The sequence below is a fragment of the Equus caballus genome, chromosome 17 (genome assembly GCF_041296265.1).
Source record: "Equus caballus isolate H_3958 breed thoroughbred chromosome 17, TB-T2T, whole genome shotgun sequence".
Taxonomy (NCBI): Eukaryota; Metazoa; Chordata; class Mammalia; order Perissodactyla; family Equidae; genus Equus; species Equus caballus.
The window spans coordinates 55,118,100-56,234,269 of record NC_091700.1 but is presented as its reverse complement, the minus strand read 5'-3'; the positions used below and the strand labels follow the sequence as shown (position 1 = coordinate 56,234,269).

Here is a 1,116,170-nt window from a genome sequence, read left to right as displayed (position 1 = left end):
GTGGCATCTTTTATTCATGAAATCTTGGAGTGTCACATATATGTCATATATATTTTATGATATATATTTTAAATTTCTACTTATGTTATTTGTTGTGGATATTATGAATTATATATTTAAAATACTATTTCTCTAGTTTAATATTTCACTTGACCTAAGTATCCTACACATCCTTTTCACTTAATCATTTCTTTTAAGTCACTGAATACTTCAAATATCTTTCGTATTTCCCTGAACATTTCCAAATCTATATTAAGTAGTTCTGATATGCCATTGAAGTTCCAGTAGATGTAATAGAAGTTGTCCTGGGACTCTTTGGTTTCAATAGCACCTAACTTTAAGTTGGAAAAAAAAAAGGATGTATAAAGATACGGGAGATCCTATAGAACCCAAACGCAGGAAAGTGGGAAAAACCTTAAGAAGGACTGGAAGCAATAACTGAAAGCCACTGGACTCCCAGGCAAAAGTCTGTCTCTACATCTCTGCTGCTTCCTGCCCATCTTCTTTCTTTTTTCTCTTCGTTTTTTGGATTTGCAGTGAAGAGCTGCAAGCATGGGGACAGGACGCATGGGCAGTGAAGAGGTGCCTCTTTTCTCTTTAATTTGCATGGCAGAATATGTCCTTAACCCTTACATTACATGTCACAGTTCCAGCCCCCAGAGAGACTCACTCTCACTCTTGACCCCAAAGGGAAATTTCAGGGAAGGCACTCCAGCCTGGCATGGGTAAGGAGCCCACCATGGGGTTCAGTCAACATGGTTAGGTCGGGTGTAAATGCGCAGCTTTGAAGCCTTCCCCAGAGCTCACTTACTGTCATTTACCCCTGTTCCTGGGTACTTTAGCCACTTTCCAGCACACTGATAAGACTGATCTAAACTCATTTGTATTAATTTTAGAACTAACATCTCACAGGAAACTACATGAAAGAAAATATAAATATGCATTATTCTTTGCCTTCTTTTTTCAGCTGATGTGAACTCTTCCCTTAGAGTGGTCAGTTAAGCAACGAAACAAAACAAAAAGCACAGCAGGCCTCAAGCTGAAAATCTTTGTAGACAACAACATCTAACTATAATTAATAACATTGCTTTGTTTTCATTGTATTTAATCTTTACAGTCAATTTATGGCAAATTATTCCGATTTTCCATTTTCCATAGTGAACAAAGTTTCCTGTCTAAATACACATAAGATTTTAAAAAGTGGCTCTGGTCAAGAACATCTATTAAGCAAACAATAATACAGGAAGTATATGGATATGGCAAAATTGTGAGGGCAGCTTGTGAACGACTAAAATTAGGAAAAACTGCATTATGTTAAATATCTTCCCCCTTTCTGTGAAATCCTTACTGATAAGCTTGGTGCCAGGGATCAGGTATTTATTTTCCTCCCTCCATTCCCGTCACTCTTCCTGTAGCACTGATCCAAGCAATGCCTTCCATGTGATTATCCTGTGCATGTGGTAGACTTTTTCGGTTGTTTTTTTTCTTTTGATCCCTGCTCACTAGCTGGCATACTGCGCTTTGACGGAATGTTAGTAGGCCAGAAAAGTTGAGCTGGGCTTTGAGACTTTGCTCTCACGGTCCAAATCTCTTTGCTGGCTTTCCAGGGCTAAAAATAGTGAGAGCTCTGAATTACCAGCCAGGAGACACCTCTGATAATTTTTGCTATAAAGGACTCGGAAGTGGAACTTTCTAAGCCCAGGGAAAATGAAGCCGGTTCACATTTGCTTTCATGCCTAAAACGTCTCAGTAATAAATAAAAGATTGGTTATTACTTTTCAAAGCTTTGTTATTTTAACCCCTCTGCTCATTCAAAACTATCCAATTAACATCTGTCTTCCACTTCTCCAGGAAGACCTTTAGACACAGGTCAGCTCAAGCAGAAGAGGATCATGTGGGCAGAGATTAGGGAGGTGTTTGACAAATGGGCTCTATCTAGTTAGCACTTTAAAAAAAAAAAAACTTGGCTCATAACTCTCCTTTGACCTAGGTAATGGGAGTTCTTACAATGTGCTACACATCTTTCTATGTATTAGCCCATTTAATCTTAACAACAAAGCTTTTAAGGACAGTCTGTGTGTGTGTAAAATCCTTATTTTGCAGATGAGGAAACTAAAGCCAAAATTTGCCTGGTTGGTCAATGGAGAGCTGGCGTTTGAGCCTAAACTTCTGATGACAAGTTATCCATCCTCCACTACCTACTTAACCCCACCCCACTAGTACATGCTATTCCAACCACATTTTTGTGATTTTTGTAAACTCCCAAAGCTACCCTGGATTTGGGGTGGCACGAGAAGACTCGAAAGTGAGAAAAGAGAGATTAGGATTCTAGGAACAGCAAAAAATCAAACAATAAACAAGACAGCCAGATTGAAGAGAGTGTGGATCTCTAAATTTCAACAACGAAAAACTATAATGATGTTTTCAAATAGATATTTTAGTAAATGTTCTTGAAAAGGATGATAAATGAAGTAATTTTGCAATGCTTCTGCTTGACTCAGAATGAACGGAAGAGAAGGTAACAGTTAAGTTTTTTTTAGACATAAGTTATCCAAATCATTACTCCAAATATCCTTCAAAATTCTAAGTAAAATAAAATCATGGCTAATTAAATGTTAATTATAGAGAGTTTATTAGCGTGATCCAAATTTTCACAGACCTTATCTGCCTGTGGCTTCAAATGAGGCTACATTAGCATTTAGACACCAGTTTGACTGTCACTCTTCACAACATAACTACAGAACTTAAGCATTACTTGACTACCGCCCCCTGCAACCTCCCCTGCCCTGGCCCCCAAAATAACGAATCCTAGTTTTGCAAGGATTTCTCAGGAGCTTTGTAACACATGGGCAGCAACAGTACTCCACTGTCTTCTTTTCTGGCCTCTTGTTTCTATCCACTGGCTTGCAACCCACTAGGGGAAAGGACCTGGATATTATAATTGCTCCATGACCTCTTTGAAAATGCTTTCTCTGTCTAGACTGTTTATTACTGCCCCCAAACCTGCAAAACCTAGCTATGTCAAAACAGCAATGTGTTCCCTCCGCTGTTTCCTGTGCATAAAATGAGGACTGCCCCTCTCTGAATCCTGGTGCACTTGGGGCACCTGGGACCCAAAGCAGCCCTGTTCAGTCTGTGGGTCTCACAAATTCCTTTTGAAACAGTTTTTGCTTCAGCTCTTGGATTCCCTAAAGCTCAAACAAGAAACGGCACTGCCCCCTCCCCTCTTCAGTCCTGCTGAAAACTGCCCTAAAATCTAGCTCAAGCAAGTAGGTGTCAGGGAGCTCACGAGCCAGCCTGTTTATCAGACACACCTACACTTAAACATCCTCCTGCAATATTAGTTTCAATAATTAAGATTTCTCATATATAAGAGTTGTATTTTTTTTACACAGATGGATAGTTTTAAATGCATTAAGCTCTTTTTCTAATTAATGAACAAACACAGACCCATTTTATGGGATATTTGTACGTTAAATTACTATAGAATTGAGATTCAGCAAACCTGGGTTTAACTCCTGACCCTAGAATGACCAGTTAAATGGCCCCACTCACATCATTTACATCTCTGGGACCCTGTTTTCACTTTAGAGGGTTGGATTTTTGAATAATTGGATTATAAAGTCTTCTAGACTCTCCTAATTTCTATGATTTCAAGTGTGATTTTATAATTTCAAATTATTGGTAGGTTGGCAAATTGTATTTTCAAAGATGGCTGCACCAATATATACCCCATCCCACATGCTCTTCTCACAGTATGACATTCACATGCCTCCAATGACAGGTGGAGTTGATAATTCCTCCTTTTGGATCTCTGTACCTTCTTTGATCATTCCAATGTGGCAGAAGTAAGGCTGCTTGATTTCTGAAGCTAGATCATAAAAGACAAAACAGTTTCAGTGTAGTATCTCTCTCTCTCTCTCTCTCTATATATATATACACACACACATTATACTTGCCTTTAGACTCCAACTATCATATTGTAAGGAACCTCAGCCCACAGAGAAGGGCCATGGGTAGGTGTTCCAGCCAACAGCTTTAGTTAGACCCCCAACAGATAATCACCAGTAACTGCCAGACATGTGAGTGAGTGAGTCTTCAGATGATTCAGCCTTCAGCCTTTGGCTCTTCCAGCTGAGGCTCAGATATCGTGCAGCAAAGAACAGCTGAGCCTGTGGTGCCTTGTCTGATTTCCTGCCCCTTGGGAACCATGAGAAGGAATAAGTATTATTGTTTTAAACCATCAAGTTTTTGGGCAATTTGTTAGACAGCCAAAGTAACCAGGACCTGGGATATGAGAAACTAACATGTACAGATTGCCTACTATATGCCAGGCACTATGCTGGGCCCATTATTGGCATCATTTCTTGTAGTCTGCACTATGACTCAATATTTGCTTTTATGCTATATTATTGGACATATCTATGACTTGTTTTATGCCAATTTTTGGGTCAGTAATGCAACTCCAAGCTACAACATTGTCCCTTGGGAAAAATAATTAATCCTTTAAGAAGTTCCATTTCCCAGTGCTCTTCCCAGAAATGCCCTGTGCTGCCTGATTCATACAAAGGAAAAACTACCATGAAGTAATGAAAACCCATTTCAGGGTTGATGCTCAGAGAGAAATGTTTAATGTTGACACTTTTGAAAAAAGTACTTTTAAAATGATTAAAATTGAACTCTAAACTGCCTTTCAATCTCTAGGGTTTAATTCTGTAAAATTATCAATCTATTTTTCGGACACCTTTTAAACGAGGAATTTTAGTTACTATTGTAAAATATTTCTTCTGCCTCTTTTCTCATAATAACTAATATCCAGTTTTCTTAAGCTTTGCTGAAGGTAAGAAGTATAAAGAAAAACAGCAGTCAAATGAGATACAGGTGTTTACTCATAATTTTTAAAAAATATGTTTTATGACCAGGCCCTGATTTTTTATAGACATGCAGCTGGGGCTTATAGCTAGTGTTTCAGGAGGATACCTGTTTCCCCCAGTTAGTCTCTATTGTGCAAAAATAAAAATAGTAAATGTAGTAATGTGGTAAAATTATATATTACACATAGATATTGATATATGTTTAATTTTATGTATTCATTATAATTGGTGCTAATTACTATCAGACACAAATATTAGCATTATTTATTATAGATATTTATTACAAATATTATTATCACTATTTTTGTTGACTACTCAGGGTGGAAATTCAACCCACATTGAGTTCAAAACAGCAATGCAAACTGCTTTGTTTTATCGGTCATCAACAGATGGAACAGATGCAGTGTTTTGTTGACAGATAATATTCAGTGGTATATTGGATCTTCAGCTAGAAACACTGGTGAATATTAAAGTCATAAATAATTCAATCCTTTGTAGCATCAGTGTATGACCTCAAAATAACTCTGTTAAATCTGAAGCCACTGGTAATGGCCCAAAGTTCAGGAAGGTCAAATCATATCTTGCCACATATAGTAACACACTGTAATACAGAGCTTCAACAAAGAAAAATACAGTTAGCATAATAATGAGGCATTAGCTGAAATACACACAGAGTTGTTGACCTGAAACAAAAAAATCTACAGAAAGGATGTGTTCTGAAGGATGCTGACAAAGTAATTAAAATAACTAGAGAAATAGACCTAGCTTAAAACTCAGCAAGTCATAAGTCCTGTCTTAGTCACTTAACCTCTAACTTATGCTCCCTGATCCTTGAAGACTATTTTAATATTCAGTTATTCAATAGAGTAAATTCAGAGCATTGCCATATTTAATTCCAATGCTCCTGCCATAAGCACCTCTATTTCCAATACCAAAGTTTGCATGATTTCCATAATGTGCTAATAATGTCTTTTACTCTTTGATGGCTCTTTACTAACTGTGCTCCTAGCTCCTTTCTGCCTCAGATTTCGCCTCTGTGAATCCTCGCCTGATTTACCCAGACAGGATTGCTGCCTCCCACCTCTATGTTCATATACCGTTTTGTATATACATTTTCTAAAGTTCTCACTGTATCACATTGATATCACTTATGTATTTATCCATCTATCCATTTCTCCTTTCACATTGTGAGGTGTTTAAAGGCAGGAACTGTTATTTCATCCTTTTACTACTCACCGTGGTCTCAGAACTTGGTGGTCAACAGTGAGGACCTGGAAGTTAGACACCCAGGTGTGGATCCCGGCTCCACCTTTTATTAGCAGTGTGATACTGGAAGAGTTGCTTAGCTTCTGACCTTCATTATCTCCTAAGGGACCACCCTAACAGGATTGCTTGGAATATTAAATGAGATAAAATACGTGTGCAATACCTGTTACACAGCAAATACTCAGTAAACATTGGCTACTGAATGTAATAAATGTTTACTGTCATCTGATTAACTTGAAGTGTTTACTCTAGGTTAGATCAAACAGACTGAAACTCTATACCATTCATCTTTTCTGGGTTAAAAGAATTTCACACTCTTATGAAGTTTATCCAACAAATCTCCAATGCATCATGGGCAGTAATATAAAGAATCCATAGACAAATCCATAGTCAAAACCTGCACCTGTTCCAGGACAGCCTCAAAACCACAATATGATCACCACCATTTTAGTAGTTACCAACTTATACTAAATTCACTCCCCACAATCTTTATTGATATGGGAATGCATTCAAATTAACTTGTTAAAATTTAAATATGAAAATGGATACATTATTATCATTATAGAAAATATTTTATTATGTATGAAAGATTCAAAATATATCAAATATTTAATATCTTTAGAAATGGTAACTAATGGTAAAGAAGTAGGAACCATGGTGGAATAGTTTTTAATTGTGTTTTTCCATAAAATAGCACTGGCATTATGCTTAGCCCTATACTAAATAACGTGAAAGTCAATATTGCAAAATATACAACCTACAGGCTCATGTGAAACATGAGCACGCAGCAAAGGTAACAATCAAGGATGTGACCTGTTCAGTGTGCAGAAGGGCAGGTGAATTCGGTGTGGAATCTGATCGTGCTCCTGCTACAGGGCCAGGAGCTTGAAACATTTTGCATTATTCAGTATCAAACTCACCCTGAGGATGAATTTCATCTGGATAATTGGCTGGATATAAGTTAACCTTATTCATGGCCCTGGACAGTAATAATAATGAGCTGCCAGCTGCTTGAAGCTATAGTCCTGAATATAGGACAGTGGCTGAATGAAGTGGAAATGTCTGTGTAGAGCAGAAAAGTCAGAAGTCCTTCTCACGGGAACTGGAGAGTGTTTCTGAAATAGAGCAAAAATGAACATGTCTCTCCCATCCATGCCAACGTCTTTGTTGTATAAGGACTGAAGATCCTTCCCTCCTCTCCACGTGAAAATGCAAAGTAACACCAAGGACAGCTCCTACTACTTAAAAACAATGTGCAGGAGGTAGGAGGTAAGAACTGAGCTGAATAATAAACTATTCAACATTTCCTTCCATTATCACTGCTCTTCATTTCTTTTTGTACTTAAGCTCTTTTCAGAAATGTCAAGCAAATAGTCAGGATGGTATTACCTCTAAATGCACACTCCATCTACAAATGGGGGGGTTGGGGTGGGGTTTGATCCTTATTAAACTGTCAGGCTTTTAAAATTCAAGGCTCTTAGAAAAGCCTAAGTAAATTAATTTATTCTCAAATTTAGACCTTTCAGCAAATGATAGCTTAAAAATTGATTATTCTGACTGTAACAAAGTAAAATGAGATTTCCCAGTAAGTATTAATAAGTGGAATTAAATGTAACAAATAAAAATGTAAATAGATTAGTAATGCCTTGAATTTAGATCATTTTTGTTCATTAGACCTCAAACTATTTATTAAGTGTATTTCTTTGTTCTTGTTGCAGCACCATACAGGTTTCTTTTAATCTTCATTTTAGCAACAAAAAAACTATATATGTGTGTATATATAAAGCTAAGTAACGCTCTTGGTAATTTTGATGGTGAATGAGTTAAAAGGAGAACTCAGGAATCCTGAGCAACTTAAGTTAATAAATATATTAGCTGTCACAAATTCTCAATCAATAGCCCTAGCTAAGATCCTTGTTATACTATTGGCTAACTGAGAAGAATAGAAGGTTTTTTTGGTTTGTTTTTTAACTCATCCTCGTAATATCTATCGGTACCCTCAGGTGGTAATAAGTTAGCATTCACTGAAGTAGTTAGAGGAATGTGACCAACCCAGTAGAGAAATACCTTTCTTATTGAAGGAAATCTACTCGTGGACATGCAATCAAAAACTTCACAGGGGTAGAAATAATCTTTAAAGCTCTTCTTTCACAGCAAAACTCCACCAAAGACTGACTTTCTCCAATTCCTCTCATGCCATTCTCACTTAGACTCACTCCAACTTGCCCCTGATGCTCCACTGAAACTCCTCTTGTCAAAGTCACCACAAACCTTCATATTGCCAAATCCAGTGCTCAGTCTTTCCTCTTCATTCTTTTGGACCTATCAGCATTGACATTTAGCACATTGTTTTATCAGCCTTGACAGTGAGCACAGTTGAGGACTTCTTCCTCCCTGATACAAATTCTTCGTTGGCTTGCTGGACACTATACTCTTGATTTTCTCCTACAAAATAGACAAAGAAACTCCATAGAAATCGACCCATTTGAAAGATTTTTTTAAAATGTATCTATGCTCAGAGAGGCACTCTTTGCCAATACCCTACAATCCAAAATGCCTGAGGATCCAGCAATCTGAAGATTTGCAATAATATAAAAACACAATTCTCTGCATCAAATTAGAGAAAAGCAAACAAGGCAGGAGGTGGGAAACCTAGCATGAGATGAAACTGGCACTTAGAAAAGTCTGATGCTCAGGCTCCTATCTAGTATCTCTTGTTATGAATTCTTTTCTTGCAAAAGGGGATTATTCTAATTGCAAATAATTCTAATTATTCTAATCGCAAATATTCAGTGGGCTTGCAGCTTGAGGGCTAAAAGCTGTTTCGTTATTGCCTCCTCACTTGCAGACCATATGTTCACTGTGTTGTGAGACAAAGGACAAGATAAAGGCCTTGACACTGAGGTCTGGGGAAATAAAGAAGAAACTGAAGGTGGTGGCTAAGAAGTACAAATGCCCTGCCCAGATTCTAAGTTGAAAGACTCTGATTTAACAGGATAAACAGATTGGGTGATTAACCCATGGAATTGCAGACACAGAGTCAACTAAATTCTTAAATTGCTTTGCTAGAGAAATCTTAAATTTAATAAACAAAGTTAGTGATTGCTCAACCCCTAAGTTCTAAGTAACACTAGACCTCCTCTCAGTGATGTCCTGATAAATGGTAGAACTGGCTGTAGGGAGGGGGACCTTGATTCATAGCATTTTCCAATTTCTGTTATATAAATACCCTCACCATTGCCATTTCAAGCTGCCAATGTAGGTCACTGAATAAGCAGTTGGGAAGAGGTATACACAATTGGCTCTCACATTGCCTTCTTTGCACTGAAAGGAAGTGGGCTGCTAAAGACATGCATCCACCAGCAGCGGACTCCTCCCTAATGCTCATTATCTGTGGAGGATACTAGACTAGGGAGATTCTTTCAGAGAGAGGACCAGAGGCAGCCGGATGGTCTGACCAATGAGTTTTCTTTACTTCGCAAGCAAAAAGTCCATATTTTTCCCTATCTGCAGGATTTGAGATGTACTATTGAATCAGTGACCACTCTCAACTTCTTTGAATGTTTGTTTCCTAGTCTAGCCTTTAGGAATTTATTTTAGAATTTTTAGGAGTTCTAAATTGAAATTAGCCTATTTCAATCTATGGTTGCATTTTGAGTATATTGGAAGTGATTAGGTTTTGCATTTATCCATAGGTTCTCAGATCATGAGAATTATATCTGGACTATTTGAAAACAAGCATCATCCAGATATCTTAAATTTAGAGTTAGATGCAGTAATTAGACTAAACAGTGGAATTGTCTCCCTTTGGGAAGGGCAGGAGTGCACATGGAATTGTGTGTCATTTTGTGCCAAGCTAAGGCATGTTTGGAAGTTTATATATATAAAGAAAGATGCATATTGGTGTTGAGTTGTCACAGGGTAGACTCCTCTTGATTTTCTCTAGCTAACAGTCATTCTCCTTCTTTTGCTAACAGTATTGTATCTGGATATCTTTTGGGTCCCCATTTCTCTCCCACTCTCCTCCATGCAGTGAGGTACCATTTCATCTTTTGTTTCAGAGAAAAGCATATGACTTAGGCCTAACCAGTCAGACCACTGCTTTCCTCTAGGGAGTAATTTGATCTAGGATGGGCATGTAACCCCAGTTGGTCCAGTAGGAATGAAATCTAGGACTTTTGCTGGAGTTCCCAGAAAGCTTTATTTTCTCTTTTCTCCTGGACTTGAATCTTTTGAGATATAAGCCTGGAGATCCAGCAGCTACCATTTAGGTCCTTAAAATGATACCCCAAAATGGACAGCATGATTGAAAGAGGTAAATTGATTTATTTTAGCCCCTGGATTAAGGCAAACCTGAAGAAATATGGTTACATGAGGCAATAAGTTCTTTAGGCAGTTTGGATTGGATTTTCTACCTCTTAAAACTACTTCAAGTACTTCCCTTAGCTTATTTCAAATTAAAGAGAAAAAAATTTACACTAAATTATGGAAGTTTTATCTTGTAATACTTAGGATTCCTCAGATTCCCTTAGTCACAATCTACTTTTTTAATTAAATGGAATGCTACCATTTCAAAATAATCAAATCACATTTAGGAAAGATAGAATACTGATTACTTTATTCTCTGTCTGCTACCTTTTCAAAAACTCCAGAAAATTAACGCATAAAACAAACACTTGCGTATTTTATGTTCACTAAATTAAATAGAAAAATCGAGATGTCCACAGTAGCTGGTTTCTGTGACATTGCCCCAGCCCTGTCATCTATGATCAAAAATGCTGCTGCCATCAAGATCTTGTCTCTGCCATGTTCCATTCAATTTTATTGACCCTCAGACCTGTCAGATTTCTTGTTTCTACAGAAATCAAGATGATAAATAGCTCATATAGTGAAATAATTTATATTATCATAATAGCAGAAGGGTGTGCTCTAGTAAAATATCCCTTTTTGCCATAGCATATAGAAATATTTTGAAACAAGCTGAATTTTGTTGCCCTTCAAATCAAAATTGTACTGGAAATTCCCACTTTGCCAAATTATTGCAACAATTCTAGTGACTTCTTTTTAAGGCATAAGTTAAACTAAATATGTCTTGAAAGAGCACGGGATTTTGATTATGACAAACCTTCACTTACAAAGGACAATTAAGTATCATCTGATACAGGTAAATTGTAACCCATACATAAAATTAATATATCTGTTTCTTACGTTTAATGATCTATAGCATAAAATAATATATTTGATCTTTTATTGAACAAAGGTGTTACATTTTCTTTTTCCCTTTCCTAAACAATGTGTTTCTTTAACATTTCCATCTTCCCATTCTTATATTCACAAGAAATGCTGTGTTCCCACTACTACATGAGGATCAGATAAATTCCCAGGTTGTTTCTTGAACTATCAGGACTTACTTGTTGGTCTCTGAAAGGCTATAGTTTGAACAGAGGAAATTAGACACCAAATTTATATCTTAAGAAAAATATGTAGGCACTGAATAGGATACAGGAATCCAGGGAAAATTCGTTCTTCATCTGCTGTGCTGGGGCTAGACCCTACTCGTTCAGAGCTCAGAAGGCACTTGGCAAAATTAAGTAGATAAAATGCTATATCTAGTCCTCTGGCTTCAAGTTCCTTCTCCTTGAGATAGAAGTGGATTTATTTTGCCCATTTTGTAAAATTTATGGAAGAAGGATATTTTAATCACAATGAGTTAAAACCACTGTCTTTCTCTACTTTGTATTGGAATTCTACTCTGTAGGCATTTTGGGGACTTGCCTAAGGGGAAATGAGTTAGGCGTACATTTAGTTTGGGTTTGGTAATATATATTTATGTAGTTTGTAAGCACTTCCCTCCATAGTTGTTACTGCTAGCTGTCCCAGTGTAGGAATGACCTTTACCTTACTGTGCAGATCCACCCAGCCTCATGATACAAGGACACCAGTGACAAACTGGTTAATGAGAACTATCAGATCAGTCACTGCCTAAGAGATCTTGAAACATCCTGAAATCCAATAGCTCTTGTATGAAAGAAACTTGATAGAGGTTTTCCCAAATTTAGCACCAATATTAAAATTGTACATGGATTTTTTAACAGGGAGTTGTGAAGCTGAAACATTTCTAAACTTTGAACAAGAATAAATAAGTTTAAATTAACTAAGCTAGAGGTAAGCCTGAGTTATCTTTCTGTTCTCTGGATAAAAAATTTATGTTCCGAAATTATTGTCATATAAAGAGATAAGCAATGAGTATGCAGCTAAAATGTGTAAGGAAAAAAGGATTATAGCAATGTATCAGGAAGTTCATCAATTAAAAGAATTTTGTTAATTTTCTGGATTTTGTGATCTTTGTGGTATTTCAGGCTTTTGACATTTGTAGTTTGTTGTGATTTCTACTTTCTTTCTAATACTCACTTTCTTACCAAATTTTATATTTATAATTTTGTATTCTTTTTCTTAAAGAAGTCCCCTCACCAAAATTGTATAGGCTTCAAGACATGCAAAACCTGGATCCACACACACCTTCAAAATAAATATCAGTACAATTCTATTTGAATGAAAAGTAAAAAATTCTGTCTATTATCCAGGAGTTTCCAAAAGTCTAGATGATTTGCTGAAATTTTAAAAATCCCACATTCAAAATGACTATCTCATCAAATAGTCATAATCAATGAATGACATGCCAGGAATAGATACATTAGAATCTGATTTACAGCCTCAGCCAATTCCCCAGGCAATGAAATCTCAGTTGTTTGTGGGTTCAGACCCACAAAAAAATTAAAGAAAATTTTAAATTACTCTGGTTATCATGGAAAGTCATGTTCTGGCTCTTTGCCTACTTATCATATGGTTCTTCTCATCTAAACACAGCAGCAAGTTCTTCCTTTACATTTTTATTCAATATCTTTTGGCTAAGCATAAAACAGTTGCTATCAATTTCTCACCAGTTCCTGAACATTCCTAAGTCGAAATTATTTTAGAGTAGTTATTCATGGGGCTTGCGAGTTGAAATAAAAAATTACTGAAAATCAATTTCATTATAAGCTTTGAAGTAAAGGGAAGTTGCATCAAAAAACTTGACTGGTTGGTAGGTGGTATTTACTTATTTTACTCTGGAATGCTACAGCACAGCAGCTTTTAAACCACTGAAAAACCCAGCTGGTGATTTTCTGAAATACGTTCCCTGTACATAATCAGGGAAGTTCAGCTTGACTGGGTGTTTGCACAGAATTCACTGAAAAGAATACATCTGTATTATTTCATAGAGTGACTTCATTTATAACATTATGCACTTTCCTTCTCATAGTGGATGCTTCAGTTAATGATCCTGTTCCATAGCAGGTTGGATATTTTCCCTGGTGGGTATCAAAATAGTAAGACTAACAAACGGTTCTCAAAACCCTGAGGACAGTTCAAAAATCAAAGTTTGTAGTATTTAATGGGCCAAAAGCCTAAGGTTTGAAAATCATGCATACATAAGCAATGTGAAGTGGAGAACACTCACAAATTTTAATGGCCCAAAGTGTTACTAACTTCTACGAGGAACAAGAGCTCTTCCCTAACCCCATTCACTCCAACTAGTGAAAAGAGTCGAGGGCAAAATGGAGTCCCAAGTACACACAATTTAAGTCTTGATATCAGGAGAGGACATTTTAGTGGTTATGGCAAAGATATAGTCAATAGAATTCAAATGAGTCCGTTATCCTCCCTTCCTATGCCAGTGGACTGGCTTCTTCACGCTCTTCCCCTCACTGTGACTAGTATGTCAAGGTAGAGCCTGAGGGTATTTCCTGCATGGGAACCACACCTCACCCCAGCTTAAACGATGTAGTCCTTTGGGGTACTGAGACATCTGAGAGCAAACAGGGCCTTTTACCAGCAGAATCCTTACTGAGGGTGCTTTTACTTTGGAGGGTCTAGTGGATGGCAGGGTGGGAGCAGGGGAAGAAAACACACAAGCTCCTCTCATCCTTTAAAGAGAGAGCTCTCTTTTTTTCTGCCGAACTTCATAGGTGAAGTTTCAGGGCATCAGGGTCAGTGGTTTAAGCCAACCAAAGTAGACGAAGGAGCAGGCCCCCACTTGCCTCTGGTGTAACCAGAAGGAATTCTCAGGCTTCTTGTATCCAATTACTGCACAAGCAGGTGGCTAGTTAGAGGGTTTGACCAAAGCTCAGGCATCAGATTTGTGTATTATGATGCTTGTGGGCATTAGGCAGGTAACATAACTAAGCCAAGCAGGCCAGGCCTAAGGAAAACAATGGTATGAATGCCATGACAAGTGATCAGTGCTGCTCACCTTCAGAGTCAGGGGGACAGGAGCTGTGGCAAACTGGAGTGCCTTCTCTGTCCAAAGTGGGAAGCTGCCCCTCTACTCCAGCTGATTGTTGCCAGGCATCCTAATTTTTAAAGGAAATTGGAAATTTTTGTGTGAAATTTCCCGATTTTTAAAGTTTTAAGATTAATTGATTAATCAATTAATTGAGACTTAAAAAACACCACGTTGGCTGATACGATGCAGGCCAAGCAAAAAATTATCTGCAGACTGGCTATGCTTTATGAGCTGCCAATTTGTAGTCTCTGCCAGGTGTGTGCCATGTTATGTGATCTTGATGTCCCTGTGACTCTGTGTAGCAGTAAGTTTTTGTCTGAGGAATCAAGAGATCTGGGGTTCCTCTCATACACTGCTGGTGGGAATGCAAACTGGTACAGCCACTACGGAAAACAGTACGGAGATTTCTCAAAACATTAAAAATGGAAATACCATAAAACCCAGCTACCCCACTACTAAATATTTATCCAAAGAAGCTGAAATCAACAATTCAAAGAGATTTATGCACCCCTATGTTCATCACAGCATTATTCACAATAGCCAAGATGTGGAAGCAACCCTGGTTCCCATCAACAGATGAACGGATAAAGACGATGTGGTATATATATATATATATATATATATATACACACAATGGAATACTACTCAGCCACAAAAAAGGACAAAATTGTGCCATTTGCAACAACATGGACGGCCCTTGAGGGTATTATGCTAAGTGAAATAAGCCAGACAGAGAAAGACAAATACCATATGATTTCACTCATATATGGAAGATAAACACATGGACAAAGAGAATAGATTAGTGATTACCAGAGAGGAAGGGGAGGGGGAGGGAAAAAGGGGTAAAGGGGCACATATGTATGGTAATGGATAATAACCAGACTATTGGTGGTGAATAAGATGCAGTCTATACAGAAACTGAAATATGATAGTGTGCACCTGAAATTTACACAATGTTATAAGCCAATATGATCTTAATTAAAAAAAAGAGATCTGGAGTTCCTATCACTTTATATCAGATGGTGGAACTAACACTACCTACATAATAAATAATAGATTTTAAAAACCAAATGGGACAGGGCCGGCACCATGGCTGAGTGATTATGTATGCACGCTCTGCTTCGGCGGCCCAGGGTTTGGCCAGTTCGGATCCTGGGTGCAGACATGGCACCACTCAACAGGCCATGTTGAGGCGGCATCCCACATGCTATAACTAGAAGGACTCACAACTGAAAAAATTATACAACTATATACTGGGAGGATTTGGGGAGAAAAAGCAGAAAAAAAAAGAAGATTGGCAACAGTTGTTAGCTCAGGTGCCAATCTTTAAAAAACAAAATGGGAGACTAGAATTCAAAGTAATGTAATTATTATATTTCATTGAATTGGAATTGAAGGTAATAATTTTTCTTTCATTTTCATCTCAAAAGCTACATAGAAAGAGAAAAACCAATAGGATATAAGCTAAGCTACAAGCTATAGAGAACACAGAAAGACTGAAGTGCTATAAAATACTTAGGACAATACCTAATATGTATGAGATTTTCGAGGATAAGCTTTTACATAGGATAAATTAGTCAATTCTCTGATTTTTAGAATAGATAATGTTAGCACCCAGAAAAAATAAGTTATATTATATCTGTAAGTAAGAATAGGAAGCTCTATCTATAGAAAATCTGAAAGTGTACCATTAATATATGAGCTTTCACAATATGATTCAACTCAGGGGAAAACCCCAAAAACTATACCACATTTGCTTCATTTTACAAATATAATAAAATAACTGCATTTATTAGGAAAAACATCATAGATTAATTTAAAGCAAATAAGCCACAGGCTCTCTGCAGATAATTTAAAAATAACTCATTGGAAGCTCAAGGAAATGTGAGGCATGAATTAAAAAGACCAGGTTTCTGGAAGAAAAAAATTCTTCATGGTTGATTGCAATGTCTAAAATAATGCAATGTCAAATACACTATCACAGAAAGGGATAGAGCATTTCTTTAAAAATACAAAGATTGCTCAACGGGCAGATAAGGCAAAAATAAAATTATGTGAGGAAGAAATATCCAGGGCTAACCTTGAATTAATATCTCAATGATGTATAGAAACACATACACACAACAGGAGTACCAGTAAAATGGGAAATGTGAATAAGTCGATGGACTGGTCAATGTTAATATTTGATATCCTCGTTGTGATATTGTACTGTCGTTCTGCAAGATGTTACCACTGAGGAAACTGGGTGAAGTCTGCATAGGATCTCTATCTATTACTTCTTAACAACTGTATGTGAATCTACAACTATCTCAAAACAAAATTCTTAACTTTAAAATGGTAGCAAAAATGTAAAATATCAATAGTAAGTTTTTAAAATATTGAAAGGTAGGAATCTTGCTAGACAGGTACTTAATAACCACCATGGAAAACACGTACAGAGGAGAATAGAGAGAGAAGAAATGTGTTGTTTGCTTCAGTCAGAGAAAGACATGAGGGAATTTCTCATTTCCATATTGTCCTTTGAAAGAGAAAGGTAGCTGGTACTATATGAAATATTGGCAATTACATACACTAGCCTCAAGTTAGTAGTAGTTAAGTTATGGTAGTTCAGAATCTGTAACCTTGCTGTTAGACACTTATAAGCCTGAGGGTAGGCACAATGCCTTATTATGTTTGTATACCTACTGCCTATGAGAGTACCTGGCACATAATGGGCATTCGATAAATGCTTATGTCTCTATTTTTAAGAAAAGGAAAGAGTGAATGCCTGAGGATTAGTGAAATGCCAGGGTGAGCACTGTCCTCAGGAGGCAGGATAACTCGGTGAGTAAGTGAGTGGGCACTGGACTAAGACTGCTTGAGTTCAAATCCTGCTCTGTTCCTAACTAGCTGGGCAAGTTAGTCAAACTCTCTAATCTTTAGATACCCACCCTTGAAATGAGGATGATGACAATAACATTACCCACTTCACAGGTTTTGGGGAAACTCGAAAAAGTTAATGCAATAAGAGCCTATTAGCACAGAGCCTAGTACACAATAAACACTCAATGAACATTAGTTGTTACTGTCCATAAGGAAGATTCCAGTACTAACCTTGACAGTTATAGACCAGTAATCTTTCTTCCATATTGGGTAAATTAGTTACAACTGGGATAATAGTAATCAGTAACAACTAAGGTAAATAGCAAATGCAAGAAGATAATCCTTGCACATCTACTGGAGTTCTTCATAAATACAATCGTTCACTAAATACTTAGTAAATGGCAGATGCCTTATGAAGTATTTAACTCAATTCTAATAACAACCCTAGGAGATGGGTACTGTTATTATGCCCGGTTTAAACATGAAGAAGCCAAACAAAAGAGGTTAGTCAACTAGCTAACAAAATCAATCAACTTGGAAGTGGAAATGTCAAACTTTAAGCTGAGGGGCTGCCCTGAGAGCCCGTGCTTTGATGTCCACATGACAGTTGCTCCTTTTGTGGGATAAAGAAAACTAAAGTGTGATCAAGGACCTAAATACCAAAGGACATACGGTAGACTGTCAGTGAGTACATACTTTATTAGACAGTAAACACCAAAAATAGTGAGAAGGGGATCTCAAGCGTTAATAGAAATTATTTCTAATGGGTATCTAACAAGTTTGGGATAGTTTTATAAATAAAAAGTATGCATGAAATACTTCCTAATGCCTTGATGATTCTAGAAAGAAACAACTAAAATGATCAAGTAATTTCTGGAAGAATAAATAGAACATTAGTGACTTGGTTGCCTCTGAAAGAAGCTGAGTGACTGGAAGACAGAGAGGGTTAGAGACTTACTCTTTGTTATATGCCTTTTACACTTTTCTAATTTTTTTCTTTTCTTTTTTTGTGAGGAAGATTGATCCCAAGCTAACATCTGTTGCCAGTCTTCCTCTTTGTGCTTGAGGAAGATGGTACCTCACTGATTCATGCCAATCTTCCTCTACTTTGTATATGGGATGCTGCCACAGTGTGGCATGAGGAGCCGTGTGTAGGTCCATGCCCGGGATCTGAACCTGTGAACCCCAGGCCACTGAAGCAGAGAGCACGAACTCAACCACTCCACCACAGAGCCAATACATTTTTTTTTAATCATGTATTTACAAAAAGAAATGACTAAAAGATTAAAATGACTAGGGCTTGAAGAGTATGTTTGGGTATCCATTTTGATACTATAGAAATCTAAAGTCTCACATAAATTATCCCTATGTAAATACTGGACTAGACAGAACTTGGCTTCAAACCAATATGGTATTTATGGTTTTTCTTAAACTTGAATTTATTAATTATTACATTAACTCTAGACTTCACATAATCTCATTACTAAATACGTTAGTAATTTTTATTTTTATGTAACTTCAGTCTTTTGATATTAAAGTTTAATTAACATTTTAGACTCTGGTCCTAATTTTATATATTTGTTTGCTAGTCCAGTATAACAGTAATGAATTTTGTGGCAGGCTGAATAAAGGTCTCCCCAAAGATGTCCACGTCCTATCCCTGGAAACTGTGAGTATGTTACCTTACATGGCAAAAGGGACTTTGTAGATCTGATTAAGTTAAGGATCTTGAGATGAAAGATTGTCCTGGATTATCAGGGTGGACCCAATGTAATCAGAAGGGTCCTTATATGAGGAAAGCAGGATAGCCAGAGAAGGAGATGTGAGGACAAAGGCAGAGGAAAGAGTAATGCAGCCACAAGCCAAGGAATAGCATCTCTAGAAGCTGGAAATAGCAGGGAGCAGATTCTGCCCTAGATCCTCCGGAAGAATGCAAACCTGCTAACACCTTGATTTTAGCCCTGAGAGACTCATGTCAGACTTCTGACTACCAGAACTGTAAGATAATAAATCTGTGATGTTTTAAGACACTAAGTTTGTGGTGACTTGTTGCAGCAGCAAAAGGAAGCTAATACAAATGCTGTGTTTCCAGTTCTTTGAATATTGTAAATCAGAGAACAGATATATGGATAATAGTAAAATCTGAAGACAATGCAACACAATAAATAAAGATTTTACAATAGGCAAGAGGTTTATCCACAAAATTAAAGGTTATTATAACAGGAGGAAACAATGACAAAACTAATTATATCAACAACATATCTGTAAACACTAAATAATTGTAGAAGTGAAAACTCATTATTAAAATTGTTTGATTAAACAAATATTTATTGACCTGAGCTAGGTGTCAATCAAGGTCTGAGGCCAGGTGAATTGATCCAGATCTATAGAGCTGAGCAGAGAGCAAGAGCAGAATGTAAATGAATAGGTCAGCCATGAGGCCATGAAGGATGAGGGAGTGTTTCTGGAGAGAGAGCATGCAGAGTGGCCATGACACAATAGAGTGCACAGTGGTGGGAGCCTGTGGGTAAGGAGAAAGCCTGCACTTGCACCTGTTGGTTAGGACGGAGCTGTTAGGATTTTCCCAAACACCCAGGATGGCCACGGTGGTTTACCCAGTTCATGATTTCATCCCTTAGCTGCAACTCAATCATCTACAGAAGACAAGTAGACTTCCTATTCAGACCTGCAGTATGAGTATAATTGATTTCTCAATGGCTATAACGTCAGCACATGGGGAATCAGAACTCTTGTTCTATCACCTAGTTTTATAAAAGAAGAAAATTGGGGCTGGCCCCATGGCGGAGTGGTTAAGTTCGCACACTCCGCTGCAGGCGGCCCAGTGTTTCATCGTCGGTTCGAATCCTGGGCGGGGACATGGCACCACTCATCACACCACGCTGAGGTGGCATCCTACATGCCACAACTAAGAATATGTAACTATGTATTGGGGGCTTTGGGGAGAAAAAGGAAAAAAATAAAATCTTTAAAAAAAAGAAGAAAATAATCCTGATAGTTTATTTAATTTCTATGTCCCTTCATTCCCTCCTCCTCCCCATTGTCATTTGGTCCTTGAGCCCAATAAGGATTGTGAAACATTTATAAGAACCTTTTGACACATCTTAGTTTTAACTTTCTTTACCATGAGTTTTTGTGAATATAAGCAATAAATGTTCCAAACACTGTCTTTGGTTTAGAGCAATTTACTTGTAATGACCTAAATATATCTTCTCTTAGAAATAAAAAATGGAAAGAAGAGAGTGTTGCTAAGCAGAATTACAATTCTTTGGTAAACAGAATTAACATTTGTAAGATGCAAATATGAAGAGTTAAATTTCATATAGACTAATATAATCGTTCTATTTCACTGTCGTGACTTCTTAAACAAATTTACCTAAGTTTTAAAACAAAATTGAAAAAGTTTCTTGTCTTAACTCATTTAAAAGCAAGTTAGATATTTTGTGATTATATGGGATAATTCTAACTAGACTTTAAGAGATAATTCAGAAAAATACTTGTATATACCAAAGGACTGTTAAAACTTAGCTTGTCTTTACTATGCTCAAATTAATCACCCTATTATCTTCATTTCACAATTCTCTACACTTAGTTAAACACATAGTTCACAATATATTAAAGGATGATACCAGAAAATAAGATTAGATAAGCCTTCGATATGATCAGTAAATCAAATTAAGTTGACTCTAGACTAAAGATAACGGGAGAAAAACTATCCTTACACTTACAAGGAGATGATGAACCAGGAATGTCAAGCACTTAATACTATGCTGTCATTTACAGAGTATCTTCCTACAAGGAAGGCTGAAATTGACTCTTGACCTTGGCTGTAGTTACGTATTACCCAAATTTTTGCTTCTCCTGATTTGTTTTAGAAACAGAGAAAGGCTTGTACACCCTGTTTGTTGGGGTGCAAGGAGGTACTTTGCTATGGGTCCTTTCTGCTCCATAAATTGACTTCCCTGGACCCAGTGATGGATCCAGGCATGAGCACTCAGCCTAAGCTGGGCTATTTATGCCACCTCAACTCCCTGCTACAGTGATTCCAGGAGATGGGCAAGTGACTCAAGAGGAGCCCATCAAAACTTTCCCCAGGAGCTGAGGTTTCCTTCTTTCATGATGATGAAACTAAGAGAACGTTAACTTTGGGCTGGGCTTCTGCTCCCTCCACTGCCCTGAAACTGCCCTTGTCCATAGCACAAATTAACTTCAGGTTGCCAAAGCTAGTTGTCACTTTTCTCTTCTTCTCTTACGTGATCTCTCAGCAGCATTCAAAGCAGTTGACCACTTTGTCTACGAGCTGAAAAGTTTATCCTCTTCGGAATTTTTCTCTTGGCTTCTATGACATCACATTTTCTGGATTTTCCCCTATTTCACTGGCCATTTCTTCTAAGGTTTCTTGGCTGGCTCTTCCTTCTCAGATGCTCTAATTGTTGAGTATGTTAAGATTCTTTTCTATTTACACTTTCACTCTAGAGGTTCTCATCTAGACCCTAGGGTTAAATACCATCTGTGTGATTATGGAACCCAAATCTCTGTTTCTCCACATCCATTTTCTCACGTTTACCTATTTGACATCCCTCTTAGATGTCTTTGGAATCTCAGACCTACCATGATGGAGCATAATTTGTGATTCTCATACTCTACCATCCCTGAAACTAAACTATCTGCTTCCCTCTCAGTTTTTTCCACCTGACTAAATAATACCACCATCAACCCAGACCTAGTTGGAAGCATCAGAAATATAGTCATTATTCTTAATTCCTCTCATTCCCTCAGCTTTCAAACCAACAAGATATGTCGATCTACCTCCAAAACGTACTCCAAGTCCACTCACTTCTATCTCCGTTATTACCACCCTAGTCCAAGACACCATGATCTCTTACCTAGACCACGGCCGTACCTTCCAAACTGGTCATTCCACTTCTGCCTTCTGTGTACAGTCACTTCTTGCAACAGCATCATCTAGCTTCTTGTCCTTCAGATTCAGTTTAACTTTCACCTCCTCAGAGGAATTTTTCATGACCAGTCATCGTCAGATAGTCACCCTATCCAGTTTTAATTTTTGGCATAGCTTTTGTCTCTCCCTCTCTGTCTCTCTAGCTCAGTCTCTTTATCTCTCTTTCCTTAATTGACAGTTTCTCATAGTTGGAACCTATGCTCCATGCCTTGTGCACCTCTGTGCCCCTAGCACTAGTACAGAGTACAGACTTGATAAACATCTATTTAATGACTAATCAAAGGAGTAATTATGCTCCCCAGGAGCCTCTTTGAATAATTTTAAATCCCTTTAAATCCCTTCCAACCCATAAACCTCCGTGTATTTCACAACAGCTCTCTATACTTCTACGCCAAGTCATCGACCTTGCCCCCATCATAAACTTATTGAGCTGTTTCTAAGAAGCACCTAAGTTTATAAAACTGAGGTCTTTATCTTTTACTTAATGATTTGAAAGGCTCTTTATATGTTAAGATACTACCTTTTGTCTATAAAATTGCAATTTTTTTCTTATTGTGTTATTGGTACTTTAAATTTGGTAATGAGTTTTAATGATTTTTATTTATTATTGTGTAGAAGTTTAAAATTTCATGTTACTATCTTTAGTGTTATGCTTAGAAATATTTTTCCTTCCCTAAAATTATATGAATATTGATCTATTGTTCTCTGATATATTTTTTTGCAAAGTGCTTCATTTAATTCCTCTGAAATTTGCTTCACTATCAGGTGGGTGGCAAGGATTCAACTTTATTCTCATCCAAATGGTAAGCCATTTGTCCCAATACCAGTTATTCATAAGTCTGTCCTTTTGCCAGCAACGTGAATTTGAGGCAGTATGTGTGGTGGTTAAAAGGATGGCCTTGAGTTCAGACAGCCTGGGTTAAAACCAGGCTGATCCTCTTATTTACGTGTTGTCTAACGTTTCTAAAGTTCAACCTCTTCATCTGCAAAAACGGAATAATAGTACTATCTATTTCAAAGAGTTGTGGCAAGAATAAGATGAGACAATTGTGGAAATACTCAACATGATTCCTGGCACATGGTAGGCTTCATTACTATTCTTATTAATGTTAGTATTACTATCCTTATATATATCTATTTAATATCTGGTAGGGTAACTCCCCATTTTTTCCTAAGTTTTTCTAAATGTTTTTATTTCTTAATATAGCCTTTCAACTTGAAATGGAATTTTGGTTGAAATTGTATTGAATGTATAGATTAAATTATAGAATTGCCACATTTATAATATACAAGTCTTCCCATTCAGGAGGACAGCATATTTCTCATTTTTCAAGTCTTGTTTTAAAGAACTGTTTTCCTTTTTTCCATTCTTATTAAGCTTATTCCTAAGTAATTTACATGTATATAATTTTTTTTGCAAAAAACAACTATATATATTATTACTATTTTGAATAGGATCTCTTTTCTCATTATGTTGGTCTAACTGGTTAGCTGTACTCAGAAGTCTATCATTATTTAACAATTTTTTTCTGAAAATGTGGTCTTAGCCTTTTTTTATTAATGACATATATTTTTCTTTACTCTCTTTTTTCAGTGGTCAGACTTTTGCAATATTTGTTTATCTTAATGGCCTTTTAAGGATTTTGTATATTGATTCTATTCTTGTTTTGTATATTTTATTGTTCCTGTTTTTAATTTCTTTTTCCTTTTAGATTTATTAATTAATTCTTCCTGCTTTCTTTTTGCTTATGTTTTTGGGGTTTCTTTTCCTCAACTTTTAAGCTGTGCACATTATGCATTTAAAATATAGCTTTGGTTATATCCCATAGAATTTTCTCCCTTGTGCTGTTCTCATGCTATTTTCTAAATCATCGAGGACTTTCATTTCCAGTAATTTTAGGCTAGAAAATTCAACATTTCCATGGAAAACAACTCAATGTCAACTACCTCCTTAAAATGTTATTGATTAAATTATTGGCATCCACATATATTCAATGTACTGTCCCACTTACTAGTTTCAGTTTTCACGTTTAATTCTCTCATCCTTCTGGAATTTAGGTTTTTAGGTGTGTATTTGTTATATCTTGCTGGGTAACAAATAGTGCAGCTCAGTGGCTTGATACAACATACATTTATCTCAGTTTCCATGGGTCCAGGAGGCCAAGTACAGCTTAACTGGCTCTTCTGCTCAGGGTCTCACAGGCTGAAATTAGGTGTCAGTCAGACTGTGATTGCTTCTAGAGTTTGAGGTTCTCTTCCAAGGTTACATGGTTGGTGGTAGAATTCACTTTCTTGTAATTTTAGGACTTAGGACCTTTTTTCTTACTATTAGCTGAGGGTCACTCTCAACTCTGAGAGGTCCCCGCAGTTCCTCACTACATGGCCCCTTCCAGACCCTCTCACAACTGGGAGGTTTGCTTCTTTAAGGCCAGCAGAAGACTCACTGACATCTAAACCCTCTTTTAAAGGGCTCACTTGATTAGCTCAGGCCCACGCAACTTTTGATTGATTTGAAGCTGCCCGATGAGATACCTTAATCTAATCTACGCTATCACAGCAGTGACAGCCATCGTATTTAAAGGTTCTGTCTATAGTCAAGTGCAGGGGATTATACAGGGAGTATACACTGAGGGGCAGGAATCTTGGGGGTCATGTTAAAATTCTGCCTACCACAAGGTGTGAAGTATGTCACTTAATTTTTTTACAGAAAGAGCCCCAGTTTTTTCAACACAATTCATTGAATGGTCCTTTTCTCAACAGGTCGCAGATGCCATATCTACCTTACAATATGTGTCTCAGCGTGTATTTGGCTTTATTCTGGAATTTTGATCCTGATCTATTGGTTTGTCTGGAGGTCTTGTAATATTTTTAGTATCTGGTAGGGCTAGTTCTACCCCACAATTCTTTTCTTTTTTAAGAATTTTCATGTTTTATTCTTTTATTCTTGCTTTCTACTTTTCCTATGTAAAATTGAGAAACAAGTTTTCTAGGTAGAAATAAATCTGTTGTATTTTTATTAGGACCACATTAAATTAGCAGGTTAATTTAGAGGAAACTAATCAAGCATATAGTATGTCTCTCCATTAATTCAAGTATTCCAAATGCATCCTTCCTTTGTGTTTGAATGTTTTCCTCATATAGGCCTTGCAAACTTATGAAAAAGTAGGTTTAGAATTTTAATTTTTTTCCATTCTTGGAACAGTTACAAAAGCATTGGAGTTATCTTTCCTTAAAGGTTTTACAAAATTCCTGTAAAATTGCCTGGGCCTAGTAATGTTTTTAGAAGATCACGCTTTGACAACTGCTATTTCTTCTTGGAAATTGGTCTGTTTACATATTCTATCTTTTTTATGGTAATTTATTCATCTCATCCAGGTTTTTCAATTTATTTGCATAGAGTTAAGCAGAGTGATCTCAAAATTCTTTGAGTGTCCTCCTTTCTGGAGTTACTTTCCTACTGTCTCTGTATGTATAATCTTTGTAGTTACATTTTCCCTATGTTTTTCCATGATTAAGTTAACTAGTTTATGTACTCTATTTTCTTCTTCAAAGACTCAGATTTTGGATTTATTTATCAATTCTATTTTTCTATTTTTTAAATTCATTAATTCTGCTTTTGTATTTATTAATACTTCCTTCTATTTCCCTTAGGTTATTTTGCTTTTCCTTTTCAAAGCTTTGAAGTTGCTAGCTTAGTTCATTTATTTTTATTCCTTCTTTTTTAAGTAAAGTAAATATTTAGGGCTATGACCTTTTTTTGAGCACTGTTATATAGTGTTTTCATTACCATTATTGTTATATTTTTAAAATTCTTCAATTTCAGTTTATAGCTCTTCTTTGACCCATGACCAGGTTGTTTAAGAATTCTTTAATTATCAAATGAAGGGATCTTTTTGTTCTGATTTTCTTCTAGTTTTATTTTATTGTAATCAAATATATCGATCGAGGATTACTCTATGGTCCAATTAGAATCAATTTTTGTAACTACTCCATGGGTATAACAAAACAAGTCATATTTTATATTTTCAGGAATAGAATTCAACATGCTTGAATCAGATTTCTTTTAATAATGTTTTTCAGGTCTTTTAAGACATTAGTCTTCTACGTTAGTGTATTTTTGTCCATTTCTCCTTGTAATTCTATCATTTATGCTTTATGAATGTTATGACTCTTTTGAATAGTGCATAGATTTTCATAACTTTTATATTTTCATTGTCAATTGTCCCCTTTGGCATTATATAGGACATTTTCTATATAATACCTTTTGTCATGAATTCCACTTTATCTGATATTGACCTCTTAAGATAGACTTTAATTTCAACTCTTCCAAAAGTTTTAGATTTGCCTTCTGCATACAGAACAAAGTTAAGTTTTGCTTTGGTCTGTAATCTGAAGAGATTTTTTCTTTTAATAAATGAGTTAAACTCATTGACATTTATCAGTATGATAGATATGTTTGGCCTTAGTTCTGTCATATCATTCTATGTTATGTTATCTGATGAGAGTTGTTTGTTTTTAAAAGTCTTTCCAATGTAGCTTGTTTACTTTTGTGTGAATGCAAGATTTTTTATGTTTAAGAAAGCCTATGTTTTTAACTCTCTATTTGCCTTTATTTCTTTGACACTATTAGTTCCCTGTGAGGATCAATTATAATATTAGAATATTTTCCCCTCTTCTTGTTCACTTTTGTCCCCCAATATGAGTCAAAAAATTTTATTTCTTAGTGTTTATTAAATTTTCTTTTACTTCCAGTACTTGACTGTTAACTTGAAATAATATCCTTTGACTTCTAGATATTATAGACGAGACTATCCCCATCTTTCTCCCTCTGACTCTGTCAATTTTGTTAGCTACTTAATTTTGAAATTGTGGGGACATACAAGATTTGCTTTCTGTCACCCTAGTCTTCTTGTTTGTTTTAGTCTTAGTTCTATAGTTAAATATATTTAATTCACACTGTAAGTTCTTTTGCTACTGTTTTCCTAGTCATTCTCAGTTGACGAAGTTTATACTCCAATAATTTCCTCAATAAGGGTTCATGAGGATTCTATTCCTTGAGTTCTTATGTGCTCAAAATGTTTTCCAAGGCCTTGAAGGAATATTTGGTTGGATACAAAATTGTTAGCTTAGTAGCTTTACTAGGATATAGCTTGGTATTGACCATTTCAGGTCAATTTTCCTTGAACTAGTGTTTACCCTTTCAATAGGCTGATTTGAAAATTCTTCTCACCTAAGAAATTTTTTTTGTATTGTTTTCCACTGATCTGGTCTTTTCTTTTCAGGAAGATTAGCCCTGAGCTAATATCTGCTGCCAATCCTCCTCTTTTTGCTGAGACAGACTGGCACTGAGCTAACATCAGTGCCCATCTTCCTCCACTTTTTATGTGGGATGCCTACCACAGCTTGGCTTGCCATGTGGTGCCATGTCCGCACCCGGGATCCGAATAGGTGAACCCTGGGTCTCCAAAACGGAATGTGTAAACTTAACCTCTGCGCCACCAGGCTGGCCTCTGATCTGGTCTTTTTTAAGGACTCCAGTTATGTACACCTTGCATCTTCTTTGCCTGACTTCTCTAATTCCTCTTAACTCCTTAAAAATATTTTTTTTAACTTTTCCTATTTCTATTCCTTTAATCCCTTATATCTCCATGAACTTTCCACCATGTCTATTATCTTTTGCTCTATTACAGTCCATGTCTATTTTTGTAATGCCTTTACCTTTTTTCTTTTCTTTTTTTTTGAGTTCTGCCACTTCATATTTCATTTCTTTCTATTTCACAATACTCTTACATATAGTCCCTTTTTGTGGTTTCTTTTTACAGAAATAGTTTCATTTACCATTTTAAAAATATTTGTTGCGAAGCACTTAGTACCAAATGTCAACTATTCCATGGTATCATTTTTTGGAGAGTATTCAGTTTTTGACTACTACTCACTTTTATCTTTTTTCTATGGTATCTTTTTATCAATTCTGTGTGAGTTTCTTTTTCTGATCAATGGTTTTTAATGAGTGAGATTTTCCCATACTGGGTATTTGCACTTGTTTCCCATGGCAGGGTTCAGAGCATTGACATTAAAACTACTACAACTACACTTCCAAGGATCTCTTACTTTTAATTTAATACTGTACAATTAACAAGGCACTTTGGACACATGCTCTTATTTCAATTTTCGTTCTATCGATACCCTGTGAACTAAATAGGATAATTATTATACCCATTTTTCAAATGAGAAGATTTGGGATGAAACAGATTATAAAACTTTTCTGAGTAGTAAGTGATGAGAACCTGATCTCCAAGTCTAGGCTTCACTAACAAATATACATAAACTAATACCTCTTTTTGTGCTTAGCGTAGATAACTTTCCTTTAGGTGCTTCTACGCCTTCTTAAAGTTGGCAATGAGACACATTTTGTTACTGCAGTTGCTATGAAAAGACTAGACGAAAGAGTAAATTTATTTATTGTTCATTTCCTTCTTATTTGAACTTTACGTAGAATTTGGGATGATCTTACGGAAATATTGTATCTATTTCCTGTTCAATGGGTAACTAGCTGATTATTTAACTTTGTGGGTCTCAGTTTCTTTACCTTTAAAGTACCTAGGCCTAAACTCAAATATCTAAAACTAGTATTCAAAGACACTAATTCTCATTATCCATTGAACTGAGGCAAGACTATGACATCTTGAATCAAACACAAGATTGAATCACAAGATGAGACTCTCATAACCCTAATTTTATGCAAGAAAAGTAAACACACAGTTTCCTTATGGGAGGAGACAGCATGAGAAAAACAACATACATTCTATAGACCCCCTAGTGTCTTTATCAGCCTTAGTTCTCCTCCTTGCACGATAGTTCAGTTTCACCAAGTATCTCAAGGTAAGACAAACTGAAACTGATAAACTAATGCCTAAGGTGATTCCATGGGACAGAGAGTTGGAAAGCCTCTTCTTCTGCTCTTTTTTCTACATTTTGTTCATATCTCTATGTCCCTCCCCTCATTGCCTTGCTTTGATGTAACATTGACTACTGTTTTACTTTTCTGACTCAACAAACACATAGTTTGTACCTACCACATGCCAACACAGTGTTAAGGACTGGAGTCAGTGCTTGAGAAATAACTCTTATCGAAAGTTATAAAACTTTGATCTATTCTGAGGGAAAAAGCTATGGAAATTCAATCAATAAAGTAGGGAGGCTGTTGTACTACAGCTTATTGTTATATTCAATCTGGAAATGTAACAACAAACATACTTCGTGGTGTGCACAGTTTTTATTTATTACATATCATTTTCTCCTTCAGCCAGATTTGTGGCTTATAAAAATAACCAAATATTTGCTTACAAATTGTTATAATGAAAATCTGTAGCCTGCTGCAGTAAGATTCATGGTCATGATAACTTCGAAGGCATTTGTTTGTATTTAGAGTATGGGGGAATAATTTAAATTTAAAATTTTTGCATAAATTATTTATATGTTGAGTCCAAGATACAATGCAATTACAACATTTTTTTAGAAGTGAGGCAGAAGTTTAAAATTTATAAATACCTCTTTACATTTTGGTAGCACTATAGTTTTCTAGAAATCTGTATTTTTTGTTGTTTGAATAGCAGTTAGTTGTTTTCACTCTCTCTAACAGATGGAACCAAAGCATTGTGAACATTTTTATTAAAATAGCAAATGAAGCTATGAAAGAAGTGTTACATTGCCAAGTATTCATCTTGCAAATTAAATTCTACAACTTAGCAGGTGGTTTAAGTTCCCTTTAGAAATTTAAAATGAGCTTATTTCATTTCTCTGTAGTTTCACAGAAGCTCAGGTTCACTGCTGCATTCACTCACACAGAATCTGTTTGCATGTTTCTTAGAACTGACAGTTGGGAAAATATTTGCCAACTCTCACTCAAAACGGCTCGTGATTGCCACACGCACAGAGGAGTCTTCAATTTCCTTCACTATTAAAGTCTACTATTTGTTTCTGGAGTCTGTTTGCAAGGCCCTGATGGATCCAAAAATTTAAAGCCCACATTCAGCGTGTTTTTTGACTATCTGATATAAGTTATCATTCAGGTACTGGCACTATGTTACCCAATACAGAAAACTGAATACTAGATGATAATTGCTATAGACTGAAAGTTTGTGTCCCCCCAAAATTCATATGTTGAATTGTAATCTCCAGCATGATGGTATTAGGAGGTGGGGCTTTGGGGAGGTGATTAGGTCACAAGGGTGGAGCCCTTATGAATGGGATTAGTGCCCTTATAAATGAGACTCCAGAGAGCATCCTCTCCCCTTCCACCATGTGAGGACACAGCAGGTGTCATCTATGAACCATGATCTGGGCCCTCACCAGACACTGAATCTTGCAGCACCTTGATCTTAGACTTCCCAGCCTCTAGAACTGTGATAGATAAATTTCTGTTGTTTATAAGCCACCCAGTCTATGGTATTCTGTTGTAGTAGCCTAAACTGTTTCTAATTTAGAGAATGACAGTGAAGTAACTGGCACTTCCAAAACTCTACAGGACTGCGCTGATGAACCATAGCAAATCAGACACATTAAAGAGCCACCTTTCGCAGTCATTTCAGAGGTGATGACGTAGAACTACCTTTACTGCTTCTAATGTCACTGCCATAAGATTAATATCACAAAAACATCATTTCCCCTCCAAAAAATTTTCCTTCTACCTACAGAATAAAACTTAGACTCATCATTCACAGACTTCTTCAATTTTGCCCCCAAACTCTTTTTACAACTACTTTCTCAACAGATTTTCCTGTTCCAGGTAAACTGATCTATTTATTCATTGTCTCCCAAGCCAGTTGGTACTACTTTGCCTACCCCTCTGTTCACCTGTACCTTCCTTCTCCTCGTTGATCGTCTAAATCCTTCTTTACCCTGCAGGCACAACTTAAATCACAACATAGCGAAATCCTCCTTAACCATCCCAGATCACCCTTATTTCTTTTCTTTTAAGCCACTTATTACATGGTAGCTTGCACTGTTCTTTGTTTTCCGTGTATACATTCGATCTCCCTAATTAGAATGTAAGGTATGGATGCCATTTTACACACCGAATTCCTAGCACTCCAGTATGCAGGGCATAGTAATCAGCAATATGTGTTGATGTTGGTAAGAGAACCAAGATTTCTCCAGGCTACATCAAGAAATATACAATACAATTAGGGCTAGCTCATAGCCCTTGGAGTATAAAATTATAGCTAAAGTTTCGCTTACCCAGCATGCTTTCTCATTTCCCTTCTTCTGGCATTTTTTTGGGGAACTCCACCGTCTGTGTGAAGTTGTAAATTTTAGCACTGAATTTGTCAGAACAGGCTGGTAACCAACCCCAGGATATTAATAAGTTTAAGCAAAAGTTGATTTCTCACTCACACTATGTCCAGTGTACTTTGATTCAGAGCTCTTTTTCACATTATCCTTACTCTGGAACCCAGGCTAAGATTCCAGGTGCTATCTGGTACATTGCTAATGAAGAAGCAGAGGAATAAAGTGTGTCAAGTCATGTACTGGCTCTTAAAAGTTTCACATAGAAGTGACACACATGTACTGGCAGAAGGCTAACCATAGGGATCAATGAAATAGAATTGAGAGCCCAGAATTAAATCTTTACATTTATGGTCAATTGATTTTTGACAAGGATGCTGAAAAAATTCAATGGGGAAAGAATAGTCTTTCCAACAAATGGTGTTGGGGCAATTAGATATCTACTACCTCACAGCATACAGAAAACTTAATTCAAAATGGATCATAGACCTAAATGTAAAAGGTAATTATAAAATATAAAGTTAAATGCAAAAGCTAATATTATAAAACTCAACGTAGGACTAAATCTTCATGACCTCAGGGTTCTTACATATGACACAAACAACAAATAGCTTCTTCAATATGACACAAACAACAAAAACAATTGATAAATTGGACTTTGTTAAAAGAAAAACTTTGAGCTTCAAATGATGTTATCAAGAAAGTGAAAAAACCCAAGGAATGGGAGGCCTCGCAAATCATACATACTAACAAGGGACCTGTATCCAGAATATATAAAGAACTCTTACAACTCAACAATAAAAAAGACAAGCAGTTAAAAAGTCGGCAAAGGATTTGAATAGACATTTCTCCAAAGTAGGTGTACAAATGACCAATAAACACATGAAAAGATGCTCAACATCATCAGTCATTAGGGAAAAGCAAACCAAAATCAATATGAGGTACTCACAAGGATAGTTAAATTTAAGAGACAGAAAATAAGAAGTGTTGGTGGAGAAATTGAAACCATTATATATTGCTGGTGGGAATGTAAAATGGTGCAGCTGCTTTGGTACATAGTGCAGCAGTTCCTCAAAAGATTAAACATAGGGTTACCACATGACCCAGCACCCACTCCTAGGTTTATACACAAAAGAAATGAAAACGCATGTCCTACACAAAAACCTGTAAACATCATAGCAGCATCATTCATAATGGCTAAAAAGTGGTGGGTGGATTTTATGGTATGTAGACAACCAAAATATCCATCAATAGATGAATGGAAAAACAAAATGTGGTAAACCTATACAATGAAATATTATTCAGCCATAAAAAGGAATGAAATACTGATTCATGCTACACCTTGGATGAACTTTGAAAACATTATGCTAAGTGAAAGAAGCCAGTAACAAAAGGCTACATATTATATGAAACATCCAAAATAGGCAAATCCATAGAGATAGAAAATAGATTAGCAATGGACAGGGGAAGGGAAGATGGGGAAATGAGAAGTGACTGCTAATGGTTATAAGATTTATTTTTGGAGTGATGAATATGTTCTGGAATTAGATCTTTCCACAACTCTGTGAATATACTGAAAACCACTGAGTTGTACAATTTAAGAGGGTGGATTTTATGGTATGTGAATTAGATCTCAATTAAGTTACTTTTTTAAGTGACATCCATCACTTCCGCTCACTTTCATTGGTCAAAAAAGTCACCTGGTCATGAGTTACTCCACTGAGACAGGGAAGCGCAATCCTACCAAGTGCCTGGATGGAAAGTGGAAGTATTTGGTGAACAGTATTAATGATGACAAAAGGTGCCCTCAGTCTTTAGTCACACAGGTAGTTGTGAGTCTAGGGGCAGGACAATTGTGATACGATGCCTCCTGGGTACAATGATTGGTCCAGTAGTGGGCATGTAACATAAGCAGAGCCAACCAGTCCTTTCTTTCGATGGATGAATATTACAGACAAAACATTCTTGGGATTACTAAACAGGAGGATGGGAGTCTGGGACTACCAGAAGCTCTATATGAGCTATTGGCCTTGTGGAGAGAGCCTGCATCCAGCTGTGACTTTTCAACCCCTGGATTTTAAAGCTGCAGAAAAATTCCGATTAATGAGTCATTAACAGCAAAATGGAATTCTAATCTTGTAATTCCTTGCCCAGCAGATGTCTCACATATTTCCTGAGAAATCCTGACAGTGCTTCTTCTTTGCCATCTTCTGGAATCTGCTCTCTTCCCCATACTGTTTGCAATGCCTAAAGGCAAAACGTTCCTCCTTCCCCCATTTCTCATGCTCCCCTCATGAGATCCTACAACCTCAGGATCCATCTTTGATGTTGCCCCAGAGTGAAAAGGTTTTAATGGGGCTTATTCTTTCTGTGTTACTGCCTGTGCTAACCACCTTCTAAAATAGCTCCTAATGATCCCCAACTATTCACACATGTATGTGTAATCCCCTCCCCTTGAGAGTGGGCTGGACCGAGTGACTAGCCGCTAGCAAATAGAACATAGCAAAAGTGATGAGACGTCACTTCCAAGATTAGGTTGCAAAAAGACTCTAATTCTGATTTGCTTGCCCTCTCTCACTCTCTCACTCGCTCACTCTGACAGATGCCAGACACTATGTTGTGAGCTGCTAGATGGAAAGACTCACATTGCAAGGCACTGAGGGTGGCCTCCAGCCAACAATCCACAAGAAACTAAACCCTGTCAATATCACTTGAGTGAACACGGAAGTGGATATTCCCCCAATTGAGCCTTGACATTTCTGCAGCCCACCTGATACTTTGATTGCAGCCTGTGAAAGACCTTGAAACAGGGGCCCCAACTAAGCCATGCTCAAACTTCTGACACATACGAACTGAGATAATAAATGTTTTAAGTCACTAAGTTTGGGAGTAATTTGTTATGCGGCAATAGATAACTAATACCATGCCCCCTCCTCAAAATCTTGACACAAGCTTTCTTTAGGTCAGGGTTGCGAGTCATTATGTATACCTTTGCCCTAAACTGTTCTAAAAAATTATCCATCCTTACTGACTCCTTATTCAAGGCCCTGAACCAAGCAGATTCACCCTGTTTCTCTTCCTTTCAGTGAGCTGCTTCCTCACCCCAGTATGCTGCCCAGAGTGGTTAAAATGGGGCTCATGCCTCCTTCATTGCTTGGTGGTCTTAACCCCAGAGTTTCAGCCCAAGGTACCCAGTTGTTTCCTTTCCCAAGGCTGCAATGCTGCTTTCACACCACAGAGCCTCGTTCCTCCTGGACACTCTCCAAAATGCTCCAATCTACAGTGAGCATGCAGTTAATCACCCACTATGGGAAGCTCATTATAATAAGTTCTGGGACTGGATGAGAATCAGGATAATAGTAAAGAATAGGCTGAAGCAGGCTTTTTATATGAGCAAGTGATGGTTCTACAATGAGCGTCTGATCGTGTCCCTGCTACTTTCAATTCTCTGGTGGCCCATCAACCTCTACAGAATGATGTCCCCGCTACTTAGCATTCCCCTTCTCATGCTGTCCCCATCATTGTTCCTCGCATCCTGGGGTCCAGCCATGCTGGATTCCTTGGCATTCCCTAGACTTGCTAGGATCTCTCATGCGTGGTGTCTTTGGCATATGGCTCCCTCTGCCAAGGATGCTAATTTCCAGGTTTCCTGGTGCTTCAAAACTTAGCTCCTACAGCACTTTCAGACTCTCTAGGGAGGTCATTGCTCCTCTCCACTATGTCCCTCCTCCAAGCAAACTCTTCCCTGAGGTAGAGAAATATTGTTAAGATTGGTCATTTTAAAGGTATTTTACTGATCACTGTGAAAGGAAATGTGCTTTTCCCCGGGCTGTGCAAAGGGATCAAAAGGTGAATCCATGTGAGGCAGTCCTTGTGGTTTCCTGACACGCTGCTGAAGACATGCAGTGAGCTCAGAGACTGCTCTGCAGCCTCAGCCTGAGGGGGCCAGAGATCGGTAGGAGCTGGGGGGAAGGACAGGACAGAGGACACAAAGAAGGATTTTGGGGCCATTTTTGTTCTAGGCAACTTGCCTAGCATAATCCCCATAGTCTGTCATAACTCACTCGTTGCAACTGATTTAGGACCAAATCAGATCATTACTTTCTGTGCATACACTTCTCTGTGGGACTTTGACAGAAGGGACTACTGGTTAAAAAAGGATTGGGTAACCCACGACTCCTCGTCCCAGCTGTCTATCTCTGTGTATGTAAATGTATATCAACATCCCATTTGATGTGACCCTTTTCCTCTGAGAGGCTGTCCATGGCTCCCAGGCTGAGTTGGGTCTCCTCCTCTGGGCTCCCATAAAACTTTGTATTTACGTCTGATACAGAACATTAGGCGTTGATTATTCTTTAACTCCGGTGTTTCTCCACAAGACGGGGGTCTTCTTGAGAGAAGTGATAATGTCATTCACCTTAGTATCCTCAGGCCTAGTATGGTTCTTGTCCCATGGTATTTTCTCAACGTGTGTTTAATATATGAATCAATGCTCTACAATGCCCTAGTTCTTATCCAGTCTTTGTCACATGATAGCAATTAATCACATATTATCTTGACCTGTTCTGTAATAAGTTAGTGTTTACAAGTCTCATCACTCCATTCAGAAATCAAACTCCGTTCATATTGATGTCAATTCCTGTCCCCGTCTTAGCCCCATTCCAGATGGTCTCGATCACTCTTGCATCTGCAATCTACTCTGCCCTGCTTCAAAATTAAATGAGAAGATATTGAATCTGTATATCAACTTTCTCATCCAAGGAACCAAAGGGGTATAAAATATCCAAGCCTAACATAGAATTGCTAAGTGAGCCCATAAATCCATCCAGGAGAACCCTATAAATAACTCCACTGGCAGCTCGGGCTGCCTAACTGGCTTCTGCTGCCTGGGTCTCTAGGATTCTTCTGTCCTAGCCAACACCTCTTCATGTCCCCACTCACACACACACACAACCTTAACCATGCTGGTCAGAGCTCTGGCTTCCTGTGCGAGCTCTGGCTTCCTGTGCGAGCTCCGGCAATGTCTCCTGCCAGCAGCTGGGATCTGCCCATCACCTTCTTCCTGCCAGCCCTACTCCCAGGGGATTGGGCCCAGCCTGCCCTCTCTTGATTTGGTGACTCTAGTGACATAAAAGACCTAGCCAGCGCCTGAAATATAGTAGGTAGTAATCACTTTACTTCTCTTGTGTAACCTAGTGGTCCCCTAAGGCTCCCCTCCTCCTCAGATCCGGGAGAAATTCCCATCCACAGGCCAGTGCCGCCTGGACCCTCCCTGCAATTTCGCACAGCGCACTTCCCTCAACTCCTCTGGGAAGGCTTTCACTTACGTCCTGAACATCCATCTCTACCTTTACACCAGTTTCTACAAGAAATCCAACAAAATAAAATATTTCATAATTTTCTGTGGACTTTTCTTCAAGTTGGGAGTCTCTGGGAGCATGGGGGTCTCCAACACAGCCTTCTACTATCTGGCTCTGCTTCTTTCACCCATTGGTGTCCCCACAGGGGAGGACACCTCCCTGACCTCACCTGCTGAGCACAGACCCAGGGACATGTGTCTGGCCTCACGCAGCAGTGCCTCTGCCAGGAGTTTTGGTTAAAAAATGTTTCCTCCTTCTCATTATGCTTGTTTTGGATGCAGTTTCTAGTACGATTTAGTACTGTGTCTGATAACAGTTCCTTCTCTGGAAATCCCTCCACTTCCCACCCATTCGTTCACCTTCCCCAGCAGCAAAGCACCCTTTTGTTTCTGATGCCTATTCTAGCACTGGACTGCATTTGCCATGCCTTGGATGTGTTGGCCTGTCCCCCAAGATTTGGTCTCCTGTCCCCCAACTGATCCTATATTGCTTACCACTAAACCCCTGCCTTCGGATAACCCTCCCAATTGACAGGGACAGCAAAGCTTTCTCCATTTCATAGATGTGTGTGCTGAGCCCGAGGCGGTCTTTTCTCCTGGATCTGCACGCAGGGAAGCAGATTAATCAAAAAGATCTTAAGCAGGCACTGTTTGTTTTGCATGAACAAACAGCAATTGCTCTTTGTTTAAATTTAATAGTTAAAAATGAACAGTTCTGGTGATAATTACCACATATTTATATTGGCATTTTACTTTTTAAGTTCCACAAGAACAGCAGTTTAACTAAATTGAATCATATTTATCAAGCCAAAGGTTAAGTACTACTGCCTTTTAAAATTAGAGAATCCAGTGAACTGACTAAGAAAATGCCCCAAATTAATAGCCATGTGTAATATACATGTCTTTTGTTGGGGAAGGAGTGAGAAGAGAAGAAAGAGGAATTAACAGTAAATCAAAGGAAATAAGTATAACATTTGTCTACTAATATAGGGGAAAGTACAGAGAAAATCATCATTGCCACTCACATTTGTACATGCTGACTTTGGTCATTGGACGAATGAAACATTTGTCATAGAACATACTGCAGTACAAACCCAGCACTAAAAACTTCACACCACTAAACTAATCCTGCTGAGGCAGCGCTTACCACTATAAGTGCGAATGTCAACAGTGGCATTTTTAATAAGAATATGGTTAATGATAATCTTGTGATTTATGAAATACATTGCTGGTTTAAGAATCTTGCTTAATTTTAATCCTATTTCAAACCACCACAACAAAGAGACATTTTTTTTTTCATTGTGACACCTCTCCTTAAAATGTGTCTTTTCAGTGCGTGATACACAGGTATTTTAATTAAAACTCATTCACTTGGGAGCTTCCTACCTCCTCCTAGTAAATAATTCCAAGTAAAAATGTTTGAAAAGAGACTAAGTTACGAATTGAAAACAATTACCAGTGTAGAATTAAAAACAGAGTAGATTACATAGAACATGTTTATAAAAATGTGCCTTTAGTTATTTTTACTTTAGAAATTTAAGACACAATTTAAATTATAGAATTAAAGAACTGGAAGAACTTTCCAGGTCCCCAAGATCAACCGCTCCCCACTTTCCTAGTTAGGGTAACAAGAGGTTAATTATGTACCTGAGAATACACAACTGGTGTGTGTGTGGGGGGGGGGGGGTGCAACTGATACAAAAAGCTCCTGATTTCTAGATTAATATTCTTCCTACAACCTCAGTGTTCCAGTAGTAAATAAAATTAATTTGATGTATTAAGCTTCATTGTATTTTAATAGATCAATTTTCTAAATGAAATTAAGATATCAATATTTCAACCAGTCAAACCATTGACTTTGTGTGGATATATTTTCATGTTTATAGTATTTTACAGATTTAATATTCAAGATATTCTTTCCATAGATCTAATTTTCAGTCCCTACAATTACTCAAGGTTGAGAGAAGGGTAAGACATAGACTTTCAATATTTGCATCTTTTATGCCAAACGAGAGTTCAAAAAATTAGTTTCGGTGAGGTTTTAATATTAAAATACAACTTGAAATGTAGAAGAACACATTAATAGGAAATATATATTCATTCTCAGATAGGTAAAATGCTTAATCCATTATTCCTAAGATGATTTTTTCTGTTGTCTTATAAGATTAGTTTGCTGATTCCATTTTATTAGAAAAGTACTTTACAACACCCGTTGAACAATACTTCAGACAAATAATCCTTCTTGAGAATTTGTAATAAATCAGTGACTTTCTGACAATTAAAAATAGAAATAACCTTCATATATCACTGTATCAGATAAGCTGTTTCCAGCTACAAGTAACAGAAATCCTAAATTAAACTGCCTAAACAACAAGAAAAGGTTTCAGTTCATGAAACAGAAAGCTTGCTTTGGTCGATTGGGCAGTTCAACCATGTCGTCAAGGACTTTGGTTCTTTTGATTTCTTTGCATGAGTGTCCAAAATGCCAGCTTCATCCTCTATGAGGTAGGTCCTAGCATTATCCCCCTTTTACAAATGAGGGCACTTATGGCCTTAAAATGATGCCTTCATGGTCCCTTCATGGTCATAGAATGCATACCAGTAACAATTAGGGCTATATCATTTACATCCAAAGGTAGAAACAGATGCTAGCTTCCTGTTCATCTCCAGTAAAAGAAAGGAAGAATTTTCATAGAGGTCTCTAGTATACTTCCTCTTGGATCTCATTGGCCAGAATGGGGCCTCACATTCATTCTTGTACCAAAACACTGGCAAGCAGGGTAGGATTACTTTTAACTTAGACCCATCCTTGAGTCAGGGTCAGTTCTCCAACATTGCATTGCTGTTACTCAATGAGGAGGGGAGAAACTCTGCACTGAGCAGAGGAGGCCCCAACTTCCCATGAAACACTTTACTGTCTTGACTTCCATGACATGACGCTCTTGGTTGGCTTTCTAGCTCTTGAGTCCCCATTTCTCTGTCTCCTTTTCAGGCTCCTCTTCCCTCCTTCTAAATGTGGAGTTATCCATGCCTTGGTCTTCTTCTTTTTTCTTTCTCTAAATCTCTCCCTGGATTATCTTACCCATTCCTGTGGTTTTGAATATTACCCTGAATTGGTAGCCTCCCATCCAAAACTTTTTCCTGAGCCCCATTCATATATCCAGCTTTATTCCACGTGGACATTCAGAGACTCATGTTTCTTCCATTTTGTGTCTCCTCTCTCTCCTACAACAGTGGTTCTCAAACTTAAGCATGCATCAGACTCACTTGAAGGACTTGTTAAAGTGTGAGTTGCTGGGCCCCATTTTCAAAGTTTCTGAGTCAGTAGGTCAGGGTTGGCACTAGAGAGTCTGCACTTCTAAAAAGTTTCTGGGCAATGATGATGCTACTGATCTGGAACCACACTTTGGGAAAGGGTCCTAGAGTGTTGCCCTCATACAAATGTCTAAAGCTGAGTCACTGCCACAAAGAGGGTGCAGCCAGTGGGAAGGGAGGAAAAGAGAGGATAAGGAAGATATGTCCATTGTCCGAGGCATTAGCCCTAAAGTTTTATACATCACTCCCACTGACATTTTATTGGCCCCACCTAAGGGAAGGGAACCTGGGAAATATAAGGCAGTTGGGTGGCCATTTACCTGGCTACGTTCTAGAGCCATAAAAGAAGAGGAGAGTGGGTTTTGGTGGATAGCTGGAAATCTTCACCCTTCTCCAATCTTATAATACCAACTAATAAATAGCCACACTTGCTTTCTTTTTTCTCCAGTGTTCACCAAAGGTCTTCACACTTGCTTCCACACTGTCCTATGCCCAAGTCTTAATTTATGAAAGTGACTGAGTGACAACATGGAGCAGCTAATGCCATTGGAAAAAGACTTTTATTATTTACATTTCCCAAGAAAAAGGGACACACATATCATACCGTGCAGGGACAAAGGAGAGGTACTAGGTATTGGTCAGGTGGCAGAAGCCAAGAGTGAGTAAGAGGAAAGCCTAGGCTGAAGTCTTTATTGGAGTTTCCAAGGGAAATGTGAGGCAGGGCAGAGTAAACAGTTGAGGATTGGCTAGTTTGAATCATTCCAGCAGGCTTTGGGCTATAGGAGTGGTCTCTAGTTGCCTGGTACCTGGCCTTGGGATGACTTAGGGCAGGGGGGATATTGGCTTGGTGTGCGAGAACTAGATAAAGCGGTATTTGGGGGTATAGATTCAAGTTGGTTGGTTGGCATACGAAAGGAGTGCTTCCAGCCGGGCCTTTTGCTATCTCTAAGAATCGGCTAGCCCTGGGAGGGATAGTCTTTCCCTGCGCCTGTAAGGCCTCCAAAATGTCAAACATCATAAGATGAAGAAAATAAAAACATGACTAATATACACATACTTCTCTCTGCTCTGCATATGGCTGATTCCTTCTCATTCTTTGGTCTCAGTTTAAATGTCACCTCCATACAGGGGTCTTTCCAGAAACATCTTGCTTTAGGCAGACATTAGTATACTCCACAGATCCTTGTTTATTTCCTTCTTATCACTCATCACAATGTAAACTGTATTTTATTTTTTAATTTAATATCTATCTCCCTTGCTAGGAGTCAGCTTCATCAGGACAAGATCCATGTCCCTTTTGTCATCTCTCTATTACTCATCTGGGGAGATAATTTTTGTTGGTGACTCAAAACCATTTCTCTTCCCCTCTTTCTTACTAGCAGAATCCCAATTTCATTCAGGTATTGGGAGATTCTTGATGTCAGGGAAAATGGTCTAGGGGCACGCAAGAAATCCAGTTCTAGCCATTAAGATACAATTAGAAATTGGGAAAATCTTCTGTGAGTTGTGTGAGGATGTAATGTCTGGAATTGAAGCAGCCATACTGCAACCATGAGGGAAAGATCAAGAGAATTGCAGAGATACTAATTCTGAGACCTGACGTCACTACCCACCTATAACCACCTATCAGTTATTAAGGGAGATAATAAAAACCACTATATGTTTAAGGCATTTTCTGTTGAAGTGGTTAGATGCAGCCTAAAGTATTGTGACTTAGCATACTACTCGACACATATAAGCAGTATATGCACAATTAATGCAGGTATTTGCTGTTGCTGAATGACTGGAAGACTACAAAGGTAAGGTAAAATGGGAAAGGTTAAGGCAGATATCCAAATATTTTAACCTACATGAAGGACACAATTTTGTTTCTTGGGTTTAAATTTAGGGAGAAAGAAGTGGGTACAGGGCACATATTACATAGACTAGCTATCTTTATTAGCCAACTTATACAAATGCTTTTTTATTCATTTAAATAAAAATTTAATGAGGACTTACACTTTGCAAAGTAGCACATTAAGGAGTCATTTAGCATACTATTTGAAAATACAGGCCACTTAAATAAAACCACTTAAAATCTGGTAACCTTAAGGCAAGTCACTAAATCTCAGTGAACTTTAGTTTACTCCTCTTTAAAAAGAAAATATTCACACTTTAAAAAGTTTAGTGTGATGAGATAATACATGTAAAATGCTCAGTGTCCTACATGCCTAGCAAATAGTAAACACTCAATAAATAATTTTATAATTGTTATTATTATTATTATTAAGCATAGTTGGAAGAAATGGAACATAAAGGTGAAAAATACATAGCCTCTTTCCATAACTAAAGTATCAGAGAACATGTAATTTACATAAAACAACGTAAAGAATGTCAAGGAAGGAAAAGCCTTTCTGCCTTGGAGAATCAAACGATGTTTCACTAGAAGAAGAGACAGTGGATCTGGACTTTTGAGGAAAGGTTGCATTTTAACACACAGAGATGTGCATGGAAGCACTGGGTCGTGGTGGCTGGAAGAGGGAGAACTGATATAAAGTTATAGGCCATAAAACATGGGGAAAGGAGGGCAGAAGAATACAAGGCAGTTTGGGTAATGGCTGATAGGATGGCTGGGTACCAGTATGACTTACAGAGGAGGCCCGTGGAGATGAGTCCAAGGAAGGGCTATATCATGCAGGAGTCTCAATACCTCACTAAGAAGCCTAGAGCCTTTTTGGCAGGCAGTGAGGTGCCATGAAAGGGTTTTGAAGCCGGGCAAGAAAGTGACGTGATGAAAGTGTGGCAGACACTGTTAATCGTCTTCCCACAACCATTCTTTCCTTTGATTTGCCTAGCTTGAATGGATGACGGCTACCAGCTCTGACAATGTAACACAACTCTGAGCGATGATGTATAAGGAGAAGCTACAAGGTGCTTCTGGAAAATAAAATTTTCTTTAAAGGGAAAGATATATGAGGAGAAAATCATTTTGCTATCTCCTTCTGCATCTGCTTCCCCTTGCTGAACTCAGGCTGTGAATTCTGTTGTGTGGGGTTGTGGTGCTTAGAGCTTCAGCAGCAATCTTGAGCCCATGAGGAAAGATCTTTCTCACACACTGAGATAGGCTAAGTGGGAAGATTCAAGAAACCTGGGTCTTTGATTACGTTATTGAGTCAATTCTGGGCTTGCCTACTCCCAGATGGCCAGTTAAGTAAACTGTAGATATATTATCATTTAAGCCACTATTGGCCAGGTTTCCTGTTATTTATGGCCACACCATTGCAACTAATGTTGAGAGGGATGTTTTAGGAAGATCCATAGGGATCCATGAGGATGGATTGATGCAGTGATGAAAATGAAGGCAAGCAATAAAAAAACAACTATTGAGCATTTGTATGCAATTTTTAAGTTAAGAAACACATGTATAGCACTTACAATGTACGAGACACTATGAAGCACTGTGCTCACTTAATTCTCATAAAACCTCTATGAGGTTAGTACCATTGTTATTACCATTTTTCAAATGAGGAAACTGAGTCATAGACAGGTAATACAGTTTTCCCAAGGACATGGAGCTGGTTGGTAGCAGAATGTTTACCCAAGCAGTCTAGCTCCAGAGTCTGTGCCCCTGACCACTAGCACACATTTGATTTGCACACAAGTGCTATCTTACTTCTATATAACAATTCTATGAGGAAAATGCCACTATTATTGCCATTTTACAAATGAGGAAACTGAAACAGAGAGGTTAAGTAATTTAAGGTCACACATGTAACAGGGGATGAAGTAGAAAGTCAAACCCAGTTCCACCTGACTCCACAGTTCCAAGCTCGATGCCAGATTCTCAGCAAGAATACTGTTCCAGACGTCTGAATCAGAGGAGTAGCTTCAGAAAGGTAAAGGGAGAAATTATGCAATGCAGATTGCGAACACAACTTAGACAAGAGTTAGGGGTAGATTATATGCAAGGGGAAAGGAGGAAAGGTGATTCTGTTTTTTCAAAGCTAAGTGAAAACACAAGGAAATTTTTTAAAAAAGGAAGTCTCAAAAATGAATATTTTAAATTTGTATTCTGAATGAACTCTTCAAAATCATTGTCAGCATATCTAATGAGTTAGGGTCAATGCCAAAAGCAGATATTAAGATGAACTATTACTTACGTGGCAATTTCTGTGTGCATCTAAAAATGCGGTCCAAGAGGAATGAGTAGGGGCCTCTTCTGCTTAACGCTTTTGCAGTTTAAGATCCTTGGGGCAATCTCTAAACAAAGCTCCCGGATAACCCCCTTCCCCTAGAAGTAGGGTAGGATTGCCTGCACAGACTCAGGGCTCTGCCACAGCCATACATAGTTTCCCTCAGGTGTAGGAACAAGGAATCACTTGTTTTAAGAACATGAGATATCATATCAGTACGGAAGGAGTCTCATGATATGACCTATAGTCATAGGGTCTCTGTGGGCTATTTCCTGGACTTCCTTCCCAGGGCCTATCTGCACACTTGCTGTAATCTTTCATCACTCTGTCCTTCCTCTTCCAGAACCTTACTTCTACCCCTTGGACAAGGCAGATGATTTTTCTTTGTTTCTGTAGTCACTGTGGGAGTTTAGCTCTAGGTCAAGGCTTTGGTTTGGAGTTAAAATTACTTTTTTTCATCTCCACCTGAAGCTCTATTTGGTGGCCTCCAGAAATTCAACTTCATTCATTCAATGCACGTCCATTAAGCATTGACTAAGTGCCAGGCACCATGCTAGAAGCTGAAGATATGAAAGCGGTGCTTCTCAAACTGTAACCGCTTAGGAAACACCTGGGCACCTTGTTAAAACTGTGGATGTGAATGTAGCAGGTCTGGGATGGGGCTTGAGCTTCTGCATGTCTAAAAGGCTCCCAGGTGAAATCCGTTTTGAATAGCGACAGGGGAAGGTGAGAATATAAACAAGCAACAAAGATTTATAGATGCTACGATAAATATGTGAGAAACTGAGAATGGAAGAGGGTTTCCCAAATTTCTCTGGTCTGCATTGCTTCCTCAGTAACCTCCTCTGGACGGCTCCTGATTCATTTCAGTCCTTCTGGTTCTAGCCTAGACCTCTGCCAACAACTCCTGCTCTACATATTTGCTAAACACCTACTCACAACGAATCTTCTCTCCATGTCTGCAAAAGCATCTTTCTGCACCACTGTTTCCCTAATACTCTTCCTTTGTTCCACTAAAACCTTTACAGAATTCCCACATTCTGGCTTCTAATTTCTCATCCATGGTTATCAATCACCCTTCAGGAAATGCAATTTTCCACACATACAATGCTGAATTCTATAATCTCATACAACACCGAATTCTATGATCTCATCCTTATGAACACTAGTGTATAAACATACACATTATACATTTATATTCATATGTTGATCCTTTGTATATAATCATAATAATAGGTAACACTACGGAGAGCTTAAAATATGCCAAGCATGGTGATATATCATAAAATCCTATGAGATAGGTACTAACATTACCCCATTTTGCAGATTGAATACAACTGAAACAGAGAGATTGAGGTCACATTGCCCTCATGGGCAACTGGTGGAGCCATAATTTGAATATCATATCAGCAGTTAGGTCTTCAGAGAATGAAACCATTTAAAATAAAACTAGTTACGGTTACGTCTACTCACCATTGTGGTAAGTTTGGGAATGTGTGTTAATCATTCTTATGGCATCGGAAATCTCCATGACACGGAAGGAATTGGACATTTTCTCCTCTCCCTATGGGTGGAAGGGTCCCGGGGGAGATCTGGTATCTAATAAATGTGCTTTCAAACCTGGTTAAGTGGCTGTGCCATGGCAACTTATGGCCCCAGATGAGTCACTTAAACTCTTAATTCAACTCTGCCTTATATAGATGAGAGATTCACTTTTATTTGATGCTTTAGGTTCTGATGAAGCTTTTCAGTCAAGTGTCTCGAAATGCAAATACAAATTTTGGTTTTATAGAATCATCTGGGTTTAGCAGGAAATCTGATCTCACTAGAGAATTGTATCATGTTGGGTTCCTTTTATGCTGTCACTATAATTGAATTGCCTTTTCGCCGAAAGGATTATTCTGAACTCACGGAAAACGTCTTAAAAAAAAATAAATGACAATGAAAGCCCAAAGGACATTCAATATGAAACCAAATTATTATAGCATTAAAGGATCTAAGTTAAAGCCATGAAGGCAAGAAAATTCAAAGCAAGGTTTTAGGAATAAAATTCCTTCAGTTTCATGCCTTGCTGCATGTGCACGCGACCACTTTCTTAAACATATAGAAGGGAGGAGAGGCAGTGAAATTACTTAGCTGTCAACTACCTTGGACCTTTAGATCAGTGAAGGAACTCAAAATGTTGGTAATAGGAGCAGGATCAGAAGGGAATAATGATCTTTTTTCTGTTTTTTTTTTTTTTTTTTTCAAATGAAGCCTTTCATTATTACTATTCTCATCTATTCTTTGTCCTTGGTATTCTCTTCGGCATATTTCCCAGAAGCTATCTTTTGGCCATCAAAATGATGCCACAAAAAATGAGATTCCATTTCAAGAGTTATTACTCTCCCTTCATCTGACCTAATTACCTCCCACCCCTAACCACCACTGCTTCCCAGATTCTGTCTCCTCGTCTTCATTTTCTTTCTCCCTATTGGCCCATCTGAACAAGAACACTATTTCTTTATTCTTTCCATCTGACCCTCCATTAAACCTCAAGTACAAATGCATTCCTATGTTAGTGCCTTGACTAGATCTCTGTACCATCTGATGACCACGTCCGCCTGTTTCACTATGCATGCACGTGGGGTGTTCTAATATACGCAGGCAAGGACAGTGTTCCTGAATCAGTGGGCAAGGAGCAGCTCTTGTCTATTGCATCAGACCATTCAAAGGGCCTTGAACTTAGCTATCATGTGCTTCTTATTGAGCCTAAAATTAAATGTTTCCTGGCTCTTCCTACAACAGAGTAAATATTCTAGAGTCACTTTCATTCATACTGGATAACTCTTTTTCTGTAAGTTACAATAATCTCTGTCAGCTCCCCAGATTCTTTTTCTATGACAACTAGAGGGTGTCCCTGCCTTGTATAGGCTCTGGTGAGTACACAGTGCAGGTGTTTATCCAATGTTGGGAACAATTCTCTCTCAATTGTGTTTAGCAGCATCTTTGGTTCAGTCGTGTACACAGATTTGCAATTCAGAGCATCAGGCTTAATATATTTCTCTTCTTTCTCCCTTTGGAATCAAAATGGTCTGAAATTTGGTGATTCCTCTTGCATGGTTTCAATTCAGTAAGTTAACTTTTCCTTTCTGACTATTATCCATGCTACAGGAAAATCACAGAGGGCAGCAAATCCATCTAGATTCCATTTTTTTTAACATTAAATCCAACAAAGTCAGCAGAAATATGCCGATTAATCTTTACTATGCACAATTCTTTAGCTCTGTATCCCTTCTCCACCTATTCCAATTTGTTAACACAATGCAGTTCTGTGTCTTTTTCACAAGATGGCACTATAACTTTCTGTATTTATTATCAAGCAGGGAAATACAATAGAATTCTAACATTTATAGTTTAAATTACATAAATTGTAGTTGAATATTAAAGGGAATATAATAGCACAGAACTATATGATGATCTAATTTTCTTTAAGATATTTTAACTCCCTTTAAAAAAGTAATCAGTGAAAATCAAAATGAACTCAAGGAAACTTGTGTTTTAATTTCTCCCTTGTTTTTAATATCAATTAAATCAGGAAAGCCCTTTTTCTTTTAGAATGACATGATATGGTATTTCCAGTGGTGCAGAGATACTAGACTTCTATTTATTTTCTACTTTCTTGATTCAGTTTTTCATAAATACTTACCTGGAGGGGCCTGCCCAGTGGCACAGTGGTTAAGTTCTCACATTCTGCTACGGTGGCCCGGGGTTCACCGGTTCAGATCCCAGGTGCAGACATAGCACTGTTTGGCCAGCCACGCTGTGGTAGGCATCCCACATATAAAGTAGAGGAAGATGGGCGTGGATGTTAGCTCAGGCCCAGTCTTCCTCAGCAAAAAGAGGAGGATTGGTAGCAGACGTTAGCTCAGGGCTAATCTTCCTCAAAAAAAAAAAACTTACCTGGAGATCAACCATTCCATTGTCATTAATATATAAAAATGTCAGGGTTTGTTTTTTTCCAGAAATTTAGGCTTGAGGGAAATCATAGAACTATGAATTCAAGTTGGAATCTTACTATCATCTATGAGTGCAACCCTATAAAGAGTAGACATTTTGCCAAAGAAGACATAGACAATGGAAGTGATAGGAGAAATAAAAGAAAAGGTAAAGAATTCATAATTATTTGAATTCTTCTATGTCTGGGCCCTGAGATATGCATCTCATGTAACTCTATGGAATAATACTAGTGAACAATTACTGAGCACTTACTTTAAGCTAAAATACTATGCCGGATTCTTCAGTTAATTCTCAAAGCCCTGTGAGGGGATTACTATCATTACCCATGTTTTTACTTGGGAGGAACTGATACTCAGAAGGTCATTCATTCATTTCTTCTCTCAACAAGTGATTACTGAGTGCCTACTATGTGACTTGAACATTTGAATGTGACATATTTGGAATTAAGCCTAGAATCTGCTGAGCCTAAGACTCCTTCACTTAATTACAGAACTATAAATAATCAATTTCTCAACACTAATGCATAAAGATACATGCAGCCCTATGTTCATCACAGCCTTATTCACAATAGCCAAGGCTTGGAAGCAACCTAGGCGCCCATCAAGGGACAAATGGATAAAGAAGATGTGGTATATATACACAACGGAATACTACTCTCCCATAAGAAATGAAATCTGGCCATTTGTGACAACATGGATGGACCTTGAGAGTATTATGGTAAGTGAAATAAGTCAGAGAGAGAAAGTCAAATACCATATGATCTCACTCATAAGGAGAAGAAAAAAAAAGGGACAAACACATAGTAACAGAGATTGGATTGGTGGTTACCAGAGGGGAAGGGGGGAGGGAGGAGGGTGAAAGGGGTGATTAGGCACAGGTGTGTGGTGATGGATTGTAATTAGTCTTTGGGTGGTAAACACGACATAATCTACATAGAATTTGACATACATTATAATGTACATCTGAAATTTATATAGTGTTATAATCCAATGTTGCTGCAATTGAAAAAAAAAGAATCAATTTCTCAGATAAGCCTAACTGGAAATTCAGTGGTGGAAAAGAGAAAAAAATTTCACTATAAAATGAGTAAGCAAACTGATACACCACCAAAAGCAGCATTAGTGTTTTGCTCTCTGTGTTTTCCATAATGTTGATTTAAAGCTCCTTTACACAAGGTTCAACTTGGCCAGAATATGATGTATACTTTAATTATATAACATTTCAATAGCCGCTTCTTGAACACCTAACCTGTACCACAGTAAAAAACAATTTGAGGGTAAAAATAGACCAAGAACGAATTCTCATTAAAATGGTAGGCTGAGCAGAAGGGGAAAAAAAACCCCTCTATCCCTCCAACAACAACAACAAAAAAATAGAAATCTCATAAAACGTTTTAAAGTATTTTATTTTATTATTTTGTGCCGCCTTGTAGCTTTTGGTAAAAAGGTCCCCGGCAGGGGATGGGTGCGGAGGCAGCCCCATTTAAGCACAAGCTCATGCTCTGGGGCCATAGCACCCCACACCCCCACCACTGCCCCACCCTACAGGCACCAGGTGCAGGTGCATCAAGGGCTCAAAGGCAGCGTGTTAAATTATTTTAACAGTATGTAGCCAATCTCAACACTTGGAAAAAAATCTCCAGGTTAAAATGAAGATGGAATTTAAAGGCTCAGAGTAAAAAGGGATTAAAGTTGCACTGCCCATGAGGCACCAGGATACCATAACAAGGGCCTTAATACTTTGTGGAGATGAAACTTAAGGGACAGATCCTGTACAAGCAGGAATTCCATTCTCTGCCTAAAAGGAGAAGGTGAGAAAGAATTGTCCTGCCATGAGGTCATCAGGCCTTAGAGCCCAGAGACAGCCATCTATCTGCCTGAGGATGAGGAGGAAACAGTCCACATGGAGGAATCAAATCTATACTTAAGGGAAATGATCTAAATTGACACCACCCACATTATGCAGAAATCTCAAACTAAAAAACATGATGGTTCAGAACTTCAGTCAAGCGGATGTAAAACCACCTGTGAGGGATGCCTTCCAGGTTCAGGTGAAACTGCTAGGAAAGGTAACTCTTATGGAAGATGAATTTGTAAGTAGTAATTACATGAGAAAGTTTAGTGGCCAACAAGAGGACCCTCAGTCCCAACAAAGTGGAGATTTCACAACTATGATAATAAGGTAATCTGAAGGGGAGTTTAATATAAACATGTTTAAAATGTTCAAAGAGATAGAATATATAGTTTTTAAATGAGCAGATAATTAAAACTGAAAGAAGTTGGACCATTAAAAAAATCATGGAAAGGAAACAGAGTCATTAAAAATAACTCAATAGATTTGGTAAATAATTGTTTAGATACAGCAGAAGAGAATATTAGTGAATCAAAAGATAAATCTATGCAGATAACCCAGAAGGCAACACAGAGAAATTAAAAGATGGAAAATATGAAAGAAAAGTTAAGAGAAGGAGAAGATAGAATGAAAAGATCTGGATAGGAAGAGAAAATGGCTAAGAGATTTTCAGAAGTGAATAAAGACATGAGACCTCAGAATAAAGAAGCACACATTGTTCTGAGCACGATAAATAGAAACAAATTCATTCTTAAACCCATAGGAATATTGCAAGATACAGTAATTAAACTTAAGAGTCATGTGAAAGAATCATGTTTACTTAGAAGTAAACAGAGAAAAGACATATTAACTCCCAAAATGGACAATCTACATGAGCATTGACTTTTCATGGGCATGAGAAGATAGTTTAAAAAAAAGAAAAAGTGCCAAGAGACAGTAACTATACTAAGCCAAATTTTATCCTACAGCGAGGGCAAATTAAAGACACTTCCAGATTTATTTATAACACCTAAAAGAAGTATAAGTTGGAGGAAGGGGTGGAGCAAAATGGCAGGTTGAGCTGACCCTGAATTCTCTCCCCTCCAAAATACAACAAAGGATTGGAAAAACGGAATTTCAGAGAATAAATCTAATGCCAACACGTTAGAGACTTACAATACCAAGAAGGCGAAGATCATAAACCTTGCTGACGGCCTCAGAGGAACTGGAATGGGTAGGAGAGAACGTGGCTCCCCGCCTAGAGTCTGCGATCTGCGGCGCGGGTCTGGGAAGGAGCAGAGGAAGGGCCGCGCGACCAGGGGATCATCCAGGACTCCTGCCACTGGTTCAGTGGAGACCCGCTGACGAGGAAAAGCTTCCGTGTGCAGGGATCCCATAAACCCAGGGCCTCAGGAGATCAGAGAACAGAACTGATCTGAATCCAGATCGGAGTGGGAGAATAGCAGCCCTTCAGTCCTGGCAAAGCGCACTGGGTGCCGCCATCTTGCCGGAAGGCTGAGAGCTCAGAACACGTGGCTCTCGACCCCCATCTAGTGGCAACAGGCTGTAACTGCAACCGAATTCTACCACCATGCGAAAAAACCACTCCTCTACCATCCAACAATTTATAAAAGCCCCAGACCAGAAGGAAAACAATAAAAACATAGAATTAAGTCCTGAGGACTTGGAATTAGGTAAACTAAGTGATAATGAGTTCAGAGCAGCTATAATAAAAAAACTCAATGAGGTAGAGAGAAAGATAGAGAAACAAGCCAATGAGTTCTGGAGTTACTTCACAAAAGAGATTGAAATCATAAAGAAGAATCAAACAGAATTACTAGAGATGAAAAACACAATGGAGCAGATAAAACAGAATACGGATTCCCTGAATGCCCGTGTAGACACCATAGAAGAGAAAATTAACATAATTGAAGATAGACAGGCTGAATGGCTCCAGACAGAGGAAGAAAGAGAACTAAGAATTAAAAAAAATGAGGAAAATCTCCAAGAGATAATGGATTCAATGAGGAGTAAGAACTTAAGCATCATAGGAATTCCTGAGAACATGAAAAAGGAAAATGGAGCAGAAAGTGTGCTTAACAAAATTATTGAAGAGAACTTCCCAAATCTAGGGATTGATGGAGAAATGTGTGTAGAGGAAGCTGTCAGATCTCCTAGATTTGTCAATGTAAAAAGACCTACTGCAAGGCACATAGTAGTACAATTGGCAAGAAGGAAAGATAAAGAAAGAATACTCAGGGAAGTAAGAAAAAAGAAGAGAATAACCTATAAAGGAGCCCCTATCAGACTTTCAGCGGATTTCACTACAGAAACCTTACAAGCTAGGAGAGAATGGAGTGGCATATTCAAAGCTTTAAAAGATAAAAATCTACAGCCAAGAATACTCTATCCAGCAAGAATTTCCTTCAGATATGAGGGAGAAATTAAATCTTTTCCAGACAAACAAAAGTTAAGGGAATTTGTAACTAAAAGCCCTCCACTACAAGAAATCCTCAAGAAGGCTCTCATACCTGAAAAAAGAAAAAGGGAGAAAGGGGTCACAATCCACAGACTAGGGAGACCGATGGATAGAACCAGAACAAGATAGTAAATATTCAACTATAGCATTAGGGTAAAGGTAAGGAAACTACCAAAGCAAGGACAATCTTATCAGTCTAACTACAAATTCATAACACGAGTTGAAATAAGAAATGAAAATAATTATTTAGGAGGGGAAGAGCAAAGGGTCTAAATCAGTATTGGCCAAGAAAGTAAGAGACCACCAGAGAATAGACTATATTATACACGAGATTCTAAATACAAACTTCAGGGTAGACACTAAAATAAAATACAGAAGAGTCACAAATCATAAATAAGGAAAAATCTAAGAAACCCAGCATAAGAAATTGCAGTATTAAATGGGTAGGCTAAAGCACACAGGAAAAGAAATGCAGGAAAACAAGATAATGAGTGACAGATTGAGAGCATTAAGTCCACATGCATCAATAATCACTGTTAATGTAAATGATTGAACTCTCCAATAAAAAGACACAGAGTGGCAAAATGGATTAAAGAACAAGATCTAACAATTTGTTGCCTCCAAGAAACACACCTCAGCCCCAAGGACAAACACAGGCTCAGGGTGAAGGGGTGGAGGACAATACTTCAAGCTAATAGCAAGAAAAAAAGGCAAGTGTTGCAATTCTTGTATCACAGAAAGTGGATTTCAAAATAAGACAGGTAAAGAGAGACACAGAGGGACAATATATAATGATCAAAGGGACACTTCATCAAGAAGAAATAATGCTTATAAATATCTATGCACCCAACACAGGAGCACCAAGATTCATAAAGCAACTATGAACAGACCTAAAGGAAGATGTTAAAAACAACACAATAATAGTAGGGGACCTCAACACCCCACTCACATCAATTGACAGATCATCCAGACAGAAAATCAACAAGAAAATAGTGGAGCTAAATGAAAAACTAAAACAATTGGACTTAATAGACATATACAGATCACTTCACCCTAAAAGAGCTGAATACACATTCTTCTCAAGCATGCAGGGAACATTCTCAAGGATAGACCATATGTTGGGAAACAATGCAAGCATCTACAAATTTAAAAAAATTGAAATAATAACAAGCATCTTCTCCAATCATAATGCTATAAGACTAGAAATTAATTACAGGAAAAAAGCTGAGAAAGGCACAAAGATGTGGAGACTAAACAACACACTACTGAACAAGCAATGGATCATTGAAGAAATTAAAGAAGAAATCAAAAAATACCTGGAAACAAATGAAAATGATAGCATGCCATACCAATTCATATGGGATACAGCAAAAGCTGTATTAAGAGGAAAATTCATCACAATACAGGCACATCTTAACAAACAAGAAAAATCCCAAATAAGCAATCTTAAACTACACCTAACTGAACTAAAGAAAAAAGAACAAATAAAGCCCAAAGTCAGCAAAAGGAGAGAAATAATAAAAATCAGAGCAGAAATAAATACTATTGAAATGAAAAAGGCAGTAGAAAGGATCAATGAAACAAAGAGCTGGTTTTTTGAGAAGATAAATAAAATTGACAAACCCCTAGCCAGACTTACAAAGAAAAAAAGGGAGAAAGCTCAAATAAACAAAATCAGAAATGAAAGAGAAATAACAACAGACTCTGCAGAAATACAACACATTATAAGAGAATACTACGAAAAACTATATACCAACAGAATGGATAACCTAGAGGAAATGGATAAATTCTTGGACTCCTGCAATCTCCCAAAGCTCACTCAAGAAGAGGCAGACAATTTGAACAGACCAATCACAAGGAAAGAGATTGAAACAGCAATCAAAAACATCCCAAAGAATAAAACCCCAGGACCAGATTGCTTTCCTGGGGAATTCTACCAAACTTTCAGAGAGGATTTACTACCTATCTTTTTCAAGCTATTCCAAAAAATTAGGGAAGATGGGACACTTCCTAACACATTCTATGAGGCCAACATCACGCTGATACCAAAACCTGACAAGGACACCACGAAAAAAGAGAACTACAGGCCAATATCACTGATGAACATAGATGCAAAAATTCTAAACAAAATTTTGGCAACCAGAATTCAGCAATTCATCAAAAGGATCATACATCATGATCAAGTGGGCTTCATACCAGGGACACAGGGATGGTTCAACATCCGCAAATCAATCAACATGATACACCACATCAACAAACTGAGGAATAAAAACCACATGATCATCTCAATAGATGCAGAGAAGGCTTTTGACAAGATCCAACAGCGATTTATGATAAAAACTCTGAACAAAATGGGCATAGAAGGAAACTACCTCAACATAATAAAGGCCATATATGACAAACCCATAGCCAACATCATACTCAATGGGCAAAAACTGAATGCCATCCCCCTGAAAACAGGAATGAGACAAGGATGCCCTCTATCACCAGTCTTATTTGACATAGGACTGGAGGTCTTGGCCAGAGCAATCAGGCAAGAAAAAAGAATAAAAGGAATCCAAATAGGGAGGGAAGAAGTGAAACTCTCGCTGTTTGCAGACGACATGATCTTATATATAGAAAACCCCAAAGAATCCATTGGAAAACTCTTAGAAGTAATCAACAACTACAGCAAAGTTGCAGGGTACAAAATCAATTTGCATAAATCAGTACCATTTCTATACTCCAATAACGAACTAACAGAAAAAGAACTCAAGAACACAATACCATTCACAATCGCAACAAAAAGAATAAAATACCTTGGGGTAAATTTAACTAGGAAGTGAAGGACCTATATAATGAAAATTACAAGGCCTTTCTGAGAGAATTGGATGACGACATAAGGAGATGGAAAGACATTCCATGTACATGGATTGGAAGAATAAACATAGTTAAAATGTCCATTCTACCTAAAGCAATCTACAGATTCAACGCCATCCCAATCAGAATCCCAATGACATTCTTTACAGAATTAAAACAAAGAATCCTAAAATTCATATGGGGCAACAAAAGACCCCGAATTTCTCAAGCAATCCTGAGAAAAAAGAACAAAAGGGGATGCATCACAATCCCTGACTTCAAAACATACTACAAAGCTACAGTAATCAAAACAGCATGGTACTGGTACAAAAACAGGTGCACAGATCAATGGAACAGAATTGAAAGCCCAGACATAAAACCACACATCTATGGACAGCTTATCTTCGACAAAGGAGCTGAGGGCTTGTAATGGAGAAAAGAAAGTCTTTTCAACAAATGGTGCTGGGAAAACTGGAAAGCCACATGTAACAGAATGAAAATTGACCATTCTTTTTCACCATTCACCAAAATAAACTCATGGATCAAAATGGATCAAAGACCTAAAGGTGAGACCTGAAACCATAAGGCTTCTAGAAGAAAATGTAGGCAGTACACTCTTTGACATCAGTATTTAAAAGGATCTTTTCGGACACCATGCCTTCTCAGAGAAGGGAAACAATAGAAAGAATAAACAAATGGGACTTCATCAGACTAAAGAGCTTCTTCAAGGCAAGGGAAAACAGGATTGAAACAAAAAAACAACCCACTAACTGGGAAAAAATATTTGCAAGTCATATATCTGACAAAGGCTTACTATCCATAATATATAAAGAACTCTCACAACTCAACAACAAAAAATCAAACAACCCAATCGAAAAATGGGCTGGAGACATGAACAGACATTTCTCCAAAGAAGCTATACGGATGGCCAATAGGCACATGAAAAGATGCTCATCATCACTGATCATCAGGGAAATGCAAATCAAAACTACACTAAGATATCACCTTACACCCATTAGAATGACAAAAATATCTAAAACTAATAGTAACAAATGTTGGAGAGGTTGTGGAGAAAAAGGAACCCTCATACACTGCTGGTGGGAATGCAAACTGGTGCAGCCACTATGGAAAACAGTATGGAGGTTCCTCAAAAAATTAAAAATAGAACTGCCATACGGTCCAGCCATCCCACTACTGGGTATTTATCCAAAGAGCTTGAAGTCAGCAATCCCAAAAGTTCTATGCACCCCAATGTTTATTGCAGCATTATTTACAATAGCCAAGACATGGAAGCAACCTAAGTGCCCATCAACAGACGAATGAATAAAGAAGATGTGGTACATATATACAATGGAATACTACTCAGCTGCAAAACAGAACAAAATCATTCCATTTGCAATAACATGGATGGACCTTGAGGGAATTATGTTAAGTGAAATAAGCCAGCTAGAGAAGGATAATCTGTGTATGACTCCACTCATATGAGGAATTTAAAATTATGGACTAAGAACAGTTTAGTGGATACCAGGGGAAAGGTAGGGTGGGGGGTGGGCACAAAGGGTGAAGTGGTGCACCTACAACATGAACGACAAACATTAATGTACAGCTGAAATTTCACAAGATTGTAACCTATCATTAACTCAATAATAAAAAAAAAAGAAGTATAAGTTGGCCAACATTTTCCTCTTCCACAAGAATGATTTTCTTTTGAATGAAAACTTGCCTGGGGTGGCCCCTTGGCCAAGTGGTTAAGTTTGTGCACTCCGCTTTGGTGACCCAGGGTTTCACAGGTTCCAATCCTGGGCATGGACATGGCACTGCTCATCAGGCCGTGTTGAGGTGGCGTCCCACATAGCACACCCAGAGACATTCACAACTAGAATATACAACTATGTACTGGGGGGCTTTGGGGAGAAGAAGAAAAAAAAACAAAAAACACAACAAGAAAAAAGGAAGAGGAAAAGGGGCCAGCACCGTGGCAAGTGGTTAAGTTCACACACTGTGCTTCGGCAGCCCAGGGTTTGGATCCTGGGCATGGAGCTAGCACTGCTCGTCAAGCCATGCTGAGGCAGCGTCCTACATGCCACAACTAGAAGGACCCACAACTGAAATGTGTATATACACAACTATGTCCTGGGGGGCTTTGGGGAGAAGAAGGAAAAATAAAATCTTTGGAAAAAAAAAACAACAACTTTCCCAAAGCGGAGATGAGAACTGACGAGTACAGTAAAGTCCACTTCTGGTTAAGGGAATATGTAAATACTGGGATCAAATCTGGAAAGTATTTGCTCTGTTATTGTCTGTCCTGCTACAAGAGGTTGTTAGTTACCTCCTGAAGAAAACTCCTGTTACATGAATGACAAAATAGATTTAAAAAAACCAAAAACACTTTCCTTTCAGTGAGACAGTTAGAGAGCCATAGAGTTTCAGATTCCAAAATGTCAACAATAAAGGTTTTCCTTTAAGAATTTCGTGTGTAGCTATAAACCCAATGCGTTGCTTTTTCTCCAGCTGCCATGTCTATCCTTGAGGCAGGAGTAGACTGAGGAAATGTAACTTTTAACATTTTAAATTTGGGGCAAGCCAATTCTTCCTTGTGTGGGTCTGTCCTGTGGATTGCAGGGAGTTTAGCATCTCTGGTCCCTACCCACAAATTTCCAGTAAGTCTCTCACCCATGTCAGCTATTTTGACAACTAAAATATTCCCTATATTTTTGGAGGCACAGTTGCATTTCACTGCAGGGCTGATCGCTTTTCTCTTTTTTTTTTTTTTTTTAAAGGTTTTATTCATTTGACTTTTTTTTTTGAATCACCACCAGAGCTACCATCAGCACAGTGCTTATCTAAATGTATGTTCCTATCGTCTTCATCATCCATTGTCTTATCACCTAGGCATTTAAACAAAGCTGGCTGCCACCAGAGCAGCAGTGTTGTTCTGGTTGATGCTAATTACCAGTCTCAGTCCAATTAGAGCCAATGCAATCTATAAAATATAATGTCCCCTAATTAATCATATTAAAGTCAATTCAAGTTATGATAACTCATGTGGTCGCAGAGAGGCTCATACCTTTGTCACCTCTGCACTGTTTCTGGTCCCCTACCCCTTGACAAATCCTCCAGATTGTTCTTCATTCTGAGCCCTGAGTACTCGGCCCCTCAACCTCTTACCCACACATCCTGTGTGCACCTAGAAATTCAACCTCAGATTCATATTGTGTAGAATATATTAGGTCAAAGTCTGGGGAAATCAGTGTTTAAGCCCATTTGAAAGTCAGTGAGAAAATTTGGGAAGAGCACCATTACTTCCCTCCTGGAGACAGAGCATTTTCAAAACCATAAACAAATAACAGGCAGAAAGCAGCGAAATGTTTCTTGCTGACCTCCCACCTCCACCCCCAACCCAAAATCCCAGGTATAACTGAGCCGGGCAAGTAAGGATGTGGTAAAGATCTTCAAATAGGAAACCAGTCTATTCTTTTATGACAAAGTATTTTCTCATGGAGATAAAACAATCTCTCCCATTAGAGAATAGAGTGAGAAAAAATGCATTTGGTAAAATGAGTCCGTAACAAAGTGATGAGACAAAAGGTTGCTTCCTTTAGCAGACAGGGTATTTTTGAGGCCCTTTGAGATTGTGCAGCCTTGGTGTTGGAGGCACATAACACAGAGACTACCTATGTAAATGCAGGAAAGGAAATGCAGCAAGCTGTCAGCCTGGGCCTGAGGCTTAGGAAGAAGACAAAAGGGAGTGACGACAGAGCTGCCCGGAGAAGCAGCAGCCTCTCAGTCCTGTGCTACACAGGTAAGATGAGTATCCAGGAAAAAGCGTGCAGGAGGCTGAAGAAAAACACTGAAAACTGCTGAAGAAAAAAGAAGGAAGAAAGAAAATTGTGCCTACATCTGTGACATTTATACCTGGGACATCAAGGATTGAATAATATCCAATGATTCATTCTTGCATCCATCTTCATTTGTTCAACAAGTTTTTATGGAGCTGTTATTACATGCCTGGCACTGTGCAAGGTGCTGCACAAAGATGAGCATAATAAAATCCCTGTCCTTCAGGGTTTGTGAAGAAAATTGACAAATAAACAAACAGACACAAAACAACGTGATCAAGTGCTATAGCAGAATACGGGATGCTGTGGGAACTTAGAAGAGAGAATGACTTTTTCCTGGGGTCATAGAGAAGGCTGGAAATACTTCACAGACTGTGTCTTAAATGGTGAATTACAAAACTAAGACAGAGCTATAGGACAGGATGCTGAGGTACAGGAACTACAATTGGTCCATGATGGTCAGAACCCAGGTTGCCTATGGGACCTGGAGGATGAGGCTAGAGAGGCAGACAGAAGCCTATTTATGAAGGACTTGTGCCAAGATAAGAAGTCTTGACTTCATGTTGTTAGAAATCCAGAGAGAGTAAAGAATTTCCAACATGGAAAATATGGCCAACACTTAAAGAACTATCCAACAGCCATTCCCAACTTCTTTCTTCCTTGCCCATCTCTCTCTCTAGAAACTACAAAAAGCTATATATTCATTTTCCCGGTCTCCCTTGCAGCTTACATGGCCATAGGACCCAGTTCTGGTCTATGTGACATAAAAGGAGATCTCCTGGGCAGGGTTCTAGGAACAAGTTTTCTTCCCTGATAAAAGCAGACAGGCAAGTGACAGCAGCTCTGTCATCACCCTAGCCACACCCTTGCTTCTTGTCTTTTAATTCTGAGGCCTGAGGACATGATGCCTGGTGCTGCAGGGAAGACCAAGAGAACCGCAGAAACGTCAACCAAATGCCCCAAAATTTGGAGCTGTTGATCTAATGCCCAAAACATATGCATCCAGGCTTTTGTTACTTAAACAATATTCTTATGGCTTAAGCCACCGTCAGCTGCAGTTTTCTGTAATACAAAGCCCAAAGCATTCTTAACTGTTACAGACAGTGAGTTATTAAGAATTACCAAAATGTGGGATTCATAAACTAAATTTATTCTAGAATTTACTGAGGACTCTAAATCAGTATTCCACTGGCTATTAAACAACTTTGCAGTGTTTGCTACTTGTGCATTGCAGATACTTGAAAGGCCTCCTACTTTCTGGAAGTATCTTTTATTATCAGTATATCAACAGTGTTATGTTGGGGTTGGTCACAGTTCTTATTCACCACTATTCTTATTCTTTAATTATACAGGACTGTTAGCTTCATCATTATCAATTTGTTTTACATTCTTTGGTTAACCTTATAGTATAGGCTTATTTTCATTTGACCTATAATTTTCCAAATACTAGACTTTAGTTCATGTGTTCACTGTGGTTCAAATAGAACTCAGCCATGTTGCTACTGACAAAGCAGTAACTCTCACCAAAAACTTGTTCGTACAAGGACATTTCACTGGTGATGGGCTACTACTGAATTTGTAATATTTTTTTACTTACAAATGCTATCAGGGTGTCATAAAATAGCATATGATTATATGAACTTAAGTATGAAATTATGCTTGTATTCTTTTCCTAAAGAGTAAGCAATTCGTGTGTTATGAAATACAAATATTTCCTAGTTCCCTCTTTTCCTCATTCACAGAAGTATTCTCCACTCTATACGGGTGAGCAGGTTTGGTCTTAGATTCCTCTAGAATATTTTTCTAAGATTGCTCCTGCTGGGACTGCCTAACAGTACTGCTAATCACCACTTGGTACTCTGACCCATAGACCACTCAGCCGGGCTGATACCATCTTCCCTGAGGCCAATGTGTTTTTTTGGTCTCTTCAGATAAGTACATCACACTGTGCAGGTATCTGCAAATTTCTCTACTGGAGCACTGGCAGGGAAAGGATAAATTTCTAGCTAACATGAAATTTTTAATTTGGGCATCAAAAGGAAGGGCACCAGAGACTTCTACCTTCACAAGGAGGTCAGTCTTCCTTCACAGCCTGCCTCTCTTGCTTATAGGATGCATCATGGCCCCTTCTTCAGTTCTCTCCATCTGGAACTCTACTCCTGGGAACACACAACATCTTTGCACAGGTAAGAGACCCCATTTCCCGGTTTTTCCCCACTTCACATCACACAATACTCCAAATATAGACTTCAGTCAGGAGATTAGGGTTAGATTCCATTTCCATGTATGAAAGTGGATATTGATTTTCTGTTTTGAGAGCCTGTTCTACTCTCCTGGTGGTTTCTTTACGTGTAACATGCAGATAATCACAGTATCTTTCTCACAGAGTGGCTGGGAGGATTAAGTGATAGTGCCCAGCTTATAACAGTGACTGGCACATAGAAATTGCTACAGAGGAGTTTGTTTTAAAAAAATAATGTGGGAGTTCCTTTGACTAGCGTATCTAATTAAGATAGGTATACCTCCCAATGACAAATACCAACTTTTCCTGAAATAGGATGGTCAAGTCCTGTGCCGGGGCTATTAGTTTGTTTAAATAAATGAATAAAAGTACTAAGAGGTTCAAATAGTACTATTCCAAAAAAATTTAAATGCAGGAAAAAAAAAAACAGACTAGAAAAGGGCGTTGGACAATTCAAAAAACAACGTAAGAAAATAGTGAAATTAAAAGTGAAATAACAGAATGGGAAATATAGTAAGAAAACATATTATGGAAGCACAAAGAAAAAAGAGGAAGAAAATCAGGTTTGTTTCATTAAGCAAGCCTCAGAGTTAATGAATCCAGTTTCCTGTGGATTATGGCCAGGAGAAAATGAACAGTTTAGGCAACAGCCAATCCTCACTGGATGCAGAGGTCCAGAAAATTGCCAAGGCAATAGCAGCTATTTATGACATTCTGAGAAGAAGGGATATTGGGAATTTCTTTTTATTAAGCAGCTGAGACAATGGCAGGATCCCATCAAATGGTGGAGGTGAGGAACAGAGCATGTCCAAAACTTGGCAGAAATGCAGCCAACAGCAATACAAATGTCAGGGATGCTCTAAGTGTTTCTTGAATTCAATTGAGTTGAACGATAAAAGAGTTGTAAGAACAGTGCTAAGAAATATAGAAACTAAAGGAGAAACAGAAGGAGAAGCTGTGTGCTTTACAGCCTCTATAAAGCCGGGCATGGCTTTTAATGCCAAAAGAAAACTTGGCTTTGAATCCTGACTACATGTCATTGGACAAGTTATTTAAATGCTCTGAATCTCAGTTTCCTCACCTGCAAAAGGGAGACAATACCAGAGGGTTGTTACAAGTCTGAGTGAAATAATGTTATGTTGTTCCTGCCTGTTTTCTAGGAAGTGCTCCATAAATTACGGACCTTTCTCCCTTTCTGTAACTAAGAAAGTTTTTTCATAATGAAAAATAAGAATATTAAAAAATGAGAAAGCATGAAACATAAAAAATGCTTTGAATGGGATTGGATTGTGTTTGGACTACAATTAAAAGTGGAAAATAGCTGAAAGGGGTCTGAGATTTATTTCAGTTCTCTAAAAAATCAAAGAATTAAATTACCAAGCATAGTCCTCCATGCTGTATATAGTTAGGCTAATCAGAATAGGATTGGCTTTAGACTTATTATATCTAACTCAAACTTATATGTCCTATTTCCTAAAGTACATCTTTACTTGAATATCTCATAGGCATCTCAGACTTTGCATGTTCAAAGCCAGTCTCCTGAGTCTCTCAACACACAGATCTCTTTAGGGATTTCTCAGCATGATACATGGCACCATGTTCATTTAATTGAAATGCTACAGACAAGAAGTTCCCTTAATATATCCTTTCCTTCAGCCCTCACATCCAAATCACCTTTTCAACCTACCTCCAAAATCTGCCTATTATTCTTCATATCTATGGGTACCCTCTGCTCCAAACCCCTGTCATCTCTAGTCTGGAATATTGCAATAGGCTTCTACACAGCTTCCAACATCCATTCTTGCTTGCTTACAGTCTATTCTTCACACAGACGTGAGTGATCTTTTGAAAAGGTAAATCAGATCACGCCATTTGGATGCTAAAAGCCTGCAATGGATTCCCTTTGAACTTGGAGTAAAATTCCACTCATTTCCAATGCCTACAAAGCCCTAAATGATCTGGCCCGTGGCTGCTGCTCCACCTCCTCTCACCCCACATTCCACCAGGCTCACAGACCTTTGACAGTTTCTAGAACATTCCACGCTCTTTGTTATTTCTGGGCTTTCATGTTTGCTACTTCCTTTGTCTGGAAAGCTCTCCCCCCAGCTACTGACATAGATGACCCCAGCCTTCTTTTAGTTCTCAGACAAGCCTTTTCTGAACATCCAATGTAAACAATTCCTGCTTTTTACTTTCAATCACTATCACAACCTGTAATTATTTATTGATTTATTGCTTTAGCTTTTACTTATCTGTCTATCCCACTAGAATTTAGGCTTTATCAGTGTAGAGACTGTGTCTGTCTTATTCTGCAGTATATCCCTTACATTCAGAACTTGCCTGGCACTTATTAGATGCTCAATAACTATTTGTGAAAGGAGTGAATTTTTAGCATATTCCTTATATTTCTCTTTCTGTTAATGTGTATGTGTGGGTATATACATTTACACATATACTCACTGCTTTAAACAAAAAAAAAAGTAAGGCCCCATAAGAGTGCAATCAAAAGGTTTTCTTCCTTCAATTTTCCCATCATTTTTTAAACATGTGCATTTTCTTGTTTCTGTGGTTATTCAAGCCAAACATGAAGATTACTTTCTCCCGCAGTAATTAGCTCCTTCTGGGAAAACATTTTAGAAAACTTCTTTGTCGGTCTTGCCCAATTTGAGCACTGGTCTTAAGTTAATTTTTTTATTTTGCCCCTTATACTTCATCTCAATTGGCAAAAATATTGATTGACAGCTTAAAATCCACGTCCCTCTCTTGGAGAGGGAATTAATACAGGGATTAGGAAAGCCCAGCACAGGTTCAGAAATCCACTGGCTGCTACAAATTTGAAGTCCAACAGAACACCTGGGCCAGATGGTTTAAACGTGCCTCTTTACTAAGAACTTAGTACAAAGAGGAAAATAACTCCCTTGCTAGGTAGTATGTTTCAAAGGGTTTTAGAGATGGGAATTAAGCTAATGAAAACTGGTGAATAAACCAGGTGAATAAACCAATTTTTCTTGTTGAAAATGCAGGTGGTACTTTCCAGCGCAGCTGCTACATTTTAGGGGAAGATAATAGTAATATATTTTTCTAATTTTTCTATTTCAAACAATTGTTTTTTGAAAAAGTTTGAAACATTACACAGATGCAAGATATTATGATAGTTTTTAATATTATTAACATTGACATTATCATTTGCATAAGTTATCGATTGCTGTGTAAAAAATTTGCTCTGAAAACTTGGTAGCTTAAAGCAACAATATTTATTATCTCACAGTTTCTATAGGTCAGGAATCTGGGCCTGGCTTAACTAGGTCCTCTGCTCAGAGTCTTTCACAGGCTGCAATCAAGGTGTCAGCTGGTTTGCAGAAACCTCAAGGCTCAAGTGGAGGAGGGGCCACTTTCATGCTCACTCACGTGGTTGTTGGCAGGATTCCGTTCCACATGGGCTGTCGGCTGGAGGCCACCCTGAAATCCTTGCACTGGGGGCGTCTCCATAGGGCAGCTCACAAGAGGCAGCTTGCTTCAGCAGAGCAAGCGAGCAAAGGGGCAAGAAAGAGTTCTATTAAGACTGAAGCCACAATCTTTTATAATCTAACGTCACAGGCACATCCCTTCACTTCTGCCATATCCTATTGCTGGAAGCAAGTCACTAGCTCCATCCTACATACAAGGGGAGGAGATTACACAGGGAGTGAACCCCAGGAGGCAGGAATCTTTGGGACCGTCTTAGAAGCAGTGTTCCACATCATTATTGCTTTCGGTATGCTGAAGTAATGTCACATTGTACTTAAGAGGACAAGCTTTGAAGTTGGAGAGAAGAGATTGAGTCTCAGATCGGCTGTTTATTAGGCATGTGACTGGACAAGTTGCGTAACCTCTGTAAATTTCCATTTCCAAACCTCTCAAAGTCTCATTACAGTGTCAGAGGGGGCATTAAATGACTAGTACTTAGCAACTAGTAAGTAATCAACTAATGCTAGTAATTATTATCAGTATAATATGAGACCATACAAGTGACAGAGCCATCAATATTTAGAAAGGATTTGTAAGTGAAAAACCCAAAACCTGGGATGATGTTGATGATCTCAATATAAGTTATATTGGCAGTCAGATCAACAATCTATCATTAGCCCCTGTGGATTCTACTTCCAAAATATACCTTCAATCTATAGGTTTCTTTCTTTCTCCTTGGACACATTCTCTTGCCTGATGACAGAAACATCCTCCTAATTGGTCTCCCCAGTTTATCTCTTTAAGGTTCTCCACTGAAGCTTCCATACAGCAACCAAGGTGATCTTTAAAATATTTTAAAAGACAAAATCACTTTCTAATACTTTTTAATGGTTCCTCATTCAACATGAAATTCAAGTATTTTAATACGATCTACAAGGCCTTGCCTATTTTTTCAACCTCATCTTCTCTCACTTTACCTGGCCCTTTATACTCAGCCACACCAGCTTTCCTTTGAGTCCTTGAACTTGTCAAATTCTTGCATGCCCCAGGGCCCTTGCACATGCTATTTTCCCTGTCTGAAATCTTCTTCCTCAAAGACTTCATCTAGCTGACTTTAGTCATCCTTCAGGTCATAGTACGTATCACTTCCTCACTATGGGCTTCTGTCATCCTCCTCCTCCAATTCAAATGGGGCTTCTCATTATTATTTCTTATAGTATCTCGTGTTTTTCCTCACAGTTTCTAATTTTGTAATTTTGGGGTATTATATGTTTAATGTCTGTCTCTTGTGAGAGGGCAGAGACTGTGTCTGTTTAATTCACCATTCTATATTCAATCTAATGTAATACCTGACTCATAGTGGTTGGGGTTTTTTTTCAATGTTAGCTCTATATATTTTGAGAAACACTTAAGTATACAAAAGAGGCATGCAATGTTAAAGAGATGATGTGAACAATATGGGTGGCTTGTCTAATGGAGAGTCGTGTTTTTTCAGGAAACTGAAGATGCTCAAAAGTTGCTCCCCTGGGGCTGGCCCAGCAGCATAGTGGTTAAGTTCATGCTCTCTGCTTTATCAGCCTGGGGTTCGCTGGTTCAGATCCTAGGCTAGCTCCACTAGCACTGCCGTCAAGCCATACTGAGGCAGCATCTCACACAGAAGAACTAGAAGGACTTACAACTAGGATACACAACTATGTACTGGGGCTTTGGGGAGGGAAACAAAAGAGGAAGATTGGTAACTGCTGTTAGCTCAGGGCCAATCTTCAGGAAAAAGAAAAATTGCTCCCCAATTTTTGTTAGCGACTCTCTAAAAATGAAGATCTCCATTTGATAAAAATATACAAATTTAAAGTAAGTGTGCAGTTCAGAATAACCTGCCATTTTCATATTGCCTATGTCCCGGAAAATAAACAGTCAATAAAAAAATTCCAGAGAGGTGAGACAAAAGACTCTCTTGATCTGTACCGTAAAAGTAAATATCACTTCAATAGGTAGGAATTCACAGAGAAAGTGGCGTCCTTGAAAACCAATAGCACTGAGATGGCAGGTCACGAATCTGGTGATGGGGCTAAGATGTACAATAAGGCCTATTTTCTCTGGCATCATATTTAAGGACAAAAGAACAAAATCTCAGTGCTTGAACAGCAGCATTCACCCTAATATGAAACTCCCTCCTTACTTTAATACCTCAGCCTACCTTCGACACTCTATCCCCTGGTAAAAGAGGCACCTAGATGTTCCACACCTCAGGAATACCCATATGCATTAGAGAACAGCTTTCTCCCTATTTTGTTCCACTTTAAGGATAGTGTTTGATTTTTTTTTTATTTTAGTGAGGCCATATTGGCTTATAACATTGTGTAAATTTGGAGCGTACATTAGTTTATTTTAGTTTCTGTATAGCTTGCATCATGTTCACCACCAATGGTCTAGTTTTTATCTGTCACCATACGTATGTGCCCCTTTACCTCTTTCACCCTCCCCCTACTCCCGTCTCCTCTGGTAACCATTAATCTGTTCTCCTTGTCTATGTGTTCTTTTTTTTTTTTATCTTCCACATATGAGTAAAATCATACAGTATTTGTCTTTCTTTGTCTGACTTATTTCACTTAGCATGATACTCTCAAGGTCCAGTCATGTTGTTGTAAATGGCATGGTTTTATGTTTTTTATGGCTGAGTAGTATTCCATTATGTGTGTGATTTTTAAAAATTAAGTATTTAAAGATGTAGAATAGTCTTGTTATTTTTTATTTTATTTTTTAGCTGAAATAATAATATTGTGGGGTTTTGGTAGAATCAGTATCTCTTAGAGATATATACAACACTTACAGATGAAATGACATATTGTCTAGGAATTGCTTCAAATGATTTAGGGCACTGGTGGGGGCTGCAGGTTTAGATAAAGCATGAGAGAGAATTTTTGAAGCTGGGTGATGACACAGGAATGTTCATTACACTATTCTCCTTATTTTTGTTTGAAATTTTTAAGAATAAAAAGTTAAAAAGTATCCTTACAAAATGTCTTTAAAACCTCCTAGATTCCATATGCCTGCTTTCCTTCTCCCAACTGCACCTTAGGTTACAATGCTGACCATACCACCCTTAAAACCCTGGTAACTGAGAGTATGGTCTGGTCCAGATGCTTACAGTTCAAATTCTGTCTCCACCACTTATTTAGTGGTGCCTTATGGTATAATACGCTTAGTCATAACTTACTTAATATGCGTTATGGCTACATGCTGCAAGAGGCAGCATAACCTTTCTGTGACTCAGTTTCCTTTTCTGTGAAGTAGGGACAAAAATACCAATCTCAAACCATTGTGAAGAGACAATGAAATAATGAATGTTAAATGCAGAGTCGGACATGTAATAAGTGATTATTCAGCTAAGAATGCCAATCATTTCTAAATTAATTCAACCGATTACTTATTGAGTGCTTACTCTATGTGGGCAGTGTTCTAAAGGTAGCTATTATTCTTCTGAGACTTAGCTATCAGCTATAGGTACACAGAAACACTGAATAGGGGAAATTTGCAGAAACTGAAGAGTTGGGCTGAAAGAGGAAAGGCACCAAAGAATCAGAATGAGGGAAAAGGAAATAAAGTCGTGGGTGCTGGTTTGACTATGTTTTCCTCCTTTGTCCCTGTCTCTTTACACAATAAGGGACAGATAAGAGGACATCTTTGGTTTTTGAAGGACTTAGACTCCATGGGCAGAAGATGTCCTCTGAGCGTCCTCTTTATAAAAGATAAGAACACAATTGCCTGGTTAATACGAAAAAAAATCTATTCACTGGGAATCCTTATCCATTCAGTAAGGATAAACCCAGGAGAATTTTTAACTCAAATTCAAAACCTCAGGGGAAAAGATTCATGTGGATTTTATTTGCATTTCTTTTTCAGGCCCCTCATCTCAGTCATGTGTCTGTGTCACTTATTGACCCCATAGCCACCATGGTTTCAGAAAGACTCAGAAGCAGGCAGGAAGTTTCTTCCAGGGAAAAAACATCATTGTCAGTCAGTGCCACTATTCTCCATATGCAGCTGCCCTGTCCTGTCCCCACCCACTAATTCTCCCCAACCTCTGGTGAGGGACCTCAGACCCCCTGGGGCCCGAGCCCTGGTATGGATCCTTCTGATTTCCTGGTCTTCTGCTGCCTGTCTTGACCGCTGGCCCTCCTGCCCGGGCCCTGCAGCCCTCCTGGCCTGGCGCTGTCCACCTCTCTCTTCTCCGGGTCAACAGTTTCGTGCACCTGCTGCCACCTCGCACCTCAGTGCTGTCTGGAGAAAGCAAGAGCAAGAATCAGGACCTTGGAGACTAAGACTCAACCGTAGCAGAATTATTGGGAGGTGGATCACACACTAGAAAGAGAAACAAGTACACAAGAAAAAAATTTTTTTAACAGCATATCAGTTTCTTAAAATGTGGAGATTTTGTCTCTTTTGGAGTGTATTTGAAAGACTTAGAAAAATAAAAAAGTTTACATGAGTCTCAATTCTATTATCTAATGCAGGGTGAATGCAGGGTGACTTTGCTTTTCATGGGGAGAGGCCTCCTCTCACCTCATCCTGTGGTATCTGACAAAATGAGTCGACCATTATATTCTTTCGAGTCATTTCCTCTTTCATCATATGTGTCAAGATCTGAATTAAAGGCTATTTATTTCTTTTAATTTCTTCTTTTCTTTCTTTCATTTCTTAAGTCAACAGCCAGGGAGAGAAAGAGAACCATCCCGTAGTATCCACCAATGACATTTGTAGCAATTACAGGAGGCAATTTGAAACTATTTGGCTGACATGATCTTTAAAAAAATTGCTATGAGGGGCCAGCCCAGTGGCGCAGCGCTTAAGTTCTCACATTCCGATTCTCAGTGGCCTGGGGTTCGCTGGTTCAGATGCCAGGTGCAGACATGGCACCGTTTGGCAAAAGCCATACTGTGGTAGGCATCCCACGTATAAAGTAGAGGAAGATGGGCATGGATGTTAGCTCAGGGCCAGTCTTCCTCAGCAAAAAGGGGAGGATTGGCAGTAGTTAGCTCAGGGTTAATCTTCCTCAAAAAAATAAAAATAAAAATAAAAATAAATAAATAATCGCTATGAATTTTGTAGAATAAATGAGGCTCTCCAATGACTTTTTCCTAATTTGGATGTATAGGAGTAGTGGGAGTTGGCGGAATACCCACTTTGAGAATTCCGGGGGGAATCTGCAGAATTCAATTCTCTAAGTGCTCAGTGTTGCCCTGTACCTATTTATCCATCCCGTGTTGATTTCCTCTTGCTAATTCCTCTTTTACTACTCCTTCTTGTGCCCTGTCTACTGTCTCCTCTCTCCTTCTCAAAGACTTCGTCCCTTTGATTATTTCCTCTCACTCTTGCATTATCCCCACCCCCCTTTCTACTGGATCACTCCCATCAGCACAACAGACATGCTCTGATGTGTCCTATTTAAAACAACCACCTTCTCTTATCCAATATTTCCTTCCGGGTTTCTCCTTATTTCTCTTTTGCTTTTCACTGCAAAATACCCCTCAAGACTTCTACACTTAGTGTTTGCGCTTCTTCATCCCATTCTCTCTCCAAATAACTTCAGTCTGCTTTCTGCGTCCACCATTCTACCTCAATGTATAGTGCGCATCTAAACCTTGACTGTGCAAAGCATCCCCGCCTCTTTCAATCATCTGTCGTCCAGTCTTCCACAGTCCAGATGACCGAACCACCATCTGCCCAGAGGCTCAAGCCAAAAATCAAAGGGACATTTGTCTTCACCTTGTTTCTTCCTCCTCCTTATTCCAACCATGAGCAAATCCTGTCCTTGCTTCCTCAACATATTTCTAGAATCTGCCCATTTCTCTTTCTACTTACTATTACTACCCTCTTCCAGGACAATGTTTTCTTAAATGGGTTTATGCTTCCATTCCTGCCCCACTTCAATCTATTTTGCACAAAGCAGTCAGGAGTAATCTGTTTAAATGCAAATTGGATCTTTTAGCACACCCTTTAATGGCATCCCATTATACCTCCAATACACTCCAAATCACCTTATCTCCTACTCTTCCCTTAGGGCACAGCCCAGGTGTCACTTTCTCCAGATTAGTGTTCCATGGCTCCACCCCCAATTCTGCAGCAGTTGCCCTCCCCAGAGCCACTGAGCAGCCTGCTCTCCCCCTACGGCCCTATCCCACTATTTTCCTTGCTGTCTGCTGATCTCATTATGCTGCAAATTCTTTTAGAGCTGGGAATATGCTTATTGTGCTCATGATTATATCCCAAGCTCCTAGCACAGTGTCTAGCAGACAGGATGTCCTTGGTAAGTAATTATAATACAGATGGATGAAAGGCTCTCCCTACCACGTATGTCTGTCCCCTGTAACCACAATAGTTCACACTCGACATCACTGTGGTAGATCCTTCTCCACACATGTTATTGATAAAGAATCTTGTTGCTGATTTAAGTGAATTTTTTTAGTCAATACAAATTTATTGAACTTTATTTGATGAACATAAGGCAAATAAGATAAGCAAGCAATTTTTGCCGTCTGTGGAAGACTCGGAGACACGAGAGGCCTCTGTGAGGGAATTTTCTCCTGTAGTGCCAGCTGCCACAACTACATGTGGAATGGTGACAGATATTTGAGAACTTCAGTCTGACGTTGCTGCTCACACAAAGATCTATCCTAAGGGCCTACATCTAGGAAAGATAGTCAGTGAAAAAAATAAAATTATAGGCACAAATGGGAGTAAAAAGGTTCAGCTTAACCATTTTTCTTCTAGGTATAGCTTAAAATTAATCCAAAGCTCAATGTAAAGTATATCCCATTTGAGTTCTTCTGAACTTGATTTTTTTCCAAAACACCTACAATATATGTTAAAGAAGATAAAGTTTATTCTGTTTTAATTAATTAATTCACTCATTCATTCAATAAATATTTATTGAGACCTTCTATGTGTAAGGCATTGGGCCAGGCACCAGAAATACAGCAGAGAAAAAGGCCCAAAGGGTCCTCATGGAGTTGATATTCGAATAGAAAGGTAGATGCTAAACAACCACTTACATAATCCGTTTTTTAGTTATAATTGTGACAAGTGCCATAAATAAGAAACCAAGAAACTGAGAGCACATGGAGTGGATGATTTCCAGTTGTCCTTCCATATGTGTCCTCTCCTTTCTCTGCTCTGCGCTATGGCCTGGGAGGCGGATTTCTTTGGGCTGCATCCCTGAATTTCCTTGCTCTCTGGCTTTCCTTCTGGTTCAACAGGAGAGATGAGGGCAGAAGGGAATCAATGTCAGGGCAATTCCTCCCCGCTCCCTCCCGGCCCACCACGGTGTGGCAGCAGTTGCATTGCTCTCTTCAGGTCCTGGGAACCACTTCCTTCCCTTGTCACTCAGGCCTAGGGGTGGTCACAGCTCCCACACACCAGCCTCACATCGGTTTTCCTTAACCCTGCATACACCTGAGTGAATCATCTCCTTGTTGAACTCAGCGGTTTTCCAGTTTGAATGTGCCGTCTATTTCCAGTTGGGATCCTGACTGAGTCCGAGCAAATGGCTGGGGAATCTGACTTAATTTAGACACAAGGGGTGAGGACAAAGAAGACTTCATTGACCAAGTCATATTTTAGCTGCATATGCTGAAGGACATAGCTTTCCTGGTTGGTTCTTCTTACACCTCCTCTCTTCTTTTCACATCAACTTAGAAACATCGGCATGCTCAGTGGAAAGTCACGGCAAAACGTCGTCAATTGTTCTCTTTATCCCTTTTTTCCACTGCCCTCCCCAAATCCCAGCAATAAACACTTTCTTTTTCTGGTTTCACCAGAATGGTCCCTCCTCAGATAAGTCTTTATATCCTCTAAGATATTTCCTTCTTCTTTACTCTTCCCATCCCCCTCCCTGATCTTTCCTATTCTGTCAATATCCCCGAAGTATGTGCACCCTCCCCAGTGTGACCACAATGTGACCAGTGCACATCTTCTCTCTCACTGCTCCTATGTCTTCGGCCACACCAGACCACTCGCTGTTCCCCTGCCTGGGTTCACAGTTTTTCTTCTCCTGGATAATCCCAACCTCACCTGTCCCTTCTGTTGAAATTCTATCCAGTTGAAACGCCACTGCTCCACAAAGCCTTCCTAAAGTTCTCAGCAGGAGATATTCACTTCCATTTTTTATTGTTCCCATAGATACTCTTTTTTTTTTTTTTTACCTTTCTTGCACTTCCCACATGATTTATAGTTTTGATGTTTGTGAAATGTCTTATTTCCCTCCCATGATCATCAGCACTGAGAAGACAGAGACTACTTTCTCTATGGAACATCGACAACAAAACATCTAATACAATGCCCAGCACACAGTAGGCACACTATGGCTTTTAGTATCCATTTATACAGATTTTATCTTCTATGTTGTAGAAAATCATTTTAAAATTATTCCCTTATACCACAAAATAAACGAAAACATTAGTGTGCTCTGTTTGTATGTGGTCCTTGGCATGGTTACTTTCATAATGTGCTTTTTTATTGCAATGTAATTAAATTGTACAGTTAAACCAAACATAATTAGGGGAAATAGAGCTAAGAATATTTCCTCCAGTTACAACTTGGAAGGCCTGAGTTTCTCCCTCCATTTCCAGTCTTTCACCATTCAAGAACCAGTCATGCCAAAATATTTATCATCTCAGGAAAAATAAAATAGTCTTTTAAGGGCCTCCAGATACCACATAGCCGCACAGAGCTAGAGGAGTGGGACTGGGGCGTAGACGGATTAATTGAGGGGGAAATGAGAATGTTTCCCCCAGCTTCATGCTCCATGCCTCAAATTGAGATTTCCAAAAGTTCTCCTCCAGGACGATTTTGTTATGTCTATTGTTTGCTCTGATAATGTTGGAAGATGAGGAGTTTAGGAATTTTATCTCAAAAGAGACTTTTCAATTCTATATATTCCGTGAAATTGAATTTGGATTGAAATGAGAGTTTACTTTAAAGAAATATTTAAAATAAAGTAATAATAATAACTACCATTGATTAATCATCCAATAACTCTTTTAACCTGATAGGCAGCTCCAATGCAGATATTATTGTCCCCATTTCATAAGTGATGAAACAGAAACTCAAGATGTTAATTGCCCTGTTGCAGGGCACACTTTTTAGGCGACAGCTCCTCCTCGGTCCGGTGCTCATGTTCTTAGATACTGTGCATACCTCCTCCTGGCAATACCACTGGGGTGAGCGCACATTAGCTTGGCCATCCTCTGTGTATAGTGCAAATGTTCCACAACTCTCTGCAACCTGCACTGCCCCAGAAAGGCTCCTCCTGAGGGAGGAGAGCTGGACAGAGAACTAGAGAAGAGATGGCCTGGCTGGAAACACACTGGGGAAATGAACCAGACAGGATGCACCCGGAGTGGACCGACTCTATTCAGCGTCCTCCTGGGGCTTCCTTTGACTTCTAAACTGACAACAGCTGGGAAATGAGTCTGTTAATCAGCTGGGAAGGAGAGTCTGTGGAAGGACAACAGAAGGACTTCCTGCCACGCACGCACAAGTGAGCATGCTTTGAGAGCATATATCATCTTCTATTTTAAAAATCACCCCTGTGAAAGCGGGTTTTAAAGTGATTGGATGGTAGATTTTTTACCTCACTTTCTGCGCATATTTAAATACATTTTTTCATCAGTTGTTACATAAGTTGTTTAAACATCAAAACCCTCAAAGACATAGAGACCCAAGAAACACATTTCTTACTGAATTTGAGCTATATTTTTTTAATCGAGAAAGCCGTTGTCGAGTGGTTTTTCCTATTTTCTATCTCACGTATTACAAAACACCTCAACAGTAACATGAGAGACAGTGTTCAGAAAGCAATTCCAAACACATTACAAGAGCTGCTTTGGAAAAATGAGTCAAGTGAGTTTTTTCCTTTTAAAAGCCACAAAAAAGAAACACCCTTCTTACAGGGCAATAGGTCGAAAAGGGGATAAGAGGGGGAACACACTATCTCATCTAAAATCTTGCAGGCAAGAACGTTTATTACGGCAGGAAGCAGAAGGTGAGCCCAGCTTATAAAGGAGATCCTGCAGGCGAGGGAGATGTGTCTTGCTGAAACATTGCTGCACAGAACGAACCTTTAAAGCTCGGACTCTGAAGGCATAAACCACTGTCAAATAAATCTCAACTGATGTATTCATTTTTAATAAAAGAAAATGCAACATAGCATGGCCACAATAATATGTAATTTCATCCTTGCTTTTCGATTCTCAAAGGTTATTTAATTTTCCTTAAAACATTACAGAAAACTGGAAAGAGTGTGATGAAAGTAAATATTCTCACCTAGAATGATATTAATTTCATCAGCATTTTCCCTGCCATTGAGAAACAACAGCAGAATATTCAAATATGAAGGTCCATCTGTGATTTATCTATATAATAATTTTAAATTCTCAGATTGACACATATTTAGGAGAGCGGGCAGCTAAATCTTTTTTCTTTTCAAATTCTTTAAAGGTCTTTTATTTGGATATTTAAATTTCCTACAAAGAAGGTAACTCCCACAGAAAAGACATAAATATTAATTGTGAAGAATAAAAAGAATTGAACAGACATGGGGTATTTGATTAAAAACGGTTTTCCATATGAATAATCCATGGGATTAACTGCAGTCCAGAAGCAAACGACTACCAAGGCTGTTTCCAAAAAATGTCTGCCTTAGAGAAACTAACACGTGGCAAAGAGAACAGATTAGCGGTTACCAGAGGGGAAGGGGGTTAGCGGCTGGGCATAAGGGGTAAAGTGGCACATTTGTATGGTGACTGACAAATAATAATGTACAACTGAAATTTCACAATGTTATTAACTACTATGACCTCAATAACATTTTTTTAAAATGTTTTCTTTACTGTGACACTAGGTTTTGACCTCAGCTTTTTCTCTCTCTCCTTTTTTTCTTCCCTGTTTTCCTTCTTGCATTCCTTCCGTGCTGTTTTCAAAGTAGGATTTAAGTTACTGACATTAAAGAACACACAAACAAGGAGGTAAATGAAATAGAAATAAGTTACTTGAAACTAACGACTTTACTACCGTCCTCTACGAAGAGTGTAGACTCTTTCTGTGTCACTGACAATGCAGCTGAGTGAGTGTCATGGTGACCCAAGCAGATGTCAGGCATTCTTTTTCAATGACCAGAGTCATTAGTTAATTCCCCTCCACCAAAGCCCAACATATCAGAGAAAATTCTAGTTTCGAATACATAACTATATTTAATGTAAGGACGCCTTTCTTGAAGCTCACTTTTTTCAAAGGAACAGATATAATTAATCAAATAATTCATGAGTTTGGTTCAAAATATCTGGATGAAATTCAAGGAATACTGACTTTTAGAGATATAGTGTCTAAAACTTTAGTTTTTATGTTGAAGAAAACCTTAAAAAGTTAAGGAGGAAAACAGTTGGCAGTTCCTCAAAAAGTTAAACATAGAATTACATATCACACAGGAATTCTACTCCTAGGTGTATGCCCAAAAGAATTGAAAACAAGTACACCAACAAATACATGTATGTGCATGTGCATATCAGCACTATTCCTAACAGCCAAAAGGTGGAAACAGCCCAAATGTCCATCAACGGATGACTGCGTAAGCAAATTGTGGTCTATAAATACGATGGAACATTACTAAGCCATAAAAAGGAATGAAGTACTGATACAGGCTGCAACATGGACAAACCTTGAAAACATTATGCTAAGTGAAAGAAGCCAGACACAAAGGTCCCATACTGCATGGTTCCCTTTATACGAAACGTCCAGAAGAGGTAAATCCATAAAGACAGATGCGGGCTGGGAATGAGCAGCAACTGCTTACTGGATGCAAGGTGATGAAAATGTTCTGGAACTAGACAGAGGTGGTGGTTTCATAACATTGTGAATGTGCTAAATGCCACTGAAATGTTCACTTTAAAAAGGTTAATGTTATGGGGGCTGGCCGGGTGGCATAGTGGTTAGGTTTACACTTTGCTTTGATGGCTTGGGGTTCATAGGTTCAGATCCCAGGTGTGAACCTAGGCACCACTCATCAAGCCATGCTGTGGTGGCAGTGTCCCACATACAAATTAGAGGAAGATTGGCACAGATGTTAGCTCAGGGCCACTCTTCCTCACACACACATAAAAAAGGTTGTTATGTTGGGTGAATTTCACCTCAAAAAAAAAGGAAAGAAAACCTTCCAGAAAAAAAGTTAAGGAAGGAAAACACAAAGCCATGGAACCTTAAATTATGGCTCAGAAAAATGTGGACGTGAGGCATCAGATAGTCAAAATTTGATGTAAATGAACATGCAATAAGATCAGGAAACAGAGAAGAAAAGTGAGCCCAATAGCAAGTACATTATGAACCAAAAACGTCCATAGAAAGACCTACTCAACGAAAGCAAACCCTCTCTAAAGCAAAGTTGGGAAAGCTCTTTTTAAATGAATGAAATGTAAATAACAGAATTGTTTTCAAAATTTATATTATTGAACCAATTACCTAGTAAAGGTCCTAATTTAATTATTTTGGTTGATAATAGGTAACCCATTTATAGTTTATTAAATTAAATAGTTATTATCAAATGTATGGTGTAATTCAAGGAGTTTAAATATGCTCCTTCAATCTTATTTACAGTAGAGTTTTGCTTCATAAGCCCCATTTTCAGAAATTAATGCAAAGGAAAATTTCGGTCTGTCTTTAGTCTGTTGTCAAAAAAACTCTGAGTATGTTAGGTTTAAATATTTTTTAGCACACAAAACAAAGAACTATATCAGAATAAGGGATGTGGAGCAATTCTTAAATACAAAAAGAGCACTATAAAAGTCCACATTTTGGGTCTGAGTTATATAGATGGTATGATACAGTTATTTCAAATAATTTTAATGATTAGGGTAAGTTAATCTGAAAAAAGGAGAAAAGCAATTTGAGAAAATGGAGACCATGTTGAGTACAATACAGAAGGATAAGAGAGCAAATAGGAAAAAGAAATGGAAAGTGTTCAGGAAGCAATTACTTGCTCTCCCAGGGTTCTGTGAATGATCTAACAGTAGGTGCCCTGGGAGTGGAAAGGGGCCACTGCGAGTGAATAGGACCTGAGGGAAGTAATCAGAGATAAGAATAACGAGTATCAGAGGCACAAGACACAGAAAAGAGAGAGAGGATGACAAAGTTTACAGCCTGAACTTCAAAGACATTGCACAATGAGAAAGCAAGCTAAAGCTGAGAATTGAATAAAGAGTCTGCTTGCAAATATTATGAAAATGTAAGTTGATAGAATACAAGCTCACTGAAGGAGGCAGCAAGGGCGTGTGGCGAAACCTAGGAATGATGTGGAAAAAGCAGAAACATTATTAAAAGCATAAATGAATATTTAGCGTTCATGTTCAAATGGGTAGATAGAGGTGAATAGGTCCTGTGGTTCAGAACATAATTCTGAGAGGAAACAATTTTGGAAAACTACAGTCTCACTTTAACTGAAAAATAGAAAATTAGTCACTGGCAATCAGGGATATACTGGGGCCAGAGTATCTCTTCTAGAAGTTTCAAAGAGATGCAGTTAAGAGAAACTAAAACAGAAAAACCCAGAGCCTTTCCCAAACACTGTGTAATTGGGGAAATATCTAACAAATAGCACAAAGTAAATATTGGGCAGAAAACAACCAAGAAAAATCATATGAGAAATCATTTCTTATTATATATCACATTTATGAACAAATGTGAAAATTGAGGAGCATATTTAACTATTTGAATTATACCAGAAACATGTTGTTCCATCACCTCACCACCTCTTCAAAAATATTTATTTATACTTATTCATAAATATTGATGTCAAGCGAAGTGTCTTGTCTTTAATTACTGTTTTAAATATCAAATGATATGGTTTTACATCCAACTTTGTCTCTTTCCAGCTGTATCACTTAATATTCCTAAGCCTCAGTTTTCTTCTCTGTGGAGTGGAGCTAACATGCAGCATATGCCACTCCTTGTTGTCATCGAAGGATCGTATGAGATAATGTTGTGAGGCATTCTGCAATTTGTGAAACCCTACATTAATATTAATTTTGTTGTCACTAGTATTATTATTAGTCGTGAATGGTCATCTTGCCAGTATGCCTCAGTCAAATAATACGGAAAGGGTAAAATGGTTATGGTCGAAAACAATACAAAGCTTATTTGGTATATAGATTTAACATGAAGCTAGAGAAAATAAGTTCACTTTTTTCCTATAGAATTTTTTTAATTAAATGCTATATTTTATTAACAACCATATTTTTTGTCACAAAAGAGGAAAGGTGCACATTAAAAAATGCTTCAAACAAAAATTAGTCCAGTGTAATTAGTGTGAATTATGAAAATGCCAGCATATGAGTATATGTGCCCTATTATAAAAACCAAGTGTTTAAATAAGATAAAACCGCCTCCTGAATCAATATGGGGTCTGAGTTGAGTTGCGCTTTTCAAACATAGAAAAGATTGTTTCTAATTACTTTTTCCATAGGTACCAAATTTGTGCGTTTTATTAAAATGTTTCAAAAAGAAGTTATCAATGTGGTATGAACATTTGTATGCATTTCAGCCACTCTCAACGTATCTTTGGCCCTGACTAAGAAAGGGAATTTAAACATCAATCTAGTATAGAATAATAGATGGGAAAATGCTAACTAAAGTGGAAGGAAAAAAAATTCTTCCAGAATTTTGAGTTCAGCATAGAAATACCTGCATAGATTTTGAATCCTAGGAAGGGCACGTAAAGATGGAACAAGGTTCTGAAAGAGGTAGAAAGTGACTGACTAAAGAAACAGATAGAGGGTTTGGCCTTGGAAAGGAGAAGGGAGCATCTGAGCCTCAGAGACAGGGTGAAAGGAACGAAGTGCAGGTGTGAATGCAAAGAGTTTATAGATGGGGGGCAGGATTTAAGAAAGGTCATGCTCAATGGCCTCAATTTTCTTGATTAATTGGGAGGCAAGATTGTCTTCTGAGAGTGGGGCAGGGAGGGGCAGGTGGGGGAGGCTAAAATTAAAAGCAAAACCAAATGAAGCATTAGTCATTGTCACAGATTCAGGACTGTGATTAACCCTAAGAATGTTAAACTTTTTTTGTCCTTTTTACATCTTTTCCTAAAGCTGTAAAAGATGGCAAGCTAGAATCTTAACTGTGGTACATGGCCATCAGATTATCCTTTAATTGTCTATGTAGCTTCCACATTTTCTCTCATAAATATTCTTCACTAGACTCCCAGAGATACACATAGTTTGTGTTTTGCTCTGGTTGGAAAACCAATACACTAATCTCCAACTCTTCCAAGTTATCCATGCTCGCAAAAATTGGTTCTCCTCAGATTGATAAGAGAGGTCACTTCCAGGGCCCCATGTATGCATGAGGCTGTCTCTTAGCAATAATATCATTTTGAAACCTTGATTCCTACTGAATATCTTAGTCTCCAAAGATAATATTCTGGGAAAAATGCCTACAATTTCTACACTAATTACTACGGTGTTCCAAAGGAGGCTTTGTTTGAGGGTGAAGTCAATTTGTCCTCTTCTTTCAGATTGTCAGGAAACAGCTTAAAGATCTTGTCCTTTCCATTTTTGCCAAAAAAAATTGTCAGATAAAGAAAAGTTTTGAGTATCTTGCCAACAAAACTTACCTGTCCAATTAGCAAAAATGAGCATCTTTCACCCTCAAACATTGACAAAGATTCTCTCCTTGACCAAACTAATCAGCTCCTCTGAGCTCTTTTTCAACTAGGCCTTGACTTTTGAATTTCTGTGTACATCTCTGCATTGTCTAATTTTGGCAAGAATCCTGGGAAGTCAGTTTAGCCAGAATCCCTCATCCTCCATATCTGGTCACCCTTGACATCTAATCTTGTCCTCCACAATTGCCCAGGTGACATCTGATTACCCTGGCCTGCCTTCAGCAAGAATCCTGTTAGGTTGGTTTTGCCAAAATTCTTCTTTACCCCTGATGATTCCTCTTAGCAATTTTCTATCCACTGACCCCCACCCTGCTCCTTGACTCTATATTCCCATTTTTCCTTGTTGCATTTGGAGTTGCTCGAACCTCTCCCCTCATTGCAAGACTCCATTGCAGTGGTCCCTACCCCTATCATGTAGTCTCCCTGAATAAAGTCTGCCTTACTATTCTATAAGTGTCAGGATTTTTTTTCTTTAACAACATCAATAGTTAGTTGTGGACTTAGAAAGGTGACCCAAGCTTCAGTCCACACAACGTAAATTTATCAAGCCACAATCAAGTGGGACCCATACTTTGTGGCACCTGGTGAAATAATTCTTACTTTTGGACAAGTCTTTTAGGTGGATCCAAGATAGTTGTATCAGTTTATAGCTACATTCAAGGGAAACAAGATATTGGAATCTCCAGGAGAGAAGTCTGCTGACATTTTCTATAAATAAAGGAGCCCCCTTGAGTCTTGAATTCATCTTCATGAAGTCTTGGAATAGTTGTTCAAAACAGCTGGTGCAAGAAGGATTTTGGACTCCTGGGGCTGGAATATGTGAAACTATTAAGCTTAAATACCATCCATAGGTGAAGAAGACAGGAGAATATATACCACCTGAGCCTGACTCATACTGAAAGCACAGTTTCATCACCCACCTCCATCTACAGCCAATTCACATGGAAACCCAAAGTTATGGGTTGTATACACTGCAATAATAAAGCCTCCGATGGATGGCTGGGAGAAAGGAAATGACGAAGCTGCATCATGTCCTAGAAATAGCTGAGAGTGATTCAAAGAGAAGGAAGCTCAATTCGCTAAAGCACATCCTGTCCCCTTACTAACGATCAGCCCACGAAAAGCTGTTGCCATGGCTGGTCCTACACATGTCTGAGCACTGGGAATCGGCGGTTTGATAGTGTGCATTGATTTGAAAGTCACGCATCTCAGAGATCAGCAAAGACCCAGGGCCCAACCAAACATGAACACCCAAGGAGAGGCAAAACAGGATGGCATGATTGCATTTAAGCACATCTGCTAACTCACCTTCCAACCATCCAACTATTAATAATCGTAGTTCTTCAATAAGAGAGGAAAATGCAGGAAGGCAGCTGCTGCTCAGAGCCACTTTATTTTACCCTAGGCAAAAGCAAATGTAATTTAAGATGGCAGTTCTTCCTTTGTTGCTATTAAATAAGATCCTCTGTGGGGCCAGCCTTGTGGCTGAGTGGTTAAGTTCGCGCACTCGGCTTTGGCGGCCCAGGGTTTCACCAGTTCGGATCCTGGGTGCAGACATGGCACCACTCATTATGCCATGCTGAAGCAGCATCCCACATAGCATAACCAGAGGCACTCACAACTAGAATATACAACTATGTGCTCGGGGAATTTGGGGAGAAGAAGAAGAAGGAAAAGAAAAGAAGAAGATTGGCAACAGATGTTAGCTCAGGTGCCAATCTTTAAAAGAAGAAAAAAGAACCTCTGTTAATAGTAGTGTGTGAGTGTCGATTTCTTGATTTTAATAATATATCATGGTTATGAAAGAGGCTATTGTTGGAGAAAGCTGGGTGGAAGGGTCACAGGAACCCTTTTGCAACTTCTGTGAGTCTTGTATAAACAGTTTTTAAAAATCAACCAAAGCAAAACAAAAAGATCTTTCGGCATACAAATTTGTCGCAATCTGTCTCCAATGACCTAATAGTCAGAAAAAGATTATATACATTATCAGCAGAGGAAGTGGTTCCCTTCCTATCCCTGGTCCAGGAGACTTCTACCTTGCTCACTGCTTCAAGGTGGCAATAAAGGAGATGTGAGGCGTAGGGCCCGTCTATGCAGGTGCAGCACTGGGGCAGAAATGTATTAGGGCTTCTGGGTATTTGTCATCTGTGGGGAAACAAAGTTCACAAATCCCATGGTTTATGAGAGTGTGGTGCAGATGGGCCCAGGCTGAGAATCCCTGAGCACATAATTTATGTCTCATACCTGAAGTGGGCCCTTGATTGGCCCAGGGACTGGCATCCCACTTCCAGGTCAAGGAGAGAGGGAAAGCCAACCTCTCAGGCCCTCTACCTCCTCCATTTATGTCCCTGTCCTTCCCATCCTGCCAGCCTCCCCCCTGCCAGCCACACGAAACCAGCCTAGCCCTTATTGGTCCTCCATCCACCCAGAGGTGAACTAGAAACTACTTCTCTGAACTAGTAATGCAGACCTGTCTTGCGCCCATGTGCTCTCCACTGCTCACTGCTCCAGCCCTACCTCTACCCTAGGGATGAGCCCTTCTCTAATTTCCCACCAAGCCAAAGCAAGGCTCTGTTACTAGACAGGGCCTAACTGTACCTTTTATTTTCTTAATTTGGCCTATCTTGTTTGTGACTATCACATTTGATAGGACTATACCACACCTGCTTGGATCACGTGTTACACACTACCAGTTCATCAGAGGGATGTAGAAGAAAGCATTAACACCATGCTTGTTAGCTAGCTATGCATTTTGACCAATTTAGACACTATTCCTGAGTCTCCAGAAACATGCAAGAGAGATTAATGGGAGAGGTAAGGGTCCTCATCTCTACATGCATTTGACACCCACAATATTTTTACTGCTGAGATACCACCTGTGGCTGATGTGGGAAAGATCTCAGATGGGCGACGAGTAAAGCGTTGGAAGAGAGTGTCATGAAAGATACTGGACAAGCCGGTGCTTCACTGTGACAGCAGTACTGAGAAGCATTGGGTGAGTATGAGGAACACAAAACAGAGATAATACAAGATATAAGAAGACAGAAGGAGGCAAAAGATAAGAAACGGACGAGAAATGGAGACACAATATTGACTTGAACCATACGAAATAACCATTTGTGTAGGTCAAAAATGGAATATTAGCAATTTCATAGTGTTTAGCCTAATAAAAAGAGGCTTGGTATGGTCTCATTTATGATATACTTCAAGAAATAAATAAGCTACCTCATGTCCTTGATTAGTTTATTCATTCATTTAGTAATTCATTTAACAATGACTTATTGAGCTTCTACTATGTGCCAGGTAGTGTTCCAGGTACTGGCATTCAGCAGTAAGCAGGACATCCAAAAGTCTCTGCCCTTAGAGTTGACATTCTAGTAGAGAAAGACAATAAATAAAATACATACATATATATATATGTATCTATACACACACACATAAATACATATACACACACACAAAAGTATTGAAGATATATATAGTATGTTAGTAATATATGTACATATAGTATTACTTTCTATCATAGTATTATCTAACATGTCTAATATTTCATATATATGTATGTATAAGTAATGTATGTATTAATGTATATGTAATGTACGTTTATATATGTATGTACACATATATATGTATGTGCATATATGTATATATTTACACACATATATGTATTACAGATATGTAATATGTACTGTGAAGAAAAATAAATAGAAAACGAAAATATAGAGTGACAGGAGGTAAACAATTATAAATAAGGTGATTAAGAAAGGCTTCATTGATAATTTGACCTTTGAGCAAAGATGGAAAGGAAGTAATGGAGTAAACCATGAGGATATCTGGAAGAAGAACCAAAAACATCAAGGTAACACAAACGCAATGAGCAAAGAGGAGAGTAACAGAAAGTGAAGTCACAGAATTAATGGGAGCCTTGTCATATAGGGCATTGTAAAGCTTTTGTCTTTTACTCTGAGTGGCAAGGAAGCCACGAAAGGGTTCTAAGCAGAAGAGAACTATACTCTGACTGACATTTTTTTTTTTAAAGATTTTATTTTTTTTCCTTTTTCTCCCCAAAGCCCCCCAGTACGTAGTTGTATATTCTTCGTTGGGGGTCCTTCTAGTTGTGGCATGTGGGACGCTGCCTCAGCGTGGTTTGATGAGCAGTGCCATGTCCGCGCCCAGGATTCGAACCAACGAAACACTGGGCCGCCTGCAGCGGAGCGTGAGAACTTAACCACTCGGCCACGGGGCCAGCCCCTCTGACTGACATTTTTAAAGAACCACTCTGGCTGTTCTTTTGAGAAGAGACTCTATAGGAACAATGACGGGAGCAGGGAAAGGAGGTAGAAACTATTATGGTAATCCAGGGGAGAGAGCAGGCAACGGTGATGGAGACGGTGACAAGTGGTCAGACTTGAGGCATATTTTGAGAGTAAAATGAATAGGATTTACTGAAAGGCTGGACATGGGATGTGAGAGAAATAAAGGGTCAAGGAAGACTGAAGTTTTTGGTCTGAACAACTGAAAGAGTAAAATGGGAGGAAGTGCAGTAGAAGCAGCTAGGGGCAGGGTGTGGGGAATAAACTATGCAGGGTTCAGTTTACGTGGTGTTAAATTTGAGAAGTCTATTAGACATCTAAGAGTCATAATATGATGATATTCATTCCAGAGCCAAGGCCATAAACATTTTCATATATTTATAACTTTCAAGCCCCCTCAAATGATTGCTTATGCTGTGATATAAATATCTAGTTGTTTAAAATTAACTTTACTTTTACATAACCCATATGTTAACATATTCTTTTTCCAAATGCACTGGAATTATAAAAACTGACTGCAAAGAGTGTCATGCACGAATAATCAAAGGTAGAATCTGATCCAAATTATTTTGCACATTAATCACATAATTTGGAAAACTTTGCTTTAAAAAAAAAACATAAACATACTCTTCCATTCTGGCCAATGTTGATTTCACTTCCAGAGTCATCTGTGTTGTCAATACTCTGAAAATTAAAAACTATCAATTCCACTTTATCCACATGTACATGAGAAATAAAATCTGGCTTATTTCAAATTTTTTAAAAAATTCATGAGCTTATATCTGCTGTTCAGTCATGCAGGACTGTAATTTGCTACTCTTGTGTTCTCTTCATTTTTAAAGTTCAGCTTATTTGACTCTCCGGTGTCAGAACAAATGTGTCTGGAGTCTTCCAAAAGCATGTACATCATCCCTTTTCACTTCACAGAGTTCCAGAGAAGTCAGGATCTGAGCCTGGGGCGCTCAGAACACGAGTTTGCTGACCCCAGGCCAGTGGGTCACAGCAATCATCATGACTGTGGATGAGAGACAAATGGATATGCGAAGCAGAAATACAGTTATATGCACGTCATTACTTCTGCGATCGAAGTGGCTCAACTTGAGCATTTTATCCCATCTGTCATTTGGTACAACAGCCCTTAGGTAAACAAGAAAAGGGCCTTGGATTTCAATTAGCAGGAGAAATTCTTGGATGGCAAAAAGAATGAAAAGAGAAATGAGGGAAAGATGCAGTTCAGGATAAGGATAGAATACTTTAAAAAATGGACAGAAGAAAGAATGGAAGGACGGAGGGAAGGAAGGAAGGGTGGGAAGGAGGGTGGAAGGGAAAGAACAAGCCAGGGACTCTCCCCAATCCAGCTTTGTGTTTATAATATTTCCTCCAGTTTCTTGCTGCCTCTTATTTCCTAGCCACTATTGTGCTAAGTAGTTTTCAGATTCTGACTAGGATGACTTTGTGATTTCTGTCCCTCTATTCACCTCACCCCACCTCTTTCCTTCTATTAACCATCAAAAAGCTTTGAAACAGACAGGCACGCCTATTAACCTAAACATAACATTTTGATCTAAGTAAAAATCCAGAGTGAGTAGCTGCTTGTACAATTAACAGTGTACTCCATTTTAACCCCAAGACTAGCAGGGATTCCTTCCCAACACCTCGTAAGGAAAGAACCGCTTCCTCCCAGTCAGCGAGAACTACAATAAACCCGCTCTCTTATGCTTGGCATCCTATATGAGAGAATAAGGTGTTTGAATAGGGAAGGCTGCAGACTGGCATTTTTAAATTAAATTATCCAGATAATCGCACAATTCTTTATATCATTATGCTAATATACCCACACAGCAAGCTAAAGGCTTGCCTACCATGCTTTTTATTCTGCTTAGGTGCAATCACTGAGCTCTCCTACGCTCTTTTTCAGTCGCTAGATTTAAAAGAAAAGTAAGCAAGCAAGGGAAAAAAACTAGAAAGAAGAAGGAAAGATGAGTGATTTGATCATCAAAAACCCCAGAGCCCTGTTAAAAAGTATTTGTACTTTAAAAAATCTTTTTTGCTGAAAGCTTTTTCAGGAGAAATAAATTATACCGACTCTATATAAATAAAAGCAGAAAGAGCAAAGACAAACATGAACATATATTACCAATGCCATTCGTCACACGTAGTTGACACTTCAATCTAACCCGGCAAATGAAAACACAGAAGTTTATAGAGTTATAGGAAGTAAGCAATTTAAACATACCAGGGCACAAGGTCATCTAATAACACAACTGGGAAGATGTGCCCTTTTCTTTTCTCTTTTTCATCCTTCCAACTCTGTCAGATACTGATTGATAACCGTCTTCTTCACAGGGCGAGGCAATCTTCAAATCAGATAATTAATAACAGCAGTCCAAACGGTCCTTAACAGGTCCACCTTCCTCTAAAGTCATAAAACAAAAGGACACTCCCTACTATCCTTACGGCACAAGGTTTCTCTTTCTGTAATAAAGTAATACATTTCTTAAGTAATTAGTTCATTAATTTTAAATGTGATTCCCAGGACAAACTCTTTGAGATACTTAATCTTTCTTAAAAGTGCGTGTGGTTGTAAAAATCAGTTCTCAGAGCACTGTCACCACCAATCATTAACGGTCTGAATGGGTCAGGAAATACAGAGCTGCAAAAACACATCCCATTTGTTTTTGAAAGCAAACCTCCAAGGCCGGTTTAAAACCAGAAACCATATCCATGTCATGCAGATGCCGTGCTAAACTTTACGGTTCCAATTAGGAACGGACAGTTTTCAATGCACTGCTCAAACACTTTGCTAGTCTATATGTAAATACTTCACTAAAACCACTGAACGGTGATGGAGTTCAATATTAATATCACAAATTAAAGATGACATCTGAATGCCTACTATCCAGAAGAGCGATCAGAGCTCATGGCAAGGCAATAATCAGCGGCTTAAGCAACTTTCAAGCACCATGGGGGAAAAAACAAATGTGATGGAGCTTGGAAATTGCACTGGTGCATGAAGAACATACCGTATTAAAGAGCAACTGCTGATTGACCTGGCGATGAAGTGGAGGATATGACCATATGCTTCCATAAAGGACATTTGGAACTGGTTCGAGATTATCCCCTGAGAGCTCACGACCATTACGTGGTATATTCCTATTAATTGACAATGTAAACTTTATCTGTAACAGTGAAATAAGCTGTCAAAATAACAGCCTGTCCCCCTGGGAGGAAAAAATTACCTGAAAATTATCATGCCCAGCATATTTTCCCAACAGAAATATCAAGAGTTATGATGCCTGGATTTCCCTTTAGTAGTCATCATCTTGGAAAGAGACATGGTTCCAACTTCTTTACTGGGATAATTTGGATGGAGAGACTAGGTATGTTAACGTGGGAATAGGAATATCAAGTTAGAGAAGAGGGAAGAGAGCAATCAATGAAGAGTTTACCATTGAGCAGGAGGCCCTTTGCCATATGCTGAGAATGCTCTTCGGGGCCTGCTTCCTTTGTTTAAAGATTGGCACCTGAGCTAACAACTTGCCAATCTTTTTTTTTCTCTGTTTCTCCCAAAATCCCCCCAGTACATAGTTGTACATTTTTAGTTGTGGGTCCTTCTAGTTGTGGCATGTGGTATGCCGCCTCACCGTGGCCTGATGAGCGGTGCCATGTCCGTGCCCAGGATCCCAACCGGTGAAACTCTGGGCCGCTGAAGTGGAGCGAACGAACTTAACCACTCGACCACGGGGACAGCCCCATGGACCTGCTTCCTTTGGTAAGTCATGTTTTGCTATAGAAACGAATAATAAAGAGCAGGGAAGGGAGTGTGTCTGATGGCCCCAGCCATGCCGAAACCGAAAGATCTCCACACAGGAAGCTATGCAGTTCCCAAAACACTGTACCACCATTTCTTCCTTTACATTGGGAGAATGACAAGAAGTAAAGGTGAGCACACAAGTAAATAAATAGTATTTCCCTGTGACAGTGTGTGCAGGGTCAAAAGAATAGACCCTGAAGTGAGGCTGCTGGTGTTCAAATCCCGGCTCTGCTACCTACCAGCTGTGTGGCCTTGGGCAGGTTACTTAATCTCTCTGTGCTTCAGCTTTCCTATATAAAATGTGGCTACCTCACAGGTCAGGGTGTGGTATAGACTCTATAGCTACTGCCTCTTATTCTCATCTCCCTGAGCTTATAGCAGTCTAGGGACATGTTTAGGGAGCAAATGAAGAGTCCAACAGTTGTTCTGGCCTCAGTTCATCCTCTTTCTGCTTCAAAAGTGAGAAGGGGAACTTTAAGACTCTCATATAACCCCTTTTGGCTCCGCTGAAGAACCCACATCCTGGGCTGTTGTTCCTGCGAATCTGGGCCCAGGCAAGGCTGCTCCTCCACAGGCACCTTCTCTACCTGGGACAGACACTGGGTAGCAGGCGGGGCTGCAGGCTCCGCTCATCCCCGCTGCCTTTCTTTGTACTGTGTCTTCCCACAAGTTGCTCTGCCCCCAAGCACAGGGAGATAGACCCAGCACCATGCAGAAAATAGAGTCACCCCACTGTGAAGCCCTGTCCCCCTACTCTTCCTCCATAACTACGGAAAGCACCATCTCACCTGGTGTCCTGGGATCACCTCCTAAACAAACAATTTGCATTAGAATCCTTGTGTTGGGGTCTTCATCTGGGGAAACCCAAACTAAGACGCTCGACTGGTGTTTTTTTTGGTGGTATCACTAGGGCCTGAAATAGGGAACTTCAGTGGTTAACACGGCTTTGGGTGTTGCAGATACTATGTCAGCCACAGCAATGAGGCAGGCACCTGTCAGCAGGGAAGTGAGAAATGACCATCAACCCCAGCATCTTATGCCAATCTTCGTGATTTTTATTTATGGCCTACTCCTTTTCTGAATATTCTTTTGCTCCAAGAGGCTTTCAACCTGGAGTGTTAGAAGAAAAGAAACAGGATATAGAAACAGTACTAAAGAGAATGTTGCTTTATGCTATAATTGCTGTGAGTGTGGAGACAGACTGCGAAGAACAGATGCCACATTGGACTGAGATTTTTCTCACCTGCACATTTTCCAGGAGGCCGACACAAATGGGAGGATGTGACATGAGAGCAATCTCCCTGTAACAATCGTCTACCACAACTGAACAATCCATAATGGATATAATGGAGAAAGCAAACAGTAATAAAGGTACACTACCTCGCCTCTGTGAGATCAAACAATGCCCAGGTTGATGGAGGGTACACTTTGATATCTCCTGAAAAGTCCATATTTCTGAATATCGCTGAACTACTAAGACTTTTCCTAAGGTAAGGTTAAAAAAATAATTGTGGTTTAGCTTCTATTTCAAAAGGAGAACAAACAGCTATTTAAGTTCTGTGAGAGAAAACAGAGACCCAAATATAGACAGAGTCTCTGACCCATTGCAGAGCAGAAGAAAAATAAAGCTGAGCTGTCCGTTAATACCTGCCTTGAATTCAGGTTTTGTCGGAGTGGGTAGGACAGGCAAGATATTATTATTTTTTAATGGCTACTTCAACAGAGATGTTCACACTAGCATTGTTCTTGGGAAAGAAGCTTCCATTTTGCAAGATGCTTGTCATACTCCAATTAAAAACAAATTTATTGTTAAGGGGAAGTAGAATATCGGTTTCCTTCCACCTGTATTTTGTCTATTGTTGGAAATCTTACATAAAGGAAAAGTTAGAGGCCGAGAAGAGCTTTTTATAAGTCCAGAGTGGGAAAATATTGCCACTTAAAAAATACCATTTCTGCAAGAAAGCAGAGGTGTCAGAGACAAAGAGAAAAAGAGGGAGATGTGTCAGTCCGTCAATAGTATTTATTGAACACTCACTGTGTAGGGAGAACACAAAGGATGTAGCACACTCCTCGTTAATGTTCTCCAGGAGCCTGGAAACTGACGGAAGGGCAAGCATTAACCCGAGGAAACACTTGCAAAGCCTATGAGTAATTGCAACTTTAAAGACTTGTGTGTGAGCCACTGTGAGAGTGAGAGAAAGAGTGTGTCTGTGTGTTTAAAAGGAGCTTGAAAGTAAGAAACAGCCATGGTAATGAAATCAGAGAATAAACGCCGCTGAACACAGGAGAAATGAAACAAGAATACAAATTATCCTGTGGCACTTTTGTCTTTCAGTTGACTCTTCTCTGAGTGTAAATCAGAAGTGGAAAGAGAGCACTTCCTTGTCATTGGGACATCGTGTAACTGGCATCCTACCATGTTTGATAGCTAACGCTTCAGAGATATGCATCACATGTGTTACTGTTCCACCTCACGCAAGTGATATGACTTGAAAATGCAATGACAGGAAGCCATATTGGGGAACAGAAATTGTTTACGTAATTGCTTGGTCTGTTGGTGAATCCAGGCCTTCATTTAGAATTCATTATTTTATAAACTTCACAAAGGGATTTCCAAGTTGTCAAGCTTGGTTTGTAAAAAATAAAATAAAAAGATATGATAAAATGTCTGGCACAAGCTTTTCTGACTTTAATTTTTTTTCCCTCCATACTATTCATCTTCCCAGTCATAGCGGGTACTCCATCAGCTGTGATAGCTGCTATTTTCTCTGGATTTAGATCAAACAACCTCAGAACATCCATCAGGGCCATTTTTACATCCTTTCTCCTTTGATGCCAAACCCCAAAGATTCCCCATCATGTACAGTCTGCAAGTTGTTGGACTGACAAGCATTAGTAACCTTGGAATGTCACCCAGACACCAGCTTTCATCCTGGAGGAGGCTAATGAATTTTGCTGCAACCAACTTGGTCTTGAGATGATTTTTCTTTAGGTCACCTTTCATAGTTAAAATAGTTTGCTTTCTTATAGTTTACTTTTTGTCTGTAAAGTGTGGGTGGCAGAAAGGACTGAGCCTGAGGACAGAGTCTAGAGCACAAAATCCTGATACCCGCTTTTAACACTGTATATTTTCAATCATCTGGACAAAATTCTAATTTCTTAGAGTGTCTTCATCTGCTAAATATGATTATAAAAGTATAGTCCACTATTTAGAGTTTTCAACTTTTTAAGCATGAGATACCCTTTAAAAATAAGTACATACAATATACATACATTTAATATACTTTTATATATGTATGTGTAAGAAATTAGAATTTTGCCCAGATGATTAAAAAATGTACAGCGTTAAAAGCAAGTATCAGGACTTTGTGCTTCAGACTCTCTCGTCCTCGGGCTCAGTCCTCTCTGCCACTCTAACTCAGCAGACAAGAAGTAAACTATAAGAAAACAAACTATTTTAGCTGTGAAAGGTGACCTAAAGAAAAATCATTTCATGCACACACACACACAGACTCCTATGTGGAATTAATTATTCATTCATTATACTTTAAAGGAGAAAATACAGAGTGACATAAAGCTAACTGAATAAAATTTTCAATGAATTTGTATTTTATTAAGCACAATAGCAACTCCATGCACTTTTTAAGAGGATAGTATACACAAGTGGGAGACATATCAATTGTCAGTGCAATTTTGGCCTGCATAAAAGCTTGCCTGTCTTCAGAATAACCTTGTGCCACAGATTTAAGAACCACTGGTCTACGGATATAATATGCAAGAAGTATGTCTGGGTCTGTTACGTGCTCATGGAGAGAAGAGTGTTAATGCGGCCCAAGTCAAGTGTTCAAACTCAGCATTCAAGCATTTTTGGAATTAATATTTGTTGAAGACTAACCACATGCATTTCACCAATGTTAACCCACCCATCACTGGGAGCTGACTACACCTCAAAATGTCAAACCCAAATAAATGAATAAATATATGTAACCTAAGTTTTCCTCCCTCTCCAGTTTATGGCTACTGGTGGAGGTACCTGAAAAACTGACGTCATCACTGGCTCCTGCCCTCACCAGCATCTTGCAGGCCTTTGGCCCCTTGAAAAACCCACCCACCGGGTATTTCTTTCTGCATCTTCACCACGCGACTCTCACGTGCCGAGTGCTTTCCTAGCCTCACTCCAATGGGCCCACAGATCCACTGGGGGGCGCCAGCGCCCTCCACGAAAAGGCGGGCTCTGGGGCCTCCCGAAGCAGCCGGCCGGTCATCGCAGAGGATTGTCGCCTTCCCTGACGGCCTCTCACCGACGCTTCACCGTGTTTGTCACAGGAGAGGAGGGAATGCCTCTCTGTCCCACTTTGTGTCACTCTTTATCAGCTAGGCATCCAAAGAGCAGACGTCTCCCTAACCCCGCATGAAAACAGCTCCCTCGGCTCTGCCTGCAGGCACCATTCCACGGAGCTCGTGAGCAAGAGCTGAGGACCTCACATCTGAAATGTGCCTCGTGCTCCCCTCCCGGTCCTAGCCTCTCTCAAGCCTGCCCCCAGCCCTCTCCCCGCCACTTCTTCTCAGGGCAACTATAGTGGTGCCTCTCAAACTTTTATGCATCCGAATTACCTGCGGATCTTGTTAAAATGTAAATTCTGATTTAGTAAGAGTGCCCTGGGCCTGTCTCTTTTATTATCAGGCTGACACTAGGCACAAAATTTAAGGGCGCGACAAAAAACGCAGTCATCAAAATAAATATTTTAATGCAACATTAATAGTATTTAATGCAATATTTTGAAATATATTTCATTATAATCTAGTTATTTTAATATTATATTAAAGTCATATTGATATTTATTAATGATTACATATTACTATAATATTTATAGAAATATTTCATTAATACAATATTGAAAATAATGCAATATTTTGAAAAATACAAATTAATACAAAAAATCTGTGATGAACAAAATATCAGATTTTGAATGCAACATTGAAGATCCCCAGCGATGTTGATCAGACTACATTTTCAGCAGCAAGTTCCCATAGTCAAAAACATTTTTCATTTCCTCTGAGAGGTCTCACACCCTGTTTTACCAGTTACGCACCAGTCTGCTAATTTGGGCGCATGCTAGGACCAGTGATATATATACAACATCTCATCTCATCCTTCCAACAGCCATGTGAAGTATTTATAGTTAGCTGAGGAAACATACTCTAGAGCAGTGCTTCTCAACTGGGGGAGGGACAAGTTTGTGCCCCTGGGGAGACTTAGCAATGCCTGGAAACAGTCTGGGTCGTCACAAGATCTGAGGGGTGTACCGGCATCTGTCGGGGAGATGCCAGCGATGCTGCCAAGCATCCTACAATGCACAGGACAGGTCCCCACAACAGAGAATTATCTGGCCTATAATGTCAATAGTGCCAGGATTGAGAAACCCAGCTATAACCCACATGAAGATGAAACCGCAGATAAGAGATGTCATAACTGAGTTCGAATTCAAGCTTTTCTGACTTTAAAATTTTTTTCTACTCCTCTTTCTTCACCAGAAAGAAAGCATTTCTGCATCTAACTCTGGGCATTGATGTAGTCACAGTCAATAGATAATACCTCTTTATGTATAAAGGCACAATATAAGAAAATTAATAATACCTGTTTATGTATAAAGGTACAGTATAAGAAAATCAATATTCTTAGAGGAACAGCCCATTGAGCGACAAATAGAAAAGGTTAGGAAGAGTTGGTACATGCTACTAATTTAGAGCCAATTAAGGATGCAAGCTCATTGTGGTTCTGTAGAAAGTTGGCTTCAGCTATGTTTAATGACAGTAAATCTCGAACCACAGTCTCCGGTGTGGAATTTGGAAAGCTTAACTTACCCTGGAATTTTGTGGCACCTTGGATTTGAAGTCAGTAGAAACTCCTCCAGCTTTCTAAAATTTTTCTATATCTGTCACTTGATTCATAATGTCAGATGCAAAAAAAATGCTTGGAAACATCATTTAAATGTGTGACATATGAATTAATGAAACATCAATATAACGTTTCCATCTCATAATGACATTTTAGGAGCATCACAAATGATAGGCGCCAACCTTACTCTGTACCCCTTGTGATCACAAAGCTCCAAGGTGTAAAACAACTACAAATGGTTTTAAAGATCTTAAAGTTCATTTTGCCTGCTCTGTACAAATATTTAAATATACATGTACTATATTAGTTGATAATTATTGCGGAGCTATGAATTGATTATTTGCATATCCTCTTTCAGCTCCAAAGCCACCTTTCTTTGATCTGCTCTGGGATGCTGGGGCTGGGGTTCTATGAACTACATTTCCAGGCTCCTTTGACATCTACCTTATGTTACGTTCTCTAAGGCAAGTACAGGAGATTGGAAAGCAGAAGGAAGAAGGCGTTTATGTCTTGTGCTTCAGCTTCTGGACACCATTGCTCCAGCCTCCCTGCGCCAGACATGTTGTCCCCCCTCAAGGGACTGACACCAGCAGTAGGGTGAGCTAAGGACCTACCCTGAACTCCTAGGTTCAGATGACCTCTTTCTTTTTTTTCAGTGAGGAAGATTGGCCCTGAGCTAATATCTGTTACCAATCTTCCTCTTTTTGCTTGAGGAAGATTGCCACTAAGCTAACATCTGTGGCAAACTTCCCCTATTTTGTATGTGGGATGCCACCACAGCATGGCTTGGTGAGCAGTGTGTAGGTCTGTGCTGGGATCAAAACCCATGAACCCTGAGTTGCCAAAGCGGAGCACAGGAACTTAACCACTGCACCACTGGACCACCCGATCTCTTCTCTTTTGTTCTCCCAGGCCTAAGGATGGTAGCTGCTCCCATCTGTGGGGGATTGGTTCCAGGAACCCCATGGATACCAAAACCTGCTGATGCTCAAGTCCTTTAGTGGCCTTGGTTCCACGTCTGTGGATTCCACGAACCGTGGGTCGTAAACACAGCAGTGCGTGATATGTGGTTGGTTGAATCTGCGGACCTGCATCCCACGGGCTGCCTGTGTTAGAGCTACTTCAGCATTTCCTTTACGCTGTTTAAGATTTCAAACTACTTTGTAAATAATTCCCTGGATGACATCCCCTCTGCTTGACATACTATTCTGGCTTCTATTTTCCTGACTAAAACCTAGATATAGGATATTATAACAATAAAAATAGAGAGTATATGAGATATAACAACAAAATACATGCAGGACTGCTGATTCCACCTTTTTACATACAGCTCATCAGTCGTGCATTTCTCAGTGACCCTACTGGGAATAACATATGTAAAACATTACTTGCTTGGAACAGAAAAGATTCATAAAAGGGGTATATTTCTCTGCCATTCATAGTTTGTTTTTTCCCCACCAGAGGAAGTTGAAGATTAGGCGGATCAAAATTATTGGGAAAAAAAAAAGATTCCAGCTGTGTGACCAAAAGAAGCAATGTCTGGAATGTATTTCAATAATGTATCTCAACCAGATGTTAACTAGAGTTTTCTCCTCCTTAAAGAGCACTGATGCCTGTCCAAAAGAAACACTTTAATCATCCCACTTTCCCTTTGGGACTGTGGAAGATTGCCACTTGCAAATGCTGAAGGCCTAGTCGATCATGTGTGAGTGTGTATATGTGACTGTGTATAACTTATGTTATTCTATTTCTGACTTCCCTGTCTATTTTTAACAAATGCTTCTCCATTTTTCCATACGTCTTGGATGCTCTTAAGTCTTAAAGAAATGTGAATATTTTGGCAGCCTGGCTTCAGTCATCTAAATTATACTACGCCATAACTGTGTTTTCCCTAAAACACAGAATCCTAGGAATGTTGAAATTTTCTGAATATTCTGACAATCATTTTATTCCATATAAACACAGCAGTTAGTGATTTTATATCAATTTCGATAACATTTGGCAGGTAGGTAGGTAGAAGATAGATAAATGTATCCTTATAAAACCAGCTAGACATACGATAAAATATAATACCTTATTGTTCATAATAGTTACGTTAGAAGAAAATATTTCCTTGTCTTCATTCATGTGACTGCACTGAGGTCTACAGATAACAGAACTTTTTTTTTAAAGATTGGCGCCTGAGCTAACATCTGTTGCCAATCTTTTTAGTTATTTATTTTTTATTCTTTTTCTCCCCAAAGCCTTCCAGTATATTCCAGTTGTAGGTCCTTCTGGTTGTGGCATGTGGTACGCTGCCTCAACGTGGCCTGAGGAATGGTGCCGCTGTGCGCGCCCAGGATGGGAACCGGCGAAACCCGGGGCCGCCAAAGCAGAGTGCGTGAACTTAACCACTCGGCCACAGGGGCGGCCCCCAATAGAACTATTTAAATGGCCACTTTTGGGGTAAATTTTATGGTATGCAAATTATATCTCAATAAATTTGTTTAAAAAAGAAAAATAAATAAATGGCCACTTTTTGCAGGTTACCAGTGGTCCAACACCATGAACTGTCCCATGAATGTGGAACGACACCTTAGATGCTAGCAGGAGTACCAGGGAACATGAGCTATGGGCCCTGCTTTATTATTCAATAGTCTCTAGCAGAAACGGATGGGATAATCACGTGTCCTTATATCAGTGTGATAAACTTTGTAAATGCATGCACATACGGAGGGCTCTTTGTGTTACACTGAGACATACTTAAGTGGCAGATAGTTCACGGTGGAGAGGCCATGTGGAAGTTGGGGGAATAATTACAGTGACCTGTGATACGAGTCTGTTGTCTTAGCCTAAGTCTCTCCCAGGAGAACAAAGCCTGAGACCTAGGGTTTTGTGCATGTAGTTCATTTGGAAAGCAATGCCAAGGACCAGGAATGCAGGAGCAGGGAAAGGACAAACCAAGTGTGCATTATTGAGTTGGTCACCACCATGGACAACCAGAGCTCTACCCTGCTGGTACCTTCAGAGTGGCTGAGTAGAGTGGTCCATCCAAAGGATCACAGGGAGAAGCATTGATCTCTTGGCCCTAGGATCTCCCTTGCATCTCCTTTGCTTGAGAGTTGCCCATTGGGAGTTAACTCCCTCCAATTCCCAAAGGCCATAGGTGTCCCGTGCCACAGCACAAGGAACCCAGGGCAGGGAAGAGAAGTGGTGCTTTCAGCATAAAATGGGTCAGAGCTTGTACAGACATGTTCACAGTAGCCACGGCTACGACACAAAGCAAGACTGACAGGACAAGGGGCAGTGCCCAAGATAGGGCCAAAAGTCTCTAACAGAGTTTAAGCGAAGAAGTCTTCTACAAAAGAGATTTGGCCCTCTCTTTCACAATCAATGTTTTCATGAGGAAGTACCTGTCAATATGTCCTGGTTTATATTTTCTTATTTTTGTAAACTATCTCATTTTCCCAGACATTTCACTAAGAACTAATTCATTTCTTAGCTCTTGTGTAAGTGACATGTCATCAACTTTGAAGAAAGGGAAACTTTCCTGTCTTCTTTTAATCTGGCTAGGATTTTAATCCTCATTGTTTACCGTAACTACCTACAGGGCCACCCCTACCTTGGGTGGGGGCAAATATTTTTTTCAAAGAGCTACTGTCTATATGAACAATTTGAGTTACCCAAAATCAGATTATTAGCACCATTCTGATGGCTCATACAATCCTTTAAAAGAAGTATTGAACTAGGGCAAGAAGGATTTGCTCACCAGGCTGCCCTCCAGGAACCAGCAGCTGGACATAGGGCTCCAGGACAGCCCTGCCAATGTAAGTCTCGGAGCTGCTCAGAGCATCTGGCTGACCCCACACTTGAGGGGTGAGCGAGAGGATTAGGGAGCATCTCAGAGAGGAGCAGTGGAGCCCAGGCCCACACAGTAGTGGTCTGGCTTAGGGCACCCTGCTGGGATGGCATTGCTGCTCTGGCTGGTCCCAGCCACCAGAGGAGGACTTTGAAGATTTTGAGGAGGGTGCTCCCAAACACAAAGGGGAAGGAGGAGGGAGGAACTGAGGTCCCTCTGGCCCAGGGCCCAGAGCTTTTTCCCGCGTCTAAGGCAGTATTGGTTCTCCTAGTCACCTGCTTTTTCAAAAGCATCTTTTCTAGCAACCAAATCACTGTTATTCTGGCAAAATAAACACTTGGAGTAATGGACTTTTTCTTTGTGTGCTAATGCCAAGCATTTATAAATTGGGCTTTATAAAGTGCAGAAATATGTATATATATTGGGAACTCAGTTTTATCTGCAATGCATCCAAGGGGCAACTCATTAGCAGCATTAAAACACCATCTCCATGCTTTATATATTACTCTCCAGACATTCATATTCCACTTAGAATGTACTCCTGGTTTGAACAGAATGGAAGGCATCTCATTTTCATTTGATCTGTAACAGAATCGATAGGTAACACTGTATGTTTTCTTCTTTTCTTTATTTTTAAAGATGCCTCTTTCTTATTTTAAACTTGGTTAATATTTCTTGCAACCTATATTTATATCACAGATTCTACAGAAAACCACATTATCAAGGTCAGACAGTACAGATATTGTCACATATACCCTTTCTTAAGAAGACAGCATTAATACTGCTGTTACTATTGAACTATTCCTGTTTCCATGAGGTTAACATATAAAAATGTATTATTCATGAAAGAAAATGCATTTCATATATTTTGCCAATTGTTATTATTGTTCTAGAGGGGGAAATAAATGAAAATGGTGGTAGTTGTAGAAATGCATCCTTATTCAGAACTTAATACACAATACCAATTTAGACCACTTACCTTCTTCAACTTTAAGCCTTCCATTAAACTGCAAAGCTTGATGTCAGCTAAACTCTATAAATGTTAATTTAAGGTCAAGGTGCTCCCGGGAAGCATTTGAATGCTTAGAGCAGAGCCGGAGAAAACTTCTTTTCAAAGATTTATGGGATGATATGGCTCCTTTCTGAAAAATAGGAACTCTATTTCTACTTTTTCCAATCATTTTCTATTTCAAGCTCTAGGACACACTTTCTTTTATGGATCTTTCTGAGATATTTAATAGCATTCTGGAGATGTTAAAATGCAAATTTTTTCCATGTGTAATGTGTAGTGTCTCTCCAATTTAAACTTCATATAGTAATGCCAAATGCTTTGTATAGTGAGGAATGAATCATCCGTAACGTGGGAGCACCTTTGTCCATAAAGATAGCCAAAACACAGATGCATCATTTCTAATATTTAAATCCTCATGAGATAGGGTTTTTAGCCAATAGTCACTTTTTCTGAAACTGAATCATGTGCCAAAATCCATTTACGGTTTGGTTCAAAGAGGCCCAGGGTCCATTTTCCTTTGTTGCCTAAGTTTGTGTTTGGAATAAAGTTGGACACACAGGAATCTAAATATGGTCCCCTTTTTTAGACTACTAAAGTTTCTTTCAACAGGAATCTGGAATCTTTTTTGGGGAGTGGGTCAGAGGCGGCAGCACAGTTTATTATTTGCCTGGAAGCCACGAGACCATTCTATGCATGAATGTGAGGTGTGAGAGTAAAGTCTCCCAAGGAGAAAGGAGGCATCAACACATATTCATACCTCTCTCTGGGATATGGACTAGACAGGCCAGTTTACTGACTCTCCTAGGAGGCCCCCACCACAGCCACGGGTCAAGGAAGGCAGATCTACATGGTCCCTTCTGCATTCTGTATAATGTTTGATATAATACACCATCTCCTACAGCAAATGATGAAAGGCCAGCAAAGATATAGGCTACCCAGAAGTTTGTTAGATGGTTTGATACAACAGCTTTGTCCAGAAAGGGATGCTGTCGATTAGGCAGGACAATGAGATTTTGCTCTCAGACAATTCAAAGTGAAAAAGGGAAAAGAAACAAGTGAAGCATTTAGCAGAGGGGTGGAAGGTGAAAGGATACACAGAGAAGGCTGTTTGCAGAGACCATGAGGTAATAAAGGTTATAAATGAGCAGAAGCCCTAAAAATACCAGAGTCGTAAAGTAGAAAATGGGCATTAGAGAGAAATTCCTCATAAACGTGAGGAGAAAGAAGTTAAGTCGTCTTAATTACAAAATACCAGAAAGCAAACCATCTCTGCCAGGCCTGGTTGTGAGCCTTTTCCTAATTCCCTGAAATACTTGCAGTCCTCATCCCATTTTTTCACAGTAAAGTTCTTGTTCATTGAGATAAGCTGAGTTCTTTGCACAGGACCAGCAAAAGGGGCCATGCTGGTAGCTTAAGGAGCTTCCAGGTAAGGCTTTGAAATTGACTAATGGCCCCTTATCTTCTGATGGAGGACTCTGGAGATCACTCTGGAGACAAGAGGTTGAAGCACGTAGATTGACAATGGTTGCACTCCTGAGGAAAGTTCTGTCTAAATAGTACCTCTTTTTTGGTGGGGTTGGGGACCGCTGGGGGTGTGGATGTGACTTGCACAGCAACAACAGGAATCCAGAGAGAGGCAGAGTAACTGCTACCCCGAGGGCCTGGGGGAAGAATGCCAATCCTAGACTCACCTGAGTTGATCCTGTGAGACCTGGTTTTCTAGAGAAAAGCACATCTTGAGGCCTCTCCTCTGGTTATCTGAGCGTGGAAGAAAGACTCCAAAATGAAACAGGGTCTCGGAGGCCGTGACACTACAGATTTGCTGCAACCAGTGTTGGCTTCCCATTAGGAACTGGTTCTCTAAGGGAGAATCTGGTCTAAAATAGAGTCAAGAGAGTAGGAGTGAAACTCCAATAAACTCATTCAGCCTCATGTGTGGGGTGGTAGGATGTGGTAGAAAGAACCTGGGGTAAGAATTGGGAACCTACTTGCAACTGAGAGCATCTTGCTTCACTTCTCTGGGCCTCAGTTTCATTGGTGAAATTGGGTGGGGGGATTAGATAAACATTGAGAACCCAATTCTAAAAGCTCAGGGTCTTTGATTTGACCCTAACACTTCCAGAGATTGGAGCTCTGCTCTCCCTGGCACGAACTCAGGGATGGAAAGGAATATTTTTCTGATAAGAGCTTTGCAATTGTTGGTTTTAATTACCATCCAGTAACTTCCGAGATTGTGGGTAGGTATGTAAATATTGAGTCATAGTCTGCTCAGACTCTATAATGTTTTGACCTGATCAAATGTATAAGATGCACATGTGTGAGAAAGGATATAAGTCTCTTTAGTAGGCAATGTAAACAGCAGCCTATGGGGTAGGCTGGAAGGGCCAGGGAATTGCTTCCTCTCTTGAATCCTCAGGCAAAGACTGACCACAGCTGGTATACAACTGCCCGTCAGGTGGGATAATTTCAAGGCCCGTGTCCTGCCCTGGGTCCCAGAGTGGTGGGATTTGGCTCCAGTTGCTCACAGCTAAACCACTCTGTAAACCTGGCCCTCTGAGCTAGCGTCCATCCTCAATCTCGCACCTGCCCCATCTACCCGCAGTTGAGGAGGGAAGTCCTTCATAGAATTCCCATTGGTCTTAGGCTTCTCTGACAGGTTCGCACTGCAAGATGAGAGGACCTGTGCTTGCCAGCAGTCGTCTTAGTTTGGGGTTTCCCTAGAAGCAAACACTGAGACAAGATTTTGAGTTTATTTGGATGTGATCATAGGAAACCATGAAGGAGAGTATAAGGCAGGAAGACAAGAAAGGCGTTTTCAAGCCAGCTTGCACTGCAGACAGCTGGAACCAAATCTTACGAGGGAAACTCTGGGACCCAGGATAAGACACGTGCCTTAAAGTTATCCCACTGAGGAGCAGTCATATACCAGCACTGGTCAGTCTCTGCCTGAGGGTTTAAGAGGGGAGTCATTCTCTGTCCCTTCCACTCGGCCTGATAGACTACAAAACGGGCTCTGGCAGCAAGAGAAAGCTGGAAGCAAAGAAACGCAGGTGCTCACAGTTGGAAGTCACTGAAGCAGTAAGGGCAGGGAGATGGGACTAGGGGAAGACAGGGTCTGTTATGAGGATGCTGCCACTTTGTACTTTTACATGATATGAAAGGGCAAAATAAAAGCCCATTTCCCCTTAAACTCAGCCAAGTGGCCCTGTGTTCCAGCAGTCCGCCCAGCCAGCTTTATGAAGCTTGCCAGCCTCGGTTATTCCTGCTATGGAAGCGTATTCTGCTCAGCAACTGCACCCTCAGTGTTTCACCCTGAAATTAAAATTTTGCCCAGTTGAGAGAAAAGATCAAGGAGTCTGATCATTGATGTCCGTGGATAGGAAATAGTTCATAGATTATTTACTTATACATTGCCTCTTTCTAAAAAGGATCTAATACAAATATCATCATAGCATCACAATATTTTAGAAATTTTCGAAGTTTTTGAAACAGCCAGTCAATTGAGATGTGTAACATATGTTTGTATGCTGATAGGAACAGGGATCTTACATCCTCATGTTTTTGGACAGAGTTATTCAGAAGTTTTTTTCTTTACTCGTCTATGAAAAAATACATCGTTGCTCTTAACAATGTAGTCAGAATTATGTTAGCTTCTGGGACTACAATAATGAAAAAGATATGCCCCCTACACTCAAGGAAGTTTCCCTCTAGTAAAAAAGATGGAAAAGTGAACAGCCAAGCACAATAGCAACACAATATGTGGGATGAGCTCACTGATTAGATGCATACGGAGGGTGCTACATAGGAGTGTACCCACAGGAGGGACAGCACTGAGTCTTGGGGTGCTGTGGACCAGAGGGAAGAACATGAGTTAATAGTGAAAAGGGCAGTGTCTGTGTGTGTGTGTGTGTGTGTGTGTATGCACCTCTCTTTTTGTATGTCTGTTTGTGTGAATTTTGAGGGCAGGGTAGTTCGTTTCAGGCAGAGAGTGCACATGTGCAAGTGCCCAGGGCTCGGAAAGAAATGGTGACTTAGGAAAATGGCAAGTAGGTCGTTGTGACTGGAGCTTAAGGTGGAGAGCAACGAGAGAAAAGATTAGAGATGGAAGCAGCAGCCAGTTACACTAATAAGCCAGATTGAGGGTTTGGATTTTAGTATATGGGAATGGAAAGTTATTGAAGGCTTTTAAGGACGGAAATGACATAATCAGGTTTCCTTTTCAGAAAATTACTCTGGCTGCAATGTGGATGAAACAGCAGAAGCAGCAAACTGGAGGCCAGAAGACCAGCCCTGAGACAACTGCAGAAATTGAGATGAGAGATGATGGAGTTTTGGATGAGGTGGTAGCAGTGGGGATGGAGAAAAGTAGGCTATTACTCAAGCTTTCCTTGTCACCCCAAGCAGATACAGGCAACCTTCCTCTATTCTCTTTGAATACTATACATAACTCTATGGTTGCATTTATCATGACCTATTATAATTGTTTGCTTGCATGTCTATTTCTCCATTGGACAGTAACTTCCCTGAAGGAAATAAATGCGTATTTTCATCTTGTGTCCAGTCTGCCAGCTCTCTGCCTGGTACATGGTAGTTTCCTAGACACTTGTTGAAGGAGAAATTTGTATCCCTTATACATTTCATCCATTATTCTAGTTCTACCACTTGGTACATATGTAAGCCTGTTTTGTATTTAAAGTCTCCTCAGAGCTCCCCTTTCACTTCCAGGTTCAACAACCTAATCTTTTCAATGGTTCTGTGTCTGACTCGGTTTCGAATCCTTCACCATCCTAGTTCACCTAATTATGCTAAAATCCTAGGACTGTGCCTTGCACTTCTGGAAACTTCAAAGAGAAAAGCCAAGTTCCAGAAGGTTAATGAGACTGAAGAATCTAGCCAGCACTATAATGTTGACTATTGCCCACCTGCAGCCTGCATGATCCCTTTGTCTAAAGGCCAAGCTAGAGACTAAAGCAGAAAGAAAGTCCTTTAGGGAAGTGCATAATTTCCCCATATATCCTACAATAATACCATCTATGTAAAGATTAGGGTGGGGGTGGGGAGACTGTGGAGGAAGTTTCAAGTGGGCAAAGGTGGATCCAGCCTCACTAGCAAAGAGGACAAGGAGAAATGACAAGTTGAAATGAGAACCCAAGAGGGTCTGCATTGCAGTCTACCCCTTAGGCTGCCCCAGAATGGAGTGTCAACTTCAATCCCGCTCACAAGTTACCAACCTTCTCTTGTCCACAAAACTAAAGCGTTTAACATTCCTTGTCATTTTCCTTTAGATATACGTATATAAGCACATGCTTTCTAGCAGGAGAAGGAGAGAGACAGCAACATTGAAGAATAAAAGTTCCATTGTTCTGTTGCTTCTAAAGTAAATGATGGAAATTATAAGCTAATTTACATATGGGAGATTAGCAGAGTATCCCTTTATTCCTATTAATATATTTTCCCTTCCTAATTATAAAGATTTGAATCTTTTTGAAACAACTTTATACAAAACATTTGTGTGGATATAAGAACTGCATGTTAAATGCTAATTCTGGATGAGTTATTTGCATAACCTTACAAAGGAGCTAAATTGCTTGTATTTAATAATAAATAGAGAGTTTAAAAAGGGTTGCGGATATCTTGAGAGAATGTGAAACAGAGAAAAAATTTGCTTCTATTTTAAGATATGGAATTTTTTTTTCCACTTTGAATTTAAAACTACTCTCCGCCCTCCAGGGAAAACTTGTCCTAGCTTTCCGATAAGCTTAATATTCCAAGGCTCCTACAACATGACAATTCAAATACATTGAAGGTGAAGAGCTAACATGTTTTTAAATGAACATGGATAATTTTCAAAAGATAATAAGCTGCATCTAAAATAGTTTTACATTTGGAAAGTGGACACTTTCGAAGACTGTAGATTCTGCATGCGATAGCGAAATGGAGAGAATTGTCGAAGTTATCCAGAGAATTCAGGGAGAATCAAAACGCAGAAAGAAAGATGAAAGACTTTCCTTTAAGACATGTGATTTGACAGTTCACGACTCATGTCACAGTTGTCATTTCTGTGGGTGAGCAGGAAAAACATGCTAGTAGGTAAAAACATGAAATAACTAAGATGATAAATACATCTAATTTTGATTTGATGCTTTTGCTTTTTGAAGACAGGAATCAGTCTTTTATCAGCACTCAATACATAGACACTTCATCCATCTCTTTTTCCTCCTCTCAACTCTTTGCTTAATTGACTCCGTACTCTCGTGGTTTTCCTGCTATCTCTCTGCCAATCCCTCTTCAGACTCTGTGGCTGACCCTTCTTTCTCTCTTTGACGTCTAATTGTTGACCTCTAATTCAATCCTGAGCCCTCTTTTCTTTTTCTATCACCTTCTCTCTACGTGATCTCTTCAGTTTCCATGGCTTTAAATTCTGTCTCTATGGCCCAAATACCAAATTTACACCCCAAAACCTGTCCTCTGAGTTCCGGTTTGCAGACACCTGCCAGCCATCTCCTCTCAGATGTCTGCCAGCATCTCAAATGCAACAAGTCAGTCCAAAACTACCCTCTTGATGTAGCTCACCACCCACATCTCCCCAAACTTCTCCACTTTAGCAACTAGCACCAACCACTCCACCCATTCTAGCTGCTTGATATCAACACATTATTTCTGTCACTTCTACGTTGAAAAGGCATGTGAGATCCTTCCACTGTCTTTCACTTCCACCACTGTTACCCGAGTCTGATCCACCGTCTCACATGAACTATTTTGTTGGCTTCCTTGCCAGCTAGTGACACTCATGTCTCCTCCAACCAGTTTTTCTCACAACAACAACAAAAAAGTAATCTTTGTATCTCATAAATTGTTACCAGCTGCCTTTCCTTAGAATTGACAAGGATATTCTATATGCTACTGCAAAATGGCTAATCTAGGTTGCCACAAGTTTGACCTGATCTAGGAACGTGTCACTTTTTTATTAAAACCCTTTCGATGGCTTCCTATTGCATAAGAATAAAATCTAAACTCCTTACAATGATGTTATAGACTGAATGTTTGTGTCCCCCCCAAATTCATATGTTAAAATTCTAACCCCTGATGTGATGGTATTAGGAGGTGCATACTTTGGGAGGTAGTTAGGTCATGAGGGTAGAGGTCTCATGAATGGGATTAATGTCCTTATAAAAGAGATCTCAGAGAGCTTCCTCTCCTTCTGTTATGTGAATACAAAGCAAGAAAATGGCCGTCTATGAACCAGGATGCTGACCCTCACTAGACACCGAATCTTCCATTACCTTGGTCTTGGACTTCCCAGTCTCCATAACTGTAAGAAATAAACGTTTGTTGTTTCAGCCACCCAGTCTATGATATTCTGTTATAGCAGCCCAAACGGACTAAGACAAATGGTCTACAAAGACCCCTCATGATGTTGCCCTTGTCCATCTGACAAAATTACCCATCTCCTGTCCCCTCCACCTTTCTCACTTCCCTCCAGCCTCTCTGACCTTCTTTCAACTCCTCAAATGTTGCATATTTTTTCCAGTCTCAGTGACTTTACACATACTGTTCCTCTACTGGAAATAACCTTTCCCCTCCTTTTTGTGTAAGCGACTCTTTCAGTTCTCAGCTTAAATGCCCCTCCCTTGGAGAGGTCTTCCCTGCTACCAGTTCTGAGTGAGCTCTCCTCTACAATGTACCATTTGTCACTCTACCCAGTTTGTTTCCTTCAAAGCAGTGATCATCATTTGTATTTTGTATTTTTTTGTTTACTTGTTTATTGACTGCCCCTTCTAGACTGCTAATACCCTAAGGACAGGGGTTATACTTGTTTTATTATCTAAGAAGCTTAATATAATGCCTGTCACATACTAGGCCTTCAATAAATATTTGTAGAATGAGTGAAGAAACGAATAAATGAATGAGCTGAGGGCAGTTACAAAGGTAAAGTTTTCTACAAAATTCTTGGCAGGGGAGTGACACCAGTCAACTGCTTAGTATCTGAAAACTCAGTGGTGGGTGGCTGTAGTTAGCTACTTGAGGACTTGCGCTTTAGGGAAGAAATTATGACCAATAGCAACATTTTCATTTCTGAAGAATGTTAACAGTTTTGGAATATAGCCTTTCAAAATGTCAAGTGCCTATTGTATTGAGGTTTTTAATGTTTTCAAATGATTTAAACTAAATTGCATTCTTATTATTTACTCACAAAACACTTGTATGGCCCCGAGGAATAGGGTCAAAGCCTACAAATGAAGACAGAGAAGTCAGCACACAGAGACTGAAGTGGACTGTCAGTGCAGGTCTCCAATATTTCTGGCGTGAGATGGAAAACATCATGGCAAGATGACTCTAGAGTAGAATTACTCACCAGTGTGGGTTGAACCAAATGACTTTAACTCTGAGAGTATATGAGTCGATGACTCTCAATATATTCAATAAGTTGATATGGCTCCTTGGATTTCAATGCCATTTTCTCTGTTCCAGTATAATATTTCCTTGAGTCCTAAATATTGCTTCTACAGTTATCCAGAATAATTACCTATGCAAGGATGAAATAAAACCCTTGGCAATTCCAAAAACTGCATTACGATCTGCCAGGGAATAGCCTCTGCCCCGCTGATTCCTTTGAGTGACGTTTCGAAGCTGATTATTAGCCCTATCCCGACAGATATCCCACTGCAATCAACATCCTTCTTGTGTTTGCCTCAATAGGGATTTTCCCTTAATAAGAAATATAGAATTGGGTTCTTAGTGATAATTATGATAATAACTTTCAAAGGACAAGTATTTCCCTTAATAAATAATCCTTGTCTGAGAGCAAGCATCCTTGAATTTTATCTTTGCTGTTTTTCAAATGAACATTTTAAAAATTCACTTTTGATACTTGAGACTTATGCAAGGATAAGTGGAACTCAGAAATGACAGATTCTGCTTTTATGTGGATATGAATGCACCCAATGACAACAGTAGGGGGAAAATAAGCAAATTTATTTATTAAGGTCTTCTTTAATCTTCCAACGCCAAAGATAACCTCAGACTTATATTAAATAAAATATCCCACCTTTGTCCTAAATTAATTGAAAGGAACAGAGGATACCATATCAACATACTGTTAACTTTGTAGTTTAATACAAGGCAGGTGATGTTAGGATGGCTTGAGGCGACTTAGCACCTCCTATTTTCCATCTGCCATCCCCCAACCCACCTTCTCCACCTTCGTTGATACATAGTTAAGTAAAAACAGAACATTTGCTAGGCTATAGCTATAAGCCCCCTGTCTTCCCTTAAATTCACATTGCTGCCTCTAAGCTGCTCATATATGGTAATTCTGGACCCACGATTGGAGACAGCGATATGATGAGGTAGCTGAAACTATACAAAGGTTCTGAAGGAATACAAAATAAGACAAGTGGCTGGGAGCCAGTGGGAGTCTGTACAGGGTTCTCATGACACAGTCTCTACACCATCACAGTTCAAGGCTGATGCCTGAATTTCCCTGTTACAATGTAAGAGCCCTAAACAGACAGTTGAGAGAGCAGGGACCTAATTCGGTCATGCCTCCATTAGCTGGGGAGCCTTACCCAAGGCTTCAATTTCCTCATCCTAAAAGTGACTGCATGCGATTTCTGTTTATGGGAAGATAAAGTAGATGTCATTTCCCTATTTATCCTGTCAAATACAACTTCAAAACCCTAGATATTACATATAAGACAGATATAAGAAGACACTGAAAGGTAAAGAGAAGGTAGACCAACAAGAGACCTTGGACATGAGAAAAGACACGGTGACAAGTTCTCTAAGTTTTCTTTTAGTCTCATATATCCTAGACTTGGAGTTAAAGAAGCCAACAAAATGGAAATGCCAGTGGGGGTAAGGAAAAAGCCACAAAAAAACACCTGTTCTCTCTAGCCAAAGGACCAGCAAACAGTAGTCCAGTAAGACAGAAAACTTTTAGACAATAAAAGCCATGCACCACAGAAAAGACTGTGGCCTCACCCTCACCCATGCTAAAAAACGTTGAGTGGAGTGAGGAGCTGAGAATTCTGCTTCCACAGGGCTATAACAAGGTGCCCCAACACCCAGCAGGGTGATGTCTGAGAAGGCCAAGTAGGAAGCCAAGACATTCATCCCTGCCAACTGCTAATGGGCCCCCTGCCCCCATAGTATCATTGGAGACCACATGGGAGTCTGTAGTTCTGCCCTTGTCCAGCAGTAGTGAGGCACCCCTCCCCCTCCTTTCTGGGATAGTGTCAGAGGAAGTCTAAACGAGAGTCAGGACTGTCACCATCAACCAGCAGTAACAAGGCCATCTCCACTACAGTGTCAATGGAGACCACAAGGGAAGCCGAATGTCCTATGCCAGCAGTAATGAGGATCCCCCCCATCAGGTGTCAACAGTGGCTGAATGGCTACAGAGGCTACCTCCACCTGGCAGTAATAAGGAGGTACCCTCCCTTTTCCCCAAAAGAGCAATGTCAGAGAAAGAGAGTTAAAATAAAAGGCTTAAATAAGATCTAGAGTTTCATAAAAAATACAAAAATGTCGGGGCTGGCCCCGTGGCCGAGTGGTTAAGTTCGCGCGCTCCGCTGCAGGCGGCCCAGTGTTTCGTTAGTTCGAATCCTGGGCGCGGACATGGCACTGCTCATCAAACCACGCTGAGGCAGCGTCCCACATGCCACAACTAGAAGGACCCACAACGAAGAATACACAACTATGTACCGGAGGGCTTTGGGGAGAAAAAGGAAAAAATAAAATCTTTAAAAAAAACAAAAAAACAAAAAAACAAAAATGTCCAGATTTCCTTCAAAAATCAGTCATCATACAAAGAACAAGGAAGATCTTAAACTGAATCAAATAAGACTATTGATAGATGCCAACATTGAGATGACAGAGATGTTAGAATGATCTAACAAAGATTTCAAAGCAGTCATCAAATGCTTCAGTGAACAATTACAAACACTCTAGAAGTGAATGAAAAATAGAATGCTTCAGTAAAGAAATAGAAGATGTAACAAGAATGAAATGAAAACCTTAGAACTGTAAAATACAATCACCAAAATAAAATGGACTCAACAGCAGAATGGTGGAGGCAGAGGGAAGAATCAGTGAAGTGGAAGATAGAACAATAAAAATGATCTAATCTGAACATCAGAGAAAACAGACTAAAGAATAAAATGAACAGAGACTTAGAGACCTGGGGAACTGTAGCAGAAGATTTAACATTTGAGTCATCCAAGTTCCAGAGGAGAGGAGGATAAGGGTGAAATTGAAAAAGCACTCAAAGAAATAATGATTGGAAAATGCCTGAATTTGGCAAAAGACATAAACCTACAGATTCAAGAAGCTGAGTGAAGCCCAAACAGGAAAAAAACACAATGAAATCCATGACAAGACACATCACTAAACTTCCGAAAACTAAAGACAAACACAAAATCTTAAAAGCGGCCAGATAAAAATGACACGTTAACAACGGGGGAAAAAATAATTCATGTGACAATGGAATGCTCATCAGAAATCCTGAGGCTCAGAAGAAAGTGAAAATCAAAAACACATTGAATGGGATGAAAATGAAAATACAACATACAAAAATTTGTGTGACACAGATAAAGCAGTGCTGAGAGGAAAATTTATAACACTAATAGAATATGTTAATAAAAAGGAACATTCTCAAATCAATATCCCAGCTCAAGAACCTGGACGAAGAAAAGCAAATAAACCCAAAGCAAGCAGAAAGAAGGGAATAATAAAGAGCAGGGGCCAATGAAATTCAAAGCAGAAAAACATTAGAGAAAATCAATGGAATAAAGAGCTGGTTCTTTGAAAAGATCAATAACATTGATAAACTTCTAGAATGAATAAAAAAGAAAAAGACAAATTACCAATATCAGGATGAAATGGAGGCTATCATTAAAAATCCTGCAGACATCAAAAGATAGTAAGAGAATACTAAAAACAGATCTGCACACACAAATTTGACGACTTAGAAGAAATGGACCAATTCCTCAAAAAATACAAATTACCACCAAATCACCCCATATGAAATAGGTAATTTGAATAGCCCTTTAACTATTAAGGAACTGAATTCATAATTTTAAAAACTACCAAAAATAATTCTCCAATCCTAGATGGTTCTACTAGAGAATTCTACTAAACTTTTAAAGAAGAATTAACACCAATTCTACATGTAATCTCTTCCAGAAAACAGAAGAGCAAAGGACAGTTCCCAATCCATTTTATGAAGCTAGTATTACTCTGACACCAAGACCAGACAAAGACAGTGTGAAACAAGAAAACTGTACACCAATATCATTCATGTATATAGATAGAAAAATTTTAACAAAATATTAGCAAACAGAATTCAGAAATATATAAAAAAGAATTATAGGGCCAGCCTTGGTGACCTAGTAGTTAATTTCAGTGTGCTCCACTTTGGCAGCTTGCGTTTGGTTCCCAGATGCAGACCTACACCACTCAGCTGCTGGCGGCCCACATGCTAAAAAATAGAGGAAGATTGGCATGGGTGTTAGCTCAGGGCAAAACTTTCTCAGCAAAAAAAAAAAAAAAAAAAAAAAAAAGAATTATATATCATAAACAAGTGAGATTTATTCCAAGGATGCAAGACTGGTTAAATATTTGTAAATTATTCAATGTAATCAATTCTATGCAATCCACTAAATTAAGCAAAGAAGAAAAAAATGATCAAATCAATCAATGCAGAACAATCATTCAACAAAATTTAATATTCATTCAGGAAAAATAGGAATAGAGGAGAATTTACATAACTTGATAAAAAGCGTCTACACAAAAACCTACAACAAACATTACACTTAATGGTACATTGTAAGGTCATCTGCTTTTATTATTATTATTCAACGTAGTGCTGGAGTTTCTATCCAGTGCAATAAGGCAAGAAAAGGAAATAAAAAGCATACAGATCAGAAAAGAAGAAATAGAACTGTCCCTATTACAGAAAACATGTTTGCCTATACAGAAAATTTCAGATTCTACCAAAAAATCTCCTAGAACTAACAAGTGAATTCAGCAGTGTGGCAGGATACAATCTACATACAATAACTGATTGTATTTCTATCTATTAGCAATGAACATATGGATACTGACATTAAAAACACAATACCTGTACAATAGCTTAAAAAGAAAAATACTTAGGTGTAAATCTAATAAGATGTGTACAAGATTTATATGCTAAAAGTACACAACGCTGAGGTAAGTCAACAAGGTCTAAACAATAGATAGAAATAATTGTGTTCATAGATTAGAAGAGTCAACATAGTAAAGATACCAATTCTCCCCAAATGGATATACATGTTTGACACAATTCCTACCAAAATTCCAGAAAGGCTTTTTAAAGATACATGTAAGATTATTCTAAATTTTATATGGTAAGGCAAAGGAACTAGAATAGCCAAAACAATTTTGAAAAAGAAGAACAAAGTGGGAGGAATCAGTCTACCCTGTTTTAAGATTTACATAGCTACATTAATCAAGAATTAAGACAATCCAGACGTCCTCCAGTGGGTGAAGGAGTAAATAAACTGAGGGCCATCCATACCAAAGAATACTGCTCAGCAATAAAAAGGAACAAGCTGTTGATATATGAAACAACTGGATGAATCTCCACAGAATTATGCCGAGTGGAAAAAAGCCAATCCCAAAAAGTTACACTTCTATAACAGTGTTAAAATGATGAAATTATAGAAATGGAAAGCAGATTAGTGGTTGCCAGCAGTTAAGGAGAGGGTGATGGTGGGAGGGAGGTGGTGTGGCTATGAAATGACAACATGAAGAATATTTGCGGTGACGGCAGCGTTCAGCATCTTGGCTGTATCAGTGTTAATATCCTGGCTGTGATATTGCATGATAGTTTCGTGAGATGTCACCATTGAAAGAAACTGGGTAAAGGGTACACAGGATCTCTCTGCATTTTTTCTTTTACAATTGTCACAAAATAAAAAGTCTAACTTAAAAAAGAAGGTATCAGCTAGGGTAGTTTCCTCATGTCACTTCTTAACTCTGAGAGACTCTCATTCAGTTATTATTTTGGTTGAACTATTGTAAATACATAATAGTGTAAACATAAGACACAAAGGCTAAAGTAAGTAACAAACTTTTAGTATTTATGATTAAAGTAGAAATAGGTCACTAAGTTGAAAATTAATAGACTATATTCAGAATGGTAAATTCTCCTTGCATAGTCATCTCAGGTTGAGAATGACAACTATAGGGTCAACTTGTGAAATACTATTTGGAATAATGCAAAAGTCTTATGTTCTTTTTACATAATCCTGCAAACAGCCTATAGAAAAAAACTTCTATCATGTGAATGTGGCCCGGTGCCACAATAGGGGAGAGTGAATGATAATTTTGCATGCTCCACGAAATGCCATTCTAAAGAAACACAGGGTTATATAAATACTGTTCATTCTGGCAAATACAAAGAGAAAACAAACTATACACATCAAAACCATGCAAAATAGAACAAAACAACCACCCACTTCCGCAGAATCGCATTCCCTAAATGTAAGTCATCCACTCATTCTGACTGACTCTTCTCTTTCGCAAGCAGGAGTCTCGCTGGATATGGACAAAGATGGGATGAGTCCACAATATACTGTCTAGCGCTGAACTTATGTCAAGAATCAGCACTGGGGGTCAACATGAAATTGAAAGTCAGGCAGGCAGTCTAACTGGCTTTAGTCCAAGGGGTCCAAGATGAGAGGCCAAGTTCAGATGTGAGGCAGCGGGTCAGAAACCAGGAGGAGCAGAAATTCCACCCGGAGCAGAAAAAGCCTGGAGAAATTCTCCACACTATTGGGGCATAACTGAAGACATGTTTATATGGCACCTGTGCTCTCACTGTAGGTCAGAGACAGCTGCTAAAGGTTGCAGGTCAGTTCGGACACATTTATTTGACAGATATTTACTAACAACCTCCTATCCATGCTGGGCTTTGTGCCAAGTACTGAGGAAGCAGAAGCCGTTAAATGCTTCAGTTGAGGTGAGGCTAAGGGAGCAATGATCAGGCCTGTGAAAAGATGGAGGTAAGGATGGGGCGAGATGGGTGCCCCCAAAGAGGCATTTCTATTGTTCTGCGGGTTTGTGGTGGTAAAGGGATGGAGAAGGAGGTGGACCAGAGAAAATGTTGCTGAGATTATGCCGCTTGAACTGGGTCTTGAAAGGACGAAAGTGAAGGTGAGAAGGATTGGGAAAGAAATTTCAGGCAGAGGAAAGGAGAAAGAGTCTGTGTCAAGGTACTGAGGCTGGAAAAGCCATGATGCCTCTAGAAAATTTACATTTCTGAAGAAATTGACCAAGTACAGTTGAGGATTTGGGAGAGACTAGACAGAGGCACTGGTGAGGGCAAGGCACAGAACTGAGAGCAAGGGCATTAAATGAGGACTGCACAAAGAAAGGTGGATCCTCAAGCCCCACCCTATGCTCAGGATGCCAGGTTCCAGGCTCCACAGCAGAGGATTATTCTAGACCGGTGGTTCTCAAATGTTAATGTACATTTGACTCTTTTGGGGATCTTGATAAAACACAGATTCTGATGCAGCAGATTTGGGCAGCGGCCTGAGATGCTGCATTTTCAACAGGCCCCCAGAGGATGCTGATTCTGCTGGCCCATGGACTTCACTATGAACAGCAAGGATTTAGAGTGCACTAGACTCCAGAGTGGTCATGGAAACGTTACATTGGAGTGAGAGAAGAAAATGTTAGAACTTATGTTTATATTCTTTGTCAAAAAAGTAAGAAGAACTTTGCTACAGTAATAAACAGATCAACTCTGACACCTTCACTCACTCTGTGTACACTTGACGTGGTTCATATGTAAAGCATTCTGAAGGAGGGGAGGGCATTCTATAACTTTGAGGCATTGACAGTGGCACCTTTTCTCCTACATCGTTTCAACTTGTAGCCACATACTACAGTTATAATATAGTGTTCTGTGGATATCTGGATTATATTATCTAATTTTAACTGGTCTTCATAAAATAGACAAGTAGCTTAAAAGGATCCCTACACACAAACCACTGATCAAAAGTAATACTAGGAATATAAATACAAGTGAGCAATCAGGTGGCAGTATTAATGCTTCTACTGCTCCTGGAATAAGCTCTTGGTAGCCACACAGTGATGTCAGAACAATGATTCCAAGCTCTGACTCCAAGTTGGTTAAAAATAAATCAAAACTACATATGACTATCTGAAGTATGGATTTAATCTACTAACATTAGCAACTAACCTTGCCAATAAATGTGTATTTTTCTTTGAGATATTAGCAAAGCTGTCATGATTGGCAAGACTTTTTAAAACAAAGCATCTTCATGGAGCAAACCTCTACTACTTTTCAGCCACATTTAAAGACATGTGATACTCAATCTGGGACAAAATTTTATTGATTTTGATGACATTTTTACCAACTGCTTTTGCATTTTCTTACATAATAGCAGAGGCAAAAAGTCACATACTGAAGAATGACTTGGTCTTTCTGGTGGAGTGAAAAATTGCTGAAAGACTGCATGAAAACAATATGGTAGCCAACCACATGAATACCAAATAGTGATTTGAGGACGCCCCCTCTTCTAATCCCAGAGTCATCTCCAATCAGCCAGAAGCTGAGCATAGCACACAGGAGATTTTTAATGCACCTGAAAGTGGCTTACATCACTTTTGCTCATACCCCATTGGCCTGAATTCTAAACTTGACTGCAACTAACTGAAAGAGGTTGGGAAATGTCTACCAAAATTTTTAAAAGAGCTGAGTTGGAAGTCAGTATCTCTGAGTTCAGTCAGACTGGAGGCTGAGAAGAAGTAGACCAGGAAACTATCGTATATCATATACTTGATGGTTAAACTGTGTGCATGTCGAGTTTTGAAAATTATTTCAAAAAATAAATCTTTAAAAATAATAGGGGCCGGCCCAGTGGTGTAGCGGTAAGTTCGTGTGCTGTGCTTCAGCGGGTGGGGGTTCGCAGGATCGGATCCCGAGGATCTTCAAGCCACACTGTGGTGACATCCCACATAAAATAGAGGAAGATTGGCACAGATGTTAGCTCAGCAACAATCTTCCTCAAGCAAAAAGAGGAAGAGTGCAACAGATGTCAGCTCAGGGCCAATTTTCCTCACAAAAAAATTAAATAAATAAATATAAATAAATTTTTAAAAATAATAAAAGCATAAAATAAATAAGCATCCAGTCAGGCATTTAGGACAAGTAACCAATCAGTTTTGGGTACGCGATTTTCTTTTTTAAAGTTCGTATTGCTTTTTGAGGATATACCAGTACTTAGGCCTGATGAAAATGTAGGTGGTAAAACAAACAGGAAAATAATGATTAAAGTCAGCTAATATTTTATTCAAAATACATGTAAATGACTTTTTACCAGATTCCTACAAAAATAATGACAACAGTAATAGATATTAGGTGTATTATGAAGACTAAGCATTAAAATTTATGAATCTAGATGGGTTTACTTTTTAAAATAATTAGTCTATAAACTAGTATATAAAATAACCATTTTTGAAGGCTTGATTGATGTCTAATAATATTCTCTAGAATTTAGGGGATTAATCTCATTAATTTTGCTAGGCTAACAACAAAAAGCACGGAAAACAACTCACAAAATAGAGACCATATAACAGATGACTGTTCTTATTACCTCCGGAAATAGTAACTCCCAGGGAAGACAAACTGTTCATCATACTGTTGTAAAATGAATGAAAGTTGCAATTTAAAATTCTAAATCCTGATAACATAACTGTACAAGAGGGGAAAGTGAAATTTACAAGGAACAATTAGAAAAATTATAAATACTTAGGTTTTCTAAAATTATTTTGTAATGTATTTGATTGCTGAGCTATTAAGATTTTTCTCTCATAAAATTATAATAAATTCCAGGCAGTCTGAAAATCCTATCAGCAGGAAGCATGTGTCTTTTTTTTTAATGCAATGTGGCTTTAAAATGAGCAATTCCCAATTATTAACCTTAAAACATCTCAACAGACAGAAATAGAGATAAATGCTTTGTTTTTCTGGAGCTCCACGCCAGGCATTTTCACCCTCTCCTCCCTCCTTCATAGGAAGCAATTAAATCTTTGCATGTAAGATTTACAAGTCTTTGGAAAAGCAAAATCATTACAACAAAACTATGTGACCATTTGAAAAGAGTATCAGGGTAGGTAATAACAATTGAACTTTGAGTTATTAAAGCAGTAAATTTTTTAATCAATTTGGGAGGTATGATGGGTGTCTGAAATCTTTACTTGATATTAAATGATGTTTCTCTCCTAAGAGAAGCATTCTTAGACTGACCTCTTAAGGTTTCTTCAAGACCTAAGTCAATTATTAGTTTTTCCTCAGACTTCCTAAGGAAATAAAGAACCTTTAAAAGTCAGTATGGTAGGGGGGTGGGCACAAAGGGTGAAGGGGTGCACCTACAACATGACTGACAAACAATAATGTACAACTGAAATTTTGCAAGGTTGTAAACTATCATAATCTCAATAAAAAGTTAAAAAAATCAATATGGTATTTGTTTTATTTTGTATAATTCTTAGGGAAGTTAGCTGTCATATAAGTCTTAGTTTTTTATAAACACACTTCTTTTGTAACTTGATGCAAGGTCCAGAGTTGCTAGAAGCAATAACATCATCATTTGCACTAAAGTTTAATACGTGATGATATTTGACAGGTCACAGTTGATGACATCATGTCAGGACAGTGTCACCAACAAAGGAAGGAAACAGGGTGCTTAACAGGTCCAGTTTTAAAGTAAGCATACTTGAGGTTGCAAACAGGGTCTGAAAAATGCACGATTAGAATTTGTTTCAAATCTTCTGGGAAATTCTTTCAGCTCAAGAGAGTGCAAACACCATAAAAAAATCTTTCGGTTGTCGAACAGCTGAATGCTGATGAATGTGGACCTGAAGTGCTCACACCAGCAGATTTGCTGGATATGGTACTGGTTTGGGGAGTCAGCACAACACTGTGTCCTCATGACCTGCCAAAGTCCAAGGACAGGCCGCAGCGCAAAGATATGGATAACTAAAGACACAGTTCAGAAACATACAGCTATGAGCCAAGATCAATTCAAATATGCCCCAAAATATTTTCAAACAGATGCAACCGTGTATTTGGTAGTAAAATGAACAAAAATTCTTACAGTACTACCTCTATCCTTGATGTGACCTGCTATGGTCTAAAGGTTTGTGTCCCCCTGAAACTCATATGTTGAAATCCCAACGTCCAAAGGGGATGTTATCAGGAGGAAGGGTCCTTGGGAGGTGCTTAGGTCATGTAAGTGGAGCCCTCATAAAGGAGATTAATGCTCATAAAAGAGACATCACAGAGCTCCCAGCTCCTTCCATCAGGTGAGGACACAGCAAGAAGTCACTGGCTATGAATCAGGAAGAGGTCCTTCATCTGAGCACAACGATGTTGGTCCCTTCATCTTGGTTTTCCCAGGCTCCAGAACTGTGAGAAACAAATTTCTGTTGTGTATAAGCCACCCGGTCTGAGATATTTTGTTAGAGAAGCCTGAATGACTAAGACATGACCCTCACACCTCTTACCAGGATTACTGATACAGCCCCGAACTCCTTCAGTCCCTCCCATGACTTCTCAAGTTTGAATGTGAGCTCTAGCCGCAATAATCTTCCTAAAAAGATACTCTCACTATTTCCTTATCTTTCCACGACTTCTGTACTTCAGTGAGGTTGGCCTTGGTAGAAGATTGTTTGCAAAAATGGCTGCTCCGTGTGTTCTATACCCTTTGCAATGTGGCTTTGCAGTTCCTCCTGCTAAGACGTGAAGTCTAATTCCCTACCACTTGAATCTGGGCTGGCTTTGTGATATGCATTGACCAATAAAAGGTGGAAAAATGATAGCGTGCCAGGTTCAAATCTAGTCCTCAAGAGGCCTGGCATGCTTCTGCTCTTGCTCTCTTGTACCGCTGCCACGTGAGAAGAACAAACACAGACCAGCCAGCTAGAGTATGAGAGACTACGTGGAGGTAAGCTGAGGCGTGCCGGCCAACAACCAGATGACAAGCCTAACATGTAAGTGAGCTATTCTGGACCAGCCAGCCCCCAGGCAACAGCAAGCCCAACTGAGATCCATTGAGCCTGGCCCAGATCAGCAGAACCACCCAGCCAAACTGAGACTAACAGGCAACAGCAAATGTCCTTTGTTTTAAATTGAGAGGTGATTTGCTACATAGCAATAACTGATAAATGTAGCCCCCACAGATTCCATGATGTCAAAACAGATGTTTGGGCACCTTCCTCTGTCCACTTTTAAGACCGAGGTCAAATACCATCTCACAAAGCCTCTTAGACTACTTCTGTCTATATAAATATCTCCCTTGTTCAGCTTAGTATTTTTCATTTTTCGTTTTTCATTTTTCTCTGTAATATTTCATATGCACCTATTTGATTCTACAAACCCTGAGTTCCCTCAGTCCCTAACACAGAGTTAGCTCATCTTGGATACTTATTAAAAACTTACTAGCTGAAAGCAAACAGATTTGATATTCTCCCCACCCATCTAACCTGTGGCCTGGTTTAGGCGTCAATACCAGCTCCCTCAATTGACCATGTCTTAGAACTGATTCACAGGTGCAAAAATTTCCCTGTTGAAGATCTTTATAAAGAGAATTGATGGCTATATAAACACACTTTACTTAAACCATCAATTTCCTTTAAGTGAAAGAACTGTGTTGATAGATTTTTCACATAGATAGTTTTTTTAAAAGTTGAAGAGAATTCCCCCTTTGTAAGGGCTATCAGTTTTTGTTTCTGCTTATTAAGGATGCACTTCATATTCATTTTACCTGACACCACAGGAAATTGTGCATGCCTCAGCCTACATAATTCTGAACTTATCTCTGGGATGCTTTGTCTATTATTTCAAACTGTCACAAGGTCGGTTGACTCTTAACATGCATCAGGTAAAATAAGAAATATGTATATACATACTAATTTAAGTACCATAATAAATTCCTATATTCAGTATCATCCATGACCACTTCATGTTCTAATATCACTTTTTTCAGAATAGATGATCCTTCCACACGATGCTGCAGAAGTTACGCCTTGGAGCTTCAGTGCAAGAAACAATGAGAGCATATTTAACCCTTTGCTTTCATTCATCACCTCAATACAATTTCAACAATTAGATTGAGTAATTTAACTATTTAAAAATTCATTTCTTTTAAAGGTAAGAGGTTTTTCTTTTACAGGCTTTTCCTTAGAAATCAAGAAATGCATGGCCATTAGTGAAAAACTTGTCTCAGTTCAAAACTCTTATTCTAAGATTAGTGTTAAATAATGAAAGTACTAAATATTATATACAGCCTACTGAAAAGGCAAATTTAAACCAATTTACAGCTTGGATCATGCAGAAATAGTTATTTGTTAGAAGTGGTATAAGAGTAGCTCTTCTTTATTTAAAGGTAACTATTGACTAAGTATTTGCTTTGTGACAGGTACCTGTAAAGAACTTTAGCTTTATGATCTAATTTAATTTTCACAATAAGCCCATGAAATAGGTATTAGTATTAGCTTCATTTTTTGCTAATAAGGAAACTGAAGTTCTGAGAATTTAAGCAAAATTGCCCATAATCACATAGATAATGAACCATATTTTTTTAATTTATTTTTTTATTGTGAAATTTCAGTTGTACGTTAATATTTGTCAGACACCATATAAGTGTGCCCCTTCACCGCTTGTGCCCACCCTCCACCACTCTTCCCCCTGGTAACCACTAAATTGTTCCCTTTCTCCATAAGTTTGTTTATATTTCACAGATGAGTAAAATCATACGGTGTTTGTCTTTCTCTGTCTGGCTCATTTCACTTAGCATGATGCCCTCAAGGTCCATCTACGTGGTTGCAGAGGGGATGATTTTTGTCTTTTTTATGGCTGAGTAGTATTCCATTGTATATATACAACACATCATCTTTATCCAGTCATCAGTGAATGGGCACCTAGGTTGCTGCCATGTCTTGGCTATTGTGAATAATGCTGCAATGAACATAGGGGTGCATAAGTTTCTTTGTACTGTTGATTTCAAATTCTATGGATAGCTACCCAGTAGTGGGATGGGTGGGTCATATGGTATTTCTATTTTTAATTTTTTGAGAAATCTCCATACGGTTTTCCACAGTGGCTGTAGCGGTTTGCATTCCCACCAGCAGTGGATGAGGGTTCCCTTTTTACCACAACCTCTCCAACATTTGTTGTTTTTTGTCTTGCTTATTATAGCCATTCAACGGGTGTAAGAGGCTATCTTATTGTAGTTTTGATTTGCATTTCCCTGATGATTAGTGATGTTGAGCATCTTTTCATTTGCCTATTGACCATCTGTATATCTTTGGAAAAATGCCTATTCATATCCTCTGCCTACTTTTTGATTGGGTTGTTTGTTTTTTTGTAGTTCAGTTGTGTGAGTTCTTTATATATTATGGAGATTAACCCCTTATTGGATGTATGATTTGCAAATATTTTCTCCCATTTGCTGGGTTGTTTTTTCATTTTGATCTTGGTTTCCTTTGCCTTCCAGAAGCTCTTTAGTCTGATGATGTCCCATTTGCTTATTTTTTCTTTTGTTTCCTTTGTCTGAGTAGCCATAGTATTCAAAAAGATCCTTCTAAGTCTGATGTTAAAGAGTACACTGCTGGGGCCGGCCCAGTGGCGCAGCAGTTAAATGTGCATGTTCTGCTTCTCGGTGGCCAGGGGTTCGCTGGTTCAAAGGCCGGGTGCAGACATGGCACAGATTGGCAAAAGCCATGCTGTGGTAGGCATCCCACGTATATAACAGAGGAAGATGGGCATGGATGTTAGCTCAGGGCCAGTCTTCCTCAGCAAAAAGAGGAGGATTGGCAGTAGTTAGCTCAGGGTTAGTCTTTCTCAAAAAAAAAAAAAAGTGTACTGCTTATATTTTCTTCCAGAAGTTTTACGGTTTTAGGTCTTACCTTCAAGGTTTTGGTCCATTTTGAGTCTATTTTTGTGTATGAAGAAAGACAATCGTCTACTTTCATTCTTGCATGTGGCTGTCCAGCTGTCCCAGCACCATTTATTGAAGAGGCTCTCCTTTTTCCATTGTATGTTCTTGGTTCCTTGTCAAAGATTAGCTGTCCGTAGATGTGTGGTTTTATTTCTGGGCTTTCAATTCTGTTCTGTGGATCTGTATGCCTGTTCTTGTACCAGTACCATGCTGTGTTGATTATTACAGCTTTGTAATATATTTTGAAGTCAGCCACCAGCTTTGTTCTTGTTTCTCAGAATTGCTTTGGCTATTTGGGGTCTTTTGTTGCTCCATATGAATTTTAAGATTCTTTGTTCTATTTCTGTGAAGAATGTCATTGGCATTGCATTGAATCTGTAGATTGCTTTAGGTAGTATGGACATTTTAACTATGTTTATTCTTCCAAGCCACGTGCATGGAATGTCTTTCCATTTTTTTATGTCACTATTGATTTCTTTCAATAATGTCTTATAGTTTTCTTTGTATAGGTCTTTCACCTCCTTGGTTAAATTTATTCCTAGATATTTTATTCTTTTTGTTGCAATTGTAAATTGAATTGTATTCTTGAGTTCTTGTTCTATTAGTTCATTATTAGAGTATAGAAATGCCACTGATTTTTATAAGTTGACTTTGTTCCCTGCAACTTTGCTGTAGTTGTTAATTATTTCTAATAGTTTTCCAATGGATTTGTTTAGGGTTTCCTATATATAAGATCATGTCGTCTGCAAACAGCAAGAGTTTCACTTCTTCATTGCCTGTTTGGATTCCTTTTATTTCTTGTTCTTGTCTAATTGCTCTAGCCCAAACCTCTAGGACTATGTTGAATAAGAGTTGTGAGAGTGGGCACCCTTGTCTTCTTCCTGTTCTCAGAGTGATGGCTTTCAGTTTTTGCCCATTGAGTATGATGTTGGCTGTGTGTTTGTTGTATATGGCCTTTATCGTGTTGAGGTACTTTCCTTCTATACTCATTTTATAAGAGTTTTTATCATGAATGCATGTTGGATCTTATCAAATGCTTTCTCTGCATCTATGGAGATTATCATGTGGTTTTTGTTCCTCATTGTTTTAATGTGGTGTATCACATTGATTGATTTGCAAATGTTGAACCATCCCTGTGTCTCTAATATGAATCCCACTTGATTGTGGTGTATAATCTTTTTATTGTGTTGCTGTATTCAGGTTGCCAATATTTTGTTGAGGATTTTTGCATCTATATTCATCAGCGATTCTGGCCTGTAATGTTCCTTCTTTGTGTTGTCCTTTTCTGGCTTTGGTATCAGAGTGATGTTGGCCTCGTAGATGTGTTAGGAGTTTTTCCACCTTCCTCAAATTTTTGGAATAGTTTCAGAAGAATAGGTAGCAAATCTTTGAATGTTTGGTAGAATTCTCCAGAGAAGCCATCTGGTCCTGGACTTTTATTTTGGGGGAGGTTTTTGATTACTTTTTCAATCTCTTTACTTGTGATTGGTCTATTCAGATTCTCTATTTCTTCTTGATTCCCTTTTGGAAGGTTGTAAGAGTCTAAAAATTTATCCATTTCTTCTAGATTGTCCAGTTCTTTGGCATATAGTTTTTCATAATATTCTCTTATAATCATTTATATTTCTGTGGTATCCATCGCAATTTGTCCTCTTTCATTTCTAATTTTACTTATTTGAGCTTTCTCTCTTTTTTTCTTAGTAAGTCTGGCTAAGGGTTTGTAAATTTTGTTTATCTTCTCAAGGAACCAGCTTCTTGTTTCATTGATCCTTTTACAGTCTTTTGTTTCAATTTCATTTATTTCTGCTCTAATTTTTATTATTTCCCTCCTTCTGCTGAATTTGGGCTTTGTTTGTTCTTCCTTTTCTAATTCCGTTAGGTGTAGTTTAAGATTGTTTATTTGAGCTTTGTCTTGTTTGTTAATGTGAGCCTGTATTCCTATAAATTGCCCTCTTAGGACTACTTTTGCTGCATCCCATATGAGTTGGTATGGTATGTTTTTATTCTCATTTGTCTCCAAATATTTTTTGATTTTTCCCTTTGTTTCTTCAATGACCCATTGGTTGTTCAGTAGCATGTTGTTTAGTCTCCACATTTTTGTTCCTTTCCCAGCTTTTTTCTTGTATTTGATTTCTAGTTTCATAGCATTATCATCAGAAAAGATAGTAGATATGATTTTGATCTTATTAAATTTATTGAAGTTTGCCTTGTTTCCCAATATGTGGTCTATCCTTGAGAATGTTCAATGCGCACTTGAGAATAATGTATATTCTGCTATTTTTGGATGGAATGTACCCATTAAGTTCATCTGGTCTAGTTTTTAATTTAATTCTACTATCTCCTTGTTGACTTTTTGTCTGGATGATCTATCCATTGATGAAAGTGGGGTGTTGAGGTCCCCTACTATTATTGTGTGGTTGGTAATATTGCCTTGTAGCTTTGTTAATGTTGCTTTATGTACTTTGGTACTCCTGTCTTGGGTGCATATATGTTTATAAGTGTTATGTCTTCTTGGTGGAGAGTACCTTTTATCATTATATACTGCCCCTCTATGTCTCTCTTTACCTGCTTTATCTTGAAGTCTACTTTGTCTGATATAAGTATGGCAACACCTGCTTTCTTCTGTTTGCCATTGTTTTGGAGTATCAACTTCTATCCCTTCACTCTGAGCCTATGTTTGTCTTTAGAGCTGAAATGTGTTTCCTGGAGGCAGCATATTGTTGGGTCTTGTTTTTTAATCCATCCTGCCACTCTGTGTCTTTTGATTGGAGAATTCAGTCCCTTTACATTTAGAGTGATTATTGAGACGTGAGGGCTTAAGACTGCCAGATAACGAGCCATATTTTTGACATTACATGCCCCCAGCTTGCTCTTGTTTTCAAGAAGTCCAGATCTATCTCTAAGGTTCCTCTTGAGATCATTCTGACAGCAAAGCTTCTTCCTGCTTTCACACCATATGACCTTTATCTAGGTAGCTGCTACCTTCTCTGACAACCAGCACAAGGGAGTGGGTATGCTGCATGTATAGTTTCTTCACATGTATAATTTTAATGTCTGTGTCTTGTTTTAAAAGTCTGAAAAACTCATTAGTCCTAAATTTTTACAAACTTGAGTGTTGAATCTTTGAAAAATATTTATGTGTTAAAAGAAGATAACCAAAAATGAATTGCTTAATCCAAAGGAAGTAGTTACTAGTGGTAGAATTTTAGGCAGTTGTGAGGTTGTGTAATTAGATCAGTGGTTCTTCATCTTGGCAGCATATTAGAATTATCTGTAGAGCTTTAAAAAAAAAAAATCCTTACCCAGGTGCCAGCCTGGTGGCATAGTGGTTAAGTTTGCACACTCTGTTTTGGTGTCCCAGGGTTCATGGGTTCAGATCCCAGGTGCAGATCTGCACACCACTCATCAAGCTATGCTTTGGCAGCATCCCATATATAAAATATTGGAAGACTGGCACAGATGTTAGCTCAGAGACAATTTTCCTCGAGCAAAAAGAGGGAGATTGGCAAGGGATTTTAGCTCAGGTCCAATCTTCCTCAGCAAAAATACCCCCCAAAAAAGTCCTTACCCAGTAATCCCCAGAGGCCTGATTCAATTACTTTGTGTGGTGGATACTGGATAGCAGTGTGTTTTATAAAAGCTCCCAAGGTAATGATAATGGTGAACCAGGGTAGAAAACCAGTAATTTGGTTAAGAAGGTCACAAAATAGCTACATATTTAAAAAATTGGATCTGGCCTTGATTTTCCTCAGATGGTGTGTCAGTCTGTGGTTCTCCAAATGAAACACAAATTTCTCACCAACATGAAGTAGGGGCACTTCAAGACTTTTAAAGAGCTTTTTCTATGAAAGTACCAAAAGAAAACATGGAGAGAAATGTTTGTAACTCTGAAGTGTGAAATGCCTAAGTAGACATAAACCCCAGAAGCCAAAACAAAAAAAATTGTTAAATCTGGCTACAATATGATCAATTACTTTTGCATAGGTAAAATCACCATCAATAAAGTGAAAAGAGGGATGGCCTGGTGGCATAGTGGTTAAGATCATGTGCTCTGCTACAGAGGCCTGGGGTTTGCAGGTTCAGATCCCAGATGCAGACCTATGCACCATTCATCAAGCCATGTTGAAGCAGAATCCCATATACAAAATAGAGGAAGATTGGCACAGATGTTAGCTCAGGGCCAGTCTTCCTCACCAAAATAAATGAATAAAAATAAAGTCAAAAGGAAAACCTCAAACTGAGAAAAGATATTTGCCACATGTTGACAAATGAATAATTTCTCAAAATATAAAGGGCTTGAGAGGGATGAGTGGGTCAGGAGCAGCAAAACCATAAAAGCAGTGACACTTTGCAACCAAACCTTGGTTTCTAAATACCATCTTCCATTAAAAAGAACTAGATTCCTTAGAGAAATGGCTGATTCCAGTGCTAGAGTAGTGAAAGGATGAGATAAGCCTGGATGTCAAAGGAACCAGCAGGAACTAGCTTCTCACTGGCTAAATCTGGGACAACTTGAGTATCAAAATAAATATAGTAATTTATTAAAATCCGTTTAATAAAATAGAAATCCACAAGTCCATACTGATATAAATAAATAAATAAATTGAAAGTTAGGTGAGGAACAGGATATTTACACAGTCTTAAAGTATCTCCCCACAAAATACTTACTAATTAAAAAGGAGAACATGTAACTTTACAGACAAAACTGGCAGACATCACTTTAATCAGGTGATCTAAGTTAATATCATCAGTAATGAGATAACTCAAAATCATATTCCATCTGATAGGATACAATGAGAACACAGCATCCTTTTATGGTATTCATGCCAAAGATGCATAACATGAATCTAATCACGAGGAACCCAGTCGAAGCGTATTCAGTAAAACACAACCAAAGACTGCTCCGTAATCTTCACAGTGTTAAGATCATGGGAGTCAAGGAAAGACTGAAGAACCGTTCTAAACTGAAGGAAACTAATGATACATAACTACATGCAACATTTGATTACAAACCAGATCCTTTTTCTATACAGGACGTTATTGGGACACTTGGCAAAACTTGAATGGAGTCTTAGGATTAGATGGCAGTAAAATATCAATTTTGATCTCCTGATTTGGGGACTTGTCTTGTTATCTAGGAATATGCCTTAGAACTAAAGTGCTTGAGGATTATGAGATGTCAGGTCAGCAATTTACTCTCCAATGGTTCAGATAAAAAAGTCTTTGTACCATATTTGCAATTTTCCTGTAAGTTGGAAATTGTTTCAAAAAGATTTCAATGCACTGGAATTTATTAGGAAAGCTCAATGAGATAGAGATATGAATCTACATATTTTCCCCTAAGAAAAGAAAGAGCAACAACAACCCTCTAGATCCTAGATAGGGCCAAACAATATGAGAATTTGCTGGGTAAGTATCAAAAATCTTACCTTGAGGTTCCAACCACTGGTCTTTCCTTGCCTTCTGACATTTAGGATGACTGGGAATAGAGGGACTTCTTGTAAGAGAAATGACTTTTATTTCTTTCTCAAAATTCAATGGAAAAAGGAAGGAATCTGTAAAGAGAAAGGTATATTAATAAATAAAGCCCAAAAGTTCTGCAGCAGCTCTCTAGCAAATCTGAACATTTAACTGCATTAAAAAAATTGTTTTAGCTACAGGTATTTATGAAGTTTCAACAAATATTTCACAAGTACAGTTTTTTCAGAAGTATACTAAATTTTTTTAGAAGGCTACCTCTTCTCAGAGACAAGAAAGACGTACTGTTCATTGAATTAGACCTTAAAGAGACCTCTGGAGCGCATCTAACCCAAATACCTCCTGCTGGATTATAACCCCCATGCCTTTTGTTCTGCCCTGGTGGGTACAGAGAACAGATGGAAGTTGTCCTCTGATCCTGTGAGCTCCAGGGTCTACAGATAGACAGCTTGCCCCCAATGCAGGCCTGAGCACGCTGCAGCCATGCCATGCCCCGATTCCCTGCAGATCTCCTCCAGCCCATGTCAAAGTTGATGTTTCATGGTTCACAAGCTTCACAGGCAACAAGTTCTTCAGAACAGCAATGCTTACCTCCCAGCTGGTGGTGTTAATCCTCCTGAATTGTGTCACTTGTGGACCGAGCTAAATGAGAAAGGGTTGAAACTGCCTTTCATTATACTCTGAGGATATCTATGAGACACACAATGGTCATATTTCACCCCTTCCTAGAGTATAATCATCTTTCAAACAAGATTGCTTCTTAAGAAGAAACAAGAAAGCTTCTCTTCCCAGACTTCACCTACTCTACAGAAAGAACATGCATTCAGTCTCATGCTCCTCCTTCCTTACCCATCCTCCTATGAGATTATTAACCAGCCTTCAAGTGGAGTGACTGAATTGCCCCTTCATTTTTTTGCTGTCACCTGATAGGAGATGAGGGCCCAACATGGAGAGTGCCACAGGAGAAGGAAGCCAAAGACAGTGATAACGCTAAAAATAGAGAAATAACTAGGGATTTCTGTCCCTGGGAAATCTGAATTCAAATGGTTTTTTTTTTTTTTTTTTTAAAGATTTTATTTTTTCCTTTTTCTCCCCAAAGTCCCCCGGTACATAGTTGTATATTCTTCGTTGTGGGTCCTTCTAGTTGTGGCACTGAATTCAAATGTTTTATACCTGAAATAAACCACAGGAAATCAATGAATCTTCATAAAAGCACAGAGTGGGAGAAGACTTTATAGCCGCTTGTTCCGGTTATACCCTGTTCACCACGGACATTCACAGAGGTCCTTGAGCTCTAATTCACACTCTTCCTTTGCAAAACTTTTTTCTTTCCTCCTTAGATCCAGAGGAAGCAAGCCTGGTCACTATAGTTTATGAAGTCCTGACCCTCTGCCTGGAAAAGGATACACAGATTCTATATTTCTTAAGCTTCTCAACCTCCCTATGAGTTAGGAGGTATTATTTTCCCCATTTCTCAGATGAGAAAACTGACTCTTAGGTCAAATGACTTATCCAGAGCCACAGCGCCTATGAGTGACGAGGCAAAGATTTGAAGACAGAACCATCTGATTCTGAGAAATTATTTTAGTAATCTTATTTTTGAAAAATAATTGTACTATTTGATGTGTAGAAAAGAATATATGTAACATATTTATAATGTTCTGGTTATCTATTGCATAATAAATCACTTCAAATTTGTTTGTGGCTGAAAGCAGCAATTTATTACTGTCTCTCACAGTTCTGAGGATTGATTCAGCTCCGGGGGGCAGTTCTACTTGGGGTTTCTCATGCGGTTGTAGTCAAATGGTGGCTGAAGCTAGTCATGTGCAGGCTCAACTGTGCTGGACACCCATGATGGCTTCTTCACTCGTCTAACTGGTGCCTCAGCTGGGATAGCTGGTCAGACACCTCCCTGTCTCCGTGCAGCCTCTCCACGTGGCTAACTTGGGCTTCCTCATGGTGTGGTGGTCTCTGGGTGGTTGGACTTCCTATACGGTGGCTTACTTCCTCAAGGTGTGTGTTCTAAGAGGCCAAAGAGGCAGACACATGGCTTCTTATGGCTTAGGTTTGGAGTCACACAGCATCACTTCTGCTGCACCCTCTTGATTACATCCCCAGGTTCAATGTGGGAGGGGACTACACAAAAGCATGAATATTGGGATGCGTGTTGCATTGGAGAGCCATCTTTGTAGACTGGCTACCAAATATAAGTTACCATGTATAATCAAAACACCAACAGGGCCAGCCTGGTGAGTTTGCATGCTCCGCTTCAGTGGCTCAGGGTTCGCCAGTTCAGTTCCTGGGCACCAACCTATGCACCGCTTGTCAAGCCATGTTGTGGCAGGTGTCCCACATAGAAAATAGAGGAAGACTTATTCTGGGTTTTTTTTACTTTTTATTAAGATTATGATCATTTACAACCTCGTGAAATTTCAGTTGTACATTATTGTCAGTCATGTTGTAGATGCACCACTAAACAGAAAGAAAAAAAAAAAAGAAAAAGAAAATAGAGGAAGATATACACAGATGTCAGCTCAGGGCCGATCTTCCTCAGCAAGAAAAAGAAAGAGAGAGAGGAGGATTGGCAGGTGGATGTTAGCTCAGGGCTAATCTTCCTCAAAATAAAAAAAGATAGAAAAAAACAAAAACCACCAATGGCCATCAATCCACCAGTCATCTAAAGAAATAAAACATTACCAACGCTATTGAAGTTATTTGTGTGTTTCCTCCCGACTCATCTCCTTGCCCTTTGTAAGTGGTAAATCCTATTCTGAATTGTGTGTTTTTATATCCTCACTTTGTTAAAAAACAGTATAAGAGTACAGACTGTTTAATTTTGCTCATGTAAAAACTCTATTTGAATGCTATCATACAGTATATAGTCTTCTGTTACTTTCTCTTTTACCCTCAAAACTCTATTTGTAAGATTCGCCTATTTAGTTGCATATAGACTTGACTCACTCATTTTCACTGCTGTAAAATATTCTGTTGTGGGAAATACCACAATTTATCCATTCTCTTGTTAATGGATGTTTGAGGTGTTCCTATTTTTTGCTACTATACACATCACAGCTATGAACATTTCTGAGCTTTTCTCTCGAGGTACATATATTAGAGTTTTTCTCAGACATAGACCCAAGAGGAGATGCTGGGTTATAGGTCACAGGGAAAATAGTCTTTTAATTAGTTTCCCTATCTCCAGGCTCACACTCTTGGTAGAGTGATCTTTCTAAAATACATATCTGGTGTTATTCCCATTTGTCAGGGCCTCCAGTGGCTCCCTACTGGCTATATCAGTTGTTTTCAAACTTTTGTGTACATTAGAAGCACCTGAGAGGCTTGTCAAAAACATTGGTGTCCTGGTCCTGCCACTGGAGGTTCTGATGCCATCACTAAAGGCAGACGTGTGTGTTTTAACAAGCTCCCCAAATAATTCTGTTGCATATCAAAATTTGAGAGTCACTGGATACCTGCTAAAGTCTCAACTCCTTACTCTAATGTGAAAACCACTCCACAATTTGTCTCCTGCCCACGACTTCAGCTTTACCTTTTGCCCCACCTTGTCCAGCCGCCTTGAAGCCAGCAAGGCCAAAGGGCTTGAAGTTCCTGAAATGCTGCCTTCTGCCCCAATCCTCATCCCGTCTATTTCTTTTTTTTTTTTTAAGATTTTATTTTTCCTTTTTCTCCCCAAAGCCCCCCCAGTACATAGTTGTGTATTTTTAGTTGTGGGTCCTTCTAGTTGTGGCATGTGGGATGCCACCTCAGCATGGCTTGATGAGCGGTGCCATGTCTGTGCCCAGGATCCGAAACGGCAAAATCCTGGGCCGCCCAAGTGGAGTGCACGAACTTAACCACTGGGCCACGGGGCCGGCCCCTAGTCCCATCTATTTCTTATTGTTGCACCTGTAGTTCTTTATTATGATTATTTTTTACTGTCAGTCTCTCTTTACCAAGGAGAAAGAAATTAGAAGTCAAGAAACCTTTCCTACTGTCAATGAATCTCCAACATCTTACCTAGTACCTAGGGGTTTAAGGAATATTTGTCAAACTCACTGATTTTCCCAAGTTCACAAAATCAGTTAATGGGCCATCAGGGACAAGAACCTAGAGCTCTTCGTTTCTAGTCCAGTGATCTTTCTACCCCATGCAGTTGGTCTTAATGACTAAACATCACATTATCATTGGGTTCCCAGTATCTGGTCTAGAAGGAGAATGGTGACCTTCATTCCTCATTCTTAGGAAAAAAGTGCAAACTCACTCCTGAAGGATAATATTGAAGAGAATATAGGAATATACATGTAACTGCTCAGACCTCAATTTCTTCCCCAAAGGACTAAATTATGGTTTTCCAAAGCATAAGAAAGTTTGGTTCTATTTACTTTGGTAAATATCTTAACTTTGAAAGTCTACCATTGTTTTTAATGTTGCCTTTGGAAAAGCCCTATCTACTTATTTTATCACTCATCTTATTCCTATTTGTTATAACTTTACCTTCTCTTCCCTGTAAGTCTTTTCTGTGTTATTTACAGTTTTTCCACTGTTTTTATAGAAACCCAGACAGAGTATGTGGAATCTATACAAAGATACCCATATTTTATAATGCATGTTTGGGAGATGTATTTTGGAGTTCCTCCACAGAACAGAATGTGAATGGAGTTGTTGTTGCTGTTGTGTTGTTGATTTGGCTTCTAGCTCTAGAATTCTCTCCAAATGCTTTCTCAATCAGACTTCTCAGCTCTTCCATAATTTAGTGTTGTCATGCTTCTGAATTTCTGCTCTTTGTAGAAAAGCCATGTTGTATGCAACTTCAAAGAAAATATAAACAACAAAAAGATTTATCTGGAAAATCAATTAAGGTACTTATTGGTTAAACGAGATTAATTCCACATTGAAATAACCCAGGATATTTCCCTTTCGTGACAGATCCCATTTTACTAATATGAATTCTTGCCCTGACAGTGAGCCACAGCAGACAATTTGAGACAAGAATAACTAATTAAAAGATACATTTCATGAAGCAGGTGACGTTGACAGAGTAGGAAATAAGCAAAGCAGAGAGGCAAAGCAGAATTCACAATCTAAAGATGAGGCACCGAAAAAAATTCCACCCTTTCAAGTGGTGTAGGTATTTTCTTCTGATGCACAAAAATGCAGAAGGCAATTCAACCCTTTAAAGGACTGTTTTTCATCAGCTTTGATCTGAAAATTGAGACAAGTGTTTGGAGCGCTGTCGCTGATAAGGAGGAGAGTGAGGGCTGGAAGCATCCTTGAACAGAATGTGGTTACTCACACCCTGAACGATTAAACACTCACTGCATTTTTTTAAAGGCAAATTCCACAAGTCACACGGTTTCAGAAATCATTACAGAGAAAAAAATCACCGCACACAGTACTTTCATAAGAGCAAAAGCTGTCATGACCACAGAATACCAAAGCATAAGCTGTGCATGGATTCCCAGTTTCGTCTTTAGTTTTTCTTATTTGTTTCTAGACACTGTTTTTCTCTGCCACAGACAGTGTTTACAGTCTCTGGCTGGCACATAATGAAACAGAAGCAGAAAGCCTTTATTATGGTGTTAGTACTTTAGAAAGATACCGACATAGCTGAGTATGGGACTTCCTTTTGCTTTATTTTATGTTTGCTCTCTCTCCTGGGGAATGCTATGTCCTTGATCTGAGGATCCTAAGGAATCCTAGGTCAGCAGGTTGTTGATAATTCAAAGGTCAAATCATAGACCAGTTGCATGGTTGAGATGCAATCAGTGAGACCTAAATTATTACTGACATTTCCCTCCTAGAAGAGGAAGAGACAGCCCATAAGCCAATCTTTCTGTAATTCTAAAAGCTAGGGTCCAGGCCAGAGGTAGACTGATAAAGAGTGAAATTTCCCCAATTGGCCTGGGTTCAGTTGTGCAAAATTTGACCATTTTATTCAGCATCCCTCTCAGCTTTAAGGAGGCAAGACAACACTCCACAGCTAAAAAAAAAACTTTTCACTTAACCATTGGCCTTTCATTCCCTCTTTGCATTAGCAGAATGTGTGAAATCTCTTTAGAGTTGCACCTTTTCTGTATCTGTGCTAAATGTGCATGTGAGACAAAGTAGTTAATGAAATAATTTAAACCTTACTCAGCACCCACTATGGGGCGGACCCTGCAAGACTCTGGAGACACAGAGAGGAATCAGACGTAATTATGCCAGGCCTCAAGTGGTCAAGGTCTAGTCGGGGAGACAGATCTGTAATCACCCAATTACAATATGATGATGTAATGTGGCAAATGCTGTAAAAGGGCCTACACAGGGAGCTGTAGGAGGAGAGAGGAGGATGAACTCATTCTGCTGGGTTTCCAGAAAAAAAGGAACCTCGGACCATGGGGCAGAGGAAGTGAAGTATTTATCAGCTGAACTGGAGGTCTCCAGGTAGAGAAGGCATAGAAAGTCATTCCAGAAAGAGAAAACTGCAAAAGCCAAGACTGGTTGAGTGTTTGAAAAGGTGTCTAGGAAATAACTAGCGTGGAAAGTTTGTTATCTAGTGACTTCATCCAATAAGGGGAAACCTTGGAGGAAAGAACTAATCGCCACTTCTAACACTGGCTTACAGAGGAAAGCAGAAGAAATCAACATTAGAGCTGTTTTGAAAAGGGAAAGAAGAGGTAGAGATGGCTCAGAGAGGCAGCAGGCAGCGTGCCAGGGAGGGAGGAGTGTCAGAGAAAAGAAAGCCAGCTCCAGACCAGGGTCCTTTTTACATCTTGTTTCTATGTCCATATGTCTGTATGGTGGTGTTCCGCCACACGCCCATCTGGGTGAGCAGTGCAGGATAGAAGCCAAGAGACCAAAGAAAAGACCCAGAGACAGCAAACTAGACATATGGGTTTATTGGGAGTTACTTACAGGGAAGGTCCAGCGGCAGCCAGCTGGACAGGCAATGTGCATCTGCTACTGGCCCCTGAGAGAAGCTTACTTAAGTAGGCAGAGGAACAAAGGCTGCATGCTTGCCAAGGGGGGCTGTCTCTCTATGACCTGCATTCCAAGGACCAGAGTCCCCCCAAAAGGCCCCCACTGAAGGGCATCCATGTTCCCTCAGACCTCCAGGGTCTTTGTGCTAATTTTCCCACGAAAAAGGAGCTGGGTTGACCAAGCCCAGGACTGTTATCATCATGAGTGCTGGCACATAGCCAAGACAAGAAGCCTCAAGGACACATGGTTTTTAAAGGGGCACGTCAGCTAATGCCCCTACAGGTGGATTCTTATTCATTTTCACACATTACCCTGGTCATCAATCTGGTTTCTTAAGCAGAATCCCTTGAGTGACTGGGTTCAAAGATGTTTCTGGGCCTTGCCAAGCCCTAGAGACAGTGCAGTCTAAACCCCAGAAGAGAGACATAGGCTAGAGGTCCCCTTAGAAGAAGAAAAGTAGAAGCCACACAAACACTGCCTCCACAGAATCTGGGATCTTCCAGAGACCAACTCTTTGGGAAAATTGAGCCCCTGACAACAGTAAAATTGGGGAGAAAAGCAGAGACCTGTTACCTGAATGACCGGGGTCACTCAGCCGGAATTGTTACTGACGATGGGAGCAGTGACTGAGGAGAGAGAATTTCCAATCCAGTCGGGGGCTCTCCAAAAAGTAGGGGCAGATTGAAATTTGAACTGAAGAGAGATTTCTCAGGGAAGTGTTCCCTTATTCCCATAATAGGTCAGGTTTCTTTGTTATATTCTCTCCAAGAAGCCTCTCTCTCACGTCATAGTCCTTACCTCAGTTTAGATGACCCAGTTTCATTTTTATGATTATTTCCTTAACATCTTTCCTCTTCCTGTTAGAATATAAGCTCCCAGAGAGAAAATTCTGTCTTTTTGCTCCTCATAACACCCTCAGCACAGAGCCTGGCACATAGTAGGTGCTCAGTAAACATTTGATGAATGAATGCACAGTTCTTTCCTTCTTTGGGGAGATTGAGCCATAATCACATACATGGTCATAAGTGTAAAATGGCTGCTGGGTGTGTGACCCATGAGTATGTCGTAGATGACTTACAGTCAGGAGACAGGAAGGAGGGTAGCATTTGCTGAGTGAAAGCCTTGGGGAAGGAGCTAAAGACCCCTGAAGGCAGTCCCCCCTGTTACTGAAGGCAGGTGTCCTTCGCTCAGCTTTCTCTCCGCTTGACCCTCCACCACAATGAATTTCTTTCTGCCCCTTGAACATGACATGTTCTCGCTTGTTTCCAGGTCTTCATACATGCTTTTCCTTCTGCCTCAACTGACACCGTCTCACCGGTTTTTGTAAACTGTTTTATTAAAACATAGCTATGCCCATTCATTTACATATTATCTATAGCTGCTTTTTTGCTACAATGACAGAGTTAAGTACAGTAGTTCCTCCTTATCCACAGTTTCACTTTCCACAATTCCAGTTACCGATGGTCCAAAAATATTAAATGGAAAATTCCAGAAATAAGCAAATCATAAGTTTTTAAATTGTGCAATATTCTATACTCGGAAGGTATGATGAAAACTTGCGCCATCCAGTTCCCTCCCTCCCAAGACGTGAATCATCCCTTTATCCAGCGTATCCACGCTGTGTACGCTACCTGCCTGTTGTCACTTAGCAGCCGTTCAGGTTATCAGATCGACTGTGGCAGTATGGCAGGGCTTGTGTTCAAGCAAACCTTAGTTTGCTTAATAATGGCCCCAAAGTACAAGAGTACTGATGTTGGCAATTGAGATAGGCCACACACTTGATCTCATCTCATAGGCATTATATCATCTCACATCATCACAAGAAGGGTGAGTACAGTACAATAAGATATTTTAACAGAGAGAGAGACCATATTCACATAACTTTTACTACAGTATATCGTTATAATTGTTCTATTGTATTATTAGTTATTGTTGTTAATCTCTTACTGTGCCTAACTTATAAATTAAACTTTAGCATAGGTATGGATGTATAGGAAAAACCATAGTATATATACATAGTTTGGTACTATCTGTGATTTCAGGCATCCACTGGGGGTCTTGGAACGTATCTCCCACGGATAAAGGAGAACTCCCATAATTGTGACAGAGAGTTTATGGCCCATAAAGCCTAAAATATTTACTATCGCTCCTTCTGGGAAAAGTTGGCAACATCTGTTCCAGATCTATCTTACAATTTTCAGGAAATATAGTGGACTTAAGATTAAGTTAAATGATACAACAATGACGCGATGAGCCAAATCCAGAATGTGGCACGTTCTATCCCAGTTTCTTCAACAAATCAATGGCATTGAAACAAGCAGAGAGATATCATAGTATCCAAGAGATGTAACAAACACATATGCTTCCAAGAGGCCAAGGAGATAAATAAATGGGTAAAATTTGCCAAATATAAAATAATTGGGCATGAGTGGTAGGATCTAAATGAATTCAAATACAAATTTAAAAAAATGTCATGGACCCAACAAAACACGTTGGCTGACTGAATTTGACCAGACACAACTAACTTGTGAGCTCTTGTATGGATGATGAATGCTCCTTAATGCAGTTGTGTACTACTATTCATTTATTTCTCAAGCTTCTTCAAATTAAATACCTGATATTTTATTGTCTTAGTTACTAATAGGTCTATTTATCACTCCCCTGTCCTTTGGAATTTTATCCTCTTAGCTTCTTTTGACTTGCAATACTAATGTTTTTCTGCCAATGAACACTAGTAGGTGTTTTCCCAAGAAGAATCACGTCATGATTGTCTACTCACACATTTTTAACCTTGTTAGTTCCATATGTACTGTGTTTCTATTCTTTCTTCTGTTGGAAACACCTCGTTGAGTACCATCTGAAAGTTTAATAAATTCTTTCTTTGTTCCTTCATGGAACTAACAAGAATATTAAACGAAACCTTTTAAATAGCAATCAGAAGTTGCACAAATCAGTCTTTGACTAAGTATGTGATCTATGTAAAACTACTTAATCTCGAGGTACTTCTCCATTTTGGTACTTTTCTCCATTGCTTCATTCTTTCCACTTCTTTTCTTTACTACCTTGAGCACAGTTACTTATGAATCTATCTCCTGCTTTTTATAAAAATCAATGTCAAAGTCATAGAATGGCCAAGTTGACATACTTTCCACTTTAAAAATATTTTTTTGTTTGTTCTCACTAAGTAAATATTGCATGAAAGAGTCAGAGGAAGGAGTTCTTGCATGAATTTGTTTCTTTGGTTCTCATTCAATCACATGGTGATTAAAATGTATGTTTTCAAAATGCCAACAGTATAATACAAATAAAATATGTGAAGTGTTCTAAATTTCTTCTAAAACAATGATAAGATATGTAAGTTAAATGAAACCATATGAGATAAATGAGAATTTCTCACAGGAGCGGTAGAATATGTATAGAATTACAAATGACACATCTATAAAAAGTTGCCTAAACATCCCCTTTGAAAATTGAGGGCCAAAGAACCAGCAACTTAATAGAAAAATAGGGGAAAGACACAAATAGCAACTCGCCGAAAAGATACAATAATGGTCCATGGTTTATAAAAATATATTCAATAATACATTTCCCACTCAAAATAAAAGAAATTCAAGTTAAAATAATGCTGATATACAAGTTCTCACATATGTAAGTGGTGATGCGAAAAAGTATGACAAAATATTTTGTTGCCCAAGTTGTAGGGAAAGAGGCACACTCATACATTGCTGGGGAGAATGTAAACTAACACAACCATTTTGAGGGGGATTTGGCAATATCTAACAAAAATATATATGCACTTACCTTTTGGCTCAATAATCCCACTTCTAGAAATTAATCCTCAGGATACATCCCCAATAATATGAAAATGTACATGCACACAGTTACTCATTTCAGCATTATTTATAAGTGCATAATATTTAAAACAACCTAAATGCCCATACATCAAAGAATGGTTGAATAACTGTGGTATATCCACACAGTGAAGTGCTATGAAGCTGTAAAAATAGATAATTAGGAAGATCTTTATTAACTAATATGGATTAATTTCCAGGATATACTTGTAAGCGAAAAAAGCCAAGTGCAAAAGCATATCATAGAATGTATAACAGAGTGTGAGAAAATATACATATATCTTCTCTTTTATGCAAACAGAAACACAGGAAGGATAAACCAGAACTAGTGAGATTGGTTACCTAAAGGAGGTGGATAGGGACTGGATGGAAAGAATGGGAGAACAGGAAGAGGATGAAAGGGCTGAGGAGAGAGTGACACTTTTCTGAGTATATCATTTTATTTTTACACAGTTCTAACTTTTGGAATCATGGTAATTACATAGTAATGGTAGTTATACTCAATAAATAGTTAAAATGAATCAGGAAGTGGAGGAAGACCAAAATGGAATACAGACAGCAACAAATTTGGAAAGAAGTGTTTGGACTATATATTGTAATGGTAAAGACAAAAATAAACTATACACAAATATTATTAGTTACTAAATCTTTTCATCCTGGGGTATGGGTTAGCTACTCAATAACTACTTTATGTGTATTCTAGAACTACGCAAATAAATACGTTGTCGATAGTGGAAGTCTAGTTTTTCACTGTTGGAGAAGGAAATGAGGTACGCTGCAATGAACCATGAAGAGATGGTTCGGAATGAGAGGTATGAGTATGAACTCATGGTCTTTAATATATTTAGAGATGGATAGAGTAAAAGATGTAGATGAGAGTGTGGGGGATGTATGTGGGTGTATACATGCTTATATTTCTTATCTCTTTTCTCTGCGAGAGCTTAGAAACAGTGACACCTCAGGACCGAGCCCACCTGGCACTCAGATCTTCATTTCACTTTAAAACCATTCTCCAGGGCCGGTCCGGTCGCCAAGTGGTTAAGTTCGCGCACTCCACTTTGGCAGTCCAGGGTTTTGCCAGTTCGAATCCTGGGTGTGGACATGGCACTGCTCATCAAGCCATGCTGAGGCAGCAACCCACATGCCACAACTAGAAGGACCCACAACTAAAAATGCACAACTATGTACTGGGGGGCTTTGGGAGAAAAAGGAAAAATAAACACACTGTTTTAAAAATAAAAAATAAAATAAAACCATTCTCCAGTAAAAGTTGCCAAGCCTCCTTGGCTGATTCCAGGGTTGGGGCAAGAAATATACAAGAGGAGCCTGGAACATCTTGTGGTGCCACAAAGCAAGGCTCAAAAACTGATGAGGGCATGTGAAGAAGGGCACAAGATTTCACTTGAGAAAGGTCCCGTGGCCAAAGCTGGAAGAACCAAAAAATAAATAATGAGACTAATAGATTATAACCTATAGAACAAAATAAAGTTCCATTAGTCCGTACTGACAGAAATAAGTAATATTTTTATGCGGGCCTTTCTTTTCCACAATACCTGCATCTATCAAGATAGGGCTAGTATTATTTATCTTGCAATATTGTTGTGAGGATTAACTGAGGGAGAGGGTTTGAAAGAATAGTTCAAAACATGTGGAAGGTATCTATAAATGTTAATTTATTTTCCTGCTTCATTTTCTTTGCACACAATCATTTCCTGGAAAACCAGGATATCACAATTTTGAAGCTGAATAACTGGTAGAGTTTTGATTTAGTTTTAGAAATGTGGTCTTGGTCTTTTTTTAGCAGCCTCCTTCAAAATGGAACTTTCTACCTATAGAAGTGATAGTTAACCTAGAATAGTCATTAGGAATTCATTATCATTCCCCTATGCATTCCTGCCCGCAGCTTCTTCTTCCTTCCAGGAAAATTGTGGAAGTGATGCTCAGACTTAGCTGTCAGAATGCTGTGATTCTGTGCAGGCCCTGGATAGCTGGCTGTCGGGGAGCACTGCAGGCTTAGAAGAGGCATCTTGTCTCGTCCTCGGTGCACAGCCCTCTAGGTAGAGCAGCTGTCATGTGAATAAAGATGCTGATCTCCCCTGGAAGAAGTCCCAGCTTGGCCCTTTCAGCAGTTTTCTTTTTTCTGTCTTAATATTTGGTTGATCCATTTTTAGGGTTATTAAAAAGAGTTCGATGAACCAGTATTTTCTAGGCATATTGTCTTCTCCTTCCGACGGTTAGTATGATCCTTGAAGGCAGACAATATTTCTACTTCTCTTTGCTAACCCCTTAGCATCTAATTTAATAATCTGCACCCTGGACTTGATGCTGTCAATCCAGTTTTGGGTGCAAACGAATCTTAGGAAACAGATATAAATCCAATCCTTCTGTTAGATAGAGATAATACTACCTGCTTTTTACCTATTATATAGAAACGTGTGGTCATATCATTTTTGAAAAGTTAGAGAAACATACTATGATTTGTGTATGAGTGCTTTGGACTCTTTGGCATAAAGACAGATAATTCACTGAATATACTACTTCACTTACTCAACAAATATTTACCAAGCATTCATAATAGCCCTGGCATTGTGTTAAATAGTGAGGATGAAAAGACTCTCTTTAATAACCCTAAAAATGGACCATTCAAATATTAAGACAGAAAAATGAAAACTGCTGAGAGGGCCAAGCTGGGACTTCTTCCATGGGAGATCAGACTTAGGGGTAAATAAATGATAGCATCTGCCCTCAATGTGTTTGCCGTCAAATAGAGTGTGATATATGTGTAGATATGTACACCAAAGTGCCATGGTTTTATGTGCATGGCACAAGGTACACCGAGGCACAAGGAAAGGCAAGTAATTCTACTGAAATTATTGAGAAAGACTTCCCAGAGAAATCATCAATTTGAGCTAAGTTGTACAGGTAACCTGCCAGCAGCATGAAGAACAGATAAATGACTTGACTGCAAGCAAGGAGATCAGTTAGGAGCCAATTGCAAGGGTCCAGGCTGGCGACAATGAGATCTAACGCAGTAGAATGGAGAGCACCCAGCACTGTGCGGGGCTCGTAGGAGGGGCTGACTGAATATTTATTGAAAATGTGAAAGAGGAACTAATAGAGATAATAATTGATAAAGCAGATGTGACACAAATTAATCATTCATTCACCAAGCATCTATTAAATGTCAAATACTGTTCTGGGTGATGAGACTACAGTGTTAATAAAACAGACTCTGCTGTCAGGAAATTTGCATTCTGATGGGGAAGAGAGAATAAACAAATCGACAAGTAAGTATAAGTCATGGGTGTGTAGGTTCTGTGAAGAAAATGAAGAAAGATAGGAGCACTAGAGAATAGTAGAGGTGCAGGTTGCTTTTGTTATGTCATGTGGTCCAGGAAGGCCTCTCTGACAGACTTTTATATCAGCGAAGAGTTGAAGGTGGGGAGCCATGCGAGTATCTGAGGGAAGAAAGGTGCGGGTGGAAATAAGAAGGCTAGTATTTCTGCAATGAGAGAGAGAGGCAGAGGACGAGGGCAGAGAGGAAGAATACGATGGGATGATCTTGGGCAGATTGGTATTTGCCAGAGGCGGTGGGTAGGGAGTGGGAGAAATGGGTAAAGGTGTTCAAAAGGTATAAATTTCCAGTTATAAGATAAGTAAGTCCTGTTGATGTAATGTACAGCATGTTGACTCTAGTTAACGATACTGTATTGTATTCTTGAAAGTTGCTAAGAAAGTAGATCTTAAAGGTTCTCATCACAAGAAAAAAATATTTATAACCATGTGAGGTGATGGACGTGAACTAAACTTATTGTGGTGATCATTTCATAGCATATACATAAATCATTATATTTTACACCTAAAGCTAACACGATGTTATATGGCAATTATATCTCAGTTAAAAAAAAAGTGACCCCAGGCTTCTTTGTTGGATTCCTAGTGCCATCCAACCAGATACATAGTACAGGAAGACAAACTGGGGAGGTGGTGAAAGATTTCAATTTGAATACGTTGAGTCTGAGGAGTCTAGGGGACGGCCAAGAGGAGATGCTTAGTGAGTAGTTGATATAGGAATGTGTAGCTCAGGGAGACTTTGGAGCCGGAAAGGAGAGTCATACGCTTATTTGTAATAGATGTATCATGGGAGTTGATGTGGTCACTGGGGAAGGGGTGAGAGGAGGAGAAGAGGACTGGAGTCAGCACCTGAGGATTACCAGAATTTTAAGAAAGGGCAGAAATAAATGAGCCTGCAAGCAAGACTGAGAAGGAATGTTGGGAAGCAGGAGGAGAAATAATAGAAATGTGGCATCAGAGAAGTCAAAGGAGAAGAGGTTTCTCAAGAAAGGTGGCTCACCCTTGAGCAGTCAGTAGGCTTTGGGGAACAAGTCTTCCTTAGGAAGAAGCTGGAAAATCCAGGAGCGAGAGGAAATAGCTAACTGAGGAAACTCTGACAGGCGACAAGAGAGAAAGGGAAAAGAGCATTCCACTCGGAAGACTGCTTTACACGTGAGAACACCCACTCCTTTTACTAAGCTATGATCCTGGCATTATTTAAAATTTTGATACTTCATAAATTGTGGATTTTTTAGCATTATTTTTTTTAAATATTGCATTAAAATATTATGAATCTTGATTATGAAGTTTTTTGGTGCCCCTTAAATTTTGCCCCAGAAGCAAATGCCCCACTTGCCTCATCCTAGTCCCAGCCCTGTGTGACACAGACACATAGTTTGTCCACCAATAAAAATGTTAGGATTAATCATACAGGTAAGAGGTTAATTCTGGAACAAGGGTTGAGGACGAGAGATGTAGGATTTAGGTAGAGATGGAAATGCTCTGGGGCTCAGGGGTGTGATGGGCCTGGATTCCAGGAAAGCAGCAATGGTCAAGGACTTCCTCTGAAGGACATTATACAGAAAGGCAGCCGCAAGGGACTCCCCCTGCAGATGGGTCTGGCTTTGAATGTCAGCACGTATGATAACAGCCATTAGATGTTCACTAAGTCTTTCTTCTATGATCTAACCCTGTATCTTCAGTAAAGTCTTCTTTCTTCTAGTGACAAATGGTTTACTGCCCAGCAAAAATATCCCAGACTCTCACTAATGAGCTGACATTATTACCAAATCATGAACCCACGCAGTACATTTCTTTATTTTAGTACATTCCTTTCCTTTGATGTAGCATAATTTATGTCCTTCCTCTTATGATAGCTTTTTCTCCATCTCTGTCTGATATATCATGCAATAGAGTTATGAGTTTCATATCTCTACTGCTTTTCTAACAGTAAAGTGCCACCCGCTCCATTGATTGGCATAGTTTTTATTCTGGTTGAAACTTAATTCTTTACTGCTACTGATTTGCAATTTTCACTGGTGATAAAGAGAGAACAAGGAATCCACTTGTGAGTATCAGAGTTCATAGTATTATAAAAATAGCTAGTTGACGGCAAAATGTCCCACTAGCCAGTCTGGAAACTTAAGTAATTATTTTGTCAGGTATCAGAACAGGCATGTATTCATACTCTCCTTGCCAATGGTGTGATGGTAAACATTTAACAAAGAGCTCTCCTAGTTTCTCAACTAGAAAATAAAAAAGCCCTAATTTTAGCAGATGTTAGCTCAAAGCTAATCTTCCTCAAAAAAAAAAGCGCCCTAATTTGTTTTTGTATTTACCAATTTCCATGGTACAAATGCTCTTTCCATGATTGATTTCAAGCTGCCAACCTGACATCACTAAATGCAGAATGGAAAGACTTGCACAGTGGCACACTCTTATATGTTTCTACCATACAGACACAATGAATGCATAAAAGTATAAATAGTTGTAAAATAATTAGGAAGTGATGGATTTTGAGTATCTTTTACTTTTAAAAAATAATAATTTACCTAGTTCTAAGTTTACAGAATTTTTTAGCAGTCACTTGCAAAATTCCTAAAAATTTACACTCAGCTCTAATGAGCTTGTATGACACAGATCTAGCACAAAACTGCTCCCATTCACCTTAGTGAAAAGGAGTGACTTATGAGGAGACACATCTGAAGCATAAAACTCCTTCTTGATAGGACTAGCAGCAACTCTGAGAGACGGTGGCTGCCGGCATTGAAGAAACAGTGACAGAGAAACTGGGAGACTCAAGAAAAGAAGCTTTCATTGCAAAGGTACAAGAGTAAAATACATTATCATACTGTCTTATCCTCTGAGAAATTAATGAAGCTTTGACACATCCAGTTTTGTGCTATACAAGTAGGGCTATGCTATTGGATCTGCCCTATTCTGCTACTCTGCTGGGTAACTTTGTTTAGGAACTTGAAATGCTTTTCCTTTCTAGGTTTATAAAAACCAAGCATCCCACTCGGGAGTTGGAAAATGGGGGCTCATCATAAAGATGTTTAGTCTTCTTCAAAAACAATATAGGATATTGTTATTGTAGAGTAATGTCTCCAGAATCACAGTTCCTTTGAGCAAAATAAGACTGAGCAGTGCTTGGGTTGGAAGAAAAATTCCACTCTCCTCAGTCTTATGTCAAAGCCAGAACAACTTAGGAGAATGTCTTTGCACTATTTCTGCTATAGATTCCCTCCAGATGGGCCGTATTCTGGACCCACGTTCCCAGTGATCAGTCACCAGGATGGAAAGGCCTGGACCTAGGACAAATGCAAACTTTGATTATTGGGAGGACACTCATTTGGGAGAGAGGCCAGAGAGCCAACTGCTTATGTGCTGCCCCAGAGCTCCAGACCATCACACCTGAACGCAAGTAGGGAATGCAGACTTGAAAGTGCAAACTTTAGCCTGTGGCCATTTCTATTTCTAGTGACAAAGCATAATACTGCAATGCAACTTTTTCATGAATTTAGTTACTATATATTATTATTTTCTAGTTAGGTGCTACTTAATGAATTTCCATTGTTTGAGGAAATTACATGTTGATTGCTTCTCTATTCTGGCTATGAAATCTGCAAGTCAAACAAAGCATTTTTGCAATAAGGCAGTGGTTTCCCAATGACCTTCCAGATAAGGGACACTTCCTGAGTAGTTCCACTCTGCTGCGGAGTTCTGAGTAAGATTTTATTTGATAAAAGAGTTTCCTCTGCTCAAAAATTAGGTTTGAAAACCACCAGTAAAAGAAAAAGAAAACTGTGCCTGTGTTACATGACAAAAGAAATTATGAATTCATCTGGAAGCATTGGAAAGTCACTGTTGGAATTTGGGCTATGATACAAGCAAGTTGGTTTAAAGCTGAAAGAGATGTGAAATAAGCCCTCAATATTAAATTGAAGATTGTTGTCCTGATATCATTCTTACTCAAAGACTATTGATTTTTTTAAAAAATCAAGCTGTTTAAAAATATTGTGCTAAGGAGGAAACATGTTCAATGACAAATGGACTGCATAAGCGGTCTTCACAGGGCCTTATCAAAGCTTTTCACATGGTGCTTGGCTGGTTTGTTTTGATGGGCGGAATCTGAGTCAGGCACCCTTATCTAGCTTCATTATTATGGATATAAACATGGTTCCTGAGACTCTCACTAGTTGCACAAAAGGAGATTTTTTAAAATACAGCCTGATAAATTCCCCATTCAATGAGAGCTGGACGATGTTTTTATTCCACTGCGCTGTAGCCTGAAGACATCTGACCTGAGTTTCTGCAAGAAGCTGTTGTTATTGGAGGAATATTTAGAGTACAGTCCTTGAATATGACTCTCCTCTCTTCTCTTTCTCCAAGCCAGGTTTAAGTGCTTTTCCCTCCATGTTTAGTAATCCAAGAGAATCTAGAATGAAAAACAGGAAAGAGGAAAGAAGGAATTAAGAGCTCTGCCAAACATCTGGAAAAGCATTTCAGAGAAACGTCAAGCTCACTTTATCACTATTATTAATTCAGATCAGTCCAACTCACTTGGAAAAAAAAGAATCGTTTTTGATCTGAAGCCCCACAGAGCACCACGTTTTCTACTTCTAACCATCCCTAGTTTGTACAGTTGTTCTCTTCTGTTCTTTCACGACTCAAAAGTCAAAAAGGATTTACTTGGTAGGTCAGGAAAGAAAGAAGTTTTTCATTGGGGTGAGTAATATCAGGCTTTCAATTTCTTGGCAAGGGTGTTCTCTACTGGCTGGGTATTATTTATTATTTCTTGTAACAACTGAGTTATTTCTTATGACAAATCTGAGGAAGGAAACCTTATTATCTGTACTTTGTAGATGAAGAAATTGGAGCTTAGAGAGATTACACAACTTACCCAGTGTTGCTCAGGGAGTAAGTGGTAGAAAAAGGATACAGATCCAGGTGGTGGGGTCCCAGGGTCTATAACAGTAGAGTCAAAGGAAATGGGAAGTGTAAGTGTACCACCTGTCAGTCCAGGAATTGAGACACAACAAAAGGTGAAGAGCAATTGCTCTTTTCCTTTGTGTAAGGTCAAATTTGCATAGGTCAAGTATTGAGTAACCTAGTGAGCATGTGTACATCATCATGCTGTAATTAAATAGAAAGGGAAAGGAGAAAGATGGGCAGGATAGGATGGGTTTTTTTATTTGGAGGCTAGAAAGAAGGGATTATAGGGAATAAATAAGTGGGAATGGGGAGGAAAACAGAAATTATGAGAAAGGAACAGAAACTAGAGAGAAGTTAACTCATTCAAGTCTAAGAATGCATGCTTTCTCCTTTCCTTCTTTCCTACCTTCCTTCCTTCCTGGTTTTGTTATTAAGCTCTTTCAGATTCTGAGGATCATAAACGTGCTCAGGGCATCTCAATTGTGGTAGTTATGTGCAAGGATACTGAAGAAAATAAAGAAGCTAAGGAAGTCAGGAAAAGCAGAAAAAAATCCAGCAGCTAAACCACCAGGCCTTGGGGATAACAGACGTTTGTTCACAAAGTCACAACTGGAACAGCATTCAGCTACCAGCATGGTAGTATCTCATTATTTGTCCTCCCCTTATCAATGGGCCTCCAGTGTCTCTCTCTATCTCATCTTCTACTTCTCTTGCCACCATCTTGATTCTTCTGACTCTCCTTTCTACCTCATGGCTTTTTCTTACTCTTGACTTCGACTGCATCATTGCTTTGCCTTCTTTCTGTATACATCACAGCTTCTGCCAAACCATCCAAGAAAGTCTAGTTCATTAATTCTTTCATTTGCAGAATATTTAGTTAGGATTAGACTCCTCTCTTATATATTCCCTTGACATTCATTTCTTCCCTGTATTGAATACTTTTTAGAACAACTGACCACTGCACAAGAATCCCCATAACTGTCCTTTCACCCCCATAAATGTGGACCCAATAGCCATTTTGTACATGATCCCACTCCTCTATCAGCCAGACCAGTGCCCAAATCAGCCAATCCCAGTGTCTTCTCTGGCAATTTGAAACAGTAACAGAGAGAATGAGTCAGTGTCTCCAGGTAATTTGGCGGTCCTTTCTCCTCGCCTATTCACATACTGTCTTGTTTTGCTCCAACCAAACAAAATTCAGCTCTCTCACTCATTTCCATTAAAATATCTGGTCATCATGAGTATTTTATAATTTTTGTAGTCTACTGTAAATGAGGTGAAGGGGAGAGAAATCATTCAGTCTCTTCCTTCGCTCTCCTTCCTGACTCTGTCTCTCTCCTGGGTCACATTCAATCTTCTCCCTGTTTTATGCATAGCAGTTTAGAGTAATCATCTTTTGCAACTTGAGCATGCCCTGAGGGCTCAGCCACTAAGCCAATCAGCTTATCAAAGTATTACTTTCAAACTAGATATTCCTCCTCAGGGGAATTCTGGTCAATATAATTATCTGCTTCAGACAGGTTTGTACTTGGGAGCTGTGACTAGCTTTATAACAGCACTCAGACTGGGGAGCAAAGAAGTCAGTCTTTGGAAAAAGATAAAGAGAAGCAGAGAGGGCAGTCGGAAAGAGAAGACTTCTTAGGTAGACGATGGCTCTCGAATTCTTGGCCCTGTCCTCCCTGAGGTCAGGCTGCATTCCTCCCCCTGTGGTCTGTGAAGTAGCCCATTACCTAATGAATTCCCTTTTTAACTTAGATTAGCTAAGCTACTAGTTGTCACCCAATAACCCTAATTAATTATTCCCTTATCAAAAGAGCATCACTTTTGATGACTATTGTCAGTTATCTCACCTGTGCTCTCCATTTGATTGAAAGCTTCTTAAGGGCAGGGGCTGCATTTGTCTTGCTCACTGTTTTATTCTCAGCACTTAGCACGTTTCCAGGACACTCAACAAACATACAGTTACTGACTGCCAACTGTGTACCAAGCACTATTTTACGCACTGTGATGATAAAGATGTAAGACACGGTCCTTGACATCACAGTGCTTAGAGTCTAGTTTACTCCCAAATCAGCCCAGCTCTACTTCTACTTTAACTGTCCCTTGCATTAGTTAGGACTCTGAGCTTTGGTGAATGGGGCAGTGTTGGCTCAAGTGACTAAATCTCACAAGGGGCAAGAATGAAACTGGGCCTTGAGGACAGCTGGAACCAGGGACAAATATGGTTAGGACTCTTGTTCTTCTCTTGTCTCTATCTATAGGTTGACTTCACCAAGTCAGACATTTCCTCCTAAGTATGGAAGAGTAACCATCAGCAGTTTTCATGTTTCCGTTATTCCAGCTTTACCATGATTTTCCATGGTCCCCACTTGAAAAATCCTGAAGAAGACCTCCAGTTGGTTCAGTTGGTATGAAGTATACTTCTAAGGGCCGTCACCAGGATTATTTTAGTTTGGGTTTCCATCCCTACAGCAATCACGACCAGCAGGATCTGTACAATGGTGGCAGTTTCCAACATTAGCCACACAAAAGGGACATGGCCACGAAGGAGGTAGGTGCTCTTCTGGGCAGACAAAATAACAAAAGTCTGCCCACTCCATCCCTTCATCCTCACATCTAGCAACTCTTTTCTCTGACTTTACTTAACAAATATCTATTAAATGCTCATTTAATGCAAAGCATTGTGTCAGGCTTTTAGACTAAGCATTTACATTTTATGTATCAAAATTAATTTTTTAAAGGAAAACAAACATCTTTTCTTAATCCCTGTAATCATAACCCAATTTTTCTTTCACTTATTTTTCAGAGTCAGCACAGCAAAACCTTCAAGCACTGGTTTATCTGGACCATCCCAGTGCACATGAATTACGTGATTTTATCTTTTGTTCCTATCCTTGCCATCCCTAATCTGTCAGGCAGTCCTGAATCTATACCACCAGGCTTGTTTGTTCTACTTCTCTATCCTTTTATCATGGTTCCATTAACTCACATCCAAGGATGTCAAGAGAATAAATAGCCCAATAAAACAAAAGAATATACTTCTAGATTTAAAAAGAAAGAAACATACAAGAAACACATAAATCATACTGTATGACAATAGCCCAGAAGATTGCATGCGAGGATCTTTTTGTTTTCTGTAGAAGAAATGAAAAATGGAATTTCCACGCCTTGCATTAGCACTTGACACGTGCAGTTACTGTATACTGGCACCAAAAAGGAGGGATGAGTGTCAGGAATAATTTTGCCTGAAATAAGCACTATTCCATGGTGGATGACCATACATTTTCTCTGGTGATCATCTTATAATCGGGGATAATTTAAACATGAGTCTAAGTTACATTTTGTCTAAGAAATCCTTAATCATGGACATTTCCTCCTAGAAAAGATGGTCCCTTACAACATGGGATGGGCATGCCAACTTCCTATCACTTAACGTCACACCTATATAATGGAGACTCATGTCTCCATGAGCTCTTCCCAGATAAACAGAAGGCGCTTGTCCAAGAGGAATAAACACCTGGCACACAGGTTGCTAAGAGCTCAAATGAAGATCAATTTGTTAGCCCGACCTAAATGTTCTCTGGATCTCAAATTAATCTAATGTTATCTGACAGTTGGCACTTTCTCTATCTAACCCAAAAAAACCACTCTTTGCTCAGGGTCTCATCACTCTTTTTCAAGCAGTAGTTGTTATTTTGCCTCCTGGTGCTTACCTGCTGCTTCAGTAGGGTACATTGTTTCCAACTCTAGCACCCAAACTCCAGCGGAATATAATTCTAAGTCATTCTAAATCAAATGTTTCGTTCCTGGAGTCAATACTAATGTAAGGCTAAGCCTGACAGGAAAGGAGAACATTTTTTTTTAGATTCTCTACATGACTTGAATTAGAAATAAATTATATTAGCATTTAAAAATGCACTTTAAAAATCTCTTAATTTAAACTTGTAGTTTTACAGTTGAGGAAACTCAGACTCCAAGAAATAATTTCCCCAAGGTCACACAGATCTTAGTGACAGAGTACTAACTTACGCTAGAACATAATTTTGTTTTATCTTAATTATGGAGAAAGTGAAACTATTTAACTGTTCAAAGTATGTTCTATACATTTTAATATGTTTGGTTATGACAAACAAAGGAATTTTTTTTTCTGTCAATAGAAAGCTGGATTGGCGAGCAACCAGCAAGCTTACCCACCAGCTTTTATAGGTTCACAAGTTAGGAACTGCCTTACCTTTCCAGGAAGTGAAGATTCAGTATAACAAGCTTGGAGAGAGAGAAGGCAATGCAGAGTGGAAGAGAAATCACTGAGGAGGTCATCAGCTGCGGATTCAGAAAACCTGTGCCCCACTCTCCCCATTTAATGAGAACAGGCTTATACTACTACTATCCTTAGTACTATTACTATTATTATTTAATGTAATCTAACCTCTGATGTCCTCCAGAGCAAGCTCTGCATGCAGTTTACAGCTCTTAGGAATCTGTTCTTTTCTGACCAAAGTCTGTCTGCTGTCCTCGGGAAGCCTGCGTTTTGCAAACAGCAGCTTGCTGACAGCTAAGACTGGAACCAAAGCTTTTCCTTATTATTCCCCCTGGAATCTAACCTGATCTCCTGCCTGAGACAGGGGAGATGGCTTAACAGGAGGACAGAACACACCACCGGAATCACACTGCATGTGCCTCAAACCTAAGAGTCCAAAGGGCTGTGTGCTCCCTGAACACCCTCCTGGGCTTGCAGATTTCTCTTGTTTACCATTTTGGCCAGCTGGTCAATTCCTCTCCTTTCTGGCTCTGCCTACCCTCTCTGCAAGATTACCATACAATGCTACAGATTTTCCCAAACATCTGCCCATTTTATTTATTCAGAAGTGACAGCTCTCCAGCTGGCTATGTCTGACCTACTATGGAGACCAAGTGCTGTTAGGGAAATTTTGTGTGTGTGTGTGTGTGTGTGTGTGTGTGTGTGTTTATGTGTGTGAGGAAGATTGGCCCTAAGCTAACATCTGTTGCCAATCTTCCTCTTTTTGCTTGACAAAGATTGTTGCTGAGCTAACATCTGTGCCAGTCTCCCTCTATTTTGCATGTGGGATGCCACCACAGCGTGGCTTGATGAGCGGTGTGTAGGTCCGCACCTGGATCCGAACCCATGAACTTCAGTATGCCAAAGTGGAGCATGCAAACTTAACCACTACACCTCAGAGTCGGCCGTGGGAATTTTTTTTCTTATAATTTCAAACTTTCTCCTTTTAAGATAGTTTAATTGTGCATTTGTTTAACATCGGAGTGAAATTTAAATAAAGGGAAATTCACTAACCTTTCTATGCTCTGCGGGAGGCATATTACAAAAATTACAAATCCAGTGGCAATAGTACCCAACAATGAAAAAGAATGAATTCTAGCTGCACATACATCATGGATGAATCTCCCAGACATAATGGTAAGCAAGAAAAGGGGGACACAAAAGAGTACATGCTGAATAATTCTGTATTTATCAAGTTCAAAAGTAGCAAAACTAATCTACAGTGATATAGGTCAGACAGCGGTTGCTGTTGGCAAGGATATCAACTGCGAGTGGGCACCAAGAACCTGCTGGTGCTGCCAGGAAAGTTCTGCCTTGATCTGGGTGGTGGCAAAATTAATTTATACTTGTATAAACATTCACCCAGTTGTAGACAAGATTTGTGTAATTTACTATAGAAAAATGTATATATAGTATGCTTTAATTTTTAAAATTATAAAAGTATATTTATACCTCCATTTAAAAAAAATTTTTTAGGGGCCAGCCCTGGTGGCCTAGTGGTTAAGTTCTGTGTGCTCCACTTTCATAGCCATGGTTCAGTTCCCAGGTGGAGACCTACATCACTGATCTGTTAGCAGCCGTGCTGTGGCAGCAACCCACATAAAAGGAGAAAAAGGGGAAGATTGGCAACAGATGTTAGCTCAGGGTGAATCTTCCTTACCAAAAAAAAAAGCTTTTTTTAGTCTGTAGTCCTAGCCTTTGTCAGCAGGCAGGCCAATGGCTCCACCCAGCCCAGTTGCTCCCTCAGGCAGCAAGCCTGGCCTGGCTGTTCTGCAGACGGGGTGGCTCCCCACCTCCTTTATTGCACTCAGCTTGGTCTTCCAGTGCTGCCACGATCACCTGGTTTTCTTTCCTGTTTAGAATCATCTCCTAGACATTCAGGGTACCCACAACCTCTTTCTGGATATGCCAGACATAACCAAAAGAACACTTAGAACTCCTCCTTCAAATATTTAAAAATTATTTTAAATATAACAGCATCATAATAGCAAAGAATATTCTGGTAGATTCATAATCCTCACAAAACTAACACAAGAAACACAGGAGTGGGATCCCAATGGCTATAGCATGCTAACCAGTCACCTGTTTTCCTATGTCTATTTTCTTTGTCCCTCCTTGGCTCTATGTATAAATAATTTAACAGATATAATCATTCATATATGTAATATTTTTATTTAAAAATTCATCATAGTATTTTGAAAAATGTTTCATTAAATTGATATACTATTATTTAACTGCCTCTTCTCATTTTGTAGAACATTTGAAGTGTCTCCAGTTTTTTGAGATTGTCAAGAACGAATATCTTCAAGTATGTAACTTTTTTCATCCTTTTGACACTGAGCATTGTTTAAATTCCCAGGGACAGGATTACAGAATGGGAAGACCTGTATGACTCTTAGGGCACATAGGCAAATTTGCTTGAGAAAAGGATCTTACTAATTTCTAAGCTGCTAGCAATGTTTCACCACAGTCTTGTCAATATTACATAATTTCTTTTTTTTACTACCAGTTTTATTAAGCTATCACTCACATACCATCCACACTCATTAGCAGTCATTCCCCATTTCACCTCCTCTCAGCTCTTGGAAACCACTAATCTGCTTTCTGTCTCTATGGATTTGCCTATTCTGGACATTTTGTGTAAGTGGGCTCATACAACATGTGATCTTTTATGTCTGGCTTCTTTCTCTGAGCCTAATGTTTTTTAGGTTTGTCCATGTGGTAGCATGAATCAGTGTTTTATTCCTTTTTATGGCTGAATAATATTCCAACGTATGCAAATGACACATTTTTTAATCAATTCATCAGTTGATGGACATTTGAGTTGTTTCCACTTTTTTGCTATCATAAACAATGCTGCTATGTGCATTTGCGTAAAAGTTTTTGTGCGCATATATTTCAAATTCTCTTGGATGCATAACTAGGAGTGGAATTGCTGTGTTATAATAGCTCTATGTTTAATTTTATGAGGAATTGGTAAACTGTTTTCAAAAAAGGCTGCACTATTTTACATTCCACAAACAGGGTACGAGGATTCCAATCTCTCCACCTCCTTGCCAACACTTGTTATTATTCATCTTTTTTATCATAGCCCAGTATGTGTGAAATGATATCTGACTGTGGTTTAATGTACATTTTCCTAATGACTAATGATGTTGAGCATCTTTTCATGTGTTTGTTGGCCATTTATATGTTTTCTTTGGTGAAATGTCTATTTAAATCCTCATCATCTTTTTTTTTTTAAGATTGGCACCTGAGGTAAAATCTGTAGCCAATCTTTTTTTCTTCTTCTTCTTCTTCTCCCCAAAGCCCTCCAGCACATAGTTGTGTATTTTAGTTGCAGTTCCTTCTAGTTCTGCTATGTGGGACACTGCCTCAGCATGACTTGATGAGTGGTGCTAGGCCCAAGTCCAGGATCTAAACTGGCGAAACCTTGGGCCACCAAAGTGGAGCACGTGAACTTAACCACTCGGCACAGGGCTGGCCCCCTAAATCCTCATCATTTTTTATTGTGTTATTTGGCTTTTTTTTCTTGAGTTGTATGAGTTCTTTATATATTCTGAATACACTTGATATATGATTTGCAAACATTTTCTCCCATTCCTTGGGTTGTCTTTTCACTTTCATGATTGTATCCTTTGAAGCACACATGTTTTTAATCTTGATGGAGTCTAATTTATTTATTTTTTCTTTTTGTCACTTGTGCTTTTGCTGTCGTATCTAAGAAACCATTCTGTAATCCTAGGTCACAAAGATTCATGCCCATGTTTTCTTCTAAGAGTTTTATAGTCTTAGCTCTTAGATTGGGTTTATCAACCATTTTGAGCTAATATTTGTGCCAAGTAGTGTCCAATTTCATTCTTTTGCATATGGATATCCAGTTGTTCCAGCACCATTTGTCGGAAGACCATTCTTCTTCCATTGATTTGTCTTGGCATTCTTACTGAAAATCAATTAACCCTAAGTGTAAGGATTTATTTCTGGATTCTCAGTTCAATTCTATTGATCTATTTTTTTCTGTCCTTATGCCAGTAACATGCTGTCTTGATTACTGTATTTTTGTAGTAAAGTTTGAAATCAAGAAATATGTGTGCTCCAACTTTTTTCTTTATCATAATTGTTTTGGTTATTCTAGATCCCTTGGATTTCCATATGAATTTTACAATAAGCTTGTCAATTTCTACTCAGAAAAAGAAGCTGGATTTTGATAGGTATTGTGTTGAATCTGCAGATTAATTTGGAAAGTGTTGCTAAATTATCAATGTTATGTCTTCCAATCCGTAAACATAAAATATCTTTCCATTTGTTTAGATTGTCTTTAATTTTTTTCAACAATATTTCCTGGTTTTCAATATATAAGGCTTGTGTGTCTTTTGTTAAATTTATTCCTAAGCATTTTATTCTTTTTGATACTATCACAAATGTAATTGCTTTCTCAATTTCATTTACAGATTGTTCATTGATAGTCTATAGAAATACAATTGAGTTTTCTTATATTGATCTTTTATCCTACAACCTTGCTAAACTCGTTTATTTGTTCCGATAGTTTTTTGTAAATTCCGTTAGATTTTCTCTATATAAGATTGTCATATGCAAATAGAGGTAATTTACTTCTTCCTTTCCAATCTGGATGCCTTTTTTTTTTTCATTTTCTTGCCTGCTTCTTCTAAATAGTACCTATAGTACAATGTCAAAGAGAAGTGGTAAGAACAGACATTCTTGTCTTGTGCCTGATCTTAGAGGAAAATATCTATTCTTTCACCATTAAGTATGATGTTAGCTATGAGCTTTTATAGATGACCTTTTTTGAGTTAAGACAGTTCCTGTCCATTTTTAGTTCACTGAGTACTTTTCTCATGAAAGGGTATTGGATTTTGTCAAATGATTTTCTGGGTCTGTTGAGATGATCATGTGATTCTTTTCCCCCTTATTCTATTAATGTGGCATATTACATTGATTGATTTTTGTATGTTGAATTACCCATGCATTCCTGTGATAAAACCTACTTGGTCATGTTATATAATCTTTTTTTTATATGTTGCAAGATTTGGTTTGCTAGTATTTTGTTGACGACTTTTGCATCTGTATGCATAAGAGATCCTGTTTGTAGTTTTCTTGTGAAGTTTTTGTCTGGTTTTGATATCAGGGTAATACTTGGCCTATAGAACAAGTTGGGGAGTGCTCCCTCTTCTGTTTTTTGGAAGAATGTGACAAGGATTGATGTTAATTCTCCTTTAAATGTTTGGTAAAATTCACCAGAATATGATTTTTCTTTTATATATTTAAATAGTATGGTATTAACACAATGTTATTTTAGCTTGTATTTCTTTAATAACTAACAAGGTTAAACATTTTCCCATATGTTTGCTTGCTAATTATCTCTGTTTGTGTGTATTGTTTGTTCATATCCTTTGTTCATTTTCATATTGGGGTCTCAGTGTTTTTCTTATCAATTTTAATGAGATTTTTAAAATAGTAACCCTCAGACTGTTATATTTTCATCTAGTAATTTTTCACTATCCAGAAGTATTAATGTATTTTAGCCACGAGGAGGAAAAGTCAGGTCTTAAAAACACTTCTGTTTATAATTTTCTCACGATTTTATCCTGTTGGCATATAAAATTACTCCATATATAAGAGGGGAAACAGGGATTCACAAATCTAATTAAAAATAAATTTATGGGGCCGACCCGGTAATGCAGCGGTTAAGGGTGCACATTCTGCTTTGGCGGCCTGGGGTTCACTGGTTCGGATCCCTGGTGTGGACATGGCACCGCTCGTCAAGCCATGCTGTGGTCGGCGTCCCACATATAAAGTGGAGGAAGATGGGCATGGATGTTGGCTCAGGGCCGGCCTTCCTCGGCAAAAGGAGGAGGATTGGCAGCAGTTAGCTCAGGGCTAATCTTCCTCAAAAAAATAAATAAATAAATAATAAAAAAATAAAAAATAAATAAATTTATATTCCTTAATACCCAGACCAATTTTTTAAAAATTCATTTTCTTGAATATTTGTTTTTCCTATGCCAAGCTAGGCATATGTATCAGACATATCAGATCCGTCAAGTTTTATCTTTCCCCTGACTTCTTGCTGATGGTTCCATTTAGTGAGTTTGATGGATTGAGTTACACGTCTAAATGCTCAGTTCAAAATTTAATTCAACTTTCCCTGACTTTTGTTTATGCCAGGAAAACATCAAAATGAGAATCAAACAATTTAACCAATAAGAACGATCAAAAATTAACTCTATTCACTATGCTAATGAAGAGTTAATGAAGAGGAATTGATGAGTCCTCTGTAGTGTCAAACATTTGAATAACAAGACCAGTTGGCATAAGTTCTGATTAGAGGGTTTTAAGCTAAAGTATCATTCCCCACAGGCCTATCACAGTGCCTGGACATTCCTCATTAAAATGTATTATTTGTGACTAGATCTGGGAAAGTCTTATTCTGTATATATTTTATACGGGTTATGTTTGTGTGTGTTTAAATGCAGGAAAAGTGAGTAAAACACACAGAGACACACAAAGGGGTATTTTTGCTAGCACAGATTAGGAGTCAAATCACTCTTAAAGTCTGCCTCAAGAAACTAATTTAAACTGGCTAGTAGAGATTTTGCTTGGCTCTTTGCACTGTCACTGGAAACAAAACTGCAGTTTGTGTCGGATGATTTTTCTCTTGTACTCTGTCATCACATTAGATGGGTATGCACACGGCTATTCAATGTTTTCTCATTCCAGACCTACAGAAACGATGAATGCACTGACTACACGGAAGATGGCGAAAAAGTTTACTGTGTTTTAATCATTCTTTTGTTTTTCTTCCTTTTTTGGTCCATTTTTCCTGATCATAAATTGTCTCGATTTCTATAAATTTTATTCCTTTCAAAAGCATCCCCAAAGAATACCTATCTATATATGCAATTTAATAAAGTATAGCTATTGCTAGAAGCTTGCTCCTTTTTTCCCTAAGTTATAATTCTCATTCCATTTTTTGAATTAGAGGAAGCTACAGGCTCTATCATTTATGTCTACATGATCCTTGTACAAGGTACCTAACCTCTCTGGGTCTCAGTTTCCCCATTCTTAGTAGAATGATAATTCTTTCCTTTCAAGATGGTTGAGTGGCCGGCCCCGTGGCCGAGTGGTTAAGTTCGTGTGCTCCGCTTCGGCATCCCAGGGTTTCGCTGGCTCCGGATCGTGGGTACAGACATGGCACATCTCATCAAGCCACACTGAGGCGGTGTCCCACATGCCACAACTAGAAGGACTCACAACTAAAAGTATGCAACTACATACTGGGGGGCTTTGGGCAGAAAATGGAAAAAAGAAAAAGAATTGCTGAGAGAGTCTACCAAACTTTTGCTCCAGCCCTCTTAGCAGATGTAGCAAGAATAGAGGCTGCTGGCCAAAGGGCAGATAAAAGGCAGCATAGGACCGAGTAGGATTATCAAGGATCCAATCTTGTCTTCTCTGCTGGCCAGATGACTCATAGCCCTTCTCCATTAACTGAAAAGTCATCTAGGATGATGAGAAGAAGAGAGAGAAACAAATCTTGAAATACCATGACTGTAAAACCACAAGTAACCTAGCTAACACAGCAGTGACTGAGCCCACCGTGAACCGGCCGGATTGACTTTTTTCATAACCTGCAGCTGTGAGGCTGCCTCCTTACAGTCCAATAAATACAACAAGCCCATTCTCTTCAATCATAGTTGGATCTAGGCTGACAGATAATTGGAAGATTTGAGGAAGAAAGTTTAAAGACCGTTTCTGTACCCTTTCTCCTTATTATTATATCCTTCGTGGATATCCTATCCATTATTATATCCTAAGTGTTGAGGTCAACACTTAGACATCTGCTTCCTTTTGAAGCAGGAAAATTTGTGAATCTCCACTTGAAAACTTTTCTCCAAACTTAAGTCACCATTTATGTTTGATCTATTGCTAATGGAAAAATTCTACCCAAAGTCCAGGAAAAATGTACCCTTTACTCACCTTACTCACCAAATCATCAAATTATAAAAGTGTCTGCAGTTCTGACTATCATTGTTACAAATAATTTCAACTAGATCTTCAGAACTTGAAATAGATAATAAGCATGACCATTAGCAAGAGCCCAGAGAGCAGAGGTCAAGAGTTAGGTTTTCATAGAAATTCAAGGCTTCTAAAAGCTTTAACATAGGAAACTATCAACTCTTTTTTTTTTCTGAGTAAGATTAGCCCTGAGCTAACATCTGTTGCCAATCTCCCTCTTTTTTCGCTTGAGGAAAATTGGCCCTCAGGTAACATCTCTGCCAATCTTCCTCTATTTTATATGTGGGTCACTGCCACAGCATGGCTGTCTAGTGGTGTAGGTCTGCACCTAGGATCTGAACTCACAAACCCAGGCCACTGAAGTGGAGCATGCCAAACTTAACTACTAGGCCATGGGGCTGGACCCTTATCAACTCTTTACATCCAGTGAATGGATATGTTTTATTCATCCAGGGAGTACACATTGATGCTGTGAAGGAAGCACTTCCCTCCCTATAGACAACTTTCTTATCACCATTGCTGATAAAGCTTCCGACAAGAGTCAACACTATGCCTTCACAATATCTCTTTCTACAACTGTGAGCCCTTCTCAGCACATCAGTGAGAGCAGGAAAGTGAAGAGCAAATGAAAACAACTTGAAAGAAACGTATGCACCCCATTTCTCATTACAGAGTTTAATTAAACTGAAAAATTTTCCCTAAGTTTGGCCCAAACTCATTTGGCAGCAAAACCTGAACTGAAATAAGACTGTTTAACAACTAGTTATCCTACTTAGTATGAATATTCATTTATTTCTCTGCAAAAATAACAATGTGCTTGATTACAGGGCACAGACCTGTTGGGGATGTTATATTATATATGTCAGCACATTACGTAAGTTATATGCATTAAATTACCTTCCTGAAACTCAAAAATTTCTGAATTCTAAAATACTTCTACCCTCAAAGGTTTTAGCCAAGGAAGTGTGAATTTGTACTAGTTTTTCCACTTAGGTCTGTAGAATTTTTCTAGACACTTTTACTTTATGTGGCATTATACCTAGCCCATACTCCTGATCCTAATTGTCTTATCTGTATCCATAAATTATAACATATCTCATCTTAACCAGAGTACTAGGTAATTAATGGTTGCTAAGCACTTAAAATGATCATATGTGTGTATACATATATATAAAACATATGTATGTTTATGTGTATGCAAATACAAACACACAGAACTGCTGTACCAAACACCTTGAATTTAGTAAACATGGGTTTATAATTGATACTTTCATTTAGTGATCTATTTCTCAGAGGCAAATCTTTAATCAAAAGCCGTGACAGCACGTAGGAAGGAGCACCACTGAAATATCTGGTTTTAAAGAGGCTATCTTCAGGCAGAGAACTCACAGATCTCTGCTCACGTTGCTAAATATCTTTTTGTCTTTGTGTGTGAGGAAGATTGGCCCTGAGCTAACATCTGCACTAATCTTCCTCCATTTTGTGTGTGGGATGCCGCCACAGGATGGCTTGATGTGCGGTGTGTACTTCCATGCCCAAGATCCGAACCTGTGAACCTCAGGCCACCAAAGCAGGGGGTGAACTTAAGCACTACACCATGGGTCCAGCCCTAAATTGCTAAATATTTTAAAGAAGCCTGACATTCATCACGGAAACTGATTTATCTATGTATTGTTGAAAGAGCTTATATGTGACATCTGTCTTCACACTGAGCATTACAAGCATTTCATGTTGCTTACATTGCAGGAAAGCTTAGGTTATATTATGGTCTTCAAAGGTTGCAATATATATACTCTCTATTTGATTTTGCATAATTAGGATAACAATAGCCACTTCAAGAGTTCTTTTGAGGATTAGATAACACATTAAATGTCAAGCCCCATGCATTCCACATGGTACCATTGTGAGATAATATAGTTAGCATTATTATCCCCAGTTTTCAGATGAGGCCCAGAAATTGTAGGTGGCTTGTCCAAGGTCACATGACTAGTAAACCGGAAAACTGACACTTGATCTCATTTTGCCGGCAACAAGTTCAGTGTTTTTTCCATGCCATCTCACTATCTAAAATAATGCTGTTATCTTTTACCATAGCTTTTTGCGAAATGGAAATTGCTTTGTTATTTTTGCTGATTATTCAAATAATACTTATTATATAAACAATTGCACAGATCTAAAATTGGATAAGTATAAAGGAAAAAAAGTAAAAAAATCACTCATCTTCTAATCATCCAGAGAGAACCATGTTTAATTAGGCGTGTTACATCTAAGACATTTTTCTATGCATAAACACATGTAAATGCAATATAACAATAAAAACAGGATAATAACATATCACATTTTATAGTGTGGTTTTTTTCAGATACAGTAGTCCCCCCTTATCCATGGTTTCACTTTCTGTGCTTTCAGTTACCGGCAGTCAACCCCGGTCCAAAAATATTAAATGGAAAATTTCAGAAATAAACAGCTCGTAAGTTTTAAATTGCCTGCTGTTCTGAGCAGCATGATGAAACTTGTGCTGTCCCTCTCTGTCCCGCCCAGGACGTGAATCATCCCTTTGTCCAGCATATCCACGCTGTACACGCTACCTGCCCATTAGTCACTTAGAAGCCCTCTCAGTTACCAGATTGGCTCTTGTGGTATCGCAGTGCCTATGTTCAAGGAACCCTTATTTTACTTAATAATGGCTCCAAAGCACAAGAGTAGTGATGCTGGCAATTCAGATATGCCAAAGGGAAAGTGTAAAGTCCTTCAAGTGAAAAGGAGAAAATTCTCAACTTAATAATGAAAGAAAAAATCATATGCTGATGTTGCTAAGATCTATGGTAACTTTTATTACAATATATTGTTATAATTATTCTATTATTAGTTATTGTTGTTAACCTCTTACTATGCCTAATTTGTAAATTAAACGTTATCATAGGTATGTCTGCATAGGAAAAAGCATAGTATACATAGGGTTTCGTACTAACCATAGTTTCAGGCATCTACTGTGGGTCTTGGAATGTATCTCCTGTAGATAAGGAGGGACTACTATAATAATCTACTACAAACACCTTTCCATGTCAATAAATAAATGTTTTAGTAATGAATTTCAAAATACATAATAAAATGTACAAAACTGTACCTTTCTAAAACACTACTTAATTTAATCTTAAGATCCACAACCAGTAGAAAAGTCAGTCTGGCCAATTCTTGGTTAACTCAGCCACTCAAGTGTTTTCTTGGTTACTCGTGGTTTTACGTAGCCACATCACTTCAGGATGTTTTTCTTTCTCTTCTCCTTCCCTTCACCCAGCATGATTTTTCGGTTAATAGCAATGGCTATGAATCATCTGGGCAGCAAAGAGGACAGGGTTGGATTCTCAATGATGCTCTTCTGTCCTATGCTGTCTTTTATCTGTCCTTTGGTTAGGAGTTTTTATTCTTGTTACATCTGCTAAGAGGGTTGGAATCATTCCTCTACATTTGGTTGTCAGATTGTACATTCTCCATCCAACCTTGTTTCAAATACAAGGTCTCTTCGAGTCTGCTTACCATCCCATCTTTTGTGGTCTGTTCAGTCTGCTGTAACCAAAATACCATAGACTGGGTGGCTTAAACAACAGACGTTTATTTCTAACAGTTCTGGAGGCTGAGAGATCCAAGATCAAGGCACCAACGGATTCAGTGTCTGGTGAAAGCCCACTTCCTGGTTCATAGACAGCTGTCGTCCCACTGTGTCCTCATGTGGCGGAGAGGACAAGATAGCTTTCTGGGGCCTCCTTTATAAGGGCACCAATCCCATTCACAAGGTCTCCACCCTCAAAACCTAATTACCTCCCAAAGGCTCCACCTCCTAACACCATCACATTTCAGGGGTAGGACTTCACATGTGAATTTTGGGGGACCAAACATTCAGTCCACAACACGATCTGTACCCTTTCAGCTGCTCTCCCAGTGCCAAACTAAGGCTCCCGTGTGGACCACCTGCTGACACACCTAGCACAGTCATTGTTATTCTACTGCTAGGGTACCATGTTGTGGTAGGCTGAATAATAGCTCCCAAAGATATTCACATTCTCATCTTTGGAACTTATGAATATGTTACTTTACATGGTCAAAGGGATTTTGCAGATTGATTAAGCTAAAGATCTTGAGAAGGAGAGGTTATACTGGATTATTTTTTGGGCCCAATGTATAAGTCCCTTATAAGAAGGAAACAAGAGGGTCAGAAGCAGAAAAGGAGATACGATGACGGGAGCAGAGAAAAAGAGAGAGTGAGAGAGAGAACAAAGGTAGCCTCTAGAAGCTAGAAGAGGCAATGAATAGATTTGCTCCTAAAGCCTTGAGAAGGAATGCAGGCCTCCCAACCATCTTGATTTTAGCCCACTGAGACTAATTTTGGACTTCTGACCTCTAGAATTATATGTTAATAAATTTGTGTTGTTCCAAGTCACTAAGTTTATGTTAATTTGTTATAGCAGCAAAAAGAAACTAATACACATACTGAACAGTTTCTTTAAAAGGCCTTCAGTGTCTCTGGGCTATATAGCTAGGGAAGCAAAACATAGATACCCTCTCCATTGGCGCCCCCCCCCCCCCCCAACAGAAATTGGATTCGATTGTCCCTACTCATCTCACTTTCAAAGCTTGGCCAAGAGGGATGCAGGGAGCTATATTCATTCTCAGAGACCACCAGCAGTAGCCAAGTCTATTACTCTACTCTCTGTCTTTGAAAAACAAATCTGTATCTCTTCCCAGAAAGGGGGAAAATTTGGCCAAACATTCTTCCAAATATATCATTGTTCTTAACACTTCATAACTTTGGCTTCTAATATGCAAAACCAGACTTTTCAAACTAACTATCTTTATCTCACAAAGTCCACTTCTTGGAAAGCTAAAGCTTCCTGATTTAACTTTAAAATTTCATTCACAAACAAATGAACAAATGTGTTCTCTTTGTCCTCTTCTTGAGTCAATGAAAGCATTGATTCAATGATAGGTGGGTTAATATTACCTGTTGTATCATAACTCTGTTTGTATAGACCTCCATTAACATTTTTAAAGATTTTATTTTATTTTTTCCTTCTTCTCCCCAAAGCCCCCCAGTACATAGTTGCATATTCTTCATTGTGGGTCCTTCTAGTTGTGGCATGTGGGACGCTGCCTCAGTGTGGTTTGATGAGCAGTGCCATGTCCGCGCCCAGGATTCGAACCAATGAAACACTGGGCTGCCTGCAGCGGAGTGCGTGAACTTAACCACTTGGCAACGGGGCCAGCCCCTCCATCAACACTTTTAATGACTGTAGAATATTCCATTATATGGTTACTCTAGAATTTATTTACCTAATCCTCTTTCATTGGACATTTTTATTGTTGTCAAATTTTTACTAGTATAAAAAAATATGGAAATGATTGTTCTTGTACATGCATTTTTGATCAGTTATGAAATCATTTCTTTAAGGAAAAGCCTTAGGAACAGATTTTCTAGGTCAAAGTATGTGCACATTTTACATTTGGAAACATTGCCAAATTGCTGTTCTTTTATTGTTAAGTAAAAGAGGAATCATTCCCTTGGTTGTACCAATTTTTGCTTGCACCTGTGCTCCAGTGTGTGAGTACTTAATTATCCACACTCTGTCCAACTATAGGTGTTATTCTTTTTTTTGTATCCTCAATAGACCAAAAATAATGTCAAATCTATATTTCATTTTATCTTTGATTATTAGGTTAATGATCTTTTTTGTGTTTACTGGCCATTTTATTCCTTTTCTAGATACACAATCATAGTCTCAGCCCATATTTTTATTTTTGTCTCCTTCATATTAGCCTTAATATGCCATTCCAATTTTTTCCCCATGCTTGTCACTTATCTTTTTACTTTTTATTTTACTTTTATGGTTTCTCTGCCCCATAAGATTGTCAAGTATATCAATCATTCCTTTACATGTTCTGATTTAACTAGTATTCCATCTTTTAATTTTTGTGCTGTTTGTGATTTGCAGAATGTGATCCCTGAATGTTTGGATTAAGTAGGAATGTTTAAATATAAAAACTTTTCATTGACACATGTCAACAGGCCTTATAACAAATAAATAAATGTAGTTTGATTTACCTGAAGATTCAGGGTCTTTAAAAGCTGTCAGTCATAACTGAATGACTTTCTGAAGTTATACAGTAATATTTATAACAGCTTGTCCCCAAGAAAGCACAGTCATCTAATGTTTGTGGTTCAGTTAATGAATTATGTTTCACTTTTGGCATCTTTTACTTCTACAAACTAAAAGACTCTCTAGAAGCCATTCACCTGAGACTTCTCTTTCTGCCGTGCCTGTTCTTCGCAGAATTGTTTGAATTTTTAAGAGAATTTGGAACACACGGTCCCTAGACAGTTTATTTTAATGTTGCCTCCTGCTAGTCATACTTAGGTGACAGGAGTCGAATCACTATTGAATGTTCCAGAATTACCTCTGCATCTGCTGAGAGGTTGGTCTGCTTTATTCCGTAGGTGCATACTTTGCGTCTTTGAGGGAAACGTATCCTCTAAAATTGCCAGGGGAAGCCCTGGGACAGTGTTTACACTAGACTACCAGATCAAGCGTTTTGACTAAAATGAACAGTCAATTCAGTTAGGCTATTTAACTCGCAGTTAAGCAAGCAGTTGTTATGTGAATTAACGAAATCAACCACTGATTTGGTATTTTGTGAACACAAACTCTATCTTGGATTCTTTAAGATTGAAATCATTGTTATGGCAGTGATATTTTTTTTCCACACGCTATTGTCCTTGGTACTCTGGAGTGTGTGTGTGTGTGTGTTGTGGAAAGGAAGGTGGTAAAGAGAGAAATTCATCATTTAAACTGTTTTATAGGTAAAAGTTTTTTTTTATTAAGATTATGATAGATTACAACCTTGTGAGATTTCAGTTGTACATTATTGTTAGTCATGTTGTGGGTACACCACTTCACCCTTTGTGCCCTCCCCCCACCCCCCCTTTTCCCTGGTAACCACCCATCAGTTCTCCTTGTCTATATGTTAACTTCCACCTATAAGTGGAGTCATATAGAGTTCGTCTTTCTCTGTCTGGCTTATTTCGCTTAACATAATACCCTCAAAGTCCATCCATGTTGATGCGAATGGAACGATTTGGTCCTTTTTTATGGCTGAGTAGTATTCCATTCTGTATATATACCGTATCTTCTTTATGCAGTCATCAGTTTCTGGGCATTTAGCTTGGTTCCATGTCTGGGCTATTGTAAATAATGCTGCGATGAACATAGGGGTGCATGGGACTCTTGGGATTGCTGATTTCAGGTTCTTAGAATAGATGCCTAGTAGTGGGATGGCTGGGTCATAGGATATTTCTATTTTTAACTTTTTGAGAAATCTCCATACTGTTTTCCATAGTGGCTGTACCAGTTTGCATTCCCACCAACAGTGTATGAGGGTTCCTTTTTCTCCACAACCTCTCCAACATTTGTCACTCTTGGTTTTGCATATTTTTGCCAATCTAATGGGTGTAAGGTGATATCTTAGTGTGGTTTTGATTTGCATTTCCCTGATGATTAGTGATGATGAACATCTTTTCATGTGTCTATTGGCCATACTTATATCTTCTTTGGAGAAATGTCTGTTCATGTCCTCTGCCCATTTTTTGATCGGGTTGTTTGTTTTTTTGTTGTTAAGCTGTGTGAGTTCTTTGTATATTATGGAGATTAATCCTTTGTCGGATAAGTAGCTTGTAAATATTTTTTCCCAATTAGTGGGCTGTTTTTTTGTTTCAATCCTGTTTTCCCTTGCTTGAAGAAACTCTTTAGTCTGATGAAGTCCCATTTGTTTATTCTTTCTATTGTTTCCCTCATCTGAGGAGTTATAGTGTCCAAAAAGATTCTTTTGAAACTGATGTCAAAGAGTGTACTGCCTATATTCTCTTCTAGAAGACTTATTGTTTCAGGCCTAATCTTTAGGTCTTTGATCCATTTTGAGTTTATTTTTGTGAATGGTGAAAAAGAATGGTTAATTTTCATTCTTTTACATGTGGCAGTCCAGTTTTCCCAGCACCATTTGTTGAAGAGACTTTCTTTTCTCCATTGTAGGCCTTCAGCTCCTTTGTCAAAGATTAGCTGTCCATAGATGTGTGGTTTTATCTCAGGGCTTTCAATTCTGTTCCGTTGATCTGTGCACCTGTTTTTCTACCAGTACCATGCTGTTTTGATCACTGTAGCTTTGTAGTATGTTTTGAAATCAGGGATTGTGATGCCTCCAGCTTTGTTTTTCTTACTCAGGATTGCTTTAGCAATTCGCGGTCTTTTGTTGCCCCATATGAATTTTAGGATTCTTTGTTCAATTTCTGTGAAGAATGTCCTTGGGATTCTGATTGGGATAGTGTTGAACCTGTAGATTGCTTTAGGTAGTATGGACATTTCAACTATGTTTATTCTTCCAATCCATGTGCATGGACTGTCTTTCCATCTCTCTATGTCATTGTCAACTTCTTTCAAGAAAATCTTGTAGTTTTCATTGTGTAAATCTTTCACTTCCTTGGTAAAATTTATCCCAAGGTATTTTATTCTTTTCGTTGCGATTGTGAATGGGATTGAGATCTTGAGTTCTTTTTCTGTTAGTTCATTGTTAGTGTATAGAAATGCTACTGATTTATGTATGTTGATTTTATACCCTGCTACTTTGCTGTAGCTGTTGATGGTTTCTAATAGTTTTCCTAAGGATTCTTTGGGGTTCTCTATATATAAGATCATGTCATCTGCAAACAGCGACTTCTTCATTGCCTATTTGGATTCTTTTTTATTTCTTTTTCCTGCCGAATTGCTCTGGCCAACACCTCCAGTACTATGTTGAATAGGAGTGGTGAAAGTGGGCACACTTGTCTTGTTCCTGTCCTCAGAGGGATGGCTTTCAGTTTTTGTCCGTTGAGTATGATGTTGGCTGTTGGTTTGTCATATATGGCCTTTATTATGTTGAGGTACTTTCCTTCTATACCCATTTTATTGAGAGTTTTTATCATAAGTGGGTGTTGGATCTTGTTGAATGCTTTCTCTGTGTCTATTGAGATGATCATGTGGTTTTTGTTTCTCATTTTGTTAATGTAGTGTATCACATTGATTGACTTGTGGATGTTGAACCATCCCTGTGTCCCTGGTATAAATCCCACTTGATCATGGTGTATAATCTTTTTGATGTATTGCTGTATTCGGTTTGCCAGAATTTTGTTGAGGATTTTTGCATCTATGTTCATCAGTGATATCGGCCTGTAGTTCTCCTTCTTTGTGTTGTCCTTGTCCGGTTTGGGGATCAGAGTGATGTTGGCTTCATAGAATGTGTTAGGGAGTACTCCATCTTCCTCAATTTTCTGGAATAATGTGAGAAGGATAGGTATTAAATCTTCTTTGAATGTTTGGTAGAATTCTCCAGAGAAGCCGTCTGGTCCTGGACTCTTATTTTGGGGGAGGTTTTTGATTACTGTTTCTATTTCTTTACTTGTGATTGGCCTATTCAGATTCTCCATTTCTTCCTGGTTCAGTTTGGGGAGGTTGTAAAACTCTAGGAATTTGTCCATTTCTTCTAGGTTGTTCAATTTGTTGGCATATAGTTTTTCATAGTATTCTCTTATGATCCCTTGTATTTCTTTGGTATCTGTTGTGATTTCACCTCTCTCATTCCTAATTTTATTTATTTGAGATTTCTCTCTTCTTGGTGAGTCTGGCTAAGGGTTTGTCGATTTTGCTAATTTTTTTGAAGAACCAACTCTTTGTTTCATTGATCCTTTCTACTGTCTTTTTTGTTTCAATATCATTTATTTCTGCTCTTATTTTTATTATTTCCCTCCTTCTACTGACTCTGGGCTTTGTTTGTTCTTCTTTTTCTAATTCTGTTAGGTGTCGTTTGAGGTTGCTTATGTGAGCTTTTTCTTGTTTAGTGAGGTGAGCCTGTATTGCAATGAATTTCCCTCTTAGGACTGCCTTTGCTGCATCCCGAATGATTTGGTATGACATGTTCTCATTTTTATTTGTCTCCAGATAATATTTGATTTCTTCTTTAATTTCTTCAATAATCCATTGATTGTTCAGTAGCGTGTTGTTTAGTCTCCACATTTTTGCACCTTTCTCTGCTTTATTCTTGTAGTTGATTTCTAGTTTCATAGCATTATGATCAGAAAAGATGCTTGATATTATTTCAACTCTCTTGTATTTATTGATGCTTGCTTTGTTTCCCAAAATATGGTCTATCCTTGAGAATGTTCCATGCGCACTTGAGAAGAATGTGTAACCTCCTGTTTTTGGATGAAGTGTTCTATATATATCTATTAAGTCCATCTGGTCTAACTTTTCATTTAATTCTGTAATTTCCTTGTTCATTTTCTGTATGGATGTTCTATCCATTGGTGTTAATGGGGTGTTAAGGTCCCCTATTATTATTGTATTGTTGTTGATGTCTTCTTTTAGTTCTGTTAAGAGTTGCTTTACAAATTTTGGTGCTCCTGTGTTGGGTGCGTATATATTTATAAGTGTTATGTCTTCTTGGTGGAGAGTCCCTTTTATCATTATATACTGTCCCTCTTTGTCTTTCTTTATCTGTTTTGCTTTGAAGTCTACTTTGTCTGATATTAGTATAGTGACACCTGCTTTCTTTTGTTCATTATTAGCTTGGAGTATTGTCTTCCATCCCTTCACTCTGAGTCTGTGTTTGTCTTTGGGGCTGAGGTGTGTTTCCTGGAGGCAGCATATTGTTGGGTCTTGTTCTTTGATCCATCCTGCCACTCTGTGTCTTTTGATTGGAGAGTTCAATCCATTTACATTTAGAGTGATTATTGAAATGTGGGGGCCTACCACTGCCATTTTATGTCTTGTTTTCTGGTTCTCTTCAATTTCCTTTGTTTCTTGTCCCATGGTTTAGTCTGTTCTGCTGGAGAGCTGCTACTCTCTGTTGTTGTCCTTCTACTTATCTCCTTTGCTCTTGGTTTTGTAGCCCCTTTCCTTTTTTTGATTTTTCAGGAATGAGGGTTTTCCTGAGCATTTCTTGAAGAGGAGGTTTTGTGACAATGAATTCCCTTAATTTTTGTTTATCTGGGAAAGATTTTATTTCTCCATCATATTTGAAGGATATTTTCGCTGGGTAGAGAATTCTCGGCTGCAGGGAATATATCATTCCACTCTCTTCTAGCCTGTAAAGTTTCTGCTGAGAAATCTGCTGATAGCCTGATGGGGGTTCTTTTGTAGGTTAATTTCTTCTGCCTGGCTGCCATTAGTATTCTTTCCTTGTCGTTGACTTTTGCTAGCTTCACTACTATATGCGTCAGGGTTGGTCTTCTTGTATTGATAAAGTTTGGAGATCTATTGGCTTCGGTCACATGAAATTCCATCTCTCTCCCCAGGTTTGGGAAGTTCTCAGCCATTATTTCTTTGAATAGGCTTTCTGCCCCCTTCTCACTCTCTTCTCCCTCTATAATCCTTACGTTGCATCTCCTAATTATGTCAGATAATTCTCAGAGAGTTTCTTCATTTCTTTTTAGTCTTAGTTCTCTCTCCTCCTCTGCCTGCAGCATGTCTGTATTCCTATCTTCAAAATTGCTAATTCTTTCCTCCATATTATCGGCCCTACTGTTCAGTGTGCCTAGATTCTTCTTAATCTCCTTTATTGTGTTCTTCATTTCCAGTATTTCTGTTTGGTTCTTCTTTATAGTATCGAACTCTTTTGTGACATAGCTCCTGAACTTGTTGAGTTGTCTATCTGAATTCTCTCTTAACTCATCGAGTTTTTTAATGATGGCTGTTTTGAAGTCATCATCATTTAGGTTATATATTTCATTGTCTTTGGGATTGTTTTCTGTGTATTTGTCATTTTCCTTCTGTTCTGGAGATTTAATATATTTTTTGATATTGCTTGATGGTGTAGATTTGTGCCTCCGCATAGAGATAAAGTTTAGTTACTGCTTCCACTTGTTTCTACTGGTGTGGTGGGGGGACAGCTGTTTATACTGCACCAACCAGGAACCCTATCAGCTGTTGCTAACTGGGCCTGGGCCCCTCCTCGCAGTCACAGTGGTCCTGTGGGTTCCCTCTTCAACTGTGGGGGCCGTCACAAGGGGGCTTCAGGCTGCTGGTGCCTGCTGTTGCAAACCACCTAGATGTGCTCCCTCCTCAGGGTCTGCAGTGGTGTTATGGGCTTTCCCAGAGGCCAGGGGCAGGATCACTTATATTTGCAGCTCTGTCACTGTTGGCAACCACAAAATCTCTCTTGTCCACTATGGGTCACAGCAGGCAGCTGGCGGGCCGCTGCCCCGTTTGGGATTCTCTCCGGCAGCCTGCTGGCATTGTGGATGCTGGGTGGGGCCTCTCCGCTAATGGCAGGTAGAGACTTTGCCTGCTGCCCAGACAGAACTCTGGAGTTTCCCCCCCGGGCTGTGGGGCCTGCCGCTGGAGCTCCACCCGGCCCCAGTCCTCTCCCAGGAGATCTCCGGTAGTCCCAAGCCCCTCCCAGGCAATAGCCTGGTCAGTGGGGCGTGCGGCGGCAGCTGGCGGGCTGCTGCCCCGTTTGGGATGCTCTCCGGGAGCCTCCTGGTGTTGTGGATGCTGGGAAGAGCCTCTCCGTTAATGGTGGGTAGGGGTTTTCCCCACTGCCTCCGGTGTGTAACTCTGGAGCTTCCCTCTGGGCTTAGGTGTAATTGTGGGGGGCTTAGGTGGGGCTCTGGTCACCTGTTTCCACTGTCTCTCCTCTGGTGTGCGCTCCCTCCTGCCCTTGGTGTGTGGCGATGTTCTGGGGGCGTCCACTGGAAGAAAGCCACTTGCAGGTACTAGGCTGTTCAGGGGTCAGGGTCGGAGAGTATTCACCTATCTCCACCTCCTCCCAGAGGGAAGTCCGTCCACCTTCCTATGTATAGCAGCGTGGGTCTCTCAGGCATCCTGAGATGCTATATGGATATCCTTTGTTAAGCGATGAATGTCCAATTAGTTGTAGATTCGAAAGGGGAGAGACAAAGAAGACTACTCACGCCGCCATCTTGGATCTTCTTAAGTGAAAGTGTTTTAACATGAGATTTGTTTTTAAATATCAGTAACTCCTTCAAAGACGTTCTTGATGAACTGATATTAATAAACGATTCTCTAAATAAACTATTATAATTATGTTCCAAATAACGTAAATGTCCCTACTTAAAAGAACTAAGTAAAAGATACTTTAGAATATTATACAGCCATTAAAAAGAATGAACATAAATTTAAAACTCCTATTTGTTGATTTTTTTCCTAATCTACTTCTACCAAGTGAAACTTACTTCATCCAACTATAAACATATTCAAGAATTGTTAAGCTGTGAATGGAAGTAAATCCAATGCATTTATTTTTAAAAAAATAAGAACTTCTGGCTCAAAAAATATTGTGTTGAATATTTCTAAATGTTAGATAGCCGGAATGCTAGAAATCTTTAATTTTGCTAAAACAGCTTGGTTAAAAGTTGAGTCCACAGGTACTATGTTTTTTCCCTGATAAATTCAAATAGATTATATGAAAATATCTGATATATTTTCATTTTATAATCTTTACTACAGACATTCAGAAAGCTTTGATTTCTCTTGAACACATTATATCTAAATCAAATTCACTTTTTTCCAGCAAAAGTTTCAGAAAGACTGCACAGAAGTATTATTAATGTTCAAATACTAGACATTTTCTAGATAATTCTATAGAAAAGATAATTCTGAATAGGATTTTTTTATCTTGATAATGTCTTGCTATTCGTTTTTCTTGGAACCATTTTTTCCTGAGATATGCAATTTTTCTCCTGTGGTGGGAAAACCACTATTTTGCTAATAGCTAACAATATATCTCCCAGATGGCCATTTGCTCTGCTTTGGTTCCTTGACCTCTTTTTTTGACAGTGCGAAATTCTTTTCAACAGATTCTTTCTAAAGATACCCACTAGCTTTTAACAATGAGATTTGCAAGGAGCTCAGTAAGCCCTCTGTCTAATTGCTTTTCATCTCTGACCAGCTTGTCATTTTCAGCTGCTGAGTTATGTGCCCAGAATACCTAAATTCCTTATCATGCTTGTTATCAATTGTTACTTTGGCAAGATCTTTATTATTCCTAAATTGCATAAGTTCCTTTTCATTTTTTTTGTTGAAGAAAGATTTTTTTTAAAGCAATTTCAATGTCATAGGCATTTTAGGGACATAATTAATTTCATGCTTGTTCTCATTTATTAGCAAGCTTACTTTCTTTGTTTGTATCTCCTTCCCTTGATGTATTTGTTAACACCCCACTGATTAGTGTTAATCCTCTATATTATTAGAATATTTTGCTTACTTGCAAACACATATCTTTTCAACTACAGTCTTGTCTCCTTATCTGATGTGTTTGCTTTGCTTCCTTGTCGTCTTCTCGTTTCCCACACAAATTTTATTTGTCAAAATCTTTTAGCAGTATGTACTCAAGCCACTTGTTCTATAGAGTTCTCATTCCTAAAGGAGTTAAAATTTGCTGGTTTTTCATTAAAATCTCTTAGACTGAGTGCTTCCTACACACCTCTTGATTTTAATACAATTTTTTCTCAAGCACTTGGAGTATTTGGGATTTTTTCTCATGAATATTATATAGTCAAGTCTCTACTATTATACTGGAATCAATAATTTTCTGCCCCCACATCTGCTTTTATATCTATAATATTCTACAAAATGTCTTTTAAAAATTCCTAAAAAGAGAAACATTATCCTCTGTCTCTTTTGTAACACCTAAGTCTCTAACATTTAAGAAAGAACTAACTTAAGAATATAATGATTCAGGGCTGGCCTTGTGGCCGAGTAGTCAGGTTTGCGTGCTCCATTTAGGGGGCCTGGGTTTTCACCAGTTTGGATTCTGGTCGCGGACCTAGCACTGCTCATCAAGCCATGCTAAGGTGCTGTCCCACATAGCACAACTAGAAGGATCTACAACTAGAATATACAACTATGTACTAGAGGGCTTTGGGGAGAAGAAGAAGAAAAAAAAAGATTGGCAATGGTTGTTAGCTCAGGTGCCAATCTTTTAAAAAAAAAAAGAATATAATGATTCATTTTGAGGACTTTTTGGATTTTGGAATTTTCTCTCTGTACAAGACTACCTTCGGGCTGGCCCGGTGGCACAGCGGTCAGGTGCGCATGTTCTGATTCGGTGGCCTGGGGTTCACCGGTTTGGATCCCAGGTGCAGATATGGCACCGCTTGGCAAGCCATACTGTGGTAGGCATCCCACATATAAAGTAGAGGAAGATGGGCACAGATGTTAGCTCAGGGCCAGTCTTCCTCAGCAAAAAGACGAGGATTGGCAGCAGATGTTAACTCAGGGCTAATCTTCCTCAAAAAAAACAAAAAAAGACTACCTTCTACTTACTTATTAGCAAATAACTTGAGACAATTTTTTGAAATGGAAAAAATACAACCTATTTTTTAAAAAGTGAGTCTTAGAACTGCTATTTACTAGCTATGATCTTAGATGGGTTATATAAGTGATCTGTGTCTAGTGTCCTCATCTATAAGTGGTAATACAAGAAGTAATTTTGAGAATAAATTAAGTGCATATCATTGAAAGAGCTATGTAAATTGCAACACATTCTACATAAATTAATTTTCATTAAAACTCCCTCTTTGTTGATGTAAGAGAGCAGAAAAATGTAATGTTAATTAATTTATAGGTAAAAGTTTGATCTGGAGGAAAGTGTATCCATTAAAATGAGATTAGGTGCAGGAATTCAGGTTGGAGAAAGGAGGAAAAAGAGAGGTCTTCTTATTCTTCTCTTGAAAGGCTTAATTCTCTTTTTTTTTCACTTATGAGTTATTAAAGTTAATTAAGAGAGCCCCTTTAATCTCTCACATCATCTCTGTTTTCTACTTTTCTACCTACCTCGTAATCTCAGAATAGCTGTGACCTTGAGCTGGAGGATGCAGCCAGGTCATACAGACTCTGTAGGACAATGTGTCATTATCACTGCCCCAAGGGGCCTTTATAGACATTTTATACCTAATCAGCTCTCCCCAGTGAAAGTTTAATACCACAGATTTAGTGTACATCTATTTCTGTACTGTGGCCCTTTGGAGAGCCACAAACCCTTATAACTAGCTCAAATTTTTTTGGCCCTAAGTACTAATTTTAACTGTCTAAAGGGTTATTTTTGCCCCTGTGGGAAATTTGTGCTAGGGGGACAGATGGGAGAATTAGCACTTCAAGTTCATCATCATCTTCCTGTCCAATGTCATAAAAAGACTCCCCTTAGCTGAAAACAACTGAAAGCCAGGAGGCAAAGGAGTACACAGTTATAGTCTATACAGGTCCCCCTCCTAGGACACGGAAATGGATGGAGAAGGGTGAAGAATGGATCTGAATGGGTGAACAGGAGATATTAACACAGACAATAAGACAACAGCCATGGGATACATTTTTTATGCGGTGGTTTTGAGAACAGCAAAGTCAAAAGTCAGAGGAGTTGATGTTCTAGAGGAGACAAAGCAGACAGGAAATCGGAGTAGTAAAGAGAGAGCTTAACACAAAAAGCAAACCAACAGCAAATGGCTGGCCAACTCAAGACCGAGCTCTTCTTCCCAAATCTTAAATGCAAGAGTCATCAAACCTCACACTAGGATCGACACTCTTCTGCTGATATCTCAACGGGTTCTTAGCTCATTAAGGTTCTGCCGTGGATGTGGTCCAAAAGATTGAGTACAACATTTCATTTAGTAGAAGGATAAATGAGGTTCAGGAGAAGAAGGCATGTGGAAGATAAGAACTGGTGTCTAAATCTCTAATACACCCCAGGGCTTTCCTGGTACATCCCGTTAGACCACCACATTTCTCTTGCCGATCCAAATTTCCCAATTCTTTCCTAAAGGCTTCTACTTAATTCTTTTCCATTTCACTTACCTTCCCTTTAGATTTTACAAATAGTTGTAATAGTTGTAAACTTTTACATTGGGAAATCACACTTAATAAATTATTCTCAAGCATTCACATATTTGACTTTTCCAGTTTTGACTAATTATGAATGATGCCAAATTTTCAGGTCATGTAGTAATTTGTAATTTTGCTGGGGGTGCTAGTTTTAATTCTTTGGTTTACAAGGTAGCTATCCCTTAGCTAGGAAGTAAGGTTAGCCTACTTTCCTACATCCACATTCAAATCAGCTTTGTGTTCAGGCAGTTTACATTTAACCATACACAGAGCAACTCATAAACACAAACCCCTTGTGTTTAGCAACTCAGATGGTCATTTTATGGCAAGAATTATGCATTATGGTGGTATTTAGAAATTGAGGAAATTTCAAAAGTATGCTGAGGGTCCATCATAGTTGAAAATCTAAGGCTATAAAACATCAAAGAATGAAATTTCTCACAGGATTTTAATTTTGTTATTTTTTGGATGGCAGCAAGGAGAAGTCTTCAAAAAATGCACAATTGGAAAGAAAAAGGAGACAGACTTAGTCATTACTCTCTTCCTGATAAAGTCCTACAACAAAGCGAGTTTTCTCAATTTATCTAACACCCTTCATAGGAAGCACAAAAATGAAACAAATGTTAATTTTAAGAGAATAAATACTGACTCTGTTCTCCTTAGAATAAAATTACATATTCCTTTGTAAAAGAAAAATGGCAGAGTTAGCACAGAACAATGAACTCATGTTACTAAGAATTCACAATTAAAATATTAAAATTCTGACATTATAAAAGTGCTCATAAACCCACAACCCTCATTTGATGTCAGGATGATATTGTAGTCATTAAAAATAATATTACCTAGAAATTCCATTCTAAATGAAGAAATTAGATAGAAGAATTTTATTAAATAAAATTAGCATTCCTAAAGATGTTTGAAATCTACTTTGGGTAACTTTTGCTTTTGTGAACTATAAATATGAGCATTAGGTACGTATTTAAACCTGATGAGTCCCATTTGCTTATTATTTTAATCACATATTGAGTTCTGCAATTTGCAGGAAATACCAGCGAATTTATATTCAGAACACCTTTCAATGAGTACGTGCGTATTTAAATACGTTAAAAGTAAATTTCTTAGCAGTATGACACCTCAATAGGCACAATATGTAGTCAACTTAGCACTAGAGAGGAATTGTATTCACCCGTATGTTCATCAGTAAAATATAGAACATATTTATTTTTGTCTACACAGTACAGCAATATTGGCAGACTGTCAAACTTTAAAAGAAAGTCTGAATCTATCCCTTAGCTTTACTTTATATGGTATTAGAAGTAAATATCAATTAGTGATACAGTTTATACAGAGTTGGAAATACGCAATAGAACTGCAAACTTTTTTACTGATATATTTAATCACACAAATGACAGTATGACAACAATAAATGGACATTTTAAAAGGTTATTTTTCCTTCTGCCATGTAAAATAGAAAAAGTCTTCTATGGACCATTGTGAAAAATCAACTTTTTTCGTTGGCTGAGTTTCCTTCCATTCAAGGGTGTATGCATTAGCAATGAAATTCTCAAACTTTATTAGTGGGGATATTATTCTGTGAAAAAACGTCTTTTTTCTTTGTGACGGAGAAAACAATATTCACTACTTTATAGAGTCTGACATTTTGCTTCATCATACTGCAAATGTAGAAACAAAGATTTTATGAATGGTTTTGTTTTCAGATTTTAGGGGATACATAAGATTTTTATAACAAAATTATCACTTTTGATATACTCTAGTAAACTACTAGTTTCACTATCTTCATATATATACTGACTCTCTAAGGGGACATATTTTGAAATCTCAGGGTTCGTTATAGTTCTACCGCAATTATCTTCGGCTTAACCAGAAACATCTTTGCAAATCATACCAAATTAATTTTTTCCACACCTCTTTTTAGTTCTAGTGAATTACTTTTCTTTGAGTTAACTATCAGCCTTAATTTGTAGATAACAGTTCTGCTCTAGGTATATTTTAGTTACTTCTAAGTAGAATATAGGACATAGGACATCATGGCCCCAGTTACTTATTCTACCTCTTTCATTAAGAATTAACGTTCCATGTTTTCTTTTTCATTGCCACCTACATAATACCTTTCTCTTCTCAGTCAAGTATACTTCCTCCCCTTCTTCATAGTCTTCTTGAAGTCCTACCACCCTTCTATAAACCTTTTGCAAATAAACAGAATTGTACAATTGCCTTTCCCAGTAAGTGGCATTGAATACTGGCCACTGTGGAAGACAGGATAATGGCCTCCCAGAGACGTCTGTTTCCTAATTCCTGAAAACTATAAATAAGTTACCTTACATGGCAAAAGAAAATTAAGGTGCAGATGGAAGAAAGTTGATAATCAGCTGACCTTAAAATAGGCAGACTATACTTAATTATAGAAGTGAACTCTTAAAAGCAGAAGGGAAGACTGCAGAGTCAGTGAGAGATGCAGTGATATATAAAAAGGCAGGCAAGATTTGAAGCACGACAGTACATGCAAATCATGACATTTGCAACTATTTAAAAAGAATCCACTAAAATTATACTAATTTTTGAGAGATTTCCATAAATAATTATTGAGTGAGAAGAGAAAATGCATAAAAGTGCAGGCAACATGATCTCAGTTTTGTAAAATAAACATTGACCAAAATGCCTACACAGGAATGATGTCTTTGCATGTACAGTAAGACCATAAAAATGACCATGCAAGCTGAAACCATGCAAATTGATCTTAATAACAAATGGAGAAAACTGACTTTTCTGAGATGTTTAAAATTTTTAGTTAAAATATTGAAGTTTCTATTACTGCCAGTTAGTTACAAATGTACAGAGAAATTAACAAATTATAAAGCTAATATTTAGTAACCTGTAAATGAAAACATTAGGAGTGTTAAGAATGAAATTATTTTATTTCTTTGTAAAAAAACTTAATCTTCTCAAGAATACTTAGAAGAGTACTGCCTCTTTCTCATTGGATAACTTAAAATGGGAAGCAAGCATCTTTTCTATGCCTTGGTGAACCGTTTGATTCAGCTTCTGATGCTTATCCTTTGCACTTTTAATGATGTGAAATATCTCCAGAAATGCCTTTAACGTGAGGTTTTTCACTAGCATCACTTCCTCTGAGACGTCATTCTTCTCATCACAATCACCTTCCTCATTTGTGTTGATAAGTTCACCTTTGCTAAGGTTCTCTGGCTGCATAGCTAGAGTCTCTTCAATGATAGCAGTGGCAACATTCCCATGGCTGGTTATTTCTTTCACAACACCATTTATGTTTCATTCAAATTTCACTTCCAGCATTATGACTTTTCTTTTTTTGCTGCACTTTCATCTTTGTTGTCCATTTCCCTCTTTTGATTATTTAGTTTTGTAGAATGTCATGTGATTTTATTACTGGGAGACAAGGAGGCAACACAACTACATGCTTTGCTGTCTCTGCATGAACTGAATAAAAGAAGTACAGTGACCAATCACCAAGAGATTTTGAAAGAAGTGACATGATTGGTCACTGATCATGGTACACATTTGTTATTTACACAATGATTTGTTGGCTGACAAGCTATCAGTGAAGTTTGTACTTTATACTATCATTCACAGTTAATATACCACGGCAATCAAAATTTGAACCACTTTGTTGGGAGGCTATTGTTATTTAACCGAACTGTGGTGAGTGAAATTCATTTATGTAGGAACTGTGCAAATGAAGACTTCCTGCATATAAACATATGTGCATGATTATATAATCATATATTTAAAAAACTTTTTAATTGTAATAAAAACATGTAACGTAGGGGCTGGCCCGGTGGCGCAGCGGTTAAGTTCGCACGTTCTGCTTCTCGGTGGCCCGGGCAGGGTTCGCAGGTTCAGATCCCAGGTGTGGACACGGCACCGCTTGGCATGCCATGCTGTGGTAGGCGTCCCACGTATAAGGTAGAGGAAGATGGGCATGATGTTAGCTCAGGGCCAGGCTTCCTCAGCAAAAAGAGGAGAACTGGCAGTAGTTAGCTCAGGGCTAATCTTCCTCAAAAAAAAAAAAAAAAAAACATGTAATGTAAAATTTACCATTTTAACCAAGTGTGCAGTTCAATAGCATTAAGTATATTCATGTTGTTGTATGACAGATCTCCAAAACTTTTTCACCTTGCAAAGCTGAAACTCTATATCCATTAAAGCAACATATAAGTTTTATATGGTTATACAATCATGAAGAAATATCAAAGGATTCTTAATAGGTTGTAAACATTTGTTAATGGAAAGAGACTGTGCTTCTGAATTAAGGGAGGGAGAATTAGGCAAAAAAAACAGAAAAAAAACTGTATTAAGACAAAACATATGCCATATTATCACATTGGTATACATATGGTAAACATAAAAATATTTGTGTGTATATACGTGAATAAAAATAAAAGTAATTGAACATAAAATTAAATTAGCAAAAATTGGGAGGAAGAGATAGCAGAAGGAGTAGAAGTAAGCTAATTTTCTCACCTTTCATAATGGAGTCAGGTGATACTGTTGAGCACCAATAAATTGAGGAAACAAGGAATAAGTATAATATTCAGTATTATGGAGGTAATGACCAGAAGAACTTGAAATAAAAACAGCTAAATGTGGTTATCTCTGTTAAATAGAACGAGGAGTAAAGAGTGAGATATTTTTTATTTGGTGCTTTATAATCTTCTATAATGTTGGACTTTTTATTACCATTTTTATTTTATTTTTATGACTTAAAAAAATAGTAAACCTAGTATTTATTCTCTGGACGCTCACAATCAAGTTATACACTATGTGTTAAGAATTAAAGTACCACACAGGGCAGTATCATTCAGCAGTATAATGATCTGTTAGGAAATATGTATATGATATGATGAATTTCTCTTAAGAGGTGAAGTTCAGTAGCAGCATTAATGAAGAGAAAGGAGACACTACATTTAAAACTTCTGTGATCATTATGCAGACAGTAATGTCTAACATCATAAAATACTAAGATGAATTAAGGTAAGTAGCAGGACAGCAATAAGAACATTAACCTAAAAATTTGAAACCAATTTAAATGTTCTATGGTCAGCTACACTATTTAATGGGAAACTATGTCAGTTTCTTCCTTAAGTGGATCAAGGCCCTTTAGCGTTACTAGCATTAGGCAGATATAATAGAAAAATGGATCCTGATCTAAAAGGTTTCCTAAAACATGCTTGATGTTGAGTAATTTTAGTAGAAGTCATTCATTTCTTTCAAAACTAGTCACATTTAAATCATGGCTTTAAATATAATTGTGGGCAAATTTCCAGACTTCCAGAGAATGTGTGGATGTACATGAATATGGGAGGAGGAGAGTGATTGAATTTGCCAGAATTTATGAGTAAAAATCAAATAATGTTTTATAAGTGTTAAATACCTCAGATAGCATGAAGTGTGGCAGCAGCTGTGTTTGTTTTTTTCTTACTGCTGTTCTTAGAAGAATGCATTTTGGTATTTTTGCATGGAGCTAAAGAATGATGTGGATTTTTTATTTATGCATAATGTAAGGTTGTGGTTGGTAATAGATATTCTTCTCTCTAAGTTCTAGTATTGAAAGATGATATATTAATGTGAGAAATTAGATTTTGTTTACCAAGAAGAGCAGAAGATTCAATTGCACTTTCTCAATACTAATTTTCAGAATGGCTCATGTAAACAGACAGAAAGAATGAAATAAATTAGCAAACCGCATGTAAGAGAACATCTGTTGTCCAATCTTATACATGGTAATTAAGGCAAATAGACTATTCGTTTGGTCCCTGCTATCTCTGAATGCATGTGAAAATCCATCTTGCAGCTATGACTGTTGCTTTTCCAGGATTATTATAAAGGTTTTGAATCCTCAAAGTTAAGAGAGAGAGAGAGAGGGAGAGAGCAGTCATATATTCAACATTTAGCATACTTTCTTCAAGAAAAAGAAAAGGATTAAACATATACAGAGGAGGTTCCATGAATCAGTACACATAGAAAACTTTACATTTTCAGTTACATATTATACTTTGCAACCACACACACACAAAAACCTACTAATTATCAACCATAATTTAAAAACTTTTTTACTTCTCAGTTTAGTTCTAAGGGTATAGTCCCTATTAACAAAAGTAAAGCAGGGAAAAGAATCAAGGTAGTTAAATAGATAATTTTCAAAATGTTTAACTTTTAAGATCGACTGTTTATGTTGGTAATTGGGCAATTCTCCATGTTACTTGGACTGTGTAACGAAAGTAAAATGTTCCTTTATGTTTTTCTTTTACCAATTCTCTTGTCTATAATAAATCCCCTATTCAGCTCTTCCTAGAAATTAAACTTACTCTCTTTCTCTCTGAGGGTATGGACAGGCTCTTTCTAGTCTTCGATAAACTCTCAATAATGCACAGGCAGGGCGCAACTAGTATACCCACGTGTGAAAGAGAGGAAGCTCTGGAATATAGTTCAGACAGTTGGATGAGAAGGGCACAACAATAAAACAGGCTGGATACTGGAAAGGCGATGGCCAGCAGGGAATATCTATAAAAGGGCTTACCTAGGATTCTTAGGAAAGTTCTATTTGGTAAACTTTTAAAATTCTCTCTGTTTATCTTCAAATCTTCAGAAAACCTTCTTTTATCATTACAGACTGTCCATCTATAATGAGGGGAATTAAGGGACAGATCGAATCTTAACAAATAATGTGCATTGTATTGTCTCTACTTGTGAAAGCCTGCTCTGGAAAAAGGAGCCATAGTCTTCATATTATAAACATGAAGTTTCTTGTCTCCTGCTCTGCCATTTGTCCTCCAGCTTTCTCTCAACCATTCTATATGTGTGCTTGCAGAAACGGTTTACAGCCTCTCAGAGTCACTGTGCAATTTATCTTTACATATAAATTTGAAAACTGTACCACTATCCCAAATTAATGATAAAAATTTTTATACCTCAGGGTCCACACTAACATTAGAAAATGTAAAAGAAACTAATATTTATTGAATGCTAATAAAGTAGTATTAATCTTCACAACTGTGGATCAAAATATTTAAAAACTACAACCATTAGGGTGACAAGTCAAACCCAGTGGGTTTTAGGTGGAAATTTCAATTTTGCCTGCTCTGGATATTGTTTTATCTCATCTTTGTCAGTAAGAGTATCCCAATTTCCTTTGAGGAACTTCCCGCCAATTCCTTGAGGATTGGACATATCTATCCAGCCTTTTATTCCACTCGTATAACTTCCCTTCTCCCCTGCTGAGTCCCTTCCACAAACCTAGGTATTTTACTCCGGTCTGACCCATCAGAGCCCTCTTTGAATTTAATTGTTGAATTAGCAAAGAAGACTGGCTAAGGGGCTAGCCCGGTGGCGCAGCGGTTAAGTGCACACGTTCCACTTCTTGGTGGCCTGGGTTTCACTGGTTCGGATCCTGGGTGCGGACATGGCACCGCTTGGCAAGCCATGCTGTGGTAGGCGTCCCACATATAAAGTAGAGAAAGATGGGGACAGATGTTAGCTCAGAGCCAGTCTTCCTCAGCAAAAAGAGGAGGATTGGCAGTAGTTAGCTCAGGGGTAATCTTCCTCAAAAAAAAAAAAAAAAAAAAAGACTGGCTAAGCCACTCTGCAGTAGAAGAGAATGAGGAAAACAGAAAGAGAAACAGAGAAAAGTGGATATGAGAGATATTAGGGAGAAAGAGAGAAGGTAGATCCTGGTTGGCCCGAATCTCTAGCAGGACCATCTTTATGGGCATGCAAGCTGTGCAGTCACACAGGAGTCTGAACTTGGAAGGGCCTTGGTTTAATGCTCTATTGTAGCCATCTTGAAATTCCCAATCATTTTTAAACAAGGTATCTTGCTTTTGCATTTTGAAAATTATGTAGCCAGTTCTGATCTCCAGGTCCAGCTTCTGAGATCTATTTCCTTCTATTGTATGAACTTCCCTAGTATTGTTCTCTGCTTTATGGGAAAATAAAATGCCTTTTGAGCTTAAGCTAGTTTGAGTTGAGAATTCGTGACTTGCAATGGAAACAGTTCTTGACAAACCTGCACTTTCTATCAGTCCTCAGGTTGGATACCTTCAACCTGATTATCTGTGAAGGATAAATTATTCACTTATGAATGATTTATGACACAGTTTTAACACTAAATGTTGTTTTCCTGCCATCTGTCATGCTTTCAGCTAACTTTACAACACCAATTAGATAGTCCATGGAATGAAAGCTAATGTTAACAACTCCTAAAAATATACGTATTTCATATACATATTTTAATATATGTAAATATTTAAAATATATGTTTTTAAAATAGAAATATATATGTATATATATTTGATGCCTATATAGCATATAGCAAACACATGTCATGGAAAATTATGATTTATGTTTTTAGAGTGATTTCCAGTTTATAAAATGTTTTTACATACAACATATTACTATAGGAAGTTCACTATTTTGAATAGAACTACGAGGCCATTGATAGGTATGGGGGATCAGAATTGGCCATCCCAAAATGTGTCTCTTTGGCTTGATTATGTTTAAGAACAAAATACTCTGAAAGAAACGTTGACCTTCCCCCTAACTGCCTAAAAGAATTTAAGATAGAAAGTCTGTTGTTAGGACAGGCCATCACCATAGATAACTCTGGGTATAGGTAGACTGGGAGGGTTCTTGCTAAGCCCATTTTTAACTATCAAACATTTGCTTTTCCATTTCCATGTGAATTGCCTTCCTCGCCTTTGAAGTCCCAAACCACTACCCCCAACATCCTCCTTTGTATTTAGCTGAAGATGATATTTAAGCTGGCAGCTTGGCCATTTTGGCAAGTTACTCAGCTTTCTTGGGTTTCTCCCATGTATACATGTTATAAAGCTTTGTTTGATTTTCTCCTTTTATTCTGTCTCATATCAATTTAATTCATATACCATCCAGAAGGACCTAGAATGGATAGAGGAATTCTCTTCCTCCCCTAGATAGGTAAATAAGCCATCTGGTAATGGGTACATTTTCACATTTGAATATTTCATAGATAAATGAAAATTGTATATAAAAGCATGGTTTACCTACATCTGAAACTCAGTTTGTGGTATTGGTCATCAGATTTTGGTAAAGACATGGAGAAGTAGAAAAAAATCTATCAATGATCAACCAAAACAACTTACAAGATCAGGTGCTGCTGCATCAAAACAGAATCAAAGACAGGAACGCCTTCAACTAGAAGAGTGAAGACTAAGGGAGGAAAGGGTCAAAAGGCATGAAATCATATGTATTAATTAGATGAAAAAGAACATGTACTTCACATTCTGACACGTTAGAATGAAGTTCTGTCTTCTGAAACCTCACCTTAGACAGTTAAGTTGAACTAGAAGTATTACTTCACTTCAAAAACCATTTGGGAAAATTTATTAAGGACAGAGGAATACATGGTTACTAAAAGTAAATAGATTATGTCTGAATATTAAGGTTGAACATAGATTTGGTGGAGGGCTAGCACATGTTTCCCAGTCTTGTGGTTTTATCTGACAACAAAGTGAAAAAAGGAAGAAAAAATTCTGGGCTAGAATACCCTGGGTGTTCATCTTCCCTGAGGACTTCAATAGGGCTGTGATACTGTCTTTTCAGCATCCTCCACAGCTCTCCTCATTTCTTCCTCTGCCAGCTTAGTTTGTCCTTGCTCAAGACCACTCTTCAGGAGATGGGTAAGGTGCAACTCTTCCTTGTCACAGTGTAAATGAAGACAGAATGTTTTATTTTGTTTATAACAGCTTACTTCTTCCTGTTAGTAAGATGTGGAAATTAGGTTTAGGGAATCATATAACTGAGAGAGGTGAGAAATAGAGTTATAGAAATGGCAAGACCTTAAAATGAATTCAGGATTTAGTAACCATCTGAAGGAAGACGACAGATGGTAAGTTTAGAGGTGCACAAATATAATGGGAAGAGGTCAGATGAATTTCGATCGCAATTGCAGAAGAATTGCGTGATAGTTTTGAGGAATAAGAAGAGAAGAGAAACCATATGGTGAGATGATAATTAGGCTCCAGCATTTGCTTTTAAGAAAAGAAAAATCTTGGAAACTTATTTATGAAGATATAACCTAAGGTAAAGGAAAAGATTTATTGGAAAAGAGAAGAAAGAGATGGTCATATAGGTCTAAATTGCAGAATTTTGGAGAGATTTTACAGTAAAATTAAGACTAGGAAAATGAAGAAAGGAACTATATAGTAATTTAGACAACACAGAACTATAAATCAGGCTTCCTAATTATAGAAATAGTAGAACAGTACTGAGAAATTGAACAGAGTTCCCAAAGAAATTATTTATAAAAACTAATCAAAAATGTTTTGACACTGAAAATAAACAGAGTGAATTCCCTGCTTATTAAAATGCAGATCTCCCTGGGGGCTGGCCCCGTGGCCGAGTGGTTAAGTTCGCGCGCTCCGCTGCAGGCGGCCCAGTGTTTCGTTGGTTCGAATCCTGGGCGCGGACATGGCACTGCTCATCGGGCCACGCTGAGGCAGCGTCCCACATACCACAACTAGAAGAACCCACAACGAAGAATATACAACTATGTACCGGGGGCTTTGGGGAGAAAAAGGAGAAAATAAAATCTTTAAAAAAAAAAAAAATGCAGATCTCCCTGTTCACGTCCAGGAAGGGAAACTACACAACTTGTGACAGTGCAGAGAAGGGTCTCTGCTGAGTGTGGGTGGCTGGCTCAGTGTATTAAAGCCTTGCTAAACTCAGGGACCACTCCATTCTCTAGGTTAGGTCTGCGAGTTTGTTTCTTTTAAGGTCAACAGAAGGTTGCAGTTTCATGACATCAAAAGCAAGTCGAAAGGTTTTTCCTCTGCCTAGTCTCCAGTCTAGGCAATATTGCCCCACTGGTTCGCGGCAGTTTCTATTTGAGAGGTCTCCCATCTTCTCATTCTTTTGAACTATCAGAGGGGTGTGAAGGTGGAGTAACTGGATTTTAAACCCAAGAAGTAGATGATTACATAACCTTTCCAGAGCGGCTTTTGTGGCAGTGGCCCGTAAAATGCGTTGGAGGGATAAGAGTAGAGTTAGAGAAAGCAGTTAGAGGCTGGTTTGGCCACGAAGGTGAACAGGGAGCAGGGCCTGGTCTGAGGCAGGGGCAGTGGAGCAGAGAGAATGGATTTGAGAGGGATTAAGGAGGAGGAATTGACAGGATTCAATGGGTGTGAAATGGAGCAGGTTCTGGCTTAGATCACTGGATAGGCTGTGCACCTATTCATTGAGGTGAGCTTACTGGGTGAGACACAGATGCAAAGAGAAGGACGCTGAGTTCGCTTTTGTATGTGTTGGATTTTAGGTGTTTGTGGGTTGTCTCAATTTTTCTTCTTTCCAGTTCTGATCACCAAATTTCTGATGAATATTTTTCTTTACATTAATTACTATACTCCTTTTTTAAAAAAATTAATACACTGAAAGTCAAAGTTATCAATCCTTTAACCTCATCCCCTACTCACCAGAAGAAAAAACCCAACCTCCCATTATGTGTTAATCTAATTAGTCTAATTCTCAGAGGGCAAATTTATTTCATTCTTCCTTTCCAGATTTTGGGGTGGCGCTCACTGATCACCCTGCACCATCTTGACTTGGATGTAATTTGTCAAATAGAAGGAAAAGTCAGAGAGAACTTTCAAGATTTCTATCTAGAATCCTGAAGAACAGTCGTGGTGCTGGCAAACGTTGGCAACTGGAATTGGGATTATGGGAGGTTCAATTTTGTTATATGTTTAAATTAGGAATATCCAAGTAGAATTGTGATTTCATAGAATGTCAGACTAGATAGGACTTTCAAGGAGAAGGAAAGTTAACATTTATTGAGCGTATAATACGTACCAAGCACTTCATTAGCACTCTTTCATATCTGTTACCTCAATTAATCTTGATAAATGCTAGTAAATTATTTCTCCTATTTTGTAAATGGAAATGGAGATTCTCAGATGATAAGTAAGTAGCTCAAAGTGACTCACTTATTTAGTGGGTTATTTAGAGGACTTAGATCTCTAAATGGAGGGGCACTGAGATCACCCTTGGTACCACATACCAAAGGCATGAAAATTGGTGCTTAGGGGGCAAAAAAGTTGGTCTCTTTTTATGTATAAAGCACAGTGCATAAGCAAATATACAGTATATCTAAGTTATCAAAACTTCATAGGGTGGCAATAAGGAAAAATGTGTACAAAGATTCTTTAAAGGGGTGATAATAAATAAAAGGTTGAGAAACACTGATTTAGATCTCATTTCATTTAATAACGTTTTTACTCTTTTCTTTCCTTTTTTGCAGAATCCTTTTTTTGTTTCACATGAAACCTCATGTTGAACAATAATACATACAACATGTAAGAGCAGTGTTGGTTAAAAATGGAGAGAGGGCCCAGAATCATGCCATTTCTGGTTCCTTTTCCCTCACCTTCTGCGGTGGCCCTTGAGGTATGAAAGCTTAGGTCTCTGAGCATCTTAGCTTAAATATCTGAGGGACAGAATTTAACCTCTTCATTTTGCAGATGAGTAAACTGAGGCAAGCTTGCAACATGTAAGCCTAACTCCTCTGGTCATTTTATCATTTGGAGGTCACACAGAAAATGGACCTGCATCAGGCTTTCTACCTTGAGGCATACTACAGGTGAGACATGCTATCACACTGGGAGATGGGAAGAGAAGGAAGAGCCCAAGCAGAGATCAGGGAAAGAATGTTTAGAGAGATGATCAGAGAAACAAATGAGAAGAGATGTTCAAGAAGAAGAAAAGTCACAAGAAAAGAAAAATTTTTGTAACTATGTGAGGTGACGGATATTAACTAGACTTATTGTGGTAATCATTCTGCAATATATACAAATACCAAATCATTATGTTGTACACCTGAAACTAATATAATATTATATGCAATTATATCTCAATAAAAAATAAATTAGGGCCGGCCTGGTGGCATAATGGTTAAGTTTGCAGGCTCTGCTTTGGTGGCCTGGGGTTCGCAGGTTCAGATCCTGAGCACGGACCTACACACCACTCATCAAGCCATGCAGTGGTGGTGTCCCACATACAAAATAGAGGAAGACTGGCACAGATGTTAGCTCAGTGACAATCTTCCTCAAACAAAAAGAGGAAGATCGGCAACACTAATTAACTGGCAGCATAAAATTAATTTTTTTCTTTTTTTGAGGAAGATTAGCCCTGAGCTAACATCTGCTGCCAATCCTCCTCTTTTTGCTGAGGAAGACTGGCCCTCAGCTAACATCTGTGCCCATCTTCCTCTACTTTATATGGGGGATGCTTGCCACAGCATGGCTTGACAAGCAGTGCATAGGTCCACACCTGGGATCTGAACCGGTGAACCCAGGGCTGCAGAAGCGGAGCATGCTAACTTAACTGCTGTGTCACTGGGCCGGCCCCCAAAATTAATTAATTAAACGTTCTCTGGTGACGTGTGACAGCAGTTTCAGGACAGCGGGCAGGCCACGCTTGATCTCACAGGAAATTACATTTCAGACATGGTCAGCAAATTGGTAAGGATGCTAACTTTGCTAACTATTGCAACTAATTCTACATTACCCTTCATGACTGAATAGAAACGTCAATACGTTAATCATGGCAAATTGACAAAACAATTTTTAGTCTATTGTATTAAGAAGGGTTCAGCTAAAGAATTAGAACACAAAGCAGATAATGCATGCAAATGGACGCCTTCAGGAGAGGCCTCACTAAAGACAGGTTTTGTGTACATTTGATTTTATAGTATGTCCAGAACACAGCGATTCACCTGAGAATAAAAAATGCATATATGAATGATGACACAGAGACATAGACGAAAGAAAAAGAAAATCTGAAAATCTCTATTGGGCACGATAGAATTCTCCTAGTTTATTTTACACGTATTTTTAGCTTTGAATGACATTGTTATGATTTGCTATTGTCAGATAAATTATTATCCAAGTGACTCAACAAATTATATTTGGGCTTTAGTAATTGTCCTTTAATATGAAGGAATTAAACCATAATCTTACAACAGTCTTAATAATTACTTAATTCCTTTTTGCTATTTATTTCAAATATTGTGCGTGTGATCCTGGTGGTGACATCTAACACTTTCAACTGAACCTTAGTTAATGTCTCACACTAATAGGAATATTTCTGTTCTCCTTTAAACAGCTCTATCATCTACAAACATGGGCAGATTAATTTTCTAATCAAAACATTCTGGGAAACTATTAGGCATGACATTAAACTATGTTATACTAATTGTATTCCCTATGAAAAATTTCTATCTGAACTTACAGCATAAGACCCTAGAGAAAACTTACCAGAGCACAAATTGCTGAAATATGTTTTAAGAAGAATCACATATCCATAGAATAATTTAGCTTTTCATACCTACCTTCAATCAACTCAGTTCTCCACAGTGATTCCTTATGGTAGCAAGATCTTCTTGCCCTTGTTAAATAGATTTTTTTTTTTTTTAAAAAAAAAAGGTGTTACTGTCTCTGTCAGTGTGTAATATGGCAAAGAAAAGTATTTAGCTCTATGGAAAACATTTGTCCAAAATTAATATTCGCTTCTTGCTGGAATACTCCTCTCATTGAAGAAAAAGAAATAACCAAACCAAAGTAATTGTAATATACCAAGGGAAAGAAAATCATTTAGCAGGGGTCAGACAACATTTTTCCATAAAGGGTCAGCCAGCAAACATTTTAGGCTTTGCGGTCATATGGTCTCTGCAGCAACCACTCTGCTCCACGGTTGTAGAGCAAAAGCAGCCACAGACAATTGTAAAAGAATGGGCAAAGCTGTATTCCAGTGACATTTTCTTTTTCTTTCCTTTTTTTTTTTTTGAGATTGGCACCTGAGCTAACATCTGTTGCCAATATTGTTTTTTCTTCTTCTTCTTCCCAAGTGGAGCGCACAAACTCAACCACTCAGTCACAGGGCTAGCCCCTAGTGACATTTTTTTTTTTTTTACAACAAATAGATGGCAGATCAAAACCGCAATGAGACACCACTTCACACCCACTAGCATGGCTACATTCAAAAAGTCAGATAAAAAAAATTGTTGGCAAGGATGTGGTGAAATTGGAACCCTTATGCCCTGATGGTGGGAATGCAAAATGGTACAGCCACTTTGGAAAAGTCTGGCAGTTCCTCAAACCTAGTTACCATATGACCCAGCAATTCTTCTCCTGTGCATTTATACAAGAGAAACAAATACTTATGTCCATACAAAAACTTGTACATAAATGTTTATAGCAGCATTATTTATAATAGCACAAAGGTAGAAACAACCCAACTGTCCATCAACTGATGAATGGATAAACAAATGTGGTATATCCATACAACAGAATATTACTCAGACTTTCAGGGATATTTGGCAACGTCTGGGGAAATTTTTGGTGACATCTAGTGGGTGATATCTAATGGGTCAGGAATACTGCTAAACATCCTACAATGCACAGGACAGCCCCCCGTAATAAGAATTATCCAGTTCCAAATGTCAATAGTCCTGAAGTTGAGAAACCCTGGTGTAGACTCCTACATTGAATGACTATATCAGTGATCATTCTGTGCATATAATTTGCTTTTTTCCCATCTAACATTATGTTGTAAAATAACAGCAATTTTAACTAAGACAAACAAGTGTGTGGAGAGTGTAGAAAGAGCCATGACCCAAACTGGGTAGGGCAAGCAACACTATTATATCTTGCCATTGAGAGTTTGAAATGAAAGTGCAAAGTCAGTGCTGATGGCCAGATAATTATTCAAATACGATGTCATTAAGTACAAAGTGCTGTAGTATTTGTGTACAGTGAAAGCGGTAAAGTTAAATCAATTAGGCTTGTAATTAAATGGTTCTTGTTTTAATCCACTGACCACTTGGAAAGCATTCACAAAGAAGTGAATTTGTAATTTAATCCAAAACTGAAAGAGGGAAATGTTGGTTTTCCTTGTTTCCTAGCTCTCTGCCTCTGAACTACTTTACGAGAGAGAAGGGAAATGCATATGGAAAAGAGAGAACAAAAGAAAGTGGAAAGACAATCTGGAGGGGAGAGAAGATATTTTATTATTCAAACTTATAAAGAAATTAAACTTAATGGCATCTTAAAAGGAAATTAATGATTTCTTTTTTCCTTACATGGACTTAATAGCTCATTGTGGTCTCAATGCCAATAAACTAAGATTTTTCTGGAGGAAAAGGAAGAGTTAAGGAACTCACAAGTTCCCATATTTCTGTTAATTTGTGTATTTTGTTAAAAACTTGATATGAAGCATTTCCAATAAACAGAAATGTACAGAAAATAATAAAAGAGACACAAGATACCCACCACTGAGATTAAATATGTGTTAACATTTTGCTAGATTTACTTCGAATCTTTCCTTCTTAAAAAATAAAACATTTACAGACACTTCGATGAGGATTATTTTGGGCTGGTTACTTTTAAAAACTGCAGACAGGAAAGAAACTCTGAAAAGTAGAATTTACTTACCCTTTGTTAAGGCACATTTACATTTGTAAAGGAAATCTCCATCTGTAAAGGTGTCCCCCTCTCTGCATCAGGAAGGGGGTATGACCTTATCTCTAGAAACTCTTAATGGAGAAGGCAAGGACTTAAGTCTGCATAATAATCTTACTCTTGTTTACCATACTTGTCTGGTAACCTCATGTAGCTGACTCCCCCCACCACCAACATCCTGCTTTGTCTTTGCCTGAAGATGATATTTGGGGTGGTTGCTTCAGCCATTTTGGTGAGTTGCTCAGGTTGCCTGAGCCTCTCCCATATATACATGTTATAAAGTTTTGTGAAGAACCCAGAGTGGATAGAGGAAATGTCTTCCTCCCCTACAGTTTGGGGGACTTGGATGGGATAAAATTTCACTGGCTGTGATGAGGATCAAGGCTGCCCCAGGGAGAGAAGCCTAAGGTGACCTGCCCTACATACTGATCTATATCATCCTAGGGAAGCATAGGATATCCTGACTTAATCTGATCTGATTCTTATCTAAAGTTATAGGACCATCCAATAACCAGATCCCACCTGCACTGATACCATTTTAATGACTTTTTTTTTACCTTTGTCTTGTAAAGAGATAACTCAATACCTATGCCTTAAATTTAGCCCTAACCTCAACCCATGTTTGCAGCTCTTTACTGCCCATGGGTCCTGTCCCAATGCTATCCCATACTATTCTCTGAATAAAAGAGCACTACTGCCAGAACTTGAGAGTACAAGAAATCTTTCTTTCAACTCCTTGACTCACCAAGCCCGCATCAGCTTTAGCTATCAAAGTTTCAGTTTTAATTCCTTGCCCCTTCTTCCTCTCTTCTCTGGAAGTAGGTGAAGTTGTTGTACGTATTTCCGTGGTGTTTTTGCAGTGTTATTCTACACACACGTATTACATTTATATATATGTCAAAAGTTCAGAAATAGATGAAGTAATTAGTAAAAGTTTATTATGCATACACCAAAAAGACAATTTGCAAACTGAGAACACTCAAAGCAAAACACGGAATGAGACTCAGGGGTATATTGTTAGAAAGCAGCTTATATAGTGAGAAGGCAGTGACTATTTATTCTTCACAGTGATTGGTTATCATATTAGAATTTTCAAAAATGATAGGGAATTGGTTAGCGGTCACTTCATATCAACCCTGGAAAACAGTTTTGCTTGTGATTTCCACAGGCACAAGCAAGAAATGATGCAGGTCAAATTACTCTCGCAAAATAAGCTAAATTAAGCTTTGCCTGTCTGGCACAGACCTCCTAAAACGCTTGGAATTTCCTAAGTGATGACAGCAGTAACGCTGTCTTTTGGTATATTAATGAGGAGATTTTCCACCTGATGTTGGGGGCTGGTTGCCAGGAGAACCAACCGTGTGATTGGAGGGTTGGAACTTTCAGTCCTACCCACCTGACCTCTGGGGAGCGGGGAGGGGTTGAAGATTCAATCAATCGCCAATGGCTAATGATTTAATCAATCATGTCAAGTAATGAAGCCTCTATAAAAACTCAAAAGGACAGGGTTTGGAGAGCTTCCGGGTTGTGAACATGTGGAGATTTGGGGAGAATGATGAGCCTAAGAGAGCATGGAAGCTTTAAGCCCTTTCCCTATACCTTGCCCTATGCATCTCTTCCATCTGGCAGTTTCTGAGTCATATCCTTTTATAATAAACTGGTAATCTAGTAAGAAAGATGTCTCTGTGAGTTCTATTAGCGACTCTAGCAAATTAATCAAACCCAAGGAGGTGGTCGTTGGAACTCTCATCTATAGCCAGTTGGTCAGAAGCATAGGTGACAACCTGGACTTGCTACCCTAGTGTAAAGTGTGTGTGTGGTCAGGGGGATGGGGGGACGGTCTTGTAGGACTTAACCTGTGGGATCTGATGCTATTTCAGGCTAGATAGGGTCAGAATTCAGTTGAAGTATAGGATGCCAAGCTGATGTCTGAGAATTGCCTGGTGGTGTGCAAAAAGACCCTACACAATGAAACCATTTTGTGCTATTACAAGTGTTCAAGGAACATCTTTGTACAAGTATCTTTGGGCTTTTCTAGGGAGACATCTTGATATGGAATTGTTCGGTCATGGGCACATGTACCTTCTCCTTTTCTAGGTATTACTGAGATGCTATCCCAAGTAGCTGGATCGGGTTTGCACTCCCATCATCTGTGTAGGAATTGCCATATCCCTACATCTTGGCTAAAACTTTGTGACATGGGATTTTGTAATATTTAGCAATATGATGAGGATAAAATGGTATCTCACAAAATTGCTTGTCATTTAAAAAAATTGATTGGAGGCGATCAGTCTCTTCCCTTAACTTTTCATAACTTTCTCTCTCATAATCAGTCAAGTGTTGCATGACAATGTTTCAGTCAATGATGGACTGTGTATACGATGTTGGTCCTATAAGATTAGTACCATATACCCTAGCGGTATAGTAGGCTATATCATGTAGGTTTTGTGTAAGTACACTCTATAATGTTCGCACAATGACAAAACTGCCTAATGACACATTTCTCAGAACTTATCCCTGCCCTTAAGTGACATAAGACTGTAGTCGTGAAGAGTGAACCCTCACAGGATTTCATTAGTGATTGTCTGGATGCTGGGACTGAGCAGAAATGATAAAGGAAAGAAACATGTTCCTGATTCCAGGCTTCTTCAAGCTTGCCTTTTGTCTCAGCCAATTTTGTCCCACCTCTGTGTACCCAGCCGGGCACAAGGTAGCATTTCCAAAATTGTTGACTCAGTGGGGTCCACCATCTCCTTCTTGTTGGGAGGGAGTCAGAATGAGGGGCAGTGCATGCTGTCATGAGGCTTAAAAAGTAAACACATATAAAATGTACTTCAAAGAATGGAAAACTTAGACAAAGGTATTATTTTCACAGGTTGCAGTTGCGAAGAATTTCTGTGAGAAAAGTGTCAGAGCACTCTATGTGAAGATTGAAAATTAGTTATAATAGCTTTTGTTTATTTATATTTGGTACCTTCTACATGTTAAGGACATAAGAAAGAAAAGAGCAGCCCTTGACATCAGCGAACTAGTTTGGCACTTAGAGCTAGGCTTCAGTCTTTCAGAAGCTGGCTTGACACTATAGCTAGGAGATGTTGTTCTCCTGAGGGACATAAACAATCTCACAGAACAACAATATCAGACAAAGTCACTCTGGAACTGTGTTGAAGTGAGACAAAACAGGACCACTTTCAATTCTGTCTAAGCACAGACAACAACAAGGACAGCGTGCAAATCACAAAATACCAGACACCCCTCGCTCCATGGCTGCTGCTTCATCAGTTATAGCTTTAGCCTCACTCTTTAGCCTACCTTCTAGATAAGATTTATTAAGATACTCACTCATTGAACTGTCCCCAATTCCTGACAGCACCCAAGTTCACATCAAGCCTTCCCACTCTGCTTCCGAGGAGTTGTCCCAAATCCCCTACCCAAAGCCCAAACCCTTTACGTCCTATCTATCACGCTCTTCCTGAGCAACTCCATGGTTCTCCAGAGGGCACATTCTCACCCCCCAGGAGAATAACCTCCATTGTTCAATTACAGGTGTTCTTCCTGGTGGTCTTCGGTAAAAGGGGCTTTCACAGACATTTCCAAGAGCTTTACATAAGCTATCTCATTTAAGCCTGACAATACCCATTTGGTTGGTATTATTATTATCCCCCTTTTGCAGATGGAAATGCAAAGAAAATTAAACATCATCTCCAACATCACATAGCTAGTAAATGACAAAATAAAATTTACATTTGGGTCTAATGGTCATCGAAACATATGGAACTACTTCAAGTTCTCCTGACCTTTCTGTCCTGCTGGAGTTTTCCCTAACATTAGGTGCTCTCTGAGGACAGAGACAGGCACAGAAAGTCTGGTACAGTAAAAACAAATAAAAGGTAAAAAAAAAAAAAAAGCTGTAGCATGAAGACTTCCTGGTAACTAAGGCCCATTTTCTGAACCTCTGTGATAATCTGTCCCGAGTTCCTACAGTTGTTTCTTGTACCCAAATCAGTGCAGCATGTTTACCAGTCTTGGCCCACATCACCTCCTTATAGTCAGAAGATGGATAACTTAAGGAAATAGTTCAAAGGAAAAGATGACTTTTAAAGGGGGAAAAAAAGCGCACTAATGTGTGAGAAAACTTCCTTAGCCTTGTAGCTTGACCTTGGGCATACACAACAGACTCTTGCATGGTTTCAGCTCAAGGCCCCTCACTACACGCCCTTGAAAGTTTTTCAACTCTGCTCTTGACCCCTCTTGGCTTGCTCCTGCCTGGAACGCCGTTTATCTGAGGGTCCCACAAGTCTTTTCTGCCTAGTGAAAATCTGTACATCCTTCTTTTTGCTTTTCCACATCTGCTCCTTCAGATTTATCTCCCCTCTTTGTTCTCAATGAACTTTTAAAATAACTGCTTTAATATTTACATTACTTCATTATTTCTGTAAGTTTGTGAACCACAATAGCCTGTGAGCTCCTCTAGGGCGCGGCCCGCGCTTTCTGAATTTTGGCGGACCTGACACCCAAGAGGCGGCACTCAGTAGGCGCTCAGTGAATAGGTCGAAAAAGCATCCTTTTGGAGCGTCGTAGGCGCTGTCGTCATCTCCCGCCTAGCACTCCGCCAAGCACAGATCCTAGAACTACTTTTCCCAGTGACCATCGCACCGGAGCCTCCGAAGACGTGCAAAGAGAGGGTTAGACGGTGATTTCACACTCCAGCGCCGCTCAAATGGTGGTGCAGAGAGGGTCTCGCCTGCCTTCCAGGTTAGCACGAATCCGTTCTCCAAACTCCAAATAAACACAGACAAGTGACTTCCTGGTAGGTTCTCTGCACATCCCCAAACGGAATCCTACCCTGTGCCCTTAAGGTGAGCTGTCTGGGCCGCCAAGAGGCTTGAGTGGGGAAATGAACTGACAGCGCAGCCAATCATGTCTCGTTATGCCCGGAAGGGGCGGCTCCCGGGAGTGTCATTGACCAAGGGGCGCGGGATTGGCGGGTCCCGGGCCGTGCGCGGTGGCGGGAGTTTTCGGATGTGTTGGCCGCGGCCCCGGCTGCAGCGGTTGGGCTGAGTCCGGCCGGTGGCGTGGGCGGCGGAACCGAGAAGGCGAGTTCGCCACTGATCCTTGAGCTCCCAGTCTGTGGCTTGCAGAGCGGCTGCCTTCCTTCTGTCTTCCGGAGCTGCGGGGAAGGATGGATCGGCACCGGCCACGGCTGCACCACCCAGCGCAAAGCTCCTCCGCCGGGGCCCCCTGCTCCTCTTCCGCCTTGCCCCGCAGCAGCCGGGAAAGCAAGATGCCGCGCAGGAAGGGCCCCCAGCACCCTCCGCCGCCCGGCGGCCTGGAGGAGCCTGGAGAGAAACGCCCCAAGTTTGTAAGTTCTGCCTGGAGCTGGGGTGGGGAGCTCCCGCCTTGCTTGCGGCTGCGGCTCAGTCCTGGCATACTTAACTTTAGTAAACTGACTGACTTGGCTGACAGCAGAGGGTGGGTCCACAAGGGCCTGGGAGGCTCAATTTTGTTCTAGATTTCCAAAGCTGCCAGTCTCTTCTTAGGTTTACGACGACAGGGTCCAATTCTGTTTGACTCCTTTGATAAATACTGATCATTGTGTTGCCCAAATTTCTTCAGGCTAACGTGGAAGGCAGTTCAAATGTGTATGTATTGACGTCACCTAGGTGGACACTGCATTTTTTAAGGGGGACTTCTCCCCACCCTCCTAGCTTCTGACGGTATGAGATGAATCAAAGTGAACTTTCAGGTGATTCTGTTTCTTTTTCTGCTTAATATTTTAATTCAAGAAGAATTTTTTAAGGTACGTATAATTTTCCAAGTCGAAACAGCTCGTTTTAAAACTTGGCGGGCCATGTAGTCACTGCTAAAGAATGTTTTGTTTAGATTGGAAAGAAGTCGAAGTATTTGAAACTCGCTGTTCTATTACTTAGTCACTTTAACACTAAGGGAAGTGCCATAATTAGCGCTTTGTAAATAATTTTGTTGGTATCAGCTTGTAAAAGAATAGGCAGTGATGATTGTTTTGTTGTGTGTGTGTGTAAATAAATCACATAGAGGGTTGATAGATTTGGGGTGAGTCCAACAGAATTGAAAATTTAGTACTGACCTCTCCATTTTCCTTGGGAGTATGGAAAACATGTTTTTTTTAGTCATAGGTGAACTTGTACAGCCTGTGCCTTCTCTAAACAAGTAAAAATTGTTAGGAATTTAAGTCAGGATACACAAATTAAGTGAGTAAAGATTTGTGGATGAGAAGTGAGTTGCTAACAGAAATGATGGTTGAGTAAAACTGGGAGCAGAGCTGTGAGATATATCAGAATACTGAAAATGAAGGACAACATGGATTAATTATGCTAAATTGTCAAGATGGCCATAGGAATGGTGAAATTTTGCAGGAGGATCAAATATGTTGTTGATTGTTATCTCGACAGAGCTGAGGAATAAATAAGGCATGGTTAAGTTCACAATAAAGATTCTACCCAATCCGAGAAGCATCCGTGGGGCAGTGACTTTTCTTCCTTTTACAGTCTACTCTCTCGGTTAATAATGTCATTCTATTTTGTGTGTTAAAAAGGTTATTGTAAGGATGAAAAAATATCTAAAAGACTTTTAAGCTCTAAAACTAATAAACATATCTAAAATACTGTTTGTTTTTAGGTAAGGGTCTGCTGTGAGTCATGACTTCATAATTAATTTGGAAGTAATTTGGACCTTTCATAATCTCTGAAACTAATTTAGATTCTTGCTTACATGGTAATTTCTTCAGATATGTTTTCCATTTCACTAATTCTGTCATGAGCTATGTCTAAACTGCTGTTTAACTTGTTCTGAATATTTAGCAATTTTTTATTTCTGTAAGTTCCATTTGCCTCCTTTCAAGTCTGCCTGGTCATTCCTGATAGTTCCTTGTTTCTTATTTTTTTATTTCTTTAGACATTTCCTACTTGGCTCTTCGTGTTCTTTATTTGACAGGTCTGGTGTGTGCCATCTTTGAACTGTCTGCATTGACTCGCACTCGTGGTGGCTTGTCCTTTCCCCCTGTGCTTGTTGATTCTTGTAAGCTCGTTGTTTTATCTTAACCTGTCTTCTAGGAGGCCTAATTGGGGATGCTTTTCTCTGGAGGTGATTTGAGTCTGTTTCCACCAGAAGCCAGGGGGTGGTGCTGATTTGGGGCCACCTCCCTAATGAACTAGGACTTTCAGGGGACCTGGAGTTTCAGGCTTGGCTCTAACTCTCTCCCTGGCCCGAGACTCAGTATCCCAGTCTGAAGGCTGCCTTTTCAGCAGCTGTTCCCACTCAGCCTACTTCTCACTGCTCTTAGTTCCACCGTGGTAACTCTTGTTTTGAGGATGGAGGGTGATCTTTGGAGATCTCATGAGATCTCGGCAGTGCTTCAAAAAGTGATTGTTCTCTAGTTCAGGCTGCTGGACTGCTGGACGTCAAGTCATTTCTTGGCTTTCTCCTGATTTAGTATGATGTGATGTTAGCCTGAATCTCTTCAGGTTACCTAGTCATTGGGTCACCTAGTTGCCTGGGGCAGCTGCTTTTGAATGGAACAAGTAACGTATGTATTTTAGGTGTCTGATGTTTGCGTATTCTACAAAGCTGCAAGCTGGTAGTGGAACTGAGTGGTAAACCAGCCACTTGCTCCTGTCTTAGTTTAGGAAGGCAGGAGCTCTGTACCCACTGAAATCCTGTTTTACTTGGGGCCTTGATAAAGCAGACAAACAAATCTTTGTTTTTTACTGAATGTATCGTTGTGGGTCTCAAGTTACTTTTGAATTGTGTATAAAGTTTGTAGCATAGAACCTCTATAGATGTGTGTAAATAGTAGAAATTAGTCTATTGTAAATATATGATAGTTTGGCTGCACAGGGAATTAATTGCTTTTGGGCTGTTTGTGAACCAGCCAACTTGACTTCAGTAGGAAATATGGTAAGCAGTGAGTATTGAGATAATTACTGAGGATGATTACTAGGGGACCAGAGGCAACTGGAGGAGGCTGGGAGGACAAGGCAGGTACCTAGGTGAAGGCATTGTGAAAGCAGATAGAATTGAGTAGGATCATTAAACTGGGTACCTGCGCTAGGTCATACCCTCGGTACTTGGACCTGAGTCCTATTTGCCTTCTAGGACCAAACAAAACAGTTGTTCTGCTCATCGTGAAAAGCCTTTCAGTGATACTGAGCACTTCATTCCTACGTCCCACTGTTCTTAGAAACACACAGTCCATACTGTGGTGGCCACCAGATCCAGAGTGAGAGCAGGACATGCACCTTCTGGAGAAGTCTCCATCTCTAGGATGTGGGTTAGTCTTTTGAAAGGAGGCCTGTAAATTCTGTGATCCAAGATGACAGAGTAGCTGTTCTTTTTAATTAAGAATATCCTGTAAAAGTTCTCATAGACTTTAGTGTAAATCTTGCATCTGATCTCATGGTTTTCATTGAATAGATTGTTAATTATTGTCTAATTATTTCATTACAGTACCCTCAGTTTTGGTTGTGAGAGATTTTTCACCCTGTCCATTAACATCTGTATATCCACCCTGTTTGGGCATTGCTAGTAATAACAGTTAACCTTTCTGTGTGAGCCAAGCACTGTTCTAGGTGCGTTATAAATATCAACAACCCTGTTAGGTAGGTGGTATTATTAGCCTTGTTCGTCAGATGGGAAAATGAGGTACAAAGGTTAAATTGCTTTAGGGTCACACACCTGCCAGTTGGCGAGGCTGGGACTTGAATGTAGGCAAGCTGGTTCCAGAATACACATCGTTAGTCACTGTCCTGTATTACTCTCCCATGCTGTTGGCAGTTTTCATCTTTACTGCTGCTTTTCTCATTCAGGAACCATGAACAATGGTTAGGAGTGCCTTTAATGAATATAGAATTCCTGATTTCCTGCTGATAGGCAGGTTGTTGGGTGGGAAGAGGTATCAAATTGGAGAACTTTTGTTGTTTGTGCTAGGAACTTGAGGAGAGTTGAAATCAGAGTAAACCATGAGATTAGAGCATGCTCACCTAATTGCTTTGGGTTTATTTGGAGGCAGGTGTGGTAGGCTGGATAATGAACCCCCAAAAGATATTCACGTCTTAATGCCCAGGACCTGTGAATGTTACCTTACATGGCAGAAAAGGACACTGCAGGGATGATTAAGTTAAGGCTTTGTAAGAGGGAGGTGTAGGGGGATTTGATTACAAAAGAGAAGGCATGTGACTACAAGGCAGATTTTAGTGATGCAACCGCAAGTCAAAGAATGCTGGCAGCTGTCAGAAGTTGGAAGAGGCAAGGAACTGTTTTCTCCCAGAGCCTGCAGAGGGACACTGGCCCTTCTGATATCTTGATTTCAGCCCAGTGACACTGATTTCAGACTTCTGGCCTGCAAAACTGAGACAATAAATTTCTGCTGTTTTAAACCCTCAAATTTGTGGTAATTTGTTATGGCAGTTCTATGAAATGAACACAGCAGCTACAGCGATGAGGATGACCACATGCAAGGGTTTGGTTTAACAGTTTATAAATGGATGTTGTGGGAGAACCATCAGACTCGTTCAGATCTCTTCCTTGTGGTATCATTTTATTTTGGAAGGTTTGTGATTTGGGGGGGATGTAAGATAACCACAGCTTGGTCCTCTGGAATAACAACTAGAACCGTCATTCATCTTGGTGTGCTGCATCGTTTTCATAGTTGCTAGAAAGCTGAGGAAAGATGGAGGTGATTTTTGTATGCTCTTTTTTGAATTTATTTCTTAAGTCTGTAGCTGAAGTGATGTTTTTAGTTGTCCTAGAGGTAAACTGGGAAGAATTGGAGATGATGTTCTAAATTGAAGGCATTAGGCACCTGAGTTTTATTCATGTCAAAATTCCACCTAACCCATCAGACATTGAAAGAAACTTTCCTAAAGTAAAATCATTTTATTCAGGCCAGACTTCTAAGTAAATTGCTCTGAATTGTCCCAGACTTTCTTTCCTTTCTCTTTCCTAACAGAGAAAATAAATTTTTTTTCTTGGTTAATATATGACTTATCAAAAGAAAATATATCAGGTGGATTTTGGGGAGTACATTTACTGCTGAAAATAGATGATACATAGTATTTATTATTTCTGCATTGCTCTGGATCTTTTCTTTGTGGGTAAAAAGGGGTGGGAGCAAGGATGATTGTTTCAGATTTAGAGCAAAGCTTAATTGCTTTTTTTCAAAGACTCATGTCTTTAATTATGAAGCAAGCCAACTGACATACATTTATTATGCTGTGAAACCTTGCATCTCATCTAGTCTGTCTTGTAGCAATTGCTTCTGAACAGATGTTACCTGAAACACCTTTGTGCAGTTGGTAGAATGCTAAAATTTGTCATGCTTTTATTATTGTTGTCTTGAATTAACTCTACTTTATGGCATAACTTTATTGCTGTGTCCTAGAATCTTTATATATTTATTGCCTTATAAATTGGATTTAAAATTGGCTTTTTATATAGAATATAAATTAACATGTGTATAACTTGTTTATGCTTGCAGAATAATACAAGAGAAAACTGCTACGTATTACACTAATGTAATTGTCTTTAACTCAGCACATAGTATCCTCCAAACTAGGAATGAAATGAATGCTACAGAATATGCTTACTATTACACTCTGCTTATTTATCCCAGAAACTAATTTGACTTTTAGATCTATAAAATATAGATTAAGCGTAACCTTTTACTTCATGGGATATTAAAGATCAAAGCATGAGCTTTCTTTGAACAGAATCTACAAAGGTAACTTTTCTCTCAGTAGCAGCAGGGTAGCGTTGAAATACCTTACCATTGGGGTAATTTTCTCAAATAGCAAATCCAATAATCATTATTAAATTAGGGGAGAATTTAAGAGTTTCAGTAAGTTAAGTTTGGTGTTGGGATATTCAAGTTACTAGCTAATTAATGTAAACTATTTGGAAATGCTTGTTATAGGTTTTATTTTTCAAAAGACCCACCACCATCCTTTCTTACACTTTTTTGTAGAAAAGGCATGAATAACATTTATGAACAGCGAGTTGTATCACTTTTGGGGCTTGAATCCTAGCTGTATGAACTTGGGCAAGTTACTAAACCTCTCTGTGCCTCCATTTCCTCGTGTTTAAAACGTGGTTGTTGAGAAGATTAAAAGTTAATGTGATGGTCCTAGAATAGTACCTGGCTCATTGTAACCTCTACATAAAGATTTACCGTTTACAAGGGTTGTTGTCTTTGTTGTTATCATTTGTAGTAATAGTTGTAGTATAATTGTTGTCTATGTTTTAGGGCACTGGGGATATTACATTGGATGTTTGAATAACCTTCTTATCCTGGGAAAATTTTAGTTGGTCCAGGCTTTTTCCTCATGGTGTGGCAGAGGCAGAGTCATTGTGTTCTCAGTTCTTGTCCTGGCATGCCATGTGCCATTCAGATTGATGCAGAGTTCTGATTCTGATGACTGCATGGTCAGAGCAAGGTTCTGAAGCTTTCTGAGGGGTTAGTTCTTTATTTGTAAAATGAGGATCAGGCAGCTATGAAACTTATGCACAAATGAAAGTTACAGAAAGAAACCTACAAAGGAAACAACCTCTAACTTAGAAAAAAAATTCATGTGATACTCGTGTGGACTTGAATGATAATAAAAATAATGTTACTTATATATTCATAGATATAAAACTAAGTATAACTCTTTATGCTCATGGCTCTTTTACAACTATAAAACCAAAACAGATTTACATATAAAATTCAAAACAAGACTATAAATCTAATAAAATTCAAGTTAACATTAATTTAATGTGATTGATGATGTTTAGCTGAAATGAAGTCATCATTGTTGGATTTAGTAGTAGAAAGATATGTGTGTGGTTTGCTGTTTTCCTTTATGTCAGCTTGACTCTGAGATGGAGATGGAATCTCAGAGGCTGAGGAAGCTAAGTATAGACTGACGCATCCAAAGACCAAGCCCCACGCTGGTGGTAGAGGCCTGTCATTGAACGTTGAACATTTCTGTCTTTTTCACAGGTCTTGACTTTAGGCTCTGAGTGAAGCAGTTAACTCTTATGCATCTGTTTATGATAAAAAGAAAATAGCCATAGGTAAACATTTTTTTAGGAAATTGTATGAAACTGTTGAAAAAGAGCAGAAAGAACTGGAGCCAATACTATCAGCATCTGTATTCCTTTTTCTCTTGAAATTTCACTTTCCATAGCTGTGGGCACGTGGTTCCTTAAGGAGTGTCGTTTTAGAATTATGAACAGTGTTTTGGAACTGAATTCTTCCTGTGTGGAAGAGCTTGTGAAAACCTATGTGGCATGATGTTGCTGTTGTTTGGCTTTCTTCTGACGCCATATTGGCAGTACCCACAAATGCAAGTGTGGTCAACAAAAGTGCCTGATGGAACATAGAGTGGTCATTCAGATTGTCCAGAATATGTTTACTTTACTTCTCATGTTTACAATAATCTTGGAAAAATACAAAATTTAATAAGTCTTATAAAAATGAAGAGTCTCTGGAAGGACCCTGCAGATCTCAGTTTGAGGAACCTGGAGATGACTTATGTCAGGAAGTTAGAAGACAACTTGAATGAGGCGAAGGTTTTGCACCTTTAGTCCTGTGTCTAGTGATGAGCTGAAAGTGATTAGTAGGAATTTATCAGTAGTGAAGGATGCATACAACATGCTTCAAAACAGTTTATTTCTAAATAGTTTTCTAAGGGTAAACGTTTCCCTTGCAATCTTTAAAAAATATATTGTATCGTAACGAAGAGGTATAGAATGTCATGTATTGCTCACCAATAACCTTCGGAAAGGAAGCATCATAAATTCCATTGAAATGTCCATTTCCTCCCATCATGTCTATATCTCCTTCTAATCTTTGCCTTCATTTCCTTGAGGTAAGGGTTTACAGGGCTTTTAAAAAATTTTAAAATTTTGGTTAGTGTTTTTTTTTTGGGGGGGGCGGTGGGAATTCCTATTTATATTTGTCTCTCTTCCCTAAAAACAGATCCGTTAATGGAATTAATACCCACTAACTTTCTAATCTCTCCATCTTTGGGCATCATAGTCCATCTTAAATACCAGAAAGGAATGGGGGACTAGGATTTAATGTATCAAGTATGTACTAAGGGCATTCTGTGTGCTGAGGGGCTTGGGGTATACCCAAGTAACTATGGTCCAAGTCAGATCTTCACGGTTAAAGATGGCTAAATAACTCTTCGTTTCTCTCCAAGGAAATTATTCCTAATTCTAAGCATTCTGAAAGTTAAAAAAAAAGTGGGTACTTTTTTTGGAGTTATGGTGTAGAATTTCTGGAAACTCTTAGTAAGATACACAGATTAGTCTAATTGTAAGATCCATAATATTGCATTTATTTGGCTAATTTTATTATGAAGTACCTTCCCAAGATGTGGAGAGTTTATCCTGTAATTGCTGCATTTTCCTGTTTATTTGTCATAAAATGAAACTTTGTATCATTCAGTTTTTAACTAGGATTTGCAAATTGGTGACATTAATTATGGACTGTACTATAGTATTAAACTGTTTTTGTTTATCAAACCCTTGGATAGAATGCAATTCATGATGACAATTACAATTCATTTCTAATGAAAAATTTGACAGTCTGAGAAATGAACATGAAAAATAGAACGCATATAATCTGCATTCAGAAATTCAATGTGACAGTTTCATTTCCTTCTAAAAGGTGACGGTCTCCAATAAAACCATGTTCTAACTTCACTCAGCCTCTCTTCTGAGGTATTATTTTGCTCTTATTGATATGTTATCTTGAACCTGCTTTCAGTTGCTTTATGCAAGTGTCTGTAACTGTAAGCTTTTGAAAGTCACTTTCTCGGAGGGGCCTGATACAGGCTTGAGCTTACAGCAGGAATTTGAATGCTTGGCTAATTGAAAGTCTATGCAAAATTACTCTTGTAACCTTACACCGCCTGGTTCATTAATCTGTTCATGATTAATTTAAATTTAAATGTTATTAATATACTCTAAATGTCCATTTCTTTTTTGTAAAAGATTTCAGTGGTAGTGGGCAAGGGCAGATAAAGACTACCAGAAATATATCTGGGTCACTGGAGAACTGAGCCTGCCAACTCAAGCTCCTCCAGGGCCTGGCAGTGTGGCTTTAGAATCCCACCCCTAACCACTGTGATAAAAAGGGCTTGGGCTGGATTCAAATATGGCTATATATCCTTGGGCAAATAATTAACTTCTGTGCCTCAGTTTTCCTGTCTGTAAAATGGAATAGATAATCGCAGTATCTACGTTTATAGATTGTTGTGAGGATTACTTGAGGCAATGCATGTTACAGTAGCTTGGGCACAGTGCCTAGCAGTTAATACATGACAGCTATTATTCATTTTATTCTTTTGATTCTCAGACTCCAAAGTAGAGGAGATCCCATTTCTGTAGTGTTGAGCTCTCTAGGCCTGGTCATCTTGAAGGGTCTGTGATGGGATCTTGGTTATTGACAGCCTTTTGACCTTTCTTCTCCTGCTTCCCACCCCCCTCCCTCCTCATTCCTCCGTTCCTGCTGGACCCCTGCATTGTTTCCAGGGACCTGACTTTAATTAAAGTGGGGAACACACCAAGAGGTTTGGTCCCTGGATGTATTCCTCTCCTTTTGTTTTATCCAGACCTCCAGGGCCTTGACCTTGCCTCTCTTTCTTTCTGTCAGCCTCCTGCTGACAACATTTGCTCCACACTAAACCCACACTCCACAAAAGTAACCCTGGACCTCCTTTTGAATGGGATGCCTTCACATTCCTCACCTCCTCAAACCTAAGGTAGAGTATAAATAAATAATAGAACCTCTGGCCTCTTGTCCAGTTGTCTCAGCTTGCCAAGCGTTGTGCAACCTGATGGGCTTCTTTGTGGCTTAACCGGACCGCTGCTTCCTGGTGGAAACCCCTCCCAGCTGCATGAACTGATGGCCTTAGACTATTGGCTCCCAGATTAGCTGGCTCCTCAAAGCTGCTGGATAATAATCCTCATCAAAATAGCTACATTTATTCAGCTCTCACAGTGGGCTGGGCTCTGTTTTAATCACTTAATCCTCACACAATGCTTTGAAGTAGGTACTCTCACCCGCCTTGTGTTGCATATGGTGCGGCTGAGGCGAGGGAGAGGTTTGGGAACTTTCCCGAGGTGCCACAGCTGGGAATAGAGAATGATGGATATGAACGCAGCCAGTCTGGCTCTAGAGCCCTCACTTTGAATTAACTCTTTGGTTGCCTCCTTTTCCATTTTTCTCAGCATTTATGCTAAACCGTTATCCTTCTCTTGACCTCCTCTATGGGCCTGATTTCTTTTTGTTGTAGTGTAAATAGTTTTTTAAATTGACAAAGTAATGTATGCATCTCTTAAAAAGCCCAACAATGTAAGAGTACAGAGTGAAATTCACTAAGATTCTTCCATCCCAGACCACCAATTCAGCTTTTTCCGATGCAGAGGCAATGATGACTTTTATGATTTTCCTTTGTATGCTTTAGTGATATTCTGTGTGTATATGTAAAGCACCTGCTTTGTACCCACACGGGAACACAGCATGGCATGCTTAAGAGATCTTAAGAGATGGTTACCCCTGACACTCACCTTGACACCTTCAGAGAGAAAATAAAGGCTGTATTACTTGAATCTGCTCAATTTCCTGCTATTACAGCTGTAATCTTCTATATCTGCAACTACTCTTCTTCCTTTCTGCTCCAATATCCACAGAAGAAATGTCTGCTTTCCTGTTTAAGGCTAGTTCCTTGACCATTGTACTTGACCCAGCCCCATTCCATGGCGAATGTTTCACTCTTTACTGGTTCCATCCCATAGAATGTTCAAACATCTTCCTTTATGAAAGAAAAAGCAGGAGCAAAACCAACAACCTCCCTCTCCAAGTTTCCCTTGACCCATCGCACCCTCTGAATACTCTGCTCACCCTCCTTACTTTATAGCCAGATTCTGTGAATTAGTTGTTTTCATTTATTCAGTAAATATTTGAATGCCCTTTCTACCACAGTACAGGTGGGTACAGTTTGGTCCTTGACTTCAAGAGGCTCGCCTTCAGTCTGGTGTGGAGAAAAGACGTGTGAACCAACAAGCATGAAGTGCTCCCGGGGAGTCCATGTTGTAGAATCTTTAAGAACTCAGGCTCTGGAGTTAACCTGTATTTGATACCTGCGTGACCTTGGAAAATTACTTTGTTTTTTGTTTTGCCTCTTCGTTTACGAAATGGGAGTGATGGTACCTATATTATAGCTTAGATATGATGATTCCATGTGTTGTAATGGGGGTTAACACAGATAATAGTAAACAGCTCTTAGCTTGTTGCTGCTGCTACGATGGCATCGTGAAATGATAGAGGGCGCTCACAAAGCAGGGATTCGGTCAGCTCCCGTTGGTTCCTACACCTTGTCTTTGCTTCTGTCGTTGCACTGAAATTGCTTTGGCAGATCAACAACTGCCAACCTCGTGGCTGATTTGCAAGCTTCATCTTACTTGACTTCTTCCAGGTGTTAGCACTGACCCCTCACTTCTTGAAGCCTTTGCTATGACGCGTTCTTCACTTCTAATCTTTGCTCATCCCCCTTCCTACCCTCTTAAATTATTGTTCCCAGAGACTGTCTCTTTGATCTGTTACTCGTTTTACTTTGTACCTCCTTCCAGCATGAGCTCATCCATTTCTTTAGCTTTTACCACCACCTAGGTCAGTGCTGTTCTATAGAACTCTCTGTGATGATGGAAATGTTCTGTTCTGCTGTGTCCAATTTGATAGTCAGCGGCCACATGTGGCTAATGTTACCAAAGGGCTGAATTTTTACTTTGATTTAACTTGAATTAACTTAAATAGCCATATGTGGTTAGTGGCTAATGACGGACTTTGGCCCACATTCATGTTTCAAGGGACTGCCTGTGGCCCTCAGAGTCTTCACCTGTATGCCAGACTGCCTTCCAATGATGTGATGATTTACTCCTGCTGGATAACATGCACATCTTATTCCAGCAAAGATGATACAGTTTCATAGCCTCTGAAGCTGCCCTCAATGGTAGGTTTATGAGCAAAACAACATCAGTGATGACAGAAACAGGTATGGGATCACACCTGTTAGAATGGCTGTCATCAAGAGGACAAGAGAGAACAAGTGTTAGGGAGGATGTGAAGAAAAGTGAACCCTTCTGCACTGTTGGTAGGAATGTAAATTGGTTCAGCCCCTATGGAAAACAGTATGGAGGTTCTTCAAAAAATTAAAACTAGAAATAGCGTATGATCCAACAATCCCAGTTCTGGGTATATATCCAAAGGAAATGAAAATTGGATCTCAAAAAGATATCTGCACTCCTGTATTTATTGCAGTGGTATTCACAATAGCCAAGACATGGAAACCACCTAAGTGTCTGTCAACAGATGAATGGATGAACAAGAGGTGGTACATAGTACAGTGTAATATTATTTAGCCACAAGAAAGAAGGGCACCTTGGTATTTGTGACAACATGAATGGACCTTGAGGGCATTATGCTAAAGTGAGATAAGCCAAACAGAGAAAGACAAATACTGTATGACATTCCTTGTATATGGAATCTAAAAAGGCTGAGCTCGTGGAAACAGAGTAGAATGGTGGTTACCAGAGGCTGGAGGGTCAGGGAATTGGGGAGATGTTGTTAAAGGTTACAAAGTTACAACTAGACGATAAATAGGTTCTGGAGATGGTGACTCTAGTCAACAGTACTGTCTTATATATTTCAAAGTTGTGAAGAGACTAGATCTTAAATGTTTTCACCACAAAAAAGAAATGATAATTGTGTCATGTGATAGAGATTTTAGCTAAAGCTACAGTGGCAATCATATTGCAATAAGTAAATGTATCAAACCAATACATTGTACATCTTAACCTGACACAGTGTTATATGTAAATTATATCTCAATAGTAATAAAGAAATAGATATGAGAGAGTTATCTTCATATTCTTGCAAGATCTGCAGTCCTCAGTAATTTGCATTAGGTTATTAGGATCATTGGGTGCCTTCCCAAGCCTGTCTCTGTCAGCTGCTGACCTCCCCATAACCTTTGTCAACTTGTTTTATTAGTGTGCTTCAATGGTGTGGTGATCAACATGAAACTATGTATTTTTAGAAGTCCTTTACAAATATACTTGGGTTATTGCTACAGTCATTGTTGAAGTCTCCTTTGGCATTGTTGGAAGATTGCCAAGGGCACGTTAGGCTGCAGTTGCTTGACCTTGCAGCTTGATTAAAGAAACTGGTGTGTTCAAAACCTAACTTGTGACATAAAATGCTATGTGTTGGAATTTCACCGTGTCGTAATATGACTGAGCGCAAGGTTGGTGCAATATTGAGCTGCTCTGGATCTAACCCATTCAAGGAATTCTCTCCCCAAGTTCCTTTGGATGACAACTGCAATGAAAAGTGTTAAGGTGAGGAATCCGTGTATTTCAGTTTGTGTAGCCCTGGCAGGACAGTTATTTATATTATTTTTTGAATCACCAAAAAGAGAAAATAAGTGACCCAGGTTACTTAATTTTTCCTCTAGAACCTACTGGATTATGAATTCCTTCATGGCAGATGGTGTGTTTGATAGGCCTTTATATGCCAGGCCTGGCGTGATATCTTGTTAGTTTAGGTACTCAATCACTATATCCTGCTTGGTTAATATTTCCAAAAGAGATGTGAAATGTAATCCACATTTTTTTTTTTGTTTTGAGCAAGATTAGCCTTGAGCTAACTGCTGCCAACCCTCCTCTTTTTGCTGAGGAAGACTGGCCCTGAGCTAACATCCATGCCCGTCTTCCTCTACTGTATACGTGGGACACCTACCACAGCATGGCTTTTGCCAAGTGGTGCCATGTCCGCACCTGGGATCCGAACTGGTGAACCCCGGACCGCCGAGAAGCGGAACGTGCGAACTTAATCGCTGCGCCACCAGGCCGGCCCCTGTAATCCACATTTTATGCTTAGTACTAGGACTCATGTAACAGCTGGAATTGTGCTCTTTTTCTCCCTTTTTTAGATAGTAGCTTTGTAAATATGCAGTAAACCTTTTGACTCATTTTCAGTGACAAACCAATTTAGAGGGTAGTAATAAAAAGTGGTAATCAAATTATGCAAGAAAACTTAGTGGTGATTTAGTTGTTTAAAAAAGAGTTCAAATTTTATCAATAATTTAAAAATGAAATTTTCTTTAATTAGCTCTTGCTCTGTAATTAATTTCTTACTTGAGTGGGTTTCTTTTTGAATGACATGTTGGATGTGGATATTTTTGTGCCTTATGTTTTAGTTTGAATTGGGAGGGCATGGTTTATCAGACTTGTATGTACTAAAGCTTAAATCCTGCAAATAAGAAATAAAAAAACTATTCCTTACATTTCTATTATGTGCATGAGAGAGCAACTGTAAAAAAATAAAGGGGGAAACTCTCTAGCAAAACATACATTCTTGTTAGTATTAGTCAGTTTATGGAAATTAAATTTCCTTCATCCCCACCTTCTTATAATCACTCACCTGAACTTTTTTTTTTTGTTTCGGTGAGGAAGATTCACCCTGGGCTAACATCTGTTGCCACTCTTCCTCTTCTTTTGCTTGAGGAAGATTAGCCCTGAGCTAACATCTGTGCCAGTCTTCCTATATTTTGTATGTGGGATGCCTTCACAGCATGGCTTGCTTGATGAATGGAGTATGTCCGCACCCAGAATCAGAACCTGTGCACCCAGGCTGCCAAAGTGGAGCTTGCAGAACTTTAACCACTCAGACACAGGGCCGGTCTCTCACCTGAACTTATTGTTTTTTTGGTGAGGAAGATTGACCCTGAGCTAATATTTGTTGCCAATCTTCCACTTTTTGCTTGAGGAAGAGTGTCTGTGAGCTAACGTCTGTGCCAATCTTCCTCTAATTTTTTGTATGTGGGATACCACCACAGCATGGCTTGATGAACAGTGTGGAGGTCCATGCCAAGGATCTGAACCTGAGAAGCCCGGGCCACCAAAGCGGAGTGTGAACTTAACCACTGTGCCACTGGGCCAGCCCCCTCACCTGAACTTCTAAGATAGGATTTTGTAGTCGGTGTTGTAACACTTAATAATCATCCAGTTGGAGTTATACTCATTTTTCTAAGATTTCATTTTCAAATGTATTGTCCCGTAAACAGCTCAGAAATGGCTTCGTTTCCACTGGAAGTCTTCCTCCCTAGGTTTGTTAACAGCAACTGTCCCGTGGAGCAGGGGGCACTGAGCGAAAGGAAGGGGAATGAGCCTGGGTTTTGGAATCACAGTCAGCAAGGTTCCATTCCCAGCCAGGCCGCTCAGTCAGCTCTGGCAAATCACTTGTGTGACACTTATTTTCCTGATCTCTGAGATGGGGATAATGGCTAATTTATAGGATTGTTGGGTGTATTTGTAATTATGGTAAGTCCTCAGTAAGTGGTGGTAGTGATGATGATGGGGCAGGCTATGTCATATGGGTACCTAGGGACCCACTTTGCAATTGGGTTCGGTCTCAGTTGAGGTCTTTCTTGGCTTGAAGGAACAGACCCCACCGCCCATCCCCCCTTGCAATATCTAGTTTAAGCTTGGAAAAGACAATTGTAATGACACACAGGGGTGTTTCCAGGGATCAAGCACAGTAAGTGTAGCTAGGCCTTGCAAGGGATTGGAAGTGAGAACTGAAAGCTGGCAGCTTCTCTGAGCTGTCTCTTAGTGGTCATACAGTCTCGTTTTGCTTCTCACTAGGCATTTCCTCCACTCTTGTATCTCTGTGTAGTGCGGCTTCTACTGCTTTGATCTCACACAGCCCAGCCCAGAGCCTCAGTTCCAGATATACATGTATGCTCTTGGTCCATGTAAGAGCAGATCCTGGTTCTCATCTCTGAATCCCAAATCTAGATTACTGGGAGAGTGAGGATTTACTTGGCGCTGCATGGGTTTAAGTGTTGAGCTCTGTTCACATCAGCTGGCGCCAGAGCAGGCTCACAAAGAACAATGAAGACTGCTGGTCCCCCATGACATAGAGAAGAGCTGTTGTGCACGAGTCAGATAAATGACATGTGTCTACCGTATCTACCAGTGTACGTCTTTGGAGATTCCTTGGTGACAGTCTTGGTAGTAGAAGACTGAGTTCATAATAGTTTGCCCAATTTAGTGGTTTCTAACCCTGGTTGCACATTAGAGTCACCCTGGGGGAGCTTTAAAAGCACTTATGGCAGGTCCCACCTTTGGGTATTCTGATACAGTTGGTTTGGGGTGCTACTCAGGAATCTGTAGTAGGAAAAGCAAACAAAAGGTCTTCAGGTGATTCTCATGTGTAGTCAGATTCAGAACCACTGGCCTAAAATGTTCCCTGCACTGTGGTAGGTCTAGGGTCTCAAAGATGAGGGAAAAAAGATCCTTACCACGTTTGAAAAAAAAAAGATGTAAACATAACTGTAAGACAGTCATCAGTGACCCAAGGGAATTATAAACAAAAGAGCTATGGGTGGACAGAGGTAGGATCATCATTTCTTTTTTCTTGAGGAAGATAAGCCCTGAGCTAACATCCACTGCCAATCATCCTCTTTTTGCTGAGGAAGACTGGCCCTGAGCTAACATCCGTGCCCATCTTCCTCTACTTTATATTCGGGATGCCTGCCACAGCATGGCTTGATAAGCAGTGCGTAGGTTCATGCCCGGGATCTGAACCAGTGAACCCTGGACTGCTGAAGCGGAATGCATGGACTTAACTGCTGTGCCACTGGGCTGGCCCCGGGATCATCATTTCTTGATGGTACTCAAGGTTAACCCACCCTTACTATAAATTTATATGTGCAATACATACTTTGTCTGCTTCCCTCACATCTCATTCACCCTTCTAGCTGTCAGTCTCCTGAGGCCCAGGTGACATGCTGGCTCTAGGGATGGCGTTGGGAAACTGCCACTGCTTGGAGTTCTCAGCCCCAAGATCTCAGGCCCAAAGAAAAATGACAGCATGTGAAAGCCCCAGCAGCTGACATGCAGCAAAATGGAGCTGCTGGCAAAGTGACCATGACAAAAATCTGTGCTCACAAGGAGCCCAAGCCCAGTGGTGGAGACCTGCACACATTTACATCAATTACAAATGGATTTAAGTGGATTAGAGAATGATTATAGGGCCCCAGGGGAGGAGGCTGTCAAGGGGGACCTTGAGGAGAATGATGATGACCTGAACCAAGGTGACACTTGTGGGGATGTTAGTGGGGAAGGAAGGGGACCAATGTTTATCAAAGCCTCCTCACCACCAGGTGTCCTAGGTTGTGTGCTTTACTTGGCCTTCTAATTAAGGCTCCTAATAAGCCTATGATGGCAGATGATTTCTATTCTTCTGGTACAGATAAGGAAACAGGCTCAGAGTTTAAGTGCCCAAGGTCACACAACTGATCAATATCAGAGCTGGATTCCAATCCAGGTGAGTTTGATCCTAGAACCCAGGCTGTTTGCCTCTGCCTGGTAAATGCAAGGTAGTATATAAGCCTCTCACAGAAGAGACATGCTTGATGTGGGAGAAGCTAGAGAGTCTTCCAGAAGCTAATGGCATTTGAAAGGTGAGTAGGTGGATGAGCAGGGTAACAGGAACAGGCTGAGCCCAGGTACAGAGAGGAAAGGGACAGGGGTAGTGTCTCTATCAGAGCCCAGACAGGAAATAGAAAGCTTGGTAGGTTGGTTGAACGTGGGGACTGCTTACAAAAGTATTGAAAGGGAAAGGGCAGAAAGGAGATGCTGTCTGAGAGGGTCCCTGTGGCTGTGCTCAGATAGCTGTGGGCCACTATTCCATTTGTGTCAGACCCTGAGGGAGGATGCCCTGGGGCTGCCGCTCAGACTTCTGAGGGGCCTGAGGGATTATGTAGGAATTAAACTGTTGTAATTAGAATTTTTTCTCGCCTTCTTTTCTTCAAATGTGCTGGGTTATTCCCTCCACCCCCTCAGACTACTTCTATATTTAAAAAATTGGTTTTGTTAATGCAGTAGAATTAACTGAGTTGGTCCAAAAATTGCCTTTGTGGGCTTTACAGTGTTTTGGGAGTATTTCTAATACTTTCTAGTCAATGACTCCTTGTAGCAAAACCAAGTCAGCCACTTAAAGGGCTCTGAAGGAAATGGTTATTTGAGAACAGACCTGTTTCCTTCCCTGCTGTGTATGTTGTATAATGTGCAGATTCAACTATTACTTATTGTTTAAGTTGATTATTTATAACTTGTTTTATACTGAAGCATTTGTGCCTATTTCATTAGAAGAATAAAAGCCCATGTCCTTAGGCCTGGGGCTTATCTGTCTCCTTCCTTTTCTCTGACTTCAGTTCACGTAGCCACGCTGGTGGCCTCACACACGGGACACGCTCCTTCCTGATGGCCTTTGTTGTGGCTGCGCTTTCCATCTGAAACACTTTCCCCCATATCCACACAGCTACCTCCTTAGGCCACTTTCAAGTTACTCAAACACCACTTCTCAGTCAGGCCTACGCCGACCTGGTCCCCACGTTTACAATTGCAACCTGCACACCCTCCCACCCTGCTTTCCGGCCTCCCCTTTCCCTGAGCTGCTCATTTTTACTGGAGCACTCATCACCTTCTAACAGGCTCCCTAACTTATTTGTTGTGTTGATTGTCTGCTTCCCCAATGGAAGGTGAGTTCCTTTAGGACAGGAATGTTGTTCTGTTTACTGATGTGTCCCTTGTCAAGAAGAGCAGTGCTTGCTGAGTGAATGAATGCTTTAGGAATCTCTCATTCTGTATGAAGAACAAATTCTGTATTATAAGTTTTGCCTAAATCATGGCTAGAAATTCATTTGACTTTAGTCTTACATCATTGCTATGTTTGCACGTTAATGTGTATTTAATCATATATAATCATTTATAATTAGCAAGTAGAGACTGCTTTTTCTTCCAGTCACCACTGAATACCTCTGTAATGGTGCTTATCACACTGTCCTGTGTTTTGGTTATTAATTTGTCTTGCTGCGCTTTTGGTTTAAGCTTCTAAGGGCAGGAACTGTGTCCTCTATTTTTAATGTGGTGTCTCGCAAATATTGGCCGCCTAATTATGTTGCATAGTAGAAAAAAATTAGGATTATGAGACTAGGTCTTGCATGAAAAATTGTAAGTCTTTTATTATATTTTGGTATCATGTCCTCATTTGCATTAAGGGGTTATCAGCTGAGTGGTAATTTACCTTGACTTTCTCAAGATAGCATGAGATCGTTTACATTTACAAGAAAGAAAAATGATAGATTTCTTTTATTTCTCCCATTAATAAGTGTCATAAAATAGAAAAATAAAGCTAAGTCAATATGTTATTGTTGCCACAGAAATTGAATTTGTGTCAAAAGGATTTGCGCTTGTGATGTAGTGATTCGCATATTTTTCTTGGAATTAAGTCTCTAGCAGGTGACAACATCAATAACTCAAAAAACCAAGGAGCTTTTTGAGATTGGTTAATTTATATATGTGAATTAGAAAACAAATGAATAATGTGCTTAATGGATTCTGACATATTTGAAAATATGCATTAAAAAACCCCAGCCTATTAAAAAGTCTGTGTTCACAGTATTTACTAGATTTTTTAGATTTTCGTTTTTACTTCTTGTGCTAATATGTACATTTTGATTTGAAAAGGAACTAATCTATATTCTCTGCTTGGTGTGAAAAGTATTATCCATAGTAACGTAAAAAGCTTTTCTCATTATAAGAATAAATATGCTCATTCTAGACAACTGGGAAACTACAGGAAAATATGAAAAAAATTGCTCCAAATCCCACAATCCAGATACATGAAATCAACAATGGTTCCTGTCTTACTTTTTCCGTAAATGTGTGTATTAATGAAGTTGGAATTATATTGCATATGCAATTTTAAATACAACTTTTTTTCACGTAACCATGTCTTGTGAGCATTTTCCTATGTCATTATAGTCCGTATGACAGAACTATAATTTATTTAATCTGTCTCATATTCTGGGAAGTTTTAGGTTGATTACAATTCTAGCTACTTAAAATAACTGTAGTGATACATATTTGTGTATAAACCTTCGGTTGTATTTCTTATTTCCTAAGTATAGATTCTAGAAGTAGAATTACTAGGTTAAAGAATATGAACGTAGGATTTGTTTCGCTGAATTGTTCTCTGAAAAGGTTTAACCAAATTTGCTTTCCTTATGATGATGCTAGAATGTAAACAAATGAAATCCTTCTCAAATATATGTAAACTGATGCATGGGCTGTATTAGCCTCAGAAATAGTTTAAGTTTGTGTCTTGGACAAGACCTGCAGGGGGCTGAGGCACTCTACTCAGAAGTAACTGGAAGTTTGGATAGGCTTCAAGGTGATTCTGGAAGCTCTGGGTCCATTTTAAATCTTCCACCTAATACTTCAAATACTTTTCAGCTTTCTTCAGATGATGGAAAAAGTTCTTGGGCTCTTGTGACCTAGAGCTGAACCTCCTTGTAAAGTGGTTCAGAGATTTGAATTGCTTTTCCCTGGACCTATTGCAGAAGAGTTTTTGACCGGGTGTAGTGTAGTGAGAAGAACTGGAGCAGCTGAAGAGAATGTCTTAAAATAGCTATGAAAACTCTGTTACTAGAATTTGCTATTATGTTTTTCCTTTAATTTTATCTCATTGTTGAATGAGTTTATTGAAGGGAAAAGAACTCTAGAGTTCTATTAGCATAAAAAATGTCTTGGTAGGTGTCCAGCCCCTGTGATGTGAAATGTAGGTGAGATGTCCAAGGAACAATTTGATAATTGATGTCTCTAGAGAGGTGGTTGTTTTCTAGCAGTGATAGTGCAGCCTCTTGATCCTTTTGAAAACCTTGTGTTCTCTTAGAAATGAATCTTTTCGGGGCCAGTCGTGTGGTTAAGTTCACATGCTCTGCTTTGGTGGCCCAGGGTTTGTGGGTTCGGATCCTGGGCACAGACCTACATACTGCTCGTCAATCCCTGCTGTGGCAGCGGTCCCGGTACAAAATGAGGGAAGATTGGCACAGATGTTAGCTCAACAACAATCTTTTGTCAAGCAAAAAGAGGAACATTGGCAACAGATGTTAGCTTAGGACTAATCTTCCTCACCGAAAGAGAAAAAAAAAAAAAGGAAATGAATCTTTTCACTTCTGTGGATGCTTGAATGATGCCTCCTCCTGAAAGCTGATCTTTCTTGATGACTCTTCTTTCCCAAAGAAGGAATTATGGAAAAGGGAGGTTTGGGTTCTTAGGTGGGTGAGAGCAGAGAAGCCTTGGTAATAGATTATGGACAGGTGTCTGTCTTTCTGAGGTAGGCAGGATTATGGGTTTAAATAAATGAACAGATCAAAAGAAGTTGGAAAGCTTTTCCTAATTCTCACCTGTTCCTAACATCTCCTCTCTCGCTTTTATCCACCTCAAACTAAAAAAAAAGACCACATGAAGAGCCAGTCAACTTAAAAGCTTTTCTTTACAGTATCAAAGAGCCAGCTCTATTCTTGTCCTCAGTGCCATGAAAGCTACAGTATTATTTTTGGACCCTTCTGAGATGTTAAATCTGGAGCCCTTGAAGAATATTTTCACATCTAGGTGTGTTGTGTAGTTGCCCGGGAGATGACCCTCAGACTCTGTAGGTGTGTTCAGTGTCGTGGTCAGTAGTAATAAAACTTTACACTTATACAATGTTTATAATTGGTATTGAGATTAAAATACAGATGTGTGGACCAGAAATGTTAGGTTAAATACATATTCCTAAGTGTATTGATGGAAAGGAATAATCCAGACTTTAAAACAAAAAGTGAGCAACACTTGAACATACCATCCTCACCCACATATTATGGTTAAGACTGATCCTTGCTTTTCTCCATGAAAATATAACTTTGTTGTGTCAGTAACCTGTTACTGATTCATTTTGACCAGCAGATAGTGTCGTGTCATGGTTTGATATAATGAACAATCTTCGATACTTTGGAGTAAGTATATGCTTATGAGATTGAGTTTTACCTTAGAGATAGACTAAGTGTTAGAGTAAATGCTGCAATTGGTAATTCATCCCACATACCAGAGATTGTTGAATTCTCTTAAAACAGTGCCTCGCATTTCATGGCAGTAAAGCCTGTCCCAATTGCACCAGCTCACTGTCTCTCTGTTCTTTGAAATCCTCTTGTACTTCTCTGTACCCTTCGTTTAGCTCATTTCAGGGACCCTGGTTTTAAAGTGAGCCACGTGACGGGAGATTCCTACATATGTAGGCTGAGGGGATGTTTAATGGCGAGAGTGGTGGAGTGTGGAGCCGAGTTTCTCACACGGTCCTGGGCTTGCTGGTTGCTAAGCCCTGCCTTAGACATTGACTCAGAATCTTGGGAAGCTGAGGCTATGCAGTCTCTGTTTACAAAGATAACCTTGGTGTGTTTCTTTTTAAAGGTTGGCACCTGAGCTAACAACTGTTGCCAATCTTTTTTATTTTTTTGCTTTTTCTCCCCAAAAACCCCCCAGTATGTAGTTGTATATTTTAGTTGTGGGTCCTTCTAGTTGTGGCGTGTGGGATGCCGCCTCAATGTGGCCTGACGAGCGATGCCATGTCTGCGCCCAGGATCCAAACCAGCGAAACCCTGGGCTGCCAAAGCGGAGCGTGAACCTAACCACTCAGCCACGGGGCCCACCCTTCTTGGTGTGTTTCTTGTGCACATTAACAAGCTGAAAATTAGCTGGTCTCTCTAGACCTAGTTTATGAAAATTGGGTCCGATTCAAGTGCATTTGAGGCATTCATCTTACAGGTTTTCCTCTAGTTGGTGATTCCTCTTAATGACCCAGTTAAATGATGTAAATTTAATGTAATTAAATTGCAATAGCAAAAAACTGTTTTAAAATATTGCCATGTATTCGGCTTTGAGGACAGTGATCCAAGTCTACCGGCTTGACACCTGGTGGTGGCTGTTGTGAACCTAATGACATCAATAGAAAGGTCTTTTAATTTCTGCTGGTTCAAATGTGCTCACCAATGAAAGAAAAAGTAAAATTGGCTGAAAGTCTTGGGCTACAGCTTGGGATCTTTTTTCCCCATTGTGTGTGGAGCTTAGGAGTTTGTTGCTTTGTACTATATAATTTATCTGGACTTTGTTACTTACTTGTAAAGTAAGTTGGTGGGGGAAGGACTGTTTGTTCACACCTCCTGATATTTACAGCCTTTCACACAGCGCTCTGAAAACTCTAGATCTATTTTTTGACAGCATGTACCGTCTTCAGTGAAGGTTTTGATGCCTTGCTTAGAGAGGAATATAGAGACCTATGTTCTGTGTTTCTCCCTTTTTTTTCAGATCCTATGTTCTTTTGAGGAAGAAATCTATAAAGCCTTTTTCTCTCAATTCCAGAGTGGTCCGCTTGACCATTCATCCTAGGAACGGCCATTAGCAGAAACATTGTCACCTATGTATGTGATGCTCCTGCCTTTTTTAGGGAGAAAACAGAATTAGCAAGTCGAGGAACATAGGAACACAGGAAGAAGGGTGAGGTTTTGGCTTAGGAAAAGAGTCCAAAGGTGCTTTCATTCCACACGTTAACCAGTTACCAGTGGTCCTGTCTTCAGAACTGTTTATATTTTGATATTATCACCAGTTTTATTCTTTCACGTTGCTATAAAGCATGAATAACACCTATAGAATCCTAGGCTAGGTAATATAACTAAAGATCACAAAGTCACATGTAGGTGTGAATATTTTAATATGTCTAAAACTGTATGCTTTTAACTTTGTTTTGCAAAACACTAGAGTTGCTATTATTTTTAAAAAGTGTTCCTCTTTGCTTCCAATTAATAGTCAGATTTTAAGTTTCTATTTCCTTCTTGGTGTGGACATCAGCAAATACTGCTCATGGACTGGATTGCTGTGTGAGGTTCCTATTTTCCCAACCAGAAGATATAGTTAAAGAGCACTGCCGGTAAATACTTCATGTAAGTGTCTTGGTTAACCAGGTCTTTAAGCAGTACCTCAGTACCAGTATAAAAGCAATACTTTTTTATAATATTTTTTTTCTTCTTTAAATTAAGGATGCTAGCCTTGTAGTTTTATATCTACAAAAACAAGGCCAAAACCTCACAAAATTACCTGAGGATTTTATGTCAGTCATTCCTTCCCTTCCTCCCCCTCCTTCCACTTTTTAGAAATCTATAAACAGGTAGGACCTTGAGATAATTAAACTTTATAATAAACTTGAATTAATATTAACATTCAAACATCCTATAAAAGGGTGCCACTTGATAGAACTTTTACAGTTTTTCATTAAGTATTTAGTGTTTATTTCTTTTTCCTTCAGGTTTGAAGTGGACTGCGATTGGGCATTTCAGTTTAGGGAGAATTGCTCATGCTTAGATCAATTCGAATTTTTTAATGCTAGCGTGCTTTAGTGATTTCCTTCAGATTGCGTGCTTGCAAACAAATAGCTATGTAATCTCTATTTTCTGAAAGCTGAATCTTGAAGTGAAGCTTATTCTGGCTTTACTGTTTTGACGTAGAAACCAAAATTTTTAGATCAGTTTTCCAGCTGTTGACTCTGTTAGTCAATATCTGCAGCCCTGTCATGGGCCCTTGAATTTGCTGTCATTTCCCACCCTATGGGCTTCTCTTGCTGGTGGTGCGAATCGATAGGTGAGTGTTTTCCAGAAGAGAAGGAATAATGAACTTGACCTTAGCTTCTTGCTTTTCTCTCAGACTGTTAAACTTCCCACACCTAAATTCCTTTGAGTTTTCTTATTTTTCCATGCAAGCTACCCCTGCATTATAATTCTAATTCATCACATGTTCTTTTTTGTGAAAGATTGTGTATAATAATAGTTTGTAACTGAACTCATGCATGCTTATATAGTTTAAAAAAGGTCAAGCATTTAACAAATTAATTGAAGCCCTTTAAAAGCTAGACTCTCAATAAGATGGTTTAAGGATATATAATATTTTAAAAAATGACAAAAATGGATCCTTATGTGTCTTGTTTCTACACAAGAGTGACTGCTCTTTTTCTGAAAGTTGTGAGTCCACCTCTAAAAGATTGTCCAATTCTAGGCCTTTGAAGGTAGATAGAAGTGCTCCTCTTGGATATTTACATCTTCTGGATTTTGTATCATGTAACCCATATCCCCTGCTTTTCCCATCTGGTACTTTACTTTCTATATCTTCTGTGCAGTCTTTAGTTCATAAATCTTGCATGGGCTCTACTCTCATTTCTCTTAAAATTGTGTATTTTCATTGTTCTGTCTTTTTTAACATCAGTTTTATGGCATTTTCCTTAGGCAACTCAAACTAGTATTTGGGAATATTTCATTTGTGTAAGTAGATGTTTTCTCTTTATTGTGGCATCCTATTCTAAATAGAATTTCAGCTTTATGCTTTTTCTTTCGCCTTACTTTCTAAGCATTACGCCACCTAGAATGCTATTGTTAGAAGTTGGCTATATTCCTTTCTTCTTGTCAGAGGAACTTGAAATGACCCCTTTCAGGTGTGATGTGCATTGTGATTGGGGTGGTAACTCTATCTGGAGAATGAAAGAGATGTGGTTAACCAAATGCACTGGGCTAGAAAGCTCTGTTGACGGCAAAGCACACAGACAAGGGGCGGTGAGAGGAAGGGAACTCCACGCCACCTTTCCAGGGCTCCTTTCTCTGTCAACTCGAGAGCCATGCAAATTTGGGTTTAATTCTAGTAATGATCTCCTGGATGAGACTGTGGCCTGAAGTGCCTCAGAAATTTTATAGTCCTGCCTAGGATCACGCCCACTTTTAAGGACCTCTGTGCGTACTTGTTAGTTTCAAGGGCTGAGAGTAGTATTGATGAAAAGCAAGTTCTTCAGTCCAGAATTAAATACTAACCCTTTTTAATTGAGTATTACTTCTTTGCTCCTAATTTAGTAGGCACTTCATTCTGGAACCTAGCGGTGTGGCTAATGGCTAGTGGTGTGGTCATTTAGTCAGTTGTGTTCTCTTTGCTAGATAGAAAACTCATTCTTGGTCCCTCCAGTTAATGTTTTCTCTGCACTAGAAGTGACATTTTGGTGGAAGAGAGAAGAGAATCTGGGATAGTGATTTACTCTGGACAGATTTTTAATCTGGATCATCACTGAGGTAGATCCATGGTCATAAAGGTGTATTCCAGCATACAAACATAATGATAAATTTTGTTCTGTTTGGGGCTGGCCTGGTGGTACAGTGGTTAAGTGCACACATTCCGCTTCGGTGGCCCGGGGTTCGCCGGTTCGGATCCCGGTGTGGACATGGCACTGCTTGGCATGCCATGCTGTGGTAGGCATCCCACATATAAAGTAGAGGAAGATGGGCATGGATGTTAACTCGGGGCCAGTCTTCCTCAGCAAAAAAAGGAGAATTGGCAGCAGATGTTAGCTCAGGGCTAATCTTTCTCTGTCAATAAATGTTGAATTGAACTAGGTACCACTTATTCTGTAAGATGATGAATGCTAACACGTGTTCTTTTACACTTATAAAATTAGTGCTGTTGAGTTTGGCGCTGTATCAGACAATGCTTCGCTGCTATTCATAGGGTTTTTCAAGGCCAGTTTTTTTGGAAGTGGGTGGCCAGATCTTTCTTCCTAGTCTGTCTTAGTCTGGAAACTCTGCTGAAACCTATCCACCATGAATGACCCTGCTGGGATTTGAAATACTGGTGGCATAGCTTTCAGCATCACAGCAACATGCTGCCACCACAGTATGACAACTGAGACAGGTGGTGTGGTTCCCTGACTGGGAAATGAGCCCAGGCCACAGTGGTGAGAATGCTGAATCTTGACCACTAGACCACCAGGGCTGGTATTTATAAAGTAGTAGATCTGATTTCCTATTTAAGAAATGCACTTGACCCTTTCTCTTCCCATTTAAAGATCTAATGCTAAGATGAATAAGAGGAGGGAGAATTGGAAATTGATTCCAGCTACTTGAATACAAAATCTTGCCCAACTCCAAGTTTATAAAACTTAGATTTCTGTTTTTTTTCCTCTCTAAAGACTTTTTCTTTTGAACTCCACTTTGCAGGAAACTAATTTATTCACTTTCTAAAGTGGCCTTATGTTTGTCTAGCAAGGAAATCAGCAAAAGGGTTCTCAAAGAAGCTAACAATGAAATTGAAAAGTGTCTACTGTCACCACTGGTGATAAATCAAACTGATGTTAAAGATGCAAATAGTCATTCCGGTACTCTCTTCTTCGTTACTAGAATTGTTTAAGTTAATTAAGCCAGCAAAGTACTTCATTATCTACTATGCTGCATGCTAATGGTAGATTTAAAGTTTCAGTGTTTTATAATATGAAAAACTTCTCAAAATCTTATGTAAATCTCCCTCCATTGTGTTCTAAGTCCATATACTTAATGGTAATTAATATTGTTAATTGGGAGAATATATTTATTGTACCGCAGTTAGGTTTCTAGTTTGTGAGGTTTACAAATCCAAGAAATTTTAGGAAATGTTTGAAACTACCACATTCAGGGTGACTTTTGTCCATCTTCTTGAGATAGTGATTAAGACAATATATGATGCATTTTTTATTAGACTGTCAGGAATTTAATTTTACTGAACTTAGCATTGTAGAATTTAAATGTACTCTGTTAACTGAAATAAAAAAACATAAATTTCTGACATGATTGGTTTCTTTTGTTTGCAGCACTTAAATATTAGGACACTGACGGATGATATGGTAAGGTTATCCTCTGTTTTCTTTGTTAATCTTAACTAACCATGTATTGTTGATGGTGTGCTGCACTAACCTCTTTGAATTTGCTAAAAACCGCATGTTTTGGAAATGTACTGTTTTTATAGTGCTATCGTAAGAAGCAGAACTGGTAAAATACCTTAAATTGTTGTATTTAAATAGTAAAGGAGACTAGTTGATATGTTAACTTGAAAAATTTGTTTCATCACAAATTGTTAGTCAACTTGGAATCATTCACATCAGCTCTCATTCTCTGGGATGAATTGCACACTTCAAAAAGAGGTAGGAAAAAATAGCTAAAGACATGTCAGCTTTTCAGGAATATGTAGCTGCTAATTAAAGTAAACCAGACTAAAATATCATATATTTTTTAAAATTTTGCTGAAAAATGAGAGAATCAAGCATGCCTTACTGTATGTTCTGCATGTTGAAAGTGATAGGCTTGCTTATAAGTAATTAACACTTTATAGCATCGTTATAGATTTTTGTATGTTCAAGTACATTTTTTTGTGAGAAATGTATTTTTGAATGTGACTCTGGTTAATGGTAAAAGAATAACAACGAGAACAAGACCCAAATAAACAAAAACACCAAAAATATATAAGCTTGATATAGAGGACAAAGCATGGCATTCTATTGGTCAGGCTTTGAATTCAAATTCACCTTATATGAAATATGAAACAGAGTGCCTAGGACATAGTCAGCACCCCAAAAATGTTTAGCGCCTGTGATATCCAAAATACCGTCTTAAGCACCTGGGTAAGGTGGACATGTGAAGATGAATGAGACATACATCTTGATGTGAGGGATTTAAAAAAGTTGGGATAGAATGTTTATGCTTTATCCCTATGGATGGTGTCTAAGAAAAGGATATTTATGTAAACTTCTCTGGGTAATATTTATTTTTCATATAATAGCATTTAGAAATCTGTAGCAATGTGGAGCAGTTATGCAGATTATGTGATTTCTCACCTGGAAGGGTAGACGTTGTCTTCATTGTACCACTGAGTGCATTGCGGGTCAGATAGGTTAAGTAAATAGCTCACCCAAGTATGCACAACTGGCAAGTGGTGCGGCTGTGGCTTGAATCTTGTTCATCATATCTCCAAACTCATACTTTTAACTGTGCTGACTCAGCCTTCAGATGGCTTCCTAAGGCTGATAATAAAACCATCTGCAATTTTTTAATTATTATTAGTTTTTGGGGAGGAAGATTAGCCCTGAACTAACATCTGTCGCCAATCTTCCTCTTTTTGCTTGAGGAAGATTGTCCCTGAGCTAACACCCATGACAATCATCTTCTGTCTTACGTGGGATGCCTCCACAGCATGGCTTAGTGAGTGGTGCCGGGAACCTGTGAACCCTGAGCTGCCAAAGCAGGGCATGCAAACTTAACGACTACGCCACTGGGCTGGCCCCCCGTCTGCAATTTTTATGTTTGAACTTTTATGAGAATATACAATGGTATATTTGTAACAGCCTTATTGAGATATAATTCATATAGTGTACCGTTCACCCATTTAAAGTATACAATGATTTTTGGTATATTCAGAGTCGTACCACCATCACCACAATCAATTTTAGAACATTTTCATCACCCACAAAGAAACCTTGTACCCTAAGCAGTCACTCCCAATTATCCTTAATTCCCCCAACCTAGGCAGTCTACTTCCTGTCTATAGATTTTCTTCTTCTGGACATTTCATATAAATAGAGTCATACAATATGTGATCTTTTGTGACTGAATTCTTTCCCTTAGCATAATGTTTTCAGGGTTCATCCATGTTGTGTATATTGCTACTTCATTCCTTTCTGTTGCTGAATAGTGTTGTATAGGATGATACTTTTAGGTTTGTTCATATTTTACGGGCATTCTACATTGTTTTTCTCTTCTCATCCAGACTCTGTCCTAGCACAGTGCCAACCCACAGTCTCTACCCCAAGTTCTAGAAACAGTTATGTTATGGAGTGGCTTCAACAGGCCACTCTAGAAGGCGACTTGCTCTGATCTTATATTAATCGATAGGTTCCTCCTCGGTGAAGACTTTCTTAATCTCCCTTCTCCATCCTGCCTGCATTTCTCGGCTCTCCCCTCGTCCTTGCAACTGGTCAGAACTTGTGGGTTTTACCATAGTGCCCTGTGTGTATTTTTATTAAAGCAGTACATCATTTACTGTGTTTCTCACTAGTTTAAACCTTTTGGAGGCAGAGACAATGTGTTGTTGTTAAGGCTTCCAGGCATGTTGTCTGGCATGTGTGAAGCATTTTCATAAATTTATTGAACAAATGAAAGAATGAGTCGCTATTTTGATAATCTGCCTGGTGGTCTAGTTTCTTTGGCTCTGGGCTGGACTTGGCCCTGGTCAGGCTTCCCAGAGATGGAATCTTGCCTTTGCACAGGGTAGTGAAGCTTTGACAAGGACCTGTTATCAGTCTTTCTGACCACCTGCCTGGATCGCTGACTGTTGCCCTGCCCCTGCCTTCATCTTAGATGTACGCACGACCGTCTCTCCTGGATTCCTTGTTGACCCCCTTCATTTTGACTCACTGGCTGAGCCGCTGTCTCCCCAGCTCTCACTGTTCTCTTCTGATCTTGCATTTTAGCCTGGCTCTTGTTTAGGCCGGGGCTTGCGTCCAGGGAAGGCTCCAGCAGGCAGTCTAGTTTAGGCAGCTGGCTCCATTGTTGTGGAGGTTGGAGAATAAGCATGGCAGTCTTGAGTACGACGCACTGAAAGTAAATTCTTTCTTACTCGTTGACTGATGCAGTGTGGAAAGAGCATTGGATTTGGAATCAGAAGACTTCTTGTGGAAAGACAGGACTTCACCACACTGTGACCTTGGCAAATCAATTATTCGATTGTTCCCTTATTTGTAAAGCAGGACTGATTATACCTTGTCTGCCTTCCTCATAGGGTTTGGTGAGTTTCACTGAAGCAGCAGTATGTTGAACTGCTGCATTCAGTTCTGTCCCTTTTTAACCTCCTTTAAACATATTTCCTGATGTCTGGACAGGGTGGTGTGATGCTTTTGCAGTTGAACCTTACAGGGGGCGTGCGTGTTGCAGATCAACGCAGAGCTGGGAGGAGGGAAAAGCTAGCTGGATACTGAGGGCTTTTTATTTCTGGTGAGTTAGAGCTTGGGGAAGCATTTGCTGCTGCTGCTTTATGTGCTAGCAGTATGTTTTCTAATTAAAGGTTGCCACCCCCACAACATACACGTTGCCTGTGTGCTTTTAATTTAGAACTTCTTAATGTGAATAGCCTTTTTTGGGCAGAGCTTGAAAGAAGGTGTGTAAAAATGGTGTCTGCTGTAGTCATGTGTTTGAATAACAATATTTCAGAGACAGGAAATAGAAACATCCTGGGAAGCGTTAATGTTAAAAACCCATTTCTTTAAGTTGCTTTGTTAAAGTCCTGCAAAAGTACTTCACATTTCAAGGTTATTTCTTGAGTCTCTATCAGAATTTAATTTCATAGGATGCTGTTCCTTTAAAGGAATGAGGTATTACTCTAGCATTGAGGTCCCTGGGCAAGAGTTAATATACTTTAAACAGTGTTCGTTCTACAAATATCTGAGCATTCACTACGTGTAAAGTGTGGTCCAAGGTGCTAGGGTAATGGAAAGGTGGAAAAAAATCATTTAGCTTACAGCTTCCCATTGTTTATACCTGGGTTGAGAAGAGAGCTTTCCTTGTAGAGGCAGAAATGTTGGGAAGAGGACAGCAAGGGGAGACAAGTTGGAAAAGGTAAACTGGAAGAAATTGAATGTGGATGTCACAATACTGAGTTATCCTTCAGTTCTACTGAGGGTTTTTCAAGTCTAGGAAGTATTTTGTTTTTTTTTTTTTCTCTCGAGGAAGATTCTCCCTGAGCTAACATCTGTGCCAATCTTCCTCTATTTTATATATGGGATGTTACCATAGCATGGCTGATGAGTGGTGTAGGTCTGCACCCGGGATCCGAACCTGCGTACCAGGGCAACCGAAGCAGAGTGTGCCAAACTTAACCGCTGTGCCACGAGTCTGGCACCTAGGAGTTGTTTTTGATTTGTTTTTTTCTCCTTCTTTACAACCATTTGTCGAAAGTGCTGTGCTCTTCCTGATCATTTTTATCTCTTTAATCCCGCTGCAGCCAGCATTACCACTGTAATCCCTTGTTTGGCCTGCAGCAATGGCTTTCATACTTTTTGGACTAGGACCCACTATAAGAAATTTTTATTTTGTAGCCCAGCGTACATATACAAATTCTGTCTCAGTTGAAAGAAAAGTTTCCAGAACCAATATTTAATGTTTCTGAGCATAATGAGCTCTGATCTTTTTCTTTTTTTTTTTTTTTTTAAAGACTTTTATTTTTTTCCTTTTTCTCCCCAAAGCCCCCCAGTACATAGTTGTCTATTCGTTGTGGGTCCTTCTGGTTGTGGCATGTGGGACGCTGCCTCAGCGTGGTCTGACGAGCAGTGCCATGTCCGCACCCAGGATTCGAACCAACAAAACACTGGGCTGCCTGCAGTGGAGCGTGCGAACTTAACCACTCGGCCACAGGGCCAGCCCCTCTGATCTTTTTCTTTCCATTCCTCTTTACTCCTCTCCATTCCATTTACAAAAAAAAAAAAAAAAGAAAAGGTGATTCATTCCAGGGCATTGATTTCATGACCCATAAATGGTTCACAGTTATAGCTAGAAAAACACATTGGCTTGTACAGCAACTAGAAGAAATTCCGAGATTTGTTCTTACTTTATGACTTGTAGTTGAATGTAGGAGACCTGGGTTAGAGCTGTGTGACTTTGCAGAAGTCATTTAGCTCATGAGCCTCTGTATCCCTGTTTCTAGGGAATTTTAAGGGATAGATTAAAAATCTATGCCAAAATGCTTGGTCAATCATGGATTCACAGTATTAGTGGTGTGATTAGTAACATGTACTTTTTTTATCGAGGTATGATTTACATACAATATTGTGCCCCAATTTTAGGTGTCCAATTTGGTGAATTTTGACAAATGTGTGCAATCGTGTACACACTACAATTGTGATATAAAACATTTCCATCACCCCTAAAAGGTGTGCCCTTTGCAGTCAATTCTCTTTCCCCTTTCTGGCTCTTGGAAAACACTGATCAGCTTTCTGAACTATAGTTGGTTTTTAGGATTTCATATAAATGGAATCACATAGTGTATTGCCTTTGTGTCTGGCTTCTTTTACTTAGTGTAATGCTTTTGAGATTCCTCTAGTGCTTGGGTGTATCAGAAGTTTGTTCTTTTCATTACTGAATAGTATTGCATTGCTTGGTAGTACTATTGGTTTATATGTACAACAGTTAGTGTTCTAGCCAGTTTTTGGCTATTAGTAAAGCTATGAACCTTGGCGTGTAGTTCTTTTTGTGGATGTGTTTTCATTTTGGGTGGGGAGTCATGGTAAGTGTATGTTTAACTTTATAAGAAACTGACAAATTATTTCCCCTGATGACTAATGAAGCTGAACATCTTTTATTGTGCTTATTTGCTATTCTGTCTTGTTTGAAATGTCTATTTTTTTTTAAAGGAAATTATTTTTTTTTAAAGATTTTATTTTTTCCTTTTTCTCCCCAAAGCCCCCCAATACATAGTTGTATATTCTTCGTTGTGGGTCCTTCTAGTTGTAGCATGTGGGACGCTGCCTCAGCGTGGTTTGATGAGCAGTGCGATGTCCGTGCCCAGGATTCGAACCAACGAAACACTGGGCCGCCTGCAGCGGAGTGCACAGACTTAACCACTCGGCCACGGGGCCAGCCCCTGAAATGTCTATTACTAGATATAGGGCTATTCAAGTGATCTATTCTTGAGTGAGCTTTGGTAGTTTGTCTTTCAAGGAATTCTTTCCTATCTATGTCATTGAATTATGAATTGTTGTGATATTTCCTTATTTTAATGTAGGATCTGTATTGATTTCCCCCTTTTCCAATCCTGCTATTGATAATTTGCCTTCTGTTTTTCTTCCCCTCCTGCTTAGTCTGGCTAGAGGTTTGTCAATTTTATTGGTCTTTTCAAAGAACTAGCTTTTGATTTCACTCACTTTCTTTGTAGTTCTTTTGTTTTTATTTGTTTTGTCTTGATTTCCTTCCTTTGGCTTTATTCTTTTTCCTGGTTTCTTAAGGTGGAAGCTTACATAATTGATTTGAGAAATTTGTTTTCTATAAGAATTTCATGCTATAAATTTCCCTCTGAGAGCTACTTTAGCTACATCATTTTCTGAGTGTTCAATGTGTTTTCTAATTCCCTGTTTTCTTCTTTAACCATTGGTTGTTTACGTTTATGTGTTAACTTTTAAATATTTGAGGATTTTCCTGCTATCGTTAATACTCATTTGTAATTTAATTTCCTTGTGGCCAGAGACCCTAGTTTGTGTAATTTCAGTACTTTTCAATTTTTTGAGTCTTGCTTTCTGTCCCAGAATGTGCTCTATGTGAATGTTCCATGTGCTTTCTGCTTATGTTAGAACTGGTCTATGACTAGTAAATAAGTCAAGTTGGTTGATAGTGTTTACGTCTTACATTCCTGATTTTTCTTTCTGCTTGTTCTAACAATTTCTTGAGAGAGAGATGTTGAAGTCTCCAACTATAATTTTGGATTTATTTCTCCTTTCACTTCTGTCACTTTTGCTTCATGTATTTTAAAGCTCTACAATTAAGTGCATGTACATTGAGGATTCTTGTAAATCCTTTATCATTATGAACTGACCCTTGTTATCCTCAGTATTACTCATTAGTTTCTAGTCTTTGGAAGTTTACTGAATTTATCCACTCTTCTTGATACAGTTGTCTCCTTCCTCTTTGATGAACAAATATTTCTTGGCGTCTGTGACACCAAACTTTATTGGTTTCATAGCCCTCTGACCTTTTCTATCTCTAGTGTATGTTTTTTCTTTCCCTATCTAAACTATTGTTATTTCTCAGATTTCTTCCCTGAAGCCACTGCTCTCCTTTGTATATAGTGCTTGACTTGGGTGATTATCTTTGTCTGTATCTCCGTCTGTGACCTTTTTCTTCAAGTTGAGACATGTTAGTACACTGGTCTACTGAATACCTTCATATAGATGTCTCTTCTGTACTGGAAACCCCACATGCCCCAAATTAAACCTTTCATGTTCCTCTTAAACTTCTTTCTATTCCTATATTCTCATAGAAGGTAGCGTCACCCTTTCAATGTTTCTTTCTCTTTATTCTAGAATGTATTTCCTTCTCTCAATTCCTTCTGTCAGAGTGCTGGGCTCTGATTGTCTCTTGTTAGGACTCTCACAACAACCTTCTTTTGCTCCCTAAAAAACCAGCTCTCTGCATAGCAACTAGAGCAACCTATCTAAATTGCATATCTGAACATATTTTACCCTGTTTGAAACTGCTTCATTGCATCTGTTATCTACAGGTCAAGCTTAAGCTCTTTAACATGGCATATAAGGCCTTCATGGTAGGACCCTGCCTCTCTAACTCGATATGCATCTTTCAGTCAACATCCAGGAAACTTCCGGGGAGTAGAAAGATGTGAGATAAGTTGCTGGAGAATTTACTTAGGGAATGTAGAAACATAACTAGGGAATTGGGGTTGCTGACTGGAAGAAGGTGTGTTTAGTGATAATAAGGACCCTGTAATTGTTAGCTGTGTGCTAAGTAGTATTCTCAAGGTTAGCTTTATAAACACACTTAGTTTTCACAAGCCTCTGAGTGCGCATTATTCCCATTTTTAAAGATGGAGAAATTGAGGCAAGAGAGAGATTAAGTTACTTGTTCAAAGTTGCATGGGGCAGCCAGGAAAACTCTGGCAATCTGGCTGTAGAGAACATAATCTTTACCAGGAGAGTTAGACTGCCACTTAAGTGCTATGCCTTTCTCCACAGAAAGTGCCAGTGTACAATCTAAAAGTATCTTTCCGTATTTTCTGCTTTTCCCTTGAAGCCATCTATATGAGACTTCTGACCTTTAAATTGACAAGGAAAAATTGTATCAGCCATTGATCTTAATCCTGAGAAAATTATAATTGTAAAGGCATTGTATCTAGGATATTTTCTATGGCATATGTTTCCTATGATAAGAAGTGATTTTGAATATTTCTAGAAAACAAAACAGGTTTATCCCAAAGGAATAATGATGTGTGTGACTGAGAAATGTCAACTGGTAAAGGATAGGAGATTTTTTTAATTGCAGGGGACAAAGTGGTTTCTGCATGGAAACCACTTCACAGATCCAGCAATTGCAACCTGTTCCCAGATACAAGTGCAGGCTTTTCTGGTTCCCCTCAAAGATCCCCACCAGGAATGGGGTCCTAGAGCCACTGAGGATGTCATCTGGGCTGTGGGTGGGTTCTGATGAGTGCTTTGAGAAGCTTTCACTGTTCTCTGTGGGCCTCCTGACTCACTCGATGTGACTAACTGCTACGAGACAACTTGAGCACATTCCCAGTGTCTTCTGTGAGACTGGTTTGCTCAAAGATGAGTTCCCCAGATGAACATTCCTGATAGGACTGGGTTTTGTCTACCTGCAGTTTATTCTTGTACCTACCTAGATATGATGTCTTGTGGGATATATGCTAGATCAAACATCATATTTATGAAAGAAAATAGATTGATTTGGTTATCTGAATATGTGCCTAACTTGAGAGTCAGTTAATAGAACATAAATCATTAGCTTTAAAAGAAAAGAGCTCAACTTAAGAGAGTTATTTAAAATAATTTTATTGTATTGGCATAGTAGCATATAAAGCTTCCTGTACTATAGTTCAAGTTCATTTTGCATTTTTATAAACTTGTTATATTTTCCTTGGTAAGTTAAAAACAATGTGTGATAAAGCAAAAAGTATAGTATTTTCCACAGTTTTTCTGTAAAACTGTATACTCAAAATGTACTCTTGTTTAAAGTAGAAATATCAGCATGGACTGGGGCAACTGAATGTATGTGGTAAAATACATCAAAACAAGTTCTATAAAATTAAACTATTCATTAAGTCAGGTGGGCCTTTCTGAGCCCATTAATGTGAGTTAATTAGAGCTTCCTGTACCTAGATTTTCAGTAGTAACACTTAAGTACTATCTTAGAATCTTTAAATATTTATGGGATAGTTTAGAGTGCTCCTCCTCAAATCAGTGGAAACTTGGGAATAAGATCAAGAGCTCTCAGAGTTGAATATACAAGATGTAGTAGGGTGTGCAGACTTGTTTATTCATCCCTTTATCCATTCATTCATTCGTTAAGCGCTTATTGAGTGCCTAGTACTGTTATAGGAATAGAGAGATGAATAAGACTGTCTCTGCCCTCTGGGAACAGCGGGGAAAAAGATACAGTGTACGGAATCAGTGTACAGTTGTAGTGCAGTGTGATAGTGGATGGAACAGTGTAGAAGGTTCAGTGGAAGTGATTACTTTGATCTCGGGGAAGGTGACTTTAGCTGAGTGTTGAAGGACAAGTCACAATCCAGGGGCAGGAGTTGTAGTAATTGTCTACTCTGTAACAGTTTAACTTCCTGGATATCAACTGAATTGGATTCCTAGTGTCAGGTTGGCAAGTTGAAAGCAATTGTTGACATCTTTAGATGATTTTTGTGTATTGGTGATATTGCTCTATGTCTTTTAAAAACTGTAATATTTATTTACAGAGCTAATTTATATTTCCTTTCAAGTATATAGTATAAGAATATTTGAAAATTTGCAATTAGAATTGTACTTTGAGTAGATCTGGGTAGATATAACTTTGGGATTTTTTTGGATATTAAATCCTTTTTAAGTGATTTTTTGTGTTCCTTTCCTTTGAGTGGATGTTTTCCTTACCTACTCCATGGTATTGTATTGCAGAATTCAATGCTTGTGTTTAGTGGAGGGGACTGCTCTTTGATCAGTGTTGAGAAGAGTCTGGGATTTCTTATTGCATATGTAAAAGACATAACACCTAGCATTCTTTCTGACATTTTTGAGAAGGAATTAGCAAGGCAAGAAGCAGTGGCTTGCATCCCAGACGTGGAAGATGGATAGCTATTCATTAATTTATTCACTTAACAAATAATAATAGAACACTCATTACATGCTTAGAACCATGCTAAAGTTCCAGGAGTAGTTTAATGAATAAAATATCAATTCCTGTTCTCAAGGACTTTTACCTTAGTTGAGTAAGCATATGTAAGAGGCAGTTTCAGAATAGTATACATATTATGTAACGGTATGCACTAGGTCTGTGGGCCTCAAATCCAGTCTTGAGAGTCATGAAGGCTCCTACATAACATGTAGTTCAAACTGATTGCTGAAGGTTGAGTTGAAATTAGCCAGATTAAGGGGATGGGATATGAGTTGTGGGTGTGGATAGGTTCTAGGCACAGGAAACAACATAAGCACATTTAAGACACTCTAGCTTATTCATTACATTTAGGTCATAAAGTGTATGGGTGGTAGGGTGGTGATGGAGGTTGTCTGGAGAGGAAGGTAGTTTCAGATCAAGATGGACCTTCGAGCCATGGTAAGATATTGGAATGTCACCATCTGAGTAATGAGGATACAAAGGTTGAAAGGTTTTAAGCATGGGAGTGAGGGACGTGATTGGATTTGCCTTTCAGTAAGATCAAAATGATGTCAGTTGTAGAGAATACCTCAGGAGTGGTAGGGGTAGAGGGGCAGTGAAGACAGGGAGGCAAGTTAGGAGGCTGGAGCAGTTGTCCAAGTGGCATGAAGTAGGGTAGAGCCAGCGGAGACAGAAGATGAATTAAGAGGATATAGTCCACATGGTTTGATTTGTTTCATTATTAATTTTCATTAGTTATTACAATTTAAATCACTTTTCTGTGACCTAAGTCACTTCAGAAGTCATAATTAATCCATATCATCAACAAGGACCTAGATGCTTCTCTCCCTATTCAGCTCCGTTTATTCTTCTAATCTGGCATTAACTCCTCTGGGCTTCTCAGACCCTCCCATTTTGCCCTTTGGAACTCAAAGCCTGTCTTTGAATTTTGCCTTCTTTCTTGCTCTAATGGAAACCTAGATTTTCTTTGAAGACTTGACTTTCCTGGTGGCTTCTTCCTTCAAAAGCTGCCATCTCTTTTTGAGCGTTTCTGTTGCATTTCTCCTGTTGGGCTCAACTGTGGGTCTTCTAGTCTCTCCCACTGATTCAGTGAAGGCGTCAGAACTTGAGTTACTTTCTTTTCCATCACTATTTCTGTTATTATTCCATAGCTACCTAGCAGGTTCTTAACCTGTGGTCCATGGACCACCAAGGGGTCTGTGGTAGAATTCACGATGTCCTTGAACTTAGTGGGAAAAAAGATTAAATCTTTATTTTCATTAACCTTTAAGTAAAATTTAGTATTTTTTAAAAAAATGAAATAGGTGAAATAAAAATACCAAACACACACAGTGTAGCGTTTGACCTGGGACTTTCAGGTCAGAAATCACAGATATTGTCAAAGCACATTAGTTTTTGAAGATTTTTCAAAATATGGTTTATATTCAACACTATGTTGAAATTAGACTTTGTTGCCTCGTGTTGTGTAATACATTCATGAAGATGAATACATATTACTCTTAAAATTTTTATATATTTTCAAAACCCCATTTTATTTAGTTGTCTTTGTAATTATATATATTTTAGGCATTTAAAAGTGCTATTCTAGGAGGAGCTCTGTATTAGTCATCTATTGCTATATAATAAATTATCCCTAGACTTATTGGCTTAAAGCAATAATAAACACTTTACATTTCACTTTCTTGGGTCAGAAATTTGCCACCAGCTCAGCAGCATGGTTCTGGTTTGAGGTCTTTCATGAGGTGATGATCAAGACATTGGCTCAGGCTGCAGTCCTGTGAATCCTTGACAGGGCTGGAGAATCTGTTTCCCGGGTGGCTCACTGCTGCTGCTTTTTTTTTTAAAGATTGGCAACAGTTGTTAGCTCAGGTGCCAATCTTCTTTTTTGCTCTTCTTCTCAAACCAGCCCCTCCCTCCCCACACCCCAGTACCTAGTTGTATATTCTAGTTGTGAGTGCCTCTGGTTGTGCTATGTGGGAGGCTGCCTCAGCATGGCCTGACGAGTGGTGCCATATCCGCGCCCGGGATCGGAACTGGCGAAACCTCGGAATTTTAACCACTCAGCCACGGGCTGGCCCCCAGGGTGGTTCACTTCTGATTGGCAGGTTCATGCTTATTGTTGCTGGGCAGCCTCAGTTCTTCCCTGTGCGGCCATCTCCGCTGGGTGCTCTGCAGCAGTTAGCTGTAGGGTGCATATTTTGTGTTGTAACTTATTTTCAAGCAGTTTAAAGGAATTTAAGAGCATGATTATTAAATATGTTTCTCATTTCATAGTATTAAAATACTATATGAAATCTAAATATGAACAAATGATCCTAAGTAGGTAGTGTTTTTGGGGGCATAGTGTAAATTTTCTTCATTTCTAAGAAGCCTTTGGCTAAAGAACTTTTTATAATTTCACCAAAATGCAAATTTAAAGCTGGGAAAGCCTAGGAATATTGAAGTTAGAATGCAGTAGCAGGTGGGTCGGTGGGAATTGTTACTGGTTGATAAGATTGTGATCTATGACTGGGGTGGTTAGCCTTTCACACCGGAAATAATGAATGGCCAGTTTTACCCACACAATGATATTTCTTTGCAATAGTGATGTCACTAGCATCTTAGTAAAGACCATAGAGCAGGCAGGCATACTGTTGAGCTGTTAACATGTACCGTCTCCTGTAATTCTCATGTCAGCCTCACAGGGTTTCCTGATGTATCGCCTTTCCAAGGGCTCTTTTGAGGTTCTTTCTCCACCCCAGAATTGATCACTGATTCCTGTCTGCCGCTGATTCACCTGGATTAGGATTTTCTTGAGGGCATTTACAATATTTTATCTTAGTTTATAATTAGTCTTTATCATGTTATTCCCTTTAGTGGTAAACATCTGCAGGGGCAGCACTATATTTTATGGATTTTATCATCTAGTCATTGTTCTTTCACTCATACCTTAATTGACTGCTAGCTGTCTGCCAGCTACTGTGCTATAGGCACACCACGTAACAGTGCCTATCATAGTTATCTGTTGCTGTGTAACAAATTCCTCCAAAACTTAGGGACTTAAAACAGCAAACAGTTAATATCTCCTACTGTTTCTGTGGGTCAGGAACTTGGTAGTTGCTTAGCTAGGGGGATCTGGCTTGGGATCTGATGAGGTTGCTGTGAAGACGTTGGCTAGAGCTATTTAAAAGTATTGTTCGTGAGGAGCTCTGCAATAGTCATCTGTTGCTGTGTAATAGAAGTCATTTGAAGGCTGAAGTGGGGTTTCCAAGATGGCGCACTCGGACTCACGTGGCTGTTGGCAAGAGGCCTCCATGCTTCTTTAACTCAGTTCTTTGCCATGTGAGCCTTCCCTAGGTGGTCTTGAGTGTCTTTCTGATCTGGAAGCTGGCGTACCTCAGGGTGAGTGATCCAAGAGGGAGCAAGCCAAAAGCTGTAATGTCTTTTATGATCTAGTCTTAGAAATCACACTCCATAATTTCCACTGTATCCTATTGGTTACACAAGTTAGAGGACCATTTGGAGCCGCCTTAGAGACTGGCTACCACAGTGACCAGGACAGTTGATGATTTGTCTAGCATGACACTTATATTTTAGTGGGAAAGAGAAAGAGTCAATTACAAAATGAGTGAAATAATTACAGGTTTTCATAACGCATATGAAAAGACAGATAAAGGAAATAAATGTGTGCTGTGATAGAGAATGGGGAGTGTGTAGGCACAAGTGCTGCTTTAGATAGTGGTCAGCTAAGGCATTTCAGGTCTTTTAACCTGAAGCTGAAAGGTGAGTAGTAGTTTTATTTGCTATTTACAACTCACTGTGATAGGTACTGTTGTGAAAGGTTTAAGTAGCTTGGTTAGGTTAACATAACAAGCAAGTGGCTGGGCAGGATTCAGAAGTCAGACTCTGGAGTCATGTTTTCAATCAGCAAGTTTCTTGTTTAGTAAAACTAGTTAAGAAGCAAAGCTATTTTACCTGTTAGGTGTTTTGCTCCTCTTAAATATAGTAGAAGATTGTGTGAAAAGTGATCATTTTGAGTGATATATTTTTTTTCTGGTTTTCAGGTATGCATTCACATACAATTGATTCTATAATTACGATGAACTTTTATTTGCTTAATTCTGCTGGATTGCATGAGAATATCTACTTCCTTCTAGGTTCTGAGGAAGTATGTTTATGATCATACGTAATTTTTCAGACTTTTCAAATTGTAAGATGAGTAATTATATCTTCCTTTTGTTTTAAATTACAAAAAAATCAGTGCTCTATTGTTTAATATGTTGGAGTGAAAATTGTTTTCTCTGTTAGTGTCATACTATAGCTAAAAATTCAGAGTTTTTTAGAGACTGTTTTTTGGTTTAATTAATTTTATTTAAACTGTCATTACTGATTATCAGTGTGAGATAATACTCAGTAGGGTGCTCACTTAACTTCCCCTGAAGATAAGTGATATTAATTTATAAAACAGTACACCCCAGACACAGCTGAAGCCATATTAATTAATTGTGGTGTCCCACCACCAAATAGGATTATAATAGGATCCCTCAGTCTTATGTGTGTTTAACCACTTCTTCAACGAGGGCAAATTATTTGTGTGTTTCACCTATTTGATTTATGTTTCTAGCTCAACTTTAGAGAAGAATGTCATATAAAACTAAAAATAGCTATGCAAGTGCACAAATTGTAAAAGACACTCCCAGCCAAATACAAAATAACAACCAACTTAGTGTAGGTATGATAGAGATTTCTGTTGTGTTTTTATGTACAAAAGTATTTTAAAAGTTTGCTTTTATGTTCTCTTGTGACTTGCTTTAAGCAAATTGTATGTGCAATTCCATGAAAGATAAATTAGAAGTGATTTTTTTTTTTTTTTCCGCTTATGACTGGAGTCATAGTATCATGCCTTTAAAAAAAATTCTTTAGGACATTTAAAATGATTTGATAAAGTTCACTTTGCACCTAGCTTTGTAATAGTGTCCAGATTATGTGGAATCTACCTCTGTTGCTCAATAGAGCATCACATACCTGGGATTGCTTTTACTTTAAGCCCAAGGTATTCAGCAAATTCAGTTTACTGTTCTAGTACAGGAGGGAGGACTGTATTTATTTTTCTCCTGTGCCTCCCTTATTTTGCCTTTCATCTCTTATAATCAGGGAAAATAAATAAAAGCATTGTATTGAAATTATGAAACACTGATCTTTTGTATCATATTACTGTTTGGATCTTTGAAGATTTAGAAGCTAGAAGAGGGATATGCTAATTTTTTCTATCTTGCCTTTAGCTAGCCATGCTAGTTGGTAATGTGCAAATTTGTTTTTCCACATTGACAAAACCCAAACTTGCCCAGAATTTAGGTGCTAAGCATATGGGGGAGGTGTTCTAATTCCTCTTCATTATTGCTGTACAAATTCTGATATTGTTAATTGATACAAATGCAGTTCTACTTGTAAAAACATAATGGGTTGATTTTCTTTTTTTCTTTATGCTATTTTATAAGCTAACTACTATGAATCTTTTTTTTTCTTCCTGAGGAAGATTTGCCATGAGCTAACATCTGTTGGCAGTCTTCCTCTGTTTTGTATCTGAGCTTCTGCTGCAGCATGGCCACTGATAGATGGGTGGTATAGGTCTGTGCCTAGGAACCGAACCTGGGCTGCTGAAGCAGTGTGCGCTGAACTTAACCGCTAGGCCACCAGGGCTGGCCTGAAATTTTTATGTATAGAAGTGTTTTGGAGTTTGTCCTTGACTATTTAGTCATGTAGTTTCCTTATTGTAAGGATTAAACAAATGCATTCAACTTGGTGCTACATTTCAAGCTCTTAGCACAGTGTGTGACATATAGAAGGGGCTCAGTAAATATTAGCTGTTGTTATTTTTGACTTAGATTTTTATTTTAAAAAGTTTTGGGTTTTGATGAAAACTAACATTTGTTGATTTCTTCTACCACTGATGGAACCATTAGGTAATGTATTCATAAGTTAGCTTGTGAATTGCTTAAGCTTACTATTCCCATTCATTGACATGTTTACATTTGTGATATTGATGTTGCATTAATGATGTTTGGCTTAATTTCACTTCATTATAAGTTTAGCATCTTAATTAAGTTACCTTTTTTTTTTTTTTTTTTTTGTGGTGTGTGAGGAGTCAGCATAGTTTCTACACCCAGGAATTGCTATTACCTGTATAGAAGTGATGGCAGTGAAGTAGTGATTCCGGAGACAGAGTAACCAGTCCCATTTCTTAAAACAATTTTTTTGGTGTCTCCTAGTTTTTTAAAACATGTATCAGAAATTGGGATACTTATGTACTGGGGATAGTTGCTTCTGGACATATATTCATGTAGAGAAGATTTTATGTTTCTGGGTTATTCCAAAGTAGGGAATGTTTACGTTGGTGAATGAGATGCCCCTCTTTTTTGCCACTGTAACACATGGTATGTAACTCTTGCTACACTTTCTATATAGCTAATTATCTGTTTATGTGCTTGTCTCCTCCACTTGATTGTTATTTACGTCATAAATAGCTCATTTATCTGTGTACCACCATCAACCAGAATAACTTGTCCACTGCTCTTCGCTTCTTTTTGTAAATTTGGGCTTCTATCTGGTATCGTTTCTATTCGGCCTGAAAAACTTCTTTTGACACTTTTTGTAGTACAGGTCTACTGGAGGTAGATTCTCTCAGCTTTTGTCTGTCTGAAAATGTCTTTATTTTGCCTCCATTTACAAAAAGTATTTTCACTGGATATAGAATCCCAGGATAACAGTATTTTTCTTTTCGTACTTTAAAGACGCCATTGCATTGTCTTTTGCCACCATTGTTTCTGGTGAGAAATTAGTAATCATTTGTCTCATTTCTCTCCTGTGTATAATGTCTTCGTTTCTCTGGCTGCACTTTTACTATTTGCCTTTATATTTAATTTTCAGCAGTTTGACTATGAGATGCCTAAGTGTGGTGGTTTTTTCTTTTTTCTTTTCTTTTTTTTTGATATTTATTCTCCTGGAGTCTGCTGAGCTTCTTGGATCTGTGAATTGATATATGTATACATACATGCATATATATATGTTTATCAATTAGCTCAGTCATTATCTTCTGGAATATGTCTTTTGTACCATTCTCACTCTCTCTTCCGCTTCTGGACCCCAATTACACTTATGTTACAACATTTTGTATCGTATCCCAGATCTCGGTTGCTCTGTTCTTTCTTTTCCCATTCTTTTTTTCTCTTTGTTTCGGTTGGATACTTTGTATTGATTTTATGTTAAGGTTCACCAGTTCTTTCCTCAGCAATGTTCAGGTTCTGTTAAGTCCAATCTAAGGAATTCTTCATTTTCTGATACATTTTTCACTCTAATCTTTTTTTTAAAAAAATTTCATGATTTTGCTGCCGAAATTCCCCATCTCTCATGTGTGGTGTCCACTCTTTTTATTATATCCTTTAGATTTTTCTAAATCCTGTTTTAAATTGTCTAGTAATTTCACCATCTGGGCCATCTCTAGGTCTGCTTCTTTTGACTGTGGGCCACATTTTCTTCTTTGTGTGTAGCAATATTTAATTGTATGGTGGACATTTTATTTAACTGTAGTAGAGATTAATATTTACTTCCAAGAAAGGGCATGCCCTTGTTTCATGCTGCTAGGATAGGGGCTGAGTCAATGTGATCTCTAGTTGAGCTGGGTTTGGGCTTCCTGGCTGCTTCAGTTTTACTCAGCTCATCTGTGGCCTCAGATGTTTTGAGGGCTTGGGATCTGAGCAATAATGAGGTTCTGGCAATCAATTTTTTGACTTCACAACTGAACTATTAGCTTGCAAAACTGGAGTATCTCTTTCTGCTTTAGAGTCCTGATGCCCATTTTTAGAGTTACTGAAGAGTTCTCTTTTCCAGTTTTACTTCTGGCTCTCTGTTGCTTTAGGAAATCTCTCTGACCTGGTATCCTGCCCCCAGTCTTCAGATGGCTGCTGTCCTGTTCTCTCTGAGGGTCTGGAATGAGTCGTTGGGACTTCTCTCAGCTCTTTGGCCTAGTCCAGAGCCTTTGGAGGGCAGCTGCTTTGCATTGGGAGAGAACTTGCATGCCTCAGGGAACATCTCGATCAGCTTTCCTGCCCTGTCCCCAGCCTTTGGCATACTCCTCTGTGCAGTTGGTGAAGACCTGAGGGAAAGAGTTGGTGGATGGTAGGTGGATGTAGACTTGCTCCATGGCTGGGGCTTTGTGACTGTGTCTCCTTGGAATTCTAATCTCTCATGCCAGCACCGATGCGGCTGTCAATAGTTCATTTAAAAATTTGGCTGCTTTTTCTTTACCCTTGTTTAAGTTATTCTTCTTCTCCAGCAGGAATAGAGCAGCTTGTCACTTCCCAGCATTCTCACAGCTTTCATTCTGTCCTCAGCTCCCTGATGGCTGGAAAACAATAGCAAGTACAGTTTTGTAGGTTTTCTGGCTTCTTTTGGTTGTTAGGATGAGACCAGTGGTATTTTGTGACCACTTGGTAATCCTGCCATAAGCTGTTGCATCCTTAGTACTTTAGTGCTTAAGTCATGTTAGATGGACTGTGTATGACTACAGTACATAGCAGTTTTCTTAGGCATTATCCTCATAGTGATTTTAAAGACCTATTTTGAAAGATAAGCATCATCTTTGTATCTCATTGCTTGATGATGCACTTCATTAAAGAAGTAGGATTTTTTAAAATACTGTGACTTATTGTCCTTTTAAATTGAGAATTTTAAGTGTCGTATTTCTTGGGGCTCTAGTAGGTCTATCCAGTAGAACTTCCTGTGGTGATGCAAATGTTCTGTATGTGCTTTGACCGATATAGGAGCCACTAACCTCATGTGGTTCTTGAACACTTGATATGTGGCTAGTGCAAATAAGAAACTGAACTTTTAATTTACATTTAAATAACCACAAGTAGCTAATGGTTACTACATGAATAGCACAGGCCTGTGTACTACACACATGGTGGCAAAAACAGTAGTTTAATGTGCACAGTTATGCTGAACCAAGTCACAGAATTGTTGTGCTTTTTCAGTACACTTCCATTCTTAATACCTACTTTAATTTTAATTTTGCCTTTTTAATTGTTGCCGCTTGAAGCATTGTATGTGTCTGGGTTCTTTGTGTGGAATAGAACTCAAGAAATTCAAGCAATTTTCAATAAATGAACAATTAGCCTTGTAAACTAATAGACATTTTCTGATATCAGCCAACTATTGGATGAAACAGTTGTAGAAGAAATCTCCTTACAACAAAAATCCAGCTTTATTTCCTGAAGCTTTAGCCACCCTGCTCTCTAGTTGTTCATGAAGCTGTTCAAATACAGACCGGCCCAAGTAAAGAGAAATGTGATGTTTATCAGGCCAACAGCCTATGGAGAGAGAGGTAGAATTCAGTTCTTAAAATTCCTAAATCTCTATCCCCCCCACCCCTGTTACCCCTAGGAGTGTAGTATGCACTATGGAAACGGGGCTGGGGGGCAGGGCACTGAGTACTAGTTTGATTGCCACCTGCTAAATTAGCTAAGTTACCTTTGTAAAACTGCTAAGTTTGCTAATCTGTAAAGCAAAGGTCACTTGTTTCTATGGTTTTAAGATTAGAAGGAATCTTTTGAGATTGACTGATAGCTCTTCTACCTTTAGACAGGATGGTTACTGAAAACTTTTCACTTACTTTTACATTATTTCTTTTAATTTTAAAGATGCCAGTGCTGAATGCCTCCTGATGAAATCATAGTGATGATGTGGTTGACCCTGTTTGTCTTTTCATTTTGGGAATTAGATTAATGTTGTTGGAGAAGGAAAATACTTACATATATGCTATTTTATCTTTCTTTGTAGCTGGACAAATTTGCCAGCATAAGAATTCCAGGGAGCAAGAAGGAGAGACCGCCACTTTCCAACCTGAAGACTGCGTTTGCAAGCAATGACTGCTCTTCAGAGATGATGGAAAACATCCCAAAGCCACTGTCAGAGAACGAGCTCTTAGAACTTTTTGAAAAGATGATGGTAGGAATTTTGATTCCTTATAAAATGTTTGATGTAAAAGCCTTAGCTTTGGCTCGTGTTGATGGAACACTAAACATATCTGGAACTCATGTTTCATAGGGTGATTTCTGATATCATTTAAGATAGTACTTCAGGCATAGAGAGCTTTAGGATTATAAAAATAAGAATCTAAAGAAAAATGTCACACCAGTTGTTTTATACAGAATACATAAAAACATAAAAACTCTAAAGTATCAAAGGATATATTTTTGTCTTGAATAGATTATCTCAGTGGTTTGTCTGGGTTCGGTTAGATATTAAAATGATGGTGACAGTGCTCTGCTGTGTGCATTGTTAAGTTTGATTACTTTCTTAGTTCGCAGGATACCCAGGTTCATATAGTCCTGCAACCGTTATATCTGTAGAGACTGGAACTCACTCGTTTTGGAGGATGCCTTTTCTGGTGGAGATGCCTGGTGTCATTTGAGGCCACCTTCAGTTGGTCCTAAGTGATGATGATTCTCTGACAGACTCAGCTTCTGGCTTTCAAGGTGGCTGAACTAGTTTATATGACCAATAACCCCCATATGTTAAGCATCTTCAAACCATTTACTACAAAATGAATGCTAATTTCATCTAAATAGATTATTTTCATATATAGTTCCTCTCAAGTTGCTTATCTCCTAGGATTCACAACAAACATTTTGCAAAATTAAATGAGTAAGAAATGCTAGAAGGTAGTATTTAATGATTAAGTTCTTTATAAGTTCAGAGTAGACAGAAATTACTTTAAATTTTGAAATACCTCATTAGCTGCAGGGGAAACCCAGAATGGAAAGGATATTGTAATAGTTTGGGGGATTTAAGCGGAGAGGGTGAATTAGGGGCAGATCTTAACTTAGGTGAGGATTTGGATAAGCAGAGGGAAAGGGCTTTCCTGAGATGAGTAAACTGCAGTGAACAAAGAGCGAGGGAGCAAATTGCTCAGGGGGGGACCAGTGAGAGGTTGGAAAAATTACACTGGAATGATAATTTGGGGCGGTTTATGAAAGGACTGTGTATGCCATTCTAAGGAATTGTATATTATCTCAGCATCGTGATTTATTTTGTATCTGTCTAATCTTTCACCTATTGCTTTTGACAACCTTATTTAGTTTGTAGGGAAATTATTGCATTCACCTATTTATTTTAGAGTTGTAAGATGTGCTTGGAATTTGAGAAAAAGTTGATGGCTGGTCTCTTCGTTATTCAGCTGGAATCAACAATATATTTGCCATTGTGCCGCCTTGTTTTCTATGCATCAGCAAGTGTTTGCGTCCAGCATTACACATGGGGCTTCAGAATATCCCAGAAACAAAGAATGCCGAGTTTGTGTCTTCATAGGATTTTCAGTTAGTGTTAGGGATCACTAACTCTTCGTCACTGAGCATACATTTTATTAGTCTTGTTTTGCTTGAACCGCAGGCTTGGGAAATTCTTACCTGTTGTATCAGCTCTTGATGAAGTGCTAATTTTGGTTGTAATAACCACACATGTATAACTCTTTATTAAGTCTTTTGTCACCATGAGTTGATATAATTTCAGCCTAGAACAAAGAAAATCTAACCTATTTTTGCTAGCTTTTGCCTCTCTTAATGAAGCCTATATAAAGGTAGCTCTCTTTAATGCCACTGTGGAAGACTCCAGATGGAAAAGTACCCTTTCCTTCCCCTCATTCGTGCACTATATGTGGGACCACTCACCTTAATTCTCTGTGAGATTCTGGAATGGTATTTTTTTGGTTTACTTGTGACTACCTTGTTAAGAAATACCAATTTTGCTTTTGGATCCTAATTGCTGGTGCCATCTGAGTAAGTAGAGTGAGTAGGCTAGTGACGTTAGACATTTACAAAGACCACATTTTATTACCACAAGCCATTAAAAGTACAATTACCTAAAAAAAGTAGTGAACATAGTTTGATATTCTGTTCCGAACATGATTACTTTAGAAGTATTTTTCTGTTAGTCTTACCCTTCTCCCGGCTAAGAGTATCAATTTTAATAGTATGTACAGGGCAGATGGATATTGACACTTCTGAAGTGTTTACAGAATACGTATTTAATAACTGGGCCAAATCACTTGTTAAATCTAAAACAGGTCTCCCTCTTGGCAGAAGATCTTTTTCAATCAAACTCAGTTTACTCAGCAGAAGTAAAATGAAATTCTTGCTTTCCCAGGGCTGCCCAATTTGCTAATGAATAAGTTTATCACAACAAGATCTATTTAAAAAATGAGTGCCAGCCTGGTGGCATAGTGGTTAAGTTCGTGCACTCTGCTTCAGTGGCCCTGGGTTCGCAGGTTCGGATCCTGGCCATGGACGTACACACAGCTCATCTAAACCGTGCTGTGGCAGCATCCTACATACAAAATAGAGGAAGGTTGGCACAGATGTTAGTTCAGGGCCAGTGTTCCTTAAGCAAAAAAGAGGAAGATTGGCAACAGATGTTAGTGCAGGGCTAATCTTCCTCACCAAATAAAAAAAAAATAATAAAAAATAAGGAATAGGTTAACTTTCCTTTCTGATTCCTTGGCCATATCACAGCACATTGTAAGGAAAACCTGCTGATTCTGAAGCTGAGCGGGGTCTTTTTCCTTCCTTAAATGTGGGTTAGTGATATTTCTCAGGCTTTTCAGAGTACCACAGTTTTGACAAATTTAAAGCTATTTCTGTGGAGGATGCTAGATTTAGCTTGGGTTTGACTTTTGGCTTGTACCTATCTGTACTATTTCTATTAATAAAAATTCTTTTGAGGATGCAACACTCAATCTGCCATTTTAACCTTTTGGTATTTGCACCTACCGAGGTTTCATACCATTTAAAAGTTGCATCTAGAGTCTTTGTTTAGACATTGTGCAATTTAAAAATAATTTTTACTTAATGTTATCCAAGGTATTTAAATAATTTTTACGTGAAGTGAAAACTTTGTTTTGAAGAACGCCTCTTTTCCCTCCTCAAGACAGTCCTTTGAAAGACAGTGTGCTGACTTGATTACTTAATGAATGCGAAGTACATGCCATACTTCAGCATTTGTACTCCTTTCATTTTTATTTAGGAAATTGGTTTGCTTGGTCTCTGGGTAATAGTTTCAATGTGCTTTTTTAAAAGTAGTGATGAATGTTGAGTTATACTTCTTTTTAAGGGCTTTTCCTCTTATCTGTCTTCTGATTAAAGCAGAATTTTTACCTGAAAGCTCATCTTGGTTTCTCTGTGGGTCTTGGCTATAAGAAACAGTTGTGTGAACATCATTCTGTATACAACTTTGATTTCTGGAAGTCACATGTCAGTGGTTGTTCTCAAACTCACTGTAGACATATGTAACTGGTGTTTTGAAGTGAGCATGGTAGGTACAAGCTGAAAGTGACTTAATTATTCCAGCCGTTGCCCCTTTAAAACAGCCCTCTTTCCTTATCCTTCCTGCCTCTGGATTAAATTCAATGCAGGTTCCAGAGAGTCCCAGATAATAAAAACCCTAGTTTAATGTAAATAATTTAGTTTTCATCCAAAGAAAGCTTCTCCCTTTCCTGTTCTAAACCTGCTCCACTTGGAGCCTCCAGTAGGGGCTGCGGTTGTTGGGAGTGTGGTTGGCCTCTTCTTTTCCCCGCTTCACTTTTCTTTCCTACTCTAGACTGAATCTGTCACCTCCAGGATTAGACTGGAGGTGAGGGGAGGAGGAAGAATAATATGCTTTCTGGTTTAGAGGATTTATTATCTGGCATTGGTGCCCTGGGGTGTCCAGTTAGTTTCTCATTGCAGCTGTAATAAATTATTACAGGTTTAGTGGCTTAAAACAATACCAACAGGCTGTCTCATAGTTCTCTAGGCCAGAAGTCCAGGTTGGCTCAACTGGGTTTCACAAGGCTGAAATCAGTGTCTGCTGGCTGGGCTTTTATCTGATGCTTTGGGAAGAATCCTCTTCAAGTTCATTTATGTTGTTAGCAGCATCCAGACCCTTGCTGTTGTAGGACTGAGGTCCAAGTTTCCTTGCTGACTGTCATCTGGGGATGGCTTAGCTTCCAGAAGCCTCTTTCCTATCCTTAACGTGGGCCCCTACATCTTAGATACATCAATTTCATCTCATGCTTAGAATCTCTCTGACCTCTCCTTTTGTGGCATCTTATGCCTCCATCTGGAGAAAGTTCTCTGCTTTTAAGTGCTCATGTATTAGATTAGGCTCACCCAAGATAATCCAAAATAATTTCCCTATTTTAAAGTTTGTAACCTTCATTACATACAAAGTCCCTTTTGTCATGTAGTATAACATATTTGCAGGATCCAGGGATGAGGGCATGGGCATCTTTGGGGGACCATTTTCCTGGTAGAGGTGTTGGAGATGACAGGTGCTGATTCCTTGCTCCTGTGGTATTTGTGTGGTCCGCCTCCTCCCAATCTCACCTATAATTCCCTTTTCACTGGTGACATCTCCTTTGTCTGGCCTTCTGCCCCTGTCTTCCACAAGCCCATTCCTCTGCTGGGGTCACCTTTTGGATGCAGTATCTCTTAGATGGCCCAGACCTTCTGCTTCCCTGGGATCTACACCTGTTCATGGGAAGTTGATGTATCCTTTGCCCCTAGCTCCTCTCTTTTCTCTTGTTTTCATCAGAGCTTGTCCTCTACAAAGAAGAGTTTACTCTGGCTCTTTCTACCCATAACTTTTAATTTTTTCTATTTTTTTCCCCACATGTTTACCTCTCTAACTGTAAGTGGCTTTCTAATTGTCAGATCCTGTTTGCAACATGTAGCACTGCTGACCATTCCCTCTTGTTTGCCTTTCTCCTTTTCCTTTGGGTACCATGACACTTCTTTCCCTTTCCTGATTTTCCTCCGTTCTGGACAATGCTTACCAGTTAGTAAACTGGTTTCTAGGTTTCCTCTTCTGCCTGTCTCTCTATTTCCTCTGACTGTTGCCTCTGGGTATCTCGTCCTGTCTTTCTGCACTTTGATTCCCTACACTCTCCTCTGGGGGGATTGGAGCCCTTTCATGTTGTAGAAGATCCCCTATAATCAGATACCTTGCTATGTCCTCTACAGAAGAGCAGCTGTAATTGAGCTCTCAAAAAGATGCTAAACCTCGACAAACCAGAAACTGAACTCATCATTTTCTATTTTTTCCCAGTTTTATTGAGATACAGTTGACCCATAACATTGTGTAAGCTTAAGGTATACAATGTGATGATTTGATAAATGTGTGTATTTGGAAATGGTTACCATAGTAAGGTTAGTAAATAAATCCATCACCTCACATAGTTACCATTTTTTTCCCCTGTAGTGAGAACTTTTAAGATTTACTCTCTTAGCAACTTTCAAGTATACAATGCAGTATTTTTTTTTTTTTTTTTTTTAAGATTTTAGTTTTCCTTTTTCTCCCAAAGCCCCCTGGTACATAGTTGTGTATTTTTAGTTGTGGGTGCTTCTAGTTGTGGCATGTGGGACACTGCCTCAGCGTGGCTTAATGAGCAGTGCCATGTCCGTGCCCAGGATTCGAACTGGTGAAACCCTGGGCTGCCGAAGCAGAGTGCACGAACTTAACTGCTTGGCCGTGGGGCCGGCCCCTACAATCCAGTATTCTTAGCTAGAGTAATCATGCTGTACACTAGATCTTGAGAACTTATTTTCTAATTGCAAATTTGAGTCCTCTGACCACCTTCATCCTTCTTCTCCACCTCCTGGCAACCACCAGTCTACTGTTTCTATGAGTTTGGTATTTGTAGATTACACAGATAAATGATACCATATAGTATTTGTCTTCCTCTGTCTGACTTATTTCACGTAGCATAATGCCCTTAGGGTCCATCTATCTTGTCACAAATGGGAGGATTTCCTTCATTCTCATGGCTGAATAATATTCCGTTGTGTATGTATGTGTATATATACATACCACGGTTTCTTTATCCATTCATCCCTCAATAGCCACTTAAGTTGTTTTCATGTCTTGGTTATTGTGAATAACGTTTCAGTGAACATGTGAATACAGGTATCTCTTTGAGATACTGTTTTCATTTCCTTTGGATATATACCCAGAAATGAAATTGCTGGATCATGTGGTAGTTCTATTTTTAATATTTAATATTTAATATGGAACCTCCATATTGTTTTCCATAGTGGCTGTACCAATTTACATTCCCACCAACAGTGCACAAGAGTTCTTTTTCCTTAACATCCTCGCCAGCACTTAATATCTCTTGTCTTTTTGATAACGACCATTTTAACTAATGTGAGGTGGTATCTCGTGGTTTTGATTTGCATTTCCCTGATGATTAGTGAAGTTGAGCACCTTTTCATGTACCTGTTGGCCATTTGTTTATTCTCTTTGGAAAAATGTTTGTTTTTAGTTCTTCTGCCTATTTTTAAACTAGATTTGCTTCTTTGCTAATGAGTTGTATGAGTTCCTTATATATATTTTGGATATTAACCTCTTATCAGATTTGTAGTTTGGAAATATTTTTTTCCCATTCCGTAAGGTTTCCTTTCATTTTCTTGGTTTCTTTTGCTTTGTAGAAGCTGTTCAATTTGATAAAATCCTATTTGTTTGTTTTTCCTTTTGTTTCTTGTGCTTTTGTTGTCGTATCTAAAAAATTATTGCCAAAACCAACGTCAAGGAGCTTTTCCTCTGTTTTTGTCTAGGAATTTTACAGTTCAGGTGTTAAATTTAAGTGTTTAATCCATTTTGAGTTGATTTTTGTGAGTGATATAAGGTAGCAGTCCAGTTTCATTTTTTTGCCTGTAATTATCTATTTTTCCCAACACCATTTATTGAAGAGACTATCTTTCCACACTGAGTATTCGTGGCTCCCTTGTCAAATATTGACCATATATGCATGGGTTTATTTCTGGGCTATTGCTTCTGGTCCGTTGATCCATGTGTCTGTTTTTAGCCAGTACCATATTGTTTTGATTACTACAGATTTGTGATATAGTTTGAAACTAGGAAGTGTGATGCTTCCAGCTTTGTTCTTCTTTTTCCAGATTCCTTTGATTATTCATGTTTTTTTGTGGTTCCACACAAATTGTAGGATTGTTTTTCTTTTTCTATAAAAATGCATTGGAATCTTGAAAGGGATTGCATTGAATCTACAGATGGCTTTGGGTAGGATGGACATTTTAACAATACTAATTCTTCCGATCTTTGAACATAGGATAGTTTTCCATTTATTCGTGTCTTCACTTTCTTTTCAGTGCCTTACAGATTTCTGTGTACAGATCTTTCACCTCCTTTGCTAAATTTGTTCTTGTGTTTTAGTGCTTTTGAATCGATTGTAAATGGGACTGTTTTATTTCTTTATCAGTTCACTTTTAGTGTATAGAAATGCAGCTGATTTTGGTATGTTGATTTTGTATCCTGCTACTTTACTGAATTTGTTTATTCTAACAGTTTTTTTCAGAGTCTGTAGAGTTTTCTCTATGTAAGATCATCTGCAAATAGACAACCTTACTTCTTCCTTTGTAATCTGGATGCGTTATATTTCTTTCTCTTGCTTGACTGCTCTGACTAGGACTTAGAGTATTATATTGAACAGGAATGGTGAGAGTGGGCACTCTTGTCTTGTTCTTGGTTAGAGGAAAAAGCTTCCAACCCTTCACCATTGAGTGCGATGTTAGCTGTGAGCTTGTCTTACGTGGTCTTTATTATGTTGAGGTATATTCCTTCTATACCCAATTTGTTGAGGTTTTTATCATGAGATGACTCCCACTTGATCCTGGTGCATGATCCTTTTAATGTGCTTTTGAATTCTGTTTGCTAATATTTTGTTGACAATTTTTGTGTCTGTACTCATCAGGGATATTGGCCTATAGTTTCCTTGTAGTATCTCTGTCTGCCTTTGGTATCAGGGTACTGATGGCCTGGTAAAATGAGTTTGGGAGTACTCACACCTATTCAGTTTTTTGGGGAAGTTTGGGAAGGATTCATGTTAATTCTTCTTTAAATGTTTGGTTTGCCATTGAAACCATCTAGTCCCGGGTTTTTCTTTGTTGGGAGATTTTTGAATACTTCTTCAATCTCTTTGCTCATTATTGATCTGTTCTGATTTTTCTGTTTCTTCATGATTGTTTTGGCAGTTTGTATGTTTCTAGGAATTTATCCATTTCTTCTAGGATAGTCTCTTATATTCCTTTGTCCAATAGTCTCTTATAATCCTTTGTTATATATCCCTTTTCATTTCTGATTTTAAGTTGTCTTTTTTCCTTAGTCTAGCTAAAAGTTGGTCAATTTTATCTTTTCAAAAAGTCGCCTCTTATTTTCACTTTTTTTTTAATTCTCCATTTTATTTATTTCTGCTCTAATCCTTATTATTCTTTTCCTCTGCTAACTTGGAGCTTAGTTATTTCTTTTTCTAGTTGTTTGAGGTATAAAGTTAGATTGAGATTTCTTCTCTTTTTTTAATGTAGACATTTATTTCTGTAAGCTTCCTTTTTGGTACTACTTTTGCTGCATACCATAGGTATTGGTATGTTGTGGTTTGGTTTTCATTTGTCTCAAGATGTTTTGATTTCTTCTTTGTCCCATTGGTTTTGCAAGATTTTGTTGTTTAATTTCCACTTATTTGTGAATTTTCCAGCTTTCCTTTTGTTACTGATTTCTGGTGTCATACCATTGTGATCAGAAAAGATACATGATATAATTTATATCTTCCTGAATTTTTTTGTGGCTTATTTTTTGGCCCAGTGTATGGTATATCCTAGAAAATGTTCCATGTGTGCTTGAGAAGAATGTGTATTCTGCTACTGTTGGATGGAATGTTCTGCGTATGTCTGTTAGGTCCATTTACTCTATAGTGTTGTCCAAATCTGATCTTTCCTTACTGATTCTGTCTGGATGAGAGTGGGTTATTAAATTCCTCAACTATTGTTGTATTGCAGTTTATTTCTCCTCTCAGTTCTGTAGTATTTGTTTCATATATTCAGGTTCTCCGATGTTGGGAGCATTAATATTTACAGTTGTTTTATCTTCTTAATGAATTGACCCCTTTATCATTACATAATGATCTTCTTTGACTTTTGTGACCATTTTTAGCTAAAGTCTATTTTTTTCTGATATAAGTGCTTTCTTTTGGTTATCTTTTATTTTGGAATATCTTTTTTTGTCCCTTCACTCTCAGCCTAAGTGTGCTCTTAAAGCTAAACTGGGTCTATTGTAGACATCATATTATTGGATCTTGTTTTCTTAATCCATTCAGGTATTCTATGTCTTTTGATTGGAGAATTTAATCTATTTATGTTTATTGATAAGAACTTACTATTACCATTTTGTTTTCTGTCTTGTAGGTCCTTTGTTCCCTGCTTCCTCTTTTGCTGTTGTGAATTGTGATTTGATGACTTTTTATGGCTGTATGTTTTGAATTCTTTGCCATACTCTTTTGTGTAGGTACTACAGGGTTTTCCTATTTGGTTATGATTGCTTAACTTTGATAGTATACAGAAACTTTATACTTCTCCTTCACTCATTTTTTTAGGTTATTAATGTTACAATTTACATTTACAAATTATTGCAGTTATAGTTATTTTTAATAGGTTTACTTTTTTTTTTTTTTGAGGAAGATTAGCCCTGAGCTAACATCTGCTGCCAATCCTCCTCTTTTTGCTGAGGAAGACTGGCCCTGAGCTAACGTCCATTCCCATCTTCTTCTACTTTATACGTGGGATGCCTACCACAGCATGGCTTTTGCCAAGAGATGCCATGTCCGCACCCGGGATCCGAACCGGTGAACCCTGGGCCACTGAGAAGCGGAACATGGGAACTTAACCACTGTGCCACTGGGCCGGCCCCAATAGGTTTACTTTTTAAAACTAGAGTTGTGATTTATGCACCACCATTGCAATATTAGAGAATCTGAGGTTGACTATATATTTACTTTTATTGATGAGTTTTACACTTTCATATGGTTTTATGGTGTTAGTATCCTATTTCAGCTTGAGGAACGTCTGTTAGCATTTCTTTTAAGGCAGGTGAATGATGATGAACTTTCTTTTATTTGTTTGGAGAAGTCTTTATCTCTACTTCATTTCTGAAGGACAGGTCTGCCAGATGTGATATTCTTAGTTGACTTTTTTCTTTTAGCACTTTGAATGTTTCATTCATTCATTTGGTCTGCAAAGTTTCTGCTTGATAATCTGCTAATAGGCTTATGGGGACTCCCTTGTTTGTGATGAGTTGCTTTCCTCTTCTTGCTTTCAAAATTCGCCTTTTCCTTTTGGCTATTTAATTATAGTGTGTCTTGATGTAGCCCTTTTTGTTTCAACCTGTTTAGAATCCCTTGGGTCTTATGAATCTGGATGTCCATTTCCACCCCAAGTTCAGGAGGTTTTTAGACATTATTGCTTTAGACTTTCGGTCCCTTTCTCCTTCTCTTCTGAGATTTCCATAATGGATAGATTGTTTCTCCTGTTGGTGTCCCATAAGTCTTATAGGCATTTTTCAATCTTTTCTTTTTGCTCCTCTGGATGGATAATTTCAAATGACTTCTTTCCGAGTGCACTGATTCTTTCTTCTGCTTGGTCAAGTCGGTTCTTCAGTTCAGTTATATTTTTCTGCTCTAGGACTTCTGGGTTTTTTTTGGATGGTTTTTGTTTCTTCAAACTTCTCATTTTGTTCATGCTCTTTTCCTAGTTTTGTTTAGTTGTTTGTATGTGTTTGTAGAGCTTTTTAAAGAGGATTATTCTGAATCTTTTGTCAGATAATTCATAGGTCTCCATTTCTTTAGGGTCAGTTATTGGAACTTTATTGGTTTCCTTTGGTGGTGTTGTGTTTACCTGATTCTTCGTGATACTTGTAATCTTGCATTGGTGTCTGTGCAAATGGGTGAGTAATCTCCTCTTCTAGACTTTACAGGTTCACTGTGGCAAGGAAAGACCTTCATCAGTGTTCTGCTGTCCCAGCCGATTGAATGTGATGTTCTTGACTAGGAATGTGTGAGGGGACCTGTCTGGGCCCATGTTTACTCATAGCAAGCCCCACATATGTTCCGTCGTCACCACTGGGGCCAGTGTGTTGTGGCTAGGTGGGCCCTAATGGTTCTTATGCTCATAGGATGCACTTCAGCAGGAAACCATTAGGAAACTTGGAAGAACAAGATTTATTACTCATAGATCCTTGAGGGTACACAGCACACCAGAGGGGCTACACAGTAAGGTCATGGGTAGAGAGAGAGGGGGAGTACAAGCCTGGGGTTCTACTTTTATTAGGGTTGAGGGTAAGGTGTCTAGGGTTTTGTGGGTTCACTCTTTATTGGCAAACTTAAAGCATAAGAATGGGAATTATGGCACAGGAAGGGAAAAGCAGGGTCAGCCAAGCGGTCAGTTAGGTAGGTTACTCAGGGCCTTCTTAAAAGAAGGGGAACTTCATGGGTGGGGTGATCTGGTTTTTAGTCAAGTTGTTTTGCTAGTAGCTGTGTCATACAGCTGGCAACACGTTTATTAGAGATGGATGTCTTTCAAATATTGCCTTGGTAATCAAAAGCTTAATGTCAGCTCAGCTTGGCCTACTGGATGGGCCAGCTGGTAGTGTCCACTGGCTGGAGGGGCTTGCTATCGTGGTCTCTAGTTGAGAGATGCCACTGCCCAGGCTCTGAGATCAGGGTAGAGGAGTGGTGGTGGTGGTGCTGCTGCCTGGGCTCTGCTGTTGAATGAGCCTTCTGACTGGTCTCTGTGTTCAAGTGTGTCCACTAGTTGGTCTCCCTGGTAGGGTAAGGCTGTTAGCTGTGCTCCACAGTCAGTTGGGATCACTAGCTGGGCTCTGTAGTCACCTCTGGTCTGGCAGGGTCTCAGGCTGTGTTTCCTGGCAGGGCAGTGCTGCTGGTGGGACTCCATAATTGGGCAGGGCTGCTGGCTAGGTTCTGCAATCACTCTTGGTTGCATGTGGCCTTGGGCTATGTTCTGTAATCAGTGGGGCTGCAGGCTTGTTGTGATGTTGAGAGGGGCTGTAGTCTGGGCTCTCTAATCTGGTAGGCAGCTGGCTGTGCCCCTTTGTTGGGCAACCTTGCAGGCCAGGCTCTCTGGTGGGGTGGGGCCTCCAGCTGTATGTGACAGTTATGTGGGGCTGATAACTGCTCTGTGGCCTAGTAGGATTGTTGTCCTGGCTTCCTGGTTGGCTGGGTTGTTGGCAATGCTTCGTGATTTGGTGTCTTCACTGGCTTGGTTTCCTGCCTGTAGAAGGCCACAGGCTGTGGTCAGCATTGGGGCAGAGCCATAGGCTGTGCTCTGCTGCTGAGTGGGGCTGTAGGATGGGCTCTGTGGCTGCCTGGGTTGTCTTGCCAGGCTTCCTGGTTGGGCATGACTGGAGACTATGCTCAATAGCTGGGTGGGCTGTGAATTTGTTTCCTTGTCTAGGTGGGCTGTAGGATGTGCTCCCTGGCTACTAGGCATTTGTGGCCACAATTCCCACTGGGACACGACTGCAAGTTATGTTAGCAGTTTAATGTGGCTTTGAATTTGCTTCCCTTTCGGGGTGGGTCTGTAGAATGGACTCCAAGGCTGGTATGGCTCATTGGCTGGGGATGCACATAGAGCAGAATGGCCTTCTGAGCTCGCTGGTCAGACAGGGCCATTGTTTGTGCTCTGCAGATAGGCAGAGCTCCTGCCTGGGATCTCTGCTTGGGTGCCGCTGCAAGCAGGATCATGGTTCACCAAGATTTGAGCACTGGTTGCTGTTTAGCCCCACCCCCCTTCTTCGTCTCTATCTGATCCTCAGTGGTTTCCATGAGGAGAGACTTGCATGGCCCTCCCGGGAAGCATCCCGCAGTGGTAGGGCACCTGGCTGTGCACCTTGAGCTTTCTCTTCCCACTGGAGAAACCAGGAGACCTGAGGTACCCTCTTGGTGTGGTGCAGTCTTGTCCTGGCTTGGGGGAAGGGTGATGCAGTCAAAGTCAGATGTTCCTCCTACCCTTCTAATGCTGTCCTTGTCAGTCTCTGTGGTTCAGGGGCATGCTTCATCTTTATTCCTGGATTCTGGGATTTTTACAATGGTATCTTGTCTACGGATAGTTGCTAGTTGGTCTTTTTGAGAGGAGGACCGATGACGGAATGACCCATGTCACCACCTTGTTGATGTCACCTCTCCAGCATGTTCCTTTAAAAACAAACAAACAAAAACTCCTGCTCCTCCCTTGATACCCTTTCTCAGAAGCCCACACTGAAACCTGGAAGTCATACTGGATCCCATTCAGGCGTTGGTCACATCTGCTCATTTCTCTGTCCTTATTAGGTCCTGATTTTATTTCTCCCCTGTTCAAGCTTTCCTGATCTATTATCTGGGCTGGTGCACTGGCCTCTTCTGTCTGCCCTTCCATGCTTCTGCTGGAGAACTCTTATTCTCACTTTAAATCTTAGCCCAAACGTTACTCTTCTTTGACATCTTCCCGTGCTCTCCCAGACCTTAAGCCCGCTTCTCAGAGCCGCTTATGTGTAAATCCCTTATGGAATTTATCCTTTTATTCATTATTTTGCTATCCGTCTCCCCACTGGGTTAAATCTATGGAGCATGATCCAACTGGTTTATCATCCCAAACAACTGCCTGTCAAATTAAGTGCAACTTCCTAACTTTTAAGGTTTTTAAGATACTACATTTCTTTTCGCCTTAAATTCTACGTTTAGATGAAAATTAGCTTTAATTGCAAGTTTTCCCAAAAACACAAAAACATTAAAATAATGAACAGGAAGAAAGATTTCATGCATCCATGTCTGTTTTCTCATGTTCTCTATTAGCTGAGAGAATGAAATCTTTGCAAGAAAGGTCATCTGTCAGGATGTGATCATTAACAGGTGTGAAATGAGTGCCAAGGATGATAAAATTATTCTGATAAAAATTATTTAAATTTTGGACTTTCTATGATCACATTAAACATGGACGAAATGGTCTAATAAAATTGCACAAAGTACTTAAGTATGAATAGTGATGCTCTAATCTTTCTTGGGAAGATGTTTATCAGGCTTCATCGTAATGTAGGTGGGAGCACATTTATAAAATGCCGTTATCATTATCATTATCTCTTAAGCGTGTGTTTGATGTGTCTACTGGCAGTAAGAGCTTAGATGACCTACTATTTAATTCATGTATTAGCTTTTAGTGTGGGGAAATGTAGATAATACTAAAGGCATTCACAATTTGATTTTTGAAACAGTTTTAACTGTATAATATAAATGTGAATCTACTTTTATTCAGTTTTTTTTTTTAAAATAAGAGTGTTTTAGGTATACAAAAAAACGATAGAACTTAATACAACAAACACTACCATAGATATAATTGGAGTACCTGTGTACTCCTTCCAATCCCATTCTTTCCTCTTCCTTAATTCCTGAAGGTGAACAATACCCTGAGTTTGATGGTTTTGTTACTGTAGGTTGCAAAACTTCTTTTCTGTGTAAAAATGACAGATGCACAGAAAAACGTTTTTTCTTTCTTCTGAACCATTTGGTAAATTGCTGACTCATTGCCCCGTAATCCCCTAATACTTTAATATTATTTCTTACAAATAAGGACGTCCTCCTACATAACAACAATATAACAGCAAAGTGAGAAAGTAAATGCTGATCAATTGTCAGCTAATCCTCAGACTGTGTTCAAGTTTTACTGGTCGTACCAAAAATGTTCTTTATTGCAAAAGCATCTACTTCAGAATCATATGTTGCATTCAGTTGTCATGTTTTTTTAACCTCCTTCAGCCTGGAATAGGTCCTTAATCTTTCCCTGTATTTTATGAATTTGATGCTTTGAAGATTCTTCCTGGTTAGTTTGTAGAAAGTCCCTGAGTTTGCATTGGTATTATAAGGCTTTTTAAGTTCTGCAAGCCTGCTGGATGTAAGCAGGTTACCTCCAACTTTAAACAGTTTATTGTTTTATGCTCATAAGTGAAGTTCAACATCTCTTCACAAGTTTATTGGCCCTTTGGTTTACTCGCTGTGAATTTCTTGTTCATATCTTTTGCCTGTTTTGTTACTGGGGTTTTTGCTTTTTTCATATTGGTTTGTAGAATTTGTCATGTATCCTGAATAATGCTCGTGTAAGTTTATGTGAGTTCTAAGTATCTTGTCCCGCTCTGAGTCTTGTCTTCACAATTTTGTTTGCGGGAGAGGGATTAAGGACTAATATCAAGTACAGAAATGTAAAATTCACTGTTGTCAGATTTATCAGTCTTCTTATGATTTGTTCTTTTTGTATATTTAAGAAATCCTTCTCTATTTTTACGTCATAAATCTGTTCTTCTATATTTATTTCTAAAATTGTTAGAATTATATATCTTTTTGTCTGTGAGACATGGATCCAATTGATTTTCTACATGGATAACTGGTTTTTCCAGCATCATTGATTGAATAGCCATTCTTGTCCATCATTTGTAACACTTCCACTGTTAAATATAATTTCTGAATATATGTAGTTTGCTTTTGAGCTTTGATTTTTCTCATTGGTCTATTTGTCTACCTCTGCCTTGATATCGAAGACCTCCTTTCTCTCTTTAAAATCATCTTGTCAATTCTTGACCCCTTTGCATTTTAATCTTAATTTTACAATCAATTAGTTAAATTTCATTATAAACGCTGTTGGGATCTTGACTGGAATTGCAATGAATTTATTGATTTAGGCAAAATGGATACCTCTGTGATATTGTTTTCCCATCTGTGAACATTGTATATATTATATCTCTAGTTATTTAAATTTTCTCTGTTCCTGAACAGTAAAAATGTATAATTTTCTCCCTAGAGGTCTTGTACGTCTTTTATTAGATTTATACCTTGGCTTATTTCTAGTATGTAACTAGTATCTTTGAAACATTAAATTTTCTACTAAGAATATTAATTTTTATGTATTTTGGTATCCAGTAACCTTATAAAATTCTCAGTTTTTATTTGTAGATTCCCTCATTTTTCTATCCATAGAATCAGAATATCCGTGAATAACTTTTCTTTTCCTATTGTCATTTTTTTCATTTTCTTTTCATTGCGTTGACTAGAATTCTACAATGAAAGAGGCTAAAACTGTCTTCTTGACTGTTAATGTTTTTCAGATCTGAGATTTTACTCCAAACATAGTAAACAAACTCTGTATTGGGGAAACTGAGAACCTGGTCTTTCCTGAAAATTTTCGTGTACCCACCCAATATCTGCCCCACTTTCATCTTCTGTCTCCCAAATGAAGATCAAATGATGATTACCTCCATGATGCCATTTCTGATAACCCCAGAAAAGAGAGTTAATGTTTTTTCTCTATTCCTAAAGTATTTAGTAAAGGCCTCTTTTCATTTTTCATTTCAGTCGCTTGAATTAAGTTGGGTAGCCTCTCACTAGCCTAGCCTTCCAATAGGGAAGATGCTTGGCTCAGCTAATCTTTATCCTTTCAACTTGAGTATATCTTCCATTACTGATGAAATGAGTGTATATCTATGTACATTTCTGTTTTATTCGTTGATTCATTAGATCAGTTTCCTCGTCTTTTTATAGCAAATTTGTTGGACTATGCATATTTAACTTTATTCATCTTTGTCTCCTTAGTGCCTTCATAGTGCACATTGAGTGTATTGTCAAATAAGTTGATCTGTTTATTCTGATTTGGTAAGGACCATGTTTAAGCAATCATGGTATACATTAGTACACACAGAGTTAAATGTTGAGATGTCTTTGTTCTTCTTCTTAGCTTTGTGGTCAATTCAGACATCTTTGAAACATAAGGTCCAGAGGAAGAAAGTAGAGCTCAAGTGAACTGATAAAATCGAATTTGATGCTTTCTGGTACAGTTGTTGGACAGAAGATTCATCTTACTAACTTTATTCCATGTTGCCACTCTTTGGGTACATGCTAAGGACAATTTTTTTTCTTTTTCTATTTTTACTCTTTAATCCTTGGTGTTAAGGATTTATGCACAGATATTTCTTTAGTCAGATAATCGAATGCCTATTGTGTTGAATGTGTAAGTGATATCTTAAGGGTCACCAGGAGTCTGAAGGAAAAGAAAAACCCACAAAGACTCCTTTGTGTTAATTCTCTAAGCATTTATTGACTGCTATAGATTCCTACCAGCAGTTAGTTTATTTTAAGTATTAGCATTCTTTACAAATCTACTTTTCTGTATCATGAGCACTTTTTATTTCTTATAAACTGAAAAAGTATATTTAAGGTTTACCAGATAAAATGAGAGCGGTCCTATCAGAATGCTTTGTTCTGGTCTATTAGTATATGTCACCCTTTTCCTCTCCTTTACATAAAAATTGAAAAATTCAGGGAAAAGTGGTTTAAAAGCAATCCAAATAATAATCCAAATAGGAGGAGGAGGAGGAGGAGGAAGAGAGTATAGAATGTAAGGCAATTGTCAAGTTGATTCATGGGTTGTGTTTGTCACAGGGGGATAATGTCAATGCCTAGTTGTTTCTTCTAGATCGAGATAAATGAGAAAATAAATGATTTAGGAGCATTGGATTTTTGCCTGGTGGGAGTTTGTTGAACCAATCAAATGGTTAGGGGAATTTTAAAAGGATAAATGTATGGTAATATTTAAACATACTCTTTTACTAATAAGGAAGTGTGCAGGTGCAGCCTTTTCTAGCTGTGAAGGCTTTTTCTCAGTCCTGTGTTCTTCTCTAGAAAAGTCAGTGTTTGTATCTTCAGTCAAATGATCATTTTATCCCTTATGTAATTTATGAAGAAATGGTCGTTTAGAAAAGCAAATAAATGAATGAAACTCTATCAGTAGTAGTGTTCTTATCTGCTGGATTACATAACAGTTATCTGGAATTGTAAGTGCATAAGCTTGAACAGTTCAAGTTTTTATTCCAAAATAAATTAGAGTTGTGCAGTTCCCCGCATACTCATCTCATTTGTTATCTATTCTGCTAAAATTTATGGTATTTGAAAAAAGTGATATTTTCTTGTTTTGTTTGTTCCTTGGTTACTGGCATTAGGATAAACTGAGATTTGGTTTCACATTATTTCCATTAGCTCCAGTTAGAATATTTGGTCAAATAATAGTGTTTATGAGTTCATTGTCAATCTCTGGGTAAATAGCATTTTCTGGCTGCTGTCCTGTTAATGAGCTAGCCATCTGATTCCCTATTAAGTTTAATGGGGATTGAGTAAGGACATTGTGGATAGAAGAGTGAAAATCCAACCCACTTGTGGTAAAACCAAAAGTAATAACCTCTTTATAATCACATTTATGTAAAAAAAAAAAGATTATTATAAAGACTTATATAAGAACATAGTTAAAAATGATGGACAAAAGAAAGATAAGCTATTTTATAATTTTAGCATATTTATGGACATCTTGAATAAAAGTGGTAATAAATTTAATTCCCAGTTCCAGGTTCTTGGTTGTATTCATCTTTTAAAGGTTTTTAAATTTTACTTAAACCTAATCTAAGAATAAAATTTATTAAATTGCAGAACTAGATAAGATTCAGTTAATGCGCACTATTTGAGAGTACATAATTACCTGAATGAGATCATGAAGTCTTCGTTTTTTATTTGGCACTAAACTGTTCATGGTAGTCAGAATCCACCTCAGTAATGATAAGCATGAGCAAGACCTTTTGACATTGTGTGATGTGGAAGATGAATTCCAATGTGGTGAAAGATAGAATTACACGTATAGAAGAAATATGGGTAAAACTGCTTATAGGATGTTGAGCTCTGAAGTCTCAGGAGAAGTAGTTAGGGGATCATTGTGAACCTCTTAAGATGCTTAACCAATCTGTGGCAGTAGTGATGCAATGTTAGCAAAACTGGAGACTGCTACCGAGAACAATTATATTGGCTTTAACATGTGAAACAAAACAGAATACACTACTGAAATGAGGTGCTTGCTGTTAACTTAATATGCATTAATGTTTGGTTTTCGTTTTGCTGTGCTTTCAATTTTTGCCTTCCGATATTATGCTTATTGACCCATTAGTAGACTGTCTTTCCCATATCTATTTTATAATTCTAGTCATGCCTCTGCCTGTCTGTAGTGTTTTCCTCCCTGGGTGAATTAGCTTGCACCTGACCATCTTCAACTTGCTGCTTGTATATATTCGCTTAATTCTCCAAATAGTCAATCATTTTAAATTTAATCTGACTCTCCATGGTGTTAACTATCCCACTCAACTTGATATATGTAAATTTAATGAGCATGCTGTCTTGTAAAATCCACATCCGTGAATGAAAATAAAGAGTCTAACGTTTGTAATTCAGTTGAAAAACTGTCCACTCTGTTTGCCATTCTCTGCTTCATTGCTCCTGGTGCTCTAACTAGTTGCATGTATGTGCATGAGAATTAAGATTATGTCTTTTTTTCCCTCTGTTTTGCCAAAGAAAATGTGGAAAATATTTATTTTGTACCAGTACTTTATCAGTCTAGGATGGAGTCAAGATGTCTGTTATTGTCTAAAAATAGCAGCAAATGTAATTTGCTTGTTTGTGGGAACTTCTGGCCCATCCAACACAAAGGAAGGATCCTTTGGACTATCTTAGAAGCTGCTGGCTTGACTACATGTCATGGACCTGGTTTTCAGGTCAGGGCTGCCACTGACCTGTTTGGTGTCCTTGTGCAAGTTAGGAAAAGGTGTATGCCTTCATTCCTCTGAGCGGACATAGGACCACACAAAGTCACACAGCTTGGTGAGTGAAGTCTGAGTGGGATCTCAGCCCCATTCACCCCTTGAGCAGGTGCCCACTGGGCAGGGCTTGACCATACACTGACCCTGTTCCAGGTCACTGAGGGTTGTGTGTGTGGTTCTGCTAGTGCTCCCTGAGAATGTAGTGGATTTCAGCTTGGCCGGTTTTACCTGTGTCAGTACCATTGCCTGAAGATTCTACCTCGGGAACTGGACCTTGTTTCCTTTAGTGTTTTAGGTTGGGGCTGTGAGTATTATCCTCTAGTTCCAGCTCCATTTCCCAGAAAGTTACCTGCATTTCATATGTCTGTCCCAAAATAGGATTAGTAAATTCTATTTGGGAACTTTTGTTACATCTCATTTGTTTAACAATTATCTAAAAAGTAACCACTGTGGCCTATGCACTGTGAGACAGCAAATGTGGAAAAAAATGTTTTCAATGTTATCTATGAAGGAGAAAACAAGTCATATATAAAGGAGAGCTAGGGTTGAGGGAAGGGTTTTTTTTTTTTCTTTTAATTTTAATCCATTAAGGATTAACATGTTTATATACTGAGACCCAACCAACTAAGAAGAATTCAGTGGAACAGGATTGAAAAAGGATAATTGATGTGCAATGCCCTTTTAGGAGGTGAGAGGAAAGAGGATCCAGAGCAGAAATGAATGGGATTATCTTTAGATAGATGCAGGAATTGGCACAGAAAGATTAGTATGCAAATAAATTGGTAATATAAGAAACAGGAAATTGAATGCATTCTTTTCACAGAGGGAAATTGAAATTTGCTTACTGAAAATAACAGGTAGAAGTGGCAGTTGCATAGCTCCTGGGTAATGGCAAGTTTGAAATAAGTACCTTAGAGAATGTGAGAAGGAGAGGCTGGTAGGATTTCCCATAAGTGTTACAGGAAGTGATGGATCGTAGAGTTAGTCTGTACTGGGAGAAAATGAAGGGGGGGATGTCAAGAAGCTGGGGGTTTTACTGAGGTCAAGGAATAGGTGGCGTGGGAGTGGAAGAAGTGAAAAGAGAAAATTGAGGTTGGAGAAAAGGATCATGGAGGAGATGATGATAGCAGAGGTGGAACAGTTTCTAGATGATGAAAATGTCTAAGTGTGGTCATGAAGACTGCGGTTGAAGAAAGGGAATTGAAGATTGCTGGTGGTGGGGAAGCCAAAGACTGGGTGGCAAGGCGTGGGATGACAGAGGAGTCAACACACAGTATTGGCAACATAAGAGAGAGGTCAGATAATATTAGTGCCAAAAGAGATTGGATTTTAGTTGATAATGAAGATAAATAGTGAGGAAATAAGAGGGGAGAGAGAAGATGGACCAGAGTTCAAATCTAAGCCATAGGACTATGGTCAACTTAAAGAATTTCTGTGAGCCCCAGTTCTCTTATCAATAAAGAGAGGATAGTAGATACTCCAAAGGGTTATTAGTGAGGATTAATTAAAAATGTTTGTTTAGCTCAGTGCCTGGCCCAAGAATTTAACCATTACTTAAGATTGTTGGAATACTAAGTCTTTGTGAAAAGATGTAGAAAGGGTTACTGGGAGAATCAGAGCAGATTTGGAATGAAAGTGGGAGAAAAAGTGAGCAACTTGAAGTTTATGTTTTGGAAAATTCCAAAGGTGCCTGGCCTTTAGATTTTGAATGGAATTCTGTTACCTGTGTCTTAACTCTTTCTCTCCGTCGCGTCGGATTTGTCTTGATAGTGGTTTCTTTACTTCCTCCCTTCCATCAAATGCATGTGTATTAATTGTAACCAGGTACACTACAAATTTATTCTTATTTACTGGACATTTAGAAAATTATTTTTTTAAGAATGAGGGATGTTCCATTTTTCTGGTTCTTTTCAAATTATTTTTATACCAGAATTTTTGTGACTGTTTCAATTTAGTCTTAAATTTTATTTTGAAATAATCTTAGACTTACAGAAGAGTTGCAAAAATAACGCAGAGTTCTTGCATACCCTTCACCCAACTTCCTCTAATGTCAACATCTTATATAGCTTTAGTGCAATTATTAAACCTAAGAAATTAATGTTGGTACAATACTAACTATAGACGTGATGCAGATTTTTCCAGTTTTTTCACTCACGTGCTTTTCTGTTCTAGGATCCAATCCAGGACCACACCTTGCATGTCGTTTCCCAGGTCTCCTTAGTCTCCTGTAATCAGACACTTCCTTATCTTTCATGACCTTGACGCTTCTGGAGAATCCTGCTTAGTTATTTTGTAGAGTGCCCCTCAATTTGGGTTTCTTTTTGCAGTGTTACTTCTGTTTCTAAAATCTATCCCTAGTACCAGTCAGACTTGCACAGCAAAACAGCACATAGTGATTCAATTTAGGTACATTTTTTAATTAGAAAGTAATTAACTAAAGGAAAATTACTTTTTGGTGTTGCAACTCCCAATTTCCCCAGGCAAAACTGTGTCTAAACATGTACATGAAGGTAGTGCTATAAATGAGTTAATGTATAATGTATGTTGCTAAGGTATTAATACAACTTTTACAACCAAAACAATAGTTACTCCTCAGACAGACAGAAACTGAAGTTTTGATGACTGCTCACATATTTCTGAGTGAGATATATTCAGCTCAGTAGCCAACTGATAAGGTTTTTCCATTTTAAGAATATTTACCTCATATCCACTGAAATATTAGCCTTATTCAAGTTACTCATCCCACCTTATTTCATTGTGTTCTATGTATTTTCTGTTTAGTATTTTATTTATTTATAATATTTAATGAATTGCATACATATATACCAATATATTGATATATCGAAGTAAACTGCATTTCAGGGCTATTTTACAATCAGTAGCTGCAGTGTCATTTTGTACCTATTCAGTGTGGTAGATGTCTCTACCTATCTTTGAATGGAAGAATTGGTTAATACATGGTGGTTTATATTGCTTGTGTATGTGGGTTTCTGTATTAATCAGTTCTGCTTAGAAAGAAGCCTTATTCTAATATAAAGTAAGTTATTTTCAAATGATGTAGTGGATGCCGGTGGTGCCCCTCCAAGACTCCCTTCCCAAGGCTGGTGCACCCACACCCCAGGTGATGAGTGTTAGCTCCAGTGGCTCACAGCTGCCCCCTCATCCAGAGATTTGGCCTCAGGGAACTAGAGTCCTGAAGCTAATGGCTGACTGATTTGGCAGTGTGGATGCTGCCTTCTCCCTCCAGGTGCTACTGACAGCAATGCATTTCAGGCTGAAGCGAGAATCCAGCCGAGGCCACCTTTTCAGTTGTCTCTTCCCCGTCCTGCCTTGCTTCTCTCACTCCCCTTATCCTGGGAGTATCTCTCCACCAGTCTGCACCTGAATCCCTGTCTCAGGCTCTGCCTCTAGGGAACCTGACCTAAAACAATGGAGGTGCAATATGATCATTTTAAGCAGATGTAAACTAAGTAACGTGAGAATTGATGACTTGCTCACAAGGGACCCATTATAATTTCCTGGAAATTGCCCTAGACTGGGAGTCTAGGCCCCAGTTCTAGAGTTGCTAACAACCAACTAGCTCTGAAAAGTGATTTCATTTCTGTGAGCCTTTATTCTGTAATATGTGGAGCTTATCCTATGTGATATTCAGACTCTCATGTTGAAGGTTTTCTCTTAATGCAGGGGGTTATTAAATGAAGATGCTTGGCTCCCCCGAGGCCCCCCAACTCTAGTTTCTTAGATAGCCAGGGAGGATGCTTAGCTTAACTCCTCTGGAATTGAAACATGGATGTGCACTTTCTAGGAAAAAGCTTCCAATACTTTTTCCAAGGACTTTGTGACCACCAGAAGTTCAGTACCAACATCTCATAGTTTTCTTCTTTTAGCCCTTTATAATAGAGATTTGAAATCTCTTCTAAAAATACTGCACCCTTTATACCTACATATATACGTACGTACCTATTTTTTTTTCCATTGCTCCCGTCTTTCTCTTTTTCCTTTTGTAAGGGGCAGAGTTTTTCTTACTCTTTCCAGTGCCATTTCCTCCTGGACCTACAGGGAATGACCGCATGTTAGATGAAGTTACGTGCCTGATGAGTGCTCTTGGAAGATTTGTGGTATTATGCAGTTGATTCCAAACTTCTTGGTAGTGTCATTTCTTCTTTATTTCCTTTTCGTTTTTAAACAGGGACTGTCATCACACTTTTGTCATGAAGCTGAGTGCCATATTTAGATGAGAGAGGTGGGATAAACCAGAGGAAAGAGGTTGGGAGAACTCTGGGTCTCTTCCTTAATTCCAAATACACCATTTTTGTGTATGAGCTCATGTCATCTTGAAGATGTGTTTCCAAAAAGAAAGCAGTAGTCTTTTTTTCTTTTGACGGTTCACTTTGAAATTTTATTTTGATTTAAGCCACGGCTAATGGGATTTCTGTTTTTATTAATATTCTGTATCTGTTAAGTATTTTAATTTGCTTGTTAGAGATTGGGTCATATTTGGCCATTAGAAAATAGAAGTATAGTGAATAATTTGAAACAGAGGTTCTTAGTGCTCTTAGGGCCCCACATCTTTTATAACAACTGTTCCCTAACCAGTCCATTGCTTTCTTCCAGTGAAATTCTTTATAGATAATATAAGCTATCTATACTCATAATTTAAAAAATATCAACAAAATGTCTTTCTGTACTACATAGTAAAACAGTATGTGTTTCAATATAAACAATTGGCTGTGACTACTCAAGAAAGTACAATAAAGTCACATTCTTGACTCTTCACCTCATGCCACTGTGAGTACAGCAGGTGACAGAGTAGGTTGATAGAGGTGTGCTGTTCTGGTGATTTACGTACCACAAGCAGTATTGTCCTGGATATGTACATTTCAGAAATGGAGCACAGCTGATGGTAAAGCTTAAAAAAAGAAAAGAAAGTACAGTGTAATTATAATTTACAAAATGATTAGATTCTTGGAGAATTCAATGTATATTAAAACCAGGCAACACAAAGTATTTAATATGTAACAATTTACATTCATTTCATTTTACATCTAATTCCATTGAATTGGAGTCTAGGCTTAGAGAATTATCATTCTCTCTCTCTTTTGTAAGATTTGTGCATCACTCAGTGGTACACAGGACAGTTTCTCATTGCGTAGGACCAGCCCAGGTGTTGCAGAACGTCTAGCACACCTTTCCCCTGTAAATGCTAGTAGCATCACCTCAGTCACCATGACAACCAAAATGCCTCAAGGCAGTTCCAAAATCCTTCCTTAGTGGTGTTAAAGCCTATCGAGAATCACTGGCTTAGAGAGAAAAATGAAACAAAACAAACCGTTGTTCCCATAATAGGATATTTCTAACCAGAAGAGCCAAGAGTGACATTACTAATTACTGCCTTTTATTGGAATGTCAAATGGAACAACTTCTAAGATCTTAAATATTTATATCAAGGTGAAATGAAGGGAATTTTGACTTTTAAGTGCTTGAAGGGTTTGGTAGCCAAAAACTGAGTCAGCTAAAGACATAAACTACAGTGTCTGATGAATTGTAGCGCCCTTATAAAACTTGGAAGAAATTTAACCTGCTGGGCTCCATAGGTGATCCCAAGTCCTGATTTTTATGGACCCGATTCTGAGGGGATATGGATTTTATACATACATTCAGGTGTTTTACGTTGCATATCACAAATGACCTAGGGCTAAGATCAGGAGGAAATTTATTTGAGCTCCTTCTCCTTCAGCCATTTGTCTTAGCTTAGGCTTCTTTCTTTTGCCAGAACAGCCTCTGAAACAACTTAATTAATAGATCCTGGTAGCAATTCACATATTTATGTGGCTATGCTTGACTTGTATTTTTAGTTAGAATTAGGCCTGTAGCAGGATCCAAGTTCCTTAAACTTATTTTGATTGGTGCTAGTGAGAAATGTCGGGTGTTTAGGTAGTACCTCTTTTTGTGGGTGTAACTTTGATGTGATTTAGAACAAAGAATAAATTAACTAGTTAATGAATATTTTTGACAAGACTGGAGATAAAGCTATAGAATGTGTCACCTTTTGCTGGGACCAGTACTAGGTATTTGATATGTGCTTGTAGCTATCAGATTCTCAGAAGTGGTTGGCTTGTTTACCTTTTAATTTTTATGATACATGGAGCAGCTCTTTCGAAATGGGGCAGGATAGCTTCAGGTGCAGCTGTTGGGGGGAGAAAATGTGTGTGTGTATATATATGTATATTATATACATATAAGTTCAAATTGTGAATCCTAGTGACCTTATGAAAGGCAGAAATTGTCAACTGTCTAATTATCTATAGTGATATGAATGTAATTTTACTAGCCTGCTGTGAATTTAAAAAGTTTTTTTTCTGGTAAATGGTTTTTACTTGTTAAAATGATCTAGAATACTTTCTTCTCTGTATCTCCAGCTCTTTTCTCTCTCTTTGCTCCAGGCAGAACTACACGTAAATCATTCCAAAACAATTAATGCTGCTTTACGCACAAATTATTGATTTTCCATTCATAGTGTATGTAGAATTGCTGCTCTACTTAGATTCTAAAATGAGGCTTTTTAATTGTGTTTTCCAGGAAGATATGAATTTAAATGAAGATAAAAAGGCACCATTGCGGGAAAAGGACTTCAGTATCAAAAAAGAAATGGTGATGCAGTACATTAATACTGCTTCCAAGACAGTAAGTAAAACTGTCAAGTTGAAAAATATGTCTGAAACGTTGTAGGATGGAAAACAATGCATTTATCTAATGAAGCGCTTGAGTTTGTGGGTAACTGTAATCAGAGGGCATTTGAATGTGTAATTAAAGGCACAAATATTATAATTTTGTTTAATTTCAAAATATTTCTCATCTTAAAACTTTGAAACTGCTTTTTTTTCAGCCAGATTGCTAAGAAATGCTCATTGGTTGATCTACTTGCTCTCAGACATCTTTCCTTGTTAGTGAATTAAGATGGATATTGATTTCTAATGTCACTTATAAATTGGGATAATGTTTGTATTATAGAAAGGCGAGAGTGCTTTTACTCTAACTACCTAAATCAGAATACATAATAGTGGCTTAGAGGCACATCTTTAATGTGAGTTTCCCTATGGATAAAATTATCTTGTAACAAATTATAAATGTAGATATATGAGAGGAGCATTAAGCCTCCACATGGCTGCCAGTTTTCCAGGGAAACATGAAATATGTGGGTGGAAGTAATGACTAAATGTCTAAGAAACCACGCCTGGCACACAGAATCAATTACATTTATTTCATGGAACAACAAATGAGCTTGACCAGTCATATAAAAATTGTGAATAAATGGATTGGTTGAAAAATGTAAAATGGAAGCTAATGAACAAGCGATTGGCAGAAAGACAGTAGAAGATGATGTTGACTGAATTTAAAATAGAATTGAACTAGAGAAAAATAGCTTAACACCTCATAGTTTTCACCAGATACTTTAACCTAAGACCAGGTTACAAGAATATAAGTTATTTATACTTTAACTCCATTTATCTACTAGACCACTCAGTGACTCTGAGGTATTTCTTTTGGAAGAAAGATTCAAATGATGTTTAATTTTTAAACGTGTCTCATGTTTTGGCAGCCTGATGTTCAGCTGTAGAAATGACTGAGTACTGTGCTTTTTCCAGCTCTTTATGTTAATATGCTCTGTATCCTGCTGTTGTGATAGGAATTGCTTTTGTCCCTTAATGATACTCAGATATCACAAATTAGCATTAGGGGTCTATGAGTCGGAGTTTGCGGAGTTTGCGTTTTGGATCGATTTATTTATCCTCTGTTTGGTCTTGGGCATCTTATTTTACCTCTCTGATCCTCAGTTTCCTCATCCATAAGATGTGACTAATACCTGCCTCATAGGTTTGTTATTAGAATTAAATTGTCTATGCCATGATTAAAACGTAACAGATATTTTTATAACCAATGGCCGCCTCTTGTGGTAGCAGAGATGGTAGTAGTAATTGCTTTTTGTTTTTCTTTGTGATTTTTTTTTGTTGTTGCTGTTGAAATCATTATACCATGATTAAAAATATGAGTAAATATATTTCAGTAAAAATACTAATTTATTATTTGTGAGTCTAAATTTCTTAGACATTCATTTGTTCACTCAACACATTTATGAAATACCTCTATGTCAGGCACTATGTTAGGCCCTGGACATGGAGCCCCAGGAGAGTCTGTCACTGTCCTATAGAATAGGATAGTACACAAGTAAGAGGAACAGACTGTGTAAAGGGAGGTGAAATGTGATGTGGAATAACAAACCGGGGGGAGTGGGGCTGGTAGAACTGTTTTATATCGAGTCATCAGGGAAGTCGGCCCTGTGAGAGAATTTTAAATCCAATAAGCATGAATTCACTTACTATAATTGTAAGAGATACTATGTTAGTTAGAATTGGTTTAGAAAACCTTGGCATAATACTGCATTTTAATTCTTAATTTTGAGATAATAAAGAGGCTTTTTAATAGAAGAACAAACCATTTTGAACTTCATTATAGTGGGTCTATTTCAGTTTGCGTTCACTGATTTTTAAATGTTAATCCTCTAATCATTTTGGAGTAAGGTTGGAATTTATTTACCAGAATAAGATAATTAGATTATCAGGATTGAAATAGATGAGTTATCTAAAGTATGAGTAAAGCGTTGATTCATTTAATTAGTGTGTGGAGGATCATGGCTTTTCCTAGGAGACTTCTGAATAATTTGGCAGATGGTTAACACTGTAGAAAGTTCAAGCTGACCAGTCATCTATTTTTGCTCTGAAAGTAGAAACACATTTTAACTCTTGGGTTCAGACTTTGTCAAGCCAGTGTATTGAGGTTAATGAGTACTGAAGTAGTTTCTCTGAGAAAAACAATCAAAATTCATAGATAGGTTGTCTTAGAGAGAATGTGGGGAGTTTGTGTCAGATACACTTCTATCATTTTAGCCTTAGAATTTGCTTTGAGATTCTCTTTTGTGGGTAAGCATTAATATTATTTTTTGGAAAGTGGTAGTGATACCTGCAAGTGATGACTTGAAAATACTTTAGAAATGTTAACCCTCTAACTAGCCCTGAAGTAGCTAAGGTTGGTTTTAGAATAGGAAAAAACCAAACCAAACCACCAGTCAAACTAGGTTATTTCCAAGACCTTAGTAAATTTCAGTTTGGGTAGCAAAATAGTAAAACTGAATTTCTTCAGTTAGGAAAGATTATTAAAATCTTATTAAGCCAAGTATATTTAGAGACTAAAAATGCCAGACTCACATTTTCCTAACTTCCTAAGGATATATGATCCAGGTTTAGCCAGTACCATCTGATGGGCAGGTCTGCTAGGGGCTTCTGAGAAAGGTGGTCCCCCCAACCCCATAAAGGGCTCCAGAGAAGGAAAGCCAGTGTTTTCTGCCGTTCGACGTGGTTGTGAGAGGATGGGGGATGCTTGGTGCCGACATCATTGAGCTGCTGCTCTGGCCTGACACAGTCCTGCCTCTAGACGTGTCTGTTATGTGAGGTGATGCATGTTCTTAAGCTGCTTCAAGTTGGGTTTTTGCTTTGCTGCTGTAAGCATCCTAATATACCATCCAGAGACAGTTTTACTATGTGGGATCTTTATCTCTAATTCACTCTGGAAAGTACTCATTCTATCCAAAGGAGCATGTTGAGGTACCTTCCCCTCACCAAGTATACTCAGAGCATAGTTGAGAGAGGTACTATGAAGCTCGGTGGCCATTCCTTGGTAAATTACTTGGAAGGTTTATTGGAGAAAATTTCTTCCAAAAAGAGTAATACAGACTTTACTTTTGTTTGACTACCAGCTGGAAGGTAAGACTATTCTGCAATTAGTGCTAAGGACCTTGAAAGTAGGATGTGACATGATAGTCCAAGTGGAAGAGAATCCACAGTTCTTGAACAATGTAAGGAGAAGAAAATGCTGGAACAGAAAAGAGGATCTTTTAAGCTGTAATTGCTTAAGAATTTTCCCCATTTTCTAAATGGAAGGGAACTAGGGTTTAATATACAAAACTACCATATAAATGTATTTAATTATGCTTAATCTCACTGTGAGAGTAGTTCTTGTTCTTTATTGTGGTTTAATTATTTTTAATCCTTTGCTTCCCTTAAAATTCTTAAAGCACCCCTGCAGATACCATTAAATGATGATCTTTTTGTAATTAAGATTCTTCTGCTTTGAGCGGACAAACCAGGCTTAAGGAGATATCCTAATAGAGTTGCTGCCTTCACCAAGGTTTCTTTTTGGTTTGGGTGTATCATACCCCTTTTCTGTGACACCAGTGTTTAAGTTGGTGTTTATTTCTTGTGGGGGCTTTAGTTTTATTCAGGTTGAGCCATCTCTGAGTGTATTATGTCTGGGTAATATGAAAGTCTCTCGTGACAGAGTTAGCAGAAAGCCAGCCATGGATTAATTTATGCTTAGGTAAAGAATGTGTTGAAAAAGATACCTATAGAGAGTAGGATTTAGATGAATAAGGTACATTTTTACCCATTCTGATGCAAAGGATTAGTAAAAATAAAATATTCACTCTATCTTTTCCATCTGTAATCTGTGATAATACAAAACTGGAGAATATGGATACTCGAGAGGCCAAAACCTGTATCCTAAAAAGTGAAAACAACCCCCCGCCTCCCCCGGCCCCCGAAGAAGAGGCTCAGAGGAGGGTGAGAGGGAGTGAGGAGGAGAACCAGCAAGAACTAGTTTGAGAGACAGGAAAGGACCAGAAAGATGTCTGGGCCTTTGTAGGGAGGTGGAGTTTCAGGGAGAGACTGAGAGAGAGAAATTTAAAGAGTTTTGAGGGAAAATTTGTTCTATGTAAAATGCCTTCACTGTGTCTCCAGGAGCCATAGAGACAAGCATTTGCTCATCAGTGCTTTTGGAGTTGTCATCTTTTTCTTTTTCTCCCAATTTATTTTTGTATATTGAGATGATGAGACTTTCCAGGCAGTTTCCTTCCAGACAGGTTACAACCAGGCTGCTCCCTGTCAGCGTGTAGTCTTTTTGGGCCGTGCCATTAGGTGTGGATAAAATGCTTTAAAAATTTCTCTTCAAAATTTATACTTCTAGATCCTTATGAATGCACTAGCTTGGAACCAAAAAGTTCTTGTGGGCTTCCTGCACGCCCCCCCCCCCCACCCCAGTACCCCCGATATATCATTGGAGTTTATATCACAGCTGCAAGTAACACACTCTTTTTAGGTGGGCTGGTATCTATAATAAGGAAGGCCCAAGCTCACATTTCTAAGCTTCTTAATGAGCTCATCCATCCTTTATTTCCTGTTTGTTTGATTTCTTCCTTTTTGATTTCTTTTCCCAGGGACTAAAGCAGAATTCCTCTTTTATAAGTGCTCTTGGAAGTTTATTAGCTTCCTTTGACTTTTTTTCTTTCCTAGTCAATCTGGACTGCAGTCAAGTAGTGCATTTATTAGAAAAGTTTGGATAGTGTTTAGCTTCACTCCTTGAACCCTTCTTTAAGTATTTCTGTAGTTCTTGCTTAGTCTTCTTTCATAAGAAAGTTAAATAACAGGTGTTGTAGAACACAGTTTTAAAGGCACATAGAAAGACTGTAACAAGTTTTTTTTTAAATGGGATGAAATGACTGAGTGTAAGTGGAATGCATTTAAGTGAGGGATTATAGATTCTCGTGAATATGTGTATGTATATATAGCATTTAAAATCAACTTGAAAGGTGTTATCACGGTACCTCTTGTTCCAGCTCAGTAGGACATGATGTTCTCAAGTGTGGGGGACATGGTTTTCTACAGTATCATCCTTTAAGGCATATCTTGATCAGAAAAAACTGTTTGGAGAAAATAGAAGTCATATGCTCAGATTTGTGTGTATTTTCTCTAGGTAGAAAAATCTAGATTTGATTTGTTTTAGCATTGATTAGTTAATATTGTAATATCAGTGAAGGCCTTTTCATACCTTCCAATGTCTATTTTTCTTAGAGTTGAGTTTTTCATGTTAATTTTGGAAAGCATTGTGAGATACAGGTAAATGAAGTTCTTTTTATTTTCTCTTTTTGTTGTTGTTATTTAAGAGGCTTATATTATAACCACTAAAAAGTTAGATGAACAAGACATAGTTTTACACATTCTTGATAGTTAACCTAGTTTATTTTTTGGCTTATATTTCAGGTTAGGGATTGATTAAAGCACCCCCGTTACACAAAACCTTGGTAAAAATTTGAGGCTGGTGCTTGGTATTAGACACTTACTTATTTATCAACAATGCCCTTGCTTGTGATACTTTGCTTGTTTGCCTCCAGGTCTCGCTTGCTGACTAGGAGAAAATTTCAGCACCTCAGGGCAATGAACCAATTTCTTGTTAAGAGTATTTCCTAATAATCTATCTGGCTCTTTAATTTCCATTTGTGCCTATATAAGACAGGTTTTATTTATATACAATTAAAATTATCTTCCAACAGCTCAGATTCATCCAGCTTCCTTATGTGTTATTTCTGGGCAGCACCAGTGGCATTTAATGTTCTCTGCTATTACTGCGTTGTGTTTTTGTTTAGGCAGGATGTGATAATGAAGAAAACTCATCTTTTCTTCTTCTTTTTGAAGGAAGAAATTGTATTAGGTTCAAAGTAGAATTGTGTAATTTTGGTGTTAAACCTTATAGTTAAGATACCTTTTCTTACAGTACTTTTTAAAAAGACTCACCAGATACAGAAACATTATTTACTAGAAAATTTGTTAGAATTTTAGAACATGACATGGTCAATGACACTTACATCATTTGTGGCCTTAGAGATCATCTGAGGTTGTTTTCTTCTTGCTTATTGAGTTGTTACTTGGTCTAAGATATTTTGCTATGCTCATGCTTGCTTTTTAGATTTTCATGAATGTAATTAAACTTATCATGTCTGATAATTGCAAAAGTAATGAAAACTTTGAAAGTGCCAGAAAGAAGAGGCATGTGCTTATCATGGAAATAAGAAAATATCCATATGCAATGAATCTTTTGAAAGAAGGAACAGTTCTGAAGGAATAAGTGAAAAATTGAGAAGTGTTATGTATGTACAATTGTCTTTCAGTGAATGAAGGGGAAAAATAATTGATGAAATGAGGGGAAAGACGTAGCCAGGAACAATGGCTCTCAATCTTGATATCCATTAGAATCAGCTGGAGGACTTTAAAAATTTCCCTATCTGGGCCCTACCGTTTAACAATTAAATCAGGATTCCTGCAGATGGGACCCAGGCATCAGTATTTAGTCAAGCTCTCTCTGTGATTCCAGCGTACAGTCAAGGATGAGAGCTCCTGGGCTGTCCAAGGTGAGCCTCATCACTCCATGTCTTTTAGAGTGATGTTAATGCATCAAAAGACTAGGAGTCAATAGAATTTAAAGGCTAAGCATGGTGAACATTTACTCGTAAAACTGTTAGCAAGCCACTGTGGCTTCAAGGCTGGTTTGCATGCACATAAAGTCAAAATGAGTGTTCTAGTGGCGTACTGTAATTAGATTCCCTGTGATACTTGGCCACCTGTAGAAATCATCAAAGGGGAAGGTTATCTGTGGTAACAGAAGAACCTAGTCCATTTTGGAAAAACATGCCAAAAGAATATGTATTAGCAAGGAGAAGAGTATGCCTGGTTTTAAAACTTCAACCTCCCTAGTTGGTGGCAGTAAACTTAAACGCCTCTTAATTTAGTTTGGACTTAAGAGGACATCCTTTCAGTTCTTACTTATTCCTAAATAGAAAAAATTCTGTATACTTAAAAAAAGAAATCCGTAATGGGTTTATCATCTTGATGTGCAAAAGGCATTCATTCCTAATTTCATGCTTCCCTGACTTATTACCATTTCTTAACTGGTGCCGTATAATGGTTTCTCCCCACCCCCAAGAAAATAGGAATGGTTGGTGTAGCTTCTTACCCTCAATGTAATACAGAATTATTTCAAATCCTTTCAATATCAGAAAGGATAGATTTCCAGGGTAGTTTTAGTAAACTGGGCATTCTGTCCTTGGGATTTATTGAGATGTGAAAACAGAATAGTCCAAAAGTAAATTCAGACAATCTTAACGTTCTGACTGCTCCTTGAATGTTTTTACTGTTACACTAGATTGTTTTGGTAGCTTTTTTCTTGGGAAAGCTGTATTTCACTGTTTTGGTGACATAAAATAATTTTCTAGCACTGTTGTTAAGGATGACTTTGTTATACTCTCATTTAGTATACGGTTTCGTAGTTATTGAATTGTTTTTCATTTACATTAGGTCTGGAATATATCTTAGAGCATCTCTACATTTTACAAGTGAGGAAAGACCTGGGGAGCATGTGACATCCCCAAGTTAGTGCTGCAGCTAGGCCTAGAAACCAGGGTTTCTGATTGTTTTAAAAACATTTTTATTATAAAGTAAAAGTTACAGAAAATATTGAAAAACAAATCTGTAGCTTAATGTTATCCTAAGAACACTCAGATTCATGCAGGACCTTGCCAGCCACCCTAGAAAACCTCCCTTTTGTCCCTAAAAGTAATCACTACCTTGACTTTTGTAGGAATCCCTTCCTCGAGTTTCTTAGTTTTATTACCCAAAGCACATCACCAGACACCATAGTTTATCTTGCTTATAAAATTTGGAATATCTTTAAAAGTTTTTTAATCCTCAGGTTCCCCATCTATTGATTTTCTCTGGGACAGTCTGGATATGGCCGACAGCACACTCATGGTGAAGTTCACGTTTCTCTTTCCTTTGTATTTCCTGCCAAGTGGCAGCTAGATCCAGAGGCTTTGTCAGACTCAGGTTTGATCCCTTTGGCAGGAACATAGGAAGTGTTCTGTTCTGTTATTAGGAGGTACTTCATGTCTGGTTTATAATTAAAGTTCTATAATTTCATTTCCGTTTATTGGTTGGAATGCGTTTATAGAGAGACATTTCCTCTCAAATACTGATTGACTTGTGATACAGGAAATTTAGGATAAATGCTTGATTCTGTATTTACCAGTTTTCAGGATGCTGAATGGGTTCCCTGTCATCCTCTGAAGGTGACCAATTATTTTTAATGTCAAGAATTTATGCATCACAATTATCAGTCTTAGTGAAGCTCAAATTGTCCCATCTTTGACCAGTGGGACCTTGTCCCGTTGGCTCCTAGTCATTTGGCATGGCCTAGTAGTTTTGGATTGTTTCACACCTACTGGTAAGATAAGAGGATACAGGCGCCTCTCTTTTCCCACACTAGACCTGAAATCAGTCATTTCCTTTAGTGAGAAATGGTATTTCAAGAACATTCTGGGGGTCAAGAATGCGTATTGCTAGTGGGTTAATCACTGTTTGTAGGCCTTTTCAGTGGAGGGAAAAGCAAAAGAAAAAAGTATGTGTGAGTATTTAAAAAATGTCTTTTGCGTATGCCATCCGCCTCGCTGTTGTGTTTGTTGTTGTGCTACATCTACATTGAGCATATAGTTAGTACATTTTATACTTGTTTCTTTCTGCTTCTCATTTAGTCTTTACATCTGTGAATAACTGTTTATTCTTCTGTTTTTCTAACTGTATTTTAATGTTCACTACCTGTCCTTATGTTGACGTTTCTCTAGTCATTTTGTCTGGTTGGTTCTTAAGTAGAGTCCTCTGAAGGGCTCATGGAAATAAAATTCCCCGAGTTTTGCATGTTGATAACAGTATATGCCCTTTATTGTTTAGTCAGTTTTACTGGATATAAACTCTTTGGCTCACAAATTTTTTTCCCTTAGGATCTTAAATTGTCATTTTCTTCTAGCATAAAACATGACAGCATTTCTGTCAAAAGGTCTGCTGATAGCTAATTTTTATTCCTTATAGGTTACTAGCTCTTTTTATCCAGAGTCTGAGTTGGGATTATAAAATATTCACTACACTCTCTCATTATATACTTGCTTTGGTTTTCTTCTTCAGGGATCCTATTATCGGTATGTTGGATTTTGTATATCTTCAAAATGCCGCTTTTTCCAAATCCTTTTTATCTTATTCTCTATTTCTTTTTGATTTTTAAAATTTCATTTATTTCATTTCTGAATCTCTTATGACATGATTTATTATGTTTTCCTCTTCTTATATTCCTTCTAGTTTAGTCTTCATTTCTGAATTTTTTTTTTCCCTCCTGGTGAGGAAGATTAAGCCTGAGCTAACATCTGTTGCCAATCTGCCTCTTTTTGCTTGAGGAAGATTGTTGCTGAGCTAACATCTATCCTGGCCTTCCTCTATTTTGTATGTGGGATGCTGCCATATTGTGGCTTAATGAGCGGTGTGTAGGTCCATACCTGGGATCAGAACCCATGAACCCCATGCCGCTGAAGCAGAGTGCGTGAACTTAACTACTATGCTACCAGGCCGGCCCCTTAATTTCCCTGTTTTCCCCTGAATTCTCTCATTTCATTTTTAAGTTTTTCTAATTCTGCCTTAAGTGTTTTTTGTCATGACTTGTATATTTTCTTAATATCTCTTAGCTCATTTTGAAATTGCAAGTGACAGTTTGACCTATGTTGTGGGTTTGTTTTTGTGGTATCCTTTCATCCTCTGTAGGAATGTTCTGCTCAATCTTGATTTCACTCCCAGCACTTTCTCCTCAGTGTGTGTTTGTGTCCTGGGAGGGAGCTCTGGCAGCTCGGTATTGGGAGTTCATAGAACATAGACTAGCTCCAGTTTCTCGGATCTTTCCTGCTCCTTGCACTCGCCCACAATTGGGGCAGGCTAAACCACTCAGTTTCAGCTGCTGTCCTCATATTGGTCTACTGTGATCTCTAATGAATACCTCTGGGCTATTTTGGGGGTTCTCTTGTTTTCATGTTGATCAGACATCTTGTTGCTTTCTCTGCTTCTTCCCACACAGATGTTGATACTGTGCAGATCTTGTGGGTGTTAGTGGTTTGTCTCCAACTCTTTGTATTTTGAGGATCATGGAGATACCTTGTTGCTCAATATTGTTCGGTTTTTATTTTTGCTATTTAGTTGTTTTGTTTCTTTTTCTGTAGGTATCCGGGGAGTTGCAAAAACTATACTGCTGCTGCCAACTGCCCAGATTCTCTGGTCTTCTGATTTTGCATCTCATGTTCTTTTCTTTATTCTATGCCAGTTTATGTCTTTGGTTAAAAAACAATTCAGGGTTATTAGCATTCTTCCTCTCGCTTGTCCCCTCATGCCCCACTCCCTTTGACTTTCAGGGGGAGAAAATGATGATATATTAATGAATGACATTTTTTCTATGTAACTTTAAATGATAACTCTCAATTTTGCTATTTGTGTCACCCATAAACTTTCATCAAACCTCTTAAAGGTCCGTGACCTACAAATAGATTTAAATAAAACAGTAGTTTTAGTCTTAATTTCTATATCATGTTTGTGCAGTGCTATCATCTTCTCATATAATTTCAATAAGTTATGCAAAATGCATCCTTTTTTATATCCCATTGATAGTTGGAAAATTCAGACTGCCCTTCAGTACTTTACCCCACCCCTGGAAAAATAGGTCTCATCTGCTTGTGTGTGTCTATAAATTAGTGAGTGTGTTAAATCTATCGCAGCATGAAATCACTTCAAGCGCTGTGAAAGACTATCTTGAAGAATTTAAATTGATTGCAGATGTTGGTGCAATTAAACAGGGCTGATGAGCTCAGAATCATATTTCTCAGATTTGAATATGAATGCATTTAAAAAAATTATGGTGATGTACTCCATGTAAATGGAGTTCATAGGCATCTGAGAGTTTCTATCACCTTGTGTTTTAAGATGATTTAGCAATGTGAAAAGTGATGTGTGACCCCCTTATGCGGATGCCTATATTACTTAGAATGAAAAATGTATGAGTCATCTGAAGTATGTAGTTCCTTGCCATCCTTAACCAATTAGAATTGACAGTGAATGATTATTTCCTTTATTATTTCATTTGTCTACCAATTTGTCTTTTGTGCCTATAATTCATTTAAAAACTTTTCTATAGACAGGAAGTATAATGTTATTTCATCCCAATTTTTAAGGAAAAAAAAAAAAAAGAAATGGAACAAACAAGCCAGTGAGTTGGCTTAGATGATAAAAGCAAGGGATCTCTTTTTTCCCTTGAGGTCAGACCTTTTGACTCGTAGAACTCTACCTACCTTTACTTGTTTTGGCTTTAAACTGCTGAAATGTAAAAGAAAGTTTTCTATTTATTATTTTAAAATATAACCTACTGGGTTGCAAATTAGAAAGTGAATTCTGAAACAAGAGTGTAACAAGATTAAGTAGAGTGTATGGTGTGTTCATTTTCAATTTATTTCAGATTGATCCGTGCACATTAAGTAATTAAACTCATCAATTTCTGTAACACATTGCAAAATGTTATGGACATTAGGACTTTATTATATATCTAGTGGTGAAGTACAAAAATGGTGAGTAATTGTATTTAGATACTGTTTTCAAATACTAAGAAAATTACTGAAATATTACTTGAAGTATAGAAACTAATGACTTGAAATAGGAACAAGGAATACATTGTTTTTTCTAGATGGTGTGAATTAACACTGTGTTCTACAATATTTTATAAAAGCTTATTTTAATTATCACAACAGACTATGCTTTTTGTTTTTGAAATTAAGAATCCAGCTATGTTACTTCTACCTTTGTGATTTCAGAAAATTCATTATCCCTTTTCAGACTTAATTTAATAAACAATAAAACTTAGGAGTTTCATGTGGAAACTTATGAAATAGGAAGTAGGGCAATGATTAAAGTCTCAAGTTAACTTGACAGCTTAAGTCTCTTAAATTTGTCTTATCAAAGTTTAAAGAACAGCGTAAAATGGGACTGGGTGAATGAATGCAACAGCTGAGGCGTTCTTAAATCTGATTCATACTGGAACAAATAGTTGAATAAAAATTATTCAAATTGGGCATTATAAAGCATATAGTACTTTTTTCTACTTAAAACATAAAATTATATATTCACATGCCAATCTTAGGATATAGAGCGAAGCCTTTTTCTTTGAGTCGGAGTGGCTCCTACTGTGGTTTGTCCTACCTAAAGCATATCCATGAAGCATCATCTGTGATTACCATTTTTTGACCAAGAATTTACACTTGTCAAGAAGTCTAAGTTCAGCCTTCAAAGAGATTTGTATGATTTTTTACAGTGTGATCTCGTCAGTTATCTTGCCCATACCTGATCGAAATTTTTTTAAGCAACTTGTGTTACTCTTTTCTAAGCATTAATTTATCATAGAAACAGCTCTTTTCATTCTCATATGATTACATTAACAATAACAGATAATATCACAGTTCATAAACAGTTTGGGGTACAAAAACTCAACTCTTGGTATTCACAGAATTGAATTCTTGGGAGTAACTGTGTGTAGCCTACAACATGCTTTCGGCATCACTACAGACATGCATTACTTAATGACAGGGATACCTTGTGAGAAACACATCATTAGGTCATTTTGTAATTGTGTGTACATCATAGAGTGTACTTACACAAACCTAGATGATTTAGTCTAATACACACCTAGGCTATATGATGCTAATCTTATGGGACCACTGTCATATATGCGATCCGTTGTTGACTGAAATGTGCAGTGCATGACCGTGTGTGTTACAGAATAATGGAAAGCCTGACGTTGCATATCTGTCTCCAGCACCTTAAAGAAGTCTCACTTTGATGAACTTGATGATTTTCTTCCCTTTCTCTCTTCAATGGGGTCATAAAAATAGAATTTTCTGTAACTTGTTTTATTTTTTCCCCTACTTAACTGTTACTACCATCTGTTAGAAATGACTGACTCATCTCAAATCGACTCAAAGGAAAACAGGAGCTTATTGGCTTGTTTATCTGAGTAGCCCTGGGTGTACTGGCTCCAGGCGGTCCTGGATCTAGGTTCTCAGATGACCTAAGGACCCAGTCTTTCTATGTCTCTTAGCACTGCTTTATTGTGTCTTGGCTTCATTCATAGAGGTTCTTTCCATGGTATGTCTAGACAATTAGCAGAAGCTTCTGGCTTAATTCGTATATTTTAGGTCAGTATTATCCAAAAATTATAGATCACTCACCCCTTCAATTTAAAAGAAGTTGATCATATATGCCACTAAGCCCATAAATGTTTGTCATAAACGTGTCCTTTGTGCTAGTACCTCATATTTGTTATATTCATTTAATGTATAACATAAATTAATGTATATTTTATTTCTAATATATATGAATTGACATTATAAATAAGTTGAAGTATTAATATTTCACTTAAATTTTGCCTCATATTCACAAATGAAATTGATTTCTTTTGTTTTAATCACATTTTAGTTATGCTAGATTCGTGACATAAATTGATAAACATGCCTTTATTTTTCTACTCAAATATTTTTACACAATGTACAAGTTACTGCTGACTTGTTATTTTCAAGAACTATAAAACATTCTTGGCTTGGTGTCTCTCTCTCTGTTTTTTTTTGGTGAGGAAAAGATTGGCTCTGAGCTAACATCTGTTGCCAATCTTCCTCTTTTTGCTTGAGGAAGACTGTTGCTGAGCCAACATCAGTGCCAGTCTTCCTCTATTTTGTATGTGGGATGCCAACACAGCATGGCTTGATGAGCGGTGTGAAAGTCCACCCCCAGGATCCGAACCTGTGAACCCTGGGCCACCGAAGTGGAGCATGTGAACTTAACTGCTACACCACCAGACCTGCCACTTGGTGTCTTTTTAAAGATAAATTTTTAACTTTAAAAATTTCTTTTGTTAGTTTTTTTCTAGAAATTATAGTCCTGACTCCCAATTTTAAATGTCCTTTATATTTTAAATTACCCATTCTGTTTTGTATCTTTTAACTGAATCTATCATACCAGTTCAGGAATGTTCTGGGAGCACAAATGTGCAGTAACCATTGCAGTTCCTCAAAGTTCATGTCGACGTCCATCTTCTCCACTTGCCTGTGCTCGTTCTTTTATTCTTATACCAGCTAACCAGCTCCCATCCTCCATTTAGCCACATTTAACTAAGGACTTAGTTTGAATTTGCTGTTTTCACTTCAGCATTGCCACCTTCTTTGCCTGTTGGATTAGTGCTCAAGGGCCCTGAGTAAGATGCGACGTGTCCTCGCTCTGCCTTTATGTATTGCACTTGGAGGAAAAAGACAAAAACATACATCGAGGTCATGTGTCATCTGGACAAGACAGATCCCTTTAAGACAATATTGTCTTTGTGATTCATGATAATCCACTTGTGATAGGGATCTTGAAGCCTCATAACCTGGATTGGTCAACATGCTAAGACTCAGTGTGCATTTTGTGAGCAGGTATCGAATCTAAGCTACTAGGGGCTGAGGTATAAAATTCCAGATGTCACTTTAATAATTCATAATCAGAAATATTATTAAGGAGAAAATTCTTGTTTTGTCTCTTTGTAGACTAGTCTATATAGGCAGCCAAATGATAGAGAGTTGCTTGCTTGGTTTGTTGGATGATCCACTATGAATATAACAGGGTGTGTGCCCATAGTATCATATGCTTTTCCTATCTTTACTCTTCTCATACTTTAGGTAGGTATCCATCGAATTAATGTGATAGATTGAAAGCTCCATGAAGGCAGTGCAAACTAGATACTTAGGTTAATATGTCTGGCACCCCCTTTCCTGGGGACTCTCAGTGGGACTCTGCACAACTGTGAGTCTCTGGACGTGTCTACAGGTAGCCATTGCAGACTACTTCCTCCTATAACACATGCTCACTACTGTTAGAGTGCCCTGAAATTGCTGAGGTCGTACTTTCTATGGTAGTTAAATTCATTTTTTCTTGATGTTACACTTGATTGTGGTGCACATGTGTAGTCTCTTGGGTCAATTTAATAGGAAGCTCAGTTATATTTTGCCTTTTTCCTGAGTTAGTTGTAATTTAAGATTTGGGGATATTTTACAGTTGACAAAGTGTATCTCTCCCTGAGGGTCACTCCTTGCCTGGTTCCCTTTTAAAGGAGAGTGTGACAGGAACTGGCGGTCTCATTTTCTCACTAAGTATTTTGATTTTATAGCTCATGATCTTGATACATTTCCTCCTGTAATTTTTGAGAATTTTCTTAGGACACAAAGGCTGTTTAATCAAAATGATTAGAAATTCTAAGATCAACTTGTTTAGTAATCAAGTAACAGTCCAAGTGTCATTCATTTATTCAGATGCTCAAATTTAAAATTATTAAAATCAAAGATACAACTTAAAAAGATAGAGTATCACTTAATGAGGTGGTCTACAACTGAAATGGAATAATTTCTTACTATCTTATTGCTTTGTCTGTTCTTCAGTGAAATAGATATATGATTTCTAAATACTTTTCACATTAAAAGTTCTATAGAACGAATGCTTTTCTTCTGAGATGATCAGAATTCAAATAGCATCTTAATGCAAAATAAAAATGAATGAATAGAATGGTGTTAAGTAATTACTTTTGTGGAATGCTTATTTAAAATAAATACAAAATCCAAGTTAAGAATGTGGCTAGTGGGGAGTGCTCTCAATAAAGGTATTTAAAATATAACAATTCAATAATCTTTTTTTCTTATTTCAAAAATAGCGCATTGTTACAGAAACTTTAGAAAATAAAAGACATCATAAAGAAGGAAATAAAAAATCCTACCAACTCAAGATGAGGCATTCAGCTAAAATATTGAGGCTATTTTGATTTTGAAAAAAGCCTAAAAGAAATTATTATGACAGTAAAACTAAGGTTTCTATAGCAGAAGCATTAAATGTGACTTTTCCTATTGTGTCAGAGTTTTGGCAGAAGCCCAAAGGCTAAGGATAGCAGGTGCCAGAACAATGTGGGCATGAAAAGAGATTGTGAAACTGATTGTACTACCCTTAGCTTGTCATTCACTTCCAGGCTGTATAAGAATAGGTTCACAAATATTTAAAAAATGGAAGATTGATAGAGAAGCTTTCTTTGGAGAGAGAGGTGTCAGAGTGCTATGGCATTCTCTCTGACACCTTTTGAGGGAGTAGAGCCAAATGAGTGAAAATTTGAGAGAACCACTCAGAGATTGACTGTATCCCTTGCAACGTGGGGACATGGGGTTTGGAAACTGACTTTATTTGCAAATTGTAGGCTCTAAAGGCAAGAGATTATGTGAGCTACTTTGGTGGTAGAGCAAGCAGAAAGGATTTAGGGGTATTGTTGGAACAAGTTGGATTTGCACCAAAACATTGACCAGATGTGGACCTCTCAGAAAGGAGTTGCCTTTGAGTTGTATTGGAAGGAATTTTGTTCAAGGGGACCACCTGCATGTGCAATGACCCTAACAGAGTATGTGTAGGGTGGACTGCTAAGTCTCAGCAAAGGAGTGTCTGAGTAACCCACATAAGCATCCCACAGAAGAAGGAGGCAGCATTTGCATATCAGCCACATGTGGAGAACAGTGGCCCCGGAGTACAACTGATGCCTGATTACAGCAGTTTTTAGCATTTTACCTTTGTTTCCTTCCCATTCTCTTCAGCCCTAATGGTGCTGGAGGATACCCAATGATTAGGGATGGTGGAATTGAAGGACCAGGTGAGAAAGTAATGAAGATACACAGCCTTGTTCAGCACTGTAGATTTCCTTATCGTCGGAGTGAGGGCCACACTGAGGAAGGGGAGGAATTTAAGAGTGAAGTTTTAATATTGGACTTGTCTTTTCAGCAAGAAAAATTCACTCTTCCTTACTAGGCTGGATAAGTTATATGAAATGTAGAATGTCATTCTCAGGTGATATTACTAAAATAATCTTGACGTGAGAGAATGTTTTTAAGCAAGTTTAATTCCAGAAATTTTAAAGGAAAGGATAGGTAAATTTGTTAACATAATAAAAACTTCTATATGGGTGGTGAGGGGCAGAAAGAGGGAGTAAACATAAAGTTAGAAGAGATGAAAAACTGGAAGAAAATACTCTACTGTGTAAAGAACACCTACAAATCATTAGGAAAAAGATGAATAACCCAATACAAAAAATTTCACTTAATATGAATAGGCAATTTACCCAAGAAGAAATAAAATGGTGACTATCCATTTGAAAAGATGTTCAATCTCAATATGTAAATTAAGATAGGTATGGAGAGCATTTTTTATCTGTCAAGATAGAAAAGCTAAAAAAGATTGCTGACAGTGTTTGGTGAGTGTGTAGAGATATATAGCAATACAATCTTTTTGGAATATAATTTGGCAATATCTATTAAAATAAAAAATTTGTATACCCTACTAATCTAACAATCCCACTGTTTTGAATCTATTTTTATAATAATAGCTTGAAAGTATAAAGATCTACATATAAGACTGTTATTTGCAGCACTGTGTAAGATGTCAAGAAATTTAAAACAACCAAAATATGCATCAATAGAGAAATGATTAAGTAATTTATAGCACATTCATGTGGTGATGGATAATATAGCCATTAAAATCAATGCGTTAGATGTGATTTGGAAAATTAGCTGATATAAAAGAAATGATACAGGAGCATATGGATGGTACCAACCAATTGTTGTTTAAAGAAAGTTGGTGTCTGAGTACATACATGTAAATGTGAATGGATAGTTGTCTATGTGTTATCTACCCATTTAAAGGAAAATTCTTGACGGATTCTCCCCATACTTTTACAAACATTCCCAATGGGCACAGCTGGCTAGTGTTGGAGGACTGAGGCAAGACCTTCATTTCCTTGTATACTTAAAAAGGAGTTGTGGAATTATGACTGACTTTTAGTTTTTTGTGCTTTTGTGTATTTCTCACGACAAACGATTGTGACAAAAAAACCAAAGAGGATGATGTAGGGTGAAGAGCTTGGGGACAAGGGAGGAGGGCACCTGTCTACCAGATTCCGTCAGACCTCTGGATGTGGCAAGACGTGACCTGTGAGTGTCAATGCAGGCATTGATTGTAGGCTACAGTAATCCATTCTTCTATGTGCAAGAAACTTGGGGAGGTTATTGTGAACTAGGTCTATAGTACTTCAAGGAGCTCATGGTTTAGTAGAGACAAAATGTATAAGCAGGTGAGAAGAGTACAATGGGATATATGGTAAAGGACTGGATTCTTGCTAGCAGCACAGTGGTGAGAATGCATCATACTCCGTCTCAGGCAGTTAATGGGTGAGACCCTGGACTCGAATCAGCCCCTTAGCTGTGTAGGGGAGGAAGACATTTCCTCTTCTCAAATGGGGGTTCGTCTGGATGGAGAACGAATTAAATTCACATGAGACAGAATAGCAAGAGAAAATTAAACAAAGCTTTATGAGGAACCATGGCCCAGGGCCTTTCTTCCCGAAGGAAGAAAGGGCACCGAAGAAGTGGGGTGCACATAGTGGTTATATACCCCCAAACAGGGTGTTTCACATGTGATTGAAATGTCCCTTTTACAATAGTCACGAGGCCACTCTGTCAGCACAGAACTTAATGGAAACCACAGATAGGTCTGCTGTCCCAGTGAACGCAGCGGGCTGGCAGGTGTGTTGCCTCGGGCTGGGCGTGGGGCAGGGAGGGGTGTCACAGATGAGCGCCGCAATCGGTTCCCAGCCTAAAGAAAGATGCTTAATCTTTAAGGAGATGCCAACGTTGGGAAGGGGAGGGAAGTCAGTTACAGGAGGTTACCAGAGAAGCACAATAAAATGCAGATTTTATGTCCTTGCCTTTGGGATTGATTAAGAGTTTTTAGAGAGAGAAAGTCATCTCCTTTCTTCTTCCTGGTACAGAGAGGGAGGCACCTTTTACAGATAGAGATTTACCTTACAAATGTAAACGTGTCCTAACAAAGGGCGAGTTCCATTCCTCAGAGCCTCCTTCCCTGTTCCAGTTTATCAAAAGCAATCAGCCTCAAATAATCCTCATGCCAAAGAGACATATCTTGGGGTGGCCAATTCCAGGTCCCCACAGCTGGGAACCTAAGTGCTGTGACAGGCTGCTCCTACTGTGGCTTTTTTATCCAAGTTTTCGGGATTGGTACCAGAAAATGTCTTTTTGGAATAATGTTTTCTTAGCAGCAACAAAATCTGATGTTGTTCCTAACAGAGCATACCATTTTTGTCTTGTTTACCAAGTCATTTGCCATGGTGCAGATGGCCTAATAACATGGACCACATTTCAATTAGAAAAATAAAAACAAATCAGCAGAGCTAATAGTATGCTGTTTGCAAAGCTTTTAAATGTAACTTGGAATAGCACACAGATTCATTTTACATTCTTGTAGTAAATTGGCACTCATTTAATAATCACTTTTATTTACAGAATTTAGGTTTTGGAAACATCTGGATAAATCTATGAATAATTTAAATGTTCAGTTTGTGATCATTGCCAAATAGTGTTTTAAATAAACATAAATGCATATATCTGTGTGTGACAATGCTGGATGCTGTAAATACCAAAATAAATGAAAAATATAGGAAACCTCGAGACTTAACTCATGGAAGAGGTATATTACTGCATTAAAATTTATGGAAATATTGAAGTATTTCATGTGATTTTTCTGTCTGCCTTTGAATTTATTTAGTATTACATAAATTGATATTTTCAATCTGACAAATTAGGGGACTAGGTCCGATAACGTCTAAGTTACTTTCCATTTCTGAAAATTCTTTGGTTACTTCCTTTATCAAGAAATATCACATTACAATCCCTGCTTTCAAAGCCATTTAATTGAAAACTTGATGTTTTCATTTTAATATACATTTTCAAAAGTAATGTGTAATCATTGTAGAAAATACTTATAAACCAAAAAGAGGCAAATGAAAACTGTCTATAATTTTTTCACCAGCGAGAACTGTTGTTAACATTTTTGGTTACTTTTTTTCAGTTCTGGAAAATGAGGTTGAGAATACCAACCGCCAAGGCAGCCTTATTGCTATGTTTTTTTATTTCAATAGTGTACTGATTATGTTCCAATTCATTTTATTCTGAGGATTGTTAGAGACCCTTAGTCATTGTAACTCATGGTAAGCAGTATAAGGTAGTCTTTGTAAAAGATACATTTGTCGTCTAGTTTTTTTTTGTATTATCCAATTCCCCATTTCAGAGAAAATTTTAATGTTTTTAATGTTTTAAAATTTTAATATATAAAAGTGAAGACTGATAGAATACTTACCTGTAGAGAACAGCAAGGAGTATACATTTTCCCCTGAAATTTATGAAATTGGCCATGGCATGACAGAAATTAGTTTTCACGTTCATTAGTATAAAGATGTGGTTGAAACTTACCAATAAAGTTAACTTAGCAAGAAGAGAGAAACAGTGGAGCCGTAGTAAAGCCTCTGTGAGGTGGGTAGAGGAGGGGAAACCCAGGAAAGGATTCTGAGAATCTGCTACAGCTGTATCTACATCTATAGAAATGATATAGAGAAGGAGAGAAGAATAAGACGGGACAGTATAGGGACAGGAAGGTTCAAGTGGAAAAATACAACAGTGTTTTGCTTCAGGGAGATTGGTGGATGGACACTGAGATGACACATGGATTAGGAATTCCCTGATGGTCATTTGTAAGAGGAACTCTGGGAGCGGGTTGGTGGGGAAGGTAATAACCAAATCCATGAAGGCTTACGTAGTGAGTGTGCAGTGAGGACGGGGGTGGATAGTATATATGTGTTATTCTTATCAGTTTTCTGGTGGTGATAGAAAGAAAAGAAGTGAATTATTAGCCTAAAGGGACGCAGAATTGAGGGACTTTTGATGAGAGGATGAGTCAAGTTGAAAGGTTTGTGGAAAAGGAATCTCTGCAGAGAAAGAGGGAAATGGGTGCAGGGATTTGACTGCTGGGTTAATGTTAAAAGTCTCTAAAATAAGGAAGCCCACGTATTTTTCTGGGCAGGGAGATCAGGTAACGATAGAAGAAAACTGGCTTCCTTGATAGAAGACGAAGGTTGAGTTTAATTCATACTGCCTTGTTTCAATATTGTTAGGCAAGTAAGGGGCAGAGTCGTGTGTTAAGAGTATGGCAGAGATCAGGATAGAGCTTGGAAAAGAGCTAATGGGTCTTGAACAGGTATTGAAGGAATGGGATAGGAGTAAAAATTTCTGAAAGCTATCGTGAGGGCTCGTTTGAGGTATATTTGGAAAATATAAACAAATACTAATGCAAAATAATGGTTCCTAAATTCTGTTAAATGCGAGAACTCTTTTTGTAAATATAGAGTCTTACATAGCCCCCCTTCACCATTTCCACCATCATATCTCAAAGGTAAAGTGTATCTATTCTGTTTGAGAAAGAGTGGTGGGCCTTAAAGACCATGGTTAAGCCTCTTATGGTCAACTCTGAGATATGTCTACAGAAGCCTAGAGTCTAAGGGGTACAATATAGACTGATAAAGATTGTCATGATAGGAGACAAGTAGAATGAACAGAAAAGGAAGATGATCCAGATAAATTAGAACCTTGATGTCATCTCCAAGAAGATGTACAAAAACAGTGTAGCAAATAAGGTTACTATCACTTGATTGGCTCTCATCCTGTCTTTATGTTCCTATTGAGACACTGAGTATGAATAACTTAGGGGGTGAGGGGGAGAGCGTGGGAGGAGGATGGGGGGAGCTTTGGGAGTGAGGTCTGGGGACTAAAGGTAGATGCTGCTTCTGGATTTGTATGTAGCCGTTGTTGGGAGTGGGGTGTTGGAAGGCTTTCTCAAGATCCCATTTCGTGGGGGCTGCAAACAGCACCAATGCTTCAGTGACCCTGTTGCTGCCTTCAAGTGTAGCTTCTAAAGTTCAGGGAGTGAGTTGCAGTGGCCTGTCAAGTTTGGGTAAATCCAATGTGAGTGTTATTAAAACTTCCTAGGGATCTCAAGAGGGCTTCATGGCCCTGTGTCAGAGAGCCCCAGATTCAGAGAGCTCTTGTTATGTATCCTCCTTTAGCTCACCTATATGCTGAGCCTGCACATCTGATTTCTCAGTTCTTTCCTCCTAGCATGAGAAGGTCTCAGCACGGGATATTTGGGGCAGCAAAATGTTGACATAAATTTTGTCTTACCTGGTCATTACCAAATGGTTATTATGTAGTCCAATTTTTTTCCTCTTCTTCCTCTAAATGTTAAGAGGAAAAATGGTGGAGTTATGTAGAAATAAAGCCTTTAGGGATGTAGGTTTTAAAATGAGAACAAATGTATAAAATTTTAAGTACTTTCTAAAATTAAGTATTAACCATCATATCCATAACTTTCTGGCCCAGTATCTGGAAGTGAAGCTTACTTATGGTATAAAAAATAGAAACTCAAAGGATAAAAATTGTGTGTTAAGAAAAAGACACATTTGTCAAATGGAGACTCTAAGTGTATTATTACCGTAGTTCTTGGAAGTAATTTAAATAATACTGTCAATTATACTTAAATTTCAAAAGCTTTAGCTATTGTATGTTAAGAAGTAATTAGATTTCATTTTCCTTAAACCGTGTAGTGATATTTTCTTCATATAAACATGGGGAGACTTAGGAAGACTGACATGGGTAGTGAAAATGGGAAATAATTTAGTACTGATTTTTAAGTACTTTTACTGGCATAAAAACCACAGTGTATCAAGCTTAGCAGTTCAGTTAGATAAGTACATTGCAGTGTTAGTCAAATGTCTCTTAGTTGTCAATGATAGAAGCCTGACTTGTGCTAACTTGAACAAAAAGGCAGTTTATTGACTCTTCTACTTGGAAGAGAAGGGATGCCTAGAATGAAGATCTAACGCCGGGACTTCCTCTCTCCTCTCCTTGGCTTCTGAACGTTGGTGTCGTCTTCTCTGACTTCTCCCAGAAATGGAAACTTTGAAACTGTAAAAGAAAACGTAGACATAATCAACTGTTTAAAAAAGAAGCTAAAACTCTTTGTATAACAAACTAAGCATAGGCAAAAGACAATAGATGTGGTAAAAAAACGTTTCTAATGATTTTGACAAAGGGTTAATACCTATGCCCCACAGTGACTTTCACGAATTGACTGGAAAAAGAAGAAATCCGATAGAAAAAATGGGCTAAGGATCTGAAAGGACAATTCAAGAACAAATCCGAAACGATAGAGACATATGTAAAGATTTGCCATTATGGATATTCAAATTAAAGTAACTTTATGCTCATCAGATATTTTTACTCTTCTAGTGGGGATGAGGGGAAAAAGTACTTTCATATATTGCTAGTGGAGCTGTAAAATGATGTAGCATTTTTGAAAAGCTCTCTGAAATGTCTGTGAGAAAGGAAAATATACATGCTCTTTGACCCAGAGGTTCCACTTTTGGGACTCTGACAGAGAAATGAAAGCACCAATAGGTGGGGAAATATGCACAGAGATGTGTTTCCTTCATTATTGTTTACTATGTTAAAACCTTGGAAACAAAGAGTAATGGCTGAATAAGTTATGGCTATCCATACCGTGGAGTATTATGCCAATGTTAAAAAAAAAAAAAAAAAAAAGAATTAGTTACACTAGATAACTTGAGAAACTTCCCTGAGGTGTAAATCAGAGGAAAACAAGATGCAGAAAATTGTATAAGATAATAACCATTAAACAACAAACTTTTGCCAGTATGATTTTGTGTGCATGTGTGTATACACATTATAGGGTTATGTGAACATTGGTTAAAATATGGAAGGGTATATATCAGAAGTTTTACATGGATTACCTTATAATGAGAAGGAGGATAGAGGAGCTAGGTAAAAAATTTTACTTTTATGGATTTATGAAAAATTACATATATGTGTGTATGCACACAAATGAATGAAGAAATTAAGAGTTTTAAAAATTGACACGTTTATCAGAAGTGCGGTCAGTTTTGGTTACACTCAGAAATTATCACTAAAGGATTACGGAATGTCATATTTAAATTCCATGGCTCAAACTGGAGAAGTTGAGAAACATTGAAGACCCTAATCTTTGGTTATAAATCGAAGATGGCAGATAGATTTACTGTGAAGGAACTAAACTTGACGTAATGGCATATCTTATTTACTTTTGTATCTTCCCATCCTAGCAGGGGTTCAGCTATCTATCTGTATCTTGCCTTTAATAAATTTTGGTTGAATAAAGAGATGCATATGCTTATTTATCTAATACACACACACACACGTACACACACATCAAGCCATATATGTATATATGTATTGTTTTTAATAAATATTGGTTGAGTAAATGCATTAGAAGATGTAAACTGAAAGTGAATCAGACTTTCAGCAAGAATTTTTAAAATGTGCTTTAGAATACTGATTACATACATGTAATAAGCACATAACTCAGGAAAGATCTTTAATTTATTGTCACTTTGATACATTTAGTTTAACTTGTTATTTATATTGAGATGGTGATGAAATGAGATTGGTGGTTGATCATTGATCAATCTAAAATGTCAGTTTTTGCCGAGTGAAGGTGAGGGGAATATCAGTTTGTCTTAGATTTTTCAGCGATTTGAAATTCACATGGCATTGTGCCGTTTTGATTTTCACAAGAGCTCTAGTTTCACTGAAGGCAGGGGTTGTGTAATTTTTCTCATGCCTCCATCTCAACCTGGAATGTGGCATATGCACAATAACTTACTAATGAGTAAATCGGTGATTTATATCCACAGTATGTGCTAAACACAAATTAGTCTAGCGCAACGTACTTTTAGGTGGTGTTCTAGAGCCACTTTCTCTGTTAGTTGACATTACATTGGTTGCTTGTAATCAGCCATCTGGGAGGATTTACACCATGCGGATTGGCAAACAGTTCCAATAAGTTGTTGTTTTTCTTTTCCTAAGAGGTGGTTGTTAAACATTTACCAGCAGCACCACTGTATTTAATTATGAATCATGGACTGTGATATGGTGACTGGAAAAATGGGAAAATGAATTCTACATTCCAGAATTTGATTGTGATCTAATTATTTTTTAGGAATTGGTTAAGTGTAACATTTGTAATGTATAGAATGTTTGCTTTTCTTACATTTAAAAATTTTATAATTTCTGTTTTATGCTTTCTTATTAAAAAATTCAGGTATGAATTATTCCATTGCCATTATTAGATTTGGGAATGGTAGTGCTTCAAGGATAACCCAATTATTATGCTCAATAATTGGCTTATTGCTTATGATATTTATCAATGAATGGAAATGGCGCTTAAAATTATATTTTGGTAAATTTGAATTTCTTGTTTATAAAGAAATGTTTTAAGTGTTATATTGTTTTGATATTTAATAATTTTTAAGGAATATGTGTTTCTGCAGATCATTATGAGAATTATTTATCATTTTGAAATATGTCATTCAAAACAGTGATTAAATAATGCCTTTTCAGGACCGCTATGTTTTCTTCTTGGTTTTCTGTTGACAAATTAGATGCCTCATTGCCCTTCCTCCGACTTGCTGTACCCCAATTTGTGCAGTTCTTTATGGAGCACCTCTTTTTGTTGCTCAAAGCTTTGATGAGTGGACTGTTCCCTCCTCTTGAGTTAGCAGTGATGACAGTAGTAGTTGATGACAGGGCCTGGCAAAATAGCCTATTTATAAACTGCTTTGGGGATTTATGAGAATTGTTTTTTAAGATCCAATCCGGCGATGAAAAATATGTTGATGGATTGACTCAGGGCAGGTCTCCAAGTCATGATCTTTACTTTGAGTCATTATAATAGCAGTGTATCTCTTAGAAATGTTTATTCTCTCATTCATTCATTCATTTTTTATTTAAAGAAACATCATTGTGTACTATGCAGTGTTCTAGGCAGTAGAGATATTGCGATGAACAAAACCGACCATGTCCCTTCTCTCATATCAGGGACATGGTCACTGTTTCTACATTTTAGTAGAGGAGACACTAAATATGTAACATAGGTCAAGTCTGGGAACACAAGGGATTTGTATTAGTTATTTTTTACTGTAAATACTTTTGTTCAAGTTCTTCCATAATTCCAGAGCTTAAGGATCTGACATGTTTATCCTTTCTACCAAGACAGGTATCTTTGTGCTTTTGGCTCATGAGGAGCAGTGCTTGGTAGATATCTGAAGGAAAGGTAGAAGATAATTAGAAGGAAATATACTGAATTACTGTCTAAGAAGTAATGATACTGAAACTACTCTGGAAAGGAAGGAATTACTTCCCAAATTGATAAGAATTCCAAGAGTGCAATTCCAAAACTTAATAGAGATTTTCACTGGTTTTATTCATTTCACTATTTTTACCATGTAGAACACTGCCTACATATAATACATGTCAGCAAATATTGTTGAATGAATGAATGAGTGTAACTGTATTGTTTTAACCAACTGCCCTAACATGGTTTTGATCAAGGTAGGATTTTAAAAATTTCTTAAATGGTTTGAGTTCCTATTTTCTGGAATGCATATAAAGCTGAACCCAACATTTATCCTATTCCCAAGAAGCTTTTGTTGTGGTAGGAGTCAGAAAATATGTAAATATGTTACTGAAACCATCTAGGAGTAATTAAAGTACAATAAGAGAAATAAACCCAAGTGGGAATTGGAGGGTCAAGATTAGCTCCTGCTGAGGTGATTAGAAAGGTTTACATGGGAAGGAGGCATTGGTAGGAATGAAGGACAGGGAGGATCTAAATATTTGAGGGAGTAGGGATGTGGAGGTGGAGAAGGCTGAAGGAATCCCACTGGCAACGGTGTGTGTATGTGGATTGAGAAGGTGTTCATTTTATATGTGGTGAAGTTCCTATGCAGGAGAACGGTACGATACGAGTTTGAAAGGGTAGCCTTGGAGATTTTTTGTTTCCTAGTAGAGCATTGAATATTTTTGAGAAGAGTGGGGTGGTTCGAGAGAGACTCCTTTGTGTCTATTAACAGGAGAAATGAATTTCCCTGTATTCTGTCTTTTAAACTCCTTGGGGATAGAACATATTAGGTTCCCTTATGTGAGGTGAACACACTTTTGTGATGAACTCTAGTAACTCTTTCCAGCTGTTTGTTTCTTGTTTGTTTGTTTAAGGTTATAACAGAACTGAGAAGATGACTTCCTTCGGACAAGTTCGCCTGAACTGGCCTTGGCTCTCTAACTTTGTAAGCCTCCTCAGAGGTGTATGTTTTTGTCTTCCTTACTGTTGCCTGAGTATCTTTCTAACATGCAGCTCTTTGTACTGTAATTCTGCAGTGGCTTCCTCTTCTTTGTGGGTAACGTCTACTTTCCTTGGTATGAGGTAGATACCTTCCACATTCTGGTTCCTGTGTATTTTGTGCTTCTATTCTCTCTACTCCCTATGCCACCTGCAGTGTAGCCATGTAGTTAGTTCCTAAAATGCACCAGCTCTTTCACCTAACTCTGCCTTGGCCTGTGTTGTCTGTGTTCTTCTGCTTCTCACTCTGCATCCTTTAAGACCTGGTTCTTAAATTATCTCCGCTGGGAAGCCTTCTCTGATTTCCCAGGTGGCAGTTGGGACACCCGCCCTTTCTGCTCACTGAGAGTGGATTCCTATGCAGGCTGCTCCTCTTGTAACTGTTTAGATGCTCTTTCTCACCAGATGATGAGCACCTCATGGGCAGAGTTTTCTCTCCCTCATTTCTGAGTTCCAGTATTCACCATAATGGTTAATTCATAATAGAATGAATCTGTTAGATGGATAGCTGTGTTTTGTAGAACATCCTAGAAATTATGTACTTATAAAATTGTTACCATGTGACTATCAAAGTTTTTAAACTTAACATCTGCGGAGGCTCTTAGCAGGAACATAGTAGTTGTTCAGTAAATTTAAGTCCCCTTCTTTACTCTCATTTAAGAAGCATTTATACAGTATGTGTTTAGAACAAAATAATGCCAATTATTTTGGGAAAAAGAAAAGAAATATGAGACCATTTCAGCCTTTTCATATCTGTATAGTTACAAGGAAGATGATCATAAACAAATGAATAGCTAACCCCCTTTTATTGGACTTTACTTGCTTCTCATTTTGATCAATTCATGTTGCTCCCTCCCTCACCTACCTTGTCAACTATGGGTCCTTCCTTCCCTTCCTTTGCTTTGATCTATAAACTGCACAGCTTTAAAAACTACTGATTTAAAAAAGGAGAACATATGCTGACTGTGACAATATCAGATACAGTTTCACAACTTCCTCCACCCCATAAGCACTGAACATTTTACACTGAGGAAACTGGATGCTGAAGTCCCATAACTGGTCATAGTGGGATGTGAATATGATCCAAAGATCTTGTTTGTTCCTCTATGCTGTTTATTTTTTGTCCCATATTTAGCGTTAATGTTATTTGTATGGAGAGTAATCTGAAAAGTGTATTAGATTTTGTACTCTTCTGTATTTTTGAGCTTTTTACTAACATAAACAGCTTAGATTTGTAGGTTAGCATGTGGATATGAAGGGGCAAGGTGGTTTTCTTCCATACATCAAGAAAAAGAAGGAAGAAAAAAAGGAAGACAGGCTTACACTGTAAATGCAAAAGTGACACTTTTAAGTACTACTCAGAATTGTGGAGGCAAATAATTGTCTAATTACCTGGAGAGACTGAAAAACAAATTGCCTAAATTTAAAGACTGGAACAGCTGGTGTTTTTTTACCCTCTTACCCCCTCTCCCCCCTTTTGGTGAATGCCCAGTGAAGTTTTGTTGTGGTTTTTCTTTTTACATAAACATAATCAACACAATAAAGAAGATAATGAGCCAATGAGTAAGAGCATCAGCACATTTTTTTCTATGTGTTCAGATGTGCCGAATAGATCTTTATCCTTCATTGAACCATCAAATAGAGGCTGGCAAATTAGAACATCCGCGTTGATTTAATCAGCTCCATCCACCCCCCGACTTTGGGCTGTGTGATTTTTTTTTTTTTCTTTTTTAGTTTTAAAGTGCAGTTTGTTCAGATTGAACTAAACATTTGCCAGTTCTAAAAGGTATACTGAAGATGCTAAATAAGAATAAGTGGGCTTATTTGACACAGTATAACTTTTGCCGTTTACTAACATTGGACAAGCTGTCAGAGTAAGCGCACTCATGTAACAGTACTCGGCTGGAGAAATAGGACCATGCTAGCAAGCTCAAGTGTCCCAGTCACTACGCTTCCTCCTCTCCAGGATAATTCCTGTCCTGACTTCTAACACTACAAATTAAGTATTTTTCCGTTTTGTAAATGTTATTTAAATCTTTTTTTTTTTTATCATGGTAAAATTCTCATGCATAAGATCCATCACATTAACCATTTTAAAGTACACAATTCATTGGCATTTATCTTCACAATGTTGTGCAACCATCACCACCATCTAGTTAGAACATTTTTACCAACCCCAAAGGAAATGCTGTATGCTTTGAGCAGTCACTCCCCATCTTCTCCTCACATCCTCCCAGTAGATTTGGCCAATAGAAACCCCTTCATGCTGGTTCCTTTGTCCTCTGGCATATTCCCATCATTCTTTGAGCACTTCCTAACTTTTTTGTATATATTTTCCTAGCCTCAGCTGTGGAATCAGTGCTTTCTCCAAGTGGTTCCTTTGAGAAGAGAATGCTATTTAGAAAAGAGTACCTGGGTGCTAGGTCTTCTGATGGGATGTCTTTACTGCTAGGCCCTTTCAGACAGAATTAGAATATATATACATATTTCATTTTAGGATTTTCTTCCCATCCCTCTTGATTTTTTGTCTTTTTTGAGTATGTGAAACACCAATGTAGTTCCGAAAGTCAGAACTGTGCATAGAGATATATTCAGAGAATTGTTACTTTGCCTCCTCTCTCTAAGCTGTCTACTCCATCTTTTCTACCTTGTTCCCATCCACCCTGTGAAGGTATACAATCTCATTAGTTCCTGATTATTCTTTCCTGTATCATGTTGTACGAATAAACAGATAGATGTTCTTATTTCTCTTTCATAAACACAAGGTAATATACTTTAGATATTCTTCTAATTTTCCCACTTAAATATATCCTGAAAATCATGCCTTATCAGTTCATAAAGATGGCCTCATTCTTAACTGCATGCTGCAGTTCATGCAATGTGTTCATGCTGCGTGGTTCACCATGACTTATGCAGCTACTGGTCTTTGGCTATGGGTAGAAGCAGTTGACTCTTAACTGTTACGGTATACCCTTTTTGAGCCCTGAAAGCTAAAGAACACCTCAGTTCTGGTCATGGTAAGCAGGTAAGAAGTGTTATAACATCAGGATATTGCGTTAGCAGTTGAAGCAGCACTTCTTGAATACGTAAAATAGCCTAAATATTCAAATGTCTTATTGAAGGCAATGGGCCAGTGCAGGAAAGCTTTCCTGTGAGTAGAAGGGAAGTCAATGCTGGTTAGGTATTGATGAATAATAAAAGAAATGTAGTGTGTTGAATTTCTTCTATTATTATTTCAAGCTAATTTCTAAATGGCTTAAACTAGTGTTGGATCAATTTTTTCTCTTTTTCTACAGAGATTTTAGAAACTAAAAGTGAGAGCAGCGGATTTTCTATATTTTATCATATTTGTAAAAATTACTTGGTAATCTGAACTTTTAATGTATGCTATTTTTAGTGTACTCTAAAAGCAGGCTCAAATTATAGGCAGAGTTCTTGGTACATAATGGTTCTCATTAAATGTTTATGGGAAAAAGTTATATATTTTTTTAAGGAGCTCTTTGCTAAACTTTATTTTGTTGTTGAATGCACCTTTCTGCAGTACTTGTCGTTTCTCATAGTTTCTACTGTGAGTTTGCATAATATCATCTCAGAATAACAGATTTTATTGGCAGTGGAGGTCTGTTAGGATTGTAAATATTCTGAGAACAAGTAACTCATACTGCAGTGACAGCTTAGTGTTTCTGTTGATCAGTGACATTAGAGATGCTAGAAATCATTTGAAAAATGCAAGGGAATTGTTGCAATGCATTTTAATAGCAATGTACATGATAGTAATTTAGATTATAATTACCCCCTTGGCAGCAACTGTGCTTACCCTTGTTTTCTACAGTGCTGACTCTGCTGCTTTCTTAAAATATTGTCATTATCAATGCAAACCATTTCTTTAAATAGTCTCCATTTTGTATTATCTCATTCATCTTCACAGGTCTCATCACCTGAAGAGGTACCAGGAATTCAGGAATTACAATACTAAAGAGAAGCAGAGGCAGTTAACTTATAGTTACTAACATAAATGAAAACCCAGAGACGTAGAGATACACACATTCACGTAAGAGTACACAGACACACTCTCTCATCACCATGAGAAGTTAGGCTTTTTGAGTATTTTGGTTTTTTTGTTGATGGAAGTTTTCTGTCTTCTGGAGTTTACCTGCGAAAAATTGTGAATATCATGAATATCATGGAGAAAGTGAATATCATGGAGAAACATCTTGGGTCTAGTAACTAAATTCATACAAAAATCACTTAACATTTCAACCTGTTCTTGCAGTCCCCCATATGTACAGTTTTTAATTTCTAGAAGCTTTGTATTTTGGGTCTTTGTGTTAAACTCATAAACCATTTACCTGTGGTTTAGGATATTGCATGGTGAATTTTATTTTATTATTATTTTTTCTAATTCTGATTCATTTTTGTTATTTTTAAATTATTGTTTTTTATTTTACTGCAGTAACATTGGATTATAACATTGTATAGCTTTCAGATGTACATCGTAATATATTTCAAATTCTGTGTAGATTACATGATGTTCACCACTCAAACACTAATTATGGTCCATCCCCTCACATGTGAGCCTACTCACCCCTTTTGCCCTCCCCCCACTTCCCCTCTAGTAACCACCAATCCAATCTCCCTGGTTATGTGTGTGTTTGTCATTGTTTTTACCTTCTACTTATGAGTGAGATCATACGGTATTTGACTTTCTCCCTCTAACTTATTTCACTTAGCATGATACCCTCCAGGTCCATCCATGTTGTCACAAATGGCCGGATTTCATCATTTCTTATGGCTGAATAGTATGCCATTGTGTATATATACCACATCTTCTTTATCCATTTGTCCCTTGTTGGGCACCTATGTTGCTTCCAAGTCTTGGCTATTGTGTATAATGCTGCAATGAACATAGGGTGCAGGTATCTTTATGCCTTTGCATTTTCAAGCTCTTTGGATAAATACCCAGCAGTGGGATAGCTGGATCATATGGGAGATCTATTCTTAATTTTCTGAGGATACTCCATACTGCTTTCCATAGTGGCTGCACCAGTTTGCACTCCCACCAGCAGTGTACAAGGATTCCCTTCTCTCCACATCCTCTCCAACACTTGTTGTTTCCTGTCTTGTTAATTTTAGCTATTCTGACCGGAGTGAGGTGATACCTCATTGTAGTTTTGATTTGCATTTCCCTGACAGCTAATGATGTTGAGCATCTTTTCATATGCCTGGTTGCCATCCGTAATTCTTCTTTGGAGAAATCTCTGTACAGATCTCTTGCCCATTTTTTAATTGGGTTGTTGGTTTTTTTGTTGAGATGTGTGAGTTCTTTGTATATTTTGGATATTAACCCCTTATCTGATATATGGTTTGCAAATATCTTCTCCCAATTGTTAGGTTGTCTTTTCGTTCTGTTGATGGTTTCCTTTGCTGTGCAGAGGATTTCTAGTTTGATGTCCCATTTGTTCATTTTTTTGTTTGTTTGTTTCCCTTGCCCGGTCAGACGTGATACTTGAAAATATGCTGCTAACGCCAATGTGGAGGATCAAGGATCAAGCCAGTCAATGTAGGCTGACAAGTAGCCTAAGGGATTGCTGTTGGGTGTGGCCAGTCCCTAGAGCAGGCTGACTGCCCTGGCTGAACTGGATAAATCTGTGCTCTAGTGGGTGTGGCAGACCCCTGGGCTGTTAGAAGCTCAATGGCATCCACCGGGGTCTTTGGCAGCCCACCTGGACCAGGTCAGAACAATGGCCCCCACCAATGTCTCAGTCTCTGGAGAGGTCCCTCTTCTCACAAAGATGCCCCCAGAGCCCACCAGGTGATTCTCCTTTCACCAAAGGACTGTTAGCCTTCTCTCTGGTGATTCTAGGTTGCTGAGGTGGGTGAGTTTGTGTCTGGGCCCTTTAAGACCTGGGTCTTTTCAGCTTTCATCCGATAGCTTTTCTGGGGGTGTCCCCGCTGCAGTTAATAGCCAGTGAAGCCAGATAGTAAGACCCTCATCCTAGTTGTGCTGAGTCTGAAGGATGCTTATAGCAGTTTTGGCCCCTGCTCTGGACCTTTCTCCTACAGGGAGGGCTGCATACCTTAGAGTGGCTCTTGCCTGGCCAGCTGAGAAACTCTACTGCTCCTGAATGTGGCTTTTTTTCTCTCCAGAAGGAATTTCTGCCTCTTCCGCCTTAGTCAGGACGGTCCCTTGTTGTGGGAGTTCTTTTTATCCAGTTTTCAGTTTTCTCTTCTGGGTAATTTTTCCAAAAATAGTTGTAACCTGGTTTTGTTTGTGGGAGGAGACGAGTGCAGAGTCTGCTTACGCTACCATCTTGACAAGATCTCTCCGCGTGGTAAATTTTAGTATGGGCTACCTTCCAGGAGGAATAAAGTGTGATTTTAATGAGCTGAATAATAGTTTACAGCAATGGAAGTAGTGATGAGGGATGTAATTTGTCTTCTGTGATCTCTCAGATAATCTAGGTAAACTTTTGCTTAAAGCAGCTACCATGTGTTAGACACTCTACGAGGTACTAAAAGGTCATTGGCCTGAGCCACATTGGCATTATGCTGTGTCATCTTCCTGCAAAGCATGTAGACTTTCTAGATTTGACTTTTTACTTTTATTATTTTAAAGATCAGGTCATCATTTAATGATGGATTCTCCATGGTTGTGTAGAAATCATTCAATTATTTGAAAAATGAAGGAAAATTCTTCAATGCTTTCCACTGGTAACGGGAAATTTGATATGTTTTTAATATGTCATAGAAATGGTATTCCAAATTACTCTGCAAATAAATAAATGAGATAGAACAGTGAAGAAACATACTCAATATCTCTTACCCCTGGACTGAGATGGAATGCAGGCATTGAGGCAGGTACAAAAGAGTCTATTCTAAGACAGGGCAAAGGAAATGGTTTCTATTACCTTTAATGGTTACATAGTAGAAGAAAGAATGTTTGGTTTTAGAGAAATAGAAATTGTAGGGGAAATAAGTTGTGAAAGGATGTATTACTTTTTATACCTTAGAATACATTTAATAAGGAATCCAACAAGAGATACTTTTCTTTCTTTCCTGCATTTGGTGTTTTAGAATAAAATTTACTAAGGGATTAAAAAAGATTTAAAAATTATGTTGGATAAATATCCTTCTAATTTTTGTGGTGTCAGGCAGACATCCTTATCTTGGTAATGTGCTTTGATACCACAGGGGATAAAGCTTTCTAAGTATTTTCATCTTTGTGGCTAATGGACTTAGAGATATGCAGACATGAGTATCCTTCCCCTCTCTCCTCCTGCTTCCACTTCCTTTGAAGTTATGTAAAATCAAAGAGACACAAGAAGAGCTGTCCTTTTAAGGATATTTCTGATTTATTCATGTAACATATTTTCTCCCCTCAATTTCCTTCCTTTTATACCTGTATTTTGATAGTAATATAATAAAAGGGGAGAAATTGTGTTGAAAACTAATCTCCTAATTATTTGGTCTATTTCCTGTGTCTTTAATTTGAAATACTGCTTTCTGAGTAACCATTTTTTCAGATTTTTTTTTGTGTGACTTCCTCTCCTTTCTTGTTGTAATCCTGAGTCTGTGTATACCTTCCATTTTATTATGATCTCATTCATTCATTGAAGGCCAAGCATTTTACCAGGGCCTGGTGACACAGTGATAAATTAGGCAGAAGCACACGCTGCCCTAGTAGATGCATTCTAGTGGAGAAGAGGGCACCACACAAAGAGGTACTGCAGAGTTCTTATTCTTAGAAGATTTGGCTACTTAGCTCATTGCTTTTCTTCCTGTTACTACCACTGCTGTCATCTTTACTGACTTCATCATTCATATAGATGATCCATCCAACATTCATACTGTCATTTCCTTGACTTTATCACTCCCGATGATCTTTGTTTTTCCACCCAATCTCAACCACCCATTACCTTGGATAGTAAAATACCACCTATAAATATGGTTTATAGACTTCCTTTCCTGAGTATTATCTATCTTTGCTACTTAATATTCCCACTTTAAGAAATCTGTAACCCTTTTACAACTGCTAATCCATTGACTTTACCATTTTTTCATATCCATCACCTCCCCACCCCCACTATGCCCTTCTCTCCTTATTTGATCTCAGATGCACAGTCTTCTGTTTACTTGCATAAACCATCAGTTTGTTTGCCTCTCAGTCCATATAAATGCTTGCTTGGTTAAGCTAAACTTCCCACCTCTGCATTTGTACTTCTGCGCTGCGTGCATCTGGGAGGAAGCATACAGCCCCACTGACTAGTGTTTCCTGAATGACCACATGACCAGAGTTGACAAGTGAGCCCTTAACAGATATCCTGCCAGATAGCCCTTGTCAGTGCACTTCTTTACTTTCTCAAAATGATTTCATACCTTTTCTTCTCATACCTCCAGCTCTGCATCCTCACTTCTAGCTGATTTTATTGATGCTTCTATCACTGAGACCATCGAAGTAATCGGAATAGAACTGCCATACCTCATTTACTAATCGCCAGATCTAACAATCTCCCTGAAACTCTTCCCTTTGATTCTGCTTTTGCTTTTCTTGTAGTCATACACTTTTACTGCAACTGTGTGAGGTCAATCCTTTCTCTTGTATAGTAGGTCACATCCTCTGTCACCTACTCAGAAGTTTTTTTATTCACTTGTTTGTTTTCTTGCATCTGTACCTACCTTCTGCATCATCAATTTCTTCTCCTTTGCTTGGTCAGTCCCATCAGCATGCAAACATGGTGTCGTTTTCCCTCCAACCCCCAAAATCACACACAAGTTCCCCTCTAGCTACTCCCCTCATTCTTTGCTCCCGTTTACAGAAAATCTCAAAAGAACTGTCCATTCTTCTTGATCTCTCACCAGTCCACCACTCAAGCTGCTCTCGTCAGGGTCACTATTATCGATAGATGATGGCACCATTCACGTAGTTGTTGAGACCAGAACTTCAGCGTCATCTTTGAGTTTTACTTGTTTCACACCTCACGTCTGAACTATCAGTAGGTCTTGTCTGATGTACTTCATATTGAGTAGTTCTCATGCCTTCCATCACTGGCATCTTATACTAGGCTACTGTCAATGCTTGACTAGACAACGCAATAACCTTCTAATTGGTCTCCTTATTTTGTATTTTGCCACTTAGAGCCTGTTCCTACATAGTAATTACAATAATCTTTAAAAAATGTTTATTAGGTCTTATCATTTCTATGCTCAGTACCCTCCAATGGTTTTCCATCCACTCAGAATAAAACCTAAAATCCTTATCATGGTTTATAAGACCCAATCAGGGCCCAGTAAGCTTTTTCTTAAATGGCTGGATAATAAACATTCTAGGCTTGTGCATCACATATGGTCTCAATTGCTTCTGCTGCTGCTTTCTTTTCCTCCTCCTTCTCCTTCTCCTCCTCTTTATTTTTACAAGCTTTAAAAAATGTAAAAAACCATTCTCAGCTCAAGAGTCACACAAAAACATTTGGCACTCAGTCTGTAGTTTGTCACTTCCCTGCCTCCAGGATCAGACACCTGCCTGTTTTGCCTGTCCTTGGCATCTGTAACTCTTTGTCATGCTCACTGGGATTTAGATGAATCTTCTTGTTGTCCTTTGAATATGCCAAGTTCGTTCCTACCTTGGGGCTTTGCATTTGCTCAAAATACCCTTCTCCCAGAATTCCCATACCCCCTCCTTCTCTTCACTCTGGTCTCTGCTCAAATGTTATTTTCTTAGAGCCAAAAATGTCATTTGCTCAGACTTGCGACTCTTAAATAGCTACTTCCCCATTACTTATTCTCTTCCGTCTTCCCCGTTTGAGTAGCTAGCCCCACATATTTGCTTAGGCCTAAAACCTAGGAGTCATCTTTGACTTTTATTTCACCCCTGTATCCACATCATATAACAGTGTCTGGCGCACAGTAGGTGCTCAATATATCTTTTAAATAATAAATAGTAAAGTTATCTTAATACAGATTGGTGAGTGTTATGAAAAAGGAATCTGCAGATGGGGGACTCAGTTTATGTGACTCATAAAAGGCCTGTCCCGCAAAGTTAGTCTCAGCCCAGATCTAACTGATGTCTAGGAGTAGGCCTTTAATATGGCTGAAATGGAGAATTATTTTATTTTATTTTTTTTTTAAGATTTTATTTTTTTCCTTTTTCTCCCCAAAGCCCCCTGGTACATAGTTGTATATTCTTTGTTGTGGGTTCTTCTAGTTGTGGCATGTGGGACGCTGCCTCAGCGTGGTCTGATGAGCAGTGCCATGTCCGCGCCCAGGATTCGAACCAACGAAACACTGGGCCGCCTGCAGCGGAGCGCGCGAACTTAACCACTCAGCCACGGGGCCAGCCCCTGTGGAGAATTATTTTTAGCCAAAGAGTTTAGTCTGTTTTTCCCAGTGTTAATTGGTAAAAATCTACTTGCTGCCTCATTTAAAATGTTGTCCACTTTTACCCCCATCCTCCAAACACCGGAGATTGTTAACAGCACTCCTTCTATGCCTTGAATGAGAATGGCTCCAGAGAAAAGATTGAGGGGTTGCTCTTCATCTTTCATATAAATGCAATCATACACTTAAGTACTCTTTTTTTGACTTCTTTAACTTAGGACAGTTTTTTAGATTCATCTATCTTGTTGCATTAGCAGTAATGAAATTTTTTTATTGTTGTGTAGTATTCCATTGTATGGATATCCTACAACTTGTTAATGAATACTTGGGTTCTTCCCAGTCTTTGGCTGTGCCTCCTGCATAACAGCTAGACGTGCAATTTCTGAGTGCTATCGTCAGTGTATATTTAGCTTTAAAAGGAACTGCCAGACTCTTTTCCAAGTGGCAATACCATGTTACATCTCCACCAGTCATGCAGGAGAGTTCCAGGTGCTTCATATCCTCACCATTCTAGAGGGTGTGTAGTGTCATTTCATTTGTGCTTATAATTTGCATTTCTCTGATGACAAATGATCTTGAACATCATTTCATGTGATTATTGGTCATTCATATATATTCTTCTGTGAAGTCTTTTATCCATTCTTTTAAGTAGACTGTTTGTCTTACTACTGTTGAGTTATAAGAGTTTGTTAAATGTTCTGAATGCAAATCCTTTATGAGATACATTTATCATTGGGAGAGGCAGTCTGCCATGGGCCCTGAGGATCCCTATATATTCTTTCTGGTTATGGCAAGAATGCAAGGCCTGACTTCTCTTTATTCAGGCCATTTCTCAGGGTTGTGTTTGTAGTGAGCAGCCTTAGAGATGATATTCTATCTCTGTGGACAGTGAGCAGATTGTTACTGTTCACCATAAAAATAGTGAATCCCCCAAACTCAGTGTTCCTCCCCTATAATGTAGTCCACTGCATGTCCAGGCATCCATCATCTGTTACAGGGCCCTGCGTGGTTCCCGTGGGACTCGGTAGCTTGGGAAATGAACATATGCGTAATAAAGTCCTTTGTGTCTAATTCAGGAGTCTTGTGTTTTCTGTCAACTTCCACGAAACAGTAACAGGCTGACTTATCTTGTACTTAGGCTAAAATCTCAGACTCTGCACAGTTCTTGACATGTATTGCAAATATTTTTTCTTAGTCTATTGCTTACCTTTCATTTTCTTAATGAAACTATCTTACTAAAAGTCTTTTAAAAAGTGGAAGGTTTTAATTTTGATGAAATACAGTTTTATACTTAGTGCCTTCGGTATCCTAAGAAATCTTTGCCTTCCCCAAGGTAGTGAAGATTTTCAATTATGTTTTCTTCTAGACATTTTACAGTTTTAGCTTTTGCTTTTAGGTCTGGAGTCTGGGTTCACTTTCTTTCATATTAACGTTGTTATTCCAACACCATTTGTTGAAGAGATTCTTCTTACCCCATTGAGTTATGTTAACACCTTTGTTGAAAATCATTGACCACATAGATTCAAGTATATTTCTGGACACTCTATTCTGTTCTGTTGATGCTTATGCCATTCTAATTTGATTATTGTAGCTTCATAGTAACTCTTAAAATCAAAGTCCCCAACTTTATTCTTTTTCAGAATTCTTCTAGTTTAGGTCTCCTGAATTCCCATATGAATTTTAGAAGCTACTTCTTAATTTCTGCAAAAAAACTTGCTGGGGTTTTGAAGGTGATTATATTGAATCTTAGATGAATTTTCAGAAGATGGATTTCTTAATATTGAGTCTTGTGATCCATGAACATAGTATAACATCATTTAGGTCATCTTTCATTTCTCTTCACAGTGTTTTGTAGTTTTCAGTGTATAGATATTTCCCTTCTTTTGTTAAAAATGTCTTTAATTTCTGTTTTTTTGATGCTATTAGAAGTGGTATATTTTAAAATTTCCTTTTCCAATTGCTGATAGTATTTAGAAATACAAATTATTTTTATATGCTGAGCTTTTATTATGTAACCTTGCTAAATTCATATAGATAATCATTTCGTTTGCTGATAGAGACAGTTTTACTTCTTCCTCTCTGATCTATAGGTCTGTTGTTGTTAGTGACTTATTGCACTAGCCAGGACCTCCAGTACAATATTGAATAGGAATGGTAAGAGCTGACATGCTTCTCTCATTCCCAGTGTTAGAGAGAACAATATCTTCATGTGACCAACATAGAAATTATAGTAGCTGGAAGACTTTATGAATGGGGACATAAAATATTCTATTCTGTGTTATTAAAGCAAACTAAAGCATTATTAACATTTTTGGAAGCCTGAACTCATCCCTATAGGAATTTTGCTGGAAGAACCTCATACAATGTGGATTCACTTAGCTATTTCATGGAATGACATCTTTTGGTTCAACTGAGTTTACCTATAACTATAGTCAGAGGGTGGGAAAGTAGAGGTTCCAATGTTTTAAGATAACTAAATCCTTATCTTTCCTAACAGAAGTCCAAGATTTTATTGAAAACTTACAAGTTTAAAAAGTTCGGAATAAGCACATAATTTAGACATATTACGTAGCTATCAGAAGAAAAGGGAACTAAAGTTAAGTGAATTAAGTGATTGCCTTTGTGAGATAGGGCTAAGAGGTGGGCAGGTGGCTTTTTATTTATTTTTTTATTATTTTAATATCACTTTTTTAATCCAAATGTGCTTATTGCCTATTCTTATATTTTAAAAGTATTTACTATATCGGGCTTACCCAAATATTGTTGAAGAAAATAATTCATATTTTCAGTTTTGGTTTGATTCTACCAAAATCATAATGATTTCAATGATAAATTCAGAAAGGGCTACAAAAGATTATCTAGTTTAACCTCCATTGAAATGTATATATATATTTGGATAAAAATATTGGACTGATAGCATACACAGGAAACTTGAAAAATTTATACCACCAAGAAATTGTAAGCAACTTACATACCCAATAATGATGGTCTAAATTAGGTAAGTAATAGTATGTTAATAGTCTGTAGGAAGGAAAAAAAATCATTTTCTTTAAGACTTAAGTATTGATAATTGGAATATGTTTGTGAAATATTAGTCTATGATAAAAGTAGCTTATACGTATCATATGTTTTTGTAAGTATGTGCAGGATATTGTGTACATATCTATATAAGAGAAAAATGCTTTAAAAATATATCAAATTGAGTCATTTTGAGGTACTTTTTTCCTGTTTTTCTGTTTTCTAAATTCTCTGTGTCAAGGAATACTTTGGTAATTTAAAGCAAAAAAAACACATCAATAATGTTGGTACAAGTTGAATATATTCTTTTTAATGAGATATGATATAGTCATTGATAAAAAATTGGATATTAATTTTCAGTGCTCTTGCCATTTCCTTTCTCCTTTCAACTTTATTATGTAATCGTCTTGAGATTTTGCCGCTGAATTTTTCTTTAGTAAATTGCCACTTTGCTATTTATGAAAATGGCCTGTCTTCCCAGGGCTAATTTGTTTTGCATTATTGGAGTGTTTTCTTCTACAACATTATAGCAAGTTAATAAAAATGAAATGAAATGAAAAAATATATCTAATTTCCTGCCATCCCAACTGATTTGCTTTTGAGCATGTACAGTTCCCTTCCTTCCCCTTGGATGTGTAATCTGTACTTTTTCAATAGATAGAATTCTGGGCTTGCTAGTTTGATATCCTCATTTCTTATCTGGACCATATGTGTACCTTCTCAAGAGGACTTTCTGCTTTGGTGCTTCTGATCTCAGAGTAAAAGTCAAAGTTCTTTCGGTGGCCTGTGAGCCCTCTCGTCCCCTCCATCATAACTTTTTTCCAGGTATCCACATGGTTAGTTTCTCGCCTCCTTCAGAGCTTTATTCTAACACTCAAGTTTGAGGCCTTCAGATTCTTGTCTGTGAGGCTTTCTTTGACCACCCTGTGTGAAATAGCATCCACGTCCTAAGCTCTTTCTTCCTCTTCCCTTCCTCTGTTTTTCTCTGTAGCACTTAGCACAATCTATGTTGCAATATGTTTCAATTATTTCTTTCATTTGTTGTCTCTCTCTCTATTCTTCCTCTCAGAGAATAAAGCTCCATGCAGGCAGGGATTTTTGTCTCTTGTTCATTGTTCTATTTTCAGCACTTAAAATAGTGACTGGCCGGGCGGCCCTGTGACCGAGTAGTTAAGTTCACCTGCCTTGCTTCGGCGGGCCAGGGTTTGGGTGCAAACCTAGCACTGCTTGTCAAGCCATGCTGAAGCGGCATCCCACATCCCACAACTGGAGGGATCCACAACTAAATCATACAACTATGTACTGGTGGGCTTTGGGGAGAAGAAGAAAAATTAAAAAAAAAAAATTTTAAAAAAGTGGCTGGCACTTAGTAGGGAATTAATGTTGGTTGAATAATGAGTGAACTCCAACTCTTATAATCCATATTTCATACTGCTGCCAGGATGATCCTTCAAAAACTCCCCTGGAAAAGCTAACTGTATGGTAGTGCCTATCCCTCTGTCATCTGGCCTCTGTCTTCAGTTGTGTGTGCTTTTGTTTTTCTTCTGGGATATACATGGGTGTTATGTTTTAGTCTGGAAGATATTCCTTTCTAATTCTTTGTCTCCCTAACTCTTACCTTCTCTCTCTTCCTTAGGCTTCTCACATGTGCTCTGCCAACTCAGATTTTCCTCCTTTGGGTCCCTGGGTACCGTGTCATAGGAATTAGACTTCACTGCAAAGTCCTGTTTCCTTGCTTCCGTTTCTCCTTCCAGACTTAGGTTTTGATAATCTCTGTGTCTACAGTGCCTAGATCTAGGTGCTTAATGATAGTTGAATGAATTAATGACTTACAGCTTTTTGTGTTAGTTGGATTATTAATTTTAATAGAGTCATTCTTGTATTGTTTTGATTTTTATTTTGCATGTGCCTAAAATCTATTACTGTATTTTAAGGTATTTTCTGTCATGTGCCCTGCATTGTTTTCCGTGATATTTTAGATTTGAAAAAGTTATTATTTTAATTTGCAAACCTCTTGATAATGTTACTGTCTTTTGTAGATCCCATGAATTATGAATTTATAGGTTTAATGGGCAGAAGTAAGGAAATCATTCCCTCAAAATAATACTGCTCCGAAGAGTTGTGTACACCTGTTAAAATGAAAGGTGGGATTAATGTTATTTTAATGGATAATCTTCACACAGCATGAATAAAACTTTTTTTTTTTTTTTTTTTACTTTACAGGGAAGTCTTAAGAGGAGTCGGCAGATCTCATCTCAGGAATTCATCTACGAATTGAAAATGGGGTGTGCCGATGAGAGACTTGTCACGTGCCTGGAGTCCCTCCGTGTATCTTTGACTAGTAATCCTGTGAGGTAATTCATCTGCCTGGACGTCATCAGGGCATGTTACTAAATTAGACAGATGTCATTACTCTTTCATTTTTATTTAATACTTGTTTCATGTCACCTGTAAATAAATGGCTGATATACCTCAACAACTTTTCCAGGTAAAAACTGAATACATAATATTTATATGCATGAAGAAATATAGTCTCAATAGTACTTTTGAATTTGTTACTGAGTGATAAATAGCCTATGGTCTTTAAAAAACTCATTGTTTTTTTTCTTAGAATTTTTAAAAACTTAGAGTGTTTTTAAAGAGAACGATCCTGATCAGAAGCTATCAATGTGCCTGAGTTTCACTCTGAATTTTGGGATTGTATATATACTGGCTGATTCCTGTTTGACATAGCAAAAAATACCTTTTTTTTTTTCTTTATCGGAAATGGTATCTTTCTAGGATCCCATAGGTCAGTGTTGTCAGATTTAGCAAATAAAAACACAGGATGCCCAGTAAAATCTGAATTTTAGACATGCTTACACTAAAAAATTATTTGTTGTTTTTCTGAAATCGACATTTAACTGAGTGTCCTCTGTTTGGCAACATTACCATAGTGTGTCTCTGTTTGTTTTTAGCCTTTTTTAGCCCAGCATATTTTCAAAAAATTTTAGCAGAAGTTGTTATAAAATATCTGAGCAGTCATAGAATCAGAATTTCAGGGCTGCAAGGGTCAAAGATAGATCAGTTTTGACTTGTTAATTGTGTAATAAATGAATGCTTATTTCTTCATAAGAATATATCTGTATGTGTGTATATATATGGATGTATGTGTGTGTGTATATTCTGAGGGCTAGCATGCAAACTATCATTGTATGTTAATGGTTTGTAAAAGAATCTATTCCCTCTGATTAGCTCTTTTTTTGATGTTTCTGTAGTTAGGCTATAGTATGAAAAAATCTCTGACAGCACAAGTATTAAAACAAAAAGATCCCAACTTGTGAGACATGAAAAGTGAGTGAGGTTTAACTAGAGTATGAAGAGTGAACAAAGAACCTTTAGTATATTTCTATTTTATCTTATTTTTCTATATTTTGCCATTGCCAACCTGTTCTCTACATTGTAAACCAACGGTGGGCCTGAGCCTGGGGACTTCCTATGTCTTATTTACCTCTCTTTACCAGGCACAGTGCTTAGCATATAGAAGGTGCTTGGTAAAGATTTGTTGATTGAAAAGAGAGGTTTGATGTTAGCCTTCCTCATGAGGTTTTACCTTGGTGATTTTTAGAAATTAACGTGAATTAGTAATTTATTGGGCAGGTATAGTCATACATGAAGAGCTCTGGTTTCCAGCTTAATCTGTACTTGTTCAATGTATTCATTTAAAAAAATAATTATTGAGCACCTGCTATTTTCCGATTACTTAGATGTGGGGCTTGAGTGAATGACAAAGCAGATCCAGGCCCTGTTCTTATGGAGTTTAAATGTAGGAAGAGGGTATTTTGGGGTTGATTGGGGAATACACTCATTTCTCCATTTATCTGGCAGCCACTGGGGACTGGAGATAGTCATGACTTTCCAATATAATTAAAAGTAGACTTTTCCTTTACCTTTTCTTGTCTTCATATTTTGAGTAGATGAATATGATAACAAAAGATAAACTGAAAGGGTTTTATGTATGAATTCAAGCATGTTACAATGGATACAATTATTTATTATGATTTCACCTAAAAATTGTGGGGAATAATGCTATGTCTCTTTCATTTGAAACTTATTTAAAAAACCTAAAAACTTATGGAATTATTTCCCCAAGAGTGGCCAGTTCTAAAATACATTAGAGGAATTCACAAGTGCTGTGGCTGTTTCCTACACAATAGTCTTTTTAATTGAAAAGAATAGAAAAATTTTATTTTTGGAGAAATTTTTCTGAAATCAGAGCACTTTATGTAGACAGAAGATCGAGAATATACTTGATTCTTTCTGTGTCCATTGCTCCAATTAGAGGAATGACTTAGCTGGAGATGTAAAACTTGAAGATATGTCTGTGATCAAATCTTTGGACTTGGCTGTTAGTTATGATGTGTCTGCTGAGAAAGTCAGTTTTTCATATTTTCTTTTTCTTATCTTTCTTTATGTACAGTATGTGACTATAGTAGGAGAAGGAATTCTAATTTTTGTAAGCTTTTGAGATCATTGTTAGACCTGTGGTGATATTGGGGAAATTAGAGTTAAAAGTCTTCAATGTCTGTGAATAGAGTTGAAAAAGAAACAAGTGAACTGATTAATGATGATTCTCCAATGCTGCTTTGGGATCAGGATTTATTTAAATCAAAAGTCAAGGAAAAGTAGGAGTCCCCCCCCATTAGTTCCCCTTCCCCTGCAGATATGCAATATTTTTAGAGCCATTCATCAACTTCTGAAACCCTGCCTAGCAATTATGAGCCATGTCAACCTTTTACTATTTGGACAGTGAATTATGTGAAAACTAGTGTATTAAATTCAAGATTATTGGCTTTGCTTTATGAAGAGTTGATCTGAAGTTCACATAGTTCTTCTGTTTAAAATTTTATTAATTATTCAATATTCTTGGCGACAGTTTTGAACTAAAAGCACAGTTGCTTTGTTTTTGGAACACTAGCGAAATGAGCAACTGCTTCAAATTTTCAAGTACAAACTTTTAGTGAATCTTGACATAGTCAACAGTTACATCTGAGCTATTGAATACATGGAGGTGGAAACGTGAAAAGGTAGACGCTAACATCATTGTGATTGATATCAAACATTTTAGTCCATACCCATCTATACATGTAGCAAATTAGTTATAGAATGCATCTTCATTTTCTCAATTTGATGCAGCTGTTAAGGACAAGATTTCTGTCTCAGAAAATCTAGTCTTATCAGGTCTTTGTATTTTGTGATTTTAGGCTTTATTTTTCCTTTACTCACAGTTAATATGCATTTCGAACTTTATAAGAAGTATTTTCTCACTAAAGTTAGCTTTTTGTTAGATTTCTAAGGAGGTTTTGGAACTAGGTTTGATTATATAATTATAACTTTGGAAAATTTTGCAGTAATATATATGTTTACTGCAAAGCAAATGAGCAGCATTTGTGAGTCATTATTCCATTTATTCAGGATCATGTTTGGAATCTAGTTTTTCTGCATTTCTGGGCTTGAAAACACAAAGCTGGTGGAAGAGTTTAACTTTGGAGTTGATGAACTTTTTGTGCCATGTACCGCACGTGTGAAGAGAGAAATAGAAAAGCTGGTGGCAAGCATGAGATCAGCGTACTCAGTATCAAGAGGACCTGAAGAAGAAAAGTCAAGATAAAAAATTTTGAGGATACTAATACTTTGACTTATTTTAAAAATTACTTATATAAAATATTAAATATATAAAAAAGACTATCATAACAGTAAAACAAGTACCCACCTGCCTATTAACGAGGCTAAGGTATAGAACATTGCCTACAAGGTGGAAGCTTCCGTGCATCCCTCTTTGATTCTACCTCCCCTTGTCCCACTAGCCTGTGGTAATCACTTTCCTGAATTTTGGGTTTATCATTTCTTTCTCTTTATTATAGTTTTACTGTGTTTATATTCCTAATTAATATATTGGTTGGTTTTATATATTTTTGAGCTTTATGTAAATAGCATCATCTTCCATATGTTCTTCTGAGACTTGTGTTTTCCTCTCAGTATTACGTTTCATAGATTTATTATGTTGATGTGTGCAGCTACTTACATTTCATCACAATCATTTTTCATACCTTTGTTTTCTATATTTTAGGAGTATCTATTGTAAATAGCGTACGAATGCTTTTTAAAAAAGAATCCTATCTGATACTCTGTCTTTACCTGGTAGTCTTATCTTTTCATATCGATTGTGAAAATATACTGGAATTTATATCTGATATTTCATTTTGAATTTTTAGTTGATGCTACTTTTTCCATGTTCCTTTCCCCCCTCCTTCTGTTCTTTCTTCCTTTTCTGTGATCTCCTCCTGCCTCTTCCTCATCCTTAAATTCTTTTGGCTAGATTTTTAGTTTCTTATTTCGTTTTTCCTTATTTACTAATTTGAAAGACATATTCTCTTTTGCTGATCATATAACAAAAAAAATTTAACATACACACACTTAAAAAGGGAATTTAAAATGCATGTACTTAAAGAGGATAAAAATAAGCAATATCTCTTTTAATTTGAACCTAGGACTACTTTAACACCAATCATCCCCTCTTGATTTGTGTGCTAGTTTTGTGTGATGTTTTGTTTTTTTCATTTTAATATTATGAATTAGCTGTTATTACTACTGAGTTATACTACAAATATGTGTATATGTATTTATTTACATACATTTATATACTCATCATTCTTTTTTTTGTTTCATGATTTTTTTCCTCTGATTATTTTACTTTTGCTTCAGGTGTATCATTAAATTCCCTTGGTGAGAGTCTGTTGATGGTAAACCTCTTAATTGTCTCACAGTGACTTAATTTGCCTTTACATTTGAAGGATAGTTTTCTTAGGTCATGGAATTGAGGGTTTTTAGATTTCATTTCTTAGTACATTGAGGATATTATTTTCTCTTCCTTTAATTTCTGTTTTTGAGAGTTTGGCTCTTTATCTAAAACTCATTCTTTTCCAGGTAATCTGCCTTTTCTCTCTGTCTGGTTTTATGATGTTTTGTCTTTTTGGTGTTCTATAGTTTTATGTGTCTAGGTGGAATTTCTTTCTTATTTATCTTATTAAATTTTTTTGGACTTCCTGAATATGATTGATGTCTTTCATAAATTTTCTGGATGTCAGCCATTATCTCTTTGAATATTGGCTTTTTCTCTATAATTTTGTACATATTAGACCTTCCTACTCTGTATACCATTATTTCTTAACCTCTTTATAGTTTCCATCTATTTGTCTCTCTCTACTATAGTCTGGATATATTTTGTTTAGATCTTCTAGTTTCCTAATTGTTTGTTCACAGATGTCTGTTTAACTTATAAAAATTTCCAGTATTATAATTTCATCCCTATAATTTCTTCTTGGCTCTTTAAAACTCTGTCATTTTTCATAATTCTATGCTCCTCACTTTTTTAATCCTTGTGTTATTTCTTTAAATGTATTACATTTCTCAGAAGGCTACAAACAAACTTTTGTCATTTGGTCATCAGATCTGCTGCTCAGTAGTGAACTCCTCTTGATAGTTTGTTGTGTGTCTTTGCCCTAAAGTTTTAATGCATATGTTAGTATGTTCATATTTATTTAAAATTTTTTTTTACCTTACTCTTGATTTTTCTTTTTTTGAAGATGAACCTCAGAAGTTGCAGTTTTATTGCCCTACAGAATATTAACTAGTTTTGTCATTTAATTAGCATTCTTCTTCTTTCCTTTCTTTAAGCCTCTAAAAATACTTTGATTTTTCTAATTCTTTTTCAATGAGACTCACCATTTTGCTGGTCTCCTCATTAATGAGGTAAATAAATACTTGACACTGCTGGCTTTATTTGGGCAAGCGATGTTTTTATCTCTTTTGAAAAATCATGCCTTGATAGTACAGATTTGTGGAATGTGTTAATATTCCTTGGAAACGTCCTAGAAATTCACGGAGGGAGTGAACCTGGTAAAAGACTGTGATTCCTACATCTTCTCCCCCTCCCAGGGTTTGGGGAAGGGACAATGAATTTGATGAAGAGAATGGGTGTTCCTTGCGCGGGGAAGTCTTTCTGCCCTTCCTCCATCTGGACGGCCTGTCCCCCAGGACTTCATCCTTCCACCTTGCCTGAAGTCCTTCCTCGTAGGCAATGGATTCTATCAAGGACGTTGTGGTGAGGTGAGGGGTGTGGTGCAGGTAATTCAGAGCACGTAAACTGAAGCATCTACAAGTCAAAGCTTTCTCCTACCAAGGTGGACCTCTTCTTAAAGCTTACTAATGCTGCATTATACCTAAATAATACCTAAGAGTCTCTAGTGCTTTCCTCAGTCTTAACAAAGATACTTTTCTAGGAAGTAACTGAAGATGCAATCAGAATCAAACTATACATACGCATATGTGTATATTGTATATATTGTCAAGGTCCTTCAGGAAGGCAGAAACAGGGAGCAGTCTACATTTAAAAAAAAAATTCGTTATCATGGAATTGGTTAAATAGGGGATAGACTGAGAAATGAAAGGGGCATTGAGGCACTCCAAACATTAGCAACAGCAGGAAGCTGCTCCACTCCTATGCTAGAGAAAGAGGAGAAGGCAGTGTTCTGGAAGCTCATGGGCTGGTGTTGAATGGCAGAAACTGTATCCATGGGGAAGATGCAGCTGTTGCCAGAGAAGCTGCCAAGGCAGAGAGAGAGGGAGAGAAATACCCTGGTTTATTCTTTCTTCCCACCTTCCCACGGGCCAAACCTGGCAAGGAGCAGTTGATGACAAAGCCTGGAAACTGCAGCCTGCAGGGTGAACCCCTTTGAGAGCAACAGAATTGTACAACAGTGAAGGAGGGAAGTGAGAGGAAATGGGCTAAGCTCTGGAGCATTATTCTGTGGGACTCAGAATAGGTCAATGAATATTAAATTCCCATTTCTTCCAGTTTTTAGTTTCATTGGCCATTTAGGTTCTTTATCTTATTATTAGGAGATGTAAAGAAAAGTGCTTTTATAATATGCTCTGGGGCCTTGAATCAGGTCAAAAACTTCCTAAGAACACAAAGGGCCATCCTGCTCTTAATTTCTTGAAACTACCTCTATTTGAAGATAATCCGCTTGGTCTAACTAAATAAATGGTCACTCTCAGCTTTTGAGACCTTTTACCGTTTATTCCGTTTCCTCTAATACAATTGCTGTCTTGTTTCACACATGCAGAATACTGGGTTTGGTGGTGGTACTAATTACACCCCCTTTTTGCCTTTGAGTTCTGAATACATTAAAAGTAGATACAGAAGTGAGAGAAGGAACAAAAGATCAGCTTTACTGCTGGAAAAACTGAATCGCGGTGCACAGTTGGGACTTGACGGTGAAATATACTTCTTACTTCTGCCCACTGAATCGCATTTGCCGTGTTGCCATAGGAAGAGAGAACAGATAACTGCAGGCCTGGGTCCTGCACGCTCAGTGTCTTTTCTGCACTTTCACCAGTTTGATAAATCAGTCCTCCTCATTGGGGGATATTCAAATAATAAGGGGGAAGAAGTGACCGGAAGTAATCCCCAGTGTTCCTTTCTGGGGAATATAGAAGGCCTCTCCCTTTGTAGAAATGAGAGGAGGGTAAAAGGTATTCTTATTAATAATATGCTCCAGTTTATTTTTATGCCCATGACATGTTTTGGAATTTTAGATTAAGGCGTGAGATACAAATTTTTTTTTTTGAATTAGCATTAGAAATTAACAGTATGTACAGATTTATGGTGATAGTAATAGTGATAATTCCTGAGAGGGGCAAGAGTGAGTAAAGGTTCTCCTAGATGATTTACGTGCTGGTATTTCTTTTGTCTTTCCTTTCTCTCTCTTTAATGATGATGCCAGGGAGGCAGATAATGCAAGTGGCTCCACATTTTCTTTCCTGTGCTGTTCAATATGGTAGCCACTAGGCACTTGTGTTATTTAAATTTAATTAAAATGAAATGAAAAAAAAATCACTTCAGGTGCTCAAGTGGCACATATGGCTAGTGGCTACCATATTGGACAGCACATTTAGACTATTTTTGTCATCATAAAAAATTCTGTTAGTGCTACTTAAACACCTTAAGGTATTTTGTGTAGCCTCTTTGACATAACTACTGTATGATTACTGTGTTCTCATAGTCCTATATGAAAGGACTATGAGAATATATAAAGGAATTAAAGTATGGAAGATTAAAGATTATTTTTTGAAACCTCCAAGGAGGTTTTAAATGGACATTCACATCAAGAGAGACTTGAGAGAAGATGAGTGATCTAAGGACAGCTGCCTTCAACAGAGACTGCTGTCGTGGCAGGATAAGGCTAAGGGAGTGGGCTTCATACTAGCGATTAAGGAATAGAAAGGGAGAGGAGAGGATGTCTGACAGGCCGTGCTGTAGCTGTGGTCCCTGGTGGCCTTCACTGTGGCTGCCTATAGCCAGGGATGAGGGAATCAGCAATACGGCGTGTCATAGAAGTCACAGAAACATCCCCTTTGGTAGGTTAAAAATATTAGTGGAGTGCGTTTTTTTAACAGAATTTTTCTCAGAGAAATGTGCTTGCCTTTTCCTCTTAAAAGCATTTTTTGCTGTTTGTTTATGAGCAAGTTAAAGTATAAGGTAGGATGTTAATGTTGTTCTTTTTATTTAGACACTGCCATATATCTTAGGATATGCCTTGTATTATTTATTTCTAAATTATCATTCAGGATCCATAATTTTTATGACAGTATTGCTTATTAAAGAAATATTTTTTGAAAATGCCCTCTAATTTTAGGCCATTTTGCTGTCCTTTCCAAAGTACTTTATATGAATGAAATATTAATGAAAAATGCCCTGGAAGAAAATAACTATTAATGTTTTAAAATGAGTACTAACTTGATATATTTAAAGGGCAAGCCATTACTTTTGAATGCTTTGAGTCCTTCCACAGCAGTGTCATTTTTCTGAGAGACTCTCCAGAAGATCCAGTGCTCCCCACTCATAGGAGGCTTTTTCTTTTGTGTACTGTTATTCAGATGATAACTTGGTTTTGGCTTATGGATGTATTAAAATGTTATAATTATTTGGTTTCAAAGTTAACTTTACCTGTATCTTAAAAGCTTTGACTTTGAATGCAAGGTTAAGAATAAAAGTAGAGTACATTGGAAATAGAGTAATTGCTTCTAACAGAGAAATACATATTTTCTGTACATGGTGAATAAGAGCTGTGTAGCTCAATTTGTACTTGATCTGAAAGGTCCTAGAATTGTAAAGTGCTCCTAGTGTATTTTAAAATACATATTTCCCAGTCTATTTAAAATAAAATATAAATTGCTGTTTGAATAGCCAAGATTAATTTTAAAAAAATCTCAAATGTAAAGTCAGTCACAAGTCATAGGGTCTCAAATCTTCATTTTAAAAATAGAGCAGTTTGGGGCCGGCCCGGTGGCGCAGCGGTTAAGTTCGCACGTTCCGCTTCTCGGCGGCCCGGGGTTCGCTGGTTCGGATCCGGGGTGCGGACATGGCACTGCTTGGCAGCCATGCTGTGGTAGGCGTCCCACGTATAAACTAGAGGAAGATGGGCACGGATGTTAGCTCAGAGCCAGGCTTCCTCAGCAAAAAGAGGAGGACTGGCAGTAGTTAGCTGAGGGCTAATCTTCCTCCAAAAAAAAAAAAAAACAAAAAAAAACAAAAACAAAAATAAACATAGAGCAGTTTGATAATCAGGCTTAAAAGGAAGAATATGTGACTGAAAACTAATTATTTGAAACGATTAGATTGCTGTTGAAAAGACAACGAAAGATAGTGTTACGCCATAACAATTTGGGGGAAATACTGCAATTAAAGTTTCTCATGGATATAGGTGAGATGTAAGAAACTTCCCTTCTTTTCAATGAAATTGTGTGTGTTTTTAGAGAATGTAAACCTTATGTTTCAAACCTATAACAGCTATCAGCATAATGTTATTTACTGAATGCTTTGATTTCTTTTGCAAAGAGAAATATTTTCAGCTGAAAAAATTTTGAACTACAGGCACTAAAGGTCCTAGTCAGAATCATATAGTTTAGTCCTTAGATGTTTTTTTTCTGGCCTTGTTACTATGTGTTAGAGTATCGCTCGGTGAGTTAAGTAAAGAATTTAAAATATCATGATCTTGGTCTTGGTATTCCCTAACATATCTATACATAAAGGAATATTTAACTATACATACATAAAGAAATACATAACTATACACAGAGAAATACATAACTATACACAGAGAAATATGTAACTATACATAAAGAAAGGCCTTAACACAAAGGGAGGCATAACATAAAGGCAGTAGAAGAAAGTTTTAATGTTTATGATTCAAAAAACCTTGTAGAGTAAAACTCAGTCTTATCATCCATATTTCCCATGGATTTCTAGTCCTTTCTTATGGGACAATATACATCAGAAAGAAATAGGTATAGTTTTCATGTGTTAAATCTTTCTTATGTTAAAATTCATAAAAGATGAGAGAAGAAATGCCCACCTTGGGGTGGAACCACTAAAGTCACCTGGCCAAAGAGAAGGTAGGCTCCTTGGAATAGATGTCCAATAGCTGCACAGTGATGGAAATGTTCCACGTCTGCACCACTGTTGAGTACTTACCACATGTGGCTGTTGAGTACTTGAAATGTGCCAGTGTGACTGAGGAAACAAATTTTAATTAATTTAAATATTTACATGTAGGTAGTGGCCACCCTATTGGGCAACACTGTTTTAGAGATTAGAAATTCATGTAATTTTCCTTGTGCGCTTGTTTGGAGCCTTTCACACTTGAATCTCTCTAGGTTTGGCTGCTCTCTCTATCCTGCTATGAATTTCTGAAGAGGGGACAAAATAGTGCTGTAGAACCTTAAAATGGGACTCAGAAGAGAAGGTCAGAGTGCATGGTAAACGAATGCAAATAGTCGTGAGAGAAGAGGGAAACTGAAACTTGAAATAAGGTGAAATGCATGAACCTGTGCTGCTCATTTTTCAGGATAGGAGATCAGGTGTTTTGAGCATCTTTATACACCTCCGTGTTGAAAAACGAGAAGACATCCAAGGGCTTCTCCCTGTCCTCAGATTGCTGAGATTCCATTTGGAGAGAAATGTCTCATGCACATTAAAGAATAAATGACACCACCAGCTCTTATCTAATTAAGTCCTTAAGTGTGTGGTATGGATAACAGGCCACTGGGATACAGCAGAGGAGGTCCTTGTTAATCGCCCCATGCAACAAGCATTCCCAGGGGCTGTGCCAGGGACCACAGTAACAAGAGGCATATGGGTGAGAGACCTAGAAAACAAGTAAATAAAATAAAACAAAAGATATCATTAGTTCAGTTAAGAAAAAATAAGGGACTAATAGTACTGGATAGAGAGCTTTTAGATGTGAGCTGGTTAGAGAAATGATTTCTGAGGTGGTGAAGTTTAAGCGACCAAAAGGACAAGGAACTAGTTAAGGGGAACTTAGGCAGTGGTACTGGGCCTGGCTCACTTCTTGGGTAGCAGAGACCCTGAGGTAGGGACACAGTGTGGCAGGAGGGTGGAGCCATCACAGGGGTGGGCAGTGGCCAGCTCATGAGGGTCTTAAAGGTCCTGGTTGGGAAATCGGATTGTTATTCTAAATTAGTGGGAGACTATTAAAGAGTTTTAAGGAGGAAATGACATAGGCTAGCTTACTGTTTAAAAGGATCACTCCTGCTGCTGTGGGGAGAAGAGATTGAAGATAGGAAGATGGATAAAGAGATCAGTGGCTGTGGCAATACTTAGAGGGATGATGGGGGGTGGTGTGGATAAGGGTTGTAGTTGTGGTGGGTGGGAAATGGGGTGGATTTTGTAGAAAAAGTGGAGGTAGAAACTGTAGGACATGTTGATGGATTGGATGTGGGGTGTGAATGAAAAGGAGGACTAGATTTTTGACTTGAGCAAATGGGTCCATAAGTAGGGCTGTTAACTGAGATGGAGGAAGATGGTTGTTATTACTGGTTCCATGCATTTTGGAGAAAAAAAATTAAAATATATCTTTTAAACGTGTCAAGTTTGATATATCTAAGAGTTGCACAGTTTGAGACATCAAGCGAACAGCTGAATATGTAAGTCTAGACTTCAGTGGAGAAATGTGGAGTGGAGATATTTGTCTGTTGTTTATATGTGGATTGTATGTAAAGCCCTGAGAATGGCTGAAATCCAGGGTTGGGATGTGCGTGTTTGTGTGCACGTGTGCAGAGATACAGATGGGTTTCCAGAAAAAGCCCTGAGGAGCTCAGTGATTACTGTATACATGGTCCAGACAGGGCGGAGCAGCCAGGAAAACAGATTGAGCAGTGGCTAGTAGGGAGGAGGAGAACCCAGAAAGGCTGATTTCCTGAACCTGAGAGAACAAGAGTGTTGCAAATACAGGGTGGAAAACCACACAGAATGATACTGAGAGGTGAGGCAAGATAATGCTGTTCGAATTGGCAAGAGGAGGGTTGTTGGTGACTTCTGAGAAAAGCGATTTTGTGGAGTCTGGGTGACAGAAGCCTGACTGAAGTGAGATGGAATGAAGAGATGGTTAGGAAGTACTGACTATGCTTGTGATGAAATCATTTGAGACTTTCTGCTAAAAAAGAAAGGAGAGAAATGGGCAGTAACTGGAGGAATATCTGGGGTCACACAAGTGAAACCTAGTGAGCAAATGGAGAAACTTAAATTAGAGAGAGTTCAAAGAAGGAGGAAACTTGAATTGGCCCTTGAAAGATGAAATGGTTTCATTTGTTACAGAAGAGGCAATTGTTTGGAGGGGAGCATCATGAATGAAACTAGAAATGAACTTAATAGAATCAAGGGCAGATTATGGACTTAGTATAAGTTTATGGACCGATCTGGTCTGTTGGACTAGTATTGGGCACTAGTAGCAAATATTTAGGGTGGGAACAGATGATGGAAGGCCTGAAATGTGATGATAATTTCTCTTTCCCCATTTCTGGCTGTCAAATTAGTCTATATTTACAGTCATACGTTGCTTAACAATGGTGATACGTTCTGAGAAAAGTGTCGTTAGGCAATTCGGTTGTTGTGTGAACGTTGTAGAGTATACGTACACAAACCCAGATGGTATAGCCTACTACATACCTAGGCTATATGGTACTAACCTTACGGGACCACGTCGTATATAGGGTCTGTCATTGACCGAAATATTACGTGGCTCCTGCCTATAAAATGAACATTCAGTTAATACTTTCCTGAAGTAATGATGTGTTTGATTTGATACTAAGAAACCTACTTATTAATATTTAGTATGTTTTAAACTGTTTCCTGGTCTACACTATATTTCTTTTAACAGTGGATGTAAGTTTTGATTAGAGCACATACTAGTATATGTTATTTTAAATCCATAGTTCTCTTACTGTCTTTTCATCTAAAGATCAAGAACTCATGTTTCTTATATAGGTACTTTCTTTTTCATCATTGTTGTTAGTCTGTTTTTTTCATTTTACCTGGAATACTTTTTCTAGACATTTTATGCCTTTGAATATGTTATAGCTAAAAAGTAACTAGGAGAATAGACTACTCAGTTTGTTGCTCCACTGTCTCATCTAATATTACAAGTGGGAATAAATGACTTGTTTCAGATGTATAACTTCTTTAAAAATCAATTCCTAGAAAATATACATATTAATGGTTGTATTTTGAAGTTTAATAGATTTTACAATCAGAACATTATTTAGTTCCTGCATTCCCTGTCTGGCTGTATAATTTAGCATAATTTTTGTGGCTGGACCATTGAATGCGATGTGGGTGCATGTTTATTTTGCCCTACAGGGCATGCTGATTGCATTGTACTCCTCCCCAGAACTGTTCAGTTTAAGTATTTAGTCACCTTGCTAAGAGCAGGTGAAAATGAAAGCTTAAAATAAACTATAATTATATTCAGCATTGGTGATATATTACTCTGACAGAGGAATGTAAATTGGATCTGGATATTATACAGTATTAAAGTTGACCTTCTAAATTTAAAGTATGAAATTTGTTACTTTGTCACATGTGACCAGTGATATATTTTTTTCCCCTTTCAAGAAGCTTCTTATATTGATTTTCAGCAAAATAACTTTGTGTTTCCCTAGGCATTTGTGTAAGATGATTATTTGGGTAATTAAAAAATAGATTTCTTATTACAAAAAAAATAAGTTCATTACAGAAAGATAAGATAACACCAAAACAAAATGAGGAAAAAATGTATAGTATCGCCTACTTGGAAAGACACTATAACTTCCTGGGTGGAAGTGTGTGTGTCTACGGAGCAAGTCCTCTGGTTTAATGCTATTGGTTAGTTGTTTGAAAAAGTTTGTTAAAGCAGGGAATCACAAAATAAGTGGTTCAGTTATACCATAAACTTTCTTTTTTTTGATTCAAAACATAAGTATCCATTTTGTTCTCTAGACATTTGATGTGGAGCCTAGACCTTTTCGGGGAGTAGGCACAGGCTGATTGCATAAACTGCACCCATGATGCACTGTTGTCTGCATATTGGTGTTTTAAAGTGGAACAGGAGTGTAGAGGCTCTTACACAGTAATCTGGGTATAGAGTATTTTCTCTTTTAAAAAAAGTCTTTTTGATGATATCTCTTAATAATTTACACTTGTGTCCACATCTCCTTCTATAGCACTTTTTAAAATGTCATCTTTTGAAAAATGTTTACAAAATATTATGGTTTTTATAGAAACAGCAACTCTTTTCTCAATGATATGTTGCCTGTTTATGTAATTTACTTAAATTATATAATTGCAGTAATAAATAGAACTGGCAAAAATGGATTTGGAAATGAACCCAACTGGATCTTGGTGGGAGGAGAAGCATGTGAATGTAGGAGAGAGGAGGATATTAGCCTTGAATGTTCATTATGCCATGGGTGTTAATCAGTGTTTCACACATGGAATGGAAACCAGCAGGTATTTGAATGAGCTGATCAGGTAGAAAATGACTAAGAATGTGTTTGTACATGCACACATTTCCTGTATGTGAACAAAAACACATTTTTGAACAAAAATGGAGAATACCATATTAGAATTTCTGCTTTTTAAACTTAAGCTACGTTAGCATCTTTCCATTATCAAGATTGTAGGCATAGTTTTCTTTGATTCAGGATTTCTTCTAGCCCCTGGCTAGGTTAGTGGGTAGCTGCCTTACTAGCTCCTTTAGCATTTTTTTGTTTACCCTGTCATAGTGTTTATTACAAGCTATATTAATTGTTTTATTTACCTGTTCTTGCTCCTTTAGATTTCTCCCATCAACTGTTTATCACTTATTATCTTTATTCTAACCATTCCTTTTCTTTAATTCTTCTGCAATCAGAATTTCACTTCTACAGAGTTATTTATAAACTTCTCTTAAATTCGGTTTTTAATTTGACCTCACTTCAGCAGTTTACCCTTGACTCTTCTCTTTTTAAAACTTCCTCTTTCCTTAGGATTTGTTATCTCATCTTCACTTGGTTCTGTTCTTAGTATTGTCACTGCCTTTTCTTAGGTGCCTTGGTGGGAGCTTCTGCCTAGTCGCGCACTTTAACAGTGGAGATTTCAGACTTGATGTCTCTGTGAGGGTGGAGTAGATGTGCTTTTCCTTCTTCCTCCTCTAAGTCCAACTGAAAAATCTAACATTACGTGTGAAACAAATACAAGACAACGGATAGACTAGGAACCAATGAATGACATGGTGGTGAGTTCTACAAGTTTCCTTTTTGCCTTTATCCCAGATTTGGAGATATGCTAAATCTGGAACCCAGAAATGCCAGTAGACATAGACGAAAGTTTCAATGGAAGGCTGCTCTCTTAAGCCAGAGGAGCAGCCACCTAGTCAGAAGACTTTAACCATAACTAGTCAATGCCTGCCAAATACCACAGAAGAAAACTGGTGGCTGGGTGGCTCCTTCCCACCCATACCATCAAAACAAAGTGGGGAGCCTGGATTAGACTCCAGACAGCAGTAATGAGGTACTCTTCCCTCTCCCCATTGAGGTGGTGTCAGACGAGACTTAGTAGGGAGTCAGAACTTTTACCGCAGTCCGTGGTAACCGTTCCCACTCGCACCTTGGTGCCACAAGGTTACATGCTGAGTATGATGAGACATTCCTACTTCTCCCTGCCAGGAAGGTACCATGGAGGCTCAGTAGGTAGCTCAGGCTCCTACCTATGTGCAGCAGTAACAAGGAACCTCTCCCCTCAGGTGTCATTGGAGGCCAAGTGGGGACATTGGACTTCTGTTCCCACCTGGTGGTATCAACTTGGTACCTTTCCTTCCACCAGTAGAGCAGTGTTACAGGAAGCCAGTTAAAAACAGGATAAACCCAACGAAATTCACACTAAGACATATTGTAGTCAAACTCCTGAAAACTAAAGACAGAGCAAAATATCTTGAAAGGAACAAGAGATGGCACATTAGTTATAGGGAAAAAACAATTGAGGTGACTTTGGCATCCTCATCAGAAACTATGGAGGCCAAAATCTAACTGGTAAAACAGTTTTCAAAGGAAGAAAGCGAAGAACTCGGTCATCTCAGAATCTTATGCGCTATGCAACTATCCTTCAGGAAAGGAGGAGAAATCAAGGCATACCCAGATGAAGGAAAACCCAGAGAATTTGTGGCCAGCAAACTTAGCCTAAAAGAATGGCTAAGGGACGTTTTCTAAGCAGAAAGGAAATCGTTAAAGAAGGCACCTTGAAATGTTAGGAAGAAAGTCCAGTGTAAGTAAAAATATGGGTAAATAAATAGAATTTCCTCCTCTTGAATTTTCTAAATTATGTTTGATGGTAGAAGCAAAAATTATAACACTGTGGTTCTAAATGTATGTAGAGGAAATACTTAAAACAATTCTACTATAAATGGGGAAGGTAAAGGGACTTCAAGGGAGGTGTGTGTGTTTGCTGGGCTGCCTAACAAAATGCTACAGACAGTGTGGCTTAAACAGTAGAAATTTATTCTCTCACAATTCTGGAGGCTTGAAGTCTTAAGATTTTCGTCTGACGCCTCTTTCCTTTGCTTGTAGATGGTCCATGTCTTGCTGTGTCCTCTCAAGGTCTTTTCTCTGTGGGCATGTATCTCTGGTGTCTCTTCCTCCTCTTATAAGGACACCAGTCATACTGGATTAGAATTCTACCCTTATGACCTCATTTAACATTAATTACCTCTTTCAAGGCCTTATCTCCAAGTACAGTCACATTGTGGGTTTAGGTTTCAATTTTGAATTTTGAGGGATTCTGTTCAGTCCATAATATGAGGGAAGATTTTTGCAATTCACTCAAACTTGTAAAATGATGACACTGATAAACTTGTGATATATTATGATGTAATACCTAGAAGAACCATTAAAAAATTATACAAAGAGATATACATAAAAAACAATAAATCAAAATGGAATTCTAAAACATGTTCAAATAAACCACAGGAAGGCAGGGAAAAGAAGATAGACAAACGGAACAAACAAAAACCAAAAAATAAATAGTAGACTGAAGCCTTAACATATCAATAATTACGTTAAGTATAAATGGTTTAAATAAACAAATTAAAGGAGATTGGCAAAGTGGATTAAAAAAATCACCTAATTATATGCTTTCTATCAGAGATTCACTTCAAATATGTTGATATAGGCAGATTGAAAGTAAAAAGACAATAAAAGGTTTATCATGCAAACATTGATCAAAAGAAAGCAGTTGTGGCTATTTTAAGACCTCAGAGTAAAGAAAATCAAGTGATTTTTATATAATGATAGAAGGGTCAATCCACTAAAAGACCATTTCTAAGTGTGCATATGTCAAACTGCAGATGTGCAAAATATATGAAGCAATAAATAATAGAACTGAAAGGAGAAATAGATAAATCCACAATTAGATTTGGAGAATTTACAACTCTGTCAACAAATCACTAAAGATATAGAAGAACTCAACACCATCATCAAGCAAAAGGATATAATATATATAGAATACTGTATAACATATAGTGTTATTTTATTTGTGTTATATGTAGCACTTTATGACAATAACAGAATATATATTCTTATTCCCACAGAAAATATACTGGGATAGACAGTATCCTGGGCCATAACGCAAACCTTGTCAAATTAAAATTGAGATCATACTGAATGTGTTCTCTAACCACAATGGACTCAAACTAGAAATCAAGAACAGGAAGATCTCTAAGCATTTGGAAAGTAAACAACACATTTCTATGTAATCCATGGGTCAAGAAGTCTCAAGGGAAATAAATAGTGAACTAAATCAAAATACAACATTTCAAAGTTTGTGGGACACATCTAAAGCAGTACTGAGAGGGAGGTTTATAGCACTTATACATTAGAAAAGAGGAAAATGCTCAAATCAGTTTTAGCTATCACCTCAAGGCTCTAGGAAAAAGAACAAAGTAAACCCAAAGCGGCACAAGGAAGGAAATAATAAGATCAGAAATCAATTAAATTGAAAACAAACAATAGAGGAAATCAATGACACAAGGAGCTGGTCCTTTGGAAAGATAATAAAATTGACGAACTTCTATTAATATTGATGAAGAAAAAGAGAAGACACAAATTACCCATATCAGAAATGAAACAGGAATTTCATTACAGACCTGACATCAACAGAGTAATAAGGGAATACTACAAATAACTAAACACACAAATTTGATAACTTAGATGAAAAAGATCAATTCTTTGAAAAGCACAAAGTATTTCAACAAACCCAATATGAAATAGAGAATTTGAATAGTTTTCTGACTACTAAGGAAATTGAATTACTATATTAAAACTCCCAGAGAGATCTTCAAGTACAGATGATTTCGCTGGAGAATTCTACCTGAAATTTAAAGAAAAATTAATACCAATTCTACACTGTCTCAGAAAATACAAGAGTAGGGAACGATTCACAGTTTATGAAGCTGGTACTGATACCAAAAGCAAACAAAGACAATAACAGAACAAAAACAAACTCCAAACCTCCAAGTTTACAGACCAATGTCCATCATGAATCTAGACACAAAAGTCCTTATTGTAATGTACTATATCAACGAGCCTACAGAAGAAAAATTGCATGATCATATCAATTGATGCAGACAAAGCATTTGATAAAATTCAACACCTATTCATGATAAAAACTCAGAAGAATAGGAGTAAATGTTATAGATTGAATTGTGTCCCCCAGAAAGATGTTTAAGTCCTAACTGTCACCTTAGAATGTGACCTTATTTGGAAATAGGGTCATTGCAGATATAATTAATTAAGATTAGGTCATAAGGGAAAGGAAGGGGCTCTTAATCTAATGTAACTTTGTCCTTATCAGAAGGAAAGAAGAGCGAGCGAGAGGGAGAGCCTACGCACCATTTGATGACGGGGGTCAGGAATCTGGATTAACAGTTACCACCAGGAGCTAGGAAAAGGCAAGGAAGGATTCTACTCATAGTTTCAGAGGGAGCCTGGCCCTGCTGACAATTTGATTTGGGGCCTCTAGCCTCCAGAACCATGAGAATAAATTTCTGTTGTTTTAAGTTACCCAGTTTGCAGTACTTTATTATAGCAACTTTAGGAAACTCATACAGGGTGGTAATTTCTTAACTTGATAACATGAATCTACAAAAATCCTACAGCTAATATTATATTTAATGGTGAAAGACTGATAATTTTTCCCCCTCAGACTGGGAACAAGGCAAAGATGTTTACCATCACCACTCTTAGCATGGTATTAGAAGCTCTAGCCAGCTCAATGAGGCAAAAAAATGAAATAGAAAGCTTATGAATCAGAAAGGAAGAAATAAAACTGTCCGTATTTGCAGATGATATGATTGTTTACATAGAAAAGTTCAAAGAATCTACAAAAACTCCTGGAACTAATCAGTTCAGCAAGATTGGAGGTTTCAAGATAAACAGAAATCAATTGTATTTTGCAAGATGAAAAAGGTTTAGAGGTTTGTTGTATAACAATGTGCATATAGTTGACAATACTGTACTGTGCTCTTAAATATTAAGAGGGTAAATTTATGTTTTATACTTGAGAAAAACAATCAACTGTATTTTTATATGCTAACAATGAACTTTTGGAAAACACCATTTACTATTCCTCCAGAAAGAAAAAAAAACTCTTTGTAAATCTAACAAATTATGTACAAGACTTTTATGCTGGAAACTACAAAATCATGATGAAGGAAATCAGAGAGTGTCTAAATAAGTGGAGAGAGATCCTGTGTTCGTGAATGAAAATACTCAACTCTGTTTTCTTGATCATTTCGGTTGCTGGCAGAATTCAATTCCTTGCAGTTGTGGGACTGACAGCCTTATTTCCTTGCTAGCTGTCAATTTAGGGTTTTCTCAGCTTTTAGAGTCTGCCCGCATTGCTTGCCTCATATTCCCTTTCCTGTATCTTTAAAGCTGTAAAGGCAGGTCGAGTTCCTCCCGTGCTGTGAATCTCTCTTCTTTCTTCCAGCTCCTTTGTCTAATCCAGCTGTGGAAGGGTCTCAGCTTTTAAGAATCATGTAATTAGATTGAATCTACCCTGATAATCTTGGGTAATCTCCCTATTTTAAAATCACCTGATTGGCAACCTTAAGTCTCTTTTTAATCCGTCTTCGCTGTGTGAAGTAATGTAATCATAGGTTCTGGTGTTGGGACGTGGCCATCTTTTGGGGACGCAGGTGAGATGACTCTGCCTACCACATATGCCTAGTCCTTCAATGGCTTACTATTCCCCAGGGCATTGCATATAGGTTTTTCACAAGCTCCTTCCTACCTGTTTGACTTTATGTCTGATATAGCCACTTGTGGTGCTCAGCACAGGCCATGTATTTCATATTTAATGCCTTTGCAGGTATTCCCTCTGGCTTAGAAACCTCTCTTCCTTTCTCTGACTTATCCTTCAAGACTCAGGTCAGACATCAGCTGCTTTGTTCCCAGGAGAGGTAGTTGCTGCACCTTCTGTTCCCTTAGTACCATGATTATAGCACTTATTACATTATGGAAATAGTTTTGCTCAACATTTGTCTCAACAACTACTCTCTGATCTTTTCAAGGGCAGAGAACATGTTTTATTCAGTTTTGTGTTGCTCATACCTAGTGAGGATCAAGCACGCAGTGAGCCACTGAAGGCTCACTGACTTTGTTAATGAACACTTGAGTTTTAGTAGTAATGAACATCACCCTTCGAGCAGCAGTCAGTCAAGTCCTAAAATGGGATATAGGACAGGGACTCCAGATTCATCATCCTTGGTTCAGTATGGATAAGTACCAGTTCTGAAATCAGAAGTGATGTTTCTGGCATGAAGGTTGAGATAGGCTCAGTGATGCCGCATAGAATATGTCATCTCTTTGTGCCTTTTTCTATGCCTATGAAGTAGGGGTGTGTGTCTGGGCACCAGCAGACCTAGATGCTATTTCTACGTGATCCTAACCTCTCTCCATATGTTCCTTTCCTTATATATATAAGTAAGAGGAGATTCAGTTTCATTCTAAAACCATTTGTTGAGTGCTTAGTCTGTTCCAGGTGCTGGGGATTTAAAAACAAATAAGAAATGGTCCCTATCCTCCACGTGAGATCACCCTTATGATCTGGTAGGTTTATTCCAGCTCTGACAATCCATGAGGCATTTGTCTTTCCCTTCCTTAGGGCACGTTTGGGAAGAGAAGTAGCTTTAACTTTAGTCCGTGGGAAACACGCTTGGATGGTGCTTTGTTCGTTGGCCAGGAAGTAAATCTGAGACCTGACTGTTGCCTCATCTGCTCAATGAGGTGACTGTATTTGCTTCATAAAGCCAACAATGCATTGAAACCACTGCACACATTTGACTTCATCCTGTGTCTCTGGAAGCAATAACTGAATTTCAAAGCCTAAGCTGCTTTGAACATTTAAAGGTGGTTTGAACATTTATTTCCAGAGAACTGCTCTCCACCCCCCTCCTTTTTTTCTTCTTCTATTACCTCTCCACCTCTTCTTTTTCTCCTACTTCGAGACCCCTGCTAGGAAGTGCTAAATAGTAATAAGTTTTTCTTGAGGCAATTAAAAGAGACGAGTTTGATATTTTCTGTTATAGAATTTTAGGAGGTAGATTTTCTGTTAAATTAGTACTTAGCACATTACTTTTCGCTGTTTTAAAGCAATTTTTTCCAATACAAATGTCATACTAATCTCTATGTCATTTCTATTCATGGAGAAGAAACATTTGCACAGTGCTTATTCATCCATGAATGCAGTTTATAGGTAAACCACATAATGCCTGAGGGTACTGTGCTGACAGGCACAGGATGAATTGTACAGATTTGGTTTCCTGAAGATTGATCATTTATAGATCAGTTGATAATCTTTTTTCCAGGTTGCTTCTTACACTGATGATGAGAAATTTTTCACCTTTGTGGAAAGCTATGGATTTCAATAAACCTCTGTCAGTACAGCAGACCTACCTACTCAATATCACTTTTTATCTTGAACATCTTTTCCAGAAGAGATAGGAAGTCGTATTTGCCCCATCTTTAAAAATAATATTGCTGAAAATAATATGGGGCGGGGAGGCAGAGGTTGTGAGAGAATGGGTTTGTGAATGACAACTTGTTGATACAGCAATATGTTGGCCCTGCAAAATTTTAGGAAAACAGGGAGACATTTTAGGCATATTTATGTTTTAGTATTACCTTTTCAATAAAGTACTTTCATCAGCTTTCTTTTTCTGTTTAAATATTATAGTCTTTCTTTGGTTATCGAGCATCTTTGCTTCCTTTCCTCCCACCCTGTCTCACTTTTCTTGTTTTTGATACATTTTATAAAATGTAAAGTGTAATCTGGCTTTCCAAAGGCTGTTGCCAACTTCTTTGATTTTATTGTTGAGTAATTAATTCCCACCATGAGTTAAGATTGTAGTGTAAAGTAATTGAATATAATGCCTCTTGACGTTCAACTGTAATAAGTTTGTTTTATAGAGAATTAGTTTATGTGTAATATATAAGTGGACTAAGTTTTACTTTAATAATTCATATTCTACAATGTAGAAGAGAGTTATCTAGTGGGGCCAGAAATGGTTGACTTGAGAACTTTTGTGGGTCCCACTCTTTTAGTTACAGTTGTATTACGGATGATCAATTTTAAAAATAGCTATATGTTCTATTAATAATTACTCAGACTGGGAGACTTAACTTGGTTTACTTGGATTGATATGCTTCCTAAATTTTCTAGTGGGTTCCACCATAAGCATATTAAGTGCAACAAAGTGTCTTTGTTATATTGACATCATTTTAAATTACTTTGTATATTTTAGCATAAGGTGATTTTAGGAGTAATAACTTTATTTTCTGCAATGATTTAAGGTGATAGCAGTATGAATAATCCTAAACCATTTCTATTAGCTTTAGAATATCTTTATGGATATACTTTTGAATATAGAGATGGTTGAAAATCCACTTCAAACAAAATTTTGAAGCCCCACTGTGAGATACTAACACAGGAGGGCCTGACGATCCGTGTCTTGTCCAGGCACCTTGGTGCCAGCCCAAGTAAAACTCTCAAATTACTCTTTATGTGTTTGATTTCAAGCTTCCCTGCTGCATGTGAAATAAGAATAAATACAGAATAGGATGTCAACAAGGCAAACAGTTAAGCGGGATGCTGTAGGTGTTTTCATGAAACATGAAAGCAAGATTTGAAATGCCTACAGGTAATCTGTCTGTTGCTGATAGTGGAGAGTAAACTGTTCGCTTTTGAAGTAGCATCTTGGTTTGAAAACATCAGCTTCTATTTAACTCTTTTCCCTCCCTTAACTGTAATAGTGATCTTCAGTCTTTTCTTTTACAGGGTAGTGCTTTTCCTGTTTAAGTATGTTCTTGAATTAGTGGTTTTCACAGAGAAGAGATGAATAAAATAGTCTGACAAGAGTCTGCCAATCTAAATGGCAAATTGCTTTGTTTTGGTGGGGGTGTAAAATCAAATTTGGAATATTTGTAGGCAGTTAAGCTGTGTTCACAGAAGTATACAAATGAAGATGCATTTTTTAAACGATATTTTAATTTTTCATGCAAATATGTTGCATTTGGTTTTTAGGCTCATTTTCATGGGAAATGTTATTGTATCTTAAGTGAGAAAATGGTATTATATACTGATATGTGACTTAAACTTTTTATTTATTCTTTATAATGTCCTGATTTTGATTACTGGATGAAATTTTGTTTTTAGCATTCCATTTTCAAAAGCTTCACATACACATAAAATCATGCATATGAACAAATGTATATACAAACAGGTATATACAGTGAAATAGGCAAACATATATCTTTTTCTTTCCCCCACTTTTTTTTTTGCTGAGGAAGATTTGCTGTGAGCTAACATCCATACCAATCGTCCTGTATTTTGTATGTGGGACACATACAGCTGCCACAGCATGGCCACTGACAAGCAGTATAGGTCCACGCCTGGGAACTGAACCTGGGCTACTGAAACAGAACATGCTGAATTTAACCACTAGGCCTTTCCCCTACTTTTTTGAAGACAGATTGTTACTATTTTATTATTGTCCTAGGTTTTCCAAACACAACTGGAAAAAAGTATTATTTTTATTAGGATAGTTTTCCTATAATCAAATGAGCTGTTGTCTAATGGCAGTGACATCTTAATGGCATACAGTACTGTGCTTGCATCATTGGGTTTCTGTAATAGAGGCAGTTTGATCAAGATGAAAATATTTGTTTAAAAAGCAATGAAGCTCTTTTTTTAAAAAACCACTTGAACTTTGAAATTTAGGAAATCATTAAGACTTATAAGGATGCATTTTAATGGTTTGGGCACTTCTCCTAAAACATCCCTTTTCAATCCTTTGATTAATTTTTTCAGCCCCCTTTTTCTTTACGTAGATCTGAGTCGTCTTTAAGTCTTACTCACATGCCCACTTTCTGCTCTTTGGAACTGTCCAAGGTGAGGCTTATCTGGTGGTGTGCTGGCAAATGTTTAACAACCAGCTCTCTGGGTGGGGGAGGCGCTCTGATTGGCAGCATTTGCTGATTTCTGTGATCTACTTTCAACGTGGCAGATTTTTAGCTACTAACATGATCTCACTGGAGATGGAGCATGGAAGAAATGGGCACAGAGTTAGCTCTCACAAGGCAAGTGCAAGCTGGGTTAAGCACACCACTGGCTTATCCTAACTTTGCTCCTTTCACAACTAAGATTATGAATCATGAATGATTTTGTACACAGTGTTATTCTTACATTGTATTTATTATCAGAATATAACAAGGGCCAAATATATATAGTAGCATTATTGTCATATTCCAAACTAGAATACCGACAACGTATAATTACCTTTATTTATTTTTTTTCCTGTTTTTCAGTTGGGTGGAAAGCTTTGGACATGAGGGGCTTGGATTATTACTGGACATTTTGGAAAAATTGATTAGTGGCAAAATGTAAGTATTGCTAATTATTGTTTTCAATTAAACTACATTTGCGTGTCCAATTATAATTTCCACTCTGATGTCTTATGCCAATGCAGACAAGAAAAAATTGTAAAGAAGAATCAACACAAAGTCATACAATGTCTAAAGGCCTTGATGAATACACAGGTATGTACATAGGTAATCAGATTATATGTGTTCTTCACCGGTTCTTATAGTGAGCTTGTGGATTAGAATTGCGTAAGAAAGAATTTGCTCCAAAGTGATGTATTACTTTAATATGTCGTTCAGTACATAATGGAAAAAAATATTCTATTGATTTCTAGTTTTGTGTCAAATCAACTATCTCCCCACAGGAGAAACTTGGTGATGAATAGACCCTCTTCAGATGCTGAACTCCTCATGTGTAGATTAATTCTCTCTTGCTCCATGCTTCTCTTCCTTCCTTTCTCTCCTCTTTTTTGTTTTCCCCCTTCCTCTCTCCCTCTCTTTTTTAATTTTCAAAAGGATAGCACGGATCCGTTTAGAAATCATACGTGATTATAGAATGTGATCTCCAGTAATACTTATTGCCAAAGCATGAAATTGGAAAGAGTTGGTTTTTATAGTCTAAGAAGTTAAATCTATAATGAAATTAAGGTAAAGAGATATGAACAGGTCCCAGAAATGGAGCAGTGATGCTTAATACAGGGAATATTGAGACCAAATATAATATGACGTATGTGCAGAGTTTGCATATTTACAGATGACACATTGGAAGAAATACTTTAAGCTTTTACTGAAGTTAGATTTATCTGCACTGTTTCTTTCTTTTTTTTTTTCTAATATGGTTAATTGCAGAAATTAGTTCTATCCTGTGCCATGTCTTTAGCTCCAACATCTAAACACATCTGCCTCATGATGTGTGCAGTAATGATAGGTGTTTTAGTTGCTGTTAGACAACAGGGGAGGAAGTTTTACTTACGGTAGTGTGGTGATTTGTGTTTCATTCCAAAACCATCTGTATATTTCTGAGTAATTTTAATTCTTAATATTTTGCTTTAAAGTAAACATTTAGAGGACTACACACTTAAGTACTGGTACTTAAACTATTAACAATTATATTTCTTTCCTTCCCCCCCCATTTGGTGAGGAATATTTGCCCTGAGCTAACATCCATTGCTAGTCTTCCTCTTTTTGCTTGAGGAAGATTGTCCCTGAGCTGACATCTGTGCCAGTCTTCCAGTATTTTGTATGTGGGTCACCACCACAGCATGGCCTGGTGACTGGTGTACAGGTCCAAGCCTGGGATCCAAACCTGTGAACCCCAGGCTGCTGAAGTGGAGTGGGCGAACTTAACCACTATGCCACCGGGTGGCTCCACATTTATGTAGCAGATATTTATATTTTCTAACTCTTTAAGTCTTATTAAGTTACTTATGTGTTTTTCAGCATTTTCTGGAGCTAAGTTTTCTTTTTTTTTTTTTTTTTGAGGAACATTAGCCCTGAGTTAACATCTGCCACCAATCCTCCTCTTTTTGTGGAGGGAGACTGGCCCTGAGCTAACGTCCATGACCATCTTCCTCTACTTTATACATGTGATGCCTGCCACAGCATGGCTTGACAAGCAATGCGTAGGTTTGCACTCGGGATCCGAACCAGCGAACCCTGGGCCGTCGAAGCAGAATGTGTGAACTTAACTGCTGTGCCACCGCGCCAGCCCCTAAGTTTTCTATTCTTAACCAATGAAATATTTTTCACCTCCATGTCCCTCTAGTCAGTTACGTTTTTCACAGAAAATATCTGATGTAGAAATTACTAGTCCTTTCTATATTGAACTCATTGTTCTGTGAGAATTAGATTTTAGATATGTTAAGTAGCCTTTTGTAGAATCTTTTAAAAGTAAATGAATAAAGGAACCAGAAATTGGTGAGAGGGGAGAGCTCTTTCCACACTGAGTACATAATTCTGCTTTAGGAGACCCCTTCTAAAGTGAGAATATAGAAATTGGAAATTTCATTAGTCATGGAAAGGCTGAGGGTAGGGAAAACCTAGGAACTATTTTTTCAAACCAAAGGGGCATGTAGATCATAATTAGAATTTAAGAAACATATCATGGTTAAAGTGAGACAGTATATAGAAGATAATATTCATACTCGGTTTGAGACTGAATTGGAGAGAGAGTAAACTGTGTATTTATCTTCTAGTTATATAATGTAGTTTATTCTTATAATAAGATATTGTGTTGCTTATAGTTTGTATACCTGGAGTTGGAATATATTGCCATTTACATTTATTGCTATCACCTGTGCAAATAAGAATAAAAAGTTACCGATCCTTGGAATTAGTATTGTAATGTCTGAAATTTTCGCGAAAGTTTATTTTTTTCCTAAGACCCATTGATGGTTTTTCCTATACCTCATGTGCAGTGTTTACAAGAGTTCATTGAATGATGAAAAATATAGGCTTTAAGATTAAAAAAAAATGTGGTACCTTATTTGGTACTAGTAATTACATAATTAATATAATGCGCAAAGTTGATAATGTCCTATGAAATTAAATTTCTTATAATACTAAATTGGGCTAAATATTTTTTTGGTGGAAGGGGATTGTGGATATTTGCTAGGAAGAAAATAAAAGGATGAAAAGTTAATCTGTTTAAATTAAAAGGTAGTTAGAACAGGAGCTTCAGTTTGATCAGTTAACTTTTTGTGTGTTGCTTTGAGGCGTGTACCCCCAGCAAAGGTGCTTTCCTCCTGAAGCCCAGCCCTTTACCCACGTTATCGCTGCTACTGGGAGTAACTCACCAGGGTTGGCTGTTCATCATCAGTGTAGTGATGACAGTAGATGTAGATAGAAGATAGATAGAACAGATGATACTGTTCATGTAAGTGTTGGACATCCTACACAGGGATTTAAACTGTTAACCCTCCCCTGCCTAACACATCTTCAATGGTCTGGAATTCCGTCTATTAGGTAATAATAGGCCTTGTGTAGAAGGCAAATGGCACCTGGCATTGGTCCTCTGTTTAGAACACATGAGTTTTCATATAATCCAGAGTGGATCTTTGACACTCAGTAGAGAGACATCCTTAGACCCTCCAAAATTTGTCACCACCTCTCTAACCTTGTAAGAGCCTTCATTTAATGCACTTTAGATGCCGGCCTTGGTAAGTTGACTATTTCTTTCACAGACTCAACAGTTTTTGTTTTGCGTTGTTTAAATAATTGAATGAGAGTAATTATGTACAAGTAGGCAGCAATTCTGTTTTTAGTTCTAGATACTGAGTAGTGGTAATCTGGCCTCATTCCAGTCTTAAAATGAGGGCTACACACTTTTGTGTTAGCAAAATCAGAGAGCACTGCCTATGATGGAGCTTTGGGTCACAGGATGATGGTGAAAACCATGAAATCAGAGAATGCTCCTATTCAACTTTTTACACATCATGGTTTAGGGCTGGAAGGCTTGACAGAAGGTAGGTAGTACCACTTGGAGAAGATACGTATGAATTGCCTTGAGTGGCTGGAGGATGGGGAGGTACTGGCTAAGGACAGCCAGGTGGGTGGGAAATGAAGAGGAAATGTGGAGGCAAGCTTTCCTCAATCCTCAAGTGTCTTAGGACAGAGGCAGCCCCTCGGTGCTTGGTAAGCATTGACTGACTGACTTTTTAAATTGGATCTAAGTGGTACTTTATAAGGCTCCGAGAATTCCCTAGAATGATTATTAAGGCATATTGTAGTCTCTGGCCCTATGCCTGCGTTTTTGTTCTTTGTTTCCAGTAATGAAACAGCCCAGGGCATCACAAATGTGAGCATTTCCTGGCTGGTTTTTCCCTATCACCAACAAGACAGAGAAGTCTCTCCAAAAATCATATCCTGGGGCCCTTGGCCCTTCTGCTTGTACTTCCATCTTCGTACCTGTCTTCCTTAGATAGCGGTTTTAAGCAAATGCAATATTTCAGCACAGTGTGACAGCTTCTTTACATAAGTGCCATGTACAAGATAGGAAAGTTTTAAATAGGATTTCATAACACTCAAAGCGTCGGGTGTAAGCTTGTTATAGATCCAACTTTGATACTTATATCTAGTGCTAATTTTGAGTTTAAGCCATAGTTCATAAGTCTGTAATTGAGATTAAGGTCCTTTTTAGTGCTTAGTAATAATTCTAATCAACCAATTTCTCTTTAGAAGGATTCTCTGGGATGCATGGTGGATAAATAATAATTGTTTTATCCATCTATTCATCCTCTCTTATTTGATACTTATCTTTCATAGATTACAAGTGGGCTGTAAGAGACATATGCATCCTTATATCAAAACAATAAGTCACTAACATAACTCCTTATCTTCTCATTGGATGTGACATCCTGGCAGTAGCAAATCAACTTCGTCCTTATCCAAAATCATCCCATTTGTAAAATAATGTGTTTACAGCTGCATTGTCTTTCTTTTGATAAAATATCGTTCTGATTAGAATACATCTGCTCCTTATGGCAGTTTGTACATGATATCTGCCCAAATCATCTTTCAACTTTCACCCATTTATGAACTAAGTGTTACTGTCTAGGCCTGCACTTTATAACGTGGTTGCCACGTGTGGCTATTGAGCACTTAAAATGTGGCTAGTCTGAATGGAGATGTGCTGTAAGTATAAAATACACACTAGATTTTGAACAGTTAGAAAGAAAAGTAAAACATCAATAAACGTTTCATATTGATTGCATGTTGATAATATTTTAGACGTATTGGATTAATTTTATTAAAATTAATTTTACTTTTTGCCTGAAAACTTTATAGTGCACGTGTGGTTCATGTTATATTTCTCTGGGACAGTGCTGATCTATGTATTTACTTGTGGTGATCTCTCTGTCACCAACCTGCCTCCCCAGGAAAGTTCCTGGTGGCCTCAGTGTCTGGTTCAATATCTGACTGTTCATTTTGTATATTCCCGTTGGGAAATCTCAGTGTTCCTTGCTCCCTTTTTCCAGTTGGCTACTCATCTGTCTTAATAATTATCAGTTGTATTGTTGTAAAATCACTTTTGAGGGCTTATGTGTATTTGGTTGATTCTCATAATTCTTGATGTAAAGTGAATACCGTATGAATTTTTTTTAGGATATTGTACATTCTTTATATTTTTCAGCTTTACTAAGTGTAAAAATGTATTATCCTATAAACGTTTTTTATTAACTACATTTTATTCAGGGCACTATTTTCCCAACCAACTAACATTTAACCTCTTATTTCCAAAATGTTATAGTATGGCTTGGAAAGAATTATGAGTGAAGAGAGGAGTCTTTCTTTATTAGCCAAAGCAATCGACCCTGAGCACCCCAATATGATGACAGATGTGGTTAAACTCCTCTCTGCAGTCTGCATTGTAGGGGAGGAAAACATGTAAGTCTTCTCAACTTATTTCTCCAATTACGTACTCATTTAATACAGTTTGATTCATTTAATGTTTTCATTATCCATTCTAGTTTAGACTAGAATTTACTGTAAATAAGTCAAGTATACTTAAGCAGCTGATTTAGATTCATATTGGCTGAACGGAAATGTTTGAGTATTTCTCTTAATTGATGTAGTAGTTACGGGCTAACATGTTTCTATGAAAAACTGATTTCTTCATCATATTCTAAATGAAGGCTTTGAAAAATACACAAATGGGTTCTGTCTCTTATGTGATTTTTTAACGTACATTCTCTTGTAAAAGTAAACAACATACTATTGGAAAATCTATATGTAAGGCAGACTTAGAAAGTGATTTAGAAAGTATGTAATAGTACTTTACTGGTTGAGGGACATAGTCCTCGACCAAAAAGTATACACTAAAACTGTAAATTTTAAAGACATTTTCCACATTTGTTAGGGCTGTAACTAAAAGACCATTCCATGCATATTAAAAGATAGTTTTGTATGATAAACCTTTTTTATAAGGTTTATTAAAAAAACCTTTATAAGATAAAACCTTTATTTTATAAAATAAACCTTTTTTCTTTTTAAAGAAGATTGGTGTTCTTGTTACAAAGGAAGTCTTTAAACATTATTTAAAATGCCTTTTAAAAAGGATAAAGATATGAAGACTAGACAACCAGAAGAACAGACAGAAATAGCCTTCTCCTATGAGGGCAGACAGAGCCCTAGAAGCGGAACCTCCTGCATGCATTTGAAAATTGTTCTTGTGGTGACCCTGCTGGGGTGGGGACTGCTGAGCTGCGCGGTTTGGACTACTTGGGGAGTCGCAGGCACCACTCAGCCCTGGCCGTCTGGGCCCATAGGGACCTAGAGTGTTCATCTGTAGATGAGGCCGTACTTGCTGCAATCCCAGCATGCGCGGTGAGGCGTACAGCTTCTGCACTTTCCCTTTCCCATTTTAAAAACGCTATATTAATTTTGACTTAGAAACCTGAGTGGATTTAATGTTGACACACAAAATACTTCCTGTGCTCCCCCTCCCCCTTTCTTCTTTTCCTTCTCCTCCTTCCTCTGCTTCCCTCCTTCCTCCCCTACTTCCTATTTCTTCTCCCTCCTCCTTTCCCTTTCTCCTTCCCCTTCCTTTTCCTTTTTTCTTTCTTTCTTTCTTTTTTTTTTTTTGCTGAGGAAGATTCGCCCTAAGCTAACATCTGTGGCCAATCTGCCTCTGTTTTGTGTGTGAGCTGCCAACAAGCATGGCCACTCAGGAGTTGTGTAGGTCCGTACCCAGAAACTGAACCTGGGCCACCACACCAAAGCATGCAGAACTTAACCCCTGGGCCATGGGACTGCCCTCCCTTGTTTTTCTTTATCCTCTTTTTCCTCCTCTTCTCTTTCCTCTTCCTCTACTTCCGTATTATTTTTATTTCTTGACTTCAGAATAGGTTATCAAAATGATAAAATGATGTAAATAACATTTGGGACTACATGTCTGTGTCCACAAACTATGTGAGCTTCTATAGTATGCTAGGTACTGTTAATACAACTATTCTTTAAAGATGTAGCAAGTATAGTTCTTGCATAACTATTATTTTTTATATTTGACTACAGTTCCTTACTACTATATATTTTTGGCTACCAGAACTTCACTTACACTAAAGATGAAGTAGAATGTATTGGTTCAGAGCATTTATATAGTGCTCACTAAGACTCTGGTTTCAGATCTTTGTTCTACCATTTAGTACATATGAGTCCTTGGACAAATTTCTTAACCTTTTTCTGCCTCAATTTTCTAATCTACAATATGGGATAATACCTATATCTTAGGATTATATACATTAAAAAGAGTTAATATTTGTAAACAGGTTCAAATATTGTGTGATGTGTAGTAAGCACCATATAAATTTTTGATAAATAAACATCATTATCGAGTTATACTGAGGAATAAATGAACTAAAGCGTATAGTTAATGCTGGGTACATGCTGTGTACTCAGTAAGCTACTTTTAAAATCTTGGTTACCTAGGAGCAGTGACTCTGGAATTTAGTAGATCAAGCGATTGGATTATGGCATTTGGGTTATTTGCTGTTTGCAATTTAATTAATTATTTAAAAATTTTCAATAGCCTTGAAGAAGTTTTAGAAGCTTTAACAACAGCTGGAGAAGAGAGAAAAATTGACAGATTTTTTTCTATTGTGGAAGGTCTTCGGCACAATTCAGTTCAGCTGCAGGTAGGTTTTGTGGATATCATACATATTATTTTGTAACTGTTTTCTGACCGGCTTACATTTAATGCTATAGCATGAAACCCTGCGTACCGTTTAATATTTTATAGCATTTTAAATAAATGTATAGAATTCTAGTTTATACTATATCATAATTTATCTTATAGATACAACTTGGTGATCCCCCATGATTATTTCCTTAGGTTACTTTCCTAGAAGTTGACTTACTAGATTTCTCTATAAAATATATAGTCACAGGGGGCTGGCCCCGTGGCCGAGTGGTTAAGTTCCTGCGCTCCGCTGCAGGCTGCCCAGTGTTTCGTTGGTTCGAATCCTGGGCATGGACATGGTACTGCTCATCAAACCACGTTAAAGCAGCTTTCCACATGCCACAACTAGAAGGACCCACAACAAAGAATATACAACTATGTACTGGGAGGCTTTGGGGAGAAAAAGGAAAAAAATAAAATCTTTAAAAATATATATATATATAATCACAGTCCATGAATTGCTTATGCTCTGTTAGTCTTATTAGTTGATTATTATAATTTTTAAGGAGTTTTGGTAATTAACTGAATTATGCCTTCTCATTGTGTTAGTTTTCATATCTGAAAAGTTGAGAGTTTACATGAGTAGTAATGAGACTGAGATACACTTATAGAGATTCTCAAAGATATTTAAATGCTCCCCAAAAATCACATAATGTAATATTATATTATAATATTCAAAACTGCATAACTAGTGTTCATTTAATGTCTCCTTTCTTTAAAGAGACGAGTTTTTACTGCTATTAATGTTGATAACTGACTTCTGCCTCCAAATTTCTTTGTTTTATCTAATTGATGTGCTTGTCACCTGGCTGTTGAGATTTTTGGAAGATCTTCAATCAAAAATTCGGAAACCAAGGGGCTAATAGCTATGAAGTAAATCTGTTTCACACTTAATAGTAAAAAGTTATAGAAGTTACAGTTTTTGTTTTAAAGCTCTGTATAGCTTGGCCATTTTATTGTTTCTCATTGTGGTAGGGATAGACAAGCTAAATCTTAGTGTTAAAAAATAAATAAACGGGTGGTGTTTGACAAAATCAGAAAATGTTAGGGACTATCAAATTAATAAATTTATTGTGACATTTCTCTTCATGATGTTTGTGAGGATGACGTTTCTGATGGTAGTGTTTGTGAACGGCTAGTTAGGACCTCTGGTGTGAATTTGTTTCTCTGGGCAGTAGACAGGCTTGAACATCTGAGTGTGTGGTCCTTATTGCATGGGTCCATTATGGAGCTTCTGGAAGAGCCCCTCCTTACTCATCTGGGAGTGTGGGCATCTGGGATGTGTCAGCCACTTGTGACACAGACCTTGCTTGTTCCCTCACTTGGTGTGCTAGGGTCTTTTAGTTTGTAAACTGTTACCCTCATTTCCCTTCTCCTCCTTTCTCATCTGTCCCCAGATTTCCTTTTTACCACAAGACTAATGAAGAGTAAACCTGAAAGAAACTTTGTAGAGAAAAGCTGAACAATTACTTGATCTGAATTTTCCTCTAGTACTCATGTTACCTTTTACTTACATAGTATTTGCACAAATTCCAGTAGGTAATTAGATTAATTTTGGTCTTTTGTGCATGTTAGAGGACATGTCTGATTTTAAAAATCTCGTTTATGAAATGTAATAGTCACATACAGTCTTCATCCCCTAAGGAAAGACTTTTTTGTGTTGATATATATACGTTTTGTGTCTAATCACACGTGTTACAGGAGTAAGAGGTAATGTCTTGTGATGAAAAGAATAGACTTCTGAGTCAGGCAGGCTTGAATTTAAGTCCTAGCTCTTCACATCCTAGCTTTGTGACTCTGGATCAGTTCCCAAATCTTCTCTATGCTTCTTTTCTCCTTTGTAAGATGGCGATAATAGCAGTGCCTGGCTCATTGTTGATGTAGGGATTACATAGGATAATGTATTTAAAATGCACAGTGCAGTGCTTGGCTCATTAGCATAAGTGTTGAGTAACTGCTGGTTTTAAAAAGTAATTTTGTTAAATTAAAAAAACAAAGTCAGTGAAGAGTGGAGATTGAAGGTATCTTCATTTTTTCTTTTTTCAGAAACATTACCAGTGTTGCTATTAAAATTGTTATTTAACTATGCAACCCAGCAATTACACTCTTGAGCACTTATCCGAGATTAATGAAAACTTTGTTCATGCAAAAATCCAGACACTAATTTTTATAGCAGCTTCATTTGTCATAGCCCCAAACTGGAAACAACCCAGATGTACTTCACCAGGTGAATGGCTAGACTTTGGTACACCCATACCACAGAACACTACTCAGCAAAAAAGGAATGAACTGCTGTTGATAACATACAGCAACTCGCATGACTCTTTAAAGAATTATCCTGATTGAAAAATGCCAATCCTGAAAGATTGCAAACTGTATGATTCTGTTTATATAACATTCTTGAAAGAACCAAGTTATACAGATGGAGAACAGTTTAATGGTTGCCAAAGTTTTGGAATGGGGTCTGGGAATGTGTTGGGTGTGGCCATAAATAAATAGCAGGAGAGAGTCTTGTGTGATGAAACAGTTCTGTGTCTTGATTGTGATCGTGGTTACAAATCAATACATGTGATAAAATTGCATAGAACTGTACATGTACAGACAGATGAGTGTAAAGCTGATAAAATCGGAATAAGCTCTCTGGATTTTACCAATTTCACTTTCCTGGTTTTGGGATTGTACTATAATTATGCAAAATGTTACCACTGAGAGGAATTCTGTGAATACTTAGGACCTACCTGTCCTTTTTCTTTTTCTTTTTTTTTTGGTAACTTCCTATGAATCAATAATTATTTCAGAATAAAAAGGTTAAAAAACCTTGGTAAAACTGGGGTCCCAGCTTTGTTTACAGCAATGTTACATCACTTGGTGTTTTAAAGCTGTAAGGGAAGGGATAAAAAAATGGCTTATTAAGAACGAAGCCAAATTTTGCCCTGGTAAATGACATGATCCACTCATTAATTGGAAAGTTTGAGTGTTACCTTAAAATTCTTGATTATTTATTGTGTTAAATTTGTTTTGGCTACCAGATATTAAGGTAAATTTACCTGATCTTTTAAAACTTGAATTGATTACCATATGAACTTGAAGCCAAACTACATGAATCAAAAAAATTCTTGGGTAAATTTAGTCATTTATGTTATATGTAATTACTCTGGTTTTACTGAAGGTGCTATGTTTTGGAAAAAAGATTTTTATAGTTCCGATAAATTTATATTCAGCTGGTTAATGTCTGTAGAATACTCTGAAAGAGAAGCATAAATTAAAAATTGGGAATTAAGGGGTCAGCCCCACGGCTGAGTGGTTAAGTTTCTGCCTTCTGCTTCCATGGTCCAGGGCTTTGCTGGTTTCGATCCTGGGCGCGGACCCAGCACCACTCATCAGGCCATGCTGAGGCAGCATCCCACATAGCACAACCAGAAGGACCTACAACTAGAATATACAGCTATGTACTGGGGGCTTTGGGGAGAAGAAGAAAAATAAATTAAAAAAAAAATTGGCCACAGATGTTACCTCAGGTGCCAATCTTTAAAAAAAATAAAATTGGGAATTAGGATTACTATTCTATAGAAGACATTAAAACTTGAATTAGGAGCCGGCCCAGTGGCGCAGTGGTTAAGTTTGCACGTTCCGCTTCTCAGTGTCCCAGGGTTCACTGGTTTGGATCCTGGGTGCGGACATGGCACTGCTTGGCAAAAGCCATGCTGTGGTAGGCGTCCCACATATAAAGTAGAGGAAGATGGGCATGGATGTTAGCTCAGGGCCAGTCTTCCTCAGCAATAAGAGGAGGATTGGCAGCAGTTAGCTCAAGGCTAATCTTCCTTAAAAAAAAAAAAAAAGAATTAAATTTATTTGTCTATCTAGAGATTTGATATAATTTTGAAATGACTTTTTAACAGCTTTTATGAGATAAAGTTCATATATAAAATTTACCCACATATAAATTGTACGTTTAAAGTGTACAAATCAGTGTTTTTTGTTTGTTCACAGTTGTGCAACCTTCACCCCAATTTTAGAATATTTTCATCAACCCCAAAAGAAACTCTTCACCTCCCTTAGCTGTCACCCTGAAAGATCCTCATTCCCTCTAGCTGTAGGCAACCATTAATCTACTTAATCTCTATAGATTTTCATATTCCGGACATTTGATATAATATTATAATATGTGGTCTTTTCTGACTGGCTTCTTTCACTTAGCAAAGTGTTTTCAAGGTTTATCCATGTTGTACGGATCAGCACTTCATTTTTTTTCTTGCCATATATTCTATTGTATGGATATACCACATTTTCTTTATCTGTTGTCAGTTGGCAGACATGTGGGTTGTTTCTACTTTTTGGCTATTATGAATAATGCTCCTATGAATGTTTGTGGAGATCATTTCTTTATTTTTTTTTTTTCCTTTTTTTTTATTTTGCACTGCTGCCCAGGTGTGAGCTGCGCATCCCACAGGGCAGCCGGGGAGCAGAGGGAGGGCGCACTGAGCTGCCCGGGTGGGGCGAAGGGGGGCGTTCCCTGGAGAACCGGGGTACAGCAACCCTCCTCCAGACCCCTGTCCACGCCTAGCCCTGCGATCTGACTAGGGCGCAGCTGCTGTGGCCTCCCACAATCATGGATCAGGCTACAGATCCCCCTTTGTCCCCCTGACCTGCACACAGCTCAGTGCCTTTTACACCCTAGTCTGGTGGGTCTGGGCTTCTCAGGCACCCCTGGGCATCTCTCCCTGGAGAGCTGTCCCAGCCTCCCGGCTCGGAAGTGCATGCAAGGCCTCAGGCAGGCCCCACCCTAGGTCCACCAGACCCTGGTCCAGCTGACCCCAGGCGCTGAAAATCAGACCCCAAGGACTTGGGCAGACTTTTTTTTTTTTTTTTTAACTTTTTATTGAGATTATGATAGTTTACAACCCTGTGAAATTTCAGTTGTACATTATTGTTTGTCAGTTGTGTTGTAGGTGCACCCCTTCACCCTTTGTGCCCACCCCCCCGCCCCCTTTCCCCTGGTAGCCACTAATCTGTTCTCTTTGTCCACATGTTTAAATTCCTCATATGAGTGGAGTCATACAGAGATTGTCCTTCTCTGTCTGGCTTGTTTCACTTAACTTAATTCCCTCAAGGTCCGTCCATGTTGTTGTGAATGGGATGTTTTCATTCTTTTTTTCATGGCTGAGTAGTATTCCATTGTATATATATATACCATATCTTCTTTATCCAATCATCAGTTGATGGGCACTTAGGTTACTTCCACATCTTGGCTATTGTAAATAATGCTGCAGTGAACATTGGGGTGCATTGGACTTTTGGAATTGCTGACTTCAAGTTCTTTGGATAGATACCCAGTATTGGGATGGCTGGGTCATATGGTATTTCTATTTTTAATTTTTGAGAAATCTCCATACTGTTTTCCATAGTGGTTGCACCAGTTTGCATTCCCACCAGCAGTATATGAGGGATCCTTTTCCTCCACAACCTGTCCAACACTTGTTACTTTTTGTTTTGATTATTTTTGCGATTCTAACGGGTGTAAGGTGATATCTTAGTGTAGTTTTGATTTGCATTTCCCTGATGATCAGTGATGATGAACATCTTTTCATGTGCCTATTGGCCATCCGTATGTCTTCTTTGGATAAATGTCTGTTCATGTCTCCATCCCATTATTTGATCGGGTTGTTTGACTTTTTGTTGTTGAGTTGCGTGAGTTCTTTATATGTTGTGGCGATTAACCCTTTGTTGGATATATGACTTGCAAATATTTTTTCCCAATTATTGGGTTTTTTTGTTTCAATCCTGTCTTCCCTTGCCTTGAAGAAGCTCTTTAGTTTGATGAGGTCCCATTTGTTTATTCTTTCTATTGTTTCCCTTGTCTAAGACATGGTGTCTGAAAAGATCCTTTAAATACTGATGTCACAGAGTGTATTGCCTACATTTTCCTCTAGAAACCTCATGATTTCTGGTCTTACCTTTAGGTCTTTGATCCACTTAGAGTTTACTTTTGTGAATGGTGAAAAAGAATGGTCAATTTTCATTCTTTTGCATTTGGCTGTCCAGTTTTCCCAGCACCATTTGTTGAAGAGACTTTCTTTTCTCCATTGTATGCCCTCAGCTCCCTTGTTGAAGATTACCTGTCCGTAGATGTGTGGTTTTATTTCTGGGCTTTCAATTCTGTTCCATTGATCTGTTCACCTGTTTTTGTACCAGTTTCATGCTGTTTTGATCACTGTAGCTTTGTAGTATCTTTTGAAGTCAGGGATTGTGATGCATCCAGCTTTGTTCTTTTTTCTCAGGATTGCTTTAGCAATTCGGGGTCTTTTGTTGCCCCACATGAATTTTAGGATTCTTTTTTCTATCTCTGTAAAGAGTGTCATTGGGATTCTGATTGGGATGATGTTGAATCTGTAGATTGCTTTAGGTAATATGGACATTTTAACTATGTTTATTCTTCCAATCCATGTTCATGGAATGTCTTTCCATCTCTTTATGTCCTCATCCATTTCCTTCAGGAAAGCCTTGTAGTTGTCATTGTATAGGTCCTTCACTTCCTTAGTTAAATTCACCCTGAGATATTTTATTCTTTTTGTTGCAATTGTGAATGGTATTGTGTTCTTGAGTTCTTTTTCTCTTAGTTTGTTATTGGAGTATAGAAATGCTACTGATTTATGTAAGTTGATTTTATATCCTGAAAATTTCTAAAAGTTTTCCAGTGGATTCTTTGGGGTTTTCTATATATAAGATCATGTCGTCTGCAAACTGCGAGAGTTCCACTTCTTCCTTCCCTATTTGGATTCCTTTTATTCCTTTCTCTTGCCTAATTGCTCTGGCCAGGACTTCCAGTGCTATGTTAAATAAGAGAGGTGATAGAGGGCATCCTTGTCTTCTTCCTGTTTTCAGGGGGATGGTGCTCAGTTTTTGCCCATTGAGTATGATGTTAGCTGTGGGTTTGTCATATGTGGCCTTTATTATGTTGAGGTAATTTCCTTCTATCCCCATTTTGTTAAGAGTTTTTATCATAAATGGCTGTTGGATCTTGTCAAATGCTTTGTCTGCATCTATTGAGATGATCATGTGGTTTTTATTTCTCAATTTGTTGATGTGGTGTATCACATTGATTGATTTGCGGATGTTGAACCATCCCTGAGTCCCTGGTAAGAATCCCACTTGATCATGATGTATGATCCTTTTGATGTATTGCTGAATTCGAGTTGCCAAAATTTTGTTTAGAATTTTTGCATCTATGTTCATCAGCAATATCGTCCTGTAGTTCTCGTTTTTCGTGCTGTCCTTGTCAGGCTTTGGTATCAGCGTGATGTTGGCCTGGTAGAATGTATTAGGAAGTGTTCCATCCTCCCTAATTTTTTGGAATAGCTTGAAAAGGATAGGTATTAAATCCTCTTTGAAAGTTTGGTAGAATTCCCCAGGAAAGCTGTTTGGTCCTGGGGTTTTATTCTTTGGGATGCTTTTGATTGCTGTTTCAATCGCATTCCTTGTGATTGGTCTGTTCAGACTGTCTGCTTCTTCTTGACTTAGCTTTGGGAGATTGTAAAAGTCTAAGAATTTACCTATTTCCTCTAGGTTATCCATTTTGTTTGCGTGTAATTTTTCATAGTATCTCTTATAATCCGTTGTATTTCTGCGGCGTCTCTTGTTATTTCTCCTCTTTCATTTCTGATTTTGTTTATTTGAGCTTTCTCTCTTTTTTTTCTTTGTAAAACTGGCTAGGGGTTTGTCAATTTTATTTATCTTCTCAAAAAACCAGTTCTTTGTTTCATTGATCCTTTCTACTGCCTTTTTTGTTTCAATAGCATTTATTTCTGATCTGATTTTTATTATTTCTCTCCTTCTGCTGACTTTGGGCTTTGTTTGTTCTTCTTTCTCTAGTTCAGTTAGGTGTAATTTGAGGTTGCTTTTTTGGGATCTTTCTTATTTGTTAATATGTGCTTGCATTGCGATGAATTTCCCTGTTAATACAGCTTTTGCTGTACCCCATGTGAGTTGGTATGGCATGTTATTATTTTCATTTGCCTCCAGATATTTTTTGATTTCTACTTTAATTTCTTCAATGATCCATTGCTTGTTCAATAGCATATTGTTTAGTCTCCACATCTTTGTGACTGTCTCAGCTTTTTTCTTGTTATTAACTTCTAGTTTTATAGCATTGTGGTTGGAGAAGATGCTTGTTATTACTTCAATTTTATTAAATTTATAGAGGCTTGCCCTGTTTCCCAACATATGGTCTGTCCTTGAGAATGTTCCATGTGCACTTGAGAAGAATGTGTATTCTGCTGTTTTTGGATGAAGTGTTCTAGATATGTCTATTAAGTCCAACTGTTTTAGCTTTTCATTTAATTCCACTGTTTCCTTGTTGGTTTTCTGTCTGGATGATCTGTCCAATGATGTGAGTGGGGTGTTGAGGTCCCCTACTATTATTGTGTTATTTTTAACATCTTCCTTTAGGTCTGTTAATAGTTGCTTTATGAACTTTGGTGCTCCTGTGTTGGGTGCATAGATATTTATAAGCGTTATTTCTTCTTGATATAGTGTCCCTTTGATCATTATGTACTGACCCTCCATATCTCTCTTTACCTACCTTATCTTGAAATCTACTTTGTCTCATATAAGTATTGTGACATCTGCATTGTTTTGTTTGCTGTTAGCTTGGATTATCGTCTTCCACCCCTTCACTCTGAGCCTGTGTTTGTCGTTGGAGCTGAGGTGTGTTTCCTGGAGACGATAGATTGTTGGATCTTGTTCTTGAATACATCTTGCTACTCTGTCTTTTTATTGGAGAGTTCAATTCATGTACATTGAGGGTGTTTCTTGATGCATGAGGGCTTAATGCTGGCATTTTGTCACTCGTTTTCTAGTTTTCCTGCATTGCTTTTGTTTCTTGTCCTGTTTGTTTTGGCCTACCCATTGACATCTGCAGTTTCCTATTTCCTTAATTATTTTTTTGTGTCTCTGTTCTGCTTTTAAGGTTGGTGGCTACCCTGAAGTTTGTATTCAGAATCTTGTGTATAACATAGTCCATTTCTGGTGGCCTCTTATTTCCTTAGCCTAAACTGATGCAGTCCCTTTCCTTCTAAGTTATTCTTGTCATCTCTTATTCCAACTTGTGTTGTGAGTTTGTGGTTAAAGTGATAAGATTGTCTTTGTTTTTGGTGTTTTCCTTCCCTTTATCCTAATGGTATAGTTGTATATTTCCTATCCTATTCTGATTCTATCTATTTGTCTCCCTACTCTGTTTTGTGACCCCTTTTCCCCTTTTTTCTTTTTTCAGGTACGAGGGCCTTCTTGAGGATTTCTTGTAATGGGCGTCTCATGGCTACGAAGTCCCTCAGCTTTTGTTTGGGAAAGATTTAATTTCTCCCTCATATCTGAAGGATATTTTTGCTGGATAGAATATTCTTGGCTGAAGATTGTTATCTTTTAAAGTTTTGAATGTCATTCCAACTTCTCCTAGCTTGTAAGGTTTCTGCAGAGAAATCTGCTGAAAGTCTGCTAGGGATTCCTTTGTAGGTTATTTTCTTCTGCCTTGCTGCCCTAAGTATTCTTCCTTTGTCATTCACTTTTCCCAGCTTTACTACTATATGCCTTGCAGTAGGTCTCTTTACATTGACGTATCTAGGAGACCTGAAAGCTTCCTCCACACATATTTCTCTCTCATTCTCTAGATTTGGGAAGTTCTCTGCTATTATTTCTTTGAGCACAGTTTCTGCTCTATTCTCGTTTTCATTGCCCTCGGAGATTCCAATTATTCTTATATTGCATTTCCTCATTGAGTCTGCTATTTCTTGGAGATTTTCTTCATTCTTTTTTATTCTTAATACTCTTTTCCTCTGTCTGGAGCCATTCAACGTGTCTGTCTTTGAGTATGCTGATTTGTTCCTCTGTGGCATCCACATGGGCATTCAGGGAATCTGTGTTCTGTTTTATCTGATCCATTGTATTTTTCATCTCTATTATTTCTGATTGATTCTTCTTTATAGTTACAGTCTCTGTTCTGAAGTAACTCCAGATTTCGTTGATTTGTGTCTCTGTTTTACTTTACCTCATTGAGTTTTCTGATTATAGGTATTCTGAATTCATTTTCGTTTAGTTTACTTATTTCTGAGTCCTCAGGGCATAATTCTGGGTGCTTATTTTCCCTCTGGTCTGGAGTTTTTATGAATTGTTTGATGCCAGAATGGTTTTTGCGCATAGTGCTATTATTCGGTTGCAGTTACAGTCTGTCGCCACTAGGGTGGGGGTCAAGAGCTGTGTATTCTGAGCCCTCTGCCTTCAGCGAGATGGCTGGCACAGCATGGGTGGGGGTGGGAGGGCCACCTTCTCTTGTTGCAGACCCTGTTTCCCAATCAGCTCTTGCTGTCTTCTCTCCTGGGGTCTTGGCTTGCTGAGGTCACCCCACATGAAAGCTTTCTCCTGTAAGAGGGCTTCCGTCTGGGCTGCACAGCCATGGGAGTCCTGGGTGATCCTGTGGACGTGCAGCCCATCCCCCACTCCTTCCCTCATGGAGCATCCCACGGCAGCGATCCCAGTCTTTAGGGGAGGGAGCAAAGATCTCTCTTACCCCTTCCACCTCCTCTGAGTGGGGCTCCAGCCTCTCTGCCCTCCTTTGATTGGCTGCTGTGGGTCTCTGAGGATTCCTGTGCTATTAGGATATTTTTTTTCTTGGAATATGGTTACTCTTTTTTGTTGTATGTTGGAGGGGAGAGAGTCCTGGGCAAGCTCACTCCGCCATGTCTCTGATGTCACTCAAGATCATTTCTTTTTTAACAACTACTTATTTGGTATATTAAGGGAATAAGGATGGAGAGGAGGGCTAGCAGCAACAACTTCCTTTGATAGTTGTGCAGGTCATGTATTTGATTCAGTTCTTGAGAAATTTTTACCAAGATACAGGTGGCTGATTATATTTGACTTTGTGAAACTAATTGCCTTAGTAGTAAGTAATTATATTTTCTGTTATGGTTAGTAGTGTCATTATCTTTTGATGTCTTAAAAAACACTAAAATTTCTTGACATAATTTTTAAAGTTTTTCTTTTTAAAGATTGGCACCTGACCTAACAACTGTTGCCAGTCTTCTTCTTTTTTGCTTTTTCTCCCCAAATTCCCCCAGTACATAGTTGTATATATATATATTTTTTTAGTTGTGGGTCTTTCTAGTTGTGGCATGTGGGATGCCACCTCAGCATGGCCTGATGAGCGGTGCCATGTCCGTGACCAGGATCTGAACCAGTGAAACCCTGGGCCACCAAAGCAGAGCATGCAAACTTAACCACTTGGCCCTGGGGCTGGCCCCTAAAGTTTAATTTTCTCTGAGAAGTGAATGGTCATTTTAGCATCATTTAAATTTATTTCTTTTTCCTGTTTCTGATAAATTCAGGTTAAATTTCTCTGCTGTTAATTAAGAATGGAAATGGGAAGCATTGTTAAGTCTTATTTTTCCCTACTCAACCATTTTGTTGTGGATTCTTAGTCTTTAATGAAGTTTCTCATAATTATTAAGCCTAATGTGTGAAATAGCTAGCAGGTGTTAAGCTTAAGTTAAGAATAAAGATGTTGTTTTCCAGATAGCTAACTTAAGGGGCAAAAAAGTAGATTTCTCTTTTCTGGGATCGCTGATTGTGCTCTGTTTCCTTTAAAATGATCAAGCCACACTTATGAATATCTAAAAATACTTTTCTCTCTGGGTGTTTCTGAATTTTCTCAAAGTATCTTTTAGAGCTTGCTGGTTATCAATTTCCCATAAAGCTATTGCTCTAAGTGCCTATTTTACTCCATTAGCTATATAATTTGCATTTATTAAAATGTACTAGTCTGAGTGATATTAGCAAATCATCAAATTAAAAATAAAGCTTGTTTGTTGCTGAATAAAATAGAAACCAATTGTTTGGTTTTAAATTTGGAGGAAATGGGAGATAGTAAAATTTAAAAAAATCCTCATTGCTCTTTTATTGCAAAGTATATTTATAACAAAGTACTTTTTAAAGGGGCATTGTTTGATTTTCTTGAGTCAGATAATAATAATGAAGAAAATCTGACTGCCTATGATTGTGATAGAATTGAGCATACTTTCATTGCCCTCCCCACATATAGAATAGTAAGAAAGGAAAAAATTGAGTGCCAGAAATGAAATTATTCTTGGGCCTTAGAGAGTCTTTCTATCAGGAAAGAGTACAAATGTAACTCTGGGACTTAAAATAAATGTATATTCCTTTCTTTTCTCAAGTGTATCAGACAGAGGTTTTTATCTTCAAGCAACATTATCCTCTCTAGGTAATTTAAGCAGGAAATGGTACCTTACAGAATTTCTTGCAGGCCCAGGAAACCACATGTGGATAGTATATAGCTAGAAACAGAGGAAGAAATGCCAGACCACAGCCAGGAATGCTCTAATGGAAACACCACTCCCAACATCTACTCTGGCCAGCACCCAAGACACTTAAGATGGACAGTAGAGCTTCTGCCACAGCACTGAACCCTCCATCACAGGGTCCAGGCTTCATCTGTGTGATTGTCCTCTCCTGTTGGCCAGGTCTGTCTTAGTAGAAGAGGGTTGGAGTATGTGTGGGTGAACCAATCTCTAGTTTCTGCCACACTTAGATTTTATCTGTTATTTTCATTTCTCTCCTTTTTGTTTTTTTTTTTTTCCTTCCTATGTGTGTCTTTTTTCTTCTCTTGTTATAGCCTACTTTGCTCGAGTATCAGAAGCTTTATCTTGTTCTAAAGAGTTTGTTGAAACCTTTGCTGTTGGTCAGAGGGCTGTTGAATTGTGGTAGATTTTTGTCTGGAAAGGAATCAAAGTGTGGGAATCCCAGAGTTTTTTGAGGTGGCTGTTTGACTCCTGCACATATATTCTCATGCACGCAGTGACAGCATGCTGTACCTTCTCTTTCCTATGGTGTCTTCTGATCCAGTCCCCTTGGACTTGTGGCTGGGGACTGTCAAGAACATGAAGGTTCTGTGATTTTACACCACTTGTAAACTAACATGTTAGTCTGCCACATTTTATGAGTGCTGTCAGACGGCATGAACTCCTGGGTCAAAAAACAAAGGACTTTATTTACCCACAGCAATGGCAGTAGCATGAGGATCAGCTTTGTATCAGCCGCAATTTCTACTTGCGGTGGGTCATGTTTTAGGAGAGAAACCCTGAGCTAAGGGAATACAGCTCTTATATCATGAGCAGTGAGTACTCTGATTGATACAGGCTGTGACAAAATCTTCTCAATTCGTCTCACAGAGTAGTTAATTAAGGCTACTGGTCTGTAGAACTCCAAGCAGCAGGTTGAAGTGAACCTGAGTATGGATCTCAGTCATGCCTTCCAGGCCCCAGATCCAGTCAGCTGAACAAAACCCATCGACCATAAGGGTCTACCTTAGAATGCCAATACAGAATGATGTATTAGTGATTGTTCAGATGTCCCCTTGTTCAGCAAGGAGCAGGGCTAGGACAGTTCTCTCATCCATGACAACCCTGGCCAGTGAGTTGAAGCTGACCTGAGTGCCTTCCAGGGCTAATGTGGTGTCATTGATCACTTTGGCTAAAATCAGGGACAGATTTCTTACCACCTTTTCTAATTGGGAGAGTCTCATCCCATGGATTATTGCCTGTAAGGTGCACATAAATAATGAGTCACTTTCCCTCCAGGAAGCTCCCCGGAGTAACTAAGGGTAGCCTCAGTTTGGAGAGATCTCTGTGATTGTTGCCTGAGGGCTGCATGGTGTACCAGTAGTATTTCCTTAAACGTTTGAACATCTCTTATGACCATCTCTAAGGTGTAAGTCACGGTGTGTTTAGAGAGCGAAGCAAGTTATTACCCGGCTTCTGCAGAAAATATATAATCTTGAAGGTGCACATGGTGCTCCTGGAAGGAAAATGTTTATAGTTGTTAGGGTCTCCCAATTGGTACCTTTGTCAGTTGGGGGCTACCAGGTGACAGTGCTTTCAACGTGACCTCCCAGCTGGCTGATGAACTTCAGGATTCTCAGTTTAGGAAATAATTGAGCCTAGTCCTTGTTTTTGGAGGGACTGTCTGAAGACATAGCAGAGATGGCAGGTTGTGCTATAGGAGAGCAACTTTGAGCTTAGAGAAGCTGAATCTTTTATAATGGGCTGTAAGTGTGCCTGCCTTTTGCTCTGGAGAAGAGATGCTGTTGCTATCTTCCAAGGTTGTTTGATCATCCTTGTAAAGATCATGCAGAAAGGCCATCAGCATCTCTACATGCAACGCATGCAGAAAGGTAAGAGACCCAGGGAGAATTGTCTTGCAACAGGGAGCAGCCCACTAAACGCTCATCTCACCTTCTTAACTTATCCTTCAGTCTGTTGCTGCTAGTGTTGTTCCTGTAGTTCATTGTACCTTGATGTAGCTTGGGTGGATCAAACCATCATTAATTTTAGTTAATGTGATACCACAGAGTGTCTTTTCTACATTAGTTACCAACTAAAGCATTTTTCCAAAGTCTCTTAGAGAAGAGGAGAACTAGTTCTTTCAGAGAGCCAACATGAATAAGGGAAGAGATGGGGAAACTTGTTCCAGAGGGGCGAGATTACTGTTCTCTTGTCTTTGATGCTTTGATGTGAACCTATGGCAACTGTAGTTTCTGAGATTCATCACTTAAAATAGAGTAAAATCTTTTAACTTAATTGCCTCCAGGTTTCTCAAAATTTGATTTAGTATATTTTTAAGATACTGATAGTTAGCTAGGTTTTTGGTGTGCTTCTGTGAACCACTTATTTTTGCTATTACCTAGTAAAACTATAGTCTCATAATTTCTTTACCCACTATTGAAATACATAGCCATTGTTCTCTTTAGTTTTTTTTTTTTTTATTCTGGTAAAATATACATAACATTTACCATTTTTAGAATTTTTAAGTTTACAGTTCAGTTGTTTTTGAGGATACAGTTGAGTGGCATGGAGTACATTCACATTGCCATGCGACTGTCGTATCTTTAGGCTTCTTAAGATCTAGTGATAAAGTTGATGAACCAGTGGACAGGGGTGGTAGATATATCCTTCTAGGATCTATGGACAGTGGTGGTTGGTATGTCCTTCTAAGATTCCTATGGTGGATATTTCTATACCCTGGAATATATTTTCCAAACAAGCAAAAGTCAGGAATATAATCCAAGCCTTTGGTCTCTGAAACTGTTACTGGAGGAAAATTATGGTCCAAACACATTCAGGTATCTGGCGTGCATGTAGTCTTAACAAGTGTCTCATAGTTACATATCAAAGTGCAGAGGGTGGGCACACTTAGAGAAGACTAAGAAAATGTGGAAGTATTAATATGAAGCTTCATTTATAATACTTATGAATCAGACAATTTGAAAATTATATTTTTGCTGAAACTTGCTTTGTGGAACAAGGCTGTGTTAACTGGGTCCTCTGAGAGCAAGAGATTTGATGTGCAAGGGACAAGGGGAAATGCCTTTGAGGGAACCCGGAGAGGGAGTTGGGGGAGGCTGGGAGATGCCAAACTCAGTGCAGATCTGACCTCAGGTGAAAGAGAGAGGGAAGGAAGGAATGTTGGATGGAAGTGTCTTAGGCTGCCCTGCAGTTCCAGGAGAACTTGGGCAAGGTGGTTGGGGAATCCTTGAGCCAAAGTCCCGTGTGTACCAGGATCAGGCCCGTTTTAGTATTTTTGCTATATTCAGACATTGGCTGGGAACAGCCCATAGGAAGTTTGACTTCAGCTCAAATGTGATAGAATTCGGAGGGCAGTGGCTGGGGCTCTTGGTCATTTATACTCCCAGCAGTCAAAGATGGAGAGTTGCATTCACATGGCTGCTGCAAAGACAAAGTTTTTCTTCAGTCTCTGGATTTCGCTGAGTTCAGGTGCAGAATAGATCTTTGAAAACTTGATTGGAGCACACTTTACCATGTCTCAGAAAGTAGCAAAAAACGGTGTTTTTTTATTTTAAAAAATGGAGAATTTTCCCCATTATATATGTAGTTTAAGTTCATTAAGATATTAAAAACAGAGTAGGAAAAATCACCCTTAGTTGAGTTATAATGATTAATTGACAAATATGACATTGAAACAAATCATAGGTTAAAGAACATTTCTGGATTTAGCTGAGTTTATTTGCTTCCATTTGTAAATGGTCAAGATGTACCCAAGTTTAATTTTGCCTGAAACCAAATAAAAGTCTTCCTATAATGAACAGTCATGTCTTGATGTGCTCTTTCTTTTTGTTTCAAACATCTCCTCCCTCATCCAAAACTCACTGTTAATAAAGTTATTTTCAATTTCAAATAAGTTCTCATATTTAATGAAGGACAAAATGAATAATACAGAGTATAGTAGACAGTTTATTTTTAAGACCATTGTTGGGTCATTCTAGAAGGATACAGAGATCAATTTGTTTTAATTCCTCTTTGTTTTGACTGCTAGTTTTATTGAGGTTTGCATCAGTAGGATTAATATATCAGTGCAAATCGAAATGTTAAACATATTAAAATGGAATAGTAAATAATATGCCATTAAACTAGTAGACATTAAAGAAGGACAGTAAAATAATATCCTAATATGAACTCATATTGTCATATGGAGCTACCTAAGTATAAACTAGTAGTTAACGTTTTTGTCCAGAATTTACTGCCAATTTGCTGAGTATATATAATATATATTTCTTCACTTATATTACAATAGATCGCCAGAAAGATAGACTGAACTCAAAGGTAACTACAAAGTTTCATAATTAACCAGTCAATTAGTTACTCAGTGACTGCTGTGCTCTAGGTTACGCTAGATATTAGAACTAGAAAGATGAATGAAATATACTCCTGCCCTTAAGAAGCTTGTACTCAGGAACTTAAAACTAGCTAATATTTCATATTAAATATGAAAATAGCAATACTAGGAGTTTCAACAAAATGCATGGGAGGACACAGAAGAAATTAATGATGTCTTGGGGGAGTGTTTGAATAAATACTTTAAAAATCTAAGTGTGTTTTCCAGTATTCCTGTCCATATGCATTACAGTCTCTTGAATCCTACAGTTTATTTCTCTGAATCTGTATGGGATGGATGCAGTTCCCTCCTGCTCCGCCTTGTTCTCTTACTGTCTCTGTCGTTTACAGAACATTTAATTGGAAGTATAAATAAAACTATAGAACTTCACATCTGCTGATATGCTTTACTATTTCTGTGTCTACATAATGCAGTCTGTTTAGTTTTCATTCTGAATTAATGTGTATGATTTTAAAATTCTTTGGAGTTTCTTTATTTGCACTGGAGGCAAAATATTTCTCTGTAAGCATCATTTACTCATTTTAACTTGATAAATGAGAAATATGATTGTGCAAAGAGAGAGAGATGATTTCCGCTGTGGGGTGGGGAAGATGAATAGCAGTCTACGCTGTATCTTCTAGGCCCGGATGATAAGTATTCAGAGATTCTGATAAAATTTTTAAGTACTTTACTGGTACTCGTTTCCAATTTTCAGTGTAGTATGGCCATCATTTTATTTGTAAAAGCATCTGTTTATATTCAGAGTGAATGTGTTGATCAAAGAGTAAACTTTCTAAAGAATCCTTGCTTTTGCTGTTTGTTAGATGCCTTCTCAGTTTCTTCAGCACGATCATGCAGGAAGCATCTGCTCTCGTGGCCTTTGAAAAAATCAGACAGGCCTTGTGGCTGGGCCTCAGGCATCACACCTGTTAGTGTACCTTGAATTTTGTGCTTAAACTTGTTTGTCCAAAAAGGGTCAGAAACCAAGCTTACAAATGCATACAGCGTTTATTTTTTCTCATTTTTGTGTTGAGGGTAGAGATAGATAGCAATAAATAAATAGTGTACTTGGGGCAATTTACATGATATGTATTCACATACACCTTCTCAGCTTATTTTCAAGGACAGAAAGCTGCTTTGCTGATTAAGTGATATAGATTCTGGCATGCTCCTTTGTCTTGCTGTTTAACCTCTTTCTACTTCTAATGATTTTCCTTTGATCATTTGCCTCGTTCTTAAGATTGCCTTTGACCAGTTCTATCCCTCATATTGAATATCTTTGAGATTTCTATTTACAGTTTATCTACTTTGTACCCTGCTGTGTGCCTTTACCTTCTGGTTTATGACGTGGCTGACATTTGTCCCACTATTTGTAATTACTGTTTTGGCTGCTCATTTTCCTAATCTTTGACTGTGTGGGCTTGGCTGGTCTCAGTCCTTGCAGTGCATCTTCAGTGTCTTGTTGCTCTTGAGGAAATCCTCCACTATTCTAAATCCTAGAGACACACCCACCCCCACACCCACCCCCACCCACCCACCCACACCCCACCAGCTAGAAGTTATGGTAAAAATACTTTTTCTGATGTAAGGCTCTTTCTGATAATTGGTGCAAGAGTAACACAATGAGCTTCCAGTGTTTGTTTTTCGAATCATTAGAATTGAGTCCATGATCTAACACCTGGAGATAAGTATCTTATATATAAGCTTTGTTTAAATCAAAGGTTAGTTAGCAGTGTTTCTAAAGTATAAAGATGCATTTGAAACGAGGAGAATGTTTTAGAGCCAGTTTTAACTCTATGTTTTTGTTTGCTGGTTGCACATGGTATATGTGAGAAGGTAAGTGCTTTTCCATGTGGAACAGCAACTCTATCCCTTTGTAGAAATTGTTCTTGTCGTCACCAATTTGCCAAATGCAGTGGTAATTGATTAGTCATCTTCTTTGACCTACTGGAGCGTTTGACACAGTTGATCACTCTCTCTGTTGAGACAGTTTCTTCCCAAGCTTCTAGGACACCGCAGTCTCCCTGTTTTTCTTCTACCTCACTGGTGGCTTTTTACATTACTTTAACTTATTTCCCCAACCTACAAATCGAAACTTAGAATTGAAATGCCCCGATCAGTTCTTGTACCTCCACTTTTCCCTCTGCTACTCCTGAGATGATTCCATCTAAGATCTTGGTTTTTACACCATGGTAATCTCTTTCTTGAACTGGGGCCTCCTACATCTGATTTCCTTCTCCGCTTTATTTGACGAGGATTACCAATAGATATTTCCAACTTAACATCTCCAAAAGCAAACTCCTAGTCTTTCTTCCCAAGTAGGTTTCTCTTGTGGTCTTTCCCATCCTAATAAATGGTAGGTTCATCCTTTGAATTGCCCAGGCCGAAAACCTTGGAGTCAATCTTGACTCCCCTCTTTCTCTCATAGTGATTTCTGTCTTTTTTCATAGCTGTATCCCTAGCACCAAGAACAGTGTCTTGGCGATTGGTAGGCACCAATATATAGGCTTTGAAGGAATGGAATGCATGAGTTGCTAAACAGAGTGGGTGAACTGCAGTCTGATGCCCAGAGAACCTCAGGTTAACTTAGGATGCTGTCAGGAGGGCAGAAGCTCCTTGTTTTCTTACCCTCATCAGTTCAAGAAGGAGGTAGCTCTTGTCATGCTGTTGAAACAATTAGTGTGACATAAGGCAGATTAATAGAGATCATATGCTACATTTTTGGAACATCACACTGAGCACGGTGATTAAGTTTTTAAGATGAACATCTCACTCTCATTATTTCCTTGAGTTTCTGTTAATATCCCCAGCTGACACAGGGTAGGTACTCAATAACTAATTTTTTTAAATGAATGAATGATTCCTAATGTACATTTCAATCTCAGAATTCTAAAAGCGAGATTTTTCTTCTTTCTCTCCTCACATTTTATCTCTGTTAATAGTACTACCTGCTATCTATTTGAACAACAAAGGTAGGAAGACTCCTGTAAATTCCTTTCTTCTACCTCAACCTAAACCTCATGTCCATCCAGACATCAAATTCTATCAGTTCTTTTTTCTTTACATTTCAGATGTTGTCCAGGCCCTCCACATTGTTCACCAAAGTTGCTTCTACAGTAGCTTCTTAACTTGTACCTTTTGCTTCTATTATTGCCTCTCCTTGCATAAAATCCTTTATGATTTCCCCTATTTCTAGTTGAATCTGAATTTTCTGACTTGGTACACGAGGCTATGCCTCATTTCTATTGACTCTTTCCCCTGCTCTTCCCTTCCCACCCTTACAAACCACTCAGGAGATCTGAATTCCTTATAATTCAACAAAAGGGCCCATGTCTTTGAACATGTTAATTCCTCTGCTTAGAGCATCCTGGTCTTCCTCTTCATCAGGTTTGCCTTCTTATTCTTAAGAGTCAGTACTGTTACTCAGCTGTCCTTGTTTTTATTTAGTGTCTCCATATTTCTGTTATATACCAAACGTATCTCTTATAGAACCTGGTATGGTTCTTATTAGCCAGCTCTGGTGGTGTAGTGGTTAAGATTTGGCACTCTCACTCCTGCAGCCCGAGTTCATGTCCTGGTCAGGGAACCACACCACCCATCTGTTGGTTGTCATACTGTGGTGGCTGCATGTTGTTGTGATGCTGAAAGCCAGGCCAGTGGTATTTCAAATACCAGCAGGGTCACCCACGGTGGACAGGTTTCAGTGAAGCTTCCAGGCTAAGACAGACTAGGAGGAAGAACCTGGCCATCAACTTCCAAACAAACAAAAAAGCCATGAAAACCCTGTAAATAGCAGTGGAATATTGTCTGATATAGCACAGAAAGGAGAGGATAAAGACCAGGCAGTGTTCTGCTCTACGGTACACAGGCTTGCTAGGAGTAGGAATCGACTTGATGGCATTAACAACAAGTATTTTTATCATCGTACATATTTATCTTCATTTGGGTAGGTAACATATCCTGTTTATTTTACAGTTCATGAGGCTTTTACACTGTCTCTAGGAATTGCTTTATATAGCATAGATGCCAGATTGGCACCCACTTCTGTTGGTATGCTATATTAGTGTGAAATTGTGATAAAACAGGTCTATATATCTCAATTTAAGTATTAAAAACCTAGAAGGAACTCTTTGGTCTTTATCTTGATGATAGAATTTTTTACCTATAAGGAAACAATCAATACCTTATGCTGTATCCTTGTATATATTCATAGATATATGTTTGCATGATATAAATTAATCAGGGTAGTTATAGGTCATGATGATGGCAAATCACCGTTAGAATTGGGAAGGGACTTTTATAGAACTAAATTCATTATTTTAACTTAAGCCAATTTTCGGTTTTTCCTTTTATGGAGTATCGCCTATTTAGAATGTTTCCTGGAAATAATTTGAGTTACCTTTTTCCCTTCTTTCTCCTCAATTTGATGCTACTATTGTTATACACATGTCTACTTTCCATTTAGGTGCTATTTGCTGCTAATTTTTCTGTTACTTATTTTTGCTGCTTTCTTTGAGTTGTCTATAATTCCTGTCTTTTCCAGAAACCTGGTGACTAAGACTGATTTAATTTCTCTGAACGTACAGAAACATTATTTGTATGCTCTTTGAGATCTTTTAAAATTGCATAGTATTGCAGAAAAAAAATGTTTATGGATACTGGGTAATGACTGGCAAGGATGTGGAAAGAAAACATTTTAAACTTGACTTTTTGACATGAACTGGTTACAGCTCAGTGAATGTGTGCTGGAAAGAGAGACTGTGTTTTAAGTTTCTTCTCATTTTTTCTTTAAAATATGTTTACCTTTCCCGGCTTCTCTCTTCTGGCACATTTTCCACCCGTACTTTAAACAGTCTGAAGTTTTCACAGTAGAGGCATGCTGGTCAGATTTTAGTGTTTATATATCAAATACAATTACAATATATTTCAACCAGCAGGAACTGAGACCCCTCTTGGTGTCTTAATCCAAAAACGACATTTCAAATTCATAGAAACCTTGCCTTAAGGGATGGAGAAAGGACAATTTAGGGAGCAGCATGAGGTTAAACATATTGATCAGTAGGCTGGTCATTCTTGCTAGACTTTGGTAGAATGTAGCCATCAAAAAATAACATTATCATCAACAACAAAGAATACTTTGCTTCTCTAGAGGCAATCTCTTTTGCTTCCATTATATGGATTTTAGATGAAAGATCTATTTCAACCAAGGATAAAAAAAAGTGGAGAGGTTGAAAGTTGTGGTGTAAAACATGAACTGAAAAATACAGATTTTTGTTTTTTATCATTTAAAATATATACTAAAGGATTTAGTTAGCTATATTATTTCTTTATGCCCTTCTTAATAAGCATAACATTCAATAATTTTGAATTTTTGCCAGTGTAAGACCCATTGCTTGCTAAATTAACTCCTAGAAACTAATTGTGTAGTGTTCATAATATAGTTTTTGGTTGTAACAACTCTGTTACTCAGATTCAGACACTTGTTGGCCTTGAAGTCTTTGGGACTTTGGGTTTCTCTTGATGAATGGAAAATTATTTTAATATCCTATTTTAGGTAAATGTTGTTCATCCAGTAGAGATTTAGAGTTTTACAACTAGGATGTGTTCAGTTTATGTTGTGTATATAAGGAATAGTATTTTTGGACAAGCATCTAACTTTTGGTTAGAGTGAATTTTCTTATGGAACATTATTGTCTAATGTTTCTCCATCTCTTTCCTCCTGGGAGAACCCCCAAATAAATAAAAAAATAAAAACTCCACTGAAACTATATTTCTTGTACAATTTAGAATTGACTAAAATATTTTACATGCAAGTTATTGTTTTAGTAGATTCTCCTGTGATGGAAGATATTTGATATACTTGGAACAAAAACTTCATATTTCAGTTTTAGCATTCTTAATGTTGGGAACCACGTGTAAGTCTCGCTGTGTAATGTGTTATAGGTAGCATGTATGCAGCTCATCAATGCACTTGTTACATCTCCTGATGATTTGGACTTCAGGCTTCACATCAGAAATGAATTTATGCGTTGTGGATTGAAAGAGATATTGCCAGTAAGTGCCCTGCAGTCTCCTTATTAATATTTAAATTAGAGGAGTACTTGAGTAGAGGGAAATTTAGATAAATTACATTCAAGAATAATTTATCTGTGGGGAAAAAAGGCTTGAGTATAAAAATCTATTTTTGAAATATAGATTTGAGTATTATTTAACACTTCAAATGTTTGAATGCTATAAATCAAGTTGAATGGTTGGTTGATTTCTGCTTTTCATTATTTTTTTGCATTATTAAAAACAAAACTGTTCATAATTTCTATTTAATATCTCTAGAATTTGAAACGTATTAAGAATGATGGCCTGGATATCCAACTTAAAGTCTTTGATGAGCATAAGGAAGAAGATTTGATTGAATTCTCCCATCGCCTTGAAGATATTAGAGCTGAACTTGAATATCCTCTTGTTCTGAAGTTTAGTCAATATGTTAAATTACTGCTAAACTCCAACCAACCACCTACCATCCCCCAAAATATTTAACTTCTGAAGCCATTCATATGTAAACAGTATGAAATCAAACACTTATGAATCAGAAGGATGTTTGTATAACGCTTTCTTATTTTATTAGTTTAGTGTGTGTGTTTTTATGAAAACACATATGTGTAAATGATTGTTACAACCTAAAAATGGATTCTGTTAGACACTTATGTGTATGTGTACAACCTATTCTTTTCTATTTTTATGTTTGGCACTCCCCTCCCCCCAGTGCTTTCTAGCATTAGGAATAGGGTAGCCTCAGCCGGCTGGTTAGCACATTCCTGCACCTTGGGTGCATACTCACGTGAGCCTCTGTTAACACTGTGGATCTGCAGATGTCTGTGCTTTTCCAGAGATCTGCCAGGTTCCCATCCAACAGGGCTTCTCCATGGTATATGATGCCTGGCTCCAGCTGTCTTGATCAGGACACCCCTAGGTCCCAGTATTCACAACCAGCTGCCTACCACCTTTGCCGTCAGCAGCATCTGGGCTCAAGAGAGGCAGATTGGTTGGAATTGGTTGTAGAGGAGAGGCCGGATGGTGTTAGGTCAAATCATCATTTGCACACAGTTTTTCTCCTACTCTCAATCCTAACTACCTGTGTTTTATCGTATGTTGAGTATACATGATGCCTATTTTAGGGTAAGACAGACAGTAATCTGAAGCTTTCAGAGCAGATTCTCTGTCATGTTATCGCAACTGTTTGGTGTAGAAGGTCAATAAATCCTTAATCAATTTACTGAAGCATATGATGTTTACAACATGGTGTGGAACACAGTTAAGGAAACCAGAGCAGAGGGATACTTTATTTCTATTCTTCAGCATCTTTTGCTGATTCGAAATGATTATTTTATAAGGTAAGAGGAAGCTATTTTCTATTGTTTTCTTTCACTAATAAAATTCTATTAATTGTGAAATACACCTGATGTTTGATTTGGGCAAGCAAGTAATTTTAAGATTTTCATTTCAGTCATAATATTGATTCATGGGATGTGTTGTTTCCTCTGGGCATATATTTAGATCGATGATGGTAAAATGATATTACTGTCACTTTTTAAGCTCCAGTGGATTCTTGGTTATGACTTTTCATCTGAATAAAGATGCAAACTGGCAGTGAATGACTATTTATCCTGTGATGGATAATATTTTCTGGTTAGTTCTTAGACAGTAGGAATAATGTTGTGTAAGTTTGTTTTATAAGTTATGAGAAGGGCACTAAGCATTACTTATGGTTGGTGTTTAAGTAGCTAGAAAGTGCCTAGAAAATATAGTTGCAATTAATGCTGCTAATGTATTATAAAAGCTAAACAAGTGACTTTTCAAATTTGATTATATCCTAGCCATCTTGAGCTTAACAAATTGTTGATCCTGTCTGTACCTTACCTCTGTGTAGCTATATATGGATATCAACACCTTAACTAGCTGGGTTGTTATGAAGAAGAAATATGGTAACATGGTTCAAACTGGCACATGGTTTATGCTCAATAAATGTTCTCAATATCCTCTTTCTGCTTTTATTACCGTTTTATGAGGGAAGCTGAGATTTTTTAATATAAAACCATTTTTGGGGGCTGGCCCTGTGGCCAAGTGGTTAAGTTCGTGCGCTCCGCTGCAGGCGGCCCAGTGTTTCGTTGGTTCAAATCCTGGGCACGGACATGGCACTGCTCATCAAACCATACTGAGGCAGCGTCCCACATGCCACAACTAGAAGGACCCACAACGAAGAACATACAACTATGTACTGGGAGGCTTTGGGGAGAAAAAGGGGAAAAAAAAATCTTTAAAAAAAAAACAAACCATTTTTGTTGTCACCAGTTTAGCTTTCCTGAAATTGCATTCTCAAATACCGTGGGTAGTAAGTCTTTTCTTATTCTAATTTCAATTAGAAGGATTTGCTAGACATGTCTCATTCAGGCTGTGTCTTCTGGGTGACATCAGAGAATATAATTTAGTCTTTCTGATGTACCTAACTAGAAGGGAACGAATCAAAAATGTTAAAACTTTAAATTCTTAAGAGGATAATCTGTACTTATCATAATCTCCTCCCTTTGTAAAATTGGAGAATCCCATTGGTATTCTGAAATATGAGTTTAGTAACCTGTTTTGATGCTTTAGTTGCTTCTTTCTAATATTTTATTAAAAATCACTTTAAATATTTATTTTTATAAGTGCTAGATAGAAGTACTAATAGATTAATTAAATACTATTTTAAATATTGTAGGTACCCTGCTAATTGTAATACTGTAATTCTCCTCCAGATTTACTTAAAAATGAAACTGAACCATCCATTCACGCTCACGTAACCCCATCCTTTTCTTGATCTCTGTGTGGTTGGTCCTGTCTACCTCTGGTTGTTTGATGCTGTTTTAGTTTCCAAGAATTCAAGACTGTTGTTTGCTTTTGAAGATTTGAATGTGTCCGTAGTGCTCCAGGAGGGTTATATCTTACTTATGACCCTAAACTCTTCATCTGTCCTACAAGAGGACATGTGATTGTGTCTAACATCAAAACAGATGACAAGGCACAGCTGTCCTGGGGCATGCTCAGACAATCCCATCACTTTAGTGGAATCAAGAGTTTCAAAGAAATATTAAATTGTAGCATTACCAAAGTGACATTAATAAGGCATAGAAGTTAGCTATTTTGATCATCTTTTGAGTATCAGCTTTTTAATTTGCTGCTTGTTTATATTGCTTTTTTCTTTGGCTCTTTAAACCTCAGGCCCTTGGTCTTTGTTCCAAATATGGGTATGAAGACAGTGTTTTCCTTATGACTGCTGTAGTCAAGACGATTCCATCTGTTTTTCCCCGTGTTCCAAAATTCTCATAGTTGTTTTCGTTATTTATTCTTATAAAGAAACTATATTTTTATTACAAGGTTGAGTCAGAATTATGGTCAATTATGGAGTATTTTTGAAATACATTTAAAATTTTTTTTACTTATTTAAGTTTTTATTTACGTATAGTAAAATTCACTTTTTTTGGTGTACAGGTCTATGAATCTTTTTCTTTTGGTTTTGTGTTCATTTTTTGTTTTCACTATGGAAATGAACCTGGATTTTACCTTTTCAGAAATTTTAGATTATCTGAACGTTTTGTGTTTCATGGCTATTTTAAAGTAATATTGATATGAATAAACATAAGTTTTTTATAGGTAGACTTTTATTACAGAACACAAAAATATTCTCATTTAAAAGAATTAGTGGATAGGAAAATTAGACTCTTTACTCACTTTCAGTTTTGGAACAAAAGGAAATTTTACTGAAATGGAATGTGATCAGAGACTATATGTCAAAGGCAGCCCTGGCAGTTAAGAAAAATCAAATGCAGCAAGATAATCGGAGGTGGAGTAGAAGATCAAATTCAATACTGTAACAAATAATTAGTGGTTTACCATGTGCAAAATGTCATGCCAGCTGAATGTGCATGGGAGATAATTTCTGGTATTTGGTAAAAATACTACAGACAAAGTAAAGATGACTTGAAATATTCTCCAACAAAAATGATGTTTTATCAATGAATTAATGATAATTTATGCTCGTCTCTTAATTAGGTTATTCACATAATCCTCTGACATATTCACTGACTAACCAATATTGCTCATAGAGATTATTTTCTGAATTTACATTTCTGCAATACAGAAGTACATTATTCTTTGCTAGTATTGCCTCGCCAAAAGAGTTTTTGCACGAAATTTGAGCAACATTATGAATGAGCTCTTTAACTAGGAATTCTGGACTTGAGAAAACATTTAGTGAAATAATGACTTTTAAAAAAGTGACATAATATCTTATGTTGAAAACATGTCTTAAAACAACATTAGGATAACACTAAATTAGAGTAAAAAAGGAATGGAGTGTATTGTCTCAATTTTCAGATGTGATAGATATAAATGCATGCTGAATTTATGCACCTTAAGTGTACATCTGGTTATTATGGGTCAAATATTAGGGAATGGGAGATTATTTCTTTGAAGGAAGTAGAGAAAATTGAGGAAGCTGAGCGTTAGTTGTCTTTGCTAATGGTAAGCTATAGTGAATTTTATTCAGTGTAATGGATGGTTTATTAGGTGTAAGATAGGAAGGTTATAGGCAGTAGTTTATAGGAAAGGAAAGCGCAAGTGGCTAGAGGCACCATCACATACGTGGTGAGGAGGGTTTGGAGAGGAGAACCGTGCAAATGTCATTGAAGGAAGAAATCAACCCTAGAGGGGTGTTGGGAATGGAAAACTGAATCTCATTAGAATAGTGCCCACCCTCTCCATCACTTTAGTACCTCATGAGGACCCACCCTCTCCATCACTTTAGTTTGCTTTTGTATATAAAATCCTCTGGATATTTTTCACATTTGTTAGCTTGAGTTTAAGGGATGTTGTTTAGCTTATTACAAACGTAGGTGGACTGAAATTAACTATGGTGACAACATGAACCCTGTTTAGAGATTTTAGTTAAACTTTAATTTTTGGACAAACATTGTTATTATACTAAATTTCTCTAGGTGTTTTTTTTTTGAGTAAGAAATAGTCATTTGATATTTTATATAGTTTATAGTATCAGTTTTTAATTTGCTTCCACAAACATACTGAAAATAGTATACTGTATGGTTTTAAGAACCTTCCAAAGAATTTTTTAGAAAAGATTTCTTTTTGGTTTGTATTAATAAAATGAATTAATGGTACCTATTTCAGTATAATACACAGGTAGCTTGATGATCTCTACCAAGGACTACTTTTAAGCACATATCACTTCATCTTAATATTCTCTCTTTTACTGCCTACCAATTAAGTCAAGGTTCTGACTTTTATAATAAAATCATCTTTAAAGCACACTGTATTTGCTAAAAGTTATAAAAGCTATTGTCTTAAAATCATTCAAAGAAAAGTGATAGATTGTATTTACTCTCACTCCCATGTCAAATCTGTTATATTGACTGTTGAAACTATATAATAGTAAATTATTGAACTTGAAATCATGCTTAACAAAAAAGTATTTTGATTTGGCAGAAAGTTACACTTTATTCTTTTCTTTGGTTTTAGACAACAGTACTTCAAATTAATTGATGAGTGTGTCTCTCAGATTGTATTGCATAGAGATGGGATGGATCCAGACTTCACCTATCGAAAAAGACTGGATTTAGACTTAAGTCAATTTGTTGGTGAGTATGTCTCTATTATTTAACTGCAAGTATCTTACTGTCCTTTACTCCATGGGTTTGCTCTAGAGTATTGGTTCTTACAGTGTGGCCTGTAGAATTCTGAGGGTCCTTGATACTGTTTCAGAGGATCCTAATAGTCAAAACTATTTCTATATTAATACTTAGACATTATTTGCCTTTCTTATTATATAGATGTTTGCACTGGTGATCAAAAACGAGGGTGGTAAAATTGCTGGCACTTTGTTAAGAATCAGGGCTGTGCCACCAAACTCTTAGTAGCCCTGTGTTCTTTACTCCCATTAAAACAAAACCACAGAAACTGCCACTTTTACTTAAGAATAAATCATAAGAACTAAAAAATATTTATTTTAGTAAAAATCTGCCCTTGCATATGTGCATTGTTTTAATAACCTCTGTGACTAAAGAACTAAAAAATATTAATTCTGATAAAGAGCTAAAAATATTAATTTTATTAAAAATATACCCTTGCATATACACATTGGTTTAATATTCTCTGTGACAAAATTAGATGTGTGCATGAAGAATTTCTGCTCCGTTCCAAAGTACAATGAGAATTGAGTTGTGAGGTGAACTGGCTGATTTTTTTTTTTACTTCAAAAGAATGATTGTCATACAAACTGTGGCTACTCAGACTTGAGTGTTTGGCAGTTTGACGTCAGCCAGTGTGTGGCTATAATCAATGGGAACAACTGATAGAATTTGTTATCAATGATAAAATTTGAGCTTTCAAGTAAAAATTGGAAGTTTGGAAAACTTGTATCTGCTACTGTCAACTTCCCAATACTAAATTTTTTTTCTGATGAGATCAGTGGTGATATTAACCTATATGATTATTTTGATACTATATAATGAGATGTGTCAACATTTGGAGGATCTACATGACTGCAAATCACTCTTTTCCAAATGAACAGTGCCTGATGTTACAAATTCTGCATGGGTAAAAGATTTATGGATTTTAAAGTAACAGAATACAAAATATTCATTGATGTGATATGTACTTCCACATTGTTACTAATGTTTAAGAAGCTACCATATATCAAATTTTGATGTAACATCAAAAAAGATTACCATTTTTTCTTCGTATCATATCTGAGTCCATGAAGAAGTAGGAAATGTATAGAATGAGTAAGGAACTGAATAATATTTGTGACACACTGGTAAAGAAAATGCTTGTTTCTCTCTATGGGAGAGAAGCAATTAGAAATTCCTGGAGGTGGTAGGGTCACAGAAATTAAGAAAAGCGTGGTTCAAATATCCAGCAAACTAAGATGTGGAATGCTCTTGAATAGTATCTGAAAAGGAAACTTACTCCACTTGGACATTAGGGATGCTTTTTTCTCTAGTAGATGAGAAGTTTTAACATTGAACTCTTGAGAGGAAAATATAATCCTTGAATACTGCTTGGCTGTATAAGAGAAACATATTTACATAGTTGTGATAAATTCATTTTATCTCTTGGTTTTAAATGTTTAGAATAAACTTATAGACACAGTGCAGAAGACTTAAATACAGCAGAGATTGCCACAGTATTTACATGGATAGCTGAGAGAAGATGCGAGGTTGGGCAGTAGCAGAGACAGATGTTGGAAACCTTGGGCATAGATAACTTGATATATTATAGTGGGAATTGAGATGCTGTCTGTGTGAGAGGAATCAGAGGTTTAAGTATTATTTGGTGCTACAGAGCTAGCAAATTTAGAAAGTAAAATTATCAAAAAATTGGGATTAGAGAAGGAACAGGACTTTGATCTTTTATAAAGTAGGAAGTTATCTATAATATCTTAAATAGATAAATCAAGGAATAATGGTGTACATATTTTATTTAGAGTTAAGGAGCTAACAGAATAATCAGAAAGAGCTCTAAGAGGTCACATTTAGGGGTGGGATTGAGTTTGTAATGCAGTGATTTGGTTGACTGCTACTTTTCATTATAAGCCCTTCTAGAATATGTTTTTTTGAACCATGTTCTGGTATTACTTTCATTAAAAAAAGAATGGATAAAATACACCACAAGAAGTCCATGTGAATCACTTCTGCATAGTATCCCATCATGTGGATATACATTGTAGCTTATTAATCTATTATTGATGAGCATTTATTTCCAATTTTCTGCTAACATAAACATTATTTTAATGAATGTTCTTGCTTAAAGGCAAAGTCCTGGAAATAGAATTGCTGGGTGAAAGAAAATGCATATTTTAAATTTTAGCACACGTTGCCTAGCTTCTCAGCAGCAAAGTTTCTTAATTATACTTCCACTATTGTGTAGGCGAGTCAATTTCTCCGTGCCATCTTCAACACTTCCGCATTACGGATCATTTAATCTTTGCTATGTCTACTTTATATTTTCATATTATTAGAGAAAATCAAATACCCGTTCATATGTTTTAGCAATTTTTAGATTTGTTATTCCTAATTTTCTGTTCATTAGTATTGCCCATTTTCCTAGCTTGTGTTGGAGATCATCTTCTCTTCTTCCATCAAAATATTTATGAATTAATGATAGAAACCTTTGAGTATTCTATATTAAATTGAACTCTCTCCTCCTTTTGCCTAACACAAATTTAAAATTGTAGTTGGGTTTGTCTTTCCCTTTATATTTTATGGTCTTAGTATCATGCTTAGAAAATCCTTCTCCATTCCAATATTATATTATGTTTCTCCTTTTTGCTTATTTTATTACTGGTACTATTTCTGATTCTACGATTTTCTTTCTAAACTTTTAAAGTCATAATAATTTTAAGAAGTACTGGAATAAAAAAAAATTCCTGTCATTGCAATTTTAGATATTTGCATAGATCAAGCGAAACTAGAAGAGTTTGAAGAGAAAGCATCAGATCTTTTCAAGAAAGTAAGTAGCTTTGCCAGACTTATGTGGGGAACCACTGCAGGTGTGTTTCTGCTTCAGGGGCTTTGCCTGTCGTCCCATTTTCTTCTTTACCTCCTTCAGGTATTTGCACAAATGCCATCCTCCAAAGAAGACTTTCTAGACCATTATATTTAAAAATTTTAACTCCCCACTTCCAACTCTGACCCTCCCCATGCTGCTTTTCTTGTTCTGTCGTATTTGTCACCATCTCACATGTTATATGGTGTGTGTGTTTATGTGTGTATATGTGAATGTATTGTCCATTTCTCCCTCTAGAGTAAACTTTATGAGGGATTTTTGTTTGCTTTCTTCATTATCCCTGCACCTAGGACAATTCTGGGCCTAAGAACTGAAAAAATATTGTTTTGATGAGTGAAGGAATAAATGATTGAACAAAATGCATAGAGTCAAAATTTTAAGATTGGAGTGTTTCTCAAGAAATCATATAATTTAGGCTTTCAGATTGAAAATATGTCTAAACATTTTAAGAGAAAAGTTGCTTTTTGTTTTGGTTAAAGTTGTTTCGTGAGATCAAGTTGAACCATATAGAACTGTCATTTTCATAGGTCACAAGTATCAGCTATCACCAGTTTCATTTGTTTCAGCCTAGTAGTATTGCTGACTATCCAGTCCTTCCCCCATTTTTCTTTAAGGCCCTGTTTTATGTTTTTATCTCTGCTTAGCATGTACCCGCTAGACTTTTTCTCTTTTTTTGTTGTTATTGTTGGATTCTTCATTTTAGGTGGTCACTCTGATTTGAATTCTTAGGGCTTTTTTATCACATCTAAGAAATAATAATTACTACAAACACCACTTCAGTGATCATACACTAATGAACATTTATTCTGTGTTGGGAACCACGCCAAACAGTCTACATTTTTGTTGTATCAGGCCCTACATGAATCTTGAGAGAATTGTACAATTTTATAAACTTTTAAGATAAAACATAACCGCAAATGGTGGACACTCATACATTAGCAGTAACTTCTGAAAACTTCGTAAATGTCCTAAGAAGTCTTAAAGTTGACCAAACACTCAGTGAGAAGTTATTCTATCCAGGCCTTTGGCTGCAGGCTAGGATTGCAGCTATGACGATGATACTGTCATTGCCCTGGAGTACTTAGTTTAGTGGCGAAACAAATTAATGGATCATTTAAATTAAGTGTCATAAGTGTTACAGCTGATAGATATTTGTGTTGTAGGGTGAACCCTCGCCCTGCCAACTTTGTATTCGAAGCTCAGTAAGCACTTGTACTCTTCATGGGGAAGTAGTAGCAAACTTTCAAGTACTTGATTTGGATGTGTCCCAGAGAGTAGAAATTTGCCTTTGTAATCATTTTTAGGTATATAGTTTATATGAGTGGTGTTAAAGGTGATAACTTTCTCAACACATTGTTTTAAAATTGTAAGCTTTGAATGTAAGTAGAAGAAAGACCTTGTTCAAGGTTAGTTGTCTCCTTTTAGTCAGAAGTTATATATCTTTTGTATGTTCAGAAAATACTGTTTACTCCATAAAAGATTTCCGTTGCCATACCATTTTGTTTATATCAGCAAGAACTTCTTTCTGATAGCTTTATAAGGACACATGTAAATACTTTGCTTTAGGCAGGAAGCTATCATAGTTGCTAGACACATTCTTTATTTTGGTGCATAAATTTGAAAAATGAAGACCAGAAATGTCAGAAAGTACATAGAAAATATTGAATTATCAACCTTCTTGTACAAATGCACTAGTACATTTACCCCAGGGAATGAAATTAAGCAGAGCCTCAACCTTAACCGTGTTTCTTGACATTTTTGCTTGTAATTTTGTAAGCGTAATATTGCTCTAGTAACTCTTTTTGGAGAAGAAGCCTATCATATCAGTTTTTATAAAGTACATTTTTAATGGGGATTCATTTTATCCCCAAGGCTACTGTGATTTGACTATAGATACTGTGAAAATGCTAAAGCAAAGTTTATATTTCATCTGACCCTTTTATAGGGGAGGATGTAGACGTTTATCTCTTTGGTAAGTAATACAGATACTTGCAGTATGGCCAGGGTAATTTAATAAATTCTCTTAGCGTGTACTAGATATGATGCTGGTTGTTTTCGTAGTTTCAACTTTGTTCACCTAAATAATCCTTCTTCTGAATCTTACTCTAAGGCCTTTGAGATAGGATAGTGCACCTATTGATATTGTGGAATACTTCTTCATCCTTACTCTCAGAAGAATTTAGTTTTTTATTTCTTGCTAAGCAGCAGTAAACATTGACTGAGCAGTCAAAAAAAGAATAGAGAAAATGACCTGTCAAACATTTTTGATGCTGGGAGATTGGGGAACTTTAATATCTGATATTGGCAGTTATTCAATATAAAAAGGAAGATTTGACAGGAGTTGGCTCATCTCTTCATCCAATAAATATTGAGCTTAATTATAAATGTAAAGGTTTGGAAAGTTGATGAATAACATAGAAAAGGTTCTCACTGTTAATGAACTTCTAGGGTAGTCAGTGTTACTGAGGTGTGTGATACTACAGTTTGAAATTTTCATATTACAGTGTGATAATTGCTATGGTAAAAAAAAAAAAAAAAAACCCTGTGTATTATGTAAGCTTTTAGGAAGGATTCTTCCTCTAATCTTGGGTGGCCAGAGAAGACTGGCCCAAGGAAGTGATAGTTAATGTGAGCCCTGATGGATCAGTATGAGGCGACAAGGTGAGATATCCAAGGAGGAGGCATGCTATATAAATCCATTTTGAATTTCCTGCAGGTGTCTGAAGCGTAAGATTTGCACAATCAAGTCACATCTCTTACTTACTAGCTGTATGATGGGGGCCTAGTAACTACCTCTTTGTGTTAAGAGCAAAAATAAGATTCACATATAACAGCCCTCTGGGGACTGTTGAGTTTCTATATTGTTATTTTCCTAATTGAGATTTGATTGTATTTTAAAATCTCAAGGCTGCCTTTGTGAAGTAGTTGCATTTTTTTAATGATTCTTTTTTTCCATTTTTTTTTTTTAAAGATTTTATATTTTTCCTTTTTCTCCCCAAAGCCCCCTGGTACATAGTTGTATATTCTTCTTGTGGGTCCTTCTAGTTGTGACATGTGGGACGCTGCCTCAGCATGTCTTGATGAGCAGTGCCATGTCGGTGCCCAGGATTCGAACCAACAAAACACTGGGCCGCCTGCAGTGGAGTGCTCAAACTTAACCACTCGGCCATGGGGCCAGCCCCTTTTTCCATTTTTTAAGAGAGAATCAAACACTTGTTCTTATTATGAGACAATACCGTCTTTAAGTTCACTTCTGTTAGGGGAGGTTTTCAGTCATGATAGTGGGAAGGTGAAGCTGTTTGAATACACAAAATGGGACTTGTGATAAGTGGCTGTATAAATTAGAAAATTCATTGGATTCACCAAATTTTACTGTTTGCCTCCTCCCACAAGGTATGACATGAGGGACTTTGAAAGATTAATTTATCATTTACCTCCCAATGATTAATCTTTGGGAGGTTAATGATAAATAAGACCAACTTTATTCTCTTAAATTGTTGTTGAAGTTTAGAGCCTACATTAGGGTCCTTAAATCTGAAGACATTGTAAGAAAAGTGATACATTTAAAAAATGGGTTATTTATTAATAAACAAAGAATATTAAAATGGACTTCTTTTAAGTCATGTTGATCAACTTCAGATAAGTTTCAGGTGTAAGATTTTGTAGGTAGGAGCCAGGGAATTCACTACAATGCTTTGCTGTCTATTATTTTACACAAAGTCACAATGATATTTAGAGACTTTTAGGAAAAATGCCAGGGTTGTGATAACTGTGGGCCAGTTTGCTCTGCTGAGAGGAGGTCACAGACTCCATCTCTGGCTTTGTCTGCTCCCTTACAAATGAATGATTGTGTCAGGACCTGGGGGGACCTAGAGAAAGGCTGTGTGTGACTTAGCAAAAATCTACCACTCCTTTCAAAAAAGTTTATCTTCTACTGACAGATCATTAGAGTCATATTATTCTATGAAGAATAGTGCTATTCATGCCCATCTTTCTTTCTCTCTCTTGTTTTCTTCTTTTCAGTTTGAAAAAGAGTTTACTGACCACCAAGAAACTCAGGCTCAATTGCAGAAAAAAGAGGCAGAGATTAATGAGCTTCAAGCAGAGTTACAAGCTTTTAAATCACAGGTAAAATACCATCTATCCAGAGTGAATTTAGGTATTGAAAGCTCATCAGGGGAGCAAAGTTCATGTCATATCTTCATAGCATCAGATTTTTAGACTTCAATTTCACTTGTGTGTTTTTATAATATTGCTTATATGTATTTCTATTCTGCTCTGTTTATGTTTTAGAAATTATTTTGCCACTTTTTTATGTGCATTTTTAAGAATGTCTAGACTTTTACTAAGTAATCTGCTGCCTTGTGTTTCATTTGGGTTTTATTCCTAATGTCACATGTTTCCTAAGTAATTAAGCATAAAGGGTAAGAAAGTCTTTTCCTCTTAGATTTGTCATTCATCACTGATCTTTATCCCACTACAGGAAATTATTGCTCAAGCTATTTATTTTGCAAAACCTTCAGCCTATGGGTACCTTGCAGTGAAAGATAACCTCTAGCTGAATGAGAACATTTTCTGATAATTTTTCAATTTCCGAAAGTAAACAGATTTAAAACATGACAAAAAAGAGAGCGAATCTGGATTATGAAGCAGATAGCTCACATACACCCTCTACACATAAAACATTTAGATAGCAAGAAATACATCATCTGCATGTTTTAAAGGGATGAAAGTAAGAAGGGAGAATATTCAGAGCTAAATTTCTTTATATACATTTACATATAGGATGAGCGATATGTATAGTTTTGCTATTTTCCTTTCATCCTAATTTATGGTTATATTGAAATAGTCTCAGGTATACTATTTCTTATGTTAGTATACTATTTTCTGTATTACTGGCAATTTTTTTTCTTTAAAATACTTAGTGGATAGTTTTGTTACAGAGTTTATCTGAAGATACTCTATAGCTATCTGTTAGTGTTCAATTTTAGAAAAAAAAAATGAAAAGCTCCTATCTACACGAAAATTATTCTCAATGATCTTTCTTTAGTGTGCAAGAAGAGAGTACAACAACTTATTGAAATTTTTCATCTTTCCCATGAGGCTCCTTGTCTTTCATATTAAAAGAAACATTTGATTCTGTTGTATTATTCAAATTGAGTTATAGACAATGGCTGAAATATTTATGAGAAGTTTTTCCTGGTCTGGTCTAATATAAATTTAAAGACTTTCTTTTCTTTTTAATTTTTCCCAGGTGAAGGATTACTTGTAAATTTACTAGGAAATTCTAGTTTATTAAAAAAAACATATTTACTGTCTTTGGCTATATTATTGCTGCATATGCTTTTATATAAAATGGAAATAAATTTATGTTTTGAAACTGAGGGTAAAACAAGGAGCCTCCTGCTTTAATTTGGGAAAAATGGTGACCTGTGTTTATGGCTTTCATAAGCAAGCTTGGAATTAGAGACGATATTGGCCACCATATTCATTTTGAAGAACAACTGGCAAATTCTTCTTTGGATTAGTGTGTTTCTTGTGAAATCTCTGCATTTGTCTTAAGATAGTTGCCTTTGATCAAAGCTCTGCTGATTATTAAGGTTATGAATAAAATATGTTCTATTTATGTTTCCATTCCTTTAGTCACTTAATAACCTAGCATTTTTAAGCGCTGGGCATATAATGGTGAGCAAGATAGTCATGATGTCTGGCCTCATGAATGATATATTCACATAGTCTATCAAATGAACCTAGTCTAGAGCAGAAATTCAACCATTAATAGTTAAATATAAAATGTATATTTAGTGTGAGTACAATATACATACATCCTTAACATTGAAAGGACAGTACTATGCATGATCACAGCATCCCAGTGAAACACTAAACTGATCCTTCGTTATAGTTAATGTTTTTGATAAGGCATGTTCTTTCACTTACTATTTCAACTTCTTTTATAACACTTTTTCTTTGTGTAGGTCTCAGATGTTGATTTAAGGCTTTTATACATGATCTGTTTGCCATAATTGTGCTATAAAACTTTTAAAATGACATTAACATTTACTAAATGCCCACCATTTGCAAGATAGTTTATATGTTTGTTCATATATAAATATATATATATATATATATATATATATATATATATATATGACTCAGAATTGAAGATAGTAATTTTGGGAAAATAATCATATCACAAAAAATTATTGATCAACCTAGATCATCTTTATGATAATCAAAATGCATCCATTAAATTCTTATCAAGCCATGGAAACATAAGGACGAAAGGACCAGTGGCCACATTTGGCTCTTTTTCTCACCCGATTTTACTTTGCTTCTCTGTGACATTCGATGTTGTAGAATAGCCTTTTTCTGGGTCACTCTCTTCACTTGTGATTCATGACCCTGTGCTTGCCTTTTCTTGTCTTTAATTCATTTATGCTCCACATATTTAGTCAATAACTGTTATTTGCCGCTCTCAACTTTGGATGCTGGGGAAAGAGTAGTGAATTATACAGACATAGTCACTTCCCTCATGGAGTTTGTAATCTGTCAAAGAGGTAAGTGCTAATGATTTCTTAAATAATTACTTAGCACTTTTGACCAGAGCTATCAAGGAGAAGTATAGGGTGCTATCACTGTAAAAATGAGTGGTTAGATAAGACTTTCCTGAGGATGGGACATATTAGCTGGGACTGAAAGGACCAGTAGGAGATGGCCAGGTGAAGAGAATGTTCCAGACAGAGTGAATAGCATGTCCAAAGGCCCTGAAAACAGTAGAAGGTTGGCATATATACAGAATTGTGTATGAAATTCACTTGAAAGACCAGTACACAGGGAACAGATTATGATGGGCCCTTGTAGGTCCTACTAAGAATTTTAGATTTTTTTTCTCAGGGGCAAAGGCATGATGTGGCAATATTATTTGTCTTTTTTTCTGTATGTTATTTTTAATTTTGTTTTTTTTTTTTTACTTCTCATTTAAATGCTAATGTTCCATAGAATTCTGTACATAGACCTTTCCTCATGCTACATACTCTGGGTGAACTTATCTATTCTTGTGATTTCAACTTTCACCTAGAAACTGCTGACTTTCAAATCTTTTAGATGCATATAGCCATTTCCTTCCTAGACATCTCCACCTGGATGGCCATAACTTTCTCAAAATGGGGAATAATATTTCTGGAAATTACACTTTTATGAAAACAAAAGCTATAATTGTATTCTTAAATTTGGAAAAGACTTTGGAATTTTGTTCTTAGGTTAAACCACATGAAATTAATGATATTCAATTATTTTTTGTTTAAAATAACTTACTTTTGAGGAAAGTGTACTTTTTACATGTTTTGTAGAATGTTCTTAGTTATGTTCCTTATTTTTTTCCCCTCTAGTTTGGTGCTTTACCAGCTGGTACAAATACCTCTTTGCCCCTGTCAAAAGAAAATGGAACCAGCCACCCAGCACTTCCTCCTGCTCCCCCACTGCCCTTTTGTGGAGGAGCGCCACCTCCACCCCCTCCCCCACCCCCTCCTCCACTCCCAGGAATGCCGATGCCATTTGGGGGTCCTGTGCCTCCACCACCTCCCCTGGGATTTCTCAGTGGACGAAACTCTCCTCCTCCACCAGCCCTGCCATTTGGGTTAAAGCCAAAGAAGGAATTTAAACCTGAAGCCAACATGAGAAGATTGAATTGGTTAAAGGTAAAACAGAAATAAATGGAGGAAAACATACTGTTACCTAGATTAAAATTTAATTTTGTATTTACTTATATATAATTTCCAGTGAGAACCCTAATCAAAGTGACACTAAACAAACTGGCTTTTTTTTTTTTTTTTTAAATAAAAGTGTTGAGACAGAGCCCTTTGCTCTCAGCCAAAGCTTTCTGGTTTATCAATTTGATGGCAGTCGACTCTGGTAGTTACAATGGAATTTGATTTGTAATTGATAATTCAACATTATCATGATTAAGTCCTATATTTATGAAATGTTTCTCAAAAGTACAAAAAAGTTAGTGTTCTTACCAAATTTTCTATGTTGGTAGCCATTGGGAAAAGTATTACTAGTTGTCAGAAGCTGATATTTAGTCGGGACACAGGAATTCTGAATCCTGCAGGAAGATGGTTTCGTGGTCACATAACCTTGGAAGTGCTGTGTCATGTATCCTGCACTTGGAGAGTCATAGTGCACAGGAGTGTTCCTAAAGACTCTGAGAAGAAATAAACGTCATTTCATTCGGCTTCAAATCCCCAACTACTTAATAGTGGAATCTTTTTTTTCCCCTAATAAAACCTTAACTTTCTGCAGAATTTGTATTTCACTGAACACACTTTGGGGAAAGTCTTGCAGGGACTGCTTCCTAAACGTCTGCAGACAGCTATGGGAGGCTGGGTCTCCACGGAGCGGTTGGGTTGGGACAGATGAAACAGCCAACTATTTATGAATCAGTCGTCTCTGATTGCAGATCAGACCTCATGAAATGACAGAAAACTGCTTCTGGATAAAAGCAAATGAAAATAAGTATGAAAATATTGATTTGCTTTGTAAACTGGAGAATACATTTTGTTGCCAACAAAAAGGTAAGTTTAACATCTTGGTTATTTGTTAACTTTAGTGTTATAACACTGCCACTTTTTATATATTAACTTCTAGAAAGTATTATTTTAAGAGAAATATCCATGATATTTTTACTTTATTAATGGGTGTAAATAAATGCTCTAATGAAAGGCTTAAAAAGCAAATTTTGTTATTTAGAGAATCAAATAAGCAATTTTAAAATGCAAATAATTAATACAAAACTTTAAGTTTTCTATATAATACCTTTGTTGAACATGTGCTAAATTAACCCTTCACGAAGGAGGATATTTTCAGAGAGAATTTTAGCATGAGAATTCCTTTTAGTTAATGAGAAATAGAAAAACAAAAGCAAAATATGAGCCTTCCTCTAGTCAGGATTTTAATACCATTTAATATATTAGTAGAGTCACATGGAATAGAATATCAAATTTATAAAGAATCTTGAAATTTAGCTTGAAATACGAGTGTTTGAGTAAGTTATATGATCTTTTCATTGAAGCAATGGAATTCATTTCCCAAATTTTGTGATAACTTTTACCTATTCAGTGTGATTTTTTTTTTTAAACATTTATGTTTAGGTATTACTCTTGTCTGAAAATTGAATTTATTTCATCCAGTCTTGTGAGCCTACACCACTTTTGTTTCGGGGCTGATAGCTATATACTGTTAAGTTAATTTTTTAGTAGTATGTAATGCTTACATTTTAGGTCTTGTAGTACAAGCCACTTGGATCAGTGATTATCTTTAATTTTCAAAAAAGAACACTCTTCACCATAGACTTATGCTGCTTATGTCCCTGGGCTCATTGAGCACAGAGAGAGCTGGAGAGGGGGAGGTTGTGCTGGATGGAGGTGGGAAGGCTTGATAAAGAGAGGGGAGAATTGATCACTTAAAATGCCTACTATGTACTACACATCATGCTAGATGCTTTATATCTGATTTAACTTGATCATCACAGTAACCAAGGGATGTTGGTAGATACTAAAAACTCATTTACATTCCTTTGAAATACTTTCTAAAGTATGATTGTAAATTAGCAACACTTTCTAAAAAGTAATTCCAAGTTAGAAACTCTAAAAGGTAATTGTAAATCAAGGTAACTTTCTAGAATTTGTGGTAAATCGAAAACCTTTGGCAGAAGTTTTTGAGCACTGTTGGTCTCGACCAAAATAGTAAAAATGATGTATTTTGATCTTTGAAGACAGGGGGAATTTTCTCAGCAAGCTTATCCTAGCAAAACTTGTGAAGTAAGCAGATCTTAATTTTACCTTTTGATTATGGAGAATCAAAATTTTCTTTGAATAAGATTAGTGCACTCCTCAGGCAATCAAGGAAAATATATGGCAGTTAAAATGTGTATTTACATGTAAAATGCTTCAGAATTTCAGATTTCATAATCTGGAATTGATTAGTTTTCCCTTTGCTTTCCTAATAGGTGTAAATGGTGGCACCTAACGCTATTTAAGTAATACTGCCATCCAGCTACACTCTCTCTTTTTTCCCTCTTTACTCTGATTACTTTCTTAATTAATGAGGCTCAAAAGGGAAACTTGTTAGCATGTCTTTAATTTAGCTGTAGTGTTAGCCCTAAATGAAATAATTGGACCTTTAAAAAATTCTTAAGTCATCTAACTTTAGCCTTCAGATTCAAGGTTGAAAAAAACCAATGTATTTGCTCACTCTAATACTAGTTATAAAGGTTAAGGTAAGGAAATGATCATTTTCTGAATATTTCATACATCCATCCCTCTGCCTTTTGCTCATGCTGTCCTCTCTACCCAGAGTCTCTCTTTCATTTGAATTAGGGGCTGGTACAGGGCTATGACTTCTTTTGTCTCAGCTCAAATGCTACTTCTCTTTTCTGTGACAGTGGATATTTCCACAGTGCATAGAAAAGATGTGGAAGCCCAGGGTTGTAACCCTGGGCAATGCCAACAGAAGACATGCTGTGAAGGTCACTATTTTTTGGTCTGAATTTTAAAGAATAATTCCCGGAAAGTATTATGAGGAGTCTTAAGTGTGCTTTTGGCTTTACTAGTAGTTGAGTATCTTATTGCAAAAGGCCGGTCATTGCTGCCTTCCAAAAATATTTTATAGGAAAGATCAGAAAGGAAGACAAGAGAAAGGTGTCTGGAAAACTTAGACAAGCCTAAGGGCTCGTGGAGTTGGCAGATTGCTCCTTGTTCTCCTTATTCATGGCCTGGCTGCTGGCTGTTAACATTTGCCTGTCTCCATGATGCCAAGGTTATTCTGTTTGAATCAATTTTGTAATTTCCACAGAATTCAAAATGAAAGCTAGTCACGTATTTATTGTTCAGTCCAAGGTGGAAATACAGTTGCTCTCCACTCCCTAGCAAGCAGAGGGAGGTAGAGGCATTGGCTACTGGCTGATTTTCCTCATTGGTTTGCATCGCAACTTGGCAGAGAAGGACAAAGGATTCAGATTACCCAAGAATAGTGAGTTGTTAGAGAAATGGTATATCTGTTTTTTATCGCAGTAACTCTTTGGACTTAGAAACAGAGCTATTTCTCTGATTACAAAGGTGTATCTTCCCTCCCAGGCATTTAAAATGGTAGATGCCAATCCTTTGCTCTTCTAAAGTATTGGAAATAAGCAGAAAGAAGAAAGGAACAGAATCCAGTCATTTAAAGAGAGGCTTGAAATTTTCTCTCACATGTTCTATACTTTTTGTTGCTAAGTATGGCTTTTTATTTTGTTTTTTAACAGAAGACACTGCTTTAGATTTCTGGAACTTTTAGATTAATATGATTGGGTTTTAGAGGTCTCATACTCTAAGAGTTGGAAAAGGAAGATGATGTAATAATACCTAGAGAGCCCTGTGGTGTACCCGTCCTTGAACTGGGTCATGTTCATGTTACCGTGCTTAATCTTTACCACATCTCTGATGAGGGTTTTCTCCTGCATAACAATTCTAACTCCCCCAAATGCCACCTTGCTGCACCTGCTTGTAGACATAGCAAGATACTCAGTTAAGAGCTTGGACATTTCCTCTTAACTCATGTTGCCCTTTATTGTGTATTTATATATTTTTTTAAGTGGATTTTAGTTATTTTGTTTTTTAAGCTAATCTCCTCCCTGTGATATTTATAACATTGTTTCAATGGGAAAGTGCCTGGTATCATATCTTAAGGAGTCTAGAAACCTCCTCTCTAAGCCTTTTCCTGTGAAATCAACATTTTTTCCTGATTCAATTCTATCACTTTTATATCTTATGTTGCTATTAAATATCTCACTTTGGAGCTGGCCTGGTGGCGCAGTGGTTAAGTGTGCATGTTCCACTTCAGCGGCCCGGGGTTTCCCGGTTCAGATCCCAGGTGCGGACATGGCACCACTTGGCAAGCCAGGCTGTGGCAGGCATCCCACATATAACGTAGAGGACGATGGGCATGGATGTTACCTCAGGGCCAGTCTTCCTCAGCAAAAAGAGGAGGATTGGCAGCAGTTAGCTCAGGGCTAATCTTCCTCAGGGGGGAAAAATCTTACACTGGTTTCCTTGCTTCGCTGAGTTCTGAGTTTTTGAGATACATCTTAGCTTTTCATATTTAAAATTCTTCTGAAAAGAACATGTAGGCATTTTTCCCAATCGTCTTTTTTCTCTTCCTCTCATTCATTTCTCCTGCTTTTTCCCTCTCCTATATTTGGCCATCACTATTCAAGTCAACATTTCTTGGGTACCCCTCGTATGCTGGGCCTGGTGTTGAGCACTGGGGACACTGTAGTGAGAGAGGCAGATGTGTGCCCTGTTCCCATGTTGCTTTCACAGTCTCAGTGAAGCTCAGTCCAGTTCTTGGTTGAAGCCGAAGAATGAAGAGTGGAACAACAAATGCTGATTTTGATTTTAGAAACGACTGTGATATTTTATTGTCTTCGGCTTCTGTTAAGACTTAACAAGGTTATAAAAGAACATTGTTTATATATCTCTTCGAAATTTAATCACAATATTCATATATCGAACATTTGGTATCATCAAAATAATGCTAATGACCTGCGTATTTTTTACCAGATTGGTAGCATCTGTTGGTTAATTTTTACATGCTGTTGGAAAATGGATTAAAGTGTACTAACAGGTTATCAGTGTTGGATTTATCAACTAAAATTAATATTAATTACTTTCATTATTCACAAACTGTTAACTTAATAGGGATTAAAGTGCTTTCTGAAAGTATATGCATAGTCTAATTCACTTAGACCGATTTATTATGAAAATGTGATTCCACAATCGTTAGCTTTCTGAAGTAATCACATTTTATAACAGGTGCATCATATTTGCCAGATAGGGCGAGTAAACTGGTTTATAAATAATTTCTCAGCTGAACAGTTATGGCATATGGAAACGGTTAATGGATTATGCACTTAAAAACAAATCAAGCTTAGATTTCTGACATCATAGTTCAGTGGACAAAGTATTGGGGTAGGGAGTGATAAGCCATGGATTATTCCAAGGACTTGGCTGTGTTCAGGATGTCGCTTTGTATTTGCAACACAATTTATTCCTTTATATGAACAATAGTGTATAAAAGTATCCTTAACCACCTCACAAGCCTGCATTAAGATGAACGATGTAATTTATAACAGAGAAATATGTTTCTAGGGAATGCATGTTAATAAAGAGATGATGCCAAAATGAATGCAACATCTCTTAAACATGTGAAAGGTTTCTGAAAAGACATTCGACAAACACTATTTGGAAAGATTAGGGAGGAAGTCAGTGGAGAATTAAATATTTCCCTAGGGATTTATCATTTGGTTTTTGTCTGTGGCTGAATCTCGAAAGAACTAAAGACGTAAGGAAATTATGAGATAGGTCAGGAATGTCTTGTTTCACCATTAGAAAGTATCTCATTGTTACCGATTATATTGTGTTTCTGAGTTGCTAAAGAAACAGATACTTATTCTGAAAGCTTTAGAGAAATAGAACCTAAAGAGAGGGGCTAAAGAAAGTGGGTTTATTTAACCTCGAGCTGCAGGCAACTTTCAAGTCCACGAAATGCTTCGCTTACATGCTTGGTTATAAGCATATCTTTGGCATGATGTGATAGAAATTTTAAAGTTCCCTATGAATAGGCATGTGTCTTGTATGTTGTACAGATGCTATAAACAGAAAAGGAGGCGGCTTGAACTTGTGAGTATTGGGGGATGTGTGCCCATACACAGAGGTTGTTTTTCTTTTTTCTCTCTTCTCTTGGGCTTCTTCCATTGGAGAAAGGAATGATATTAGGGCACTGAGTTCAACTGGAGGCCCTTGACTAGTGGTAGACTGGGGCATGCTGTCTTCCTTTCATATTACAAGTCTACCTTGGTTGGTACTTTAATTCTGGTAGCAATTTTCAGTGGTGCCCCGTACCCATCGCTCCTTAACAAAATTGTAAAGCCATTACATTCCATTGTTATCACACACCTTTTTCTCTCAGGGTTCCTCTCCCATTTTCTTGCCATCTTCTGCCTCATTCGCCATTGACTCAGGGCTCAAACTGCGCTTCCCTATTTCAGGCAATTATTCTTTGCCTTGTCTGCATTATGCTCTATCACTCAGGGCTCCCCCTCAGAAGTAGTGCACAGTATCATTCACCTGAAAATATAAATGAGGCTCATCCTCCTGAAAGTGCTATCTTAATCTTAAAATAACACTTTGTAAATCTGGCTCTTCACTTCCCCTCTTCTTACTCCACCCTGCCCTCCTCATCCATCTCTATACGCACCATTTGCCAGAATTAGAAGAGAATCCTGTGGGTGAGCATTGTCACTTGATTTCATTCTTGGAGCACACAGAGAGTGAGGTCATGGTAGGAGAGTCATAAGGAGATGCAGGGGGCTTCTTGCTGGATTATGTGCTGTAGGAATTTGATATTAAATACTGTAGTAAATTCTTTATTAACAGAAGAAAACTTTATGATAATAACTTTAGTGTATTTTATAGCCTTGAATTTCACCCATTAGATTTTGAGGTAGTTATATATTCATGTGTTTAGGTAAGTTGGCCATTTTTTGTCCCTCGGGGTTAAATCATTTGGGCATATGATCTTATACTTTGTAACATATTCTGTGCATTTAACACAACCTTTCACACGTTTGCTGGCATCTGAGGAGAACACCAGGTTAGAGACCCTTGGTTTTCACAGCTCTAACTTGACCAAGTGCATGTCTGTACTTAAAAGAATAAATACTTCAAAATCAGACACATGCTAATCCAAGTGTTCTTAACTTGAGATCTGTGAACTTGGATAAGAAAAAATAACACCATCACTTTCATTAACCTCTAATTGAAATTTAGCTTTTTCTTCGATTATAAATATAGGCAACACACACAGCAGTACCCAGGCCAGTTCTACTTGTAAATTTCCCATCTACTTTCATACCACATTAGAATTATTTCAGATACCTCAAAATATCATTGAAACTCATCACTACTTCAAAATTAGAGTAGTTACATCTGCAGCTAGATCTCATTATTTAATACTTTAATAAAGAAGCATATTTCGTCAGTTGGGTCCTCCAGGAAGCAGACGCTGAGATGTGGGAAGGCAAGAGGTGTTTTTAGGGAGCGTGGGGTGGGTAATGCTTGTGAGAGGTAGAAGGTGGGGAAAAGCAGGACTGGGCAGGGAGAACCTTAGGCCATGATGCTAATGTGACAAATTTTCAGCCGCCCCAGCTGGGAGGGGGCTCTGGAGCAGAGAATGGCTGATAGAGCTTCAGCAGGATGGGCCCTAATAGCCAGGCCTTAGCACTCCTGTCACGCTCGGTCATTGGCTGGCAGATGCCCAGGAAGAGCCTGGCCTAGGCTCAAAAGCTAAGGAGGATCCTGAGGGTGCTGACAGCTTGGAGCCTGTCAGCTAAGTGCACTTCTTGCAACAGAGTGGAAAGTTCTTTCCTAAAGGGAGATCTGAGCAGGACATCTCCATGGCTGCCATGCATTTATGTTAGTTGCTATTTCATAAACTGGTGTTGAATGCATTTTGATAGCTGCATTTGAGTATAATTTGCTTTCTTTGAAGTCCTCTATATTTTGTGCATTTAAAAATTATTCTGGGGGCTGGCCCCGTGGCCGAGTGGTTAAGTTTGCGCGCTCCGCTGCAGGCAGCCCAGTGTTTCGTTGGTTTGAATCCTGGGCGCGGACATGGCACTGCTCATCAGACCACGCTGAGGCAGCGTCCCACAGGCCACAACTAGAAGGACCCACAACGAAGAATATACAAAACAACTATGTACGGGGGGCTTTGGGGAGAAAAAGGAAAAAATAAAATCTTTAAAAAAAAAAAAAATTATTCTGAGAAGGAGTTCAGTTCTATAACAGTCATTGGAGTCCAAGGGAAAAAAGGTTAGGAACCCCGCTGCAGTCTTTCTGATTTGTGGTGGGAGTGGGTGGAGGTCAGAGGTCTGCCTGGCCTCAACTGCAGCCTTTTCACGAATGTGTTTTTTATTTTAATTCAAGAGGCCAGTATGTTATTTGTAATAAGATATTTCATCCAACTTAGGATAATATTTTACAGTGGTTTCAATAGCGGGCCATCCATTTTTGAATACACTTTAACACACTGTGGTAATGCATTTGTTAATAAAAGCATATATCAAATCTGGAAAAATGCAAAACTCACTCCTTAATTAGACAATAATAAAACAACCGTATTAATAATATATGCCTTTTTTTTTTAGTAGTTTAGTTCATTTATATGATTTTACTTGCTCTCCAAAACAATCCTATGAAAGAATCAAGGCACATATTACATACATTTTATATGTAAGAAAAAGTTACTCTTCAAGTGAAATTCAGCTAGAAGGAGCCGTCACTCTGAATGGAATACAGATCTGAGTCTGCAGCCATTGCTCCTTCTGCTTTGCCACGCTGCTTCTCTGATTAAAAGGAATCCTATTATGTTTTATTTAAAGTGCTCTTCTTTGATTTAAAATAATTTTCCTCTTGTCTCCTGCCCCCTTACCACTGCCCCACAGCAGTTCATTCTGATCCCACAATTTATATTAAAGGCTTTAAAAACTTGCCGCTTTTTATTAAGACCATCTTTCATCATTTGGTACCTCTATTCACTTCTGTAAGTATTTGAGCTGTAAATACTAACACCATGCTGTGGAGTGCACGGGAGCAGTGAGGGACCGTGGAGTCCACCCTACAAGTGTGCGACCCTGGCTTTTACCACTGTAGTTGTTTTTCCTCTAAAATGGGGGCAATGCTACCCATCTCACAAGGTTATTGTGAGGATTATATAATGAATATTTTAAAGCATCTTTTGCAGTGCCCAGTTCATCGTAGTTTCCCAGGAAATATTAGCTGAACTGAAATTTTGAGAATGCACACTCATTCTCACTTGTCAAGTTTTGTGTATCATCCTTGAATCTTCCACAATAGCAGCAGGTCAGATTTCCTCCCTCCAGCTCTGGCCCCACTTCCAAACGAAGCCTTCTAGACCATGAAACTGCTATGTTCACTGGCCTATTACAAGTCACTTATGAAGACTTCTGTAACACTGGTCTGTATGATTAACTTTAGAAAATAGTAGTAGAAGATTATTCTGTACATCTTTTTTCTTTCATATTAGTTTATGACTTAACTGTCAAATGCTTTAAGTTCCTAGAGAGAGGAATTTGTTGAATAAGGAATAAATATAAAGACCTGGTTTCCACCCCCCCTCATTTGTTTCACTATTTCTGAGTTTCTCCATGACTGTTTCTTTCAGTTTATGTCGTTGATGTAATGTATGAATAAAAACTGAAGATTTTAACCTTGCTTTTCTTGGCGTGATTCAGTTTGAGAGCATTGAGCTGATGACTTGAGAGTGATCTTGAAAAGCTCATTTAGTTCTTTATGAAACCTCACTGGTTTTTGTTAATAATTCATTATTATTTTTGACAGTTATTTACAGCTTCCACGATTACTGAGGATGGTATGGATGGCTTAATATAATTATGGAACTGGGATGCGTTAAGGCGTGGGGAACCTTCAGTTGATAGGCAAATAAGAACGCCACAGAGAGCTTATGGCCTCAATTCTCCCCAGGGTTTGCAGGAAGGATGATAACTGTTAATTTTCTTAGTTTCATAGAGTGCTAGCAGAAGGCTCAGAGGAGTGATAATTTTTCAAGAATAGATTGCTTCTTTTTTTCTCCTCCAGCTTTGTGGTTTAAGCTAAAGGAATTATTTAGGTGAGTCGTATACAATTGTTGAAATTCTACTGTTTTGATGTGTTAAGAACTTCATATGGTTTAGCCTAATTCTTGCTTCCCAGACTGGTGACAAATTAAGGAAATACATGAAGAGATGTCGTTGGTTTACAGCTTAATTGAAAATGAGTATTGATATTTCTACTTCTATAATAGCTTGTTATGTAATAGATAAAGGGGTAAAACTCTTGAAGTAGAAAGTATTTATCTCAGAATGACTTATAGCTCCCAAATCCAAGATTGGAAGACTTTGGAATTTGTGAGGATGTTTGCCTGCAGGAAACAGTATCCAGTTAAAACTGACTTAGACAAGGGCCAGCCCCGGTGGCCTAGTGGTTAAGCTCGGTACACTCTGCTTCAGTGGCCCGAGTTTGGTTCCTGGGTGTGGACCTACACCCCTTGGTTAGCGGCCGTGCTGTGCTGGCAGCCCACATACTAAAAAATAGAGGAAGATTGGCACGAATGTTAGCTCAGGGCGAATCTTCTTTAGGAAAAAAAAAAAAGAAATGATTTAAACAAGAAGTCTGGTGCTTGGTGGTTCTGGAGTTGGTAAATTCAACATCCCAGTGACGTGAGGACTCTAGGTTAGCTTGTCTGTTTTCTTTGCTTTCCCTCCAGTTTCAGCATAGCTTAGCTAGCAAAGGTGGGAGGAATGATGATGCTCACAAATGGGGCTTTGTATTAGTTTTCTTTTGCTTCTATAACAAGTTTCTGCAAATTTAGCAGCTTAAACAACACACATTTATTGTCGTAGAGTTCTAGACATTAGAAGTCCAGTGTGGGTCTCCCTGGGCTACAGTCAAGTGTCAGCAGGGCTACTGGACAGCTCTAGGGAGGCTCTGTTCTGGAGGCTGTAGGGGAGAGTCATGTTTCTTGCCTTTTCTAGCTTCTAGAGGCCGCCCACATTCCTCATCTTCAGTGGCCCCTTTCCTCCAATCTTCAGTCAGTAGCAGCGAGGTGAGTCCTTACAGTCCCTCTCTATCACCTGGCTTCCTTGATTACATCTTTCTCAGACTCCGACCTAAGCAGGAAAGAGTCTTTTCAAGACACGTGATTAAATTGGGCCCACCTGGATAATCTGGGCTAATCTCCCACTTTTGGGGTCTTTAACCTCAGTCATATCTGCCAAGTTCCTTTTTCCTTGCAAGGTAACATAGTCACAGGTTCCAGGGATACGACAGGGACAGCTGTGGCAGAGGAGGATGGAAGGGGTGGGACAATGGGATGCCATAAAATTGGGACATTTCACAAGGTGCTTGGCCCTGTTAATTCCACTCATTAAAACTAAGTCAGTTTCCTTCAGCCCTGCAGTCCCTTTGCAGGAATGCCATTTTAGGGTCCTGTGGCATTTTGACTTAACTTTTTAAATCATTTGTTCTGTTCACTAAATGTTTATTGAGCTTTGGATCTTTACTAATCACATTAACATATGTTTTTGTTATCACAGCTAGGAGCCTTTCTGGAGTTTTAGGAAAAATCCCTATAAAATGTCTTTCTAAGTGCCAGGAAAGATTTTTTTTCCCCTTCTTCATTCAAATCTACCACATTTAATTAATGTGCAACAGGTATCACAGTCTATTGTGTATTTCCCAGTTTGCAATGCTATACTATTAATGTCATTTTTTTCTGGGAAATTATTTATTTTTTACTTCATGTTTTTTCCAAACCAGAATTACCGTCTGAAAATATACAGTAAAGAACCTTTGGCATTTAAAAACAAATTGGTTCTTCACTCTCACTTGCTCCTTTGTATTTTAAGGAAGAAAGAGAGACTGGTTCTAATTTAGAAAAAGACGTTTTATATGTTACTAACTTTTGGAAGATAACTGTCTCTACATTGATGTTTAAAGACAATAATTTCCTCACCTTAAAGTTTAGTTATATTTTAAAATACAGAGTGTTACTCTTGTTTTATGATGTTTCACAACATATTTTTATCTGAATAATTATTTTTATGTGATAGGGACTTTGGGAACAGGGACCTTTTCCTGGTCCAAATATTCCTCAGACCCAATAAACATCTATAAATGGATGTGAATATGTAATTTTGTCACAACCTGGAAAACATATCTTATTGTAATTGCATATTTCACTGGATAATGTAAAATGCAATATATAGAAAGCTTAATTGGAAAAACTTCATCACTGAAGGAAATAGCATTTATCAAAACATCTAATGCTACCGTATTTCACACAAAATAAGCAATTTATTTTCATTTAATTGTTGGCTCTTAGTCATTTGCCAGTCTACACTTCTGTCATCATATTGCCTTAGACTCGTTCTTCGTGAAGCAAAGCTCTTCTTCCTTCTTTAATCTTCTTTTCTTTTTCAATTAGAGAACCAATTATTTTTCAGCACTTCACAGGTCACAGTGGGACAGTCTGGCTCTCTGCTCCCGTAGCGTTAGATTCGACCCAGAAGAGTTGAAACAGCCAATGGGATAATTTTGTTTTTAAAACAAGGGACATCAGTCTTTGGAGTGTGTATATTTTGCTATTTTAAAATTATCCTTTTTCTGAAAAGTGTTTTTTTTCAATTTTCCCAGTTTTATTTTACTTCCTTTAAAATCTTACATATCTGTATAAAAGTGAATATGAGCTTTTTAAATTGGCCGATCATTTGTATTTCCATTACATGCTCTCACAGATTGAGCTGTGTTTTCAATACCAGCAGCAAGAAAAACAGCAGTTTGTGTCAGCTTCAGTGTGGTGACAAGACTTTTATAATAGGATTACTATATATATGTGTATATTTATGTATGTAGGTATATATACACACACGTATATGTGTATATGAAAGAATATTGTTCCATAAACCAGATAAATCCAAAATTGACTAATCACTGGATGGCTGTTTGATTTTTTTTACCCAGCAAGATTGTTGAGTGCAGAGTAGGCAAATGACTTGATCATCCCATGCCCACTTTTGTATCTCTGAGGTGTACTTTATTGAAAAAGCTCTTTTTGTGAATTTGTTCTTGATGAATAAGCATAACCTACCACCTCAATAAATCAAAGCTTCTCATTATTCTTGTTTTTGTTAGGGTTGTAAGAAGGCCAGAGCAGCTGTTGGGGGAAAAAAAATAGAAATGAGAGAAAGAAACTGACAGACACAGTAAAGGCGAAAATGAGTAACTCAGCCCCGGTAACTGTGTCCAGTCCTTACTTCATAAGATTTAGGCCTTTGTCCCATTTTAATGTGAAGAGGCTGAGGCTCAGAGTGGTTAAAAATGTGGCCCTCAAGGTTACACCATTAGAAAGGCAAAAATCCACCTCTTCCTGACTTCATACCTTGTCTTCTTTCTCTCTCTCCTGTTGGGACATGGAGAGAGGGAAAGACATGAGAGCATATTAGAGGGGGCGTCAGCGGAAGTCCATATACATTGATATGGAAATGACCTTGTGATCAGCTACCCTGACTACCAGTGTAGCAAAATGGACACCTTCTATTTTTATCCTTTAAACTTGAGGAGCTGTGATAGCCATTTCATTTTTCTTTTTTTTTTCCAAACCATTTTTCTTAAATAGCTCCCATATTGTTTTCTCATATTCTTTCTCTTTTTAAGATAGTAATGCAAGGTGTTCTCAGATTTATCCTCCCTAACAAATATCACATTTATCATATCCCATGTGTGCACACATTCTAAAGGTTTGAAAAGAAAAAGGACTTCTCTGGCATTCCTAGCCTCCTGCAGTTAGGTCCAACTTCTTGTTCTAGCTTTATTCTTCCTGCGATTTTTCTGCTCTACACACCATACTCCAGTACCTTTGGTCTACTTTTCACTAAATTCAGCCATGCATTTCACTGCTTTTCCCTTGTCTTTAACACTTTCTATGAAAATTTTAATTTACACTTCCTACCCATTCTTTATCTCCTAGGGAACTTCCCCATGGAAGCTGCTGTTGCCTTGTTGACACGTGTCTTGGAGAGATTGCCTGGATTCTGCCCGTGGCCTCCACCTTCCTTGCAATTGACTCTCTGCCTTCTCATGGCCAAGCCCTTTCTCTTTGTACTGGGAGAATGCCACCGCCTTTGGAAACTCTTCTCTCTCCTGTTTCTCAGCTTTCAAACTTCGTCTTCTACTACCTTCCCCTCTGATCTTTCACTTCAGCCACACTGGAGAGCCTCCATAATGCACCTCAAATATGCCAGGTATACTCCTGCCTTGGGCTCTTTCCTGCCTGGAACATTCATATTCCAGATATCTGCTTGATTAAGGCCCTTACCGCCTCCAAATCTTGATTCAAATGTCGCCTTCTCAATGAGGCCACTGCACTTACCTCCCAATTTAGTACTGCCATGTTTTTTCCATACACCATCCCCCTAGCTCCCATCCCAATTCTCTCTACCTTGTTTGTTTTTTTTTAATGTCATTTATACTTTCTACCGTATTGTTTATTACTTATTTACTAGGTATGTGTTTGTCTTTTTTCTCTCTCTGCCCTCATTGCAATTTAAGCTCCTGTATGAGAGGGATCTTTGTTCATTTACTGATGTTCCAAGCAATCTAGAAGAATGCCTGACACATAGTGGGCATGAAATTAATGTTTGTGTGAAAACAAATCAAATGATTTTTGTATTCCTTTAAAAGCAGAAATATAATAATTTCAACCTCCTCAAGCAAACCGTCCTTTTTCACTTTAAGCAAATAGGAATTTTGGAAGGAGAGTAGAATTATTTAAATGATCTAGATTCCGATTAACTCTGCCATTGATGACTTTAGCTCTGAGTGAATAACAGTCTCTTCTGTAAGTTAGGTAAAAAAAATTCAGAATAATGAAGGTGGTTGAGAGTGGGACAGGTTCAGGGTCTAGATGCCAAAATGATTCACCCTCCTTGCCTGTTTCAGCATCAAGAATCTATGTAAGAAGGAGGAAGGCGTTTAGGAAAATTCTGTGTTACTGTTGAATGGATCTTGATTTCATGTCTGCAAAGTGGCGATAACTGTTAGCAAACAAATTGTAACACATTTTATGGTTTTTTTCCCTGAAAATTTGCTCCTTTTTTGGGTGTTGATTTTGTTGTTGTTATTAATTGAGGTGAAATTCACGTCACATAAAATTAACTATTTTAAAGGAATAATTTAGTGGCATTTAGAACAGTCACAATGTTGTGGAACCACCACCTCTATCTAGTTCCAGGACATTTCCATCAGTCCAAAGTAAGACTCCATACCCATTAAGCAGTTTCTCCCTATTGTCCCTTCCCTTGAGCCTTGGCAACCACCAATCTATTTTCTGTCTCTGTGAATTTATTTATTCTGGATGTTAAATATAAATGAAATCATGTAATATGTGACCTTTTGTATCTGGCTTCTTTCACTTCGCATAATATTTTTCAGGATCATCCACACTAACATGTATCAGTGCTATATTCCTTTTAATGGCTAAATAGTATTCCATAGTACATATTATACCATGATTTGTTTATCCGCTCTTTCTCTGATGGACACTTTGGGCTGTTTCTTCCTTTTGGCTATTGTGAATAATGCTACTCTGAACATGTGTGTATGTGTGTTTGAGTGACAGTTTTTAATTCTTTAGGGTGTGGACTTGGTAATGGAATTGCTGTATCATATGGTAATTCTATGTTTAGCTCTTTGCGAAACTGCCAAACTGTTTTCCATAGCAGCTGAATTATTTTATGTTCTCACCAGCAATGTATGAGGGTTTCGGTTTCTCCATATCCTTGCCAACACTTTTTTCTTTTTTGACAGGTATTGATTTCAGGCGTTCAAAAAATTCAAAATTTACTGAACTATCCTTTTATAAAGCTTTGGGCATAACAAAGAAAATCACGTTTGTTAACTTCTCTTCTTATAGAGCTAATAAAGGTTTTAGTCAAATAGAGAAATCTTGGGATACAAATAATAATTAATTATAACAAATTTATTGAGTGGATGGTGGTATAGGATTCAAAGGTGTTATGACTGGGAAGCTTGCAATTTTACGTGAAAGATAAATGTGTTATGGGTTATTCTGTATTATAACTATAAAGTATATGTGTGTTAGTGAAGTAGATATAAAATATTACTTATGCTTTTTATTAAAATTATATAAAGATACTTCACTTAACTATTTAAACTGCTATAAATTATTCATTATAAAATAATTACATTACAGAAAATTTAGAAATGGATGAAAGAAAAATACCACCCTAAACTCTACTACCCTACTTAAATTCTTTGTAGGGTTTGGCTGTATTTCCTTTTATCCTTTCAAAATTTACGTATGCAGTATAATTTCTTGTTTTCATATGTGCTTTCTGTGCTGTTAAGTACCTTTTATAATATTTTGAATGACCATAGAGTATTGGGCATAGTCATATAACAACTATTAGGCATATTTAGAAGTCTGTTGGTTAAACCGGGGTAATTAGAAAAGACCTCATGAAGGAGGTAGCTTCACCTTGCTGATCCTGTACACACTTCATGTCTTTCTCTCTCTCTTAGAGAAATGTTTTCTGTGACTTCCCAGATTAGGGTAGATCTCTTTGTAATTCAATCCGACATTGCTCTTTATTTTCATTCATAGCACTGATTTGTGATTCGACTAAAACTCTTATTTGTGTGTTCATTTAGTGTTCTCTTTTCCTGTTAGATTGTAGTCTTTCCATGGGCAGAACTATGTCTTCTCTCCACTGTATTCCCTTCACTCAGGCCAGCGTCTGATGCGAATTGCTGCTTAATAAGCATGCTTGGTGGATGAGTGAATGAACACACAGGGAGAGGGAACCAAGAGTTTGAACATGTATATGGGGTGTTTGGGGGAAATATGTAGGCTTGGGAGGTAAAGAGTAACAGAGGAGTGTATTTCACTTTCTATGGGGATGAGGAGATAGATGGAGCAGTATTGCTGGAAGGTGAACCTCAGAAGAGTTGTGTTCATATTATGGAAGTCTTCGTATGCAAAATTGAGGATTGAAATTTTGTTCTGTCACTTATATAAATAATTTAAAATATTAAATATATTAAAGGACAGATGGCCCCCAACTTAACGATGATTCGACTTAGGATTTTTTGACTTTACAGTGGTGTGAGAGCGATACACTTTCAGTAGAAACTGCACTTCAAATTTTGAATTTTGGGCTAGTGATAAGCAGTATGATCCTCTCTCATGATGCTGGGCAGTGGCAGGGAGCTGCAGCTCCTGGTCAGCCACGCAATCACAGGGGGTAAAGAACTGGTACACTTATGACCATTCTGTCTCCATACAACCATTCTTTTTTTCACTTTCAGTGCAGTATTCAGTAAATTACATGAGATATTCAACACTTTATTATAAAATAGACTTTGTGTTAGCTGATTTTGCCCGACTGTAGGCTAATGTAAGTGTTCTGAGCACGTTTCAGGTAGGCTAGGCTAAGCTATGATGTTCAGTAGGCTAGGTGTATTAAGTACATTTTTGGCTTATGATATTTTCAATTTATGATGGATTTATTGGGATGTAACCCGTTGTAAACCGAGGAAGATCTGTATATTCTCTCACGAATGTTGAAATGTTTTGAATACGGACATAATATGATATAGTCTGTACTTTAGGATGAAAATTCAGTATCAGGCAGTTCTGTGTTGCAGTAGAAAGTCCAGGGGCTGGAATATCTGTTAAGAGATTACTTGAATTACCCTGGGGATTGGTGATGAAGTCCTGAATCTAGGTTACTTCTGTGGAAGTACAATAGATATGAGAGAGATTTGTGAAAGTATAGTCAGCCAGGTTTAGATAATCATTAGCTGGTGGACTTTGGAAAGAAATGCAGTCACAAGATGATTTAGGTTTCTAGGCTGAATTAGGCTGCCGTCTGTCGATTTTAGGCTGAAGATAAAGGGGTTTTATTTTGATCCAGTTGACTTAAGATGCTGTTATGGATCTCCACTATAGGTTATACCATAGCCTGGCAAAGCTTTTCTGTAAAAGACCAAATAGTAAATATTTTAGTCTTTGTGGGCCATATGGCCTCTGTCACAGCTGCTTAGCTGTGCTGTTGTAGTGCAAAGCTAGCCACAGATTCTACGTAAAGGAATGGTCATGGCTGTGTTCCAGTAATACTTTGTTTATAAAAACAGGTGGCAGATCAGTCTTGGCCCGTGGAGCTATAGTTTGCTGACCTGTGGGTTATATTATTGAGGTTTTATTTCGTATTATTATTAAATCATAGTGGATCCCAATGTGGGTTCTGGGATTTCCTTCAACAGTGGTCACTAATAGGATGTAGGACTGGAGAAATGGACCTTTGTATTTGCTTTTATTTGATGGTCCACTTCCCAGGCATTTGCGACTAAATGTCAAATAAGCAAGATGGAGAAAGGGTATAGTAGGAACTACCCTAACAAGTTTGATCAGGAAATCTAAACCGAGTGGTGGGAGAAATAAAGGTACGGGGGTGTCAAAGAGAAACTAGCTAGAAGTACAGGGACTAGATATTTTAGGAATGTTAAGAGCAGGCTTCTTGGACATGAGAGTAGTGGAAAAATGTGGAATTTTAAGTGCTATATCTTGGAATAAAGACCTTGCAGGAATAGGTCTAATTCTAGAGAGTCAAATAATTGTGCAGCCAGAATGTTGGACTGAAATAATGGAAACAGAAGCAAGATTCTAACACAGAAATTAACAATGAAACGCTTCAGCTTTGGAATCAGACGTCCTGCTTGGAATCCCATCTTTATGATTTTCTGACTTTGGATGAGTTTTCGATCTTTTTTAGATTAACTTCAATTTTCTCATCTGAAAAAGAGGGTTAATAGCTAATTACAGGATTATTAAGAAACAATGTCTGTTGAATGCCTAGTACAATACCTGATTCACATTACTTCATAAATGGCAACTATTATCATCATTATATTTTATTTGTATTGCATTATGATAAAGAAGGAGTATCTGTCGAAGCTTTATGAATGGGACATTGGACTGGATATTCTGTAAATTCCCTTCCATATCTAGGATTCCTTTTGTTTTTCCCCATTTGTTTATTTTTGGATGTACATCATAATATATTTCTAATTCTGTGTAGACTACATCATGTTCACCACCTGAAAACTAACTATAGTGCATCCCCTCACGTGAGCTTAATCCCCCCTTTTGCCCTCCCTCCTCCCCTCTTCCCCTATGGCAACCACCAATAGGATTCCTTTTTTATTGATATCATTCTAGGTTTCTTCAGTGATATTAATTTATTTCTGTGAATTCACATTTTTAGAGCATAGTATGTAGTGCCACTTTTTTGAGTAGTAAATAATCTTAAGAGATTTAGTACAAAAAAATTATCATCAGAAAGATGTGAAACTCACTTCTTTTTTATAGTCTTTAAATTAGATCATAAGTTCAGATTATGTCTGTACTATATCAAAATTATTGCTTCCATTTGTGAAATGGTACAGTAAACCAGGGTCAATGGTTGTCATTGGTTTATTTCAAAATAGAAAAGTGTTAAAAGAATTGGGCAGTGGGCCATGCAGAGTTAAAGTCAGATGAGACTGCTGTTTTTGCTAATGACATTTCCTTAACTTTTTTGAAAACTATTGAACATGAGCATATGATTCTTTATACTAATTGTAATGCATTACTGTACCCCATAATCTGTGAGAGCATTCACCTCTGCACTCTGCCTGTCCAGCTGTTGTCTTGAACAATTATCAGCAAGTTATTATTCCAGTATGAGCTGTGTCATGCTCGAAAGTGGGATGAAAAAATGTTAATGAGCATGCATGAATGTCGGTTGATGAAGGTTAAGTGGTTGCAGATATGCTTTCTGCATTCTTTCCTATGAATGTGCAGACTGAAGCAATGGTTTCTGATGAGGGATTACAAACAAATGGTCCTGATTGACAGTTCTTGATTTAACATTAAAATGGTATCTAAAGGCAAATTCTGTGTTTCAGCTGAATAATAGACACAGTGTTGTTGACCCCTGGTGCAGCTCCATACTTCAGCATGTTTTATTTTACAATTACCATTTTTTTCTATTGTACCAGATTTTCAAATTTTCTCATCTTGTATTAGACGTTATTTTAAAGTTGTGCCTGGTGGTGGTGGTATAGTTTTAAAAAAAACCCCAAACATTAACATGTCCATTATCTACTTATGTTTTTAGAATAATCACATTGCAATTTTCAGTATGATCAAATTAAAATATTATGTACAATAGCTGTTCAAGTTGATAAGCATAGGCCAGTACTCATCAGCAATATGTTCTTTCTCTTTGTGTCTGTTTTTATGTATTTTTAAATGATGACCCAGTACTTTTCCAGCATTTGTTATTTGTATGCTAATTAAAATTAGCCGTACATATTTTCTTTAGGAATTTTTTGAATTGATTTTTGCGAACATTGCATTTCACATGCCATAGATTGAGCATGAACTGCAAACAGAATTTTCTTTTAAAGAAATGACAATGTAAGGAACGGTATTATGTAGTGATGGTTTTTTTTTTCCTCATTGTTTTTTTCATCATTAATAATCCAGAACTTGGTGTTCTAACTGGAAGCTGTGCTTTGTAAAGCATAAAATGTTATACAAATGTTTGTTTTTAGCTAACCTATTTTAGCTGAAAGGACAACACATAATGATCACAATGCTTTGCAACTTGTAACAACAAAAAAAAGTGGGAATGTTTGTTAAGTATAGTATTGTAAAGTAGGATCTATAGTGATCATTTTATCATTTAATAGGTAAAACATTTGAGGGCTAAATATAGTAGACTTAAATCTTTGCCAATAGAACCATCATTTGACATATCTGGGTTATTTGTTGATAATTGGGAAATATTTTCTTACTTTTTTATGTGCCTTATGGAGACAGCTCCCTACAACTTACTGCCTACTTAATATAAGATTTTTAAATAATAATCCAGAATGTTATTCATCATTTTTTATATAAGCAGATTTTTAATGGTTGAACCTTTTTTGAAGTTTAATTTATAGATTTTTATTTTTTCTGATAAAATTCTGAGTTATAGAAAATACTCATGCATTAACCGTGAGTTGAAGGAAACAGGACAGGAATACCCTCCGTACCTCTTGGCACTGGTTTCCACATCTGTTCTGTAAATCAATATTCCTCTGCAGAAGAGGGCCTTCTTATCTCCCGGCGCAGCAGCTTTGTGCTTAAGGACTATTTCTCCTCGAGCTCTGTAATCCCTATTGTATTAAATGCTTAAGTCTTAGTGCTCCTGTGGCTTTTTTTCTGTCAGCGAGTGAAATTGGATATACAAATCATACTCCCTCAAGGCTAGCTACTTCTTAATACCATGCCTAGGATTGCAGTTATCTACCATCAGCAAGCAAAGACTCTGGTTTTGGTTATTGAATCACTCATGGCAAATCCTGCAGCCCAGCTGACCAGCCGGTTGGCCAAGCAACAAATCGTGTTGGATACCGCTCCTATGAAAGGTACTGTCCTAGCTCCTGGGATACAGGCTGAGCAAGACAGATAAAGTTCCTGCTTTCAGGTAGTATATTTTCAAATGGAGAAGATGGAAAATAAATTGGTAGACTAAGAAAAATAACCATAGTTTTTGAATGTACTATAAAAGTAATGAGCAAGGCATGTTGATGGGTGCTAGGTTGGAGAGGGTGGTCATGGAAGACCTCTGAGGTCATGACATTTAAATAGAGATTCAAAGGAGAAGTAGGAATGTGCCAGGCAAGGAATCGAGGGAGGAGATCTCCAGGTTTAGGAAAGAGCGTGTTCAAAGTTCCTCCGATTGGAAGGAATCTGTAATCTAACATCCATCAGAAGTTCAGTGTAGCTGGAGCATATTATGTGAAGGTGAGAATGGCAGGAGATGAGGTTTGAGGCCTGGGCTGTTTGGAAAAGCTTCATGTAAACATCTGAGTTGTTTTCAAGGATGAATATGCTTTTTGAAAGCAGGAAAGAAGGAGAAGGCTAATCCTGCAGAAGGAATGGTTGGAACAGAGAGAGAATCAGCACTCTTGAAATGCCTGTTAGCCTAAGGCATAGGAGTGTAGATGGTGGCACTGCTGGCCTGCCAGATAGGGTGGTGGTTGGTGTTACAAGGCTAAGAGGTGGTCTGCTATGAGCCTAGAAACATTGATGCTGATGGCAAATCCTTTCTAGATTCTCTGCCTCTCTCCTCTCTAATGGGAGGCATAAAGGACTCTAGCCCCTTTCTTTCTAGTACACAGAAAAGTTTGTTTGAAACATATTAGTGTTAAACACAGTAGTTTTGACTCAACTATGTATTAATAAATAAATGGATATATTTAAATAAACTATCAAAATCCATTGCTTAAAAACATGGATGGCAGTAGAAGTCAAATCTCTCCTCTCTCCAAATTCCATCATTATTGTTCTGTTTCCCCGTGAGGATTGGTATGTCTGGGATCTCAGAGATATACTAGGAGTTCATGTGTGATGATAATTCTTGAAATAAACCCTCCTGTTCTTCAACTGCCTTGCACAGAATAAGGCTGGAAATGACTGAAGCTTTTGCTTTTTGGGTTTGTTTTTTACTCAACATTTCTTCTACAGTCTATAGAAAAGTTGTTCAGAACTGTATTTTATTATTTAGTGTGTGTATATGTATATAAGTTCATACATTTAGATATAGAAAGTGACTCTCTGTGGGGCTGAGAGGAAATGGATGCATTCTAATCCTGTCCCCTACTCATCTTTCAAGGCCCACACTTAAAACCCCTGACTATGTAGACTTCCCTGATCAATCTGGCCAGACGTTATTGTTTTTTGCTTCTCTGAACCTTCATCTTTTTTCTTGACTGACCTCATTTCTTTTAGTCATTGAAAAATGTACTAATTTTTTAGTAACTCTTTTACTGGATTTCTTACTGGATGTATATCAAAAGGTGCTTGACTTCTCTAAAACTTTTCACCTTATATAAATGATTGTATTATTGTGTAATTTATCTCTGCACATCTGATGGCTCCAATTTCAATTGAAATTCTTTAAGGACGAGGACTATGTTTTACTTTTCCATGTCCTTCTGTGGATAGCCTCAGTGCCTTCTGAGTGAGGGAATGAATGAATGAATAAATGAATGAAACAATTGAAGATTGTCTCTACAGTGACAACGGAGCTAGGGGAGATCTCCGTACTGACAACTAGTGCAGGTCCAATTGTTATCACTGCTCTAATAGGGCTCTTGGCCCTGAGTGTCCTCCTCTAGGAGATGGAGTATGGTGCGGTGAGAATGCCCTAGACTCCAGAAGATGATTTCCAGTCTTTAGTCTACGACTAGGCAGTGTTATGGCCTTGGAGAGGTCAGTTCTCTGGTCCTCAGTTACATATCTATAAAATAAGAGTTCACTTTAGTTTAACTTTCCATAAGTTACCAAAATAAACTTTAAGAAACATCAAAAAACCCATTGTATCTAGGGTCAGTAGAACGGGAACTCTGCTAATGGTGGTAAATTGATCATTTTCTTTTCACATAAGGGAATGAAATTATCACTCAGACACAGTAAAAAGTAGACACAACTAAGCTTATATGCATAAGAAAAAATATGTGTAAGGATGTTCACTGTAATAATATTTTTGATACTGAAAGTTTAGAAACAACTTAAGTACTCATCAATAAGGAAAATAATTAAAGTATATCGTTAAATTATGGTACTGAGGTGATATACAGTCATGTCCCGCATAACAACGTTTCAGTCAAGGATGGCCCACAGATACGATGGTGATCCCATAAGATTAGTACCGTAAAGCCTGTATGTGTTGTAAGCTCTTCCATCTAGGTTTGCGTACATATACTCTGTGATGTTCACACAACGGCAAAATTGCCTCACGAGACATTTCTCAGAATGTATCCCCATCATTAAGCGGTACATGACTGTACTATGGAACTGCTAAAAGTATGTGGTAAACCCATTACATATGAACATAGAAAAATATCCAGGGTTTATTGCTTTGTGAAACAAGTAAAATGTAAAGCAATGTATATGGTAAAAGCTCATTTGGTTAAAAAGGAAAAAAAAATCCCTAAACTTTGTATACATCTGTTTGTGTATACATCTGTTTGTGTTTACATACATACTGATACACATATTTATATTCTGTGTGTAGCTTTTTAGAAGACAGAAGCAGTAGCTTTTGTTTCCAGTAGCTTTCTTTGGGGAATATTTGTAGTAACAGGTAGTAAGGTAATGGAACCTTCACTTTGTGATGTACTTCTGTAGTGTTTGAATTGTTTTACAATGAATTTTTAAAATTTCTTTTTCCTCGGGAACAATTCCAGAATAATAGGGCTATTAGCTGAAATAGTATGTTTAGTCTTTTTAAAAATTCCTTATATATTTTATGTGTGTATTGTTTAACTGGAAAGGTGACTTTGCCTTAGTCAATGTAAATGAATCCCCAAAATGGTAACAAGATTTGTGAGTCATTTGTTTTATTTTTAAACATTCACGGCTTAAAAATGACCTTAGCTTTCCAAAGTGAAAGAAATTTTTGTCAAGTATATTACATACACAAGTTTCCATTAATTCAGTAAACTGCATTCAGAAAGCAATATATTTGATAGTTAATTATTCCAAATGGTGCTGGCGATCCAAAGGGACACCCATTTGTAATGAAGGGAATCTGGGTAATGGTTCTCCTGAAGAATGTTTGCTCAAGTGTGAGGATAGACGTAATTGATGAAATGAAAAGTTGCATATATCTTCCTCAGGCTTAGAAGGAGCAGCTTCTGAAAAGCTGAGAAAGCATTGTGAGGATTCAAGTAACTAAAGAGACATTGAGTGCGGGGATAAGATTTTAAATTTGATAATTTGAGGATAAATATTACATAGGCCACTAGAAATATGTGTTTTATGTGTTGCATTCTTTTTGGGCATTTGTATGTACATATTGGGAAGAAATAATTCTTTTGTAATCCTTGCCGACTTAGTCTTTAAAATTTGGAATATAATTGCTGCTGGTATAGATGTTTTTTCCTACTAGAATTGCAGGAGAATTTATATCCAATGTGAATTTCTCAATCATGATTTGAAAAGTCTAATGTAATATAGCATATATTTCTGAAAAAAAAATTGTCCCCTGGCCCTTTTAGCGCTTGTGCATCCCCCTACCACTTACAGAGCAAGATAGTCTTTGCTGTCTCAGTGTGCCCTGGGCCCGTTCTTGTGCTCCAGAGCTGTTGGTCTTGTTCTCCCATGTTGCTCAAAGGACACTGTGAGACAGTCTTTCCGTGGAGATCCAGACAGGAAGCTGGTCACAAATACCCTCTGCTCTGAGGCTTTAAAACCTTCTTTGGTTTCCTTTCACTCCCTAAGACCCTTCTTCCCCAGCCTATTTCCATCTCTGGGAGAAGGAAGGGAGCACACCCTGTATCGTTGGGTCTAAAATCTGGTCTATCTCCTCTGATCCCCTATAAATTCTGCCTTGGCCCAAGGAAGGCTTCCTTTTCTTTTTGTCTTCCCTGTGTCTGAGACTCTGTCCTTACTTTATATTTTGCATCTTTCTTTTCTATTGCTGATAGAAGGATCCTGTTCTCAGTTTTATGTAGTTACAGGAAAGTTTTGTAAATGTGTTAAAAACTTTTCTCCCTTTAACTACCCAGCTCTTGCAGTTGAACCACATAGCTTTCAAGACTTGTCTCACTGCAGATATTAACAGAAATCTAATTTTATATTCAATGTTGTGGAATGACCTCTTATTCTAAGTGTTATCTTTCCCCCAGAGGAAATAAATGTCATTGATCCAGAAATGGCAAGGCTATGGGGAAAAAAAAAAACTTAGGAAAGAAAAAACAATTAATCTTGAGTTACCATCTCCAATTATTATCTGGCTCTACTTTCTCTGGAGGGTAGAATGAATCTTAGTCATTCAGCCTTTAATTTCGTTCAATTCTCATGTCATCACATTTGTAGTTTCTACTGTTGGGCCAGATAAGCTCTGACTAGCCAGCATGGTAAAATTTCCAGAGTGGAATAAGCAGAAGAATAGGAGTCTAAAATACTGATGTCCCTGACCAGACTCGGCCTCTCTCTGTTTCAGTTTTCTTGTTATAAAATGAGTGTTTATTAGATGATTTTCTACTCTCCATTTTAATTGGGGGGGAAAGGGGTTTGAAGCTTTCAGAAATTCAAGTTGTCATTTGATATATGGTTTTGATGTTTCTAACATAAAGTAAAATAGTCTTAAGAAAAGAAAATCATTTTAAAGAGTAGGAATTTTGACATGCACCAGAGAGTTCCAATTAATAGGTATTCCTAGATGTCAAAAGTGTTGTTCTGTTTAGTCTTTCATTTCCTGTTCTGCATTGGCTTGTTGGTATGTGTCTTTTGAACATTAACTTTTACTGTCTGACATTTTCATGAAGCAGTTAAACTAGAGATAGTTTTTAATTAGTAAGACTGGATAGTTTACAGTAAGGGATATTTCAGTTCCTGTAAAGATTCTTCTCCACTGAGATGTTAATGCTTCTCTGCTCAAGTGTCGGGTGGCCCAACATAATTGTGAAGTAATTGAGTTTAAAGTGAGATTCTCTAATAAGATTTAAGCCACTGCATTCCCATTAATGAAAGGTTTCTTTCCTTCCTCTTTCACAGAATAATTCTGTTAAGTACTTTGTCTTTTCTTTTTAATAGCGCATTTGGTTAATATGCTAAAGGTAAGATTTCTTGGGGAGGCAGGATGGAAGACATTGGGAAATGACGATTTATAAAAAGCCTGTTAACTTTAAATGTGGACATTGGGAAGGAGGTGGAAATGTTGCTTATCTTAAACTTTTAGGAGTTTTTGTTGGAGCTTTGGGATTATAAAGCACTAAGGATTCTGAGTCCTGTCTTGGATCAGCTCTCCTTTTTACTTGGTAAGATATATGCACGAGGATCCACAGCAAAAGGGAGAGAAAGCACCATTTTATTGTTAATGTGGATTTATCTGAATATGCCAAATAGAACTCTGGTCTTGGGTTAGTAGTTTGAGACAGAGGCCTAAGGCTGGCTCCTTCTCCAGAACCCAATACTGTAGGTTATCCATGTGCCAGCTGCCTATATGGAGCAATGACCAAGAAGATGAGACGATAAATTTCAGTTCTGGAAAATGCTGGGCTCTCTTACCTCCATACTTACCTTTTAAAGTGGAAGGGCAAGAAGAGGGTGGAAAGAGGAAGTAAGAGCTTCCTTTCATATAAAAGTCCATGCTTGCTTTCTCCTTATACATTTCTCATGACAGAGTAATTGGCATGGGCTACTGTATTCTTAGAAATCTGAGAGCTGGCTTCTTTCACTTAGCATAATACCCTTTAGTGAAATAAGTCAGAGAAAGACAATTACCATATGACTTCAGTTATATGCGGAGTATAAAAAACAACAAATGAGCAAATAAAACAGAAGCTCACTCATACATGCAGAAAACAAACTGATGGTTGCCAGAGGAGAGGGGCGTTGGGGGATGGGCAAAATAGGTGAAGGGGATTGAGAGGTGGAAACTTCCAGTTATAAAAATAAAGAGGTCATGGGGATGTAATGTACAGCATAGAGAATGGAGTTAATAATATTGTAATAACTTTGCATAGTGACAGATGATAACTAGACTTATCATGGTTATCATTTCATAACATATATCAAATCACTATGATGTATACCTGAAACTAGTGTGATATTGTATGTCAGTTATACTTCAATTAAAAAAAAAGTCTGAGAACTGAGTTGTGACGTACAAGAAAACGGAAGTATGATTAGGTTCTCAAAACACTGAATTGCTCAAGAATTAAATGCCGTGTACAGTTTGGAGAGGTAATCCAGGGTGAAGGGTAAGAGAGGAAGGATTCTTTTGTAGCCGCATTGTCTGTGCCATCAGATAAGCAGTCAAACAAATGTATGTATATGTGTGAGGTATATTGTGCAGTGGATAAGCACTGTCTCTGTCTTTGACCAGCTCTTAAGAAAGACCATATGCATTTTAAATGATCCCAGTTTGGTCTGGTTTGAGACTTTTGAGGTCACTTAGATTTATTTCTCTTCGTTAAAAAAAAAAAATTGTCCTCATTCCTACATAGACTTTCAAATGAAGAAGAGGTCGAATTAATATTATTAAAAAGGAGAGGGTGATTTGAAATCCAGCCTTATAAATATCATTTTCTTCTATTTTTTTATTGTGCTCGATTTACATAGCACAAACTTTTACCATTTAAACCATTTTTAAATGCACGGTTCCATGGCATTAAGTACATTCACATTGTTATGCAACCATCAGCACCGTCCATCTCCAGAGTTTTCTCATCTTCCCCTACTGACAGTCTGTACCCATTAAACACTAACTCCCTTTTCCTGTCTTTCCCATATAAAGATTATTTTTTAAAACATTTCCCCAATCATGGGGAATTTTTTAAAACATTTCCCCAAAACATGGCCCCTGCTAGTCCTCCCTAAACTAGTTCCCTGTAGTTGGAAGCCTTATATGGGTCATTTGGGTTGCATATAGGGAAGATGATGTACTGGAAGAGGTCTGTACGTGAGTTAGGAGTTTTATATGGCTGTGTAGGCTCTATACAATAGGAGATCCAGCTTGAAGGGAAGATAACATAGATATACAAGTAGCAAAAATCCAGATTTAAAAAAAAATAGTTCCAAGTTAGGGTGATTTTGGATACAAATTATCACATAATTGTTGATTCTAGAAAATAGACCAAGCAAATAATGGAGCTCCAGTCGAGTAGGCCAATTGGAGACCAGAATGATCTGGAACACTACTAGCTGGCAGCATCGTAGAACACAGGAATAAAGATTCACTGATGAGAAATGACTTCTCAACTGAGCTATCAGAGATAAGAACATGAAATCAGAGGGACAGGATAACTAGTTACCTGTCAGAAAGGCTATATAATAAAAGTTGAATTGAGTTGAACAAATACCTAGGTATTATCTCCATCTTCTACTCTTTGCCACACTGGTGCGTGTGTGCACAGATACACACACACACACACACACACAGAGTAAAGCATTTTTTGGTTAGAGATGACATATATACCCCTTTCCTAGGGCAATGCTAAGCCTGTAGGTGGAGATAAGTTCATGATTCTTATGGTAGGGGCGAGGTACCAGAGCTTCATTTTTCTAATACTAAGACAAACGTTAGTGTGAAATTTGCACTGATGCTCCACACTCTGATTAGTTTTTTGCAAAAATACAGGATCATGAAGAATCCAAGCATGCTGTCATTGAATAGAATTAAGAACATTGTAAAATTCTGCTTCTTAAACCTGAAATTCTTTCTCAGTATTTTAGCATCATAGTGATTTCTATGTCTGATCACATTTCTTCTATCAAGTTTTGGATAATCACTCTGGCCATTTTGATGAAACTCTGTGTTATGTTTTCCTCACACTCTGATCCACCAGGGATGGTCTGCTCACTATTTAATATGACATTGCTTTTTATCTGTTGGTTAATATAATTTATTGTTACTTTTTCTATTCCCAAGTTGCTTAGCACTATGTGTACAAATACTAATAAGTTGGCTGATTAAGTCTTTCCATTCTACAGCATGCTCGATATTCTGAATTACCTGTGTCCTCATTTGGATTTAATCCTTCTTTTAAATTAGGAATGTACACTGAGTTCTCATTCTTTTTATAATAGGGTTTTTTTTTTTTTCCCCTTCAGTACATTCTCTTGTGTATGCATTAGCATATCATGCATTAACTTTGGTCTCTGCTTTGTAATTTTTTAACAGAGATAGAGTTCTACTTTCTAATATCATTGGAGGATATAGGAGAGTGGGTTGCACTTGCAAAAACAATAGTTAGTAGAAAAATTATTTTTTATGCATACACATATTATTCCATGACCGGGAAGCACCAACATTCTGGAAGAATTTATGGAGGGCAGGTACTAGAAAGATGACTTTTATAGTGGGGAGATTTTGAGGATACATAATAAAAAATTTAGGGATGTTTTTATGAGAATTTATGATAAACCAAGAAAGATCATGTGAGAACAGGCACCATTTTTCTTTTAGCTGAGATTTTAACTCTTTCCTGCTGCCTTTTACTTTTCTCCCTCTGACCTTTGGTCCGTTCAATCAGAGCTTATCTCAATTTGTAACTAATTTAATTAAAAAATTAATACTAAGATATACATGATAAATAGGCTTAACTGTCTCACGGTTATTTTTCTCGGAAATGTACAACTTGTTAAGTTAAAGTTGTTGAATGTATGAATTTGAGAGATTTTGATATTTTATTTGGTTTGAACTCCTGTTTTTCTGCTGTCTAAATCTTTGGTTATGAAGAGTTGTTTACACACAAGGGGACCTCAAGAAAGTGGTTCTTTTGGTTTGTAGTGGTAATACTTTTGAGATGAGCAAAATTGCTAATTTCTGTGATTGCAAAGGCCTTTAGAGATCAAGCACTTTTTATAAAATACCTTGATTGGTTTGTTATTTCATACAGGAATAGAGAGAGGAGAAATGAATGCTTTTTAGGTCAACTATGTGGAAATCATTATCATTTTGAAGTATATGCTTTACATTTTTTATAGAATATATTCCCTATGCCTTAATAATCCTTTTGTACATGTGATAATGGTAAAAAAAAAAAAAAAAACACTAGATACAACCCTAATTAAGTGCTTGTTAAACAGTGAAATTTTTTTCTCTATTCATGTATTGAGTTGTAGAGAAAAGTCCCTCAAGACTGTTTGTTTTGTGACGTTGTCTACTAGCACAGAATGTCACATAAGGAGAAATATGCATTTATTTGCTGCACTTCTGATGATTGCTGTAGTTGAAATAATTTATTCCACATAATTTTATTTAGTGCTCTAGCCACTCTTCTTATATATTATGTAATTCTTAGCCTGGAATTGCCAAACAGACAGCTTTTTGCTAGTATAAAATACTCTGATTAGTTATGGCAGTCATATATTAATATTTGAATAGAAAAATAGCCTGTTTCTCACCCTGTCTATTTTCTTTGTAGTTTGGTACATAGTCATTTATTTGTGTGCCTAGAAATATTAAAAGTGGGTTTGACAGATCAGATATGACTAAAGCTATTTATACAATTTAGGTTTTCAATACCAAAGCATTTACATTGATATTTTGCCAAGAGGGTATTGCTAACTTAAAAAATAATTCATTCGAAGTTTTTACTTTTTTCTGGGTATTCCATATCTTCTGCCTTCCAGCTGCCTAAATCTTTGAAACCATGTTATCCTATCACAGCCACCCAGTAGTAGTAACCCTCAGAAATCTATTTTCCTTTCACAACCATTTGGCTCTTCTTCAACTCTGACCCTTGAGATTCCCAGGTACCTTCTATTCATCCTATATTGCTGAGTAAATGAACGTTATCCAAAGTTGCCACCATTTGAGAGCAGTAATAGGTGAATTCTTGACTTCTTTCTTCGGAACTGTAGTTTTTTCACCTAGCTTTAAATGCAGCTCATTCAGGAGACCAAACATTTCCCGTCCCTCCCTCAGGTCCATTCACCTTCCCACTCACTCTTCCACTGAACATGTACAACCGGGGAAAATTTGATCAAGTGTAAAGGCAAAACTTGGGGAGTTATCTTTTTCTTATGTGCCTGATTGTGGACTGTTTTCCTCATGCAGGTTCCTGGCCCCGGAGGCTGCTCTGAGCCGGTGGTGGTCAGAGCCCTTGTCTGGGTTCTGTTCAAAGCCAAACCATGGGCAAGGAACTGGTATTCTCTGTGCTTAGGGCTTCTCATCAACTTCATATTTAAGGGCTGTTCTGCTTCTAAAATTTGGACCCTATAAATTTTTGAGACTATTTATTAGCCTCTTGAAAACTCAGTAGTTAGAAAGCAGGAAGAAAAACCACTCTTATGCAAATCTCCAGTTTTCATATGTCTCCCTACTCCCACCTTTCATCCGTTTGAACATTGTGCTAGACCTCAGGTTTCATTTCCTAAATAATTGACTTATGCTTGCTTTATTTTTGCAGTTGAGTTGATTTTATTGGCTTCTCTGTGTCATAGAGAATGCTTACTTAATCACGTATACTTCCTTTTATCCTCTCAAGACTAGTGTAATAACAATCTAATGAACAAAAGGTATTTTATTGTTAACATGTAAAATTTAATAGCATTTGTGCTAAATGCATACCAGAAAAAAATTAAAATGCTTTATATTTTAAAAACATATTGTTGTAAAGTATATTTTACCAGGAAGTACCAATAAAAATAGAATAAACAATTATTAGTAGCATTTACTTAGTTAAAATATTCAATTATGGAAAGAGAAAAGAGTGGTATTTTATACCATTTGTGCCTCTACTAGCTAGTTATACATTTAGAGCTGCATATTCTAGAAATTTTTGCAATGGTAAAATAATGTATGATAAAATTTATGTGGAATCTTATTCCTGAAAAAAGGTCACAATTTTAATCAATCTGATTAGAACATAATGGAAAATGAACTGGAATAAGATGTATAGCCATGTTCCGTGGAATTATGATTTTTAATGGAAAATTTAGTATAAAGGAAAAGATTTTGAAAAGAGAGTCTTTATATAATTTTGCTGCTATTTTTGGCACTTTGAAAATAGAAAAGAATAAAGAGAAAATGTAATTAAAAAAGACTTTTTCAGTTTATGGCTCCCGGCAATATAGAAAGTTTGCCATCTTTGACTTCATTCTGACATAAAACCTTTACAAAATGTGGCATATGCTGTGTTAGTGATCAGAACCAGTTTTGAACAGTGTTAATCTTCTCTCAGAAGAAGTGCAGCCTTACACAACATCTCTAGGGAGTAGGATTAAACACAGACCTCTGACGGCAAACAGGTAGATCACAAGTATAGATGACACTAATAATCGGACTTTATGATTCAGAGTTTCATCATTCTTGAGACAATCTAGTCTTTTACTGAAAGTGTGTTTTGTACTAGCTTTAGAAGAGGAGTTCTACCAGTGATGGGGCATGAGTCTAAAATGTGCTCTCCTATCGCCTCCTCAGTTGTGATTAGGCTCTGATTCTTGTCACTTACTTCTCTGTCACTGTGGAGAGCAGGGGAGGGTTACAAGAAGGTAATTATCACCTCATTACGTTCTCACAGCTCCTTAGGCTGGTGTCCTAGCCCATAGACATAAGCCCTAGTGCAGTTCAATCGCTGGTTCATGGCGGGTCCGGGGTGCAGGCCCAGTGTTGAGATTCCAAGCCCGAGTTCCCTGCAGGACCCTGCCTTCTCTCCCAGCTACTGTCTCAGGGGGATACTGTCAGCATGGGTGACTGAAACAGGATTTTGTGTAAAAAAACCAAAAAAACCCCTTTGTTCCTACTGAACATCCTTCTTTTTTCGTATTCCTCTTTAATGCATCCTTCTAATTGTCCAAGGTTTAGATCCTGCTTTGTCAGTGACCTTTGCATAAACATTTTCACAGGTTTTACACTGATTTGAGGTAGTCCATTATCTGGCTGCAATTTTTTTTCAACATCACTTTTCATTACTTCTCAGTATGAAAGATTTTATCCAAATCAGTCTGTTTAGATAATAGACTGATTATCTGAGTTCATATCAATAAAAGCATATTCCTACTTTGTTTTTTTTTGAATCCTGCTGTTTGGCTTTTTAGAAAACTTCGCTTCTTCCTATCTCTTTGTCCGTATTCTCACTATTTCAGTTCCATCTTTTCTCAACCATCCTTTGACTATACGGTAGCAGAGAAGAGAGAAGAAAACCATAATTTCATGGCATTATGAGTGTGCTGATACATTAAACTCAGTGTGTAATTTGTCATTTTTATAAAAAGACAGTATTGGTTAAAATTGCTTCAGTCTCTGATTTGGAGGTTGAAGTAGTCAAGATTGCTTGGTAGAGTTTTTCTTTTCACTGTGACATCTAACACATTTCACAACTAGTAGAAATAATATTGGAGTCAAAGTCTGGTGATTATTCTTTTGTCAGATTTGTTGCTTAAAGTTACTTACTCTGAGCATTATTTTTCTCATCATGGGTATAATGATGATAACAGTGGTAGTGGTATGACTATTATGAAAATTATACAAGAATGAGCAACAGCATGTGTTCAGTGCAGTGCCTAGTAGACATTCAATAAAGGTTACTTAAAATTTACGATTACTAGTTTCTTTAGGTAGACTAGAAAATGTTTCAGAATATGAAAAGATACTGGTGTTGAGAAATATTTAAAAAATTAGAATATGCCCATTTCTTGAGGCTGAAGATAATAAAATATAATATATACATTTTCTAAAAAGTAGAGGATTGCTATTTGGTCAGATTAAGGAAAGGAGGTCCACTAACATGATTTTTATTAGCCTTGAAATTTGCCCTGAAATTAGTCTGAACATTTTAACCAATATAACAAAACAAGAAGGTTTAAGTATTGGGAATAAGGAGACAAATGTGTCATGACTTGCTGGTACCTGGAAAACCTGTGACAGTCCGTGGAATATCTAATAGGACTGGTACATGTATCTCCATTCCAGATTTCTCTTCTTCATATCTGTACATCCAGCTCCCTCTTGTTCCTGACCACTGAATGTGCAAGAGTCCTCAAACTGAGCATGTTTAAAACTGGACTAGTTCAATCCTGTTCCTATTTGTTGTTGAACTAAATAAAGAGCACCACCTTCGTCTGCCTGATTGCTTAAACCTGAGTTCCCCCTTTATTCTTCTGTAGTGTGTAGGTTCATACATACATATATATAAGGAGCCATACACACAGGCACACATACACAGATACATACATCCAACAGACATTTGTTGAGCACCTGCCATGTTCCAGACCTTATTCTTGCCATTAAGGATACAATGGTGAGCAAAATTTCTACCCCTAAGGAACTTGCTTTCTAATGGAGGAAGAGAGACAATAACAAATTTATGATATGTTAAAGTGCTTTGGAGGAGAAAAAAGGGGCAGAGCGATGGTGATAGGGGATGATGAAGTGGGGGGAGTTGCTATTCTATATAAAGCAGTAAGGGAAGGCTTTTCCATTAAGGCTTAACAGGAAACTTTTGCTGCATCATGGTGAAGAGGCTGTGGTTGGTCAAGCCTGGAAGTGGGGAGACTAGTTGGAAAGCAGTGGTGATTCAGGTGAGAAAGAATTGTAGTCACAAGCAGGGAAGTAGTAGTAGTCAGGGAGAGGGTGAGAGGGCTCATTTTAATGATGGATTGGATGTGGTTGTGAAGGAAGTAGTGGAAAGAAGGATGATTTCGAACTTTTTGACTTGAGCAGTTGAAACTAAAGCATTCCCGTTTTCTGAGATGAGGAAAACTGCTGGAAGAGCAGGTATAGAGGTGTCTGTGTTTTTGGTGTTGGACATGTTAGGTTGAATGTGCCCGTTAGACACCTAAGTAGAGATGCTGAGAGCAGGCAGTTTGACGTTCAAGTCTGGAACTCAGGAGATAGATCTGGGCTAGATTCTACTCTTGGGACTCATCCCATCTCTCTACCCCAGGTGACAGCACCATGTGCTCATTTGAATTACCGTTAACCCCCTTCTGACTTACCCTTCTACCATTACTTTTGCTACTGTTTCAAAAATTCACCTTTAAAAACTGGAGTTTTTCTTAAGATGTAATTCTTTTGATTTCTCTCACATGTTTAAACATTCAGTGGCTCCTTATTGCTTGTAGGATAAAATCTAGACTTCTCAATCCGACTTAAATGGTCTTGCATGATCTGGCGCCTGATTCAATTCTGAGGTCATTTTTTTCACTCGGTGATCTGTGCTCTTATTATTCTCAGTTCATTCTGTGCCCTTCAAGTTCTTGCACCTTTAGACCTTTCACTGTCCTTCCATTTTCTGTGCCCTTTCTCCCATCTGCCCAAAACCTTCTCACCTGCCTAACTTACTTTCTTTTTCTAGCTTTTGCTTAGATATCATTCATTCCATGAAGACTGTCCCTGATAAGTGTGGGTTAGGGAGCTCTTCTTTATTCTCCTGTGATTCTTACTGAAACATCGCAGATATGTCTATGTATTGTAATAGCCATTTACTTTGCAATCATCTCTATTGGTCCTTAAATTCTGTGAGGCCAGGATGTCTCTACTTTTTGTATGTTTATTTGTTTTTTTGGTGAGGAAGTCTGGCCCCAAGCTAACTTCTGTTGCCAATCTTCCTCTTTTTGCTTGAGGAAGATTGTTGCTGAGATAACATCTGTGCCACTGTTCCTCCATTTTGTATGTAGGATGCCACCACAGCATGGCTTGATGAGTTGTGTCTAGGTCTGTGTCCAGGATCTGAGCCCACAAACCCTGGGCCACTGAAGCAGAGTGTGCAAACTTAAGCACTGTGCCACCAGAATGGTCACAGGATGTTTCTATTTCTTTAGTGTTGTGTCTGTGTTCCCTGGCACAGTCCCTTTTAGTTGATGCTTAACCAATATTTCTTATTTGAATGAAAGGATGAATAAAATGGCTGATGATAAAATATATATGCAAAATTTAGCAAAGTTTCTATATTGCAGCAGTAACTCGTTAGGAAGTATGGGGGGGGAGTAGAATTAACCAATCTCCAACCCCCACCCACAATGCTTAGTATAATTTAGACATAAATTACCTAACACTAACAGTAAATATGCAGGTTGTCTATGAAGAATACTGTTATGTTGAATAATTATAGACAAATGTCATTTCATGATTAGAAAGTTTGAAAATTGTCAACATATCAAATCTCTCAGTCTATTTACAAATGCCTTGCAATTCAAATATAATTCTAATGGATTTTATTTTTGGAACTTTTGAATTACTCAAATTCATGCAGAAAAATGAGTTAAAGTGAATTAAATTTAGAAAAGGAAGAATAATAATTCAAAGAACCAATTAATAAAATATATCATAAATCTGCAGTGCTGAAGATGGTATAGTAGTTCAGGAGTAGTATATTGAACAATGGAACAGAAGTGGAAACCCAGAAAAGCACGTATAACATAAAAGTGTAATGTAGAGTCAGTTGAGAAAGATGGTTGATTATTCATAAAATGGTACAGAGATACTTAATTTTTTTAAAAAATTAAAATTTCATCTCTGCCTCACACTATGTACCAAAGCATATAATTATAATATGCATTTCTGATATAAAAGAAATGTAATTGTAATGTGCCATCTTATGTATGAAGATGCTTTTTGAAGTTTTTTTTCCCCTAGCCTTAGTGATTTATTTGTACATTGCTAACTGAACACTTTGCTCCATTGTTCTTTGTTATCAAGATCCTAATTTTGTAAAGATGACTGACTTTAATCAGAAGGGCTGTCCATGGACACAAAGGAGAGGACAGCTGAAATAGCCACAGTATTGGTTACAGCTGGTCACATGTTGTTTAGCATGACGTATTTATTCTCTTATTTTTTACTTTTTTTTTTTAACCAGGGATAGAGAGGTTAAATGCATTTGTTGATTTTAAAACACTCATAATAAGCTGAGTATCAAAATTTGACTCTCTCTCCAAGATTTGGAAAACAAATTGTAGACAGTCTACTCTTCTAGGTTCATATGAGCTATATTTTTAAATAAGCTTGGTATATGAGGTGTATCAAACAAACAGCTGTGTGTGTTTTTGTTTGGCTCTCTTGGAGCTAACTTCTTAACCTTTTCTAAATGTAAGTATATTTATTTTTATCATCGTGTCCTGTGTGCTCTTCAAATGAGCTAACTGCGCTTATTCTCGCACCTGATGGTATTGGCTTCCATAGTGCACGTCAGTTTTTCTTTTTCTTGTTAGACCTTCAAATATTTACTCTTAGTTTTTCTTGCATAAGAGCCACCAGTGCCTATTTGGAATAGTTTAAGTCCTGGGATGTCTCTTTTATTATTTTTACGGTTATATGATTTAAAAGATTTGTTTTTTCGAATTTTTGATGACAGAAAGGTCACATCCTGTCCTTTTTCAGTTGAATGCCATCCTGACCCTAACATGGATCTATCCTTTCTTTTTACAGAGAAAAGGGAAGAAGATGATTTTGAAGAGAAGAAAGCTATTAAGAAAAAAATTAAAGAACTTAAATTTCTAGATTCTAAAATTGCCCAGAACCTTTGTAAGTATCAAATTTTGGTATTATTAAGTTAGCAAAACACACTGGAGGTGGTTTCTGTTAATTATTTCATTTTATTTATGACTTATTTTTCATTTTATTTTATTATTAGTGTTTGCATAATAAATTCAAAGATAACTTTCCTTTAGGCAAATTTTGAGTTAAATTCTTCCAAAGATTAATGCATACTGGAAAATAAAGCTAAGAAAAGGATTGAGAATGAAAATATGTCTCCTGTGACTGAAAAGAAAGCTGCCCTTTCTAGTCTCTTTTTTAAGTATAAAAATAAAGAATTAAGAATTTGGGTGATGACATCATATTTTGAAAAACAAAAATGGTAGTGGATTATTTCTTTTATTCCTCTGAATCTCTATTATTTGTAATACTTGATCACACACAAAGGAGGTTGGAATATTAATGGAAACAAGGATGATGAATAAAATGAATTCCATTATCCCATCTGAGCAGTTCAAAGTCTTTCCTCAAAAGTACTGACTGGAAATATTTTAGATTTAATTACTGTTACAGGAGCTAAATACTCAGTGTTGAATTATCTGCCTGACTGAATTACTGTGGGAGAAGAGGGCAAATAGTTTTACTTCTAACTCATTTCTAACTGCATCTTAAATGCGTCAAAGATAGTTCTGCTTGGAACTGAGATAATATGTCTGTATATATTACTTCCTGATGGAGCAAGAGAGATATAATGTGGAGAATCTAGAAGCATGAAGAGTTAACATGGCTTTTAGTCTGCTCTTCAATTACTATATGCCTCCAGTGAGCTTTTAACAAATATTGGAACAAAACAGTTCTTCAGTGAGAGGATAAAGATCCATGCTATTAACGAAAGAGGGAGTTAAGTTAGATGCAATGTGTGCAAAAGGCAGAGTTGACATTCCTTTGGTGTGAGTTTTGGAACCACCTTCCTTTCATACCATGACAGAGGGCCATCCATTTTCTGCAGTGTAGGCCTGCTGGTATCCCATGGATGGTGTGCAGACATTAATGCTATGGCCAATATGCGATTTTTTATTTCTGATCATAAGTTGGTTGCATGTTCGAGAAGCTCCAGTGCTCTTTCCCCTGCACCCAGAATGGCAGTTAGAATGGTGTCCATCACCCTGATGTGAGGATCATAGGAAACAGAGCCCTGTGTTTCTGATGTGTGATGGACGTGCAGTCTGAATTGGAGATAATTTTTTTTGTGTGCTTAAACCACTGAAATTTGGAGGATTGTTACATGATACATGTTACTTCAGGTAAGTTTCCCACCTAAAGGAACACTGTCTCAGCTCAAAGCATGATTAACTTAGATAATGTCTAAAAGCTCTGTACTCTGTCATCTGAAAGAGATGATTTTTTTCTTGAAAGATGTCCATGACCTGCATTACGATTTGCCCGCCTTGAATCTAAACAGCCTTGTTAGGGGTCCTGCAGAAATACCATTTTGAATAGAATTCTTTTCAGATGGGTCAGTCATGTTAAGCTACCGTCTAAATATCCATCTCAAAGTTGAATAATTGACTTGTTGGACAGGGTTCTCTAGTATTATTTATATGTTACAGAACATGTGCTAAATAGGATTTCAAATTTAATTGTAATAGTTAATAATTACTGGTTATCTTTTTGTGCTAGTTCTGCATTTGGCTCTTTAATCTTTACTACAGCCCTACCACATAGTCGTAGCACTGATGTTATAGATGGAGAATCTGGTGGGTGTAGCAATTCAGGGACTTAATAAGGTTGTTCATTTCGCAAATGGCCACTAGCTAAAGGGTATATCTATTCCTGTTTTGAGGTAACAAAATTACGTTATCATAGAGAACAATACTGTGTGTCTTGTTTGCTTTAGCTAGAGGATATATATCCATTCATTTAATTGTTAAACATGTTTTAAAGTATAAGATCAAAAGGTCCAGAATTTATCCCCTGTCATATTATGATGTAATCCATTCTAGAATTATTCTTGCCCTTTCTTATTGTAACAAGTGTTATAATTTAAGCTTTAAGAAGCTTTAGCAGCCTATAATCTTTATTGTAATTATAGTCTGATTCACGGCTGGTTTTTGTCTCTGAAATTCGGAGTCTTTTGAGATATACTGAATATATCTCATACATTGACTCTATCTTGTCACTTAGAAATCGAAGATACTTTCTCTTAACTGAAATGGTCTGTAGAATTGTGAAGAAAGGATCTAAAATTCACTGATTTGTTTACCTATTTCAAGGTGGGTTAAGTTGCCTATATTATGCATTCGTAGAGGTTTTGGCACAGACTCTGGAGTCAGCATAAAAGATTAGAATTCCAGCCGTTCTAGGATCAAGAGATGGCTCGGCAGTTGTACAAGCTTCATGTGCTTTACCAGACTTTTTGTAGTGGGTATTAGAGCTGTAAAGGGAGGAACCCTGGAATCGATGAATTAATGTAAAGGTTTAAATATTTATAAGTTCCCTTGCAGAAAACATGTGTGAGTGGCTACAAAATTTGCACGCTTTACACTCCTTCACTGAACTCCAAGCTTCCCACTGGGGTCGATATCATCACATTTTGAAGGATAAGTGCATGTTAGTAAGAAGATTCACTTTAATGGGTCTTTTCGAGGCTTTGAATGATTATCTCATATTATTCTCAGAAACTTTTAAATATTTTTTCTTTTAAAAAGGTTTTTGCTTGTGTTCTGAATTGTGTGTTATACATTAGGCCATTTTCAACACTTCTGTAAATCTTTTTGCCCTAGTGTTACAGCAAAGGTTTTCTAAAGAACTTATTCATAAACTATGTAAAACATAGTTCACTCTTCATGTGTTATTTGTTGCTATGTTAATTATACATCTTATTTATGTTTATTCTCAATATTTATTTACTTAATTGTATAAATGAGATGATACAGTTTTTTTATCTGCGAAGTTAAGGGGTCCCCAAGACCACTCTTAGGTTTGGTGATTGTTAGAAGGACTCACAGAACCTCCTGCAAGCTGTTTTACTCCTGGTTATGGTTTATTACAGTAAAACAATACAGGTTAAAACCAGCCAAGGGAAGAGGCATGTGGGGCAGAATCCAGGAAAGTTCCAAGCATGAAGTTTACAGTTGTCCTCTCCCAGTGAAGCAAGCCATGGACAGCACTAGCTTGTGTGTGTGACAACACTCACAGATTATTGCCCATCAGGGAAGCTCACCCAGGCCTTGGTGTCCAGAGTTTTTACTGTACACCAGTAAAACCATTTACTGATGGTTGAACCCCTGCTTGACTGACCTCAGTTTCCAACCCCTCCAGAGGTCAAGCTGACCCAACACCCCCACCATAAATCACATTGTTAGCATAGACTACTTGGTGTGGCCCTGTGCCCCCCAGTAAACAAAGACACTCTTATCAGGCAGGACATTCTAAGGGCTTAGAGAGTACCTCACAGGGGCAAGACCTTAGTTGGGTAAACGTAATCCTTTACCACAGAGTATGCCAGCTATTTTTCCCAGTCCATTTTGTTTTCATATTATTCATTTAAAATTATTTTAATTATATTATGACATATATTACCCATGAGAGAATATATCAAATACATGATATGATTTAATGATATAAATCAAACACCTGTAGCCAAAAAAATGGAACATTACTAATACTTTAGAGACTTATATATGACCGTTTCCAGTCTTCTCCCCTTTCTTGTGAGAATTAACCTTATCCTGAGTCGTGGGTGAAATATTTCCTTCCTTTTCTTTATAGTTTGACCAACCATGTACATGTTCCTAAACAATAAGTTGTTTGGTGTTTCTTTTTTTCTTTTTTTTTTGGCTGAGGAAGATTCACCCTGAGCCAACATCTGGTGCCAATTTTCCTCTTTTTGTAATGTGAGCCACTGCTACAGCATGGCCACTGACGGACGAGTGCTATAGGTCCATGACTGGGAACCCGAGCCCTGAAGCAGTGTGCGCTGAACTTAACCACTAGGCCATTGGGGCTGGCCCTAAGTTGTTTGGTTTTGACTTTGAATTTTACATAAATAAAATCATACCATGTTAATGTATCTACCTGTAGGATATTCATTCTCATTGCAGTTTAGTTTAACATTCTTTGAATATTATACTTTATTCATTCAACCCTTGGTTGATGTTTGGGTTGTTTCCCATTTTTTGGTGGTACCAAGGCAGGTTGTGGTAAACTATGGCCCTTAGGCTAAATCTTATCCACTGCCTATTCTTTTAAACATGATTTTATTAGAACTTAGGGCATTTGTTTACATATTCTTTATGGCTGCTTTGTGCTACAGTAGCAGAGTTATTGTGGCAGAGAATGCATGGCTCACAAAACCTAAAATATTTACTCTGTCGCCCTTTGCAGAAGAGGTTTGGTGACCCCTGCTCTAAGTCTATACCTGATCTGTGTTTGGACCAGTTTATTCTCCCACCGTTAGTGCTCCCACTCTAAACCTCACCAGGGCTTAGTGTTTTACAGGAATCTAGTGTGGCTTTTTAAAAAGTTTATCATGTTTGAGGGTTGTTAAGCTTCCGTGTTCTGATAATTTGTCTTTCTATAATTCTGGAAAATTCTCTGACATTTTCTGTTTAAATATGCTTCTTTCCTGTTCTTATTGTGATTTCCTTTTGAAACTTCAAGCAGACATTTCCTAGTATCCTTACTCATCTTCTGTGTCTCTTAACCTATTTTTCCATCTCCTTGTCTTTGTGTTTTGGATACCTTCTTTGCCAATGTCTTTTACATCATCAATTTTCTCTTTATCTAATGTCTAATCCCTATGTTGAGTTTTCAATTTCAGTAGTTTAATATATATATATATATATATATATTTTTTTTTTCTAAAAGTTCTTTTTTTCTCCCTCAAATCTTCTTGTTTCATTTTAATAATGTCTTTTTCTCCCCCTGGCCGATAATTCAAACTTTTCTTTCATTTAAAAAAATAATTATTTCATTTTCTCCCAGGATTTCTGCTTTCCTTCCTTTTAGGACAGCTTAGAAATGCTTTTAAGATTAAAAATAGGGGCTGGCCCTGTGTCCTAGGGGTTAAGTTCCGTGCACTCCATTTTGGTGGCCAGATCCAGTTCCTGGGTGCAGACCTACACCACTCGTCAGTGGCCATGCTCTGGCTGTAACCCACAAACAAAATAGAGGAAGATGGGCAACAGATGTTAGCTCAGGGCGAATCTTCCTCAGGAAAAAAAAAAAAGATTAAAAATATTTTTTTTAAAAAGATATTTCAAAGGTTTCTCTCTAGTTTGCCATACTGCCTGAGATATAAAACTATCATTTATTTCTCTTGCAATTGGTATGTTATGCCTCAGAGTATTCTGTCTTTTTTATCTTTCTATTTTCTGTGTTTTGTTATTGTATCTATAGAGTGGTTTCTTGAGTGAAAATCATTGTTTCTCAAAGTGAATCAATAATTTCAAGGATTCTGATTAATGCTACTCATCTTACTAACTTTACAATCCAGATACATCTTACCAATTTGCCTTCTCAATTTGCTTACTCCTGAGGTTGAACGTATTACATTATTCTTTTCCTTATTCTTTTTGTTGAGTTTACATACATTTTTCTCATTTTTGTATTTGGACCTCATGGTGCTATAAATGAAGGCAAAAAAATGCTCTGAATTTTGAGGCAAGTTTGTTCCCCCAGCATCCTTGCTTTTCACTTGTTTTAAGAGCTTTGACATTAGTGATTTTCCTTTTATGTTGTCAGATAATTGGTCTTTTCACATGGTTTCTGATGATTTTTATGGTTAAGAAGTTCCCTAATCATAAATGAGCTAATTTGCCACGTTAAATTTCTTTTAGTATTCCTTTTTGTTAATATTTACATTTAATTCTACAGTCACATGCAAGTTTTGTACGTGGTGTACAGATTTAGGTTGTATTCTCTCCCCATCAATTACTTATTATCTTGATCACATAGTTAATATATTTTTATGCTCTCGTGTCTACTACAGGGTTATCCTTTTATAATTCCATTAATCTCTGTCTATTACAATATCATTTAGAGCCTTAATTTCATCTTGTTCTTGGGATATTCAGGATTATACCTGTCTATAATTTCTAGCACTGTTATCACATATTTATGATGGTTTGAGTTCAGAAATGTGTGAATGAAGCTGGTGATAAGAATACAGACACTACCCTCGTTATTCATCTGTAGATGAGACATGGTATCCTCAGGAATCAGGAAGACAGTTTATTCCAGGAAAAAGGCAGATCATGTTTTCTGAGTCTTTTGAAAAAAATGTCTTTATGTGAAAATTTCTACAGACAAAATGACATAAGTTCAGCATATAAATTAGTGGGCTATTGGTAGCATGTTCTGAGGGTGTTTGAGAAGTTTCATCTCTCACTGGAGAGAAGAAATATACTAGTAGAATTTGGGGGAAACAGCATTAAATCTAATGCTGTGAAAATATCCGTATATGCCTCGGTAGTTTTTGAGAAGATCATTATGTCTTAACACTAGATATATGAAGTACCAAAAAGAAAACGTAAATAATGTTGGAATTCTCAGTAATAGCGTATTATCCCATCTAATCCATTTGGATAGTTTTGCATGAAAATTTGTATTTTCATATTCGATATTTAAGCTTTAGTTACATGCAAAGGCTATTTCTCTGGCATATTGTCTACAATATTTTTGAACAGTGAAGTGCTATTATTGCTTGCAAAAGTCTTAATGTACTGCTTAGCAGTTTTCTTAAGATATTTTTTGAACTACTTAGTGGGGCTGGGAGATATTCTACAAGCTAATAACACATGTTTAGACATATATGCACATATTGGGGCTTTATGGTTCTTGTCGTTCCAATGTGATATTTTTATAGGATACTAAACATACTTTTTTTTTTTAAATCACATGAAAACTGGCACCATTTCTATGATAGGCTAATAGCTAAGTGTTAAAAATCAACCTCAGGACCAGCATAATAATATAGGACTATTGTTTAAACACTAGTTCTAAAACTAGAGAAGGATATAGTATGCACTAATGAAAGTTTCTCACACAGTAATTATATGTTTAAAATCTCTCATTTTATGAATTATTTTTAATTTTACATATAGAACTATATCTCAAATTCTTTTCTTACCTTATACTCTTTCCCCCCCCCCTTAGCAATTTTCCTGAGCTCTTTTCGGGTGCCATATGAGGAAATCAAAATGATGATATTGGAAGTGGATGAAACACAGTTGGCAGAGTCTATGATTCAGGTAAACAAACAGGCAGAGAGCTTAAATTCCAATATTTCATTGCAAGCTTCTCATTAAATAGAAATCTGTAAGTGAAGCAAAATTCTTAAACCAAATCATTCAACTGGAAAATCATTGCTGCATAATTAGTTTTAGCATAACTTCTGCGTTGCCAGGAGATGAAACTCTGCATCTTCTCTTAACTGCAAACTAAATATAATGCTATCAAAATGATTACATTTCAATTATTTTAAATCTGTTTCTGAAAGGCAGATTGTTTAATTTTACGTATATGTTTTTGTTTTTGCTACAGTTAAGACTAGTAATACGTTAATTTAAACTTATTTGTGTATTTTAGAGCATGTTTTTCTTAGGCTTATATGTCATGTAAAGGTGTATTATTATTTGGTATAGAAAATTGAGGGAGTTTTCTCTTTAGACTTACCTCTATTAACAACTCTTACTTGAGTCATTTGTGTTCCTATAATACTAGAAGTTGTTTGCGTAGTATTTTGAATTCATTCAGAAGGCTGGAAGACTTTTTAAATGGTTTCTGCTCATGCTATTTAAGGAATCCTAGTGTGGTGCCAGAGTTATTCGCTGAATTCCACATAAGATGTCCATAATGTGTATTTTGGTAAACTTGAAGTTGGAGAATCAAACCACAAATTATATAGTGAGAGAATATTATCTTCAGTTTACTCTTTTCAACAAATGATTAAAATTTTTCTAGACATTTTAGTCCATCAATAAATGGTATCCTTAAAAGTTGTTCTTGGTTTTGCCTCTCCTATCTTGTTTTCTAATATGGTGGTCATATAATCCTGTTAGTGATTTGTTGTGTGAGTCTCTGAGACTTATAAACCACCTAATTCAACAACTCTTCTTTCAGCATTTTTTTCTCCAGCAGTTTCTTTTTCCTAGGTTTTTGTCTGTCTTATTGTTGACTGTGTATGTGCCCTGTTGTTGGGGATAGATTCCAAATTCCTTAAAGAAAATTTTTCTATTTAATACATGTTTGTATTTTTTATAATACGTTTATTAAATATTTATGGAGTAGCTTTTAACTTGATACATGAATGTTTTGGATCGTGTGGCTTTTGTTGTACAGAGGTGGGGAAACAGTGTTTGCATTTTTAAATTCATGTCCAAAGAACATTCAGCTTCATATAATTTATTCATATATTAGTTTTCTCTTCTATAACAATTTGCCACAAATGTAGTGGCTTAAAGTAACACGAATTTATTTATTTTTATGTTTTATTTTTTATTTTTTTGGTTAGGAGGATTGGCCTAGAGCTAACATCTGTTGCCAACCTTTCTCTTTTTGCTTGAGGAAGATTGTCACTAAGCTAACATCTGTGTCAATCTTACTCTATTTTGTATGTGGGATGCTGCCACAGCATGGCTTGATGAGTGGTGTTGTAGGTCTGTGCCTGGGATCAAAACCTGTGAACCCCAGGCCGCCGAAGTGGAGCATGTGAACTTAACCACTATGCCACTGGGCTGGCCCCAACACAAATTTATCATCTTACATTTCTGTAGAACAAAAGTCTGGCATGGTCTTTACTGTGCTAAAGTCAAGGTGTTGGTAGCCTTGCACTACTTTCCACAGGTTTTAGGGAAGAGTCTGTTTCTCTGTCTTTCCCATCTCCTCATGGCTGCCCACATTCCTTGGCTCGTGGACACTGCCCTTCATCTCCCAAGCCAGCAATGTTGGATGTCTCTGTTCCTTTCTTTCATAGTCGTATCTTCCTCTCTCTCTATGGCTCTGTTTCCCTGTTCCACTTTTAAGGATATATGTGATTACATTGGATACATCCAGACAATCCAGGAAAATCTCCCTATTTTAAGGTCAGCTCTTAGAAACCTTAATTCCATCTGTAACCTTAACTCCCTTTGCCACCAAACCTAATATTTTAATAGGTTCTGGACATCTTGAGGGAGGTTGGGTCATTATTTTGCCTACAACACTTAATAAATATTAAATCGATTTTATGAAAATAAAAATCTTTGGATATATGCAAAGTGTTCATATATTCATTTAAAAAGAAGAATTTCATGCTGTTTGAAGTCTTATTTTTAGTTTTAAAAATATGTTCCTAATTGTAGAATGAAGAACTTCCTATTTTTGAACAGGGCATGGAAAAAGCATTACTTTGTAATAATTATCATTTTAGTGATTTGGCTTTGTTCACTGTCATTTTATTTTGGCGTATTTAGTTATTGATTTATATATAACAAGATTTCAGTAGTATGCCATTTTTGATGTCATTTTCCCTCCTCATTCTTTACCCATTTACCTTTGTCACATCAGTCGTCGTCATCTTTTTTTCTTTTTGGTGAGGAAGATTGGCCCTGAACTGACATGTGTTGCCGATCTTCCTCTTTGTGTTTGAGGAAGATTGTACCAGAGCAAACATCTGTGCCAGTCTTCCTCCATTTTGTACATGGGATGCCACCACAGCATGGCTTGATGAGCAGTGTGTGTGTCCACACTTGGGATCCGAACCCACAGCACTGGTCTGCCAAAGCGGAACATGCGAACTTAACCACTACAGCACTGGGCTGGCCCCACATCAGGGTTCTATTAATTAATTCATTTAGCAAATATTTTCTTGTGCCCACCTTGCACAGGCATTGTATTAGGCTCAATTAGACGTAGACTTTACCTTTTTGGAATTTATAGTTTGGCAAGGGAGGTGACATTTACATATAGAATTATAACGCAAGATAAATATGGCTATATTAAAGTTGTTTTAGAACTAGATAAGGTGCTAGGTGTGTGAATGTGTGGAGGGAAGGGTACTGAGAGATTGAATATGGTGTGGATATAGAAAAGGGCAGAGGGATTGTGTGGGTAATGTAGCGAGGAGCAATTATTCTGGCAGTAGTAATACCTTGAGCTGTGAGGGAAAAGCTGGGTGTGTGGGGGCAGCTATGACGAGTTTAGTTTGATAAGACCTTAGGATTTGTGATGGGATGGGAATCTTGGCAAAGGGAGAGACAAAGGAAGGTTGGGCCTGTACTCTTACAAAGCACCATAGTTTTATTACTTTAGGAAGCAGAAATAATGAAGTGAAAAATTAATAAATTTCTGATGAAAGTCTAAAAGTTAATTATATATTAACTAAAAATATTCAAAGGGATTTGATGGTCATCCAAAAGAATGCTGAAGACATTCAGAGGCCCAGTGTAATAAATAACTCAAATAATCCAGCTGTCAACTAGAATGATGGAAAGAAAACATAACCAAGTCTTTTGGTCTCAGGCAATTTTATGTGGGAAAATCATATATCTGTGATGTTTTTATTCAGTTGGTAGCATTAATAGTGAATAATTTTTTTAGGGATAATCTTAAATTGCCGCTTTTTCTTGTTTGTTTGTTTTTGGCCAGTCAACCAAGTTTTTATCCAAAGGTACACAGTGAGTTAAAAACTTGTTCTTTGATCTAACTACTTTGATATGTAATGTTCTCTAACAGCATTTTTAACTAATAACACCTTTGGGGGATTTTTTCCCCCATAAATTTATATAGCATGATGTAGGCTTAATTATAGTTTGTACTTGCCCCTTGGCCTGTAGAGAATATACTGATGCTATAATCTGAGTTTGTGAGCACCAAATACTCTTTTTTTTTTCTTAACTTTAATATCAATACTCTAACTTGTTATAACACTATTAGAGTCAATTATATTTTGATACAGAAGTTCCATATAGACTTTATCCAAGGGACGGTTTAATCATTTGTTTTAACAGAAAAGCATAATTCTCTGTGTTCCCTTGGTCTTTCTCCATTGGAGGGTTTTTTGGGTCTAAGTGTGTGGTTTGGGAAAGCTTATGCATGGACAAAGGAGCAAGAACAACCAAATGAACCCGTGGTTTGTGGACTGCAAATGCTGCAGGCAAAAGGATGTTACAGCCCAAAGGATCTCTTTGTATGCTTTTATCTGCAAAGTATATCATTCTGTGTCTTCAATGCCTTTTCAGATTTTCTTTCACATCAGAAAATTTACTTTGTCTTTGTTTTAGAGAGAACTTCATTTTTATTATTAAAACCATAATCATGTTGGTTAGGTCTTGCAAGCACTGTCATTAAAATTCCCTTCATTTCTTTTCTATTCTTTCCCTTGCCTTTTAGTAGCAATATGATGATTTCTTTTATCCCCCTGAGTGAAGTGTTAAAATATATTTGGCTTTGCCTGAAATCTCTGACATTTAATTCCCTAAAGCTGAAATGTAATTGATCACATTTATCCAGGTGAGAAAGCTGTTCCTTTGGTATAGGTTGAATTCTTCTTTCTCAATTATGTAGCTAATCAAATAAACATTCAGTAGTGCTTGATTTGAATATATAATAACTCTGGATAGAGAAGAGGAAAGTGCTTTCAAGATGCAGAGACTGTAGCTTATGGCTTAGTATAAGGGAGGTTACCTAGAAATAATACTACAGATTAACTTCTTCACTGCTTTCCTTCCCATAGTTTATTGATAAATTTTCCTAGAACTCAAACACATTAAGTGAAGATATTTTCTTTTGGTTTTAATTTTTAGAACTTAATAAAGCATCTTCCTGATCAAGAACAATTAAATTCATTGTCTCAGTTCAAGAGTGACTATAACAACTTATGTGAACCCGAGCAGTTTGCTGTCGTGGTGAGTACTGTCTCTCAGAGGGAACTCTCTTTGGAGGGGATTTTTTATACTGTGCAAAAGCAGGGGAAAGACAATGTCCCACCTTGTCACATTATTATTACTCACAAACCTTTAATGTCCATCTTGCTTTTTTTTTAAACCTAAGGATATTTATGGGAAATTCTCTTGATTTAAAATATATATTGAAACTCTAGCCTTAAATTAAGTCCAAGGGGCTTTTAAAAACTATAAACATGATTTTTTATATTCTCCGTTTAATGTCCAAATGTAAAATGAAAACTGTATTCCTTGTGACTAGAGAGTATATTTATGATTTATTCTAGAGCTCTGTATTCCAGCATATTGTGAGAGTAGCTTCAGTTTCTCATCCTAATCACTCAGTTCAGTTCATCTCATATTTTAGACTCTGAAATTAGAAATATAGTCTCTTTCTTGGCAATGAGGGTGAAAAATGAATACTTTTAAAAAAAATCTTTGAGACACCTTGATAATCATCTTTTTCCAGCCTCCTGTTTTATAGACGTTGAGGTCTGAAGAGGTGAAAAGACTTGCCAGTGTTATATATTAGCTGTGTTGCAACTTAAAATTCAGATTTTTATCAAGCTTGCTTTCTCCTGCTTGTTCCCCCTATCATTAAATTATCATGTTGAGGTTGGTTACACTGAGTCATCATGACTATACTTTAAAATAGTGTTGTTTTATTTTTATATAAGATTTTTTTCCCTTTCATCTTCAATTATATTATAACTGACCTCCAGGGATGTGATGGAGCTGTATTTGGTATAATTGTGAAAATTTGAGTTGGCTCAGTAAATGGCTGTGTCTGCACACTGTATTTTGCATGTTGCAGGCATTTGCTGTTAACCTCCTTCCTGTCTCTTCATAAACTCATTCTACTCAGCCCTGCCTGCAGCCCCTTCCCCCTCTCCCTGACCCAAGTTCACAAAGCTCTGAATAGAACACAGAAGATGAAAAAGCAGTGTTTCCTATTTGCAGTCTTATAATTTTTATTATACAATTTTTTAACTTATTGTCTTTACAAAAATGTTTTTCATTTTTTTTTTAATCCAATTCTCCAGGGCACTCTTTTCTCCTATCCTTTTTTTAAATTTCTTTTTTCTGTCTTGCCTTGCTTGCTTTATTTTCTGTTACCTATCACTTTGTTTTTCCTTTGATCCCCATTTGATGCTCTGCTTGCAATGTCTTCCATATGAGAATAAGTGAATAAGGGAGAATTTGCATTAAATTTTTAACCACAGACTACTTAGAGTTTTGGTTTTTGCCCATCCTTTTTGAGTCTTGAATGAGAATCATAAAATGTAAAATTATAATTTTGAAATATTTCCCATGCACATTACAACTGAAACACAAGCTTACATGAAAATGTCTATTTCACAAGTAACTTTTTATGTTGCATATCATCACAGAAGAGATTTATGATGATTCCCATATTCTAGTGATTGTCACAGAAGAATGAGCTCAAACTTGCAGATATTTTAGGTTTATTTAAAATAGCCAGGTTATGCCCTCCTTTGAAAATCTAGAGTCTACATCAAAAGATCTATGATTTACAAGCATTGTACTTGTAGGGGTCAGAAAGTTAAAACAACTATATTTCCAGATACCAGGGCTAGAGGTTATAGTTTTGGTTTTAAGATAGAGATAGGCCACTTCTGTTTCAGGACATGTCAATTCAAACTTGACTTTGAATACACACATTCAATGCCAGGTCATACTTGACTGCAAATGGAATATAATGTGGAAAGAGGAATGCTGTTGAAAAACATCTGCTATGGACAATATGAACAGTGCTTTACCATCTGTTGATTATGAATATTCTTGAACGCATTGTTTTAAGTTCTGGTTTGTGTGGTACTAACACTTTAAAATATAGTTTTTTTGGTGAAGAAAGGAGAAAGTAAGTTGAGGGAAAAATGAGAACTTCTTACATTCTTTCTTTTGTCAAATAGTAACGTTCTTCAACTTTACCTTTTTCCATTTTAACTTTTCACCATTCCCAGTCTGGCTCGCCCTACTCCTTACTCCCTCCCTCCAAATGAAGGGAAATTTGCTTAAAGTTGCAAACAGTACTTGAGAATTACCAAAAAGAGTGTGTGGAACAGTGTGGAATGCCTGAAACTTTTTGTTCTTTCTGAAATAAAAGCTCCATTTTAAGTTTGCTAATTCAATAAGGAGTCATATGTTTTCAATTTATCAACATGATATAAATAATAGAATAATTGGGTGGTTTTAGGAAATTGATTATAATTGGCATGCATATTTCTGTAAGATTTCCATAACACTAAGTTTTACTTTCAATGAAACAATGAAAGTACATTTGCATCCAAGATGGGCAATTAACTTGAGGGAAACTAACTGCAGATTCCTTCAAGACTTTTATCTTAAAGGAAAACATTTACTTTTTAACTAATCCTAGATTCAAAGTACTCATCATTTCTGCCTGAAAAATCACCAGAGTCTGCATGCGGGGAATAGTCAGTTTGGGGATAACCTTTGCTCCTCCCCACACTGAGCTAGGGCCAAAGCTTCCCTTTTCATTTAATTTTCACCATACAAAAACTTGCTCTTAGCTCTGTTTCAACTTCAGGCTCTCTAGACTGATATTATGATTTCTGGCATTGTTTTTATTTTAACAACAATCAGTTAAAACTTGACAGTTGTTACTTGCCAGTCAGTTTAACTTTATTTTATCCAATTATGTAAATTCATTAATTTGATTCATGTGAATTACAGATTTCTCAGAAAGGTGTGTTCTGTTTAAACAAACATCCAAATTTGATACAATGGCTAAATTCACCACAGTTGTTTGCATTATATAATCAACTTTAGTTGTACACAAGAATTATGTAAAATAATGAATAAAAAGCAGCTCTACCAGGACATTGGTGTTAGTTTATGTTATTTTCTCTTTAAATGAAAGGCAGTGTGCAAAAGCAGCACATCCAAAATGTTAGTAACCAGTGTTAGTTACAGAGCAATTAGAATATATAAAATATAACATGTAAATTAAAAATATGTTTTACTTTTATCGTATATTTCTTACGTACGACTTTCCAGACCTCTATGTCCCCTACAGTGTGGTATACAAATGTGCTATTCAGAAATATTATGGTAATATCCATTAAATCATATGTCCTTGATGGTTTCTTTCAACCACTATTTGATATATCTATATTCTCTCCAGGTTTGCTGTAATAGACTATCGTATCCACTTTTGTTTCTCCCTCGAAATTGGAAGCAAAATTCTTTAATGTTGATACTATTTCTATTCCTAAAAAAATAATCTTAAATGTGAGAATACTAGATCTGGATACTTTTATGGGTACCAAGGGTTTAGTCATTGATGTATTATTTCTAGTAATTCAGCATCTTAAGGTCTTGAACGAATTCTCCTTGTAGTCCTTATGACTTGGGCACTGGCTGATTTGAGCAGGACAGTTGTCAAAGTGTTCTAGAGCTGGCCCTATCCCTGCGTTGTAGTCTAGTTGTGCTGGTGACGTGGTGGTGGGTGGGCTGGTATCTTTTAGAATTGACATCCAATGCTATGAATTCAGGGCCTAATAGTTTAATGATACTATAGACTTTTGTTTTTGTAGCTGATTATAGTGTATTTATATGTCCTCTGTTTTCTGGGAGAAACACATTAGCAAATCTGAACAAGCTGTCATTTAATGCTGAGAGACTAAGGGTTCTGGTCAAATGCTACTTTAGGGGGGTGCTCTGGGAGGTGGTCCATTTCTGTCTTATTTTGTGTGACTTGAAATGGATGAACCACTTGGCATTCTGATTTTATTTGTTGGTTTACGTTCTGGGCAGAGGACGCTGAGTACTGACTGACATGCTTAATTTGAAATATTCTTTTCCCTGCACAGTCCAGGACAAAACTTTTTTTGTTGAGAAATCAGTTTCTATTTGGCATGCCTAGTAGCTTCATGCTTTATTCAACTTAATTTTCTATCAATATGATTAAGAAATGAAAACATATTTCTTAGGAACTCTCAATCATTGAATCAATTGCCTGTCTCTTTTCTCGGATTCCTTCCTTCTCTCTTCAGCCCCAATACCTCCTCTTTCATCCTCCCAAAATATTGCCTATTTACCAAAGGTTGGTTGCTATTGAGTAGAACCTGATTTTAGTTGTATGACTGCATCTCGTACATTTGCAGTGTTTCTTTGATCAATAAACCATTAGGTAAAATCACTGTGCTCACAGTGGCATGGTTTAACCATGTGAGAAATAAGATATGTAAATATTCAATGGGATCAGAAGATTAGCTCAAGTTTGAAAAGAGGTCTAAAATTTGCATTTTAAACTTGATGCACTAGACTTTCTTTGATTAAAAATTCTAGGTTTTTGAGTATTTGTCTCCGTGTTATTTAATTCTGTTAAGCAGCTGTTCTTCAAAGGAATCAAACGTTTATAGGAAGATTGAATTGAACAAATGTCCTGTTTGTGTACTGTATTTTGATCTGCCACCATTTGGTGTCACTGTAGGGCAGGGCTTTTAAACTTTGTTCAGTAGAGGGCTCCATTATTTTTAATCAAAAAATGTTGTAGGAAGTTCATGCATATTTCTGTGCATTCAAAATGCCTCATTTTAAAATGCACCCTAATATTCTTGTTGTAAAACATTCAAATAACATATAAAAATATTGAATACAAAGTGGAAGTTCCTTGTCTCCCACTACCTCATTGCATTCTATACAAATGATCGTTTTTAACGTTTTGTTGAACTCCCAAATCTATTTCTTAGTATTTACAAATGTATGCACATTTCGTGTGCACATTTAAAAAATACATTATTCTGTAACTTTTCAGCATAAAATATATTTCAGAAATTTTTTTCATGATGCACTGCACTGTTTTTGAAATCTTATGTGCTATTTCATGGTCTGTACTATGACTTTTTCTTTTAACCATGCCCTTAGTGAGGGATCATTAGTTCTTGTTTTGCCCTGGGTTTTAAAAAAATAATTCTGTATACATCTTTCTATATGTATTTGAAGGCAGTGTATATAGCAGTTATGAGCATGGACTCTGGGTTTAAATCCTAGATTGACCTTACTAGCTGTATGATTTGGGGTATTCATTTTTTTGGACATCACTTTCCTTCTTTATGAAATGGGACTGTATGAGTTTCTATTGCTGCTGTAACAAATTACCACAAACTTAGTGGCTTAAAAGAACAGAAGTTTATGTTATAATTCTGGAGGTCAGAAGTCCAAAATACACCATCAGTGCTGTATTCCATCTGAAGGCTCTAAGGGGGAATTTATTTCCTTGCTTTTTCCAGTTTCTAGAGGATGCCCATATTCCTTGTTCATGGTCCAGGATCACTCTGACTTCTGCTTTTGTCATTGCATCTCCTTTTCTGACCCTCTCCTCCCCTCTTATAAGGACACTGGGGTTATGTTGGGCCTACCAGGATAATCTCCCTGTCTCAAGATCCTTAGTTTAATCACGTCTGCAAAGTCCCTTTTGCCATGTAAGATAACATATCCAAAAGTTTCAGGGATTAGTTTGTGGCCATGTTTGGGGGAATCATTATTCTGCCTACCACAGGGACAATAATAGTGCCTACCTCCATCTCATTATTCTGAGTATTAAACAAATTGCTGTAGTGAATATGTGTAAATCATCTTATAATCATAAACTCACTATAAAGGTTAGCTTCTGTTTTGGGTATTGTTATGTCTCTAGGAAAGAGTCCCAGAATTTGAATGGCTATACCAGAAACTATTTTTATTCTTTATAGTTACTGCCAAATTGTCCTTCCAGGAGGCATGTCAATTTACACTTTTATGAACAATATACTTGAAGATTCTTTTTCTTACACCATCACCAATACTTAATATTACCTTTCCTTTTTCAGTTGATTTTTTTCTTTATATTTCCTGATTATTAAATTTCTTCTTAGTATTGCCTATTAGTGTCTTTTATTTTCCTATTATATATTTTTCCTTATTGTTTATAGGAACTCCTTATATCATCTATATGTTACTGCTTTGTAAATACTTGCAATTTTTCTCATGTGCCTCTCATTCGTCTTTCAGCTTTTATTTATGATGTCTACTGTACCTTGTGTTTTTGAAGTTTGGGTTTAAAAGTGAATTGAGATACACAAGACCCATGTTACTCACTGATGGGAATGTGTCCTGTGTATTGGGACAAACTTTGTCTTGGTACCTAATAAGAGCATGGGAAATCCAGATTGATTGATTAAATCTTTAGTTATAAGGAACATCTTGTAAAGATGTAAAATGAAGAGTGAAATGCCAGTGAATGTCCTTTTCACTGGCTCCCTAAAATCCTTCAGTTGCTCCTCATAACTTTTACATGGATGTTGAAATTCTTAGACTAGTATTAGGCCTTTAAAAAAAAACAACAACTTCATTGAGGTGTAATTGATGTACAATAAAATGCACATATTTAAAATGTAGAACTTGATTCATTTTGACATGATTACAACCATGAAACCATCACCATAATGAAGGTAATGAACATACCCATCACCCCAAAATGTTTCCTTTTCCCTCAGGCCTCTCTGTTATCCGCTCCCTCCTACCCATCCACCTAGCATTTGGTCTCTAATAAAGCAATTCCTGCCATCCCCTCCTACCTCTTGTCTAACTTTTCCCCTGTTCATCTTTTCTCAACAACTTGCTGTGTTCTGTAGGCACTGTGCTCAGGCCTGTTAATATGCTTCCTTTCCCCGTTCTTTTGCTTTGAGAAAGCCTGCTCTGGAATGCTTTCCCTAGCACTTCTGTTATTCCCTACAAAATCCAGTATCCTTCCTCTTTGTTACCATAATGCCCTGTCCATACCTCTAAATGGCTCTTATTATCCTAAATATAGTGTTATTTTACACGTCAGTCTTCATTTATGCTCAGAAGTTTTTGATGGGCTGGAGTGTGTCATGCTCGTGTTTATATTCCCAACACATGACACAGCTTCCAGCATGTAGTGGAAACATGATATTGGCTAAATGAATGTATGAAATAAGGAAGAGATGAACAGAAAGGAGGGAAAATATATAGCAAGAACAATAAAAACAAAGTTTGAAAATTTTTTTAAGGTTCACAGCAAAATTAGGGGGAAGGTACAGAGATTTCCCATAAACTCACTCCCCCCCCCGCCCCGCCATGCACTGCCTCCATATTATCAACATCGCTCACCAGAGTGGTACGTTTATTACAATTGATGACCCTCCATTGGCACATCATAATCACCCTAAGTCTATAGTTTGCATTAGAGTTCACTCTTGGTATTCTACATCCTATGGATTTGGACAAATGTTATAATGACATATATCTATCACTGTGGCATCATATAAAGTATTTGCATTTCCCTAAAACCAATATTTTTTTAAATCACTTTTTAAAATAAAAATGAGTATTTGAGATAATTATTTAAAGTTTTCTTAAAATGAATCTCTAGAGAATGACTTCTCTGTAGGTGAGAATGGCTCAATTCAAAAGTAGACCAAGTAACCAACACTTCTGAGCATGAAAGTCTGAATTTACACTTAAAAAAAAAGTAGAACAGGGGCTGGCCTGGTAGCACAGCGGTTAAGTTTTCATGTTCTGCTTCGGCGGCCTAGGGTTCGCCGGTTTGGATCCCGGGTGCAGACCTATGCACTGCTTGTCAAGCCATGCTGTGGTAGGTGTCCCACATAGAAAGTAGAGGAAGATGGGCATGGATGTTAGCTCAGGGCCAGTCTTCCTCAGCAAAAAGAGGAGGATTGGCGGCAGATGTTAGCTCAGGGCTAATCTTCCTCAGAAAAAAAAAAACCCGTAACCATCCTATGTGATTCTGCCACTTAACTTGTACACTTGTCACAGTATTTGACTGTTCTCCTGATACCACACCAGCGTTAGACTTGGGAAATGATCCTTCTTTAACTCAGAAGACCATGTTGTTTAAGTCTGAGAATACTCAGTGTACCCTATACAGTACTTCTTTTGGTATTCAGTGGTTTTATTTTCTAAAAGGTGCTGGAGAAATTGTGATTTGATGTAAGAATCATGGCTTATGGAAACACCTTCAGAAAAGACTGAACAAGATAGATGAGGAAGCTGAAAGAATATCTCCACTGAGCCATCGCTGTCCCAGACTAAATGCCTCCAAGTCTTTCTTTCATTCCTTAGGTGTTGATTATTTCAAATGCTTTGCAAAGGTCCAGATATAAAATCACTCATGTTTCACAGATTATCTCTTTAAAACTTAACAAAAGACATGGAGTTAGTATGATATAATTTCTTCTTCAAGAACTCTTTTTGGCTTCTTGTAATTACTACTTCCTTTTCTCATTAATAATTCATCTTCGCTCTTGTCTGTCAATGAGAAAAATCTTGCCAATCTCTCCTCCTGGAAAATAGAAGTTCTGTTCATCTTCTGTTGTTTTTTGGTACCTGTCCACTTGTCCAAGATCTCTCAGATTTCATGATGCTTTAGATAGCAATCTCATCTGCAAATCTTTCACTACCTAGGGAGGACATTTGTTTAGAATAATAAACTATTATGACTGTGTTCAGAGCTATTTACATCTTAGAGGTCTGCTCGTCTTAATATCATAAGCATTCAGCTGTTAATCGGTTATTCTTGTCACTTTTCTTTGCAACCTTCTTGATCTGCTTCTACCAGTTTCCAGGACTTAATATAGGCTCACTAGCACAGATGGGTTTTCTTTCACCTAGTTCAGGGCTTATTAATTTAGCTTGCTTTTGCTTATCATTGATTTGTAGCCTAAAATTCTTCAGACATTTAATACTTCTATAATTTTTCTTATAGTCTGATTTCTGCTTTCCATCTCCTTCAGCAGTCTGGGTCAAAATAGTCACGATGCCATTTGAATTTTTAAACTTTTAGAAATTTTGTTGGTTTAAGTAGTTAAAATCACTTGTCAGCTGAAAAATATCTTTACCTTGCACATCCTATTATTTTCTCTGAAGATCTTATTTTCCTCACAGATTTCTTAATTCTTCCTACACATGACACGATGGAGGTAGACATTGACAAAACTCTTAAAAGGGCTTTTACATCTTTTCTTTATGTGTTTAACAGGTAGTATAAAATAATTTGTAACAGATTTATCGATTTAAATGAATATACTAAAATTCACAGAAGATTAGAGGCTTTTTGATGGTTGAACTTAACATGGCTTCACTGCTGATAGATCGAGTATATTTAAGTACCTTTCTAATATTGATTTGACTCTCATTAGATGATTCTAAGGGAAATGGCTCCAGGTAGCAACTATTCTATTAATGTAGGTGTCAGTCTTTTGGTGTTACAGGGCCTTGGATTGCCAGATATTTTATGGATGAACTTAGACCTTGAGATTATGTTGATAACTATACCACTGTCCGATACGTTCTATTTGAATATCTTGTGTCCTTGGTTCAGCAAAGGTTCACTCATTCATTCATTTATTCGACAAATATTTATTGAACACCTGCTATGAGCTGGGTGTTGTTCTAGGCTCTGAGTTTACTGCAATAAACATGTCTCTTTCTTCTTCTTGGTCCTACCTTTTAGTTGAGTTTAGTAACAGTATACACATAAACAGAAATTTAATGTAATATTAAGTAATAAACACTCCTCAGGAAGTGGTGGGCTGAGGGTAGCATATGTGTGCGTGATTAATATAGTTAGAGAGGGCCTCTCTGAAGAGGTACTGTTGGAGCAGAAGTCTGAGTGACTTTAGTTAGCTGTCTAACTATCTTGGGGAAGCATGTTCTAGACAGAGGAGACCAGAAGCACCAAGGCTTTGAGTGACAAGTGAGTTTGGCACAATTGAGGCCAGTAGCTGTGGCAAAGTGAATGAGGGGGAGGGAGACTAGAGGTAACATTAGTGAGGCCTCCAGGAACTTGCAGCCGTGGTGTGAGGCATGTGGACCTTACTCTAAGAAAGCCATCAGAGAGTTTTAAACAAAGAAGTGAAATAATCAGATTGATGCTTTAGATTTAGATCTATTATTCTGGTGGCTATTTGAGGAACAGGTTGTGGGATGGGAGCATAAATGGAAGCCAATGGCCAGTTAACATGCTATTACAGTGATCTAATTATTAATGTGACAAATAATTGGGGCCTCACAGACTGGATGGCAGTGTCACTGGTGAGAAGTCATTAGAGTCTGCATATATTTTGAAAGTAGAGGAGACAGGATTCCTCATAGATTGGATTTAGGGGGTGAGAGGAGTCAAGGATGGTTCCAAAGTTCTTGGCCTGTGCAGTTAGAAAGATAGAAGTTTCTGTTTACAGAGATGAGGAAAAGACTTGAAAGAGAAGCAGCTTGTGGGAGGGAAGATCACTTGAAATGTCTGTAGACGTCCAAGTGGACCTATGAAGCATGCAGTTGGGACGTGAGCTGGGAGTTCAGGGCTGGAGGAATAGATAAATGCCACACTAGGTGGGATTTACAGCTATGGGACTGAATGAGATCACCTAGGGAGTGAAGTAGAAATGTAACACAGGAAGCAGTCAAGGGCAAGGGGAAATATGCAAACCTTACTGTTTTTCTCAGTCTTTTCCCTAGAGTGGGACTCATCATCAGCATAGTTTTATTTGTTTCTGCTGCTACCACCTCTCTGAGGAAAATTGCCATCCCTGGTCTAGGGAATTGTACAAGGTGATTTTATAATATGACACTATTGCAGTTTGTTTCAAATGCGAAGCAAGAGCAGGAGTGAGAGGGCTGTTTGGCATTTGTAGGATATAATTCATCAGGGATCTTTGGAAAGAAGCTATTGGTCATGAGAATATGTGTCTGTGGAAAGAAAGAAAAAACTACTTTTGCTGTCGTAGGACAGAAAATGGAGTTATCTCTAATACATCATCATAATAAATGCATTGTGCCTATATTACGACCTAAGATAAAGTTAAAATGCCAAAAGTGTGCAAGCCTATTTCTTGATAAAATAACTCGTTTAATCAAGGGATTGAGTGCATTTAGTTCAAATCTACATCAAAATAGTAATATCAAATCCTGCCATTAAGAGGAAAAATCACTCACATACTACCAATTGTGTTCTCAGTGGAGTGGGAGGATAAGTGGAATTGAACTCTGAATGAATTCTCTTATGAGCTTTTGTTACTCTTGTTCCCTTGAAATTAGTAGAATGTCAGCTATATTAAATAACTGTGCAGTTCCTTAATTTATTAGAACTAATAAAAACACAGCATGATCAGAATAATATGCTATTTCATTGAGTCGCTGACTCTGATGAGCTTCTCAAAAAGTTTGAATTTTCAACTGTGATTTATTTTGATCTTCCCCATGTTTTTCACTTTGACGTAAAAGGTACAGAATTTTGCTTGTGTTTTATATAACGTACATGTAAAAAGTATGAAAGAATTTGATAATATTAAGAAATAATATCTACCTCAATTTATCTTTAACACAGTCTGTTCTTAACATAACAGCTAGTGACTTAAGTCAGATAATATTCTGTGTCTGCCTGTAACCATCTGGTAGCTTCTTACCTGAGAGGAAAATCCTAAATCCTCGCAATTGTTGACGAGGCTCTACATAATCTGCCACTGCCTTGGTGTTTCTTACCTCATCTTCTACCACTCTCCCCTGGCTAACTTAGCTGTAACCACATGACCTCTGTTCTGTTCTTCAAACATGCCAATTACATTCTTGGGGGTTTTATACTTGCTCTTGGGGGTTTTATATTTACTCTTTACTTTCCTTGGACCTTGCTTCCTCCAGATAACCAAATGGCTTGCTCCCACGTCCTTCCGTCTTCTGTTCGTATGTCAACTTCTGGAGGGCTTCTCTGAGAACTTTGTTTAAAACTGCATGCCCAGTTGCCCACAGCACATCTTTCTCTCTTCCCTGCTTATTTTTTCCCAAGTACTCATATTCTCATTTACTGTATTGTGTTCTGTCCATTAACCTGCCTATTAGTCTATCATAACAATGTCCATGAGAGCAGGAATCATTCTCTCTGGTATCTATTGGTGAATTCCTAATGTCTTGAGTAATAATCTCGCATTTAATAAGTGCTCAATAAATATGTGATGAATACATAACTTTCCCTAAGGTACTTTATGATTTATTTTAGATCCTGAAAAGCTGGAACCATTTTCCTACTATTGAAACATGAATCGAGGCTAAAACAACTTCATCTTGGTATTCCAGATTGCTTCAAAAATCCTTTATTGCACTTCTAGTCTAATTAGACAGATTTGGGTTTGAATTCTTAATTTACCATATACTGGCTATGAAACTTTGGACAAGTTTCTTAACACTCCTCAATTTAATTTTCTTTCTTTATAAAATGCATGTGAATTTAGAACCTATCTCATTAGGTTGTGGTGAGGTTTAAAGGAGAGCATGCATGTGTGTAGTCAATAATAAGTGCCCAATTATGTTAGCTGCTATTATTATCATCATATTTTTATTTTGAATGTTTTCTTCTCATCTGTCTTGATCAAATTCAGGACCCACTTTCTTTCTTTGGAGCCATTTCCTACTTTACAGTTAGAATTTTCTCTCCCATTGTGCTGGGAACCTCTAGCATATTTTATATACGTGCTTTTGCTCCCATTGCTGTTTTAAGAGTTACTCTCTTAGTGTTATGGACAACCTCATAATTCTAGATCCAACATAAGTCCTTTCATTTCTCATGTTGTATGTTCTCGACCTGGGGCAGCATTTCACCCTGTTTGCTTTATCCACTTTCTTGCTTTTCTTTCTTCTGGTTCCCATGTGCTTCTTGTGTGACTACTTCCCTGGCTCTTTTCTCATTTCTTCTAACACTTAAATCAGCATCTTACATTCTGTCCTTTCCTCTCATTCCTTTTAATACCCTCCTCTCTCAATGATTACATCCACCCCAAAATTACTTACTAGTAGCTCCCTTTGAACAATTTTTAATTCTTTCAGAATTTTTTCACTTTGGCTTTTAAATACATACTTTAATCCCTTACAAAGAAGCAAAAGGGATGAGTTAGGGGTGATACATAAAGGTAAGTACTGACTGATGAACATTTCAGTTATGATCAATTATCATGACTCTCAGATCTTATGCTGAGACACCATTCTGGAGTATTTGTTTTCTGTTCATGGGAACAGCTGTCCAGAATAGAATTCAAATTACTGAAAAACTGATAAGGATACTCTTCTCTTCTATATTAGTTGCATGTGTTGGAGCCAGAATTATGAGCTAAAAGGTTTCTACTTCTAGCTCTCTGACTAGGTATATCCAACTGAGGACCTTAACCTTAGGAATCCCCTGAAATTGAAGTCATCCAGTTGCATACAATAACAGCTTGATGGTTATTATAGAAAGTGTGCTCAAGGACAAAAAAAAAGATTCTACAAGTTCATGTTAACTATATGCGATATTCCAAAACAGCAGGTTAGCCTTCTGCTTGTAAATCATCTCATGCAATGGGAGAGCTAGAGGTGATTAAGATCTTGCTCTATGTTAGTGTAGTCTGATTATTTTCTTAATATGGTATCTGAGACTTGTTACACTTAGAAGATGAGAGTTTGGATAACAGGAGCAGGAAGCGAGATTAATTTTGGAGTGTCAGGTCAGTGACATAAGTATTGCACCAATTGAGCAACTGTGGAGCAGCCAAGTAATTACATGACCGGTACACTATTTGACTTTTGTACAGTGATGTACAGTTCACAAAGTATGTTTATATACATTTATCTGATAGATCCCTCACAAAAGCCCCTTAGGGTTGCAAGAACTGAAACTCCTATAGAATTAGGTGACTTAACCAGGAAGCCTCACAACTCATAAATAGAAGAGGATTCAAATGCAGGATTTCTGACTCCGTATTTCCATGTTGTGTTTTGTCTCCACTGTATCATGTGGTTTCTAGACATGAGCCTTGGTCTACTGGCAAAGAAGTGGATGGATACAGGAGGTGGAAAAAAGGCAGATGAATGCAAAAGGAAAGATTTTTAAAGATAAGACTTGAGCCTACTTTGTGTTTTAGCTCAAGACCAGTTCTATCTCGGCTTTTCTTTACAAAAACCAAATACTAACCATTTTTTATCTTCAGAAACTCAGGGCCCAATAGGAGGGAAATCCTCCGTCTTTCCTTGAAGAGCCTGGTGAGTGTAGATGTTTCTGGAAAGTGAACTACCTTGTCTGGCTCGTTACTCTTTGTGCCTGACCACTGACTTCATTTGAGAAGCCTTTCCCTCATTTTTTGTCCCCTGGTTGACAGGGAACTGGAACTCTGATGCTAAAGATAAGGGCTCTTGAAAACTTCTGAGATACCCAGAAGCAATTGTATAAAGTTTTATTTAACTTAATTTGCAATGTGGCTCCTGGGACAGAGGGTGGCGGTGTTTTAGTCCTGCATTTATTCGGTTCGTTATAGTACTTGTCTGACGTTTTTTCCCCCTCTTAGCTTATATTTTTATTTTGTATTGAATTGTATGTTTCATTAAACATCCTTATCTTTCATACCAGACTTGGCTGTTTTGAAAGGATAAATGTGTTTGTTTTCTTCTCTCTAACATTGGGTCAAGTTTCCTGTCCTGCAACTCAGCTATTATCCATTATTACTGCTATTTTTCTTTCTTTACCAAGGATGCCAATTTTGTATCCAAGTCCACATATTATATTTATTTAAGGGATGGGCTAGGAAACAGCCAATGTGATTTTTTTCCCCCCTTTAGTGAAAAGTTAGTGTTAATTTATGTACCACCAGCATCACCCCTACCAAATCATTTGACGTATTATTATAATTTTTCCAAATTCCTATCTGCTAGGAAAATCTTATTCTCTTTGTGTATGTGTATATGTATGTATCCTGTACCACATATAGTGCATTGACTTATGTTTATACACTAAATAGTTATGATTTAGTATAAATTTTAATATGTTCAAGAGTTTTCAGAGTTTGTGGCTTTATGCTGAAACTGTGATTGGACCAGTATTTATTCTATCAATTCTTTGTTCATTGATGTCACATTATGTGTTTCTTCCTATAGTAACTATGTGACATTATTGGAGTTTTATGCTATGGGCAAGTAGAGTCTTTCTATCCTACTTTATCAATGTTTTCTTTGTAAGTAGCTCCCCTTGGAACACTAGCCACAGTAAAGCACCTAAATCATTCTGATCAATTGAATGCCAGTATGTTCTGAAAGGATTTAAGCTTCCAGCAGCTTTTGTATTATAGATTTCCTTGACACTATCTTTGTTTATGCTTTTCCTAAGTTCTGACCCAGAGTTTTTTTAAAACGTTCTATATTTTGAGTGTAATTAAGAGAAATCTAGTTCAGTTAGCTTCATGACAATCCATTGCTTTATTGCTTAATTGTCTGTTTTCTGTTCTATTCTCATTCTATTACTTTAGCACTTTTTTTTTCCTTGTTTACTTTTCTCAGTTTTTCCATTAAGAGAGGCTATATCTACTGTGTTCTTAGCCCCTTATTTTCTTACTGGATTTTTATAACCTCCTTTGGAACCATTCGTGATTCTGACTGTTGGCTTTAGTAATTACCTCTCTTGCCAGTTAAAGACTACTTTTTTATCAACTTTATCCCCCCTCAAATGCAGATTCCCACCTATTTTTCCTAATCATGGGTCTTAGCTATACCCTAATCCTTTGTTAATGTCTCCTGTCTGAATCCTACCTTCACACGTCCTCTGTCTCATCACACCTTAGTCAGTATCCGCATAGTTCTCCATTCTGTCTGAAATGCAGACCACAGACCTGGCCTTTCTGGCATCTTCGGACAAAGCAATAGACACACTTTATTACTGAAGGGCAGAGGAGTTGCCTGAAAATGTATCACAGTGATTTGATTTGAATGCTCCCCAAACTCACCCACCAAATCAATGGCTTGAACAGAAGCATGAACCCAAACACCAAATGAGTTTCTGAAAGGCCATTGATTTGTTTTTAGAAGTCCCTGAATGAATTTTATTTGTCTTAATGTAGAAACAGAATAAAAGCTGTGAACAATCAATGCTAAGAAACACAGCAAGGTGTCATTCTTAATGGGCCTGGGTTTGGAATGAGTACAGAAACGCCTTTGCCATTAATACCGTGGCATCAGAGAAAGAGCAAGAATTTGTAAAATGGCATAGGAGAAATTAAAGTCGGGGCAAGGAATTGTCATGAAAGAGTATCTGGGGAGAGTTATTTTAAAATATGAGCTAGTTAGCAAATCTTGCAGGAAAAAGGCCCTCTCATTCTTCATTACTTTTGAATAAACTAATCTGCAACATAGAGAGTTTTTCTGTGTCATTATCTCTTACCTCCACTTTCCCGACCCTGCCTCCCCCAAGTACCACCCAAAACTTTAATGTCTGTTAGTGAGACCAGCTTCTGGAGATAGAGATAAAAGGGTCAACAGGCTGGAATTACATCTGAAGATCTGACTGTGTTCTATATTTTGTTTGAATCCTATGTCCAGCTCCAACTTTCCCTTTTACTCTGTGACTAGCTAACCCTTACCTGGTCTACTGATCATTCTGGAACATGTAATAAATTAACCGCTTGCACGTTTAGAGGATTTAGTCAAAGTAGCTCTTGAATGAAAATATCGTGTTTATGGTATTTTATTGATTTCTTGTAATCCTTCTTTTAAATTAAATTCTGAAAATCAGGCAGGGATTACGATGCCTTTGGTGTTTTTGTTTCATACATGTTAATGAATGGCAATGGGAAGCCAAATTTAAAGTAGAGTAAAGTGTGGGTATTAATTCTAGAAGAATATCGTTGAGAAAAGATAAAATGTCTAGGATGGTGATGCTGGGCCAGTCTGTCACAACTGTGTATATTTTCCTATTTGCCATTTGTTGATTACCTACTATGTTTCAGGCCCTATGCCTCATGTTTTGAATGCATTGTTATTTTCCACATAGCAGCTAGTGACCTCTTATTATAAAACTAAGTGAGATAATGTCACTTCCAAGCTTAAAATACTTGGATGCTTTTGAAATTTACTTTGTTATATTAATGTAGCCACCCCAGCTTTATTTTGATTAGTAATAACATGGTATATCTTTTCAGTCCTTTTCCTTTTAACCTACTATGTTACAGGTAGCATATTAGTTGAGTATTGTTTTTTTTTTTTTAATCAAATCTGATGATCTCTACGTTTTAAGTGGAGTGTTTGGCTATTTTCTTTTAATGTGATTATTAAAATGGTGGGGTTTGGGGCTGGCCCCGTGGCTGAGTGGTTAAGTTTGTGCACTCTGCTTCAGCGGCCCAGGGTTTCACTGGTTTGGATCCTGGGTGCGGACGTGGCACCGTTCATCAGGCCACACTGAGGCAGCGTCCCACATGGCACAACCAGAGGCACTTACAACTAGAATATACAACTAGGTACCAGAGGGTTTGGGGGAGGGGGAAGAAAAATGGTGGGGTTTGAATCTACCATCTTGCTATGTATTTTTTATTTATCTCATCTATTCTGCGGTACTCTTTTTCTCTTGGATTATTTTAATAACTTTATCATTTTTTTGGCTTATTAGTTATACTCTTTGTTTTATTAGTAGTTGCTTTAGGGTTTATAATATATATTTTTAACTACCTTCAACTGATGTTATACTACCTTATTTGTGTAGTGTAAAAGCCTTACAACAATATACTCCCATTTTCCTCCCCTTGGGCTTTGTGCTACTGTTATTATATGTTTTGCCTGGGCATGTGTTTAAAACTCTTAACACATTGTTATTATTTTTACTTTCAACAATCAGTTGTCTTCTATATCTATGCATATGTATACCATTTCCAGTGTTTTTCACTCATTTGTGTAAATCTTAATTTCCACCTAGAATTGTCTTCCTTTTGCTTGAAGAACTGTCTGTTACATTTCTTCCGATGTTAATGAATTCTTCTAGTTTTCTGTCTGACAAAGTCTTCTCTCACTTTCATTTTCAAAAGTGTTTTCATGGGTATAGAATTGCAGGTTGGCAGTTTTTTCTCTCAGTACTTTAAACATGTTACTGCACTGTCTTCTCATTTGAATGATTTCAGGCAAGAATCTACCATCATTCTTAACTTTTTTCCCCGCTGTAGATGTGTCCTTTTTTTCTTTGATTGTTTTGAAGATTTTCTCTTCAATGCTAGTTTTATACAATTTGATTATTATGTACCTTGGGTTTTCTTCATTTTCTAATACTTGGGGTTCATTGAGTTTCTTGGATCTGTGGATTTTTAGTTCTCATCAAATTTGGAAATTTTTTAGCCATTACTTTTTCAAATATTTTTTCTATACCTCCCTTTTCTCTATTTCAGGGACTTCAATTACACATATTTTATTATGAGGCATATCTTAGGCCTCTTGAAGTTGTTCCGTAGTTCACTGATGCTCTTTTTGTTTTTCATTTTGGATTATTTCTATTGCTATATATTCCAGGTCACTAATATTTTCTTTTCTTTAGTCTAATCTGCTGTTTTTCCCATTCAGTCATCTCAGATATCACAGTTTTCTTTTCTAGAAATTCGAGTTGGGCATTTTTGTTTTATGTCCTTCATTTCTTTACTTAAAATCCTCAATCTTTCTTCAACCTTCTAAAGCATATGAACTGTGGTTATAATAATTAACTTCCTCGTCTAGTAATTGTGTCATCTATGCATTTCTGAATCTGTATTTATTAAGTTTCTTCCTCATTGACTGTATCTTCCTGCTTCTTTCGGTGCCTAGTGATTTTTGGTTGGCTACCAAACAAAGGTTTTACCTTTTTGAACTCTAGATACTTTTATATTCATGTAAATATTCTTGAGCTTTGTTTTAGGGGGCAGTTAAATTTCTCAAATGGTTTTATACTGTTATGGATTGTTTTTAAGGTTTGTTACATGGAATCTGAGTAGCCTTAAATCTAGAGCTTATTTTTCCCCAATATTGAGGCAGTACCCTTCTGAGTACTCACTATCCCAGAAATTATGAGGGTTTTCCACTCGGGATGGTGAGAACAGGTACTATTGTCAACCCTGTGTGAGAATCAGGCACTGTTGTCTCCAGTCCTTTGTGCTAATTCTCTCCCTGGCCTTGAGTAGTTCTCCCACATGCCTGTGCTGATCAGTACTGCAGTTAAAGACTGGAGGGGGATGCTCTTGAGCTCTCCAGAGTTTTCTTCCTGTGCTACTCCTTTCTGCTACTCCTTTCTGGTGCTCTGTTCTGAGAACTCTAGCTGCCTTGGCAGTCTCAGACTCCTAGTCTCCTGAACTCGTGGAGAACTCCTGGCTTCCCCTGGGTTCCTTCTCCCTGTGCTGCAGTTTGGAAACTTTTTTTTACAGTAAGCTGGGGCAGTCATAGGGCTCACCTTGTTTGTTTCCCCTTTCTCAGGCACCACTGTCTCACACTGCCTGGTGTTCAGTGTCTGAAAATGTTGTTTCAAGCAGAGGGGGCAAATCCAGTCTCTGCTATTTCATCTTTGGCCAGTAAGGGAAGTTCCTTTTGGATCTTCTGGTGCTTTCTAATTGAATTATAATTGGTAAGATGATCTAGTCTCTTTTTCTTCAACCTACTATTTTACCACTCTCTTCCTTGTCCACTGTTTCAGCCATATTCATTTTCTTTTCCCACCTCAGGTTTGCCTTTGCTCTTGGTGTTCCCTCTGCTTCAGCTCAAATGCCACTTCATCATGGAGGTGCTCATAATGATGTCTTCCCATCATTCTCTATCTACCTTACCCTATTTTTTGCTTATCCATAGCGCTTATCCTTATTTAAAATGATGTTGTCTGTTTTGTTGTTTCTCTATCTCTTTCTCTCCCTTTCTTTGTCTTCTTGCTTATAGTACACTTCATTTGGACCAGGTCCTTGTCATCTTATTTTCGGTATGAGTCTCTCGGTCCTCAAACTGTGTTTGGCATGTAGTAAGGTTCAATAAATATTTGATACATAAATGAATGAGTAATTATATCTGACTCTCACATAACTCCAGAGATGAGCATTACCATTTCATAGATGAGGCAACTTGTTCACTCAAGCGGTAACTATTACAGCTCAGCTGTGGACCATAGTTTTATGACACTGGAGGACACAGTCTATTTCTAATGGTGGCAGTCACTCTTGTGTTTCTGTTTGCTGTGGGTGCCCACTTTCCTTGAAGTTGCTTTCAGTAGTGGTTTCTGGATGTTTCAGTACTGGAGCAATTTATTTTTAATATTTAAAGATTAATTTTGAGTTAATGTTAGATACAGACTACTTAGAATGTTGGACATAGGGACTTATTGAATTATTAAATTGTTGAACTTGAAATTAAGTTTTTGGAAATCTTGTTTCTATTTTTTCTTCATTGGGATTTTAAATCTTCTTTATAAATAACTAAAAAGTGGGACATTTAAGTCCGTAATAGGAATTGTGGCGTGTTGTTTTTGTTGTTGTTATTGTTTTTTGGAATCAAAACATGATGCTTTCTAGTCAGACTGTCTATGTAGTATTGAAATTTTATGGCACAATCTGCTTAATTTGTTTCATTTGTGAAAACAAAACAAAACATCATTACAGTCACATACTAATTACTAGCCATGCATCATTCATTTGAAATAAAGCCTACAGCATTTCATAGTTATAAGCGAAAAGGTCTCTTATGATTCATCACTTTGCAAACAACATTGTTTTAAGGTTGCCTGCGTATCATCTAGTGCCTGGGAAGCATTTTCTGTATTCTGCAAATCTCAATATGCAGGTCTTACATATTCCCATCTAAGACGACATTTGGAACGTAATGGTAAAGGGGAGACTGGACTTAAGGAACTAAGTTACTATAGAGTGAGGCAGTTCTGTCACACTTGTGACTTAAAGTGTAATTGTTGTAGATATAGGCTGATTTATTTTATGTCTCATTCTTGAAGCCATCTGGAATGGGTCCATAAAGTACATTTTTAATAAAGCTGAGTAAATACTATAATGGCTGTTTAACTCAGTGCACTGTCACCACTAATACAAAGGTAAAAATTTGATGAAAATAGGTTATATTCCGCTATTTACAGAGTTTCAAAGCATCTTCCTATAAATTGCGTATTAATTATAAAGGAAAAAAGACAGTAACTTAATATTGGAAAAACGGGTGGCCATCACCCTATCCCAATGTGTATGTAAAATACATACTTTTTTCTCTTCTGATTAATATATATGTATGGAGAGGAAGAGAGAGAGAATATGATAAAACAAATGGGGTAAAATGGAAACAATTGGTTAATCTGGTATTTTTTTGTATTCTTAAAACTGAAATTATAAAATGTTTTGAAAATTCTATTTACAGTAACATGAAAAACTGTAATATACTTAAGAATAAATTTAACAAAAGCCATATAAACCACTAACAATGATAAAAGTGGACAAAATATGCAAGTCATCTGTTTTAAGACAGTACACAACCAGTGGAGAGAAAGTGCAAACCTTGGGAGAACAAACTCATGAACTCCCTGAACGCCCAGCTTTTGGCCTGGTGAAAGTTTGCCAATTATAGTACGAGAGTTAAAGTTTGAGCAGAGGGTGTGGTTTTCACCGAACTGAGGAGGCAGAGATCAGAGTTCATGACAGCTGAAACAGCTGGAATCTGCAGGGCAAACCATTTTAAGGGAAGGAATTGTACAGAAAAGGATTCTAGTAGTTCCTGTGGGGATCTCCTTTGACTCTCTTCCTGGAGGCTGGGGCTGTTCATTGGCTGAGTAAGATTTGCCTGGTAGGACCAGCTCCAATGTGAGAGCAGAGCAGAGACACTGGAGGTCCAGCATTATTGGAAGGCTTTGGAATTCTGATCCTGCCAGGGTAGAGAAATCTTCTTCACGCTTCATTAATTTAGTTGTCATTCACTCAAACAACTGGCAAGATTGTACTTTAGGAATGAAGACCACACCCTAAAGGAGTACCTACTCTGCACCTACCCTAACAAAACCTATAATCAAGTCTTTCAGACGCCTCTGGGAAGAACGTTTGGAGATTGAGTCCTACCAAGTTAGAGGGCTAGGGAAACACCTTTTACTTTCCACAGAGCTTCCCTAACAAAGTGTAAACTCAAGCTGTACGATTGAAGGTGATCACCCAGCAATTGACTCGTCTGTTAAAACAAGAATGAACATTTTCCAAAGGAATATTGCAGCTCAAGAGCTGTTACAATGTTTCAATATTTTACTAAAAGGTAAAGAATAATAAAATGGGCTGTATTGTCAAAGAAAAAAACAGCCAAATAGACAAGATGGCCCAGATTTTGGATTTCACGTGCAAAGACTTTAATGTGGATATTATAAATATGTTCAAAGAACTAAAGGAAATTATCTTCAAGAAATCAAAGAAAACATGGTCTTAATTAAGGAATCTTTGCAGGGAAATGAAACTATAAAAATTGACCATATGGAAATTCTCAATCTGAAAAGTTCAATAACTGAATTGAAATATTTAGTATGTGGGTTTAATAGTGTACTGGAAATAGTCTAAAACACCTGTAACTGGAGTCACAAAAGGAGAGGAGAGTGAGATTCGGTTGACAAAATATTGGAACAAATAATGGCCAAGCAATGCCATATTGAGTGAAAAACATAACCTGTTGGTTCAAGAAGCTCAACAAACCCCACCCAGGATAAAGATAAAGAGAAACACTTTGGCATATTCTAGTTAAACTGCTGAAAGCCAAAGGTAAAGAGAAAATCATGAACGTAACTTGAGGGGGGAGAAAAGACACCTGACAAATAGGAAAATGAGGATGAGAGACTTTGCTGATTTAGCAGAAATAATGGAAAGCTGAAGTCAACGGAAGAGGTGTATTTAAAGTGTTGAAATAAAAAAACCCTGAAAACTCAAAATTCTCTACTTAGCAGATACCCTTGCAAAAATAGGGTTAAAAAAAGACATTTTTTAGTCATGTGAAAACAGAGTTTGTGAACTGCTCTGCAAGAAATGCTGAAGATTATCCTTTAGACCAAAGGGAAGTGATACCAGATGAAAACTCAGATCCACAAAAAGGAATAAAGAGCACCTGAAATAGTAAGTAAACTATATAGTAAATAAACTGTGTTTTGTTTTCTTCTCATAATTTACTTAAAAGAAAACTAATAATTAAAAAAATAACACTCAGGATGGGGTTTACATGTACATAAAAGTAAAAGGTAGGATAGTAATTGCATGAATGATGGGATAGCACAAATAGAATTGTCCTATTGTAACATGACACACAGGAAATGAATCAGGAGGTGTGAAATGTGAGTGAAATGTTGGAAGGGTGAGGTAGGAAATGAAAAATATGAACAGGTACAATATTGACTTAATAACTCTAAATAGAGTAAAATAAATAAATGTGCATATTGTTAGTCCTAGAGCAACTCAGAAAAATGTAATAAAAAGAGAGTTAAGAAGCCAGTAGAAGAGGGGGCCGGCCTGGGGGCGCAGCGGTTAAGTTCTCATGTTCTGCTTCTTGGCGGCCTGGGGTTCGCCGGTTCGGATCCCGGGTGCAAACATGGCACGCTTGGCATGCCATGCGGTGGAAGGCGTCCCACATATAAAGTAGAGGAAGATGGGCATGGATGTTAGCTCAGGGCCAGTCTTCCTAAGCAAAAAAGAGGAGGACTGGCAGTAGTTAGCTCAGGGCTAATCTTCCTCAAAAAAAAAAAGAAGCCAGTAGAAGAAATAAAATGAAATACTAAAAATCGCTTAATTAACACAAAAGCAGGAAAGGGACAAAAGAGAGGTAAAAAGCAGAAAGAACAAATGGAAAATAGATAGTAAACAAGAAGAAGAGTAGCATAGCTATATGTATTTCAGAGAACGTATATTCTGAGGCAAAGCATATTACAGGAAATAGTGACATTACACGTTGATACAAGGAATAATTTACTAGAAATAATCATCTTAAATGTGTATGCACCTAATAAAAGAACATTAAAATTCATGAAGCAAAAACTTGCAGAATTAAATGGTGAAATAGGTAACACTCCAATTATAATGAGATTTTAATGTACCTCTTTCAGTAAATACTAGGAAAAGTCGACGCCCCCTCCCCAACTCCGCCCCAGCCCCGTTGACCAAGGTAGGCCATATGGTAACATAAGTTTCAGTAATTTTCAAAAGATTGAAATCTTGTATGTTTCTCTCTAAAACAAAATTAAATTGGTCAATAATAATAATAGAACATCTCTCCCTGTTTGAAAATTGCATAACATAGTTTTTAATTACTTGTGGACCAAAGAAGAAATTATTTTGAACCTACTGAAAGTAAAAACACTGAAAAAGAAAACCACATTCTCAAATTACAGATATCAGGAATCAAAAAAGGGAATTCACTACAGAAAATTAGAGACCCATATCATACCTAAACACATATGCCAAAATTATCAATAGAATATTTTTGTATCAAATATTATAATGCATGAAAAGGAAAGGATATCATGACCAAGTGGTTCAAGGTTGGCTTAACATTTGAAAATTAATTAATATAGTTGACAATATTACCAGAAAATAGGGAGAAAAATCATATAATTATCTAGATGTAAAATAAAAAGCATTTGACTGAATTCTACCTTGTTTATGATAAGGAAGAACTCTTAGCACCTAGAAATAGAAGGAAATTTCTTCAACCTGATAAAGACATCTGTGGAAAACGTGGAGCTATCCTCATACTTAATTGTGAAAAATTAAATGCTCAGTCTTTTATGACTGGAAACCAGGCAAGGATATCTATTCTTACCACTCTTCAGCATTATAATACATATTTTAATCTGTTTAATAGGAAAAGGAAAAGAGATAAAAGGCCTGTACAGTGGAAATGAGGAAGTAAACCATCTTTATTTTTAAGTGACCTGATTGTTTATGTGAATTCATAAAGAATCTACAATAAGCTTGTTAGAAGTAACTGGTGAATTTAGCAAGGTCACAGAGTAGTCGGTATGCCAAAATGAGTTGTATTTTTTCTCTACAAGCAATGATATATTGGAAAACAAGTAAAAATAGTACTATTTACAGTAGCATCAAGGAACATAAAATACTTAGGGATACCTTTCACTAAACGTGCAAATTTTCTACGCTGAAATCTACAAGATATTGCCAAGAGAACGTAAAGAAATTATAAATAAATGGAGATATTTACCATGCTTATGGCTCGGAAGACTCAATATTAACATTTCATTTTTTTCCTCAAATGACCGATAGAGTCCTGATACACATATTCACGCACCCAATCAATGCCAGCATGTTTTATTATAATAATCAACAACATGTTACCAAAATTCATACGGCATGCAAAGGACCTGGAATAGGCAAAATCAGTTTTGCAAAAGAACGAACTTGGAGGACTTAGATTACTGGTTTGATATCAAGACAGTCAGGCTTTGGCTTAAGGGGATACAAATAAACCTTTTTCTAGAAAGTTTAGAAATAAACTCAGAAAGATATCATCAATTGATTTTCAACAAAGTCTTCAAGACTGGAGAGCGGAGAAAGGAACTTCTTTGTATCAAATGATGCTGCAAAACTTGAGTATCCTGTGGACTAAAATGAATCGCAACTCCTGCACCACACCACACAGAACAATTAGTGAGGGATGGAGACTAGCCCTAAACAGGCCAAAATAAAATGTGAAGCATCTATAATAAAACACAATATTGGTAAAGGGGACGTAAAATGGTATAAGCCACTTTATAAAACAGTTTGACAGTTTCTTATAGAGTTATGTATACATTTACACTCTGTCTTTTGGATATTTAATAGAAATGAAAAGACTCATACCAGAATATTCATAATATCCTGTATTAGTTTCCGTGGGCTGCCTTAACAAACGTCGACAACCTTAGTGGCTTAAAACCACAGTAATTTATTCTTTCCCGTTTCTGGACCAAGAGTCTTAAATCAAGATATTGGCAGGGTTGGTTCCTTCTGGAGACTCAGAGCAAGAATCGGTTCCATGCCTCCCTCCTTGCTTCTGGGAGCTGCTCCTTGGCAAATTTCTTGACTTCTAGCATTACCTCAGTCTCTGCCACCTTATTCATTTCACCTTCTCCTGTGTGTGTCTTTCTCTCCGCTTTCTATTAAAATCACATGGCATTGGGTTTAGGGCCCACCTAAATATTGTGATATTTATGTTGTCATATCTGGAGAGCTTTAACTTAATTACATCGTCAAAGACTGTATTTCTAAATGTCACATTCACAAGTACCTGGGGTTAGGACATAGATATATCATTTTTCAAGTCCCTATTCAGCCCAACCAACTACATAGCCCTAAACTGGGGGAAAAAACCCAAAAGTTCAACCATAGGAAAGTGACTAAGCAAATTTTGGTATATTCTTGCAATGAATTATTGCTCATTAATTAAAAGGAACGAAGTACTGAGTCACAACACAAACATGTAAATGAATCTCAAAGTCATTTCGTTGAGTGAAAGAAGCCAGACACAAAGTGTTTCCTGAAAGTTTCAGTAATATAAATTTCAAGAACAGGCAAAACTAAGCTATAGTGATAGAAATCAAAACATTGGTTTCCTCTGGTAGGGTGAAGATTGTCTGGAAGCAGACGTGAATGAATTTAAGACCTCAGAATTGTTCCGGGTTTTATGCCAGCTTTTTAATTCATCAGATATGAAACTTATGTGTTAAGAGTGTTTGCTAAAACTGCCAAGTTAAATAAGAAGTTTCTCATTCTGTGACTTTACCACTTGCAGATCCTGAGTATCCACAGAGCTCATTCGGACCTCTGGTGAAATCCTTAGTGGTCCAGAATTGCTAAGTGTTTATAAACAAAGATAAAGCAATATTTGTCATCTATAGCCAATTGTCTACATCTTGACTAGCTGGAGAAATATATATTTTATTCTTATGGTATTTTTTGTATAATTTTTGGCTTTACCTTGCTCCTATGAAAAAATGTAAAAACATACCATATGTACTTTGCTGTTGTATAGTTTTAAAAATTAATTTTAGCTTAGGAGTTTTAATATCATAAGGGCACATTTATTTTAAAAACATTTTTGATATTCTGAGCACTACCCAGGCATAAGGCACTTGAATAGCTATATTTTTCATGCCTTTCTTAAAGTGAAATCAGCTTTTTTTTTGAGAATTCTTGATATCATGAAATTAATGGCCAGCTAACAGTAAAGCTAGATATTTTTCATATAGTTTAATTAGGAAATCAAGTTTCATACTTCTTCCTAAGTTTCTTAATTCTATTATTAGATCATATTCCTTTCTCAGATGTCACTTTCTTCCCTCAACCTGTTGTCATTTTCTCTCATCTTGTCTTTCACAAAGATGGATTTGTTTTTTCACATTCTCCTTGCTCATCACACCTCTCCCACAGAGAGGAGAAGAATTAGCTAATACGGAAATATGAGTGGCGAGTGCATTGTGGAGGGGACAGCAAAAGTGGATCTGGAAAAAATATTAAAAATTCTGCACAACAGGAGGTATTTGGATATACCAAGGAGAAAGGAAAGAAATGTGAAGTAGAAGCAGGGAGAGCTCACAGCAGGGGCATCTCCATAGTGGTTTATCTAGTAACTACTGTAGAGAAATTAAAGTCCATTCCTACTCATAGGAAGACGGTAGAAGTAGTTTGAGTGTTGGATGATTTTTAAGTTGTGGTTATTAATTTCCACATTGTGTGGCTCTGAGTGGCATGGATACTTGATTGACAGCAAGTTAGGTCTAGGCCCATGTCCTGCTGGCCATGTGACCTTGAAGGAGCCATTTAACCTTCCTGAAATGCTTTTCCGTTATTCCTTATAATTATGTATTTATAAACTGTATAAAGTAAAGGTTTAGAGCACTCAGTAAATTAAGACTGAAGCTGGTTATCTTTTCAATCAGTAGGTCACTCATAGTGTTAGAAAGTTAAATGAATAGATAACTAGGTTTATAATGACTTTTAAGGAAGAATAATAAAGATATGGAGCACGTAATAAAATTTCTTTTGAGGTGAGCCTACATAAGTCTGCAGCAGGAAGATGGGAGGGACCTGACAAGTTTTGAATAAGTTGGCTCTTGAAAATCCCTTATTTATAAAAGAAACTGCATAAAGAGAACCAAATATGGTGTTAAACAGAGTTGGTATAAAAAATGTCAAATTGATTCCGGTTTTTCCCCCCCGTAGAATAATGGATAAAATTAAAATTACATGTGTAAAACGTAACCATAATGAGATTATGGGCGATTACATCTCCCTGGGGACTTTTTCTACTTTTTACCCTTTAAGACAGATGGCAAGAAGTAGATGATCTTTGCTATAAGGGCAGCAACTAAGACTTCTGTGCCTCTCATAGCATTGAGTGGGCACCCAGTCAATACTTGTTGGTTCATTGATTTTCTAAAGGTCTCTTCATCTTATTTTGTTCCTGCTCCGACAACACAAATGTTGCCAACTAGCAAAATTTTGAAATAAAAATTAACCTTAGGATTCTGGATATTGCCGCTTGTTTGTTTCACCAGTCACTGTTTTTAAGATTTATTTCATTCTGGCATTTGACACCTATGGTGGTGGGGTGGGAAAGATTGCAAGAGTACTACTCCCTGCCTTCAAAAAATAGTAGTGAAATCAAAGTGTTTTTGCATTCTTTTTATGCCTTTAGATTGATCTTCAGATTATAACTCATTATTGTTTGATTTTGGTAATGTGAGTTGACATTGTTACATTGCTGAGATTCTGTAACAATAAATTTAAAAGTTACCTGTGTGAAAATGAAATCCTAATTTCCTCTAACATTCTAATAAGTATCTTAAAGTCACTTTTACTGTAACCCTTTCTTTCTTCTTTTTTTTTCTTTTTATGAATTTGAGCACCATAGCTCTCCATTTCTGCATTCAGCCTAGCCTTTGGCCGATAAGTCAGAGTTCTAAGTTCCTTACCAAACAGAACACACATCCCCAGTGTTGAAGAGAATATGTGAACTGATGAGAAAAGTTCTTCAGGGTTTTTAAAAAGTATTTTACCTTCCCCCCCCGCCCTTTTTTCTTTGATCTCATCTAAAAAAACTTTGATTTGACTGAGAAAAAGAACACTGTTATTATTATCATAGATCCCAAGATTTAGGTATCAGAACATTAGCTTTCATTGAGATTGTATTTTAAAAGGGGGCAATCATTTGGCTCTGGGCTGGCTAGATAGTAGACTAAAGACAGGAACTGGCTCCAGGTGACCTCTCAAGTTCCTTTCCTGCTCAGGAATTTTGTTCACTAAACACACATACTTCCTATCAGTCAAAATACTAACTTTTCTAAATTTGGAAGAAAGAACAATATGAAAAGGATATCTAATTTAAAAAGTTGTGGTTCAAAGACCTGTTTTTAGGTTACCTCTCCTGACTTTGCTTTGTCAGGGATTTTCAAGAACGCATAGCACTGTGTTCTGCATTACATCATAGCCTTACTCGATCTTTTCAAGGTACCTGTCCCCAGTGCCAGGTAGACTCATTACTCATATAAATCTAGGTTATATTTTTCTAGGAAAATTAATTACTTTATACTGGCTACATATGGTTAGCTTGTCAGCAGGAAAGCTTTAACACATTTTGGGGTAGTATCATTTAGGCATTTAAGAAGTGATTTTTCTCTTTATGCGTGAAATAGTACACTAACATATGTTAAAATTAATACATTTTGTAATACTAACATTTTGCATGGGATACTGGAGAATCCCTCCTCATGTTTATTGCAAAGTACCAAATACCAGACGTCATAATCATGAATAAGGGCACAGGCTGAAAAGAGAGATGCCATGAGCCCATTATATACCTTTTGAATGGCCATAACTCGATGTACTCCTGTGATGTCTTATTATTCTAAAGGATATATGAAATATAATAAAGCATTATACAGAATTGGGCCAATATAATATGAATACCATTTGCAATGTTTGAGGATAAAAATTCCAGGGAAATGAGTCCCTCTAGGAGCATTTTTAAGACATGTGAAATGACTTTATGAGAAGTAATCCCTGCTTAAATCTACTTTCTGGGGCTGGCCTGGGGGCGCAGCTGTTAAGTGGGCACGTTCTGCTTTGGTAGCCTGGGGTTTGCCCGTTCAGATCCCAGGTGCGGACATGACACCACTTGGCACGCCATGCTGTGGTAGGCATCCCACATATAAAGTGGAGGAAGATGAGCACGGATGTTAGCTCAGGGCCAGTCTTCCTCAGCAAAAAGAGGAGGATTGTCAGCAGATGTTAGCTCAGGGCTGATTTTCCTAAAAAAAAAAATGTACTTTCTGTGCTAGACAAACAATGTCCAAAGTAAAGGAAGGATTCATCCCACTGAGAACTGGTATTCTAGTATGGCCTCAATTTGTCTTTCTAAAATTTCATATTGCTTAAATTTACTCTCTAAAACCATTGTTAGTAACATTTGTTTTCATTTTTTTAATGCCTTTTTTGAGCTTATAGTTTTTTACTCTTTCCTAGGAGAAAAAGCATTTATTTCTTCTAGAGAGAGGAATTTGAAGACATTCCTTGAAGTTCTTTGTAGAGGAGACTTATTGTTATTTACATTAGTTGAACTCTTAGAACCTTGGCTGTATACACATAAACATTTAACCTGTCAAATGGCTGGGAGAGTACTAGATGTAAAGTAGATATTTATATTATTTGCTAAGGAACTTTTCAGTCACTGTAAGGATTTGGTCCATCTGAAGATATTCCCTCAGAGGTATCTGCTGCGAGCTAACTTTATTGCTCAGTTCTTGTTAGATGAGTATGCTGGGTTGTATTTTTATATTATTAAGGCAGTATCTGTATTAACCTATTGGATCTAATAAGTTCAGGCTTTTGTATATATATTTCATTATATTATGAACAGATAGCTTTCTGTCTCCTAAACAGAAACTCTATAACTTTATATGACATTATTTTTTACCCCTTCCTTTAGGGTCTGTGGCTTATAGAACCATTCCCTATTTTAACCCTATCGTGTTCTGTCATTACGTTTTTTTTCTGACCTTGCCTCAAACTGCTTTTGATATTTACAGTAGTAGTTGAAATTCAACAGTTTAACTATTACTGCACCATCAATGTGTTTTAAGTCTCAAATCCTTAATGAGTTTGGTCGAAGAATTCATGTATAGCGTAAGTGTAGTGTGTCTACAGGCTTCTGGTAAGTGGCTGTTCCCCTCATGTGTGTTGATGGAACATGGAGAAGTAAGTTTAAGGCAAGAACTTGATGACCCTTCTGTTGTCTTTTTTGACACTTTCAACCCCCCCCCCCCCCATTCCCAACAGGGAAACCCAGAGTCCCAAACGGGGTTAACTGGGCATGTGATAGCTCTGTGGCTTTGTACTGCTTCTGTCTCCTGCTCCGCCCATGTCTCCTGCCTCTGAATCTGCTAATTTAGTATGTGTCAGGAGTCATTCTACTTCCCTAGGTTTCTGAAGAAAGTCAATTTAGTACAAATTGGGACCTATTTACTCTCTCTCTAACACATACTGGTAGTCAGCAGGGTTTCTGAGGACAGCAATAGCTTTTTGAAGAAAACAAACCCTTTCTAGGCCTTTCTGAATATGTTTCAAACATGACCCAGCATATTTCAGTACAGAACAAAAATTAATATGAATGCTTTGTAATTTGTTGCTTCTGCATCCTGTTAGCTTTGTAAAATTTAATTTTTAAAATTATATGTACTTTATTACTTAAACTCTGTCACTTGATGAAAGCTTTCTTCTCATTGAGCATCTAAATTGTTAATTTTTTCTTTGAAGGATGACTCTGGATTCCTCGGAGAAACAAGCAGGGCTTTTTTTCTCTCCTTGCTCTCAGTTTTAGGGGACGTATTGCTTCTTCGGTACTGTCATACCAATAAATCATCCCAGATTACTTGCCGTCGTATAGTACTAAAGTATACCATACATTTTAAAGGAAATCTGCTATTTTCTTTTCCATCAGATGAGCAATGTGAAGAGACTACGGCCACGGCTCAGTGCTATTCTCTTTAAGCTTCAGTTTGAAGAGCAGGTGAACAACATCAAACCTGACATCATGGCTGTCAGTACTGCCTGTGAGGAGATAAAGAAGAGCAGGAGCTTCAGCAAGTTGCTGGAACTTGTATTACTAATGGGAAACTACATGAATGCTGGATCCCGGAACGCTCAAACCTTCGGCTTTAACCTTAGCTCCCTCTGTAAAGTGAGTTTGTTTTTTTAAAACACATATTTGCCTGAACACTAATTCTTAAATGTCAGCCCTGATTACATTATTTAAATATTTTTATTTTGATAGGCTCATTATCAAGAACTTGAACTGAACCATGAACCCAAACCCAGACTGAACTGAGCTAATTTACTCAACCTCTGAACTAAATCCAAATATTAATTTTCTCTGATCTGAAAATCCAACTGAAGAATTTTGTTTAATAACAAAATTGTGTCATAAACCTGTGCTTTCTCAAACTAATGAAATGGAACATGAAAATATTATTTGAACCTAGCGTGCTAACATTCAGTTCAGTTACCTGCCTATCATGGTATATATATTGAGAATTGCTAAGGATTGCCACTAAAATTTTTACCTTAAACTATTTAAATATTTCTTTGGATTTTTTTATTTTTGAAGAGTAAGACTGCTTTGTATAAAGGGGAAATCATTATATTAGGAATAAACATATCTCAGATGTCATTGATGATTTTGAAATATTTCTCTCTAAATATAATTTTAGAGGATATGAAAATTGAGTAAGTTTAGAGATTTTTTTTCACCTGGGTAATTGCACAGATTAAATTTTCTTAACAGCAGATATATTCAAGGTTCTGTATAGCAGAGCTCTTTCCTAAGAAATGGGCCATGGTAATAGTGCTTTATTGATCTGCTTACAACAAATTCTTCTCAGTTACACATCACAAGAAAAGCTTTCTCTTGTTCTCGACCTGGTAACGTCTACACTCCCTGATTAAGGAATTTGGTTATTGCTATTGCCAGTTAGATAGGGAAGGTGAGAAACAATTTCAGCTTTAGCTATGAGTTTACTGAATAGTTAATCTCGTGTGCTTTCGTGACTTTTCTTACATGATTTCCCTAACCTAAACCTCCACTTGGTGTCAGTGCTTTGTGAACACTTTCGCTGTCCCATTTCCATCTGTGTATTTTCCTCTCCTTGTTTTCTTAGCCTGCTGTGTTCAGTTAAGATCCTAGCAAGGGTGATGCACTTCATAATACATTTATTGGAGACTTGGCACGTTTATAGAGTGCGTACTTACTCCTGTGCCAAATGCTTGACCTGATCATCTCACTTACATATGTGGTTAATATTTACCTGGCATACATGGAACTCATATTTTTCACATCTAAACCAATAATTGTGCTTAAATGTTTTACTAGGACTATATACAAAAAGTCATGGCAGCAGCATTAAGAGAGAGAGGCTAGCTCAGCTAAGGGAGGGCAGTTAAGCATTCCGAGAGGAAGAGGAATTTGGGCTGGATCTGGAAGGATGAGTGGATGTTCCCTGACAGGAAAAGGCATTCTAAGGACGAGTCAACAGTTTGCAGAAAGGGTTATATCATGTGTGGGTGTACCGAGTGATCCAGTAATGGTTGGTGCCCAGATGGAAGAGGAGTGGAAAAAATGGAAATGAGATGGTAAATTGGTCTAGATGGTGAAGAGCCTTGAATGCCATGCCTGATGGTGAAGGTGTTATGGAGCTGTGTTAGTTCTGTAAGGCAAGTCATGTTATCAGATGTCTTGTAGGAAGAAGATTCTAACAGCAGTATGGAAGAAAGTTAAGCTGCACTGTCCAGTACTGTCACCTTTAGAAACAAGTGACTCTTTACATTTAAATTAATTAAAATTTAAATAAAACTAAAAGTTTAATTCCTCAGTCACACTTGTCATGTTTCAAGTGAATCGTTGTCCATACGTGCTAGTAGCATAAATAAAGCACATTTCCATCATTGCAGAAAGTTCTGTTGGCCAACACTGGGTTAGAGGGTTATAGTGGGGAGATACTTGGTGATTGGTTGACATGTAGAATGTGACCTAGGAGAGTGATAGACATAGTTGAGCTGAGGAGACTGATATAGAACCAAGACAGTGTGGGAGATGAAGGAAAAAAGAAGAGGGTCAGCGAAAACTCCGTGCTACTGACATATTTGAAGTGGATGTCAAAAGAGAATGAACTCAGGCTGTTGGTGTTTCCTTCCCTTTGTTTACCTCAGTGTCCTTAAGGGCATCTGACTGAAGCTGCTTTATTCAGCTGTTTACCGAATATTAGTGTGTCCCCTGTAAAACGCAGCCTGTACTTTGAGATGATGGAGGTCTGAGCCAGGGTAGTGGCAAAGGGGGTTGAGGTAGAACGGGAGGTGGGATGGAGGGAAGCGCACACATTTAAAGAACATCTTGGGATTGTCAGGGTGTGGCGACTGTGAACTTGGGGGCTGAAGGATAAGGGGGCTCGCAAGACTGCCAGGTTCAGGCCTTCCCTGAGAGGGGAGGCAAAGGAAGAAGAACAGGATAAGGAGCAAGATCGAGGAGCAGCTAAGTCCACATCTACGAGTCTGCTGGAGTTTAACAGTGCAAGTGTCTGTTCCTCTTTAGATTTTGTATCTCCGTCGACTCAAAAAATTGACCTCATGACCTCTCTCATGCCTTCCTTGAAAGAGAGCTGTTGACAAGAGATTAGGTCTGGTTAATCAGATGGAATAGCCTAATACAGTGCTTGTACGTAGTAAATACTCAATAAATAGCTGTTGAATGAATGACAATGCAGTAGACACAATGTTGTGTCTCTCAGTTATTATGTAGTTGAAAATAGACATCTTCTAATATTGATATACAGTCACTGATAGCATAGTAATTTTAAAATCTTTTACGAATGCAGCGCATGCTGTCATTGTTTTACTATGGTTAATCTACAAACCAGTTAATCTGTCTCTAGATAATAGAATTGACTGTGTTTTCAGCCAGTAATACTGGATATTTTGATCATCCTTCTTAGGAGCCTTCTGTTGTGCAAGAAACAAAATAAATAAAACTTGATTTTTTTTATTAGCCTACATGTCAAGTTGAAAGCATATATTGAACAAGATGATATCTCATCATGTTTGTTATCAGAAGGAGCAGCTTGATCTTTGACAATTGTGATGGAATTTTCACACTGAATATAAAGTATTTGGTTTGATGATAAGCCCCCACACAGGGAACCTTCATATTTATTTGATAGTAGAAAGACAGGGTAATATTTTAATCTGTTAAAACATGCTAGGTAATTATATGACATTTAGTATTCTTTATCCAAAATCTTTACTTTTAAATGCCCTTTATAAATTTAGCTCAAGTATGAGAAGTGCATGAAAATTCACATTAAATTCTTAACTTTGGATTGTTTAGAGATAATTATATGAATTGTGAATTCCATATACATTATAGTTTAATTTTAGGGATTGTATTATATCTTTGTATACATTTTTAATTGAGATGGCTAATTATAATAACTGAGTTCAGAGAGAAAAGATTTGTCTACTTTCTTTTATTCTGAAGATTTGATATGGCTTATGATAAATAAACATAAAGAATGAAATGTAAGATAAACTAGAATCTATTATTAAAATGTAAATTAAAATTAAAGTAGATGCATAGGTTTGAGGCTTTCTGGTGGTGAAAGTGTAGTGCAAACATGGTCACAGATGTTTTCATGAGCTAAAAATAGTGCTTTCTCTGATTCTCAAAAGCTGAACTTCACAAGAAAGTTTGCATGTGTATTATTATAAGGGAAAAAAGTAGTGTTGAGCAGTGTTCTTATAAACGGCAAAGGAAAAAATTAATTCCAGGGCCAGCCCGGTGGCGCAGTGGTTAAGTTCGCACGTTCTGCTTCTTGGTGGCCCGGGGTTCACTGGTTTGGATCCCAGGTGCCGACATGGCACCGCTTGGCATGCCGTGCTGTGGTAGGCATCCCACATATAAAGTAGAGGAAGATGGGCACGGATGTTCGCTCAGGGCCAGGCTTCCTCAGCAAAAAAGAGGAGGATTGGCAGTAGTTAGCTCAGGGGTAGTCTTCCTCAAAGAAAAAAAAAAATTAATTCCATGAGAACCATCTTTCCCCCTCCCCTCTCCTCCACCCCTCTCCTCCTCCCCTTCCTATACAAATATGTATTCAGGGCCTCTTGGGGCCTGACACTGTAAGAGAACCCTCATAGTAAGGTACAAAAGTACTTTTCAGTTATAGTAACACTATTCTAGTTTAAGAAAAATGATGTAAGTATCCTGCTTTCTGATAGCTTGACTTTTCAAAAGAACCTCAGAATTATAACATAGATGAATGGATGGACTACTCGTCATTCATAAAAGTCATCCCAAGATGTTACTAAACTTTAGATAAAAATAGGATAATAGGTAGTCTGAGGTTATATTCTTTTTTCAGGACTTTTGTTGATTAAATGCAAATCCATATCCTTAGAAATCCAGTCAGCAAATGGTAGGTGCTTGCCTGACCAAAATACCTACCTAGAAAAATTTGTATGTGGTTAATATTGGAGTTAGTTTTCCGAGAGAACCTGTTGGTAGGGCCAAGATCTCTTTTTGTCCAAGTAGATCAGCATTCTAGGAAAAGAATGAGTTGACTCAACCATCAGAGTTCAACACCATGCTAAAATATTCGAGATCATTTTAACTTGTAAACAGTAAATATAAAAGCAGATGTTGTCAATCCATTCACAATGGCTATGCCATGAGTTTAATAATGTTTCCTAATGTCTAATGAGGTGTGTGATTTCTGAATAACAAATCATCCCAATTAGTACAACTGGATGTAGCTGTAAAATGTAGCTCTTTGTTCTAAGTAATTAAATAAACTAATTACCTATATTGGGATAGTAGATATAAATTTTGGAAGAGTTTATCAACTGTGATAACTAGTTTTTATCAGTATTTATGCTGTTATTTTTTGGGAAAATTGTAGAAATAAGTAACTATTGCTTCCACTATAGATTTATCCATATATCACTGTAGAAAACATCCTCTTGTCTGTGGCGGTAGAACCCGCAGTGAGTTCATCTCAAAGATGGAGTCATCAAAGACACATAGTAATGGGGCTGTGAGGTTGGGAATTAGGTGTTCAAAGAGTGGGAAGTAGCGGGTAAGATTGCTTCTGTCCAAGTTCTCTTTTCAAGTGAAATTTGTACCTGATCTGTAGATTCTTTTTACAAATTATAGGCTAACCAAAAGTAGAATAACTTCACCAAAGCTGTGATAAGGGGAAGATTTTAGGAGGAAAAAAAGCTTTATTTTTCTTTGATGCTGCCACCAACTCTAGTGAATGACTTCTTGAAACTGTGAACAGTTTTTCCTGTAGGACATTGATTCTCAACCCGGAGTACCCTTTAAGAAACACTGGTTCATCAGCCCCACATCAGGTTACTTCAGCGTGTGTGGATGTGGATCCTGATCAGCGTCATTCTTTGTTTTTTTTAAATTGGCACCTGAGCTAACAACTGTTGCCAATCTTCTTTTTTTTTTTCCCCTGCTTTTTCTCCCGAAATCCCCCCAGTACATAGTTGTATATTTTAATTGTGGGTCCTTCTAGTTGTGGCATGTGGGACGCTGCCTCAGAGTGGTCTGATGAGCAGTGCCATGTCCGCACCCAGGATCCCAACCAGTGAAACCCTGGGCTGGGGAAGCGAGAGCATGTGACCTTAACCACTCAGCCTTGGGGCTGGCCCCATCAGCGGCATTTTTAATAAAGCTCCTCTGGGTGATTTTAAGGCACAAGCTGAACTGAGAATCACTGTGTCTGTCCTCTGCCCTACTTGCTTATCCCAGAATGGAAAATTCCTGATTGGTGGTCTGCAGCCAACAAACCAAGCAAACAAACTTAACAAAAACAAAACCTAACAAATGGAAAAACAAAAACAAAAAAAAGAAACAACTCTACTTCTTCACGTAAGGGTGAGTGGTGAAAATATTTTCTCAAACTGCTGCTTTTCTTTCGTGCCAAGCTGAGCACTATTCTGAAAATGCAGAAAAGGACTGTGAATTGCAGGCACACAGTGGAACTGGAATAAGTGGATGGCCAGTGTGCTGAGTTATTTTTCAGGGCTCTACCTTATACAGGTAGAGTGTCAGTGATTATAGAAAGCAGGAGAAAAATACTTCTGCCTGTCAGTCCTACAGGGTGATACTGTGAATCTTTTTTGTGAAATTTGATTCTCATATCATCTTTGCTTTTATTCTATGAAGTTATTTTTAAGAAAGACCTCTGCCTTAAAAAAGAGAGAAGGAAAAAAGACCTCTGCCAAACAAATCCATTGTTCCATCTGCATTCAGTGTTTTAGAGGGATTTTTATTCTTTATCGGATTGGCAAAAATCACACCAGTAAATTTTGGCACCCTTTGAAAGTAAAGCAGTTTTTGGCCAAAGACCTGCAAATAACAAATGCCATTCTTATTTTACATCCAGCCAATTAAATCACTGAAATATTGACTTCCAAAAGCCATGTGAAACTATTTAGAAGTCTTAACCCTCTTTGACTCATTTGTTAAAATATTTAATCTCTAGTATTTTCCAAGAAATGTTTAGTTGGATTTACTAAGTAGTGTTTTTGATAAATTCTATTCATATTACCTTCATTTGTTTTTTCAATTGCTATTCAACGTTGTAAATTAGGATTATTCTTTTAATAGAATTATAAAAGATAGAGTGGCTTTTCTCAAGAACAGCAAAACACTGCTTGTGTGCTGTCATCTCATTTCTCTCATGACAGGCAGTGCTAATCTGTCAAACTCCTTTTCTCCCAGACAGCAGCCTCAGAATCCTCCTCAACACCATAGTATAAACAGCTACTACCCATCAGAGGTAGCACCCGAGTTGAATCTTACCAACCATCTCTGGTTTAGTCCAGTCTCCCATTTTTGTATATTTTATAAATGAAAAATCAAAAGCAAGACATCTCAATTCTGATATCCTATGAATCGTACTGTTTACCTCTCCTTTATAAAGAATCTGCATTGGTTTTACATTTTTGGAATCAGAGGCAAAACTTGCATCATTATTTATATAGTAATACTTAGTATGATGTAAGGAATATTTGGTCTTAGGTGGTGGGGGAAAGTATGATGATAAAAATGGGTGCACACCTAAATCAGACAAGGACATTACAAGAGAGGAAAATTATAGACCAATATCTCTCAAAAACATAGATGTAAAAATCCTCAACAAAATATTATAAATTAAAACTAACAATGTTACATACCATGAGTAAGTGGGATTTATTTCAAATATGGTTTTACATTTGAAAATCAACTTATTTAATCCATCACATCAACAGGCTAAAGAAGAAAGGTCATTGGATCATATGCATTTGACCCTAGGCAGACAAGGCATTTGATAAAATCTAACACTCATTCATCATAAAAAAAAAAAAAAACAACTCTCAACAAACTAGAAATAGAAGGAAACTTTTTCAAACTGGTGAAGAACATCTACAAGACCTACACCTAGGATCGTACTCAATGATTAAAAACAATGTTTTCCCCCTAAGATTGAGAAGAAAGCAAGGATGTTCCCTCTCACCATTCTATTCAACATTGTACTGTAAGTCATAGCTAATGCAATAAGACAAGAAAAGGAAATAAAAGCTGTATAGATTGAGAAGGAATAAATAATTCTGTCTTTGTTCATAGAGGAAATGATTACCTATGTAAAAAAAAAAAAAAAATTGACCAAAAAAACCCTTCCTGGACCTAATAAGTGATTATAGCAAAGTTCCAGGACATGAGGTTAACGTAAAAGTCAATCACTTTCCTAATACCAGCAATGAGCATTTGGGATTTGAAGTTAAAGACAATATCATTTACATTAGCACCAAAAACGTTAGTACTTAAGTATTAATGTGAACAATATCCAAATGAAGAAAACTACAAAACTTTGATGAGAGAAATTGAAAAATCTAATGAAGAAATAGGTATTCCATGTTCATGGAAAGGATATTCAATATTATTAAGATGTCAGTTGTTCCCAACTTGATCTATAGGTTAAATGCAAACCCAATCAAAATCCCATCGGGTTATTTTGTAGTTATTGACAAACTGATCTAAAGTTTATATGAATATGTAGAAGACCCAGAGTAGTCAACACAATACTGAAGAAGAACAAAGTCAGAGGGTTAACAGTACCTGACTTCAAGACTTACTATAAAGCTACAGTAATCAAAACGTTGTGAAAAATAAATAGACAAATATATTAATGGAAGAAAACATAGAGCCCAAAAGTAGACTCACATAGATGTAGTCAACTGATCCTTGACAAAGGAGCAGAGACAATTCAATGGAGAAAGAATAGTTCTTTAAAGAAATGGTGCTGGAGCAACTAGACTTAAACATGAAATGCAAAAAAAAGGTTTCTAGACACAGATCTCATACTGTTCACAAAAATTAATGCAGGTCACCGACCTAAATATAAAACACAAGACTGAACAACGTATAGAAGGTAACATAAGAGAAAGTCTAGGTGATCTTGGGTTTAGCGATGACTATTTAGGTACAGTGCCAAAAACATGACCTATGAAAGAAAAAATTGGTAAGATGGTCTTCATAAATTAAAAACTTCTGCTCTGCAAAAGATACTGTTAAGCGAATGAAAAGACAAACTACAGAGAAAATCTTTGCAAAATACATATCTGATAAGGGACTTGTATCTAAAATATACAAAGAACTCTTGAAACTCAACAATAAGAAAACAACACAATTAAAAAGTGATCAAAAGACCTGAGTAGACACCTCACCAAAGAAGATTTACAAATAGCAAATAAAGGTATAAAAAGATACTCAACATCCTTTGTCATTAGAGAATTGCAAACTAAAACAACAATAAAACAAATCTATTTAGAATGGCTAAAATCCAAAACACTGACATCACCAAATGCTAGTGAGGATGTGGTACAACAGGAACTCTCATTTGCTGCTGCTGAGAGTGCAAAATGGTATGGCCACTTTGGAAGACTGGCAGTTACAAAACTAAACAGAGATTTAACATGGGATTTGGTAATTACACTTCTGTATACCCAAAGGAGTTGAAAAGCTGCATACAAATGTTTGTAGCAGCTTTATTCATATTTGTCAAAATTTGGAACCAACTGAGATATCCTTTGATAGATGAATGTATAAACAACTGATAATCCCTGCAATAGATTATTCAGAAATAAAAAGAAATGATCTCTCAAGACAAGAAAAGTCATCGAGGAAACTTGAGTGCATATTGCTAAGCTAAAGAAGCCAATCTGAAAAGGCTATGTACTCTAATTCCAACTATATGACATTCTGGAAAAGACAAAATTATAGCGACTGTAGAAAGATCAGTGGTTGCTGGGGGTTGTAGGGGGTGGGAAGAAGGAAGAGATGAATTAGGTAGAGCACCTGGAATTTCTTAGTGTGGTGAAACTCTTATGCGTGACACTGTAATGGTAGAAGCATGACATTATGCATTTGTCAAAACCCATGCAACTGTAGAACAAAAACCAAACCCTACAGTAATAACCCAGTAATCTTATATATCAGTTGTAACAAATCTACCATACTAATGCAAAATGTTACTAATAGGGCAATTTGCGTGGGTGTGAAGGGGAGAGTATATGGGAACCCTATTTTCTGCTGAATTTTTCTGTAAAGCTGAAACTGCTCTAAAATATAAAGTTTGCTAATTAAAAAAATTAAAAGGTAAGCATTTAATTTAAAATTAATGTGTTTCATCCATTTATATTAACTAAAGGACATTGAGCTATTTTAAATCTCTTGTCGAATAAGGGGGCAGTGTAAATATAACAGAACATTGAACAATATGATAGATAATAGCTAAAATTCTACTAAAATGCAAAAATGCTTTCCATATTGAAGTTTCTTACTGAAATCTAAGAGAAATATGTTAAAAATATAATTCAGAGAAAATGTGTCTGCAGATATAGTAGAAGTTAGCTTATGTTAATTGTAGAAGTCCACGTTATTTAAAGCATTTTTTATATAATGTTTCAACTCATTATCATTTTAAAATGAAAATTAAGTAATAATTATAAATCTTTATCTATGAATACCTTAAGTTTATCTATTTTTACCTAGTATCAATTGATCTCTACCTATCCTTAAAATTATTATAAAAGTTTTACTATAGACATTAATGGATATAGTAGTGACAGATGATGCTAAGTATCTTGTTTTATGTATATTAAGATTTTTGCTTCCATTAATTTTGGAGGGATGCAGTCTTTTGAAAAATTTAATCAGCACAGTGATTATTTTTCTAAATGTAAATACATATCAGAAAACATTATCCATTCTATAGTTGCGGTGGTTTTTCTAGTGAATCTGTACTGTACATTGACTTTTTGAGCTTCTTATCTCAGCAAATATGATATAATCTTTGGCAGTTTGTATTCACACATCCATTTTCATGTGGATACCTTTAACTTATTTAGAGATGCCATTTCATACATATACAAATTACTTTATTCTGCAAAGGATTTAGGATAGAATATGATGTTAGTAAATATACTTAAGTCTGTTAAAGGTTAAACTTTACAGATATCTTTTCTTTCCAACCATATTCATATATTATTTTGTTAGCACTAATCTATTAGCAAAAATGCAAAGACTTGATGTTTGATAGGATTCAGGTGGAATTTTATTAATTTTATAAACGAAACAATAAAAAGAATGTCATACTGTCAGAACTAGAAATGACCTCAAGGTAGAAGGTGTCTGTTTTAGGAGGAATATCCAGGGTAAAATTAGTGGGTTATAGGTCTTCAGTATTTTAATTTGTATTAATGCTTTTCTTAACTACCATTTTGTATCCACTGTGTTTTTGAGGATTTTGTTTCTTTTGTCCATAATAATAAACTACCCTAGATAAGGATTTTTGTGGAGGAACTATGTTTTTTAGTGGTTAAGAGCTTGGATTCACACAGACAAGAATTCAAATCTTGACTCTACCAGATAATAGCTATGTGATCTCTGGGGTATGGTATGTGATCTCTCAAATCTCTCTCTTCTCCTCTTTAAATAATGGATATAACACTAGTTCCTTCCTCATAGGGATGTAGCATGTTTTAAGGACTAAACATAGTTTTTGGTTAGTCTCTGTCTTACAGTAAGTGCCAGATTAAGTAAGAGCTGCTACTGTCATCCTCAAGATTAATACTATTCTCAAGTGAGAGTCTTCTAGAATGTTCTTGGGGCCATTGAAGATGCCCATAATTTCATCTTTTTTCTGGTGTTCATCAATGTCTAGAACATCTAAAAAGTCAGTGCTATTTTGATACATACTTAGATTGTAGGAACAAAGTAATGGGGGAACATAGCAAAGTTAGTATTTTGTCAATATTCTTAAAATATGTTTCATTATTCAAAGAGTAAGAAGTCTCAGTTCTTTGAATTCTGGAGATCACCAAGAAGATACTAAATTACATTTTAGGAATTTTCATGGCTGTGGCTAAAGCAATGGAATATTCATTAAATGTCATCCAAATTTGTGCTGAATACCTGAAAAATATTCCAAAAACTTGCATTGTGGCTACAAAGGAGTTTTACTCAAGACTGACAACTTGGCCATGATTTATTACAGGATCTGCTTTTAACATTATTTTGTCTAGAATGAACAGAGTGGTTGAAGAAACTCCATCCATCTTATTGTTTGTTTGACATCTACGCCACATTAAATGTACCTTAAAGAAACAATATATAAGTGAGAAATTCTACTTAACAGTGATGATTACTCATCAGTATGATAAATCTCTTGACAATAATACAAAAGGAATCCTGTCAAACAATGTCTGTTAAAATTTAAAGAATATTTTTTAAACCTAAATGAATTTTTACAGTAAATATCTTAGCTTCATTTTCTTTCCAAGCGTTAGTTGTATAAAGAGTGTTCAAGTTGTTCTTTCTCTTTGACAGAATTAGTGCTATCTTCCAAACTTTATTTGTTCTATTTCAATCACTGATTATGCTTGATATGAGAAATTAGTAGAAATAGAATGTGCCCTTTTAGTTGTTAACGTTTATCATAAAAGTGAAAAGAATATTGAGCAAGTAGATAAAGAATTTGATAAATACATTTCATTGTGCTTTCATACTTTTGGAAACCTTCCTTTTTTGAAGTAATTTGAGGTGAGGAGGGAGGGAGTAGAGTAACGGAGGCAGGAAGAATACTTTGGCGGCATTGTGCAATTTTTCCTGAGAATATTAGGGCCTGAATGAAGAATCTCCTCCCTGGAATCTAGAGCTGCCTGGTAGTTTGTAAATAAGACACCAGGCATTATCAATAAATGGTTGCTATCTGTGGTTCTTATCTGAACTTCTTATTTATTAGGTTTAATTTAAAATTGATTTTTTTTTGAAATTTGATTCTATGTGTGTCATAATTGTTAAATACAGATTTTGGAAGGATGAGAGAATTCTAGTTGCTATTCAGTGAGTGTACTTTTTCATATGAGACTATTACCAATATACTACTTGCCAATCAGTTGATGTTTTCAATAATGTAGCCAGGATAGTACCCTCCTTTATAAGTTAGTGTTTAGTTTTATGATTGTCTCTGAATATTGAATCTCATACTTAACATTTATTAAATTGGTAGATGCTATAAACTACAGTATTTCCAGAATTCTAATTCTGAATTCTAATTCTTATTGCTCATGAATAAAGATCAAGATTGATCCAGTTGGTTGTTGTTGGATCATAGAGATTTCTTGATATATTAATCCTAGCAGTTGCTGGCTGTTTAGCTATATCACAAATAGTACTGCAAAGCTCTTTCCAGCCTTGACAAATTATAGAGGTAGATGGTGCTTGTCGTAATCAGCATTCCACACAGGCTGTGTATCTAGTGTCACATGAAAGGAGCAGGGTAAGGACGTGTATGAACTGGTGACAGCGAGGAGCTGAGAGTCCACAGTAGGGATAATATTCTCCAGGTGGTCATTGCTGTAAAACGGGGGGAATATAAAAGAGCTTCATTGCTAGGATGCTTTAAAAAAAAAGCCCAGGGGCCGGCTCTGTGGCTGAGTGGTTAAGTTCGCGTGCTCCGCTGCGCGGGCCCAGGGTTCGGATCCTGGGCGCGGACTGGCACCGCTCGTCAGGCCACGTTGAGGTGGCGTCCCACATCCCACAACTAGAAGGACCTGCAACTAAGATATACAACTATGTACGGGGGCGGGGTTTGGGAAGATAAAGCAGAAAAAAAAAAAAAAAAGATTGGCAACGGTTGTTATCACAGGTGCCAATCTTTAGGAAAAAAAAAAAAAGCCCAGAAGACAGCTTTTATGCTAATTCTTGATTATACAACAGAAAAGTATTATATTAGTGAAAGCTTGCTACTTTTACTCTGGCTTTATCCATTTAAAATGATAGCATGAATGAAATTATATAGTCAGAAGGTAAATTTAATAAATCGGATTAACATTCTCAGTGTATGTGAAAACTGAAAGTCATAGAAAGATTCTAACTGACCCAAGCACACAAAAATAACTTCTAAACGGAGATTATAACTAGGTTTCTTCATTTTTATTCTAGTATTTTTTTAATTAGATCTTGCTATGTCTACTAACACTAAGCCCACTATAATATATACTTAATATGTTTGGAGTAGAAATTGAATTTAGAGTTCCCTTTCTGTCTAGTCGATGTTTTTATTTTGCCTGTATGAAAACCAAGGTCCAGGAACTTGCCCAAAGCTATATAACTAGTTAAGGGCATGTTTTAGCATGACTAGATCTTCCACCATGTTAGTGGCACTGAATCTAGCTGGTAATCGAGTCATTTTTGAAGTGTGTGCTTTCAAAACACTCAGCTGGATGTTGTGATCTATGTTCCTTTAAAAAGGCATCAAATAATGGACTAAGTGTTGATATCAGTCAGTTTTTAAAGTGCCAGGAACCATTCTTTTGGTTTGTGTGTTGAATAGGTCATTGGAGGATTTGAGCCTGTTATGTGAGTAATCATGTGAAAGTCAGGCTGCCTAGGAGGGTAGCTGTGTGTTTCCAGGGATATGATAGTTTTTGCATTAATAAGTAGCATCTGTTAATATTTGTAATGGCACAGAGTCCCTCCCATTCTTCCACTATTGTATATTAACTGTTACTTGGTATTTTTCCGATAGTGATATAATATTTAGTGATGTAGAATTTGAAAAATATTACATATGGAGATATATATACATACACACACACCTATTTTAGAGTGGGAAATTGTTGGAAAGGAAGCAAGTCAATAGGGCTGTGACAGTTAGGTATGCCAAGAATTTCGAGCTCTAAATTAAATCCTGGTGTGAAAAGATTGATTTTTTTTCCCTCCTTCATACGTATTTGTGCTCTGGGTGATTACTCACTTGTGGGGAATGCTATCAGATTACGTATTTGCCCTGTGTTCCCACCCAACACCCCTTACCCCCAATCACTGCACAAAACCCCACTATTCATTGTTAGATTTTGGCTTAACCACTTCTCCCTTCTGATTGCATTTCTTGGGCATTTCAGACTAGGATTCATCTGTGCTGATCTTCTCTTCAAGTCCTGTCCTTTCGTTCACTCTAAATACATGTTTGGGTTTATTTGATTAACTTTTTAGCTTTGGGAGCTAAGAGATCACAAACCAGTGCTCCTAGGCCATTTTACTCCTCTAAGTTCTAACCCGCAAAAGATTCTCAACAGTTTATCACCCCCCAGGAATGGAAGATTAGTTCTTGGGGAGCAAAAATATCTCATCTTACTGTTCTTAAATGTAAAGCACAGATATACATACAATGCATAAACAGATATACAGTATATCTATGGTTTTGAAATTTCATAGATCCAAGTGATTAGGAGAAAGGTGCCTAAAAAGCTCCTTAGCTGGCAATAATGAAAAAAAAACTTGAGAAGCACTATTCTACACCTATGTAAATCTATATTCTGCCCAGACATTTCCCCTTGGATGTTACTTAACAGCTTCAAACTCAACTTGTCCAAAACTGAAACAATCATCTTCTTTGCCCACCCCACTCAAATCTGTTTCTCATCCTTTCTGTCCGGTCTCAAAGCCATCACCTGGGTTTCCATGCCCAGTCTGTCTCATTATTTCTGTTCCCAAGGCTTTACCTTAGCTCAGGCTGTCTTCTCTCCCTGCCTGGACTATTGCTACAGCTTTAAAATTATTCTTCCTGCTCCTGTTTTTACCCTTACTGTAATCTTTTATCCACACTGTGCTAGAGGGAGCTTTCTAAAATGTACGTCTGATGGTCTCTCATCTGATTTAAAAATTCCCAATTCATAGGGATCAGAATCCTATTCCAAATGCATAGTGTACCTTTCCTTTTATTTTCCGGTCTGGTCTTAACTTCCCAGATTTCTATCTTTCTACCCTCCCGACTTGCCCTCCCCAACACACACTTTCATTTTGGAATCACTCAGACTCCTCAAGTGTGCTATTTTCTTCCTCATATATGGCCTTTTTCAAATGCTGCTCCATCTGCCTATGGCATTGCACCTTTGAATTTTCTCCTTCCCTTTCCTAACCCCATACAACTTCTGTCTTCCAGTGTTCAGTTCAGATGTCATGTCCTCCTAGATGTACTTTATGATTATTTTTACCATACTGTTTGTCACACTAGGGAACGTAGTCCATATTTTCTTTTCTGGTTTTTTTCACCTAACAGCATCTTAACAAATTATTGTCTCTATAATTCCTACGGTATCTAGTAGGTGTTGTAAAATATGTGCCAAATGAAAAAATGACTGGATGCCCAGGGTGGTTTTAAGTACCACTATTAAATAGACTTTTAGGTTATTCTATTTTCCTAGGCATTTCACCATGTATTTCTTGCTATAAAACATTGCATACTCAATTGAATTAAATAATGACTTTGGCCAAATAGCCATACGTAAAGAGTAGCTTTTAAAGTATTTAAATATTTGCTTTTCAAAAATAGAATTAACTAAATTTATAACTCATTTATGTCTTACCTACAAAATACAGCATTAACATTATTCAGGTAGACAGATTATCAAAATATTTTTGACCCTTTGTGTTTTTTCTCCCTCTCGTCCTATTTAGCTAAAGGATACGAAATCAGCAGATCAGAAAACAACACTACTTCATTTTCTGGTGGAAGTATGTGAAGAAAAGTACCCTGATATCCTGAATTTTGTGGATGATATGGAACATTTAGACAAAGCTAGTAAAGGTTTGTGTTTTTATAGAAAACATTTCACTGCTCTGAGTCTTCAGTTAATACTGAAAGACAGAAAGTAATGTCTTTTATTTTAACATACTTGCCACTTTGTCACAGAGTTTTCATACTGAATGTCACTTTAAAATTAGAAAGTTGTAGGACATTTATTTTGTGAGTTGTCATTATTGGAGCTATGAGTTTAATTTGTTTGGTTAGGTGAGGCCCTGTATTCAAATATGCATGGTTTTGCAGTTTAAAGCTTGTGAATACCTGCCAGCCCCACCATCTCTGCTGCTAAGCCTCCTCCACTGAGGTCAGTGTGATGCTCCCTTGATTCAGTGTCATTCACAAGCACTCGGGGACAGTTATGTATCTGAGCCAAGCACCTGTAATCAATGACCACCTTTTGCCTGAGTTCTAAATCTGTCTCTGCCCACCTTGCAGGTGGAGCCTGCTTTCTTTGTCCTAGTAGAGACCAAACCAGCATAGATTCCATTCGTTCCTTCTTAGTGCCCAAATTTCTAACCTGCTTCTAGCCCCTACTGTGGGCTCCGGTCAGGTTATGAAGGGTTATAGAAAGGATAGGACCTATCATTAATAGTTGGTTATAATATGATTCAAATGCAATTTTTTGACCACCTGAAAAATCTTGTTTTCATTCATATTTCACATGGATTCCATGGAAAAAATTTTACTTGCTCCAACAACCAATTTATGAATATGCATTTGTATGAATATAGACATGTGTATGTATATACATATGTATATATATTTGTATATACATATATATTTGTGTGTATATACATACACAAACTGTATATGTTTGAATGAATACATATGTGTATGAATATATAGAAATGTATGGATATACCGTTTGGAAGACAACTCTGAAATGATGGACCTGTATTCTTTTTGTGTTAACCACTGGTCATTAGTAATGTCAAGCTATTTTTGTAATCTGTTTAATTCCTTCTTAAAATTAGAATTTGTCAACTTGAAGGATGCTTTTTTTCTCTATTGTAGTGACTATTCCTTCTTAAATTAAAAAGAAAATCACTTTTAGCATTTCCTACCTCCTTTAAATTGTTCTTCTATAAAATGGAGGCTGTCGCACTTTATCTGCAGAGAGTCACGTGATTGTTTGAGGTGTTCTTTGAGACTTTTTCGTGAGATTTATATTTCTTTGAAGTGTAAATCTCATACAGCCTGTTGGGAAACAAAAAAAAGTTGGAAATATTCTGAATTTTTAAGGCCAAAAATAAACTTTTTACTTTACTTTTCACTCCTACATCCTGATGTTCTAATGATATTAGAATTGCTTACTTTGCCCTTGTGCCACCATAAAGTGTCCTTGGTATAAGAAGGTGATGTCCATACATATATAGGTGCAAGTGTTTTAATGGAATTTAAGATATTAACATATTAAAGAATATTAACATATTAAACGACGTGAGATAAAGCAAAAGGGCACAAAGAAACAAAACATTAAAAATAACTCAGTGACAGTCAAAATAGCTTTTCAGTGAGTTGTTCGTTAATTCAGGGATGGTGACTTTCCTAAAACGAAATTTCTGAAATTTTGGAGTAAAATTTGAGTAAATGGGATGAAAAAGAATTGAAAATGAGTTTCTTGATGAACGTTAAGCTTGATGAGTAACAGAGTAGTAGATGAAAAAGTGGTGCAAAGTGCCTTGAAATACAAAGGAAATTCTTTTTCTGGGGAAAAGATAGTTGAGTAGTTAATAGCTTATATCAACACTAGGTCATTAGCAAGAATTCAGTCAGTGCAAGCATTTTCTGGTAAAAGCAGTTTGCATTTATGATCATTTGCCATCTTTCCTCCTAGTTCTAAAACCTTATAAGTAAATTGGAATGTACGTCTCTTTCAGATGTGTTTTTTATTATAGAATTTATTTTCTAGCAGTTTTTGCTATGAATTTTTGAAAAAACATCGTTTATCTGTTTTGACTCATTTTATTGTACTTAAAATTCTGGATAAATATTACAGTATTTTGCTTGTGAAAAATATTTAGCTTCCATAAGGGCTTGCAGAGTTGTAACTTGGTAATTAGACTCTTCTGTTTGTTTTCCTTTTTGGCGTTTCCATGGGGCATTCTGGGGCCTTCGGGGTGTTTAGTTTCCATCTGTTGTAGCGGAGGCACGCAAACGTGTTTGGGTCAGCAGATACCGTTAATGTGTTTCAGAGGGAGCAGACAACTTCGTATTTGAAGTGGAAAAGTCATCACTGAGATAGTTTTTTTATGGTATAGGTGATGGTTGAGCATAATTTCTTTTTATGATTACATTACCCTATTAATGAATGAGATTTTAGAGGAATAAATGTAATGTTTTGGATGAAATAAGTCTGTTTGCTTTGAAGAAGTTCAGGGCTCTTATATATCATCATTTAAAAGTTTCCTGGTTTGAAATCTCCTCAGTGAGCTATCACATGAATTAAAAAGTACCTTTGTTTTTGAGACATAACAAATCCTGGTCATTAGGTACTCCTGGATCAGCAGGGGGAACTTTCATTGCAACTAATGAGCTTAACTGTATGACGATTTTCAAAAATCTACTTCATTAAGGCTGCTGCTTTTTTAAGAGATAATGGCTTACAGCTCTACTGTTGTATTTCAGTGAAAATATTTGGGGTCATTATTATATCCTGTATACCATTGTAGTATTTCTTTCCTTTACAGATTTCTAAGGGTTGAAGACATTTTTCTCTTATCTAAATGGTTGAAATTAATGAGCTCTAATCTATGAAGGTTTTATTGATTATTTCACAATAACCTGCTTCATTATTAAGTTGGAATGGTATTTTATTAATGAGTAGAGAGTATGCCAAAACTGGGGGGGTTTGGGGTGTAATAAAATAAAATCAAAGTTTACAGCATCACTTTGTTCAGCTCTGTCTTATTTAGGGTTATCATAGCTCTACCACATAGTTCCATGCTTCCCTAGATAGTCAACTCTGAATTCTGGAAATGCCATGCTACTCCGTTCTGTAACTCACTTATTCACTCATTCATTTAACAAGAACATGGTGTGTGATTACTCTGTGTCGGAAACTGTACTCTTGTCTTGCTGCTGGTCCAAGGTATAGTTTCTATATCTTAGTGCAACCCAGGCTCCCTCACTGTTATCTGGCTTCTGTCCCAACTGGGTCCTCCCTGTTACTCTCAATATCCTTTATTTTCTCCTCTTATTCTGTGCAACCTCTGGGTATTACTGTTATTAGCCTAGTACTGAACCTTTCTCTTTTTTTCTCCCTATAGCATCCTCTTAGGTGACCTCTTCAGTTCCTAAGGGCTTAAATACTATCAATATATTAATGACTTACAAATTTATACCCCAGACTCCCCATCTAAGCTCCACTCTTTTATGTCCAACAGCTTACTTGCCATCTCCAGCTACATCGTAATACATAGATCACAATATGCCATGAAATGTGGCTCTTGATTTCTACACCCTTAACTTTTCCTCCCTAAATTTTATTTACTTGAGAAAATCCCTTTTTGTGCACTTTCTTGTGATTTTTCTTTTCTCATTTCTCCTGTCTGTTTGTAGCCTTCTTCACTGAGAGCTGTGTGGTAGATTCTAAGTTAAATCTATGGGAAGTGGCAGCTGTGGCCTAGAATGTCATCTGGTTCTCTCCTTCGTTAAGTAACTTAAAGCAGCTATCACCTTCCCTTTGATGCTTTTTCCTGGTGCTTACTGGGAACCTCACCTGAGTTTCTGTACATTCTACTCGTTCCTTCAGAATATATTTGTAAATTTTCCAGAAAATCTTAGTCCACTGTTGAAGAACTACTTGTTCCTGACTAGAGAGTATCCCTTGAACTGCTGGGGATGAAATTGGTTTCCAGAGAAAGGCAATATTCAGGTTATTATCAGAGTGGATTTAATGAGTGCTTATTTCTGATGTTTTTCACTTTTTTTTCATTTCCAAATTGTTAGCTTTCAGGAGCCTTCCTTGACATCTTAAATTTGATTTTTGTTCTTTCCATTTCACAGACCTCTTTGCTTTTAAGACTGTTTGTTTGCTTTTAGCTAGTAATTCTTGGGTCTGACCCAAATATTTGTCTACTCAAATACATTTCTTGGTTTCCAATTCCTTGTGACTGTCCAACATTTTATGATAAATGCCTTGCTAAATACTAAATGTTTATCTATCCTTCACCTACTGTGAGCACTTAGAGCACTTAATTTCCAGGTGGCTGCCACCTGGAAACTGCATTGTGTTTGAAATTTCAAATTCATTTGCTGTAACAAGCAAAAAGCCTTTGCAAAGGCTTCCATTAACCTCCTTATGCTATAGCCTTCCAAAAATGTCAATTAAAATTTATTAGCGAGTTTGATATATATGTTGAATATTCGGTATTAGTTATTCAATTGCATTTTATATTTTAAGTGTACATTGTAAATACATAAAAATATTTGTTGGGCAACAGAATTAACTAACATTGTGTTAGTTGGAACCATTATGACATGGAGATTATAGGTTAGGGCCTCAGAATTTTACAAGATAAATAATTCATTTGGTGTTTCAAATAAATTGTAGGATATTAGAGTTTTATGAAAATACACATTAGTGTTCATTTCTGCCAATACAATGAAATAATTTGACAGGACACATTGGTGGTGGGAGCCTTTAAATGAAAATAATTTAGAGAAGACAACCATGTAGGATATTGCTTTAATCGAATTGTCAATAGAAAGCACAAAAATATATTCTGCAGTGGGCTAAATTCTGTCCCCATATGTTGAAGCCCTTCATGTGCTAAAGCCCTAAGTCCTTGTACCTCAGAATGTGGCTGTATTGGAGTAGGACCGTTAAAGAGGTGATTAAGTTAAATTGAGGCCCATAGAGTGGGCCCTAATCCAATCTGACTAGTGTCCTTATAAGAAGGAGAAATTTGGACACACAGCAGGGATGGGCATGCATAGAAGATAGACCATGTGAGGACACACAGAGAAGGTGGCCATCTGCAAGCCAAGAAGAGAGGCTTCAGAAGAAACCAAACCTATCGACACCTTAATCTTGGACTCTAGAACTGTGAAAAAATATATTTTTGTTGTTTAAGCCACCCAGTCTGTGGTATGTTGTGACGGCAGCCCTAACAAACTAATATACTAACTTAAGACATTTTTCTTGCTTAGACTTTTTTGGCTGTAGAGTAGAGTAGGCTAGACTGAATGATGTTTTACTTTATCAGATCAGATGAACAGTCATAGACCTGCTGTGTTGGATGTTCGCTAGTAATCATTTTAGGAATATCAAAGGTTCTTGTACCAACCATGAGTTATTACATGATTTTAAATAATTACAAGTATGCCTCAGTTCCTTTTTTGAATAGACATGACACATAAATTAGTACCTATATTAGGGAATATTGAGGCATTCTAAATAAATATGTTCACAAACATTCACATTTAATTTCAGAGTTAGATGTATGGAATTCTATATAGATTATTTATAGATTTTATCTTGGAATGCATTCATTTACACTAGAGTATACTAAATTTTTGTCTTTTACTCACTATATCTCTATGTATATTTCTTTACCAGTTATCTCTGTTTTGCTACTATAATAGTTGTAATTTTATTATAAGCAAATAGCTGAAAGGCTAGTACCATTATGAATTATCTGTTGACACTTTCCCAAAGGGAGGTATGGATAGGCGGTTTTACCTTTTTTTTCCCATTGTCCTATGGAAAGAGTGAAAACACTTGGTGTCTCCAGGCTGTGTAGCACTGGTTCTGCAGATCGATGGTGGAGTGACAAGCTATGTCTGGAAAGCTAGTCTATGACTCCGGTGTAGTTAGGTGTCAGTGATCTAATTTGATGATCTGTAGCCATCTAATAAGTAGATTTAGGAATTGTAAAATAAAAACATTTTAATATTACTGTAAGCCAAATATAATAAAAGATAAATTTATTTTAAAAAGTGTATTTCATATATAGGTTTGCATGTGCTTACTAAAAGGGCAGTATATATAAAATTGTATGTTAGACAAATTAACATTTTTAATATTAAAAAATACAGTGAAATATAACTGGGCCATTCACAAGGTAATTATAGGATTTATGAAAAATATAGAGTACTGTGAGTACGATGTACAGGTAAGGGGACACAGGTCCAAGTTGTCTGATAAACAGCGTTTTATTTAAATCCTGCCAGTTCATTTCCTGGGATTATCTATATAGAGATGGTATCAACAGTTTAAACTGGAGACTTGAATGTGAGGTGTTGCACTATTTTATACTGCAAGTTATGAACTATTTTGAAAAGCAGCAGAATGGAATATAGAAAGAACACGGCCAAAATCCCTAGAAGGCCTAAGGATTATGTAGAGTGACACTGAAGAACATTGGGTATGGAGGAACTATACTTGCAGCTAAAGATTGTTTTTTGAGATCCTGAGCTAGGAACATTTCCTGAATCGGCTGCTGCTTGGGTTGATAGATGATGATGATGAAGAAAACCACTTCAGGAAGACCTCTATATCTTTTTGGAGGTTAGCAGACAGAAAGTGGCATCAATACAGCATTAATCTTTTTGAGAAACTAACAATTTACAGTGTTTGCAGATTTCTGGCCAGCTACAGATTTGAAATAGCTACTCAAACAGTTCTATCAGTGTCACCTATGAGCCATAGCTAACATCAAGTAACAGGACGGTATCAACAGTGAAGCCCAAGGTCTTGGAGCTCTGTTAGACTGCTGACTGTGAAGTAGTATTTACTGCACCTCAGTTTTGCAACATGAAGTAGGAAATTACAAACAAGGTAGATGAAAGAAAATTTCAGAATGAGAGCATTCTGAATGATAGCTTAACATAGCAAATCTGTGTACTATAAAGAAACCGAAGCAATAGATGGAACAAACACATTTATGGCAATCTGCTGACTCTCATTGCTCACACGGTTGACATGTAGCTGATGGGGTGAAGAGGCATGGAGTTGATCAGATGCTGCAGGTAGGATTGCCAGCTGCTCCGCAGAAACCAGACTGTGTTTATGCAGCTTGCGAAATATTGAATTATTATTACTAGTAGTTTCCTGGGGCTGCCATAACCAATTGACACACACTAGGTTGCTTTAAACAACCAAAATTTATTCCGTAACTCTTCAGGAATACAGAAGTCTGAAATCAAGGTGTTGGTAAAATTGATTCCTTCTGGAAACTCTCGGGGAGAAACCATCCAAGCCTCTCTCTTGGTGGCTGCCAGCAGTCCTTGGTGTTCCTCTGCCTCCATTTTCGTATTGCCTTCTTCTCTGTGTCTCTGTACCCACACCTCTCCTTATAAGGACACCAGTCATTTGATTTAGGGCCCACCCTAAATCCAGCATGATTTCATCTCGAGATCCTTAACTAATTCCCTCTGCAAAGATCCTATTTCCAAATAAGTCATGTTCTGAGGTGCTGGAGGGACACTGTTCAACCCACTACAGTTGTCCTTGTTGTCACTCCCATAACTTCGTGGAGGTGCCAGGTAACCATCGTCTTTGAGTGTTATAGAATTGTTAAGGGCAATTACACTGATAGGTATATATATGGAAAGCATTTATCATTATGTTGTGAAATGTTTTAGTGTTTAAAGGTTATTGTTGATGAGCTTGTGAAATACCCTTATATCATCATATGCAAATGCTAAAGCAGTTAAAACTGAAATTTATAATATGCCTCTGAATTTAAGGAATTTTTATTCAGTGACTATTTTTTGTTGATGCATGTCTGCCTATGCTGTCACTAATGATGCACGTAAACATGAGACTGTGAATGATATATTATTATAGAATTTAATATATATTCTCAAAAGTTATTTGAAGAGACTGTGTCTTACCTGAAACTTAAGCAAGCTTTAGAATACAAAGCCAAGAATTTTGTAGATTTATGTTACTGAAAAACTGTTACACTTTTCTAAAAATTAAAGAATATACATATAGGAAATTATGCAAATCATAAATGTATAGCTCAATTCATTTTCACCAATTGGACTTACTCGCATAGGAAATGGAATTTGAAAAATTAGTTTTTATTTTCCTTCCTCTGCTTCAGACTGGGTCACTATTTTTATTTCATAATTTGAACCTTGACATAAAATTTCCTTTGAAAGAGGGTTTCTACTACTAGAAAACTTTAAAAACAGGTAAAGTCCAGCAACTTCTTCAACAAGCTAGAGGTTATTTTTTTCTGGAGGTGTTTGCATGTTATGTAAAAACCAAATCTACCAGCCCAGAATTATTAAGGAATGCCATAAGAAATATGAACTAACACTTATGATCAATGATATAAGTGATAGAAACATCTAAAAAAATGTTTGCTCACCTTCATAGGAAAACCTAAGGAAAATATGTTCTTAGGTAATCTTCCCATCTCTCCTCAGAAGAGGTCATCTTTAAGTGTAGATCTGAAATTGATCAGTAGGGAGACCCTTTTGTCATGTAAATGTGTCTATCACTGTGATGGCACTTTCTTAGCAGCTGTCTGTCAAACTACATATTTTAAGGAAAAAAGGATTAGTGCTCCTTAATAGTTTGTGATATGTTTTGCCCCTATACAGAAAGAGCTCTTCCCCAAAAGTTTATTGAAACTCTCGCTGTGTAGCAGACTCTATGTTAGACGCTTGTTTTAGTAAGGATTAGACTTGACTTTGAGTGACAGAAAAAAAATAAAGTGGCTTATATAAGATTCATTCATTGTTGCACAAGTTGTTTATTGAGTGCTGCTTCTATCCCCAGTACCATTCTGGATACAGGATGGAGCCATGAACAGAAAAGAAAAGTCTCTGAACTCTTAAAGTTTCTATTTTAGGTGGTGGGTACAGAACATAATACTAGAAAAGAAGTTAATGTATATTATGTGAGCTGGTTAGCTCTGGAATTCCAGGGCCTTTTGTTTTGTTTTGCAATTTAGGTTGAGTGGTCAGAGAAGGTGGCTTTTGAGCAAAAACCTGAGGGAGGTATGAGGAGGCAAGGCATTTGGGTGTTTGAGAGAAGCACTCTGGGCAGAGGGAAGAGCAAATGTCTGGGCCCCAAGATGTGGAAGTGAGATTGGAACAGATGGAGAGGGGAGGAGCACAACAGGAGAAAATATTAGAAAGATACAGATCCTATAGGACGTCACTGGCCATTGTAAGGATTTTGACTTGACAGTCATATACCTCTTAATGATGTTTCAGTCAACGACGGGCTGGATATATGATGGTGGTCCCATAAGATCGGTGCCATATAGTCTAGGTGTGTAGTAGGCTATACTATCTGGGTTTGTGTAAGTAAGTGCTATGATGTTTCCACGATGATGAAATCGCCTAATGACACATTCCTCAGAACATATCCTCGTTGTTAAGTGACGCATAACTACTCTGAGGTGGGAATACATTGGAAGGGTTTTGAGCAGAAGAATGAGATCTGACTTGAATTTTCAAAGGATGGTTTTGGCTGCCAAGTTGGGAAAAAAAATGTAGAGGGACAATGGCAGAATCGGTGAAACCTGTCAGATGCTGTAATAATAATCGAAGGGAGAGAGAATGTTGGCTTTGATAAGAAAGAGGTAGCAAGGGTGATGAGAAGTATTTAGACAATTAAGCTGCTTTGAAGGTAGAACCAATAGGATTTCCTCTATGATTGGGTGTGTGGAGTATGAGAGAAAGAGAGGACTCATAACCCCAGTCATTTACTGAGATGTCACAGCAGATTCAGGGAGGAAGGTAGAAGTTCCAATTTGAAAGCCTGAGTTTAAGATGCCTATGAAACATCAAGGAAAGATGTCCAATAAGCAGTTTGAGTTCAGAGGAAGTTTGGAATTTTTCAAGTCCAAAGATATGCAGTCCAGAACTTGTTAGGTTGCATCGTCCCCAATAGCCATACGTGGAAACTCATCTCTTAATTAGCAAGTCAGTCACTCTATCCTTAATGTTTACCCTGAGACACCTTAAAAGCAATAACACCTCCCTCCCATACACATGCATGCAGTACCCTTGTTCTGAGGGAACATTCTGAATATTGTTATAGACATCTCTATTGTGGACTTCTTTCATTTAATATTTACTGTGTTCTTGAACACCTTATCTGTGGAAAGGAATTTTCAAATTCTTATATGTACACATGATCTTTTAATAGATAGGCTTCTCTTACTAATACTGCTTTCTCTTCTAAAAAGCTGTTTTGCCCTTAACACCCTCTTCATTGGATAACTGGCTACTCACTTAGCATTGCTTCTTTCACTTTACCTTTGCCTGTTACAAACCAACCTGCGTTTATTTTGAGTTTATGCTTTTTCAAGATCTTGCTTCAGTTTTGTACTTTTTCAAAATAATGGCTTTATAATGATATTCTAGAGCTTAGGTTTTGTTATAGGCCTACTTAATGTTTAAGGATTTTTCTAATGAGGTTTTTGTCCATCCACTTTATTTTTTCCAACTTGCATTTATAAAATATTCTTATAGTTTTATAGAATATCTTTATTATTACAAACGTCAAGGAAAAATTTTTTTTTGGTGAGGAAGATTGGCCCTGAGCCAACATCTGTTGCCAATCTTCCTCTTTTTTTTCCCCTCCCCAAACCCCCAGTACATAGTTGCATATCCTAGTTGTAAGTCCTTCTAGTTCTTCTATGTGGGATGCTGCCACAGCATGGCTTGATGAGTGGTGTGTAGGTTTGTGCCCAGGATCCAAACTGGCAAACCCCAGGCCGCTGAAGTGGAACAGGCAAACTTAACCACTATGCCACTGTGCCAGCCCCAAGGAAAACTTATTTTGTTGGGAACCTGAAATGATATAGTCCCTAGTTTCCTTCACAAAACAGTTGTGTCCAGGAGCATAGGAAGGTTAATTTAGTTTGAATGTTTATGTTGTTTTATGGTAATAAGTTGTTTAAGCCTTTTTTAAAGAAATCAATTTCCCTGGAATGTATCATGGTAGATAAGAACGAGTGTGACATTTCTTAGTAAGCTTGTTATGAAATAATGACCAAGCCCTCCAGGAGATATTCACAGAAGATTATTATTTAATTACAAAGATTCCGTAAATGTATGCAATTTCTATTCTCCTTCCTTATTTGGAATCTTAGTAAATCATAGAGGCCATCGTATTACAGAAAGCCTATATTCATGAGTGCTTTTAAACTTAAATATTTATGGTTGTGATTTTAACTTTTATTCAAAGCTTCTTTAACATCTCTAGTGTATAATTATCATAATGACAAGGCACTTGGAGACAAGTCTGTGTTTTAGATGTTAAGGTTTTAGATATTTAATCCATTGTATTTTCCCATTTCATTTTTAATGCTTTTATCTCGAGAGGTTAAAGTTAAACCCAAGATCCAATCCTTTCACAAACATTGGAGTGTCTGCACTATGTCATGTAACCAAAGATACAAAGATGAATAAAGTATGTAGTCTTCCTTGAGGAATTTCCAGTCAATTGGAAGAGGAAGACACATAAAAAGATAAAAGCGTAGTGATAAAAGATAAAGAGTATAGTAATTGGAAAGATTGTGATAATTACTAGGTCTGATGGGTAGGGAGGGCACCTCACCAGGGGGCTTGTTGGAGTTTTTTCATTCCTGTTATGAAGTATGGATAGGAGTGGGGTGGGCAAGGCAAACAGACACATTATTTCTAGCATCCGGTGCAGAATGGATGAAGGGGTTTGGGAGAGGGAAACTACAAGCACAGTGTTGTTTTGGGAGTAAAGCATGGCTGAATATGGAGTAGAGCCAAGCCAGGTTGTGGGTGGAGCTCACATATTGTCGTGTATGCAGGTTTACTGGCAGGGTTTAAGCAGGGAAAGAAGGTCTTTAAATCAGTGTTTGTCTGGAAACCCCCATGTACAGTGTGGGGAAGGCATTGGAGGAAAATGATAGGAGACCAGAGATCAGAGGAGAGATAAGGGTTCCAGGTGACTTGAATAGTGTTCAAGCAAGGAGTTCCATACTATTTGTCAAGTTAATGTGAGGGATGTCATGATTGTTTAGATCTTAGGGTTTTAGGAGAGGGAAGAGTCAAAACTAACGTTTTCTAGCACAGGAAACAGAATTCATGGTTTTGCTGCCCCCTGAGGTGTGGAGATTACAGATGGGTGGTTGATTGTGGGCAGAGACAGATGACGTCTGAGGCAACTGGGAGCCATCCCATCTGATTGAATGTTAAGTAAAATGCAAAAGTTGAAATTGCCTTACAGTAAGCTAGTCAAATCTTTTTGATGATAGCTATGTTTTGTTACTTCTGAATAATGAAAAGGAATAAAAAAATAAGATTAATTTCTTGGCCGAGGAATGTGAGAAAGTTGAAAGATGAAAGTCATACACAGGTCACATATAGAGACACCAGTAAATTAACACTTCTTTGAGGGTGTACAATTTAAAACTCTCTGCTCTAGTTGGGATTTCTAATACAAAAATATATAGTCACTGACCTCAAAGAACTTGACGTGTGAAAAGTGTGGCTAAAATTATGTTTTAAGATGTATAAAAGAACTATCTTTGTAAATACAATTGCTGAAAAAGAAAAACACCAAGAAAATTCTTAAATGCTGTTTAGTTTTACCCATCAGATGACTTCAGATACTGTCGTCCCTCAGTATCTGTGGGGGGATAGGTTCCAGAACCCCTGTGGATGCTCAAGTTCCTTGCTTAGCCCTTTCTATCCTCGGATGCGGAACCTGGGGATAGGGAGGGAGGGCCGACTGTATTTTGCCAGCCTGGAATTTGCATTCGCCATTCTCTCTTCCAAGTGTTCTTTCGTGTTTGTTTAAAAACCAACAGTGAAAAATTGTTCAATTACACTTAAATTCTCTTAACTATAATGTACAATTAATATAATCAGAGAGTGCTGAAGCAAAGTAATGGCTTAGTGGGATTTCCATCTGTAGAGTAGCCACAGAACCAGTTTTAAGGCAGCCTACTTACTCTTTGTGATGTCAATCATAAATGTTTGAATATACCCTAAACATTCCTAGTATTTTACTCTTGAAATTAGCTACTTTTCTTCTTAGCCTGACTTCCTCAACACTGTTCCTGGCATGATGATGATGATGATGATGATGATGATGATGATGATATTGATGGGTTTTTTTTTACTTTCCTTTGATTCTAATATTACTTATTTCAATCTTTAAGCACTTCCTTTCGTATTAAGTTCTAAGAATAAGAGTAACATCACATAATGCCTTCTGTTTAAAAAAAATTCTTCATCCAATGTTAGAGCATTTGATCTTTTATAAAATATCTGTGAGCTAAAAATATGAGGTGAGATTCTTCCCATTTCACTGATGTGGAAATTGAGCCAGTGAGAAGTTGCTTCAAATCACAATGATAGAACATAGTTCCTGACCCACTGGCTGCCAGTGAGTTGGAGAAGGCTCAAAGGATCATCTAATCAGCCTTTCATCTGAACCTTAAATCCTTCTCTCATCCTACTGAGAAGCACTCACTCACTGGGATGGCTCTATGTTCAACTACAAGCAGCTGGCCTCCTCTGAGGGCAACCCAGGCTGTTAGGCAGTTTTGAGGATGACAACTCATGAATCAAAAATATACTTCTTTTGGGAATGGCCTGGTGGTGTAGTGATTAAGTTCATGTGCTCCCCTTCAGTGGCCCGGGTTTGTGGGTTCAGATCCCAGGTATGGACCTACGCCACTCATCAAGCCATGCTGTGGTGGTGACCCACATATAAAAAAAATAGAGGAAGATTGGCAATAGGTATAAGCTCACGGCCAGTCTTCCTCAGCATAAATAAATAAATAAATAAATAATATATATATATATATATATATGTGTGTGTGTGTGTGTGTGTACACTTCTCTTACACCTCCTCCCTGGAGTTCTGCCCTCTGACCAGACATGCACTTCTATATCCATATGGTATAGTAAATTTTCCTGGTTCCTGGCATACAGCTCCTAAAACCTTTGGAATTTCTTATGTGATAAGAGTGTGTTATGTATGCTAATGAGATGACTCAATGCAGATGGGGGGAGGGAGACCCTAGATAGCTTCAGTATGGGTGGGCTAGTATGGGTGGACTGGTTGCCTAGGTATCAACCATATGATTAGATGGTTAGAACTATCAGCCTACCCTCTAACCTCCAGAGAGGGGAGAAGGCTGGAGATTGAGTTCAGTCACCAATGACCAATGATTTAATCAACCATGCCTATGTAATGAAGCTTCAATAAAACTGAAACAATGGGACTAAGGAAGCTTCTGTTTTGGTGAATATATCTATGTGCTGGGCAGGTGGTGCACCTGCACCACCTCCTCCCTCCCCCATTCCTGCCTTATGCTTGTCTTCCATTTAGCTATTGTGAGTTATATCTTTTAGAATAAAAACTATATAGCAAGTAGAGTATTTTCCTGAGTCCTGTGAGTCATCCTAGCAAATTATGGAAAATAAGCAGGGGGAGTAGGTGTGGGGCATGGGAACCCCTGAATGTGCAGCCATTTGGTCAGGAGTATGGGTGGTCTCTGGGACTTGTGACTGTCCTCTGAAGTGAGAGCAGTCTTGTGGGTCTGAGTCCTTAAATCTCTGGGGTCTGTGCTAACTCCAGGTAGTTGGTGTCAGAATTGAATTGAGTTGAAAGATGCCCAGTCTGTGTCGGAGAATTGGTAGGTATTGTAGTGATGTATTAGATGTCAGGAAGAAACAAATAATCTAACTAGGTCCCTTTCCAATCTTTACCTTGTAGTTTTTGTTACAAGGGAGTTCCTCAGACTTTTATTTGTCTTTTCTCTAGATATTTCCCAAACTTTGTGTGTGTGTGTAGTAAAATTTGATCAGTAGACTAAATCGTAATATTTTAAATATGTGGTTTTGTTCAAAGATATGTTAATACATTAAATTTAAATGTTCATTTAAAAAATATAGTAGCAAATCTATCTGTCGTCCATCCAGAATGCTTGAGTATATTCCCCCTGGGTTTAGCCATATGTGGATTACCTGTGATTGCACTAGGCAAGAATGTACAAAAGAAGTCATCATGTGAAAACTACGTCTCTGTATTTAAATGTTACTGATAGGTAGGTAGGGTTGTAAAAAATAAAATAATTTATGTGGCTAGTAATTTATAGCAAAAGGGTAAAAATAAAGTCTTGGATTAAAATGCCTCAGTTCAAATTCTGGCTTCACCATTTTTTCAGTTATTTAACTTTTACTTCACTCACTCAACTCTGGTTTCATCATCTGTAAAACAGGGAGAAGAACAATACCTATTTCCTGATGTTGTGAGGATTAAAACAAATTTATTAGTGAAAAATGTTTAAGATAATACCTGACATACATAAAGACTCAGTAAATGTAGCTGCTATTATGACTATGTTATTGTCACTACTAATACCATTATGACTATTACTACTACTATTATTATGCTACTAAAACTCTTGTTTTTTGAACCCAATTCACAGCATAAATTGGTAGTATGGCTTATAAACTTTTGAGCACATATTTACTTAATAAAATGATTTTATGTGTTTTTGAACTTTATTTAATGAGAAATTTCAAAGTTTAAGGAAGTATAAAAGTAACTGAACCACCTGTAAGATTTCTTGAGAAGTGATAGAGGAAATGCTAATGAGACGTTAGAGGAGAGATCAAATAGACTGGCAAAAGGAATCTCTTCTTGTAATGCAGATAGAGATCTTGGAAAGAAGCAAAACACGATTTGGAAATGAGAAGAGTAAATGAAACACCATAGGTCTGATCAAATAGGTGTCTTGGCTGTGAATAATTGACAGACAGACATAAAAATGAAAGAGCATGGCATAGGAAATATGTGTTACCACCATGAGCAGTGTACAGCAAGATATTTGGGCACATGAGTGAAATAGATTGAATTAATTAATACAATAAAGGCTATCGTGATAGAAATATTTTATGTTCACTATTGATTGAGTTATTGTTTCAAATTTAAGGATCACAGGGGAAATATGAGTAGCAAAAACTATGGAGAAAATATCCACCAGTATGACTTCTGAACACCGTCACTACAGTGAGAGCCAAAGGTTCAAGAATCATCACTCTTTGGGCATCAACAGCTATTACATGTAGCTCTCTGGAGAGTTCAATCGTTGGATTCATTAAACATTATATCTGAGAATTAGCTTTCTCACTGTGTTTACAACAAAATATGTTAAGGTTTTATTAACCGCTATTAATATGTGAGAATAGCAAACGTTATTTTATGTACAGCTAGTTTAAAAAACAAAAGCAAATAATCCCCATGTTCTGATACAACATTATTTTTCATGCCTCTCTTCTATTCCATTGTATTGAACAAGGGTTGTAACCATACATTTGTTTCACATGTTACACAGATAGCCTCTGATGCCTCCTCATTCCTATCGTAGATCAGCTTGGACGATAGAGTACACTTTTCTCCATCTTTCCCATGTATTCACTGTTGCTTCTCAAGAGATCATGATTTTGAAAAATATTAAAATTCTACTGAAATAGCTTTAATTTTAAAAACATAGTCTTTCTTTGCCTCTCTTTATCTGAATAGACTGATTATTTTATAGTATTTATAGAGGTGAAGAACTCTAACTTGTGCATTTCTTAAGTGTGGTTTGTTCATTTCCTAAATTTCATCTTATGTTTTAAAGACTCTTATTAAATTTCCTTTATTCCTAGATTTAAAAATCAAAAAGTTATCAAAGAAATAGTGAAATTTCTCTTTCCTTTATTATAGTGAATTTTCTTTATCATTGTAAGGCTTTTACAAATGTTTTGTTTCTAGAGTGTTTTACCTTTTATATATTGTAATTTTGTCCTTTCAAGTCATTTAATATACACTCTTTTAAGTCTCTGTAGAAACGCTGGAAAAGAATCTGAAGCAGATGGGAAGGCAGCTTCAACAGCTTGAGAAGGATTTGGAAACCTTTCCCCCTCCTGAGGACTTGCATGATAAGTTTGTGACAAAGATGTCCATATCCTTTTGATAGCTAAATAACTGAAGTCACTAGTCAACTAGAATTACAATTTATTTAATGTTATAAATATGCTTGCATAACCAGAGGTCACGCTATGGTGCCAAATTGTAGGTTTAACCTTCACCTCCTTGCAGGGAAATTTATCAGTGTTTATCTATCATGAATAATGCCGAAATGTATTCTATTGGTTTCAATTCTTTTTTTCTTTTTATCAACTTGGATAATATTTTCTCTCATCTTTTCCCTTCCATATGCCCTATTTTCTTCTGATTTTCATGGTAAATTGAAAGCATATGAAAACTTAGTTTGAGGAAGTTTGAATCTAATGTCATGATGTGATTTAGATATTTTGAAATGTTTCATGAAGCAGATAAAGACTTTATAAGCTGGGGTGACTAGTCAGCTTAATTTCAAGGGTTGAAATATATTAAAAATTACCTCATGTTCCACAAACTTTAATATTTCCTTTAGAAATAATACATAGTTCCAAAATAAAAATTGAGTTTGTCACAGTCACTGCTTCTGTAGGTGTTCTCCAAACCCAAAATAAAGTTGACAAATATGAGTGAATGTATATAAAATTAATATCATGAGGCTTGTGTCTTGCCTAATTTAAAGTTTCTTTTGAATTCAATTATCTTTGGTTTCACTATCTTTGTGGCTTAGTCTCTAATGAGTAATTGAAGTCATAAACTTCATTTTATTTTCTGAAACTGATGTTGAGTTACTTGGCAAACCATTCCGTGAAATTAGAGACTGCTATCTTTTCTGTTATGATAAAGTATTACTACTGTGAGTTATTAAGATCCCATATGGATTTCAGAATTCCATAACCAGTATAACCCACTTCTAAAATGAGCTCTTATAGATACTCCTAATATTTTATTTTAAACTGGGATAGTTGAAAGAAAATAACTACTTTTCCTCTATCTCTTCTCCCCTGGATTTGGTGAATCACAAAATTATTATTTGGCTTGTCATAGATTTTATTGCATATGCTTTCAGCTTAATTGTGAATTAGTTCAATTTTAGCTTTCTTCACTGTCTCTTTTGGGAAATATTATAAAAATGCACTCCAGCAACAATCAATTCAGGCTAATGTGTTTGTTTCCTTTCCTATCTTTCCTGCCCTTCCAGTTTCTTCTTCTATTAGGCTGGACGCCTTTATCACTACACTGGAGATGGTTGTTTTTTTTAAAACTAAAGATGGAGTCTGTTTATCCATCAAAAATATATTTTTGTACCACCTTCTCATTTGACAAAGTACGCTTTCTAAAACTAAATTGGTCATTGCAGAGTGACATCAGTTTTATCATCCTTTGCTTTTTTCCCCTCAATCATTTTATCTTGTTAAAATATTCATGACAGTTTATTTTAATCATTAAGTAGTTTTAATCAAAGTACTTATTATTGTTCCCTACAGATAGAAAACACTTTAGAAAAGATTTTGCTTGCATAAGGTTTTTGGTAATACATTGTGAGTGTGTTAATTATGAAGCTTAGGTTTCTGGAACATATATCCTAAGATACATTCCTGAGCTTAGAGTAAAGGTTGTAGAATTCTGCTCAGCAGACAGTCTCACGACCTATCTATACTTGTATTCGTATGACACAAGAAGCTGAATGATGTCGGCTTCTTGAAAGGTATGCAACTCATAAAAAGCAACCAGGAGGAAATCAGAAACAGGAAGGATGATGCTTTGTTGGAAACAATTTTTCATTCTGAGTACAATTATACTCCATGGACAAGAAAGCAGCTACATCCTGTTGCTAAATATCACAACCTAGAAGCCTCTAATGAACTGATTAGCATTCATGTATCTCTTGGAAGTCAGATATATGAACAGTTGGTGCACTTTGCTATTGACAAAGCTTATAATCATAAATATTCTTTGCTGAGATTAGATTGCACTCGCTTGCTTTTCATCTTTGTTAGACATACTAGTTTTGAAGTAATTAAATTCGTTCATTGCAAAGCTTTGTTTACTTTAATTAGGACTGACAACAAGTCAGATTTTGAATATTAAATACATTTATACAGATCTTATTAAAATGACAAATTGTGAGGTTCTTAGATCTTAGAAAATGGAAGAATTTGGAAACTAAAATGCACAATGAATAAAAATGTATTTAAAGTTTGGGTTATTAATGCTCAAGCTCTGTTTATGTTTTAAGTTTTGGTGTTTATTAGTTGAAGCACATATCAAACATTTGGTTCATCAGCCAATTCTGAAAGAATATGTGTATTATCTAAGTTCTTAAGGATGTATTTTTACAAGTAGATATTTAAACAATCATGATGTAGTGAACTATTAAATAATCTGTTAATTGAATTGGGTTAAATTATAATGATACGATTTTGTTTTAATATGAAATTTCACTATTAACATTCAATTATAGTAAATTTTTATTCTTCCAGTGCACATTCTTCCTCTACATTCCCTCCTTAATGTAAAATACTGTGAATCCAGTACATCCTTTAAAGGGCATGCGCAATTATTTCATACATATCACATTGACTTTCTAGTAATAAGTATGTTACTTTCCAATTGCTAAGTCTGGTTAGAAATATAATTAGATTTGAATAGTTCCAGTGTAAATGTTTGCTTGAAAAAATGTGTAACAAGAATTCATGGTAGGGTCACTAATATTGTTATATGCAAACTATTACATGTGAGGTGTACATACTTATTAAATTTTCATCAGTGAGAAAATTAAGAAAATGCCAGGATTTGTGTTATCCAGGACCTGTTCTTTTCTTTTGACCTTTAAATTCTGGACTATTTCTTATTTTAAGGAAAATAACAGATAGAGTCTAGAGCATCACCCTTGAAATTCTCCTTGCACAAGAGTTTATCATTCTATTTTCTTCTCTTTCTGCCACCTCTCCTGAGGCTCTTAGAAAAAATCATCTCGCTAGACATTTATGTATTTTTGTGTTTATTGCAACTTAAATGACAAGTTCCTTGACTCTTTCCCATATTAAAGTCTTTAACTTTCTTCATTACAATCCACTTTGTTTTCACTCTTTCTTTTTGTTGTTCCGCTATATGGAGATATTTTAGGCACTTCTGAAATTACTACTCCCTAGATGCTAAACTCATCCCAATAAATTCCTTGAGAGAAAGACTTAAATCTTACTTATGTCTATAGTCCACGTTACGTAAAGCACAGCATTTTTCACGTAAAGGAATTCAATACATTTTTATTTAATTCAACTGGGGTTAGGAAGTAACAGAAGAGTGGAGTGGGTGAAATGTAAATTGTGTAGTCCACAGTCCATTTTCAAGAGTGGGAAGTTGGGTAATTGAGTGATGTGTAAGAACAGATTTTTATTTTCTTGAATTAGACTTCTCTCTCCTCCCTTTCTTCTTCTTTCTCTCTTGCCTGTCTTCATTTAACCCATTCTTAACAAGCTTTTAAGACTCAAGTTAAACTATCCTGCTTCTCTTCTTCTATGGATCAAGTCTATAGTGATGTTTTCCTTCCCTGAAGTCTTACCACACTCACAGAGGGTGCTACACAACTTAGTGCTCACTGCTGCTTTAGAGTCAGACCTCAGTTGTTTCAGTCACTGTCACCTTCTTGGCCAGGACTTCCCTGACTACCCAACGTAAGTTAGCATCTATTGCTATATAACATCACAAGCTTTCATTTTCTTCATCACGCTTTTTACTATCTGAATATCTCCCTCTTTTACTTCTTTGTTATCTGTCAGCATACTCTAGAATGAATGTTGCATGAAAGCAGGGACTTTGCTTTTCTTGTTAGCTGCTGTTTTCCCTGGTGCCTAGAAAAGGGAAGTATGACAGGGTTCAGTGAATACTTATAGATTAGCTGCCTGGCTGGCTGGATCCTGGGTACTTAAGAAGATCTATAAAAGGTATTAGACATGTAGGACTGATTGAAGCTGGTCCTTGTAAGATGTGTTATTGGAAGTAGTAGACATCCTTGATGGAGGAAGTGCAATAATGAGGGCAAAGCATGAGAATAAATGTGGAAGATATTTGTGCTGGGTAGTTTGGGAATGAGCAATACTTGCTGACCAGGAGTTGAATCCCAAATCTTAGTCTTGTTATTTAGTTGACCAACACTAAATATTTGTGGTTCAGTGTGTGTGAACACAGATCTGGTTGTCATATACCTTTCAAGTGGGAGGATTAGAGTGGTTCAAATAGAAATTTATGAGAATTTGGCCTAGTCCTGGTAAAGGAAAAGAAAATATATTTCATAAAAACATCAAGTAATTGTATATACATCAATATTTTTGTAATAAATTTTATCAAATGTTTATTTTGTTGAGTAGCTCACCTGTTTCTCTAAAGCTCTTTGCAAGTATAGGGCTTGATGCTAAGCCAAAAATAAAGCCTTACTACTACTGACATGAGCATTACTTTTAGCTGGAGTTTAATAATTGGCACAAGAACGACTACGTTTGTTTTGTCTTTTGGATCATGATGATTTTTTTGTCTGAATGTTTCACCATCCCTTAATGAGGGAGTAGCCCATCAATAATGATGTAGAGTGCTCATTAATGTAACCATTTATTCCATCCTATCAGACAATCATTTTAAAATTCTGAGAATTAATTTGGCTATTTCTAAAATTGTTTCAGTTCAGTCACAATTTTGCCATTCTTCTGAGGGATTCCAGTTATTCAAAGCTCCATTTCATTTCCTTTGGGAGCAAATTGTTTTATAGACAACAATGATAAGAAAAATTAACTTATAAAGCTCTCTAGCTGTTAGAACAAGACCATGTAATTTCCATGGTTTTGGCTCTTGGTCTTCTTCCCACCACATCTTTTAATAGAATTGTACTCTTTTGGGGCCAGCCTGGTGGTGCAGCTGTTAAGTGTGCACAGTCTGCTTCGGCGGCCCAGGATTTGCTGGTTCACATCCCAGTTGTGGACATGGCACTGCTTGGCAAGCCATGCGGTGGCAGGCATCCCACATATAAAGTAGAGGAAGGTGGGCATGGATGTTATCTCAGGGCCAGTCTTCCTCAGCAAAAAGAGAAGGATTGGCAGCAGATGTTAGCTCAGGGCTAATCTTCCTCAAAAAAGAAAAAAACAGTACTGTTTTATTAACTATGCCCAAGCATATTTCTATTTCATTTGATTCTTACCTGAACTTTTCATTCGTACCTGAAAATTTAAAAAATGTTTTAGAATAATACTTACAGCTTTATTTTAACCTATTTACCAAACTGATTCTTGAGAGTGGGGATATTCCCAAGAATTAGAATAAAATTACAAGTATTTATGAGTTGCCTATTATTAGAACTCAAAGCCTTACAAGCAGTGGAAAGGGCAGACAAGGAGTAGCTGTAGAACCATGCAATTAGAAACACCCATCAAAGTAGTGTCCTTACCCTATTATCCAGGATAATTGCTTTTTCAGCGATTCTCTTAGCTCTCAACATTACATCCAAATTGTGTGTGTGTGTGTGTGTGTGTGTGTGTAGGCCTACATGTGCAATTTTATGAATAGAAGTTCCATACCTTTCGTCAGACCTTTGAGGAGGCCTGTTACCCTCCCCACCAAAGTTTAAGAATGATGACTCTAGGGTGAAATAAGTAATTGGCACCAATGTAGTTGCAGATGATTAGACTTAATACAGCTAAGAAGGTGGAATACAGCATCTGGAGAAGGAGCTGACAGTCAGAGGTGACCACCCTCCCCCAGAAAAGAGGCTGCTGAAGGACAAAACACTACCAGGGAATTGGACTAGAAGGGAAAACTCACGACTTCCTTACTACAAATACTACATATGCAGTGGAACAAATGATCACTCATAGCTGTAGAGATTAGAGAAGAAGGCTTTGTGGAAGAGGAAGAATGGAACGAAGTCTTGAATGATAGGTTTGACCAAGCAAAGGCAGAAAACAATTTCTCTTTTAGACAAGAGTTAAAGATGCATAAATAATCCTTGTAGATATAGTCTCTATCTGGGACATAAATAATTTTAGGTGAGAGTGTATAGATTGAATAAGTAAACCAGTGTTGATTTCTGAAGTTACAAGGTAAACGAAGGGATGCTTATTTCACAATACAAATGAATCATCATGTGTTCCATTCAATGATAGTTTCTGAATGCATTTCAAATGTGATTTTTTTTTACATAAATTCACTTTACCTACAACATTTCATGAATATGGATTATTTCACAAGACAAAGTATATAGACCCCTGTCCCATGTGACTATATTGCTGTAGTTTCTTGTGATTTGACTAATTATGCAAAATCTTTTGTTTTTCATCCAAGAATTAAAAAATGATACCACATATAAATGCATCAACCATTGTTACTGTATGATCTAGATTCTAGAAGTTATAAAGAGGCATTTTGCTATTCAGATGAAAATAAACTGAGGCACAGAAAGATCTATCCATTTTCTCAAGGTCGTTAAAAAAAAAAAACAGCTCTTGCACTAAAATCCAGACTCTCTACATTCTAGTCGTCTCTGTTCTAAAATACTATTTTTATAGCTTTTTATAGTATAAAGAAAAACAGGCATAGAAGGGCAATAGATAATCTGAACTGGCTGTGGACATGGGTTACAGGTGAGTTGTGGTAGACTGTGATGCCTTGATTCCTTGTGGGCACGTTGGGTTCTAATTATTACGATTCATCTTTGCCCCCTGGGGTCGCCATCTATCTGGCAGCCGTTCTGCTGCTTTCGTTTTCCGTCTTCCGTTCTTTTTCTCAAAAGGGCCTGGATAAGTCTCCTTATTTCATCCTCCGCTGGGGAATGCTCTGACCAGAGGAAACATGTGTTTTTTAAATGGTGGAGAATTTTTCTTTTTAGATGTAAACATTCCATTTTTGGTTTGTTATTTTGCTAATGTCTTTTCATCCTTTTGCATTAGAGAAAATAAGATGACTTCAGTAAGTTTAATTCTGCATGTTTCATTTCTTTATATGTCCCAATTTAGAGGAGCCATAGACAATTATGACTGATGCTCTAACAGAGTCATCTTTTCAGAATGTGGTGTGTTGATTTTATAGCCGACTGCATCAGCAGTCATACCACAGAGGAAATTCTATAGTTTGTCTGGAAAATGGGTTCTAATGCCACCACCACATTCACACAGTGAGTCTTCTCAGTCTCAGTGTGTTTGAACTAAGTTTTCATAAATCAGAGAAAAACATTTCTGTATGTCCGTGTCTGTGTTATCATTATTTTAAATTGTGTAATGCCTAGAAGAAATTATGTACCAATTTTCCCAAGGAGAAATTTTAAAACATGAATTTACTTACATGATATAAGAAGTTTTTAATGTAACTCTTAAATTTATTTTTGATTGCTTTTAGAACCTTAAAGCTTAAAATGAATAAGTAGGCAATAATAATACCAAGTATTTATATGTACTACTAAATGCCATTCGTTTTTCTAAGAACTTTGCACATATTAACTCACTCGGTCCTCACCACAGCCCTATGAGATAGTGATAGTATTATTATTCCCATTTTATAGGTGAGGAAATTGTGGTACCAGGGAGGTGAAGGCATTTGCCCACAGGCATGACACTACCAAGTGTAGGAGCTAGAAATTGACCCCAGGTTGTCTGGTTCAACTGCTATGCTTATGACTGTTACTGGTTTCAGTTTCATCGTGATTGCAACTACTGAACTAGAGTTTTAAATCGTATTGCATCATCTGAGTAATATAGGTAGGCAAATAGGAAGAAAAATTTCCTTGACGTCAATGCTAAACGAAAAATTTTAAATATATAAATATTTAATTTTTCTGATAATTTTGCCAGAGTTAATTAGAAATCAAATTTAAGATTTTCATCGCTGTACAGTATAGATTGAATTTTTAAGAATGGTTAACTATGAGAGGTAATTTTGGCATCTCGGAGATGTATAATAGTGGCTAAAATTAAACTGAAACATTGGTCTTAAAGATTTTTTTCCCCCTAAGACATTACTTTGTAAATTTCAGAGTACCTTAACTATGATGTACAGCTTTGTGATCAGTGCAAAAGAACAATATGAGAAACTTTCAAAGTTACATGAAAACATGGAAAAGTTATACCAGAGTATAATGCAATACTATGCCATTGATGTGAAGAAGGTGTCCGTGGAAGACTTTTTGACTGACTTGAATAATTTCAGAACCACAGTCATGGTATGTTAAAAATTTAATATGTTTTTAATATAGTATGTATATCTACACTATCTCATCTATTATTTTATTTCATTACTTCATTCCACTCCTGTTGTCTATAGTAAAACCTACCTTTTCTGATGTTGAAAGTTAGCTTAAAAATTTCGGATTTTAAATCTATTGAAAAATGTGTGGTTTGTTCTCTTTTTTGGCCTTCTCAACATTAAGCTATAATCTGAAATTTTGATTGAAAAAGTGACAAATTCTGAAGTTTTTCATAAAGACTCCCCTCCTGGTTGATTAGAGAGCACTTTTATAATACGTTTTTGGCTATGAATTTGTTTCTTTATACTTAAGATCAATTTGTATTTTTGTGGTATAATTTTACCAAATTCCGTGTAGCTCTTATGAAGCTTTTTTTCCCTTGTCTTTTCTTAATGCATTGTACAATAAGCTACCTGCGATTTGCCTTTGAATGGATTTTATATTCCTAGGGTTTCCTTTAGATACTTTAATAGGGAGGTCAGGTCTTTGATGTGGAATCCTTTCATTTAGGCATTAAAAAGATCTTTTGAAAAGTATTAGCTGATTAGATGGGGGGAAAACCACACATGTATTAAAGTGAGAAAGTATTGTTACCTCCCTAGGGAAACCAGCAATACATTTCTACAACGAAAAGTAATGTTATTCTTAATAGATGGGTAAGTCATTTCTGTATTTCAGCGAATGTTTGTGGGGATTAAAAGTTCTGAAGTATAAAGAAAAGGAAGGTTGAATTTAGAGCTCGTTCTTTTAACTCTCAGGAAAACTTTTCTTGCTGAATTTATTGGATTTGGTTACAATCTCTTGGTTATGATTAGATAACCTTTTAATAAAAACTCAGTATTTTTTTTTTCTTAAGATTGGCACCTGAGCTAACATCTGTTGCTAATCTTTTTGTTTTTTCTTCTTCTGCCCAAAGCCGCACAGTATGTAGTTGTATATTCTAGTTGTAGGTCCTTCTAGTTGTGCTATGTGGGACGCCACCTCAGCATGGCTTGATGAGCAGTGATAGGTCCGCGCCCAGGATCTGAACTGGTGAAATCCTGGGCTGCTGAAGCAGAGCTCGCAAACTTAACCACTCAGCCAGGGGGCTGGCCCCCAAAACTGAATATTTTGAAGGGAAGCTAGTCTGCAATTAATACACATTTACTCACAGCTCTGGTGATTTCCTCCACAAATTCAAAGTGATTCTTTAAATTATTTTTTCACTACCAGAAATGAATTTGATTATTAAATACATTTATTGTGTACCTATATGTGTGACGTATAATATATTTTAATTTTTATAATGTTTTATGAGGCAACATGGCTTCGTGGAAGTAGCAAAGACTTTGCCATCTAAGTATGTATTCCACACTAGTTATGTGACTATAAAAACTATTTAACCTTCCTGAGCCTCAGTTTCCATATTTGTTAAAGGGGATGTTAAGTCCTTTCTCATAAGAGTGTTTAAGTATTAAATGAGATAATATGTATTAAGTATTTATCACAGCTCGTGTCATGTGGTAGTTGCTTGATAGATTGTTATGTGGTAAAAAGTTAACTCCATGGGCCTGAGGTACTGAAATCCTGAACATTTCAAAGAAAGTACTGGCCCTTGACTGGATCTCAGGAGATCGCCTATAAGCCCTTGGAATACCCTGCCTGATAAAGGTGTCTTTGTAAATCTGGGCCTTGGGCTAAGCTAGGTAGTTGATGCTAAATACGTGATTTATGGTGAACAATTTTCGTTCACCTCTTAGTTTGCTATTTAATTCCATACTATTCAACTCTGGAAACCAGGTTAACTTCAGTGAGTCAGTATGAAAATATTAGTGATAGATAGGAAACTTTAATGTGTCGAAGGTCTGTTCTGGAAAGCCACATTAATCAATGGGCAAAAATACGTATTTTCTTTTTAAGAAATACTGTTAAAATATATTTACCTTGTTACTTCGTGCACTGGCATTCATGATTCCTGGTCATGAATGAGCAGCAAATTTTACTGTAAATTGGAGGTCCATTTTGTCTCACATGTAAGGAGCTGGAACCACTGTCTTCATTCTACACCTGCCCCCCACTATGGCAGTTTTCCATGGAATGTTTTCTCTCAAGTTCAGGCCACTCTACTTGCTGTTCCCTATGCCTGGAGCACTCCTTCCATATTTTGCCTGGGTGAATTATTGTGCTTAGCCTTCTGATCTCTGCCCAGACTTCACTTTATCTAGTAACAGATGTTCCCATCTACAATGAGTGACATTCTCTAACACAGATGCTGCCAACCAAGGGCCAAGTGCTGCATTCATTCATTTAATCCTTACAACCACCACCAGATGTGGTATGTGTACTATGGTTATTCCTGTTTTACAGATGAGGAAACTGAGGCTTACAGAAATTGTGACTTGTCCATTGTTACACAGCTGGCAAGTGGCTGAACTGAGATTCTAACCCAGGGAGTCTGGCTCCAGAGTCTGTGCCATATGTGGCTGAACTGTATTAATGCCTATTAAATGTAGGAATTACGATTAATAGGACTAACAGGACTAACTTGAAACTTAACTCCCCCAAAATAAAAAATGTGGCTACTTTTATTTTTAATAGTAATTTAGTTTGTGCATAATTTATCTAAAAATATTTGTGTTTTAGGATTGCCCTAGAATTTAAACTTAAGCAGTTAAAGAGTGGCTCACTTTTATTCAAAGCCGTTTACTATACCTTTGACTAACTTATACAATCTCTCACTAGTGTTACTAGGATCTCACAACTAATTTGCATAGATATAACTGTTCAGGTTCTTTTTTTTTTTTTTTTTCCTTCTCTCTGTCTCTCTCTGAGAGCCTTTTTCCAATAACTAAAGAAGGAACATCTGTTCAGTCTGCTGCCTCAAGCCATGTAGGCCAAGAGGGAAAAGTTTCATGATCTTGTAGCCTCCTCTGAGGAACAGCTGTTCGTTGTAACGGCAATTTAACTCACCCCTTTTCTAGTTAGGGATTCTCAACTGGGAATTAATTTGTTGTTGTTTTAACAATCTAGAAAGTATGCTTGTTGGGGATGGTTTCTATTTGGAACTATGATCAACTTCCAAGAAACAGAGATTACGTTTACACTGTAATTTTATTTAGCTTTATTTTTATCACCATCTTCAACAGGACAAAACCAAAACCAGTTGCCACTGATTGAGTTGCTGAGACCCTTTACTCGATGCTTTACATGTGTCATCTCACTTAGTCTTCACAGAGTTTTTGTGAGGTACAGAATGGTACCCATAAGGTGGCTGCAGGGTTGGGAAACTCACTGCCTTTGCAGAGTCACTTCAGAATTGATAGGGGTGAGGATTTGAATGGAGGCTTGCCTGACTACAAAACCTGTCCTTTTTTTTTTAAACATTTTCAAGTACACTGCTGCCCGGAGAGTTTTTAAGAAAAGTCAAAATGTAATTTTTTAAGAATGTTTTTGGTAACTTAGAGGAGATCAGCACAAGACCTACTTTATTTCCTTACTCCTTGGTAGAATAACTTTCTATTTACATTGATGGGCTCAAGATAGAAGAATGTTTGCAGATCTGGTTCTGTTTCAAACATAAAATGCTCTCCTTTAAAATTAGAGACCTATTAATGTAAAGGCTTGTGGCCAGGGTGAGGGTTAAAGCAAGGGGTAGAGAGTCAGCACCTCTCTATGATAGATTTTTATTTCCTATAGGACTCGCACAAAGCTTGAAGGTCAAATTGGAGGTACTAGGTGGAAATGTTTGACCTCACACTACAGGCTGAGTAAATTGGTGGCCTACCAGGCATCAAGCTTCACCAGATGAAGCTCATGCCTTTAGTCTTATAGTGTTGTATAACAATAATCATCGTTTTCCACTTGTGGCTGGTTTTAGATTCATTGTTACACGCCATTGTCAATGTACCTGTTTTTCATAGAGATATGCAGAATTCTAGAGGATAAATTGAGCTCATTATGGAATTTTTCTTGAATCTTGCTAGGACCTCCCTATCCCCCTTTACCTTATTCAACAGCTGTAGTATGTCCATGTTTGTCCTTTGAGTTTAAATCCAGTTCTCGTGTCTCTCTTTGGTCACTGTGGGCTTGAAACATAGTCTGTCCTGGTCCAGCTCCCCATTCATATTCATATTAGAGAATTTTGCTCAAACTGCTTTTACTCACCAAAGCCTGAATTAACATGGTTTCTTCTTTAGCAATCTCATTTCTTATCCTGATCATTGAAAGTTCTTTTGCTGTTCTGTTTCTTTAGCAAGAATTATTAGCACAGTGCAGCGACACTCCGAACTCCTTAGGCAACTTTCGTCTGACACCTCGTTTGTTTTGCTTAACATCTCATCTTAGAGAAGTACTTCCACATTCTGCACTCCTTTGTTATTTGTCCCCTTCTAGATACCATGTTTGAAAACAATTTTTCTGCCAAATTATACTTATTAAGAATATGTTTTCTGTTTTAATTGGAAATACGTAATTGCTGTGTAGACCCTCTGAGTTGACAATTTCATATGTTCCCATATAGAATTGATATGATTACACTTAAAGAAGTCAGGCTTTGGGGTTTGTGTAGCTTTTTTCTAAGCACATGAGCATTTTCTGTTGGGATTTTAAAGTACTGAAAAGGAACTAGACATCCTTTATAAGTAGTTTCTAAGACTGCATATTTGGATACCTTGCTTTAGGGTTAGGATTTCAAGGGCAATAGAAAGCAATCTGCCTTAAAAGGGATTACTGTTGTGCACACAGAAAGTGGGGAGCCTTGTATTGTCTCTTTTTTTCTTTTTTTGTACACTGGGTTTACATATATATGAAAGTGCTGAACTTTGAAGTTTTTATTTTCTAATCCATAAAATCTAGTCTGTTCCTCCCTAAACTTTATTTCCCACAGATTTGCCTCCCATCTGAACTATGTGATGACAAAGAGAAAGGATTTTGTCTGATTTCTTCAAACCTTAAGTGGTTTATGAATTCTGCCTGCAATAAGCTTCATTCTCTTTATTTGTGTGTTTGTTTTTAATAGTGATGATTTGCTGTCCGCCTCACTGTTGGGAAGACAGCAGTGGTTGAGTGCAGGCTCTGACATTAGAGAGTCATTTAACCTTACTGAGCCTCAGTTTCCTATTAATAACAGCATGTGTGTCTTAGGAAGATTACATTTTGAAGATCAAATGACATAATGTACCTATAGCCTCAAAACAAGTTAGCTATCTACAAAGAATAAAAGTATAGTAACTTTCACCTTTCCCATCTCGTTATAAAAAGATTGATATTTTAAGTATTTTATCCCTTTTTAATTTTATGCTTTCCTATAGAATACTTTGAACTAAATAAATAGCTACCTATATTTCATTGATAGTTGTGTCTTTAGATTATTTCTACAATTTTGTTAGAGTTATGTTTCATCCATTTAAGGATTTGTCATTCAGCTATTTTCAGACTTCAAGTTGAATTTTGGTTCCTGCAATTAAAATACACTGTGTAGTGAATAAATATAAAATCAATTATGTCATTTAATCTTCCTGCATGTGTTGATGAAATACAATTTATTAAAGTACTGATTTACCAAACAAAAATGAAATCATCCAATGAAAGGATATTTTTAGTGTAAAATATTTTTCATACAGAGGACAGCCAGAACAAAATTCATTTTGCCAAACCATTTAAATTATAAAAATTTGATGCTTGTCAACTCTAAATGTCATTTCTGATTGCTACTATATAGACCATCTCAGTGACCAACAGAAATTCCAAGGTGCTAAGTATTTTTGGTGTGTTTCTTATATCTTGTAGATTGACTCATATGTTATCAGAGAAAAGAAAATCCTGTAAAAGTCCTATGGCTGGATGTTGAGCCAGCTTATGTAATTATAATAGGAAATATCTTCTAGCCTTGCTTATTTTGGTGAGCTTATGACTTGAAAATCATCTTCACTGGCACCCTTGTTATTTTGAGATCATACTTGGAGATAAAAGCTCGAAACCTAGAGCAACATAACTATTCTAACTATAGGATCTTGTTTTCTTCTTATCCTTTAGTATCTCTTTCTTTAAGGAATTACATCAATTCTAGGTGCTAAATATTTTGGGTTTGCAAACTTGAAAATTAATCCTGATAGGTTCTTCTAATCTTTATTCTTTAGGCTTTTCACAATAAAAACACACCTAGACTAATTGGCTTCATTTTTCTCTTTACTGATAAGATTTATTCTTACTATGCATTGCTCAGTGGGATACTAAATGCGTTTGACTGACAGGTTCTGTGTGATTAAATGTCTGGTGATTTATATTTCCCTTTTGCATTTTAAGTATTTTGTTTGTTCACTGAAATAATATAGCAAAAGGTAAAGACTGGATTATTCTAATATAATAAGATCAATGATTGATAATGGAGGGAAAAGAAATCAACTAAATAACAAACACATAGCAATAAGTATATGAACCTGTGTAATTCAAAAGGCAGCACTAAACTAGGATATCACAAACAAAAAATGAATAAAATGGCATATTCTTTGCACATTGGATATACTGGTCTCTCCACATTCTGAGCAAGAGAAAGAGAGAAGACACTATTAGCTAAAGGCTACTCTTTATATTGTGTTTTAAACATAATCAGGTTCATGTGGAATTTTGTCAGGTTTGAGTTGGGTGTTTTCCTTGAAGAGATGACTAGCAGTAGCTCAAAAAAATGCTGCCCTATCACTAAGCCTACCTTTAAGCACAGTTCTTCCTGGCTGTCATTGTGGGCCAAGCTGTGTCCGTATTTAGCTTCACAATTGGGAGAGAGAAAGAAAATTAATGGAAAATCATGTCCTGCTTTGGGAAAACCTTAAAAATGAACATTTTGTGGCCAGCCCGATGGCCGAGTGGTTAAATCCGCAAGCTCTGCTTTGGCAACCAGGGTTTTCACTGGTTCGGATCCTGGGGGCAGACATGGCACCACTCATCAGGCCACGCTGAAGCAGCATCCCACGTGCCAGAACTAGAAGGACCCACAACTAGAATATACAACTATATACTGGGGGGATTTGGGGAGAAAAAGCAGAAAAAAAAAAAGAAGAAGATTGGCACCTGAGCTAACAACTGTTGCCAATCTTTAAAAAAAAAAATGAACATTATATACTTTATTAAACAAGTTGATGAATAGATTGAAATATCTCATTTATTTGAGAATTTTGCCAAATGTTTGAAGGAGTTGCAAACAGACTCATTGCAAAGTTAATGAAGGGTCAGCCATGTTAATATTTGGTGGGCTAGTAAGTAATTTGTTGTTTCACCTGAGTCTGACTTTACAATAAAGAGCGACTTGAACCTGAAACAGTTTAATCATCAGCCCCTGCACATCCTTTGGGACATTCTCAAAGGATAGTTTTCCATTTTCATATGTTTCACGGTCATAACTAATTCAACTAATTGACAATAACTAATAATAACAACTAATAACTAAGAAATGGTTCAACTAAAAACACCTCATATTGAATGTTAAGGGGATGAATTGTTTGTACCAGTGTATAGTATGTCATGCTCTCCTGTTCTCCTTGATAGCATTTTTTTATTGGATTTCGTAATACCAGAGAAATTAGTTTGATTAATTTTTACTGTCATTCTGGATTCCTTTCTAAAGCATCTACTGTGTAATCCTTGCAGATTGGGGTTTCTAAGAATAAACTTCTTTTCCATGAGGTAGTTATAGCCCATCGTTTATTTTTTGCACCTGGAGGGGAATTTTATATTTAGTAATAAAAGAAAGTAATCTTGATCGAAAACTGACAGGTAGATCACATACGTTTTATATTCTTAAAGACTTTTTTGACAAGTATTAATCATAAAAATATTATTTTCTTTCGTGTTCCAGTAAAGGAATATGTACAGGATGCATTTTTAAGTGTTTTTAAGTTAAAATATTTTCCATTCCTTCCTGAAAATGTAGTCATCAGGAATTTCTAGAGAGCAGTCCCTTAGTGTGGTTGAGCATCGACTCTTCTCAAGGTTGGGTGAACTCCTAGCAAAGCATTTAGTGGGGATGTGTTGGACTCTTTCGTGGTGGTTTACTTTGAGGAAATTAGTCTGTGTTTTCATGGTACCTAACACCCATCCCTCTGGAAAGCATGCAGATTTAAATTCAGTTTGTCTAATCTCATTTTGGCAACTTGAGACAAAAATTGAGTACTTTAGGCAACAAGAAAAGATTTCCGAGTTTAGTGAAAACTGTACTAAAGAGACCCCTGGCTTACATACATTAAATATTCATTAATGTTGAAAGAAATAAAACTGAAAAGACATTTATAAGCTTTTCAACTTTTTTTTTTTCCATATAACAAAATCTCCACTAGTTTTCTAAGTTACGAAAATATACAGGCTATTATCACATGTTGAAAAATGTTTAGTTGGGTAGATGAAACTATTTAAATAGGCTAAGACTCAGAAATAGAGATGAAGTACAATCAAAAAGTCAGGCTCTATGGAAGTCTACTTCTGTTTTATACTCTCATTTTTATATTTTATTACAATATTATCTTAGAGCATAAAATAAGACTAATGTATTTGTCAAGTAGGCCTATTTGGAATATAGTCTATTTCTTAAGGTTTTTTGGGAGAGGAGTAATATGCACATTGATCTTTTTAAATTTTGCTTTTGGGGAAAAAACAAAACAACTATTAATTGTAAGATTGGGCAATGTTTTAAGTTAATTTATCAGGAATGTCTAATTTCAAGTGCAAGCACTACTTGAGGAGAAAAACACAGGATGCTAACTTTCGTTTCTAGAATAAAATCTTATAAAGCATATTAGATTTAGAATTATTAAAATCAATGTTTCTATGTATACATGTAAATTAAATCTGTAAAAGTAAATACCCAGACTTGTGGTCAAGATTACATCTTGCCTTCCATATTTAATTCACCTCTATACCTTCCCTGCCAAGTAATCTAAGCTGTGTTGGATGCATGCTTTAATGGTACTTCCTGTCAACTCAATATACAATCACATTCCAACATCTCTGAATGGAAGGCACTTAGATTCTCATAGGAACTATGATAATTGGCACTCATCCAATATAATAGACACATATGTAATTGATGTAAACTAGAAAATGGGTCTTCCTTGATTCATTGCTGGATAAATAATTGTGTGACGCACTTGACTAATGATATTGTAATACTGAGAATAATATTATAAATTAGTAATAATGAAAGTAATATTAATAATTACTAACATTTATATAGGGCTCACTATGTGCCAGGCACTTCTGTAAGCCATTTACCTTATTAAATTCATTTAATTCTTACAACATTCTCATAAAGTAGGTACTATTTTGCCCATTTCACAGAAGAGGACTTGTAAAGATACAAGTCACACAGCTATTTAGTGCCAGATGGAAATTCAAACAAAGATAATATGACTCCAGGTTTCCTCCTTCTAACCATTATACTGTCTTTCTAATATGCAGTGATAAGCTCAGATCGATTTTTTAAAAAATAATTTCTGAAAGTAGTGAAATATTGTATTTTGAAGACATTCTTGATTGTCAATTTAACAAACTTTTTTTGAGTGCCTACCCAGGACTGATTTTATATGGCTGTCCAATGTTAAATTGTTCACCTTTGGATCCTAAAACACACATGTATAAGGTACCCAGAAAAATATATAGTGTATAAGAACTGCCACATTATACAAAGTACGTAAGAAATAAAGATCTAAGTGTTGGTCAGTCATCTACAAGAACACACTTTTGAGGACTTTGCTTATCACAGTATGGTAGTGGGGGCTCTTAAAGATTCATCCCACCACAATACAACAAACTATTTTAAAACATGGCTGTGTTGTGAGAAGTTAGGGGAGTCTCCAAGGGCAAAAAGGGTTAAAGAGAAAAGAACAAAGCTGAGACTTGTGTGTTGAGTGTAGGTACACAAAGGGGAAAGCTAGGCTTGCCCTGGGATGCCAAGAACAAGACCAGGGCTTAATGCAGGGTGAGCACACTGAAAAAGACGAGCCTAGGACAAAAGCAAATTAAATTTATCTAGGTTAGAAATGATCCCTGATTATTTACAGAAGCAAATTCAAGGCTCTGTGCAGGTGGCCATTACAATTTAGGTCCTTAAGATTCTTGCAAATTAGGTTTAATCAAATAAGAGCACTTAACCCCAGTCAACAACCACATAAAAAAACAAGGGGTTGGGGTAGTGAAATAATCGGGAAGAAAACCAAAACAACAGATAGAAACCCCCAAGACTCCAGATATGGAATAACAATATGTGAAATGTTAAAGGAATTAACAGATGAGATTAAAGAGAGAGAAACAGGAGACTACCAAAGATGCCCAAGCAGATTTGAAAAAGAACCAAACAGAACTTAAGGAAGTGGAAGCATGGTGGTTGAAATTAAACATTAAATGGACTAAAGAGCGGATTATACTCAGCTGAAGAAAGAAATGGTGAATTGAAAATAGATCTAAAGAAATTTTCCAGAATGCAATCCAGAGAGATGGTATGATTAGAAGTATAAAAGACTTGTTAAGGAACTCTTGTACACTGCTAGTGGGAGTGTAAACTGGTGCAGCCTCTATGGAAAGCAGTATGGAGTATCCTCAGAAGATTAAAAATATATCTACCATATGATCCAGTCATCTCACTGCTCACTATTTATCCCAAAGAGCTTGAAAGCACAAATGCGTAAAGATATATGCACTCCTATGTTCATTGCAGCATTATTTACAATAGCGAAGACTTGGAAGCAACCTAGGTGCCCATGAAGGGATGGATGGATAAAGAAGATGTGGTATATATACACAATGGAATGCTACTCAGCCATAAGAAAGGATGAAATCCTGCCATTTGTGACAACATGGATGGACCTTGAAGGTATTATGAGAAGTGAAATGAGTCAGAGGGTGAAAGTCAAATACCGTATGATCTCACTCATAAGTAGAAGATAAAAACAACGACAAACAAACACATAGCAACGGAGATTGGATTGGTGGTTACCATAGAGGAAAGGAGGAGGGGGGAGGGCAAAAAGGGTGATTAAGCTCACATATGAGGGGAGGGACTATAATTAGTTTTGGGGTGGTGAACATGATGTAATCTACACAGAATTCAAAATATATTATGATGTAATCTGAAAGCTATATAATGTTAGAATCTAATGTTACTGCAATTAAAAAAAAATAAAGATCATGAATGGGAAAAAAAAAAACATGGAGGACAGAATGAGAAGACCTACTACTTGTATTATCTAAGTCTCAGAAGGATAGACTCAAAAGAATGAAAGCAAGACAATATTCGAACTGATGGCTGAGAATTTTCCAGATCAAGATTCCACAGAACAGGAAATACAAGCTATACCAAACCAGATTAAATAAAATTTACTTGAAAAAATGTTGTAGTGAAACTATAGAACACTAAAGGCAAAATCTTAAAAGCAGCCGAAGAGAAAAGATAGGACCACCAGTGCAATTACAGTTGGGTAAAGGTGACTTCTCGTCAGCAAAATGTAAGCCAGAAGAAAGGTATCTTCAAATGTTGAGGGAAAAAAACTCTTCTTCCAATTTGGGATACTCAGCAAGAGGTCTTTTTAGAAGAAGGACAAAAATTAAACTATTTGCACCTAGACAGATAATGATAATGTTTTCCATGAACATCCCTCTGTTAAAGGATCTTCTAAAGCAAGGATTAGCTAACTTTTTAACTGGCCAGATGGTAAATATTTGTGGACCATATAGTCTCTGTTGCAGCTACTGAGCTCTGCTGTACCAGTGCAAAAGCAGCCTTACACGGGATGTAAATGAATGGGTGTGGCTATGTTCCAATAAAACTTTACTTACAAAAATAGATGACCGTCCAGTCCAAGGATTGTAGTTTGCTGATCCCAGCTCTAAAGGATGTATCTAATGAAGCAGTAATTATTTCTTTCAAAAAAAATGTTTGCAAGACAAGCAAGCATACCTACCATGAAACTAAATGTAAAGAAACAAAGTATACAATAAAACACTGTGTAGATTGTTTTGTAGAAAAGGGGAGACAGAGCTTAACTATTGGACGGCACTGTTATATAAATTGGAAGAGATGTTTGCATTTCAGGTGTTTTCTGTTCTCTGTTTTGTTCAAAAGGGAGGAAGGGAGGTAAAGATATGAGTGAATGTTAGGCCTTGTTAAGTTGTTAGTTTGTGTGATGAAATTACAATGATAACGAGTAGAAGGATAGATCCTAAACCATAGGGGGAGAAATGGACCAAGAAAGACATACAAAGAAAAAAATGAGCATAGATAAAGGCAAAAAATATAGAAGGAACAATGTAAGGTAGTAGAAACAAATATTTTATAAATCACAAAAAATTTAAAAGACTGTAAGATTGGATAAAAAAAATCTAGCCTTGGGCTGTTTGAAATATACCTATAACCCAAGGATATGGAAAAGTTTGAAGTAACAGAACAGGTAATGAAATACAAGACAAATACAATCAAGTCCCACATACCCATCATCCAGCCCCAACGCATAGAATTTTGCTTCATTGACTCCTATTCTTTATCATATTGAAAATATTAATCAAAAGAAAGAGGAAAACTATTTTAATAACAGTTAAAACAAACTTAAGGGAATATTACTTCACCATGATAAAAAGTTTAACTCAACAGATAGATACAATTAAAAAATGTGCATAATAACATAGCACCAAAATAAACAAGTAAAAATTGATAAACTCTAGAAATAAGTTGACAGATTTAGCATTATATTCCAAAACTTCAACAAAGTTCTCTAACTTATTGATGTCAAGCAGAAAAATATTGTTAAAGACATGGGAGCTTTAAATAATTCAATTAACAGACTTGATTCGGTTAATATACATAAAATCCAGCTCAATAATTAAAGAATATACATTCTTCCCAATTACAAGTGGAACTCTTATCAAATTAATCACGTACTAGAGGCCATGAAAGAAATCCAGGAAACTGATAAATTTCTAAGTTTCAGCTTCATTCATTGACCACAATAACATGAAGTTAGAAATTAAAAAAGGATGAATATTTAAAACCTCTAATTTGAAAATTCTAAAAAAATTCTCATCTGTCAAGGAAGAAATCATAGGAAAAAATTAGACCTGAAGAATATTGAAAATACTCCACATCAGAATTTGCGGGACACAGTAATACTAGCATAAAGAAATTTACACCCTAAGTACTTATATTAAAAAATTAGAAAGACTGAAAATTAACAAGATAAGTATCTGACTTAAGAAGTTATATAATCCTAGAGAAAATAGGAGGGGAAATAAAGGAATAAATGAAGGAAAAAATGACTTAAGAATTTTTAGAAGCCTAAATGTGGCTCTTTTATAAAGATAAGTTAATTAGATAAATTTCTGAAAAGATTACTAAAGAAAAAAATAATATTGAGAATACAGCAAGGACTATAACTACAAATACAAAAGATAGTAAAAAAGAGAAGCAAATAGTGTAAAAATTTGTAGACCAGAATTGGAAGTGTTGATGAAATAGATGACTTCCTAGAAAAAAATTATGTATTGAAACTCATTTAAGAAAGCTTGGATAAGCCTATAACTAATTTTTAATAATGACCTACTTTGAATCTTCCAACAAGTTAAATACTTGGCCCAGAAAGTTTATAGAGGAGTTTTACCAAATTTCAACGAAATAATTATTCCAAACTGAGTGCTAAAAATATATATTATGACCAAATGTTCAAAAAGATAAATTCATGTCCAGAAAAGACATTAAAAGACCCAAGTCAATGGAGAACCACATCACAGTCATAGAGACTCAATATTGTACAGATATCAATTCTCTCTAAGTTAATCTACAAAATCAGAGCAATTCTTTTCAAAAGCCTAATAGGGCTTTTCAAAAATCTTAATAATCTATTTAGTCATTTCTTTCTTGCCTTATCATACATGTATACTAGCTAGTAGTTAAATTCTCATTATTAGGTTAAGAGAGTTCCCTTTGTTCCTAGTTTCCTGCTTAGGGCTAGAATGTTCAACTAGTTTGTTAAATTGTCCCAAATATGAACAAGGGTTGATTTTTATCGAATGTTCTCAATCTATTGAAACTCAATGTGCTGAACTATGTTTATGGATGTTTTAATATTAAACTAGACTTTCATTTCTGGGATAAACTCAACTTGTACTAAAACAGCGCCAAACATCAATTCATATATGACCACTTGAAATCCAGAAGAGGTGGCTTTGCAGCTCAGTAGGGAAAGGATAGACTAGTTGTGAAATAGTTATGAATCAACTCATTTTCCTTATGAAAAAAGTAAATTCAGTTCCTACCTCATACCATTCCAAAATGTTGATTCCAGATAAAGTGCGTACTGAAATGTAGGCAGCATCATTAAAACTTTAAGAAGGAAATATAGGAGAATATCCCTGTCTTTTAATTAGGGAAGGATTTCTTAAATAAGATATAAAAGGTCCAGCAGTAAGAGAAAAGAGACTTTGACGTAAATTGAATAACTTCTGTTTACTGAAAGACAACATAAATAAAGTGACAGTTAAAATCCAGGATATATTTATAAAACATATAAAACTGACAAAAGGTTAGTCTCCAGAATATTTAAAGAACTATAAATCATTAAGAAAATGATTAACAACCTAATGGGAAAATGGGTAAGAGAGATGAACAGGCGTTTCACAGAGTAGGAAATACAAATGTTTTATAAACATGTAAGAAGCTACTTAAACTAATTAGTAACCATAGAAATACAAGTTTAAAACATGATATGATACCATTATATACCTACCAAACAGGTAGAGGACTGATGATAACAGTCTTGGTGAGTATGTAGGCTATGATTAAACACAGATGGTAGGGATGTCCACTGGCACAACCACTCTGAAACATTTTGACATCGTCTAGTAAAGATGAAGATGAACCTCTCCTTTTATTTAACAACTCCATTCATATCCTAGAGAGCAGTGGGTTTCAAACTATTTTGACCATAACCCACGCAATGGGACCCAGCACTCTTATGTGTATGTATTTTTAGAACAGAAACAAAAGCATCAATAATACTTATCCATACTGCTTGTAATTACATTCTGAAATGTTCTGTTCTCTTTACCTAAAGAGTGACTGTCAAGAGTTTCTAAATAGATTTAAGAACCAACTTACCCTTACAACATTTATACACAGGGAGACAGATACAAGATGTTTGTATCTGCATTGTTCATCATAGCCAAAAATTAGAAACAACCTAAATCCTGCTGATAGTGTAAATAATAAAACACAATTTAACATTGTAAGCAACAAAAATGAAGTGCAATTTATCCATAAAAATATGGATGAATCTTAGAAACATAATGTTGAGTGAAAAATAGCAAGTTACAGAAGCTTATAATAAAGATGATGCTGTTTTCAAAATACTCAAAGGTAATGTTTATGATAATAGCCACAATTTACGAAGGATTACACTCTGCTAGACTTTTCTAAATTTTACACACACACGCACACACACGCACACATTTAAATTTACTGGCATTTGGTCATTTTGGTTTCTCTGAGAGAAAATATGTTGTATAATGCTATAATGTATATTTAAACCAGTTGTGGCAAAGTTCTTGTTATTACATTAGTTATATATAAAACATAAATTAGAGATGGGAAATAATTGTGAGCTGATGTATTTTAATTTCTTCCAGAATACACACACACATATATATTTAACACGTCTCTATGTATTTTTTTTTTTTTTTTGAGGAAGATTAGCCCTGAGCTAACTACCGTCAATCCTCCTCTTTTTTCTGAGGAAGACTGGCCCTGAGCTAACATCCATGCCCATCTTCCTCTACTTTATACGTGGGACGCCTACCACAGCATGGCTTGCCAAGCGGTGCCATGTCCGCACCTGGGATCCGAACTGGCGAACCCCGGGCTGCCGAAGCAGAATGCGTGCACTTAACCGCTGTGCCACCGGGCCGGCCCTCTATGTATTTTTGTATGCATACATTTATTAATATTTTTATATAGATATTTTAGAATCTGCTGTCACCAAAAAAGCATGTGAGCCTTAGGAACTCAGGTAACTTATTGATTATGTCTTTGAAATGAACAGTCAAAAATGTGACTGAAATTTTAAACCTGTCTGCAGTCATTCCTGTAGACTTGTGCCCACCGACCTCTCAGACGAGAGCATGGGCTAGGCTGTATCTGGGAAGTCCTGCAAGCACTCAAAGAACTTCTTTCAGCATTGCTTAGCTGAAAGGAGTTGGTGACAGTGCAATTTATTTGCCTATTGACTAAATAGAAAACTATGTCAAAAATAAGATGATTAAAAAAAAGATGTCTTATAGCTGTCTCTATGTGTGGCTCACCCCTAATTTTCCTTTCTGGCTTCGAATTTAGAGTTGAAGTAACAGGCAATTTTATCTAGAATCATGTGGTTCTCTAACTGTTCAGGTTTTGTGTTTTAGGCTACTTCTACTTTTCAGCATTTAGAATGAAAGAAAATCTCAAATTACTGTTTGAACTGGGATGTTAGTTTCAGACTAAATACCTATTTCTATGCTGTCTGTTGGTATTTTTCCGGCTAAAGTTCTTCTCCTAATAGTTATAATGTCAGAATAAGATATGTTTTAAATGAGATAGACTCTTAAATGAAAATCAATAGTGCATTTTCCATAAAACAAAATAGCTTTAAGAACTACTTCAGACGTTATTTTTAAACGTAAACATTATTTTTATAGATCCTAGGAAGTAGTTTTGACTTTTTATTACCCAATGGAATACTTAAAGGGTGTGGCCATTATATCTGGCAGTACGTGGTCTATTACACGTTCTCATTGAAATGCATCTAGTCACTAATGTAGAAAGTTCACATCAGAAAATTTTGTACTTTAATAAATTTTTTGAATAAGGTACGTGATATATTTTTTTATCTGTTGCGATTTCCCCTATTTATTTCCCTCAAGCAAGAAATACAGTTTTGATTCCTGAATGTTTGATTCTTTTCTCTACCACAATCCACTTTTCCTACCCCATCTCCCTTATACATACACACATGGATGCGCATGCACACACACACACACATACTGATATACACACTCATCTTTGAAATCCCACTTATTTTCTACTTTTATGTTGCCTTCTCCTACTTTCCTAACTTATGCTGATTTTTATAGCAGCTGTTGTCTTATGGCTGATATTTGACATATACTGCCATAATATGGAGCAACATGGTAGAAAAAACATAGACTGTAGCTGGCTTTCAAATCTTGCCTCTACCTCTTACTACTTTCATTCTAGTGAACAGGTACTTAACCATTCTGTGCCAGAATAAAGAATGCATTTCAAAGATTAGAGGGATTGCATATTGAAGAATCTATCGTTACAGCTGCTATTTCATAGCTTAGCAATAATAATTAGTGCTAATATAGGTCGTGAACTGTGAAGATCATGAGAATTTACCTTGTTAGCCTGCTAGTTTCATGGATGTTGACAGAGGACACAATGTGCAATCAGAGACAAAGAACAGTTTACTACTCACAGCAATAGCAGTAGCTAGAGTAAACAATTTGGTAGATTCCCGAGCCCAAATTCCCACAGGGCAATGAAGAGGGCCAGTTAATACCTACATGCATAGTGGTTTGTATTACTGTAGGGAAATCCTGAACTGAGAGAACCCAATCTTATTTAAGAGGTAGGGCCCCAACCTGTGCCCCAGTTTATCATACTAGACAGTAAACAAATCCATTTGCTTGAGAAGAGACACTACTTCTATGTTCCAAGACTGCTCATTATACCAATATCCTTGAAAAGATAGTTTGGAACAAAGGTACTTGATTAGCACTTATGTCTTAGAGTGCTTAGTCTTGCAACCTTTTGCTTGAAAATCTCCAATTGTTTCCCAGTCCTCTTAAAATAAAATCCAAACCCTCTATCTTGGCCTAGGAGTTCCTAAGTGATCTGTCCTCAGCGTATGTCCTGACCTCATTTTATACCAGCATACTGGCGCCTTCCCCTCTCTCAAACCCACCTACAGCCTTTGCTGTTTGTTCTTCCCCCAGATTGTCACCTAGCTAGCTCCTTGACATTCAAGATTCGGATTGAATCAGCTCAGCAAGTAAGGCCTTATCTGACCACCTAATGTTAAGTAATTCCCCAGGCATTCTATCACATCGCTCTGTTTTATCTTTTTTTCGTAGAAGTATATCAAACTTTTTTTTATTGTTTATTGTCTGTCTTTGCCTCCTGCCCAACCCTATCACACAGAATGTAAATTTGTTTTAGAGCTATATGTATATGTCTCTCTCTCAAGTCCTTATAATAGTATCATTTACTGCTCAGTCTCTCCCTAAGTACGTATTGAATGAACAGATGGAGGGATGACATAATACTCCTTCTACTTTATGCTTTTTGTTCCTCATTTTTTTCCTTGTACTTTTCCTTTCATTGTTTTGGTCAATAATATTAAACTTTATTATTTGATTTCTAATGAAGAACTTGTATTATCTCTAGGGTTAAAAAAAATAAGACTATTACAATAAAGAAGAAATTAAAGCTCCTCCCAAAATAACATAAGCCACCTACTTGTTGATGTTTAATAATACACTTTTCTGTTGAATCCTATTAGTGATAAACTAGCAGTTAGATAACCTGTTTGGATTCACTGGTACTGAGAATACCATAGTCTCCATAGGAGATTGTAACACGATGCCATGCTGTTTGTTGGCACTTAGAAAAATCCGTGTTTGCCTGCTAATTCCCACTAATGCCACGTGAGAGGCATTTGTTGATCTGTATAAAACTTAGAACACAAGAAATTAACTAATCACATATCTATTGAGATCTTATGGTTCACATGTTATTATTGGTTTTGATGAACAGTCAGAGGGCCTGGTTTTGAAATGCCAAGTATTTCTTTAGTCATCCTTATGACAGTTCTCTCTGTATGAAATTGTAATGACTACTTTATATTACAATTGGTCATTTAACAAAATTTTAGCTCCTTTCTGTCTTCAACTGTCTTTCTTGTACTCAGTAGTTTGCTTAGTGGAGGCGGTATGGGAGACTAATACATTTGCTAGACACTCTTTTGGAAATATGTATAGGAAAACAGTTTTGATTTGTGAATTAAATGCTTTTTTATTTTTAGTTTCTGTCTGCCTTCTCTTAGTTGATTCCACTAAGATGAAGGTGCTTTAAACATAACAGGTAACTAATTTAACAAGGGTTCATGTGCTAATCTTTTAAAAGACTGTGGTATTAATATAAGAAGTAGCTATTATCTAAAAGATATTTAATCACAGTTCTACAGTTTAATAATTTTCCGTTTTCTTTGTGGAATCACTGATTAAAACTGATCGTTTTTAAAAATTTATTTGTAATAGCAAGCAATAAAGGAAAATGTCAAAAAAAGAGAAGCAGAAGAAAGAGAAAAACGTGCCAGAATAGCCAAAGAATTGGCAGAGAAAGAAAGACTTGAACGCCAACAAAAGAAAAAGCGCTTATTAGAAATGAAGACTGGTGAGTACTATCAAATTTGCTCTTTATACTATGTATTAAGTATATCAGTATACTTAAGATATATACTGGTTACTTTATTAGCAGTTTAGTACACTTGGGCAAAAAAGGAAGATATGACCAGTTATTTGTATAGTTAACGTGTAGAACAATTTTTTTTTTTTTTTTTATGAGCTTCCCCCCCTTTAGTTTACTATCCCAGTAGTGTTTTCATTCTGACATGGTCGTAGGTGATTTGGGTCCTCTAGCCTACTGTTGCAGTTCCACTGTATTCACATTTCTTTGACTACTGCTTCAATAAGTAATCTGTAATAATTTATGCCAATTAATAAATTAACCACTTCAGGAAACTGTGGGAAATTCTGAAAGACAAGTAACCTGATTTCTTCAACAAAATACTCTTAAGGGGAGGAAAAAAGTAATAGAGGGAAAACGTTGGTTAAAAGAGATTCAAGAAACATATCAATCAATTGCAATAAATGGAAGTTATGTGTGTATTCCAATCCAGACAAATGCCAAAAAGAATGCCAAAAAAAAGCAGTCTGAAAATTTGAATACTTTTTTTTTTGTAGACATGACAATGTTGTTGTGAATATGTTTTAAAGTATCTTTTAGGAAGCGATACTGAAATGTTATAGATGAAAAGACATGATGTCTGGGATTTCAGTCAAAATAGTCTGGCGTGACTAGGAAGTAGGCAGGTGTATAGATAAAACAAGATTGGCTCTAAATAATAATTGCTAAAGTTGGGTGATGGGTACTTGGAAGGGAAGGGTGGAGAAAAGGATGTGTTCACTATACCATTTTCTCTGCTGTTGTATATTTAAAAAAATTTTAATAAAAAATTCTTGGAAAAAATTTTTACAAAGACAGAAAAGTACAGTTCTATAGAGATATGTCTGTATATTTTCAAGAAGCAAAAGAATTAAGTAAATTGTAGTTAGGTTTTCACCCCCTCAAAATTCTGGCTCTCCCACCTCCAAGTCACTAAGGATTGCAGAAGGCTTTAATTAAAATCCATCAACTTCACTGCTAAATTACCATAGTTTACAACTCAGGGCTGCAAATTCACCTGAGGTTTCCCCAGGGCAGACTGAGATGCCTTCTTTGCTTTCATTTTTACTGACATATTTTATCTTTAATAAAGCAAGCTGAGTACCTTAATGTATCACACATGTTTCTTACAGGGGAAAAAAGTCATCTAAGCACAATTTCTTGTTTATAAGAGTACACTTGAAATTCAGGAAGTGTTCTCAGAAATATCTTAAAATGTTAACAAAAATGGAGATCAGAAGGCTTAGCATTGATTTAAAAAATGCTTCTGGAAATCATTTTTAAAATAATCTATTACTGCCTAATTTACCAGACATTCTGATAGTTGAGCATTAGCTCATTTAGTTTTGGTTACAGAGTCATCTACATGAGTTACTTGATGGCAAATGGGATGTGTTCTTTGTCGGTTTTGCCCAAGGGTCTATCACACAGAGCTGCTCAGCAATTCTTTGTTCTATCAATCTGGAAAATTAGAACCTGATAGGAAGCAAAAATTTTAATGAAACTTCAAATCCAATGTAATCTTAATAATGTTTTCATTTAAATTTATATTTCTTCTGGAGAGTTCCATTTTTAAGAATAACTAATTTTATTTTTCCAATTTAAAAATAATACTTTAGTGTTATAGAAAACACGTAAAACATAATAGATAGATCAAACGACAATTACCCATACTCCTCCTATCCAAAGAATCACTGTTAATATTTTGGCAAATTTTTCTTTCAGTTTTAAAATTTTCTACTTTTTGGTAATAGCTATGTGATCCTAGAGAATATGCAGTTTAGGGTCTCACTTTCTCTTGCTGAACTTTCTGAATGTTTCATGTTATTCTTAATTTGTAATTCTTCATTTGTAATTTTTAATATCTATGTCATTGCATCCACTGGATATGCCATATCTAATTTAACTTGCATTAGTCAGTAATGAAGTCATAGAACGATAGTTAGTTCCATCTTTTCAATGTGATAAATACATTTATGCAAAAGTAACTAACAAATGTTTATACTTTTTAGGATATGGAATGGAAAAGGATAAATATTTTTAAGACTTTTGCTGCATGTTGCCAAATTATTCTAATTTCACCAACTTTTAACATTAATTTATGAATGTGCCTTGGTGTTGAGTATTCTCATTTTTTCAGATTTTTGTTAATCTAATAGATTAGGAAATTGTGTTCTATTATCTTAGTTTGCATTTCTTTGAGTGCTACTGAGGTTGGACATTTTTTCAAGTGTTTGTACTCCATTTGTATTTCCTCCTTTGTGAATTGTGTCGTCTTAGTCTTTTTCTTATGGATTTACAAAAGTTAGCTCATTATGTATCAGTATTTACCTTTTAAATTTATTTTCTCAGTTTGGCTCTTATTTTTATATCTTGACATATAAAAGTGTTTTGAAGGGGAGCAAAATATGCTACCCAAAAATATGCTACTTTAGCATATTGATTATTTTGAATTAAAGTTACTTGAGAAACAGCCTGAGCAAGAAGGACAGTCTGACCCTTTGCCTCCCTGAAAGCAGGAAATAAATCTCTCAGGTGAAAAGTACCCTTCCTGTATCAGGAGAAAGAGGGCACCCTTATCGCCAGAGATGGGGAATTTAGGGCCAAGAAGGCTGTAGGAACCAACCTGGTTACTTCCTTACTAATTTATCACCCCAAGCCCTACTTTCTTTTTCTTGTCAATTCTTCACAAATTTATTCTTTCTTTGTCTAAAAGGTATAAAAGCTGCCTGCTTTGGTCACTGCTTTGAATCTCATGTTTTTATGGGTTCCTGTATATATGAAATCAAATTTGGTTTTCTCCTGTTAATCTGTCTTATGTCAGTTTAATTATTAGACCAATCAAAGAACATAGAAGGGGAAACGGGATAAGTTTTCCTCCCCTACAGTTTCCACTTTGTTGTATAATGCTTTATTATAATCTTTGCTTTTATTATTTTTTTCTATCTTTAAGTTTAGAAAGTCATCTTTTCAGCAATTTATCTCCTTCAATTTTTTTCTAGTTTCGGTCACAGTAGTGCGCCCTTATCCATGTGGGATGTGCTCCAAGACCCTCAGTGGATGCCTGAAACTGCACATACTACTGAGCCCCGTATATACTGTTTTCTCCTACCCATACATACCTATGATAACGTTTAATTTATAAGGTAGGCATAGTGAGAGATAACAATAACTAATAATAAAATAGAACAATTATAACAGTAGACTGTAATAAAAGTTACATTAATAAAAAAGTTACTTTAATAAAAGTAGATCTTAGCAACTTCAGCATATGACCTTTTTCCTTTCTTTATTAAGTTGAGAACTTTAACCTTTTCACTTAAAGGAAGCACTTTATGGCTTCTCTTTGGCATATGCGGGTTGTCAGGATCACGCCTTGTGCTTTGGGCTATTATTAAGTAAAATAAGGGTTACTTTAACACAAGCGCTGCCATACTGTGACAGTTGTTGTGATAACTGAGATGGCTACGAAGTGTCTAATGGATAGGTAGATCATACAGCATAAATATTCTGGACAAAGGGATGATTCACGTCCTGGACAGAGCGTGGCAGCACAGCACGAAATTTCATCACACTACTCAGAACAATGCACAATTTAAAACTTAGAATTGTTTATTTCTGGAATATCCCATTTTAATATTTTCAGATAATGGTTGACTGCAAGTAACTGAAACCACAGAAAGCAAAACCACAGATAAGGGGGATCTATGATATTCGTAATACTATTCTGCTCCAATTATTCGTAATTCTTCCTTAATCGTTCATATATTTGACCTATAGGTTTTAATAAACTAGGGTCTGTGTTTTCTGAATTTTACCAAAACTGTTCTAATATTTAACCATAAATTATGGTTAATAATTGGTTTATGTTGTTTTCAGATAGGTAATTTTATGTTGAAGACATTTTCTATTGTTAAATACCAAAATAGATTTGAATATTTTTTATTTTTAAAATAAATTTCAAGAAAGTTTTGCATCTTTTGTTAATCAAATAGCTCATCTTATTTAACTTATTTGATTTTTTATAAGACTTTTTCTATACTATCTCTTCCCAAGTATCGTCTGCAAATTATCATAGATGAGTCTCAAATAATACAAGGCTCTCACTTGATAAGGGTTTCCAAAGCCTTTAGTTGCTGAGGTCCATGTGTGCCATACATACATTTTGACATTTCCGAGAGAATGTTCTTCAAAGGAGAGTCTGGGGTATAATGATTTATGTGAATGACATTAAATAAATCCTGTAAAATAATACATCTTTAAAATAAATATGATATACATGTGTGAATATTTTAATAGATTTAATAAGGAAGTCATTTAATACAAGGTGATAGCATTTGTTACAACAGAAAGCTACAATGTGGAAAGCTACTTTTGGAACATTTTCTCTTTTAAAAACATTTGAAAATTTTGGAAATCAACTTGGATTTTTTTTCTCATAGGCTATGGAATTTTAAAGATATATCACCAATTTCATAGCACCTAAACATATAATTTTTTCACCAAAATGAAAGACCTCTTCTAAAACCCCCCAAAATGATGATTATTCTGAATGGTCTTTAGTTATCTTTTAAACATAACATGACTATTAATATAGAAGAGCAGAGTATTCACTCTCAATATTCATGTAGCTGTTATAGCCAAGTAAGTCATATAAGTATCAAATATATTATTATTTATTTGTTGATAACTTTTCTCAAGTTTAAAAATAGTACAAATATGCAGTCACCTTTTCCTTTCCATGTTGGATGTAGAATATGCTTTTTGTCAAATCATGGTTTTCATAACATTTGGAGGCTTTAGGAAGTAGAAGTTACTAAAACAGTATGTCTAATTAGCACGTGATTCCTGAAAATATTCTTATGCAAAATATCAACTTTTGATACTTTTAATGGATGTAAATTTTATGCATTTTTGATATTTGCCAAATACTATCTTTAATAAAGACATTGTATTATTATGAAAAGTATAAGTGCTATGGTCTTCCGTTATTATTTTATTGGTTTGGAAAAGAAATTTAATAGCTAGGCCTCTTTTATTCATCAACAAATAGTTCTTTTCTGTGTGGTGAGATTATAGTGATAATAAGGATAAATAAGGTCTCTGCTGTAATAAAGTTTAAAATTCTAGTGAGTGAGGGGCTGACCTGGTGGCGCAGTGGTTAAGTGTGCAGGTTCTGCTTCGGTGGCCCAGGGTTCCCTGGTTCGGACGTGGCACTGCTTGGCAAGCCATGCTGTGGTAGGTGTCCCACATATAAAATAGAGGAAGATGGGCACAGGTGTTAGCTCAGGGCCAGTCTTCCTCAGCAAAAAGAGGAGGATTGGCAGCAGATGTTAGCTCAGTGCTAATCTTCCTCAAAAAAAAAAAAAATTCTAGTGAGTGAATTGGACAATCACATATATAAGATAATTTCAGATTATGTAAAGTTGTATGAAGTAAACTAAAACAAGATAATCCAATGCAGATGGAGACTGAAGATGGTCAGGAGTGACAAAATTTGGTCTTAGAGAACTAAGGAGAATATTAATGTATATCAGACTTACTAATTTAAAATACTGGTTATAAACTCCTTAGAAATTGGTAGGATAACCAGGCTCGTGTTTATATGCTATACTATATGTGCTAATATAGTGTATTTTTTAAATATCTTATTGTGAGGTCAGCTAGCACTTTATGTTATTTTTCTTTGGTGCTGCTCTAATCTTTCTAGAAGTTGTCAGTCTGGCTTTCCGATTCTTAAAAAAATGTAGAAGGGTGAAATGTTGAATTTACATTAGTGTTTTCTCACCTCTCTGGAGCAGGAACTTTTTGTTTTATCTTATTTTTGTAAGTAGGACACGCACCCTTGAATGATAGAGGAAGAGAAAAATCTTCACATAATCCCACCATAAATCCCACAGAGAGCTTCCTTCCACATATTTTCATGACTTTAGTATTTTCACCATGCAAATAAGAACTGTGTTTTTTCACAGATGTAGAAATGCGTGTGTCACCACCTGAGGTAGGAGAGTAACTTAAATCCCTGCTCTTTCTTATCCCTCCTACATCATTACTTGCCCTTGGCAGGAGAGCGGCAACTGTTTTTAAGTCTACCGTTTATTATCACTATCATTTCAGAATGTGGTTTTTGTTAATAGAATGCAAATAAAGATAGAATAGTGGGCTAAATTTTCCTAAGAAGAAAAATGAAGCATTAAAAATCCTTTTGAACAGCAGAACTAAGAAAACACAGCATCTTGTATTATCATGTTATAGCTTTAAAAGGTTATTTTTCTCATTTTTGTTTTCTTTAAAAATGATGAGCCTCGAGGTCTCTTAAATATTCACATAGAAAATTTTGGTTATTTCTGTTGAGTGATTTTGTATTAGATTAAACAAACAAGCAAATCAACCACATTTCAAAATGTCTTTATTTAATTAGTATGTCAATTTTGAATACATTTTCTGAGGTTGATGTTTAAATTTGACTTATTTTAATTTACAAGACACCCAAAGTATTAAACATCTGATGTAGAAACTAGTAACTATAGACATTAGTGTTTATTTAAAGTGCATAGCTATCCTTATGTGTAATCATTTCTAGTAAGACAAATAGTAATAGCAATTTTGTGTGATTATGTACAAGTTTTTTGAAACTGCATTTCTGTGTCTTAATCATAGAAACGAATAGGGCATTTGATAATGGAATTCAAATATTATGCTTTAAGACTTCCTGAGAATGTAAGTTGATTCACATAATTTTTAAATAGCTCATCAGAATGGCCTTGAAAATGGACCCAGTGTTGTATAATTATGTTTTGTGGGGGAAGTAAATAGGAGCTTATTTAATGGAGCAATAAAAGCTATATGAGCAGCTCCTATATTTTAGTCTTTAGGTTACAATTTGTTTATTATTTATTAGATTTAAATGTCTCATTTGGTGCAACTTCAGTCTATTAAATAAAGAGATAATGAGCTTTTAGAAATCTGTTGTTTACCCACACGGCCAAAACTGCTCCTTTGTTTTCCATTCTGCAATTTGGAATAACTAAGCAATTAGGCCTCCATTTTAGAGGAAATGCATGTTACATAAATACTACTTGGGAATGTCTGCCAATCTCAACAGATATGCAATTAATGTGTGTACTTGCTTTCATAAAGTCTTTGATGATTATGCTGTCCTCTACAGATATCATAAAGCTTAGATCCTTTTCCATAATTGCATATATTCTAGTTTTGTGCAATAGTGCTTTCAGTTTTCCAGCATTATTGGCAATTGATGCATGTAAGTAGGTCAGTAGTTTTAATCATTTCTCTGTTTAGAAGAATATAACAAATTACATTCCGTTGGTGTTGATATATTTCTCTTTTCTTACCTTCATCTTTTATGGAATAGTAATAGTAATAGTAATAATAATAATATTTATAGGACCAACAGCACCCACTACTACTACTGTTTATTGGTCACATATTATTTGCCAGGCTCTGCATGTGTTCATTATTGCATATAATGCTTGCTACAAACTTAGGAGACTATTTTTATCAAAGAATTGTTTAATTTCTTTGGATAGGGTCACAGATTTAGCAAGCAGTGAAGCCAGTACTCAAGTTTTCTGACCAGAGGCCTTTTCTTTTTCCTTCTTTTTGGTAAGGAAGACTGGCCCTGAGCTAACATGTGTTGCCAATCTTCCTCTTTTTGCTTGAGGAAGATTGTCACTGAGCTAACATCCATGGCAATCTTTCTCTCTTTTGTAAGTGGGACGCTGCCACAGCAGGGCTTGATAAGCAGTGGATGGGTCCGCACCTGGGATCCAAATCAGTGAATCCCAGGCTGCTGAAGTGGAGTGTGTGAACTTAACCACTACACCACCAGGCTCATCCCCAGAGGTCATATTTTTATTGTACTATTATTCCTTTACTCCTGATGATTCAACCATAGTGCAGGAAAAAGGGGCCAAAATGAATTTGAGTAATTGATAATTGGCACTAGCCTATACTTATATATGGAGGTTGACAATTATCTTCCCTGGAAACCTTTGAAAGGGACAACTATCTCTTTGGTACCATAATCAATAGTTTTAAACTATATAGCATCTTCCTTTGTGTTGGGAAATTTTGGCAGGATTCCCAAATTAGGAATGTTCCCCTACTCTGGTTCAGGTTCTACTTTGATTCTTCTGTTTATCTAAGGACTTGTTTATCCCAGTGCCCAGAGCTAGCAGGATAAATTGGCACTACCCTTCCTGTCTTGAAGGAGGGATTTTTCAATGGTCTGAATAGTTCTGGGCCCAACAAGGCTCAACAGTTTTGAAGAGGGTGGAAACGTCTTTAGTATTTTCATTGTTTGACCCAGGTTAGAATTTAAGGAACCAGGGAATTTCTAGTATGGTAGTTTTTGGAAGGGGCACAAACCTCATATTGTGCTTTACTTGAGTACAAGTGCCCTGTGACACCCCCACCCCTACCACCAGCTCCACCATGTAACAATTATTTTTTCTGATGATATTAAGAGACTGAGACTCTATGAATAATATCAAGGGGTGTCTCGTCAAAAATTTTTCCAAGAGTCTCGCTAATTGTTATACAGGTTTTCATTTGTATGCAGTAGTCCTTTTCTCTGGAATAACACAGCTTCAACTGTGAAAACTCATGCAGAGGCCAACCTTTGTGTGCACTAGTATATGTCTTCTCTGTGTAGCCGTACGAGGCTTACACACCATCCTCTGTCTCCTTACAAAAAGCTCCACATTTCTGAGAAATTAGGAGAGGAAGCACTCAGACTGCTCTAGCACAACATATCTTGAAACGGTGATTCTTTTTTCTTGTTTTTACTTTGTTGTGTGTGTGTCATTCTGTTAAACATCTTTATGGTGTACATCCTCTTACTAATTGGTTTACTGCTCATCCAATATTTGAAAACCATTTTCTGTTTTTAAATTTATTTTTTATTGAGGTAACTGGTTTATAACATTATATAAATTTCATCATTATGTTTTGACTTCTGTATAGACTACACTGTTTTCACCCCCAAGTAGTTGGTTTCAAAATGGTTTTTTGTTGCCCTTTTTATGAGTATTATATAAAATTAACTACATGCTGAGTATAAAATAGACTCCAATTTTTGTTGTTTTAAATTTGTTTTGGGGTGAAAGATTAAGTGACACTTACCGTAAACTTTATTTAGGGCAAAATAATTTCAATCTTTATGGCATAGCAGGGATTACTTCTAAGAATTTTATCAAAGACATCTTTATATTAACAGTGCTTATTCATAACTTTTCTGTTACCAAGCACAGATTCACCCTGTCCACATTCTAGGGCAAGAATCATATCAATCAGCTATTTTTCTCTTATTACAATGTGGAAAATGCTATAACTTTGATAACATCTACTATATTTATTGTATTATAGTTGAAAACTGAATCACCGTCGGCATCTTCTTTATGTGTAACACTGAATACTCCTCAAGTAATTGTCGCGCCTGATCAATAGTTATTTTCATAGTGTACACTTTCCAAACCCGTGGATTGTTGTCACAATGACCCCTTCTGTGTCAGATTGACAATCCTGGGGGGAATTACCATTTGTATTTGATGGGAAGTTATTCTTTTTAATTTCAGAGATAGACAATGAGTATTGTCTTATTTTCAGATATAACCGTAAGTCTCTCCAACTTTTAAGAAACTTATTTCACGTCTATTATCTAATGCGCATTCTTGAAATATTATGTAAATCTCTGTCTTTAGCATTTACCCTGAAAAACAGAGGCCTCCAGAGACCTCCAATTTATTTTAGATCCATAAAAAGATAATCCTTTGAACCTGGCTGGTACCTTTATAGAGTCCAGTCCAACAATTTCAAAAAAGAAAAAAGCATATATTACAGTTGAAAAAGAAGTGAAATTTATACCATCCCTCAAGCCTAATACATATTGGTGTCAGGCAAAAAACAATAACAACCAATCAGACAAAAATTGCAACAAAAGCAGGATTGCTTAGTGCATCAGGGCAGCTAAATCCACTGTATGTCTACAGTTCCTTTTGCAATTCAAAAAATGCAAACTGCTCTGAAAACCAAAAGTTTTGAAGTCACTTTAGTGCCTAAAGTCATTTGATGCCAAACCTGACCTGAACTGGTAGGAGGTCCCATCAAACGTGAATATTCATGGTGAAGAAATAGCAAGTTTAATTAGAGGATGCTGCCCTAGGGTGCTCTGGGTGTGTTATGGTTTTACAGCATATACACCTTTTTGACCTTCCTACTGTCTGAAAAACTCTGATTCTGAAATATCTGACTGCAGAGGTTGCAGATAAGAGACCATGAACTTACACTTCTCAGTGACTGCTCTCCGTCTCTTTTGAACTGGTTACTCCATCCGCTCTCTACCTCACGCACAGTCATTCCTACTTCTCTGCAGTTATTTCTGGTGTTCTCTTTGCCATAAATATTTTCCTCTAATTCTTAAATGACTGAATCTAACAAAGTATGATTTAGTTCAATTCTTGCATTCTTCAAAATGTCTTCTCTGAATATTTGTCCTTGATAATAGATGATCTCTTTTCTATAAACCGTTATAGTCTTGCCATATAATTTATGCATGCAGTATTTCATTATGCTTATTTCATTTCCTTTAGTCTTATGCTTCTAATAGATTGTACACTTTTCAAGAACATGGCCTTATGCATTCTTTATCTCATAGGACCTAGCATACTGTGTGCACATAGTAGATACCACAGAAGACACTCAAGATTTGTTAAACAATTGATAAAAATTTAACTAGTCTAAAGACATCTCTTCCATTTCATGTTCAGTTTAGCATATTGTTATTTATGTGGAAAGTAAACATGTAGATCACACTACAGCCGTCGAGCCACAAAAGGCTGCAGCTGTTTTTGTAAATAAAGTTTATTGGAAAATAGCCACACCCATTCCTTTACATATATCGTCTGTGGTTGCCTTGGTGCTACAAGTGCAGAGTTGAGTAACTGGGACACAGACCATACCACATGTCCCACAAAGCCTAAAATAGTTCAATATTTTATAAAGGGCTATCTGGGCCTTTACAGAAAAAGTTTCCCAACTCCTGATGTAGATCAATAATCTATAAAGACTGTTCTTTGATTTTTATGACATAGAATTTTTAAAAACTGTCAACTTTTTTCTTATCTTCCTGTAGCCAAAGCATGCATTTGCAAAATGGCCAATCCATGTTGGAAAATGAGGATCTAGAAGTTAAGTAAAAATATTGATAAAAATAATGGTAATTGTTAGGGAAAACTTAATCTTTCAGCATGTTTGCGACAGCAAAGAATTATTTGATTTTTTAGATTCTATTAATTTGAAATGGAAAGTTGTGCAGTTGAACTTTCAAAATGCTAGCATGCGCCTGGGCTGCCGATTGTTCCAGTAACCAATCTAGACAACCATTATACTCTTACCCTTTCATCCCAGCTTATAGTCCCCAGTATTTCTGTACTATTGTTTGTATATCTTTTGAGATGAAAATATCAATGTGTCAGAAGGTCATAGGGGGAGCCAGGTTTTTATTTCTTTATTAACAGGCTGTTTCTTTTCTCTTCCTATTTTTGGTCATTTGACATTAAATCCTTAAAGTTGAAGGAAATCCATTCAATGGTGCTGAACTTGGTCTTGAAGGTTACTCAAAGTCTAAAGTGATTATCTTGCGAAATAGAAAAGGAACTCGGTAGTATTTGGCTTTTGTTGATAAATAAATATACTCTAGGGCAGACTGGGAAAATTAAGCAGAGAAATTGAATATTTATGTGTTACTTGAAAATAGCATAAGTAGGTATTAGTGTTGAGATGAAATTAGACATTATTTTGTAATAGGATTTTAAAATATTGTTTCCTGGATAGCTTCCTTCCTCAGATATTCAATATTCTTCAAGAATTAGAAGCAGCATAATATTAATGGAGTTAACATCAAGGGCAGCCTTAACTCAGGCTAGGATGCCCCAAGGCAGGAAGAATTTGACAGACTAGTGTAATAACAGAAAAGAAATGACTGGCTGTTTTGGGAACAAGCAATTACTGGGAGACCATTGCCTGACTAGAGTGAACTGTTATCATAGAACTTCCACGAATAATTATCATTAATGGATAAAAGTGACAGTAATTTTAGTTGAGTATAATCCTTTGAGTGTTTATTTTTAAAAGTATTAGTGCTATTCATGAGGGAACTCTTGCGAAGTAGAAACATCTTTTTTGTCAAATTAGGGTTGCATCAGAAGCTGCATCACTAACTTTCAAGAGTGTTGTGTACAGAATCATTGCATTAAGAAGCTAGATAGTTTCCCTCCAAAGTCGTTCCAGCTCTGATTCTCTGACTAGCCGTTAGTTCTAAGATTCTGAATATGTGTGACAGTTCCTCTTTTTAACTTTACTGCCAAGTAGCCTTCAAATGTCATAAAATCAAGAAGATTGGTGAACAAAAAGGGGGACTGTCTTAATTCAAAAGCCAAGAATTAAGAAAAAAGCAGTCTTTCGATTGTGCTTCAGATGTATTTTGTAAGTATTGCTTCTGTTAGTGCTGAATTGCAGTTATGATCTCTTGATTCCAGTGGATATTCTCGTTGCTAATTAGGTTGCATTTTCTTTTGGATTCACTTTAATAAAAGTACTTTGTTTTTTTCTTAGTTTGCCCTCTATTTATTTTGATATTTGTTATGGAACAATGTTGATCTCTCAAAAAGCGTAGTGCCTTTTGATAGTAGTAGTCACTCGTTATTTCTTCAATGCGTGGACTATTTTTATTAGATAAATGCGAAATGAATCAAATCTATTAAATATTTTAATAGATTATCTACCATTTTGCTGTGCCTCTGTTGATTATACTCTTATTTCAGCTTTGGTAGATGAAAATATCATTTATGATGGTTCAGAACACATTTCATCCTGGCAAAAAGACCCTAATGCTGCTCTTCTTCTCCATAGACTGCAACCTTTAGAGAACTTTCTGCGGGATGCTAAAGAAGTTTGGTTCAAGGAAACATGGGGTTTGGGATATAGTGTGTTCTAATTGATTCTTCCATTTCAACACTCGAAGGCGCACAGCATTGCTATCTGAGGAAGTGCTGTTTCCTAAATCATGGTATCAGTTGAGACCGAGCACAGAGTGTCTTAATGTTATATTTGGAAGCATACTGGGGAGTTGAAGAACTGTTTCTTCTCTGCCTGGACAATTAGAAGAGCCCAAATGATATCAAGCTTTGTTCTGAACTGCTGCACTCCTACGGTGGGGAAAGCTGGGGGACGAATGCTGTTTTTCAAATCTTTCCTCTCCCCCATGAGAAAATTCCCATTTTATGTTTGGCACCATCCTATTCCTAAACATTGCACTTTGATATAATAGAAATACAATAGTAACTCAATCGGTATTCATCAGCTTCTAAAAAGGGAAAGGTAAGAAGAGAAGGGAGAAATATCTCCAACAGTGTTAATCATTGTTAGAATCTGAGGGACTCTTAAAGATATAAAAATGTCCATGTGAGTATTACAGCTTAGCTAAGGGAGGCCTGTGCATTGCATGCATGCTTCTAGGCTGTTCCAATTTGAGGTCTGTTAAGTTTCAAAACAGAAATCAAAAATTTTGAGAATTTGGTGCATTCCTCCTAGAGACTTATTAGAGTCCTCCTTGGAGTAAAGGTTTATCTCATTTCATTAATTAGATGATATTTATCTTTTATAAAATATGAAAAAAAGGAAAATGACATGAAACATTTACTATAGTTATTTTAAATGGTATTTCAATTAATGTTCTGATTTGGCTATAAAAAGTGTGCTTTTTTATACATGAAAATCAAACATACTATTATTTCTCAATAAATCTTACAAAAATAAAAATTCTTTTATACGAAATTAGCCCTGTTTAAAAAAAAGTTTTAAAGTGAGCTGCTGTTTCTAATATAATGTCCTTCCATTGCAGATGTTAATAAGCACTTTAAAAATATTTATGGAATTCATGTCTGTGGGCAAAAATTCCTTAATCATACATATTCTATTTGAGTAGACCCACTTAAAGGTAAATTGGCCTAATCTTAGGACAAGATGTGACATCTGTCAAGTTTGTTTTAGGTGCTCTTACAGTATTGGTAACAAATAGGTATTTCATAGCCATGAGAACAAAATCAGATGTGCAAAGATGTAACTATTTCTAGAAATGTAGTTTAATTTCTAATTCTGAACCACCAGCCTGCCTAACAGTAAACAACGTAGTCAATTCTCTCTCATTATCTCTGCCTCTGTCTCTCTTTCTGTTTCGCTCTCTTTCCATATATGTGTTTTAACTCAGTAATTCCGGTGTACAATTGTTAATCATAATTGAAATTCTCTTCCATGCTCTCTCTTATTTTCTTTCTCCCTAAAATGGACCCCAAGCTTGAAACTCAGCTTGGGGCACACTTCTAAGGGTATGCATTCTCCTTGGTTCAATTCTGTGTGGGCCTGAAACAGTTCCCTGTTTTGACATAATTTCTCCTGTCTGCTTTTGGTAATGCTTATGGCTATTTTGCTCTTGCACGGTAACCCAGGGGATCTTTTGGTTTTCTCTTGGATATCTCCTCTGCCCCTTGACTTTGGTGATTCTCAGGAATGTCTCCATGTTCTTTGCTTAATCTTGCACTTTCTCTCTGCTAACTTCTTTTTCTCCCCGCCTAGTGCCTGTGGGATGTTACTGTGCCCCCCCCCCCTCCCCCACACAGCATTCAACCACTGTGAGGGCTTCTGCAGCCTTCTTGTGCTTAGATTTGTTCCCTGGCCGCCTTTCAGGAGCACATGGTACATTTGCACAATGTATTAGTGGATCTGCCATTCTCCCAGTTCTGCATATTGGACACAAGATGCTTCCATTCTTTGATTCTACTCCCTGTAACTCCACGGGAAGTTCTACCCTATCACTCCTATTTCTTCCTAGAATGAAGAGCAGTGTGCAAGGCTCCTACACTGCATGGAGTCTCCTCCCTTCCCAGTCTCTCTCCCTGCAGATGGGGGCATCTTTTCCATTCACAACCCAAGAATGCGGTGTGCGTTCTCTCCTATGTGGATAGTTTCTATGTTGTGACTAGTCCTTTTGGCTTCCACATTAGCATGGAAGAAGGGAGGGTGAGTTGGCATCTGAGCAGTGGTGTTCAGACCTCTATTGGTCCTTTGAAAGACAGAACCTTGAATTAGGTGAATAACAAAGGAACATAGAGTGAAATGAGTCAGGGTTTCCAAGCCTGGGAACCCATTGGGCTGAGTAAATTGAGACACGGAGGCATGAGATTCATATTTAGACAGCAACAGCTGATGTAGCAGGTCTAAAATGATCTTTGGGTAGAGCAGTGGGAAGAGATGAGGCTACATTGGAAGTTGAGAGAGTGTGGACATACTTTGGACTTTTGCTTCATCCTGTAGGCACATCCATGGGCGCTGAGCAGAGTGGTGATAGGGTCGTCTTGTAGAGAGGTGGCTCTGATGGCGAAAATGCAGGTGGATTAGAGGATGTGGGAGAGTAGAAAGTCAGACCAGTCAGGAGTTAGGAGACTGATGCAGTTTTGCAAGAGATAACCTGAGAAAGGATGTACTGAGAAAGAGAAGACAGGATAGCTTTGAAAGCCAGTTTAGAGGTAGTACCAATAGGGCTTTGTAGCTGATTGAGTGTGGGGAGACAGGGAGAAACTTTCATGATGGGGTGGATGATGTCTATACTAGCTTTGAGACACATTGATTTTGTACCTCCAATTTAAAGCTTTTTTATCTGGGGGATAATTGTACCTAAAAGGGCCTGGCATAGGGTATGAAACCAAAAACTGCACATAAATGTGAACTTCTTTCTTAGAGGAAAACAACAAACTTCTTTGTTAACAAAGACAGTTTAGGCATTTTTTTTTAACTACTACCCAAAAACGTTTGAAAACAAATCATGTTAGTGCACGAGGATAAACTGGAGTGGCCCTCTCCTGGAGAGTCGGGGATGCGGTAAGGTAAGGCAGAGAATGTGTCCCATTTTCCCCTCGAAGGGAGACCCACCCCTTCCACTTCAGCTGAAATCAGCTCAGGTATTCAGTTGCAAGGCTCTAGGCTTCTCATTATTGAAGTTTGCTTTCATGTTTATTCTCCTGACTTATGTGATGTTGTTTCAGTCAATATTTTGGGGGTTTTTTTCGAGCAGTAAGAATACTTTACGTAGCATTCCAAAAGACATTCACAAGGCTCCTGTATGATTTGCTCTTGTGGTTATTAAATTTCTGACAAAATTGATAAAAGTTGGCATTGGAATACCTTCCTCATTAGTAGAATATTACTATAATGGTGAAAAGAAAATCCATCTTATCAAAATGTTTCCTTCATTCCACAAATATTTATTGAGTACACGTTATGTCATGGAACTATCCTAGGTCCTGGGACACAGCAGGAAACCAAAGAAGCAAAATTCACAGCTTTTGTGAACTTCTATCCTGGCAGAGAAGACAGACAACATTTAAGATATATAGTGTTAGAGGTCAATAATTTCTAAGGAGAATATAATAAAGTAGGGGTAGGGGGATAAGAAGTGTTGGAAGGCGTGACATTTTACATAAGGTAGCTTTTTTCATTTGCCCCAGTTCTCGATGTTATGGATGGTGTTGCTGCTCTCTCGGAATAGAGGCAGTGTCGTTTAGTGCTGAGTGCTCCAGCCTAGGGGTGGGTGACCAGTGTTCCAGTCGTGGCTCTTCCAGTAGCTAAGTGATAGTGAGCAGACCCCTTAGCTTCCCAGAGCATGTCTCCTCATCGGTAAAATAAGGTCCCTTCTAACTCTTGAAAATTCCATCTATATTCTGTAAGTTAATTTTTAAATAAAAAACATGCTGTTAGAGCTCAAGCAATCAAAATTTGCTTAGCCCTCCACTTATTCTATAACAGTGGTCTTTATTAAAATATAAACTATTAGAAGACCCCTTTCATTTGGCAATAAATGAGTCTCTCTCCTTGTGCAGTATGTTTTTTTGCTTTCCATTTGGTTATAGGATTTATTTTAAAGTTAAATCTATTTGGAATGTCTTCCCCATGTTCTTGATCAGTACAAGAGAGACATGGGTTTAGAAAAAGCTATTGATATGCGGAATTTAGAGAAATACGTATGTATGAAGGTATGTATATATGTATATGCACAGATCTTTTCATTAATGATCTCATGTTGGTTACTTAGTTTGCTGTCTATGCTGTCTTAATTTTCTGAATGGAAGGTGTTTATACGTATGTAGAACAGAAATGAAAATGTCATATATTACAGAATTGGTTAACCTTTTTATAGATTGACAGCTTTTCACTTTCCCTGACAAATACTCAATCAGCACTTCAGCCTATTAAGAGCAGAGTTCATTAACATGCATAAACCATCAGAATGATGTAGTTATAATGCATCTTTAATGTGTGACTTATACGGTGTAGTGTAGCCTTGTCTTGTAATAAAAGGTAGAGTGGCCTCCAGTGATCAACAAAGTTCTGAGATCAATTTAACCTGTATAAAACCTTTATCCATAACAACTGTCATTAGGAATGACTAGCATTTCACTAATTAGCCCACCATTTACAACCCATAAGCTTCTCACAGATGGTAAATGTTTATAAACACCCACAGATGTGTGCACAGCTGACTCTCAGTTATCCGCAGGAATGGGGGACAGATAATTTAGATTCACTTATAATACAAACCCCTCATTTTAGCTAGTTTCAGTCTCCTTTCTCTTTGGACTTTGTACCACAGCTGTTAATGAAGTAGCAAATTAACTAATCTAATTTCAACTTCTCCTTATTGATGCACATACCCCCTGGTGAAAACACTAATATGTACAAATGTGGTCACAAGGTGGCTGGCAAGAGGGTGAAAATGGGACGCACAAGCTTAGATGAATATATTGAGCACTGGAGAATTGTTCATATACATTTGTAGCTGTGTGTCTAATAACAAGTTTCAAGTTGTGAAACCACAGCAAGCCACCCACTTCAATGGTGTTCTTTCTGAACTCTCTGGAACAGAAGAGAACATCTTAAATTTGAGAGAAAGGAAAGGACACTATTTCCCTTGGCAGTCTGGTCCTGTGCTAAAATCATTTCTTTTCAGTTAATTCTTCCTGTAATTGAGTCTCAATTTTTCTTTGCAATGTCAGCCTATCTACTGTCTCATGCTGAATGAAGATGAAGAGATGGAGATACAGTAATTTGAGTGCCATGTTTCCTTTCGCCCAAAGAGTCTTGGGTCTTGCTCTTCTCTTATAGGTTCTTAATCGAAAACTTTCATTCATTCGTTCGCCTTGGTGCACTGGGCTGTATTTCACTTGTCCAGGCAAGTGTAAAGGTTGTATGTGATAGAAAGCACTCAGAGCCAGGAGGCATGTTAGATAGCTGAGGTCCACAGAGCATTTACAGAATGAACTGTGAAGGGCAACCATTTTGTTTCCTGGTGACCTACAGAATGTGTACTTTGTCTTCAGGCTGAGGCATTCACAAGTTAATACAAGTTGTTTTCCAGAGTTCCCTTATTTAGGAACATATTTTTATTTCAGCTTATTGGAGAGGAAAATTAATTATTCCATAATGGCATATTTGAAATATTCCAAGGTGTTTAAAATTTATAATGGATTAGATGGGGCTCAAAATTAGTGTTAAGAACTTGAACAGCAGAAGAATGTGGCACTGAAGAAGGAAATCTTGCACCACTGGAACTGTCCAATAGATCTGTAACTTTTCAGATAAATAATACATTTGTTTTTATTGTTGTTTTTCATTGAGGAGGATTTGTAAGTGCTAACAGGTTATATAAGAATCCTATTGGATATTTCCCTAGTAAGAAAAGTGACTGAGAACACATGGCTTTGAGATGTGAGATCCTTCTACGTGTACTTGCATTCATCACTCACCTTATGACTTGAATAAGTGGTACCGTTCACTGAGATAAGGACCATAGGAGGAGGTGGAAGTTTGGGGGAAATGATGATGAATTCAACTTTGTAGATGTTACATTTGAGGTGTCTCTAGGACTCCTGAGTTACCGTGTCTAGTGAGTGCATGTGTAGTGACTAGGGTGATCAACTCATCCCACTTTGCCTGAGACTTTCCCAGTTTTAGCACTGAAAGTCTGTGTTCCAGGAAACCCCTTAGTCCTTGGCAGACAGAGATTCTTGGTCACTCTAGTCCCAGCTCAGGAATAGAGCTTGTGCTGGTGATAAAAAGTTGGAAGTTCTCATAATACAAAGCTTTGGGAATTAATAAATCACCAATGGAGAATGTGAAGAATGGTGTAAGTATGAGCAGCAGAAGAAGAGCCAGGATGAGAGCTTGAGAAGGAACACCATGGAGGTCGTAGGGAAACCAAGAAATTCTGACATTATGAAGCCCAGAGACGACACAATTTCAAAGGAGAAGGAGTAGTCAACATTGCCAAATGCTGCCAAGAAATCATAGAATAGACAGACTGACAATTGTGCCGTTGACTTCAGTTCAAAGTAGAGGATAGAGAGTTGATAAATGAGTATGGGAGGTAAGATGGATGTAAGAAAGAGTTGTAACTAGAGGGAATTTTGGGGTCAAGGGAGGGCAAAGCATGTGTTTGAATTTGTTTAAATGTAGTTTGGGAGGAATGAGAAAAGGGATGTAAGGAGAGAATGATACTCAATAGAGGAAGGTTCTGAGGGTGGCAGGACAGAGTGCAGAGGATAAGATACCAGCACAGGCAGGGGAAATTATCTAGAGAGTGACATGCTCTGCTATTGTGATGCATGGGAAAGGGGAAAGGCTGATTTACAGATTTGATGGTAGGAAGTTAAGGGTGTTTTCATCAAGTAGTTTCTATTTTCTAGCTGAAATAGAGGAAGTTCTCTGCTGAGGAAGGGCAGTGGTTGGTGGAGAGGCTTGAGGGAAGTGTGGAAGCACTGAGACAGCCCCTAGCAGGGGTGGGAGCAAGAGCCTCCTGGTGAAACATAGGAGTGTTGGATAGTAGTAATGATCCAGTTGAGACTGGCACCTGCGATTATGTACTGGTCATGATCCTGCAGTCTTATTTTTTTTTAGCTTTTTATTGAGATTATGATAGTTTACAACCTTGTGAAATTTCAGTTGTACAATATTGTTTGTCAGTCATGTTGTAGGTGCACCACTTCACCCTTTGTGCCCACCCCCCACCCCCCTTTCCCCTGGTAACCACTAATCTGTTCTCTTTGTCTACATGTTTAACTTCCACATATGAGTGGAGTCATACAGAGATTGTCTTTCTCTATCTGGCTTATTTCACTTAACATAATGCCCTCAAGGTCCATCCATGTTGTTGTGAATGGGACGATTTTATCCTTTTTATGGCTGAGTAGTATTCCATTGTGTGTGTGTGTGTTTGTGTGTATATATATATATATATATCCAATCATCAGTTGATGGGCACTCAGGTTGTTTCCACATCTTGGCTATTGTAAATAATGCTGCAATGAACATAGGGGTGCGTGGGACTTTTGGAATTGCTGATTTCAAGTTCTTTGGTTAGATACCCAGGAGTGGGATGGCTGGGTCATATGGTATTTCTATTTTTAATTTTTTGAGAAATCTGCATACTGTTTTCCATAGTGGCTACGCTGGTTTGCATTCCCACCAGCAGTGTGTGAAGGTTCCTTTTTCTCCACAACCTCTCCAACACTTGTCACTTTTTGTTTTGGTTATTTTTGCCATTCTAATGGGTATAAGGTGATATCTTAGTGTAGTTTTAATTTGCATTTCCCTGATGCTGAGTGGTGATGAGCATCTTTTCATGTACCTATTGGCCATCCGTATATCTTTGGAGAAATGTCTGTTCATGTCCCCTCCCATTTTTGGATCAGGTTCTTTGATTTTTTGTTGTTGAGTTGTGTGAGTTCTTTATATAGTGTGGAGATTATGCAGTCTTATTTTTTACCATGATTACTTAGCAGCTGGTGTATGGTGCCAAGAAGATGGAATTTGAGGTTCATTTAAGTTTTACCAGGAGCCTGAGAAAGGACACGGATGGAGGAGGGAAGTAAGATACTGGTTGGTGAACTATGTTCAAAGCGATGAACCACATAGTATAAGCTACATAAGCAAGGAAATGAAGACAGTGGGGCTAGAACATTGGAGATTTCCATGGACAGATGATAGAACTAGTGAGAGAGAGAGAACAAATTAGAAGTAAAATAAAACAGTTGTGGGTGGTGGCAAAGTTCAGATTATGGATATGAGAGTGAATAATGGGAAATAGAGAGGAAACATCGGTCCCTGGAGATGAGGGAGGTCAAAAAACTGAGAGGATTTGCTGTCGGATTAATTGTTTGCATGGAATTGAATTCACGCAGGATGATGGCAGGACTTGTCTTGAAGAGGAAGACTGAATCGGATGACAAAGTCTGTTTTGAATGAGAGAGCAGACTAGTGCATGATCAGATGACACTGACCCAGAGGAATGGCGGTGGTATAACAGAATGACATGTGTCTCAAAGGAGAGTGCTTTTTACATGATGGGGAGGAAGTAATATCCAGTTGTAGCACTAGAGATGAGGGAGTAAACAGTCTCCTCTCCTCTACCTACACCCCTGCAGACTTTAGGTACTTAATGTGTGAGAGGATGAGCAACATGTGCCAGAAGAGGGCGGTGGAGATCATCTCTCCAGTTTCCAGGTAGAGCCCATTTCCAATTAAGATCAAAACGTGAAAGGAATGTTCACTGAAGACATTGAGGTAGTGGAGAAGTTGTTTATGCTAATAAATGCTGGAGGAACTAAAGATCAGGAGACTTACCTCTTGGGCAGCAGTGACCCAGAATGATAGTGATAGTGCTTTGGCTGGTCTCAAGGTTTTAACCCAACTATAGCAATTGCCCAGTGGATGGGTTGTAGGGAGGGACCAGGAGACCACTGCAGACTGGACTGATTCTAGTATTTCCAGATACTCCTGGTCCTAGGAGAAGTGGGATGTCTGTGGCCTTTCTCTCTGAGGAAGGAGTCCTCTGTGACCTGCATGTCATTAATTGCCAGGTTCTGGGGAAAAGAATCTGGCTCCCAGTGAATTTGAGGAAACCTAATGTGTGCTTAGTTGAGTTGCTGGCTATGAAGACCACTGTCTTTTTGTGCCTTGAGGCATTTCCTAAAATACCTTTAAGTACAAGTCAGCAAAGCTAAGGATCTGAGTACTTCTCGGTTACCATGCAACACCTCTGTGTCAAAAGTCTGTAATGGAGAGAATGTAAGCTTTAGAATCAGAAAGATACAGGTTCAAATCTCCCCCTGCTACCTACCCATGGGAAGGCTTTGAGCACATTACCTTACCTTCTTGAGCTCCAGGTTCCCTGGCTTTCAAATGGATTTGACAATAGCTACTCCCCAGGGTTGGAATGAGAATTAGACTAGAAAACCTAGGTAAAATGCTCTACCCAGACCCTAGCAAACAGGCATTCAATCAAACTGATGGTTCCTCATGTATCTTAATTCACATTTAGATTTTTGTTCTTTTTCTCTTGCATTCCTTCCTTTCTAAATAAAATTATTCTCAGACTTATATCAGTTTTTATTTGGGGTCTTCTGTATTCATTTCGTCAGCTTTTTGCAGTCGAGGGAAAAATCTTCCATTGTTCTCTTGAGAGTGTTTAGCATATTTTTGCTCTAGTTTCTTTCCAATTGTTAATGAGTTCATCCAAAGTTCAGTTGTCTCCCATTTTCATTTCTTTTCTGTTATTTGCTTTCTCCTGAAGCATATGTCAATTCCTTTTCCTCCCCACTTTCCACTCATTCAGATTTGCCTTATTGTCTTTGCTTATTGTCCTTTCTTTCAAAAATATGTTGCTGTTAGCCTGATTAGGATTTTAAAATTTCTTAAGTTTGTAATATTGCCACAGTCTCTGCATCTGATTGGGGAAGGGATGGGGAGGGAATACCATATTTGTGCAGAATAAGTCTGTATTTCTCTTTTGAAATGAAGTGAAAAAATAATGAATACTTAAACTTTGAACCACAAATTCATATTACACGTGAACCTAGAAGTTGAATCTAGTAAAATTACTTTGTTTGGGCAAGGTTGGCAGCAGTGAGGTGGTGTTTAAGAACATTCTTGGCACCCAGAATGCTAATACACAGATTTTCACTGTTTGTTGTGTTAAGTGTAGGTTTCTGTTTTAAAGTGCAGATAAATCATGTCTTCAGAAATTTAAGTGCAAATACAGGTATCAGAGAATAACCCATGAGACCATCGCTGGCAGCCATTGCTATACCTCTGAACTACTGTCTCTGTATTAAGCAATTTCATAGCAGTCAGCTTTCTTTTTTGGAAGATTCATCATACAGGTAGTCACGAATTAAGGGTTGAAATTGCTCTTAGACTGTAAGTCCAATGAGAACAAGGAGTGGAGCTGGTTTTAGTACCTGCCACATATTCCTTAGTGCGTATTTGTAGTATTGAATTGAACTACAGACTTTATAGTTTTACATTTCCCACTACTTCTTGGACAAAACAGTTTGACTATTCTGCCAACACCTCAAAATCAATTCATCTGAAACCTAACTTATCATGTTCCACATAAAACCTGATTTTCATGTTCTCATTTTGGGTTAATGATACCACCATTTTCCCAGTCACCCAGGCTTGACACCTTCACACTATGCCAGCTTTAATCATAGTGAAGTACAATTTTGATTATTTCACACCTTTCAAAAACATTCTATGGCAGTTCTTCAGCCTTGAATCCAAGCTCCCTTGGCCTCCCTTCCTGACCTTATTTTCCCCTCCTCCCACTGTGCACCATATGCTGCTGTCAGAGTTTGACTGTTGGGGTCCCTCTGGGCCTCATTCAGTGTTCCAGGTACCACTTGCTGAGAGTGGCCCTCATGGCCTCAAGTCCATTTATCCCAGCTTCTCCTGAAACAAAATTCCTGTGAAATCACTATTATTCCCTAGCTTACTTCCATTTTTTTTTTTTTTTCATTCTTGGTATTGAATTAAGCATTTTCATTTTCTCTCTCAGAAATCATTTCATTCCTTGTTCAAAAACTTTAGAAGCAACTAAGCCATCGAAAAGTCTTTTTCAAAATTCTTCCCTAATATAAGAAAATGTTAAAAGAAGTCTAAAACATATCCTAATATATTTTCAGCAGGAAGTAAGCAATTGCCAAGCTTAAGCACTGTCAGGCATGTTTCTCAGAGTAAAATGAAGCTCTTGTGGGTGACAAGTGAAGCTTCTACTCCGCAGAGGTGGTGCTGTGCCATGTAATTAACCTTTTCGTCTCTGGGCTACTGTGTGATTAAAGGGTCATGGGTGTGCCCTGTGTGTGGAGTCACAACTTGTTAAATGTCATTATCATTTCACATCCACGTATGTATTGAAATAGATATGTTATTTTCCCTCTGACATTCTGTGCTTTTGCAACTGAAGGCATCTGTTCAGCACCCTAGACCCTTATGTAACACACGAGGACAACTTTGGCAACATTCTTTTCGCCAGGGAGTCAAGACTGCTTTTGAAATTTTCCTTTCATTAGTAATTGTTAGACTAGGTCACTGTGAGCAAGTTAATCAGCATTGGGCACTGGAATACTTACATGGGAGACGTGTTAACAAACATTTAACACAGGAAGAATGGTGAAGTAATTGCTAAGCAAAAAGTCAGAAAACTCATCCTCTGTGTTGTAGCTAATACCTGTGAGTGCTCATAGAAGGGTCTGTATCCAGTGTCCTTATTGATAAAATACGTGATTGGCTTTTTTCACTTCCTGTGTTTTGCAGGTGATCCATATCAACAATTTAAATATGCTTCCTTATTTTTTCATATCTGAACATATTTCGGTATATGAATGTCATAGTTTATTTAGTCTGTCTCTTGCAGATGGGCATTTAGGTTGTTTCCAATCTCCTATTTTTATAAACAACATTGTAATGAACATTCTTGTATGTATGCTCTTGCACACATGTGAGTTACAAATAGGATAATTTTCTTAGAAAAGAATTATCTCATCAAATGGTATATGCAGTTTTATTTCTGATACAGAGTGTTATTTTTATAGAGAACATTGTAATGAACATCCTTGTACTTATACCCTTGCACACATGTGAGTTACAAAATAGGATAATTTTCTTAGGAAAGAATTCTCATCAAATGTTACGTGAAATTTTATTTCTGATGGAGATTGTTCAGTTCCACTCTGAAGAGTGTGCATTAGTTTTATATTTTCATCAACAATGTGTGGTGTGAGCTGATTTCCAACCTTTACCAAGTATCTTCTTTATTTAGAATTGCCATGCTGATAGGTGAAAAATGATCTCTCAGTGATGTATTTGGAATATCTTAATTATGAGTGAGGTTGAGGATTACATCCTCTGTTTAAAAGCCTCATTTCTTTATTTTTATGATGAGTTTCTTGAAATATCATTTGCCTGTTTTTTTGTTGTTTATTAAATTATTGGTCTTTTATTTTTGCTAAGTCATAATATTCTTTTATTTCGAGAAAATCAGTCTTAGGGAATACCTGTGTTTCAAAGTTTTGTTCTGGTTTCTCCTTTCATTATTTATGTGTAGACTTTGTTCTTACTATTTCTTTGATTTGTAGACATTTAGTATATTACAATCTGTATGACATTTGGCTGTTTAGATTTTTATTAGATTTTTTCATTCCAGAACTAATGAAAAATATACTTTTTCATATTGTCTGCTGTACTTTGTAATTTAACTTTTTTATGTGGAAATGTTTGATTCACTTGGAATTTATTTTGGCGTAACCAGCAGAGTGAGATCCAAATAAACTGCCGTCACCAGGGTAGTTATTGAGTATTTTCTTATCCTCTACTGATTTGAAATGCCACATTTTTCATGAATCATGAATTGAGTTTTCATGTGTAGTTGATATGAATTGCCAAGAGCAGTATATACTATGCTTTATTTTCCAAAGTTATTTAGTCACAGAACCACTCCCACAACACACACGCAGCTTCTTGTGGGACTAGCATTATGTAGTACACACCTTGGGAAATTCTATCTTATTAAAGTTTTGTTTTTGTTTTTTATAACGTGGGATGTCTAATACAACCCAACTAAGTTTTTCCTATAATATTTTGTAATGAGAGACTCATTCATTGATTGTATGGTTCCTTGTAAATCTTGTGCCTTAGGTATGCTCACGTCCAAAAATTCTTGTGCCCTTTCTATTTGAAAGGAGAATTAAATGAGCAGACAGGTAGCTTATTTTTCTGGAATTCTGCCAATTGTTTACATTAGTTTTAAAAATGAAAGAACTTTGATAAAAGATTCCAGAAGAAGGTAAATTAGATATCTTCATTAGTTAAACTAAATGACTGTGATGCCAAAATCATTTTCTTACAACAGAACCTAAATCATGAGAAATTTGGAAATTAAAAATTAATACCAATACCATATGATTTGTTACAGTATATTTATATTACCACTTTTTCTGGTTGTTTTATAATTAAACCATGCTTTTGTACATGACATCCAATAATGGATTTTTTTTCCTAACACTGGAGAGTGCTTGTAAGAAAAATCCTTTATTTTACAAATATCTCTAGAACTCTATTTAATATAAGACATGAAATTATTTAGACTACAATTTGGATACAATGTAATAAATCATATAATAATTATAGTTTATACATTCAAATGTTTCTGTGAAGTATTTTTCACTCAAGCTTTGAAAATATAGCCTTATATTTTATCCAGAGCAACTAAGAGAATGGCCCCATGCTCTGTGCTCACAGTTGCGAGATGACTGCCACAGATCCAAGCATTTTCAAGATGGCAGGAAGCGGGTAGCAACCAGTGATGGCAGCCCCCACTGTCCCAACTCCAGTAGATGTTTAAGATAGGAAGAAGAGAGAGAACAGTTGCTGACATGTGCCTCTTCTATTCCTAGAAACCTCATAGCAGATAGATGTTCATTTATATTTTATTGACCAGAAATGCATCACGTGGCCACCTCTAGTTTTACTGCAAGGGAGCCCCAGAAAGTGAGGTTTTTAACTTTTCCAGCCTCTGTAGCAGAAGCAGAGAAGGAAGAAGAGGGTAGGAAATGGATGTGTTGCATTGCCAGTCAGCAATGTGTGCCATATTAGTGAATAAGAATAATCATCATAATATTAAAAATAATAGCTAATCGGGGCTGGCCCCGTGGCCCGGTGGTTGGGTTGGCGCGCTCCGCTGCAGGCGGCCCAGTGTTTCGTTGGTTCGAGTCCTGGGCGCGGACATGGCACTGCTCGTCGGACCACGCTGGGGCAGCGTCCCACATGCCACAACTAGAAGGACCCACAACGAAGAATATACAACTATGTACCGGGGGGCTTTGGGGAGAAAAAGGAGAAAAATAAAATCTTTAAAAAATAATAATAATAATAATAATAATAATAGCTAATGTTTATTGAGGCCTTACCATATGTGAGGCACTATTCTAAGCTCTTTACATGTATTAGCTCACTTAGTCCTCACAACAACCTTTTGAGGTATATACTATTGTTGTCTCCATCTTATAGATGAGGAAATGGGGAGGCACAAGATGGTCTTTGAGAGGCTCACAGCTGGTAAAAGTAGGAACCAAGATTGAAGCCCAGCATTTTGACTCCTTGACTTTGCTCCTAGTTTTTCTCTTTTAGGACAACAAAAAAATTTCCTTCTTTGTAAAAGATTCTATTTTTTTCCTTATAATTTATAATAGGAAATATATTTAGTTCAAGTTGCACAAATACTGAAGAATAGTGGAGAGAAAAAAATATTAAACTATTGATTTTTTAAAAAATAAAATTCCATTTTTTATGGTTGAAAGAGAACTGTTCCAATTATCATTTTATCAGTTAAATCCCAATGAAAATTGTCTTTCTAACTCATTTAACTCAAATGAATTTTCAGTTTCATATCTAGATTAAGACAAGTTCAAAGACTTTGTTTTAAATTATTCCTGTCATTTTGCTGTCTAGTTTAAGTTGTATTTGAGCTTTGTTCTAGAAGGTTAAAGACTGAACTAGTTTACCAAGTAAAGCAAATATAATCTGGTTCCCAGAAGGTCTGTCACCAGCAGCATAGAACAATAATTGATGAAATTTGGTTAGGGCAGCTCTCTCATGTTTCTTTTAGAAAGAGTTGGGTTAAACTATGAATCCATGAATTTTGTGCATCAGCTACACACTTTCAACAATTCTTTCAAGGAATTGAGCTTTGCTTCTCCTATTCCCACTCAAATTCTAAATGGTGGTTTCCGTAGATCTCTAACTGCTACTGAAATCATATAAAATGTATGTCAGTAGACGATGGGAGTAAAAAGAGAACTTTAAAAGCACATGCAAAGTAAACACAATGGAAAGTGATCACAGGTTGAGAAGAGTCCTTTCTTCCTAAAATCCCCTTTACATGTTAGTTTGCCTGTGGCTTTTCCTCAGCTCTCTTTTTTTTTTTTATCACTACACACACTCTTCTTAAGAAAGCTCATGCCCTACCATAATATCAATAACTACCGCAACAAAGATGACCTGTTATCAAGTGCTTACCATGTGCCAGGCACTCTGCTGAGCGTTGCACATAATTTATCTCCTCCAACCCTCCCAATAACCTTGTGAAGTAGGTGCTATTCTTATTCCCACATTAAAGTTGAGGGAAAAAATGGGGGTTAGTAAGGTTAAGCAATTTGTCCAAGGTCACACTGATTGCTAATTGGAAAAAATCCAAGTTATTTGAATTCAAAACTTGTGTTCTCTACCATTTCACTCTGCTTACACTCTTTTCCATAGCTTCAAGTACGACCAGTTTGCTTCTAAGTTAAACCTATTAGTATAACCAATTCTTCCTCCCCAAGTTTTAAACCTGTGAAACCATGAGCCTTCTGTATACCCTTAATCACCTCAACATTATCCAAAACTGAGCTCCTCTCTAGGCTCAGCCGCATTCTACCACCAAACAAAATAATTCAGTTCTTGGTGAATAATATCTACAAGTATCCAGTTGGCCAAGATGGATACCCGGAAATTAGCCTCAACTTTATATTTTAATACTCACCTCCATGCAGACCAAGATTTTTCTGTTCTTTGTCCTTTCTCTTTTCCATTTTCATCACTTCTGTTCCTCACCTGGGCTTTGCAATCACATTTTGCCTAGATTTAAATCACTAAACCCGTCCCTTCTTAGAGTGATCTTTCCAAAGTGAAAATTTGACTGTGTTATTTCCTAGCTTAAAATGAGTTAATGGCTCCCTTAAAGATAAAACCCAAACTGCATAGCCTGGCATAGTCAGTGCTGATACCTCCCTCCTCAGCATCACTTCTCATCCCTCCCGCACTGGTACCCTGCTCTCCATTCCTACAATATCTGAGTTCTCCCAAGTGTTTCACATCCCTGCAGACCCTTGCCTTGTACAGCTGTTCTGTGAGCTCTAACACGGCCTTCCCTCTTCAGGAAGCTCTAGCAAATGTAAAGCTATTCTTTAAGTCTTAGGTATCCAGGAGGGCTTCTGTGTCTGCTGTCCCTTCTCCCTCTGCCCCCTGCCAAGTGTCCTTCCTAGGCTGGAGAACTCCACATCATACTCCTCGTGTTGTGTTGTACCATTTGTTACCTCTCTTATTCTCCTTATCAGAGGAAAGCACATTTAGGTAAAGAATCAACCTCTTGGGGCCAGCCCAGTGGCGCAGCAGTTAAGTTCGCATGTTCCACTTTGGTGGACCGGGGTTTGCTGGTTCGGATCCTGGGTGTGGACCTACCCACCACTTGTCCGGCCATGCTGTGGTAGGCGTCGCACATATAAAGTAGAGGAAGATGGGCACGGATGTTAGCTCAGGGCCAGTCTTCCTCAGCAAAAAGAGGAGGATTGGTGGCAGATGTTAGCTCAGGGCTAATCTTCCTCAAAAAATAAAAATAAATTTAAATAAATTTAAAATGAATCAACCTCTTATTTCATCTCCTCCTCCTCCTCCTTCTCAGTCATCTTTTCCTGTCAGGAACTTTTTTTAGCTACTTTGTATTTATCAACATAAGGTCTGCAAAATTAAATGAAATGTAATAGGCTCATAGCATAAGAAAGTATCTTCTCCCTCACTCCTCTCGATTCCATCCCACATCCCAGAGGCAATCACTTTTAATTCTTAGGGGTTTTTTCCTAGTATTTACCACTTTCCTATTTCTAGATAATATGCCTAGACTATTGTCAATTTATTCATTTTCGACATTACTGAATTCCTGTAAGTGGTTGAATATTTAGCTCCCTTATGCGCTCTCCCAACTTACAATCTCCTCGGGTACCCGTCTCCTTTACCCCTGCTGTCTGCACATCATAATTGTATCACAATTGATGGTCAAACGAATGTAAATATTTCTCCCCTCCAGTTAGTATTCCATGATTGTTTCCTGTTGGACAACAATGTTATTTCTAGGCTTATACTAACAATATTTTTTAAAATTTGCTCAGTATTTATGCATACCTGTCACTATTTTATCCAAAATCTGACAGCTCTGTGAAATAAGCAGCCGTCATTTTTGCAAACATTCCCACACAGCAGACTTGCTTTCAGTTCCCTGGCTGCTCTTCTCTCCTATGGCCCAGTTTTCTCCCATATGATCTCAACTGGCTGCTCTGGGCCTGGAACACAAGTGTCATCCTGGGAATTCTTTTTGCCACTTTGCTGTTTTGTCCCCTCACTTTCCCTGGATCTCATGTTTTTCTTTTTTCTTACATTTCTCCCTTGTTTTGCAAAGGCACACCTTCCAGTAGCTTTCTAAGAATGTTTGTATAGGGGTTTTGCATGTCTGAAAATGTCCATCTTCAATACTCATCTTATTGGCAACATAACCATCTCTTCATTGGAAATAATTTCTCTTCAGAATTTGAAATCCATCTTTCCCATCTTCTGAAATTCAGTGTTGCCATTGAGAAACCTAGTTGCATTCTGATTCCTTCCCTTTTTATGTGACCTATTTTGGTTTGTTTTTAATGTTCTGGAAGCTTTTAGGATTTTCCCTGTATCCTTAGTTATATGTAATTTCAGTCTTGTACTTTGACTTGAGGAAAATGGAATAAAGGAAAGAATGTTCCTACTGTATCACTGCCTTGTCTTTTTTCTCTTGCTCTTTATATTTAGCTGGTTCCCAAGATCCTGCATCCCCTGATGGAGTCATCTGTACTCGCAGAGTGCCACTAGCATCTATGAGGAAAAATTAAAGTCTTACTCTCATATTTCCAAGGCCTTTCTCAGGGTCTGGCCCATAGTTCTGAATGAGTATTTTTTGTAATATGCAAATGAGTTCTGAAAATATCACCCAAATTTTTGTCAGCATTTGAGGCCAGAATGTCCAGCTTACTTCCAGAAGTTATCTGAAAGTCCTTGCTAGCACCTTGCACTCAGATGTCCAAAAGGAAGCTCATTAGTCTCTTCAATATTTGTTCCCCACTGAACTCAATATTATGAAACATTTTTCCATATTTTCTGTTCTTCCAGTCATAGGCCCTAGAGACCTCAGACATGTCTGAGTCACTCCATAGCAGCTCCACCCTCTGCGTATCCTCATGTTCTCATGATTCTTCTTTAGAAATACCCTTACCTCTTCTTTCTCCATTCCCTTTACACTTTGCAATTTTTAAAAATACCATTTACAAATTGAGCAAAGTGAAAGGTTATTCAGACAGACCAAAGCTTTGACTATTTCAGTTAGTCTATTTATTTAGAAGAGTTTTCACAGCAGGAGAGAGGCTATAGATATTTTGAGTATAAATCGTCTTGTAGTTAGAGAAATTGAATTCTAATCTACAATAAAAACCAGCTAGTTTTTCTTTCTCTGGTTTGTATTAGAATAAGGTAAATGTGAATCATTTAAATACTATATTATACCTCACTTTTGGTTTTATTCATATCTTTTGCCTTTGTACCTGTTATTCCTTCGGCCAGGTATGCTTTTCCCTCCCTAGTCTCTGCTGTGGCCAACTGCTGCTTATTTGTGGGGTCCTAATTCACTAGGAGGCCTTACATCTCCAGGATATCTATCAGACTCCTGTAACCATCACACTTTTCCGCCTCTTGAGAGCAGAAAATGTTTCTTGTTAACTCTTAGGGCCTAGGTATCCTTAGTGCCTAGTAATGTCCTGGTACGTAGTAGGCCTCAGTAACCATGTGTTGAGTGAATATTCTAAATGCCTCTTTTGGTGAGGAAGATTGGCCCCGAGCTAACATCTGTTGCCAATCTTCCTGTTTTCCTTTTCCTCCCCAAAGCCCCAGTGCATAGTTGTATGTCCTAGTTGTAGGTCCTTCTGGCTCTTCAATGTGGGACACTGCCTCAGCACGGCTTCATGAGGAGTGTGCAGCGCTTCACCCAGGATCCAAACTGGCAAACCCTGTGCCACCGAAACAGAGTGCATGAACTTAACCCCTACGCCACCGGGCCAACCCTCTAAATGCATTTTTAACATTTGAAATAACATCTTCACTATATGTCCGCATCTTGCTCATTGGATTCTATTAATAATCTACTTGTATTTCTGACCAGAATTTCCCTTAAAAATGATGTTATTCAAAGCCATAGTAAAATACAATATAAAAAAAGTTATTTAATTTCTGTGTCTAAAACAATGCTTGAAACAGAATAAAAAGCAGATATTTCATGAACTTACCATAGTGCACTATAGAGTTCATTTATGAATTTATTTCCCTACATTTTTATTTCACTTAGCAATTTATCAAGTGCTTTCATTTGTGTTATCTCACTTGATCCTCTCATTAACCCTAGACAGGTATTATCTCTATTGCACATGTCACAAATGATTATATAACTGGTCCATGTCTCACGGATCGTTAGTTAAGAGCTCAGACTAGAATGCAGTTCTTCTTACTTTGGTATTGTGTTTTTTCCATTATGCATGTGGGGGTGAAGGCCAAGAAAAGCCATCAGCTCTGGGAAACAAGAGCGGGGATAGAGATTCCAGGTGGAGAGCGATAGGCAGGAGAGAGAGAATGTTTGTGGAGAATCACAGGCAGTTGCCTTTAGCTGAAGAATAGGTTGTGATTTGGGAAGTAACAGATAAGATTGGAAAAGCGATTAGAATCTGTGTCGGGGGTCAAGTGGATAAATTAGGACTTTATAGTGTAGGAAATGAGAGATATTGAGAATTTGTGACTGGAGGATTGAAGATCATAATTCTGCTTTAGGACTTATCAGTGCTGTATGGTATGAATAAGAGAGAGAAACTAGAAGCAACATGACTCCAGGCAACTCGTGATATTTCAGGTGAAAAATAATTCAGTTCTGGGCTTCTAGCATAAAGTTTAGTCAGGAGAGGAAACAATGGATCAGTTCTTGAGATATTGGAGAGTGTGCGTGAACAAAGTTTGGCGACTGAATGGACATATAAGACAAAGAGAAAGAAAAGAACAAAGCTGTGTTGTTTACAATGGTGGTGGGAATGCACTCCCACCACGTGCCAGGTCCTCCCTCTCCGTCTATGACCTTTATTCTCCTGCATGATTCGTTCTTCCTACTGACCATATTAGTGCCCCATTTGTTAAGACACTTTCTGCGTAATACTATCTATAGGTATTAAAAGTAAATGAAAGCCACTGCCTTTGATGAGCTCACAGTCTCGTGGTAGAAACCATCAAGTAAACAATTTGTAAAGGATTTGTTGCTAGAGGTACCACATGCCTGTAGGACACGGAAGGGAACTCAGTTCAGCCCACGCGGGTCAGGGAAGAATTCTCTGTCTTGAGGGGGAAGGAGTTAGCTTGGTGAAGAAAGTGGGAAGGATGCTGTATATAGAGAGAACAGGATGTTCAAAGGCATTAAGTGGAGAACATGGAGCTGTGGTGTAAGTTGTTTAGTAAGCCAAACGTGTCAGCCTCTATCTCCTAAGAACAGTGGGATTATCCTACCTAACCGTAACATAATTATCACACTCAGGTAACTTAACATTGGTACAATATAATCATTTAATATCCAGCTCCTTTAAAAATTTCCCTAATTATCCCAATAATGCCATTTATAACTGTTTTACAATCCAAGAGCTAATCAACGATTGGGTGTTGCATTTAGTTGTTATGTCTTTTTAATCTCCTTTAATGTCCTTTAATCTAAACAGTTCCCTAACCTTTTCTTTTCTCTTTCTCTTGATGATGGTTTCTAAGAACCATGGCCAGTTATTTCACAGAAAGCCCCTCAGTGCGGATTTCTATGATTGTTTCCTCACACTTAGATTCAGGTTAAATATTTTGGTGCCAAGTACTACACAGGTTATGTTGTGTCCATCTCGGTGCATCACTTCGAGAGAGGATTGATGTCAGTTATCCCATCGTTGGTGACAGCAAATTTGATTATTTAGGTAGGGTGATATTTGCCAGATTTCTCCATATCCTATTCCCCCACATCCTTATATACAATGGTTTTTGTAACCATTGGTGATTTCTGCCTGATTCATTCTTACTATGTGAGTTGTAATGTGGTGAATTGTCTATTTCCTTTATGTCTTTGGCATCCTTGGTTGACATTCTTCTGTAAATAAGAGCTTTCTTTTACCCCATATTTATTTTTAATTTTTTAGTGTCAGTATGGATGCACTATTCTTTTCTTTTTTCCATTGTATAATAGTCCATTCCCATCATTACTTATCCAGTGCTCAAATTGTCCTAAATTTGGTCAAGGCTGCCCTCCAGTCTGGCTTCTCTGCCCTTGTGACACATCTCTGTCTTTGAGCACAGTCTTATTTTCTGGCACAACAATATGTGCCTGCCTCATTTCACACTTTCTTGGTCTCAGCCCTAGAATCAGCCATTTCTCTAAGTGCTCTGGTTCCTGTCAGTGAGTAATGATATTTAGAAACCAAGATCTGAGGGCCAGGTGTGCTCATTGCTACAGCAGTGTCATTAACTTCTGGGCTCTTTTGGGGCATCAAGCTAGGAAAAGTTGTTTTGTTGTTGTTGTTGTTTTTAACCTTGAGTTTGTATTGATACCTAGAAATTTAACCCAACACTTCATGGTTCTTCCTTTCCTTCTCCCATTCCATATTTGCATTTCCTTTCCCACAAGGAGCATCCTTGCTGCCAACAACATCAACTTATTTACCCACCTGCTCAGTCTTATCATACACACATAGTAGTTTGAGAATCACTATGTCTATACCACCACCAACAGCAAACTTACTAAGGAAAGTTCAAATTGTCTTTATAATTTTTTTTACTTTAAAGTGTATTCCATTAATCTTATGCTTGCTTCCTTATAGTTTTAGATTTTTAAAATGTTTCCTTTTACTAATGAAGTATATACACAACCTTAACTATTTGGCATTACCTGCAGTTCTTTTTAGGAAAACTGTAGTTTTGTTTGAGTGTAAATTTTTAAAGATAGCTAGGTATTTACTAATTAAAGTGTCTGAAATATTTAATGTATTTTAATTAAAATAGCCATCAAGCCACTTTAGAATTAAATTTACATGTGAATTAACAACCTCCAAATGCTCTATTTCTCACCCACCTTTTTTTGATAACACCAACAAGGTTTAATACTTTTCTAAAAATATGAAATAGAACCAGATGGAAAAGGGCCGACACACATTTATATTTATATATCTGTTTATAAGCTGTAAATGAGTGTGTTATTTGTATTTTACTGCATTCATTTGTCATCTGTTCCCTATAAAGGGACTGTGTCTCAAAAACAAAGAAATAAAAAATCCAGAGGAAAATAGTTTTGTTACTTCAGACATACTGTGTACCAGCCATACAATTTCATAGAGAATTCCTGCAGATAACCCCTCTCTAAGGGACAAAGAAGTCTTTGGTGTTTCCTTGAATTTAGAATGGGCCAGTAGTTTCTTTGAAGCCTTTTTTCCTGCTTTCTTTAAATAATATAGCATTGACAACTATAAATGTGATTATTACAAGCTGATGTGATATTTGTAGCGAGAATTGGCTCTATTACCACCTCTTTCTTAATTATATACAGGATGTCGATTTAAACTGATCATAATGAGATGCAGTCCTTTAGACTTTTGAGAGCTTCTTTTGGTTTATTTTTTATTATAGAAGACAAACTTTTCATACATCCTGTAAGAGTTTGTAGTGATTGTTCTGCATCACCTGAAGTCAGGGGACAGTTATCCTCTGATGTGAAGAATCAGTTGTTGGGAACATGTTTGCAAAAGTTGGCCTGGAAATATAATTTTGTACAATAAGTTTAGATGGCAGAATCTCAGTAACAACAACAAAAACCCTCTCCCACACCTGGTCGATTTTAGAATAGAAGCTAATGCTTTGAAAATAACCCATTTCGACCAGGGAAATGTGATTTATGATAACCTGAGACACAGATATGACTAGAACCACATTCCATTTAAAGTTATTGTGCCATCAGACTATAAAAGCAGTGCTCTGAAGTGAATCCGTGGGACTCGATTCTCTGTAGTGGACAGTAACACAGGCACTAATGAGACAGATTTCATTAAAAAATATTTGATTTATAAGAGAATTAAAGTCCTATCTTATTTTGAAATTGCTGGCTTAGTCCTGGCATCTGATCTTTTCTCCCCCTACCATCACCATCACCAGTTTCTGTGTATGCTTTGACATTGCTATGGTAACCCTGAGAGCTGATGGAATTCCCTGCATCTCTCTTCACAGAGGGTGATGAGACAGGAGTGATGGATAGTCTGCTGGAGGCCTTGCAGTCGGGGGCTGCCTTCCGCGACCGAAGAAAAAGGACACCGAAGCCGAAAGGTGAACTTTATACTTGTTTCATGTTACTTTCTAGGGAATTATCACAAAGAACAACCCTTTTTTTTTTTTTCCCATTCTTTTAAAGTCATGTGTCAAGAATGTAGTGCTGTGGGCAACAATTCTTCAGAAGTTTCATAGGTTTGCATAATTCTTCCCTTGTAATGACGGATATCAGAGAGAAAAGCATTCCAGTTGGCCAATGTCAGTAGCACATTAACAAATCAATGCACTGAACCTAGAAAATCCTGATTAGTGTGACAAGTCTCATCTAAAGAACCATATGCACCTTATCCCGGTGGAGTTTACAGTAGCATAATTAAATGGGAAGTAAAAGTCATAACATTATTGCTTCAAGTATTTCAGGGTTTTGAAGCATTGCTTTGCTTCCAGAAATACTTAACCTTGGAAAAAGTCCTGTTATACTTCTTGAGATGAACAGACCTCTATATTAAGTTTCTTTTAATTTTTTTTTTCTTAACAGATATTCGGCAAAGTCTCAGTCCAATGTCTCAGAGGCCTATTCTGAAAGTTTGTAACCATGGTAATAAATCATATTCATAAATTGCACATTCTTCTTATCTACTTTTATCCTGTTGCTCTGTGATTTTAGTAGGTTGCTGTGAAGTTCTCAAGTTTCAATATAACTAAAATAGTAAAAATGTGTGGATGTACATATTTGCTATGAGCTTGTGTACTCATATTTCCCGTTCCTACGTTATTGCCTTGAAGTAGTGTCGAGCGTTCTTCTTTCAGATCTCGAGTTGAATTATTTTTACTATTATTGTTTGAAGTTAACCTCACACATTTCTGAGCAGTGTTGTCCAGTGCATCCTTTCAAAAGCAGTGTGCTTTTGTAATACTATTTTAAGTAGTGGATTTACTTTACATCAGGATACAATTTGAAATATTGAATCTCTTACCTTGTTTACTCTGCTGTATTTGCCAGTACAGTTTGAAATACTGTGACCAATATTTTGGCAAAATCGTTAATACAGAAGAGCTTCTTATGGTAATGTTGTGGAAGGATGTGCTAGAATGACTAAAACAGGGGAGTTAACTTAGTCTCTGATATTTATCTGAGATTGACGCCTTTCAAAAATCTCTAACCAACTCCTGCACACCCAACTTCATGGAGCCCTCTTCCTCTCTTCAAGGTGCCAGTTCATGTTGATTGGGTTTTATTTGCTTTGGTTCCCTTTCCTTCACTGTTACGTATTATGGAGATCTGTTTAACCTTCCATAGTGGAAAACAGATTCATCCATTGTGGTTGCCATTTATTCGGAGTGAGATTGTCACCAAAGTTTGCCAGATTTATAAATGGAAAAATACTTGACAGATTTCATTCAAGGGTTGTTTTGGGTGCAAGTGAATTGAGTTCTAGAAGTATTCATGTGTGACTGAGTGGAGAAACTTGTGTCAAATTTCTACCATAGCCTAAAACAATTATGAGGTAAATAAGAAAAAGACATGGATGTTATGAATTCTTAATAGCTGTAGATCCTTACTGCTCAAGGTAAAGTATGTATAGTAGAAGCTTAATAAATGAAAGGAAAGGTAAAAGTCTGTGGCAAAATTTTAAATAGATCTTTTACCTCTTTTTCAAAGTATGTTTTTGTTACTGTGTTGCCTTTTCCTACTCTAATAATAGGAAAAAAGAATTGTAATAAGTCAGAGAAATTCATCATGGATAATTAATCCCTAACTTTGGGTTATGATTGAGAGTCATTGTGACATACTAAATAATGGCAAGAAGTGTAGAGGATAGTGCTCTCCTGGAACTTAGAGATGATTTTGCTATAGATGAATAAATGGAAACTCGGAGAGGCTAAAAACTTCCCAAGAGGACAGAGCTAGTTAGTGACACAGAAATAACCATAATAAGGTTTGATTTTTATCATGTTTCTTGTTTGAGTACATTTAGGGACTTTGATTTTTTTATTATTAATAAAATAGATAAAATAAACAACTCGGTTCCCAATATAAGTCGTTAAAGACCCACAGCCAACACAATGATCATAATATGGTTATAATGGCATACATATACCCATGCTATGCGTAATTTAAAATAAATATTTTAGGCTTTATGTAGGGGGAAATTATTTAAGATAAATTTGTACACTAGCCTTGGGAAACCCAGTCCTTCTGTGACTAATGTTAGTAAAGAGTCCAGGCTACAAAGGCTCATCTATAGTTATTTATAAATTGTGGCATTTTGGTCCAGATGAAAGAAGCAGATGAGCATTGCGTTTCTGTCTTGACCAAAGCTGATATATGTACTATCTTAAGTTCTAAGGCTATTGTGACAATTAAGCTATTATGTTGTACAGCAAGCCAAAGGAGGTATACCATAAACATCGAATTCTCTGTTCTCATATAAATGTAGCAGATTAAAGTGTTTTTAAACTTATTTTTCTTTGCTATTTCTGTTGTGTTTCCCCTGTACATTTCTAACCAGGTAGAAAAAAAATTGAAATGACCAAGTTAATCTTTGAGGACTGTATGTATAAAGATAGATTTGTTAGACTAGACATTGAAAAATACAGAATTTGGTTCAGGAAAGTATCTTCATTGAAACAAAGATCATGATTATTTTTAGAAAAATGATATTTCAGAGTTTATTTTATAATCTTTGTATTTCTAAAACTTACTTTGTTTTCATTGAAAATACTAACCTTACAGCTGAACTATGTGATTGAAATGAAACCTTTTTACTCTTTAATTTGCTTTTCATATACTTAAACAAAACTTATATCTGATATTTATGTTTTCTACAAGTATATAGTAGTTGATATTATCTCAATCTATTTTTAAAAGATTTATAAGATTTTCTATAATTATTTTAAATTTTACATCCTAAGTAAAGTAATAATAGTATTATTAATAATAAGCTAACATTTACTGAGTTATTTGGCTTACTAAATGCCAAGTAATATTTTATACTTATCCCATTTAGTCTTCTCAATACTCCTATCAGATAGTCAATATTTTTATTTCCAGTTCATAGTCAAAAATAACCAAGGATTAAACAGGTCTGATAGTTTGCTTAAGGTCCTGTGGCCAAATTTCAAACACGGGCCTATATGACTTCTGAGTTCAAGTTCTTAATCTCTCTGCCATATTATGCTTTAAATATAACTGCTTGAATCCGTATCTTTTCCTCTTCTCATCTTTGAGCTGATGAGTCATGTGTGTACATTTTTTTTTCATATGTGCTTCAGAAGCACAGAAATTGTACACACTAACTTGTCCAGCCCTTGTGCTGTGCTCCAAACCTCTACCAAAAATACGTTGGTTAAAACCTTTACATGTTTTATCTTTAGCTTTGCCTGTTAAAGCCTAGGCAGAAATTAAGTGTTTGGTATTTTTCCATGCTAAATCTTCACTCATTCATCCATTTAGCAAAATTTATTAAGCACTTGCTAGACACTTGATATAGAGATACCCTCTAAGAAGTCACCATGCAGTTGAGAGACTGACAAGTAATAATTCCCATATATTCGGTTAATGCCAAGGTGTAGAGGTAACACGCAGAACTTTGGGAATACCAAGAAGTCTGGAAGACCATTCCAGACTTTATAAGAATATTCCAGGCTTGGCTTCTCGAAGGACCTGAAATCCTACCTGAGTTTTGAGGAATGCGTAGAAATGAGGCCAAAAATCTGAGGGCAGGGATAAGCTAAGAAGCGCAGCAGCATGTGCCCACTTTCTCAGAAGGTCTTTTCTGAACCCACTCTGAACGCTGTAAAACTATATGCTCTTATTAGCATATAGCTCTCATTAGCATATACTGTTAGCTAATATAATTCTCTTAGTAGCCCCTGTTTGCTCTTATTATCACTCTGGTTTTTCTCATTTTGCAATGCTTATTTCCCTTATTCCCTTATTTTGTTCTTATTTCAATGTCTGCCACACTACTCCTGAGTCCCGTCAGGGTGGGGACAAGGTAATAAAGGAGGAGATCTGTCCTGTTGACTGCTGTAACGCCAATGCTTTGCTTGGTTGGTGCCTGACACATGGATGTTTAGTGAGAATGTGTTGAATGAACAGGCATGTTTATGTTTAGGCTTGAATGGAACAATTAATGTATTGAGCAAAATCAGGTCTTTGGACGTCACCCAAATAATTGGGATTTAATATGCCAAGTGCTAAAGCTCCAGCTGCGAACACAGTTAACCCCCCTCTCATGTGCTCCTTAACATGTCGTCTGTCATCAAAAGGAGATATTTGATCATCACTGGTCTATACTTCAAAAGGTTGTTGGATCAGATGTGGAGGGTGCAGTTCAATCTTGATTGGATTATTCACTCCTTAGAAGTGGAGGGTTACTTATTAATTAGATTTCTTTCACTTGCTTAATCAGGCAAAATTTAACAAGAATAAATAAAACAGGAGAAAGCATCCACTGATGAGTACAGGGCGTTATCTCGTTTCTTTACTCAACACAGTGTGTTCCAAACCTAAAGATTTTCTGTAGCCTGTAGAAAATAGTAAAACCTCTGCTTTTAAGAAAAGATCATCAAAATATTTAGTAATGCATTTTTTGTAAAGATTATACCATATTTGGTATAATTTGCTAGTGAATCAACTGGCCTGATTGAAAATAAAGGACCAGATAGGGAAGAAGTATATTGAGAGTTTGATTCCAGACCAAGAATTTTATCAAAATCTCCAAAAAAGGGGGAGATTAAATAATTATTAAAAATTAGTGTTTGATTGCTGGTTTGTTACAGATTTTCTTTATTTGTACATGTTATATTTTTACATGTATGCACGTGGGAAATTGACTTTTGAGCAGGAAAACGACAGGTCTGAGCAGTGTGTATAGAACTGAAGTGACAAATGTTGGAGAGAGGAAAGAATAGAAGGAAAAAAAGGACTTCACAGCACCTGATGCCGACATGGATTGGCTACTAGGGATGGGGAGAGTCAAAAAGTTTATCAAGGTTTGAGGAGAGAAGCCAGGTCGAGAGCTCACAGAGTATTGCTTAATGCTGTGTAAGAAAATGAGTTATCTAAAGAAAAATCGTTAAATCTAGGGAATGGCAAGTCAAGGATTGAACCTTCGGAATAGACACGAGTGAATAGCGAAGTGAACGAGAAGCCTAAAAAAGATGCAAAAATAGGGGGAGGTTGCGTAATAGTGGAGCCTACATTATGAAGGTTGAAAGAAGACTTTGAAGAAGTTCATTTCCTCTTTTCTTTTTCTTTTGTTATTTGTTTCTTTCTTTACACATATCAGTGGTATACCACTGAGTGACTAGTGTTTTTCAGGGTAAATTAATTCCTACTTTCTTCAAGGACTTCTCCTCCCCTGTACACTATGTGGACTCTGTAAAACATTTGTGACAAAGGTTTCACAAGTAGGAACTGTTTAGCCACACCTTGTGGTGTGTCTGCCTGCAATTTGATTGCATCCTCATTAGATGGTTCTCTTTTCATTAAGTAGTACAGTGGGATTTTTTTTTCTCAGCTAAATGGATATAGAGTAATCAGAAAGAATTCTATAGACTATATGCAATTAAAATCCCTAATGATAAAACTATTTAACTGTGACAAAATAAGATAAAACATAATCAAAATTTTAGGCAAACACATTTTTTAGTGAACATCCATAACTTAAACAAAATCTTGCTATATTATCTTTACACTAAATCAATTCTTAATAGCCTTAATTTGGATTTGATTATCTATTTTTACTCTTCCACTTATATATGGAGCTTTGAGAGATTTTTATAGAAATAAGATTGTACTGCCTCCAGGCACAGCTGCTCTGCCACTCTTAGATTTGAAGTCAGAATTAAATGTGAAGCTAGTTAGATATCTTTGAATTAGCATATTTCTCCACAAAATAACTCTAAGGGAGGCATACAAGACAGGCTTTGTTGTCAATATATCAAAACTTCACACGTAACCATCCCTTCTCCCTAATCCACTCGGTCTTGGGTCCCCTTATTTCTTGACCTACCTTCTCCCCAAGCAGCAAGAATTTGTCTTGAGGCAGAATTATGAAATTTCTAAAGTTTTCAATGGTGTCTGCTCAGCACTAGCTGCCTTAAGGCTTCTTTGAAAACAATGAGGACAACACCAAACCAGTCCTTGTCTAGAAAACTTTATCTGTCAAAGTCATAAATGTTGACAACTACCATTTCTATTTCTTTAAACTCTATCCTATTTTAAAGTAGAAAGAACATAAGGAATAATGTGGTAAAAACTATATGATTTTGCTAAAGTCATTGGCTTATTTTCTTGAGAAAAGTTTTTTGTTCTCTTTCTGATGAACCTGTACCTGCCAAATAACCTAAGAAAGGGAGCTATTAAAATACTACTTGTTTTTGACACCCTTAGACTTGGGCTTTCAAGCAGAATCAAATGCTACCTGTAACTGTCAAAAGACTTAAATATTTTTTAAGAAGACTTTTCTAGGCCAGGAATGGAGAACAATTTGGGTGATTTCACATTTTATTTAAACATCAGTCTCTTGTATTTACTATGTAGTCAAGCAGAAAGAAAAATGGACTCAGCAGGGCACCGGCCTAGGTAAGGATGCCCTGTGGCTAGATGCAAAAGGCCTTTCTAATTTATAGTCAGGGCAGGACAACCTTTTGGCTTAGTCATTATCAAACAGCCTCTTAAGCATGAACAGATTAGAAAATTCTCAAGTAGTAAGGACTTCAAGTTGTTTTAAAAGGACATTTATACAAGAAATAGCAAATGCCTCTCATTTAATGAACATTCACAAATGTATGCTGAAGGCTAGTACTAAATTGAGTGAAAAGGAGATAAAGAACTATTTTATAAGGAGAGCAATGTCATTGACTTTCCTGAAATAGCTGTTATGATAATATGTCTCTTGTTCTGTTTGTGTTCCATAGTGGACTATAATTATTGTGATCTTTTAAATTTTTTGGCCCACTCTAAGTTTCTCCTTTCCTTGTAGCATAGGTTTGGAATCTGGGTTTATTAGGGAGTCCAATGGATAGACTTTAAAAGCTTCTTGAACTCTGTACTTCTGTTTTAGATTTTGTGTTTGGGCATATATTTTTTCCAGGTGAGAGGATCTGTTGATTTTATCAAAATCTCCCAAAAAAGAGAGATTAAAGAATATGGATTTTATTGTTTGATTGCTGGTTTGTTACAAATTTTCTTTATTTGTACATGTTATACTTTTACATGTATGTATGTGACATTTTCCACGTCTGTGATTATGGCAATGAAAGTTTTGTTCTCAAATGATTTTTACTATAATTGTCACTTGAGAATGAAACTTTCATTGCCATAATCACAGATATGGAAAACATGTCAAATGGCTGATATATCTACAGTTTTAGTGACAAACTATGTAGGATAAATAGTTAAAATCCAATAAATGGTGCTACTCTGGAGGTTCACTCAGGACATAGGGAGGAGAAGGCATCATCTCTACCTGGGATGGGCATTAGTCTGTTGGATCTGCTGGGCAGGATGGTGTGCAGGGCTCTTCTGGGCAATGCAACTTGGGAGGAGCAGGCAGGGACAAGAGGAGCCTGAGAAGGAGCAGTCAACAAAGCCATGGGCTTCAGAAAGGCCAGGTAAGGGAAGGGTGGAGGAACACCTGGGCACAGATTGGAATTAAAGAACAGAGGCGTCATTGTTCACCTCAGGAAGAGCAGTTTGGGTAGAATAGTAGAAACTGAAGCCAGACAGCAGTGTTTGGAGGAGGAGTGGAGGCTATTCTTCCTAAAACCCTGGATATGAAAGAAGGAAAGAAAAGGGAAATAGCTGGAACTAGAATGAGTTGTATTTTAATGAGTGGGTTATATTTCTTTGCCTTTTGCTTGATGTTGGCTTCACTGTCTTTGTATTCTGGAGGGAAGGAGATCTGGAGGGGAGGAATGAATGTTGAATGGGGCAGAAGTTAGAGCGAGGTTCCTGGGGATGGGATAGGAGAGGACAGGTGTGGAGAACCTGGACATTAAAAAGGAAGCGTGTGCCGAGCGAAGTGGATACAAATATTGAGTAAAGGAGAGTATGGGGGTCTCACCTGGTAATGTGTATTTTCTCTGAGCACTAAGATATAAGGTCTCCTCCTGAAAGTGACAGTCTCTGGGTAGGGAAGAGAAGCAAGGGCAATGGAGGAGGGCGCACATCTGTAGGGACTGTGAGAGGTAGCTGCTCAGGGAGAGGCAAAATAACTTTTGCATCAGTGGCCAAACTGGAAAGGGAGATTATTACATGTGTAATAATAGCAGTCTGTAAAGTCTGAGGGGAAGAAAAGTAGCCAAGGTACTTCCCAGGCCCTGTGGCAAAAGGCATTGGTTCTCCAATAGCCTAAAGGTTCTAAAAGTTCTTGTCTGAATGTAACCATAGTACTCAGTTGGGCAGGGGGTAGACTGAGTGCACTTTACAGCACCAGCCAGGGTCATGCCACTTTTTAGAGAATAAGCTATGTCATGTTTTAAAGCAGTGCACTGGTTATTTAGGAAAATAATGGAAATTCTGTTGGACATCTTATACGATGCATGTCTCAGCATTGTTTGGCTGTGTGCTACCTATGAGTAGCCATTCTAGCAGGGATGGTGGTGACCCCCACGCAGCAGGCATGTGCCGACTCCATTACACATCTGAGATCAATTCCTACAAAAACGAAACTTGGTGCCAAACTCATTATTTCTAAGGTACCCTTAGATTTATGTTTATATTTTATTTTATTTACCCTCATTAAAGGTCGGTTTGGAGCAGCCACAGATGTAGAAAACACTTTCCAAGATTGTTGTCAGTATTAAAAGTAAATGTTTTGCAAAGCGCCCGCCTGGCACATAGGAGTTACTTAAAGAGGAGCAGTAGTTGTTCTTATTCACTATTTGGGAAAGCAGAAAACTAGCCAGATTTTGGAGTCCCGTTTAGAGAAGGCTTGAATGATCTTGCCAAGAGTGACCTTGAAAAGCAGCGTGGAGTCAGGTTGGGGATTTAGAGGCAGACAGGTCTCAGTTGGATTTCATTGACTTACTAACAGGGTGACTGTAGCAGATTATATAACCTTTGAGTTTCCTCTTCCTCAGCTGTAAAAAGAGAAATTACGCTACATGCATCAAAGACTATTTGGAAGATTAAGTGAAAGTATGTGAAAATACTCGACTACAGTACCTAGAATGGAGTAGATATTCAATAAATTCAATATATGTGAGTTCCTCCTCATTCTTTCCCCTTCTCCCCCTGCCTTCCATGATGCATTTGTCAATAGAAGGTTATACATTCTTGAGCAAAGTGACAGTAGTTTGCAGAATGAGTGCACTAATTAGATTGAAATTAATTTTCTTACTATGAATAGTTCCTATATTGCACTTAAAGTACATTAATTGGTATGAACTAGTTTATAAGAATAAAAGACAAAAAATTAAAAGACTGTAGAGACTTTTGTTTTAAAGTAAAGATGTTTTTACCCTTTTTCCTCTTGGGCATCACCACAAAGCCACCAGGAGAAGGAGTAACAAAAAACAATTTCAACTCCTGTGAAATCAAGACATCTGTAACCTGGAACAGCAACATATAAAGAGAGAGAGAGAGCTGGAATCCAAGTGTATTCGTGTCCAAGGCCGCCATAACAAACACAGACTGGAGGCCTTAAAACAAAAAATTATTCTCTCTCAATTCTGGAGGCTGGACATCTGAAAGCAAGGTGTTGGCAAGCTTGGTTCTTTCTGGAGGCTCTGAGGGAGAACTGTTCTGTCTCCTCGCTTCTGTGGTTGCCAGCAGTCCTGGGTCTGCCTTGACTTGCATCTGCGTAACTCTAATGTCTGACTCCATCCTCACATGGCACTCTGTGTGTGTGTGTCTTCACACGGCCTTCTTATAAGAACACTAATCATTTGGTTAGGGCTCACCCTAGTCTATCATGACCTCCTCTTAACTTGATTACATCTGCAAAGACCCTATTTCCAAATAAGGTCACATTCACAGGTACCAGGTGTTAGGACTTGAGCATAAATTTTGAGTGACGCAATTCAAAGCAAAACAATAGGTGACCTCAATGAAAAACAGACTGACTTAGTCCTCATAGCACCACATAAGAGCTCAGGAACCACTGGTGGGAAGAATGAGGGACAGAGCTGAAAATGGGGGGGATGGTAGAGGAGCACCTCCATCCAGGTAGTGTGGCTCCAAAGTCCAGACTTGGAACCATTATGCTGCACTTCCCTCCTCCCTCCCTCTCCTCCATCCCGGAGATGAGAGAGACACTGTAAAAATCGTCCTAGAGACTCGAGAATTGGGATACGAGCCAGAGGTTAGGTGCCTTATTGTAGGTCTTCATGGGCAACAAGCGGGCAATCAGGATGGGAAGACATCTCCCAGAGTAACTTAGTTTATCCCTATTAAGATATAACCAGAGCCAAGATCTCTTCTTTCATTCGTTAATTATCTCCTTTTCTCCTAAAATACGCTAATTGTGCTTCGTTTTTCATTTTCCTTTTCTCTCTCCCAATACTGTGTATGAATCTAAAGGGGACTTCCCTTTGTTCTAGCTTTCAGCTTATCATTTTTATGTCATACAGAAAATAAAGTGCCCTTTAATGTGCATTCCTAAAGAGTGATAGGAGATGAGAGAGTCAATAATGGTAGTGCCTCTAGCTCAAGACAATAAAGATGCTTTTCCATATAAAACGGACAGTCTTCCAACCTTTGTGTGTGTGTTTCGTAGATAACATCAGCCGGTGATTTTGCATCACAAGTCTGAATATTTTTCTTCTCTTGTAATTCTTAATGTGAGAGAAAATAGCAATGGAGAAAATCAAATACTCTTTTTTTGCCTTTTGGAGCGAAAGTCTGAATAAGAACTTAAGGGCTAATCTTTATCCACTGAATCCTTAGAATGCAAGAGAATGGGATGAAATTAGTATTTTGAAACATTAGTCTTAGTTATAATCACTGGCTCTTTGTAAGTAAGTGTCTTAATACATTACACTGGCCTCACGAAAGCCAAGGATGTAGCTAGTATAGCTAGAACTGTTTGTGCTTTTGAGGGAAACAGTGGTATGACTACTTATTATGTAGTCTAGGTAAGGAGGTAAACGTTAAATATTTTTCTCGTTTACAAAAGTCCATAAATTTATTGAAGAAAGCATTGACGTGCGTTCAGAAAGCTGCATGTCCCATTGACTCCTAAGTAAATTAGGAATTATTAGCATTAGCCATCATGTACGTTATTGTGATGTGACAGCATGTGGCTTAAACAGTTTCACCATTTATTAGCACTGATATTAGAATAAATGATAACGATCATTAAGTGCTATGTACATTATCATTTAACTAATCATGCTTGCAATCTCCTTTATTAGTCAAACCTCTTTTGGTTAATTAGAGGAACTGTCTAATCCTGATTTCTAAAGGAATCATGAAATAAAGGAATATTGAAATATACTAAAGAAAACAGTAGTGCAGACCATTTACCTCATATATCGAGTTCATTTACCTTTACTTAGTCCATTATAGCAGCCTCAAGGTTAAAAGGTTCTGGCATATTTTTAAATTTTGAAAAATGATGATTGGGCCTATTAAATTATATATGCGTACTTTTCCCATTAAAGCACTTATGTGGCAGAAAGTGCTAATATGATATGCAAATAAAAACAAATTTCTCGTTTACCAACATATCCGTATTGAAAGATGAACCAATAAATACTGCCTAGATTTAGCATTAAAAATGTTAATAACATCTTGTTTTGTTTTAGTTCTGACATGCTAGTAACTCAAAATCTATAGAACTTCACGGCTACAAAAATAAGACACAACTAAGAAACTTTTATTATCAGTCTTTTTGTTACTTATTAATATATTTAGCCTGAGGAGTTCTTAACCTGATGTTTGATAAACAACGAGCAGGGTTTTATTTAATCCAAAGGATATTTTATCACTAGGTGAAAAGCATGTTTTTGTATCTTTTTCTTAGTCTTCCCCATGTCCCAATAGAGGAGAAAAAAGATAGAGAAAAGGATCATTTAAAATTCATTGTGTTGTCATCATGCAACTTCTCGAATCATGATGATGATGCTCTGTTTTTGAATGTGCAAAGACAGAAAGAAGTGAAGGGCCTTGTGTGTGAAGAGATAGCCCGTACAGCCCTACACGGCGGAGAAAAGCACTGCCGGAGAGAGTTCCTGGGTCTGTGCTCCACCTGCAGCCTTGCGCAGTCGCATCCTCTCTAATAAGTCTCAAGTTTTCATCACTTCTTAAACACTGCTCTTCCGTTTGCCACTCACTTGTGGGAAGCTGGACATGGCCTATTACTCTCCATTCTATTAACCTCTTTTCTCCTCATTTGCTGATCCCCATTCCCTTTCCTCACCTAAACAAAAAAAGACAGGATCCACTCAGGGTGAGAAATAAATATATTCTGTGATGGAATGAAGTAAGGAAAGTCAGTAGCTAGGCACTATGCTATAGAAACTTGTAATATTTCCTAGGAATGAACTCAGTGTCTTCTACATAGTTGTTGTTAAAGTCAGAAAAAGGGAGCATTTGAGAGTAATTTTTTAAGTTGTTTTGCTGTGAGTTTCCATATCCTGCTGGTATACTCTCCTTGTGGTCGTTTCTGTGTCCCTGTGCCCATCTCCCTATCTGTTTTAAAAAGTGTAATTTATTTTTTCCTTGTTGTAGCCCCATATGGTTCATCACATGTTCCTCTTCTAAACAGATCTCCAGTCCTATCCAGAACCTCTTTGTAGTTTTCCACTCAGATCTTCTTTAACCCTGTTACTATCCTCTTTCAACATATACCAAACACTATTTCTCTTTTGATATCAGGAATAAGGCTATAAACGTACAAATTATTGCCTCGTCAAAACTCTCCCTGTTTCACTAAATTACTTGGCACTGTGTGTTATACTGCCCGGGGAGGTTTTTTGTTTTGTTTGAACTTACCTATACTCTTTTGCTTCTTCCTTCATTTTAATTGTAAACTTTATATTGAAGAATAACATAAGTATAAAAAAAGTATGCAATTCCTAAGTATATGTCTTGATCAATGCGCATAAAGTGAACTTACCTTTGTAATCTGTACCCAGATCAAGAAACAATATTATTAGAAATGCAGACACCCTTTCAGGCTCCTACCATTCCTAACCTCACATCTGCACATATCCTGACTGTGACAGCATAAACTAGGCTCTGTCCTTTTTATAATAGAATCATGCAGTTTGATCAATGTTGTTGTGTGATGTTATAATTTGTTCCTTATTGTTATTTAGTATTTCACACTATGAGTATATCACAACGTTTTTCTTTTGTTGCTGGATATTTATTTTGTTTCCGGATTTTGGCTATTACAAATAGTGCTGCTAAAAACATTCTTATGTCTTTTGGTTCTGTCATGTATATACCTGGAAGTGTAATTGCTGTTTCATTGGCTATACATATGTTCAGCTTTTGTGGATACAGCCAAATAGTTTTCCAAAACGATTGTACCAGTTTATACTTCCATCAGAAATGTATGAGAGTTTGATTTCAACAGTTCTGGTAGAATATCTCATTGTAGTTTTGGTTTGCCTTTCCCTTATGAGTAACTTGAGTACCTTTTCGTATGCTTACTGGCTTTTTGGAATCCTGTTATGTGAAGTGCCTGTTCAAGTCTTTTGCCAACATTTTGTTGGCTCACAGGTGTTTTTTATATTGAGAATAAATAGACTTTGACACAGTTTAGAATTCCATCATAACACTTATGTCAAACTGTTAAAGGAAAGACTATGTCACTTTGTAGTAGTGTAATACTCCACATGGCTCAGATCTTCCAGTAAGAGACCTTAGAATGACAGGTCTGGTCAATATTATACATTAGTAGAGCAAGCATGTTGTAGATTCTGCTGCCTGCTTATCCTCTTCTGTTAAATTCCCTTTGGTGTACCTGTCCATTGTCTTTTCCTCATTGTCATGTGATAGTAATCCAGGGCCCCTGTAGCTTCTCTGACTGAACTGTGGACACTCCAAGAACATCATTCTAGAAAAGCAGACCATGGCTTGGTAAGACTTCAGAAAACTACCTCTTAAATGAGTGAATGCATGGATGAGTGAATATGTGAATACATGGAGGAAAGAATAAACAAATGACTACATAAATGGGTCTTAAAGTCGGACCTCCCCTCTAAGTCTAACGTACATTCTATTATGTCTCACTATTTACTATTAATCAGGAAGTATTGCTGGAGTGTGGTGAACCATTGCCATAGAATCTTGTCCTCAACTTCTAGCTCACAAACATGAATTGAGTGAACTCTCAAGGTAACTAGTTTATAACACATTTAGATCTAATTTTATGGTAAAACTTGAGCGGCTTTTTTATAAACTACTTTTAAATACACAGACTAATTACCAAAGAAAAAATGCTGCTTATTCACCCTAAACAGATTATTCAACTGTTGATGACTTAGATCCAGATTAAGAGAATAAGTGTATAAATTTCTCCTAGAAGCTTACTCTCATTCATTTGTCTCAAAAAAATCTGTAGTGTCTTCCAAGAGCAAATTTGCAACAGATTAACTAAGGTAGTTTTAAATTGAGAAAGAGTTAATATGAAGAAGAAACTACTCTTATTTTTAAAATGTTGATTCTATTCTGTCGAAGAGCAAAAAGGTAGGTGGTTTACTGACTAAGTATCTCTTCCTAAGTATACCACTTACCATGTTTCTTCCTCTGTAAAATAGTTATTATTCTTTTATGATTTAGATGTCTTTCTTTTTTTTAGACTGAATATCCATTTTGATCAATATTTATAGTCAAGATCTAAAATATGGCAGTTCAGTATCTAGTCTATTTTGATGCTACATTTGAACCAATTGAGCAACCTTTAAAAGTAAAGTAAATATTGTTTGTTTTGAAATCAATGTATTTGAATTTTCTGATGGAAATGTCTATTAAGAGTAGAATATTTTAAAAATACAGGAAAGCATAAAGGAGAAAATACAGTTTACCCATAACCTAACTACAGTCACGTGTCGCTTAACAACAGGGATACATTCTGAGAAATGTATCGTTATGTGATTTTGTCTTTGTGCAAACATCATAGAGTGTACTAACACAAACCTAGATGGAATAGCCTACGACACACCTAGGCTACATGGTACTAATCTTAGGGGACCACCATCGTATATGCAGTCCATCATTGACTGAAATGTTGTTATGCAGCACATGATGGTACTTATATATAAACATCATTGGCCTTGACCTTCCTAATTTTTAACGTACGCACATTTTTAAATTCAGACATGGTATGTGTAAGTTGTGTTATGAGTATTTTCCATATAACTTGAATTCCTCTTTTAATGTTGTTTTAATGGCTGTATCGTATCCTGTAATAAAGATGGGCCATACATTACTTAACCAGCCTCCCTAGGGTTTGACCTTTACATGGTTTTGAAATTTTTACCATTATAACAAGCAGCACTATTTCTTTAGGATAAGTTAACAGATACGAACAATTTAAGGCTGTACGTGTTACCACACTGACCTGGGTAGGCTGAGGGGATTATACTAAATTATACTCCCGCCAGCAGCCAATGGCAGTGTCCATTTTAAAATTTTCAACAGCACTAGATGTGTTTCAAAATTTTTACCAGTTAGACAAAGTATGTCTCTTTGTTGTTTTGCATTTTTCTAATTAACAGTGAAATTGCTTTTTTTTTCTCTCTCTCTTTTATTATAACTGACAAAATGTGAGAGGCAGGAAGACCAGAAACAGGAGGGGAGAGAAATTTTCCCAGTACTTCTTATCAAACTATGTCATCCATTAGGAAAAATCATAAACTTTATTATCTTCTCTGTCTTATTTCTCCACTAGGAGCAATTATTATTACTGTTTATTTGTGATGGTTTTTCACTGCTGCCAGTCCAGGAGTAGGCTTTATTTATACATTTTGGCTGTTAATACATACAGTCAACTCTTGACTTATTGGAGTAATGAGGTAGAAATAGGGGGATGGAAATCAGAGATAGACCTAAATGCCAGTGGCACATAACTGGTTAAGGGATAGCTAGAATCTCAGATGGACTCTCACTTCCATCTCCAGGGGTTTTGGGTCATTAGGCAGCAGCTTAATAGATCTGTAAAGATGGTTGTGACTAAACTTTGTCCTCTTGATGCCAGCAGAGCCAGTTGAAAGGTAAAGAAACTGAGCCAACCAACTACTTAAGTTTTTGCCCAGACTACTTTAACACCAATTTTAATAGATTGTTTTCGCTGAGTTTACCACATGAATCCACTTGATAAAAGATATTATCAGCAGCGAAGGTAACTGTACATTATGATCATTTTGCTAAAATGTGACTTTTTAAATTTATAACTAAATTAATATACCCTGTTTACTTTTAGGAAGAATTTGAGATGGCTTACAAAAGAAGGCATATAATAACCCTGCAATTATAGGAGAAAACAGATGCTATAAGAAAACAGAAGAAAGTTGGATCCTTAGCTTAGAACCTTGGTTCTCAACTTCAGCATCGGTCAGAATCACCCAGGGGGCTTATCAAGACACAGGTTGCTGGGCCCAACCTGGAGTTACTGAGTCAGCAGGTTTGTGGTGGGCATGAGAATTTGCGTTTCTCTCAAATTCCCTCATACTGTTCATCTGGAAACCACACTTTGAGAACCCCAGGTCTAGGTCATCTTGTTTCTTTTTTGAATATTTGGAATCGTCATTGATTAATATTAGATTTTTATTAAATAGTTTCTTTCGTGAACTCTATATCCCATTCTCTGATTATACGTAAGAATAGCTATGTTATTATTTTCATAAGGCTTTTCATATGGATGTAAAGGAAATGATTGGTCATATGTCCCAGTGGTTCTGACCCTTGGCCAAATTAGAAACACCCAGAAAGTTTTTAAATAATGCCAATATGGAGCCTTATCTCCACACATTCTGATTTAATTGGTCCAGGATATGGCTTAGACACTATATTTTTTAAAACTCCTCTTGTCTTTCCAATGTGCAGCCAAAATTATAAGCCATAGATAGGTAGAAAAATAGCCCATATTGCTGACAGATGATCAAGTTGTTTCCTTTTTTCTTTTTCATCATGTGCGTAGCCACTCATTCGCATTTTTTATCTGTGCGGTATGTTTTTGTTTCTGAAGTGTACCGTTTTGTTCTTCTCTTAATTGAACTTCATCCTGTTTTTGATGAACCATTTCTCTAATCTATCAAGGTCATTTTAAATTCTATTTCTTTCTTCTAAAGTGTTTAACCCCTGCCCAGCTAAGTATCATCTACAAGTTTAATGAGCAGATTTTCAATTTCCTAATTGAGACTGTGCTCATTAAGTTTTAATATTTTATAGCAAATTATTTCTACCATGTGGGTGATGCTACCTTGACTTTGCCCTGGCCGTGCACATTTTCTTCATTATCAGTGAACATTTATTTCTTGCTTGGAAGTTGTATGGTATTGAATCAGGTTCTGTGACTTCTAAATAATTGAAAATAAGTGCTGAATCTGACTCCATGTAGTATTAACTCTAAGGAGAATGTGTATATAATATAAGCTGTATGAACTACACAGAACATTTAAACACAAAAATTGAACGTTGAAAATATAGTTCATAGGTCGGTTGGATGTAATGATCCTAACTATGGCTGTGTAGAATAGAGGTTAAGAGTACCAGCTGCTACTCAGTAGCGGTGAAACCTTGAGCAAGTTACTTGCTCCTTGTGCCTCAGTTTTGTCATCCATAAAATGGGATCCTAATCATTTTTGCCTTGGTTTGTTGTAAGGATTTAAATCAGATAATGCATGGAAAATTCTCAACAGAGCCTAACACATAGCAAGAGTTCAAATAAATAACAACAATTAAGAGTCGATTAATTGAGGAATTGATAGATGGTATTTTAGGTTTGGTTTGACAGGACCAGTAATTAATAATCCAAGTGATGCAAGGATGATAGGTCTCTGTTGAGTAATGAGGCTAATCTGGAACCTTTGGTTTCTACAAGATTAAGCATGTTTTTCTATAAGCAAAAAGATTTTAAATTTTCATTCTCAGTGTACTATGTTTATTATTGGAAAGTGTGCTTTTGCAGATAATTATAGCTATTAAGTGGCAGAGCCAGGATTCAAACTCACGACTTACATCTACAGGTCGATAATTGCTAAATGGTAAAAACAGAGGGGGGCCGGCCCCATGGCCGAGTGGCTAAGTCCATGCACTCCACTCCAGCAGCCCATGGTTTCGCCAGTTCGGGTCCTGGGCACGGACATGGCACCGCTCACTAGGCCATGTTGAGGTGGTGTCCCACATACCACAACTAAAATATACAACTGTGTACTGGGGGGGTTTGGGGAGAAAAAGCAGGAAAAAAAAAAGAAGATTGGCAACAGTTGTTAGCTCAGGTGCCAATCTTTAAAAAAAAAGGAGGGAATAGACTGCCTCAGATATAAGGAGTGAAGGGAGTGGGAATCTATTTTAGAAAAAGAAGATTCCGAAAGGAATAAAGTAGCCAGTATTTTACCACTTAGTATTTGTCGGACATTGTTGAGTGCATTCTTTACATTGTCTCAAACTGAGGCTTGGAAAGGTTAAGTCACTTGCCCCAAATCATAAAGCTGATAAATGACAGAGCCAGGAATTGCACCCAGATCTGTGACAGCAAATTCCATTCTCTAAATCACTTCAGTAAATTGCCTATCTTTGAATGGAATCAGGAGATTACTTTTTCTGGAACAGGAGATGTGCTAAAAAATATGAATCAGAGTACAGCAAGATAGGGTAGAGACAGGAGTTGTGTTCACTTCCTCACTGTTCTGTGACAGAATAAATGGGAAAAATAAGCTGAGGGATTTTCTCTGGAGTTGAGCATGTATTTAAATTGGTTAAATAGCTAAAAAGTGACAGTGTCCCAGGAGAAGGAGGCAGGAGATGGTCGAGATGAGGATTTTATGAGTGGAGATAGATTGGAAAGGGGGGGTTAGAAGGTAGGCAATTTGTACACTTTATCTTCTCTTCTCCATTGATTTGCTTAAAATAAGTAAACCTCAAGGGTGATCTCTTTGAGCCCATAAAAGCTAACCCTTTTTTGGTGAAACATACATTTCTATGGCACTTTACAGTTGTCAGAGTGCTTCACATACGTTATTTTGTTTGATCTTAACGAACAGGTGGACACTTTTACAGTTTTGCTTCTATTATCCTAAAATATCCATAAGTACGAGAAACATATTTATACCAAATTGGATAGAAGCCACAGCTCTCCTGGAGTTTCTTTGCATAAACCCTTATTATGTGTTTATTTCATTATAAATGACAAGTTTAAGCATGATCAAAAATTAAAATGTGGGTATTGTTAGGAAAATCCTGGCCATCAGGCAGTGTCATGGAGGATCTTTGCTTTTCTTCCCTCTCATTTTACACCGTCCTTTTCTATCTCAAAAATCTCAATAGTGCCACTGCTCAAACATGTTCGAAATGAAGTCATTTTCCCTGTGTAATGCAGTTTTGAGTCCTAAAATATCAGTTTGATAAAAAACCATATTTTTCAGGCTTGCATTACTGTAGCATTTGGAGTCATAAAAAAACAGCTTTGTCCTGCATTTTGTCTGAATTCATAAATTAGAATTACATAAGTATCTAGTGATTCATGAAAATAGAAACCTCTGATGTTGAATTTCCTGGAAAGTCTTCTAATATTTGCCCTTTACTGTTAGATTGGACTAAAATCAGATTTAGTCAAGTTTGTCTTCTTTTAAAAACAGTTTTTTAAACTCTAAATTATTTCTGTTTTTGTTCTTTGACCCGCCTTGATTGGCATTAACCTAGGATCTATGTAATACAGTGTGATCTGAACTACGCAGACAGCATTTCAAAGCTGTAAAGCAAGATTATTTCTGCCAGACAGAAAAACATTCTTACCTGTCATTAAAGCTACTTATTACTTATAAAGTGTTTACTTGTTAAAATAATTTTTTTACAACATGAAAATAAATTTCTACCTAATTAAAGGATACAATTTCTGGTCAAACTGTTTATATGTTTGTTTTCAGGCATTTTGTATCAAAAGCAGTACTAGCTAATATGCTCAGTGAAAGTTCATTTCTCTTTCTGTCTCTCTTCTCTCCCCACTCGTCCACATCCGCAGGTAATTATTTAAGAAATTTGATCAAATTGAGCATCATTATGCTTATGACATATGCTACTACTTTTTTTCATTTAGACTTTTTCCATTATAGAATTTGTACTTACTGTTACCCTGAAAAGAGACTGAAGCGTTAAAATTCCTGGCAGTTACTGAATCTCTTTGCACCTTAGTTTCTTCATCTGTCAATGGGAAGAAATTATACCCCCTTATAGGGTATTTGTGAAAACTGAGTTAAGCCACACAAAGCACTATGTGCTCAATAGATGTGAACTCTTATTATTGATAATAATATTTTCATCCCACACTGACAAGGATGTTGGCTGGGAAGGAGACTGTGCTCTGGAAATATTTGAGTTTTGAAAATTTTAGAAAAGAAGATCGTCATCTGCGAAATTTTACCAACTAGCCTCATTGTTCTGTGTTGCCTGAACACATCCGCTTTCTTGGCTCATTAAAAAGTGCTCCTGGATCAGATCCATGGAATGGTTTATATGACTATGAGTGGCACTGATCCAGTTATGTAGCTTGACTGCAGAGCCATTTAATGGTAGCCAAGGTAGCTTATTTTTGTGTCATTTAGATTATTTTTTCCATTTTATTTATACTACTATCAAACCAATTTCAAGATATTTTCAGTTTTCTACTTTAAAGGTTTACTTCAGAAACAGTGTGATAGATATGCTCCTGTTTGATTTTAAATTATTTAGAAAACCTGCAAGATTGTAGCTCTTGATATAAATTGCTTAGATATTGTTGCTCCTTCCTTCTTATAATTATAAACCTCTAGACCTGGGTTGACTATCCAGGTGTAAGGAAGCACACGTTCATTTTTCACTGGTTGTATACATTTACGTCATAGCAACTGATTGAGGAAAAAAATGCGTTGGTAAATAACACTGTTGCAGCAATAAAAGTAAGCACTGCTTCTTAAAGTAGGAAATAGGAAAATCGAGTTCAGAGGAATCTAATTTAATCACTCTAATTATTTTACTGGAATTTTAAAAGAATGGATCGATAATGATATTTTGTTTCAGGCTGTTAACAGCCAGAATCTTGGCTCCCAAGATTAAGAAATCAGTTCTTGTTAATTAAACTTAAATATGATGGCAGAGATCTTTGTGCCGCGAAGCGAGAGCCTGATCTCAGGCTATTTTGTTCCGTTCTTGGTATAACGCAGTACACTGTTCTCAGCCAAAGCCCTATGTTGTCTGGGCAACTCCCGTTGCCATGGCAATGAAATTCTTTTGCGGGAGCAGGGCGAATGCTAATTGTAGCCATTTGTTGTTCCTTCTGTCGATCCCTTAACTAGCACAGTTGTAGAGCAGCCAGAAACTCTGGGTGAACAGCACGGAATGCCCCCAAATGCATTGCTGCTGAAGGCAACCGGCTGCTCTGCTTAAAAAATCATTTGAGCAGCCGACAGTGCTGACAGTGCCACTATGTGGGCAGAAGCACAGCTTGACTCAGACCCTGACAACTGTTGATCTGGGACTTAGAGGGAAAGAGAAGACTGTTTAAAACCTGTTGAGAAGGTACTGATGACATGGAGATTAATTTGACACTAGTCCCTCAGAGGTAGGTGCTAGGCATATCATAACAACTGTTTATCCAGGCTAAACTCAATACTGAAATGCCCAGAGGCTGTAGGAGACAGATCAATGGTTCTTCTTTTTATTTCCGTCTGAAACTGCATTACTGTGGCCTAAGGTAAAAATATTCATTTGGTTGGAACCAACCAGTTTTAATTCACATAGGTATTATATTCAGTTTGTACTGGTAACTCCCTCCTCTCTTTATAATCCCTTATTATTTAGAGACTTATATATAAACCTTTATTTTTAGAGACTTATGATTTAACTGCCAGAAATGAGTTGAAACTGAAAATCAACTCAACGAAAATGAGAACAGACCCCCTTTTGAAAAATGAATGACGAAGTGATATCTACCAATTGTCTGGTCTTTCATGCTGGTTTAATTTGAGAAAATGTTCTTAAACCTGGCAAGAAGTAATTCATTGTAAAACCTAATTGCTGTAGGTACTTAGGGAAGAAAAAAATTTTAAGAATAGTAAGAGAAAACATGTGAAGTACTAGTAAATCATATCTTCCCTTTAAAAATGTATTGACCCAGAAAAATGGTCAAGTGTGTGAGGTTTTTAAAACCAGCTACTGTGTAAATATGGTAATAAATTTCAAGGTAGTTTTTTAGTTATAAATTTAATGTATATGCCTCCTAATTGGATAGACTGAAGGTACATCCTGGCTGAAATGTTCTTAAAATTCAGAGGAACTAATACCATAGGCTTGTTCAATCAAGCTATTCCTCACTATAGCTTTATATTTGTTTGTATTGAGATAGTCAAAATTGGTGTAAAGATGGCCCAATTGTAACTACAAATTCCTCCTTTTACTAGAGAACAGGGGAAGAAGTCCTTTCAATTCCATGTGATGTTTCTTTTCCTTGAAAGAATTCCATGTATATTAATGTTTTTATGAGTTGTCCTGCTCTTTCCAGAGACAGCTATTCAGTGCCCTGAAAGAAATTAGTTTCTGACAATAGTGATCATCAGTCATTTGTGTGTTTCAAACACTGAACAAGTTAGTCCTGTCTCATTGATTAAAACAGGTACTCAGTCCATAAATTCCAAGGAGAACAGACTTAAAATTTGTTGAAATTTTCTAAGACCTACTGTTTTCTTCTTTTCATAATTTTTAATTGACAAAATACCTATAAACTACATAACCAATCTATTTTTAAATATTATATACATCTTATATGTGAATTTTATATGCAAGGTATCTCAGATATTCCTTAATAAGCCCTATGGAATATTAAATAAAGGTTATTATTATTAAATTCTCAACTTTAACATATTTGGCTGTATGAAAACACTATATTCCCAGCATAATGAATGAGAAATTAGCTCTAAAAGGTAAAAAATACTCTTAATTCCTCAGTCAACAGAGATTAAATTACTGCCAAGTTTACCACCAATCATGGCTTCTGGTCCCCTCAGATGATTAGGTCTCCCATAGAGTTCTGAGAACAAATGAAGTCTAAAACATCCTTGCCATGGGGCTGCACATCCATTTTTCCTTGACAGGGAGAATTTGTGTTAACGCAAAACTTAGCAGTGGACTGGATTTCCATCTGGCAAGAAAGATTTCCATCATGATCTGGCCACGAGAGCCCTCTGGAGAAATAAGAGTAGACAGTCCATCCTCACTCTGCCAAAGTTCTTTTCCTTAATGGCCAGAGAGAGGCCTAAATCCTGAAAATGGGATAAGGGGCGTGTTCTAATATCAAGGAGTGTTCTGAAAGTGCATAATATTAAATCTTATCACAAAATCCAGCTGTTTGTGGTAGCTAGAGCCCCCACCAACTTTCTTCCAGGGGCAGAATCATAGCCATTGCTTATGGTGTTCCATAGCCTTCCTGTGTAAAAACCTGCAGCCTAATTGGTCCTGTTGGATGGTTTGTAGGCCTTTGTTTTTAGTGATACAACATGCCTGACATCTGGCTAGCTAAGCTCATTTGGGACAAGACAAACCAAAGCATTCCCAAACATTTTCTAATGGAAGGTGACAGTCCACAGACTTTTAGAATTGGGTCACTTGTTTGGAGTGGGACTCGCACAAGGACCTGAGAAGGAAGAGTTGACTATGAGGAAAAGGAATCCAGGGACTAAACTGGTTCTCTTACCCTCGGTCTGGTGTGGGTGCAGGATAATCACCTCCTGAAATGAGAAGAATACAGTCACATATCATTCACATGTGAGACAGTTGCCCTCTCGAAGAGAGAGCGTATCCTTGGTAGGGTGTGACTCAAGAAACCCAAGAGGAGATGATGTCTGAGTGCTCATGAGGTTAGATGGCCCTCCATTTCAGCTTGAGAGTTCTTCTGTAGTGGGCCCCAGTGGCCAAGACAGGAACTGATAGCTTAAAAGAACCACTCCATTGGGAAAATGAGAGAATGAGTGACCTGAATTTTAAAATTCTGTTTTAACCCTTGCTCAAAACACTCCCTTCTCATTCCTCCTTTTAAATAAAGGAAGCTTGAAGGGGCTGTGTCTCACTATGATTCTCCCAGGAAGGTTGATGACTATTCTAGCAATGCATAGATGGAAGCAGGCTGACTTAAAAATCTAGCTGCAAAATCTGTACCTTATGTGGATATTTAGTGAAAGATTCAGTCACTCTTGATCTTTGCCATTGTCAAGCCTTCCCAGGACATTATCTGGAAATCCCTCCCTGGGTATGTATGCTTCAATAACAGTCCTGAATAATGGTGGTAATTTTTTTTTCATATATTGGTGATAGGTAATATGGGTCACCTTGGCAACCTGTTAGGTATTTTTTTGTAATTTTCTGTTGTACAGTTTGGCTGACTTTTACAGTTATATTCTCAATAATTTTCATCCAAACATGTCTTATTCAGGGTTTAGCAATGTTATCTGAATTATTTTTAATTGTGCCCAGCAGTAACCAATTTGCTTCTAAGAAAACTGGTCAAAAGTGAATGTTTCCAACTACTGATTATATATTCCTTTTTTTTTTTTTTTTTTTTTTTTTGCACCTCAGCGTGATTTTATAACCTTTGGGTGATGCTAGTTCAAGTTTTTAGTTTTTAAAACAGATTCATTTTTCTCTTTGTCATTCGTTACATGAAAATGATTAGTCAAGCTCTTTAAATTATAAATTATACATAATGAGGAAAAACTCTAGTAGTGGTTCCAAACCTTACTGTGTGTCGGGATCAACTGGGCAGCTTCTTTAAAAAGTAGTTTTGTATGCCTCATTCCGGACCTACAGAATCAGAACTTCTCAGAGTAGGTGCTCAGGAACTTTTTCTTTAACAAATGCCTCAAAAGATTATTGTGTGCCTGAGATGTCTCTGGTTTGAAAAGGAGCATTTTGGAAACAATGATCTGGAGTAATATTTCTCACCTTTTAATATCAGGTTTCAATGTGAAAACAAGGCTAGAAATCTTGATGTCAATTCCAGGAATATTCAAAACTAACTGGCTTATATTTTGCTTTTTGGTTCTTTTTTGATCTTTGTTTTTTTTTTCTAAAAGGAAAATATTTCAAATATTTGAATATAAAAGATACATATAATGATGTTAAATAGGTAATGTAAGTGCTGCTGACTGAAAATATATTGAAAGTAATATAGAATGGGGACAGAATTACTGTTTTCAAGGTATAAAAAGCTGTTGAAAAGAACACCCCAGAGTGCAAAAAAATTAAAATTGTGACTGCAAGAACCAGCAATTGGAAAGATTTGTTTCAATCCATATCCTTCCAGACTATTTTCTTAGAGCTTGAGAATACTTCAACATTAGCAAAAACTGCCAGATAAGCAGAGTAGGTATAATTGGCTGAAACTTAATAAGAAAATTTCTTTGTTTCAAAAGTAATTCTTAGAAAACCCTAAAGTATGCATGGATTATATGCATTCATTTATGATCAGTTTGCTAGTGTAGGGCAGGAAGACATTTCCTCTACTCAGTCTGGGTCCTTCTGGCCAGACAACAAAGTAAATTCACATGAGACAGAATAATTAAACAAAGCTTTATAACATATATACATGGGAGAGACTCAGGCAAACTGAGCAACTCACCAAAATGGTGGAAGCTCTCACCTTAAATACCATCCTGAGCTAAAGACAAAGGAGGATGTTGGTGGTGGGGGACTCAGCTATGGGAGATTACCAGAAGAGCATAGTAAACAAGAGTAAGAGTATTATGCAGATTTAAGTCCTTGCCTTCTGCATTGATAAGAGTTTCTAGAGATAAGGTCATCCCCCTTCTTCCTGGCACAGAGAGGGAGATACCTTTACAGAGGGAGATTTCCTTTACAAATGAAAATGTCTCTTTACAAAGGGTTAAATTCTACTTTTCAGAGTTTCTCTCATGTCTGCAGTTTTTAAAAGTAACCACCCCCAAATAATCCTTATGCCAAAGAGACATATCTTGGGGTGGTCAATTCCAGTCTCCCACACTAGTGACAGTTCACCTAGAGCTGAGAACAACTCTAGGTCCAGTCTGCTGTTCCTTAGCTGGTAGCAACTCTTTGTTTCAATAAAGTCTGGGCTGCTGGCTAACTGGAGTATAATGAATGATAACTTAATTTAACCTATATATATGTGCAACTTTGTTTTACCTCAGAGGTTACATATGGTTGGGAACTGTTAACCATTGACTTGCAGCTAATTCTCAGTTGGGCAAGGAAGCTCTCTATTGCACACACCAGCCCTTAGTGAATCTGTTTCTTCTCTTGACCTACTAAAATCATGAGAGAACTCAACACCCTTGACCCTCCTTTGCCTGCAATGCCTCTTCCAAGAGATTTTGTTCCCCCAATATTGGAAGTATCATTCTCCAGATATACCAGAAGAAATTGCTGAACCTTTGGCATTCTGTTTTTAAAAGATAGTTAACCCCTAGGTTAAACTTTGTTCACCCTTGAAATAGTATTGGCCCCTGCCATGTTGGCTTTTGGTCCTGTCTCCCTTCTCTTATGCCTTCTCTTTCATTTTCTTGCTTTGCTCTTGTTAAACATGCTGACAAACCTCAGGCTGTGTGTCAAAGCTGGAGGAGAAAGAAAGACAAAAAAGTAACTAAGTTTTAAACTACTTCCTTCCTGGCAGGCTGAAGTTGTCAGTTCTTATGAAAGCAGCTATGGCAAGAAACCTTTCTGGAACAAAAAGGCTCTGAGTCTTACAAGTTGTCCATAAACTCCACTCTAGTCATTCCTAACTAAAATGCTTTAGTCGCTCCACATCTTGGGTCATTCCCTCTGTTTGAGATTCTTTTCTTCCCTTGTCCGGGCACACTCCTGGTTTCAAAGCTCTCTTTCAAATGTCACCTTCCAGGCCCACTCCCGCCCCACTCCTGGTCAAAGAAAAATAATCCCTGCTGCTCTGTGCTGCAATAGTAGGCTCTGCCTCTATTATGACTTGGTTAGTTTTGATGTGCTTGTCTCTCTTAATGGAAGAGGAACTCCTGGAGGGCAGGGACCACCTTCTTCATCTTTGATTCCCTGATGCCTAGCAGAGTGCCTGGCAGAGATTGTATGTTATTCGGTGAGCTCAACGGTGATGATTATTTCTACCCATAATGTCATCTGTCCCAATATCATATTTTTTTCGTATGCTTGACTAGTATCATCAGTCCGAATATTGAATAGTACATCTTCATCTGGTAGCAGACTTACCATAATCATCTTTAAAAGTTGGGACTTTATTTTTGGTTGTTGCTCTTATTGTATTTTGAATGATTGATTACATACATGCAGGAAATTCACAAACCATAAGAGTATATATAGGTCAGTGTCTTTTCTCAAAATGTACTCACCATGTAACCAGAGCCCATAGGGTTTTTTAGCAATATAGAAATTTGCCAGAGAAAATAATTGATCCTAACATAAATTTAGTGTAAGAATAGCATGGCCTGCCACCATTTCACTTGTGTGTGTGTGTGTGCGTGCGTGTGTGTGTATTTTGAGACGAGGAAGTGGCAGTGATTCCTGTCATGTAGAGACTTTTTTCTGCTATTAAAGTGCTTTTTTATTCTCCCTGTTGCAGTCCCTTGGCAATTTCAAAGGAAATTGAATTTAAATATGCTCTTCTAGCTGCATTTAAATGTATGTAAATGGCTTGTAAATAAAAACTGTAAATGAAATGAAAATGCTTTACAAATATCCCATTAATTCCCCAAGCATCCCTATATGACTCTGAAAAAGGCAGTTGTCATAGAGTCGAAAGGCCAGAAGAGACCCTTCAGTAGATCTATGAATAGCCATTACAGAAAGATAATTGGCCACTTCTTGTTTAAAATATTCAGAAAAGGGAACTTCATCCTTTTTCCCGGCAGTCCTCTGTATGGGCTGTCATGCAAACCTGTGAGAGGTGAGGCAAGGGTGAGAGTGTTCTCTCCTTGGGTGGTCATCCCTCCGGCATTCCCATCAAAGTGCATCTGGATCCTCCAATCCCACCTCCTGACTACAACCCAACCTGCTCTTTATTCCCTTCCCCACACCGGAAACCTCCTCCCTTGCCTCATCACCACCACCACCACATACACAGCACATTTGCCACCAAGTGCAATGTATCCCATCTCCATAAGGTCTCTCAAATCTGGCCATCCTCTCTTTGAGTGCCATTGCCTTCTTTCAGTCCATTGTCATTCCTAGCCTGTTTTGTTGCAATGATATCCCTTCACTCTCCCTTCCTTCTGTTCTCCTCCCATCCAATTCATTCTTTCATACCACTACTACTAAAGAGATCATCCAAAAATACAAATAGTTTCATGCTCTGTGTAAATTCCAGCACTTTAAAACGTAAACTCCCCACGTGATCGTGTATGTGCCTCCCCAAGCTCATCTTTTTGCACTTTATCACCAGATTCCACCTTGTCTTATCACTGGCTGTAGTTGAGCCATTTACAGTTCCCAGCGTGCCCCACAATTTTCAACTTGTAAAGTTCTTTCATCTTCTAGGGGTGTTGCTCTATATTTCACATTCCAACATTTCATTAAGACTAAACATCTGAATGCCCTTTTTGAGAACACCTACCCCCAAAAATCTACCATTTCTTCAATTCTCTTGAGTCCTGTTATCATTCGTGAAGGGTGAATTGTCAAAGGTGCTTAAATATAACCATAAGATATGATAGAATAAAGTAAAAACATTTTATGTGTGTAGTTGAGATGTGTTGATCTATTCTTTTTATGCATTCCTTTTTTTTTTCTCCTCCTTTTAGTACCTTTATGCTTAGATTACATAGTGGGCTTTTTAGATTACTACTCATTTGCAGATTGCTGAAAATATTATGGGGAGGGATTGAGATGGATGAGTGGCGAGAGTGAGTTTGTATAGTCTCAATCAGATTCACGTTTCTTCAAATGTTTTCTTTTTATTGCACTGGGTTCCCTCTTACTTTTCAGTGTCCAGGTAGTTGTGGCACTTGGTGGTCCTTCTTCAGTCATAGACTTTTTGTGATGGAGCCTAGCGACCTCACTTCTTCACCTGTAGCTGTCTCCCTTGGCTGCAAGGGTGATATGTCACCATTATTTCTCTTAAACCCCACATCTTGTACTGTACTGCAGTGTTGGGTCCGTCTCTTCCTTGTCCCAGCCATTCCCTCTAACCAAATATCTTTCCAGGCTCTGAAACTTACTTTTAGAAAATCTGTATTTTGCTGAAAGTCTGCAAGGGTATATGTCAGCAATCAGCATTCTCCATTTCAGTGCAGATATGCCTCTTAGTATTTAGTATGTTATGATCATTTCCATTTTTCTTTGAAAATTGAGGAGTTTTTTACGTTTTAATTTAACCTTTTTTCTGCTTTTAGCTTTGACAATTGTGTTGTTTCATTTTTGAACTTTTTACTGAAATATTACATACTTGGAGAAAAAGGCACAAATTGTAAAAGTATATAGCTCAGTATATTTTCTCAAAATGAATAGACCATGAACCCCACACATAGTAAGGAGCAGAACATCACTAGTATCCCAGAAGCCCTATTTTCTGTCCCCTTCCAGTCTCTAACTCCTCTCTTTTTCCCTCTCCCCCACCTCCCAAGGATAACCATTCTGTGCCTTCTAAGACCATCAGTTGCTTTTGTTTGTTTTTGAACTTCATATTTGTTCGTAATGCCTTCTTTCACGCAACATGTCTGTTAGATTTAATCAGTATGTTACACATAACAATTGTTTGCTAATTCTTACTGATGTCTAACATTCTATTATTTGAATAATGTATAATTTGTCCAGTCTGCTGTTGAAGTGTGTTTGGTTTGTTTCCACTTTGGAGATATTCTGAATAGTGCTACTATGAACATTCTCAAACATGTCTTTTGGTACACATATGTGTGCATTTCTGTCGAGTATACACTCAGGAGTGGAATCGCTGGATCATAGCATATGCATTCACGAATACAGTCATGTGCTGAGTAACAACGTTTCAGTCAACGACGGACTGCGTAGACAACGGTGGTCCCATAAGATTAGTACCATATAGGCTAAGTGTGTAGTAGGCTCTGCCATCTAGGTTTGTGTGCGTACACTCTGATGTTCTAATAACAACAAAATCGCCTAACATCTCTTTTTTCAGCACATGTCCCTGTTTTTAAGTAATTCATGACTGCACTACCAGAAGATTTTCCAAAGAAATCTTACCAATTTATACTTCCATCAGTAGTGAATGAAATTACAGTTGCTTCATATTCTCAGCAACACTTGATATTGCTAGTCCTTTTAAATTCTTTTGTATTTTAACCATTCTGCTGGTGTGCATTTGTATTACTGTCATGCTTCACTTCATGTTGGGGATACCTTCTGAGAAATGCATCATTAGGCAATTTCCTCGTTGTATGAACATCATAGAGTGTACTAAAGGGGAACCAAATTTTCTACCCCACAATGTGTCTCTTTAACATGGAGATTATTTTAGGCTGATTATTTTTAAGAAACAAGAGACTCAGAAAGTTTTTTTTTGTTACCTCCCCCTTAAATGCTTAAAAGAATTCAGATAAAAGAATCATGTCTCAGCAAGCAAGCTTTCACCTTAGCATAACATGAACTAGGTGGTAGAGAGGAACCTAGAAAAGCCTGTTTGCTGAGCTCCCCTCTGTGTTCTTCTGTTTCTGTGGCCAAACACTTGTTTTCCAAATGATTGGCTCCTTTCCACCTACCTGTGAATTGCCTGCCTTCCCTTTGAAGTCCCTGACTCTCCCCACCCCCATCTTCTTTTGTCTTTAGTTGAGGATGGTATTGAAGGTGAGGGCTTCAGCCATTTTGGTAAGTGATTCATTTTTCTGGGGTTTCTCTCGTGTATACATGCTGTTGAACTTTTGTTTATTTTTCTCCTGTTAATCTGCCTCATGTCAATTTAATTCTTAGACCAGCCAGAAGAACCTAGAAGGTTAGAGGAAAATTTCTTCCTCTCCTACAGTCACTTACACCTAGATGGTATGGCCTACTATACACCTAAGCTATATGGTACTAATCTTATGGGATCACCATTGTATTTGCAGTCCACCATGGACTGAAACATCGTTATGTCACATGTGACTGTACACTGGGACTTTAATTTGTATTTCCTTTAATCTGTAACCTCATTTATGAAGTACCTGATCAAGTCTTTTGTCCATTTTTCTGTTGAGTTGGTCTTTTTCTTATTAATTTGAAGAATTCTTGATGTATTCTGGATCCAAGTTCTTTGGTGAATATATGTAATATAAATATGTTCTTCCACTCTATAGCTTGCCTTTTGACTTTTTCAGTGGTATTTTTATGAACAAAGACCTTAATTTTAATGTAGTCCAATTAATTAACTTTTTCCATATGTGTGAATATGGAAAAGTTAACAGTTTTATCCTATTTAAGAAATCTTTGGACCAGCCCCGGTGGCCTAGTGGTTAAGTTCAGTGTGCTCCACTTCTGTGGGCCGGGTTCAGTTCCTGGACGTAAACCCACACCATTTGTCTGTCAGTGACCATGCTGTGGTGGCAGCTCACATACAAAAAGAGGAAGATTGGCAGTGGATAAGTGGATAAGCTCAGGGCAAATCTTACTCAGGAAAAAAAGAAAATTCTAGGAAAAATCTTTGTCTACCCAAAGGTCGTGAATATATTATGTTTCCTTCTAAAAGCTTTTTTTTTAACCTTTTGTATACTGCTACTATCTAGAATATGAAGTTTTTAATCTTCTATTTTTTATTTTTATTTACATCTTTATCCTGTATTTTTCATCCTTTTTCTTAATCTTTTTTATTGTGGTATAATACACATAACATAAAATTTACCATTTTAACCGTTCTTAAGTATACAGTCCTATGGTATTAAATACATTTGGATTATTGTACAACCATCACCAGTATCCATCTCTGGAACTTTTTCATCTTCCCCAGCTAAAATTCTGCACTCATTAAACACTAACTCCCCATCTTTCTTATATATTTTTAAAGGATAATATTTTTAACACTTTCCACTTTTCTTATAACAAAGTTAACTGTACCAGATCAACATTCACAAATATATTTTAAGACCTTAATTCCTAATTTTTACAATCCCTAATTCCTAACTTTAAAGTGCAAACTGTCAAAAAAGAATATAGCTTAAATATTTGAAAATGTTTTACTCTTTGTTTTATATATTTTTGATTTACTTTACATAATTTTGATTTAGCACTATTATGTTAAAATGACATAGCGGAGGCAGAAAAATATTCTTTTGTCAATTTAAGGCAATATTCATGATAAAAAAATCAAATTAGAAACTATGAATGTGATTGGGATACAAGTAGTTTCCAGACTTCTTTTTTTCTATTTCAAAATCATATTATGGTGAATAATATCCAAATAGGTCAAAATTTGGAATTTAAGAGACTTTATTTTATAAACTTTTATTGTGGATATATTTGCTATATTTGAATTGGGCTATACATGTTATTTTTGCATGAAATTTTTATCAGTCTGCCTAATCATTTTTAACTTATTTAATATTATTTAAATAATTTAACATTATAGAATGGGATATATCTCTTAAAAAGTATCATTTTGCAACCCTTTTTCTTATTGGTGGCAATACTTATAACTTTGCCTTCTGTTGGTATTCATCTCTCTGAAATACACTTAAATCTGTAATATTTTCATTATGTAGATTTGGGAAATTCAAATAAGTAGTACAATGGCATAAATGCTATCAGAATGTTGTTTCTTTCCCCTGTATAGATATTTACTCACATTTTCTCTTTGTATATTTGTGTCCCATGTATGCAACCCCCCAAAAAAATTCCTGTAATGAGAGGAAATTCAAGAAGAAGCTTCCCTGTGTATTTCTTCTTTCCTAACTACTTCATCCTGTGTACCCAATTCTCTTTCCTTTAAATTGCATCTGTTTAATTTTAACGTTTGCTTTAAGTTTATCGTGTTTGTCTTGTCAGGGATGACAGCTGGTTAAACTGTAAAAATGACCTGTAATGGCTAGAGTGGGTGCAGGAAATAACTAGTCACCTTGCTTTCCTACAATTCCAGGTCATCACTTAACCTCACCCCTGTTTGCTCACCATCCCTTTTGTCTCTTTTCCCTTCTCAGCCTTAGGAATGGATTCCTTGAGCTACTCCACTGTTCACCAGCTCTGTTTGAGAGAATACCCTCTATGCTTTTGGGCTACACCTTCTCCATTCATCTTCTTGTTCCCTCATCCTCTGCTTCTTATCCCCTTATTATAGTGTGAAAAATATGAGGGGGTAGTAAATATGTTGTTTCTCCAGTATAGATCAAATGATTCTAACTTGTAAAAGAAATGTAGGTAAGTTATGTAATTCAAGCCTCTTATGTTTCTTGACCCTTTACATCCAACTTGATGAAGTTTTTCTCAAGGTGCTTAAGCTAGAATTTAACTTGTTTTCACTTTCTTCCATGGCACTTTTATTTACTGCTTAAATATCCATTGGTTGCTAATTTTACAGATTATAGAAGGCCTTGGTCCATGGTGTTAGACTTAGCATATGGGAAATCCCAGCACACAGACTAATTAAATGTCATCAGTGCTATCGTTGTAATTAATATCATAAGATACCATTTACTGAGCCCTGTCCATGTGACAGGCACTGTGTACTTATCTTAACTCTTACAATGGTTCTGTGAAGCAAGTCGGACTATTCCCATTTCCAAGGTAAAGAGGGGTGAAATCATTTGTATATCGTCTCATATGTAGAGTATGGTAGAGGTGGATTGGAACTCAGATTCTTCTGACTCCAAAATAGATATCTCTTAAGTTCTATGCTTAATTATTCTTAGGCAAGAATGTATTTTCTAAGGAAAGAATATTCTGAAATGATTCTGCAATCTACCCTTGAATAAGTAAGTAAAATGGTTGTATACACGGTATCAAAAATGTGAATGATGTATGTCTGCTAAATTTTTATGATTGGCATGTAAGTATGCTCTTGTGTATTTTCTGTTGTCCTCCATTGCATTTTTGCAGTGCTTAACAGGAGTCAGCACAGCACTGTAGTAAGAAGATATGCATTGGGGTAAGCAGACCTGGGTTCAAATCCCAGCTTTAGTATTTACTTAATGTTTAATCTCTCTATACCTATTTCTTCTTTAAAATTCATAAAATAAGTGTACTTTGTAGATTGCTACAGGTACTAAATAAGATCTGTGGTTAAAAGCTTTTCACAGAATGCTTGGTCCGGAGTAATACTCATAGACATGAAAGACCATTGAAGCTACAATAGTCCCCCTTATTCACAGTTTTCCTTTCCATGGTTTCGGTTACCCAAAGCCAACCCCAATCTGAAAATATTAAATGGAAAATTCAGGAAATAAACAACTCATAAGTTTTAAATTGTGTGCTATTCTGAGTAGCCTGATGAAATCTCACACCATCCAGCTCCATCCTGCCAGGGATGTGAGTCATCCCTTTGTCCACTGTATGTGCTACCTGCCTGTTAGCTTAGTAGTCACTTAGTAGCCATCTCTGTTACCAGATAGACTGTCACAGTATCACAGTGCTTGTGTTTAAGTAACCCTTATTTTACTTAGTAATGTCCCCAAAGCTCAAGAGTAGTGATGCTGGCAATTCATATATGCCAAAGAGAAGCCCTAAAGTGCTTCCTTTAAATGAGAAGGTGAAAGTTCTCAACTTAATAAGGAAAGAAAAAAAATCGTATCCTGAGGTTGCTAAGACCTACAGTAACTTTTACGACAGTATGTTGTTATAATTGTTCTCTTTCATTATTAGTTGTTGTTAATCTCTTACTGTGTCTAATTTATAAATTAAACTTCATCATAGGTATGTATGAATAGGAAAAAACATAGTATAGGTAGAGTTTGGTACTAGCCACAGTTTCAGGTATCCATTGGAAGTCTTAGAATGTAACCCCCGTAGATAAGGGGAACTGTATTGTCAGGTACTGGTGGTATTGTCATTGATCCTCAGAACAGCACTGTGAGGTACACATGTGTAGGGGTGGAAGACAATTCCTCTCCCCTCTAGGTCTTTCTGGCTGGGCTTTGAATTAAATTGACGTGAGACAGAATAACAAGAGAAGATCAAACAAAGCTTTATAGCATGTATTCATGGGAGAAACCAAGGAAAACTGAGCAACTTACCAGAATGGCTAAGGTTGCAACCTTAAATACCATCTTCAGCTAAACACAAAGGAGGATGTTGGGCGTGGGGAGAGTCAGTTAAGGGAGATTAGCAGAAAAAGCACAGTAAACAAGAGTAAGGTAATTATGCAGATTTAAGTCCTTGCCTTCTGCATTGATGAGTTTCTAGAGTTAAGGTCATCCCTCTTCCTGGTACAGAGAGGGAGATATCTTTACAAATGGAGATTTCCCTTACAAATGTAAATGTCTCTTACAAAGGATAACTTCTACTTGGTTTTTAGAATTTTTCATATGTCTGCAGTTTTTAAAAAAAAAATAACCAGCCAAAAATAATCCTCATGCCAAGAGACACATCTTGAGATGGCAAATTCTGATCCCCCACACATGTTGATATTAACATTCCCAATTAACAAATGAGAAGATGGGTCCTTGCAAGTAATTAACTGACCAGCTCACATCACTACATCCAACGTAAAGAATTTCTAATTCTTGTATCTGATCAGGTTTTTCTGCTATACCATGCAGCCTCCAACAGTTCAATATTAGAATGCTAAATACATTCAAGATCCAAATTACAATTCAGTAGATGAAATGTGGTTAGTTTATTTTATACAACACGTTTTTCTAGAGGATCACATTTTTAACAAAATGCAAATTCAAGACTTCAAATCCCTTTACTAATCCCTCTACTAACAGTTGTTAATTTTAATACTTTGGACCTAAGCATGTGGGATAGATCCTTACGGCATGGTCAGGAGAAACAGGAGGCCAGTGAGAAGTTTAAACTTCACCCTTGAAGTATTCTTAATACATGAAATTGTATTGCTTTACTGCTGTGTTCGAACCATGGAAAAGCCTTTGGTTGTAAACATAGTCAAGTTTTTGTGGCCAGATGATGTGTTGGTGAAAATATCTCAGTATACAAGGAGGCATCTAGATAATATGTACAATGGTCAAACTATCTAAAATTTAGGAAGATACATTTCAAGTCCATCTGTAACTGCTATTGGAACAGATGTAGAACTGACTTGATCTACAGAATTCCCTTATGGGTGCTGCAAGCTATTATGTGAAGGAGTAGATTTTTAAAGTGATGCCACTTAAAAATGTCTTCATGGATTACTAGCATGTGTTAATCATATAACGTTGACAGTATTGTCTTGTGCACATTTTCTTCTTAGTAGTCTTGGTATTTGACAGTAGGTGAAGTCTATCTCAGCTGGGGCCCGCCTAGTGTAACAGCTCCTTCTCCCCCCAGCACAGGGAGGGAGGAAGTGAGCTTAAGGGAATATGACAATTCTTAAGCAATTTAGCTGCTGTTTTGTCAAGTCAGCATGTCCTAGGTCTGGGCAGTGCAGACAGCTCAGTCTCTCTGGAGGCTGCTCTGCTGAACCCTTCCTGCTCCTTCAGTGGTCACTCCAGATCCCCCCACCCCATTCACCCACACCCTCTTGCTGCTATCGTTCCCTCACCATGGCAGGCCACCTTCTTGACCAGGATCTTTCTTAATGACCCCAGGCCATTGTTACCATGGGTACCAGTTCTGGTCAGGGAATTCTATAAATCAGGTAACTTTACATTTTAAGTGAAGAAGATAGGTCTTGTATATTTCTGATTATGGCAACTAAACTTGGAAGGTGAGGATTTATGTATAAGGCAGAAGTGAAACTAATATTTAATGAGCAGCTACCATACGCCCAGGGTTTTCTTGTCTAAGTTCATTCATTTCAAACTTAAATCAACCTTTTTGGGGTAAATGCATTTTACAGATTAAAAAAAGGTGAAGTTAAGAGGGAAACTTACCCAGGGTCATACATCTAGTTAGCTGAACTGAGATTTATGTCAAGCTTTGTAAGCAAACACATTTTGGGGTTTGGAGCTGGTAGAACCATTAGTGTCTTAGATACTGTGTTCTCTTTTATATTCCATGGCTGGTAGGACCTCTTTGGCATTGTGTCTCTTTTGTTTGCCTGTAGTCCTAGTGCCTTAGTTTTATTCATTTTTTTCTATGCTTGATGCTTAGCTTAGCATAGATCATATAGTAAGTTCTTGATAGATGGTAAGTAAATGAGCACACAAAGAATATAGGGTTTGAAATCAAGCAGAACTGACTTCAAATTCAGTTTAACATAACCTCATGTCATTTTTTTTGTAATTGGGAATAAAAATGCCTACCTTAGAGGTTTGAGAAGCCAATGAAATCATGTATATGAAGGACCTATCAGTGCCTGATGTGAACTATGCATGCTTAATGTGTTTCCTCCCTTTTCTTCTCCTCTCTCCCTGCATAAGTGCTTTATGTTGTTATGAATTATCTTTATTTTACTCTTATTGTGCAAGATCCCTGCAAGAATCATTCATTCCTGCTTGAATTAGCATGCTACCTAATACCATGTCAAATGTGTCCAGATTTTTTATTAAATATTTTTGATGTTGATAATTGTTTGGTAAGGTGTTACAAATTCTCAATTGTTCTCCAAATTGTACAAATTATTTCAGTATTGTTTTCTTTTCCTGAAAATGACTAGGTGTTATTCAACACCACAAAATATTTAATGTGCACCAGTCTCAGTCCATAGGTAATAACTTTCTCAGAAAATTTCATATTTTCATATCTGCAAAGTAAAGTCATCTGCATGTACTTAATATTCAATGCTTGTTGACTAATATTTGCTTATAATATTCCATTAGGTTTTTACTTCATTTTTGTAATGACACTGTGGAATAGTTAAAAAAAAATTTTTTTTGAGAAGTTTTGTTGACACATTTTTTTAAACAGTCAATTAAAAGCATGACATCAGATCTGAAATCATCTGAAAGGAAATGTCATTTTTTTCTTCTAAATGTAGAATTGCAGAATTTCAGAGTGTAAAATTTTCTCTTCCAAAGTTTTAGTGGCATTTTAGACACTTACTTTAGAAATCAAATTAAAGAATAGGAACGGTATGTGGTGTCAAGTTATGAGATTACTTACATGTAATATTAGACGCTTCAAGAAATAAGCTTTTGGCATTAATCTTGCTTAACAGTTATATTTTTAAAATTTGAAAATAAAATCAGACCAGATGGACTGAGAGAGTGGCCAGCACCTTTCTGCGTGGTAGAATTGCTATTGATTTATGACAAATGCCAGTAAGAGCAGGCAGGGACTGGTTTGTTGCTGTCAGAGGAGAACTAAAAGCAGACAGGTTTTGTTATCAATCACTGGTTGTCGGTGTAAGACAGCAGCCGCTGTTATAATTGATTTGATGGCTCCGAATGACTTGAGCTTTAGTGGCCAAAGCGGATTGTGGCAACTCAGCCATGCAAGACATTGACATGAAGAAGAAGTGACATGACTCCTCAGAGGTGAAGTCAGATGACTTAAAGGGGCAAATTTACTCACCAATTCAATAATTCATAAAATTCAACTTTTGATATGAGATGATGTTGATGAGCAAAAAGAGAAAATTAGGTTTTTGTTTTCAATAGTCAGACTTTATAGTGCTTTTTGTTGGATTAGACTATCCTTTCGTGTTTTCTTTTTTCACCCCCAAGACTCTATTATCCATAAATAATACTTATTATTATATTTGTTTTAATGCAGAACACATATTGTGTGTGATTTCCATTACTAAGCCATTTGATGGGAATGTGAGTTGGGGGGAGGTGGTGGGGACAAAGAAAGGGGGACCATAAGAACTAGATATCTACTTTCATCTATGGTCTTGATTTCTGAACTCTAAGATTATGGATAACTTGAGTTTCATTGAATCAAGCAACTTCAGGAACTAAACACAATGAAAGGTGAGAGTTACTGATAATATCATGCTTCATTGCTATGTAAATCATGCCAGATTTCTGAGTGCACATATAGATCAATCAGTTGGGCAAATATACAGGTGTTTGTGTGTATGCGTGTAATGGCAACTTGGTTTCCATGCCAAAGTTTTCAGGCGTAAATAGATTCTGATCTGGGCCAGTTAAGGAAAATGTTTCCTCTCAGCAACTTACTGACTGTCATTCACTTCCTGGAGTATTGGGTTGAGAGGGCTCAATTGGAAAGAACATTGTGCTCACTTAGTGATGTCTGTGATGGGTGCTGAAAAGGAAGGTGACAGATTACTACATATTTGCCCTCTGAAGCGTACTTTAACCTGTTGAGGTTGACAGTGGAAAGAGACTGGGGTGAATATGTGCCTTGGGGTTTTTTTTCCTAAGCAAACATATATCAGAAACCTAAGGGCCATGATAGTGAAGGTACAGAGACTTAAATATAATCTCTCATATCTCGGATATCATTCTTCAGATTTTATCTATAATGAATTCATCAAAGGTTATATGTTTTTCTTTTATAAGGACATCTACCAGAAATCTTTCAGCGTATTTTTATTTCAAACTTTAGAATAAGATGATGGGACACACTGATTACATCCTACTTTTTCAATAGGAGATTTTATTATCATCTTCTTAGTAGTTATACTCAGATTATGGTGTTTTAAATTGAAATTTTTATGGAAATTAAGTTCTGGCTTTGTTTTTAGAAAAGGAAGTCACTAGAAATCTATTTCTTCCCAGTTTTACTCAATAATGAACATTTTCTTATTAATGTGCTTATCTATTGGAATTTTTCTTAATAGTCTTTTTTGGATAAATTACATGTAATTCAAATAGTTCTCAATAAGCAATGATATAAGAATAAAGATTAACATCTAAGTGAGTGCCTTAGAAATTACAGAATCTAGATATTGAAGGAATCTAAAGGTCTATCCCTAGTGGCTTTGAAACTTTTTGGACTTCAACCACATTTAGAAAAACATGATACACCAAAACCTACTGCATATATCTGTGCACACACTTACCTAAATACCCAAAGACAAAAAATGCACAATTTTTACCTTTGCTTCATGTGATGTAGTCTATTTTCGTTTCTAACTCAGTCTGTTCTAATCTACTGTATTCCATTTAAAAAAGAATGTATAATGGCAGTCCTGGTGTATAGAGACCTGAAATTTAGAAAATACTGTTCTATTCTAGTTCTCTCATTTTACTGATTAAGAAACTAAAGCCAAAACTGAGAGGTACCCTTGTCCAAAAAAAAATTAATGCTAACACCACAGTCTCCTATTAAGAAGTAACAAAGATTAGGCTCCAGACCCTCAAGGAATTTATAGACTGAATTGTAAAGAACACAAACACAGTTAAATATATTACATCATTAATAACCAACCCCTTTAATACTAACTTATAATAAATAGAACTATAAATAAATACTTAAGATTATAGTAATAAGAATACAGATAAACTAAAAAGACTTTATAAACAAAATATTATTTGAACTAAATTTTGAAGGAGTAGAGAATGGTAAACTATTTGTTTCAGAAAAGGACCTTTTTGGGAAGGTTTTTTAACAGCATTCTGTACAGATCAGAAAACGCGACAAATCAAATTTTACCAAACAATGACAATCAGAGTTGGAGTTTGTTAACTCACTTTGGCTATATAAAGAACATTATGCTGTTATTGTTCTGAATTAATCTAATATCCCGCAAAGAGTCAACATAGTTTAGCACAGTGGATCAGTGCTCATAATAACAGGCTTTTAAATATACTCAGTGACACAGACACTAGGATGCTGACAGATGATCAGTAGAGACCATCTAGATGTTAAAAACCATCAAATTCAAGTGAAACCACCAGAAAAGAAGCTAGAAATCTTTCTAAATTTAGGTATAAACATTTTCATTTCAGCTATGAAAAGCTCAACAACTTGACTTTTGGGTTCTTCTCGCTGTTTTCCTTTTTAATAGGTATATTGGCCTATGGCTAACAAGCAGCCTCGTGTGCTTCAAATATGACAGTTATGTCTTTTACGTTGATTTACTGGCTCATTCTCTTTCTAAGCTTTTTAACTGTAGTGATTGGTGTAATTACAGAGCTGCCTCTACTGTGTGAAGGCACAATTTGCAGGTCAAAAATGTTATACAGAAGTAGGTATGGTGGCTGTCTAATTAGGTTGCTTAATATTTATCAAAATGGCATTCATTTTTGTTGTTGTACTGTTGCTTGTCTCAGCGTTCCAAATATTCTTTCTTAATATAACTATATGATTGGATTTTCTTTTGAACTTTATGAGACGTTAATCAGAGTTAAACATTTAAGCTCGAAATACCATTTGCTGTTAAGCATAAAATCTACAGTTTCTTTATCAGTGTTTTATAGTTTAATGCTGAGACATTCCCTCAATACGTATGCATTGTGTAGCTCCCAGGAGTGTCTATTGTAGATGCTGGGGCTCTAGCTATTCCTTCCCTTGTAGATAAGGTCCACCTTCTCTTGCATCAGCAAGTAAATAAATAAATCAAATAACAGCTTGTTATAAATGCTGTGAAGAAAGTAAATGAGATGTGGTCATTGGTGGAAGCCTTTCTTAGACAGTGACGTAAGAGCTACAAAGTAAAGGGAGGCCCTGGAAGGTCCCAGCTAATAAAAGAGCAAGGAAGAAGCAATGGTGAATGGATGGGGTCAGGAAAGATCTGGGCTTATTAGATGAACCAACAGAAGAGCGATGTTGATGAAAAAGTGGTGAATGAATGGCAAAGATGAATGAATGGAGAAGTTTTAGAGAGAGGCTGGGATAGAAGGCAGTGGCCTTTGTAGGTAAGGTAGGGAGTTTGAATTTTATTTGACAGCAATAACAGTATCTAATTTTTATTGAGCACTTACTAGGCACCAGGAACTGTGCTAAGTATTTTATATGTGTATCTTATTTGATCATTACAACATCCCTGTGAAGTAGGAGGTAATATCTCTTGTTTTTAAATGACAAAAGTAAGGTTCAAAAAGATTAAATAACTTGCCAGTATAACAACAGCTAGTATGAGGAGGAGTGGCCTCAAATCCCAATAGTCAGGTTCTATTTAAGTTCTTCTTTTTTATAGATCTTATATCTTTTTATATCCTTTTCCCATTTTTATTGTTTCGTCGGTGTTTTTCTTAATTATTTATAGGAATTCTTTATTCATAAAGATATCACTCAACATTAAGTCATTTATAATAAAATTACCTACAGAATTTTCCTTAGAAATAGATAAGCTTATTCTAAAATTCAAATAGAAAAACAAGCAAAAGCTAGGAAAAGTATTAAAACTTGAGAAAAACCAGTAGGGGGTCTAGCCTTACCACATATTAAAATATGAACCAACAAACAAGAAACTGGGAGAATATATTTCAACTCACAAAGACTAATTTCTCTTTTATATTCTTTTTGATGCCCACATTGTCAGACTTGTCCAGTAAGAGCCCTCTTCAAGTTTCTGGGTCCCTTTAAAACCACACCAGGCGTTTTTTTAATAGTCCTTCCAGTTGGGCAACAATATGTCCTAGGCTCATTTTGACTATTTTTTTCCCCTTCTGCAGAACTGGAATCAATTGCTCTCCACAGATACTCACTTTCTTTAATGGAGAAGAGAGTTGGAGACCAAAATGTAGGTATTAGGGCTGCATGTCAAATTATATGTATAGTGGCAGACTGACTGGTAAGGCCACACCAGGCCTCTTTAATAACAGACTAGACAAGAAATCCCTTTTCTAAGTTCAAAAGTTCACAATGGTTTATTTTTCTCTGCATCACATCTTCCTAACAATAGAAATAACAGGCGACATTTATGTAGCTACTACTGTAGCTGGGCAGTGTTTTGCCGTTACATGTACTAACTGATTCTCTCATCACAAAAATTCTATAATTAATAGGTGTATATATATACCTATTATCTCTCTCTATATATATAGGTATGTGTGTGTGTGTATATATATATATATATATATATTTTCAGTCTTATGTATAAAACTGAAATGCCGTTTATACCTACCTCTATTGAGAGAGAGAGAGAGAGAGAGAGAAAGAGAGAGAGATGAGGAACTTTAGGCACAGAAATGTTAAATACCTTGCTCAAGGATAAATAGCTAGTAAATGGCAGATGTAGGATTCAGACTCATGCATTTGTCCCTATTCTTTACTTGAGAAAGATGGATGGATGACGATAAGGACTCCTATGGGGAAAAAGTTTCCAAATGTCCTTGTTCATTTTAGGCAGACATTTGGGAAGGAGGCAGACTGTGTATCAGCCCAGACAAGTTCTAACAGTCCTCTTCCCTGAGTATCAAATACTTGTTTACTATGCTCTATGTGACCGCGTGGATATAGAACCTAATTATCATCCCAATTTCCTGCACAATAACCTATACTCCTAAGGAACTATATTCTAGATTTGACCACCAGCTGTTGCCAGGGGAAAATAAACTCCCTTTGTTACTGCAGGTCACAGTGACCTTGCAAGAAATCCACAGAGGTTTGCTTTGTTTTGAGGAGGTTTCTTCAGATAGAGCTAATTCACTGACCCCATTGGGAGACACGGTAAGGAATAAAACATTTAATGTAAAAAAGAGCCTGTTTCTTTGAAGGTCTTCAGTCTTTTTATAGAAAAAGTAATTTGTGTGAAACGCCTTTATCAACTAAGTTGATATTTTATTATTATTGTTGATTTCTAACCTCTAATCTCTGCTACATTCACTGGGAACTTTTAGCCAACAGTCTTGCACACTATTATTTTTAATGTGTTTGTATTTGCACCTAAGGCTAATTTTTTTAAATTATTATTATATTTCATTTTAACACCCACTTGCTTGCCTGTCTTTCTCAAATGTCTACTGAGGACAGTTAACCATTAATTGACAAGTGAAATACTTGAGATAGGAAGAGTCCAACAGATCACCCCTCTTATGAGTGCAGGGCTGCTAGATCAGCCATCTGTAGACTCTTAGGCTGAATCTGTGACTTAGTGGAAATGGAAGAAATACGTGAAGGGTTGTGGATTCCTGACTTGGCTAACTGGACCAGGAGGTTCAGTTATCTCCTGAGGCCCTGAAGTAGGTATCAGGAGCTATATACGTAGCACAGAGCCAGCGATGGAAAGGCCAGAGAAATAAGAGCAGACATATGGAACCCAGCCATTGCTTGGGGCTGATGGTTACCCTATCATAAAGTGTTATGTTCAGATTAACTCATTCTGTCTGTAAGCAACCTAGTCATACAAATTCAGAATTATTTGATTCATTGATTCCTGTTTTGTTGTATGTGCATGTTGGAGAAAACATTAGTTACATGTAAACAATTGCGTACGTGTACACATATGTAGGTACACACCCACAAACACTATATTATTATATATAGAGATGAAAATAACTGGTTTGTACAAAATGCTTTCTATAAACTTGGCTATATGAAATAATAATATATGCAAATCTATATATTTAATTCTAGAATAATGTTCTTGTGAAGTTCAAATTTATGTAATACAATAGGCTTTATAATCTGTTAAATATGGCAGCTACATTTTCAAAAGAAATAATTCCTCGCCAAGTTAATAATCAGGTTGGAGTTTTAATAAGTAATTATAAATTTTTAGCAGAGAAAAGGCATTGGTCATCAAAGCAGATGATGTTATTTTTTTTCTGTCCTTTACCTTTGTAATAAGTCTTTTTCTTAAGTTGCTTTCTGCTGTTTAAAATGGTAGCATTCGTGTTCTAGCAATAATTGTAGAGGTTTGAGTTATTATAAACTTTGAATATCAATTTCTCCCCTTCTGTGACAGTTCCACCACTAGGGAAGTCAGGCTTGCAAGGTCTAATTACTGCAGCGTTTTGATATCCCCAGCTACAGTATTGGCAGGAATTTAAGCCATGGTAGAATTCATTGGTGACACCGTTGTAACTAAAAAGCACAGAATCTGTTTTCAAGCTTGTTCCGGATGGAATCAAGTATTGGATGATGTCAAATAGTCTTGCTGTAAGTTCAGAAGTGCCTTGGACGATTCTAATATGAAATGCTAATTATTTGCAATAGAATGTAAATAAGGTGGCACTAAGTCTTATTTGCAGTGACTAATGAAAGCTGTTGTACTGTAATCAGTGAGATACAGAGCAACGGGGCAATTCATTAGCAAAACCACAGTTGACACGCAGTTAATGCATGCCAGTCTGGACTTTCCTTTTGCTTCTCTTTGCTTCTATTATTTCTTCTCGTGGATAATAATAAGTCCCATATGGAACACGTATAATAAGGATAAGAAGAAACCAGCAGCTAAATTTTGCCAAGCTATGTCAAATATCTACAGACTCTAAGTCTTCCTTAGCTTTTCTTTGCATATGAAAAACAACTGCCATATTAGGCTGATTGAAAATATAGTGATTTTCTAGTCAGCAAATTGCTAGTCTGAGAATATTTCATGTTATCTCTCCAGACTTGAGCAAAACTTAACTGTGCTGCAAATTATTTTATTTCCAGATATATATTACATTTCAAAGTTTAGCCACATTTTTGCGTCTCATACTTTAGCGGTAGAACACTTTTAAGAAATAAAAATACTAAATTGCTTGATACTGCTCTCTTCTCTGTGTTAGAGAGTACATGCCTTGGTAAATAAAAGTTGAAAATCTAGAATAGCTTTTCTGCTCTGGGCCGTATATTCATCACAGCAACAATAGTGCAGGATACCATACTGTTTTAAAACTTGTATAGCCAAATTTCTAACTTATATAACTATTGAAGTAAACACAACGATTATGCCTTATTCCTCAGATGGAAAAATTAGGAAGGTGACTTCTATTGTGTGCAATTTCTAGAACTGTTTCTTTCACTGACTATTCATGACTCCCATAGAGGAAGCCAGCTCATTTGATTCAATCAATATTTTATGGCCCATCTCTTTTTAAAAAGAATTTGATGTAACTTGTCTATTTAAAGGATGAAGAAGAAACTGCAAAGTCAATACTGTGATTTATTTTTGAGCTTCTTGACAGCCAGAGGTACAAAAGGAAGCAGCACAGGTTATAGAGTGCCAAAACCTGGGCCGCATCTCCTGGGCAAGAACATGCATGAATCTAGGTTCAAGGAAACAAAACGCAGGAAATTCCCAGAGTCTGAGGCCAATTAGGAGTTTCATTTACTCTTTAGTCTCCATCATTTAAAGTGCCCTAAGTTGCCCACACTTAGCTCTTTCCTTCTGTCTGAGGTAGGTATCTTAAGTCCTTAGACAATGTCGGGCCCCTAAGCTGCTCTAGAATGAGGTCACTCTGCAGTGGTCATACATGCAAGGGGCTTTCCACAGCTAGGATTGCCACATGTAACATAGGATGGTCAGTTAAATTTGATTTCCAGATAAGCAATCAATACTTTTTTTTTTTTTTTTTTAAAGATTTTATTTTTTCCTTTTTCTCCCCAAAGCCCCCCCCCCCCGGTACATAGTTGTATATTCTTCGTTGTGGGTCCTTCTAGTTGTGGTATGTGGGACGCCGCCTCAGCGTGGTTTGATGAGCAGTGTCATGTCTGCGCCCAGGATTTGAACCAACGAAACACTGGGCTGCCTGCAGCGGAGCGCGCGAACTTAACCACTCGGCCACGGGGCCAGCCCCCACAATCAATACTTTTTTAATATCACAATATCGCATAAATACTTTTTAAATATAAATGTGTCCCCAATATTGCATGGGACAAACTTATACTAAAAAATTATTCATTATTTATCTGAAATTCAAATTTGAGTATCTTTATTTTTTATTTTGTTTTCCTAAATCTGGCAACCCTACCCACAGTCTGCAGGTAAGCCTCCTGAACCGTAAGAGGGGACTGGGGGTCCTTTTATCACAAAACCTGAAGGCCCACGGTGACAGATAATCATAGTCTTATTTTTCTTCTAACTTTCCTTGAGTCTTTGATGAGGATAAATAGAAACACTGTTATTTTCTGGCAAAGAGAAACTTAGCCAAAGAATCTTTAGATAATAACAAAAAAAACTTTTATCAAGAGACCTGAATATTTCAAGTCAAGTGAACTATGGATTGATGGGAAAAGACCACATGCAACAAGGTGTAGTTCAATTAAGTTTCCAGTTGAAATAGCCAGAGGCAGAGCATCTTCTGGAAAGGTAGATGGCTGCATGGCAGGAGTGGATGTAGCGTCTCAGAACCCTATTGCCTCTAAGAACTAATGGAGGCCTGCGGCTGCCAGGACGCTGTTCCCAGCAGGTAGGGTCTCACTGAATTTGAGAAGCTTAGTTCTTAACGGGCTTGGGGTCCTTTTATACTTGGCGTTTTAAATCCTGGATATTATTCTGGAAGTACTTATACCAACAACCTGGACACTTCAAGTCTAGGGACTATTTTAAACATTGGTCTCTCCTGGTCCGTGAAAACATCTCAGTGTCACCACGAACAAATCTTCATTCTGAGTGAGGGAAGGCTGTTAGAAACCATTAGCCCTGGAGCAGTATTTTGGAGTGCTCCATTCCCTGTGGACCTTTAAACCTTGCATTGCTCTTCCTCTCCACTACAATTTGGAAATCGGTTTCTTGTAAGAGGTATGTATGTGCTGGCACATGTCTAGATAAGGTTTCAGCTGCAAAGGCCAAAATCCGGTTTAAGCAGAAAAGTATTTATAATGGCACATTAAATGGATTATAGTGTCATTGGGAGGACTTAAGAAACGATCTAGACTGAGCTTTGATGAACATCAAAAGCCATCACACAGGCCACCAAGGCAATTACTCCCTCCTCTATGATACAAAAGCGGCCTGCTGAGTTGGGAAACTGCTGCTTCAGCTGCTGGCCCCAGAACCTCACTGCCATTCCCTGACAGGAAGTCCCTGTGATCAGGAAGCTACCACCATTCCTGCCAGCCACACAACTGTGCGGCGCCTGTTACAGTCTACACTAGCCTAACAGATACCTGCCTTTCTCCTTTTCAGCATCCGCAAAGCTAGTGGCCAGATATTGGAAACTCTGCTGATGCTATAAGAAAGCCAAATGCTTCCAATGTCACGCTTGCGAGAAAAACCAGCAGCATAGCTTCTACCTCACTTCCCACTTCCTAACCTTGAGCAGTTTGGAGACTGGCCAAACCCACTCACATCCAACTGCAGGAGGATCTTTATATGGTTTTTAGCTTTCCAGCCAGTACAATACAGGAAAGCACTCCAGTAGGTGGTTAAAATGGGCGTTGACTGTCAGTCCACCATAACCAGGACCCATAACCTTATTTACAAGTAATAGTCACATCTCATTAATTTGTCTGGCTCCCCACAAAAGGGAAAAAATCAATAAAGGCCATGTTATAAGCATCTTAGACGCCTTTTGGAAAATGTTTCTGAGGACCTTCTGTAAATTATTATTATTTCCATCCATAAGGTCAACATACCAACTCTTGAACAATGGCAAGCTTTTTTTCTGGTCTTGAATTCCTAAGGGCTTTGAACATAGAATCTTTGACAGGGATAATTAGATGTCTTATGGACGATGTTTTGACCACAGTTTTATATCAAGTGTAAAAGCTTCTTTTTATGACTGTATCTTTATTCAGAAGCTTTTGCCTTGCTTTTGCTGTCAGCTGAAGCCCAACTCCTGAAAGGACACATGCAGCCAGTACTATACCAGCCATTACTTTGATGGTGCTCATCTGATTTCAGAACTAATCTGTCTTGATTGGTTCTGCGTTGGTCCCTCCAGACAGAAGCAAGTAACCTGATGGGACTGGAATTCCTTCCCTCTGTCACCTACTATTATGGCTGGGTTGATGGCAAGTGGGACATACTCAAATCCACCCAAGTTTTGTTTTGTTTATGGTATAGCCTTTTTTCCACTGTCATTACCATTGTTTTGTCAGTTGGATGCAACATGAAAAGGTTCATAGGACAATGGTGAGAGGCAAATAGGTAGAATTAGTGATAGTCCAGAAATATTTATATGGCTCTTACACCCATTTTTTCCTTGGGATTTTTAACCCACATCATCAGTTCACCTAGTTCTTACACAGATGTGGAAATGTTGACAAATAAATTTAAAAGAAACATGAATTAACAGCTTGAGTACTGAAGTATGGTTCCTCCTTTTATATTACTTGAGGAACCATAGTTGTATAAAAATCACAGTGCAATAAATTCAATAAAAATCATCTTTATTTATCAAAATAACATTTATTACCAGGACATGAAAAATGAAACTGACAAAGTAAGCTACACGTTCCTATCAATCTTTTGAAAGTTTCGTGGATTTTCTCAGTAAAACGGCCTTACTTGCAAATTCCATTTGAGCTATTCTACTCAAATTTTCACATAAGCTGGTTATAATTGTTAACAATCCCTTTTGGGAAGATGGGTGATTTTCTTTTTACTAGAACAAAAAAAGATGTGTTATAGTGTAAATGTAAAATATAAATCAAAATTCTTGATTGATATAATGTTTAGAGAGTTATTTGTGGAATTTTTCAGTATAAAAATTTTAGTCAAGTGTACATTTAGTAGGTTGTATTCTTTGCAATTGCATTAATAGAATAAATATATTAGAAAAATAAAAATCATGCAAATTAGGGCTAAGTTCCTACAATGCTTTTTAAATAGCAATTCTCTGCCCCACCCCACGTAAATACTTTTTTAATTTTCACTTGGGGATTATTACATGTATTAGATAGTGAATACTTGCAGAGGAAAATGAGTTATTGGTGCAGGTAAATAAATGGGCTTATAATGTTTGCTTACTGGCTTAAATAACTACCAATAACTGTTCTGCTAAGCTTCTACTCGAAAAGTCTAATCTTTTTCCTCTGTGTTTACCTAAAGTCTTCCTCATATATTCAGCTTTATAGATAACTGTCAGGCACACACAGAGGAGAGCACTTGCAATAGTGGTGCATTTTATTCTTTCAACCAGCATTTTTGAGCACGGATGACCTGCAGAACCCCTGACTAGTTGCTCGTTACAAAAATGAACACAATGGTTCCTGTCCTGACGTACTTCAAAGTTTTGCGGAAGAAACGATTGAGGTTTATATCACATTGTCTATATTTATTAAAAAATTTTACTTCCAGCTTTTTATGAACTTCTTTCATAGAATAAGCCTCCATATTTTCATTAAACAATAGCAATTCCTAATATTTCAGACATAGTACTTTATTAATTTTTTGGAATTTTAAAATTTTAATTTAATTTTGACTAAGTAATATCTCCACATGGTTCAAATTGAGATTTTCAAGAGAAAATACCGTGAAAAATCCCTTTCTTCCCCTTGTCCTCCAACCAGCCAGTTTCCCCTCCCCAGCATAAATGTGTGTTGGTTAGAATTAGGTTCAAGTGCATATAGAAGAAAAGTCAAGTATCATTGACTTAAATACTTCACTTAGCCAGAGACATTTGAAGGTGTCAGTCTGATGCTCATATGGAAGTTCCACAATGTCATCAGGGACTTAGACTTCTCCTGTCTTTTTTGTTTGCAGTTTTCTAAGTTTATTTGACAATCAGTGGCTAGCTCTCATCCACATTGACTGTAGATTTTTGAAGGTGGTGACAGGTACATAGGTAACCAACATATAGAGTCTGTTTGGTGAATCTTCATCGTCATTACATTTTCTGGACAACCACACATGGATATGGTATGGGGCATTCCTTATTCCTTTGGCCCAGGCAGCTTTGTTGAGCCTGGTGTCAATGCATACTTCTGGAGTTCCTGTCTTCTTCATGGCAAATTTCCAATTTCTTTGAAAGCCTATGGGGCATGCTTTTTGAAGCCCACTCCATGGCTGAGCTTGTGCATGTTGATGATGTATTCTCTGGTCCCCATCTCGTTGATGGCAGGCCTTCTCGCCACCCTTCTTCACAGGAGCCGTTCTGCCAGGCCCAGCTTGGAAAAAACAAAGGGGAGGGAGTGTCTCCTCCTGTCTTTATGTTTACCATCTTTATTCTTTAGCTTCTAATCTCAAGGCTGCCTCTTGGTCCAGTGTGGCTGCTGGAGAGTCATCTGTCATTTCTATAGCTTGAGGAGGAGAAAGAAGTCAACAAGAGCCAAAAGGCATGGCTCTATAAAGAGCTTTCCCCAACACCAAGGAGAAGAGATTGAGGGAGAAGTACAGATCACAGGGGACTTCATGTTAATGAAGTGCCTGTGCTAGATAGGCCATGAGCAGCTTGAGAGAAAGTATTGCCCGGAATGGAATGTCACCAGGGACAACAGCGGCCAAAGGCAGTTCACTTATTTCACCTTTTTGCCTAGGGCCAACCTTTCTTCATATCCTCTATGTATCATAGCTTGCAAGTTAATTGATTCTTCATTAAATCATAATGTCTTATCTGTTAACTAAAATTTTACCTAGAAATATGAAATAGAACTGATATTAAATATCATTTTTGACAGTTATCTTCCTTGAGTAAAAATGTGGCTCTGTGATGCTGCATTTCAGCTCAAATTGCACAGGTATGTGTGTCTCACTTCACTGATACACTGTGTTTCAAGCAAGACATTTTATTTTATGGCTTAATTTCAAGGGAAAGAAATATTCTGGAAGGAAGGCATTATATGGGGTGTCATAGAAAAGAGCAGTCTACTGTTTTTTGTGCTGAATAAAACTGTGAGGGCTTTTTAGAAAGGTGCATTTCTGTATCAGAGGCAGACTCTGAGCTAAATCTCAGGGAGAGAAATGGACTATCGGTGGTCATTACAGTCTACTTATTTCAGGCTTGGATTCTGAATATATTTTCTATAAATTACTTTTAGAGTTGGGGGAAAAAAAGCTTTTTTTGAGGTGGCACTGCCACTAAAATATAGAAATGTGAAATATCTATTACTTCTCACAGAAACCTTAATAAAACATATGAAAAACTATAATCTTATTTTTTCAGCTTTATTGAAGTATAATTAACAAATAAAATTGTAAGATATTTAAAGTGTACAACGTGATGATTTGATCTACATACACATTGTGAGAGAATTGCTCCCATTAAGTTAATTAATATATCCAATACCTCACATATTTACCTTTTTAAAATTTTTTTTTTTTTTTGGCAATAGCATTTAACATTTATTCTCTTAGCAGATTTCAATGATACAATACAATGTTATCAACTATAGTCACCATGTTATACTTTATGTCCTCAGAGCTTATTCATGTTACAGCTGAAAGTTTCTACCCTTTTACCAACATCTCCCCATTTCCCTTACCCCCCAGACCCTAGCAACCACTTTTCTCCTCTCTGTTTTTATGACTTTGATTTTTGTTTTTTTTTTCTTCTTTTTTAGATCCCACATATAAGTGTTACCATTTGTCTTTCTCTGTCTGGCTTATTTCACTTAGCATTGTGTCCTCCAGGTTCATCCATATTGTCGCCAATGGCAAGATTTCCTTCTTTTTTAAGGCTGAATAATATTCCGTTATATATACACATACATATGTGTAGAGCACATTATTTTCTTGATACAGTCATGCATTGATGGGCACTTAGGTTGTTTCCATACCTTGGCTATTGTGAATAATGCTGCAGTGAACATGGGAAGGCAGATATCTTTTTGAGATAGTGGTTCCATTTCCTCTCTAATCTTTTTCATAATTGAAAACCAACTCAAAGTGCTACTGTGTTGGAATATAGCCTACCAAAAGGATTTAGCAAATAACAATTACTTTTTTAAAAAATATTACTTTTTTCTGCCTTTCTCAGCATTTCACCATCAAAAATCTCAATTACACATACTATATAGTATATGCACTGATATGTATTTGTTTATTTATTTTGTGAGAACTATTCACCCTGAGCTATCTGTTGCCAATCCTCCTCTTTTTTTTTTTTTTTTTTTGCTTGAGGAAGATTAGCCCTGAGCTAACATCTGTGCCAGTCTTCCTCTGCTTTGTATGTGGGATGCCTCCACAGCATGGCTGATGAGTGGAGTAGGTCTGCACCCAGGATCCAAACCCGTGAACACAGGTCGCCAAACTGGAGGGCATGGAACTTTAACCACTCGGCCACAGGGCTGGTCCCCTATAAGTGTTTATTTTTAAGAGATGTTACTGGAAGACATTATCATTTGACTTTGGAAATTTGCTTATGGCAATCTCCTTTCTGCCTAGGATCACATTAAAAGGCACATCACAGTAAGCTCATTCATTAAACAGTTCCTATTCAGTAGCTATAAATAGGATTAGGTAGTCTGTTTTATTTAGGCCAGTAATACTTTGGTGTTTATAATGCCTTTCCTGGAATAAAACACTATCATTGTTTCTGAAAATTTGAATGGATTGTCAAGTGCTAAACAGATTTGATTTTCTTTTTGAGCTATTCAAATAGATTTCAGAACAAGAGGAATTTAGCTTGTAATTACAAGGACATCCCATAGTACCTTCTCTAAGGGTTTAGGACCTTATTAGGGTTGTTTATGTTCTCTGATATTCTTTTTAAAGGGAGGAAAGTTCAGTATGAGTTTTTTCCTCATCACAGGCAGCATGGTGTCAGGAAGGTAGCCAACAGCATGACCTTGGCCTTTAAGGCTGTTTCCTCACCATAAACTGGAATAACAGTTCCAACCACATGAAATGTTATTCTGAGTCTAAAAACAAATTAATATATAAAAGGACCTGGCTAGTCCCTGGTATATACCAGTTCAGGAACTATTGATTTTTCTTTCTTTCTATTGTAAATTTCCATGTTGTGTGTTTAGTAATCTCTTTAGAGATGATTAGAAATAAAAAGTTCAATATGATTAGTGATATATGGGATTATCCATTTTAATAATTGGTTTTTTACATTTGAACTCCAAAGCTAGCAGTTTGGAAGATTTATCCTCCTATACCTACAGTTTTCTTGGTTGCTACCAAATCAATGGCAGCAGTGTTGAGGTGGGTTTGTGGTTATGTGGAAAAGTCACCTATGTTTGTCTTGCGTAAGTAACTAAAAACAATCTAATCATAAGATTTTTTGGTTCTATAAATACATTATTTTTCATGTATAATATTCATTTGTAACCTAATAATAGGCGCTTAGTCGGAAAGTAAGATTTTCTCCTAAAGGCTCTAAGTAACTGGTCAGATTGCACACTTGGCCTTGGTTGGACCAGGAAGACTGGGCTGTTTGGTAACAAATTAATGCAGGACTTGGAGCTAGACACCATGGTAGAGGCTGCAAGTTCCTGCCATCACTGGATGGCACTGAAGGCGACTGGCTAACACATGGCCACCCTCTGTGCAGACTGTTAGCAGGTCCCTGAGAAACTACGTAAAAATACTCGAAGTGCTTACAGCTTAAATCAAGGCATATAGTTTGAAAATTGAAAAATTGTGCCAATAGATTATAAACTCTTAACTTTTTTTTAAAACTTTTTATTAAGATTATGATAGTTTACAACCTTATGAAATTTCAGTTGTACATTATTGTTAGTCATGTTGTAGGTGCACCACTTCACCCTTTGTGCCCTCCCCCCACCCCCCTTTCCTCTGGTAACCACCAATCAGTTCTCTTTGTCTATATGTTTAACTTCCACCTATGAGTGGAGTCATACAGAGTTCTTCTTTCTCTATCTGGCTCATTTCATTTAACATAATACCCTTGAGGTCCATCCATGTTGTTGTGAATAGGACGATTTTATCCTTTTTTATGGCTGAGTAGTATTCCATTGAATATATATACCATATCTTCTTTATCCAATCATCACTTGATGGGCACTTAGGTTGCTTCCATGCCTTGGCTATTGTAAATAATGCTGCAGTGAAAGTAGGGGTGCATGGGACTTTTAGAATTGCTGATTTCAAGTTCTTTGGATAGATACCCACTAGTGGGATGGCTGGGTCATAAGGTATTTCTATTTTTAATTTTTTGAGAAATCTCCATACTGTTTTCCATAGTGGCTGCACCAGTTTGCATTCCCACCAGCAGTGTATAAGGGTTCCTTTTTCTCCACAACCTCTCCAACATTCGTCACTTTTTGTTTTGGATATTTTTGCCATTCTAACAGGTGTAAGGTGATATCTTAGTGTAGTTTTGATTTGCATTTCCCTGATGATTAGTGATGATGAGCATCTTTTCGTGTGTCTATTGGCCATCCGTATATCTTCTTTGGAGAAATGTCTGTTCACGTCCCCTGCCCATTTTTTGATAGGTTGTTTGATTTTTTGTTGTTGAGCTGTGTGGATTCCTTATATATTATGGAGATTAACCCTTTGTCAGATAAATAACTTGTAAATATTTTTTCCCAACTAGTGGGTTGTTTTTTTGTTTCAATCCTGTTTTACCTTGCCTTGAAGAAGCTCTTTAGTCTGATGAAGTCCCATTTGTTTATTCTTTCTATTGTTTCCCTCGTCTGAGGGGTTATGGTGTCCGAAAAGATTCTTTTGATACTGATGTCAGAGTGTACTGCCTATATTCTCTTCTAGAAGACTTAGTGTTTCAAGTCTAATCTTTAGGTCTTTGATCCATTTTGAGTTCATTTTTGTGAATGGTGAAAAAGAATGGTCAATTTTCATTCTTTTACATGTGGCTTTCCAGTTTTCCCAGCACTGTTTGTGGAAGAGACTTTTTTTTTTCTCCTAAATTCTTAACATTTTAATGACAAGATTTCTTTTAATTGTTTCATGAACTCAGAGTAGTTCTAAGGTAATTGTTAACTTACTAGGTTTTCTATTTTTTCTAAAATTATACCAGCCCTTGTCAGGCCTATATTTTGATTCCTATTTAAAATTTCAACCCTCCTGGACTCTTACATTGCAGATCTTTTGAATATATTCTGTCAGTGTTTTGAACATAGTAAGTATGTGCTTGATATATATCGTTCTCTGCTTCTGCTGCATTTGGTGATTTTACCACAGTGTACAAATTTTTACAGAATAAAATTAAATTTAGAATTTTTTTATTATTATTACTTTTTATTTTCTTAATACGCACACCTTCACTGTAGTCACAGTCATCATAAAGACGGGCTGATGTAATAAAGTGCACTGCAAAATACTCAAGTATTCCCCTGTTGGTAGATAGTTAATCTCATTTAAAACAGACTTTAATGAGTGAATTTTTTTTTTAATAATTCTGTCAAACCCACTCATTTTATATATTAAGGAACTTAATAGAGGGAGTATAACATTAAAGACCAGCTTTCAAATCCAGTCTCAGCCACTTATAGTGTGGCCTTTTTTGAGTTATTTAAGCTAGCTTAGGTTCAGTTTCATATTTGTAAATGGAGATGATAATATCTACTTCAGATGGTTTTTATGAGCACTTGAAGCTATTCAGATGTGAAGGGTGTAGTATGTTGCCTGGCACAGAGCACATCTCTACGAGAGGTACCTGTATTTTTCCTGTCGACATCATCATCATTATCATCTCTTTTGAATGAACATTTCTTGGATGCCCAAACCCAGCATTATTCCTGTGAATGTAAGAAAGATAGAATCATGAATATAACTGAGGAAATCTGTTAAATGACATTTGTGCATTAAGATTTTAAATGTAATTAACATTAATATGGCCAGTCCATTTTAAAATGTTGTTTTTTGCAACTTACTCTCATCCTTTTACAAAGGGCAATCTTTATGTGCTCAGTGATATCATTGTCTTCTTGCACACTTTTAAAAATGTTTATGTGCAAGTGAGCACTGTGTACTTTCACTTACATACCTCATTTACTTCTCGCAATAAATGTGGCAGGTGAAGATTATCGTCCTCATCTTTCTTTTTTTATAATTTCAACAACTCTTAGGCACAAAGTAATTTTGTATCCAAATAAATAGAGTAAAATCTATTATAAGAATATAAGAATAAGAATAAATAATGAGAAATACACCTGTGGTGAGAGATTTCAATATTCCTTCTTTTACTTACATAACTTGGTAAATCTTTTCCATCTGTGTATTCAGCTTTGATTTTGGCTCAGGAAGCTTTGCTTTTCATTCTTCTTTTTTTTTTTAAGTTATTTTATTGAGTTCATATTGGTTTATAACATTGTGTAATTTCAGGTGTACATTATTATTTATCAGTCTCTGTATAGATTTAATTGTGCTCATCACCAATAGTCTATTTTTTATCTGTCGCCATACATATGTGCCCCTTTACCCTTTTCACCCCCCCCCCCCACTCCCTTTCCCCTCTGGTAACCACTAATCTGTTCTCTTTGTCCGTGGTTTATCTTCCACATATGAGTGAAATCATATCGTGTTTGTCTTTTTCTGTCTGGCTTACTTTGCTTAATGTAATACCCTTAAGGTCCATCCACATGCTTGCAAATGGGACAATTTTGTCTTTTTCTATGGCTGAGTAGTATTCTGTTGTGTATATATACCACACCTTCTTTATCCAATCAGCCATTGATGGGCACTGGATTGCTTCCACGTCTTGGCTATTTTGAATAATGCTGCAGTGAACATAGGGGTGCATAAATCTCTTTGAATTGTTGATTTCATGTTCTTTGGATAAATACCAATTAGTGAGATAGCTGGATCATACAGTATTTCTATTTTTAATATTTTGAGAAATCTCCATACTGTTTTCCATAGTGGCTGCACCAGTTTGCATCCCTATCAGCAGTACACGAGGGTTCCCTTTCTCCACATCCTCTCCAACATTTGTTATTTTTTGTTTTGGTGATTATAGCTATTCTGACAGGTGTAAGGTGCTATCTCATTGTAGTTTTGATTTGCATTTGCCTAATAATTAGTGATGTTGAACATCTTTTCATGTCCCTATTGACTGTCTGTATATCTTCTCTGGAAACATGTCTGTTCATAACCTCTGCCCATTTTTTGATTGAGTTGTTTTTTTGTTGTTGAGTTGTATGAGTTCTTTATATGTTTTGGAAATTAACCACCTGTCAGATACATGACTTGCAAACATTTCCTCCCAGTTGGTGGGTTGTCTTTGTTTTGTTCCTGGTTTCCTTTGCCTTGCAGAAGCTTTTTAGTCTGATGTAGTCCTATTTGTTTATTTTTTCTTTTGTTTCCCTTGCCTGAGTAGACAGGGTATTAGAAAAGATGCTGCTAAGACCAATGTCAGTGTACTGCGTATATTTTCCTCTAGGAGTTTTATGGTTTCAGGTCTTCTATTCAAGTCTTTAATCCATTCTGAGTTAATTTTTGTGGATGGTGTAAGATAATGGTCTACTTTCATTCTTTTCCATGTGGCTGTCCAGTTTTCCCAACATTTAATGAACTATTTATTGAATTTATTGAATATTGAAATAAATTTATTGAAGAGACTTTCCTTTCTCCATTGTATGTTCTTGGCTCCTTTGTTGAATGTTAGCTGTTCACAGATGTGTGGTTTTATTTCTGGGCTTTCAATTCTGTTCCATTGATCTGTGTGTGTCTGTTTTTGTGCCAGTACCATCCTGTTTTGATTACTATAACTTTGTCGTATATTTTGAAATCAGGGAGTTTGATACCTCCAGCTTTGTTCTTTTTTCTCAGGATTGCTATGGACATTTTGGGTCTTTTGTTATTCTATATAAGTTTTAGGACTTTTTGTTCTATTTCCGTGAAAAAATGCATTGGGATTCTGATTTGGATTGCGTTGAATCTGTAGATTGCTTTAAGTAATATGGACATTTTAACAATGTTTATTCTTCCAATCCATGAGCATGGAATATCTTTCCATTTCTTTAAGTCTTCTTTGATTTCTTTCAATAATGTCTTATAGTTTTCATTGTATAGGTCTTTCACCTCCTTGGTTAAATTTATTCCTAGATATTTTATTCTTTTTGTTGCAATTGTAAATAGGATTGTATTCTTGAGTTCTCTTTCTGCCAGTTCCTTGTTAGCGTACAGAAATGCAACTGAGTTTTGTAAGTTGATTTTGTACCCGGCAACTTTGCTGTACTTGTTGATTATTTCTAATAGCTTTCTGGTGGATTCTTTAAGGTTTTTATATGTAGACTCAATGTTGTCCACAAACTGCGAGTTTTGCTTCTTCCTTTCCAATTTGGACTCCTTTTATTTCTTTTTCTTGTCTAATTACTTTGGCCAACACCTCCAGTTCTATGTTGAATAGGAGTGGCAAGAGTGGGCACTCTTGTCTTGTTCCTGTTCTCCTTTTCACCATTAAGTATGATGTTGGCTGTGAATTTGTCACATATGGCCTTTATTGTGTTGAAGTACTTTCCTTCTATACCCATTTTATTGGGAGTTTTATCGTAAATGGATGTTGGTTCTTGTTAAATGCTTTCTCTGCATCTATTGAGATGATCATGTAATTTATTTTTTTTTTGAGGAGTATTAGCCCCGAGCTAACTACTGCCAGTCCTCCTCCTTTTGCTGAGGAAGCCTGGCCCTGAGCTGACATCCATGCCCCTCTTCCTCTACTTTAAATGTGGGACACCTACAACAGCATGGTGTGCCAAGTGATGCCATCTCTGCACCTGGGATCCGAACCAGCAAACCCCAGGCCACCAAGAAGTGGAACGTGCGAACTTAACCGCTGTGCCACCAGGCCGGCCCCATCATGTAATTTTTATTCCTTATTTTGTTAATGTGGTACATCACTTTTATTTGCATATATTGAAGTGTCCCTGCTATAAATCCCAATTGATCATGGTGTATAATCTTTTTAAAGAATTGCTGTATGTGATTTGCCAATATTTTGTTGAAGAGTTTTGCGTCTACATTCATCAGTGATGTTAGCCTGTAATTTTTCTTCTTTGCATTGTCCTTGTCTGGCTTTGGCATCAGTATAATGTTGGCCTCATGGAATGAGTTAGGAGGTGTTACATTGTCTTCAGTTTTTCAGAATACTTTGAGAAGGATAGGTATTAACTCTTCTTTGAATGTTTGGTAGAGTTCTCCAGGCAAGGCATCTGGTCCTGGCCTTTTGTTTTTTGTAAGGTTTTTATTGCTGTTCCTCTCTATTCTTGTTATTGGTCTATTCAGATTCTCTATTTCTTCTTCACTCAGTTTTGGGAGGTTGTATAAGTCTAAGAATTTATCCATTTCTTCTATGTTATCCAATTTGTTGACATATAGTTTTTCATAGTATTCTCTTGTAATCTTTTCTGTTTCTGTGGTATCCATTGTAATTTCTCCACTTTCATTTTTATTTTTATTTTCTTGAGCTTTCTCTCTTTTTTTTCTTAGTGAATCTGGCTAAGGTTTGTCAATTTTGTTTATCTTCTCAGAGAACCAGCTCTTAGTTTCATTGATCCTTTTTTTTTTTTCTTAGTCTTTATTTCCTTTTTTTCTGCTCTAATTTTTGTTATTTCCCCCCTTCTACTGACTTTGGGCTTTGTTTGTTCTTCCTTTTCTAGTTCTGTTAGGTGTGGTTTAAGATTACTTATTTGTAATTTTTCTTCTTTGTTGAGATAGGCATGTATTACTCTAAATTGCCCTCTTAGGACCACTTTTGCTGCATTTCATATGAGTTGGTATGGTGTTTTCATTCTCATTTGTCTCCAAATATTTTTTGATTTCTCCCTTAATTTCTTCAGTGACCCATTGGTTATTCAGTAGCATGTTGTTTAGTCTCCACATTTTTGTTCCTTTCCCAGCTTTTTTCTTGTAGTTGATTTCTAGTTTCATTATGGTTGGAAAAGATAGTAGATATAACTTCAATCTTCTTAAATTTGTTGAGATTTGCCTTCTATCCTTGGCAATGTTCCTTGTGTGCTTGAGAAGAATGTATATTCTGCTATTTTTAGATGGAGTGCTCTCTATATATCTATTAAGTTCATCTGGTCCAGTTTTTCATTTAATTCTGCTATCTCCTTGTTGACTTTTTGTCTGGATGATCTATCCATTGATGTAAGTGGTGTGTTGAGGTCCCCTCCTATTATTGTGTTGCTGTCAGTTTCTCCCTTTAGGTCTGTTAATAGTTGCTTAATGTACTCTGGTGCTTCTGTGTTACGTGCATATATATTCATAAGTGTTATGTCCTCTCGGTGGAATGTCCCTTTTATCATTTTATACTACCTCTCTTTGTCTCTCATTGTCTTTTTTATCTTGAAGTCTGCTTTGTCTGATATAAGTATAGCAACACTTGCTTTCTTTTATTTGCCATTTGCTTGGAGTATCATCTTCTCTCCCTTCACTCTGAGCCTATATTTGTCTTTAGAGTTGAGATGTGTTTCCTGGAGACAGCATATTGTTGGGTTCTTGCTTTTTAATCCATCTAGCCACTCTTGTGTCTTTTGATTGGAGAATTCAATCCATTTACATTTCGAGTGATGACTGATATATCTAAAGGGCTTAATACTGCCATTTTATCTCTTGTTTTCCAGTTGTTCTGTATTTCCATTGTTTCTCTTCCCTTGTAATTCTGACTGCTATTTCTGTTTCATGGTTTCCTGTAGTAGTTTTCTCTACTTTTGATTTGTGGCTCTGTTCTGATTTTTTGTTTAGTGGTTACTGTGAGGTTTGAATAAAAGATCTCATAGTCCGTTTTCTGATAGACTCTTATCTCCATTAGCCTAAGCATGTTCTATCCCCTCCTCTTCCCCTTCTGAGTTATTGTTGTTATAAATTATTCTGTTTTGTGTTGTGAATTTGTAACTAAATTGAAGTGTTTATAGGGTTTTTTTGATGTTTTCCGTCCCTTTATCTTTTAGAATTTTTTGCTAACCTGTTCTGATAGAGAGGTGCAATTTTCTAATTTTGTCTATTTCCATGCTCAAAACTTTGTAAGTCTTTGCCTTTTTTGTTTCAGGTAGGAGCACTTCCTTCATCATTTCTTGTAAGGCTGGTCTAGTGGTGATGAAGTCCCTCAGCTTGTGTTTATCTGGGAAAGCTTTTATTTCTCCATCATCTCTGAAGGATAGTTTCACTGGATAAAGTATTCTTGGCTGAAGTATTTGTCCTTCCTTATTTTCAGTGCATCATTCCATTCTCTCCTAGCCTGTAAGATTTCTGCTGAGAAATCTACTGGAAGCCTGATAGAGGTTCCTTTGAAGGTTATTTTCTTCTGCCTTGCTGCCCTTAATATTTTTTTCTTTGTCATTGACTTTTGCCACTTTTGATAGCATGCCTTGGAGAGGGTCCTTTTGCATTGATGTAGTTAGGAGTTCTATTGACTTCATATACTTGAAAATCCAGTTTCTTCCCCAGGTTTTGGAAGTTCTCAGCTATTATTTCTTTCTTTTCCTTTTTCTTTTTCTTCTTTTTTCGTCGTCTTCTCTCCAAAGACCTCCAGTACATAGTTGTATATTCTAGTTGTAGGTCCTCTAGTTCTGCCAAGTGGGATACCACCTCAGCATGGTTTGATGAGCATTGCTAGGTCCACACTTAGTATCCTAACTGGTGAAACCCTGGGCTGCTGAAGCAGAGCACACAACCTTAACCACTTGGCCATGGGGCCAGCCCCTCTGCTATTATTTCTTGAACAAGCTCTCTGCTCCTTTCTCCTTCTCTTCTCCCCTTGGAATACCTATAATCCTTATCTTGCTTTTCCTAGATGAGTCAGATATTTCTTGATGAATTTCTTCCTTTTTTTTTAAATCTTAGTTCCCTCTTCTCCTTCACCTGAAGCATTTCTATATTCCTATCCTCTAATTCACTAATTCTATTGTCCATAACATCAACGGTATTTTTTATGGTTTCTACATTATTTTTTTATCTCATTAATTCTGTTTTCATGTCCAGGATTTCTGTTTCTTTTCTTTTTTTTTTTTTTAGAGCTTCAGTCTCTTTGGTGAAGTATTCCTTCTGCTCATTAATTTTATTCCTGAGCTCACTGAAGTGTCTTTCTGAGTTTTCTTGTAACTCGTTGAGTTTCTTTATGACAACTATTTTGAATTCTCTGTCATTTAGATTGTAAATTTCTGTGACTTTAGGATTGGTTTCTGGAGAGTTGTCATTTTCCTTCTCTCTGAAGTATTACTGTAGTTCTTCATGGTGTTTTATGAATTGATTCTTTGCCAGCACATTTGTGGTAGTATCAGGTTGCAGATTCCCCCTGCCACCACTCCAGGACAGGTGGCAGCAGGCTGGAGCTGTGTTTTCTGATCCCACTCCATCTGCTGGTACTTGTGCAGGTCAGGCTGCTGTGCATTTGTGTGGGCTGGCCACAGCTGCTCAACAGTTTGCACTAACCTGGGCAGGACCTCTGCACTTGACAGATTGGTCACACACCACAAGAAGTGCCTCTTTGTTCGGTGGATGGGGCCACTGAACTCAGCAGGGGACCAGCTGAGCTGCTGTGCTAAGCAAGAGGGGCACCCTGTGTTGTGTGGGTCTGTGCTATGCTTGCAGATAGCTCAGCTGAGCTGCAGTGCTAGGCAGGAGGGGCACCTGTGCTGGGACTGAGCTGCCACCACTCAGTGGGGAGCATTCATACAGAGGGGGCCACTGCAGCAGTGGGCACTCCCAAAGGCCAGGCTGCCCCTTCCTCCTCTTACAGTCATGCCAGGCCAGCGTCTGAGGATCCACGACCTGGTTTGCTGCCACCAGGTAGGGTGAGGGGTGCGCTCACCCAGTTCCACTACTTCCCAGGGTTACAGTCCACTCACCTTTAGATGTATGGCTGCACAGATCTCTCAGGCATCCTGTTGTGCTGTGTAGGGAATCTTCTATTGGTTAACGAATGTCTGTCTAGTTGTTACTTAGAGGGGAGAGGAAGAGGGAACAACTCACTCTGCCATGATGCTGACATCACTCTTGTCCTCATCTTAAAGAGAAAATGAGTCTCAGAGAGCTTATAGGACTTGTTCAAAGATACACCTGGTCTTGTATCACTAGGTCACTATTAATTCCATTAAACCACCACTACTTTCTTAAAGTTCTGTCATTGGGGCAAGCTATAGGAGTTTCTTCTCCTCTGCTAACTGGGAAACAGATTTTTGCCTCACTCTAAAGAAAAACATTTTAACAGTCAGCTCTGTACAACGATGGCTGACTTCCTCTATGACAGAATGACCTCCTATCAGTTGTAAGATTCAAGCATACGTAGATTTGTTGGTGAGCAGGAATGTTATGAAGAAAGTGAGGTTTACATGAATGACTCAGTTTTGTGTCTAATATGAAGACTATCCAAAGCTCAAAATTATACCTGCTAGTGAGTTGTTTCCTCATCCCCTCCTCTAAGCAGATGCCATGTCTGGAAGATTTTGCCTTCACAAAGTTTCTTTAGAACCCTCAAAAATGTAATGCTACAGGACAGATTCATTAAGCAAATATTTTATTGCCTACCATGTGCTGGGAACTTTGCTAAGCAGATAATTTGTGACTTCTTCTTAAGGTGAATTCTGAATAATTCCTTGAGGGCAGAGAAAATTATGTGTTCTCATTAACATCTAGATAATAGGTGGTTATGTAAAAATGGTAACAATGTTGGATGAAAGGAAGACAACCATATGCCACATGTAGATAGGTAAAGGGGAAATAGAGGATCTGCCCTACTTCCTAGCAAATAATAAGCATCTCAATTTATAAGACGTTTTGGTTAAAAGACAAACAATTATTTCAGTATTACCCCCTCATCATTCATCTCCCTACTTCCTTATGTTTGGCGAGGGTGTTGACTGGTGACTTTTTAATTTTGGATGGATAGAATAGTTACTTTTGTTCCCCCAGAATAGTTTTCTTATAAAATTGAGCTGTATATTACATGCTAGAAAATGGTATTGCATTCTCTCCATACTCCCTGCCAGTTCCCTGAGGGCCCCAGTCAGCCACCTCAAAAAGACAAAAAAGCTTAGATTTCTTGATAAGTGAGATAATAAATGCACCTCTTCTTTAAGGCATTTTAATAAGCAATCTGTCACTTGAAGTTGGAGCATCCTTACTGGCATAGACAAATGAGTGGAAGACACACTATGAAAGTAGAGTTGAGGATGTAGCATTTTGTTAGAGGAAAAAGGACAAGAAAAGAGGTAAAGTTATGAACAGAGGTTTAAGATCTAGACATTTGTTTTCTTTTAAGTAAAACTTATTTCCAGTTTTCATTCAGGGCGCAATGATGTCATCAGAGATTTGGATTCTTTTTAACCTTCCTCTGTGCTCTCTGTGGCTACTGTTCTTGAGCTCATGGACTCAGGCTTGCAAGATAACTGACATCACACCCACTCACAGCCATGCCCAAAGACATCTGGGTCTGGGGAAGGGCTCTCTTCTCTTGAGTCTCTGTTTTCAAGAAGGAAAATCTTTCTCAGAAGTCCTTAAACAGACTTTTTAAGTCTTAGTGACCAGAACTAGGTCAGGGGACCATATGGGTGGCTGGCTCTGCCATCAAAAAAGCATCTCTGTTAATTCTAAGAGCTCACCAACTGCTCTTCCTTCCTCAAGTCTTAACGCACTTTAGTCCATCCAATACTACCACCCAATTTTTCTACCTAAGACACATCTGATCACCTCATTCCACTGCTTCAAGATTGTTGATGGCTTCCCTTTGCATACTGAATGAAGTCTCTACTCCCACCTCTTCCCCATCCCAGATCACGCTGCACAGTGCATACATAATGTTAGTCCTTGATGGAGGTAGGCTGGATTCTAGTTCTATTAATTTTGAAATATTTGTAAACACATTTCAGTTCACATATTGAGGTTTTTTTAGGTTTCAAACAACAGAGATCTTCAGGTTACTGCAGATGATGGATTATCTGAAGAAATAATCAACAGTATTAATTAAGCAAATATTTATGGTACACTACTTGTGGTCCAGGCACTGTGCTTGGAGTACAGGATTAAACAAAACACACACAGTATTGTCTTCAAGGAGCCTATAGTCTAGAAAGAAAGACTTATAAAAATGAACAAGTAATTGTGAGTGTGGTAAGTGCTAAAAAAGAAAAGTAGAGGGTGACAAAAGACCTAATAACAGGAAGACCAACCATACTCTGAAAGTGAGCTTCCCCAAAGAAGTGGTGTTTTAAGTAAGAACTGAATAAGTCTGAGCTGGGTGCAGAAGGTGGGTCTGGGAGCCAGCTCTGTGGAGAATGGATGGGGAGAGGGAAGAGTTAGATTGGCTGGAGACCAGTTAGGAGGAAACTGCAGCGACCCAGACAAGAGATGGTGGTGGCTTGGACCAGAATTGGAGCAGTTGAGGACAGAGAGAAAATATAGAACACGGTAAGGGATTGTATGTGGAAAATAAACCTCTGACTCATGAGTTACTATCTTAACCAGGTGGATAAGACTATTGTTTCCTGAGGAAAGGATCACAACTTGGTTAGAGAAGTAGGGGCCAGAAAAACTTTGAAAGCATGTCAGCGGCTAGCCAGTCAATCACTTGGAGAACTAGAACACTGTTCAGGATATTGCCATTTCCCTGAGGATGCTGTGCCTTCCTAATGATGTATCCTCTGTCTACCTCTGCCTCTACCTGTTCCTATTGTCATTTCCAGCAGATATAATGTTTTTACCTTTTTGCCTTATATTTATATTTGTCTTTCTTGACTTTATGGCTCTAACCCACTGCCTTTTTTCTGGAACTTGATTTTAGTGTTCTTATGCTATTTGTGTCCCCCTCTCTGTGTTTCATTTTCCCACAAGAGGAATTTACAGGATGAGTTAGATAATACCAACTATAGAACGTCCTGTAGGGCAGCATCTCCTGCCACTTGTCCCATGAGCAGTTGCCATTGCTGCATGACCAAAAGCCTGACAACTTTATCCATTCAAGATACAAATATTTTTTTTTAGCATTAACTATGTGCCAAACAATGCATTTGGCTATGGAAAGATCACATGCCTTGTAGTTATTAAAGCTCTGATCTACATTCTGGCTTTCCCATTCACCAAATATATGAACATAGACCAAAAATTATTCTTCAGTTCTCTGTGCCTTGATTTCCTCATTTCTAAGTTAAATACATGTCTTGAGTTGCTCTGAGGATTCAATAGGGTAATACAAGTAAAGGGCTTAGTTTATTCCTATGTATCATTAGTGGTGGTGGTAAGGGGGCAGTCATGGTGATGGTGGTAGTAAGAGTGATGGCGGTGATTGTGATAGCAATAGAGGGAATCATTGAGCCAATGGGAATGGTGTGGTAGGAATGGAGGTAATAGCAGACAGTTTTGATCGTGACAGTTGTGGGGTGGTGAGAGTAGATTACATGCACAAAAAACTGTCCTTGACTGCTTTGTTCGGAAGGGCTATGGATAAGAGAGGCACTCAAAGCTTCAAGGACTGTCCAGTACAAAGGAGTTTTTAAATTTAGTTGAGCTCTATTGTTAGGAAACAAATCACTATGCTCACTTAAACTTGGACCTTGGAGAGTATATTTTATGAGTTCAACACTGAATTACTTTCACAGTTCAAGAACACTGACAAAGTGACTTAAAAGTGTACAATTATCTAAGTATTTCAGAAAGTCAATTTAGGGATGGAAAGTCTATGTTAAAATGGAAAGAACAATGCTCACTTGCATCTCCTCTAAAGAGCAAGTTAAAGGCTCACTTCTTGGCCAGGGTGCATTATAGTCATTCACTTACATCCTCTGAGCTTTTTTGTCTTTCTGACAGAAAAACTGATTTCAAAGCATAGCTTTGTTCTCTGTAATAAACTGTGTTGTATAAAAACTTGCAGGCAGAATTCAGAACCCAGTGTGAATATTCTCTTTGTTTTAATTATGTTTGTTACTTGTTCATTTGAATAGCTTTGGTAAAAATTCTTATAAAAAAATGTAGTAAACAAGTTTAAAAAATTAAATGAAATAATAGCTAACATTTGTTTAAGCCTTCAGTTTATAGATCAGGCACTTGCTAAGATATTTACACATGTTATCTCACTTTGTAATCACAGCAGTCATGAGATGAGAGCCAATATTGTCTTCATTTTACAGATAAAGAAACTAAAACATAGACTTCCCCACACAAAATGCACACCTCATGCTTCTAACCACATTGTTAACTGAGGAAGTTCGTTATGATTCCTTCCTCCTTGATTGTTTCGCCATAACGGGATAAGTAAGGATTGAGTTCAAATTCAATGGAAGTTAGAGTCTATACTTTTTGGAGAGTTGAATCACCGTTTTATCAACATATCCATAATCTCCCATATTTTAGATTATATGTCTTTTTCAAATTGAACTTTTGATTATCATTCGTTGTGTCATTTTTTAACTTTAAACGTAGAGAGTACATTTGAAATAACCATAATAAAGGTTTTTTTCTTTACTTGAATCTATGGTAAGACATTTGTAGATAAACTATGATATTTTTTAAACAACTTTTCCACCTTAGCTGTCATCCATCTCTTATTTTTCAAAAAGACCAACTTAAAAGTAAATCATTTTAAACTGATGATTCTAAAAAGCTACAGTTTGGGGCTGGCCTCGTGGTCGAGTGGTTAAGTTCGCGCGCTCCGCTGCAGGCGGCCCAGTGTTTCGTTGGTTCGGATCCTGGGCGCGGACATGGCACTGCTCGTCAAACCACGCTGAGGCAGCGTCCCACATACCACAACTAGAAGGGCCCACAACGAAGAATATACAACTATGTACCGGAGGGGCTTTGGGGAGAAAAAGGAAAAAATAAAATCTTAAAAAAAAATAAAAAGCTACAGGCTCACTCAAAAGTTATTCATTAAAAATCTGAAAGAATACAAAAGGTATGTGCCCATTTAAAAGCTTTTTATCAGCTACTGATTCATTTCAAATGAGCATAGATCTTCTGCATTTTTCCATAGATTTTAGTAAGTTTATATGTGTCTGAATGCAATTATCTCTAGGTTATGGGAGGACGTGACTTTTCAGTTTCCTTATTCATCTTTATAGCCCCATACCTACCAATTAAGAAAAATCATGCATGTCATTAAGGGTTTTTTTGAATAAATCCACTTTTAAATTAGTTTTTCATTGTCCATGATGAACAGTCTGTTTTGTTTTGTTTTTTTAATCCAGAACAAAGGCAGCATGTTTTGGGGATGGGGGTTTGTTATAAAAAGAATGCATCTTCTTTAAAATATTCAGAAAATGCAATCCAGAAACAGGTCAGGGGTGTGGAGATATACATTTGAGAATTCTCAGAAGTCAAATGGTATTTAAACAATGAGACTAGAGTAGATTACTTTGGAAATAAGTGTGGATAGAAAAGAGGTAATATTCAAGGACTGAGCCTTGGGACTTGCTAACATTTAGGGCTCAGGATGATGGGGACAAATCATTACACTGAGAAGGAAAACCAAGCAAGGCTGATGTCCTGGAAGCCAGAGGAGGGATATTTCAGGAAGGAGACAGTGACAACTGTGTCCTGTACTGCCGAGAGGTCAAGTAAGGTAAGAACTGAGAAATGACCATTGGATTTATTAAGGAGGTGACTGGTGACCTTGAGAAGGACAGTTTGGCGCAATGGGTAGAATAATTGCAATGAGTTCAAGAGGGAATAAGAGAAATTAGAAACTGAGATTATAGATCACTCTTTCAAGGAAGTTTGCTGTAACAGGAAGGAGAAAAAATGGATTAGTAGTTTGAGGAGAAATTGGAGTCAAGAAAAGGACATTTGTTTAAGATGAGAGAAATAAGAGCATGTTTGTTTGCTAAAGAGAGCAGTCCGATGATGTGAGGAGAAATAGATGTTGTTGGAAAAAGATGAGTGGATTGGGGGCTGGCCCCGTGGCTGAGTGGTTAAGTTCGCGCGCTCCGCTGCAGGCGGCCCAGTGTTTCGTTGGTTCGAATCCTGGGCGCGGACATGGCACTGCTCATCAAACCACGCTGAGACAGCGTCCCACATGCCACAACTAGAAGGACCCACAGCGAAGAATATACAACTATGTACTGGGGGGCTTTGGGGAGAAAAAGGAAAAATAAAATCTTTAAAAAAAAAAAAAAAAAAAAAAAGATGAGTGGATTGCTGGAGCGTTGTCCTTGAATGAGAGGTTATGAGTTATGGGTCGCAAGTGGAGGGATGGACCCAGTCAGAGCTTGGACACTTAGTTGGCAGAAATGAGAGGGAAGGTAGAAGTATGCGGCCACAGTGAGGTGAAAGATGCTACCAGTGACAGGAGTTTGTGGAAGTTCTTGTCTCACTGGGTTAGTCATTTTCATTTCTTCTCTCCTAGTTTAAGAATGTTATAAAAAGCTTTTTTCAAACTTACAGTTTATTTAAACCACCCTCACAGAAATATTAAACCTTGATATGAAGTGTATCATCAGCTCCCCTAAGTTATAAATTTGGGGAAATTTAAACTTTCCAGAAATACCAGATTTTCTACTTCAGTCCTTTTGGTTCCAATTGCCTTTAATATGTTCACCCAATTTTAACTTTCTAAAACCTTATTCTGCAGTTTTCTTCCTGATATGTTGTAACTGTGAGAAAGTCCATTTTATTTCTCTTAGGTTTCACATTTAACTTGAGAAAACCCTGTTTTCCAGATATTTAACCAGTTTCTAAATTACTTAACCAGGTGCCAGCGTACTACATTTACTGTACCAAGTAATGATTACTGATTGCTGGTCAATCCACATTCTAATTGCTTTTTCCCTCGAGGTAGTGTTCTCCTGGGGGAAATTGTCAGCTGTTCAATGTTTTGAGACCAGAAACATTTAAAAATGCATTAAAACTTAAACTTGGAGCTTGGTAGAAACACATTGAGCTGGCTTTACTACTAGGTTCTAATCACTTCTTTCATGTAATGAATATGATTTCATTTTGTGTGAAATCTGTGTTCTCGGACAGATGGGTATAACCTTTCTGAAATTATTTCCACAATAACTGCTAATAATATAATCATAATTACTTCCTTGCATTTCTATGTATGTGTCAATTCTCAATCAAAATATTCCCGTAGAAAATATGTTATTAATATAAAATATTAGCATATTTTTGTTGGGAGTTTCAGTTTGAAGAAATTGATTTTAACTCTCTTTATTGTCCGAAAACGCTAGTATAACTAATCTAAGTTATCAGTAGCAATCTGAGAAAGACTAAAAGGTGAGAAAAAAAGAAGACCTCCCAGGGGCTACTTTATTTCCTGTTACTGCTAGCAGATCTCTCCTAGTTGAAGCTTATTTTGTTCAGGAATCTGGACAATAAAAGAAATAGCCTCTTAAAGTGGTGACCTGTGGCTTATGGACACTTTTGAGTGTCTCTTCATTTTGGGTGCTCTAATAGTTTATCAATAAAAATGTCAGAACATTTTACAAAGTGCATTAAGAAAATATATTGAAGTGAGTTAATCACCATTATTTGCAGCCAACTTTCAGTTTCATAATTTGTATTTTATTCACATCCTTAATGTTTCTCTTTTCTTTCTTCTTCCCTGTTTAACCTAGTAACTCCTCAACTGAAAATGGGAAAAGATGGCTTTTTCTTTACTGTGGTTTCTTATTATATGTGTTATTAAGTGTGAGGGTGATTCAGAATTTTAAGATGTAAAAAATATATGCATACATGTATCTTAAGTGAATGACAACAATGTATAGGAAAACTATGAAGCATTATGGACACAGTTCAGTATCATGAAACACAAAATACAGCTGTTAAAGACATGCTTTGTAATATTAGTTCAGGGAAGTGTTGCATTCTAAGCTGTGAAATATGGGCTTTGTGAGATCTAAATAATTTCTTTTATCATAACAATTTCTAATCTACTTCTCTGTATTTGTAATATACTAATTGTTCTTCTATGGATTCGTTAATTCTCACCTTTGAATGGGCATTGTTTAACTATAGGACTAAATTATATCTTTAACTATAGGACTAAAATAATGAAACAAAACACTAAAATACTTATTTCAACAATATTTTTCACTCATAAATTTTCCTATTTCTTGAAATTGCCTTCAGACCTAGTTTACAAACCACACAAGAAAAGAAGTCCCATTTATTTCATAGTCTTCCCTCCTCGATCAGAAATGATTTTAGGAGTTGCCTCTTTTATCAAACCTCATTCCAAAGGCTTCTGATTTCTTCTAAAGTCAAATCTACTTTCAAGGGGAAAATTTTTTGCCACCATCGAACACAAAGATGCTGCAGGCCCTTAAGGCAATTATAGAAAAATTGGCGCGTTGTTCTGAGCAGAATCTGAAGGACGTCAAGGGAGTAAGAGAATAACTTCCCCTAGAAACGTTTGCAGGTTTGTTGTTAATTAGGATCCTCATATGTCTAAAAATCCATTGTTGCTCTCTTGTCATGAGTCAAGAAAGTACATTTTCTGGTGTCTTTTTTTTACTCTCTATTTTTGCTCGTCTGTTTCTTTGGGGTATGGAATATGCTGTATTCAGTTTTGAATGCCTAACTCTTAACATACTCTTTGGCATGTATAAGGGCCTAGTAAATGAGAGTAGAAAAAATATCTATTTCTTGGGAGGACAAATTAGTTCTTCTTTACTTAAGAATCAGTTTTCTTCAGGTTTTCTTGTCTTGCCAATGCAATGGTCATAAATTCATTCTTTCCGCATTTTTTGAAAACTGAGGATGCAGATGTGAAAAAATAGACAAAACCTCCAGCCTCCTGGAGCTTGCATTCTACTGAAGAAAGAAGATGATAAACTAAGTAAATAAAATACATAGTGTGTTAGGAATGGTGAGGTATGCGAGGAAAAAAATAATAAAGCAAACTTCTGCTTCTGGGTGAGGGTAGAGCTGGTGGCAGAGCACCATCCCTGCCAGATAAAATGCAACTCATCCGAGAGCTGTGGAAGCGCTGAGGACCAAGGGAACTAATATTTTGGAGAAAAGTCTACATTTCACTGATACCTGCCGCTGAGATGTGTACGTGCACCTGTCAGATGATACCTGTAGCTGCCAAGACTGGAGGCTGGGAATCTGGCCTTGGCCTCAGAAAGATGGCAGCTACTTTAGCTACCAGCCAAGTTTTGGCAGTCGTCTGGGGCTGGACTGACAGAAAGGGAGACTGGAGGGGCCTCAGCACAGAGTCAGTTCCCCCTTTATGGTGTTTACTGTATTCTGAAGCCTTGGGTCACCATGAGGAGTTGCATGAGACTAAAAGTCCAAGCAGAAAACATCTTGTTGAAAAAATAACAACCTGCCAGGCAATCACTGGAAAACTCTAGAGGGCTATGCCCTAGGAACTAGGGCAAATCAGACAGACTGAGTCTTACTGAAAGAGCAGCTTAGCCTAGGGCCAGCTCAGTCCCTGATTGGATTAAGGTACTCACTCTTTCTAGGAGAGGAAAGTGTGAACCCTCAGGTGGAAGACAGTATCATCTAGGGCAGCCTGTGTTTTGTTTTGTTTTGTTTTGTTTTTAGTATATACAGAATGTCCAGATGTCAATAAAACATGTCTAGGCTTGTCAAAAGATAGGACATATGGACACACACACTTACACACACACACACACACACACACACTAGAAAGACACATGCAGATGATCCAAACATTAGTTATTAGACAAAGACTTTAATTGAAATTAAAATATTCAAGAAAAAAAAGGAAAAATATTAAGTAGATGAGAAGATGGAGAGTTTTACCGGAGAATTAGAATCTATAAAAAGAACCAAATGGTGGGGCCAGCCTGGTGGTGTAATGGTTAAGTTTCCATGCTCTGCTTCAACAGCCCAGGGTTCGTGAGTTCAGTTCCTGGGGGCAGGCCTACACACCACTCATTAAGCCATGCTGTGGCTGTAATCCCACATACAAAATAGAAGAAGATTGCCATGAATGTTAGTGACAATCTTCCTCAAGCCAAAAGAGGAAGATTGGTTAACAGATGTTAGCTCAAGGCTAGTCTTCATCACCCAAAAATAAATAAATAAATAAAATGGGAATTTTAGAATTGAAAAATACAGAATATGAAATTAAGTCGATGGTTAAAATGTCAATTTAGACAACTAGAAAACAGGACTGGTGAACTGGAAGACACGTCATTAGAAAATATCCAATCAGAAGCACAAAGAGGGGAAAAAAAGGAAACATAGAAAAAGTATAATAGACATGAGACATATAAAAATGTTTAACAGTGCTGTCCAATAGATATAGTGGGAAACGTATGTAACTTAAATAGCTGAAATTAATTTTAATATGTTTTATTTAACCCAATGTCTTCAAAGTATTATCAACATGTATTAATATGAAACTATTATTAATCTAATGCTTTCTTTTATTCATGCAACATCTGTGAAATTGGTGTGTGTTTTACACTTTACCACATCTCAATTTGGACTCTCCATTTCAAGTGATCTATAGTTACATATGGCTATGGCTACCATATTGGACAGCTGAGATGTACATGTATGTAATTAGAATCCCAGAAGAAAGAGAAGAAAGGGGATAGAGAATGCTAAATATTGGTGGTGGGGGGCATGAGGAGGTATATAATTTTAAAGAGAAAAATGAGGGAAGGCCTCCCTACAGGGCAATATTAGAGGATAGACGTGAAGGAGATGGAGGAGTGAGTGAGTCTTGCAGATGGATGAGGGAAGAAGAATGAAGACAAGGCAGGAGTATGCTGGTACTTTTTAAAATCATCAATGAGAGCGGGGCCAGCCTGGTGGCATAGTGATTAAGTTTGCAAGCTCCACTTTGGCAGCCCAGGGTTCATAGGTTTGGATCTCGGGCACAGACTTACACACTGCTCATCAAGCTGTGCTGTGGCAGCGACCCACATACAAAATAGAGGAAGACTGGCACAGATGTTAGCTCAGCAACAATCTTCCTCAAGCAAAAAGAGGAAAATTGGCAACAGATGTTAGCTCAGGGCCAGTCCTCACCAAAAAGAAACCCCAAGAAAACAAAAAGGAGGAACATCAAGGAGGTTCGTGTGTGATGGAGGGATTAACTGGGAGACTAGAAGGAGATTAGATGAGAGAAGCAAAGGAAAGCCAGATCATGTAAAGCCTTCATAGACTTCTTGAAGTTTATCTAGAGAAAAAAAGAATATATCTGTATATTTTCATGTTTTGATTAGTCACTTTCTATTAGGGGGGGAAATCTCAAGGCTTAAAAATTAGCTTTGGTTTTTCTACTGTCAGGAACAAAAAAATAATACTTCCTAAGAGTGACTGACTAGTAAAGTCACGTAATGCTGATATGTTCCTAAATGTGCCACTAAATACACAGTGTGAAGACTCAGGGAAGGTGTGTGTTTTGAGGTTGGTTTTCAGAAGCCCTTTCCCCTTAGTCTGTAGGATGTGATCAATCTCTGTTAGCATAAATTTTTAAATAACTTCTCCATACTGTGAATATAATATCTAGCAAGAAAATCAATAGTTATTCATTTTCAAATTTCTTACATTTTGTTTTCTTTCTTAAAGATTGAAAATAACCACATTCAGTTAGTGAGTTAAGCATAGATTTCTTTTTTTAAAATTATAAATAGCTCATTCTTTAGTATATTGTTATGTTGAGAGACAGGAAGATATCAGTAGTCATGTGCCACATAACGTTTCCGTCAACGACAGACTGCATATATGATGATGGTCCCATAAGATTAGTACCATATAGCCTAGGTGTGTAGTAGGCTATACCAGCTAGGCTTGTGTGAGTACACTCTGATGTTTGCACAACAAAATCGCCTGACAACACATTTCTCAGAATGTATCCCCATCGTTAAGCAATGCCTGACTGTAATTAGAAAGATAAGGCATTTCCTCATGTGACAAATGAAGATTTTAAAACTAAGGATGCCTGAGTGTTATATATTGTCTTCCTGTTGAAAGGTATGTAAAAGTGTAATTCCTATAGCCAAAATGGGGAAATAAATGTCAATCTTCATTTTCGGAGGTTGGATGAGAGGATTCATTATGTTAAAGGAACTATCTTAGAAAAGGAAAACAAACAGTAAGAAGAAAAGGTTGAGAAGTTTAAGGACTGGGTTTCTTCAGGGATTGATATTAGCTCTAGGCTTACTTAACACTTTTACAAATAATCTGGAGAAAGGCAGTACTTGGTCAAATATCAAAGGTTTTAGACAACGCAAAACTTTCTAGTTGGAAAGAGTCAATAAATTGGTGAGGATCCTCAGGGAAGTCCATGCAGCTCTATGCAGGTGGGCAATTGAGTGTTGATATGGGCAAATGCCCATTTCATATATGGCTGGTCATTGAAAATCCAGTATATATAAGTGTGTGTGTGTGCCTGCCTTTAAAGCAGTGGCTTTTTCCCTTTTTGAAGGGTACCCAGCTTCTTTTGAAAATCTGATTAAAATTAAGAACATTTTCCTTAGGAAAAAGTTCATAATCCCCACAATAAGAAGTCATGTTTCAAGGTGATGGTCTTGAATTAACTAAAAAGTTCAGAAATAATTTTTCTGAATCTGTTCATTGAACGAGTGAGCAAATATTTATTGAGCTTCAATTGTAAACTCGGTCCTATATTAAGTACTGGAAATACATAGAGACCAAGACAAGCTTGGCATCTGACCTCACCTCGCATAGCTTAGAATTTGGGGAAGGAAGTAGATAATCAAGCATTTGTGTTGCAGTATAACTGTTCTCAGCTCCATGCTAAAGTGCCGTGGAAGGCTCTGGAGGGCCACCTAATTCAGACTTTGGGGGAGAAACAGAGATTTCAGAGATGGCTGTGAGGGGAACATCTAATTGACATCCAATGGTTAGCTTCAGTTGAAATTTTACCAAAAAAAGTCCAGGCACAGAACTTTAGTATGTCTATATTGCAAACATTTAGTATCTGTAGGTCTGATACACCTTGAGAAAGGTACAATGGAATAAAACAACTAATACAAATGGAAGGACAAGAGCAATTTTTTCAATTTATGATGTTTTGGACTAGAAGGCTGAGAAAGTGCACTATAAAATAGACATATATATATGTGTATATGTATATGTACATATGTATAAATATCAATTTTATATATATATATATATTTTTTTTTTTTTTACAGAGAATGAATCAAGGTTGTGTTAGTAAAGACTTATTTACCAAATCTCCCAATACTAGAATAAAAGATAAATATCCTTGAAACTTGATCTGAATAACATCCTTTGCTAAGTAAATAAATTTCTGGACTCATCATCCTAAATAATCTGGAGAAAGGAAGAGAATATTAATAGAAGAGTGACAGGAGTACTAAAATCTATTTAACATTTTAGATTGATTTCACAAGGATAACCAAGCAGTCTTTACTAGAGTAGTCATGACTTACTGTCATAGCAGACGAACCCTGGACTGTCATTGACTTAACACAATAAAGGTTTATTTTTCTCCTACATGGGTTGGGCAACCTCCCTGGATTAAGTAGCTACATCCTCTGGAAGACCGTGGTCTCTGTTGAAGGGAAAGGGGAACGGAGGAGACACTTTGACTCTTAACTACTTCATCCCAAAGGTGACACACATCACTTCAACTCATACTCAGAGACCAGAAGGAGTCACATAGAAATGTAGGAAGGCACATGGAATATTTGGTGAACACTGTGTCTGCCACACCCTCCAACATTACATTCTTTGGGGACACATCAACAAAAATATTACGGTGGCTTAACAGAGGAATTTGTGTGTGCCCGTATGTGCACCCCCGCATGCACGTATGCATCCCTCTTTTCCAGGGTTCTCCAAAACAAGTTCCCACCAGAGAAATATTTTGCTACTATTACAAAGATTTCTGGCTGAGTGATTGCTGGATAAGAGAGAAGCGGGTAATTTCTTGTTATACTAGAGAGAGAGATGCTATTATTAGAATTGCTATTTCCTCCCCTTTATTGTTCCTCAGCGCAGAAATGACGGACTAAGTGGGAAAATGGTGGTACCACTGAAAAAAATAAGAAATATAAAGAAGAACAGCAGGTTTTTCTCCCTAGGACAAAATAAGTCTGCGTTTAGACCTGAACAATTTGGAGAAGGAGAAACCAACATTCTATACCCAGATAGAAATGGAGATATGCAACTCAAAAAAATGTTTAGCATACAAATGTAATGTTTGGAGCCAAAAGCCTGAGGTTGAAGCCATGGAGACAGATGTGCCTCCTAGGGGAGAGTGCCTACATTTAGTGTTGACAGTGTGTGAGATTCCAGGAGGAAGAGGATTACGGAGGTATAAGAAGCTAATGAGCAGTATGACTTTAGGGGCAGTAAGGAAATACTAAGAAGTTTGGAAGGAAGGGGAAGAAAAAGAATAGCTCTTTCCACCTGACTTAGAGATTAGAAAATCTGAGCAAGGCCATCATTCTAATTCCGCTCCAACAGACCGTGCAAGGTCACTAACTGCCGGCCCTTCCCCAGTGGGCTCTGCTTCCAAACGCCAGATCGATCAAAGTCCCTGGGCCGTACGTGAGGAAGTCCTGGAGAAAGTCCAGCTCCAAATCAAGATGGAGTGAGTGCCTGAAATCACTTTCTAATAAAAACCTGGAATTAAGACCAGTCTCTGCCTAAAAGTGTTCCTGAAGAGTGGGACACTGGAAAATAAATCAGGAAGTCAATATTAAAATGCTTACTGTTGAATCCGCGTCTCATGTTTTCTCTGGATCTCTTAAGTAGGAGAACAAATCTAGTCATGTCCTTCGTCATGTGAATTGTTGAAATCGCCTCTTACCTGGTCTCCTTGCTTCCCCCTTTTCCTCCCCTGGTCTATTCTGAACACAGCCGCCAGGGTGAGCTTGTCCAAGAGTAGGTCAGATTAGATAACTCATCTCAACACCCTCCAGTAAGATAAGAGACTACAAGGCCAAACCATCTGTCCCCGTCCTCTCTCTGACCGCCTATCGGCCACACCTGCCCTGGTTTACTCCTCTTCAGCTGTCTCAGCCACCTTGCTGTCCCTGGAACATGTTAGTCTTTGTACTTGCTGCTCTTTCTCCCTGGAACAGTTTTCCTTCCAAAATATATGCGTGTTTGCTCCGTCTATCCCTGCAGATCTCTGCTCCATTTTCGCTTTGTCAGAGAGGCCTATTCTGACCATCCTCTGTCGAATAGCAACCTCAACTCACCCTCAGCATGCTTACCCTGCCTTTTTCTTCATTTTACTGGCCACCCTCTGTCAGACGATGTGTTCACCTGTTTGTCCCTTGTGAGCCTCCTCCTGCCTTACTCCCAGAATGCAAACTCCATGCGGGCAGGGACCTTTTCAGTTTTGCCGTCTACTCTTCCTGGAACAGAACTTGACCCATAATAGTTCAGTAACTAATTGTTGAATGAATGAATGAATGAATGGATATAAAAGCTGATCCTTTGCAGTCACCTATATTGCATTTTAATATCATATTTTAACATCCAAAAGGGGCATATGTTAATTTTAAATTTGTATAGATTTAGCTTCAGGAATCATTATTTTTTTCATTTTGCCTCCATGAACACTTGTGAGCAGCTGTTGGGGACCACTGCACCATGCCATCCTAATTCTCTTAAATCTATTAATCTTTGCCATGTAGTATTTGTGTTATTCATAGGAAATAAATTCCTTCAAGCTGATTTAAGGAAATAAGAATATCGCTTATTTCCTGTTTTTAAGAAAGCAGGCATATGGCTCACCCCATGCTACTCCTCTTGTCAGGATACTTATACAATGACAATACCTTTTCATTCCCTAATTTTGCAATGCTTGTTTTTTGCACATTTGCTCCATAATGTTTGTACAATAGAGATTTTAAAAAGATAGATGAAAGAGATATTTGCTGGCGCTTTATCTTTAGTATCATTAAATATTATTTTCATTTTCAAGTTGCCGCAGCAACTGCTGTGTTTGAAAGTTTCCAGGTGTAGCAAGTTGTCACAGAAGGTTTGTTGTTACTTCTTTTATTTTTTCTCCTTTTCTTTTATTAGTTGTTTTGAGGCAGTAAAATAGTCTTGTGTTCCTTCGTTAAAGAGACATCATTTTAAGTTATTTTGAGTCCTTGTGAAGACCAGTTTACCACAAGGAATCAGAGACAGCAGACAGGAAAAGATTTTAAAACCCCATATTAAGCTCCAAGTGAATTTATAATCAGATAACCTATTTAATTTTTTTAACGATGCACTTTGTAAATATCAGTGCAATAACTTGTTGTAGGGAGAGAAATAATAAGAGCATGAAATGTATCGATAAGTATAAAAAGGAGGAAGACAGATGTTTGAAAGGATGCTGCCCCTATTTCAATAGCCATAAAATAAGTGTTCTTCGGTTTATGCTCATTTGTGCATTTGTGTTTTATTGGGCTTTCCTGGGTGTTTAATTCTTACCAATATGTAACAGAGTTCTCATTTCTTTGACTACTAGAATTTAAAATATTAGTTAAAAAAAAGCCCAGGAGCATTATTTATTTCTAAACAAAATTTTATGTAGAAGCAATCATTGTTTACAAGCACAATTAACATCTTACAATGAAAGCATAGTTATTATGCTTTCTATTTCTAACCCCTTTGTTGCAAATGTAAAAACATTAGTGCAACATGTAAGGTTTTCGTAAGCCAGAGGAACAGCTGAGACAACCTGAGTGTGGATAAAGAAGGGAAGGCGGCTGAAGAGAGACCACGAGGGCATCCTGGCATCTAGAGGTCCTGACAAGGAGGGCGAGCTGCAGAGTAGACTGCACTCGGGCAGATGGCTCTTGAATCACAGCACCTCTGCTCCCTGCCTTACTCCTCCTCTCTAACTCGAGCTGGCAATCCACTGCCGCTCATAAACTGTTGACATTCTCTGTCATAACCGAAAATCAGTGCCCTAGGAAAATTGTTTTTAAAAAAACATTAGCACAATAAATAAATAGTTGATAATGAGTTGGATGATTTAAAGTTGTTTTTAAACATCGTGGACACTTGTTCTTTGCTTTTATCAAGGGATAGTCTTTGTTCATAGCCTGCGAAGATGTGAAAACCCAGCTTCCAGTCCTCAGATTCTGGGTGGTTCCAATGGTGAGCCTCAAATAGGAGTCACCTTCACTAAAGGGAGGAATGATTCTTAGATCTGTCACACATTTACAGTCATCAGCCTCTCACCCTCGAAGAGGCAATATAGTCTCGTGGTAGCTATGAGGATTAATGGTGAGTCACACACTGTTTGTAGCGATATTTAAATAAACTATATGTATATGAAATAATTATAGGTGTTGCTACAGGAGCCTCAATTCCTGCTTTGAAAAGCGTTTCTGCCCTCTTACCTGTCTTATTGTCAGCATGGAGAGTACTTTGAGGAGCTGTGATTATTATTTCCTATTGATATGTCAGAAATTTTACAACCATCATTGGCTTATACAGCCCTCAGTACACCAAGTGCTAGTCAAGTTCTTAGTCACGTTAAATGATTCAGAGGTTTGGGATGAGATAATCCACATCTCTGGGGAATGGGATCCCTTAGTTCATTTGAAATACAATTAAAAGTTTGTTTTACAATCAGGACAGAATTACAAGTTTACTTTGACTTTCTTTCTGGAAGTAAAAGCAAATACATCTCAATTAATAAAATGAGAAGATGTTTTTGGTTTCTTTATTAATGGTTTACATAAATTTGGGAACCTAATCATATACAAAGAGAAAACATAAAGCACTGTGGAAAATTCAATTTAGCATTACAGAGATTACTGCCACACAACAGCTCTTTATCTGTACTAGTATATAAAAGCATTCTTAACAGTGCATCAATTTTCACAGCCATTTAGTAGATTAGAAAGCGATTGTAAACAGCGTAAAACCCACATTAACTCCTGTCAACATCCTGCCTTTTGCTCAGTTATGGATTTGTTTGAAATAACAATGAGATCTAAAGTGATTGCATCGACATCACAGATGTATTATAAATATGAATGAACCCATTGTAATGGGATGCGTGGCACTATATGGCAGGCGTTTGTCTTCCCTGTCATGGTAACAGGTTTGTAACATAAGGGAACATGGCATTGTCTCCAAGAAATAACTCCACGTGTTCTCAAATGGTAATCACATCAACTGACATGTTTTCAGATTGCCCTAAATTTTATATTCTAATATTGTACCATTAATAGCCATCTGTTGTTTAACGTGAAAAAATCAATCCAGATGATATAAAATCCATTGAGCTATTTCTAAAAAGTGATTATTAATTTAAATAATATGTCATTTTGATTTCTAGTAGATTATCTTGATTGATTTCGGCCCAAAAGCATAAGATCAAGTCACAGTCTCATCTGAATAGCAAGTAGTGAATGGAATTGGGTACGGTTAGGATGGAAATTATTTTGAAGGAAAGACAAGAGCTGTACCCCTACTTTCCGAGCCTCTTCAGTAAGGATTTAGTAAGCTGCTGGGGTTTTTTTCTGTTTGGAAGATGAGAGTGTATATCCTTCTGATTTTTGTTTTGTTTTTTAAAGATAACCACATTTGAGAGGTTTTGGTGGTGGAACAGAGAATTTTTTTAAAAGACATTTTTTCATACTATTAGGTTAGAAGAAAGGGTACCAGTGCATATCTTTTTAATTGCTTGATTCAGCTTGAATTGTCATTCTTTTTTAGATAAGGGTCATTTTATTCTTCTACTTAATGTCCTTTTGTTGAAATAATTCTTCTTCTGGTAAAAGTTTAGTACTAACTTCTTAAGTACATCTTTTAGTCTTCAGAAAGAGTAAATGCATGTTTCACTATCAAAACCATGAATCCAATTGGTTGTGACAGTTCACTTATTAGCAGATAATTTACCTGATTCTCGACCTCTCTTTTTTGTGAAGAACTTTACAGTTACAGTTTCCTGATGCTTTGGCAAAGGGGCAAGTGGTCATGGAACTAATATTTGTTTACTGACTTTTACATGTGAAGTACAGGTGGTCCCCAATTTAAGATGGTTCGACTTACAATTTTTCGACTTTACCATGGTGCAAAAGAGGTACACATTCAGTAGAAACCATACTTTGAATTTTGATCTTTCCCAGGGCTAGAGATATGTGGTACGATGCTCTCTCAAGATGCTGGGCAGTGGCAGCGAGCCACAGCTCCCAGTCAGCCACATGATCGCAAGGGTGAGCGACTAATACACTTACAACCATTCTGTACCTATCCAGAACATTCTGTTTTTCACTCAGTACAGTATTCAATAAATTACATGAGATATTCAACACTTTATTATAAAGTAGGCTTTGTGTTAGATGATTTTGCCCAACTGTAGGCTAATTTAACTGTTCTGAGCACATTTAAGGTAAGCTAGGCTAAGCTATGATGTTCAATAGGTTAGGTGTCCTACATGCATTTTTGATTTACTATATTTTCAATTTACAATGGGTTTATCAGTATGTAACCCCATCATAAGTTGAGGAAGATCTGTACTCTGCTTTGTGCTTTACATACATTGTATTATCTCATTTAATACATTCTCCCTTTGGCTTGTAAATATTTGAAGGAGAGAATCATCTGGATGTATTGTAAACAGTGGCTTCTTTCCAAATACACAGTTTATTTGCAAAAGCAAGTTCCAGGAGAGAGAATATAGGATTAGTATTATTCCCCTTGGCTTTCCTCTTCCTAACTGTAGTTCTCATCTGAGTTCCAGTATCAGGGCAGATGCGAAAGTTGCATGGTACACGTCTCTAAGGGAAAGACATTTGTTCTTGCCTTCAAGAACATATCAGCTACACCCAGGAATAGTTACTCTCACCACTTTTTCCTTATAAAGGGGATACTTAATGGGACTGGCCACATTGTATCTATGGGAATCCTGTTTTTCAATTGAGACTACTGGCAAGATGAAGCCTCACTAGTAACCTACAAAATACATTTCACCAGAAGCTATGGCAGTGGTTCAAAGTTAGACGATTAGTATATTCATTTTTATCAACTGTAGCACTTTATGATGCTTATGGAAATATTCTTAGTAAATTATTCAATCAGATAAATTTTACATGAGGGTTTTACTAACAAGTCTAAAAAATTATTTTCAACTAAATTCAGTCAGACAGATGGATTTTGTTCTCCAGGTGGTTGCGTATTTTTTGCTTGATAACCTATTTGGCAGCACTCTTTTGAACCTGTGAATATTTATATTTCAGGGCCCTCTCAATAATTAAGAAATCCACATTCAATACCAGATGTTCCAAATGACTAAACAACTTTGTTTCATTCTAGAACTGTAACATTTTTTTTACTTTGTTTTTGTTTTTAAGAACGTTTCTCCAAGAATCCGGAACAAAGCAAGTATTTACTCAAGTCTCATGTTCACTGAGAAGCTACGTTAAGGTTAATTTACTTTATTAGGCAGAAATGTAGGCATCCCAAGAGCATTATTTATTTTAGAAGCTATAAAAATTAGCTGTTTTGTCGTGTTTGGGGTTACTTTTCTTCTTCAGTTGTCAAAGTACCCAACTAAGAAATTTACCTTTAGAAACTATGAAAATATGCTTTCCCGCAATGTATTATCTAACTTGTGACATACAGCTTTAAATTTTTCTTTTAAGAATTGTGCTAGAAATGAAAAATGGCGTATCTTCCTTTGTAGTGAGCTAAACCAAAATCAGAGTACCAACCTCATACGCTTATTCTTGGAATAAAATCCTGACCTGGAAAATGATTCTTGATTCCTATAGCAAATAAAATCTTGAGTATCCTGTGGCGGTTGGGAGTCAGACACAATTCTCTGAGTTTTTTTCAAGTCTTTTATTTCATTTTACCTTGATTAGTTACATTTCAAGAATTATTTTTCTTGGTATTATTGAGGTGGATTATTGGTTATTAATTTTAAAGCCAAAGAAATTTAATAGGATCTCATACCTGTACTTTCTGTATAACGGTAGGCAAATTGAAGGTGGAGTAGTTGAAGACTTTGGTTTATGTATAGCACCACAAAAATAATTCAGGATCACAAAAATAAAGTCACTTATTTGAAAAATCACATTTGAGGATGTTACTAAGGATTTTTCTTTGTGATGAATTTAGAATGTTATATACTAAAGAGAATGTCATTTCATAATTTATTTCAGAAACTATTTCCTTGAAAATTCACTTTTGGCCTAAGTTTTAAAATGAGGATTATAAAGATCGTTTAAAATTCAGATTAGAAAATATAATTTCCAATATGTATTATGGCTCCAAATTCATTTCGCGAGTAAGAAACTCAAATGTGTCGTATAATTTTGTGACAATTTTGTCTTTTTACAAAAAACACTAGATTGTCTTCATTCTTTTGAAGATATCCCATGCTTCCTGAATTTTGCACAAACTTTGTTACTTTTTTCTGTTGGGGAACTATGCTGTTTTCGTTCTGCAGTTTGTTTTTATGTTACATTGCAATACTAGGATACTGTAAAATGGTTCTGTGATCCAACATAAAGAGCGTTTGCTTTGAATTGTTTTTACAAGTAGGAAGGAAGGATTTGCACTGATAATTCTCTTCATTCTTTGCAGTAATAACATATACTTTTAAAACTGAATTCTCTGACAAGCACCATCAGAGAGATGCATATCTGGCCAGCACACACTCCTGCTTAATGTCTGTTAGTGGCTTTCCATGGTTCTTGGAATAAAATTTCAGACCTCTCCAGTCTTAGGCGAGTCCCTCTTACCTTTGGCCACTACATTGCAACCACAAGAGCCTTCCATGCAAGGGCTTCATGCTGTTCCTTCTGCCTGGAATGCTGTTCTCCCACTAAACCTATCTTTCTAACTCTTTAGTTATCTTTCTGGTCTCAAATCTTTTCTCATAGAAGCTTTCCTGTAACTGCCTTGCCTCTAAAACTTAAATCAGCTCCCCCGTTACACTTCATAATTGCATCCTTTACATTTCCTTCACTGTACTTACAAGTTATAATTACATATTTGTTTGATTATTTGTTTAATGCCTGCCTCTCCCAATAGAGTGTAAGCTCTATGATTAAAGAAAGAGTTGGAGTCAGAGGAAAGACTTTATTATAATCAATATTTCACACTTTTGACAGGTAAATTAGACCAAAATAACTCCCAGGGAGTAACACAGCCTGAAAACCATGAATTCAAGGAGAGACTATGTAGTGCGATACAGGAAGAGCACAGACTGATGTTCAGAGGCCTCATGGAGTAGCAGGATGGTGATGGGGTGGGGCGGGATTGGTTTTACATGGAAAAAGTGTACCCTAACTGTTCATTTTGGGCATGTCTCCTGACCTCTCTGGGCCTCAGTTTCTTTGTTAGTAAAAGGAAACCTAAAGTTCTATGACGATAACATTGTCAGCCTCAAACAGAATAGAGAGAGGCTTGGGCTCCAGTGTTCTTTGGTTTCTGGAAGATGGATTATAATCATGAACCATGCCAAGGATTCCAGACAGCCAAGAATATAGAGCTTCAAGGTGGGGGTGCTGAGGGATGGGGTGAAGAAGGGTTGGAGGAGGGTGATAAGTGACATCTTTGCCTCCAAATTCACAATTAGTTATTTACCATTCACACCCCCTCTTAGATCCTTAGTCCTAAACCTCAACCCTCCTTTTTCTAACCAAATTTCATAGATAAATTCTCAGGATTCAGAACAATCGCTAAGAATTTAACTATGAAAGCTTATATTCTTGTCTAAAAAAGAAGAACCAACCGAAAATTTCTCAAAGCTATGAGGAAGCTGGGCTGAGAAAGATTAGGCGAAAAAAATTCGTTCTATTTTTAGTTATCAAAAGCTTAGAACAGAGAATACTATCAACTACAGCTGGGGTATTCTACATTTTAAATTCTATACTTGGCTTTTAAAAATCCTTTTTTACTTGTCTTAGGCTGAATGAAGTATTTTAGTCCTAACGTGTACATGGTATTAACTCTACACTGAAGGGTCCGGATTATTTTTAACTCATGTTTACAGAGGCTCAGTGGACTGTATCCTTTTGCTTATGTTACACATCAAAGAAATACAGTTTACTTAGTCCTAAACACCCTCAGTCAGCCATCTGCAAATGGATTATGGACTTGCATATGAAAAAGTTCCTCCTCATAAATTTAAAATGTACTTGAGCCGAAGCATTCTTTCCTCTCTATTTCCTTTTCTCTCTCTCCAGCTTTGCTTTCTTCTTTTGCTTATGTTACTAGTTCTACAGGCGTTAACTAAAATTGATCTGTATACAGACTGATAGGTTAGATGAGCTTTGATTCTGAATGCTCCTGAAGCGTGTGTTCACAGTGAAACAGTGTCTTACTTATAGTCAAAAAGATTATAATTTTGTTAATGTAAGGCATGTTAGTTTAACAAAAGTAAGCATAAGGACATGATTGAAATAAGCCAGTTTTTATTTTAAATGCTGATTCTTTGCCGTAATTCCTCAAACACTAAATATCATTAGGCGAACTTTTATAATCTGAGATTTGATGTAGTTCAACAAAAGATTGGTAAAGGTTGGTAATGCAACACATGGAGATAAAAACAATACTAATGAAATAAGTAAGCAGAAATTCCCATCTTTCATGCCGGGCAGAGGTCTACATAATTTCTTGATTTAGTCATCTTCTTTCCTTTAGAAAATCCAAGAAGATAAAATAGTCTAAGATGCCCCAATGTGGACTGATTTTGCTTATAAACTAATTTTGATCCTTTCCTTATTAGTCCTTTTTTCCAGCAATTACTTAAATTTTTTTATGACTAAAAAGCATGACAGTTCACAGCCCAACTCCCTCCCTCAGTATTCCTGTCACCATTTCCCCAAATCCACCAGACCCTTTCACATCCTAATATTTCGTATCTGCTCCTCCTTCTCCTGAGATGCCCTCTCCCGCTTCTTTATTTGCTAGACTTGTGCTCACTTGTCAAGACTCAATGCAAATGTTACTTCCACAGTCAAGCTTTTGGAGTTTACTTCCTCTGTCCTCTTAGCTCCTGCAGCACTTTTTTCCATAGCTCTGTTTTAGCACTTATTTGTAATTTATTTATTTTAATAATATGCTTCTCCCTGCTAGAAATAAGTGCCTCCAGGTCTAAGACCTTCATCTTTGCATTCCCAGCCCCAGTACAATGACTGGTAGGTACATAGACGGCAATCCATTAGTATTGCTTCAGTGTATGAATTAAGTAACCAGTTACATGAAATGTCTGACAGACAGTCTTTCACTTTGAAACTAGTTGTATTCCCAAAGTTAATTTTTAAATCAGTTGTTTTGGAACTCAAAAAGCAATTTCCCAAGGAAACAATGTTATAAATGGTGGTTAGGTTCCTAGGCTAGCCCTCAAGAGTCTATTTAACGCATAATCTAGCTGAACCACTATAGTTGTAATGAAAAACAGCAGAAAGCAACACTGTTACAAATGTGCAGTGTTTTCCTTACATTAAGTAAATACAATTCCTCTTCTGTGTGGAAACTGCAATCCAGGGCAAATTATTCCAATGGGCAGGTATAACATGACCGAGCAACAAGGGCAGGATTGTTGAATCTAGGCCAAGTTCTTTTACTATCTTGCCTTATAAATCATTTAACTTTACAATGCCTGTGTTTCCACATCTGTCCCCCCAACTTAGTATTTCTTGCTTGCTCCCCCTGAAGAAAAAGCAAGGTAGTGTATATAAGCGTTCATTGAAACATATAGAGTGTTATTCAAATGTAATGTGCATCATAGTATAAAGTACCCACAGACAAATGAAATTAAACTGAATTATGAACATTTGAGGGAGTTGAAAATAAAGTAGCAGAGTTAGGGTTTTAACCTCACTTGGGCTGATGCCAAAGCCCGGAGCTGGATAACCACCATGTTACCCTTCCTCCACAGCAACCAGCTCCAAAATACCTGAGTTACTCTTCTATGCTTTAGTTTCCTCTCGGGCAGATTGACATTCGGATTAGGTGACCTTCCAGTTCTTTTAATCTAAATGTCTGTACTTTATTTGGACAGAGTGGTAACTTTGGTGGGATCAAAAATGTCCTAGAGGGGTAATAAATACAGTTTGAATTTCTTCAATTTTCTCTCCTATGATTAGTTTGCTTCAAGTACCACTTGCATACATTCTATCTATTGCTTGATAAGATTTTTTTTCCTTCATCTGCTGAATATGCTCACCTTGAAACCAGCTTGTTCCCCAACATCTTCCGTCAAAATCTATGTAGAAACTAACTACTGTTGCATAGCATGTCCATGCAAACTTGCAGAATAGCAATCTTTGTGTTCCTTAACTCAGAATTCTGGTTTCTCCCATGAAGAGGGAAGTTTCCCTTGCATGATTTAAGAGCTGCTCAATTGACTCTGGTGCAGTAGATATATGCTCCAGCTAACTGTCTCATCAAACTTCATTCCCTATTAGGAGCCATCTGTTAGCCGATGACTACTGTGTTTATTTTTTCTTTTAGTGCAACCCATTTTAGTTCCTTCATCTGCTTTTACCAGACCACCTGCACTTCCCACTTTCCCAACTCATTCCTTCCTTTCCTTCTCTGTGGGTGAGGGCAGAGGGTCCGCTGTCCTCCAGACAAAATGCTTGAGGCTCAACCCTTCTCCCTGATTGACTCCATTGCAACTGGATTGCTCCCTCCTCAGACCGTCCAAGCTCTCTTTATTTTCTGCCCCTTATTTAAACGTCCCCAGAAAATTTTTGGCCTTCGAGGAGACTTTCTTGAAAAGAGAAGTTGATGAATTCTTGGAATCTTTGACTTTCTGTAACAAGAGATTCATATTTGTCTCTCCCTCAATCATTGCTTTCCTTCTGTGCCTGAGGGTCAGCTAGTGCATAATAAACATGTAACCCCTTCCAGGTAAACAATTGTAATTGGCTCAGACTACAGAAACATTTTCTGCATGACACAATTTGATTCTAAAAATGTTAGTGTTAGATGACTCATGTTATGTGTTTTCTTCATTGTCTTAGTATGTTTATCTGCATGAGTGTCACTTGTCCTGAATTATAACATCTACTAGGTGGGACCTTTGTAGCATTTTTAGTAGATTTCCCCTTAGGTAGGGTTCTCTGCAAATCATTTCTGATGCATCATAAGTCCTATTGTTACTGCAGAGCTCAGCTAAGACCCTGCCATTGTGAAGCCTGCCTTCATTTCATGTCTTCCTGGGGAGACCTCATGCTTCTGAAATCCTATTGCATTTATTGTGTGCACAACCCATCTGGCACTTCAATACTACTCAAAATGAGCCAACATAAGCTCCTCTTTTGTCCACGGTCCCTTTCAGCCCAGCAACAGTACCTTAAACTTCTTGGTGGCATCTAGCTCTATAGCGGATATGTATAGGTGCTCAATAAACCTTCATTGATTTGTTATTCAATTACATATTGACTTATTTGTTAAGTTGAAGTTTTCAACTGATCTGTTTTTTGACCTTTTCAGTTATTAGTTTTTTGTCAGTGTTTTCGATTACCCAGTCGCATTTTTACCATCAATAGGATAAGCCAATAAATAGAAGGCTAGAGACATTTTTAATGTGTTTGGGAAAAGAAATTGAATAAAGAAGTTGACTTTAAAATTGCAGATGAATATTGTGTTAGTGATTAACTGTAGCAAACATATTTTGAAACAGTTTATCTAGCTGAGAAAATGACCTCAATAGGGCCGTCCCTTGTGACCAGAGTTTCAATGGCTTCCTTGAAAAATAGTCATTTTAAAGTTTTTGTTTTCTTTCCCTTTAATCTCTCATGTTATGAATAATATTTAGTTGAACTCCCAAAGCAACTGGGGGAAGAAAATCTTTGGTGTTGATTTTGGATAAAATATGAGACATTTACTTTTGTGAATTTTAAATCTCGGAAGACTTTAACACAGTCTTTTCTCTGGGCTCTTGTGTCATTCAAAGATTTAAATGTAAACACTGGTGTGTTTTTGACCCAAGAAAGCTCACTGAAACACCCAAGTATGAAAGTTTTAGTTATTAATATCTATAGAATTTCATTATTCCTTTAATTACCATTCTGGGTAATAATGTGTTTGGTTGTCCTGCCTCTCCTTCTCTAGGCAGTTCATAAAATAATCATCCTAACGTTACACTACTTTGTAGTTGCTTATGTCTCTGAGCTTTTTATTTTACCCATATTTACTTAGCAACCAAGTTAATTGTTTAGAAATTATTACTCTAATTAATTATGCTCTGAATCCTTTAGATACATCATTTCAAAGCACTGACATGTCAAATCTTGTCATGACTTCTTGTCAAAAGAGTTAAAACTCTACTTCGTATATTTTTTGCCTTAAAGGAGCCTTTCTTTCTATAAATTTCAGAACCGTATTGATCACACAGCTCATTAAGAGACCTGAAGATTCATATGGTCTTTAAAAAGTGTATTTGTTGAGGACAAATACTTATATTAGATCAAAAGTTTTCTCAGCTATAATTCCCTTTTATAATTGTTGTTTAAAAGTCCAGACTAAGTTATTTCTCTCTGGTTTAAGCATGTTGGCTGATTTTTAGACCTGGGTGAATTTCACTGTAAATTGCTGTGCGATGTGACTCGAGTACCCAGGAGCTGTCAGGATGGCTCAGCGATTTAACATTGGTGTCCTGCAGCTTTGACTGTAATCAGCAGATGCTGTGGTATTACCATAAATGTTTTCCTAACTGCTTCTGTCAAAAAGAGAAAATTCTTCCTGCACCGAGGCTGCTGCTTCTGATTAAATTCAGTTCGCCTTCTCTTGCATAATTAATGTCCCATGATGATCTCTAACCTTTTGTTTTTAATATTGCCTCTTGGTCTAGACTCACTCTTTGTGGGGAAGCTCAAGTAAGAGCAGACAAAGAGAAATGGACGGTGCTTTTACACGAACCCCCAGCACCTCCATGGCTGAGGTTGTTACTGTTTTATACACCATCACCTGTCAAAGATCATGAAAGGTTCTGGTCTTTGCGGCAGTGTTCATTGTTGTGCCACTGCGCTGTTCTACCTCTGAAGGCTGTTTCTGCAACGCTTTGGTGCACATGGTTTTGCCTGAGGCTGTGTGATGATAGGGTCTGCTTTCGAATGTGCTTACCCTGGGTGTGTAAACTGGGATAAATGTCTGGCATGAACCAGGCAAAGGCTTCCTATTCTCCTGCAAAGCTTTCTGTCCCTCTAGACCAAAGTGAATCAGACACTGTGTGTGCCACAAGAAGGTAAAGGTATGCAAAACATAAGTAGGTTAAAAATGAACGCCTGTTTTATCAGGGAAAGCATGTTTTTACGTTATCTCAATGGGAAAAGATCCTTGAATTTGTTAAATAGTGGTACTTTTTCCTGGAAGAGCCCAAAATGCTTCATCGTTTTCCTATTTATCCTTTTAGAACCTATGAGAACTCCTGCCTATAACCACCTGTGAGTTGACTTTGTTGTTTCTGCTTCAAGTGGAACATTGATGTGACTAGATATCCTTGGGGCAAGCCCAGTGGCATAGTGGTTAAGTTCGCGCACTCTGCTTTGGCAGCCTAGGGTTCGTGGATTCGGATCCCCAGCACAGACCTACACACTGCTCATCAAGCCATTCTTTGGCAGCATTCCATATACAAAAAATAGAGGAAGACTGGCACAGATATTAGCTCAGCAACAATCTTCCTCAAGCAAAAAGAGGAAGATTGGCAACAGATGTTAGCTCAGGGCCAATCTTGCTCACCAAAAGAAAAAAAAAATATATCCTTTGTGATGTTATTCTTACAGTATAATATAAAAAGTATACATGACATCTCTAAGGTATTAAATCAGGTTGGTAGTAACCAGCAAATTTATAGCTTAGAACTGCTCTGTAATCATGTTATCTGAAATTAGGATTCTGACTGTTTCCTTTGTTTCAAAAGAAAGGATAAATGGCTGAGCTTCTCATTTTCTGCAGCTTATCTACTTTTTTCTCCTATAGGAGATTGTAGTAACAAATATTTATCACATTATTTTTATTATTTTATTTTCTTCATAGAATCAAAGAACTTTAGAATAGAAAAGGATCTCAGAAAATTGTTCATTGTGGACTGACAAAGCTGAACCTAAGTAACACAAAGCCACAAAGAATGGCACATTTAGTTTGGGAATTTCCAACTCTTAACTACTGAAATGTTAACTTTGAATATAGATTTTAGTTTATCTCAGATTAAAACCAAATAAAAGAGAAACATGGAAGTTTCAAAAGAAATATATCAGCCACCAAACAGATTCCAAACTCTGTTACTACAAACTCTTTAAGCTTGTAGCTGCTTAGATCTCCTGCAGCTCTAGTATGTTCTTTCTTGCCCCCACACAGCCACCAGCAATACCACGCCCCCATCTCTGTTCATCATCTCTTCAGATTAGCCAACCACTTCTACAATAGAGAGCAGTCCCTCCATCAAAACAGCTAATCTGCAACCCAGAAGACAATGGCGGTGTGCCACGTGAAACAGAAAGACTTTGAAGTTTTCATTCTGCATCTGCTTTTTCTTAGCTGTATCAGTGGAATAAACCACTTGACTTCTGGGCTCAATTTCCTTGTCAGTAAATGGAGATGAACAATGACCATGTCACAGGAGGATTAACCTCACGTAAGATTAGCTGTGTGTGCTAATGTGTCCACACACCTGCTTCTTTGAGACCTGTATTTGATAGCCAACGAGAACTAGGAAGATACTTAGAAAAGGCAGGAATATAAGAACAAGAGGGCTTATATTTATTAAACAAGAGAATTCAATGCTTCTTCCTAGTCTGTTTCCTCATTCCCAGTTTATTCATGAACATGATGTGTTAGTGACTACTCAAAAAAATAGTCACAGATGTGTCTCTTTCAAGAAATTTGAAGGTGAGAGTGGAAGGAAGTCACTTAGAAAAGCACTAGCATTTTAGGAAAATGTGAAATGTTTCTCTGGCTCTCAGAAAGAAAAATCTCATTCCCGTCCCAACTGCTCCCCCCCCCCCCCCACCCCGCCAAAAGAAAAGCTTTTCATAATTTCTTTCTTAACAACTCTAGATGCGCTGAAATCCTCAGATTTGATTTTAAATGTATTGCTGTTATTATGCTTTAGAAGGAGGCTGTCAGATTATTTTAAATGACAAAGGGCTGTAATTCATAAGTGTTGCAGCTGCCATTCTCATCGGTAATATTCGGAATTTGGATATCCACCCACCTTATCCCCAGCAAATTAACACATAAATACACATCACAGGATTTATCCCTTTAACCATGAATGTAATGACACTATATGTAAGCATAAGCCAGTTTGCTGATGAGATGGATTACATTAAAAGTATTAGAAATGAATTTTTTCTTTTTTTTTTTTTTTACGTTAAAAGACGTATCTTGATCAGTTATTCCAAAAGCATCTATGGCTGTTTTCACCCAGAGTTATGTGACTTCAGGAGTGTCTGTTACTAATCTATTTGCTGTAACCATCAGAAAAGAGGCCCATTCAAGATGTGTTATAAGAGGACGCCTTACAATGTCTTCCATTTGTATGATAATCTATACTTAACCAATGAGCTTTCATATATATTGTTTTTCTCATAAAAATCCTTGTAGATTTGGCTTATTTAATCATCCCGACTAAACAAAGAAAGGTGCTGAAGTCTACAGAGATCAAGAATCATTCCAGGATACAATAAGTGAATGATAGAGCTGAGAAGAAACCCTTACAATTTTTCCTTTTAGATATAAAGTAACCCTATCATAGAGCACCCTCTGATCTAAGGAGTCACAAATGTAGAGTTTGCAGCTCACCAAATGAGCCAGGGAAAATTAGTTTTGGTCCTCTTTCATGTAAATCCAAAGACCAAATGAATCAGTGAGCCTGCAGCTTGATAAACGAAGATGTTGTTCCATGGCAGGAAGCTCAGTTAAAACCAAATCTGAGAGACAGCAGGGAAGGGAGTAAAGCAAAACTTGCTTCTCACAAAAGGGTCTTTAATTTGCCTGAGGAGATCTTCACAGCCCTCTCCAGGAGACCCGGAAGAGAGTCACAGCAGCAAAACCACAAGCGAGCGTTGTCAGGATCTGACAGATAGGAGCTGACCCCTTGGCCTTGTTTTTTTCCTGTATAATGGGGATATTAACAACTTCTTAAAGTATGTGTGGATTCACTGGGGAAATGTTATTAATGCTTTTCGTCCTGTCTGTCACACACAAAGCCACCATAAATGGTAGCATTATCCTCCTCACCATTTGCATAGGACCCAGTAAAAGATTTCTTTTATAGAATGTAGTAAAGAGGATAGATATTAAATATGTATTTGCACAAACACATTATGCTTATGGTAAGTGCAATGAAGGAAAAGAACAAGGTTCTATGAGAATGAACAACAGGAGGTTTAGAGGTGGGGTGAGGGAGGGTTCCCTGAAGAGACTTCGTGTGCCAAAGCACCTTTGATCTGGTTTCAGGCTGACTGTGGTGAGAATGGGAAACTGGGACACCAGGCTCTTAAGAGAGTCCAAGGTAGAATGATGAATTCAGAGCATTCTCCCTTTAATAGTACAGCATTTACAACAAGGAGAATAATAGGACATTAACCACAATGAAAGAACAGTGGAGGCAGCCACCATTTTCAACTATATCTGGAGCCAAAGTGTCTCAAACTCGGGACTTCTGATTACAAATCCTTCTTCATACGTTATTCTTCAAATCCTGCCCAATTCATCCTTCTTAACTATTTCTGATTTGATCCACTCCATACCTGCATTTCTACATAGGCTCCTTTTTTCTCTTCCTGTCCCCTGCCTTTCAATCACTCCCCCAAATAGCCGAGTTCATTAGTTTGCCTCAGAATATTTCCTCTAATTAGGCCCTGTTTCCTTCAACATTGCTCATATTCTTTTCATTCACCATCTACTGCTACACATGACACCCCTGCCCCGCAGGCCTAAGCATTTTCTTTTGAAATCTAACACATCCACAGGAATTAAACATGTGTGTTTAGTATTTCAAAGGTGTGGATCCCAATTTTGCTAAAAGCCATAACAGATAGCAGATCCAATATTGCATTGAAAAAAAAAGAGAGGCGTAATTGACTACTCAAAACACTTTGAGTGCTTCTTGCCGTTTCTCCTTGTTATACAGGGAAGATGATAAGCAAATATCTCTGTAGACATCGATGTGATTAGATTATACAGATTAGATTATATATCATATCTGTGGATATCGATGTGATTAGATTATAAGCTTCCTAAAGGCAGGAACCATGTCTACTCATTTTCTGCTATATCCTTGACACTTAACACAGCATGGGCCCCTGGACTTACACAGTGTTTTTTGACTAAATGAATGAAAGCATATTGTCCATCTTATATCCTACAGTATGCCAAAAAATTGTGAAACATAGTCCCTGCCCTCTTGAATGTGGAATCTACGATGACATACGTCACATCTGCATGTAAAGTACTGCTTTTAACACCACAGGGGATGGGAAGAACACAGACCCTGCTCCAAAGAGTATGGTCTTGTTCTCAGCTCTTGTATGTAGGAGAAACAATAAAAAAATGTAACACCAAGTAGACCAGGATACACAACAGATGAGAGAAATGCAACAGAGGCTCAACAGCAAGTGACATCACAACCTTTTGAGAAATCAGGAGGTAGCATTCACTGAGATTTGAGGGATCATAGGTTATTATAGATAATGATTAGGACAGAGGAATAGCAAGGGGTTAGTATTACATACAGAGTTCACTGCATGAGTACAGCTAAAAAAGTTAAAACACGTGTCTTAGTTTAAGGAATTGCTCCATTTCCTAAAAGAGTGGTAGTTTCCTCAAGCATGAATTACTAATGAGAGAAAACTATCTGCAAAATTTTTAAATTTAAAATAGATCGAGGCATTTGTGATTAGTTCATTTAATTTTTTTAAAAAACTAGAAAATTTTATATCTCTGGGCTGTACTTGGTACAAATTGGGTAGTATTCATTAAAATGTAAACTTTTTATGTGCAGTAACGTCAAAATAACTAGCTTTGCATAATTTCTAAAGTACTAGTGAATCCAGGCCATAGATTTTGCTTTTTCTATGAATAACTAGTTATATTGCAATTTTAAGTATAGGCAGTACTTGATGCTGTAGAAGGAAAAACCCTGGAAAAAAACATTCTGGCTCTGTTTCACTAGAGAGCCCAATAGATTTTTAAGCTATTTGTCAGAAACAATATTGATAACCATGAAGTGTCCCTTTGGTTCCTTGTGCTAATATAGGAATGCTATCTGCTTCTCTTTTTTCACCATGTATAGTTTATTTTTTAAAAGTTAGATAACCATGCTATAGTTGGGAATCTGGAGGTGAAACAGGAGATTTGGTCTTGAATCCAACCTCCACCCTAACTTGCCTCCTGACTTGGGGCAGGTTTCTTACCTCTCAGAGCCTCCTTTCCTCATCTGTGAAGTGGAGAGAATAAAAATCATTCTCCCTTAGGCTGTATGATGATTCATGTAAAACCCCCTCATGCAGACGGGCACTTAGTAAGAACTCACACACATTTGTATTGTTTTTATTATTAGTCTTTTGTAAAACAAAACCTGAAATAGGGGGGCCGGCCCGGTGGCGCAGCTCTTGAGTGCACACGTTCTGCTTCTCGTTGGCCCGGGGTTTGCCAGTTTGGATGCCGGGTTTGGACATGGCACCACTTGGCAAAAGCCATGCTGTGGTAGGCATCCCATGTATATAAAGTAGAGGAAGATGGGCATGGATGTTAGCTCGAAGCCGGTCTTCCTCAGCAAAAAGAGGAAGATTGGCAGTAGTTAGCTCAGGGCTGATCTTCCTCAAAAAAAAAAAAAAAAACCTGAAATAGGAAAAAACCTTACAAACAATTATCAATTGTACTTTTATTAATTGTAATAATAAAATGGTGAGAAAGTACATATATTTTTGTAGAACTAAATCTGAGTTTCACCTTTGCACATCATGTTATAGTTGAAAATTTTTTTAACAAAATATTTTTTGGTTTGTCACATAGTGAACCTCATTGGACAGATGAGGAGTGACCCCCCCCCCCACCATGATAATTACTTCTTTGGTCTGATAAGTAGGGCTATGACACGTAAGATAGTAAGATTGGTATATTCCAGGAGAAGAGAGACACAAGATATTACATTAGAGAAATAAAATGATTCGTATTGGAAGGTTCATGAATATTAGAGTTACCAAATGGACTTGGCAAAACTGCAGAACACATCGCTTCTCTGTTGTGCTCTAGAAGAGGCCATTTCATGTCGTGGGATTTCATTAATTGCAAAGGCTCCTAGATTCTATTAATTGCAATAATTTCTTTCCTCCTCCAATTAAATGAGAGCCAGTATAGAAAGGTAGTACCATTACAAAATCTAAGACCTTTAGAAACAGAATAATTAATTAGCAAACATATTATTATACTGTAATAGTTGTAAAAGAAAGTATTATGTTCCATATTATTTAAATCACTAAAAGTTATTCAGGGTACTACAATGCCCACTTAAGTTGAATGATTGGTGACAGGTGTAACTGTCTGACCTCTAGTGGCTATAGCTTATAGCTGCATCTCAGTTATGGGCTGAAAAAAAACCCCTGAGACTATGGAAAGAAATCTTTTCAGATCCTAATAGTAGAGTTCTATTATTGTGAGTGTATGATTCACTTCCTTGAATTCCTACTAGTCTAATTATTAGGGTACTGCCTCAAAGAACAGAGTTCAGAACGAACTTTGTTAAACTGTGAGTTCAGGTGCTTGAAATGTGTCGGCAGATCCTGCCCTGAGGCCCAGGAGCCAAGTATTCTCTACATGTTTTGTAGACATTCTGAAGTCCATAGCAAGCTTCCAGCATCAATGTTCAGCATTATTTTATAGGGTTGCATGAAATATTTTTAAAAATATTGACAGGCTATATATTAAATGTCTATATGAATAATATGTCTTTGATAATGTCTAGATGTTATGGGTTTATGTGAGTATTTTCAGATTCAAATTGAACAGCATTACTTTCCTCTTATACTCCATCATGAGTTAAGGATGCTGTTTGAAACAGGAAGTACATTGGAATTGACCAACAATTTGGGGACATAAACCTCTGACTATACTGAACCACTAAACTAAGTAGACTTAGATACGACGTTTAATGTGATGCTCCAAATTGAAAAAGACTAAGAAAATTTATCTTAAGATTGAAGAATAAAAAAGAGAACATTCTGCCATGTGGTAGTAACATATTTTGCTTTGTCTTTAACATAAACCATACTAGAATATTTGACTTAATTTTTTCTTTTTTCTTTTTAGAGGTTGGCACCTGAGCTAACAACTGTTACCAATCTTTTTTTTTTTTTTTTCTGCTTTTTCTCCCAAAGCCCCCCGGTACATGGTTGTGTATTCTAGTTGTGGGTCCTTCTAGTTGTGGCATGTGGGACGCTGCCTCAGCGTGGCCTGATGAGTGGTGCCATGTCCGTGCCCAAGATCCAAGTCTGTGAAACCCTGGGCCGCCAAAGCGGAGCGCATGAACTTAACCACTCAGCCATTGGGCCAGCCCCTAATTTTTTCTTTTCATACTTTGTATCTCAGTCAACTGAGAACTTTCATCTCAGTAGTTTGATGAACCATAAATTGCTAGACATTTATGGCTAATGTGGATCTCCAGTAATTTTTTTAAATTTCAAATACCACATGGACCATAAAGTTTCACATACTTCGAGCCTGCTTCTGCGCTAACACTTGTAGCTCTTTTAAGAGAATATACAACAAATGGAACAACTAACAATTGCTACATGTTGTCCTCTGTCGGTTTTCCTGCAGTCAGCACCTTCTTTAGCTCACTAGGAGTACTACACTCTAATTCCTTTCTTTTCTGCCTGCTGTATGGTACATTTCTAGTGCTTTGTGTTTCATGTTACCATAGAGACAGGAGGTGCTCCAAAGCCCTGGGAAGACGGTAGAAGCAGGTCTTTGAGGAAACAGTCCCTGCTGGCTAGAGAAGCCCGAGGCAAGAATCTATAGCAGTAAATGGAAAGAGGGAATTGTGCGGTCAGATCCCACTGTGTCCATAGGGGCTTAGGGAGCACAGGCCAGCCAGCGCTGCATTCAAACTGAGTTGTTTACAGAAACCGATTTTGCAGAGATCTCAGTGCAGCCTGGGGTTTCATAGGCACCAAACTTAGTGTTTTATTTGCAAGAAAACAACTGAAGTGACATTGACCTATTCCTTTACTGTTTTCTCATTAAACGGGAGCAGCTTCTAAGAAAGGTCCTCTTTGCCTGACTTATTTTGCCGATCAAAAATCTCACCTTTAAAATGCAGATCGATAATTCTTTGACTCAGCCGACACCATCAGAAGTCAAATTGCAGTTTGAGCACAAGGGTCTCTACAACCAGCACCCAAATCACTGATCCAAATATGCTAGTTCTAGAAATGAGTAGTTTATATTTACCCTAAATTGTTATATATTCCTTCCATATTTTAGATGCGTAACTTAAAGCTTTTAAACATGTCTCTGATTTAATGAATTGTTATATTTCCTAGTATATTATTTCAACTAATACTTGTTAATAATTTTTATTTCAGGAGAAAGCTGCTAAAAGATTTTTAAATAATATAGATTTTTTTTCTCTTGCCTTCTTACAGATGTGTGTGCAGTAAGGCTTTATAGGGAAGGGAGGAAGAGGAAAATGAAAAACTCAAGAACAAAACAATGTGAAATAGAATTTTAGAACAAATGTTATTTTGTGAATTATCTTTAAAACTAGTCTTTTTGAGTGGATAAAATCCATACTCAGGCTGTTTGCTGGATTTTTGTCACAGATCTAATAGTCTAAGCAGGGAAAGAATTCAGAGAAATTCAGAAAACATCAACATATCTTCCCAGTTTCCAGTTCAAGGGCATAGTATGCAAAATTGTACTTTACAGGAAGAAGGCCAGTGATCTGTAAATCTGTAAATGGAGTGAGGTTGAGTAGTCCTCTGAGGCACTCAGTTTCCTCAGATTGACAGTAGGAGGCAGTGGTGTACTAGCCTGAGCTGCTCTCCGTAAGGTACTATCTATGACTCATGCCAGATTTTTTATTTTTAACTCATTTTCTAGAAATACATGAAACCAAAATCTTAGAAGTAGTTTCAGATTTCATAATGAAACTTGGTACCATCAATCCAATACAAGATAATGCTGCTGGGCTATGAATAGAATAATCAAAAAAGGCAAATCTGTCAGCTCCTAACAGTGACAACTCTGCACCTCAGCCCCATATAGGTCCTGTTCCAGTAAGAATAGAAGAATGGCAAGAAATAAAGGTCAATCTCATTTTGGAAAGAAGGAGAGTCACATTTAATAAGTTAGATCCTTCTAATTTTCACTGATTTACTAAAATGTGGACAGAACTAAGAAGTAAAAGTAGAAGAGTCAATAACTGGTGCCCTGGTCTCTGTGCTTAGGTGGCTGGATAAACATAGTCAAAAGATAGACAGTAGCAACAGTAGGCATGACATATTAGCATTCAAGCTTCATGATTGTAGTTGTAATCTTTAGCCATTGTCTATTTTACCATTTTAGAAGTTATCTAAGTCCGAATTACCAAGGAATATACAACTGTTCCTTCCCCTTTATAGGAAACAAAATCACAAGGAAATGCCAAATTTTGGAACACTGCATTCTTTCACTTGATTATTTTTCAAGTAGCTAAAAAGAAAAATATATTGGAAAAGCATTTTCCTTCTGTGATAACTGATTCCGTTAATAGGTTATCTTTCATTTGTTGACCTAATCTCAATGAGGTATGTGTTTGGGGATTTTTTCCATGGTATTAGGGATATATTTATATCCGCAATTCCCTGTATAATTCAAATAGTACATATTTATTTGATAACTAACCATGATTAGTGTACAATCTGTGACCATGAAATAGAGCTGGGTTTACTAGTCCAAATTACATAGGGAAATAAATGCAGATATAAATACATCCCTAAGACACAGGAAGAAAATCCAAAATACATACCCATACAGGACTGGGCTTGTGATCTTGGTTTTATGACTTTTTCTCTAGCCAAGTGAACTATACACCCCTATACGGTGACTTATAATAAATTATAGAAGTATTTTAGTAAATATGGAGAAATGAACAATTAATTTTCGTTAGGACGTGGATTATTCCAATTTGAGTTTAACTTTTACTAAAGTTTAAAAATTGTTTTTGCCACAATTCCTAAATTCTTTTTAATAGTAATTGTTAGCTTTCTAACAGTAGAAAATCCAACTTGAGATAAAGTTACTCATCACTGAAATTTTCTATAAAGATATCTAACTCAAAAATATTACAGGTTATAGCACTGATAGAAACTCCAGGTTCTAGAACTGTACTGTCTGGCACAGTAGCCAACAGCCATGTGTGGCTCTTTTGCTCTTGAAATGTGATGAGTCTGAATTGAGATGTACCATAAAGTGTAAAACACATATTTGATTTCAAAGACAGTACCAAAAAAACATTAACACTTTCATTAATATATTTTTTACTTTGCCTACATGTGTAAATGATAATGGTTGATATTTGGCTAAGTAAAATACATTATTAAAATTAATTTCACCTGATTTTTTCCCCAATATTTAATGTGACTTCTAGAAAATTTTAAGTTGCATATGTAGCCCACTTTTGTGACTCACTGTGTTTCTGTTGTACCACATTAAACAAAATATGTCATCAGTTTTAATTGCTATTCAGGTAATATTATTCTGAAATGTTTTCTTTGGAAAGGATTCATATAAAACATTAAGTGAAACAAGGTGGTAAAATTATGTCATGTTTAGGTCAGTCACTCAGGAAATAACCTATTTAAGCATTCCTTCTAAGGCAGACACTATTCTAAGTACTTAGTGGTACTCCAGTGAATGAAAGAGGTGAAGATCTCTGCCTTCGTGGAGTTTACATTCTAGCAGGTTAGATCAGAGTTAGATGGATATAAGTTTGTTTTTCTCACTCAAACATATTACTATCTTAGATATGTAGTATATATTTAGTGACAGTCTGGGGAAAAGTAAAGGAACATTTCTATGTATACAGTCATGCATAAAATTATTTGAATTTAAAATGGTCTTCATCACAATTGTATCCCAGGATTGAATTCTCTAATAGATAAAGACAGATTGTTTTAAGGAGATTTTTATCAGGCATAGACTGAAAATCAGCCTCAAGTATTGTCTATCTGGAAGTTTTTTAAATGTTGTATTCAAAAGGATTCTATGAGCATAAAATTCTATTGTTTTATTTTACTAGATACTCTAATTGAGTTTAATTTTCCCAGAATTTTAAACTATGAAATGAATATGATTTTGCATGTTCATGATAGAAATGACAGGATCCTAAATGTGTGAAGGACTCAGCACCTAGCATGGTAGCTAAATACTCATTGAATTAGCTAATGAATTGACTTAACCATAACTTCAACTCGTGATCTCTAGAGTAACAGTTGAAGAAATTGTTGCTATTTGGCTTGGCAAAGAGAAGATTTGGGGAATGTGCTATCTGTGTTTGAATAGTTGAAGGGCTGATGGGCGGAAGAGGAATTAGACTCAATACAGCCCTAAAGGGAAAACTCAGTGGGGCCAGTGACTAAGATTTCAGGGGAATAAACACTAAATAAATATAAGGTAAAACATTTGGTTATTAGAACTGTCCAAAGGAGCAATATGTTGCCTTGTGAGATTGTGAGGATATGACTGGAGGTCTTAAACTCAGGCTGGAAAACCACTTGACAGGATGCTGAATAAATGGAATTCAAGCATTGGGTGGATGGTTCTACCAAGAAACTAAGAGTCTTTCCAATCCTGAGATTACATGATTCTATGAATCAAAGTGAAATGGAGTTGAAATAGCATAAATTACTCATTCAGAGGAAACATCTGTACTTTGGAAATATCTAATAAATGATGAATTAGGAAATATGAAAAAGGAAAATACTTGAAAGCATACTATAAGATACTACTTAGACATGGCTTCAGGAAAATATTTGGGTCCTATAGTATTTATTTAGCTGGTTCGGTTCCAATAGAGCTTCCTAGTCATTAGCACTGGGAGTGGGCCTTTCCTCAAACCCCTCAAACGTGAAGTGCTGTTTACATTTCACAATATGTCTATTTTCCCTAGCCTAATCATATGTCCCCAGAGCCATGGGGGTGTAAGATTTGGATTGGGTTTGCCAGAGGCAAATAGCACAGTCTGTGTGGCCTTGACAGTTCTCTTCTCTAAATCTCAATTTCCTCATTTATAAAACAGTTATTAATACCTATCTTTTAAGTTTGTTGGAAAAATTTTTAAAATAACGTGCAAAGGGTTTATCAGATATATGTATATAGTATATGTTCAATAACTATAATATCAAACCATATCCCAGTGTTATTTCCCCACCCTCTTCCTCATAAACCACCAGATCATCTGATCAAGTTATTTAATATCTGGTATCTATTAGCTGACAGGCAATTGCATGCTTTAGAAATATCAACTTAATAACTGCTAAGCCACAGACTGGCGACCACAAATGCGTAGTAGCTGAGACAGCTGTCAGTAACAGATAGCAAGACTGCTAAACAGATGCTCTCGTCAGTTGCAGTATGTTAGTATGAAGAGGAAGCTGCTTTAGACCTGAAAGTTTGGTTTGAAAATGTGTTGTTTGAAGTAATGGGAGGCCATTTAGATAGAAATGCCTTGGGAGGCTGAGGTGCGCACCGTATTGAAGCTCTCCCATTAGGCCTGGAGATGCAGATGTGGGAGTCTCCTCCCCAGACAAGACAGTTGAAGCTGTGAGAATCTTGGTGAAGAGAATGTAGAAAGGACAGAAAGGTGGGCCAAGGATCTAACAATGAGAAATGGCCACACAGAGAGAGAGAGATCATTGTGTTTGGGAGGGGTAGGGAAGGTAGAATAAATTATCAAAGAAGACTAAAAAGGAATCATCAAAAAGTAGAAGACTAAGCTTGGTAAAGGGCCTTATCGTGATAGAGCATGATAACCAGGAGTCTGAGGACTTGAGTTTTATCTCTGGCTCTACCCAAAAGTTGTGTCTGCTTCTTCAGCTTTATGTAAAACAAGTTAAATGTATCCATGATGCCTCTCTCACAAGAGTGTTGTAAGAATCAAATGAGTGGATGTATGGGCATGTTTCCAAACTATGGAATAGCCATATATAAAGGTCATATGATGATACTAATATTATCAATTATATAATAATACTCAATGAGTAACATCCTGTAATGACTTATGACACCAGCTAAGTATGTAACGACTTATGACACATCTGGAGTTAGGCCACACTTCACAGGTCACAGTTCTCTAAAAGACTGCCCTCACCTCAGATACCAGCTTCATGTTTGGGAATTGCCAGTCCACCCTCACTTCTGACCAGCTGGCTACAAATTCAGGGGTTTTCCTTATTCAAGTTTGATAATTTAATTCACTAGAATGACCCCTAGAACTCAGGAAAGCAACTACTATTACAGATTTATTATAGTAAAATGACACAAGTCAGAACCGGCAAAACAGAGACCACACATAGGGTAAGGTCTGGGAGGGTGTCAAACATGAAGCTTCTCCTGTCCTCAGGGATACCGCAGCCCCTAACTCCAGCACATCAATATGTGACAATACGTATTGCCAACACACCTGATCCTCAGTGTCCAGAGTTTGTATTGAGGCTTCATTATTTAGGCATGATTGACAGGGTTGAACTCAATCTCCACGCCGCCAAACCCTCTAATCACGTGGTTGATCTTTCTGATGTGGCCATCCCCTGTCCCAAATCACTCATGACCGTAAACTCTCTAGGAGCCCACCATGAGTCACCTCATTAGCATAAATTATCAGATGTGGTCTGAAGGGCTTACCATGAATAACGATGACACTCCTATCACTCTGTTAATTCCAAGAGTTTAGAGGCTCCCTCCCAGGAACCAGGACAATAGCTAAGCAAATTCTTTATTGCTCACATTCAAAAGTGTTGCAACTGTAAGAAAATGCATGAGAAAATTCCACTGAGTTTAGGAATGTTGAGGCTTCGGGTGATCTTGTAGGGAGCAGTTTCCATGGAGAGAGATGGATGAAACCCAAATTAGAATTTGCTAAGAATTGGGTAGAAAGAGGAAAGCAAATGGAGGGGCTTTCACCTCAAGTAATACATTATCAATCAGAAAGACATGCAGTTGAACAGAAGGGTTTACATTACCATTCTCTTTGGAGGAAAGAGGCTGTACTTACCCTGGATGTCCTGTGCTCAGGAACTTGCATCATCTCTCGTACCTTTCAACCCTATGATCAGTGAGGAAGCCCAGCATCAGAAACTGCAAAATGGCAGTGCCATCTTTGAATTTTTATTTAAAGGGCAGTGATATAGAACAAGATTGAAGAGAAGTGTATATATGATAAGTTTCTGCAAAAAAGTTCTAGTTTCTCAATTATCTCTTTTATTCAGAGAGATCTTTTATAATCCTCTGCTTTGTCTATTTTGTTTGAATTGGGGGAATAATTGTTCTATTTTGTTACTGTTGTTTTTACATAATTGGTTCCATAAGAGTTTCTTAACACTCCTAAAAGATTTTAGCTGTATACAAAATGCCCTTTTGCTCTTTTTATCATTTTTATACATTTTCAATACAAAAGGTAAAATAAACAGCAAAGTGAAACCAAGGGAAGACGATTATTTATAGCATCAGTAAATCAACACTAAGGAAAACCACAGGGATATGGGCTGCTGGCGGCCAGCGCTAACTTCGATTATTGCATAGATTAAAAACATATATTTGTCACACACTTTGCTATCATGTAGACCCAGTAGTGCTTTAAAAATTATATTTATTGGCCATTCTTTTCTCTCACCAAAGTAAAGCCATTGCTAGGGTGAAACAAATAGCTACTTAATAGGTCAAAGTAATAGTTAAGAGCAAAAAGTAAAGAATTGTAAGGGAAGATCAAATTTCAGGAAGACTGAATAGATTCAGTCAATTTGGGGCACCAGTGTTCTGTAGTTTTCCTCCTGTCAAAGCTGGCACAGACTCATCATTGACCACAAAAGGCAGGAGCTCAGTTTTACATTTCATCTGAGACTTGTCGCTTCTAAGAAGTCAGTGCCCATTAGAACCACAATGTGATGGGGGATCAATACTGACTTAAAAGGAATAATGCCTCTTTCTGAACCATAACTGGTATTTCCTGCAGCAGAGAGGGTTTTCCCAGGGGCCATCAGCCAGGGCCTTAGCTTTGCCTTCTTAGCTCAGGAAGCGTAACTACCGTTGTCTTTAATATTTCCCCGTTTGGATGCCAAGTTGTGTATATTTAGATTTACTTTTTTGTCAGCAACTTTCCCAGTTTCCTCTGTCCCTTGTGTTACTCAAGAAACAATGGAAATGTTACCTCAAGATGATAGTTTTTTGCGGGGGTTTTTTTTGGCTTTCTTTGTCATCCAAATCTATAGTCTGCCAAAGGTGTGTGGGATCCAACAGTGATGTAGTTTACGGCTTTTATTTTCATTTTTAAGTCCAATGGGTTCTCTATGTTTAAAAGCCATTCAACTTTTCAACAATTTTCAACTTTTCATTCACTTTCAGGAAAAAAGCTGTAGTGGGACTCCAGAATCAATTTTTATAGAAAGAATCATATGAGGAATTAGAAAAACTCACTTATTTCAATGTCTTAAAGGAAAATAGCATGTGTTCTCACCCTGTTTATTTCCACAGAAATGTAAATATATGCTGTGTGGATTGGATTCCCTTACTGACCTGGTACTAAGATAGGAGCTGGTCCTTGCCAATCTGTGCTACCATCACCAACGACCCTGGATACTGGCAGTCGTCCTACATAGATCCACTTCTCTTCACAAACATCAATTGCAGTATCTCAAAGGGGAAAAAACCCAGCAGCCTTGGATTCAATTCATAAAATAATAGCACAAGTGTCCTCTCTTTGGAGAGTTAAACAGTCATTCTTCTTTGCCTTAATATCTTTAGATTCCATTTAAAAATGTGTATTGGTAAGGATTTGAGTTGATGGGAAATACAAAAATCCCCTAGCCTTATCTTTCATTGAAAGAGTCCATGTGTCCAAGTCTGTCATCTTCTATTCGGAACTAATTTCGTACCAAAAGGAGGAGCCCACCGGCCTGATATTATAATTTAGTTCATGCCTCTGAGCACCTATATAGAGTTCTCTCCAACTTACAGAGTTGGCATCCTCCTGATGTTTGAAGTGAACCATTTAGAAACTATATGTATGTTTTAAGCACAGTAAGTACATGGAATTTGGGTCTCCAGTTCAGCCCACATGAAGCCACCAGTCGTGGACTTTTAAAATAATCATAATGGCAAAAGACACCTGGCCTTGAACCAACATTGTAATAAAATTTCTATATCAAAGTGAGCTTCCTCTAACCTGTAAATGCTTTCTCTAGTTGCAGCGGGGCAGGAGACTCCTCCAACCCAACTTCATCTATCTGCTTTGCAATTTAAATGTGACTCCCTCCATTCCACCATTTGAGTTTCCCATGGCTGTGGACAAAGCAAAAGGAAAGAAGCTGAGGACCTAGATGGGAGCTGTTGGGATGCTGAGAGAGAATGTGAGGGCTGGAGGAGGAGTTATCTAGGAATTTCAAACAGAGCCATCAGCTCATTCTTAAAGAAGCCTTTGTACCCTTTCTGTTTTATTTCTTCAGTGCTCTCAGGAATGGCCTGTTTCCTTTTTATATCATTTTGGCTGTTGCTTCTCATGAAAGATTCTCCACCGGAAACCACAGAGGAGTTAAATACCAGCTTGGTTTCTCTCTTATCATTTTGTCCCTAAAGCACACCCGCTGCTATTTGGAGTTTTCTCAGAAGAGTAGAAACATTGGCTAGCTCATTGTTATCCACCTAAGCCTCCAAAGAAGTTCAAAGAGAAAACAGTAAAAGAAAAACGCAGGCTCTGCCGGGCATTTCATCCTTGGATCTGGTATAGGTCAAATAAAGAAGGGCTGAAATATCCAAGTGGATATACAATCCTTGGTTTTAGCAGTACGCAGTTTATTAGTGACCTTGACAAGAGCTGTTTCAGAAGAGTAAAGGGTCTAACGTATGATTGGAGTAGCTTCCAGAGAAAAATGGGAAGAGAGGAATTAAGACAGTAGGAATAGGCAAATCTTCTGAGATGTTTTGCTGTAAAGGCAGTCAACAATTAAGGTAGTAAATGGAGCAAACGGAGATTTTCTTTCCTCTAAAGATTGGGGTTATTACAACATACTTGTATGCTGAGAGAAATGGTCACGTGAAGAAGGAACACTTTATAATGCAGTGGAGAGAGAACACAGCTGCCAGAGGGATGTCCTTGAATAGATAAGTGAGAGTAGTGTGTGGTGCTCACTTTGAGGGATTGTCCTCAGAGGGGAGCACGGAAGATCCTAAGGCGGGAAGGAGTATATGTTCACACGATGAGTAGATAGGGGGATGGGGAGAAGCTTATGAGAGTTCTCTTCTGCTTGCTTCTATGAATGAGTTAAATGAGAGTGAAGGAGAACATATTGGATGTTTGATAAGAGAGGTGAAGGTGTGAAATAGTTGTCTAGGAGAATGGAAGGATGAATGGACTAGGGAATTGTAGAGGGATTAAGGTCATACTTGAAGCTCATGGTCATGAATTTAAGTGAGACCTGGAAAGAAAAGGAGTACATATGTGACCTTGGACATACTGTGCTAAGGTAATTTACATAGGTCTACTATCTGCTTTACACAGTTATTGGGACAATTAAGTGTGTCAGAAAGCATTTCGAAGTCTAAGTACAGGATATCGTTATTATGAAACTTAGCTTTGAATTACTTAGCACTTCCCCTTGGCAAAAAGCTTTTCAAATTTCTTTAAGATGGCCTTAGTATCTCTAGAGACAGCATTTGGCTTCTGCCGCTGATTTCCTCAGTAACTAAGTCTAAGCAGATGACTTAACTTCTGCTTTTACCTCTCAATCTATAAAATGAAGGTGGTAATGTTTAAAGTGCAATCAATGCTTTATAAATAAAGGTGCTATTTAAATACAAGCTATTAATAAAATAGTATTTCATCCCTCACTGGTATGGTCACCAGAAAGTCAGAAAGGTCAAAGCATCTGAATAAGCCTTGGGTGGCAGATGCCTTCCTTAGAAAGCTTTGAATGAGGAAGAGAAAGACGAATACATTGAAATAGGTGTCACCCACATTATTTAATTCTCACAACTACTCTTTGAGATTGATTATTAGAACCTGAGACTCAAGAAGGTTAAATAACCTGTTAAAGCCAAGTGGTAGAGCTTGGATTTCAACCCAGATTTATCTTAAAATCCCATGCTCTTTTCTCTTGGCGGTATAAGGAATTGAGCTTGATACATTATAGCCAGAGAAGGTTTAGAATACTCTGTGTTTATTATAGACTCATATTTTAGCCAATTTAATCTCTTCTCTGCCATCAAAAATTTAACTAGAGTTGCCCAGTAGCAGAATAAACTGGTTTGTTGGCAGTATTATCATGATGGAGTCATTTACAGGAAATCAAATGACGAGAAAAGATAGGGACATCCGGGGGAAGGAGCAGTAAGCTGACTAAAAATTTGCACTTAGCTACAAGTGCAGTTTTCAAACACTCTTTGGGGCAGGAGGGTGGGTGCTAGAAAACATTTGTGTAGTCATGGGAACTGCAGGAATACCATGTCTGCTGTGCCCTTTACTTGCAAACGTAATATGTACCTTATAAACTATAGAGCATAAATAGCTGTAAGAGAAAATCACTGCTCTGTTAGATTTTGAATTTTGAGTAACAATCACCTACCTGATAGAGAATGTGATAGGAAAAGTGTATTTATTTTCTTCCAACAGCTAAGAGGTGATCATACTTCTAAAATTTGTTGAGATTGTCCAAGAAAGTGTGTAAAATACTCATCCATCATTGGAAGCCCCTGGTCAGGAAATGACAGTGCAGTAAATATCTTCAGCAGCCACCTTTTAATGTACAAGCTGTTTTCGGTTGGAATTTTCAGCACTCACATAAAACACACTGTCATGAGTGACTGCTTGTGCTCCAAAGTCATTACTATTGGGATAATGGAACATCTCTCAGCGAATAACCAAAAAACTTTAAATGTCATGTCAAGTTTGTTGAAACCATTTTCAAGCCCCTTCAAGGTTACATGAATATTGAGGGTATCTCTTTTTTAAAGGTTTGAGATCTATGAGAGAGATCACTCATAAGGTTGAGCGGTGTGAGTCAGTTAATTAAAAGAAAATCTAGTGTTCTTTGCAAAAGTCAATCAGCCAGAGCCACTTAGTCATTAGCTAGTGCAACTCTCGCCTTACAGCCTTGATGAGTTGAGATCACTGTCACTCACCAAGAAAAGAATGTGTGTGTGTGTGTATATGTACACATGTCTGTATGAATATGTGTGTATCTATTTGACAAATTATGATGTACTTTTGACTTGCTAGGAAGATTTAAAAATTTCCCTACCAAATTCAGTATTTCTTTTAAGGGAAATCATTGACTTTTAAAATTCCTATTACAAACTTTCCTCCTTGGCTTTGTTTGAAAAGGGAGTTAATCTCATTATTATTCAAAATAATGCTCATCTTGAGTCATAGAGTGTGGAAATACTTCATTTACCCAATGCATATTTATTTTTATTTTTTTATTGAAGTATAATTGACATACAATGTTCTATTTCAGATGTACATGATAGTGATTCAATATTTATACATTATAAAATGATCACAATATGTCTACTAACCATCTGTCACCATACAAAGTTACTGCAATATTTATTGACTACATTTTCTATGCTGTACATTACATCTCCATGATTTATTTATATTATAACCGAAAGTTTGTACCTCTTAATCCCCTTTACCTATTTTGCCCAAACCCCAACCCCTCCCCACTCTGGTATCCACTAGTTTGTTTCCTGTATCTGTGAGTCTTTTTGGTTTTGTTTGTTTGCTTTGTTTTTAGATTCTACGTATAAGTGAAATCTTTTGATATTTGTCTTTCTCTATCTGACTTCACTTAGCATAATACCCCCTAGGTCCATCCATGTTGTCACAAATGGCAACATTTTCATTCTTTTTTATGGCTGAGTAATATTCTGTTGTGTGTGTGTATACACACACACACTCACACACACACACACACATGTCTTCTTTATCCATTCATCAATTGATGGACACTTAAGTTGCTCCCAAATCTTGGCTATGGTGAGCAATGCCACAATGAACATAAGGGTGCATACATCTCTTCAAATTAGTGTTTTGTTTTCTTTGGCTAAATAGTCAGACATGGAATTACTGGACCGTATGGCAGTTCTATTTTTAATTTTTTGAGGAAACTCCTTACTGTTTCCATAGTGGCTACACCAACTTACATTCCCGCTAACAGTGTATGAGGGTTCCCTTTTCTTCACATCCTCGCCAACACTTATTATTTCTTGTCTTTTTGATAGTAGCCATTCTGACAGATGTGAGGTGGTAGCTCAATGTAGTTTTGATTTGCATTTCCCTGATGATTAGTGACATTGAGCATTTTTTTCATATGCCTGTTGGGCATCTGTATATCTTCTTTGGAAAAACATTTATTCAAGTCCTCTGCCCATTTTTTAATTGGTTTTTTTTTGATATTAAGTTGTATAAGTTCTTTATATATTTTAGATGTTAACCCCTTATCAATGTATGATTTGCAAATGCATTCTCCCATTCAGTAGGTTTCTTTTTTGTTTTGTTGATGGTTTCCTTTGTTGTGCAAAAGCTTTTTAGTTTGATGTAATCCCATTTGTTTATTTTTGCTTTTGTTTCCCTTGCCTAAGACTGGTCCAAAAAAATATTGCTAAGATCAGTGTCAAAGAACTGACTGCATGTGTTGTCTTCTAGGAGTTTTATGGTTTTAGGTCTTACATTCAAGTCTTGAATCCATTTTGAATTTATTTTTGTATATGGTATAAGATAGTGGTCCAGTTTCGTTCTTTTGCACATAGTTGTCTAATTTTCCCAACACCGTGTATTGAAGAGACTGTCCTTTCCCTATTGTATATTCTTGCCTTTTTTGTCATAGATTAACTGACCATATATGCATGGGTTTACTTCTGGGCTCTTTATTCTATTCCATTGATCTTTGTGTCTGTTTTCATCCCAGTACCATTCTGTTTCAATTACTATGGCTTTGTATGAAATCAGGGAGTGTGATACCTCCAGCTTTTTTCTTTCTCAAAATTGTATTGGCTATTCAGGGTTTTTTGTGGTTCCATACAAGTTTGGGGGTTTTTTTGTTCTGGTTCTGTGAGAAATGTCATTGGTACTTTGGTGATTTCATTGAATTTATAGATTGCTTTGGGTAATAGGGACGTTTTAACAATGTTAATTCTTCCAAACCATAAGCACAGTATATCATTCATTTATTTGTGTCATCTGCAATTTCCTTCATCAGTGTCTTACAGTTTTCAGAATACAGGTCTATCACCCCTTTGGTTAAATTTATTTCTAGGTATTTTATTCTTTTCAATGCAGTTTTAAATGGGCTTGTTTTCTTAATTTTTCTTTCAATAGCTCATTATCAGTGTATAGAAATGCAACCAATTTCTAAATATTAAATTTTTACTGTGCAACTTTACTGAATTAATTTATTCTGTTATGTTTTTGGTGGAGTCTTTAAGATTTTCTATATATAATATCATGTCATCTGCAAATAGTGACAGTTTTACTTCTTTTCCTATTTAGATGCCCTTTATTTCTTTTGATTATCTAATTGTTGTGGCTAGGACTTCCAATACTGTGTTGAATAAGAGTAGCGAGAGTGGGCACCCTTGTCTTGTTCCTGATCTTAGAGGAGATGCTTTCAGTGACTGACCATAGAGTATGATGTTAGCTGTGGGTTTGTCATATATGGTCTTTATTATGTTGAGGTACATTCCTTCTATACCTACTTTGTTGAGTTATTATAAATGAATGTTGAATTTTGTCAAATGCTTTTTCTGCATCTAATGAGATGATCATATGATTTTTATCCTTCATTTTGTTGATGTGGTTTATCACATTAATTGATTTACAAGTGTTGAACTATACTTGCACCCCTGAAAAAACGCCCCTTAATTGTGATGTATGATCTTTTTCATGTATTGTTGAATTCAGTTTGCTGAATTTTGTTGAATGCAATATTTTGTTGAGGATTTTTGCATCTATGTTCATCAGGGATATTGGTCTGTAATTGTGTGTGTGTGTGTGTGTGTGTGTGTGTGTGTGTGTGTGCTGTCTTTCGTTTTGATATCAGAGTAGTGCTGGCCTCAAAGTAAGTTTGGAAGTGTTCCTTCCTCTTCAATTTTTTGGAATAAATTGAGAAAATAGGTTTTAACTTTTCTTTAGATGTTTGGTAGAATTCACCTGTGAAGCCATCTGGTCCTAGACTTTTGTTTTTTGGGAATTTAACTACTGATTCAATTTCATTACTTGTAATCAGTTGATGCAGATTTTCTATTTCTTTATCACTCAATCTGGGCAGGTTGTGTGTATCTAGGAATTTACCCATTTCTTCTAGGTTTTCCAATTTGTTTGGCATATAATAGTTCATAATACTCTCTTATGATCCTTTGTATTTCTGTGGTGTCAGTTGTGATCCCAATGCATATTTATTGAGCACCTACTTTGCTCCATGCCCGTTCCAAGCATCAATGTTACAGGAGTTTTTAAAACAATGTCCCTGCTGACTTGGAGTTTACATCCTAATGAAGAGTAAATGGACAAGAAAATAAGTATATGATATGTCCAGGGGTTATGAGTTCTATGAAGGAAAAGATGAGGGGTAAGGAGATAGTGATGAAAAGAGTGAGTGCTGTTTTAGATAGATAGTCAGAGAAGGCCTCTCTCTATTTAGAGCTCATTTGAGGAGAAACCTGAATGAAATATAAGACCCAACCTTGATAATAACTGAGTGATGGGCATTTCAGGCATAAAGAAGAAGTAAATAAGCATTAATGCTAATGAGATGGTTGTCTATTTATATTTTAGTTTATTCTTAACTTCTGTGTGTTTATTTTAAGTCTACCTTATTCTGTTGAATATTTTTTCATTCAGTCTATCAAAGAGGACTTATTTATTGAGAATAATTATTTCAAATTTATGTTTCATAATGTGCATAGTGCTTGCTAATCACAGTGATAAGTTTTATGTTTCTTTCTTCCTTACTGTAGAAAATCAGAAAGGGCAGTTGACAGAAGGGTCACGTTCACACTACAATATCAATTGCAACTCAGCGAGGACTCCAGTCGCCAAGGAGCTTAATTATAATCTAGACACTCCTACGTCCACAGGGAGGATCAAGGCAGTCGAGAAGAAGGAAGCCTGTAATGTAGAAAGCAACAGAAAAAAGGAAATGGAACTTCTTGGCTCTGTTTCTAAAAACGAATCCATTCCTGAAGTTGAAGCCCTGCTGGCAAGATTACGAGCTTTATAAATTAAACTGGTAAAAAATGATTAAGCCAAATATAAAGCCATGCTCTAAGCTATAACACTTGAAAAAATTGCTTTTTATATAAGTGACTTTATAGCATTTTAAATTATGATATATATTAGAAAAATAAAGCTAAATGCATGATTGCAATGCTTTTTCTACGTACTTGAGGTTTTGGCTTATTCAAGGTTGTAATAAGCTTTAATGCTTTCTTTGTCTCCTTGTATTCATGTGTTCTACATTTGGTGGTTAAATTATACATAATGCTTTAGAGAGCAGGTAGGTGGCCGTGTGTTTAGCCGTGTGTCCTTAAGAAAATACCATCTTTCTAAGTTACCGTAATTTTTACTTTACTGTTTTCAACATTAATGAATGTGGAATCATCAACCTCAGGTCTTGCTACATATACATGTCTATTCCATGGATGTTATTTATTTGGGCCCAGGTTTCTCCTTAATTGGCATCTACATGCTATCAATGTAGCATCAGAAACATAAAACTGAATATAACAGAGCTGTGAGGAAATGATCGTTATCATCATTGTTGAATTCATGTTAATTAGACCCTCTATGAGACTATAAGACAATTGAGCACATTTCAAAAAATGATGTGATAGGAATGTATGCATTCTCTTTGCAAAATGTACATGCTTTTGTATAAAGTGAATGCATACAGTATTACAGTGTTGCTGAAACTCTTAGCCAAGAGAGCTTCTTTTCCCCTGGTAATTATGACTCCGGCATAAAACTGCCATTTTGGAACTTCCCAAGTAACGGATTTTTTTTATTTCTCTGAACGAACTTGAAATTGCTGTTTCTTTGATCTGACAATCAATAACTTTAGCAAAGATCTGAAGTGTTTCGAGGAAACTTTTCCTGTGAAAATGTTGCGAATTTACCTCATTTGGGGCAAATTAACTCTTAATTCTATATCAAAGAAAATAAACTTGCCACTTGCACTAAATGAAGAAATCGCTTTTGTTCTCTTTTTTTTGCGGTTGGCGTATTCCGTGGGTAAGCAGCACACAGATTGTGCTCTGCAGTCTATCTAAGCATCTATTTTGCTTTATTGTGTGCAGTAAGTAAGTGACTTCTCCTTTAGCTCCAGTTAAAGAGCAGTTATATGGAACTAGTCTGGCGAGGTCCACTGCTTTTTATTTCCTTGTTTAAGTTGCCACCTCCTTTCAGCTCCAAGTTAATAAAGTTAATTAATTAGAACTATGAACCAGGCCCTGTTTATAGACATTGGGGAACAGAGTGTGATCCGTGGCCAATGTGGGAATAAATTGTTCTTGTATGTATTGCTGAAATGTTCATTTTGCCCTCCAGTTGTGATTCCTATTTTCCTGAAAACAAATCTTAAAAATCAAAAAAGGTGAAGGATATTTACATATTTAAGCAGACAGGAGCCCTAGCAGCAAGGAAAGACATTAAATGACAGAAGCTGACTATTGGCTCTTAACATGATTTTGCAAAGACTTAACGCTTTTCAGAAACAAAACTGAAATTCAGCCAGATAGTTTGGACACACCAGGTGGCAGGTGAACACTCTGGAAACTTGGGGCCAGGGAGCAGCCACGGGGGAGAAGCAGCCTGGCCGTAAAGGGAAGAAAAGATGACACAGACTCCCAGGGGCAGAGGAAGGCAAGCAAGTCCTGAAACTGAGCAGTCGGCCCCTAAAGCATCTGTCTGCACGAGCTGACAGACAGCCTTCTAGCAGGAGGGGGCTCCAGAAGGGCCAGGAGAGGAGGACTAGCGGAGCTGGCATCCTGCAGGTCAGCGACCTGCCCCTCCTCTTCCTTGCTCCCTCCCTCTTCCTCGCTCCCTCCCTCTTCCTCGCTCCCTCCCTCTTGCTGACAGGAGCTTGTTCTGAGCAGACCTGAAAAGTAGGACTATAGCTGTGGAGAGAGGAACACAAAGAGTTGACAGAGGTAAGAGCCAACAAGAAGCACATCGTTTTCTGTTGCGGATATTTCCTTGGTAAATGCCCCTTCAACAATGGGCAGGAGGGTATAATTAAAGTTTTAAAATTCATAATATTCTTTTAGCCAACTGTAGATGGAAACTATAGCGATGACCTTTAATTCGAGGATAGACATTGAGATACAATTTCATGTTTCTGAGCAAATGTTCATTTGAATTAGCAGATAAAAGGCAAACTCGAAACCAGCTGACACAGCTCAGTGCCCTTGAGGATGTACCATCCAGGGCAGTGACAAACCCCAAATAGACTTTCCTCCCCTTTCTCTCAAATCAGGCTGGAGAGTTTGGCAAGAACTCACAGACAACTGAGTGATCACTGATTTGTCCAAAAGCCAAGACCTGCTGCTAACAAGTTCTCCCAATCAAATATTTAATTTAAAAATAAGGAAAGCAATCTAACCATATATGCGTGTATGACCTTTTTTAACATTTGACTATTTAAACAAAATATGTCTAAATGCACATTTCAATAATTCACATCAAAATTTTCTGGTGAGTCTACGAAATGCAATTATTTATACAAAGTTGCTCCAAAACTCTCTCAGTTGTTACCATACTATTTATTCAAAACAGGAGTTATTAATGACTTTGAAATGTTATTTTAGCCACAAATGATTGTTTCTGGGTTGATTCATTCTTAAAGTCTCATAATCCAATGTAGATCTGAGGTTACTAGTTAGAAACTAAATCCTTTAGGCTATAATATATATCTGTGCTATATTTTATTAAACTCTTTTATAAGTAAGCACAAGTGAACTGGGAGCACCTTTGATGATTAGTTTTGTGGCAACCTTTTGAACAAACTGTGTAACTTTTAGAGAGTAATAGGTCCTAATATATAAACTGTTAATTTGATTGAAAATCAAAAAAAGTGGCATTCATATTTTTCTTCATATTAAAATTTTTGAGGTCCAGGAATGGTAGCTAGTGGTGAGCCAGTACTCAATTTTGTCTGGTGAATTGTTAAAAGGTAGCTATTACATGCCCTTGCCAGGCATGAGTGTTCTTAGAACATGTCCTAGGGCCAAATTGTTAAACCGTTTTGCTCTAAGTGCGACTATTTAGCAAAACACCTGGAGTTGCCAAAGAACCATGGAGACTGGATTGCTTTTCAGAACTGAATCCAAGTCTCCCCATAAAGTGGAAATAATGGAACCTTAAACCGTAAAAGTTCATTATTCCTAAACAGCCCTTTGCCTTTTAAAATGAGTATAAAGAGAAGGTTACAACTAGGTTGGGCCATGGGTTTGAGGTTGAAGGAATGTTAGCTGTGTCCTCTAATCAGGGTTTGACTGTAGAGGCCTCTTCGTCTCCTATTCTTCTATTTAGATTTGAGTGTCTTTTGACTTGATCAATATTTTCATTTAGGCATCTCCAAGAGACAAGAACTTACAAGGAATGTTGGTGTCTTTCAGGAAACCATAAAATGATAGATTTTTTTTTTTCCCTCTACTATCCATTTTGAAACTCCAACCATTGGACAAAAAATGTTTTAAAAGTTCTAGATATTACTTCCTTACAACAAATATCGCCAACATTCTCCATGTTCCTGCAGGTCTACATTATTATACATTTTGTGTTTGAAATCTAAGTTTTTTAAAAGCATTCTGATGATGGAATTGGAAGCCAGATTTCTGGATTATCTCTTCAGGGCAGTCTGTTCATTTTTTTTTTTTTTTTATATAACAGCCTTTTAAAGTAGTTCAATAAGTCTCTATTATGCAACCTCACTTTTTTTTTATTGCATCTAAAGTTTGAGACTTTCCGTATTTCTCCTGCATTTTTATTCCAAGTTATTAGTTGAATTATAAACCTATTTCTAAAAATTTCTCTTTTCTCCTTGATTTCTAACTATGCGTTACTAAAAATTTATTTTAAAGATGAGTCGAAAGGAGAATCACTCTAATCTTAATATCTTATGTATAATCTGACTAGGCGTGCCTGATGGTCAAACATGCGGCCTATAATAGGAAGCTATAATAAAACAATTAAACAGATTGAAACAAGCGTTCTGGTGAATTATTTCCTGAGAGCAGGACCAAGCCCTCAGATACGTAAAGTCTATCTATCTTTCTCCCAAAAGTGTCTGTTTTCAGAGACATTGCTGGTTCCAGTGTAACAGGTATATTTTTGCATCAAAAAACAGATTAGCCATAAATATTTAATAGCATGTGTATTTAATTTAATACACTTAATAACGTGTAAAGACAAATATAGTTAGGTACAGATATATATTAATAATATGGAAATGTCTATTTACATCCTTTGTAATAATTGAGGCTCAGTATGTGTAAAGCGTTCTCTATAAAAATACATCAAAATTAGTCAGTAAAGGTTTAGACCTCGTAATTAAAGTAACTGACCTCTGCGGGAAGCTTGATTTTAAAATAAGATATTTCTTTCTTCCCTCATATTAGGCACAAATACTTGGCCCTTTCAGTGCAAAACCAACTAGTTGCCTAATAAAAGCAAACAGGTGCCTCTCCAGCCAGAAAAAAATGACATCTCCTTTGGAGGGTCTCTTCTTGACTCCTTTCCTTTCTTTAATGACCTAACAAGAGCCATTCTGATGATTGTAAGAGCCGAGACTGACATCCCACACCTGTGGCCTACCCAGAGCATAAGAGTCCAATTTGACTGTGGTAATAAATAAAATCTTGTCATACTATTACAGGATGTTTGGCAAGGACAAGAATTAAGGCACCTTTACAACTCCCAGAGGAATCTGGTGATATTTCTAACGTGATCTCACACATCATCCTGTCCTGCCTGACCTTCCTTGTATCACCTTCCTGAATTATAGCTTGCATCCGTTACCCTCTCCTCCTCCTCAGCCTCTCTCCAAAAGAAAGGATTGCTGACCTGAAGAAAACAAATCTGGGGGTTTTTTTCAGTCTTTATAAGAATGTCAGTTGAAATGTCCTGGAAGTCACTCCATATGTTTTCTGCAGAACATTTACTGCCTCCATTAGATGAAATGTTATGTCTCACTTTATGAAATGAATACTAAAAGTCAGATATTAAAGGACCTCCTCAAGAAGTGTCCAGCTTCATTCCTTGATAACTTCTGGGGTCCCGAGATGTTATAGGAAACGTTATGTATTCACCGAGTTCACCAGTTTACCACCCACTTTTTCGCTGATTATTTCCTTTATCTGGCAGTCTTGGGGAAGAGTTGCCTCTCAGGCACTTCCTCATGAATCCGTCTAGAAAGGGAGTTTTTTGATATGTTGTAAATAGCTTTTCTCAAACTCTCCAGAGAAGCTTAACAGCTTCTGTCTGATGAGCCAAAGGAGAGCACGCTTACATAAGAAGAACAGGCACACTTCAAGGACGCTGTGAAGTGTGGTGATGCTAGTGTCACATTAGCCTGCCATTGCAGGCATGCCTGTGGGACCAGATGTCCTGTTCACGTGGAATAACCTCATTTGGGATGACCATTTTGGGGGCATGCCCCAAGTACAACATAAGGAAGCAAATTTTGACTTCGATAAGCCCCAGTCTTCTGAGAAGCCGGGCTTCTGCTATTCTTATGGCTTCTCTTTCTCTATACCTGAATGCCCTTTGAATTCTTTAGGTAGATGGTAACAGCAAAGAGTTACCCTTCCATGAGAATATTTGCATCTTAACTTACATCTGACCTGTGAGAGTTGAATATCTACTAGTGCAGAACTGAGAAACAACAAGCTGAGGAAATCTACCCTCACTTATTAAACTGAACCCTGAATCAGTCACACCTTCCCCATGGAATTCTTTCAGTCTGAACGCCCTTGTTAGCACCACCCTGTCTTCAAGGGGAGCTGCTTCCCCTTAATGCTGAGGTCAAAGCATGAACGGAAGTCCCTTTCCTCCATTCTCCCTTGCAGAATTGAGACAAGATGGAACTTTCAAAAGATTTTACAAAGCTCTGTGTAGAAAAGTAGAGGGATAAACTGAGGCAGCAAGATCTATAAAGACATCCAAACTAATAAACCACAGTTCTCATTCTCCACAGAAAACACACCTCGCATCTTGAAGAGAAGCTGGTGAGCGCAGTGTTCTGGTAGGATAGCAGGTGATGAAGGGGCCTAATGGTGCATTCCTGAGGAACAGCTCAGTCCCCTTACAGCTTCAGGTACCCTACGAATGGCAACCATTGATTCAGTCCCAGAATTATATCCCCACTTATCTATGAGGATTGTCTCGGCATGTAGGCCTTTCCTAAATCTCAGAAACTATACACCAGGCCTTGCTTGAACTGTAGAGTGTTGTCAGTCAACTATAAAAGAGTCAGTTGGACCCTCGGTTTGATGTCATTGTTGATTTGGCTCTGTGGCTCCTTTGCTATAAGCTGCATGATGCTAAACAGCAACCACCTTCACCAGAAGCCACACTCACTGCTGGGCCAACAGCAACTGACCGGAGGGTGTGGGTGGTGACAGACTACACACACGTACAAGAAGTTAGGAGAAGGGCAGAATAAGAAGCATAAGAGAAGGTTTACTGAATGGTCCAAAAAGGAATTCCTTCCCGGTGAGGGCTGGAAGCAATACAGATGCACAAGTGTGTCTGACTGTGTTCAGAAGGAGGGAGGACTCAGAGGACTGAATAGCCGTCTTCAAATCCTTAAAAGATGCATGTGGAAAAGATAATGAAGTTATCTGTGTGCCTCCAGAGGATAGAGCTAGGGCCAAAAGTATGTATGGAAAAGCATTTTAGCTGTAGAGCTGCTCAATGATGAGAGGCTGTCCTTCAAGGTTATGAAGTCATTGAGCCTTAGAATACAAGACTTAGGAGGGAGGGACATTGGAGGTCATCTAATTCGAACCCCATGTTCTCCATCTGAGGAGTGAAGTGACTTGCCCCGCACTGGAGCCGATGTCTTCTTGCCTCCCTTATCACACAGCCTCTCTCACCAAGTTACCTCATCAAGCAGAGGCCAGTCTCTGTTAGACTGGGAGATAATAGAGGAATCTGTTCCTCGAGTGGAAGGTTGGCATATGTAAGCACGGAAGGATTTTATCACTCTTAGAACCTGTGTTCTGTGATTTTATGGAATCGTAAGTGGGCACCCCAGCCTTGGCAATTATCACCTTCATGCCATCACATATTCTGCTTCTCTCTTTGAGGGACATAATAACTGTCTTAGTTTATTCATGTACCTGCACCAGGTCTTGCAACTGAAATAAATGAGCACCACCCTAGAAAGAAGTGGTCTGGAAAGGCAAAAAGCCTAGTGAGAAACAGCTCCTGCTGAGCATCTGGGCTGGTGCGCTGCCTCAGTCTGAGCAATAAAGCAGCTCATTTCCAGCATGTGAAAATGTACTGAGTAATGAAAACCTTATCTAACGTGGGTTACGCACTTACATGCCAGGCACTGTTGTAAGCGTGTTATGTGTCTTATCTCACTATATGTGTATAACAACCTCATGAAAAGGAATTGCTATTGGAGCCCATTTTACCAGTGAAGAAACTAATGAGTACAGAAGTTAAGTAACTTACCCATGGTCACACCACTAGTAAGGAGTGAACTCAAGACCAAAATCTAGGCATTCCCAAACTCCAGACCCCGTGATCTTAAGCTATGCTGTTTCCCTGCATGATTCTAAACTGCTTCCTAGAAAAACATTTTCCAGGAGGCAGTTTATCCTTATCCTTTCTTATCCTTTGGGACAAGAATCAAACACCTTGCCTCCCTTTCAAACTTTGCAGGCAGTTTTGTAGTTGTCTTTATAGATGACTCACCATTCAGCTTCATTATTTTGTTCCCAAATGCTATGATTTCCCAGAATCTCCACTGCCTATAACCAAAGATGAAAATGGATGAATTTTATAAAATATCTCCTCATTTGAATTCCTGCCACTGCTGCTTCTCTTTGAGTATGGGATTGTCAAATAATCACACATAAATTTAAGGTGAATAAGTTTAAACATAAATATTTGCTGCCAAAGTTGGTCAAAATGACCAACAGTTGACAGGAATTTAGGGTCCTGTGAGATTGGCCAGTGTTCCATGCACTGCTCCCCCCAGGAATGCTTTCCTGCATAGGTGAGCAGCTTGTCAAGCCCTCGGTGTTTTGAAGACTCATGAGATTTCTGTAAGTATGGTATGTACACGAGATGAGCTCTTCCCAAACCGTTAGCCTCTCTGCAAAATAACAACGTTCATCATTTTTGTTTGTCCCTTGGCTTACTTTTTTCTTTCCCTCCTTTCTTTCTGAATTTAAAAGGAAATGGAAGCACAATATGTAAGACATAACTTCGACAAGACTTATTTTTTGCCAAAGCAATCACTTTGTTTAAAATAGGCCTTTTAATAATATCAAGAAATTTGAGTGCACTCAAGTTTTGGGGTTTTTCTTAAATTCAGAATGTGTAGTTTTTAGGAGGCTAGTCCACTCATCAAGGTATTTCTCAAACCTTTGATTAGTAGCAAGCTGTGCATTTTGGAAGAACATATTTTGAGAGATTTCTGAGTTCTGTCATTTGGCTAAGAGACAATTTATGTTCCACTCGTACTGAAGGTAAGAGATATATTGTGGATGAACTTGGTATTGGCCTCCCATAGGTATGCTTTTTCCATTCCATAAACAGCAATACTGACAAATAAATAACTGAATTTTTTAAGACAACTTAAATAAAAAGCAAATTTGCCTGTTCCTGCTAAAGCATTCCAGTATAGGTTTCTATTTTTCCACCATTTTTGTTCCCACAGTTTAATCCTTCTAAAGTTAAAAGTTGCTGACATTATCTTAGTACACAGATCTAGGGCATATGTTTCCATTATCTGATTTGCTCAGAGAGAACAAGGGCTATGTTTTGTTAATCACTGTATCTTCAGTGTCTTGTATGATACCTGGCATAAAGCTCAATAAAGTTTACTTCAACTGTGTTGAAAATAATTAATGAACAATCTGTTTAATAAAAGAAGTCCAAAGGATCCATTAGAGAATGATCTGGGTTTATTCTTGGACAACTCTTGTCCTTTTGCTAAAGTCCATGTACGTAAAATAGCGATTAGATGCAAGAGTCCGTCATAAACTGTTCAGATGTCAACCTTACCATAAACCAATTCATTTAATAATGCCAAAGACTGTGCTGAATACCCAGCATAGAAAGCTCAACAAATATAGGCCCTGCCCTAGAGGGGTGTATAATCTACCAGGGAAGATAAACACAGAATAAGTGTGCTTGGTATGGGAAGTACAGGCTTTAGGAGGAGAATATAATGGAAGGCTAGCTGAGCTAATGGGGGGATCAGGGGAGCTCTCCCAGGTGGGGCCTTAAGTTGGAGTGGAAAAGATGGGCAAAACTAAGCAGGCAGAGAGAGTGACAGGTAGAGGGAACAACACGTGCAGAGGCTTTGAAGAAGGAAACAGCATGAAATTTTCATTTGGGGGCACAAAATAGGTCTGAGATTGAGGGAAGCTAATCAAGCTAGCAACCTGCTTCCTCTATGACACATAGACTCATATATTTTTCTTAAAACATTGGAAATTTTTAAAAAATTTGACAGAGGGTTGTATAAATTTTGCTGAGCCAACTACAAAAGGAAAATAGCTAACAATTACTCATGGTCTCAAACATCCTTAAGTGTTGTTTTATCTTCATAAAAGTAAAATATAATTAAATTAGGAGGCTTCAAATTTTTATTAATTTTACATACATCAAGATTTCTGTATTTATGGTATTCCAGGGTGAACATCTGTTATTATATTAATTATTTCAAAAATTAGTCTGCACTAAATTGTCTTGGTATTTAAGGCAAGCTCATCACTTTCCTACTGGATACATTTTCAGTATGTGCTTTCATGTGTTTATTTTAGAAAATAACCATAGAGTTTGAGATTAACTCTGTCACTCTAATTTTTAACACTACTGGTACAAAATGCTATTAGATCACCCACGTCACTGTGGGATGTACATTCTTTGGAAATGATGAGGAGAAAAATAAGAATATGTAAAAATAACCATTTGTCTGATTTTTTCAGAGAACTCTTTTTCTTTCCCTCTGTATCTACATAGTTTTCTGACAAATACTAACAGTGGGGTTTTGTCTAGGATCCATGCAGGCAAAGTTGCAGCCACTAGGGAGCTTTCTGGAGACAGTAATTTTCAAACAATAGAGAAAAAAATGCATAGATCAGCCAACTAATTTATGCTACATCAATTCTACCCACCCAGAAAGCATGAAACTTTAATATGACATCATCAAAGTCAAATAAGCCAAACAGAAGCTACTCAAAACAGCCGGGCCCTTTCATCTACACAAGTTATGTCATGCTGCCTTTGAGAACACAATGTATTCTGAAAGAGCAGGGCGGCCATGCCTCGAAATTCATGTTCTATTAGACAGCAAAGATTACAAAAGACGTTCAAAGCAAAGTGTCTGGGAACCCAAGTTGATTAATGTGTAGGCTTATTTCACTTCAGGGGTAAAGGACGAGAGGGGAAAAAGACCATAAGCTCATCTGACAACTGTAAAGGTCATAAGGGAAATGATGGTAGGTAAGGTGAAGTTGTCAGGGAGGCCAGAGACCTAGGGCTCGGAACGTGTGGCAGAGGCTCCAGGAATGAGCTGCTAGCCATCCAACATTTCAGACCAAGTGAAAAGGGCAACGGAAACATGAGTCCCTAGAACCCCAATCCGAGGGCCCTCTTCCCCAATAAGTGAAATGGAGCAGATTATCCGGCACGAGGATTCTCAGCTGCTGGCTCCAAGGACTTTAGGGCTTCACTAAGGTCAGTGTAGTTTAAGTGCCTGGCATTAAACTTGTGATTGCCAAGACATCCATTTCAAAGACAACCCCCCCAAGGAAACATATTGCCAGCTACACAGCTAGATAAAGAGCTGGGCTGCCCCATCCATGAACTTTCCCTTTTAGAATGACCTGGGTAACCTAGAAAACCAACCACTTGAGTGATCCTGTTTCTCCCTTATCACTCCCTAATTCCTGCTCTTATGCATGAAATTCACCAATAAAGAGTGAATCCGTGAAACCTTAGGTACCCCACCTTCAGACCCGAATAAAGGCAGAGCTCCAGGTTCACATTCCCTCCCTCTTTCTCTACTCATGACCTCATCGTGTGACCCTCTGATGTGCCATGTTCCCTCCAGGACCCGTGAGTAATAAATCTTGTTCCTCAAATTTCCCTGATGGTTTTTTTGTTTGTTTGTTTGTTTTTACTAAATTACAATCTGTAATCATAATAAGACCCACAAAGGCCAGCCTAGCTACAACATTGGCCCCGGTGGCAGACGAAGGGAAAGGCCTGTGGGGGTTCGCCATAAGTAGTATGGGCCAGGCAAGTGCTTGGGCATCCTTAGCTGAGACATCACTATCATTAGGCTGGGACCAAACAAGAAAGTCAGATATCTCATATTCTCCTGCTCTCACTGGCTCATGGAAGTCACCCTGACACAGGCCTCTGGGTCCACTGAGACGTAGAACTAGCTGTGCTAGGTAATCACCATCACGCAATATTGTAGAGCAAGGATGTGGACAGACCCTCAGCCGTTGTAGGGCTGGGACAGGTGGCCCCATTGGTTTGGTTCAGGGAAAGCTCCAGCAAACAGCCTGAAGAAGTGCCTGTCCTTAAAGATCATATAAAGAAAGACAAGCAAGCCTTACAGATCTGCTCTTTCATGAACTCCACAGAATTAGAGTCCTGGGTAAGATGGAAAAAACTGAAAAATTCTCAACCATTTATGTGAATAGGTCATTAGTCTCCCCAAACTGATAAGAATGACAGTGGATATCAGTAACGGTCAAAGCCTCATCCCCAATTTCTGGGCCTTGCCCTTCCCTAAAACCTCCCCACTTCATTTAGTTAAGGGCTACAGAGCTGTTGGCGAACAGCTAAGAGCTTCTTCCTAAAAAGTGGAAAGAGCATGGAAAAGAACATACAGGCTCCTAAAGCTTACATAGCAATGACAGGGACAAAAACATTAATACAGAAGAATTCATCACCTCTTTCTTTCCAACCCTACATCCCTTTTCCTGGATCTCTCCATGGAGGTTGGGGTAGTAAGGGACGAGGGGAATACCTGGGGAAACCATAAACTAGTGTAGCAGGATTTACAACGAAAAGAACAGAGAGGGGCTAGCAAAAGGAGGAAATGAAAAGAGGAGGAAAACGTAAAGCAAGCACCATGGGTAGAAATGTTTTTATAACCAGTATAAGGATTTGGTGGTGATGGATGGGTGAAAAGAAATCTGAAGACATTTTTCTCCGTGTACCAGGCATGAAGGCCTGCAGAATTCCTTCCAGAAAACCTTTAGGAAATATCCATTTCCATTGGAAATGTTATTTCTCAAAGCTTCTGGAGTCAGATTTGTGGAATATGTATAAATGGCCCAGCTATACTCGGGTAACCTCTGAGACAGGCTCAAGAAGAGCAATCAAAACAGTGAGCTTATTCTAGAAGGAGACAACTCTTCTGAAATTTCTACAGCCTATTCCAGAACAGCACATGTTACTTAGTTTTTGTTATAACTGTCATTTTAAACCTTTTGTTTCCTCTAAATATAAGACTTGTTGCTGCTATTTTTGCACTTTCAAAACTGTAGTTTCAGCTTCCAGATCACATTACCATCCCTAATTGTAACAAACCAAACGGTCCTAGTGGAAAATACCACTCTGCTTAACTTTTGGCATCTGAGATATACCCCACAGAGTGTGGCTCTGTATCACACTGAGTGAAAAGATGAACAGTTTCACACCCAGGAGATCAAATTAACTAATGAGGTAAATCTGACATTCATGGGTGAAACACCACAGTGTTTAAAGATTCGTCTGAAAAGGACTTTACAAAAAGTCATTAGAGAAAAAAAATTCATTCTTGGGCCATTATGAGCAGCTCTTGAGAATTTTTCAGTATTTTAGTTAGGGTAGGCCAGACAGTGGAAACAAATAGACCCAAAGACTCAAGGCTCGCTCAACATGATAGCAGTTAATGTCCTGCTCACTCAGCAATCTACAGAGGTTTGGGGTTGGGGTTGGGGTAGAAGCTGCACATAGTTGTTCAGAGCCCAGGCTGATGGTAGCTCTGCCATTTCAGCATGTGGCTTTGCGGTTGCCATGGGTGGAGAGGTAGGGAGAGTAGTAAAGAAGCCTTAAGGAAAGAATACCATGGAGGAAGGGACAAGGAATGTTTTCCTGGCCAGGCCTGGGAGTAGCACACACCATTTCTGCCCATGTTCCATTGATGAGAACTTAGCCACATCACTCTGTGGAAAGCTGAGGACTGTAGTCTAGCTGTGTGCACAAAGGAGGGGAGAACAATGGAAAAACTGTCGATCTCCACCGCAGCCACTACTCTGAGCTTACTTTCTGCCTTTAGAAATATTATTTACTGGAGAAATGTTTTTAAATATTGAGCAGCTAGTTATATGCATAAAGGAAGAGGAAACAATTATAAATCTGAGTGCAAGAAATTAGAACAATGATGATGCCATGGATGAAATTAAAGAACTGGGAAGTGTGTATACACGTGTGTGTGCATTGGGAGGGAGGGATGAGAAGGATGGAGGGGAGAGGAGTTTTGGCAATAGGAGAAAATAGATGGAGTGAGAGCAGGTAAAATAATAAAAAATATATAATTTATATGTATTAATAATTATAGAAGGCCCACAATGCAGGGGTCCTCTGTTTTAAGGTGACAGTATTATGTGACAACATGAATTACAGATTTTTATTAAATGTTTTTTATTAAATATTTTTATTAAATGTTTTATTAAATGTTTTTATTAAAATGATCTTTTGAGGGGATAATGATTGCTAAATACTTTCCTACAGGTAGGAAAGATAATGATAAGGAGAGAGCAGATGGGGCTTTTTAGTTTATAAAGCACAGCCTACCTTAGGAAATTCAGTTAGAACACTAGAAACTACCCCTAAAAAATTTTCATGGCAACTCTTATGGAATTACAAATATTGGCCTTTTCAAATCACAGAAAACTCACTTCGTTATATCCTGCAGTCAGATAAATTTAGTTTTATAGATGTCTTGGTTTTTTATGTAAAGATTATGAATACAAATATAAAGAAACTGAAAAATACCTGGAATTTCACTAAAAATACCTGGATTCCCAATCACTACTAACATTTTGGGAATGAAATAGGTTTTCCTGTTGTTTTCAAACGGAGAAATATACTGTTCCTATATTTCTCTATGTCAGACGTGATCTGAGTCATCACCTCTCTGGCCAGTGGAACTTCCATCACAGTCACATCTGGACCTCTTCTCACTCCTTCAGGAGATACAAGATTCCCAGGCTAAAATGGTGCCAGAGAAACTGGAGAGGAGCTCTGGGTTCTTAGTCCATGTGTTTCTACGTCTTCATCACTGATCCTTCAGCTCCCAGAGGTTCTGCTGAGAACTGGTCCTCAAGTACCCTCTGATCTTTTGAGCGGTCTGCTCTCAACAGTCAGAGGCACCCTTCTGAGTCCATCCTGCTGGCGACTACACTGACCCCAGACTAGCAGAGATCATGCAGAGTGGCCGCACTCTGTGTCCAGCCACCACAGCCTTTCTGAATTTTGTGTTCACACTCCCCCCACTTTTCTTTGTGGTTTTCCCATATATGTACATACATATGTATACTTGTGTGTATATATATATTCCTAAACAATGCATTTTAGTCCTATTCCACCCCCAACTTTTCTCTATTCATTTCTTTCCTCTGTAAGTTAGGAAGTTACACTCTATTCTTTTAGTAGTTTCCGTAGCTATTTTGATAGTTTAAAAGTCTAAAGTTAGTTAATTATTTTTATTACTCTTTGTAATTGAAAAACTCAGTATTTTCCTTTCAATGTAGGGAGAAACAGTACTTCCCTTCTGTATTTCTCCATGTAGGTCTCCTGTACTACTTCCACTAACCATTTCACTTCTGATGCTGCCGGTCACCAAATGGGTGGAGTTTTTTTCCTACAGCAAGAAGCAAGTCTCAGACGCCAGCTGGGCGGCCTATGATTTAACCCCCATTCTGACGTTGTTTACTCAGAGAGAGTGTCAGATCGCACAGATTAAGGGCTCAGTCCCACAAAACTGTCCCTCTACACACCCATACACACTTTAGATGTCAGTCGTAAGCCCAGGTTATCATCTTCCTGCTTCTGACCAACTCACGATAGATCGGAAGGTCCAACAACTCCCTCTTTGGGTTCAATTAATTTGCCAACTCGGCTCATAGAACACAGGGGAACACTTACTTATGCTTAGCAGTTTATTAAAGAATATGATAAAGGACACACATGAACAACCAGATGAAAAGATACATAGGGCGAGGTCTGGGAGGGTCCTGAGCACAGGACCACTTTGTCCCCGTGGAGTTGGGTGCGTCATCCTCCCAGTGTGGATGTGTTCACCAACCTGGAAGGCTCTCTGAACCCCCTAGTACCGGGATTTTATGGAGGCTTCCTCACATAGGCATGATCAACTATTAAGACCATTTCTAGCCCCTCTCTCCTCTCTGGAGGATGGGGAGTGGGCCTGAAAATTCCAAGCTCCTAATCACGGCTTTTTGGTGACCAGGAGCCCTCCAGGAACCATTAAGGAGCCCACCCAGAGCCACCTCATTAGAACAAAAGATGCTTCTAGTGCTCTTATCACTTAGAAATGTACAAGAGTTTCAGGAGCCCTGTGTCAGGGACGGGATCAAAGACCAAATGTTAGAACAAGAGAAGCTCCTAGTGCTCTTATCACTTAGGAAATTACAAGGGTTTTAGGAGCCCTGTGTCAGGAACCGGGGGCAGAGACCAATACATATATTTTCTATTATTTCACCCTCTTCTTCCATGTAATACAAACTCCTTAAATATTTTAACATCAACAAGACCCTTTAAAACTACACATTTAAGGGGCCGGCCCCGTGGCCGAGTGGTTAAGTTTGTGCGCTCCTCTGCAGGCGGCCCAGTGTTTCGTCAGTTGGAAGCCTGGGCGCGGATATGGCACTGCTCATCAAGCCATGCTGAGGCAGCGTCCCACATGCCACAACTAGAGGGACCCACAACTAAAAATATACAACTATGTGCTGGGGGGCTTTGGGGAGAAAAAGGAAAAGATAAAACCTTTAAAAAAAAGAACTACACGTTTAAGTTGTCCAATATTTTACTGTAATCTTTTTATAACTCCCTAAATTAGACATTGTTATCACCGTTTTACACAATTTTTTTTCTTTTCATTTATCCTGTATTCATCAGTAGCTTTGCTTATCATTTCTTCTTTATCTCAAACTTTTCTGGAATCCTTTTGCATCTACTCTCAGAATTTCCTTTAATAAGAGTATTGGTGGTAAACTCAGTTTTTGTTTAATTGAGAAGTTCTCTATTTCATTCTCATTCTTGAAAGATAGATTTTGTTTGCATATTTTCTTTTAGCACAATGATGATATTATTCTACAAGTTGCATTGTTGCTGTTGAGACATTGGTTGTCAGTCTAACTGCTGGTCTTTAGAGGTGATCTCGCTTGTCTCATTGACTGCTTTTACATTTCTTTATCTTTGGGCTTCTGAGGTTCTCTATGCCCTTGTAGGGATGGCTTTGTTTTTATTTATTCTCCCCAACATTCATTAACTTTCCTGAATTTGAGCTTTAGTGTATCTCAACTTCTGAAAATTTCTGGCCATTTTCTCATTGAGTGTTGCTTCTTTTCTGTTCTATCATCTTTTGGAACTCCTATTAGCTATGTACAAGAGTTTGTCTATCTTCTGTATCTCTTAAATGTGCTTTTAAATGTTCTATTTGACACGCTATGTGGTGCTCTGGATAATTTTTTCCAATCTATCTTCCAGGATACTAATTTCTCTCCAACTGTGTCTAATCTTCCATTTAAAACCACCCACTGAGTTTTTAATATTAAGTATTATATGATCATTTTAGAAATTCATTTGCTTCTTTTCCAAGTCTGCTTGGTTGCTTCTAATAGCCTCTTGTTCCTTTCTCATATTTCTAAGCTTTTCTTGTATTTACCTGCACACATTAAATATGTTATTTTATAGTCTGTGTCTGATAATTCGGATATCTAAACAGTTGGCCAGTTTGCATCTTCTGGCTCTTGCTTCTGGTGACTTGTTTCCTTTATTTTTGAATGCAAGCTCATTTTCTTTGGAATATTATCTCTGAGAGTCTTTGAGGCCTGGGTTGAATTTGCACACCCTCAGAGAGGATCTACACTTGCATCTGCCAGTTGCCTGGGGCAACTGCCAGCTTGAAGTTTCTTAGACTAACTGCCACCAATAATGAGGACTCTGTCTGCAGAGCCCCACTAGGGCTGGCAGATCCTCAGGGGAGGATTTCTCCATTCAGTGGAAGTGCACCTGTCCATTCAGTACGAAGGTGGTCATAGGCAAGTTTCCTTGCCCTCTCCTTCCATGCAACAGGGTTAGTGCTCATTCACCCTTGCAATAAAAGCATAGCCTTTGGGGTCCCAGTGCAGGCCCATGCTTTATCTTGTCTCCTTCTGCCGGTACAACCATCAGAAAGACAAGACGTGTGTCACCAGAGTTGGCAGACACCCTCCGAGTGAAAACTATTTCAGTCCTCACTTAGCTCACACTTTAACATCATGTTTGACCTCTGCAAACTAGTTAATTTTTTCCCAGCTCAGCAATACATTTCAAGAGCTTTAAAATTTTTTATTCAGGGGCCGGTCCTGTGGCCGAGTGTTTGGGTTCGTGTGCTCTGCTTCAGCAGCCCAGGGTTTCACCAGTTCGAATCTTGGGCGTGGACATGGCACCACTCCTCAGGCCATGCTGAGGTGGCATCCCACATGCCACAACTAGAAGGACCCACAACTAAAAATACACAACTATGAACTATGTACCGGGGGGCTTTGGGAGAAAATAAAATCTTTAAAAGAAAAAAAATTTTATCCAGCATTTTTCGTTGTTTTCAGGAGAAAAAATTCAGGCTGTCTATTCTGCAATACTGACAGTAACTAAAGTTTTCCCAGCATTTTTTTCTCATATGTCCTCTTTAAAAAGCATGCAGAGTCTTATATTTTACATAACAACAATAATGCATACTGTATTATTTCATATTTTCTTGATGTACTTAGAAATACCCATGCACATGCTGTAAGATTATAAAAATATTCAAATATGTGTTCTTCTAATATTTTTAGAGTTTGGCTTTTTTTTCTATTAAAATATTTGATTTGGGCTGGTCCCGTGGCCGAGTGGTTAAGTTTGCATGCTCGACTTCAGCGGCCCAGGGTTTTGCCAGTTTGAATCCCAGGCGTGCACATGGCACCGCTTATCAGGCCATGCTGAGGCAGTATCCCAAACAGCACAGCTAGAAGGACCTACACCTAGAGTATACAGCTATGTACTGGGGGGCCTTGGGGATAAGAAGAAGGGAAAAAAGAAAAAGAAGATTGGCAACAGATGTTCACTCAGGAGCCAATCTTTAAAAAAAAGAGTTCAAAATCTTTGATTCTTCTGCAATTTATTGTGATATGAGTAGTGAGGCTGAGAATCCAGCTTTTTATTTCTCAGAAGTGGCTGGCCTTTTATTGAATAATCAATAACACCTTTAATTGAATAATCAATATTTTTCCCTAATGATTAGAAATACTACCATTTTCACAAACTGTATTCTTGAAAGCTGTCCTGGTGTCTTCTTGTGTGGGTTTCTAGCTCTCTGTTCTCTTTAACTGATCTGTCCTGCATTTTTGCACTAGTGTTAGTTTGTTTCAATGAGCGAACTTTTATAATCAATTGTAACATCTGATAAATTGAGAACCCTTCCATTGCTTTTACTTTTAATCTTTTCCAGAATTTTCCTGACTATGTTCTTGAATATTTTTTCTTCCAGATGAAATTTAGAATTATTCTATTAAGATTCCCAATACGCCTGTTAAATTTTTGACCAGGACAAACGTGGTAATGTCCATACCCTCCTTTAGATTATTTTACAAATGGTGTCATTAAAATATGGCTGTTGTTTCCTTCAGGGAGCAGTCAGAAAACAGATGGTACCCTTAAAGTGTTTTATTGAAGAGAGGTTAATAAAGGGGCTACTTCCAGAGGTGTGGGCAGGTGTGAGAGAACAAGTGGAATGAGGAAGCAGCCAGGGACAGGCAGTAGGAAGTCGTTGGTACCCGTGAGCCTGCAGGGGCAAAAGGAGAGACCCTATGAGTAGAGCGCATCCCTTGCCCGAAACTCGGCAGGGAAGGGAAGGGGTAGAAAGTTGACAGGCCACTAGGTACCCTGACCTCCCACTTCCTGTCCTCTGATCTCTGCTGGTGCCTCCTATTGGACAAACCCAACTGGAGGCCAAAGAACAAGGAGTCTCAGTGGAACGATTTATAAATGTCAGCCTCCTGCAGCACACAGAAGGCCAGAAAACGGACCAGGAGGGCGAATGACGAGCACAGCTCAATTTATAGCATGGTAGCTTTTAGACTCACAACACTGAAGTGTTGTTAAAATTTGAAATGTCTTCACAGAGAAACTCTATTGAAAGTCATTCTAGAGAAATAACGGACTCATTATCCTGTAGCCAGATGACTTTGTGAAAATCAGATGCATTGTTACCTGAATCGGTAACAGTTGTTTTTCACTTGAGCTATGACACGTTCTAGGCTGCAAACCTTCCTTGTCAGATGGGAAAGTTGACATTTTTCTGGTGACAGAGAACAGCAGCAGGCAGATTGCCTGTTTTCTCCATCTCTTCCCTCCACAGACACAGAGCCTCATATCCCGTCTATTACAGGATGATCTCTCATTAGCTTCAACTCTGAAACACAATTTTCTACATCCTGATTGTAAAATCCCCAAAGATGCCTCAGAAATTTTTTTTTTCTTCCAAGAAATGCAGAACAGTAAATCTTTCCACAAAGAGAATCCACACAAACTAAAAAGCAGTAGTTTAAATTCAAGAGCACCTGGAAAGAGTGCAGAAATCAGCAGGTGAGAACAAATTGGACCCTTTCCAGGAAAGGTTATTTGGGATCACAGCTCCCCTCCTTCTGCTAATTTCTCTACTGGCTTAACCACACGAATCTGCGGCCAAATGCCTTTGACTCAGAGTGGGAAGTAAAAACCCCAGTGGAATCAGCCTCTGTCAGTCTTCTGCAAGATGGGCGCTTTCCCTCCAGACTTTACCTAGGGCCAAGGAAATTTTCGAGCCTTTGTTCTAAAGAACAGACACAACCCGCTCTTCCTGGGAAGCCCAGAGCAGCAGCATGCAGATGCAGAGCAGACAGGCTTCAACCGAAGGACAGACGTGGGCTGCAGTGAACTCTCAGCCTTCACATTATCGCCAGTCATCTCCCTTATTATGTGCCTACAGGGTGGCATTAACCACGAACCATTGTTTTCCATGGAAATAATGGCCTTCAGTACTGATAATGCGCCTTGGCATCAGGGCATCAAAGCAAATGCAGAGAATGCCCCTGTGCTGGCCTTGGCTGCTCTGATAAATCACCCATCAATGGAGTCTCAGAGAGAGACTCTAGCAAATGAACAGATTATTGAATTTTTTCAGGTCATTTGAAGTATGCGAGCCTGCCTAAGATAAAGAAAGCAAATAGGTCTGTCTCTTTTCTGTGTCACATTCTTTGTGATGTGAGTTTTTGAATAGAACAGGGTAGTGCCAACCCTAAGGCCAGGTTCACTCTGGTTAATTTTAGTACATCATTTCTGGTTAATGCACCATGGTGTGGATATATTTTTTAAGAATTCCAGAAACAAATCTGTTTTATTTTACTTTCTGGAGATGGATTTTACATTTCCTTCTTGACACTCCCATCTCCCCCCGACACCCCTGTTTCCTCCTGGGGCCCTCTGCCATCCTAGGTCACTTACTAATGCTTTCTTCCTGCGTTAGGTGTCTAAATGGAGTCATCTCCAAGGTCTGTCCTTGGGTACCATGCTTCCCTTTCTCTACTCTCTTGGCCTTTCATCCAAGTCTGCATCCACAGCACAAATCTCTCCCTTGAGCCCTCAATTTTCTCTTATCTGTTGGATACCCCACTGTATGTCCCTCTGTTATCTTCAACTGTGCATTTGGGAACTCAATTGGCCATTTCCTCTCAACACCAAAGCCCCTCCTCCCAACAACCCTGTTTCTTCCCTACTAGCCCTATACCATTTTCTAATGCTTAGGATGAAGACATTAGAGTTCATTTTGCAATTTCCTTCATTTCTTCACATTCACTCTCTCAGGTGAGACTCTTATCATCTCTTACCTAGATTATTACAATAGACTCCTAATTGCTCCTCTCTGTGCCTCTAATCTCTTCTGATTCCATTCATCAGAGGATGCAGACAGATTAATCATACTAAAAAACCACTTTAATCACATACCTTCGTGTTCCAAAAACTTGATGTGGCTCCCTATTACCTGTCTAGTAAGTTATTGACTCCACAACTTAACACGAAGGGAGCTGCAACAGCCTCCAGTTAATTCTAGCCCTCTCATTATTCCCTGGACCAGGGGCCAGCAAACTGCAACTCACGAGCTAAATTTGGCCCATCACCTGTTTCTGTAAATAAAGTTTTGTTAGAACACAACCACACCTACTTGTTCACATACTGTCTCTGTCAGCTTTCACACTATAAAGGCAGAATTAAATAGTTGCAACAGAGACTATATGGCCCTCAAAGCCTAAAATATTTACTATTCAAATCTTTATGGGAAAGTTGGCTGATCCAAGTTCTCAAGATGAAGAACTAGAAACCAGGTCCCTAGTATTTTTATTGAAGGATGTTGAGAATAAGAAACTCTTAAATTAAGAGATAGGGGCATACTCATTAGGCTCGATGGTGTCTTTGGGGTACCAAAGAAAGATGCAAACAGCAAACAACTCTGAGCATATCACTGTGGCAAGAGGGCAGTTTCTGGCTGGCAGAGTCCATGTGTCGCAGGGCACATGGAGAACTCATACAGCCCAGAATATTGGAGGGGGAATAGTGTGGTGGTTAAAAGCAGGTAGTTAAGTCCTATTGGACCTGGGACTGAATCCCAGCCCCACCACTTATTAGTTGAGTGGCCTTGGGCAAGTGACTTTTCCTCTTGTATAACACGGAGGCAGCTTAATTCCAATGAGGCCACAGGAGTGACACACTGAGACTAATGCCTACACATAGCAGGTGATCAAAATATCATTTTATTTACCTATATTGTTTGTAAGATGCTCAAGCCTTTGGTTTCTGTGTCACTCAGGGACACACAACCAAGGGAACAGCAGAGAGAACAAGATTTTGGCCCTACCACTCTTCTAAGGGAATGGGCAGGGATAAAGATTAAGCTACTGTAGGTTTCTAGCAAGATGCTCAAACCTGGGGCGTACCAGCTGGTTTAAAGTGTGTCAGGCAGAAGCTAAGGGCCAGGGTAAAAATTAAAGTCTGCAGAAAAAGGGGAGTAAACCCAGGAATAGAACTTCCTGAAAGGCCTGGAATTCCCTGGTCTGAGGGCAAATGTATGCTTTTTGGTAGGCAGACTCCTGTGGGGAGCTTCCAGCCTCTCAGATAGTCTTCTTGCGGCTCCCCAAACTGTGTCCCAATTGGCTTTCTCCAGAGCATCCACATTTTCCACCAACTTTGCAAAAATGCCCCCATTTTGAGCCCTCCGACTCACCAACTGTTTATAAGTATTTTAAGCAGATATAGCAGAATTAACATAAAATCTATTTATAGGACTTTTTCCTGAGGAACTTGAAGATAAAATGCGAGCAACGCAGAAGTCCTCCTGGAGCTGCTTCGGTACCTGCAGAAAGGTAGATTAGAAAGACGACTGCTGTCTGATGAATGGTGTGAATCTTCTTCCGGCTAAAATCCTGGAGTTTTGGTGCAAGCTGTGTTGCCAACCCACTGGCAGGCCAAGGCAAATTGCTGCTGCTTGCTGTGCCTCAGTTTTCCCATATGCAAAGTGGAGATAAAAATATACCTCCCCACCAGGGATGTTCTGAGGATTAACGCAGCAATGTCAGTGGAGCACTTTGTGGCGTGATATACCCTAAAAGTATTACCATTATGAAAATGCACAATGTAAGACTCTATTTTTTACTTTGTGACTTTGATGGCATGAACAAACTTCACCCTCCAGCTTTTTAATATGATTATAAGCCCTTTACAAGAATACAGCTTTCACTCTGCACAGCGGGATACATAATATTTCTTATAAATTTAATTTAGAAAACGGCAGGAAAATAATGTTAAGGATTTGCCTTAAACCTACTAAAGCAAGGCAATTCCATTAATACTGCCACTCCATCTTTAACTCGACACACTGGGCTTTAAGATGACAGTCTTCTAAGATCCCCGTTATTCTTTGGAACAATAAAGGTAAACTTGATAAAGGACACATTTTGTCTCTGAATTTTTTTTCCTAAAGCTGCCTAGTCAGATCCCTAACAACCCCCTTAATGTTTATTCCTTCTTTTGAAGCAGTAGTCTAAAAAGTTCTGAGGTAAGTTTCATGTTGACTTCCAATAATGGATGCTCTTCCCTTAGCATTCCGCTGCCCACCTAGAACTTCTAAATGCCTGCGGTCACAGCGGAGCTGGTTTAAACTGTATATGCCATAAAAGGAAGTGGAATTGGGAAACTTTTAGCTTTTAGTTAAAGATGAGAAGCTACTCTCTTCAGGGACTGAAAAATGATTTATTGCTTTGGACAAATTGTCATTGGTGGGAGGGCATATGGATCTCTACCTTGGAAGGGACCTGTATTAGTTTTCTGTGGTTGCTATAACAAAGTTTCACAAACTTAACGGCTGAAAACAAAATACATTTATTATCTTACAGTTCTGTAGATTACAAGCCCAACATGGGTCTCACTGGGCTAAAATCAAGATAGCGGGACTCTGTTCCTTCTGTAGACTCCAGGGGAGAAACTGTCCTTGAGTTCCCTGGCTGGCTGTGTTTCTTGCTTGTGGCCCCCTACCTCCATCTTCACAGGCAGCAACAGCCAGTCAAATCTATCTTCTATCATCACTCTGATCTCCCCTTCTGCTTCTCTCTTCTACTTTTAACAATCTTTATGATTACAATTGGCCTACCCAGATAATTCAGGATAATCTTGCCCATCTCCAGGTGAGCTGATTGTGACCTTAATTCCATCTGCAACCTTATTTCTCCTTTACTGTGTCATTTAATATATTCACAGTTTCCGAGGATTAGGATGTGGCCATCTTTGAAAGTGCGGCCTATTATTCTGCCTACCATAGGACCCAAATATATTCCCCAACTCTTGCTACAGTGGACAGCAGGGGTCCCACAATCTACAGGGTTGGTGCGATGGGATGATGTTCCTGGTGTAGGAAGGTGTACGGGACCACTGACTTTCCCTACCTCTCAAGTTTCTCACTCCACAGGCAATGCCTTCTTCCTTGTCAGGCCTTGCACACCAAATCCCATCTTCACTCTACTAGTGGGTGAGAAGCTCATCAAATCCATCTCAGTGCTGACATAAGCATCTCATGTAGACACTATCTTCCTACAAGTGATCTGAATGCATTTCAAATGTTCTGAATACTGACTGCTGAAGCTGAGTCCTCATTCTAGACCTCTGCCCTACATTTGGTGAAATAGCAACTGATTTGTGTTTTTGTGTTCCTGAGTGAAGCCAAATCTGACCAAGGTTAAACTCAATAATGAGCGGTTAATGCCTTTGTTATAACACATCTATGTGGCAAGTAGGCACTATGGTATAAATCCTTTGTATACAGGATATCATTTAATCTTTCAGATATATATATCTTCAGAGAGGTAAAATATCTTACCGAGGTCACAGAGTTTTATCACCTTGAACAAAGCCAGATTACTTTGACTCTAGAATCGTGTTGTGCCTTCACTTGGGTGGCCAATACTTGCAGGCACCCCGTGCCCTCATACATCTCAGGACACTCAGAATCCCTTTGTCAGTGCACTTTCTCATCCCCTTCCCCTTATCCTTGTATGTACAGAATCTGTCTTAGGGCAGACTCCCTGGTCAGAAGCAATTGGTTAACTACTCTAGGAAGTCCTTATCCTGGAAAGAAGCCCTAAGGAGAAATGAAGAGAATTAGGGGAGAGTTCCCACACCCTGACACTCTGACAAGAAGCACCTTTGGTCGTCAGGGATCCTCAAATCATTCCATAGGGCAGCTGTCTATGTTTCAGCCACAGCTCAGCCCATATGGAAGCAAATGAAGCCAAAAGCATCCCTCTGTGAGATTCTATAGTATTCTAGGAGGGAAGTGAGTTAGACTGACTGGCAACCAAAGATTAATTGGGTCTGTGTAGATAAGTGGTTGATGGGACAAGGTCAGCCTCTGCTCTGTGTCAGCTTGAAAGAGGATGTTGGGAGTAGAGTCACGAGGCTGTGAAGGGCGGCCTCAGGGTCAGAATGACAGCAGCTCAGGGAAGGCTCTGGGCTGTGAAGTAAAACAACCACAAGTGTGAATGACCTGGGGCTCCAATGATGTGCAGCAGAGATGTTCATGCTTTCAGACTGATATTCACGTGACTGAAATCTCACCCACCTCGGGAGCCTGATCTACACTAAGGGAAAGCCGACTAGATCATCAACCAAGAGTTTACCGTTTACTAAACAGAGTGTTAAAAGGTTTCTCAGTCCCAAAGGTTTGAAGTCTTTGTGATAATGTCACAGTAAGGTGCAGTTAATGCAATGCATGGGTGGCCCGTTTAAAATATTTACCTCTAAATGAGCCTATTAAATTTCTAAAAATATTGATTCTCTAACAGATATAGCTCTTTCCCCCAAAGACAGATTAAAAGAAAAACCACATCAAATGCATAGGCGGGCATCACTCCTGACCCATTTGAAGCTCGGAACTGTAAAACAGCCCTAGCTATTTCTTATTCTATGTGGATATTCATCTTCAAGGGAAGATTTGGGGTAGAGAGGTCAAAGGAAAATAGGAAATTAAGTACTAGAAGAGTTACCATGTAGAAAAGTAATTAGATTCAAAGCACACGATTCCACATGGCAAAACTGGGGACCGCTGTCCAGGGCAGCCCATCGGTCACTCTCCCGGAGTGAGCCTGCTTGCGGCAGTCACTGGGCCATGATAGGAACTTCAGCCTTGGAGGCCCCACATCTCAGTATTTGGTTTTCCCCAGAGATGAATAAGTTCAGGGGACTGAGTCAAGCTAACCAAACTCAAGAGACTAAATGTAAACACAATGTTATCTTATTAATATTCATTGGAAAATACGATTTTATTGGCAGCAGGACAGTCACAAAGCAGGTATGTAGGAAGTCAAGTTAATAACCAGAGGGCTTCTTGATTTGCAGAAAATGATATCAAAAGAGGTGGAGGCTATTGAGGCGTGGTTCCTCCAGGTCATGGGATGACTTATTAGAGTGGTCCAAGCACACAACAGAGTGCACCTAATAACATAATAAAACCAATATTTTATTGCGAGCTTTCTACATGCTCACAGTTATTGTTCCTATTTTACAGAAGAGGAAATTGTGGCTTAGAATTGATAACTTGTGCTAGATCACATACGCTACAGAGTGAGAGATTTGAGGTTAAACCCAGGTCTGTCTGACTCCAAGCCCAGACTCTTACCCACCGTTGTGTATTTCCTCCACGCTCACTGGAATGCTTGGATTCCCAGATTTACTGCCTCTTTCCTGACAGTGTTGGGAAAACACTGCCAAATCCTTGCTTTCTGACTCCCCTTTGTTTAAGCTGCCACATTGACCGTTCCTTTCTGTTAACATAATTTTTCTCTTATCATCTCCCTTCTGATTCATTCTTTATACTGCAGCCATGGTGATCTTTCTGAAACATAAATCTCATCCTGTCACTCCTTTGCTTAAAACCCTTAATTGGGTTCGGTAGGATAAAGCGCAAACGCCTTTGATTTGGTTTCCAACTCTGATGATCTGTCTGTGGCTCACTTCTCCATCTTTACCTCTCCACCCTCTTCCCCATCCCACTTGATACTCCTGCCATATTTAACTTTTTTCCATCCTTGAAATCTCAATCTCAAACTCAGGTAATTTCTCCCACTGTCTCTCTGGCTCTCATTCTTCCTCTGGCTCTGTCAACATCTCTCCATATCTTTCTATCTCTCAATCTCTCCTTTTCTCCTCACCTCCTCTCCCTCCAGCTCTTCTTCCCTCCCTTCTTTCCTAACTGACATCATTCATCCATTCACTCCACAAATATTTATTGAGCATTCAATATATTATCAGGCCCTGTTCTAGGCTCTATAGTTATAGAACAAACAAGATAGACATGAGCATCTATTTTATTGGTGGTAGACAAACAAAAATCAAATAAGCCAATAGAGAGGCAACCCCCTAGATTGTGAAAAGCGGTATGTAGGGAATCAAAGTGGTGGTGATATGATGGGGAAGGAAGAGATAAATGAAGATTTCTGAGGGTGTGACTCTATGCTGTGATCTGCATGATGAGGAAACCAGCTACGTAGAGATTAGAAGGAACAGCCTGTACAAAGGTTCAAAGTTGGGAAGAAAGTTGGTGAATTTGAGGCACAGAAAGTCAAGTATGGCTAGGAGTAGGCCATAATAGGAGGAGTTGAACTCGGAGAGAAAGACAGGAGCTATATCATATGTGCCTTCATAGCCCAAAAGAGGAGTTTGGATTTTATTCCATACAAGGGGAAGCTACTTTACACTGGTGAGTGGAACAATCTGGTTTCCTCTCTTTTTTAATTGAGTTAATTGGCATATAACTAGTTTCCATTTTAGACAGTTCATGCTGGCTGCTGAGTTGGGCACGGATGGCATGCGTGTTGGGTTGGAAGGGGAGGGTAGAGGCAGGGACCCAGTGAGGACACCACTATGTGGGTCAGGTGAGAGATGATGGGGCCGGTGGAGGATAGTGCCTGTGGAGATTACGAGAAAAGGGTAGATTCAGGGTGGTGCTTGGAGTTGGCAAAGTAGTTTGTTTCTGGAATGTATTGGGGGTGAGAGGTCAAGGGAGGTGTGAGGCTGAAGGAAAGAGAAGAATTGAGGATGACTCTTACAATTTGGTGTAGGCAACTGAATGAAGGTAGTGATGTTTTCACAGCTGAGCAAAACTAAAGGAGAAACTGGTAAATAAGTGCTGTAAGTTCCGGGAGGGCAGGGAAAAGTATGCAAATAATAAACATCTGATATATTAGTAAGTGAATTCAGTGAATTATTTCAACTTCTTCTACTCACTCTATCTGGGTTGGATATTAGCTTGATCTCAACACATGATTGTTTATTGTGTTTTAACATCTCAGCCATGTACAGATTATTTCTTGAGTTCATTTCTTTAGCTAATCTCATATCCTAGATTTTGATTCTAATTTTACTTGTAGCAGCTGCTGAGGGGCCTACGGAGGCAGGGGCTATGCTTTATTTGTTCCATCACCAGCACTTAGTGCAGTATCTAGCATGCAGCAGATGTCCAGTAATAATTCATTAAATGAATAAATTGACCAATGTCTACAAAATACCTGGAGGCAGACTTATACTTTATCAAACATTTCATGACAATTGGGGCGTTGGGGATGCCAATAATCTGTCATCTCCCAAGTCTGGTTTTTCACAATAGAGACAGCTAGGTGAGGCAACATATGTGTTTATACAGGGATATTATTTAAAGGAATGTATTATTTGCAACAAGACAAAAATGAAGCTTCAAACATTCCTATGACTCTATTTATCAGTATCTATTTTTTTAATGGGAAAAATCACTTGGAAACTCTTCCTACTAAGGAAGCCCATGGGAACAAAATGGTGATCTGAATGTCCCAAGCTTAGATTTCTGAACCAATTTCAAGTAGCTCAATTCCTCTGCTATAAAGCAAAGGATCATACTATTTCCTCCCTTCCTCCTACCTACTTTATGGAGACCTTGATGTGAGGATGAACTGAGAAATGAGAGTAAACACCCTTGCCTTAGCAAGTACAGAGTGTTACATAATACCACCAATTTGAGCAACATTCATATTTATCCAGTGAAGTTTGCCTTCTAATAATAAGCATTTAATTATTCTGTAATACCAGGGCTCAGGTCATTTCAGTTGCAAGTTCTAAGGTTGAATAAATACACAAAGCTGCCTGATACCATGTGCAAGGCTTGGACTCCAGAACAGCTTTTGTCCCATTTCAAGAAACAGGGTCAAGAAAGATTTGGTTATTAAACTGTCATATAGTGAGGTCTGTTGTGGTTATAAAGTCCATGACAAAAACACAATACACACTTTAGGATGCAGAATAAACAAACACCCTTCTGGGAGTGACAGAAGTTTAAGTTTCTTCCAAGAGTAATTGCAGGTTTTTAACAGAAAGGAATGATGAGTAAAGATCCTACTCTTAACAAAATTTTCCCTGTTAGCAGCGACACTAGAGTGACGAAAAGATCATGTAGGTAAAGCAATCAGATTTTAAACCAGATTGTATCTAGTGCTTTAGATTTATCTATCATTTCTGAAGTTTTTATTTGCTTGCTGCAAAGAAGACAGGATTCTCCTCTGAGTTAGAGAACGGATACCAAGACAGACTAACTGGGTGATTGGGGAATTATTTTTTACAGCAAAGGGAGAAAAAAAAACCAACAGAAAAAGCAGGAGTTAACTTGTTTTCCCATACAGGAAAACAAAACAAACTCCTTCAGTGTAGCTAGGTCTTGTTTTGTCTTCCAACAAACCCCCAAACACAGATAAAGTGCTTCAAGTGCCAATTTGAATTTGGCAGGCAAGTTGGGCTGCAAATGATCTAATTTATCTCAATTCAAATCAGCTTAGCAAATTTGGAAGATGCTCCATGAAAACAGGTAACAGGGGAGTCACAAACACATGAATTTTAAGGTCTTTAAGCACAAGTGACTTCTTAGGACAAACTACTTCCTGTTATCCTTCCAGTAAATGGGGCACGCGGAAACCGAGACAGGACGGCTACTGGGTAGAAATTTTGCCTATTTAAACGCTTGGCTCAAAAATAAGAATTACAAACCACCTGCCTCCTTTTCAGAAGGAAAGAAACTTTCAAAAGGCAACAATCTAGCTGAAACCCTAGGAAGAAGTGGGAGTACAAAGAGAGGCCGCAGTGGGAGAACACAGTAATTATTCAATAATTATTGGCAGTGAATAAAACGCATGAAAAGCAGGTGTAAATTATAACGCAAGAATGCCATCATATTCTAATGGCAGTGCCTCCTCAGTTCAGGAAAGAGCACCCCCATGGATTCCTTTTCCAAACCCGTTACCTTGCTTAGAGGAGCTTTAAAAAGAGCTGCCGACTGAGGGTTTATAAAAGTCACAGCCAATTTAGTAAGAGGATTGGGACCTGGGTCACCTAAGAATTTTGGAACTTCACCTTCCCTTTTCTGTTTGGCAATTTTAGTGTAAAATGTAAACTCTAAATTAGTGATTCGGTTCCTTAACTTAAAAACAATAAGAAAAACAGCACAGAAAGAAAACTGAACCCAAAAATGAAGCTTTTGGGCACGGGCAGACCTATTGCTATTTTTATGGCAATTAGGGCCACTGAAAACAAATGATTCGTGTTATACCGTGCCTTATGTTGGTATATTGCTTTATGGTTTACAAAGTGCTAGTTTTTTCTTTTTTAAGGATTGGCAACTGAGCTAACATGTGTTGCCAATCTTCTTCTTTTTTTTTTCTTCTTTTCTCCAAAGCACCTCCCCCACTGCCTCCCAGTACATAGTTGTATATTCTAGTTGTGAGTGCCTCTGGTTGTGCTATATGGGACACTGCACCAGTACAGCTTGATGAGTGGTGCCATGTCCACACCCTGGATCCGAACCGGCAAAACCCCAAGCCACAGAAGTAGAGCGGGCAACCTCATCCACTTGGCCACAGGCCAGCCCCCTACAAAGTGCTTTTATATCCACTTTCTATGTGGCTCTCAGCAACCCTGTTTTAGGAAAGAATTATTAAGTGAAACAAGGGGTATATAAGGTGTCTAGCATGTGCTGCACCTAATTGGCACTTTACAAGTGAGAACATTGAGGTGCAGAGAAGTTAAGTGAAGAGCCCAAGGTCACATGTCCCGTTTGTGCCAAAACCACCTCACATCCAGGTCTTCAGATTCCCAGTGCAAACCACTCTTCCACTACCTCATACTGACTTTTTGGGTTCTCAGTGCACAGAAAGAGACAACCTGAAAACATCCATTTATACAACGGTTTCCCTTACTTCTGTCCAAGGAAGCTGTTAATTGGTTGTAATGTCAAATGATTTATATGTCACCTCCTTATTTCATTTCTTTTTCCTCTTCTAGAGGTGATGATGGGCAGAAAAATGAGCCATCCAAAGGGAGAGGGAATTTCAACCCTCAACTCATGAATCAGTCCTGCTTTAATGAAAAATTGCAGAAGAAGATTCAAGACTTTTTTCATGTACTCATTTCTTGGTTATACAACCTCAAGCAAATAGTGCATTTATCTGATCTCTGCACAGTAGAAACTTTCTGCGTCGTACTCTTCAGAGTCTTGGTGCCCACCCAGAACCACGTCAGCCTGGGATTTGGAAAACATGGGATTGATTTTTAGCAATACACAAAACTGGAAGCCTCAAGACTCAGAGGAGATTTCTATACCTGAATATCTCCGCCTACCCTTAAATGTTCCCAGGGAGATGACCTGCAATTGGAGCCTTGGTAAGACTTCAATTTATCCCCTCCCCAAGGATGATGCCCAGGTTTCAGCTAGATTCATCTATATGTCCCATCCAGACATCTTCTGAGCTCCACAACCCAATCCAACTGGCTCCTGGTTGTCTCTGTTTGGATGTCTCAGAGACCCTTCAAAGTCAACATCGTAAATGTAATTCATCATTTTTCTCTCAAAAATGGCTCCCCTTCATCACTTGAGTGTTGGAGGATGACCACACCATTCACTCATTCTAGCTGAAACCTGGGCGGCCACAGCAGTGTCTGAGTGAGCTCCCAGAGAAGGCTACCTGGCTCTTCACTCTGCTGGCAGGATGCAGGGTCCTGGAATAACAGGAATTCCCAGTGAGAGACTATTCCCATCAACCTCCTCCAACCTCCACCTGCTTTATCCCTGCAATTGCCTAAAGAACAGTCCCCAGAACTCATCAACCAGCTCTACCTAAGGCAGGGGCCAACTAACTACCTGTTTTTTGCAGTGACGTTTTATTGGGACTTAACCACCTCCATCTATTTATGCATCATCTATGGCAGCTTTTGCTCTACAAAAGCAATACAAGAACAATATTGTATCACTTTACTATAGAGCTGAGTGGTTATGACATAGAGCTTATGTTCCATGAACCTGAAAGTGTTTGCTCTTTGGCTCTTTACAGAAAATGTTTGCTGACTCCTGCCCTAAGAGAACATCAGATGAATCCCATGATTCCTACACCCTTGTGACCTTAGACCCCACAAAAAGCCCAAGTCTCCCAGGACACAGCATCAAAAGTGAAACTTCAAGACTGTAAGTCAAGTCATGCCACATCTGACTAATCAGTCCTCCAGAGTTTTCCCAACACACTGAGAATAAAATCCTGAGTCCTTATCATGGTTTCTAAACTTACATAATCAGACTGCCTATTTGACCTCATTTTTTATTCCCTTTCTCCCCAGTCACACTTTCTATCTACTTACCCTGTTTTATTTTTCTTCATAGCAATCAGTACTTGACTGTGTTTGGCTGAAAAATTGTCCCCAAAGAGTCCATGTTCTAATCCCCAGAACCTGTCAATATGTTTGTTACCTTACATGGCAAAAGGGACTCTGCCAATGTGATTAAGACAAGGATGCTGAGTTGAGAGATCATCCTGGATTATCTGGGTGGGAAAAGAGTTCAAGAAGGAGGAAGGAGGATCGGAGTCACAGAAAGAGATGTGACAATGGAAGCAGAGGTCAGAGATGCCTTCATTCAGATGCCACTGAGTAAAGGAGGCCATGAGCTGAGGAATGTAAGTGGCTTCAAGAAGCCAGAAAAGGCAAGGAAACGGATTCTCAGAAGGAACACAGTCTTGTTGACACCTTGATTGTAAACTGTAAGATCATTTTCAAACTTCTGACCTCCAGAACTATAAGATAATAAATCTATGGTGTTTTAAGCCACTAAATTTGGTATTTTCTTATAGCAGCTAATACATTGACATTATGTTGTTTCTTTACCGATTTATTATGTGTTCCCTAATACAATGTAAGCCCCATGAATTGAGAGGTTTTATTTCTCCTTTTCACTGCGATGTGCTCAGCAGCCAGAATGGTGGATATTTGTTGAATTAATAAACATATACATAATTGTAGAAAAATGAATGAGAATCACTTCTCCCTGGCTGAAGCATATCCTTCATGCTTTCTTTTTGCTATGTGGCACTGGAACCAAAGACCACAATAGACAGCCCAGGGGACGCTTTTGACCTGGTGTGTCTGGATTTTCATGCACAATCTGACAGTATCAAAGAACAAGTTCTGAACTCTCTCTAGCACCCAGATAATCTGCCTCATGGGTCATCTTCAGAATATTAAAGAGTTCATTTTACTTTCTGGAAAATTGTCCATTTCTCCTATGTACTGAGTGATAAATGAGAAGATGGATTAACAGGAAAGGCACTTTCTGGAAATTGAGTCGTCAACTCACTTAAGCCCATTTGTTTCTCTTTCTCACTAGAATATAAGCTCACAAGAGCCCAGAATGTCTAATTTGCTGTTTCATCCTCAGGGCCCAGAAGCGTGGTTGGTATTATGTAAGCTCTCAATCAGAATTTAATGAATGAATGAATTTTCTTTAATTTCTCCTTGCCCTCAACCTCAAATCCAGGCAACCTCCAAATCCTATAGATTATCTTTCTTGGCCTGTTTAAATGTGCCCTCTCCCCTCCATCTCCTCTGCTCTTGCCTTAGTTCAGGGACCTCACTTCTCCTGCTGGGATGAATGTGGTATTCTCTACATTCCCAACCCCTCGGCACACTGCTGCTAGAAGGGTTTTCTCAGATGTGATCATATTAACCTCCCCTCTCCCTTAATACTTCTTCAATGGCTTCCCCACTGTCTGTAGGATGGAATCCTTACCCCTTGATATGGCATCAGCGATCGTCCATATTCTGCCCTGAACCTGCAGCCTTATGCCATGCTTGCCTTCTGTCCCCTTCCCTCAATCTCATCACACTGTGATGCCCAAAGTCAGGCTGTTGTTTAGTGTGTCTGTGCCATCACTTAGGATTCCTCCCTTGTCTGTGTTCTAGTTATCTATTGCTATGTAAGAAACCACCCCCAAAATGCTGTGGCTTAAAACAAAAACAATCATTTACTATTATTATCTTTCACGGTGGTAGAGATTGACTGGGCTTACCTAGGCGATTCTTGCTTGTGTTCTCTTATGAGGTTGCTGTCAGATGGTGGCTGGGCTAGAGTCATCTAAAAGATTTCATATGTGTGGCAATTAATAGTGGCTGTGGGCTGGGAGATCAGCCAGGGCTGAGAGCTGGGGGCCCTTGGTTCTTCTCCACGTGGGCCTCTCTGTGGCCTGGGCTTCCTTACAACATACTGCCCAGGTTCCAAGGGCAAGCATCCCAAGCAGACTAGGTAGAAGTGGCATGACCTTTTCTAACCTGGCTCTGAAGTCACACAGAGTACTTCTGCCACATTCTACTAATTAGAAGGAGGCACTAGGATCAGTCCTAAGATCAGCCCCTATTCAAGGGTAGGGGAATTCAACTCCAACACTTGATGTGAGGAGCATCACGCATGTACAAGGAGGGAAGGAACTGATGGTGACATCTTTGGAGACTAGCTACCACAGTCAAGGATGCTTTCTTCTCTTCCACGCCACTCCCACAAGCAACACACCACTTACTTTCAAGACAGACTTCACTCCCGACTCCACGCCTCAAGGAAGAAGTCAGCCCACCTTCCTTTCTAGGCCTACTCTTCCTCTTGTGGGCTTCTCTCTTGTCATCTACACCATATTATTTAAATTATTTGTTTACATTTCTGCCTCACCTAAACACTTCAAGACCTGAGTCTGTGTTTTTTCTCTATGCCTAGGCAAGTGCCAGATACAAGGTAGGCCCTTAAAAACATTTGTTGAATAATAAAAAAAAATCTGTTTCTTTGTTTTTGAGAACTAAATGAACCAAAAACATGCTTCACACAATTGGCATTTGAGAGAAGGAAGTTCAAATGGAGACGCTGACGGGTGTACCCCGGGAAGTTCGTATCTGAAACACCTGCGTCTCCCTACGTATTGGTGGGATTTCGTAGGATCTTAGGCATATTCAAGACCAAAAAGAAAAAATTACCTCAGCGTCAGGAGGCATTTTAAACTCATTTGATGAGGTCGAGGGTCACAACTGTAAATGGAACCTTCTGCTGAGGGAAAGGGGAATTTTGAATGTCAATGAGCATTTCAAGTGCTGGTAAGCTGGAAACATCTTTGGAGGTAGAAAAAGCTTCAATGCTTTTTTTTCCCCTCCATGGACTCCAGCTGTTGGTGGTGAGTGCCTGCAGGGCGCCAGGGCACCTACAGAGATAATGGGCAGGCTCTGGAGCTCCAGCTGACACCTCACTAGGAATTATCCCCAAAGTTTACTGACTGATCAAGTGCAGAATAAATTAAGAAAACGTTTAGCCAGGAGTGATAAGTAAATCTAAAATACTTCTCTATTCAGATTTAATTTTCCAAGCAATAAAGTTCCTAATATTAACAAAGGTGTTGGAGCTCCTAAATTATTTTTTTAAATCTTTTGAAATTTCTTTGAATATCTCTTTCCAATGACTAATCGGGAGATGACACCAAAATTGCAGGTGACTTGAATCGTTCCATCAGCATTACAAAGCCAGCATTTTATGGATTCAGTCCTCTTGGATTTAATTTCCTAATTAGCTTTTAAAAGAGAAGTACAAAGGTTAAAAGCTGCTGCCTTTCTAGAATTCAAGTGTTTAAAACTCCACTGCCAACCTGGAAACTTAATTTCAAAATTAAACAAAGCAATCTGTACAGAGCATCTAAATAAATATCTAATAAAATCTGTTTGTAGATTAACCAAACTGAGACTTACGACAAATCTTGCTATGATCTGCTCCTTTTTTAATTTAACACTTTGTGGGCATAAATAGTGTCTTCATAAACCCCATACTAAGGCTCATTTCATGCTGTGGGCAAGGTGTGAAACAGCAATTTTATGTATATGTCTAATATTCTTTCAGCTGGTGCTCTAGATCAGATTAATAAGAGGTGCTGATTTTTTCAAGCAGTGGTTAGAGAAGCAGGGAAGAATTATGAAGGGGAAGGGCAGGCTTGGGGACATAATGACTACTGTACTTCTCGAGAATCATGTCTGCATAATACAGTTTTATTATTTAGTTTGACTCACCAAATTTTAAATATTTTCAGCCATCAAGTATATTCATCTTTTCCTGATTTCTTTCATGATTTTATATTTAGAAAGCTCTTCCAAATCCAGATTTTAGAGAACGTACACCCCTACTTTCTCCCATAATTTATTTATATTTTTACTGAGGTGAAATTCACATAACTAAACCATTTGAAAGTGACATTTAGTATATTCACAATGTTGCAAGACCATCATCTCTATCTAGTTCTAAAACATTTCGTCGCGCCCAAAGGAGAGTCTAAGCCCATTAAGCAATTGCTCCCCATTTCCTGTGTCCCCCAGGCCCTGACAATCACTAATTTGCTTTTTGTCTCTATGGATTTACTTATTCTGGATATTTCATATAAATAGAACCACACAATATGTGACCTTTTCTATCAGACTTAATGCTTTTGAGGTTCACTCACCTTGGAACATGTACTACTTCATTCCTTTATATGAATTATATTTCATTATATGATATACCACATTTTGTTTATTCATCCATTGATGGATATTTGGGTTGTTTCCACCTTTTGGCTATTGTGAATAGCGCTGGTTTGAAGATTGGTGTACAAATACTTGTTGAAATACTTGCTTTTAATTATTTTGGGTTTATACCTAGGATTGTAGTTTACATTTTCATGTTTATTTTTTTACTTTATCTGTAAAGTTACATTCTAAATGGATTTCTAAATTGTCAATCTCACCAAAATCATTTATTGACTAATTTATTCTTTATCCTGTACATTTGTGGTTCTATTGTTTTGCTGGCTTCTTCGAGAATCAGACACTTAAAAAAATTAGTGTAACTCTGAAGATTTTAAATATCGGGTTAAGAAAGACCTCCTTTATCATTCTTTTTTCTCAAAATTTTCTTGGCTGGTCTTACCTTTTATTTTTTGGGTTAAATTTAGAATCACTTCTGTCAAATTAAAAAGATATTTCATTCCTGTTTTTATTGAAATTGTACTCAAGGTATATATGTTATTTTGGAAGAAATTGACATTGTATCCTGTTTAGTTAGTATGCCTCTCCATTTAGTCACATTTTCTTTGGGATCTTTCTATAAACTGTATAGTTTCATTTTTAGGGGAGGAAAAAAACTCTCTTCCTCTACCCTCCTAAGTTCAGTGGCTGGGGCCCAAGAATCGCACTGATAAAATACGTTAACAAGAGAAAACAATTTTAGTTACTTACGATGACTGATGACTTGAGTTTCATAAAGAAATGAGGCTCAAGGAGGTGGTCAGATGTTTGGGGCTTATACACCGTCTTATACCAAACAGAGGAAAAGGCATTTGGAGCTTCTGGGTGGAAGAGGCAAGTTATAGGAAGGTGATGGGAGGAAATGGATGGCAAATAAGGGTTCTCTTATACGGATAAGATCCCTCAGAGGATCAGAGGAATCTCAGGAGTAGCTTTCTTCCTGGTGTGGAGATACATTTACAAATGGAAATTTCCTTTATAAAATGCGACATTTATGCTCTATTTTTAGACAGAGAGAGGTGAATAGCTTTTCTTGCCTTTGCTGGTTCTCGATTGTCTTAAACTCAAAATAATCCTATGCCAAAGAGGCATATTTTGGGGTGGCATATTCTAGTACCCTTCACATTCGTACTAGTGTTGCATGGGTAAGGTGTCTAGCTATTTTATGTTTTTATTACTTTGTGAATAACATTTCCTCCCAGTATTAATTTGGAGACATTTATGCTTTTAATCTCACTTGTTAATTCTAGTACATTTTCAATTTATTATCTAATATTTTCTACATAAACTACTGTCTACATAAACTTACAATTTGTAAGTAACAATAATTTTTTTTCTCTTTTTCAATAGCCATATTCTTATATCTTTTTGTTTGGTAAGAACTTGCAAGACAATAGACTTCATTTTATTCATTTTTATACCTCCAGTGCCCGGAAAAATGTATGAGTTTAATATATATTTTTGAATGAAGAAATGGATTTTGCATAATAATTATTGTCATAGGCATTCTTGTTTCATTTAGATTTTAATAGAAATTCTGACAGTATTTTACCATTGAATATATCAATCTTTTGGTTTGAGGTAGGTATTCATCATTATAGGAAAATAGTCTTCTATTTCTAACTTTTAGAGACCTTAAAACTAAGAATGGGAGTAAATTTTTATCAAATGCCTCTTCAGAATGTACTGAGATTATCCTATATTTCCTACTTATTTTGATTTTTTAAGTGGTACATTAACAAATTTCCTGTGACAAATTATGCTATTGTTGGTGGATTATTGCGTCCAAGTACTGTTGCATTCAGTTCACTAGTACTTTATTTGGAATTTTCACATACAAATTTCAAAATTCGTTTGGAGGATGTGAAGATCAAATGCTTGCCACTGAGCTCACTTCCTGCCTCATTCTCCACTGAGTGTGGCCCATGTGTTCCTGGAAGGAAGGGAACTGATACCAGAAAGGATAGTATTAGCACAGCCTCTAAGGAAATAGGGCCCTGGTGTTGCACATTGGAAGTCAATCCTCATTTTCTTCAAATTCTCGGAAACCACAAACTGGCATCAGCTACAGTGATGTCTGATGCTTATCAGGTCAAAGCACTTCCACCAATCCTTAATTGCCTGAAGATTTTTCTTCTCTTTTCCATAGTCATTTCCTTGAAGGAGACTTGAGCTATCTTGCATTTTCCCACTTCACGGGATGGTTTTATTGTTGTCATTTACTTGAGATAGGTCCAGCACTGTTACTTGCATACACTTTGTTGGGTATTAGAAGTCAAAACCCATTCATGACAAGTCAGAACAACCGGTAGAAAGAGGATTTAACAATTCATATGCAGAACACAACCACACAGGATAATCTGAAAAGAGTGATACCTGGCTCACTGTTAACCATCTGGTGTCCTAATACCACAAGCATAGTGCCAAGAATGCATAGCCCCAAGAACACAGAATGCAGTCTACCATGCAAAGCTTTGCTGCCTCAGAGCACAGAATAGTGTTCAGAGAATGGGAAAAATCATGTACTAACCTATTTAAAAAAAAAAAATGTTTCTGCTGTAGGTTGAATGTTTGTGTGCCCTCCACCACCAAATTCGTATGTTGAAATCCTAATACCCAATGTGATGGTATTAGGATGTGAGGCCTTTGCAAGGTGCTTACATCATGAGGGTGGAGCCCTTATGAATAGGATTAGTGCTCTTATAGAGACCCCACAGGTCTCCCTCTCTTCTTCCACCATTTGAGGACTAAGATAGTTTCAGCCACAGTCTCATGAGTAATCAGTTCTACTCACGACAGAATTAATCCAAATATGCATGTTTCAGAACACACCCCAAAGACAAACAGAAGTGATTATTTTTAATAATATGCCAACCTGAATTATAGAAAATATTATTACTTCCTTACAGATAATGTAAAGTTGACTACAATCTAGGCCCATTTCTATATGAACATAGTAGATTTGGAAGGGGCTAAAACAATGTTTGGTTTGCTCAACCTTATCTTTTCAATCATACTATGAGTGAGGTTGTGGAAATATTTCTTTTTTTTTTTTTTTAAAGATTTTTTACTTTTTCCTTTTTCTCCCCAAAGCCCCCTGGTACATAGTTGTGTATTCTTCGTTGTGGGTTCTTCTAGTTGTGGCATGTGGGACGCTGCCTCAGCGTGGTCTGATGAGCAGTGCCATGTCCACGCCCAGGATTCGAACCAACGAAACACTGGGCCGCCTGCAGCGGAGCGCGTGAACTTAACCACTCGGCCACGGGGCCAGCCCCGGAAATATTTCTGATATTCTCAGGCTGTTATGACTTGCCTAAGCAAGTTGACTTGATCAAAAGTTAACGCTACATTCACTCGATATAGTATTCACAGTGCTTGGCACATTCTAGGTGTTCAATAAAGATCTGTAGACTAAACAAATGAATAGATATTTCTTGTACCCAAAGATGCAACTGATTATGTTTGAATAAGTATGAAGAATTGACCAATATTTTTTACCCATTTGTCAAACACTATAATATTTGAAATAAAGAACTGGGAAAAAAAATCACCAATTTCTTTGAAGCTACTTAAAATAAAATATCACGGCCAGAGACCCTGGTAGGAGTAACCCAAAAAGTTATGCACTCAAGGTTTATGTTAGCACATTCTCTTCCTCTCATATCTTCTTAGTAACCAAGAAGGGGACAGAACTGAAGTGGGGGTGGGATGGAAATTCAAAATGGGCTTCAGGGAAGAGCAATAAAAATGATAAGCAGGTTGGATATATGATTATGAGGAAAGGCTGAGGAATCAGGACTTTAGATAGGTAAAAAGGAGAATGAGGAAAACTTAATATTTTTCTTCAAGGATATGAAAGGTTATAAGGAGGAAAGTGCTGACCAGCTGTTCTTACTGCCACAGAGGACAGAACTAATAAAAAGAGGGACACTTTATAGAGAAGTAATAGAACTTCATGGTGAGGCCTATTAAATGCTAGACTCTATTACCAAAATAGGTGGGGGATAGGATAGATCAGTGGCTCTCAAGTTTTGCTAATGGACTAGCATCAGCAGCATCACCTGAAAACTTGTCAGAAATGAAAATTCTTGAACCCTGCCCCAGACCTACTGAATCAGAAATTCTGGGGTTGACCCTCAGCGGTAGGTTGTTTAACAAGCCCTTCAGTTGATCCTGATGGATGTTAGGTTTGAGAATCGTTGGGGTAGATGTTTTCTTGTAGAGTGCTTAGTTTCCAGATATTCTTGTGAAGCAAGGGTCTTGACGAAATAAAAACTTGAAGCGTCTTCCAGCTTCATATTGTCTATCTTTTGTCAAGAAGACACCCCCATCAATGTGGTTTATATCCATCAGTGCTGATAAACCTCAAGGGATAAAATCCATCTACCTTGAAAGATAAAGTTAGTGGCTGCATTGGGGTATATAGTTTGTAATCAGCATAGTAAAAACTGCCCCGAAGTAAAAGGAAATTCCTTTTGCTCTAGAAGTTATTGAAGATACTCCACAAAGAGTGCCACCTTAAAAAAAAAAAAGTAAACCATCAGCCCGATGTCAACGTTTTCAGGATCTAGTGAGAGATGCGGATGCCCAGAATGGTGATTATGATTAGAGACGCTCTTAGGAAGCAGAGTTAATGAAGAAATGTGTACAAGAATACTCCATCCTAGGGAGAGTGCTGTAAAGTAAGCCTTCTCATACTCTGCTAGAAAGAGGTAGAAGGCTACAATCACAATCTTTCTGGAGAAAAATTTGGCAATGTACCTTAAGAATCTTAAACATGTTCTACCTCATTAATTTACTAACTTAACCTAAGAAAACAATCAGAGGTATAGTCTAGAATGTTTGTTACACTCTTATTTGTAGTAGTGAAAAATTTTAAAGCAATTCTTAATTGCCTGCTGATTTTTCATGTAAATATATTCAAAGGAATAAAAATGTCCAGTATATAAAGGATATACGTAAAGGGATAAGTGTTCATACATTGTAATGCCAAAAAAATCATCCTAGAAATGAGACCCAGTTAGCATGAGAGACTCCATATCTAAACACTGACCCCCTCCCCCGCATTTATTCTCGCAGTGTGCTTTGGAGAAACACTTAGAACTGCATGTAGGCAAGCTAATTAGTAGCCAGTCAGTAAACACGAGAGAGAATAACTTGTTAGCAGAAGATTTAAGTTCTCTGCCTAAATGGTTCCTTCTCTCCCTGATAGAAAAATAACTAATGTTTTCTTCGATTCCTCAGGAATGTCGCAGTCAACAGATCCAAAATTTTTGTCTATGATGAGGCAGCCAATGGTCTGGGGTCATCCAACACCTGGCACTTCTGAGCCCTCTCCCCTGTCTCTGCTTCTTTAGTCACGTTCATATGTAAATATTGCTTTTTTAACCTTTGTATCCCTGAGCTTCACATATGCAGGAAACTAGTGTTTTTAAGATTATATAGCCCAGGTGGCCTCCTGCTGAAGTTTTGGCTAATTACAGGTCCTTGTAAAAAACTGAAGCTTCCCAGATCCCGACTTCTCGGCTTCCTGGCACTGGAATCTACCATCTGTCACCGGGGTGTGGGGGTGTGGAGGAGGGAAACCACCAAGGATACTCACCTGCAGATTTCCTTATCTCCTCCTCCCCCTCCCTGAAAACAGCCACATTCCTCACAACCTTTAAAACCCCTTGCCTCCTGTCTTTCAGGGAAACGAATTTGAGGGCTTGCTCCTGGCTGATGTCACCTGAAATAAACCCCCTTTCCTTGCCATAAGCCTGATGTTCCAGTTTTTGGCCCCTCTTGTGCGGCAGGTAAATGAACTTGTATTTGTGTTCAGGAACAGAGACAATGTGAATGCCCATCATTAAGCAAATGGCTAAATACACTCTGGTAAGTGATACCACAGACTATTATGCTGATGTTAAAAAGAATAAACAAAATTGAGAACATTGGCATGAAGGAATTGCCTTGATGCATTGTTAAGTGGAAAAAGCAAGATGAGGGGAAGAATTCATAATATATTTTCACTAAAAACAAATAATGACAATTGCCCATATATATGTACGTATGGTTGTTTATGTTTATAATTATATCAGAACGTGTGAGTGTGGAAGAAAGCCAAATACAAGTGTTTAAAAAAAAGAAATATGGCTATGATAAAAATAACATGTATTGTAAGGTCCTGTTAATGTAAAATTGTACAAATTTATGTGTATTTATTGGTTGTAAGATATTTCAAAGTTAGTTTGCTAACAGTTGGTCTCTTTGGGTTGTGGGATTTAAGGTGATTTTTGCTTTATTCCTTATCCTTTCACATAGTGTTTGATTTCTTTTTATAATGAGCATGCAAAGCAAGACATATAACATTTTTTTTTAATTTAAAAAAAGGGTCCCACCATTAGAAGTATAAAAATGAACAGAATCCACTAGTTGTCATCATTTAGGGAGTAGGAAGAAGAGGAAAATCTGTGTTGCAAAGTATGGATGACCAGATATCAATTTTCTAGGCAAGTATTAGATCTGGCTGAATGGAAGGGAAGACGTTGTTAAGGAGAAATGGTGGAGGCAGCAGTTCCAACACAGTTTAGAGTTGGCTAGTGGGAGGAAATGGGCTCTCAGAGTCTAGAAGTATAGGCATTCTGAGATGAAGGAATACATGTGTCTAAGGACCACCGAGACTAGCATACCAGCTCTGCTGGTGATTGAGGAAGGTCTGAGTTGGGGTGATTCCGGGAAGCTTCCCTGTTTATCTCTGGCACTAAAGTTATCAGTTCATTCTAACTTTCATGGTTTCTGCTCTCTACATCTCCCTGAATATTCTCTGCTCTGCCCTGCTTGTACTTCTGGACAACTGAGGCAGTAAGACTGGGAGGAGGAAAAGTAGGAAAGATGATTCTTGACTCCTGAATCTTTCCCCCTCCTCTGGTCTTTCTAGCACTTACCATGGTTTCTAGTTTCTTATTTGTTATTGCATGTCTGTAGTTATCTTTCAAGTTCTTTAACATTACAATATGATATTGTATGATGTAAAACTTAGGTTAAGCCAATACCTGGGAATTAATGTAGAAAGCACAAAGAGTAGTCAGCTAGGGGCCATCCCAGTGGTGTAGCAGTTAAGTTTGCGCACTCTGCTTCAGCAGCCTCGGGTTCATGAGTTTGGATCCTGGGCACGGACCTACACACTGCTCATCATGCCATGCTGTGGTGGTGTCCTACATATAAAAGAGAGGAATATTGGCACAGGTGTTAGCTCAGGGACAACCTTCCTCAAGCAAGAAGAGTAGGATTGACAACAGATGTTAGCTCAGGGCCAATCTTCCTCACCAAAAAAAAAGTGGTCGGCTAGTATGCTAATTAAGTGCAGCTGAATGGTCAAATAACATTCTATCAGACAGGACCACACTCCAGAGGTAGCAATCACAGGCCCTCCTCTTATCCACATCTTCATCAACAACAGATTCTTTCTAGTTAGCATATTTGATGTCAGAAATAGGTTTCTATTTGTATAAAATGTAGCCTGTTGCTTAATGTAGGGAATATTAGAAATGAGCTGTCAGTTATAAAATTAAGGTATTAAATATACATTGAAGGTTTAATAAATAGCATGAATAAGGTATAAGAATCCAGCAAGACTTGTGCCTGTACCCTTAGGGATTGCTCTTACAAGGTCTGGTCTGTAGTCATGAACTCTGGATTCTGTCAGGCCATCAGAATGACAGAATCCTGCCTCTGGAAATTTGGCATTGTCCTGGAATGAGCCTTTCATGCAAGGTTCGTGGTTAAAGCATCTGAAAGGAAAGAGAGCCAAGGCCTTCTTCAGTCTACAGAAGTCATACGAATTGTTTCCTTTTTTTGGTAAGGAAGATTGATCCTGAGCTAACATCTGTGCCAATCTTCCTCTATTTTGTATGTGTGATACTGTCACAGCCTGGTTTGATGAGCGCTGTGTAGGTCCATGCCCAAGATCTGAACCCGTGAACCCTGGGCTGCTGAAGTTGAGCACATGAAGTTAACCACCACGCCACTGGGTTGGCCCCTGAATTGTTTCTTTAATACTTACTGTGCTAATAAAACTTTAGTTAATAAACATCTATTGGTCTCAGACTTGTTTTTAGCATAACCTGTTTTAAGGAAATAGCTGACTGTCTCCACTTCAAACTCGTTTAGTGGCTGCCATAATCTAGAAAAGACTCTAAGAATTGTGCATACGGTTAATAGGTCAGTTTGCAATAGTTGATATTTTCGTGTATTGTTTTCCTCCTTTCTTAGGCTGTAAACTCCTCATCTGGTTGATACACTGCCAGCTAGCACAGGGACTGCTATGACAAATGTGTGGAAATAATTTGGTGCATGTTATGAATCAGTTGCCTCAGGTCTCCAGCTCTCATTCTTCTTCTCCAATCTTCCTGCTGAAAGTAATCAACGCATCAGGACCTTTTGAAGATTCTCAGAGCACAACCCAAAGATTCAATGGGTCCTAACAGGGAAGAGGGGCTCTTTCCAGCTGAGTTAAGAATTGTATTCTCAGGCCCTTGGGAAAGAGTGCATCATGGCCACATATTTACCCAAACTTCCTTTCAGGAGTGGTTGTGGCCAACTGGAAAAGTGGAAATGGAATGGTGCAGTGATAAAAAGAGTGGTCATAGAATCAAACAGCCCAGTTAAACTGGTGTCCTCCACTTACTGGTATGATTTTTTTTTTTTAAGGAAGATTAGCCCTGAGCTAACATTTGCTGCCAATCCTCTTCTTTATGCTGAGGAAGACTGGCCCTGAGCTAACATCCGTGCCCATCTTCTTCTATTTTATATGTGGGGTGCCTGCTACAGCATGGCTTGCCAAGTTGTGTGTAGGTCTGCACCCAGGATCTAAACCTGTGAACCCTGGGCCATTGAAATGGAACATGAGAACTTAACTGCTGCGCCACTGGGCAGGCCCCTACTGGTATGACTTTCAGCAAGCTAGTGCCTCAGTTTCCTCATAAAAACAGTAATGACTTATAGGTTTGTTGGGAGGATTAAAGGAGATAATACATGTAAAGTGCTTAGAAAAGAGCCTGCTAGGCCTGAGGTAGGCTCTAGGTGATAATTAGCATTTCTTATTACTATCATTATTTTTACTGGGAAACACAGAGTTGTGAATAAAGTGTTTGGGCACCAGGTGCTCATTTCTCTAAGTGTTTTCAAACTGAGAAGAACATTGAATTATCTGGAGTGCCTGTTAAATATTTGGATTTTCAGCCTCTGCCCCTGGAGACTGATTCACCAAGTCTGTGATCAGTAGCAGAGATTCCCCTCAGGTGATCCTTAAGATAAGCCAAATTGGGGAAACACTGCTTTAAGTGAATAAGGAAATAAATTTCTAAGCACCTGCAATCAACAGTTGAAAGTTGGCTTCTGATGAAGAAATCTGCCTAGGGCGGTCTTTGGTGCCTCAGGGCACCTTTTGGTAGTGAAAGCTAATTTTCTTTCTTAAAGCAGCAGGTTAAGAGTATGGACTTTGGACTCTAAAACACTTGAGTTTGAATCTGTTACTGAAGTGTGACCTCTAGCCTTGCTCAACTTCCATGTTATTGTAAAATGTACACAATAACAGTTCCTTCCTCCTGGGATTCCTATAGGATTAAATGAGAGAGTCAAAAAAAAAAGCAGAGGTCCTGTACAGAGCATAGGCTCAGTAAGTAATTACAACTCATAACTAGGATTAGTGATAATCATGCTTCTTTTTCCAGTATGGCTGAATGGCTCTTACTGAACCCCACCCTCCTGCTGATAACAACAATAAATTCTGGGCAAAACTGAAAAACCAATGACTTGAAGGCACTGGAGAGTGAATAAAAGCTGGCACAGTTTGGAGAGGAGTTGAAGGCAATGGCATGGATGAGTTACCTACTTTTCAATAGTATTTAGTCTGAAGGCAGGCCAAAGTTGGCATCAAGATATCGCTAAAACTCTTGAAGAAAATTCTGTTTTTCTTGCCTGAAGAACCATAGGACAGAGTTGGGGGCAACCACAGCTATTGGCAGGTGAAGGGGAAATCCCAGAGAGCTCAAGAGGGCGAGCTCCAAATTCTGTTATAAACTCTGCCTAAATTTCTGGTTAACCGCCTGAAGGGAAATGGAGGCACTATGGACAATTAAACCGGAGCAGTTTCCAGGTATACATGACTCAGCATGTCCACTGTAGGCAGTGCATGCACTGAACCATGTATGTAAACGCTCTTATGTAACCTATACTGGCCATGTGCCACTTTTGTGTGACAGTCCTATAAAAATGGTAGCAGGGAAAGCCACTGGGCTCCCTCCCGCTGCTGGCCGAAGAGAATAAAGCATATCTACACTGCCATTGGCTCCGTGCATCTTTTTTCAACTCCCCAAACCCCAACGTCCAGTCCTCAGCCATTCCCCTCCTGCATACACTGCCAAACCATGGAAGCATAGAACAGACTCTGGCTAAAGATTAAAGAATAAATTGAACTCTAAGTTGTTGCCCAGGAGACAGTGTTTTCAGTTTTAGTCTAACCAAATAATCTCTTGCTAAAACAGAAAAGCTACATGCTTCAGAGGAATATAAAAGAATTCAGAGTCTAAAATACAATATTCACAATATTGAGGATATAATCCCAAATAATTTGAGATTCAAAGAACCAGGAAAATAAGACCCAATCTCAAGATAAAAGATAAACTCTGAGGTGACCAGGAAGTTAGAATTAGCAGACAAAGATTTTAAAGCAACTATTTATGCTTAAGGGCATAAAGAAAAATACGTCTACAACAAATGAAAATATAGGGAATCTTAGAAGAGAAAAACTATAAAGAAGAACCATTTGGACATTCTAGAAGTGAAAAGTACAATATCTGAAATTTAAAAAGTCACCAAATGTGCTTAACAGCAGCATGTAGATGACAAAGAAAAGTCAGTAAACTTGAATGTAGATCAATAAAAATTATCCAATCTGAATAATAGAGAGGAAAAAAGATTGAAAAAATTGAATAGATCTTTGGGGACCTATGGAGTGATATAAAAAGGTCTAACATATGTAAAATTGCAGTCTCAGAAGCAGAGGAGAAAAATGGAATAAATCCTAATTCTAATCCTCACGTGAGTGAATAAAGACAGGATAAAGACTAGGAAGAGGCGTGGAGAAATTTATCAGAACTATACCCTGTGGGAAGAAGTTCTTTTAGATGCCTTCGTGTATCATCTATTAAAACCCTTATAAATAGCATCTCCTATTTGAACTGTTGATTCTTTTTTAAGCTTCTTCCTTCCTTCCTTCCCTCCCTCCCTCCCCCTCCTCCTTCCCTTCCTCCTCCTTCTTCCTCCCCTTTTTCTTCTTGTCAAAAAATATTCGTGTCCCTGCTATATTTTCTCGAGAAAAAGAATTTTATCTACTTCTTATTGCAAGCGTCCCACTGGAGAGTACCTATAAAGCTCTTTGCTTGGTTATAAAGGCTCAATGCATGCTTGGGTTGAATTGGGGGTGTTTCTCTTTTACTGGGAAACTGGAGTTGTTTTTCTTGAATCAAACCTTAACAATGCTTTAAAATTGCAGTGGCTTAAAGTAGCCTGCACAACAGAGTTTAAGCTTCTTATTTTGAGATCCATGCTCATTGTGACTTATGTTTGTATAGGTTTCCAGGCTCACCTTAAGCTCTCACCAACTAATTTATACCCAGAGCTCCCTGTTGCTTTCTGTCTCCACATTTCCTCCTCCCCCTCTGCTTATCTGCCTGATGAGATCTACCCAGCAGTAAAAAAAAAAAAAAAAAAGAAAAAACATGTTCATGTACAAACTTCTCTGAGAATCATCCCAGACCATCCCAGAGAAAATGAACCGTTCTTTCCTTTATACTAACGTATTAAATCAAATCTAAAACACAATTACCCCATCCATGTTATCATTTCTGAAATCAGGATGCCTTTATCATTGGTAGCATTTTACAATTCCTGGTGGCCGGGCAGCAGTCATACCGTGGGTGTTGTTTCATGCACATAGTGAAAGTTGGTTATAATTTACGGAAGGCTTACTGAAAAACTGCAAACCCTCATTGTTAACAGACAACTTAAAAGACTTTCAAAGAAGGATCATGAGTCTTAATTGTTTGAAACTCTTTCGCTGACAATTTTTCCATAAGGTCAAGAAAGGGTCATCATCAAAACTTGCAGATACTTGCAGAAAGAGTATCAGCAACTTGAAAGAAAATCCTATACCGTGTAGAAAGACACAGACATGAAAAGCTCTGATTCAAAAAGTGACATTAAAAAGGCAAACTCTGAATTTGAAGAGTTTCAAGAACACCTTAATCAATTTATTTCACTTACATATTTCTTTTAATGTAGATATAGTATGATAAAAATCTATATCTAAATAAGTTTGAAAGGTTCATTCAATAAGTATAAACTAAAGATTATAAGTGATAAGAAAGCATTCTCTCATAATTTAAGTAGCGGTAGTTTTCCTTAATAGTAGATTTTATAATTCATGGTATCTTAGATCTGTTAAAATAAAGTATTTCTGTATATTCTATTATTGCACCTTTCCTTCAGTATTTCATTTATATGTTTGACATCTATCGAAATCTATTAGCTGTAACTGTCTTAACAGCCAAGTGATGTTATATACATACATATACATATATAGAATCTCCCTGCACAAAGCACAGTGTCTGGTATATAGAAGATTTTAATAAATATTTCTTGAAATAAACTAAACAAAACTTGTAAAGGAGACCAAAAGCTGATAAAGTCGGCATGAAAAAGATCAAATGGATCGGAAGCAGTCCTAGGTCAAAAATGCTCCAGGCAGGAAACCTTCTTGGCTAACCCCTCCCATTGGCTCTCTGTTTAGATTGCCATTGAGATTCTAATGTCTCCACATCCGGGACACCTTACTCGAAGGCTCTAGGAAGGGTCTAGTAGAGACCATGACATAAGTGCAAATAGGAGAGGAGTTGCATCCTAGGAATCCAGTGTGAGTGGCTGCGTAGCCGTGTGGCAGTGATAGACACTCAGCACGCAGAGTGATCCAGGACCAGTGGGGAAGAAGAGCAGCTCTAAGAGACGGTGGCCTTATGTATACGGTCTTTAGACCCTTTTTTGCTTATTTGCCCTCCCACACATTTAAAATTTACCTCAAAGGTTTTTCATCATAAGTTTAAATATCTGCAAAAGATGCAATTTCTGATATTTTGTAAATACTGACATTTAAATATGAAACTCCCACATCACTTTTTAAGTGTATCCCATGAACCTAACACCATAAAGATTTAATATCCACTATCATCCAATTTAAGCATAAATGATTAAGCTCTTCTTTAAATTTGGAAACGTTCATGACTCTCCTTTGTCTCCTTGAACCTGAGTTTCCAATTTCAGGAAAGTACAGTATACCAAAAAGACTATCAGACTTATCAAATGACAATTGTACCTATTATTTTTTTAATTTAGAAGCACCCTGTTTACCCAAACTCAACATATACTCAGAAAGGACAGAGAAAATAAAAGTACGGTTAATTTTATTACACTTTTTTTCCAGTGTTATATGTTTGCTAAAATACTATTATCATGTGGCTCAGTTTTTCATCTAAAGCTTAGATTTGAAAATTTAGCTCATTCATGATCAACATAGAGTCTACTTAGAAAGCAAGGACACACTGTCAAATTGATCAATCAAGTCAGACTTCATCTCAGAAGATGTCTGACTTCATTTATTTTTTCAAAGATTGGCACCTGAGCTAACATCTATTGCCAATCTTTTTTCTTTTTCTTCTTCACCCCCCAACCCCCCAGTACATAGTTGGATATTCTAGTTGTAGGTCCTTCTGGTTGTGCTATGTGGGACGCTGCCTCAGCATGGCCTGATGAGCGGTGCTATGTCCGTGCCCAGGATCTGAACCAGCAAAACCCCAGGCCGCCAAAGCAGAGTGTGCAAACAACCACTCAGCCACAGGGCCAGCCCCCGACTTCATTTTTTTTTAAAAAAATTTTAAACTTACTGTGAGATCACTATACATTCACAGAAAATTTCAAAACCAGTAGAGAGATCTCATGTTTCCTTCACCCAGTTTCCCGCATGTCTATATCTTACAAATCAAAACCAGGAAACTGACATTGGTGCAATGTGTGTGTATAGTTCCCATTTATCACATGTATATGTTCATGTACCCACCATCACAATCAAGATACAAAACAGTTTTATCACCACAAAAACTTTCCTTATGCTACCCTTTTATAGTCACACCCACCCTTCTCCCTGCTGCCATTCTTAACATCTTTAAATTGTCTATTTTATTATTTATTTATTTATTTGGTTGAGGAAGATTGTCCTTGAGCTAACATCTGCTCCAGTCTTCCTCTATTTTGTACATGTGACACTGTCACATCATGGCTTGATGAGCAGTATGTAGGTCTGGGCTCAGGATCCAAACTCATGAGCCCTGGGCCGCTGACGCGCAGCATGTGAACTTAATCACTACCCTGCTGGACTGGCCCCCAGTCTGTCATTTTATTTTGTTGTTTCCTGTTTGATTGCTCTGTTTTTTTTTCTGTCTCCCTGTAGGTTACTTAAACATATTTTAGAACTCCATTTTGATTTATCTATAGTACTTTTGAGGGTATATCCTTGTGTAAATTTTTTTAGTGGTTAGTGGCATTACATTATACATACATAACTTATCACAGTCTGCTGGTATTGCCATTTTACCAATCTGAGTGAAATGTAGAAACCTTACTTCCCTTTAAGCCCCTTTACCTTCCCATTTGTAATACGTTTCTTAAATAATTCCTCTACATACATTGAGAACTACATCAGAGAATATTATAATTTTTGCTTCAACCATCAAACATAATTTAGAAAACTCAGAGGAACAGGGACGTCTATTGTATTTACTCATATTTCTATTCTTTCCATTGTTCTTTCTTCTTTAATAATAAAAATTCTTTAGAAGAAATCTGTCTTCCTTTCTGTTTTGAGAGACTCCTTTAGCTATCCTTTTCCAGTAGCTCTCCTAGTAACAAATTCTCTTAGTTTTCCTTCTTTGGAAAACGTCTTCACTCCCCTTTCTTCCTGAAGGATACATTTGCTGGAGATAAGATTCTGGGTTGATAGTCCTTTCCTTTCAGCCCTTGAAGAATATTTTAGCATTTCTTTCTGGCCTCCATGTTTTCTGAGAAGAAATCTGCCATCGTTAGAATTTTTCCTCCCTTATAGGTAGAGTGTTTGTTTCTTGCTGCTTTCAAAATTATTTCTTTGTCTTTAGTGTTCAGAAGTTTGCTTATGATGTGTTTTGGCATGAATGTCTTTGGGTTTATTCCATTTGGGGTTTACTCAGCTTTTTGGGTGTAAAGATTTATAACTTCTACCAGATTTGGGAAATTTTCAGCCATTATTTCTTTGAATGCTTTTTAAGGACTGTTCTCTTTCTCCTCTCCTTCTGGGATTCCGATGGCATGAATGTTAGATTTTTTTGTTGTAGTCACAAATCTGTAAGGCTCTTTTAATTTTTTTTCAGTCTATTTTTTGGTCTGTTGTTCAGATTGGGTAATTTCTATTGTTCTATCTTCCAGTTCAGTGATTCGTTCTTCTTTCATCTTCATTCTGCACTTGAGCCCATCCATTGAGTTTTTATTGCAGCTATTATCCTCTTCATTTCAAAAATTTTCTTTTTTAAAAATTAATTAATTAATTAATTATTTTAATTGCAGTAACATTGGATTATAACATTATATAGCTTTTGGATGTACATCATAATACGTTTCAAATTCTGTGTAGATTACATCATGTTCACCACCCAGAAACTAACTATAGTCCATCCCCTCACATGTGAGACTAATCACCCCTTTTGCCCTCCCCCCTCCCCTCTACCTCTATGGTAACCACCAATCCAATCTCCAATGCTATGTGTTTGTTTGTCATTGTTTTTATCTTCTGCTTATAAGTGAGATTATATGGAATTTGACTTTCTCCCTCTGACTTATTTCACTCAGTATAATACCCTCAAGGTCCATCCATGTTGTCAGCACCCTTCGATACCTCAGCTGGTAGAGCGGAGGACTGTAGAGTTACTAAAATTTTCATTTGGTTCTTTTTTTATATTTTCATTTCTTTGTTGAAACTTTCTTTTTTTAATTGTGATATAATTGAAATATTATATTAGCTTCAGGTGTACAACATAATGATTTGATATTTGTGTATAATGTGACATGATCACCACAATGTCTAATTAACATCCAATGGTTATAAGCTTCTTTTTCTTGTGATGAGAACTTTAAGATCTACTCTCTTAGCAACTTTAAAATATGCAACACAGTATTACTAACTATGGTCACCCTCCTGTACATTACATTTCCAAGGCTTGTTTATTTTATAACTGTAAGTTTGTATGTTTTGACACTCTTCACCCATTTCACCCCACCCCCCACCTGCCACCTCTGGCAACAACCAATCTATTGTTGAGAACTTCTATTTCTTTACTGAGACTTCTTATTTTTTCCCTTGTTTAAATCATGTTGTAATTACTCAGTGAAACATTTTTTATCATGACTGCTTTAGAATCTTTGTCAGATGTTTCTTCCATTTGTATTACCTCATTGTTGGATATGTTGATTATCTTAACTCATTTGAGTTAGGATTTTCCTGGTTCTTGGTATGATGAGAGGCTTATTATTATATCCTGGACATTTTGAGTATTATGTTATGAGACTCTGGATTTTATTTAAATCTTTTGTTTTAGTAGACATCTTCTGATGTTATGCTGGTAGGCCAAGGTGGACACTGCCCAGTTGCTGTCAGGTGGTATAGATGTCTAGGTTCCATTAACACTCTGGAAAGGGTGCCTCGTTACTATTGGGCAGGGGTAGATGTTTAGGCCCCTGCATGTGGCCTCCACTGACACCATGAGAGAGAGAGCTCTTCTTACCACTGGATGGTAGCAAAAGTCCTGTCTCCCTACTTGGCCTTTCCTGACATCACCCTGGCAATAGGGAGGCACACCTTGTTATGGCCTGATGAGATGGAAGTCTGAGCTCCCCACTTGTCCTTTGCTAGTGGGAGTGGGGGTGTGGCCTCAGGTTTTTCTATAGTATGTGGCTAGAGTATGGCAATTATTGTCTAAATGTCTTCTCTTGCTAGGCAGCCCTTTCCTGGTCCTTTGGAAAGAGAGAGTAGCCTTTTGGGGGGACTATTTCCTGTACCTATTGGTGTTTCTGGGATTCTCTAGTGTCCAGTCCAGGGTATACCAGGCAAACAGAAAAACCACAGAACTCACCACTGTGTTGTTCTATAGGTCCCAAGGTCCCTCACTGGTCTGCCTTCTTCTCTCCACCTTCTAGAGTCTTCTTGTTTGTTTTTAATATAATATCCAGAGTTTTTAGTTGTACTTAGAAGGAGGAATATAAAGAAGTGTGTCTAAAGAAGTGTGTCTATCTTCTCTTAGCATTGGAAGTCTCTCTGATTTCATTATTAAATTAAATAAATGTGTCAATAAGTGAGTTTTGAGGTGTACAATAGAAACTCTGAAGAATAAAATTATGGAATACATCTTATAAAACTGATTACTAAAATAGTTAAATCAATATTTAAATACTTCAGATTTAATATTATAACAATTTATCCCTTTTGTACTAAGGTATAAAAACAAAATAATTCAATATGTAGTTTCCTATTACTTAATTTGCAACAATGTAGTATAATATATAGGCAAAATCGTAACTTACCAAAAAAAGAGATTATAATAAAAAGCCATGTATTCCTTAGAGAAATGTGTGCATGTGCATATGTGGTGTGTATGTGTGTATCATATTTTGGTGTTTGACTGGTAGGTATAATTAAATCCTATTCAGATATAAACATAAGAAATAACACCATTGTTTGAGTTTGACACTATGATCAAAGTTCCTATGTCTGAAACAAGAGACTGGTATATAAACTGCTAAAAATGAATCAGTCTGGCAGCTAGCATAATCTTATATTTTATTAATAGGGGTAGAAATATTAAACTTTTCATAAGATGAAGATCAGAATAAATATTTCAAGGTTTGACTAGATAAAATAGTTTTAACTACCTTGTTTAATAACACACACCAAATCCTGAAAGAAGTCATACAGAAGTTTATCTGTGGGTTTTATCTAATCTATTTTCAAAAATTTGGAATCCTGGAAAACACGCCACTTACATTGAAAAGATCTACGTCACTAACCCATACTGTTTTGGCTGACGGAAGGTGCTATGTTTTTTGGCTGATGAAAGCTGCTTTTTCCCAGCTAATAACATGTCTTAGAGATGAGCATTGAGAATAGCTGAAAAGAAGTGCTTACATTTAAATATATAAAAAAGGGACATTTTTAGTGTTCAATATTTCCCACAGATGCTCTTTTTGCCTTGCTTTCAACAGATTCTCCCTCATGAATAATGAATTCTTTGATAATAGTCAGGAGATAGAAGTAAAGCCATTAAACAAAAATTATCATTACTCCCACTTTATTTCATTTTTACTTTTATCATTAGCCCCACTTTATTGTATAGCTGCATTGTATTGTATATCTGTATATATAGAACATCCAAACAGTGACCCACATTTTTCATTTTTAATGCCCACCTTCATTCTTATTAGGAGCAAATAAAAGAGAAAGAACGACTGAAAGCCCTAAGAACTGACAGTGTCTTGAGTGGTCATGAAAGGAAGTATTCTCACCTGTTTTTGGCACCCTGACAATTTTCACACTGGGGTTGGGGAGTAAGGCCATGGCTCATTTTTGGTAAAGTGAGAAAAAGGGGCTATTGGTGAACACAGGTGCATACTTGGGGAAATCCTTTTTAGGAAAGGGGATGAGTGGAGTTTGAGAAACTGGTAATTGATTTTCTTAAAACTATAGGGAGGTTCTGGTTCAAGATGGTGACATAAGAGGATCCTGAACTCACCTCCTCCCATGAACACACCAAATCTACTGCTACGTATAGAATAACTACTTCTGAAAAAAATCTAAAAACTGGCTAACCGATTCCTATGAATCGGGCGAACAAGAGCAGGCCCACATTGAAGTGAGTAGGAGAGGCTGGGACACAATCTAGTCGTAAACCACACCCCGGCAGGGTGGCTACAGTTAATAATACTGTATTGCATATTTGAAAGGAGCTAGGAAAGTAGATCTTGAAAGTTCTCATGACAAGAAAAAAATTTGTAACTATGTGTGATGATGGATGTTAATGGACTTGCTGTGGTGATCATTTTGCCGTATAGGCAAATATGTAATCATCTTATACACCTGAAACTAATATAATATTATATCAATTATACCTCATTAAAAAAAATTCTTAAAAAAAACCCCAAACTATAGGGTTTCCCATATCCCTTGGAAGATTTTTTTATATTTCCAGGGCTGTGAATACCCTAGTTTGACAATTCCTGCACAGATCACTGCTCTGGCATATGGATCATGGGAAATGAGAAGGAACAGGAGAACTGAAATGATCTTAAGAACCTAGGAAGAGTGTCTCCTTCAATAACTGTTAGACTATCAGTGTGTTTGGTGGTAACACTAACACAGAAGTTGTGAGAGATAGCAAAATACATGCTGAATTTGAAAACTTTTAGAATTGCCTTTTTTCACTTTAGAATAACCATATATTCTCTTTTTGTGCATTCTTGCTTATTCCTGAAATTTTGACTCTCTTCATTAAAATTATATGGGGTAATAATCCATTGATAGAGGTTTTCAAGTTAGCTGGAAGGGTACCAGGGTCACCTAATTGGATTAATTAAATCAAACGATGAAGCTTTCTCAGGGCTAAAAATACTATACTATGCTCCCTTTCTCATTTGACAAGTTTGACTTTTATTGATAACATTGGCATTTGTGAAGAAAGGAGATGAAAGAACTTGCACGTTGCTTGTCCAGCAGTTAGAGAAATCCTTAGGATTTTTGCGGCTGGAATTAGGACCTATTGGCTGGGGATCATTAAAATTGTAAAAATCAGAGACTGGAAGCTGATGGTATATAACATTCTTGAATAGGAAAGAGTGAATTGATATGATCATTGTTTCTGAAAAGCAAGAGTAGAAACTTGATATGTCAGAACCTACAGGCATTTTATCAGCCTCCCCGTCCTCCAAATCCGCTCTCATTAGCTTCGACCAGGTCCAGTGTGGTTAGTTTGTAGCTCGTCATTTCCCTCCCTCGCAAAGTCTTATGAGACGCTTATCAAAACATTTGAAGGAGATGTAAGAAAGAAGTTCTGTGGAGTAAAAACCAGGCTGCCAAGGGCTGTGGTCGCCATCACTAAAGATGGAGACTTTTGACAGAGACAGATCTCTCAGCTTCCTGAAGAGGAATTATGCATTGGGGTCCATGATCTGCGTGTCTGGATGTCATCTATTCACTCACTTTGTTCTGTATCCAATCAAGGAGGATCACTTTTAGGGAGCAGTACTTGTATCCATCTTGGATGAACAGCTCTGAAGCAGGAAGTAGGATGGAGTTCTTAACGCTTTTATTTAAAACATGTCTAGGCCTACATTTACAGTTTTGTTAGGTCTTTCATTAAAAATTCCTTTGAATAAACTATAATTAATTTATGCTGGAAGAACAAGACAATGGAAACTGTGCTTCTTTTCACATGTTACGGCTGAGTGAATTGATTCTAATCACTAAGTCTGTACATTTGAATTTTAGTTCTCTGCTTTTCTCAGTAAGCCCGTAGTAACGATGAGCTTGGGATGGAGGGTTTATAGAAATATCTTTTAATGGACTTGATGTAAAGCACCAAGAAAGTTCATAATAATTTTAATTGATAATGAGGAAGCAGAGGAGCAGAACAGAAGACAGTTTCTTAATGTTTAGAGACTTTGAATTTATTGTTGCTTTTGCAAAGTCTGTTAGTCACCCTTGACAAGAAGCCCGCAATTTCAGGTGTTTGCAGTTGCCTGACCCTTCAAAGCTACTCTCCGTGGGCTCTTTATCTGGGCTGGCTGCTGGAAGCTCTGGCTGTTTTATATTCATTATTTGATTAAGTACTCAACAACTTTATTAAGGAGGTATTGTCCTCATTTTGTAGCTTGGAAGTGTGAAGTTCAGAGAAGGTTTGTCCATGGGTCATAGCTGCAGTCACTGTTAGAGTTAGGATCCAACTCAAGTCTGCTCAACTCAGCTGGACGTGTCTTTTCTACTACATTGTTCTATGCACCATCAAAGCAAGGGGCAGAGTGAACCCAGACAAAGGTTCTCAGGAGCTGGGTGACATTTTGTGTCAGACAGGACTGAGAGCAGGAAAATCTTCTCCAGGAACATTGCCCACTCCCCACTGAGCAGCGAGTCCCAGTTGGTCCCTATTGTCCTGGTCTGTAGAAAAAGGTTGAACTCTAAAGTAAGGTTCATAGTTCTAGGTCTAAGCCCCCTACCCATCCTTTAGAGCTCATCGTAGACTTGATCCCTTCAAGAAAACCTTCTGTGACACCCCTCTAAAATGGGTTTCCAGATCACAATGCTTATCAAATCATGTTTACTTATCTGTCTCCCAGTAAACCATAAAATTTGTGAGTGCTTTGTTTACTGTTGTTTTCTCAGTATTGTCGACGAAAATAATCCATAACTAATCTGTAAAGGAAAATTTGGCTGAGTTTATTCTGAGCTGAAATCTGAGGATTATAACCTGGGAGAGTCTTTCCACAAAGGAACAGAGCACTCCAAAGAAGTGGGGGTACATAGGGCGGTTATATACCCTCAAAGAGGGTGTTTCACATATGATTGAAATGTCCCTCCCACAATAGTCACAAGATTGCCCTGTCTGCACAGCGCTTGATGGACACAGCAGGTAGTGGGTCTGCTATCTTCGTGGGCATAGCAGGAGGCAAGTCTATTGTCTCGAGCTGGGCGGTCACAGGTGAGTGCAGCAATCAGTTTCTAGCCTAAGGAAAGATGCTTAATCCTTAAGGAGACGCCAATGTTGGGAGGGGGAGGTAAGTTGCACCTTTATCTCAAGGGCGTTTTGCTCTTGCCATAGGGAATCTCTAAAGCGGATATACAATGCATGCTCAATGGCCTCGGTCAGGCCCTTTTGGAAAGACAAGGTCAGGCCGAATTAGGTTTACACCAAAATGGCTTCCTCATATATTCCAATATATCCTATTACTTGCCATTTTTATTTGACAGTATCTAGCAAAATATCTGGAGCTCAATTATTTGTTGAATAAATGAAGAATGTCATTAATTCCCTGAATTACTTGGAAATATGTCCAGGTCTCAGTTTCCCCTGATGAAAAATGAGCATGTGATCTTACATGATCCCATATGATCTCTAAGATCAGTTCAGATGTAGGGTTCTAAGATACTAGCTGCAAGCTATGCATCCTACTAGGAGATATTTGACCCCCTTGACCTAAATTCCAGGAGCTTTTCTTGCTGACTGCTTCAGGGAAGGGAAGAGACTGTCTTAATCCCTTTATTTCCCAGGATCTATGCTGCATGCTTAATATATAACCATTGACCAGATGGATCTTTAGTCTTTAGTTCCCGTTATTCAATGTACACAGACAACAAAATCTATTTCATCAGCATGATCATGTGGCCTTGTACAGGCAAGATTCTACATCTGGCTCTGAGACAAAATTGAAATGCTCCATAGGTGCCTTCATTTAAAGATATCTAGTTATGGTTGGTGGACAAAGTCTCGGTTCCACATTAAGCCATAGAAACTTAGGCCTTTAGTGACTTCCAATATTTCACTGACATTTTACAGCTGAGGAACTCTGAGATCCTTGGAAGTGGAGTGATTTTTCCAGAGACCCATAGGCAAGGAGTGACAGAGCAGGAACTCAGTGCCAGGCCTTCTGACCCTAACTTGAATGCATTTTTAATCCCTCATGTTGCATTCAATAAGTCAATTATCTTGGCTCACCAAGACTAGCATCCTGAATATGCAAGTCACTGATCACACACATGAAGGAATGACTTATTGCAAACCCATCACCATTGCTTGAAACAGTATCAGACACATACCCTACCCCTTAAAAGGCATTATAAACAATGATGATATTGAGGAGGGAACGTGCCCGCTAGGACTCACAGTTCGTATATCTGTCTTTGATACTATTGAAATTCCCACTGGGAACCAGGAATTTCCTGCCTCTCCTTACCTCCTTCAAGAGGAACATCAAACTAGTGTGTTCCATCAGTCAGTAGATTCTATATTTTCTCTCTAGACTGTCAGGGTCCTTAGGGCAGTGTCCATGAGCATTCTTTTCAAAAACCCACATCCATCACAGTAATTATCACACTGAGACATCCAATCCATAGATGCTGAATGAAAGGGCCTAGAGAACTGAAATGACTTGTCTAGATTGAATGAGCAATGAGGAAGTTAAATAAATACTGTATTACTAAAAGAAAATAAAAACTTAAATAACTTTGCTTGTTTAAGACATGTATTTCCTTCACTGTTAGGGACTTCCTGCAGGCTTGCTGGATTTGACTCCCCAACACTGCAGTTTCATCTGCTGCAATTCTGTGGATCCAATCTCTCCTGTTCTAGCAATTGTCAAACTGCTTCTCTCACTCTTTTTATTTTTGGTGAGGAAGATTCGCCTTGTGCTAGCATCCATTGCCAATCCTCCTTTTTTTTTTCACATGAGGAAGACTAGCCCTGAGCTAACGTTCATGCCAATCTTCCTCTACTTTGTATATGGGATGCCACCACAGCATGACAGATGAGTGGACTAGGTCTGTGTCTAGGATCCAAACCCACAAACCCTGGCCTCTGAAGCAGAGCATGTGGAAATTTAACCACTCCGCCGTGGGGCCGACCCCAACCTGCTTCTCTTTTAATGCAGCATAACAAACTATTTTAATAATGCATTTGTTGTACAGTGAGGTCCTCTTAAATCTAGTTCTCATGGCCGTTTGGAAGCACAATATACTTATATTCTCAAATTTTACTGTTGAAGAAAACTAAAACCTGAATATTTCCCTATCATTCTGATAAATTTTCATCATGGACCCTCATATGAATAGCACAGTTTAGCCAATGACCTCTTACAGATAATAGACCAATGTATCAGAATTAAACAGAGCTGAGTCCATGCATCTTTTAAAATCATCAAATACAAAGTCCTCCTGGTCACATAAATATAAACGAAAGCTTGATTGTATCATGGTCTGCAGGCGTACAGTGTGTGTGATGATAGCTGGCATGCCAGCATAAGCTGTATGGTTATTAAAGTCAGAGATGAATTTTTCCAGCAGTGCCTTTAAAGTTTGGACTCTAGTTTTTTCTTGTTGGCCACATATTGTAAAATCTACATATTTCCCACCTATTTGTGGAAGGAGAGGATTTTCTTAGGAGGCCATGGCAGTGCTTTGGATGTCAGCTCCAGGTCTAGCATGAGGGAAATGTGTTCTCCCTTCAGACCACCATGTGCTGGCTCTGTGTCCTCAGCACAACAAGACCCCCATTGTCCTCAGTGGGGTGGTTTTGGGAAGCTAGAGAAGGATTGCACATCACTGCACTGATTCTGACATAAGCTAGACTGCAGATGGCTTTTCTTTGGTCCTTTCCAAGAAAACCCCTAAGTTTTTCAGAATTCCTTGTCGTTTATTCTCCAACATGAACTCTATAGGAGAGAGAATCCTCAAGTTCAGTAGGAGGAACGAGATTCACAGAGGTGTGCAACAGTTGACACTGGCAGAAAGAATGGCTTAGAATATTTTTTTCCCTCTGATCTCAGAAAAGGATGCATTCTGATCATTAATGGCTTCAGAATTTCTACATATTAAGTTGAACCATGTGAAATTGCTGACATTCAACCATTCTTGACAAAGAAAAAGGGTTATTTAAAATGGTTTAACCTAATAGAAGGGGCTTAGGAACAGCAAGTTGGTTGGAGGTGGGGACTTGGGAGGCTTGTAATTGGGTTTGCAAAAAAGAATATATGTGATGTTTTTTTCTTGTATATTTATATGGATTGCTTAAGGGAAGCAGTAATGGGGATTACTGGGGGGAGGAATCCTCTCAGTAGCCATTCCTTGATACCGCTACCAATTCTGGGCTTGAGAGAGAAGGCAGGTGAGTGGGGGACCTTGATATAATCATCAATAGTTAACACTAGTTCATTTTACTTTCATATGCACACTCTTCCATTTTGGTTCCTTCTGTCTTTCATTTGCCAGTGACCTGAAGAAGAAAGAAAGAGAGAATTCACCAGGAATTAGAAAATAGCCCCCCAAATATATCAGCTATGAATAGAGTCAAATTTCAGTGAAGCAGAATCAGGCATATGAATCATACACTGTGATTTTACTAGTGTAAGCACTTACAGGAGCAATTTTTCAATATGAAAGAATGTATTTTGAAAATCAAGGAAAACATACTTTAAGCACTCAGTGGCAGAGTGTGTGCATTCTATGTAGCACAGGAATCCTGGCCAAATAGACTGTATATGCATGGCTTTGAAGCTCCCTCTCTGTTTCTAGGGCTCTCCTGCGCTTGTGTGTGTGTGTGTATGACTTAGGAGACTACAAGACATCCCCCCAATTTTTCTGCTTCCTAGCTTTAGTCTTGGATGCCACTTAGTAGAAGGAAAATATCATATGATGGTTCTGTGCCCTCAGCATAAGACCAGAGGCGTGGTCCCGGGATGTTAAAGCTGTTCATTCTACAATTTAAATCCTCTGTAAAATGTTAAGTACCCCTAGGAAGGATGGCACGTTGACTTTTTCATTTCCATTATCTCAAATCTCCACTCCATTTTGGAGTCCACCTGTTCTTAATTCCCTACATGTTTTGCAAGTTTTTTCTTGTCTTGCTACGTCTACTATCACTCCCTTAGTTCAGTCTCTCATCACCTTTGTCTTGGACTTCTGCAATCGGCTCCCAGTGGTCTCTCTGCCTCCAGCATTCTGGTCTTGTCCTCCTCAAATGCATTCTTCACACTTTGGCCAGGGTGATCTTGGTAGCACTCCAAGCTGAGAAGTTACTCTACTGTTCAAAACCATTTCTCCATAGGGGAAAGTCTGAGTGTCAATCATTATACACAATGACCCCCTCTCCACCCTCCCATGGGATGATTCCATCTCTTGCACTGCCCCTTCACACAGGCAATTTGCCACATACAGCACAGTGCCTCACACCTCCTCCCTTTGCTCAGGCCCAGAATGACTTTCTCCAAACCTGGGCCCACAGTATTATTACATAGTGACACCAATGAGGAATTGTTCTTGCATTCATCCATTCATGTACTCATTCATTCTTTCTTTCTCTGCTCTATTGTAATGGATAGAAGGTTAAACCACAGGTGATACTGACTTTGCTTCTACTTCTATTTCAGAAAGAACACTAAGTTTCAATAAGTGGAGCTTTGGAGCCAAAGGGGAACAAAAGGGTGTTTTGACTTGGATTAATTGTCTAATATTATTCTTTAGAGGTGGGTTCTAAACTTGGAGTCCATGGACCTTGTGTGTCAATGTGTTTCTTTTTGGGGAGAAAATCTATAGCTTTATTTAAATTCTCAAAGGGATCTAAGACTCGAAAAGATGAAGAGCCAATATCCTAGAGAAAAGTATGTGTGTGTTTAAGTGTGTGTGTGTGTGTGTGTGTGCGTATGTTCTAACTACTCCTTTTTTCATTCTCAGAAAATTTCCTTCCATTTTAGACCATTTCTACTCACATGCTATTTGCAATAAATTGCTTTTTCTTTTGCACATTCCCATTTATGACTCAATTGAAAAATCCTCACTGAAATTTTAAGTCATTCTTTATCTTTTCCATAAAACCATATTATTGGTTAAAAAAAAAATGATGTTTGACAGTCAATAGAGAACATTTAAGCCTTGGCTTCGAAGTTTTTGAAAGATGTCAGATTACAGAAATAATGATTGCTTTTATCAAGGCTCTATTACTAAAGATCACAGTCACAAAATAAAGTTTGTCAACACAAGTTAGAAAAGGGTAAAATGACAATAACAACAGCAACACAGATATAAGAAAATATCCAAAGGGGTTAAAAGTACTGTTGTTTAAAATATATACTTAAATCTAACATGAAGAAACAAACATAGATATTTGCAGACAGATTAAAAGCCTATCGAATGCTCAGTTAAAACACAATAATAGGACTGTGGATGTGAAAGAGAATTTTTATTTTGAAAGAAAAATTATCTTAGATGGAAGTTGAAACTGAGAAAATTTGTACAGATTGTATGAAGGAATTTGCAAACACTTCCCCTGATATCTAAATGCATAAATTTTTGCAGTAAAGAATCAAAGCTTGAACTTTTAAAATAAAGACAATTGAGAAAGATGGATGTTTTTATGCTAGGAAGAATAATTTAATGTAATAGTCTCAAGTGTTTTCTTTCTTCTGTACGTGCTAAGTTTTCTTTCTTTCTTTCTTTCTTTCTTTTTGAGGAAGATTAGCCCTGAGCTAACATCTGCTGCCAGTCTTCCTCTTTTTGCTGAGGAAGACTGGCTCTGAGCTAACATCCATGCTCATCTTCCTCCACTTTATATGTATGCGTTAAGTTTTCTAAGACATGGTGTGCCTGGGAGTCGAGTGGGATAAAGGTTCTGGAAAATTTAGGTAGGGATTGGGCTTCTTCCATTTTGGATAGGCAGTAGATGGTTGAAACTATGAAAATGAGGTAGAGTGTGCAAGATGAAGAAGGAGAAGAAAGAACTAGGAGAAGGGGGAAGAAAAGGAAAAGAGAGAAGGAAAGTAAAGAAAGAACAGGAAGAAAAAAGGACAAAAAGGAAAAGGAGAGAGGGAGGGGGAGGAGGGCAGCGAGGAAGGGGGAGAAAAGAGGGAGAGGAGGGAAGGAGGAAGAGGGAACTGGGAGAAAGGAGATTACAGACTGCTATAAACTTGAACTTTCAGACCCTTCTTGGTGGGCTGGAATGCCTAACTTGTGATTGCTGTGTGATTCTGAGGAATCTTGAGAATCATGTTCTCTGACCCCTAAACTGTCTGGAAAAAGGTAAAGAGAGAACATTGTGGAGGCAAGATCCCAATGGCTATGCATTTGAAAAACATTAGATGATTATCTTCTCATAAGGTCTGAACTGGGGCCAGAATTTACAAGAGCCAATGTGATTATGCCATGGGATTCACTGGTCCTCTTGTGTACCCCACCATCCAGAAGCAGCTGGACTGATAGCTCAGTGGAATGGTCCACTGAAGACTGGGTTATCACTCTCTTGGGGTAGCCCCTCCTTGTGCAGCCCACGTGCCATTCTACAAAATGTGAGTTTGACCTGAATCAGTGACTAAAATCTGGTGCTGTTTCCTCCATACCCAGAACACAGGGGTCCTGCAACCAAGGTGTGGAAGTGGGCGTGGCTCGTCTCACTGTTATGACCAAATCACTCCAACAGCCTTTGATTACTCTCCTTGTATCTTTGGAGTCTCCTGGCTTAAGGGTATTAGTAACCAAGAGAGAAATGTTTCCGTTGTTAAGAGATGCAACAATGTTGGAAACTGAGATTGCTACTTGACCATCTAGCATTCTTCTTGCTCCTGGAAAACAGGAAAAAATGAAGGTTCCATGTTAACTGAGGTGGTTGATCCTTATTATCAGTGGGAAATAGGGTTCTACTGTACGATGGAGACAGCAAGGATACTACATGGAACTCAGGGAATTCTCTGTGATGTCTCCTAGTTTTTCCTTATCCAGTGATAAAGATAAGAAAACTGCAACAACCCTCTACAGGCAAGATTACCAAGGGCTTATCTATCTTGGGAATAGAAGTTGGGTTATCTTACCAAACAAAGAATCCTGACCAGCTGAGGTACTGGCTGATAGCAATGGGAACACAGAATGAGTAGAAAAGGAAGGGAATAAAAAATACTACTATAACCTTGTGACGAGTTCAGAAATAAGGACCGCTGTACTTACTCATCTTTTCTTCTTCACTATTTCATGCATATGTTCACACATTTTTTTCTCCCCAAAGCCCCAGTACATGGTTGTATATCCTAGTTGTCAGTCCTTCTAGTTCTTCTTTGTGAGTCGCTACCACAGCATGGCAACTGACAGACAGGTGGTGTGGTTCTGAGACCTGGGAACGAACCCAGGCTGCTGGAGCAGTCAGAGCATCAAACATTAACCACTAGGCCATCAGGGCTGGCTCTATTTGTACATTTAGTCTCTCTCCTGTTCCCTTCCGTATTTTATTTAGAGTGAGTAAAGTCTGCAAAATAGCACATAGCTTAAGGACTGTCCAGAGAGAATTGTGAAAGATATTAGTTGGATGTGGTCCCATTTATTTATTTTTGTTGCTTGTGATTTAAGTGTCATATCCAAAAAATCATTGCCAAGACCCATGTCAAGGAACTTTCTCCATATGTTTTCTTCTAGGATTTTTATTGTTTCAGGTCTTCCATTTCAAGCTAATTTTTATGAGCAGTGTAAGATAGCGGTCTAGTTTCATTCTTTTGCATGTGAGTATCCAATTTTCCCAGCACCATCTCTGTCCCTTTTAAATAGCCCTTAGAAACTCCTTGTTTCATCCCCAGAGCTGTCTTTTGTTGCACGTAATCAAGAACTCCGCCTGATGTTCCATCCATTGCCTACCTCCTACCTTATGAAACTAATTTACGAAGTTAATAATTCATGAAACGAATTTATTTAGGTGACTAGGAAGATTCCTGAATCTTAAGAATTGTAGGCAAATGACAGTTTCCAGATATTAGTCTGATGTCCATTTTCATAGATGGAAAGTGAGGCTCGCAAAGGTCAAGTCACTTAATCAAGAGATAGTACTACTAAGTAGCAGAGCTAAGGCCTCCCAATAATGCTGTGTTGCTCTATTAGGTAATTCTCTTAACTATCCAGAAGAGATGGGAGGAGAAATTGTCAGATCTGAGTATATCACAACTACATTTTAAGTTCATTGTCGTCGGAATGTATCAATATTCACTGAAAAGATTTGTCTATTCTCAGTACACTTCTGCTGTGATGAATAAACCACTTGCCAACACAGGAGAATTAATTCTTAGAGGACACCAGTAATGTGGGTCAGAGATCTCTTCTAAACATTTCCCATAATGTATGAATGAAACCTTTTCTGCTTATCCTTTCCAAGACAGGAAGGAGGAGTTCTGGAAATCATGAGTCTTCCTTCTTACTTGTAATACATTCCCCTGGCTGTGCAAGGCAGGGCCTAGAGCTCCTCATCTTAAGGCCCCCAGCTGACTTTGTTGGTGCCAAGAAGCTCCAAAGTCTCTGCTTTCCCTCCTCTTTGCTCACTGTTGGGCTAGTGCTTTCTCTTAAACTACATTACAATCCTTTCCATTACTTCTTTTCCCCACAGAATGGAAGGTTCTGGAAGAATGTTCTTTGCACCTATTGCTTAGATCTAATAGCTTTTGCAGATGAGGGAAAAAGTTTTCTGGTATTTCTGAAATAATGCCATACTTGACTTCATTATTTCTAGTTACAAGCCTTTCCCCAGGCTAAATAATTGTTCTTCTTTGCACTGTTTGCACCTTTCAAATCATTGCAGACTTTTCTTTAGTCCTGAAATTATAAATATTTATCCCCATTAACCTTTTTATTGGCGTCACACTTGGTGGTTCTGAGTTCAGCTTTGTTCTCTATTCTCAGACTTTTTCAGGTTGAATGCAGGGCTCCAAATTAGACTTCTTGTTGTAAGCTCATTTCCATAGAATTAGGAGCAAGGAACATGGAATTTCTTCTCTCCATAAGGCAATGTTTTTGTATTTACCCTAAAATAGGTCTCCCTTTCGGGAGGCATGGTAGCTTTCATATAACATCATAAAACATGTGTATTTTTTTTTTTGAGGAAGATTAGCCCTGAGCTAACTACTGCCAGTCCTCCTCTTTTTTGCTGAGGAAGCCTGGCCCTGAGCTAACATCTGTGCCCATCTTCCTCTACTTTATACGTGGAACGCCTACCACACTGTGGCATACCAAGCGGTGACATCTCCGCACCCGGGATCCGAACAGGGGAACCCCGGGCTGTGGAGAATTGGAACATGTGAACTTAACCACTGCGCCACCGGGCCTGCCCCAGCATGCATATTTTGAGTCACTTTTAGATGTTTCTGTTCTTTTCCCCTTTTTCCTTCCCTGTATTTTTAATCTTCATGGGTTTATTTATTACTATGTTGTCTTTACTGGTCCTAGCAACAACTCTTAATTTAGCATCATCTGCAAACTTCATTTAAGTACCATTTGCTGTCTCTGCAAGATCATCAATAAAGATGTCAACCTTAGCATCTTGGAAAGTTGCTACAACACTACTTCATCTTCAGGAAAAAGTGAAGATATAGAGAAAATTTTCCTTGACATAAAATATTGAGATCCTCTTCTTGTTTTGTTGACTTGCGGGACCCTCCCAAGTGTCTGCTGGGAGGCAGCCCACACCTTTAGCAGACACTTGGCTATCTGCTGCTTCTTGTCATGTTTTTGCTGTGTTAAAATGAGTTTTCTTAAATAAAAAAATATATGTATATCGCTGGGTTGTGTTAAATCGACAGGAAAAATGTCAAATATTTCTCAAAATTTGAAAAGTCGATGTTTGAGAAGTCAGATAAGCAAAGAACTGAGGAATAAGAGATTTAATTCTCAAAAAAACTGATTTTGAAAGAGAGAATTTTATTTTCTCAGGAGGTGGGTGTGGGTAGAAAGTTGCCTAAAAAAAGAAAGGAACTCATCTATGTGCCCTGGTTGTGATTTGGGTGAAATTTATATTTTTCTCTCTTTTTCTCTTCTTATCTATTCTGCTCAGGTCTCCCTACATTATTCTACATCCATCTGGTGGCCTAGGTTTGGGTAATAAATAAATGCCCTCCAAGCTTTATGACAGCCTCTAGACTCTTTATTTCAAACCATGGGCCAACTTTGTAGGCATAGCAGTTAAACACGTAACCTTTTTCTCTTTATGTTTTCTTCTTGTCGCTCACCTCTTTTATCCTCCAGAAACTCAGACACAGATACACCACTCAGGCGTGGGTTGTCTGACCTTTTCAACTCTCCAAAATCTGACCAATAACTAGGAACCAAACAGAAAAGAAAAATCTATGAGAATTCAAAATAGATAGCCCACGTCCTGAAGTTCATTGGTTTTGATTTTACAAGCAATTCCAGCCAGTTGGTGGCAGGATAATTTTTGCAGGTGATTATTTATGTTTTCTTTGCTGTATTTTCCACTCCTCTCCCATTTTTAGCAGGTAGAAATTTTCAGGGTAGAAAGCATAACCTGCTTAAGGGCTAAAGCATTTTCCATCATTTGTAACATTATTCTGGACTCCAGGTTTCACAATATTTCCCTAAACATTACTAGGGGAGAGAAGAAAGGTTTACACAAAACTGGGAAGGTCGAAACAGATCTGGAAGCCCTGGGACCCTGTTCCTTGGCAGTGCTAGGGTGGGGGTGGGAAGTGATGGCAGAAACATCCCAGAGGTAAGGCCTGTGTTATGTACCTATGATGGTCTCAGAAATTCTCCTGTGCTCTGTGCAGAGTTGGAACTTGGAGGAAACATACATCTAATGTGCATTGACAGCTAATGACCCTGAGGGCTCCGTAGAAGACCTTGCCACAACCTTGTGGGAGGAGTCCAGTCATACTCATGAGTGAATTTCTTGCCAGCAAGATGGCCTGGGGCTTGGAGTCAGACTTAAATCGATTTAAAGATAATAAGGGAATATGGTTACCTTTTGCCACCTAAATTTGTGGTCTGAGATTTATTCTTGCTGTGTCTGATTATCTAATTGCTCAATGAACAGTAATCTAAAGTTGGTAATTGGTTTACTGGCAGTCACAGAGAGTTTCCACTACTGACATAAGGACAAAAAAGCCCTTAGATTTTTTGGGAACAGTTAATAAAGGATCCCTGAGCACTTATCATGCTCCAGCAGATGTGGAAAAGATTATTGTCCCCAAATAACCCTTCTTTCCTTCTTCCTCTAAGTCATAGGGCACATCCCCTCCCACTATATTTGCTGGCCTCCCTTGCAGCTAGATGTGACCATGTGACTAAATTTTGGCTAATGGGATATGAACAGAAGTGATGTGAGCAACTTTTGTTCCACATCCTTAAAAATAAAATTGCTGGAACTTATTGCTCTCTTTCCTCCTTTCTGTAGGCTAGAGCAAGGACATGGCACCAACTCAGCTTTGATCATGCAGGAAAGGAAAATAACCCAGAGGAAGGTGGAGAACCAAGATAAAATAAACCTGGTTCCCTGAATGACCTTGCAAAGGGGAACTATTCAACAAGCCTACACCAGCCAGACGAATATATGAGAGAGAAATAAACCTTTGTCTTATTGAAGCCGTGGTATTTTTAGTGTCTTTTTTTTACAGCAACTTAACATTTACCTGAACATAGATAGCAGATAACAATATTTGCTGGCTATAATAAAGCTTTGTCAAAAATGTAAACAACAATGTTAATATCCTCTGTTTAAGAAGTAGAGATTGAATTACACAAATTTTGAAAGAAAAATGTGATGTTTAAGTTTTAGGCAATACTGTATGCGTAAACATAAGCTTCATCCTTGAATTTTACATTTAATGTATAATGAGCAGCTCCACCTCCCCTCTCCCCATATCACTAAATATTCTTTGGAAGCATTCTTTTCAATGATACAACATCTGGATATACATAATTTATTAATGAGTCTCATATTTTAGGTATTTAAATCATTTCCAGATTTTTGTGTTATTTGCAGCGCTGCCATGAATATTTTGGTAGATAAATCTTGGTCTCTATCTTTTATAATTTCCTGAGGATGATGCCTTAGGGGTAGAATATGCTATATCACCTTTCCTCCTTTTTCCAACTCTGGACCACCCAAGACCCACCTTCAAACAGCCCCAATACAAAACTTCTCTCTATGTACCCAAAAAAGAAAATATTTAAAAACTAAGTTTTACCCAAATTTGCCTCTAGAATCAAATCCATCCTCTGTAATATGGACTGCAGGACCCTCGTCAACTAGCCCACAATTTACCTTTTACAATCTTGTCTTTTATTATACCTGTATATGAACATTCTGCTCCAGTTCAAATACTCTACTCCTTGAATGCACCTGAACATTTCCTACCTTTGTGCCATTTTGCCTAAATGGAACACCTTTTTATCTTATTTCCACATAGTCATACCTTCAAGACACTACTTAAAATTCACCTCCTTTATTCAGAGTTCCTGGAGCTTCAGTCCTCATGGGTATCTGCTACCATGGAGCTGTTGGAGCGCTTCTGTTTTTATTATAGTTTGGCCTACACCTCACATGACACCTCTAGAATAGCCCTAAATGACTACCTTTGCATGGCTTTTGAACTTTTACACATGTATGTATAAGTATAGAGGATACGTTTGGAAGTACTTACTTTCCCAGGCCCCCATAAAGCTAGACTATGGGTGCTCACAAACCTCCAGCCAAACCCATTAACAACAGATGAACTTCTGAGCCAAGGGCAAACAATGCAGAGTGACTATAATGGTGAGGTGAATGCTCTCTGACAGAAATGAGAGACACAATGCTGGTCATTCTGAAGTAATGGACTTGAGTTACGAGACTCAGGCTGTGTTGGGCCATGTTTTGATATGCAAGCAGAGGAAACCAGGTAAGACGGAAAGAAATTCAGAGCAAAGAATTCAAGAAAGGCAGAGATTAGAGAATTTGTCATCATGAGAGGGAGAGATTAAGTGCCTGCCTCGATTCCTAACACCATTCTGATTTCCAATTCTAGTTTATGTGAGGCTCAGCCATATTTCCTTTTCTTTTTTGAGATAGCCTTACAATAAATCACTATTTTATTTGAGTTATCTTGAATGGGTTTCTGTTTCATGTGATTTAAGGAACCTTGAATGGGATAAGTCCAACTAGGGGTCCATGTTCTTTAATGGAAGGAAGAATATCCTATACTTTGTTGCCTCTCTTGCAGCCTTGTCTTATAAATTGGCTTGAGCAACTTCTTAAAAATTTTTTTTGTCTCTTCACAATCTCTCATTTCTATTACAAATGAAATCCTCTCAAAAAATGTACCATATCATCTATACATTCCTAAAACTTCAACATTTATTTGGGTCTGATTGGATCTGAGTCCCAGTTCTATCATTTACCAGCTGTGAGCTCTCGCTATAAAGTGAGAGAATTATACCAGAACCTGCTAGAAAGCCATTTTTACCACTGGGATTAGAAACCATGATTAACTACCAGGGGAAGAAATTTGAGTTAGTGCCTTAACAATTACATTCATAATTTTCCCACTGAGCAAGTGCCATATATAGAATAAAAATATAGAATTTTTAATAAAAGCTAAGCTCATCAATAGAGTGTATAAAAATATTACTCTATTTGGGGTTGGAAGATGTAGCACTCTATTCAGATACAGTGTGTGTTTATTTAAATATCACTTAAAGGAAAACAAAATAGATGTAAAATTGGAAGGTAATTGAGACAATGCTATTGGATTTAAAAAAAAATCTAAGACAGAGAATGAGATCTTTAAGGTAATGCATTATCCAGTTTGGTATAAATGCTCATATTTAACAGATATCTTTATCTGAAGAGGGTGATAAAAAGAGCTAATGTTTATGGAGTTCTTACTCCGTGCATTGTACTTACTTATTACATGCATTATATAAATCAACCCGCAAACAGTCCTATGATGTGAATTCTGTAATATTTTCCATTTTACAGAAGAGAAAATTGAGGTTTAGAGAATAAAATTATCTTCCCAAGGATTTGAACACAAATAATCTCTCCAACTTATATTCATGTCGAACCATATCACTTCATTTATGACTCTTTTTTGACACGTAAGAGTGAAGAAGTTAATCTTACAATATTATGGTATTTCTTGCTCTCACCTGCTAGTGTGGGACCTCCAGAGCCTTGTAAAGTTCAACCTAGTTATTTCTAGCAGTGTCCAGAGAGTGTTTTGTATGTGTTAATGACCAAATCTGATTGGCCACCATGGGGTGCAGCAATTACTCAGGGTCAGATAATTGAAAGGACTCGCAGGACTCTAACAAGGTATGCTCATGAAAGATTTATTAAAAGCAAAGTATACACAGCACCAGGAGCAAGAAAGCACAGAGCAACGTTAGAGAGGCCTGGAACACCTGGGCGCAGCTTCCTTTCTCAGTTGCACAGAATGTGCTCTGTCTCGGGATCATGATCCACCAACATGGGGATGAGATACCTCTCTCTGGGAAGATGAGGCACAAGTTTGCTTGGAAGTCTTTTGTACCTCATTGATCACACAGGCAAAATCAGGCCGAGTGACCAGGTAAACCAGGTGGGGACCACCAATCTATACATTTTCACTAAACAATGCAGACAAGCTGGCACCAGGTGCCTCCAGGGGAATTTCAGGCTTTAAACAGCACATTATAAATCATGAGCTAGGACATTTCATTCCGATCTTGGCCAAGGGTCTGTACCATGGCTCCAAGCATCCCTGGAGATGCCTGAAGACGAGCTATAATTTAAACTTATTCTTACATATGTGGATTTGTCATTTAAGAAGTTCTTCCCTTGCTCTAGGCCAGCACTGACCAATAAACTTTTTGTAAAGATGGAAATGTTCTTGGTCTGTGATGTCCAATATGGTAGCAACTAGCTGTAGCAACGAGTGGCTATTGCGCGCTTGAAATGTGGCTAGTGTGACTGAGAAACTGAATTTTAAGTTTTATTTAATTTTAGTTTAAAGAGCCGCATGTGGATAATGGCTACCATTAAATAGTGCAACCGTAGTCCCTCCCACTGCTGGACTTGCCTGTATTTGCTGGGCACCATTGTGTCCACTGGCACCACTGAGGCTTCCATTTGGTACTGTTTTTCCTTATGGGTAGTCCTGCCTCTGGTAGGCATTGCTGTTGCTCCTGCTGGATATGGCTCTGTCCACTGGGCACCGGTGTGCCCTCTGTAGGGTATGGTATAGTGGGTACTCTAAGACACCCAAGGTGATTGGTAAGCACTGTTGATTGCCTATACAACAGCCATACCATACCCCCACTTGTATGCTAGCAGAACCTGCCTCCCAATCTAGAGACTGAAAATCCCAGGCTCTCATTTTCCCATCTCGTTTGCACTTACCGCATGAGCAGGTGACCCAACTCTGGTGAATGCAACCTGAAGGAATGTCCACTTTCATTGCTAAGAAAGGTTTCCTCTGAAATAAAACAGGGATGCATGGGAGGAAATAACTCTTTTTCAGGCAGATATTGAGACTGGCAATCCCAAAGGGACTGCTCAGGGGAAATCTGAGGACCAAGTCAATTCTCTGAGCATGCCAGTGTAGGAGGAGCCTGGCTCCTGATAACATCCTTGCATGACTGAACCAATCCCAGAAACAGCTACTTCCTGATTTCTCAGTATGTTTATGATAAAAATGGTGCTTCAAATCTCACAGTACTTTTGGTTACAGCTCCCCGCTCCAAAGACATGACTGCATGGCGGGCTGAGGTAGGAAACAATTTTAATTGATGACACCATATTTTACTCAGACTTACTCCTACTGAGGCTTAGTTACTTAAACAAAACCAAACCAAACCGAGCAAACGTTAAAAAAAAAGTGGATGGGAGGTAAGAAAATAGAGACTCTGTGCATAACAAACCCTCTCAGCAAGCTGGACCGAGTAGGACCGTAACTGGAGGGAGACACAGGCACCACAAGAGCATGTTGGAATACTGATGGAAAAACAGGACAAACACAACACACAAAACAACAGAGACAAAACAGAACAGGGAAAAGAAGTGAAAGAAAGAGCCTATATGGAGGAATCAAGTCGTGTCTGAAAGAGGAATGTATCTCTGATTTTCAAGTTATTATTGCTCATCACGTCTATCCCTCTCTTTCTTGAATCTTTAAGGTCCTCCTGCTTTGTCTAACTGTATTCCTTCACCTTATTTGCTTAGGAGAAATTTTTAGAGAAGTAAAACAATTCAGAGGGGAAGCACTTCCTAGACCACTCGCTGATCTCGTTGTCTTCCCTCCAAGAGGCAACCACATTCTGAATTGGTTGTTTACTTTTCCCACACAAGTTTTTATTCTTTAGTACATATGGATGTATGTATAAATAAAACACAGTATTGTTTTTCATGTTTTTCAATTTTTCATAGGTCTACCCTACTCTACATTTCTTTCTGCGATTTGTTTTGTTTTTTTTGCACAGGATTGTTACTGAGCTTTACTCATTTTAAAACATAAAAGCTCTGTTGATTACTTTAAGAGTCATACAAAATCCATTGGTTCAAGATACCATTTGGTTATTTTCCTGTTGACGGTAAGCTACTCATTATTCTTAAATTTTTTTCTTTTTTTTTTCCCAAAGATTGCCCTGGGCTAACAACTGTTGCCAATCTTTTTTTTTTTTTCTGCTTTATCTCCCCAAACCCCCCCGTACACAGTTGTATATCCTAGTTGCACGTCCTCCTAGTTGTGGGATGTGGGACACCCCCTCAACATGGCCCAACGAGCGGTGCCATGTCTGCGCCCGGGATCCGAACCCTGGGCCACCGCAGCAGAGCGCGCGAACTTAACCACTCGGCCACGGAGCCAGTCCTTTAAATTTTTTCCTTAAACCAAAGTTTACACATATAGTTTAAAAGAGTCGAATGGTTTTATAAGGCTTATTAAACGACTCTTGCCACCCCTAGTCCGGAATACCCAGAGATATCCAAATGAAACTTTTGTAGCTGATTTGTTTGGTATTTGCCTCTAAAACACTCTATTAAATGTTTGTAGCACTACTTATTTTTACAATTAGGCTTTATTTATTTATTTTTATTTCCCACTATGGGAGACAAAATTTTAGCTCTCTTTCCCACAAACACCTGCCTATACCACACACTGTCATTCCTTTCCTCCGTCTTTTTGGGATGGTTTTATCACAATTTTGATTTGATCAATGTATAATCTTTATCATGGCTCTGAGACCACGAGCAGAATTGCGTTGCACAGTGATCAATGACTAATTTTTTTCCTGTACAACTTTTTTTTCTTGGGAGTTAATAATAGTCATTTTGTTTATTTGAATAGTTTTCTGTGTGCTTATAATTAATGCACATTCAGAACTTCTCCTAGTTGGGTAAATATCCTCTGAATCCATATAAAAACAGTTGATATTCTCTCAATTTCATCTTCTTGAAGTAATTTCTACCAAAACCTTGTGATCTACTCCCATCTGGAGATCTACTTCACCATGATCTTAGGATCCAAGAAATGGAAACCAATTCCCGGTTTCAGGATCCTATATCTTTTCCTTTCTTGATTTTCTTTCTCATTTTGATGAAGCCCACTGTCAGCTTCCTGAGACAAGGTCCATGGGAGGAAAAATTTTTGAGACCTTATTCACCCCTCACAATTATTTGATAATTTCACTGGGAATAGAATTCTAGGTTAAAAATAAGTTTTCTTCAGAATTTTACCAACATTGAGCAATTGTCGTCTAGACTCCAGTCTGTTTATTGCACGTCTGGTGCCATTTTGATTCTTGGTTCTTGATATAAGTCAGGAGTTAGCAAACTACAGCTGTGGGCCAAATTCAGCACATGCCTGTTTTTGTTAATAAAGTGTTATTGAAACACATCCATGCTCGCTTATTTGCATATTGTCTATGATTGCTTTCACACTACAACAGCAGAGTTGGGTAGTTTTGACAGAGATTGTAGGGTCTGCAAAAATCTAAAATATTTAAGATCTGGCTCTTTACAGAAAAAGTTTGCCAATCCCTGATATAAGTCCTGGGTTTTTTTCCTCTTTAAAACTGTGTAAGATTTTGTCTCTAGTGTTTTAATGTATTTTGGTCCATGTTCATTTATTGTATTGAGCACAGTGTCCTTCATTTCTGGTATATTATCTTGAATTATTCCCACTATAATTTCTTCTCCTGTCGTGATTCCTTCATTTTTTATTTTTAGAGCTTCTGTTATTTGAACTGTCCTCTATCTTTTCTTTCTTTTTCTTTAAAACTTTCTTCTCCTTTTTAGTCTAATTTCTGGGATATTTTTATAAATATTTTTTAAAGTTTCTGTTAAGATTTTTGCTTCTGCTATTATATTTTAATTGTCTTGCCCCCAAACACAGTCTCCTGTTCTCATTTCAATATATACTTCTTTCTCTCCAAGGATAGTTAATCATAGTTTCCCTTTTTAATTTTTTTTGAGGTAACATATAGCTTTCTTTTTTTGACATTTTCCTCTTTCTGTTGTAGCCTCTGTCTTCCACGTTTTCTTTATTTTTGTTTATTTTGGTCTCTGATTTTCATATTTGTTGCATTCCTCAAATGCTGGTAATCCTCAGCTCACATTTATGTGGGACATTAAATAGTTCTTTAAAGCTTTATGCCCGTAAGTGGTCTTGCCACTGTGGGCTTCTCTATAAAGTGATCTGACAGGAACTTTTTCTGGAGACACCCCTGATATCAGTGTCACTGAGGCCTTTTCTCTCAGGCTGGTCAGGTTATCTAGGGAAGGCTCTTCCAGTATCTGGCCTAAGAGGTTTAAACCCAGAGTTAAATGGGAGAAGAGGTCTGGCAGTCTCCATATTTAATATGATTATTTTCTCTGAACCCCCCTCTTTAACTCTCTCTAGGCTGTCAGCTGAGTCTAGTGTTCTAATCTAGACACTATCTGTTCTATAGCTCATCTTCTGCCTGTGTGAGAGAAGGACGATTGCCCAGTTGCACAAATGAGGAATGGGATCTGGGAGGGGCTCTATGAGGAACAGGTGGATGGCAGCTCAGCTCCAATACACCTTCCGCTCCTCCTGCCATCATGACTCTCCTATATTCTTGTCTTTACTGCAGGAGCTAGAAGCTCAGCAACTACAGTCCCAGGAATTACTTGCTGGCCAATTTCTGGATTCAAGCCAACGGGAGACACACCTACAAGATTGGAAGGCATAAAAAGGTAGAAACTGTATTATTGCCCTCTGGCAGCTGCAGGCTCTTTTGTGGACTTCAGAAAATATGAGATTTTATAGCAGCCTCAGAGTATTTCTTTGCAAATCACTCGCTGTGATGCTCCAGATAGCTGTGATCATCTTTGGCATTTTCCTGAAGTTCCTGCAACTTCTTGATTCTCTGAAAACTGACAGCAAATCTGAGAGGTAGCCATGGCTTTCTCTGACCTGCATGTCTTTGCTTCTTCCAACAGTTTTATAAGCAGCCAATTCTCTGTATTGAATCCCTTCCTGGCTGCTACAAAGTCTAAGCGATTCTTGAACGGACTTTCAGCCGATCCTTCTGTTTTCAGCTTCACCTTTATCCCACTTCTAGAGGTAACTTAGTAAACTGGGCAACTTCTCGGCTTTCCCCACCGTAGGTTTTCTCAGATTTGATAAATCAATAACTCCTTGCTCACATACTTTTCAGACTCTAAAATTTTGATGTCATTGTCTCCTCTGCATCTCTTTTTGTTGTTGGTGGTTTATACGTTTTATAAAAAAATTATTTTGTCTGTCATTTTATAGCGGGTTTTGGGAGGAAGCACAGGAATTTAATATTGCATTCAACCTACCACCAGTCTATATCAACTTCCCCGTTCGTTCTTTAACCCACCCCAATCTGGACACCGGTCTCCCCTCCAGCAGCCTCTTAAACTGCTTTCTCCTTGACTCCAATTAAGCCGACCTTGGCGATAGTCCTTGAATGCACTAAGGTCTCTCCTGGTTAGGCTCTTTTGTGTATGCTGTTACTTTTGCCTGGTTCCTCTCTCCGCTCCTCTACAAGTCTAAACCTGCACCTATTTTTTAACATGTCTCAGAGAGGCCATCCCTGACCCACTCATATATAAATTAGGTTTTCCCCTTTGTTTCTCATAGAAAACAATTCTTTTTCTTTATTGTACTTATATGTTACAGTCATATTTACTTATTTATTTAATGTCTACTTTGTACCTACTATACATGATAGGATCTCCATCCATAATTGAACAGATAGAGAAAAATTACTTTCAAGAAAACTTACAGAAAGGAAACAGTAGGTGTTGCCCGGTCTGACTTCTGGGACAGCAGCAATATCCTTCAAATGGAAGAGACATTACAAAAGATCAACTTCTTAGAAGACTCACTCTCAAAATATAAATTTCCCCATCCTGTTTTAATTCCACACACTATTATCAAGGAAAAAAGAGAACAGGATCAATTTACAGCCTATGAGGCTTAGTGTCCCCATAAGCCCTTTTTTTCTTCCTTTCCTTTTTTTTAACAGAAGAAACACACTCATTTTCTTTTTCATCCCTTTAGGCTTGAGCCTGTTGAAAAACCTTCCTTAATAGTGTTCCAATGAAAAAAAAAAGAAAAAGGGAAGGTGATGAGAAAATTAATATAATGAAATAATCAATGCAAATGACATTCCATTGTCCAGAAAAAACCCTCAATCAACTCTCTTAGAATTACTGAATCTGATGAGTAATTGTGGCTTAATCTCTAATTGTAAGATCAAGGCATGCTGTCAGAAGTAGTGCCAACATTAAACAGACATTTTATGGTGCTCATTTTAAGGTGGAACTTTAAAGAAATCAAAAACCATTAATCAAAAACATAAATCATCCACACCAAGTATTAACTGAAAATCCCTAAATCTGGTAAAACTAAAATTTATATTCCTCACTAAACAACACTCACTAGTGCTTTATTTTTCCAATGTATTCAAGAGCAGAAAAAATTTGCAGAAAAATTTTTATAAAAATTTCAAATTATATCCTTATCACATAACTGAGTCTGAAGTGTGTCCACAAAGCTAAAGAATCAGGGTTTTTGTAGGGGCAAATTGGGGAGGAACAAATTTATTTATAGTGTTTGCTCTATGAAAATATATAACAATGTATCCAACTCCTATGTTGTTTTGGGAAAACAATTTAATAATATTTTATAAATGCACACACATAGCAGCTTATAGTTTATAAAATGTTTTCCCATGTAATACTCATTTTATAATACATTTTATTTTTATAATAATTTCATAACCTCATTAGACCTTATAAAATGCTGTGACCAAGTTAAGCGATCATTAATTCTTTCCAGCTTTGATTCTGTATTTTCAAACCATCGCTCTGCCTAACCACAAGCACAGTGCAGTAAATTCCTCTCCTGTGTGTTTCTGTGTTTGTCTCCGTCACTTTGGTGTTCTCCCAGTAGGCACATGGAAGGGCATGCTGATTAAATTAGTCAAATTAACTCTTTGCCTGACTCCATCCTCATTAGGCTAATGAGCAGACTCAGGAGTACATCAGTGTGTCTCAGTTGTCTTAGGTCAGAAGCGCTGTCACTAGGAGCACCAATGAAAAGTTGTAATTGTGACACTTGTTAGGAGTTTTTAGCTGGCAGCTCATTTTCCATCCTTTCTCAAGAGCAAGCACGTGGCTCCAGTGAATAGAAGCTGTAACGGGTTGGGAAATCTCATTTTCTCTGCTGGATCATTGTAAAAGAAGGTGTAATTTTGTTTCCTCCCCCAGGAAAGAGTTTCTTGGGCAGGCAAGTGTGAGAGATGTTGAACAAGTATTAATCAAAGGGGGAGGAAATCCTATTATAACCATAAGGTGCTGTGAAGTGATAGATCTTAATGATGGAGTAGCCATGCGAGTAGCTGCTCTCCAGATTTGTTTTGATTAAGTGTGTTTGTATGTAGGGGATGAGAGAAGGTGACTTGGAGATGGATTTGGGGGAAAGACAGATGAGGAAGGGAGAGGTAACAACCAGTTTCAAAGGCTGAGTGCCTTCTGATTCTAAAAGGCATACTTCTGCTGTCCAAATCACACAACAGAGTATTCATTTGACTAAGTGAGATTTCGTATACTATATATTAAGCATGTATCTAAAATTTTTGTACTGACCAAATGATTTTCAGCACTTGGGTACATTTGCAAAACTTAAAACCCTGAAGGTTGGTAGCAAAGTGGCCAGCACAAAAATGGGTGCCAAATACATGTTTTCGAATGGACAGAAGGGCACTGTGAGCAATGGTTATGTTTAGATATGACAGCCGCTGAGTCCCAGTGGGAGCTGGCAATGACCTGCACAATAGCTTCCTCTGGGCAAGCAAATAGCGTGGTTGAAAATCCTGTAATACATCCAGGGATTGTGGTCCCTTTATGATGGAAGCCCTTTATTGGTTTTCTAGCAGGAAAAAAAATTGCTATCTCTAACCCTATGAGAATTGGGTGAGGCAGAAGTTTCTTTCTATGGGCCTCTCAGGAATACAATTACAAGACCACATAGGCCCGGAAGTAGAAAAACATGCATAGATACAACCAGCAAATGTCTAATATTCTGGAAATTATGAGAAAACTATAAGTCTTTCTAAAAAATATTAGCTATTAAAAAAGTATGTCTTTATAGGGCACAAAACCCCTTTTTTAGTTCACATCTTAATACTTCCCAGTTGTGTGACATTCTCCCAGACAGCTCAAAGCATTGATCAGTAGATCCCAGAGCTGTGTTTATGGCTCTGTGGCAGCTGAGAACGTGGTCTGTTGGGAACCACAGCTGATCTGGGGAGTAGCTGGCATAATTCCTGTATCAACAAAGTCTGTTTCTACTCTTCCCAACTTTTTCTTTGCCCAGATCTTGCCAAGATGCCTAGCAATTGTGGAACACCTAGATCCATCTTTGCAGTAGGGATCAGGCATACCATAGGGCAAGTACCACGGCAAAACAAAGGCTTTTAGTAATGGAGCACTCCTGTCTCACAACACTGTTTCAGATTTCACCAGCAGGTTTTTGTCCTAGCTCTACCTCCTACCATCTGTTTGTTCTTATTGTCAGTCTCCCCACTTGTAAAATGGGGATAATTAAACCACCTGTATCATAGGGTCATTGTGAGGATTAAATGAAATAATCCACGGATAATTAATATTCTGCTTATCACATAGCAAGCACTCAATAAATGTAGCTCATTGGGGCTGGGGCTATTTCTTGAATCTCAAAGTATTACAGTGATTAGTGACATATCCCTTTTATTTGATAAAATATGATTTTTTTATTTGATGAAATAAAATCTTCCTAGCCAAGAGGAGGACCCAGGGCTACTGTGGGCCCACGGAAATGGAATGGTTCCTTGATGATTGATTTCACCTTACAAAATGAGGAGGATGCTCTTTCCCTATGTTTCTCTATTGGAGGGAAGGGCTATGCCAGCAAAGTGACTTAAACCCTAAGTACAACTGAGCTTGGTGATGTAGATATTTTAGTGAATACCAGCCGGTTCCTACCCACTGGGCACAGAGAAATGGACTTTTAAGGTGATACTGAAGTTTTATAGGAGTTTATTGAGTATGGAGAATATTCCAGAGCGAACCATCCCAAAGGGACAGAAGTTTAGGAGTATAGAGCAGGCCTGGGCAAATGTGAGGGAGAATTGTCAGTGATATGTTATCTGGGGCAACAGTGAGGTGTGGCCCAAGAATCTGGAAAAATTACCCTCAAGTGTTTCTATGAAACAAATATTTAATGTATCAGAGCAAAGACATGTGATTACCTTAAAAAGGAAGATGGCTCCCAGGCTAAAATTGAAGGGAAAGTATTCATGTGGCAAAAGGAAAAAATGTCTAAATCTGAAAGCTGACTGGTCTACAATAGGGCAGGGCAAAGATGGACTTTCCATCTCTAGACTATCCAGAAGATTGGGTTTCCTGAACCGTAAGCCCAAGGACCTGGCCTGTGGAGCACAGATATCCCACAGACCTCTGGTGACTTGACTACGGCAGCCATTAAGGTTGGCAGTAAGCTTCTGATGCCATATCCAGCAAGCAACCTTCTTATGAGCATTGCACTGTTCAGATCTACCCACAGAGAATTATAGTTTTTTTAAAAATAATACTGTGTTAATATTGGTTTATTTTTTATTTATTTATTTTTATTGAGGTAACATTGGTTTATAATATTATATAGATTTCAGATGCACGTCATTTAATTCAACTTCTGTATAGATTACATTGTGTTCACCACCAAAAGTCTAGTTTCCATCTGTCACCATGCAATTGACCCCCTTTACCCATTTTGGCTTCCCTCCACTCCCTTCATCTCTGGTAACCACCAATCTGTTCTCTATATCAATGTGTTTGTTATAGCTTTGATTGTAAGTGAATAAATTGACATTCTGGGTTCTTAATGTCAGTCTTGTGAGCTGGGTTGGTGTGAGTCATGTCCCTGAGCCCAATTACCTCTGCAAGTACTGACTGCTGGATTTCCAACCTCTTATCCATGACCTGGACCCTTGGTGACCACACCAATGTTCTCCCTCTCTGTGGGGACCTGTCTGAGGCCAGTTGGCTTTTCCCAGGAAGTATTGCTCTGTTTTTCTCAAACTGCAATATGCACTTGACAAAACCGTAAGGGGAAATCAAAACCTTTATCAATACATGTAGTATTAATATTGTTACCATCACCGTTGATGGGAAGGGAATTCAAAACTTGCCTCTGAATTTGAACTTCTTTCCAGAGTCTTCCAAATACTAAAATACTACAATAGGACTTTTCCACCTACAGAAAAACAAGAACAAAAGACAAGCCCCATTCACAAAAACCATCTCACCTATTTTTTAAGTAGGAACGTGTTAAGATGAGGTTTGGAAAACAATAAAACTAATATTAATGCCATAAATTGCTGTGAAAGCTGAGCCTTGAGCAGATGCACGAATGGTCTCTGGCACTATTGATCAACAAATGCTATCAATGCCTTAAGTTTGTAAGTACTTGAAATCTTTTCTAAAGTTCTTTTCCTTCTTTCCTATCATTTGATATTCATAACAACCCAGTAAGGTAGTAGAGAAGTGAGTGTTATTATTCCTATTTGAAAAGGTGAAGAAACTAAGAGATCAGAAGTTTATAGGGCTTCCCATATAGGACATCAAATTAGTGGAAGAGTAAGAAGAGCATAAAGACTCACCTCTATTCTCTATGTCTTTCCCCCCCAGTGCACCAGACGGTTTACTCATGTTCGCTTAGGCTGTTGACAACAATCATGGCTGCAGAATTGATTGCAGAACCTCTCCACAGATGGTAGCAATGAATAGATCTGTTCCTTTCATGTCTATAGATAGTCGCAGCCTAGGAACCTTCAGCTCTCATAATCGTTCAGTTTAGTTTGTGGGGACTGTTCTCCATCAACATGATCACTCTGACCCTTTATTATGCATTGCTTTCCCACAAATTGTGATGGCATCAACTCTATATGATCAATTCCATATTTCCACGTCTTTTCAAGATGTTTAGCCAGGGATGAAAGTCTAGTTTGCTGTCATAGAAAAGTTTGATTCCCATAGAGGCATCAAATCTGTAATTCTGGTCTTTTCATTACAGTCTCTGATTAAAAAACATTGCCTTATCCTTTCCAACACAACTGGCAAAATGGCTATGTATTCTTTTATAAATTCTTCTTACTTTGTTGCAATCTCCTTCTGAGACTTCCTGTTTTTCACTGATTCTGCTCTGGTTGGTTGAAAATGCTAGAACATTTTTCTTTTTCATCACATCTGTTCTCTTTAAGTTCCTCTGCAGCCTTTCCAAACCACATTTAAACTTGGTGGGATTTGTTTTTTCTTTAAGATTCCTATCAAACTGAATTTTTAAGCCAATCACAAGAAATAATAACTATAATATAACTCCTCAATTTTCAGTAATATGGTAATTCTGCCAATGAGAAGGAAAAGAAAATTAAACTACTAAGTGCATTTTCATACCATGCTGGGAAGAACAACCATAGGAAATTATTGGATTGTCGTTTGTAAATGTCTTAGTATAGAACCTGGCATTTTGCTAAGTAACCCCCCCCCCCCCCCCCGCCCGCCACCCCCACCAAAGGGTGTGAATGATCAGGCTAAAATCTTCTATAAAGGTAAATGTGAATGAGATGATTATAAATAAAGAAAGGAAACTAGAGAGGAAGGAGAGAGAGAATGAGAGAGTGATTGGAGAAAGAGAAAGCAGTGCTCAGCGCAAGTTTGTGTTATGCAACGTCTGACATGATACCACCTAATACAAGGATCAGGCAGGATTTCTCCACATCCATTGAAGCAGGAAGCTCTGAAACTTTCTGGCTTCTTTAGAACAACATGCAATGGATGTAGCTCCTGCAGTTCCTCTGTTTGTTCCAAGGAATAGGAACTGGGGTGTAAGGAACAACCACAGAACAGTTCACTGGAGATTTGTAATCAAATTTTTAAAAAATTGCATTTTCATTCTTCTCCCATTTTGGAAATGCACCACTTATTGAACGACATGATCAAGGTGCTCCACAAAGCATTATAAATATTTCTATAGGCAGTTGTAAAGGATATTGCCTCTGGAGACGTATGTTTGTGGTGTTTTCTATAAATACGGCTCAGGTCAAGGCCTGTCTATCTTGACTCACCGGTATTTTGAGCTATGTTACCGGAAGTCTGGGGCGGGTGGGGATGACTTAGCAAACATCAGTCCATTCTGAACCAATAGGCATATCGAACCTGATATTTGACTACTCAGGATAGAATGAATTTAAATCACGTCAGTCTCCCATTAGCGGGAACCAAATGCAATAAGCTTTAGGTTTACAGAATTACTTTATGGAAAATGACATGAATCAGAAATTAAGTTTAAGATAAAATGCAATTTTGACAAAAGTACATTACAATTAGCATTAACTGTATTGATTGGTCTATAACACAGCAGCATTTACCAATGCAATCTAGACGCATCTGCTCTCCTGTAACTGCTTATTTAGGTAGAAGTTTATGAGTTTTCTATGCTAAGTGTCTTGCCTTAAATCTCTTTTTCTTTCACATTAGTGAATAGAAATAAGAAGCTTTCTCCCTTATAAATACAGACCAGAAAGAGATCAATAGAATGTCAGTAACATGTTTTTCAAGATTAATAGATGTTAATAAAGTGAGGTAATAAAATTGCTAATTGGATTCAGAAGGTAGAACTGTGGCAAGGAATACTTTTTAGAGGGTTTTAGAAATTTACTCTTCCTATTATTGGAAGGAGGTAGATGGGAGGACAGCGCTAGTGTTGGGATCTGGAATGGCCTAATTTCCTTTGGAAAGCCTCCACTTGTTGGTTTGCTGAATCTCGTATTCATAATTTCCTTGGAACAGGGTGCTCAGTTTTCTTCGATTTTCTTCTCCGTTGCAAAATGACAGGCCTCAAAATTACTTGATTTCAATTGATACTATTTTCTCTGGAAAGCTGCAAAAAAGTCAGCAGGCAGCAATTATTTATGCATTTACTATTTCATTGTTAGTACCCATATACCTTCCAACTGGAAGTGCTACAAATAAACATTCACATTTGCCAACTTTCACAATGCTACATTGGTAACATATTAACTATTGCTATCTTTTCCTATGTGTGTATATCCATACGTCCATGTCCTTCCAGAAAAGAATATTCTGCATACAGTTGGAAGAATTTTAATTAAAAAATAGCTGTAACTTTGATTTTAAGATAGAATGAAAGGAAATACATTTTTACTTTTAGACCTATTGTTGAGGTAATTTGAGGCCTAAGAAATAACGTCTTTCATTAACATACTTATTTGCAGAGAAGTTCATCTCTGAATATTTAGTAGATTGAAAAGTCTTGAAGAGTGAGCAAATCTTATACACCTTTTTATTTGCCACAGCATTTAGTAAGATCTCTAAGTACTTTACCTGGGAATCTGTAATCTTCTGGCTTCAAAAAAGAATTGAAGGTATACTATCACTGAAGACAGATGTAGAGTAGAATTGCTGAAGATAAAAGGAAAGAATTAAAATTGATAGGTGGGAAGAGAATTATATTCTAAACCAGGATAATACTGAATTCTGCAATTTTAGCTCTAAGCTTCCTAAGACAAGAAATAAAACATGATGGATAAATATTTCTCATTATTGCATGCAAGAAAGTAAATCATTTTGACTAGAGCAACAAGCTTTTACTGAGAAAAAGAAATCTGAAATGGATTTATCATATGGCTCTGTATAGGGAGAATATTGAGCTGCATGAAGTCTATCTTAAAGAGGATTTTTTTTTTAAAGCAGAAATGTCCTTGGTTTGATTATTTTTTTATATTGATATTTGAAAAAAAAAAAAAAAAACCCTGCTTGCCTACTATTACATGTAACTCAGCAGTCATGATGAAAAAAAATGTTGTGTGGAAAGATTGTCGTATCCCAGAAATTAGATGGCTGCCTAGAGAGTTACATAAACAAAGAAGAGCTGGAAAGAGTTCAGCACAATTACAGCAGCAACAAAAATCAACTCAGGCAAAAATGGCCCTAAACAAAAGCCTTGCCCTGGTGAGCAGCCAAGGGAAGTTAGACTGGGCAGCACCCTTCCTGAGAAATCTCTGCTTCCTAGTTGGGAAGGCTTTCCTCCAAAATCCTAAGGTTTTCTGGTCATTTTATCTAAGAATTCTGCCCAGAGCTATCTTTGTTAGGTTCCACATCACTCACCTCACCCTGACACAGACATCAGGCAAAATGGCTCTCTTTTACCCCAGTGCCTTTGCACATGCAGCCCTGTCTGTTAAAATTCTCCACTTCCTGCCACCCTCATCCCCCTTCACTCCTCCACCCCCATGTCAACCCCCAACCCTCTCCCTCCAACGCTGGGCCCAAACCTATTTATCAGTCCAGAGGTAGTCTCTGCTTAAATGCCACTTCCTTCATGAACTCTTCTCTGACTGCCCGAATCCCAAGTTAGATGTGCTCAGATCAGTGATTCTCATCCCTGGCTCCATATTAGAATCACCTGGTATGCATCTGAAACATGCCAAGGCCCAGGCTCCGCTTTCAGAGCTTAACACTAGAGGGTTCTACTTTCATTGGTCTGGGTGAGGCACAGGCGTAGAGACCTTTGAGAGTTCCTCAAGTGATATTAATGAGCAGGTAATGATATGAACCTCCTTTTCAGCTCTCTGAACTTTCCTATCATGACATGTACCAATTCAACTTAATTCAATGCCAATTTACTGAGCATCTGCTATGTGTACAGGATAATTTGGTGAATAATTCAAGAGTAAAACAGACAGGATCTCTACCTTTATGGAGCTTACAGAAGAGCAGGGAGACAAATGCTCAACGAGATATTTATAAGTGCAATGAGTGATTAAGAGCAACAGCAGTAAAGGTATGATGGTCTGCTATGATGAAAACAGTTCTCCAGTGTAGTAGATTGAGTCATATTTTATACTTCTTGATATCCATCCTTTTATAAATATACATCTCCACCCCGACTGCGTAACTTTGCAGTGCCTTCTCACAATGATCACTTTCCTGCAGTGTTGATGTTGAGCTTGGTCATGTGACTTGCTTGGCCAGTGGAACGTTAATGGACAGCATGGAGCAGAGGATTTTAACCTATTTGACCTTTGGTGCTCCAGTGATCCACTATGAGGGGAACATGCTCTGAGAAGCCTGTTCCCCAGAATGAACAGAAGTATCTTAGACCTGGACCCAACTCACGACAAGGAGCCAGGCCCAGCCAACCTTCAGCCTGAAGCAGAACCTTCCAGAAGAGCCCAGTCTGGATCAGGCAAATGGCAGAGACCTGCAGACTTAAACCATTTTAAGCCATTTTTAAACCAGAAATCCATAACAGTATTCATTTTGATTAAAAATTGGAATACATGCCTGTTGTTGTAAGCTGCTGAGCTTGAGGGTGGTTTGTTACACAGCATTACTGTGGCAATAGCTAACCAATATACCAGTCTGGGGTTCAGACCACACTCTGTCTGCTTAAATAAACTGTGTTTACTTGTTCATCATTGTATTTCCTATTCCTATCACACTGTGTAATATGTATCAGGTGCTCAAAAAATATGTGTTGAAGGAATGAACATATGGTCCCTGACCTCAGTGTTCTCACAGCCTAGTGGGTGAGAGAGTCCTGTGAGCAAACAGTTACAATGTGAAGTGATAAATGCAGTAATAGAAGAGCTGTGATAACATGGATGTGGAAAGCCTTCATGTGTAGTGTTACCTACACCAAGGAAGAGGGTCAAAAACCAAGCACTCAGATTTGAACATAATAAGAACCACTTACTCTATCATCGGAAGGTTTTATTAAGCTAACTGGTGCAAGCTGGGCTACTTTCAAAATCACATAAATAGAATATTTCCTATAGTGACTCAACAAATTGTATGTTTAAAGATTTTCAACATATATGCTGAATAAAATGAGATATATAAATATACATATATATATAATCTACATTGCATGGAAGGAAAAGGGCAGTGGGCTTAGAGGTGAGGTCTAGTGAAACGAATATCAGAGAGTGGTAGACTAGAATAAGTGTTTAAATACCCTGAAAAAGGAAGTTACTGCCTTGTGAATTAGATTGAGAACTCATGAGAAACTGGACAGAGGGCTGGGGAGTGTGGGTTGGGGGAGAAAGGGAAGATCACAATATAGGATGTGCCTACTCCCTATTTCCTACTTCACATGAAAAATAAAGGTCCTTCCTGAATAATTGGTGACCAACCAGTGTATTCTCTCTCTGACTGAGAGTTCTACTTGACCCAGCCCTCTTTGCAGGTGGCCCTTGGAGAGTTTATTGATTCTTAAATTGGTCAAGGTTAAAAATGTGTTGTCATTCTTGACTGGGTATTGCAGAGAGAGATGTTTAAGAAAAGGTTATCTACAGCAAAGAAACAGCAAGATAGTTCCCAGGGCTGAGCCTCCCAGCATTTGCTAGGTCAATTGGTTAGCTTTTCATTGGAACCTCCTCTACAAGCCTTGGGCCATCACTCTGTCTTCTTTACTAAGCCAGTTACTCTGCTCTATCTTCTTTCTAGCTTCCAAAAAGTGTATTGAAATCTCTATTTTGCTGAAGTCTCTTCTTTCATTCTCTTTTTCCTTGTGGATTAATGCCCTTTCACTGATATTTTAGCTGGGTTTGGGGGAGCTTAAGAGAGCGCTGTCAATTTGCCATTTTTAAACCAGAAATCCATAACAGTATTCATTATGATTAAAAATTGGAAACAACCTACATTTCCAAAAACAAGGAAGTTGTTGAATAAATCGAGTGGATGTACGTGCTGAAAGAACAGATAGGTACTAAAAATCATGGCTTTGAAGATTATTTAATGACAAGGAGAAATGCTCAGAATAGAAAATGATTTAAAAAGTCAGAATATAGGGGCTGCCCCCATGGCCAAGTGGTTAAGTTCACGCGCTCCACCTCTGTGGCCCAGGGTTTTGCCAGTTCAAATTCTGTGCGTGGACATGGCACTGCACATCAAGCCATGCTGAGGCGGCATCCCACATGCCACAACTAGAAGGACCCACAACTGAAAATACACAACTCTGTACTGGGGGGCTTTGGGAAAAAGGAAAAATAAAGTCTTTAAAAAAAAAAGTCAGAATATAGAATTCTCTTTACAGTCTGACCTAAATTCTCTCGCTCACATATCAAAATGATAATAGTTAATATATTTAGATGATGAGATTGCAGTAAATTTGCTTTATTTCATTTATTTCAAGACATTCAGCTTTTTTGGGTTACTTTTACAATCAGAAAAATTTTTTTTAGATTATTTATATTACATATGCCAATATTTTCTTTATATCTAATTTTTTAGAGAGCCAATCTCTCCAATCTTGACTATAGATATTTTTACCTGTTGGTGAGTAAAGCAATTACAATTTGATTATTTTACCATCCAATTACAAAATTGATTGGATACATATATTTCCAAGGCCTCAAACTCCCAAAATTTAGATGCTTAAAAGTCTCCAGGCTACCATTTCTTTAGGGACATTTTGGTGCTTCCCACCACTTTCCAGCTACATAAAAGAAAGTGGTAGGGTCACGGAGAGAAAAGTCTTCAAGATTAAGCATTACTAACATGAATACACACTTCAGTCATCTGCCCTTATGCGTTCAGCTTTGCACAACTGGGTATGAAAAACATTCACATTTCCTCTATATTAAATGTTGTAAATTACATCCTCAAAAGTCCCTGAGGTGTACCTAACAGTCACACTAATACTTTCAAACAGCATGACCAAAGCAGGAAGTTACATCCGTAAATAAGACAGGAGGTTCTGCTTAAAGCCTCACCATGGGACATTTCATTTATTTTGAATCTGTGTGCAATGATTTGTTCATTTCTAGGTTTTCAGATTGCAAGCAGTCTTCTAGATTATAGAGGTGAGAGTATTAACATTTTCATCTGGGTTGTTACGTTTCTTAGCTCAAGTGAGAGGTACATCTATAGTCAATTACCTTAAATGTCATGATGGTTTTTCTTTTTCTTTTTTTTTTTCAGTCTATTGCCCTTGAATAAAAATCCAAGCTCCCTGCCATGTTCTTCAAGGTTCTGTGTTGCAGACTGTAAAGCAATGTGAAAGGAATGAAGAGGGTTAGTGAGGGTCTTGAGGGATGGTCAGAGATGGCCTCTTTCATCTGAAAGATGAGAATAGAGTGGAGAAGAGCACAGAGAGCCTGTGATGGATGGAGCGTGGCACTTTCAAGGAATAAAATGAAAGCCACTGTGGCTGAAACTCAGGGAGCAAGATGGAGAATCATACAGTATGGGACTGGAGAAGTTGTGGCTTTTCAACAATATTGTTCTTGACTAACCCAGATCTCTGACTTGAGTGTTATTGACTCCTCCTTAAAGTGTTGATCTAATGTCCTGTGTTCCTAACAACCAAAGCCACATGCCTCTTCCTGCCCAGTTTTCTGCCCAGTAAGTCCACACTACATGCAGCAACGGAGCAGGAGACACTGAGGTGCACTCTGCTCCCGGGGCAGAGTGCCCTGCAACAACTTTCCTTGCTGGCTGAAGACAACCTTAGACTTGGAGTTACTTCTTATGGGCCTGCATGATAACCTTGCCCTAGATTCAGATAAGAGAGAACTTTGGAGGTAACCAGAAAGTAACCTAAGAAAGTAACTTTACTCATTTAGTAAACATGCAATGCAATTTGTGAGAAATTCATGTACTTCAGTACACAGGGGTAGGATGAATGAGTGTGAGATATGGGCAAAGAAAAAGATTAATGTCCGTCTCCTCTAGTTAGCTGTAAGTTCTATTAGGAAAAGGACAATGCTTAGTTTTGCTTGTCATCATATCTTTGAAGCCTAGAAGAGTGCCTGGCATACGGCAGGTACTGAAATAGTGTTGGTGATATGAATGACTAAATGGTTGATTGTAGGGCTGGGACATGGAAGGTACAAGATGAGCCTGGATCATCTTCTTATGTCAGGTTTGGAAGCGATCAAAAAATGCATGGGCAACAAAAGCATAGAGAAGCTAGCTTGAAGAGGCTTTCACTGGCTCAATCTAGGACAATTTTAAGCTTGAAAATAAATAAGAAGAGTAACCCATTGAATAAAATAGGAGTCTGTGAGTCTGTACTGATAATAATTAGATAGTAAAAAAGATTGGGAAAGGGAGGGCTCTTCCTTAAAAGGATAATTCACACAGATAAATGTGGATGGAGTAGTGGATTTAGAAATCCACATTCTTCAATTATCATAATAAGGATTGATTTGGGCAAGAATTATCAATGGATGCTAAATGTAGCGGGAAGAGTGTGGAGAAGTGCAGGATATTTACATGTTCTTAATACAACTACCTTCAGATTCTTATTAGTTGCAGTGATAAATTCAAATAAATGACATGACCTAGATTAAACACAGTCTAAACGCAATATGTAATCTTAGACTGAATCCTGCACTGGAGGTCAAAAAAAAAGTTATAAAGGACTTTATTCGAACAATTGACAAAATTGGAATATGGACTGCTTAGATAAAAAGTATCATATCAATGTTAAATTTCCTGAAGTTGATAACTGTACCATGGATACATAAAGTAACAGCTTTATTCTTAGGAAATACATACTGAAATGCTAAGGGATGAAGGGGCATGCTAAATGCCACCTATTCTAAAGAAGTTCGGGAGGGAAATTTTATACATAACACATGCATACAGAAAGGAAAAGATAGAACAAATATTGCAAAGGTTAAAATTTGTGTATCCGTGTAAAGGATATTATGCTATGTATTATTTTTGCAACTTTTCTGTGAGTTTGAAATTAGTTCTGAATAAAAAGTTAAAGAAATAATATAGCAAATACATAAAACAAAACAAAATAAGGTCAGAGAGGGTACAAGCTGAGAGCCACTGCTGGTCAAATAATGGGAGGAATTTTGACCAGGGGAAATGAGAGGCCAAGGAGGTCTTTAAGTCAGGAAACCAAGAAGCAAACAAACCAAAAAACCTAAAGAACTTTTTAGGAGCAGAGATATGGAGGAGGGAAAGTAAAGGCATAAGGGAGAAAAGAGTCCTGTTCAGCTAAAGTCTATGAAATTATAGAGATAAATCAGCAATGGTAGTTTGGCAATATATTGTGAGAACCTGTCTTACATGTCTAAGTGCAGATTATCAACTCAAATTCAAACTATATGATAAATACTACATCCTTTCTTAATATAAGATAAATTATAATAAGAACCACAAAGAAAGGTTTTTTAAAAAAGTATGCTTTCAGAGAAGAAAATATTATTTCTAGTGCTTTCTAAATCTAAATAAAAGCTGATCAAATAGTCCAAATGTGTTACTCATATATTTAGACATAGAACTAAACCCCAAATATGCTGCTCAGAAAATTAAAAAAAAAACAACAAACAAAAGACCAAGACAAGTTATTACAGCGAACTTTGGACCTAATTCAAATTCCCTCAAAATTTTCTTCTTATACAACTATTTCTTAAATTGCTGAAAAATTATTTTCTAATCATTGACAGCTCTCTTCTTCCTTCCAGTTACTTCAGCCTTCACGATCAACCCTTTATTTGGCTTTCAGATGCAAAACTGGTTGTCATCTCAAGGCTCCCCTCTTTTAGCTGGGAACTGCTCTGCCTCATGTGGAATATCCAGGGCAGCCAGCTGCACGCTGACGCCTCTCCATTCTAGGCAAGGAGCACATTCTGCTGGCCCTTGTGGGAGTTATCAATCGATCCAAGGATCAAAGGCAGCTGTGAGGTCAAGGGGCTGAGGCTGGCACAGAGCCCAGGAGGCTTAGCCTCCAAGGAGGAGGTAATTAGTAGCTTTGTGTTTCAATGGAGTGAAGTGGGTAAAAGCCAGATTAGAGAAGGTCAAAGAGAGAATTGAAGGAAAGAAACTTAGGGGAACAAGTGTGAGCTTTTTCTAAGAAGAATGACTTAACCAAAAGAACAAGGTTAAGAGGAGAAGTAATGAAAGCTGGAGGAGTCAACAGGGGATATTGCACTCTCCTGGGACATAGTTCAGAGTGTGGATATGATGAGCATAAGGCGGATGGCAGGACTGCCAGATGAGGGGGTTGAAAATAAAGGTTAGAAGCAAAGCTCCCGACTATGAACAGAGTTGGGGAAATCGGACCTGGAGAACTTGAATCCAACAGAGTGTAATAAGAAGGGCATTTAAATCCACATGTCAGAGTGGTTAATGGATTAGAAGCTGTGAAAAGTACAAGTGGGACAAAGATGAAAGAGAAAAGAGTGTTATTAAAGAAAAGGGAACAGAGAGAGCTTCCAGGAAGAAATATTTTATGTTAAAAACAGTGGCTAAGCCAACAAAAGGAGCTCAGCACAGTGTTCTTTTATAGGTGCCCATAAGATTTGTTATTAAAAAAGTTTTAATCATAAAATATTTGCTTCATAAAAAACTACATTTACTATACGTATAAAATATAAGGCATAATAACAAAATGAACACTCATAAACCTACCACCCTACCCTAAGAGCTGGAACGTTACCAACACCCCATAAAAGGGAAGTCTGAGCTCGTTCCCCTGACTCCCCGCACAGAGGTAGTGTTGAGGTCATGCATGTGGGGCTTATCTTTTCTTCTTTAAAATATTTTTTCTACATATGTATACATCCATAAATATTATATTGGTTAGTTTTCTTTCTTTTGGGGTTTTATAAATATGGTACTGTAGGACCATTGTACCCAGTTTTATAAGCTGTGTCACTGATGTTTGTGTTTTGTGTTAGTCAAGTTTCTCCACAGGGGCAGATCCAATAAGAGATAGAGATATATTTGTTTATTTTAAGGAATTGATTCATATGATAGTGAGAGCTGGCAATTATGAAATTGGTAGGCCAGGCTGGAAGGCTGAAAAAGGAAACTTAGGCAGGATTTCTGTGTTGCAGTCTTGAGGCAGAATTCCTTCTTCAAGAAACCTCAATCTTTACTCTTAAGTCCTTCAACTGATTGGATGAGGCCCACCCACATTATGGAGGGTAATCTGCTTTATTTAAAGCCCTGTTGTTAGTACTGTTGAGTTGATTCCAACTCCTAGTGATCCTGTGTACAGCAGAGCAGGACCCTGTTCAGGTTTTTTTGTGCCATTGTCTCACCTTCCAGCACTATATCAGATAATGCTCTGCTGTTCACAGGGTTTTCATGGCCAATTTTTCAGAAGTGGGTGGCCAGGTCATTCTTCCTAGTCCAGAAGGTACACTGAAACCTGTCCACTGTGGGTAACTCTGCTGGTATTTGAAATACCATTGGCTTGGCTTTCGGCATCACAACAACATGCAGCCACCACAGTATGACAACCAATAGACAGGTGGTGTGGTTCCCTGACTGAGAAATGAACACAGGCTGTGTCAGTGAGTGCCAAATCTTAACCACTAGGCCACCAGGCCTGGCTACTTAAAGTCTACTGATTATAAACTTTACTCACATCTAAAAAGTATCTCCACAGCAACGTCTAGACTAGCGTTTGACCAAACAATTGAGCACCATAGCTTAGCCAAGTTGACATGTAAAATTGATCATCACATGTTTTTAAGAGTCACCCTTATTGTTGTGTGTAGCTTTAGTTCATTTCAGCTCACTCCTCACTCCACTATTTCTACATTCTCTCATCAATTGACGCTTAGGTGTGTCGATTTCTCTGGAGTTATGGACTGCAGTAAACATTCGTGTGCATGTCCCCTTGCGCACACATGCGAAAGTTCCTCAAGAGTATAGGAATGGCATTGCTGGGTCATAGACTATGTTTATTTAACTTTAAAAGAGAGTGTTAAACTGTTTGCTAAGGTACCTCTATCAACTTATATTTCTTTCAAAACATTTAAATAGGTACAGCTGTGGTTTTCAATATTCAAGTTCCTAAAACAAGTTTAGATACATGAAAAGAGTCAAATTCATTTGACGATCTGATCCTTATTCACACCCTCTCTCCCCTTATACCACTGTATTTCCTCCTAGATTATTTAGAAGCTGGAATGAGAAGTGAGGCAAGCTTTATAGGGAGCTTTTAATAAAGACATTGTAAGCCACTCCTTCATACAGCAAGTATTTACAGACCATCTGCTATGTGCCCAGCACTGTGCTAGGCATTGGGCAGGGTATATAATGGTGGATGATGCCCCATCCATGCCTTCATAACAAAGAGTCTGGAAGGGAGATAGATGTATAAGTAGGCAATTATATCAGTGCAAAGATTGAGTAAGTATACATGCCAGTATACAGTAGGGGTACTTATTTATAGTCTTGAGGATTGGAGGACATTTCATAAGATAATTTAACCACTTATGGTAACTATAATATACAGGCATTAGTAGACATGGGTAGATATATGCATGGGTAGACATGCAGCATTATATCTAATAAATATCTGAATTGCTATATAGTGTCTATTGGAGTTTGTACTCAGCCTATCTCCCAGGGTTGTACATTATAAAACTTCTCACATATACAGAGAAGTTCAGCGAAGCAGTGTTTCCATTATCAACAGCAAGAAATCACTACTGTCGAGTTGGGAAAGACTAGTAACAGGGAACCAAATCTTCCAGATCATGCCAAAGCCATCTCTGAACCTGCTTTCTGGATGTTTCTCCTATCTCTTCGAGCAAGCTACCAAGGAAGCTGTAGAAGTGAGTTTCTTTTTTGATCCTGACATGAGCCTAACTTGAAGCAAGAGCTTAGGAAGAGGGCAGAGACATTTTTATTCCCTCCCAGTGTTGACACAAGGTAAAGCCCTCGTGGGCCAAATGTTTTTCATCTGCTTGAGTTGCAGGATGTCGTTCACATAAGTTTGCTAAATGATACAGTTTATTTCTAAATGAGCCTCTCCTCAGAATAATAAGCATTTATTTCTAGGGTAGCGGCTCTTAGCCTGTTGTTTCTTTGCTGCATATTTGTTAACAAGTATATTTATTAAGAATGCAAGATCTTTCCTTTGCATAATTCATTTTCTGTAGCCACTCTTCATAATCAGGTCTTTGCAGTCTGTAATAAGCATCTTTATAGGAATGCATGACTATAAAAATGGGCTAAAATTCAATACACAGAAGCAGTGAGCTTCAGACCAGCTAGCAGGAAGATTTATTTTAGCAATATAGCTCTATGGAGGCTGCTGCCTGGTACTTTTTATCTAGCTTACAACATTTTATCTCCCTATGTCGGTCAGAGTTAGTCCTAAGAGTAGGATTCATCTTTAGGAAACCGTAAGTGTCAATAAAGTACGCCGGTCGTGCAGAAGGCTCCCACCCCATGCATGAGGAGTATAGCACACCATCCCAGTAACATAACAGTTCCTTCAGGCTCTACAGTTTACCTGCCCCTTCTGTCAACCTGTCTGTCTCCTCTCTCGTAGTAAGACTAGGAATCATAGTCCTTGCAGTGTTACCACAAAAGGAGGGAGGGATGGGTGTGTGGGGCACAGAGCTGAAAGCAGGGTCATTAAACTGCACTAATCTTTGAAATCCTCAGCAGTCTCCTTCTTCCTACTTGTCTAGAATGCTAACAGCCTGTTGTATGATGTCCCTTCACCAAATTCCCTCACCTCCAGTGGAGGATTACAGAATTTTGGGAGAAACCTAACCCTTCCAGAGAAGAGATCTCCAGATACTGGCATTTATCTCTGACCCAAAGCCTTGTTTACTTCAGAGCTAAACATCATCCAGTTTAGCTCATAGGTGGACAAGTCATACCCACGTGTACCACACTTCGACTGATGGACAAGTTATAGTCGTGAACACTGAGCTTCTAATCAGCAGCTTTGGAATTGCCAGCCTTAAATGTGAGTGCTCAGCCAGGGATCACTATATATGAGGAGCTCATCTGACATTAAAACGAAAAACAAACAAATAAAACAAGGACCCATAAAAAACAGAGACAATGCAGAAATCCATATTTAATATCTTCAAAGCAATAAAAGATACTACATCTATAAAACAAACACAAGAGGCTATAAAAAAAAGAAGGGATTAGAAAGAGCCCTTAACATTAGAAATACGGTAGTGGAAGGCACAATTCAAAAGAAAGATTGGAGGATGAAGTTGAGGAACTCTCAGAAAATAGAACAAAAGGAGACAGAAAATGGAAGAAAAGGAAATTAGAAGACCAATCCAGAAAGTCTAACATCAAAGTAATAAGAGAGACGTAAAAATCAAAGATGAGGAAATTATAGGAGAAATAATCAAAGATTTTCCATACATGAAATAACTTAAAAATACAAAAAAAGATCTTCCTTTTTTCCCTTCTTGGGAGGCTGCTGAAGATGTGCTCAAGCAAAGTAGGGAGTAAACGAGGAAGACCAAGAAAAACGGGTGCCTGTTGAACACGAGAGATGGAAGAAAGGGAAGCCCTAGGGTGTTCTTGGGAGGAGGGGCTGACTATTCGATACAGTTAAACATCTGGAAACATTGGGAAACTATTAGAGAGACTTACATAGAAAAGAAGAAGCAATTATTAACGTTAGGAAAAATACTATACAAGAGAGACAATGCAATCATAGAACCCTTCTTGACCCAGTACGCTATTTACATAGCTATAATAATAGAAAACAAACAGTGTGATATAACAACATCGGGAAGAAGAGTGGATGAGAAGCAAAGATGAGTGGGGATGATGATGCAGGAGAGTCAAAGTCTCAGCCTTCATAATAAGATCCATATATTATGTCTAAAATTGATGAATCAAGAAGGAGCAGTACAAGGATATTATTTAAAAATATGGAGTTACACATTAGAAGAAACCTATCAAAGAGTGAAAAGAAGTAGGATCTGACGAACGGGCTTAGGGAGACAGGAAATCTGGGGCAGGGGCTGCTGTGTTTACCAAAAGCCTTATAACCTACTTCATGTTTAAACTGTGTGATATATTCCATTGATTTTGTTGTTGTTAGTGCTGTCATGTTGATTCCAACTCCTTGCGATCCTGTGTACAGCAGAGCAGAACTCTGCCTGGCATTTTTGCACCATCCTCTCACCTTCCAGGGCTGTGTCAGGCATTGCTCTGCTGCTCTGCACAGGGTTTTCATGGCCGATTTTTTGGAAGTGAGTGACCAGTTCCTTCTTCCTAGTCTGTCTTAGTTCGTCACCATGGGTGACACTGCTGGTATTTGAAATACCAGTGGCATAGCTTTCAGCATCACAGCAACATGCAGCTGCCACAGTATGACAACCAACAGATGGGAGGGTGTGGTTCCCTGGTCAGGAAACGAACCTGGGCTGCTGGGATAAGCAAGCTGAATCTTAACCAAGAGACCATCAGGGCTATTTCTACTGAGAGAAATAAAAATTAACTTTAAAAGTAATGTGATAAGGATTTCTTAATATAAATTGCTGTACATAACTCTAGTTTTTTCCTTAGGATTGATCATTAGAAATGGAACTACTGGGTCAAAGGATTTGATCACTTTTGAGGTGACATATATATTAATATATGTATCAGTTTTCTCCACTGCTCTTGGCAATGCAGAGAGTGCCCATTTGCTCACAAATCCATCAATGTGAGTACCCCCATTAAAAAAGATTTTTATCTGTCTGATGAGCAAACTACTTTTAAATTAGTTTTAAAAATTAGTTTAGGCTCAATATTTTATTTTATTTTGTTTATTTTAACTTTTGGTAGTGCCTTAGGCAAACATAATAATACATCTATGATAAATGATTCATGTCTTACATAAGTACAAAGATTAAAAGAAGAAGGTAACCTTTCAACCCCTTTCTATTCTCCACTCCCCTGCCCAAGAGTGACCAGGCTTAAGTTTCAGTTAACTGAAACCAGGGTTACAGTTTATTTTCTTTACATATATAGATATACATAAAAAAATATATATATACACTATATGTATACAAGTACATATACAACATATATACTAATATATAATATACACAAATATATATACATATATAAATATATATACAAATACTTATTTTTATATAAATGGAATCATACAACCCATGTTGTCTTGCAAATTGCTTTCTACACTTAAGAATATATCTTGGAGGGGCCAGCCCAGTTGCCAGAGCTTAAATTCACATGTTCTGCTTCTGTGGCCCAGTGTTTGCTGCTTTTCTACACACAGCTTGTCAAGCCATGCTGTGGTAGGCGTCTCGCAGACAAAGTAGAGGAAGATGGGCACGGATGTTAACTCAGGGCCAGTCTTCCTCAGCTAAAAAAAAGAGGAGGATTGGCAGCAGACGTTAGCTCAGGGCTGATCTTCCTCAAAAAAAAAAAAAAAAAAAGGAATATATCTTGGAAATCTCCCCAGGTCAAGTTTCTTAAACAATATTTTCCCTTACGCATTTTAAATACTGTGACATAGTTGATGCATGGAGGTGGATCACTACCTCAAATTTGGTCCTGATGACTTTACACAGGTATCAAGAGAGTATGAAAAGGCTTATTACTCACATAATGAGGTTGTCTGGGGAGAACAAGACAGTGTCCCAAGTTGGTCTGAAAATGGCTTAAGAAAGCAGAGAAAGGAGACTTTACGGTGGTTGGGGGGCTGTGGCCGGGGTAAAGTTTCCCATGACTTGGATTGTGGCTTGTGTGGTTTGAACATGTTGCTGGGGTGAAAAGAGGGAGCACCAAGCTTTCTTATTAGCTTGCCCAGATGTGAGGCAGCAAGGATGGGGGTGGAGGGGGTGGGGGGAGTGAGGTGGGGTGGGAGGTTGGAGGAGTGGTGGGCCTTGAAAGCTGTCAGCAGTCAAACATCAAAAATAGAGTCAGACTCTTTATTACACAGTGTTTGCTATTCCTTGAGAGCTTAGTTACACAGATCCTCTTTACTCTTGGAAAACAATCCTTATGATTTCACAAAAGTAGATAGAGCTCAGTGACAGACTAAGGTAATGAATTTGTGTTTTTTGTTGGTTTAGTAGCTTCCCATGCATGGCGGCCGCACTCCTGATGGCAAATGAAGGGCAGTGACAAGCCACCATCAAGCCGGCACTCACAGTAGCATACAGCACCATTGAAGGTCTCCATCTGGAGAGGCTGATGCCCTCCTGCTCCTCTGGCTCTGGGCTCATTTTATTGCTCTGTGCAAATCAACCCACCTCGTTCCTGACAGTGCATGTTGCCAGCCTTATTGTGCCCAGATTTTTAATATGGCCCGTGTTGCTTCAGGCCTGTTTTCCATATGCCTCTGTAGGGCTTTCTCTGTCTGTTTTCTGGAAGTGAGTTATATTCTGCTTTGGTCCCAGGAGGAGAACTCATCTTTAGTCCCCCCCTCTCAGAGCTCTGTAGGCACAGAGATTAAAGGTGGAAGGAGGCCTCATATTTTTCCAATCTCAGAACCACAGGATTGACTATTGTCTACTCAGCAAGTGTGATGGGCTAAGGGAGAGTAACCAGAAGGCATGCTGACTGAGGTCTAATCATTGAATTTTGGGTAAATGCTTGAAAATGGCCTGTTGATAGTACATAATAGCCAGAACAATTATTCTCTCCCTTGCAAAGAATTCTAACTAATGTGGAAATGTAAAAGAAAAGGCTGAGTGGAGAACAGAAGGTCTAAGGCATCAAGAGCTTGGCTCTCCCGGCAGCACTTAGGGCACTAGGAAGTGTTTAGGCCCAATTTGACATTTCAGATCAAGCAGATTAAAGCCCATGGTTTTCTCCACCTGGCATAATCCTAGCCCGTGGAAGCCACAGTTAATAATTATTTCCCTGAGCCTAGAGAGAGTTCCACAATAGAATCTCTTTTATCCTGGCAAACCGAGGGCGTGTTGTGGCCAGCATTTTCAAAGCTGGCAGACAAGGTTTGGCTTGCTGTGGGTGAAAATGTCTTCAGCATGACAAGTGCTGTTGTTCCCTTGTCCTCTACCACTTTCCAACCACCTTTGCATCACTAATCTCTCAAGTCCACTTGTGTTCTTTGCACTTCAGCGGGACATTGCACTTGGAAGAACTCATGGGCATGTGGGGGAAAGGAGGGAGAGTTTTTATGGCTGTACCTCTTTAGGATATATCAGCCAAAGGTCCACAATGGGTCCTGTTTAGTGAAACACTTTCGAAACTTGAGTTGCTGACAAACTGAAGGGTAAGGACACTCACTAATGACTACAAGGTGGGGTCACTCACGATGCAAGAAATTATAATCTAAGGCAAACCAACAGATGAATATTGGGCACCTGCTTTGCCCAGGATTCTGTGCCAGATATTAGGGGACACTCAAAGCCACGTTGATAAAATGGCAGATAATGTTCCAGGGGAAGGAGCTATAAGGCAGAGTTTCTGCTGTTGACTCACTGTTATCAAACCACAGGCACCAGCTTTGTTTCATCATTCGCAAGTGATGCACATTTGCCCAGTAGCTTTTCCTAGAGGTAAGTCTTTGGAGACAGCTACTAATCCAGTAATTATTACAGTTTCTTCTGGAGATGTAAAGTCACAAATACCATCAAATAAGGTAATGTATATAAGTCACAGCACTATGCAAAGAACACAGTGGTCACTTAACTATCATCATCTACTTGAAGATACATGTCCTATCCCTTCTCATTCTTCCTTTTTACTTCTTCCTTTCCCACTCAAGTCTTTCCTGCACTCCCTTCCTCTCCATTTTCCTCTCATTGACTGATCCTGATATTATTGTTGGCTGTCTTCTACACAGATGCCCTCTCTCCTCCATTGGGTTGGAAGCTCTTGAGACTAGGACCCGTGTTTCTGGATTTTTCTCTCCACTCTCACAGACTAGCACAGTGCCTTGCTGGTGGATTGACTTAGACCAGAAAGTGATCTGTAAATATAAGATCTTATCTCAAAAGAGGGTTACCTCTCAATGGGAATTGCCTACCTCATTATGTTTTTGCCCAGTTTAAAGAAGGACAGAACACTAAGCCCAGAGCCCCTAAGTATCAGCATAATCATCTTGTCCAGCCCAGCATGCATAATGTATGAAGGTGGAGGAAAAAGGAGAGGGACAGAGGTGTTGCTAGGCAGTAGCTGCAGCTCTTTTTCTGTATTTGATGGACTTCAGAACTGACCAAGGCCTTCTTGAGGAAGCTTTGTAGCCAAAGGATGGGAGGAAGATGGTTTATTTGGGAGCTTTCTTCCTGCTGCCTGGACTCAGAAGAAGATTTTCTAAAACCATTGACTTTCTGCCTAAGGGATTGACCACCTGCCAGTAATACATGCCCAGGGAAAACCTTAGGCAAGAGTGCTTAAGATAGATGCAGACATTTTCTTCACTTTTCTGAGGAAGAAAGGAATAAAAAAGGAAAATGCTGCATGGAGATATAATTCTTTTCTCAAGACAGTAATACAAGGTCATTGGTCATTATTCATGGATTCTATCATGTGGGTATCGGTTATCCAATACGATGCTCTTTATAGAAATCTCTTCCCCTCCATTTCCCAACCTTTTATAAGCACTCACTTCTGCTCCTCTGAAGCTTCTGCCCCCTATCCAGACCTTCAGATTCCACATACCCAACATGGTTCCCCACCACGCTCAATATTTCCTTCCTCATCCCATTGTATCAGTTACCTCCATCAAATATTACCTGTCTCCTGTCCTATTTGTTCAGGTCCTGTTTGCTGACTTAAAATCCATGCAAAAAATTCCTTGTGTCATTTCTTGGGAGAGCCTTTGCTGTATAATGTACTACTTCCATTTTAACAAGATTCTCCTAGGAACCCAACAGTCTAAATCCAAAGAAGAACATCTAATGGTGAGGTTTTCAGGCACAAAGCTAGACTAGTGAGGATAGTCTATCCTGGTGGGGAGGGACAAAGCTTGAGCCTTTGGTATTCCATTTCTCAGGTAGGAGCAAAGCTTTGGGTTTTACTTGTAGTGCTCAGCTACCATGACCGAGATGTGCTGTAATACATGTCAAAAACTATTTCCTGGCTTGGGCATCAGGAAACCTGAGTTCCAGTTCCCGTCTACTGCTATATAGCTGTGATATTAGAAAAGTCTGGGTCTGAGTTTCTCATTGGTAAAATGAATGTGGAGGTTAGGTAATCTGCAAAGTTCCTTTCAGCTGTGATTCTACGACTTTCTGATACAGGGCTCCGTAGAACTCGATTTAAATGTGGCAGTAGGAAACAATCAAATGGTACTTAGAGAGGAAGGTGAGTGGATTTGCAATGCCTTTGTAAATCTAGTAGTTTTGTCAGTTCTGTGTAAAAGGCAGCTATGGAGGTAGTCCTTTCGTAAGCACATCTAATTTGTATGGAACTTCCATTGCTGAAGTACAAAAACTCAGTGCTAACACTTTCAATTAAGTTAAATGACTTCACGTTCTGTTAAGTTCAGGCTGGCCAGGAATTTCATGACTTTTCTCTGACTTCATTACAATAATGCTTAGCACTAGGTTCGCATGGGTGATGTCTACTCGACAGTATTTTCATAATTGTACAGCTATCATCAAATTATGTTGATTCATGGCTGGATGAAAAATGACAGTGAATAGCATAATTGTGAAATTTCACAAGACACTGACATTTGTGTTTAAAGCACAGAAAAATTCAGCAAGTATGACTACTACAATGGAAGTGCAATTGTGAAGACTTCATGGAAAAGTTCGCGGATTCAAATGTAATTAAACATGAATTAAACATGATGAGCTACAGGCCTAATTCTAGCACTGCTGAAGCTACATTAGGGAAATCCACTTCAGGAATATGACCAGCTTTTTTTTAAACATATGTCAGATGCCTAACATATGGTCTCCTAAGGCCTCCAGCATACCTTGGGTGATCTAGGGCAGTCAACGTATGCTTGGCGCTGTTGAAGGTCTAGCTTATTGAGCCAAGAAGCCAAGGAACATAATGACAAATCAACGCATGCTTGTCAGAATCTCCCCTCTCCTTTAGAATAAATATTATAAACTCAAAGAACAATTTGAGCCATAGTGCTGTGTTTTGACTTTTTATGCTGGTGCAATAAACAATAAATCATGAATGTAGGCTAATGCCTACTTACAATTAATTTAAGGGGATGATAACAAAGTAAAGAGGTAAATTTCATAAGCCACAACCACAAACAAAATCAATTGTTTGACAGCTCTATACCTTGCATAGGTTGAAGGACACCGGTTACATGGAAAACAGCTTCTTGTTATACTATCTCTCAGCTCCCAACCTCCCTTGCACTCCCATCCTCCAACACCTTTGCACTCTTCCCTCAACCTCAAAGAGAAAGAATAACAAGTTAGGAGTCTGAAAGGCGGAAGTGCAGGCTCAAATCTTCCATTCACTGCTGTTGAGGGGGTTGATCTGCTTCTTTTGGTGTCGGTTTCCCTGCATGTAAAATTAGAATAATTATATTACCTTTCCTAATCACAGGTCTCCTAAGTGAATGTGATCTTGTGATAAACGCAAAAGTCCTTCATCTGTATCTAGCTATACCAATATCACCTAAACAGAAAACACACTTGGCTGGCTCTGTTCTCTGCTCATATCTTCAATGGACGATGGGAGATGATCAAAATCGTGATAATAACTACATCAACGATGACCATTTATTGTATTTCCTCTGTGCCAGACACTATATTAAATATTTTATATTTGCTTTATATGTTTTTACAGAGAATTTAATTGTATGGCATCATCCTTTCTGAATCCTAGAACAGTAAAGAGTAAGAAGAATAAAAATGTCTAAAATGTAGTAGCTAGTTTCTTTTTTAAAAAATCATGTAGTTTTCTGGCCATAATTACTGAAGTAAAATATGTTTCTCCATTATGCCAGTGGTTTGTGGTCTTCGTGTTGAAAGAGTTGTGGCTGTATCCTGCCCCAGTGAAGGACTGTGGGAACATAAAGTATTTTGCCATTACATCTCATAGGCATACAAAGGAAGTTTCCTCCATTCAGTGCTTTATTGTTTTTCCCCAGTTCCAGGTATACCAGAGCGACCCCTTTCAATATGAAAGAGATAAGTCTGGAACTTGAGAAGCTCACTGCCCTCAAATAGTGGAGGAGATGAATAACATAAGCAGCTTGTAGGCCTGATTTGGATAAATAACAATGACAGATCATTAATGGAAGTTCAGGCCTATCTTGGAGGTTGACGTGAAAGAGCACAGAGATGTCCTTTTGCAGCACAAATTTCAGGGCCTCTGACAGAGACAGGGTCTGCTACCTGTGACCCTCCAAGACGACTGTATTTTCATGTAAAATCTTCCTTAAGGTTATAAGGATTAGAAGCCTCTTTCGGCAAGCTTGTGTAATATAGGTGGTGGGAGAAGGGACTCTGTTGATCAGCATCTTCATTGTTATCATATGACCATCTTCTGATCATCAATTACCCAGAAAATGCCAGTCAGAACTTGATTTCCCACTCTGTGCAATGCAGTCTTTATCCTATCTGTGTCTATGCTCAAAGATTTCAAACAAGTGAAAAAGCAAAGAAGAACATGCAAATGAGTCATTCCCAACAGAAACCAAAGTAAGAAACAAAGAAAGAAGTCTTCTAGTTAATGTGCTTTTTATCCCAAGTTGCTCTGCCTATCCAGAGATGGGTTGCAAAAACCAGGAATGCAGTCTTTGAACCATTGAGGGTCCTAACTGGCATTATATTAGCAATTCCTTCCCCCTTAGCCTGGAATCTGAAGCCTCCTGTGCCCTTACTTAGTTCTCTGTGCACCTGTGTAACACTGGGATGCAAATCATCAAAACCTCTGCTAAGTATCTCAGTTATTTATTTATTTATTGAACATTTATTGAATTCTTACTAGGATATTATCTAATTTTTCTGAGCACTCTATTTGTATGAGACACTCTTCTAAATATTTTATATGTATTACCTCATGTATTTGTACCTCACAAAAACATTATGCAGTAGGTATTATTAATATCCAAATATCATACTTATTATTAGGGGAAGTAATTATGTTCTCCAGGTTTTAAATCATTTGTTTGCATGTTAGAAGATTTTGTTATTTTCCCTGTAGTATGTCTTCTAAGGAACAAAGGCAGGGAACTCTAGAAGATGTATTTAAAGGGGAGCAGAGTAGAGACAATGAGATAAATTAGGAGTCCAGTATTATATTTCAGGAAAGTAATGATGACAGCCTAACCATAACAGTGAGAGTGGCGATAGACATCAATAGAGCTGTTAAGGAGTATTTGAGAGGGAGAATCAATAGCATCTGTTGACCAATTGGGTGTGAAGGGCAAAGGATAGGGAAGAATCTAGAAGGATTCTAGGCTTCTGGTTTGGGTGGCTAGGGGTGAACTGAGAAGCTATCAGGGACAAGACGTATCAAAGAAAGCATTTTTGTGAGGAAGCACATTCATTCAATTTGAGATGTGATGAGCTAGAAATAGTTCTGGGATGTCCCAATAGAAACTTTTAGTAAGCTCTTGGACAAAGTAGTCTGGAACTAGGGAGCTCAGGGTTGCTATTTGAAAGTGCTCTGTATATAAGTGGTCGGTGATGGCTAGTGTGGGTGAGATTTTATACGTAATACGTCATTATGAGAAGGGAAGGGAGCAGAAGAAGAGAAGTTAGCAAAAGAGATCATGAAAGAATGGAGAGAGGAGGGATTGTTGTCACAGAAGCCAAGAGAAGAGAAAGTGGCCAACACTGTTAAGTGCAGTGAGTAAAATAAAGGCAGAAAAGTATCTGTCGGGCTGTTGTTGATTTGGTAAGAGCTGTTTCAGTTGTGCCAGGTGAATAGGAGGTGACAAAGTAGAAATCTTTGAGTATAAAAAAGCCTTTTAAGTCACCCGTGAAAGTGGAGAAAGAAAAGAATTAAAGGGATGACAATTCTTTTGAATAGGAGAGACTTATTGGCTAAGAGTAAGTAGCAAAGGAGAAGTTGAAGACAGAAGAAAGGAAGGGAGGATGTAACTGATGGAGCAAGCTCTTTGAGGACTCGGACACGATGTGACCCTGAGTGCACGTGGAGGGCTTAGATTTAAGCAGCAGAAGCGCCACCTCTTCTGTGAGGTAGATCTAGACACCTTTTCAGGTCAAACGGTGGGAGCAGGAGGTAGAGATAGTTCTATCTCTGTGACTTTTATTTTCTTCATAAAATAGAAAGCGCAGTTGGCTGAAAGTCAAGGTGGGAATGGGATTTGATGGGAGTGGAGACAGTTCAAAAGAGCTCAGTCAGATGTTAACTTTTTTTTTTTTTTGAGGAAGATTAGCCCTGAGCTAACATCTGCTGCCAATCCTCCTCTTTTTGCTGAGGAAGACTGGCCCTGAGCTAACATCTGTGCCCATCTTCCTCTACTTTATATGTGGGACGCTTACCACAGCATGGCTTGCCAAGCAGTGCCATGTCCGCACCCGGGATCTGAACCAGGGACCTCTGGGCGCCGAAGCAGAACATGTGCACTTAACTGCTGCGCCCACCAGCTGGCCCCCAGATGTTAACATTTTTGAATGGGATCTTGAGAAAGGTGCTTGGGTACACCAGGAACTCAGATGAGGTGGAGGTCATTAATTAGCAATCATGCCATTTTGCAGTTAGGAGAAATTTTTTGTGAAGTATTTTATCCCCAGACCAGGTATATGAATGAAAATGCAGGTATTTGAAATAGGTAGGGGATTTTCCCAGCAGGTTCATCAGAGGGACAAAGATTCAAGGACGGGTAAGTGGGATAAGGGAGGGGGAGAGCTTGCCTGGTCAACTTTCTATCCTCTCTGCTTCTTGATTCTTCTTCTCCCCCAATTCACAAACCACTTGCTTGCCCATGGACCTTGATTCTACTGGCATAGTTCACACATCCCTTTTTTTAGCCTTGGATCCTGCTTCTAGCATCTTTCACAGTTCTTGCCTCAGGCACCACCTGATGCCCAGAACTTCTGCCATCTGGAAATCCCTCATGATGCTCAGCCAGGCCCCTGGGATCAGATCCCTGCATATTGACTCCATTCCAGAGCGGGCAATCATTCACTGCATACCCTGTGCCCAGTGTTTGGCCTCTTGGCTCCTTGCTGGAGGTGGTATACCTCCTCTCCAGGAGGGTCAGTCTCTTTCCATTCAGGTTCCACATTGTCAGGATGTGATATTTTTGTGGGAGCTAGAAAAGAAAGGGTCAGAAAGCATTACCTTATTTTTATCTCACTAAATATGTCCTGTGGAAATGGCAGAAAGAAGAAAAATCACTGCGAAGCATTTAGTCTCCTGCTCTTTGAGATTGAAAGGATGATAGCATATTATCAGGTAATACAGAGTGGCTGATAAATGGTCATATATTCAAATATTGGTCATATATTCCAATTTTCTGGAATAACTCCAAGAAATTAGCCCATCCCTTCTCTACATCTTTACCATGCTTTACTGGACCTGAGAGGGTCAAAGCCAGAGCTAGCCTTGTATTTTATGGATGTCAACAGGCTGCTGGCTCTCTGCCTGGAGTGTCCTCCTGCTCTCTGCTTTGTATGCAGGTCATATCCCAGAGCCATTCTGTGAAGCTGCTGCAGGGTTTCCATCTGTCTTGAGCTCAGCAGAACTTCAGGGATCGCAATAGGAGATGCACGTGCACTGACAGGATTTTTATTCCACCCGATGTTGATGGTTGATAAAGAAGACAAAAGAGAAAATTTCACGTATTCAGGCTATTCTTTTTCTGTTCAGTATTCATTCAATAAATAATCATTGATGGCCTACTAAGTGCCAGGCACTTACTCTCCCTGGTGCTAAGGATACTATAGAGAACACAAATAGACATAAATCTTTATAGTCCAGTGGGGCAGAAAGACAGTAACTAAATAATTTTTGAGATAAATGTTGAATTTTAACTATAATCAGTGCTATAAAGAAAAAGTCCATTGTACTTTGAGAATATATGAGAGGTACCCTGCTTTATTATGTGGGGGTTAGAAAGGATTTCTTAGAGGAAGTGACATTCGAGTAGAGATATGAATGATGGTTAGGAATTAACCAGATGTAGCAAAGGGGGAAGGAAACATTCTAGGAACTGAAGGATGGTTGTGGGCTTGAGTTCAGAGAGTGAGGTGAAGTGTGGGCCAAGACAAGTCTCCAAAAGGGAACAGTCCAGCATGGTCTTTCATCCACAAGGAAATGGGAAGCATTTAACATTCTTTAAACTAAGGAATAATATGATTAGATTTATATTTGTGAAAGAGCATTCACTTCGGGTGCGGTACAGAGGATGGATTCAAGGCGGGAAAATGGATAATGGGAGAACAGTTAAGGCGCCTCTGCAGTGGTCCAGCTAATCGATGATAGTAGGCTGGATTAGGTTGTGCCAGTAGAGACTAAAATGTGTAGATGAATTCATGCCATGTTTTCGAGACAGAACTAATAGGACTTACCGATAGATTAATGACCCTCAGGGCAGAGAGAAAGTGGGGAATGATGGACGATTTCCACGCTCTGGCTTGGGTGACTGTGTGGATGGTGGTGACAGTTAGTGTTCCATCAGAAGACTAGGGGAGAAGAAACTTTGGTTAAATCCTAAAATTAATACAGTACAATCATGTGGATTTTTTCCCATTTCATGTAAAATTCACAACTCAAATTATTATTAATTTTTTAAAACTTGGAAACAAGTTATTCATGAAAAGTATACTTGCAGGTCATTTGACACTGTCATTGGAAATACTTGTAGTCAAAGATAGAACAGGTGCATTTGCAATAAGAGACATAATATTTATACAGAAATATGTAGAACAAAAACCCAAAAGGAAGTGGGAATTTAATGCTCCCGATAATGGAGGGATGTGTGTGTGAGTGTGTGTGTATTTTTTGGTTGTATGTAGGAGTATATGTGGGCAGATTATAGTCAATTGATGAGCTTATTCCCTTAGCTACCGCATCCATAAATTTGCTACAGTCTTCCCCCACCTTTGTGTGTCATGAGTATAGTAGACCTTATCCTCCTGTGTAATGATAAATTGAGAGAGATTTTCTCCTCATTGGTTTTATGGATATTTCTTCTCCCTAAAATCTGGAATAATGTTTTTTCTTTAAGTTACTGTAAATAACCATTCAACTTCAATACTAAGTATTCCAGCTCTTCTTTTTTTCCCGTAGTTCATTGCTATTGCTATTTTGTGTTAGATGGGGCACTGGGTCCAATTATAGCTTTGCATTTAATTACAAACTTTGCATATGTGTGCATTAATTAGAAGACTTTATTGCTTTGTATTTCATGGCTGGAGGTTGTGAACTATAGCAATCCAATATACCACTTAAGGGGATAATACAAATTTAGAATAATAAAAAGAAATTTATAATGATTATCTCAGGCATTCAAAGTATTGTATAGAAAAATAATAAAGCGTAAATACAATATACACAAGAGTCAAGCCCATTCTCCTTCTTTAATTAAGAGGTTTAATCTTGTAAAGAAGGCATTTAAAGATCTGGCACAATATATATTTGACATTCATTTAGGTTAAGACTCTAAAAGTAGGGCCTTAAAAGTGTGTTTACACGTGCCCGCCCTCTAGAAGAAAAGAGATCATGATATTAAAACCCAATGCTCTATGGTCATTTGCATATGGATAAAGTGGTCCCATGACTATGAGGAAGGACACAAGTTGCTTGAAGAAGCCTTAAGAATCAAGAATCCTATTGCTACAAATGAATGAACCTAAGTAACTTTGGAAAACAGTATTTTGGCTGAATACTGTAACACCAAAGACAAAAATAACCATACACAAATGCTGTAATCTAATTAGTAAATGTCTTTCCCACGGAAGAATGGGTTAGAAATTCTGAAACACTTTATATATATACTAGAGTTGAACAAATGAGATCATATATTCACTTACTTAAAAAAATAATAAAGTAGATAATCAGCCAGATTTCTCACTATTGGAGAAAGACATGAGAAATAAGGAAAAGGAGAAGGCTAAAATGAAACCTGTGATGTTGGCCTGGAATCAGAGATATCAGTATAAACTCATGGACTTTGATATATACACAGATAGATACAACAATATAGATGTGCGTATGCACGGCTTAGTATTTAGTATACACACAGGTATTTCCTACTTCTGTCTTCTGAGAGAGCCCAGAAACAATGACACCACAACAGAAATGAAGACAACTGGTGTCCAGATCTTGGTTTCTAAACACCATTCTTCAAAAAAAGGAACCAGGGCTTCATAAGGAAGTAATTTTTTCCTGGGGTGGGGCAGGGGAAACACAAGATTAACCTGCATCATCTTGTGGTATAAGGAAGTGCTCAAAAAAGGGAGGGTGCTTGCTGTGAGGACACAGAGTCAACCTGAAGGAACTCTTAATAGCCAAGGCTGGAATAATTTGAGCAAGAGAATAAATAATGAAAATATTGGATTATAATTAAGATTTCCTCAGAGAGTGCCTACAAAGGGTCAGGCTTATTTGAGAGGAGCTGGCCCTAGAGACCATGAGGAATTCCAAGAAGGAGCCTAGGGACCCAGGGGAGGACATTGGGCAGAAGTTAGCTTTGGTTCTGTTGGGAAGGGAAGTAGTGCCCTGAAGGAGCAGAACCTGGGGAGGACAGTGAAGGCAACAGAGAGGTGGGCTAGGAGACTCGAGCTCTGAGGGGAGCCCAGCATCATTTAGGCAGAATAGGTTCAAACGGGAAGAAGACTCTGGAGCCTGGGTTAGGTTGGTCATAATGGCTATAGCAGGATTGTTCCACTCTCAAGATTTGGGATCAACAGACCAAATGGTCTCCTTGTTTTCTTCCAAAGGATAAAGAAAGGTCTTTTGGAAGGAGAGTGGGAAGGAGTTTCCAGGACTGGCATAAATGGCGTGCCTGATCTGTATCTCTTTGCAGTGAATATATTGGCTCCTTTCTGAGGGAGAGGCCTCTGGAAGGAGACCTGAGAGACCTGGCGTTCCCTTACCATGGGGCTCTCAAGGACTCTGAGAGCAGAACATGATGAGGAATATTATGAATTATGCTTCAGGAATATGATATTAATTATGAGGAATATGGTTACCTCGTGCTGCTTTTCTCCATGTTCTGCTTAGGCTCCCCCAGCTGGGGTAGTTTGAATAGTTAGTCATCAGCCTAACAGCTTTCCTTAGTTCCTTTTATACCTTCAACTAATTGCTTTAGATTATCTTGATTACTTCCAAGATAAATCCTCTTTTATTACTATATAAACTTTAAGTAAATTGCATCCTCAGAATTATAAGGGTAAATTATATGAAATATTACAAATATAAGACTAGCAAAGGATTAAATAGAGCCACTGGACTTGATAGCATCAGTAACTTTTCCTTCTACTTCAAATGATGACAGGATGAATGGCTCTGTGAAGAGAAGTTTCTACAAAGCTGGTCCTTGGACTAAGACTCCATGAAATCTTAGAAAGTAAACCTCTCTAAGATTCGATATGACCAAGTCTCTGTCTTCTCAAAGTTATCCCAAGCCAATACTGGCGATGGTGGGGGTGAGGAAATGGGGTTAAGAGTGAGGATTCTGGTTGCCTATCTAGTACTCACTCCTTAGCTCTGCTCTTAACACAAACTCAGTTTTGTTCAGTAACCTGCCGTCCCCACTGCAACCATATGGAGAAGTGTATCTTACCTCTAGCTCCAAAGGCCTGATTGGTTTAAGGGGTATCACTTGTTCATTTATTTTAAAAATATTGAGAGAACTCTCCTATGTGCTAGGCATTGTTTTAGGTAAATAAAAACGTCCCAAATCCCTAACACAATGATGTTGACATTATGGTGTGTATAGAAAGAAAATGTACAAATAACAGGGCAAAACATATGGTGACAAAAGCTAAGGAGGAAAACAAGGCCTTGGCAGGGCCAGAAGGGAAGGCCGGAAGACAGGATTGGGGACCGTTGCTATTTTAAAAGGGTGATCGAGGAAGGGCTTCATAAAGTGACATGTTCTCCTTCCCTGGTCTTGCTTTAAAATTAGGTCAATTCTGCCAATAAAATCAGAGAGGAAGTCTACTGGAGAACTTGTAGGAAAACGTTTCCTCACAACAAAGACAGATGTAGGAAGAGAGAATTTCTCTTCTTCCTCTGGATGTTGTTATAATTGGATGTGATGCCAGAAAGAGCCGCAGATGCCTTGCTACCAGCTTGATGACACCAAGAATGGCAGGGTGGAGAGAGAGAGAACAAAATTTGGACCTTGATTGTTTTTCTGAGCCACAGAATCAACTAACCTTGAAGTCTGATCTGTGTCTGTGCTTCTTGTAATGTGAAATAGTAATTTTTCATATCATGTATGCCAGTTTAAAGCAAGGCTTCTTCTACTTCTAAGATACAGCTGAAGCCATCCTAACTGATGTAGAACAGGTCCTAGTAGCTTTGATAGATCGCAATAAACCAGTTTCCAAAATTCTAAGTAGATAGGGTAGGAACTTAAGGCATTGGTTATAACACTGGCATTTTTCCTGTACACAATCTTAGACGTAAACTTAGCAACTTCTTGAAGCTTGAAGCAGTTAGGATAGAAAAACAGATACCTGTTAGAGTTTATTTGCCCAAGACAATGACATAAGAGATTTCAGACACCATTCTTGAAAACCTCATATTCAGGGAATCATGGTCCACATACGCTAATTTACAACTAAGCGTGGAGAAGAGCTGTGTAGGTGGAGGGGTGCACAGACGTGGGTGAAGACAGCCCCATAATAAGTAAGAGCAGCGATTCCAGATGATGTGGAAGCACTGGAGTGGCTGTGATGGTGCTTATGGTGGGGAGTTGGCCACATTGAGAGCTTGCAGTTAACCCTTAAAAAACTCTCATTGTAACCTGACAGCTGCTAAGAACTACAGTCTCTGATTTCCTTGCCGCAAGTTGCTGACTGTCGTAGGCAGAATAACAGACCCCCCTTGAGCCAAGATATCCACATCCTAGTCCGTGGAACCTGTGAATATGCTATGCTATATGGCAAAAGAAGTTCGCAGACATGATAAAGGTTATGGACGTTGACATGGGGAGATTATCCTGGATTATCAGGGTGAGCCCAATTTAATCACCTCAACATTTAAAAGCAGGAAACTTTTCCTGACTGGTGTCAGAGAAATGTGATGAAGATGTAGGAGAGAACCTAAGTATGAGAGGGACTCCACCCACGTTTGCCAGCTTTGGAGCTGCAGGAAGGAAACCACGAGCTAAGACATGAGAGTGGCCCCCAGAAGCTGGGAATGACCCTTAGCAGACAGCCGGCAAGGAAATGGATGCCATTTCTATAGCAGCAAGGAACTGAATTCTGCCAATAGTCTGAACGAGCAAGGAAACAGATTTTCCCCTAGAGGCACCAGTAAACGAACACAGCTCTGCTGACACCTGGATGTTAACCTGGTGACCCATGTCCACCTTCTAACCTACAGAACTGTGAGATAATAACTGTGTATTTTTGTAAGCTACGTTGGTGGTGATTTGTTATCGTAGTGGTAGAAAATGAATACACCCACCTAGTAGAGAGTGGTGTCCTGAGTGGATGAAGTGCTGGACGGAACTACTGGAAGGTGTGGAGGGGGTCGGCAAGGCTTGAAAAGTGGAGCGCAGCCTCAAAGTGGCCCAAATAAGCAGAAGGCAAAGGGGTCAGTCTGAGTGTTGTGGTGAAGAAGACGTGCAAAGTGGTTAGGAGGCATAGCAGTTGTCTATTCCATGTAACAAACTACCCCAAAACTTGCTGGCTTAAAACAACAACAGTTTTCTGGGGGTCAACAATTTGGACTGGTCTCAGCTCTTTGGTTCTTCTGCTGAGCTCACTTGGGCTCTCCCACGCATTTGTGGTCAGCTGCCAGTCAGCTTGGCAGCTGCTACTGGGGTTTGACATGCCAGCCGGGGAGATGAGATGACTGGCCATGTGTTTCTTACCATCCAGAAGATCAGCACAGACTTGTTCACAAGGTTGCTGGCAGGGGTCTCAAGGGCAGCACAACACACTTTTCAAGACACTGCTTGTGTCATATTTGCTACTGCCCTGTTGGCCAAAGCAAGTCACATGTTTGGCCCAGAGGCAGTGTATTCATTTTCTGAGACTGCCATAACAAAATATCACAGACTGCGCAGCTTAAACTACAGAAATTTGTTTGCTCAGAGTTCTGGAGGCTGGAAATTCAAGATCAAGGTGTTGGCCAGCTTGGTTCCTTCTGAGGCTTCTGTCCTTGGCTCGCAGATGGCCTCCCTCTTGCTGCCTTTTCACATGGTCTTTTCTCTGTCTGTGCATCTCTGGTGTCTCTCCTTCTTATGAGGACACCAGTCACAATGGATTAGGGCTCCACCCTAATGGCCTTATTTTAATGTAATCACCTCTTTAAAGAAGTAATCTCCAAATATGGTTACATGATGCGGTACTGGGGGTGGGGACTTCAACATATGAATTTTAGAGGTACACAATTCAGCCGATAATAGTCAATATGGGGGGAGATGACCTAAAGGCATGATAATGGAAGTCATAAACAAGTTAGGGGGGCCATTACCCTAACATTCTACTACCGAAGGTTATCAAAATGTGGGAAAGGAACTGAAAATTCAGTATTTCCCAAGGTTGACTTTGTTGAAGATACAGTATCTTAGAGAAAGGGTCAGCAAACTGTGGCTGTGGGCTAAATCTGGCCCCCAAAATACTTCTGTCAATAAACTTTTATTGGAACACAGCCATGCCCACTTACTTGTATATTATCTCTGGCTGGCTTCCTGCTACAAAGGCAGAGTTAGGTAGTTGCGACAGAGCCTACATGGCCTCCAAACTTTTAACCTATTCACTATCTGGCCTTTTACAGAAACAGTTTGCTGACCCTAGTTTAGAGAAGTCATGAATCAAGTGGAGAAAATATAAAATAACCAGACAACCTGCAGCGGGACACATACAGTCCAAGGTTGGGAAGGAAGGTGGCAGGCACAATTTCTCTTGCTTATTTCTGATAGACAAATTACCAAATAAACAGATAAACAACAGTTCTGGAATTGTTACAAGGATTGGTCCTAATGTGCGGCTTATGAAGTTGGCTGAAACTCTTTCTTGGAGTGCTGTTTTACACAGCCTTGGCCACCCACCCATCTGCTGCCCGTACATCTCAGTCCTTTCAAGTATTGTCTAGAGATATCCGATTGTCATATGCAAAGAACAAAGTAAGAGACTCAGCTTTGATAGGGATTTCCCCTCCTATGATATTTCATACTAAGCCTCATTCACACCCAATGCGAAGGCAGTGCTGCTTTTAAAACCCATTTCACAATTTAAAACCAATTCTGTTAAGCATGACTTCAGCTGTCACTTCTCGTTATTTTTGGAGAAGCTTGATGCTCATAGGTTTGAAACATCCCATCCATTTGTTCAATAGGCTTCTGATAACTATCCCTGCCCATTGGGTATGAAGTCGACACCAATTATGCAGCTGACTGCCTTAACGATAGAGTATTTTAGAGCAGGCCACGGTGGCTTGTAGATGTTACCGTGTCTGGATGCCTGGCACTTAAAGACCTTCAAAATTGGTGCGATTTTACTATTGCTGCAGGTGAAGAGTGCAGAGAGAATTTGGGAATGAGCGAAAGTTGATAGTAGGCTGAGGGCTGTCTGCACTGCAGACTTGGTCTGTAACCCCGTTGGAATCAAGAGAAGCAGGCTTTCAAACTCTTGCTACATAAGCCTTGTTATCGCTGAAATAGACCACTTGAGATGGAAGTTCAGACGGATTTGCTGCTGATGACAGCTCACCAGGACCCAGCTCTCCATTCAGGTACATTGATATGCATATTCACTCTACTGGAAAAAAATCGTCTCCTCTTCTACCCTGGGACACTGCTTCTGTAGGCTCCGAATCTGCTATTTTATACCCACCTGCTGGTACAATATAAGCAGCCGCAATAGGCATCAAGCTATGAAAAGCTCCGAGGAGCACTATTGCAGTGCGAATTGCTTCCTCGCTCTGTGCTGTTTGGTGATTGCAAGATGGATTGCCAGATTAGCACAGGCACACAGTGTTTGTGTAAGGAACAGGGAGGGTGATTTTTTCCTGCTTCTCCTACCAGCTATTTCTTACCAGTCCCTTTGCTTCCTATAAAAAGTGAGGTATTTGTTAATGTCATTTCTTAGTGGAAATTCAAAGGGCAAAACCACTGACTCAAGCCCAAAGTGAAACTACTGTGTTTCTTTCCGCCCTCAAACTGCCAGATAAGAGCCTCTGACGCTACTGGCCAATGGGGCCACTGGCCTATGCAACTTCTGGTTTGTGGAAGCTTCCAGCACAGCATTTTGCTGTCCTTTGATGTTCTATAGCATGAACTAAGTAAATAAACATAGCCACATGTCCTGAATGCAGAAAGTTGTTTTCAAAACACAAACACAAGTTGACAAAACAGGTAGAACTCTAGGCAGCCTGGAGGCGTGGCGGCTGCCTCATTCTTCGGGAGCCGCTGCAGCCTGTGTGGGTAATCTATGTTAACATTTTGTCTTCAAGACTTTGACCTCACTTTGATTCAAACATTCTAGAAAAGGATTCATTTCTTCTCCCTTTCAAAGCTGTTTATCTGCCTTGGAAAATAGCTGCTTTAAACAGAAGCCTTTACACTTGTCTGGGTAAATTCTGTTCCAATTTTTGTTTTGGCCACAAGTCAAAGATAACAGCTGTGCGCTTGTGGGTTCACTGAACTCTACGTGCTTGTTGGCTGCATCACAAACCAGAGGGAATAACCAATAATTAGAACATTTCGGGTCATCTTGGGAAGAACAGAGTTTTCTCATGTTTGGAAAGGTGATGTGACCTCCCTCTGATTTTCCCAAATGTGGATCTGTCAGTGACTGTGTGTGGAGCTGAATACAAGAGCCTGGACTCATGGCCGTTGTGTCTTCCCTTTCACAAAATATCACCTGATAAATGGAGGCTGAAAACTATATTTAATGTTTTTCAGCTTAACTCTGGCTCTGCAACAGGCCTGAGCGGTGACAACACGCAAAAGTACTCGTGTATTCCTAGCACATCAGCATTTCTGATCATAATGATTTGTGACTCAGACCTTGAAAGCTGTGGGGTTTCTTCTTAGTTGAATCAATACAAGTTTACATAAATATATGATTCTGTTTTCTTTTTGTTCTTGCTTCAGCATTCATGTTTACTTGCTGGCAACAACAGAATGTGGGAGGGTAGAGGAAAAGAGAAATGAAGCAAATAAAGAGACGATTCAGAAGAAATTACTTGGGTGGGTCCTAGTTTCTTTCCTGATTATGATTTTTTTGTTTGTTTCGTCTATGAAGGGTAATGTGTTGGAATTTTCATTTGGAAAGATAAAATTTATCCTATATATTTAAAGAATGCAACCATTCATATATTACATTTGATTATAAACTAAAGGCATTCCTATAAAGTATAAAGAATATAACTGTCCCTATGTTATATTTGGTTATAAACTAGTCATTGCTACACAAACTGCTTGTGTATCAGGATATTTGGTGTGCTAGAGCTTTTCATATCAGTAATAGGCATCCTAAAGCATTAATCCAACAGTGAAGTAGAGGCTGGTTTGCTACTGATGCAAGGAGCCAGTGAGCATTCCTTCTGCGTTCAAAATATCCCTGAGTCAAGGAGACAAGGTTGGCAACAGATATGGTGATTATTTTTCGCTTGATTTTATGCCATGAGTGGGAGAACCTTTCACTTCCACTTGAATAACCATAAGGACGAGGCAGAGGCCACCTTTTCAAAGATTCATCTATAGGATTGTCCCTGTCACGAGTAAGAACCCATCACGGATGCCCCCTTTCACTCTGTGGTGGAGTGCCCTGGGCACACGAAGGCTGCAGCTTTCTGTGCGTGTGCTGTTTGTGAAATGCACAGTTCCCAGCTGATGTAATAGGTGGGGTCTAAAATTCAGGACCCTCCCCCCCAACCCCGCTTCTGCTCAACAAACTCTGGGCCCAGGGGGCTGCAAGCCCTTAGCCTTGGCATGGGGATGTGTCTGCATTTTTCCATGTTGGCTAGCGGTAGCTCTGAGCATATTTGTGCTTCTTGGCGTCAGTTTGAACCCAAGACCCTCTACTTTAATTATCCCTGACTTCCCGAGTCTTAAATCCCATCTCATTAAGAAAGTAAATGAATGATTGTTATTGTTGGTTAATACAGATACAGTTTCTATCTCTGGGTTCATTTAGGTAAAGTCCAGCCACAGATAGATATACGTATGGAATAGCCACATATTTCCCATTTATTTCTTTAAGAATACTTTCAATGACATTTTATAATCAAGGGAAAAATTAGAACTAATTTGAAAGACTATATGCGTATATTATATTCACTCTATTAACCAGCTTGGGATTACTGGGATAGATTCTTGAAGTGTAACCTAGATCAGGACTGATATTACTGGTTGGTAACAGGGAATCCTGCCTAAAAAGCCACTATAGGAAAATATCAGTAGCGTATCCTGATACCGGAAGTTATATCTTCAGAGCACAATGCATACCACCCAGCAGTTTACAGTCTTTGTGTCCCTGAGCGCGGTTTCCTAAACTGGTCTTGAGAACAAAGGGCTCTGAGGAAGTCAAGACTGTTTAAAATTCTTTTCAAAGATAGAATATGTGACTTCAAGTGGAGGAGACTGAGAAACACTCATCTTTCTGAAACAGGATACAAAGATGCCACCGCACTTCTGGGTCACATTTCCTGTCTGCTTGGAGCATCTCTCTAGGATTGAAGGAACAAAGGGAGGTGGTAGAGAAAATTCATTGAATCCCAGAGATGCCTGTGCTTGTAAATTACTTCTGTGTGAAGATTTAGAATCTAGGCAAAGACAGAAAGTGTGCAGCAGGAATTTTTTTCCTCTTCAGCATTTCTGGCAATGGACTGATTGGTGTGAGAAATTAGCTGTCTTGCTAAGAGTTAGGCGTAGCATCACAAACGGTACTTCAAGGAAGCCTTTGTTTCTAGTATATTGCTCTTTAAACCACAAGCACTTTCCAGTAGTTTCTCTCATTACTTTAGTCACATTGTCACACAGGGGATGTAGGAACAGAGCGGGTCTCTATCTAGCAATATGCTTAATTTGATTAATTTTTATGCTAGTGCTTTTTCTCTTTTATTTCTCAAAGTGTCTTTATCTCATTCACTTCTGGCCACATCACATAGGTGCTCATTTAACGATGAAAAAAGACCTCCAGAGTGTCTCCTTCTGTTGTGTGAACTTCAATGAATTTAATGACTAGAGCAAAGCAGATCTCTTCCCAACATGCAGGAATAAATTATGATTTAGTTTTCTAGGGACTGAAAGAGAAAATCATAGATATTTCTATTAAAGAAACAAAAGCCAATTTTCTTATATGTCTGAAGTTAGATATTAATGATCATTACTATTATTATCCTCATTTTATTCCTATATTGAAGTCATTCTTTCTGACCCACCTACATCATGAAAAATAAGCATTTGGGGAAGGAATAAATCAGTAGATATGGTATAGACAGCAGTGTCTTAATGAGCATCAATTCCCTGTTTCTCAGGCTTTTTACCTTAAATCGTTAGTCCCTTCACAGTGTTTAGTAAGTGCTCTCTTTAGCTTAACGAAAGAAATATTTTTTTAAATGACCTACTGTGTGTCAGGCATGGTAATAGCTGCTTTTTATTTGTTATCTCATTTCATACTCAACGATCCTGTGAGGTAGGTGGTGATTTATTTTACAGATGAGGGAATGAGCAAAACAGAAGTCAGTGGGGGGCAGAAGAAAGAACTGGGGTTTCGGTTGTTTATCATCTGGGTTCTGACTTTAATAGGTTTTCTGATCTTGGAATTAATGTGGTCCCCATGTGACATTTGGAAGGGATAGAACAGAGCTTCATAAGACAGTCAGGAGCTGTTCCCACTGGGAGACCACAAGTGTGCTTCTGGATCTTTCCAGAATGAATTATTTCTGAGCCCCAATAGGAGCTGGTGCTGGTGCAAGCACATATATGGGTGCCAGACATGGCAAAGGCTTTTGCTTTGGGCCTGTGATGACATAGTTCCACCTACTCCAGAGCCCTCAAATATTGTGTAATAATAAGGACTGGTGCTTACTAAGCATGTACTCTGAGCAGGACCCTATTCTAATGGCCTAACAAGTATCAACTCATTTAACCCTCAGGACCCTATGCAGTAGATGCTAATATTATTCCTATTTTACAGAAGAGAAATCTGAAGTAGGGGTTGAGTAGCATAGAGGTTAAGTCACTTGTCAAAGATCACAAAACTAGTAAGCAGAGGAATTGGGTTTGATCCAAGCCAGGCTGGCATCAGAGCCATTGCTCTTTAAAGCTTTTGGTTATTGCCTTTCACCCAGGCCCTTTAAGAGTCAACCTTTGAGAAGCCGACCTTTTGGGATGAGGCTCCTGTCCCCAAGGCTCTTTCTTTATTCACCTCTTCCTTCCAAGTCACTTTCTTCTCACTTACTTTCAGTCTGGCGGAATCCCTTCTTCTCCCTTACTGGAACCTCAACTCTCCCGAAACCCTGTTTTCCTTTTGTTCTTACAGAGTAGGTAGCGCATTGTTGGGTTCAGCAACCTTGGAACCAAAACTGTCAGTAACTGATAAACTAGTTTCCCTTTCTTGGAAGGCAGGGTGGTCTCAGTCCCCGAATTTTCTAGGAGGGAAGCAAAAATGTTTACATTCTATTCTTTTAATGTATCCAAACAAACAAACAACAACAACAAAGCAGTTGAATTCAGACAAGTCGGTACGCATCCTGTCACAGAGATAGTCAAAGAGTAGTTCACAGAATTTTAGCAAAAGCTTAGGCTCTGGTGTCTGCCTGTGTTTACATCTCCACTCCTCTACATAACTAGCTGGCTGAATGTGTAACCCCTCCTAATCCTTAGTTCATCAACTATAAAATAGGTTTAATTTCCAGCTCATTAAGTGGTTGTGGGAATCAATGGAGATGGTGTGTAGAGTGTTCATCCCAGCGGCTGGCAGTGGTAAGCTTTTAATGAGAGATATTTTCATTAATTATGATTCTTAAAGCCCCAGATGATTAAAAAACTGGCTGAGGCTATTGCAGTTTAACTCTACGAATGCCTCGAAGACACTCACTGTGTCTTGGAGTATCTTAAACCAGTTTGGGACCAGCCATGCTCTGACAGCCCCTCGTTCATTGAACACTTTGCTACACGGGGGTGCTGCGCAGAGTGCTTCTCACATGCTTTTTAATCTTCACAAACATCTTATGGGACATGTCCTTCTCTAGCCTCATTTTGCTCAGTGGTTAAACATCCTGTCCAAAGTGCCACAGCTGGGACAGAGCAGAGGTAAAACTTGAATCCAGCCCTCAGATCTTGACCATTTATATTTGGCTTGAGACCAGAAACAGAAGCAAGGTGATTCAGTTACTGGAACCCAGGTTTTGGATGCAGACAGTTTAGATTCAAATTCCTCATAGCTAAGTGAACTTAACTCCTCAATCTCTCTGAGTCTCAGTTTCTTCAACTAGAAAATGATGCTCACATGACCAGTGCTGCAGGACTTTTTCCAAGAAATAGCTAAAATAACGATCAGAGTCTGGCGTGGATGTTAAATAGGCCTGGGGCTGAAGAAGACCCCCACTTCCCAGAGTACAAAACATGTGAAGGCAGAATGGGTTGGGGTATTTGTTGTCAGCCCACATCAGGGGAAGTGAGCCATGGGTTTACTCAGCGTAACGAAGCTTCCCTAGGGTGGGCAGTCTATTTCCGCAAAACCCACTTTTCAAATTGTAGGATATGACTAAGAGGATCCTCTACATATAGAAGACATAACCATCAATGACCAACTGTCTCTTTCAAGACGTAAACCTGATTCATTTATGATCAGGTTGAAACTGTAAATTAACTACTTCTAGTTCGGCAGTTAGAATAATGTGATCATGAAACTAAGGATGGGCTAGATTCTGAAGGTGTGAGGATGGCATTAAAAGAAGTCAGTTCAGGGCAAGTGAAAAGTTGGATAAATTTGTAAAATATTGCCCAAAAAGCCTGAGTTAGAAATTCTACTTGTTCAGCCTTTTGAGGCCATTATATGCATCATTTTGACAACAGGCATAAAAGGGAGATATGAATAGGTGAAAATTTTGCTTCCCTGCAAGGAATTTTACTGGTTTGATTTCAATTATAGAGGGAAGACTTATTTGTGTAATATTTGAAATAAAAATTTTAAATGTGTCTAAGGTGCTAAATGAAAAAAATCACAATTCTGTAAATGTCAATTCATTCAACAGGGCATTGTCTGCGTTTCTCCCCAGCAAGTAGGGAAATGAAAAATGTCATGTACACGCAAGGTTGACAAATTGGTTTTTCTTTGTGAGTACACATCTTTGCGTTAAGAATAAGAAAAAAATATTTCTACTTGGTAGATTTAAATGCTCAATTCATACCATTTGGCCCATTTAAAAATTGCTGAGAACATAGCAAAAATTGCTAAGAAGAACATAGAGGTAAAATATTGATATTCCTGGGATGTTTTGATATTTACTGGTGATGCTTTCTTAAGTATCACCTGCTCCACTGAAGCTGAATTCAGAAGGTAAACCATAATTTTAGATATTATTATTTACTTTCAGCATTTCTAGATAGAAAATATAAAATGTTAAAAATACTTCAAAATGGCTTGATATGTAATTTTTGTTCTTTCTTCACTCGGAATTCCTGGATCCACATATGATTTTTGCTCTAAACTTTGCTCCTGTGAGAGCCCACAGCCCTCAGAATAAATATAAAATACATAATTTTTCCCTTGAGGTCATCTGTAAGATGATTCCCCAAAAGACTACAAAAAAAATTGCTTTTAAACAAAGGCTAAAGATGGAGTTTTGGAAACTCTGATTAAACTTCTTGAAAAGTTTTAAACCAAGGCAAAAAGGGACAAGTAAGCCTGTAATGGAATTCATCTTGCCAGCAGCATCATATAGCATTTGGTCTCCTGAATGCTGGCTTCAGCAGTGATTTATTAGAGGACCAAGTTCATGTCATTGCGCCTGATCTTCAGAGACCTGGCTTCAAATCCTGATTTTACTCACAATTGAAAATGAGGCTCGTGGTTGGGTCCTAGCCCCTTTGACATGATTGTCAGCCTGCACTCCAGAGAATGGATGTCTTGAAAAACAGGGAGTGTTAACTTGCAGGTCAGGGACTCAAGTGCCTATCAGTGGAGATTTTATCTGTAGTGAGGCTGGGAGGGGTTGTGCCTCCTGACCCTCTCAGTGGGACACTTATTAAATTGCCTGACAAAGTAGGGTAATACAATCCTAATGTCCTCCTAAGGAAGCTTTTGTCCTTTCCTTTTTTTTTGGTCACAGCTTAAGAAAATGACTAATTATTAAAATTTTGGAAAAGAAATAGCTCTGGGACTTGGAAGGTCTGTAAAATCTTAAAGGCAGCCAATTTTCTTTCTTGGCATTTACTTGCCCTGTGCAGCTTATAAACAGTTTCCATGTGGCTGCTGCTTCAGTACAGACCTCTGATAAGAGGATGGGGAAATTAGTTTTGTGGAAGTCTGTCAGTCGAAAGGTAATGGGTATGCTTAAGTGTAATTTTCTCTTTCTTTCTTTTTTCTTTTTTACAAATGGCCTAGAGAAGCTTAGAGAAGGAGGATTGTTTGCTAACTTTTGTGAGAACAATAGGGAAAGAAGACGATTTATAAAAATTAATTTTATAACCTGAGATATGAGAAAAAAAGCCAATCAATGTAATTAAATTCAATGTTAAATTTAAGAGAAGAGATTTGTAAGGATACAACCAGAGTTTAATGCTAATTTGTGTCAGATCTTGCCTTAATGTGACACTGCCTCTTACTTTTGATCGGAGGTCCATATCATAGAAGAGGGGAGATGATGGATCCCACAGTGGCAAGAGCTTCTTGGGAAAACGTATCCCGTTCATTATTCCCTAACTGTGGGGAAGGGGACCATGGAGCTATTTTATTTGAATATCATCTGAGTGGATCCCTTTTGGTAGAGGGGGAGGCTGCTTCAGACAGATGGTTTCTTTCCTCCACAGAAAGGTCATCTCACTCATAGAAAAAGGAGATATTCTCTGGAACAAATTATGGTTCAGCCACCCTGTCTTGATAGATGTTGAATGGGGGGTTAGTGGGGGGGGTGACTCATGATACTGACTTTCATTTAACATTACCCTTTCAATGCACTTACTAAGGGCCAAGCACCATTCTAAAGACTATACTAGTGTTAGCTCATCTACTCCTCATAACAGCCCTGTGAAGTAGATGCTATTATTATCCCCATTTCCCAGATGAGGAAATTGTGGCACAGAAAGGATGAGACGCAGTTCAGATATCTACTAAATGGGAGAGTCAGGATTCAAACCCAGGCAATCTACTCTGGAATCCTTGCTCATTCTAAGCTGCTTAATGGTGGTGCACTCCTGACTAGCTAGTTTTTCCCACTAAACCAACCACAGACTGCCTACCACACTTTTGGTGCACAAGATGTTCTAAGGGTGCCACAGCGGCCATCCTGACTACAGGATGTAATCCGTTTTGAATTTGGCATGTGGTGCTGCAATAACTCATCTGGTCCATGATGGTTCCACTTTAAAATCTTTAGTCTGGCTCTCAGAGCTTGTTAACTCTGACTGAGCATCTCCAGGCCTACCAAAAATCTGCATCAGAATCCACTTCTCAGAACAACTAACTCTTGGAGGGCATTTTTCTGCAGCCGTTCAGGAAGCTTTTCCTGACCCCACTAGGTCTTTGCTGCTGTTATATTGATAAACCTGTGTTGTTGTAATTGCCCTTTCCCTGATAGTCTCCCTTATAATATGCAAACTTGGTGAGACAGGGTTTAGCCTTATCTGTCTTCTAGCGACTTCTGCTTAGCAAAGCACCTGATCTATAGTAGACACTCAAGGCTACTCAAAGAGGTTCATTCACTGCATCGGGCCAGTGGACCTTTGCTGCCTGGTTCTCGTGGACTTCCATGCTGCGCCAATGAGCAAAGATGGTCTCGTCTCTAACTCAGGGAATAAAGTTTGTGACTGATTTTACGAGGTTAGGAAGTAGCTTTACTTGTAGCACTACTTGTCAAACAAGATTTAATGATTATTAGCGATCCTGAAATAGAAATGGGGAAAAAAGTGGGATTTTTATTTGGCAAAACTACCCAAATATTAAACACCAATTTCACAGACGAAACTAGAGGGACTTTAATTGCCTCTGGACCCATTTTACCAACTCTAAGGTGACTTAAAAAATTAGGATAATAGTAAATACAAGGTTATTATAAAAGTACAAGAAGTCATTTAGGAGGAGAAAAGCTTCCTTCATATTTGTCCCGTTTGTGATTTATGATACCTAAATTATCGGATGTGGCCTAGTTGCCAACCTCCCTCGACCTAATGGCCCATCTTTCCTAAATAATCTAACCTCTTAGCCCTCACTCGACACACCGACTCACTCTAGTCATCTCTGCTCCCCAGAGTCTTCCAAGTCCGGTTTCCCTCGTTGTCACCTGAGGTAATTTCCCATTTTTGTGTGGCTGTCTCTCTCACTTCTGTGTGACTGCAGACACACACAGATACACACACACAAACAGTGTAGAGATTTTATCTTCTTTTAGTTTTTCCCCTCCTCTCCACAGTTTTATAGTAAAGATCAGAAGATAGCAGGGGTGTTTGGTGGATGTGGAGGGAGGAAATAATTGAGGATTAAATTTGGCTACTCCTCACCTTCTAGATGCGTGGCATTTTCTTATCTGCTTGTAGAAGAGAGTTAAGGTTTACTTGGCTAGTAAGGAGTTATTTTCAGGAGTCCAGAGGATTTTCCAACAGGAGTGGGTTGGGCTGTTTGCTGAAGCAGCAGAGATTATGAGCAACCTGGGGAGGATATTTGTAGTGCTGACCTCCAAGCAGGGATGTGCGTGTTAGATGCAGCCTCGCTTTGAGGTTTCTACGGCGAGACTATTTCTACATCTGGTGAGTACATCACTGCTTAAAAAATAAACTAAAAATTTGAGAATAACCGCATCCTTGACAAGATGTAGCCTTTTCTAAGGAGGAATGCTCAGCTGTTTAACAATGAATTACAACACTCCACAGCTGCCTGGGCAGGAAATGAAGAAAATTATCCTGGCTGTCTCAAAATGGGTGTTTGGGGAATGGAGCAAGGTATAAGAGTTGCTATAGACTATTCTGGAATTAGGGCACTGAGCCTGCCACTGATTAATCTTATCTCATATTACAGGCCCCTTGGCTATCAGATTTCAGATAGTATTAAAAAATTTGAACCATCTAAAATCAAACAGCATGGTTACATAGATTCCAGATAGAGAAGAGTGAAAAAGAAGTCTATTTTTGACCACAACCAGGTTCCCCTACTTCACCCTTCCATCCAATGAATAAATTGCATTAAAAAGAATTAATATCTGAGTTACCTCAAAGTCTAATATGATGGAGCGATGACTACAGGGGTATCATTTGATAATCATCATTCTGGAAGACAGCTGTTCATATTTTTATAAAAAATGTGGTCATTGAATAACTGCTCATCTAATGGCTGTTTTGTGTGCCCTCTATTCTGCTTCACAAAGTTGCATTTTCCAAGCACAGCTAAGACCGGAATAATCTTCACCCCTAGAGACCTTCAACGTCCCCGTTGTCCTCAGCAGTGTTCCTCAGACCATAATGTACATAGAAATCACCTAGGGATTTGTAAAAATGCAGATTCTGATGCTTTTGGTCTAGGACGGGAGTTGGGCTTCTGCTTGTCTGACAAGGTTCCAGGTGCTTCTCAGGCTGCTCTTCTTTTGACCACACTTTGGGTAGCGAGGGCCTACAGGATAGGTTGGACAATGAAGGCAATATACGCTTTGCTTCCAACCACTTTCCTAAGCTTATTTCCCATTATGTCCTTGATTGGCCATAGTCACTCCACTCTCTGGCCTTCCCAGGCCATTTTTGTTTTTCCGGATACACACACACCTTCTTCTGCTTCTGTGCTTTTGGGATGTTAGTCCTCATCAATGTCCTGTTTGCCTTTATTAATCCAGAGAGCTCCCATTCTCCACAGGTCCTTCTCAGACTTGTCTCTATCCCACCCATTCATTAGAATCACTCTTTCCCCATCCTGCTATCCTCTTGCACTTTGGTTAGAAATCGATTTTGCAACTTACTGCTGTCTGCCAGACTATACATATTGGGTGTGTATCTGTCTCTCCCAATGAACTGTGATCCGCCAGTGGGCAGCAATCTCATTCGATACATCTTTGCTTCTTCTGCAGCATTTTGCACAATTCCTGCATAGAATAGGTATCAATAAAATCTGCTAAAATTGAATAAAACTCAGAAATTGTGTGAAACCACTTCTCTAGATGGCTTTCTCGTGAATAGATGAAACTGACTGGCATTCAGGTAAACCTCTTCAGTGTTCTTTCCTGAGAGGATATGTCTTACTCCTTGGTAGTTAGGGATCACTCCTGGGCGTATTTAGAAAAGGTTTTGATTTAGAGGATCTATGAATGTGACTATGTGGGCTAAGCTTCTTAAAGGGGCAACCCTGGTGAGAATCACAAAAGAAAGCCGAGGCTGCTTCCTTTGCAGACCATACAAGCTGGTTTTTCATTGTTGCTAATGAGAGCCACTTGTGTTGACTGTCTAACGGGAAGTACCTTAATCCTCTCTCATTAGACTTCTAAAATTAGCCTTATTTCGCCCTGTCTGAAGAATCATGAGATGTGCCATCTTTTTACTTTTAGGTGGGGTGACAGGAGAATTGAAGGTTCGTGCCTAGAGTCTGGAAGGACATTCTTAGCTGGGCATTATTAATGAATAAGCTTTTTGAATCAGGGTGACCTGGACTCTAATTTTGGTACTGCAATGTATTAGCTTTGTTATCTTGAACGAAGTATTTAGCCAAGTTGAGCGTCAGTTTTCCCATCTCATAATGGAGTAAGTCATACTCACCTTGAAGGATTATTGACATTAAACGGAGGAAAGTGTATCAATTACTTGGCATGCAGGTGTGCAACAAATAGGGGTGGGGGTTATTGCAGTCAACATTCTGGTATATCACTAGTCAATCTTTCAGCACCTCAAGTTCATCATCCATGTTTATTGATCACATCTTAGCTATTAAGAGTTGGGAATGAGAGAAGGGCTCTTAAGCATCCAAGTTCGGCTTCTTTTTGCAGAACTCTGGCCACTGTGTTGTGCTCACTGGCCCCTACTAGTGGCAGGAGCAATGAGTTTATTGGTGACTTGATTGCATTCCAAGTCCATCAAAACTGGGACTTTTAATCCCCTCTAGATAATGGACTCATTTCAAAATCTCATGAAAGCTATTAACCTTCTCCTAGGAAAAAAAAATGCATGCATTCGTTCAATTTTGCTTTTATCTCCTGAGGGTTGATGGGTCCCAGGATGCAAATCACTGGTTCCTGGATCTGTTTATAAACTTTCTGATTCTTCATGAAGCAACAAGCCGAGAATGACACAATGAAGTTGAGCTGGCACAATAGAAGACCCGAAAGTTTAGTGAAAGGACAGAGAGAATCCATACAACCCTCCCCCAATTCATTTTCCCTGCTAGGTTTCCCTGGAAAACTTAGAGCAAAGAGGGCTACTTAAAGGGGAGGGGAGAGTAGTTTGATGACCTTTCCTGTCATATCTTGTGCTGAGAATCATTGTCATTCACACATGTCATTACATGGTTTTGACATAAAATGATGATCTCAATAATTTGCAGTAAAAGTGAATAATATCCCAAGTTAGGAAACTTCTTCAGTTTTAGACGTGGAAAGGAAGTTGCCTAAGCAGTAAAGTGTACTGTTCACCATTTATCTTGGTCCGGGTGGTAGATCTGTGTGCAGGCTGACTTGCATTAATAAACATTAACACAGTGGCTGTGGAAACATGTCCAGGCCTTGCTCATCAGTTCCCATTTTCATACTTCCTGAGTAGGCTGGGAAACGTGGAAGGACAGCATGAATTCAATTTAACAGCCCAGTAAGTGCCAAAGAAATGATCACATTTCTGAAACTAAAGTGTTTTAAACAAGATTTTTTCAGATGGTAAAGAAAAGACAAATTCCTTGTTTAGTAAACAACGAACACTTTATACATTAATCATCCACAGACATTAAGTGTAATCAAAGGTTTCGTTTTAGTTCAAATACAACTTATGTTCTCCAATTAATTACTTACAGGACTACGTAGTTTGCATTTTTAAATGAATTTTCTGCTTCCCAGATGTCTTCTTTTAGGGATGCTGTGACCTTTCTTAGAGAGGCTGGTTCTCTTAGCACAGTGTTTTCAGGCCTTCTTGGGGTGTGAAAAAATACTAAGTACCACCTGCCATATTGGACTCAAAAAGGAATTTGTGAAGTTGGAATGTAGTTTCTACATTTAAGTAGGTTATAGTCTTGGCAAAGAGGCTGTGAGTTGAGATGATATAATTCAAATTTGATCTTTTCCAGAGAAACATCTTTATAATGGAGTTATCTTCCTGACCAAGGGTCAGGTCTTAGTGGATTCACAGAAATGGGGCTATCATAGTAGTAAGGAACCTCAAAGGTAATCTTCTTTTTTGAAGTGTTATTCTCCCTTTCAGAGGAGACAAGTGAAATTTATTTAGAGACTAAGTGTTCTGCTAATATGCCACCTAGGGGTGGGCTTTTGGAAAGTGAGGGAAGGATCTAGAACAGCACTGTCCAAGAGAACTTTCTGCAATGATAAAAATGTTCTGAATCTGCACTGTTCAATACAGTAGCCACTAGCCCCATGTAGCTACTGAGCACCGGAAATGTAGCAAGTGTGACCAGGAAACTGAATTTTCAATTTATGTAACTTTAATCCAAATTTAAATATAAGTAGCAACATGTGTATAGCATAGGTAAATTAAGCCTAATTTCAGGCATTTTGAAAGGCAAGAACTAGGTAACAAAGTGAAAGGTATAGCCAAGAGAATAAAATCTGACCAGATAACTATCTTGCTGACTGAACTGGTTATTTCATAATTAAGTTTAAGGATCATCAATCTGCTGGTCAATATCAAGGAATTCTAGTAGTTTATAGCATGATAAAGTCTCAGAGTCATTTAAAAAACTTTATAGTACAGGGAAGAAAAGGCACTCAGACAATCCTAAAAGGCACAGACAAGTACCAAATAAAATGTTTAGACTTAGAACAAAAAACAGATGCCATATCTCACGGTAGAATTAGCACAACTTTAAAGAGAAATTCCTTAGGGATAATGGCGGGAGTTACCATGGAAAACTGTGCAATATATTTTGAAAAACAAAACCTAAAATGTTTTTGACTGTGGCTCGCCATAGGTCTAGAAACAAAATTTATGCTTCTTATAATTCCTTCTACTAATTTGGTTTTACTTTCAATTTTAACACAACTGCTTTAAAAAAAATTATAGGAAAAAGCACACGAGACCTAATGTCTTAGCAAATTCTTAAGTGTACATTACAGTATTGGTAACTATAAGCACAACGTTATATAGCAGATCACCAGAACTTTTTATGTTTCATGACTGACACGTGATACCATTGAACAGCAAACCCCAATTTCACCCTCCCCCCAGCCCCTGGCAACCACGATTCTACTTTCTGCTCTGACCAGTTTGACTATCTTCGATACCTCATATAGATGGAATCATGCAGTATTCATCCTTCTGGAACTTGCTTACTTAAATTAGCATGACGTCCTCAAGCTTCATCCATGTTGTGGCATATGACAGAATTTCCTTCCTTTTTAAGGTTGAATAATATTCCTTTGTATGTGCGTAACACATTATCTTCATCCATTCTTCAGTCAATGGACATTTAGGTTGTTTCCATTTCTTGACTGTGGTAGACAATGCCGTAACGAACAGGGGAACGCAGATATCTCTTGGAGAGCCTGATTTCAATTTTTTTTTTTTTTGGATAAATACCCAGAAGTGGGATTGCTGGATCATACAACAGTTCTATTTTTACTTTTTTGAGGAGCCTCCATACTGTTCTCCATTTTACGTTCCCATTAACAATACCTAAAGTTTCCAATTTCTCTACATCCTTACCAACACTTGCTATTTTCTGTTTTATTTATTTATTTATTTTTGTAGTGGCCATCCTAATAGCTGTGAAGTGACATCTCATTGTAGTTTTGATTTGCATTTCTCTAATGATTAGTGATGTTGAGTATCTTTTCATATATTAATTGGCCATTTTTCTGTCTTCTTTGGAAAAATGTCTTTTCAAGTCTTTTGCCCATTTTTAAATCAGGTTGTTTTTTGCTGTTGAGTTGTAGGTGTTCTTCAAATACTTTGGATATTAATCCCTTATCAGATATATAGTTTGCAAATATTTTCAACCATTCCGTAGATTGCCTTTTCACTCTATTGTTTCCTTCACAGTGCAGAGCTTTTTTGTTTGATGTGGTCCCACTTATTTATTTTTGCTTTTGTTGCCTGTGCTTTTGGTGTCATATCCAATAAATCATTGCTAAGACCAATGTTATCAAGATTTTCCCCTATGTTTTCTTCTAGAAGTTTTACAATTAGAGGTCTTACGTTTCAGTCTTCAATCCATTTTGAGTTGATGTTTGTGAATGGTGTAAGATAAAGGTCCAATTTTATTGTTTTGTATGTGGATATCCAGTTTTATCAATACCACTTGTCAAAGAGATTATATATTCTTCATTGTGTATTCTCAGCCCCCTTGTTGAAGATCAGTTGGCCGTACATGCATGGGTTTATTTCTGGGCTCTCTATTCTGTTCCAGTGGTCTACATGTTTGTCTTTATGCCCGTACCAGACTGTTTTAATTACTGCAGCTTTGTAGTATGTTTTGAAATAAAAAGTGTGAGGCCTCCAGTTCTTTTTTTTTCCCCCAGCTTTGTTCTTTCTCAAGATTGTTTTGACTATTTGGAGTCCTTTGTGGTTCCATATGAATGTTAGGATTGTTTTTTTCTATTTCTATAAAAGCTACCATTGGGATTTTGACAGAGATTGCATTGAATCTGTAGGTTGCTCTGGGTAGAGTGAACAATTTAACGTAGTAAGTCATCCATTCTGTGAACATGGGATATCTTTCCATGTATTTGTGTCTTCTTTAATTTCTTTCAGCAATTTTTTGTAGTTTTCAGTGTATGGATCTTTCACCTCCTTGGTTAAGTTTATTCCTAAGTATTTTATTCACTTAGATGCTATTGTAAATGGAATTATTTTTTTCCTTTCCTTTTGGATTGTTCATTGTTAGTGTATAGAAACACAATCGACTTTTATAGGTTGATTTCATAGCTTAGACTTCACTGAATTTGTTTATTAGTTCTAACTTCATATGTGCGTATGTGTAATCTTTGGGGTTTTCCACCTACAAGATCATGTCATGTGCAAACAGAGATAATTTTACCACTTCTTTGCTGATTTGAATGCCTTTTTTTTTTTTTCCCTAATTGCTCTGGCTAGAACTTTCAGTACTATGTTGAATAGAAGTGGTGAGAACGAGCGTCCCTGTCTTGTTCCTGATCTTAGAGGAAAAGCTTTGGATTTTTCAGTGTTGAGTATAATGTTAGCTGTGGGCTTTTCATATGTGGCCTTTATTATGTTGAGGTACATTCATTCCTTCTATACCTAATTTGTTGAATGGTTTTATGATGAAAGAGTGTTGAATTTTATCCAATGCTTTTTCTGCATCTATTAAGACAATCATGTTGTTTTAATTCTTCCTTCTGTTAATTCTATTATGTGATGTATCACATTGATTGATTTTCATATGTTGAACTATACTTGCATCTCAGGCCTAAATCCCACTTGTTCACAGTGTATAATCCTTTTAAAGTGTGTTCAATTTGGTTTATTACTATTTTGTTGAGGATTTTTTTCATCTATATTCATTAGGGGTATTGGCCTGTAGTTTTCTTCTCTTAAAGTGTCTTTTTCTGGCTGTGTCAGCAGAGTGATGCTGGCCTCATGAAATGAGTTTGAAGTGTTCCCTCCTCTTCAGTATTTTAGCAGTTTGAGAAGTATTGGCACTAATTCTTCTAGAAATGTTTGGTAGAATTTACCAGTGAAGCCATCTGGTCCTGGGCCTTTCTTTGTTGGGAGGCTTTTGATTTCTGATTGAATCTCCTTACTAGTTATAGGGCTGTTTAGATTTTTCTATTTCTTCTTGAGTTAGTCTTGATAGGTTGTCTGTTTCTAGGAATTTATCCATTTTGTTCAGGTTATCCAATTTGTTGGTATATAATTAATTGTTTATAGTTGTCTCATAATCATTTTTATTTCTGTGGCATCAGTTATTAACGTATTTTCTTTCATTTCTGATTTTGTTTATTTGAGTCTTATTTCTTTTACTTAGCTAGTCTAACTGAAGGTTTGTCAATTTTGTTAATCTTTTCCAAAAACCAATTCTTAGTTTTGTTGATTTTTTTCTGTTGTTTTTCTATTCTCTATTTCTGCTCTAATCTTTATTATTTCCTTCCTTCTGCTAACTTTGGCCTTAGTTTGTTCTTTTTCTAGTTCCTTGAGTTGTAAAATTAGGTTGTTAACTTGAGGTATTTCTTGTTTTCTACTGTTGGCATTTATCACTATAAAGTTGCTTCTTAGTACTACTTTTGATGCATCTCATAGTTTTGGTATGTTGTGTTTTTGTTTTCATTTGTCTGAGATATTTTCTAATTTCCCTTTGATTTCTTCTTTGTTCCAATGATTGTGAAAAAGCGTTGTTTAATTTCCGCATAGTTATTAATTTTCCAGTTTTCCTTCTATTATTGATTTTTAGTTTCATTCCATTGTGGCTGGAAAGACAGACAGTATGATGTCAATCTTCTTAAATTTATTACGACTTGTTTTGTGACCTAACATGTGATCTATCCTGGAAGTGTTCCATGTTTGCTTAGGAAGAATGTGTATTCTGTTGCAGTTGGGTGGAATGTTCTGTACATGTCTGTTGGGTCTATTTGGTCTTTAGAGTTGTTCAAGTCTTCTGTTTCCTTATTGATCTTCTGTTTGGAAACTCTACCCATTATTGAAAGTGGGGTATTAACATATCTTACTATTATTGTGTTACTGTTTATTTCTCTTTTCAATTCTGTCAATGTTTGCTTTGTATATTTAGGTGCTCTGATGTTGGGTGTATATGCATATGTTTCTAATTGTTATACCTTCTTGTGAATTGACCCTTTTATCATTATATAATATCATATCTTTGTCTCTTCTGACAGTTTTTGCCTTAAAGTCTATTTTTGTCAGATATAAGTATGGCCACTCTTGCTTTCTTTCAGTTACCATTTGCATGGAATATATTTTTCCATCCTTCCACTTTCAGCCTATGTGTGTCCTTAATCTAGAATGGGTCTCTTGCAGAGAGCACATAGTTAGATTTTGCTTTTAGTTTTTTCATCTATTCAGCCACTCTATGTCTTTTGACTAGGAAGTTTGATTCATTTACATTTAAAGTAATTATTGATAGAGAAGGACTTACTATGGCTTTTTTTTTTTTTTTTTTTTGGTGAGGAAGATTTACCCTGAGCTAACGTCTGTTTGCAGTCTTTCTCTGTTTTATATGTGGGATGCCTCCACAGCATGGCTGGTGAGTGGAGCGGGTCTGTGCCCGGGATCCAAACCGTCAAACCTGGGCTGCCAAAGTGGAGCACGCAGGACTTTAACCACTTGGCCATGGGGCTGACCTCTTACTGTTGCTATCTTGTTAATTGTTTTCTGTCTGTATTAGTGTTCTTTTTTTCCACATCTTAGTCTGTTCAAGCTGCTATAACAAAATACCATGGGCTGTGTGGCTTATAAACAATAGAAATGGATTTCTCACAGTTCTGAAGGCTGGGAAGTCCAAGATCAAGCTGCCAGCAGATCTCTTCTGCCATGTTGCTGATTCTGATGCCACTCTTCTGAGTATCTAATTTTGATTGTGTTTAGTGCTCTCATCTAAGCCAAATGATTGCAAAACACTATTCAAAATCTTCAAATTTCCCATTATACTTATATAAGTCAGACTTCTCCAGATAAATATAATATTATATATATATGTTTTTCTTTTAAGGAACTGTCTTACAAGATTGTGGGAGCTGGTAAGTCTGAAATCTGTAGGGCAGTCTGGTATACTGGAAACTGAGACAGGGTTTCTATCTTACAATCTTGAGGCAAAATTACTTTTTCTCTGTGAAACCTCAGTTTATCTCTTAAGGGCTTCACCTATATTGAATAAGGCCCACCCATATTATCATTTTCTTAAAGTCAGTTGATTTTAAACGTTAATCATTTCTAAAAAATATCTTCAGCACATCATCTAGAATAGTTTTGACCACAAACTAGACACCATAGCCTAGCCAAGCTGACACATAAAATTAACTTTCACAATAGTCTACGTTTTATAAATTGGCTAACTTAAGGTCACAGAGAAACAAAGATTGTCAGGGCAGAAAAGGGCATGGGAGAACATCTAGCTGAGGTTTTCATTTTACAGATGAGGAAACTGAGGTGCAGTGGGGTAGAGTGACTTAGTGGGGACAATGTGAATTAGTGGATAGAACTTTGGAGTCAGAAAGATATGAATATGATGGTCAGGTTCATCTTTTATCAGCTTTGTATCCACGGACAAGATATGAACCTCTCTGTGCCTCAGTTTCGACATCTTTAAGGTGGGAATTATTTATCATTCTTATGGTAACGTTTTGTAAGAATAGTCTGTGGCAGAGAGTAATTGCTCAATAAATGGAAATTAATTATTATCATTATTGACAACATTGTGGGCTCTCCAAATGTAGCCTTTTTTTTTTAAAAAGATCTTATTATTTTCCTTTTTCTCCCCAAAGCTCCCCGGTACATAGTTGTATATTCTTAGTTGCGGTATGTGGGACGCCGCCTCAGCGTGGCTCGATGAGCAGTGCCATGTCTGTGCCCAGGATTCGAACTGACGAAACACTGGGCTGCCTGCAGCAGAGTGCACGAACTTAACCACTCAGCCACGGGGCTGGCCCCAAAATGCAGCTTTTTACTTACTTGAGAACTCAGCTGGGAGGAAACAAAGAGTGTGACTATCCTAGTTCTTGGTTCTCTATCACAATGGTGCTGTCACTGACAATGTGAAATTATGTTAAATGTGATAGACTATCCAACTACACGTACTTTTAAATCTATGTAGCCCTCACTTATTTATACTGAAATAAAATCAGGGGATGTTCTGTCGGTTGCTGATTGTTATCCGGGTTAGGAGATTCAGGAAGGTATTCCTACACAGATTCAAAAATTACGTTGAGGACTGTTCTGGTGGGGAGACCGGGGTCCATGCTGGATGGATTTTTGAGGTATTGATCCAGGGCTGTTTGTTTTGTGGCTCTCGTGTTCTCATCATGAATGTACCTTTGCAAGCATAAGCCTTAGAGATCACAGTGCTGTCCTCTCTCCTTTGAAGCAGAATATCTGTTTTTGCTGCCTTGAGCCGCTGGCTCACCAGCTTAGCAGCTTCTGCGTGCTTGCGAATGTTATGCAGAGAATACCTGTGTTGGCAGAGCTTGAACTAACCCAACTTGCAGAGAATTTTCCATCGTTTGATCCTTTACCATGTTGTTGCTTCATGATGTCAACAGCCTAAAAGCTTTGGTTTGAGTAGTGGCCAAACGCACAGGCATTCGGGACTGAGTTTGACCCTTAATCCACAAAATCAAAAGTTCTTCTCTGTCAACCACAGGTCCTTCTTGTTGCCTTATAAAACTGGATTACTCCTGTTACTAGAGCACTGCCTTTTCCTTTTACCAGTCATTCTACAAGCTTTTCTACAGATATGCCAATAAAATAAGGAGACACTACCCCCACTACCCACAAATATAGTAGAAAAATTGCCAACTGAATTTGTTTTTGGAAATCATTTTTGTTTAAATATGTTTGAAACTCACTTTCTAGAACTGTTTTTAAAATGCCTTCTGTCACAGTTTTAACACAAGAAAAAAATTAGTGTTGTTATGTTATAATCATAGGATATTCTTCTAGGCTTTATTGTACTTTTCTCCCTCCCTTTTTCTCTCTTTCCTCCATTTCTTCTTGGAGGATGGGAAGTGGGGGAAAGAACAGAGGAGTCAAGGCCAAAGAGTCAGAGAGAAGCTAGGGGGACCTGGATGGGGAGCATTCCAGGAAGATTACATAAGGGAAAGCTTCTCAAACTTTAACGTGCATAGAAATCTTCAGGGATCATGTCAAAATGCAGATCCTGATTCAGTATGTCCAGGGTGGGGCCTAAAGGTCTACGTTTCTAACATGTTCTTGGGTGATGCCGCTGCTGCTGGTCCACGTACCGTATTTTGAATAACAAAGACTTAGGGAGAGGAGGAACCTACGAGATAAGGAATACTCTGTATGAAACAATTTACAAATTTGTTCAGTCACTCCTTACAACAGCCCTGTAACAGCCCTCATTACAAATAAGATTTCAGACTCAGAAAGGTTAAGAAACTGAGCTGAGCTGGGATACGAGTAAGTTTCTGAGTGACACTGGGGATCACATGTGGCCTCCTCTCAGCGCTGCCTCTTGTTGTTACTATGTGTGCTGCCCTCCTTCCTCCTGATGCCCAGTCCCCATCAAGGTGCGTACATTCTGCTCCACGGAGGTTTCTCACATCAGCTGCCCTTTCCACTCTCAGTTGTCCAGGGGCTTTGGTTTAGCTACAGCTCCCTTCCCTGCTCCCAACTCTTCTTCTCCTCCAAGCACCCTACACAGTGCTGCCAGAGTGATTTTCAAACTGCAGCTCTAATCAGATGCTCCCCTGTTCCAGAACCTTCTTTGCTCTTTGGCTTGACATTCAAGGCTTTCCATGATGTCACCTCCCTTCACAGGTCGCCTGCATATCTGCTGGGCTGCAGCCAAAGGGAGTTACTTCTGTTTGCTTGACTAGACCCTGAATTTCCCTGTCTCCAACTTTCACTTTTTTCATCTTTCTCCTGCAATGCTTGACCCTCCATCTCAGCACATTAAAATCCCTCCCAGGCCTTGTTTGTCCCCCTCAGCCAAACATCGGTGCTACCTTCTTTGGAAATTCACAGAGCCCTTTGCTGACAGCATGTTTCTTATTCCATCCCATGTGGTATCCACACATTTGTTTGTACCAACCCCACTCTAAAGCAGGATGCGAGGCAGGGTTCACAGACATTATCATCATTTAGTACCTGTGTAACCCTCCCTCACCCTGCATATCAGGGGCTCAGAGAACAGAGCGAGCACTAAACAATATTTCATGAATTAAGTTGCATGATACTGTAAGATTGAGAGTCATGAATGGGATTAGATGGTCAACAAATTATAAGTTAAGTACTCTTGGATTTCTTAGGTTTTTGTATGTGTGTGTGTGTGTGTGTGTGTGTTTGAGACTCTAAGTAGCTAACTAAACTCAGAATAAACCTATGCATTAAAACAGCATGTAAAGTGTCCAATGCTCGTTCTCATCAGCAACTGCAAAATGCAACAAACAGACCCCCGACTCGTAGGATTACATGAGATTTTCTGAATCAACAGCCGTGGAACAACTAGAACAGTGCCTGGCACATAGGAGAGGATCACCAAAGGTAGATTTCCATCATTTTGTTCCCTAACTTAACGGTATAGGACCACTGAAGAGATTTCTTTGATCTAGGAAGATTGCACCGCAGTGAGAAGGAAGTATTTGGTTTTCAGCTTTATATTTAACTGCCAGGTGTAGAAACATCTTGTGAAGTAGAAAGTGGGAAGGCACATCTCCCTGGAAACCTTTTTGATATTCTTAGACAAATCAGAAGAGCAATGAATAGCCACTGATAATAACGATAACTCACTAGGCATCATGCTCCTTTGTCTTGGCAGAACAATTTAAAATGACTGCCACTCTTGGTAGTTCTCCCATAAAGCAATTTTCCTGCTGACTCAGTTTCAAGGAGGACTATCACTTCTTCACCTACGATGGAGACTAAAGAAGGAAGACAAAATACGGTACAGACACCAACTTGGTAAGAGAATTATTCAAATCACCACTTCCCTTCTCTGTGTTACTAGAACTGACCCCTAGGTCACTAGCATTGATGTCAAGATAGAAAAGATTCTTCCCTGTATTTATGGACGACTGTGACCCTTAAATTAAAAGGTGCGTAAGAATCCCCTGGGAAGTCTGTTACAAATGTAACTTTGAGAAATTCTGATTCAGTAGTTATGGGGTAGGACTTAAGAATCTGATGCAAGGAGCTCTTGGATCGCTTTACAGTTTTCATATACAGTTGAGGAAATTGAGGGTCAGAAATGCCAAGTGACCTTCCAAAGGTCACATGGGTAGAAATATAGCAGAGTCAGCATTCCAGCCTAGGTTTTTTAAGCCAGTCCATAGTTATTTCCTCTAACTCACAGCTTCCTCCAATTACCTAGGAATATGCAACTCAAAAATTAATGTATATGTGAATTAACTTGAAAACTTGTCAACATGTAGATTCTGATATAGTAGGTCTGAGGAGGGGCCAGAGATTCTGCATTTCTCACAGGCTTCTGCATTTCTGCGTTTCTGCCAAAGTTCCTGGGTGATGCTGCTGCTGCTGGTCTGTGGACCACACTTTGAGAAGTAAGGATTTAGGACATCACTGGGCATGGATTGAAGCATTTAAGGAAAAGAGAGCTGGCTATGAGCTGGAGTAAACTTGCCCTTTCTGACTTTGTAGCCTCTACTGTGGATAACACAGGATTGAGCAAATGGAAGGCTACTAGGTAAATAAGAAAAGTTAGTTGCTAGAAGACCCAGGGAAATCAGGTGAGCCTAAAATCAGGTGGTGGCCCCGAGGAAATCTTGCCTTACCTTTTTTTCGTCTTTGGTACAGTTTTCATGGTGATGTGTTTCTCTTGGAAGCTATTGAGGAAGTTTGGTGAAGGCAGATTCTTGTTCCTAGAGTTACGTACAAAGTAGCAGAAAATGGAGAAGATGCATGGGAAGAAATAGAATGGAAAGCATGGCTGGCATTAATATGGATATTTTTAGGTTATGAAATGACCTAAAAACAAAAATAAAATGAAAAACACTTATGTGTGTTCATAAGCATAGTTAACAGTTTCAAAAAATATCATAACATTAGGTTATGGAGTCAATATTATTGAACCAGCAGAAGAAAAATGGATGCACAAAATTACCTGATATTTTTTCTGAAATTTTCAAGACTAGTTGTTTCATACCTCTTGAGAAAAGAGAGAAGAAATAAGAATCTGCACTGGAGTAGAAGTATTTCATTTGGCATAAGAAAGAAGTTCAGAGTCTCTAAAGTCTGAAAATAGTATATTGGGAGAGGATACAGACACAACATCACCAGAAATTTTTAGAAAGTGATACTTCTTCTCTGAAGAACTTTAATCAATCAAGATTTGAGTTTCTATTATGTGCCAGGCACTGGGCTGGGTCCTGGGGATACTGCAATGATAAGATATGGTACCTGCACATGAGACAGGAAACAGATGTGCAAGCGGACAACTATAATACAGATTTTACCTTATGACACTTGTACTGGGTGAATACTGTTCTCCACAGAATTCAAGTCCATACAGAACCTCAGAATATGTCTTTACTTGTAAACAAGGTCTTTGCAGATATAATTAGTTACATTACAATGAGATCATATTGAATTAGGGTGGGCCCTAAATCCAGTATGACTGGTGTCCCTGTAAGAAGAGAAGACACACGGAGACACAAGGAACAAAGTCATGTAAAGACAGAGGCAGAGATTGGAGTTATGCTCCAAGCCAAGGAACACCAAGGATTGCTGACAACCACCAGAAACTAGAAGAGGTAGGGAAAGATTCTTCCCTTGGCTCTGAAGGGTCTTTGGAGGAAGCATGGCCCCACCAACAGTTTGATTTTGGATTTCTAGCCTCTAGTACTATGAGAGAATAAATTTCTGTTATTTTAAGCTACCCAGTTTGTGGTACTTTGTTACAGCAGCCCTAAGAAACTAACATAACATCTATGTGCCATCCACCTTCCAGGTGGAGTCATGAAGTTAATTCTAAAGGCACACGATGGGTTTGCGACATGTTGACTTGACCAGGCTGGGCAGCATTTTCCAGGACTCCCTTCCCTGTATATTTTGATTAAGGTGGGCCACAAGAGACAGTTTTGTGCAAGCTTTGGGGGGCACAACTGTAATAGCAGCAGCATACTGCTTTTATACTTAGAAGGGCAGGGCAGGGTCACCAGGTGCTTTCATGTACATGGGTGCTCATCTGCTTATCCACCTCATTGGTGTGGGGCAGCAGCCTGGCCTACAATTGCCCCACCTTCCCTTGGATCCCCTTTCAGGTTCTCTGACTCCTGGACAAGGTGTGTGTTTATCTCTGTGGTGAAGCATCCATCTTCTCTTGCAGGAGACAGTGAGAAACTCTGCACGGGTTCTAGCTTGTCCTCCTCTCTTCATTTACATCCATCTTCCCTTCTGGGCTGCCTGCCTGTAGATATCAAGCTCCAACGTCAGACACAAAGACAATAGCCTCGCAGAGACTATTATCCAGCTCCCTCAATTTTGTAAAGTGAAATTCCTATAATAAATTGCTTCTCTGATTGGACCCTCACAGATACAGGTACTCAGAGCCCCATAGTTTAGTCCCAAGGTTTCAGGCAAGATAATCTCTCTTTGTCTACAGATGAGACTGCTGTATTTTAAAAATCCTTGCACCCAGGGTTCTTGAACAGACCAGGTGAGATGCCAAATGGTGTTTTATGTGAACTTACCTTTTGTGCTTTTCAGCCTCAAGTGAATTTAGTGGCTCAGCATAATGATCTCTCATTTCCTCTCCCTCGTGTTTGTGACACTTCTCTTTGCTCTGCCACCACAGAAAAAGAAAATTACAGTCAGCACCTACTGTTTCCTGCCTCTACTCCTGCTGGGAGCAGTAGGCTCCAGGGTTCATATTCTGTTTTATAGGCTTTTTCAGCCATCGTTCGGGAAGACCTTGGTTCAGCTGTCAGCATGGAGCATGGCTGTCTGCAGCTGGAGCGTCAGAGGAGAGCCTTTGACTCCATAGTGACAACCCCTTCCCTTCAACCTTGTCCTAGATCTCTTCCCTGAAAGCCAGACAATGTAATCTGAGGCATCCTGGTGCTGAAGGGAACAAGATGAATCACAATGATAATGGGTGTTAAATTTTTTTAAGCCTCCCACTCTCTGTGAGTAAAAGCTGGACATGACATTTGTAGCTGGCTCTACCAGGCAGTTTTCCTTGTGCCAGCACTGAGTATACTTTCCTAATATGGCCCACAATAAAAGCTTCATGCAATTATAATGAAGATCCTGTAGCCAGAATGAATGACTCCATTCACTGCAAACATAGAACTTGCTATGGATGTTCAATTACATTAGATGCCTCCTGGATAGCATAGAAGGGGAGGTGAAATGGTGATGTCAGCTTGAGGGAAGACAGGTTAGAATAAGCAAAAAGAGGCTTGCTGTTCTTCTAGTCAGCATGCCAATAGAATGACGTCTGCAACCTGGCACTCTGCTCTTAATAGGTTATTGATAGTGGTCTTTACTCACTATACTTAGAGGATCCTTCCATAGCTCCCCTTGGCTCACAGGGCTAAGCCCCAATTCATTAAGGTAGCATACAGGTCCCTTCCCAACGCAGCCCCAACTTACTGTCTCTAAACCATTGACCATTCCTTTAGAATCTCACTTGCCTGCCTATTTCTGTGCCTTTATTTACTCTTTTCTTTCTGCAAGGACTTTTCTTGCCTGTTTTCTACTTTGGGAACTCCTACTCATATTTTAAGAACTAGCTCAAACATTACTACCTTTGACATCCTCAGACAAAATTAAGAGTCCTGTCTACTGTGTTCCCACAGCACATTTTATGAACTCTTGTTATAATCCCCAGTGCAAATCATGTAATTATTGACTTTTCTGTCTAACTTTAAAATTTTGAGTTTCTGTGGATGTCACTGATTCATCAGAACCTAGAACAGTTCCTGGAACGCACGTGGAATTAATAGCTTTTCTTTTTGAAGAAAATTGAATAGTATTGAGAAGAGAGTAATTGACTTGGCCAAAGAGCATTAAATTAGGGGTTTGGGCACCTCAGTTCTAATCCCAATTTTGTTCATCTCCATACGATCTTACAAGATTTTTAATGACTGTTTAGAGCTGAGTGACATTGACAAGTTTGGAGAGTCTCAATGTCTTCTTGCCTTGATTTCTTCATTTGCTAATTGGTGAATGTGGTAACTTGCTAACTCATACGTGTGTCTTGAGAATCAAATGAAATAAAAAATATAAAAATGACACCCTCCTCCCCTGAGAGAGCATAGAGCAATGCTAGTTATTTTCATGAACTCTCTCCTCATATCTTCAGAGGTTGGTAACTCTCTGACGCTGGGCTGTCAGAACAAGCTGACTAAGACTGAAGGTTTGTTTCTCTGACACCCATGTTTGAGCGGGAGGAGGTCCAGTGAAGGCCAGTGGCTTCTGAAACTTAGGAGAATGACCTTTGCTATGTTCTCTGTTGCTTGTGAGCTTTCCCGCTCCTTCGCTAGGCTTCTAACGCGTGCCATACACTTGGTAAAAATAGTGGTGATCAAGAGGAAGACATGAGTTTGAAATCCCAAGTCAGTTAATAGACTGAACTCCCCAAAAATAATTGTTCAACCAATGAACAATTCTTGGGAGGCTCTGGAGAGCTGCTGAGGGACATTGTGGCTCTTCAGAGGCCTTTAGGATGGACGAGATTCTTATTGCTCCAGGATGGCCCAGGGCTCCTCTTAGTTGAAGCTGTTTCTCTCTCCTCCTCAGGTACGAGTTAGCATAACAATTTTCTTTGGCAGTTGGGTTCACTATAACCCAGGCAAAACTAAAAAACGGGTAAAAATAGTGTCTTCACATCCCCCTTACATATACTCCCCAACATTCTTATAGGCTCTTGCCCTTACCTTCTAGTTTGCAGGAGCCTCATTTTTCTTCTTAGTTGTCCAAATAGCACTGTTCCTTTTTGTCTTCCCCCAAAGAACAGAAAAGAATTAGTAGCTTATTGTCCTAATGATGAAAAATAATCACTCCTTTATGGATTCATGAATCTTCCTTCTCTCTGTCTCCAGGCTTTTATTGAGGCTAATAAGTACAATTTCCAAACTGGCTATTGTGATACAAACTGTAGAGGAACATTTTTCTCTGATAATTTCAACACCTTTGCTAATTAATAGTTTTGGACATCTGCATGTTTGATTATGACGTGTATTGTCAGAGTTTTGGTGATTTCTCTTGTGTCTATAGAGAAAAGGTGGACTTCAAACACTCTCAAAATGGAGATTATTAAAATCAGGAAACAGTTCATGCCTCTTGGGCAAGTCAAAATAAGATGATCATTTGATATGGGGGGGGCAGTGGCGGAAGCAAGATAAAAAGAACAGATTTTATTTTGCTTTTATATTAACAACACAGATGGTCACGCTACTGAAGACAATCACATCTTAATAAATTATAGTTACACGAGCAGCAACAAAAAACCAAGAATGAATATAAAGCAAAGGTATCATGCTTCTTCATGAAGTTTAGTAATAAGAGTTGCCATTAACATGATGTGTTTTCAGCCGGTCAGGTAAAAATAAAATTTGCTAATGAGATATGACAACCTTAAATAAGGCATGTGGAGAGAATTCACATATTAGGTACAGAAAAAAAATAGTTTTCTAGTTATAAACACAAGATATTTGTATCTCATTAGCAAAAAATAAAACTTACTAATAGGTGATAGCCTTGTTATATCAGTGACATCAAGAGTGCCTTAATTGTCGTAATTCTGTAGAAGAGCCTGCTATTTATGTTAGCAAAATAGACTAAAAATATCCGCCTGTGAAAATGAATGATTTATTGCTATTCCCTAAACAGGAATGGTTTCATTTAAAGCAGTAATAAACACCTGGCATTCGCTCATCTCTGCTTTCTCTCTCTCTCTTTTTTTTTTTGGTGAGGAAGATTGTTTCTGAGCTGACATCTGTGCCAGTCTTCCTCTGTTTTGTCTATGGGATGATACCACAGCATGGCTTGATGAGAGGTGTAGGTCCGTTTGGGATCTGAACCCAGGAACCTGGGCTGCTGAAGCAGAGAGCGCCGAACTTAACCGCTGCACCACCAGGCCAAACTCTCAGCTTTCTCTTTTTCTCCAACATCTCTCTCCATTTCACAGACTCTTAGTTGGGAAGGAACAGTGAGGTCACATTCTTCATCCACTCATCAGATGCATGGATCTTTTCCAAAGAAACACGAACAGACGAAGGGCTTCAACTGCTCTGGTGAGTGACTTCCTGAGGTCACCCATTCTGCCTTTGTATGCCCCTGACTGTTTGGAAGTCTCTCCTTTCTGCATCTCCCTTACAATGGCCCTGGCTCTGCTCGCTGGCACTCCAAAGAATGGTGACAACCCCTCCTGAAAATGTCAGCCCTTCAAGAATTCATCAGGTCATGTGGGGCCTTTTTTCACCCCTCAGACTAAGCATTCTACCTTCTTCTAGCATTCCTCACATGGCAAACTTCAGAATCTCTTCACCATTCTGGCCACTTTCTTCTGGTTGTTCACACGCTTCTTAAATGTGATATCAACACGGAAGGCAATGCTTCAGGTGTGGCCTAAACAGGCAGAACAGGACTATAATTTTCCTTAATCTATATTAAAATGAACATATATTAATGCTGTTTGAACTCAAATTAACCCTTTCAAAGTCATGTGAAATTTTGATTGGAATCAGTGACTTTTTTTCATCATCCAGCTACTAGACAATGTCCTCATTCCATCCTATTCTTGTATTGTTATTTATGTGGATGCACATGTTGGACCTTTTATGGATTCCTACTAAACTTCACTTTAGGTTTGATTTATTATTTCCGCTTAACACATTTTTTTCAAAGAACTTTCGGAGTCTGAGAGAAACTTAGAGATCATATAGTCCAATCCCAGCCAAAGATGTAAAGTCATTGACCTTAGTGAGAGAAAGAGTCAGAGCTCCTGAGGTTTCATTGCATCCTCTTCCCTCTCTTGGTCCTTTGTCTCTTGTAATCTCTGCTCCCAGCAATATCGCCTTTGCCTTTAGGTTGTTGAATGGCTGATTTTGTTTAAGAGCCACTAACTTTAGTTTGGATAACGACTGTAAAGCATTAACTTGAAAGATACTTTCTCTTTTCCTTTCCAGAAGAAGACCTGAAATGCCATCCATTCCCTGTCTGAAATCTGGTCTACCCTTGATCTTTTGGGAGACCAAGTTAACGATCATTCTGATTGGTCAGCACTTACCTCAAATTGCAGTTGCCTTTATAATAATAGCAAGAAAAAAGATGAACCTCCTTATAGTGTTGAGATTCGGAAAATGTTAGTTCTAATTCTTGCAGCACCTCCTTGGGCAAATGAGTTACTCTCTCTGGGCCTCAGTTACTGAAATAAAAAAGATGGATTGTGTTTTATGCCCTCATGATCAGTGCTTTGGCTATTTATAGAAATACCATGTTTCCCCTGTTAGGGAAAGTTTAAAATTTCATCATTAGAAATTGAGTCCTCTGTGCTAAGGCAAGAGTTTCCCATTCAAATCCAAACCCTCCATGGGAGAGTTAACACGTTTAAATTAGCTGCTAATACTGTAAAGTACAGCTTTTGGGGAGGTTGCCAATGGACTAGTTGAAGGAAGCTTTGGATTGGATGAGCTTCACAGTAGGAAAGTGTAAGTAGAAGATAGTGGAGAGATCCCATACTGGGGAGCGGCCTGGAATCAGAAGGCCTAATGTGCTATATGGGGGTGTCTTGGCAGCTAGAAGTGGACTTAGAGGCTGTCAGCCCAAGGGTGTAAAGATGATGACAAATTATTGTAGGAACTGGAAGGGAATTAGGAAACCATCCAATTCAATTCCCTCATTTCACAGATGAGGAGACTAAACCATAACTGCCATGCCCAGGGTCACACAGCTGGTTAGTGGTAGGGTCAGGTGTCTGATTTCCGTGCAGTGCTTTTCCTCTGTATCATGAAGATAAACTACACAATTTTGCCTAAAATGGCACTGCTATCAGGTTCTAGCTCCATGCAAAGTGAGAGGGATTGATGAGGTGGTTGAAGCAGTCTCTTTGGGAGTAGAAAATGCCTCTCTCTGAGGCTGCACAGCCGTCCTCTCAGTAATGTGGGCAAATCCATCAGTGCGGTCTGTCTCTGCAGAGATTGGCAGAGACCACAAAATAGAGTCCTCTTATATTGTTCTTCTGTGGAGGCGGATGGGACTGATTAATAGAACTCAAAGTCCTGGTTGAGATATTCACAGAATGATTTTGCTGCTAAACATTTTGTCCCAGATGAAGACAAATTTCATCAGTCAAATGGATCCTAGATGAGTAGAGAATGTTCCTGGAATGATGTGTGAAAGCTATATCTGTGGAGTCTTTAGGGAGGTAGCCACCTACTTCCTCTTTGCTCTCTCTTAGGGCACGTACTGAGTAGTTTTAGCATTAGCATTTTTAGAATTTGTTCCTGAAGGATCACCTATTTGGGATTTCTCTTGAGGCATCAAGCTTGCTCATTGTGGCTGAATAACTATTCGTCATCTCCTTCCACCTGCTTTGGTCTCTTTTTAAAGGAAAGCCTTTAGGGATAACCCCCACATAGACCTATCTCTGCATAACTTGGGGCCAAGGGCAACCTTGTTTCTTTAATTTTGTTTTTTTTTTTTGAGGAAGATTAGCCCTGAGCTAACATCTACCGCCACTCCTTTTCTTTTTGCTGAAGAAGATTGGCCCTGAACTAACATCTGTGCCCATCTTCCTCTATTTTATATGTGGGACGCCTGCTGCAGCATGGCTTGATAAGTGGTGCATAGGTCTGCACTTGGAATCCGAACTGGCAAACCCCAGGCCACCAAAGCAGAGTGCATGAACTTAATCACTAGGCCACTGGGCTGGCCCCTTGGTTTTTGTGGGTTTTTTGTTTTTTTGTTTTTTTGCTGAGGAAGATTTGCCCTGAGCTAGCATCTGTTGCCAATCTTCCTCTTTTTTTTTTTTTTTTTTGCTTGAGGAAGATTAGCCCTGAGCTAACTACTGCCAATCCTCCTTCTTTTTGCTGAGGAAGACTGGCCCTGAGCTAACATCCCTGCCTGTCTTCCTCTATTTTATACATGGGACACCTACCACAGCATGATTTTTGCCAAGCAGTGCCATGTCCGCACCTGGGATCTGAACTGGCGAACCCCAGGCCGCCAAGAAGCGGAACAGACGAACTTAACTGCTGTGCCACAGGGCCGGCCCCTGTAATACAGATTTTAATTCAATAGGTCTGGGATAAGGCTCAAGAGTCCGCCTTTCAAGGAAGCTCCCAGAAGATGCTGCTGCTGCTGATCCATACACCACACTGAGTAACAAGGCAAAGTTCTAGGTTAGCCTGAGCTTGAGCTTGGGGACAGTCTTGTGAGGTCTGCTTCAGCAGGTTTTTCTCCACTCCATTCCCAGAAGAGTGCTTCACCAGGACCTTCCTGGGCCCAGAGGGAAAGTTACTGAGCCTGTCAGGCACTAGCAGTGAACATGGATCTTTGCACCGAAGCCTTCTTAATCAAATCTGCGATATTTGTGGGTGGGACTCCTTGCTTGCACAAACACCCTACATTTGCCCACAGTAATTAGGTAATTGAATTGCAAACAGTAATTAGCTGCCTAACTGCCTGCTTGTTCATGCAGGTATCCAATTTGCTTTTGAAATGTGGGCTTATACTGGCGAAGATGGAAGCTGCCGCTAAAGTCTGCAGACACAATTAAAAAGGCCCATTGAAAAGCTGGTCCTGAGTGAGCGGCTGTTGCCTACTTCTCCCTTATTTTTCACTCTATTTCAGTTACTCTGATTACATTTTTCTGTGACTCAGAGAATCTCAGTTCCATTGTGTTACTTAAGAGAAATGAGAGGTGGTATTGGACGACTGTTTTCGACTGTTTTCACGTCTTCAGGATAAAATTAAAAACTAAGTGTTGTGCAATAGAGTGACAGCTGGTCTGCTGCTTTCCTAGTGAATTGACAAGCTTGTTTACTTCCTGAGAACTTGTCTCTCCGCGCAGCCCACCATGAAAACAGGTGAGGGTTTCTGCTGCAGGCTGTCGCAGACCTGTGGCATACGTGCTCCAAATAGTGGCTTGACAAACTCAGTTCTCTTTTAACCTGTGCTCACTTTTATAACAAAGAGGAAAACAGCTAGGTGTTGGAAATGTCTGCTTCTATGATGAAGAGAGTTTGTGTCCAGGCTTCCCCAGAAGCTTCAATGAGGATATTGGGTGATTTTCCCTCCTCCCTTTCAGAACTGTTAGTTCTTTTAAAACATGTCTTCCAATCTGCTCTTCCCACCTATTCTAACGTCTACGATTTGGACTCGACTGTACCCTGGGCTGTGGGGTCCCTGAGCATCACTGTGCCAAGCTCTGCTGAGGTCGGTAAGGTCAACTAATTCACATCACGCCCTAGGGCTTTTCTGAAGCTGCTTCTAAAAGGTGACCTTGAACCTGCTGACCTGCAGGTTCAGGGTTCAGCTCAGCTGGCCAATACATTGTAAGAGGTCAAAATCTTTGGAATACATAATTATTCCAAGTGTAGAACAATGGAGAGTTTTTGTTGGCATAGTGTGCAATCTTTGTAAATTATATTATGATAGTATTCATTTACTAATACTGCATGCTAAGTCATTGGTCTTTTCAACTCTTTCATGTAACAGTTGTTTTGACTAGATTTTAGGATAAGGGCTAAATTTTTAGGAGGAAATAGTATCTTGCAAAATCTCCCTTCAGTCCCTTTTTTTTAAATTGAAGCATTATTGACACAAATTTAACTTTTTTAATTGTGTGGTCTTCAACTTTAAAGGGTATCTATAAAAGGGGATTTAGAAACATTTACGCTAGATTGTTGAAATCTACTTAATTTTAATTTCATTACGACATGCATGAAAGGGCCAGTGGTCAAGGCTCTTACTGGAGCTTTCAGAGGTGGAAATCTGAGGCATCATTAGAAAAAAATGAAAGGGAACAAAAATCAAGGACATTTTTATATTTTGCCTAAAAGAATAAATTAGGATACAGAAAACTATGGCTTTTAAAAATAATAAGGAATCAACTTATATATTAAGATGACAAATTAGAACATTAACGACCGTTGCTCCTATAAGATAAAGAAACAGGGTATATAATTTTAAGATCCTCCCCTGCCTTTTTTTAACTTCTTTACGGTATTCTTCAAAAAGCACACTAAAAGTCTCCCTAATATTGTTCCTCATATACTAGGGACTGTAAAAATCCTGACAAGGACTTCTTAAGGGAATTTACTTTTGCTTTGTTTCTTTGAAGAGAAGAGAGTAAGTTTTCTCAGTGTACACATTTGATCACAACATTGAACCTGGTTCTTCCCCACCCCTCCTGGAGCTGCCTTAGTTTGACCTTCATCCTTCTCTGTTGGACCATGGCAATCTCACTGAATTGGTTGCCCCTCATCTTTTTTCCTCTTCTCGTGCACACTGTCCATATTGTCACCAGAATTATTTCTTTAAAACAAAAATCATCTCATTACTCCAAAGGCTTCCTGATACTCAGAGATAAAATCCATTCCATAGCATATAAGGCCGTTCACAATCTGGCTCCTATCTCTTTAGGCAGATCCCTCGGCAGCCTGCCTGCCTGGCCATGCACCCAGGACCCTTGTCATAGTAAACTTCTCGATATGCCCTGAATGTCATGTCTTCTCATTACACTATGTCACTTGGTCCAGTGCACAGGAAATCAGACGGCAGTAAAAACCAGGGACCAGTTGTAGGGTATGGTCAGAACTCAGATAAGAAGGGAAGAACTTATGGGCAGATAATTGGAAGTGATTGTACTTTAATCCTTTCAAAGGTTTATTGAGTAGAAAGAACACTTGTCTAAATAAGCTCAGTGCGTAGCAGTTATCCATATCACATTGCTTTATAACCAACATTCAAGGAATTATATTAGCCTCTTGGCTACAGAGCATATGGAAGTCCAGATGGGTGTAGGTTTTTTTCTCTTTTCATTTTGTTCAACTTGTGCTGACGGTATCAGATTTTCCATCTCCAGAGTCGTGGCTTGTTCTTGTAAACACAGTGAGTTCGGAGGAAGAGTAGAGGAAAGGCAAAAAATGTGTTTTATGGGGAGAGGACAGAGTTCACCTTCCCTCTTAATGTTTAGTAATACACAGGTAACCGTGACGATCATCTTCGTGCTAGCAGGAAAAATTCAAGGTTTGGTGCTCTTTAGGAAAGAAGCAGTTTATAACACCTGCAGCTTCATGGAGCTGAACAAATTTTTTGGTTGAGTTAAATTTTCCCTTTAGATTACCTATAATCTGAGAACGAGGGTGAAACTTTTGGAAACAGCATCCAATCTTTCATTGTGCTGCTTATTCTGCCCTCTCTACCCTGTTACGCCCCACAGGTCAGGGGCCCTGGGTCTTCTAGCAAAGAGGAATGACCTTCACTTCCAGGAAGAGGAGAGGAGAGGACAGAGGGGCAGCAGTGCTGATACCTAGTTGGGAGACGTCTCTCAGGCTTGTTCCATGCTTCTTTCCTGGGAATCTTGGCAAATGAGGGGAGGAGAGGAGTCCTTATGCTAAGGACTAGGACCCTGCGGGTAGACAGACTTTACATTTGTATAGACCGTCATAAAAATGTGCGTAGCCATGATCATCTTTCAGTCACACAATCTAAGCGAGCACATGTTCACCCACCAATTAGGACGACACTTTGTGTTTGGGTCACTTTACTGAGAAATTTAATTAAACGATAATGCCAGATATTTAATTAGAAGAAGCAAAAATCACCCTGTACTATGTGAAATATAATAAAATCACATGTGCTCATACTGCCAGCTGCCCTCTTGTGAGGGCCCTTCCCTGATTGGGATTCAGACTCATCCAACAGGAAACAAATTCAATCAATGGAAAGTCAATCATGTTTAGAGTTGTCTCCTTTAGCTAGATAAGAGCCTTGTAGCCAGACTCTCTAGAGCAATGTGAAAACAAAGTGAAATACCATGATTTATGATAAGATCAAACTGCCTTTCTCCTAGCTAGAATAGGCAGAAAAGCTGAATCAGATGACTCAGAAAAGCCCAAGGCAGTGATTTTGGAAGCATACAACTTGCCTCACCTATGTCTGTGCTAGCTCTAGAGCTGCCCCTCAAGGAGAAGGTATGTTCACTCATTCAACAGGTTCTAATTACTATGTATCTACTACGATGCCTGGAATTAGGGAAATCTAATGAATGTGATAAATTTCTGCTTTTCTAGGAGTCACTGTCTGCTGAGCAATACAAACAAGAAGGAGTATGATGGCTGCCAATCTACTTAGAGATACACTATTTAGACAGCTCCTAATTGCACCAGGCATGGTGCTAAGCAAGGTTTGGAAATCTACCAGGATCCCATCTTCTGGTTTGAGATTTCTAAAGCTTTCACTCTCCTGATCCACACTACATTGATTTATACAGCCATTTCCTCTTTATTTCAAGAGCAGAAGGGAGAGGCTGGCCAACTTCAAGTGCCAAAGCGGGTTACACTGCCTTAGCAGTTCAAGTTTTGCTCATTCTTCCTCCATTCAGGCACATCACAGAGTTGTAGCTTGTACAGTTGAATAAGATGATACCTACATTCATCTTTCAAGCAGGAGGAATGTGAAAAACTTTATGAACGGGGGAGTCATGATCAGTGAGCCCAGGAGGTGGTTCTCACTTTGCTTGCTCTCATGGACAATATGTCCCCCCATAATTCATGTATTGAGGTTCTAAACCCCAGTATCTCAGAATGTGGCTTTATTTGGAGATAAGGACTTTAAAGAGGTAAAATTAAAATAAGGTTGTTAAAGTGGGCCTTATTCAATCTGACTGGTAAGAGGAGAATAGGACGTAGAGAGAGACAAGGGTGGGATGCCTGTGTGAAGTAAAGACTCTGTGAGGCCACAGCGACAAGGTGGCCATTTGCAAACCAAAGGGAAAAGCCTGGAACAGATGATTCCCTTATGGCCTCCAGAGGAAACCAACCCTGTCAGAACTTTGATCTTGGACTTCCAGCCTCCAGAACTGTGGGAAAATCAATTTCTGTTTGTTCAGCCACCCAGTCTGTGGTAATTTGTTACGGCAGTCCTAGCAAACTAATATACTTGCCTTTATATCTGGAGTATTCTGTGGTCCAGCAACTTGATAGACTTGCCTTTCAAGGTAAGAGGAAGCTTACCTCTCCTAGTTTCCATTCAGACAAGGAAAGGAGCTTGATTAGTCTTCCCTCTCTTCTTATGGCCACCAAACTGGACACATTATGAACATTACATTTACTCTTTGGGGCTCTCCCGAGTCCAAGGAGGTGCTGTTAACTTTGTCTCATGTGGAATGAGTTCTTTAAGACTAGAATCTGAAAGTCTCACAATATTTGCCATTTTAATATCGACATGCTTGAAGAGAGGCCTCGGAAATAAATGACCACTTCAGATCCGTTCTGGCTCAGTGACCCACAAGCGTACCTTGAAAGGACTTTGATCTTCTCCAAGGCTTTATATAAATTCAAAGTAGTTAGTATTTCTAAAATATCATCTGCGATTAAAATTTTTTTTCTATTGGATGCAATTGAAAATCACATAGATAATATTTAATAATCAGGAGATTGACATGTAAATCGCCATTGTTTGAAAAAGCTCACTGATGCAAAGATGTAATTTTCTCTCTCTTCCCCAAACCAGTAAGAAAGCAAATAACAACTTTCTTGTAGTCCTGTGGTTAATAGATTGAAGATTTGTGTTGGGGGATATTAGAAATGCTTTTTTCTGAAGGTTTCTGGTTGATAAAGTGTTAGATAATGCAGGCTTTTTACCAAAATTCATTTCCTCTGCTTAATGACTAATTGCGGCAAAATAGACATGGCTTCAAAATCACGTCTTTTCCATTTGCATTTTTTCCTTCTGATTCTTAGATTTAAAATTCCAGTTGTGCTAGAAATCATGATATGTCTAACACTTTTTGAAAATTACATAGATCAAAAGAGAAAGCATGTTCATAAAAAGCTTTGATAGCCTCCTTCTAATAAGCCCCCTTTTAGACATTTTTAATTTATACAGAAAAGTAATGTTCAATTGGGAAATGCTCAGATATTGTGCTTTCAATCCTTAATTTATGTGATCAGCTTGAGCCACATGGTGCACATTATCCCTAACTTGTTGGCAGAGGGGAAAATTTAGCTTGATAATATTTTCTACCCTTTGTGAAAAGAAAATATGCTTATTAAGGAACCCAGGAGGCAATGCTGAGCTGCTCCTAGCACAGGTACGAGCCCAACGTGTGCAGAGTTGCTATGATTAGGCTAACGGAGACTTTTGCCTGTCCAATTTTCTGCTGCTCTGGTCCCTGAGAGATTACTAATTTCTTTCTTATCCTATAGCCAAATCCAATAACAACAGAAGACAACATCTGTGTTCAATAGGTATGTTTTTGCCAACTTACATTAAATAATTCATTACGAATGTTGGTAGGGCTGAAATTAGCCCTTATTAAATATAGAAGCAGGCATCATCACCATTCCTTGATGAGAGCAATCAACCCTTTAATGATTCCTCTCTCCAAGTGATATTGTCAGGACTTTTAATTTTTTTTAAGCATTTCTTACTCACCAACTGTTTCAGGTTAAATCGTGTCCCCCGCAAAAGACATTGAAGTCTTAAACCCCAGTACCTGAGAATGGGACCTTATTTGAAAATAGGATCCTTATGATGATCAAGTTAAGATGAAGTCATTAGGGTGAGCCCTAATCCAATATGACTGGTGTCCTTATAAAAAGAGGAAATTTGGACACACAGATAGACATGCACATGGAGATGCGTACAGAGGGAAGATGGTGTGAAGCCACAGAGAGAATGCCGTCCACAAGCCAAGGAACACATGAAGCCACCAGAAGCTAGGAGAGAGTCAGGGAACAAATTCTTTCTCAGCCCTCAGAAGGATCCAACCCTGCTGACACCTTGGTTTCACACTTCTAGCCTCTAGAAGTGTGAAACAATAGATTCCTGTTGTTTAGGTCATCCAGTTCATGGTCCTTTGTTACAGCAGCCCCAGGAAACTAACACACCAACTGACTAGGTCTACTCTATCAGGCTTAGGATATTTCCACCAACTGGAAGTCTTTGCATGGATTACACACGCTGCCACGTTAAATAATCATCTCATTTAAAATTGCACCCCCAGGCACTTTCTATCTCCATCTATTTTTCTCTTTAGCATTCATTGTTTTACACACAATATATGTTTCTTTGTTCTTTTTGTCATCTTTCTCCTTACTAGAATGTGAGCTCCACGAGGGCAGGAGTGTTGACTGTTTTGCTCAACAATATCCCCAGCAGTGTACAAAGTAGATACTCAGATATTGTGAAATGAATGATTGAAAAAATTAATTGCTTCCTCCTCGTTTTCATCTCACTCCATCCCACAGAAACCTCAAGGCCTGTCTTACTCTGAACACAGCCACTCCACAGAGACCACTGCAAGGAAAAAAAAAAGAAGAGGAAGAAGGAACGGTAGTTGTATATGAGATGCTTGGAAATTTACCTGATTGAGGAGGAATTTCATTTGAAGTTATAAATAGTAGGAGAGTAAGATCATTATTCCTTAGGATAGATCTTTTCATCTTCCGTTTTTATTCATCCCTAAACCTTGAAGTCAGCCCATTTCAAGTCTATGAGATTTCAATAATTTTTGAATAAGTAACATTTATTTCCTAAAGGATAGCACAGTGATTTTGAATGTCCATGTTTTACTTAAAATTTCTGCTTTTAGGTTAACTGCCCATAGGGAAAAGTCATGGATTTATAATCTGCTTGGGTTCAGATTTTCATCCGGCTCACTTCAGTAGGCATTGTGTGTGAGTGAACGAATCATCAAGCCTTACTTTAGGGTTCTGAGAGGGTTTTCAAGCCTGTGAAATTACTGTGTAGTCGGGAAGTGAGCTGTGCTCCATAGTACTGGCCCCTACGTGCAGGCCATTTTATTATTGCGATGAGGCTATGGTGTCCCAGGTTGAGTCCCTTCCCCAACCTCTTCTAATCTAGAATAATATAGTCCAGGCTTCCAAAGGTTTTGTTCAATTTCTCTCAGGGTTAGCCTGATATACCTCATTGATCACCATATTTTTATTTTGCTTAACTTGAAATTTATAATTCACTTGTGGTTATATTTCCAATCCCAGAACACAGAGAAGCGATTGTCTGAGATCAGAAAGTCTTACCACTCGCTGTACATGTGGCCTTGGGCAAGGCAAATGATTTAGCCTTTTGAAGTCCATGAAAAACAAATAACAGTAGCTAACCCTACAGGATTATTGTTTAGAGAAAAAAATGTACGTAAGGTTCTGGAACATGATAGCCATTTTACAAAGGCTGTGGATTGCTATTTCCCCTGTAGGCTGGCAATTTTGATAAATTATTTACTTAACCTGCAGGCTCTAGGCTGCTCAGACTTCAGCGGAGCCTTTCCCCACAGGTGTGGACAGCAAGGGGTGCCTCTGATCCAATTCGACTCTTCCTCATTCTAGATATGGATGCGATTCTGTGCATGAAATTCAGGTTGCAGGTGCTAAGGGGAGAAGGAAGGATGTGTGTAAATTCTCAGAAAGAGCCTCGAGGACTCTCTGCTAGAGTCTTCCATAATATCCCACTTGGAAAACTCCCGAGTGACCAAAAACACTCTTGCTTTGATAGTTGCTGTGATTGTCCCAAATCCACCAGGGGATTTGCAAGTCCACTGCTGTACTGCTCAGGCAGAAACACTTAGTACGTCCTTGGGCAACAACCTCGCCTGTTTTTCACAAATAGCACTAACTCCCAATTCCACCGAGGTGGTGTGGATGCTCATTAAAGCATTTCCCTAGCATACAGAGAAAAAGGAAATCAACTTGAAAGATAATTTATGAGCAACCTTTTTCAGTGTTTGAAAATATGCCAGCCCATCTAGCAGAAGCCACTCTGGTTTTTATGGATTTTTTGTTATTGTTGTTTGTCATTTTGGTATGATAACCACCTGTAGTCATTAACTCTCCCTATTTCGAGCACAGTGTCTCAAACATCTGCCTCTGCAGCCAAAATGTCCCTCAACAGATTTAAACTTTATGTCCCTGAAATGGGAATTTCACCTCCCATTGTTGGAATTATGCATATGTCTTCTTCAGCCTGCAGTCTGGTGATTCTCAACTCCAGCTCTGCATTCCTAAAGCGTCGGCACCACCCTGCTCATCCTTGTAACTGCGCTTTTGTTTGTCCATATTCCCCTAAGTGTCTTATCTCTCCTGTTGGACTTCAGTCTCCCTGAGGGCAAATATGAAGTGTCTTGCAATTTTATGTCTCAGGAAATGCTTATTGAATATATTTTGCATGCAGTTCTGTAGACATAATAGTACTGCACAGTCAACAGATGGGGGAGAAAAGGGAGGAGGGGGAGGAAACGGAAAGAAATCGCTTTGGTTGTTTCTTTCAGAGAAGCGATTTTATATAGTCATCCATTGGTCAAGGTCCTGAATTATCACAGCAACTCGAATTATCCATATCCAGCTGAAAACTTTATGTTTATTTATGTTGGAGGTTTTCTTTTCCATTCTAAACCTAGGTTCTCAAAGTAAAGGATGCTAGATTGAATTTCCCCTGCAAATGGTTTATCCTGGAAATCCTTTTCTCCTAAGCCCGACCCTGAGTATTTACAAATGCTGCCGCTAATCAGTCTCACCTCAGTAAGTTATCCTGAGACATCACGACTTTGAGTCTCAGAGGTTTTAAAGATATTAACATTCTACTATGATGCTTTTTTTTTTTTTTTACTGGAAAGAAACTGATGTAATTTGACCTTAAAATATGAAAATGTGATTTTCCATTCAGACAAAATACAGGCTTTGTATCTCATGGACCACATTTCCTGTAAATGCCCTGTGTGTGTTCTAAAGGATGTATTTTTCATGGTCCCTAAGTGAAACTTAAATTGTGTGTGCTCCAAGAGATTTTGCTTTCCAGAATTTCCTGAAGGCTTAAAAATATTTACAAGTATGAACCACAATATGAATATAACTCACCAACTAGGTGGCAGTTATTTTGACTAAAGAATAAATGTGTTTATTTTGTTTAGATATAGATAGCTTATTCTTGTAAATGATGAATATTATGCTTGTGTGTTTGTTATGCAAAGAAATGTAGGAAATTAGACATAAAGGTAATTGTATAATGAAGTCCACATGGAGCTCTGTGGGTTCCTCAACAGGCTGGAGTCACTGTCTTGATCAGAATTTGTCCAGGCTCGACACAGGCAATTTCTAGATGGGAAATCAGATGACACTGGGGAAACCAAAATGTATTCATTTTCCTTAATTTAAGACATAAGCTACCAGGACATCATCTGCGGGAGCTGAGGACAATGCTGCCCACGGCCTCTTTTCAGACCTTTCAAGATAGCCCCGCCGGAATGCTTTTATGGAGCTTAGAAAAGATCTAAATTAATCTGGAGAACAAAAGTCTTTCTAATGTCAGGTCATCAGAAATGGAAGACGAAGGAGATTGGCAACATTCCTGTGCTGCGGGCTCAGGATTCCCGACAATGTCCAGTCTGCGTTCAGGGAGGCAGAGAGTAAACGATGCAGAGACATCTTAGTGAGCATTGCCTTTCTGAGCTCATTTGCCTCACGATCGAGGCCAGGGAATGAATGTGCATATGTATGTGAGTGTGTGTCAGTGTGTATGTGCTGTGAATCTATGTGCAGTGTAGGTATGTGGTGTATATGTGTGTGGCTTATATGTGATGTATGTGCATGTGTGTGTGTGTGGTGCTGGTGTGTGCACTGTATGACATGGTTCAGTGTATATGTACACACGTGTATGTGGTATATGTGTGCGTAGAGTGTGATGTGTGTGGTATGTGTGTAAGTGTGGTATAAGTGTGTGGTACATGTGTATATGTTTGATGTGTGTATGTGCATGTGTGTGTGGTATATGTATTGGTGTTGTGTGTTTGGGGTATGTGGTGTATATGTGCTTATGTGTAGTGAATGTGTGTGTTTTGTGTGTGGTACGCATGCGTGTGGAGGATTACTTGTACATATGTTTTACTGAAAGAAAAGTGCCTCCAATTTTTATCCCCTCCAATCTGCATGCCTCTTTGCTCCAGGGTTATCTTTCTAAAGCACAAAGCTGAGCTTAGCTTATCCCTGCTCAAAAAAAAAGGGAAAAAAAATGGTTCCCCAAAGCTTAGACAAGGCAATCAAGGGCCCTTCTCAGTCTGGCTGCAAGCTGCTTCTCCAGCCTTCGATGTCAGCCAGCAGTTGCCTGGCTCTGCCCTCTTCCTCTGCATTTCATACACGGTCTCAAGGGAGGCAGGTGAGTCAGACATCAGGAGAAGGAGGGAGCGTGGGCTTGGAGCCAGACTACTGAGTCCTCCCTGCCATTTATGAGCTACTTGCCTTTGGGCAAGTTACTTGATCTCTCTGAGCTTTAGTTTCCTCATCTATACGGTGGGAATGATAATAGTACCTCTTCTCATTGAAGAATGAAGATGTCATTGTGAAGATGAAACAAGTTAATATGTAGAAAGCACTTAAAATAGTGTCAGGCACCAACTGAGTGCTGTGTAAGACAGCTATTATTTGCATCATCCCTGGGACTTGCACTGGCCTCCATTTATACTTTTGTTCTCCCTTCCTATGTGTGTTAAAAGCCTTCCTAGTCCAGTTTAAACGTCATCATCAAAGCCAACTGTAATACTTGAACTAAGAAGCATTATAGGTCAATGATTTAATGCTTGGGTTATGGATCAGAGAGATCCGGGGTCAAATCCAGCCTCTGTTCTACATCAACTCCTTTTTAAAGTGTAGCTTTCTTATCAGTGACCCAGAGGTACTACCAAGCCCCCCCCCCCCCGCCTCCCGCCCCCTGCTTTCGAGTATTGTCAGTGTTAAATGAGCTAATGTATGGGAAGTGTGTGGTGGAGCAGTCCTCTCCAGTTTGGATTCCCTTAGCATTTCTTTTCCTTCTGGACACATATCCAATTATCTACCTTGTGGTATACTTACCATGTGCATATCTATGTTGCGCTAATTATTTTTCTTTCCCGCCAATGCCTGCTACAGTGCTATGTTCATGATATGCCCTCAAAAAACATTTGTGGAATAAACAAATAATGAGAATGGAAGAGGAATCAGAAAGTGAATCATGAACTTCTAGGGTCAGCCTAAAAGCCATTACCGTAAGAATATATAACGATATTGATAAACATTCAAAGAGCTGCCTTCAAAAGTTTCATAGCTCAAAGATCCCCTGAAATCTTTGGAAGGCAAAAAAGACTTTTAAGAACCTACTTTAAATTGTTTTCATCCCCCATTTCTTTTGTTGTCATGTGGTAAGGAAGGCTGATTCTCAGGGTCATTGCAAATTGATTTTGTGCTGTGCGCTTAAAAGAACTGAAGTAGGTTCTTAGAGTTTTGTTCACTGTTACTGCTCCTAAGGATTCTCATTCTGATCATTGATTTAATTTTTTTCTTTTGGTAATAGCTTTTTGAACTACAACAAAAGAAGAATTTTAGGAAAAATATTAGCACTGTGGATAATTGCTATGGGACTTTTTTGGTGGTGTAAATACATGTGTAGAAATCCAGCAGCTCAGATGATTCTCAAAGATCAAATTTTGTTGAGTGCAATAAATATGATGTATTTCTGGTAGTTATGTTTTAAAATGCCTTTAAAGGTCTTTGTATAATTTGCTATGGAAATTTTCATGATCTGTAGTAGTAGTCAAAATGTGGAAGGTAAGAGGGAATTTGTGTAAAATATTGTATTTTATCATTTTGTTATTTGTATACTTTAAAGAGAGTGTTTTAAAAACATATATTTCTTTCTTAATTTTTCTCATTGTACTTGAAAAGGACTTTCAGTTCACCTGTTGTAACAGTTTAAAGCAGAATCCAACAATCGCCTTTGTAAACATCAGAACTGGTCCACAGACTCCAGAGGGACCCAATCTTTAGCAGCCCGAGTTGGCCATTTGGAGATTGATTTTATGAATTGGTATTCAAAATGTTTCTTGCCTTGATAGAATGTAGTCTTTTCCTCCACCTGAATAGGAGTCTATAATCCACCATTTTCTCAGATTCTTCAGCTGTTTTTTCAGACAATGCTCTGCTGGGAGGCTGTGTCCAGCCATCCTACAAAACAGTAATAAATGGACTGTGCCCTTTGCTGTGGTTTTAGTCAGCACCTTGGAGAGTAGAGGTTAAACCTTAAAGAAGGAAGTGATGAAAAATAAAAAAGGAAATTTCACAAGGTGATAAGAAAATCATTCCAATTATAAGTGGGAGATGTATACAAAGGCTCCATTAGTGAAATGGCTTTCCTCACTGTTTGAAAATTAAAGGATCCCTGGACCTAAACCCCTTTAAAACCCCCAAACAAGACTCCTGCCATGGCAGGAAGTCAATTATCTCCATGGCAACCAAAACAAATAGTGAATATTGCCTTAGCAGACAAGATGGATAAAAGGTGCATCTAAAATTAATTTATGTGTTGGCATCAGATACTTGAGATGAGAGAACTGGTCCATAAAGTACCCAAGAGGAGCTATTAAAAGAGAAACAGAATAAGTCCCTTGTTAAGTTCCCAAGAGAGCTGTGGTTGAAACATATATAAATCCTTTTTGCCACTGCCTTTAAGGGGGAAAGTTGTCAATATGTCCCCATTTACATGGCTGCTTTGATGATGGCCCCCTGTAAATCTCAGGCCTGCCAAGGAATGTTTATTAAGAAGTGCCTTCAAGAGTGATCTCTTAATCTATCTTCTTGTATGGTTGGGGATTTTTATTATTACTATTATTCTTATATACATAATTCTGAGATGCAGAGATGCCCCCAAAGATTAAAGTTCAGAAGATTTTGAGTCTGTAAAAATCTTGTGTTAAAAAAATAGGAAGAAAGAAAAAAGAAAACACACAAACACACAGAATCCTCAGCAGCAAGTGCGGAGCTGTAAATTTTTCATTAAGTATAGAAATTAAGAACACTAATTAAGCCACTGTGTAGAAAATAACTCCAAATATTAAAAGGAACTTTTCAGGAGGAAAAGTGTCTCTGCTTTTCTGTTCCTGGAGATGTGGCTTTTGAAGTCAGGGAGACTCCCGCAGGGAGCCTGCTTTGTGGGGAGTCCATTTCTTGCCCTAAGTGGGAAGATGATGGGACACAAAGGCTGAGCAGGACGCAGACCCCAACTACTCCCTGTTAGGGCAGAGCTGTTTCCCCCAGAATAGAATCACATTTAATGCTTAACCTGACTTAGACTTCCTCTTTGTAGTAGGTTCCACCCTGTCCCTCCACACCCCCTTTCTCCATAATCCCAGTTTCCTCTTTCACATGCAACATTCAATCCCACCGTTTAGCTGTTTCTTTCTTCCTGGGATCTCTTGCCAATTTCCCATCCCTTCTACTCACCCTGGTTGCACAACTGGATGAATATAATAGCTCCCTAATTTACCTGGCCGTCTTCTTGCCTTCCCCTCTCCTATCTTTCCTATACACTCATTGGATTGTTTTTTTCCAGAAGATTGTTTTATTTTTCACTCCTTTACTGAAAAACAATGACTTCCTGTTGCCTGTAGGACAAAACCCAAATTCCTCTATGTAGCATTGGTGGTTCCCCACCTTCTGACCTTAACCTGTGCTCTGACAGATCTCCCTATCATTTGCTTCCACAAATCCATCATTCTAATCATTATCACTTACCACAAATGCTTTATACTTTCCCATGTGTCTTTTCTAGTGCAATTCTTGTTACTTATCTGGAATAGCCTCCCCCATGGACATTGGCCTCTTCCTGTCCAACACAAAGAGCACATCTTAGGCAATTCTTAAAAGCCAACTCGTATTTTACCTCCTCAAACACTTTCTAATCTCCCAGCCCTCATGACCTCATTTTCCTCTGAACTCCAATAGTACTTAGTATCAGCAGTAGGCAGAATAACGTACAAAGATGTCCATGCCCTGGTTCCTGGAGTCCGTGATGTATTACATTATAGGGTAATAGGGACTTGGCAGGTATAATTAAAGAAATAGACCTTAAAATAGGGAGGTTAGCCTGGATTATCCAGGTGGTCTCAATCTAATCACATGAGCCCTTAAAAGCAGAGAACTTTCTCTGGCTGCCATCAGAGAGATGTGGCAGAAGAAGAGGCAGGTGAGATGTGGCAGAAGAAAAAGGAAGAGAGATTCTAAGCATGAGCAGGATTTGATGAACTATTGCTGCCTTTGAGATATAAAGGCCCACAGGCAAGGACTAGAGAGAGCCCTCTAGGAGCTAAGAGTGGACCCCCGTTGGCAGCCAACAAGAGAATGGGGCCTCAGTCCTTCAGCTGCAAGTAGCTGAATCTGCCAACAACCTGGATGAACCAGGAAACAGATTCCTCCCAGAACTTCCCAATAAAAGCACAGCCATGATTTTGACTTCGTGAAATCTGGAGCAAAGAAACCAGCCAAGCCAACCCAAGCTCTGACCTACAGTACTGTGAGATAATAAATTTATATGTTTTAAGCTACTAAGTTTCTGGCAATGTGCTATGACAGCGATAGAAAATTAGTACAATATCCTTGCTGTGCATTTCATGAAGTGTGGTGTTCAAGAGACTGGGGTTTGGAATTTAACTACTTGGGCCCGAATCCTGTTTCAGTCCCCACAAGCTGCATGACCTTGGGCAAGTTATATAGCCTTTCATGTACTACAGTTTCATCATCTCTAATAGGAAATTCTATCAAGGGCTGGCCTGGTGGCATTGTGGTTAAGTTTGTGTGCTCTGCTTTGGTGACCCAGCGTTCGTGGGTTCAGATCCTCAGTGCGGACCTACACACCGCTCATCAAGCCATGCGATGGAGGAATCCCACATTCAAAATAGAAGAGGATTGACACAGATGTTAGCTCTGTGACAATCTTCCTCAAGCAAAAAGAGGAAGATTGGCACCAGATGTTAACTTGTGGTCAATTTTCTTCACTAAAAAAAAAAAGAGAAAGAAACCTATCACTCATGACAAATTGTAGAATTATAATGAATATTAAGTTAGATGTTACAGGGGCTGGCCTGGTGGCACAGTGGTTAAGTTCACGTGTTCCACTTTGGCGGCCAGGGGTTCGCGGGTTTAGATCCCAGGTGTGGACATGGCACTGCTTGGCAAACCATACTGCGGCAGGCGTCCCACATATAAAATAGAGGGAGACGGATGTTAGCTCAGGGCCAGTCTTCCTCAGCAAAAAGAGGAGGATTGGCAGGAGATGTTAGCTCAGGGCTAATCTTCCTCAAAGAAAAAAACCAAAAAGTTAGATGTTACATATAAAGACGTTAGAAACATGCCTGGCACATATTAGCATTCCATAATGCCACATTTTGTGGCTATTTATATTTACAATGTATTTCTACAACTGGATTCTAAGTTCCTGAGATATGGAGAAGCAATGAATTAAAAGTGGTCACAAACTCTTCACAGCTTTTCCCGTAAATGCATGAAACCTGTTTTTCTCCATCACTTCCATCTGGGCTGGCCTTTTACTTTCATTCTCCAAAAGAATATGGTGGAATTGATGCTGTGGGAGTCTCAAGGGGGCTTGCAGTTTTTGCTCTTTCTTCTTTGGAATGCTTCTGCCATCATGTGAAGAAGCCCAGGATGCAAGGTCAAGTGGAGAGAGGCCCAGCCATCTGTGCCACTTCGGACATCCCCACTTAGGCCCCAGACCACCGGAGCACCCAGCACCAGCCAAGCCACCAGCTTACTGCAGCCACAGAGTCCAGCAGAAGCATGGTCCACTGAGCCCACAAAATCCTGAATTATAATAACTTGTTTTAACCTGCTCGGTTTCATTTTTGTTTGTTTTATTTTGACAGCAATACATAGCTGATACTGGAGATTATCTCAAATTTCTTTGCATTTTCCCCAGTAGCATCCTTGGGACTTAGCCCAGAGCCTTGTACATTATAAATACTCATGTGTTTCTTAATGCAATTATTACCTGCTCTTTCCTTGATTCTTTAATATTAAATTTCTTTAATTTTATTTAATTATTTATTAAATTGCAATTTTTAATTTAATCTGGTTGTAAAGAAGTCTAAACACAAATTTGCAAACTAGTTTCATAATTTGGGTCAAAATAGACTTATCCTTAAACTATGTAGTCAGGATAAGACAGATAAGAAAAGCGTCATTGAGTGTAATAACTGGGTAAATGTGTGAATAATACATCTTTGACTTTTTATGCTGATTTTGCACAAGTTGTGTAGTTTCTATGGGCCTCCATTAGCTCATCCGTAAGTTGGGAGTCTCATATCAGGGGAGCTCTCCAGTGTTTTCCAAACCCAGCATTCCACCATAGAACCCCCTGTTTACAGACCTGGTGTAGACAGCTGTGGCCTGGGGGCGGGAAGCGCTGAGTTCATTCCAAGTGTAAAGCAGTTGTCAGAGAGGAGAGACTGTTGCCTTTGTGGTAGAAGCCAAGACACAGTGGTCACTGGTTTAAGCGATTCTGTTTCATGATATGTTTTGTCATTTGTTGGGAAGGAAATTAATTGGCGATTTTTGTCTGGCTCCCTCTGTCCATATCATAAAGTACATCACAATTGGCAGGTGGCTGGCAGCCTCAGCAGGGAAAAGAGAACACAGAATCATTTTAAGAATGAATGGGCCTCTTCTATCTTGCCTAATGGCAGTTTCTTTCACATTTGTGTTGCAATAGACACATGTTGCAGCAAGGCTAGGAGATACTGAAGCTTGTTCTGCCTTTGGTCAGCAAGGAGAAGTAGGAAGATAATTTCTTAATCTAAATGAATCTAAATAATATCTTATGCCTCTAGGGAGATAGTTATGAATACAAAGTATTTTTTGTTGTAAGATTACTGCTCTCTCCTAGTAAATACGTGATACTGATCACAGCAAAATGAAAATGATCTCTCCCTTTGGACGAAGTATCCAAGTGCCCACTTCTGGAAGGTCAGTAGTGGTTGGGTTACAGATAGCGACAATGGTGTTCTGTCCACTCTCAGGTCTGACGGTATACAAAGCTACTGCCACTGGCCTCCTGTTCTGTACTCCAGACCCTATTTCAGTGGCGCGTTTCTCTAGTCCCTTAAACAGCCATAAACCTCAACCTTCACTCTTCCTCTTTGCCATCCCCATCCCCTCTCCTGATTCTAGCCTTTCTTTTTTGAACATGTTTTTCTTCAGCTCTTTGAACGTATTTATAGTAGTTGCTTTAAAGTCTTTGTTTGCTAAATCCAACATATGGGTCATCTTGGGAATGGCTTCTTTTGATAGCTTTTTTACTGAATGTAACTCATATTTTCTGGTTTCTTTATGGATTTGGTTATATACCAATCATTTCTGATGGTACATCGTAGAGATTGGAGAATGTTGATTTTGTTTTAGTAGGCAGTTCAGTTATTGGCTGATCACCTTGCCTTGGGGAACCTTAGCCTTCGCTATATGCTTTGTTAGGGTAGATGTTTGGAAAGACCAAGGTGTATTCCACCTTCCTTTAACTTGATGGCACTCAACCTCTGTACTCTGTTTTCCTGCAAATCTTATCACAGTTTGGTTTTAGGCTTTGCTTGGGTGAGTCTGGGGTAGGGCATTGTCCTTACTTCTAAGGAGCAGATTTTTATTGTCTCTGGAGGATGTCCAAGGTGTTAATGGCTTTTTAACAAGCACTGCTGGACCACTAATATCTCTTCCATGTTGAGTGCTGAAGTAACCACTCGCTGGGAAGCCTCGTGTAATCTCAGTCTGCTTGTGCACAGTCCAGCCCTTGACCAAGGACTCATGAGGAACCCATCTCACGCTTTTGGAGTCCCTTCTCTGTGTAGCTTCTGCCTCTGGGGTCCTGTCCTATAGATTCCTGATGCTTCAGCTGCCCCAACGCTGATCTCTGCCTTCCCAGCTCAGATAGACTGCCACGAACTGCTTGGGCTTCAGCTCACTGAACTGTAGTCAGGAATCTGTCCCCAGTCAGATAGCTGGGCAATGGCTGAGAAATAGCTGAGAAAGAATGCGATCTTTCTCAGAGATCACAGCCTCACTGTGGTCCAGTGCCTGAACATGGTTGCCTCATGTGTTTGTCCCTGTGTTATGCTTGTTTATGATGGGAGGGCTACTTTGGTACTAGTTACTCCACCATTGTCAGAAATTATTATCATCTTCATATAATATTAATGAAAGAGCTCTTCTGTATTTATTTGACATAGTATTTTTTAGTCATACATCACTCCTTTGCATACGTCCACAACAAAATGTAAGTGAAATGAGTTAGATAAGATATTCCTAAAACTTCAAATTCTTTTGACTTACTTCAATTTGAAGTTGGGGCTTGTATTTTTCCGTACAGTAGAGCTCTCCGTGCCATTGAGATCACTGTGATGCGGCATTTCTCAAAAGACTGATCTATTGATTCTGTGATTCTCTTTCAAGTTGCTGTCACTTCTGAATTTTGGTGTTGGTACTTTTAAGGAGTGTAAATGTGCAGGCAGTGTCACGTGTGATGGCTGCTACCTGATCCACTGTAATTATAAGATGTCATAGACAGTAAGAAGGCATCCAGATTTCAAAGATACTAACATGTAGGAAAGTGTGGATATTAGAATTAGTGTAATTTGGCACTTGACTTTTAAACTATATGTAGCTTATCTGCGAGAAAAATAGAAACCAGCTATTAAAAGAATAAAAATGTTTTTCTTATATCATGGGGACCATATTTAGCATGACTCTAGAATTGGTTGCCAGTTTCTGCTGTTGTAACAAACACTGAGTATACAACTTATTCCACTGGTAATTTTTATTAGTGCAGCTAAATAGAGGGTAAAAGTTAATTTTGAAAGTCAATGTGAAAAAAACTGAGTAGAAGAAAGAATAATATCTACCTCTAAGAATCTATCTGCCTCTTGACAAGAAGTCAGGAGACATGAGTTCTAAATTTGTATATTAATAGCTAATGTGTTGGTTACTGCTCCGTGAGCTTTCAGTGGAAGCTTCCTTAGCCATGTGAGTTTAAAAGATTCCTTGGCTTTCTCCATCCCACTCGGAAAGCACACTGACATACTTACGGCACATGGGCAGCTCCAGAGATGGCCCATCTCCAGCAAGTTGATCACCACTGCTCCCCCAAGTCAGGGTGCATGTTATCAAGAGTCAGTGGTGTTTGGACCCAAATCTGATTATGACAGTTGCACTTGTTAATGCAACTATATATTTTTATTAAATATAACATAATTCAATGAAATAAGAATCCCAATAGAAAAAAGGTTATTTTTGTAAAAACTAAGTTCAATGCATTGGAAGGATTCAATCAATACAGTGTATTTTTAAAAATGCTGTTGAGGGAGCCGGCCCTGTGGCCTAGTGATTAAGTTCGCGTGCTCCACATGGCAGCCCAGGGTTTCGCTGGTTCGGATCCTGGGTGTGGACATGGCACCACTCGTCAGGCCACGCTGAGGTGGCGTCCCACATGCCACAGCTAGAAGGACCCACAACTAAAAAATATATACAACTATGTACTGTGGGATTTGGGGAGAAAAAGCAGAAGGAAAAAAAAAGATTGGCAGCAGTTGTTAGCTCAGGTGCCAATCTTAAAAAAAAAAATGCTGTTGAATTAGCTACAGGTGAGACAACTACGACAAATTGGGACACTGTAAAAATCCAAAAGAATTCTGTGCTTAGATTGACTCATAAATGTCTTTCAATTTTTTATTCTACTTTAAAGGAATGAAAACTTTATGAATAACTGGAAAGCCAACTGGAGGTCCCACACTCAAAGAAAAGGCCTTGGCCCTATGTGAAAGACAGATAAATGAAGATATATATATATATTAGGTTTAAAAATGTATAAGATTATTATATATTGTATATATTAGGTTAAAAATATACATAAATACATATATTAGGTTAAAATAAATAATTTAGTGTTTATATTTTTTAATGAAGCTTGTCTTACACTGACATTTTGTGTACACTTGGCTTTATTACATGGAATGAGAGCTTGCAGTCTACAATCATTATGTCAGCTTTACAGATGAGGAAATCGAAACTGAAACCAAGAGAGGTTAAGGAATATGCTTTGGTCATATAGCCACCAAGTAATGGAGATGGGATGCTCACCCAGGCAGTACAATTGCAGAGCCCTCCACCCTCAAGCTTAACAGCCTCTCACTGACTTCCTGTGTGTACTTAGAAAAGATATTCAGTGTCTCTAAATTTGAATTTTTTTTTTTTGGTGAGGAAGATTGGCCCTGAGCTAACACCTGTTGCCAATCTTTCTCTTTTTGCTTGAGAAAGACTAGCCCTGACCTAACATTGCCTATCTTCCTCTATTTTGTATGTGGGATGCTGCCACAGCATGGCTTCATGAATTGTGTAGTTCTGTGCCCAAAATCCAAACATGCGCATCTGGGCCATCAAAGCAGAGTGGGCTGAACTTAACCACTATGCCACTGGGCTGGCCCCATTGAATTTCTTTTTAATCTGTGAATTCAGGGAGATGTATCAGATATGTTAGGTCTTTTTTTAATTCTAAAAATTTAACTTCTATGACACAATTCTCTGCCACTTAAGTATAGCTCCGATACTTACGTTCTTCATGAGTACCTTTACTGGATAGATTCCTACTAAGAGCAGGTGAGGAAAAATATGTCCAATTTTTATGTGAATTATCACTACCTCATACTGATAACAGCATGCCTAAATTGGGACAATCCTACTAAGGGATTCTGAGCTTTTCTTTGATGATTTTACAATTATTCCAAGTTTCAAAATGTTTTTTTAAGAGCTCAAGACACTGATGGGGTAAATGAGCTGGAGTCTCACCAGTGGTGGCTTTGAGATACAAATCTCTGAGGCAGAAAAAATAACTCTTGCCCAGGATGACCAGTATTAATCTTTGGCCTCTCCTGAGGATCTTTCTTATACCAAAGCTGGCTTTAAAATTTCCCTTGTCAGATGTCCTGTAACTAATGCCATTTGAGTATTTGATACCTAAGTTCAAACATTCTTTTTGAAAAATGCTCACACTCTGTCCCTTCTGTGGTCTTATTAATCTTTGCTGGGCTTGAATAATGAACAGCCTTTGGTAAGAATCTAACACCACAGTCTGCTAGCCCAACACTTGTTCCGGAAACTTCCAACAGTCTCTCTGTGTTGGTCAATATGTGTTAGGCATTCTCATTCACTTTAATCATAACTAAAAAAATCCGCCATTATTTGGTTAACTTCTCAAAAGTTTTGACATTTTCAGTCTCTATCGGGCAAGTATATCAAAGGCTGGATTTTGTCAAAAACCTGTGCACGTTTGGAATCCTAAGTGTTTTTATGAATAGAATTGAACTAAAAATGTATATAAAATAAATGATGTTGATTAGTATAGAGTGTGATTAAGATTGTATATAATACTGCATGAACAGTTATCACCAGGAAGGTACAATGTTGCAGTGTATGAAGAAAATTCTATTTTCACATAGTTTATCATTAGACGTAGGTTAGAGAATTTTCTAATTAATTCCCAATCAATTTTTGGCGGAGTTTGTTTCTTCTACTTCCAGGAGATAAAGAGCATAGCAAGGATAAACTATTTCTGAGTTTTTCTGTTTTTGTATTCTCTTACCTCAGCTCTGCATTTATCTCTGGGTGTTCATGTACAATGATCTAAATGAAATTTTTGAGATGAATATTAGTTTTTCACAACATACCAACATCTGTTCCCAGTCGAGGTAATAGGGTTACAGTCAACAGGATATAAACAACTCATGGAAACTTTCATGTTGGGAAAGCTCCTTCTGGGACAACTGAAAGATGGATTTTCTGTTTTGTAGGTGAGTGCCTTCCGTTTGAGGCTGGGGGAGCACTGCAACTGGAAGATGACATGGGTTAGGGCTGATACAGCCATGAATCTCAGACATGATCTCAGACCAGCCACCCGAGGAGCTGTGTTTCCTGTTTAAACGAATTGTTCAGAGATGGCGTCTCTTACGCGGAGAAATGCAGTAAATGAAAAGACAGGGGGAGAAGGCCGACTGTTCTCAGAGAAGCCTGAAGAGTTTATTAAACATTGTTTTATTTCAAGCATTTCACTAGGAGAGTACATGTAACATAGACCTAATGTCAAGGTGGGAATGAGGAAAGTAAACAAGCGTATCTCAGAATATGTGGCTTTAAATGGATTCTTTAGTTATTTTTTTAAAAAGACTTTGTTTTGACCCATATGAAAATTTTAGGTTTGAGGAACAAAGGGAACCAAATAGGATAAGTTACTAGCAAAGGTAACAGAAGTAATTACATACCTTCTTGCTTTTTCATGTTTATTAAGCTTGTTTAATTCTATTTTAAGGCACTTTGTGTCACATGGCATATTGGTAATTATTTTCAGTGTGAAACCTTAGCAAGGTTCCAGGTGCTCTGGTCCCCGACACTGTTTTCTTCCTGTTCTGAGACAAACACCATAGGAATGTTTGCTGCATCTCTTTTCCCAGAATCCCCCACTTTCTAACAGAGCTGCAGACTACACCTGAGGATCTTAGAAGTCTTTGCCCACGTTTTGGTGAACTTCATTTGTCACAGCTGCTCCAACAGGGTGACTGGCTCAATTTCCTCATTAAGTGAAAGAAACAATGTTTAGTCTATACTCCTTGAAGCATGCATAGCCTCTGGAACTATTTTTGAATAAACACCGTTTTCACTAAGATGACTTTTCTCCCTGTAGCTCTTTGTCATTCTAGGGGATTGATAGCCCAGAGGCTTAGTTTTGAGGCTTTTCTGTGCCAGGCATGCAAACCACGCCACCGGATTTAGGCAATCCTGCCAGGCAGAGCTGCTGCTTACTCAGGGAATTTCCTCAGCCACTTATTTAAGATCCGCCAACCCAGGCACTACCGAGAACTTCTCCTTTCATTTAAACATATACACGTCTGTGGAAAATAAATTCTCCCTCCTTCTGCCTTCAGCCATTCCTGTATATACTTACCGTAAATGAAAATAATCTGTGGGTTCTGAGACAGCACCTCCTGAGCTGTTCACCTCTCTGTTCCTCTCACTGCCTCAAACCAGAAAGTCCTTTTTGAAGCTGGGTTTGTCCTTAACCAGAAACCTCACCAGAGAACTGTGCAAAGAAAATGTGTATGTGTGCTTGCACGTTCGGGGAGGGAAGGAGAATAATACCTTTTAAGAATTTCTTACAATAAACCATTAATTAGAAAATTTCAGAGTTCGCTTAGGTCCTAGGGGAAGTACATGGACAAAAGCAGGCCCCAAAATAGTTGGATTCATCTAGGACAAAATTATTCTTAGGGTTTTATTGAATGGTTTTATCCCTTAATTATAAGAACAATTTTTGAACATAGAGTAAGTCCTGTGAGGCGCCACTTTGTTCCTTGTAGTGGTAATTTCAAAAATGGCACCCTTGTGACTTGACAGATCCTATGCCATTTCCAAAAGTGCCAAGTTTATACTCAAGACACAGGAAAAATCAGGAATATCTGCATACATCTCAATCAGCTACTTCCTCTCAAAGAGACTACAATTACCAATGTACTACAAAACCAGGGTTTCTGAAGGTGTTGTCAGTGCCACCTCACCAAGCTCTCAGGAGCAGTGACCTCGGTTCACCTTAAAATGATTCTGCCTTTGCTCTGTGTTTTACAAGGGTTTCGCCTCCACTATGCTGTTTCACTACCAGGCTCTTATCTCAGCGGAGAGTCAGTGCCAGCATCCCCACTAACATTTCAAGAGGGTAAAGGAAAGAACTCCCAGCTCGGGTCAGAGGTGTCAGGATTCAGAGACCTTAACACCAGGCTCAAGGCTGAAATCTGGTCTGAACATGACAAGTGAAGACAAAATGGCCCAGCATTGCAATGCCCTCAACTAACAAGTACCTGTTATTCAAAAAGACTTTTAGAGAACATAATGGTGTAACATGGAATAGAAAAACGTCAAGTTGAAGGAGAAAGTATAGAGTGTCACTTGCATTTTCAGAATTGATGGCATGTGTTTAAATAATTTAAAGGTTGTAGGTTCTAATCCCACCTTCAAAGCTTTCTTATATCTTCCTATTTTGTTTCCAAGTTTATTGTAACACGGTATTTATGCATTATGGTGAAAAATAATACAAATGGGTTTAAAGTTATTTTTTTCTTTGGGACAAAAACGTTGCTATTTAAATGTGAAGTAGGAGTTTCTAGTTTTATAATTTACTTTTGTCCGTCTAAGGTGTTGAACCAGTTGGAGACTGAAACTATCAACCCATTCAAGATCTTACTGGATAGCATGCGCTGTTCAATCTGAGTTGCAAGAAGTGTTTCCGGATGAATACTCAACAGATATCCAGTAAGACTACTCATGCTTCAAAGCCTGTAACACCTGGCTAGTGACCAAACATTTTTTAACAAAGTAACTAAAAGGATTATCAGTTATAGTACATATTTTATCCCCTTACATTGCATGTTCATAGCAGACCTATAGTAGATTTTCAGAGAGAATGAGCTCCACCCTTACTGTGTACGTGGGAATGGAATACACGCAGAATCAATGAGTTCAGCCCCACAGTGTAAATGCACCTTCATACATTCTTTCTCCAACTCCCATTGCCTAACTGTACACAATAAATGTGTTGCAGAGATTTGACTTTCCTCTCTCCACCCTAATAAAAAAGAGAGCATAGGGGGCCAGCCCGGTGGTGTAGTGTTTAAGTTCCTGCACTCTGCTGGTGGCTGGGGGTTTGCAGGTTCCCATCCCAGGTGCGGACCTATACACTGCTCATCAAGCCATGTTGTGGTGGCATCCCACATACAAAATAGAGAAAGATGGGCATGGATATTAACTCAGGGAGAATCTTCCTCAAGCAAAAAGAGGAAGATTGGCAACAGACGTTAGCTCAGGGCCAATCTTCCTCACCAAAAAGAAAAAATGAAAGAAAAAGCGAGCATAAGTTTCCTAGAGTTGTTAGCATGCTCATGATCTTTCTGCATTTCCATTTTTGGGAAGTTTAGGTCACTGTACAACCTCCATCCAAATCCTTGTGGGCAAATGCTTAAAGATGAAATTTCTGAGGGAAACTGTTTCTGGCTGAAGCTTTGTCAAGGGGTCATAGGATTCTTTGGAAGTCTAGGTATTCATGTTACTGCACAAAAATGGGGTTCTCCTACCAGATATGCAGAAAAAAGCCAATTAATTACAGTATCAGCTTTTGGGAAGAGCAAACAGCTTTCTTGCTAGATCAAGCTGCTAGGAGACAGGGGGCCTATGCTCTCTGATCTGTCTACGCTATTCAGGATTTAGGGCAAAATTTAAGAGATTAGGGAGAATAGGCTCGTACACGGAAATGCTGGTGGGGCCGGTTTTGACTGGTGGGCTTCAAGCATTGATGGTAAGGTTCTAAACATTTATGGTAAGGCGAGGTAGGGGTTTTAACACTGGATCTTCCTGGGTGACGGACCCCTCACTTCTGCTGAGAGTCTGACTTTTTAAGTTCCAGTCATGTCCCAGTTCTTTGGTTCTGTGGGCAGGAGAATCTTTGGTTCTGCCGTCATGTCAGGTCCAGATTTCTTCCTCTGCACACGCTCTGGCTACCTGACTTTGCAAATTTTCTGGAAAACAATTCTTAGTCGCTCTGTTGATAAGAGGTGGAGTCTGTTTGAACTGTCTCTAGTGGGCCCATGGTTACATTCATGGGATCTAAGTAATAGTGGTCCATACTGATGGGACCTGTCTTCTGGGGAAACAGACGGACGTTGTTTAGGATGATGTTTGAGTGTCAGGTTTACTATCAAGCAGGATCAATCTTTATCATGGGGGCTGTCCTGTATCTTGTAGAACATTTAGCAGCACCCCTGGCTGCTATCCTGTACATGTTTGTAGCACTTCTCCTCTGCTCCCATTTGTGACTATCAGAAATGTCTCCAGACATTGCCAAATGTTTCCTGGGAGGCAAAAATCACCGCCCCCAGCCCCCCTAACCTGGAAACCAATGGGTTAAAGGACTATTCCACAGCATCCTGATGTCAGTACTTGGAGTTTCAATCTCATCTGAGTTAACATGGTAGTAACAGGATATTGCATCTATAATTCACAAAGTGCTTTTCACCTAGAGCACTATATTTAACTCTCCCGACAGCCCCAGGACATGTTTGTTGATATTCTTCTTTCAAGAATTAGAGACTGGCTCAGGGCTGATAAGTGACAAACTCTTAAAGTGACAAGTGACAAAACAATGTGGGATTTCTGGGAGACTCGCTTTGGCCTTCAGCCCCTGCATTGCTGCGGTTCACTTTGTCTAACATGACTGCGCATTAGATTGTCGTATTAATTTCTCTTATGCTGGGGCTGGAAGGAATCTTTGAAGTTTTTTGGTCCATCTTCCATCTTAGGAGAAAAGTGAGTTGCAGAGGAATCGGTGACTTGCCCAGGTAACAAATGTGGCAAAGTGAGGACTTAAACCCGTGTCTCCAAACTTCCTAATCAGTGTTCTTTTCATTAGGTGCTGCTGGATCAATATTAGATGAATGAATGAAGAAATCAATACAAACAAATAAATTTGGGGGCATGTGTGTGTGTATACTGATGAGGAGAGCTACTGGTTGTATTCTCCAGTGTTCAAAATGGTTGTAGCTGGACTCTCCCAGTATTATCAGGCATAATATTTCTGCCTTGGAATGAATATCAGAACGAAAAAAGAGGTGGTGGAAGGAGGGGAGACTAATTTTTGGACTTAAGAAGACAGCATTTCTAGTAAACTTCATTCCACCCCCCAACTCCCTAACCTCTTTCCTTATTGTTGATGAGAAATTGTCAAATCCTATAAACTCAACCTGTGCGGTGAAGGTGCGATTGTCTGCCAGGGCTGGGCTGTCTGACAATCCAAATGCTCTATGCTAATAGCACTCTTGTCATGCACACTGATCCTTTGTCTCCGTGCCCCAGAGTCTTTGCTATGCAAATCAAACCACAGGGGCACTTTAACATGTAAATCACATAATCTCCCTCACGTGGGGTGAATTGACAGGATTTTGAACTCCTTGACTGTTGGGAGGTAATAAGTGGTACTTAATTTAACCGGTATTATTGCGCTGGGCACATCTCCTACACTGGGCATCGCTCAGTGGGGCCCGCCACAGCAGGCGGGGAGCTGGTGTGATTATTAACACTGCTGTCAAAGGAATCAGAGGGCCTCGAACCTCAGAAATTCTGACCACCTTTGAGGAAGAAACTAAGTCATTCCTCAGAAACTCTTCTGAGCTCTGTGTCTCCCTTGAGGGCGAGCTTTTCTTCCTTAATTAGAGAATGAACACTGAATCTTCCTGGGAAAGGCTGTTTTCAGTCTGTTTCACAGGTAAAAGAGCCAAGGAGAGTTAAAGGGACATTTCAGGCCCCAGAGCTGGGAGGGAGTCCAGGCAGGGGTGGGAAGCCAAACCCACGTGGAGGCTGTGGAAGGCCGAGCTTTTGCCAGCTGCCTACTGCAGACCTGATCCCTAGTTTGGGGCTAAGTCCCTTAAACGCTTCATGCCGGCTTCCTTTCCAGTAAGACAAGGATAATGCTAGGGATAAAGGGAGCAGTGACCAGGTCCTGTTTGTAATGACAGCCGAGCTGCTTGGGCAAGATGGGTTTCTTCCAGAAATGAAGTGCTATTCCATTAAAATGTGTGATCTCTTGAAACAGCCTACCCTGTTTTGGAGTGTGCGGACTGGCTTTATTTGTTGGGAGCTAATGGATGAGAACAATATCCTGGCTCTCCAGCGTCAGTTTGAGCAAGGCACCGTTAAAAGGCAACTCCAGCTTTTAACGGGCTGTTGCTCTCCTTATGTGTGTTTGAAGGGTTTGACAGTGGGAACGTGCTCATTTCAGCCATTACCTGGGTGGCAGTCCCCATCTGGGCACTGTTCCAAGGCTTCTTTTGAGCTGACTATTTGGAACTCAATATACATTTTCTCATGGAAACAATGGCTGTGAGGCTTCTTGGATGGTGGACAAAAATTGATCGGACTCGAATGTAGGCGAAATACTGTGCATTTGCAATTAAAAGCTAGCAAGAGCAATTAGAAGCAAGTATGAGAAATTCCCTTTTTAAAAAAGTCACATAATATATTTAAACCTATGAAAGCACTGCAAAACTTAAAACCACAAGACCCTTGGTCTGAGCTGTCTGCCTTAGTCTGGAACATTTGAAGGAGTGGAAGCAGGAGTCCCTTGGAGCATTCCCTTAACACAGCACCAGAATTTCGGAGAGGGAAGGAATGAAAGGGGGACACTGTCCTAAATGGAGAGAGGAGAAAAGGTGGCAACATCACCCTAAGCCGCCAGACTCTCTCCACTTCTTGGGCTGTTCCTTACGTTATTGGGTGAGAGGGTGTGTGGATGCCGTGGGGCACTGCCCACATCCCCCTTCTGGTCCAAGACACCTTTTCCCCAGATTTTGGGGGTTTTGCTGCTGAGGGCTCACAGCTGAGCACCAGCCCAGGAATTGCCCTCTGCTTGCAGGGGCTGCCTTGCCCAAGGTCATGATGCTTTCCTGGAGCAGCCCTCACCTAATAACCTGTCAGTTTAGAAATATTAAGCCCTGGGCTCCTTGCCTTAATTTGGGACAACTCTGAAGGACCATGCTAGCTTCAGAGCTCTCTGTAGGATCTGCTTCTGTTGTAACTACACCTCAGTTCAACCTCTTCCTCTACCTCAAACCTGTTTCCTTCTCTTCCTTGCACACGTTGGTCCTAACTGCATTCACCAATAAAACTGCATGCAAATCTCTGTCTCAGACTCTATTTCCCCTGAACCTGACATAAGACGGACAAGGAAACAAGTACAAGTAGAAATAAAGAGGTGGTCAGTTGAGACTGTCCATTATTGGTGGTGAAAGTGCTGAGAGCTGGCCTGGAGGAAAGAGGAGCATCCGTAAGAACACTAGCAGAGCAAACACTGCACTAGAGATGATAGGAGCTATTCTGGCAGGGTAGGCATTTAATATTATTTCTATATGAAATAGATCCAATAAGTTGGCCAAAGCCATCAAAGGAGTCCAACCTTTACACAAAGAGCGGTAAAGAATTCAAGTGAGCTGCTCCTTTAGGCCTGCACTGTCTGATCTTCCTCCAGAGTTTCAGCTGGGTTGAATGACACAGGTCTGTCTCTGAAGCAATTTGGAAGTCTCCTTGCTTTCTCGGGAAGACCTTCTTGTTGAGTTCCAAGCCTGGTATTTCTGAATAGGATGTTCAAAGATTATTGATCACAGAAATGTCTTTCCTCCAAATGACTTCTTGCTGCCAGCTGCAGTCAGTCATGGTGCCAGGTTAGGGTGGCGATTTGCTCAACTTGTCAATCTGAGGTTGGGTTATGGTGTCATTCATTCCATGGCTCTAGTTTTTAGTTTTATCACACGGAACTTTTTCCTGTGCACCAGACACATATTAAAGAAATGCACAGTATGAAAAAGTATTTTAAAGATTTCTGAGAGCTAGCTGTCTTCCCCAAATGCTAAGACTGAGGTATGTCCAACAAAGAGGAGACTCCCAACTGTCAAGAGTTCCTGGCACTATGAGAGGCCTTTGGAGGTGGGGCAAGGATCCTGAGGTCAGAGTGTAACTATCTCCCATCCTTGGGTGACTGGAAGGAGGTACTTAAGAAACTGGCTGTCAGGGTCCATCAGTTCTTGTTTTCAAAGTCTGCTTCCCTGAAGATCAAACTGATCTTCCATGCTCTTATGGCAGTTCACTAAACAGTTTGAAGGCTCAAAAATGGAGAATTCAACCTGATATGCTCGGTAACCCCCTGAACAAAACATTATTTTCATGCTCTGATTTTTAGCTATTGTTTTCTGGAAGGATGAAAAATGTAAAACTGTGGTGTGATACTCATCCAAGGATCAGGAGCCTGCAGGAGGTCAAGAACACACAGGCTTGTTCTGAAGGCTGGAGTGGGTGGTTTAAGCTTGATCATCACAAATCCAGCGCTGTGTTGGCTGGTGTGGTGGTACAAGGGCCGAGTCTTACGAGGCAACCAGAATGTAAACCTAAATTGTAGGGCAGAGTTTTTATATGATTGCTTTAGAGAGAGGCTTTCTTACCATGTAAATAAGAGATCATTAAAAAACTCTATGATTTGGAACCATGGGTACATTGAGATGGGTACATAATTTCTTCAGAAAAGACCTAAACCCATCATTTATTAAACAAATGTCACTGAGGTCCAAACAAGTGGTGTTGAGCAAATGTTTGAGAAGCTCTAAAGTGGAAATTTCCTTCCAGGAAGTTTGTAGATTTTTTTTACGTAGTACAGATGATTCCAGTATTATTAATTTTTAATATCTTAGGAATAGTATAGCATTTTTACGGATCTCGGGGTAAAACCCAAACTTCTTATGAAGGGATATAAAAGACCTATTGTGACTCTGCCCCTGCTAATCTTTTCACATACTGTGTTCCTCTCACTTCATGATCCACTCAGTGAGGACCCTGAATGTGTCTTGCTTTCTTTTTCATCTGCTCTTCTCTTTGCCTGGAAGACAATTTCCACTCAACACCTTTCCCTAGTCCCCTCTCCTGAAGCTCCCTTTGACTTGTTAACTCTTACTCATTCTTTGGATCTAATTTTAAATTTCATTTTCTCTTGAGAGGACTTTTATGCTCTAAGACTGGATTAGGTGCTCCCATAATGCTCTGCGATTTTCCCATTGTATCAGTCTGCTAGGGCTGCCATAACAAAATACCACAGACTATTTCAGTGAAAGAACAGAAATCTATTTTCTCACAGTTCTGGAGGCTGGAAGGCCCAGATCAAAGTCTGGCAGGATTGGTTTCTGGAGAAAAACTCTCTTCCAGGCTTATTGATGGCTGCCTTCTTGCTGTGTCCTCACAGGGCCGAGAGAGAGAGAGATTGAGAGCTCGCTCCGGTGATGTCTCTTCATATAAGGACACTAATCCAGTTAGATTAGGGCCTCCCCTTGTGACCTCATTTAACGTTAATTACCTTCATAAAGGCCACATCTCTAATACAGTCACATTAGGAGTTGAGGCTACACATACGAGTTTTGGGGAGACCCAAACTTTCAGTCCCTAATGCCCATCGTATGTCTTATCCAGAGCACCACTCACATTGTAGTTTGTGAAAATGTACTTCAGGGGGGCCAGTTACATAGACTACAATGTGAGCGGTGCCCTCTAAGTGCTCTCGTCATACTGCATTGTGATTGTTTACTTGTCTTTATCCTTCACTAGAACTTAAGTTTTGTGAGGGCAGATTCATGCTTATCTTGTTTTTCACTGTCTTCTCAATACTGCCCACAGTGCTTCACAAATAAAGACACTTGAACATTTATTGAGTAAATAACTTTGACAACCAAAACACAACAGGATCAAACCTGTGTGCGACAATTGTTCTATTCATTTGAAGACAGTGTATTTGCTTGAATCATGGGTTCTGGTGCAAAGACACATTAGCTATGTCTTCCTGTCGTCCTGTTTTTCTCAAATGGATGTCTTTATCAATTGTGCTTTCTCTAGAATGTACTTTAACCATCTTCCTTCCCACATGTTATTTCTTCCCTGATGTTATCTTCCTGCACCATCCTATTTTTCCCTTCTGTGCTTCACAGGTTCTGACTATCTTGACCCCTCCAAATATTTCTGTGAAGGTTTTTTCAGATAGAAACAGACCCAGAGAGGTTGAGACTTTCCCAAAGCCATTTGGTAATACACAAGCAGAGGAAGACCTAGAAACTGAGAGAGGGAGTTCGGGACATTGCGGGACAGAGCATTCTCCACCCTTTCGGAGAATTTCAGGCTTCTCTACGTTAGGTCAGGAGGTGGTGGGAGTGGAGAAGGGGAACAGGGACCAGGGAGGGCAGAGTAGTGTATTGGAAAGAACACTCAGCTAACCCGGGGATATTTGAATAATTACTACGTACAAAGCACTAAACTAGATGACATGCAGCTACAAAAAAGCTTAAACCAAGATTCCTGGAGATTATAACCATTTGAAAGATACTAATTCGTGAAAACTTAATGTTCAGTACAAGGCAGGATGTAGGAAGACTGAATGATTATCCAGAGAGCAGAGTCTTAGGAATTAAAAGGAGAAAGATCATCTTGGGCAGGGATAGTCCAGAAAACAGTCATGAATGAGGTGAGCTAGAACTTTTCCTAAAAGGTTAGCTTTGATAGGCTGACTTTAAATGTCTTTCAAATTCATCCTTTCCATTTAAGGCCACAGACTTAGATCATTTGGTCATTATTTCTTAAATAATCTTTCTTTAAATTATAAGACTAACATTCTCATTTTAAGAAATTCAGACAGAATGTATATAACAAAGTGTGAAATGACCCACAAGCTCAGAAACAATGAAAATTTAAAAACCAAAACAAGATCATATTGTAAAAATTATTTTGCAACTTGGTTTTACCCATTGAAAATATTCCTTCTCTAAGATCTTTTTATTTCAGGATATACAGCTCATTCTTTTGTCTTCCCTTCTTGGTTAGCCTTTGGTGGAAGACCATTTTAGTGACTCTGGCCTCTTCCAGTACATCCTTTACCCAGTTACTAGCAGTAACATTTTTATAAAATGTATGTACAATTATACTATTTCTTTGCTTAGAGTCTTTCATTGGCACCTGCATCAGTTAAAAATCTTTTGGTTGAAAGAAACAGAAAACAAAACTCAAACTAGTTTCAATAAAAAATAGAATTTTATTGGCTTGCATGACTAAAGATACCAAAGTAGGTGGACTTCAGACAAGGCTAGATCCAGGGGTTCGATATAGTCAGAGAAGCCTTGTTTCTTCCTGTCTCTAGTCTGCCTGCAAGAGTGTCTTTATTCTAAGCTTTATGCTAAGGTTTTTCTCCCTCTTAGTCACTGTGAATCCTGTACAGTTGTCTCAGCATTATCATTAACATTTTTGGGTTTTGTTCTGTTTGGACAATCCCTAAAACTATCTCCACATGGAAACTAGGGGCTGATGGGAAGTGGAGAATGTATGCTAATGTAGCAATCACATATTTGCACTAAAGCACTTTATTGTTTTGGGAGTAAAGTCCAAATTATTTGGCATGGTTTACAAGGCCCTTCACCACATGGTCTCTTTTTAGCTTTTCAATTTTATTATTTGCTCATATGCACACTCTATCTACTATGGCAATGGTGGTCTTGCAATTCCATATTCATTTCATGTATGTTCATGTACTTTTTCTCTTTTCTGGAATTACTTAGATTAAATGTTACCTCCATGAAGCCTTTATTAACCTTTCTCTGTTACCAGCTGTGTATGGCTTCTCAAGTGGTACATTACACAACTCTAGGGGTGTCATCACTCACAAATATATGGTGAGATGAATGTTGTCCCTTAGATTGTGCAGTGTAAAACCTTCACAACTGTACATGGTGACCCTGGTCTGCTTTCCTTAATATTACACTACATTCTAATGCTTTATTTAAATGTCTACCATCCTTCAAGTCTATGAGCTTCATGAAGACTGGCACTGTATCTTAATAGTACAGTTACATTACCAGCCTCCTCTAGATCTGTTCCTTTCTTGTCTGTCAGCTGCTAAAAACACTAAAATATTTGTTGAATGAATGAAAGAATAAATAGTTATCATTTTTGAGTGCTAAGTTATTTCTTTGAAATTTATTTAACTATTACACCATTCTTAAGAGGCTAGGTATTATTTCCCTTATTGCAACTGAGGAAACTGAGGCTCCGAGAAGTTGGGTCATTTGTCCAGGGTCACACAGCTGGTAAATGACAGAACTGAGAAGCTCTCTTTTGTCTCTGAAGTCAGAGTTTCTCAGTTCTGATAAATGGTGGACAGAAAGTTCCAGCACTGAGAATGGTCGTGTCTTGTTCAGTTGCTTTAACTACATAATGAAAAGATTAACCATGCAATCTGCCTCACAGAGTTCCCAGGATTAAGTGAGATTATCTATCCAACTGTGCTCTGAAGCACAGAGGTACATAACACTATGCAAATATAAGGTATTATTTTATAATGATAGCTTGGTATTCATAGCTTCCAACTTCATAATTAGCTTAGGATGCATGTTTTAAAGAGACGCATGTTTTAATATTTTTATGGATGCAAAAATGGAATCTTGAAATACATTTGCTGATTGGTGCTGTGGCCCCAAAGGGAAGTGAGGCAGCCTAATTTTATGGCCCATGTGCAAGGCCAAGACCACACAGCCTCACAAGAAGTCTTCCTTTTGCTGTTAGTTCTCATTAGCTGAATTCAAATTCCAGTGGTGATAATACACAATTCTGTAGCTGCATATAGATTCTCCCTCTATAAAAGGAAAAAAAAAATCTATAAATGTAATCATCTCTCCCCTGTCAGCTAATGTAACACAGTAGTAACTATAAAACAGTTTTCTTTAGATGCTTTTGTGCGATTTATTCCTCCTGCCACGGATCAGGATATGAGCAGCATTTTGTTTCAATAGAGCCTTTCTGTTGCTTTGAACCAGTTACAAAGGGTGTCTGTCTATACCTGGACACAGTCCTGCAATAGAAATGAGAAAGGCTTTTAAGCCTTGAAAGAAAGGAAAATAGAAGGCTAGTGGCAAATTGTCGTTTCATCACTTTTTGTGGGGCAAATATTATATATCTGGGAAAAAGATTTTTTAAAAGTATACAATTTAGGAGTGTCTAAAGGTGTTTTGTTAGGTCAATTGTGTATCAGGAATTTAAAAGGAAGGGCCTATAGATCTTTAAATACCCCCCAGGTAAGGTGAGCTTGATCTATTATAAATTACACTTCCCACTCCCTGATCTCGGAGAACCGCTTTCTGTCTCGCTTTCAGTATTTAAAACCTAAAATAATATAGACCTGACTACCCAGGGGTTTGCCTTTTGGCCTGGTGCTTTGTCACCACAATTGAGACGGGCAGCTTGGAAGCAGCAGCCCGTCCCCCAGTGTAATTCACGAGAGCAAGAGGCAGTGTTGTCTGCGTTTTTTCCAGAGGCTGGCTGGAACTAGACTCCCCTTGAACTTCTGCCAAGGCACATCACTAAATAAGAAGGAGGTAAAATAAGGATAAGATTTAACTGCCTCCTTCCAGGGAAGCTGGGAGATACTCTCACTTCCTTTTTTAAAGTTGGAGGCAATTTTATTTGTTTGGGCAAATCCTATGGGAAATGAATAAGTAAAATATCAACTGACATGCTTCAGTAGGCTGAAAATAGATCCCAGTACACGATTTCTTTTTTATTTATCAGTCATATATATTTATTCCAGGTTTGCTTTTCACAGCCTCTCAGAGTGGGAGAATCAGAGATAGGAATAGCTAACAGGCACAGATCTATCTTTCTTTTGGGGTTTCCCTCCCTAACCTTTTATTTAAAAAGATTTCAAACCTACAGAATAGTTGAAAGAATAAGACGAACATTTTGCACATTGACTTTCTTTCTCTTCCTCTTTCTTTTTGTCTGAAGTTTGAAAGTAAGTTTCATGTAGAATCATGATAGTTCATCGCTAAGTACTTTGCATATATCTTCTAAGAACAAAGACACGCTATCATGATCATATCCATATCAATTAACATTGATACAATAAATATTGTAACATGCAGTCCACATGCAAATTTCTTCCAATTGTCCAAAGAAGTTCCTTTACAGCTATTCTTCAGTTGAATTCAAGATCCACGGAAGGATCACACATTGTACTTAGTTATCTTATGTCTTTGGTCTCCATTCATCTAGAACCACCCCCCCACCCCCCAACACTGCCTATTTTGTCGATTGCAACATTAATATTTTTGAAGATCCCAGAACAGATGCCTTATATAAAGTGCCAGAATTTGGATTTGCCTGATAACATCCCACCAAGGGTGCTGTTGGACTACCTATGTTCAAAGTCTACTACTTTTCCCTGTGGTTATATCATCAAGTTGATACGTGCTTAGGTTCAATTGCTTCCGTTTGTATTCAATCTTAGAATTTGCTTTTGGTAAATCCTTTTTAATTTAAATGCAATTTTTGAAAATGTAAAACATTTACATGGCTCGAAAAGCAAAACTACATTTAAAAAAACCTCCTCAGAGAAGTCTTATTCCTATTCCATCTATCTCCCAATTCTCATTCACCCCTCTTAAGGGTAACCACTTTTATTAGTTTCTGGTTTATTCTTCCTATATTTCATTTTGCAAAAATAAGCAAATAAGTTACATATAAATATATATGTGCATAGGTATATAACATATGTATATATCTATATGTACACATATATGCAAATGCATATATAGATACATACATATTTCTGATTTTCTGTCTTGTAGTAAAGGTTTTATACATATGTATATTATAATATTCTTTTGCATCTGCTTTTTTTCATTTAATATATCACAGCAATCCCTCCACATCAGCTCATAGAAGAACTTCTCATTCTCCTCATGGCTGCATAATACTCTATTGTGTCAACCAGCCTTCTGTGGCTGCCAGTTTACATTTTTTCAATACTTTGCTATTACAAATAAAGCCTTGACAAGTAACCTCATGCTTACGTTGTATTGTACTTGTGGAGGTGCACTTGTAGGTGTGATGCTGAACCAAAATGTAGATGCATATGTAGTTTTGTTACATATTACAAATCCCCCTCTGCAGGTTTCACCTTTCTGCACCTCCACACACAGTATGTGAGTGTATCTGGCACAGATATGAATACATTGCATTATCTCGCTGAATCCTCACAACAACCTTCTCAGGAAGATACTTTCATTACCTCTATTTTACACATCAGAAGATAAGGCTCAAAGATCTTGATAAACGTCTCCAGGGTCACTTGGCTCATAATGGCCCAGCTAAGATCTGAACCCAGGCTCAGGCAGCTAACCACCTCACTTACCATGTGTTGCCTGCCTTAGGCTGCATGAATCATATTTTGGTGTCCCAGTAAAATGAATGGGAAATCATTTATTTCCAGAAATGATGTTCCTGAAAATATCAAGGAATGCTGAGGAATCAAGAGAATTTATAATCTCAAGGAGTGTTGGAGGAGTAAGAGAGCAGTCTTCGTGCTCAGCCTGTTTCTTAAGGTCAGGTTCAATCAAAGTTCCTAGGTCTGAGCCAAAGATTTTGATCTAATGAGTGCAGCTATGATAGCGGAGTCTCTAAAAGATAAGAAGTTTTAAGAAGCTCCCTCTGTGGAAGCAAGTCATGGGGGTACAGGTTGCTGAGTCTAGATCTGAGACAGAGGGCATTAGTAGGAGAAAGTCAGGGATCAAGGCCAAATGTAAACAGGAGAGGATTTTAGGCAGGCTTCAATCCCAGCAGAGAGCAGGAGAACTGAACCAGAACCCGGAGAGAGTCTAAGGACACACTTACGTGGTCAGGATGGAGAAGTCCCAGGGGAGAATGAGACTATCCAGGGACTCAGTCTATGGCAGACAACAGCTAGTAAATAACTCATGTCAGATATAGATAAATGCTACGATCCGGGGCAATGGAGTAGAAAGCAGTTCGGATATTTAGACAAGAGCTCTTCTCCGAGGGGGTGGCATGTGAGATAAGACATGAGTGAGAAGGAGGAAATGGCCATTCAAAGTCTTGGGAGAACAACCTTCCTGGCAGAGGGAACAACAAATGCAGGGGTTCTGAGGGGAAAATGAGCCTTGCAAGTCACGTAACATAAAGAGTGCTATGGCTGGAATGTATTAAATAAGGGGGTAGTAATTGCAGAAGGAGGGCCAGGGGCAGATCGGATGGGACCTTGTCGGTCAGGTGAAGAGACTTTGGATTTTATTCTAAGTGCATCCTGGCATGCTTACGGGAGGCAAGTTCCAGTGGACTTCTAGAATGAGTTGCATTTTAGCCATCAGAGAATGCCTTTAAATTCAATTCTATGAGGTATGATGAGTTTCAAGGAGATATAAATAGAAATAAGTGCTATTGATTGCCGTATATTTATTTCTTTTTAAGGAAGAGTTATTTTCATTAAGGCGGGCTATAAAAGGAGGCTGAACATGAAGTTCGGCCAGCAGTGTGGGTTAAAGGACATTTATATAAGAATAAGTACGTAACTACTTACATTTACCACCTCCAGATGATTCATCAAGAAAGGATGTTCTTTACATTCAAGTAGGAATAAACTACTTGTTTCAGTGATATATGCATAGTAAACATATTTCATTTCATGAAAAGAAGCAAGAATTTTAAAATATTTTGTAATGTGTCACATGTGAAGCTCATAATGTGTGTCACTGATGGATTTAAATAGGCAGTACCACCCCACACTCTATTCATCAAATCTTCATATTTTGTGGAATCAGGTAAGAGAAACTTTCTTTTGATTAAATCCCTCATTTTGCACTCAGTATTTGTATAGATTCCTGAAATCAGAGAGACTTGTAACATTAGGAAATCAAGCTAAGTTAGGGTTGTAAATCCTCGAAAAATAGAGTGAAAAAAGTTGAAATATGCCATATCCTAATCATGAAACAGCTGAAATAGAGTAAATGGTAAGAGCATAACTGAGAAGGAACATTGATATGAAATGTTTCTTTTCAGTTGAAATGAAATGAATGATAGTAAATATATTTAAAAGTCATGACAGACACATCAAAAATAAGGGTAATTTAGTACCAAGTCAACATATGAGAAAAAAACCCAAACATAATATTTAACATTAAAGCAAAATCATAATTAGCCAAGTAAGAATTCAGTAGACACACTAAAAATATGTAAATGTATACTACACATCCTAATTTTCTTTATTTCATAGGCTGAAGTATAAGGTACATCAACGATCCAGGTATTTTTAAATATCTATGTGTTTGATATAATGCAGACCAAACATGTGGAAATTTTACTGAATTTTCTACTTTTAGCTGGCTATTTAGAATCATATAGAAAGAACCTGAACCATCTCTTTAGATCTATAAATTAGGCACAGGTAGTTTTCCTTGTGGGTAAGATATAATGTAATAAAACCTGAAGAGTGACCATATAATCAACTAAAGATTGTAGCTGTTTGATTACGGAAGATGGCCATCATAGATTTATTTAATAAACATTTTTTTAAAAGTCCTTTTGTGGAAATTTATCTGTTGGGTATGTATGGTTGATGGAAATTCCCACTGAGACAGGGAAAGAATTCCAGTTCTTTTAATGCAGCTAAAGGATACAACTTATTGTACATAAATGTCCAGGGGCCCCTGACAGCATGTAACTGGGGTGAGGATGGCTTCAAGCTCTTCCAAGAAGCTTGCCCCATTACTGGAGTGAGTCACTCTCAGTCTCTACTGTAACCGATGAAGACTCTGGCTCCCTGTCCACCCTCTTCCCCATGTATCACATTCCAGAGGGTCTGCTATGAGGATGGCTGAACCATGAGCCAGCTTTCCAGGCGTCCCGTTCCACTAGCAGGTGTATTGCCATAGGCTGTTACTAGTTCTTTCTTAAAAAATGATCAGATCTACAGTTCAAGACTGTGAAATGTAGTCAGTCTAATTGACTGATGCCATCCTAATGACACTGTAGGGGAGGAAGACATTTCCTCTACCTTCTCTGGGTTCGTCTGGCAGGAGAACGAATTAAATTCACATGAGACAGAAAGCAGGAGAAAATTAAACAAAGCTTTATGAGGACCATGGCCTGGGGCTTTTCTTCCTGAAGGAAGAAAGGGCACCGAAGAAATGGGGTGCACAGAGTGGTTATATACCCCCAAATGGGGTGTTTCACATATGATTGAAATGTCCCTCCCACAATAGTCACAAGATTGCCCTGTCAGCACAGTGCTTGATGGACACAGCAGGTAGTGGTCTGCTATCTTGGAGGGCGTAGCAGGAGGCAAGTCTATTGTCTTGAGCTGAGTGGTCACGGGTGAGCGCAGCAATCAGTTCCTAGCCTAAGGAAAGATGCTTAATCCTTAAAGAAATGCCAACATTGGGAGGGGGAGGGAAGTCAGTTACAGGAGGTTACCAGACAAGCACAATAAACAAATGCAGATTTAAGTCCTTGTCTTCCCCATTGATTAAGAGTTTCTAGAGATAAGGTCATCTCCTTTCTTCTTCCTGGTATAGAGAGGGAGGCACCTTTACAGATAGAGATTTACCTTACAAATGTAAATGTCTCCTAACAAAGGGCAAGCAAGTTCTACTTTTCAGTTGCTTTCCTGTCTGCAAAGTAATTAGCCTCAAATAATCATCATGCCAAAGAGACATATCTTGGGGTGGCCGAATCCAGGTCCCCACAATACCTGGGGTCTAACTTATGAGTTTAGATTTGATCTGGTAGGCAATAGGGAGTCATTGTACATTCTTGAGGAAGGGAGTACTAAGATAAAAATGATGTTTGAGGAAAATACTGATGACTTCTTTGGCGTGACCCAGAGATGGGAGCAATGGAAGAGAGGCAGAATAAGTGATAAAGGTATGATACCTATAGGTCTGTCTACCTTTCTCTACTGCCTTTGGTTTCAACAATTTTCTCTGCTGTGTTACTAGCCTGACTCAAGAACCTTTTACAGGTAATCTTGCTGGGAGGGAGGAAATGAAGGAAAATGGTTGGTGGCATTTAGGTACAAGCAAATGTGTCTGCTTCTAAGGGGCCAGCAGCCGTGAATGGAAAGATCAGATGTGGTGACAAATGTTTCTTTGACAGAAGGTGTGATTAGCCTGAAAAGTCACAGAGATCAAAGTTCTTTGAGAAATGCCTATATCCAATGGGATGGTGAAGAACTGACTAAGCTTATGGTACAAGATTATTCACAGAGTTGATCCTGGAATAGTGTCTAAAGAAGAATCTAAGAAGGATGCACAACCCATGTGTATCACTTAGAGTCGGGACAGGAGGTAAAATACATACCTGTTATTTTAATAGAAAGAAGTTAAAACAAAGAATTATTCAATACCTCTTCCTAATAGGTACTGAAGAAATGGAAAGGCAACAAGGGAGCACTAAGTACCACCCTAGGGCTGTAGGAAGAGGGAAGGGGTTGGAATTATTAATTCGGAGTGGCTTGGAAGAGGGGCTCTGCAGATCTGCTGTCCCTGAGAGGTTGGATGCTGTTGGTTCTGTGAGTGTTGCAAACTGGAATCAGCTACTATACTGGAACAAACCGCTGCTGTCAGAACAAAGAAGAATTGCTAGAATGACAAAGAAGAAAATAAAGCAACAACAGAAAACCAAAACAGGAACAAGATGCAAACAAGAGCGAGCAACCTCCCTCTAGCGCCCCCTTGTGGCAGAGTTTAACAGGGAGCCACTGGCACAGGAGGAAGGAAGGTTTTTCTAGAGTCTCAGCCCTGAGAACATAGAAGGTAGGGTGTGATGCTGAGATAATAGTTTAATAACTAAGAAACCCAGGGATAGGTACTAGTTGGTGGGATGGGTGTCATGAATAGAGTGGAGTGATCAGAAACACCTGCTGTGGACATTCTTTGACAGAACATGCTTGAGACAAACGATGAGCTCATGGCCTTTTCTAGAAGGAAGACCTATATATCTTCAGATTTTGAGAAGCTAATGGTGAATAATAATAATATTATCAGGGGACCAGTCCTGTGGCTAAGTGGTTAAGTTTGCGTGCCCCACTTTGGCGGCCCAGGGTTTCACCAGTTCGGATCCTGGGTGCGGACATGGCACCGCTCATCAAGCCATGCTGATGTGGCATCCCCCACGCCACAACTAGAAGGACCCACAACTAAAAATACACAACTATGTAGCAGGGGGATTTGGGGAGAAAAAGGAAAAATAAAATCTTTAAGAAAATAAATAAAAATATTATCAATAGTACCATTTCATGACTACTTTTTATGTACTAAGCAAAGTTACGAATATTATTTCATTCACTCTTCATAACCACGCAATGAGGGCAAATATTATTATCCCCATTTTGCAGATAAGGAAAGATAAATCACAGAGAAAAACATCCAATAGGATGGTGGATCAGGCTTCAAACCCAAGTCTGTCTGATTCTAAAGCGGTAGTAAACTGCTACTTGAATTTGGTTCATGATTTTCAACTCCATCAAATCTCTTAAAAACAGCTATCAGGGAATGCCTTAGTAAATTTGAACTACCAACATGGGAGAGTATGTCTAGAAAAACATGGCAAAAGTCAAAATTTGTGTTGAAAATGGAAGCGCTCATTCAAAAAACATCTACTCTTCATGAGGGGACTTTGTGGCAACCCCGCGAATGCTCCATAAATATTGTTCAGAAAAATGAACCAATGCTCTCTTTTTTCTATGTGTATTTTTCTTCTGGATCATTTGTCCTTCACTTGCTTGTTTTGGCATGTTGTAAGCCTTCCACGAGGGTTTGATGATCTTTGGTTGACCATTTATACTTTGGTGAAGGCACTAAAAACTTGTGTTTTGTTGATAGAACTTGTTGACTGGGGTCCCGCGGTGTTTATCTGACTTTTTTTGGGGGGAGGGGAATCTCTAAATATCAGTATCTGTAGGTATTTTCTCTGGGTACTAAATTAGAAAAAGTTTCAAATTTATAGAAAAAATTTAAAAATAGTGCAAATATACCTTTTTGGGTTTTTGGGACCATTTGAGAGTAAGTGGCTGACATGATACTTTTGTATGTATTTCCTATATACAAAGACTTTTTCTCATACACCCAAATTGTATCCATCAAAATCAGAAAATTAGCATGGCTGCCATCTAATCCTCAGACCTCTTTTAAGTTCCCCCATAATGTCCATTACAGGAAGAATCCAGGCTAGAATCATGTATTGCCTTTTGCTGTCCTATCTCTAAGGCTCCTTCAGTCTCCAAACGTTTCTCAGTTCTTCCTCAACTTGTATGACCTTGAATTTTTGAATGTCAGTTATTTTGTGGAATGTCCTTCAATTTTGTGTTTTACTGATATTTCTTCATGATTGTTTTCGTGTCAGGCATCTTCAGCAGGAACATCACAGCAGTAAAGCTTCTTATTGCATCCTATTAGGTGGTGGGGCACAGTTTTGATTTGTTGAGTGAGGTGGTGTCCTACCAGGCGTCTCCACAGTGATGATACTCTTTTTTTCCCTTTGTAATTAAGAAGTGTTTTGTGTGGGAGGTACTTCAAGATTTTGTAAATATCCTGTTTTTCATCAAATTTAATTAATTAGTTAATATCAGTATGAACTCACAGATTTCTGTTTTGTTCAATGGTTATATATGTTACCATATTTCTTTTGATGCTTAAATTGCCCCCGGTTTGACTAGCAGGAACCCTTTCAAGATTAACTCTGTATCCTTTTGACACATCCCAGTCATTTCTTGACCACTTCTTTTTCTCCTGGCACAAGATGTTCCGGGCTCATCTTGAAGTTTATCAGCATCAACTCTGGAATCAGCCCAGATTCTTTTTAGCAACAAATAGCGTTTAGAAACCATGATCTGCATGCTAGATATGCTCTGCTCAGGTTCCAGCATGCTGTTCTAGGCCGCCTTGCCCAACCCCCTCAATTCTCCTCATCCTAAGTGGGAGCTTAGGTTCTACTGCCCCACGGGCTGCTTCTGTGCCTGCCTTCGTTACTCATGCAAAACTACCTATCGGGTTTGGCCCCAGCTACTGATTTGAGAAGAATTTTTCAAGAAGAGAAAAGAAGAAGAAGATCTAAGACCCATGTTCTACAGGAAACTTTCAGAGGAATGGAGAAACTTCTGAAAGTTGGAGTGGGAAAGCAGAACCACACTTGTAGAGCTCCATTATGATTTCAACACTAAGAATACAAACGTACAATGTACACGTATCCTTAACATACAATCTCTAAACCAAGTCAATTGCCTTACTAGGTCCTCAGCCAAAAAGGAACAATTTGATCCCACATTCATTGAATGAAAACATGGCTACAGTGGATTTATGAAGAAATGTCTTGGTTTGGATTCCCCAGAAGCTGGCTCTGAGATACGGATTCAAGTGTAAGTAATGTATTTGGAGGTCATCCCAGGAAATACTGGGAGAATGAAGAAGTGAACCAGGAAAGGGATGAAGACAAGAAAAGGTGTGTTCTGAAGTCTAGAAGGCAGTGAGAAGACATTTCATTTATCCCAACTGATGGCCAAGGAAGCAGTGATATTTATCTTTCAACCCTCATTTGTCATTGGTTGAGGATTCTGAGAGGCATTAACTCTCCAGATTTCTGGCTGACTCTGACCATGGGCTGAGGGTGCTCCCACAGCCGGGGGAAAAGTCTTCAGGCAAAGAGTTGCAGGTGTTTGCATGCAGGATGTAACCTAAGACACACAGAAAAGATATCAACAGGGCGCTGACAGTGTTTGCTACAGATGCTGTATCTTTTCAAGGCTCTGTACCCTAGAGAGTATATACTACTGTAGGGAGATTTTCAAGGGCAGGTTAGATTATGCTGTAATTTGTGTTATACCCCAATGAGACTAGTGAACCAGAAAAAAACTAATAATATATAACATATAGTAATATAATGATAACTTATAGTATCCCATATTTTGAGTACTTACTATAGTGTTATAGTGTTTTATACAGATTAATCTTCAAAGCAACTCTTTAAGGCCAGTATTGTTAAGCATTTACATTTAATGTATAAGGAAATTAAGACTTTGAGAGGATTAGAAAGTTGCTCAAGGAGACACCACTGGTAAATGGTGCTGTTGGGTTATAAATCGAGGCTGGGAAGTTCCAGAGCTCACACTCACAGCCACTTTCTCTGTTTGCTAAAGCAAAGCCTTTGGAACTTCCCCAAAAGCATTAGAAAGAAGACCTCCAAGGAGGAACCACTGAAATGCTCCCGTAATCAGTCATCCAGTGAAGAAACATCGATCAGTGACGGGGAAGGCAAGGACTTTGACAGGAGGTCTGTAAACGCAAGTAATCAGCTTGAGTTCTAATTGGAACCCTGGTGTAAAATTTTACCCTGAAGAAATCTATTGCATTCAGAGCATCAGTCTCTTCTGTGGAACTCACTTCCGGCTTCTGGGGACTGCTGATGAAAGAATCCCAGCAAGTGCACTAGGGAACTGGAGGCTAGGGAAACACCATTCGCTGTTCCAGGACTCCGAACTGAGAGCTGATGTGTACAAGCCATACACTTGGGATCTTTCACTCACTTTTCAGTTTTAAAAAAGTTACCATGCTTGTCCCTTTTGATTCGGATTCTGACAGTGTAGAAATTCTTAGTGCAACTAAGACTCTTATTTGCAACCTAGAGAGATACTTCTTGTCTCCCAAAAATCTAGGAGAAAAGGAAAATGAGTATTGATTATAAAGTCAGTCTAAATTTAATTCTGAACAGAAGCGATTAAAATCCATGTTAAGATGCTATAAAATAACTTGCACAGCGTTTTTAAATGTCTTTAAGAAAGTAACAAACTATCCTTGGGACATAGGTGCAGTATGGTGTGAATATGTTTTTGATTGAAACAAGGCCACGTTGTATTTTAACCAGGAAACTTTGTTTCAGCTTAAATAAATAAATAAGTACATAAATACTCTCTTGAAAAATACAATTATTCAGAGGCATTACTTGTATCTGAACTGATGACCTCTTTAAGTGCGCGCCTAGGAAAATGAGTAGAGCTATGAATCTGATTAATGTGGATCTAAATTGAAGAGGTTTAAAGAGTTTATTAATCCAAATCTAGAGGAATCATTCAACAAAGGGAGCTAGACAAAAATTATCAAGGAGTCATGAGAAAAAGGGAAAACTGCGGGGAGGACAGTACTAGCCTGGCATTAACAAGCTCTATCTAACGTTCATACCGCTCTTCACAAGACTTTCGAAACTACAGAGATATCCAGCAATTAACTGATTTTTCAGGCCCTGGACAGAACTGATGAGTAAGTCATTTAGCTTTGGTCATAGCTGGGACCCAAACGGATCAAGAAGACACCTTTTGGTTGTACTCAATCCCCCCAGTCATGTGTTTTGTATGAAAATAATCAAAGTTGTCTAGCCTTTTTTTCTGGGAGAAGATAGATACATTTTGGAAGAGCAGATCTTGGCTTTCCTGAGACATATACTCCAGCAATCTAAGGGAGTAAGTGCCAAACTTCTCCACTTCCCTCCACAGATTTTGAGCGATTGTCTTACCTTCCTTCTTAGGCCCACACAAGGAACTTTTAATAGTAATCACTGAAATCTCAATAAAGAAAAGAGATAATAAAAAAGCAATGAAAATGTTTCCATCTGGAATCTCTTCAGATTTCAGGGTGAATAAATTGGCAGATACCTGGTGGAGCCCTGGGGGTCAAAAACTGAGCTCATTTTGTTTCTGTATTCATTTCTCCATTTTCTTCCTTGTCAATTGAATAACATCTCCGCTGATTTTCTGGAAACTCAAGCCTTCCTGATGGCCATTTGTCTCTCCCTCAGCTTCCATGGCTGCTGGCAATGTGCACTCAAAAAGCACCAAGGTGAAGAAAAAAAATCAGGAAATAATGTTCATCTGAGTACTCTCTTCCAGAATTTCAACTAAGTTTGGAAACTGAAGCCAAGCGGCAAAGTAAAGATTTTCTTTCCATGGGTCTTCTAATTGCCCCAAAAAGGCAGACCTTGGGAGCAGTGAAGATTTTAAGCATTCAAGGTGTGTTGACTGTAGGCTGGCAGTCATAAGGCAGATGGCAGGGAACTTGCTGGAAGGCTGAATTTTCACTGGTGCCAAATAGGGCTGGCTGCGCAGTAGTTAAATGGGGTTGCTGTCAAGGAAAGAGATGCTGTCCCTCCCCTACAGGGACAGCTGAACCACACACTTCCCTCCTTCTCCGGTTCCTAGTTGCCCTGGGCATTTTTCTCTGTTACAGCATTTCACTCTTGAAATGAATGGCACTTAGCAGGGAAGGTGTCTTTGGTAAGTATTTTACAACAGTGCAGGAGTTAACAGTTTCTTTTTTCATTAAAAGTGAGTTTTTGGTGGCTTTGTGACTGGCAGCCTGGAAACTTCTTACTTCCCTTTGAAGCAGTCATCTCACAAAGAGTCTCCTTTTCCCAGACATCTGCCAAAGAGAAGGTTATGCTCCTTTCCTCCCTTCCTTCCGCCTTTGTTCCCTGCTTCCCTTCCCTCCCTAGAGTTGTAAGAGAGATTTTTGCAAAATCTCCGTGAATATGCACAGGGAAAGATGCCAGATAATGCAACAAACAACAGCAACAAATTATTTATTTGTTAAGGTATGTATATGTATGCTTATGTGTATGGGAGAGAGTTTCAAGAAAAACTTGGGTGACATAGAAGGTAGTTATAGTTCATTAAAAAAGATAACATAAAAGAGAGGAGAAAAGAAAAATAGTATTCAGTCACTTTACAACATCAGTAGACATACCAATTATAATTTTTTAAAATGTAGATCTGCTGCTGTTAATATTCCACTTACAGCCAATTAAGTATTGACAAGGTAATTCTCTTGCGAGGGGGATAATGTAGCGTTCCAAAGTCAGAATGTATCCTCCTTAAGGACAGGCATTATATCACCGTTATTACTGCTGCCCAGGGCTTACCACAAGGCTTGGCACAAAGAAAACACTAGATAAAGATTTGTTAACTTGAATAAAAAAAAAGTTAGTAGATCACTACATCATGAACCCTGCAAAAGTATTTATGAGATCTCAGAGAGTGACTCTGTGTAAGTGGAGGCTGATTTATCTGCCGTTCTTCTGACCCGCACTTCATTAGCCAATCACTCTTCTGCAGGACGATGCACCTGAGACATTACAAGCGCTTAAAGGATCATTGGAAGCATCCAAGAAAAATTTGATTATATTCTGTATAACGCTAGTACTTTTCGCCTGAAGGGTATTTTACTGGACTTTAATTCTTTGAAAATTAGCAATCCATTAATGATATAGAAGATAAATTGCTGTAATCAGAGTCCATAATTAACCAGAACACCGAATGTGTAGTGATGAACAGAATGTTTTCAGGTGGACAGAGCTGGGTTGGAATGCCGATTTGGCTGTTGCTAGCTTTGTAATCTTGTGTAATCCTAAACTTTGGATTCCTCTTCTCTGTAAAATGGGAAGAATAATACCTGCTTCTCCCCAGGGCTGTTGGGAGGATTATAGATAATATACATGCTTAGCACAGTGACAGGTACTTGGTAATCCTTCAGTAAGTAGCCAGAATAGGGCCAGTCGCCACCTTGATGTCAGTACTGTGTGCCTCATTTGCTGTGCCCTGTGGTTATTGTATGGAATGTGTACTGGGAGAGAGGAAACCCTGAGTGTGTGCCACTGGGCATCCAATATTTCTGCTCTAGGGCTTGGAGCCTTACACTAAGAAGGAAAGTGATAGGTACTGGAAAAGCTTTTCCAGTGTTTGGCAGCATGTTATTAGTATCATGGGTGGAATTAGTCTAGATGTATATTTTTCCAAATATAATTTGTTGCTTTCTAAGGTGGATCTATACACATACCTATGTTTTTCCTCCAGTCCCAGAGGCAATTTGAGATCAGTTCACTGAAAATACCATCTGTTCTTTGTAGTCATAAATAAAAAGAAACTGAATTTTCAACATCACTATGAGATTTGTGGTTGAATAATAGGTGTCAGATACATTGGTACCCATTTCTTTTAACTGTGAAGTTAAATGCTTGTGACTTCATTGAGTGTTGGGAAGTAAGATGTTAATAACGTGATTATCTTTTTTCCTTAATGAGAGGATATTGAGAAGCAGGTTTAGGAAAATTTATTGAATAAGATGCTTGAATGATGAAAGATGAGTTGGCTGACTTTGCCTTCTCTCTCTTGGTGGGCCCAGGTTGGAGGGATGGGGAAGAATTCATGTGTTGTTGCCTAGAAGCTTGGGTTACCCTTCCTGGATGCCCAGTCTCTTCTCTGTGAGCTAGATAAGGGTTGAAAGTCTGAGGAGATTCTGTTTTCTGACAACAGCAGGCTTTTGTAGGCATAGAATCCTCAGAAAGTCACCGCAGAGTTTCTGGAGAATTACAGATTCTCCCCCATCTCTCCACCCCGCTCCTCCTTCCATTTCAAGAGTCCCCAAGACCACCCTCACTTCCGAGGCCAACTGCAAGTTCAGAGTTCCTCAAGACCATCCTCACGTTCCACAATTCACTGGAAGGACTCACAGACCTCAGAGAAGCCATTATACTCATGGTTAGGGTTTATTATAGTAAAAGGATGCAGATAAAATCAGCAGAGGGAAGAGTCAATTGGGCAGGTTCCAGGAGACAAGGCATGAAGCTTCCAGTTGTCTGTTAATGGAGTTGTGTGGACAGTGCCTATTTCTCTCAACAGCAATGTGTGGCGTTACACATGGAGTACTGTCAACCAGGGAAGCTTACCTGATCCTTGGTGTCCAGAGTTTTACTGGGGCTTAGTCACACAGACAGAGTTAACTGTTCCATGGCTGACTTTAGTCTCCAGTCCCTCCAGAGGTTGAGCTGATACCACATGAACCAATGGGTAAAGGTTCCCCACTATAAGTAACTTTGCTGCCATAGACTATCTAGCATATCTAGCATTGCCACCCCCCCCCCCCACCCCCAACAAAGTCACTCTTATCAGAGAGGACATTCCAAGGGTTTAGAGATTACTTCCCAGAGCTGAGGGCAAAGTCCAAACTTCAATCTGGGCAAGGTTAATCCTATACTGCATACCACCGTGCTCTCCTCCAAAACAGAAACAATTTAAGATCCTGATACAGAATTCAAGTGAGGTGGCTACGCAGAACCAGTCAAGAAGTAGCATATCCAGTCTAGGTTCTACTCATTTTTGGCCCCTTGATTTCCTGAAAGAACTTGCAATTGTGAGCAACTCTTTTTTTTGTGAGGAAGACTGGCCCAGAGCTAACAGCTGTTGCCAATCTTCCTCTTTTTGCTTGAGGAAGATTGTCCCTGAGCTAACATCTGTGCCAATCTTCCTTTATCTTATATGTGGGATGCCACCACAGCGTGGCTTGATGTGCGTTATGTGGGTCCATGCCCAGGATCTGAACCCATGGATCCTGGGCCACTGAAGTGGAGTTTGCAAACTTAACCACCACACTACTGGGCCAGCCCTTCAGTGACATTTTCTATGTAGGTCGGATCCTGCCAGAATTGAGGAAATGGAAAAATTCTTGTAATTTGACTGCCCTTTTGCACTCAGGCATTACCTTACCATACCATAAAAGATAGCCTGGTAATCTATGAAATTTTATTTAAGGGATTATTTATAAATATTATTTTCCTAATCCTTGCACCAAATTTAGCACTGGAAAGCAACGTCCTCATGTTTGAGAGAAAATGCACATCCCTGCTAGTGTCTGCTATAGGAGCACGTTCTTCTGAGTATGTAGGCTCACTCATGGCAAACACTGTGCAGAAGGCTCTCTTGGGAATTGTCAAGAAAATAGAATGACTTCCTTCCTTTAGTTCACCTTATTTATTCATTCATTTGAAAAGGTGTGGGAGAGCAAGCCTTAATCAATGTTTGAATTTTCTCACTACATTTCAAACCATCCTATTGTTAGGATGTATTGAGTTATTATTAAAAGTTCATGTCCCTCCATATCTCACCTTCTACTTGAGTCCAGCTTTGCATTCAACTCAGGAGTCATAAATCCAAATGCCTATGGAACTAGGTGAGTAATATAAATGTGTGAAGTGGAACAAGTATATGACAGTAGAAAGTTCTGGAGAGTGGGGCAAAGTAGAGATTATCAGTCTGCTAGGGAATTCATATCCAGATTAAAAAAACACCTTACTGGCAAATACAACACATCTTTTGGCAGCATAGCCCATGAACCACCAGTTTGGGACCCCTATTACAAAGGGATAGAGGAGCAAATTCCCAAATATTAGTAGGATAGAAGATAGAGCTTATCATTTGGCTCAACATTTCAAATGTTTTCAGATTATGCAATCTGCTTGATGGCTGTAAAGATTTAGTTTTGCAATTTTCCTAAGAAATGTAAAAATAAAAGCTAAACAAAGAAGTGTACCAAACACTGGCTGGAGACATCAAGCAAGAAAGATTACCTCTGCTATCTTACTCATCTTTTATTCTTTATGGTATGGACCTCACCTGGAAAGGAAGAGACGGTAAAAAACTTTTGATTTAAAGTGGCTAAGGTGCTCTGTGATAGGAATAATAGAAATACATATTTTCAGGTAACAAGAAGTAAATAACAATATCTAATTTTTAAATTAAATTCTAGACAGTTAAACAAGAGTGAGAGAGAGACTTACATAGTAACATTTTTGACATTTCCAATCTAATTTAAAGTCACACAAGGTATACAGTCTATCAAATATATTTATGGAGAGTGAATCTGTGTTTCATGGAGGTTGATGTGACGTCCAGCTTCCTGCACTTCCAGCACATAGTAGGCATTCAGTAAATCTTTACTGAATTAATGAAAAATGCTTGCATGGGTCCCTTCTTAGGGCCTACTGAGTTTTCTGATCATGTATAGCCCATATCAAATGAAAGAAGACGAAATATGCACAGTAAACAATGGCATCTTCTTTTTACTTTACCCAAAATAAGCAGAAAAGGCCACTGTTTGAGGGGAAATTATTCTTTTGATAAAACTCCAAGTTTTTGAACTTTTATAAGGCCAACCTTCCCAGTGTGATTTTAGATCCAGGGAGTTTCAGTAAAGAATTGGTGTAAGCACTCACAAGTTTGGGTGCTTATCCAAACTGAAATTAATCTCTGAAGCTTTTGAGGTTTTCTGGCTTCTAGAAAAAGCTGAGAAAGCCAGAGGGGGCAGAGAAATCACAGAGAGAAACCAAAGAGAGTGATCACAGGAAAAGTTACAGAGGCCAGAAAGATCATAAGGGTGGGGAGGAGAGCAGAGGAGGGCACGGAAAAGGTGACTGAAATAGAAGAGAAGGATCACAGAGGAGCAGAGGTAGCTTGGAGGGAGCCAAGGTGGCCAGAGCAATCACAGAAGAGATGCTGAGGGCAGGGAGAGCACTAAGAAAACAGAGCTGAGTGGAGAGATTACAGAGGAGCAGGGGTGAAATTGTGGACAGAGCAATCAGGACGGGGAGGAGGGGCAAGAAACATGTTCTCAAGAAGGGCCAGGCTCCAAACTCCGACTACTCAAAGGGAAGGACGTTTGTAAGACCTTTCATTTTGATTGTGATAGTCTGAAACCTGGAAAAGATGTTTCTCTCCTTCCTTTCCTCTCTTTTCTTCTCCCCTCCCCTCATCTCATCTCCTCTAATAGAAGAAGTAAGAGAGGGGAGAAAGGAAGGGATTTGATGTTTTTCCTAGGTATTTTGCATTTTGATTATCAATACCTTATTCAAGACTTAAAAGATGAAATTGACTTGAAATAGAATATAAGTTTATCTTTCTTCCTTCTGAAAATTCAATGTGAACAAACTACTGTATTTGAGGAGAGGGAAAAAAGCATGCTTTTTAATAAACAAAATGCTAGCAATACTACAGCAAAATAAGTGTTTGAGTGTTTACATATTAAACAGTAGCGTTGTTTCCTGGACAGAATCCCTTTATTACACGATGAAAGAGCAGCTTGAGTGTAGCAGACCATTTATGCGTGTCACAGTGCCTGGAATCACAGAATTTTAGCTGACCTCCTTGGAGTTTTCATCTCTTCCCAGTTCAATCCCATCTGTTACAGATGAAGAAATACACATCCAGAGAAACTGGCATACTGTCTTAAGGCCATACACTCCTTAACAGGAGGACTTTAAAGTTTGTACTAAACAAAATTCTGACAAGATGTGTAATCTTTTGCATCCTCTCAGGTTCTGAATCTTAATTTGTGTGTAGGCTATGTTGAGGTAAACTGTCAAATGTAATTGAAATTAACAGCAGAAAAGCAGCTATTTTAGTACGACCCTTGAAATAACCCTTTGGCCTGTCTTCTTGGTACTTTTGGTGGGATGTCTGCCTGTTTCCGTTGTAACATGTTGATAAGAGCCAGCTCCCTTTCTTTTCCCCACATAGCTCTCACCTGTATGCCCTAACCCTGTCCAAGGCAGTTTGTTTTGTTTTGTTCTGTTACTGTAAATATGTGATGTTTATTGAGAGGGAGGGTGGGAGGGAGGAAGCAAGTAAGACAGTAGATGGATAAGCCATATCCATCACCAGTATAGAAAGATCCAACTAAGATCATGGCAATTATCTTCATATTTGATATACAGTATGGAATTTTTATCATTATATAACTTTCCTTTTCTCCGACCCTCCTTTACTATTGAACAAGAAACCAAGAGAGCGCAGTCCTTATTCTTCCTAACTTCTTAGGCTTCCTGGGTAAGAACATGCTACTCTCAAGCTCCAGCACTAGTTTTCATTTCAGACCTTGATCCTGAGTTAATGCAGTGGAAACTTTTTAAATGACTTCTAACTTCCAGCAGTAACTGGATTACAACAGCTCCTCAAACTACAGCCCTATTCTACTCATCAAAATAAAGTCCTTTCCATCCATTTCAAGATTCATCCTAATGACTTCATTATGTTATTTATTCTTTTCTCAATATAGTTGAAATAATTTCTTTATCAATAATCACATGCTTGTTATCTACTGGAGTGGAAGAATTCAAAATATTAGTAGGCAGTCAGTTTTTTTTAGGTATCTCACTAGAAGACAAGATGGAGCTACATGAAATCTTGTTCTGATTTATATTGACTTATGTGCATCTGTCTCTTCTTCCAATTGGAAGCTCTTTAAGGTTAGAGAGTTTGATTTCTCCTCCTTATCTAACCCCCCACAGTCCGTGGTGTGGTGTTCAGAACCCAGTAATTGTAATTTCTTCACTAATAGATCTCTGCCCAGCCTCCTCAGGTTCTCGAGAAGTATGTTTGATTTGTTCAACAGTTGGTATGGGCAAGCCAACTTGACTTTCTTCAGTCACTGCTACCATGATCCTTCGTTTTGTATTTTTCAGAACTGATCTTCTTGACTACTGTCTTTGATTTTCTTATGCCTGGTTCTTTGCCCTTTTACTCTGAGAAAATAACACCTACATTACTTCATGGACTTGTGAGGACAAAATGAAATGCTTACACATTTGGAAAGTAGGTATAGAAAACGTCACAAGTAGATGTTCTTTTTATAGAGCTGTTTCCTTTAGTGTGAAAGTAGAGAATATAGGTAATTTACTTGTGAAACAGGTATAAATATATTATACATAAATTTGAGACATAGAAATGTTAGCAATTCTATATGTTTAATAACAATTAAAAACAAATTTTTATCAGGCCAATTATCAGTAGTAGCAATCGTGAAAAACAACAGGTAATAGAAAAACAATTTTGTTTCACTGTTTAGTGGACTGGAGTTCGCAATTAGAAGCAAGCACCAGTTAAATGTGCATGATGCTTGATCATCTGCACACTCTGTTATCCTGGCCGTTATCCACAGGCTCAGTAAATGTTGTCAGGCAGGAGTGTAGACTCTGGAGCAAGGTTGCCTAGGTCAGATCTGGCTCTTTTACCTAGTAGCTGAGGGATATTTTTGCCCCTTTTTTGGTCAAATGGAGGTGATAGAAATGAGAGCAGCTAACTTTTCAGAGTGTTGTGACGATTAAATGAGTTATCGTCCATAAAGTGCATAGAAAAGTGCCTGGCTTATAGAAGGTACCATAGAGTTGTTAGCTGTAATTATTCTATTATATCAAAACATCTGCATGAAAACAGAGAGGTATAGCCAACCATTCTGGATTTGTTCTCCAAGACATTTAACATCAGGCCATTTATGAATATGTAGACGGTAGGTGTTGCCACTGTCTCACTTCCAGCCCTGGCTGAGCTTTCCCGGTGAAGACCTCGGATTCGGCTGAATAAGGAGTGTAAGGTGCAGCAAATAGTAGACTGATTCAATAAGTGAATGTTGTGCAGATGAAATCAAACTGGATAACCTGCCATTCCCAAATGGTCAAGAGCGCAGGTGATGGAGTCACCTTGAGTCCTCATCCCAGCTCTGCCATTGGCCAGTTGTCTGGATCACATCTTCCAAAGGGGAGGCTGCATTGTCATGGCACAGCTCCGAGCCCTGGGCAAGGAGGGCACGCTGCATGGATATTAGTTTCTTTTCAGTTTGGCTGACGACACATGTTCTGTTTTGTTTCAACTCTCTGGCTTTGCTTTAATGACTTGGGAGAAACAGCAGATTTTCATTCCTTTTTGCAAATATTTTAGCACTTAAAGATTGTCATTCACACAGTTGTTACATCGATGACTAAGCAAGCCTGAGCCCTGCTTGAGCAGGGTTTGTTCCTGGGGAAATAGCCTGTCTGTTTCTTCTCTGCCTCATCTGCCATGTATATTTCAGTTGTTAATTGGAAATGGAAATATTTCCAAGTTTTCTTCTTCCCTGGGTATTGATCTTTTGGGTGAACATGAAGTCTTAACCCCTTAAGCTTTATCACCGTGCTTGCTCTACCTTATCAACTCAAATGGATTTAGCATGTATTATCAGTATTTAGATCTTGACTTTCTTTCTACTTCTTTCTCTTTTAAAGCAATCTGTCCAGCTGCAAACCTCTTGTTAGAGGAGATTATATGATTGTTTTTTGGTTTTATAATCTGTTTGAAGAAGAAGTGGCTGCACACTTGAGGATTTAAAATGATGTCTCAACAGGAAACAGCTTCTCTGTTGAAAACCTGATTTCTCACAGAGCTGCTTTTTCTTTCTTTATAAAAATTTTTTCAGATTTGGTCACATTGCTACCAGGACATTTTGTTTTATTTAAATGCAACAACACAAACATTACTAATCTGGTTTCCTCAAATTCGTTGGTACACTCCCTGTCAACAATGGTTTTATCAGCTATCAAAATCTAATTGAAATGGCAGTGCTGCATGTAGTCATCCAATAATTATCAAATAAACAGACTGAAAATTCAGATGCATTTGAACAAAAGCCATCAAAGCAACATAAACAGGAGAAAAGGTAATTAAAGAGCTTTCTCTCTTCAGCTTTCAACATTACAGATTTATTTAAATGCAGCTCTAGCAGGAGTTCTGAGGTGGATTGACTGGCCAAATTTGTTGGCAGACACTATTCTGAAATGTGTCCCATTAAAAATACGGTAAAGAAATTTCAAGAGCACGATAATTATGGCACCTCAAAAGCACTCTTTACTTCTCCCTCTGAGAACTTCTGTGGTAATGTGCACATGTGACAGTTAATAATAGATGACAAAAGGCACTGCCCTTTATCATCTAAACACCAAATCTTCAGAGGCTTGGGCAAATAGAACAGTCTGGTCCCTCACTATAAAACTGTGACGTCAAAAGGCTGCTCTGCACAGGCTGTAAACCTCCAGTTGGGTTTTCACCTGCTGGGGAAAAAGAAGCTGCCTAACTCTCAGAGGCTGTAATGCATGAATGCTAGCAGTTTAGCAATAAGAGATTCAAACTTTTGAAAGAGAACTAACAAAGCCCTAAGAATAAGCCCTGGTCATGAATGTATATATAGTCCTGGGGCTGGTTGGCATAGCAACTATTTCTGAAAACCCTGGTGATGCTTAAGTAAACAGCTGAAGCACAGAGCGAGCCTCAGCTAAGCTGGGTCCATCTGTAGTACCAGCGTGTGAGGATCAGAACAGGAACATTTTCTCCAGAGAATCAATGATATTTTGGTATCTCCTCCTAATAACTCTATTGTTCTCAGCACTTCATGGCAAGCCCCTGGTTCTCTCTGTTTTTCTGTATGGCCATTGTGTTGAACAATCTCAACATGGATGAATCTGACTGAGTTGGTTTTGGATAACGAAAAAGGGTCCAAGCCCTATATCTTTCATCTGTTATTTGCCAAGAACGTTCAAGGAAAATGAATTGATTCAACAGCAACTCATCATGAGTTTCCAACAGAAATGATAGCTGCTGAAGCTTTTACTTCAAAGTTCAGCACACCGGGTAATTGCAAGGGTTTTGGAAACAGACAACTCTAGCTATAGTTTCTCGCTCCACTAGGAAACGCAGCATGACACTGGGCATACTACTGATCCATTGAACCTGTTATTGATCCTATCTGCAACTGTTTTCTCATTTGTAAAATTAGTATAGTAATAAATACCTCATGGGCATGAGGAGTGAATACGATATTGTATTTAAAGCGCTAAGTGTAATGCTGGAGAAATGGCAGTGCTCACAGCCACTGCTGTGTTCCTACTCAATGGGCATTTTAGAAGTTAATGAGTTCAGTGTCCACCCTTTTCCACATGATTCAGCATTAAATCCTGACTCTAAGCTGGGTGTGGTGGTCTCATTCCCCTGACAGGTGGCTCATTTGTGGTGGATGTGTGATCTAGTTCTGGCCACTGATAGAGGAGGAGAGTTCTAGGTAGACGAAGTAGTGGTAAGGGATTAGGTGCACTTGGAGTAGGGTAGTAAGAGCTCCCAGGAGTTTCAAGGTTACAGAGTAGACAAAAAAAAAAAAACATGTTGTGGGAGCTTTTACACACTTGTAAGTGGATACCCTTAGATATTTGGGATTTGTGAGTAATAAATGAAAATTTCTGTTTGGGCTAGGCTTCATTGTATGTGATAATTTTCTGGAACTGCACTATGCATGCTATTGCTTTATGAGCATTTTTAAAAACACACGGTAGTGCTTTGAAAAAATATGTGGTTGAATAATTCACCTATGTCTTGTTTCTGTGGAGAAAGGACACAAAAGAAGAATTCTATCTCTTGGAAACTTTTGAGTTCTTTCTGGAAAAACCTTTTCAGACACAGAAGAGAGTATAAGTAAGGGTTACAGCTGATAGATATTTTCCTTCTTTGGGAGTCTGGTCTATCACCCACTTCTGAAGAGGGAAGAGACTTTATGAGAAAGAATCAGTGGTGAGGCCAATTTGAGTCTCTTTTATTGATAACAAAAGAACTGTGCTTCCAGAGGAAAATGAACTGAGAAACACTGAGAACTTCTGAGTGTCTGGAAAAGAATTCTGAATGTTTTATATTCAGACTCCTGTTCCTTGATACCCATATAAATCTTTGCCCCCAAAGTTGTCCTTCTAAGTCCAAAATGATTTATGTCTTTCTTGCTTTTGTCCCTGATAATTTTAAAGTTTTGTGTTTCCAAAAATTTGGAGTGTTTTCATAAATCGTATCTTTTTCTGATTAATATATGTTAAGATTTTTTTACTCTATAAAACTCAGGACTCTACAAAGAAGGATGAAATAACAAAGGAGGAAACCTAGTGTCTGTCTGTGAGCTGTAAGTTGCAAGTTCCTCTCCTTGGGAGTTTCACTGAATAATCTGCCACTAATATGATGCATGGTATTGTCTTGGCAGTTTATTATTTTGAGGCAATAGAATATAACACATTGGAAGGAGCTATCTTGATCTATTATATCAAGAATCAACAATTTATAGCTCTGTCTGTTTGGTAGTAAAAAGACACTCTCTGAGAGCTGGAAGGCTTGTTTGTCTATGTAGTGATAAGAATATGGTCCTTTAAAAATATTTGGGTATCATTACATTTGTATAGTGTCTGTGATTAGGGTGAGAATTCCTTTGTTTGCAACCTTGTATTTTACATAAACATATGAAATACACGTATTTGTTAGATATACACTATTGTATCTAATCTCCACAATAATCTTATGAGGTAGGTTATGTGAATTTTCCGAGCACAGATGAAGAGCCTGAGGTACAGAGGAAGTTATATAACTTGCCTAAAGTCACATAGCAAATGAGTGGCAGAGGGACTCAATCTCAGATCTTTTGACTCCTAATGGTATTGTTTAATTTTTTTTTCACAACTGCTTTTATGAGCATCTGTTAGCATAGGGCTAACACAATTTATTCATAACCACTTTAATATAATCTTTTGGAGATGCTATCTTCACCCAGTTTTAAGGGCGTGGCTAAAGGCTGGTCAGCTCTCCTCAGAACAACTGGTTAAGTCCATATTTCAACCATTTCCCTTATGGAGGTCCCACACTCCAGGGCTAGTAAGTATCCACCCTAATTGCCCCAGGGACAGATACCAGACAACTAGGGCAACCCCTATGTCCTGCAACTTGAGGAATTATTCAAATTAGCTGGTCTGCAGGAAGCTCCCCACACCTAGCTAACTCTGCTCTCCTTGCCATACTTAAGCCACCTCCTCCATCTCCAGCTTGCTGCTAATCTTCCTTGGTTCAGTTCCCTGTGTGGTCCTCTCTGGTAGCCTTTTCTCATTTGGAGCTGAAGTAATAGAGTTTTGCCTTTCATCTATCAGAGTTTCCTTGTGTTGTGTCTCATCCTCAAAAGAATCTTTAAATCTTATACAACACCACTTTGGAGCCTAAATTTGTCTCTAACCTTTTTAGTTGAACTGTGGTATTACTGGAAAAGCTTTGGATAGAAAGACAGGTCACTGGGCTTCTACTTTATAGGCTCTGTGTGGCCTTAAGCAGCTTTATTTAACCTCTCTGAATCGCAGCATTCTCACTTGTAAAATGAGCAATAACCCTAAATGCAATAGTTCCTGTTCTGGGTTGGAATTGCATTATTTTGTGGTATAAATTGGTGTTGCCAAAGTATGGGGCTATCCGAGGACAAATTGAAAGGAATCTTCAACTGGAAGTCAGTTGAATCTTTTAGTATGGTTTATCCACATTCAAGTCATGATAACATGATAAAAGATATCATGAAGTAATCCTTATGTCAAAATGATAGAATAGCACACAAAACTGGACTTTAGCTAATAAAACAATAATGACCAAAGCCTATATAGGCTGGTTGCTAGCCCATCATTATGGCACTAGAAACTTGCCTGTTAAAGGATTCAGAAAGTGTCCCTTCCAGAATGTAACCTATGAATTCTGAGACCATTCGTTAAAATTCCTTTGAGATTGTGTGTTTTTTCACTCTCTCCCTTCTTTTATTTCATTTTTTTTTCTGGCCAGGAACTTCAGAAGCTGCTGAAGCTGCAGATTTTGGTGTCATTGACCTGTCTTCCTCTTTGTTTGGTGGTTGATGAATCCTTGGAGAGAGGTGTCTGCAACCCTGATGGAGAGCCAGAAAATAGAGCTTCTGTGAACGGCAGCCCCTGGACGCCTGATTTTTCTGAAAGATAGGCTGTTGATCAGGCAAGCAGAGACTTAATGATTTATGCCTTTAAGCTCAACTCCAGATAAAGTTAGACTATATCCTAAAGCGGACATAGGAGGAAAAGCTATTACAGCGCTTTGCTTGTCGGTGATAAATTCTCAAAAAAAAAAAAAAAAAAGAAAAAGAAAAGAGAGAGACACATATTGTTAAACAGCTTATATTTGAAGTGGTTTCCAAAGTTCAACAACCCAGGAATAAGGATAATAATAGAAGAGGAAATCTTAAAACAATTGGGTCCGGCTCATCCTCTTCCCACAGGCTTCTTTTTATTCAAGACTGAGCTGAGTTTTTATGCTGTATTTGTATTTTGGAACCAGAATGGATGAAAACTTGCATGGCTAAGGATTGGAAGAAGCATGAGATTTTCCTTTAATCTCTCAGTATGTCTTTTCTAAAGACAAATGATTATGTTTTAATAACCTAGATAAGAGATGGGTTCAAGATTTTTCCTTGGGATTAGAAATAGGATTAAGAGTCTAAATTATAATATCAAACAGTCTGGAGTGTCTGAGAGGTTCTGCTGGTTTGATAATTGATTAGACCTCTTATTTAGATTCAGTAAAATACTTTCTCTATCATGTCTATTCCAATTCTACCTATCCTGTAAGGCTCAGTACAGGTGAAGAGCCATTTCCTTCAATGGAACTTTCCATTGAAGAGACTCTAGGACTCTATGCAGATGCCCTGAGATCTCTTTGCCATTTCTGTGTGTTCTCGCTTGGTTTCAGTATGCTCTTTCTTCTGACCACAGGCACCTGCAACTTTCTTTGGAGGATTTCCCTCAGGCTCCTGCAGTCACTTTGCCTGCATGTCCAAGGGACTCTGCAGAAAGCAGGAGTGTCTGGGAACTTACCTCCCCCTCGGAGGCCCTTGGCTAATGGGTGACTGGTGTAGAAGTGTGGAAGCTCATCTTCTTTGCCTCAGGACAATCTCTGAGGCACTAACTTACATTTCAGATTTCCCATGTGGGATCAGGTGGAGGCATTCTTCTGTGAGACTTTGAAATATTGCCCGGCTTGCCTTCTTCCCTTTCCCTGTCCTGCTTTCCTCAAGCCCATAGCAGTCTATTTTGGGAGCACTTTCATAATGCAAATCCTATCTCAAGGTCTGCCTCTGGGGAATTTGACTTAAAACACCACTTTTCTGGCATCCCTTTTTAAAAAAAAATTCTAACAGTAATCACTATGTGGTCGAACACTAGGTAATAGACTAGGACACATTCTTGTTCTCTTTTCACTCTACTGACGTTTTGATCTCTCTGATGGTGGCTGGAATCCTATCTAATGTCTACTATTTTTACTTTGTTGTTTTGTCCCTCATTTATATCCAAAAAGATCTTGGGAGCTTTACAACAATGAGTAAGTAGAATAAAACCAAAATCAGTGAATAGAAGACAAAGATTGGGAAGCAAAAAATAAAAGGAGGGGGAAGGAGGAAAAAATCAACAACTCTAGAATGAGAAAAGCAACCAAAATCAAGAATAATATCTAGCTTGTACTTCTTAGCAGCTAAGAAAAAGAAACAGCATTTCTTAGCTAATTTTCAATGTTTAGTAGTATGAAGTTATTTTGGTTATCTATTGCTGTGTAACAAATTACCCCAAAATTTAGCAGCTTGAAACAACAAACATTTATTATGTCTCACAGTTTCTGAGGGGCAGGAAATGAGGAGCAGCTTAGCTGGGTGGTTCTGGCTCGTGGTCTCAAACTGTTGGCAACAGCTGCAGTCATATCAAGCCTTGACTGGGGCTGGAGAATCCATTTCCAAGCTCACTCATGTGGTTGTTGGCAGACTTCCATTCCTCACTGGCTATGACCCTGAAGCCTCCCTTCTTCACCTCCTGTGTCTCTCCACAGGTGGCCTGAATGTCCTCATGAAGTATCAGCTGGCATCCCCCGGAGTGACTGATCTGAGAGAAGGAGGGAAAGCCAAGACAGAAGATTCAGTCTTTTATAACCTGCTCTGGGAAATGATAAACCATCACTTCTGCTCTATGTCATTGGTCTCATAGACCAACCTTTGCCTAAAGTAGGAGGGGACTACACAGTGTCTGAATGCCAGGAGCTGGAGATTGTTGGGGACCATCCTGGAGGAAGATGATCACAGCAGTATATCATATATATTCATTTCTCCTGAAAGCTGATAAGGTTGAAAAAGATAGTTCAAAGGAGAACCACATGTGTACATTTTTTTTTGTATGCTATATACTTGTCATATAAAGAGTTTTCAATAAATATTTATGGATATTCAAAATTTGCTAGTATTCCAGGATGTTTTCTCCATAAAGAAGAGTAAGTCAACTACAAGTATTGAGCACAAATATTCTGTATCAGATACTGCACTCGATGCTGACTTGAGTATTCATAAGTCCATCTTGTTTCTACAGAAAGTGTCATAGATATGTCACTTCCTCTGTATTTCAAATGCTAACACTCTAAAGCAAATGCTTAGATTTCTTCAGCAGTTTCTCAATGCACCTTCCTCTGTCTAAATTCTCTTCATCCTATATCTCACTTTCATCATGTCATTATTGCTTAATGACTCATTACTAATAGAATAAAGTCCAATCGCCTTGACTTTTCAAAAGCAGACTTCATCTATACAAGTCTCTATTCCATTGCTTCCATCATGAGCCCTTTACTTCAATTTGGAAGTATTCTAACTGTATTCCAAATATCCATGCTAACTTTTAACTCTTGTCTCATTGCTGTTTCACCTACTGGGAATTTCCTGTTCTATTATTTGGTATCTCTAAGACCTTGTTGAATCAGTATTTCCATATCTTCACCGCCTCTACCTTAGTTCAAATCCTCAGTATTTCTTGGATTATTATCTTACCTGTTTTTTTTTTCCAATTTCTAGATTATTTCTGCTTCAATTCATCCTCCATATTGCTCCATTGTTTTTGCAACATGTCACAGTGATCATATCATTTCCTTGCTTAAAATGAGCAAAACACCTTGAGGGTTCGGAACTTAGTAGGTATTCAGTAATCATTAGTGGCATGAATAAAAGATCCAGGTAAGGTCCCATTCTCCATTTCCATGAAGTCTTTCTATAATTCTGCCTCTCACTTTGATGTTTCCCTCTTTTGAAGTCCTGTGATTGTCTGTATCACTCATTTTGATGTTCTGTAATGTGCTTCCTCTTATTATCACCTAACTCTTCTCTTTCATTCATTTATTCGTCATTCATTTATTAATTCAGCTCATTCCTTGAGTACCTACTATATGCCATACACTGTGCTAAATCTTGGAGGATACAATGATTAGGAAAAACAGACAGGGTTTCTGCTTTCGTAGCCCTTGGAGTCTAGTTGCAAATAAAGACAAAATTAAATAATCACATCAAGGAGGGTATAATAACTCATTGAGAAAAGTACTACAAAGGAAGGGCATGTGGTCGTATGAAGGCACATAACATAAGAACCCCAGCCCTAGACTCAGGCTTCAGAGAGGCTCCTCTGGCGAAGTGACTTTTGAGTTGAGATCTGAAAAATGAGTGGAAAACACATAGCAAAGAAGAAGAGTGGGGGAAAGAGTGAGGGCAAAAGAGAATGTTTTAAGCATGCAATGGCGTGCGTAATGACCATATGATGGAATAGAAATTTAAAAGAAGGTCAGGGTGCTTGGATCCAGGAACAGAAAAGGACATTAATGAGAAAACTGGTGAAATCTGAATAATGTTTGGGATTAGTTAATAGTAATGTACCAATGTTGATTTCTAAGTTTGGACAAACCAATCACAGTAATGGAAGATGGTAACATTAGGGGAAAATGAAACCGAGTCAGCAGGCAGTATATGGGAACTGTCTACTATGTATGCAACTTTTCTACAAATCTAAGATTGTTCCAAATTAAAAGTTTATTAAAAAAAAAAAAAAGGTCAGAATAGAAGAAGCTCAGAACATAAAAGAAGACTGGTGCAAGATAAGGCTGAAGAGTAAGACCAGGCCAAGACTTCCAGGGACCTTGTGCGCCATCTTAAGAATGTTGCTCTTTATCTTGGCAGTAGGGGAAGGCTGTGACGGTTTTAAATAGTGAATGTCAAGGCACAGCTGCATTTAAAAGTATCACTAGCCAGGGGGCAGTGTGGAAAGTGGATTAGAGAGGTAGCTGGGTGGTAAAGGAGGCCAGGTAAGACATTCCTGCAGTAATTCAGGCAAGAGGTGAGTTAGATTAAGATGGAACAGACTATGTTTTTGGACTGCATTTATCTTTTCTTTCTCTTTAGCATCTATCACAGAATTCCGCACATAATATCTACATGATACATATTTCTTGAATGAATAAATGAATAGATAAATGGATGAGTTAATGAAAAAGGATCAGATCAGGTTAAGCAGTCCCTAGAGGCAGCAGCCCCTTGGCAACATCGTGGTGACCCCGTCCAAAACTGTAGGGCTGGGACTGTTGCTTTCTGACAAAATCAACAGACTTCCCCTCACAGTTTTTCCTCTTACTTTCAGGGACCCTTACTCCAGAAATGAATGATTCCTTGTCTTATTTTTGGAATGCCCCGTGCTTGCACAAAGGTTCAAGGAGGGCCACTGGGTGAAATGCAGAGGCTCAAGAGACACTTTGAAAGAAAACTTGAAAGCATTGGATAACTGGAAATGCAAGAAACAAGTCAAAGTGTGATGAGCCGTCTGCACAACGGCTTCTCCTTTTGAGCAAATTCATCCTGCATTTAATTTGTATTTTGCCCTTTTGGCCATAAAAGTAATCTTAGCCTTCTTAGAGACATCCATAATTAGGAGTTCTTCACCTCCTGGGGGACAGTTTCTAATTTCCCCATGGATAAGGGAAGCCTGGGGAAGGGCTGCAGAGGGTGGATGAGGAAGGCGCTGTACCAAGAGTGCTGTTTGCTCACTTTGGCTGAGACTCAGCAGTGTAGGCAGTGGCAGGTCTGAGTTTTCTGCAAGCCTTTCTCATTTGAAAAGACAGTGCAGGTTTTTTAAGAACCATCTCTGGAGCTAATTGGAAGATCAGGAGGAGACTGCTGGGTTGCTTTCAACCTAGAGGAAGAAGAAAATAAGAATGATTAACATTCCAAGAGTATTTCAGCCAGTTGACCCTGAAGATCCCCGTTTCTCTCCTAGAATCTTTGTTCTACATTTGTGCTCAGTGTTTAGAGAGGGCTATCTCTACTCGTGTTTGTTTTCTAACACATGACCAATTTTAGCCAATGGAGTTTATATCATGGATCTCAGAGGTTAATCTTTTCCCTTTCTTGTCTTCTCTCCTTCCCAGACATGCATTCATTTGACTGGCAGCCTGGAAAATTGAAAAATGCCACAGGGGTTATTAAGGTTGAAATCGTTTCTGCTCTTTGAAGCTCTGCAAGCCAGTTATTGCTGCACCTATAATATCCAGGCATCAGAATAGCACGTATTGTTCTTCGCTTGCCTGACACAGGCCCATATCAGCTGTAACACCCAGATAGAATGAAGGGGTCTCAAGATGTCATTTCTCCACTCTGAAATATATCCCTTTAGTCGATTAAAACAGAGTCCCTGAAGTTGTTAGAATGTATGCTGTGTCTTTGTGCACACACGTTTGATTTACTTTTGTTCTTATTAAAAGGGTAAGCCTAGAGAAAAGGAGAAAAGAGAATCTTCCATAATCCATATTTTAATAATTGCCTGAGTGCACATTTACCCTACAGAGACTTTCCTGTTTCTGTAACTATTTACTTGGCTCTTTTATGAAATGTGTTTTACTTACCCGGCCTGGTAGACCATGACACAGCTCCTGGCCTATCAAGGAATCCTGTATTTGGCTCCCCCTGAGCCATTATGGCATATGAGTCTGTCTGTAGGATGGAGATATTATTTTAATGGATATTTTTTTCACAATAATGGCTCCATATTGTGTAAATTGTATTGAGCAATTATGATATTAATATATAAATATTGAGAAAACCATTGGGGAAAAGTTACTGTGTGATTGAGATAGCTTATTTTCCAATGTTAGTAACTTCTTCATTAATTTTTTTCCATAAAAATATGGAGGGAGTTTAATTCACATTAAAAACTTATAAACATTTATTTTTTAAAAAAGACATCATTTCACAACCCATCTCAATAACAGGAAACAATACCACCCCTCAACTGGAAAACCTCTACACATCCTCCAAACAAAAGAAAGAAAGGCAAAAAAAAAAAACACTCCAAAGCCAAAGTACCCCATGCTAACAAGAAACTTCAGAAAGATTCTTCAGGAGAGAGATTCGTTTTTTTCTATTTAGCTTTAGGGCAATAATCTTTTTTTTAAACCATGTTGCCCCAGGCAAACGATTCAATATTAGCAGTAACGCCTGCTTATGACTAAGAATAGGAGAATGGAAAATAATCTACAGTAACACAAAGCTCTGATCATAAAAGTGAACTTAAATGCATGTCCTTCTTCAAAAATTCCATGCATGTAGTTGGCCTACTACTGTATTGGGATATCAATCAGGGACCCTGTAGGAAACAGAATTCATTCCATATGGGTCAAATGCGAAGATTTTAATAAAAGGAGTACTGTCAAGGGTATGGGGGCTGGGATCAAATGGGAATGCAGGAAGGATGGTGAGGTGCTCCACTCAGGGACTGAAAGCAAGATGTCATTACCACACCCAGGGCTGAGGTGCTGAGGGTCTGAGGGGAGAAAAATGTGTAATTGGAACCCAGTGAGCACTGGAACTGTGGAGGGAAGGCTGCTGTCATAGTGAGTGGACATAGTTGGCACCGTAGACGTGGCATGAAAATGGAATGAGTGGGGAAGAAATACCCCAACCTCTCTTCTCAGCCAACCTTCTCTTGCTGGTAGGTCCATCAGCCAGCCCCACCCAGAAGGCAGCCAGCAAGAGAGAGCAGGAGATGTGGTCTGCAGGGGCCCCCTCCTGAGCATCAAAGTAGGGCAGAGGAAGGAAAGAAAGAAGTGCAAAAACAGAAAATATCCAAAACAGTTGGTTTTTGGATCACTAAAGAGTTAGCATTATTGATGTCTATTGATGTCTCAAGAACTAAATTAATATTAAGGGATTATACTTTTTACCTTTCATGAGAAAGAAGCTAGAAGTTCCATATTTTGTTTCATATGAGACAACGATTTCAAAATGATCATTGGCAGGTTTTTCTCTTGCTTTGCAAAAATATTCAAAAATTTATCTAATAGTCTAATATCCATATAGGAAATTATAGTTTCTAAAGGACTTTTCACAGACAGTATCTCATTTAACCCTAACTAAAACACTAAGAGATAGGTATTATTTGATTTTTTTTACAGATGAGGAGACTGGAGCTCAGAGCATAAAATGACTTCCCCAGTATCCTAAGTTAGAATGAGCTGCATCAAGATGCAAACCTAAGTCCCTGGACTCCAGCTCCCAGGTTGTCTTGCACCACTCTGCCTTTTTCAACAGAAGAATGTCATAAACTTGTGATAGCAGATATGCTGAAAGAACAGAACTGTCTGTACCTTGCAGAAAATTGCATTTGCAGGGCAACTAGAGTCTTCACATCCGGTAAGCTCAGTTTCAGAAAGTAAAGGACCATCCAAAGTATCAAGTCCAGTGGAAGGAAATGATGCAGGGAGAGATTCAAGGGAAACATTTGGGAGGCAGAGACTGGAAAGATATCCTAAGGCAATGGCAAGAAGTAAGGAGGAATCTTTTGCGAGGAGTGTGCATTCCTGAGAGTGGTTGGGAAGAGAGTATTAAGGATGTAAAGCAAGGCTTCTCAAGTATGAAGAAGGCTGATACATTTCTTAAAATATCATGCATGGACCACTTACATCAAAATCACCCGGGTTGCTTATTATGAACGTCTACACGGATCTCCTGTGTCTTACAGAGTCAGAATCTATTTGAGAGGAGCTATGCAGTTTGGCATTTTGACATGTCCCTCCATTAGCCAGCCCCCCACCCCTGCCCTCCTACACACACACAGTGGTTGAGAACTACTGAGAGAGAGCAAATTTAGGCAGCTTGACAAAAAAGAGCTCTGTAGCAGAACTATAAATATTTGGTCAGAGCTCAGTTTTCTGGCATGGCTGAACATAAGCCATCTGATTACCCGTCTATCATCCCAACTTCTGTTTCTTTGCTTCAATCATACCTTTGAATAAGCTTTTCAAATTGTATTTTCTAATTTTATGCTTTAATAAACAAGGTATATTAAACGTAAATTGACTTTTCAGACTCTTATAGTGCCTTGAGTTAAGTATTTTAAACATCAATTATGGTAAACATTAAAGACGTAAATGTAGTAAACTGAGAAATAGAGTTGAAACTGTACGGATGCTAAGATTGCTTTTAAAAATGAATTCCTAATACCAGCAAGTGTTCTTGTTATTTAATCTCATTTTCATAAAAGTAATGAGCAATTGAAGAATGAGCAACTGCAAGACCTCTAAGGTGAGATTATATGGCTGCCTTTTTTTTTTTGCAAAATTAATTATCAACAACAGATGAAGTCATCTGCAAGATGTTTTCTAATCAACACTAAAAGCTTCTTTTCTGTTTTTATCATCATTCTTTTGCAGCATTCAAAACATTATGTATTCTTTCAGCATCAATAACACTTCAACTTCCTATCAACTTGCTTTATGACTCCAGTTTTTGGGTGCCAGGTATCTGGGGTTAAGATGTTTATGCTATGGAACGGAATATCGATTTTCATTGTTTTCAGTAAAGGTTCTGTTGGTCATTTGGAATGTCATCCTGTAGAACATGGATGCTCTACCTTCCTTCCCTATTATAACTTTCTTTCCAGTTGCAACCCTATAATGAGTCGCCTCTCAAACAAATGGCATTTCAAACCCTGTTTAACAACAGTTTTAAAACAGTCCCTGAGGCTGGCTATAACTTAACTGTGAATCTATAGGCCATATCTACAGATAGGCTTTGCTGATTTGTAGAGAAGCACAAATACTTTGTACCTAGTAATCTTAGGTTGAGTTTGAACCAGTTGAGAATTTTCCTTTGTTTCTTGCAATTCAGAATGCCAAACATATTGTTGTTTTTCCCCTAAATGAAGGTAGCACTATTGATCAACCACAAGAACAAGACATGTTTGTTGATTTTTTTCTCCATTAATGAGTTATGTTTTAGGGTGAGTCTATACACTTTGAATCATTTTTTCCAGTAGTGGTCATAGGTTTGAGTTGATCTGTTTAGACTAGAGCTTAGTCCCTCTTGCATTAACATCTGTGGTTTTGATTTGGCTGCCCTGGGTTGAAGCTACAATCCATAGTCATGGAACCAAACCAAAATAAACAGCTTATTCCAGAATTAACTCAAGAATTTGACCTCATTTGCAACATGCTCTACACCAGAGTTTATTGGTTTTAACCTAATGGCTATTTTTAAAGTTAAAGTACTTATCTTTGGAGACTTTTCCAGAAAATCCAGCAATTACTTTTTCAAATATCCATTATTTCTTCAGGGACATATTTGATAAGAGACAGCAGAAAATATAAGCATTATATATTTTGGTATAAAGATAACACAGAGCAATCTCTGTAGTAATTTCCTGTAAGTTCTTATCAAAGCAATTTAAAGCAAACAATTGGGAAGTGAAAATTAAATGTGATCACCTTTTTTAGAGAAGTGTGATAATCAATTTTATTGATTTTCCCCCCTTCAGAGCTGACCAGTTGTTTTGTTTCCCTGTAATGTCACCTCAGCAGGTACCTCAGAGAGCTCTCTATAAACTGAGAGATCCTTACAGGTGTAACCACTGGACCAGGCCATCATATTTAAGATAGCACTTTTATAAGACCTGACACTGACTTGGGTATTATTAATTCTTGGACTGGTATAAAAAAAAATCACTCAGTTATTCTTTTAAGGTTTAATTACATATATGCATGAGTGTGTGCCATTTCTCACACCCAATTTTCTTTGCCGTCTGTTATGCTATTACTGGAAAGCAGATGTTTATTATAAATTATATTTCTTTAATATGTGGCTAAGTAAAGATATGGGGTTGAATTATTTATTTTTTGAACTTCTGCCTAAAACATTAAACGATACTAATATCAACTCTGCAGAATCTGTTTAAAAATAGGAGCAACTGGGGTGCAGTATTTCTTGACTGAATGCTAAGGCTTTCATACAGAAAGAAAGCCAGGAGGTAGGAACAATTGAAAGACTCCAAATGCATCAAGTTCTAAAAAAGTCAAAAGACAAGCTAAGGCTATGAAGACTTCTTGTCATATTCATTTCTTTTTTCCATCTATATCGTCAAGAAACTGTAGGCCTATTGAGTTCTTTCAAAATTCTTGGCTGGAAAGCTGTTTTCAAACTACTGTGAATTTTTCTATTTTGTAAATAGGAGAGTCTTTACCCTTAATTTGACGATATCCTGAAATTAAAGGAAATTAAGGTACAGCCAAAGATTTTCCCCCAAAGTTATCCTTACTTGCACGATTGCACAGAAAACAGCAACAAAGAGCTGCTGATTCCCATCCTCTCCATTTGACAGTCATTGCAATTTTTCCTTCGTCTGTTTACCATTTGAAATTTTGGCATTTTCTCCTCTATATTGATATGAAACAGAAAAGCTTGACATGACAAGAAATTGAAACTATTTATATATTTCTTTCCTTGTGGTTTAAAACATACGCAGTTGTCTCTCTAAAGTACGGTTTTCAACTGGGAGTGATTTCGCTCACCCCCCAAGGACATTTGGCAAATTCTGGAGACATTTTTGATTGTTATGACTTCAGGGTGGGAGGGGCTACTGGCATCCAGTGAGTAGAGGCCGGGGTGCTGATAAGCATTCTGCAATGCACAAAACGGCTCCCACAACAAAGAATTATATAGCCCAAACGTCAATAGTGACGAGGTTGAGCAACTCTGTTCTAAGGCAAGCCCCTCCCAAACCTTGCCTGACCCTGGAGTCCATCTCTGGCTCAGCTGCCAAAGCTTTCACTGTGTACTCACCACTCCACTCCACTGTTGGGAGGAACATAGTTTTGTGAAATCTGAAGGCTTAAAAAAATTTTTGTAAAGATTTAATTTTTCCTTCTTCTCCCCAAAGCCACCCGGTACACAGTTGTATATTTTTAGTTGTGGGTCCTTCTAGTTGTGGCATGTGGGATGCCACCTCAGCATGGCTCGATGAGCTATGCTAGGTCTGAGCCCAGGATCTGAACCTGCGAAACCCTGGGCCACTGAAGCGGAGTGTGTGAACTTAACACTCGGCCACAGGGCCGGCCCCCTTAAAAAATTTTTCTTAAACCTCACTTTCTTTAACTTTGGAGCATTTGATCCTTTTGGCACATCTTTCTTTGGTTTGTTTATTTCTGATTTTCTTCATACCTCACTTACCACTCTATTTTTATGTCTTTTTGGGTCTGCCTTTCATCTTTGCATTCTCTAAACAGTTCTAATCTTGGGCATCCGTTCTTTACTGCATTCCTCGTGTGCTCAAACACCCCTGACACTACGTTATGTGCTTTTTCTGAGCCCTGTTCTGGGCTGGCAGGGCCTGGGGACCTGTCCTGCTGACTATTTTCCTTATCCCTCTTTGGGGTCACACCTTGGCAGGTCCTGGGCCCACGGAGTGTCGTTACGTGGAGACCCTGGTGCTAACAGATGCTCACCTTTCAAATCAGGATCTTAACACTTCAAATCACAGCGTTGCGGGGAGCCTCAGAAGACCCAATTCATAAAGACGTCATTGACATGGAGTAAGCAGGGAGAAGAACCCCCATATTTCCCCCTCATTCATGGTAACGGGACATGGGTACCCAGCAGGATGTGTCTGTAAATGAATAAAACGTTCACAAACAAGACAAAATGCCTTGGCACTACATAAAATAGATGTCACTTGTTTGATAACAGACCAGAGAAGAGATAGGGGGAAATGTGGAACTTCAGTGGGCGATCCTTTAGGTAGATATATTCTGTTCCTACAACCCATTTTAGCAGTTTCACTCTGGCTGAAGTGGTTTCTCTCTTGTTACTTAACCTGTGTCAGAAAATTCCTGTGTGCAGCACGGCAAATTACTGCCAAATTCTGTCTCGGAGATGGCTGCTCTTCTGTCACAGGTGGGAATTTTCCAGTGCATAAAAGTGTGAAAGTATATTATAAGGGTGTGAATGTTTTTGTAAATAAGATATTCTAGATGTTACTTCTACCCACAATTTACTTTTGTGCTCTTTTTTTTTCCTGTGCTTTGTAAAATCTTTCAAAATATCATTCAGACGGTCTCAGTCCATCAAGCTAATCCACTATCTCTTACATTTTCTCCCATTTTTCTGTCCAGTTGTGGCAGGACTGACCTTTGGTATATCATTAGGCATTCCCTACCTCTTTCTGACAGCCATTCTGGAGACTGGAAAACTCAAGGTTCACCTTATCAGACTAACTGTGTGGCCATGAGAAACAGTTCTGGCCAGTGAGACAGAAATAGAAGACTTCAGGGGGAATGGAGGCTCTGGGAAGGCTTTTACTTTTCCTAATGAAAGTGGCATATACTACATACATATACCATAAGTGCTACTCATTCCTCCTTTCTTCCTCGCCCCTCCTTTTATCCTTTCTCTGCTTTTTTTTCTGTTGTTGTTGTCTTGAATGGAGTTATGGTGATGGGAGCTGCAGCAGCCATCTTGTGGTCAAGAGGCAGGGCCAGAAAATCTCAGAAATTCCAGCTCTTATCTTTTCAGACTGCAGAACTAATACCAGCAGCTGCCTATCTCTAGACTTTTTGTTACATGATACAAAGAAATCCCCATTGCTTTGAATTGTTGTCCATCACATTTTTCTGTTACGTGTGGCTGATTACATTCTGATATGGTTATGTTGAACAACACATTCGAACCACCTGTGAATTCTCACAGATCTTCTCCATCAATTCCTTGTCTGCTAAAAACTTCCTTCTTTCAAGAAGGCATAAGTAGTTGACTCCACATCCTGCATCAAAGTATATTCTCTTCTTTTCATGATATTTATTGAACACTATCATTGGGCATCCTTTTACTTTTGAGTTTGCATTATTAATACATTGCACTTTACAACATTAACAGCTTTTATTTATTTCTACGTTACCCTGTAGAGATATTTTTCTTTTTGTGTTTTGCTTTTTGTCTTGGAGTCATAAAGTCTAGTTTTTTTTCTTTTTATTCCCTTAAGATGTGTAATACAGAGCTCTCTTCTTATTAGACACTTCAGTAGGTATTTTTGACGGATAGACACACTGCACATTGAATTCTGTCAGCTGCTACTAGGCAACCAGGAAGGGTGTCAGTGAGTGGTGGTATCTGCACATACAGAGTTAGGCCTAGGCATACTTTCATAGCGTCACTTACTTCCGCTGGGGAAGAGCAGACTTGTAACTAGCCTTGCCTCTGTCTTCTGCTCAGAACTGCTTTTCTCAATAGCTCCCCACGGCAGGATTCCTCTCAGCGCTCCAGCCTGAATGTTTATGTGGCATGTACATTAAGAGAGTTCTTTTTTTCAAAGTACAGATCTTTTCTTCTTGATTTGGCATCTGACTGTGGTTATTTCTATTATTAAACATCAATAATTCATATTATATAACAGTAGTTATTCAGAATGAGAAAGTATAATAGAAAGTAATAAGGCACCTTCAGCTATGCATTGCTTTACAACACCTACATGATTTAATGTTTTCCATATTTCATTTCTAGCTGTCCCTATCATTTCCATTGAATTCCACATGCACTATTTCCTTTACACAAGAATTTATCTTTTTTTCTTAAAGGAAATCATTGAAAAGGCCCATAGATTCCAACCTTTAGAATGTTGACTTCTTTCCTTTACACAAATACTTGAAAACCCTCATTAATTAGAAACAACACAGCACCTCCCACATTCGTGTTGCTTCTGTGTCATCTCTGACAGTTATGAGAGACAAGTATGTTCCCTCCCCTTGCTGGTGCTGTTCAAGCAGTAAAACTTAGAGGAAAATGTGAACAGTTGCAAGGATGTAGGAAATCAGTTAAATGTGGTTAAGGGCTAACATGTACAATGATTCAATCTTAAGTAGAGACAGGAAACACCTAGCATCATCTTATTTTTCCATAGCATCAAGAATTTGAAGTCTTAAATAGCCTTCTTTTGTCATTTCTTCGGGAACTGACTTAATATCCTTGTTTCTGATTTGAAAGCAATAAGGGAAAGACAGAGAAAGACTGCTTTCTCCTTTTTCAAATTCAAAAGGACCGCAAGCTGGGATGGACTGGTTGATTGGAATGAATTGTTCAAGCCCACGATGAAGGCTGTGACACATCTTTAGAAACCCTGAAGACCCCTTCATGCACCCAGCACAGGGCGACCCAACTCTCGTCCTACCGGGATGCACAAAAATTGAACTTCCTGATTGTTCCCTTTTTGCAGTCTTCCTGTTAGATTCTCGCTTGAAAGGCAGGAAAGCTGCTGGCAAATGCATTTGATGCACAAGTGTACTATGAGATGAAAGTGTTATGGATACAGAACTGTTATCACACCCAGCGCAGTCTCATTTTCACTGGCACCTCAGCTATCCATACACTCATGGCTTCCCGACAATCCACTTGATTACAGTCTGGAAATGACTAGGTTCAAAGTCAGGCTTACGTCCTGGTCTACTTGTGGAGATTGTTTTCCTTTCTCTCTCCCTACTGCTTTGTTTCCACCTCTCTTAATTAAAGAAGCAGAATCTTTTGACGCCTGAATTCTGCGTTCAACTCACTTTTGTTGTTGATAAATGGAAATGTCCCAGCCAGGCTGCCTGGAAATGTGTTGCTGAAGAGAAAACACTGCTGGCTGGAAGACATATCCGGGCATGTCTGCCTCAGACATCTGTCTAGAGACCAAAGTGTAGCAACCCAGAGCAGCCAAGCCGGAAGCTGCCACCATCACCTGTGACTGCTTAAGCCACTTTTCTTTGTAACCTATCCTTCCTGCTGCTGTTTCTATCTTGTTACACTCAACCACTCCACCTTTGTACACATGGCAGGGGCACAAGTTATGGGCACGGAAGCCTCCTGACTAGTTACCTCACTTGTAGCTCTCGAAAGGAGGGTGTTTCCTGAGAATATGATTCCTTGAAGTGAGTGGGTGTGTTCAACTGAACTAGCTGTGGGAGAAGATGTTTGAGAAGTCACTAATGATAACAGCTGTCACTAGCATCTGCGAGCTTTTTACAGTTACAGAGTACCATTTCGTACAGCATCTCATTTGACTGTTACACAATCCCTCACAGGAAATGATATTATTAAGGTGGTGTTATTATCCCTATTTTAAAGATGAGAAGACACCTTTGACAAGTTACACAAATAGTGAAGTCAGGACCAGAATTCAAGTCTGTTGTTGCTACGCACTTTTGACCATGCCGTGCCACCTCCTTCAGAATAGTGATGAATACCTTTGTGAGGCCAACGTCTTTGAAAATCTGGTAAAAGCTCTGAACGTTTCCAAAGAAATATGCACATATACTTCTACACACAACATTTTCATCCAAGGTTAAGGGGTTTATGATCAACTGTCCCCTAGTTTATGGGCCCTGATCTGAAGACAACAAGCCACATTTTGGGATGAGAAGGTAGAAACAGGCATGAGACCACCCAGGCCACCAATGAAGCCTATCAGGGCAGGGAGCCACGCCAAAATGAACCAACTGCCTATGCATTTCAAGAACAGTTATGTAATTGTTATTGTTATTGGGCACTTATTTGTGTCAGACGTTCTGCTAAGCGCTTAACAGGGATTATTTCATCTCATGCTCACCACAGCTCTCTACGTTAGGTACCGTTATTGTCCCATTTTCCAAAGCAGCACTGAAGTTTAAGCAACGTACCCAAGGTTGCAAGATCTTTGAGCTTGTTGGTGTTTGAGCTGGGATTTGAACTCAGGCAGATTACCTCCAGCTCCTGCCTCTGTGTCCACTATACAGACTTTCTCTTTCAGTTATGATGTGGAACCAGCCACGTGGGTTTTGCTGAGGTCTGTCTTCATCGTGACTTAATTGTCAGTGTGCATGTCAGGGAGCTCACTACCAGCCTTTTGCAGACAGTACCTTTATTGAGGACTCTGTGTTTTCTGCCTAAGAAGAGCTCCTTGAAATATTGCGTTATTTTATTCTCTATGGTTTTCAATTTATATCAGTGCTGTCTTCCTTTGCATTGGTATTGTTTTTATGGTGCTAATTGACTGTATTTTATAACTGGGATGATTCTTCTCTCTAACTTAAATTGCAGGTCCCTTGGGTGGAAACCACATCTTTGTATACACGGTATATTCTAGCGTAGTGCTACTCAATCTTTATCATGTACACTAGTCACTTGGGGGTCTTGATAAAATGCAAATTCTGATTTAGTACCTCTGGGGTGGGACCTGGCATTCTGCAGTTCCAAAAGGCTCCCTGTTGATGTTGATCCTGCTGGTCCACAGATCATGATTTGACGAGCAATGTTCTGGAGCATACAGTGCTCAATGTCAACCTATACAAGCAGCAAAGAACACAGAGGGCACGGGCTGCCTATGTGCTGGGACCAGGCTTACTTATTCGACAAATATTTATTGAGCTCCTATTGTGTGCCAGAGACAGGAAACAATAGATTTTAACTCTGATTCTCTCACTATCCTAATTCAAGGATGATGGAATGGATAATCTTATTTCCACTTTGTGGGTGGAGTAAGGACTTTTATCCACGATTAGCTGGGAGCCAGTATGGTACAGTGGAAGAAGAATGGCTTGGCAGTCAGATAGACTTATATTTTAATCCTTCCACTGCCCATAATTTCATAGCCACGTGACAATTATTTATTCTTGAGTGAGTAGACAAACTTTTGTTGAACACCTTGCAAGGCCCAGGCATTGGGCTAAATGCTGGGAGAATAAGGGGCTTGTGGGCTCATTCCAGACACTGGGGGAAAGACAGTCAAGTAAATCATGCACTGCAGATGAGCGTGACAAGCGCTGTGACAGAGGAATGGGAGTGCTGTTTAGAGAGAATAGGGATCAACATCTAAATCAAATTAAGGAGCAAGGAAAAGTTTGTTTGGAGTATGTGTTAGCTAAACCGACGGCAGGGGGTGGTATGATACATGATGAAATGGACTTTAGGGGCAGTTTTCAGGGCTTTGGCTCTCAATCCAACTCAAGGCTGTGAATTATTGGGTAAGTGACTTAACTCTTTAATCCTCAGTTTCCTAGTCTGTAAAATAGCAACAATCACTGTAGCTTCTGAATGAGGATAATACGAGCAATTCACATGGAGCACTTGGCACAACACCGAGCATGGGTGAGAATTCATCAAACGGAGGCTCTGGTAGAAACGAGTAGGTGTGAAAGAGCATGTTGCATGGCAGATCTGAAATTGGTTCCATCTGGCTGAGGTGAAAAGTGAGAGCAGAGAAATGGCAGGTGGTGATCAGAAGGAACAAGCTTATAAGTCTTTTTGTACTTAGACAAGGGGTTTGAGCAGAAATGTACAAAGATGGCAGTGATGATGGGGGTAATAGTAGGTGATGTGGGAGCTGATGGGGGAATAAACTAGACTGTATATGGTTTGGTCAGCTTTAGTTTCCCCATCTGTGATATGAGAGGTTTTCTGACCTTAAATTGAGCTCCTCTCTGCAGAGGTAGGTGGATCTTGTGGCCTGAGGCCCAGGTTCTCTCATTGGCTTCATTACTCTGCCCAGATATCTGATCCTTCTCTTTGTTCTCTTCAGCTTGAGTTTCTGATTCCTGTTGCCTAACTCCCAGATGTGTCACCTTTGGCCACCTCAACAAGGTTACCTGGGAACTCGCTGAAAGCACAGCTTGAACTTAGAGCATTGTAGATGCTCACTAAATATTTACAAACGTTGAGTGGATGAGAGTGGATATTTAGTAAGTTCTTGCTGAATATCTTACTGGTCTTCATCTTGTCTTGATTGATCTTCCTAAATTTGACCACTCCTTGATTTATGTTCCTTATTTGATTATTTCTAATTCAGCTAGACTCACAAATAGCCCTATTCTGAAAGATTTTTTTCCCACAATTCTAATGTGAGACTTTTTTTCTTTTTTTTTTTACTGAAGGGGATGTATTCCTATTTAGTAATTACTGAGTACTTGAACATTACAAAGAATGAAAAAAATTGTTCATCTCTTTTGGGTTCTCTCTTTGTAGGTTTTGCTATAGTTTTCTCTCTCTCTCTCTCTCTCTCTCTCTCACACACACACACATACACACACATATGTGTGTGCATACATGTGCTTATGTCAGGCTTAATGAGAAAAATGTGACAAACTTGGAATTTACTAATTAGTGTGTGTGGGGGGGTGTGTGCGTGGTGTGTTTAGGTGGCGTCCAATATGTTTCTGCAATAACAAATCTATAATTTATTTGAACTTGGTCTCAGTGCAACATGGAGTTTTGGTTTTGTCCTCTCCAGATTTTCAAAGTAACTTGCTCCCAAGGCTTCAGTTGTCTGCTTATAAAGATTTACTGTAAACTTGGTCTGTTTAAATTGTGAAAACAGACTTCCCTGCAGAAGGAAGTCAGAGATGAAGTTGAAGTATGGATGCAGAGAGCAGCTTGTATAAAATGAGAAACCCAGAGAAAGGAAGTCATTCTTATTTTTAGTTTATCCTTTCTGGTTGTTTGGCTGATGGCTGCTCCGGGGGACAAGTTTGCTTCCTACACTTCCGGTGCTTAACCCATCTTTGCACCCCCTCCTACTATGAAAAAGAAATGTCTCTATTTTAGATTTCATTGTCTCAGCTAACTGAACAGCCTGGGTTTTCTTGTTCCCAACTTTCTCTATAAGAAAAGATCAGGTACAAGTTACTGTTTCTGGCTGACTGCTGAAATCTTGTGTGGTGTTATGCCAGCTACAGAGCTCCAAACTGGGTTTATGAATGGAAAAAGGAAGGAGAATGTAGGCAAGTCCAAAAGAACCTCAAATTAGACCTTAGCATAGAAATGATGTTAGTGGTTGGGTAACCTGCACTTTGCAGTAAATTATCTCTTTTCTTTTTGGGTTTGTGTCAGAGTGTCCTGCCATCTATGTAGCTTTCTTCTTACTCATCATACAAGCATTAAGTGGGAAATTGGGGCTGTTAAGGTGACAGTTTTATCTCCAGTTATTTATATTTTTAGCTAACATGTTATTTTTGCACCCAATATATGTTAACAACTTCTAAAACATACATGTTAGATAACTTTATGGTGGATGGAGTGAAATAATTCTTCATGCCCCCTTTTAAACAAGACCAGCTCATATGTCAGCACCTTAGTGTCCACCGAGAGTGACTTGGTGTGTGTGTGTTGCAATGAGATAATGAATTTTAATTCACTCTAGGGAAAAAATGATTCTCAACTCAAAATCAACCTAAACTTTTTATGTTTAAATCTTTTTTTTTTTTTGGTTTTTCTCCCCAAAACTCCCTAGTACATAGCTGTATATTTTTAGTTGTGGGTCCTTCTAGTTCTGGCATGTGGGATGCTGCCTCAACATGGCCCCATGAGCAGCGCCATGTCAGCGCCCAGGATCTGAACCAGCAAAACCCCGGGCTGCCAAAGTGGAGTGCCCTAACCCAACCACTGGGGCATGGGGCCAGCCCCTGTTTAAATCATTTTATATAGTTGAACCAAACCATTAGATCACTGTATGAATTACTTAGTTTGATTTTTTGTGTGACAAAACTCTAGAAGCAGTGCATATAATTTGTTAATTTAGTGTATGTAGAGTCAAGAAACAAAGGTAAAAGGACTCTCTTGTGTATAATTAATCGCACTTTGCCATGAAACAAAGGTCAGATTTCTTCTGTGTCTTTGTCTTCACTGCTTGAATGGGTAAATAAATATGTGTCATTTGGTGAAGTTGGAGGGGAGGAGAGAATCATGTATAATTTTAATGCTTTCCCTGCATTTATGAAAATGTGTTTCAAATTTTTCTGAAAATGCATTTACTTTTCTGAATCGTAATTGCCAATGCTTATGCAAATATTGCGTAAACCTTAATTTCTTTTTTGAATACTTTCCACATGTGATCTTTGCCCTTCCTTTTATTATTTTACTTCGGAAGACTTAACCTCACTACAGACAGTATTTTCCCCCAAAATTGCTGTGCTGAAGTAGACTGATTATCATTGCATAAATATCATCTCCAGATAAGATTTATTGACTGCCCACCCGTGGAAGGCACTGAACTAGGCCTTGCAATAAATGTTATTGAATAGCTTCCACCTCCGTTCATAAGATCTGTGCTGCTCAAAAGTAAGGCAAAAATTACCTCATATCCTATTTCCCCTGCTGTACTCTGAATGTAGATTTATAGCTGGATTTCTTCTTTCTACTTTGTGATCTGGAAACTCGCATTATGAAGTAGTTGTTCTTCCCAGAAACTTTTTAGATCTTTGTGAGCTCTCTTTTTTATTACTTTTTCATGCTGATATGCTCTGGCATCAAGGAGTCCTTAGAAGGGATATCTATTTGCCTATTTCTTGGTCATTATAGAAAACAAGAACTTTTTTTCATAAAATAAGAATTCGGTGCAAATGTGAATCATATGCTAAAGTTCCATTCATAATAGAAAGTTCATCACTATTCATCTATTTGGCAGTGTTTTGGGTACTTTCAATTTTAAAAATTAATAGGATGCATGGATACATGATTAGATTTTTAAAACATTAAAATAAATTGGGTTTAAAAGAAAAAGAATGAAAAGATGTGTTTGCTAACACTAAATGCTCGCTTGAGTTTAGCATCATTTGGAAAATATATTAAATAATTTGTATGAGAACATTCTGGAGATGTAGGTAGGGAATAAATGCGATCATAAATTTGGATCTTAGAGGAGGATGTGGGGACATTGCCTCACTTACTCTTCGCTTTTAGAGATTTGTATATTCAGTATCACACTCAGGGTATGGCTCTGAACAGATGGGTTCAAATCACGGCTTTGTCTTGCTTTATTGCATGACTTTGGACAACTTAACTCTTCTGACCCTCCATTTCCTTATCTGTGAAATTGGAGACAGTTGTCTATTTACCAGGGTGGTTGTTATGAGTATTATAGATAATTTAATGTAAAGTGCCTTATACATCATCAGTGTTAGATATATCGTAACTATTAGTATGGCTTTTAGAACACCTTGAAAATGTGTTTAAAAAATCCTGTAGGCCTCCAAAATTATATTTGATCTGTAAATTTTATTAAACCTACCATGTTTAGAGGGGTGTCCTTCCCGCTTCTCTCTTAGTTTTCTTATTGCCTTATATTGCTTGCCTTAATCAACTAGTTTATAGAAAATATGCAATGTGTAATCACAAATGAATTTTTTAAAAGCCAACATAGCAGGACTTAAACATCCACATGAGTCCTTTAAAGTGCCCCGTAGGGAAGCTCTATATTACATCAACATTCCTGCCATCCTTTAAGATCATTGTAGAGCTTCCCTTTGAAAATTGCCTTCAAAGTCAATACACAAGCCACCCAAGGAAATCGATTACATTGCTTTAGAGTCAGTCCTCGTTCATATTGCAAAGAAAAAGTGTCACCTAGCTTGACTCTTCCCGTTGGTAAGATAATATTTACCCTGAATTACTTTTAGCTCTTCCCATTTTTTCTTTTTCTTTCCCTTCCTTCCCTCTTTTCTTCCTTCCTCCCTCCTTCCTTTTTTTTTGCCTGCTAATTCAATTTGATTCAACAAATGTTTATTAAGCATCTATTATATGTAGCATCAGTGAACAGAAAAGATCACAAGTCTTACCCCCATGGAGTTTGCATTCTAGTGTTCATTTCCCTCTTTTCTTAAGAGCAGCCTGATTCCCCTTGGGGAATTCCCTCTCCGTCTGTGGCAACTCGGTGGAAAGGTAAGTCCACGTGCTTGCTTTCTCACTAAAGAATCCCAAACATCTCTATAGGTTCTTCAGTCTAGATCCTTCTTCTCACCTCCAGTCCTGCCAAGGGTAGCTTGCCCAGTTGGGCACTATCTCCTGGGAAAATTGAGCCTTGAAGGTGATGATGTAAGAAGCAACATGTTTTATTCATTCTAGTCACAGCAGTGCCAGGGTGAAACTTTGTTTCCTCTCACTGAGACCCTGTGGAGCTGCCTGTAGCCTGTTCCCCTCCTGACTTGCCTTTGGTCCTGTAAACCCCTACATTTTTCAATATTTGTTTTTTCTTTTTGCTTACACTGGAGAGCTAAAGTTGGTTTCTGCTTCTGGTATATACAGATGATATGCCAGCTGCTGTTTCAGCTTCAATGGTGATGACAGGTTTGTGTTAACAGAAATGTTTGTACAATTATTTGAATATATCATCAGATAGTGTCCTCATTATTTCCAAAAAATATAGGAAAATGCTGATACAAGTAATCAGAAATCTTGCAAATGAATATAGTTGAGATAAAAATGGAAATTTAGCATGTCAACAATGGAGAATCATTAGACTCTTGGAATTAAGCTAATTGACTGCATTCAATTATGAGCAGAAAAAAGAAAATCAAAGACGATGTATTGAGTACTAAAAATATACAATCAAATGTTGTATCTCCAAGGAAAAAGGTATAGGACAGATTTTTAAAAATAAGAAATAATGCTTTAGCTCTTTAGAAACTTACAACACATATTTTTTAGTCAAGTTTCATCCTATTGGCACTCACATGTTTTCAGTATTAATTAGGTAGCTAGGTAACAAACAATCAGAAAACTTAAATATCTAAGCATAGGGAAATGGTTAAATAAACTAGGATACATTTATACAATGAAATATTATATAACCATCAAAAATCTTTTCTCATGAATATTTATGGATTTGGGAAAATGTGCACATAACACAGTTACTCAGGGAAGAAAAGAATATTAAACTAAATGAAAAATATGATCTCAAATTTGCTTTTAAAAATCCCATTATATACATGCAGAAAAAAACCTGGAAAGAAATACAGCAAAATATTGATTCTGGGTAGTGAATTTGTGGAATGTTTTTATTTTCTTTTTTGAAGTTTCTTGTATTTTCTCAATTTTATAAAACTGAGTTTGTAAAATAGGCAAGAATTTTTTAACAAGGAGAAAAAGATAAAGATAAACATTTATATTTAGAGTTAAAGATTTGAAAATAAACTAAAAAAATATTTAAACAGGTCAAATGAGTGGGACAAGAAATGAAAATAGGACTGACATTCTTGAATAGATTGTCTTTGTTTATATCTTCTTAAATTCTGGAAAATCTCATGTTCTACTCTTTTGTGTTTAAGTAACTTTGATTGTCTCTTTTGTTTTTGTGGTAATCATATCTCTTCGAAAGTTAAAAATCAGAGGGGTGTGAGAAATTAGCCAGTGAATTAAACTCATGTAGAAACTTGGCTGGAAATTTCAGCTGCTCACACTGATTTTCTACTTAACTATCACTACTCTATCTTATTCTACCTCCAACCAGCCTCATAAATAATCCATTATCAAATCCACCTAAATTAATTCTACTTATGGGAGCAACTCAAAATTTCAGATGTCTTAAATCATTAAAACAAATCCTTAAAAGAATAAACACAATGAAACTCCACTTGTATTAAGAACTGGTTATAAACTTAGAAATAGCCACAATCCAACAGGGCTTAGTATTACTTACACATAATATTTTTTAAAATTTTAATCAGCACAGTTTTATATGTTTCTCTAAATTCTTCTTAATATTTTAAGCTTCTGCTGTGGTTTCTATCCAGATATGGTAATAGACTAGAAAAAAATGAGTGTAGTTCCTTTTACACCTCCAAAAGTAAATTCTTTGCTTTATTTTGTGACAATACTGGCTGTAGCCTTGGTAGTGATGTACTGGGACATATTGGGCAAGTCCATTCTCCCTTAATGGGCAGTATTGTGTCATACAAAATACCTTGGATTGGGATCTTGTATGTGTTGTGTTGAATATAAAACAACAGCAGTGACAAAAGGCATCAAGTACCTTTACAAGAAGGGCCTCCAAACACTTTCCTGGATAACTTGATATGTATGTGACATAGGATGCCAAAACTTCCAAAATAACTTACAATTAAACCACAGCTCCCCTTAGGCATGAATAATACCTGGAAATATCTGGAAATCTTGGCTCTGAAATTTTAAGTAGCACATTTAATTTCTCTGGTTTTCAGACATATGCTTGACTAGACTGTAGACATTCAATCTCTTCATTTTTCATCCGAGCAAACTCTTGAATGTGAGTTTGTTGATGCCCTTGGGGGAAGTTTTGTGTGCATGCTCTGCTTCGGCAGCCTGAGTTCACGGGTTTGGTGCTGGGTGCAGGCCTACTCCATTCATCAGCGATGCTGTGCAGGCATCCACATACGAAAAATAAAGGAAGCTTGGCACAGATGTTAGCTCAGGGACGATCCTCCTCACCAAAAAAATAAATAAATAAATAAGATAAATTATCTTAAACTCAACACATGTTTAAAATACCAAATATTCACTGATTCATTGATGCAAAAATGGTAATACAGTGGATGTGATTCTAGCTCAGAATTTTATCCTTAAAGCCGGACATCTCAAACACCACTTGACTGTCTAATAGACATCTCAAATGTGACATATTCAAAATTGAGCTCTTAAATCTTCTACCCTAAACATGCTACAACTGCAAGCTTCCAGCATTTAGAAATGGCAACTTCATTCTTACAGTTGCTCAAGCTCAAAACTTTGGAGTCATCTTTGACCCTTCACACTGACATCTGGTCCTGAAATCCTCTTAACTCTACCTATGAAACATTTCCAGAATCTCACCACTCTCATCACCTCCAACACTGCTCCTCTAGTCCAAGCCATCATCATCTCTTGCATCATCTTTAAAACAATTTTTTTTAAATAGGTGTGAAATTCGCATAACATAAAACTAACCATTTTAAAGTGAATAACTCAGTGGTATTTAGTATATTCACTCTGCTGTCAACTACCATCTCTATCTAGTGCCAAAATATTTTCATCATCTCAAAGTAAAACTTCACACCCATTGAGAAGTTACTTCCCAAATCCTCTTCCCCCCAACTCCTGGAAACCAGTAATTTGCTTTCTGTCTCTAAGGATTGACATATTCTGGATATTTCACGTAAATGGAAAGATACAATACGAAACTTTTTGTGTCTGGCTTTTTTCATTTAACATAATGTTTACGAGGTTCATTTACATTGTAGCAGGTATTAGTACTTCATGCCTTTTTATGGCCGCATAATATTTTACTGTATGTAAACACCACAATTTATTTATCCATTCATCTGTTGACGGATTCCTGTATGTATTTTTGTAATAGATGCCCAACTGGTCTCTCTGCTTCTATTTTTGAATTCCTACAGTCCTTTCTCAACACAGGAACTAAAGAGAAGCTTTTAAAACATGTCAGATTATGTCACGCCTCTGCGTAAATCCTTCCATATCACTATATCACTCAGGCTAACATCCAAAGTCTTTATAAGACCGTACAAAATCGTTACTACTGCCCTATAATTGTTACCTCTCTCATACCTCACAATCTACTACTCTCTCTTTTACACACTCTATTGCAGTTACAACGGTCTTCTCCAAAGTCCTGAATGCACCAGGCATACTCTTGCTTCAGAGCCTCTGCAGTAGCTTTCCCTCATAGATCCCCATGGCTTACCCCTTTATCTCCTTCAAGCCTTTGTTCAAATGCCTTCCACAGCCTTGCCCTTTGCCTTCTAATCCAGATCCTTCTTCATATGCTCTATATTTTTCCATAACATGTATCAACATTGGACATGCTATATAATGTACTTATTGCCTAGAAGTAGACAAGTTCTTCTAGAAGCAGATCCTGAGGCAAAATTTGAATGCAAGTAGTTTATTTGGGTGATGACCCCAAGAAAAACAGGTAGGGGAGTAGGGTAGTGACTCAAAGAGTGGCAGGTTATTAAGCAGATTTTCTCTGTGGGCAATTGAGGCTCAATTGTTTTGCACCAGGAGGCAAGGAAGCTGGGGTATACGTCTATCAGCACCACTTGTGTCATTTGGTGAGAGGTGTTTCCAGGGCTTCAACACTAATTTCTACCTTTCATTGAGTGTGGGAAGAATGTGCTCCTGATGCTCAGGCAGATAGTTGCAGTTGTTTATAGTTAATAACCTTCAACCAATGAGTGTGGAGGAAATGTACACAGGACACTAATGTCATCAGCTCTACTCATTTATTGTGTTTGTTGTATTTATTCCTTGAGTAGAAGATAAGGTTCACAAAGGTAGAGACTTTTTCTGTTTTGCTCATTGATGTAAACACAGTGCCCAGAACTCTACCTGAGACCCAGCACATTCTTCCATAAATGCTTTTGAATGAATGAATGAATTATTGTCTGAAGTAGCCTATATTTAATTCTAAATCTGCATGGCTTGAGCAGTGTTTCCTTTGGAGGATGCAATTTTGTTGCCTCAAACATTTTTTAGGGTGGCTTTCTCAAAAGTGATTTTTTGGTTGCCTTCTCAGTTTGCTGAAGTTATTAAAAATCAAAAGTTCTGGTCAGGAAGCAACAGATTCTTTGTCTGTGATGTGGATAGGATGGACTGACCTATATATTGTGTGTGACAAGGACTTCATAACTTAAAGCCACAGCTGATCATACACCCCGCAAGTCAGATTACTCTATAATCCTCTCTCAGATGGCTACACTTCTTGATTGGATTTTGCATCTCTTTAACTCTTAAAATATGCAGAATGCTTTTCCTTCTAACGTTAGGGACCTCTGAACTTGATGACACTTTTTCCATATACTTTTTGTATGTTTTAGTATCTCAATTCTCAAGAATTTAAAAAAATGTCTGTTTGAATTTTGGACATCTCATGTAGCTTCCGAGTTTATTGTACTAAAAGAAAGTTTTTATCGGACAAAAACTTATTTGGAAGCTCAATGCACCAACAAATAAATTCGGGCCCCAAGAAGTGTGAGGTTTGGGACCCCGCCATCTTGAAACCACCTGATCACTATAGAAGTCCTGAAGGCACAAAGTAGGTCCAAAGAAATGGAAGATTGGCAGAGACCCTCCCAATCCAAACTTTCAGATTTTCTGTGCAAGAATCTGCTCCCTTCTTTTGGACTCTTCTTTGGCTTTAATTAGACTATAAACATAACCTGAAAAGCTACCATTCATTATACATCTGCTGTGTACCCGACACCATAGTAATTTGACTTTCATAGCCATCCTGCAACATAAGTAAAATTCTTCCCATTAAACATGCAGAAATAGGTGCAGAGCTAAGTTGTCAGTTTATACAGCTAAGTGGCAGAGCCAATATTTGAACCAATCCTGTCCTAAATTTTCCTAGATGTGAACAGTGTTTTGTCAATTAGTGGATATTCAATAAAGAACAGTGAAGAACCAGTGTTTTATACAAACAGTGCTACTGATTTTTTTTTTTTTTGACAATGCTCAAGATCTAGGATCCAGAAGAAGCCCTCTACTTTTTTACTCTAGCATTAAATTCATAAATTCACCAGTATTTTACATGAGAATTAAAAATTGTATTGGACAAAAGTTTTTATCTGCAACATAGGAGTTTTAATGAAAATTTCTTAAGCAGAAAGGGGATGATCATTTAGCTTTGCAGTTTTATCCACAAGGGGCAGATAAATAAGCCCATTACAGAAGGATGCGGTATTGTTCCAAATGCCCTTAAAGATCCTTAGATAGTGGGGAAGAACAGAATCATGGGGCAGGTGGGGAAACATCCCCAGTTGAACTGGTGTTATTGTGTACATATTCAGAGAGGTAACGGAGATCAGAGGTGAAAGAGAAAGTCCTATATCAACTCTAAGATCATTATTTTGACCAGAAATGAAATAAGCTTTCAATGAAACCAGTTCAGGTAAGGGAAAAAAAAAGAAGAGAAACAGAATGCCAAGGCATATTGAAATATCTGGAAGCTATAACGGTGAGAGCAAATTAGTTATAATCATTGGATTTTTATAAGAAGTAGCATGACTGCAATGTCTGTTTTGCAACTAAATATTCTGTCTTATATCATGAATACATCTTTGAATAATGTTCCTGAATTTGGTATATTTATACTATAAGTGTATAGTAATTTAGGTAATTGTCATAATCATCACCATGTTCTAGATTGCTCTCCTAATCCCATTTCTAACCACCCGTTCCTTCAATGGGACCCAAGAGATGCAAAATTTGGGGATATGATTATGTAGCCAGCTGCCTTTATTAATGAGATTAATCTATACTAGACAGAAATTAAATATTAAATTAATCTATATTAGACAGAAATTAAACATTCCCTTAGAAGCCCCCTAGTGTGATGTTTCCAAAGCAATATTATGATTTATGTAAATCATATGCTGTAAAAGAGTTTGGGAAGATTTAATGTAATACTCTGCATTCAGAAAAAATTTCACAAAATCGTCACAAAAGACATGAAAATCTAAACTATTTAGAATTTTAGGTCTCTAGAGAGAATATTCCTTAGCCTTTCACAATGTGTTCTAATGTTAATATCATTCATTAAGTGTAAAATTTTCTTATTCCTAATTCTAATTTTTTCCTTCTGCATCATAAGGTTATTTCTTTAGTCACCAACTGTCATTACCTACTGATAATGAAACTGTCATCCTAGCCCATCCTACTAAGTTCCTTTAGACTCCCTGGTATATTTCTGGGTAACTGAGGTGTGGTATAGCCAGCCAGGCCCTGGAGCTAGACTGTTAGAGTTCAAAATGCTGACTGTGTGACCTTGTGGGCAAAATTACTCAATCTCCCTATACCTCAGTTTCTCATTTATAAAATAGAGGCAATAATAGCGTATAGCTCTTATGATTGTTTGTATACTAAATGAGATTTTGTAAGTAAAAAATACTGGACAGTGTTTGGTATATAGTAAGTTCTCAACAAAATTAGCTAATATTTTTCCTACCTTTTTATTTTGAGATAATTTATTTTTGACAAAGTGGGGATTCAGTGATCCCTGGGGTCTACAACTACAAGCTGAATTTCCCCAGCTGTTTCTTTCAAATTTTCTCTTTTATTAAGTAATCTCACCAGATGTCATATTATAAAGTATGAAACAACTGTAAATATTTGAAGTTGTTTTTAGCCATGTACTAATTAATCCAAATCACTTTCGAAAGGCTGAGTATACTGATTATTTTGAATACGTCCAATGACTGGGATCCCAGACATTCCATCGAATCACAGTGTAATTGTCTTTGTGCTGGGGATTTTCCTTTTTGTTTAATGTAAATTATTGTCTGAAGCAACCAGAATTCATTTGTTGTTGGTTCCATCACTGCCTAATAAAAGCAACTGGTTCTTATCTTCTTTCTAGATCTTGTTCCCTTTGTGCACTAGGTTTATAGTAATTATGTTCGCCCTTAGTTGGTTTTGCCTTTGCTTTTGATTGAACATAGACTTAGTTTTCTTGATCTCTGAAAGCAAGTCTGGTTTTCACCTTGTGTTTGATAGTTTGTCTCTCTCTCTCGCTCTATCCATCCATATTAATTTTTTTTTTTGTTTGTGTTTTGTTTTGTTGTTATTCTCCTGTAAACTTGATACAACTTTTTGTGCAATGATTGTGCCCCCAATACAGGTGTTTTTCTAATTTTGGTTAACCGATAGTTTTGAGAACTGCTGCTGCTGAAAAATTACCTTTCTTGTTTTACATGATATGTCTATTAATGCTATCCGATACAGTGTTTGCCTTTTGGTGACAGTGTTACACTGCTGACTCATAGTCACTTTTTCATCCTTTATTTCTTCCCTAGTGAATCACAGAACATTTGTCTTTATTAGCTCTCACAGTATTGATTTCCACCCTTTCCTTCTTCTATTGATATCAAACCACATTTCAATCTTATCTTCCAAACTAATTTCTAGTGTTTTAACATAAAAATATTCGAGTGGGAAAAACGTTTTTGAATGAATTTCAGGAAGTTCTGTTCTGTTTCGTTACATTGTGAAGAACTAGGTATGCAGAATCTTGGAGGACAAGAGGAAGAGTTCAACAAATGATTGACATTAGTTTTCTTTTGCCCTGAAGGGGGCTTTGTAGATATAAATTAGCAATGGCCATTGGTGTAGACTATTTTGTCGTGGAAACTAAGTCAGGATTTTATGTTTACAGAGTCTATAGAACGTGCAGAATCGTGCTTATCATCAAGCAACATTTATCGAATGTCCGCTATATATAGACTCCATCTTAGAGGTGATGTTGAATAACATAGGTTTCTTTTTATGATGATTTAAAACATATTGCCAGATTATATGAGTGTAATGGATACAATTTTGAAGTTTATTTTTAGCCAATTAAATGTCATAACTATACAACAGTTACAGAATGTAACGTTCTCCAAATATAAACATAAGCATGTTATATTGCATACTCCAAACCATTTTCTTTTAGTCTCTATATTTCAGAAAAAATTTTTTTCCCATTCTTTAGAAATAGTTGGCTGTTTAAAACTTAACCATTAGAAACTTTCAGATATTTAGTCTTTTATGAAAAAAACTTTATTTTGAAAAATATAATATTAAATAACTGAGTTGGCGCCAAACTACCAGCTCACAGTTTACATCTCAACAGAAACAAAACATCAGAAAGTTTCATGACAGAATTACTACAAAGAATGATTAATTGGATCAGGTTTCTTTCACATATGACTTTGCTTTCTTTATGGCCTCATTTACTTGTGGCCTCTAAAGGGGTGTTTCCGTCATAGTAGGTATAGGCAATTCTTTATTCCTTTTAGGAAGAAAAAATCAAAATGACAACCCTTTATTTTTAAACGATCAACTGCATTGTCCTTGCCATTTCTAATGATAGCTATTTGTTGAAAGTGACTGTAAAAGCTGGCATAATCTAAAAAGAATATTGGTTGTATCTATTCCAGCTGTGAAGATTTTTCAAACAGGAAAAGCATAATTTAATTTGCTTCTCCATTTTTGATATTAAAATTTACAAGAGAACTCTGCAATAGTCTCAGGTGGGCTCAAGCAAGGGGCGCCAGCTTGAAGCATCACTGTAAAAATCCGATACCAGCTCACAGGGCTGCTGCGGTGCAGACGGTCCATACTTCATAGACAGAAAACATGAGGCAAAAATCTCTGTCTGTTTCTTTTCAGTGTAATTTACTGTGCAACTTAAACTCTGGACCTGTTCAATGGTCCTAACAGCAGAGTTTCTAGGCCAACGACTAAATCAGCTGGAGTGCCCTGCATTTGCAGACAAGCCTTATGATTTACAAAATTTAATAAGCAGGGCCCTCATGACACTTCTCCCCAAGATTCTACTTTTATAATTGCTGCCAAGAAGGTTGTCCAGGGAGCATATACCCATTGGCATAATGAAACCTTACTTTTTTTTTTTTTGCACAAAAGCATATAAATATACTCCTACTATTAGTAATTCATTAACAATGAATAAATTCTTGAGTGTTCCCCTTGCCGGATGCAGCAATACATTAGTGACTTTTTTGCATTGCTTTATGGGAGTGATATTTCTTGGGCAGTATTTTTGTGAATGTCTGCCAGATAGAGTACAGACAAAGGTCAGATGACTTAACAGTTTCGCATCTGCTCACTGATTCTTTAGGTCAAGGTTTGCTGTAAGTCAAAGTCCCTTGTCACAATTTGAAAGTTTATCTCTTGTATTGAGGGAACATACAGTGTTTTGGTTTCTTTGTCTTTATTTTCTTTAAAAGGTACAACTATTTAGCAACTTTGCTTAAGATATCTGGATATTTGCTTCTAGCATATCAGCCTGGATTGTGTTGCACTGTCTTATCAAGAGGGCTCTTTGGGGTCAATTTTGGTTTCAAATAAAAAAAAAGTCTTTGGGATGATTCTATTTCTTTAAAACAGGGATTGCTGTCACCAATCATGCTTTGCCAGCCTTGGATGCCCTGGTTTGTCCATTGTGCCATAGTGCTATGTGAGAAGCCAGCGAAAATCACCACCTGATCCACCTGGAGTACCTGGCTTGGTTAACAGTTTCTTGGTAACTGGTGTACCTGGTGGTATCATTTGCTATTAAATAAAATTACACTAATCATCACATCTGAATTAGAAGTAGCCCTGAGGTTACTCTTTTGAAGGGATGTTGTTGCTGTTGAGATTGCCTAGAAAAAAGAATGTATCTCCCATTGTTTTAAGCTTATTCACCCTTCCTTTTAAAGATAGATTTCCTGATACCAAAAAAGCCACATACTGCAAATCTTTAAATTGGTTTATCTTCTGTGTCCTGTTTCCTGTCTCCCATTGTTCTTGTCTCTTTTATTCTCCCAATCAACAGTCTTGTTTTCTGTTACAAGATTCACATTCATGTAGCTTTGTTCCCCAGCTCTTCTTTTGCCATTCAGCTCAGCTCTGGGGGAATTGTATCCCTATTGCAAATATATACATTTTACACTGTTTGGGAAGATTGGTTTAAATATAATGATAAATGTGAGGAAAAATAGATATATTCTATTATCATAACCTGCCTGCTCTATTTCCTTTCCACGACAGGGAGTTTTCATGGGTGCATGGCAAAACAAATTGCAATCACCTGGGTGTTTTCCACTCTCGTTCTGTCATTCTGAATGAAAAATACATTTATTCTTTAACTGAGAATTAATAAACCTATACATCTAGCTATCTCTCTCTCTCTCTCCACACATATCTCGTTTTATACGCATGGGCAGATGATAAGCAACAACTAAAGAGAACAGGTTGAGAATATTTTTCTTCTGGGATCAATGAAAAAATGTTTTATGTTCACATTTAGACATTTAAGGCCTGGGGTAAGACAGCTTTTAAGGTCAACCAGAAAGGAAGATTTTCCTCTCTTAAGCATCTATCAACAGTCCTTGGGAGAGCAGTCGGCACTAGCATAATTTAATATGCCTCTTCTGTGAAAAGAATGCCTCCTTGACATCATGTCACAGCTTGTGCTTCAGCTGAAGATTTTCAGGTGGTTTCTGTTTTGCTGCATTGATTTTCTTTTATCATTTTAGTCACAAACAGTTCCAAATGTCTTTTTTCCTTATGTGTTCTAGAAACAAGGAAAATAAAGACTGAAAAATTATGCATTGCTCTGGTGCTCTCTTTCCATGCTTGAAACAAGGATGAGTTGCTACCCTGCAGATGGTAGGCAGCCCCATTCCAGGGTCTGCTGAAGCTGCAGGTCGCCTGTGGTTAGACCGTGGCAGACTTGTTGAGGAGTAAGCACCAAGCTTAACAAGAGCAGCCGAGAAGGGACAGACAAATCGGATGATGTCTTTTACCAGCAGGGGCTGCTGCAGAGCAATAATAGTTGGGGATGTCCAAAATAAAATGTCTAAGAAAGTTTGTTCGGTTGGGGCAAGAGATGTGGGAGAGGGAAAGGGACAGAAGATAATGAACACCATTGAAATCAGCCAGGGAAATAAAGTGTGTGTGCATGTCCAGCAATATACGATACAAGATTCTTGAGAAAAGAAGAATGAAGTAATATAGGGGAGTTCAAGATTAGTACATGGCAAAGTTAACTTTTTAAAATTTTGAGAATCATAAATATTTTTGCAAATATAACTAGAGATGCCAATTTAAGATTTCAGAAAAATGACTCCCACCTCCCCCCCCCCCCCCCCCCCACCCCTCACCCGGCAAAGACAAACCACATGGCTTGAAGATATTACAGTACATTTTCTTCTGGGGAGGTTCCTATTCAGAGAAGTAAATCAAACATTTGAATACGCTTTCCATTATTTGTTTCTTTAAGACAGTCTTCTGTGAATTGTGATGCTTTAAAAATATATGGCAGTTGCACAGATGGATAACACAAGTTATATATTTACTGAAGAAATTTATCTGGAATATACAGACGTATGCTGGTGTGTCATATTTGGAAGGGGAAAATTAAGCTGTATTTTCTTAGAGAGGGATTTTCCTCTGTGTTTGGAATAGTGAGAGTTGTGAATATAAAGATGTGTTCTGGAATATCTTTCCCCCCCAGAATTCCAGAGTTGAGTGAAGGCATAGGAAAGAAAATACCAGGATACTGTCTGTTGAGTGCACATCGCACAACGCTGGGGAGCAGGTGGTCCTTAAGTTTTCATTCTGTATGTAATCCAAAAGAGCCTTGTTTATTTAAATAGATCCAATCTTAACAGCAATCATGGTAAATTATTTAAGAAAGGATTCTAGTTCTAGTAATAAAGAAAGTAAAGGGAAAGTATACATGGAATGAAGAAGCTAGAACTCCTGTTGGCAGAATCTCACGGACGAATAGTGGCTCCAATAGAAATGCATTTGCTTTGTCCAGCAGTTCAGGAATATCAGCTAAAATGTCATGCTAAATGAAAGCAAGGAAATGGAAGAAACTGTTGAATTTAGCTTTGTATGAGTCCTACAAACACTTATGTATGCATTGGATTTTCTGATATCTAATTTAAACACGTATCGATCAGAATTCTTTTAAAATGACATTTGGTACCCTGAAAATGGTCCAGAAAGTCTTTATGAAATGATATGTTATCACTCCTTCCAGGTATGAACAGGGATTAGCTGAAAAACTGGCTGAAAGCTAATGCATGAGTGAATCAGTTTATAAGAGTGATACCGTCTACGAAAGTCTTCAAAAATTCAGTTCACTTCAATGAAAACTTATTTAGCGCCTACTAAGTGCCAGATACTATGTTAGGAATTAGCAACCATTAGAAGAATAAGGGAATTTCATTGACCTAAAGGAACCTAAAGACTAGTGGGAGAGACTTGAGTAAATTTCAAAACAACAGGAAAAGTGATGTGAAAGGGAGATTCCTATTGTGCTGGAGCAGTTCAGGGTGTGGTGCGTGTATCTTTGCTGGGGGATGTAGTGAGTAGTTATCCCAGACTGGGGAGTCAAGATAGGCTTTTTGGAGATGATGCACGAGTTGATTTTCAAGGATTAATTGCAATTTACTGAGGACACAGCTCTCGAGATTATCTTAATTAAGTGTTCTACCATCTTGATTTTTAAAAACCATTTTATATATACGACTCTGTCTTATTTTTCAGAACTTTCAAATTAAATACTTCTAAGGATAGCCTGACACTTCAAAGAATAGGATTCAATCATTCAACAAATCCTTCCATTAATTTAATGTATTTTAATATGTGAGATAACCGCTTATTTATTGACAAGAAATTGGTAAACAGTACTATGTGCGAGGCAGTGTTCTAGGCACTGGAGTTAGAGCTGTGAATTAAAGACTTTCTCTGGCCCCGTTAATCTTCCATCACATTGCACGGGTCTAAACCAAATCTATGAACAACAGCTATTCCAGCCTATAAAACACATTCATATGGCTCCTTCTTTTTGGTGAGGAAGATGAGCCTTGAGCTAACATCTGTTGCCAATCTTACTCTTTTTTTTTCACTTGAGGAAGATTAGCCCTGAGCTAACATCTGTGCCAGTCTTCCTCTATTTTGCATGTGGGATGCCTCCACAGCGTGGCTGATGAGTGGAGCAGGTCTGTGCCCAGGATCTGAATCTGCTAACCTGGGCTGCCAAAGAAGAGCAAGCAGAACTTTAACCACTCAGCCATGGGGTCAGCCCCTCACATGCCTACTTTTATTTATTTTTACAACTGTTCTGTGAAATGGTGGGACAGTCTGCCTTTGTTCCCCTCCTTTGAGGCAGTTTGAAGTGCTTGCACATCTGTGAAGCATTAAATATGAGGTACATAAACCCAGGATCACTTCTTCTCCATCTTGACCCTCAATATGACCCTGAACTTTAATTTTTGAACTTTAAGTTGAATCCTGTTTATAGCCTCTTGGTCAAATTTAGAAAATCAAATTCAGTAAATATTTGTGGTTACCATAGGTCAAGTTCTGTTTAGTGTTGAGACACCATTTCAGGGAGCTTATAGTATAACCAGAGGATAGCAGTCACAAAATCTCAAATAAATACATATTACACACTGTGATGAAACTATAATGGAAAGGCACATTGTGCTATGAGGAGATATAACGGGGTGGAGGAACAAAGGGAGGGTAGATTAGTGAAGGTTTCCAGTAAGGACTTGTTCATGTGGGTGTTTAGGAAGAGTGTATTGGAGTCAGCGTGAGAAGTTGTGTGTGTGTGTGTGTGTGTGCGTGTGTGTGTGTGTAAGGCAGAGAGAGAGAGACTCTGGGAGGAGAGAAGAGTGTGAACAAAAATATAGAGGCAGGTTGGTATAGTCTGTGTTGAGGAATGAAAGGGAGACTGTGTAAGATGAAGCTGGAGAGCTGGAGAGGTAAGCAGACACCAGGTCAAGCAGGGCCTTGTAAGATCTTCAGAGCCATGGAAACTTTACTAAAGAATTTTAAGTTAGAGGGCGACGAGATCAGATTTGAAATATCATGTTGTTTGCAGTGTAGAGAACCAATTAGACAGAGTCAAGAATAGATGTAGGGGAACCAGTGAGGGGTTAAGTACAGGAGTGTAGGGGAAAGATGATAGTAGTTTGAACTGGGATGGTAGCTGCAGGAATGAAGAGAAATAAATTAATTTAGGAGATATTCAGGTAAAATCTGAGGGCTTACAGAATCATTGGATATGGAAGTACAAATATTACTCATACATTTCTGAATTGTACAGGTGACATTCACTGAAACAAGAAACACTGTAAGAAACCACGTTTGGGATGGGAGAGGATCTTGATTTCATTCTGGGGCATGATGAGCCTGGAGAGTCTTTATACCAATGGAGATTTTTAAGTAGGAAGTTGGGTTTCTGGGAGTAGAGGTTAGACAGAGGGGAGCGAGTATATACAATGAGAATCATTAATATATAGATGGCAGTGGAAGCTATAGTTATGGAAAAGATCACTTGGAGAGAGAGAAAAGGGATTGGAAATGACAGAACCAGTAGCCAAATATTAATAGCCAAGGAAAGGAAGATGGATCATGAAGGAAGATTGAGAAGAAATAAACAAAGCAAAATAAAATTAAACTGGAAAATGTGGGTCTTGTCACTTGGGCCTGGGAAAGAGAGTGTCTAGAGTGAAGAAGTGACCAATGGTATTGAATATATTCCTAAGAGGTCCAGTAGGATGAAAAATGAAAATGCCAGTTGAATCTGGCCCAATGTAGGCTGACCATAATGAAACTCAAAGACTACTTGCATGGGGCAATGGGCTGGGAGAGAGTTGGAAAGGGTTAGAGAGGCTGATGGCAGCATACGGCCAATGAGGCCAGACCTCTCTGCTGAGAAATGTGGCTTAGAGGGGAGATGAGTGATAGATGGTAACTTGAGGGGGATGCAGGCGTATGGAGGGTTTTTGAAATTTAAAGCAAAGCTTGGGCATTTTTAGCAATAAAAAAGATCCAGTTGAGGAACTGTTCTGGTGGTGTGATGGTTAAGTTCAAGCACTCTGCTTCAGCTGCGTGTGGTTCATGAGTTCGGATTTCCTCCATGGACCTACGCACTGCTCATCAAGCCATTCTGTCGTGACATCCCGCAGACAAAATAGAGAAAGATTGGCATAGATGTTAGTGCAGGGATAATCTTCTTCAGCAAAAAAAAAAAAAAAAAAAAAAGGATCCAGTTGAGAGGGAGGAGATGAAGATATAGCAGAGAGGGAATAATCAACAGGTTACAGTAGAAGAAAGAGAAATGTTTCTAGGAAGGTAGGAAGGATTGAATCCAAAGCGTGGATAAATGGATTGACTTAAAGTAGGAGAAAGGACCCTCTTGTGTTGTAAGAGGAGGGAATCAGGGAGGAGGATGGGTGGGATGTAGGCAGTTTTCAGGATCTGGCAGTGGGAAGTGATGGCGTTCCCATGTGGTGCTTTCTATTTTCTCTGTTAAGTGGGTGTGGAGTCCATTAGCTAAAACTGAGATGGCGAATTGTGTTGGCCTATGGCCTCTGTGTTGTTGGAATCTTAGTTTCCCCTATGGAGTTTGACTTGGTTTATCCCTTCTGCTCTAGACATCATGTACTGCATTCCCTTGTCGGACTCTGGCTTTGGAAATTGGAGTGGGCTTGGGGTCGCCAGATGGCCTGGGGATCCAGAAATATCTGAATCCTATTCCAGACCAAAGCCAACTTTCTTGAGAGAGATATCTAACTAAGACATGATGGAAAGGAAAAGAAGTGAGATTATATTGCTAACTTGACTTGAGTCCTAGACCTCAACATGCAGGATTCTGAGACTGGCCTGGAGCATATGGATGGTCCAGATGCCTAAAGCATTGCTCTCACCAGCCCTCTTGGCCCCCATCATCAAAACAAACAAACAGCAAGCTTGAATTTCGGATCATCCCTCATTCCAGCTGACCAGATGTAAAGGAATGGAATATATGAAAGTACTGTGTCCTCAGTACCTTAGACAAGCTGCCCCCAGGCCCAACATGGCACAAAGTCCTGGCTTAGCTGCTGGAGCAAGAAGAACATGAGCTCTTCTATTCCAACATGACACATGTATCAGGGGTAGCATCCACTCGGTGGAGCCCTGATCAGCAGTTCTGGGGAGGCCTCACAGTCGTACATCTGGGACATATACCCAGAACTTCTTCCTGCAGATGTAGTACACTTCCCTCAATCACAGACAAAAACTGTCCATGAATCTAAGTTTGGTGGACATTTCCGGGTTTGGATATATTATTTCATAGTTGAAATAAATTATTATCCTGTCCCACTTCCTTAGTGTTAGCCAAATACTCCAATGACAGTAACAACTAAAACACATTCTGTTGACATTGTTGATCCAGATGCGATTACTTTTTCTTTCTTTTCTTGCATAGCCTAACTTCTCTGACCTCCACATCTACTTCCTTGCTTTTCTCACTGACTCCATCAGCTCCCTGTCATCTACCTTCTACCCCAGAGAATACTCTCAGAATTCACTGGTAACTTTCCAATTATAAAATCCAAATTTTTTCTTAGTGCATATTACCCTTAATAATTATAGAATTAGAGGCCACTCATTTGGCTTCTGTGGCAATTTATCTTTCTGGTTCTGCTTCTGACTTAGTACTGCTCAGTCATGGCTACTTGCTCCCTGTTCCTCCCATTCCACATCTGTGGATATTTATTAAAACTCTGCCCTCAGCCTCTATGCCTTTCCCCCTCTACTTCTTCCTGGAAGACCTTTCATGACTCCAATTATCACCCCCATGCAGATGAATCCAAAATTTATTTCTCTATTCTTGACATTTTTTCCCAGTTCTGGTCTCACATCTCCAGCTAAATTACACAGAAATCCTACTGGGTACCCTGCCGGAATCTCAAAATTAATAGGTCTAATGCTGAATTAATTATCCCTTGGACTTAGTTTCCTTTTCAGTAAAATGACTAGAAGATCATCTGGATGACAGCAGAGGTTCTCATACCTGACTGATCCTCAGACTTATTCCGGTGTGAAACGCTGGAGTCAGTATTCTAAGAAGCTCTTCAGGTGTTTCCAGTGATCAGCCAAGTTGGAAGCACTGTTCTAGGGAGAGGATCATCAAAGTAATTCATCTTAGGTCCTAGGATGTCATAAATTTATTCTGTACCCTCGCTTCTCTCAAATTGGCACTGATATTTATTAGCAATGTGATACTGGGAGAGCTATTTTATTTCCTTGAGCTTCAGTCCACTCATCTGTAAAATGCATATGAAAATATCTATGCCGGTTATTGTCATGATGAGTAAGGGAGGTTAAACGTGTCAAATATACAGTTTAGTGACTTGTATACAACAGGAGCTTTCTAATTTTCCTGCCTCCACTCTACCCTTTCTAGTCCATTCTCCACACCACTAACAAATTGATTTTCTGTAAGTGTCACTTTTATTTTGTCACTCTTGCTCATGACCTCAGTGGTTTCCCATTACCTTCAGGAATGATATTCAGACCCCTGCTCCAGAGGCAAATATGTCTCTTCACAAGCAGTTTGTGGTGTTCAACTACTTTAATTTCTGATACGGCATCCATGTAATTAAAAATTCAGAGAGATTATTTTCTAGAAGTATGGATGTTAGTGATATTGACATTTGGGTCACGTCCCCCAGTTGAACAATATTAAAAAGTAGTCAATATCTTGTTATGCTAGGCCACAAAAACTTTGTAGCAGAAAACCATACACTTGCAATAAAAATATTAAAAATAGTGGAAATAGCAGAAAGCAATTTCACTGCACAAGTATATTAAATACTTCAGCTACATAGATCTCTCTAGCCCAGGAACTTCTGGGAATAGGCCCCTGAGTGATGCAGCCAGGTCTCCCTTGGCTCTGAAACACATTCCAAGTAATCTATAAAGGATTGATTACAGATCTGTCTTTGAGCTGATAGCAGGAAGGGAGAGAAAGCATGAAAATTTTGGATGCCTGGCTAGAATCAGAAGCAGTAGCAAAAATAACTTAAATGTCTTACTAGTATGGTTTTATTGTGTTGGCCTCCTTTAATCCACGTGGGTCATTTACTTTTTACATCGTCAGGTGCATTGTCACTTTACTTTTTCTAGTTCCCCTTGGAACTAGAGTACGATTGTGGAAGAGTACTATTGTCAGCTGTTTGGAGTAAAAAGGCTTCCCCAGAATGCCCCAAACCTAAGTACCTTCCCTGACAGGCACCAGGCCTGTACTGAGGAAGGATGCTAGGGTCTATTTCTAACCATTCCTCTTCTAAGTCTACTTCCTTACTTTCAATGCCCTATACTGTTCCAAAGTATGGCTCTTCCCTGATTTATTCAAAAACGTTCCTATTGATAGAATTTTCCCCCCATTTTCTTATTTAACAACGCTATAACAAACATCCGCAAATGTGACATACCTGAGTGTGTTTCTTTAAAATTGATTCCTGTAAATAGAGAAGGGGGGCTCTGCTCTGGGCCTGGGTCCTCTTACCATGTAGGAACAATGCTAATGTTCCCCACAGTCACCTTTAGAGAAAAGATGCAGGTGACAGAGTGAGGAAGAAATTGGAGGTGAGAATTTCCTTTTTCTTGTATTTGTTAGCTACTTCTGCAAAAGTTTTACATTTTAAAAGTAGAAATTTATAATAAGTTGAATTTCTCAATTAAAAATGAGCAGTATAGGAAGCTCCTCATGCTTTTTGGCAGGAAGAAGGAGAGAACACAGTGATGCTTGTTGAGCCCCTGTTTAGGATGGCCTTTCTTGGAACCAATAGAGCAGGAGTTATCCCCTGTCTCAGGATGAATGGGTCTGTGCACACAGACACTGTGTTAGTTATTAAATTTACTTCCAAAAGAAGTGTTTATCTCCAAATTTGCTTTTATAAAGAAGTGATTAGTGGGGCCTCAAGCCGTCCCTGCTAAACACTCCTTTGAAAGTCTCCTTTGTTGTTCCCTCCCCTCAGCTCTTCCTCTCCCTGTCCTTCAGCCTCCTTCCCACTTGTAGATCTGGCATTAAGACTTGGAATCTTTCTTTAGATTTTCATTTCAGAACTTAGGTTACTGTAGCTTTGTAATATGTTTTGAAATCAAGAGTGTGATACATCTGATTTTGTTCTTTCTGGGGATCCACTTGGCTATTTGTGGTGTTTTGTGATTCCATATGAATTGTAGAATTGTTTTTTCTATTTCTGTAAAAAAAATGTCACTGGGATTTTGGTAGAGATTACATTGAATTTGCAGTTTGCTTTGGGTAGTATGGACATTGTAGCGGTAGTAAGTCTTCCAATCCATGAACATGGGATATCTTTCCATTTGTTTGTATCTTCTTTAATCTCTTGCATCAATTTTTTTTTAAGATGAGATCTTGCTGTGTTTTGTGTTTTTCGGGGGGAGGGTGAAGAGATTGGCCCTGAGATAACATCTGTTGCTAATCTTCTTCATCTTCTTCTTTCTTCCCCCTCAAAGCCCCAGTACATAGTTGTATATCCTAGTTGTAGGTCATTCTAGTTCCTCTATATGGGATACTGTCACATCATGGCTTGATGAGCCATGTGTAGGTCTGCGCCCAGGATCTGAACTGGTGAACCCTGGGTTGCCACAGCAGAGAATGGGAGCTTAACCACTCAGCCACAGGACCGACCCTCATCAATATTTTGTAGTTTTCATTATACAAGTCTTTTACCTCTGGTGCAGCTGCTGTGAAAAACCGTATGTAAGTTTCTCAAAATATTGAAAATAGAACTATCGTATAATCCAGCAGCCTTACTTCTAAGTATTTTTCCAAAAGCATTGAAATTAGGATCTCAAAGAGATATTAGCACTCCCAAGTTTGTTGCAGCACTATTCACAATAGCCAAGATGTGGAAACAATCTAAATGTTCATTGACAGATGAATAGATAAAGAAAATGTGGTGTATTTCAGCCTTAAAAAAGAAGGAAATTCTGCAACATGGGAGAACCTTGAGGACATTATGCTAAGAGAAGTAAGCCAGTCACAGAAAGACAAATGCTGCATGATTCTACTTATATGAGGTATCTAAAATAGTCAAATTCATAGAATCAAAGAATGGAAAGGTGGTGGCCAGGGGCTGGAGGTAGGGAGAAATGGGGAGTTACGAATCAATAGGCATAAAGTTTTAGTTAAGCAGAGGGAATAAGCTCTAGAGATCAGCTGTACAACATTGTACCTAGAGTCAACGATAATGTACTGCACACTTAAAAAAATTTTAAGATGGTAGATCTCATGTAAAATCTTCTTATCACAATTGAATAAAATTAAAAATAATAAATAAAGCTGCTGTATATAAAAAGAACTTAGGTGAATAGAGAAAGGTGGCTAAGAAACTGACCTACCATGTATGAATTGTGCTGACCTGAGCAAGGAATTTAATTTTCCAGAACCTCAATTTTCTTACCTGCAAAGTGCTAACTCAGGAATTCCCATTGCACAGGTTTATTGAAAGAACTAGATGAGATACTCTATGAGATGCATAATGATATTTATCTAACGCTCCTGCTATGGCTCCTTGTGCATGCCAGGTACTGGGAACATGTTTTGACAATTTCTTATCATTATGTTCATTAGTCAATACCAAATTACTTTCCCTTTTGATATAACACATGCTGCTGAAGGAGACAAAGGAGAGAATAAATGAGATAGTAGAATTATTGACAATTTCTCTGAATTCCCTGAGGTCTGCTTTTACCTCTCTCCTTTGTTTAGGGCTCATTTTTACTTTTAACTTGTAGGCAAGGCAAATAAATATTATTTAGAAGATATTTGGGTTCCTCTATGCCCTAACAATATTTCCTTTCATCTCTTCATCACCAGAAAGGCCATAGCAATGATCAAAGTGGCTTGTACGAAAGGAGACTGTCAATGGAGAGGTGCCTGTCCACTAACTCACCTGGAGAGGATTCTGACTTGCTAAGGCATTGTTCTCCAAGGGGAACTGATTATCTGATTTGATCTGTCTGTTATAAACATAAAATTCTTCCTCCTAAAGTGAAATGTCTTCATTAATTTGTTCTGATAGACATATGCATGTTCTTTGAAAAAAATTGAGAAGTGAGAATAAAGGATAGGAATCCACTCACAAGACTATTACCTGGAGATTTTTTAATTAATAGAAAGTTATTTCACTCTGTGAGTATAGCATAACACTTCCTAATACACTGCTATTGATAGCCATTTAAGCTGCTTACAGTTTTTAAAGATAATAATATACAATGCAGTGGTGTATGTACACCAAGTTTTGCCCATATGTCCAAATCTTTCAATAAATTCTTACAAGTATAATTTCTCAATGAAGGTATGCGTTTCTGAAATACTTTTAATGCATATTTCTAATATGTCTTAAATAAAGGCAGATCACAAAAGACCTTGTAAGTTATTTAAAGTCATTTTAGATTTAGCATAAGAACAAGGGTGAACCAGTGAATTATTTAAAGCAGGAACGTGATGTGGTCAGACTTGAATTTTAGATAGCTGTATTGGTCAGAGTTCAGTAGCAAACAACAGAACACTCTCTAGCCAATCTCAGCAGACAGGATTTATTATAGGATATTAAATAGCTCACAGATTTGTTGGAAGGGCTAAAGAATCAGGCTCCAGGCTGAGCTTCCAAAAACAATTGCATGAGTCACAGTGCCGTGCTGGCTGGCAAAGGAACTGCTGTGTTTGTGGCCACCACCTCCTATTCAAGAACCTCACTGCCTTGGCCACACTCAGGTAAGCTGCTGAATCAGGAGCTGCTGCTGCTACCATGGCTTGGGCTTGGCAATCAGGAAGTTAGGGACCAGCTGGACATCAGAGTAATTTTTCCCAAACCTGGCTGCACATCAGAATCACGTGGAGTGATTTACAAAGTACTGATACTTGGTCTGCACCTCCAGAGATTGTATTTAATTGATCTGGAGCAGGGCCCAATCATACTATTAAAAATAAAATTAAAAAAGCTTCTCTAGGTGATGCTTGAGCGCAACCAAGGTTAAGGATCATTGCACAAAGATCTTCAGGAAAGCTGCTGCAGGATCACCAATTAGCTTCCCTGCCGGCACTTTCAGAAGAGCTGTGTGACTGCCTCTTCATCATACTTACTTCTATCCTCCAACCTGAAAAATCATTCTGCCTGGGAATTCCGTATGGAAAACCCAGATTGAGAGTAGACTGGGAAGTATAGTCCTTAAGCATGTCTGTCAGCCTCTGTTCATGTTGGCAGGAGGGGCTAAAGTGGTGCTGAGGGAGCCAGTCTGTAGTATTTTCCACAATAATTCAGTGTGAGGATAATGAACAGTGTTAACTCGAAGGATGTAACATTTAATGTTAGGAGACCAGTGGGGAAGGAGTAGAGGCCTCTGTTAGTAATTCAGGGAATTAATGAAGGGGTTGATTTAGGATGCTGATAGTGGGGAAAGCATGGAGGACCCTATTTAGAGAAGAATTTAAGAGAGAGAATAAGTGGACTTGGACATTTTTAGATGTGAGGGTTGATGGAAAGGAAAGAGAAGAATAGCTAGAATTTTGACTTGGGCAATTTGTGGAACAGTTGGACCATTTGTCTGGGAAGGAGTGGGTTGGGGTTTAGGTGAGAACAATGAATTTAGTTTTAACCATATTCAGTTTTGGATGTTTATGGAACCCGCAGATGAAAATGTCCAGTGGGCAATTGGCTAACCAAATCTTGATCTCAGGAGAGAGAACTGAACTGAAGGTAGAGATGTAGGCATACTTGATTTTAGTGAATGCCTGGGATGGATGAAGTCACCCAGGGTTAGGATCTGGAGAAGAATAATGAGAAATGTCAATATTTAGAATATTTCTTCAAAGAAGATATTCAAATGAATAAAAGCACATGACAAGATGCTAACATCATTACTCATTAGGGAAATGCAAATCCAAACCACACTAAGATAACACTTCAGACCCACTAGGATGGCTATAATGAAAAAGATGAACAATAGCAAATGTTGTCAAGGATGCGGAGAAATTAGAACCCTCATACATTGCCGGTATAGCCACCTGGTATAACTGTTTGGCAGTTCCTCAAAAAGTTGAATATAGAGTGATCATGTGACTCAACAATTCTGCTCCTAGGTATATACCCAAAGAGAATTGAAAACATGTCTACACAAAACTTGTACATGAATGTTCATAGCAGTATTGTTCATAATAGCCAAAAAGTGGAAGCAACTCAAATGTCTATCGATTGATTAATGGATAAACAATATATGACATATCCATGAAGTGGAAAATTATTCAGCCATAAAAAGGAATGAAGTTCTGATACATGCTACAACTGGATGAACCTTCAAAATATTCTAAGTGAAAGAAGTCAAACCAAAAGGCCACATATTACGTGATTCAATTTACATGAAAGGAACAGAGTAGGTAAATCTACAGAGACAGAAAGTAGATTAATGTTTGCCAGAGGAGGAGAGAACAGGGAGTGATAGTTAATGGATATAGGGTTTCTGTTTGGGCATAAGAAAATATCCTAAAATTAGATAATGGTGATCAATGTGCAACTTTGTGAATATACTAAAAACTATTGAATTGTATTCTTTAAATGAGTGAACTTTATGGTATGTGAACTATATCTCAATAAAACTGTTATTGAAAAAACTCAAGGGAAGAAAGCATTCAAGAAAAACATCTAGAGGTCAAAATTGTCAATTGCTGTCAAAATGTCAAGCTTCTATTGCAACAAGTAACATTGGTAAGAGGAATTTCAATTGTCTGTTGAGGTGAGGGTGCAAATCATATCGACGAGTAGATGGGAGTTGAGAAAATACAGACTGTGAGTATAGACGACTCTTTCAAGAACTTTTGATGGAAAAGGAGAGAAATAAGGTAATAACTGGAGAGAATGTGAAGAAGAAAGGTGGATTTAACTTTGAGGTATAGTTTTGTGTTTATTTGGGCAGGAGAGAGACTCATGCATAATTCAATTCTGATGGAGAAGGTTGGGAAGAGTAAGCTGACAGGAGCGAAGGAGAACACGTAGATTGCAATTCCTGAGAAATCAGGTAGTAAGGCTTGGAGTTCGAGAAGAGTAAACAACGTTTGAAATGACTGCTTTGAAAAACAGGAAAGAGATGACTAGGAAATAAAGCTGCTGGGTAGCTCTGAGGGTTCCGTTAAGGCCTTGAATTAAAAAGTAGCACACCTTCATTAATTCATTCTTAATACTATTCACTGAACACCTACACCGTCCTCAGGATAGCATACCCAGCCATATAGTGCTTTGTGTGTGTGTGTGTGTGTGTGGCAATCAAGGGTTGGAGTTTTGCAGGGAGAGTGCAGCGGAAGTACAGTGGTGCAAGAGAATTGAAGATGTTGGCAGGAGAGCAACTAAAGTGAAAGACCACATTGTTTGAAATAGGTAGGGGGGGAAGTGAGTTCAGAAATGGGTTAATAAAGAAGAAATTAGAAGAGTGAAGCAACTAGAGGTCTTGGTCAGGTCAAAATAATGTAGGCTATGATTTATTGCATGCTTCCTCAGGAGCATCATGCTAAATGCTATTGGTTACATTATCTTCTTAACAACAAGTAGTATTTCCCTAAGAAAAAACAGAGGTGTAGAAAGGTTAAGAAACTTGCTCATGTTCACACATCTTGAACATGGCAGAATTGTTATTAAGCCTGGAGTGTCTGACTCTAGAGCACCTGCTCTAACCATTGGGATACTCTGAAGCTACAGATATTGTACAAGTGGCTGAGTGAGAGAATGGAAATGATGGGAGTGTGATTGTTAGATTGTGATGTTTAAATTTAGGAAATCAGACATGAACATTTCAAGTGGGGACAAAGGACCAGGGCCCATCCACAGGGATGTGGGTAGCAGAATTAGAATGGTTAGGAAGACATTGAAATTATGGAAATAAAGGAATGTTTGAGACCAGCTTTTGGTTATATTTTCTATGTGTACGCTCAACTTTCTGAGAATGTTGGCAAAACTTGGAATAGAGAGGAAGACTATGAATCAGGTTCTGAAGTCTCCAGTAAATGAAGGACAAGGAAAAGGAAGTTGGTGGAGGACAGTGATGCTGAGAGGATAAACATGATACAAGATGGTGGGTAAGGAATGGTTTGGAAATCGCAGAGGAGACCATATTGCAATATTTAAGTTTGAAGTAATTAAGACTCTACTGGAGAGAGCAGGAGGAGAAGTACTATTCTCAGAGAAGAGCTAGGGTTCATTTTAAGGCAGTGGGCCTTGACCTTTTTTCTTTTGGATTCCTTTGAAAGGCATTTGAGAATTTGATGAAAGCCACAGAGTTGTTTCCTGGAAACTGTAAACACACATATACACAAAAATTGCATATGATGTATTCTATTGAATGGAAAATTGATTTCTTTTCAGAGATAGAATGCAAAATCAATCTCCACAGATAACTGCATCTTTCAATCTTGCTTTTTCATGCAAACAACAAATGGTCATTTCCTTAAAAATTGACATAATTCCAAATTATGCAAATTTAAAAAGTACATTTTAATATGCTTTAAAGCAAACCTTAATGAGAAAGCTCAGGTTTATTCATAAAAAGGAAAGAAAGAAGGAAGGAAGGAAGGAAGGAAAAGAAAGGAAGAAAGAAAGAAAGTAGGACTTTGATGTGGAATATACTTCTCTGAGTATTACTTGGACATTTATCTTTCTTCTGATGCCAAGAAATATGGAACATTCTGACTTCAAAAGTTTGGGGCAGGAAGTGGAACCAACTCACTGAGAGTTCACTTTGACAGATGAAGGTGGGCTTGTGTAGGAAATTCTAAACATCATCCAAGTCTCCATGTTGAGTAGCAGTTGAATTCATGTAACGTCATTTCCTTTGTCTTCAAATCAAAGAAGCTACCTTTAAGAAGGACTATGACACAGATGCTGTTGGGGTCAGCAAGAAAATTATAATGAATTTTAATTTTCAGTTTTTGGCAACTTCCTGCTTGCAGAGAAGTTAAAACTTTGTCATTCTTACTTCTAGACTGTGGAAACACTTCATTGATGTTACTTTTATATAGTCATCTACCTCCAATCTTCTCTTTAAAGTGAACAGCTTGACCAGATATGCACGTGTTCTTCCAGTAGCCTCCCTGACAATGATGGAGGACCTTGAGTAAAAAGGTGTGTCACATTAATGTGGCCAACATGGCTTCCAAATAAGGCAAATCACGAACAGACTCTGTTGTGAAAAAGTGTTCTTGGATTTGTCTTTTCTTTTTTCTCTCTCTCTCTCTCAACAAAAAAAGTGAAATATTTGTTCAGAGGTTAATCAGATGCTTCAAGATTTGCTCTGTGGAAAATCAAAAAACTGGAACAAAAGTAAAGAATTTCACACTCTGCTTTCATTTCTTGATGAAACCTCAGGAAAAACTGGTCAATCATGTTCGGTTTCTGATGAAGTGAATGACTTTCTCAGTGGAAAACAAGATTTGATGCCAATATATACTGATGGAGATAGCAATGAATCACATGGACATATGGAGCTTCTTTCTTCACTCAGCTAGCGAAAATATCAAGCACACTGCCAGCTCAAGTCTCTTTTCACTTGTTCCCTTTGCCTAGAACATTCTTGCAGACATCTGTATAGATCACTTACAGCTTCCTTTAGATCTCTGCTCAAATGTCATCTTCTTAGAGGTCCCCCTGATCTCCTTTTATAAAATGGCTCTGAGCTTGTCCCACAGCAGCTGTTAGCCCTATGCCACACTTGATTTTTTCCATAGCTCTTTTTATTACGTGACATAATTATGCCTGTTTATTCATTGTTTGTCTCTTGCACAGGGATCTATGCTCCCTGAGGCCTGATGCGGTAATTTTGTTCACTTCCATTATTTACGGCACCTAGAAGAGTGTTAGGCACTGACAATAAAAATTTGTTGAACAAATATCCCATCTGAAAAAAATGCAACATTTTGTCTGAAGATCTCCAGAAAAAGAGGGTTTCTGTTTTTCTCAGTTGTTGCCCTTCGCTGATCCCTCCTAACTCCCGCTAGAGGCTTCTCACAAACGCTTTTGGCCTTTCCATCACCACTCTGCAAGCTGCTGTCCTCTCCCTGTGCTGCTTTGCCTCAAGCATAAATAGAGCCTATTTATTACCTTCTCCAAGGCTGTACTAGCATGTTTTACTAAATATATGAGGTTTTCATAAGAGGATTACAGAGTAGAAAAGGAAAACTTAGAAGTCAGTTCATTTGTCATTATCTGTCACAGGGGGTTCCTTGCTGACTTCTTCCCTTGGCACTAGCCATCCCACAGGTTGGTGCAATCTGTGATCTGAGCCTCTCTTCCTGCCTCCTCCCTTTCCTGAGTCTCAACTACCCCATAAATCCCAATCCTAGAGAATAAAAGAATAATCCTTTCTTTGGCCAGACATGCGACAAGTTAATATCCTCTAGCATTAAAAAAAAAAAATCTAACAAACTCCTCTTGCCCAGAAAGACATCTTCAAATTTCTTCATTATATTAGCTTACTTGAGATTACAGTACAAATTTACTCCAAAGACTTTAATCTTCTATCAACAAAGTGATCATTTAAGCTTTTCCTCTACCTTGATACAGTTTTCTTTCCACTACAGTTTTCTCCCAGAATTTCCAAATAGTTGTGGTTTCAAGAACAACTTCATAATTTCTTTCTCTTTTTTCCTCTCCTTCTTTTTTGTCTTGCAGTACAAGGGTCACCCTGGCTGGGTGCAGAATTGAGGTTAGAGAGGAGTAACACCAGAGGCACAGAAAAGATCGTAGCAATTGTAGTAATAGATGAAATTAACTTGGACAAGAATGATGGCTGTGGATATGGAGAGAGGTAGATGCTTGTGAGAGATATTTAGGGCGTTCAATGAATAGGATTTGGAAAGTGAGTAGATGTGACGTGAAGGGTGAAAGACACTGAGGAGTCCAGGATGGGTCTTGCTTCCTGGCTTGATAAAGTTTTGGTAATGTTCCAGTCTTTCAATTCAAGTGTTCTCATAAAAAAATTGGTCTGCAAATTCAAAGCAAACCTTTATATTTGCTAGATTCATGCTTCCATTCATACAAGCCTTTTGAAACAAAAAAGATTGTGGCTTCTGTGCCGCATTTCAAAGATAAAAATAAAATTAACAAAAATATGGAAGCATCCTTATCATTTATTTCCTTTGAGGTTTTCTGCAACTTTCTGCTTAAAGTAAACAATGATAGATCTCTTTAATCTTAAGGCAGAGACGTTTATTTTTGTCAATAAGAAATAATTCTGGACATTGTAATATGGTTTTAATGATCATTGCATATTTCTTGATCATTTACACTAAGCAACCCAGACCTTTTGTAGTAAGATAATGTCCTTATAATATAGCAACATTTTTTTTTACAAAGACATATTTCAAAATAACAGGAAGAAAACTGAAAAATTAATCTTTTTAAGCGTGTCACTGACCCCTTGAAACATAGTTCACAGACTTCATGTCAGAACCTCTGAGTTCTAACTAAGGTGAAAGATGGATTGTTCAGGAAGAGTTTGAAGATGCAGGGTTAATCAGATTGGGGTTTCAACACAGTTGAAAGATTTGGGAGGGAGGGGAACAGTGGGGCATGGCTTAGTGAGAAAAAGCACCAAGTGGTTTGGGGGGCTGAGGAGTGGGTGAACAAGAAGGCTTAGTTTGGTCACAAACAAAGATGACTGGAGTGTGAAGTAGCTGATTTGAAGGTTGACACATGATTCATCTTAGCCATTCTCTTATTGATGGCGAAATGCATGCTTCTCAGAAGGTACCAAGGATTTGGGTTGGTCACAGCTCCAAAGAAACTTGTCTCTCATGGATGGGAAACTGGCTCTGTAGGAGTAAGCAGGGTTCCATATTGATTACTCAGAGTCTTGGTAGCAGTTAACACATCTTGGAAGCATTTCAGAATTGTTTAATGCTTATTTTGTTTAATATTTGACCTTGGCCTCATTATTTTCTTACAAGGAAATATAAAGGAAGTACATTGCTCCTTGTTTTCATTAATCTGGAAAAAAGAAAGATGAATTCCTTAAAAGAAAATCAAGACAATTTTCCTTTCATATCTGTTACCAAAGTGCCTTATTGAATGCATGTCACTTTTCAGTGTCTTCATTCCAAGCTTCAGGAAGTGATTACACCCAGTTTGTTGAAAGGATCCAGACATTTTCTTATCTCTTTTGTACAAATGACATACATTTCTTATGTCATTTCATACAGTGACACTGGGTTATGTTGTTCCTATTTTTCTCTGCCATGACTCTCTGTTCCTTTCCTCCATATATTTAGCATAATTTACCAAATTAATATTTGCAAATTTGATTATGATCTCTCACTAGATGTTGGATGTCAAGGGAGCAAGAATCCTGCTTGTTCTATTTCCTCTTGTATCTCCAGTACCTAACCCAGTACCTGACATGAGTAATTGCATAATAAAATATTTCTTGATTAAGGAAATGTATTTTAAAGACACTTTTTTGCCCTTTTTCTATCTCCCTTTACATAATTTCTATGAAGAAAACATTTTAATCCGTCTTTATGGCAGAACATTTTCTCACTTGAAGGAGGAATCTGACCATGTCTACAAAGAACAAATTGTGCACGATGGTTAACAGTTCATGTGTAAATAATTTATGAATTAAAAATATCTTTTGGCTGTTCATTATTCAAATCAGATATTTGCATTGTCTAATTCTCATTGATATTGTTTGAGTTTTTCTTTGGTGGCATAACTCAACTTCTATTCTTTCTTGCTGAAAAGAGAAAAGAGTCAAGTATCATTAGATCCTGGTCTACTTCTGGCTTTATATGGGAATTTGGATAAGTCATAACCTGTGAGCTTGAGCCAAAAACTCACATGATTATATTTTCCCCCCACAGAATGTTTTGAGGATAAAATGAGATAATTATGCATACATATTTATTGAATACATTTACCAAAACAGTTCATGTATAAATACACACGCACACGTAAAATTGTTTCTTTTGATCTGGCTGTGCACACAGTTAATATTTAAATGATAGGGAATGACCACTTAAAAAATGATCAAAATAGTGATGGTGACTATTTATTGGCACTTTGAAATGTGCCAAGCACTGAGTTAAATGCTTCCCATGTATTTTCTTATGGAATTCACACAAAAATATGATAATTATTTTTTCCATTCCCACTTCCACCCTCTCATTCACCCTTGATCTTTGTGAAATAAGGTGTATCCATCACTCCACTGAATCTTTTCTTCTCAGGGTCACCAGTGGCATCTGTGTTGACAATGCCAGGGGTCAATTACGCCCTCATCTCACTCAGCCTCTCTGCAGCATATGACAATAGGTCATTCCCTCTTTCTTGAAGCACTTTATTTGCTTGGCTCTAAGAAACTACCTTCCCATAATTTTCCTCATCTTCTTGACCTCTAAATATTGGAGACTCTTGGAAGTCAGACCCAGGACTTCTTTTCTTTTCTGTTTTAACACTCTCCTGTAGGGATCTCACACAGTCCTCATAGTTTAAATATATTTATACTCTGATAATGCACAAATTTTACGATCCATTCTTGGCCTCTTTCCTGAATGCATGCTTGTATATCCCGTGGTACTGAATATTCCCACATGGATACCTAATTAGTATCGTGAACTAAATTCTTCATAGTTCCCCTTGTTTTTACCTGTTCCTTATTCAGTCTCCATTGACTCAGAATCATTCACTAGAATCATTCTTATTTTTCTTCTCACAACTTACTTTCGAACTATCAGAAGTTATGTTGAGTCTACTTTCAAATGCATCATGAATGTAACCACTTTTAGCTGCTACCAAGTGTCATCTTCCTATTTAAGCCGCCACTCTCTCTTGCCTGTCCCATTGTAATCACTTTTGCTTGGTCATTCTGTATCCACACCCAGTTCCTTAGAATGTATGCTCCACATAGGACCCAAAGTGATCCTCTCGATACATAAATTGGATCATGGTACTCCCCACTCAAAAATTTCCAATAGCACTCCATCACAGAATAAAATTCCAAATCCTAATATGGTGTACAAATGCCTGTACTAGTTAATCCCTGGCTATCTTTTTAATTTGACTCATAAGTCACTGAGCACCAGCCTCATGGATCTCCTTGGTTTTTCTGAAATTCACCAGAGTATTCCAGATTGTGAATGTTTGCATTTGCTCTTTTCTCTGCCTAGAAAGCTCTCCCCCAGGTATTCACGTGGGCCACTTTCTCCTGTCCTTCAAGTCTCCGCTCAAATGGCACCTCCTCAGAGGCTTTCCCAGCCCCTACTCTTGTCTGATCACTATCAGCTTATTCAGAATTGGATAATTGGAACAATTATGGCTATCCAAGTGATATTTCATTTTAACTTCCTAATTATAAGTTTCATGAAGGTAGTTCACTGTAGTAGCCTTACCACCTAAACAGTGCTTGGCATATGGTCATGTAAAATAAAATTTTTATTTTTGGAGAAGCTTCTGTGGTCAGTCTGATTTTCCTTCTGCAATAGTATAGGTAACTGATACTCAGAATAGTCAAGTCACTTTGTCAAGATCACATAATTAGTAAATGGCACAGTCGGTATTTAAATACTGATCTGAGTATAAATCTTGCACTTTTAGCCAGTATGCCATACTGTTTCCTTTTTTATACTGTGCCGTCTTCACTTGATATGCAATTATCTTGGAAATTCAGGATCCCCAAATTTCCATAATCATTTTGTTATAATTGTCAAAATATTTGTATGTGTGCTCACATTTCAGCATTTGCTGCCTTTCTAGGATTTAAGGTCCACACATATTCACGCTTATCAGCTTATGTTTCAGCTTCCCTGAAGGAAGATTCAAAGAGGAGAAAAACACCTTCCAAAACATCGATGCAAAAGATTGTTGAAAACAATCAATGACACATCACTGACAATTGGATAAATGTACAGATGCTAAGAATTTCAAACTATAAAGTGAAAGTGATATAGTCATGTGACTTTTATCTCTTTGATCCCATGTTCAAGTTTCACATAGGCCTGAAGCAGTGCTTAAACCACAACATCTTTACAAGAGGAGCTATTGACTTGGGCATTAGAGAGGACCTAAGGAGGGTTACTGAAGGCAGGTTTTACTGATTTTTAACACTAAAAAGATTTCTGTAAAAGTAGATCTGGCAATTGTCTTTTTAAGATGCTCTTAAGAAATGTTAGATTTTCTCCTCTCTTAACCATTACTCCGTTTCCATTCTGCCCACATTTAAAGAAAAACTTGAATATGGAAGACAAAGAATGTAACATATCAGTTTTGTCTAGATTTACAACAATGTTTGGATCAAAGTTGAAAAACCAGTCTTGTTTATCTAATGCCAAGAGTTGGATATTTGAAAATACCCGAATAATTTTTCACTTTTCCATGAAGTATAATAATACTTAGTGATTACAGAATCCTAGTTCTACCACAGCCACCTTGTGTATACTGCCGAACTTCTTTTTTGTGTATCAGTTTCCTAATCTGTAAACTAGGGATAATACTAGCATCAATCTCATGGGATTTTGGTGAGGGTTAGATGAGATAATGCTGAGTACTTAAACAGGCTCTAGCATGCTGTCAGGCCTCAGGAAACACCAGTCATTATAAAGTCATTATAAAGTGTGAATGACAACTAGATCAGGGTTTCTTATCCTTGGCACTGTTGACATTTTGGGTCACATAATTCTTTGTTCATAGGCTCTGTCTTGTGCATTGTAGAGTGTTTAGCAGCATCCCTGGCCTGTACCTACTAGATGCCAGTAATAGCCAACCCCTCCCCAATTCTGATAACCAAAAATGCCTCGAGATATTGCCAGATGCCCCCTGGGGGGCAAAAAATCACCTTGTGTTGAGAACCACTGTAATGGACTAATGGTTTATAGATGTTATCTCTTAATTTTCACAACAAGCTTATGGGGTAGATAATAATCTTATCCCATTTTTACAAATTTAGAAACATTAAGTATTTACCCTGAGACACACAGCTGGTGAGGGTAGAGCCGTTACTAGAATCAGACTGTGACTAACAACAAAGCTTTGATGATGTGTTAGTTAGTTATGTCTCCAGTTGATGGGTTGTTCCTTAGCGCAATGCCAAGAAGTCTACATTCCATTCTGTTTCTGCTGTCTCCTACACAGGATCCTGCAGTAGACTTGGGCTTGCTCTATCTGCCCTTACAGCCCAGTTTCCTTTCTCCTTACAGCTCGCTGTTCTTCTTATCTGCACTGAAGAATGCCGTACTTTTCTACTAGGACCCAACTGATGAGTGAGGCTTCTCATCTCTCACAAAATATCCATTGCATTCTCAGCTTGACATTAAAGCAAAAGTTTCCACTCATAATTGGCAACAGATACAATCTGCACTCCTGGTACTGGTCAATGAGAGGAACACTGGACCAAATTTTGCTTAACATTTATTACAAGCTTAACTGAGAAGAATGAATTCAGGAATTTTATCTAAAGAATTTGTAGTGCTTTGAGAACATGGTAGACAATAAACAAATAAAATAGATGGATAAGTCTTCCCTTGCTCCTAAATAAGACGTTGAGTATGCTGACCATGGCCTTTCCTACACATTTTCTGGTCTTAGGTTTCTAAGTTCTTTCTATTTTTAATGATGTAGATTTGTATTCAGGTAGGAGGAGCAGAGAGGGAGATTGATTTCCGTTTTTCTGTCTTTATCTTACTGGAGGCCTCTGTTGCTTTTTTTGCTTTTATGGCTCCCATAATATTAATGTATTATGGATTCCCCTCTTACCTCTGGCCAACTCCTTGCTGTTTCCTTTCTTGGCTACTTTTCTTTTGGCTAACTCTTAAATAATTGTTGTGTCCCAGGGTTGGGTTCTCAATTCACAGCTCATCTCACTTTCTATATTCTTTGAGCAATCTTATCCAGTCTCATGGTCTCAGATACCATCATTTACCAGTGGATTCCAAGTCTGTATCTTCAATTTAAGCCTGTGCCCTGAGCTCCAGACTCATCTATCCAGTTATTAGCTGAGCATCTCTACAGGAAAGTTCCATAGACACTTCTGTTTCAACATGTTCTCCCTAAATTGGCTCCTTTTTCAGTTGGTGGCCCCACCACCCACCCAGTTGTACAAGGTAGAACTTGTGCATCATACAGAATTTTGTAATCTCTCGTCTCTCCATGAGATGCCCAATCAACCATGAAGTTCTGATAACTCTACTTCCTAAACATGTCTTCAATTCATCTTCTTCTTGAATATTTACTGTCACTGTCATTATATTTCATCACAACTGCTGCCTTTACCTCTCAAAAGATAAGATGTAAGTTGTTACCTGATGTGGCCCCTGCCTTTCTCTGTCACTCTTTGTTTCTACCAACTGCCTTACACTGGGCACTGAGGCAACACTGAGCCGTTGGTGATTGTTTACACCTAATAGATTGATTTTCACTTCTCTGCCTTGTTCAGCTGCCCTCTTTGTATGGAATGCCTTTTCCCTCATTATCTCAATCTGAAAGTTTTTGCAAAACCTTGCTGTTCACTCCCCAATAACTCCCTCCCACAATCCTCCAATACAATTGTTCTGGTTCCCCTTATATAATTACTCTTCCATATTGCTTTATAATCTTTAGATTCTCTATCTCTACCTCTATTTATCTTTTCCACACACACAGCCAACTCTGTGGGGCAAAGACATAGCGAATGCTCCATAAATGTTTGTTAAGTGAATGACTGTGTCAACTATCTCACTGGTAACAATCAACTTTTATAAAAGAAATTTTAAAAATAATGATCTCTCAATGCAGTTAAAATTTTATGTGATTTACAGATGGAGGTTAGCCCCAACTCATAAATTAAGTAGAAGACTATTACTTTTATTCATCTAAACATCTTCCAGTAAATGTTTTCTTGGCTTGTGGCAGAGATCCTGAGCTGTCAAGCTAGATGTTGGTATAAACCTCTTATGTCATAGGAAGCAATGTTTGGTCGATGGATTAGATTCTGGGTAGGAAAGTGGGATGGTGAATCCTGGGCCAGCCTTCTTGGTCAAATTTCTTTGCTCCAGCATGCTGCTCTTGGAGCTATTCCTCTCAGTATTCCCTCTGGGGAAAAGAGTGGGAAAAACTGCCAACAACAAAAGTGTGCACGTACTTTCAACTTTTTATATTAAACACACCATTTAAAAAACATAGGTATAAAAAATATAATGTCGCAAAACATAGAGAAAATAATTTTTCATATTACAAACATATTTTGGCTTTACTAAAAGGTTCATTGCAAAACTTATTTAAGGAGTGAGGTCTCAGTAAATTAAAAAATTATGCAATTAAAAAGCTATTTCACACAACTTTCCAAGAGCAGATTGGAGATATTTGAAGACACCTGTTCTTTAGATTCATAAACATACATTTCCTTATTAGTCTTTATATCACTGTATGAATATGCATTTAATAGCCCTTTTCATTGTTGTTTAAATGTGACCACATTTATGATAAATGTTATATATTTGTATATGGATTATGTTCGTACACAAAGTAATAAGCTATTTAAAAATGTCATTGTCCTGAATATTTATAAAATATACTGTCAGTGTTAAAAACAATTTTATGTAATAGATGTTCTGTGGTATATGCAACACATGCAGTAGTTGTTGAGTGCATGATTTAATGTGTATTATGAAATAAAATCATTGAAGTTTATAGTATGTTTGTTATTGACTAGTTTTAACCAAAAACTCACAAAGTTTCATGATTATTTTCTCTCTCAAAAATCTCTCTGGTGCCTGAAAGACATCTATACAGTTGTAAATGGTGTCATAAGGATGTCAAACTTGACTCAGGTGGATGAACAAGCCATTATTTCTCTCATTTGTACTCATTTTTAATGATCAGCAAGTGAGCCTGACAGTATTTTTGTGACACTTTCAATCTATAGGACTGGGAGAGCTGCTGTTTATGCCTCTCTCACAGGAGACATTAGCATTAGCAAGCTGATTCTTGCACTGCCTGGTGCCAGCTACAGGTCACATGGTGTGAAGGCAGCTGTCTCTTGGGTGGGTCGCACCACCTCTATTTCCCAGACAACAGTTGGCCAAGGGATCTTACACTATTAACATCAATGTGAACCAAATGCCAGCTACCTGTATTATGACTTCGGGTCTAGGAAGAGAAGCATGGCGCTGCTAGCAAAACCCATGCACGTCGCTCATGAGAAGCAGGAGTTACATAGGGCAGGTGAACAAAAGAAGTCATTAAACTCCGCCTTGTCCATATCCAGTCAACTGACACTGTTGCCCCCGCTATTTTAAATCAAGATGAACAAATTCAGGGCTACTGACACGCTGATTTTAGAGCGGCATAATTTTCTTTTCTAATAGTTTATAGACATCTGCTGCAAAACAACTAGAGTTTATTCATTAAAACAATTACTTTGATTTTCAATCATGAACATTCACTGAGATCCACTAATATTAATAATATTTTTTTGTGCGTAGGTGTTAAAGAGGGAGGAAAAGAAAATTACCATATTTTTTCAACAGGAAAGTTCTCTCTGTTCTTGGTGGAGAAATTAAGCTCTGAGAGCAAATATGACTCTGAAGAACAGTTCTTAACAGAAAAATATATTATTGCATTACTATTTATTGAATTTTTTTAAAAAAATATTTCTGATTGGCAGAGCTTTGCATAATAAATGTTAAAAAGCTTTCCTTTTTACTTCCTGTATATTTCACAATTGTTGGCACTTTCACTCTAATGTTAGGATAATATCTGATCGGTTTATTAATCGTTGGTCTATCTAGAATATCTTAGTAAAATTTCTTCCTGCTTTAATCAGAAGATGAAAGAATTGGGAAAAGAATGTAAGTATCCTTTAAATTGTGGCTATACAGTGGCAGAACAAACAGCTGAAAATTGAAAATTGGTTATTTGCCTTGTTTTAGGTGAAAAGAAAGACAAGGGAAAATCCCATTATTTGAACATAGTTTTTAAAATTAACTAAATTGGTTACTTGGTGAGATACAAACTAAAGCTTGATTGGAAATATATGTTTTGAGGAGACATTTTTCTCAGGAAAAGAGTTGCATATCCAATTTCTCCTGGTGCAAATAGATGAGTTCTTTTTGCTAGTTTCATCATTTGGAAAACAAAACCATCAGAATCATTTTTTTCTGCCCCCCAAGGAAATAGTAGTGTTATCATTAAATTCAGGAAGTGGATAAATGCTGAAATAACATAAACAGACTCCATTGTATATAAATAAGCCAATTTAAAGTAATTTAGTAAAGGAAAGCTTCTATTGCTTTCTTAATTTTTTCCTAAACACTTTGTTTTGTTGGAACATGTACTGGGCCTATAAGTTTTAATGTTTTTTTTTTCCGTTTACATTCCCCTCTGGGGTTTCAATCCAGTAAATTCAAAAATCATTGCCTTTGGGGGATTTATTGGTATTTAAAAGCAGATTCCAACATCTTACAAATTGCAGCTGTAGTCTGTGTAAGGTAATGGTCAATAAATAAGGGAGAATAAGAACACTAAAGCTAGATTGTGAGGCAAGAAAGGAAAAAGCTTACTACATTCTTTCTGAACAAACAAAAAGGCATAATTGGAAAAATTCATTTTTATGTTTCCTTACATTAGATGAGACCACTGAGTGAAACATTCACTGATGAATTACTCCTGTAATCTGTATAGGAAAAACAGCTACTGGCAAATTAAAGAGTCCTGGAACAGAGCCACGAGAACTAAATGGCTAAAAATGAAAACAGGCAAACATTTGAGAGTATTCTACAGAATACAGATCCTTCAACATTTCCCCCTTTCCACTGGTTAATTCATTGTCATGGAAACAGAATTTATCAAAATGTTCTTGCTCACTCCTAGTGACCCAGTGAGTAGACTTACAGAGCTGGCGAAAGGTAACTCAGGCTGCAGCAATTTTTACAAATGATACGCTGCAGTTCATAAATTGGTGAATTTTGAATGGTGCCATTGTGTCAGTTGAACAGGTTTCCAAGTCTCAAGGGTGCACTTTTTTGTTTGTTTTTTAAAATCTGCCAGGCAGAGAAACCAGAAACCTTTGCTAGTGATTGAACACAGATGACTAACCCCACGGAAAGTGACCAGTTTTAGGCTTTAACTCACCTTTTCCCCTCGATTTGTTTTTTTCCCCCTTGTCTAAAGAATGTTCAAATCCAGTATTTGGTAGTATTTCTTTGGTTCATTCACCTGCCTCACAGCTCTCTTAGCTGTTCCATAGTTGAAAGATGTAAAAATCCTCACTCCTCATCGCAACCATTTCCCCTTATCTCTAGCAGAAGCGAGGTGTTGGAATCACAGCCTGACAGAGCTGGACAGCCCTAAGCGGACATCTTTGCCAGACCTGAGTTAACCCCACAATGGAGTGGCTTCTTGATTTCAGGAAAGTGACATGAGGAATTCCCTTAGGAAAAGTGCCATTTCACTATTTAACAAAAAAGTAGACACCATCCACGTAGCTGCCAAATTCAGAGAAGGTTGATTTTTTACTTTATTTTATGTTCGCAATTAGTGACTTGTTGTCATGGAAACCACGCTTCAGATGATTCTCGAACTTGAGTGGCTGGATGTGATCAGGCAGAAGCCCTCCCTCTTTTGTAGGCTCAGTAGTCAATGTCTCTCTCTTTGGTGATTCTGATAACAGAATCACATAAAACATCTATAAACATGCAAAATAATGGCACAGGGCAACATCAATTAAAGCTGAATATTCAATAATTCATTCTTTAATTAAGGCCCTTTCCTCTTTTTTCCTGAAGTTGTAACCTTTCAAGTGTTAACACAGACATAAGAACTAAATCATTTAGTCAAAGAAATCTTTTCTAATTAGCAGTTTCTGATACACTAATGAAGAAAAACAAGATTTGAAATTCCTTTTTGGTTTTTAAGGTTTAATATAGAAAGCAAAATGAAAGGGCTTCATTTGGAAAGTCTGTCCAAGGTGAAATAACTATGGTTTGAGGCCCTAGCCTTTTTCCGTGCATGCTGCTTTTGTCTCTGAGTGAGAGAGGGTTGGGGTTTATCATCGTAACAGTGTAGCTCACTTGTGGCTCCTGGCAGCCAGCAATAATTAATCTATATTGAGACTGCAGGCTAAGTGTCCGTGTCTGCATATGTGACTACTCTGTGTTGGAGCTGGGAAATGAAAATCTCCAACCATCAGAGCAGCTCATCTTTAAAAAGGAAAAATCAAACACTCAGGCACTCTAGATTTATTTGCTGACCTCTGTTTGAATGCAGAATTCACTACTCTTCAGAAATACTATTATGCAGCAGGTACACTAAGTTCTCTAAACGTGTCTGCCTTTCTTTCCTCTCCAGGGATGGGGAGTCCGCTTCTCTCACTGCCTTCATCAATACTAATTCATGGACAAGAGGCCCTTAGGAGAGGGGACGAACTAGGCCTGGTTAATTTTCTTTTTTAATTTAAGGGACGTGCTGGCATTTTTTTTTTTCTTTTTTTGCTAGTGAAAAATAAAATTGACTTTGAACATCTTTTCAATGAAAACTGAGTATAAATTCACAATAAGTTTTATGTAACTGAGGTAAAAAAGTTGCATTATGTTACATGAGGTGTATGTTACATGATATTTACATTACAGGATGCATACATATTGTGGGTCCTAAAGCATGGTAACATTTGTAGCTGTTGTGTGAAAATGTAATTGAAATGATCTGGCTGACAGTCACTGAGCCAGACTCCTCATTTTAACAGTTATATTCCATTTCTTAGTTTAGATAAATCTTCTGACCTCTCCGTGACTTAGTTTCTGCATTTTTTTAAAACAGAAAAGGTGGGGCCAGCCCCATGGTCTAGTGGTTAAGTTCATGTGCTCCACTTCAGTGGCCCAGGGTGCACCGGTTCGGATCCTGGGCACAGACCTACACACTGCTCATCAAGCCATGCTGTGGCGTCCTCCCACATACAAAATAGAGGAAGATTGGCACAAATGTTAGCTCAGGGCCAGTCTTTCTCACCAAAAAAAATAAAAATAAAAAAATAAAATAGGAAAAGTATCTGATAATTTTAAGTTCCCAGGGACACGTATAAAGGCTATTTGAGTCTTGAAGCACTCAATACGCTTTGATGAATGAATAAATGACCTTGGTATTTTCTTTTGCAAATTGAACAGTGACAGCTTTTGTTTTCTTCTTTTGTTAAGACAAAGGTGTTATGAAGAAAAAGATTTTCCTCTTCTCCCCTAAAAATCTATCTTAAGAAACAGATTAGGATGAAATGCCTTGTTTACAGTCATGTAGCAACTGGGTTACAAGGTACGTGAGACTGGGGAAGACTGGTAAAATGGGAACGCCATACTGCTTCACATTTTGTGTCTCTTTCTTAAATAGGGATTTCTACTAGGAATGTAGAAGGTATCACTCTATTTCTTGCCAAGAAACAGTACACACAACAATAAAGATAATAGAAAAGATGTAATGCACAAGGGCACCTCTTTTGATTCTGAGGTCAGAGAGAGTTAGTTAAACAAGAACAGGATTCCTAACTTCTTTCTTGTAGTCTTTACTCATACTCGGCCCTCTAGGTGGAGTAGAGTAAAGCACTCTCTCTTCTCCTCCAAGAAAGCTGCCTTGAAGGTCAAACACAGTCAAGACCCAGAAAGAATGGTGCTGATACTTGGTGCCTCTGTCTCACTGCTGTGTGTCACACGTGTTCAGAGAAGTTAGTTGAATATGATCCCTTGAAAACTAGGGAAGAGGAAGCATATTCATATTTAACTTGGATTCAAGTGAAAAGTGAGCACTAATAGAACACTGTGCTTTCTTACTACATTGATTTTATCTGCTTCAGAAAATGAACAGCATAAACTGAAATCAGGTAGATGAAGAATCCATTTCTTCAAATAGATTGTGCTCTTGAGGGGAAAATCACACACACACACACACACACCCGCTATGTTTTAGCACACACAACTTTTTCTCTCTGCCTCATCCAGCCACATGTTTAGTAGAGGATAGTTGAACATATTTTGGGACAGGTGACACAGGGAAATAATTTAAGGAATGAGATCATCAAGGATGTGCACAGCTGCTCTTGGGGACGTCACATCAATCTCTGTACTCACTTTGTAGCTGTCTGTCTTGGCCTGTCACCAGGGTGCTTTGGGTCCTAGGGGTAGCCTAGTTTTGCTTCTGATGACTCTAAGAGTTTACCTTGGGGCTGTCATCAGCAGTGTTACATTTCATACTCCCTGTCCTCCCATGGATGTGGTGGGGGATATGGAACATGGTATAAACCAGAAATGGAATTCAAGGAGACAAGGATATTTTGAGTCAAAGTTACCACTTTCTTTGGGAACTTAAGTTTACTTTTTGCAACCTGTTACCAAAATGTCTGAGAATTCAGATAAATTCATAACATACCAAGAGATCACCTTGCCAACCGTCCCTTCCAAACATGAACTAGGAAGTAGCTTCTTATTCTTAACTCATTTGATCACATGACCTGTCTTCTTAGGTCAGAGATGATTAGATCAGGAATTGGCACCTAAGCCAAATACAGTCATCTTATAGGTTGGCCAACAGCCTGTCAGGTGGTTTGATGAAGGGATTCTGTTCAGTAGGGGTGCTGATGCTGGAGTGTGATTAACCCAGTCAGATTCTCTCTTATTGAGTAGAATAGGAACGACAGAGAAGGACACAGACAGTAAATTGATCACAAAGCTAGGAGACACACAGAAAAAAGGCAGCAGGCATGACATGGTAGAAGCCATGTAGGCAAAGAACATGAGGTAGAGAGGAAGAAAGAAGGTATCCAAAAAACAGACCAGACCCACTCACAGTAGCAAAGTGATCTGTGAGAATAGTGACTGCTAAGTTATGTTGTGTGACTGGTCAAGTTGCTCTGATGGAACAAAAAGCATTTAAATCCTCTATGACGCTTGCTCCCTTGACGGCTGAAGATGGTTTCCTCTACTCCCTAATTTTGCCTTGTGTTCTCACAACAAATCTCTTTAACTTCAAAATTCTCAGCCATTAGCACTTTAAGTATTTCTTCTGTTCTTTTCTCTCTTTCTTCTCCTTCTGGTATTCCTATATACGTTATACTTTGTGTTTTTCCCACACTTCTTGGATATTCTCTTCCTTTTCTTTTTCAGTTTTTAAAAAATCTTTTCACTTTTCAACTTGAGAAGTTTCTACTGCCATATCTCTGAGCTCACTGATTCTTTCCTTAGCTGCATCCAGTCTACTCATGAGCCCATCAAAGGCATTCTTCTTTTCTTTTAGTGTTTTTGATTTCTAGCATTTCCTTTTGATTCTCTCTTAGAGTTGCCATCTCTATGCTTACATTACCCATCTGTTCTTGTATGTTGTCCCCTGTTTCTGTTAGAGGCCTTAGCATATAGTTAAATTCCAAAATACCTGCCGTATCTGAGTCTGGCTCTGAGCTTGCTCTCTGTCTTCAGACTGTGTTTTTTGCTTTTTAGCATGCTTTGTAATTTTTGGTTGAAAGCCAGACATGATATATTGGGTAAAAGGAACTGAGGTAATTTGACCTTTCATATGAGGTTTCATATTTATCTGGCTAGGTTTTTGGCTGTGTTTACTATTTGCTGGAGCTGTAGAAGTCAGAGTCTAAAATTTCTTGTGGTGTCCTTGCTTTTGTCTTCTCTATTGTCTTTGGATTTCCCTAAAGGCTCTTTTGTAAATAAAGTCTGAGCCATGCAGTTCTTTTTAGCTGTAATCCTCTGTTATTACTCAGGAGCCCTGTTGATGTAGTGATAAGATGTGCACGTGGGAGTGGGGAAATCTTTCCATAGTCCTACGATTCTGTCTAAGGCTCAGTTTTGTTTCTTCCCTCCTTAAGTGAGACAGGAAGGCTAGAGGGGGCTGCAGTTGAGTATTTCCCTTCCTCTAGGTCTTTTAGGCTCTGGTAAAATAGTTTCCCTTACGGAAAGCCTTTGTTAAGGAGAACAGAATGCTCTAGGCATATTTCAAAGTGGTTACTTTCACCCTCTTCTGGAAGCATGAGGAAACTTTTCTCTGCTTTTTCAGTAAGAACCTGGTGGATCTAGTGGAGGTACAACTCATGAAAATGTAGGGGAACTCCCAAGACTGGGTCTCCAGGAGTTTTTATTTCTCAAGCTAGTCCATGCTCACTCTTTAGCACTAGCCGATACCCTTTAGGTATTCCTAATGGATGCTAGCTCTAGGTGAGCTTTCTTCTCCCAGTAAACTGTGATCTTCTGTATCTGCCTGTCTCTCCAGGGTTTGGGATGGTGGTTTGCTCTGTGACCTCAATTCTCCAACAGATCTAAGAAGAATTGCTGATTTTCAGTTTGTGCAGCTTTTTTCCTGTTGTGAGGATGGGAATGACAACTTCCAAGCTCTTTACATGTTGGACTGGAAAATGGAAGTGACCCCTATTACCTGTGTTGACAAAAATAACCCATAACCAATCTATAAATCAAAATTGAGATGAGTTTATTATGAGCCAGATCTGAGGACTAGCTTACCCCGGAGCCTTCCTTCCCCAAGAAAGGAAGGGCACCAAAGAAATGGGGTGTACAAAGTGGTTGTGTACCCTCTTGGAACAAAGAGCATATATCACCTATGATAGGAATGTCCCTTTTACAACAGTCACGAGATTGCTTAGCCCCCCGACACAACACAGCTATTCCCACAGTAGGTACCACGTCTACTATCTCGGTGGACACAGCAAGAAGCAGGTCTGGAAGGGTGGTCACAGGGTGGGCGCAGCAATCAATTCCTAGCCTAGGGAGAGATGATTATCCCTAAGGAAACCCAGTGTGGAGGAAGTTGTATCTTTATCTTAAAGGCATGTGTTCTTGTCTTTGGGACATAGCAAATGCTTAAAGCAGATATGCAATACATGCTCAATGGCCAAGTCAGGCCCTTTTGGAAAACAAAAAACAAAAAACAAAAAACAAGGTTAGGCCGAATTAGGTTTACATCAAATGGCTCCCTCATATACTCCAATATCCTATTGCTTGCCATTTGTTTGTCTCTTGAATTAACATAAATTCCCCTCTGTTCTTTGCAACTTATAAAAATATGAAGAATAAACGTTGTTTAAGACTTGGTTAAGAATCGTTGTTTCAAAAAAAAAAAAAAAAAGAGAATCGTTGTTTCTATCTTTGTTTTTGTTTTTTTAAGTTGGCCAGACATGATCCCTCTTAGCACATTTGAAAATTCTCTTATTAGGCGTTCAAAAATTTGTTTTTATTCAGTACGAGCTGAGGCAAATCACCTGATTCATTTCTTTATCAATTTCTTCATTGGAAGAAAAGAGAGAAAGAAAGAGAGAGAGGTAGATATTGAGATTTATCTAATATATAATCAAGTAACCATAGAGGAAAACTGCTAGGAATTTATTCAAGGAGGGTATTTAAAAAATATGGAGTGCTATATAAATCTTGTGTGCCCTTTTTGACTATTTTGAGGCACTTAAAGTGTTTTCTTAAGGTGATATATTTTAGTGTCATTTTCTCCCTTTAAATTCCTCTTCTCACCTCTCATTTTTAGATGTGCCATTATTTCAGATAACTCTCTCATGTCTACAATTTTATAGGAATAATTTGTGGGCAGGTATACTCTTGAGAAAGTATTTACTTATTATCAATTTTAAAAATAGACCTGTTGTATAAAGGGAGTCTTTGAAATAGAAGCTATGATATCAATCATCAATCATCAGCATAACAATGTAGTTTATATATTGCAATAGGGATTCCATCACTTTCTCTGCTTTTTGTTTTTTTCCGTACATTTTCAATGCCTATACTCTATTAACACCTCTTGCTTGTACTAACATACTTGTTTTCATGAACTTATCAAATTTTCTCTCTCTGTGTATTAAAAACTTGTTGGGTCAAGAAGATCGGCTTACTAATTCAAGTTTATAAAGGATGAAGCACTTGCCCTTGAATTTATATCATCGTTAGTGCTTTACAGTGTCTTCAAAGAGAAAAGAAAAAGCCCTTTAGAATAACAATGTTTCTGTTTTTCTTTTTAGTTATTTAGCTCCAAAGTAGCCTTGAAAGATCAGCTATCACACAATCCTGGAGACATTTTTTTCGGTTTAGTTATTTATTTTACACTGAGGGGGGCAGAAAGGATGCGTGTAAAGAAAAATAATTAGGTATGACAGGTTATTTGACAGTTTGCTAACACAAATTAACCTTCTTTTAAGACTGCCTGCATGTGAACATCTAGGTTTACTCCAGTTTGACAAAGCGTCTCAGTTTGTGGGACTGTCCTAAAGAATGTAAAGTTTGGAGGGTGGCAGTGGTGGAGAGCAATGACACTTCTGCTCTATTCTGGGCGCTGTGAAGCTTTCCATGAAGAATACAATGTTTTTGCTTGGTTTGGGATCTGTCTATTGATGTGTTCATCTCAGAGCCGTCTCCAGAGGATATGAGTACTTTGGGCAAAAATGCCATTTTTACTTTCTCATTTAATGGTTGAAGAAACTAATGCACAGTGAAATGATGTGGCCAAGGCAGGGCAGTAAAATTGAGATCAGCTCACCGTGCTCATGTTTACATCCTGTTGATTCACCGTTAGCCATTGTCTTAGTCCGTTTGTGCTGCTATAACAAAATACCACAGATTGGGTGGTTTATGAACAACAGAAATTCATTTCTCACAGTTTTGGAGGCTGGAAAGTCCATGCTCAAGGCGCCAGCATTGTTGCCTTCTGGTGAGGGCCCTCTTCTTGGTTCATAGCCCACACCTTCCCATTCTGTCCAAACATGGTGCAAGGGCTAGGAAGCTCTCTGGAGCTTCTTTTGTAAGGAGTTAATCCTATTTGTGAGGACTCCAGTCTCATGACCTCCCCAAGGACCCACCTTCTAATACCATCACATCGGGCATTAGGATTTCAACATAACTATTTGGGGGGACATAAATTTTCAAATCATAGCAGCCATTTTGCTTGTGGTGTTCTTGAGTTCAGAGTTAAATCTCTTCCTTCTCTAAATCTCTGGGGCTCTTTATCTGTCTCTTAGGGCACATGCAACACTACAGATTATGCATTAGGTACTCATGTGTGTCTTATCTTCTCTCCTGCTCTCTGGGGTCTTTGAAGACAGAAGAAACCTATCCTTACTCTTGAATGTAAAATGTCAATACCAACCCATAAAGCTAATAATAAAAATAAGTTATCTTCCATATAACAGTTGTATACTTTAAGGAACAATTTATTGTATGCTATACGAATGAGAATTTCAAATAGAATCCCACTAATGTATTCTAATTTTTTTTTTTTAATGAGAAGAAAGAGTAGACACATACTGCAGTGAAAGCCAGTGAAGGACTTGAGTAATCCTATAGACCAAACTCATCTTTTCTTCCTATGCCTTGGACAGGAAATTTATGGGACCAGAAGAAAAGATTTTTTGATATGATAAGACTATATGACTAAAAAACAATCTCTTATAGCACTTAGCAGAGGAGAAAATGAGCCTCAGAGCTTGCAGAGGCTTCATCTCAATTTTGAGCATCCATTGCCTCACCTGCTAGTACTCCTCTTCCTCCTCTCTAGGCACATCTGTCTTTAACATCAACAGCATAAACTTTGAATAATCCAGCTCTCATCTTCTGCTCATCCCATCCCAATTCATACTTATCAAGTGAAAAACTGATATCACCTCTGTGGTCATCCCCAGCTTTCTTTTTTTTGCAACATGTCAGCATCTGACCTCTCCCCTCCCTCACAGCCGGGTTTGAGAGATTTGAAGTTTCAACTATATATTATCTCTGTACCTTTCTGATATTGGTAATAGAACAGGTTGGCTGGAAGACAGATTGTGAATGAGAAACTGTGTTTCTCCTAAACTGTGAACATGGCTTTATACTCTTGAAAATCTAGCCTGAAAAATGACTTCTGCTCTCCTAGTCTAGGGTAACTGCAGTTCTTGACCATTTTCATTTTGCCTCTTTGACATAACTCAGTTGTGGAAGCAGAGAAAAGTGACAGAAGTTCCTTACAGGAAATCTGCCCTTAGGTGTCAAACCCAGAGATTAGTTCTAGATTAAGTTTACAATGCCCTTGCTACTTGGCTAAATTTCAATTTTTTTTATTTTAAAAATAACTGCTTTAGGTTACATTTATTTTTGTTATTATTACATCCTGTGGGGTCAATATATTTGATTTTGGTGGGTAATCAAGTGAATTAGATATCATAACACAGATGGCAAACATCTCATTGGTGTCACCAAAGTTTGGTGAGTAGGGTCTGTTTGAAATATGGTAATGGGAGAATAGATCCAATTGAATAGAAATCGACTTTGTTTAGTGGAGAAATTCACAATAGTGTTCTGTGTCAATATCATCTATGCCTGCTCAGAAATCTAAAATCCCAGGAGTAGAAATTTACTGGCAATCACTGGAGTGTGAATGAAAGGTGAAAGGACAAATGTGATATTATTGTGAAGATGTACTAACTGTCATTTGGCCTGATATTAGAGATAAATAATTTATTTCTGATTTAGGTCGTATAAGTTGCACAAACATAACGTATAGAAAGAAGGGGAATTTCAAAAATTGGGGATGTATAATGGGACTGTCATTCAGCTAAAAGTATAACATCTGTTAAGTTTTTACTTGCTTTGTCTCAAAAAGTATCTCCCAGAGAGTTATGGAAAACAACTGGAAATAATGATTACTTTTTATCTGTATTTGAGTAACAAAGAGATAACTTTTGACAAAAATAGAAGTTGTTATATAACTAGGGAGGACATGGTCATACCTTTTCAAGGTTTGTGATAGCAAGGAAAGGAAAGAGTAGATATACATATTCCTTGGATTCTGGGAAAGCAGATTTCAACATGTTCAGAAATGTGGTCAGCATGGTTTCATGGCATGAAAATCCAGAGTGACAGCTGTCTCAAGAAGAATGTGATAATTGAAGGCTTATCATTTAGAAAAGGGATTGGATGTACTGAATATAAGATGAGAGCTAGAATGAGTGGATAGAGGGTAGAGGAAAACAGATTTTCAGCTCAATGTAAGGAACAACATTCTAACTTTCAGAGCTATCCAAAGATAAAAATGGGCTGGCGTGGGAAGAACAGACTTATTCATCACTCGATGTAGCCAAGCATAAGCTGGATGACTTCTTACCTAAATATTCTGGAGAAAAGTTGAGCATTAGATGGGCAATTGGACTAGGTGATTTATGATTTTTTTCCATACTGAAATGTGCTAATTATTGATGAAAACACATGCTATGGTACAGCTCAGTTATTTAACTCTGCAGTGGGTAACAGTATGTGCTCTATTAATAAGTACTTCTTTAAATTGTGCACCATATTTTATTGTGTCCTGTTAATAATTAGTAAAACTGTCAACTAAAACTTCTAATTGCCTTTTTTCTCCAAAGTACACATGGTTAGCTTCTACTGATTCAACTATACAAACACTTCATCTAATGGGGCACAACACTAAAATTGTTTTGGCTACTGACCTCACTATAGTCACTTAAATAAGGTGGAAATTTGTTTTTCTTCTACTTAAGTCAAATGTGGAGATAGACTGTTGTATGGGAGCTCTAGAAAATCATCAGAGACCCAGTCTCCTTATATCTTTCTGTTCTCCATCCTCAAAATCACAAGGTGACTCTTGGAGCTCCCACCATCATATCTTCATTCCAGGCAGGAGGAAGAAGAGCAAGGGGCAAAATGTTTTCCCTAGAGGTCTCTTACATCTCAATGTCCACTTCTATTTACAAATGTCGCTGGGAAATATAGTTCTTCAGTTAGACGCATTTCCCAGGTTTCTCTTATTAAGCACAAAATGGAGAAAAGCAACTTTAATCTTTGCCACAGGCATCTTACTTCACATTATCATAGTTGGGCAAGTAATGACTGCTTTTCTTAGTACAGATATAATTTTCAGTGACACATAGCCAAGGTCTAACAGATTTGTAGATATCCTGAGCAGGTTTATAATTTGGCATCCTTTAAAAAATCATTAGTCTTTATTTGTTCAACAAGCCTTTAGAGGAGATGCTGAACACTTAATGAGAAAGAAGGAGACAAGGAGAGAAGCTGGTTGGTGGCCTCAGGCTTTCTTTTGTAGATTTGAAAAAAATCAGCCCTGTGTCCGAATTTGTTTACCTCTCTCAGCAAGAGCGAAGACCCATAAGTAACAGGACATAACCTTCTTCTTAGGTGGCTAAGCTTCTTAACCTGGTCTTTTGAATCTATCAATGTGTTCATTCGCTAATCCAGTAATCTAACAATTCTGTTGACTAGGTATCATATGCTAGGCAGTGATCTAGGCATTGGGAATATGGAAATAACTGAAATAGACAAAATTCCTTATTCCTTTGGTTTGCACATACAGTACCATTCCTAAGAGGTGTTCTGGGGAAAATTTTCTCGCTTTACATTTTACATGATGTTTTAGCCCCCTGCCAATACAGATTGGCAGCTATAGCAGCTTTTCAGCTGGCCCACCCTTTTATCCAGCTCTCTGCTTGCTGGTTGCCTCCACAAGGGAAATCAGCCAAGGTGATAACTCACACTCTCCATTTCCCTTTATCTCTTCCTCCATCAGAGTCCGTATGCACCCCTCTGGCAGTTCCAAAAGCCTGTCTACTCCCACAGCATCTGATCTCTTTTAAAGGGCCATATCGGCCCAAATTACCTCTCTCTACTTTTCCCAAAAATTCTCTCAAAAAGCACTCATCTCTTGTCAGGTGTTATGCAATTTGGTTACAGTGTTTTGTTTTGTTTTAAATCTCATAGTTATTGATTGCTTGTGCCTCTGTGCCAAGAGCTCATTGAACCCTCACAAGAATTCTGGGTAGTCAGTATTCATATTTGCATTTCAACCATTAGGAAATTAAACCTTAAAGAGGTTAAAAAATGTGCTCATGGCCATTGAGTGGCTTGCTGGGCTCTAACTCAGGTCTACCAGGCACCAAAGCTCTGCTCTTAACCATTAAATGCACACGTTTCAAGCTTTCCAGGCCTGAGGAGCTTAACTCCCTCAGAGAGCATTTGGATTATATTTCTTTAAAAAGGTTGTCTATTAACCTAAATACATAAATGATTTGATGTGTATACGATATACTCTTTCCTTTCACCCACACATTGTTCTGTGACTGTCTATTCTCCAAATAATGTTGTTGGCATCTGTTCCTGTCTCTTTAGGAAGGTGGATGTCAAAAGGTTCCAAGAATGAAGTGCATATACCCTTTGACTGATCTAGGCAACAATCACCGATGACTGGAGTTAGTAGAGAAAGTTGGCTTTAACTAGGGCAAGTTTTGACATCAGAAACGGTGAGCTGAACTTAAAAGGAGGGAAGATGGGACAGCAGAAACAATGTGGATTTTGGGGATAGGCAGCTCAGAGTTTCTGTCTTGCCTTCACTACTTACTAGGTATAAAAACATAAGTTATGGGGCCAGCCTGGTGGTGTAGCAGTTCAGTTTGCGTGCTCCGCTACGATGGCCCAGGATTCGCCAGTTCGGATGCTGGATATGGACCTAGCACCACTCATCAAGCTATGCTGTGGTAGGCGTCCCACATATGAAATAGGGGAAGGTGGGCACAGATGTTAGCTCAAGGCCAGTTTTCCTCAGCAAATAGAGGAGGATTGGCTGCGGATGTTAGCTCAGGGCTAATCTTCCTCCACAAAAAAGAAAATGTAAGTTATAATGTCATTCCAAGTATCAATTTCTTCCTATTTCACTGCAGATAATAATATCTGCTGATTAGTCATATTGTGCAGAAGAGGGATAATATGCTTAGAAATTTTCATTTCAATTGGTCTGTGGTATCAGCAGTTTAATAAACTCCTCAGGTAGAATTCCAATTGGTAAATGTAGAAGGAAATCGAGAAATAGAAACTCACTGTTAGACAACACCTCAGTAAGAACTGTTGTAGACAAGATCTATTGATGAACGTTAAAATTAGTGGGTAAAATTTTGAGGAGAAACAGGATTTGCCTAGTTTCAAAGTATCGAGATATTTGTTAACTACTAGGGGAAAGATTAACTTCACAGTGGAGAAACCCAGTAGATTTGAGTTTAACCAAGTTATCAAGTTAGTATCACCAGGGATAAGACATCAATATTATGAACTCCTTGATATGCTGCTTTGAGAAGGGTTCGTCACTTCTGGGATACTTTTACAACAATTCATCACTTCATTCTAATCATGAGAAAACAGCAGACAAACCCAAATTGAGGGACATTCTAAGAAATAACTGATTAGTAATCTTCAAGAGGATCAAAGTTGTGAAAGACAAGGAAAGACTGAGGAAATATCACAGATTGGACAAGACTAAGAGGAAATATCAATTAAGTGCAATCCTGAAGCAAAAAAAGGACATTAGTGAAAAAACTGGTAAGATTCTAATAAGATCTGTAATTTACTTAATCATACTGTATCAAAGCTAATTTCTTGGTTCTGATCATTGTACTATGGTCATGTCAGGGATTCATGTTATAGGAAGCAGGCAGATATATGAAAACTCTCTGTACCATTTTTGCAACTTTTCCCTAAGTCTAAAATTAATTCAAAACAAAAAAGTTAAAAAAAAAAGTCTTCCGTGATTCTAATGTGTAACCAAGATTGAGAACCTCTGGCTTAGAATGTAGTAAATTCTCAACAAATGATAGCTATTATCAACCCTGGATAAATGTCATACATGACCAATCAGCTTTGCTGTTGGGGAAGCATGGCTCATTTTTTATGTTTGTCTGACCTGCATTTGTCTTTCCAGAGAGTAATAGTTGAATATATTCAAATATGACATAGTCTTGAAAAACGTGAGTCATAAAAGAGACTTTTGCATGATTCAACTTTAGAAATTGTATGTTTTTCTAGATAACAAGAGAACACCCCCTGCCTCCCTGTCAAACTTTCCACATTAGGAACGTGAGTGACCTTCACCGCTACACAACCCTCGCTTTAAAGCCTGAATTCTCTCATTCCTCACTAATTTTGTGACTTGTAATGAATAGGATGGGGTGCCTCTTTAAGTTTGGTTTCTCATAGGAAAAAAAGACAATAGTATCCATTAGTCATTGGACATTTTTGAGGGCAGAACAATGATCTCGTTTGATTAGAAGGAAGGAAGAGGAGTTAAGGAGGAAGACTTCTGTTTATTTTCCAGGCCCAAATTTAGAAATTCAGATTGTTTCTCTTAAGTAGAAAATGTTAAGTAAAGCATATTTTCCTCAGCGTGTAGCACCCACAAGAGGGTTTAGGAAGGAAGGAGATGAGAGTAGCTGTTTACCTGTTCATAGAGTTTTAAAATAATTACTTGTATAGGCAAGACTGCTCCATTTGTAAAATTAGATAAGTTGGAATAATAATTTCACTACAGTTTTTATAACAGATTTTGAAGTTCTTACTTCTTCCAAAAGGATCGCCAAATAAAGGATTGGTTGCTTATGTGTTAAAGTGAATATGGAAAATGTAAAATTTTTTAATGGAAAATATTCAGTTTTCCCCCCCAAGTGATGACAGGTTAATCTGAGGAAGCAAGGGCTCTAAAACTAGTAGTTCAGAATGTGACGTGGTTATCTGCGTAGGTTGCTTACATCTTCATACTCTTTTTCCTCATCTGTAAAAGGGGTTAATAATAGTGATTTCCTCATAGCATTGATATAAGGAGCAATAAGATAGGTTTTTCAGAAGGTGCCTAGCATAGTACCTGACACATGGTAAATACTACATATACATTACCAATTTTGTTTTTTTTTCCCCCAAGAAGAATGAAAAGGAAAGAAAATGGAAGAATGGGTTAATGGGCAAATTCTGTAGCCAGTTCTGCTGGAACCTGTGCATAGTGGTCTGCACCTACATCTTCCTATCACTTAGCAGGGTGTTTCTCACTAGTTCTTGACATATATTAAGAGTTTGAGGATTATTGCTGAATAAATTAATATACTCATGCTCTTGCAAATGCCCTCAACTTCTTTGACTCTCCATGCCTCCTCCATCTTGACCCTGCAATAATCCATATTTCCTTGAGACCACATACCCAGATTCTCCTTGGATATCCCTAAGCATCTGAATATTGCTAGAGAAAGTTACGTGGCTGGGCTGACTGGCTTCAATTAAATTTTCGCACACCTCCGATGGACCTTCAGCACTACTCAGAAATTGTTTCCTCAGTAACTTTGCTTCACAGCAAGATTTTAATTTCAAACTTTCTCTCTTTTCACACCTCCCACCCTCTCATTCTTAGCTAAATATCTCACTTCATTTTTCATTCAGAAAATAGAAAACATAGAATGAAAACTCCATCTGCCACAACTAAATCTAGAAACCTCAGTTTGTTTGCCCCCATCTCTATGATGTTCCCACCTGTTACTATGGAGGCCATCCCTCCATGGGGCTATGAATCCTGTCCACTGACTCTCAATCACCTTGTCCGATATACATCCACTTTCGTGCATCCTCAGTCTTTCCCTCTTTCCTTGATTATTTCCACGCATATCAAACAAGTCCCTCTACATTCCATCTTAAAATATGATCTTCTATTGATCTGACATCCACTTCAGCTATTGCTCCATTTCTTCATTTCTCTTCAGAGCCCCACTTGGTGAGTTATCAAGTCTTATTTTCTAGCTCTATTTCACCTTCTGTTTGCTCTTCATTCCCCTCTAACCTGGTTTTCACCTTCACCATTTCATTGAAGGTGGTGGGTTTGTAATTTGGTGGGTTCAGTTCAGTTCCCATCCAATTTTCAGAAGGATGTATTAGGAAAGTCACTGGGCCTTAAATCCAAGCCACAATCTCTAGTTTTGATCCATCAGTAAACGATAATTTGATTTCTAGTTCAGACTCCTATCGACATCCTAGGAAAGGAAGAAAGAACGGTCATTTATTGGCCCCTGAAAACTCCAGCATCTTTTTGAATCTGCTAGGAACATTGAAAAATAGACAAGGACTAGAAATAGACAAGGACTCAAAATAGTATGGAGATAAGTTTTTCTGAATGACTAGTTATTTGGTTTTAGCAAATAAAGCTCATGTTGATTTTGACCTTGGAGGGTCACAGCAGCTAAATATGGCTGATGTCTCAGAAGCAAGGATAATTTTGGTTAGATGAGGGCCTTGGTAAGCACAGGCTTTATGGACAGGCTGAGGCAGCAGATGCTGACCTGAGCCAGGCAAGTGCAGCTTCTCCCTAAATGGCATAGTCAATGTATGGATTAGATTATCTGGAAAATCATCTTTTCATCCTAATTAAGATTTGCCTCCAAACAAGCAGAGCTTCAACATATGGAGTGAAAGTAACTAGAGTTGAGGAACTCAAGAAATTGACAGAGAATGTGTCAGATGGCAGACAAAAATGGAGAACAGGACCCTGAGTCAAAGTAACAGTTTGTAAATTTGGTTGGGGTTTTTAGTAGAAGAAAATCAGGGAATGTTTTGTATAACTTTGAAGTATTTCCATGAAAAATAACAAGAATATTTTTTAAGAATTTTGGTGTTTAAAGTGTGCCAGCTATTTGGAGAATTTACTCAAATGAATCACATGAATCATCTCAATCTTAATGGGCACTGTTGGCTCCACCTCTAATTCACATCTCGAATACAGTCACTTCTCACCATCTTCACTGTTTCACCACTGTCCCAGGCATCATCATCTTTTACCTGGGTATTGCGATAGCTGCCTGGTCTCCCTCCTATGCTTGCCCCTCTGGAGTCCACTCCTCTACACAGCAGCCAGAATGACCTTTTACAAATGTAAATCAAATCATACCACTCTCCTGCTTAAAATCCTACAGTGGTTCCCACAGCAATTAAGTTAAAATCCATATTACTTACCATGATTTACAGGGACCCTACATAATCCAGTCCTAACCATCCCTTATCATCTTTCCTCCTGACAATTAGGCCTCAGCTGCAATCCCGGACCATTCTCTTTGCAGAGATTTTGCATGTTTTATTTCTTCTGCTTTGGAATACTTCCTCTTCCTTCTTCCTCTCCCCTCTCTATCACTCATTCAGATCTTAGTTCAAACGTCATCTTCTCAGAGAGGCATTTCCTGATCTCATTATCTAAAGCAGTGTCCAACCTCATCCTCTCATCTTGTCACCTTCTAATCCATGGCTTGTTTTCTTCTTTCCATAACATTATCGCCCTCCCAGATCATCTTGTTTATGTATTTATTTATTGTCTGTCTTGTCTCGCTAAGTTGGAAGCTGTATGAAGACAGGGACTTTGGGTCACGGTTGTGTCCCTTATATCTAAAACCATACCCGACAGCCAATGAATAATTGTTGTGCTGTTTATTAAGCTATTTGCCGGCTCAGTATCAAACTCATCTTTGTATATTCTGCTTTGTCCAGCTGGGGCTGGGACCCTGCAAATCACATTTCATCCTTAGAACTGGTTCTCTTTTAAGCTGCCAAATGGGGGCAACAAGGGAAAACTGCAAGGCTGGGGAAGGAAAAGTCTTCCTCCTCCTTGTTTTTCTGTTGCTGTTGCTCCTGGTGGCAGTGCTGCAGCGCCATTTCTTCACCCTGGTAGGGACAGTTGATTCAGCAGGAATTGACTCCAATTTGCAGATTTTCACACTGCCACAACCAGCCCCAGCATTCTCTCTCAGACCCGCCAACAGCAGTCTGCAGCAGCCTTCTCAAAAGGCTGAGTCCCAGCTCTATGGGGACCTTCTAAGCCTGTAGGCAAGCACCATCCAATAGAAAGAAAATGCAAGTCATACATAAAATTTTAGACTTTCTAGTAGTCATAACAGTACAAAAGAATTAAGTGAAATAAATATGTTATTTAACCCAATGTATCCAAAAAATATTATCATTTCAATGTGTAATCAATAAAAAATTACTGAGATATTTTACCGTTCTTTTTTCATGCTAGCCTTTGAAATCTGGTATTTTACATTTTCAGTGCATCTCAATTTGAACTAGTGACATCTCAAGTGCTCAAAAGCCAGTTGTGCCTGGTGGCTACCGTGTTGGACAGTGAAGCTCTAAACTTAGTATTTCCAACATCTTCCCTCATTCGCCAGGCCTGGGTGAGGTAGCTGTGTTCTGCTCTTACTACCTCTGTAATACCTCCAAGTTTCCAGTTTTGTAATAGTTAATAATTCTTTGTCTAAATTCTCTTTATTGAAATAAATGGTCTGGTTTCTCTTCCTTAACTGGATCCTATCCAATACTTTTGTCTAATAAATTATGGAAAAATAAGACCTATATATCTTAAAATGCTACACAGATGATATGGTTTAATCGATCTCTTGGAACAAGGTAAAAGAATTGAGTACTCCTGAAGAACAGAGCATGGAAGAGTGGACACGTAATCTGAGATCTCCTCACATGCGAGAGGGGGAGATTCGGTCTTTCCTTTGGACTGTGAGTAGTCTGATTTTGTCACCCTACCTCTTCACTCCCTATTATATCCTCACGTCACAGAGATGTGACTATTATCTGATGGATTTTGGCCAAGGTTTTTTATAAAACCGTGAGATGGGTTTTGGAATTGTCTAGTACAAAATCAAATTGAGGTATAGTACCTTTGCCTCTAACAATTTAGGTAAATTCTTAAGTTACCTTTTGTAGACTCTATTGTCAGCTACATCTATGTAAAGTTTAGGCAACTTAGATTAAAAAACAAACAAACAGATCAACAAACAAAAAACCCTAAGCATTTACTTGGTTATAGGAGCCTGGAAACCAATTTAATTGTATTCAACTTTTTTTTTTTTTTTTAAAGATTTTATTTTTTCCTTTTTCTCCCAAAGCCCCCCTGCTTTTCTCCACTCGGAATCATTATTCTTCTGTTGCCTAAAGGATATACTTCCCTTTAGGACTTGAGGAGCATGCCTAAGCCAACACAGATGGAGGAAAAGCCTTTTTTGGGCCATCTTTTCTACCCCCTACCTCGTTGCATCTCATCTCTCATCTTTCCCGTAGACTTGCTTCAATTTATATAGTTGTGTATTCTTCGTTGTGGGTTCCTCTAGTTGTGGCATGCGGGACGCTGCCTCAGCGTGGTCTGACGAGCAGTGCCATGTCCGCGCCCAGGATTCGAACCGACGAAACACTGGGCCGCCTGCAGCGGAGCGCGCGAACTTAACCACTCGGCCACGGGGCCAGCCCCAATTGTATTCAACTTTTTAACGATATTCTGCCAAATTGCTTTTTGTGTGCAATTGCAGCTTTGGGGTCAGCATATTTTATGTTAGGAAATCTGAATGTGAGTGAAAGATGTCTTTTTGCCGTATGCCAAGAGGTTAGACCATATCTCCATTTGTTTAGGTCAAATCGTTTTTGTAGCAGGAAGGTGCCAGGATGGGCTAGCTCTGATTTCATAAAATCAAGGCAACAATCCTTGCCCTTAACATGAGTTGGAGACTAAAGGGCTCATCTCTTGGATCCTTTTATGGATTCGATGAATTTAATTCTATTCACTCTCTCTTAGCCTTTTTGTGCTTTGTCCTATTTTTCCTTCCCTCATTCTCTGGCATTCTACTGCTGCTTTTCTCCACTCGGAATCATTATTCTTCTGTTGCCTAAAGGATATACTTCCCTTTAGGACTTGAGGAGCATGCCTAAGCCAACACAGATGGAGGAAAAGCCTTTTTTGGGCCATCTTTTCTACCCCCTACCTCGTTGCATCTCATCTCTCATCTTTCCCGTAGACTTGCTTCAATTTATATTTCTCATTATAACTTTCTGTAACTTTTCATTCCTTTTGCCATTCTCCAGCTTTTCCCCTCCCACTAATATAAATTTTCAGCACTTAAATCAAGACTTTTCTCTTCAAGGCAGTATGTGAACTTTAGTTAATCCTCAGCGTACGCTCTTTTATTACCACTGCTGGATAAGGCAGGAAGGAGATTGAGACTTTCCCAGCTCCCAGAGGGGTCAATTTGGTGCCAGAACTAGAAGTCTGATAGGGCTTATGCTTAGTTCTTTATTAAGAACGGGAGATAAAGGCTCTGTCTCTCTCACATAATAGTTGCCTGGATTTATACAGTGCCCTTTTCCTGAGGATCCGAAAGCATCTGAACACAATTTGCTGACAGCCTCACAGTGTCCCAGGAAATAAATGCTTTCCAATATACCTGTTTGCTAAACAGAATCAGAATACGTCAAATAGGATTTAGGCAATGGGACAAAAATAAACAAAATAGTCTCCCTCTTCCTTTCTTTCCCTTTTATTGGGATCTGAAGGGGACTTGGTGTTTATAAGAGAACTCTGCGCGTGTACTTTCTGCAGGCTGATGCTAGTTTCCTTGGCAGAGCTGTGTGCTATGCAAATCAGTAGCTCTGGGAGATACAAATCTTACAGGCTGAATGGATTTTCTGTGGGCCAAAGGGCATTTACAAATTAATTGCAAAGCTGCCCTATGACACTGTTGTGAAGTAGGTTAGCAACTTGCCCAAAGTCACATTGCTTATGAATGCTGGCCTGAGAGAAGAGCACCCTTCTCCGGAAGCCTCCCCATCACTCCACGCTTGGCCTCTGATTCCTCCCTACCAGTGAGTCATACAAACTGCCATGCTACCGGAATGCTTCCAGTTGCAACTGGCAGCAGTAAATGCATTGAAAGGGATGTAGTCTCTTAGCCACTGCCTCACTCTGCTACTGGGTGGGATTTGGCTGCTCTGATTGCACGGAAGCTTCAATTTCCTCCGGGGTGAGGGTACCCACAAGGCTGTCTTCAGTTAACGCAGTTAAAGCTCTGCCTCTTTTATGAGGTTACATGCCCAAGGCCGTGAGCACATGTGTAGGAGAACGGCTGAGTGGCAAAGTGAATGATGAGAAATGTCTCTATGCCTTACTTTACCCAAGGCATCGGTATTAGCTTCCTGTGGCTGCTGTCATAAGTTACATCAAACTTGGTGGCTTAAAACAGGAGAAATTTATTCTTTCACAACTCCGTAGGCCAGAGGTCCAAAATCAGTATCACTGCACTGAACTCAAGATGTCAGCAAGGCCGTCTCCCTCTGCAGGCTCCAGCAGAGCATCTGGTCTTAGTCTCCGCCAGCTTCTGGTGACTCAGGGCTTCCTCGACTTGTGGCATCACTGCATTCTCTGCCTCTGCGGTCACATCACCTTCTCCTCTTCTGTATCAAATCTCCCTCTGCCTCTCTCTACGAGGATGCTTGTGATTACATTTAGGACTCACCTGGATAATCCAGGCTCATCTTCTTATCTCAAGATCTTTAATTTAATAACATCTGCAAAGATGATTTTCCCACAGTAACATTCACAGGGGCCCTTATTCTTCCAAGGTAGGGTGCTAGATCAAGGTAGGTATTTTTCTAATCTCTAACCTCTTTAAATATACTTTTTTAAAAAATAGTTTCATGTTAAAAATTTAAGGCAATTTGGGTTTTTTTTTTTTTTTTGAGGAAGACTAGCCCTGAGCCAGCATCTGCCAATCCTCCTCTTTTTGCTGAGGAAGAGTGGCCCTGAGCTAACATCCGTGCCCATCTTCCTCTACTTTATATGTGGGACTCCTACCACAGCATGGCTTGCCAAGCAGTGCCATGTCTGCACCCAGGATTCGAAATGGCAAACTCTGGGCCGCCAAAGCAGAACATGCGCACACCGGGCCAGCCCCCTAAGGCAATTTCTTTCTTCAGTGATATAGTGCCAATGAATACTAGTCACCTGGTGTTTGTTATGCGGTTTTGTTGTAATGGGGAATTTTTCTGGTTTGGTTGTATATTTGCTGGGCTGTAGACAAGGTTTGTAATGTTAGGATATTCTTTTTCCCAGACTCAAACCTATCAACGTGCATTTGCTGGATTGGTACTTTTGACCATTCAGAGAAGGAATGGTAAAAGATTAAAGTTCCCTTGAGTATTATGTGGCTTAGTTTGTTATGTGGGGTTTGGGGAAGATTTTTCTTTATGAACCATTTCCTTGCCTCTTCTCCCTTCTTGTCATGTAACCGATATCTTTAGTATCCCATGGCATTTATATCATCTCAGAAGTCTGTTGCTTTTATTTCCTTAAAGGAGTCTAAAGGGTGGAAAGTTTAGGTTTTCACTGCTACTCCTCTCTGTTTGCTCAAGGCACAAAGTACTTTTTTCCTACTGTTTCTTTGTCTCATGGTTGACATACTAAAAAGCAGACAGGATGATACTTGGAACATTTTGAAATTTGCTTACATTTATCATGGGCTGAGAAGTCTCTTAATAGAGAACTATACTTTTCAGATGGATTTCATACAAATGTGAAAAGAATTTCAATCTATTCTCAGATTTTGGAGGAAAACACCTAAAGGCTTATGATTAGATTTGAGTTTTGCTGAATTGTAGGTTCAAAGAAAGAATCGTGGGATGTGAACTCATGTGAAATAATGATTATAGAAACTGCTTTTGTTTTGAGCAGAAGCAGCAATACTAAATTCAGAAACACATCAGTCATGGAGGCATTTGCGGCTGGTTTATAAGCTACTAGTAACTTATGTGGAGAATAATCATCACAAAACTTAGTCATTGTTCTTCTTATCTTTTCATGTATTTTTCACTCAACTTCCTAGGTATATTGTTGAACATTCCGTTTTCCTAGAGCAATGAGAAAAATACCTCTTAATTGGACAGGAAGTTTCATTTCTCCCAACCCGTATTCTTAGCCCATCAATATAAACAACTAGATGCAGCCCACACAGCTGCCTTGGATGGCTTCGTAGGATGTTTAACCACCATTAGTGCTTAGGTTCCATAGATCATGTTAAAAAAAGAAAAATAGACATGATATATAAAGAACCTGGAGAACAATTTCTTCCTTTTTAAATTCCCACACCTACGTATCAAGTCCTGTTACAGCTTCTTCCTCCTTAATACCATTCCAATTTATCCACGTCTTTTCACATCATTACCACTCTCTTGGGTTAGGCTATCATCACCTCTTACTCAGGTTATTAGAACAATCTCCAAACTCTCTCCAGTCTTGTCTTTTTCCACACTAATAGCTTGTGGTCTTTCTAAAACCCCAACTGCGTGATTAAAACTCTTCGGTGCAACCCATAGTCCTCAGGATAAAATCCAAACTCCTTGACTTGTTCTATCAGACTTTTCATGATCTTGCTTTTTATCTTTTCAGCCTCGTCTCCTATCTCTTCTTCCATCACACTATAAATGACAAGATGCTGATAAGTTTGTAAATCCCTTCCAAATATGCTTCTCTTTGCCTTTAAAGACGCTGTTCCCTCAGACAGGAAAATCCTCTCTCTGTCCTCCTATTGCTTTTCCCCATTGCTCTGTCTCCCCTTTTGCTTGATTAACTCAGTTTAGAAATTGCCTCCACCTGGGAGGCCTCACTAACGCCCCCTCCCCCAATTATATTATTTTCTCTTTCTACCTGCTTCCTCAATTTAGCACTTATTGTGCCTTGATTTTGTCTTTGGTTTTTTAATTTCCTTGCTAAGCTTCAGGGCAAGGAATGCATTTTGTTAACCCTTGTGTTCAGATAATGGCATGCAATAAACATTTATTGACTGAATGAAGAGCCCGCATCAAATAGGTTTGTCATGAAAATGAGAATAGACAAGGAAAAGACAAAAGAGATGCTAAGTGGAAGTGTCAGCTAGTTTCATATTTGCTATCACTGCGAGGAAGCTTAATTTTCTTTGTTCTGCTTTCTTCTCCAAAGAAGCAAAAGTGCTAAAAGCTTTGCAAAATAAAGCTTCTTGTGTTCCTACAACTTACTTATGTAGTCTCTACATTGGTCTTAATAAATGGTATCTGTTAATCACCACAAGTTCTTCCTGCAGCTTTAACTTACTTAATTTAGCTCTAATGGTTTTATTCTTTTAAGTATTTCATGTGTTCTTGTTGATTCCTGTTAACAATTTTGTGAAGGACCTTTGACTTTCATCAGAGAAAAAATAGACTATAGTTCGATTTCTGGAATGTTGTATTTCATGATTGTGACCATAGCCATGAAATGCAGCTGCCCAGAGAGAAGGCAGCAACAATGTATTGGAGGGACATGGCACTCTTCTAGGTGTAGGGAACTGTCAAATACTTCATAAATGTAGCCCCATTGGATCTTACTTTTTTTTTTTCCTGCTTTTTCTCCCCAAATCCCCCCAGTACATACTTGTATATTTTAGCTGTGGGTCCCTCTAGTTGTGGCATGGGGGACATCACCTGAGCATGGCCTGACGAGCGGTGCCATGCCCAGGATCTGAACCAGTGAAATCCTGGGCCGCCGAAACAGAGTGAGCAAACTTAACCACTTGGCCAAGGGGCCAGCCCTGGACCTTACTTTTTTGTTTTTATTTTTTAAAGATTTTTTTTTTATTTTTTCCTTTTTCTCCCCAAAGCCCCCCAGTACATAGTTGTGTATTCTTCGTTGTGGGTTCTTCTAGTTGTGGCATGTGGGACGCTGCCTCAGCGTGGTCTGATGAGCAGTGCCATGTCCGCGCCCAGGATTCGAACTGACGAAACACTGGGCCGCCTGCAGCGGAGCGCGCGAACTTAACCACTCGGCCACGGGGCCAGCCCCTGGACCTTACTTTTTATAGTTGCACCTTTTAATTGGGTAGTAGACTTTTTCTGACTTGCATAACTCCACAGACCTTAAGCCAAAATGAAGAAAGTTAAATATTTAATGAAACATGGCTTTTCCTAAAAGGTTTGTTTTTACTCTGTCTCCTAACAGCTTAAAATGCAATTTAAAATGAACTCTGTAGCTATTGCATTGTTTCTGAAGTCTAAGAAAATGAAGTAATTAGCAGGAAGACAGAGGAATAGATGCTCAACCCTCCATCTACTCCACCCTGTGGATCTATCGGACATTTCTCAATGAATGTTCTGTTGAAAAACTTAATATGTAAAATACTGAGCTTGTTTTTTCCTTCCTTCCTTCTTTCTTTCTTACTACATTTACTGACTACATTTTCTTACACATTTATGTATGTGTCATTCCATGCTACTTCCAGAGATGAAGGCCCATGACTACTGTGGGGGACTGGTCTTGTCCATGCCAAGATATGTCTCTTTGGCATGAGGATTATTGGGCTGGTTGCTTTTGATAAACTGGAACAGGGAAGGAAGCTCTGAGGAGTGGAACTTGGGTGCCTTTTGTTAAGAGACATTTACATTGTAAAGGAAATCTCCATCTGTAAAGATGCCTCCCTCTCTGTACCAGGAAGAACGGGGATGACTTTATCTCTAGAAACTCTTAATCAATGCCAAAGGCAAGGACTTAAATCTGCATTTGTTTACTGTACTTGTGTGGTAATCTTCCAAGATCGACTCCCCCTCCACCCCCAACATCCTCCTTTGTCGTTAGCTGAGTATGATATTTAAGGTGGGGGCTTCAGCCATTTTGGTGAGTTGCTCAGCTTGCCTGAGCCTCTCCCATGTATACAGGTTATAAAGCTTTGTTTAATTTTCTCCTGCTATTCTCTCTCATGTGAATTTAATTTTTTCTCCGGCCAGATGAACCCAGAGAGGGTAGAGGAAATGTCTTTCTACCCTACACTACCATTAAGGAAGTTAGCATCTATATGGGAGGAAAGAAGATAAATCACTATTACAAAGCAGTTTCATAAATGGAGTGTTAAAGATATGCAGAGATAGTATGGGAAGAGTCTTCTACTCAGTCTGGGCCCAGTAGTGCAATGAGAAGAAAGGATTAAGATTACGAAATGCTATGTGGATGAGCGAGGCATGAGCTGATACTTTGAAGCATAGGTAATAAATAGGAAATATATGTAAGTGGAAAAGAGGAACAGAAGGAAGGGGACAAAGACAGTGTGCAAATGTGAGGAGAAAGAGCAAAGAATACTCAGACACCTGCACAAGGTTTGGTATACTTGGAACTGAAACTTGCATGAGAGTGAGGTAGGGATTGGCGGGGCTGGGAGAGGACACAAAGTTGGAGAAATAGGCAGGGTCAGATATGGAAGCATTTTGTACAGGTTAAAAAATATTTTTGAACACTTAGATACATTGCTAGGCAATGACAATACACAAATAAATTAGAAAAAGTGCTTGCAACAAAAGAACTCAAAATTTAGTAGGATAGAAAAACATGACAACAAATAATTGCAATAAATTTGGTACCGACAAGAATTTGGATGTTATCCAAATGACTGGGAGGATGTGGAGAGTTTTCAGTGAGAGAAAAGTGTGATTCCATTGCATTTTGGTATCTCTCAGTATGGTAAAGAATGAAATGGAAAGTTGTGAAGCCAGAGATGAAAACATCACTTGAGAGATTCTACCACACTGATCTAGGGCAGCTATGAAGAAAATACCAGTGGGCATGGGCAAGTGGAGACAGAGTTGTGTGGCATTCAGGAGATAGCAGCTGCAGGGCTTGAGGATTGCTGGACTGTTATGGGAGAAAAGAACGTTGAAGGAGAAGATGACTCCTAGGTTTCTGATTTAGGAAGTAGAGCAAGAAAATTTTCTGTTGTTTTGACTCTGTTGGAAGTTTGGCTTCTGCAGGGTCATGCTGGCAAGGAAGCTCTTGCTTGTCTCTCTATTTCCTTTGAGGAGGAGGATTGGTTATTCAGCTTGCTAAGAATTTGATATTCATCAGACAATGATTTATTAGAGGATGGGCTTCTATCCTTAAAATAAAGAACCAGGCAGAAGACCTCTCCTTTCTTTGTCTGTTCTTATGGGGAGGAGTTCTTCTCTGCATCCTGTCTCTAGGTTGTGAATCTGCCCTTGATGCTTATTGGGAAGTGCACTCAGGGTCTGCCCTGTAGACATATTACTCTGTTTCCCCACCATTTGACTTGGGGACAAAAATAAAAGTTCTCTTGCTACGTCTCCAGTATAGCTCCCCAAAGCTCACTTTTTGTTATTCTTCTTCATCAGTCATTAATATAGATGATGTTTTGGTCCCATTTGCTACTGATCTTTGCATGTATGTTCTAAGGGCCAGAAACTTGGGGTAGAGAAATAGGTCCCAGCTTCTAATGAGTGACTGAGTCCCATTCACCAAGATGGGAGAACACAGAGTTGACTATTTTATCCCTCTGAGTCTTTTCCTTAACCCCCTTTTCCTTTCTCAGGTGATGGAGTAACATCCGCCTTCACTCAAGCTCTAAGCTTGATCATCACCTGTAATTCTTCCCTCTCTCTCATCACCAAATATAGCAGTTTCATCCTTGAAACTACGCTTGAATCCATCACTTCCTTTCTATTTCAGTCATCACAGTTCTGGTTCAGACTCCCATTCTCTCCAACTCAGATGACCGCAGAGACTTTTTAACCAGTCTTTCTCTCTCCAGTCTCTTCTCACTGCTCTCAGAGTTTTCTTTAATGTATGCATATCTGATCATATCACTCTGAGGCTCAAAAACTTCAAACTCATTATTGCTTACAAGAGTCACCTTCCAACTGTAATGCCAACCTGCACGTGGAGTGGTGCAAAGGAAACTGGCTTGGGTGGCAGAAGATTTGGGTTCAGTTCTGTCTGGATCTAGTTATCCTGCTTACAGCAGGATACCTGTGGAACCATACATACACTCTGCCCTTTCTTGTGTGCTGTGGCTTTGTTATCACATTTGTTTAATAAGAACTTTCTTTCTGGGCCTGGCCTGGTGGTGCAGTGGTTAAGTTCACATGTTCCGCTTCTCGGCAGCCTGGGGTTCGCTGGTTCAGATCCTGGGTGTGGATGTGGCACCGCTTGACATGCCCTGCTGTGGTTAGGCATCCCACATATAAAGTAAAGGAAGATGGGCACGGCTGTTAGGGCCAGGCTTCCTCGGCAAAAAGAGGAGGACTGGCAGTAGTTTGCTCAGGGCTAATCTTCCTCAAAAAAAAAAAAAAAAAAAAACTTTCTTTCCTATCCTTCACTAATTTCCCCTGTTGAAATATTACTCATCTCTCAATTCCAGATCATATTCAACTTTCTCCACCAACCCTTGCATGATCCTCTCAGTTGGAATTAATCATTCCTTTGTAGGTACTCTCAGAGCACTCTGTTTATAAATCATTGAAGATGTTCTGCATTTGCCCAAGTATATATTTTTCTCTTCACCATAGACTTTAAACTCCTTAATGGGGAGGGTGCATGTGTATATTCTTTTATCTCTTCATACAGGTGGTAATGTCTTAGTTGGTAAGTGTTGCTTAACTAAGGGGACATGCTAAACATGTTATTCATTAGGGAATGTTGTTTCTCAATGTGGTCACTTTGGGGACTCTCATTCATCAGATGTGAATGACGAATTTCCACATGAATTTTGGAAGTTTCCAAATATTACATTCAGCCTCAATAGACACATATTTAGTGAGAGAATGCATTTTAATCTTAAAATTAAATTCCAAAATAAAGTATCAAAAAGGTCCAGTGCAATAGAAGAATGCTTGTATTAAGTATAGCCTCTCACAGTAACACTCATGGACAACACCCTGTTGAGTGTGTGTGCTTTGTGCTTGTTTTATGAAATCACTAACAATATATTTATTTGTGCTTTATAACCCTCCAAAGATGATTAAATAACTTTCTTGTTTCTAAAAAGTTCTTTGTGCTGAAATAGCCTGTTCTTGTGGAGATAGAAAATTGCTTGGTCATTACGCTCTGCCTAAACTCTTATTTTAATGTTGAAGATGCTGACCACGTTGATGATTCTTTACTCTAAATACTCATCTAATTAGAGTTAGAACACAAAGCTCTAATTTTGTCTTTGTGGGCAGAAGAGGGTGATTAATTGCTGCCTATTCAAAAAGTCAGTTAATGGAAAGAAAAAGAAACCAGCCCAGTGTGGGCTTGCGTCCTCCTTTTCTTGACCAGAAATGCTCATGGGGCACTTGTCTGATTTAGGCTCTTGAGATGTGGAGATAAAAACTATAGCTAATTGTATCTTTAGAATGGGATAAACACTGGGCTTTTCTCTGAGTTTCAGTAGAGAGTTTCAGTATCATCGATGATGCTTGCCATCTGAAATTGGACGGCTACAATCAGAGTAATTTTCCATTTAGGAGCCTCCTGCAGCAGCTGAATGCTGGCGGAGCACTCCAGTCCTCTGTGCTTGATAACTTCGTGGCCTTTGTAGCACTAGGGGTGAGGAAGAGGGTAGAGAAAATCTTCTTATATCTTAGCAACTAATTGATTTAGTAGGATTCATGACATTCAACAGACATCCTTATTACTTGCCTTGTCTTGTCCTAAATCCATCTCAGACCACTGTGACATGGAAATGCAATTTCTTTCTGGAGCTACTTAAGTAATCCTGCAGTGTCTAACAGTGTCCAGTGTTCAGTCTGTTTTCCCAGCATGCTACTTCTTCAGTTTTGTGACCTGATTTGAGTGAATGACATGCATTTTGGGGGAGAGGGCTGATGTGTGGATGATTTACACAAAAAGAAAAAGGAACTTGCAAAAGGAGAGTTCATCTTAAAAAGGGAGAAATGATACAGTACCAAGATTTCGATATGCAAATCAACCAAAATAAACCGTGCTGTAAGGTGCTTGACATGTGCAATGTCGTTTAATGAGGTATAGTTATCCTAGCTATTTGAACTGCTTAAAAATCATTGTTAGCATCTGGTGAGAATCTGCCAAGTTTTACAGCTAATCTTCACACACGCACAGAGGACTGCGTTTTGGTTACGACACAGAAGAGAGGATACTTGCTCATTTTTCCACGCGGAGTTCTTTGTCCCCTTTCTCCATAAATTTTGAGTGGTCATTCCCTGACTCAGGAACTAGTGGTTTGTGCCAAAGCCCCTTTTACTTATGGTCGTAGATTTAAATATTGGGAAAGGGAAGAGTAAGTGCCTGAGAAAGCTGGTTTGAGATGGAATTAAGCAAATGGTGTAAGAAAAATAAAAGGGGATCAGACTTATCTAGTGAGAGGAGAAGGGGTTCCTGGGGGTGCTAAGAACAAGCATTCCCAGTATCAGACATCAGTTATCAGGGATGCAAATAGCCAGCCCGGCTACTTGTTGGGTAGAGCAAGATTTGGGGGTAGAGGGAGAGAATAAGATATTCCAGGTGCAGGGCTCATAGAAGAGGCTGCCTCCAATCATTCATTCATATGGAAAACACATTTCCAAGTTGACTTTTCTATAGTCACGTTTTGAGGAGTTGCCACATTAATCTAAAAATATAAATTTATCCAAGTAGCCTAATCATACAAAAATTTGGTTTCCCTTCCTATCTAAATGTTGTCAAAACTTTTCACCACTTTGCCAAACATGTTTCCTCTTTACTGGAACATGTTAAGTGGGTTTCGAGAGGTCCCCACAAGTGGAGTTTGTTTGGAAATATCACTCTTTTGTTCTGTTGGCTGACCTTAATTATTTTTGATTTTCCTCTGGAGGATCAGAGGATTTGTCTGCTTTTTCTCCTTGAGGATAAAGCAGGAACTTCCAAATGCCCAGGAAAATAAATGTGTTCCTGACTAGTTGCCCAGTAGAATAGTATACCTGAAATTATTCTTTTTTTATGGTTATTAGTACTGAATTATGCTGGTAAAATGGTCTAAGATCCTATGATGAGAAGAGCTATATAAATATGAAATCAGTGTTAAACAACAACTGCATCCTCAAAGGATATTGGAAATTCACTTATCTAGATTTAAATATGAGAAAGAGCATGAAATGTGTTAGCTTCTGAGATAGGGATGTGGATAAATTTGCTGCTTCATATATATTTGATTATTTGAAGTCTCTTCTGATTTATCCAGCTGGCTCTTCCCTACTGGATTGACATAGATTTTAATAAACTGTGTTTCTTTCATGTTTCAGCTACCCGTAGGACTGATGCCATTAAGGAGGATGACACAGGGTGTGCTCCGATGACTGCTGCTGACCTTCAATAATCAGGGAGCAACATCTTTGCTCTAAGAGACTAGAAGCGGCAGCCTGAGCGTGCTCTTCTAAATCGTTTATTTTTAAGTTAGAAAATTTAAAACATTTCATAGGAAAAATTTCTTCCATCTTCTACCTTCTCTTTTTCTAAATACCTATTAAGATGAAAAGGTGTAAAATATTTATTTATCCAGGGCTACACTAGAGACGCTGCAGGGAAGGCCAGTGATGTGAAAGACAGACAGGGTGGGGATATTGTCCTAGGGACCATCCCTGAGGGTTTCTTCTTTTAGTCCCACGCCTACGGAATCTCACTGACATCACCTTTTTTTTTTTTTTTCTATTTTTGTTGAGATATAATTGACATATAACTTCGTATAAGTTTAAGGTGAACAACATAATGATTTGATACATGTACATACGGCAAAATGATTACCACAGTAAAGTTAGTTAACATCCAGCACCTTGCGTTATCTATGCTTGCCAACTCGCTGTTTTCAATTACTCTTCTCCTTTCTCTTTTTACTGCACTCAAACCATCTTTTAACCCCCACCACACCACTGAGACCAGTCTTATCAGGGTCATGTATGATTTCCTTACTGCTAAATCTAAAGATTATTTCTCACATCTCATCTTACTTTGGCCTATCAGAAGCACTTGACATAGATAATCACTCTGTCCTTGAAATACTTTCTTCAACTGACTTCCAAGACACCACATTTACCTGGCTTTTCTTTTACTCTTCTAGATACATCTTTACCATGCTCTTTGTCTCTCTAATTTCTAAATGTTGGAATGTACCAGGGCTCACTCCTTAAACTTTTTCTCTTTTCTATTCATTCTCCTACACTGCCCAGCAGATCTCATCTTGTTTCATGGTTTTAAATACATCTACATACTTCCGATGTCTGTATTTCTATCTCCCGCTTCGGATCTCCTCTCTGAACTTCCACATCCAAATACGCCATATACACAATGCTTACTCCATGATGTTTGTGGAGATTCTAAGAGACATCACACACTTAACATTTCCCAAACAGATCTGCTGATATTTCCCCACCTCCAAATTTGATCTTACAGCTGTCTTCCATATCTTTATTGATAGAAAATTCTTCCACCTACTTGTTCTAGCCAAAATCTTGGTGTTATCTTTGACTCTTCTCATTCTCTGGCATTCTACATATGATTTGTCACAAATTCTACTGATTCGATGTTCCAAAATATATCCTAAATTTATCCCATTCTTACCACTCCCACTACAACTCTTGAGTCACTTGCCTGGATTAATGCAACAGACTCTTAACCAATCTTCCTGCTTTTGCTCTTGCACCTTTTGGCCTATTTTCAACCAAGCAGATAGAGGGCCTTTGCATTTGCAGTTCCTTTATCTGGAATATTCTTCCCTCAAATAGCCACATGGCTAACTCTTGCTTCACTCAGATTTTCGCTCAAAAAATCATCTTCTCAGTGAAGCCTTATCTATACGTTTTATCTAAATTTCATCTTCTTGCCTCCATCCTGACACTTCCTTCCTTCTTTACTAAATTTATATTTTTTAGACTGTCCCACAATTCTACAAATTTCTTAGTTACTTTGTTTATTGTCTGTCTTCCTCACTAGAATCTAAACTCAATAAGGGCAGGAATATTAGTCTGTTTTATTTTCTGCTACATATCCTCAGTGTCTTGGCACATAAAAGGTGCTCAAATATTTATTGGATAAATGAATGAAAATATGAACGCTCATATGGAAGATGTTCCTGAATCTGTGAGGCGTATAAAATGAGTAACATTGTGGATTTTATATACTTTATTTATTCCTTGGTATTTTACGAACACAGACATGCTTTTCCAGCAGACTAGGGAAAGAGTCTTAGAACTATGTGTGTATTGGGGATCATTGCTTAGGGTATAAGGTTCTTTTAAATGAATAAATGTTGTTTTTACAGAGTAAATAGCATTCTAGGAGCTAAGACTATTAAAAAGAAAAGGCAGACCATTCTAGATGTGGTGGAACAATTAAGTGAAGTGACAGAAGAAGGAGGGAGATTGGTGAATAAAAGGACCAGTTTGCTTAGCTGCAGGAAATCATCTTTTGTATTGAAAAAGATGCAAGCCCTTGAGCAGAAATGAAGCTTGATTTCTCATTTTTCAAAAGGAGATATACATATCTGACTTTCGTGGTGAGCTTCTGTGATTATCAAAGGTGATAGATACTTCTGAACACTAGCTTCTGAAATGCTACACAAATGCAAGGGGTTATTTTAGGGTGCTACCATCCAAGAAATGATCCAGGAGGGAGTATGAAGCAATCAACAGTACAGAATGGAAGTCCTAATTCATCTAGAGGCTTATTGTTTGCTATTAGGGAGAGGTAGAATGTGGTTAAACCAGGATGGTCTGATAGATTGTTGTGGTCTGTGGTGCATAAGAGGTTAAGGCAACTGATTTGAAATCTAATGGAATTTCTGTGCGCGGTTTGGAGAGTCTGCTCCCAGTAACTCCTCAGGGCTATAATGCGATTTGAAGCGGAGGAGGGACTGAAGGCATAAAGTAGGTTTTGGGAATCTGTGTACAAAGTAAACAGCATCTGGCCAATCACTCTGGTGGGTATGAATTCCAGGGAAGAGATCACCAGAGAGTCCATGATAAACACTTTGGTAATGTTATATACATGGAAGACAAAAGATGATAGAGGCAACACAGAACAAAACAAAGGGTTTTAGAGGTTGAGCGGATCTTGGGTTTGGCTAGTAAGAGTGACAAATCCTGGTAAAGCTAAAGAAAACATGGCAAATCAAAATATTCTGATTATGCCCACACCCGGGTCTTACTCCCTTTGTAGTTATGAAGTTTTTCCTCATTTCTAACCTCCTGTAGCAATTTAAGCCTGTCTCCTCTTTTATAATGGTCATAAAATTATTCAGACTCCTTTTAAAATACAGCTGCTGCATTTGACTCTCTGATCTCCTGCAGCACTGAATTCCACTGTGTGCAGAAGTATTTCATTTTATTGGTTTTTAAATTTTCTTGCTGCGCCATTCATATGAGTACTTATTCTCATATTGTGCGATGGCATTTTAAGCTTGGAATTGATAACTTTGTTCCCCCTGTACCTTTCCTAATCTTAAATGGTGCAATTAAGTTCCTTTCTAACTATGCTCTTGTCAGGCTGGAGAAAGCAGGTTTTTATAATCTTTCATTGCATGTCAATCCTGCCAGACACCTTACCTCCCTTACAGGCCTAGTCTGCACCTCTCCACTATGCACGCTGCGCACCACCCTATAATCACCACCAGGCAGCAATTGTGAGATACTTTGAAAATCGTGAGGTCATTACCTGATAAAATCTTACATTTAGGTAATGCTTTTATCCACGAAGATGCCTGTTGTTCTTTGCCAGCAATCTCAACACTCCAGACAGCATCCATCCTGCGAGGAGGAACGTGAATGTCAGTGTCTGTGTGTGGCTCCTTGAAAGGGGTTTGCCCCTTCTTTGTGCCCCCTGCAAGGCAGGGAGTATGAGGATCCATAGAATGGTCTTGTGGGTCTTGTGGAAGGGAACCGTGTTTGCTGTTGCTGCAGGCTGGTCATTTAGGGCGGCCAAGCAAAAGCCAACTAACAAAGCCAAATAAAATAAAACAGAACACTGAGCAGTTGCTAGAGGCAAAGAAAAGTGTCAGTCCAGGTTTTTGTTATGGCTGTGCTTTAACCATCAGTGCATGGAAGAAGCTCTGGACTGGCACTAGGATAAGGCTGTGTAATTGGAAGTAGGCAAAGCACAGATGCTGATTCTTATTAAATATCTGCAGGTTTTAGCAGTTCTGCACACATTCCTTTTAAAAAGAGGAAAAGTCCCACCAAAGAGATTCACAATGTACTGTTAACCTGATCTGTAGTTCTTTGATGTGTCCATGTGGCTCCTGCTTCAGGGATGGTTTGACCAACTCTATTAGGAACCTGCCTACTGAAGGTAGGGGACTCTTATTTCTAAGGACAACATCAAGATCCTGTTGATGTTCGACGTTATTTAATGCCAACTCTTCAGGGATCACGCTTGGCATAGGCTTTTCCGATTATCAAATAATACATGAAGCAAAGAGGCATCAGCTGCTATTACATATCAGATGTTCTAAGGTCCAGAAATGGAGAACTTGGCAGAACTTTGTCACACAAAGAACCAGTGCTAGATTCTGAAATGCAGGGCCAGGACGAGGGTGAGACCCCCAAGACCATTTTATTGATCCCCATACACTTTCATCTTGGGTTCCAAATTTAAGGAGGAGCTAACAAACTCAGCAATTGAGATAAATAATGTTTCAATGCAATATTTAAGTCAAAAGTAGTACAAAAAATCCACAATGAACAAAATATCAAAATTTTAAATAAAGACAGCCCAAAGTTAACTCACTTTTTCCTTTTGCCTCAGGCTCCAATATAGATTGGCATGATACTACAGCAAAGGCGCAGACTTCCTTACCCCTCATCTACAGGGATGTGATAACATCTAACTACTCGGCTGTGTAAGACTTCTCTCTGGCGTATTTCTTAGGATTATTTAAGGTTTGGTATCTACGTTTCCAAAAAACTGCCAAATGCCTGGAGTTTGACTCTAGCTTCCCTGGGCATTACATTTCTATTGACATCACTGAAAATGCTGCTTCATGGATTGTAAATGGTACTATTGTGTGGTACTTGTTCTCAACTCAGGTCACTAATAGAGAGAGTGGGGATGCTTTTGTGTGTTGTTTTATTGGATGTATATTTTCAAAATCACAGGCCCAAAGAGGAAGAAGAAAGAAAAACATATAATTTCTATGGAATTTTTATAGAATCAGAATTACTTAAAATGGACAAATAGGGTCCAGCCCAGTGGTGCAGTGGTTAAGTTCACATGCTCCACTTCGGCAGCCTGGGGTTCACAGGTTTGGATCCTGGGCACAGATCTACACACCACTCATCAAGCCAAACTGTGGTGGCGTCCCACATACAAAATAGAGGAAGACTGACACAGGTGTTAGCTCAGCAACAATATTCCTTACCAAAAAAAAAAAAAAGGACATATATATTTATAGATCTTGAGAATTAAGAGCTGCTTATGCTTCTGATTTGACTCTGCACTGCTGCACTGTGGAGAAGCTCAGAATATCAATACTGGGGTAGTTTTATCATTCACCTGTCTTCTCCTCAAGGCTCTATTTGAATGGATAACAGTCACAATAGGGCAGGATGAAGATTTAAGTAACTGCCCTATTCACCATTTAGGTCAACTGCAGAATTGGGCTTGGCCCTGAGGCCAAAATGAGTCTTCCTCCTCCATCCCCACTGTCTTGAATTAATCCATTCATTGCAGGAGCAGGATGGTAGAGTCTGGCTTACATTAGTTTTTCTTGGGAGCTGGAGGTTGAGTAAATGTCTGTTGTTTTCAGGTAGACAGAGTCAAAAGACTGGACTATGAGTGAACAGAGACCTTCCCCATGCTAACTTCACCCAACAGATAAATGTGGCCAGTGTAAGTCATGGTTCTCACCAGAATTAGCGCTGGAAGAGAGAACTTAAAAGTTCAGGCTGGTAGACATATTTCCTATATAAGGCAGAGATATTGATGAAAAGGCCAACTTTGTAAGCCTAGCTTCTTTTCCTAGACAAGAGCTATGCACTTGCTTAAGACTGCTATCCAAATAACTAATTATCAATAATTTCAAGGGTTGTGGTTATCAGCACACCTCAGAAAAGATTAGGTTCAGCTCTTAAAGGTAAAACAAACAAAACAGTGTAAAACAAAAATTAGTGCCTTAGACAAGACGAAAATATATTTATTTTCATGTAAAAGTCTAGAAGTAGATAGTTCAGAGCCGCTGTGGTGCCAGCACTGAGATCTCTTCTGTCTTCTTCTACCATTTGTGGCTGCCATTTTTAAGGTCAGCTTATGGTCTAGAATGGTTAGTCTAGCTTCTGTCATCACGTTAGCGTTCCAGACAACATCAAGAAGAAACAGTTGAAAACAGGGTAAAATGTGGACATTAGTTGACTCTTAAAAAAGCATTAAGAAACTGCTATTTGACTTCAGTTTATAACCCATTGTGTAAACTTGGATCAATCATCACACCTAGCTGCATAGGAGGCCGGAGAGTTGGCATATTCTGGGTGGCCAGCAAAAATTCAGAAGAAGGAAATATTAAGGAAGAAGAAGAGAATAGCCATTGGGGTGCAGTGTCCACTCGAGCACAGCCATCAGTCTCAGAACTTTGGGAAATATGGAACAGTTGCTTATAGCATCAGCTCATAAGTCTTTACTTCTTGTTGAAGAGTGAATCACCACATTTGAAGGGCTGGATTCTCAACAACAGCAGCCCAATTACTTAATCATTAGGCACTTGAAATGTTAAATGCACTAATAGTTTTTATTAATTTATTTTGTTATTGCGGTAACATTGGCTTCTAACATTATATAGCTTTCAGATGTACATCGTAATATATTTCAAATTCTGTGTAGATTACATCATGTTCGACACAGAACGACTAATTACATTCCATCCCCACACACAGGTGCCTAACCATCCCTTTCGCCCTCCTCCCTCCCCCCTTCCCCTCTGGTAACCACGAATCCAATCTCTGTTGCTATGTGTTTTTCATTGTTTTTAATCTTCTACTTATGAGTGAGATCATCCAGTATTTGACTTTCTCCCTCTGACTTATTTCACCTAGCATAATACCCTCCAGGTCCATCCATGTTGTCACAAATGGCCAGATTTCATCATTTCTTATGACTGAGTAGTATTCCATTGTGTATATAGACCACATCTTCTTTATCCATTCATCATTTGATGGGCATCTAGTTTGCTTCAAAGTCTTGACTATTGTGAATAATGCTGCAATGAACATAGGGGTACATGTATCTTTATGCATTTGTGTTTTCAAGTTCTTTGGATAAATACCCAGCAGTGGAATAGCTGGATCATATGGTAGATCTATTCTTAGTTTTCTGAGGAAACTCCATACTACTTTCCATAGTGTCTGCACCAGTTTGCACTCCCACCAGCAGTGTACAAGGGTTCCCTTCTTTCCACATCCTCTCCAACACTTGTTGTTTCCCGTCTTGTTCATTATAGCCATTCTCATGGGAGTAAGGAGATATCTCATTGTAGTTTTCGTTTGCATTTCCCTGATAGTTGATTATGTTGAAGCTCTTCTCATTTGTCTGTTGGCCATCTGTATATCTTCTTTGAAGAAATCTCTGTTCAGATCTTTTGCCCATTTTTTAATTTGGTTGTTAGTTTTTTTGTTGTTGAGATGTATGAGCTCTTTCTATATTTTGCATATTAACCCCTTATCTGAAATGTGGTTTGCAAATATCTTTTCCCGATTGTTAGGTTGTCTTTGTTTTGTTGATGGTTTCCTTTGCCGTGCAGAAGTTTTTAGTTTGCTGTAGTCCCATTTGCTCATTTTTCCTGTTGTTTCCCTTTCCCGGTCAGACATGGTATTTGAAAAAAATGCTTCAAAGACTGATGTTGAAGAGTGTACTGCCTATGTTTTCTTCTAGAAGTTTCATGGTTTCAGATCTTACATTCAAGTCTTTAATCCATTTTGAGTTGATTTTTGCTCATGGTGTAAGATAATGATCCACTTTCATTCTTTTGCATGTGGCTGTCCAGTTTTCCCAACACCATTTATTGAAAAGACTCTCCTTTCTCCATTTTATGTTTTTGGCTCCTTTGTCAAAAATTAGCTGTCCATATATGTGTGGGTTTATTTCTGGGGTCTTGATTCTGTTCCATTGATTAATGTGTGTGTTTTTGATCCAGTATTATGCTGTTTGGTTACTATGGCTTTGTAGTGTATTTTGAAACCAGGGAGTATAATACCTCCAGCTTTGCTCTTTTTTCTCAGGATTCCTTTGGCTATTCGGGGTCTTTTGTTGTTCCATATAAATTTTAGGATTCTTTGTTCTATTTCTGTGAAAAATGTTGTTGGAACTTTGATAGGGATTGCATTGAATCTATAGATTGTTTTAGGAAGTATGGAAATTTTAAATATGTTGATCTTCCAATCCAAGAGCATGGAATATCTTTCCATTTCTTTGTGTCTTCTTCAATTTCTTTCAACAATGTTTTATACTTTTCCGTGTACAGATCTTTCACCTCTTTGGTTAAGTTTATTCCTAGGTATTTTATTCTTTTTGTTGCAATTTTAAATGGGATTATATTCTTAATTTCTCTTTCTCCTTCTTCATTTTTAGTGCATAGAAATGCAACTAATTTTTGTATGTTGACTTTGTAACCTGCAACTTGGCTGTCTTCATTTATTATTTCTAAAAGTTTTTTAGTGGATTGTTTAGGGTTGTCTATATATAAATTCATGTCGTCTGGAAATAGTGACGGTTTCACTCCTTTTCCAATTTAGATCCCTTTTATTTCTTTTTCTTGCCTGATTGCTCTGGCTAGGAATTCCAATACTATGTTAAATAAGAGTGGTGAAAGTGGGCATCCTTGTCTGGTTCCTGTTCTTAGAGGGAAAACTTTTGGTTTTTCTTCATTGAGAATGATATTAGCTGTGGGTTTGTAATATATGGCCTTTATTATGTTGAGGTATTTTCCTTCTATACCCATTTTATTTAGAGTTTTTATTATAAATGGATGCTTTATTTTGTCAAATGCTTTCTCTGTGTCTATAGAGATGATCATATGATCTTTACTCTTCATTTTGTTAATGTGGTGTATCATGTTGATTGATTTGTGGATGTTGAAACACCCTTGCATCTCTGGAATAAATCCCAATTGATTATGGTGTATGATCTTTTTAATGTATTCTTGTATTTGATTTGGTAGTATTTTGTTGAGGAGTTTTGCGTCGATGCTCATCAGTGATATTTGCCTGTAATTTTCTGTTTTTGTGTTGTCCTTGTCTGGTTTTGGTATCAGGATAATGTTGGCTTCATATAATGAGTTAGGAAGCCTCCCCTCCTCTTCAATTTTTTGGAAGTTTGAGAAGGATAGGTATTTAGTCTTCTTTGAATGTTTGGTAGAATTCACCAGGGAAGCTGTCTGGTCCTGGACTTTTATTTTTTGGGAGATTTTTCATTACTGTTTTGATCTCCTTACTTGTGATTGGTCTATTCACATTTTCTACTTCTTCTTGATTCAGTTTTGGAAGGTTGTATGATTCTAAGAATTTATCCATTTCTTCTAGATTATCTAATTTGTTGGCATATAGCCTTTTATAGTATTCTCTTATAATCTTTTGTGTTTCTGAGGTGTCTGTTGTAATTTCTCCTCTTTCATTTCTGATTTTATTTATTTGAGCCTTCTCTCTTTTTTTCTTGGTGAGTCTAGCTAAAGGTCTGTCAATCTTTTTTTTATTTTTTCAAAGAACCATCTCTTGGTTTCATTATTGTTTTCTATTTTTTTGTAGTCTCTATTTCATTTATTTCTGCTCTGATTTTTATTATTTCCTTCCTTCTGCTGATTTTGGGCTTTGTTTTTTCTTCTTTTTCCAATTCCTTTAGGTGCACTGTCAGATTGTTTATTTGAGATTTTTCTTGTTTGTTGAGGAAGGCCTGAATTGCGGTAAACTTCCTTCTTAGAACTATTTTTGCAGTATCCCATAGATTTTGGCATGTTGTATTTTCATTTTCATTTACCTCCAGGTATTTATTGATTTATCCTTTAATTTCTTCATTGACAATTGATGTTCAGTAGGATTTTGTTTAATCTCTACATTTTTGGTGCTTTTCTGATTTTCTTCTTGTAGTTGATTTCTAGTTTCACACCTTTGTGGTCAGAGAAGAATGCTTGGTATCATTTCAATTTTCTTAAATTTATTGAGACTTGTTTTGTGGCCTAATATGTGATCAATCCTGGAGCATCTTCCATGAGCATTTGAAAATAATGTGTATTCTGTGGTTTTTGGATGGAATGTTCTATATATATCTACTAAGTCCATCTGGGCAAATGTATCATTTAAGGCCAATATTTTCTTATTGATCTTCTGTTTGGATGATCTATCCTTTAGTGTAAGTGGAGTGTTAAAATCCCCTACTATTATTTGTGTTACTGTCTATTTCTCCTTTTATGTCTGTTAATAGTTGCGTTATATATTTAGGTGCTCCTCTGTTGGGTGCATAGATATTTACAAGTGTTATATCTTCTTGTTGGATTGTTCTTTTTATCATTATGTAGTGCTCTTTTTTGTCTGTGGTTGCAGTTTTTGTTTTAAAGTCTATTTTGTATTAGTATTGTTACCCCAGCTTTCTTTTCTTTGCCATTTGCAGGCAGTATCTTTTTCCATCCTTTCACTTTCAGTTTGTGAGTATCTTTAGGTGTGAAGTGTGTCTCTTGTATGCAACAGATATATGGGTCTTGTTTTTTTATCCAGTTGGCTACCCTATGCTTTTTGATTGGAGCATTTAGTCCATTGATATTTAAAGTAGCTATAGATAAATATGCATATATTGCCATTTTGTTAACTTTTTGCTGGATATTTTAGTAGTTTTTCTCTGTTCCTTTCTTCTTCTCTTGCTCTCTTCCTCTGTGGTTTGATGGCTTTCTTTAGTAATATGTTTGATGTCCTTCCTCTTACTTATTTGTTTATTTATTATAGGTTTCTAGTTTGTGATTACCATGAGGGTCATATATAACATTCTATGTATATAGCAACCTATATTGAGTTGATAGTCTCTTTAGTTTGACCTCTTTCTAAAAGTTCTACTCTTTTACTCCCCTCATCCCACATTTTATGGTTTTGAAATCATATGTAATCTCTTACTTTGTGTGTGTCTATCCATTACCCTCTTATCACGGAAATAGGTAATTTTAGTACTTTTGTCTTTTAACCTTTATATTATCTTCATAGGTGGTGATCTGCTACGTTTACCATATCTTTGTCTTTACCAGTGATTTTATTTCCTGTTTCTTTTTTTGTGTGTGATAATTTTCTTATTCCTACTGTGGTCTTCTCTTTCCCACTTAAATAAGTCCCTTCAGCATTTCTTGTAGAACTGGTTTCTTGGTGAACTCCTTTAATTTTTGCTTGTTTGGGAAACTCTTTACCTCTCCTTCCATTCTGAGTGATAACCTTGCTGGGTAGAGTATCCTTGGCTGTAAGTTTTTTCCTTTCTGCACTTTAAATATGTCATGCCACTCTCTTTTAGCCTGTAGCATTTTGGCTGAGAAGTCCACTGATAGCTTTTTAGGGTTTCCTCTGTGTGTCACTCTTGCAGCTTTTAGGATTCTCTCTTAATTTTTAATTTTGGACATTTTAATTATAATGTTTCTTGGGGTGGGCCTCTTTGGGCTTATCTTGTTTGGAGTTCTCTGTGCTTCCTGCATTTGGATGTCTGTTTCCTTCCTTAGTTAGGAAAGTTTTCAGCTATTATTTCTTCAAATAGATTCTCTGTCATTTTGTCTCTCTCTACTCCTTCTGGGACACCTATAATACTAATGTTAGTACATTGATACATTGATATTGTCCCAGAGTTCCCTTAAACTGTTCTTATTCTTTTTCATTCTTTTTTCTTTTATCTGTTCAGCTTGGGTGATTTCTTCTAGTCTTTCATTCAGCTTGCTGATCCATTCTTCTATATCATCTGCTCTGCTACTCTGGTGAATTTTTCATTTCCAGCATTATATTCTTCATTTCTGATTGGTTCTTTTTTATATTTTCCAATGCTTTGTTGACATTCTTACTGTGTTCATCCAGCCTTCTCCCAAAATTAGTGAGCATCCTTATGAGTTTTTGTTTGAACTCTTTGTCAGGTAGATTGATTATTTCTGTTTCATTTAGTTATTTATCTGGGGTTGTCCTGCTCTCTTGCTTGGAATGTATTCCTTTGTCTCCTCATTATACCTCTTTCTGTGTGCTTATATCTATGTATTAGGTGAGTCAGCTATGTCTCCTGATCTTGGAGAATTTGCCTCATGTAAGAGACTCCTTTTGAGGCCCAGCAGTGACCTTCCCTCTTGTCACCAGTCCAGATGTTCCAGGAGTGACCCCTGTGTGGGCTACATGTGCCCTTCTGCTTCAACAGGGCTGCTCTTACTGCAGGTACCCAGCAAGTCTAAGTTTTCCCTCCTTGGCTGGCTGTTTGTAAATTGGGTTTGGGGAGCCCTAGCACAGTTGGCTGCAATGTCTAATAGCACATTCCAGGTGCAGTTTTTCTTTTAAGTGAGTAGGCACCCAGTGTGGCTGGTAGCTAGGCCTAGGGGCTTACAATTTCTATAGATCTCAGGCCTGCAAGGCTGTTGTCAGCTCTCTTAGGAGTGCAGCTGAGTGGGGCTGGCCCCAGGCACAGGAGTGCCCAGGCTTTGGAAGGATGAGCCAAACCCTTTTGTGGCTGTTTGTGTTGCACGGATCTTCTGCCACTGATAAGCCCCACCCCCAACATGTCCACACACACCATCAACACATTTCTGGCCCAGACACACTTTCCAACCCCCTGGAGCATACCCAGTTACTCCTCTGCAGAAGCCCCTACACTCTCCACCTTCACCTCTCACAGTTCATCTGCTTCCCATGCAGGCCATGCCCCACAGAGGTGGACACACTTGCCTGCCTGCAGAGGATTGACTCACCCCATCTATGGCCAACAAGTAGCCTGAGGGCTTGCTGTTGGGTAGGGCCAGTCCCTAGGGTGGGCTGCCTGTCCTGGCTGAGCTGGATTAAATTGGTGCTCTAGTGGGTGTGGCATACCCCAGCTAAGAGGCCACAGAAAGAACTCCAATGGCGTCTCCCAGCATCTGTGTCAGCATGCCTGTACTAGGTCACAACAATGGCTGCTGCCCATGTCTCAGTCTCTGGAGAGGTCTTACCTCTCACCGAGATGCACCCAGAACCTTCCAGGTGAGTCTCTTGTCACCAAAGGACTGTGCATCTTTCTTTCTGGTCATTTTAGGTTGCTTTCCGAAACAGGTGAATTTGTGTATGGGCTCTTTAAGAGCCAGCTTTTTTCAGCTTATGTGGATAGCTTTTCTGGGGATATTCCATGTTGTATTTAATAGCCAGCAAATCTATATATTATGAGACTTGTCTCAGTTGTGCTGAGTCTGAAGGATACTTATTGCAGTAATGTGCCCCTGCTCAAGTCCCCACTTCTCCAGGGAGGGCTGGGTATCTTAGGGTTGCTCTTGCTCTGCTGTGAAGCTCTGCGTCTTGGGAAGGTGGCTCTTTTTCTCTCCAGAAGGAATTTCTGCCTCTCCCACCTCAGTCAGGACTGTCACTTGTTGCAGGGGTTCTTTTTATCCAGTTTTCAGTTCTCTCATTGGGTAATTTTTCCAAGAGTAGTTGTAAACCTGGTTATGTTCATGGGAGGAGGTGAATTCAGAAACCACCTATGTCACCATCTTGATGAGATCTAAAATGCATTAACTTTTGTGTTCTACCTTTTACTTTTGATAAACTTATTTTTACTACCTGATCACTTTATTAGCACGTGATTATGCTGGATTTCTTGCTTCCTTTATATTTCTTTCTTTTTTTTTTAAGATTTTATTTTTCCTTTTTCTCCCCAAACCCCCCCAGTACATAGTTGTGCATTTTTAGTTGTGGGTTCTTCTAGTTGTGGCATGTGGGATGCCGCCTCATCATGGCTTGATGAGCAGTGCCATGTCTGCGCCCAGGATTTGAACTGGCAAAACCCTGGGCTGCCAAAGTGGAGCACACGAACTTAACCACTCAGCCATGGGGCTGGCCCTCATGTATTTCGTAGTGATCATCTATTTGATCATTTTCTCTTTATTTCCTTAACTTCATCTTTCTTTTTAAAATTAAGTGTGACCTTCTTAACTACTACATTCTAGTTCACTGTAACTGATAGTTGAATCTTATCTGCTTCTTACTTTGCAGATTATTTTAAAAGATTTCAAAGCAATGTGTAAAAATACCACATGGATCTACATACATTCTTATGTTAAACAGGAAAGGTTACACTTTGGTATCCAATAAAAATCCATAAAACTTACTCAACATCTACATAAACATAAGATCAGGTTTAAGTTACTATTGCTTTGACATTAAAAACTTATTTGTTCCTACCAAAAGCAAAGAATATTAAGTTTAGGGCTGTGGCAATTGTTAGCATTATAAAATTTAGCATTTATGGTTCTGGTATTCCTTGAAGGATCCAAACTTCCATAATTAGAATGAGGGAAAACATACATACCTACTTCCTAGAGATAATGAATAATATATCCCTTGAAAATACCAATACAAATTTGAGTAATATGGCTGCTAGCCTGAAAACTGTATGAATTTCATTTCCTGGTGAGGAAATCTAGCCAGTTGCTCAGCATCTGTATCACAATTAATGGAGTTCATAATTTTGAAGATTGTAGAGTTCTGAGGATGCATTCATTGAGAATGCCAAAGACATACAGTATCATATCAATTTCCTGGAGGTCCAATCCTGCATAAGGTAAAGTCTCATAATTTAGAAATAAGAGAGTCAACTATGTTGTTGGCTGCATAATATTTATGATTCTCCAGCTCTTTGCTAAAAGGAATTCTTAAACAGCCAGGTGAATGGAGAGAAAATTTGTCTGCTTGGGTAAATAAATAGTAAATTTAGCAATTTTGGAAAGGGGCAATATTAAGACATAGTATAAATATTTGTTTATTAAATTCTAATGACCTAATAAGTAAGAAATTTAAAGACACCCATTATTAAGGATATGGCAGCAAATTCCTCCCTTTGTCCCTTGGTTTAACTCATTATTTTGATCACCACATGGCTGGGGTCTATTCTGTACTATTCTGTTCAGTCTATTTGTGTATAATTAATGATAATTAGTAAATTGTCAGGAGGTAGGGCAATCAAATAGAATCAATGAATATTGAGACAACCTCAACTTGTCACAAAGCAATATTCCACGTGCCTCCCTATGGTAGATTTCATTTCAGGAGTCTTCCCACTGCTGCCCATTACAACTTTACTTTACTTGGGCAAGAGTCATGAGTCTCTGTTAAGCCTTTCATGCTCAAACATAAGTGGCTATTTTTTTTAACTTTAAGTCTGATAAAGGTAGGATCTGTGCTTATTAGAGTTATACCTATAGACTGTAAATTGTGACATTGCATTCAAGATTAATGAGGTGAGGCCAATGAGATTTTCGTCTTGCATGAATAAAAAACAGTCTCAAAGTCAGATTTTAAAGATAGTCAAGGAGGCTTAAGCAACCTCCTTATATCTTGTGGATCTTACTAATGTTCCCTCTGGATAATTGCTACTACATAAGCTGAATTTATCTGCCAATGAGAAGGAACTAAATCAATGCAATGAGCCAAAAGAAAGAAAGCATATGATGCTCTTGACTGTAGAATTCATTGCCTAAGTTGATAACAAGTAAGTAAATAACATTGAAATATAGCCAACCTCACCCCACACTAGGAAGTAAAGAGAAGCAGAGAAAGCCAAGTGATTCCAGCCAACTTTGGTGCTATGTTATTTGTTGCTTTGATTAGCACTAAGCTTGCAATGCCAATCAAAGGACATGGAAACTTAGATTAACAGCACACTAATGTTCTCAATATTGCTAGCTTTGGTTCCAATTTTGAACTTTCAGATTTCTTGTTTCTCTTGTATTAACTGTTTGTAACCTTTCTCTAATCATAAAATTAGACTGGTTTTGAGTGTTGTTAAATAATGTAAATTTGTGATTGTCTTTTACACTTTTGCTCTGTCAACAATTTACTGTTTGTAAACAAGGAATTTATAAAAGCGTCAGTGGGGCAGCACGAATTGTTGTCTTCCTTAAATAAGAAAACGCTTATAGTCTGAGACTGCCTCAAGCAGTGTTGATAAGTCCTTGATAAAAGGGATGTAACAACAATCTCAACCAAAGTTTTTCTTAAGGCGCCGTGAATATGCAGGGTCAAAAAATTTCTGTTTTCCCCTTGCTTGGAAATTTCAAATAGATCGTCCTCTCTGAACACTTTTCCATTGCTTGAGAGACTATATAGGAACACTTCACTATTTTTGGCATTCAGAGAATTCCATTCTTAAGAAGCATCTTGTCCTGAGGGAATGTTTGGAGATCCATGGTTGTGTTATAAAAAGAAGTGCTGTGCAGTGAAAACACACCTCTTCATAACTCGGCAGCTGGCAGAGCTAGAAAACGATTCTGAAAAATGAACATTCCTGTTTTGTTTTACTTAAATTTTCTTTTCTAGGGAACTAGTGGCCAAATACATACATTCAAGCTGTATCATTAGGACTTTCACAAAGGCACACACACACACACACACACACACACACACACACACACACACACGGACTCACATTTACACACAAAGCTAATTGAAGATACAATCATGGTACAAGTGTAATTTGCTAGCCCCTTGCTACTGTCTGTTAGTGGCCACTTTGCTACAGGCTATCATTTTTATTGCCAGTGGGAGTCAGTGATAGGCAGAGAATTATTGCCTGATAATGACACCATTACTGTGTGTCACTACTGTATTTGGACTTGGGGCTATTTGTAGCTTGTTTGATTCCCAGCGCAGAGCTGTAACTGAACAGAATATTCTAAATGTGCACATTTGTTATCCAGATACCATAGATCAGGGTCAGCTGGGAAGCAAGAGACAGTACATTCAGGGCTGCTGTAAACTCATGTTGAGTTATATCTGTGCACCCAACCCAACACCATTCACTCTTGGCATTTTCAGATGGCGCAGCCGCTGTAGTGGTAATTTGTGCATATTTGTGATCGAAAGTAGGTCCAGTAAGGGAAGCCATATGGTTTGCCGTTCAAGTCTGATGCACTCGTGAAGTAACAGATGCAAAATCAAGCACACCTGGAATTCAGAGGCAGAAGCCCTGACAGAGCAATCTGTTGTGTAACACCATATATGTTTGAGGATTTGTGGGGATGACGTCCCTACAGAAATAACCTGCCTTGATAGAACCCATATCTTAATACACAATCTGCTTTGGCTGTTGGGTATTTATTTTTCATGGCTGGCTACATTTATACTTGCATTAGTGTATTAGTTTTCGGTGATTGAATAAATATAGTAGCAGACAGTTTATTTGAAGGAGTAAAAAGAATAGCATATACCATTTGAAAATGCAGGTAGTGCCTTAGCTATACTCTCCTGCAATGTTTTGGTAGGGTCTTTGTGAATGTAGAGAGCACGCTTACGTATGGTGGGTGGTGTGTATGGTCATTGCTGAGTTTTGTGTAACTAAATGTGGTGCTTCTTTTGAATTACTTTTGTGCTCTATTAGTAGTGGGAACACCTCTGGTACAGAGACTGACAGTGTTGCAGAATGTCACATGGATTGCATATACTAGATTATTGAGGTCAACTATTAGTGTATAAAACTAGGCTCAAGGGGGCGTTGGACTGAGGTACGTTTGGCAGTTAAAAAGCCCTCTTTTTTCTGTTGTGTGCTAATGCAGCAACCCTGAACGACTGACAGTCAGAGGGGTAGTGTAGGCACATAAAGACATAGAAGCTTCATGGTCTGGGGATATATAGAAAAGGCTCCTTTGGTTTAGGTGGTATGACCAACATCTGAGCTGCTGCTGGAGGATACATTAGCCCATCTTGGAGAAATTTCAGGATTTTTTTTGCCTGTGGGAAACAAAGAAAAAGAGCAAAGTTATCTACAGTGGTCAAAAGATGTGCTTCTGTATTCAGCAACTGTGTTAGGGGAGGGGAACGTCACTGCATAGATTAAGAAGAAACTGCAAGTTGTGACATTTTATATAGTTTCATATGAGAAGGATAATAAAGGAGAGTATCATTATTCTTCAAGAATATTGTATAAGCAGTTGTTTCTTAAAAGGTAAAATTCAACAATGGGCTTTTTCTTTTTTTAGTGAGGAAATACAATTTTAGAAATTTCTTAAAAATAGAGAGATGTTGAGGAAGAAGTGTGGGTCAGAGGGACAAATCTGTGCAGGTCATCCAGATTTTGAGGAATGAGAGACACAACTAGGAAAGAAATTGCTGCGCTGTGGAAAGATTTGCGGTATTCTAACCCAAGTGTGAAGGCAGTCAATAATGAGAAATGCTCTGACCAAATGGAGTTCAAGTTCTTGATCAAAGTTGCCCCATTGATGACAGATACCCCATTTCTGGTTGTCTTCGCAAGAGTACACTTAGTTAATGGTAATAACATTATACTTAGGGACAAAACACGCAGATTTTTAAAGAGAGGGAACCTAATTGCTTCCACTTTGGGAAAAGTCTAGGAGCAATTTGGAAGATTTTGTTCCAAAAAATATGTAATGAATGCAGGGGCCAGCCCACTGATGTAGTGGGTTAAATTCGTTTGCTCTGCTTCTGTAGTCCAGGGTTTGCGGGTTCGGATCCTGGGCACAATCTCACGCACCACTCGTCAAATCATGCTGTGGCGGCATCCCACATACAAAAAAAACAGAGGAAGATTGGCACAGATGTTAGCTCAGGGCCAATCTTCCTCACTGAAAAAAAAAAAAAAAGAGCAATTAATGGAAAGAACATAACTTTTATACAAATAGATTAATCAGGTTGCATGGAGAAGAAGACTTCCAGGTACTGCTACTCCTACATAATCTTATCACGCCAATATTCTATGTCTATCTTACCTCTCTGGTACTTACTAGCACCATGACAACTTGGAAGAAAAGCCAAGAAATCAGGAACTCTGGACTAGGAAAAGGGAGAAGCTTATACTCTTGGGTTCCTGGGAAGGGTTTGAAATCAACTATGTAGTTTCTGCTTGAGTTTCTCTACCGTCCTTGACATCACAGCCGTAAAATCGCTGCACCGCTGTGTCAGCTTAGCTCATGTTTTTTTTGCAGTAGTAGCATGCATTTGGAATATAGGTACCAGGGCATATATTTTGTTTCACTAGCAATTATGCTACACAGCATCCATATGTCTTGAGCAGCTAAGAAGAGCACCAGGGTTATTTCAAAACAGTTTGATTTTTTAATACATTTGTCAAACATGTATATAGTGCTCCATATATGCCAGGCACTGTTCTTAACACTTTACCAATTTTAACTTATTGTCATAGCTATAATTAGATAATTCCTGGTAGAGTGTGGCAGAATTTATTTTGGCTTGAATAATTCAGATTATTGAAAAATGTATTACATGTATATTGAGAGAGAGGTTCAAAATGTTAATGTGGAGAAATCGGACCTAAAATCCATATTCCCTCAGAGTTCTTTATATGTGGTTCATGGTTCTCAAAGGAGCCCATGAATGGACTTCCAGGGACTGCGTTTATGGGTCTGCCTATTCATTTTTTATGGGAGAAAGAGTCTATGTTCTTTGTTTGACTCCCAAAGGCATCGGCTACTCACAATGGTGGTAAGTGGTTCACATTGCTTAGCTTCCATCATCACCTCTTCCTTTTAAGTTCAGTCTTGTATAAACAAATTGAAGAGGAAAATTAAAATATTTACTATGTTTGCAGGATGCAAATTGGTGATGTTGGTGTGGAAGGATTTTAGTTAAATTTCCTCTCTTAAAATGTGTCAAAATCTGGAAGAGCAACAAGAAGAAAAATAGAGGTAAACCCTTTAAAAACTGTCATTAGTGCAACGAGGATAGAGAAACCACACGAAACTGCAAAATATTAAATAAAACTCCCGAATCCTGACTGCCTAGCTTGAGACAAGAGAGTTTGCAGGGATCTTCTGCAAGTCTTCTCCAATCCAGAGAAAACTACAGATTTCCTCCCAAGGGTCACAGTCCTGAAAAGAAGTGGTAACTAAGCATTTCTGCTATCATGGAATTTACACAGTAGTGTGGAAGACAGAAAATAAAGTGTGAACAAGGGAATTTTTGATAATGATAAATGCTCTAAAGAAAATAAAACGAGGTGATACGTGGAGCATCTTGCAGGTCAGAGGTCAGGGAAGCCTCTGTTTGAGGGTGACATTTGAGCTGAGACCTGAATATCAAAAATATATCAGCCTGGCAAATATTTGGGGTCAGAAAGTGCCAGGAAGAGGGAGAAGTAAGTAAGAGGAACCCAAGGCAGGAACGACCTTGGCAGGAATAAGAAATAACAAGAGACTTATCATGGCTGCCTTGAGCCAGTGGGAGACGAGGTAGGAAAAGGTAAATGTTATAAACCACGATGAAGTAATTGAGTACAATTTTTAAAAAAATCAAGAAGTGGGAAGAATTGGAAGTAGACTAATTTCTTCATCTTTTGTAGCAAGGCATTGGTATGTTCTTCTGAAGTTAACATATGTTTGTTAAATAGCATAATGATTCCAACCTCTTAAAAATTTAAAGCCAATTTCTTAATATTTAAAATGCTAATATCTCTCTGGTAGAGAAAAAGTTTAAGTTCAGCATTCTCTTCAGTTGCATTTTTTTCAAAGGAAAAATAATTCAAAGGAAATTTAACATTTGTTTGTTAAAAGTAACATTGGTATGGTTCCAGATTTGAAAAATTTTTCTCTCTCTTTCCCTTTTTCTTTCTTTCCCCTCTCCTTTCTTCCCTCCCTCCCTCCCTCCCTCTCTTCCTTGTATATAGATAGGATGTGCATAAGATGTTTGGAATGATGTTCACCTAATGGCAATGATGAATATTTTCACTTGTTATCTGCTTGTTTTATTTTTAGTTTTACAATAGGTATGAAAGGTCATTTAATTGTGTTATTCATATTAATATTTTGGTGGCTTTTTGCTGTTGTAATTTTTGCTCTTATCTCCTTTGGCCTAAGATTTTCCTTTTTGAGGAAGGTTAGCCCTAAGCTAACATCTGCCACCAATCCTCCTCTTTTTGCTGAGGAAGGCTGGCCCTGAGCTAACATCCATGCCTATCTTCCTCTATTTTATATGTGGGATACTTGCCATAGCATGGCTTGATAAGTGGTGCATATGTCCACACCCGGGATCTGAACCGGTGATCCCCGGGCTAAAGCAGAGCATGTGAACTTAACTGCTACACCACCAGGGCAGCCTAAGATATTAATTGAGTGATTTTGTGCATGTGTTTCTTCCTTTCTCACTTCATTTCTAGCATTTAAAAATTTTACCCAAGATCTTTGATCATCTTTTATAAATTGTAGCTTTCTTACTTTTTCAGAGATACTACAATATGAGCAACTTTTTCAAGATAGTTCCTAGCTTTTTGTACGTTCATGAATTTGAACACTTTCTTCCAGCCTATCATATTAAATCCATATTAAATAGGATCTCATTATTTTTGTATTGATCTTTAATATCTTTCTACTGGCAAGACCTACGAATTAACACCTTATGATAAATTTTAGTAGCTAATGGCTATTGATGTGACAGTTTAAAAATGACTTGCTGTAAATCAATTTTACATTGGATAGGAGAGTTTTGGAACTGCCAGCTTCTATTTTTTGATACATTCTTTTAATAATATTCTCAAAATAGTTGTATGTACTTATCTTTAAGTTTATATGTAAATGCACATCTCAGAATAAGTATTTTTGTCAATAAACTGGTTTTAAAAGAGTTGATCTAATCTATTCCTTTTATTTTGTCTTTAAGTAGCTGGATCCAAGACTGCTCCTTGAACTCAGCAGCTAGACATGAATGCTGTAGTGGATTGTACTACGGTTCCCAGTTCTTCACTCTCTTCTTATTATAGGTTTATACATTCATGCTTTTTACTATGTAACTTTGTAGTACCTCACATAGTCCATTTGGTGAAATGTAATTCCTTGGCTACTTGACTTGGACCTGGTCATGTCACCTGCTTTGGCCAGTGAAATGTGAAAGTAACCAAAAGCTTTAAATGTGTTGTCATTTGCTGCCACTTGTTTTAGTCTCTTGTACTTCTGCCCCCTGTCCCAGGTAGTTCTTGCCTCAGAATGATGAAGAAATGTAGAACAGACCTGAATTTGACTTGCAACTGGAGTCCAGCCAAGCCCAGAAGAATCTAAGTGAGATCAGCCAAGATCAGCGGAACCACTGTTGATGCATAGTCCCATGAATGAAAAAAACAAATGCTCATTGCTTCAGCCACTGAGATCTTGGAGCTATTTTCCTGTAGCATTAGCATAGCAATAGACGACAAACCCGATCATTTTTTCTAAAAGATTTTATTTTTTCCTTTTTCTCCCCAAAGCCCCCCAGTACATAGTTGTATATTCTTCATTGTGTGTCCTTCTAGTTGTGGCATGTGGGACGCTGCCTCAGTGTGGTTCAATGAGCAGTGCCATGTCCGCGCACAGGATTCAAACCAACGAAACACTGGGCTGCCTGCAGCAGAGCGTGTGAACTTAACCATTCAGCCACGGGGCCAGCCCCGAAACCTGATCATTTTTAAAACTAGATATCTTTACTTACATTCTGGTCCCATAAACTCAATTACTTGTAAAACTAGGGTCTTCATTCATTAAACTGACTCCGGTTTGTGATTACAGTTGTGGTTCTGCCACTCTATGCTATTGAAAAATTTTCTTAATTTCAGTAAACCTAAATTTTCTCTTTTATAAAACCTAATAATATCTTCTGTATAGGACTAAAGATATATGTGAAATAATTTAGCACAAATATAAACACTAAATAGGTGTTCAATAATAGCTGTTATTTTATATTTACATTGGATTTATTCTGAATTCCACAGAATTCTAAAATATGCTATTTACCACTTTATGTCTTTACCTTGGCTTTTTGAAAATTAATACAAATATCATTGTATAAATAACAATTTTAGGTTGAATAAATGCAGACTTTTGAAATAAATTTCATGAAATAAGAAGTCAGGCTTATTAGTTCTTTGTAATCACACCATCAGTAAATATTTATAAAATATTCATAAGGCCTTTGTCAGAGTAGCAAGTCCGAGAAAGAATTGCCAACATACTTATTTTTGTGAGTTACGTGTCAGCCAAGATGAGGCCACATGACATTTCCGATCGACCACAGCCTGTGGAGAGCAGAGCTGGGGTAGGAGCACAGTTTAGAGAAGAAAGTGGGTGATGGATTCATTAAATGAAGGTTAAGTCTGAACCAAGATAACAAAATTATGCGCAGATAAGCATCAGTACCTACAAATAAAGCATGTGTATGTGAGGTAGGTAATACAAGCTTCTGAGGAAAATACCACATATTTTCTGTGCTGTTGAGAAAAAGATTAAACTGAGTAAGCACTAATCAGTAATATCCAGAGTGACTTACACCTGATTTTAAGGGCGATAAGTCGTGTCCTGCATGTGTACTGGGTGACTCCGATGTATCAGGCCATGTATGTACCAGGCTACGTGAACAGGTGAAGGAGACAGATATGACTCTGCATCCATGGAGTCTACAGTCTTGATGGGAGACACAAAAGCCATCTTTTGAAAAATTTTCCTTTCAATTTCACAAACACACGTGTCTTTTTCCTGCCTCAGGTCAGAACCCTTGCACATGCTTGCATTTTCTCTTACCTCTGCCTCGAAGGCTTTTCTCCTTTCTTTTGGCAGCCAACTATATGCAATGACAAGCTGTGAATTGTTATAAAGCGATGGAAATGAGTGTAGAAAGAGAGGTAACATTTATGTAGGAACCGGAAGGACGAGAAATAGCTGGGCGCGCTTGAGGAGGGGAAGCAGCGTGACATCTCAGAGAGAAAGGAGCTTTGCCTCTCCTGGAAGTAGAAGGAGGCTGCTATGACTGGGGCAAGCAGAGTAAGAGCCGGGTCATGCAGGCCTGTGGGTGGTATATGCTACCCAAAAGGCCAAGGATTATATTTGAAGTGCAGTGGCAAGCTCTGGAAGTTATTTTAAAGGGGGAGGGAGTGGTGCCTAATTCGTTTCTGCTTTAAAAATCTTACTTTGTTATATGGAGACTAGATTAAGGTTGGGGAAGAGAGAAATTAGGAAGAACAGTAAGGAGGCTGTTACAGAAATCCAGGTGAGAGGTGATTGATGACCTGGAGTAGGATGATGGTTATAGAAAGAGAGAGAAGTGGGAAGATTCAAGAGTTATTTTGGATGTAGAAACAACAGAGCTTGGTGATGAATTGGACATAAGGAGTGACAGAGGGAAAACTTAAAGATGACGTCTAGGTTTCTACAAAGTTGAATACCAATGGTCAAAGGAGATTGCTGGTAGATTTGTAGACCAGGCTGCCGGCTGGAGACATGCCTAGATGACTGATCAGGAATAACAGTGATTTAAAGAGGGGCTTTGATCATAAAAACTGAAGTGCAGACAGAGCACAGTGGCAGGTGGGACTCAGAGAAGAGAGAGGCAAGGACAGGCACGTGTCTAGACAGGTCATGTTCACAGGCTATTCTTAGTCTGGAGACCTGGTCCCACCATAATGTTTCAAAACAGTGCTAGGCAACCCAGGCAGGGTGGGGAACAGCATCAAGAGAGAAAAAGCGATGGAGTGAAAAGAGGTTGCAGAATCAAGCATGTCTGTGAAACAACTGCTGGTTGCATGATCTTGGGTGAGTTACTTGAATTACTTAACCTTTCAGAGCCTCAGATTCCTTATTTATTAAATAGGATGAAAATATTTACCTTGTATGTTTGTTATGGAGATTAATTCAAGCAATGTTTACAAAATACCTAGCATATAGTAGATGCTAAAAATATAGTTCTCTTGGCCTCCCCACTGTGTAAATTAATTCGATCCTTGAGAGCTCTCACTCATTCACTACATGACTAATCATATCCTGACACAAAAGGACTTGGTTCTTGTCCAGCTCCCCTCTAGCTGTCGAGTGGGGAGATAGGAATGAGAAAGGAGGGAACTAACAATTATGGTATGTTCTTAATCATATGGTAGAGTCTAAATCACACTATACTATATACCATATTACGTGGTGTTAAATTCTTTAATTCTTAGATCTTCACAGCCACTATGTGAGAACAATATTATTTGGTTTCTCTTATAAATAAGGACACTTCAGACTTCTTGAGATCTGAGCAAGGTTACCAAGCTCCTGCCAGAAGAGCCAGGATTGGAACACGCCGGAACTGATGCTTGTGCATTTCTCCCTCTCCATTGTGTGGCCTCTGCACAGGCCTTTCTGAACTTTAGCCTTGAAACAAGTCCTGAGTCCCATAGGAGGAAATTGTCATCATCTACAAAATAGTGTTTTCTTTCTGGGATGGACAAGAGGGATCTATTTGTGGGGAATGGTTTGGGAGGAGTTATATCCTCTTTGAATTTGGAAGAGCTGAGTCATCCATTCATGGAATTTAGTCCTCCTTCTTTATTTTAGAGATGAGAGACTCCTGAGTCTCTGAAAGGTTCTTTGACACCCTGAGATCTTTCAGCTAGTGGCATTTTAACTCTTTCAGTTTGGTAGTCTTTCAGTATTTCCACCATGCCTCAGGCATCTCCTCCTCAGATTTTTTTTTTTTAATCCATGATTCAATCCTTACTAGAAGTAACAATGATTTTTCTCAGTAATAGGACCAGTGAAAGACATACACATACACACATGCATTTCCCCTTTGATATCTAATAGCCATCTCAATTCTGATGTGATCAAAATGGAACTCAACTTTCCCGCCTCAAATCTGCACACCTTCCTCTACAGCCTTCCCTTTCTTAACAAATGGCAACTCCAGGACATAAACCTCAGCTATCCTTGACTCCTCTTTCTCTATGGAAATTGACATCGGGATATACGTCAGTCCTGCCTTTGAATTGTCACACCCTCCACTGTCACCTCCCAACATCTTTTAAATGGACTACGGCAATAACCTTGTAACTAGTCGTCTTACCTGCCCCTCCCGCCCCCCACCTTCTCCCCATCCTCTTGTTCTCATTCTTTTCAGAGGAGCCAGACTGGCCCACTTACAATGTAAAATCCAAAGTCTATACAATGGCTTCCCTCACCCTGCTTGATCCGAACTCTGACATCATGGCCAACTTTTCTCCCCCACCTACTTGGCGCTAGTCACATTGGCCACATTTTAGTTCTCAAACATGCCAATAAACTGTCATCTTGCTATTCTTTCTGCATAGAACTCTCTTCTCCCAGATAGGTAAGTGGTTTATTTCCACACTTGTTTGACATTTCTGCTAAAATAACACCTTGTCAGAAAGTCTTTCTTGACTACTTATTATAAAATGGCAACACTCTCCTCAAACTTCAACTCACTTTCCTCCATAGCGTGCATCATTGCTTAACATTGAATACATTTATTTACAGTTTTTCCCACAACACTCTCCATCCTGCTTTGCATGTACAATCTATAAGGACGTGAGCTTTTTCTCAGATTTGCTTCCAGTTAGAATAATGCTTGCCTTGAACTAGGAATTCAATTTGTATTTGTTGAATGAATAAATTGATGTTAAAAATATTTGCGATATAACGTCATTCTTGTACGTTGGGTTAAAGTTCTTAAGTATATTAATTTTATCTATTTTTTCTTTGCTCTTGTAACTGCTGACATCAGGCACTCTTACAATTAACTAGGGCTTTGATAAGAAATATTCCCAATTTTGGCGAGTTGCAATTTCTACAGTAAAACCTTACTATTGAATGGATAATATTATGAACAACGCATTTCCAGCAAAAATACTGTGAAATAAAATGCATCTTCATAGTGCTCATTTTTAGTGTAGAATTTTTGTCTTATTCCCATGTAACACTAGATTCTGCTGCATTTATTTTATTTGCTTTAAAGGTTAATGCTTATTATATTTGGGGAGCTAGAATTGAATAAAAATGAAAACTTTTTCAATGCCATCAACAGATATGTTCTCAAGAGTTTTTATCTATTTTTAGTAAGTTTTAACATATAGTGGAACAGGTAAGGACTCTTTCTTCCTGACAATTCCCATGGACCATCATTTGTGCTGCAAAGATGAAGCTCTGCACTTTAACTTGTCTTTCAGACAAATTAAGACTGTCGTATTGAATTTCGAAGCATATGCACTTGAAATTGGAAGTCCACTGTCAGTGAGAACTTATGGTAGCCACATCTTGCCTCCTCTCCTGTGATGTGATACAGCTAATCTCAACCGAACTACTTCAGATGCTTGTTACTGCTGCAATGTCAATGAATTTAGAGTGGTAATCAATTAACAGTAAATAGGTTTCTTTGTCACTTTGGAAGCATCCCAATGAAGGTAAAGAGAGAGCGGAATAAGGTGATAAATAATTTATGGCTGGAGAAAATCCCTAATTCCTTCTGCCCACTTATAGGTTCTAAGGTATTTTTTAGGGGAAACATGAGACCCATAACCAGGTACCTGGGACACAAATTAACTCTGTTTAAGAAAGAGATATTTAAACTTAAAGATGTGGCAATTTTGTTGCTTACTCCTGGATTTTATACAAATGCTGCAATTGTAAAGGGCCACTTCTCTGTGACTCTCCTGAGGAACTCTTTGCCATTTCTCTGTTGCTATTTTGCTTTTTCTCTTGATCTCTCCTACAGGATTATTTTCTAACTTGTTTACATCTCATTTTATACGAGTAAAGTGGATGTGCTAGTGTACACACTCACCATAGTTGTTTTCGTCCTCCTCTGGTAACTCTTTTTCTGTGCCTCTCAGGGTCTCCTCTTGGCTAAGCGTTCCTTTTATTAGTATCTTGATAGCTTGGAGATGGTGATTAGGACATTTAGAGCTTTGAGGCTTGGATGCCTGATAGTCTTGCTCAGCATGGATGTAATTCCCCATTCATTACCTGTCTTCCTTGCCCTGCTCTTCCTAGGTGTGGGTAATAAAAGCCTGTCTTCCCTTAATCCACCCCTGAGGCAATGGGGAACCTGTGGTAACAGTTCAGCAGCTCCTTCCTCACCAGTGATAGTGAATTCACAGTCTAGCTTGTCCATCCTCACTATGCACCAGTAGAGTCAGGCAGCTGACCAGGAGGTCTGGCTTACTGGTGCTCTCCTCAACACTTTAGCCCCTCCCCTAAGTCTAGAGGCTAGCCCTACCTGTTGACTAGGACTCTAGGTCCCTCTTTTAGATCCTGCCAGCCCCTTAACCTGGTTTGGATCCCACTTTTGGTCTTTTTTGGTTTATGTTGTCCTATATGGACCTCTCTTATCTGGAGCTCTCCTACACATTGTACTGAGAACTGCCCCGCATTGAACTTCCTCATCCCAGGTGCACCTGCCTTTCTCCCTTAAATCAAACCCTTAGATATTGGGATCTGGCCCAAGTTGAAAAATGAGAGCTCCCTGGTCCCATTGAACTTGGGGATTTTGTATTCTAGGAGGGGATAGCACTTCTGTTTTTCCAGATCCACTCATCCTGTCCTAGTATTAGTTAGCTGAAAGCTTTGGGGATTTAGGAGTGGGACTAAGTCTCAATGCTAGTCCTGTTCAATAAAAAATTACGACCATCGCTGGCATGAGAAATGGATTTATATGAAGCTAAAGAATCTTAAGTTTCAGGGTCTTCATTTGCATGGGCCCCTTTTGATGCCCTGGCAGTGGCTCCAGCAATGTGTTCACATAGACATACACTTTGGTAAATTTGCAAAAGTAAGATGTTTTAACTGCAGCCCATGAAGACCACTGTGTCTTTTCACCCTGACTCTGTCATATTTCCACTCATGTCTGATGGTATTGCAGTGGGCCAGGACATTTATTTGGATATGACTAAGGAGAATGTGAGTGAGATACATTTAGTTTAGGTTTATTGGAATGGATTTACGTGCCTAGCAATTACTTCTATGAGCAAGCCATGCCTGGTGGGCCAGCCTTGAAGGTGCACAGCTTAGATCTCCCTTCTAGAGAACACGTTGTCATATTTCCTCCAGCTACTGCACCTTCAGATCTACCACAGAATCACGCCAAGACCATGCTCTCCCTAAGCTGCTCTCAGCCAATGACTGAGCATGGCTGGAGCTCTAGAGCCAGACCATTCCTGCCCGATGCAGAATGGGCAATCTGTGCCCTGGAGCCGTGGCTTTCTCAGAGCTGCACTGCAGTCTTAGGATTCTCCTTCCTTCTCTCTTTCCTTTCACAGGTATCAGATCTTCATCATATTTGAAAGGTTCTCTATACCTTCTGTTCCCCCTCTTCTTTATCTCCCGTGGGCATTCCCCTCAATAAATCTCTTGCACATCTAATTCCATCTTGGTGTCTAGCTCTCTGAAATGACACAGTTAAAGATTTCACAAACTAGTCTCTGTCAGATCTTTGTTTAAACTAAGGTTTGACTGACTCTGATACCAATGATTTTTACACTACACTGTGTTGCCTTTCATCTGCCTAGTAGTCCATCAAATATTCTTTGATTCCTTAATCCAAACTTCAGATCAAGGTCATCTATTTTCAATGACTTCCTAGCATTTGACAATATTTCCCACCTCCCATCCTGACTCCAGAGCGTTTTTTCTAATGTTCTCATCCACTGCAGCCCTACTGATAGATACCACACTCCACCCAAATAGACTGTCATTGCCGGGACAGACCTTTGTTTGTGCTGTTCCCCCTGTCTGAGACAGCTTGACCTATGCAGATTTCGTATTAATGTCTTGCTGATGTGACATGAAAATCTGACTTCTACAGTAGTAACGTAAAACTCATACTGCTACAATAAAGACATCTGTGACAAACTGGTAAACAAGTGGCATTAATTCAAAGAACACAAGATTAATCATTGTTCCAGAAAATTTGAAATGTCTTAAAATCTTATAGATTAGTTATGAAAGACACTTGATATTTTCTCAAATTTAGCAATTCTAAAAATTTACACATTACCAGTAAAGAGACGTGAAGCTTATAGAAACTTTTGCAAAACACTGAAAAAATTTCTTTTGGTCCATCATGCTAGAGAAAAGATTTGATTATCTATCTGTGAATGGACTGAATTGTATTTCCCCAAAATTTTGTATGTTGAGACCTTAATGCTCAGTGTGACTGTATTTGGAGATGGGAACAAGAAGAAGGTAGTTAAGATAAAATGAGGTCATAAGAATGGGTCCATAGGATTAATGTCCTAATAAGGAGATATCAGAGCTTGCCCTCCCCCCTCCCGCCACCATGTAAGGACACAGTGAGAAGGCAGCTGTCTGTAGGCCAGGCAGAGGGTCCTCGCCAGCAAGGGAACCCTGTCTGAACCTTGATCTTGGTCTTTTCAGCCTCCAGAATTGTGAGAAAATAAATTTCTGTGGTTTTTTTGGGTTTTCGTTCTGTCTTTTATTGTGAATGATATTTTATTTAGTCATTTTTGTTTACAACTGAAACTGTGGGAATTCATAATTAACGTCTTTGCCCGTGAGCTTCTTATAAACACCATGAAAAGTTTCAACCTCGTGTTCCACATTGTTCTGCTATGCCTGGTCCAGATGGACCTTTGTGAGCTGGCTGCCATCCAGTTTCATGACGTTTCACAATTTCCTTTGGGAAAATCAACTCCTCCAGGATCGCATCGTGCATGGCAGTCAGAGTGCGGCTCCTGGGATGCTTTGGCCTGTTTTTTGTGCGGGTTTTTTGAGTTGGCTTAGGCAGAATTCTCCCCTGAGCAGTGAAGACTACGTGCTTCCCACTGAACTTTTTCTCGAATTCGCGTACTAGCCAGACTTGGGTTTTCTGGAAAGATTTCAGTTGAGGAACAGGAATAAAGAAAATAGCTTTCCGACCACCACCAACTTGTATTTCCTTGGCTGCCGTGATGTTCAGCTCCCTCAGCTGGGCCTTAAGGTCCGAATTCAGCTCCAGCTAAAGAAGCGTCTGGGAGATGCCGGACTTGAACTCCTCAGGCTTCTCGGCATTGGGCTTCACCATCTTCGTGCTCGAACTGAAAAGCCCGTCTACAATATTTTGTTATGGCAGCCTAGCCGACTGAGACATGTTCTCTTTTTTCTACGCAACAGCAATTCTCAACCAGGTGTGATCCCCCCAACCCCGGGAATATCTGACAATATCTGGAGACATTTTTGATGGTCACAACTATGGGGATGCTACTGGCATCTAGTAGGTAAAGGTCAGAGATGCTGCGAGAATTCCTACAATGCATAGGACAGCGTGTCTCCCCTCTCCATTTTGCCTGCTCCCAACAAAAAATTACCCAGCTCAAAGTGTTAATAGTGCCAAGATTTTGAAACCTGAGAAACTCTGCTATAGAAAATGATATAGAATCTTGTCTTATGAAGAGGTGATCAAAGAGGATATAGCCAATTATACGGGAAAAGTATTATAGGGAGATGTTAAGCAGATAATTAGTAAATATATTATCTTGTATTTTCTGTGTTTTGTTTGTGATATTTTCATATTTTTAAAACTTGTAATTTATAATTTTTATTTTCTTAAGTAAAAATTTATTTTTATACCCAATTTGGTATTCTTTTTTTAAAAAGATATCTCTCAAAATTGTGTAATCTTCAGTTCTCCAAATCCTGAATTCATTCCAGTTTAGAATTAAGATTAAACACTTATATACAACACTAGTAAATTTTGGCTTCATTATGATTCTGGATCTCAGCATTATCGTTTTATTTTTTGGGTATGATCTGACAATCTAAAAATGCTTAGTAAAGTTTAATGAAACAGAACATTCTTATAAGTGGAATAAAATGCTGTTATTATCGTATATGTAGGCAAGAGATTTGGCCTTTCTCACTAAATCCTCTTTGCCCTTTGCAGAAGATTTTCCTAAGCCGTTAAATAATAAAGCATTCACGGAATGTATCCTGGGGTCTTTTATTTAGTGGTTTATGTTCACATGGGAGTCATCCATAACTTACTCCTGTCTTTCACCCCACTTCTATAAAATTAATTACTAAGTCATGCCAATTTCAAAATTTCTCAAATATTTCCCATCATCTCATTATCTTATTTAGGGCTTCCATCATTCCTCCACTGGACAGCTGACCAGCTTCCTATTTGGATTGCCCACTTCTACTTCATAGTCTATACAGCTACCAAGATGTTCTGTCTGTTAAGGTCATCCACCCATCTGACCGTGTCAGTGCATGTTAAAATCATTCAATGATTTTCTATTTTCATTTCCATTTGTAGGTATCAGAACTTGTTCTTCAGAAAAAATCTCTAGCAGAGGCCTAATGTCTAACACTGATCCAGCTGAATCAGGGGAGGGGCCAGAGCCTTCCCTCCTTAGACCATTCCTTATTCCTTATTCCTATTCTCTGTGGTCCAGGGGCACCTTCATGATACCTATGTGAGACCAGAATGACAGGAATAATTTACCCTCCAAACAAGCACACTTCTGAGAGCGAATGGGGAAATTATTGCTAATTATGCTGTGATAATAGGTGAAAGTAAGGCTGTCCTAGGCATATTAGAAAGTATTGGCACCCCTGGTAGCTCTTGAAGTGTAATCTGCAGACTCCAGCTGCAAGTCAACACGATCAGATTGGCTGGCAGATTTCTGGACCATGCCCTACATCTAGAGAATCATAATCTTGAGCATGTGGGAGAAGGGTAGGGCAGCTCAGTGAGGCACAGTTATCACTGCTTGAATGGATTTGCTAAGCCTTTTTTGAACATGCTTTGAGACACTTATCGGCTTACACAGTAGTCCCTGTTTATCCATGGTTTCACTTTCCGTGGGTTCTGTTACTTGCAGTCAATCAGTTAGAAAATATTAAATGGAAAATTCCAGAAATAAGCAATTCATAAGTTTTAAATTGATGCCGTCCTGAGTAATGTGATGAAATCTCATGTCATCCTGCTCTGTTCAGCCCTGGACGTGAATCATTCCTCTGTCCAGTGTATCCACACGGTTCATGCTACCCATTAGTCACTTAGTAGTCCTCTCGGTTATCAGACCCATCATCATGATATCGCAGTGCTTGCATTCAAGTAACCCTTATTTTACTTAATAATGTCCCCAAAGCACACTAGTAGTGCTGATGACAATTGGGTATTCCAAAGTGAAGCCCTAAAATGCTTCCTCTAAGTGAAAAGGTGAAAACTCTCAACTTAATGAGAAAGGAAATCATATGTTGAGGTTTCTAAGATCTATGGAAACTTTTATTACAGTATACTGTTATAATTGTTCTATTTTATTATTAGTTATTGTTGTTAATCTCTTACAGTGCCAAATTTATAAATTAAACTTTATCATAGGTATGTATGTATAGCTTTTTATTGCTGAAATTATCTTAGTGGATTATTGTTATATTATTTTTAGATATCCATTTTCTTCATTAAATTGTTGGCTTCTCAAGGGTAGAGGCTATGTCTTACTGATTTTAGAACATCTCATACTACTTGGCACATGGTAGTTGCTCAATAAGTAGTTGATGAATAAATAAGTTGGTAGATGAATAAATGAAGATAATGTTCACTACCTCTCCTAATCCAACTGGCTCCCTAAATAACTATTCTGGGGTCGACCTCAAACTATCCAACAATTTATTTTTCCTAAGTGATTATATTATTATGTTCAGAAAACCAGCTAAATGGGTGTGTGGATATTAAAGTCCTAAATCTAGTATATTTGCTTGAAAATGTCATCATATGAGATTTTAGAATCGGAAAATCTCTTAGATTTCTACACTTTACAGATGAGAAACTGAGGCTCTGAACAATGCATCAGAAATTGAACAAAGATGAGTCGCTATCCCTGAGGTGGCAATGCAGGACTGTGTTCCTGACACTTTTCTAAAGTCCCTGCCCCAAGAGGTAATGCCTGGCCTAATGTTAGGGGCAGGCACTGAATAAGATAACATCATTTTGTTATAATATTATAGGTCAAGTTACTTAAGAAGCAGACTCTTGAGATGGAGTTTAGCTGGCAGGATGCTTATTAAGGAGCACCTTTTGGATGAACACTTGTGCAATGGAAGGGAAGAAAGCAGGGTTGGGCAGAGGAAGAGGCTGAGCTGCAATACAGTCCCAGTGATTGTTTCTGTTGATCCCAAAGCTCCAGGGCAAGACCGGCCCTTCAGAGTTGTCCTGGGTTCAGTCAGGATGGCCAGCACTTTATACTCCTGTGTTGAATGTGGGCTACCTCAGAAAAGGTCTGACCCGGGTTGAGGCAGTTCTCTGCATTTGAGATGATCCCTAACTGGCTGAAAGAAGAGGGCTGGCTCCCAGCGTTAGGGCACCAAGTTCTTCCTGGAAGGGAGGATCTAGGCAGTGGACCGCAGTGTTACTGTTATGGCACAGAGGGCACGGTCTGCTTGCTGCAAGACAAAAGCAAATCTTCAAGAGGCAAGATGGTGTCAGAGAAAGAGCATTTTATTACAGCTTGCTAGCAAGAGGGAAGATGGCTGACTAATGTCCAAAAGAATCGTCTTAAGGAGGGCACACAATCTTGAAGCAGTTATATAGGCCAGTGGGTTATAGGGGAGGGGTTAAGAGTGTTGACCCTCTGGTGTTACAGACTGGGAATCGCCACACTAGATCTTTCCGTTTCGTTGATGATGGCTATCAGCATAGACTCTCTGTTTGGGGGCGGTCATCACATTCCTAGGGAACTCAACAGAATGAAGTTATCGTCTTACCACAGCTGGGAGGTATATGCACTAGCAGGGGTCATAAAATCTACAGATCAGGTGGATCTCCTGGAAGGTGCAAATCCAGCTGGGTTAGTTAGTTAGAGGTTGTTCAAAGTTACAACATGGTCTCTTTTCTACCATATGGCTTCCCTTAAGTCAACCTTGTGTTGAGCCAGTTTCATTACTATAAGAAGCTTTCATCAGGATAGATTTTTATTAGGGATATGGATGAGGAATCTTCTTTGAATCAAGTAACCTAAGCTGATGGAAGGGCTAGACTTGTCAGTTGGGTCTCAGTTCACAATGCAGCCGTATATAGAGTGATATAATAGCAAATTTAGATGAGAGGACTCTGAAATTCTTGCTGTGATTTTTTGGAGATTTCCTGGATCTCAGTTTTTTTGGAGAATCTTTGTTACTATGTTGGGATATGTGTAGAATTTTAGCAAATTCCTTTCAGTATGGATTGAAGTAACTTTTGTTTTCTTTTCGATTATTTGATAACTTAGATTTCTTAATATAAAATAAGGTTTGACTGCATTACAAAAATAGATCTGACAATCATGGTGAACCATTTTTGAAATATAATGCTGTAATAAATTTCACCAATTTTTACTTAAAATTTTCAAATGTGTATGTATATGTGAAGTTGGCCCGAATTTCTATTTTATCTATTGTTATATTTAGATATTAAGGTTATGCAAAAAATAGTAACATAAACTGGAAAACTAATCATATATTTTTATTTTCCAGAGGGGTTGTATAGCACTATACCTTGTTGCTTTAATTTGGCACATTTTTGCCGAGTGATTAACTAATTAACTTTTAGATTCCTTCAGTGATTTCTACCTCTTCTGGGTCAATTTTGTTAATTATATTTCCTAGGAAGAAAAATGTCTTTTATACTGATATTTTCAAAGATTTAGCATAGGCTAATACCTGGTATTATTTTTAATCGTTTGTGTACTGTGCTATGTATCCTGTCTCATTCTAAATTTTAGTATTAGGATTTTATTTTAAATTACATTCTTTTAGAGACTAGTTATTTTGACTGATTTCTTTTATTTTCAAATAACTCCTTTTTAGATTCATTAATTCTGCTTTTTAATTTTTACCTTAAATTGTTGATTCACGCATTTAAAAAAAATCGTTTCTTCTAATTTCCCTAAAATTATTTTGTTATTCTTCCTTTACAATTTGTGGAATTACAGATTTAGTTAACATTTTTCTCCTTTATTTCTTTTTTCTTTTTTTAAATAACAAAAACATTTAAGATCAAGAAAATTAGTCTTTTGAGTAACTTTGGCCATTTCCCAGGTGTTTTGCATGCAGTTTTAACATTTGTGCTACTTAAAAATTTTTCTATAATGGTTATTTTGATTTTTAGTATAGCTCTTTATGAGGCTGATAAATTTTTCAAATATTTGAAATTTTTGTGTGATGTTTTGATATTTATTTGTACGGTTTTTTTTATTTATTTATTTTTTTTTGCGTGTGTATTAGTTTCAAAGAATGTTTACCATGGAATTTTTGGAGTTTTCTTTTAATTTTACTTATACTTTTTTTAATGGCATCATATAAGAACTATTTTTGCAAAAGTTCCACAGATCCTTGAGAAAAAGAAGTGCATGTATTTCCATTTTCCATATAGAGTTCAATATAAATATGTTGAAAACATTATTAAGTATTTAGGATTTTTCATATCATTTTTAATATTATTTACTTATTAAAGCCTGTGAACATTGTGTTAAAATCTCTACCTCCTATATTGTTTCTATTTATTTTTAATTGGTTTTGCTTCATTTATTTTATATTACATTATAAAGTATAATTGTTTATGACTCCAGTGTCATTAGTATAGATTGTGTCTTCATATAAAAATAAGATTATGCATATTTTAATTTTTGTTGAAGGCTTCTTTTCTGTTATTAACATAATGTGGCTGTTTCTTTTTCCTTGGATTGAACTGCAGCATTTTGTTCAAACATTTGCTTGTAACCTTTCTTTGCTATTTTGTTTTAGGAGGCCTATCGCCACTGGCTTCTGTTTTGAGGCCGAGTCTAAGAGCTATCTTTCAGCAGAGGTGTTTATGATTATAAATGTTACATCTGATTTTATTTTGTCACTTTGGAGATTTCTATATTTTGCTGTTTTGTGTGTTTTGCTTCTCTTAAAATTTTCTTTGCTCTTTCTGTCATATGAAATGTGTTCATTTAAATTTTTTTGGCTTAATCTTTTGGAAGAAAAAAGCCTCTGAAAACAGTATTTTAGAGGTTACTTTTAAAATTAAAAAATGGCATATTTGAACATATATTTTGCTGATTATCAGTGTCATGAATGAACCAGAAACGGTTGCCACCCTCCTGCTACACGAGTGCCCACTTTCATCCACACTTTCTGCTTCATAGCGTTTTTGATTAGATAGGGGATTTCGGAATGAAAGGATATTATTAAATTATTATATATTAACACTAAGTACCTATTCTTTCTAAATCATTTTTCATATTTTCTTTTACAATTATTATCACGTTGAAGTGAGTTCCATGCCTTCCGTACATCCTTTTATATCATAGCTTCACTTCTTGGCTCTCTTTTTAATTGATCTTTTTAACAGTTAACGTTTTCAGAAAGAACTCTGGGGATGTCTTTTGTGAGCCTGTGCGTTACGAAGAATAATTTTCTCCTGTCTCATTACTTGAATGATCACTTGGCAGAACACAGGGTTTGGTGGCAACTCTTTTTTTTATTTTCCCCCAAAATACATATCTCCAAGTTGTGTTTTTTTTTTTTTTTAACTTTTTGAAAATGATTTTTAAGGCTATAGAGAAGCCCAGGGCCAGTGGCAGAGGTTTTCTTCTGAGAGCTGGAACTCCTGTGTGGCCTGCCCCCAGCCTCAGGAATGTAGGATTTGCTCTTTCTGTCTTAAAAATTCACAACTTCGCCAGAATATGATAAGAAAAAGGTAAGACCTTTTGATGTAAGACCTGAGGTCTTTCTTGAAATCTTTCCTAGATTCCCTTACATAACTTAGGCAAACATTACAAACATTTTAACGTATTGGGGAAACATAAGAACATTTGACTCTATTAGGAAAGCTTTACTCTTTTATACCATTTATTTTTTATTCTGTCATATTTGTTGTGTTTTTTTTCAGGAAATCAATTATCCATTTCTTATATCTTTATTTTCTGCCTTCCATTTTAATTACAAAACTTTTCTTATCTTCTCTTTCTGTTGGAGGAGGTCATTGAGAGGATGTGACTGCTGGTTGACCCATGAGTTGGATGCTGGCAATCAGAGGCTCCTTACCTCCTCCCCTGGCCTTGGAAGGTACTTCTGCCCACAGTAGGAACGGGTTTCAAGGACACAGCCTTGCGAGTAAGGTGTTGCTGAGATCATCTGGACTGAATACGTGACTGAACCCAAGTAAGTCCTCTATACAAGCTTTTAGATTTTGGCGAGCATGTGTAGAGATCTGCTCATATTGCTGCTGCCCAGGACAAGTCTTCTAAGTTAACTTCTCTTGTTTGTTAAACTGCCACCTACCCATCTGGTGTGGTCTGCTCCTTTCCTCAGTTTCCCCTTGTGCTCTGTGTACAGGGGCTAGTTTATGAACCAACACCTTCTGCCTTCTTGAAGTGCTTCTTAAGTTCGTTGCCTATTGGACTGACTTAATTTTCTATAATATTGCTAATAATATCTTGCTCATCCTTTATCCTGAGAGTGCCTAGCTCTTTGTAAAGACATATTGAATGAATGATTTACTTTTATTGTAATTTTATATCATTATAGTCTTTTGTTCTTTTTTTAAAACTCCCTGATCCAGTTTCTTTTCTATCTAAATGTTAACATTATATTGCTTCATAGATCTATGTTTTCTTCAGTTTCATTGGGAATAAGGTTCTTGCAAGAAAGAATTTATTATTTTACCATTTTCTGTAATAGATCTTTTTTCAAAAGTATACTTTTCTTTTGCATTTTTAGTACTTACATCCTTACCCTTTTTTAAAGTGCAGACTATTTTCATAAGTATCATGCCTACCTTTCTTTGGTTTTATTGTTTTCTTTCCCTGAATGAGCAGAGTATGTCCCACCATGACATTTGGATGCAAACAGTGTTGGCAGTTTCTCTTGGATTAGCCTCACTGTCCACTTCACAGCTGTTGGAGCTGTCTCAGATTTTAAACCAGAGGCAAGTGTTGTTGGTGTTAAGAGTCTCTGAAATTCCTAGTGTTTAGATGGCCTTTCTGTAATAAGGTTCAGCTGGCTTTGGAGGGATCTGTTTCCTGCTCCAATTGCATTACATTGCTGTGAGCTGAGGAATAAATTCCTGGATAATTGAAGCACTCGTTATTTTTTCCTTTGCCAATGATAGTGAATAAATAATCAACAACCTTCTCACTGCTCCCAGATCTCTCAAGCTTAGACCATCTCTACAGCTGCATTAAGGCCCCTGGAGGTCAAGCATCACATTTTCATAAGCTTCGCTTTCCAGCCACATGTTTTATATTTCCAGGAATTATTATCTTGCAATGGGTAGAAAGGGTGGTACTATTTTCACATGGGCATGGATCGCAGGAACGTAGGCTCATGTGGGCAACATGACTCTGGCTACATCAGAAAGCGAACTGCAAACACATAGTGGAGTCTTCCATTTATTGGTCAGGAATGTCTCCAATGAGGCAGGACGGAAGTCGTATTAGTAAGGCTGGTTCTGGCTTTGGCACTGAAGCACTAACCCGCCAAAGTTAACCCTTCAGTTTCTGACTCATGGAGAGATCTGGAAGATCCAAGGGGAGGGGCTGGAACACTCAAGGGACTAGAGCAAGTGGCAATTAGGCAGCTGAAATTAAAATTTCAAAATTTTACTAACTCGTATGGCTGTACCAGTATAGATGTCTGGCTACCTCCTGCCCAGTCCTAGTATTTTTCCTTAGAAAAATGCCTTGTTTAGTTACAATTTCTTTGGAGTCGTTAATTATTTCTAGTATCTGATGGGAATAAACTTTGAACCATTTTTTGAGTTTTCAAGGTTGTTTCATTGTGGGATACCATGGAGGGGAGATAAGTCATGGAGTATTATAACTATTTAATCTGTTTCACAAAGGAGGATATAGAAACTCAAGAACTTTGTCTAAATTAACAGGGCCTGTGACTAGAATCTTCTTTTCCTCTACTCTTCTGCCTCTTGCCATATTGAAATCTTGGATCATATCCTTTCCTGTGTGTAGCTCATCCTATAAGAAATAGAACTATTGCCAAAGAAACTTTGGTTAGGAGCTATGAATTTGAACCTTGGCTTTGTTACTTACTTTGCTGTCTGATCTTGAATGACTCACTGAATCTCTCTGAATTTGGTTTTGTTCACTGTAAAATATGCTTTCCAGAAGATCAGATAAAATAAAGGGTGTGAGAAAGTTTAGTATGTTATAACATTGAAACGTTAGTTGTGTATGAATGCATGTGTGTTTTATATTTTCTATGAGGTTGAAACATCATTGATGTTATGTGTTTGATCCCCTCTTAAAGAAGAATGCATTGTGTATGGTAGATATTATATATATTTGCTCACTAAACATAAACATAAAGTGGGCACTGATCATTTGTTCAATTCTGCATAATTTAGGTGAGGGCACTCTGAGCATCTAACCAGACTTTATTAAATGTGAAGGGACGAGCCAGCCATGGTGCTCTAGTAATTAAGATTCGGTGCGCTCACTGCCACGGCCCGGATTTGTTTCCCGGTCGTGGAACTACACCATCCACCTGTCAGTTGTCATACTGTGGTGGCGGCTCATTTAGAGAACTAAACTAACAACTAGGATCTACAGATATGAACTGAAACTTTAACAACAATAATAAAAAAAAGTGTGAAGGGATACACTAGGAGCTACGAGCCACTGGCTTACTAGTTCCAACTGAGCTCGGTTTGGGCTCTCCTTCATGGGCCCTGTGCTTAGGTCCATGCCTCACCCGAGGACTGCTGTTCTGGTCAGTTCCTGGCTTTCCAAGCCTGTCTATGACTTCAACCTATGTGCATCAGAGCACTGCAGTTCTCTCTAAGTAAGAAGGCAACATAAGTTATCATCCAAACCAGGATGCTCATGAGAATAAAAGGTGCTGTTAAGAATTTGACCAGGATAGCAAGAATAAGCTGGGGCCATCCTAGGCAAGCTTGGATATATAGTTTCCAAAATGATAAGAGAATCACCCATAGTAATGAGAAGGAGGGATGAAGTTGAGGAGGGTGTCATTTCCTTATAGAACAGGTTGATTTTTTAAAAAGTCATTCCTGTAGAAAAGCCAACTAACCATGCTTAGATTCAAACAGTCCTAAGCATTTTCCATTCGCATTTAGAAATAATTATTTTATCTTGCTATGAGAACATAAATCTAAAACTTGAGATTTGGCTTGCCAGCTATTCTTTTTCAGAGGACACACACAAATTCAAGCAATTTACATTAGAGTTTAGATATTCCATTTGTAAAAACACCAGCTCATAAACTTAGAAAATATGGCTTCATATTCAGAGATCTAATTTATGAAGTGTTACTTTGCCACCCACTTTTAGCTGTGTCTGTTAAATAGAAACAACATTGTTTCCAATAATAGCTCTTGAAAGGTGTGTTTCCATCCTGGTTTATTCCTTAATTGCAGAGACTTTTATTGTTTAAATTGCTCATGGTACTTTTGGAAACCCTACCTGAAACCTAAGCAAAGCGCTGAGCCATTCCCCCTCCATTTTTCATCAAATGTTTCCACTCCCTCCCTTCTTTCTTCTCCTGTACAAACACAGACCTTTATCTGGCAGTAGAAAGAAAAATGCATCTTATGAAAGCTTTGGAAAAGGATTCAATTCCCTACATCAGAGGTCCACCTCTCCTGGGACCTCATTATTTCTTTGAGGTTCTTGCCCTGCAAGTCAGGTCTGTCCTCCTGGCCCTCCTTCCTGTTTTTTCAGCCTTCTGCTCTCCCATCAAATTCGTCTAGAGAGGTGGAGTGCACTGTTTTTCCAGCACTGGCCAATTCCCCAATAACGTAACTGTATTTCTAATGTTTAAAACAACATGTTAAACATACCAGAATTTTTAAAATATAAAAAACAAACACCTACGAAGACCAGAGAAGTTTGGAGTTTAAAATTTTTCTTAAGACAAGAAGATCAAGAGGACACACGGATATGGGAAAGTTTGATTTTTCTGTTAAGTGCAAAACAAACAAGGCAGGGGGGAAAAAAACCAGGGAGGGATGTCCTGACAAATGTTGCCAGCAGCCTGAAACCAAAGAACATACTTAAAAATTCTGTCTGCTCAGGTGAAAACTTGACAGGTGGCACCCTGAACGTAGCTGGACATGTTCAGTCTGCCCTACCCTGTGGCTTCTGATGTTCCTGAGTCTTTCTCCAGCAGCCAGACAGCTCAGTTGATGTCTGGACATAGCACAGTGCTCCCGTCCACTGTTTCCAGGACATCAGCACCTGGAGGCTGTCGGTAGATTTGCTCTCTGTGGAGGACGTCTCTTCCCTTTTTCTTTTTGTCACTGGTGGTGCGGAACTGCTTCTGCTCATCATTCTCTTTTAATCTGGCCCAGTGATAAAAAAGACCTACTGGGGCCCGCCTGGCAGGTGAAGCATCCAGATGCTAAGCTCCAGGATTAATTTTTCTAGCGCTGGCATCTGGGAGGCAGCTTCTTTCCCCTGGCTTGGCTGGCAGACTGGGTTAACCCCTCATAGTCCAAAGGTTCATTTGATGTGTCAAATTAGCAGTCTGGCTCTCTTGGCAGGCAGAGCCACAATGATGCTCTTTAAATGCAGGAATCTGTATTTAAACATCAGATCCTTGAAGTTTTATCAGAGCCTTTGTCCCGTGAGGGACAAAAAAACAACAGTCCCTGGAGATGATGAGAAGACTGAGTGATGTGCACGCTTTTTGAAGCAACACCTGCGGAGTGTGTTCTGAACAGGGGAGGCCATTGTCAGCATCCAGCAAAAGAAAGGAAAGGCAGAACCTAGGAAGAATGTTCCACTAGCTGGAAATGATAGTGGATGGAAAAATTACTTCAGAAAGAACATAGATGCCATCCCCACTGCTTTCCCCCCCCTCCCCCCCCAACCTCTCACCCTCCTCTCATTCTAATTTTGCTTTTGTTTGGTGAAAGCATCTTCCTCGTCCCCAAAAGTCAAGAAGAAAATTTACAGTCTGACTCTGCCTTGGTGAAATCTTGCCTCAGTCGTGGCGTTTTTTTGTTGCTGTTGTCGGAAAGTTTACGACTGAGTGGCTGCAAGCAACAGTACTTTTGAAAGGGGCTCTAAATATTAAACTCATTTCAAGTGTGACTTGAGACTCAGGCAGACGGCAGGAGTGGTGATAATTTATTACTCTTCAGAAGCCCTAAAGCAGAGTAAATATAGATTTACCAATGATAATAAGAGAACAACAGATCAATTTGATTTTAAGTAAATCCTTCCCCCCAAAAGCCAGAATTTGATTAATCCAGGGCAGCTTGCTGGAGTCACTGGGAACTAATTGAAACATAGATTGGTTCCTCTTTTCCTCACATGGTTAAATGTACCCAGTGAAGAAGGGAATATTCTGAACTTTTTTTGTTGGCACAGACTGTCAGTTCTTCAGCAATTGCTTACCTCACTCAAGTTTAAGTGTCATATGTCTAGTTTCAAAACAGTCGGGAAGTCTGAGATAATTTATTCATTATGGATGCAGAAAAAGCAGCCTCCTCCAACGATCCCATAATGGAATTCTGAGGCTCTGTATCCAGCTTTGGGCCCAGTCTGTGTGCGTAGATGGCTGCCTGGAACTGCTCTCAAGGACCCAGTAACGCTCATGCAACTTCTTCTGTTTGTGACCTAAGGATAGAAAAGCCCTACAAATTCCAGAGAGATGTGGTAATATTTTAGTGTCATGAAAATCTGACTAGCACTTTGAATTTGTACACTGCTTTTTGTTCCGAGTCTCTCAAAGAACTTTTGAAACATTTATGTGATTCACAGATATTTGTGACTGGTGGAGATGAACTCAGTTTTAAAGCGGGAAGAATGAAAAGAAGAGAGGGTAAGGACGTATCTAGCAGTACCAAGAAAGTCAATGCCAAGATGGTCTAGAAGGAAATATCCATGAGGTCGACCAACGAGCCACGTATGTAAGAACTCAAGGTTATACAGAGTTTATAAAAGTATGGTAAGAGTGACCTCTTATATTTTACAGTTTACAGAATGCTTCTACATGTGTTCTTGAATTAGATGCTTGAGCAATTCTAGGCTGAGATTTGATTTCGAGTTTTAGGCGAAGAAACTGAGGAAAAGAAGGTGACCTCATCTCAACTAGAAACTGGTGTACGTAGTGTATTGAGTCTGGGGCCGAGGACATTTGAATCAATTGCCCAGTATTTTTTCTTCTAGTTTGGTCCATTAATAAAGTTGCTATGGGGAGTTTCGAGGCTGCTTTTGTCTCTTTTTAGAAGGTGACTGCTGATAAAGAATTTTTTAGCTCCAGGGATTAAAAAAATTTTTTTAAACATTGGGACTTTAGCTTCATTCATGTTCATGGGCTCTGCCAGTTAATTTACTGTTTTTCCCAGGAACTGGCCATTATTCCATTTACTTTAAGCAATAATGATGGCAGTGATACTAACTCCATGAAGTCAAAAGGTTGAAGAATGTCTCCATAATGGCAAAGTCTTCATATTTAGGCTGGATTTTTATTCTGGGGAATTTGATAAGCATTCTTTTATAGGATTATGCTTGAGAGTTAAGTGGGTATTTTCTGAAAGTGCCATGAAGTTCTGATTCTGTTCATCTGAAAAAAAAAAAAAAGGGATGATTTATGCACAACTGCATATAAAGATATGTGCACTATATTCCTGTGTGTCCTGGAAGCTCTATTACTTTTTAATATTGCTTAATAAAATTGAATATGAATTTTTTTAAAGGTCTTACTTTGCTTTGCAAAATAAATAATAGGTCCAGGTGGCTTTTGTTCTGCTATAAATTTCATTACGACTTCAGGAAATTTCTCCGAATCGTGTTGCTGCCCACTTTTGTAGGTGAGATATGGGGTGAAGGATTTGCTTTTCTTTTAATCCCTTTGTCTCGGAATTTCTCAAGTGAGAAAAGTAATCGTAGGAAAGGGCTGTAGAACTCTGCTTTGACTATTACTAGGAAGGGAGTATCAGAGAAAATGTTGACTAATGAATTTTTTCCAGTGAATTATGAGGCCTATAATCAAGCCTTATCAGTCCACTGCTCTATCAAATCTGGTTAGCTAACAATTTTCACCACTATTAATCCCTGGCTGGGGTTCAGTGCTTTGGATTTAAGCTCTGACCCATAGAGAGGAAATAAAATATAGAAAGGTAGTCTGCTTTGAGAAAAATTCTGAGTCAAGGTATTGACAAAGCTGGGCCTTTGTAGGCCAACAGTTCAGAGATGTCTAGATCCTGAATTAATTTCCAATGACCTGTATGCTTTGAAATTCCTCCTTCACTAAGATTTGTTAGAGGAAGTAGTTGGGTTAAATTATGCTGCCTAAGTGAATGGAGAAAACTTGAGAACAGATCCTAAAACATAACCCTCTTTTCCTCCTGCCAGTCCTCAGAGGGTATTGATGATACACAACAGGAAAATGATGAATCATGTTATTGGGAGAAGAGCTCTGCCTTGCTAGATCAAGGCAACCTTGAAGAGAGGAGTGATTCTGCCTTGCTTATATGGCTGAGAGCCAGGCTCGTGTGTGTATTTCCTACCTGTATTTCTGGGCTCAGTTTCAATGCACTTGCTCCATGACCCTTCTCTGATTTTCCTCAGTTGTGAATCTTCATCTTTCGGATTTTGCATATCATTTTATCTATATCTTGGATGCCCTTTATCAATCTAACATTTTATTATGATTATACACTAAATTTTCTCTTTTCTACTTTTAGACCTGAAGGTAAGTTCTGTGTCATTTATTTTGGAAAACTAACAGCATTTAATCTTGTTCTTTACATGTAATATGTTCTCATCGTATATTTGTTAAATGACTCAATGGGATCCATGATAACTGAATTTTTATGATTAACTGTCCTTCAAAATGAATTCCATGAGATACAACCAAATAATGAAATCATATATCCAACGAGATACAAATATAAGCATACTATTTCCCTTTGTAGTAGATACATTCTAGTAAAATTTAATGTTTTAAAGACAAATTTAATTTCCTTATTTGTTTTCATTTTAAAACTGAATACAGAGTCCTATGGGGGAAATTGCTTAAGAATTGAAAATTTATGACTGGATAAAGTATTATGAAGTATTTTATTTCTTTTGTTGCTGTATTTTTATATTTCTTTATATTTTTTACTCACGTTGTTCTTGTTATCATTTTGGCAAAGCCCTTTTGCACAGGAGAAATCTTTTAAAATTATATATTTGACAGAAAAAATAATTTCATGATGAAAGAATAAAATGAACCTTTTAAAATGTTGTGCTGAAACATGGAAACTGTAAAGATTATATTAGATGAGGGAAGAGAAATCTGATCCTGTAAGAGGAAAATTCATCTTTTAAGGGGGGATGGGAGGTAAGTTATAAGTGCCTGCTTTCTTTATGTAATTCCCCATAGCTATAACTTACATTTATGGGGTGTGTAATTCAGCTTAGTCTAAGTTAGTCTGTGCTAACAGACTACCTGAAAGTCTGAGTGGCTTACACAATAAAAGTTCTCACTCACATTCTATGTCTATTATGTGTTGACCATGGCTCTGCTCCTCATTCTCTTCTCTGGGGGGACCAACAGGGTAGCCCCTATCTGGCCATTTTTTATTTTGTGTGTCAAAGGATAAAACAATCACTCAATATCTGAAACAAAACCTTAAGCTGAATTTATTGCTTATTTAAGTGGGAGAAAGCTATGCAGATCAGGCATACATTCTTCAAGCAAAGCAGGGAACTGATCTCTTTTAGAGCTTTTGGGAAGGAATTTGGGGACTGGCTGACCTGGATGAGAGTGTGCTGACATCAGCGGTAGAAGCATGGATACTGTGGTGAGACTGCTGTTCACTAGTTGACATGCAGAGACTATTGCTTTTACAAGTCCATTCCCTACTTAAGGACTTTTGGGAGTAAAATGCTGTCACTGATTGGCCAGTGTTCCCAAGCAGTTGTGATTATTACCATGGCTATGGAACTGTCATTGACTGATTAACTAGATTTAAAGAATTCTGGCATTTACTTGTTCCCATGGCTTCAGAACAGTTTTTTTCTAGAAGTACGAAAGCTTTTATTATTTCATTCTCCCTTGGCAGTGAGAAAAGAGAAGATGGTGGAACCACATGAAGGCTTTTATAGCTTCTGTTTGGAAGTGACTAATGTCACCCCCATTCATGTTTTATTAGTCTAAGAAAATCATAGAGACAAACTTAATAACAATCTCCAGTCAGCCCGCAGGGAGGGGCAGCAAATATTTTGAACAATAATACAATACTACACAGGTACAGGATATGGTAGAAGTCAAATGCAATGCACTTATAGCCACAGAAAAAACATAATGTTTCTTTAAAAATATAGCCAAACAGGGGCCAGCCTGGTGCCACAGTGGTTAAGTTTGCACATCCCACTTCAGTGGCCCAGGGTTTGCCGGTTTGGATCCTGGGTGCGGACCTATGAGCCCCTTATCAAGCCATGCTGTGGCAGGCGTCTCACATATACAATAGAGGAAGATGGGCACAGATATTAGCTCAGGGCCAATCTTCCTCAGCAAAAAGAGGAGGATTGGTGGCACATGTTAGCTAGGGGCTGATCTTTCTCAAAAAAAAAAAAAAAAAAAATAGAGCCAAATGCTATTACATGAAAAAAAATCCATTTCTGATAGGTTTTTAAAACCACCTTCGCATAAGTGTCTTCATTTGTAGCACTATAAGACTGACTGATAGCAAGGAAATCATGTTTAAAAATGTCATAAGTTGTGTTCTAATGTTTATTTTCTATAGAAAATTCTAAGGAGCGAAAACATATCCCCTAGAGCTTTATTTGTGATCCCATCTGACTTGCAAGAAGAAAAACATGACCCACAAAAAATAAGGCCACACATAGCTGCAAGAGCAACCCATTGAAACGCCACTTGAATCATTTCACTTAAAATTTCTTCACTGGCTTTCCAAGGGCTGGAGTGGAGAGTCCAACTACTCTAGACTGGCATTTCCAGTTTTATTTATTTTTTTACCTCATATTAATGTGATCTCTGATAATGAATTTAATAATAAATGCTATTATTATTATCTAGCTTTGAAGACTCCTAGAAAGCACTTTAACATGAAGTTACTCACTTAATATCGCATAAACCTTTGCTTATGCTTGAAATGAAACCAGCTAGCCCAACATTGAGGCTCCGAGAAGTCCAGGTCAGGGGGTGGAGCTGGGCTTAGTTTCAGGTCTAGTGCGCTTTGTTACCACCACATATGGAGACAGACAAATTGACTGATTTGTTACTCTCACTCAACACCTTTGGCGTTAGTTACTTTTTGCCCTTAATCATATTGTCTCCTCCTTCAGAGTGTGCATCAAATGGTCCATCAATGGGTAGATGAGACAGTGCTGTTTTATCTAGATTCACTAACTGACAAGATTTGTCAATATTGAACAGATTTTCTCTATTACTTAAGTGGCCACTTGATTAACTTTGGGCTCTGAGACATTTTCCTGAGTTTTATTTCATAGTATATATTTTTTAAGACTTTATTTTTTAGAATTTTTTTTTAAAGATTTTATTTTTTTCCTTTTTCTCCACAAAGATCCCCAGTACATAGTTGTGTTATGTTCTTCGTTGTGGGTCCTTCTAGTTGTGGCATGTGGGATGCTGCCTCAGCGTGGCCTGATGAGCAGTGCCATGTCCGCAACCAGGATTCAATCCAAGGAAACACTGGGCCGCCTGCAGCGGAGTGCGCGAACTTAACCACTCGGCCACGGGGCCAGCCCCAAGATTTTATTTTTTTAGAGCAGTTTTAGGTCCACAGCAAAACTGAATGGACGGTACAGAGATTTCCCATGTATTCCCTGCCCTCACATACATATAGTCTCCCCCATTGCTGACATCCCCACCAGAGTGGTATATTTGTTGTATTTGACGAACCTACATTGACACTTCATGATCACCCAAAGTCCATTGTGTATCTTAGGGTTCATTCTTGGTGTTGTACATTCTGTAAGTTTGGACAAATATATAATAACGTGTATCCAGCATTATAGTATCATGCAAGGTAGTTTCATTGTCCTAGAAATCCTCTGTGCTCCACCTATTTATCCCTACCCCCCTCCATAACCACTGATCTTTTTATGTCTCCATTGTTTTCCCTTTTCCAGAATGTCATGTAGTTGCAATCAATCAGTCTTTTCAGATTGGCTTCTTTCACTTAGTACCATGCATTTAAGTGTATACTGTGTCTTTTCATATCTTGATACTCATTTATTTTGGCCCTGAATAATATTCCATTGTCTGGATATGCTATGGCTTGTTTACACTTTCACCTACTGAAGGGCATCTTGGTTGTTTCCAAGCTTTGGCAATTGTGAATAAAGCTGCTATAAACATCCAGGTGCAGGTTTTAGTGTGAACATAAGTTTTCAACCCCTTTTGGTAAATACCAAGAAGTGCAATTGTTGCATCATATGGTAAGAGTATGTTTAGCTTTGCAAGAAACCGCCAAACCGTCTTCCAAAGTGTCTGTAGCATTTTGCATTCCCACCAGCAACGAATGAGAGTTCCTGTTGCTCCACATTCTTGCCAGGTGTTGTCAGTACAATATTTTTAAAGGAAAAATTAATATAATTTCCTGAAATTCCAAGCTTAGCTTAAGCTCATAGGCCCCTAAGTTTATATACAAACCTTCAGATACTTCTAGTTGTACAGACATACATTGATAACCAAGGATATAAATGTAGATAATAATAGTGATGATGATGATGATATGTGACATTTATTGACTGCTTATTCTGTGCTTCAGGCTGCATTATCTCCTTTAATGCTCATCACAATAGTATGTATGAGAAGTAAATTGTATAAACTCTATTTTAAAGATAAATAAATCTCTATTTTACAAACACTGCACAGCAGTAAATGGTGAACCTGGGATTCAAATTCAGGTAGTCTAACTCTAGAGACACTTTTAACCGCAATGCACTCTGTGTTCATGGTAATAAATATGCGTGTATGTGTGTGAGTCCCATCACATGCTGTTTATTATAGAAGAGCCGGAGAAAAAATAGGAAGAATGAATCCAAGAGATTACCTGAGTAGGTGTCAGTTCTGTATATGTTGTTGGAGCAGTATTTATTCCCAGGTCATTGCCTGCAATTCTGCCATATAAACTAGTATCTAGCAAACTGGGTCCCAGGTTTCTTAGCTTTTATCAGTATCATCTTAATGACAACTACATATGTCTAACATAAAGCAACTTCCCCACGCTTTCCTTTCTTGCTCCACTTCTGAATTATTTTGGACGGCTTCCCTCTAGTACTCAAATTGCCGAACAATTTAGTCTTTGAGTGGCATGCTGCTAATACACTCCAGACACCACTATGTGAGTTTAAATCACCTAATGCCAATAAAATACTCACTTTCCGTGTCAAACAATGTGTGGAAGAAACATGCTTCACTTCCACTTATTGGTGGACATGATATATTGGCTCTATAAACGTAGTACTTAGCATGCAAAAACATAGTTTTCAGATAAACAGACTATTTTATTCTCCTCATTTTTCTTCCCTGGATATTTTTTCTCAAAAGTGTATGAAATATGTTTTGTTATTGCCTTGCTTGGCAATTTCAGGTTGGTTTCTTTTAGGATGTACAGGTTTTAGATTCCCAAGCAGAACAATGAAAGAAACACTGTGAAACCTGCTTTCTGCAACAGCCCAAGGGGATGGAACAAAGTCAGTCGCCCGATAGAGGTGGTCTTTAAGTAAAATAAATCAAATAAAATTGTACTGGAAGCTTTGAGATTAGCTTCAAGTGGCTGTTTTAGGCAAGAGGGCTGAATTTGTGAGAATTCAAGAGAAAAAACAATTTCTAAAGCGAGGGCTCTTTGTTCCTTCTGACTCTTCTCTTCTTTGTTCTAAGAAATATGAAATGTTGACTAGTCTGTGATTCTCTTTCTCTTCATGAGATTATACAAGGTGTACACTATGGTACTTATCATGAAAGAAGTTTGTAAAAATTTGGAAGAAGTTGAAAGGCGTATCCTAAGGCTGCTATAACAAATTGTGACAAATGGGTGACTTAAAACAACAGAAATGTATTGTCTCACCGTTCTGGAGGTTAGAAGCTTGAAATCAAGATATCAGCTGGGCTGTGGTCTCTTCAAAGGCTCTAGAGGATGATGCTGTCTTGCCTCTTCCTAGCTTCTGGTTGTTGCCGGCAATCCTTTGTTTTCCTAGGCTTATGGATACATCATCCCATCTCTGCTTCCTTTGTCACATGGCATTCTTCCCTATGTATCTCTTTGTCTGTGTCCAAATTTCCCTCTTCTTATAAGGACTTAAGGACACCATTTTTCCAATTAGTGCCCACCCTTAACCAGTATGACCTTATCTTAACTTGATTACATGGGTAAAGATCCTATTTCCAAGTAAGGTCATACTCACAGGTACTGGGGGTCAGGACATCAGAATATCTTTTTGGAGGACATAATACCACCCACTGCAAGAGGCAAGCCTGTATAGCGGGAGAAGCACTAGATTTGGAGGAAAGGCATCACCAAGTGTGGCTTGGCGGTAGGGGGTGGTGGTTAACTCTCTGCATAATTTTCATCGACTTTGCCACCCATTTTTTCAGGTGGACTATTGAAGTTTTTTTCAGTCTTGTGTTAAGTGCTATGCAAAGGCAGCTTTTAGAAAAGTCTGCTAATTCCTTCTCCCAACCTGATTGTCAATCCCAAACTCCTCGAAAGTAGAAATTATGGAGCAACTGACGGGATCAGAAGAAAATTTACGGGTGTGGTCCTACAGAAGTCTGATCCCAAAGTAACAGTGATTAAATCTAGCGAGAGAGACCAAAAACCAATTTTGAATGTGACTTTTGGAACATGACATGGAGAATAATCAGATACATGGAAAGCCCGCAACAGTTTAAAGTGGGTTATATTGACAAAAGATCAGCAAGGTTGGACTAGAAGGGACTGACACTGTTCAAATTGCAAAAGTAACTCTGTATCCTCAACTTTGTTTACATAGAAATCTAGTTGAGAAAGAGCTACTCAGCTGCAAACTCAGGCCCTGTGATGAATAAAGAAGGATATCCCAGAACCTATAGACAAGAGGGCGATAGAAACATCTGAGGAGAACATTGGACAAGAGAGTCATTCCCGGGGAGTAAAACTAGGATCTGATCAAGGAATATTACCCAAAACTGGAACGGAGGATCCTGGCAATGTTTTCCCAGAAGGACTTCAGAACTGACATTGAGTAGTGATTACTCTGTTCCTCTCATTCTCCACATTTTTAAATGGGGATGTTGTTGCGGTTATTCTTTTGTAGGTTCATTTTCGTATTTTGGGTTATGAGAGGCTTTTCTTTTTAGTTCAAATATCTCTGGATCACAAGGAACCACAAAAAAAACTAATGTATGTCACAATCATGATGCCATGATTAGGTGAGCCTTTGGGAGGTCTTGGGAGGTGATGAGTATATTTAGCCTGTGGGATGGATGTGAATAATTGTGTCCAGAGGGCTTCTATGGTAATTTGATTTCCAAAATTACCCGAAGTTTCCATCCTTCCCTTTGTTCTTGCTCTCTGCAATGTAACCTTGCCGCTTCTGCCATCAAAAAGTGGAGTCTGTTTCTCCACATCTTGAACCTGTGATGACCTTGTGACTCTTGTTTTGGTCAAAAGAATAATAGCAGAAGTGATGCAGTTCCAAGTCTACCCCTATGCCTCAAGGTGCCTTCCTCTCTCCCTCTTGGAATCCTGCCATTTTCAAGAGAATAAACCCAGTTAGCCTGCCAGATGGGAGACACATGGAGGAGAGCTGAGCCTTCCTGCTGGGGCCCTAGGAGAACAGTTAGTTCCAAGCTTACCTGCTGCTGACTGCAGGTGCATGAGTGAACCCAGCTGAGAGAAGCTCAGCAAGACTCTTTTGTTGGGTGCAGACTTATGAGAAATAATAGATGTTGTTTTAAGAGCACTACAAATTTGTGCAGTTTCTTATGCAGCAATAGCTAACTAATACACCTAAGCCAAACAAGGGGGAAAGATCCAACAGAATCAGAAATAGATTTGGGGGATGCTCTCCAGAAGGTATGATTAGTGTGTATTCCATCTTAAGGATTCTGGTTAGGCAGTGGACTTGCCAGTCTGCCTCTGTCCTATTTTAGCTGTTATCCTAACCAAAGGGGCTGACTGGCCACAAGGCTAGGGGCCCCACAGTGACTGCCTGTGGTTTGAAGCCCTGGTAGAAGTTGAAGAGGGTTAGAAAATTCCATGCTATGGCTTCCTCATCTATTTCAGGGAAGTATGAAGTAGGTAGGTGGTGGTGGGAGAGTTAGCAGTGAACACCTCCCCAGTGAGGGCATCAGGGCCACTTAGCTGCAGTACAGAGACAGACAGCATAGGATTGCAGCCAAGGGAAGAAACTCTTGCCCTTTTTCTTCCATCCTCCTGTATCTTCGTCCTGAGAGACGCTAAAACCAGAATGAGCAGTAGGAGGCATGAAGAGCCAGTCATTCTCACCTCCCACTTCAAAGGCTCATGGTTGGTTTTGGGGATAAAGGGGAATAGAAGATTGGGGTTTGAAATTACTCTCAATTGTATTTTTATGCTTTAAAGTGGCCTCAAATCTAGGGAATCTGCCTAAGATATCATTAATGAACAGAAAAGATTTGACAAGAATTGGAGAAAAATAAAACTTTTTCAAGAACATAACTGAGCAAGTTAAAATTGTTCAATAAAATGACTATAAATAGCTATCAATACTTTACTTTTGCATCTGTATTTTACAGTTTATGAAAAAGCTTTACAAACATCTGTTAGTATATATCTATCAATAAATATAACCATAACATTCACTTAAGTGTTTTGTAAACTGCAAAGTTTATGAAAATGAAGTGTCCTATCAATTATAACTTCAAATATTTGTTTTCATTTATGCTATTATTTTAAAAGTAGAAAGAAAGAGCTACTAAATATCTAAAATTACTTTGATTTGCTCCAAAATTGAATGATCTTTCTTATGTCCTGTGATGTTCTTCCATGACTGGTTACAAAATACAAAAATAAGAGAATTTCTAACTTTCTGCAGAATTTATACTGTAGAAGTTATACTATTCATACAGGATATTTCAAACTTTAGAGTCAGTTTCAACCCAGAAAGATTCAGTCTTGTATACAGACTAAATTATTGAATATTTGCATAATATCCACTTAGCTGAATGTTCATGTGTCTTACCCACTGCATATTCAACACTGGGGCGATGTTGCTCTTATGGGTGTTTCGCTCTCTGTGTTAGTCAGTGTTCTTCAGAGAAATAGAATCAATAAGATGGAGAGAGAGACAGATTTATTTTAAGGAATTGGCTTCTGCAATTACGGAGACTGGGAAGTCCAAAATCTGTAGGGTAGGCCACTAGGCTGGAGATCCAGAGAAGAGCCGATGTGCAGTTCAAGTTCAAAGACCATCTGCTGGCAGAAGTCTCTCTTGCATAGGGGAGGTCAGTCTTTTGTTCTATTCAGGCCTTCAGCTGATTGGATGAGGCCCAACCATGTTTTGGAGGGCAATCTGTTTTCCTCAATGTCCACTAATTTAAATATTAATCTCATCCAAAGACACCCTTACAGAAACATTCAAAATAATATTTGATTAAATATCTAGGCACCATAGCCTGGCCAAGTTAACACATAAAATTAACCATCACATTCTCTTTGTGTGTGTTTATTCCTAATCTGAGTGTTAGACCTCCCGTTAATTAGCTTTCTCCAAAAGATTTTGGGGTGAGTTCTTTGCCCTCCTTTTTTCTTCTCTTTAATTAAGGATCTAGCAATTATTTAGTAATGATTTTAGAGCTAATAGACCAAAATGTTGATATCCTATTATCGATAGTTATCTTTCCATGGACTCCTTTATTATTCTTACTGTATGTTAATCTGTAGGGGTAAAATCTTATATATTTGGGTCTCATATCTAGGTTATAATATTATTATGTTCATACAATTTAAGTATAAATAAGATCTTGATTTTCCAATGCTGTATTCTCAACGACTGAATTCTCCTATAATGCTATACTCATGTTTACTTACCCATACCAACAAAGACTTGATATCATGGGCCTCCTCCTGAGGGCTGTTCATCCTTAGGACTCACAGACTCACCACCACCCATCTAGCCAATGAAGCGTGTCTCACTCTTGTGTCCTAAGGCCATTCTGTACATATCTGAAATTTATACTGACTCCAAGCTCCTTACTTATGATGTTGAATTCATTACTTCTCCTCCCACTTTCCATCATCACTTTACTCCTTAATCTTTTTGTTGGTCTTTATTTCTGAATAGACTATAATAGGTTTCCTTCCCTCCTTCCTTTCTTCTTTCTCTCCCTCATTCCTTTCTTCCTTCCTTCCATTATTGCCACATGGTAATAGCCTTTTAACCAATCTCTGTGTTGTAATCTTCCATCTCCAATCCAATGGATATAACTGGGTTTATTTTCCTAAAATTCAATTTGCTTCATAATATATTATTGGTTACATAAAATATTATTTTACATACATGAAATACACTATTATCTACGTGAAAAAAATTGAAACTTACCCTGACGTTCAAAGTCCTCCACACTATCCGAGTTCGTCTCCTACTATTTCCAAATATGAACACTCCATTTCAGCAAGGATGATCTTTTTATTCTTCCCCAAATAATCTGCTTGTGCTACACTTTAAGCCTTAGTTCAAAACGTTCTTGCCAGTCCCCTCAGACCTTTCGCTTGTTTCCTGTCCAGGTTATACCAGACTTCAGGGCTCAGATGCACTCTGACTTCTTATAGGCACCCTTCACTAACTACTCCCATTATATCAATCTCAACTGTCAATCTCTCTGTACAAAATAGGGCCTTTTAGTCGTCATGTTTTTTAAATTGTCAAATGAAGATGACGTCTAATAACCAATTAATTATATTTAACCTATCTTTTTTAAAATAAGATTTGTAGACATTTCCTACATGTATATTTTTAAAGTTCACACTCATTTTGATGTACATTCTCTCATTTGATCCCCACAACACTCCTACCAGGGAGGCAGGACAGATGTTAATCTTATTTGAAGATGAGAAGACAGGCTCAGAGTCATAGGTTCAGGCCAGGTGACTGGTAATGTGTTTTGAGCACAGGTCTTTTGACTTCTTTTGTCATGCTAACATATGCCTCGAGATTGTTGGATAGCTTAAAAGGATGAAGTATGTACATGGGAGCATTTTATAATCTGCATAGAATTATGCGAGCAAGGGTTTGAACAATTATATTTTATATGTTCTCTACCTGAGGAGCAGGGATCACATTTTACATTCCCAATATTGATTTGCTCAACAAGCTCCTATTGCTAGTTTATTATGTGTTCTAAATGTACTAGGATCTAAGGATATAAGGATGAAAATATATGTTCGTGCTTTTACAGACATTTATAGTCAAGTAGAAAAACAGACAAGTAAAGACAAATACAATACAACATGGTAACGCTTGTCATGGAGGCATGAAAGACTACGGTATAGTGACAGAAATGGAAGGGGTCTAAATTTCTAACTTTTTTGCCCTTCTGCAAATATGAAAACCTTATCGTCAGGAAGGAAGAAAGGAAATAAGGAGTAGAGGACGAAGGTGGCAAAGAAGGAGAGAAAGAAATGTTTACTCAAAGCAGAAAGAAATATAACAAATATCTGCCTTATGTCTGGAACCACACAAGGTTCAATGACATATTTAATCATTAGGAAATATCATGAAGCATCCTTATCATTGTCACCATAATTGAAAGCCAGCAAAATTAAAGAACTTTCTCAAAGTCATACAGATAATACTGAGTTCATAATAATGGTAATAAATTGTATTGTTGAGTCAAATACCAGCTAAAATGCATTGTCTAACACATTTTTTTTTAATTAAAAGTAAAAACCCATCTTTCCCTTTATCTATTTTTTATTTTAAACATGATTATGATCACACCTGAAATATCAACAGCCTAAAATACATTTTGACACAATATGGTCTTAGTTATGTTGAATGAGAAAAAGACAGATACAGCTTAGCAAAAACAAAAAACATCCAGAAAAGCTTCTTTTTGTGATATTACTATTTTAGAACATTTTGAGAACTTCTACCTACTTATCAACTCCATACTTAGTCTACTTTGAGAGTTCAACCAGCCATTGATAATTGAATAATGAGCCAGATTTTTGCTAATAATACATCTTTGCTGTTCTTAAGTGTTCAGCTGCCACCAAGAGCAATCTGCTGAAGCTGGAAAGAGTACTATAGATCTGAGATATAAAGATATCCACAGTCGGATTAGCTGGGTGGTGATGTTCACCTGCAAAATTATATATTAGATCTCTGTACCCTGTCAAATATTTAAGTAGGAAATCAGGAAAGAAAGCCTTTGTCAGGCTCTTATTTGGAACCAGATGTACCCTAGACTTTTGTCACCATCTGCATATTTAATCTTAGATATCAAAACACGATATTAATTATAACTGCCCCATTAAATACATGGGATTGTTTAGGACATGGGGTGGTGAACGTGTCTTTCAGTGCAGGTGCTATGATTCTTAGTAGAACTATAATATTCATGGCAAGTTGGACAATTTATTTATAATTCACCCTGAGTGAAATTCATTTCATCAAGAAAGTATGTAGATACTTCAATCATTAGAGAAATCACGGTCCCTTTCGTTGTAGTAATTTTTCTTTTTATAATAAAATTCTTTTCTTATGGAAGAAAAACGGCTTTGCTGTAATTGGTTTCTACTATACTTTATTCTTTTCTGCATACACCTGTCTTCTTATCTGCATGTCTCTCAGATTTAAGGCTGCAGCATTGGCTCTGGTTCATGGTGGTATTTGTGATGCACTATGGATTGAATTGAAATCCTTTGAACTCATTTAGGCTGTGTCATTTTATGGCAGATTAATTAAAATGATTCGTAGTTACTTTAGCCTCAGTGGGAAAAGAGAACAGGTTTCTGATGTGAAATTCTCTCTTTGGGCTTCCTCGCTTCCTACCTGATTACTTGAGCAATCTCTACATTACTATGTTTCCTTTACAAGTTATTTAACATTGATATTTGAGTTGCATTCATAGGTAATTTAGGGTTTGTGGACAAAAATCAAAGCTTTGCATTGCCAGGTGTCTGTAACTCAATATCTATCCTTGAATCAAGGGACTCACCAACTTGCTGGGAGAGGAACTTCACAAACACTGGATCAGGCTCTGTCGTTATGATTTGTTCCAGCAATACTTCAGCCCAATCTGCTTGAAACGTAAAAAGTGGAGAACGCCTTATGCTGCGCCACCAAGTTGCCAAAAAACTGACTCCTGGGACTACTGCTTTCTAGACAGTTCAAATTCACAACAGGTAACATCAAGTTCTCGCACTATTTTATCTCAGACTGGTGATCCTTTTATATCATATATGAGTCAGGAAATGATAATCACCTTCTGTCTTATTATCCATGGACGTTTTAGCTTCAACTGTAATCAATATCAAAGATTTTGTTTGTTTTAGGCAATCCAATAATTGAGTGAAATATTTCTAATAGAATACTGTACTAAGTAAGAGGAACAGAAAGTTAACTGTTGGTTACTTCTTCCTTCCTTTATTTATTTATTTTTTGGTGAAGATTAGCCCTAAGCTAACATCTGCTGCCAATCTTCCTCTTTTTGCTGAGGAAGACTGGTCATGAGCTAAGATCCACACCCATCTTCCTCTATTTTATATGTGGGACGCCTGCCACAACAAGGCTTGATAAGCGGTGCATAGATCCACGGCCAGGATCTGAACCGGCGATCCCCAGGCTGCTGAAGCAGAAAGTGTGAACTTAACCGCTGCACCACCGGTCTGGCCCCTTTTGGTTACTTCTTTAGTTGATTTTCAGTCTTTCTCTTCAAATTTTTGCCCTCTATTTCTCCCCCTTCCAGATTTCTGCTCCCATTTGATTATTTTACTCCTCATTAGCTCTGCTCACACTTACTAACAGTTCTCATAAAAAGGTGTTCTAAGAGAGAAGGGAAAAGATAAAATATAAAATCTTAAGAGCTGAAGGGGAATTTAGAAAACATACAGTCCAATTCTCTCATTTGGAAAAGAAATTTTAGATTTAAGTGTTAGTGAATACCCTAAAATATTGTGAAAGAGATCAACTTGGCAGAAACTTTTAATGAGTAAAATAAGATTTGGTGTTATATGGAGTTTTCATTTTCAATATCTCTACCAAAAATTGAGAGTTGAATAGTGAATTCAGAAAGTCTAATAATACTATGGATGATAACATGATGTATCTTACTTGTTTCAATGGTCTGGTTTTAGCAGGTACTATGATAATTATTGCTGTTAATTCACAGATATAAAGCTATAGCTCATAATGGTTATATCACTCATCTAGTTTTTCAATATTCTGGTGGTCTTTGATTCCCATTTGAAACTTTTTTCTCTGTACCTTGTTGCACTGATGGTAATTCAAAACTAAAAAGAATTGTTGATATGTACTTTGGAATTACACTTGATTTAATTTTATCGTATGTTTATGGTCCTGTTTTTTAAAAAATGGAGACTATCCTAAGCAGCTGTTTATGTTTCGGATTTGAAGTTATCGACTGTGTTACCATATCTTCTGATAGACGTTACTCTTATTCCCGTAACACTTAGGGCTTCTAGTTTGGATCAGTCAACTTTGGATATTATTACACACTCTCTAATTCGATGCCTTCTCTCCCAAAGACACAGCAGAGGTTCTACAAAACCAGGGAAGCTGATTTTAAATTGTTAAAAACTGATGGCCTGGGAGAGTGTCAGGCCTCTCTCAGCCCCAGGTCCTGTTAGTAGCTACAGGAGGGGACAGCCCATTCTTTTGATTGCCATACAATTGTCCAACCAGTGTGGCCATTGGTTCTTTCAGGACTGCAGGCCGCGAAATGCTGGATCTTCCCTGTGGTTCATTTGGTGGTTCTTTTGGTATGTGCCCTCACACCTCTTGCTTCTAGGCTCCTCTCCAGCGGGTGACTGGAAAGTTGATGTAAGTCCCAGTTACCTAAGGTGGTATACTTTGGACTCACATCCAATTTATGAATCCTTGAGTGCTGATTTCCAGGAGTGTAGGCTATTCCTATGCAGTGTGCCTCTTGCTTTCCCTCTTATTCTCCTGACCATTTCCTGGCCACAGTGGAGCACATTGCTGCCTGATCGCTTTACCATTTTCGGATAGAAGCCAAGTATCAGTTTCCAGTTTTGGAGTTGATGGATGGAACATCATGATAAGAGAAATAATTTAAAATTTCCACCACTACCAGCCTCACCACATGGAGGAAAGGGCAAAGAAGTAATTATCTCAGGACTTAACCCTTCTCAGGAAGACAACCCATCCTTCCTGGCAAGAAAAGTTGCTTTTTGGAGACTTATTTAAACTGTGAGATCCTAACACCATAAATCAAGCTTCCTTTGAACATGACTATACAGAATTTAGCATCTTTAATTGTTACCTGTGAGCCATTTCAACTGATATCCTTGGACTAGTTAGTAGCCCCTAAGGGTGGCAGAAAGACATCTCAGCTGCAACTTTATTTATAGAGTACTATATGTTTAGATAGATAGACAAATGGATAGACAGATATGCATTATAGACATATATAAATTATCCATTATATTTCTATTTTTGGTAATCATGCCTAAATAAAGTGATTATGTCCAAAGGACTCTAAATGACACTTGGTAACAGGTATTTAAAGTTCAGGTATAGACCAAAAAGAGCTGATCTCCGTCACAGGCCTGTTCTTAGAGCACTTCATAATAAAACCAGTACCAAATTTTTCTATGCTAAAAAATGAAGATTCTAGGACCACACCACTGCTGAGTCAGAATGGGAAGGAGCATATGGAATCTGCATTTTAAGCAAATATCAGACAGCATTTTCAAACAGATGAAGTTTGAGAGTCACTGATGTAAGCAGTGGGGAGCTGTTGATGAATTTTGAATAGAAATGCCACAGGACAAAAGCAGTATCTTTATACACCAAGTGGGTATGGAGGATGGACTGGAGGAAGGAGAGAGGCAAGATAGCCCATGGAAGACCCCAGGTAGGGAGCCTTGTAATTGTTCAAGTGAGAGGGTGGATTGTTGGTGCCAGCATGAAAGGGAATGAAGGATGAGTACAAGGCACATGATAAGTTACTATGAAATCACAGTACAGGGAGGAGGCATCAAAGGTGATTTCAAGCATTCAAGCTTAGATGATGGGAACACTGATACCCGCTCTTCACCGTGAACATAACTGCAGAGGAGGATAGTGGCAGCTGCTGCCTGTAAATCCATGCTGATCTGTAGGAGGTTTCATATCCCACACATGTGAGTCAGGCTCTGTTTTGGAGCACGTCTACCCATAACAAAACTCAGGCTCTGCTCTGCATGCGGCCTCTCCCTCCCCTACTCATCATTTGGAAGCAGAGTTAGAGAGGTGGATAAAGTTTGGTAATGTGAATGCTGCCATGTTTAGGCTGGTGTTGGGCTTAAGCTTCAACTAGTTTTTATCCGACTAGGTAATTTTATTTCAAAGCAATTTTTAAACTGCTCATAATATAATTAAAATCTTTCATATTTATATGTTGTTTTACAAAATTCTGTCATGTGAGTCATTCTACCTACCCTTCAAAGCAGCATTCTGAGCTAGACTGAACAGGAGTTATTCTTTTCGTTATATCCATGAGGAGAGTTCCCCTGTTTGCTGTTCCTGTATGTGGCGGACACCTCAGTTCCTACCCTTCATCTACCTGGCCTTCAAGCCAGTTCAAATATTTCCTTTCTGAAAGTTTACCCAATTCCCTGTGACAATCTCTTATTATTTGATTTGAGTTGCTCTAGAGCTTTCTGTACATTTGCATTATTACTCTTATTTCATCGCTCTTTAGTTATTTATTTCTTGTCTCTCTCTGATCAGACTGTGGGCTAGGAGAGCATCTCTGAGTCAAGGCTGCAATTATGTTTGTTCTTAGCTAAGAACAGGGGTGTCAGTTGAAGAAGTGTCTATAAACTCACGCCATCAAGCTCTAGTCAAAGAGTCAATGTAGTCAGTGGGCATCATCAGATTCCTGCTGAATCACGTTCCACCCTGAAGTCAGGGCTGGGGAATGAAGTCCAGACAGTAAGACGAGGGGAAGACTGCAGTTAGAGAAGGTGAAAGGAGAACACAACCAAGGATTTCTTGATTCTTCTTCCTGAGAGCTTTGCCTTGAGCTCAGTCTGTTTTATTTCAGTCAAGAGGTAGTAGCTGCAGGGGTCTCACTACGGATCTTTTTAGATTATCCATTGTATTTTAAAATCTGCCTAATTGTGCTCCATGAAATGCGCTGTTCACTAAGCACGTTATACACAATCCTGATACACTTTTCCCTTTCATCAGTTTAGGAAACGCAGTGAATGAGCTTTATTAACTCGTGTCCCACAGTGGCCTCCATTGTCATTATCTATGATATTTTACTTTTTTTTCAGGCCTTTTTAGAAAGCATTCAGAGCTGAATCAGTTTTATCTATAGTTGAATTTAAAATTCACAGGGACCATTTTAAATGCATTGTGACAGTGCAAATAGGCAACATTTACCTGATTCCCTTCATCCTCTAATTTTGTCATTCTGCTGAAAAGAGCTATTGATTGTGTCGGGCATGATTTGCTCTTTATAAAACCATGTTGCTTATTGCTCATGATTCCATCATCCTCCAGATTTTGATAAATTCCATCTCGTTGGGTCTGTTTTATTATTTTTCTGTTGATATTAGACTTAGCAGGCCGTCATTTTCAGGTTCACCTCTCTTGCCTCTTGTAAAATGTGTACTTGCCCTGTATACGCTAAGATTATCTCTCTCTATTGTACAGTTGATACTACAGAGACTAAAATTTCACTATTTGAGCTTTACACAATATATTAAGCATAGCTATTACAGAAAAGCCTCTTTTAAAATGTAAACATTGTGGGAAGTGTGACATAGCTTTAATAATTCAGTGATAATTTGTTTTAGTCAACTTGTTTTATATTGAGGTAGCATCATGAGCCTTCAGGGAGGGGAATATGAAAAGGAGGGAAGGGATGGCAATTGGGAACAAAGGGCAAATGAAAGGATGTCAATGCCAGCTTCTTGCCTTCTAGAAGAAATGACCCTGTTTTTTCAAGGATGGGATCTTCGTTAGGTATAATTCTTCCACTCTTGCCCTCCACAAGTATGCCTATAATAATGCTAGAACAAGAATTAAATACAAAAGTATAATCTACATTAAATTTAGAAAAAGAAAAAGTACTTAATTCACAAATCACTTTGAGGGTACTGACACTGGAAAATGCATGCAATTTTAAAATGTTGTTTATTTTCCAGAAAAAGAATGTGGATTCTCTGCAATGAAAATAAATAGCTAACATTTATTGAACACATTGTATGCATGTGCTCATTTAATTCTCCAAATACGCTTACGAGGTAGATGCTATTATTCCCCACATTGTACCTATGAGAAAACTGAAGCTCAGAGAGGTTGCTTGTGCTTTGAAACAAAGCTAAGAAGGGTGAGGCTGGGATTCAGACCCAGGGACTCCAACAGCAGAGCCCATGCTCTTCAGCACTACCCTCTGTGCTCAAGCTAGTGGTGACAGGGTTAATGCTGTATGTTGGAGTCTTCATTTTCTCTTAAGCCTTGGAGGGATCAGGCTTCCCTCTGGTACTTATACTCGCTTGTTCCGCTTTGTTTTGTCTGTTTGTTGCTGGTTGGTAAACATAGCCTGTCAAACACTGAAATGTAAAATGAAGAGGGAAAAATGGACTTATTGCATAATGGAAGTGATATTTGTGAAAGTCTATGGAAGAAATTAAAAATCCTTCCAGTTGAGCAGACATTCTTAAGGTGAAAAATAAGGAATGCAGTAAAACTTTACTAATTTAAAATGAACAAATGCAATTCTGGTATTCTTTTGGAGGAGTAGGGAGTGTTAACTATGTTGTTTTAATAAAAATGACAAGTCCTTATTTAATGCCTAGAGTTGGGAAATCAGCATGCTGGAAGTAGAAAAGCTATTTTAACATTCTGTTCAGTCCTGGGTAGGCATAGTTATATTAGTATTCTTATTCAGCCGTTCATCTACTCATTCTTTTATTTACTCATTCATTTAATAAATGCTCACAAGAACCCACTGGGTGCCAGTTGGCCACAGGATACCTACTTCCTTGTCGTAAGAAATAGAGCAGGATAATGGAAAGAGCTACGGTACGTCTAGAACTGATAAACAAAGGAAAATCTAGTCGTTATATAGTTTATGAACTGAATTTCTTATATTTTGTTATCGATTCAAATGTTTACTTTTCCAGAACATATGAGTCATTTCATGAGGAATTTTCTATTCTATCAAGAATATATAATTTAATGGTCACTTTTTGCTGAAGGTTATTAATATTGGCTAAATAATGAGGAGGATTTTACCAATAAAATAATTCACTCTGTAGATACATTGGAAATTGTTCCCAGGTATGCTGGGAATAGGGATTAAATAGGTACTGTGCAATTAAATACCTAGCAAAGTAGTGTGTTTTTCTTAGAAATATATGCTTAATTTGATTACTCAGGACACAGACTATGAATAAAGAGGCTGTTATCAAGATGTAATATGTTCATCATAATTTTCCACAATCATATTTGTTACATTTTGTATATATTACAATTTGGCACTTTAAAGACGGCCTAGAACACTTGGAAAAATTTTTGGAATTATATAATTATGCATCAACCCGATCCATGAAAATTTTGCCTAGAACCTTAATGGGGAGCATAAGTATAGTTTTCTAACGTGTGAGATTTCAGAGATTTAGAGCATTGCTGTTATTTATTTTCATTTTTCTCTTCCACAGGAGTAGATGGATTCTATTGACATAATTACACTAGTCAAGATAGCAAATTATTTTCCATGGTTTTTATCATTTCCCATTATTTTGTTTGCATGAATAAGCTTATTAAGTCGTTTTATTTATAAGTACAAAGATTCTCATAGGCCACCCTTTACAGCCTACATCTTTCATTCCCTCTGTGAAAACGTAAAGTCCTCACAGCTGCTTTGGTGACATACAAAGCTCCGATTTGTTTGAAAAAGCTTCAGTGCGCATAGGCAATGTTTAAAGAGGCTTTGGAAAAATAAAATGTAGAAAGCTTTTAAAGCAGATGTAGGGATTCTGTCAACTGAAAAGCGAGTCCAAGAAGGCAGTGTACATTGGAAAACCATCCAACTTGGGTCATTAGTTGCTTCTTGAGGTTAGCCTAACAGCCGGGGTATTCTTGTTATTGACTGAGAGTCCTTATTAACCAGGGATGAATTCAACCCTCTTTTCAGGGTCCTCCAAGATAACTGTGATGGTCCAATTCAGGAAAAAAGTAAATAATTGTAACTGCCCTGTTACACATATTTTGCCAAGGCAATAAAAACTGATTTCTGAGATGTCGGAAAGCCTTTTTAATCATCAAAGAGCATTAAAATTACGTAGTCATATTTTTCTTTCTGTGCTTAAAATATTCCTTTTGCTTTGAAGTATTATTTTAGTTCTCTCTGAAAATAATATATTATGCATAAATAATATTTCAACTAACAATATGAAAACTGATGTTAGTTTCCTAATTCCATGTTTACTGAATGTTGGTTTATGTCCTGTACTTGATGCTGTGGATGATATAAAAAGTTAATAGGCGAAATCTCTGCCTTCAAAGAAAGTATGCTTTCTTTGGGGTAGAAAAGAAATGCATAAATGAATTATTAAACAGCAATGGAAGGAACTCTAAACAATGTACTGAACTCTTTATGTTAGAAAACGTAGATGACTACATACCAAAGTGATTTAAACAGGCACAATAATCTTCTTAGAACGTTGCGGTAGGAGACAGAAGCAGTTCAGAGAACATTCAGGTTTTGAAAAAAAATCAAGATTTAATGTCTGGTCCTGCTACTTACAAGTTGACTAACTTTGATTTCCCTGAGATAATTCCTACCTTACAGAGTCCTTTCAACCATTGAGAAAGTAAAGATCAAGCATCAGGCTTAATAAATTTGGATCCACCAATTTTCTTCTTTTTTTTTTTTAATTAAATGAGAGAACATGTGCATGTGGAGGATCAAGGAGACTTGGGGGCTTTTTCTGATAGTCTTCCTTTGCCAAGAGCAACAACAGAGAAAAGAAAGTGGAGAGGGGCTGTCTGAAGTAGGTATTGAAAAGGATTAAGGAAGTGAGGAAGGATGATTGGATGGCAGAATGTCTTCTAGTTCAGCGCTACTCAAAATGTGGTTGGTGGAGCAGTGTTGGCTCATGAACTGCTTATGCTGAAATTAGCACAGAAATGGAGAGTTAAGTGTTTGAACATTTTTATAGCAATTTCATAGAGTAATTCTATATCAATTTACTAGTAAAATTTGGGGCTTATTTTTTTATGTCTTCATTTTTTTTCACTTTTCTAATAATCTTTTTATTGAATTTTATAGACGTGTCCGTCTGTGATTGGTTCTTCAACTCAAGTAGTTTGAAAAGCTCTGTTCTACTAGACAATTTGAATTACACTAATTGAAGGTTGATATTTAGCACAGTTTTTTTTTTGTTTGTTTTTTGAGGAAGATTAGCCCTGAGCTAGCATTCGTGCCCATCTTCCTCCACTTATATATGGGATGCCTGCCACAACACAGCTTGATAACCAGTGTGCAGGTCTGTACCCGGCATCTGAACCAGTGAACCCTGGACCACTGAAGTAGAGTGTGAACTTAACCACTACACCACCGGGCCAGCCCCTAACATAGTGATTTTTTTTTTTATATATAGCTAATTGCACAGCTCCTCCTGCTTTTAAACTGTGCTATACACAATATGTTATTATCAAGGTGGTGGTGGCATCTGGAGTTTTGAGGACATCATGGCACCAACTGGTCTATGGCTGCTTGAATGAAGGACTTCCGGGAGACAGGGGAAATAGAGAGAACTTTTGCTAGTGTCATAGATGAGACGGAAAACTTGTAAACAAATTGGTGAAGGTATAATAATGCAGAGCATCACAACAGCAAGGGGCTACCAGTTGTCCAACAAACAGCACTGAAGCAAATACCAGGCCCTCTAGAATACTCACAGGACCATGGACACGTTGATCCAGCCTGGCCAGTGCTACGCAGGTAGACACAAGCAGTCAGCATTTCCTTCCCTGGTGACCTACAAAACCCAGTCTTAGAATCTGGTAAACAACTTGAGGAAGACCAAAGAAGAAACATCTGGCATTGTAAGTAAACCAGGTTGGAAGGGCAGGAAGACATCTACAAACAAAATCTCTCTGTTTCCTCTCCCATTTCCTCCTGATTCTTGCCACTTTTCCTTTATTTGTTCTTGTGTGTGTGTATATAAAGTTCTTAGGCACAATTGATCTTAGACTTTTGCATTGTAGATGTCAGGAGTCCAGGATGAGCTATTTTTGGATTTGATGGCTGGAATCAGGACAGTCAGCACTAACTAACAACAGTCTATAGGTTGTAAGTAAGTTGTCAATGAATGCCCAATTTTATCCTTCCTTTTCGAAGGAAAAGGCAAAGTAATCTGTTTGCCTATCACTTCTAAGCTTATGTAATTTTTAAAGGATTCTCAATAACTTTAAAATAGATTTTTACCAGTTTTTTTTTTATTTAGAGATTTTTCTCAGGTATCCTTCTTGAATAAGAAAAGACCAAAGGCAGAATGACTTAATTAAAGGAGCCCCAGAAAATTATTTTGGCATTATTTGTTTTTTTACCTTCTGTTTTGAGATAACTGTAGATTCACATGCATTGTATGAAAAAATACCATGACTCCATGGAACTTTCACTCAATTTCCCCCAAAGGTAGCATCTTGCAAAACTGTGGTACAATATCACAACCAGGAAATTGACATTGACACAATCCATGGAACTTAGATCTCATCAGTTTTACATGCATTCTTTTGTGCATGTATGTGTATATTTAGTTCTCTCCAATTTTATCACATCAGCAGATTTGTGTGACCAACACCACAGTCAAGATACAGAACATTTGCATCACCAGGATCTCTTGTGATATCTTTTTATAGCCAAAGTCATTTTACTCCCTTTCCCTCTCTAAACTTCTGGAAAACTCTAGTCTGCTCTCCACCTTTATTATTTTGTCATTTCAAGAATGTTACGTAAGTGGAAATGTAGAGTACGTGAAATTACATAATTGACTTCTTTACTCAGTGTTATGTCCTTGAGATCCACCAGGTTGTTGTGTGTATCAATAGTTCATTCCTTTTTATTGCTGAGTAGTATTCCATGATATGACATACCACAATTTTTTAATTCATTCATCTGCTGAAGGACATTTGGATTGTTTCCTTACAGTCTTTTCTTTGTAATTGGAACACGTGTCCTTCCTTTTGGAAATATAGGATACATTGACTAAGTGCTCACATGCACCAGCTGCTGTGCTAAACATTTTTCATGCACCAACTTCTGTACAGAACACCTCTGTTCAGTGGGTGCTGTTATTATCTGCACTTTACACGTGAGAACAACCAGGTTCAGGTGAATTAAATAGCCTGCCTCAGTCACAGAGCGAGCAAACACTGGAGTTGGAGTATGAACACAGGCAGATTGATTCCAGAGTCTAAGATTTGATTTTCTCTATTTCCCAAAGTAACAAATTAAGTTTAGTTATAGTTTTAGTTTGGCCAATGTATAATTTCATATATTTGTACAAATTTTTTGAATACATAAGTAAATAATGAAAAGAGATAGCAAAACATATCTGACATATAAATGGGAAAATATTTATTTACAATGGCTGTTCATTACTCCTGAATGCCAATTTTATATTATCATCCCATAAAGAACTTAGTTAAGCAAAGGGACTTGTAAATATTCATTGGACTATTCGTTGGGCCCCAGGGCTGAGCGGAAGGTGGGTGGGGAAGGGGAGGAGTGCGTTGAGGGGAGAAGGCTACATGTAGGATCCTGAGGTGATGAATTTACAGTCCTTTCAGGGTGATGGCCCTTCACTGGTTCTCTGCTCTGTATTGGGTGATGTCTCCCATATTAGGAGGGAAGTCAGATTGCCCTGAGAGACTTGGGCTTCTCCTCAGGGTCTGAAGATTAATCTCCCTCTGGACCCAAAGTCTCCTATTGAGTGAGTACCCCTAACCTGAAGGACTAGGAGTAATCACAGTCCCTGGGTAGAGTGGCAATGTGTGGGCAGCAAGCACAGCAGTCCCCTACCTCCGTGAGGTACACTCATGGAGTTTAGGCAGCAAGTGGCCCTGGCATTCTAAGAAGCTGTGTATTTACAGGAATGGCAGGGGGGCCACTGCTGGGAAGCTGAGGTTTGTCTTTTCTGTGGAGAAACTGGAGAGCTTTGTTGGGGTGATTCCAAAACACAGGCCAAAGCCTGCACGCTTAGTGAGAATTTGGGGATATGGTGGGTGAGGGGCAGGGAGTGAAGCAGTGAAGCACACCCAGTAATTTGGTGGATAATATGGCAGGAACCGTTAGTGCGACAACATGAGGGGAATGCGGGGTCCACTCGTTCACATCAAAAATCTGAGTGATGATTCCTGAGGGAGTGAAGGGACCAAGATGGGTGTTACCAGTTGCCATATGGGGAATATAAGGTCAGCAGGAGGATAGGAACCCTGGTAGATTCTCTCCTTCTCTTGTTCATCTCTTTTGATCCTTAAGGGCGTTACAATGGCCCCAGGTAGGTCTCACATTGATAATTTCAATAAATACTTTCTAACAAGATTTGTAACAAAACCTAGGAAGTGTGTGATCTTGTGTAAAACACACACATACACATCCAAAGGGCCAGGAGTGAAGAGCCCTCAACTCTTGTTCTGATTTTGCAAAGTCCTTTGGACAAGTCACTTCATCACTCACGGTCCTCACATATAAGATACTAGGGTAATTCTGAATGACTTAAGCTTAAAATTGTATAATTTTGTGAAAAACACTGTAAACATTTCCATGTTACATTGAACTACCACACTTCATTACTAATACTATAGTTATTAAAATGTAATGACTCATATTTCAAAATTATTTTATTAATGTTTTCTGAAGATATGCATATCTTCAGAAGATATATACACATATGTATGTGTGTGTGTGTAGTGTACAAACACATATATATAATTTCATATAATTTCTCCATTATTAGGAAATATGTGAAGAAGACTCTCTTTTTGGGAGTGTACCATTATTGGCTTTAAATATTTGCCTTGCTTAGATCTCCCAAATAAAAACACTGCTTTGTTTTTTAGTCTGTTTTTACCCATATTTCAGCTGTGAAAGTGAGATTGCAGCCAGGAAAGGCAGGGGTAGACTGAAGGCTGCTAAACAGGGGGAAATCCATTTGCTTAACAGAATGGCCTGTGTGCTGAGGGGAGCAGAAAAAGAGAGTGGAATTTAAATGGGCAAGGAGCTCCAGAGGTCCCTGTGCCAAAAATGTTTGCTCTTCAACGCACCAAAGATTCCTTTAGAATGGAGCTTCTTCCTTGGCGAAGAATGATCATATCCGGACCCGGAGGAGATCTGTTAGGGAGCTCATCAGGGAAGGAGGGAGATAGGAGGAGATATGATGAGAGGAAAGAAACAGAGATGCGGCCAGCAGGGCTCAAGCTTTTAAGGTCCTTCTGCTCTAGGCTTTCCTTCCTCTGTATTGCGCATTCAAGGATTCCCAGCTTGAGGGAACCGCCCTGGGAAAACCCGGAACGAAGTGCTTCTGTTATGATTCTGTCCTAACATTAGATATAAATTGCCACTGATAAGAATAACTTTACAGGGAAATTATTCTTAAGGAAGAAATTCATTGTCTAACTAAAATAAACAATTTCCTCTGAATCTGAATAAAAGCAATAGTCTTCAACAGAAAACTCCTTTCAACACTAGACTCATTTCACTGGGTTTTTAAGTGTCTAACCCCAGCAATGTCTTTTATGCTCATTAAAAGAAAACCTTTGATGTGCTTTTGTTTTCAGAGGCTTTACATCTCATTTTTGCTAATTTCTGTTAAATAAAAAACTCTTACAAGCTGTCGTTTTTTTCACGTGTTAACAGGTGTTTTTTTTTTTTTAATGGCACCAAGGATATTCTGATTAGCCCCAATGAATAAATTGTAACAGTAAATTTTGACTTTGGTATTCACTTCTGATTATTTCACTCCTGAGCACTCCACCTCTGAGAGGAGCGAAGCAAGTCACTTGTATGAAGAAGAAAACAGAACATATTAGAATATTTCTGTATATGAAATAGTAAGTTGTTACAATAAGGCTAGCTAGTGTTCATATAATATTTGTAGTAAACAAGTTATCTGTTTATGATAGCATCCTGTAGAACAGCTATTATTTATTATCACAATTTTAGATGAGGAAATAGAAACTCAGGAAGTTTAAGGACGCTGACCAAGGCATATAAGTAGTAAAGGTTCAAGAAAGATCTTGAAGTTTTGATTTCTAATTGGATTTTTTATTTCTTTTCATTATTTATAAATTTATTTTTTAACCACTAAAACAAATTGAAAACAACAGTGACAGGCTCCTCTGTGCTATGTGGTTTTATGACAACTTGTTAAAATGAAGCATCTGATGAGACCCTAAGAGGAAACCTCAAAGTGGTCATCCGAGAATCCTGTCAACAGCTCTTGAACCCCTTGACCATTTCAAGAATGTAAAAGGGGGAAGAAAATGGAGAGAGAAAGTGACTTGTGAGACTACTCTGGTGAGGGAAGCGACACTTGTGTGGCTCCCAAGTTCCTAGAGAGGGGAGGGGTGGCTTCTCTGCTTCAAGCCTAGAGAGGCAGGCTTCCAGCAGCTCAGAGTGCTCTCCGTGGCTTCCTTTCATTCAGGTCTGAAGGCCTAGAGTGAGGCAGAGGGGTACAGTGCCACTGCTGGTTACTGCGATCTCAGCTGGGCAAAGGATGGGTGTGCATTTCCCATGGACCACATGGGGCCACAGGAGAGAGAGAGCTGATTAAAATTCTGTCTAATCAGGCGTTAGGGAGCACAGAATATTTCTAGGGCAGAGAAACTACTCTGTGTGATACTACATTGGCAGATACTTGTCAATATACCCTTGTCCAAACCCATAGAGTGTGTCACCAAGAGCAAACCCTAATGTAAACTGTGGATTCTGGGTGATGATGTGTCAACGTAGGTTCATCAATTGTAAAAAATGTCCCACTCTGGTGGGGGATGTTGATAGCAGGGGAGACTATGCGTGTGTGGGCAGGAAGATATGGGAACTTTCTATACCTTCCTGCTCAAATTTGCTATGATTCTAAAGCTGCTCTAAAAAATAACGTATTAAAAAAAAAATCCTGCCTAAGAAGACCACTTCAGAGGGTGAGGGGACACCAACAACAAGAGGAGCCTAAATCCCAAATTAGCAATCTAGGGAGGAAGAGCAGGAAACAGAGATAAGAAATCCTTCTTCCTCCGCACCTCCCGGGTTCCAGCTCCAGCTGGCGTGGGAGTAAGAGGTTATTTTGGAATGGGGAACAGAATGTGTATTAATATATTGAACTGGATACTTTTAATTACTGAGTAGAGACTTCAGTTTGTAACTTAAAGGAGTTGGACTTTCTTTTTGTTGTTTAGAAACAAACCACCAGGTTATTGAGTTAGTGCATTTCTTTCCATTTTGTTCTTTTGCTACTGTGTGCATCAATTTTTATTTTGCGTTTGTGTTTTCCTGTGATAAAATTATCATAAGTATTTCCATGCTGTTGTGTAATCTTCATAATCATCATTTTAATGACAACATTGAGTTCCCTGTATGAGTGCCATAATTTGCTTTCTCTTTCTTGTGCTGTTGGATATATAGGCTATTTAGAAATTTTTTAAATAGTCTTTTCCATATTTTAAGGTTGGTTGGTTGCTTGCTTGTTTTTAGGATATGGGCTTACTATCATTAAAATTTTTATAAGTATTGCTTATAACTATAACTTGCTCTGCTAATTGTAATTTCAACTTCCACTGTTACCAAATACAAATGAGAGAAAATTTCTATTTTACCCAAGCCAGTTTGGAGAGTTATTTATTTATTTTTTTAACATTTGCTAATTTAACAGGCAGGCAACCATTTTTCACTGTAGCTTTGGTTTCCATTTCTTTGATAACTAATTGGGGCTCGGTGTTTTTAAAATTAATGTTGTACACTAAAACTATTACATGCTTTGCTTTATTTATTGAAAATATTTTCCCCAAAGGTGAAATAATTAGAAAATATTAAAACTCTAACAGATACATGGTAAAATAATATAAACAGGTAGTATACTAGGGTGGAATGACAACTGTGAAGTGAACCTGTGAGACCGTGCTCATCTCAGTAGTTGTCAAGTAGATGAAAATGAGGACAGCAGTGGGGTTTATAAGAATATTACACCTTTGTAAATTTGAACTCAATCTTTTATTTACCTTTCATTTTCCATTAACTTTTTCACATGGAAAAGTTTCTATTTTTAAGGAGTTAAGTATAGGGTTATTTTCTCTCTCTCTTCTTTTCTTTTGCATGTTTGCTTAATCAGAAAATCAGCCTTTCTTCAAAAATGGATATTCAGATCAATTTTCTCTATCAAAATTTAATTTTTTAATTCATCAGAAATGAATTATGTTGAATGGTATGAACTGAAGATATACATGGATCCCCTCCTCCCAGGGCCGTTTATTGGATGATCTTTTCATCATTCCTTGATTTGTGATGCCTCTTTTATCATATATGTAATAGAACTTCTTTTTGGTCAATTTCTCTATTGCAATACCCTGTATGCTTATCTGTAGATAAGTAGACCAGTGTTTTAATTACTGTAACTGTACACCTTGTTTTAAATATGTGGTTTGCTGTTTTTCTTTTGAAAAATTTCAAAGATATTCTCATGTGGTATTCTAACAGATGGAGTTTAAACTATTTCCTTAATATTCAAAACGGAGCCCATTACAATTTCATTCTAATCACATTAAACCTTTGCATTAATCTGGGAAGATTTAAAATCTTGACACTATTGAGAAAGATAAAGGAATACTGGATATGCTTTTTTTCTTAGATATAATTATAAAATAGTTTTTTACAGTTTCACCTCTATGCATCACTCTCTTTTCTCATTGGGATAATTCCTACTTAGTTTTTTGTTGCTATTTCTAATGAGAATTCTTGAATTTGGTGTATAGAACTGGAACTGATGTTTTTCATATCTATCTTTTACTATTCCTCTGCTGAATTTCTCTATGAATTCTATTTTTCAATTGACTACTTTTCTAGGGCTTCTGTGTCATATCTTCTGCAACCAGCAAAAATATTTTCTACTTCTTTCTATTATAGTTTCACTTATTTTTGGTTCCTAAATTATGAAGTTGATAAGAATTTCTTGAATATTGTTAATTTTGAATTAGATAGAAATCTTATTTCTTTTACTACTGATTTGAAAGGAAAAGACTTTAGCACCTTCTCTACTGAGTATGAAAGTAGACATTATTTTGAAATAAACACTCTGAACCCATCTTTCTTGTCCTTTTCAAAGGGTTTTAAAATATAAATGGGCATAACATTTTATCAAATGCCTTTTTGCCACTCCATTAAAGGGATAAAACAAATTTTTCTTATTTATCTTTTTTATGTGGCGTATGATGTTAATCAATTTTATAAACTTAATCCACTTATCATTCCTCAGATGAATATCTTTTGGCATAATAAATTGTTGGCTTCTTGTTGTGCAAAGCAATCATGGACGGCCTCACTAGCGAAGTAGAATAGATTTAATACGGGATTTATGGGAGGAAATTTATAGCAGAGAAGAGTACAGCACAGGCAGATCAGCCAAAATCTCACTGTTCTACAGTTTAGAGGAGAGTAGAGAACTCGTGGTCCACTGCGGCTCATGTGCCAGTAGAGGGAAGCCCCGCCCTGGTCTGGCCCTGTGCATTCACGTGAGGGCCAGGCAACATTTATGTTCGCATAAGAATGGAAGCTCCCTGGTCTGGAAGGGGCCTTTTTAGAAAACGGAACTCTTGGAATGTAGTGGCTGACCTCTGCCTGTTCTTCTCATGAGGCGATTCAGGTCTTCTGACTGAATTAGCAAAAGGGAGAGAAAATAAACTAGGGTTATGTAGATTTGGCTCTCCTCTGTTCTCTATCACTTCATTTACAAGTTAACAACCACGTTCATCAAGATACAGTTTTTTGTTTCTTTAATTTTCTGTATAGTCCTGTATTTTGTACTGTATTTCCTCTAAAATAGCAGTCATTTAGGACTATTCCAAGTCTTCAGGGTATTTTTGTTTGAACCATGTGATTAATTTTGAACTTAACTTTATTGTAATTGATTCTAATTGTTTTGCTGGGTCTGACTTGTGTTAATTTTATGCCTCTTTTAGCCATGGTTTCTCTTTCTTTTTTGCGTTCTATTGAATAGAAAATGTTCATATGTTCTTATCTTTTACAATAATTTGGAAAATGGAGAATTTGGTTTTAACTTTATTAGTGGCAAATTTACCAATTTTTGTAGATTTCTTAAAGTTGTATTTGTGATGCTTTTATGAGAACAAAAAATTACAACTTAACTCTGTTTTGTGGAAAAGCAAGCAATATGGTACTTTTGCTCCTTTTCCTTTCTATCTTATGTACTTTCCATTAATCTAATCTGAGGTTGAAAGCCTTGTTATTTACAAGTGCTCTTTTATTAAAGCATATTTTGTCATTTGTCTCCTATGTTAGTTTCCATAGTTACATCAATTATTTACTTATCACATCAACCTTTCTCCTAGTAACATTTAGTGATTTCTGAAGTTATTTCTCTTATAAGTTTCAGTGTTTAACGCTAGTTCTTTCCTATTCTACCATGACTTCCCAATGATAGAGTATTAAATTCGATTCGTTTTCATTTTCCAGTAGACTAATTAACATCTTTAATCTCTTTCATAGTAGTATTTGAGTATATTTTCTGAAGCAATGAAGGTCTGCGATTGCCATTCTGCTCTCAGTCACGAATGCCAGCTTGGCTGGTTACCATGCCTTTTTGTGTCATCACCTCCCTCTGTCGCCACTGCCAAAAACACAAAGATATTTATTGTTTTCTGCAGAGAAAAGAACAAAAAAATGGAACTTTCTCTATTATACATTAATTCTTGGGAGATTATTTTTTTTTTCAGTTTAGAAGTTTCAAGATAACTTTTATTTTCTTGGGGTTCACACAATAAAGTTAACAGGAAACACACTGCTTATTAAATTTGCCATGAACACAGTGATCCTTCTTAGTTTCTTCGGTGTCAGGACCTTTCAACTCTGGAAAGATATATTTTTATTATAATTTACTTTGATCCTTTTTTTTCCTCTTTTTTTGATGACCATTATTTGTAATCTGAATCTCTGTCATTTAACCTGAATTTCTATTATCTTCTCTCACGTTCATACATCTTCATTCTGAGTTGTAGGATTACATCTTAAGCTTATCCTTTTCTTCTTAAAAATTTATTTTTCTGCTGTGTCAAGTCTGCTATTTGGTGTTTCCAAGAGAGGTTTTTTTTTTTTTTTTTTTAGAAAGATTAGCCCTGAGCTAACATCTGCTGCCAATCCTCCTCTTTTTGCTGAGGAAGACTGGCCCTGAGCTAACATCTGTGCCTATCTTCCTCTACTTTATATGTGGGATGCCTGCTACAGCATGGCTTGATAAGTGGTGTGTACGTCCATGCCTGGGATCTGAAACACCAAGCTGCAGACCACCTGAAGTGAAACGCACGAACTTAACTCCTGTGCCACTGGGCTGACCCACCAGTAGAGGTTTTACTTCAATTCTTCTTTTTCCCCGAGGAAGATCAGCCATGAGCTAACTACTGCCAGTCCTCCTCTTTTTGCTGAGGAAGACTGGCCCGGAGCTAACATCCATGGCCATCTTCCTCTACTTTATACGTGGGATGCCTACCACAGCATGGCTTTTGCCCAGCAGTGCCACACTGGGGATCCGAACCGGCAAACCCCGGGCCGCCAAGAAGCAGAACTTGCACACTTAAATGCTGTGCCACCAGGCCAGCCTCATTATTTCAATTCTTAAATTTAAAAAATTTAAGTTTACTCTCTTCTTATTTTTGCTTATTTGACAGAAACATGACTTTACGTCTCACTGAGAATGTAAGTCAGAAATTAAAAATTCTTTTTGCATTTTCTGGAGTAAAACTGTTTCTGGGGAAGGATTTATTTTTAACATTTAAAATTATTTAATACAAAAATACATGCCAAAAATTGCATAAGCATATGTACAGTATAACAAATTGTTAAAAGTTGACACCATATAATTCCAATCCAGGTCAAGAAGTTGAACATGGCAAGCATCCCCAAATCTTTTTTGTAGGACCAACTACGTAATTTATAGGGTACAGTGCGAAATGAAAATGTGGTGCTCCTTTTCCCAAAATTATTGAGGATTTCAAGAGAGCAAGAACAGAGCATTACACCAAGCGCAAGGGGGCCGGCCTGGTGGTACAGCGGTTAAGTTTGCACGTTCCGCTTCTCGGTGGCGCGGGCATTTGCCAGTTTGGATCCCGGGTGCGTACATGGCCCCACTCATCAAGCCATGCTGTGGCAGGCGTCCCACGTATAAAGTAGAGGAAGATGGGCACGATGTTAGCTCAGCGACAGGCTTCCTCAGCAAAAGAGGAGGACTGGCAGTAGTTAGCTCAGGGCTAATCTTCCTCAAAAACAAACAAAAAAAACAAAAACAAGCACAAGGCCTTTTTGAGCATGTGGCTCATCACAACAGCACAAATTGCATGCCTAGCTCTCAAAGATGCTGTGAGGTGTAAATAGCATCATGTATGTGTGGCCAGCATATTGAATAGGCATGATACATGGATTTTAATCAGAATGAAATTTTCTTTTCTTTTCTTGCACATTCAGTCGGGGTAATTTTCTCCTGCCCCTGGAAGAAAACTCCATTTGGCCCAAGATAAGAAGTCAGATTTTTAGATAAGACATGGTTCTAAAAAAACTTTAAGTCACAAATATTGTCTCAGTTAACTAATTGAAGTGTCTAATACTGTATAATAATTGGAGCTCCTAACTTTTATAGCATAATCTTCCTTCTCTTAATTTGGACCTGCTTCAGACTGGAGACTTATAACGGAGAAGGTGGGGTCCTCTACCCATACTCACCTGCTGCTCTTCCACTCTGCCTGGGGTCAAGTTGGGGAAGAGATTAAGAGGATAGGACAACCATTGCTTGGTATTGTGACAGACTGTTGGCCTTGGCAGATTGTCCAAGTTGCCTTTCTTTCCTCGTGATGTGTTTAATGCGTGCTTCAGTTCAGAGGGTGCCTCCTAGCTCCTCTCCTGCAGTTTCCCGGAGGATGCAGCTCAGTCCTATGGTGGTTTGGGATTCCTTTCTAAGCCACCTGATATCCACCTACTGCTATTGCTGCATCTTTCTGCTGTAGTCTGTGTAGACCTTAGACCACACTATTGGACAGGACCCAGGATATTGGACAGCACTCATGACAGTGTTTTCTCCCACATGTCCTACATCTTGTTCTGGGAGAAGACTCAGTTTCTTCTGCTCTGTTGAACTCAGGGACACAGACCAGACCCAACGCTCTGCCACCAAGTGAGTTAAGCCAGCCCTCCTCTGCCCAAGCAAGGGTCAGACATCAGCTCACAGGCTACTGTGTGCATGGGTCAGGTCCTGGTCCTCTAGAGCGCCCAACTGTTAGCATACACTCCCACACACTTTGATTAGTCCTATTGAAGGCTGGGCTGTCTTCCTCACACCATCCCTCTCTTCCAGCTAGGCTTGGGGTTAGAAAGGCCTCCTAGGAGGACAAGAGCTTCTGCCAAAGATACATAGTAAAATTCCCACAAGGACACAAATTTGGGTTCCAGAATTCAAATCTATAAACTGTAAGTGTGTACTGTTTTGAGTTTAATGAAAAACAATACTTTTTCATTAGGATATAAAGACAGTCAAACTTACACCAAATAAAACTGACCCTACCTTGTCACAAATGATCAATATCCTACCCAACCTCACATCGTGTGCTGGGCATTTTGAGAATGGAAAGCTAGGTAGAGGATGGGAGCCAGCTACCAGTAGTATTGAATTTACATTATCTTGGAGTGCCTTATATTTTACAGTATTCCTCATCAATCTCCTCTCTGACTGCTTTTTCAAAGCTTACGGTCTCCAGAAATCATGAAATAGGTTTTCCAGCATCCTTGTGTAAATCCCGCATCATTTAGAGTGGGAGCGGTTTTACTTTCACTTTGCTGTCTGGTAACTATCTGTTGGAGCCTCAGCCCTTCTAATATCCTGAAGCATATACAGCATTTTTAGAATACTCAAAAACTAGTAGGAACCTGTAATCTTCCATAGATCCTATGCAAGTTTCTTTTTCCTATTTATTGGGAAAGTTGCTGGAACCCATTTCATGGTGGACTTTGGTGGAAAAGATGTTCCTTTAAGAACTGAAGCAGAAGGAAAGTTAGTGTGTATCACCTCTAAAACAGTTGTGGTGCACAGTAGATATTTTTAAAATGCCATTTCCTCTCTCTAGGGAACATAAAGTGACTTGTAGCTATCCTGGGAGGAAAAGATGGGGAGGCTTCTACTTAGGCAGCTAGATGAATTCCAAAGTTCTTGCATGAAGAGGCAGAAAGAAACTTCAAGGAAGAGACTTTATATGGAACCCAAAGGCAAAATGCAAATTTGGTCTGAGGCAACTGAGCTTCCACCTTACGAGGTGGAACTCCAAGAACCATTTAACTGGAACAGCTAGTGGAAGCAGAGAAGTGAAATTAAGAGAGCAGATTCCAAAAGGGACCCTAACTCATGAATAAGGCATAAGGAGAATTGTGTCAAACCCTAGAAGAACGCAACATTTCATTGATCTTTTTTTTTTGATGTTGAAGTGCATAGAAGAGTCTTTCAAAAATAGTTTTATGAGTATTTTAATAAAAAATTTGAAAAGAGATTTCTAAGACATCTAGCATTCTTCTCACATATCAGAAGCTGTTACTTAAAAATGGAGAAAAATTAGTGTTTGCATTTTAATATTTAATATCAACATTCATCAGTTCATTGCAATGTTTACTTACTTAATAAATCCTGAGGCTTTATCATGCCAGGCACTTTGTGAGAACTGAGGATGCAACAGGGAAGAAAACCAGATGAAGCCCTGTGCTCGCAGAGCTTGCTTTCTAAGGCGGGGAATAGAGAATAAACAAGTTAACACAGAAAAATGCAATATTTCATTTGGTCACAAGTGCTAAGAAGAAAAATAAATAGAGGAAAGGATGGAGGGGAGAAATAAAAGGTGGAAAGATCAGGCAGGGTTATTTGAGACAGATTGGTCAAAGAAGTGGTGGTTTCTGTGGTAAAACTCTCATACCTAAAAACAGTGAGGAAGTTAGGCGAGAAGATGTTTGAAGGAAGAGTATCAGGCATAAGAGCAAATACCAGTTCCAAACGTTAAATTAATGATAACCTTTATAGACGTAGTAATAATAGAGACAACAGTGACAGAAGGTACAGTCTGTGAATTGCATACTATATTTTCATCCATTGTTCTAAACAATTTCTGTATATCTTTATGTTAGTGTAGGCATGTTTTGATGCTTTAAGGGATTGTGATTAAGTGTGTGTGTGTGTGTGTCTACACAGAAGGGACTATTTGTAGATTTACTATTCTTTTAAATTTTAAGTTTAAAAAATTTAATTGTAGATTTGTGTGCCACTGTAAGGAATAATATAGAGGGATTCTGTATGTATTTCACCTGGTTTCTCTCAATGGCAATATCTTGCAAATCTAGAGTACAGTAAAACAACCAGGATATTGACATTGATACTCAGATTTCACCAGCTTTACATGCACTCATTTGCATGTGTGCGTTCTATGTAATATGTGCAGATTTGTGTGACTGCCACCACTTCAAGATACACACAGTTCCGTCACTATAAGGATTCTTCATGCTGCCTTCTGTAGACACACCACCTCCCTTTCCGCTCTTGCTGCCAGTCCCTCACTCCTGCTCACCACTAATCTGTTCTCCATCTCCATAATTTTGTCCAATAATGTTATATGAATGAAACCTTACTATAGGTAATCTTTGAAGATTAGATTTTTTGCTTAGCATAATTGCCTTCAAGCTGTTGCATCTCTCAATAGTTCATTCTTTTTTTTACTCTTGAGTAGTATTCCATGGTATGATTATATCACAACTTGTTTAACCATTCACCTGTTGTAGGATATTTGGGTTGTTTCCAGTTTTTGGTTATTACAAATAAAGCTGCTATAAGCATTTGTGTACAAGTTTATATATGAACAAAATTTTCATTTCTCTTGGATAAATGCCCAAGAGTGGAATTGCTGGGTCATATGGTAAGTACATATTTACTTTTGTAAGAAACTGCCAAACTGTTCTCCAGAGTAGTTGCACCATTTTACATTCCTGATAGCAATGTATGAAGAATTCAGCTTCTCTGCATCCTCTCCAGCATTTGATATTACAGTTATTTTAAAGTTCAGCTATTTTAATAGGTGTTATTTTACTTTTTAAAATTAGTGTTCAATTTATCAAACTTATAAATTCAAAATACACGCTTTAAGTATGTAAGTGCAGCTTGTGTGACTTAGTCTATTGATGGGTCTAGAAAATTTTAGCAATTATTTTTGAGGGGCTTTTTAATAATATTTGGTATCATTTACATATTTAGTTAATCACTTTTCACTCATTTTAAGCTACATTTCTACACTTAATATGATTGATTTCCTTTTAAGGTATTTCAATTGTCTGACTAACAAATAAACCCTTTGGAGTACTTAAAAATCAAAACATTGATTTGTACACCTTAAATATATACAATTCTTATTTGTCAATAGGACATGTGATGTCTCAATAAAGTTGAAAAAAGAAAAATAAAATAATTCTCCATCCTCCAAAAAAATTTCTTATAAATCTAACAAATTAAACTTTTCAATGAGGTGAAGCTAGAGTTCTTCTAAATGTCTCAGTATGCCACATGATGGCTTTGGACTTGTGATTTTTAAATTGACAGCTCAGTAAGTTTATGCATGCTAAATTCAAGTTACAGTTTTTTGACAAAAGTGCAAAAGTAATTCAATGGAGGAAGGATAATCTTCTCACAAAATGTGCCGGAACAATTGGACATCAATAATCAACCAAAATCAACCTTGATCTAAACCTCTCAAATATAAAACTGAGTTCAAAATTGATTGTTTCGACCTAAATGTAAAAGATAAAACTACAAAACTTTCAGAAGAGAATAAAGTAGAAAATCTGCATGACTTCGTGTTAGGTGACAAGTTCTTAGACATGGCATCAAAGCTACAATCCATAAAAAAAAATTGATAAATTGGACTTCATCAAAATTAAAAACTTTTGCTCTGTGAAAGACCCTGTTAAGACAAAGAAAAGACAAGCCACCAACTGGGAGAAAATATTTTCAAATCTTATGTTTGGCAAGGAACTCAGATTCAGAATATATGAAAAACTCTCTAAATTCAAAAGTAAAAAAACCAAACAGTTCAATTAGAAAGTGCACAAAAGAACAGAACACTTCACTGAAGAAGACATATTAAATGGAAAATAAACACAAGAAAATACGGTTAGCATTACTAACCATTAGAGAAATGCAAATTAAAACTATTATGAGATACAATAAAAATGAGAGAGGACATTCTTGCCTTGTTCCCAATCTTAAAAGTCTCCAGTTTCTTACCATTATGTATTACTTTAGCTATAGGATTTTGGTAGATGGTCTTTATCAGGTTGAGGATGCTTCCCTCTTCTTTTAGTTTGCTGAGTATTTTTATCATGAATGGGTGTTGGGTTTCATGAAGTGTTTTCTCCTGCATTAATTGATGTGCATATGATTTCTCTTCTTTATGTCATTGATATGGCAGATTACACTGATTTTCAAATGCTGAACTAGCCTTGCATACTGGGACTGAATCCCACTTGACCATGGTATATAATTCTTGTTATACATTGTTGGATTTGATTTGCTAATATTTACTTGCAGATTTTTTTTTCTATGCTCATGAGAAATACTGGTCTGTAGTTTTCTTGTGATATTTTTATCTGGTTTTGTATTAAAGTAACACTGGCCTCAGAATGAGTCAGAGAATATTTACTCTGCTTCTATTTTCTGGAAGTGATTGTGGAGATTGGTATTATTTCTTCATCAAATATTTGGTAGAATTCATGAGTGAAACCATCTGAGCTCGATGCTTTCTTTTTTGGAATGTCATTAATTATTTATTTAATTTCTGTAGTTGATATAGGCCTGTTCAGGTTATTTATTTTTGCATGTGTAAGTTTTGGTAGTTTGTGTCTTTCAAGGAATTGGTCCATTTTGTCTAGATAATAAATTTGTGGTTCTGGATTTGTTCATAGTGTTACTTTATTAGTCATTTAAACTCCTTTTTCATTTTTGGTATTGGTAATTTTTGTCTTTTCTCTACTTTCTTGGTTAACTTGACTGATGGTTTATCAATTTTACTGATCTTTTCAAAGAACTAGCTTTTGGTTTTGTTGATTGTCTCAATTGATTTCCTATTTTCAGTTTCATTGATTTCTGCTCTAATTTTTATGAATTCTTTTATTATGCCTTTTCTACAGCTTTAGGCTAAAGCTGATTAAATCTCAGTCTTTCATTGTCTTTTTCTCTTGGTTCTGGGACTTTCACAAATGTTTCTCCAGTGGTATAGCTCACTGTCCCCCCACTCCCCCACCGGCTCTAGCCTTCTCAATCTTTTTCCTTGTTGACTCTGTTTTCTCCCTGCTTCACTGAGACCAGAAGGCTCAAGGGAGATGAAATGAGGAGAAATTCCTTTCTCCCAGCAGGGATAAAATTTTAGAATTGTGCTCTGGCAAAGTTCTTTCTCCTGGAGAGTAGGCCATTTTTATGGAGAAGGCTTTAGGCATGTTTTACGATATTACTCTTCCTCTCCCACTATCAGAGCCTCCATGCACCTTGAGAACATGTGGAGTTGCTGGACAGAGATTCCATGAAAGTGTGGATGCCCTTCTATGACTGTGGCCACCAGGAGTTTCTCACTTTCACTCCAGACCACACTCAGTCTCCAGTAATTTGCTAAAATTACCCTTTAGGTGTGCCTACCAGTTTATGGCTCCACTGGCTTCTGCTCCAGGTAGGCAGATCTCTGTTGGTGTGTCTTTCTGGATGCGCCTATCTCTTTAGATCTCAGGGTAGCAATTTGTCCATAATCTCAGTCCTCTTCTAGGTCTAAGAGAAGTAACTGGTTTTCCGTTTATCTAGATTTGCTCGTTATAGGAATAGAAATGACACATTCTCATTTCTTTATATATTGGAGTTGAAACCAGAAGCCTCTACTGTGTTTACTTTTAAACATGTCCATGTTTAATATGAAGTCTTTCCCTTTTGAAAGATGTTGACTATTAGGAAGAAAATTACTGTCTTGGACAATTGAGGTTCCCTACTGTCTGAGCATTTGGCCTATTATGTGACTTGAAGTTTCAAATGTCCAGGTTGTTCTTTGTACTATCTCCCCTGCCTAGTGCTCTGCATTTTTATTAATAAAAAACTATGTGGGCTGGCCCTGTGGCCGAGTGGTTAAGTTCGTGCGCTCCGCTGCAGGTGGCCCAGTGTTTTGTTGGTTCAAATCCTGGGTGCGGACATGGCACTGCTCATCAAACCATGCTGAGGCAGCGTCCCACATGCCACAACTAGAAGGACCCACAACGAAGAATATGCAACTACGTACCAGGCGGGTTTGTGGAGAAAAAGGAAAAAAATAAAATCTTTGGGGGAAAAACCAAACAAACTATGTCCTGGGGTTCAAATTTCAAGAATACAGTGGTTAAGTAACATAAAACTCTATTTTAGCTTCTGGCTTGGTGGAATCATGGAAGCCTGACAATTTTCTCAAGTTGATCGTTTTATTGGATTTTGCATTTTAAAATCTATTAGGATATTTAAATATCTTCATGAGTAGGTCTAAAGGTCTTAACTTGATAGAATATGTAAATGTGTTTTCTGCCTTATGCTTAAACCCTTTGATCTTGACTGAATCCTGCATTCTCAGAATCCCAAACATTTATGGATATTTCAAATACCACTAACTAGATTTTGGGTCGTTCTTTTGATTTTGTTTGATTTAAGGTCACAATTTCTGAGGTCATTCTATGAAATTTCAATCTTTGTATCAATCTTATGAAGAAAGAATATTATTCATATAGAAATAGATACTTTGAGAAACCAAGTAACATGTTTTTCAAAGGTGCAAATTTAGTTAAGGTTAGATGAGCAACAGGCAGAAATTTTCATAGCAGGAGACATAGTGTCCTATGTATTCATGGACTATTAAGAAACAACATCCTATTAGGGTTGTAAGGAGAGAGAGATCCATCACATCTTATCAGGGGCACTGGGAAAGTGTGAAAATATCACTCCTGAAAAGATAGAAACAAGATTTTACATCTTTATGCATTATAAACTTCACCTCTATAAGGTATGACAACATAGCCCTAGTTATAAGTGTTTAAATGTCTAAATGTATATGACATTTTAACTCAACAACTTCTCAGTAGTAAATCTCTTCTAATAGAGTTCATACTAAACCTTTCCATGTGTGAAACAATTCTTTTGTACTGGTTGGGATGGTGACAGGAGGATTCAAAAAAATGTCAACACCTTTGTATGTATCTAAAAAATGTAACATGCGAGAGTAATGAGTGCCCCTAGGACCCAGATCTTGGTTTTTGAATACCATTCCCTACTCAAAGAAATGAGGAATCAGAAATGGTTTACTCTTAGTCTTGGGCAAGGGAAGTACATGGTTAGTTTGGAACACCTTTTGGTATTAGAAAGTGAGGAAGTACTCACAAACTTATGGGGACATGTCACAAGGGCATAGTAACCGGCCTGAAGAAAACCTCACTGGCCAAATTTCAAACAATTTGAACTTCAAAATGGATTATGATGATAATAGATTGTAGCACATTAAGTGAAAAAGAATAAAAGAATCCATGAGTCCACAGAGATACTTCTCCCAAAATAAAGTGAAGGAACAAAGGAAAGCTCTTCTTTACAGAATGCTAGCTAATAAATAAAGAAAAGGACAGAATTAAAAGTTATCATTTTCACCTAAAATATAATAATTATTTCAGGCAAGTCTCATAAATAGATAATAAAAGCATTGGGCGAAATGTTGTTGGGGAACAAGATAGTTATATTATGACAAAGTATCATCAAACAGATTATTCATTAATTACAACAGGAAACAGTTATATACATAATCAAATCTGACAGACACAATATTAACATTATCAATAATGGGACAAACCAACATTATGTGCCTTTTAATATCTTACACCAGGAAGGGCACAGACTCGCCAATTGTAATATTCTGACACAAAGAGATTCAAATGAAATTAATCGTGAGGTAGCCCCAAACAAAACCACATTATGGGGAATTCTACAAATCAACTAACTTGGATTCTTCCAAAAGGTCAATGTTATAAACGTCAGAAAAAAAAAAAAAAAAAAAAAGACGAAGCCTCACTTTCTTAAATTAAAGGAGAATAAAGAGACGTGATTCTTGATTGGATCACATCATAAGCGTAATTGGTGGGGTAACTGGGGACATTTGAATATTTACTCAGTACCGTAATAGTGCTACTCAAAATGTGCTCCTGAAGGCATTGCCGAGCAATGAGTTCTTTTTTTCTTGATCCACATAGAGATAAGTACAGAAGCTGAGAGTAAGCAATTGGAAATTTCTATACTAATTTGACATTGTTGTAGCATATAGGTGCTTCCTCACTTTTTAGGAATTCATTTTTATTTTATCTCACTGAAGTATTCTTTGTCAATTGATTGGACGTAAGGAATACTGATACCTCTCCACGGGCAATTTGAGAAACACTGTATTAAGCTAATAGTGTCGATGTTTTATTTCTCGAGCGTGGTACCGTGGTTAGGTAGAGAATGTCCTTGTTTCCTGCTTCTTAGAAGGTACCAGGTGGAGTATTTAGTATTTGGAGGTGAATATTATCTGGGTGTGTAGACATAGGGCACCTGTGGCAAAATGTTAGCAGTTGGTGAATGTAGATAGCTTAATATGGTATTCCGCGTACTATTTTTATGTAAGCTTGATATTTTTCAAAATAAAATGGTGAGACAAAAGAGATCTTGAGACAAAGAAATCTTTGCAACCCACAAACCCTTGGATCTTTATAGCTCACCAAATATATCTCACTTCAAATAATCTCTTTCTCCTAGCTTATGAATTCATTGTCTTGTTTCAGAGTTGCGGACATTAAAATAAATAATGAGCTTTATAGCTTCAATGATTTATTAATTATTACAACATAAGGTGTATTAGACAGGTAATCTCAGAAGTGTATTCAGGAGCTACAAGAATAAATATCAGCTGTGATCTGGATATAATTCTGTTAGGATAAATAGTCATTGAAATAACTTCAAAGTTGTTTGAGCAGATGTTTTGTTTGCAATATAAGTTGCTGTTGACTGCATTATTTTATTTCATTATAATCACTTTTTATGAGTCGTATTCTTGCCTATTAATCTTTATAGAGTCTTTTATATTATAATTTGCTTCCTAGCTGGTTTCTTCAACCTTCCTGTAAGATAAATTAGAATAAATTTTACTACTAACAGAGCAGTTGAGTGACTTGGTCTGTGTCATACTGAGACCTAATTATATATGCAGAATTTAAAGATATAGGCTTTGCAATATTAGCCAACAGAAGCATAGCAATAGTAATGAGAAATATCACATTTTCAAATAAAACTGATTTTTCCAAAACAAAATATTGGTAACACTCTGGTTTTATTTTCTTTTTTGACTTTGGTCATTTAAAAATCAAATTCAAATACAAATTTCTTATTTCTTGTTTAGGAAATCCTATTACAGTCCATGCATCATGGGTACCACATTGCATAAGACAAGAACCTTACCCTGCAGATAATCATAGCATGTCAAATGAGGCAGATTTATAAAGAAGTGCAATAAAATGTTTTGCGCTATGACAGAAGTTTGAATGGGGTGTAAAGGTGGGTAGTCAAATTTCCTTGAGTGAGGAGAGTTAGACACCTCCAACTTTTAACAGTCATATAAATTGAGATGATTGTTTTTTTTTCCTGAGGAAGATTTGCCCTGAGCTAACATCTGTGCCAATCTTCCTCTACTTTGTATGTGGGTCACCACCACAGCATGGCTGACGAGTAGTGTAGGTTTGCACCCAGGATCCAAACCTGCGAACCCAGGGTGCCGAGGAAGAGCATGCCAAACTTAACCACTAAGCCATGGGGCCAGCCCAGAGATGATTTTTAAGGGTTTTTCATGGTGTTCAAGAAACGCAAATACTTTACTCAATGACTATAATGATTCTCAGTTGATTTGTGTTTGACTCAACTTTCTAATATTGTAATTTTGCAGCATATGCAAAGGAATTAAAAGCCTAAAACAACATTAAACAAAACAGTCATAATTACACTGCTATCACTGCTAAAGTATGATGCTATCTTCATGTTTATAGAAACACTTTGCACTGGCTTTTTCCAGCATGGTGTTGCTACCTGAGAGAAACAGTTTCCTTTCCTGATTGTGCTGTCTTGTTTTTCTTATGCTCCATTCAGCCTGCATTGATTCTGGGTGCCAGGTTGATATTTCTCTGGTCTTCTGACTTATTCACACTGAATAAATCCACACAATGCATGCTTATGTCAGCAAATACTGTTTCTGATATATATCCTATTAACGTATTTTGGGTCCTCTCTAGGAGATCAAATATGCAAAACCTAACCTTGGAAAAAAAGATACATTAAAGGTAGCTATTCATATTTCTTTTCTTTCTTCTTTTTTTGAGGAAGATTAGCTCTGAGCTAACATCTGCTGCCAATCCTCCTCTTTTTGCTGAGGAAGACTGGCCCTGAGCTAACATCCATGCCCATCTTCCTCTACTTTATACGTGGGACGCCTACCACAGCATGGCTCCCAAGCGGTGCTGTGTCCTCACCCGGGATCCAAACCTACGAACCCTGGGCAGCTGAAGCAGACCGTGCGAACTTAACCGCTGTGCCACAGGGTCGGCCCTTCACATCTCTTTTCATAGGAGTACCTGCACAGATTCTGGCACATACTGGGCTTTCAAAAATGCTTCTTGAATAAATAGAAGGGTGTCCTAGTAGGTGTGTCTGTCACTTGAAAGTAAATGAAAAATTATACGTAGGTAAGAAAGTATGTTTCTATTTGAAAAACAACAAGTTTGCAAGAACTAGTTGCATAATAGTATTTTTTAGAATTATGATTTAAAAGTTATTTTTATATTTCATGCATTTAACGATGATTGCTAATGTTAATGTTTATTGTAGATTAATTAACATAGTTGTTTTTGTGAAGATAACTTGTGATGTCTCTCTGTTTTCTTTTCATCCTCATTTAGACTCGACTTTTTTCCTTTGGGGGACACTTTTCCTAATACTTTGTGTGGGTTGGCTATCTTTTGCTACATTTATTCAAGCATGTTTGGGCACATATAGGATTAAGGGCATTATTATGGAAAGCTTTTCTAAAAAAAAACCTGATACTATGCTTCAGAAGTTGAAATCTTTTGTATCTGACTCTCTTATAATTTTTATTTATTTTTTTCACAATTTTGCTTTTGGTGTGACAGATAAAATATTTTCACTGCTTTTTGAGTGACTGAAAAAATTTATTACAGAGAGTAGGGGGAGGAAGACTTGAAGGAACATTAATTATTAGAACATCGGTGACTACACTCAGGGATTCGCTCATATATTTGTGGAAAGAGAATAGTGAATTGACTACCCGCAAACAGAGAAATTTACATCTGCTAAATTTTTTTTACACCATAGTTCTTTTTTTCTTGTTCAATAGTGGTTGATTACATCTATATTTTTCTTGAGAATCACTTCTTTGCAACAGCTGTTCATCCTGATATCAGTTCATGTCAAAATGGTGGCTGACTTAAAAGGTCTTGCAATACACTTTATTATATACCTAATGAGAACTGACATATTACTATTGAGAATTAGGGCAATGCATCAAAACATCTTTTAGATTTGTGCTTGGATAGATTTGCTGAACTAACGCAGCCTTACTGTGAACTGGGGCTATCGCATTTCTTGAATATAGCACTACCTTTTAACTTTAGATATATTTTATGCTTGGAAGTCATAAATCTTGACACAGCAATGAAAATAAGTTTGTAAAGAGAATTAAAAAATAGCAGCAGGGATAACCAATCATCATTCAGGAAGGTTTTACTATTATTACTTTTTAATGTGGTCTGGCTGTAACTGTGGGATAAATTTAGAGTTGGTGAGAACTGTGAGCTCCATATTTATCTCCCAGGTATTTGAGCTAGCCAGTCTCATGACAGCAATAAGTTTAATAGTGGGGGGTGCGGTTTGTTTTCAGTGTGTTCATGTTTTAAACCAGGCCACAGGCACTTCACAAACCATTATTAGCCTGGTCTGACAGGTTGACTGAATGATTTCCCCGAGGGTTGGGGTGGTTGGACTAAATTCTTTCTGAAAGTGATTTTCCTTAACGTGGTTAAGTAATGTTAATAAAATGATTCTAAAAGCCAGCTTATCTCAGTGTGAGCTAGAGAAGGTCCAAGATGAAATGTGAGAGAAACCCTCCTACACAATCACTATTCACTTTCACTAAAGATTTTTGGATGGCTCCATATTCACTGTGTTGGAACTGCCAAAATGCCGTACAGCAGCCAAGAAGTCCTGTAACATGCTATAGAAAGGAAGAAAAATTGGTATCATTTTCCTTGCTATCTTGAAAAAGAGTAAAAGGGATTTTTTTCAAGAGAATTGTGGATGGAGCAATGCTTTTCCCTTAAATATGTTACGTATGCAGAAAGAACTGTAGGTGTGCTTGTAATCTTGGGCTTTAAAACTTAGTTGAGAGAAAAAAATTTTTTTAAATAATGAATTTTTTAGCTAATTTAACTTTGATATTAAGTGATATGTTTCTGTTTCGCTAGCGTCAGTGAATAATTTGCATAAAAACCCTGTACTCATTCAATGTGTTATCATACCTTGCCCGGAAGAGTAAAATGTTTCATCTTTTCTAAGAGAACAATAATGTAGATTAGGAGCTAGGCAATTGATTTGTTGAAAATATAACATCTATTCAATTCATCGCAAATGCAGAGGAAGGAAACACAAGGTCCATTGAGCCATCTACAGCAGGTAGTCCTTTGTTTTAATAATTATTAAAGAATAATGGAAATGTAATGATACTAATCTTTATATCTTTTATGAGAGCTTTACAGAATTAGTCACGCATAATTGCTTGTCTACCCTGTAAGGTGAAGGAGTCTTTGCTTTGGCCCTGAGTGGAAAGTCATATTAAGCAGATACCAGCATTAGCCACAATTCTGAGTGAAGGGAGAGGAAATCCACATTGGCGAGTACTCTTACTGCAAATTCTACGAATTCTTCCTCAACCAAGAGACATAGCCTTTGCTTTAACTATGAAACATTGAATTTTAGCAAGAACATCTCATTTTTCAGGGCAACGTTACAGGAAGACAGGAGGGGATGGTAACCTCATGTGCATGGTTGTTTCGTAATTGCATTGTTCAAAAATTTCTTTAGTGGGATATTTAAGAGATTCAGCATGTTCAAAACTTTTTTTCAACAATAAAATGATGAAGACCTGCTGAACTTCTGTTTGCCTCATATGTGGTCATTTTTAATTCCTTATTCCTTTGTGTAAGTATTCGTATTAAAATATTTAAAAAGACTAGACAGCAAGTAGTGTAAATCTGCTCTCAAGTACTATTGGGAAAAACCAAATATGGACAATTTTTGAATTGAAAATTTTGTTCTGAAATCATTATTTCAATCGTTTCCCACTATTCCCCTCTTTCTTTCACCCTCTGCGCCCCTAATCCTCCCAGCTTACTTACCATTTTCTCTCTCTGTGCCTTTGCTCATGATTCATCCCTTTCCATGGACTGTAGCCTCTTCCGTTTTAGGAAATCTCACACAGGAGGCTTATCCTACTAAGCTTCTATGCTTCTATGTATTACTTTATACTCTTTACAGGGCTTTTAAACTGCCTTGAAACCCACATATGGCTCTCCTCTGATTTCTCTATGCATCGAGCATGAAACAACCCCAGCACTTCTTTGCATTCTCCCCTAGAAAACACTCTCCACAAGGCGTTAGTGAGAAATGTGGAATATATTGAAGAATTCATAGGAGAAACTGAAGAAGAGTTCAATATCACACGTAACACAAACATTTCACCGCCAAAGACCCGCTGGTCGTTTCTTCCCTAATGCTGGTTACTGTGTCTCCCTCTCTTTTGATCTTTCTCCAACCTCCAGATTGCCAATGTTTCTTTTCTGTGTTGGCTTAAAATTCCATGTCGTTGGTTCCCAGGTCTGAAAATCCTACTTGTCAGCCCAGATTCTAATCAGACTTATCAAGACACTTCATGTGCACATGATGGGCTCTCCTTAAGATGCTCTCTCTCTCCAGCTGCTAAGAAAAACAAGATTTTCCTGCCTATGGTTATCACAGTGTAGGTAGTGATACCATGTCTTTCTGTTACTAGACTGTACGCTCCACAAAGGCAGAGAAAGGTGACGTTTGTCTCTGAAACATGTTTTCCTCCTAATATGTTTCTGGTCTCAGTAAGCGTTTTTATAATTCACTCAGTCACCCAAGCTAGACATCTTTGATTCTTTCTTTCTTTCTCCTGGTGCACATTCCAACTGTAACCAGATCATATTTCTCTCTCCTGCAAAATTCTCTCTATATTCCATTGCTACTGCTCTATTACAATTTCATTGGATGATTGTAACAGATTTCAGCTGGCCTCTCTGACTCTGATATTGCTACACCTCTCCATCACACTCTCTATATTATCACCTACTATTTTTTTCAAATAGCCAGCCCTGGTGGTCTGGTGGTTAAGATTCGACACCTTCACCGTTGCAGCCTGGGTTTGTTTCCCTGTCAGGAAGCCCCGCCACCCATCTCTCAGTTGTCATACTGTGGCAACTGTGTGTTACTATGATGCTGAAAGCTATGCCACCAGTATTTCAAATACCAGCAGGGTCACCCATGGTGGACAGGTTTCAGCAGAGCCTCCAGACCAAGACAGACTAGGAAGTGGGACCTGGCCACCCACATCCGAAAAAACGGGCCATGTAAACTCCATGAATAGCAGTGGAGCATTGTCTGATATAGGGCCAGAAGGTGAGAGGATGGTGCAAAAAGACCGGGCAGGGCTCTGCTCTGCTGTCCACAGGGTCACTAGGAGTTGGAATCGACTCGAAGGCACTAACGACAATCTTTTGCAAATACCTCATATCATCTGAAAGAGAAAGAGAGAGAAGGAGATCCCACTGTGTTCGGAAAAAGTGCAGTCTAAAGTTCCATGCATAGTATTTCAGATCCTTGGCAGTCTACCTCTTCACCTCATCTTGCATCACTTCCTCCCTTATGCCACATGTTCTAGACACAATGAAGCATTCATGCCAAGGCCCTGTACCTGACACGCATGGCAGAACCTTTTTGACTTTGCTCATACTGTTCTTTATGCTCAAGATATCTTTTTCTCAATGTCTTTACCTCACTAACGCCAGATCAGCCTTCAAAGGCCAGCACAAAGGTCAGTTTTCCTTTGAAGCCCGCCTGCCCTGTCCCTTCCATGCAGAAATAATTGGATCTTCCTCTCTGCACACTTGCATGGTACATTTCTTTATTTTAATACTTATCATGCTGCATTATGCTTTTAATTATTTGCCTGGGTTTCTTTCCCATCAGCAAGGGGAATAGGAACTGGGATTTATTTATCCTAAAATCTCTATTCTCAGCTCAGTACCTAGTACATATTAATTGATTAATTATTCATGCATTCATTCCTAATATGTTTTAGGCAGTAAAGGAGTTGTTGCTACAATTTAAAATTGCAATTGAGAGAATTGCATTGAAAGAAAGGTGAGGGTATCATGAGACTTAGCCTATCCTGGGGGAGATTTAGTTTTAAAAGGCAACAGAAGTGATATGTGAAAATATGTGGTACGTGAACTAAGATATAAGAGTTGAGTAAGAATTAAATAATAGTATGAAGTGTCTTGGTGAAAAGCTTTTCAGTTAGGGTGAGAAACAGCATGGACGGATACTCTGGAAGGATGGAGCATGTTTTGTTTAAGATGCAGAAGAAAGTTAACATGCACTGAGGACAGAAAGCAGATGGAGATGGCGAGAGAGGCAATGGAGAGATAGACAAGGGCTGTGAATAGGAATGGAGTTTTAGAACATAGAAAAGATGTTTGCGAACTAATGGAGACCCCTTTCGGGGTTTCTAGCAGAGAACGGCATCAACAAACTTGCATTTTGAAAATATCATTCTGGTTGCAAAATGGAGAGCAGATTGGAGGGAGGGAAGAGTGAGGAAGGAGAGACCAGGTAAGATATTCTATAGGTAGGAAGAAGTGAATATACTTTAGGAGACAAGAATCAGCCAGATTTATCATTGAATTGGATAAGGAAATAATGAGGCATGTATTATGAATAATGCTTAAATATATAGTTTGTGCAACTTCATGAGGTGTTACCGTTTAATGAGGTAGAAATATAAGAATAGAGTGAAGTTACAGGTATTGGTGATGGGTGGGGTGGGTGTGACAGATGATGAATTTGGTGCAGTTCTGAGGCATCCTTTAAACATCTTTGTAGAGGTGTTAAATAGATGCTCAGAGAAAAGGCTAGAGCTTGAGATAAAAATTGGTAAAATTCTTGTGGGGTAGTAATTAAAGCCATCAGCATTAATAAAAGCACCTGGGAGGAGATTACTATATTTAAAAAGCAAAGAATGCAGACCAAGCTATCATTTAAAGATCTGGTGGAGAAGTTTGATCATATGCAGGAGACAGAGCAGGAATGGCCCAACTTAGGGAACTTAGTCAGAAATTATGGAAGCTGAGGCAGAAAATGCTTCCAAAAAAGGAGGAAGGATAGGGCAGTGAGCATCAAGGGTAACTATCAAAAAGATATATATAAGACAAGTACTAAAAACTATCTCTTGCATTCAACAACATGAAGGTCATTGGTTTGTGTGACTGGGAGAAAATGAAATGTACATAGGAACTATAGAAAAGTCTTTTGAGATGTTTTGTTGTGAAGAGAAGAAGGAAATCTAGTATTTGCTGGAAGGCATGAGAGGTCAGTGGAGTATTTGGCATTGATTATTTTTTGCATTCATTTTATGGGAAAGAAATTTAGCCCTCTAATTTGCTGATGGGAAGAAACCAGGTGAGAGTGAGAGGTTAGAATTTATCACGCAAAAAAAAAAAAAATTGATAGTCTGAAGTCCTGAGGAATTTGGTGGGAATAGGCTGATGAAAACAGAGATGGGAAATAACAGATTTAGTTGCAACTTAACATTTCCTGAGGCTGGAAGACTTGACTCTGTTGGCTCAGTTCAGATTGATGTTAATCCCAACAATTGTGATCTCAGTTTACCCTACCTTGGGTGTTGATGATGGCAGTAACTTTATATTTTACACCTACAAGGCTCTGGCTATTAGGGTTTCAGAAACTGCAGAAGCACAGCCTATGATGATAGGATTCCCATCTGGTAATGTTAACTAGGCTTCAAATATATGATACTATAAATGAAACCGGAACTTGCAAAAAGGCTCCCATATAGTTTAGTCTTGATCAATCCATTGTATCAACTCACTTAAAAGCCAATAGTGTACTCTTTGGAATAAAACATATATATATACACACATAACATACATACATATATATACTATGTGAGTATATATATATATAATGTTCTAATATATATATATCAGAGCATATAATCAAAATAAGATGCTCTCATAGTGGCTACACCTACTTGACAGACCATTTCCATACTTAATGATGAAGTGTAACTTTGTGGAGTCTCTACTCTTATGCAACCATGTATACACTAGCAATCTTCAGCCTACTTCTCAACTGTGTGATCATGCGTCAGAAAATCCAAGACTTTATTCTTTAGGTACATCCCAACTTTAGCATCTCTTTCTTTCAGACTATATTTTTCCTATTTATTCAGTGCTTTAAGAGGATAATGTTTCATGATTCATAAAAGAATGATCAAAATGAAAATCACAAAAGAAATAAATGCCCAATTAGAAAAATATGGAAAAGTACGAAGAAGCAAACGAAAATCTCTTACTCTGAGAATCCACATATAACTACCATATGTACTTCCTGCATTTCTCACCAGCTTTCTGTATCTGTTGTCTATTTTCTTTATCTGAATATAAATAAAGAGAGGCCAACTCTGTGGCTGAGTAGTTAAAGTTCTGTGAGTTCTACTTCAGCAGCCCTGGCTTCGGGGGTTTGGATCTCGGGTGCAGACCTACTCCACTCATCAGCCACGCTGTAGAGGTGTCCCACATACAAAGTAGAGGAAGACTGGCACCGATGTTAGCTCAGGGTGAATCTTCTTCACAAAAAATAAATAAAATAAATAAATATAGACAAAGAGAGAGACACAGAGGCAGAGAGATGGAGAGAGACCATAGGAATTCTAGTATACATAGAATTTTGTATTTCACTTTTTTGTCTCCTAATGGTATATCGTGATCCTTTTATCACTTTTTTGATTGTACTTTGAAAACATCATTTCAACAGCTCCATAATGTTCCATCGTGAGTATATGGCATAATAATTTAACCATTCCTGGACACTTGGGATAATTTCAAATATTACTATAATAATAGAATATTTGGCATATTTACACTAAAAATGCATTCAAATTTCTCATAATTTCAGTGGGATAGAGTCACAAATACAGACTTACATTATGTCCTTATGTGCCTTCAGGAAAAGCTTGCTCATCTCATTACATACTCACCAGCTTTAAGTATTTCTGCATTTGCATACTAATTAAGTACTTCTATTGTTTTGTATGTATTCTCTAGGACTGATTTTTTTTTGCTCATATTTATCCTAAAGTGTTAGCACTTACTATATTGATTGCATAAGTCTTTTTATTGAATATTTTTACTATATGTCATATTCACAGCAATCTTTACCAATTATTTTTTTACCTTTTAAATTTTAAAAATATTTTTTGATATTCATACATTTCACTATCTTAATAATGATCTTTCCTTCACCCTATTCTGCTAAATATTCTCTTTCCACCTAGTGATCAGAAAATATTTCCCTAATTTCTTGTCAATTTTTATGGGAGAAATTTGTTTATATTGAGTTCTTTAATTTATCTGGATTTTTAATTTTTTATATAAGAGTGAGCTCTTATTTTCTAGGATTCCAAGTATGGTAAAATATTCCTGATGGTTTCCTGGGCACGGAGTCAACAAATCGTATTAGATATCACATTTCACATATCAGCTACTGAGTCTAGACTTAGCACTTATATTTTGCTCCAAATCAGTACAGAATGCAGAATTTAGCTTTTCAAGTAGTTTCAACAAGAAATCCACTCATACCAAACCTTTTATGATTTTTGTCAAGTTTACTTAAAAATGACATGATCACTCATTGCTATGCACAGAATCCACTGCCTCATTTGCTCCTTTCTCTGTATCCTCCATAGTCTTCCTTTTTCCTTTCTCCTTGGTCTCCCTCCTTCCCTTCTCCAGTCATATCATGAATTCCCATGTTGGACTTTTGCATCTCATGTTGTCTGAACAGGCCTTGTGGTATCACTCTCAGTCTTAGTTACTTATTTGTTCTCCCAACAAATATAGGGTTCTTCCTAAAATGGATCCTGGATCCTGGTAAACCAAATTTTCTCTATTAGTTTGTGAAAATGATTCATGGAATTCCTTCTCATTTACATAATCAAATATTGAATAAAATAGTGAAGAACTCTGTAGTTGGAAGTTATAGGGTCACTTTTTAAGACAAATTGTATCAGTGCCTCTGACTTCCCTCCATCTAAGAGAAGTCCACAGTTGATAATATGATAACTAAATGACAAAGAAAAGCCCTAAATTTTCTTTGAAGGAACAAATGTCAAGTTCTACCATGATTCTGAGTCATACCTATGGAAAATAAATTTGTCACTGGAGACCAGCATGAGGACACTTTCTAAGTAGTTGTTATCTTCTGCATCTGCGTTATTACACTACACAGAACAGAAACCACTGCTCAGCTTGGGAATTTTGATTTACCCACAAACACCACAAGCAATGAGACACCAATTGCTTACTTTTCATTAAGTTATTGCTCAGGAACCAAACCTTTCACAAACATTCATGTGAACAGTCTCTGCATAAAACATACATTTTAAGGGGGGAAATTACATTGCTCTTCTCAAATGAAGTGATGCATTATGTTTGCCACACTAAATGCACACATTCTGAAGTGTTTGCATAAAAGCTTTGGCTTTAAAATGTAGCTGGTCTTGCAGAAGTGATTCTGATATTTAAGTCTTTAAAGGTGTGTAGCACATGCCAATTTGCTGTTGTAACATCTCCAAATCGCTTACTTTGCTGGGTAAGAGGACTAAAGAAGCCATAGTTAAGAGCTCAAATTATTTTGCTGGAGCATTCTAGAGAAAACAATTTATGACTCTGGGATACTGTTCAACATTTCTCCAAGTGCTTCTAGTTTTAAATTAAATCTCTGTGCCTGGGCACAGCTGCCTCCGTGTCACTTATTTGCAGCACCCCAGATTGACAGACATTATCATTTATGTTTTTTTTTTCACCTCAGTTGAGTTTGAGGAACGGGCAGACAGCACCCTTGTCTAACGTGTCACAATTCTGCCTCATCACCCTCAAACAAATGGTGAGGCTGAAAGCAGAACATAGATAACTGAAGGCCTTCTAAAACAGATTGTTGACGGAGATTGGCCAAGAAGACTTGCCAAATTTCTCATGGCTTAACCTTTCACTCCATGTTCAGTAAGAGGAATCTATCCTGGTAATGGTTTGACATTGTAAGTTGCCTTAAACATTTCCATCCGTAATTAACTAAAGGCGTATGGGACAGACAAGAACATTTTCAAGAAACCTTTTGGTCTCCACCTTTGCTTGTACAGTTTCACGGCAGTCATAAGTCTTTGCTAAGAACTGTACACTGCGTTAGGATAGGTTCTTTCTACCGTGGCGAGGAAGCTATGGGGGCTGTGCTAATTTTAAGTCTAGAATGTCTATAAGGCAAGTTCATTAGGGTGATCATCTGGGTAACTGGCAGAAGTAGAAACGTTTTGAGAACACTAGCTTTTATTTTGCAATTACATCTGATGTAGATTTAGCAGGGCAAACATGAAGAAGTAGAAATCCTTCTCTGACCCTTCAGAGGGCTGGAAAGGCATCACCTGTCATTTCTGTAACTGCTTCACAGAGCAGGGAGACAACCTCACAGCAGTCTCCTCCTTTACTGGTTGAAAAATGATTTTAGCTAAGGAGGAAAGGATGCCTTTTTTTGCCAAGGGGCACTGCTGTCTGATGTGTGTTGATCCCTTTTAATTTAATTTGTTTTCTTCTTTTTGAGGGCCTGTGAATGCCTCAGGGATGTAGAGATGGCTTAACCATTGAGTGATGTTTGTCATAATAAAGTACTTCCTTTCTGAAAACCCTTTTACCACTTTTATGACTGCTACCGATAACAAACTGATAGGAGGATGAATACAAACAAAACAGCCAACAATATTTGTGGCGAACACTTCAGTGAAGCTTTGTTCTTAACTCTTCAGATATTATCCAACACCTAGTGAGGAATTCATTTCCCTCTATTTCTCTTCCTTTTTTTCTTTCCTTTCCATTCCCACTTCAGATGATCAGAATATTCTATTTTTTTCTAGTAGCATCTGAGAGCATTGGTAGAGAGTTTTTAAACTGTTCTAAGGAGGTGAGCCTACCTTGTAGTGGTGGAGGATGGAGGATCATGGGTGGAAGGCAGTTACAACACAAAGCCAGTACAGTATGTACATTCAATATTCCCCTGAAACCAGAAGGATTCCTCCTCTCCCTCTCTCTCATATTGGACTTTTGCTTAAGCTTTGGTTGAAAGCAAGTGGGCAAAATCACAGAACTAGCCAATAGAAAGAATTAACCATGTAAAACTTCACTTGATCTCTGCACAGGGTTGTGGCGGTTGCGCGACCTGCAAGTGTATGCACAGAGGTACAGGAGATAGGGATGTATGGTGATGGGGTACTGCACATATCTGTATTACCTGAAGAGCCAAGTCAGCTTACACACCCTAACCCCCAGATTGAGATATGTATCCCTGTGGGCGTGTGTATGTCTGTGTGTGACACAGACAAAATAAGAGTGTGCAAGAGAGACTGAATGGGAATGTGTGGGAGGAGATATGGGAAGCAGGGTAGGGTACAGAGGTTCATGTGACTACCAAGACAGAATCAAAGGACTGGTAAGTATTCCACGGGGCTCCCTGTTATCTGTTTAGAGGGAGGAATTGGATAGAAGAATGGCTTGCCTATGAGCCATGGGATGGGGCACTGAGCTAAAAGAAAGATATGGGCATGTATTTAAGGATTATTCAAATAGAATTATCCAGCAAAATGTGGGAAACCCGATTTACTTGTGAGAGGAAAAGTAATTACAGCACAAGCTATTCTGATTTTCCACCTTTGTAATACGTGGTTGGAATGCAAATGTTTCTGCCCAGGAAAAGGAAATAGGGAAGATGGAAGCCATACTAGGGAAATAAAGCTTCTTCTCCAGATCATCCTCTTCACAGAGTTATTTGGACAAGCAGTCCTGGGTGAATATTGATTTGAGAGAGGCATGCATGAGGAGTGAAGTGAGCACGGTCACTTTTGCCTCTGTCTTCCTCCACTGGAGGGCTCGGGTCCCATCCAGATGCTTCTTTGTTGGCATAAGTTCCTCAAGTTACAGTTAAAGTTCTTTATGTCTCTTTGAAGACAACAAAATAGGAAAGTTAGACTACAGTTATTGTTCAAAAGGGAGGTCATGCCTCCTTAATGAACAGTAAAATCATTTTTTTACTGAGTCTTAGTCACCATTAAAAAACAAATAGAATAACGTATGAGAAAGGAACCAAGAATACCTGAGTGCATCATATCTAGTAAGTATTGTTTCCAGGAATTTTGGTTTCAGTCCTGTGTCTATGTGTGTGTGTGTGGTAATATTGTGAACTATATTTCTCACCATATCTTCAAAAATGTTTGGAAGCCGCTGACTTTTCCTTCACAAAACATCATCATTGTTAAGTATGATGGAAGAGAGAAAAAAAACCCCAAAACTGTTGGTGGAGAATCAGAAGGTTTGAATTCTACTTGTGGCTATGCTACTAAATAGCTGAATGACTATGTCGATTCTCTTTATTCAACTACAAAATCAAGCATTCAATTAAATGATCCCACAATCCCTTCCAGCTCTGAAATTCAGACATAATCTTACCTTTAACTGAGTGCCTGACATGGTGATAGATGGAGAACTGTGCAGAGATTAAGGATCTGAAGCAGCATTTGCTTGCCCAAACTTGATTCTCTAACTGTTCGTAGCCAGAGGAAGAGGAGAGCTGCAGCCTCTATTTTATTTTAACAGATGAACAGGAAGACTAATAATCCCTTCATATGTTCTTTAAAAATGGCTACATTGAGAATCCAAAAGACTCAGATTGATTTTTATATGTGGTTAATAAGCCTCTTGGTAGCCAGAGCCCAATATATTTTTAGATTTTTTTTCACTTTAGCCACCCTGTCACTCACTGAAGTTGGATCAGCAGGCTATCAATTTGCCCAGTGCATGATCTCCCGTCCCAGGGAACAAGGGCTCACAACCCTTTCACACTCTGGAATTTACTTTTTGTTTTTATTCATAGAGCATTGTCAACTCTGCCTTTAAAACTAAAGTGAAAATATGACTACCTAGTAATGAATTGAAATCTCTTAAGGCAAGCTTATTTTAATGCATCCTGCTAGTGTTGAAAAGTACATCACTGTATATTAAAAATGTATCTTATTTTTTAGATTATGTTTATGATGTTTAAAATGGTAGTTATAATTAGTCTCTAGGTCAAGTGATTAGGATTTATTTTAGTATTTCTTGTTTGTTTTCTTAAAAAATAAAGAAGATACTTAGTCTTCAAAAGTGGAGAATGGATGAACAGCAGGAAGAAAAAAATCATATCAGCAGGACGAGAATGTTGTTCCTGGCCCTTTTAAAGATGCAGTGGAGAAGCAATTCTTTTGTCACCATTTAAACGTTCCGTTCCTTAAATGGAGTTTTTGTATGCTAATGGAAATAAATCCTAGTTACTCTCCCTTAATTGAGCTTCAACCATGCAAAAGCTACAGTTTGAGAGCACAGTTGGATTTATATTCTCGAAAGAGCTTTACTTTTAGAGGGCATCGGAGGCCTCTTTCTAAGGGCAAGATGGTTGGATTTTTTTATATTTTGGCACTTTGTCTGATTCTCTTTTTTCATCCTGAAAGTTAACACAGCTGTCAAGGTTATCAGTTAAAAACGTGAACCCCAAACACCATGCACCCATTTTACCTAAGGAAATTCTGCATTTCATACTAATGTGTTCAGAGGAGGGAAAGAGCAACTCGCCCTGTCATGCAACATAGCTTGTTTTTCTTTCTGGTGTGGGGGACTGGAATTGGCCACCGCAAGATACGTCTATTTGGCATGAGAATTATTTTGGGCTGGTTACTTTTAAAAACTACAGACAGGAAAGAAACTCTGAAAAGTAAAATTTGCTTGCCCTTTGTTAAGAGACATTTACATTTGTAAAGGAAATCTCCAGCTGTAAAGGTGTCTCCCTCTCTGTACCAGGAAGAAGAAGGATGACTTTATCTCTAGAAACTCTTAATCAATGTGGAAGGCAAGGACTTAAATCTGCATAATAACCTTACTCTTGTTTACTGTGCTTTTTTGGTAACCTCCAATGATCAACACCCTCCATCGTCAACATCCTCGTTTGTCTTTACCTGAGGGTGGAATTTAGGGGGAGAGCTTCCACCATTTTGGGGAGTTGCTCAGTTTGCCTGAGCTTCTCTCATATATACATATTGTAAAGCTTTGTTTAATTTTCTCCTGTTATTCTGTCTCATGTGAATTTAATTCATGCCCAGCCAGAAGGACCTAGAGTGGGTAGAGGAAATGTCTTCCTCCCCTACACTGGCATAAGTCAGACCACTCTTTCTTTAAATAAAAGCTAGCCATTTCTCCCTGCTTAGTAATTTTCTATGCAAGCATTTGCGATGTGTTATGGACAAGCAAATTGTGTGGTTCACGATGACTTTTGGTCAGAACTGAAAAGGCGTAGATCCCAATTTCATTCCAAATTGATAATTCCATTGATTCATTCAATTAAAAGTCTCTTTATCTGAGAACATATTAGATTGTACTCTTCGAGTTTGGCTCCAGAAGTATAAAAATGATTGAAAGACCCTGCCCTAGGATAACAGAATATGGTTAGTAGTTGGAAAATGAAACAGTGTAAAAGGACCTCTCTCTCCCCTCTGCAGGTCCAGATTTTATCTTATGAATACTGTGCATTTATTTCTATAGAACATTTCAGTGTGTTATATTCATCAGTTAATACATGGGAATATTATTCCTGTTCACATGTAAAGAACTGGAAATTCAGTGCTTTGCCGATGAAAATTTCAAAAAATGTTATACTTGGTAAATTTCCCACAAGTTCTACAGCTACAAATGAGGAAAACTCCAATTACTTTCAAAACTACCTCCCCTTGTATTAGATTAGAAAACCATTAATAGCTTTTGAGCATGATTGTCTAATATTTTATTCAGGTCTTGCTTAGAAACACATTGAAATCATTACCTGACTTTTAAGAAAGAGGAGTTCTCTTTCCAATTAAAAATAAACCCAGTGGCACACCCTAGTTCTTATTTCTTTTGCCTAGAAATGCTCATTTGACTTTCAGATTAGGATATAAAGGGCTATCAACCAGAGAAAAGTGATGTTCCTGGAGGTGACATTTTTCAAAGTTGGTTTGGACAGTACTTAGCCATAAAATTAACCTTTTTATTTTCATAGTATGATCAACAAAACAAAACAAAAAATATATACCACATAGCACCTAGCATTCCACTTTATGCTTTCCAGGGATCATTAACTTTGTTTGGCATAATGGCAAGCAAAGTTCTGAAAATGAGAATGCTCAAAAAATGTATCATGTTAAAATGAAAGTTCACAGAGGTTACTTTTGGAAATTCTAAGCTAACTTCACACAACTTGTGACAAATCAGTATGTGTCTATTTGGGTGAATTGTGAGATCATAAAAACATAAATTGTTTGTAGACACACTAAACCTTAGCATGGTAATCAGTACTCTGCAATTGGAGGACAGTAGGGCAAATTTTAGCTGTGAAATTTTAGTCCTAAAAAGATAAGGAAAAACAGATGGCTTAATATATTTTGTGGTACTTATTGGACACAGGTGGAATACCTAGACTTTGCCTACATGTGCAACTTGTTAAAGAAAATAAACTTTTGTTAATGATACATGACCTTGAGTGTGTTTGTTTTTTCCCCATTCAACTGGATGTTTTTGTGTAAAATGCAAAGAATCAAAGAAAAATGCAATACAAGGTGTCTTGTCTATTGCTTTGCCAAAACAGGTAATTCACAGTATGCATTTTGGAGATAATTTCATAGTCTGAAACGACATAATCTTATTCCAGATTTAAAAGATGGGTGCATGTGTCTTAGAAGATTGAGAGAGCACTAAATAAGTATAACACTGTTTTGGTGTGCAGGATTCAGCTTTGCTCCAGCAGACAGATGCTTTTGTAAGATCAATGACTGTACTATACAATTCTTGAGCTTGTTTTCTATTTTCATACAGTGTGGTTCATGTCTGTGGCCTAAAGATATACTGCAATTTTGATATCTCGCACTTGGTGGAATAACACTGGAATGGCTCTATTAAGTTTTGTTAAAAAATTTGGAATCTTAGAATAATGCAATATCTCAATATGACATTACAGGCACACAAAAAATTCCAAATCAGCCCATCAATCACTGAACACATTATAATGGCCTTTTGCACAAACGTCAAAATAAAGTTCCTAACCAAGGAAATTCTTTCAGTGAATTTTATTTTAAACTTCTGATTATTGTGAATCAAAATAAAATGGAAAACATTTGAAAAATAAATAAATGCATGACTCTTTTAAGATTGTAAATTGCTAGGTGAAGCCAAGTTCTGGATAGATACTTAGACAAATATTTATGCTTAATATTACATTACTTATGCATATTTTTACATATGTAGTCAATGTTTTTTTCCTGTAGTTTTCTTCCTTGATGTTTTTATAGCACTCTATCTCCCATTCCTTCATAGGGGTTTTTATCATCTTTGATAAATTATTTTTGCTTTTTTTTGTCTTCTATTGTTAACATCTGTTGCAGGAGAGCATAGCAACATTACTGCAAGGCTTTAAGCTTAGCAAGAACAAATTACAAAATGGGTGACTGAGAAATATGTAACTTGCTGATTCTCATAAATTACTGTGTTAGATTGTTTGTGCTTTGGAATCAAAGACCGGAAGGTAGTATCTTATCAAACATGAAGGCAAGGAGCTTAAGAACGCTGGCCCCTTGCAGGAACGGAACGCCGTCTGCATAACTTGCCAGATTGTTTGTTCCCAGGATATTCCCTCAGAGAATGGCCTTGTGCAGGGCCGGGGTACATTGAAGGGGGGAAGATTAGAACTGCTGAGCTTTGACTTGCATATTCCTGCTGGCATGAATTCCTGCTATGCTTGTACTTCTTGGCCTACAAATAAATACATGGTGATCAGAGGGATGTCACCTCAGTCCTAGAGGCTGATGGTGCCCTGTCCCATTAAATAATATAGAGTGTGTTGTGTCTATCATATAGACGTGTTCTGTATATTCATTCCTTCCGCCCCTTCAGCTGCTGCCTAGCTGGTCTCAGCAGCAAACATCCCATTAATTAACAATTTGAGTGCAGCAAGCCTGTTTTATTAATAACATTAATTGTGTTCATCACGTTATTTACAATATAGTATTAATCTTGGTTCACTTTCTTTACTTTTAAGTCAATTACAAATGTGTTAAAGATTCATAAAAATACAAGAAAAATATAAAATTTATTAATGTCATCTTCCCCTAAGTCTCAAATGGTTTCATTGTAGAACAGTGCATTTTAGAAATGTGCATAAACGAAAGAATCAATGTCATCTAATTCCTCCTTCTCTCTTATAATGCACTGCTTTATGGTCTGGTAGGAAAATTAAATAATATAAAAAAAAAAGGGGAGAGTTCAGCAGCTTCATGAGGGAATGAGTTCTCTCTCTTGAGAAAGCTTGAGCATGAGCTCAATGACTTGCCAGGAGAAACATGGTAGAAAAGAGTGCTGATGAGGTAGGAGAGAGAGTAAGTGTCAAATTCTTTCCATTTCTGAATTTCCATGATCCTTTCAAACTCCACAGCTCACTTTGGAGTACTTGTTATCTCCTATTGATAGTCAATTTGGAGAGACTAATGACTGAGAATGAGTAGAAATAAGATGCTTTGCCATGCCACTGGTCAATGTGGGGTTCTTTTAAGAGGCATTCATCTAAATATGGATACCTTCATCTACCACCGGAAAAAAAAAGTGCATTGACAGTAAAGGAAATTTATTGCCTCATATAACAAGAAGTCTTTAGGTAGCTTTTTCCTGTGATTGGCTTAGCGGCTCAAGATCCAAGCCTCTTCTTTCTGTTTTGTCATCCGTAGTTCATCATTGGTCTGCTTTCCTGGTCAGAAGATGGCCACAGCAGCCCTAAACCTCAGTCCTCAAGCTAAAATGTATCAAAAATAGGAAGAAAAGCTGAAGCTTGGGCAAGAACGAACATTGAAGCTTTTACTCTAGCAGATGTGCTTTTCTTAGGGAGAAAAATCTTGCTAGTCATCTTCCAGTAGATTTCCTTTTGGGTCTGCAGTAGCTTCCATGAAAAACAGAAAATTAAGTATATTAAAATTCTAGCATCTTCACCCTCAGAGCTTTAGGGCTGTGACATTAAGAAGGAAAGGGCTAGAAATAGCTATTAGGTAGGGGACAAAGTGCCTTTGACAAGTTACAGGAACACTGCAGCTTACCAAATAGATTCTCTACATGATTCCTAATTAGAAACTGATTGTTTCCATCAATGGAGTTGAAAATATTCCTCTAATTGTTGCCAAGTATACGGATACAAGATGAAAAGCATGGAGGTTAGAGAGGCAACTGTCAGACAGAGCAAACCACCAGAAGTAATCTTGGAGTTAGTAATTAGTGATATAATCTTTTGTTTGTGTAGTTCCTAGCTAAATGCAGTCCCTGTCAGTCGTGCTTTAATCTGTTCCAGTGATTTCCCAATTCAATTGTCTTGTCATGTAGTGACCGGGAATCCTCTCAGATGCATGGAGGCTGCCTCCCCATCTTAGCTTTAAGGCCCCACATTGCTCTTCAAATCTCTGCCCCTCTTTTTTCATTCTCCTCCCTCTCTGTGTGGGTTAGTCAAAGAACCAATGCTCAAATAACATGAACCAGAGGAAAAGAAAGAGAAGGAGATGTGTAAGAGCAACTTCTCGCATGGGTGAAGATTGGTTGATATTGAGTTTTTAGAGCCAGGATCCTGGGATTTTTTCTTCTTCTTTCCCCCAGGAGCATGAGACAGCTGTAGACCCTGTGGGTAAATCAGGAGGTGCCAGCAGGTGAGGTGGTAACTGATGGATGTCAAGCTCTTAACTGACTCAAAATATAAGAGGAAAAGAAGAGGAGGGGGGAGAGTGCAAACTATAATTCTGTTGACCAAGTATAGCGGAGGCTTATTTTGCCAGGATACAAACAGGCTGGGAATGTTCCATGGTCAATGTGTGGTTCTTTCAAGGGGCATTAGTTTAGATATAGATACCTTCATCTACCACCGGAAAAAAAAAGTGCATTGAGGATAAGGGAAATTTATTGTACAAGGGAACTGGCAGGGATAGAGAGGAAGAGGGATGGGGGTGGCATGAGACAAATTTGGGAGACTATGACATCTAAGGCTTCACTGTCACTCTCTGGGGTGTGTGCTTTTCCAACTATTAAATGTGTTTTGGATGGATTCTCAGATAACCCTTCACCTGATCTTACACAGTTCACAAGGATGGCTGCTACCCATCAGGAAATAAGTTGTCAAAAAAGCAGTGCTCTTTAAAAATTCCACCGGAGAGCCCAGCACAGCACATGTCTTTGACAATATTGTCAGCAGACTCCATTCATTGCCTGAGCATGGTCCCTGCCTCTCTTCTTGGGCAGATTATGGGCAGTCATTTCTTGTGGAGGTTCATAAACCAGGTTCTCCTCAGGTTGGCTGCATAGCCTTCTCTCCCACTGTATTGTAAATATTTTTAATTTTCTGTATGTTATGATGCTTTGACATCTTAAAAAGCCTCTCTGGCTGGGGGCAGACTGCCCTTCCTTGTGCTATCCAATTCTTAGAAATAACAAAGGATCCAGTTAGGTGCATGTGTTCGATAAGAAAAGTAACCCATCTAGAGCCACCTCCTCTCTCTGGCCTGGGCACCCCAGGAGGCACTATTCCTCTGCCTTAACCCTCAGAGGGCCAGGAGCCAGGTGACTTGGGTCCACCCCCATAGCCCAAAGCCCACTGAAGAAATTCCTCAAACTAGCCAGTCCTAAACCATTCACCCTACCCTGCCTTGCCTTTCCTGTAGAAACTTCAATAAAAGCTCTGGTCTAAAAGTTCCCCTTCCTCTTATTTTCTGTTTCCTGACTACTCTGGTGGCTTTCCCATGTGGTCCTGCATGCCATGCCTTCTGTCTCTAGAATGGGTGAGTATAATAAACTTTGTTTTTTCCTGAGCCTCACCTCTGTCTCCTCTTACGGTTGCACCTAACTGACCATCTTGCAAAAGAATACAAAACATCCACCCTGAAATATTTTTACCATGATACAGCTTTCTGATATTTAAATTAAATGCTAAGATTTTGGAACAGTCCCTCAGCTCTGTGCACAGTACCTGATCTAAGAAAAAATGTCCTGAAATTGGAGTATGTTGGATTTCGAAAATAAACCACACATGCTGGAATTTATATTATTAATTCATGTTACTGCTTATTGCAGCTGCTAGATGAAGGGACTGCTCATTTAGGATCTCTTTTTCCTGTGCTCTGCTTGGCTGCTCTGTTGCTTCCACTCATCTTTTAGTCTATTCTTTTCTTCCTTTGAAGGCTTCTTAGTGAAAGAGTTTTTAGCTTTTAGCCATTTTCTCCTATAACATGATTCAGTTTTATTTTTTTGTCCTCTGTCCAGGAAGCTTTATATACTCTCTGTAACCACTGCTGCTCCCTACATTCACTTCCACTCCCACCAACCACTGCTAACAAAGTTTGTAGAAAGAGAAACAGACTTTACCCTGTAACAACAACAAAAAATACATTTTCATACATGTAGTCTTCATATTTGTATCCAGAGATCATCCTATTCTTTAATAATTTAAATTTAAATCAGTAAAATTGTGTTTGTCTTCTCAGTTTAAAAAGAAGTATGTATATATATATATATATATTAGAAAAACCAGATGACACCAAGCTATGTGGAATAGTAAAAAGATGATAACAGACGTTGCACTAATTCAAATTTTATTATGCTCATTGCCTATCTATATCCTTGGCAAAGGCAGTGATGGGTCTGCCCTGACAGGGCCATTTGTGTGAATCTGTGTGTGTGTGTATGTGCGAGGGTGGTAAGGGTTAAGAGTGATTATACTCAGAAGCAAGTTGTGAAACAGCTTGAGCTCAGTGAAGAAAATTTGGCATATGACTAGTTTAAACTATAAAGGGTCAGGAGTCCAGAGTCTACCTTCAACTTTGAATATATAAATGCCCGTACATGAAATGCTCTGACTGTCAAGGGAGGAAAGGCGGTGAAATCAAATGTCATGTATAGCTCAACTCAGATCTGATTTCCAAAAAATCACATTTCATATATTTTTTTCCAGGAGTGTATACAATGTATTTGACTCTTCTTAAGTGCTAATTTTTTTTTAAGTTGCTTACATTATGTTTGAATATTCACTTAGCTGAAGGGCATAATGCAGAAGAAATCTGTTGTGCATTGGAGTTGATGAAAATAGGGAGTTTACTCTTATGAAAGTAGGGATTTTTAAGTGGAGTTTTTATTAAAAACTTTGAAGTCCTTATATATATCTTGACATTTTACTGACTAGCATCTATATTTTGTGTTACTGATGCATATTATCTTTCATAAATAGCTGATCTTGAGGGATTCCTAGCGTAGCATGACAGGGTAACTGGCATTGGGCTAGCCCACTCACTATAAACAGTGATTGAATAAGACACAATATATGAAGCAACTATTTTAGACATTCGACAAAGGACAACTCACGACTCTGATCTCTGAGAGAAAGAAAACACAAAGTGAACCCCATAATCATCATTACTTTCTTTTGAAGGCAGTTTCCAGATTGCAAAGTAGAGAGGTGGAGCCCAAACTAAGTATGATGGTCTTGCTGAGTTTAGAAGGCAGAAATTGGATTCAGGGCTGCTAAATGGGTAGGGGTTTGTAGAAGTGAGGACCAGAGATAAAGGAGCTGTGCAAAGAAGGAAATATGCCAAAGAATAATTTTTGAGTTTTTCACCAAATACAGGCACAGGGAAAGCTGAGAAGCTGTGAAAGTGAAGATAGTCTCTAGAGGTCACATATTTCTGGAAGAGGTAGGGGTGTGACCAGCTGGAACCTTTGCTGAATACTATAGACATTCAACATAGGTCCCTGAAAGTTTGTATATTAGGAGTAGGGCTACTCTAGACTCAGAATAAGGAATATTGTAGACCTACCCTAACAATCAAAGTGGTGTACTATTAAAATAATTTCCCACTAGAATAATACTCTGTAACCGCCCCTGATGCAGGAAGGGTTAATAATCACTGGAAAAGTCTTGCCAACAAACTGTGGCCTGGAGGTGAGAAGGCTGATTAGCCAAAGAAGGGTAAGATCTCCAGAGGGAGGCAACCTAAGCCAGACACGGTCATCCAGGGGCACAGATGGAGACACGATATTGGGAGCATGAAGGACCGTTGCCTAGGAGGCCTTGCATGCTCCGAGATAAGAATATACGAGCACAGCAAAAGCATGATAATATCCAAACAGAGGCTGAGGGAGGGCTCCTTGAGAAATCGCTAAGAATTCTTGGCATCTGCTAATTACATTATCCAGAACACCTGTGTATGTTTAACAGATGTAAGCTACGTATATATTGAAACGCTGGTTATAATAAACTCAGAGTGGCCATCAGGCCTCTCCGCATCTATCCTGGTGTGTAAGTTGGATCGCAACACCGACATACTCAATATTCTTTAAATAAAGATTAAAAAAGTCTTACTCTCAACAACACAGCATTCATAATGTTTAGCTTAAAACATTAGTACATAGTCATAGAAGAAAGCAATTGTGTGCTCCATAACCAGGGGGAAAAATAATAGTAGAGACAGACCCAGAGATGATAAAGATGTTGGAATTAGCAGGCAAAGAGTTTAAAACAGCAGTTTAAATATGTTTAAGAATTTAAAGGAAAAAATCAACATGATGAATAGTCAGATGGGAAACGCAGTCAAGAAATAGAAACTTAAAAAAATGAAAATTCTGGAACAGAAAAATGCAACAGCTAAAATGAAAAATTGATAATTTATGCCTCATAAATATTGAAAATTTCTGCTCATCAAAAGCCTAAGACTGGGAGAAAATATTTGCAACACATATATTTGACAATGGACTTATGTCAGACTACGTAAAGAACTTTCATAAATCAATCTTAGAAACCCCATACAACACACTTTTTAATAAATAGGCAAAAGGCCTGAACAGACATTTATGAAGGAAGATAAACAAATGGGACCTGAAAAAATGTTCAACATCGTTAGTTGTTAGGCTTATGAAAATTGAAACCACAATAAGATACAGTTTATGCTGTCTAGAATAACTAAATTTTAAAAGACTGACAAGACTAAGCATTAACCAGTATTTATAGCAATTAGAATTCTCATACATTGGAGACAGGCATGTAAAACGATACAACTAATTTAGAAAACCATTTGGCAGTATGATTTAAAGTTACAATGACTTACCCTATCACTCAGCAATTCTACTCTTAGGTATTTATCCAAGAGCAATAAAAATATACATTGACCAAAATATTTCTATGAGAATGTTCATAGCAATTTTATTTATGATAGCCTCAAACTGAAGATAACCCAAATATTCATGCAAAATTAATTTGAATTTATAGAATAAAATACTATTCTACAGCAAAATGAAAGAATTACTGATTCATGTAAACTCAGGATTACTTTGAAAACTATTATGCTGAATGAAAGAAGTCAATCACGAAAGTTTACTTTACTTTTTAGCGTAATTTTAGAAGAGGCAAAACTAATCTATGGCAGGAGATATTCGAACAGTGATTGCTTTTAGTGGGGAGAGGTTTGGGGATGATTGGTTGCTAAGGGGTATGCCAGGAACTTTCTAGAATGATGGAAATATTCCTTTATAAAAGATTTGTAGGTTATATAAGTGAGTGTATCCATTTGTCAAAACTCATCAAACTGTAACATTTAAGGTCTGTGCATTCTATGGATGAAAATTGTATCTGCATTTAAAATAGAGGTACATTTTGGATCACTCAATTTCTTCTCTTCACATTGTGATTTCAAATGAATTTTGTAGTTATCTATATGTGCCTGTTTGAAATCTGTAGGCTAAATAGAATATTTCAATTTTTTTACTAGTCTCTTTTAACAATATTGTACTATACAAAATGATTTATTTCAAGTCTTACGAATGTCTGATAGATATACAAATTCTGCTAACCCACCTAATTACAAGAAAGCAAACAGCTGGCTTACAACATAAATTTAGATGGCAATGTATTATAGCCCTGGTGAAAGCTCAAAGAAAATAGTGTTGGATTCTGGAAAATGATCAGAACCTAGTAGGTTACACTAGAAAATGTACACTCACATCCATAGTCACTCAACAAGGGCTCTGCAAAATTGCCAAGGGTCACAGTGCTGGCATTTTCATTTCAGATCACTTGAGCAATTTTTACTCATAGGTTCTGCTTCAACAAACGCTGCCACCCTTTTCTTTGGTACAGCCTTAAAGGAGCAATCTGATCTGAGAATTTTGCCAGAGAAGAGAGAAAAGAAAGGAACAGAGAAAGAGACTGTTAAGAAATTTTTTTGAAAACTATAATAAAAGGAAAAAAAATCAAACACAAATCCAGGTTGGTGCTACAAGTCAGGGATAGCTGCTACGTACCACCACCCTAGCATGACATGGCAATCTGGACAAGTGTGTCTCATGGCTGCACCATTATTGGGACAGTAAGTTTTGCCCACTCTTTGGTCTCCAAGTATTTCCATTGTAATCCCCTCTTTATAGGAGTTAATAGCTAGGCTAAACTAATTTGTTTCAGGCTAGCATATCAGATCTCAGTCAGGGAGCACATTTAAATTAACAGAAGATTGCCTATTCAGTTGCTTTTATTTTGTGGTGTGCATGTGTGTGTGTGCGCGTGCGCACGCGCATGTGTGTATGTCTTCATATAATCTAAAAATGTTTGCTGTTGCAAAAATTACATTTGATAACTGACTGATCTCTAATGTGATACAGTCAATTTTCTTTTCCTACCCCAAATACTAGAGAAAAATCAAGTCACTGAAAAATGTCTTCTTGGAGGAGAAATGTGTTAATTCATATTCCTTTCCATTAGCTCAAGTACTTAGTGGGTGTTTAATAAGTGTTCACTGCCAAGAGCAAAAACAACAACTCTATTTATGACACATGGCATTGTCTTCACCAGCTTTCTATAAATGTACTTCTGTAAATGTGATTTATTCTAAAAAGAATAAGTTAAAATAACTGTAATATTCTAAACAATGTTTATGGCATACCAAGCATCTCTTGAATGTTAATCTCAGGAAATAGAATTTCATGAGTTTCCTGGAGTTTCAATTTGTTTTAAGGGATCTGACTTTTGGGAGAAGTGAGCTACTCGCCTACGTTTTCTTTTTTTGTTTGTTTTAATACTTTATTGAGTATTGATTATTTTTGGAACACTGTGAAGCACTGATCTTATGTAGAATTGGTTGTGTAACCCCAGGGGTAAGTGTGTGATGTTAAAGGAGAAATCCTTAGACTCAGTTTCTCCGGGTGGTTTAAGGAAGGGGAACAGGACAAGGTGGTGAGAGAAGGGAGTTCTACTGGAACAGCACCTGCTAATGTCTTCTTTCTGACAGGCATTGGTTGTACATTATCCTCAAACTTACAAAAACTATACGTAGGCATAATTTCCCCTAATAGGCAGAAGAGGAAACTGAACTTCAGATAGTTAAATAATTTGCCCAGGATCAAACATATAGTAAAGGAATATTAATTTGCTGTCAAAGGAAAATATAAATCATTAGTAATATATATATAAGAAATTATAATCCTTTTATGCAGTTCATTTTCAGAGAAATAAATTTTGAAGAATACCTTTCAGTGAAAAATTGGGCCATAATACTGGACAGAGGTCAAGGCCTACCTTCTGCCTAAGACCCATTTTTTCATTTGTCCAAGATCCGAAGATGTATCAGAGACCTTAGACATGTTCATTGCTCTTGCTCAGGACATGAATGACATACATGTTAAATCCAACCGATACTTTTGGGTTCTCATCTTGTCTTTTCAGCACTGTTGGACACATTAACCCCTTCTTCTTCAGAAGCACATTTTCCCTTGGCTGTGTTGATGCAACACTACCCTGGCTCTCCTGCCGCCTTCCTGTTAGCTCCTTCTCAGTTGCCTGCTCTTTGCTTCTCCACCTCTCTCACATTAGAATTTCTCGAAACATTCTTCTCTTTTCATTTCTCTTCTCCACTATTGATGTCCTCTGCCTCATCTTCTACACTTACCCTTTCTCCCTCAGAGCTTTGTCCATACCAGACTTCTCTCAGTTCCTCTACATGCCGAGCTGTGTCCTAAGGCCTTCGCACATTTTCCCAACTACCTGGAGTCTTTTCCTCTCCCTCTTTGCATTGCTTAGAATTTAGCACCAGTTACACTGTGTTTGTGTATGCTAGTCTTATTATCTTCCTTTAGTTTGCTACCTTCTTTAAAGCAATCAACTTTTTACTAAATTCATGCATTAGAAACGGAAAACTAATGTCATTATAATAAAGGAAAAAATAAAACCATGATTATTTGCCATAATTAAAAGAAATTTATTAAAAAGAAATACATGCCAAATAATTATTATCATTTGCATTTTGGTATACAATGACCTGCACATTTTTTTAAAGAGGCTTTTTTTCCTTTTATCTGTGAATGTGGCCAGTTACATTGCTTTTCTAATGTTAAACTAACCTTGAATTTCTGGTATGAACCAACTTGATCATGATGCATGTAATATTGTGATTTATGATAAGAAGCATATATTTGGTCCTCATTTCTGGCACAGCCCTCCTAAAACCCTTGGAATCTCTTAAGCGATGAGAATGGTAAAAGTGTCTTTTATGTTAATGAGGTGACTTTTGGAAAGTACCTAAGAATGAGGACTGGTTGCCAGTGGAGCCAATCATGTGATTAGAGGGCTGGAACTTTCAGCCCCACTCCCCAGCATCCCTGGAGGAAATAGATGCTGGAGGTTGGATCAATCACCAATAGTCAATACCTTAATCAATCATGCAATTGTAAAGAAGCCTCCATAAAAACCAGAAGGGAGAGAGTTTGGAGAGCTTCCGGGTTGGTTAACAGGTGGAGAGGTGAGGAGAATGGCATTCCTGAAGAGGGCATGGGAGCTCGACACCCTTTCCCCATGCCTTGCCCTATACAGCTCTTCCAATGGGCTGTTTCTGAATTATATCCTTTTATAATACACCAATGATCCAGTAAGTAAAATGTTTCTCTAAGTTCTGTGAACCACTCTAGAAAATTAACCAAGCCAGAGGAGGTGGTCGTGGGAACATATGATTTATAACAAGTTGGTCAGAGGTATAGGTAACAACTTCGGCCTGGGACTGGTGTCTGAAGTCTAAGAAGGGGGTCAAGGGAACCACCAGTCTGTAGCCAGGTGGTCAGAAGCACAAGTAACAACCTGGGCTTGTGACTGGCTTCTGAGTTGGGGGCATGGGCAGTCTTGTAGGGCCCAATCCTTAATCTATGGAGCGTGATGCTATCTCTGAGTAGAGAGTATCTGAATTAAGTTGAATTCTTGGATACTCTGCTTGCATATGGAGACTTGCTTGGTGGTGGGGTAGCAACCCATCCACTCCCTCCCTCACATTGGTATTGGGATCTGGACACTTAGTGAATTATCCTTTTTGCTAATTGTGGGGTTCGTTTTGCCAATATTCTTAAAAGATTTTTGCATCTACATTCAAAATGAGATTGGGCTTTATTTTTCTCTTCTTATATTCTCCTTATTGGGTTTTGAGATGAACGAAGTACCAGTCTAATACAGTGAGTTAGTTTATCCTATTTTTATGTTGTCTGGAAGTGCATAGGATTGAAATGAAGTTTTCCTTGAACTTGTCATGAAAGTCATTTGGGTCTGGAGTTTGTTTGGAGAAAGCTTTATAATACTGGTTCAGTTTCTTTATTTTTATCTCAGTGTTTTACGGCTTCTTTTGGCAAATTTGTAAGTTGTATTTTTCTAGGAATTTTCTAGGAGATTTCTTCTGAATTCCAGTTATTGGAATAAAGTTGTTTGTAACATACACTTACCTTTTTAATATCTGTAGGACCTTATTTATACTGTTTCCCCTATTTTAATCCTGTAATGAGTTAATCGTCCCTTCTGTATTATTTTCTTTGTCAATGTACTCCTATGTATATTTTTAAATGATATCAGTCTTATAGTTTTTGGCTTTGTCTTCTCTTTTATTTTTTCATCATCATCATCAATGTTTGCTCTTTTTCTTTAATATTTCATTGTTTCCATTTTCGTTTTTGCTGTTCTTTTTATAACTTCTTAAGATGAATGCTTAAATCATTGCATTTAAGCCATTCTTCTCTTTAATGTATGCTTTTACGGCTATTCATTTCGTTTTACATTCTGTTCTTTCCACATTTTGGTATGTTGTATTTTCATTATCAGTCAGTTCAGTATATATATCTTTTTCTCTCATGACGTCCTTTGACATATATTTTCATAAAATCCAAACATACGGGATATTCCAGTTATATTTTAATTGATTGATAGTTGTCAAAGAATATATACCTTATGATCACCTTTCATATTTACTACTACTTGCTTTGTGGCATGGAACATTGTTCAATTTTTTAATTGTTCTGTTTATAATTGTTCGTAAGAAGAATTTAACTGGTCCAGTTGTTGGGTTTTCTGATATCCATTAAGTCAACTTTTTTCCTTGACATCTTTCTTGAGTTTATATGTGCTATCTCCCACCAACTATACATTTGGCTCTTTCTCCTTTTAGCCCTGTTATTTTATAAATTTATACATTTTGATGTCATGTTATTGATTGCATACATACTTAAGTTGTTAAGATTTCTTAGTGATTCTTAAGTTTCTTCTTTTATACAGCCAATATTTATTTACAGATGCCTATAATTTTTTTTTTTTTTTTGAGGAAGAGTAGCCTTGAGGTAACATCTGCCACCAATCCTCCTGTTTTTGCTGAGGAAGATTGGCCCTGAGCTAACATCCATGCCCATCTTCCTCTGCTTTTTATATGTGGGATGCCAGCCACGGCTTGGCTTGACAAGCGGTCCGCACCTGGGATCTGAACTGGCGAACCCTGGGCCGCCAAAGCAGACCATGAGAGCTTAACTACTGCACCACCTGGCTGGCCCCAGATGCCTATAATTTTACCACTTTATTTGCTCATCATTTCTTCTTGCATCTCAATCTTTTCTTTTTTGGCACCAGTTTGTTCTGCCTGATGAAAACTCCTTATTTACTTTCGTTTAGACATTCCTTTTACTGGAATAATGGTTAGGACTTTTTGATAGCCATCAGGGGATTCCAATAAATTCTTCATATTTCAGGAGTCAATCTAAATGAAACAAAATATTAAAGCTGTGTAGGATCATTGAATATCTGTAACGTATTTGGTGTCATGGCAGAGGTTGGGGATAGAGCAATGAACAACAAAATCAAGGAAACTTAGAATAATAAGTGAAGAGACAATATGAAGGTAAGCAACATAATTATGATAATTACTGTGAAGGATAAAATACACTAAGAAAGAATGAAGTAGGAGGAGTGTTTGGATCTTCTTTAGACTGAGTAGTTAGAAAAGGCATTGCAGTCATGTTGACGGAGCTCAGGTTAAGAAGGAGCTATGCTGGCTAAGAATAGAAGATAAAGTATTCCAAGAAGAGAATAGAGTTCAGCTTTGGGCTACTTGTTAGATGTCTTGTTCTGGGAGTGAAAGGAAGCTAGGGTGGTTGAAATGTAGCGAGCAAAGAAGAAAGTGAAGTTTGATAAGACAGGCAGCAGACAGATCATGAAGGGCTTCCTACGTCTTGGCAATGAGTTTGGCTTTTATTTATAATGTTTTGGGAACCACTTGGAGAATTGAAATAAGAGCCTGACATGAAGTTCACTCTATTCTTTTAAAAGATCACTTTTACTGCTATACAGAGTAAGAACTGGTAGAAGGCGGACAGGGAAGTTTAAAGACAAGTTAAGAGTGGTGGTGTCTTCTAATAGGTTGGTTGCAATAGAAATTGAGATAATTGGACCAATTTTAAATGTCCTTTGGAGCTGGAATGGTCAGAATTTACTGATGTTGATGCATCCTACTGTATTAATTTTTCTTTTTTGCTAGAGACATTAGGGTAAAATGAGGTATTATTTATTAATTGAGACAGATTAGAGGAAAATGTACAGTAAATGAGAAATTTGGGGAAATTGAAACTCCAGTTTTGGATGGGTTAAGCTTGAGATGTGTGTGAGACGTTTAAGTCAAAATATAAAGTGAGCATTTGGACATAGGAGTCTGGAGCTCAGTGAAGGCCTGGGTTGAACATAAAAATTTAGATGTCATCAGCATTAAGTGTTTTTAAAGCTCTGAAAATGAGTGAGATCTCAGGGGAAAGTGTGGCGAGAGAATAAAAAGAGGAACTAGGACTAAGTCTTGAGGAATTTTAATGTCTAAATGTTGGGTATAGGAGGCAGATAACCCAGGAAGAAAGAAGAAACTGATGGTGCCATTGAAGTCAAAACCTGAGAGTTCCAAAATGAAGAGTGAAGATTTTTCCCATATTGGAGGAGTGTTTACTAATTTCCTTTCACAAATAAGAAAATGGAGCTCCTTTTTTCTTGCAAGCTTAGCCTCCAATCACATAACAATGTTAACTATGATCTTTGGATCTCTTGAACCTGTGCTGAGATGAACAGACCGTTGGCCTTATTGAGGACATTAAAGCCATTAAGCCATTTTGAAGGCAAAAAAGGTGACTTTCAGACTCTACTTAAAGATAAAATAGGCCATGATAATTGGAAACAAGTAATAAAATGATAATAAAAAGTCTATTTTGAAATTGCTTCCAAAAAATAAGAAACAATTCTTTTAGTTTTTCTGTTTTAACAGCAAGAGAGTCACTGTGGATTACACGATGTTAAAAGGGAAAGGTAAATTTGCTTCAGGCTTCTCCATGCCCTGTTGATCATACTTAGATCAACTTTGGTGATGGTTATTTTTAAATCAATATTGTCAGGAATACCACACATTTTAGCTGACACATAAACTACTTGAAGGCTGATCCAGTTAAGTAGTGAACCTCTACTACTAGGCTTCTATAAAACCTTACCGCTGATCAGAAATGCCAATGCTTAGGGGAAAAATGTCTATTGTTGGTCAGAACTTTAATTAAAAACCATACTTTGTTTTCAATCCAATTTTGGAAAGAATACAGGAGAAAAAGCAAGATGTAAATTTTACAATGTGTTGGCAATGTGTCCAATTCTCAGCCGAACAAAGAAGCTTACATGCAGAAACTCTCGTAGGAATAAAGCATGTAAAATAAATAAAAAGCTTCCAGTGCTTAATTCCAATCTTCTCTACAGCAACTGGAGCTGCTGATAAGACACCTACTCGGAGTAATGATGCATAATGTGAAAATGCAATAACCCGGGACCTCGTAAGTACAGACGAATGCCATCTTTTTAAAGGAAATGGTTGCAAATGTGAAGTGCAATGTGCTAAGCCATTTTCAAAGGTATTTTCATAAATAAGGCAAAATGCCAAAATTTGGTCTTTCCCAATATGATAGGAAGAGGAAGGAATGTAACTATTATAGGGGCATCCGGTATTTGTCCACGTTGTATCATATAAATGTTTACAGACTGTCGATTCATTATTAGTGGCAGTTTTAATGGGAATATAAATATTATAAAGTGTGTTTACTACAGATAAATCATAGGGGTGCTGAAGTAATTTGCAGTACTAAAGCTCATTTTGGATAATTACAGTGCCCCTGAAGAATGTGTTTATGTATTACAAAGAAGGGGATTGTTAAGAAGAAAACTGTTTTGGGTTGGTGACATTCTGAAAAGAGTAGAGGCTGATCCTATTTGGGATTAGTTTAGAAATCGTGAGAAAATGCATAAAAAAAATTTTTGTGAATCGGAAAGAGAGGAAAATCACAGTAATTTCAGTTGCTGGACTAACCTTATTCAGTCAAATTTCATGCAGATAACTTACTGTAACTACAGAAATAACATAAGAAATGATTAGTTAAGATTATGCCGGCAGTAAAGATACTAATATTTTATAGCACATTGAATTCTAGCTTACATTTTATGCAGAGGCAAATTAGACTGCAATGTTGTTTATCCTTGTTTTATGAAGGCTATTTTCATCACAGTATTAACAGTTATTACTGGTTTACCTCCCGCTTCCTATTTTATTGAAACAAGGTGATTTTCAGCTTCCTTATTTTCCCTGAAAATCAGAAGACACAGTAAATTTTGAACACTTTGAGTTAACAAAGAGAATTAAACAATGGTGTCCTAGTCTTTGGAAGGTCATTATTACAATGAGATTAAAATTTCTCCCCTTCAGGTATTGTTCATTTGTAAACTAGTCTGGCTTGGTCTTCTTATAAATGTTCTACCAATTAGATTAATTTCCTATGAAACATAAATTCCTTTTCCTTTCTGACAAGCTAGTCAGAATCTGCCAGTTGGGTGATTGTTGAAGAAAAATGCAGCATAGGAGAAAAAGAAAATGCTGCAGCAAAGTGAAATGAGCATAAAATTAGATTTAGCTGAGACTGAGGTATCTATATTGTCATTTAAAAGGGAATTCAACAGCCATTAAGTGAATTTTGTGTTTAAGTTTGGGAAGTGGGTAGCAGCTGGACTGAGAGAAACAATGGGCTTTTCTCCCTCTGGCTGCTCCTTCCACAGCTATCTGCCTTCTGGAATGACTCCTGTGCCTGCGCTGTGTGGTGTACTGTTGTGTGGTTTGGCTTTCAGGGTTCCAAGCATGAGCGCATCCACACGTGTGCACTGGTGTAAACAGACCAAATAGAGTCCCTAATAAAGAGTGTTACTTGAATAAATTTGTTATTTATGTTACTTGCCTCAAAGTGTTAGCTTTCTCTCAATATCAGTCTTTCCTCAGGGAAAGAATTTAATCAGTTCTACCTGGCAAAAATATTCACATTCTTTACTGGTAATAATATTTCCTGGCTTTCTGACTTTGGTTGAAATTTGGGAAGCCTGGTATAATTCAGACGTAATAACAGATATTTTGATTCTTCCGCTTCTTATCTCATTCAAATTTGGCTCACTTAGAATGACTTCAAAACTCTTAGAGGTATCTGATGTACAAATTTCATTTCACAACTCATCCTCTACTGCTCATTCTTTAAAGAGAGAATGTCAAGAATAATGCTAATTTTCTTAAGAAAAGAGGCTCTGAGGTCTTAGCCTTTTCACACCTGTTCCACTTCTCTTCACATTCAAATATGATACCCTTTTCCTTTAAAGTGGTTTCAAATGTCAACATGGAGTAGTTAAATGTTGAGAACTGAATTTTTATGTTTCATTAGTGTGTAGATGAATGCCAGCAAACTTGGTTGGAAAAATAGTTCCTTAAAAGCAAATCAGATTTCTCCACTGGTTGTCATTAGAAGTTGGACTTGCATTTCCTTAGGAAAATAAAGAGAAATTGAGACTGTATTGAAAACTTTGGATGGAGATAAAGGATTTCAACTTTAAATGCTGGACATTCTAGTATAATAACAGTGTTGGAACTTTTGGAAATTGCCTCCTTCACCCAATTTGTTTTTTCTTTTTAGTACGTCTCTTACTCTGGGAATGTATGCTCCATGGTAAAGAAAGCTTCTAAATCTAGAGAATGTTTTTGATGCCGAAGTCCTACATCATAAGCATGCATATGACATCTAGGATAGTTTTCTCTCACATTCTCCCAACATCCAATTGGTTCACTGTTGTATTCAGTATAGATCATTATCTAGTTAAATTTGGAAGGATTTATACATCAGCAATCAAAATTCCAGGATAAATCTATGGCCAATTACTACAAGAATTCCCTTAGTTTAAGGACCATATCAAAATCCTTACTTTGGAGCTTCCAGGTTGGTGAATAAGAATGCATCTACGTACTAGGAGGGTGGTATGCCCCAAACTTCATGAGCTCCCATGTTCAGGACCCTTCCAGACCTCGTCCCATGTACCTCTTCATCTGGCTGTTCATTCATATCTTTTAAGATCCTTTGTAATAAACCAGTAATCTATTTTACTTTGCCCAGGAAAGGAGATCAGGAGGCCAGGTGGTGCAGCAGCAAAGGTCAGAGTTGTCTTAGGTGGATAAGGTGGAGGGAAGAGATTTCCCAGGAACCAGGATTATAAACAAATGCAGAGCTGAGAAATAGCCTGGTGACCTTGGCTAACATGTATAGCAACAATAGACGAGATGCCTGGAGGAAGAGCAGCTCTTATGCATCCATAATGATGAAAGCCATGGAACAAAGATGATTGAACAAGAAGACAGAAGGAGGCTGGGAACTTGATGACATTCTTGAACAGTGGCGCCAGCCCTGGATAATTTACCTCTTGTTAAATAGAATATGTCAACCCCTTTCTATTTAACCTGCTGGAGTGGAATTTTCTGTTATAATGAATCCAGTCTCAGCTGGTGATACTGGCTAATTAATACATATTAGCATCTATGATGTTCCAGGGTGATTCTAAGCAATTTAGGAACTAACTTTTGAAATTCTCACAATGACCTATGAGATAGACCAAAGTTCACAAAGTGTAGTCCCTGGACCAGCAGCACCAGTTTTGCCTGGAAACTTGCTAGAAATGGAAATTTGGAGGTCTGACTTCTTACCTCCTGAATCAGTGACTCTAGGGGTGGGGGTTTTGTAGTTTGTGTTTTAATAAAATTCCAGGTGATTCTGACGTATGCTGAAGTTTGACCACCACTGAGATAGGGTATTGTTACTATCCACATTTTACAGATAAGTAGACTGAGCTGAATTTAAGTCACTCGCCCAACGTCACACAGCTAGCAAGACTGACTCCTAAATCTGTGTCTCTCACCACTGCATTATATCCTTGATGCCCATCACACATTAAGAACTCCTGCTCTAGAGTAAAGGTCTTCAAAATTTGAAAGTATTCCCCTTTGAAAAGTTATATACTCCCTTGCACATTTTTAAGCTGACATCTAAAAATTTCACATCACAAGTTTAAACAATTGTAAAGCATGTGATTTCCAGTACAATGTAAATTGCGACATTTAAAAATGTTTCATCACTCTTCTAAACGTATCCAGTGAAATCCAAATACCATAGTGATTTAAATCTATCATGCATAAAAAAAAAGGTTTTATTTAACATTAAAAAAAATCCTTGCATCATTTTAGCCCCATATCCTTGTCCAAACATGGCTCACAATGAATCACAGATGATATCTGAGAATATAGTTTCAAACAGGTCTCTTACTACAACTTGTTGACTATGTAATTTGACGAGTTATTTTACTCATAGAAAGCTCAATGTCTTTATCTACAAAGTGATTATATAAATACTTACTTTGCAGGAGTTGTGAGTCAAATGAGATGTAAAATACTCAGCACAGACTCTGGAACTTAATAGATGCTTAGTTTCCTAGGTATATCTTTTTTTTTTTAAATTAACTATCATGATTGACTTCATTGCTTTCTATCTCCTGCTTCTGTTCTTTTCCAATGTTGTATATCATGAGTTTTCCTTCATCTGATCTTTGAGGAACACATCTTACATTTGACCTCCCTGCACCCCATGCTCATAAGAGTGGGTATAGGACTCTGCTGGTGCTGGAGCTGGTTGCCGTACCTGCTAAGTTAAGAAGAATTGCAGGTCAACCTGGCATGACATCCTCTACCAGTGTAATAACAGCTCCCATGATATAGCTGTTTTCTCTTACCAGCCCTACATGAAACCCTTTTATTCAGAGGGCTCCTGAGGTGTTGTAAGTGTGAGTGGGCAGGGAGAGAACAACACTCATAAGGACCCAAAAATGTGTCATGACCTGACATCCATTATTTTATTTAATCCTCACAGTATTTCTGAGTGGGATATTATGCTCCCATTATAATTCAAATAATATAAATGTTTTGCCCAGGTTCATGCAGCTAATAAGTGTCAGAACTGGAATTAAGATCCAGATATTTCTGATTTAAAGTCCAAGACTTTTCAACTACACAACATGGAGGTTGCCCTTAGAAAGCTGTAACTTCAGAATTGATAGATCTATCCTAGAGGGCAATGAGCTCTAAAGAGAACTCCAGCCGTAAAGATCTCAATCAGCTGTATACCTCCTGGCTCTACTTCTGTCTGCTCCTTAATTCCCACTGGGTTTGTTGCCTGATTTATCCCATAGGTTCTTTGACTCCACATCAAATTGGTCTTCTTTCGCATCTAGTCCTTTCTATACTTCTGATTCTTCTTTGTCTCAACGATTAGGGTTTTTCATCTTGCCCACCATTTTTTGGACTTCAAACATCTACTAAAGACCAGATTTTTCCTTAACTTAGTGGTCTCAGACTCTGTACTCCACACGGTGGAGATGGGAAGTGTAAAGTCTATGGAACTTACTTTAGGATAAGCTTCATAATAAATTCAAAACAAAGGCTTCCTGTGAAATTCCAAAAATTATATCATACACAGTAAAATGTATTTACATTAATAATATAATATTTAGTTGTCCCTTTGTTTTTCATGAAAAATTAAGTACTACTGGTTAAGAGTTGTGCTTCCTAAAAATTTTTTTAAAATGAACTGTTAGTAATTTACTTGACTCAATCTTTCACTTGATTCTCAGCTACTTTTTGTATATCCACACCTTCAGGATTAAATAATTTTAATAGTCATTATGTCCTCTGGTTAAAGTTTGACCATGGTGAACACTGTTCTTCATTTCCAGATCAACTTGTTCTCTAAGTCTGGCTTAGTCTGAAAAGTTACTCCCTAGAGTGAAGCTTTACAGAGCAAACATTTTTCCAAGGTTCTGAAATATCTTTTTATCCTGCAGTACTTTATGAATTTTTTTTTTTAATTTGGACCTCCCACTCTCTGCAGAATTGCTTGCTGAATGACTTCAACAGCTTATTCTTTTTTAAAAAAATTGGGCTTCTCTAGAACCATAACTGACACTATCTTTTAGGATGTAGCTATTTATGGCATAGGCAATTGCTATCAGATGAGACAAAAGGAGAATATGGCATCTGCAAGAGATTAACCTATAGCTCCAGCTATAGATATAGGAGGAAAGGGAATCTGGAATGTAGACTTGATAGCGAGAGGCCATGCTAGTGGAGAGCAGCAACAATTTTGGTTATTGGGTTCTCAAAAACGTATATGTGAAGGACATCCTCTCAGATTTCATGGAAAGTAACCAAGTGGGAGGTGGTAATGTTGTGAGTCTGAAGTCTAGAGTCAGAGTTCAGAGGAGGAACGGCAGATGTGAAATTCTTCTCAGTAAGACTGAGATCTAAGCAATACACTGGAATCCTGAACAAAGGGGAGATGTTATGGGAGAGTGGATGATGTTGAGTTTCAGAAATAGATCTCTGCTCTTGGAACAGGGCACAAGGTAACTTGATGCCAAATTTTATAGTGTTGGGGAAAATGCTACTAGTTTCAAAAATCTCTTCTGTTTGAAGTTTGAATGGGTCCTGGGGATAAATAGATCTTGACGTAGGAGTCAGCCACGGGGAGTGGAGGCAAGTGGAAAATAGGGATTAAGGCAGGACCTAACCAGCATTTTAAACTTAGAATGTAGTTAAGTCTACAGTTAAATTAGTTCATAGATAATTATAAGCCAAGATATTTCTTTACTACAACTATATGGAGATGCTCTTGGTGTTGTGCCTAGATCCTTGGAATCCCCTTTACTGCCCAGGGCTGCTTCTGCGTGTTCTGCTCCTTCTTCAGAGCATTCAGCCTAGGGCTGTAGTCAGGATAATCTCTGTGGTGGCATTTACGCTCCAGAACTCCCTGCATGATCAAACTGAGCTGGGATTCATTTGAAAACGCATCTTATTGCCTTCTTTTCCACCGCCGCACTATTTCTCCTGGAAGAACTTCCTCAATGAATCACTTGCACATGAATCTTTCTCTTATGTGCTGCTTCTGGGAAAACCGAGTTAGGATAACCCATACTTGTACTATTTTAGGAAAGAGTGAAAGTACACTCATAGGAACATAGGTACTATGCTATGGAGAGTATTAATTGTAGATTTGAGAATGTAATAGAGGAAGGGGATTTAGATACATCAGTTACTTTGTTTCACAGTTTTGCAATTCTTCTACATTGTTTTTCCAATTCTTTTTCCATGATTGGACTGTCATAGAAATACATTAATGGAAATCCCGGTCTTATAGTCATTACCACAGATTAGCATTTAGCTTGCTGTTTCGTGGCGTGCACCATAGCAGCTTAGAAACAGAATGCACCCTTTCAAGTAACGTCTTGTTATAAAAAAAGAACCAAGAAATGTTAGCTTCTTGCTATTGTGTACTTACTTTTGTATTTGATAATCCTTCCATATTGCAGCCCTGTTTTTGCTGGCTTATTACTGAAAATTTAATAGTATTTAATTAAAACCCAGAAATGTGCTTTCAATTCTGTTACCCTAAAAAGTGGAAAAAAGGGCTCATCCTTACCATTTGCATTATACTGGAAACTGTTAAACACTTAATCTTCTCACATAGTGGTTCTGTGCTTTTAAGAGGATTACATTATTAATTGTTTAATTATTCATTACGCTGCATTTTGCCGTTCAGTACAAAAGCTTTTTTAAAATTAATTTGATGTTTTATCCTTCTTAGCAGTCATTCTTTGTCCTGGGCTCTCTGTTCTTTCATGATAGGATGTTGCAGCAAAGAATCAAGGATGGCTTGTTGAAAGCTAAGCCCATAGCTGTAGCAAATAGATCTTTTGCCAGAGCAACGACTCAACACACCACCAGGCAACTGAGTCTTGCTGCACTCCAGAGAGCGTGGTTAGAAATGTGTCACCAGCGGGAGCATCATTAATCATAATTGTAGGAGTGACAGTCAGCTTCTTGACCTCACTGAGACAGGCAGGGAGGTCAGCGCCTCAAGCCGTTCATCCTCCAGGCAAGGAAAACTATTGGGAAGATTTCCTTTTTGTCATTGCTGGCATTTTTATTTAATCCCACCATTTTCCCCACAGTCTGGGCAGAAGTACAAAAGCTTCAAGCAGGCACCGTCTGGCCCTTTTTCTTTTTCTCCCTGCCAAAAGTAACCTTGGCAATTGATGGTTTAGGGAAAAGCTGCCACACCCCTTTTCCTCAGCTGTGTTTTCTCTCATCCTTCCTTCTTCTGCTCTCTTTTTTCCTCCTCGTCTCCCTTGAAGTCTAAAGAGCAGGAGGGAAGAAAGAGTCCCCTTAAGGGAGCCTGATAATAGCAGCCCTGCCCATTTCTGGGTGCTGATTGTAGGGGCAATTTGTTACAAAGCAAGCTCTCCATGTGTGACGGTGCATAAGCTACTCTAGCAGTGGTCAGCCTGGCAGTGGCTGCTGGCAGAGAACTGATCCTGGTGTCAGAGCCTGTCACAGCCAGTGAATTTCATTCCAGGCACCACCGAGGAAACTTCGTAAAGGAAAAACACCCAGAATGAAAAGAATTCAAGGACCTCAGTTTGTCTGTCTGAATATACATTCAGACATTGAAACATATTTGATTTCATACATAGAACCATGATATTTAATAAAAGATAGGCATTAAATTATTGAGGGAAGGTGTGAAAGAAATTTTAAATAACTCATTGTGTTGCTGCTATGCCAGGCACATAGTAGGGTCCTGGAGATACAACACTTAACAAGTTAGACATGGTCCCACATTTAGAGTGTGCACGTTCTTGGGGGATGGGAGATGAATATATAAACAAGTAGAAAAAGAAGAAGAAGAAAATTTTAAATAGTGATAAGAAAAAGCGAAGAAATAAAAGAGTGAAGTGAGGGTGTGTAGTGGTGGGGTGGCTACTGTAGTTGGGATGGTCAGGGAATGCCTCCTGAGAAGCTCTAGTATAAACATTTATGGGAATTTCATGGAAATAAGAAGATTCTGAAGGTGCTGATTCATCAATAAAAGGGAAAAAGCACCACTACATGTGTTTTTCATTATTCAAAGGTGATGATTGTTTTCAACAAAAATTTGAGATTACCTCCTAATATATTTAATTAGACTTTCTTTCTTTCAAAAAAGTTTTTTGAAAACCCCAACAACCTGATTTTAGACCAGACCTATTCTGTAAAGAAGTAGTGTTTCACATCTCTTGCAATTTGATTACTCTCTGGTAAATGGCTGTCTTATGAGAGATTTAGATTTCTGTGTAATGCCATGCCCTTTATTCCAGTCCAAGGAATGTGCACGTGTTAGGTTCTTATAAAGCCAGTGTCATTGAAATTAGAGCATCTGTTTATAATATGTCTCATGTTTTTTCTCTCCCTCTCTGCAAATCACTTTATTTTAAAAGCAGTGAATGGACTTAGCCATTATCTTCAAAGAAATCAGAACGATTAAGTCTATTCTTTCTCTTCTTATTATTTTTCAATTTTGAAAGATACTGTCTTTCCCCTCACCATCTTAGAGATGTGTTGCCACATAGAGATGTGATCTCTCGGAGGTCGTGTTGTAAGGATTTTATTATTTTAGCCTTAGAAAATCAAAGCTTCATAACATATATCTCAGAAATTTCAGAGCCACATTATCAAATACAGTAATTTAAAATCTTAATTAATGTGAGTTTTGTACATGAACACTAATAGTTGAACATACGAAGATAGTGAATTAATTTATATATAAATAATTGCCAATGTGAAAGCAAAGGAGTTTATTGTAAGTTTATTTTGTGAATATTTTTACTCTTGTTTTTATTAATGATAGACTGATATACAAATGTTAAGAGAAATTACATATTTAAGCGCATATGCTCTAACTTCTTTCTCAATTGTGTCAATTCTATTTAGTTTCTTTTTCAGGGGTTGTTGAGATAATCACATCTTTAACTAAGAAGGTAGGGGTTGAGGTTTCTGAGTGTTTTTTGGTTAGGCTCATCACCTATAGCTTTATCTTTAACTGGAAATGGTAGTATCAACAACCCACTTCAAAGGAGATTTTACCATTAATCAGAAAATCTTTTAGGTGATTATGTTAGCGTGTGAGCAATTTTCTATCTAGCAGTTGGTTTATTGCTTAACTAGCAGGAAATTTAATACAAGGTTCAGTGATAGGAGTGCCAAAGGATCTTTAGAAAGAGTTTCACCAAAACCCAGTTCTATTGCGCTTTCCCCAAAAGACATCATTGAAAAGACTTCAGCATATTCTATCTTCTTATTACTACAAAATAAGAGTTATTGTGGAGTTTAGCTTTGTACATGAGTGCAAAGCCCTGAACATATGATGATAGTGAAATAATTTACTTAAAACACTTCTATTTTTCTAAGGGGAAAAAAAAAAAGGTAAACTCTTATCCAAAGTCCTTAAAGAGAATAAATTGAATTACAGGATTCTTTATATAAATATATTTATTTTTAATTGGAGGGAGGCAGAATTTTGTAGGAGAGTGTGGTTAGTGTGAAGTGGATGTGGTCCCAGGATGAAAAGGAAGAAGAAACATAAGGAAAACTGTTTATATAAAACGATCAGTAAATTTGAGGCTTGACCTCAAGTTATGTCAATTACAATGTAGTTTGTGGAGCACCTTAATTATGCTTTGCTTTCCTGTTTCTATCTGGCTGATACGTTTGCGCCACTGAAGAAGAATTTTCCATACTATCCGGCTTCCTTTTCCTTACTTCATTTGTATTGAAAATCATTTTATGAAATAAGGGAGTTACTTTTAAAAAGCATCTTTCTTATGATAGTGTGTCCCACTTTCCCTAAACGATGAGTTAGAGATTGTCACCATTTACAGCACTAAACAAAAGAAAACAAAACAAAACAAAAACTAGGATTTTTTTTGGTAGAGAAATTCTGAAGATATATGAAGCAACTTAGTTATATTTTAGTACAAAATACATCTTTTTAAATAAGAGGTTTTATCACATTTGAAATCTATCATCATTTAGACTTGCAAAATTAATGGTAAAAGATAACTGTTCTTAAGCATCAGAGAAATCTCCAATGTCAGATTCGATTTTAAGTCTCCAAAGAAAGGCCCTCTCAACCTTTAGCGCTGCTTGGAATGAGACAAGGTTATTTGGTAATTTTCATTTCAATGTTCTGGAAATCAGATAGTGTTCCTATAACTGGAATCATTATGATGGAATTGGATAAGAATTCAACTTACTTTCCCAGGATTGGAATTTCTAACTCCATACGTACATTAAATTTTAACAGCAAAATTTTGTTCTGAGATATATGAAGGCAAATAGGTAGCTTTTCTGCTAGTAAATAGACATCATTAGCTTAGATGTTTAAAATATTTCAATGACTTTTTAACAAATCAGAGATTAAGAAACACAAATGACTAAGAAAAATGTGCTTCTTCAGCAATCATTTATTAATATCTACAGTGTTCTGGGCAACAAGGACACTGGCAATTTAGATATTAAAGAAAAATTAATACTCACGTTTTAATTGAGAGAGACAAAGAACAAAGCAATAGTTACAAAACTGTTAGTGTGTTATGAATGATAAGGATATGACAAGGCTGACCTGGCAGCACAGAAGAGGGGCCCTTATCTCAGTCTGAGGCAGAGCTTCTTGGAATAGCATGGATCTAATGTTTCCTCAAGAATGAGAGGCAAAGAATTAAGTACTTCTAAGGAATGGGAGAGGCCTGTGGAAAGGAAAGGCTTAGTGGAGCTGTGAGGCCCATTCAGAGAACTTCCAGTTCCAGCGTAGCTGGAATCAGGGTGTGAATGCTGAGGAGCTGGAGGGGAAATCACTCTAGAAGGAAGCTAGGCCTGGTGAAGTCTGTACAGAGGAATTCATATTTCACCCTCAAGATTACTGCAAGTTAATGGAGGATTTTAAGCAAGGGATAACATAATCAGATATGTGTTTAATGGCAGCACTGTTGAGGGAAGAAGTGGAATGGGGAGACTGAGATAAGGAGATCTTTACTTCAGGAGAGAAGAGGTGAGGGCTTGAACCATGATGGTGTCGATAGTGGTTGATACAAAAATATGGTACCAGGCAACATTAATGACATAGAATGAACAAGGCTGTTGACCAGGTAGATATAGACAATGGAGTAAAGAGAGAACTGGATAGTAATGGATGGTGGTTCCATTCACCAAGAAAGGGAGTGTAAGAAAATTGGCAGATTTTAAAAGGAAAGTAGGGGTATTCTGGTTTTGACATACGGAGCTTCAGGAACCTGAGAATAGAGCTGTGTAGTAGCCAGTTGACTTGGACTAAGGTAACATTTTAACAAGAAATGGAAATGTGAGTGTGAGCATTACATGCATGGTCGTTGAAGCCATGAATTGTATTTCAAGATTGTCTAGAGGACTGGTCCTCTGAGATAACAGGGGGAAACTGAGGTGGGGGGTGTCAAAAAACCTAATATTTATATAGAGATTTTTAGTTCAAAAGAATTTTAAGATACGTCTCTATATTGATGTCCATAACAACATTATGAAGGAAGCGTTATTACGCTAACACTTTCCCCTTTGTGACAGGGATTGAAAGTCACAGAAGTTAAGAGACTTCCATAAATAGCAAAGAATAGATCCTAGTCACAAACCCAGTTTGGTCTTCTACCTTTAAATTTAGTGTTCATTTCACTATATCAGAAAAATGTTGTGACACCCATAGCTAATTTCATCTAATATCTCATACATGTGATATACTTACAACTTTGTTGAAAAATTCTCTCTCCTTTTGTGCTTTCATTTAGATCAAAGGGACACTTTCTAAGGTCAGTATTGTGACAGGCAAGAAATAGCGGCTGAGTTACAGTTGGGGCAGTAGCATTGCCTGAGGTAATTTTGAGTTGATATTTTCAACTGATGTAGTCAGAACAGAGCCATTTCACATGTAAGATGGTGGAAAAATTTAATATGAGCCATACTGCAGTCCATTTTGCCAATGATTTAGCTTCTATTTAGGCTTGACTTGTGCCAGGTTAGATATTTTAAAAATTGATTTAGGTAAAGGGGAAAACACAAATTAAAATACTACCATCTGACTTAATGTCCATCCAATCTTATTGAGTCAGGATGTTCTATCTTTTGGGAACCATCTGACAAACTCTCACGTTCACAAAGGATAGGTACATGGTAAAAGAATATGCAGTAAGATCTTACATGTCTTTTACAAAATGCTGAAGGAGACGGATGATAGTTTCCTTATCTTCTCCACGAAAAAGTAGACAATCGCTGATATAAATGTATCAGGAAAATAAATGTCTTAATAAAGAGCAACATTTGTCAGAATTAACGTAGGGCTAGTGGCATGAGATATGTACTTGCTAATTTTATATTCTTCAGCCACATTTCTATGAAGACACTTTAAAAATCCTTAATGATGGTTTCTGGAGATTTCTGTCAGAAAGAAATAACAACTCTGAAATTCCTTTGGGCAGAAATAGAGCTACCAATTCATTCTGCTGCATTTTTAGTAATGTTGCATTTAATATGCAAAATGACAGGTTTCTAATATTGGTGAGAGGGCAAAGTAGAATATGGTTTTGAAAGGTAAGAAAATGGCTCTCTTCTAAATATGGCCACTGCCTAAGTACAGTTGGCTGATCATAAAATGTGCAATTCAAGCTTTCATATCGATATTTGAGATTGACAGTACCCTTGGGTTAGAGGAGTGAGCTTCAATTACTGGGCAGTCATAGAAAGTCGTGTTGATTGTCTGAGAAGGTGGCTGAACTTGAAGGGTAACGCTAAAAGGCAAGAGAATAGAAAAGCTAGCTCTTATTATGAGAAGTCCACTAGAGTCTCCTAACTGAGTACACAGCAGAGGAAAAAATGGGAATAGACCTCACTTCAGATTCTATCAGGTTTTAAATATTTCTGCTTTAATGTTGTCAGCCTTAGTTCTTTAGTTTCACCAAATACAAGAAAATGCTGTAAGCAATCTCCTTTGTGGAAGAAAACGTGACCAGTTATACAATATAAGAAACCCTGCTTGGAATCCTTTTTCTTATTCCTACCACTTATATCTTACTGAGCACAGGCAAGGATTTGTGTATTAAAAGTGACTAGAGTGATAGAATGTTTGTTTATTCAATTTCAGAAAGAATGTTTATTTCTCTGTGGCTACAGAGCCAAAGATTATGGTAATATGTTTCACATATATATATAGGCTACCATTAAGGCAATCTCTAGATGCTCAGTTCTCTCTGTCACCCAAGAAGGCTGAGCAAAGGCTTGTGTGATATTTTGCAGTCATATTTATTGCCATATGGCCATTTCCAAATTACATTGTATTGTAAGTCGAGATTGTCTGAAGGAGTTTGGCTAACTTCCAACTTGAGAATACCTTTCAAGAGGCTGATGCTAATGGGAATGAGATTGTCTGGTAATGTAACAGCGTTAATATTGTTTTTATTGAGTTAGCTGGACTACCAGCTATTGTGTGCTAGAGAAAATACAGTTTATGGTACAATGATCTCTTGTAGCTATCTTGCCAGACATCTCTCTTGTTAAGC

General features: G+C 38.0%; 1 protein-coding gene, 1 long non-coding RNA gene and 2 pseudogenes across 4 annotated transcripts; 1 reads left to right on the top strand and 3 right to left on the bottom strand.

Moving 5' to 3' along the window:
• Positions 1-197,686: 197,686 nt before the first annotated feature.
• On the top strand, positions 197,687-681,766 carry DIAPH3 (diaphanous related formin 3). 3 transcript variants are annotated; one of them, XM_070240326.1, is made up of 28 exons: positions 197,687-198,415; positions 225,671-225,703; positions 245,562-245,729; positions 271,845-271,949; positions 314,855-314,985; positions 339,908-339,982; positions 340,069-340,138; positions 345,210-345,346; positions 347,487-347,592; positions 370,314-370,424; positions 370,701-370,819; positions 371,642-371,758; positions 375,936-376,054; positions 378,862-378,926; positions 383,007-383,111; positions 386,372-386,680; positions 387,442-387,556; positions 424,597-424,692; positions 431,803-431,897; positions 436,431-436,532; positions 468,354-468,593; positions 484,473-484,602; positions 501,394-501,519; positions 509,494-509,657; positions 529,002-529,137; positions 565,768-565,863; positions 566,345-566,404; positions 680,544-681,766. In XM_070240326.1, the coding sequence occupies exons 1-28, from the start codon at positions 198,236-198,238 to the stop codon at positions 680,804-680,806; spliced, it is 3,573 nt and encodes a 1,190-aa protein (XP_070096427.1). In that variant the 5' UTR covers positions 197,687-198,235; the 3' UTR covers positions 680,807-681,766. The 3 variants fall into 3 exon arrangements, with proteins under 3 accessions (XP_070096427.1, XP_070096426.1, XP_070096428.1); XM_070240325.1 differs by having other exon boundaries at positions 197,728-198,415; positions 347,487-347,596; positions 370,318-370,424; XM_070240327.1 differs by lacking the exon at positions 225,671-225,703 and having other exon boundaries at positions 198,047-198,415; positions 347,487-347,596; positions 370,318-370,424.
• Positions 318,058-342,933, bottom strand: LOC102150705 (uncharacterized). The gene is made up of 3 exons (XR_288651.4): positions 342,757-342,933; positions 325,090-325,247; positions 318,058-318,258 (listed from the first exon to the last, which is right to left on the bottom strand). It is a non-coding gene; the product is annotated as an uncharacterized lncRNA (long non-coding RNA).
• LOC102149935 (large ribosomal subunit protein eL31-like) lies at positions 616,407-680,007 on the bottom strand (annotated as a pseudogene).
• Positions 681,767-1,012,474: 330,708 nt separating the features above from the next.
• Positions 1,012,475-1,024,275, bottom strand: LOC100063199 (small ribosomal subunit protein eS7-like; annotated as a pseudogene).
• Positions 1,024,276-1,116,170: the final 91,895 nt, after the last annotated feature.

Bases quoted from the DNA above. Each gene is read 5' to 3' on its own strand.
- DIAPH3 (XM_070240326.1), top strand. From the start codon at position 198,236: ATGGATCGGCACCGGCCACGGCTGCACCACCCAGCGCAAAGCTCCTCC. The intron at 376,055-378,861 runs GTGAGTATGTCT...TTGCAATTTTAG, and splicing joins AGACTTAAGTCAATTTGTTG to ATATTTGCATAGATCAAGCG. The intron at 436,533-468,353 runs GTGAGTACTGTC...CTTTTCCATCAG, and splicing joins CCGAGCAGTTTGCTGTCGTG to ATGAGCAATGTGAAGAGACT.